The sequence below is a fragment of the Bufo bufo genome, chromosome 4, assembly GCF_905171765.1.
Source record: "Bufo bufo chromosome 4, aBufBuf1.1, whole genome shotgun sequence".
Taxonomy (NCBI): Eukaryota; Metazoa; Chordata; class Amphibia; order Anura; family Bufonidae; genus Bufo; species Bufo bufo.
Window position 1 is genome coordinate 269,614,883 of NC_053392.1, and position 1,153,433 is coordinate 270,768,315.

At 43.9% G+C, this 1,153,433-nt stretch overlaps 6 protein-coding genes, 2 long non-coding RNA genes and 1 pseudogene across 34 annotated transcripts; 2 read left to right on the forward strand and 7 right to left on the reverse strand.

Moving 5' to 3' along the window:
- Window positions 1-130,163: 130,163 nt before the first annotated feature.
- Window positions 130,164-211,442, reverse strand: LOC120999156 (collagen alpha-1(IX) chain-like). Its single transcript, XM_040430031.1, is given in 31 exon segments — window positions 130,164-130,648; window positions 157,621-157,698; window positions 158,718-158,808; window positions 165,691-165,867; window positions 168,813-168,959; window positions 169,053-169,085; window positions 169,925-169,969; window positions 170,180-170,234; window positions 170,349-170,386; window positions 170,562-170,633; window positions 180,362-180,415; window positions 180,708-180,761; window positions 184,807-184,860; window positions 186,344-186,388; window positions 187,022-187,075; window positions 187,581-187,634; window positions 189,155-189,208; window positions 200,210-200,263; window positions 200,659-200,712; window positions 201,667-201,720; window positions 202,410-202,463; window positions 204,009-204,062; window positions 204,145-204,183; window positions 204,185-204,245; window positions 204,857-204,932; window positions 206,035-206,047; window positions 207,338-207,427; window positions 207,429-207,557; window positions 207,559-207,697; window positions 209,586-209,709; window positions 211,370-211,442. Coding segments are annotated over 31 exon segments (2,289 nt in total). The 3' UTR covers window positions 130,164-130,478.
- A 1,603-nt stretch (window positions 211,443-213,045) lies between these two features.
- On the reverse strand, window positions 213,046-268,224 carry LOC120999157 (annotated as a pseudogene).
- Window positions 268,225-313,828: 45,604 nt separating this feature from the next.
- Window positions 313,829-886,590, reverse strand: DST (dystonin). Of its 19 annotated transcripts, XM_040428579.1 has the most exons (104): window positions 886,410-886,590; window positions 886,031-886,065; window positions 847,582-847,773; window positions 782,314-782,521; window positions 668,732-668,793; window positions 640,175-640,264; window positions 634,934-634,969; window positions 626,907-626,984; window positions 621,009-621,101; window positions 579,152-579,318; window positions 554,902-555,014; window positions 553,439-553,545; window positions 550,320-550,439; window positions 549,561-549,656; window positions 549,349-549,476; window positions 545,177-545,270; window positions 544,837-544,991; window positions 544,204-544,732; window positions 543,767-543,895; window positions 543,104-543,181; window positions 540,901-541,062; window positions 539,875-539,979; window positions 538,734-538,829; window positions 538,020-538,145; window positions 537,234-537,386; window positions 532,625-532,779; window positions 531,000-531,126; window positions 530,325-530,508; window positions 527,719-527,876; window positions 526,722-526,900; window positions 524,095-524,233; window positions 523,431-523,624; window positions 523,096-523,255; window positions 521,046-521,129; window positions 520,533-520,640; window positions 520,192-520,290; window positions 510,010-510,150; window positions 503,001-503,089; window positions 501,603-501,738; window positions 496,293-500,900; window positions 494,781-494,921; window positions 493,666-493,872; window positions 481,793-481,936; window positions 479,690-479,923; window positions 476,262-476,414; window positions 475,075-475,308; window positions 473,859-474,137; window positions 470,873-471,415; window positions 465,513-465,689; window positions 463,634-463,757; window positions 457,895-458,103; window positions 455,634-455,951; window positions 452,904-453,070; window positions 444,306-444,462; window positions 444,088-444,214; window positions 443,583-443,642; window positions 440,404-440,636; window positions 437,146-437,275; window positions 432,581-432,780; window positions 429,253-429,748; window positions 426,867-428,335; window positions 392,759-392,920; window positions 388,732-388,902; window positions 385,586-385,752; window positions 380,264-380,423; window positions 377,803-378,129; window positions 374,969-375,053; window positions 374,360-374,601; window positions 372,692-372,898; window positions 367,443-367,562; window positions 367,244-367,351; window positions 363,910-364,128; window positions 359,303-359,506; window positions 357,610-357,841; window positions 357,072-357,298; window positions 353,766-353,888; window positions 353,437-353,538; window positions 351,433-351,534; window positions 350,836-351,009; window positions 349,178-349,333; window positions 348,853-349,050; window positions 348,241-348,369; window positions 345,701-345,871; window positions 345,173-345,328; window positions 344,178-344,384; window positions 343,971-344,090; window positions 342,591-342,760; window positions 340,425-340,584; window positions 340,096-340,290; window positions 339,581-339,709; window positions 334,404-334,547; window positions 332,219-332,407; window positions 332,009-332,138; window positions 331,399-331,562; window positions 330,773-330,935; window positions 328,188-328,342; window positions 328,010-328,084; window positions 325,478-325,495; window positions 323,335-323,452; window positions 321,977-322,045; window positions 318,179-318,372; window positions 317,355-317,465; window positions 315,500-315,623; window positions 313,829-314,789 (listed from the first exon to the last, which is right to left on the reverse strand). In XM_040428579.1, the coding sequence occupies exons 1-104, from the start codon at window positions 886,588-886,590 to the stop codon at window positions 314,533-314,535; spliced, it is 22,530 nt and encodes a 7,509-aa protein (XP_040284513.1). In that variant the 3' UTR covers window positions 313,829-314,532. The 19 variants fall into 19 exon arrangements, with proteins under 19 accessions (XP_040284513.1, XP_040284527.1, XP_040284517.1 ...); XM_040428580.1 differs by lacking the exon at window positions 634,934-634,969 and having other exon boundaries at window positions 314,533-314,789; XM_040428581.1 differs by lacking the exon at window positions 321,977-322,045 and having other exon boundaries at window positions 314,533-314,789.
- LOC120998094 lies at window positions 775,344-796,021 on the forward strand. Its single transcript, XR_005778299.1, has 3 exons — window positions 775,344-775,457; window positions 782,968-782,976; window positions 796,010-796,021. It is a non-coding gene; the product is annotated as an uncharacterized LOC120998094 (long non-coding RNA).
- Window positions 886,591-934,972: 48,382 nt separating the features above from the next.
- Window positions 934,973-936,461, reverse strand: CEP43 (centrosomal protein 43). The gene has a single exon (XM_040428599.1). It carries the CDS (start codon window positions 936,354-936,356, stop codon window positions 935,265-935,267), a length of 1,092 nt encoding a protein of 363 aa, XP_040284533.1. The 5' UTR covers window positions 936,357-936,461; the 3' UTR covers window positions 934,973-935,264.
- A 210-nt stretch (window positions 936,462-936,671) lies between these two features.
- RAB23 (RAB23, member RAS oncogene family) lies at window positions 936,672-969,419 on the forward strand. Of its 6 annotated transcripts, none has more exons than XM_040428602.1 (10): window positions 936,781-936,797; window positions 936,988-937,110; window positions 946,189-946,336; window positions 946,449-946,697; window positions 953,887-954,081; window positions 957,608-957,693; window positions 960,745-960,901; window positions 962,393-962,475; window positions 962,577-962,669; window positions 966,771-969,419. In XM_040428602.1, the coding sequence occupies exons 4-10, from the start codon at window positions 946,675-946,677 to the stop codon at window positions 966,908-966,910; spliced, it is 777 nt and encodes a 258-aa protein (XP_040284536.1). In that variant the 5' UTR covers window positions 936,781-936,797; window positions 936,988-937,110; window positions 946,189-946,336; window positions 946,449-946,674; the 3' UTR covers window positions 966,911-969,419. The 6 variants fall into 6 exon arrangements, with proteins under 6 accessions (XP_040284539.1, XP_040284537.1, XP_040284540.1 ...); XM_040428601.1 differs by having other exon boundaries at window positions 946,452-946,697; XM_040428603.1 differs by lacking the exon at window positions 936,988-937,110 and having other exon boundaries at window positions 936,729-936,797; window positions 946,236-946,336; window positions 946,452-946,697.
- A 20,935-nt stretch (window positions 969,420-990,354) lies between these two features.
- BAG2 (BAG cochaperone 2) lies at window positions 990,355-1,025,815 on the reverse strand. Its single transcript, XM_040426812.1, has 3 exons — window positions 1,025,562-1,025,815; window positions 991,214-991,323; window positions 990,355-990,874 (listed from the first exon to the last, which is right to left on the reverse strand). The coding sequence occupies exons 1-3, from the start codon at window positions 1,025,684-1,025,686 to the stop codon at window positions 990,495-990,497; spliced, it is 615 nt and encodes a 204-aa protein (XP_040282746.1). The 5' UTR covers window positions 1,025,687-1,025,815; the 3' UTR covers window positions 990,355-990,494.
- Window positions 1,025,816-1,056,608: 30,793 nt separating this feature from the next.
- Window positions 1,056,609-1,056,836, reverse strand: LOC120996925. Its single transcript, XR_005777981.1, has 2 exons — window positions 1,056,776-1,056,836; window positions 1,056,609-1,056,699 (listed from the first exon to the last, which is right to left on the reverse strand). It is a non-coding gene; the product is annotated as an uncharacterized LOC120996925 (long non-coding RNA).
- An 864-nt stretch (window positions 1,056,837-1,057,700) lies between these two features.
- ZNF451 (zinc finger protein 451) lies at window positions 1,057,701-1,133,194 on the reverse strand. Of its 4 annotated transcripts, XM_040428610.1 has the most exons (17): window positions 1,132,797-1,132,997; window positions 1,124,910-1,125,026; window positions 1,122,532-1,122,609; window positions 1,111,566-1,111,685; window positions 1,108,913-1,109,024; window positions 1,103,661-1,103,811; window positions 1,101,655-1,101,784; window positions 1,100,493-1,100,646; window positions 1,099,176-1,099,323; window positions 1,088,814-1,090,438; window positions 1,086,836-1,086,934; window positions 1,080,038-1,080,181; window positions 1,078,608-1,078,738; window positions 1,077,348-1,077,534; window positions 1,064,242-1,064,287; window positions 1,062,224-1,062,265; window positions 1,057,859-1,057,926 (listed from the first exon to the last, which is right to left on the reverse strand). In XM_040428610.1, coding segments are annotated over exons 2-16 (3,210 nt in total). In that variant the 5' UTR covers window positions 1,124,994-1,125,026; window positions 1,132,797-1,132,997; the 3' UTR covers window positions 1,057,859-1,057,926; window positions 1,062,224-1,062,264. The 4 variants fall into 4 exon arrangements, with proteins under 4 accessions (XP_040284543.1, XP_040284542.1, XP_040284541.1 ...); XM_040428609.1 differs by lacking the exons at window positions 1,064,242-1,064,287; window positions 1,132,797-1,132,997 and adding an exon at window positions 1,133,028-1,133,194 and having other exon boundaries at window positions 1,057,701-1,057,926; XM_040428608.1 differs by lacking the exon at window positions 1,064,242-1,064,287 and having other exon boundaries at window positions 1,057,701-1,057,926; window positions 1,132,972-1,133,194.
- Between the last annotated feature and the right edge of the window lie 20,239 nt (window positions 1,133,195-1,153,433).

Sequence of the window (1,153,433 nt, forward strand, 5' to 3'; positions counted from 1 at the left end):
TAGATAAGGAGCCAACATCTGGTCATTGAAGTCCACCCCTCCCATGAGCAAATTATAGTCGTGGACACAGAGGGGCTTTTCAATGACACTGGTTGCTCATTCAATTTGGATTGTCGTGTCTGCGTGAATGGAGGAGAGCATGTAAACATCACGCTTGTCTCTCCATTTCACCGCAAGCAGTTCTTGGTTACACAAGGCAGCCCTCTCCCCCCTTGCAAGACTGGTGGTAACGAGCCGTTGGGGGAAGCCCCGGCGACTAGGTCGCGCGGTGCCACAGCAGCCAATCTGTTCTAGGAACAAATGCCTCAAGAGGGGCACACTTGTGTAGAAATTGTCCACATAAAGATGGTACCCCTTGCCAAATAAGGGTGACACCAAGTCCCAGACTGTTTTCCCACTGCTCCCCAGGTAGTCAGGGCAACCGACTGGCTCCAGGGTCTGATCTTTACCCTCATAGATCCAAAATTTGTGGGTATAGCCTGTGGCCCTTTAACAGAGCTTATACAATTTGACCCCATACCGGGCGCGCTTGCTTGGGATGTATTGTTTGAAGCCAAGGCGCCCGGTAAAATGTATAAGGGACTCGTCTACACAGATGTTTTGCTCAGGGGTATACAAATCTGCAAATTTGGTGTTTAAGTGGTCTATGAGGGGCCGAATTTTGTGGAGCCGGTCAAAAGCTGGGTGGCCTCTGGGACGAGAGGTGCTGTTGTCTCTAAAGTGCAGGAAACGCAGGATGGTCTCAAATCGTGTCCTGGACATGGCAGCAGAAAACATGGGCATGTGATGAATTGGGTTCGTGGACCAATATGACCGCAATTCATGCTTTTTTGGTTAAGCCCATGTTGAGGAGAAGGCCCAGAAAAATGTTAAATTCGGAAACTTGGACGGGTTTCCACCGGAAAGACTGGGCATAAAAGCTTCCCGGGTTAGCGGCTATAAATTCAGTGGCATATCAGTTTGTTTCTGCCACAACCAGGGGCGTAGCTAGAAATGCATGGGCCCCATAGCAAAAAAAAATTATGGGCCCCCCACATATCTTACGGGCCTCCCACCACCCCTTCCAGAGCTCCCACCCAAACACCCATCCTAGATCTCCCACCGCCATGAGCAGTTTCACACTTGCGGCAGGACGGATCCGACAGGCTGTTCACCATGTTGGATCCGTCCTGCGGCTATTTCGCCGTGCCCGCGAACCTCCGCTCCGTCCCCATTGACTATAATGGGGACGGGGGCGGAGCTCCGGCGCAGCACGGCGGTGCATGGAGAAAGGCCGCCGGACTAAAATTACTGCATGTCAGGCTTTTTAGTCCGGCGGCTTTCTCCGTGCACCGCCGTGCTGCGCCGGAGCTCCGCCCCCGTCCCCATTATAGTCAATGGGGACGGAGCGGCGGTCCGCGGGCACGGCGAAATAGCCGCAGGACGGATCCGACATGGTGAACAGCCTGTCGGATCCGTCCTGCCGCAAGTGTGAAAGTACCCTTAAGAATTTAGATTATCTCAGAAATAAATTCTCAATAATCTCACTTCCTTAAATTCCAATGAATCACATATTCACATCACTTACTTGTAGTCACACAGACAGCAGGTGCCAGCCAGGCACAGACTGGAGTGGCACGGACCGACGGCTTCACGGCCGGGACTGAGTCTGTCACTGGACTGGAAACTGGAGAGTGGAGACCAGGCAGTGAGGCAGGCACTGACTCCACTGAGACTGACGACTGGAGTGACTGTGAGGTCACGGGTGGGTTCCCCTCTCTGTCACTTTCTCTGAGTGTCTGAGGCTCTGAGCTGCGCCGCCGCCTGCTCTGCTCAGCCAGACTGGTTTCGGGCAAGTCAGATTAGCATATCAGCCGCCAGCCGCATAGCGCCTAATATGACTGGCGTCAGTGCGGCCGGCGGGACCCTCCACTCTCCACAACAGCCAACAGGTACCCCCGGCCCGGCCCCGCCCCCTCCACCGCCTGAGTCCGCCTCCCGGGTCCTCCCTCTAGTTACCAGGACTCTAGGAGGCGGAGCCGGAGGAAATCTTTCCTGCACGCACTGCGCTGGTGCCAGCCTGGCTCCGCCCTCTGCTACACCCCCGTTCCGGCCCCCTCCACCGCCTACCTCATGTTCTCCTTCCTTGTGTGTGCGGCAGACAGTGCGCCCCGGCCCGGGCCCGCCTGCTCCTACTGCAGCTTCTCCTTCCTGTTGGCTTCCTTCCCCCCAGCCAGGCCCGAGCCGCGGACCGCCCGATCCTCGCCCAGTGGGCGGGCGGTCGGGCCTGGCTGGCTGTGCCTGCCTGTGTGTGTCGTGTTTGTATTAATAAAAAAAAATAATAATAATTATGCGGTCCGGACGGGCCCCCAGTGGCGTAGGGTCCCATAGCCACTGCTATGGTTGCTATGGCGATCCCTACGCCACTGGCCACAACTAAGTCCAAGAGCTCCGCAGTCAAGAACAGCTCAAAAAAAAAACAGTGCCGAACCGATCTGAGCTGTCTCAACCCGAACTCCAGACTGGGAGGTGAAAGAGGGAACTATTGGTGCGGCTGAAGTTGGGAGCTGCCAATCAGGGTTTTGCCAGCACCTCAGGGACTCTAGGGCTCTACGGGCCTGTCTGTGCGGTGGCTACGACGGGGGAACTAATGCACGTGCCACCGTACCAGCTTCAACTGCCCTTCTGGTGCTCGCCACTTCACCATGTTGTACGGCAGTGCTGGTACTAGGTCCAGGATGGGCTGCGCTGCTGGTGTATGCCTCACACGTAATCCGACAGCGCCAGCCCCACTCTGCTGCCCTTGAAGCGGATCCTGCGCAACTGTGGTCTAGCAACACGGGGCCGGGTACAGGGACACAGGGACCTCAACCTCCTTGTCCGAACTTTGGGTCAGACTGCCACTGCTTTCTACAGGTTCATATTCTGACCCGCTAGATTTGTCAGATGAGGGTTCCCATTCCTCATCCGACTGGGTCTGAAGCCTGTAGGCCTCTTCAGAAGAATACCCCTTGTTTGCCATTTGGTCAACTAAATTTAGGGGGTATTCCCTGAGACTACCCAAGAAAAAAAGCAAGCCTGTCTTACAAATGGGAGGCTAGCGAAGTACCGGAGGCCGCTGAGATTGATAAAAAATATCAAAACTTATTTTTTTATCGCCGCAGTGCTTGTAAAGTGATTGTGCAGTGATCAAAAAATAATATTTTTTTTGTCACTGCGGGTAAACGCACGTGTGGGCGACCGATCAGGCCCGATCGGGCAAAACACTGTGTTTTGGGTGGAGGGCGAACTAAGGTGACACTAATACTATTGTAGATCTGACTGTGAGCAGTTCTGATCACTTACAGATACTATAACAGTACAAATGCTGATTAGCGATACGCTAATCAGCGAATCAGTGACTGCGGTGCGGTGGGCTGGGCGCTAAACGATCGCTAACTACCTAACCAAGGGGCCTAAACTATCCTAAAACTATCAGTCAATACCAGTGGGAAAAAAAAGTGACAGTTTACACTGATCACTTTTTTCCCTTTCACTAGGTGATTGACAGGGGCGATCAAGGGGTGATCAAGGGGTTAATTGGGTGATGGAGGGTGATCTGGGGGCTAAGTGTAGTGTTGGGTGTACTCACTGTGATGTCTGCTCCTCTGCTGGAACCAACCGACGAAAAGGACCAGCAGAGGAGCAGAGAAGCCATTTAACACATTATATTTTGATTCGATTTTTGAAAATCATCAGCCTGCCAGCGACGATCATTGCTGGCAGGCTGATGACGAAATTGTCCCTTTAACTTTTGCCGGCCCGCGATGCGCATGTGCGGGCCGGCTTTGCCCGAAATCTCGCGTCTCGCGAGAGACGCACCGGCACGTTCCAGGAGGAATAACAGGGCCGCCGCAAAGACGCGATCCTGCGTACGGCGGCCCTGTAGGTGGTTAATTTGAGGGTGTTTACATCCAAAATCAGCTGAATGGTGTAGGAATTACACAGTTTGCATATGTGCCTCCCCACTTGTTAAGGAACCAAAAGTAATGGACTGAAAATAATCATAAATCAAACGTTCACTTTTTAATACTTGGTTGCAAATCCTTTGCAGTCAATTACAGCCTGAAGTCTGGAACGCATAGACATCACCAGACACTGGGTTTCATCCTGGTGATGCTCTGCCAGGCCTCTACTGCAACTGTCTTCAGTTCCTGCTTGTTCTTGGGGCATTTCCCTTCAGTTTTGTCTTCAGCAAGTTAAATGCATGCTCAATATCGGATTCAGGTCAGGTGATTGACTTGGCCAATGCATAACAATTCCACTTCTTTCCCTAAAAAACTCTTTGGTTGTTTTTGCAGTATGCTTTGGGTCATTGTCCATCTGCACTGTGAAGCGCAGTCCAATGAATTCTGAGGCATTTTGCTTAAATATGAGCAGATAATATTGCCCGAAACACTTCAGAAATTCATCCTACTGCTTTTGTCAGCAGTCACATCATCAATAAATACAAGAGAAACCAGTTTCCATTGGCAGCCATACATGCCCACGTCATGACACTACCACCACCATGCTTCACTGATGAGGGTGGTATGCTTAGGATCATGAGCAGTTCCTTTCCTTCTCCATACTCTTCTCTTCCCATCACTCTGGTACAAGTTGATCTTGGTCTCATCTGTCCATAGGATATTGTTCCAGAACTGTGAAGACTTTTTTAGATGTCGTTTGGCAAATCCTCCAATCTGGCCCTTCCTGTTTTTGAGGCTCACCAATGGTTTACATATGTGGTGAACCCTCTGTATTCACTCTGGTGAAGTCTTCTCTTGATGTTGACTTTGACACACATACACCTACCTCCTGGAGAGTGTTCTTGATCTGGCCAACTGTTGTGAAGGGTGTTTTCTTCACCAGGGAAAGAATTCTTCGGTCATCCACCTCAGTTGTTTTCCGTGGTCTTCCGGGTCTTTTGGTGTTGCTGAGCTCACCAATGCGTTCCTTCTTTTTAAGAATGTTACAAACAGTTGTTTGCCCACGCCTAATGTTTTTGCTATCTCTGTGATGGGTTTGTTTTGTTTGTTCAGCCTAATGATGGCTTGCTTCACTGATAGTGACAGCTCTTTTGGATCTCATCTTGAGAGTTGACAGCAACAGTTTCCAAATGCAAATAGCACACTTGAAAATGAACTCTGGACCCTTTATCTGCTCATTGAAATTTGGATAATGAGGGAAATAACACACACCTGCCATGGAACAGCTGAGAAGCTAATGTCCCATACTTTTGGTCCCTTGACAAGTGGGAGGCACATATGACAAGTGGGAGGCACATATGCAAACTGTTGTAATTCCTACACCGGTCACCTGATTTGGATGTAAATGCCCTCAAATTAAAGCTGACAGTCTGCAGTTAAAGCAGATCTTGTTCGTTCATTTCAAATCCATTGTGGCGATGTATAGAGCCCAAAATTTTAGAATTGTGTCGATGTCCCAATATTTATGGACCTGACTGTATATAAAAAAGTATAAAAGTTTAAATCTGCGAAGCGCAGGTCCAATCTTGAAGCGCAGTCCTTTCCGTATAATTAAAAAATAAATACCTATATAACAATAAATAAAAAACATCATGGGTGTCACCGCGACCAAAAATGCCCCATACTATTAAAATAGAAAAAAAATATCCAATACGGAGAATGGCTTAACGGAAAAAAGGTGTCAAAAAAGGGTCAAAATCGCCAATTTGCCATTTTTCTCATTGCTTCTCTTACCCAAAAAATTTAATAAAATGTGATCAAAAAGTCATGCATACTTCAAAATGGTATCAATTAAAAGTACAGATTGTTCCACAAAATATGAGCCCCTAAACAGCTCAGTAGACATAAGTATAAAAAAGTTATGGGGGTCCAAATATGGTGATATAAAAAAAAAATCGCAATGTTTACATTATTTTTACACTATTTAGACATAAAGAACCTATACATATGGGGTATCGTTGTAATCGTACTGACCCAGAGAATGAATGGCATGCCGTAAACAAAACGCCGTGGGAACAAAACCCATAAAATGGTGGAGGGATTGCGTGTTTTTTTTCCAATTCTACCCTAATTTTTTTACCGCTTCCCACAACATTTTATGCCATAATTATTGGTGGAATTAGAAAGTACAACTTGTCCCTCATACAGCTATGTGACTAGAAAAACAAAAAAACCTCCGGTAGCCAAAGGGTTAATAGAACCGGTTCTGTAGACATCTATGTGGAATCAGCTGACAATGGTGTAAAAGGAGTGCACTTCTTGGCGTTAACATCGACATGTAAGGCTGAGTTGATACTTGAGTTATTGGTCAGTTTTGGCCCAGTGACTGCCCAAATAAGTGAAGGTGTGCAGTGATTCTAAGAGCAACGCCTGCAGGGCCGTCTTAATATTGATTGGACCTGGGCAAAAATTTACTTGGACCCCCTGGATCCCTCCTTTCCCACACCTTAGCAGGCAATCACGCCCTCCACCACAACACACACACACAAAAATCCCAACATCTGGTAGAGTACAGTGAATGACTGTAAATACTTCCAGTTCTGAAGACTCCATCGGCTCAGGATCAGTGCTCTGGCAGCTGGGCTCAGGCTGGAAGTGGGCACCGCTCTGCAGGAAGGAAACCAGGGCCTCGGCTCACCCTAGTGTTACAGTGCACCCAGCACCCACAGTATGCAGTATAGCACCCTATAGTATACAGCAACCCACAGTATGCAGTATAGCACCCTATAGTATACAGCACCACACAGTATGCAGTATAGCACACCACACTATACAGTACCCCACAGTATATAGTAGAGCAGTATAGCAGCCCACAGTATACAGCACCCCACAGTATTCAACACCCTCACAGTATACAGTAGTAGCAGTATAGCACCTCACCGTATACAGCACCCCAAACTATACACGATACAGCAACCCCACACTATACAGCCCCCCACGCTATACAGTACAGCAGTATAGCACTCCACAATATACAGCACCCACAGTATACAGTATACAGCCCCCCACAGTATACAGCCCCCACAGTATACAGTACAGCAGTATAGCACTCCACAATATACAGCAACCACAGTATACAGTATACAGCCCCCCACACTATACAGTACAGCAGTATAGCATTCCACAATATACAGCCCCCCAACACTATACAGCCCCCCACACTATACAGCCCCCCCACACTATACAGCCCCCCACAGTATACAGGCCCCCACAGTATACAGCCCCCCCACAGTATACAGGCCCACACAGTATACAGGCCCCCACACTATACAGCACCCCACTATACAGTAGTTTACAGTATTTTAGCATAACAGCCCCTGGTCAACCTTTTTCTGATGTAATTTTCACAAAAAGCTCCACAGTTAAGGCAAACTTCTACAGCAGCACTCCTGGTAGGACCTTGATGACCTCATAGCCATGTGACCAGAATATTGCTAGGTTACTGGTCACATGTGATGATGTCATCTAAGGTCCTAGAGAATCACAGCTCTCACAGTACGCTGCCTGGAGTGTCGGCAGGCATGGCATGGCAGCACCCCCTGTGTAGCTGACAGCCTGACACCCGGGGGAGTGGCTAGCAGGGCTCAAGAGGCAGCTGCCTTGGGCCCCCCAGGAGCAACTGGGCCCGGGGCAGCTGCCCCTTGTTTAACGACGGCCCCTGGACGCCTGTCATCTGCATGTCATAACGGATTCACAGTATTATTTCACTACCAGAGCAGACTCCCTATGCGTGTTACTGCAAGGCATCAGTGTTCTACAACCACGATAAAGGCTCTCAGCAGTCAGGAAGTAGCTGTTTTTTTATCCGATTCGCCGCAAATAAATTAGGATCTTAGCAAATTTTTTTCAAAAAAATCAGCGAACCGGCCGAATCATTTTCTGAAAAATTCGCTCATCTCTATCCCCAACTCAAAACAGGCAGCCACAGATGGTAATCCTATCCATCTGATAAAAGGTAAAACGGTGGACACACAATGAAAGTGGATCCCTTTTGTGATGTCAAAGATCGGTCACTCATTTTGTCATACTCTATAACTCCCATGGCCGTGAAGATCAATAAACAAGGCCATAGTGAAGGTTCGGAATGGAGACCATACAAGAGAAACAAAAGCCAGCAGTATTGTACAGTACCTGATCTTCAGTCAAAGTGTTAGGCTGGAATCCCTGTAAATAGTCCACTATGACTGATTTTAATCTGGGACCGTTGGTTGTCTCATCATAAGAAGCTGAGCAGAGAGGAGGCAGGTTGTGCCTGGATCCAGCCGGGCCTCAACTGAAACTGAAAAAAAGACTTGGCACCTTATCATGTAGACATCCCTGAACAGAAATGGAATTAGTAGGTACTAGGGATGAGTGAACCCGGACTGTTATGTTCCTGTACAGACCCAAACATTACAGTGTCCGGGTACCCGAACACGGACTTTGCTGTTCGGTGTTCAGATTTCAAATAAAGCTCGTTGAAAGGCTACAGCGCAGCCCATCAACAAGCTTTTAAGTTGTGGGCACTTTGAAGCCATCACAGTCATGCCTAGAATTGGCATGGCTGTGATTGGCCGGCTCAGCACATGACGCTGCATGCATAAATGCCGGATCACGTGTTGCACTGCCATTCTGCTCTAACTAGTGTAGGGACAGAAAGCTTCTGCAGTGACGGACTGTGTTAGACTTAATATGGCTGATAACTCTGTGGGTGACCTACAGGTATTTTTTGGGTTGCAATACACCTCCTTTGCATCCGTGACACTGTAATAGTATAGTTAGGCCTCTTGCACACGAATGTATTTTCTTTCCGTGTCCATTCTCTTTTTTTTTGCGGACCGTATGCGGAACCATTCACTTCAATGGGTCCGCAAAAAAATAGGAGCTACTCCATGTACATTCCGTTTCTGTATGTCCGTATTTCCGTTCTGCGTAAAAATAGAACATGTCCTATTATTGTCCTCATTAAGGGCAAGAATAGTACTGTTCTATTAGGGGCCAGCTGTTCCGTTCTGCAAAATACGGAATGCACACAGATGTAATACGTATTTTTTGTGGATCCATTATTTGTGCACCGCAAAATACATACGGTCATGTGCAAGAGGCTTTAATCAGTCTTTTAATTCTGTCTGTGATATAAAGCTATTTTTTTGGGTGCAAAACACCTCCTTTGCATCTGTCGCACAGAAAGAGAATTGTTAATTAGTCTGTTCATTCTGTCGGTGAATTAAAGCCAATTTTTGGGGTACAAAACATTTTCTTTGCATCCATCACGCTGTAATAGAATAGTTAATCAGTCTGTTAATTTTTTGGGTGCCCTCAAAGAATGAGGTGAGCATCAACTAAGGGACATGGCCACAGTCGTGGTGCTGCTGCTGCTGGTGGTGGTGGAGCTCCTGCTGCAGGGAGAGGACATTGTCAATCTGTGCCAACTACGCGCACAAATGAAACGCATTCCTCTGGTGCACGCAGGTGACAGGACATTCTGCGTCATTTTGTAGGCCTGAATACCGCTGTACGAATTGTAAGGCCAGAACAAGTAGAGGCTGTAGTAGATCAAATGGATGACCATGCCTCCAGTTCCTTTACATTGTCTTCTACCCAGTCCCCTGATGAAAGCGCAGAGTTGGCCATGGCGGCCCATAGGCATCTGTCTTCCCCCTCACCCCCTTGCACATCAGCCAAGCAGTCTGAGCCCCAATTCATGAAGCAGTCTCTTCTGCTTTTTGATGACTCTGCTGGCAGGGTCTCTGTGGGCCATGAACCTAAACCTGCCCCCGAAGTGGAAGAGATTCATTGCACTGATGCCCAACCACTTATGTTTGAGGATGAGGAATGTGGGAGGACCACCGCAGCACATCTCTGATGATGATGATGATGAAATATAGATGTCAACTGCAGACTGGCAAGGAGGGAGCAGTGAGGAGTGGGTGGAAGTAAAGTGGAGGATGATGAGGGTCCTATACCTTACATGGAATCCAGGTCACCCGATTGACATGTGCAGTTCGGCGGAAGAGGTGGTGGTTACGCAGCTCCAGTCGCACAGCACAAGAGGTAGCACGGTGCCAAAACCCACGCGGGCAGCCCCTATTCAGTACGCCTGCTACTGCCCACCATGCAGAGAACACCAAGCCAGCTCAAAAGAGTTCTCTGGCGTGGCAGTTCATCAGGCAATGTGCTGACTACAAGACACTGGTGGTTTGCATGCTGTGCAGTCAGAGCCTGGAGTGAGGCATAAATGTTCTAAACCTGAGCACCACCTGCATGACAAGGCATCTAACTGCACAGCCCAAGATGCAGTGGAGTAGACACCTGAAAAACCATGAACGATCTAGGCTCATCCTGCTTCCCTCTTCTGCTGCGGTCCTCTGCCTCTTCCTCCCCCTCTGGATTGAACAGGGCCACCTTGCACCTCGCAAAGAGAGCATGTAACAGCAACACCACCACCACAAGCAGTGTCACTGAGCATCTCCACACTGACCTATAGCAGTGTTCAGCTGTCCATCCCCCAAACCCTGGAGAGAGAGAGGAAGTACCCCCTACCCACCCCCAAGCCCTGGCCCTGAATGCCAGCTTTTCAAAATTCTTTGCCTTTGAAATGCTGCCATTTCGTCTGGTGAAGACGGACATTTTTAAAAGCTTAATGACGGTGGCTGTCCCACAGTACGTGGTTCCCAGCTGCCACTACTTTTCCAGGTGGGCCATTCCTGCCCTGCATGAACAAGTGGTGGGCAAAATCTGGTGTGCGTTGTGCAACGCCATCAGTGGCAAGTGCCACATAACCACTAGTGATGAGCGGCAGGTCCCATATTCGAATTTGCAATATTTCACGAATATTCCCTAGAATATTCATATCATATTTGCAGATATTCGTATTCGAGATTATTTTCGCGATTGCGATTAATCTAAAATGTAAAAATCCCGTAATGCGAAGTTGATCAAAAAAGAATATATAGCAGTAAATATAGTGGTATATATTCGTTTTAAGAATATTTGTCATATTCTAAAACAAGAATATATAGCAATATAGAGAATATTCGACAAAATACTGAGCAATTTAGCTAAGCTAATATAGTGCTATAATATATTTTTTTAATAGTGTAAATGTTTTCCAAATCTGAAGTTCAGAAGAGAAAAAAAAAGACTAGAGAAAAAAATATTATAGCACTATAATATAGCATTATTAGCTAATTTGTATTTAGTGAATATTCACTATACTGCTATATATTCTTGTTTTAGAATATGACGAATATTCTAAAAAACAAATATATAGGCAATATATTTGTTAATTAGAATATTCGCCTTTTTTTTTCCAACTTGTACAGTTGTTCGGCATACTCCTCCCCGACAAGCGTTCCCGTCACCATGGGAACGCCGGTTGGTCAGAATATACCATCGGATCTGAGTTTCCACGATCGCAGGGAAAACTCAGATCCTATAGTATATTCTAACCCACAGGCGTTCCCATGGTGACGGGGACGCTGGTCGGGGAGGAGTATGCGAACAACTCTACAGATTGGGAAAAAATAGACGAATATTCTAAATAACGAATATATTCGCAATATTGCTACATATTTGTTTTTTAGATTATTTGTCAAGTTTTTTTTCCATATGAAAACATGATTCCTTCCTGCTTAAGTTGATTGTGGGCCAATGACTCATTGGCCCACAAGCAAGAAACAGTGAAGAATCATGTTTTCAGATGTTAAAAAATTACGAATATTCGATATAGCGAATATATAGCACTATATACTAAATATTTGCGAATTCTCGAAGTTGCGATATTCGAGATAAAATTTGTGATTCGAATATTCGCGCTCAACACTAATAACCACTGATACATAGACCAGTAAGCTCGGGAAGGGACGTTATATCTCCCTAACTGCCCACTAGGTGAATGTAGTGGCTGGGCCTGAGGCGGAAAGTGGTTTGGCGCATGTCCTACCGTCACCGAGGATTGCTGAACATTTCTCTGTGCCTCCTGTTGCCTCCTCCTCCTAGTCCGCTTCTTCCTCTACCGCCTTCTCATCCTCTTCTACCACCTCCGCATCCGGTCAGCGTAACACCTGCACCCCCAACTTCAGCACAGCCAGGGAGAAACAGCAGCAGGCTGTTCTGAAACTCATTTGTTTTGGGAAAAACCCCACACCGCGCAGTAGCTGTGGGCGGGCATCGATGAACAGACCGATGAGTGGTTGGCGTCACTGAGCCTCAAGCCTGGCCTGGTGGTGTATGTTAACGGGCGAAATCTCGTAGCAACTCTGGGCATAGCCGGTTTGATGCACATCCCATACATGGCGCATGTGCTGAATTTGATAGTGCAGAGGTTCCTGAAGAATTACCCCAAAATGTCAGAGTCACTGCAGAAAGTGTCCAGTGCCAAATCACACAGTCAGTTTATCTACAATAAAGTTTGCTATTACTATGTCTGATGCTGGATGCCAGCAGTGCTGTTTACTCTCCATTTTTCTGTCCATCACACATCTGAAGACAGGAACAGAGGAGGAGGCTACCTGTTTCCAAGGCTGCTGAGAGACATACTGGAGCTGGAAGAGGTAAGAGATACATAATCTGGTACAGTACATTGGCTGATGTCCTCCTAGACAACTGTTTGGGCCTACAGGCATCATTAAATCCAGTACTGCCTGAACTTTGAACCTACTTATATTCTAACATGCTGTAGTTTAGTTCATAACATCCTGAACTGATATTTTCCATTAAAAGCTGTTTAAGTAATTTACAATGTAAAGTACTTGGTGACCTATTAGCAGATTGCTGCAGCATTCTAATCCTGTTCAAATTTCCAAAAGCAACACGCAGAACCTGGAAATCGCTTCTAAGAAACAAAACACATGGCAAATTACTTGGTGGTCTATTCACCATACATTGAACTCTAAGAAGAAAATATATCACAATTTCAGTACACCTTTGCATTATTGCATATATTATTTTCTTCTTATTTACGTAATTAAAATATAATAGATATGGTGGTAAGGTACACCATGCTGTTTTTAATAGTATTCATCTTATGGCTTTATTTGTATGCAGCGAAAAGTATTTAACCCCTTAAGGACCAGACCTGAAAGGCCTTAAAGAGCTTGCCCAGGCTACAGATACCGATGACCTGTCCTCTGGATAGATCACCAATATCACATTGGTGTGGGTCTGGCACCCAGCACTCCTCCTGATCAGCTGTTTTGGGCAGCCACGGCACCAGAAACTGTACATTGTACAGAGCGGAAGAAGAAGGCTTCATACACTGTGTACTTTCAGGCACACTCATACTGTTTAGCTCAAATTTACTGTGGTTCTGCTGCATTTTTTTGTTTCTAGCATAGTTATTGTGGATTGTGTTTTTTATTTTCTGTTTGGTTTTGATTTGTCTTGCTAGGTTATATTGCAGAGCAAGGTCAGTTCTGCTATGTCTTCATTACTGCCCAGTGTCATTCCCCACTCTCTAACTGAATCCCATTATATATCCTTGTAGCTGTTTCTGTGTACTTGTTGCCTCCCAATGTTCATTTATGCTTCATATATTCTTCTTGTGACTGGTTGATATGAAATTCAGTCCTACGGCATGTCCTTTGGGTACTTCTATAGATAAAGTCCAGTTCTGCAGTCTTGTGCACAATGAGCATTGTTTTATTAACTCCCACACTTTATGCAGATTACTGTAAAAGTGTCTGCTGATTTTTCAGCCAGGAAGTCTCTGGAGCAACCTTACCCATCTAGGCTTGACAGAGGTCTCTGACACCATATGCATCATCCCCTGTAAAGACATCAGTCAATCCTAGATTAGATGGGTTGCCGCCAAGCAGCAGTAGACTTTATACAATCCCGGATTTGTTTCCTGATGAAGAAACATCTAGCAGACACATCTACAGTAATGAGCATACAGTACACCAGTTATTACAACTTATTTTTCTAATGTATTTTTTATTGTTGCTGGCACACGTGTACATGTTCTGAAATATTTATTTTTGGGTCAAAACTGCTGACGTTCCTTTAAGTTGTTTTTTTTTTCTTCTCTTTGTAGTAAAATCAATATAAACAGCTTGGTAGACATATTTCTGTGAAACAGAAAATGCAATTCAGCTGCGGTTTATATTGTGCTCCATCATATCTACCAGAAACAGCAATTGTGTAAGACATGTGAGAACACTTTAACATGGAAAGAATTCCAAAGTTTTCCAACAACCACATTGTGCCCTTCATAAAGTGTAAGCCAAAAAAGTGTTGAAATTAATGCCATCTTTATTATAAGCATCTCTTTAAAACCATACTAAATAAGTTGTTCCAATGCTAAGACATTCCTTTGCCTACGATGCCCACATATCACAAGCTGTCCAGAGACTCATTGGTTTAGATAATTATGTTGCTAACCACAAAATCTGCTGACCAATCTGAGAACCAAAATCATAGAACAGTCAGTTCCATTGCTCTGTATTCTGATTTAAAGGTAATGACAAAAAATCTTTTGGATATATTTGGCTAACATAAATGACAAAATATTATTTACTTCTACCCAGGTTTACTAGTCTAATGCATCTCTTAATCCATGAAAGTCTATAAAGCACTGAGTTTACAAAATACTGAAAACTCTCAGGTTAAAGATCCTTCCCTTTCACCATAGTAAAAGGGATATATGAAGCTGTGTATTCAATTCATTTGGGTTAGGATTTGCAGGTGTAATACAGTGTGACAGATCCATCTGTATAGACCTATATTGCTGGTTCGTCTGTTTGCCTTAATTTCGCTGGATTTCCTGCCCGTATGCCCCTGTTCGTGTGTTTCCCCAAATACCAATTGGAACTACTGAACGGACGGCCACCCAGGAGAAGAGTGTGCTGCTAGTTAACCCAAATGGCCTCATTGTTCACAAAGGACTTAAACTAACTTGAACTCCTGGTCTAATGCGTGCCATTTTGAGATGTTAAATGTCTGTGTATTGAAAAGGGTTGTGACATTGTATGTTTAAATGGTGATGTCTGTTCTGTTGTCCCCACATGTGTATTGTGGTTACCCTCTGTCTTGAGAGATAATGGGATTACTCCTCGGGTCTCCAGGGCAGAGAGGAGGAGACCATGATGCATTGTGGGGGATGTATTGTCTCTGTAGTGCTGCATGTCTGTCCTGTGTCAGTCTCCATTCTGGTCCCCTAGGGGCGTGTCCACCAGATGGGGACCTGCATAAATACGGGCGGGTAGCCCTCAATAAAATTGATTCCTGTTTGACTTTCAAGACGGAGCTTGGTCTCGTTTGTGGAGGGATTTATTATTGGGACAGCGCTTTCGTATATTGCTAGCTGTGGAAGGAGTTCGACTGAATTGCTGATCGGGAGTTGCCACTTCTTATGCTCCATTCGGGAGTTTGACGATCGGCTGGATTAAAAACTGCATTTCTGGAGAAAGGGGCTTATTCACTAAACGGCGGCTTCATCTACCTGGCGGTGAGTGTCGTAACAATTGGTGGCAAGCAACGGGATGAATCCCACCGCCCAGAAGGCCAGCTAGAAATCCCAGGGTGGAAATGCAGTATGAGGAATTAAGGCGTGCTACCCTTAAAGATATATTGGAACGCAGAGGACGATCAGCGAGTAATCTCAAGAAGAGAGAGATTATTTCTATATTATTGGAGATGGATGCAGCACAGGGAACGGAGAGAGCTAATGTGCCTGGCATACTGGATTTAACACCCGAGGAGGTACAATTTAACCGGGCAGTCCAGATAAGGCTGGCACACTTTGGCCCCAACCCTGCAGCAGATATTGTGATCCAGGTGCAAGCAGCAGTAGCAGCACAACAGGCGCTCCAGGGAAGAGGAGCTGCAGCAGCAGAGGTACCCCATAATAATAATGGAAGGAGAAAGGTACCTTTTGCTGCATTTAGACATTTTGTGGAAACGGAGGGAGAGATTGACGGGTTCCTGGCCGATTTTGAAAGGCAGTGTGCCTTACACCAGTACCCGCAGAGGAATGGGTCACTATCCTCTCTGGGAAATTATCCGGCCGGGCCAGTGAGGCTTTTCGGGCCATCCCAGAGGAGGAACTTACAAGTTACCGGGCAGTAAAAGATGCCCTTTTGGCCAGATACGCTGTCACCCCTGAGGCGTACCGGCGGCGATTCCGGGACACTAACAAGCAGGCTGGCGATTCTTATGTGGAGTGGGCATGCAGGGTACACCGCACCGCAGCCCACTGGATGGCAGGGTGTCAAGCGGTAACTGGGGAAGAGGTGCTGCAAGTATTTTTGTTGGAGCACTGCTTTGAACGGTTACCTGCAGGAGTCAGAGAGTGGGTTAGGGACAGCAAACCCGCTACCTTACCTGAAGCTGCTCGTCTGGCCGATGAATACACAGATGCACGAAGGCTAGACCAGACAGCAGCCAAGGTTCCTACCCGAGTGGAGTATAAACCGGCAGCACCTCCAACCACTACTGTGTATCACCCCCCAGCGCAACGCACCCCCACAATACCACCAGCGAACAATTATGTTCAGCCAGCTCGGTTCAACGCCCGGGATTACTCTCAGCCTATCCGGTGCTATGGGTGCAAACAGTTGGGGCACAAGAGACCGGAGTGCCCATTGAATAATACCAACCAAGCGCAGTCGTGGAGAAAACCAGCCGGCGGACATCGGCAGCCACCCCAGTCTTCCGCTCACTGTCTTGAGCAGGAGGAATTTTGGGGTATACTACATGAGGCGGATCCAGTACAAGCAGCCCAGCAGGATAACCGGCAGCAACACAGGCAGACCGTTAGACTAAATGGCAAAGTGGTCACTGGTCTGAGAGACACCGGAGCCACTATGACCCTGCTCCAAAAGAACCTTGTTTCGGAACACCAACACACTGGAAATACTGTGGCAGTAAGGGTAGCTAGCAGGAGGCGCCGTGTTCCGTCTACCTGTTGCCCGGGTTCATTTGGATTGGGGAGTGGGCTCTGGACATGTGAATGTGGGGGTTATGAAAGACTTGCCTGCTGATGTCTTACTCGGGAATGACCTGGCCCCTTTGGTTTCTGCTTATGCTCCAATGGGACCTGCTGATGTCAACCCAGTGACTACCCGGGCCCAGACCCGTGCTGCTGGAACCAGCCCACCTGCTGCTGAGACCCAGGTAAGACCCGATTCCCCGACTGATACCCTAGGACAGACCTTTGCTAGCTGGGATTCCCCAAATGAGTTTTGGAGGGAAACTCAGGCAGATCCGACTCTCCAGAAGTATAGAGACAGAGTGTTGCCCATCCGCCGAATCGACAGCTGGTGGTGCCCGCAAAATACCGGCAGGAGATTCTGCGTATAGGGCATGATGTTCCATTAGCCGGACATCTAGGGTCCCGCCGCACAGCCTATAGGATCATGCAGAACTTCTTTTGGCCAAATTTTAATCAGGCTTTGCGGATGTATTGTAGTACGTGTGACACTTGTCAACGGGTAGGAAAGCGGGGGGACCACCCAAGAGCTAGGCTTATGTCTATGCCTATCATTGGGGAGCCCTTTGCCCGCATAGCCGTTGACATTGTGGGTCCACTGGCCAGGGCTAGTCCATCCGGTAAGAAGTAAATTCTCACCGTGGTGGACTATGCCACTCGCTATCCAGAGGCAGTAGCGCTGTCTAATATAGAGGCAGAGACAGTTGCTGATGCCCTGGTTAGAATTTTTACTAGGGTCGGGTTCCCTAAGGAGATTCTCTCTGACCAGGGAACCCAATTTACCGCTGTGCTCACCCAGCAACTGTGGAGGGTGTGCGGCATTAAACCGATACTTAGTTCCCCGTACCATCCACAGACTAACGGCCTCTGCGAGCGATTTAACGGCACCCTCAAACAGATGTTGAGGACTTTTTCTGACACTTGCAGAGACTGGGAGCGATTCCTGCCTCATCTGTTGTTTTCTTACAGAGAGGTGCCCCAGGAATCTACTGGGTTCTCCCCCTTTGAGTTGCTCTATGGGAGGAGGGTCCGCGGACCCCTAGATCTCATTAGAGGCCACTGGGAGGGGGAGACAGAGCAGGAAGGGACCCCCATAGTACCGTATGTCCTGGAACTCCGGGACCGCATGGAGAAACTGTCCCTGATGGTAAGAGAGAATCTCCAGGTGGCCCAGGGGAGACAGAAGAGATGGTACGATCGGGGTGCCCGGCAGCGAGTCTTCCAGGTTGGGCAGAAAGTGCTAGTGCTCAAACCTGTGAAGGCGAACAAGATGCAGGCATCTTGGCAGGGCCCGTATAAGGTGGTAGCTCAGGTGTGTGATACTACCTACCTCATAGCCAGCTGTTCAGATGAGAGGATCCAGCGATCCTTTCATGTGAACATGCTAAAGGAGTATCAGGAGAGACTGGAGGATGTCGCTGCAGTATGTGCCCCTGCTGCAGACGATACAGAGAGTTTACCCTTACCCGATTTGTTAGAGAGGGACTCCCAGACTGACCTTACTAGTCTTGTACAGCTAGGGGATAGATTAAGCCCCACAGAAAAGGGACAGGCAAGACAGCTTCTGTGGGAGAAGCAGGCGACGTTCTCCCAAGAGCCTGGCTACACTACCCTAACTGTACATAAGGTAGAGACCCCTGCGACAGCCCCCTTACCGTATCCCTGAAGCAGTCCGAGAAGGAATGCGGAAGGAGATACAGGAGATGACCCAGCTTGGGGTCATCGAACACTCCGATAGTCCTTGGGCTTCGCCTGTAGTCCTGGTGCCTAAGAAAGATGGGACCACGCGGTTCTGTGTAGACTACAGGCGGCTCAACGAGCGGACCACCACTGACGCCTACCCGATGCCCCGGGTAGACGAATTATTAGATCGTATTGCCAGGGGACGCTATCTGACCACCATAGACCTGTGTAAAGGCTATTGGCAGATTCCCCTGGCCGAGGATGCTATACCCAAGTTGGCCTTCGTCACCCCATTTGGCTTGTACCAATTTAAGGTCATGCCATTTGGGATGAAGAATGCCCCGGCTACCTTTCAGCGTATGGTGGATAGACTTCTTGATGGATTCCAGGAATTTGCGTGTGCATACCTGGATGACATTGCGATCTACAGTGGGTCCTGGGAGGAACACCTAGTACATGTAGGGGTAGTTTTGGACAGAATTTGGGCTGCTGGCCTGACATTGAAGCCAGAGAAGTGCCATCTAGGCATGGCTGAAGTGCAATACCTGGGTCACAGAGTGGGGTGTGGGAGCCAGAGACCGGAGCCGGCTAAGATAGAGGCAGTAGCTAACTGGCCCACACCTATCACTAAGACCCAGGTGTTAGCCTTCCTAGGGACAGCAGGGTATTACAGACGATTTGTCCCAGACTACAGCACTATTGCTAAGCCCCTGACTGACCTGACTAAGAAAAATCTCCCTAAGCAGGTCCTGTGGTCTCCGGCTTGTGAAGCTGTGTTTCAAGCACTCAAACAGGCTCTTGTAAATGCCCCTGTCCTGGCTGCCCCAGTCCCTAACAAACGTTTTCTCGTCCATACAGATGCTTCCATGTATGGACTGGGGGCTGTGCTGAGCCAGGTCGGGGAAGATGGAGGAGAGCACCCTGTCGCATATCTCAGTAGAAAGCTGTTACCCCGAGAAGTGAGTTATGCGGCAGTGGAGAAGGAATGCTTGGCCCTGGTCTGGGCATTGAAAAAGTTAAGCCCTTATTTGTATGGACAGGAATTTTCCCTTGTGACGGACCACAATCCCCTTGTCTGGCTTAACCGCAGGGGAGGGCTGGCAGCCTTAGTCCTGGGGGGCAAATCCAGTCAAGTGGCCCATTTTTTAGCCCCGCCCATTATTAAAAAGCCCCTCCTACATTTAATAGGCCACTCCCAACACACACTGTACAGCTGACATTCTATAGTTCAGGCCTGTCTACACATCATACGAAGAGGGGAGGACCTGTCCCGGCTGCACTGCCTGCTTATATAACAAGCTACAGCCAGGAAGCTCCTCCGCTCTCCTCCCTCCCCTGATCCTGCTTAAGGCTTGTGGTTCCCCCCACCATCTGCCACCCGCCCGTGGCCTGCTGCCCCCTTTCGTCATCCTCACCCAGCTCTGAATCATCCTTCTGCAAATGCCAGGGGGAGGAGCCGGAGCATCTCCTCTCCTACATAGCACCACATACCTCTTACATCCAATGTCACCTTTGTTGTAGACGTTCTTTTTCCTCATCTTCTCCATTCAGACCAGACCACCATGATGATTTTTCAGCCATCTCCCGTCTCTGCAGAGATTAACAAACAGACATTAGTTTCCTGCCACCCCCAATACTATACTGCAGAAACAGTACCCCTGGGAATACTACTACCACACAGATAGTGCCCCCAATACTGTGCCCGCTATGCCCCCAATACTATACTGCAGAAACAGTACCCCTGGGAATACTACTACCACACAGATAGTGCCCCCAATACTGTGCCCGCTATGCCCCCAATACTATACTGCAGAAACAGTCCCCCTGGGAATACTACTACCACACAGATAGTGCCCCCTTAAACAATTATTGGCACACAGTGCTCTAAAAAATAACTGCGCCCAGACACTAATAGTATAAAGATAATGTCCCCCAAAAATATTAGTGCTAAGCTGATACTGTGCTAGGGTGCCCCCAAAGTAACAGTGCCCCCCAAAATCCCACCAATAGAAATAATTCTCTGCCAGAGCACACATAGTAGTAATAATGCCCCTATAGTGCCCTAGTAATCATGTTCCTCATAGCCCCCCAGTAGTAGTAAAGCTCCCCATAATACCATAGTACTAATTTTCCCTATAATATGACAGTACATGAAATACCCCCGCTTAGTGCCCGCAGTTGAGCTAATGTCCCCATAATGTATGCCAGTATAAAATACCCCTATATAGTGCCCCAGTAAATGCACTCATACTGCTCCTCTCCCCCTTCCCCATAGTGTCCCCCATAATATGCCAGTAAAAAAATGCCCCTTAGTACCCCCAGCAGATGCCCCTATAGTGCTCCTCTCCCCCACAATGTGCCAGTAAAAAAATTCCCCTTCTTAGTGCCACCATATGCCCCAATAGTGCTCCACTCCCCCATAGTGCCCCCAAATAATGCCCCATAGTGCCGCTCTCCCCTATAGTGCCTGCCATAATGTGCCAGTAAAAAATGCCCCCTTAGTGCTACCAAATGCCATAGTGCCCCCCATAATGTTCCAATACAAAAGGCCCCTTTAGAGCCCCCACTTCCCCATAGTGCCCCCAAATAATGCCACTATAGTAACCCCAGATGCCCCATAGTGCTGCTCTCCCCTATAGTGCCCCCCAGAATGTGCCAATAATTTTAAAAAAAAGCCCCTTTAGAGCCCCCAGATACCCCCATAGTGCTCCTCTCCCCCATGGTGCCCCCCCATAATGTGCCAGTAAGAAATGCCCCCATAGTGCCAGCTCCCCCCCATAGTACAAGCCCCCCGTAGTGCCAAGCCCCCCATAGTGGCAGCCCCCCCATAGTGCCACTTCGCCCATAGTGCCAGCCCCCTTATAGTGCCAGCTCCCCCATAGTGCCAGCCCCCCCCGTAGTGCCAGCTCGCCCCGTAGTGCCAGCTCCCCCCATAGTGCCAGCTCCTACCCTATAGTGCCAGCCCCCTTATAGTGCCAGCCCCCTTATAGTGTCAGCCCCCCATAGTGTCAGCCCCCCCATAGTGCCAGCTCCCCCTATAGTTCCAGCCCCCCATAGTGCCAGCCCCCCCATAGAGCAAGCTCCCCCATAGTTCCAGCCCCCTCTATACTAGTGCCAGCTCCCCCTATAGTGCCCCCCCATAGTGCTAGCTCCCATAAAGTGCCAGATTCCCCCCCATAGTGCCAAATCCCCCCATAGTGCCAAATCCCCCCCATAGTGCCAGATGCCCCCCATAGTGCCAGATCCCCCCATAGTGCCAGCCCCCCCATAGTGCCAGCCCCCCCATAGTGCCAGCTCCTCCCCCATAGTGCCAGCCCCCCCATAGTGCCAGCTCCCCCTATAGTGCCAGCCCCCCATAGTGCCAGCCCCCCATAGTGCCAGCTCCCCCATAGTTCCAGCTCCCCCATAGTTCCAGCCCCCCCTATAGTGCCAGCTCCCCCTATAGTGCCCCCCCATAGTGCTAGCTCCCCCAAAGTGCCAGATCCCCCCCATAGTGTCAGATCCCCCCCCCATAGGGCCAGCCCCCCTTATAGTGCCAGATCCCCCCCCCATAGTGCCAGATCCCCCCCCATAGTGCCAGACCCCCTTATAGTGCCAGATCCCCCCCCCCCCATAGTGCCAGCCCCCCGCAAAGAAGAAAAAAAAAACAACACTAATACTTACCTCCATCAGCAGCGATGCAAGCCTCTTCTGGCCTGTGTCCCTGCTGTGTGCTGCCCGACTCAGGCGTCGCAATGATAATGACGTCATTGCTCTGCCTGAGCCGGCCTCTGATAGGCTGCAGGCATTAGTGCCTGCGGCCTATCAGAAGAACAGGGGAGGGACATGCCTCTCCCTCCCCTGCCCCACAGCACACAGCACGGCCGCAATGACATCCAGGGCCGCGCCGCCTGTGGTGATGATCGGCGGTGCGGCCCAGTGGCCGTTTATTTCGGGCGGCCTGGGGGGCAATTGCCTCCCTGCCCCCCGGCCCAGCCCGCCCCTGCTTAACCGGGTCTCAGGAGACAATGGTAGACTGCTGCGGTGGAGTTTAGCTTTACAACCGTATAACTTCACCATCAGCTACCGACCCGGTAAGCAGAATGCGAATGCAGATGGATTGTCCCGGCAAACCGACGTTCTTGCTACCTCCTAGTCCGGTCATCCCCAAGTTGACCCGCTAAAGGGTCAAGCCGGGTCTGCCGGAGTGTCTCACAAGGGGGGAGCCGTGTTACAGATCCATCTGTATAGACCTATATTGCTGGTTCGTCTGTTTGCCTTAATTTCGCTGGATTTCCTGCCCGTATGCCCCTGTTCGTGTGTTTCCCCAAATACCAATTGGAACTACTGAACGGACGGCCACCCAGGAGAAGAGTGTGCTGCTAGTTAACCCAAATGGCCTCATTGTTCACAAAGGACTTAAACTAACTTGAACTCCTGGTCTAATGCGTGCCATTTTGGGATGTTAAATGTCTGTGTATTGAAAAGGGTTGTGACATTGTATGTTTAAATGGTGATGTCTGTTCTGTTGTCCCCACATGTGTATTGTGGTTACCCTCTGTCTTGAGAGATAATGGGATTACTCCTCGGGTCTCCAGGGCAGAGAGGAGGAGACCATGATGCATTGTGGGGGATGTATTGTCTCTGTAGTGCTGCATGTCTGTCCTGTGTCAGTCTCCATTCTGGTCCCCTAGGGGAGTGTCCACCAGATGGGGACCTGCATAAATACGGGCGGGTAGCCCTTAATAAAATTGATTCCTGTTTGACTTTCAAGACGGAGCTTGGTCTCGTTTGTGGAGGGATTTATTATTGGGACAGCGCTTTCGTATATTGCTAGCTGTGGAAGGAGTTCGACTGAATTGCTGATCGGGAGTTGCCACTTCGTATGCTCCATTCGGGAGTTTGACGATCGGCTGGATTAAAAACTGCATTTCTGGAGAAAGGGGCTTATTCACTAAACGGCGGCTTCATCTACCTGGCGGTGAGTGTCGTAACATACAGGTTTTAAAATTCACCCGTATGATGTGTAGTACTTTTGTATTGATAGCCAATCCTCAGTATAGACCATCAATATCTGATCAGCCAGGGTCCGATACCCTGTACCCCCGTTGATCAGATGTTCAGCTTTAGCTCCTGCACAAGAAGTCAACACTAGAGTTGAGCGAACCCGAACTGTAAAGTTCCGGTTCATACCGAACTTTAGGTTTTTCGGCACCCGAACCCGAACATTTACGTAAAAGTTCGGGTTTGTGTTCGGCGCTTTCTTGGCGCTTTTTGAAAGGCTGCACAGTAGCCAATCAACAAGCATCATACTACTTGCCCCAAAAGGCCTTTACAGCCATGCCTACTATTGGCATGGCTGTGATTGGCCAACTGCAGCATGTGACCCAGCCTCTATTTAAGCTGGAGTCACGTAGCGCCGCCCGTCACTCTGCTCAGATTAGTGTAGGAAGAGGCGGCAGCTGCTGTGAGGGAGAGATCAGGGAGCAATCTTATCAAGAACTGGTTTATGTACTCAGCGATCTACAGAAAAAGTGTTTTGTGGGTGCAGTGCACAATTTTTTTAAGCCTGCCCTGAGTCAACTACTGCTGAAAACGAACTTTTTTTTCTTCAGTTAGTCAATATCAATACATGATCGGCAGCCATTTTAAGCAACGATAGTGCACCAGCATAGGCTATCTGCAAGTCCAGAAATACAGCTTTGGCATACTGGGGTGAAAAAAGCCTCTAATATACTGCACATCTGGGATTAGAAAAGCATAAGTGACTGTCACATTTAGGACAGAAATACGGCTTTTTGGTTACTGGAGTGAAAAAACCCTCTAATATACTGCACATCTAGGATAAGACAAGCATAAGTGACTGTCACATTTAGGACAGAAATACAGCTTTTTGGTTAGGGTGAAAAAACCCTCTAATATACTGCACATCTGGGATTAGACAAGCATAAGTGACTGTCACATTTAGGACAGAAATACAGTTTTTGGTTAGGGTGAAAAAACCCTCTAATATACTGCACATCTGGGATTACACGTGCATAAGTGACTGTCACATTTAGGACAGAAATACAGTTTTAGGTTAGGGTGGAAAAAACTCTCTAATATACTGCACATCTGGGATTAGACAAGCATAAGTGATTGTCACATTTAGGACAGAAATACGGCTTTTTGGTTACTGGGGTGAAAAAAGTCTCTGGTATACTGCACATCTAGGATTAGACGTGCATAAGTGACTGTCACATTTAGGCCAGGAATACGGCTTTTTGGTCACTGGGGTGAAAAAACCCTCTAATATACTGCACATCTGGGATTAGACAAGCATAAGTTACTGTCACATTTAGGCCAGAAATACAGCTTTTTGGTTACTGGGGTGAAAAAAGCCTCTGATATACTGCACATCTAGGATTAGACTTGCATAAGTGACTGTCACATTTAGGCCAGAAATACGGCTTTTTGGTTACTGGGGTGAAAAAAGCCTCTGATATACTGCACATCTGGGATTAGACAAGCATAAGTGACTGTCACATTTAGGCCAGAAATACGGCTTTTTGGTTACTGGGGTGAAAAAAGCCTCTGATATACTGCACATCTAGGATTAGACATACATAAGTGACTGTCACATTTAGGCCAGGAATACGGCTTTTTGGTCACTGGGGTGAAAAAACCCTCTAATATACTGCACATCTGGGATTAGACAAGCATAAGTTACTGTCACATTTAGGCCAGAAATACAGCTTTTTGGTTACTGGGGTGAAAAAAGCCTCTGATATACTGCACATCTAGGATTAGACATGCATAAGTGACTGTCACATTTAGGCCAGAAATACGGCTTTTTGGTTACTGGGGTGAAAAAAGCCTCTGATATACTGCACATCTAGGATTAGACATGCATAAGTGACTGTCACATTTAGGCCAGAAATACGGCTTTTTGGTTACTGGGGTGAAAAAAGCCTCTGATATACTGCACATCTGGGATAAAAGGTGCATAAGTGAGTGTCACATTTAGGCCACAAATACTGTGTCATATAGAGTTAAAAAAAAAAATAGAGAATTATTTTTAACATACTTAACCACTTTTTACTTTGCTTTGTGAACTCTAACTATGAGGCAAACATATAATAAGGGACGCGGTCATGGTCGTGGTGGTGGTGTTGGTGGAGCCTCTGGTGCAGGGAGAGGACGTGGCCGTTCTGCCACAGCTACACGTCCTACTGAACCTACTACCTCAGGTCCCAGTAGCCGCCAGAATCTACAGTGATATTTGGTCGGGCCTAATGGCGTTCTAAGGATGGTAAGGCCTGAGCAAGTACCGTCGCTAGTCAATTGGGTGGCCGACAGTGGATCCAGCACGTTCACATTATCTCCCACCCAGTCTTCTGCAGAAAGCGCACAGGTGGCGCCTGAAACCCATGCCCATCAGTCTGTCACATCACCCCCGTGCATATCGGGGAACCTGTCTGAGCCTCAAGTCATGCAGCAGTCTCTTATGCTGTTTGAAGACTCTGCTGGCAGGGTTTCCCAAGGGCATCCACCTAGCCCTTCCACAGGGGTGGAAGACATAGAATGCACTGACGCACAACCACTTATGTTTCCTGATGAGGACATGGGAATACCACCTCAGCACGTCTCTGATGATGACGAAACACAGGTGCCAACTGCTGCGTCTTTCTGCAGTGTGCAGACCGAAAAGGAGGTCAGGGAGGAAGACTGGGTGGAAGACGATGCAGGGGACGATGAGGTCCTAGACCCCACATGGAATGAAGGTCATGCCACTGACTTTCAGAGTTCGGAGGAAGAGGCAGTGGTGAGACCGAGCCAACAGCGTAGCAAAAGCTGGAGCAGGGTGCAAAAGCAGAGCAGCCATCGCCAAAACAGTTCGCCTGCTACTGGTCACCATCAACAGGGACCGAGCACACCAAAGGCAGCTTCAAAGAGTTCCCTGGCATGGCACTTCTTCACACAATGTGCTGACGACAAGTTTGCACGCTGTGCCATCAGAGCCTGAAGCGAAGGCATTAACGTTCTAAACCTTAGCACAACCTGCATGACCAGGCATCTACATGTGAGACACGGGCTGCAGTGGAGTAAGCACCTTGAAAATCAAGAAAGGGCTCAGGCCCCTCCTGCTCCCTCTTCTACTGCTGCCTCGCCCTCTTCCTCCGCCTCTGGAGGAACGTTGGCACCTGCTGCCCAGCAAACAGAGGATGTGCCACCAACAACACCACCTCCGTCACCAAGCATCTCCACCATGTCACACGGAAGCGTTCAGCTCTCCATCTCACAAACCTTTGAGAGAAAGCGTAAATTCCCAACTAGCCACCCTCGATTCCTGGCCCTGAATGCCAGCATTTCTAAACTGCTGGCCTTTGAAATGCTGTCATTCAGGCGGGTGGAGACAGACAACTTCAAACAGCTCATGTCGCTTGCTGTCCCACAGTACGTCGTTCCCAGCCGCCACTACTTCTCCAGGAGAGCCGTGCCCTCCCTGCACAACCAAGTATCGGATAAAATCAAGTGTGCACTGCACAACGCCATCTGTGGAAAGGTCCACCTAACCACAGATACGTGGACCAGTAAGCACGGCCAGGGACACTATATCTCCCTAAATGCACACTGGGTAAATGTAGTGGCGGCTGGGCCCCAGGCGGAGAGCTGTTTGACGCACGTCCTTCCGCCGCCAAGGATCACAGGGTATCATTCTTTGCCTCCTGTTGCCTCCTCTTCCTACTCGGCTTCCTCCTCCTCTTCTACCACCTCCTCATCCGGTCAGCGACAAACCTTAACCACCAACTTCAGCACAGCCAGGGGTAAACGTCAGCAGGCCATTCTTAAACTGATGTGTTTGGGGGACAGGCCCCACACCGCGCAGGAGTTGTGGCGGGGTATAGAACAACTGACCGACGAGTGTTTGCTGCCAGTGGGCCTCAAGCCCGACCTGGTGGTGTGCGATAATGGGCGAAATCTCGTTGCAGCTCTGGGACTAGCCGGTTTGACGCACATCCCTTGCCTGGCGCATGTGCTGAATTTGGTGGTGCAGAAATTCATTCACAACTACCCCGACATGTCAGAGCTGCTGCATAAAGTGCGGGCCGTCTGTGCGCGCTTCCGGCGTTCTCATCCTGCCGCCGCTCGGCTGTCTGCTCTACAGCGTAACTTCAGCCTTCCCGCTCACCGCCTCATATGCGACGTGCCCACCAGGTGGAACTCCACCTTGCACATGCTGGAGAGACTGTGCGAGCAGCAGCAGGCCATAGTGGAGTTTCAGCTGCAGCACGAACGGGTGAGTCGCACTGCGGAACAGCACCACTTCACCACCAATGACTGGGCCTCCATGCGAGACCTTTGTGCCCTGTTGCACTGTTTCCAGTACTCCACCAACATGGCCAGTGGCGATGACGCCGTTATCAGCGTTACAATACCACTTCTATGTCTCTTTGAGAAAACACTTAGGGCGATGATGGAAGAGGATGTGGCCCAGGATGAGGAGGAGGAAGAGGGGTGATCTCTAACACTTTCAGGCCAGTCTTTTAGAAGTGGCTCAGAAAGAGGATTTTTGCTACAGCAGAGGCCAGGTACAAATTTGGCCAGCCAGGGCCCACTACTGGAGGATGAGGAGGAGGAGGATGAGGATGGGGATGAAGCATGTTCACAGCGGGGTGGTATCCAACGCAGCTCAGGCCCATCACTGGTGCGTGGCTGGGGGAATACGGAGGACGCAGACGATATGCCTCCCACAGAGGACAGCTTGTCCTTACCTCTGGGCAGCCTGGCACACATGAGCGACTACATGCTGCAGTGCCTGCGCAACGACTGCAGAGTTGCCCACATTTTAACATGTGCTGACTACTGGGTGGAGCATTCCTGACTGACGCCGGGGGACAAGTGGAAGCACAAGGTGAAGGCACGGGAGGAGGAAGAGGTCGCCAACGCAGCTGTGTCAGCGCCAGCACCTCAGAAGGCAGGGTTAGCATGGCCGACATGTGGAAAAGCTTTGTCACCTCGCCGCAACAACCGGCCCAAACTGCTGATATGGAACGTGTTAGCATGAGGCAGCATTTGAACAACATGGTGGAACAGTACCTGTGCACATGCCTACACGTACTGACTGATGGTTCTGCCCCATTCAACTTCTGGGTCTCCAAATTGTCCACATGGCCAGAGTTTGCCCTGTATGCCTTGGAGGTGCTGGCCTGCCCTGCAGCCAGTGTACTCTCTGATCGTGTATTTAGCACAGCAAGAGGCGTCATTACAGACAGACGCAGCCGCCTGTCCACAGCCAACGTGGACAAGCTCACGTTCATTAAAATGAACCAGGCTTGGATCCCACAAGACTTGTCTGTACCTTGTGCAGAATAGACATTATACCACCATCAAACATACATTCTTGTACTCAAGTCAAGTGCAATGATTCTTTGTTTTCTCTTTTTTTATTTGTCCCAATATTTTGGTGGCTACCTACCCCAATAAAAAATAACATTGTTGGCTACCTCCTCCTCCTCCATTGCTGCCTCCACCTACAACACCACATTCACCGCCTCCTCAACCTCCGACTCCATATCCACCTCCTTCTCTGAGTTGCAGGTTAATAATTTGTAATTTTTTGTTATTTTATTTCATTTTAAGTTATTTCCCTATCCACATTTGTTTGCAGAGCAGTTGCCATGCTCTTAATCACATTTTACTGCCTTTTACATCCCTCTAGCCTTTTCAAGGACTATTTTACAGCCAATTTAATGCAAAAAAGTGCAAATTTTAGTGCCCTAAATTGAAAAAATTCTTATTTTCAATTGTTGGGGGACATTTTATCATTTTTGGAGTATACAAACCCCTGCTGTGCCTGGGTGACAGGGGCCTAAATCTCTCAAAATCCTCTGTTCTATTGCTGGGTGACATGAACCCCCTTTTGCCGTGAATGAACCCCTGCTGTGCCTGGGGGACATGGGCCTAAATCTCTCAAAATCCTCTGTTCTATTGCTGGGTGACATGAACCCCCTTTTGCCGTGAATGAACCCCTGCTCTGCATTGCTGACAGGGAACTAAATTTTGTGAAAACATCTGTTACTGATCGGAAGATGCGCGACTACAAGCGCACGCTGCTGATGGCATTCCCACCTGACAGCGGGGGCACAGTGGAAGCACAAGGCAAAGGCAGAGGAGGAGGAAGAGGTCGCCAACGCAGCTGGGGCACCACCAGCACCTGAGAAGGCAGGGTTAGCATGGCCAAAATGTGGAAAAGCTTTGTCAGCCTTGGAGGTGCTGACCTGCCCTGCAGCCAGTGTATAGTGTGAACGTGTGTTTAGCACGGCAGAGAGCATTATCACAGGCCGCAGCCAATGTGGACAAGCTTACGTTTATTAAAATGAACCAGGCATGGATCCCACAGGACTTGTCCGTACCTTGTGCAGAATAGACATTTATACCCAGGGCTTTTTTTCTCAGAGAAAAGGTGGTGGAACTCACCCCCCCTCCCCTGGCCATGCCCCTACCCACCCCTAGGACCGCCCCCCTAAAACCGCCCCTTTAGAGAACAGGGATGCAAGTAAAATTTGGGGGGGCTATAAAAGTCCAGCCCAGCAAAGAAACCCCCCAGATGGGGATGGCATTGTTAATGGGGGATCTGGGGATGGCACTGTTAATGGGGGATCTGGGGATGGCACTGTTATGGGGTGGAGGATCTGTGGATGGCACTGTTATGGGGGATCTGTGGATGGCATCCACAGATCCCCCATCCTATAACAGTGCCATCCACAGACCCCCCCATCCTATAACAGTGCCATCCACAGACCTTCCCCCACCCCATAACAGTGCCATCCACAGACCCCCCCCCTTAACAGTGCCATCCACAGACCCCCCCACCCCAAAACAGTGCCATCCACAGACCCCCCACCCCATAACTGTGCCATCCACAGACCCCCCCTTAACAGTGCCATCCACAGACCCCCCCACCCCATAACAGTGCCATCCACAGACCCCCCCTACCCCTTAACAGTGTCATCCACAGACCCCCCATTGCCGCTCCAGTACAGTTATAAAATGTGTAATTCAATTAATAATGATTCATGCTGCCCCCTCTGTAGTATAACATTCAATATATCCTACTCACAGGGCTACTGTTATATCGTAATGCAGGCCGGCCGGGCAGACGAGCAGCAGCGTGACTGACTGACGTCACGTGCCTGCGCCGCCTGCTTCATTCATAAAGTAGGCCAGGCAGGCACGTAATGTCAGTCAGTCACTCTGCCGCACGTCTGCCCAGCTGGCCTGCATTACGATATAACAGTAGCCCTAGCCCTGTGAGTAGGATATATTGAATGTTATACTACAGAGGGGGCAGCATGAATCATTATTAATTGAATTACACATTTTATAACTGTACTGGAGCGGCTGGGCCGGAGCACAGTGAACGCACCGGCCCCCAGCTCCTCCTCGCAGTCCCTCCCCGCTGATACATCGCAGCCTGCGATGCTGGAGCATGGCAGGCTGCGATGTCAAAAGGTGGTTGAACGCCGTTCCTGTGCGTTCCGCCAGAAAAAAGCACTGTTTATACCAGCCTCAACCATCCATTCTTGTACTCAAGTGCACTTATTCTTTGTTTTATTTTGTTATATGTCCCAATTTTTATTTAAAAATAAAAAATAACACAAATCAGTGTTGGCTACCTATTCCACCTACACCGCCACGTCAACCTACACCGCCACATCCACACATCCACCGCCTTCTCAACCTCCTACTCCTTGATCCAGATTGCTATTTTAAGTTTTTTTCTGTATTTTATGTTATTTTAAGTCATTTCCCTATCCACATTTAAGCACATTTTGATGCCTTTTGCAGCCCTCTAGCCCTTTCCAGGACTATTTTAGAGCCATTTTAGTGCCCAAAAGTTCGGGTCCCCATTGACTTCAATGGGGTTCAGGTTCGGGGTCAAGTTCAGGTCAAGTTCGGGTCCCGAACCCGAACTTTTTTTTTAAGTTCGGCCGAACCTGCCGAACCCGAACATCCAGGTGTCCGCTCAACTCTAGTCAACACCAGAACTACAGTTCCGTGCATTGATGGGCCTGGTTACTGTAGCACTGCTCACACTGAAGTGAAAGGGAGCTACTCTGCAGTAACCAGTACCATCCACTACACACAATAGAGAGGGCTGTGTCGTTCCAGCAAAAACTTCTAGCATTGGAGCTACTTCAGAACATCTGATTGGCAGGGGTGTGGGGTGATCAGATATTGATGGCTGTTGGCAGCAGATTAATTAGGTCTCCATCAGGCGTAGCACGATGAACAACAGGGTTTTATTCAGAAATAACAGCAAAATATATGGATATAACTTTAACAGCACCTCTGCTTCTAGCTTTCTTCTCTCTCAGTTCTTTGTACAAGTGCAGCAATTTTTTCTTTTAGCAGTACTTTATTAACAACATAACCCTGTGTCTTGAAATAGGCAATCACATAATGTAATTGTTGCAATACACAGAGTAATAAGCACTATTCCAACACTCCCACTCAACAACTACTTATCCTGTTAGTCCCATAGGCGGCTTAAGTTTTTCAAACTTGTACTTGGGTAGTGGTTTTGTCATAGCATCAGCTACTGTTTTTACAGTTTGACAGTAAGCAAATGCAATTATGCTTTGTTCCACCAAATTACTTAGGTGATGATATTTTACGTCAATGTGCTTGGTTCTTGGGGTAATTTTCCTACTGCTTGCAAGCTTAAAGAGGACCTTTCACCGATTCTTACCCTATGAACTAAGTATACAGACATGTGGAGCGGCGCCCGGGGATCTCACTGCACTTACTATTATCCCCGGGCGCCGCTCCGTTCTCCTGCTATGCCCTCCGGTATCTCCGTTCCCTAAGTTATGGTAGGCGGAGTCTGCCCTAGCGCTGGCCAATCGCATTGCAGAGCTCACAGCCAAAATAACCTCCCAGGCTGTGAGCTCTGCGCTGCGATTGGCCAGCGCTAGGGCAGACTCCGCCTACCATAACTTAGGGACTGGTATCTCCGCCTACTATAACTTAGTGAGCGGAGATACCGGAGGGCATAGCAGGAGAACGGAGCGGCGCCCGGGGATAATAGTAAGTGCAGTGAGATCCCCGGGCGCCGCTCTACATGTCTGTATACTTAGTTCATAGGGTAAGAATCGTTGAAAGGTCCTCTTTAATGCATGTTTGGTTGTCATCTCATCATAGACTATTGTTGGTTCACCAAGATTTTCCAAAATTTGATTCAACCAGATTACTTCTTGACTGTCGTAGGATGCAGATACATACACTGATGAGCAAAAGGGTAAGGCCCCTTGCAGACGAGCGTGTCCAGATTAGGTCCGGATGCGTCCCATGTGCATTGCGGCAAACCAGTTTTTATCGCGCGGGTGCAATGCGTTTTGCATGCGCGTGATAAAAAACTGAATGTGGTACCCAGACCCGAACTTCTTCACTGAAGTTCAGGTTTTGGTTTGGTGTTGTGTAGATGTAATTATTTTCCCTTATAACATGGTTATAAGGGAAAATAATAGCATTCTTTAATACAGAATGCTTAGTAGAAGGTCAATTGAGGGTTAAAAAAAATTATAAATTAACTCACCTCCTCCAATTGATCGCATAGCTGCCGGTCTCCTGTTCTTTCTTGAGGACCTGTCAAAGGAACTGGGGTGACATCACTGAGCTCATCACATGGTCCAATCACATGGTCCATCACCACGGTGATGGACTATGTAATTGGACCATGTGATGTGATGTCACCACAGGTCCTTTAGCTGGCAGCTCATGATTAATGAAGTAAGAAGAGATCGGCAACTACGCGATCAAGAGGAGGAGGTGAGTTAATTTTATTTATTTTTTTAACCCTCAATTGACCTTCTACTAAGCATTCTGTATTAAAGAATGCTATTATTTCCCCTTATAACCATGTTATAAGGGAAAATAATACAGTGAATAGACTTTCATCCTAGAAACCATGCGTGAAAATCGCACCGCATCCGCGCTTGCTTGCAGATGCTTGCGATTTTCACGCAGCCCCATTCACTTCTATGGGGCCTGTGTTGCGTGATAAACGCACAATATAGAGCATACTGCGATTTTCACGCAACGCACAAGTGATGCGTCAAAATCACTGCTCATGTGCACAGCCCCATAGAAATGAATTGCATTGCACCCGCGCGGAAAACTCGCCCGTGTGAAAGGGGCCTAACAATGTTTTGAACTTTTGACTTTCAGGCTTCATATCTCAACATCCACTAAAGCTTCAAATTTGAGACTACCATCATTTTATAGACAATCATCTTGGCTATCTCATACATAAATTGGACTTGAAACTATTTAGCGTATGGTTAGTTATGCAAATTCATAGTTAATACGGTTTAAAAAAGACATAAGTCCATCAAGTTCAACCAAGGGATAGGTTGGGGACGCGAATCCCAGAAGGAAATGAAACTAAGATTTCTACACGTTTTCATATGCATTAATGTTGTTTACTTTTAAGAATTCATCAAAACCCTTTTTAAAACTGTCCACTGTTCCTGCTGTGACCACGTCCTGAGGAAGCCTATTCCACAGATTCACAGTTCTTACAGTAAAGAAAGCTTTGACGCTTCTGGAGACTGAACTTTTTCTTCTACAGTCGGAGGCAGTGCCCCCTTGTCTTTTGAGGGCATTTTACATCGAACAGTTTTTCACCATATTTTTTGTATGGCCCATTTATATATTTGTATAGGTTATCATGTCCCCCCTTAGGTGTTTCTTCTCAAGACTAAATAAATTCAATTATTTTAATCTTTTTTTCATAACTAAGACCCTCCATACCCCTTATCAGTTTAGTCACTCTCCTCTGTACTTTTCCCAGCTGCAAAGCGTTCTTTTTATGGACTGGTGCCCAGAACTGAACTGCATATTCCAGATGAGGCCGCACCAACACTTTGTAAAGTAGTAATTACATCCCTGCCCCGCAAGTCCATGCCTCGTTTAATGCATGACAATATCCTGGTGGCCTTAGAAGCAGCTGATTGACATTGTATGCTGTTATTCAATCTATGATCTACAAGGACACCCAAATCCTTCTCTATAAGTGACTCCGCCAGTGTTACATCACCTAGGATATATGATGCATGGAGATTATTACTACCAAGATACATAACTTTACATTTATCCACATTGACCCTCTTTTGCCAAGTTGATGCCCAATCACTCAGAGTGTTCAAGTCAGCTTGTATTTTTATGGACATCTTCCATAGACTGTACAGTTCTACACAGCTTAGTGTCATCTGCAAAAATAGAAATGTGCTATTAATCCCGTCCTCTATATCATTAATAAATAAATTAAATAATAGAGGACCCAGCACTGAACCTTGTGGTACACCACTTATAGCCTGGGACCATTCTGAATAGGAATCATTGACCACAACTCTCTGGACACTGTCCTTCAGCCAGTTTTCAATCCAATTACAAACTATGCTTTCCAAGCCTATAGACCTTACTTTACATTATCAAAAGCCTTTGCAAAATCCAGAAACACTACATCCACAGCCGCCCCTCTGTCCAGGCTACTACTCACAAATCGGGTTAGTCTGACAACTTCTGTCCTTGGTAAACCCATGCTGGTTATCACTTTTATAATATTATTTACAGTCACATACTCCTGTATATAGTCCCTTAAGAGTCCTTAAAACATTTTTCCCACAACAGAAGTTAAACTAACTGGTCTATAATTACCTGTGGAGGACCTAGATTCTTTTTTGAATATGTGTACTACATTTGCCTTGCGCCAATCACTTAGAACTGTACCGGTATGTAGAGAATCTTTAAAAATTATAAACAGGGGTACAGCAATGACTGAACTGAGCTCTTTAAGCACCCTTGGGTGTAATCCATCTGGACCCGGAGCCTTGTTCACATTTACCTTATTTAACTTATCTTGGACCTTATCTACAGTTAGCCAATTGAGTATATTACTGGATGTACTAACAACCCAGAACCACAGATATCAGCTCCTTTCTCTTTTGTATATACAGAGCTAAAAAAAACATTTAGTAACTCTGCCTTTTCCTTATCTTCAGTGACTAACCTCCCTTTACCATTATTTAGGAGACCTACCTGCTCAGGCCTTGGTTTTTTAGCATATATGGGTTGTTTCTGTAAACTACAGAATCAGGGCCATAAATATTGGGTTTTGTTTGGCGGTAACCCTTGCTTTGTAACTGGAAAAAATGGATTCAAATGGAAAATCTGAACCTAAAGGGTTAACAAAGTTTGTATAATCAGTTTTGTATACCTTGAGAGGTGTAGTTTCTAAAATGGGGTCATTTTTGGGTGGTTTATATTATGTAAGCATCACAAAGGGACTTCAGACCTGAACTGGTCCTTTTAAAAAGTGGGTTTTCTGGAAAATATTAAGATTTGCTTCTAAGCCTTCTAATTTGCTAAATTTTAAACATTTTTGGTAAATTTGCATTTTTTTTTATAAATAAATAAAAATATTTTGACTCAATTTTACCACAGTCATGAAGTACAATATGTGACGAGAAAATAATCTCAGAATGGCCTGGATAAGTAAAAGCATTTTAAAGTAATCACCACATGTCAGATTTGCAAAAAATGGCCTGGTTGTTAAGGTGAAATATGGCAGGGTCCTTATGGGGTTAAGCACCCTTGGGTGTAATCCATCTGGACCCGGAGCATTGTTCACATTTACCTTATTTAACTTATCTTGGACCATATCTACAGTTTAGTACATCCAGTAATATACTCAATTGGCTAACAGCCCCAGCACCAGAGATACTGTATCAGCTCCATGGGCGTCCGCAGAAATTTTTCCGGGGGGGGCATAATTTTATTGACATCCATGCTCTGCTTGTTTCTGAGAATGTAATGAAGGGGAGGGGCATATTCATTGTCACAAAGTATAATAATGCATGAGCTGTGCAACGTGATGGAAAAGCTTAAAGGGGTTGTCCGAGTTATTTTTTTGTTCTTTCTATGTTCCTAACTAAGCAAATGTAACAGCTTTCCAATTAACTCACTTTATCTCCAGTGGCTGGTGTCTCAGATTTCACTGAGGGTCACATGACCTGTGATGTCAGCTTCTCTCCCTGTTCTGATAAAGGTAGTTTACAAACCTGTAAACGAGACGTCACTGTGCTGGCCACGCCCCCCCCCCCCCTTTCTTCACTCCCGTCTACTCTCTGCTAGGATTCTTAACCCCTTCAGCTGCACAGCTCTGCAGGCAGTGAGGAGACAATTCTGGGCACATGATCTGACATACTAGAGAGAGCATTGCACAAGAAGGTAGGGGGAAGATCCTGTGTGTATTAGCAGGTGGGACATGTAGTTCTAAACTTACAAGTTGCTGTTTTCTCCTAGCACTCAGGGCAGCTCTTGTATCCACTCCCTTAGCAGTGTCATTATACAGCTGGGACTTAGTTCTACACATACAACATGCTGCAGAGTCTCCCAGCAGTCAGACATGTCACTCAGGGCAGCTCTTGTATTCACTCCCTTAGCAGAGCAGGGGGAGGGGCAGAGATTGTTTTTATTGCATGTAAACAAAGGGCCAGAAAAGAACCAGGGAAATTAGGAAATACACTGCTCAAAAAAATAAAGGGAACACAAAAATAACACATCCTAGATCTGAATTAATTAAATATTCTTCTGAAATACTTTGTTCTTTACATAGTTGAATGTGCTGACAACAAAATCACACAAAAATTAAAAAATGAAAATCAAATTTTTCAACCCATGGAGGTCTGGATTTGGAGTCACACTCAAAATTAAAGTGGAAAAACACACTACAGGCTGATCCAACTTTGATGTAATGTCCTTAAAACAAGTCAAAATGAGGCTCAGTAGTGTGTGTGGCCTCCACGTGCCTGCATGACCTCTCTACAACGCCTGTGCATGCTCCTGATGAGGTGGCGGACGGTCTCCTGAGGGATCTCCTCCCAGACCTGGACTAAAGCATCTGCCAACTCCTGGACAGTCTGTGGTGCAACGTGACGTTGGTGGATAGAGCGAGACATGATGTGCCAGATGTGCTTAATTGGATTCAGGTCTGGGGAACAGGCAGGCCAGTCCATAGCATCAATGCCTTCGTCTTGCAGGAACTGCTGACACACTCCAGCCACATGAGGTCTAGCATTGTCTTGCATTAGGAGGAACCCAGGGCCAACCGCACCAGCATATGGTCTCACAAGGGGTCTGCGGATCTCATCTCGGTACCTAATGACAGTCAGGCTACCTCTGGCGAGCATATGGAGGGCTGTGCGGCCCTCCAAAGAAATGCCACCCCACACCATTACTGACCCAATGCCAAACCGGTCATGCTGGAGGATGTTGCAGGCAGCAGAACGTTCTCCACGGCGTCTCCAGACTCTGTCACGTCTGTCACATGTGCTCAGTGTGAACCTGCTTTCATCTGTGAAGAGCACAGGGCGCCAGTGGCGAATTTGCCAATCTTGGTTTTCTCTGGCAAATGCCAAACGTCCTGCACGGTGTTGGGCTGTAAGCACAACCCCCACCTGTGGACGTTGGGCCCTCATATCACCCTCATGGAGTCTGTTTCTGACCGTTTGAGCAGACACATGCACATTTGTGGCCTGCTGGAGGTCATTTTGCAGGGCTCTGGCAGTGCTCCTCCTGTTCCTCCTTGCACAAAGGCGGAGGTAGCGGTCCTGCTGCTGGGTTGTTGCCCTCCTACGGCCTCCTCCACATCTCCTGATGTACTGGCCTGTCTCCTGGTAGCGCCTCCATGCTCTGGACACTACGCTGACAGACACAGCAAACCTTCTTGCCACAGCTCGCATTGATGTGCCATCCTGGATAAGCTGCACTACCTGAGCCACTTGTGTGGGTGGTAGACTCCGTCTCATGCTACCACTAGAGTGAAAGCACCGCCAGCATTCAAAAGTGACCAAAACATCAGCCAGGAAGCATAGGAACTGAGACGTGGTCTGTGGTCACCACCTGCAGAACCACTCCTTTATTGGGGGTGTCTTGCTAATTGCCTATAATTTCCACCTGTTGTCTATCCCATTTGCACAACAGCATGTGAAATTGATTGTCACTCAGTGTTGCTTCCTAAGTGGACAGTTTGATTTCACAGAAGTGTGATTGACTTGGAGTTACATTGTGTTGTTTAAGTGTTCCCTTTATTTTTTTGAGCAGTGTATATATTATTATTTTTTGCATAAAACCTGCTTAACTCAGTTATATATCAGATTTGCAGTGCTATATTCTTTTTTTTCAACTCGGACAACCCCTTTAAATGGATATTATAAGTGCCAGGAATACAAAGTTGTATCCACATTGTCATATGTAACTTACAAGCAGATGGTCTGCAGAATACCAGGCCTACCACCAGTATTACCCCTTCATATACCACCTGCCTGCCTGGTCACCCTGACCAGGCGGGCAGGCGGTATATGATTGAAGGGGCAATACTGCCTGGTATATGGACAGCAGAGATGGCATCCTCTGGGCAGTACTGTCTATGGTCATCCTTCTCCAGCACCCTGACTGTCACCTGCTTGGCCTGGCTCTCATGGCACTTCACTGCCTGCTGCTTGGCTATCAGTGACTCACCCCACACCTAACACTCAGGGTGAGGGAGTGACTTAATAGTCACACTGTGACACTGACTGACTGTCACTCACTGATAGCCAAGCAGGTGGCAGTCAGGGTGCTTGTTAAGGATGAATTGACCATAGACAGTACTGCCCAGAGGATGCCATATCTGCTGTCCATATAATACCAGTATTGCCCCTTCATATACTGCCTGGTCACCCCACACCTAACACTCAGGGAGTACTCTCATCAATAAAAACAATAATAGGTTTAATCGTGGCTGGCCCACACATCTGGTTCATTAATCAGTTTGGAGATTTAATTTGTGGACGTTCATACAGAAGAAACTGTATATTGTGTGGCACAGTGTAGGCTATATGTGTATAACAAATATATTTTACATGAAAACTTACAATTACTTGACTTTGCCCTTGGGGATCTCGGACGCCACTTCACCACTTTGGCCGGGGGCTCGGTGGAGCTGATGTGTTTTATCCTAATGAGAAAGATTTCATAATAAGGATTTGGAGAAGGGGCAGAGGGACAGCAGAGCAGGGAGAGGCTGGTGCTGCTACTAGGGGGTCATACCATGGGGGAGTAATAAAGCCCACCATAATGCCCCCCCCCCCCAGTAGAACTAATTCTCCTTATATTAGACAGTGCAAAAAATACCCCCTTGTAATGCCCCAATTGAGCTAATGTTCCCATAGTGCCACCATAATGTACCAGTATAAAATACCCCTATATAGTGCCCCCAGTAAATGCCGCATAGTGCTCCTCTCCCCCCTTCCTCCTAGTGCCCCCATAATGTACCAGTATAAAATGCCCCTATATAGTGCCCCAGTAGATGCCCTCAGTGTCCCCCATAATTTGCAAGCATAAAATACCCCTTCTTAGTGCCCCCAGTAGATGACCCCATAGTATTCCTCTCCCCCTTCCCCATAGTACCCACCATTATGTGTCCCAGTATAAAATACTACTGTACAGAGCCCTCCATATAACATACCACTTCTTTGTAGCCTCGCCCTCAGTAGATGCCCCTATAGTGCCCACCAATAATGTGTTGGCAAGAAGTGCCCCCCAATAATGTGCCAGTAAGACGTGACCCCATAGTGCAACCTAATAATGTGCCAGTAAAAAGTGCCCCCAATGATGCCCCCCCGGGCCCCGGCCTTAATGTCACATTTCTCCCCCTCCATGTCACGTGACCCGTCATCACCCCCTTCTTTTTACATCACCCCCCTTCGTGTCTCCACCCCCCCCCCCCCCCCCCCCCCCTCCCTGAATGGCACATTTCTTCCCCTCGGGCCCCTCCATGGGCCAGTGTCAGCAGCTCATATGGCTCATATGCTTCGTAATAGTGATCACAGATATCCATGCAAGCAACGTGAATTACACTAGCCTAGAATGGTGGACCGAAAAAAGGTGAAGAAGCCTTGACTTCAATATCGTCATAAAAAGTGTTAGCTCAAGTTTCCAAAAAAGTACAAACAATGGACAGTAGGAGATTGGAAACGGGTGATTTGGAGTGATGAGACAAAAGACAATATGCACACAAAGAATTAAATGTTACCATGTTTTTATTAAACACACCATGTAAACATTCACAGTGCAGGTGGAAAAAGTTTGTGAACCCCTGGACTAATGACATCTCCAAAAGCTAATTGGAGTGAGGTGTCAGCCAACTAGAGTCCAATCAATGAGATGAGATTGGAGGTGTTGGTTACAGCTGCCCTGCCCTATAAAAAACACACACCAGTTCTTTGTTTGCTTTTCACAAGAAGCATTGCCTGAAGTAAATGATGCCTCACACAAAAGAGCTCTCAGAAGACCTACGATTAAGAATTGTTGACTTGCATAAATCTGGAAAGGGTTATAAAAGCATCTCCAAAAGCCTTGCTGTTCATCAGTTCACGGTAAGACAAATTGTCTATAAATGGAGAAAGTTCAGCACTGCTGCTACTCTCCCTAGGAGTGGCCGTCCTGTAAAGATGACTGCAAGAGCACAGCGCAGACTGCTCAATGAGGTGAAGAAGAATCCTAGAGTGTCAGCCAAAGACTTACAAAAGTCTCTGGCATATGCTAACATCCCTGTTAGCGAATCTACGATACGTAAAATACTAAACAAGAATGTATTTCATGGGAAGATACCCCTGCTGTCCAAAAAAAACATTGCTGCACGTTTACAGTTTGCACAAGAGCACCTGGATGTTCCACAGCAGTACTGGCAAAATATTCTGTGGACAGATGAAACCAAAGTTGAGTTGTTTGGAAGAAACACACAACACTATGTGTGGAGAAAAAGAGGCACAGCACACCAACATCAAAACCTCATCCCAACTGTGAAGTATGGTGGTGGGGGCATCATGGTTTGGGGCTGCTTTGCTTGCTATCATCAAAGGAAAAATGAATTCCCAAGTTTATCAAGACATTTTGCAGGAGAACTTAAGGCCATCTGTCCACCAGCTGAAGCTCAACAGAAGATGGATGTTGCAACAGGACAACGACCCAAAGCATAGAAGTAAATCAACAACAGAATGGCATAAACAGAAGAAAATATGCCTTCTGGAGTAGCCCAGTCAGAGTCCTGACCTCAACCCGATTGAGATGCTGTGGCATGACTTTAAGAAAGCGATTCATACCAGACATCCCAAGAGTATTGCTGAACTGAAACAGTTCTGTAAAGAGGAATGGTCAAGAATTACTCCAGACTGTTGTGCACGTCTGATCTGCAACTACAGGAAACGTTTGGTTGAAGTTATTGCTGCCAAAGGAGGTTCAACCAGTTATTAAATCTAAGGGTTCACATACTTTTTCCACCTGCACTGTGAATGTTTACATGGTGTGTTCAATAAAAACATGGTAACATTTAATTATTTGTGTGTTATTAGTTTAAGCAGACTGTGATTGTCTATTGTTGTGACTTGTGAAGATCAGATCACATTTTATGACCAATTTGTGCAGAAATCCATATCATTCCAAAGGGTTCACATACTTTTTCTTGCAACTGTATGAGGCATGTCACTGTCTCACATCCCCCCCCCCTCTCTGTTCAAACCTGAGGGGGTGAACACCTGTGTAGTGCCCTGGAGCAGGGAGTACTTTGACATTTGGATATTTTCCTATTTATCCTATGCAAAGTTAAAACTTCTTATTTTATTTTACCTAAAAGGGTTAATTTGCACTGTCTTATATTGTGTAACTGCATTTTATATATATATTGGGATATATATCCTGTTCATTATCACTGTATTTATATAAGTCTGTGGAAAGGGTTAATGAATGCTGAGAGACTGTTAGGGCTTTGATTGAGAAGCTGGTCATTTTCCACAGCTGCCATAGGGTTTAAAGAAGACCATGTTTTGGAGGGAAAAGCCCAGACTTGTTTATCACCATGTTTTGGAGGGAAAACACAGGCTTGTTTACCACCAAAAAGCAGTCAGGCTGACCATTTAAATGTCTGGTTTTAGCTCTGTTATTATGTCTGCAAACATGTTTTATCTGGAAAACCTGCTGTGTCATTGACATTGAGTATCATTGAAGCTCTAATGTAAGTCTATACCAGATATGAACTGAAACAATGTATCTGTTTGTGCTGAGTTTATCCACCTCACCCCTCCCACTAGAAGGTTCTAGTCTAGCAAAAACTGTATATAAGGAGAGCAGTCAGCTTTTACCACACCTATGGGACTTTATGAGTTCAATTATATGCGATTTGGCCTTGTAATGCACCAGCCACTTTCCAGCGTCTCATGGAGTATTGCTTAGTACCTTGTTCGCCTATTCCTCCCAAACTACTGATCCTCAGGGAATATAGTTGCAGTTCGGGTGTGGATAGGAATGGTTCTGGAAGAATGCAGCTTTCCAAGTAGTTCCTCCTCAGCCAGTAGATAGTTACCCAAACAGGAGCCCAGGCATCATGAAGGGTACAAAAGGAACCTTTAAAGGGGCTAAATGTCAAGCCTTTTATGCAGGTTTATGGGACATACCCATGGGGACCTTGTGGAAGACTGAGACAGTTTCTAACATAAACCGATCACATGCAGTTACAGGCAGAAAACACACATTTTGATACAATTAATCAACACAATGGGATAACATAATCACTCACAGGCAGAAGCTACACACTTTTCCCCTTTGTAGAATATGAGCCGGGGGAGGGGGGTCGGTGGTCGTAGATTCCTCTACGAAACTAATAAAAACTAACATTGGCCTCACACTTAGTTCACAAAAACTTTGAGACTATGCTATTGTATCTGAATGATATTATTATTATTAGTGTTGATCGTGAATATTCTAATTGTGAATTTCGTGATCCGAATATTCTAGATTATTTTTTTTTATCAGTACCTATGATTCCTCCCTGCTTCTTGCTTGTGGGCCAATGAGAAGGCTGCAATATCTTTGACTTTAGGAGTAGTGTTGATCGCAAATTTTTATCGCAAATTTTCCAATTGGCAACCTTCGCAATGAAGAAAATGATTGAAGATCACGAATTTGCGAATATATGATGAATATTCGCCAAAATATTTGAGAAATATCTCTAAATCGACTATTGCCCTGCCGCTTATCACTGATTATTATATACTCTAAATCCTACAAGACCATTTACAAAAACTGCCTGAAGTATTTGCTATACTCAAAAAACATGGACTCAAAGTAAAACATTTATAAGTGCCACCTTATTGCAATCTGAGGTGCACTATCTTGGGCAGTGTGGTCAGTGCTCAAGGAGTCCTCCCTCACCCCAATAAAATCACTGCAGTTAAAAATTGGCCCGCAGCTACCAATATCTATGAGGTGAAGAAATTCTAGGCTTTGCTGGATATTATAGGCGATTTATTCAAGATTTTACTAAGATTGCAGCCCTTTGCAGGACTTGTTAAAAGGCCAGCCTAATAAAAAAGGTTTAAATAAGATGACTATTGTATGGACTGATGCTCAGGAAAAAGCTTTTAATGATCTGAATTAGAAACTAAGGGCTCTTTCACACTTGCGTTATTGTCTTCCGGCATAGAGTTCCGTCGTCGGGGCTCTATGCCGGAAGAATCCTGATTCAGGATTAGCCTAATGCATTCTGAATGGAGAGAAATCCGTTCAGGATGCATCAGGATGTCTTCAGATTCCGGAACGTTTGTTGGCCGGAGAAAATACCGCAGCATGCTGCGCTTTTTGCTCAGGCCAAAAATCCGGAAACACTTGCCGCAAGGCCGGATCCGGAATTAATGCCCATTGGAGAAGGCATTGATCCGGATCCGGCCTTAAGCTAAACGTCGTTTCGGCGCATTGCCGGAGCGACATTTAGCTTTTTCAGAGTGGTTACCATGGCTGGCCGGGGACGCTAAAGTCCTGACAGCCATGGTAAAGTGTAGCGGGGAGCGGGGGAGCCAGCATACTTACCGTCCGTGCGGCTCCCCGGGCGCTCCAGGTGACGTCAGGGCGCCCCTAGCGCATGGATCAACGTGATCGCATGGATCACCTCATCCATGCGCATGGGGCGCTCTGACGTCATTCTGGAGCGCCCCGGGAGCCGCACGGACTGTAAGTATACCGCTCCCCCTGCTCCCCGCTCCTTCTATGGCAACCAGGACTTTAATAGCGTCCTGGGTGCCATAGTAACACTGAAAGCATTTGGAAGACGGTTCCGTCTTCAAATGCTTTCAGTACACTTGCGTTTTTCCGGATCCGGCGGGCACCTCCGGCAACGGAAGTGCATGCCGGATCCCAACAACGCAAGTGTGAAAGAGGCCTTACCGAAGCCCCCTATTCTTGCTTGCCCAGACTATACTAAACCTTCAGGCTGTATACCGATGCCATGTAAAATGGGCTTGGGAGCAGTGTTGGCTCAAGTGCCGGACCAACATAATGAGTCATTGCATACGCCAGTCGATCACTTAGGCCTACTGAGAGGAATGACTGTAATTACAGCTCTTTTAAACTAAAATTGCTTGCATTGGTTTGGGCGGTTACAGAAAAATTTTGGGAATATTTGACCGCTACTGAATTTGTGGCCTATACAGACGACAACCCAATGGTTCATCTTTCCACTGACCATATAGGTGCCATAGAATAGCACTGGGTCTCTAGATTAGCTAATTACAAACTTACCATCAAATACCATTTTGGCAAATGTAATATTAATGCAGATGCACTGTCGAGATTTCCTATAGGTGCACCAGCCAACCTGGCTGATGACTACTGGGAAGACGTTGAAATGCCAGCCTTTTTCATCTTGGGGCTCAAGCAGGATACTATCAGTGCCAGAGAGGCTAGTCAACAAAATCCCATCCATCCACAAGCAGCCAGAATGGGTTGGACCCAATTAGAACTCAAAAGCAGAGTGCTACAGGAACTATGGACTGTGCTACAATCTGGTAAGAGCCTTACACCACATCAGAGAGAAACAGCCAACCCTGAGGTACTCAAACTGTTGAGACAGAGGAAACACCTCTTTTAATACATGACCGTATTGAAACGATTGTGGTACCCAGACAGGATGCCCAACTGATCCTGCATGCATACCAGAATCAATCAGGATATTTTGGGTGCCAGAAAACAGAGTCACTAATTGGACAGGGATTTTTTTGGGTTGGAGTGCGAGATGACATAGGACACTCGCAACACCATTTTTATATCTGTGCCATCAATAGTTATGACCAGCCGAGACAAAAATCACCACTGTACCCAATTGAGAGTCATAGGCCATTTGAACTTGTTGCCTTGGACCATGTTAAATTAATACCCAGCCGAGATGGGCATGTGTACTCTCTAACAATCATTGACCATTCTAGCAAGTATGCTATGGTGATACCAATAAGAGACTTATCAGCGCAAACCACTGTGGATGTGTTTAACAACTTCACGCAACATCACGTACATGTACGTGGGGGAATGTGGTGCCTCACCGCATCCCCACGTGCATGTACTGTACATGATCGGCTTTCTCTGTCAGCGCAGGGAGCGAAGCGCTGAAGGTTCAGTGAAGCCGGCGTGCTGGGGTTGCTAGGCAACCAGAGAAGCCGGCAGGAACTGCATCGGAGCTCTGACCCGCCCGTAATCGCTGTGATTGGTCCAATACTGCAGAGGGACCAATCGCAGCGCATCGGGGCAGGTAAGGGGGGTTAGGGAGGGACTATGTGCTTCTCCTTCTCTGATCGTCCCAATTCCTGTCAGGGAAGCGATCAGAGAAGGAGAGAGTGTAAAAATCTGCCGTACATTAAAACCCCTTCCCGACCTATGACGAGTATACACGTCATAAAGCACTGCTACTTAGCGCTCCATGACGAGTATACGCGTCATGGCATTAAACTGTCACCATGTCTGCAGACATGGTGACAGCGCTGAGATCCCGGCTGTTACACACAGCCAGGCACCTTGAGTCAATGCCGAGGGGGGTCCTGTGCCCCCCCCCCCCATTATCGGCGATCGCTGAAAACCGCAGGTCAATTCAGACCTGCGGTTTACAGCGCTTTCTGCAGTTTCTGATGCCCGCGGTCCCTGACCGCGGGGATCAGAAACTTTAGTATGCCCAAAATAAAGATTTTTCACCCCCCCTGCACCCCTGAATGATTTTATGCTGGCGGGTGGTGCAGGGGGGGTGGTGCAGGGGGGGTGTTGCAGGCGGTGCGGGAGGCGGGCAGTGCGGCAGGCGGGATCGTGATCCCCCGCCCGCCTCCTCTTGAATAATCATTGGTGGCCAGTGGGTATACCAGAGTGTCAGCACATTGCTGACACTCTGGTATAAACGGCTGACATCTGTGCTGCTATGTCAGCCGTTTAACCCTTTCCATACCGCGGTCCGTACGGACCGCTGTATGGAAAAGGTTAACAGTCAGGGAGCACCCTCCCTCTCCCATCGGAACACCTAAAGGGTTAACAATGTTTGTAAAATCAGTTTTGAATACCTTGAGGGGTGTAGTTTCTTAGATGGGGTCACTTTTTTGGAGTTTCTACTCTAGAGGTGCATCAGGGGGGCTTCAAATGGGACATGGTGTCAAAAAAAACAGTCCTGCAAAATCTGCCTTCCAAAAACCATATGGCATTCCTTTTCTTCTGCGCCCTGCCGTGTGCCCATACAGCAGTTTACGACCACATATGGGGTGTTTCTGTAAACTACAGAATCAGGGCCATAAATAATGAGTTTTGTTTGGCTGTTAACCCTTGCTTTGCAAAAAAATTTAAATTCTGAAATTTCCTCTCCATTTGCAAATTACTCTTGTGGAACACCTAAATGGTTAAAAAAGTTTGTAAAATCAGTTTTGAATACCTTGAGGGGTGTAGTTTCCAAAATGGGGTCATTTTGGGGTGGTTTCAATTATGTAAGCCTCACAAAGTGACTTCAGACCTGAACTGGTCCTTAAAAAATGGGTTTTGGAAATTTTCTGAAAAATGCTTCTAAACTTCTAAGCCTTGTAATGTCCCCAAAAAAATAAAATGTCATTCCCAAAATGATCCAAACATGAAGTAGACATATGGGGAATGTAAAGTAATAACTATTTTTGGAGGTATTACTATGTATTATAGAAGTAGAGAAATTGAAACTTGGAAATTTTCAAATTTTTCCCAATTTTTGGTAAATTTGGTATTTTTTTATAAATAAAAATGATTTTTTTTTACTCCATTTTACCAGTGTCATGAAGTACAATATGTGACGAAAAAACAATCTCAGAACGGCCTGGATAAGTAAAAGCGTTTTAAAGTTATTCACACATAAACTGACACTGGTCAGATTTGCAAAAAATAGCCTGGCTTAGAAGCTTTTTTTAAAATTTTCAACAAAATTTCCAAAACCATTTTTTTAGCACCAATTCAGTTATAAAGTGATTTTAAGGGGCTTACGTAAGGGAAACCACCCCTAAATGACCCCATTTTAGAAACTACACCCGTCAAATTATTTAAAACTGATGTTACAAACTTTTTAACCCTTGAGATGTTTCATAAAAATTAAAGGAAAATAGAGGTGAAATTTCACAATTTCACTTTTTTGGTAGATTTTTTATGTTAATAAATTTTTTCCTGCAACACAGCAAGGGTTAACAGCAAAATAAACCTCAATATATATTACTCTGATTCAGAAGTTTACAGAAATACCCCATATGTGGAGGTAAACTGCTCTATGGCAGTGGTCAAGGGAGGTCAAGGAGCTCCATATGGATTATTTGAAGAGACCCTGACGTACCCCTACAGTGGAAACCTTCAAAAAGTGACCCCTTTTTGGAAACTACACCCCATAAACAATATATTAAGGGGGGTACTGAGCACTTTGATCCCCTAAGCGTTTTGCGGAATTTGGAAACACTTGGCTATAAAAATGAAAAGTTTTGTTTCTTCCAATAAAATGTTGCTTTAGCCCCAAATTTTTCATTTTCACAAGGGGTAACAGGAGAAAAAGCATCCCATAATTTGTTACCCATTTTCTCCTCAATACGGCAACACCCCAAATGTGGTGGTAAACTGCAGTGGGGGCACATGGCAGGACTCAGAACGGAAGAAGCACCATATTGTTTTTGCAGCGCAGATTTTGATGGATTGGTTTATAGGTGCCATTGGTTAAAAAATTTTAAGTGATTGTCTTATGTGGGGGGCTAATTTTTTGCAGATGAGATGACTGTTTGGTACCATTTTGGGTTACATAAGACATTTTGATAACTTAGCATTATACTTTTTGTGAGGCAAGGTAAAAAAAATTGCTGTTTTGGGATATTTTTAATTAAATTTTTTTTTACAACATTCACCTGAGGGGGCATATAATGTGATATTTTTATAGAGCAGGTTGTTAAGAACCCGGCGATACCTAATATGTCTATCATTTTTATTGTTAAGTTTTACACAGTGAAATCATTGTTTTTGTAAACAATCTTGTTTTTGTGTTGCCATTTTCTGAGAGCCCTATTTTTTTTATTTTTTAGGCGATTGTCTTATGTAGGGGCTCAATTTTTGCAGGATGGGATGACGGTTTGATTGGTACCATTTTGGGGTAAACCAGACTTTTTGATCACTTGGTATTACACTTTTTGTGAGGCAAGGTGACCAGAAAATGGCTTTTTTAGACACTGTTTTTATTTTATTTTTTGTGGAGTTCACCCGACGGAGTGCATCATGTGATATTTTTATAGAGCCGGTAAATATGGATGCGGTGATACCTTACATGTCGACTTTTCTTTTATTTTTTCCTATTTTAAAAAATATATATATTTTTTTACTTTAATTTGGGAAAAGGATGCTTTTTAGTTTTTAATTGAAACTTTTAATTGCTTTTCTAAAACTTTATTTTTTTAACTTCTTTTTTCACTTTTTTTTTCCCCCACTCTGGGACTTCAACTTTTGGGGGTCTGATCCCCTTTACAATGCATTACAATACTTCTTCCTCGGAAGGCAGCCACAATGCTTAAGGAAGGCATTGTGCTGCCTTATCTGCCATTGGGTCCCCATCACAGCAGCTCGGGGACCCGATGGACACCCTGCACCCGGCAGGATACTGCACGTGCCGCGGTAAGCTCTGACCACAGCAGTGCAAGGGTTAATGCGCTGACATCGGTGTTTTCACCGATGCCGGCGCATACAGCAGGGGTCCGGCTATCAGTGACTGCCGGACCCAATGCAACTGATCGGGTGGGCGCAATTCCTGCTCCCACCCGATCAGAGCGCCGTAGCGCGTATCCTACGGGTTAAATGTCTGGTTTTAGCTCTGTTGTTATGTCTGGCAACATGTTTTGTCTGGAAAACTTGCTGTGTCATTGCCATTAAGTATCATTGAAGCTCTAATGTAAGTCCATACCAGACAGGAACTGAAACAATGTATTTGTTTGTGCTGAGTTTCTCCACTCCACCCCTCCCACTAGAAGGTTCTAGTCTAGCAAAAACTGCATATAAGGAGAGCAGTCAGAGCCCCTAGTGCTGCAGTTATGGACCAGTGCTTGGAAGAGGAGACTCTGACAGATTAAGGAGTGACCAGAAGAAAACGCTGAGACGGGGATACGCTGCCACAGACCCTGGATCACCAGCCTTGGACCAGGGTACCAGCCTTCTGAAGAGAGAGAGGGACAGCTAGCTCAGGCCTTTCCTCATCATCAAACCCTTCTGCCAGGGAGGAGACTGGAGAAGTCAGCCCAGTGTCTCGCCTGTATTGTTTTGTACCTGAATTCCTCCAGTAAAGAAGCACCCTGGTTTACTGCAGACCCTGACTCTCTGGACTTATTTGCCATTGGGGTGCACCACGTCTTACCATCCTTCCAGAGAGCAGCAACACATGGTGACACCTCGAAGGTGTTTGGGGGACCCAGCGTAGCGTTGGGGACACCCCAAACCCGGCCACTGCACTTGCACCAAAACAAGTCCTTAAAGTTGGGGTTGGAAAAGATGGCTGAAATGCTTCTTCTTCCCGAGGATTCCACCAAACCCTGATTGATTTCCTTCCTTTCAGCAGATCGGTCAGGGGTGCAGTGAACTTGGGTATAAACCGCCTATAATACCCACTGATGGCAAGAAAAATTTTTACTTGCTTCGTAGTCAGAGGTCGGGGCCAATTTTGAATGGCCTCAACTTTATTTATTTGGGGTTTGATGATCCCTCCTCTAGCCCTATTGCACACTTTTGAGCATTCGCAGTTAAGCCCACATCCCTGAGGGAATCTACGACTGCCTGCACATGGGACAAATAAGACTGCCAGTTGCCACTATGAATAATATCGGCTAGGTAAGCGGATTCCTACTTCCGATGGGGTTTTAAGACTGTCCATTAGCCTTTGGAACGTGGCGGTGGCCCCATGTAACCCAAAAGGCAAAACGACATAGTGATAAAGTCCCTCCAGTGTGACAAAGGCAGTCTTTTCCTTTGGCGACTCTGTCAGAGGTACCTGCCAGTAACCCTTGGTTAAATCCAGCATCGTGATGTACTGGGCCTGGCCCAGTCTTTCAATCAGCTCATCAACCCGGGGCATTGGATAAAGGTCGAACTTCGATGCTTCATTCAATTTCCTGAAACCATTACAAAATTGTAACAATCTGTCCGGCTTTGGAATCAACACAATGGGACTGGCCCACTCGATAACTCCTAGGCTAAGCATTTTCTGTACCTCTCCTGTAATGGCTTGTCTCCGGGCCTCTGGCACACGGTACGTTTTTACTCATACCCTTACCTGCGGCTCGGTGACAATGTCATGCTGGACCACCCATGAATGGCCGGGCTTTTCTGAAAAGACATCAGTATTCTGCTGCACTAACTTCCTAACCACCCGCGTTTTTGTTTTTTTGACAGGAATTCTGCTATTTTTACTCTGACCTCTGCCGGGACTGACGTTGGAGGTACACTTGTCCCGACCAGCGCCTCCGTGGCCCACAGGGATTCTTGGTCCTTCCACGCCTTTAGCAACTTCACATGATATACTGTTCTGGTTTTCTCCACCCGAGCTGATATATTTTATAGTTAACTTCTCCGACTTTCTCCCGAACTTCATAGGGCCCTTGCAACTTGGCCAAAAATTTACTCTCAGCAGTGGGTACGCGCACGAGTACTCTATCTCCCGGGGAAAAGGTCCTTATTGTGGCTTTTCTATTATACCTACGGCTCTGAGCTCCCTGAGTCTCTACTAGATCTTCTTTCACAATGGGCATCACTGATGCAATCCAGTCCTGCATATCTGCAATGTGTTTTATTATACTCTTATGGGGAGTAGACTTTTGCTCCTATGTCTCTTTGGCAATGTCCAGCAGGCCTCTGGGATGTCTGCCATATAACAGTTCGAAGACCCGTTGAGAACTGGGGTACCTCTCGGATGGCAAACATCAAATATGGCAGCAACATATCCCAGTCCTTTCTGTCTTGAGATACTACCCTTTTTAACATATTTTTTATGGTTTTATTAAATGTTTCCACCATCCCATCTGTTTGGGGGTGGTACACTGAGGTGCTTAAAGAGGACCTTTCACCGATCCTGACATTGTGAACTAAGTATCATGACATATACAGCGGCGCCCAGGGATCTCACTGCACTTACTATTATCTCTGGGCGCCGCTCCGTTCTCCCGTTATGTCCTCCGGTATGTTCGGGGACTTAGTTATAGTAGGCGGAGTCTACCCTTGTTCTGCTGGGCGTCTCCTTCTCCTAGGCTGTAGCGCTGGCCAATCGCAGCGCATAGCTCACAGCCTGAGAGAAAAAAAACTCCCAAGCTGTGAGCTCTGCGCTGCGATTGGCCAGCGCTACAGCCTAGGAGAAGGAGACGCCCAGCAGAACAAGGGCAGACTCCACCTACCGGAGGACATAATGGGAGAACGGAGCGGCGCCCAGGGATAATAGTAAGTGCAGTGAGATCCCTGGGCGCCGCTGTATATGTCATGATACTTAGTTCACAATGGTGAAAGGTCCACTTTAACTGCTTGATTCAGAGCAGTTTGCACAACTCTTTTGTCACTTTGGACATAAAAGGAGTACCTTGATCTGTAAGGATCTCTTTAGGCAACCCAATGCGGCAAAACATAGCAAATAGCTCCCAGGCAATAAGTTTTGCCGCAGTATGTCGGAGAGGAATGACTTTCGGATACCTGGTCGCAAAGTCCACTACCATCAATATGTGTTGTTGGCCCCAGACCGACTTTACGACGGGCCCCACTAGATCCATAGCAATCTGCTCAAAAGGTACCTCTATAATGGGAAGAGGTATCAGTGGACGACGGAAATTTGCTATGAGAGCAGTGATCTAACACTCTGGACACGACTCGCAAAACCTCTACATAGACACCAGGCCAAAAGAACTGCTGAAGTATATGCTCTAATATCTTTTTGACCCCAAGATGAGCTCCCATTACATGTGTGTGAGCTAAATCAAATACCACCTGGAAGTAGGGCTGTGGTACCACTAACTGCTTCACTACATCCCGTCGGACCTTGTCCACGCGGTACAATATGTCCTGAGAAACCGTCATATGGGGAAACACCGCTTCTGCGCCCCGCTGATTACAGTCACACTGTCTCTGGCCCTTACCAGAGTGGGGTCCTGGAGTTGGGCGGTCCAGAATGTGTCCCAGGACACCTCCAGCTCCGGGATAGGTTTTCCCTAGAGGTATTGGCCAGTGAGGCTGCTGAGGCCACATCTATCAGGGTTACACTCTGGCCCCGGAATCGGGGTCTTTGGGTTCAGACCCTGGAGAGTCTTTCTCCACAAGAGTTTGCGCTCTGTCCTTCCATAAGGACCAGAATATGGGTAAGTCTCTTCCCAAAATAGCCCCGTACGGATAATTCTTTAACACTCCCACTATGTGCTGTACCTCCCTGCCCGGCATGGCCATGACAACCATTGCGGTCGGATACTCTCAGATATCCCCATGTATACAGATGACGGAGATCTTTGGTTCAGAGGGATTTTCCTGAGAAACCAGTGACCCGTGCACCAGGGTCACTAGACTACTGGAGTCTAATAGAGCATTAATATGGTACCTGTTAACAGACACCTGGAAGGTTCACCAGCCCTCACCAGGGTGTCTGCGGTACAGACAGGCCTGTCATAGAATGAGGTCCAGCGAGCAAACCCGCAGTCCATAGGTTCAGTGGTCATGGGGCAGTGAGCAACCCAGGCCCCTGGCACCGCCAGCATCAGATAATTGTGTCCTCACGAGCCCACAGGGCACGCTTAATGGGTCTTTGGGTTGCATTATCCCCTGCTTGAGATTGGGACTTTTTTCCAGTCTCTGTAAGCGGGGACAGGGGTCGGGTTGTCACCTGTTTGTGAGAAGTGTCCCGCACCAAATCCTGGGTACCGCTTGACCAGGCTGACCAACTAGTCGAGGTTGCCCGGGTCCCCCTGACCCACCCAACGCTCAGGGGCGTAGCTATAGGGGGTGCAGAGGTAGCAGTCGCTACCGGGCCCAGGAGCCTGAGGGGGCCCAAAGACCCTCGTGCTGCATAAGAAGACAACAGCATTATAGAAAGTGCATGCTTGTCAAGTTACTCCTCTGGCTGGAGGGAAGGTGTTAGGTCAAGAATTTGGCATGGGGGTGGGGTGCCGTTTCAATTTTTGCCTTGGACGGCACAAAGGTTTGTGCTTCCCGGCCCTGGCCACAAAGCAATGAGGGAAGGGGGACCAAGCTGCACTCTTGCACTAGGGCCATGAGCCTTTAGCTACTCCCCTGCCAACGATGGATGGCACTGGCAGAGTATCCACAAACCGATCCACCCACTCTATCATCTGCGCTGGGCCAATGTTCAGGCGTGGAGCCACATCTTCTCAACAGATCATAAGCCTGGCGACCTGGCGGGCCCAAAATTCTACAACGCCTGCGACCTGGCGGGCCAAAATTCTACAACGCCCACTGGTACACTCGCTGGGCCCGCACATATGTATTGACCCCCATGCGCGCCAGGACCTCACATATAAGCTTGCCATTGTTTTGGGGCGTCCTCCTCGGCTGAGGTCAAAGTAGGCTTTCTGTGCATTTCCCACCAGGAACAGAGCCCACCACTTCAGTCACTGGTCGGACGGCAGATTTTCCCGCTCTGCTGTTCTTCAAAAACTGTGAGGAAGGACTCCACATCGTTTTCGGAGTAATTTTCCCCAATGCTGGAGCTGGGTTCACCGCGGGTGGGTGTCTCTCTCAGGCCGCAATCTGTTGCAGCAACAGGCTGTTTGTCTGTTGCTGATGGGCATTGGAGAGGACCAGCTGCTTTACTAGTTCATTCATCTCAGCTGCTGACTTCGGTTGGAGCTTAGCTGGTTGAATACAGGACATGAGAACATGGTGTTTGCTTACAGGTCTGCCACATCCTCCACCATATGTAAAGCCGTCACCTCCTATGACCAGTGTTGAAGGAAGCAGGGACACAACAAAGTCACTTCAATCCGTTCATTGATAGTTCCAGCCAACTTACAGTGCCCGATACAGCCCGGATAGCAGCCAGGTCAGGTAGTCAGTCCATAACACAGGAACAGAGTGATACAGGCTCAGATCTCACTTAGAGCCGTCCTCAGGTTATTGTTGCTTTACACACGCCTTGCGCTCTGTGATCTGTAAGCCCTCTCACTCATACAGACACAGCCTGCTTCTTGATGCTGACAAGGGCCACCTGCAAAAAATTCCCAATAAAAGCCAGGCCCGGATTAGCTCATACCAGCTATACTAAGTACCAACAGTGTCAACTATCTATCCTAGTGGACACACAAGGTACTGGCTTTTATGCCACCCAAGGCAACTCCATGTTATGCAATCTCCTCTAATAGGTTTCCTGCACCATTCTAGCAGAACATACCTTACTTCAATATAGGAGGCCTGTCACTGCCCTCACAGGGGTTAATGGATTGTGAAAGGAACTGTCAAGTTTGGTGGAAGAAGCCTGATGTATGGGGTTGTTTCACAGCCAAAGACATTGGATACTTGACCAGGATCGAGGGTGGTCTCATTGCTGAGCTATATGTGTGATCACAGTCAAAGGGTTGGATACTTGATCAGGATCGATGGTTGGTCTCAGTGCTGAGCTATATGCGAGTATCCTACAAGACTAGTTACTTCGTACACTCGAGTGCTATGGGTATAAAATGGACGTCATAAGTATTCCAGCAGGACAACAACCCGAAGCATACGTCAAGATTGGTAAAGAAATGGTTAAATGATAATGAAGTGGAGGTGCTGGATTTGCCCTCACAGTCCCCAGACTCAACCCATCGAACACTTGTGGGTAGAGTTCACGAAAGAGCTATATTCATACCCCAAGTGAGTCGACCCAGTATGCATCAACATTGGGAACGTGTAGAAGAGACCTGGAACAGATTTCAGTCAAGATATGCTTGAATCTGATTGAGAGCATGTCGGAAGGGTTTGAGGCAGTGTTAAAGGGCGTCTGTCACCCCACTACTACATTATTATTGTGTACTTATAATCCCATATCCTGCGTTTTATCCATACATACTGTTATTAATCATTTTTGTTTAGCAGATTCTGTTAAAACGTACTTTTAAAATATGCAATTACCTTGCTACCTGCAAGTAGGGCGGCTACTTGCTGGTAGCAGCCGCCTTCCTCCTATCCTGAAGACGCCCCCTCCGCATGTTGATTGACAGGACCAGCGGACGGGATCTTTTCTCTGCTGGCCCCTGTTTGCATTCAAAATCTGGCGCCTGCGCCGTACCTGTCTTCAGTCGGCACAGCGCACTGAGAGGAGGACACTCGCTCGGCCGCTCCTTCCTCAATGCGCCTGCGCCGGGTGTAGATGTGTCGTCATCGGCGCAGGCGCATTGAGGATGGAGCGGCCAAAGGAGCGGCCGCTCTCAGTGCGCCTGCGCCGACTGAATTACCGTTACAGCACAGGCGCGAGATCTTGATAGCAGACAGGACCAGCCAGAGGACGATCCCGTCTGTGGCCCTGTCAATCAACATGCGGAGGGGGCGTCTTTAGGATGGGTGGAGGATGCGGCTGCTACAGCAAGTAGCCGCCCTACTTGCTGGTAGCAAGGTAATTTGCATATTTAAAAGTAAGTTTTTAACAGTATCTGCTGAACAAAAATGATTAATTACAGTATGTATGCATAAATCGCAGTATAGGATTATAAGTAACCAAAAAAAAAAAAAAAAACAGTTTAGTGGCGGGGTGCAGAAGCCCTTTAAAGCCAAAGGTGGATTTACATAAATAACTAACAAATTAATAAAAATAAAGATTTTGAAATTTAGGAGCAAAAAAGTATCAATACAGTTATTATGTCAAGAATCTGCAGAACTAATCATATGCTAAATAGTTGCAAGTTTAATTTATGTATGAGATAGCTAAGATGATTGTCTATAAAATGATGGTAGTCATCACATTGCAGCTGTAGTGGATGGTGAGGTATGGAGCCTGAAAGTCAAAAGTTCAATAACGTTGTTACCCTTTTGCTCTTTAGTGTATACCGCTTCTACAGAAGACAAAGCAACAGAATCCTGTTTTCTGTTAGACCTAGAAATCAAAACTTTCACAATAAGGCTACTTTCACCCTTGCGTTCGGAGCGGATCCGTCTTATGTTTCTTCAGACGGATCCGCTCTATAATGCAGACGTTTGCATCCGTTCAGAATGGATCCGTCTGCATTATAACTTAGAAAATTTCTAAGTCTGAAAGTAGTCTGAGCGGATCCGTTCAGACTTTACATTGAAAGTCAATGGTGGACGGATCCGCTTGGAAGATTGAGCCATTTGGTGTCATCTTCAAGCGGATCCGTCCCCATTTGACTTCCATTGTAAGTCTGGACGGATCGCTCGCCTCCGCACGGCCAGGCGGACACCCGAACGCTGCAAGCAGCGTTCAGGTGTCCGCTCACTGAGCGGAGCGGAGGCTGAGCGCTGGCAGGCGGATGCATTCTCAGTGGATCCGCCTCCACTGAGAATGCATTAGGGCCAGACGGATGCGTTCGGGGCGCTCGTGAGCCCCTTCAAACGGAGCTCACGAGCGGACACCCGATCGCTAGTGTGAAAGTAGCCTAACTTGAATATGTAACCGCTTGTGGATTTGTGATGTCTAAATGTCTAACGGTCATTTTGTGTACAGCAGCTACAACCATTAGAGTCCTGAATGTGGTCTGTTTAGCAACTGGAGAAAACGTGGCATCATAATCCTCACTATATTTTTGTAAATATCCTTTTGCGACTAATCTTGCTTTAAATCTGTGAGTTTTACCTTCAGAATCAGTTGGTCTTGAAAATCAATTTACATTGATTGCTTTCTTGCCTTATGGTAACTTGGTGAGCTTCAGGTTTGAAGTTAATAAAGGTTTATTTTGTCTTCAGCAGCTTTAGTCCATTTCTGTGTTTCATGGGTAGGTAATTGTTGCATCTCTTTAGAGTTGAGCGGACACCTGGATGTTTGGGTTCAACGGGTTCGGCGCGAACTTAACAAAAAAGTTTGAGTTTGGGACCCGAACTTGACCCAAACTTGACCCCAAACCGAACCCCATTGAAGTCAATGGGGTCCCAAACTTTGGAGCACTAAAATGGCTCTAAAAATGTCATGGAAGGGGCTAGAGGGCTGCAAATGGCAGCAAAATGTGGTTAAGAGCATGGCAAGTGCTCTGCAAACAAATGGTGGATAGGGAAATGACTTTAATAGAGTAGGAGATTGAGGAGGCGGTGGTTGTGGCGGTGTTGGTGGAAGCGGTGGTGGAGGAGGAGGAGGTAGCCCTACACTGCTTTTTGGTTATAAATTTATTTTTCTTTTTTTTATTAGGGTACACCCCAAAACATTGCGAAATATAACCTGTGATAACCCCCTCCAGTCGTGCTAAAACACACGTTCAGACGATAGACTGCTGCAGGGAAGGCCAGTACCTCCAAGTTATAAAGGGAAAGCTCAGGCCATGTGCCAATTTGGAGACCCAATAGTTGCAGTGGGCATACCCATCAGTCAGTTCGTGTAGGCATGTGCACACATACTGCTCACCATGTCGCACGTCCCCGTGATGTCCACAATCCAATTGGAATCTGCTCTATCAACTTTCAATGTCTTTTATGCGCCTACCATGTTGTTCACGGTTAGCGGCGAATCAGGGTTCCACGCTGGAGAGGGAGCGTGAGAAAGGGATAGCACATCCAAGGGAGATCAAATGGATGAAATTTAATTGTGATCGAGCGGAAATGTGGGAGAAGCTATAAAAAAGGAAGAATTGAAGGAAAGGAGGGGGCGCGTGGCAATTACCCACTTCCGATTCGGGGAGGTAGTGACGATAAATAACAATACAGGACTCTTAAGATGCCCTGTTATTGGAATGATTATTAAAAAATTATAGGGAATGTCACTTGAGTATTTTGTATTTGTTGACTCTAGAAAACTTCTGCCTGATCGCACGTCCCCGTGACGTCCACGATCCATTTGGATATCTTTCTCTATCAACTTTCAATTGTTCTTTTCTGCGCCTGCCATGTTGATCACGGTTATCGGCGAATCAGGGTTTCACGACGGAGAGGGAGTGTGAGAAAGATATACCACATCCAAAGGAGATCGAGCGGAAAAGTGGGACAAATTATTGAAGCCAAAGCTTACAAGTAAAGGAGGTGGCGCGCGTCAATTTAAAGAAGAATTTTTTAAATTTAATTCCCTGTCACCTATGCAGAGCAGGGGTTTGCATACGCAAAATTGGTAAAATGTCACCTGACAATGTAACAGACGATTTTTTTTTATTTATGTCCCTGTCACCTATTCAGAACAGGGGTTTAATCATGGCATAAATGGTCAAATGTCGCCCAAGAATGTAACAAATAGCAGTGGTATATCACAGCCCCAAAATTTGTGAATTTCACCCGAAAATGTAACAGACAAATTAGTGAAATGTTTTTACCTGTCTACTAGGTAGAGCAGGGGTATATCACACCCAAAAATTGGTGAATTTCACCCGAATATGTAACAGACAAATTAGTGATTTTTTTTTTTACCTGTCTACTAAGTAGAGAAGGGGTATATCACACCCAAAAATTGGTGAATTTCACCCGAATATGTAACAGACAAATTAGTGAAATGACATAAAATACGTACAAATTTAAAAAATTATCATGATTTATGAGGTGGAGGTCCATATGGAGCAGGAGTTTGAGGAGGCGGTGGACGTAGCGGTGTAGGTGGAAGCGGCGGTGGAGGAGGACGAGGTAGTCAACACTGGTTTTTGGTTTTAATTTAATTTTTATTTTTTTTTATATATTTTTTTTTATTAGGGTACACTCCAAAAGAGTGGGAATATCCAAAATACAACAATGAGCAATTGTGCTGTAGTATAATAATGGCTGGGTAAGGCGGTATACATGTCTATTCTGCACAAGGTACGGGCAAGTCCTGTGGGATCCATGCCCTGGTTCATTTTAATGAACGTGAGCTTGTCCACATTGGCTGTGGACAGGCGGCTGCGCTTGGCTGTGATAACGCCCCCTGCCCGTGCTAAACACACGTTCAGACACTACACTTGCTGCAGGGCAGGCCAGCACCTCCAAGGCGTAAAGGGCAAGCTTAGGCCATGTGCCCAATTTGGAGACCCAGAAGTTGAAGGGGGCAGACCCATCATTCAGTACATGTAGGCGTGTGCACACATACTGCTCCACCATGTTGCTGAAATGCTGCCTCCTGCTAAGATGTTCCATATCAGCTGGTGATGCTGGTTGTTGTGGCGTGCTGACAAAGCTTTTCCACATTTCGGCCATGCTAACCCTGCCTTCTGAGGTGCTGGTGGTGCCCCAGCTGTGTTGGCGACCTCTTCCTCCTCCTCTCCCTTTGCCTTGTGCTTCCACTATGCCCCCGCTGTCAGGTGGGACTGCCACCAGCAGCTCGTCTACCAGCGTGCGCTTGTACTCGACTTCTTACGATCACGCTCCAGTGACGGAATTAAGGACGGTACGTGTCCTTGTAACGGGAATCCAGCAGCGTGGCCACCCAGTAATCAGCACAAGTTAGAATGTGGGCAACTCGGGGGTCATTGCAGAGACACTGCAGCATGTAATCGCTCATGTGTGCCAGGCTGCCCAGAGGCAACGACAAGCTGTCCTCTGTGGGAGTTGTATTGTCTGTTTCCTCTGTATCCCCCCAGCACGCACCAGTGATGGCCATAAGCTGGTTTGGGTGCCACCCTGCTCGTGAACATGGTTCCTCCTCCTCCATATCCTCATCCTTCACCTCGTCATCCTCCAGAACTGTGCCCTGGCTGAACAATTGTGTACCTGGCATTTGTGGGTGCAGGAACCCACCCTCGGAGCCACTTGTGAATGACTATCCAGAAACCCTATGAAATGATCGCTCTTCCTCCTCCTCCTGTGCCACATCCTCTTCCATCATCGCCAGAAGCATTTTTTCAAGGAGGCATAGTAGTGAGATAGTAACGCTGAGAACGGCGTTATCGGCACTGGCCATGTTGGTGGAGTACTCGAAACAGCGCAACAAGGAACACAGGCCTCGCATGGAGGCCCAGATATTGGTTGTGAAGTGGTGCTGTTCCACAGAGCGACTCATCCGTGTGTGCTGCAGCTGAAACTCCACTATCGCCTGCTGCTGCTCGCACAGTCTGGCCAGCATGTATAAGGTGGAGTTCCACCTTGTGGGCACGTTGCATATGACGCGGTGAGCAGGAAGGCCGAAGTTACGCTGCAGCACTGACAGGCAGGCAGCAGCAGAGAGAGAACGCCGAAATCGCGCACAGACGGCCACACTTTCTGCAGCAGCTCTGACATATCGGGGTAATTTTTAAGGAACCTCTGCACCACCAAATTCAAACATGTGCCAGGCAAGGGATGTGCGCCCAAACCGGCTAGTCCCAGAGCTGCTACTAGATTTCGCCAATTATCGCACACCACCAGGCCAGGCTTGAGGCTCACTGGCACTAACCACTAATCGGTCTGTTGTTCAAGGCCCCGTCCACAGCTCCTGCGCGGTGTGGAGTTTGTCCCTCAAACAGATGAGGCTGTGCTGAAGTTGGTGGTGAAGGTGTTACGCTGACCGGATGAGGAGGTGGTAGAGGATGAGGCAGCGGAGTAGGAAGAGGAAGCAACAGGAGGCAAATAGAAGCGCCCTGCAATCCTCGGTGGTGGAAGGACATGCGCCAAACTGCTATCCGCCTCTGGCCCAGCCGCCACTGCATTTACCCAGTGTGCTGTTAGGGAGATATAATATCCCTAACCGTGCTTACTGGTCCACGTATCCGTAGTTAGGTGCACCTTGCCACAGATGGCGTTGTGCAGTGCACACCTGATTTTGTCCCCCACTTGATTGTGCAGGGAAGGGATGGCTCGCCTGGGAAAGTAGTAGCGGCTGAGCACGACGTACTGTGGGACAGCCACCGCCATAAGGCTTTTTAAAACTCTCCGTCCCCACCAGACAGAATGACAGCATTTCAAAGGCTAGTAATTTTGAAATGCTGGCATTCAGGGCCAGGGATCGCGGGTGGGTAGGGGGGGTACTTCCTCTTCCGCTCCAGTGTTTGGGAGATGGAGAGCTGAACGCTTACGTGGGACATTGTGGAGATGCTTGGTGACCCAGGTGGTTGTGTTGCCACTGTCACTCCAGAGGTGAATGAAGAGGCCGAGACTGCAGCAGAAGAGGAAGCAGGAGGAGCCAGAGACCTTTCTTTGTTTTTGAGGTGTCTACTCCACTGCAGCTCGTGCTTTGTACTTAAATGTACTTATACCTCGCTTCAGGCTCTGATTACACAGTGTGCAAACCACTCGTGTCTTGTCGTCAGCACATTGTCTGAAGAACTGCCACGCCAGGGAACTCCTTGGAGCTGGCTTTGGTGTGCTCGGTCCCTTGCTGCGTTAGGCAGTAGCAGGCGTACTGTCTAGGGACGGCCACTCCGCTTTTGCACCCTGCTCCCTCTTCTGCTGTGTTGGTGGCTCTGTGCGACCACCGCCTCTTCCTCCGAACTACACAGGTCACTCGCCATGACCCTTGTTCCAATGTGGTGTCGAGGACCTCATCGTCCTCCACATCATCTTCCACCCAGTCTTCACCCCTGCCCTCCTTGTCGGTCTGCCACACTTTCGAAAGCCACAGCAGTTGGCACCTGTGTTTCGTCATCATCCGAGACGTGCTGCGGTGGTCCTCCCATGTACTCATCTTGAAACATAAGTGGTTGGGCATCGGTGCACTCAATCTCTTCCCACTTCTGGGGCAGGGCTATGTGGATGGCCCTGGAAACCCTGCTAGCAGAGTCATCAAAAAGCAGAAGAGACTGCTGCATGACTTGGGGCTCAGACTGCTTGGCTGATTTTCAAGGGGGTGAGGTGAAAGACTCATGAACATCGGCCTGCAGGTGCTAACTCTGATCTTTCAGCAGGAGACTGGGTGGGAGACAATGTGAAGGAACTGGAGGCACTGTCAGCAACCCAATCTACTAACGTCTGTACTTGTTCTGGCCTTACCATTCGTAGGGCCGCATTAGGCCCGACCAAATAACGCTGAAGGTTCTGTCACCTACTGGCACAGATCGACCACATCCTCTCCCTGCAACAGGAGCTCCACCAGCAGCACCATGACCGGGGCACGTCCCTTATTCGACGCTTTCCTCATTCTCTGCAAATTTTGGATCTTGCCAAAATGGGTGTTTTTTTTATAACTGAATAGAACACCAGTATCTAACGCGTGTATTTCACACTGACAGATGCAGCCAAGGCCGCAAATTTAGTATTTGTTTTTTTTAAACCCAGAATATTATTGCAGTATTTCTAGCTTGTATGTCACACTAACAAATGCAGCATAGGCCCCAGATGTAGGGTATTGCCAAAAATGGGTGTTTTTTTTAAAACCCAGAATATTATTGCAATATTTCTAGCTTGTATGTCACACTAACCAATGCAGCAATGGCCCCAGATGTAGGATATTGACAAAAATGAGTGTTTTTTTAAACCCCAGAAAATTATTGAAGTATTTCAAGCTTGTATCTCAAACTGACAGATGCAGCCAATGCCGCAAATTTAGTATTTGGCCCAAAATAGGTGTTTTTTTTTAATAACAGAATAGAACACCAGTATCTAACGCGTGTATTTCACACTGACAGATGCAGCCAAAGCCGCAAATTTTGTATTTGGCCCAAAATGGGTGTTTTTTTTTTAAACCCAGAATATTATTGCAGTATTTCTAGCTTGTATGTCACACTAACAAATGCAGCATAGGCCCTAGATGTAGGGTATGCCCAAAATGGGTGTTTTTTTAAACCCAGAATATTATTGAGGTATTTCTAGCTTGTATGTCACACTAACAAATGCAGCATAGGCCCCAGATGTAGGATATTGCCAAAAATGGGTGTTTTTTTAAACCCAGAATATTATTGCAGTATTTCAAGCTTGTATCTCACACTGACAGATGCAGCCAAGGCCGCAAATTTAGTATTTTGCCCAAAATGGGTGTTTTTTTAAACCCAGAATATTATTGCAGAATTTCTAGCTTGTATGTCACACTAACAAATGCAGCAATGGCCCCAGATGTAGGATATTGACAAAAATGGGTGTTTTTTTAAACCCAGAAAATTATTGAAGTATTTCAAGCTTGTATCTCAAACTGACAGATGCAGCCAATGCCGCAAATTTAGTATTTGGCCCAAAATAGGTGTTTTTTTTTAATAACAGAATAGAACACCAGTATCTAACGCGTGTATTTCACACTGACAGATGCAGCCAAAGCCGCAAATTTTGTATTTGGCCCAAAATGGGTGTTTTTTTTAAACCCAGAATATTATTGCAGTATTTCTAGCTTGTATGTCACACTAACAAATGCAGCATAGGCCCTAGATGTAGGGTATGCCCAAAATGGGTGTTTTTTAAACCCAGAATATTATTGAGGTATTTCTAGCTTGTATGTCACACTAACAAATGCAGCATAGGCCCCAGATGTAGGATATTGCCAAAAATGGGTGTTTTTTTAAACCCAGAATATTATTGCAGTATTTCAAGCTTGTATCTCACCACTGACAGATGCAGCCAAGGCCGCAAATTTAGTATTTTGCCCAAAATGGGTGTTTTTTAAACCCAGAATATTATTGCAGAATTTCTAGCTTGTATGTCACACTAAAAAATGCAGCATAGGCCCCAGATGTAGGCTATTGCCCAAAATGGGTGTTTTTTTAAACCCAGAAAATTATTGAAGTATTTCAAGCTTGTCTTTCACACTTACAAATGCTGCAAAGGCCCCAGATGTAGGGTATTTCCAAAAATGCAAGCTTGTATAGTATTGCAAGCTTGTAATACCTACAAAAATAGTTATTACTTTACATTCCCCATATGTCTACTTCATGTTTGGATCAATTTGGGAATTACATTTTAGTTTTTGGGGATGTTACAAGGCTTAGAAGTTTAGAAGCAAATCTTGAAATTTTTCAGAAATGTTCAAAAACCCAATTTCTAGGGATCAGTTCTGGTCTGAAGTCACTTTGTGAGGCTTACATATAGAAACCACCCAAAAATGACCCCATTCTAGAAACTACACCCCTATATTATCTTTTTATAAACAAAAAAACATTTTAGTATCTCCATAGTCTAAGAGTCATTTTTTTTTTTTAGTTTTTAGCCGATTATCTTAGGTAGGGGCTCATTTTTTGCGGGATGAGAGGGACGGTTTTATTGGCACTATTTTGGGGGCATATGACTTTTTGATCGCTTGCTATTACAATTTTTGTAATGGAAGGTGACAAAAAAATACCTTTTTTTTGCACCGTTTTTTTTTTTTTTACCGTGTTTATCTGAGGGATGGGGGGGGTATTTTTATAGAGCAGATTCTTATGACGCGGCGATATGTCTACTTTTTTTTATCTTATTTATGTTTTACATTATATTATCTTTTTATAAACAAAACTAAAACATTTTAGTATCTCCATAGTCTAAGAGTCATTTTCTTTTTAGTTTTTAGCCAATTATCTTAGGTAGGGGCTCACACCACCGATCACCATCCCTGTTCGGGTTATCGGATCCTCAGAGACCCGAATAACCCGGAGACGCAGCAAACCGCAGGTCTGAATTGACCTGCGGTTTGCTGCGATAGCCTACACGGGGGGGTCACAGGACCCCCTGGCGCATTGGCCCCAGGTGCTTGCTCAATGATTTGAGCAGGGCACAGGGTCCCGATCACCGCCCGCAGCGCGGCGGTAAACGGAAATACACAGGGCGTACAGGACATCAGGGCGTACCTGTACGCCCCCTGTGTCCTAAAGAGGTTAAACCCAGAATATTATTGAAGTGAAAGATTCTATTTCACACTGACAAATGCTGCAAAGGCACCAGATGTAGGATATTGCCCAAAATGGGTGTTTTTTTTAAACCCAGATTATTATTGCAGAATTTCAAGCTTGTATTTGAATGTTACAAATGCACATATTCTGTGCTGGTGCACTTGGTGCACTGAGCTTGCATAAAATGGCATCGCCGCCCACCTAACTAACAGACGGATAAAAGTAATTTTTCTGTGTCATTGGGCTCAGGGCAGGGTAAGAAGATTGTGCACTCCACCCACAAACTAAATCTATGTAGATCGCTGAGTTAACAAGCACTTAGATAAAGATTCTTTCCTATTCTCTGCCTCACAGCAGCAGGCATCCTCTCCCCTACACTAATCAGAGCAGAGTGACGTGCAGTGCTACGTGACTCCAGCTTATATAGAGGCTGGGTCACATGCTGCACTAGCCAATCACAGCCATGCCATTAGTAGCATGGCTGTGATGGCTTATAAGGGCACAAGAGTAAATCGCCGAACACCGAACTCGAACCCAACTTTTACTGAAAAGTTCGGGTCCGGGGTCCAAAAATCCTAAAGTTCGGTACGAACCTGAACTTAAAAGTTTGGATTCGCTCACCCTACATCCTCTTCAACAAAACAATTTTTTTCTTCATGTAAAATGGAACCAGTTATCTGTACCCATAGATATGGCTTAGGACTGAGCAAAAATGGAATGCCTCTTAAAGGCTTTTGTTTTGCATTGCATCTTAAAATGTTGTTATATTCAGTATAATATAACCTTATAATGGAACCTATAATGGAAATACGAACTCACCCATTCTTCTTCCGATTTCACACAGAGTTTGATTCTTCCTTTCTGCAACATGATTTTGTCAGAATAATATGGTACAGTAGTCCTGGAATAAGATTTCATTTTATTGTCTGCACGTAGAATCTTTGGCTTTTTCCCAAACTTGTTACTTACCTCAGATAGATTCTTTGTTTCTCTAGAACTTCATTTTTGCTGTGAAGCAAATAAACAACTGTATACCTTGAATAATCATCAATAAAAGTGAGAAAGTATCTTTTCTTGAGCGTAATCATTGGACTACAAACATTTGTGTATATTAAGTCATGTGGCTGCTCTGATCTTATGGCACTATTTTTAGGAAATGTTTTTTCCTGGATATTTTCCCTTCAGGGCAGCTTGTATATGTCATCATCTGATTGCATTGGTCTATTTTAACACCTTCATCAAACTGGTCTCAAACTAGCTTTCTTATTGCTTCTAGGTCTCTATGTGCAAGATGTCTGTGCCATAGTGAACACAATCCTTGTGCTGTTCTTGTTTGGCAGTACACACACTTTCTTTGTATTTTAGTTCATACAGTTCATCTGTAATTTTTCCTTGTGAAAGTGTGCACCCTTGTTTTGAGATCATGCAGTGATCATTCTTAAATGTGACTTCATTGCCCCTGTCCCTTTTCATAGAAAAATTGCTTTCAAGACTAGGGACATACAGAAAATCCTTTACTGGAATTGTTCTGATTTGATTTGGGGAGACCTGACAATTAATGTAGCCATCTCCTACTCCTTCTGAATTCATATGCTGACCACCATTAGCTAGGCTAATTTCTTTGTCTTACTATGGTCAAGGTTAGAGAAGAAGTTTCTGTCATTTGTCATATGACGAGTTGCTTCAGAATCTATACACCTATACACCATGCATGTTTTGATGTACTTGAATTAATAATAAATGTTGCTTTAGTACAACACTGACAGCACTTTTAACTTTGGTGATCAACTTGCCTTTTTAGCTATTTCATTCCAGCTTTCCAAACTCTGCAGTCATCTTTTCAGATTACCTGCTTTCTTGCCTACAAAACACTGACTGTCTCCTTTAAATTAGTTTTGCTTATGACTAGATTCTATGGGCCAGATTTATCATTACTCTGACAGCTCACTCCACTTTCACATATGGCTTAAGTCAGTTTTAGCCAAGTCAGATTTATGATCGGCCCTTTAAGACTGTAATAAATGTGGTTTGACGGTAGCAGTTTATTCGTCAGTAAGCAGCTTTACAAAAGTTGCACGTCCTTACGAAAAAGTCGCATGTTCTATTAAAAAGTCTCATAAGATAAGCATGGTCCTCACTGGAGTGAAATTGTGCATTTTTTTTTTGCGACTTTTTAAATAGTCCCAATAGTAAATCTGTCTAGAGATTCATTTACATAAGAAAACACGCCCACTTTCAGAAAACTGGCGAGCATAGTGCAGAGCAGAAAAAAGTCTCAAATTTGTGCGCAGTTTTAGCGTTTGCACATTTTTTGGCGACTTTTTCACTGCATTATTCTGACTTGAGCTAATGATAAATCTGGCCCTATGTCTTTAACGCACACTCTGCTCTGTGACTGTTATTTTAATTTTCAGATTTTTCTCTTGAAATCATCTACAAGCTTTCCTTTAACATACTCCAGAGTGAGCTCATTATCTGGACGTGCATCTAGTTCAGTCACAAGTGTGTGATAACTTTCTGCAAGACCACTGAGTGACAGTGCAGCCACATGGAAATCTTTTATTTCTTCTCCAATATTTTGCAGCTCTCTGCAATTTCTATTTCTTATATAGCCCTGCATATTAAGGCCCTTTCTTAGCTTAGACTGGTACAGTTTTCTCATTAAATAGAGCTTGTTGTTGAGATTCATTCTTTCATGTACTTCTGTAGCTCCTCCCACATCTCTTTGCAGTTTCCCATTTGCATATGTGCACAATTTGATCATCATCTATACTGATGGAGATCGGGCTCTGTGCTTTCTGATCCTTCTCCAGCCAATCCTCTGGTAGTGGGTCCGGTTTACATACATTCTTCTGTGTATTTCCACAGACCTTCTCTTATTAGGCCTTATTAGACCTTCCACAGACCTTCTCTTATTAGGCCTTATTAGACCTTCGCTTATCAGGCGTAGCACGATGAACAACAGAGTTTTATTCAGAAATAACAACAAAACGTATGGATATAACTTTCAGTAAGATCAGAATCTCAGCATATCTGCTTCTGACTTTCTTGTCCCTAAGCGCTCTCTCTCTCTCTGTACATGTGCAGCACGCTCCGCCTCCTCCTGCCTTTTTCTTTTAGTAGTACTTTATTAGCAACTTAACACTGTGTCTAGAGACAGGCAATCACATAGTTATTGCAGTACACAGAATAATAAGAATTAGTCCAACAATGGCCTTTCCTGAGGATAGGTCATAAATATAAAAAGATTGAAAAATCCCTTTTATTGATGGTTTTTCGATTTATGAAATAGTGGACTGTGGAAAGAAACAAATTTATCTGAAATCCTGAACCAATTATTATGCTATCAATTTTACAGCTGCCCTAATGATCCAGCACTGAGCTCTAGACTGGCATCTATGTCTAAAATGAGAACTGGACACTAAACAAAATTATGGTATTGCAGGTAAGTTATGAGAATTGTGAAATGTCCCTGGTTGCTCTGCTCTCGTGTTCAGATTGCCTATCAAAGGACCACAAAATGCACCAGTGACAGGGTTGCCAACCAGTTTTTATTTTTTTTCTGGACAACTTATCCCAAAATCACAGACAGCCAACATTTTTTATGGACAAATTGGAAAACCATAATGAATGATAAAGATTAAACGTAATACATGTCTGTAGCTCAATACACTGAAAATAACTCATTATCAGCATTTACTGTGAGCTGTAAAAATGATAATTGCCACCAAAATAATATATTAAATACCACCAGCCCAAAAAAAATCACGGAAAACGTCTGTTTTTTTTTTTTTTTTTTTTCACGGACACAAGAAAAAAAGTTGCTTATTTTTATGGACTCATGAGGTTCAGCACTCCAACTTATGCATCACTTGATAGGGTATATAACTAGCTTTTGGGTAATTCATAAACTATCTTCTTTGATTACTTGACCACAATGAACACCATTAACCCCTTAGTGACCACCCATACGTGTTTTTACGGCGGTCACTAAGGGGCCTTGGGCTGGAGCGCCGCCTTTTTACGGCGGCACTTTAGCCCAAGTTAGCGCAAAAATTAATCTCTGTAGCTCCGTTCCCGCAGCTACCGGAGGTAGCTGAGGGCTCGGGGCAGTGATCAGAGACCGTGACAAGCGGTCTCTGATCACGTGATCGCCGTGATATACTTTATCACGGCGATCACCGAAAATGCCGGCAGCGGAGCTGCCCGCACTAACTTTCTTCCTCCTCTCATGTAAGAGAGGAGGGAGAAAGTCTCCGGTGCTAGGATCGGGTCCCCCAGCGCTGCAGGTCCTAAGCTGGGTCCCGATCCTCACCCCCACCCCCTCCTTACCCTCAAGGAAGATGGCGGCGGCGGCCCGGCGCATGCGCAGACTTAAAGCTGGCCGCCGCCGCTCTCTGTAAGGTCTCTCTCCTCAGGAGAGGAGAGAGAAGTTTGAATTATGCCCCGATCGGGTCCCCCAGCACCCCGATCGGGGCAATATGGCCCTCAGATATGTAATAATAAAGTTATTAGGGCGTCCCCCCCCCCCCCATCTAATAAAAATAAAAATGCCACAGACATGCGCACTGGTTACTGTGCTGAAGATCTGCCTTCATCACAGTAACCATCAGGGACCAATAATAATGGTCCCTGAACATGTGGTCTCCATGATAAACCTATCATGGAGATCAGATCCATTATATTTACAAAACATGGCCAGGACAGGGGCTGTGCTTCTCTCTCCCCTCAGCGCAGTTGTTCTGTGAGGAGAGAGAGATCAGACTTCTGTCCTGGCTCTGAGAATACTTACTGTGAAAAGAAAAGAAAAAAAATCAAATTATAAACTGTCCGTCAGTAACTGGCGGTCAGTGGGTGTCCGTGATTAGGCGTCCGTCATTAGACGTCTATTAGTTACGGTCAATTATTTTTATTAGGGACCCTGTGTCCGTCTGTTACTGGCGGTCAGTCAGTGTCAGTCAGTCGGTGGGTGTCAGTGAGTTGTTGGGTGTCACTCCGTCAGTAGGTGGGTGTCACTCTGTCAGTGGGTGTCAGTCAGTCGGTGGGTGTCAGTCAGTTTTAGGGACGGTCAGTTATTTCTGAGCTGTACGGAAAAAAAAAAAATGGCTCGGAGATTGTTAAGTGCGGAGCAGGCCTACGAATTTCTCTGCTCTGACCACTCTGAATCTGGCACCGCTTCAGAGGCGGAAATATTTTCAGATAGCGAGGACTCCGATTCCATCCCCAGACCCCATAGCCCTATGGTGGTAGAAGTCACCACCTCCTCTCATTCTCCACCCAGCGGTCCCGTCCCTTCTGCTACGTGGGTTCCTGCCACTTCATTTTCCCCCCAAGTACCCCAATTTTTATCCACTCCCCAAATTAATGTGGATGTCGGCAATTTTACCCCTTATGATTTTTTTCATTTATTTTTGGATGATAACGTCCTTGAGTTAATTGTGCAGCAAACTAATTTGTATGCCACACAGTTTGCTGTACAAAAGCCCACGTCTATTTATGTAAGACGGTGGACCCCCACAAGTGTCCCTGAAATAAAAAAACTTTTGGGGCTTACCCTGGACATGGGCATTGTAAAAAAAACCTCTGTCCGATCCTATTGGGCTGCGAGTACTGTCCACTCAACCCCTGTGTTTGCAGCAGTTATGTCCCGTAACCGCTATGAAATCCTAATGCGGTTCATGCATTTTTCAGACAATTCCCAAGTCCCCCCCAGAACTGACCCAGCCTTCGACCGCCTAAATAAATTGAGACCCCTTATTTCCCTCCTTACAGATTTATTCTTGAAATTATATACCCCTGAGAAAAATTTATCCGTTGATGAGTCCCTTTTTAGTTTTAAAGGCCGCCTTTCCTTCCGTCAATGTATTCCCTCCAAACGTGCCAGATATGGGATAAAATTATATAAGGTGTGCGAGAGCACAACCGGCTACACCTGTGGTCTGTCTATTTATGAGGGCAGAGACTCCCAACTTAACCCCCCAGGCTGCCCTGAAAATATTGGGACATCAGGAAAAATTGTGTGGGATTTATTGGCGCCATTCCTGCACAAAGGGTACCACGTGTACACCGATAATTTTTACACTAGTATACCCCTTTATAAATCCCTCCATGCTGCAAACACAGGGGCTTGTGGGACAGTCCGCAAAAATAGAGTGGGATACCCACAACCGCTGGTCTCCAAACGTTTGGAGAAAGGAACATCCTTCGCCCTCGCAAGTGACCAGCTGCTTGCTGTGAAGTGGAAGGACAGGAGGGATGTCTACATGCTGACCACCTTGCATGCAGACACCACAGTGGCAGTTAGGGAGAGGGGGGCTACGGCGGACAAGCACAAACCAGTCTGTGTGACAGACTATAATAAATTTATGGGAGGTGTAGACCTCTCGGACCAGGCGCTTCACCCCTACCTGGTGAAGCGAAAAAACAGGGCCTGGTATAAAAAGGTAGCAATCTACCTCATCCAGATTGCTACCTACAATAGTTTTATTTTATTTAAAAAGTCCCAGGGAAACCTCAACTTCCTCGAGTACCAGGAGAAGGTGATTGAGAGTCTCCTGTTTGAGTCCCCCGCCCCTAGGCAAACCTTCGAATCGGAGGACGTTCGAAGGCTTTCAGAACGCCATTTCCCTCACCCTGTCCCTGCCACTACCAGCAAAACGTATCCCCAGAAAAGATGCCGGGTGTGTAGCAAACATGGAAGGAGGAGGGACACCCGGATTTACTGCTCCAGTTGCCCATCACAACCAGGCCTCTGTAATTACCCCTGCTTTGAAACGTACCATACGGTTGCGAAATATTAATTTTATTTAAAATTAATACCAAAAAGAACGGGGGGGGGGTTCAGGAATTCAATTTATTCTCATTTTCTGTTTAGTTTGTGGGCTTTCCAGGGAGGAAGGGATCCCTTTGGGATGGGTCGTAGAGACAATTTTTTTTCCAGACATTGGAATTAATTTTACCTTTTCTGATTTGTTTCCTTACATTTTGGAGTGTACATCTTAATTTTCATGTGCTCTGTAGAAATTTTTTTTACACTTTTGTGTAAAAAATGAAAATTACATTTTTTCCGCCTGCTTTGCATTAATTTCTACAAAAAACTAGGGGGTCTAAATGCTCACTACACCCCTAGATGAATACCTTAGGGGGTCTAGTTTTCAAAATGGGGTCCATTATGGGGGTTTTCTATTGTTTTGGCAGCTCAACGCCATTACAAGTGTGCAATGGGGCCTGAAACCATTTTCAAGCAAATTTTGTGTTCTGAAAACAACTGGGTGTTCCTTTATGTTTGGGCCCTGCCGTTTGTCAAGACATAAGATTAGGGCCACAATGGGGGTATTTCTGAAGACAGGAGAAACGGGGTGATACATTTTGGAGTGTACATCTTCATTTTCAAGTGCTCTGTAGAAAAAAATCTGTCTTTCAATTGACACTTTTGTGTAAAAAATGAAAATTACATTTTTTCCGCCTGTTTTGCATTAATTTCTACAAAAAACTAGGGGGTCTAAATGCTCACTACACCCCTAGATGAATACCTTAGGGGGTCTAGTTTTCAAAATGGGGTCCATTATGGGGGTTTTCTATTGTTTTGGCAGCTTAAACGCCATTACAAGTGTGCAATGGGGCCTGAACCATTTTCAAGCAAATTTTGTGTTCTGAAAACAACTGGGTGTTCCTTTATGTTTGGGCCCTGCCGTTTGTCAAGACATAAGATTAGGGCCACAATGGGGGTATTTCTGAAGACAGGAGAAACGGGGTGATACATTTTGGAGTGTACATCTTCATTTTCATGTGCTCTGTAGAAAAAAATCTGTCTTTCAATTGACACTTTTGTGTAAAAAATGAAAATTACATTTATTTTCACCTTCTTAGCATTAATTTCTTTAAAAAACTAGTGGGTCAAAAAACTCATTACACCCATAGATAAATACGTTAAGGGGCCTAGTTTTTAAAATGGGTTCACTTTTGGGGGCGTTCTATTATTCTGACACTTATAAGCCTCTGCAAACTTGGCTTGTTGCAGGAAAAAATATGTACTTCAAAAATGTTAAAATTTATGTTAAAATGTAAAGTCTCCTAAATAAAAAAATAAAAAGTAAAAAATTTTTGTGAGTGCAGCCAAAATAAAGTATAGATGTGGAAATATATTTCTGATAAAAAATATTGAATAGTATTTATGTATGTATATGAAATATTGCAGTTGAAAATAGGAAAATGTGCCAATTTTTACAAATTTTCATAAATTTTCACTTTTTTAATAAAGATACGCATATTTTATCGGTATAATTTTTACCACCTAAGTAAAGTACAATATGTGACGAGAAAACAATGTCAGAATTACTTTGATGTGCAAAACATTACAAAGTTATTCTAAGCTAAAATGACACATGTCAGATTTCCAAAATTTGGCTTGGTCATTAAGGCCCAAACAGGCTTGGTCACTAAGGGGTAAAGATGCTTATTGCTTATGCATATTTCCTGTACATAATACAGAAATAAGATTTCTTATAGTCCTAAACAGAATAGGAAAAAATCAATTGCTTAGGACACAATAGAAAAGAATATAATGAACAGTAGACATAGCAAGCTATACAATAAGTGGATGCCATTCAAAGGCCTACTCATAGAGCTGACTGTAGTCCAAAAGGAAATCTTTGGCAACACTTGAACTGAAGTCCACAGATAATATGAAAAATAGAGACACATACTGAATGACTCATGGTTTCTTGGATTGCAAAATGGGTTTACGTGAGTTTTTAAGACATATGTAATGAAGAGAATTTACTGTGTATGCTGTATATAGAAGGGAATAAACACTGTTTTGGTTTACCATATAGATATACAGTTGCAAGAAAAAGTATGTGAACCCTTTGGAAGGATATGGATTTCTGCACAAATTGGTCATAAAATATGATCTGATCTTCATCTAAGTCACAGCAATAGACAATCACAGTCTGCTTAAACTAATAACACACAAAGAATTAAATGTTACCATGTTTTTATTGAACACACCATGTAAACATTCACAGTGCAGGTGGAAAAAGTATGTGAACCCTTGAATTTAATAACTGGTTGAACCTCCTTTGGCAGCAATAACTTCAACTAAACGTTTCCTGTAGTCGCAGATCAGACGTGTACAACAGTCAGGAGTAATTCTTGACCATTCCTCTTTGCAGAACTGTTTCAGTTCTGCAAAAATCTTGGGATGTCTGGTGTGAATCGCTTTCTTGAGGTCATGCCACAGCATCTCAATCAGGTTGAGGTCAGGACTCTGACTGGGCCACTCCAGAAGGCGTATTTTCTTCTGTTTAAGCCATTCTGTTGTTGATTTACTTCTATGCTTTGGGTCGTTGTCCTGTTGCAACACCCATCTTCTGTTGAGCTTCAGCTGGTGGACAGATGGCCTTAAGTTCTCCTGCAAAATGTCTTGATAAACTTGGGAATTCATTTTTCCTTCGATGATAGCAATCCGTCCAGGCCCTGACGCAGCAAAGCAGCCTCAAACCATGATGCTCACACCACTATACTTCACAGTTGGGATGAGGTTTTGATGTTGGTGTACTGTGCCTCTTTTTCTCCACACATAGGGCCAGATTTATCATTACTCTGACAGCTCACTCCACTTTTACATATGGCTAAAGTCAGTTTTAGCCAAGCCAGATTTATGATCGGCCCTTTAAGACTGTAATAAATGTGGTTTGACAGTAGCAGTTTATCCGTCAGTAAGCAGCTTTACAAAAGTCGCATGTATTTACGAAAAAGTCGCATGTTCTATTAAAAAGTCTCATAAGAAAGGCATGGTCCTCACTGGAGTGAAATTGCGCATTTTTTTGCGACTTTTTTGCGACTTTTTAAATAGTCGCAATAGTAAATCTGTCTAGAGATTTATTTACATAAGAAAACACGCCCACTTTCAGAAAACTGGTGAGCATAGTGCAGAGCAGAAAAAATTAGCAAATTTTTGCGCAGTTTTAGCGATTGCGCAAAAATTTGAGACTTTTTCACTGCATTATTCTGACTTAAGCTAATGATAAATCTGGCCCATAGTGTTGTGTGTTTCTTCCAAACAACTCAACTTTGGTTTCATCTGTCCACAGAATATTTTGCCAGTACCACTGTGGAACATCCAGGTGCTCTTGTGAAAACTGTAAATGTGCAGCAATGTTTTTTTGGACAGCAGTGGCTTCCTCTGTGGTACCCTCCCATGAAATCCATTCTTGTTTAGTGTTTTACATATCGTAGATTCGCTAACAGGGATGTTAGCATATGCCAGAGACTTTTGTAAGTCTTTGGCTGACACTCTAGGATTTTTCTTCACCTCATTTAGCAGTCTGCGCTGTGCTCTTGCAGTCATCTTTACAGGACGGCCACTCCTATGGAGAGTAGCAGCAGTGCTGAACTTTCTCCATTTATAGATAATTTGTCTTACAGTGGACTGATGAACAGCAAGGCTTTTGGAGATACTTTTATACCCCTTTCCAGCTTTATGCAAGTCAACAATTCTTAATCGTAGGTCTTCTGAGAGCTCTTTTGTGCAAGGCATCATTCACATCAGGCAATGCTTTGTGTGAAAAGCAAACCCAGAACTGGTGTGTGTTTTTTATAGGGCAGGGCAGCTGTAACCAACACCTCCAATCTCATCTCATTGATTGGACTCCAGTTGGCTGACACCTCACTCGAATTAGTTAACTGATCACAAGATTTTGTCAAACAGTTTTTTCAACCAGTGTTGGACTGGGCTGCCTGGGGCCCTAAGCAAAATACATTTTGGGGGTCTACTGTTGAGCTACATGCGAATATTACCCACTCACACAGCAGCAGTAGCAAGACACTACAAGATGATGGATTATGGGTGTCCCTGCAGTGACTTTCAGAGGTCCGGTACCTGGGGAATGAAGATACTGGCTGGCCTGCCTCTGTAAAGTCATCTCCACCACCCATTGTGTTTATAATAACAAACTGCGTATTTTTAAAAATAATATACAGTATGTAGTACAGTCAGTCTACTGAGCAATGTAACTTGTGTAGGGCATGGGGGCCTAGGGGACCGCCTCCCTCAGGGACTTAATAGGGGATTCCCCTGTTCCTCTGTGGGCCAAGAGATATTATGCATACGTGCATACATATGTGCATACAGTGCTCCATAATTAACCATTGATATTACAATGTGACAAAGATTAAGTGGAGCATGCGTATAAAATAAAAGGGGTCTTCCAGGTTCAGGAGGAAATCGAACAACCCCCAGGATCTGATTGCAATACAGACCTGAGGATTACTTACCTGATAGACTCTACACCAGCGCTCTCATTATCCTGGCAAAACTCTGTTTACCTGGCTGCAGTGGTGACATCACGTCGGATGGATTGTTACTATCAACTGCAGTATGTTTGTGTTTCAGAAACAGCTTGGTAATGTTGATGAAAAATGAAACTAACAGCTCAGGACATGCATTTACCTCCAAGTAGTAATGACATGCTGTACCTGCATATGACTGCTGTAACGTTCATGGGTCTCAGCGGTCACATGGCTTTCCTACAGGAATGGCAACTGAGGCCAGAGATTGGCTGCAGTGGTCACATGCCAATATGCCCTTTATCATTCCTGGGATGTACACAGAGACCTCCATGATAACAATAGTGCATCAGTGCTAGAACAGGAGGGGAATAAACAGGTGAGTGTTGTGGATTGTTTTTTGCATAACATTTGTTGCTGCTAGTTTTTTTGTTTTTTTTTCACTATATATAGCAATTTGCAGACGAGATGATGCTGGTGTGGCTGGGCAGAAACCACATTTACCCAGTGGGCCGTAAAAAATAAATGACTTTCCTATTCAGTGGTCTGGGAAATGATGCAGTAACCTGGAGTACTGGAATTTAACTGTACTAGTAAAGTGCTTGAAGTGACAACTTTCAAGGTTTAGGATAGAATTGTGATTGAGATGAATGACCAGGGAAGCATCAGAATGAGCACAGCAGATCAATGAGGTATGTTATTTTACACAATTCTGTGGCTTTTCTAGATAATTTTTATCGCCTGGACAGCCCGTTTAAAAATATACTTGAGAAGGGATGACAAACTGTCAAAGTATTTATCTATATCTGACTTTCCAGGACGAAGCAGATGTTAACTCTCTGTGGACAGTGCATCACTTTTATTATTTATCTTTGTGTGGACACTGGAAATATTGTCAGATTTTTAGTTAGAATGAGATCCAAGCCATAAATAAATTAAATATTCCAGGATCAGTTTTAATGAAAAATATCAATGCCGGGGCAAAAATTACATTGGTGTAGTCATGCAAAATATGAGTTCACCTGTTTTGCAGTCCACCATCGGACATGACCTGTGCTTTGACAGCTTCTGCCTGTTAATCCTTATGCAGAATATAGGGCTACATAGTCACAGAACTGTATTCAGGTCTAAATACCCCTGTGCTGGCGGTGGATGTGCAGGCCTCTACATAACTTTGGTGCTTGCTTCCGCCGACCCTGCAACATGGTTTAAATAAGCTAGCTGGGGTAGTTTTAGACCATTTTCCACACCATAGAGTGGCGTAGAAATGAGACAGGCCCGCCCTCTTCCTCGCCCATGCCATACTCCTTTTTCGGCCACCTTGGAAAAGTGGCATGAGCAGGGAAAAGGCGCAGATTTTGCCACAAAACCACTTTTGCGACAAAATCTGTGCCTTAAATACTCTAAATGGGGGTGTATTTTTCTTCATAAATGATCCCCAAAATGTTGCATTATTTGGAAGTGGCCTTACTAATAAATTACATTGCATCTCGCAAATTTCTGACATGGTTGTCATCAGACTCTAATAAAAAAAAGAGGGTTAAGCAGCACTCCAGGTCCCGATATACGTAGGGACAGTTGCCAATAGAAACCTAGATAGGTCGGTGCTCGCGGATGGGGATCCTGGCTGGGGGTCCCATAGGTATACAGATAAAGAAGAAAATCCACAGCACTCCTCAGTTCTGGTGAACAAGCTGGTTACTTTATTGGTAACAGCAGCATAGGGATAGCAACGTTTCAACCATCTCTGGTCTTAATCAAGCTATGATAAGCTAATGATAAGCTTGATTAAGACCAGAGATGGTTGAAACGTTGCTATCCCTATGCTGCTGTTACCAATAAAGTAACCAGCTTGTTCACCAGAACTGAGGAGTGCTGTGGATTTTCTTCTTTATCTGTCATCAGACTCTGTCACTAGTGGAGACTCAGGCTTTTCAGTCTAAGTTCAAAAAAATTAAATTCAGCCCAGATGCTAATTCATTTTTGTTTGGAAGATCTAATTTAGAGCCACAATACTAAGATTATTACAACTGTATGCTACTGCCACCTAGTGGACATATTGCAATAATAGCTTGTCTTATATCTGCTTCATTTTCCTAGTCTCATTCTGCCACCAAGTGGAACTTCTATGGAAACCTGCTTGGGCTTCTAATGAAACTAACACTTTGGTACATGACTTTATAAGCACCACACAGTAAAATTTTCATAATTAATATAATTGTAATAGAACAACAAAATAACCTGTATGGCCCAGTTATATATGACACTGTTATGTAAATGACTGTATATGTTACATTACATGTCGTACATGTTGAAATGCTGAGCAATGATTAATAATAATGCTAGTTTAAGCACTTAAAAGGGTTGTCCAGCTTTTGGCTACTTTTGTGTCTGTTCCCCACAGCATGTTGCATTAAGCATTATGCTCCTCGCTGTTCCATTACAGCTCCCTGGCTCTGTTCAGCAGTCTGTAAATTTTCGGACAATGAAGGTCACGTGTGTTGCTGAAGGCAATGACTGGCCTCAGTGGTGACCCTGTATGTTTGGAAGTTTATAGGCCGCAGCTGGAAAACCACTGAACAAAGCCAGGGAGCCAGAAGGAGCATCAGAGAGCAGGTAGGTCTGATTTTGTTCAGCAGGTTCAACACGCTGCAAGAGACAGCCAAGAAATGCCCAAAAGATAGAATCCCTTTAAGGAGTTCAAGAGGATGTGATAGTTTATATTTTTCTTCAGGTTTCTGAATATTGTTTTTATGCTGTTTACCGTGCAGGAAAAATTACATGATAACTTTATTCTGGCCTCTCGATAACGTTGGTGGATCCACAGCCGCTTCTAATTGTAAAACAGCCTCCATTGCGCCTGAAATATGCCTAATATAGGCGTATTTGAGTATAATATATGACCCCCATAGTTTATTGTTTTTATACTTTACGGTAAAAATACTTTTTTTAAGTCATTGGTTTGTATTTACTGCATTTGTAGATCCATAACACTTTCTGTTTGCTAAAAGAAAAAGGGCATTAGAAAGGGAAAAAAGATTATTTTTGGTGGCTTTTAATAAAAAAAAAAAAAAAAAACACTTTATAGTTTTCTCATCAATCTCAATTCTAGTAGAAAACTTGAATCTGGGATCCCTGGATCACCTATATAATACCCTTCAATACTTCTGTATTGCAGTAAAGTGATAATACCCTTCAATACTTCTGTATTGCAGTAAAGTGATAATACCCTTCTATTGCAGTAAAGTGATAATACCCTTCTATTGCAGTAAAGTGTGCCAGCTACGGTAAATCTAACAGTATGAGTAAACAGGGGCCATGAAAAAAGCAAACCTTCGGAGGCATCTATACATAGCTGACCTGGGAACAGGTGCAGTGTCCTACTACTGTACGTGGGCACTGCAAAAGCTTATTGTGTAACATGTTGTATTATGCTGTATTTCATCCTTATGTGAAATCCCTGTTACCAGGCTGTCAGGTGCACTACATACATTTCACCACTAGATGGGGATAGGACTAGTATATATATATACTAGGGATGAGCGAACCCGAACTGTATAGTTCGGGTTCGTACCGAATTTTGGGGTGTCCGGAACACGGACCCGAAGCCGAACATTTTCGTAAAAGTCCGGGTTCGGTTCGGTGTTCGGCGCTTTCTTGGCGCTTTTTGAAAGGCTGCAAAGCAGCCAATCAACAGGCGTCATACTACTTGCCCCAAGAGGCCATCACAGCCTTGCCTACTATTGGCATGGCTGTGATTGGCCAGTGCAGCATGTGACCCAGCCTCTATATAAGCTTGGGTCACGTAGCGCTGCACGTCACTCTGCTGATTGAAGCATAGGGAGAGGTTGCAGCTGCGACGTTAGGGCGAGATTAGGCAGATTAACTCCTCCAAAAGACTTCATTCTGTGATCGATCTGCAGTTGTGGATCATTAAAGTGCTATTATTGACTTGCTCACTTTTTTGAGGCTGCCCAGAGCGTTTTTAGATCACTTTTTTTCTGGGGTGATCGGCGGCCATTTTGTGACTTGTGGTGCGCCAGCACGAGCTATCACCAAGTGTATTTAACCATCGATAGTGTGGTTATTTTGTGCTATATCCTACATCAGCTGCAGGCTGAGCCTGTGTCACCGAAGTGCATTTAACCATCAACAGTCTGGTTATTTTTTGGCCATATACTACATCAGCTGCAGGCTGAGCCTGTTTCACCCAAGTGCATTTAACCATCAACAGTCTGATTATTTTTTGGCCATATACTACATCAGCTGCAGGCTGAGCCTGTGTCACCCAAGTGCATTTAACCATCAACAGTGTGGTTATTTTTTGGCCATATATTACATCAGGGGCAAGTTGAGCCTGTCACCCAGCGCCTAAAAAATAGACCTGACATTTCTATTCAACCAAATCTGCACAGTTTTAGCTGGTCAAGTTATGCCAAATTTGCCATTCTGAAAATAACTAGTTTGTGGTATTTCAGGCCTACTTGAAATCTATCCCAAAAAGAAAATCTTACATTGAAGTTATTGATAGTGTCATTCAGAAAAACCTAAGACACACGCTAGCGTGCTGATAGAAGTGTCATTCTGTGATTAAACCTATAACTGTCACACAGCGCAAAAAAAAAACAGGTCTCACATCTCTATTCAACCAAATCTGCACAGTTTTAGCTGGTCAAGTTATTTGTAGTGACCGTCAAAGCAGACTTTTTGTTCTGGGTTGAAAAAGCATTCCAAAATTTGCCATTCTGAAAATAACTAGTTTGTGGTATTTCAGGCCTACTTGAAATCTATCCAAAAAAGAAAATCTTACATTGAAGTTATTGATAGTGTCATTCAGAAAAACCTAAGACACACGCTAGCGTGCTGATAGAAGTGTCATTCTGTGATTAAACCTATAACTGTCACACAGCGCAAAAAAAAAACAGGTCTCACATCTCTATTCAACCAAATCTGCACAGTTTTAGCTGGTCAAGTTATTTGTAGTGACCGTCAAAGCAGACTTTTTGTTCTGGGTTGAAAAAGCATTCCCAAATTTGCCATTCTGAAAATAACTAGTTTGTGGTATTTCAGGCCTACTTGAAATCTATCCCAAAAAGAAAATCTTACATTGAAGTTATTGATAGTGTCATTCAGAAAAACCTAAGACACACGCTAGCGTGCTGATAGAAGTGTCATTCTGTGATTAAACCTATAACTGTCACACAGCGCAAAAAAAAAACAGGTCTCACATCTCTATTCAACCAAATCTGCACAGTTTTAGCTGGTCAAGTTATTTGTAGTGACCGTCAAAGCAGACTTTTTGTTCTGGGTTGAAAAAGCATTCCAAAATTTGCCATTCTGAAAATAACTAGTTTGTGGTATTTGAGGCCTACTTGAAATCTATCCCAAAAAGAAAATCTTACATTGAAGTTATTGATAGTGTCATTCAGAAAAACCTAAGACACACGCTAGCGTGCTGATAGAAGTGTCATTCTGTGATTAAACCTATAACTGTCACACAGCGCAAAAAAAAAACAGGTCTCACATCTCTATTCAACCAAATCTGCACAGTTTTAGCTGGTCAAGTTATTTGTAGTGACCGTCAAAGCAGACTTTTTGTTCTGGGTTGAAAAAGCATTCCCAAATTTGCCATTCTGAAAATAACTAGTTTGTGGTATTTCAGGCCTACTTGAAATCTATCCCAAAAAGAAAATCTTACATTGAAGTTATTGATAGTGTCATTCAGAAAAACCTAAGACACACGCTAGCGTGCTGATAGAAGTGTCATTCTGTGATTAAACCTATAACTGTCACACAGCGCGAAAAAAAAACAGGTCTCACATCTCTATTCAACCAAATCTGCACAGTTTTAGCTGGTCAAGTTATTTGTAGTGACCGTCAAAGCAGACTTTTTGTTCTGGGTTGAAAAAGCATTCCAAAATTTGCCATTCTGAAAATAACTAGTTTGTGGTATTTGAGGCCTACTTGAAATCTATCCCAAAAAGAAAATCTTACATTGAAGTTATTGATAGTGTCATTCAGAAAAACCTAAGACACACGCTAGCGTGCTGATAGAAGTGTCATTCTGTGATTAAACCTATAACTGTCACACAGCGCAAAAAAAAACAGGTCTCACATCTCTATTCAACCAAATCTGCACAGTTTTAGCTGGTCAAGTTATTTGTAGTGACCGTCAAAGCAGACTTTTTGTTCTGGGTTGAAAAAGCATTCCCAAATTTGCCATTCTCAAAATTGTGGTGAACGGGAACAATGAGGAAAACATCTAATAAGGGACGCGGACGCAGACGTGGACATGGTCGTGGTGGTTAGTGGACCCTCTGGTACTGGGAGAGGACGTGGCCGTTCTGCCACAGCCACACGTCCTAGTGAACCAACTACCTCAGGTCCCAGTAGCCAGCAGAATTTACAGCGATATTTGGTGGGGCCCAATGCCGTTCTAAGGATGGTAAGGCCTGAGCAGGTACAGGCATTAGTCAATTGGGTGGCCGACAGTGGATCCAGCACGTTCACATTATCTCCCACCCAGTCTTCTGCAGAAAGCGCACAGATGGCGCATGCAAACCAAGCCCATCGGTCTGTCACATCACCCCCATGCATATCAGGGAAACTGTCTGAGCCTCAAGTTATGCAGCAGTCTCTTATGCTGTTTGAAGACTCTGCTGCCAGGGTTTCCCAAGGGCATCCACCTAGCCCTTCTCCAGGGGTGGAAGAGATAGAATGCACTAACGCACAACCACTTATTTTTCCTGATGATGAGGACATGGGAATACCACCTCAGCACGTCTCCGATGATGACGAAACACAGGTGCCAACTGCTGCTTCTTTCTGCAGTGTGCAGACTGAACAGGAGGTCAGGGATCAAGACTGGGTGGAAGACGATGCAGGGGACGATGAGGTCCTAGACCCCACATGGAATGAAGGTCGTGCCACTGACTTTCACAGTTCGGAGGAAGAGGCAGTGGTGAGACCGAGCCAACAGCATAGCAAAAGAGGGAGCAGTGGGCAAAAGCAGAACACCCGCCGCCAAGAGACTCCGCCTGCTACTGACCGCCGCCATCTGGGACCGAGCACCCCAAAGGCAGCTTCAAGGAGTTCCCTGGCATGGCACTTCTTCAAACAATGTGCTGACGACAAGACCCGAGTGGTTTGCACGCTGTGCCATCAGAGCCTGAAGCGAGGCATTAACGTTCTGAACCTTAGCACAACCTGCATGACCAGGCACCTGCATGCAAAGCATGAACTGCAGTGGAGTAAACACCTTAAAAACAAGGAAGTCACTCAGGCTCCCCCTGCTACCTCTTCTGCTGCTGCCGCCTCGGCCTCTTCTGCTGCTGCTGCCGCCGCCTCGGCCTCTTCCTCTGCCTCTGGAGGAACGTTGGCACCTGCCGCCCAGCAAACATGGGATGTACCACCAACACCACCACCTGCGTCACCAAGCATCTCAACCATGTCACACGGCAGCGTTCAGCTCTCCATCTCACAAACATTTGAGAGAAAGCGTAAATTACCACCTAGCCACCCTCGATCCCTGGCCCTGAATGCCAGCATTTCTAAACTACTGGCTTATGAAATGCTGTCATTTAGGCTGGTGGACACACACAGCTTCAAACAGCTCATGTCACTTGCTGTCCCACAGTATGTTGTTCCCAGCCGCCACTACTTCTCCAAGAGAGCCGTGCCTTCCCTGCACAAACAAGTGTCCGATAAAATCAAGTGCGCACTGCGCAACGCCATCTGTGGCAAGGTCCACCTAACCACAGATACGTGGACCAGTAAGCACGGCCAGGGATGCTATATCTCCCTAACTGCACACTGGGTAAATGTAGTGGCGGCTGGGCCCCAGGCGGAGAGCTGTTTGGCGCACGTCCTTCCGCCGCCAAGGATCGCAGGGCAACATTCTTTGCCTCCTGTCTCCTCCTCCTCCTACTCAGCTTCCTCCTCCTCTTCTTCCACCTGCTCATCCAGTCAGCCACACACCTTCACCACCAACTTCAGCACAGCACGGGGTAAACGTCAGCAGGCCATTCTGAAACTCATATGTTTGGGGGACAGGCCCCACACCACACAGGAGTTGTGGCGGGGTATAGAACAACAGACCGACGAGTGGTTGCTGCCGGTGAGCCTCAAGCCCGGCCTGGTGGTGTGCGATAATGGGCAAAATCTCGTTGCAGCTCTGTGACTAGCCGGTTTGACGCACATCCCTTGCCTGGCGCATGTGCTGAATTTGGTGGTGCAGAAGTTCATTCGCAACTACCCCCGACATGTCAGAGCTGCTGCATAAAGTGCGGGCCGTCTGTTCGCGCTTCCGGCGTTCACACCCTGCCGCTGCTCGCCTGTCTGCGCTACAGCGTAACTTCGGCCTTCCCGCTCACCGCCTCATATGCGACGTGCCCACCAGGTGGAACTCCACCTTGCATATGCTGGACAGACTGTGCGAGCAGCAGCAGGCCATAGTGGAGTTTCAGCTGCAGCACGCACGGGTCAGTCGCACTGTGGATCAGACCCACTTCACCACCAATGACTGGGCCTCCATGCGAGACCTGTGTGCCCTGTTGCGCTGTTTCGAGTACTCCACCAACATGGCCAGTGGCGATGACGCCGTTATCAGCGTTACAATACCACTTCTATGTCTCCTTGAGAAAACACTTAGGGCAATGATGGAAGAGGAGGTGGCCCAGGAGGAAGAGGAGGAAGAGGGGTCATTTTTAGCACTTTCAGGCCAGTCTCTTCAAAGTGACTCAGAGGGAGGTTTTTTGCAACACCAGAGGCCAGGTACAAATGTGGCCAGACAGGGCCCACTACTGGAGGACGAGGATGAGGAGGAGGTGGAGGAGGATGAGGATGAAGCATGTTCACAGCGGGGTGGCACCCAAAGCAGCTCTGGCCCATCACTGGTGCGTGGCTGGGGGGAAACACAGGACGATGACGATACGCCTCCCACAGAGGACAGCTTGTCCTTACCTCTGGGCAGCCTGGCACACATGAGCGACTACATGCTGCAGTGCCTGCGCAACGACAGCAGAGTTGCCCACATTTTAACGTGTGCGGAATACTGGGTTGCCACCCTGCTGGATCCCCGGTACAAAGACAATGTGCCCACCTTACTTCCTACACTGGAGCGTGATAGGAAGATGCGCGAGTACAAGCGCACGTTGGTAGACGCGCTACTGAGAGCATTCCCAAATGTCACAGGGGAACCAGTGGAAGCCCAAGGCGAAGGCAGAGGAGGAGCAAGAGGTCGCCAACGCAGCTGTGTCACGGCCAGCTCCTCTGAGGGCAGGGTTAGCATGGCAGAGATGTGGAAAAGTTTTGTCACCACGCCACAGCTAACTGCACCACCACCTGATACGGAACGTGTTAGCAGGAGGCAACATTTCACTAACATGGTGGAACAGTACCTGTGCACACCCCTCCACGTACTGACTGATGGTTCGGCCCCATTCAACTTCTGGGTCTCCAAATTGTCCACGTGGCCAGAGATAGCCTTTTATGCCTTGGAGGTGCTGGCCTGCCCGGCGGCCAGCGTTTTGTCTGAACGTGTATTCAGCACGGCAGGGGGCGTCATTACAGACAAACGCAGCTACAGCTAATGTGGACAAGCTGACGTTCATAAAAATGAACCAGGCATGGATCCCACAGGACCTGTCCATCCCTTGTGCAGATTAGATATTAACTACCTCCCCTTAACAATATATTATTCTACTCCAGGGCACTTCCTCATTCAATACTATTTTTAATTTCATTTTACCATTATATTGCGGGGCAACCCAAAGTTGAATAAACCTCTCCTCTGTCTGGGTGCCGGGGCCTAAATGTGTGACAGTGGCCTGTTCCAGTGGTGGGTGACGTGAAGCCTGATTCTCTGCTATGACATGAATACAGATTCTGCGCTGACATAAGGCCAGATTCTCTGTTACGGGACCTCTCTCCTCTGCCTGGGTGCCTGGGCCTAAATGTGTGACAATGGCCTGTTCCAGTGGTGGGTGACGTGAAGCCTGATTCTCTGCTATGACATGAATACAGATTCTGCGCTGACATAAGGCCAGATTCTCTGTTACGGGACCTCTCTCCTCTGCCTGGGTGCCTGGGCCTAAATGTGTGACAGTGGCCTGTTCCAGTGGTGGGTGACGTGAAGCCTGATTCTCTGCTATGACATGAAGACAGATTCTGCGCTGACATAAGGCCAGATTCTCTGTTACTGGACCGCTCTCCTCTGTCTGGGTGCCGGGGCCTAAATGTGTGACAGTGGCCTGTTCCAGTGGTGGGTGACGTGAAGCCTGATTCTCTGCTATGACATGAATACAGATTCTGCACTGACATAAGGCCAGATTCTCTGTTACGGGACCTCTCTCCTCTGCCTGGGTGCCTGGGCCTAAATGTGTGACAGTGGCCTGTTCCAGTGGTGGGTGACGTGAAGCCTGATTCTCTGCTATGACATGAAGACAGATTCTGCGCTGACATAAGGCCAGATTCTCTGTTACGGGACCGCTCTCCTCTGTCTGGGTGCTGGGGCCTAAATGTGTGACAGTGGCCTGTTCCAGTGGTGGGTGACGTGAAGCCTGATTCTCTGCTATGACATGAAGACAGATTCTGTGCTGACATCAGGCCAGATTCTCTGTTACGGGACCTCTCTCCTCTGCCTGGGTGCCGGGGCCTAAATGTGTGACAGTGGCCTGTTCCAGTGGTGGGTGACGTGAAGCCTGATTCTCTGCTATGACATGAAGACAGATTCTGCGCTGACATAAGGCCAGATTCTCTGTTACGGGACCGCTCTCCTCTGTCTGGGTGCCGGGGCCTAAATGTGTGACAGTGGCCTGTTCCAGTGGTGGGTGACGTGAAGCCTGATTCTCTGCTATGACATGAATACAGATTCTGCGCTGACATAAGGCCAGATTCTCTGTTACGGGACCTCTCTCCTCTGCCTGGGTGCCTGGGCCTAAATGTGTGACAGTGGCCTGTTCCAGTGGTGGGTGACGTGAAGCCTGATTCTCTGCTATGACATGAAGACACATTCTGCGCTGACATAAGGCCAGATTCTCTGTTACGGGACCGCTCTCCTCTGTCTGGGTGCCGGGGCCTAAATGTGTGACAGTGGCCTGTTCCAGTGGTGGGTGACGTGAAGCCTGATTCTCTGCTATGACATGAAGACAGATTCTGTGCTGACATCAGGCCAGATTCTCTGTTACGGGACCTCTCTCCTCTGCCTGGGTGCCTGGGCCTAAATGTGTGACAGTGGCCTGTTCCAGTGCTGGGTGACGTGAAGCCTGATTCTCTGCTATGACATGAAGACAGATTCTGCGCTGACATAAGGCCAGATTCTCTGTTACGGGACCGCTCTCCTCTGTCTGGGTGCCGGGGCCTAAATGTGTGACAGTGGCCTGTTCCAGTGGTGGGTGACGTGAAGCCTGATTCTCTGCTATGACATGAATACAGATTCTGCGCTGACATAAGGCCAGATTCTCTGTTACGGGACCTCTCTCCTCTGCCTGGGTGCCTGGGCCTAAATGTGTGACAATGGCCTGTTCCAGTGGTGGGTGACGTGAAGCCTGATTCTCTGCTATGACATGAATACAGATTCTGCGCTGACATAAGGCCAGATTCTCTGTTACGGGACCTCTCTCCTCTGCCTGGGTGCCTGGGCCTAAATGTGTGACAGTGGCCTGTTCCAGTGGTGGGTGACGTGAAGCCTGATTCTCTGCTATGACATGAAGACAGATTCTGCGCTGACATAAGGCCAGATTCTCTGTTACGGGACCGCTCTCCTCTGTCTGGGTGCCGGGGCCTAAATGTGTGACAGTGGCCTGTTCCAGTGGTGGGTGACGTGAAGCCTGATTCTCTGCTATGACATGAAGACAGATTCTGTGCTGACATCAGGCCAGATTCTCTGTTACGGGACCTCCCTCCTCTGCCTGGGTGCCGGGGCCTAAATGTGTGACAGTGGCCTGTTCCAGTGGTGGGTGACGTGAAGCCTGATTCTCTGCTATGACATGAAGACAGATTCTGCGCTGACATAAGGCCAGATTCTCTGTTACGGGACCGCTCTCCTCTGTCTGGGTGCCGGGGCCTAAATGTGTGACAGTGGCCTGTTCCAGTGGTGGGTGACGTGAAGCCTGATTCTCTGCTATGACATGAAGACAGATTCTGCGCTGACATAAGGCCAGATTCTCTGTTACGGGACCTCTCTCCTCTGCCTGGGTGCCTGGGCCTAAATGTGTGACAGTGGCCTGTTCCAGTGGTGGGTGACGTGAAGCCTGATTCTCTGCTATGACATGAAGACAGATTCTGCGCTGACATAAGGCCAGATTCTCTGTTACGGGACCGCTCTCCTCTGTCTGGGTGCCGGGGCCTAAATGTGTGACAGTGGCCTGTTCCAGTGGTGGGTGACGTGAAGCCTGATTCTCTGCTATGACATGAAGACAGATTCTGTGCTGACATCAGGCCAGATTCTCTGTTACGGGACCTCTCTCCTCTGCCTGGGTGCCTGGGCCTAAATGTGTGACAGTGGCCTGTTCCAGTGCTGGGTGACGTGAAGCCTGATTCTCTGCTATGACATGAAGACAGATTCTGCGCTGACATAAGGCCAGATTCTCTGTTACGGGACCGCTCTCCTCTGCCTGGGTGCCGGGGCCTAAATGTGTGACAGTGGCCTGTTCCAGTGGTGGGTGACGTGAAGCCTGATTCTCTGCTATGACATGAATACAGATTCTGCGCTGACATAAGGCCAGATTCTCTGTTACGGGACCTCTCTCCTCTGCCTGGGTGCCTGGGCCTAAATGTGTGACAGTGGCCTGTTCCAGTGGTGGGTGACGTGAAGCCTGATTATCTGCTATGACATGAATACAGATTCTGCGCTGACATAAGGCCAGATTCTCTGTTACGGGACCTCTCTCCTCTGCCTGGGTGCCTGGGCCTAAATGTGTGACAGTGGCCTGTTCCAGTGGTGGGTGACGTGAAGCCTGATTCTCTGCTATGACATGAAGACAGATTCTGCGCTGACATAAGGCCAGATTCTCTGTTACGGGACCGCTCTCCTCTGTCTGGGTGCCAAGGCCTAAATGTGTGACAGTGGCCTGTTCCAGTGGTGGGTGACGTGAAGCCTGATTCTCTGCTATGACATGAAGACAGATTCTGCGCTGACATAAGGCCAGATTCTCTGTTACGGGACCTCTCTCCTCTGCCTGGGTGCCTGGGCCTAAATGTGTGACAGTGGCCTGTTCCAGTGGTGGGTGACGTGAAGCCTGATTCTCTGCTATGACATGAAGACAGATTCTGCGCTGACATAAGGCCAGATTCTCTGTTACGGGACCGCTCTCCTCTGTCTGGGTGCCGGGGCCTAAATGTGTGACAGTGGCCTGTTCCAGTGGTGGGTGACGTAAAGCCTGATTCTCTGCTATGACATGAAGACAGATTCTGTGCTGACATTAGGCCAGATTCTCTGTTACGGGACCTCTCTCCTCTGCCTGGGTGCCGGGGCCTAAATGTGTGACAGTGGCCTGTTCCAGTGGTGGGTGACGTGAAGCCTGATTCTCTGCTATGACATGAAGACAGATTCTGCGCTGACATAAGGCCAGATTCTCTGTTACGGGACCGCTCTCCTCTGTCTGGGTGCCGGGGCCTAAATGTGTGACAGTGGCCTGTTCCAGTGGTGGGTGACGTGAAGCCTGATTCTCTGCTATGACATGAATACAGATTCTGCGCTGACATAAGGCCAGATTCTCTGTTACGGGACCTCTCTCCTCTGCCTGGGTGCCTGGGCCTAAATGTGTGACAGTGGCCTGTTCCAGTGGTGGGTGACGTGAAGCCTGATTCTCTGCTATGACATGAAGACAGATTCTGCGCTGACATAAGGCCAGATTCTCTGTTACGGGACCGCTCTCCTCTGTCTGGTTGCCGGGGCCTAAATGTGTGACAGTGGCCTGTTCCAGTGGTGGGTGACGTGAAGCCTGATTCTCTGCTATGACATGAAGACAGATTCTGTGCTGACATCAGGCCAGATTCTCTGTTACGGGACCTCTCTCCTCTGCCTGGGTGCCTGGGCCTAAATGTGTGACAGTGGCCTGTTCCAGTGGTGGGTGACGTGAAGCCTGATTCTCTGCTATGACATGAAGACAGATTCTGCGCTGACATAAGGCCAGATTCTCTGTTACGGGACCGCTCTCCTCTGTCTGGGTGCCGGGGCCTAAATGTGTGACAGTGGCCTGTTCCAGTGGTGGGTGACGTGAAGCCTGATTCTCTGCTATGACATGAAGACAGATTCTGCGCTGACATAAGGCCAGATTCTCTGTTACGGGACCTCTCTCCTCTGCCTGGGTGCCTGGGCCTAAATGTGTGACAGTGGCCTGTTCCAGTGGTGGGTGACGTGAAGCCTGATTCTCTGCTATGACATGAAGACAGATTCTGCGCTGACATAAGGCCAGATTCTCTGTAACGGGACCGCTCTCCTTTGTCTGGGTGCCGGGGCCTAAATGTGTGACAGTGGCCTGTTCCAGTGGTGGGTGACGTGAAGCCTGATTCTCTGCTATGACATGAAGACAGATTCTGCGCTGACATAAGGCCAGATTCTCTGTTACGGGACCGCTCTCCTCTGTCTGGGTGCCAAGGCCTAAATGTGTGACAGTGGCCTGTTCCAGTGGTGGGTGACGTGAAGCCTGATTCTCTGCTATGACATGAATACAGATTCTGCGCTGACATAAGGCCAGATTCTCTGTTACGGGACCGCTCTCCTCTGCCTGGGTGCCTGGGCCTAAATGTGTGACAGTGGCCTGTTCCAGTGGTGGGTGACGTGAAGCCTGATTCTCTGCTATGACATGAAGACAGATTCTGCGCTGACATAAGGCCAGATTCTCTGTTACGGGACCGCTCTCCTCTGTCTGGGTGCCGGGGCCTAAATGTGTGACAGTGGCCTGTTCCAGTGGTGGGTGACGTGAAGCCTGATTCTCTGCTATGACATGAAGACAGATTCTGTGCTGACATTAGGCCAGATTCTCTGTTACGGGACCTCTCTCCTCTGCCTGGGTGCCGGGGCCTAAATGTGTGACAGTGGCCTGTTCCAGTGGTGGGTGACGTGAAGCCTGATTCTCTGCTATGACATGAAGACAGATTCTGCGCTGACATAAGGCCAGATTCTCTGTTACGGGACCGCTCTCCTCTGTCTGGGTGCCGGGGCCTAAATGTGTGACAGTGGCCTGTTCCAGTGGTGGGTGACGTGAAGCCTGATTCTCTGCTATGACATGAATACAGATTCTGCGCTGACATAAGGCCAGATTCTCTGTTACGGGACCTCTCTCCTCTGCCTGGGTGCCTGGGCCTAAATGTGTGACAGTGGCCTGTTCCAGTGGTGGGTGACGTGAAGCCTGATTCTCTGCTATGACATGAAGACAGATTCTGCGCTGACATAAGGCCAGATTCTCTGTTACGGGACCGCTCTCCTCTGTCTGGGTGCCGGGGCCTAAATGTGTGACAGTGGCCTGTTCCAGTGGTGGGTGACGTGAAGCCTGATTCTCTGCTATGACATGAAGACAGATTCTGTGCTGACATCAGGCCAGATTCTCTGTTACGGGACCTCTCTCCTCTGCCTGGGTGCCTGGGCCTAAATGTGTGACAGTGGCCTGTTCCAGTGGTGGGTGACGTGAAGCCTGATTCTCTGCTATGACATGAAGACAGATTCTGCGCTGACATAAGGCCAGATTCTCTGTTACGGGACCGCTCTCCTCTGTCTGGGTGCCGGGGCCTAAATGTGTGACAGTGGCCTGTTCCAGTGGTGGGTGACGTGAAGCCTGATTCTCTGCTATGACATGAAGACAGATTCTGCGCTGACATAAGGCCAGATTCTCTGTTACGGGACCTCTCTCCTCTGCCTGGGTGCCTGGGCCTAAATGTGTGACAGTGGCCTGTTCCAGTGGTGGTTGACGTGAAGCCTGATTCTCTGCTATGACATGAAGACAGATTCTGCGCTGACATAAGGCCAGATTCTCTGTAACGGGACCGCTCTCCTTTGTCTGGGTGCCGGGGCCTAAATGTGTGACAGTGGCCTGTTCCAGTGGTGGGTGACGTGAAGCCTGATTCTCTGCTATGACATGAATACAGATTCTGCGCTGACATAAGGCCAGATTCTCTGTTACGGGACCTCTCTCCTCTGCCTGGGTGCCTGGGCCTAAATGTGTGACAGTGGCCTGTTCCAGTGGTGGGTGACGTGAAGCCTGATTCTCTGCTATGACATGAAGACAGATTCTGCGCTGACATAAGGCCAGATTCTCTGTTACGGGACCGCTCTCCTCTGTCTGGGTGCCGGGGCCTAAATGTGTGACAGTGGCCTGTTCCAGTGGTGGGTGACGTGAAGCCTGATTCTCTGCTATGACATGAAGACAGATTCTGTGCTGACATAAGGCCAGATTCTCTGTTACGGGACCTCTCTCCTCTGCCTGGGTGCTGGGTCCTAAATGTGTGACAGTGGCCTGTTCCAGTGGTGGGTGACGTGAAGCCTGATTCTCTGCTATGACATGAAGACTGATTCTGCGCTGACATGAAGCCAGATTCTCTGCTATGGCATGAAGAGACTGATTCTCTGCTGACATGAAGCCAGATTCTTTGCTATGGCATGAAGAGACTGATTCTCTGCTGACGTGAAGCCAGATTCTCTGCTATGGGACCTCTGTCCAATTGATATTGGTTCATTTTTATTTTTTTTATTTTTATTTTAATTCATTTCCCTATCCACATTTGTTTGCAGGGGATTTACCTACATGTTGCTGCCTTTTGCAGCCCTCTAGCTCTTTCCTGGGCTGTTTTACAGCCTTTTTAGTGCCCAAAAGTTCGGGTCCCCATTGACTTCAATGGGGTTCGGGTTCGGGACGAAGTTCGGATCCCGAACCCGAACATTTCCGGGAAGTTCGGCCGAACTTCTCGAACCCGAACATCCAGGTGTTCGCTCAACTCTAATATATACCTCAGTTCAGGCCTAGTTAGTCAGTAGAGAGGAGGAGTAGAATATGAAGGAGTGAGAGTGCAACTGCTAGCTGTGTCTAGTGAAAGACAGTTCAAGTGAGAGAGTGGATAAAGACACAAAGGCCATTTTACCAGGCTTTGAGGACCTTTGGATTCAAGGTGAAGGATCTATTAGCTTCCGGCAGCCTCACCATGAATAAGCTGGAGAAAGAGAACCAGATTAAAGAGCTGAATATCAGTGAGTACACAATTACCTACCCTAGCCTGAGACATAACTACATATACAGCCTGTTACTGGCATTCATCACATCCAACTTGAATGTGTATCAGAGACTGTTTTATTACTGGAAGTAAACTGTTATCAAGAACCTGGTTATAGTAAAGTTCTCAGTTGGATTTAAACCTGCCTCATTCCTCTAACTCCATACTACTACCACTCTCAACATTTTGCACCATCAAGGTGCTGGCGTCACGCATTACTTTCAGGGGCCCAGCCGCACAAGCATTCAGAAACCCAATCACCATCAAGGGCACCTCAATCACCACCTGGCCGGTGTCCCCTGTAATAGAGTGTGCCCCGGAGAATCCAGTGCTGTTCTCCCCTTCACTGCACGCCCAGGGAGGCATCTGCTAAACTGTGAGTAACCGATAAACTCTCTTGTACACTCCGGCCCAAAGTGAACCTCACATGTTCTACCCCTGTGGACTGGCACGTTGCACAGGCAGCAACCAGAAGTGATGGTGTGCGCACAGTTCCTAAGCTAGGATTTCCAGACATCCGATTTTAGGCCAGACAATCCTGCTTCCAGGGTGCCTGTCCTCCATTCTGCACAAGGCCTGAACAGATGCCAGGAAGTCCTCTTTTTCTGTTACTCAGTCAGTCTGTGCCTGCAGTGTGCTCTCAGACAGTGTAATGCTGCTCTCTGAACGCACTCTTCAGCCACAGATTGAAGAACAAGGAACAGGGGCAGTGACTAATGACCAGGACCTGCTCTATATCTGCTGCACTGATCAGTGCAGGAGGAGCAGAGCTCAATGCTAGCGAGGAGAAGATACAGTATGGTATATGACCTGTGATGATGTTAAGTGACATGAGGAGCAGAGCTTTGTATGTAGGGGAAGAGTAAGGCCTCTTTCACACGAGAGTGACGGGCTCCGGATGCGTTCAGGGTGCATTCTTTGAAACTTGCACCATTTTGCAAGCAAGTTCAGTCAGTTTTGTCTGCGATTGCGTTCAGCTGTTCAGTTTTTTCCACGTGGGTGCAATGCGTTTTGATGCGTTTTTTCACGCGCGTGATAAAAAACGAAAGGTTTACAAACAACATCTCTTAGCAGCCATCAGTGAAAAACGCATTGCATCCGCACTTGCTTGCGGATGCAATGCGGTTTTCACTGAAGCCCCTTTCACTTCTATGAGGCCAGGGCTGCGTGAAAAACTCAGAATATAGAACATGCTGCGTTTTTCACGCAACGCAGAACTGATGCGTGAAAAAAACACTCATGTACACAGACTCATTGAAATGAATGGGTCAGGATTCAGTGCGGGTGCTATGTGTTCACGTCACGCATTGCACCCACATGGAAAACTCGCTAATGTGAAAGGGGCCTAAAAGTTGTGGGTTTAGTGTTTCATCTTCTTCCTCTACAGAGCCAAGGATATGCTGGGAGATGTAGTTCTCTTCTCTGATAGTCAACAATAATAGCTTGGATATGGTGGGAGTAGCAGATCTGATATCCTAAACAGGACTGGGAGCCAGGAAGCCTAACTGTCCAGCTTAAAACTGGACATTCACCTCAGTTGCAAGTTCTAGGGTGGTCAGATGTCTGGGGTCCTGTAACCATTACTGTATGGGGGTCCCATAGCCATTACTGTATTGGGGTCCTGTGGTCAGGAAGTATGGGGGTTCCGTAGCAAGGACTGTATGGGGGTCCTGTAACAAGCACTGTATACAATTCCTGGCCATTAGCAATCTCTTGGAGGCAGCAAGGAAAGAGTTAAATGTTGCAAGTAGGAGCCAAGTTTGAGTAATAAAATCATTTATCCTATAGATTTCCAGATTAATTTGGCTAATGCTGTTATATAGATTATGATTTCCATTCTGTGTATTGTAGTGTCAAGGCACGTCTGCATATGATATCCTCCTTTTGGGGGTGTGATGTCCTCTTATTTAGGGTTATGAAAGTGGCCATCTTATCCTAAGTGCACGCCATCACTGTGCCATAATAGTATGGCAGCCTGGAGTATGTGGTTCTCTTGATGCACTAATACGGCGCTGGGCTGCAATAGGTTAATTAATATATCTAATAAAAATACTTAACATGGATTCTTGGCGTCCAAAATAGACAGAAACAAATTTAACAGTCATGACAGATTTAGACTATTTTCACATGTGCATTTTTAATTCCAGTTTTGAGATCCGGCAGAGGATCTCAAAAACAAAATTAAACAGTTCATTTTTGTCCCCATTCTTTGTCAATGGGGACAAAACTGATCAAGGAGCATAAGTATGCATCCATTCCCTTTTGTTGCGGTTTTGTGTCCGGTTTGCAGTGTACGCCCAACACCTTCAACTGTGAACTGTTTCCAGCAGCTAGTAGCATCAGAAACTATACAGTGGATGGAGTCGAAAGCATAAGGCTTTTGATGTCCCTGACGTCCCTCAGCTCGCTTTCAACTGAGCATGGTCTCTACACAGTGGACAGAGCCTTTTATCAGACCCCCACAGATCTGATATTAATGACCTATCCTGAAGATAGTTTATTAGTGATGAGTGAAGCGAGCTTCGGATCCATAGATCCGAAGTTGTTTCATTCAAAACTTTGTTTAAATGCTGTACAAAAATACAGCATTTAAATGTGTGGTCTCTGCCAAGATAAAATTCGTTATCTCCGAAGTCTCACAAGACTTCAGTGAATAACTTCATACTTATAATTTTCAACTTGAAATTTTTTTTTAAACTGGGATCCGAAGTCGGCTTCAGTACCTACTATTACCTGGGTGCTGGTACCTATGATTGTGTTTGAATGGACAGGGCTTATTTTAAGCCTGCACATCTTGCATACGGCTGTGGTTTTGTTTGCCCTGCCTTTTGGAGAAAAGACGCCATATGAGAGTTAAAGAAAATCACAGAAATATGATAATAATGCACTTAGTAAGGTAGATGCAAGCATTATATATGGACAAAGTCCTCACTCTGATATGATAAAATCTGAGACACTTAGCCAATATATTTTGATCAAAATACATCTGTGCCCGCCTACCAAGCGCCAAGGTGGTCTAAGGTCAGGCGGGTACTACGTTAAACCTACCTAAGCCATTGGGCTTCTATGTTCAGGAGCGCAGACGCCACACATTTGGTGTACTGCTCCTAAGTCACCTCCATGTGCGTCAAGCAACCGATGGGAGGAGGAGCAAGCACACCTATATGGGACACAGATGTGTTTTGATCAAAATATATTGGCTAAGTGTCTCATATTTTATCATATCAGAGTGAGGACATTGTCCATATATAATGCTTGCATCTATTTTACTAAGTGCATTATTATCTTATTTCTGTGATTTTCTTCAATAATATGGCCAGGGACATCCGCACATTTATACATCATACCATGCAGGATGTTTTTATCTTTGTTTTTTCTATGATTTTTTTTGTCTATGTAGTATTTGCTTGAGGGAGTGGCACCTTCAAGTGTGAATGCACACCTATTTCATCTTGGGAGTACCATTCCTTTGCACTTTTGCCTTTCCTATCTAATAGACCGCCTTGATTAGGTGGTACATATAGGTGTGCTTGCTCCTCCTCCCATCGGTTGCTTGATGCACATGAAGGTGACTAGGAGCAGCACACCATATGTGCGGCGTCTGCGCTCCTGAACATAGAAGCCCGACGGCTTAGGTAGGTTTAACGTAGGACCCGCCTCACCTGAGATTAACTCGGCGCTTGGTAGGCGGGCACAGATGTGTTTTGATCAAAATATATTGGCTAAGTGTCTCAGATTTTATCATATCAGAGTGAGGACTTTGTCTATATATAATGCTTGCATCTACTTTACTAAGTGCATTATTATCTTATTTCTGTGATTTTCTTCAATAATATGGCCAGTGACATCCGCAAATTTATATATCATACCGTGCAGGATGATATATTACGAATATTCTAAAAAATGAATATATAGCACTATATTAAATATATTTGTTTTTTAGAATATTCGTCTTTTTTCCATCTGAAGTCATGATTCCTCCCTGCTTAACTTAAGCAGGTAGGAATCATGACTTCAGATGGAAAAAAGACAAATATTCTAAAAAACTAATATATTCGATATAGTGCTATATATTTGTTTTTTAGAATATTCATAATATTCTAAAACAAGAATATATAGCAATATAGCAAATATTCGAGATTTTTTTTTTAATCAGTACACATGATCCCTCCCTGCTTCTAGCTTGTGGGCCAATGAGAAGGCTGTAATATCTTTGACTTTAGGAGTAGTGTTGATTGCGAATTTTCATAATGCGAATTTTCATGATGAGAATATTCGTAATGCGAATTTTCGTAATATAATTTGCTATATTGCTATATATTCTTGTTTTAGAATATTACAAATATTGTAAAAAAATAATATATAGCAATATAGCGAATATTCGAAAAAAACAAACAAATATAGTGCAATTTAGCTAATATAGTGCTATAATCTTCTTTGTCTAATAGTTGTAATTTTTTTCTCATCTGAAGTCCAGATTGGAAAAAAATTACAACTATTAGACAAAGAAAATTATAGCACTATATTAGCTAAATTGTTCTACATTCATTTTATTTTTTTTGAGTATTCGCTATATTGCTATATATTCTTGTTTTAGAATATTACTTTTTTTTTTTTTTATCTGTACAGTTGTTCCACTTTGGCATACTCCTCCCCAACAAGCGTCCCCGTCACCATGGGAATGCCTGGGGGTTAGAATATACCATTAGATCTGAGTTTTCACAATCTCTTTGATTCTCATTACAAAAATTTCGAATTATGAAAATTCACATTCAACATTACTCCTAAAGTCAAAGATATTGCAGCCTTCTTATTGGCCCACAAGCTAGAAGCAGGAAGGGATCATGTGTACTGATTAAAAAAAAATCTCGAATATTCGAAATTCCGAATATATATCACTATATTCTAAATATTCGTGAATTCTCGAAGTGCCGATATTCGCAATAAAAATGTTAATATTTGTGATCAACACTATTGTTAACAGGGAGAATCTCTTGACTGTCAGCCATAGGGTGTGGTGAGGTTTTCTTGTCACTTCTTTGGAAAAAGGAAGACGCCCCACTAGGAAGGGGCTGTAAAGACAGAGAGGACTCCACTGAAAGCCTTTGCTGGGGCTGCAAGGAGGAGGAGCAGAAGGAATACTGTGACCCCTCCAAAGTCACTTCCACATCATCCCACTGCTCCATCCAAACCCCAATCTAATCCTCTTCATCCTCAACAATAATGTTGCGCCTTTCCAAAGACAACAGGGACAATTGCGGTCCACTACTACTTCTTCTGGCAGGATACCTGGTGCTGCTACTACCAAACTTCTGACTCTGGGTCATTCGTTGGAACCCTTTCCTCGGACATTTTTGTGCATCACAAATAATATTGTGTGCCACCCTGTGTATTGGTATAGTAATCCTGTTTATGCCGGTTTTATTAATTTCAACAACCACAAAAAATAAATTAAGATCAAGTGGAAACAGAAATAAAGGGAAATGGATTTAGACCTAAATTTGGTATCACTCACAGATAATGTTGTGGGTTACCTCGTGTATTGGTGTACTGATTACCTATATGCTGGTTTAATTAAATTAAACAGATGCCACCCTGTGTATTGGTATAGTAATCCTGTTTATGCCGGTTTTATTAACTTCAACAACCACAAAAAATAAATTAAGATCAAGTGGAAACAGAAATAAAGGGAAATGGATTTAGGCCTAAATTTGGTATCACTCACAGATAATGTTGTGGGTTACCTCGTGTATTGGTGTACTGATTACCTATATGCTGGTTTAATTAAATTAAACAATCTCCAAAAAATTTAATTCCGACGGATAGAGAAATAAATAAATGGAAATGGATGATTGAGGCCTGACACTTAATGTCACATTATCACTCATAGATAATTTGGTGCACTAAAAATAAATGGATGATTAAAGGGGTTGTCTTATCATGGATAGAATAATTTGGTGCACTAAAAATAAATGGATGATTAAAGGGGTTGTCTTATCATGGATAGAAATGAGTGAATAAAAAAATAATAATAATTGCCGATTCACCTAATTTTTCCTGGCTGCTGAGAACCTTTATAGTGGTGTAGAACACTGTGCCTTGTAGTAATATGTAAAGGAAGTCTGCTTTGGTAGTGAAATAATACTGTGAGTCCGTATGACATGCAGATGACAGGCGTCGCTCTTAGAATCACTGTACACTTCACTTATTAGGGCAGTCACTGGGCCAAAACTGACCAAATAACTCAAGTATGAACTCAGCCTTCCAGGTCGATGTTAGCACCAAGAAGAAGCGCACTCCTTTTACACTGTCGCCAGCTGATTCCACATAGATGTCTACAAAACCTGTTCTATTAAACGGGTATACAAGTAGAGCCCCCCGGACAGAGTGGAGAGGGTGTCAGCAGTAAGTTTGTGTTGATGTCACTGATTAATTTACCCTTCCTCTGATCCGTCAGAACAATAACCCACAAAAAACGGATCCTGTCTGTGGAGCATGCGCCTTTACTCGGTCAGCATTTTCTCAATAATCCATCAGTATTGCTAATGCCAAAAAAAAACAGGAGTGGATCTAAAACAGAGATGACACGTAAATGGAATATTTGCATGTCTTTTGTGTTTTGTACCCACCCCTGCTTTTGGCTACCAAATCATAGGCCAATTCTGATGGGACCATACAGGCCTTACAGCTGCTACACAGACAGGATCCGTTGTGCGTCTCATTTTTCCTTCCGACAGATCAGAAGAAAGGTCAAATAAATTATGTCTGCCAGGCCGAAAGGCAAAATAGTGGCCCAGTTATGAAGTGGGGTGGGTGGGAACAGCATGATAAGTCCACAAAGTGGACCTATGAAATAGTGGTGAGGTGGAAGCAGCATGAGGAGACCATAGAATGGCCCAATGACAGAATCTGGAGGTGGCGTCAGCATCAGGAGGCCACAGAGTAGCACGACGACGAGAGATTGTAGAGGTGGCAGCAGCATTAGGAGGCCACAGAGTGGCACGAAGACAAAGTGTGGAGGTGGCAGTAGCATGAGGAGGCCAGAGTAGCACGACAACAAGAGATTGTGGAGGTGGCAGCAGCATGAGGAGGCCACAGAGTGGCACCATGACAAAGTATGGAATTGGCAGCAGTATGAGGAGACCACTGAGTGGCACAATGACTGAATCTGGAGTTGGTAGCAGTATGAGGAGGTCACCGAGTGGTACAATGACAAAGTCTGGAGTTGGCTGCAGCATGAGGAGACCACAGAGTGGCCCAATGACAGAGTGTGGAGGTGGTGGCAGCATCAGGAGGAGGCCACCGAGTGGCACAATGACTGAGTCTGGAGGTGGCATCAGTATGATGAGACCACAGAGTGGCCCAATGACCAAGTCTGGAGTTGGCGACAGCAGCTGAATTAGGAAGATACCACAGAGTGGCAAGGTGACATAGTGTGGAGATGGCAGTAGCAGCAGCATCAGGATACCATAGAGTGGCAAGGTGACATAATGTGGAGATAGCAGCAGCATCAGGAGGATACCACAGAGTGGCATGGTGACATAGTGTGGAGATTGCAGTAGTAGCAGCAGCAGCATCAGGATACCACAGAGTGGTAAGGTGACAGTGTGGAGATTGCAGTAGCAGCAGCAGCATCAGGATACCATATATTGTGACGCTGCATATGTTGACACAGGGCTTCACCTTTTGCCCACATCCCACATATTCTACATATGGCCATGTTAGCCTCCTCCGGCTGCTTAACAAAAAACTACCACACCGCCGAGTAGGTGATTTTCCCCCAACAATCCACACTGTCTGACTGCTACAGTCGCTGCTTCCGTGAACCCCTGCACCACTACTTCCCGGGCAGGTAGGCTGCTGTGAAGCAGGTGGTCTACCCGGGCGCATTTGGCTCCCGACTTCCCACTGCTGCAACCCTGCTGACTCCCAGCCATGCTTTCAACACATATAACCGCCAACTTGAACTGAGAATATATTTTTCTTTTCATACTAAAATAGGCCACTAAACACTTTCTACACATATAACCGCTGACTATACAGGGATTATTGCCTGGAGCACAATAGAGGGTGTTATTATTACTCGGGGCACTCTAGGGGACACTATAGCTGCTGTGGACACTATAAGAACATTTGGGGTAATTTATCAAACTGGTGTAAAGCAGAACTGGCTTAGTTGCCCATAGCAGCCAATCAGGTTCCACCATTCATTTTTGACAGCTCTTTTGGAAATCCAGTTATATTTTACACCAGTTTGATAAATGACTCCAATTGTGTCTATTAGGGTCACTATTTTTTCAGCAGTACAGTACTTGGGGCATTGGGGAGCACAACGGGCACAGTATTGGGAGTGTCAGCAGGATGACTCTGTGGGGACACCAGGATGGGGAGGTTGATGGAAGAATTGAGAAATCTAACGTGTCTGTGTTACAAACTGTAGAGACGAGATGTGGCTGAAAGAATTTGCCATGGTGGTCTGGGTCAAATGGATGAGAAGAGGAAAGAGAAGGTCTACATGACAGGAGATGTCACTGGATGTAAGAGGTATGTGGTGCTGTATTCTCCCCCATGTCTTTTTTATTATAATTATATGTATTTTAAATTTGGCGACCAAATTTTTCAGTTTAGGACCCAATTTGGGGTAATTTGGGGTATTTTTTTTTGTCTGAAGATGTCATATGGCCTAGGAAGAGACTGTGGCGCTCATGAAGCACCGCAGCCTCTTCATACAAAAAAAACTAAACTAAAATGGAGGGAGGTGCCCAAGTTGGGTAGACAGCCCCGGGCATATCATGCACTTAATCCGCCCCTGGGTTAGACGATTATAAAGCGCCACAATCTGTACGAGACTCCATGTTTGAGGGCCTGGGTCCAAGAAAGATGAAGGGCTTTGATGTGCATGAAAATATTGCTGCTGTTATCAATAGGGAATGGAGTAAGCCAGATAGAAAATTTTTCATTCCCTCTTCCATTAAACGTAAATACCCATTTGATGAGGAAGTATCTGCTTGTTGGGATAGGGCCCCAAAACTGGATGCCCCAGTTGCCAAAATTTCCAAGAAAGCGGCTCTTCTTTTTGAAGACACAGGTTCCCTAAAGGACCCCATGGATAGAAGGGCGGAAATTTATTTAAAAAAGAGCTGGGAAGTTACAGCGGGAGCTTTTAGACCTGCCATTGCGGCCACTTCTGTGGCTAGATCCCTAAAAATTTGGGTGAAGGATTTAGAGAATCATATAAAGGAGGGAACCCCTAGAGAGCAACTGCTTTCTTCCTTTCCCACTATTTTTAATGCCATTGATTTCCTGGCAGATGCGTCAGCGGACTCGTTAAAATTTTCTGCCCTATCTAACTCAGCATGTAGAGCCATTTGGTTGAAGTATTGGAAGGGAGATTCTACCTCCAAGGTCAAACTATGCGCCATTCCATGTCAGGGTGAATTTTTGTTTGGGCCTGTCTTGGATGATTTGCTTGAGAAGGCCTCAGACAGAAAGAAAAGGTTCCCTTCCACTAGTCAGCAACCTCCTAAAAAAAACTTCCGTTCTCAGTCTAATAGGGGTAGTTATAGGAGAAAGGAGGTGTCTAGGCAAACTTCAGGTACTACCAGAAGGTCCAAATGATATATTTTTCCCGGAGCAGAGGCCTCAAAAAGGCAGCCACAATGACGCCAGGGTCCCGGTGGCAGGTCGGCTTTCTCACTTCGCAGAACATTGGCAAAAGATATCAAACAGCCCATGGATAATCTCCATCCTTGGATAATCTCCATCCTAAAAGCGGGCTACAAGATACATTTTCAGAGGTTGCCGCCAGAAAGATTCATTATAAGACTATCATTCAAGTCCTCGGAAAAAGGCGGCCATAGTTTCAGAGGTATCTTCCCTATTAGAAAAGAATGTTCTGTTGGAAGTGCCAGTACAAGAAAAAACAAAAGGGTTTATTCAACTCTCTTTTTTTGTAAAAAAAGCCAAACAGCTCCTACCGTACAATAATAAATTTGAAACTTCTGAAGATCTCGTATGGAAACGATGGAAACGATCAAGTCAGTGATTTTAAATCTGTTTCCAAACTGTTTTATGGTGTCCCTGGATCTACCATGTTCCTATACATACCAGTCATCAAAAGTACCTAGGGGTATCAATTTAGTTGGAGGACAGGATCCTACATGTGCATTTTCGGGCGCTCCCCTTTGGGTTGCCGCAGGCCCCCAGGGTTTTTTCAAAGATTATAGCAGAAATTATGGCCTATTTGAAAGAAAAGGATTTAGTAGTTATTCCATATCTGGACGACTTTCTCCTTCTCTCTCAGACATTCACATAGCTAGAGGAGCAGATTTCATGGTTCAGGGAAGTATTGGACAAGTTAGGGTGGGATCTAAACATAGAAAAGTCCAGTTTAATTCTGAGTCAGGTGTGCACCTTTTTATACTCCACGTCACAGATGTGCCTACTTCCCCTTCACAAAGCCTGTCTGATCAGATATAGAGTTCAGTACCTGTTTTCCCATCAGTCTGTTTCCCTAAGAGAAGCCATGTCAGTTTTGGGGCTCATGACAGCTGCCATTCCGGGGGTGGAGTGGGCCCAGTTCCACTCGAGACCACTCCAATTGCAGATTCTGGAAGTCTGGGACAGGAGTCCTTTGTCTTGGGACTCAGAGATTTGTTTATCACCCCAAACGCTCTCCTCGCTGGAGTGGTGGATGAATCTATCGAACCTGCAGGGGGAAGTTCGTGGCAGAGACAAGATGTCTTACTCCTGACCACAGATGCAAGTCCTTATGGTTGGGAGGCCCATATAGAATCTCTCCTTCTTCAGGGATCTTGGGATCAAGAGATTCAGTCCCAATCTCACAATTACAGGGAGCTAAACGCCATCTGGATGGCCTTGAAGGAGAGTCTCCAAATAATAAGAGCAGGAATGTAAAAATGTATTCAGACAACATGACTGCAGTGGCATACATCAACAGACAGGGAGGTACCAGATCCCCGAGTCTAAAGTCCCTCAGTCAAGGGCCGTCTTTAATATTGATTGATCACAGAAAAAACAGCCGGCACTCACTCAATATTGCGCGTTGCACGGGATAGGAAGAAATCTCCACGAATATTCAAAGAAGATCCCAGCAATCGTGTCTTCAAGTATACAATGTTTTATTGCATCACATCAAAAGATGTCCTCAATCCAGGACGCGTTTCGGCTAGCATGCCTTTATCAACAGGTACAGGTATACAAAATGACCAAGTATATATAATGGGATAACTCCTCCCTTGTGACATCATCACCAACTCTCATCACTTGCACAGGTGGTGGGAGGGGTAAGTAACAAACAGAAGTATCAATCAGTATGTCAGAAGCTGTAAAACACGGTTCATGTCTCAAACTGTGCTTCAAAAAATGTTTCAAAAAATATATACATATCCACCACAAATCATATTTCACATTTCCTGGTGTATGAGATCCCTCAATGGATAATTGATGTCTGAAAAATAAAAGTTATATATAAATAACGCAACATCAGATATGCATGATCTCATAATCTCTGTTAAGGCCCTTAGGGTGCAGAGTGTCCAACATATGGATCCAATATGCCTCTCTGCGTAATAGCAGCTTCTTCAAATCCCCTCCTCTCCTAGGTCTTCTAACCTGTTCCAATACCTGGAACCTCAATTGAGCTATCCCATGTTTGCACTGATCAAAATGAAATGGGATAGGTAACATAAAATTCTTAGTTCGAATAGTGGATTTGTGTTTCCCAATATGATCCTTAATCGTATGTGTGGTCTCTCCAATATATAATAAGCCACAGGGGCATTTTATCAAATAGATCACATTAGTGGATTCACATGTGAAAAAACCTTCAATTGAAAAGGGCCGCCCACTATGTGGATGATAAAATGTAGAACCTCTAATAATATGGGAACATTGAGAACAGTGCAAACATGGGAATGTGCCCTTACATTGAGTTGCTAACACCATTTGTTTTAACGCCTTTTTTGTACTCCCAATATCAGAGTGTATAAGTTTATCCCTATAACTAGGATTCTTCTTGTTACATATCAAGGGAGGATTTTTAAACTCTTCTATGGTGGGATAAGCCTTCTCCAACAAGTGCCAGTGTGTACGTATAATATTATCCAGTTTCTGGTTATAGGGATGAAACTTATGTACAAGTGCCACTCTGGATAATTTAATTTTGCTGATTTATCAGGATTAGTAAGTTCTCTTCTAGTCTTACTCAAAATTGAATGGGGATAACCCCTTTGTTAAAATCTATCAGTCATCTCATTAATCCTGATAAGTTGCATGTCAGGGTCAGACACAATTCGCTGCACTCGCTGATACTGGGATTTCGGGATAGCCCTCTTTAATGCTGGTGGGTGAGAACTTGAGAAATGAAGAAGGCTGTTCCTGTCCGTATCCTTTCTAAACAGGTCTGTGAATAATATACCGCATTGATCCTTTATCACAATCGTATCAAGGAAGCTCACTTTATGATTGTCATAGACTAATGTGAATTGTAACCCTTCATGTGCATGATTCAGGTGGTCGAGGAAGAACAACAGGGTCTCTTTTGCCCCCGCCCATATGCAAAAAATGTCATCAATAAATCTCTTCCAAACGAGGACGTTTTTCCTCGACCACCTGAATCATGCACATGAAGGGTTACAATTCACATTAGTCTAAGACAATCATAAAGTGAGTTTCCTTGATACGATGGTGATAAATGATCAATGCGGTATATTATCTACAGAGCTGTTTAGAAAGGATACGGACAGGAACAGCATTCTTTCAGTAGCTTCTGACATACTGATTGATACTTCTGTTTGTTACTTACCCCTCCCACCACCTGTGCAGGTGATGGGAGTTGGTGATGATGTCACAAGGGGAGGAGTTATCCCATTATATATACTTGGTCATTTTGTATACCTGTACCTGCTGATAAAGGCATGCTAGCCGAAACGCGTCCTGGATTGAGGACATCTTTTGATTTGATGCAATAAAACATCGTATACTTGAAGACACGATTGCTGGGATCTTCTTTTAATATTGACTGGACCCTGGGCAAAAATTTACTTGGGCACCCTGGATCCCGCCTTCCCACACCTTAGCAGGCAATCACGCCCTCCACCACAATACAAACACAAAAAATCCACACATCTGGTAGAGTTCAGTGAATGACTGTACAGTCGTGGCCAAAAGTTTTGAGAATTACATAAATATTGGAAATTGGAAAAGTTGCTGCTTAAGTTTTTATAATAGCAATTTGCATATACTCCAGAATGTTATGAAGAGTGATGAGATGAATTGCGTAGTCCTTCTTTGCCATGAAAATTAACTTAATCCCAAAAAACCCTTTCCACTGCATTTCATTGCTGTCATTAAAGGACCTGCTGAGATCATTTCAGTAATCGTCTTGTTAACTCAGGTGAGAATGTTGACGAGCACAAGGCTGGAGATCATTATGTCAGGCTGATTGGGTTAAAATGGCAGACTTGACATGTTAAAAGGAGGGGTGATGCTTGAAATCATTGTTCTTCCATTGTTAACCATGGTGACCTGCAAAGAAACGCGTGCAGCCATCATTGCGTTACATAAAAATGGCTTCACAGGCAAGGATATTGTGGCTACTCACCTCAATCAACAATTTATAGGATCATCAAGAACTTCAAGGAAAGAGGTTCAATTCTTGTTAAGAAAACTTCAGGGCGTCCTAGAAAGTCCAGCAAGCGCCAGGATCGTCTCCTAAAGAGGATTCAGCTGCGGGATCGGAGTGCCACCAGTGCAGAGCTTGCTCAGGAATGGCAGCAGGCAGGTGTGAGCGCATCTGCACGCACAGTGAGGCAAAGACTTTTGGAAGATGGCCTGGTGTCAAGAAAGCCAGCAAAGAAGCCACTTCTCTCCAAAAAAAAAAAACACCAGGGACAGATTGATCTTCTCCAGAAAGTATGGTGAATGAACTGCTGAGGACTGGGGCAAAGTCATATTCTCCGATGAAGCCTCTTTCCGATTGTTTGGGGCATCTGGAAAAAGGCTTGTCCGGAGAAGAAAAGGTGAGCGCTACCATCAGTCCTGTGTCATGCCAACAGTAAAGCATCCTGAGACCATTCATGTGTGGGGTTGCTTCTCATCCAAGGGAGTGGGCTCACTCACAATTTAGCCCAAAAACACAGCCATGAATAAAGAATGGTACCAAAACACCCCTCCAACAGCAACTTCTTTTAACAATCCAACAACAGTTTGGTGAAGAACAATGCATTTTCCAGCACGATGGAGCACCGTGCCATAAGGCAAAAGTGATAACTAAGTGGCTCGGGGACCAAAACGTTGACATTTTGGGTCCATGGCCTGGAAACTTCCCAGATCTTAATCCCGTTGAGAACTTGTGGTCAATCCTCAAGAGGCGGGTGGACAAACAAAAACCCACTAATTCTGACAAACTCCAAGAAGTGATTATGAAAGAATGGGTTGCTATCAGTCAGGAATTTGCCCAGAAGTTGATTAAGAGCAAGCCCTGTCGAATTGCAGAGGTCCTGAAAAAGAAGGGCCAACACTAGAGTTGAGCGAACACCTGGATGTTCGGGTTCGAGAAGTTCGGCCGAACTTCCCGGAAATGTTCGGGTTCGGGATCCGAACCCGATCCGAACTTCGTCCCGAACCCGAACCCCATTGAAGTCAATGGGGACCCGAACTTTTGGGCACTAAAAAGGCTGTAAAACAGCCCAGGAAAGAGCTAGAGGGCTGCAAAAGGCAGCAACATGTAGGTAAATCCCCTGCAAACAAATGTGGATAGGGAAATTAATTAAAATAAAAATAAAAAAAATAAAAATGAACCAATATCAATTGGACAGAGGTCCCATAGCAGAGAATCTGGCTTCACGTCAGCAGAGAATCAGTCTCTTCATGCCATAGCAAAGAATCTGGCTTCATGTCAGCAGAGAATCAGTCTCTTCATGCCATAGCAGAGAATCTAACTTCATGTCAGCGCAGAATCAGTCTTCATGTCATAGCAGAGAATCAGGCTTCACGTCACCCACCACTGGAACAGGCCACTGTCACACATTTAGGCCCCGGCACCCAGGCAGAGGAGAGAGGTCCCGTAACAGAGAATCTGGCCTGATGTCAGCACAGAATCTGTCTTCATGTCATAGCAGAGAATCAGGCTTCACGTCACCCACCACTGGAACAGGCCACTGTCACACATTTAGGACCCGGCACCCAGACAGAGGAGAGCGGTCCCGTAACAGAGAATCTGGCCTTATGTCAGCGCAGAATCTGTCTTCATGTCATAGCAGAGAATCAGGCTTCACGTCACCCTCCACTGGAACAGGCCACTGTCACACATTTAGGCCCAGACACCTAGGCAGAGGAGAGAGGTCCCGTAACAGAGAATCTGGCCTTATGTCAGCGCAGAATCTGTATTCATGTCATAGCAGAGAATCAGGCTTCTTGTCACCCACCACTGGAACAGGCCACTGTCACACATTTAAGCCCCCGGCACCCAGACAGAGGAGAGCGGTCCCGATACAGAGAATCTGGCCTTATGTCAGCGCAGAATCTGTCTTCATGTCATAGCAGAGAATCAGGCTTCACGTCACCCACCACTGGAACAGGCCACTGTCACACATTTAGGCCCAGGCACCCAGGCAGAGGAGAGAGGTCCCGTAACAGAGAATCTGGCCTTATGTCAGCGCAGAATCTGTCTTCATGTCATAGCAGAGAATCAGGCTTCACGTCACCCACCACTGGAACAGGCCACTGTCACACATTTAGGCCCCGGCACCCAGACAGAGGAGAGCGGTCCCGTAACAGAGAATCTGGCCTTATGTCAGCGCAGAATCTGTCTTCATGTCATAGCAGAGAATCAGGCTTCACGTCACCCACCACTGGAACAGGCCACTGTCACACATTTAGGCCCAGGCACCCAGGCAGAGGAGAGAGGTCCAGTAACAGAGAATCTGGCCTGATGTCAGCACATAATCTGTCTTCATGTCATAGCAGAGAATCAGGCTTCACGTCACCCACCACTGGAACAGGCCACTGTCACACATTTAGGCCCCGGCACCCAGACAGAGGAGAGCGGTCCCGTAACAGAGAATCTGGCCTTATGTCAGCGCAGAATCTGTCTTCATGTCATAGCAGAGAATCAGGCTTCACGTCACCCACCACTGGAACAGGCCACTGTCACACATTTAGGCCCCGGCACCCAGACAGAGGAGAGCGGTCCCATAACAGAGAATCTGGCCTTATGTCAGCGCAGAATCTGTCTTCATGTCATAGCAGAGAATCAGGCTTCACGTCACCCACTACTGGAACAGGCCACTGTCACACATTTAGGCCCCGGCACCCAGGCAGAGGAGAGAGGTCCCGTAACAGAGAATCTGGCCTGATGTCAGCACAGAATCTGTCTTCATGTCATAGCAGAGAATCAGGCTTCACGTCACCCACCACTGGAACAGGCCACTGTCACACATTTAGGCCCCGGCACCCAGACAGAGGAGAGCGGTCCCGTAACAGAGAATCTGGCCTTATGTCAGCGCAGAATCTGTCTTCATGTCATAGCAGAGATCAGGCTTCACGTCACCCACCACTGGAACAGGCCACTGTCACACATTTAGGCCCAGGCACCCAGGCAGAGGAGAGAAGGTCCCGTAACAGAGAATCTGGCCTTATGTCAGCGCAGAATCTGTATTCATGTCATAGCAGAGAATCAGGCTTCACGTCACCCACCACTGGAACAGGCCACTGTCACACATTTAGGCCTTGGCACCCAGACAGAGGAGAGCGGTCCCGTAACAGAGAATCTGGCCTTATGTCAGCGCAGAATCTGTCTTCATGTCATAGCAGAGAATCAGGCTTCACGTCACCCACCACTGGAACAGGCCACTGTCACACATTTAGGCCCAGACACCCAGGCAGAGGAGAGAGGTCCCGTAACAGAGAATCTGGCCTTATGTCAGCGCAGAATCTGTCTTCATGTCATAGCAGAGAATCAGGCTTCACGTCACCCACCACTGGAACAGGCCACTGTCACACATTTAGGCCCAGGCACCCAGGCAGAGGAGAGAGGTCCCGTAACAGAGAATCTGGCCTTATGTCAGCGCAGAATCAGTATTCATGTCATAGCAGAGAATCAGGCTTCACGTCACCCACCACTGGAACAGGCCACTGTCACACATTTAGGCCCAGGCACCCAGGCAGAGGAGAGAGGTCCCGTAACAGAGAATCTGGCCTTATGTCAGCGCAGAATCTGTATTCATGTCATAGCAGAGAATCAGGCTTCACGTCACCCACCACTGGAACAGGCCACTGTCACACATTTAGGCCCCGGCACCCAGACAGAGGAGAGCGGTCCCGTAACAGAGAATCTGGCCTTATGTCAGCGCAGAATCTGTCTTCATGTCATAGCAGAGAATCAGGCTTCACGTCACCCACCACTGGAACAGGCCACTGTCACACATTTAGGCCCAGGCACCCAGACAGAGGAGAGAGGTCCCGTAACAGAGAATCTAGCCTGATGTCAGCACAGAATCTGTCTTCATGTCATAGCAGAGAATCAGGCTTCACGTCACCAACCACTGGAACAGGCCACTGTCACACATTTAGGCCCCGGCACCCAGACAGAGGAGAGCGGTCCCGTAACAGAGAATCTGGCCTTATGTCAGCGCAGAATCTGTCTTCATGTCATAGCAGAGAATCAGGCTTCACGTCACCCACCACTGGAACAGGCCACTGTCACACATTTAGGCCCAGGCACCCAGGCAGAGGAGAGAGGTCCCTTAACAGAGAATCTGGCCTTATGTCAGCGCAGAATCTGTCTTCATGTCATAGCAGAGAATCAGGCTTCACGTCACCCACCACTGGAACAGGCCACTGTCACACATTTAGGCCCGGCACCCAGGCAGAGGAGAGAGGTCCCGTAACAGAGAATCTGGCCTGATGTCAGCACAGAATCTGTCTTCATGTCATAGCAGAGAATCAGGCTTCACGTCACCCACCACTGGAACAGGCCACTGTCACACATTTAGGCCCCGGCACCCAGACAGAGGAGAGCGGTCCCGTAACAGAGAATCTGGCCTTATGTCAGCGCAGAATCTGTCTTCATGTCATAGCAGAGAATCAGGCTTCACGTCACCCACCACTGGAACAGGCCACTGTCACACATTTAGGCCCAGGCACCCAGACAGAGGAGAGAGGTCCTGTAACAGAGAATCTGGCCTTATGTCAGCGCATAATCTGTATTCATGTCATAGCAGAGAATCAGGCTTCACGTCACCCACCACTGGAACAGGCCACTGTCACACATTTAGGCCCCGGCACCCAGACAGAGGAGAGCGGTCCCGTAACAGAGAATCTGGCCTTATGTCAGCGCAGAATCTGTCTTCATGTCATAGCAGAGAATCAGGCTTCACGTCACCCACCACAGGAACAGGCCACTGTCACACATTTAGGCCCAGGCACCCAGGCAGAGGAGAGAGGTCCCGTAACAGAGAATCTGGCCTTATGTCAGCGCAGAATCTGTATTCATGTCATAGCAGAGAATCAGGCTTCACGTCACCCACCACTGGAACAGGCCACTGTCACACATTTAGGCCCCGGCACCCAGACAGAGGAGAGGTTTATTCAACTTTGGGTTGCCCCGCAATATAATGGTAAAATGAAATTAAAAATAGTATTGAATGAGGAAGTGCCCTGGAGTAGAATAATATATTGTTAAGGGGAGGTAGTTAATATCTAATCTGCACAAGGGATGGACAGGTCCTGTGGGATCCATGCCTGGTTCATTTTTATGAACGTCAGCTTGTCCACATTGGCTGTAGACAGGCGGCTGCGTTTGTCTGTAATGACGCCCCCTGCCGTGCTGAATACACGTTCAGACAAAACGCTGGCCGCCGGGCAGGCCAGCACCTCCAAGGCATAAAAGGCTAGCTCTGGCCACGTGGACAATTTGGAGACCCAGAAGTTGAATGGGGCCGAACCATCAGTCAGTACGTGGAGGGGTGTGCACTGGTACTGTTCACCATGTTAGTGAAATGTTGCCTCCTGCTAACACGTTCCGTATCAGGTGGTGGTGCAGTTAGCTGTGGCGTGGTGACAAAAACTTTTCCACATCTCTGCCATGCTAACCCTGCCCTCAGAGGAGCTGGCCGTGACACAGCTGCGTTGGCGACCTCTTGCTCCTCCTCTGCCTTCGCCTTGGGCTTCCACTGGTTCCCCTGTGACATTTGGGAATGCTCTCAGTAGCGCGTCTACCAACGTGCGCATGTACTCGCGCATCTTTCTATCACGCTCCAGTGTAGGAAGTTGTACCGGGGATCCAGCAGGGTGGCAACCCAGTATTCCGCACACTTTAAAATGTGGGCAACTCTGCTGTCGTTGCGCAGGCACTGCAGCATGTAGTCGCTCATGTGTGCCAGGCTGCCCAGAGGTAAGGACAAGCTGTTCTCTGTGGGAGGCGTATCGCCATCGTCCTGTGTTTCCCCCCAGCCACGCACCAGTGATGGGCCCGAGCTGTGTTGGGTGCCACCCCGCTGTGAACATGCTTCATCCTCATCCTCCTCCACCTCCTCCTCATCCTCGTCCTCCTCGTCCTCCAGTAGTGGGCCCTGTCTGGCCACATTTGTACCTGGCCTCTGGTGTTGCAAAAAACCTCCCTCTGAGTCACTTTGAAGAGACTGGCCTGAAAGTGCTAAAAATGACCCCTCTTCCTCCTCTTCCTCCTGGGCCACCTCCTCTTCCATCATCGCCCTAAGTGTTTCTCAAGGAGACATAGAAGTGGTATTGTAACGCTGATAACGGCGTCATCGCCACTGGCCATGTTGGTGGAGTACTCGAAACAGCGCAACAGGGCACACAGGTCTCGCATGGAGGCCCAGTCATTGGTGGTGAAGTGGGTCTGATCCACAGTGCGACTGACCCGTGCGTGCTGCAGCTGAAACTCCACTATGGCCTGCTGCTGCTCGCACAGTCTGTCCAGCATATGCAAGGTGGAGTTCCACCTGGTGGGCACGTCGCATATGAGGCGGTGAGCGGGAAGGCCGAAGTTACGCTGTAGCGCAGACAGGCGAGCAGCGGCAGGGTGTGAACGCCGGAAGCGCGAACAGACGGCCCGCACTTTATGCAGCAGCTCTGACATGTCGGGGTAGTTGCGAATGAACTTCTGCACCACCAAATTCAGCACATGCGCCAGGCAAGGGATGTGCGTCAAACCGGCTAGTCCCAAGCCGGCGGAAGAACGTGCGCCAAACAGCTCTCCGCCTGGGGCCCAGCCGCCACTACATTTACCCAGTGTGCAGTTAGGGAGATATAGCGTCCCTGGCCGTGCTTACTGGTCCACGTATCTGTGGTTAGGTGGACCTTGCCACAGATGGCGTTGCGCAGTGCACACTTGATTTTATCGGACACTTGTTTGTGCAGGGAAGGCACGGCTCTCTTGGAGAAGTAGTGGCGGCTGGGAACAACATACTGTGGGACAGCAAGTGACATGAGCTGTTTGAAGCTGTGTGTGTCCACCAGCCTAAATGACAGCATTTCATAGGCCAGTAGTTTAGAAATGCTGGCATTCAGGGCCAGGGATCGAGGGTGGCTAGGTGGGAATTTACGCTTTCTCTCAAATGTTTGTGAGATGGAGAGCTGAACGCTGCCGTGTGACATGGTTGAGATGCTTGGTGACGCAGGTGGTGGTGTTGGTGGTACATCCCATGTTTGCTGGGCGGCAGGTGCCAACGTTCCTCCAGAGGCAGAGGAAGAGGCCGAGGCGGCGGCACCAGCAGCAGAAGAGGCCAAGGCGGCAGCAGCAGAAGAGGTAGCAGGGGGAGCCTGAGTGACTTCCTTGTTTTTAAGGTGTTTACTCCACTGCAGTTCATGCTTTGCATGCAGGTGCCTGGTCATGCAGGTTGTGCTAAGGTTCAGAACGTTAATGCCTCGCTTCAGGCTCTGATGGCACAGCGTGCAAACCACTCGGGTCTTGTCGTCAGCACATTGTTTGAAGAAGTGCCATGCCAGGGAACTCCTTGAAGCTGCCTTTGGGGTGCTCGGTCCCAGATGGCGGCGGTCAGTAGCAGGCGGAGTCTCTTGGCGGCGGGTGTTCTGATTTTGCCCACTGCTCCCTCTTTTACTACGCTGTTGGCTCGGTCTCACCACTGCCTCTTCCTCCGAACTGTGAAAGTCAGTGGCACGACCTTCATTCCATGTGGGGTCTAGGACCTCATCGTCCCCTGCATCGTCTTCCACCCATTCTTGATCCCTGACCTCCTGTTCAGTCTGCACACTGCAGAAAGACGCAGCAGTTGGCACCTGTGTTTCGTCATCATCAGAGACGTGCTGAGGTGGTATTCCCATGTCCTCATCATCAGGAAAAATAAGTGGTTGTGCGTTAGTGCATTCTATCTCTTCCACCCCTGGGGAAGGGCTAGGTGGATGCCCTTGGGAAACCCTGGCAGCAGAGTCTTCAAACAGCATAAGAGACTGCTGCATAACTTGAGGCTCAGACAGTTTCCCTGATATGCCATGGGGGTGATGTGACAGACCGATGGGCTTGGTTTGCATGCGCCATCTGTGCGCTTTTCTGCAGAAGACTGGGTGGGAGATAATGTGAACGTGCTGGATCCACTGTCGGCCACCCAATTGACTAATGCCTGTACCTGCTCAGGCCTTACCATCCTTAGAACGGCATTGGGCCCCACCAAATATCGCTGTAAATTCTGCTGGCTACTGGGACCTGAGGTAGTTGGTTCACTAGGACGTGTGGCTGTGGCAGAACGGCCACGTCCTCTCCCAGCACCAGAGGGTCCACTAACACCACCACGACCATGTCCACGTCCGCGTCCGCGTCCCTTATTAGATGTTTTCCTCATTGTTCCCGTTCACCACAATTTTGAGAATGGCAAATTTGGGAATGCTTTTTCAACCCAGAACAAAAAAGTCTGCTTTGACGGTCACTACAAATAACTTGACCAGCTAAAACTGTGCAGATTTGGTTGAATAGAGATGTGAGACCTGTTTTTTTTTTGCGCTGTGTGACAGTTATAGGTTTAATCACAGAATGACACTTCTATCAGCACGCTAGCGTGTGTCTTAGGTTTTTTCTGAATGACACTATCAATAACTTCAATGTAAGATTTTCTTTTTGGGATAGATTTCAAGTAGGCCTCAAATACCACAAACTAGTTATTTTCAGAATGGCAAATTTGGGAATGCTTTTTCAACCCAGAACAAAAAGTCTGCTTGACGGTCACTACAAATAACTTGACCAGCTAAAACTGTGCAGATTTGGTTGAATAGAGATGTGAGACCTGTTTTTTTTTGCGCTGTGTGACAGTTATAGGTTTAATCACAGAATGACACTTCTATCAGCACGCTAAGCGTGTGTCTTAGGTTTTTTCTGAATGACACTATCAATAACTTCAATGTAAGATTTTATTTTTGGGATAGATTTCAAGTAGGCCTGAAATACCACAAACTAGTTATTTTCAGAATGGCAAATTTGGGAATGCTTTTTCAACCCAGAACAAAAAGTCTGCTTTGACGGTCACTACAAATAACTTGACCAGCTAAAACTGTGCAGATTTGGTTGAATAGAGATGTGAGACCTGTTTTTTTTTGCGCTGTGTGACAGTTATAGGTTTAATCACAGAATGACACTTCTATCAGCACGCTAGCGTGTGTCTTAGGTTTTTCTGAATGACACTATCAATAACTTCAATGTAAGATTTTCTTTTTGGGATAGATTTCAAGTAGGCCTGAAATACCACAAACTAGTTATTTTCAGAATGGCAAATTTGGGAATGCTTTTTCAACCCAGAACAAAAAGTCTGCTTTGACGGTCACTACAAATAACTTGACGAGCTAAAACTGTGCAGATTTGGTTGAATAGAGATGTGAGACCTGTTTTTTTTTGCGCTGTGTGACAGTTATAGGTTTAATCACAGAATGACACTTCTATCAGCACGCTAGCGTGTGTCTTAGGTTTTTCTGAATGACACTATCAATAACTTTCAATGTAAGATTTTCTTTTTGGGATAGATTTCAAGTAGGCCTCAAATACCACAAACTAGTTATTTTCAGAATGGCAAATTTTGGAATGCTTTTTCAACCCAGAACAAAAAGTCTTGCATTGACGGTCACTACAAATAACTTGACCAGCTAAAACTGTGCAGATTTGGTTGAATAGAGATGTGAGACCTGTTTTTTTTTTGCGCTGTGTGACAGTTATAGGTTTAATCACAGAATGACACTTCTATCAGCACGCTAGCGTGTGTCTTAGGTTTTTCTGAAGCTGTTAAATATTTTTTTCTCCAATGTATTCACTGAGAAAAATAAATTGTCAGATGACATGCAGAATGCAAAAATAAATTCCCCATTAAAAGTGTCCTGTCTGACCCAGGAAGAAGTACATCAGCGACTTAAAAAGATTAAAATAGACAAATCGCCAGGACCGGATGGCATACACCCCTGTATCCTAAAGGAATTAAGTAATGTCATAGCCAGACCCTTATTTCTGATATTTGCAGACTCTATACTGACAGGGAATGTCCCACAGGATTGGCGCGTGGCATATGTGGTGCCAATTTTCAAAAAGGGGCCAAAAACAGAGCCTGGAAACTATAGGCCGGTAAGTTTAACATCTGTTGTGGGTAAACTGTTTGAAGGTTTTCTGAGAGATGCTATATTAGAGCATCTCAACGGAAATAAGCAAATAAAGCCATATCAGCATGGCTTCGTGAGGGATCGGTCATGTCAAACTATTTAATCAGTTTCTATGAGGAGGTAAGTTCTAGATTTGACAGCGGCGAATCAATGGATATCGCATATCTGGACTTCTCCAAAGCATTGACACTGTACCGCATAAAAGGTTAGTATATAAAATGAGAATGCTCGGACTGGGAGAAAACATCTGTATGTGGGTAAGTAACTGGCTGAGTGATAGAAAAACAGAGGGTGGTTATTAACGGTACACACTCAGATTGGGTCACTGTCACTAGCGGAGTACCTCAGGGCTCAGTATTGGGCCCTATTCTCTTCAATATATTTATTAATGATCTTGTAGAAGGCCTTGCATAGTAAAGTATCAATTTTCGCAGATGACACTAAACTGTGTAAAGTAATTTACACTGATGAGGACAGTATACTACTACATAGGGATCTGGATAGATTGGAGGCTTGGGCAGATAAGTGGCAGATGAGGTTTAACACTGATAAATGTAAGGTTATGCACATGGGAAGGAAAAATGCAAGTCACCCGTACATACTAAATGGTAAAACACTCGGTAACACTGACATGGAAAAGGATCTAGGAATTTTAATAAACAGCAAACTAAACAGCAAAAACCAGTGTCAGGCAGCTGCTGCCAAGGCCAACAAGATAATGGGTTGCATCAAAAGGGGCATAGATTCCCGTGATATGAACATAGTCCTACCACTTTACAAATCGCTAGTCAGACCACACATGGAGTACTGTGTACAGTTCTGGGCTCCTGTAACAAGGCAGACATAGCAGAGCTAGAGAGGGTTCAGAGGAGGGCAACTAAAGTAATAACTGGAATGGGGCAACTACAGTACCCTGAAAGATTATCAAAATTAGGGTTATTCACTTTAGAAAAAAGACGACTGAGGGGAGATCTAATTAATATGTATAAATATATCAGGGGTCAGTACAGAGATCTATCCCATCAGCTATTTATCCCCAGGACTGTGACTGTGACGAGGGGAACATCCTCTGCGTCTGGAGGAAAGAAGGTTTGTACACAAACATAGAAGAGGATTCTTTACGGTAAGAGCAGTGAGACTATGGAACTCTCTGCCTGAGGAGGTGGTGATGGTGAGTACAATAAAGGAATTCAAGAGGGGCCTGGACGTATTTCTGGAGCTTAATAATATTACAGGCTATAGCTACTAGAGAGGGGTCGTTGATCCAGGGAGTTATTCTGATTGCATGATTGGAGTCGGGAAGGAATTTTTATTTCCCCTAAAGTGGAGAAAATTGGCTTCTACCTCACAGGGTTTTTTGCCTTCCTCTGGATCAACTTGCAGGATAACAGGCCGAACTGGATGGACAAATGTCTTTTTTCGGCCTTATGTACTATGTTACTATGTTACACTATCAATAACTTCAATGTAAGATTTTCTTTTTGGGATAGATTTCAAGTAGGCCTGAAATACCACAAACTAGTTATTTTCAGAATGGCAAATTTTGGAATGCTTTTTCAATCCAGAACAAAAAGTCTGCTTTGACGGTCACTACAAATAACTTGACCAGCTAAAACTGTGCAGATTTGTTTGAATAGAGATGTGAGACCTGTTTTTTTTGCGCTGTGTGACAGTTATAGGTTTAATCACAGAATGACACTTCTATCAGCACGCTAGCGTGTGTCTTAGGTTTTTCTGAATGACACTATCAATAACTTCAATGTAAGATTTTCTTTTTGGGATAGATTTCAAGTAGGCCTGAAATACCACAAACTAGTTATTTTCAGAATGGCAAATTTGGGAATGCTTTTTCAACCCAGAACAAAAAGTCTGCTTTGACGGTCACTACAAATAACTTGACCAGCTAAAACTGTGCAGATTTGGTTGAATAGAGATGTGAGACCTGTTTTTTTTGCGCTGTGTGACAGTTATAGGTTTTAATCACAGAATGACACTTCTATCAGCACGCTAGCGTGTGTCTTAGGTTTTTCTGAATGATACTATCAATAACTTCAATGTAAGATTTTATTTTGGGATAGATTTCAAGTAGGCCTGAAATACCACAAACTAGTTATTTTCAGAATGGCAAATTTGGGAATGCTTTTTCAACCCAGAACAAAAAGTCTGCTTTGACGGTCACAACAAATAACTTGACCAGCTAAAACTGTGCAGATTTGGTTGAATAGAGATGTGAGACCTATTTTTTTTTGCGCTGTGTGACAGTTATAGGTTTAATCACAGAATGACACTTCTATCAGCACGCTAGCGTGTGTCTTAGGTTTTTCTGAATGACACTATCAATAACTTCAATGTAAGATTTTCTTTTTGGGATAGATTTCAAGTAGGCCTCAAATACCACAAACTAGTTATTTTCAGAATGGCAAATTTTGGAATGCTTTTTCAACCCAGAACAAAAAGTCTGCTTTGACAGTCACTACAAATAACTTGACCAGCTAAAACTGTGCAGATTTGGTTGAATAGAGATGTGAGACCTGTTTTTTTTTGCGCTGTGTGACAGTTATAGGTTTAATCACAGAATGACACTTCTATCAGCACGCTAGCGTGTGTCTTAGGTTTTTCTGAATGACACTATCAATAACTTCAATGTAAGATTTTCTTTTTGGGATAGATTTCAAGTAGGCCTCAAATACCACAAACTAATTATTTTCAGAATGGCAAATTTTGGAATGCTTTTTCAACCCAGAACAAAAAGTCTGCTTTTACGGTCACTACAAATAACTTGACCAGCTAAAACTGTGCAGATTTGGTTGAATAGAAATGTCAGGTCTATTTTTTAGGCGCTGGGTGACAGGCTCAACTTTCCCCTGATGTAATATATGGCCAAAGAATAACCACACTGTTGATGGTTAAATGCACTTGGGTGACACAGGCTCAGCCTGCAGCTGATGTAGTATATGGCCAAAAAATAATCAGACTGTTGATGGTTAAATGCACTTGGGTGAAACAGGCTCAGCCTGCAGCTGATGTAGTATATGGCCAAAAAATAACCAGACTGTTGATGGTTAAATGCACTTCGGTGACACAGGCTCAGCCTGCAGCTGATGTAGGATATAGCACAAAATAACCACACTATCGATGGTTAAATACACTTGGTGATAGCTCGTGCTGGCGCACCACAAGTCACAAAATGGCCGCCGATCACCCCAGAAAAAAAGTGATCTAAAAACGCTCTGGGCAGCCTCAAAAAAAGTGAGCAAGTCAATAATAGCACTTCAATGATCCACAGCTGCAGATCGATCACAGAATGAAGTCTTTTGGAGGAGTTAATCTGCCTAATCTCGCCCCTAACGTCGCAGCTGCATCCTCTCCCTATGCTTCAATCAGCAGAGTGACGTGCAGCGCTACGTGACCCAAGCTTATATAGAGGCTGGGTCACATGCTGCACTGGCCAATCACAGCCATGCCAATAGTAGGCAAGGCTGTGATGGCCTCTTGGGGCAAGTAGTATGACGCTTGTTGATTGGCTGCTTTGCAGCCTTTCAAAAAGCGCCAAGAAAGCGCCGAACACCGAACCCGAACCCGGACTTTTACGAAAATGTTCGGGTTCGAGTCCGTGTCACGGACACCCCAAAATTCGGTACGAACTATACAGTTCGGGTTCGCTCATCCCTAGCCAACACTGCAAATACTGACTCTTTGCATAAATGTCATGTAATTGTCGATAAAAGCCTTTGAAATGTATGAAGTGCGTGTAATTATATTTCACTACATCACAGAAACAACTGAAACAAAGATCTAAAAGCAGTTTAGCAGCAAACTTTGTGAAAACTAATATTTGTGTCATTCTCAAAACTTTTGGCCACGACTGTAAATTCTTCCAGTTCTGAAGACTCCAGCAGCTCAGGATCAGTGCTCTGGGCAGCTGGGCTCAGGCTGGAAGTGGGCACCGCTTTGCAGGAAGGAGACCAGGGCTCGGCTCACCCTAGTGTTACAGTGCACCCCAGCACCCCACAGTATGCAGTATAGCACCCTATAGTATACAGCAACCCACAGTATGCAGTATAGCACCCTATAGTATACAGCACCACACAGTATGCAGTATAGCAGCCCACACTATACAGTACCCCACAGTATATAGTAGAGCAGTAATAGCAGCCCACAGTATACACCACCCCACAGTATACAACACCTCACAGTATACAGTAGAGCAGTATAGCACCTCACCGTATACAGCACACCAAACTATACATGATACAGCACCCCACACTATACAGCCCCCCACACTATACAGTACAGCAGTATAGCACTCCACAATATACAGCACCCACAGTATACAGTATACACCCCCCCCCCCCCACAGTATACAGCCCCCACAGTATACAGTACAGCAGTATAGCACTCCAAAATATACAGCACCCTCAGTATACAGCCCCCCACACTATACAGTACAGCAGTATAGCACTCCACAATATACAGCCCCCCACAGTATACAGTATACAGCCCCCCACACTATACACCCCCCCACACTATACAGGCCCCCACAGTATACAGCATCCCACTATACAGTAGTTTACAGTATATTAGCATAACAGCCCCTGTCACCTTTTTCTGATGTAATCTTCACAAAAAAAGCTCCACAGTTAAGGCAAACTTCTACAGCAACACTCCTGGTAGAATGGACCTTGATGACCTCATAGCCATGTGACCAGTAATATTGCTAGGTTACTGGTCACATGGTGATGATGTCATCTAAGGTCCTAGAGAATCACAGCTCTCACAGTACGCTGCCTGGAGTGCCGGCAGGCAGGCATGGCAGCACCCCTGTGTAGCTGACAGCCTGACACCCGGGGCAGTGGCTAGCAGGGCTCAAGAGGCAGCTGCCTTGGGCCCCCCAGGAGCAACTGGGCCCGGGGCAGCTGCCCCTTTTGCCCATTGTTAAAGACGGCCCTGCCTCAGTCAAAAGATTTTTTGTCTGGGAGAGGATTCTCTTTTGTCAATTTCTGCAGTACATCTGAGAGGAAGGGACAATGTGACAGCAGAGGAGAGGGACTTCTTTATGCATTTCCCCCATTTAAGTTATTGCCAAGAGTCCTAAAGAAGGTAAGGGAGGAGAGTGCTTTAGTCATCATGATAGCTCCCTTCTGGCCCAGGAGGGTTTGGTTCTCCTGGCTCCGCAGAATGTCAGTTGCCTCCCCTTGGGTTCTTCCAGTCTTCCCGGGACTTCTAGATCAGGGTCCTAACCTTCACCCAGAGGTACAGAATCTTCATTTGACTGCATGGCTTTTGATAGGCAGATTTTAAGGAAGAAAGGTTTATCGGAGGAGGTAGTCAACACGTCTATTGGCAAGTCGCAAGAGAGTCACGTCCAAGATCTACTTACGTGTTTGGAGGACCATTTGTATATTCGCAAATAAACCAGTAAATGTACTTGAAGCACCCGATTTACCTCTAGTGTTAGATTTTCTACAAGAAGGCTGGAGGAGGAAGTTTAGTATAACAAAATAATAGCAAAGACAGGTGCACTCTGGGGTCTTACTAAACCCTCAAACTGGTTTTAAAATTGAGAGATTAGCCAACATATCCTACGGTTGTAGGACATGTCTGAGCCCGAGCACCGCTCGGTTTGTATATTATAGAGATGCCTGGAGGTGTATAAACTCCAATTTAAATGTGCCTGTTTTCCATCTACAGGCTACATTTAGGTGCACCTGTGAGGCCTGGGCCTTATCAGCCAGTCTTGAGTGGGACTCGCAGACTCCTCCCTCCTCCCATTGCTAGCATGGTCACATGCTGGAGGTAACTGGTGAGTTGTCTGTGATTTGGCCTCATGCTCCTGTAATTTGCCCACTGGCTCCTGGAATGCCCATATGGCACAGGTAGGTGAGTGTTAGGTTCCCGAGCTACTTGAGAAAACCTTGGCGCGGTGCTCGGGCTCAGACATGTCCTACACCGTAGGATATGTTGGCTAATCTCTCAATTTTAAAACCAATTTGAGGGTTTAGTAAGACCGCAGAGTGCACCTGTCTTTGTTATTATTTTGTTATATTGCTATATTGATTATCACATCCACATAATTGCTATCTTGTGTAGGATGTCTATTGTGGTACTTGTGGTTCACTGCGGGCATCCTCCACTGTATGCATTTTTGCTGGGGATCGTCATTAGCAACGGGCCACAAGTGCAGGAATTGCTCCCCTATATATATATATGCACAACTGCATGTGGGTTTGAGCACTTCCTGCTTGTTTAATACCAGGCCATTCTTTTCAGTTTGTATATAAGGAGAAAGCTTAGGCCTAGTACTTTAAAGGTACAGATTTCAGCCTTAAGTGCTCTTTTATGAGTTCAAGCTGGCTGAGCACCCTTGGATAAAAAGATTTTTAACGGCAGTTTTCAAAGTTAGCTCCAGTCCATAGAGTAAAAATTCCACCATGGGATCTAAATCTGGTACTTTCTGCCCTTACGTCAGATCCCTTTGAACCCATTCAGGAGATCTCCATAAAGGCTATAACACTAGAATTGGCCTTTTTACTGGCTACTACTAGTGTTGAGCGCGAATATTCGAATATCGGCACTTCGCTAATTCACGAATATTTTGAATATAGCGCTATAAATTCGTTATTTCGAATATTCGTTTTTTGTTTTATTTTATTGTTATATTTTTTTCTTTACCACTTCCCAAAAGTAGTTCTTACCTGTTCTGAGGATTCCTGGCTTCCTGGCTGCTCCAGTCAGTGCCCGTTTGCCGCTTCTGCCGACTTCCGTGCTCATGGAGCGTCCTCATCACCATGGGAACGCCTCCATACTAGAATGTACTGTCGGATGTGAGAATTAAGTTGAAATCGCAATGCGATTAATAGAACTTGAAGTAATCGCATTGCAATTTCAACTAGAGCTGGGTTTCTAATGGGTCAGCTTGCTAGAATTAACGAAGTTAACGAATATGGAATATAGCAGTGCTAAGTTGAAATCGCAATGCGATTATTTCAAGTTATATTAATCGCATTGCGATTACAACTTAGCACTGCTATATTCCATATTCGTTAACTTCGTTAATTCTAGCAAGCTGACCCATTAGAAACACAGCTCTAAGTTGAAATCGCAATGCGATTAATATAACTTGAAGTAATCGCATTGCGATTTCAACTTAGACCTGGTTTACTATGGTTGGCATGGAGAATTAGCAAAGATGACGAATATGACAAATGTATTCATCATATTCCTCAAAACGAAGATAACTAAATATTCTCCATCTTTGTTTTAGCTCCATATTCGTCAACTTCGCTAATTCTAGCAATCAAATAGGAAAGTTGACTATAGAGACAGCTGTGTTTAATTCGCTATGCGATTATATTACTTTGCTTTTTTTAAAAAAAATAAAATAATTATAATAATTATCAAGTATTATAATTATTCTATTTATAAAAAAAAAAAGCTAAGTAATATTATCGCATAGCGAATTAAAAACGTAGCTGTCTCTAGTCAACTTTCCTATTTGATTGCTAGAATTAGCGAAGTTGACGAATATGGAGCTAAAACGAAGATGGAGAATATTTCGTTATCTTCATTTTGAGGAATATGACGAATACATTCGTCATATTCATCATCTTCGCTAATTCTAGATATCAAACCAATAGGAAAGTTGCCTTAAGTTAAAATCACAATACACGATTATTTAAATCGCATATTAATCGCAATAACTAGAATAATGACGAATATTCGATTTTGACGAATATGAGACGAATATTCGCGAATTTCGTCGAAATCGAATATGGCACCTCCCGCTCATCACTAGCTATTACATCAGCTAGGAGAGTGAGTGAGATTTCGGCCTTTTCTATTGAAAACCCGTATTTAAATATTTTGGAGGATCGAGTGATATTTTCGCCAGATCCTTCATTTCTACCAAAGGTGTCTTCTTCCTATCATCGTTCTCAGGACATTATCTTGCCTTCATTCTGTGCCTCTCCAAAAAATAGGTAAGAGTCTGTGTGTTACAGTACCTAGAGATCACTCAACCTTGGAGATCTTCCTCTAAGCTTCTCATTTCCTTTCAGGGCAAGAGAAGGGGTTTGGCGCTTCCTCCCGGACTATAGCCAGATGGATAAGGCTATTCATTTAGCGTATTTCTCCAAGGAGAGTTCCACTGCTTACGGGATTTGGGGCCCACTCTACCAGAGCGGGTCTCCACGTTCTGGGCAGAAAGAGCCTCTGCCTCCATGGAGCAAATTTGTAGAGCTGCCACCTGGAGTTCTCCTCACACGTTTTTCAAACATTACAGGCTTCAGTTACCATCTAATAAGGGTCTAGTATTTGGACGAAAAGTCCTTCAGGCAGTTGTCCCTCCCTAATCTGATCTCGCTTATAGATCCAAGGGTGCTGTCATAGGCGAGGGGGGGAAATATGTGATTACACTTACCGGTAATCTTTATTTCCTTGAGCCTATGACAGCACCGCTTAATTCCCTTCCCTAATAAAATAAATAAATAAATAATAATAATATAAATATATAAAAAAGTGTAATCACATATTTCTTTTTGTACTGAAATAGGCCACTAAACGCTTTTAACACATATAACTGCCATAGTGAACTGAGAATATATTTTTCTTTTGTACTGAAATAGGCCACTAACGCATTTGCCACAAAAAGGGCACCAGTGAGGTGCATATATTTTTTCCTTTCTGTACTGAAATAGGCCACTAAACGCTTTCTCCACAAATAACTGCAGAAGTGAACTGAGAATATATTTTTCTATTTGTATGAAATAGGCTAGTAAACTATTTTAGCAGAAATAAATGCACCAGTGAAGTGCGTATATATTTTTCTGGATGAGCCTAAGGCCGCTATCGAAGCATCCTGGGCCTCCATAACACCTCAGCAGTGCCACAGGCTGATTGCCTCCATGCCACGCCGCATTGAAGCAGTCATTTCTGCAAAAGGATTCCTGACCAAGTATTGAGTGCATAACTGAACTTAATTATTTGAAGGTTGACTTTTTTGGTATTAAAAACACTTTTCTTTTATTGGTCGGATGAAATATGCTAATTTTTTGAGATAGGAATTTTGGGTTTTCATGAGCTGTATGCCAAAATCATCAATATTAAAACAAGAAAAGGCTTGAACTACTTCAGTTGTGTGTAATGAATCTAAAATATATGAAAGTCTAATGTTTATCAGTACATTACAGAAAATAATGAACTTTATCACAATATGCAAATTTTTTGAGAAGAACCTGTAGATAGGGGAGGAATTATTTCTTAGCATCTTAGTGCAGGGAGAGACGTCAGAAGGTGCTAGGGACAGTGCTAGAAAAGAGATTTACAAGTGCATGGAAAGATTATTTGGAGATCCAAATAGCCATTATACAGCTCTGTCATTCCAGCAATTTGTTCTTGGGCTATGTTGAAAAGCCTTTAGTGGCTTATATCTGTGGAAAAAGAAAAATATTTTCTCAGTTCACTTCTGCAGGTATATGTGTTGAATGCGTACAGAAAGAAAAAAATATACGCACTTCACTGGTGCATTATTTGTGGCAAATGCATTTAGTGGCCTATTTCAGTACTTTATCACAATATGCAATTTTTTTTAGAAGAACCTGTATTCCCTGCACTTATAAATTGGCTTTTCAGTTTCTTTGTTCGCAATGAGGTTTTTCCTATTGCTGTCCCTAGCGCCTTCTCTTGTCTGTCCCTGCACTCAGAAGCTGGAAAATGGCAGAATCTAAAAAGGCTGCTGTATTTATAGGGACATCACAGGGCTGGCTGGCTGCTGATTGACTGCATGCATGCATGTCAATCTGGGTGATCCCGCCTTCCCAGAGTTCCTTGTCCCATGTCCTCAGTCCTCACACGTGTAGCCGCCATTTTAGGAAAAATTGCGATTCGTTACCCTGAAGCGCGAGGAAATTTGCATTCGCTGCAAATCGAATTTTTCATGATATTCGGATTGAATTCCGCTGCGTCTTATTCGATTCGCTTATCTCTAATCATGGACATTGGGGGCATATCGCTTATAGATGACCCATTGTCTTATAGATGCGGGTCCCACCCTGCAAGTGAAGGAGGGCACACTGCGCAGGCGCCCTCCATTAATTTTTTATGGGGCCGGCGAAAATAGGCGAGGCTTGGTTGGGCTATTTCGTCAGCCACACAGAAATGAATGGGAGCAGGGGCCGCGCATGCGTGGTACACTCCCATTCACTTCTATGGTGAGTCGGCTTGGTGGTGGCTGGACCGGAGTCCTCCAGCCACCACCTTTGCGGGGCTCCATTCTTGGTGGGACCCGCACCTATAAGACAATAGGGGCATATCCTAGAGATATGCCGCCATTGTCTATGATGAGACAATCTCATGTATACTTTGCTTTTTCCATGCAGAATTTTACCTGTCGTGCGGATTTAGAAATCCACAGTATGTCAATTGTTTGTGTATTTTTTGTGTAGATTTCACGTAAGTACAGTAAGTAGTAAGAAACATATGCAGACTTTGGTATGGATTTGGTGCAGAAACTCAAAGAGATTAGCATGGAAATCTGTGCAGTAATTCTGTTGATAAATACACTTACTATTGTACTTCGTGAGTAATGACCCAGCAGCCTTCTTTCCAAATTCTCATCTGAATTCCAAATACCATACTTACCAACAATTTTGCCCAAGCCATCCTGGAAACTCATTTCTTGCTGAGGTTTAAACAAACCCTGCTTATTTTCAAACCACAGCAAGTGATTTTGCTGGGATTGTCTTTGAAAAATTTGGGAAAATTCTGGACATAGTTGCATTAACCCTTTCGGGACCAAAACCTTCAGAAGCCTAAATATCCACAGCAAAATTTTATCCTTTGGATTGGCATATTATGCTAAAGATGAATATATATATATATATATATATATTTATATATATATATATACACTCACCTAAAGAATTATTAGGAACACCTGTTCTATTTCTCATTAATGCAATTATCTAGTCAACCAATCACATGGCAGTTGCTTCAATGCATTTAGGGGTGTGGTCCTGGTCAAGACAATCTTCTGAACTCCAAACTGAATGTCAGAATGGGAAAGAAAGGTGATTTAGCAATTTGAGCGTGGCATGGTTGTTAGGTGGCAGACGGGACGGTCTGAGTATATCACAATCTGCTCAGTTACTGGGATTTTCACGACAACCATTTCTAGGGTTTACAAAAGAATGGTGTGAAAAGGGAAAAACATCCAGTATGCGGCAGTCATGTGGGCAAAAATGCCTTGTGGATGCTAGAGGTCAGAGGAGAATGGGCCGACTGATTCAAGCTGATAGAAGAGCAACGTTGACTGAAATAACCACTCGTTTCAACGAGGTATACAGCAATGCATTTGTGAATCCACAACACGCACAACCTTGAGGCGGATGGGCTACAACAGCAGAAGACCCCACTGGGTACCACTCTTCTCCACTACAAATAGGAAAAGAGGCTACAATTTGCACGAGCTCACCAAAATTGGACTGTTGAAGCTAAGAAAAATGTTGCCTGGTCTGATGAGTCTCGATTTCTGTTGAGACATTCAACTGGTAGAGTTCGAATTTGGCGTAAACAGAATGAGAACATGTATCCATCCTCTGATGGCTACTTCCAGCAGGATAATGCACCATGTCACAAAGCTCGATCATTTCAAATTGGTATTTTTGGAACATGACAATGAGTTCACTGTACTAAAATGGCACCACAGTCACCAGATCTCAACCAATAGAGCATCTTTGGGATGTGGTGGGAACGGGAGCTTCGTGCCCTGGATGTGCATCCCTAAATCTCCATCAACTGCAAGATGCTATCTATCCACTATGGGCCAACATTTCTAAAGAATGCTATCAGCACCTTGTTGACTATCCATGCCACGTAGAATTAAGGCAGTTTGAAGGCAAAAGGGGGTCCAACACCGTATTAGTATGGTGTTCCTAATAATTCTTTAGGTGAGTGTATATATATATATATACTATATATATTCTTTTATACTCCAGTTATTTTTTTCCTTACTTTTTTGCGGCACAGGTGGTGGGTCTTTACCAAGGTACCAAAACAATATTCTTATTTTTCTAGTTTTAGCTAGGGCAAAGATTATCAAATACAAAAAATGCAAAGTTATTTTCTTATTTCTGTTTATTATTTTATGTAATTACTTCAACCAAAACATTTTCTAGCAAATTATAATTTCCCACTTGTCTGTGAATAGTGAGATCATACACATATGTGTACTTTACATAACATACTAGTAACTGTAACTCCTGAAAATGAAGGAAGCTTCCTGCCGCATTTAACATTCTTTTCGGACTAGCCACAGTCAATATAGCTCGCTGTCAGTACTATTGATGAAAATAAACATTTTTTTCCTAAAATAAATAACTAAACTGAATGATAAATCAAGTAATGATCTTTGTGTTTTCACATCTCAATTCTTATCCTTTCAAAAAGTATGAATAAAGCATATTTACAAAAATGTGTAGAATCAAATTTTTTAATCGTTCTCACAAAAAATTAAGTAATCTATGCCTTTTTGTAGACACTTCTTGAGGTCCGATCTTGAGTTCTGAGCCACTTTGGATCACTTATGTTTAGGAGTCTTAACTCTTAAGTAAGATTTCTTGTTGGTCCAGTTTCCTCACAAACAGAAGCTAAACATGGTCCTGGTGGTCCCCTTACTCCTGTATAACCTATATGTCCAGGTTGCCCTCTATGCCCACGAGGACCCAATAAACCAGGTTCTCCATCAAATGCTTGACCAGTCTTTCCTTTTTCACCTAAAAGACATTTGAGCAAAACAAAAATCAAAGGTGCACTTGTTTTCATTAATGCTACTTTTTTAGAGCAGAGAGTAATGTTAATATACATATAAATAAGTTGTAAAATACGGTGGTAGTCACTTAAATTAAAACAAACAAAAAAACTGTCCACAAAGAAATATATTTTTACATAAAACACCTTTTTAACCACCTGTTATTCATACACGACTAGAGATGAGCGAATCGAAGCTCACGAAATGGAATTCGATCCGAATTTCATGAAAAATTTGATTCACAACGAATCCAAATTTCCTCACGCTTTGTGGTAACGAATCACATTTTTCCTAAAGAGGTGCAGTTATATGTTCTAAAGCCTTTTGTGGCGTGCCGAAGTGGCAAAAAAATATATATTTGCCGTTTCAAAGGTGCAGTTATATGTTCTAAACCCCTTTTTGTTGTGTATTAGAGGCAAAGAAAAATATGTTTGCTTTCAGCGGTGCAGTTATATGTTCTAAAGCCTCTTGTGGCATGTTTAGTGCAAAGAAAATATATTTGCCGTTCAGCAGTGCAGTTATATGTTCTAAAGCCTTTTGTGGCCTGCATTGGTGGCAAAAGAAAAATATATTTGCCGTTCAGCGGTGCAGTTATATGTTCTAAAGCCCTTTTTGTAATGTAATAGTGGAAAAAATATATATATTTGCCGTTTCCGTGGTGCAGTTATATGTTCTAAAACCTTTTGTGGCGTGCATTAGTGGCTGTTCTAAAGCCCTTTTTGTTGTGTAATAGTGGCAAAATAAAAATATATTTTCTGTTCACCGGTGCAGTTATATGTTATAAAGCTTTTTGTGGCGTGTATAAGTGGAAAAATAAAAATATATTTGCCATTTAGCCATGCAGTTATATGTTCTAAACCCCTTTTTGTCATGTAATAGTGGCATAAGAAAAATATACAGTATTTGCCATTCAGCCATGCAGTTATATGTTCTAAAGCCTATTGTGGCGTGTATTAGTGCCAAAAGAAAAATATATTTGCCGTTCAGCAGTGCAGTTATATGTTCTAAAGCCTTTTGTGGCCTGTATTGGTGGCAAAAGAAAAATATATTTGCCGTTCAGCGGTGCAGTTATATGTTCTAAAGCCCTTTTTGTTGTGTAATAGTGGCAAAAGAAAAATATATTTGCCTTCAGCGGTACAGTTATATGTTCTAAAGCCTTTTGTGGCATGTATAAGTGGAAAAAGAAAAATATATTTGCCGTTCAGCAGTGCAGTTATATGTTCTAAAGCCTTTTGTGCCGTGTATTAGTGGCAAAAGAAAAATATATTTGCCGTTCAGCGGTGCAGTTATATGTTCTAAAGCCCTTTTTTGTGTGTATTAGTGTGAAAAAAGGGCTTATTAGCCGTTGTGTGGTGAAGTAAGAAAATCACAGTCTTTTTTGGGGTGTTTTAATTTCCTTTTTATTTATTTATTTATTTATTTCAACAGTATGTCAGGCAGAGAAGTGTCAGGCCCTGCACAGGGGAGTGGAAGAGGCCAAAATGTTGTTGGTGCAGGCAGAGGTCACAGCAGAGTAAGGGGCTGTGGCACTAGGGGTCACTTCGAGAGGCCAGTGTCAGCAAGCAGTCCTGTCTTGACCAGCAACTCAGCGGTTCTTGAATGGTTGACTTGATCTTCGACTTCGTTGCAAGTGACATCAGACACTCCCAGCCAAGAGTTGGTGGGTTCGTCAGACACAACCCTTAGTTGGCATGGCCCGGGAGCAGGCCCTGTGCCCTCACCTGTCCTCAACCTGCCTTTGTCCTTTTCTGTTCCCTCAGCCAGAGAAGTATTGTATGCTGTGGGCTCAGCTCCACTATACTGTACAGTGAGGACGAGCTACTACAAGACAGTCAGCAGCTACTGGCATGTGGAGGAGACATTCGCCGCTTCCTCCACTAGGCGAGCAAGAAATTATGATGAGAGTAGCATGGGAGCTGGTGTTGCGAGCGATCCAACTCTTGACCCAGAGACGGTTGAGGAGGTCATTAGAGACGTGCAGACAGTATGATGATGATGTAGCTGATGGCACTTGGGAGCCAAGTGCCGAAGAGGCTTCATCATCATCGGGAGAAGAGGGTGGCAGCTTTCCTGTGAGGCAGCAGCGGAGCCAGCAAGTCGCTAAGCGAAGCTGGGAGTCAGCAGGGTGGCAGCAGTGGGAGGTCAGATGCCAAATGAGCCCGGATAGACCACCTGCTTCGCAGGACCCTAACTGCCCAGAAAGTAGTGGTGCACGGGTTCACGGAGGCAGCGGCGGTAGTAAAATCAACTACTCGGCGGTGTGGCAGGTTTTTCTTAAGCCGCCAGAGGAGGTGAACGTGGCCATATGTAGAATCTGTGGGCAGAAGGTGAAGCGTGGCTAGGGTGCCAATGTTGGCACTACGGCCCTGCGTCAAAATATGCAGCATCGTCATAAAGTGGCCTGGGATAACTGTGGCTCTGATGTGGTGGACCAGCCTGCTGCAGCAACCTCTGCATCACCCAGTGGCACGCACACGGTTTCAGGCAATCAAGGCTCCACCACCTCAGCCGAAGGGAACTGTCGTCATTTCCATCATCTGCTGGTTTCCGATGCTCCTGCTCCTCCTCCTCCTCCTACTCCTCGTCACTCATTCCATCAGTAATCGATCACTGAAGCGATTGCCAAGAGACAACAGTATGCATGCACTCATCCAACGGCGCAGAAGCTGAATGTGCTCTTATCAAAGTTGCTGGTGCTGCAGTCCCTATCTTTCCAAGTGGTGGACTCTGCACCTTTCAGAGAACTTATGGCTTGTGCCGAGTCGAGGTGGAGAGTCTCAAGCAGTCATTTCTTTGCCAAACAGGCAGTACCATCCCTGCACACACATGTAGAACAGAAGGTGGGTCAGTCTTTGAGCCTGTCGGTGTCTGCCAAAGTGCACGGCAGCGCCGACATGTGAGGCTGAACTAATGGTCTGGGACAATACATCTCCTTTACGGCACACTGGGTGAATGTGGTTCCTGCACAGCCACACCAGCAACTTGGCCAGGTGATGCCACTTCCGCCTACACGTTCTCACGCCGTTGGTCCTGCTACAATGTCCGCCTCTGCCTCCTCATCATCCACCGTGTCCTCAGCCTCCACTGCAGGGACAATTCACAGTGCCCGTCCAGTATACCACATGTGCAGGGCGCGGCAGTGTCATTCTGTTATGCACCTCGTTTGCCTGGACGAGCTGAGTCACACAGGGGAGGAACTGTTCCGTTGTCTTCATCAATAAATTGAATCCTGGCTTTCTCCACGACATTTCAAATTTGTTCAATCTGGTTGTCAAGCGGTTCCTGAAGTCTTCCACCCATCTTCAAGACATCCTAAAAATGGCCAGGAAACTTTGCATACCCTTCAGCCACTCATACACCGCAAAGCACACCCTCCTTGAGCTGCAGCGGAAGAATGTCCTCCCCCAACATAGGCTGATATGCGACGTTTCCACCTGTTGGAATTCCAACCTCCAAATGTTGGACAGACTTTATGAACAGAGAAAGACCATAAATGATTTCTTGATGATCCAACTTCGATGTCAGCCAGTGGCAGCTCATGCGTGACACCTGCATTTTCTCAGGCCCTTTGAGGAGGCAACGTTATTTGTCAGTCGCCAGGACTACAGGATGAACGATGTCATTCTACTGCTTCATGTCCTGGAACAGATGCTAGTAAATCTGGCTGGTCAGGGGACTGGAGACGTGGCGCCTAGATCTCATGGCCACATGAGCCCTGTGGGGTCTGAACTGGGTATGGAGGAGAAGGAGGTCATTGGAGCACAAGCAATGTGTAGCAAAATGAGTGGTTTTTATACACAGGTGACAGGAGAGGAGGAGCAGGAGCAACCATATGAACGACAGGACAATGAAGAAGAGGAGGCAGAGGACCCAGACACCGTGGCAGTATACAGTGGATATGGAGGCAGGGAGTCCCTCCGAGTCACTTGCACAAATGGCCTGATGCATGTTCACTTGCTTGCATAGTGACAGCCGAATTCTCACCATTCAGCAGAGGGATGACTTCTGGCTCTCTACCTTGTTGGACCCTCGCTACCGGTCCAAAATGGGGGTCCTTTTTTACACCCGCTGAGAGGAAGGACAAACTGAACTACTATAGAGACATCCTATGTAGTCAGTTGGTCGCTGCCTATCTGCGCCATCGTCCATCCTCTCGCAGGTCTGTGCTCACGTTCCACTGCCATGGCTGCTGGGGAGGGGAGGGGTGGGGGGGGAAGGAGCAGTTCCAGCTCCATCAGCAGCAGCCTGAGTCTAGAGTCGCTGATGAGCAGCTTTCTCAACCCACATAGTGAAGAAACTACTCAGCAGCAGCAGCTAGAACTGGAGTAGGACCTGAACCAGCAGGTGGTGGCATACTTGGACAGCACCCTGCCACTCCACATTGAAGATCCGCTGGACTACTGGTCAGCCAAACTGGATTTGTGACGGCAACTGGCAGAGTTTGCCTTGGAAAAGCTGTCCTGCCTGGTCAGTAGTGTGGCATCAGAGTGGGTGTATAATGCGGCGAGGGCCATAATTACCCCAAGAATAACTCGCCTGTCCACCCAAAATGTGGAGAGACTGACCTTTGTCAAGATTAATCAGGCGTAGATCAGCCAGGATTTCCACCAATGCCTGATGCATCAGACTAGATCATCCATGGTGCCACACCAACACTTTGACAAAAGAGATCGGTTTCCTCTAGCTACCTGCCTCAGCTACAATTCTGATGCTGCCACCTGCCTCATGCCACAAATCTGATGTCAATGTCACAAATACAGGGGAGGGGAAGGACACACTACTGGTTCCTTCCCAGGTGAATGAACCAGCGTCTCCCTGAGGCCTAGTAACAACAAGCACAGGGGAACAACCAAATACAAGAAGCAGTACAACTTTTCTTATAGAAAATGGATGAGCAGGAACAGAGGTAAGGCCCACACACCAACTCTTCCAAATCCAAGCAGAGAATATCAACCGCATGGTAAGAAGTGTGAGACCAGACTAAGTAGGGAATGCAGTAATGACCACGGGCTGCACTTAACAAGAGGTGTGGTCATTACCAAACCACAACACTGAGAATCAAGGGGCTGTCAGTTAACCTCACGTGCAGTCAGTCTCCCCGATCTAACCTCTGTCACAGAAGGCACCGTGACAGTACCATCCCCTTTTACAGGTGTCCTCCGGACACCCAGGACCGACCTTATCCGGATTAGCCCTGTGAAAGGCTTTCAGAAAGCGACTGGCATTAACGTCGGCCGCTGGAACCCACATATTCTCCTCTGGACCGTAACCTCTTTTCAGCACCATTACTTGATCTGGGCCTCTCACTAAGCCCGCTTGAAGAGGGACATGAGGAGATCATGTGCACCGATGCCCAAACTCTTGAGCATCCACAGTCACAAGAAGATGATGGTGGGGAACGGCAATTAGTGTTTCACGAGGTGGATGATAATGATGAGACACAGTTGCCAATAAGTCAACGGCAATTAGTATCTCAAGAGGTTGATGATGAGGATGAAACACATTTGTCAAAAGGTGAGGTTGTTGTTAGGTCAACAAGTCAGAAGGATGACCAGGCCTTAGCGCAAATACCCAGCCACCCACCCACAGGCCATAGCACTAAATGCGCACCTTTCCAAATTGCTGGCCCTGAAATGTTGCCATTTAGGCTTGTGGACACTGAGGCTTTCCACAGCCTGATGGCGACGGCGGTCCCTCGTTACTCAGTCCCCAGCCGCCACTATTTTTCCCTGTGTGCCGTCCCCGCCTATTGGGAAGGTCCACTTAACGACTGACACATGGACAAGTGCTTGTGGCCAGGGATGCTACATTTTCCTGACGACACACTGGGTGAATGTTGTGGAGGCCGGGACCGAGTCGTACCCTGGGATGGCACAGGTGCTATTGACATCAAGAATTGCGGGCCCTACTTCCATCAGGACTTCCGCCACCACCTACATTAGTGGCTGCAACCCCCCTTCTCCTCCTCCACCTCCTCCTCCACTTCCACCTCTGAATTCTCATCTTGCAGCACCAGTCAGCCATCAGTAAGTAGCTGGAAGCAGTGTAGCACTGCAGTGGGGAAGTGGCAACAGGCCGCGCTGAAACTAATATGTTTAAGTGACAAACAGCACACTGCCGCAGAGCTGTGGCAGGGGATAAGGGACCAGACTGAGCTGTGGCTCTCGACACTCAACTTACAACCAGGCATGGTTGTGTCTGATAATGGCCGCAACTTGGTGGCGGCTTTTGAGCTCGGCAAGCTCACACACATACCATGCCTAGCCCACATGTTCAACTTAGTGCTTCAGTGGTTTCTTAAAACCTACCCCAATTTGCCTGAGCTACTGGTAAAGGTGCGCCGCGTGTGTGCCCATTTCCGAAAGTCATCTACAGCTGCTGCGGTCTTGCAACACTGCAGCAGCACTTGCAATTGCCAGCTCACCGACAGTTGTGCGACGTGAACACGAGCTGAAACTCCACGTTTCACATGTTGGTCAGGATTTGTGAGCAGCAGAGGGCAGAAGTGGAATACCAGCTGCAACATGGTCGTCGCATTTCCAGTCAGCTTCCGCTCTTCACAAGCGAAGAGTGGGCATGGATGTCTGACCTCTGTGACTGGTTTTACGCAACTTTGAGGAATTAACACAGATGGTGATCGGTGATGCCCTATTATCAGCGTAACCATCCCACTTCTGTGTCTACTGAAACACTCACTGCTCACAATGAAGTTGGATGCTTTGCATGCAAGAGGTGGAAATGGGGGAAGACAGTACACAGGGTGATAGCCAGACCACCCTCAGTTCGTCTTCTCAGCGCAAATTGGATGAGGAGGAGGAGGATGAGCAGGAGACAGTTTGCCTCTGCTACAGAGGGTAGTACCCACAGCAGGTTTATTCCATCTGTTCAGTGTGGATGGGCCGAAGAGGAGGAAGAGGATGAGGTGATTGAGAGTCATCCTCCTGATGAGGACAGCGAAGTGTTGTCTGTTGGGACTGTTGGGCACACATGGCTGACTTATTGTTATGCTGCCTTTCCCGTGACCCTCGCGTTATACGCATTTTGTCCAACACCGATTACTGGTTGTTCACCCTTCTCGACCCCTGCTACAAAGAGAACTTCTCATCTCTCATTCCTGTGGTGGAGAGGTCTAGCAAAATGGTGCAATACCAGAAGGTCCTTGTGGAAAAATTGATCCAACAATTCCAGCTGACTACGCTGAAAGCAAAGTACGGTAGTTCCTTGGGCAACCAAGGAGGGAGACAAGGGAACACACAGCAGTTTCACAGAGCAAGGCAACACTCTCCAAGGCCTGGACAGTTTCATGACACCCCACCAGCAACCTCACCCTGATGCGCGGCCTAGCATCACAAGTTGAAAGAAGTTTTGGAAGATGGTGAAGAGTACGTAGCAGACTGTGTCAGCGGTCCTCAATGATCGCCTCTGTGCCTTACAACTAGTGATGGACGAACAGTCTGCCGGGACAGTTCGCGAACGGCGATCGCGCAAAACGCGATCTAATGTTCGCGAACCGCAAGTTCGCGACCGGGTCCCATTCATTTTAATGGTAGGCAACCTGAAAAAACCTGTCAGCTCATATTTGCAGCCAAGAAATAATTACTAGAAGTGCACAAATAGTCCCACAACAATGGACAGTGACATACCAGATGTATTATTCGTATTTGCGATCTCCATTTTATTTTTTCATGCGAAATATCGGCAATATAATTTTCGCGTACGCGCATGCACAAATGCACTATACCATTACCCAAATGCACTAAAAAGAAAGTATATTGTATATAACACCTCGCTTCAAATCAGTTTTTTTGGGGGGCGACTGGTATATCACCCCAGTAGAAATTATTTGTTTCAATAACGCTTGTCCCTCTATAACCTGCAGGTATCGCTGCAGAGACAACTGCCGCACAATACCAAATGCACTATAATATAGCTTTCTAACAGAGATAGGTATATTAGTAACATTGTACAAGGAAGGCAAGTCCATTAGAATATACAAAGATAAAACGTATCCTTTAATAATTTTACTATGAGGGTCCATTCACACGTCCGTAAGTGTTTTGCGATCCGCAAAACACGACACCTGCTATGTGCATTCCGCAATTTGGGGACCGCACATCGCCGGCACTATAATAGAAAATGCCTAATCTTGTCTGCAATTGCGGACAAGAATAAGGCATGCTCCATTTTTTTGCGGAAGTGCGGATCCGCAAATGCGGATGCGTACAGCACATTCCGCCCATTGAACATGAATGGGTCCTGCACGTTGTTCCGCAAAATTGCGGAATGGATGCGGACCCGATTTTGCGGACATGTGAATGAAAAAGATATCCCCCAAAATGAAAATAAATTAAATTATTAAAGTTAAAGTGGTTCTGCACTTTGTTTTAACTGATGATCTATCCTCTGGATAGATCATCAGCGATCTGATCGGCGGGGGACCGACACCCGGGACCCCCGCCGATCAGCTGTTGAGAATCAGCGGCGCTCCAGCAGCGGCGCGGCCTTCTCACTGTTTACTCACTGTCACGACTGGTATCAACTAGCGTGGGCGGGGCTAAGCTCCATTCAAGTGAACAGAGCTGAAGCGCCGCTGTCTTCTCAAACAGCTGATCGGCGGGGGTCCGGGGTGTCGGACCCCCGCCGATCAGATGCTGACGATCTATCCAGAGGATAGATCATCAGTTAAAACAAAGTGCAGAACCCCCTTAAGCAAAAAACATAGATGTGGTAGGCAATAACAAGTGCTCGGCGGCACCAAATCAGAAACCATATGTCCTACCACAATCCGGGGGTCCCAGCGCACATCCATGAATCCCGGAGGGAAAGCAAAAACCATCTATCCCTGGGCTAGATAATGATGTGGTATTGAAGGACAGGGTGGGCAAAGAACTGTCCCTGATATTGCCCTACAGGGGGGTGCTATTCTGGCCCTGATAGCCTAACCACAGACCACCCGTCCTGAAAAGAGCAACCCCGTCCGGAACCTTACCCTATATAAAAATGGCCCTAGTAAGCCCCTAGCCCCTAGGCCCCTGACTTCCAGGTGATCACTATATAGATCTATGTGTTTTGACTCATTATAAAAGTATAGTATATTGCACCCCTCTGTGTATCACACATAGAGATAGCACACCTATACCAGTCCTTAAAAGGACTTTTGTGGCTCTATAAGCTAGCGTTTAGTGTCCCTAACAGCCTTGTCCCTGCTCCACACAGCAACCTCTCCCTACACTGGCAAAACACTGAATAGTAAAATGGCGGCCAGATCAGGTTTATTTATAAGGTTAGGGGGTATGTCCCATGTGCTGAAATGTCTCAATTGGCTGTCCTGCACCACCTGATGGATATGTCATGGGTCAAAGTTCTTCATAATGTAAAAGAATATGGCAGGGCACGAATTTCTCCCATATGTTCGCAATGTTCGGCGCATCGCGAACACGCATAGTTCGCCGCGAAACGACCGCCGGGCGAACCGCAAGGCCATCTCTACTTACAACTATTAAGTGTCCAAGCTGGACACGTGGCATGAACTGGCACTCTACGCCTTGGAAGTGCTGGCCTGCCCTGCTGCCAGCGTTTTGTCAGAGCGGGTATTTACTGCTGCTGGGGGCATAATAACTGATAGGCGCATCCGACTGTCAACTGAAAATGCTGACAGGTTGACTTTTATAAAAAGGCCTGGATTGCCCCTGACTTCTCTACTCCACCAGAGGAAAGCGCCTGAACATAAAGGCATTTTAAATGTGGCTTTTATGGTGTATTGAATTCACTGTATTCCACCACAAAAAAGGGTATATAGTTCAAATTCCCTTTTTCTCGTCCTCCTCACCCACCATATCAGCATGCTTATTAGACTGCCCTCGCTTCTAATGTTTTAGAGGGTCAGCAAGCAGCAGGCCCTCAACCATAATTTTTTCGATGATCAGCTCAGCAGCAGGCCCTCAACCATAAATTTTTTCCATGGGCAGCTCAGCAGCAGACCCGCAACCATAATTTTTTCAATGGTCAGCTCAGCAGCAGGCCCTCTCCCACAGTTTTTTCCATGGTCTGATCAGCAGCAGGCCCTCGCCCCTAATGTTTTAGAGAGTCAGCTCACCAGCAGACCCTCAACCATAATTTTTTCGATGGTCAGCTCAGCAGCAGGCCCTCCCCCCTAATGTTTTGGATGGTCAGCTCAGCAGCAGACCCTCACCCCAAATGTTTTAGATGGTCAGATCAGCAGCAGGCCCTCGCCCCTAATGTTTTAGAGGGTCACCAGCAGGCCCTTACTCCTAATGTTTTTGAGGGTCACCAGCAGACCATCAATCATAATTTTTCAGGGGCGTGTATGATGCCCTCCTTTTATGTGTAATAAAGGGTGTATTGGAGTGCCGGTTCCTTGCAATTTTTGGCAGCCCTTTCACTTAGTGCATAGGCTTTATGAGTGTAGGAGTCCCACTACCTGAACAATTGAACAACAATGCGAATGAGGCCCTCCTTTATGTGATATACAGGTTGTATCGGAGTGCCTCTTTCTTGTAATATTTGTCAGCACTTGCACTTTAAGTAAATATACAGGAAAGAATGTTTCCTAACAATTTTTCCTCTAAAAGTGATTTTATCTTCGGATTTGTGCGTATTATTGTCAGTCTGTAAAATTGGCGTACTATTCGGACAACATCCTTCCCAGCAGCAACCTGGTAGTCCAAGATGCATCCAGATATCCTCCCCATGCTGTTCCCGAACCATTTCAGTGGTGTTTCCATCAATTTCTGACCTTTTCATGTAAACTAAACACCCTCCCCTCTTCAGAGCAGGGGGTGCCTGGTTTAATGCTTAGGTTTTTATATTGATTTCCATTGTGCTCGGGTGCTCAGTAGAACACCCGAGCATTCCGAGGTGTTCTACTCGAGCACCCGAGCACTTTGGTGCTCGATTAACACTATTGTCTATGCAATAATCACTCCAATCAAGAATCTGTCCCGCTTGCCAATCGATGGTAGGATTATGTTTACTTAACCATGGTAAACCTAGCATCACCGGAGCAGGCAGACCCTCCAGCACAAAACATGAGATGGATTCTTCATGAAAATCACCCACCATTAAACAGATGTCCTGCACAATTTGTGATAAACATTTTTGAGTGAGTGGACCAGAATCAATTGCAAAAACCAAAATATTTTTGTCTAACGCATTTGTTGTCAAACCATGCATACGAACAAACTGACCATCAACTAGGTTAACCCCTGCCCCACTGACAATAAACACCTCAATTCCCACAGTTTTGGAGTCTAGCGCCACCTCGGCCGACAGAAAAAATCTGGTACTACCAGTAAAAGAAAAAAAGTAAGTTTTCTGGCTCCCCACCCACACCACCAATAGTAAGTCGGGGATTAAACATATTTTTTTTGTTTACACCTTGACGCTGAACGTACGGACATATATTCACAGAATGTCCCTTCTTTCCACAACAAAAACCGACTCCCTTCATATGACCAAAGCTCTTGCCAGCAGTTCTAGGAGTAGCTCCTCCTAACTGCATAGGCTCGTCACAAGGCGTAACCACAGGTGTCTCTCCATCATAAGTGTCAAAGGAAGCCACCACATTCTTCGACAGTATGTCCTCAGGGTAAGGAACCCTAGATCTCTCTCTGAGGCGTCTATCAAGACGTACAGCAAGAGATATACTGTACCTGCTTCCAATGACTCAGGATTTTCATGTAAGGCCAACGGGTCCTTCAGCCTCTCAGATAACCCGTGATGGAATTGGCTACGGAAAGCAGGATCATTCTACTCCGTATTCCTGTATCCGTAGTCCATCTCCTAAATTCAGAGCAATAGGTCTCCGCGGAGCGCTCTCCCTGCTGTAAACCACGAAGTTTGGTCTCGGCTTGAGAGATCCGATCCGGGTCATCGTAAATAAGACCCAAGTCTCAAAAAAATTCTTCTACCGACCGGGGGGACTCTGATACAGTCGGCAGAGAAAAAGCCCACCTTTTAGCAATGAAATGATCATACCCACACCTTGACTCTCATCCCCAGAAGAGTACGGATGCAGCTTAAAGTACAATTTACATGACTCCCTGAACCGAATGAAATTGTCGCTACCCCTGGAAAATCTGTCAGAAGGAAGAAAAAATAAGACGCACAACGGATTCTGTCTGTGTATTAGCTGTAAGGCCTGTATGGTCCAATCAGAATTGACTTGTGATTTGGTAGCCAAAAGCAGGAGTGGGTACAAAACACAGAAGACATGCAAATATTCCATTCACGTGTCATCTCTGTTTTGGATTCACTCCTGTATTTTTTGGCATTAGCAATACTGATGGATTACTGACCAAATGCTGACTTAGTGAAGGCGGATGCTCCACAGACAGGATCCTTTTTTGGGGGTTATTGTTCTGACGGATCAGAGAAAGGGCAAATTAATCAATGATGTCAACACAAACTCACTACTGACACCCTCTCCACTCTGTCGGGGGGCTCTACTTGTATAAGCATTTAATAGAACAGGGTCTGTAGACATCTATGTGGAATTAGCTGACGACGGTGTAAAAGGAGTGCGCTTATTCTTGATTCTAACATCGACCTGTAAGGAGTTCATACTTGAGTTATTTAGTCAGTTTTGGCCCCGTGACTGCCCAAATAAGTGACGTGTGCAGTGATTCTAAATGCGATGGTTGTCATCTGCATGTCATACTGACTCACAGTATTATTTCACTACCACAGCAAACTCCCTATGCGTGCAAGGCACAGTGTTCTACACCACTATAAAGGCTCTCTGCAGCCAGGAAATAGCCGTTTTATAACGTGATTCGCCGATCAAACCAAATGTTTATAGAAAATCCGGCGAACCGGCCAAATCTAATTTTTGAAAAATTTGCTCATCTCTACAAATGACCCAAGTCATGGATGTGAAACCTGAACAAGATTCAAAATAGTTTTTGTTTATGTTTTAGCATCACAAAAAATCTCTATAAACTAGATAATAATTTATATGTACTCTCATATAATTCCACAATAAATGTAGTTTCTGTTAAATGATACAAGGCCTGACACGGCCACATTCATGAAATGACTGTTAAAATGTAAAGAAGCAAAATAATTAGCTGGTCATTATAGAGGTTTTCCATCCATTTTATATTGATGCCCTAGTCACAAGACTTCAATGGGGGTACAACTGCAGTAACCAGCTCTGTCCAATACACAATTAGAGATGGCCCGAACTATCCGACGGCGAACAGTTCCCGGCGAACATAGCTTGTTCGCGTTCGCCTCTGCCGGGCGAACACATGCGATGTTCGGTCCGCCCCCTATACATCATCATTGAGCAAACTTTGACCCTGTACCTCACAGTCAGCAGACACATTCCAGCCAATCAGCAGCATACCCTCCCTCCCAGACCCTCCCACCTCCTGCACAGCATCCATTTTAGATTCATTCTGAAGCTGCAGTCTTAGTGAGAGGAGGGAGACTGTAACTGCTGCTGATTTAATTGGGAAATCGATAGCTAGGCTAGTGAATTCAGTGTCCACTCCAGTCCTGAAAGACTCATCTGATCTCTGCTGTAAGGACAGCGTCCTGACAGCACCCCAAAAAGCCCTTTTTAGGGCTGCAACATTAGTCTGCTTTTTTTTTTTCCTTTATATACATATTGCAGTTGCCTGGCCTGCCTGTGTGTGAGGAGCTGCAGGCCCACAGACTGTAGTGTGCCCACTGCCAGTGCTCACCCCTGTCATTCCGTGTGGCACAGGACTTTGCTTAAAAAAAGGCACTTAATTTTTACACTTTAATCTAAGGTTAGTTGCCTGCCAGTGTGTGTCAGGCTGACTTCCACTGACTGTAGTGTGCCCACTGCCAGTGCCCACCACTCATACCGGCTGGCACAGGACTTTGCATAAAAAAGGCATTTAATTTTTACACTTTAGTGTAATTTCAGCTGCTTGCCTGCTGCTAGTGTGTGTCAGGCCGACTTCAACTGACTGTAGTGTGCCCACTGCCAGTGCCCACCCCTGTCATCCCGTGTGGCACAGGACTTTGCTTAAAAAAAAGGCACTTCATTTTTACACTTTAATCTAAGGTTAGTTGCCTGCCAGTGTGTGTCAGGCCGACTTCAACTGACTGTAGTGTGCCCACTGCCAGTGCCCACCCCTGTCATCCCGAGTGGCACAGGACTTTGCTTAAAAAATAGGCACTTAATTTTTACACTTTAATCTAAGGTTAGTTGCCTGCCAGTGTGTGTCAGGCTGACTTCCACTGACTGTAGTGTGCCCACTGCCAGTGCCCACCACTCATACCGGCTGGCACAGGACTTTGCTTAAAAAAGGCATTTAATTTTTACACTTTAATGTAATTTCAGCTGCTTGCCTGCTGCTAGTGTGTGTCAGGCCGACTTCAACTGACTGTAGTGTGCCCACTGCCAGTGCCCACCCCTGTCATACCGAGTGGCACAGGACTTTGCTTAAAAAATAGGCACTTAATTTTTACACTTTAATCTAAGGTTAGTTGCCTGCCAGTGTGTGTCAGGCTGACTTCCACTGACTGTAGTGTGCCCACTGCCAGTGCCCACCACTCATACCGGCTGGCACAGGACTTTGCTTAAAAAAGGCATTTAATTTTTACACTTTAATGTAATTTCAGCTGCTTGCCTGCTGCTAATGTGTGTCAGGCCGACTTCAACTGACTGTAGTGTGCCCACTGCCAGTGCCCACCCCTGTCATACCGAGTGGCACAGGACTTTGCTTAAAAAATAGGCACTTAATTTTTACACTTTAATCTAAGGTTAGTTGCCTGCCAGTGTGTGTCAGGCTGACTTCCACTGACTGTAGTGTGCCCACTGCCAGTGCCCACCACTCATACCGGCTGGCACAGGACTTTGCATAAAAAAGGCATTTAATTTTTACACTTTAGTGTAATTTCAGCTGCTTGCCTGCTGCTAGTGTGTGTCAGGCCGACTTCAACTGACTGTAGTGTGCCCACTGCCAGTGCCCACCCCTGTCATACCGAGTGGCACAGGACTTTGCTTAAAAAATAGGCACTTAATTTTTACACTTTAATCTAAGGTTAGTTGCCTGCCAGTGTGTGTCAGGCTGACTTCCACTGACTGTAGTGTGCCCACTGCCAGTGCCCACCACTCATACCGGCTGGCACAGGACTTTGCTTAAAAAAGGCATTTAATTTTTACACTTTAATGTAATTTCAGCTGCTTGCCTGCTGCTAGTGTGTGTCAGGCCGACTTCAACTGACTGTAGTGTGCCCACTGCCAGTGCCCACCCCTGTCATACCGAGTGGCACAGGACTTTGCTTAAAAAATAGGCACTTAATTTTTACACTTTAATCTAAGGTTAGTTGCCTGCCAGTGTGTGTCAGGCTGACTTCCACTGACTGTAGTGTGCCCACTGCCAGTGCCCACCACTCATACCGGCTGGCACAGGACTTTGCATAAAAAAGGCATTTAATTTTTACACTTTAGTGTAATTTCAGCTGCTTGCCTGCTGCTAGTGTGTGTCAGGCCGACTTCAACTGACTGTAGTGTGCCCACTGCCAGTGCCCACCCCTGTCATACCGAGTGGCACAGGACTTTGCTTAAAAAATAGGCACTTAATTTTTACACTTTAATCTAAGGTTAGTTGCCTGCCAGTGTGTGTCAGGCTGACTTCCACTGACTGTAGTGTGCCCACTGCCAGTGCCCACCACTCATACCGGCTGGCACAGGACTTTGCTTAAAAAAGGCATTTAATTTTTACACTTTAATGTAATTTCAGCTGCTTGCCTGCTGCTAGTGTGTGTCAGGCCGACTTCAACTGACTGTAGTGTGCCCACTGCCAGTGCCAACCACTGATACCGGGTGGCACAGTAGCTTGCCGATAAATAAGGCATTTAATTTTTAGACAGTAGTCTAAATTCAGTTGCTTGCCTGCTGCCAGTGTGTGTCAGGCCCGCTTCCACTGACTGTAGTGTGCCCACTGCCAGTGCCAACCACTGATACCGGGTGGCACAGTAGCTTGCCGATAAATAAGGCATTTAATTTTTAGACAGTAGTCTAAATTCAGTTGCTTGCCTGCTGCCAGTGTGTGTCAGGCCCTCTTCCACTGACTGTAGTGTGCCTACTGCCAGTGCCAACCACTCATACCGGGTGGCACAGTAGCTTGCCGATAAATAAGGCATTTAATTTTTACACTTTAGTGTAATTTCAGTTGCTTGCCTGCTGCCAGTGTGTGTCAGGCCCGCTTCCACTGACTGTAGTGTGCCCACTGCCAGTGCCAACCACTGATACCGGGTGGCACAGTAGCTTGCCGATAAATAAGGCATTTAATTTTTAGACAGTAGTCTAAATTCAGTTGCTTGCCTGCTGCCAGTCAGTGTGTCAGGCCCTCTTCCACTGACTGTAGTGTGCCCACTGCCAGTGCCAACCACTGATACCGGGTGGCACAGTAGCTTGCCGATAAATAAGGCATTTAATTTTTACACTTTAGTGTAATTTCAGTTGCTTGCCTGCTGCCAGTGTGTGTCAGGCCCGCTTCTACTGACTGTAGTGTGCCCACTGCCAGTGCCAACCACTGATACCGGGTGGCACAGTAGCTTGTCGATAAATAAGGCATTTAATTTTTACACTTTAGTGTAATTTCAGTTGCTTGCCTGCTGCCAGTGTGTGTCAGGCCCGCTTCCACTGACTGTAGTGTGCCCACTGCCAGTGCCAACCACTGATACCGGGTGGCACAGTAGCTTGTCGATAAATAAGGCATTTAATTTTTACACTTTAGTGTAATTTCAGTTGCTTGCCTGCTGCCAGTGTGTGTCAGGCCCGCTTCCACTGACTGTAGTGTGCCCACTGCCAGTGCCAACCACTGATACCGGGTGGCACAGTAGCTTGCCGATAAATAAGGCATTTAATTTTTAGACAGTAGTCTAAATTCAGTTGCTTGCCTGCTGCCAGTGTGTGTCAGGCCCTCTTCCACTGACTGTAGTGTGCCCACTGCCAGTGCCAACCATTCATACCGGGTGGCACAGTAGCTTGCCGATAAATAAGGCATTTAATTTTTACACTTTAGTGTAATTTCAGTTGCTTGCCTGCTGCCAGTGTGTGTCAGGCCCTCTTCCACTGACTGTAGTGTGCCCACTGCCAGTGCCAACCACTGATACCGGGTGGCACAGTAGCTTGCCGATAAATAAGGCATTTAATTTTTAGACAGTAGTCTAAATTCAGTTGCTTGCCTGCTGCCAGTGTGTGTCAGGCCCTCTTCCACTGACTGTAGTGTGCCCACTGCCAGTGCCAACCATTCATACCGGGTGGCACAGTAGCTTGCCGATAAATAAGGCATTTAATTTTTACACTTTAGTGTAATTTCAGTTGCTTGCCTGCTGCCAGTGTGTGTCAGGCCCTCTTCCACTGACTGTAGTGTGCCCACTGCCAGTGCCAACCACTGATACCGGGTGGCACAGTAGCTTGCCGATAAATAAGGCATTTAATTTTTAGACAGTAGTCTAAATTCAGTTGCTTGCCTGCTGCCAGTGTGTGTCAGGCCCACTTCCACAGACTGTAGTGTGCCCACTGCCAGTGCCAACCACTCATACCGGGTGGCACAGTACCTAGCACGCGTAGTACCACTTATCTAAAAAAAAAATGACAGGCAGAGGCAGGCCACCCCGCAGGGGCCGTCGTGGTCGTGGTGCTGTGATTTCCACTGTCCCTGGAATAATGCCCAGTTTTCAGAGGCCACGTACCCTGAACCCGAAAAATTCAGAGGACGTAGTTGACTGGCTTAGACAGGACACCCAATCTTCAACAGCTTCCGCTAAGAACCTTGACGCACCATCCTCCTCCAACTCAGCTTCGGTCACCTGCTCTCAAGTTACCACGCACCCGCCCGTCGCCACTACCACCACAGCCACCACAGCCGCTTCACTTGATCCGTCAGAGGAGTTATTTACACATCAGTTGGATGCAATTAGTGATGCGCAACCATTATTGCCAGATGATGTAGATTACGGGGATATGTCTCAGTCAGGCAGGATTACACACATGGACGTACAGTGTGATGATGATGATGTTGTACCCGCTGCTGCTTCCTTTGCTGAGGTGTCAGATACAAGTGAAGCGGTTGATGATGACGATGTGTCCACGGATGCCACGTGGGTGCCTGCTCGAAGAGAAGAAGAGGGGGAAAGTTCTGAAGGGGAGACAGAGAGAATGAGGAGACGAGTTGGAAGCAGGGGGAGGTCGTCGCAAGGAGTTAGTGGCACAGTCAGACAGCATGTATCGGCACCTGGGGTCAGCCAGACAGCACGCCAGTCAACGCATGCTGTTGCCACCACTAGAATGCCGTCATTGCAAAGCTCAGCAGTGTGGCATTTTTTTTGTGTGTCTGCCTCTGATAAAAGCAATGCCATTTGCAACCTGTGCCAAAAGAAACTGAGTCGTGGGAAGTCCAACACCCACCTTGGTACAACTGCTTTGCGAAGGCACATGATCTCACATCACAAACGCCTATGGGATCAACACATGAGTACAAGCAGCACACAAACTCAAAGCCACCATGCTCCTCCTGGTCCTGCATCTTCAGCCACGTCAACCACTGCTGTCCTCCCTGCCCCCTCTCAACCACCCGCCACTCCATCTCTCACCTTCAGCAGTTCCTGCTCATCTGCCCACAGTCAGGTGTCTGTCAAGGACATGTTTGAGCATAAGAAGCCAATGTCACAAAGTCACCCCCTTGCCCGGCGACTGACAGCTGGCTTGACGGAACTCTTAGCCCGCCAGCTTTTACCATACCAGCTGGTAGAGTCTGAGGCCTTCAAAAAATTTGTCGCTATTGGGACACCACAGTGGAAGGTACCCGGACGAAATTTTTTTTCAAAAAAGGCAATCCCAAACCTCTACCATGTCATTGAAAAGGAAGTCATGGCATCTCTGGCATACAGTGTTGGGGCAAGGGTCCATCTGACCACTGATACCTGGTCTGCAAAGCACGGTCAGGGCAGGTATATCACGTATACTGCGCATTGGGTCAACCTGCTGACGGCTGACAAGCATGGAATGCGTGGCTCTGCAGCGGAGTTGGTGACACCACCACGACTTGCAGGCAGACCTACTGCCACCTCCTCTACTCCTACTCCATCCTCTTTAATTTCCTCCTCGGCTGAGTCCTCTTCTGCTGCGGCGTCTGGCTGCACATCAACTGATTCCCCCCAGCTCCCCAGGGGCTATTCCACATCCCGGATACGACAGTGTAACGCTATCTTGGGGTTGACTTGCCTGAAAGCAGAGAGCCACACAGGACCAGCACTCCTGTCCGCCCTGAACGCACAGGTGGATCAGTGGCTGACCCCGCACCAACTGGAGATCGGCAAAGTGGTGTGTGACAATGGAAGCAATCTGTTGGCGGCATTAAATTTGGGCAAGTTGTCACATGTGCCGTGCATGGCACATGTGTTGAATCTCATCGTACAACGTTTTGTGTCTAAGTACCCAGGCTTACAGGACGTCCTCAAGCAGGCCAGGAAGGTGTGTGGCCATTTCAGGCGTTCCTACACGGCCATGGCGCACTTTTCCGATATTCAGCGGCGAAACAACATGCCAGTGAGGCGCTTGATATGCGACAGCCCGACACGTTGGAATTCAACACTCCTAATGTTCGACCGCCTGCTCCAACAAGAAAAAGCCGTCAACGAGTATTTGTATGACCGGGGTGCTAGGACAGCCTCTGCGGAGCTGGGAATCTTTTTGCCACGTTACTGGACACTCATGCGCAATGCCTGTAGGCTTATGCGTCCTTTTGAGGAGGTGACAAACCTAGTCAGTCGCACCGAAGGCACCATCAGCGACCTCATCCCATTTGTTTTCTTCCTGGAGCGTGCCCTGCGAAGAGTTCTGGATCAGGCTGTAGATGAGCGTGAAGAGGAAGAGGAAGAGTTGTGGTCACCATCACCACCAGAAACAGCCTTGTCATCATCGCTTGCCGGACCTGCAGCAACGCTGGAAGAGGAGTATGAGGAAGAGGAGTCAGAGGAGGAATGTGGCGGCTTTGAGGAGGAGGAAGACCAACCACAGCAGGCACCCCAGGGTGCTCGTTGTTGTCACCTATCTGGGACCCATGGTGTTGTACGTGGCTGGGGGGAAGAACAGACCGTCAATGACATCAGTGAGGACGAGGAACGGGAAATGAGAAGCTCTGCATCCAACCTTGTTCAAATGGGGTCTTTCATGCTGTCATGTCTGTTGAGGGACCCACGTATAAAAAGGATAAAGGAGAACGATCTGTACTGGGTGACCACGCTACTAGACCCCCGGTATAAGCAGAAAGTGGCAGAAATGTTACCAAATTACCGAAAGTCGGAAAGGATGCAGCAGTTCAAAACCAAACTAAAAAATATGCTTTACACAGCTTATAAGGGAGATGTCACAGCACAACGGGAATCTAACAGGGGAAGAGGTGAGTGTAATCCTCCTCCTACCACGGCGGCAAGGACTGGACGATTTACAGATGTGTTGTTGATGGAGGACATGCGGAGCTTTTTCAGTCCTACTCATCGCCACAGCCCTTCGGGATCCAGCCTTAGAGAACGACTCGACCGACAGGTAGCAGACTACCTCGCCTTAACAGCAGATATCGACACTCTGAGGAGCAATGAACCCCTTCACTACTGGGTGTGCAGGCTTGACCTGTGGCCTGAGCTATCCCAGTTTGCGATAGAACTTCTGGCCTGCCCTGCTTCAAGTGTCCTGTCAGAAAGGAGCTTCAGTGCAGCAGGAGGCATTGTCACTGACAAGAGAAGTCGCCTCGGTCAAAAAAGTGTTGATTACCTCACCTTCATAAAGATGAATGAGGCATGGATCCCGAAGGGACTGACAGTGGGGGATACGTTTGACTAACAAAAGGCCTGATTACATGCCTTGGCCTCAAAATGGTCCCCACGCTGCTGTATTTAATGTCTGCATACCGGATGACTTTCGTGAATTCTCCACCACCAACTAGGGTTCAAGCCGTAATGTTTTAGTCACTTTTCTGCCTGGAAAACATAAATTTTTCCGGCCGCTGCTACAATAGCGTCTGCAACAGTGCCATTATTTTTCAGGCATGTGTACATGCCTAATTTTTCTGTCCTATGGTGCAGCACTGTGGCTGCAAAAACAAACCAAAAAAAAAAGGCACATACAAGTGTCAATTCCCCTTCGTGATCGTTACCTTGTTGTGGTGAAGGGGCTTGCGTATCACAATGAAGCAATCATCATCACCTCTATAAAAGTGTGTTGGCAATGTTGCCACACCCCAGATGATAAGGCCGTTGCTTCATTATGGTCAGACCAAAAGCGATCGGGTGGCCACGCTACTAGACCCCCGGTATAAGCAGAAAGTGGCAGAAATGTTACCAAATTACCAAAAGTCGGAAAGGATGCAGCAGTTCAAAACCAAACTAAAAAATATGCTTTACACAGCTTATAAGGGGGATGTCAATGGGGGATTCGACAATGGTTAATCAATTCGACCGGATAGGGTCCGTAACAGGGATTAAACTGATAGCAATAGTACTAGTTAAGACACCACTCATATAGGGTGTCACAGCACATTGCTCTGTGCACGCGCAGTGCCCCAATTTGGGAGTAAGAGGACCGACCAAGCTGCTTTTTCCATCTCCCGGTTCCTGAAATCAATTCAGTTTAGTGTATGAGAGTTTGGTCTGTCACTGTGAAGGCAGTCGAAGGTACCCGGCCTAAATTTTTTTTCATAAAAGGCAATTCCTGATATGGGACGTAACAGGGATTAAACTGATGAGAATAATACTACAGAAAATACCACTCATATCGGTGGAGGGAGCCAGCGTTTTTTTAACCATCTCCCCGTTCAAAAAATCTATTTAATAAATGGCCCCCAGATTGGGGATGTTAGAGGGATTAAACTGATGAGAATAGTACTACAGAAAATACCACTCATATCGGGTGTGACAGTAAATTGCACGGCGCAGATGCAGTCACCGTGGTTTAAAACAGAGTGGAGGGAGCCAGCGTTTTTTTAACCATCTCCACGTTCGAAAAATCTATTCAATAAATGGCACCCAGATTGGGGACGTTAGAGGGATTAAACTGATGAGAATAGTACTACAGAAAATACCACTCATATCGGGTGTGACAGTAAATTGCACGGCGCAGACGCAGTCACCGTGGTTTAAAACAGAGTGGAGGGAGCCAGGTTTTTTTTAACCATCTCCCCGTTCGAAAAATCTATTCAATAAATGGCACCCAGATTGGGGACGTTAGAGGGATTAAACTGATGAGAATAGTACTACAGAAAATACCACTCATATCGGGTGTGACAGTAAATTGCACGGCGCAGACGCAGTCACCGTGGATTAAAACAGAGTGGAGGGAGCCAGCGTTTTTTTAACCATCTCCCCGTCCGAAAAATCTGTTTAATAAATGGCCCCCAGATTGGGGAGTCGGGGACGTTAGAGGGATTAAACTGATGAGAATAGTACTACAGAAAATACCACTCATATCGGGTGTGACAGTAAATTGCACGGCGCAGACGCAGTCACCGTGGATAAAAACAAAGGGGAGGGAGCCAGCGTTTTTTTAACCATCTCCCCGTTCGAAAAATCTATTCAATAAATGGCACCCAGATTGGGGACGTTAGAGGGATTAAACTGATGAGAATAGTACTACAGAAAATACCACTCATATCGGGTGTGACAGTAAATTGCACGGCGCAGACGCAGTCACCGTGGATTAAAACAGAGGGGAGGGAGCCAGCGTTTTTTTAACCATCTCCCCGTCCGAAAAATCTGTTTAATAAATGGCCCCCAGATTGGGGAGTCGGGGACGTTAGAGGGATTAAACTGATGAGAATAGTACTACAGAAAATACCACTCATATCGGGTGTGACAGTAAATTGCACGGCGCAGACGCAGTCACCGTGGATAAAAACAAAGGGGAGGGAGCCAGCGTTTTTTTAACCATCTCCCCGTTCGAAAAATCTATTCAATAAATGGCACCCAGATTGGGGACGTTAGAGGGATTAAACTGATGAGAATAGTACTACAGAAAATACCACTCATATCGGGTGTGACAGTAAATTGCACGGCGCAGACGCAGTCACCGTGGATTAAAACAGAGTGGAGGGAGCCAGCGTTTTTTTAACCATCTCCCCGTCCGAAAAATCTGTTTAATAAATGGCCCCCAGATTGGGGAGTCGGGGACGTTAGAGGGATTAAACTGATGAGAATAGTACTACAGAAAATACCATTCATATCGGGTGTGACAGTAAATTGCACGGCGCAGACGCAGTCACCGTGGATAAAAACAAAGGGGAGGGAGCCAGCGTTTTTTTAACCATCTCCCCGTTCGAAAAATCTATTCAATAAATGGCACCCAGATTGGGGACGTTAGAGGGATTAAACTGATGAGAATAGTACTACAGAAAATACCACTCATATCGGGTGTGACAGTAAATTGCACGGCGCAGACGCAGTCACCGTGGATTAAAACAGAGTGGAGGGAGCCAGCGTTTTTTTAACCATCTCCCCGTCCGAAAAATCTGTTTAATAAATGGCCCCCAGATTGGGGAGTCGGGGACGTTAGAGGGATTAAACTGATGAGAATAGTACTACAGAAAATACCACTCATATCGGGTGTGACAGTAAATTGCACGGCGCAGACGCAGTCACCGTGGATAAAAACAAAGGGGAGGGAGCCAGCTTTTTTTTAACCATCTCCCCGTTCGAAAAATCTATTCAATAAATGGCACCCAGATTGGGGACGTTAGAGGGATTAAACTGATGAGAATAGTACTACAGAAAATACCACTCATATCGGGTGTGACAGTAAATTGCACGGCGCAGACGCAGTCACCGTGGATTAAAACAGAGTGGAGGGAGCCAGCGTTTTTTTAACCATCTCCCCGTCCGAAAAATCTGTTTAATAAATGGCCCCCAGATTGGGGAGTCGGGGACGTTAGAGGGATTAAACTGATGAGAATAGTACTACAGAAAATACCACTCATATCGGGTGTGACAGTAAATTGCACGGCGCAGACGCAGTCACCGTGGATAAAAACAAAGGGGAGGGAGCCAGCGTTTTTTTAACCATCTCCCCGTTCGAAAAATCAATTCAATTGACCTTTCGGGGACCCTTGGTGTTGTACGTGGCTGGGTGGAGGAAGAAACCTTCAATGACATCACCGGGACGTGGCTAGCTTGGTATCCAACCTTGTGCAAATGGGGAGTTTGCGGTTGTGCAAATGAACTGTTTGCGGTGCATTAAAAGGGGAGTTTGGTCTGTCAATGTCTGTGATGCGGGCGTAACCCTTACACTACCTGATCGCGTACAACATCATACCTGATCGTATACACACATCTGGATGTTTTTTAAAGCACGTTTTTCCACTACAATTAGGAATGTTAGTTGATTTATGCCTTTATGGATAAGAAACCCGACTCTGCGTCCACTACGCTAATTTTCCATGGGAGTTTTGCCATAGATCCCCCTCCGGGCATGCACAGTCCAGGTGTTAGACCCCTTGAAACAACTTTCTCATCACTATTGTGGCCAGAAAGAGTCCCTGTGGGTTTAAAATTCGCCTGTCTATTGAAGTCTATGGCGGTTCGCCCGGTTCGCCAGTTCGCGAACATTTGCGGAAGTTCGCGTTCGCTGTTCGCGAACTGAAAATTTTATGTTCGCGACATCACTATACACAATGGCACCAGAGCTTTACTACTCACAAACAGCTGATCTATGGGGTTGTGTGGTGTATGACCCCGCCACTTTAAGATTGGTGACCGTCCTATCCTGAAGATAGACCATCAATATAAAAATGCTAGACAACCCTTTTAATGCCTTTCCAGAACTGGTGACTAAAGAGGTATTCATGTCTTACCATTTATAGCATATTCATAGGATATGCTATACTGTAAATGTCCAGTACCTGCAGGTTCCACCTCTGGTACTTGCAAGCCAGGAAATAGACACTGTGACTGGTAAGGTGGCTGCTCATCTGCAGCTGTGTCCACTGGTTTCAATGGACGTTTGAAATCATGATTACTCTTCTATTTTCAAAATTTCTATTGAAGTAAGTGGAAAGAGCCACATCTCCTCCATTCAAAGCAGCAGTGAGATGTCCTTAAGATGGTACTGATACCAAAGGTGGAATCCGCACCTATAAGACCTATAAGACGTTTATAGCATATCCTTTGGATAGGCCATAAATGTTGAGATGTGAATAACTCTTTGGGGAGTTAATGATTTACACTGCTCAAAAAAATAAAGGGAACACTTAAACAACACAATGTAACTCCAAGTCAATCACACTTCTGTGAAATCAAACTGTCCACTTAGGAAGCAACACTGAGTGACAATCAATTTCACACGCTGTTATGCAAATGAGATAGACAACAGGTGGAAATTATAGGCCATTAGCAAGACACCCCCAATAAAGGAGTGGTTCTGCAGGTGGTGATCACAGACCACTTCTCAGTTCCTATGCTTCCTGGCTGATGTTTTGGTCACTTTTGAATGCTGGCGGTGCTTTCACTCTAGTGGTAGCATGAGACGGAGTCTACAACCCACACAAGTGGCTCAGGTAGTGCAGCTTATCCAGGATGGCACATCAATGCGAGCTGTGGCAAGAAGGTTTGCTGTGTCTGTCAGCGTAGTGTCCAGAGCATGGAGGCGCTACCAGGAGACAGGCCAGTACATCAGGAGACGTGGAGGAGGCCGTAGGAGGGCAACAACCCAGCAGCAGGACCGCTACCTCCGCCTTTGTGTAAGGAGGAACAGGAGGAGCACTGCCAGAGCCCTGCAAAATGACCTCCAGCAGGCCACAAATGTGCATGTGTCTGCTCAAACGGTCAGAAACAGACTCCATGAGGGTGATATGAGGGCCCCACGTCCACAGGTGGGGGTTGTGCTTACAGCCCAACACCGTGCAGGACGTTTGGCATTTGCCAGAGAACACCAATATTGGCAAATTCGCCACTGGCGCCCTGTGCTCTTCACAGATGAAAGCAGGTTCACACTGAGCACATGTGACAGACATGACAGAGTCTGGAGATGCCTTGGAGAACGTTATGCTGCCTGCAACATCCTCCAGCATGACCGGTTTGGCATTGGGTCAGTAATGGTGTGGGGTGGCATTTCTTTGGAGGGCCGCACAGCCCTCCATGTGCTCGCCAGAGGTAGCCTGACTGCCATTAGGTACCGAGATGAGATCCTCAGACCCCTTGTGAGACCATATGCTGGTGCGGTTGGCCCTGGGTTCCTCCTAATGCAAGACAATGCTAGACCTCATGTGGCTGGAGTGTGTCAGCAGTTCCTGCAAGACGAAGGCATTGATGCTATGGACTGGCCCGCCCATTCCCCAGACCTGAATCCAATTGAGCACATCTGGGACATCATGTCTCGCTCTATCCACCAACATCACGTTGCACCACAGACTGTCCAGGAGTTGGCAGATGCTTTAGTCCAGGTCTGGGAGGAGATCCCTCAGGAGATCGTCCGCCACCTCATCAGGAGCATGCACAGGCGTTGTAGGGAGGTCATACAGGCATGTGGAGGCCACACACACTACTGAGCCTCATTTTGACTTGTTTTAAGGACATTACATCAAAGTTGGATCAGCCTGTAGTGTGTTTTTCCACTTTAATTTTCAGTGTGACTCCAAATCCAGAACTCCATGGGTTAAAAAATTTGATTTCCATTTTTTTATTTTTGTGTGATTTTGTTGTCAGCACATTCAACTATGTAAAGAACAAAGTATTTCAGAAGAATATTTAATTAATTCAGATCTAGGATGTGTTATTTTTGTGTTCCCTTTATTTTTTTTGAGCAGTGTATTTTGCATTTCAATCAACTGATTTATTCTGCAAGCCAAATGTATTTACATTGAAAAAAAAATATTTACATTTGACCTAAGATGCATGATACATATATATTTTGTAAAATGAAAGAGAAAGGCAGCTATTTTGTACCTCTTGGTCCTACATCTCCTTGAAATCCTACTAGACCGTATCCTTTTGGACCTATGTCTCCTTTTTCTCCAGAATCACCTGCATATTTCAGCAAGAAAAGAATTGTGTCATGTGTGCTATCTACAAAAAGTATAAATTATTTGCATGCCATTTTATAAATATTACCGTACCATAAGAATTCTCAAAGTGGTCTATACTCAACCTTGTAGGGACACTTCCATTAACATTTATTTCAGCACATAGTAACAACCTACTGTATATGTGAATATTCTATATGTTCCTTTTATATATAGAATGGGTGGATGGTTTTCTGTATATATATTTTTACGTCACTCCGTGTATTCTATTTCCTGGCCTTGTTAGCTTCCTTTTCGTTGGACTTTTCTCACAGCAAAGAGCCTCACTTAACTTTCTCAATCAGACCATCACTGCAGTAGGTAGAGCTCCCCTGTGGTGACTATGTGAGAGCATCACACATTAAAGTAATCCATGTGGGACTCTTCAGTGGGCTTCTTTATCTAGGCCTATCAAGAGAACAATGGCGCTGTCATACTGTATAAAAATTCTACACCTACTATTATCATGAGGATTGCCTTTCAGATAACATCTTTCCCTTGGAGCAACAATAAACTGACAATGGATTACCTGTCGGCAGTGTTACACTGCCAGATCATCGCTAATGAGAGTTACTACGAATGCTTATTAGCAATCATCTGGCAGACAATCTGCCAGTCTAATATAGCCTTTTATATATGTGTTGACTGCTACAGAAGGACAATAATTTTATTTTATATCAATGGTGTAGTACTGCTGAAAGTAAAAAGAAAGACAGACAAAAATTCCTCTAAAAATTGCTTTGTATGCTTTCTATGAACATTCAGTAAAACATGCTTTCTGATGAATATATACCTGCAAAATAGCATAATATACAATGCATTGTTATTAGTGCCATTTAATTTCCAGTAATACCATGTCCAATATTAGATATTCATTATTTTTACTTGTGGATAGTGGATGACATTAGATGAAGTAAATTATAAAAATTATTTATACACATAGGGTCATCCACAATACCGAGATTTCTCTAAAGATAATACCTTTCTGCCCCTGCTTTCCAGGATCGCCAGATTCTCCATAAAATCCTTCTGAACCATCTTCACCATCAATTCCATTCAATCCAGGTTTACCCTAAAAAAATATTTAATGAATACATTCTATCAATAATTTTGGAAACTAAACATAAAAAGTATAATAAGCTATTCAATGGTAGAGTAAGTCTACTGGATCATAGAGCAAGTGCAACAAACTTTAAACAGTTCTTGTCAGAAGATATAGAAACTAGTTAAAGGTTAACATCCTTACTTAGGATAGGTTCACATCCCCATTTGGTAAATCCAGTAGTCTGTACCGCCATAGGAGCAGACTACTGGAGCTACTGTAACTGGTTTCCCATTTCACTATAATTGGATCAGAAAAATACCACTGCATGCAGGCATGCTTGTAGGCTGGTTTTAAAAGGAAAATTCCATGGTCCATATTTGAGGCACTGATGCTATACAGCTGCTACATTCTACTACATTCAAACTGCTAGACGGAACCTGGATTCATTCTGATCTCTCTGTGATGTGAGAGGACCCAACCACTCTAATTTCAATGATATGAATCACTGTACAGTCACTATGAAAAATTATTATGTGGTTCAGGAATATTAACAATCAGAATTATAACAAATGCAGAATTCATCTAAAACAATGGTTTAGATTGAAATTAGCCAAAGTGGAAGCAAAGTCTGCTAATTGGAGCAGCGCCACAGGCGGGAATTTCGTGGGTAAGTGTCTGGCCTGTCACTGCTGCAGCAAGTGGGCACTTCTTTAACTGCAGGGACAGCCCCCCACATAGGTGAGGCAATCGTTATAGACCGCGTAACCCTGGAGGTAAGTGGGGGTTGGCAGCAGGGCCGTGGGAAATGAGCGCCTTCATTGAGAAAGCGCTCATCTCTCTATCCTCAGAACGGCGACGTGTTAGATGCTGTGACGTCTCCCTTCCCCGTTCCCTCTGATAGGCTTCAGGTCTAGTGCCTGTAGCCTATCAGAGGCCAGCGCAATAACATCATCATCATTGCGCCTCCTGACCGCTGGACACAGGCCGGAAGAGGTCTGTACCACATCACATGGAGGTATTAATGTTTTGGTTTTTTTCATTTGGCAACATGCTGCTGGGCCACTATGGGAAAGGGGGGGGGAGTAATGTGAGGGCGTCTACTGGGGGCACTATATAGGGGCATTTTATACTGGCGAACTATGGGGAACGGTGTTAGAGGAGCACTATGTGGGTATCTACTGCGGGCACTATATAGGGTATTTTATACTGGCGCACATTAGACAAGAGAATATCTACATCATAGGAGACATCACTGGATGTAAGAGGTATGTGGTACTGTATTCTCCTGTATGTTTTGTAGTGCTGTATGTAATTTTAGGAGGGAAGAGATAAGGTTGAGAATTTGATATGGAGATGGGGGGGCACCGTTTCAATTTTCCTCTCAGGCAGCAGATAGGCTAGGTGCACCCCTGCCTCCATAGGGGGAGAAGCCCTGCTGATGAGACCGATTTGCTCATCTCTAATTGAAACACAAAGCAGCATTCAAGTATGCAGACAAACCAGTAAAAAGGAAAGACAATGGGGACAATTTATTATAACTAGCATTTCATATGTCAGTATTTATTTTAACAATTCGCTGTCATAGAGTGCAGCAAGTTTATTGAGAGGTGCATCTCGGGAGGTCTGTGACCTGAAACAGAAATGTATGCCAGCTAGCAGCTGGCGCATATTTCAATTGTAATTTACACTAGTTTCGTAGATTTAAATTGTGTTAAATCAGTAGGGCCAAGATTCCCACCCACCCCCACTCCACCCACTTTTCAAAAAGTGCCATGTATGCCATAAATGGGCAAAAAGTCATGGAGGGGCTAATACAAAAGTTAGCATTTTTGGCACCACTATTCTGTCACAGTGAGTTTGATACTTTCTTCCCATTCACCCACATGTAACAACAGTTGTGCACCACTTATTTGTGCATTTCTAAAGAGAAATATGAAGTGATAGTTGCATTTTTTTTGCAAATGATGACTTGATGACTTTTCTTGTTGCTAGTCAAATTTGAAAAGTGACAAGAAAAGTGTGCATAGTTTCCAAGGAAACATATTTTTAGTCAAATTTATTGACAAAGGGATCTGAAAGCAGTGCACAATTTGGTGCAAATCTACATGCTTAAAAAAACGGACTAAAAATAGACACGAAAAGAGCCTAGAATGACACTTGTGAGCCAAGATCTTATTATTGCTCCATCCCAAAAAAACAGCCATTAAACTGATAAGATCTTATTTGGCATAGTCCAAAGAATAAAAGCTTATCAAAACATAATAAACAGTTTGGCATATTGCTCGATGTTTGACCACAAAGTATGTTATTGACTATTCAGGTCAATTCTTTTTTTTTTTTAAACAGACTATTAATAGAGTAAATAAAACCCAGATCAAGGATCCTGCAATCCTGATTTTAACATTTTAGTTCAACTTCTAGAATAATATTTGATTAAAGTACTAAATGCTAAACTATTAATGCTAAAATATTTAAATACTAAATCATAATACTAATAATAATACTAAAATATTAAAACTCAATTGTGAAGGATTTGAACATCAAATGCAAAAGAAATCTACAGTCAAAGATGACTTGTCTTTTCTTAGCTGACAGAGAATTTAAGGGGTTTTCCAAGATCACAATATTGATGTCCTATCCTTGGGAAGCCAATAAGCTGTTTTAAGGAGGTGTGGCAATCAGATGGGCACTGCAGCCTCTTCATTGTTTGCACTATCTATATATAAGAACTCCATATACTTAGGGCTGTATTACACCAACAGATTATCTGACCAGTAGTTGGTGTGTATGACAAAAGATCTGTGTGTGTAAACGGCCGTCTGACCAATGATCGGTCAGAAAATCTATCAGATAATCTGTAGGTGTAACACAGCCCTCACTAGCAGCTGTTCTGGTAATGCAGCTTTTTTTCAATTCACTTGAAAATCAGTGATCTGATAATAATGGCCTACCCTAAGGATAGGCCATCAATACGGTGATCTCAGAAAACCCCTTTTAATCCTTGGAGTTATGATTGTGTTCATACTTATTATTACATTTATGATGCTATGGAAACTTGCGTTACAAAGACTTTCTAAATTTGATTTATGTATGTTAAAAATATTCTGAGTTTATACATGATAATACTTTTTTAGCCCCAAAAAATTGTTGGTGTAGGCACAGCTGTTGGACTGATTTTCACTTAATAACTCTTAATAGCTGACAAATGGAAACCAGTGGCTAGCAACATTACTACCCCAGCCCAGCACCCAGGGCCGCTGATAGGCCAGTACAGCTGGCCCAGTTGTACCGGGCCCGGCTGGCAGGGGGGCCCGGGCTGCCGACTCCCGAGCCATTTTAATTTTTTTGCTGTCAGTGGGCTGGCTCCAGTAACAGCAGGCAGTGTGGGGGCGGCGCTCACTCACTGACGTCACACGCCTGCTCCTCCCACTAGGCGGCGCAGGCGCGTGACGTCAGTGAGTGAGCGCTGCCGCCCGCACTTGTTACTGGAGGCTGGAGGGTGGAGGGAGGAGGCAGGAGCTGAATGTAAGGTAGTATTTTAGTAAAGAGATGAGCGCTGTGCCTGTGCTAAAATTAAAGTTACTGTCTGCAGTCTGCACGGCTGCACCGATTTATAAATGTATACTACTGTGAGTGGCGGGGGGGGATCTATATGGATGACGTCATGACGGCACTGTTATAGGGAGGGCGGGGGATCCGTGGATGGCACTGTTATGGGGGGGGGGTCTGTCATGTGGATGACACTTATGGGGGGGGGCCGGGGGGTCTGTGGATGACACTTATGGGGGGGATCTGTGGATGGCACCATTATGGAGGGGGATCTGTGGATGACACTGTTATGGGGGGGATCTGTGGATGACACTGTTATGGGGGGATCTGTGGATGACTGTTATGGGGGGATCTGTGGATGGCACTGTTATGGAGGGTATCTGTGAATGGCACTGTTATGGAGGGGTATCTGTGGATGACACATAGCATAAGATGCTATATACGGTATGTGTCATCCACAGATCCCCCTCTATAACAGTGCCATCCACAGATCCCCCCATAACAGTGCCATCCACAGATCCCCCCATAACAGTGCCATCCACAGATCCCCTCCATAACAGTGCCATCCACAGATCCTCTCCATAACAGTGCCATCCACAGATCCCCTCCATAACAGTGCCATCCACAGATCCCCTCCATAACAGTGCCATCCACAGATCCCCTCCATAACAGTGCCATCCACAGATCCCCTCCATAACAATGCCATCCACAGATCCCCTCCATAACAGTGCCATCCACAGATCCCCTCCATAAAAGTGCCATTCACAGATCCCCTCCATAACAGTGCCATTCACAGATCCCCTCCATAACAGCGCCATTCACAGACGACCCCCCAGCACCATAAATATCACTTGTAGACAAATCTGCATGTTGTTTCAAGGCGGCGTCTGGGGAGGGGCCAAGGGCGGGGCCAGGGGTGTGGCTGAAGGAGGGATCAGGGGGTGGAGCTGAAGGGGGCCCCGTCATGTATGCTGTACGGGGCCCCATGATTTCTATCAGCGGCCCTGCCAGCACCACTTGACTAAAGACCAGATGCTCTGCTATGGTAGATATACTTAGAGAATGGACATCAAAGGCTGCCTTGACACGCAGTAGGTTTTATTGCAGAACATTTTCTATGACTTAAAATCAGGAAGCACATGGCAGGAAGCACATAAATTTCTGCAGGACCTATTCCGGTCAATGGAACTGATTTTCAGTCGCAGAAAATTTTCTGCAACAAATTCTGCCATGTGTGAAGGCACCCTAAGGCTAAATGCACACGATCAGGATTGCGTGCGGATTTGCGTGCGGAAAATCCGCACTGTAGGTCATGTACATTTTATTCTATGAGAATTTGAAATTCTCAGTGCACACGATGCAGATTTTTTCCGCGCAGATTTTGACCTGCGGTTTCGGATTTTTAAATCCGCAGCATGTCAATTTATTTTATTTTTCCTGACCGGATTTTCTTCATTCACTTAGTAAAATCCGCACCGAAACTGCACCAAATCCGCACGCAAATCTGCACCAATTGATGCGGATTGACCGCACAGATTTGCCTGCGAACACCTGCGGATTTCAGTGCGGATGCTCCGCGCATGAATCCTGAACGTGTGCCTGTACCCTAAGAAGTAGAATGTATTCTGAAAATGGAAACTATCTACATTGCTTTTTTACTTCATTGCTGCTATTTGCATAAAATTAGTGTTACATTTATAGTGTGTTCTATGTTTTTGGTGATACCAAAATTGGTGGTGGAGGGGGAGGGTTTATTTTAATGTGCTATAGGTTTTATTTAAAAAATATTTTTAATTATGTATTTTTTCTTTACTTATTTCACAATACTCTATATTTTATGTTGTTACTTTTCTTTTTTGGTTCGCATAAAGGGACATAGAACTTCAATTGCTTTTTTTTTTCATGCCAACATATATTTTGTGTGCACAGAAATAAACTCCTCAACACTGAAATTGCAACACCAAGAAGGACAAGCCATAGGGTTATGCAAATTGAGGAAATAGGTGCTGCAAATTTTCAAGCACCTAAACATCAAAAATCGGATTAAGGCCTCTTTCACACGGCCGTTTTTTTTTCCCGTTTACTGGCCGTTTTTTGCGGTCCGTATACGGTCCGTATACGGAACCATTGATTTCAATGGGTCCGCAAAAAAAACGGAATGTGTTCCGTATGCATTCCGTTTCCGTTTTTCCGTTTTTCCGTTCCGTTTTAACATAGAACATGTCCTATATTTGGCCGCAAATCACGTTCCGTGGCTCCATTAAAGTCTATGGGTCCGCAAAAAAACGGAATGCATACGGAAGTGCATCCGTATGTCTTCCGTATCCGTTCCGTTTTTTGCGGATCCATCTATTGAAAATGTTATGCCCAGCCCAATTTTTGCTATGAAATTACTGTATACTGTATTTGCCATACGGAAAAACGGAACGGAAAAACGGAACGGAAACGGAAACACAACGGAAACAAAAAACGGAACAACGGATCCGTGAAAAACGGATCGCAAAACACTGAAAAAGCCATACGGTCGTGTGCAATAGGCCTAAGTCATTTGAGATAATTGTGTGATTCCTCCTGTTCGTCAACATGCCATTTATCGCCACGTGTCGCAAACTGAGAGAGACAAAATCCTTGAACTGAGAGATCTTGCTTTTATCACTCTGGAAGATCGATACGCACCTAGGCCAAGATATGAGCATTGTTCAACACTGCGTGTCTCGGTGGTTGGCAGAACAATGATGATTTGGGGGCTCATACATGTTACTGAATAAATCAAGATGTTTTGAACATTTGTTCCCATTATTTCATGATTTTCATATCATTAACATTTCTATCAATCCTGTAATTTCCATAATTCTATGACTTTTCCTTCTTAGAGTTGAGAAGTGTAGAAAACCATTGATTTAAACAGAAGATATGCCTAATGAAGTATATTACACACTTATAAACAAGTTCATCTTGTGAACTTTTAACCACAATAAAGGGTACCTCTTGTTCAATAAAATGGTGATATTTCATTTATCATGAGAATTATCAAACCCTGCAAGATATAATACTATTTATATTTAAAGAGGTTCCCCAGGCACCTCAGAATAGGTCATTAATATCTGATTAGTGAGAGTCCCACCCCTGCGCCCCCACCCATTAGCTGTTTCTTTTCTGTCTCTGGCACTAGAATTAACACTTTGAATGGAACAGGAAGCACTGGGGCATCTAAATTGTAGTGGCCATGCTGGGTTACCGCTGCACAGCTCCCTTTCAAAATGAATGAACCTGGAAAACCCCTTTAATGGTGAAGTATCACCATAGATTTTAGTGAAGTATCTTATTAGTTTCATGAAAGTGTTATAAATGCTACTTAACTGGTTGTCCAGGTGGCCCAGGCAGTCCTATTGGACCTGGTGCACCCATTGGTACTTCACCAAACAATGGGCAAGCGCTAGCACACTGTCGTTGTACAGATTGTGCATATGATGACATTTGTTCAAGAACAAATTTCTGACAAACTTCTATTATACGGGATGCTGGAAAAGATGGTCCCTGTTAAAAGAAAAAGAAAATATTTAATTGCTTTTATAATACAGATGTGGATGATTTATAGAAACATAGAATGTGTCGGCAGATAAAAACCATTTGGCCCATCTAGTCTGCCCAATATACTGAATACTATGAATAGCCCTTGGCCCTATCTTATATGATGGATGGCCTTATGCCTATCCCATGCATGCTTAAACTTCTTCACTGTATTTGCAGCTTCCACTTCTACAGGAAGGCTATTCCAAGCATCCACTACTCTCTCAGTAAAGTAATACTTCCTGATATTACTTTTAAACCTTTGCCCCTCTAATTTAAAACTATGCCATCTTGTAGCAGTTTTTCTTCTTTTAAATATTTTCTCCTCTTTTACCTTGTTGATTCCCTTTATGTATTTAAAGGTTTTATCATATCCCCTCTGTCTCATCTTTCTTCCAAGCTATATATGTTAAGGTCCTTTAATCTTTCCTGGTAAGTTTCATCCTGTAATCCATGTACTAGTTTAGTAGCTCTTCTCTGAACTCTCTCCAAAGTATCAATATCCTTCTGGAGTTATCGTCTCCAGTACTGAGCACAATACTCCAAATGAGGTCTCACTAGTGCTCTGTAGAGCGGCATGAGCACCTCCCTCTTTCTACTGGTAATGCCTCTCCCTATACACCCAAGCATTCTGCTAGCATTTCCTGCTGCTCTATGACATTGTCTGCCTGCCTTTAAGTCTTCTGAAATAATGACCCCCTAAATCCCTTTCCTCAGATACTGAGGTTAGGACTGTATCACTTTTATATTCTGCTCTTGGGTTTTTACGCCCCAGGTGCTTTATCTTGCACTTATCAACATAAAATTTTAGTTGCCAGATTTTTGACCATTCTTCTAGTTTTCCTAAATCCTTTTCAATTTGGTGTATCCCTCCAGGAACATCAACCCTGCTACAAATCTTTGTATCATCCGCAAAAAGACACACCTTACCAGCGAGGCCTTCTGCAATTTCGCTGATAAAGATATTAATTTATATGGGTCCCAGAACAGATCCCAGAGGTACCCCACTGGTAACAAGACCATGGTCTGAATATACTCCATTGACTACAACCCTCTGTTGTCTGTCTCTCAGCCACTGCCTAATCCTTTCAACAATATGGGAGTCCAAGCACAAAGACTGCAATTTATTGATATGCCTTCTATGTGGGACAGTATCAAAAGCCTTACTAAAGTCTAGATAAGCGATGTCTACTGCACCTCCGCCATCTATTATTTTAGTCACCCAATCAAAAAAAAGCAATAATATTAGTTTGACATGATCTCCCTGAAGTAAACCCATGCTGCTGTTTTTCATCTTTCAATCCATGGGATTTTAGATGTTCCACAATCCTCTCCTTAAGTATGGTTTCCATTAATTTACCCACTATTGATGTCAGGCTTACTGGCTTATAGTTGCCAGATTCCTCCATACTACCTTTCTTGTGAATGGGCACAACATTTGCTAATTTCCAATCTTCTGGGATGACTCCTGTTACCAGTGATTGGTTAAATAAATCTGTTAATGGTTTTGCTAGTTCACCGCTAAGCTCTTTTAATAGCTTTGGGTGTATCCCATCAGGCCCCTGTGACTTATTTGTATTAATTTTAGACAGCTGACTTAGAACATCTTCCTCTGTAAAGTCACATGCATCAAAATATTCATTAGTCTTTCTTCCTAACTGAGGTCCTTTTCCTTTGTAAAAACTGAACAGAAGTATTCATTGAGGCAGTCAGCTAGTTCTTTATCTTCTTCCATATACCTTCCTTCTTTTGTTTTTAATTTGGTAATTCCTTGTTTTAGTATCCTTTTTTCATTTATGTATCTGAAGAATGTCTTATCGCCTTTTTTCACTGACTGAGCTAATTTCTCTTCTGCCTGTGCTTTAGAAGCTCTTATAACTTGTTTGGTCTCTCTCTGCCTAATCTTATAAATTTGCCTGTCATCCTCGTTTATTTTGTTTTTTTTAATAATTACTAAATGCTATCTTTTTGTTTTTAATGATTTTGGCCACTTCTGCTTAGTACCACAGTGGTCTCTTCCTTTTTTTGCTTTTACTGACAAGCCTAATGCAATTATCTGTTGCTTTCAATAGTGCCACTTTTAAGTAGTCCCATTACTCCTGGACTCCATTGAAACTGTTCCAATCTAATAGGGACTCGTATACCACTAATCTAATTTTAGAAAAGTCTGTTTTTCTAAAATCTGAAACTTTTGTTTTTGCGTGGTGTGACTCAGTCACTGTACTTATAGTAAACCACACTGACTGGTGATCACTAGACCCCAAGCTTTCCCCTACAGTAATATTAGATACCAAATTTCCATTTGTGAATACTAAATCTAAAATGGCCTCCTTCCGGGTTGGCTCCTCAACTACTTGCTGTAGAGATAATCCCAGTATGGAATTTAGAATATCTGTACTCCTGGCAGAACTAGCTATTTTGGTTTTTCAGTTTACATCAGGAAGATTAAAGTCTCCCATAATGATAACTTCCCCTTTCAATGTCATTTTAGCTATTTCCTCAACTAGTAGATCATCTAATTCTTTGACTTGGCTAGGTGGTCTATATATCACACCTACACGAGTTACCTTATGATTATCAAGCTGCAATGTAACCCAAACTGACTCTAAATTGGTCTTGCTAACTTGTATTAAATTAGATTTTATGCACAGGGTGCTAAAGGAAATACTTTGAAATACTGCCATTCTTGCATGAAAAACAAGCTATAAATAAATATTGGCTTTACCTCTATTAATCCAGAGAAAAACATAGCCACTGGTTATTGTGCACCAGTCTTGGTTTGTAAAAAAGCTATTGTGCTATAGCATACATAAGGATATCCTACAATTTTATTTATTTAAAAAAATATATATATATTAATGGCATGTCCTTTTATGTAAACATGTAGAATTTTAATAATAGTGTGTTCTTACCTTTGATCCCATAGGCCCAATATCACCTGGGATCCCAGGGTCACCAGGAAGGCCTTGCTCTCCTGGTTGACCACGAGCACCAAGTTCTCCTGGAGATCCTCGTCTACCAAGAAGTCCTTCTGGGCCTACTGGACCACTATCTCCAACCTAAATTATTACTAAATGTTAATTGATGTACCTAAAACAAATCAATTCATAATGTACAGTAATTACTTGATACATATAAACACACACACTTACCTTGCCTTTTGGCCCCTTTGTTCCTTTCTCTCCCTAAAATATATTTTAATTAATGAAAAAATATTATGTCAGTTATTATTTATTTTGAACATAGTATACCAGAAAAATGACCGGGTTTGTGCTGCTTTGACAAACCTGGTTCGTTCATTTACATAACTGAAAATCCTGTTCCGTACCTGACTTAAAACGTAGTGCCTACGGTGAGGCTCTTTTAAGATGACAGCGGTTAATGCAAGACTTCAGTAGTCTCATGCATGCGCTGTTAGCGTAAGTAGCAGCGCATGCATTTAATGCATTACATTACAAATCTGAATCCAGGTTCGTGGCACATGCCACGATCATTTATGAACCCGGGTTTGAAGTCATAATGTAATACATTAATGCATGCGTTGCTACTTACAGTAATGGTGCATGCGCAAGACTACCGTAGTCTCAGGTTACCAGGCACAATCTTGAAGGAGCCTCATTAGAGGCAATACATTTTAAACATGTACGGAGCTAGGGATTCAGAGTTATGTAGATGAACAAACCTGGTTCGTCAAAGCAGTACGAAGCTGGTTTGCTTATCAATAATCTGGACTCTTATCTGAAGTACTACTGATCTATTACTGTACATGATAGTCCAAAATCTGGGTAACAGATTTTCTAAGACTGGTGTTTGCTAAGCCATTCTTAATCATAAGTGTGCTAGAGTAAGATGTGCAAACCTCTTAATAAATTAGGTTCATCTTTGGGCTGTCCATACTGACATTGATACCAGTTATGAGTAGTTGTAGATTTGATCTATATAATCTTATCTTTCTTGTTCATTTGGATTATTTTTTCAGGTGGAAATTCTCATATTGAAATCAGATGCATAAGCCCGATTATACCTTCAGTCCTTCTACACCCTTAGCTCCTTGAATTCCAGTATTTCCCTGTTAAAAAAAAAAAAGAATATATTTATTTTAAATGCTTCAGTTTACTAATAAAAGTTTAAATTGTTGCGATTTAAATTACTTCCTCCAAAGTACACACCAAAGTACACTCAGGTTAGAAATATATGGCAGCGTTCAATAAGCGTAATTAGTAATAGAATTGTCTAAAATGATTATCATAAACTGCATTGTATCCATTGATATTATTACATGTCTCCTTGAGAGGCAGTTTCTTGTTTTCACAAATGTGTTATTTTCCAGATAACTAAGAAAATAGACAAAATTATGAACCTCACCCATCCATCCTCAGCCACCCTGTGCCATGGGGGAAAAGGAAAAGAAAAACATAGACAATTAGATACCCTAGATATACACTTACTTTTGGCCCAGGTACACCCAGGAAGTCCAACATGGACCCTGTGAATTGATAAAACTGATTAGTTTTGAAATGTATCTTTGCAAGTCTTTAAATCTATTATCTCATAATAAATCTTATAGGATTACTCATTATTTCAGTTAGCTGTCCTTCAAGAAGACAAAATAAAGAGGAAATAAAACCAGCTCCACCAGAAAAAAAATTTAAACTACTCACAGCTGCACCAGGTGGTCCGATAAATCCAGGTCTGCCAGGACGTCCAGCTTCCCCTTTTGGTCCTGGAGGTCCCTTTTTACAATTTTAGAAAAAACAGCATACAAAAAGTTTAGATAAGGGAATTATTAAAGGCTGCGTTCACATCAGCAATAGTATTCCGCGCTTTCAGAACCCCATTATCTGGGACAAAAATTCCTACATGCAAAACTTTAGTTTTTGTGCTTTCTGACAATCTGCGATGGAAATCTGATCCAAATGGAGCCTCTGACACAGATGTGACAAGCCCATACAACAAACCATTACAATACAGTATTCTTTTGAGCTAGTTAAAGCAACCCTCCAGTTCAAGATTGTTTTTTACAACAACTGAGAAATACACAGAACATTTACCTGAGAACATCCTTTTCATCTTTATAGTTGCTGTTCCACTAATTCCCTGTCTTCCTCTTGTGTCATCCAAGATGTCTGCAATGCGTCTCAAACTGTCTAATGCATACTGAGCATTTGGTAGCTCAAGACACTTGGATTGGCCAGACTAGTGAGCAGTACTGGCCAATCCAAGAGTAGGGTTTTAGATGTATGAAGTATCTTGGGCTACCAAATATGCACAGTGTACATCAGGTAGTCTTAGAATTAGGGATGAGCGAACCCGAACTGTATAGTTCGGGTTCGTACCGAATTTTGGGGTGTCGGGTAAAAGTCCCGGGTTCGGGTTCGGTGTTCGGCGCTTTCTTGGCGCTTATTGAAAGGCTGCAAAAGCAGCCAATCAACAAGCATCATACTACTTGCCCCAAGAGGCCATCACAGCCATGCATACTATTGGCATGCTGTGATTGGCCAGTGCAGCATGTGACCCAGCCTCTATATAGGCTTGGGTCACGTAGCGCTGCACGTCACTCAGCTGATACAAGTGTAGGAAGAGGTTGCAGCTGCGACGTTAGGGCGAGATTAGGCAGTGATTAACTCCTCTCAAAAGACTTCATTCAGTGATCGATCTACAGCTGTGGATCATTGAACTGCTGCTATTCAATTGCTCACTGTTTTTAGGCTGCCCAGAGCGTTTTTCAGTCACTTTTTTCTGGGGTGATCGGCGGCCATTTTGTGGCTTGTTGTGCGCGAGCACAAGCTGCCACCAAGTACATTTAACCATCAATAGTGTGGTATTTTTTTGCTATACTCCTACATCAGGGTCAAGCTGTCATCAAGTGCATTTAACCATCAATAGTGTGGTTATTTTTTCGCCATATACTACATCAGGGGCAAGCTGTGCCTGTCACACCAAGTGCATTTAACCATCAATAGTGTGGTTATTTTTTGGCTATATCCTATATCAGGGTCAAGCTGTCATCAAGTGCATTAACCCATCAATAGTGTGGTTATTTTTTGCTATATATCCTACATCAGGGTCAAGCTGTCATCAAGTGCATTTAACCATCATAGTGCTGGTTATTTTTTGGCCATATACTACATCAGGGGCAAGCTGAGCCTGTCACCCAAGTGCATTTAAACCATCAATAGTGTGGTTATTTTTTGGCTATATCCTACATCAGGGTCAAGCTGTACATCAAGTGCATTAACCATCAATAGTGTGGTTATTTTTTGGCCATATACTACATCAGGGGCAAGCTGAGCCTGTCACCCAAGTGCATTTAACCCTTCAATAGTGTGGTTATTTTTTGGCTATATCCTACATCAGGGTCAAGCTGTCATCAAGTGCCATTTAACCATCAATAGTGTGGTTATTTTTTGGCCATATACTACATCAGGGGAAGTTGAGCCTGTCACCCAAGTGCATTTAACCATCAATAGTGTGGTTATTTTTTGGCTATATCCTACATCAGGTTTAAGCTGTCATCAAGTGCATTTAACCATCAATAGTGTGGTTATTTTTTGGCCATATACTACATCAGGGTCAAGCTGAGCCTGTCACCAAGTTATTCTCATTAACTTCACACACAAGCTACAGTGCAGATCCAAGTCTAATTCTGTGATTAAAACGTTATACCTGTCACCCAGCGCCTAAAAAAATAGGTTCAAGCCTGTCATCAAGTGCATTTAACCATCAATAGTGTGGTTACTCTTTTTGGCCAATATACTACATCAGTGGTCAAGCTGAGCCTGTCACCAAGTTATTCTCATTAACTTCACACACAAGCTACAGTGCAGATCCAAGTCTAATTCTGTGATTAAACGTATACCTGTCACCCAGCGCCTAAAAAATAGGCCTCACATTTATATTCATCCAAATCTGTCCTTACTGCTTTAGCTGGTCAAGTTATTTAGTGTCCGTCAAAGCACAGTTTTTGTTCTGGGTTGAAATACAATTCCCAATTTTGCAATTCTCTAAATTAGTGGTTTCTGCTGTATCAGGACTACTTTAAATCTTTCCCTAAAAGGGTATATTAGATTCAAGGAGCTGATAGGGTAATTCTCAATAACTTCACACACACGCTACAGTGCAGATCCAAGTCTAATTCTGTGCTTAAACGATTATACCTGTCACCCCCCCCGGCGCCTAAAAAATAGGCCCTCACATTCATATTCATCCAAAATCTGTCATTACTGCTTTAGACTGGTCATGTTATTTAGGTCCCGTCAAAGCACAGTATTTGTTCTGGGTGAAATACAATTCCCAATTTTGCAATTCTCTAAATTAGTGGTTCTTCTGCTGTATCAGGCCTACTTTAAATCTAATCCCTAAAAGGGTTATATTAGATTCAAGGTGCTGATAGGGTAATTCTCAATAAATTCACACACACGCTACAGTGCAGATCCAAGTCTAATTCTGTGATTAAACAGTATACCTGTCCACCCAGCGCCTAAAAAATAGGCCTCACATTTATATTCATCCAAATCTGTCATCATTACTGCTTTAGCTGGTCAAGGTATTTAGTGTCCCGTCAAAGCACAGTTTTTGTTCTGGGGTTGAAATACAATTCCCAATTTAGCAATTCTCTAAATTAGTGGTTTCTGCTGTATCAGGACTACTTTAAATCTATCCCTAAAAGGTATATTAGATTCAAGGTGCTGATAGGGTAGTTCTCAATAACTTCACACCACTCGCTACTGTGCAGATCCAAGTCTAATTCTGTCCATAAAACGTATACCTGTCACCCAGCGCCTAAATAATAGGCCTCAAATTTATATTCAGCTAAATCTGTCATTACTGGTGTGCCTGTATTAGTGTAATATACGGGTACCTAAATAGATAGCCCAGATAGTGTTAGGTGTCTGTAAAAAAAGGCCTGAATATGAATTCAATAAATTGGCCCCGATTAATATTTTCCTTATTGTGGTGAACGGTAACAATGAGGAAAAACATCTAGAAAGGGACGCGCGACATGGTCGTGGTGGTGTTAGTGGACCCTCTGGTGCTGGGAGGGACGTGGCCGTTCTGCCCCCTCAGCCACACGTCCTAAGTGAACAACTACCTCATGTCCCAGTAGCCAGCAGATTTTACAGCGATATTTTGTGGGGCCCAATGCCGTTCTAAGGATGGTAAGGCCTGAGCAGGTACAGGCATTAGTCAATTGGAGTGGCCGACAGTGGATCCAGCACGTTCACATTATCTCCCACCCAGTCTTCTGCAGAAAGCGCACAGATGGCGCAATGAAAACCAAGCCCATCAGTCTGTCACACCTCACCCCCATGCATATCAGGGAAACTGTCTGAGCCTCAAGTTATGCAGCAGTCTCTTATGCTGTTTGAAGACTCTGCTGGCAGGGTTTCCCAAGGGCATCCACCTAGCCCTTCCCCAGGGGTGGAAGAGATAGAATGCACTAACGCACAACCACTTATGTTTCCTGATGATGAGGACATGGGAATACCACCTCAGCATGTCTCTGATGATGACGAAACACAGGTGCCAACTGCTGCGTCTTTCTGCAGTGTGCAGACTGAACAGGAGGTCAGGGGTCAAGACTGGGTGGAAGACGATGCAGTGGACGATGAGGTCCTAGACCCCACATGGAATGAAGGTCGTGCCACTGACTTTCACAGTTCGGAGGAAGAGGCAGTGGTGAGACCGAGCCAACAGCGTAGCAAAAGAGGGAGCAGTGGGCAAAAGCAGAACACCCGCCGCCAAGAGACTCCGCCTGCTACTGACTGCTGCCATCTGGGACCGAGCACCCCAAAGGCAGCTTCAAGGAGTTCCCTGGCATGGCACTTCTTCAAACAATGTGCTGACGACAAGACCCGAGTGGTTTGCACGCTGTGCCATCAGAGCCTGAAGCGAGGCATTAACGTTCTGAACCTTAGCACAACCTGCATGACCAGGCACCTGCATGCAAAGCATGAACTGCAGTGGAGTAAACACCTTAAAAACAAGGAAGTCACTCAGGCTCCCCCTGCTACCTCTTCTGCTGCTGCCGCCTCGGCCTCCTCTGCGGCTGCCGCCGCCTCGGCCTCTTCCTCCGCCTCTGGAGGAACGTTGGCACCTGCCGCCCAGCAAACATGGTATGTACCACCACCTGCGTCACCAAGCATCTCAACCATGTCACACTGCAGCGTTCAGCTCTCCATCTCACAAACATTTGAGAGAAAGCGTAAATTCCCACCTAGCCACCCTCGATCCCTGGCCCTGAATGCCAGCATTTCTAAACTACTGGCCTATGAAATGCTGTCATTTAGGCTGGTGGACACAGACAGCTTCAAACAGCTCATGTCGCTTGCTGTTCCACAGTATGTTGTTCCCAGCCGGCACTACTTCTCCAAGAGAGCCGTTCCTTCCCTGCACAACCAAGTATCCGATAAAATCAAGTGTGCACTGTGCAACGCCATCTGTGGCAAGGTCCACCTAACCACAGATACATGGACCAGTAAGTACGGCCAGGGACGCTATATCTCCCTAACTGCACACTGGGTAAATGTAGTGGCGGCTGGGCCCCAGGCGGAGAGCTGTTTGGCGCACGTCCTTCCGCCGCCAAGGATCGCAGGGCAACATTCTTTGCCTCCTGTCTCCTCCTCCTCCTACTCAGCTTCCTCCTCCTCTTCTTCCACCTGCTCATCCAGTCAGCCACACACCTTCACCACCAACTTCAGCACAGCCCGGGATAAACGTCAGCAGGCCGTTCTGAAACTCATATGTTTGAGGGACAGGCCCCACACCGCACAGGAGTTGTGGGGGGTATAGAACAACAGACCGACGAGAGGTTGCTGCCGGTGAGCCTCAAGCCTGGCCTGGTGGTGTGCGATAATGGGCGAAATCTTGTTGCAGCTCTGGGACTAGCGGGTTTGACGCACATCCCTTGCCTGGCGCATGTGTTGAATTTGGTGGTGCAGAAGTTCATTCGCAACTACCCCGACATGTCAGAGCTGCTGCATAAAGTGCGGGCCGTCTGTTCGCGCTTCCAGCGTTCACATCCTGCAGCTGTTTGCCTGTCTGCGCTACAGCGTAACTTCGGCCTTCCCGCTCACCGCCTCAAATGCGACGTGCCCACCAGGTGGAACTCCACCTTGCACATGCTGGACAGACTGTGCGAGCAGCAGCAGGCCATAGTGGAGTTTCAGCTGCAGCACGCACGGGTCAGTCGCACTGCGGAACAGCACCACTTCACCACCAATGACTGGGCCTCCATGCGAGACCTGTGTGCCCTGTTGCGCTGTTTTGAGTACTCCACCAACATGGCCAGTGGCGATGACGCCGTTATCAGCGTTACAATACCACTTCTATGTCTCCTTGAGAAAACACTTAGGGCGATGATGGAAGAGAAGGTGGCCCAGGAGGAGGAAGAGGGGTCATTTTTAGCACTTTCAGGCCAGACAGGGCCCACTACTGGAGGACGAGGAGGACGAGGATGAGGAGGAGGTGGAGGAGGTGGAGGAGGATGAGGATGACGCATGTTCACAGCGGGGTGGCACCCAACGCAGCTCGGGCCCATCACTGGTGCGTGGCTGGGGGGAAACGCAGGACGATGACGATACGCCTCCCACAGAGGACAGCTTGTCCTTACCTCTGGGCAGCCTGGCACACATGAGCGACTACATGCTGCAGTGCCTGCGCAACGACAGCAGAGTTGCCCACATTTTAACGTGTGCGGACTACTGGGTTGCCACCCTGCTGGATCCACGGTACAAAGACAATGTGCCCACCTTACTTCATGCACTGGAGCGTGATAGTAAGATGCGCGAGTACAAGCGCACGTTGGTAGACGCGCTACTGAGAGCATTCCCAAATGTCACAGGGGAACAAGTGGAAGCCCAAGGCGAAGGCAGAGGAGGAGCAAGAGGTCGCCAACGCAGCTGTGTCACGGCCAGCTCCTCTGAGGGCAGGGTTAGCATGGCAGAGATGTGGAAAAGTTTTGTCACCACGCCACAGCTAACTGCACCACCACCTGATACGGAACGTGTTAGCAGGAGGCAACATTTCAATAACATGGTGGAACAGTACCTGTGCACACTCCTCCACGTACTGACTGATGGTTCGGCCCCATTCAACTTCTGGGTCTCCAAATTGTCCACGTGGCCAGAGCTAGCCTTTTATGCCTTGGAGGTGCTGGCCTGCCCGGCGGCCAGCGTTTTGTCTGAACGTGTATTCAGCACGGCAGGGGGCGTCATTACAGACAAACGCAGCCGCCTGTCTACAGCCAATGTGGACAAGCTGACGTTCATAAAAATGAACCAGGCATGGATCCCACAGGACCTGTCCATCCCTTGTGCAGATTAGACATTAACTACCTCCCCTTAACAATATATTATTGTACTCCAGGGCATTTCCTCATTCAATCCTATTTTTATTTTCATTTTACCATTATATTGCGGGGCAACCCAAAGTTGAACGAACCTCTCCTCTGTCTGGGTGCCGGGGCCTAAAAATATCTGACAGTGGCCTGTTCCAGTGGTGGGTGACATGAAGCCTGATTCTCTGCTATGACATGAAGACTGATTCTCTGCCGAAATTAAGCCTGAATCTCTGTTATGGGACCTCTCTCCTCTGTCTGGGTGCCGGGGCCTAAAAATATCTGACAGTGGCCTGTTCCAGTGGAGGGTGACATGAAGCCTGATTCTCTGCTATGACATGAAGACTGATTCTCTGCTGACATGAAGCCAGATTCTCTGCTATGGGACCTCTCTCCTCTGCCTGGGTGCCTGGGCCTAAATATGTGACAATGGACTGTTCCAGTGGTGGGTGACGTGAAGCCTGATTCTCTGCTATGACATGAAGACTGATTCTCTGCTGACATGAAGCCTGAATCTCTGTTATGGGACCTCTCTCCTCTGTCTGAGTGCCTGGGCCTAAATATGTGACAATGGACTGTTCCAGTGGTGGGTGACGTGAAGCCTGATTCTCTGCTATGACATGAAGACTGATTCTCTGCTGACATGAAGCCTGAATCTCTGTTATGGGACCTCTCTCCTCTGTCTGGGTGCCGGGGCCTAAAAATATCTGACAGTGGCCTGTTCCAGTGGTGGGTGACATGAAGCCTGATTCTCTGCTATGACATGAAGACTGATTCTCTGCTGACATGAAGCCAGATTCTCTGCTATGGGACCTCTCTCCAATTGATATTGGTTAATTTTAATTTATTTTATTTTTATTTTAATTCATTTCCCTATCCACATTTGTTTACAGGGGATTTACCTACATGTTGCTGCCTTTTGCAGCCCTCTAGCTCTTTCCTGGGCTGTTTTACAGCCTTTTTAGTGCCGAAAAGTTCGGGTCCCCATTGAAGTCAATGGGGTTCGGGTTCGGGATGAAGTTCGGGTCGGGTTCGGATCCCGAACCCGAACATTTCCGGGAAGTTCGGCCGAACTTCTCGAACCCGAACATTCAGGTGTTCGCTCAACTCTACTTAGAAGCAGTGCAGCCATCTTGGATGACAGAAGAGGAGCCCAGGAATTAACAAATCTGCAACAAAAAAGATGAAAAGGAGGCCGCCAATATTTAGTTAGTTCCCCAGTTAATGTGATTTTTTTCTTTCTAGAAGCCAAGGGTCACTTTAACAATGCTGAAAAAAAACTTTTTTTACACTCTGTTTCTATTTTCTGATTGTATCTGTCTTTATTCAATTTTCATTATACTATTATGCTGCATTTTTTTTTGTTTGTTGATGCAGTTCCAACGATTTGCTTTAACCTCTTCACCTCTTCAAACTTCCAGAAATATAACAGCATTGCAAGATGAATGTTATTGTGTACCATGCCATATATTTAAAGAATGGTGATGGCAGCAACTTATAGTAGTATACGGCTGACAGCCTGCTGCAACAGTCTAAGATTGATGCTGGCAACAGTCCTGGACATTTAACCCCTCAGTAGCGACTATAGAAGTTGGTATGGCAACTGAAGGCCTCCAGGCTTGTCATGTACTAAGGACTACAAGGCCCTGGTAGGCAAAGTTTCACTGTAAAACTGGCAGGTTCAATACGCTGCAACAGATGACTACTGCCATGTATTGTACCAGCCATCAGACCACTGGATCTTCAAGTCCCCAAGTGGGACTGAAAAATAAAAAAGGAAACATTTCAATAAAATAAAAAGCGCATTCACAAATTTCTAATTGGTTAAAAATAAAAAAATTAAATAAACTACACATTATTATAATGTTCATGTCATCTCACCTTCCAAAAAATGTTATAATAAGCAATCAAAAAGTCATATGTATCCCAAAATGGTACCAATAAAAGTACCATCCCACAAAAAAACAAGCCCTCACACAGCTGTATTGACAGACAAATAAAAAGGTAAGGGTCTTAGATATAGTGATGCAAAATAAAATTATTTTTAGACCTCACGCACATAACCATATACATTCTGCAGTCCGTAAATTGTTGATCCACAAAACATGGATACTGGTGGTGTGTGTCTTGCTTTTTCCTGTTCTACACATCCCACCCGCAATATGGACAAGAATTAGACATTGTCTATACTTTTTGTGGACAGTGGAACAGAGATACTGATGCGAACAGTACACAATCTGCTGTTCTGCATTTTTTGCGGGCCCATTGAAATAAATCATCCACATACCATCTACAGATTCAATATGGATCAAAAAATACAGTCATGTGCATGGGGCTTTAAAGAAAAAATAATTTAATGACACAAAAGTAGTAAAAGATGAAAAAAACATAAATTTGCATTGCTTTCTACAGGAGAGAGTGTTGTGGGCAGGTATTATAACATTTGTGCTATCTGTACAGGGGGGGGGGGGGGGTGAGAATGGGGAGCTGAGCTGTTACCGTGATTTGATGTTACCTGCATCAAGCTTTACAGTAGAGGAGGTATAACATCAGATCACACCATGGAGAAACAATCCATACAAAACAAAAAATATATCCCATTGTGAGGCTCTGTGACGAACGTGAATACTGAAAGATATCAGACTTTTTTAAAGAGAGGTCAAAACTGCTGACAGTGCTATATATGGGTGATGAAGAGCAATGTAAGGAATTGGCAGGAGTCCAACACCCGGCACCCCTGCCGATCAGCTGTATGAAGAGAAGGCATATTGTACATATTCCATCTCCTGTCTCTCTTCCTGTTCACCGCTGCTGTCTATGGCAAAGCAGCAGCAAACAGGAAGAGAGGCGGCACGTGTGCACTGAGTGCGCCTTCTGAGTGCGCCTGAGGATAGGTCTTCAATATTAATAGCCTGAAGAGCCCCTTTAAGTCCAGAGTGTTTAACACATAAAATTTCTTTAAACAGTACAATAGGTCATTTTCTGAGTTTACTAAGATCTAGTCACAGTTCAGATACCTTATTTGATTTCCTCCTAAATATTTCTATGTGAAAATGAATTTACACATTTTTGTTGTAAAAGAATACAAGAGAAATTGTATACAATAAAAATCTTTTTACTCACGGGTGTTCCTTGTGGACCTTCAGGACCTTGTTGTCCCATAAATCCCTTTTCTCCCTTTGAGATAAATATTCAAAGTGCAATATTCAAAATTATCATAGAATATTAACTATAACCTAAGATTGAAATTGAATTTTATAGTGAAGTAAGCTGAAAACCACCAGGCTAGACAGGATCTAGACTACCATATTGGCATCTCAACTCATTTCTTCCTTCTATGTGTTGATCATAAAAATTTTGGCAATGTAAAGTTAAAGCTGTTTTACTGTCAACTGTATATGTAGTAGAATAGCTAAGAAAACAGCATGTCTAATGAAATAATCAAATTGTATCTACATATTATTTTTACCTTGAGTCCCAAAGTGCCACGATGTCCTTCCTTACCCTGAAGACCTTGAAACGCCTGTTAACATAGAATTAAACATGTCTGATATTTGATAGTTATGACCTTATAAGAGGTCACCTTGAAAATGCTGAAGGTTACAGCTATTGTACTTGTCAAGGATTGATTTCATAATTTAGAAAGAACATTTTAAAATCAGCGCTAGATGAAAATTTACAAACTTAGTGGACCTGCTTACACATTCCAAGAAATATTATAAAAAAATTAACAAATGGTGTGAAATGTTACAAATGTTGGCGCCAAACTGCTTTCTGCTAAAATGTGTGACTTTTATCGATTTCACACAACCCAAAAATTTGGAAATTTTTTCACTTTATGGGGTAATTACTGTATTTCAGCACTAATAACTGTATTACTTAGACTCTCTACAGGTAGTGCAAAATTATTAGGCAAGTTGTATTTTTGAGGATTAATTTTATTATTGAACAACAACCATGTTCTCAATGAACCCAAAAAACTCATTAATATCAAAGCTGAATATTTTTGGAAGTAGTTTTTAGTTTGTTTTTAGTTTTAGCTATTTTAGGGGGATATCTGTGTGTGCAGGTGACTATTACTGTGCATAATTATTAGGCAACTTAACAAAAAACAAATATATACCCATTTCAATTATTTATTTTTACCAGTGAAACCAATATAACATCTCAACATTCACAAATATACATTTCTGACATTCAAAAACAAAACAAAAACAAATCAGTGACCAATATAGCCACCTTTCTTTGCAAGGACACTCAAAAGCCTGCCATCCATGGATTCTGTCAGTGTTTTGATCTGTTCACCATCAACATTGCGTGCAGCATCAACCACAGCCTCCCAGACACTGTTCAGAGAGGTGTACTGTTTTCCCTCCTTGTAAATCTCACATTTGATGATGGACCACAGGTTCTCAATGGGGTTCAGATCAGGTGAACAAGGAGGCCATGTCATTAGATTTTCTTCTTTTATACCCTTTCTTGCCAGCCACGCTGTGGAGTACTTGGACGCGTGTGATGGAGCATTGTCCTGCATGAAAATCATGTTTTTCTTGAAGGATGCAGACTTCTTCCTGTACCACTGCTTGAAGAAGGTGTCTTCCAGAAACTGGCAGTAGGACTGGGAGTTGAGCTTGACTCCATCCTCAACCTGAAAAGGCCCCACAAGCTCATCTTTGATGATACCAGCCCAAACCAGTACTCCACCTCCACCTTGCTGGCGTCTGAGTCGGACTGGAGCTCTCTGCCCTTTACCAATCCAGCCACGGGCCCATCCATCTGGCCCATCAAGACTCACTCTCATTTCATCAGTCCATAAAACCTTAGAAAAATCAGTCTTGAGATATTTCTTGGCCCAGTCTTGACGTTTCAGCTTGTGTGTCTTGTTCAGTGGTGGTCGTCTTTCAGCCTTTCTTACCTTGGCCATGTCTCTGAGTATTGCACACCTTGTTCTTTTGGGCACTCCAGTGATGTTGCAGCTCTGAAATATGGCCAAACTGGTGGCAAGTGGCATCTTGGCAGTTGCACGCTTGACTTTTCTCAGTTCATGGGCAGTTATTTTGCGCCTTGGTTTTTCCACACGCTTCTTGCGACCCTGTTGACTATTTTGAATGAAACGCTTGATTGTTCGATGATTACGCTTCAGAAGCTTTGCAATTTTAAGAGTGCTGCATCCCTCTGCAAGATATCTTACTATTTTTGACTTTTCTGAGCCTGTCAAGTCCTTCTTTTGACCCATTTTGCCAAAGGAAAGGAAGTTGCCTAATAATTATGCACACCTGATATAGGGTGTTGATGTCATTAGACCACACCCCTTCTCATTACAGAGATGCACATCACCTAAAATGCTTAATTGGTAGTAGGCTTTCGAGCCTATACAGCTTGGAGTAAGACAACATGCATAAAGAGGATGATGTGGTCAAAATACTCATTTGCCTAAATATTCTGCACGCAGTGTATATTGATATTATTTTGGTACTACAGTATATGAACTTTTATATTGACTACAGTATATTAATTGGTATTGAGCACAGTTTGGTGTAATTATATGAACATTTGCTTGCGGTATTATTTGGACACCATAAAATAAGTATTATTTGTGTACTGTTTGGCAGTATTGTTAACGCAATGTATAGCTGTCATTAGTGTTGAGCAAATCGAAGTTCACGAAGTGGATTTCGATTTGAATTTTAGGAAAACCCAAATCTGAATTTCCTCACGCTTCATGGTAGCAAATAGTTTTTTTCCTAAAATGGTGGCTACACGTGCTACAAAGTGAAAGTAAAAACCCCAGCGCAAGATCACCATACTGCCATGCAGCCAGCCAATTTGCAGATAGCCATCCTTTGTGATATCACAGCCATATAAAAGCCTAATCCCACGCGGAAGATCGTAGGGAGAGTTTTTAGGCAATGTAGAGAGAACATAGGAAAAGGGAGACTGCAAGGACAGTGCAGGCTGAGTAGAATCGTCCTGTGCATCTTGTTCAACTGCTGCGCCATTCATACTTAATCTGTTTAGTTATACATAGACTTACTGTGCGTCAAACTCATTGTCAATAAGTGGTCTAATATAAAGGAGCGTTTATCTAGTTCAACTGCTGCGCGATTCAAACTTAGTTACATCACACATTCAGTGACTGAACATTGTGGCCATCAGACAGTTGCCTGGGCCCCCAAAAGGAACAGGCAGTGGCAAAAATTTTGCTGTAGCCAGAACGAGTAGCAGCAGAAGAAGGGTTGGAGATAGCAGCAGCTGCAGCAACAGGCCAGAGCTGCCACTGTCATCCAGCAGTCGTGTTTTGACCACCAATCTAGCGGTCACGTGTTTCGACAGCAATCAATCACCGAGCCGATTGCAAAGAGACAACAGCATGCGTGCACTCATCCAATGGTGCAGAAGCTGAATATGCACCTGGCCAAGTTGCTGGTACTATTGTCCCTCCCTTTCCATGTCATTGACTCTGCACCTTTTAGAGAGCCGATGGCTTGTGCCCAGTCAAGCTAAAGAGTCCCAAGCTGTCATTACTTCTCGAAAAAGGCTGTACCAGCCCTACACACGTATGTTGAGCAGAAGGTGGGCCAGTCTTTGAGCCTATAGGCGTCTGGTACAGGTAATGCCAGTGCTAATTTGTGTAGCTGTAACTATGGTGAAGGACAATATATGTCATTCACAGCCCACTGGATAAATATGGTTCTCAGTACTCCATTCAAACAAAGTTTTGAATGGAGCCTTAGCATGTCTTAGATTAATTAGAGAATAAATAACTAGAATGTCTAGACTGTCAGAATTTATGTTAAAATGGATTTCCAGTCTAATCTATTGTTAAAAAAATATTGTTAAAATATATATATTTAAATAGGGCTCTGGTATCTGTGATAGAGTAATGTGATTGAACCGATAATCTTTCTATATTTAGTTTTTCTCATATTATGCTTGATATATGAGCCATTGTATTTTTCATTTTTAGTTATCCTAGCATTTTAAGATATGTGAGTTTACTGTATGTGTACATGCCTTTATATATGGTGGTATTATTTTAGCGCTGTTTGGCAGAATGTTTGGGGACTTTATAGAGGTATTGATTTGGCTCTGTACTGTGGCAGTATTTTTCCACTTTATTAAGGTGTTAGCACTTATAACAGTATTACTTAGACTTATAATAGTGATTTGATTTTGGTACTATATGAACATTTTTAGTTACTATATTTGGTGGTATTAAAAGAGCACAATTTGGCAGAATTATTTGGACATTCGTATGTGGTATTATTTTGGCACTATAAAAGTATTATTATGTGAGTGCTGTTTAACATTGTTATTTGAGAACTGTATGGCTATCATACTGTATGTACAGTAGGTTCTGTGAGACCAATCGTGTGGGCTCTTAGTAACATTTGTCTTTGTATGGTTGCATTACTTTGTGACTACATGACTATATTATTTGAGGACAGTGCCACCACTGCTGTATATCAAAAACAATACGGCTTCACTGTGAAAGCTACTAAATGATACTGACTGATATATGTTTTAGGCAGATTTAGTATAACAATAAGCTTTTATTTTTGCCATACTTCAATTCCATCATCGCCATCCCGTCCAAACTGGCCTGGGTCACCAATTATCCCCTATAAGTCACAAAGAAATAGAACAAAATTATAAATTAGGTATATTGCAAAGTGTGTTGATATGCACCATCATAAAACAATCATATCATAGCCTTACTGGGTGCTATTCTCTCTTAAAGGGGTTCTCCAGGAGATTAATATGGATGGCCTATCTTCATGATAGGTAGTCAATATCTGATCACTGGAGAACTGACTTCTTGTATCCCCTGCTGACCAGTTGTTTGAAGAGAATGTGGTGCTCCTGTGAATCCCACAACCTCTTCCTAGGCCAGTGAAGTCACTTTATCGGCTACTTGGCTTAGGAGTTGCTCAGTACCTTTCAAGTGCAGTAAGCTGCAATACCAAGCACAGCCATTATACAATAAATTGTGTTGTTCTTGGTATGCTATGCAGAGCTTGCAGCGCTCACCAGAACACTGCCGCCTATTTAAACAGCTGATCGGTGGTGGTTTCAGGTATTGAAATCCCAGTAATCAGATAATGATGACCTGTGCTGAGGATAGGTCATTGTTATTTTACCCCTGGAAAACACCTTTAAAAGCAAAATGTGTAACATACCCTCCCAAACACAGTAGACACAGGTTCTAGTCCCTCAATCATCCTTTTTGCATACTACTGAAACTTACCAGCAAACAAAGACTGAAATGGGAAGAAGGGCATGTGTTGCATAAGGATAAAACTATTTAAGTGAGATGAATTTGCTTTGAATATAACCCAGACCCTTTCCATGTCTGCTGTGAAGTAATCCACCATTTCTAATGGATAGTGGGTAAGAAACCATAGATTCTGAGGTTTCAGAATATTATCTTTGCATTATTTGCTTTAAAAGTATGCAATCACTGTCACTGTTTCTTCTAAAATCCTTATACCTCAAAGCATACCTAAGTTTAAAAAAAAAAGTTTGCATAATGGTACTTCTTTATACACTGTGAAGGAACTGGTGTTTTAGGGCTTCCCTAAAGTCTTTTTCACCCATATTATTCCCTGCTTCAGCTGCACTGCTAGATGTATTTCCAGTGTATAGCAGGAAACTTGACACTTACCAAAGCAAAACCTACCAAACTTACAATTTGCTACTGTTCATTTAACAGGTTAAGCATTAACATTTGCTACATCTGTATATCAATATGTACATTATCATGATCATCAATACTGATATACACTGGATACCAAGAGAACATATTCCTGCAGATGGATATGGAATAAAATAACTCTTTTATTGGAAGTATCCTGCAGTACCCAATACTTATTTATTTTTATTTTTTTAAATAATATTGACTGTCCTCTGAAATGTCCACATCATGGAGATCCACCACTAGCACATTAACAAACTCTTTTGAAGCATTGCTCCAAAGTAGTAAATGATGGCACTGTGTTTTATACATCAGAGCAAGTGTTATTTTCTTACACTATGTACATCTTGTCACTCGGAGAAATATACTGTTTAGAACATTTAAAAGTAAAACATAATAAGCCAGATTACCTGTGGTCCCTGTGATCCTTTCTGGCCATTTGGCCCTGGAATGCCCTACAAATTACAAAAATACTGATCATTTAATTCATTACACAAAGAATAAGCAACTTAGTAAGATTTTAGGGTATAATTTCATATTAATTCCACTCTGCCTATCAGACTCAACATTTTTACTGTGACTTTCACAAAACGTCTCCATATATTGTCCACTACAGCAGTTTTTCCAGCCAGTGAACCCTCACAATATTACTAGAACTTAGTAGGATCATATCACTTATATTAGTATAAAAGACATATCAGTCATATAATTAATAGGACACACTTTAGGCATATGTCTGCACAGTAGACATCTTTTAATACTTTACAGCAAGGATGCCCAACCTGCAGCCCTCCAGCTGTTGCAAAACTACAACTTCCATCATGCCTGGACATTCTTCAGCCATCAGGGAATGCTGGGAGTTGTAGTTTTGCAATAGCTGGAGGGCTGCAGGTTGGGCATCCCTGCTTTACGGTATACATCTGTTTAATCTTTTGGCCTATAAAGTATACCTCAGATCAGAAATGTGGTAAATGGAGAACAGAAAATGGCATTCAACAGTATTGAAGCACAACAATATTCCAACCATCAATAAGTAATATAGCATCAATCATCTCTAAAACATGACTTAAATGCAATGTAGCACTTACTGGCTCGCCTTTCTTTCCTACAATTCCTGGTTCTCCAGGGTCACCAAAAATTCCCTGGAAAAAAAGTTACATTTTTGTGAAAAAATCTGTTTTTAGATCACCTTGTATATTGACAATATTGAAAAATAAGCCAAATTTGAATATTATGTTACCGTAGTTTAGGATTGTTAAGGTATCAGCAATAATGAAAAGTGAAACGTTCTGTATAAATATACTTTATCCCATCTTAGCTACACGCATATCAGTGACTGCACAAATAAAAGTCTCATTATAATGAACAACACAGTGGTACTTGAAGGACCTAATTGAAGATCTGAGCAGTGAAATTGTGGAAGTAAGCATGGCATAGGAGTTACACAATTCTCAAAAGTTTTTGTCGATTTTTTTATTCTTTCATAGTTTTTCTTTCTGAACTACAAAGATTTGCCGAAATTGTGTAACTAAATTATTCCATATTTATATCATGATAAAGATGTTGCAATATTGAAGAGATTAAATGGATTGCCCGTCCTATTATTATCTATAATGTATTAATAATATCAATAAAATTTCACCATACCGTTTGCCCTTGCCTGCCTGGACGACCCTCAGCTCCAGGAAAACCATCATCACCCTAGAAATGAAGACAGTATATTGCTGAAATGTGTATTGCCATTCATAGTTTATTTGCTACTTCCTTTGATTCCATATTAGATCAGTGTTTCCCAACCAGTGTGCCTCCAGCTGTTGCAAAACTACAACTCCCAGCATGCCCGGAGAGCCTTTGGCTGTGCGGGCATGCTGGGAGTTGTAGTTTTGCAACAGCTGGAGGCACACTGGTTGGGAAACACTGTATTAGATGAATAATAAAATAAAGAAAATTTAGAGCTATTTTTTAAGCTGTGGAAAAAATAATTGTCCTGCAATATGTATGTTTTCTGAAGTGCTATGGAAATAAACAGTATAATGCACACAAATAAGATACAATGCATTTAGAGGGTCTTCAGAACCTTCACTTTTACTCATTTTGTTATGTTGTGGCCTTGTGTTAAAATACAAATAAAAAAAATTATTAAAAAAGGAAAAACTAAAATTGTGCATGGACATAACTATTCGGACCCTTTGCTATGACACTTGAAATTTAGCTCAGGGGGCCTCCCATTTCTCTTGATCATCTTTAAGATGTTTTTACACCTTGATTGGAGTCCACCTGTGGTAAATTCAGTTGATGGGACATGATTTCGTAAGATGCTACCCTGACAATGCATATCACACCAATCTGAGCTTTATGACAGAGTAGCCAGAAAGAAGCCTCCCCATCAAAAGAAATATAAAAGTCAGCCTGGAGTTTGAAAAAAAAGCACCCAAAAGACTCTCTCTGACAGTGAGAAACAAGATTATCTGGTCTGATGAAACCAAGATTGAACTTTTTGGTCTCAATTCTTGGAGGAAACCAGACACTGCTCATCACCTATCACCAATACCATCCCTACAGTAAGCATTTTCAGTGACTGGGACAGGAAGACTTAATGAAAACCTTATCCACAGTGATCTGGACCTCAAACTTGGCCGAAGGTTCACCTTCCAACAAGACATCGACCCTAAGCACACGGCCAAGACAACACAGGAGTGGCTTAGGGACAACTCTGTAAATGTCCTTGAGTGTCAAGACAGAGCCTTGACTTGAACCCAATTAAACATCTCTGGAGAGACCTAAAAATGGCTGTTCACTGATGGTCCCTATACAACCTGACAGAGCATTTTCAATAAATAAGCAACAATTTCATACATTCTGTTTTCACTTTTATTATTATGGGGTATTGAGTGCAGATTAATGGGGAAAAACATGTATTTTTTTATTTTAGGACAAGGCCTCAACATAACATAATGTGAAAAAAAGTGAAAGGGTCTGAAGACTTTCTGATTGCACTGTGATGATGCTTCATATTTATCATAAACATAATAATGAAAATACAAAAGGCAGTCACATACTGTAATACTGTACTTGGGAACATGAACATATAATGTTTTTCTACTAATGTACTAATCTATAGTTCACCATACTATAAATGTGGACCAGGCAAGATGAAGAGACAATATCAAGTAAACAACTGGTCCACTCATTGACCTACTGGTTGCTTAAAACTAATGTACCTTCACTCCTCTGAATCCTGGAATGCCTTCATATCCCATTTCTCCTTCTTCTCCCTAAGAAATGTAAATAATATTCATTCAGAGTCAGTATGGGCAAAAACAGCACTCATATTCTAGGCCTAGTGCACACAGCTGTACAGATGTTCATGGGGCTTCATTGTACATTTGTTTACTTCAAATTCATATGGAGACATACTCCATGTTTTATCAGATGTTGGATGAATGAAAAATACTTAGATGGGGCAGCATATGTAGTCCCATTCAGCTTCATAGTACTTCTTATAAGTATATAAGATCGATCTAGTAGCACCAGTATTGTATTATATAGGAAAGTAATTTGGGGGTTCTGTTCAGGGCCTCCATTGCAGATTCCACCAAAAAGAAAGGACAAAAAAATTCTGTATGCAGGACTTTTTCACTACTAAAAAATGGACAACCAAATAGCAACTGAACAGCAAAATTATAGTCAATGTGTTCTGTTCAGCTTCCTTCATTTCAATCATGTGCTGGATCCAGCATCTCGTTGTTCTGCTCCTATAGCAGAATAGAACAACATAAAAGGCTAGCGCTGATGTATTGTTTGATTTGTTATATCCAAATAAACAAAGCTGCCATGTAAATATAAAGTGGAGACAAAGTTATAATAATACTATATGTAAACATCTGGGAATACTTCAGTGTCATCATATTCAGGGTCGGACTGGTGTTCCTTGGGCCCACCAAAGGAGTTTGTTCTTGGAGCCCAACCCCCATATCATCAATAAGTCTAATAGGTTTTTCTTCAAATAAATAGACCCCAGTGGAAAGTTATTGTCTACAAAGGCTGGATTAAAAAAAAATTCTCCTGGACCCTTGGGGCTCACAATGGTATCAGAGATTGGGCCCACCAGTGAATCCTCTGGTCCTCCGACGGGCCAGTCTGATGCTGATCATATTAGAGTTTTTATTTAAGTCTATTGAAATATAGCTGAGATGTAAGAATTCTCAAAATAAACTCGCCACAAATAGTTATTAGGTAAGGGTGGGTGTATATATATCAGTTGTGTCTGGTCAGTTGTTTTATGTCAGAGCTGGACACAACTGATGTGTGTGTACAAAGCCTTTGTGCACTTTAGTGCACTGGTTTGACATCCATAGCCTGAAAGCTCCAGACAGAAAAATGCTCTATGCTAAAGTTTTCTGTCTGCAGTTAAGAGACATCTGGAGGGGTGGCTTGGTCTGACTGCCAATGGAGGTGCACGCATAGAGCCTGAGCTCTGCTTCCACACCATGGCCTGTTATAGGTGGGACTTACAGCCTTATAATCTCTCCACTACCTGAGTGATTTCACTATGGAAGTATGTGGGAGCTTGGCTGTAAGTTGTATCTTAGCACCTCTCAGACTGTGTTCACACCACCAATAGGTAGTCCTAGTGGTAGGAACCATGCCACACTGAGATACCCTTGACAAAAGGGCTCACGATGTGTTCCTGACAAGAATACATTGGCTAAAGTCTCAGTTCTTAACATCTGCTTGAGGGATTAGTCAGTGTTGTCAGTTGCATATCATTGTGGTGCACCTTTCGCAGTGTGATTTATGTATTTTCATATTCGCATCCACACATTATCCCAGCTTATGTAGGATGCCTTTGTGGTGCATGTTGTCTGCTGCCGACATCCTCCATTGTATGCATTTTTGCTGGGGGATCTGCCGTTAGCAACGGATCACATGCGGAGAATTGCTCCCCCGGTTATAAACACACCACAGTGTTTGTGTTTTTGAGCATTTCCTCCATTTAGGCCACTTTGTTTCAGTTATTTTTCAGCTCTGCAAGTGACCTTGCAAATCTCTGGAGCTGTCCAGAAGAAGCACCATGACGAAGTTTCTTTCCTACCTGGGAGCGGAGCTTCAGGACCTGCTGCATCTTCTCCCTGTAGCCTTCTCACTGCAGACACCTGCCTCAGCCCTCCCACAATGTAGCAGACAGAGCAGGCCAAGTATATGCCCCTGGAATACCCCACTACTAAGGAGTGGGTTTAATGTGTTTCATCAATTGAAACAGGGACTTTTTTGGAGACATTGGAAGGTGACCATGAGACTACATGTATATTTGTCTCTAAATTACAATCTACAATGGACTGCACAAGCTGTTGCCCCTTGTGACATGCAACACCCTTTGGAAGACTTGGACAATAGAGGGTGGCGGAACAACATAAGATTAAGGGGCATCCCAGAGGCTCGGGGAAGGGGGAACCCTAAAGCGATTATCAACAAATATTTGATACTGTGCTAGACGAGGCCTCCTCTCACACAATCAAGTTGGATAGAGTTCATAGAGCCCTCAGATAAAAAAGGGTCATCTTCCCAAACCAGGGGACATTATTGCTGCATTCAACTTCACCTTAAAGAGACTATAATTTGCAAAAAGTAGAAGAAATCTCCACAGCCTTGAATTTCAGGGAGCACAGATTGAGTTAATTCCAGACCTGTCTTGGGTACTTTACAGAAAAAGCACCTTCTCCTCCTTCCCCTGGAAGTTGTCAGAAAGCACCATATTTCTTATTGCTCGGGATTCCCATTCGCATTAATTGCTCACAAAGATTGATGTACAAGCTACCCTTCGATCCTGTGCTGATCTTACCCCCTTCTGTGCCAACGTTAACATTGCTGCCTTCAGAAATGGTCGACTGGAAATTGGACTGCCTCCCCCTTCGCCCCTGTGGGTTTGGCACCCGGTTGGAGGATCTAAGCGCCATTGACTCCCTTCTCCACGTCTGTCCTTTGCTGGACCCCGAGCAATTCCCTCCCACCGATTGTCTAATACGACTTGTATTTCCTGTCATCATGGATTGTTTGTTGAAACTTCTACTGTTGTTTCACTGCAGGGCCCTTATTTGAGCTTTATGGCATGTTCTTTCTCTCTTTTCTTTATGGTTTGGTGGTGTTGAACCATTCTTAATGTCATATTCTAGTTTTACCTTCTTTGGCTAACTGTCCCCGTTATTCAGGTTAAAGTTAGTTTATTTTTTTTTTTGGTTTTTTTTATGTATTCTCTGTATGGTGCACATATTATAAGATCCTTTAACACCTGTCCAATTGCAAACACATTCGGCCTGCCCATAGTTGTATTGCATAACTTGTTTTTCATCTGGTCTTGTCTGTTTATTCTCCTCCCTCTTCCTATTCCAGACTTCTTTCATACGACATCTGCAGCCTGGAGGACGCAATTTACCGCAACAGTTTTTCTTTTGGGCTTTAGCCTTCTCTGGTGGTTGGTAAGATGGGATTATTTTCCTTTTTTTTTTTTTTATTTTGTATTTTTTGGGGTCCTGAATGGTTTGCTACATTACTTTAAATGTCAAGGGCCTTAGGCTCTAACACAAATTGGCATTTAGGGAATTTTACTTCAAAAGACCCACTATGACCAGACTTAGACCTTTTTCTTCGCTCATCACTACTTTTCTCATAACTATTCGGCATTCCATTACCCGTTATAAGGCAGGTGTAGCTATTTTACTATTGAAATCTTGCTTTACAGCAATTACGACCTCTCACCTTGGGTAGCGACACTTGGGCAGTGTGGGATTCATTTTGCATACTCTCTAATTTGCAACATGCGTTAGGACTATACTCGTTCCCCTTATCTACCTTCCCTCCTCTGTTTCTTGTCTTGTCTTTGTGGTACTGTTGCTTTGTCTTTGTGTTTTTTCTTATTTTTTGTTACAAAACCTGCACACGATTTTGCCTTACCCGATGGAGGGATCACCTCTTGTATTTAAGTTCCTACAAGCAAGATCAAAGCTTCCATACTTTACTGGGCTTCAGCCATTTGAATATATATCTTGTCTGGCCATGTTCTCCCCTTTTCTCGCTTATAGGTCACACTTGATTATTGTTATGCTTGATTACAATTGGACATCAAAATACTATATTTTTATGTACTCCTATATCGATTTTTCTTATAAACATAAAACATAATAAAAATCTACAGTTAAAAAAAAAGAGACATCTGCCATTTGCTGGATGCCCAAAAAAATCCAATGAAGGAAATCCATGGGATCAGTGATGGTATCTACAATAAACTACAATGGATAGCTTAATATATTGGAACCTACCCTAAGAATATTGCTGCAAACATGATGTTTGTAATTGGCCTTTTTCTGTCTTTTTTGTTCATATATGTTTTATTAATAGTTAATGGACAAGCTGTAGTGTACTCGTCAGCTAATGACCTCCTTCTCGTCTCACATCCATTCCCTGGGTCTGGACGAGGTGAGTGGAGGATTATGAGCACTCCTAGGTTCAGTCAGGGCAGGTACGAGGACAGGGAAATCCACCATCAGGGATTGTCCCTGGGCAGAGGCACAATCAGGGCTTATATTTTTCTCCCCTGCATTAATATTACTGCCCCCATGCCTCTCATTTCTGCCACTACTATCGCCTTAGGTATTGCCTTTATCTAAGCTATTCACACATTCCATTACTGGAAGTATCCAGTGGAAGTCACATGCTCAGTGGTAGTGATGGACGAACATCTCCCCGGACGGTGCGCGAACGCGATCAAATGTTTGCGAACCGCAAGTTCGCGGCGGGTCCCATTCATTTAAATGGCAGGCGAACCTGAAAAACCTTCAGCTCGTATTGCAGCCAAGAAATATTACTAGAAGTGCACAAATAGTCCCACAACATGGACAGTACCCAAATGCACTATAAAGAATTATATTGGTATATAACACCCCGCTTCAATCAGTTTTCTTGGGGGACGACTGATATATCACACCGGTTAGAAATTATTTGTTCCATAACGCTTGTCCCTCTATATACCTGCAGTATCGCAGCAGAACCGCACACAACTGCCGCACAATACAAATGCACTATAATATACTTTCTAACATAGAAAGTATTTATAACATTGTACAAGGAAGGCAATCCATTAGAATATACATAAAGATAAAAACGTAACCTTTAATAATGTTACTATGAGGGGTCCATTCACACGTCCGTAAGTGTTTTGCGAATCCGCAAAACACGGACAACGGCAATGTGCATTCCGCAATTTGCGGACCGCACATCACCAGCACTATAATAGAAATGCCTAACCTTGTCTGCAATTGCGGACAAGAATAGGACATGTTCTATTTTTTTCGCGGAAACAGAAGCACGGATGTGGAAGTGCGGATCCGCAAATGCGAATGCGGACAGCACATTCTGGCCCCATTGAAAATGAATGGGTCTGCGGACCCATTTTGCGGACGTGTGAATGGAAAAGATATCCCCTCAAATGAAAATAATAAAATTATTAAAGTTAAGCAAAAAGCAAGATGTGGTAGGCAATAACAAGTGCTCGGCGGCACTAAATCAGGTGCTCGGCGGCACCAAATCAGAAACTATATGTCCTACCACAATCCAGGGGGTTCCAGTGCACATCCATGAATCCCGGAGGGAAAGCAAAAACATCTATCCCTGGGCTAGATGATGATGTGGTATTGAAGGACAGGGTGGGCAAAGAACTGTCCCTGATATTGCCCCACAGGGGGGTGCTATTCTGGCCCTGTATAGACTAACCACAGACCACCTGCCCTGATAAGATCGACCCCGTCCGGAACCTTACCCTATATAAAAATGGCCCTAGTAAGCCCCTAGCCCCTAGGCCCCTGACTTCCAGGTGATCACTATATAGATCTTATGTGTTTTTGACTCATTATAAAAGTATATTATAAGTATATTATAAGTATATTTTTTATATTATTATTTTTTTTGATTCCAGAGGGAAGCAAACCCGGCTGGTGCAGTGAGCTGCATTTATATTTATATAAGGAGATATATAACGCGAGTTTGACCGCGACGCGTGGTTGATTAAGTGTGGTTGCGGGTTGCACAGGTGAGCAATTAGGGTGTGGCTGTTTAATTAGGGTGTGGCTGTCTAATTAGGAGACTATAAAAACTCAGCAGTTTGAGCAGCACAGCCTTTTTGATTCCAGAGGGAAGCAAACCAGGCTGGTGCAGTGAGCTGCATTTATATTTATATAAGGAGATATATAACGCGAGTTTGACCGCGACGCTGGTTGATTAAGTGTGGTTGCGTAAGTGTGTGACTTAAGATTAAGTGACTTTAGATTCAGGGACTTCAGTGGGGGGATTGCAATTAGCCTGTATCTTATTACTACATTGTATTGTATTTTTTGCTTTTGTGGGGTAATCCCCATTTAGTATGTGTTGCAAGATTGACAACGCAGTCCAGTGCACATCTTGCATGATGTATGCAGTCCTGGAACAGCCGTTCGAGGGGGTATATCTTTGTTTAAGATGTGAGCAAATTACCCGTTTGGAATCGCTAATCGAGTCTCTAAATGGGCAAGTTGCAACACTGAGAGGCATTGACAATTTGCAAAAAAGTTTGCTTCTCACCGAGCAAGCACTCTTTGGGGTAGATGAGGGGGAGGGTGACAGAGAGGAGGCTGAGGAAAGTGAGGTAGCTAGCTGGGTAACAGTTAGAAAGCGGGGGGTAGAGGGAAGAGTGCCAGGGAGGCTTGCCCTGATCTGACACACCCCAACAAGTTTGCACGTTTGGCAGATGAGGGGGAATCAGTCCAGGGACGGCACTGCCGCAGCCGGACACTTCCTCTGCCAGTCAGGGGAATGTCAGCTCCGGTAAGCAGGGGACCAGGAGAGCAGGGCAGGCCAGACAGGTGCTGGTAGTGGGAGACTCAATTATTAGGGAACAGATAGGGAAATCTGTCACAAAGACCGTGATCGCCGAACAGTGTGCTGTCTTCCTGGCGCTAGAGTTCGACATATCGCGGATCGGGTTGACAGATTACTGGGAGGGGCTGGAGAAGATCCAGCGGTCATGGTCCATATCGGAACCAATGACAAAGTTAGGGGTAGGTGGAGAGTCCTTAAAAAATGATTTCAGGGATTTAGGTCAAAAGCTTAGGGCAAGGACCTCAAAGGTAGTATTTCGGAAAATACTACCTGTACCACGGGCCACACAAGAAAGGCAGCGGGAGATTAGGGAAATTAACAAGTGGCTCAAGAACTGGTGTAGGATGGAGGGGTTTGGGTTCCTGGAGAACTGGGCCGACTTCTCTGTCGGCTACAGGCTCTATCGTAGGGACGGGCTGCACCTCAATGGGGAAGGGGCAGCTGTGTTGGGGAAGAAGATGGCTAGAAGGTTGGAGGAGTGTTTAAACTAGGGACTGGGGGGGAGGGTAATTACACTATAGAAGGGGAAGATAGTGCAGATAGAGACCGGGGGAAAGGTAGTGGGACTGGGGGAGGAATGGAAGGAGGGACTAGAACAGTTCAGAAGGAAAGGTGTAGGGTAAAAAATATACATAAACCTCTCAAATGTATGTATACTAATGCCAGAAGCCTGACTAATAAAACTGGTGAACTGGAATTAGTGATGTGTGAGGAGGACTATGACATAGTGGGAATAACTGAGACATGGCTGGATGATAGCTATGACTGGGCAGTTAATGTACAAGGTTACAGTCTGTTTAGAAAGGATCGTCAAAACCGGAGAGGTGGAGGGGTCTGCCTTTATGTAAAGTCTTGTCTAAAGCCCACACTCCGTGAAGATATAAGTGAGGGACATGAACATGTGGGGTCACTGTGGGTAGAGATACATGGAGCTAAAAACAACAATAAATTACTAATAGGAGTCTACTATAAACCACCTAATATACCAGAGTCCACAGAAAATCTACTACTAAACGAGATAGACAAGGCGGCAAATCATAATGAGGTGGTTATTATGGGGGACTTCAACTACCCAGATATAGACTGGGAAACTGAAACTTGTATATCTCATAAAGGAAACAGGTTCTTGGCAATAACCAAAGACAATTATCTCTCCCAACTGGTTCAGGACCCGACTAGAGGGACGGCCATACTGGACTTAATATTAACCAATAGAACAACAGACGTGCAGGTTGGGGGACACCTGGGAAATAGTGACCATAAAGTAATTACCTTCCAATTATCATTCAAAAGAGCGTTTCTACAGGGAGGAATAAAAATACCAAACTTCAAAAAAGCTAAATTTAGCCAACTAAGAGAGGCCATAGGCCTAACTAACTGGGACAAAGTCCTCAAAATAAAAATACAGCCACAAAATGGGATATCTTTAAAAACATCCTAAAATTCATTGTGAGAGGTACATACCGTATGGGAATAAAAGGTTAAGGAACAAAAAGAAACCAATGTGGATAAACAGAACTGTAAAGAAAGCAATAAATGACAAAAGAAAGCATATAAAACACTAAAACAGGAGGGTAGCACGGAAGCACTGAAAAACTATAAGGAAAAAAACAGAACATGTAAAAAACAAATAAAAGCGGCCAAACTAGAGACCGAGAGATTAATTGCCAAAGAGAGTAAAACTAACCCTAAAATGTTCTTCAATTATATAAATGTTAAAAAGTATAAATCTGAAGGTGTCGGCCCTTTAAAGAGTAATGAGGGGGGGAGTCGCAGAGAGCGACGAGGAGAAAGCAAAGCTGTTAAATATTTTTTTCTCCAATGTATTCACTGAGGAAAATAAACTGTCAGATGAAATGCTGAATGTTGAAATAAATTCCCCATTAAAAGTGTCCTGTCTGACCCAGGAAGAAGTACAACAGCGACTTAAAAAGATCAAAATAGACAAATCGCCAGGACCGGATGGCATACACCCCCGTATCCTATGGGAATTAAGTAATGTCATAGCCAGACCCTTATTTCTGATATTTGCGGACTCTTTACTGACAGGGAATGTCCCACAGGATTGGCGCATGGCAAATGTGGTGCAATATTCAAAAAGGGTCCAAAAACAGATCCTGGAAACTATAGGCCGGTAAGTTTAACATCTGTTGTGGGTAAACTGTTCGAAGGTTTTCTGAGAGATGCTATGTTAGAGCATCTTAACGGAAATAAGCAAATAACGCCATATCAGCATGGCTTCGTGAGGGATCGTTCATGTCAAACTAATTTAATCAGTTTCTATGAGGAGGTAAGTTCTAGACTTAACAGCGGCGAATCAATGGATGTCGTGTATCTGGACTTCTCCAAAGCATTTGACACTGTACCACATAAAAGGTTAGTATATAAAATGAGAATGCTCAGACTCAGAGAAAACGTCTGTAAGTGGGTAAGTAACTGGCTCAATGATAGAAAACAGAGGGTGGTTATTAACGGTACATACTCAGATTGGGTCACTGTCACTAGTGGGGTACCTCAGGGGTCAGTATTGGGCCCTATTCTCTTCAATATATTTATTAATGATCTTGTAGAAGGCTTGCATAGTAAAATATCAATTTTCGCAGATGACACTAAACTGTGTAAAGTAATTAACACTGAAGAGGACAGTATACTACTACAGAGGGATCTGGATAGATTAGAGGCTTGGGCAGAGAAGTGGCAGATGAGGTTTAACACTGACAATTGTAAAGTTATGCACATGGGAAGGAATAATGCAAGTCACCCATACATACTAAATGGTAAAATACTCGGTAACACTGACATGGAAAAGGATCTAGGAATTTTAATAAACAGCAAACTAAGCTGCAAAAAACAGTGTCAGGCAGCTGCTGCCAAGGTAAATAAGATAATGGGTTGCATCAAAAGGGGCATAGATGCCCGTGATGAGAACATATTCCTACTACTTTACAAATCACTGGTCAGACCACACATGGAGTACTGTGTACAGTTCTGGGCTCCTGTGAACAAGGCAGACATAGCAGAGCTGGAGAGGGTCCAGAGGAGGGCAACTAAAGTAATAACTGGAATGGGGCAACTACAGTACCCTGAAAGATTATCAAAATTAGGGTTATTCACGTTAGAAAAAAGACGACTGAGGGGAGATCTAATTACTATGTATAAATATATCAGGGGTCAGTACAGAGATCTATCCCATCAGCTATTTATCCCCAGGACTGTGACTGTGATGAGGGGACATCCTCTGCGTCTGGAGGAAAGAAGGTTTGTACACAAACATAGAAAAGGATTCTTTATGGTAAGAGCAGTAAGACTATGGAACTCTCTGCCTGAGGAGGTGGTGATGGTGAGTACAATAAAGGAATTCAAGAGGGACCTGGATGTATTTCTGGAGTGTAATAATATTAAAGGCTATAGCTACTAGAGAGGGGTCGTTGATCCAGGGAGTTATTCTGATTGCCTGATTGGAGTCGGGAAGGAATTTTTTATTCCCCTAAAGTGAGGAAAATTGGTTTCTACCTCACAGGTTTTTTTTTGCCTTCCTCTGGATCAACTTGCAGGATGACAGGCCGAACTGGATGGACAAATGTCTTTTTTCGGCCTTATGTACTATGTTACTATGTTACTATGTTACTATATCACACCCCTCTGTGTATCACACCTATCGATAGCACACCTATACTAGTCCTTAAAAAGACTTTTGTGGCCCTATTAGCTAGCGTTTGGTGTCCCTGCTCCACACAGCAACCTCTCCCTACACTGGCGAAAGACTGAATGTAAAATGGCGGCCAGATCAGGTTTATTTATAAGGTAGGCGGTATGTCCATGTGTTGAAATGTCTCAATTGGCTGTCCTGTACCACCTGATGGATGTGTCATGGGTCAAAGTTCTTCACAATGTAAAAAAATATGGCGGGCGCGAGTATCTCCTAATGTTCGCATGTTCGGCGAATCGCGAACATGCAAAGTTCGCCGCAAAACGACCACCGGGCGAACCGCAAGGCCATCTCTACTCAGTGGTAGTTAGGCCATATCTCTGCCTTTGTTTATTTGATTTCATCCGCCTTGGTATAAAGGGCGTTTTTTATCTTATCTCTATTAAAAGTTAAGTCTTATGGATCCTATAATAATTTTGTTTGATGTTTTACACATGTTTATTATATATGAAAGGTTAACTGAGCACTGGAAAACTACTGTTGCTAATAGTTTCACACAATATTTCCCACAACTGTATTTTTTTTCTTTGTTTCACAGTTCAGTTCACAGTTGGATCACTCCTGTTTTAATTTATGTATAAATCCAGCCTAGAAGTACATAATATATTAAACGTAAGCCATTATATAGAAAATATTTTTGCCTTCTTTAATGTGTTCTCACCTTTTCTCCTGTCAGACCAGGGGGACCTCTGATTCCAGGTGGGCCAGCAATACCCTGCAATTTAATTAATAAATATAATATCAGATCAATATATTGATATAAACTGTCTGCCGCTAAGGACAGTGAACAACAACAGTCACATGCTGCATTCGAACACAACACTGTGCACATCACTGACAGACTGATTAAGCACGTCATCTCTGCTGTTTGTAAAGGAACAGTACTAGAAGAACTAGATTAGGGCTGGATATATATATATATATATATATATATATATCAATTTATTTTATTTATTTTTCATTTTAATGAGAATCCCATTTTAAAATGTTTGGCTTCCATTGCTGGGTATGCAATTGCATGAATGTAATAACAGGACAAAAATGGGTAAAGTGTTTTGAGAAACAATTTAATTAATAGTACAAAATTAGTTATGATTTTACTTCACTCACTTTGAAACCAGCTGCTCCTTGCAGTCCCTTGAAACCAGGATCACCACGGTCACCCTTTAGAAAACAGTATTTCCAGTCAATTATTATTATAACTTTAATAAACCGCTTATTATGTCAAAAGTGGTTGCACATGAAGTGCTGTACATAAATCTGAACAAAAGTTTGAACAATACTAATCGTTATTTGTTATTTGTTTCGCAGACACATGTGTTGCTAATATATATATCTATACATTTTCAAATTAAAAAAATTTTTGTATTCATGTTTATATCATTAGATAGTGTAGGAAGGCGCAAGGGACCGTCGTTGATGGAAGGTATGTGTCACCGAGGTTCCTGGCCTCGGTGGAGTAAGAGACAGTTTTCATGTGTCAGCAGCAGTTGCTGTTTGACACCTTGCTATTTAGTATAGCTGTAATAGCTGATCCGGGACAGCTCTTACTGGGAGTAGTCAACGTGCTGGGTGGGTGAATACTCCCCACGTTCCAGGCCGGGTCTTGACTGGCCTATATAAAAAAAAACAGCCAGCAGTGTCAGCTGGTGGTAATTACGTCTTTCTCTCTGTCAGAGGGGATCTGGCAATCGCTGGATTGGGATCTGAGCCATGTGCTAGGCTGGAGGCCGGAGTTTGGGAGGCCTGCTCTGTCCTGAGCAATGCCGATCGGGTGTGAACTAACACCTAGGATAACAGGTGACTCTTTTGCTGTATGAACTGTCTAGGTGTGAACGAACACCAAAACTGCAAATGGACTGTCGTACTGTTTTGTTGCCATAAGTGTGAATAAAACACTGAAGTTTTTGAGTTACAAACTGGTCTTTGCCTCTATACTGCGTCCGCTTGTCCTGTCTAACAGAGTGAATCCCCACAATAGATAGATAGATAGATGGATAGATAGATAGATAGATAGATAGATAGATAGATAGATTGATAGATAGATAGATAATAGAATTTATTTAAATATTTATATATTATTATTTTTTATTTAAATGTAATTTTATGCATACATACCCTTTCACCAAGTATACCTCTCTGACCCTTTTCTCCCTTTATGCCTGGTTCTCCCTAAATAGCAAATCAAACATAAATGTGTTTTTTTTTAAATATGAAGGTAAAACAGTCAGACCACACATGGAGTACTGTGTACAGTTCTAGCCTCCTGTTAACAAGGCAGACATAGCAGAGCTGGAGAGGGTTCATAGGAGGGCGACTAAAGTAATGACTGGAATGGTTAGACTACAGTACCCTGAAAGATTATCAAAATTAGGATTATTCACTAAGGGGAGATCTAATAACTATGTAAAAATATATCAGGGGTCAGTACAGAGATCTCTCCCATCATCTATTTATATCCAGGCCTGTAAGGTTTGTACACAAACATAGAAGAGGATTCTTTACGGTAAGAGCAGTGAGACTATGGAACTCTCTGCCTGAGGAGGTGGTGATGGTGAGTACAATAAAGGAATTCAAGAGGGGCCTGGATGTATTTCTGGAGTGTAATAATATTACAGGCTATAGCTACTAGAGAGGGGTCGTTGATCCAAGGAGATATTCTGATTGCCTGATTGGAGTCGGGAAGGAATCCCCCCTAAAGTGAGGAAAATTGGCTTCTACCTCACAGTTTTATTTTTTTTGCCTTCCTCTGGATCAACTGGCAGGATAACAGGCCGAACTGGATGGACAAATGTCTTTTTTCAGCCTTATATACTATATTACTATGTTACTATGATATATATTGTAATTGAGCAATTTACTTTAATCCCTGGGTCACCAATTCTTCCATAAATTCCAGGATTTCCACGGACACCCTAGTGCATCAAACAAAAAAGAAAAGAAAACATATGACCTGTGAGTTACATATACATTTCACAGAGGAACCGACAGAGTAATGAATGGAAACGAGCGTTGTTTATTCTCAGTCATTGCCCATGTAAAGGGGTCCTTGGGACCTTGATATCTTCAGATACCTGACCTATTTTTGTTCAAAATTGGTGTGTGTAAATGTCTAGTTGATATCATCTGTCAGAAAACTTGTTTGATGTGTGTAAAAATTAGATTACATTACACTAGCAGATAATGTGGCAGATTATCGCTAACGAGTGTTCACCGCGCAATCGGAATCTTTCAACAGGTCTAAAAATCATCACTTGCCGGCAGCAGATATTACTGTCTAATCACAATCTGCTGCTGGCAAACAATGATTCAGTATGGGGACGAGTGATGGCATTACTGTGAAGGAGATCGCTGTATGTAAATGCAGTGGTCTCCTCCGCTGATGAGCAGGCGATTGCTGGGAAGAAATGATTCCTTCCCGACAATCGCCTGCTTTATCTGCACATGTAATATAAGCCTTAGTGTAGTAAGCATCTGAAAGATGTCTGAACGACAACTCCATTATAGGAAATTGAATGTTTTGGGTTTTATTTTAGGATGACTCAACTCAGACCAATTTCATTATTTGTAAAAGCTCTTTTACATGGCCAGAGGTTTGGGAGAATTATGGATGGGATGCAAACACTTATTCTTGATAATTACGCTGTGCAAAGGTGCCACTGGTCACCCATCTTATGAGCATACACTCTTTTTAGGATGATTGCATCTTGTATGTGGCACGTAAAATCATTGATTGGTGGCATCACATTACCCTGAATGAATGATCACAGTTACCATTATTCAGTCGATCATTGCTGCATGTAAATGAAGCAGGCAATGATTGGGAATAGACATTCATAGGAACATTTGTTCCCCACCATGTCCGCTCTCCTGGCCCATGCTAAAAGGCTTTCAGAGCTGTCTGATTGGTCGAAAATCTGTGTATGTTTGGATCCTTTTATACAAAAGGAGAATCCAAATATTTATCTGGGGCAAATGTTCCTATGACCTCTAATTCCCAATAACTGGCCAGTGTAAATTTGCCGCCAATCACCCAATAAATGGAAAAAACATTAATTTGTTGGTTCATCATTTCTTTCATGTGGCACCTAAAATCACAGTTTTATAGGCAGCAGATCACTCTGTGTAAGTAGGGAGGTGCTGCCGACAAACAATGAATTTGTATGAGGATGAACAATGGCCAGTGGTGATCATTCATCCCTATACTAACGATTGCTACATATAAATGCAGCTCTACTGTAGTTGAAGGACTGTTCCCAATCATTGCCCTTTTTCATCGACCCATATACTGTACATGGGCCCAAACCAAGCTGTACTCATATTAGCTCTATACGAAAATATCAGCTGTATATAAAAAATACTAATTATATTAAAGAAAACATGGATAATTCTTACTTTTCAAATAGTTCTGAGAGCAGTCAGACTGAGAATGTCTAGAAGACAAAGAATTTGATAATTACCAAATTTCCTACATGTCCAAACTCTCCTCGTTCTCCTTCATGCCCTTTCTGACCCTAAAAAAGGATAGAAAGCTTTTCAAATTCTGAATGATATTTTACTGTTTTCACAATTTTGTCGTTTAGGCTTGCCTTCTACCTTTGCTCCTGTAGGTCCCTGAAGGCCTACAACTCCATGTTGCACATTTGGAACACTGAGGAGAATTAGCTCCAAGGCTCAGCTCTGCAGCCCCCAGCACACTAGAAAACAGAAATATAGGGAATTTAATACCGTGGTAAAGTAAAATATTACTATCAGAATTTATCAGGATTTTAACCTTGCTTTATCCTTCTGAGAATGAAAAGGTGAAATATATTAAAGGGGTTGTGCAGGTCTATAATATTGATGCCGGTCCTCAGGATAGGTTATCAATATCAGATCAGCAGGGGTAGACTCGAGGGAGGCGCGCTACCTCTTCAAACAGCTGATCGGTGGAGTTGTCAGGAGTTGGAACCCCCTCCCCGATCTGATATTGATTACATATCCTGAAGATAGGTCATCAATATTGTAGCACTGCACAACCCCTTTAAAGGCAGTTAGTAAATACTATAAACTATAAATATATTTAGGGATACTGAAAACCATCTAGCAAAATAAATTTGTATATAATCTATCAAGCAAGCCTTATGAAGCTATTTTATCAAAAATCCATTTCCATGGATCAACTGGCAGGAAAACAGTCTTTTTTCAGCCTTATAAACTATGTTACTATGTTACTGCAACCAATTTATTGTATTATATGATGCTCAATATTACCACTACCAAACTGAGATCTGGCCTGTATCCAAGGTTAACACGGCTATATACTCACTGATCATACAGCTCACAACATTGCTCCCTCAATGCTTTCGCTGGATCACAGTGGATTTCAAGCTGCTGAATGTCAACTATAAACACAAACATTTTAAGCAAATTCATTATTTATATTTAACCACTTCATTACGGGTGATTTTCCCTTTATGCTTCATTTTTCACTCACTGCCTTCCAGGAGTACTAATTTATTTATTTTTTTACCATTCACATAGCTTGCTTTTTGCAGGACAAGTTTGTACTTTCTAATCCACCATTTATTATGGCATCCAATGAAGTGGGAAACTGGAAAAAATTCCAAATGGGGTTGTGATTGGAAATAAAATGCAATTCTACCACAGTTTTGTTTTTACAGTGTTTCTATATAGTAAAACTAACCTGCTACCTTCATTCCCTGGCTCAGTACGATTACAGCAATACCACAATTTGTATAGTTTTCTTGTGATTTGATACTGGAAAATAGTTTTTTCTTCTTATCACCATATTCTGACCCCCATAACTTTTTAATATTTACATCTATGGAATTGTGTTAGGGTCCATTATCTGCAGGACGATATTGGGGTTTGTGTGACTTTTTGATCACTTTTTTATGACATTTTTTTGCAAAGTGAAGCAAAGAAAAAATGGCACATCAGCCATTTAGATTTTTTTTTCTGTTACGCCGTTCCTCGTATGGAAATAAATACTTTTATATTTTAACTCTACAGGCATTTTCAGATTCGGCCATGCCTACTGATGTTCTTATTGTTTATCTATTTTTAATGTAATTTTGGGGGAAAGGGGATGATTAGAATTTTTTTTTTTTACATTTTTAAAAACATTTTCTTTTTTTAGGCCCCAAGCGCCTACAAACATGCAATCGTAAGAAAATTCTGTATAGTTCCATGCAGTGCTGCCACCCTGAAGGCCTGTATTGGAATATACTAGTAATAGAACTGGCAGCTTCATACAGGCTCAGGTCTATTACTACTAAGAAACACCTTCCCGATCTCATGAGAAAAAGGCATTCAGCCTGGGGATGTGTGCACTCTGAGCTCTCATCTGAGGGATTAAATGTCTGCGCTAGCTCCACTGTGGAGTGGGCGCCATCTTATAAGATCCTTTCACTGATGTAGATGGCAGTAAGGAAGTAGTTAAGATTTTGTTATTATTGGAATATTTTATATAACAAACATTACTCTTGGAGAAAATCTAAATGGATAAAATGTTTTTAATTAGGCAATGTATATAAGTGTGTTTTGTTGGGTACTAACTCCCAATTCTGTTCAGCTATCTTACTCCATATATTGCTTACCATATGCAGAAATCAGTATGTTCACACAATGGATTTTGAAAATGCGCCTATAAAAATTCAGTGTGGAATCCAAATTTTTTATAGTGCGCTCTTTGCAGTTTTGACGACGTTTTTCACACTTATGCCTTAACCAACGCATGTTTACTTCAGTACAAAACTGCAGTTTCAGATTGTGATTTATAGCTGGATGTGCATAAATATCCTTGTAGAAAATGCGGAAAATAACGCACAAAACTATACAGAGCATACATTTCCAGGCATTTCAATGGGAGATTTAATGCAGGTTCTGCCTCCAGTTAGGGCGTGGGAAAAAAAAAACACGTGCTGCTTCCAATTGAAATGAATGGGAGGTTGTTCTGAGGCCAAAATCAGCGCTAAAAACTTCATGTGAAATGGCAACCAAAGTTTTTAATCGGAATCTGTAATCAGAAAATTACATTTTTTACTCTATGTTAAACATATTTTTTTTATTTTCCATTTCTCTATTTTATATTTTATTCATTTGCTGTTATGAATTGTAATCTTGCATACAGCGAATGATATCAGTTGTCAGTAGTAACGAAGAGTGCATACAAGTGCTGCTGCTCATTATCCACATCCCGCCACTCATCCTCCTCTTTGTACTTTCACTTCGCTCCATTACTACACATTAGCTGATATTTAGCTGTATGTAAGATCATAAAGACAGCAGCTAACTGGCTTTGAAGTCATCGTCCAGTGTTTATTAGGACTATTAGGACGGGTTTTATGTGTGCCAATAGGACAGCGGCCAGATTTCCCCTGTTGCATTCCCCTTAGAGACAATGAGCGTTCCCTAACAGCTCATAAACAATCATTATAGCTAAATTTTAATCAGTTTGATAAAAACGTTAGCTTAAATGAGAATTTATGAGCTATCAGGGGTTCAGGTGAGAGGTCCACAGAGCGAGTTGTCTGATAGATTCACGGTGTGAATCAGAAAGCAAGGCAGTCTGTAGATGCAGTGAAAGTGAAAAACTGTCGGGTTAAAAACTGTTAAAATTATTTACTAAAGACCAAATGAAAAATTGGCCCAATCTTTAGCCCAAAATGATTAGAATTCATTGATTTAAAAATGCCTCCAAAGCTTTCAATAGCCTTTAGATCCACTTTGTGAAACAAGTCTGGTATTACTACCAAAGGGACGGAGGGTGATTCTCCTGGTATACTTGAAGTGAAATTTTCTTCTTATGAGGTTTCTGCTCTGCTATTGTAACTGAACTCACTTCAATACAATCGAAAATCATCTTGGCATCTCTCACTTGTTACACTGAAAGACAATTTATGCCATTTCCCATCCAAAAGTATTGTAGCATTACTAGATGTATGGAAATGAAGAGTCCTGGTTGGCGAGGAGTACAATAAGCTCACAGTAGGTGTGTCTTTATTTTAAATAAAGTCCAACTTTCTGTTTTTTATTACTATCGACGATTTGCCATAAATTCCAGACGCCCTGTTGAATATTTGATAATATTTTAAATGTGGCTAAGATGGAGTATTCTGCTGGCAACCCATTTAGGGGGAAAGCACTAAATATAGAAAGACACAAAACCAAGTTAGTAGGAAGCTTTGTTTCACTATTTTATCAATATTTTGGAAATGAATTGCTTATTTGGATTGGCTAGAAAACATTTATAGAAAAGTTATCCACAACTAAATGAAATAAAGGATTTTCCAAAGGACAAACAGACCATGGTAAGGGCTTGTTCACATCACCGTTATGTATTCTGTTATGGCTTTCCATTATAACCATGAATCCATAAGACGGAAATGAAAACGGAAACCTTTAGAGGCATTCCGTTTTGATCCGTCATAATAGAAGTATATGCAGAGCATAACGGATCCATCTGGTTTCCGTTATGCTGGACGGAAAACAAAGTTCTGTCGACACTGAGTCGCAGCCAGCTGTGGTCAAAAACCGCACTGCCAACTAGGCAGCAGCTGCCTGATATTTAAGGGGGTTGTCTCAACTCAGACATTGGTGACATCGCTAGGTTATGCCCCCAATGTCTGATAGGTCTGTCTTTAGGACGGTGCCTGCAAAGTGAAGGAGGGCACCCGCACATGTGCATCTGCTCTACATTCATTCCTATGGGAGTGTTGAAAATAGTCCTGTGGCATGCTCAGTCATTTTCAGCAGTCCCATTGTAATGAATGGGAAGCATACTGCAAAGTGTGCACTGCTCATGCACCGTCAACCTCCATTAATTCCTATGGTAGCGTCGAAAAGAGCAGAGTACTGGCTCAGCTATTTCTGCCATCCCCATAGAAGTGACTGGAGCTGTGGCCTTGCTTGCGGGGTGAGCTTCCCATTCATTTCAATGGGACTGCCAGACATTTTGGGCGCTCCCATAGGAATGAATGGAAGGTGGCTGCGCATGCGTGGTGCACCCTCCTTCACTTTGAAGGCTCTGTTCTAAAGACAGCGATACGCCCCCAATGTCTGAGGTGCAATAAGCACTTTCTCTAATGAAGACCGCACTGTATAGGCAGTCTGAATTCTTAATGGCCGCGCGGTATTGATGGTGCCTCAGAGCCATTAAAAATTAAGACCACCTATACAGTGAGGTCTTCATTAGTTAAATATGAGGCAGCTGCAGCCTAATTGGGCATGCGGTTATTGACCACAACCGAATCACGACCGTGCCATGTGGTCATACCATTATAATGTCAAATCAGTCACACCATGTCGCAGCACCACATGCCCAGGGAAATAAAATATTGACACAAAAACAAGTGGGAAATTTATCATTGTAGGTGTATCAGAGGTTACTTTTTAGACTGGAGCTGCTATACGAACCTGTGCTAAATTTATGAAAATTGTGCACAGCAATAATAAATTTGATCAAAGTTCTATGAGGTTGCACCAATTTCAGTAAAAGTACACCTGGGAATTCCTGGCTTGGCGTTGTGACTTTTTTGCAACTTTTTAAAAAGTTCACTAGGCAGGTAGTGTTTGGTGCTGCCCCTGGAGTACTAGGAATGGGTGGACTGCAGATATATCTGCCGCTCTCCACGATTTAGGGCTTGTTAGTATCATATACGTATGATCGATTTATAGCCTTTGGAGACTTCATGGTGACCAGATTACACAGTTTTGGGAGCTATTTTTTGTAAGTGTTAATCCCTTTGAGAAAGGTACGCACGACAGACTGAAGCATCATATTTATCTGGATAGCCTTTAATGAATAGAAACTGAGAAGGATTACAGCAGGCAGCCGAGCTAATGTGAAGCATATCATTTCATAAGCAGTGAGATCTTATTCAAGTGTCATTCAGGAAGTCTACAAAGTAATGCCTTTAGTGCCGCAAAAAACCACAGAAATGCTAAATGGCTTTCTAGTTCGCCAAACACAAAAAAAAATAAAAAAAACAGACCAATAGATTGAGAAGTTTTGCTGGAATATTTGTTAATACCTTTTTTTATTTTTCAGGTGTGCCACTGAACTTATGCGGATAGCTGGTAAGTCTGGTTTAGAACCATTGACTACTTTTACATCTGAAGTTGTCGAATAGCGAAGTTCACTAATAAGATCATATACTGTGAAAATAAGAGAAGCAAGAATACATTTTTATTGCATAGATTGCAAATTTCATATTATTGCAATGCTAAAGGTTGGCTATGTAGTTAAAGGTACTGCGAAAAGGCATCAACAAATTACTTATTTGAAAACTCAAACAAATACTTATTAAAGGGTTAGTGCACACATTGTGCTAACATTTTTGTTAGATCATACAGTGTACCTTAAATAACAGAAATTAAGTAACTCTATAAATAGTCCTAAATAAAAAATACATATTCTACCATTTTCTATAACTATCCCTGTTCTGGAGGTATACAATACTTGAATCCCAAGTCTACAGAACCAAGCTTCTTTTTGGTGCTCTACATTCAGTTCAATAAAAGTTCTGAGGGTAACATGTCACATGTGAAATGGAAAGGCAAATGCAGGTGCAAAACATTTGTCTCTATGAGGCAAAAATGTGCAGGTCTGAAGCCCACAGTATGTCCCTTCCGGGCAAAGTATTGAGGGCTACTATACAATAAGGGAGCACTAAAAGGGGTAGGAAATGTCAGCAAATAATGCTTATTAATGTCTATTCTTCATATAATGAAAATGTGTACAGTTTTCCAAACTACTTTCTTTGTTAAGTCCTTATAGCTGTCACTCAGTAGGGACATTTATTATTTACTCCCAGGGGATAGAAATCTGCCCTGATGGTGACTATGACACAGAGGTACTCCGCTTATTACATGGTGCTGCTCTGAGGAGGTGTACCCCTCTGTCATGACTGAACATAATTTATCCCTGGTCTCCAAGGGCAGCACATAAGTGCCCCTTTTAATTCCATGTGATTTATGCCTCCAGCTCCACCAACCAGAGTGCCCATTATAAACCCCCCAACTTTAGGCACCCGAATGTACTATGACTTGCTAGGGAAGTCACTTTGGTGGAACAGTGGGTTAATGCATTGGTACATAGTGAAGGCTACATAAAGCATGGCTAGTAGTGCCAATAAAGGGAGCAGCGGACACTTGTTGCAGAATCAATGCTGCAGTATTGCAGTTCTGGGGAGGTTGGTACAGATCTTCATGTAACCAATGTGAGGATCTCACACTCACATGAACCAGCACATAGTAGCCAACCCACACCAGCTTTGTGGCTGCTGAAGTCAATGGTGATGGTGGATCACCTGATGAGAGTGCTGTAGCATTGCTATCCAAGGAACAAGGAGGCCTTGATGTGCTGCTGTAGACCACTAAGTGCAGGGGGAAAAGTCACTAGGCAGGTAGTGTTAGGTGCTGCCCCTGGAGTACTAGGAATGGGTGGACTGCAGGTATATCTGCAGCTCTCCGTGATTTAGGGCTTGTTTCAGCCTCTACTTCAGACACTGAATTATCATCTTACCTAAAGAATGAAGCATCCCTTTTATTTACACCACCTTTGGTCTAACTATTTTTACTTGCCACATTATAACATTTTTTGGTTGCGTAATTGTATTTCACTTTATACTTTTTGTATTTCTGCTTTATTTCTTTTTTAGTAAATAATAAATTAAACAAATGACAAATAAGTAGATAATGAGCATTTCTCTTGTATCTGTTGTTTCCATTTCATTTGTCACATAGTTGCCATGTAATATAACAATTTATTGAGTAATTTATTAAATGGATATGCATGATGAGAGACATGACTTACCAGAACTAACAGATTCCTGGCATTTTACAAGGCCTAGTAAAGTAAGAAGACAAAAGAATCTTGGAAGTGTCATCTTCACTTTTTCCATTAACACATATCTAAAACCAAGAGCAGTACATTGAACATGTTAATAATAATAATAATAATAATAATTAGAATTAATAGATTTCAATTAGTAAACTATGAGGCTAATTATAGAACCAAAAGGATAAAACATGAATGTTTTTTTCCAGAAACTGATCCAGAATAGTTTACAAGATCAGCAAGACACTCTTAAAGGGTTTCTACCACCACATTTTGATCTAATAAGCTGTCAGACACTAGCAATCTGCTAGTGTCTGCTGTACCTAACCATGCTATTGTAATCTCTTTCTGTGCAGCGGTTACCCTAAAAAACGTAGTTTTATTGGTATGCTAATGAGCCTCTAGGTGCTATGGGGGCGTCTTTTCAGCACCTAGAGGCTCCGTCAACTCACCATTTCTGCCGCCCAGCGCGCTCCAGCCCGCCCCCCTCCTCTAGATTGACAGACTACTTCTCTGCATCTTCGCCGAATTCTCGCGCCTGCGCCGTGTGCTTCTGTATTTGGCGCAGGCGCAGTGACTGTCTCCCTGCGTCGGCATCTTCACTGCGCCTGCGCCGATTATGGCGCAGGGAGCAGTCCAACAGTCACTGCGCCTGCGCCGAATACAGAAGCACGCGGCGCAGGCGCGAGTGGGCTGTCAATCTAGAGGAGAGGGGCGGGCTGGAGCGCGCTGGGCGGCGGAAATGGTGAGTGGACGGAGCCTCTAGGTGCTGAAAAGACGCCCCCATAGCACCTAGAGGCTCATTAGCATACCAATAAAACTACGTTTTTTAGGGTAACCGCTGCACAGAAAGGGATTACAATAGCATGGTTAGGTACAGCAGACACTAGCAGATCGCTAGTGTCTGACAGCTAATTAGATCAAAATGTGGTGGTAGAAACCCTTTAAGTTCATTTATCTAAATGTAACACATGGTACTAGTCAACCTATAACACTTAAATGAAAACTCCACTCCATTATAATTAGTTGAATAATTATGACTGAATGTCATGAATACCCAACAAACTAACAGACAATAAACAGATGAAGCAAATACATAATAACTAGAAATGTGCAAACTTCTTGAAATTAATTTCTGGTCCGATTCTAATGAGTCAGTCAGATTTGATTTGGGTGCGAAATAAAGTCGACCCATATTAAAAGTGCTCCAATTAACCTGAAAATGTGTGTATGCCACTCTGAGGTCTGTTAGGACGCATATTTTTTTTCTCTTGACTTTTTCTCTATTTTATTTTTTATAATCCCCCCTCCCATTTTTAAGCACTTTAACAGAAGAACAGCATTAGTAATGTCAGAGCGATAGTGATATATATAGCTATGGGCATGGTTGACTGTATTAACAAAAACCCTGTTTAAAAACACACTACACTGTCAGATATGTTAAGCTTTAAAAAAAAAACATTCCTAAACTTTCCCTTATTGGGGGCAGATACCTATTGGTGTTTATACGCATACACCAAAAAAAGGTAAAAAAATATCATGCCTTAGGTATTCCCCGCACAGTCACTAGGAAAAATGAGAATCTGGGGAAAAGGGAGGGGGAAGGGATAATATTTAACTTTGCTGCTTTCTCTTCAGAGCTTCCACATGTTCTACATGTCCTCTACCAGCCGCCCAATATTTGCTATGTGCGGAGAGGAGACACTCACAATCCTGTCCTTTTCCATCTGCCAAGTGAGACTTCCCCCAAGGTTCATTGTCTATGGCCCACTCTTGTTTGTCTGAAGTGACAACATGACAGTAGTGGTCAGCTTATAATGAGCAGTGTGGCTGCTCGACTTCTCCAGCACTTTCACCACATGCATGGAGTCCCAGCATCCTTTGATCTTCTTTGTACCATCTCCAGTTTTTTTTACAAGGATTACTCCAGCAAAACCATGATCCAAACCCCAGAGATAGACGGAGATGCCACCATGAAAATACAGGTTTCTGTACTGGTCGAATGCGTTGTTGGCTTTTGTAACGGATCTCCTGGCACCCCGACTGGGTACCTCCGTTGATGGATGCTCCTAGTGCTTCCCGAGGGCTCCAAGCACTCCGCTTGACACCGTAACCACCACAGGAACAAGAAACAGGAACAGCTCTTACAAGAGCTAGGGGTTATAGCCAGTGGAGTATACAGCGTATAGCAATCGCCACACACATGAGACGAGGCTCTCTCTTGAAGGTAAAACAGGAACTCACTTTATTGAAGATAAACTCAGTATATATACAGTTCAAGAAGTCTAACAACATAATGCAATCAACCATGAACAACATGCAAACAGACATCTTCACCCCCTCCATAAAGAAAGAATAGGGAGAGAGGAGACACATGTGATGGGATTATCTCCTGAGTGTATCAAAGGTTAACTACTCATCTAGGAGTCGGCTTCTCCTAGAGTCAGATATCTTAATCCCATCACTAACACATTCAGTGGGAGTCTCAGTGCAGAGTTAACCCCTTTTTGTGTTGCTGAATCCACATTTTGCACCTTTAATGGGCAATAGGAAATATGTGGCATATAAATTCCACACACAAATCAGGGTTCATAGTTCCTTGTAACCCCAAAAGGTCTGAGGGGGTCTCCATAGTTCTGGGTCCATAGTCCGTAGGAAGAAGGCTGGCCCTCAGGCTTCTCCAGCAGCTCCAGTGACGGTTCAGTTCGTCACAGCTTTCATCTCCAGCTTGCGCAGACAGGAGGACGGCATGGCTCCCTCTTTCAAGAGTCAGTCATACTTATTGCTCCACATTGACCTGTAGGAGTGACCATCCACCTTATGCCGAGGGATCTTCAGGGGCTGGTCAACTGAGGACAGGAGATCTTCACAGAGACTGGGTACCAATCAATGAGGTCACTGAGGTCGGGCAGGGAGATGCCTCTTTAAATACAAGGCATGGTGCTGGTCACTCGTGGCTGCGATAAGTGATGGCCAGGCTCTCCAATGCTTTTACAGTTCACTATAGCTGTGCCCCATATGCCTAGCGGCGCCTCCTCTTCCTCAAGAGCTCTGGGCCCACAGGATATATACATTTTAATAGTTTTTTTCATTTAGAGAATTTTTTAATACCCTCTTATAATATAATACACAGAGACCCTGCTGCAACATATAACTTCTATGCATCTGAATCTCACAGCAGGGCACCTTAGTCAGGATAGCCAGGCAAGTAGAGTCATCCTGGACAGGAAATAAGCCAGGTGTACTGCCCCAGGTGTACTCAGTTACAACCTTCTAGTCCTGGTGCAAAGTTTTAGTGCAGCAGAACTGATTGAATACTTTGGCAGATGACAGCAGGCAGAGCTTAACCAGTTCCTGATCACCTGTTGGTTTTATGCGTCCGAGTGGTCATCCTTCATTTCTGCACGGACATTTTAAACATTGTTGCGCAAATCGCAGAAGCAATAGGAGCAGGGATCCCACTGTCAGTGACAGCAGGGCTCCCAATTAAGAGGGCAGGGATGGTTTCTCACTGTCCCCACCTTCTCCATTACTCTAAGCACATTGCTCTAAACAATGGCACTTGTTGCTCTGGTCCCAGAAGTCATCATCGCCGGGAGTCAGAAGTCTGCATGAGCTGTGGGTCTTAGAAAACCCAGGTCAGTTTTGCGACGAGGTTATACGATTTCTATTACAACAGAATTTTTTCTTTTTGATGGTCAGTATTTTCTTCAAAAGTCAGGCGTTTCGATTGGTGTAACATTTTTGCCAATATTTTGTCGCTTTGTGAGAAAGAATTTTTCCTTTTGACACATGTAATCCTTTCATATCCTACATTATCTGCTATGCTCATTATATCGATAACTTGCCCATCATTTGGAGGTGTTGTGAAGAGACTGTAACAGAGATGGAGGCTTATTTTAATTGTAATCCCTTTAATCTGTTATTTACATAGAAACATAGAATGTGTCAGCAGATAAGAACCATTTGGCCCATCTAGTCTGCCCAATATACTGAATACTATGAATAGCCCCTGGCCCTATCTTATATGAAGGATTGCCTTATGCCTATCCCATGCATGCTTAAACTCCTTCACTGTATTTGCAGCTACCACTTCTGCAAGAAGGCTATTCCATGCATCCACTACTCATCAATTAAAATTTTGTCATTATGCTTGTCAGGCTAATTTTTTGGATGTTAGTCTCATTGAGAATTGTATAACAAAGGTGGTTTAAAGTACTATTCATCATAAACCAATGTAAAGCAATACTATTTTGGTCATGCCGCCCCCAAGCATGTTATTAAAAATATTACTGTGGGGGAATTTATTTGTGCCAAACTAAACTGTTCCACACCAGAGCATTATAAAAGGGAAACAACTGCTATATTCTCCAAACTAAAGTTAAGACATGATTCAGACTGGAGTTTGCCGCAAGTGAAAAAAAATTGCAGATGGTAGGAGCTAGTGCAGTGACCAGGCTGCAGGGGCGCACATGAGTGTTGGTGGCCGGATGGGCGCAGTAGTCGCACTGATGGTTTCCTGAAGCTCCCTGGGCTAGCATACATTGAGGCTAGGGGTGCACTGGTTCTGGGGTTTTCCTGCCTGATGGCGATTGAGGTACCCTTGATGTTGCTGTTTAACGGTACGAGGCAGGGTCCAAACTGTCATGACAAAAGCACCTTGCTGTGGAAATGTATTGTGGTATAATGATGAGACCGGTCTTGGTATACCAGATCCACAGCACTTTCCTGTAGCCGGTCAGCAGGTGATCCACAAAAGAACTATTCATGTGAAATTCAGGCGTTACAGTTGATTTGAGTAGTTCCTAAAGGTGGTTTATGGAGGCCAGCTTCACTCTCTCTTTATCAGACTGGTCAATCTCTCCTTTTCCCGGCCTAAAGGGATGCACTTTCTCTATCATCAGATATATATAAGTATACAATATCCTCAGAGGGATACAGTCTATGAACAGGGGCCTCTCCTGTCCTATTTTATGGTGGGCAGCTTGTAGCTTACAGTGTTTCCAGCACATGCAGAGGAAGCTGTAGCCAGATTAGCGGCAATTATTTTCTTTGCCAAAGTCCGCAATCCTTTTCTGTAGGCTAAACCTTTAATAGATCTTTTCCCTTCTGAGGGCGGGCACATACATTGCTTGTGGGCTGTAGGGGAATGGAATCTCCCTACAGGAGCTGCACCTTCCTGCTCTGAGGTGTTCACTCCTCAGCCGTCAGCAATTAACTGCAGAATCTTCCTCCTAGAGATGAAGGGTGGAGCCACCGCCGACTTCCCTCATGGGACTTCCCACTCCCTATACAACCTTGTGGGATTTGTACTACATGTACAAATTATATAAAATACAATGATATTAACACTTTCAATGCTTTGCAATGTTTTTCTGGACACTGCACAGGGATTATCTCAATCATAACATCTGGTCATTTTTTTCAGTCTGTTTTAGTCTTGCAGCATTTGTTATACAGGGTGGGCCATTTATATGGATACAATTGGAATAAATGGGAATGGTTGGTGATATTAACTTCCTGTTTGTGGCACATTAGTATATGTGAGAGGGGAAACTTTTCAAGATGGGTGGTGACCATGGTGGCCATTTTTAAGTCGGCCATTTTGAATCCAACTTTTGTTTTTTCAATAGGAAGAGGGTCATGTGACACATCAAACTTATTGGGAATTTCACAAGAAAAACAATGGTGTGCTTGGTTTTAACGTAACTTTATTATTTCATGAGTTATTTACAAGTTTCTGACCACTTATAAAATGTGTTCAATGTGCTGCCCATTGTGTTGGATTGTCAATGCAACCCTCTTCTCCCACTCTTCACACACTGATAGCAACACCGCAGGAGAAATGCTAGCACAGGCTTCCAGTATCCGTAGTTTCAGGTGCTGCACATCTCGTATCTTCACAGCATAGACAATTGCCTTCAGATGACCCCAAAGATAAAAGTCTAAGGGGGTCAGATCGGGAGACCTTGGGGGCCATTCAACTGGCCCACAACGACCAATCCACTTTCCAGGAAACTGTTCATCTAGGAATGCTCGGACCTGACACCCATAATGTGGTGGTGCACCATCTTGCTGGAAAAACTCAAGGAACGTGCCAGCTTCAGTGCATAAAGAGGGAAACACATCATCATGTAGCAATTTCGCATATCCAGTGGCCTTGAGGTTTCCATTGATGAAGAATGGCCCCACTATCTTTGTACCCCATATACCACACCATACCATCAATTTTTTTGTTCCAACAGTCTTGGAGGGATCTATCCAATGTGGGTTAGTGTCAGACCAATAGCGGTGGTTTTGTTTGTTAACTTCACCATTCACGTAAAAGTTTGCCTCATCACTGAACAAAATCTACTGCGTAAACTGAGGGTCCTGTTCCAATTTTTGTTTTGCCCATTCTGCAAATTCAGTGCGCCGATCTGGGTCATCCTCGTTGAGATGCTGCAGTAGCTGGAGTTTGTAAGGGTGCCATTTGTGAGTAGCTAATATCCGCCGAAGGGATGTTCGACTAATGCCACTCTCCAGTGACATGCGGCGAGTGCTACGCTGTGGGCTCTTGCTGAATGAAGCTAGGACAGCCACTGATGTTTCTTCATTAGAGACAGATTTCATGCGTCCACATTTTGGCAAATCCAACACTGAACCAGTTTCACGAAACTTAGCAAGCAGTTTGCTAACTGTAGCATGGGAGATGGGTGGTCTCGTAGGGTGTCTTGCATTGAAATCTGCTGCAATGACGGTTACTGCATTCACCAGACATCAACACAATTTCTATCCGCTGCTCACGTGTTAACCTCGGCGACATGTCAATGACTGTAAGCAAAGAGAAACTTGTAAATAACTCATGAAAGAATAAAGTTACGTTAAAACCAAGCACACCATTGTTTTTTTGTGTGAAATTCCCAATAAGTTTGATGTGTCACATGACCCTCTTCCTATTGAAAAAACAAAAGTTGGATTCAAAATGGCCGACTTCAAAATGGCCGCCATGGTCACCACCCATCTTGAAAAGTTTCCCCCCTCACATATACTAATGTGCCACAAACAGGAAGTTAATATCACCAACCATTCCCATTTTATTAAGGTGTATCCATATAAATGGCCCACCCTGTAGTATCAGAGAATTCAACCCTGTCCTACATCAGGATCCAGGTTTTTCTAAAATTAAAATATGTAGCCTTTAAAAGCTCCATCACTGAGCTAAATTCTTTCACCCAGTTTATGTTGATCCATCCCAAAAACAAAGTACTTGGTGCAAGTTAAGAATGAGAAAATTGATTCTACTGGTTCTAAAGTCTTCAAAATGTCTAGAAAATTTTGGATTCTAACAAACTTTTTGTGATATGAGAGAGAGACTGACTAGTATGGTCATATTGTTTTCTGGGCAATATATATGTATAGTCTGGGGGTACTCTATCTCATTACAGAGAGTACCTAATATTCATACAATTGACAGAATTGATTTTCTCATCTCTAGTATGTATATTTCTAGATACAGTCCTGATCAAAAGTTTAAGACTACTTTAAAAATGGCAAAAAATCATATTTTACATTGTTGGATCTTAACAAGGTTCCAAGTAGAGCTTCAACATGCAACAAAAAGAAATGAGAGTGAGACAAAAGATTTTTTTGAGCATTCAATTAATTGAAAATAACGATTAAACTGAAACAGGCTATTTTTCAGCTGATCCAAATTTTAGGACTACATGCCTTTAAAAGACCAAATCTGTGCAAAGATGTGGATTCATTGTCATTTTCTGTCAGGTAGTCACACGATGTGATGGCAAAGGCAAAAAAACTCTCACTTTTTGAACGTGGTCGGGTTGTTGAACTGCATAAGCAGGGCCTATCACAGCGTACCATCGCTGCTGAGGTGGGACGCAGTAAGACAGTCATTTGGAATTTATTAAAGGATCCTGAGGGTTATGGAACAAAAAAGTGAAGTGGAAGACCCAAAAAAATTTCATCAGCACTGAGCCGGAGGATCCAATTGGCTGTCCGTCAAGACACTGGACGATCCTCGACCCAAATTAAGGCCCTTACTGGTGCTGACTGCAGCCCCATAACCATCAGACGGCATTTGAGACTGAAGGGCTTCAAAAACAAAAAATGTCTTCAAAGACCTCATCTCCTTGAACACCACAGAACTGCTCGTTTGGACTTTGCAAGAGAGCACCAAACATGGGACATTCAAAGGTGGAAGAAAGTTTTATTCTCTGATGAGAAAAAATTTAACCTCGATGGTCCTGATGGTTTCCAACGTTACTGGCATGACAAGCAGATCCCACCTGAGATGTTTTCTACGCGCCACAGTGGAGGGGGCGCCATAATGGTCTGGGGTGCTTTTTCCTTCAGTGGAACAATGGAGCTTCAGGAAGTGCAGGGGCGTCAAACGGCCGCTGGCTAGTATGTCCAGATGTTGCAGAGAGCATTCCTCATGACTGAGGGCCCTCGTCTATGTGGTAACGACTGGGTTTTTCAACAGGACAACGCTACAGTACACAATGCCCACAGGACAATGGACTTCTTCTAGGAGAATAACATCACTTTTTTGGCCCATCCTGCGTGTTCCCCTGATCTAAATCCAATTGAGAACCTTTGGGCATGGATGGCAACGGAAGTTTACAAAAATGGACAACAGTTCCAGACAGTAGATGGCCCACTCACCTCATGGAAACGCTTGCATCAAGCATGCCGAAACGAATTTTGGAAGTGATAAACAATAACGGCGGAGCTACTCATTACTGAGTTCATGTTTGGAAATTGTATTTCTGTTTTGGGGGAGTTTAGTTTTTTTTTGGAGGTGTGGTCCTAAACCTTTGATCAGCTGAAAAACAGCCTGTTTCAGTTTATTCGTTGTTTTCATTAAATTGAATGCTCAAAAAATGTTTTGACTCACTCCCATTTCTTCTTGTTGCATGTTGAAGCTCTACTTGGAACCTTGTTAAGATCCAGCCATGCTAAATATAATTTTTTTGCCATTGTTCAAGTGGTCTTAAACTTTTGATCAGGACTGTATCTCCTTTTGCTTCATAGATCAATTTTCTGCTATTTTTTCTACTAATTTTCTGATGGTAGATTCAAACTTATTCATAATAAGATTTTCCCCTAGTGGTAGATTCAAACTTTTTAATCATTGCTTTTTCATAATAAGATTTTTCCCTGGTTGTAGCCTGATGCTGTTCAACCACTGCTTTTTCGTAATAAGATTTTTCCTTATCCTCAAGCTTTTTAATCAGTACATTTACATAATAAGATTTGTCCCAGGTGGTAGGCTCAAACTTTTCAGTCAGTGTCATAATAAGATTTTTTTATCCATTGCTGCGCTTGTGTCCCCACATAATGCATCTCTGGAAAAGTGTCATGCAAGCGAGTTTCCTTTCCAAAAGGAAAGGAAAACCAAGTGTATCATACCAGGAATCAAGCTATTACTGGGTAACTACCCTTTAGCAGAGCTTGGTTGGAGTACTTTTGCTCCTTATGGACATCGGCAGGCTTGCATGAGGGGTATCATAAGCCAGTCAATGCTTCTCTGGATTTCTGGGGAAAAAAAATATAAAAATTATCACTTTCTGGTCTACAATACTCCATACACATACTATGCATACTAGGCGCTCCCTACAATGAGAAAGAGAACCTGCCAGTCAATATATATATATATATATATATATATATATATATATATATACACCAGAAACCTAGGCTCTCGCTCTCTCTCTCTCTCTCCTCTACTTGTCCTAGAGTCTTTCCATAAAAATCTAAGTCCTAAGAGACCAGAGAGTGTTATATACCATTGGAGCATATTTGATTTGGGTAGAATTGATTCATACTCAGACCCAAAACGAATTTCAAGAAATGTGTTCATCTAATACAAGAGCTCCTTTAGATGTGGGCATAAAACTTGTTTTTGCTGTTCATTTATGTCTCCCTCTCATTCCTTCAGTTCTATGGTAACAGGTAAATATTCAGTATAACAGCATTCAGCAATATGTCAACTGTAATACCACAGTTGTTGTTTACTTCATCACCTGTAGTGAATGCACCATTCAATATGTTGGGTGTCCTAAAGGTGATTTGAAAACCAGTATCAGAAGGCACTTCTTGGATTGTGGTTATTCATCTCCTCCACTGAACATTTCTGGAGTGTTGTTACACTGGTAGTTATTCATCCTTAAAGGTGTAAGGCATAGAACGAGTCAATTCACCTTTATGTGGTGGTGACCTTCATGAGTAGAGAAGCCTTTTGGATATTCATGTTTAACACTTGCACACCTAGAGGTATGACTAGGTGCCAAGACTAGAGATAAGCGAAGTATTAAAAAATTCAATTCGGCCTCTTCATCGAATTTTACAAAAAAATTCACTTTGTGACAAATTACTTTGCCACGAAGCACATTTCTTTGTAAGAAGTGGGTGCAATGACAGGGAGCGGTGATTGCACCCTTCCATATGCTGCATTCATAGCTGATCGCAGCATCTGACAGTAATAAGACAGTGTAAAATAAAAAAAATTATAAATGAAATCATACTTACCTCATACATTTGCTCGCGAAGAGCCGGCCGCCGTCATCTTGTTTCAAGATCTAGTTTGAAATTTTGCACGGCCCATGATGACGTCATCACGTCAGCCAGCATGGTGACATCATAAGTAATCAAGATGGTCGCAGCTACCATGAAGCACAAGCAAATTTGCTTTGCGAAGTGGTCTTCGATTTGCTCAACACTAGCCAAGACTTTATTTCACATTATTAATTTCCCTGTGACTCAGTGGCGTTGCTAGGGCTGGTGTCACCCGGTGCGGTAGAAAATTGTGTCACCCCCCCCAGCAATAATTTTTTAGTCATATAACCAAAAATATTTGGAAAGAATGAAAGAAATCAAAGTTAATGCTTTTAAAAAATAACGTTTATTTTAAATCCAACCCCTTTACTGAACAAATAACATTTTGCAACACTAAATTTAACAGGATAAAATTATAAATAATTAAATAACACAAAATTCAACATGAATAATAAATAAATGAATAATTCAATAACAGAAAATTGAACAGGAACAAATACAAGTGCACTTAAAGAACATCTCAATCAATTCAGAACTTTGCTTTCCTGGCCTTCAAAGCTGCAAAACTATTAATTGCTTCATCGAAATCAATGGTTTGCACTAATTCGCTAACCTGAATACTAATTTAACCTGAATACCAATATGGTCTGTCTTCCATGTACTTTATCATTTACATAGCTATAATATCCTGCCTACAGTCAATGTGCTGCCTGTGCTGTTTATAGTGCGCCCTGCACTGATGAATGGCAGAAAAAGTCTAAGGCATATTGGTACACCATAGACTTTTTCCCAGGGTGTGGGATGGGTGCCCATAGAGAGGGCTCTGAGTGCCTGACATCTCTCCAGGTCCAACCTGGAGTCCAGGTTAAAGTTTGGAAATGCCCCCCGCCCCCGAATATGAGCGGCACAATGACAGAGTGTGGATGTGGCATCAGCATGAGGAGACCACAGAGTGGCCCAATGACAGAGTCTAGAGTTGGCGTCAGCAGCGGCAGTGTCAGGAGAGAGCCAACGAGTGGCACATTGACCGAGTCTGGAGTTGGCAGCATCAGGAGAAGGCCACCGAGTGGCACAAGCACAGAGTCTGGAGTTCAGGGCAGCAGCATCAGGAGAAGGCCACCAAGAGGCAAAATGACAGAGTGAGGAGTTGGCGGCAGTATGAGAAGGCCAAAGAGTGGCACAATGATAGAGTCTGGAGGTGGCGACAGGAGCAGCATCAGGTGGATACCACAAAGTGGTCAAGGTGAAATAGTGTGGAGATGGCAGCAGCATTAGCATCAGAAGACCACAGAGTGGCAAGGTGACATAGTGTGGATATGGCAGAAGCATCAGGATACCACAGAGTGGCAAGGAGAGTGTGGATGTGGCAGCAGCATGAAGAGACCACAGAGCGGTACAATGACCGAGTCTGGAGGTGGCTGCATCTTAAGGGGCGGCGTCATAACGGCCGGTGCCCAGGCCGCACGCTCATCTTCATAACTTTCCACTCCCCCTTTCACCCAGAAGGCCCACCCAGTGTCTTCAGCTTGTCCTCCTCCTTCAGTGGCCAAATCCCTCGCCTGCGCTCGCTGAGGATCCGGATGCCCTCAGGCCCGTACAGTGACACTCCTGCAAGCGCCGCATCGGAGGGCTGTTCAGAGCTCCAAGAAGAGGCGTGCCGTGTTGGAGCTGCCAGCCTGCCTACCTCCTGACTTTGGCAATAGCAATATTTTTACAGCACAGTACGTGTCCCCTATATTTTTATATAATAAATAAAGAGTCCCACAGTACATAATGTGGGCAAAATATACTTAATTACATTCCCAATACATAAACTTATTTTTATGTGGAAAATGGTGCCAGGTGGTGTACCATAATAAAAAATGCCAGGGTACACCACCTGGCACCTAAGAGTATCACTATTAAAAATGTAAAATAGCCTTTTTTCACAAAAAAATGAATGTATTTATTGGGAATGTTATGTAAGTAGGTATATTTTGCCCACATTATGTACTGTGGGACTCTTTGCACCGGCCCTGTCATGTGGACGTGACCAGGGCCTGTGCAAGGATTTTTTTGGCAACACAAGCGAAGCTACATCTCGGCGACTGTCTGCAGCAGCTGGCTTCTCCTCTGTGTTGGCCTGATATCTTCGCTCTGCTTCAATCTGGTTTGAGGACTGTACTTTTCGCCCTATAAGACGCACATAGGTTTTAGAGGAGTATAATAAGAAACAATATTTTCCATTATACCTCAGGTCAGACCACCAATCAGACCCCCAATGTTAATCATACCTCAGATCAGCCCCCCATATCAGCCGTCAGCCCCCATCCATCATGCCCCCCATGTCAGCCGTCATGTCCCGTCATGCCCCCATGTCAGCCATCATGCCCTCATGTCAGCCGTCAGCACCCCATCCATCATGCCCATGTCAGCCCCCATCCATCATGCCCCCCATGTCAGCCGTCATTCCCCCATGTCAGCCATCATGCCCTCATGTCAGCCGTCAGCACCCCATCCATCATGCCCATGTCAGCCGTCAGCCCCCATCCATCATGCCCCCCATGTAAGCCGTCATGCCCCCATATCAGCCATCATGCCCTCATGTCAGCCGTCAGCACCCCATCCATCATGCCCATGTCAGCCGTCAGCCCCCATCCATCATGCCCCCCATGTAAGCCGTCATGCCCCCATATCAGCCATCATGCCCATGTCAGCCGTCAGCCCCCATCCATCATGCCCCCCATGTCAACTGTCATGCCCCCATTTCAGCCATCATGCCCTCATGTCAGCCGTCAGCACCCCATCCATCATGCCCATGTCAGCCGTCAGCCCCATCCATCATGCCCCCCATGTCAGCCGTCATGCCCCCATGTCAGCCATCATGCCCTCATGTCAGCCGTCAGCACCCCATTTATCATGCCCATGTCAGCCGTCAGCCTCCATCCATCATGCCCTCCATGTCAGCCGTCAGCCCCCCATGTCAGCCATCAGCCCCCCATGTCAGCCCCCATCCATCATGCCCCCCATGTCAGCCGTCAGCCCCCCATCCATTATGCTCCCAAATGGGGGACAATGTTGGAGTCTGCACCATCAGGGGGGGTGACATGATGAGGGACAATGTTGGAGTCTGTGCCAAAGGGGGGTGAGGGTGACAGGATGTCACCCCTCCCCCCTTCCCCATGGCACAGACTCCAACATTGTCCCTCCCTTCATCATTATCCCGGGTCCCCTCATCATGTCATCCCCTCCCCCCATGGGTGGCACAGACATTTCTTCTCTTCCCCTCCAGGCTCCATGGCACAGACATGTTTGTACATTTTGTCCCCCATCTTCCCCTCTCAGTTACAATTACAATACACTTACAGTACCTGATATATCACTTGGATCTGGCTGGAGTGGGGTCGGTCGGGTCCTGGCTCCAGTCTCAGCTGGCTCTGCCTTAAGGTGTCTTCTCCAGACTAGAGGCCAACAAGTCGTGCCTCAGTCGCTCAGTCCTCTGTGTTCTTCTGCTGCCAGCCTGGAGAGGCAGCTTTTACAGGCTACAGCAGACAGAACAGCTCCCCCGCTGCCCCACTGACAGTCAGTCACGCCTCCTTTGACCTGAGCGCCGCACGGCACACATGTAGGCTGGACAGCCGCCGCCCGCCAGACAAGATAGTAGCAGCCGCACTGTAAGTAAGTAGTAAGTAAGGCCCCCGGACTTACTACAGTGCAATTTCAATGTGTTACATAATTTAATGAATTACCTAGGTAGGTCTGGCTGGCGGCTGCTGCTACAATGGGGTGTCACCCGCCCCCGCATTTAGTCACAGTGTGACTAAATGTATTTTCTGCTCTGTGCTGTGCTATGTTATGTTGTTTTGCTGACATGTTGATTTTAATTCATTTTGCATCTGCATTGTTTTTATCCGATTGTAAGGTGGGGAACTGGGATATATAAGTGACTAAAAGCATTGATGCATTCGAAACACGTTGGATGTAATCTTTGCATTTGTCACTTGGATTGTACTTAGGATGTTTCATAAAGCCTGGAATATCTTCATACATTGGAAGCTGGACTTCTATTTTACTGGCCTGTGGAGCTACACAAGTCCATGCATCCGTGCAGTGGGGTGAGCTGACTGAAAGTGTTGTGCTTCCAATCTGCTCTATAATATGCTGCCTGTAGCTTACATTGCATTTTCATGGTGACAGAGTGTGGATCAGCTGCAGTGGTGATGCTACAGGGAAATTAAACACGTTTTTTTCTGTTTTTCTCCATTGGTTTTATACAAGTAATACGCTCAATCATTAACCTGGAGAATCAAGTGTCTCATCTCCAGTTGTCAGTCTTTGGTTTTACCATCTTTAGATTCTGCTTGGTTTATTTTAAATAAGTATGGACACATTTGCATCCTTTTTTAATTATTGACATGTATTTTCTTTAAAAAACAATATTTGTTATTAGGTTTAATTAAACATTTTGCTTCAGTTGACTTCTACAACTGGCATGTATATACCCTTAGCTGCCAGCTGCAGAATGCTGTTCTGTGATAAATCCATCAGACTGATTGTGTGATGGCTTAGGTTTCCGGTCCCTCTCTGGCTTCTCCTGAAAGATCATCTTAGCTAATGTATGACCAAATGAAAGTTGAACTATTATTTGGTCATAAATCAGCTTAGAAGATTTTTCAGGATAGGTCAGATAGGGGCTGGAGACCTGGGTAGATTTACCAGTGAATGGCTTTCTGCAGCTCGCTATGTAGTGTACTTACATATGTTACAGCAGTGGGTGCGGAACCACTGTGCCAACCAACAGATCTGACTTTGGGCTAAACCTAAGGGCATTATCCTGGCAGTCCTCTGATATACATCATTTAACCCCTGTACAGAAATACAAAGGTGTTCACAATAATTAAGCAAAATAGTTTACCCAGTGACATTGCATTATTTTGAAAATTATATCAATTCAGCCATGCCCCCATCTTCTATTGATGCAAAAGTGGCTAGAATATCAAAATGACACAGCAGAGGTATATCACCAAATGTGACTTGACAGCATGTTGTAATATGCAAGCTTTTTGACCCATCTCTTTTTCCAGAAACAGCGCCACTCTTGTCCATGGACTGTATCTTGTACTACAATTCAGCTCATACATTGAGGTAGGTGATGTACAGTGATATAAAGTGATATACACATTCAGACTTACATTTATGCATACATACAAATATATATATATATACCCCTTCCTTTCAGTGCTTATGACATGACACTGACAATAATCAACATAATAAGGTTGATTACTTTTATAAAGTGGCAATTCGATCAGGTCTTCAAACCCAGTGAGGAGACGAAAACTTGTAAGTACGTTCTTTATGGGCATTGTTTATATGAAGCTGAAGGACAGTTTTGAATATCTTTGCAGAAATGCATAACAGCTTAATTCACTCACAAAGACCAGAGTTACAGCATTTTGGAAGGACTAAGAATTCCCAAATGAGGATAATTTACAGTTCAGTAAAAGGTTCAGACTGTGTTTTGAAAATAATTACATTGTATCATAAAAATCCTTCAGGTCAAAGACTTTTAAGTCAACAAAATACATTAATAGCAATTAGCACTAAAGCCTTGGCACGATGTCCCTCCATTGTGTACAATCATTTGCCTTCAGGACTAAATCAAGTTAGTGTGCTAGAACTGCATGTACTAACCATCAAAGCTAATTTGTTTCAATTAATTTGCTTTAAGGTTAACAGACAGTCCTCAGAACACACACAAACAGTCATTGTAAAGATCCACTGCCCTTTTTCCACAGTGCAAATATTGGGTTTCACACTAGCAGTCTGCTGTGAAATTCAATCATACTACACGAATGGGAAAAACACTGTAATGGCCATTCAGCAAGGTGTTCCATTGGAATGCTTATAGCAACCATTTCTCATTTAATGCAATGTAATATTTAACAATAAGAGAACTATTGCCGAAGAGCAGAACAAGGGATTAAAGGGGTTGTCTCATCATGGACAATGGGGGCATATCGCTAGGATCTAAAATATTAGTAAGGAATGGTCAGCACTTAAACCTCACGAGACGCCCGCACGGGAAGGGAAGATCCTCAATGTAGCAAAGAAATCCCAGCGGGCGCTGATTCTTCAATTCATATATCCTTTATTTCATCTTGGTAACAATGTAACAATGGACGCGTTTCGGCCTGTCCAGCCTTCGTCAGCTCAGGAGCTGACGAAGGCTGAACGGGCCGAAATGCGTCCATTGTTACATTGTTACCAAGATTAAATAAAGAATACATGAATTGAAGAATCAGCGCCCGATGGTAGTTCTAAAATGTTAAACCCTGGACAAAGTATCATACAGCATAGTTAGTGAAGTTAAAAATTACACAAATCCATCAATTTCAATATATAATCCTACAGATCCAGAGGAAGGCAAAATCCTCCATGAAGTAGTTGCCAATTGGCTCATATTATGATGAAAAAATCCTGATTATAAATTTTATAATTAGAGTAATTCCCTAGACCTATGACTGATCGCCAGTACTCTAAGTACATTAATATTACAAATAGTTAAATAATAGGTAATTGAAGCATATGTTTATAAAGGCTCACAATAGACTAAAACAATTGAACTATATCATATTGCATCACTTACAGTTCATACTTTGCAGCTGAATACACAAGTCGGGCAGACCGTGAACCGTTACTTGAGGAACCTTCAGGAGAAGAGAAAGAGACTCCCCAGGGTAGTGGGGAAGGTATCACACAAAGTTTCTTGTTCAGTCTTCAGAAGTCACACTACTACTTCAAATATTGTGACTCAGAACCCTGCTCTTAACTGATAGGTGGAACAAGAGTACCTCACATTTGTTAGTTTACTGCTTACCCAGTGCCAATCTCAGAAAGTGCAGCATATATATAGTATGGTTGCATTTTGTGAATTTGTTATCCATTACAGTGCTCATAATTTTGCCCCATGAGTTGATATGTGGTTATTTAATATCATTATTGCATATTAAACTAATATAACTATGTTTTGTATTCCTGGTTGCAAACAAAAAGCAAAGTATTTTGGGTGGTTAGGGAAAACTGATGGCTGATCCTTTTTTTTCTATGGGAATTATCCAAGGCCCTTATTTCTGCAAAAATGTCCAAAATTGGCAACATCGGTAAACCTAACCAGTATTAGGCCAGCTTTTTCATTTATTTTTTGCTAATGGAGAGGAACTAGTCAATGCAGCCACAATTGACATCACTTGAGCACTTGGACACAAGGGGCACAATGAACACAGCTGAGAGGAAGATCAGAAGCAATGTCAGAAAATATTACTTTATTGAAAGTGTAGTAGATGCTTGGAATAAACCTACCTGATTAACATATACAGTATCTATCCTAAGAAAGAAAATAAGGAGAGAATAATGTAAGGGCAGACTAGATGGACCTGTTTAGTTTTCTGCCTTTGGTCTACTATGTTTCTTCTTATGCAATGCCTACTAGTACCAGACCCATTATTCCCATCTTAGTTGAAGATAAGCCTAAACATAGAACCAGATTTCTGTCCCTATAGGGCCCTCAGGAGATTGTAACAAAAATCAAACCACGGTCACCTGACCAAAAACTCCTTTTAGGGGCCCTATCTATATTTTAAAACTTTAACCTTTATTATTTACTTTTAAAGCAAAAATACTCAGAGAATCCAATACTACAAGGTCATTTAAAAATATCAGGTTGCAGATACGGGCTAAGGGCTCTTTCACACCTGCGTTCTTTTCTTCCGGCATAGAGTTCCGTCATCGGGGCTCTATGCCGGAAGAATCCTGATCAGTTTTATCCTAATGCATTCTGAATGGAGAGAAATCCGTTCAGGATGCATCAGGATGTCTTCAGTTCCGGACCGGAACGTTTTTTGGCCGGAGAAAATACCGCAGCATGCTGCACTTTTTGCTCCGGCCAAAAATCCTGAACACTTGCCGCAAGGCCGGATCCAGAATTAATGCCCATTGAAAGGCATTAATCCGGATCCGGCCTTAAGCTAAACGTCGTTTCGGCGCATTGCCGGATCCGACGTTTAGCTTTTTCTGAATGGTTACCATGGCTGCCAGGACGCTAAAGTCCTGGCAGCCATGGTAAAGTGTAGTGGGGAGCGGGGGAGCAGTATACTTACAGTCCGTGCGGCTCCCCGGGCGCTCCAGAGTGACGTCAGGGCGCCCCACGCGCATGGATGACGTGTCGCATGGATCACGTCATCCATGCGCATGGGGCACTCTGACGTCATTCTGGAGCGCCCCGGGAGCCGCACGGACTGTAAGTATACTGCTCCCCCGCTCCCCACTACTACTATGGCAGCCAGGACTTTAATAGCGTCCTGGGTGCCATAGTAACACTGAACGCATTTTGAAGACGGATCCGTCTTCAAATGCTTTCAGTTCACTTGCGTTTTTCCGGATCCGGCGTGTAATTCCGGCAAATGGAGTACACGCCGGATCCGGACAACGCAAGTGTGAAAGGGCCCTAAGTCAGTTAATTTATGGTTTTTTTAGCCCGCTGTCGTTCGCTCTACATTCTATTTAAGAGGTGGTTAACCTCATGGATACTCTGTGGCCATGTATCACCGCAGGTTAGCAGGTGTGTTTTCAATGGGGAATTGTTTGGTGTCCCTATAGGTCCTAAGTATAGGAGTTTCTATTGTAAATAGATGAGATGTTTTCCTATATCCCTATGCGACAGACATCCATCATTCATTCACACATCTCACACGCTGGGAGATCAGGCAGTTTGCACAGTATGTATTGAGCTGGACGATGATTGTGACCCTACTGGTTGTGGATCTTGCCCTATACGGCAACCTGTCTAAAAATAGATTGTCACTACCCCACCCGACATGTTTTGCTGCGATGCGGCTTCGTCAGGGGTGTTGGGGTAATAGCGTGGCATGCTCTGTTTCGCCTGCCTAAATAAACTATCTATGCCCTCCCAAATTATGGGGTCCACCAATCGAGTTGTGTTGCTGCGATTGACATGTGTATTAGCCCGTCCTGTGGGCTTCACCAGGATTGGCAGGTGGTCGGGGGGAGTGACATCAGCCGAGTGCTGCTCCTCTCCACCAATGAATTGAATCGCACACCCCCTTACATAGTATCGCATCACTGATGATGCTTTCTTGCCGCCTATCACGAGTTGTATTGCTGCGATTGACATGTGTATTAGTCCATCCTGTGGGCTTCACCAGGATTTACTGGTGGGATGGGGGGCGGGGGTCGGTGACATTAGCTGGGTGCTGCTCCTCTCCACCAATGAATTGAATTGCACACCCCGCTACTATGTAAGGGGGTGTGCGATTCAATTCATTGGTGGAGAGGAGCAGCACTCGGCTGATGTCACTCCCCCCGCCCACCTGCCAATCCTGGTGAAGCCCACAGGACGGGCTAATACACATGTCAATCGCAGCAACACAACTCGATTGGTGGAACCCATAATTTGGGAGGGCATAGATAGTTTATTTAGGCAGGCGAAGCAGAGCATGCCACGCTATTACCCCAACACCCCTGACGAAGCCGCATCGCAGCAAAACATGTCGGGTGGGGTAGTGACAATCTACAATTTTTAGACAGGTTGCAGTATAGGGCAAGATCCACAACCAGTAGGGTCGCAATCATTGTCCAGCTCAATACATATTGTGCAAATGTTCGGAGGCATCCTGCCTGATCTCCCAGCATGTGAGATGTGTGAATGAATGATGGATGTCTGTCGCATAGGGATATAGGAATACATCTCATCTAATTACAATAGAAACTCCTATACTTAGGACCTATAGGGACACCAAACAATTCCCCATTGAAAACACACCTGCTAACCACCTGCGGTGATACGTGATACATGGCCGCAGAGTATCCATGAGGTTAACCACCTCTTAAATAGAATGTAGAGCGAGCGACAGCGGCCCAAAAAAGACATAAATTAACTGACTTAGCCCGTATCTGCAACCTGATATTTTTCAATTACCTTGTAGTATTGGATTCTCTGAGTATTTTTGTTTTAAAAGTAAATAATAAAGGTTAAAGTTTTAACATATAGATAGGACCCTTAAAAGAAGTTTTTGGTCAGGTGACCGTGGTTTGATTTAAGCCTAAACATGTTTCAAATTTTAACAGTCAAGTGACGTAACCCATCTAAGAGTCTAAAAAAAAACTATGCCACAATTAAAGTAATTTCAGAACCATTATCAAATTGAAAAGTGGTGACTCTTCCCAGAGATGTCTGGCTTGTCAAAGCCACTTAAAATGAGTAGCCCCAACTCATCCAGGATGCAAAGAACTGGAGGCCTCAGTTAAGATCAGTGTCTATGACTACATGCAGTGAAATAAATATTTATCTCGCACATTTATGGTCCCTGTTATTTGGGATAATGCTTTAAAAAAAGATTAGAAAGTACTTAGGATTACACATGATATGAAGCAAAGGAAACATTCTTAAGTAAAAACATCATATCAACAGACTTGAGAGATCTGGATTCATAGCCATGCAGAAACAACGGAGAGGGTTTTTTCATAAGAGGAATTTTTTCGTTTTGCAGGAGCGTGCATTGCTGTAATCTGCATCCATTTCCTTATCCACATTTCAAAATCTGAGCATATAAAAAATGGTATAAAAATGGTATAAAAATGCTAAATGTTTTGCACATATAAGCCCAAAAGCCAGAATTCTGGGGCTTGATAAATTCTTCATATGAATTCTACACAATACCAAAAAATTCTTAGGAAGAACATCTTGTCGTCTGTCTATAGAATGAAGCATGAGAGGGTTATACAGTAAGACAATGATCCAAAAAACAAAAGCGAGTCTTCATACAGATGACTGTGGAGGCCAAAATGAATGCAGGCAACCCAACAAAAGTAGCATGTGCTATCCCTAAACATTTATGTGAAAACTGATCAAATTATATGCAGATTTATAAAAGGGCATTCTGGCCTCAGCAAACAGAGCTTATATAGAAACATAGAATGTGTCGGCAGATAAGAACCATTTGGCCCATCTAGTCTGCCCAATATACTAAATACTATGGATAGCCCCTGGCTTTATCTTATATGAAGGATGGCCTTATGCCTATCCCATGCATGCTTAAACTCCTCCACTGTATTTGCAGCTGCCACTTCTGCAGGAAGGCTATTCCATGCATCCACTACTCTCTCAGTAAAGTAATACTTCCTGATATTACTTTTAAACCTTTGCCCCTCTAATTTAAAACTATGTTCTCTTGTAGCAGTTTTTCTTCTTTTAAATATTCTTTCCTCTTTTACCTTGTTGATTCCCTTTATGTATTTAAAAGTTTCTATCATATCCCCTCTGTCTCGTCTTTCTTCCAAGCTATACATGTTAAGGTCCTTTAATCTTTCCTGGTAAGTTTTATCCTGCAATCCATGTACCAGTTTAGTAGCTCTTCTCTGAACTCTCTCCAAAGTATCAATATCCTTCTGGAGATATGGTCTCCAGTACTGAGCACAATACTCCAAATGAGGTCTCACTAGTGCTCTGTAGAGCGGCATGAGCACCTCCCTCTTTCTACTGGTAATTCCTCTTGCTATACACCCAAGCATTCTGCTAGCATTTCCTGCTGCTCTGTGACATTGTCTGCCTACCTTTAAGTCTTCTGAAATAATGATCCCTAAATCCCTTTCCTCAGATACTGAGGTTAGGACTGTATCACTGATTTTATATTCTGCTCTTGGGTTTTTACGTCCCAGGTGCATTATCTTGCACTTATCAACATTAAATTTTAGTTGCCTGATTTTTGACCATTCCTCTAGTTTTCCTAAGTCCTTTTCCATTTGGTGTATTCCTCCAGGAACATCAACCCTGTTACAAATCTTTGTGTCATCAGCAAAAAGACACACCTTACCATTAAGGCCTTCTGCAATTTCGCTGACAAAGATATTAAACAATATGGGTCCCAGAACAGATCCCTGAGGTACCCCACTGGTAACAAGACCTTGGTCTGAATATACTCCATTGACTACAACCCTCTGTTGCCTGTCCCTCAGCCACTGCCTAATCCATTCAACAATATGGGAGTCCAAGCCCAATGACTGCACTTTATTGATAAGCCTTCTATGTGGGACAGTATCAAAAGCCTTACTAAAGTCTAGAAAGCGATGTCTACTGCACCTCCTCCATCTATTATTTTAGTCACCCAATCAAAAAAATCAATAAGATTAGTTTGACATGATCTCCCTGAAGTAAACCCATGCTGTTTTTCATCTTTCAATCCATGGGATTTTAGATGTTCCACAATCCTCTCCTTAAGTATGGTTTCCATTAATTTCCCCACTATTGATGTCAGGCTTACTGGCCTATAGTTGCCCGATTCCTCCCTACTACCTTTCTTGTGAATGGGCACAACATTTGCTAATTTCCAATCTTCTGGGACGACTCCTGTTGCCAGTGATTGGTTAAATAAATCTGTTAATGGTTTTGCTAGTTCACCGCTGAGCTCTTTTAATAGTTTTGGGTTTATCCCATCAGGCCCCTGTGACTTATTTGTATTCATTTTAGACAGTTGACTTAGAACCTCTTCCTCTGTAAAGACACATGCGTCAAAAGATTCATTAGTCTTCTTTCCCAACTGAGGTCCTTCTCCTTCATTTTCCTTTGTAAAAACTGAACAGAAGTATTCATTGAGGCAGTCAGCTAGTTCTTTATCTTCTTCCATATACCTTCCTTCTTTAGTTTTTAATTTGGTAATTCCTTGTTTTAGTTTCCTTTTTTCATTTATGTATCTGAAGAATGCCTTATCGCCTTTTTTCCCTGACTGAGCTAATTTCTCTTCTGCCTGTGCTTTAGAAGCTCTTATAACTTGTTTGGCCTCTCTCTGCCTAATCTTATAAATTTGTCTGTCATCCTCGTTTTTTTTTTTTTTATAATTCCTAAATGCTATCTTTTTGTTTTTAATGATTTTGGCTACTTCTGCTGAGTACCACAGTGGTCTCTTCCTTTTTTTGCTTTTACTGACAAGCCTAATGCAATCTTCTGTTGCCTTCAATAGTGCCACTATTACTTGCCTATGCTCATTTGCAATCAGACAATAGAGATACTGTGTCTAGCAAATTCCTTACCTCTTGAAGCACAGTTTCTGAGTATTCACCAGAAACACCACTGAAGATCTGCTACAGTGGAAAAACTCTGAGTTAGGCCTCATGCACACGACCGTTGTGTGCACCCGTGGCCGTTGTGCCGTTTTCCTTTTTTTTTTTGCGGACCCATTGACTTTCAAATCGGAAAATGCACCGTTTTGCAGCCGCATCCGTGATCCGTGTTTCCTGGCCGTGAAAAAAATATGACCTGTCCTATTTTTTTCACGGCCAACGGTTCACGGACCCATTCAAGTCAATGGGTCCGTGAAAGAACACGGATGCACACAAGATTGGCATCCGTGTCCGTGATCCGTGGCCGTAGGTTAGTTTTTATACAGACGGATCCGAAGATCCGTCTGCATAAGGCTTTTTCAAAGCTGAGTTTTCACTTCGTGAAAACTCAGAACCGACAGTATATTCTAACACAGAAGCGTTCCCATGGTGATGGGGACGCTTCTAGTTAGAATACACTACAAACTGTGTACAAGACTGCCCCCTGCTGCCTGGCAGCACCCGATCTCTTACAGGGGGCCGTGATCAGCACAATTAACCCCTTCAGGTGCGGCACCTGAAAGGGTTAATTGTACTATCATATCCCCCTGTAAGAGATCAGGGCTGCCAGGCAGCAGGGGGCAGACCCTCCCCCCCCTCCCCAGTTTGAATATCATTGGTGGCCAGTGCGGCCCCCCCCCCCCTCCCTCTATTGTAATAATTCGTTGGTGGCACAGTGTGCGCCCCCTCCCTCCCTCTATTGTAATAATTCGTTGGTGGCACAGTGTGCGCCCCCCCCCCCCCCTTCCTCCCTCTATTGTAATAAATCGTTGGTGGCACAGTGTGCGCCCCCCATTGCCCCCCCCCCTCTATAGCATTAACAACGTTGGTGGCCAGTGTGCAGCCTCCCATCTCCCCCCCCCTCCCCCCCATCATCATTGGTGGCAGCGGAGTTCCGATCGGAGTCCCAGTTTAATCGCTGGGGCTCCGATCGGTAACCATGGCAACCAGGACGCTACTACAGTCCTCGTTGCCATGGTTACTTAGCAATAGTACAATAGTAGAAGATTAATACTTACCTGCTGCTGCGATGTTCGTGTCCGGCCGGGAGCTCCACCTACTGGTAAGTGACAGTGACAGGTCTGTGCGGCGCATTGCTAAATGAACCGTCACTTACCAGTAGGAGGAGCTCCCGGCCGGACACGAACATCACAGCTCCCAGGTAAGTATGAATCTTGTACTATTGCTAGTAACCCGCTGCCACCAATGATCGGGGGGGGGGGGGCGCAAGATGGGAGGCCGCACACTGGCCACCAATGTTGTTAATGCTATAGAGGGAGGGGGGCCAATGATTGCCACCAACGATTTATTACAATAGAGGGAGGAAGGGGGGGGGGGGCGCACACTGTGCCACCAACGAATTATTACAATAGAGGGAGGAAGGGGGGGGGAGGCGGGGGGGGGCACACTGTGCCACCAACGAATTATTACAATAGAGGGAGGAAGGGGGGGCGCACACTGTGCCACCAACGATTTATTACAATGGAGGAAGGGGGGGGGGCCGCACTGGCCACCAATGATATTCAAACTGGGGAGGGGGGGGGGGTCTGCCCCCTGCTGCCTGGCAGCCCTGATCTCTTACAGGGGGATATGATAGTACAATTAACCCCTTCAGGTGCGGCACCTGAGGGGTTAATTGTGCTGATCACGGCCCCCTGTAAGAGATCGGATGCTGCTAGGCAGCAGGGGGCAGTCATGTACACAGTTTGTAGTATATTCTAACTAGAAGCGTCCCCATCACCATGGGAACACCTCTGTGTTAGAATATACTGTCGGAAATGAGGTTTCACGATCTAACTCATATCCGACAGTATATTCTAACATAGAGGCGTTCCCATGGTGATGGGGACGCTTCAAGTTAATATATACCATCGGATTGGAGAAAACTCCGATCTGATGGTATAAAAGGGACTCCGGACTTTACATTGAAAGTCAATGGGGACGGATCCGTTTGAAATGGCACCATATTGTGTCAACGTCAAACGGATCCGTCCCCATTGACTTGCATTGTAATTCAGGACGGATCCGTTTGGCTCCGCACGGCCAGGCGGACACCAAAATGACTTTTTTTTCATGTCCGTGGATCCGCCAAAAATCAAGGAAGACCCACGGATGAAAAAACGGTCACGGATCACGGACCTACGGACCCTGTTTTTGCGGACCGTGAAAAAAAACGTTCGTGTGCATGAGGCCTAAGACTGTTAGTCTCCTGAATATCTCCAATGCACTTCTACAGCAGCACTTGAACTAGCAGCCTCTTGAAGCACAGTGTCTGAGTATTCACCAGAAACACCACTGAAGATCTGCTACAGTGGAAAAACTCTGAGTTAGACTGTTAGTCTCCTGAATATCTCCAATGCACTTCTACAGCAGCACTTGAACTAGCAGCCTTGGAAAAGCAGCAAGCTATGATATGTTGTATGACGGAACGAAATACAGTGTTCTAATAATCTTACTGTATCTTTTCTCTCATGATTTGAAGATAGATGTTTCTATTCATTGAGTTCCAGAGATGTTCCATGTCGCGTGCGTTCTGGGCATGTTCCAGAATGTTCCGAATGCCTAGGCATCGGGCTGGTACTTTAACCACTTCAGCCCCCAGTGCTTAAACACCCTGAAAGACCAGGCCACTTTTTACACTTCTGACCTACACTACTTTCACCGTTTATTGCTCGGTCATACAACTTACCACCCAAATGAATTTTACCTCCTTTTCTTCTCACTAATAGAGCTTTCATTTGGTGGTATTTCATTGCTGCTGACATTTTTACTTTTTTTGTTATTAATCGAAATTTAACGATTTTTTTGCAAAAAAATGACATTTTTCACTTTCAGTTGTAAAATTTTGCAAAAAAAAACGAGATCCATATAGAAATTTTGCTCTAAATTTATAGTTCTACATGTCTTTGATAAAAAAAAAATGTTTGGGTAAAAAAAAAATGGTTTGGGTAAAAGTTATAGCGTTTACAAACTATGGTACAAAAATGTGAATTTCCGCTTTTTGAAGCAGCTCTGACTTTCTGAGCACCTGTCATGTTTCCTGAGGTTCTACAATGCCCAGACAGTAGAAAAACCCCACAAATGACCCAATTTCGGAAAGTACACACCCTAAGGTATTCACTGATGGGCATAGTGAGTTCATAGAACTTTTTATTTTTTGTCACAAGTTAGTGGAAAATGATTATTTTTTTTATTTATTTTTTTTTCTTACAAAGTCTCATATTCCACTAACTTGTGACAAAAAATAAAAACTTCCATGAACTCACTATGCCCATCACGAAATACCTTGGGGTCTCTTCTTTCCAAAATGGGGTCACTTGTGGGGTAGTTATACTGCCCTGGCATTCTAGGGGCCCAAATGTGTGGTAAGGAGTTTGAAATCAAATTCTGTAAAAAATGACCTGTGAAATCCGAAAGGTGCTCTTTGGAATATGGGCCCCTTTGCCCACCTAGGCTGCAAAAAAGTGTCACACATCTGGTATTGCCGTACTCAGGAGAAGGTGGGGAATGTGTTTAGGGGTGTCATTTTACATATACCCATGCTGGGTGAGATAAATATCTTGGTCAAATGCCAACTTTGTATAAAAAAATGGGAAAAGTTGTCTTTTGCCAAGATATTTCTCTCACCCAGCATGGGTATATGTAAAATGACACCCCAAAACACATTCCCCAACTTCTCCTGAGTACGGCAATACCAGATGTGTGACACTTTTTTGCAGCCTAGGTGGGCAAAGGGGCCCATATTCCAAAGAGCACCTTTCGGATTTCACAGGTCATTTTTTACAGAATTTGATTTCAAACTCCTTACCACACATTTGGGCCCCTAGAATGCCAGGGCAGTATAACTACCCCACAAGTGACCCCATTTTGGAAAGAAGAGACCCCAAGGTATTCGCTGATGGGCATAGTGAGTTCATGGAAGTTTTTATTTTTTGTCACAAGTTAGTGGAATATGAGACTTTGTATGAAAAAAAAAAAAAAAAAAATCATCATTTTCCACTAACTTGTGACAAAAAATAAAAAATTCTAGGAACTCGCCATGCCCCTCACGGAATACCTTGGGGTGTCTTCTTTCCAAAATGGGGTCACTTGTGGGGTAGTTATACTGCCCTGGCATTTTCCAGGGGCCCTAATGTGTGGTAAGTAGGTAAATGACCTGTGAAATCCTAAAGGTGCTCTTTGGAATATGGGCCCCTTTGCCCACCTAGGCTGCAAAAAAGTGTCACACATCTGGTATCTCCGTACTCGGGAGAAGTTGGGGAATGTGTTTTGGGGTGTCATTTTACATATACCCATGCTGGGTGAGAGAAATATCTTGGCAAACGACAACTTTTTCCATTTTTTTATACAAAGTTGGCATTTGACAAAGATATTTCTCTCACCCAGCATGGGTATATGTAAAATGACACCCCAAAACACATTCCCCAACTTCTCCTGAGTACGGCGATACCAGATGTGTGACACTTTTTTGCAGCCTAGATGCGCAAAGGGGCCCAAATTCCTTTTAGGAGGGCATTTTTAGACATTTGGATACCAGACTTCTTCTCACGCTTTGGGGCCCCTAGAATGCCAGGGCAGTATAAATACCCCACATGTGACCCCATTTTGGAAATAAGACACCCCAAGGTATTCAATGAGGGGCATGGCGAGTTCATAGAAATTATTTTTTTTTGGCACAAGTTAGCGGAAATTGATATTTTTAATTTTTTTCTCACAAAGTCTCCCGTTCCGCTAACTTGGGACAAAAATTTCAATCTTTCATGGACTCAATATGCCCCTCACGGAATACCTGGGGTGTCTTCTTTCCGAAATGGGGTCACATGTGGGGTATTTATACTGCCCTGGCATTCTAGGGGCCCTAAAGCGTGAGAAGAAGTCTGGAATATAAATGTCTAAAAAATTTTACGCATTTGGATTCCGTGAGGGGTATGGTGAGTTCATGTGAGATTAAATTTTTTGACACAAGTTAGTGGAATATGAGACTTTGTAAGAAAAAAAAAAAAAAATTCCGCTAACTTGGGCCAAAAAAATGTCTGAATGGAGCCTTACAGAGGGTGATCAATGACAGGGGGGTGATCAATGACAGGGGTGGTGATCAATGACAGGGGGGTGATCAATGACAGGGGGGGTGATCAATGACAGGGGGGGTGATCAATGACAGGGGGGGTGATCAATGACAGGGGGGGTGATCAATGACAGGGGGGTGATCAGGGAGTCTATATGGGGTGATCACCACAGTCATTGATCATGCCCCTGTAAGGCTTCATTCAGACGTCCGGATGCGTTTTGCGGATCGGATCCATCTATCAGTGCATCCGTAAAAATCATGCGGACATCTGAATGGAGCTTTACAGGGGGGTGATCAGGGAGTCTATATGGGGTGATCACCACAGTCATTGATCATGCCCCTGTAAGGCTTCATTCAGACGTCCGGATGCGTTTTGCGGATCGGATCCATCTATCAGTGCATCCGTAAAAATCATGCGGACATCTGAATGGAGCTTTACAGGGGGGTGATCAGGGAGTCTATATGGGGTGATCACCACAGTCATTGATCATGCCCCTGTAAGGCTTCATTCAGACGTCCGGATGCGTTTTGCGGATCCGATCCATCTATCAGTGCATCCGTAAAAATCATGCGGACATCTGAATGGAGCTTTACAGGGGGGTAATCAATGACAGGGGGGTGATCACCACAGTCATTGATCATGCCCCTGTAAGGCTTCATTCAGACGTCCGGATGCGTTTTGCGGATCGGATCCATCTATCAGTGCATCCGTAAAAATCATGCGGACATCTGAATGGAGCTTTACAGGGGGGTGATCAGGGAGTCTATACGGGGTGATCACCACAGTCATTGATCATGCCCCTGTAAGGCTTCATTCAGACGTCCGGATGCGTTTTGCGGATCGGATCCATCTATCAGTGCATCCGTAAAAATCATGCGGACATCTGAATGGAGCTTTACAGGGGGGTGATCAGGGAGTCTATATGGGGTGATCACCACAGTCATTGATCATGCCCCTGTAAGGCTTCATTCAGACGTCCGGATGCGTTTTGCGGATCGGATCCATCTATCAGTGCATCCGTAAAAATCATGCGGACATCTGAATGGAGCTTTACAGGGGGGTGATCAGGGAGTCTATATGGGGTGATCACCACAGTCATTGATCATGCCCCTGTAAGGCTTCATTCAGACGTCCGGATGCGTTTTGCGGATCCGATCCATCTATCAGTGCATCCGTAAAAATCATGCGGACATCTGAATGGAGCTTTACAGGGGGGTAATCAATGACAGGGGGGTAATCAATGACAGGGGGGTGATCAGGGAGTCTATATGGGGTGATCACCACAGTCATTGATCACGCCCCTGTAAGGCTTCATTCAGACGTCCGGATGCGTTTTGCGGATCCGATCCATCTATCAGTGGATCCGTAAAAATCATGCGGACGTCTGAATGGAGCTTTACAGGGGGTTGATCAATGACAGGGGGGTAATCAATGACAGGGGGGTGATCAGGGAGTCTATATGGGGTGATCAGGGGTGATCAGGGGCGATCAGGGGCTAATAAGGGGTTAATAAGTGACGGGGGGGGGTGTAGTGTAGTGTAGTGGTGCTTGGTGCTACTTTACTGAGCTACCTGTGTCCTCTGGTGGTCGATCCAAACAAAGGGGACCACCAGAGGACCAGGTAGCAGGTATATTAGACGCTGTTATCAAAACAGCGCCTAATATACCTGTTAGGGGTTAAAAAAATTACATCTCCAGCCTGCCAGCGAACGATCGCCGCTGGCAGGCTGGAGATCAACTCTCTTACCTTCCGTTCCTGTGAGCGCGCGCGCCTGTGTGCGCGCGTTCACAGGAAATCTCGGCCATCGCGAGATGACGCATATATGCGTGACTCTGCGCAGGGCTGCCACCTCCGGAACGCGATCCTGCGTTAGGCGGTCCGGAGGTGGTTAACATGCCCACTGTGATTTTGGAGAACATTTACTGATGTGTTCCCACATGTGATCACTCTGACAAAACCCGGATTTAGCACTAGGGCACTGGGGAGAAAAAGTCTAGGTAAAGTCTAGGACAGGTATTGAGGATGTTTGCATTACCATGTACAGCCCTTACTGGTAAACTCCAGAAAATATCTTTATTACCCTGTAAGTGTAAATGGGGCTCCAGTCATATGATGGACCCAGGTGCATTAGGTTGTTTAGATTTACAGAGCATGTATCAGAGGACTCTTTAATAATAGGCCAAGCACATTTGTGTCCAGGGGTCGACTGGAAACTTAAAGTTGCCCTGGAAAAAAAAAAAAAAAAAGTGGCCCCTTGTTGTAAGCGGGTCCAAATTGACAGAAGGTGGGGCAACACAAGTAGGTGGGATCAGCAATACCATAGCGCAAAATACTTTCTCAGCAGAGCAATATACAACAGTGTAGCACAATATATCGCTCCAAAAGCTGTCCCTCAGTGGTGGCCATGAATAGCTGCCCTATTCTGCCCTCTTCATCCAGTAGTCTCTGATTAAGATATGGAGCAGTGGGCTTAGAAGGAGAGATGTGGGCTAAAATAGTTGAATTTAGGAGGGCATGTGTGGTTGCTGGCTGGGTACATGGGTTCCTGATTCTCACAGAGTTAATTACCGCTGAGAGCTCATTATGTACCCAGTCAGTGGCTGAGAGGAGAGCTTGGGCAGCCCCCTGGGCATCAGCCCACCAGGAAATTTCCCTGTGAGGTCTATGACCAGTCCGCCCCCTGTTTTATTTTTGTCAGCAAAGGAAGTTCCTATTGATATCAAGAAGAGATTGTGAAAATTGCAAGGAACTTACAAAGTATGGTAAAGTAAAGCATAACCTGTAATAATACAATGATGCATAGGCAATGGCGTAGATTCAGTAGAGACAGACAACCTGACTGCCATGGGGCTCGATCGGAGCTACACTCGTTCTCTTCCCGTTGTGAAAACACTGCATTTTCATGCAGCCGCCACTAGGGGCAGCTCAGTGCAAAGAGGTTGCAGACTTTGGTATCTGTATAAACCCCTATGCACTGAGCTCCCCCTAGTGGTAGCTGCAGGCAGACAGCTTTGTTACATGTGAAGGGAAGTAGGAGATTTATACCAGCAGTATACTAGCAGAAGGACCCGGCTTTGCACAGATTTTTTTCATCTATTTCATTTAATGTTTGTGTTTGATATCGACAGTATCCCCCATAACAGTGACCTCTACAGCACCCCGCCCCTTTAACATGGAACTCCACAGTCCCCCACCCCTTAACACTGACCCTCCCACAGTGCCCCACCACTTAAAAAAGGTACCTCCACAACAGCCCATCCCCTTAAATTTGACCTTCACAGCAGCCCACTCCATTAACAGTGAGTTTCACAGAACCCCACTCCCTTGACAGTGACCTCCTTAGGGGCCCGCCCCCTTAACAGTGACCTCCACAGTACCACGCTGCCTTAACAGTGACCTCCACAGTACCCCGCTGCCTTAACAGTGACCTCCACAGTACCCTGCTGCCTTAACAGTGACCTCCACAGCAGTTGCCCCTTTAATAGTGGCCCCTGCCCCTTAACAGTGACCTACACAGTGTCCGCTGCTTTAACAGTGACCTCCACAGTGCCCACCCCTTTAACGGTGACCTCCATAGCGCCCTGCCCCTTTAATGCTAGAGCTACACGACGACATGTGTTGCACAGCATTTTGTCTTAACTATTTTTTTAATGATAGTCTATGGAGTTGCACTGCGACATGTGACTTGCTGCAACTGTGACACGACAGTTGCAAAAAATCCATCCAAGATGGATTTTTCTGCAACTGTCGCATCACAGTCGCAGCATGTCACATGTCGCAGTGCAACTCCATAGACTATCATTAAAAAAATTGTCGCACTACATGTAGCAGTGTAGTTGTGCCCTATGTGTCATGGAACTTATTGTCGCGCGACACATGTCATCGTGTCTAGCCTAAAGCTGACTTTCACCAGTGTAGAAAAATGGCTGGGTTGTTATGGAAACCTGGAGTAAAACTGTGTGTATGTGGAGACTAAGGGACATGTGACCGTGTGCATGGTAGTTGGGGGCCTGTATTGGCTAGTGCAGGTCATTTTTTTTTAATATCTCAGGAACGATACATCCTAGAGAGCTGTAACCCCTACAAGATTTCTTTCCAGGTAGCAAGGGATACCAAGTTTTGTTGAAATCGATACTTGTGTACACACACACATATATACGTCCTTCTTTATATATGTAGATTTATACCAGTTGTCTGGTGTAAATACATAAAAAAATATGGTGCTCATTCTGAACACTACATTTTTGAAGCACCAATTCCACTTTTTCCAACATAGAAGTCAGATAAAATGGATGAAATCGAGAGCCACTCTTTCTTTCTTTTTTTACAATTTTGCATTTTTATTACAATTCTTACATTTTACACTTTTACAAAAAACACTTCTGCCTAAAAAATAATTTGTCTGAAATCCTGAGCATTACAGTTTGTGTCCCACATTACCTGGGAACGCTTGACTGGAAAATTGGTGGTTCAGTGGGGCCATACTAAGTTTTGCAATAGGGCCCTATAAGATCTATGTATGCACTGAAGGACAGTAGATAAATATTCCATTGGGGTTGTTTTTTTCTCGGAATTACCACATCAATAGAAAGTGAGCTTTTTATCAACTAATATTCAAAGAGAGAGAAAAAAAAAACTAAAGCAAAATGATCATTAAAAATATATATTTCTAAATAAAGTAGAAAGAAATTGTCTATTTTATCAGTGTCTGTGTGTTCATTTACTGCATGTTCTTTCCATAAGAACACTTATATAGTAACAAGTAAAGATGTAAAAGATATATGCATCTTAAGTATTTTTACATGTCCTGTTGAAATACCATACAGTTCATTGCAAGAAGCTGCTAGACTCAAAGCAAACATACTGTACAGTCTGTGAAAGGAGTGCATTCAGAGAAGGACATTTATAACATAAGGCATTGATGGCAAGGAGGTAAACATAATTTATTAGTCCAGGAAGTTAAATTCATTCAAATTATTAATACAAAGAAACAGATGGAAAATAAGAACTTTCCAAATCCCTTGTTAAATACTCAGTAGTAAAAGACTGACCAAGAGTTTCTAATGGCAAGACTACATAAAGAACAATTTACATTACAGGAATCATTTAACGCTATTATATCACTTTATGAGTGCTACATACATTGCATTGTATCATGGTGATAGCATATTGCTTGGATCACTATTGAAATATCAGTCTTATTATAATAAAATTCTGAATATGAAGCAAAAGAAGACCATTTGTAAGAATATTTAATATCCGAATAGCTATATCTGTCCACTTTTTGCCTTCCTACACTGACACCCTGGCTAGTATGGCAGATTATTGCAGATGCAGTGCCTTACATGTAAGTGTCAATCTTCACAGTATACCTTCTGTAAGACTGAACCCCAATGTCCTATTGGACTGCTGTCTGGACTTGGTATACTGTATGCTGTCAGCCAGTTCTGTGATTTTTGCCATAAGACTCAAGACTAAATCATACTCTTTTTTGAAATATTGTGATAATAGGGTCACATGTACAATAGCATTCTAATCAAGTATATTATTAGGGGCCATTAAAGAGCATCATCAAAGCACAGGCCGCTAATAAGAGTTGAAAGAATTGATTAATCCATAGTAATTCCATGTAATTAATCCATGTAATTCTGACTTTAGGGTGCCTTAGACTTGGGATGAAGGTAACACAGATGTGTACTTCCTAACCTTTCTTCTTGGCTGGACATGTCCGGATATGTGTGCCACAAGATACCCACCACGATTTCACAATATTGTGTCGCAAAATTCTATCCTATCTCTATGTGTGGCCACCCAGTGTTTTTTTTTCTTGTGAATTGTGTATTGCAGCCTATGAAGGGATTTGCTGGCATGCTATTGAAATGATTTATGAGACATGGAGTTCTTAAAGGCAATCTGTCAGCTTCCAAACACTCCCCAAATTACAATGCCAACAGTATAGTGTAAAGATTGCAGAGTCTGATTATGTAATTTGTATATATACATTTACTGGCATTCTTATTATGTGCTTCCACATAACCATTATTAGAGACATTGAGAGGAATGATGAGCACATGAACATAATAGAGAGGACTCAGAGAGAAGCCTTTTCAATAAATTTTACAGTCGGTTTGCAAGAGCTCAGCATTAGAATGCCAGTAAGTAGAAAGATACAAATCACATATTTGGACTATTGCAATGGTGGCCCATGCCGACCGCTGTCATGCTCCTTCAGGCAGGTACAGGTGCCATGTGACTCACCCTACTTCCTGTGTCCCAGTGGTCAAGACATCCTTGCCCTCCACTGCCTACCAACAGCAGGTCCGATAGCCGGTGTCCCACGTCTCTTCTGCAGGCCATGGTCTACACTTTTCTGCGTAGTTATTGTCACGGCCACGGTTTTGGCCGTGACTCCTTGGGAGCCGCATACTGTTGCCCGCGGTTTTGGGTTGTTGTGTCAACCGCAGCTTGAGGCATAATGTAGTTGGCCTCAGGTGCGGTTGCCGCGGACAACAGCTATGTGTGCGGTTCCCTTGGAGTTATGTGCACGTTTGTATGCACTTTCGTATGTCTGTGTGCACTCTGTTTTGTGTGTGGTGTGCACTGACATCTTCCCTTCACTGTGGTTGCCCGTGGCAACGTTTGGTTGTATTTGTACATGTGGTGGCAGTGTCCCGACCTTCGGGCTGACTCCCAGGACACGCTTGCCACCCATGTCGTTGCCTGCGGCAACAGCCACAGTGTGTTTGTAGTTTTGACACTTCCCCTTTATGTTATGTTTTCCCTTCTGTGGTATTGGAAGGGTTAACTCCCTGTCTGAGTCACGGGGGTGTGTCTGACTGTTGGGTGTGGCCTCTTGGCCCTATATAGCCTCAGTTGTAGGCAGTAGCCAGAGAGGGTGTTTCAGCCATGCTGGCTGTAGACATCCTCCTGGTTACTTACCAACTGCCAGTGGGGGCCAACCTTCTGGTCATAAGCTTATATATGTCCTTTGGTGTCTGAAGATGTGTTTGCTTTATGTTGTTTTATTGCACCTGTGGTCCTGGGTTCCCGTGTGTTGTATGTTTGTGTGCTGAGTCCTGCTGTTTGTGGGCAGTACACCCACATGGGTTCCAGGCTTGGTTGTCTGTGGCAGGTCAGTGTGATGTTTGTGGCAAGTACCTGCCACTGCCACAGGTTGCACTTGTTCTCCCTTCCTTGCAGCTTGGCCAGTTAGACTCCTGTTCCTCCGTATCCAGAAGGAACAGGATGTCTTACTCTGACTCCTAGCCTAGGGACCGGCGGAGGGCGAGTAGGGATCCGAGGTTCCTGCGCATGGGTCCTCCTACCTTCAAGGTCGGCCCATGCAGGTAGGAGTTAGGGTCAGGTTAGGGACGCTGTTAGGAGGTGACCTGCTCCCTAATCCTGTTCGTCCTGGTCAAGCAGTGACCAACATCCTCCGGCACACGGCTGAGGGTTTCCCCCATCCTCAGCCGTGACAGTTATTTTGTCCTGTCTCTAGGGCGCTTGCACGCTCTTCAGCTCTAAGAAGGCTTGCATACGTGCACCCTAGTCTTCTCCAGCCAATGGCTGTCTCCTTAGGATATTTAAGGCACCATGCGCTATGGCAGGGTGCCTAAGCTTTAGGTTCTCTAGCTTGCTAGTTCCTAGTTAAAGGGGTTGTCTCATGTCAGCAAATAGAATTTATTATGTAGAGGATGTTAATACAAGCCTAACAATACTAATTTATTGTTATTATCCATATTGCTTCCTTTGCTGGCTGTAATTCATTTGTCCATCACATTATACACTGGTCGTTTCCATGGTTGTGACCACCTGGCAATCTAGCAGCGGTGGCCGTGCTTGCACACTATCCAAAAAAGCAGTAGCCTATGTGCGCTCCCACAGTCCCAGCCACCAGAGAGGCCAGCGCTTTTTTCTATAGTGTGCAAGCATGGTCAGCACTTGTGGATTGCAGGGTGGTCATAACCATGGTAATGAGCAGTGTAGGAAGCAATATGGATAATAACAATACATGAGTAAATGTCTTGTATTTACTTTCTTTACATGATAAATGCCAGTTGCTGATGTGAGACAACCCCTTTAATATGTGCTCCTCTGTTTGTCTGTGTACCATCCTCTGCCTGTTTACCCACTCACACCCTCCGCTGCCTGACCTAACCATAGCCTGTGTACAATATTGACCCTTTGCTATCTGCTGTAGTTTCACAAATTTTCATGAACTATGCCTGAGCTGACCTTTGCCTGTTTCCTGACTTTGAGTATTGCCTGACCCCTCGGTGCTTTGGACTGGTGTCTGTGACCCCAGTGGGTCAGCTGCCATCGACAGAACTATTTCAAGAGGTAGCAGCCTGATGGCTCAACAGCAGCAAAGCCCAGATCCCTGTACAAGGTTTAAAGGGTGAATAACAGGTGACTGTCAGGAAAATGCCCTGCAAGTAACATGGACTCAGCAATCTTTACAATGCTCACAGTAGTGTAGGGTGTTTGAGAGCTGATAGATTTCCTTTAACCAAATCAGAGCTTTAAAGTTAACTACGGGGCATATGTGTATGGTGGAGGATTTATCCATCACAACCCTAGATCATGAGTCACAGAAGGCACTGATGTGAAGCTACAGGTGGTGCTGTTTCCAGCCCTAAGGCCAAATGTACAGTACAGACCAAAAGTTTGGACACATCTTCTTATTCAAAGAGTTTTCTTTATTTTCATGACTATGAAAATTGTAGATTCACACTGAAGGCATCAAAACTATTAATTAACACATGTGGAATTATATACATAAACAAGTGTGAAACAACTGAAAATATGTCATATTCTAGGTTCTTCAAAGTAGCCACCTTTTGCTTTGATTACTGCTTTGCACACTCTTGGCATTCTCTTGATGAGCTTCAAGAGGTAGTCCCCTGAAATGGTTTTCACTTCACAGGTGTGCCCTGTCAGGTTTAATAAGTGGGATTTCTTGCCTTATAAATGGGGTTGGGACCATCAGTTGCGTTGAGGAGAAGTCAGGTGGATACACAGCTGATAGTCCTACTGAATAGACTGTTAGAATTTGTATTATGGCAAGAAAAAAGCAGCTAAGTAAAGAAAAACGAGTGGCCATCATTACTTTAAGAAATGAAGGTCAGTCAGTCAGCCGAAAAATTGGGAAAACTTTGAAAGTAAGGGCTATTTGACCATGAAGGAGAGTGATGGGGTGCTGCGCCAGATGACCTGGCCTCCACAGTCACCGGACCTGAACCCAATCGAGATGGTTTGGGGTGAGCTGGACCACAGAGTGAAGGCAAAAGGGCCAACAAGTGCTAAGCATCTCTGGGAATTCCTTCAAGACTGTTGGAAGACCATTTCAGGGGACTACCTCTTGAAGCTCATCAAGAGAATGCCAAGAGTGTGCAAAGCAGTAATCAAAGCAAAAGGTGGCTACTTTGAAGAACCTAGAATATGACATATTTTCAGTTGTTTCACACTTGTTTGTTATGTATATAATTCCACATGTGTTAATTCATAGTTTTGATGCCTTCATAGTCATGAAAATAAAGAAAACTCTTTGAATGAGAAGGTGTGTCCAAACTTTTAGTCTGTACTGTATATAAATGAAATTTACTGTACCATGCAGAACTAAAGTTCCATATGGTTCTGTTTTTTTATGTTTTGTTTTTTTTGGAGCAATCATTTTTATTAGGAAAATATTTTCAAAATACAGAAAAAAAATCACCCTATATAATTTTACCTTTTACATAAGACAGCTTATAAATGTCACATATAAGGCATCTTGAAGAAATCACAGGGAGAGGGAGATAGACATTATGACATTACATAGAAAGGAATGAAGGGAAGGCACCAAATCAAAGAGCTTATTAACAAACAAGCGAATTAGGAGGAATGTTACAGAATTTACTGGATAACCAAATGTCCCACTTTTATAGGAAGGGGTTTTTCTTGTTGGCGAAGCCAACGAACCTTCATACCAGCAGTTTTCTTTAACTACCCTTATTATCCTTTAAATTGTTGACAACTCTTTATTTTTCCAACACAGGGTTAGTTTGTGCTTTGTTATGATAAGAAAATACATAATTACAGATCATTTGGAAAAAGATCAATCCTTATTTAGGGTAAAACAAGATCAGGTTTAGGTGGAATTAGGATTTTACATACTGTAGTTTCAAAAGGAACGAGAAGACTTGAGACCATAATGATAAAACAGGTGGACATTCCAACAACATATGCATATAAGAGCACTTGAGGCATGACACCTCCAGCATGAAGAGGGGGGGTCAGGTAATAGGTAATAATCTGTTAATATACTGTGGTGTGTAATACCATTTGTATAGTTTCTTCCTGGCGGTCTTGAGATGATTGGCACCAGTGGCATACCTCCAATAGAGGCAGACCACACAGCTGCTATGGGGCTTGTGGGGAAAGGGTCCTGCAGTAAACCAAAGGCCCCGCCCCCTAATAACACTCATTACTGTCCAGCTCCAGTATATTATCCCTATCATCAGTGGATAAAACAAAAGGACCTGTCAGGGTGTCATCACAGGTCCTGCACATCTGGTAAAGGAACTGCACAGAGCATGGTGTAGTTCCCAGGTTAGATAGGAACATCCTCCAGGACCTGGGATTACATCATTACAGGTCCTGTACATCTAGTAAAGGAACTACACAGAGCATAATGTAGTTCCCAGGTTAGATAGGAGCATCTGCCAGGACCTGTGATGACATCATCATCAACACAGGTCCTGTACATCTAGTAAAGGAACTGCACGGAGCATCATCACAGGTCCTTCAACCCCCATTACCATGGAGAAGAACTGCAGGATGAGTTCTTCACTGAGATTAGAATGGATTGGTAAGAGGAATTCCTCCTTCTTTCTCTTTATTTGCACCCAATTCCCTATTTTTACTCATATCTCACTTATATACACTCACCTAAAGAATTATTAGGAACACCTGTTCTATTTCTCATCAATGCGATTATCTAGTCAACCAATCACATGGCAGTTGCTTCAATGCATATAGGGTTGTGGTCCTGGTCAAGACAATCTCCTGAACTCCAAACTGAATGTCAGAATGGGAAAGAAAGGTGATTTAAACAATTTTGAGCGTGGCATGGTTGTTGGTGCCAGACGGGCCGGTGAGTATTTCACAATCTGCTCAGTTACTGGGATTTTCACACACAACCATTTCTAGGGTTTACAAAGAATGGTGTGAAAAGGGAAAAACATCCAGTATGCGGCAGTCCTGTGGGCGAAAATGCCTTGTTGATGCTAGAGGTCAGAGGAGAATGGGCCGACTGATTCAAGCTGATAGAAGAGCAACGTTGCCTGAAATAACCACTCGTTACAACCGAGGTATGCAGCAAAGCATTTGTGAAGCCACAACACGCACAACCTTGAGGCGGATGGGCTACAACAGCAGAAGAACCCACCGGGTACCACTCATCTCCACTACAAATAGGAAAAAGAGGCTACAATTTACACGAGCTCACCAAAATTGGACTGTTGAAGACTGGAAAAATGGTTTCTTGAACATGACAATGAGTTCACTGGACTAAAATGGCCCCCACAGTCACCAGATCTCAACCCAATAGAGCATCTTTGCGATGTGGTGGAACGGGAGCTTCGTGCCCTGGATGTGCATCCCTTAAATCTCAATCAACTGCAAGATGCTATCCTATCAATATGGGCCAACATTTCTAAAGAATGCTATCAGCACCTTGTTGAATCAATGCCACGTAGAATTAAGGCAGTTCTGAAGGCAAAAGGGGGTCCAATACCGTATTAGTATGGTGTTCCTAATAATTCTTTAGGTGAGTGTAGATAGTACTGCAGACAGTTGTAACCGCTATTACCTCATGTATCTCACACAATAACCATAATACACTGCTCAAAAAAATAAAGGGAACACAAAAATAACACATCCTAGATCTGAGTTAATTAAATATTCTTCTGAAATACTTTGTTCTTTACATAGTTGAATGTGCTGACAACAAAATCACACAAAAATAAAAAAATGGAAATCAAATTTTTCACCCATATAGGTCTGGATTTGGAGTCACACTCAAAATTAAAATGGAAAAACACACTACAGGCTGATCCAACTTTGATGTAATGTCCTTAAAACAAGTCAAAGCTCAGTAGTGTGTGTGGCCTCCACGTGCCTGTATGACCTCCCTACAACGCCTGTGCATGCTCCTGATGAGGTGGCGGACGGTCTCCTGAGGGATCTCCTCCCAGACCTGGACTAAAGCATCTGCCAACTCCTGGACAGTCTGTGGTGCAATGTGACGTTGGTGGATAGAGCGAGACATGATGTCCCAGATGTGCTCAATTGGATTCAGGTCTGGGGAACGGGCGGGCCAGTCCATAGCATCAATGCCTTCGTCTTGCAGGAACTGCTGACACACTCCAGCCACATGAGGTCTAGCATTGTCTTGCATTAGGAGGAACCCAGGGCCAACCGCACCAGCATATGGTCTCACAAGGGGTCTGAGGATCTCATCTCGGTACCTAATGGCAGTCAGGCTACCTCTGGCGAGCACATGGAGGGCTGTGCGGCGCTCCAAAGAAATGCCACCCCACACCATTACTGACCCAATGCCAAATCGGTCATGCTGGAGGATGTTGCAGGCAGCAGAACGTTCTCCACGGCGTCTCCAGACTCTGTCACGTCTGTCACATGTGCTCAGTGTGAACCTGCTTTCATCTGTGCAGAGCACAGTGGCGAATTTGCCAATCTTGGTGTTCTCTGGCAAATGCCAAACATCCTGCACGGTGTTGGGCTGTAAGCACAACCCCCACCTGTGGACGTGGGGCCCTCATATCACCCTCATGGAGTCTGTTTCTGACCGTTTGAGCAGACACATGCACATTTGTGGCCTGCTGGAGGTCATTTTGCAGGGCTCTGGCAGTGCTCCTCCTGTTCCTCCTTGCACAAAGGCGGAGTTGGCGGTCTTGCTGCTGGGTTGTTGCCCTCCTACGGCCTCCTCTACGTCTCCTGATGTACTGGCCTGTCTCCTGGTAGCGCCTCCATGCTCTGGACACTACGCTGACAGACACAGCAAACCTTCTTGCCACAGCTCGCATTGATGTGCCATCCTGGATAAGCTGCACTACCTGAGCCACTTGTGTGGGTTGTAGACTCAGTCTCATGCTACCACTAGAGTGAAAGCACCGCCAGCATTCAAAAGTGACCAAAACATCAGCCAGGAAGCATAGGAACTGAGAAGTGGTCTGTGGTCACCACCTGCAGAACCACTCCTTTATTGGGGGTGTCTTGCTAATTGCCTATAATTTCCACCTGTTGTCTATCCCATTTGCACAACAGCATGTGAAATTGATTGTCACTCAGTGTTGCTTCCTAAGTGGACAGTTTGATTTCACAGAAGTGTGATTGACTTGGAGTTACATTGTGTTGTTTAAGTGTTCCCTTTATTCTTTTGAGCAGTGTATATAAATGACCACATATATCTATACACACTGCACTATTATAAGGTGTACTTCTCAAATCAGTACACTGCTGTATATATGATATATCTTAACACACTGCATCTATTATACCTCGTACCTGACATGTCAGTACACTGCTCTATATACCATCCATCTATCTATCTGTCTATATACATTGTGGGAATCCGCTCTGGTAGGCAGGGTGAGCAGACTCAGAACAGAGGCACCAAAAACAGTTCTTAATCAACCTCCAGTGTTTTATTCACACAAGCAGGTTTAACAGTTCAGCAAACAACTTCACCTTAGTTGAAAGTCTTGGTGTTCAGTTCACACCATGCATAAAGAGTCGAAGTCCAGGCGTGTGGTCACACTTTGCAAACAGGTCCACACCAAAGTTTAAGTCCAGGATTTAGTCGACCTGTTTTCCCCAAACAGGTCGAAAGCATTCATCCAGGCACAAGCCTCATACATTAACACAGACAGCTATATCCCACACTCTAGCTGCCTTTAATGACAGTTGGGCGTTCGCAAAGCCCGGACCGGCAAGTGAAATCCGGCCCACCTTGCTGCAATCAGTCTCTGCAGCATATGCTGGGAGGAAAAAACCTCCCATCTACTAGCAGACCCTTCACTGTGTCACAATATATATATACATATATGTATTTACAGCAGTGTACTGACATGTGAGGTACGAGGTATAATAGATGCAGGTGTTAAGATATATAGCATATATACAGCAGTGTACTGATATGTTAGGTACAAGCTGTAATTTATACCTCACATATCAGTACACTGCTGTATATACTGGCCGGGGAAGGATAGTGGGAGGGGCTATTAATGAGACATGGGGGCCAAATTTTGATTCTTGCTATGGTTTGACTATTTTCTTTTTATTACCATCATACAGAAAAGGTATTTTGGATTTTGCTCTTTCTCTTTTATACTATTGGCTAAAAGTTTGTTCGCTTTATTCCCTTGCCAATAATAGTTTGATTTAAGTTTCCTTAAGTAGAATTCATACTTGTTTTGTAAGTGAATGTATAAATGATATCTAGCTTCCTTTAGTTTAGGAAGTATATGATGGCTGAGTGTTTTTTATAATCTTCTTCTAATGTCTTGATGTTAATAAGTTGTTAATTGTTGCTGCTCTAATTCCATAGTGTAGTGTCAGAAGTCATGTTGTTATCATTAATTTGGAAAAATTCATTAGAGAATCAGATGGGGCCTGTAGTGAATTAGATTGTTGTAGCAGTGAGTTATTAAAGGGTTTTCTCTGGAAACTGAATTACTGAAAATACTTGTATATCACTTTATTCTAAATATACTCTCAAAAAACTTTCATTAGTTATAATAGCTCATTTTATCCACGCAGCAATCATCAGAGGCAATAAAATGGCTGCCGTCCTATTAGTACACACAAAACCTGTCCTAATCACACAGCAAGACAAGTTACTTCACAACACTGAGCCTCCTCACTGCTCTATTTGTCAAGGATTAAGATCCTGAATATAGTTTAATATGATCTTCATCTGAATGTCTGCAAGAATGGAGTTTATTCGGAGACATGAAGTACAGAGAGGAGAACAGGACAGACTGTGGTAATGTGGGGTTGTGGTAATGGAGACTGCATACAAGAACTGCTGCTCATTAGCCACATTCTCATCCTCCTCTCTGTCCTTCATTTCCCCTCATGATCTCCATACCTACAGAGATTCATCTGAAGATCATATTAAACTGTATTTAAGATCATAATCCTTGACAAGTAGAGCAGAGAGGAGGATAAGGCAACTCTTAACTCAGAGTTGTGAAGTAACGACCTGATGTGTGATTAGCCAGGTTCTATGTGTACGAATAGGACGGAGGCCATTTTATTTCCCCTGATGATTTCTCCCTGGACAAAACAGATGTGAGAAAAGCACTACTTGTTTGAACCTTTCAGGAACAGATTGTTCATAGCTGCCTTCATTATGGCTTTGTTCAGATGATAAAAGTGGAGCTTTGCTAGCACATCTCGTGGTACACTAGCTGGAAGAGATCTTGGTTGGACCCTGGGTGCTCTGTCTATGAGAGTCTGGAATATTCTCAGAGATGTTCCTAAAGCGGACATTATTTCACCCAGAGCGATCTTCCAGGTCAGCTAATGATGAATAGTAGAGATTGCCTCTTTGATGTCTTGTTATATGGAGTCTTTTAAATCATTAAACATACTCTGTAAATAAGCTCGGGAGATTCCTGCATTCATAATGTTTGTATGGTTCCTCCCTTTGTCAGAAAAGTTGATCAGTGAACCACTACTTACCAACCCAGGAGAGCTGCTCCCAGTCACCAAGGTCTGCTGCAAGGAGCTGGGTAGGGCTTTCGGTGACATTGCCACTACACCTAGAGGCTCTGCTCTCTCTACAACTGCTGCTTCCCTTGCACTTTAATTGACAGGACCAAGTGCAATGATGTTTACACTGCCTGGTCCTGTCAATCAAAGTGAAGAGGGCGCAGAAGTTGCAGAGAGAGCAGAACCTCTGGGTGTAACGGCAACGCCTCTGTTGCTCCTAGAGGCTCATTTGCATATATTAAAACTTCCTTTTTCTCAGTAATATAGGCACATATGAACATGGGCCAACACAGATGCTTTCAGCTGCCAAGTACACATGCAACAGGTCAGCCAGTTTCATAGGCACAAATCTGCTGACAGATGCTCTTTAAAGAGGACCTTTCACCGATTATTACACTATGAACTAACTATACAGACATGTAGAGCGGCACCCGGGTATCTCACTGCACTTACTATTATCCCTGGGCGCCGCTCCGTTCTCCTGCTATGTCTCTACATGTCTGTATAGTTAGTTCATAGTGTAATAATCGGTGAAAGGTCCTCTTTAACTATAGCGTGTTAGTTAACAAAGGTTTTATTATTAACAGAGTGTAGTTAATCAAAGCATACACCATAGTGTACCAAGGAACAGAAGGAAGGAAAATACAGAAAAAGGAGGAAACTAGGCATAAACTAGCAACCCTTTCACCTTATAGGAATAACTAACATTGGTTAATAACATTATTAATAATTATTAGTACAACCCCCTCATTTTCCAACCTAGGATAATGACAGGAAAAAAATTGATTTATTTTAGATTATTATAAATGTGTTATTTTACACAAGGTCTTCTGCATTGTTCTGTAAAGTTACGTATTCCAGATTGAAAATAGAAACATTACAGCTTTTTATGCAAAATTATTTGTCACCTAATTCCAAAACAATTTTATGATCAGATCATTTTTTATGTTTTATACTTTGCATGCTAATATTCTACAAAGTAGCCAAAAAATGCCTCATAATTGGCTGTAGAAAAATATTAAATCTTTGTTGCAACTAATATACATTAGTCACTGTCAATTCTATGAAAAACATCTGTTTAGCAGCTAATCCTGAACACTGAACATATCGATGTTCAATCACAAAGATTGCCAACAATTTTATTAGCCACTGATTTCATGGCCAGACACTTTAAATTACAGATTCATAAAGAGAAAAGTATGTACCATATTTTAGAGGATTAATAAAAAACACATGAGACCAAACTTACAGATAGAATGTGAATGGGAATTATCCTGTAATCCACTAAAAGGCCATAAAAAATTAATGTATTTTTTATGTCACTATAAAATATATTATTTCATACAATAAAAATCTAACTGTACTTCATAGTTTATAATTTTGTATATTATGGACCAGTGTTAGTATATTCTATAAGCATTATAGCTTGACTCAGTAATGGAATGTTTGTAAAACTAAAGGGAATGTCACTCAGGACCTAACAATGACAGCACAAGGGTCCTATGTAAGAACCTCATTCCTTCAGCAGATCATTTGCTAATGACAGGTATTTGTCCTCATACACCACTCATGGCTCCCCAGCTTAAATGTTCTTGACTGCTGATACTGTCTTGGCTTGTGTAATTGACCTCATATGCCCCCTACCCTGACTTCCGCCTTACTAGCATTGTAACCAAATTTCCTCGCCTCAACCCATTCACCATCTAACCACGTATTTGCCTGCCACTTTGTACTGCATCTTGGTGTCATCTTCCCTGCTTAGGCTACTTTCACACCTGCGTTCGGGTGTCCGCTTGTGAGCTCCGTTTGAAGCGGCTCAGAAGTGGCCCTGAACGCATCCGTACTGCCCTAATGCATTCTGAGTGGACGCGGATCCGCTCAGAATGCATCAGTCTGGCAGCGTTCAGCCTCCGCTCCGTTCAGCAAGCAGACACCTGAACCCTGCTTGCAGCGTTCGGGTGTCCGCCTGGCCGTGCGGAGGCAAGTGGATCCGTCCAGACTTACAATGGAAGTCAATGGGGATGGATCCGTTTGAAGATGACACCATATGGCTCAATCTTCAAACGGATCCGTCCCCCATTGACTTTCAATGTAAAGTCTGGACGGATCCGTTCAGGCTACTTTCACACTTAGAATTTTTTTTAAACTATAATGGAGACGGATCCGTTCTGAATGGATCCAAACGTCTGCATTATAGGAGCGTATCCGTCTGAGCAGACATCAGACGGACTCGCTCTGAACGGTAGTGTGAAAGTAGCCTTACGTCAACTGTAGCTGATGGAGACTACTCTAGGGTTAGCAATCTAGATCCAGATCCCTGTCTAGGAGTGTATAACAGGGAATCCCTTGGACGCTGTGGCTGGTTTTATGCCAAATCCATACCAATCTAGAAAATCATGACAATCAGTTCCCTGGTAATAGTCACATCACAGTGGAATTTATAGGGTTACGAAAAGTATCAATATAGACATCACAGAGAAAAATGACTTTTCATCTAAAACATAACTTTTACTGTTGTTGGTTAAAATAATACCCCTTCTTAGTAGATATATTAGGCTACGTCAAATAATTAGACAAGGCCTGGTAATAGTCAGCAGTACAGTAAATAGACAAGTAGAGATGGTAAGCGTTGAGTTCAATATTAACTCTCTAGGGATCAGATATAGTCAGTAGCCTTTTAGTTGTAGAAGAGGCCACATGGTGATAATAGTTCCACCACACTCACAGAACAAAAATAACTAAAATGTAAAATGAATATTAAAATAACCCATTCCTACAAATTACTCCACAGAAGTTCTATGCAGTACCAATATGTTTCCATATAGTGTTCAGAACAAGTACTCAATTAGGACCCTTTCTGCTCCATTAGAGGAGAAGAACAATGAAAATAACGTGTCATTCTGCCGATGGCATGCTACTCAGCAGGCAGCCTCGGCGGCAGGGGCGTACATAGAAATCACTGGGCCCCATAGCAAGAATCTAAATTGGGCCCCCATTCGCCTTTTATAGCCCCTCCCACTACCAATTCCAGACCTCTCTCTTTGTTCCATGAACTATTCTTGCTGCTGCGTTTTATAATTTATGCATCAGGGCCGGATTGGGATTACAAAACAGGCCTGGCAGACAAGAGAGGTATAATAGATGCAGTGTGTACAGATGTATAGTGTATACAGCAGTGTACTGATATGTGAGGAACATGGTATAATATATGCAGTCTGTACAGATATATAGTATATACAGTAGTGTAATATGAGGTACGAGGTATAATAGATGCAGTGTGTACAGATATATTGTATATATAGCAGTGTACTGATATCTGAGGTACTAGGTATAATAGATGCAGTGTGTACAGGTATATAGTAAATATAGCAGTGTACTGATATGTGAGGAACATGGTATAATATATGCAGTCTGTACAGATATATAGTATATACAGTAGTGTAATATGAGGTACGAGGTATAATAGGTATAGGTATAATAGATGCAGTGTGTACAGATATATTGTATATATATATATATATATATACATATATATAGCAGTGCACTGATATCTGAGGTACTAGGTATAATAGATGCAGTGTGTACAGGTATATAGTAAATATAGCAGTGTACTGATATGTGAGGTATAAATTACAGCTCGTACCTCACATCAATCCAATACTGTATATACAATATACCTGTACACACTTCATCTATTATACCTCGTACCTAACATATCAGTACACTGCTGTATATACTATATATCTGTACACACTGCATATATTATACCTCGTACCTCACATATCAGTACACTGCAATATATATTATATATCTGTACATATTGCATCTATAATACTGTTTAATATATGCAGTGTGTGTGTGTGTGAGTATATATATATATATATATATATATAGATGTGAGGCATACAAGGTATAATACTGTAGATGCATTGTTTATAGAAATATGTGGTCAGTTATGCATTATGGTCACTGTGTGGGAGGTACATGAGGTAGTGGTCACTGTAACTGTCTGAAGTATTATACATGAGTGTGCAATCAGTAAAAACAGGGCATGAGGGGAGGGGGGGGGGGGTAAATGACAAGAAGTGGAGGACCTCCTCTTACCACTCCATTCCAGTGTGGTGCAGTTCCTTTGCTAGATCCTGCAGGACCTGTGATGCTGAAGATGATGTCATCACAGGTCCTGGCAGATGTACTGTTCTAACCTGGAAACTACACTTTACACCTTACAGGACCTGTGATGACATCATCAACGGTCCTTTAGCTTTAGAAAGATAGACAGGTGCAATTAGGGGGTGGGGCCTCTCCTCCACTGCGGGCCCCTCTTTCTCACTGGCCCCATAGCAGCTGCGTGGTCTGCCTATATGGTAGGTACGCCACTGATCGGCGGTATTCAGTTGTCAGAACCACGAGGGTGGGCTTTCTTCACTGATGCCATCAGTCATGTGAGGCTGGACGGTTTATATGCCCAGGAAGTACTGTCTATTTAAACAGGCAGCCTGCTAGCTACAGGTTGCCTATGATTGGTTTTATCCCCTGGATTGCCACACTAGCGTTTGTTCCTGTGAAATTGTTATTGAATTCCTGACCCCAGCTTGTACCTGATAGGAAATCTCAACGTCCCACTTGGTACCTCTGGTACCGAACTTCTAGTATCGGCTTGGTTTGAGTCTTGTTCTGACGTCAGGAGAGCGCTTCACTCAGTAGGGAATAACAGACACAACAATGATGTACTGAATTAACGCTCTAAAATTTATTCTTAGTACACACAGATTATATAGAGGGGTTTACGCCCCCATATTAGCAGATCAACGTAAGTTATTTATTCAACCTTTTATAAATAAACATGTTCTATTCTACAGGCAAATAGAGCAAAGAGCGTAACTTCCATATTTGGGGGAAACATCTGGGCGTAGTGCCAAAGAGATAAGATTCATTTTACAGAGAACAGAAACTGATACACAAACAAAGAAGCTTCTACATGTCGTATAACATGGATTCCCTTAAAATCCCCTCTTAGAACCTTTAGTGTATCACACTACATGGTTCTTTCCTTTCTTGTCCCTTTTCTCTCTAGATAATTTTTATACCCTTCTGGGTTTCGATCCTCCTGGGATAAGAGAGTTTGATATAATGACATATTAGAGATCCCCTTTTCAAGCATTCATCTCACACAAGGAATAACACATAATGCTACTACACCAATTACTATTGGTTAGTAAACTCAATAAAGTCATCGAGGCCATTGCAATCTTAATCAATGCGCTCGACCATTTCCCAAAACAGAGGGAGAGGATCTTCATGTTGGAGGTCAGGGCTGTCTGCCCCCGCTAGTTCCTCTGGGCCTCGTTGGAGGTCAGGGCTGTCTGCCCCCATCAGTACTTCTGGGCCTCGTTGGAGGTCAGGGCTGCCTGCCCTCATTAGTACCTCTGTGCCTCGTTGGAGGTCAGGGCTGTCTGTCCCCATTTCAGCCTCCTCTCTTGCTCTCACAAGCTTCACTCGGGTGGCGTGGATCCACATTGGAGATTGTTCAGTCAGCACGGCTGTTCTGGTTACTGCGACCACGGTAGAAGGTGGGCCATATATACGAAATCACCTTGAGCTCTTCCTTTCTTCAGTGTTTCGACCACCACCTCATCCCCCACCCTGTATGGGTGGGTGGGTTCCTGTGGAAGAGAGGGAGACTTACAAGCAACTTTTTCCTCAGTTTTATTAAGTACCTGTATCAATTTGGTGACATATTCCTCTCTTATTAAATCAAGGTCCCCTTCCTGTACTATCATTGGGCGTCTGGCCCAGGGGGTGGGGAAAGGTCTTCCCATGAGTATCTCAAATGGTGATAACCCTAACTTCTTATTAGGTGTCATCCTTATTTCTGCAAGTATTATGGGTAGAGTCTCTTTCCATTTTTCAAAGGTACCTGCAGTGGCCTTCCTAAATTTATCTTTAATTGTCCTGTTCATGCGTTCCACAATTCCTGAGCTCTGTGGGTGATATGGAATGTGAAATTTCCATTCTATCTGTAGTAATTTAGCAATTTCCTTGTTGAGTTTGGAGGTGAATGTTGGCCCTTGGTCAGATTCAATCATCAGAGGACATCCCCACCTAGGAATAATTTGTTGGGTAAGTATTCTTGCTGTTGTTTTAGCATCCTCTGATTTGGTGGGGAATACTTCAGGCCATCTGGAGAACATGTCAACAATGACCAAGGCATATTCCTGTCTACCATGAGTCTTGGGAATATACGTGAAGTCTACCTGTAGGTGGGTGAATGGAGTAGTGGGATAGTAAAGGTGTTGATGGGCTACCTTCAGGGGGTTGTTGGGGTTGTTCCTCAAACATGTAATGCACCTGTGTACATATTCTGTTACAAAATTTCTGATGTCAGTAATGTAAAAATTTTGACTCAATAATGACTGAGTTGCTTGTATGCTGTTATGTCCTACTCCATGGAAATGTGCTATAAACACCAGTCTTGCCGTTCCTGTTCAGTGGCATACCTTTGAAGATCAGTAAGCATTTACGACATCTCAGGGGTTGGAGGCATCTCCCAATGGTTACACGATCCTGTGGGGTTGCATTTGGCCACTCGTTTCGCCACCTTATCTGCCAGCGCATTGCCCTGTGAGACATGATCCTTGCCATTGGTGTGTGCCTTGCAGTGGACAATTGCTAATTGTGAGGGTAGTCTGATGGCTTCAAGTAGATCTGTGACCAACTGTGCAGTGTGATAGCAAGTGCTAGTGGTATGCATATCCTTGTAAAAATTTAACATGTACATATCAGTAAGCCAAGAAGCCCCATTGGTAGTAGAGGCAACCGGTGGGTGGCATCAGGCAGGTGTCAGCATCAGCATGGTGGCAGCAGCACGTGGACAGAAGTAACAGCCCATTTGCAGAATATTCTGGTGTGGCAGCACACTACAGTGTGATCATTAGTGGCAGAATGATCTGATTCATCTTTATAAAGGTTAGCCTCTCAATGTTTTGGGAGGAAAGGCAAATTCTCTTAGGGGGAACTATTCCCCCTGCCACACTGAACACCCACTCTGATGCCACACTCAGGGCCGCTTATAGAAATCATGGGGCCCCGTACAGCATACATGACGGGCCCCCCTTCAGCTCCACCCCCTGATCCCTCCTTCAGCCACACCCCTGGCCCCGCCCTTGGCCCCTCCCCAGACGCCGCCTTGAAACAACATGCAGATTTGTCTACAAGTGATATTTATGGCGCTGGGGGGTCGTCTGTGAATGGCGCTGTTATGGAGGGGATCTGTGAATGGCACTGTTATGGAGGGGATCTGTGAATGGCACTTTTATGGAGGGGATCTGTGGATGGCACTGTTATGGAGGGGATCTGTGGATGGCACTGTTATGGAGGGGATCTGTGGATGGCACTGTTATGGAGGGGATCTGTGGATGGCACTGTTATGGAGGGGATCTGTGGATGGCACTGTTATGGAGGGGATCTGTGGATGGCACTGTTATGGAGGGGATCTGTGGATGGCACTGTTATGGAGGGGATCTGTGGATGGCACTGTTATGGAGGGGATCTGTGGATTCAGATTGAGGAGGGGGGGGCAGTTTGTCACTTGCCTAAGGCCAGGGTAAGGGGGGCCTCCCACCCAGGCTGTGCACATTAATCCTGGCTGATCGATCGCTTCTGGCCTGCTGCTGTGCTGCCTGCAGTCACATCTGAGTGATGAGAGTACTGATTAGTTTTTTCCTAAAAGAGCGGGTATTGACTGGTCTGGTCTGGGGCTGCTGGGCTTAGTTATCACTGACTATGTCACCGCCACCGGCGCTTCCACCAGGCGGGTTAGGGCCCCCGGACCGGACTCACTCACTCAGGGACACTCACAGTTCACAGACACACACTTTAACTGGTCTGGACCGGACCACCAGGACCCTGGTCCAGTCGGATGGTCCAGCTAGCCACGCTCACCTCAGCACAGCAGACAGTCTGGCAGGCAGCCGCACTCGCAGGCTCAGGATAGGAGGAGCCGAGGAGGGGAGCTCTCAGCCAGGAGAGGAGGCGGAGTCAGTCAGTACCGGCGGCTGCACACAGCTTCTTCTTTCGTCTTCTGACCTCAACTGAAGCTACTCCCCCTCCCTCCTCCTACTTAGCCTGCCCTGCCCTGCACAGTGCGCGTCATGCAGGGCCTCGCCTCCGCTCCGCCTCCGCCCCATGTGAATCTGATTTCACCAGCTTGGGGCCGCGTTCTCCTGGCTGAGGGGGCCCCGTGGGCCCCCCTGACTTAGGGGCCCGGTCGCAATTGCGACCGCTGCGACCCCTATAGCTACGCCACTGCCGGGCCCCCCTGCCAGCCGGGCCCGGTACAACTGGGCCAGCTGTACTGGCCTATCAGCGGCCCTGGCCACACTACTGGCCGGGCAGAAAAGCATGCCCATGGCAAACTCGGACAGTTGCAGCCACACTTAAAGTTTGCATGCCCAGTAGTCCTGGGGATTTTGGATCATGGGTAAAAGGGTGCAGTCCAAGTATGCCACCACCTGCTGGTTGAGGTTCTGCTGCATGTCCCGCTTCTGTTGTTGGGTGGCTTCAGGAGACGACTGAAGAAAACTGCTCATCAGAGACTGCAGACTTAACTGACTGCTTATTGAGCTGACGCTGCTCCTGTCTCCCGTCTCCCCCCCCCCCCCCGACACACACACCCCAGTCATGGCACTGGAGCATGAGCGCAGAGGGTAGCCCAGGACACACCTTCATGAGGAGGGGCATGGTGCTCGTAGGCAGAGACCAACTGACTACACACCATGTCTCTATAGTAGTTTCTATAGTTTTTGCATCCCTCTCAAAAGGTCTAAAAAAATGCCCCCATTTTTGACCGGTAGCAAGAGTCTAACAATGTGGATAGCCAGTGTCATCCCTCGGCCAAATCCTAATAATGCGGCTGTCACTATGCAAACAAGAAATCGTGTATCTGGCCATTTGTGCAAGGGACTTGGAGGACCTCCCTGCCTCAATCTCCACTGCATTCTGCCATGGTCTTTCGGGGTCATCTGCAACATCTATGTCGTCGTCCTCTATCTCCTCCTGTACCTTGGGCAGATAAACCACCTAGTTGTATAAAATTCCTGGGTGTTCATGTCCTCCTTCTCCTCTGCCAGTTAATCCTCCTCAGGGCTCGTGGCCGTGAGATGTAGGCGCCACGTCTTCTGTCCCCTCGCCAATTAGATTTCTCAGCATTCCCTCCAGGATATGAAGGAGTGGAATGACATTGTTCATCCCGTAGTTCTGCTGACTGACAAATAAAGCGGTCTCCTCTAACGGCCTGAGCAAACGGCAGATGTCACGCATGAGTTGCCACTGGCTAATTTGGAAGTTACACTGGGGAGTAAACTTGTCCTTCTGCTGCATTAAGAATCATTGAACGCCTTCCTCTGCTCATACAGGCAGTCCAACATATGGAGAGTGGAGTTCCAACAGGTGGAAAAGTCACATATCAGGCGATGTTGGGGAAGAGCATTTTGCCTTTGCAGCTCAAGGAGGGTGTGTTTTGCACAGTAAGAGTGGCTGAAGTGCATGCACAGTTTACTGGACATTTTTAACAGCTCTTGCAGTTCAGTGGAATCCTTGAGGAACTGGGTGACAAAGATATTAAAGACATGCAACAAGCAGGGCACATTGGTCAGCCCTCCCTGATGCAGCACAGACAAAATGTTCTTCCTGTTATCAGTAACCATGGTTCCTATCTCCAGTTGGCTAGTGTTCGATTTCTTTATTAATGACACCAAGAAGTTCCTCCCCAGTGTGGCTCTGTTTGGCCAGGCTGACGAGGTGCAGAACCACGTGACAATGCCTAGCTTTGCATACATGATATGCTGGAAGACCACTGTAACTGTGCCTAGAGAGGAGAGTGAGGACAAGGTGGAGGATGAGGAGGCAAAGGAGTACATTGGCGCAGAATTCCCAGCATTACAATGCGAAGACGGCATTGCCATCACCTGGCAAAGTTGCTGGTGTACCTGGGCTGGAACCACATTTACCCAGTGGGCTGTGAACGACATATATTGTCCATGACCATAGTTACAACTTCACAAGTTAGCACTAGAATGAACTCTACCAGACACTGAGAGGCCCAAGGACTGGCCCACTTTCTGCTCAACAACATGTGTGCAGGGGTGATTTTTTTTTTTTAAGTAATGTCAGCTTAGGACTCTCCACCTTGGCTGGGCACAAGGCATTAGTTCTCTGAAATATGCAGAGTCAACAACATGGAAAGGGAGGGACTGTAGTACCAGCAACTTGGCAAGGAGCACATTCAGCTTCTGCACCGTTGGATGAGTGCACGCATACTGGAGTCTTTTTGCAATCACCTCAGTGATGGATTGCTGTCGAAACAAGTGATGAGAAGTAGGAGCAGGAGGAGCATCAGGAGCAACAGACGACAACTGAAGTCATTGGGAATAAACGACAGCTTCCTTCTGATAATGTTGCCGAGCCCTGACTGCTTAGGAGGGGGTGTGGTCCGGGGGGAGATGCAGCAATTGCTGCATCAGGCTGTAACACTAAATGATTGGCACGGTTTTCCCATGCCACTTTATGATGACGTTCCATGTGTTGACAAAGGGCCGTCGTGCCAACATTTGCTCTCTGGCCTCATCTCACTTTCTGCCAACACATCCTACTTACCGCCATCTTATCGTCCCCCAGTGACTTGGTGAAAAAGTCCCACACTGCCAAGTTTGACATTTTCCCTCCACCACTGCATGATGGCTGCCTGCCTCTGCTTTTATGAACCCGTGCGCAATGCTAATGTGTTCTTCACAGGTAGTCTCCCGAGTAGCAGACAGTGTACCCCTCCTGTTTTTGGCACTCTGTCTCCCCGCTGTCTCTTGGGCGTGCTGCCACCCCACTGTTTCACAGGCAAGCTGCCACTCTCTCCGCCTGATGATGATGATGCCCCCTCTTCAGCTGGCTCCCACATTCGATTGGCTACATCATCACCTACAAATTTTTATTCGTCACTTCACCCTTGCTTGTCTCTTGCGCACATCCTTGACCTCTTGAAACATTTGATCACACCCGACTGTCATCATCGGTAGTTGCATTCCTAAAGGAGTCCGCAGTGGACCTCTCCTCCAAGTTTGGGCTGGCCTGTAACTGCTGACTGTCTTCACAAAGCTCATTGTCACTGAAAAGCAGAGCAGGAGCAGCAAAAGCAAGAGGCAGGTTCAGGACAGGTGAGGGCATAGAAGCAGTTCCTGAACTTCCTGGGCTATGCCAACTAAGCGTGGTGTCAGAGGAACCCACCGATTCCTGGCTGTGTATATCTGTTGTCACTCGAGATGATGTTGAAGAGTTAGTCAACCATTCTAGTACAGCTGGATTGTTGGTCAAAACACAACCACTGGATGACAGTAGTAGCTGCCCTGTTGCTGCAGCTGCTACCACCTACCCTTCTTCTGCTGCTACTTCTGCTGCATACAGCAACATTTTTGCCACTTACTGTTCCTTTGGAGGGCCCAGGCAACTGTCTGTTGGCCATAGTGTACAATAACTGTATCACTAAAGTAACAGATTAACTCTGAATGTCGTTGCACTATAACGTGATGCACATAGCAATATTGCTTGGGGCTGCGTGCTGGTTGCGGTTTTGTGTGTGAACTGTGGCCTGAATTTGTGGCTCCCATGTCCATATCTCTGTGGTTCCTATTACTAGTGCCGTGAAGGCTGGCATGCACTTTGTGTACTGGCTGTGGGTGTTCTCATGCATGCTGGTTCTGCGATGCGTGCTGGATGCGTGCTGACTGTGGCCTTGTGTGTACTGGGTCTGAGTATGGATGCATTTCTGTTTGTGTCACGGGTTGTTTGTGCTCTGGCGTACGGGTGACTCTGTTTGCTGGTTGCCAGGGGCAATGTCCAGTACAGCAGCCTGTGTGCTCACTTCTCTGTTCATGCAGGCTCCCCTCCCTGTTTGGTTCTGGTGTGGTTAACTTCCCCTTGTCTGTTCCTTGGTGTGGCTTATCAAGTGCCCTCATTATGCAGCTATATCCATCTGTGAGCTGTGGGTCTTGGGGTCAGTCTATCTTCTGCCTTGCTGGGTGTTGCACCTTGCTGCTGACCCAGGATGTTTTGCCATTTGCCCTTTTGTGTGGTGTCACCTGGTAATGCATTGATGTTGGTGGTGTTGATGTTATTCCCTTGTCTGATCTTATGTACCTGTTCTGTGGTGATGTTGTTATATCCTTGTCTTTGCCTTGTCTAATCTTCTGTACCTGCTCTGTGTCTTGACCTACTCTGTCCATGTTTAGCCTAGCAGTGCGCTAACTGCATCTGATAGCCTGGCAGTGCTAAACTGCTTCCTATCCTGCCTGTTCCATGTCCAACATGGCAGTGCCTACCGCTTTTGTTACTGTCTTGCCTTCGTGAGAGGGTCCCTGGGTTCTCCGGAGGGAGGATCTCTAGTCTGTGTGCAGCTCTGCCTGTGACCGCTATGCTTCTGTTCCACATGGGGTCCAGGCATCTGCTTCTGTGCTGGTTCCCGTTTGTCTTGTTGTCTGATCGAGTTTTTTTGGGTTCCAGTCCTGTTGTTTGTGGTTTCCTGCAGGTTGCGGCCAAGTATACCGGAACCTTCATGGAGGTGTGACCAGTGAGCGCTCGGCCCAGTTCATCCCTATCACCAGGGGCTCTGTGAAGAATGGGGCTCACTGGCTCTCCACCCTCTGGGTTTTGCCTATGGTCTGCCGGTGCACTTGGTTAGGCATGTTATTTTATTACATGTGTAATAGAGTACTCTGTTGGTCCTTGGTCTGAATCTTGCCTGTGTCCTGTTTGCTCACAGGAGTTGGGAATCGAAGTTCTCCTAAACTTCTGACCGAATTCTGCTTTGAATGCTTCACTTCGTTCAACACTACTAATCACACAGCAGGATGACCTGTATTAGAATGCAGAGCAGAGAGCAGGAGCCTTATGTAAGGCCTGTTTTTTTGTTTCCCAGAGAACCTCTTTAATTACAGATCAAACACACATTTAAACACATCATCAAGCTGTTAGAACTAAGCAGTGGTCCAAAACGAGAACAAATTACATTCAGGCTCTGGTCAACTGCCCTTGACAGTCTGGATGAGCATCTAAATTCTAGCTGCTTTATATAAATCCAGACTCACATTTTGGCAGGAAAACTGGTGAATAATGTTTGTGTATATTCAGTATTTTTGTATGACATCAGAACCAACCACAAAGTATCTCCACTTTTTTAACCAATACTTAAAATACAAGTTAAGGCTTATCAACCAACTTCTCCAGGAAAGTGCATCGCTACTAGATACTAGATATTAGCTTCTAAATGTCCAGGCACCTAGAACTATGAAAACAAAGGATTCTCAGCCACTCTACAACATATTATTACTGTATTACATATCATTTAATTATACGTACACCAGATTTTTTTTTAAATCAAAATCAGGATATATTGTTACATATTACAAATACTTGCAAAAATCTAAACTCTTAACAAATATAGAATATTCTAATTGTAAGAAGGATTTATTCTGGAAAATACTAAACGTGTTACTTGGGTCATTATTCTTAGCAGTCAGTAATTACAGCAATGGCCAAAATAATCATTATGTTAAAGTACCAGAGGAATTATACACCTAGGAGTGGAACGATTTAAGAAAATAGGTTTATGTAGTTAAAATAATATGCCCTACTCTAAATGTTAGAAAGGTTATCGATATCAGCATTATGTATTGCTTATTAGTCTACTATGCCATGTCTGATTGGGAAATTCATGTCTGGAATTACACATACTGTGATGTAAAAAATGGTACAGTTATCTCCTGCCATTCACTGCAATGGGAATTCTGAATTCCACCGTGGTACTGTCATAGGATGCTACCATTGCAACAAGTCAGTTCATGAAATTTCTTTGCTCCTAGATATTTCACAATCAACTGTCAGTGGTATTATTGCAAAACAGAAGTGTTTAGTACCAAAACAACTCAACCATGAAGTAGCAGACCATGTAAAGTTACAGAGCGGGGTTGCGACCTGCAGAGGCGAATAGTCACCAGTGCTCTGCTGGCTCAATAACTGAAGAGTTCCAAACCTCTTCTAGCATTAACATCAGTATACAATTTGTCTGCTGGGAACTTCATATCATGAGATTCCATGGATGAGCAGCTGCATGCAAGCCTTACATCACCAAGCACAATGCCAAGTGTAAGATGAAGTGGTGACTCTGGAGCAGTGAAAGGTGTTCTGTGAAGTGATGAATCACCCTTTTCTGTCAGACTGATGGATGAGTCTTAGTTTGGTGATGGTGAATGCCAGGAGAACATTACCTACCTGTCTGCATTGTGCAAGCTGTAAAGATTGATGAAGGTGGGATAATGCTATGGGGTTGTTTTTTAGGAGGTAGCCTAGGCCCTTAGTTCTAGTGGAGCGATATTTGGACATTTAGAACACCATTGAGATATACTGGAATGAAGATTGCAAGCCAGGCCCTCTTGTCTAACATCAGTATCTGACCTCACAAATGCTCTTCTGAATTAATAGGCAATAATTTCCACAAACACAGTCCAAAATCTTGTAGAAAGTTTTCCCAGAAGAGTGGAAGCTGTTTTACCTGCAAAATGGATCAACTCCATATTAATGCTTATGGATTTTGAATAAGATATAAAAGCTCTGATACATGTAATGTGTAGGTGCCCACATACTTTTGTTTATATAGTGTATACATAACTGTCCCTATGTACAGTCTCCTTGGTATTATATTGACAGTGCTTAACTAGTCATAGGATAGAGGAGATAAGGGCTGACAGCAGTGGCGTAACTATAGGGGTCGCAGCGGTCGCAGTTGCGACCGGGCCCCTAAGCCAGGGGGGCCCAGAGGGCCCCCCTTGCAAGTCCTAATGATCGCGGTCTCCACAGCCCCGCACGCAAGTGATTTAAAAAATTGTATTCTTACTTTAATAATGGCCAGTCAGATCATGCCTGACCGGCAGCACAGCGCTGCTCTCTCACAGTAAATTACATCCTGCCCCACCCCCAGCCCCGCCTCCACCAATCCGGCACTGCTTTCTTGCTGTGATCTCACCGGATCACTCGGGCCCGCGGCGCTCGCCGGATGACGGGAGTGGAGCAGTCTCCTCAGAGAAGGTGTGTAAATGTGCACACACCGCAGGCTTCATAACTCACATTGGGGCACCTGGCAGCGTGGCACAGTGGTGATACACAGGGGACTGGCATGGCAGCAAATCCTTTATAGGGGCCCAGCCTAGAGGACAAAATAATGACATATATAGGGGCAAAGTGTAAAAAAATGAAATATATACAGAGCAGGTAAAAAATTAAATATATACACAGGGGACAACTGTAATATATACAGAGGTGGCAAAATGGATTTATATAAAGGCAGGGGCGTAACGATCGCAGGCGCAGAGGGTATATATATACATTTTGCCCCCTCTGTATATATTACATTTGTCTCCTGTGTATATATTAAATTTTTTGCCCGCTCTGTATATATTTCATGATTTTGCTCCCGAGGCCGGGCCTCTATGAAGGATTTGATGCCTTGCCAGTCCCCTGTGTATGACTGGTGGGGGGTCGGGCCCGGTGGGGGGGCCCAATTCAAAGTTTGCCCCGGGGCCCATAGAACTCTAGTTACGCCTCTGGCTGACAGCAATTAGTTCTCACAGTCAGTGTAATAGTCAGGTACACTATACATAGGGACAGTAACATATATGTATGTAGGCAGAGTCAGGGAGAGTAGAGGCAGACTGAGGGGACTGAATTTGCATGTAACAGTGAGCCACTGTATACAAGACCGATCTTTCCTTAGCAACACTCATTTAGAGGATTGCTAAAGAATAACTTCAGAACCAGTTTTGTTTTTTAACATAACGGAACAAAATCAATTAAGTATATTACAAAAATGCTTGTAATCACTTCCCCTACATATTAAAAAATGTTGAAGTAACAGTTACACTATTCAAACAGGGTAGCTACCTATAGGTGGCACTAAAGAGACAGTTTTTCTTCTTGAGAGAGCTATTTTGCATGTAAAAGTTTTTTATAAACTATGGTCCATCAAAGGTGGAATTTATGTACACACATCATTTAGGATTTTTTATGGATACAAATTACACACAGTAATGTATACATATATTGGATTATATGAATGCCTGTGTGAAGTAACAATATTCCATACTACAGCTGTGGTCTACAATAGGAGTATAAATGTTTGAGGTGCAAAAGTTGTCATACTTTAAGAAATATTTAAATAAAATGTTAAGTATACTTGTACTAGAAGTGACTTGTTTAGATTGGCATTAGCCATCGCTCATCCTTATACAGTGGGGGTAATTGCTGCATGTAAATGCAGAGGTCTTCTCCACTGACGAGCATGCATTTGTCGGAAGGAACGCTTCCTTCCAGACAATTTCCTGCTCCATTGGGCCGTGTAAACCCACCTTAAGAAACAATAGAAAATATTGCAGTTAAACCTGAAGGTACTACATTTGCCGAGCTATCTGTGGTCAGTCCAACCTAAACATGGGCTCACAATAGGAGGTGTCCATGCTTACTACACTGTACTATGTTCTAAACTTGCTTTTATACTCCACAAGAGGGCATCATTGCAATACAGATTTATTTCTCAAGAGTTGCTACAAGGTTAGGAGAAAATAGTGGCTCTAGACATAAAGAATGTAAAGTAAATTGGTCATGTTGTAAAAAAAAAAAGAATACATGCCATTTATAGCAGGCAGTTGAAACTGTAAGGAACAAGCTTAGGTCATCTTTTAACGAGAAACTTCAAAACAAGTCATTCCTATAATATTAATTATAGTATTTCACACATTATATCCAAATACAATATAATCATATGTTACTAATTTAGTGTTTTTTGATAGGAAAGTTTATAGAAAACATTATAATACAGTAACACATACTTTTTAAATTCCTCTTTGTTTTTTGTTTTTCCCCCAAAAGGCATTATGTATAGAAATAACTGAAATTACAAATATACCTGTAAGGAAATTTTTACTCTCTTCCCTAACGGTGTGTCCCTAACACATGATTTCAGTGGCCAGCTTGAATTAAGCCTTACCGGTACCGGGAGAATGAAGAAGATAGACCATATGAACACATGTCTATTTCCAATCCATTCTGGTTTATTCACAGCTGGGAAACAGTTTTAATAGAGGGGGTTGAGCTTCCTTTACATCCAATCATATGTTAGCATTAGTATTTGACCAATAGTATGGTCACACATAAGCTCTGCATTAACATCATAGCTGACTCCTAGTAACAGCATTTGACCAATCAGGTATATACACATAGGCTAGCAGACACTTGAGTCAGATGTCCTTTTATGGCTAGAAGGCTGTTCATACTTTCAACATGTATGGATTTCATGAAACAGTTTAAGGAAGTGTCTCACATTCCATAGGGGGGAGGGAGGTTTTGTAGTGCACTAACCAAATGTAATACACGTGGCTAAATGAGACAAAATGGAGTCACATATATCCCATCAAATCCCCTCTTAGAACCTTATATATATATATACTATATGGTTCTTTCTCCGCTCTTCCTTGGTTTGCTTATAAGCCTTTAGGTATTCCATATACCCTTCAGGAGTATAATCCTGAGGCTTTGTTGAGGTTGGGTTTACCTCTTCTACCTCTACCGGAGTATAGAGGAATGTTGAGTGTACCCCTCTTTCGGCCACCTTTTTTACATATGACAAGAAGGGAGGGCACACACTGCAGACAACAGCAGAGACCCACTATTGCAGCGACCACGGCGAGTACCACTCCTAAAACATATCTTATTTGACCAAAGTCAGGTATTCAGCCAAAAAGCCAGTCCCACCAACCTTGGTCAACATCCTGTTTTATATGTTTCCTCATCTCCTCTAATTGGCCTATTTTATCTTTTATTCCACGGGAGTGATCTAATAAATTGAAACAACACATCCCTGCGAACGCTGAGCATCCTACACCATGCTGGAGCAATAAATAGTCAATAGTTGCCCTATTCTGCAAGATAGCCTTTTCATACGATTGTATATCCAGCAGCATATCTTGCAGAACTGCACTAGTGACATTTATCTGTTTTATCATAAAACAGGCAAGTTTTGATATTGTCCTGTGGTTATATATGGCCAACCCTGGTACTCCTATCAAAGATACCCCTAAACTCATATATTCTGATCTAGAGAGGAGATTCACATTATAATCACAATTTTCTGGTAACTGTAGGAAAGTGTCACTCGTGTGTCGTGTCTGCATTGCTGGAAATAGTGGTATCATTGCTAATGTCAGCCTGGCTATTGTACAGGGTCCCTCTGTAATATTGGCCGGTATGTATGTGTAACTAGTATTCCCACAGGCCAATACCCATCCTGCTGGTAGAGGTACATGTTTGTCTAGGGATGGTACTGTTTTTGTAATATTACATTGCATATTCTTTCCTGATATTATCTTTTTACAACTACCTAAATCTCTATCACAAATATTTGGCTTAATCTTATTCTGCATTTTTGCTTGTATGCAGGGAGGCAATAGTGTCTCATCACAGGTGAAGTTATAACATATTTCTGCTGCTGTGACAAGACCTGTAATTACTTCTATCATATTACTCTGCAGATTCTCATATGTAGGACAGTCATAACAAGCATGATAAGGATTTACATATCCATATTTAACATCATGATCCTCCAAGTCTGTGTCGTTCCATTGGGAACGTAGGAGCCCCGTCCATACGTCTAGTGGGGTGGGGACTGCTACCAGACATGTCTCCAAAATGTTAGATGCCGATAAAGTGGTTTGGAGACAAAAGTCAGTTAAGTTCAGAGTTTTGGCCAGGTACAGCCATAAGTTCTCCTTTGTCTTGCATAGACTGTCTTCCCCTCTGCATTCTGTTTCCAGGTATATCTGTCTGTTCCACAGCCATGGGACAGTAAGTAGGAGACACAAAATTACAATTATTAAGGCACTACATCTCAGCCATCTCGAGGAATTTCCCGACTGCGTCATCTCGTTGGGGGTCAAGGCTGTCTGCCTCCGTTAGTACCCCTTCTGTATCTTCTTCGAGGTCAAGGCTGTCTGCCTCCGTTAGTACCTCTGGGCCTCGTTGGAGGTCAGGGCTGTCTGCCTCCGTTAGTACCTCTCTTTTCTTCACCAACTTAATCCTTGTGGCGTGGATCCACGTGGGCGATTGTTCAGTGAGGACCGCTGTTCTGGTGATCGCGACTACCTCGGTGGGTTGTCCGTAGGTGAAACTTCCTGGTTCCTTTCCCTTCTTTAAGATCTTGATCATCACCTGGTTGCCTATCCGGAATAGACGGGTTGATTCCTGTGAAAGAGAAGGAGACTTACAAACAACTTTTTCTTCAGTTTTACTGAGGACTTTGATCAGATTAGTACTTCTCTCTGATCAGGTCCAAGTCTCCTTCCTGCACCACCAGGGGGCGTCTTGCCCATGGTGTGGGGAAAGGCCTACCCATGAGTATCTCAATGCTGTTTATGTCCTACTCTGTGGAATGTCCTACTCTGTGGAAATGTGCTACTTAAGATGGAAGCACTGTGTTGGGGAATGCATAACTTCCCCTCTTCGCAGACTAATCCTATCTCAGGATTTTTCTGCAATACTGGATAACACCAGTCCTGCTGTTCCTGTTCAGTGACATACCACTGAAGATCAGTAAGTATTTGCAGCATCTCAGGGGTTGGAGATGCCAAACATGGCATCTCCCAATGGTTATACAAACCTGTGAGGTTGCTTTTGGCAACTCATTTCGCCATCTTAACTGCCAGCGCATTGCCCTGTGAGACATGATCCTTACCATCTGCTGCCGTAAATCCTCTCCTCTGCCAGATCATACCATGGTCCCACACTACCCCATGTGTGTACCTACTCTCAGTATGAATGGTGACAGGTCTATCAGCATGTAGAATACATGTCCTAGTGAGTGCAATAAGCTCAGCTGCCTGCTGTGTTGAGTGCGGATGTCCTTGAGTAGGCCTACAACATCATGAGTGGTGTGCAAAATGGTGTAATGTCACATTGTGAAAGAATTTGCCGACTCTACCATCATAGCACAGGCTGCAAGAGAACGCAGACATGCCGGCATCCCCTGGACAGAGGTGGGCATTACCTTTGAGAAAAACACACAAGGACGCAACTTGCCTCCGTTTTCTTGTGTCAGTACACCCGCCATGGTTTTACAATTTTGGCGTGCAAACATGTGGAAGGGCATATTATAGTCAGGGAGGCCCAGCCCTGGACTCGACATGAGCGAACATTTCAGACAATCAAATGCATTGTACATTTCAGAAGACCATTTAATCAAATCTGGATTTTCTTCCAGAGTGGCTTGCCTCAAAACATTGTCAATAGTAAAAGCAATCAAGAATCCATTGTCTACAGTAATTTATCATACCAAGGAAAGATAACATTTCTTTCTTGGTGTGCGGGGCGACCAAACCCGCAATAGACTGGACTCTTTCTGCGCTGATTCTCCGTTCACCTTTTGTGAGGACAAAGCCCAAGTATTCAACCTGCATTTTACACCATTGCATTTGCTTAAGTGTCACTTTGTGACCACATCCTGACAACCATTATAACAGTGATAAACCATCCTGAATGCTGGCCTCCGCTGACATGCTACACAGTAATAAATCATCGACATATTGCAGCAGCACAGAACCTTGGGGGGATGTACCATGACTCTAACATCACTCGGAGGACTATGCTGTACACTACAGGTGAATCAGCATATCCCTGGGACATCTCTGCACCAGGTCAGTTGGCGTCTGTCAAAGGAAAAAGCAAAAAGTAGTCTGGTTATCTTATCAACTGGGATAGAAAAGAAAGCATTTTTCAGATCTATCACACTGAACCAAACAGTGTCTGCTGGAATGGCAGATAATAATTAAGTGACATCAGGTACAACAGGGGCTATAGGCACAATGATGTTGTTGATGGCCCTTAAATCCTGTACAAAGCGGGCAGCACCATCTGCCTTTGTCACTGGATTCACGGGCGTGCTGTAGGGTGAAATCACCTCTTCCAGGATTCCCTTTTGTAGGAATTCTTCTATCATTGGCCTAAGCCCATCAAGTTTCTCTTTAACAGCAGGTATTGTTTCTGGAACACTGAGATGACACCTGGTTTCACAGTAGCTGTGTAATGTGTGCAATCTATGAATCCTGTGTCATATTCATTTGAGGACCATAATGCAGGGTTAATGTTATTCTGGGTGGTCCTGTATGTTTGCAAGAATCAGTGGCACTGGTGTAGAGACTGGAATGAGACCTGAGTGTACTCTTATGTCCTGATTCTTTGATACCTGCAAGTTAAGCCTAATGAACAAATCTCTCCCTAATAGGCTGACTGGGCAATCTAGTATAATGCTAAATACATGACATGATGTATTCCCTGTCCATGGTTTCTACTGGTAAGGAATCTGTTCTGTATGTCCTTGTCAGTACCCCATTTATTCCCATAGAGGGCTCACATTTCCTTCCTGACACTCTGAGTCACCTAAGTCCGCCCCTTTTGGTGGACGCTTTGGTCTTTCTTCTGTTCTGCCATTAGTATCTTAGCTGTCCATACGAGCAGAGCTCTGATGTTAAGCACAACACTGAACATGTAACATGTAACTGCAAACATTGAAACAAACAGATCTGACAATACAGACATGAACACACAAAGGGCCCATAAAAACTTTTCATTGAAATAAAAATGTACAGCTTGATCAATGCTGTTGGTACCAATAAAAAACCCAAAAAACTTCCAATAAAATAAAATTCTTAATGCGCATATTTAAAAACAAATACCGTATTCCATACGCATTCATATACATTTTCATGTACTCATCTTCACAAACCAGCTCATAACCACGCCCTTATACATAAAATATGAATTACACACACAGCTCTGCTACGTACATATAACTCAGAGCCACACCCATTCACATTCCACTGAATCATGTATCTTTCACCCAATCACACAATCTCTTTGTTACATCCCAAAACTTGCAGCACAGACAAACACAGCAATTGCTGATGGTCTGTCGCTGTAAAACAATATACATGTTAATCATACAGTCATTTTGTTAAAATTAACAAATCATCTTATATGCCATGTGTTTTTTTTTTTTTTTTTTTTTTTTTTTTTTACACACATCGTCACTTATTGTATATAACTAACACTTCCCCCATTTCCTCTGCCTTGCGTCTCCTATTTCAGGAGTGTTGAAACAGGGGAAGTAAAGCAATACATCAAGGACATTCAGCTGTACCACATGTTCCTCAAACTTTTACTCACATCTGAATAAGAACTTATTGGGTGCAACCTTAGATTGATACGAGTGGACACTTCTAATTAGCATCATCACTGCAGGCACATTTTAAACCATCGGAACATACAATTTGGAAAGATACAATCAATACTGGAGCCCTGTCTGGAATATCTTATAGATAACACAGGTTAGTATCTTCACATTGCTGCTTATGCATTACCAATTAGCAGCCCCCCTCCCCCCTCAACCCCCATATGAAATTCCTGAGCAGAGGAGGGGGGTGAGATGGGAGGGGGCTCTCTCTGAAAACACATCTCAAACAGGACAGGAAGAAGTTTTTTTTTTTTTTTTTTTTTTTGTAGTACTACAAGTGACATTTTGGAATGTGGTGGGGGGGAGGGATGCCTCATGGCAACCTTTGTTCTCTATAGGATTCAAAATCCTCCATCTTGAAATAAGAAATGCTGCTCATTTCATTTCTCTAACTTCAAGTTCTCTCAGTCACTTCCATATACACTTTTTCACCATAACTCAGCTTGCACCAGGCTATTATTATCCTTTAACAACTTCTCTCTTCAACTATCAATACACTTATGCATTAACTGTCCATCTTTTAGTGCTGTAATCTCTAATTCCAGGGACTATAAATCGTCACTATTTAAACACACACAGATCATTAGGGCAACAAAACTTAACCAGTTCATTTCTGAACGTTTAACACAAGCCCTTTCTAATTGCAAACACTGAGACACTTTTTCCCTTGCCATGAATTAACTTCCTGACTCTGCTGTGTCTTGTCACTCACTATAGCCCCCCTTCACAATCACAGGAGCTCTGATGTACACTGTCTGTAAGCTTCTAACAGATTTTTTGCAGCTTTTCAATCCTGCCAGCCTAGCATAACATTCTGTTTCACATTTTAACTGTCAATTCTCACATCTTGCCCAATTGTCTACTCATGTGTTAACTAGAAAATAATTTGTGGGACTAGATCGTGCAACAAAGTTTACATGTTGGCAGTGATAGAAACAGAATGATTTCAAAGCGGGATGCGACCGTAAACTTACCACCCGGCCAACATCTCACACAGACAGATAATCTTAATACTTCTAAAATACTTATACTATATATACATAAGAGTTAATTCAAGCTTGTATCCTTCTGTTCCCGGAACAGATATCCTTATATAGTGCACTATCTCTTAACGATACGGACTCAAATGAGCCGCTTACAATCAACATTTTATAACGATATGGACTCTGATATGAGCCGCTTACAATCAACATTTTATAACGATATGGACTCAATGATATGAGCCGCTTACAATCAACATTTGCGTGTCCCAGACATCGCAATCCACTGAAATCATAAATAGATGGTTCGACTTACTTGAATGGGATTTTTGGTCATTGCTCCCAGGTCCAAGGCGGACAAAAATTGATGTCTTTCACGGTAGACCTGAAGAGTTGACCCTCCCAATCCCGGACTGAGTCCCCAGATCTGTAAGGAAATTTTTACTCTCTTCCCTAACGGTGTGTCCCTAACACATGATTTCAGTGGCCAGCTTGAATTAAGCCTTACCGGTACCGGGAGAATGAAGAAGATAGACCATATGAACACATGTCTATTTCCAATCCATTCTGGTTTATTCACAGCTGGGAAACAGTTTTAATAGAGGGGGTTGAGCTTCCTTTACATCCAATCATATGTTAGCATTAGTATTTGACCAATAGTATGGTCACACATAAGCTCTGCATTAACATCATAGCTGACTCCTAGTAACAGCATTTGACCAATCAGGTATATACACATAGGCTAGCAGACACTTGAGTCAGATGTCCTTTTATGGCTAGAAGGCTGTTCATACTTTCAACATGTATGGATTTCATGAAACAGTTTAAGGAAGTGTCTCACATTCCATAGGGGGGAGGGAGGTTTTGTAGTGCACTAACCAAATGTAATACACGTGGCTAAATGAGACAAAATGGAGTCACATATATCCCATCAATACCAAATGATACACTTCAGAATTAACTTAAGTAGAGCCCTTCCCCCAATATGAATAAAACACTTCGGGGTGAGATATAAGATTTACTATTAGCTGCTGAATCTGCTGAATCATGCCTCTCTCTCTGCTTGTTTCTCTCTGCACTTCCTGCCTTGTCTTCCTCTCTCCATAGACCTCTATGGGATGACGTGCTTGTCTTGGTTTTAATGAGATGGATTATCACAAATTTCAGAGAGAAAGCTAGTTTCGAACGGGTGGGAGGAAGAACACAGCTGATAACTCTAAAAATAAGGCATTTTTCTCAGATAAGATATGTTACAAAGTTTCTTATACTGTATTAATTTGTCACAACAGTGACCATTTAGGTGTGTCTTGTGTAATATGCAAGTAATGTCACATGGGATGTTGAGGGTCAGTGATCATAACTAATGAGTAAAATGTTAACATACACTTAAAGGGGTTGTCTCACTTCAGCAAATGACATTAATCATGTAGAGAAAGTTAATACAAGGCACTTACTAATGTATTGTTATAATTTATATGGTTTCCTTTGCTGGCTAGATTCTTTTTTCTATCACATTATACACTGCTCGTTTCCATAGTTACGACCACCCTGCAATCCAGTAGCGGTGGACGTGCTTGCACATTATAGGAAAAAGCACCATCCTATGCATTTTCCCATGGTCCCGGCCACCAGAGAGATCAGTGCTTTGTCCTATAGTGTGCAAGCGTGGTCACAACTGCTGGATTACAAGTTAGTCCTAACCTTGAGAAGTGTATAATGTGAGAGAAAAATGAATCTAGCCAGCAAAGGGGGCAATATGGACAATCGCAATACATTAATAAGCGCCTTGTATAAACTTTCTCTACACAATAAATATTTAAAGAGGTGTAAAGAACTGATGTCAGTAGGCACAAATGAAGTGTGCCAAATAACGTAGAGCCCTTGTGTGTTGGACAGATCTAAATTCCTCTCAGTAAATGAGGGGAATAGAGAAATAGGAGAGAAAAGGGGCGCACAATAGGGTAGTATGTATATACAGATACAATGATAATATCATAGGAATTGTGAAGGCTCACCTTTTTTGGTTGTGCAAAATTTAGGCAGAACTCTATTGAAGGCTTTAGAGTGATGAGACTTATCTTCCGGAACTGCAGCCGCAGATTGTGAGTTCTTTTTGATGGGATGTCCAGTCCCACAAAAGGAAAAATGGCAATAAGAGAGAAATTCTGCTTCGGCGCAAGTCCACAAATGGAAACGGTCTCACAAGTATGATAGTTCTTCTTTAATGGAAACAACGCGTTTCGGGGAGTGAAACTTCCCCTTCATCAGGTTTCATAGTATTACAATAAACAGACAAATATTTATAGGTGCAGAATAACAAAAAACAACAAAAAAAAACGCCAAAAACGAGCACCTGGGGCCCTATAAATATTTGTCTGTTTATTGTAATACTATGAAACCTGATGAAGGGGAAGTTTCACTCCCCGAAACGTGTTGTTTCCAAATAACGTAGAGCGGTATTTTACATAAAACTGAGAGGTCTTTTTAGAGGCACTTCTGTCACCTCCCAGGAAAATGGTGATGCCCACCTAGATGAGCAGACATTATGCTGTCAGCAGTCAACAAAGGTCCCAGTAGACCATGGTCAGTAAATGTGCCAGAATAATAGCAATTTGCGGAACGGCACGGGCAGCCTTTAATATAACTTCCTATTCTTGTCCGCAAGGCGCGGACAAGAATAGGACATGTTATATTTTTTTTGAGGGGCCACGGAACGGAGCAACGGATGCGGACAGCACACGGAGTGCTGTCCGCATCTTTTACGGACCCATTGAAGTGAATGGGTCCTCATCCGAGCTGCCAAAACTGCGGCTTGGATGCGGACCAAAACAACAGCCGTGTGCATGAGGCCTAATGGCGATGAGTGTTCTGCTCTGAGAAGAGGGGTATGTTTAATGACTGGGAGTGCACTTTGTGGGGACCATATGCTGATCACTATGAGGTCACTCTGCTGGTCAGTGCTGAAGCACTGGTTATCACTAACCAGAGATCTACTCTGCTGTTCACTGACTGTGGGTGCATCCAGCTTGTCAAAGATTATGAGAATATTTTCCTGTTGGTGGAATCTTCTGATCTTTGTAGCATCAGCCTAGCTTTCACTGACTGTGTCTGATATTAGCTATCATTATGGGGGCAATAGATATCACTGAATATAGGTGCACTATACAGGTCCGATTGTGGGGGATGCTCTTGGTCAAGTTGCAGTAATAGGCTGTAATCACTTGTGCACGTTCCCAGGAAAACACATTGCAGTACCGCAAGTAATGTCTTCCTATACCATGCATTCGCAATATAGCAATAAAAAAAAAAAATCCATCCATGTTCTCATATGTCGAAAGGCACTGGTAGTGTGCCGTGCAGCAAAACTGCACATGATTTTACCGCAACTTAACACTGTTTAGTGATGTGGTTTTAGGCTGTACAGCTTAGCTCCAGTGCATTTGTAGGAATGGCTTATTTTAAGTTGTGGACTGGAGCATGTGTCCATAAAAATGTTGGGTTTTCCATGAATTTTGTTGTTCAGGAAAAATTGATTCGGCACACCCTCCTTGTTACTTAGTTCATTTGTTTCAGCCACAACTATTGCAAACCTGCAAAACAAAAGATCAAGCACACGGCCATGCAATCTTCATAGATAAACATTGATAGTACCATGGATTGTGCTGAAGAGCTTTGTAACATAGTAACATAGTAATATAGTATATAAGGCTGAAAAAGGACATTTGTCCATCCAGTTCGGCCTGTTATCCTGCCAGTTGATCCAGAGGAAGGCAAATAAAAAACCCTGTGAGGTAGAAGCCAATTTTCCCCACTTCCCAATTCCAATCAGGCAATCAGAGTAACTCCCTGGATCAACGACCCCTCTCTAGTAGCTATAGCCTGTAATATTATTACACTCCAGAAATACATCCAGGCCCCTCTTGAATTCCTTTATTGTACTCACCATCACCACCTCCTCAGGCAGAGAGTTCCATAGTCTCACTGCTCTTACCGTAAAGAATCCTCTTCTATGTTTGTGTACAAACCTTCTTTCCTCCAGACGCAGAGGATGTCCCCTCGTCACAGTCACAGTCCTGGGGATAAATAGATGATGGGAGAGATCTCTGTACTGACCCTTGATATATTTAGGCATAGTAATTACATCTCCCCTCAGTCGTCTTTTTTCTAAAGTGAATAACCCTAATGTTGATAATCTTTCAGGGTACTGTAGTCCCCCATTCCAGTTATTACTTTAGTTGCCCTCCTCTGGACCCTCTCCAGCTCTGCTATCTCTGCCTTGTTCCCAGGAGCCCAGAACTGTACACAGTACTCCATGTGTGGTCTGACTAGTGATTTGTAAAGTGGTAGGACTATGTTCTCATCACGGGCATCTATGCCCCTTTTGATGCAACCCATTATCTTATTGGCCTTGGCATAAGTTACCTGACAATGGTTTCTACAGCTTAGTTTGCGGCTCACTAAAATTCCTAGGTCCTTTTCCATGTCCATGTGACTTTAAATATGGCACTGTCATAGGCTGCCACTTTTGCCAGTTGTCAGCTGACATTTTTTATTGGCCTGGTCCACTGTAAGTCCTATTATGGTGAAGAGGAAGAGACAAGTCCAAATGTCCTCTGCAACTATGCATTGGGAGCTCCATGAGATGGGTTTTTGTGGTTGAGCAGTTGCACAAGAATCCTAAAGACAGCCATATGTATTCGATAGCTTTCAGTCAAATAATCGTTTAGCAGATTATCACCTGAGAGAACAAAAGGATGGACAAAAATATTTACTTAGCCAAAGCCTTTTCTCCCCCAACATCATCTGTTGGAGGAGAGTCGTGCACTTCCCATACACATTGGACTGTCGGCCAAACCCATTGTTCGCTGTGAGTTTGACCAACAATACACTAATATGCATTAGGGCCTTAGGATCACTATGCGAATTGGTAATCGTCAGCTGCAGTAGTGCAAAGCATGCTGTCCTGGACTTTTAAGCAGTGGAAACTTGTTTTCTGGAGTGATGAAACATGTTTTACCATTTGGCGGTGTGATTGATGAATCTAGGTTAGATGGATGCCCAGAGGATGTTGTTTACTGAAATACAAAGTGTCTCTGGTAAAAATTGATGAAAGGGGATGATGGTGTGGGTCTGTCTTTTCAAGGTTTGGGCTAAGCTTTCTATTTCCAGTGAACATATTTTAGACCATTGTATGCCTACAATTTATGGCAACAGTCTGGGGAAGGCCTCTTCCTGTTCCAGCATGACTGTGTCCCTGTGCTGAAAAAGAGAAGCCCAGAAAGACCTGGTTTGATGAGTTTATGAAGAGAAATATAAGTGGCCTGCACAAAGCCCTTTTTTGATTTGTTACAAATTAATTCATTGAAAATCACTATAAACCATGTATACCCAGGCTATTCTGCCTACTCGTATTCTTCTCACTTGGTGGCCCAATCTCAGTGTGAAGGCTTGGAAGGTAACCCTTTCCTAACTGCCAACTGTAAATTTACATCAGCAGCTGGGCATTTAAAAATTGCTCCTTCTGGTGCATGCAGAGGGAGCCATGGCCGCTGGGTTTCTACTGTTTTAAAGAGCATCCGGCACTAATGACTGCGACCAGTGGTAATGCCGGCCATGGACTTTTAACCCTTCAGATGCCATGGTCATCCGGGTGTGCTCCGGCTCCCCCTGTGGGGATCAAGGGATCCAGAGTGTGTATGCAGCAGCCCCTGTCCTCCTGTGTGATGGTACCAGAGATGGTACACAGCATTGAGGTGGGAAAACCTTCCTCAAAGCAATAAAACTGAGGGATCGACAACAAGGGATGACCATAATCCCAAGTGAATCCCTCCATAAGGTCCGAGATCCCTCCCTACTTTAAACCTAGTGGTATTTTTATTTTTACTTTCACTTTTGACATATGCAGCAGTCATTTTAGGAAAACCTGATTCATTACCATGAAGCACGAGGAAATTTAGCTTTGTAGCGAATCAAAGTTTTCCTAAACTTCGGACTGAATTCTGCTTCGAATGCTGCTGGCGTCAAAACATACTTTCGAGAACCTAGGGAGTCTGCACCAAAGAGGGTTTTGTTTTTTAATCCCAACTTTCGGTATCTCTGTTACATGCCACAGCAATTGTGTAGACCAGTTCAACTGCATATAGTCTTTCTTTTGTAACTTGAACAGTCATCGTTGTCAGCCATATTAGAAATTGCAAGGTTACTTTATCCATCACCCAGTCACATACAGGACCCTGCCCGCCCTTTGTGTTAGATCTCCTTCTCAGTCAATAACAGCTAAATAAACTGTGACTAGTTGTACAGAGGGGGATCTATTATTACCCTTGATACTGCTTATGTTCTACAATTTCTTCTTTCCCCACTGGGGTGCCCCAGCTTCTTGCCTATTTGTAACTGATGTTGGGCAGGTTACTACCCCTGTCAGTCATTGGTTGCTGAGAAGCAGAGATTCCTGGCTGCCAGTTTGCAGAAGTTGTTTTTCAATATAACTGTTGTACTGTAACTTTGTCACGGTGGATGTGTCCCTACACAGTCAAGTCTGGCACTGCCAATACTGATTGGGCAGTGTCAAAGTATGCTGGGACACTCCCAACTGCTAACACCTAATTGGCAATTTATTCATACATTTCTAATAGGAACAACATGGCACAAGGAACAGTTCTAAGCAAAGATGATCCACAATTGTGGGGAACACAATTATTTACTAATCATTCTGAACTTTTGAAGAATTGTTGGACAATATGAGATCTGATATGAGCCCTCTTGGTTTTTAGATCTCCAGGATAAGATGTGAATAAATAAGGTATCTGAGCCAAAGTTTGATGCTATTTCTGGATGTTTTAAATGCCTTCATTTAAACCTTGTCAGGGAAGAGGATGGATTTGAAGATTATGTGCATATATGGCAAAGCTGATTCACAGTGTACAATTTCAGTGCTGTAAAACACTAAATCTAGGTAATTGTTCTTGCCAAAGCATGAATCAGATTCATAATAGACTCCAGTCTGCTCTGTTTTCCATTGCTTAATAGTTTGGTATGAGCAATCGCTCAAAAAAATTATACTGATTGGAATAGCAGACACTGGCAGAGGACAGAGCTCTGGCCAAGCTCACTGCGACTGGACATGGTTCTAAATATAGAGCAATTACACTTCTTCAGCCTCCTCTTCCGGAAACACCGCTTTAATAAGATCATTCTTATGTAAAACGCAAATAAGGAAATGAGGTTTGTTTTATTAAATATTAAGTTACAAAACAATAAGGAAATCGCAATTACCCAAACAAATATTTTTTTTGTGTGTTTGTATTTTTTTTATGGCAGAAATACATGTACTTAATCCAAACACTGAATAATAAGGTGGAATAGGCACAAATGCGAGCAAAGAGATCACTAAAGGGGATTTTCAGGATCATTTGGAGGAAAATCTGCTCATCTTAAAGATGTGTCAGCTCTCCTGTCTTGCTAAATGCTTGCATTCTCCAATAAAATAACAATTCCAAAATATCTTACAACTCTGCATTTCCTCTGGGAAATGTATGAGAAAATTGACAACTGAGCATTATTATTCCCGTATTCAATACTCATTGTTTAGTACATTCTACCAGAGTCAGTCTGAGCATGTACCGTCGGACACAGCCTAGAGACGAGGGTAAGGCAACACTGCTCTAAATTTTATAATCATTTTCCAGAAGGATTAACAGAACAACAGCACAAAGCAATAAAGTTTCTCCAGCACAGTTTTTTCATGGGAAAATAATAGTATTCACTAAAACAGATAGCTGATCCCCTGTACTGTTGTGGTGCAGGCTCAGTAGTGGTGCCCACACCATCATTATACATTTGGCACTCTGCTCTCCATACTGAGACTGGAGTTGAAGAGGACCCGTCCTGACAGTTCTGTTGTAGTAAGTACTTGCATTCCCCATGAAATAACAATTCTGGAGCATCTTTTCATATAACGATATGTTGTGCCATCCTTATATAATTTTTTCTAGAAGTTTATGAATTTCCAGGAGTCTAACTGGGTGTTATTAAAAGGGGTAACTGGTATGTACAGATGCCTATCAAGTCCTAATTGGCATTCTGTCAGTTACAGTAAAAAGTTTAAAAGAAAAGTGCTTTGGGAAATAAAAACAAAAAAAAAATCATCTTTCTTTCTCTTTCAATACCTATTTTAAATGAAAAACCTAAAAAAAACATGCACATAATTTTTATTGCTGTGTCTGTAACCCATACATTAAATGGAATACATTATTTATCCTGTACACCAAACATAAAAAAAACTAAAAAGAAAATGGCCAAAACGGCTGCTTTCAATTATACTACCTCATGAAAAAATTGATTAAAAAGACCTATGTACCACAGCATGGGCTCCCACAGCTCAGTTGATAGAAAATTAATAATATTGATCTTTGAATGCGGCAACACGAAAACAAATTATCTTTTATTATGCAAAAGTAGAAAAACATAAAAATATATATAAATTTGGCACTGGTGCAATCATACTGACAAATATAATAAAGTTATCATGTTACTTATATTACATGATGGATGACAATATATCAAGACGTGACAATCGCAGCTTTTCTGAAGCATCTAAACACCAGAGAGTACTATGGAGGTAAAGTTGCCATCTTTAGAGTGGAATTGAAAGGGGTAGAACTCCGCCTAGAGGTAGCAACTAGAGATGAGCGAATTTTTCTCAAAAATTCGATTCAGCCGGTTCGCCGAATTTTATGAAAAGATTTAATTCGATCCAAATTTATTTGTGGTGCATCAAATAAAAAAACAGCTATTTCCTGGTTGCAAAGAGCCTGTATAGTGGTGTAGAACACTGTGCCTTGCAGTAACATGCATAGGGAGTCTGCTGTGGTAGTGAAACAATACTGTGAGTCAGTATGACACGCACATGACAGGCGTCGCTTTTAGAATCACTACACACTTCACTTATTTGGGCAGTTATGGGGCTAAAACTGACCAAATAACTCAAGTGTGAACTCAGCCTTACAGGTCAATGTTAGCGCCAGGTAAAAAGAACTGTGTAGAGGCCTAATATCCTACTATAGTGTGAAAGAGCGCACTCCTCTTACACTGTCGTCAGCTGATTCCACATAGATGTCTACAGAATCTGTTCTATTAAAAGCTTATACAAGTAGAGCCCCCCGACAGAGGGGAGAGGGTGTCAGCAGTAAGTTTGTGTTGACGTCACTAATTAATTTGCCCTTCCTCTGATCATTCAGAACAATAACCCCTAAAAAATGGATCCTGTCTGTTGAGCATCCACCTTCACTCGGTCAGCATTTGGTCAGTAATCCATCACTATTGCTAAAGCCCAAAAAAACAGAGTGGTAATTTGGCAGCAGCATGAGGAGACCACAGAGTGGTGAAGAGGCAGCAGCATGAGGAGACCACAGAGTGGAGATTTGGCAGCAGCATGAGGAGACAACAGAGTGGTGAAGTGGCATCAGCATGAGGAGACCACAGAGTGGCACAATTACAGAATGTGGAGGTGGAAGCAGCATGAGGAGACGACAGAGTGGCCCAGTGACATAGTGTTGAGGTAGGATCAGCATGAGGAGACCACAGAGTAGTGTTGTTGCAGCAGCATGAAGAGACCACAGAGTGGTGAAATGGCAGAAGCATGAGTAGACCACAGAGTGGCGATTTGGCAGCAGCATGAGGAGACCACAGAGTGGTAAAGTGGCAGCAGCATAAGGAGACCATAGAGTGGTGAAATGGCAGCAGCATTATGAGACCACAGAGTGGCACAATGACAGAGTGTTGAAGTGGCAGCAGCATGAGGAGACCACAGAATGGCCCAGTGACATAGTGTTGAGGTAGCATCAGCATGAGGAGACCACAGAGTAGTGATGTTGCAGCAGCATGAGAAGACAACAGAGTGGTGAAGTAACAGCAGCATGAGGAGACCACAGAGTGGAGATGTGGCAGCAGCATGAGGAGACCACAGAGTGATGAAGTGGCAGCAGCATGAGGAGACTACAAAGTGGTTATTTGGCACCAGCATGAAGAGACCACAGAGTGGTGATTTGGCAGTAGCATGAGGAGACCACATAGTGGCACAATGACATAGTGTTGAGGTGGCAGCAGCATGAGGAGACCACAAAGTGGCCCAGTGACATAGTGTTGAGGTAGCATCAGCATGAGGAGACCACAGAGTAGTGATGTTGCAGCAGCATGATTAGACCACAAAGTAGTGATGTGGCAGCAGCATGAGGAGACCACAGAGTTGTGATGTGGCAGCAGCATGAGGAAACCACAAAGTGGTGATGTGGCAGCAGCATGAGGATACTATAGAGTGATGATGTGTGGCACAATGATATAGTGTGGAGGTGGCAGCAGCAGGAGGAGACCACAGAGTGGCACAATGACATAGTATGCAGGTGGCAACAGCAGCATTAGACCACAGAGTAACCCGGTGACAGAGTGGGGAGGTGGGTGGCAATAACAGTACCCGTTGACGATGGTGGGTGTAAAAAGGAGCACTTGGCATCAGATGTGTGGCATCAGGCGGGTGGCAGCATCAGAATAGTAGCTGAAGCAGGTACCCAGAAGAAACCGGTCTCTCTTGTCAAGGTTTGGGTAACATGGATGATCTAATCTGATGCATCAGGCATTGGTGGGTGGAAATCCTGGCTGATCCATGCCTGATTGATGTTGACAAAGGTCAGTCTCCACATTTTTGGTGGACAGGCAAGTTCTCCTTGGGGTAACTATGGCCCCCGCCACACTAGTTTCTTCACTAGGTGGGTGAAGAAAGCTGCTCATCAGCGACTCTAGACTCAAGCTGCTGCTGATAGAGCTGGTACTGATCCTACCCACCCACCTCACCACAGCAGCCATGGCAGTGGAACGAGAGCGCAGAGGGCCCCCACGGTCAGACCTGCGAGAGGATAGATGATGGCACAGATAGGCAGCGGCCAACTGACTACATAGGATGTCTCTATAGTAGTTCAGTTTGTCCTCCCTCTCAGCAGGTGTAAAAAAGGCTCTCATTTTGGACCGGTAGCTAGGGTCCAACAACTTAGAGCCAGAAGTCATCCCTCTGCCGAATGGTGACAATTCGGCTGTCACTACGCAAGCAAGTGAGTATGTATCGGGCCATTTGTGCAAGTGACTCGGAGGGACTCCCTGCCTCCATATCCATTGCATACTGCCACAGTGTGTCTGGGTCCTCTGCCTCCTCTTCCTTATCAACCTGATTCATCATCTAGCTGCTCCTGCTCCTCCTCTCCTGTCACCTGTGTAGAAAAACCACCCATTTTGCTACACATTGTTTTGCTCCAATGTCTTCCTCCTCCTCCAGTTCAGCCCCCACAGGGCTCATGTGGTAGTGAAATCTAGGCGCCATGTCTCCAGTCCCCTGACCAGCTAGATTTACCACCATCTGTTCCAGGACATGAAGCAGTGGAATGACATTGTTCATCCCCTAGTCCTGGAGACTGACAAATTACGTGGCCTCTTCAAAGGGCCTGAGCTAACGGCAGGTGTCACGCATGAGCTGCCACAGGCTGACATCGAAATTACACAGGGGAGTACTCCTGTCCGCTTGGATCATCAAGAAATCGTTTATGGCCTTTCTCTGTTCGTATAGTTGGTTTCCTGGACATTTTTAGGATGTCTTGCAGATGGTTGGAAGACTTCAGGAACTGCTTGACAACCAGATTGAACATGTGTGCCATGCAGGGCGATGGCTCAGCCCTCCTTAACGCAGCGCACACACCATGTTCTTCCCATTGTCGGTCACATTGGTACCGATTTTGAGTTGTCGTGGAAAATTCTAGGATTCATTTTCTTGATGAAGGACACGGAGCAGTTCCTCCCCTGTGTGACTCCGTTCGCCAAGGCAAACGAGGTGTAGAACAGCATGACACCGTCGTATCCTGCACATGTGATATGCTGGAGGAGTACTGTGAATTGTCCCTGCAGTGGAGGATGAGGACACGGTGGTGGATGAGTAGGCAGAGGCAGACATTGTCACAGGACCAACGGCGTGAGAATGTGGAGGCGGAAGCGGCGTCACCTGGCCAACTTGCTGGTGTGGATGGCCAGGAACCACACTCACCCGATGGACCATAAAGGTCATGTATTGTCCCTGACCGTATTTACTGCTCCACACGTTGGCACTGCTGTGCACTTTGGTAGACACTGACAGGCTCAAGGAGTGGGCCACCTTATGTTCTACATATTTGTGCAGGGCTGGTACCGCCTTTTTCACAAAGAAATGATGGCTTGGGACTCTCCATCTTGGCTCGGCATAAGCCATAATTTCTCTGAAAGGTGCAGAGTCCACCACTTGGAAAGGGAGGGACTGCAGTACCAGCAACTTGGCAAGGAGCACATTCAGCTTCTGCACCATAGGATGACCACACGCGTATTGCTGTCTCTTGACAATCGCTTCGGTGATCAACTGCTGATGAAATGACTGACGAGGAGTAGGAGGATGAGGAGCAGGAGATCAGGACCAGTAGATGATGGGAAGGACAGACAGCTCCCTTCAGCTGAGGTGGTGGAGCCTTGACTGCCTAAAAATCGGGTGTGAAGAGCTGGGTGATGCAGCAGTTGCTGCAGCAGGCTGGACCACCATATCGGAGCCACAGTTCTCCCAGGCCACTTTATGGTGATGCTGCATATGTTGACGCAGGGACATGGTGCCAACATACCTGGCCACGCTTCACCTTCTGCCCACAGATTCTGCAAATGGGCATGTTCACCTCCTCCGGCAGCTTAACAAAAAACTGCCACACCGCCGAGTAGGTGATTTTACCACCAACACTCTGCACTGACTGACTGCTATGGCCGCTGCCTCCGTGAACCGCTGCACCACTAATTTCCAGGCAGGTAGGCTCCTGCGAAGTGGGTGGTCTACCCCGGGCACGTTTGGCTCCCCACCTCCCACTGCTACAACCCTGCTGACTCCCGGCCATGCTACCGACTAGCTGGCTCCGCCGCTGCCTCACGCGCAAGCTGCCACCCTTTTCTCCTGAGGATGAAGACCTTTCGTCACCCGGCTCCCTATTGCGATTAGCTACATCATCGAGTACTGTCTGCACGTCACTGACGAGTTCTGAAGCATTTGGCTGAATATGAGCAGATAATATTGCCCGAAACACTTCAGAATTCATCCTGCTGCTTTTGTCAGCAGTCACATCATCAATAAATACAAGAGAACCCATTCCATTTGCAGCCATACATGCCCACGCCGAGACACTACAACCACCATGCTTCACTGATGAGGTGGTATGCTTAGGATCAAGAGCAATTCCTTTCCTTCTCCATACTCTTCTCTTCCCATCACTCAAGTTGATCTTGGTACAAGTTGATCTTGGTCTCATCTGTCCATAGGATGTTGTTCCAGAACTGTGAAGGCTTTTTTAGATGTCGTTTGGCAAACTCGAATCTGGCCTTCCTGTTTATGAGGCTCAACAATGGTTTACATTGTGTGGTGAACCCTCTGTATTCACTCTGGTGAAGTCTTCTCTTGATTGTTGACTTTGACACACATACACCTACCTCCTGGAGAGTGTTCTTGATCTGGCCAACTGTTGTGAAGGGTGTTTTCTTCATCAGGTAAAGAATTCTTCGGTCATCTACCACAGTTGTTTTCCGTGGTCTTCCGGGTCTTTTGGTGTTGCTGAGCTTACCTGTGCGTTCCTTCTTTTTAAGAGTGTTCCAAACAGTTGTTGTGGCCACGCCTAATGTTTTTGCTATCTCTCTGATGGGTTTGTTTTGTTTTTTCAGCCTAATGATGGCTTGCTTCACTGATAGTGACAGCTTTTTGGATTTCATCTTGAGAGTTGATTCCAAATGCAAATAGCACACTTGAAATGAACTCTGGACCTTTTTTCTGCTCATTGTAAGTGGGATAATGAGGGAATAACACACACCTGGCCATGGAACAGCTGAGAAGCCAATTGTCCCGTTACTTTTGGTCCCTTAACAAGTGGGAGGCACATATGCAAACTGTTGTAATTCCTACACCGTTCACCTGATTTGGATGTAAATACCCTCAAATTAAAGCTGACAGTCTGCAGTTGAAGCACATCTAGTTTGTTTCATTTCAAATCCATTGTGGTGGTGTATAGAGCCAAAAATCTTAGAATTGTGTCGATGCCCAAATATTTATAGACCTAACTGTATGTTTCTCTCTCCAATCAACTTTTTAATCAAGGTACGCTGTTCTTCTGAACAATGTCTGGAACGACCCATTTTCCTCAGAATTTCAGAGAGAAATGTACTGTAACCAGCATGTACAACATTTGCTGCCTTCCTTCCTTAAATAAGGGCAATAATTGCCACCTGTTTTTCAAAGAATGAATGACCTCACTCATTGAACTCCACACTGCTATTATTTTGAACATGTCCCTTTTAATAAGTGATTGCATTACAGAGAATCAGCAGCATGCATGTCATGACTGTTGGGTCTTATGGGTTTCTATTACTCTACTACACCTGCTAGTAAATTATTTGCCATGTAGAAATATCATTTCTACCAAAAACAGTGATTGATCAGGTTAGTAATGTCTGACTGCTATTATTTTGAACACAACTGTAGCTCATCCTCGCTGTATAGTGGAGCTGAGCCCACAGCCTATAATACTTGTCTGGCCGAGGGAACAGAAAAGGACAGAGGCAGGTTGAGGACAGGTGAAGGCACAGAGCCTGCTCCCGAGCCATGCCAACTAAGGGTTGTGTCTGACTAACCCACCGACTCTTGGCTGGAGGTGTCTGATGTCACCTGGGACAAAGTGGATGACTGAGTCAACCATTCAAGCACTTCTCGGTTGCTGGTCTTGACACGACCACTAGATGACACTGGGAGCTCAGGCCACACAACGGCTAATAAGCCTTTTTTTTCCCACTGATACACCAGAAAAAAAGGCTTCAGAACATATAACTGCACTGCGTGAACGGCTTATAACACTTTGTTTTCCACTAATACACCCCAAAAAAGGTTGTAATTTTGTCATTTCACCACACAACGGCTAACAACCCTTTTTTTTCCAATAGTACACCCCAAAAAAGGCTGTCATTTTGTCACTTCAACGCACAACGGCTAATAATACTTTTTTCTACTAATGCACCCCCAAAAAGGCTGTAATTTGGTCACTTCACCGCAAAACGGCAAATAAGCCCTTTTTTCCCCACTAATACACCACAAAAAACGCTTTAGAACATATAACTGCACCTCTGAATGGCTAATAAGACTTTTTTTTCCACTAATACACCCTAAAAAAAGGCTGTAATTTTGTCACTTCACCGCACAAAGGCAAATAAGCCCTTTTTCCCACTAATACACCCCAAAAAATGCTTGAGAACATATAACTGCACCTCACAAGGGCTAATAAGACATATAAATATTTCCTAGTACTACACCCTGTTAATGGCTGTATCACACAGCACCCCAATAAAGAGAACAGTTTCTGGAATTACAGAGGTATCACCTATTGCAAACCTGAAAGCAGCAGTATAATGGCAATTCGGATCCCCAGTCAGTGCAGCAAGGTGTAATAGGATTGTTCCTATTACCCAGACTGTACACTCCCCTATTGGACCCTGTTCTCCTTTTATAGTGTGGAATAATTCCTCCCTATCCTTTCCCTACACTTCAAATGATCTTTCCCTGAACTTCTATTCAACCAAAAAAAAGTTTTAAAGTGTTTTCTAGCACTGTCCCTAGCGCCTGCTGACGTCTCTCCCTGCACTAAGTACACTGGAAAATGGCTGATTCCAAGATGGCTGAGGCTATTTATAGGGCTGTGACATCACAGGGCTGGCTGGCTGCTGATTGGCTGCATGCATGGCATTGTGGGTGATCCCTCATTTCCAGAGTTCTTTGCTCCAAGTCCTCACACGTGCAGCACCCATTTTAGGAAAAAATGCGATATGTTACCACAAAGCGTGAGGAAATTCAGATTCGGTGCAAATCAAATTTTTTCGATTCGCTCATCTCTAGTAGCAACGGCTGTTTACTGTGGCGTCCCTCATGTATCTGCTTCTTGGAAGCTCTTATCTGTAGGAGAGAATGTGGGACTGACAAAGTTACGTCCTCTCATCTCGCGAGACCCAGCGGCGGGAAGAGAAGATGGAATACATGAGATGCCAAGCATACAAGCCAGCCGTCCTGTTCCCGCTCCAACTGCAGAAACAAGGAACAAGCGCCCACACGAGGGATGCCACAGTAAACAGCCGGTAACATCTAACCGTGAGTACTGACAATCAAAAAGTGCATAACCAGTTTATATTGCCACACCATACGCAGAGGCTGTACTAAATAGAAGTATCACTATATGCACTTACCTTCATAAAACCTGGAAATACAAAGAGACTACTAACCTCTTACTAACCTCCAATAGGGTTCGGACTTATGAACATTTTAACTGACATTGACTACACCAAGTTGGCTTTTAGACACCAAGTTGGCTTTTAGGATTAACTTATGTGGAATAACAGGAAAAATGAGATTTTTGTAAAACTTACCAGCAAAATCTCTTTCTCGCTCTTCATTGGGGACACAGAAACCGTAGGTATATCTATGTCCTCTAGGAGGCGTTGACACTAGGCAGAAGTTGTTAGCTCCTCCCCTGGAAGCTATACCCCCTCCAGCCTGGAGAGAGAGCTTCAGTTTGTGTACAAGCAGTAGGAGAAGCAAGTAAACCAACGAAATAATGTGGAACACCAATGCCAAGAACCCAACTAGGTTCTAACCAGCAACTGCCACAACTGTGGCCAAACAACAATACTGGGTGGGTGCTGTGTCCCCCAATGAAGAGCGAGAAAAAGATTTTACTGGTAAGTTTTACAAAAATCTTGTTTTCTCGCCCATATTTATTGGGGGACACAGAAACCGTGGGACGTCCAAAAGCAGTCCACAGGGAGGGAAAAACCACAGACCCATGGAGCCAGCGCCCCTTCAGGCAACTAAGAAACTGCCGCCTGCAAGACCAAGCGGCCCAAGGCAGCGCCCGCCAATGCATAAGTATGCACCTGCCAAAATTTGGTGAATGTGTGAAAGGAGGACAGTAGCCGCCTTGCACAACTGCGCAGCCGAACCTTGAATCCTCCGAGCCCAAGAGCGCGCACCGTTCTGGTGGAGTGAGCCGTGACACCGAAGGGCGGAACCCTGCCCCGGGTGCAGTATGTTTCAGCAATTGCAGACGTGCAATTGCCACCCTGGAGGCCGCCAATCCCTTGCGAGGACCCTCCGAGATGCCAAAAAAGGGAGTCCGTACGCTAGAAGGAACTGGAGGCTGGCAAATAAATCTTCAGAGCCTTGACAACGTCCAAATGGTGTAACTCCCTTTCCCTAGGATGTGAAGGGGAGGGACACAGTGATGGAAGGACAATTTCTTCATTGAAATGGAAATCAGTGACCACCTTCGGGAGAAAGGAAGGAACGGGCCGGAGAACCGCTTATCCCTGTGACGAACCAGGAAGGTTCTCTGCAAGAGAGTGCCCTAACCCGGACACCCATCTGATGGATGTGATGGTCACAAGAAAAAACTTCATTCCACGACAGGTTCAAAGGGAGAAGTCCGGAGCGCTGAAAGGACTAAGTTCAGATCCCAAGGCGGTAAAGGAGGACGGTACGGAGGAACCGTATGTGCCATTCCCTGAAGGAAGGTTATTATGGGCCCCAGGTGAGTCAGAGGACGCTGGAATAGGATAAAAAGCGCCGAACCTGTCCCATCAAGGAACCAAGGGCTAAACCAAAAACCCAGGACCGCAGGATCCACCTCTGCTAAAGGGAAGCGCTCCACGGAAACGGTAATTGGTCCACCGATGTCCCCAGAACCGAAGAGGCTAGTGGGAAGACTGAGAAGCCGGCTGATAAACTACAGAGAAAAAAACGCCTGAATGAGGCATGTCCAACTGCAAGCCAAGGAATCAATACATTGGGATAGGTAGAAGTAGAGACAATATGAGAATCACCAGCGGTGAGGAGTTCCGTCAGCGACCGTGTATTGATGGTGTAGCAACGCTGCTCGATGAAAATTTTGACCAGACCAAGATGAGAGAAAAAACTCCTGCCTCAAGGAGGAAGAAGAATAGAAGGGGTGTTCCGTTCCAGGAATGAAACTATATCAATGGTGGTGACAGCACCCCCGTGACAGCATCCCCGCTCTGCCTGGTGTGGTGAGTCTTGTAGTCTAGCCACAGAATGTGCAGTTAAAAGGCATGACTACCATCGGACTGACATGGCAGTCATTAGTCAAGTCTTAAGAGAGGTAGTTGTAGATACGGGTAGTACACCCAGGACCAACGGGTAGGATTCACCTGTAGAAGGACGGATATGGAAAATGTCACAGCCCAACAGTCGGTCCGGAACAAGACTGGAAAGAAAAAAACACAGAACCAATACCCTGCATCAACGTAGGTGAAGGGAAGTAGTAACGTAGGAGCTACCAAGGTTTGCGGAGTGGCCGTGAACCCTGAGCCAGAGAAGGAAAATACGGAAGGAAAAAGGGTCAGGGCGAAGCCCATTCCCCATCTGAGACTAGCACTACACAGAAGTAGCCACCGGATGATAGTGGCGGTGCCATACTCCGCCTAAGGAGGAGGCCATGCAGCGTACGCCATCGAATTCGGCGTTAGAAGAATCCGTCATCTGACGAAGGAGCTGTGCAGGAGGAGCCAGAGTATGTAATGGCTGTTCCAGGACCCTCGTACCGTAGGAGCCGCAGCGTGCCCCGCCAGCACAAACTGAGGGGAAGGCTTGAGGAATCCGGTAGAAGCCATGGTGCCATACTGCCCCAGCGAAGGAGAGCTAACCTTAAACACTCCACCCGGGAAGGGCGTTGAACAGGATCAACCGCCAAAGCCAGCGTCAGGGTAGAACCCCTACCTGAGGGAATGCCCCACTGCAGCGACTGCGAACGCTAGTACCAGCGTAAAATCCACACCAGCGGAGGGGAACACGCTGCAAAAGCTAAACCAGAGTGCCAGCACAACCACTTCCCACATCAGGAATAGTGGATAGAGAATATAGAGTCAGAGTAACACTCGACTTGCTGGAACGTAATCACAATATTATGTGCCATGGTGTACGCACTACATATTGTTGACAACACATATTGGAACAGTGGAGGACCATGGAGATGGGGGACGCTAGGACACATGAGTGATGCTGAGGAGAGATGTTGTCATATTCATGCCCCAAACCAGCACCGAAGGAAAAGGACACAACGTGGAAACAGCCACAGTATCCACTGGCGGCACCAAAATACCATTAGAAGAAGAGTACAGGGCACCAGCGTGTATCGATACTCGCTACGCTCCACTTGTAGAAGAAGCTAAGGCATCTATAGCAGTGGTGTAGTTGAAGTGCAGCATACAAGATGTGTACTCATTCCCCACGGTAGTGGATCACTTGTGGCAATTATCCCACCAATGAAAGGGGGTAATGCCTACGGCAAGCACTGCACTCAGTGGTAGTGCAAGTACTCCACCATGAAGGGTGGCAATGCATTAATGCATCTAGCAGGAACTGAATCCAAGTAGAGAGAATACGCCTCTTACGGAAAGGGCAAGGCATATGGAGAGTCCCGTATCAATACCCCACCTACTTAAGGGAGTAAGACATACAGAAAACACTGAACCAGGGATAATGCCATAGCGCCACCTATAGAATAGGCTAATGCATACAGTAAGTACTGTCCCCAGTGGGAATGCAGTTCCGCCACCTACAAAAGGGGAAACGCCTACTGCCGGCACTAAAACAGTTCTAGTGCGGTTAGACCCCAATGGAGGGAGGTAATATCCAAGGGAAGTACTGCCTACTCCACCTAAGGAAGGGGGTTATGCATACGACAAGTACTGCTGTCTACCTCGAACGCCATCTTGGAGGATCGCATCGGAATTACGGCAGAGACCGAACCACTGATCCCCCCGTCGGACCGAACCTCTCCAGGGAGGGAGGGTGCATCTGAGCATGACCCTAGGGAGGAAGGGTGGCGGTGTGGAGGTGACCGAGGAGGAATATATCCTGCTCTGGCCCGCTGTGTGCAGTCTTACCTCTCAGAATCTTGCCCATGGCAGTCGCAGGCTCGCCGGTGTGCGTTATCAACCAAACAACCCGGGGGTGGAATGGGAACTTCTAGAGGTTCACTCACCGGATTGCGCAGGCAGTGCTTTATCAACCAAACGACCCCGGCAGGAGATTGGGAAGTCCGGAGATCCACCATTGGAGTGCGCAGGCGGTGCTTATCAACCAAACAACCCCGGAGGGTGATCGGGAAGGTCCAGAGGTCCACCATTGGATTGCGCAGGTGGAGAATATCAACCAAACGACCCCAGAGGGTGATTGGAAAGGTCCAGAGGTCCATCAGTGGATTTCGCAGGTAGTGTTTTATCAACCAAATGACCCCGGAGGGTGATTGGGAAGGTCCAGAGGTCCACCAGTGGATCACGCAGGTAGTGCTTATCAACCAAACGACCCCGGAGGGTGATTGGGAAGGTCCAGAGGCCCACCAGTGGATCGCGCAGGTAGTTCTTTATCAACCAAATGACCCCGGAGGGTGATTGGAAAGGTCCAGAGGTCCACAAGTGGATTGCACAGGTAGTGCCATTTCAACCCAACGACCCCGGAGGGTGATTGGGAAGGTCCGGAGGTCCACCATTGGATTGCGCAGGTGGTGCCTATCAACCAAATGGCCCGGAGGGTGATTGGGAAGGTCCGGAGGTCCACCATTGGATTACGCAGGTGGAGAATACCAATCAAGCGACCCCGGAGGGTGGATTGGGAACTGAGAGGTCCTCCTCTGTCCGTGCTAGGACACAGGCCCAGTCTGACACAGACAGGGCGGTCCTGCGGCGATGAGGCCTGAGGGGGTAGGACCTGAATGGACTTTTTTTTTTTATATAAAACTGGGATGCCCAGCCTCAGGTGACAAGAGGCAGGAAGGGGTTAAATTAACAGCATTAAAACCCATTGCCTTGCTGATAGACATAATCCTGCGCCAGCCTCAAGAGATGGCTGGCCAGGAACGGTTAACTGCCTTGAGAACCAGGGGCGGGGCTCTGCAGGCTACTGGGGGAGGGGGAAGTAAGGCGGGAAGAATTCGCGCCAGACCGAAGCCCCCCCCCACCTTCATACCCCGGGAAGCCGGGGCCTAAGTTATGGACACGGCCGACTGGAATGAACCCTTGCTCTACTGTCAGGCCAGCCGGGGCACAGAGGGGCGTGAAGTGACATTAGAATGCGCCCGCATTGCGCTCCCCGGCCGTGGAGAATGCCGCGCGAGCCAGAGGAAGAAAAGAAGGGGTAGGCCCAAAGTGAAGCCGGAGCCTAAATTTAACGACGCCCAAACCCAGTGCTGGCGTTACTCTTCTGGAGCTGCGCGCTTGGCGTCCGCTCCGTAGAAGGGCGGATTATGGTGCTGGGGAGCGGGAGCCTCCTCCGCTCCCCTCCTGTAGCGATGTAAAAAACTAGGCCGCCCGCTGTGCTTAACAGTGCCTGCAGGAGATAGGGCCATTAACCCCCTATGTGCCTGTGTAGTGTCGGCACAGAGCGAGAGGGGAGGAAATCCACCAGAGGTCCAGGGCTAGGATAAATGAAGCCCGGTATCTGGCCCAGGGGGAGGGAGGGGCAAGCAGAGAGCCAGATGCTTTGCCAAATAGGAAGGGAGGGAGAGGGTTAACATACTCCCCTAGTCCTGTGTACTCACCTATCTTCCTCCTCTTCTCTTCACCTTCCCTAAGTGGGCCCATAAGGTTACCTTTCCCAGCAGGGTCACCTCCTCAGCAGCTGGCACCGGAGTGGCAGGAGTCTGGTATGGCGAGAGAGTCTTCTCTTTGGCAGACCTAGGTGACCCCTTGGCTGGCGGGATGCAGGGGAGCGAGGCTGCCCTGGTCCACCTTGTCTTCTTGTGGGGGGAGGAGGCAGTGTGGCGAGCCAACGCTGGCGTGCTCCCCCCGGGAGAACAGGGAGGCTAGGCAACCACTGTTTCCCACCTGAAAGAAGAAAAATAAATAAAATAAAATAAAAAATCTTCAAGGAAGCCATCCTCAGAGCTTGCCTCCTATTGACACTACAAAAAACTGAAGCTCTCTCTCCAGGCTGGAGGGGGTATAGCTGCCAGGGGAGGAACTAACAACTTCTGCCTAGTGTCAACGCCTCCTAGAGGACATAGCTATACCCACGGTTTCTGTGTCCCCAATGAATATGGGCAAGAAATGCTAACAGTGAACTTATACTAAGGAAGATAGAAAGAGCTCTTGTATTATTGCTATTGGGAGGAATACAACTATCCGTAATATTGATATAAATTTGATCCATGATATCTGCCTATGCTAAAGTGCCTTAACTTCCGCTACTATTTGTTCATATAAATTTTTATACTGTTTATTCTATATTTTGTATATCAATTTTTAATGTATATACATATTCTAAGTTTTTTAATGTAATACATTTTGATTCTTCAATTATATAAATGTTAAAAAGTATAAATCTGAAGGTGTCGGCCCTTTAAAGAGTATTGAGGGGGGAGTCGCAGAGAGCGGCGAGGAGAAAGCAAAGCTGTTAAATATTTTTTTGTCCAATGTATTCACTGAGGGAAATAAAGTCCTGTCTGACCCAGGAAGAAGTACATCAGCGACTTAAAAAGATTAAAATAGACAAATCGCCAGGACCGGATGGCATACCCCCCCGTATCCTATGGGAATTAAGTAATGTCATAGCCAGACCCTTATTTCTGATATTTGCGGACTCTATACTGACAGGGAATGTCCCACAGGATTGGCGCATGGCAAATGTGGTGCCAATATTCAAAAAGGGTCCAAAAACAGAGCCTGGAAACTATAGGCCGGTAAGTTTAACATCTGTTGTGGGTAAACTGTTTGAAGGTTTTCTGAGAGATGCTATGTTAGAGCATCTCAACGGAAATAAGCAAATAACGCCATATCAGCATGGCTTCGTGAGGGATCGGTCATGCCAAACTAATTTAATTAGTTTCTATGAGGAGGTAAGTTCTAGACTTGACAGCGGCGAATCAATGGATATCTGGACTTCTCCAAAGCATTTGACACTGTACCACATAAAAGGTTAGTATATAAAATGAGAATGCTCGGACTGGGAGAAAACGTCTGTATGTGGGTAAGTAACTGGCTCAATGATAGAAAACAGAGGGTGGTTATTAACGGTACACACTCAGATTGGGTCACTGTTACTAGTGGGGTACCTCAGGGGTCAGTATTGGGCCCTATTCTCTTCAATATATTTATTAATGATCTTGTAGAAGGCTTGCATAGTAAAGTATAAATTTTCGCAGATGACACTAAACTATGTAAAGTAATTTACACTGAAGAGGACAGTATACTACTACAGAGGGATCTGGATAGACTGGAGGCTTGGGCAGATAAGTGGCAGATGAGGTTTAACACTCACAAATGTAAAGTTATGCACATGGGAAGGAATAATGCAAGTCACCCGTACATACTAAATGGTAAAACACTCGGTAACACTGACATGGAAAAGGATCTAGGAATTTTAGTGAACAGCAAACTAAGCTGCAAAAACCAGTGTCAGGCAGCTGCTGCCAAGGCCAATAAGATAATGGGTTGCATAAGAAGGGGCATAGATGCCCGTGATAAGAACATAGTCCTACCACTTTACAAATCGCTAGTCAGACCACACATGGAATACTGTGTACAGTTCTGGGCTCCTGTAAACAAGGCAGACATAGCAGAGCTGGAGAAGGTCCAGAGGAGGGCAACTAAAGTAATAACTGGAATGGGGCAACTACAGTACCCTGAAAGATTATCAAAATTAGGGTTATTCACTTTAGAAAAAAGACGACTGAGGGGAGATCTAATTACTATGTATAAATATATCAGGGGTCAGTACAGAGATCTATCCCATCATCTATTTATCCCCAGGACTGTAACTGTGACGAGGGGACATCCTCTGCGTTTGGAGGAAAGAAGGTTTGTACACAAACATAGAAAAGGATTCTTTACGGTAAGAGCAGTGAGACTATGGAACTCTCTGCCTGAGGAGGTGGTGATGGTAAGTACAATAAAGGAATTCAAGAGGGGCTTGGATGTATTTCTGGAGCATAATAATATTACAGGCTATAGCTACTAGAGAGGGGTCGTTGATCCAGGGAGTTATTCTGATTGCCTGATTGGAGTCGGGAAGGAATTTTTTATTCCCCTAAAGTGGGGAAAATTGGCTTCTACCTCACAGTTTTTTTTTTTTGCCTTCCTCTGGATCAACTTGCAGGATGACAGGCCGAACTGGATGGACAAATGTCTTTTTTCGGCCTTATGTACTATGTTACTATGATTGGTATTACCTTAATGGAGACTCCAAGTATATGAGTGCCTGTCCACTCCTGTTTTATAATTACTTAACCATTTTGAAGAGGGTGACTCAAAAAAGGACAAGAGCACCAGACCAGTGAGACGGAGAGTGAGCCATCTCACAATATTGTTGTAAACAAACCTTTCCAATCAGATATTGATGACTTATCCTAAGGGCTCATGCACACAAACGTATTTTCTTTCCGCTTCCGTTCCGGGGTTTTTGCAGACCGTATTGCGGAACGATTCACTTCAATGGGTCTGCAAAAACAACGGAAGGTACTCCGTGTGTATTCCATTTCCGTATTTCCATTGCGCAAAAGTAGTGCATGTCCTATTATTGTCGTAAATCACGGTCCGAGGCCCCATTCAAGTCAATGGGTCCGCAAAAAATACAGAACGCACACAGAACACATCCGTATGTCATCCGTATTTCATCCGTATTTAGCGGATCCATACTGTAGAAATGCTATGCCCAGCCCATATTGCTCATGTGTTTGGTGATTAATAAGTTACTGTTTCTGTTTCCGATCCGCAAAAAACGATCGCATACGGAAACCATACGAATATGATTTGTGGAATAACGGAACGGAAGAATACTTGAATCAGAGAAAAAAACAACTCAGATACGGAACAACAGATCCGTGAAAAAACGGACCGCAAAACAACAACGGTCGTGTGCATGAGCCCGAAGGGTGATGGCACACAGTTCTGACATGCATTCAGGATGCAGTTTTTAATTTAGCCAGTTAAGCAGCCTTGTTAAACCCTGGTGTTCTGCATAGTGGGAATTATTGAAGTAATTTCAGCTAGTTACAATAAAAACCTGCATCCTGAATGCATGTCAGAACTGCACTGTGTGCCAGCACCCTAAGGCCTCTTTCACACGAGCGTGTCCGGATAAGGTCCGGATGCGTCCCGGTGCATTGCGGCAAACCCGCGTGAGTAGGTACCCAATTGCAGTCAGTTTTGACTGCGATTGCATTCCGTTGTTCAGTTTTTATCGAGCGGGTGCAATGCATTTTGCACTCGCGTGATAAAAAAACTGACTGTGGTACCCAGACCCGAACTTCTTCACAGAAGTTCAGGTTTGGGTTCAAGGTTGTGTAGATTGTATTATTTTCCCTTATAACATGGTTATAAGGGAAAATAATAGCATTCTGAATACAGAATGCTAAATAAAATAGGGCTGGAGGGGTTAAAAAAATAATAATAATAATTTAACTCACCTTAATCCACTTGATCGCGCAGGCGGCATCTCTTCTGTCTTCATCTGTGAGGAAAAGGACCTTTGATGACGTCACTACGCTCATCACATGGATCATGCGTTCACCTCACGTATTGCGCGGAAATATCGCCCATGTGAAAGGGGCCTAAGGATAGGCCATAAGTATAAAAGTCCCAGAAAACCCATTTAGAGCATGCTCCGATTACCTTACCTTATGATCTTACCTTGTCATTAGCTATATCTGCTCTGTATTCTTTTTTGGTGAGTTTTTTTTATTTTTATTATTATTTTTATTATATATGTTCTTAATAGGGTTGTGTCACAAAACATATTCTACATTTTCAAACCAGCACCTGGATCTGAATACTTTTGTAATTGCATTTAATTAAAAAATTTGTATAGCCTCTGAGGTATTCTATAAAATGTATCTGGAGCTGGTCGAATCTTCAACTGCCACTAGCCATATGTTCTGTTAGAAGCTGCGGCAGTTACAGGGATAGATCTACAGCAGAAAGGACATGCCCCCTGAGATGCCAGGCTGGACGATAATCTAGCAGAGCAAATGAAGCAGTAAATGTGGAGATCTCTGGACTCATGAAGTAGAGTGCTGGTTCTAGCTTTGTTAGAAAGGTACTTTCATGTGCTATATGTTGACTGATTTAAATTTTTTACATCAATCATGGCAAATCCCTTTAATTATATATATATATATATATATATATATATACCGTATTTTTCGCTTTATAAGACACACCTGATTATAAGACGCACCTAGGTTTTTGAGGAGGAAAATAAGAAAAAAAATATTTTGAACCAAAAGGTGTGCTTTTGGTGGATTTTGAACTAATGGTCTGGGGATGACACTGTTATGGGGCTCTGTGGATGACGCACTGTTATGGGGGGGATCTATGGATGATGCACTGTTATGGGGGGGGATCTATGGATGATGCACTGTTATGGGGGGATCTATGGATGATGCACTGTTATGGGGGGGAATCTGTGGATGATGCACTGTTATGGGGGGGATCTATGGATGATGCACTGTTATGGGGGAGGTGTGCTGTGAAACATAGGACCATGAGGGGGGCCAGCATAAGATGCTATATGTGTGGGTGACACACATATAGCATCTTATGCTGGTCCCCCTCATGGCCCTATGTTTCACAGCATTACAGTACTTTATTGTTTGTATGTAAAATATTTCTTTAATCCTGAATCAATCGCTCTCCTTTTGATAAACTAGCTGACACTGATGTATCGCTGGCCGCTATGCTGCACAGTGTGGCCGGCGATACATCAGTCACAGTGCGGGGAGGGAGGACAAGATCGGCGATACATCAGTCACAGTGCGGGGCTAGAGGCAACTCACAGCGGGCCCGGTGCAGTCACTGTAGTACACCGGCCCCGCGCACAGAAGTCTCTTTGTATGTAAAATCTTTCATTAATGCTTTATACCATAAATCGCTCTCCTTTTGATAAACTTTACTAGCCTAATCGCCTGCATCAGTACTCACTATGAATGTAGCGTGCGGTCCCTCCGGCGCATGACTTCATCCTGCTCCTGCTTCATTAATGAAGTGGGAGGAGCGTGACGTCAGTCACACGCCGGCCGGACCGCACGCTACATTCATAGTGAGTACTGATGCAGGCGATTAGGCTAGTAAAGTTTATCAAAAGGAGAGCGATTTACGGTATAAAGCATTAATGAAAGATTTTACATACAAAGAGACTTCTGTGCACGGGGCCGGTGTACTACAGTGACTGCACCGGGCCCGCTGTGAGTTGCCTCTAGCCCCTCCTCCCTCCCCGCACTGTGACTGTATCGCCGGCCACACTGTGCAGCATAGCGGCCCGCGATACATCCGTGTCAGCCCTGTAAAAAAAGTCAACCATCGTTTTATAAGACGCACTGTCATTTTCCCCCCACTTTTGGGGGGGGAAAAGTGCGTCTTATAAAGCGAAAAATACGGTATATACATATATATATATACACTCACCTAAAGAATTATTAGGGACACCTGTTCTATTTCTCATTAATGCAATTATCTAGTCAACCAATCACATGGCAGTTGCTTCAATGCATTTAGGGGTGTGGTCCTGGTCAAGACAATCTCCTGAACTCTAAACTGAATGTCAGAATGGGAAAGAAAGGTGATTTAAGCTGTTTTGAGCGTGGCATGGTTGTTGGTGCCAGACGGGCCGGTCTGAGTATTTCACAATCTGCTCAGTTACTGGGATTTTCACGCACAACCATTTCTAGGGTTTACAAAGAATGGTGTGAAAAGGGAAAAACATCCAGTATGCGGCAGTCCTGTGGGCAAAAATGCCTTGTGGATGCTAGAGGTCAGAGGAGAATGGGCCGACTGATTCAAGCTGATAGAAGAGAAACATTGAATGAAATAACCACTCGTTACAACCGAGGTATGGAGCAAAGCATTTGTGAATCCACAACACGCACAACCTTGAGGCAGATGGGCTACAACAGCAGAAGACCCCACCGGGTACCACTCATCTCCACTACAAATAGGAAAAAGAGGCTACAATTTGCACGAGCTCACCAAAATTGGACTGTTGAAGACTGGAAAAATGTTGCCTGGTCTGATGAGTCTCGATTTCTGTTGAGACATTCAAATGGTAGAGTCCGAATTTGGCGTAAACAGAATGAGAACATGTATCCATCCTCTGATGGCTACTTCCAGCAGGATAATGCACCATGTCACAAAGCTCGAATCATTTCAAATTGGTTTCTTGAACATGACAATGAGTTCACTGTACTAAAATGGCCCCCACAGTCACCAGATCTCAACCCAATAGAGCATCTTTGTGCCCTGGATGTGCATCCCTCAAATCTCCATCAACTGCAAGATGCTATCCTATCAATATGGGTCAACATTTCTAAAGAATGCTATCAGCACCTTGTTGAATCAATGCCACGTAGAATTAAGGCAGTTCTGAAGGCAAAAGGGTGTCCAACACCGTATTAGTATGGTGTTCCTAATAATTCTTTAGGTGAGTGTATATATATATATATATATATATATATATATAAAATAAAAATTGTTAAAATTAGTCTAGTTTTGTGATATATTCTAGATCAGGGGTAGGCAACCTCCGGCACTCCAGCTGTTGTGTAACTACAACTCCCAGTATGCATACTTGCTCTGCTTTTCTAAGAGCTCTCATAGAAATGAATGGAACATGCTGGGAATTTTAGTTTCACAAATGCGGTCCGCAATACGGCAAAGAGCAGCACACATTCGTGTGAACGAGCCCTAACAGACAACGTTCTGTTGACTCCACAAGGTTACACTGGAATTGTGCAGTCTAGATGGAAATAAACATTGAACACAATGGATATTGTCATATTGAAAAACCCAAAAGTATCCTAAATTTAGTAAACAGCTACAGTATATAAAAATAGTCGAAAATACTGAACATAATGCTGCACTACTTCATATATATTGCTTGATCTCCTGGGACTTCAATTGTAGAGGGAAGGGAGGGGACAGGAGAGTGTTTCCAGCTGCTCATCAATACATATTGCTTTGCTTCCAGGACCAGATTTATGTGCATATTTATATGTCTAAAGGCCCTTTCAGATGAGTGAGTGTCTCGCTGCGGACTTGCAGCGAGGCACCCGTCCTGAACTTCCAGCACTGCCGGGGTTATATAGCATAATATTGATTTATGATGCTATGTAACCCATAGGGCTCTTTCACATGAGCAGATGCCGTGCGGGTAATCCGTTGCGTGAAAGAGTGCCAAACCCCACTCCAGACAGCAGAGACACGGAGCACTAACACGATTGATAATGCTCTGTGCTTCTCTGTGATCTTTTTACTACAAATTCACAGTGAGATAAAGTTGTCACCGTGATTTTGTAGTAAAAAGGTCACAGAGAGGCACGGAGCATTATCAATCATGTTAATGCTCCATGTCTCTGCTGTCCGGAACAGGGCTTGGCTCTCTTTAACGCAGCGGATTACCCGCATGGCATCCGCTCGTGTGAAAGAGCCCTTACAGTTCTGGAATGTATTAGATGACACTGACATAATGCTGTCAGCTGTATGATGACGAGCTATCACAATAGTGATTCCCTCATCCTCATACTGTGGAGGTGATCACTGCATGTAAATGCAGCACTTCACCTCCTCGTAACGAGCAGCTGACTGTCAGGAAGGTGAGCTTCTTTCCTGACAATCTCCTGCTTCTCACCATGTCTAAATGCACCTTTCAAGTAGCGCTGTTGTAATGGGCAGCTGGTCAGTTAGATGCTTAAAGTGGTTGTTGGGGCAGAGTCTATTCTGCAACAATAGAGACCTATGTTTATAGAAAATACTATAAAAATACACATGGATGTGATGGCCATGTTACATTTACATTGGACCCTGGGATGTAAATTCACTATCAGGTATTTGTGGGTGCAAGCCACCTATCCACTCATATAATGTCAGTGTAGGAATTTTGTTTAAAAGTCATAACAATTTCATTATAACCCTGCAGAGCTGCTGGAACTCAGGCACAGTCACACAAAACATTGTCATGATGTTGGCATCTCTGAGCAGTTGATTCACCGAGGTCACAACACAAGGTCATTGTATGCTGGATGACTGCCACCCGAAACAGTGTCACACCCTAGTATCCAGATATAACCCTCTAACTCACACTAGGCCTACAGAGATATTAAGTATTAACCTATCACAACCCGTTATTGTCTTGAAGTGAGAAGCTGTAACAGAATATTTGATAGCATATTCACATATAAAGGTCAGATAGAACGCCAAGGGTGCAGTGACATAATGACTGTGGTTGCAGAGGGTGCAACACTGACCAGGCCCGGAGTCCAAGGGCGTCCACTGGTGGTGCACACCACTTTCAACTTTATCTTTGTCCTCAGGATGCAGATACATTTTAAGGCTACGGAAGGGAGTGCGTGACAAGCAATAGTAGCGCAGGGACATTTGTTCCTGCACTAAGAATGCAACCACGGCCCACTCCTAATTTGTCCTCTCAGTGTCCACTCCCTCCAACTTGACATGGTGGGGAGACCCATCCTCAAACCATCTATTCAACCCACAAATGCCACTGAAGACACAGTATCCCTTTTTACCTCATCTCCCAAATGCAAGGACAGACCTCCTCATCAACTAGATCTAACACAGGAAGGCTGTCTGGCACTCTCCTGCTAGGACCACCATCTTGACCCACTTTCTGCCACCACTGAAACAACAGAGACCACAAAAGATGACGAGGCACCTCTTGCCCTGTCTGCTGCACCATTTATCTGCACTGTACAGTCTGCTGTATTGAGCTGCTATCAAGTTGCTGCAACATCTCTGGTGCGCAGAGGATCCTGAAGACTAATTCTCCATTTGTGCTATCAGTGAGCAGATGGCATCACCAAATCCCTCACCAACACATTAGCTATATGCCTCCATCTTCTGCAAATATAGGGACTAGGCTGCAAGCAGCCTTTAGCGACTAAAAGCTGATCTTGGGAATTATACAGGGCAGACAAGCATTCCATCATCCCTGCTCTTATCACTACAGAATTTTGGGTAGAAAGAACAAACTCCCCATATTTTTCCTCCATAAGAGAAGGTGCTACTAAAGGTTTCCCTCTCTCACCTTCTGGCATATCCACCACTGCCCCTGTGCAGCTCCCCACATTCAATCACCCTTCTATTTGCTCCTCCTGGTCCATCTCCTTACTGTAGATGGGCACATAGTAGGCATTATTACTGTGTGGGAGACAATAGGAGCATAGTTACAGGGTAGTGAAACGATTACAGTGCTGTACACTACCAGGAGCACTTCTGTGTGGTGGCCAAATGGGGCACTATTACTGTTTGGGGGCACTACTGCTGTTTGGGGCACAAGATATAATTGTGTGGGTCATCATAGAAGGTATTATCATTCTCTGGGATACTATGTTTGTTTAGAGGTTGGCAGCTGCTGAATAAGTGAGGAGCCAAATATATCCGTGTATTAAATCCTATACAGATAATGCCCAGAAGAAGCCATCATGGTGGGCTGAGAAATTTAATTCAAAAGACAACTACAGCACTTCCAAACACCTAAACATGCGTTTCACCTCTATATGCTTCATCAGGAGGTGAAACCTACAGAGGTTATACGCGCGTCGAGGTGTGGGACTGTATTAACCTCCATCATCATGTCACAGGGTATGTACACTGGATGTAGTGCCTGGGGTGGTTGCTTTACTGGACATTGACCCCTGATGTTTGTGGGACTATGCGCATTAGCTTACATTTCTTTTATATATTTGATGTGTCCATTTCCCCCCCAGCACTCTCCATAGTGACATGTGTACAGGATACTTAGGTGGATATTAGCTAGATATGTTAAAACTCCAGTTCATTTATTGGCCTTGGGCACTATATTCTATCCTCTTATTTTTGGGTATTTATTAATTTAATACAGCCCTATCTATTTCTCTGTATTGCCTTTGTCATCTAGCCTGCTTCTCTCTCCTTTTGTGTATGTTTTTATATTTGTGATAACCATGCATTTAATACATTTTGATTGATTTTTGAATTCTTTGGGAGTGCCGCAGTTGTCATTTGAAATAAACTTCTCATTTGATTATCTATGGCTTAGCTATTTTTTTTATACATTTTGAGGATATTGTAGGTTTTTCAGATGGAAAAGAAAACGGAATTACTCCAATCAGAGGAGATATAAAAGGATTTACTGTACTATCAACATTTATACAGTTTGCAATGCCTTTTTTTTTCTTGAAGGGCAAAACAATACACTAGCAACAGCACTGAGGAGGACACAACCAAGCAACAGGCTAGCAGTCATGGCTGTAGGAGAAAGCAGGTCCACAATTTGCCCTGGGGCCAACAGTACTCTAGCTATTCCACTGCAATGATGCTTCATTTCATAAATGCATAAAGAGGGCTAGCTAAAGAGGATGCAAAGGCCATGATACTTCAGCAACATCCATTCCTACATCATTGTTAGTCCTCATTCACATGACCATGGGGCCGCCATGTTCATGTTGTGAACCGCAAACCACGGGTCTGCAAAAAATGGGAACAGGCTGTGTGCACTATGCATCGTGGTGCAGACCCATTGACTTCAATAGGTCCACAATCCGCAAGATGCGTAAAAAAATCTTTTATGGTGCGGAGGCACGGACCGGGAAGCACATGGATGGGCTGGTGCCTGTGTTTTGTGGACCCGCGGTTTGCCCCACAGTCATGTGAATGAAGCCTTAAGATATTAGTATTATAATGTAATAAACTAAAATAATAACTGGAATGGGGCAACTACAGTACCCTGAAAGATTATCAAAATTAGGGTTATTCACTTTAGAAAAAAGACGACTGAGGGGAGATCTAATTACTATGTATAAATATATCAGGGTTCAGTACAGAGATCTCTCCCATCATCTATTTATCCCCAGGACTGTGACTGACTGTGATGAGGGGACATCCTCTACGTCTGGAGGAAAGAAGGTTTGTACACAAACATAGAAAAGGATTCTTTACAGTAAGAGCAGTGAGACTATGGAACTCTCTGCCTGAGGATGTGGTGATGGTGAGTACAATAACGGAATTCAAGAGGGCCCTGGATGTATTTCTGGAGTGTAATAATATTACAGGCTATAGCTACTAAAGAGGGGTTGTTGATCCAGGGAGTTAGTCTGATTGGAGTCGGGAAGGAATTTTTTATTCCCCTAAAGTGGGGAAAATTGGCTTCTACCTCACAGTTTTTTTTTTGCCTTCCTCTGGATCAACTTGCAGGATAACAGGCCGAACTGGATGGACAAATGTCTTTTTTCGGCCTTATGTACTATGTTGTATGTGCAGGTCCCTTTAACACATTTTTCAAGTTATTAAGTAAAAATTCTTCTGCACTGGCCACTGTGTTGTGTGTAACACAATGTAAGGATCTACATGTGGTTAGGACTGGTGAAATTTACTGGGAGATCAGTATACAGAAGAGTTAGCACTGTAAAAATATAGGGGGTCATTTAACTATACTGAAATACGCCTAAATTGGGCGTAATTCAGGTGCAAATGGTGGCGCAACAGTTAGTTGCACTGCTATCTGTGACTTCACCCTGCTCACGGCAGGTCTAAAATCATGTAGGTGGGGAAGGGCAAGCTCACCGAGAAACCCTGGCGTCTCTTCCTCCCTACCAATGCTCATTGTTAACATACTGGGTAAGAAAACTGCATGGGGGCACAGCGGGGCATGCAAGGGATATTAAAAAAACAAAAACAAGGAAGGCAGTATCAGCAGAGGGTACCCCACAAGTAAAGGTACTTAATTAAACAAAGTAAAACATTTACTAATACTGTCTAATAGTTACACCGTTTAAAGGGGTTGTCCGGGTTCAGCTATTTACCCAGGCAGCCCCCCTGACTTGAGCATCGGAGCAGTTCATGCTCCAATGCTCTCCTTTGCCCTGCGCTAGATCACACAGGGCAAAGGCTCTTTTGTTTACAATCACACACTGCTGGGCGGAAGCTTCCGCCCGGCAGTGTGTTCGGTGAAGTCACCGGCTGTGATGGGCGTGCTTTAGCGCTGTCCTAGCCGTTTTACTGGCTAGGGCAGCGCTAAAGCCCACCCTGACAGCCCCATGGAGAGCCCAGTACTTCACTGGATCTCAAAAAAATGCCTTTGCCCTGCGTGATTTAACGCAGGGCAAAGAAGAGCATCGGAGCATGAACTGCTTCGATGCTCAAGTCAGGGGGGCTGCCTGGGTGAAAAGGAAGGTATGTCTGGGTTCAACTCTGAACCCGGACAACCCCTTTAAAATTAGATTAGACAGTCTATAGATGTGCTAAAGTGGTTCATGCTGAGTACTTCCTGCTAGACCACAAACCTAGTCGAGTTAAGGCACCTAAAACACATAATAAGTTACAAAGCATGTACGTCAGTTTCAAGGAGCAAATTAAGTCAAAGTTCACTGTCTACCAAAGCAAGAATCACACAAATGGATTTGGACAGGTTTTATTTGATAGATTTCGGCAAGCAAAACTGATTTGATACAAAAGTTGATATAATGTTACCATTCACTGAAGAGAAGGATAACTGCACATATGCACCAAATGCTATTATTTGAACAGTAATATAGTTCTATTAAGACAGAATCTCACAGACATAAATAAAAATAAAAAAACCTAAAATATAATTTCTGCCCATGATAAAATACATTTCTGTGAGTTCTCTGAACTTAAAACTGCGTAAATAACTACAGTGTGCATAATCAGGTCCAAGTGAAAAGAGATTCGGTAGTGTACGTAAGCTTGGTATCTATGTCCATGTTTTTGCTCTATTATAAATAGTTATGAGGTATTCATAATTGGTATCTAATGAAGCAGTGTGTTTGGCATATTGAACGTCCCTCCAGGTTGCAGTTATAAATACATTCAATGATTGATTAAGTTTCTGTACTTCACACAACTATGATGTTAGTTTCATTTGATGTCCCTCAAGCATTTCCAAACTATAAGACAAACAGGTTTTTTTTCCTGATAAAAATATGTGTAAAAAAACAAGACAAACACACATTTAAGGCCTTCTGCAGGGTTAAAATCAAACATTTGCATTATTCCACAATAATTTCTACATAATATTTTACACCTTACAAACTTAAATAGGCAATACACAAAGAAAAATCTCTCCAAAGCTTGGCATCCTATCTTTTTGTCGATTTGGTTGCTAGCTTGCTGATAGGTGTCCGCCGTTGTGGGGTGGGAATTTTTGAAGGTCTACCTGTGGAAGATCTTGAACTTGCTCTTGGAGAGGGTCTGCTGCTTTCATGAACAGTCTCAGACATATCAGAACATACAGATTGGATGTCTGAAATATCAAAATCAGAGGCATCACTGCCTCGCCGGCTACTTGACCTGCTTCCGGCCTTGCTTCCTGGTCGGCTTGGAGTTTTCCGATAATCTGTACAACAAAGAACCATTAAATCAGTAGAATAATATATGCATGAAAGTTACATGAAAAAAATACTGACAATCAATTGAAATTTTTTTGACAATCAATATAATACTTGCTTTAGTTTCATCCCCCTCATCCTTAGACCCTGTTCACGCGTTTTTGCATTCTGCACCCGTCAGACCTTAATAAGGCAAATGGCCATTTGTCCTTTTAGTATATGTTTACTATGATATCTCTGATATAAACACCCTTTTTGGTCCTTTTTTTCTAAAAAGTGAAGTGTAAGAAATCTACAGTCAGGTGCGACCCTAATCTGCTGCAAGACTGGATCCTCCATTTGAATAAATAAATATAGGTTCTATTCTATCATTCTGTATAGACAAAAAGGAAACGGCTAAAAGCCCCTAACATGCAAAAGATCAAATTTCTGAAAAACAAATTTTTTTTGGGTGGTGAGGAGATGAAAGTTCCACTCAAACCTAAACTCTCGGGTTTGTATGACATTTTGTACAGACATTAAAATTAAATTAATGACACATATTGCTTGATATATAAGATTACATCTTGTATGTGGATTAATTGTATTATTTTTAACCACTACTTTTTAATTAACTAACAGTATTGAACATCCCCTGAAGTATACATATCTATGCCAGGGAAGAAGTATGTATTTTGTATAGCTAGCACAATGTTCTATATACGTTTTAATGCTTTACCTGCAAACTGTGTTCTGACTTTAGATGCTGCAGTAGTTAATAAACTGTTGTCCTCTGTAGTATGGAATCCTTTTCCGGACAGGTATCCTGGAAGTCTTAATTTGCTTCCCTGGATAGGAGTTCCCTGTATCAGATAAGCAGAATAGTTAATGTAAAGAAGTAAAGACATTAACTCATAGAAGCAGACTTCTCTTGTCTTCAGGAAGAATACATGTAAACCAAGAGAACCTGACCTTGAAACTGGACAGACATACAGTAACAACAGGCTGAACTGGATGAGTAGTGTAGAGTATAGATGAGCGAAGTTTTGAAAAGTTTGATACGGGCGCATCACCGCAGACACCAGCGTGATCATGTGGGGAGGTCATCATGCTCGCCACAGGTCCTTTGGCGGGTTTTCTTCAATCAAGACGGGAGCGGACGGCCTCTCCACGAGCAAGTGGATGAGGAGAATATCATTTTTTTATTTTTCAGCCACCATTTTAGGAAAAATTGATTTGTTACCACAAGGCAAAAGGAAATTCGGCTTTGCGATGAATCAAATTTTTTTATGAAATTCAGAACGAAGTCCACTTTGGATACTTTGATTTACTCAGCAGTAATCATAAGGAGTGTGTGTATCATCTTCTCATCACGGCTCAGTAGCTATGCTTTGTACATTGTATTTTTTGTGTCCAGTAGCCATTAACAATTTTCTAAACTTCCTTTTCCCAATACTACATTTTAAATATGAAGCATGGAGCAGATAGATTGATAATTTCATTGATCATTGTGCTGAATATAATTTATTACATTTTTGTAACTAATGGCTTATTTTTTAGTCCCTCAATTCATCTGAAGTGGCATCAGTAGATTAATGAGGTGATCTGAGTCCTCTTTATCAGAGTTGTTCTGCAATAAGCTGATGATTGCAATTTTCTAGGTATGAGTGACAGCTGTAGTGTCAAACCAGGAGACAACTACATCTGTCACTCACAGTAGAGGGGCTATAAAGCAGCACAATGCAGAGAGCACTGTCTACTGGGTACTTGCTAGAGCAATATCTGGCAGACTAAAAGTTCATAATCACACTACTTCTGATAACAGCTCCACAAAAGGTATGTTCGTCCTGCTTTCCCTACCCCCTACCAAGTGCTGTCAGCATTCCTGCATGCTCAAAACTGCTGACAGACTCCCTTGAAGTCCGCACTACTGCACAATCGGTCTTGGATATATGTGCAGCATTTATTCCCAACATTATATCTCACCTAGCATTGTATCTTACCTATATGCTATCATAAAGCCAGTGTCCTCCAGTCTGTTACGCTCAAAGTATTGCATAACTACAACTCCCAGCATGCTGGAAACTGTAGTTTACCAACAACTCTAGAGCCACGTGTTGGAGACCAATGGATCAAGCAAATGCAGGGAACTTATCCACATTATGTAAAGTGCATTTGAGGCAAACCACATTTTTAAGATAATCTCTACACTCATTTGTAATCTGAAGATTGTTAGGCTCTGTTTTATCATAAAAGAAATAATCAGGAACAAGTAAATGCAAACTGTAGACAGGTAAAGAAGAACATGCATTAGAATTAGAATATAAAATGACTGTACTGGAAACCAATTAATACAGGAGCTGCCATATTAAACAGATAGACAGTGAATCTCATAAATGATGAAGTAGATGTGGTAGGAAGTAAATCTCCATTATACAGTAGATTATGGGAAAGGATTAAATAGTGATACCTGAGCATCGGTTAAACAGGGTATTGACATGCAAAGTAGGCCTTTTAGTGGTAACAGTGGTCAGTGAACAGAGCAGTTGTGGCTGGGAAAGATTACACAACTGAGTGCCCTGCATGTACTATACCTCTTCAGATGACAGTCTCTGTTCAGGGGATTCAGGGCTCTTACAAGGAGTTGATGTTTTGCTGTTTGTCAACCAAGGTTTACCATAATTGCGTGTTATATGGAGGGGTGTCTGTGTGAAACAATGGCAAATCAACTTAAGTAATCTTAAAGATGGCATCGGAGAAGTAGAGAAGGTACTGTTATGTGATTTACACCTGAACCAAGGTTCTTGGCTATTTGTCTTCCATTTTTGGAGCACTTTGGAAAAAAATAATTGAGCTATGGTAAACACGATCATGTAAGTATCAGAAGCAGTGGACAATTATCTGCCTACCATCACTATGGAGAACTCTAGGTGAAAAATAAATATGGTGAGGGACATGGGCGACTCAAAGATCTACAGAAACTCTGATAGTATGAATGCTATACACAATGTGATTCTTTGAGTTCTCTCTCAGTCTGAACACTGCCAGGGTATATATTTACAGGCTCCTGCTGTATGCCTTACTATATCCCTTACAACTTTATTGTAGATCCATGAACAAAGCGGGTTAGCCGGTATAAACAAATAGTTGCAACTGGTGTTTTTACATCACCCTCACCAGTTTCTGAAAAGGGGGCATAGCGAGGGTGGGGTGTAGGTGCAGGCCCTATCAAGACCGGCATAGCACACACCATTCTTGATAAATCAGGGCCTATATTTGTGGACCAGGAAATTGACAAATGGCACGCATCATTACATGATCTGTGTGTCTAGATGGCCCTTATTGTAGGCAATGAATTGCAGGAAGTCAGAGGTTATATCTCAATGTGCAGGAGGCAATGGACAAAGGAAACGATTACCTTGGGGGTGCTAATGCCTGTGGCTTGTGATGGACTAGCTTGAACATTTGGACTTGAGCTGGATCTGTTGGGTGATGCGCCTCTTGAAGACGGTCTTGACCTTCGACCTTTAGGCCGGAATGGAGTCATACACTGACTTATGCCTTCAGGTAACATAAACTTTTCTCGCAATTCTAAGTTAGTTCTTCCCTTAGCTGCAAATAAAATAAAGTTAGTGTTGTACTTTGCCCAAAAAATTATTGCAACCCATAATATAATTAGTCATAAGAAGACATCTACGATGACTAAAGTAAGTTGAAATATAAACTTTCACTGTTGGCAAAATACAAGCACATATAAACATTAAGAGTGAAAACAATATGTCACCATTATATATTGCACTGCCTAAAAAATAAACTATGTGCATACTTCTACCCTGAAATAATTGAATAGTTTAATAAAAAAAAAATGAGGCACATACGCTTTAATAGGCACTGGGCTATGCAGTTGTTTACATCTAATTCATTCAAACAAGGGTGTTTCCCAAATATGTGCAGTGCCATACGCCCCAGATAAGGATATTGGCAAGGGTAAGCACTAGAAGGGCTCTGTTATATTGAGTCCAGCAGATACCAAATTAGAGAATCCTTTTAAAATACAATTTTGTTATTATGTACAACTGAGGATTTGATCAAATGAATGCATCATTTTAAATAAAATATTGTGAATGTAAGTGTCACGGGTTCTATTGTAATTAATACACAAAGCTCTTCAGGCTTAATATGGTTGGCTCTGTAATGGTACTGCTGTCTGTAACTCTGCAGGCCCAATGTAGGATTAACCAGAGAATGAAACTGATTGATATGTAACATAATATGGTAAAACAAACAATTTAAAGGGGTTGTTTGCAATTTGAAAAACTTCAGAAACAGCCCCACTCTTGTCCATGGCTTTTGTCTGGTTTTGCTGTCCAGTCCTGCTCACTTGTACGACCCACTGACTGGAGTGGCGCTGTTTTAGGAAGGTAAAACAGCACTGATAAGGCTACTATTACATCTGCGTTGTGCCGTCTGGTTTTGAGATCCGGCACAGGGTCTCAAAACCACAGCGCAACAATTCAGTTTTGTCCCCATTTATTGTCAATAGGGACAAAACTGAACAAACCGTAATGGAGTGTACTAGAATGCATTCCGTTCCGGTTTATTGCGTTCCCGTGCCGGACACAAAACTGCTGTTTTGTGTGCGGCATGGGAAACTAAAGAAGCTGGATCCTGCAGCAAAAACCATGTAAGTAAATGGTGGTTGTATTATTATAACAGAAGCGTTTTGCTGGGGTTTTAAAATTCCATGCCGGATCTCAAAACCGGACAACAAAAGCACAGATGTAAAAGTAGCCTAAGAAGCAATTGTTGATAAAAGTACAAGGTAGGGAAAGAAAATTATACTGTAACTGGATTGTTACTTAGACATTGGAGAGTAACTCAGATAAGACAAGATGTCTGCAAGTGTCCAAGACCAACAGTACCTTTGTATGAAGGATAGTGATGCTCGTTGCCCTATGGCACCAAAAGAACCCCACCTGAGCTAATGCTTTGTAATGCCTCCCTAACTTGAGACAGCATGTGTGCTGGGATCTGGCATAATGAGCGTACAGTATATGTTAGAAAGAAGAAAGGACAATGAAACCAAATCAATTCATGTTTACTTCTAAAATTTTAACAGTGTCATTAATATCTGACAAGGGGTGCCATGAATCCCATAGTCCAGAAGTTTTATAGATTACAGGGAAGAGGGCATTACAAAATATTTCAAGTTCTTGGTGAAGTTCTTTAAAGCCAAGCCATTAATAATAATTGCTGATGATTCTTTCAAGCGTATACAGTGGATATAAAAAGTCTACTTAAACTGTTAAAATGTCAGGTTTCTGTGATGTAAAAAAAATGAAACATAGAGATAAGAGATATGAGAGATAAATCATTTCAGAACTTTTTCCACCTTTAATGTGACCTATAAACTGTACCACTCAATTCAAATGCAAACTGAAATCTTTTAGGAAGAGGGAATAAAAAATATAAAAATATGGTTGCATAAGTGTGCACACCCTTAAACTAATACTTTGTTGAAGCACCTTTTGATTTTATTACAGCACTCAGTCTTTTTGGGTATGAGTATCAGCATGGCACATTTTGACTTGGCAAGATTTGCCCACTCTTCTTTGCGAAAACACTCCAAATCTGTCAGATTGCGAGGGCATCTCCTGTGCACAGCCCTCTTCAGATCACCCCACAGATTTTCAATCGGATTCAGGTCTGGGCTATGGCTGGGCCATTACAAAACTTTAATCTTCTTCTGGTGAAGCCATTCCTTTGTTCATTTGGATGTATGCTTTGGGTCGTTGTCATGCTGAAAGATGAAGTTCCTCTTTCTAGCAGAAGCCTGAAGGTTTTGTGCCAATATTGACTGGTATTTGGAACTGTTCATAATTCCCTCTAGCTTAACTCAAAGCTGAAGAAAAACAGCCCCAAAGCATGATGCTGCCACCACCATGCTTCACTGTGGGTATGGTGTTCTTTTGGTGATGTGCAGTGTTGTTTTTGCACCAAACATATCGTTTGGAATTATGGCCAAAAAGTTCAACCTTGGTTTCATCAGACCACAACACCTTTTCCCACATGCTTTTGGGAGACTTCAGATGTGTTTTTGCAAAATGTAGCCTGGCTTGGATGTTTTTCTTCATAAGAAAAGGCTTTCGTCTTGCCACTCTAGCCCATAGCCCAGACATGAAGAATACGGGAGATTGTTGTCACATGTACCACACAGCCAGTACTTGCCAGATATTCCTGCAGCTCCTTTAATGTTGCTGTAGGCCTTTTGGTAGCCTCCCAGACCAGTTTTCTTCTCGTTTCATCAATTTTGGAGGGACGTCCAGTTTTTGGTAATGTCACCGTTGTGCCATATTTTCTCCACTTGATGATGACTGTCTTCACTGTGTTCCATATCTAATGCCTTGGAAATTCTTTTGTCCTCTTCTCCTGACTGATACCTTTTAACAATGAGATCCCTCTGATGCTTTAGAAACTCTCTGTGGACCATGGCTTTTGCTGTGGGATGTGAATAATACAATTTCGGGAAAGACCAACTAGAGCAGCTGAACTTTATTTGGGGTTAATCAGAGGCACTTTAAATGATGGCAGGTGTATGCTGACTCCTATTTAACTTGATTTTGGATGTGATTGCTTAATTCTGAACACAGCTACTGCAACCACATTATTTTAGTTTTTTTTTTTCTTCTTCCCTCCACCTAAAAGATTTCAGTTTGTTTTTCAATTACAGTGGTACAGTTTATAGGTCACATTAAAGGTGGAAAAAGTTCTGAAATGATTTATCTTTGTCTCATTTTTTTTACAGCAAAGAAACCTGACATTTTAACAGGGGTGTGTAGACTTTTTATATCCACTGTAGGTGTATTTCCTTCTACGGTATTTGTGACAATGAATCCACAGTTACAACTAACACAATCATTTACAGGTCCCAACACAGACTAGAGTAAGCCAAAGTCCCAGCATGCAATATATGACACTTATGTCTACTCAATGTAAACACGTATGATGGCTCTGAATTACAGCTTCACCATGCATGTTAACCACAGCAATGTCCAAACCTTACACGCTGGTGCCAAGATTACTAAATGAAGATGAGGTAAAAAAAATAAAAAAAACAGCATGCACTACTCACAAAATAGGAGACATAAAGAAAACGAAGCAAGTGAAAAGAAAGAGTGAAGATGAAAAGAAACGAAAGAGGGAGATATTTGCCAACCTATAAGAGGCTGAGTAGTAATTGAAGAGTTTGATTCCGAACGTAACATTTTACTTCCATGATGATGAACTAGGGAGAAATGACAGAATACCAGTCAAGTAAAATAAAAGAGGATATTTAGTAAAAAAAAGGAGAAGTAGTAAAGCACTGCTAAGTGAAATAACAGAATTAAAAGAGTAAAACAGAAATTCCAGGTACACATAAAATATCAATGAGCGGATACATCTTTTATCAGTCCATAGGCACCACCAAACTGGTCTACTAGGTTCCTATGCTGATCTGTTTCTGAATATACTAATACAATATATAGCTTAAAAACATATTCAGTTTTGTAACCAAGACGATTCTTTACCAGATTTCAGATTTTTAATGCCCGAAACTAATAGACAAAATGGCACCTAATTAATGATAACCACATTCAAGTAATATGCATAGAATATTATCCTTTTATTTCTAAGAGCTGACTCAGCGCCAGGCATTATATACCATCATTGAGACAAAAGGTGCGCTATTACTGGACAGCTCCTGTTGGGAGAGAGGGCAGAAAACTGATGAAAACCTGTAATAGACATTTTCTCCAGATTCTTAGTAAACCCTTTAATCATAGTATTTACATCCCTATTCCCACAGAAAAATAATGTGAATAATTCCCCAAGGTGAAATGATATTTGGGGCACTATCTTTTCATGTATGTCTATGGCCTGAAGAGAGTGTGAGTAGCAAACAGTACGTACATGCTTATCAAATCTGGGACATAATGTCTTATGTACTACCAGTATTACAGATTTAATAAGGACCTGTCCAGTAAGCAATCACTGCAGACTATGGGGGGTTACCAAGCCCTGTACTCCAGAATTCTGAATTCTGGCTGCAAAAGGATGCAATATAAGGCTTTTTAGGACTTTTTCCCACCAAAATGTGTGACTTTTTGACTTTACACCACTCTCAGCATGGTAAGCTATGTTGAAGAGGTGTCGGCCAGATTTAAGAAATTAAAAAGTCAAACAAATGTCATACAAACGTCACAATTTCACTCCAGTCAGGAGGGGACAAAGAAGCTTTAGTAAAATCTCTAGACATACTGTATGTACAAAAGCACCAAATTTTGACCTTTGACAAATCTGGTACAAACATGTCACTCAAGATAAAGTCTCCCTATGAACTGTATAAGTACAGTGTATTGATCTGTACCACACAAATCTCAATGTACCTTCATACTAGTTCACTACGGGCCACACTGAAACTGAAAAAAGACTGTTCTACTCAACAGATTTTAAACTTGCTTCACCTATAGAGAGTACCAGACAAATGTGCAGCTTGAAGGAAGCATGAGAGAAGCTGGACACTACACTGCTTACCTCTACATGGATCATTTTTCACTAGGAATTCATCCAGTGCCATCCAACCACCACCTACTCGAACCATCACTGTGCTCCGCAAAATACGGACAAGGCGAAGTTGCTGGGAGTCTCCAAACTTTGGGAAGACGAAACAAGTGCAAATAAGTATATTATATATGCATACTGTATGTAAAATGCATGCAGGGGAACATAGATTTAAATCTTATTTGTCACCCACAGATGATTTTACTGAGCCAGTGCAAATCTGAGAACACCCATGCAACACTCGTTAAAGGCAATTGATTAAAGCAATGGGCAACAGGGATGAAGAAAGGGAGGTAAGCAATGGAGCAAGTCACAGACATTGTAAATCCAGTATTAATTACAATACTTACCATTGCCTGTTAGAATTATTACACTAGAGCCCTATTTACATGATGTCCCCATGTATAGTTTCGAATGCAATGGTACAAAGGCATCATTGCACAGTAATTCTGCTGCAGATTTGTTGTGGCTTTTGCACCGCGTTTTATCCAATGAAAACACAGCATAAACGGATATGCTACGATTTATAATATACGTTGCAGATTGTTTCCACAATGTGTGGATGAAATTTCTTCAAATCTCATCTATTTGTCCGGTACCATAAAATGCTGCAGATTTGCCGAACACAAATCCACAGTGGCAAATCTGCAGCATTTCCTTCCCATGTTCACATCCAGCAGATTAGCTGCTTGACATGTACTAAATAACAGTAAGGCTACATCTACACGACGACATTTGTCGCGCAACATTTTGTTGCACTAATGTCGCGCGATAATTTTTATAATGGCAGTCTATGGTGTCGCACTGCAACATGCTGCGACTGCGACGCAACAGTCGCAGAAAATCTATTCGAGATGGATTTTTCTGTGACTGTTGCGTCGCAGCATGTTGCATGTTGCAAAGCGACACCATAGACTGCCATTATAAAAATTGTCGCACGACATTGGTGCAACAAAATGTTGCACTACAAATGTTGCAGTGTAGTTGTGCCCTGTCGCGCGACAATATGTCGTCGTGTAGACGTAGCCTAAGATGGACATTACTGGAGTTTAACCAACCCCCACACGCATTCTAGTGAAAAAGCCAAGCAGATTTGAGGGCATGCTGTGGATGTTGCAATCTGAAACATGCCCTGTCACAGATATATCTTTTTGATTTTCCAAGGATTAGTGCTACTATTATGCAGATTTGCAGCAAAATATGGATAAAAATTGCTGCAAATTTTTATTTGTGTGGATTTCAGGCCATAACTGAGCATAGCCTTGAAGAAAAGATGGCTTAGAAACTACCACAAGGACAGAAATCTAATGAGCTACAATTTTGGCCCCTCAAGAAAGGAACTGGCTTTGGTCTCTAAGACACAGCACAAACATACAACAGAATAGAGGGGGAATTAATGTGCATGAGAATGAGGGTCTAAATATTTGGTGGGCACACGGTTGGGGTGTGGTTGTTGTGGTTACTGGATAACATGGTCACATGCATGAACAACAATGATAGTTGGGGTTTATTTACTAGTCACTGTCTCAAGGTACTATTACACTAGACAATTACTGTAAGCAACACCTCCTATGCTTGAGAGAAATGTACAGTAATATGGTGGACAAAGTATTACAGCTGGCATATAATGTATGTACAATGTGATGGCATGGATGTGGATTATGTTATACATGTCACCATGACATATTTGATACATGATCTGTATGAAGGGAACATGCTGGGCATTGGGCAAGTAAATACATAAGGTATCTTTGAATACCATGTTCGCTGATCATGCATCATAGCAGGCATGTCAAAGCAAGACGAACCGAAGCCTTGCTGTCTGGGCCACCAACAACTAGAATCAAATCAGTGTCTTACAACAGAAGAGAAAGCACTTATTTGTTCACATCCATTAGTGGAACTATCCCATGGTTATAAAACTATTCAGCAGTGAAGAACAGTGATACACATGTTTGATATCAGCTTGGTCACAGACTAGTAAAGACCCTTCACCAAAGCAACAATGAATTGGATAGAGCAGAACATAATGGAAGAGTAGGTTATGGTCAAGTGACAGTAATCGCAAGCTTAGGTGACCATGTACATACATTGGAAACATTTTACTGGTTTATACCTGATTTCCCAGGAAGAACTGATTGCAAAGAGAAAATGGAGAGAAATTAACATTAGTTAAGTTTATCTTACAAGAATAAGCATCTACTTCAGGAATGTATCTATTATTCACCTCTTTCAAGCAGTATGTTCATCCTTAGCATTTATGGCATACCCATACCCTGTGGATTTGCAATAGATGTCTGACAGGTAGAGATGGCCTTGCGGTTCGCCCGGCGGTTGTTTCGCGGCAAACTTAGCGTGTTCGCGATTCGCCGAACATGCAAACATATGGCGATATTCGCGCCCGCCATATTCTTTTACATTGTGAAGAACTTTGACTCATGACACATCCATCAAGTAGTACAGGATAGCCAATTGAGACATTTCGGCACATGGACATACCCCCTACCTTATAAATAAACCTGATCTGGCCGTCATTTTACATTCAGGTCTTTTGCCAGTGTAGGGAGAGGTTGCTGTGTGGAGCAGGGACAGGCTGTTAGGGACACTAAACGCTAGCTTATAGGGCCACAAAAGTCCTTTTAAGGACTGGTATAGGTGTGCTATTGATAGGTGTGATACACAGAGGGGTGCAATAAACTTATATACTTTTATAATAAGTCTAAAACATATAGAAAGATCTATATAGTGATCACCTGGAAGTCAGGGGCTTAGGGGCTTACTAGGGCCATTTTTATATAGGGTAAAGTTCCGGACGGGGTCGCTCTTATCAGGGCAGGTGCTCTGTGGTTAGGCTATCAGGGCCAGAATAGCACTCCCCTGTAGGGCAATATCAGGGACAGTTCTTTGCCCACCCTGTCCTTCAATACCACATCATCATCTAGCCCAGGGATAGATGGTTTTTGCTTTCCCACCGGGATTCATGGATGTGCACTGGAACCCCCTGGATTGTGGTAGGACATATGGTTTCTGATTTGGTGCCGGCGAGCACTTGTCATTGCCTACAACATCTATGCTTTTTGCTTAACTTTAATAATTTATTTTGAGGGATATCTTTTAGGGCTCATTTAGACGGCCGTATGCTGTCAGCAAAAATACGGATTTTTTTTATGAAAACAGTTCAGCATGTCCGTAAAAAAACGGATAGCATTCAGTATTTTTGCGGACCCATAGACTTCATTGGGGCCATGTCCTGATTTTCACGGAGAAGTATAGGACATGTTTCATTTGTTTTGCGGAACCGTGGAATAGAAAAGGGTCCCATAGAAGTGAATGGGTCAGCATATAATCTGCAAAAAAAAACGGATCCGCATTTTTGCGGATAGCATATGGCCGTCTGAATGAGCCCTTAAGGGTCCATTCACATGTCCGTAAGTGTTTTGCAGATCCTCAAAACACAGACACCGGCAATGTGATTTCCGCATTTTGCGGATCGCACATCGCCGGCAGTATAATAGAAAATGCCTAATCTTGTCCGCAATTGCGGACAAGAATAGGACATGTTCTATTATTTTGCGGAAACGGAAGCATGGATGCGGAAGTGCGGATCCGCAAATGTAGATGCAGACAGCACATTCTGGCCCCATTGAAAATGAATGGGTCTGCACCCGTTCCGCAAAATTGCGGAACGGATGCGGACCCATTTTAAGGACGTGTGAATGGACCCCAATTTGCGGATCCGCAAAACACTTACGGACGTGTGAATGGACTCTCATAGTAACATTATTAAAGGTTACGTTTTATCTTTATGTATATTCTAATGAATTGCCTTCCTTGTACAATGTTATATTATACTTTCTATGTTAGAAAGTATATTATAGTGCATTTGTATTGTGCGGCAGTTGTGTGCGGTTCTGCTGCGATACTGAAGGTATATAGAGGGACAAGCGTTATTGGAACAAATAATTTCTACTGGTGTGATATAGCAGTCGCCCCCCCAAAAAACTGATTGAAGCGGGGTGTTATATACCAATATACTTTCTTTATAGTGCATTTGCGTACTGTATAGTGCATTTGCGCTTGCGCGTACGCGAAAATTATATTGCCGATATTTCGCATTTAAAAAAATAATGAATGGAGATTGCAAATTCGAGTAATACATCTGGTATGTCACTGTCCATGTTGTGGCACTATTTGTGCACTTCTAGTAATTATTTCCTGGCTGCAAATATGAGCTGAAGGTTTTTCAGGTTTGCTTGCCATTAAAATGAATGGGACCCGCCGCGAACTTGCGGTTCGCGAACATTTGATCGCGATCGTGCGATCGCGAACCATCCCGGCAGATGTTCGTCTATCACTACTGACAGGCATGGGCCCCCCTTTTGGTTCTTACCCATCAGGGAACCGTCAATTCCGGCCTGCTGAATTCTCCATAGAGTAAAATGGAAAGGTGGCCAAAAACAGCCACTAAGAAAAGTTTCCAAAATGCCAATAAGGAAAGTCAGAAACAGTCTGACAGCCAGTTGCTACTGTAACACTTTTTATTGTAAAATACTAGAGACCCACATTTTATCTGCGAATACTGCAAACTCCAGCCATACAGTACATATGTCAATGGTAACATTACTTTCAATGTATTGCTTTTACTTACCCTATATTTGTTCTCCCCAATTTGCTCAACTTGGAAGCGTTTGGCACACTTGCATTTTGCAACTTGTCGTGTAACCTGAGAAAACATCAGACATTATTTGTGCAAATAAAAATAATATTTTTGGCAAATGAATGAACTGACAATAACTAATATATATACGGTATTATGGACTAAGTACCTCATCTTCAATTTTGTCTGCATCAGTTACAGGTTTGTAAGCATCTTTGTTGGGGTGAAGGGCTGCCACAAACTCATAATAGTCAATGTAACCATCACCATCCCGGTCAAAGATGTCAGCTACGGCGCTCATTTCCAGACGACTGGTAGGGAATTCTAGTAACAAACAGGTTTCAAATCATTAAAAAATATACTGCAAGCTGTTTAGGCCACTTATATCGAAGGTATCATTAAAGAGGTTTTCCAAGACTTTTGTACTGATGACTTATTCTCTGAACAGGACATCAGTATCTGATCGGTGGGAGTCCCATACCCGGGACTCCCGCCAATCCGCTTTTCCTAGGCAAGTGATGACGCGATCATCGGTCACATGGCCTGGGCGTAGCTCAGCCCCACTGAAGTGAGTGGGGCTGAGAGCGATACAAAGCATAGCCACTATACAATGTGCCGCTATAAGCGCTGTGCTTGATAAGCTGCGAGAAGGCAGTGGTGTTCACAGGAGAGCAGGTGCCTTCTCAAACAGCTGATCAGCGGGGGTCTGGGGTGTTGGATCCACATCAATCAGATACTGATGACCTATCCTGAGGATAGGTCATCAGGTGTAAAAACTTAGAAAACTCTTTAAAGTGTCTTAGAATATGGCAATGGCAAGGTCATATAAAGCATAGGTGGAAATACAGGATAAGTGACAAAACCCTCTAGTGGAGGTCTGACCAAGCAAGATAACAGGGTCCCTGTGTCCCCATATGAATATAGTGGCTGATATGTGTGCTGCTGCTCCATTCAACTCTATGGGACTGACGAAGGTAGCCGAGTACTTGGCTTCTCTTTGCCAGTCCCCCAAAGATGAATAGAATGGCAATGAGTATGTCTGACTGCCACTCTATTCATAGGGAGGGGAGAGGATTCCTACCAATCAGACATTTATCACCCATCTTGTTGATAGGTAATACTTTTAGCTATTGGGACAACCCCATACAAAGGGCACATGCATTTACTCTTAAAAAACATCATTATCCAAAGCAATGGCTGCTATTTCTTTACAGTACAAGACAGAACAACAACATTATCTTTGGCAGAGCTCAGTAATCCAATAACGGGGATAATGAAAATATTGCATTAGAGAGGACGATGACATCAAAGTTTGGCGGACTGGAGAACTCTAATATAGTTATCATGTCTATTCCTTTGTCACTAAATTGACTTTTATAAATTACAGCATTTTGTATTTTGCCAAATGAATGAGATAATCACCCAACTCACAAATTATTTCCGTAATTTGATGTAAGATGAAAAAAGTACTACTAAAGAAAAAGGGCCAGAATTATTAATGTGTGTCACCTAATATCTATCTAAAGAGCTCTGGAAATTGGCGCGATTTGGTGCAAATAGGGATTTTACACTTTTTTAGACTTGCTAGAAAAGGGGCAGGGCTTAGCTGCGAAGCGTGGAGTTATCTCGAAAGGGGCATGGTCTAAGACAGTGGTGGTGAACCTATGGCAAGGGTGCCAGAGGTGGCACTCAGAACCCTCTCTGTGGGCACCCACGCCCTGGATTAGACTTTTCCTGCCATTCATCAGCATAGGGCGCGCTATGAACAGCACAGGCAGCGCACTGAATGCAGGCAGGCTATTATAGCTAAATGATAAAGTACATTGAAGATATACTATATAGGACTGTAGTATTCAGGGTAAATTGCCGTGTTGGCACTTTGCAATAAATATGTGGATTTTGTGTTACAGTTTGGGCACTCTGTCTGTAAAATGTTTGCTATCACTGGTCTAAGATGTGTTGTTTTGCACCGATATTGGCCCATAATTCTAGTGTAAAATTCTGTCTCAAAGTATGCCAACCAATAGTTAGTACAGAGCTAAACAAAAGTCTATCCCTGCACCAAATTTATTAACACGTCTGAGCCACTGTGATAAACATGGAGCAGGTCTAGACAACCTAAGTCTTGTATCTCTACAGTCCCGCCTATGTAAAAGAAACTCACTGCATGAGTGGATTCTATAACTTTTTTATTTTTCCATTGATGTAGCTGTATGACGGCTTGTTTTTTGTGGGACAAGTTGTAGTTTTAATGGCACCAATTTGGGGTACACATAATCATTGATTAACTTTTGTTCTCCTGCGGAATAATTAACGTGACAATTGTAACGTTTGGGTCATTACAGATGCTTTGATACTAAATATGTAGAGGTGAATTTATTTTATTTTTTTCGTTTTATTCCACAGTAAATCAATTTTTTCATGGAAAAAGCTGTGTGTGTTTTTAACTTGGGGATTTTTTAAACACTTTATTTCATTTTTTTCTACCACAAGATCTTTTTTGGACTACTGACGGACAGTGTGCATCAAGTAGTCTGAGAAGCACTGCGGCCATCTAGGATGTCAGAAGAGGAGCCTGGGAATCAGTAGATTTGTGACTAAAAGGATGAAAAGGAGGGCACCATGGAAGTGTACTGTTTTTTCCCCAGTTATTGTAATATTTTTTTTTCTTAAACTGGAGGATCGCTTTAAATATTATGAATAAAAATAATTGCCTGCAGTAACATTATAATAAAATAACTTTGTGGTACTTACTTGAAGACAGAATTCCTTCTATGAATTCTTGACGTGTTATTTTTCCATCCTGATCTTTATCAATTCTTCGGAAGAAGTCCATGACACGGGATTTTTTGTGGTTCATCCATCGCATATATTTTTTTCTCCACACGTCAAAATCAAAGTTGGCAAATTCTCGTAGCTGAAATGAGAAGACCTATTCTTAATATACACATTCAGAGGCAGAAGAAAGCGGGTGATTATATACATTTTGTCAGTCTATTTCGGTAGAAAAAACTGTTTTCCTCTTAAGGAATTAATTATAATAGGGACTTTGTGATGGTAAAATATGTGAGGGGTTCGTTCTAAAGATACCACATGTTCTTTCAGTAAATTTATGGAAGTAAATAAATTAAGAAGGTCAACTCATTCTCTTTAATCTAATATAGGAATTTGTAAATGCAGTGCAAATGTTTGGTTTTATCTAGTGTAGAATTTAATTGTCAGTCAACACTTTTCATTATCTTTTTACATCTACGGTATATTATCTATACTGTAGTGTCATGTGTGTATACTTTTATCTATATAAATGTATAATACTGGGTGTCCATAGTCTTACAGAAGGAAAGGAAAGAATTGTTAAAATACATTGCAATATACGGTACCTCTTCCAGCCTATCCAAAGCGTCATTTAAGTTCCTTCTCCTCTCTAATGCCAAAAGCCACACTTGTTGCCATTTACTGACCAGCAAGTTCACTCTTGGGTTTTTAGTTTCTATTGATGACTGTGCACCAGATGGGTACAAGTTAGGAGTTGGTGAACGCTTCCCTGTTATAATACAGAAAATAGTTTTACTTTAAAAATAAATAAAAAAAACAGGCAAAACTACATCATTGCTAGAAAGCAAAGAGCTACTTCCAGGAAAATGAAGGTCAAGAGCTCTACACATGGAACAAGCACCAACTCTCTGTGGCAGTGCATGGAGTCCATATTATGGATTATGGATCAATCATCAGTCCTTGTACCAAGGAGAGCTGCCTAAAGTGTGAAATAATTTATCCAGTGCATATATGAGTACCAGTCATGACCCCAAATACTTATGAGGAATATTCCTATTCAAAGGAATGTCATCAATGTATTCAGATACGTAGATCTTTCCAGAACTGATGTCATTCAGGATACTGATTACAATCTCTTTCATACAGCTATAAGCAGCTGAGCTTTAACTACTTAGCAGACTATACCCACAAGTTTTGTGACCCTTTAACACTTACGGCCTGTTCTTCCTTTGCCTAAGACAGGGATTTGAGATTGACCTGTTGTAAGCTCGGGAGCTTTCCTCTTGTAAGTCTTTGTAACTTTATCTACATCTGGCTGCTTTCTAGTCATATCTTCCATAAAAGCCTGAAAATGACACAATTTAAATAAAATGTGCACAAAATCCACAATGGAGCACATAACTTAATCAGGAGAATTTATCATACCTGATGTTCTGCAATCAGAGCCTTAACCTCATCTATCTCCTCGGGTATGTCCTCCTTGTCTTTTTCATTCAGTGTGGTCTCTGCCCACTGTAACCACTGGAGTAAAGACTCCAGAAGTTCCTTTTTGGCTATTAGTTCTTCCAAAGCAAAAGCCAATCTCTGTTGATGCTGTTTTGCCCATGTTAAGACCTAAACAGAGTCAAAACACATGTAAATTCTCCAGTCACTGTCTTCTTTTATACTCTGCCAAATCTATCATAAATTAGCACTAAAAAGATTAATTTTATTTGGACACAGTATTTAAAGAGGACCTTTCACCAGTTCTCAGATTACAATATTAATACCTGGCACTGCAGGACATGTTTAGTAGATGTGATATCGCTATTTTTTTTTCAGATACGCTGCTCTATTGCAGCACTGTGCGCCCCGTTCTCTTTTGCCGCCCTGTATGCTAATCAATAACATCGCTACAGGAAGGAGGAGACTGTTGCGTTTCTCAGCGGGAGTCTCCTTCTGTGAGCTGCCCAATCACAGCGGACCGCATCACAGCCATTGAGAAAACAAAAGCTCACCTTCTCTCTGACTGTGATGCTGTCTGCTGAGATTGGACTGCTCACAGCCAGGGAGAAGGAAACGCCCCTGAGAAATGCGGCCATCCCCTCCTCCCTGTACCAATGCTAATGATTAGCATACAGGATGGCAAAACAGAATGGTGGGCACAGCGCCGCAATGGAGCAGCGTATCTAGAAAAAATATAGCAATATCACATCTCCTAAACATGCCTTACAGTGGCAGGTATTAATATTGTAATCTCAGAGCCGGTGAAAGGTCCTCTTTAAAGGGCTTCTGTCACCCCATTAAACCGTTTTTTTTTTTTTTTCTTTACTAATAATCCCTATAGTGCGATCTCATGATACATAAGCTAATTAATGATTTTCGTTCAGTAGAATTAGTTAAAAATCGATTTTTATAATATGTAAATTACCTTGCTACCAGCAAGTAGGGCGGCTACTTGCTGGTAGCAGCCGCATCCTCCGATGGTAATGACGCCCCCTCCGCTTGTTGATTGACAGGGCCAGGGAACGGAATCGTTCTGTGCTGGCCCTGCCTGTTTTGATTCAATATCTGGCGCCTGCGCCGCGGCCGTACCTCTCTTCAATCTGCGCAGGCGCACTGAGAGACGGCCACTCACTCGGCCGCTCCATCCTCAATGCGCCTGCGCCGATGACGTCACATCTACACCCGGCGCAGGCGCATTGAGGAGCGAGCGGCCGAGTGAGTGGCCGCCTCTCAGTGCGCCTGCGCAGATTGAAGAGAGGTACGGCCGCGGCGCAGGCGCCAGATATTGAATCAAGACAGGCAGGGCCAGCACAGAACGATTCCGTTCCCTGGCCCTGTCAATCAACAAGCAGAGGGGGCGTCATTACCATCGGAGGATGCGGCTGCTACCAGCAAGTAGCCGCCCTACTTGCTGGTAGCAAGGTAATTTACATATTATAAAAATCGATTTTTAACAAATTCTACTGAACGAAAATCCTTAATTAGCTTATGTATGATGAGATCGCAGTGTAGGGTTTATTAGTAAAGAAAAAAAAAAACGGTTTAATGGGGTGACAGAAGCCCTTTAAAGGTGTTATGACGTGACTGATGTAAAAAGTTAAAATCAGACATCATATAGTACTTGACAATACCTTTCTAACAAAGCTAGAACCAGCCCTGTATCTCTTATGGATCCATAGATCTCCCTATTTATGGTTCCAATTGTTCCACCAGATTTATTTCAGACTGGCAGCTCAAGGGGTGTGTCCTTCTCTAGGTATGTGTCCTTTCTGCTGCTTCTATTTCCCTGTAACTGCCACTGCTTCTAGCAGAACATATGGCTGGTGGCAGGTGAAGATTTACACTGAGCATGTGCAACCACGTCAATGAGGTGGACGGAGACATAAGGCAAAGAACAAACAACAGGTGGCACTATACAGATACATTTTATTGAATAGCTCACTGGCTATTACTATATTTTTAATTACATGCAATTACAAAAGTATCCAGATCCTGGTTTGAAAAATGTAGATTATTGGTTGTGACACATTCCCCTTAAATAGAGTCAACATACCTAAATATCCCCACTTCCTACTTTTAACTTTTAAAACAAGCCATCATCTAAAGTGAATAAATGTATTCGTACCTCTTCAAATCTGGCTCTGATGATAGTTATCCAGTGCTTTATTGTAGTAAAAGAATCTGGGTGACAAATCGAAAGTATAGCTTCTCCCATACTTGCTCCTTTATTCAGCTCTGATCTTTTCTCTTCTACTTTTCTCATAAATTCCTTAAAAAAGCAAAGTTATGATATAGATATTGAAAACACTGGATTCTACATATGGCCAGTAGTTTTACCATAAAGCAAATAAAAATAATAAAAGACAAATGTACGTTTTCAACAAAAGAAGCCCATTAAAAGCTGCCAGGAAGACACACAATCAAGGAAGATTTCTCGAGAGTTGTATTATTGATTAAAAAAAAAATATATATATAATGCATCATGCTTAGTAAATGTATTTATTCTTACTTTCTTTTTCCTATGTTCTGCAGGTAAAATGACAGCACTTACAATGAGGTGGTAGTTAGAAAGGATTTTATGGTGGGGTCAACACCACGTCTTTTTTGCAAATGGGGGAATGTATCTCGCTCAGCACTCCAGAGTTCTAGCTTCAAAAAATCACTAAATATTGATTTGCAGTGCTCCAGATGCGACCAAAATGCTGCTGCTGCCGTTCTGCAGTTGAATACTGCGGTGGAGCACTGGAGCCTATAGTTCCCTGGCCCAAACACCTTCATAAGCCTCAGACTTAGGCTACTTTCACACTTGCGGCAGAGGAATCCGGCAGGCAGTTCCGTCGCCGGAACTGCCTGCCGGATCCGTCAAAACGTAAGCCAACTGATGGCATTTGTAAGACTGATCAGGATCCTGATGCGTCTTACAAATACATTGACATGCCGGATCCGTCTTTCCGGTGTCATCCGGAAAAATGGATCTGGCATTTATTTTTTTCCCATTTTTTTTCGGTCTGCGATGGATGAAACCGACACTGCGATCCGGCATTCCGGCAAATGTTCCGGATTTTTGGCCAAAGATAAAACCGTAGCATGCTGCGGTATTATCTCCGTCCTGAAAAGTCAAAAAGACTGAACTGAAGACATCCTGAACGGATTGCTCTCCATTCAGAATGCATGGGGATAAAACAGATCAGTTCTCTATGCCGGAAAAGAAAAACGCTAGTGTTAAAGTACCCTTAGTAGGCCTGAAGCCATCACGGCTGGCACATGTGTGTGTGATTACATCATCGCGCCTGCCTGTGCTGGGACAGAGTCAAGGGATGTAACAATATCACCTGATCCAAGAGAGAGTCGCAAGAACCACCCCATATATGCACATCCGACAATCAATATAAAATACATATAAAGTTTATTGGACACACCAACAGATACATATTAAAAATTGTATACAATTAGAACAAAGTGCGGTATGCAATATAATATATGTAACCGACACATACAGGTCCACTGGGTTGCCACAGAATGGGCATATACACTATAAACCAGCATATAAAAATCCGATACAAAACATATAGCAAATATGAAATGAGGTGAGACCACTAGAAATGCAGACAGACCATGATGAGGTCTAAATTGGAGAGTCAAACCTACATAAACCTGCTGGTGCAGTGGACCTAGAAGAGTGAGAGAACGCCCAACGCGTATAGCCGGAACAATCCGGCTTCCTCAGTCAAGGGATGTGCTTGCCTTTGCCTGCCTGCGTCCCACCATCCCAGGCCGTAGACCAGAAGAGGCTGTGGCCTGCATCGTGAATGCCAGCACATTTGAGTATTAGTTGTTGGCCTTCTTTTTTTTTTTTCAATGCCGAATTGAGGGACATTACTGACAGGAAGGAAAACACTGTGGGGGGCATAATACTGAAGGGGAACTTTGGGGGACATTACTGACAGGAAGGAAAGCACTGGGTGGCACTGGGGACTTTTAATACTGAGGCACTATAGGTGGCATTACCGGGCATTTTTTAATATAAGGGCAATATATGGGGCATTACTGGAGGCATTTTAATCCTGGGGCACTATAGAAGGATTTTTTTTGTAGAGGGGCATTACTACTGGGGGCATTATAGGGGACATTATTAATACTGGAAGCACTGTAGGGGCATTTCTATTGCAGGGGCATATTAGTAGACATTATTTTTGGGGACACTATACAGGCATTATTACTGGAAGTACAATATAGGGTTTTATTATTATTACTGGGGGCATTTTAGTGGACGTTATTATTACCGGGGGCACTCTAGGGGGCTTTATAATTGCTGGAGGCACCACAGGGACACCATTTCTATGAGGGTCACTATTTTTTCAGCAGGATAGTATGTGGGGGCATCGTGGAGCACAGTGAGCCTAGGATTGGGAGGGACAGCAGGATGACATTGTTGGGACACCAGAATGGGGAGGTTGTGTTGAAAATGTGGGAAGGTTGATGGAAAAATTGAGAAATCTAACATGTCTGCAATAAATTCTTCAGAGACGAGCTACAGCTGAAAAAAATTTTCATGGTGGTCTGGGTCAAACAGAGGAGAAGAGGAAAGAGAATGTCTACAGAAAGGAGAGGTGTAAAAGGTATGTGGCGCTGTATTCTCCTATATGTTTCCTAGTGCTGGCAGGCAGTATGCTGTAAGTAGAGCTGGCTCACTACTGTGGCTTGTGTCTCACCTCCTCCTCCAAGTCTTTTTTTATTATAATTATATGTATTTTAAATTTGGTGACTAAAAATTTAATTTAGCTCCTAAATTTATCAGTTTAGGAGCCAATGTCTCCTAGGTATTTTTTTTAAGTCTGGGGCACTGATGTGTGACTTTTTAGGTATATGTACGTAAACATTTTTTGACTTTTTGAATTATTTTTACCACTCACATCAGTTTTGAAAAGTGGGAAGAAAAGTGGCTGTGGTTAGCTATGTTAGATTCATTACAGCTTTATCACTGGGACTTTAAAATAACCCTCATGATAAATTCCCTCCAGTGTTTTTAGGTGCATATTCTTGCAGCATTTTTCACTGTGTGTTTTGCAATGAAAAATGCTGCGTCCACATGTTACATACTGGGCAACAATAAAATATAAAATATCCTACAAACATAATTTTTTTAGTAGCATCTTTTTATGGTAAGTCCTAAAAAATTCTATGTGACAAAAAAAAGGCCACACACCAAAAACAGTGGTAAAAAAATAAATAAATCTAAAATTACCGGTACCTGTGTTTTTTTACAGGTGAAAAAAAAATGTCAGGCATAAAATAAAGTTTGGTAATTCCATTATGGAAAATAGGAAACTCCTGGAAGACAGGTGATAAAAACTAGTGCAAAGGGAAACTGGGTTACCAATCAGATTGATCCTTTAATTTTTCCAAAGGAACTCTGAAAAATAAAAGTTGGAATCTTACTGGTTGCAAGGGGCATCTAAGACAGTTTTTCTTTGCACCAGTTTTGATAAATCTCCCCCAGAGGCTTCACTCATTTTCACAAATGCAAATTAATCCCAGACGGAATAATTCGAATACATTATCTTATCAAAAGCAAAGTACTCTCCTTGACAACCACATAAATACTACAAATCATGTGGAAGTGGAACAAACGAAATTCCCAGCAAGAAACTGTGCCGACCTGTCCAAGAAATGTTAGCACTCAGCAGAGAACAACGTCAGCGAAGAAACTTCATTGGATAATGAGGAGATGGAGCCTGAAAATAGTGTTCTAAATAGTAACACTTCTATTTTCTTTCCACTCTCTAGTGCTCTTCCAGAATAAACATCACACATGTTGTCATTTTAAATGCCTTTCCCTAATAAAGACGTCTTGGAAGCTGGTGATCTTTTTATTGCTCACGCGTTTATGTTCTCACAAGCAGAACAAAAGTGGGATGTTAACCTTTCTTGCAAGTAATTGGCTTGACTCAGAAGTCACTAGGGCACAAATACTATGACTAGCATTACAATGGCCAGTCTTAGCATAAAGTCCATTGGCACAGAAGGCCTCATAACAAATTTGGCACATTTCCAGGCTGGCGGTGCACCAGAGGTTCAGATGTACACCAGCTATGGGGAGACAGATTTAAACTATCATTTATGTACAATTATACTAAATTACTCAAAATATCTAACAAAGCAGCTACTGAGGAAGGGGACTGGTGTCCCAAAACACTTTTAGACAGTTATACTGACACCCCAACAACTGTGGATGTACTGCACACTGCAAATATTCTGCACAGCATGGCAAATTCACGCCAATTCAGCTGACAAAAATCTATAGCCTATGGCAATGGATCTGTATCGAACTAAAAGGCTTATCAAGCTATATATCAGCTAAAAGCTAGCGATCATAACTAAGGCCCCATTCACATTACCGTGGGACCACCGAGCCCCTGTTGCAGACTGCACAGAAGCCCTTCCGTGTACTTCCGAGTCTGTGCCTCCACGGGGAAACAATAGATAGAACATGTCCTATCTTTCTCTGCATTTTGAGGATTGCAGACCCATTGTAGTCAATGGGTCCGCATCGCAATGCAGAGCTCACAAGGGCATTGCCCGTTTTTTGTGGACCAGTGGTTTGCCTTCAGCAACACGGACACAGCTGTTCCACAGTAGAGTGAATGGGGCCCAAGTCAAACACAAGAGGTGCTGCGCAGGCTGATCCATTGTAACAAGGCCTATACATAAGCACATGTTCTGTCTCTTATGCAGGGTTACGGAATGGACATACGGATGCGAACAGTACAAGGTGTGCTGTCCGCATTTTTTGTGAACCCATTGAAATGAATTGACCCACATCCTATCTGCAAAAAATGTGGATCGAATGCAGACCAAAAATACGGTCGTGTGAATGGGACCTTACATATACAAGTCGGTATTCAGACCGAAGAGTTAGCATGAGTAATCAAACGGTAGTCCGCAATACTAATATTGAATATATTATCGACAAGTGAAACTCATGGACATTCCATGAACTTTAGGGACCAGTTTATCTTAGCTTTTTTTTATGTATGTCACTTTCTTTATCACAATAATTGTAAATCAGTCATGCTGATTTTACGTGCATAGTAAACTTTATTAATTACACTACTGTCTACAGAGCCAACAATTATATAGTTTCTGGCATAAATGATAGCAAATTTATCGGGGTATAGAGGTCACATTCCCTCCCGCTAGGTCATATACCCATTTCTCTATGGTATGCACTATAATTTGAGACTTTTTAACACCACAATTGTGGGTAAAATGCTTGACAAATGACTGCCATTTTTTTCTTACCTTGTGCTGGTCTATGAGCGACTTCAGAGACTCTTCATCATCAGGGAGAACACCGTGGAATCTCAAAGCTTGCTCTGCTTCTGCCAGCCACTCCAGCAGAGTATGTACTGCCGAGTGGAATTCCTCTGCCTACAATAATACAACATCATTTGATAAGTTCTTAGATACGGGAAGCTGCTGATCAAACGAAATATGTACCCAGCATAATGTCTGCACTCTATACACCATTAAACCACTACATACAGTTCCAATAACATAATGTATCCCCAACCATGGCATTGCTGGTCAGTATCAAATTTATACACAAATCACATTTTGTATTACATTTAAAAAGCCACATTTGAAATATCCCAAAAGCATTTATGCCATTGTACTAACATAAAAACCCATCTGTCAATTTTAATAGCATAAGCAAGACTGGTATCATATCATCACTTAGTAAGAAATGACCTCATAAATGTAGTGCAGGAAAGTATTGCTGCCATGACTAATGCCTAATACCTCTCTGAACTTACCTGGCGCAGTGCTTCTTCTAGTCGGGTCTGTTTGGACACAGACAAAGTGCACACAGTTTCCCAGCGGGTGCTTAATTCCTGCATCTGGGCTTTTACCCAAGAAGGGTCATCACGACTTCCTTCAATTAACTCTCTAGACGAACGCTTCAGTGCCTGTATACTGTTGCTTCGCTTGCCCAACTCTTTCTGAAAAACCTAGGGGGAAAAGAACAGACTCAACCACTGGATTGTGATACAAGTGCCCCAAACAGCATGCTGAACTTTTTCAAAATGATTTACACTAAATATATATTAACTAGAAAATAAAAAACAGGTATATTTAGAATTACTTTGTGGTTGTCAATGAGGTTCATCACAATGTCAATGTCCCCATGCACGGGTTGGTCTTCAGCAAGCTGTGGCTCCACTCTGTACAGCCAGTCAATAAGGGCCTGCAAAGCATCTGTGAACTGGCCGGAAAACAGTAGTGCCTCTTCTAGCTTGTTTTGCCTACACAAAAAAAATATGAAAATATGCTAAAAATTATGAATATAAAGTGAGCAACTATAGTAGTACTACAGTATATGTATCAGCAGTAGCTACACTGATCACCTATCCCTAGCGCCAGACACTCCCATAATCAGCTGACTGCAGGGCCGGCGGTACCCTGGAAAGTGCTGCATCGACATTTTTGTTCACTAAGCACATTTTCTAGTAGCTATGCCTGGTATTATAGCTCAGTCCCATTTAGTCTAGTTTCACACTCGTGCTAAAATCTTCCAGCAGGCTGCTCCAGCAGAGGAACAGTTCATCATATCTGGCATAGCAGGATCCTACCTTTCCCCACCAGAGCCATTAACTATAATGGGACCCGGCCTGTTTCTGGCATTAGTAATAGGGATTTGGCCTGGACAAAAAATGCTGCTTTGTGGTATTAGTCCAGCCAAATTTCAGCACTAATGTTGGAAACAGGTTGGATCCCCGCGGATCCTATTATAGTCAATGGGACCTGGTGGTGCTCCGGCAGTTTGCGATGAATTCCGGTAGGCTGTTTCTTCTACCGGAACAACCTGCCAGAAGATTATAATGCTAGTAGAAGAAAAAAAACAAAAAACAATCCTTTATTTTGAGCAACCATTGTGCTCTATTTGCATCTGTTTTTGTAATTTCTGTCAGAGAGACACTATCTTAGCATGCAGGACTTTTTCTCCTGTCTAAAGTAACTGATCTTTGATGGAATTGACAAAATATTATGCGATCTGATCATAGATTATGCTCAAAACAAGGCGGTTCAGTTATTTTAGTGCAAATGGATGCTAACTAAGCATAACTGATGCTCAAAATAGCAGATCCGTATTTTCTTTTGTTTTGCTGTTCTTCTGACGGATCAGAAGAAGAATAGAAAACAAACTGGGGATGTGAATTTGGCCTTACTTGAATGTAAAGCACATAAAGGGAATTTAGCACTTGCCATAAAAATGTGATGTTGTGCTTGCCGGTGGTGGTTTTTGGAATTGGACTCCACCCATCTGATGTCAAAGGCCGATCCAAAGAATAGGCCATCAGCATAAAATTCACAGAAAACCCCTTTATTTATTAAATGCAAATTACAATATGGCTGACTGTTGTTGTTGAAAGTTATCCATAGACATGCTCTGATTATTAAAGCTTACATCTAAGTATAATCCATATACCTTGTATTATTTCTATGAAGCAAGAGAGTTAAGGCTGCTGGACATAGCAGCACTAGTAAAACAAGACAGGACAGGAAAAAACCCATCCTAAGATCCAGCCACCCTCTCCTCTAACATAGGATGTCGAGCAAGGAATACCCATGACACCATTGTCACGGATGGTGAGGGAAGGGAAGCAAACCAAACACAAGAAAATTAAACAAAACAGCAGGCTAGGCTCCACAGGTAGAGAAAAGGGAAAGGTCACCTCCTGACAATCCCTGAGCCTTTCCCTGACTGCTACCAACATGAACAAATCTCGATAGTAGAAGTGTTCATGCACTCGAACCTAAGCCCTGCTGCAACTGACACAAACCCTCAGCTAGGGAGCAGGCGAAAAGACAACCGGTTCCTTGCAAAAGATGAAGGAACCAGCGTCAACCTAAGGTCTAGCCAGTACAAACAGCAGAAGGGAAGGAAGGAGGACTTAACTGAAGACGAACTGGGAGCAGAAGATTCACCAAACACCAGTAGCGAACTCCAGGAGAAACTATAAACTGCAAGGGCTATAGTGAGAGGCAGGTATAAATAGCATCACTAACTAACTAATGAGCAGAACCTGTGAGGGGGTGGGATCCTGCCCAAAGCCACAACAAAGCAATCTGTCAGATAGATTCACGTGCAGCAAGTCTTACAGATCTTCTCAGATCACTCACAGGGCAACCACATTATATCCAAATATAGCTTGAGTTATTAAAAGCTGGAAAATAAGTAATTTTTCTTGAATTCAGGGTGCATCATCATTTTTAGGAGGATATATAAATGTGAATTGTCTGCAATCACCTTTCCACAGATTTTCCACAGACAGTGTCCCATTTGTCTCTTATCTCACTGAGCATGTCGTCAAGTTTGTGGATATCATCACTCAGCGCAGCTTTCTCTTTCAGTGAGCGGCCGCTTCTTGTGGTGGTATCATAGACTGAATGCTTGACTCCCAGGGTTTTCTGGAATTCCTGTGGATAACAATAAAAAAGCTATTCCCCCAATTCTACCAAAGGTACAAGAGTAGCAACAAAGACATTCCACAAACGGCTTTGCGGCATGAAGTGTGAGATAGAGCCTTGTGGCAGCAAAAGGACTGGAACAATGGAGATGTAAATCAAGATGGAGAATACGGTACAAAACTACAATGCATCATCTTAACGGTTGCAGATTCATACACCTGTGTACTGCTCCATGTCCACTACCTTTTTGTAACTATGAAATAAACTGCAATTCAAGATTGATGGTGAGTGCCGCGGTACTTTTTTCTATTTTTGGATACTGTGATATGGACTATACTACCAGCAGAGTACCACCGTGAAGCCGAGTCAGTGCGATGAAGTGATTTATGTTATCATACAGACACGTGTGGCAGTGGCGGCTGCAATATTTCTTATCTCTCACATCATCTTAACAATGTTGCAATGGAAACTTCTCCTCATAAGGTCTATCTTCCAAACCCGTGTGTAAGTCTTGAACAGAGAAATGTAGTACAGGTCACATTATTAGCTTGTACTCGGGTGTGCCAGAGAAATCTTAGACTTATTTTAGTGGTGTGAAATAATATACATGTTACTTAATACATTGGCGGGTCATCAGAGGTAGCTGAGAATTGTCAATATGTAGACTGCCATTTCTTCAAATAAAGCCCCCAAAAATGCGCACTTTCTGGAGTCATCCACCAGCCAACATGGTGACCGCAGGCTAAGAGGAAAACATCTGATCTGCAATTTATATCTAACACTTATGGTTTAGTCATTCCAACATTCTTACAAGCTGCCTAAACTGCTGTTATAGTAACCACTGTAAATGTATGATTTAATCGGATTTATTATTCATTATGAAGGGAATTAACGTAACAATGTGAAATGTCATGATGTCAAGCCGCTATCACAAATATACTTAACTAGACAACGCAGTAACAATAAGTGAACATGTGAACACCCATGTATAACCAAATATTGCAGCACACAATGAGACGTCTTCTGCTACTCACCGCAGTTACAAGTACAATTACTACATATGCTTTTCTGACAGGTTCTCTTTAATATACAGAAATATACATTTTATTCAGATTGTATTGAAATGCAAATTCAATTCCGTCACATCGGCAGCCACTATGAAACGTCATTTGCTCGCAGAAATATAACAAATACTGAAGTTTTGAAAGGAATCGCTGACCTTATGCTGTACCAGCTGAGTCTTAATTTTATCTGGGTCATTTGCAATCTCTAATTCTGAGTCTAAAGATGTTTCGGATTCTTCAAGCCATTCCATAAGTTTAGTAAAAGCCTCATGGAACTGTGGAAATAGATATAAAGATGTTACTGAGCACTGGGCAAGATACTAAAGACTCCACATATTCTCCAAAGTATTTCTACTTTTTACCTGTTTTGACCGCTTGCGAGCATCATCGAGGGCCCGTCCTCTTTCCAGTGAACGCTGTACCACATTTTCCCACCGGCTCTGTACACTGATCAGTAAATTTTTAATCAATACCACATCTTGTTTTTGGCTGAAATATTTTAATTGGTTGCCCGTTTTATCCAGCTCCATTATCTGATCTTTGTGTGAGTTCACTTCTGTAACAAACACCTAGAACATAACAGAACATAACGGTGTGGTCATTTCTATATAGTTACAGGAATATTTGGATGAAAAGTCAGGGGAAGTAACATACAGTACATCGATAATTAATAATATTCACTCTAAACAATAACTGTAAAGGAGTTACCTATGTGTTTAATACTGATGATCTATCCTCAGGATAGATCATCAGTATCTAACCGGTGGGGGTCTGACTCCTGGCACCCCCCTGCTGATCAGCTGTTTCAAGCTGTTTGCCCTCATCGGTCACAAAGTCTAGGCGCAGCTCAGTCCCACTCAAGTGAAGTGGCCTGAGCTGCAATACCGAGCACAGCGGCTATACAATGGACAGCACTGTGTTCGGTAAGCTGCGAGGAGGCAGCAGTGTTCACCAGCGCCAAAGCCACTTCAAACAGCTTATCGGCAGGGGTGCCGAGAGTCGGGCCCCACCGATCACATACTGATGAGCTATCCTGAGGTATTAAGCACTCGGACAACCCCTTTAATGTGAAAGGGCAGATTGGCCATAGACCTTACAGGGAAATTTACCAGGGGGCTGTCTGAACCCTCCCCACGGCCGGCCAGTGAAAGTTTTTGGGGTTATATTTTGTGCTGTCGGCAGTATTTTGTGGTGGACTGTGGTATTTGGCTCTGCTGGGGTGGTATAATGTGCCACAATATGGTATTGCTGGCCTTGCCTTCCATCAGTTTGGACCTGACTACAAAACGGGGCCACCTTTTGTATTTTTTCCAGTCCACCCCTGGAAATTTATAGAATAAAACAATATTAAACATACCTTATGTTCATCAATTTGAAATAATACTGTGTCCAAAACAAGACTTGGTGGGGAAGCCATAGTGAGAGTCTGCTCCGCTTGAGTTAGCCAGTTAATAAAGTCTTGGAGAGAATTGTGAAAACCTGTGGCCAAACTGAGAGCTTCTTCTAATTTTACCTAAAGAGATACACAAAATGAGAAACAGTTAGAGCTCTCGCTTCTCATTTCTCCAGAGGGAAACAACACAAGGGGTAATGCTATGTAATAACACAGACTGAAAGCACTGCTCTCACTAAACTATCCAAATAAAACCTTGTAATAGCTAATAAAATCAGATTAACACATTTCTTCATTTCTGGAAACCTCTCATGAAGAAAAGTGTTAGAGCCATGCTCTTCATAACATGCAGAGATGAAGAGAGAACATGCTCTGTCTCCTCTGCTCAGAGAATCTGCTCTCTCTTTATAATGTGTTAGAGACACCTAAGTGTGACTACAGCATATAACATATATGATAACTTTTTCCCCCTGACCCCACATCAACACTTACTTTCCTCTCACTGAGTTTTGTCTCAACTGATTCCCATTTCTCCTTTAGGTTATTAATATCTTGGTCCATGTTTGCCTCTGGCTCATCAAGGCATCTTTGCATCATCTGTTGGCTTTTAAGCATTATGCTTTCGTATACATGTTCTTTGGCTTCAAACGCAGCACACAGTTCCTAAAAACATATAACATGCATTCATTATTAAACCACCATATATTAAAAGCTACAACCACAGTACATTTAACCCTTTCCCTCTGTATACATTTTGGGCCCTAGATTCCAGGCAATGTTCTTCATTTTTTCATCCTCACATTCCAAAGGCTGTAACTTTTTATTTTTCCATCGATGTAAATGTATGAGGGCTTGTTTTTGGGGGAACAAGTTGTAGTTTTTAATGGCACCATTTTGGGGTACACATAACTTAGTGATTAACTTTTATTGACTCCTTCTGGGGAGCATGGGAAAAAACATAGAATTTTTACGTTATAAATTTTGCGGCGTTCATTTTTTGGCATAAATAACATGATACCTTTATTCTCTGGGTCAGAACAATTACAGCGATACCAAATCCAGATCGTCTTTAATTGCAGACTGCTGAGAATTCATTCATAAACTTCTAGTAATAATACAGGGATGGGCCAACATAGAGTCATAGGAATAGATGTCGTTACATAGGGAATGTAAATAGTTATTAAAAACAGACATGTCAGGAGAGGTGACAGTTCCTCTTTAACCCCATAAAGGGGTTTTCCGAGATTTTTTTACTGATGACCTATCCCTAGGATAGGTCATTAGTATGTGATCAGTGGGGGTCCGTTCAGTTTTTGAGAAGGCAGCAGCGCTCCTGTGAGTGACCTTCTCTATGGTTTTCCTAGGCCAGTGACAACACGTTAGTTGATCACGCGGCCTAGGCGCAGCTCAGCCCCATTCAGCGCCACTGCCTTCTCTAAACAGCTGATCAGTGGGGGCCCTGGTTTCGGGCCCCCACCAATCAGTAAAAGAAATCTTGTAAAACCTTTTTAATCACCACCGATACTCCTTTTTATAACAGTCATTAATAGGCTTTATTCTAGGCCATCTCCTTTTTACATAAAGCCGGATTCCAACGTCCTGCTCTAATAACCTGGATGGGCAGAAGTGCCGATCCGGGCCGTTTAACCCCTGAGATGCTGCGGTCAATAGCAACCATGGCATGTAAGTGGTTTATAGGGAGGGAACTCCCTCTGTCTCCTATTGGCACCCCACAAATGAGATTGTGAGGTGCCAATGTGTTTGCATGGCAGCTGGGGTCCTAATGAAGGCCCAGACCTGCCAGCAATATTTTCCTAGCAGGCTGTGCCTCTCTGGTGCAGCCTGCTGGTGACTATCAGTTTAGCACTGACAATATAATACATTTATACTGCATTAGCAGTATCAAGACTGCCTATTACAGTCCCCTTTAACCTTGACTATGGTTAAAAAAGTAAAAAAAAAAAAAATTCCAAGTAAAAAAAACACTTTCTATTGAAAAATGAAATCCCCACCATATATTTTCCGCAACGACCCAAAGTATGGTGAACACTGTAAAAAAAAGAACCTAAAAAACTATGCCAGAATTGCTTTGTTTTTCTTAGTCGACACAAAAAAAATAAAACTATCACACAGCTCTGTAGAAAGAAAAATAAAAAAAGTTATGGACCTTGGGAAAAAATTCAAAAAAACATATTCTTCATATTTGTGTAAAAGTAATAAAACTTTAAAAAAAAACTGGGTTTTACCATTTGATGGAGTGAGCCTGCACAGTCTGTTACTGATTAGATATTGTAAGACAGTGCAGGACCCCCTTCCCCCCTTCCCGAAACTCATAACACCCATAGGGAGCTTAATTGCAAACTTCTGGCAATTACTTCAGAAACTTCTAGCCGGAATAATAAAGGTATGGCACAACATGCGCACATAAGACTAGATGCTCCAGAATTCTTATTACAAGGGGGATGCAAGTTAATAAAACAGTCATGTCAGGGAGGTGACAGGTCCTCCTTCAAGAGATTGCCTTTTACATTTATGCCAGAAGACCTCTTATAGCAGAGGTACAGCGTCCATCCATTGTATCAAAGTCCAACCAGAGAGGTGAACTACTGTACATGCAACTTCCATTTTTAGAAGAGCGGGAACTGGAAGACCCTGCTCAATTAGCTCCACATGCCCTACAGAACTATACGACTAGGAGCTATCTAAATGCAGATCACCCCTAGCTCTAAAAAAAACAAGAGGTTAATTACAGCAGTAACACAATAAGCACCCCTGAAGAACACACAATAAGGCTATGTTCTCTTTCACAACATAACTGGTCCTAATAGTGAATGTGCTTCATAATTCATACGTTAAACACAGTAAATCACTGCTTGACACGTATAGCATCAGTTATGGTCCAGTTCTCCATGTATCATTCTGTCATTGTGTTATATATGACTTTATTTAAATAAGTAAGACATATAAACATATCAGGCAGGTCTTTAAATAACAAGCCGCCTACAAAACTCTGTTGGCTTGCAGATTCTTACCAGATGAGTGTCGAGCTGCTCTTTTGCTGTCTCTGGTAATCCTCCAAGAGGCTTGGAAGCCAGTAAATGACGTTCAGTCTCTGACAGCCATTGATGCATCTCTTCAATTTCATTGTGGAAACCTTGAGCCTAAATTTCACGGCACAGATAAGTGTTAAACAAATGTCAGCAATATAATGTTGAGCAGTGCTCGACTGCTTGCTGAACTGCTCCTTTATGTGGATGTGAGCAATCACATAATATATGGTTCTTTTGGTGTTTGGGGACATTGTTTGGCTAACACAACCAAAGAGACATTTCCTGATCTATAAATATAATGAACTTCAGAGAAAAAGACGTCTAAAGTTTATATTTCAATGTGAGGTCATTCATTACACAATATGTATTTATTAATGTACATGGCAATAACGGGTGGGACATCTATCATCTATAACGGGTACCCGGAAAACACTCTCAAATAGTCAAAGACCGAGCCACTGGAATGCTAAAGCAATGCGTGCACCCCACACGAAAATAACAGAAAATACTGCGGTACCAGGTTATACATAAGGTGAAAACTACTGAATATCTGCATATTACTTCCCAAAGGAATGAGGAAAGAAAATCCCTCACCTGGAATAATGCACTGTCCAGCTGTTTCCTCCTCTGCTCAGTTTTGTCCAGGACATTTTGCCAGCGTTGGCTCAGAGCTTCTAACCTGCTTTGCAGACTGCTGGCCTCCTCTCCAGCACTGGACTCAATCAGGTCATTCCCTGCCTTCTGTACTGTTTCTACACTGGATTTGTGTGCTAGGACATCATTTTGGAGTACCTTTATGGATTAAGACATAAGTGGATCTGTCAGCATATAACATATGAATATAATAGTTCTTATACCGTACTGATTGACTGTGGATATCACAATATGAGATCACATCATTTGCTATAACGGTACTCACATGGTGCTTCGCAAGTTCAATTTCAATGGTCTTCGGATCTCCACCAATGGCTTTCTGTTCATTAAGCAATCCCTCTGTATGAGTCATCCATGTCAATAACTCGTCCAGGGCATGTTGGAAAGGTCCTAATGCTAACAGGGCACCTTCCAGTTTATGCTGTCGGAAATATACAGTACATACACATTTACACAGTCATCCACATGTCATAAAGTATGGCATGGATTTTCTTTACTACTAAAATAGCATACAAAATCAACTAAATGCATTGAAATGCCGGATCCGTCTCTCCGGTGTCATCCGGAAAAAATGGATCCGGCATTTTTTTTTTCACATTTTTTGCGGTCTGGACATGCGCAGACCTAAAAAAAAAAAGATCGGTTCTTTTCTGGTATAGAGCCCCTAGGACGGAACTCAATGCCGGAAAAGAATAACGCTAGTGAGAAAGTACCGTAAACCAGACACAATGCCTTGTAGGGCTAGCTCACATGAATGTAATGATATGTTTCACTTAGAGATCCGTTCCTTCACTCTGGAAAAAAGGTACCTGCAGGCTGAGTTTACAAAACCAGGAGTGAATTCAAAAAGGAGGAGAAGTAGTTATCTTCCCTTTATACTGACTCTCCATTTATGACCCACAACTGATTTTGGCTTCAAAAACTGCATCAGAAAACCTGAACATGGAAACCCAGACTTAATCCATATGCAAATGATTAGTTAAATGCACCAAGGGTAGGCCCAGGCAAGCTGACTATGCAGAAATCTGGCCCTGAAAATCAAGGCGAGAGCGGGGCTGGAAGAGGAAGGAACAACGGTGCTCAAGGTGGTTTGGGCCTGTACTTGGTGCATGTAACTGCTTATTTGCATACAGCTTAAAATAACTTTTTCTCCAGAATAAAACAGATCACTAAATGAAAGGTATCATTACATTAATGTCAGCTAGCCCTACAAGGCACTGTGCCTAGTTTCACAGAGACTTTTCCTGGTGACATATTCTCTTTAAAGGCTACAGACACCCTTAGGGACAATTTTTTACTATTGCATTCTACTTATCTTGGGCTAGAAATCATCTTCCCAATGGGTCTTTATTAAATATTTTCAACAGCTTGTTTCCTATAGCCTTCACTGAAATCCATCAGAGAGCTGCTCTGACGGCTCAGTCTGTAGCTCTTATCTGTTCACTCCTGACAACTTATTTATGGTAAATTCTTAGCCGCCCTCTGTGTATTTGGCCATCTCTGGCAGTCCCACAGAGAATGAATGGAGTGGCATGATGCATGCTTGACCAGCCACTCTATTCATTTTGAGGTGCCCCGGTTCTCATGATTGGTGAGGTCCCAGTGGTCATACCTACACAGTTCTAATAGTTATTCCCTGTCCTATGGATAGGGGACAACTTTACATAACAAGACTACCCCTATAATTCAAACTTGATTCAAATCTCAGCAGTTGCTTCTAATTTTATAAAGAAGACTTTTTAGTAACACTTCTTACCCATATCTTGTCTGGAATGAACTCAAACCTGTACACTGAACATAAAACGGCTAGTATATGTCCACACACATTGCACATCATAGTACCTGCCTGTAATGTATGAGAATTTAAACCAACATACATCTGCACATCACATTATCAGTCAGGAAACACACAATCTCTTTTACCTGTCTGTTGATAATCTTATCCTCTAGAGCTTGCCATAAGTGCTTAAGTTCTTTGAAGGAGTCTTCAACAGCTAGCTTATCATTCTCATCTGTCGCCTTCTTCTGCAACAACTCTTTCTGGTGATTCAGTCTTTCCAGCTCTATTTGCTGCTGATACGCCTCGGTCTTAAATTGCTGCAGCAAAAATATTTAACTCATAAAACAGGACACAAATATCAACATGTTTCTAATCAACATTTTTATTAAGGGCTCATTCAGACGGCCGTTTGCTGTCTGCAAAAATGCAGATCCGTTTTTTTTGCGAATTAGATGCTGCCCCATTCACTTCTATGGAGCCCTTTTCTTCTATTGCACGGCTCAGCAAAAAAATGAAACATGTCCTATACTTGTCAGTGAAAATCAGGACATGGCCCTATTGAAGTCTATGGATCAGCAAAAAAACGGAATGCAATCCGTTTTTTTGCAGACATGCTGAACTAAAAACGGATCTGCATTTTTGCAGACAGCATACGGTCGTCTGAATGAGCCCTAAAAGAAACACACAAATACCATGTGAATATAATGACAGGACAAGACTCAAGGAATGGTTTTCTGTACCTTAAGCTCAGCCATCTGTTGCTTGACAGTCTCTAGGTCCGTTCCTATTGGTGGCATTGCTTCTATCCTTCCCATGGATATATCAACCCAGTCAAAGAGTGTCTAAGAAAAGCAAAAGAAAATTCAAAATGTCATTGATAAAACACATAAATTATAGTCTGCATGACTGCTACACATAACCCTTTATATTTCAGAACACAATAATTGCGCACGACAAAATTCTATGGAATGCAGGGATCAGCAACCTCCGGCGCTCCAGCAGTTCGGAAACTACAGCTCCTAGAATCCCCCTTTCACTTCTATGGGACTTATAAGAACAGCCGAGTAAGTGTGCATACTGGAGTTGTAGTTTCGAAGGTTACTGATCCCTGGAGTACATTAACAAATGCATTGCTCTACATCTCACCCTGATTTTACAAATCATCCTGAGCTGCATTTGCAATTCTGCAAGCTTGTTGAGCTAAAGCCCCAATGTTGCTCCTGTTTGTTCAATGTCTAAAGAGATTAAAATCATACAGTAATCTGACGCAAATAATGTAAACCTCACAGAATATACAACAGATTGCACTGCATTATATTGATGCTTTATGTCAGCTATAGAGGGGACCATGCAACTGCATTAACGGCTGACTGATTGTTCCACCAGCTCCCAAGCTCCCCACCCGGATGCACAATTCCGCCGAGGATGCTTGTGTTTTCAAAAGGTGGTGGTGGTGGGGTGTTAAACTGCTCCCAGTAACCTCTAAGGCTACTTTCACACTTGCGGCAGTGTTATCCTGCGAGCAGTTCCGTCGTCGGAACTGCCCGCCGGATCCGCCGATTTTGATGTGACTGAAAGCATTTGTGAGACGGATCCGGATGCGGATCCGTCTCACAAATGCATTGCAAGAACGGATCCGTCTCTCCGCTTGTCATGCGGACAGATGGATCCGTCTTGTATTTCTTTTCAGATTTTTACCGGTGTGCGCATGCGCAGGCCGGAAGGACGGATCCGGCACTAATACATTCCTATGGGGAAAAATGCCGGATCCGGCATTCAGGCAAGTCTTCAGTTTTTTTCGCCGGAGATAAAACCGTAGCATGAGGATGCTACGGTTTTATCTTTTGCCTGATCAGTCAAAACGACTGAACTGAAGACATCCTGATGTAAACTGAACGGATTGCTCTCCATTCAGAATGCATAGGGATATGCCTGATCAGTTATTTTCCGGTATAGAGCCCCTGTGACGGAACTCTATGCCGGAAAAGAAAAACGCTAGTGTGAAAGTACTCTTACATCACTGGTTTTTTGAGTCAGCACACCTCCAAACACATATGACAACTGCTCCTGCATAAATGAAGGGGTTCAGCTGACTATACTCTTATGTGTACTGGCCTGTTGGCATATCATAACTAAGTAAGAATCTGCCTGGGTATAACACAGATTGTAACTCAGAAACAGAGAAGACTTTTAATGTACATTGTATACATAAATTGTAATAAGAAACCTTTATTGTCTGTTCCCATATGTAACATTTAGATGAAACACTTGGATACTATTCTGTATATTCATTACTAATATTAATGTTTTCGTTAGGCCTCAGACATGGCTGTGTCCGTATTTTGGTCCGCAAAAAACAGATCTGTAAAATTAGGATTCCTTCCAGGTGAATTCCGTATTTTTTTCTCTCTCATCAAAGGAAAAGGCTTTTCTCATTTACAATACGGACAAGAATAGGACATGCTATATTATTTGTGGAATGGCCACACAAATCCTCAAATAATACAGATATGTGCATGGCCCCATAGAAATGAATGGGTCAGTGTGCCATCAGCAAAAAAAGCAGATGTCATACAGATGAAAAACATGGTCATATGCATGAAGCCCTAGGATGTATTATTACATTTCTCTTCTGATCTCCCTCTCTTTACACTCAATTTAAAAAAAACAAGCTTTAAACGGAACAATACTCATAATACTAATGGATACTATGCATGTACTCATATGCATGTAACACACTGTACCTGCAGCCCATCCTGATATTGTACAGCTGCCTGCATAGCGTCATCCAGTTTGTCCACTCGTTCTTTCCAAGTTTTATTCAACATTTCCCATGAAGAGTTTAGCTGGAAATAAATATAACAAAGCAAAATATATGTCAAAGATAAAAACATATATGTAATGTCATACTTAGAATAAGTTACTTTGGCATACTGAAGTCATACTGCTAGGGACACAACCTGTTGGCTCAAGGACTTCTTTCCTGCAGAGCAGGCTACAGTCTAACTTTAGCAATCCATATTGAGTCTCAAAATATTATTAAATATCCTTCAAGATATGAATCGGTGCTTACTTCATCTATGTTTTTATTCACAACGGGTTTATCAGGTTCACCACAGGCAGATATCAGCTCCGATCCAAGAGTTGTGACGATATCCAGCTCTTCTTGCAGCCCATCAATCTCTTCTTTAATTGCCTAAAAAGAAATCATTTTTGTCATAAGAACATATAGATAAACCATGGGTGGACTAGCCATAGTCCTCCTCACTGCTGCTGGCCAGGAACATGGGGGAACTATAGAGGTCATTATTAGAGGATGTCCAGGCAGCATGCTGAAGGTAGGGCTGGCTTGGTGTTGTGGCCCGCATCTCACCTCCTAAGCCACCTGCTTCATATACATATTAGACAATTGGAGGAGGACAGAGCGTGGCAGCTATTGATGGCCACCACAGAGGGACAGCTTCTGAGGAGGTATTCTGTGCTGAACTATGGTATTACTGACCCTGCCAACTTGTTTTAGCCCCATCTACTTGTGTTGTCCCACCTTCTGTCTATTTGCACCCACCCGCACCATTGGGGCCACATTAATGTTTTTTCCAGGGTCACTTTAAGTTCCTATTCCACCCCTGTTAGATAACACAACCACAATTTCATAAGTTTAAGGAGGGAGCATCATACCCTTATAGCTTGAGATCATTTACATACAATTTATTATTGTTTAAGATAGAATCACTTATTACCGTATTTTTCGCCCTATAAGACGCACCCCCCCCCCAAAAGTGGGGAAAAAAATAGCAGTGCGCCTTATGGGGCAAATGCTGCGGCCGTCGGGTGTATCGGCTGAGAGGGAGGAGGGGCTGGGGGCCGGCATCTGGTTCTGTAATGGCAGCGGGGCTCGGTGCAGTCACTGTATTCTTGTATTCTACTACACCGGGCCCCGCTCACAGTAGTATCATCATATCTAACTTGTAGGTATTGTTAAACTATTCAAATATCATCTGAAATCCAGCGCTTTACTTACTACTAACTTCGTAGCAGTCAGGAGGCCGGACGGGCACTTGCAGCGTGACTCACTACGGCACGCTCCTGCTCCGCCCACTTTATGAATGAAGCAGGTGTGTGACGTAGAAAGTCACGCTGCGAGCGCCCGCCCGGCCTCCTGACTGCTACGAAGTTAGTAGTAAGTAAAGCGCTGGATTTCAGATGATAATTGAATAGTTTAACAATACTATGATGATACTACTGTGAGCGGGGCCCGGTGTAATAGAATAAAGTGACTGCACCGGGCCCCGCTGCCATTATAGAACCAGATGCCAGCCCCCATTCACTACACAGGGACACTGTTATGGGGGATCTGTGGATGACACATCAGATAAGATGCTATATATGTGTCATCCAAAGATCCCCCCATAGCAGTGTCATGCCATCCACAAATGCCCCCATAACAGTGCCATCCACAGATGCCCCCATAATGATACCCCATAACAGTGCCTTCCACAGATGCCCCATAACAGTGCCATCCACAGATGCCCCCATGACAGTGCCATCCATAGATGCCCCATAATAGTGTCATCCACAGACCACCATTAGTTCAAAACCCACCAAAAGCACACCTTTTGGTTCAAAATATTCTTTATTTTATTTTCCTGCTCAAAAACCTAGGTGCGTCTTATGGGGCGAAAAATACGGTAATATATTGAGAAACTGCATAACAGATTTGAGCTAGGTGCTTGAAAATGTGATCATCTGCAATGTGTTGGAGACACCTGCTGCTCTCTCAATTTGCACAACCTTATGGCTTGTCTTTTTTGGTGTTGCAATTTGAATGTCGAAGAGTGTATATGTAATATCAGGATCATTCCCTCCATAACAAGAAGCAATGCAATAATAATTCAGGGTAAATTAGTTAATATTAGGGTAACTGATATGAAAGAGAGGGTGGCTATTATTGGTACAGCCTCGGATTGGGTCGGTTACCTGTGGGTTCCCACAGGGGTCAGTATTGTGCACTCTTCTTTTTATTTTGTTTATAAATGACTTTGTAGGGGGCTTACAGATTAGAATTTCAATATTTGAAGAGGATAACAACATCTACTAAGTAATTAACAAAGAAGAGGATAATATTACATTTTCTATTACAATATTACAAACTCTGGGCAAATGCGCCAGTGAAAAGGACCTGGTGAAGAGAAACTTAACTTTAGAGAGCAGCACCAGGTAGCTGCTGCCAAGGCAAATAAAATCATGTGATGTATACAAAGAGGCATAGATGCATATCTACGCCTGTAACCATGACAAGAGGATCTCCTCTCCTCTGCATGTGGAAGAAAGAAGGTTTCCCCTTCAATAGACAGAGATTCTTTATTGCAAGAGAAGTTACAGTATGGAACTCACTGCTACAAGATGTTGTGATGGTTGACTTATTGAAGTTCACGAGGGGCTGGGTGTCTTTTTAGAAAAATTTAATATTAAAAGTTATGGGTACTAGATTTCTAGAAATGGAACGATGATCTAGGTATGGTAATATGGAGTAAGTGGCCTGTGCTTCATAAAGGTTTTTACATTCCTCTCTATCAACATGGTAGGATTATAGGTTCTACTTTATGGATCCGAGTCTTTTTTTCAACTTTATCAAAAAATGTAACTACTGTATGTATCCAGTACTATGGGCCAGTGGCACAGACCATGCAATTGCTATAGGGCCCGGAAGGGCTGAATGACCCTGCCCCCTCACTTTCTAGTCTTATGGGTTACAATTCGGTTTACACAGCAGCAGAGGACGGAAGCATCATCCTATCTGAATTCTGGCACGGCGGGCGCCTGCTTCCTGAAGTGTGGCGCGGCAGGTGCGTGCTACCTAGTTGCCAGCGCCACTGCAGGGATGTGAAGCAGGTGCCAAGAGAAGTTTCTATATTGCCCTTCCAGTGTCTGTCTCTGTGACCACCACATTGACGAACTCAGTGAGTAGCAAAGGCTGGAGGTCTACTGCAGCAATCTTGATCACATTGTGTGTGAGTGACTGACTCTTCGTGTAATAATCACTCATTCACACTGTGCTGAAATGCCTTAGGTAAGGGAGCTGTGAACCATGGCCTCTGTCTGTTGTATATGTGTGTGTATATATATATATATATATATATATATATAAATACGCATACACTAGTACAATAATTGTACTTTATATTTGGGTGGGGGGCCCAGTTCTGAGATTCGCTATGGGGCCCCTCGATTTCTATGTACGCCCCTGCTCTGAGGGACATTTTGATTGGAAACCACACCTTTGTTATTTGCTCTGTGGTATGAACCATCACTGTACTACTCTTATTGTGACTGTGTATTATAGTCTTATTCTTTACGGAGGTTTCCTCAGTGACCTTACCTCTGCTGCCTCTTGCTGCTGTTTCACAACAGAGGGGTCAACTCCAGGTTCTTCAAGTTCACGGATAAATTCTTGGGTGTCTTTTATAGTGGCTAATAATGCAATGTGATCACACCAAAATTTATCTGCCAGCTCCATCACATCCAACAACTGGGCCTCCCTTTCTTCTGTCAAAGCCTGGATGTCCTCCCAGATAAAGACCATTTGGTCAAGCTTATCTTGAACAGCTGGAAAAGAAAACACAATTTATAAACTGCTAAGTCTGCAATCAGATTCGCTTTTCATAAAATCAGACGTGTTCATAGTTGATCATATGCATTCCTGTAGTTAAATACAAAAGTGCAATTAGGCCTTCATGAGTCATGAATTCAAACAACTAATGTCAGAACATAGCACCACTTTTATCTTGCCAAATTATATTTGATACGTATAGGGCCATGAAAAACAGAACTTTGTTCAAGATAAGAACGTTGAAGACTGTACTATTTCCCATTTTTGGAAACGATAAGGGGAGTTCCTGTCTTCTACAATGGATTACCTTTGGCCGAGATGTCTTTATCAGCACCTTCTGAGCGAGCAATCATTTCGTCTCCACGCATCTTCAGTGTTTCATAGACAGGCTGAAGCTTTTCAAGCTCAACTGAGACATTTTTATTTTCACTTATCTGTTCTCTGATCTTCTCACACTCTGCAGAGATTGACGGCGGTTGTCTCAGGCGCTCAGCTATTCGTTCTAGGCTTTCAAGTGTGGGGTCAATTTTGTCATGGAACTAGGAAATAAATTGCAGAAGAATGCTAATGCAATCTGATTACAATATTTTCATCCTCATTAATCCTTTACATTTTTCCTACAAACCAACTTTTCATCTATTTTTTTGTCCAGCATGGCAATCATTTACCGGTAGATAAGATACCAGTCACATATTGATGTTATATACACAAATTATTAATTGGGAGACACACTAGCATGAAACTGGAAAAAAACGTCCCCAATAACTGATCTTACTTTTTAAATACATCTGCAACTGCTATTCACATAGGGTAATGTAATACTGATATGGTAACCCTAAGCAAAATTAGGTCATAAATAAAATATTACTGCAGCATGTCTGACTGATAGAGGTCGTATTTATGCTCCTTAATTAGAACAATGACAACTATCAATGACAGAAATTAGATATGTAGTAAAAAAAAAAGTTGCAGAGATGTACTTTAAAGGGGTTTTCCAGGATTTTAATATTTTTGATCTATCCTCAGGATGTCATCAATACCAGATTGGCGGGGGTCCAACACCCGGCCCCCCTCTGATCAGCTGATTGAAGAGACGGCTGCGCTGCTTCCGTTCATTGTTTACCTGCTCGCCGTCGACATCGCAGTGGTGAGCAGGTGTGATCACAAGTAACCGTACTATTCGCTATTACGTGATACCTGGTACCATGGTCCAGCGTGACCAGGAAGTGACTTGGTGTTTGTTTGTTTTTTTGTTAAGGGACACACGTTAAAAGCCAATATACTTGAATAGGAAGGAGCCATCCCACAGAAGTGATGCGTTGCGATGTCGACGGCGAGCAGGTAAACAAGCGCAGCCTTAGTTTCAAACAGCTGATCAGCGGGGGTGCTGGACCCCTGCCAATATGATATTAATGACCTGAGGATAGGTCATCAACATTAAAAAACCCTTAAATATAACTTGAGAAATGTACTTTCACAGCTATCACGCATCAAAATATTGTGAATAACTTATATGTTTAACCATCACTCATTCAAGGGGTATTCCTATCTCAACATTTATGGCCTATCCACAGGATAGGCCATAAAAGTTCAATAGACGTCGGTACCTTCTCTGGGGCCTATTTTTATCTCAAGTATTGGGCCCTGTCTCACAGCCATCATGAATGGAGACGTGGTCACGCATCTGGGTCTGCACTCACTTTTATAGAACTGAAGATCGCCAAAGCCTAGAATTTGTCTAGTATGTTCAAGAATATGAAGAATACTACACAAAAAGAGCAGGTTGTTCACTTCCAGTGTTCTGTTCATGGACTACCTTACTGTTACACATGAGAAATGCTGTTCTCTTCAGTAAAAGCTGTATTATATTGCTATGCCTTCATAAATACACCTTTTGAAACATTTTTCCTCAAACATAATTACCCCATAGAAACAACTGTCATAGTACATTCTGATGACTATTTTTGCCCCATTGCTTTGTGTGCTGAATACTCTAGTACCTGTGAAGATTGGGAGACAGCTTCATCCAAAGCAACTGCATGTTTCTTTACAACCTCCTTGATATCACTATATAGAGTGTCTGCTGTGATATATTTCTCCTGGATGAAGAACCCTTCTTCGGGACTGAGTTCCAGCAGCTGTGGCCCAGTTTTGTTCATCTTATCTATGTGAGGCTTGTGTTCAGCAATCAGTTCCCGGAGTTGCTATAACAAAATACAAACTTGTTAATAATCCTCCCCAGCATGTCTGGTTTCTGCAGTCTTGATGCCAAAGAGATCTAAACAAAGAGCACTCTGAGATGACGACATCTAGTGATGCATGTAAGATATCTATCAATCTATCTATAGTACTTCATTTTCAGCAAGTGCCTTGGGAGAAAATCAAAACTTACGGTACATAGATATGAACTGAATACCCAATGGTTTATCAAATATTAATGTAACAGCACAGTACTGTCTCCTAAATACACAATTCACTATTTGTCAGCGCGAATGAGAAGGAGCTTTTTTCAGATTACTTTTACTTTGTTGCTATCAAGAGAAAACAGAGCCAAGACATAGGAATGCCCAGCGGTGTAAGAAGCAGAAGTTTACCGTTTACGGAGGTTTGGATAGAATACCATTACCCATAATATGCCCAAATTTTGCATTAGACCACTCTCACATTGTCAGTATGTTGCATAAGTCACAAGCCAAAATAGGGGAGCAGAACCTACAAGGGCAAAGGCCATTATGGAAAATGCCTGCCTCTTCTGTGTTTTGGACCCGCTCCTGGTTTTGGCTTACAAATACCGATACAAAATACTGACCATGTGAAAGTGACCTATCTCAGAATTGTGGACAAGACTTCTGGCAGATTACCTATTTAGGCAGAGCTGGTTAATATGCTGCCATCATTAGAACTAGATTAATTTGTACTTTATTAGATCCAGAATCTGATGAGAGCTCCATTATGTTTCTATCCCAGTACAGCACCATGATCTGACATGTCTGACTGGCTGCTACATCAATAACATGGTATTTGCTGGATAAAAGGGAACTGACAAGTCCGCATAACATAACAATTCGGCAGCACCTTTATTTCACTATTGTGCCATTCATCCTATGCATGAACAAAATGGCTGTTACACTTCCCCTCAAGGAGATCGTGTCCACAGTCCAATCAGTGGACAGTGTAAGACACAACCTACTGACATGGAAAACGGCAACACCCAGAGAGCCATTTCAGTTACCGATTTCTAGGAGAGTTTTATTTTTTATACAGTGTTTTAATAAGTGTTTAATTGTTATTTACTAAGACAGGAGGTCGGACATTTCATACTGAAATAGGAGCAGATGTACCAACTGTGCGCCGGACAGCTACTTAAAAGGTAGGTGCGCTAAATGGCAGTACAAAATATTCAGCGCAGAACACAGCTTCTCGCTGACACTTCAGAGAAGGATGAGGACAATGACGTCATATCTACAAAACCTTATCTGCACTCACACTGCGGATCTAAAGCGCAATTAAGAGGCTGTTGAAACAATAATCTGAGGCTCTACACTTCAGAGACGGAGATGCCTGTGATCTCATCAACGGCATGGAGAGCAAAACGAAGGTCAGAGAGCGTCCACAGCACACAACGCCAGTATAAACACAAAGTCTTAAAATTATTACTATTAGTAGATAAACATTTGCTCCTTCTTTTTCAAGGTTTCTCAACCAGTATACAGAGCAAAAATGAAGGGATTATGGATGTTGTCTGCTCCACACACTGTGGATAAAGTAATAGCCTTTCAGTTCTGGATGCAGTTTGAATAAAGTTATTTGGTAAATTGTACAATCAGCAATTCCCTACTGCAGTTCCTCACCGGCTTTACAAGGGCCGTCTGCTTGGGAAGACACTGGGGATTTTACATTGTGTGACCGCTGCAGCCATCACAGGACCAAGCCGCTTCCTGGTACCATGGTCCGGCGTGACCAGGCAGTGACTTGGTGTTTGTTTGTTAAGGGACACAGGTTAAAAGCCAATGCTCTTTGGGAAAAGGCAGTCAGATGAGATCTCCTCCAGTAGGAAGAAAATTGCCTTCTCATTATACAGTGATTCACGTAAGCCTGTACATTTTTTGATATATGCTTTCCTAGAGGGGCTGGAAATGCACAGTATACTGTAAAGTGCACAAATAAATCTGCAAAGGTAAAATAAATAATTATTACGGGAAAATAGGAATAAAAGGGCAGAATGGAAATTACAATAAAGATCACCAAGGCGGCATCAGGGCGATGTTTCACTAATTTAGTGCGGCCAAGTGCTCATTATCTCCCCTCAAACGTTCATATGAATGTGGCCAGCATTGATCGTACAGCATCAGCGACCTGCTAGGGCTGACAATAGCACTCATCTGTTCCTTAGTCTCTTCAGTGAGCATCTTACTATCTTAGCTCTGCACCAGATACACAGATGGAACACTGCTGCCATTTTACTGATGAGGATCTGGAACTACAGTAATGTCATCCTGTCAAGTAAGGTAGAGGGAAACAGCAGTCGGAAATAATTAGAACAAACAATGGAGTCTCGATCCTACGTAATCTGCTAACGTCAACTGGCTTGTTTAGTAGATGATGACTGACTACATTTCCCTGCAGATCAGCCAGCAGCTGTAGCTGGTACAATCTGATAACAGCCAAATCTAACCAAAGAAATATGAATAGGATTACTGACAATTATCATCATGTTATTAAAGGGGTTGTCTCACTTCAGTATTGTGACTGATCCCATAATGTCTATCTTCCATATCCTCCGTCTTCTCCTCGCTCTTTCTAAAACTTAACATGGATAAAACAGAATTTATAATCTTTCCCCCATCTTGCTCACCCACCCAACAAACCTATCTATCACAATCAATGGCTGCTCACTCTCAACAGTCAGCCAAGTTGGCTGCCTTGGAGTAACCTTGAATTCTGCCCTGTCCTTCAAACCACACATCCAAGTCCTTTTCACCACTTTCCGCCTCCAACTTAAAAATATCTCCCGCATCTGAGCATTCCTCAACCAGGAGTCTGCAAAAATGCTTGTACATGCCCTCATCATATCTGCAACATTCTCCTCTGTGACCTACCATCTAGCACCCTTGCACCCCTCCAATCTATCCTCCACTCTGCTGCCCGACTTATCCACCTCTCACCCTGTTACTCCTCTGCCAATCCCTTCACTGGCTCCCCATTGCCCAGCAAATTCAGTTCAAAATACTAACAAATACATACAAGGCCATCCACAACCTGTCCCCTCCCTACATCTCCTTTCCCGATACATCCTCACACGCAATCTCCGATCCTCACAAAACCCCCTTCTCTCCTCTCCTCTTATCACCTCTTCCCGAAATCGCCTCATTCTTCCCGTGCATCCCCCACACTCTGGAATTCTCTAACCCAACATATCAGACTCTCACCTACCGTGGAATCCTTCAAAAGAAACCTAAAAACCCACCTCTTCAGACAAGCTTACAACCAGTGACCCTGCTGCCTCTATACCGCCATGACCAGCTTCACCCTCACCTACTGTGTCCTTCCTCCACACCTTGTAGATTGTAAGCGCTTGTGGGCAGAGCCCTCTTTCCTCCTGTACTACTCTGTAACTTGTCTTGTTCATGCATATTTCAACTGTATGTATACCCCTTTTCACATGTACAGTGCCATGGAATGAATGGTGCTTTAATAATAAATAATAATTGTCCATATTGCTTCATTTGCTGGCTTGATTCATTTTTCCATCACATTACACACTTCTCATATCCAGGGGTTACGGCCACCACTGCAGAGCAGATATGAGATGGTCAGGACACGAGCTGCTGTGCACGCATGCCTATTTGCGGTCACATGGTCCCAGCCACCAGAGTTGCTGGCACTTTTTCCTATAGTCTGCAAGCACGTCCACTGCTGCTGGATTACAGGGTGGTCGTAACCCCTGTAAACTAGCATTTTATACTGTGATGGAAAAAAGAATCGATCCAGCAAAGGAGGCGATATGGACAATCACAATACATTAGTAAGTGCCTTGTATTAACTTTCTCTACGTGATAAATACCATTTGATGAAAAGAGACAACCCCTTTAAGGTAAAGCTGGATAGCCCAATCTTTCATGTCTAGTCATACAAAATGTCACACTAATAACATCAAATATTATAAATAAACTAAAGTGATTATTTATTTAAGACTGTGACCGTGACGAGGGGACATCCTCCACGTCTAGAGGTAAAAAGGATTCTCCATAAACATAGAAGAGGATTTTCACTGTAAGAGCAGTGAGACTATGGAACTTTGTGCCTGAGGATGGAGGTGGTGATGGTGAGTTCACTAAGAGTTCAAGAGGGGCCTGGATGTACTTCTAGAGTGTAATAATATTATAGGTTATAGTTACAAGAGATGGGTTGTTGATCCAGGGAGTTATTCTGATTGCCTGATTGGAGTCGGGAAGGAATTATTTTCCCCTAAAATGAGGAAAATTGGCTTCCACCTCATGAGTTGTTTTTTTTTTGCCTTCCTCTGGAACAACTTTGCAGGATAACAGGCTGAACTGGATGGACGGATGTGTTTTATAGCCTTATAAACAATATTACTAGGTCTTACCCGAATATCTTCCTGCTGCTCTCTCAATGTGTCATAGTTTAGAGCGGGAGGTGGCAGTTCTGATATTACTTTCTCTGTCTCTGTCAACCATGGCCAAAGTTCTTCATAAGTTTCCCAGAACTGGTTCACTAAGCACACGGCTCGTTCCAGTTGAAGGTTCCTTTCAGCATTTAAGTGACAGATGTTGTCGTAACTCTTCGCCAGTTTTGTCAGCTTGTTCTATACACATTAATACATAAATACAGATGTAATAACAGTTATAGCAGAATGATATAGAAGGAGATGATAAGGTGATGTTACTGTGTAATGTATTTGAGTTTAAAGCGACCCTTTGGTTCACAAATGAAAAATTTGCATGGACTGGGGAACAAACACTAACATGGTGACCTCCTTATGATTAAGAACACGTTTGTTCGAAACGCGTAGACGATCACTTGAAACACTGAGGTGATGCTGTCACTGTATGGATCTGTACTATATTGAATAAAGGAACCCACAATATTTTCAACTTCGATGCTGGATTCATCTTTTCATTCCTATGGTGACCTCCTTAGTCGGCAAATCCACTAATTCTCTGGCTACTCTTCTGAAAACCAAGATGGTTGCACAGTATGCATCAGGCAGTCTTTGGATTGGTGCGGCCATCTTGAATCGAAGATGAGGAGCCAAGAAATTGTCAGATCTGCAACTAAAAAAGATGAAAAGGAGGTCACCATGTAAGTGTTTTGTATGTTCTCCAGTTCATATGATTTTTTTTCTGGATCCGGAAGGTTGCAGTAATCTTTCCATAAACATTTGGGATTCGGCTCCTTTACATTAATGCTTTTCACTTGTAGTCATTGCATTCTCACTGCATAACCTCAAAATCATGAATTCCATATCAAAGCAAGGGATGTAGCTGGCATGAGCCTCCAAATGCATCTTATTAAAATCTCTTTAGGTTTTATGAGGCTTAAAATATAAAACATGGCCTGCCATAAACTAGTGTAACATCTGGACATATCATTTTCTGATAATCAGCATTGACAGAAAGTCAGGATTCCATTGGGCGTCACTACTAACAGAATAGTCTACATAGTTTATAATGATGGGGCTGGACAGAATTCTTTGTGTGACAGCTTTTTGGCCCAGCATGTGCAAGACATTTATCATACCATTCACTGGCAAAGTCCAGATATGCAACATCCAAGATATCAGGCCTCTTCCAGAATTCATACTATGCACCTCAGACAGAAAAGCTAATATTGAGGGAAAGCCAAAAGTAAAAAATCAATTTGCTCAAGGCGTGAGTCCTAGTTCTGCTGTTCCCAGGGTGAGTCTATACGTGTTATATTGCAATTACAAATAATAAACATATTATAAGCTCCTCACACGTTAGGGGTTGTCTAACAGGATAACATTTTTTATTACAAGAGGCACTTCTTACTGATCCCCCACCGTTGCTATTTCGATGTTTCCGAGTCCCCACTACTTGTCAGGGTCATATTGTTGTTTGACTGTGACGCGGTTGCCGTGCAGACTCGTTGCTGGTGGCAACGTGTAGTTTTTAGTTTGCACTTGAAATTCCCCTTTAAGGTGTGCCTCCCTGCTGTTTGGTGTGCTAGGGGTTAATCTTCTAGCTAGTGGGGATTATGGTGTGACCTGCTGTGTGTTCGGGCTTCTGAACTGATGCACGGGTTCCAGTTGTGGAGGCTTCGGCAGGTAAGTGAGTTGTCTTGTTCTTCTTACCTGCCGATCCTCTTGATGTTAATGGTCTCTCCTTTTCCCTTTGTTGCTAGGCCTGTGGAGACTCTGGTTTATCCGTGTCTTGGATGAACCTGGTTGTCTCAGGTCCCTGTCTCCTAACCTCAGGGAAATTCTGGGATTTCAGGGTTCTAAGGTTCCAGCGTATGGGCCCTCCTACCTTATGGGTTGGCTCATACAGTTAGGAGAACAGATGCTTTAGGAGGTGACCTGCTCCCTTATTCCGGCTTACTGGCCTAGCAGCTACCCTTTATCTCTTTACATTGTACGGTGGGGGGTTTCCCCCACTCCCTGCCGTGACACTACTTCCTTGAGATATTTGCTCAGTCACTGCTGCAGCCATTGATTGGATGAGCAGCAATCCCCTGCCATTTCCTGTGTATCAAGCCGAAATTAGGAAGAGGAGACCAGTGGAAAACCATTGAAATGGTGAAGGCCTGACACTTTTTTTTAAACCCATTCTGTAAAAAAAATTATCATGCCAGACAACCTCTTTCATTGATCCTTATTTGTATAGCTGGCCTTTGACATTAGATTAGTGGTGAACGAAAGGACAAGAGTCTGCCGTTTGATAGATTTCCTCTGCGGTTAAGCTCCCAGGGTACCTCATTCTGCCTGTAATGCTATAATCCTGGGGGATTTGAAATGTGTCATTTTACTAGTAGTGTAAAGGGGTTTTCCAAAACTTTATTACTGATGACCTATACTCTGGATAGGTCATCAGTATATGATTGGTGGGGGTTCGAGACCCAGGACCCCCGCTGATCAGTTGTTTGTGAAGGAACTGGCACTCGCAGTAGCGTCGAGGCCTTCTCCTGGCTCACCAAGCACAGTGCCGTCCATTTGGTAATGGCTGTGCATGGTATCACAGCTCAGCCCCATTCACAAACAATAAATGTGACATCACATGGCCTAGAGAAAGCTGAGAGAAGGCAACAGCACTACCGCGAGCGCCGGTGCCTTCTCAAACAGCTGCTTGACGGGGGTCCTGGGTGTCGAACCCCCACCAATCAGATACTGATGACCTATCCCGAGTATAGGTCATCAATAGTAAAGTCTCAGAAAACCCCTTTAAACTATTATTTATTATTAAAGCGCCATTTATTCCATGGGGCTGTGCATATGATAAGGGGTGCACATACTTAATACAGACAATTTTACTAAGCATGAACAAGACGAATTACAAACCGGTACAGAAGGAGAGAGGGCCCTGCCCGGCGGCTTACAATCTACATGGTATTGAGGAAGGACACAGCAGGTGAGGGTAAACTATTCGTAAAATGACACATTTCAACTCACTCCCAGGATTATAGCACTAGAGGCAGAATGAAGTACCCTTTGAAATGTGAGTGTCCCCTTTCAATAAAATCCAAGTATCTGCTGTATTTACAAAAAAGGTAACAAAAAAGAAAAGTGTGAAGGAAAAAACAGGTACAATGGAGATTAATGCCAACAGAAAGTAGCTTTCTGGACCTTCTCGTTTTCATGTCCAATGTAGACCCCTAATAGATGGGTCTGGTGAGCAGTGGAAGTGTATTTACAATGAGGAGACCTAACATGAAGATGAGAGTATCACTATTCCCTGACATACCAGCATAGGTTGTTTCTCGTCCTCACTGTAAGAACTTAATATTTCATGTCCTGATTTCACTAGTTCATCTATTGTGTCCTTGTGTCTCAGAATCTCCATGGTAAATCCCTGTAAAAATTGAAAAATGTATCAGTTCCTGTAAAATAATTTCACACTGGTCCACGGATCATCGCCCTAAACCCTAAGCACATTCCGTTACCTTTTGAACTTGTAGTTGAGCCACGGTCTGGTCTTGCTCAAGTCTAATATGACCGAGAGCCATCATCTTATTTTTAGTATCCTCACTCCATGTATGCTCTGCGCCCACGGCCTGCTCAAACTGAAAGCATATAAATGTGATTACATGACATAATGCTGCAATAAGACTTTCTGCATGGCTATAAAGTAATAACACATTTCATTACAAAAGCAGCGCTGTCATACTGCCAGATGCTTAAACTATGCAAATGTGAACACACCAGAAGAAACAAGGTCTATATTAAAACCTTCTATTTGTATTAACGCCATGTAAAAATATATGCAGTCTTTTATAAAACAGTTGCAAGTTGCAAATCAAAAAGCAAGAAACCAGAGAATAAAATCTGCTTAATAGATATAAAAAGTATGGGGGTCATTTATTAAACAGAAATATGCCTATATTAGGTGTATAAGGACCTTTGCGCCACAATCTGCAACTTTTCCCTGCTCACGCCAGGTCTAAAAAAGTGGGCGTGGTATGGTCGGGGAAGGGATGGCAGGCCCGTCTCATTTACCATTTTCTACGCATGTTTTAGGCTTAGAAAATGGTCTAAATATAAGACAGCAAGGAAGATGTCTTGCATTTAGAAGTGGCGGTGGATCCGTCAAAGTTATATAGACGCCGACGCCTCTGCATAACTTCGGCAGATCCACCGCTAGCACAGGGCCTTATTCAGTATTTGCATTTTAAATAGTATGCACTAAAAAGTGATTATTAAAATAAGAAGGGAGCATTCTCTCCAAAACAGCGCCACTCCTACCCATCTTTGAGGTCTATTATTGCAGCTCAGTCCTATTGAAAATACTATAATTGAAATACCAGACAATTTAAAGGTGTATTACGGTTACAGAAAGTTATGCCCTATCCACAGGATAGGGGATAAATATTAGATGGTGGGGGTCCTACCTCTGGAACTCTCAATAATCACAAGAATGAGGGCCCTAAACAGCGTGAAGCTCCACTGGTCAGAAATGCACGCCACCGCTCCATTAATTTCTTCAGGAGTTTGTGAGGTAGCTGAGCACTGTAATTGGCTATCTCCAGAATTCCCACAGAAATGAATGGAGGAGTGGCACGCATTTCCAACCAGCTGCTCCATCCATTTTAGTGGGGCTCCATGGAGTAGGTGGTTTGGCTACCTCTAGAACTCCCATAGAAATTAATGGAGTTGCAGTGCAAATTTCCACTCGTGATCAATGGGGGGCCCAGCAGTAGGACTCCCCCCCCCCCCCCCCCCATTGATTTAATAGTTCTATAACCAGAATACCCTTTTAATGTAGCGGTACTAACCGTGCACAATGTTCCTATATACAGTACAGACCAAAAGTTTGGACACACCTTCTCATTCAAAGAGTTTTCTTTATTTTCATGACTATGAAGGCATCAAAACTATGAATTAACACATGTGGAATTATATAAATAACAAACAAGTGTGAAACAACTGAAAATATGTCATATTCTAGGTTCTTCAAAGTAGCCACCTTTTGCTTTGATTACTGCTTTGCACACTTTTGGCATTCTCTTGATGAGCTTCAAGAGGTAGTCCCCTGAAATGGTCTTTCAACAGTCTTGAAGGAGTTCCCAGAGATGCTTAGCACTTGTTGGCCCTTTTGCCTTCACTCTGCGGTCCAGCTCACCCGAAACCATCTCGATTGGGTTCAGGTCTGGTGACTGTGGAGGCCAGGTCATCTGGCGCAGCACCCCATCACTCTCCTTCATGGTCAAATAGCCCTTACTTTCAAAGTTTTCCCAATTTTTCGGCTGACTGACTGACCTTCATTTCTTAAAGTAATGATGGCCACTCGTTTTTCTTTACTTAGCTGCTTTTTTCTTGCCATAATACAAATTCTAACAGTCTATTCAGTAGGACTATCAGCTGTGTATCCACCTGACTTCTCCTCAACGCAACTGATGGTCCCAACCCCATTTATAAGGCAAGAAATCCCACTTATTAAACCTGACAGGGCACACCTGTGAAGTGAAAACCATTTCAGGGGACTACCTCTTGAAGCTCATCAAGAGAATGCCAAGAGTGTGCAAAGCAGTAATCAAAGCAAAAGGTGGCTACTTTGAAGAACATAGAACATGACATATTTTCAGTTGTTTCACACTTGTTTGTTATGTATATAATTCCACATGTGTTAATTCATAGTTTTGATGCCTTCATAGTCATGAAAATAAAGAAAACTCTTTGAATGAGAAGGTGTGTCCAAACTTTTGGTCTGTACTGTATGTTGGAATCATATCATTGGGTTTCAGGCAGCTAAAATCTTGCATACTTATGTGAGAGTGTCAGGGGGTTAATGATAACAAGACCTCATCAACCTCTCTAGAAGGTGGGAAAGGTGATGAAACAAAGTTAGAGCAAGAACGTGATATTTTAAGAAGCTAGAAAACCATCAATAATCCAACAGGGGTTCCACCAGTGAACCATGCTGTTCATAATATGTCATCTGAAGAGTGAATGGAAAGAGTAATATTACAGTAAATGACTAATAGCGGTGACAGAGGATAATTGTTTGCTCCTTTGATGTGTGTGATCCTGAATATTACTAAGAATACAGTAAGAACTGTACATAAAGACTCCTGTCCACTCCGGAGGAATGAAAAAGATGCAAGTTCTCCTGTGATAATGCGCCTGTCAGCTCCAGTGTTCAAGGTCCTTGAGGTTAATTTATATCGTCTTGTCCTTCATTCGGTATGGAGCTTGAGATAGGAGAGTAATTTGCAACCCCCCTGTGCTACTCCTTTCCAATTCTTTACATGTTTTTTCTTTCTGACAAACATCAAAGCTCATTTGGACAGTTTGGATGGAGGCAATTCTTATTTTAGCCATGGTTAGTATTCTTTGAAACTATACCTAATTTAACATTGGGGTGAGCTGCCAACAAGCTCATTGTACACAATCTATGAATTATATATAATCAAGAGCAGCGATAAATGATGACACAATATAGGCAGGATTCTTCACCTCAACACATTAATGCACACTTAGGCCCCTTGTAGACGAGCGTTTGTCACGCTGCGAGTCTGCAGCGCAGCTCCTGTCCTGACCTCCCAGCATTGACCGAGTGACATAGCATTATATTGATTTATGACGCTATGTAACCCTTACAGTTCTGGAATGTATTGGATAACACTGGCAGCATTATGTCAGTGTTATCCAATACATTCCAGAACTGTAAGGGTTACATAGCATCATAAATCAACATAATGCTATGTGACCCTGTCAGTGCTGGGAGGTCAGGCCGGGAACTGCGCTGTGGACTCGCAGCATGACAAATGCTCGTCTGCAAGGGGCCTTAGAGGTTGCCTGATATTGAACTATGCTAAGCTTCTGCAAACAGCTGAACGATGGGGGTGCCGGGAGTCAGACCACCACTGATCTGATACTTATGATCCCACCTAAGGATAGGTCATTAATAGTCCCATCCCGTTAAACCCCTTTAAATGTATAGACACCAAACACATTCGGAGACACTAGAAGGGATTTCCCATCTCACAGCGGCTCTTTTACATGTAAGGACCTGCTTTCCCTGATTCAATTGTCTGCTTATATTTCATCATGGTCTCAGGTTACAAGTTTCATACAATGGTCATTCCAGAGCGCATTAATATTGTAACAAGAAATGTGATTGGTCATGTAATTGTCTTTTGTCAGCGACACTTATGCACTTTAACTATGGACTAAGTAGGCCTATATGACTTCTCCCGGCTCACACCAGGTCTGAAATTGTGGATGTGGCGTGGGTGGGGAAGGGGACCAGCCGGCACGCCCATCTCATTCATCATTTTCTAAGCTTGTTTCAGGCATAGACAATTATCTAAATGTAAGACAGCAAGGAAGCTGTTTTGCATTTAGAACTGGCTCTGGATGCGCCGAAGTTATGGAGAGGCTGGCGCCTCTTCATAATTTTGCCGATCCACTGCCAGCTATAGGGCTTTATTAAAGAGGACCTTTCATTGGTCCAAACACTGTGAACTAAGTATCATGACATATACAGCGGCGCCCAGGGATCTCACTGCACTTACTATTATCCCTGGGCGCCGCTCCGTTCTCCCGTTTTTCCTCCGGTATGTTCAGGGACTTGGTTATAGTAGGCGGAGACTTAGGGGACTTGGTTATAGTAGGTGGAGTCTGCCCTTGTTCTGCTGGGCGTCTCCTTCTTCTAGGCTGTAGCGCTGGCCAATCGCAGCGCAGAGCTTACAGCCTGGGAGTTTTTTTTCTCCCAGGCTGTGAGCTCTGCAATGCGATTGGCCAGCGCTACAGCCTAGGAGAAGGAGAAGCCCAGCAGAACAAGGGCAGTCTCCTCCAACTATAACCAAGTCCCCGGACATACCGGAGGACATAACGGGAGAACGGAGCGGCGCCCAGGGATAATAGTAAGTGCAGTGAGATCCCTGGGCGCCGCTGTATATGTCATGATACTTAGTTCACAATGTTTGGAGCGATGAAAGGTCCTCTTTAAGACCATTGTCTAAAACGCCATTCTTAATAAATGTGCCCCTAAATGTACGAAATCCTGACTGCTCTAATGAATTAGATGTTCTTGAAGCAGGCGGAAAAACAATATCATATAGTGCAAACTCAACAAAAACACTGCACAAAGAAATACGACCACTGACCAAAAGTCCTCTAGTCCCACAATCCTATACATCACAACTGTAATTTGATCTGTGACTCAGAATCTGAGCCATTTTTGAAGATTTTCAGATTTGCAATCTTTCAGCGCTCACTATGAAAAAACATCCAATGAGCCAATAAAGAATAAAATCTATATATATTAATATTTGCAATCTACCCATTTCACAATATGACTTGTGTACTATGATGGATTAATCAAGGCAGGTGCAGAATGCCCTTAATCTCTTTCCTGTCAACTGAATACTTAGTAAAAAACCTTAGGCAAGTCTGAGGCCTATGTGTCTAATAAATATGGGATTAGTAGAATGATATATAGTAGCAAACCAGAGCTGCTATCATGCTTATTTCTTTATCTGGGAAGGCATGCTATCTTTTAGGATGCTCGGGGAACAATGAAGCCAGATGGTGCTCACAATATACAGATTAGCTATGCCCTGCTCCTAAATATCTCACACATTAGACCGCTTTTCAAGTCCCGCTTTGTTGTCTGTGCATAGCGAATCAGCAGAAACATTATTTTATAGGCATTTGTTCTAGTCCCGAGGAATCAATAGTTTTTCTGTACCTGCTGAGATCGTAATCTGGCAGCATCTATCTCTTCCACCATTTGCGTTAGGGTGTCGCTGACTGATCTGTAGCGCTCATTGTCTTCTGTTACCATCTTGCCAAGGCCTCCTCTTGCTCTCCAAGGCACTAGCTCCAGCAAAGAGCTGCTAACTTCATTCAAGGAGTCTAGCAATGCTTTATAAGTTCTGGCTTCTAACAGTAGTTCCTGAAAAATAAGAAAGACCACAGATTGCATAATCTACTGGTGCTCCATGTTTCTCTCCGTTATAATGAGTGGGTTAGGTTGCTTTCACAGTGCATTTTGCAGTCTCAGTCGGAGGTAACTGTTGGGAGGAATTCCCAGTGTATACTTTTGACAGATGCCATTTTACATACATACATTGGCTTCTGTTGTCCATAGGCTTCAATGTTTAAAAGATGTATACTGTGAGTTATTATTTACTGGATGTCTTGTATGTAACCGTACAAGAGACTGCTCTATTGCAGACATCAGAAAAAAGTATATCAACACAACAGAGGTCACTATTTGACCTTTGTTATGTGAATGGGGGCTATAGATACTACAAATAAACAAAGTTTTGAAAAATTTGTTTCGCCAGCTTCGCTATAAATCAGATATACCTAGGTCACTCTGCCTTAGGGTACGGCCACACGAAGCAGCCATGCTGAGGGCGTGTTGCGGCCATGCTGCGGTAAAGAACCACACGGCCAAATAGCCTTCAGCTGCCTTTCATTTAATAATGAACACCGCACTGTATGGTTGGTCTTCATTGTTAATGGCACCTTTAAACAGGGGGTGTTGCTGGTTTGGGTTTTGGCTGGTTAGGTGGGGGCACAATTTGCATATTATTGCTGTTCTGGCCTGCAATCTCCTGCAGGTTATTTGACAGTAAACACTGAATATTAATCAGCTCTGGCATATCAATTTCTCCAACCCCATAGCTCTCCTGCCCAACAGGTGGGAGCCCTTCTTCTGCCATCTGCTTTTCCTCATCATCTAAAATTGATGAGAATATGTTATCAGGAACATCCAGCTCCTCACTCTGCATCTTGCTGACTTTTCTAGGAAGTAAAGCCAGCAAAAGATAAGAATGGTCATCACTGAGACCTGGCCTCCCTAAGGGGAGCAGACTGGATGGTATTGGTTGGCATGCTGGGCACTGGAATAATAAAGGCTTCCATCATACTGGTATTAAATTCTTCTATTAATCATTTCCAGCAACACTGTCCCTAGCGTATGAGCTCTTGCCACATCTCTCCCTATGCTCAACTCTCAGGACAATGGCAGAGACCGCGCGGGATGAGTGTTTTATAGGGCTGCAATGTCAAAGGGATTGGCTATCTGCACGGCATTATGGGTGATCTTGCATTACCAGGCTTGTCTCCTCTACATTTAGTTTCATTTTGTAACATGTACAGACATCATTTTAGGAAAACCTGATTCGTTACCACACAAAGTACAAGGAAATTTGGATTTGTTGCCAATAGAAGTTTTCCTAAACTTTGAACCAAATTCCACTTCAAGTGCTTCGCTTCGCTCAACACTAATAGATACGTCTGAGGTATGCACCAGAATCTTTCCTGGTGGATGTAGCAAACAGATGATGCAAAACACAGAGTGAGAACAGCCTCACAGTCACTGGAAGTAAAAGTAAGGAAGACTTACCTTCTTTCTTTGTTGTACAGCATTCATTTCCTCAGGTTTTTGGTCCTGTATTTCATAGTCCTTCAGCTCTACTTCCACCTTGTCCAGCCACCTTCCCAACTCGTCATGAGTTGAATGGAACTGTGTTGCAAGGTTTAAGGCCTGTTCTAACACTTTAGAAACATCAAAACTTAGCTTTGTGATTTCAGAATATCTAGATTTTATTCCATCCAACTTTTCTTGAATAATAACAACCTCATCACCTAAGTAAAAAAAAAACATGTTTACCATGTGTTAACACAAAGATTGTAAATTTTCTGGTCAACTTGTGACTAATAACAGATCTATAAGGATTACCAATCAGAGCAGGGTGGAGTATAGCTGAAAGACATTTTCCAACATTCAGCCTAAAGTGTCTAATAATGGTCCATGGCCCGAGCAGAGTAGTGTCATCCTCCAGAGACTCGTGAGTGCTAGGGTTCCAGTATCCAGGCCAAACTTTATAACCAGAACCTGATTCTGCTATGGACATGTTAACTCGTGTTGCACCATATAATTCAGTCACCCTGCATACTAAATATAACCTAGATATTATAAACCTTACGATTCTGGTACAACTACATCACTTACCAGTTGTATGTTTCAGTAGCTCTAATCCATTTTGAATGGCCTGATCAACATTTTGTTTTCTCAGCAGAATGTCTTCCTGAAGGAGCTATCAGAAAAAATAGAAAGTGTTGGCTAAATTTCTCAGAGTTTTGGTGTAAAAATCGTTATTTAAAGAACGGGTCCGCAAAAGATGTGGACAGCACACCATGTGCGTCCGCATCCGTGGTTCCGTTCCGCGGCTCCGCAGAAAGGATAAAGCATGTCCTATTCATGGAAAAGAATAGGCATTTTCTATTATGGTGCAATTTGCGGATCAGCACAACACTACAACCATCTGAATGAGGCCTAAGACATTGAAAAAATAATGACTGACATTTTTACAAGTGTAAGTGTAATTCAATCATAGTGTACCCAAATGAAGTACTGAATTTTTTGCCTTAGTTTTACATTTATTTTAATATACATGATTTAGCATTTGGAGGTTAATCCCTGGCCTATTACGTGCAGTGTTGTGACATTTATTACCATTATATCTGACCTAAGCATGCAAGGTTAATTCAGGAGGTTTCACTGCACATCGAGGAGTGGTAAAAATGCCTCTAACCCCTGTCTATGGAGCCAATGTTGTTATAGTCACTAGCTCTGCAGAAGTACATTTACACTTTGCTGGCCTGTATAGGTTTAAAATCTGAGACGTCATTCACCTGCTCTGACTCTTTTCTGTTCCTACAATTTATTTTTAAGTTGATCTGATATTGTTAGCCTGTCCTGAAGATAGGCCATCAATATTAAAATCCTCTACAACCCCTTTAATAAGTGGACTGCAGTCTACTATAAAAAGGAGCAACTCCTTTGACCTTAAATAATATAAGCAGACTGTACAATTGTTTAGACTACGATAACTACCTAATCAAGCCACGTCTCTAGGGGCTGAAGGAAAAGCACTAAGAAAGAATCTCAGGTATGTAGTTAGCTATATAAGGAACTTGATAAACAGTAAAGATTTGCACCAAACTGGGTTCTGAGCTGCAGTAAAAACAGCCCTGCTTGTAAACGACTATATATCAACGGAACGGTACATCCTGATTATCTCGGAGGATCTGTTCACACTAGCATCATGGCTCCTATTTATACTGAAATCATTACAGCTGTACCGGATCCATTTTCAAGCAAATACTGGCAAATTGTGAAGGACTCATAGGGCGTCAGCTATCAGGGCAGGCATTTTCAAAACCAGTCTTAAGATCTCTATGCACCTGCAGAGGATGCGCTTAAAGAGGACCGGTCACCACTCCTGACATGCCTGTTGATAGCTTCATGCATTTCCCATGTAATAACGATTCTGGATCATCTATTCTTATGTCTGTATATTGTGCCATTCCTTTATTATTTCTACTAGAAGTTATGAATGAATTGCTAGCAGTCTGCAGTAAGGGTACAAAGAGGAGGTAACAAGTTGGGGGTGTGTACCTGCACAGTCTGACTCTATCCAATCAGTGCTGCTATTGTCAGACTGTGCAGGTACACCCCCCCCCCAACTGGTTACCGCCCCTCTGTACCCTTACTGAAGGCTAATATCAATTAATTCATAACTTCTAGCAACATAGTAACATAGTACATAATAATAAAGGAATGGCACAACATACACCCATAAAAATAGATGCTCCAGAATTGTTAGTACGTGGGGAATGCATGGAGCTATTAAAACAGGCATGTCAGGAGCGGTGAAAGGTCCTCTTTAATTTATGACAGTGGGCCAGCTTTTCATAAAGTGGCGAGGTGTGAAAATGCTATTTGGGCAAACTTTTTTTTGGGCAACTTTTTTTGCAACTTTTTTTACCCCAGTTTTTACCCCACTGTGGGTCATTTATCAATTCCTGGTTATGGCTTTTGTAATTGCAAGATACTAGAAAAACCCAACGGAACACCCTGATGAAAAGAAACAAAGCCTCTTCTAAAGTTCACAGTAAAATGCAATAAGAATGTGTAGAAATGTGCATATTTTAAATTGTCCTTGGACTTCAGCTAACTTCAAGAATTTACAGTATAAGGCCTCCTGCACGCGAACGTGTGCGCCCCTGGCAAATTGCGGGCCACAATGCACGAACACCACCCGTGGGGCAGCCACAGCGGATCATGGACCCATTCACTTTAATGGGTCCGCGATCCGGCCGTTCCGCAAAAAGATAGGACATGTTCTATCTTTTTGCGGAACGGAAGTACGGGACGATACCCCACGGAAGCACTCCGTAGTGCTCCCGTAGGGTTCCGTTCCGCACCATTCCGCAGCTCCAGATTTGTGGACCCATTGAAGTGGATGGGTCCACATCCGTGGTGCGGAATGCACACGGAACGGTGCCCGTGTATTGTGGCTCCGCAAATGCGGTCCGCAATACGGCAACGGGAAGCACACGTTCGAGTGCAGGTGGCCTAAAGAGATAGAAATAGAAAAGTCAGATCTCATCAGGAAAGATATACCCCCTCCCTTTTAAGCGTCAGATGCTGCAAAACAATTATCGGATAATATTCTCATTAATCCTCGTAACCCGCAGCACCCAGAGCGTGAATTCCAACAATATATCCTTGAAAAAAAAGGAGCAGTAAAAGTAAAAAAGAAGTATAGAAATAACCAAGACAGGCGGAAATAATCCCTTATTAAGTTGTCTTCAGAAGACTAATGAGGTAAAAACTGTAAATTTAGGATACGTTCTGTGAAAATATGAATAGTCTGCGCCCTACTTTTTCCTTCTCCAAATGGATTGATGCAATAACAAATAGCGTCTATGGTCATAAAATAATAACACAAGCATGAAGGGAAACTGAACCAAAAGAATCAGAAAACAAACATAAAATACCAGCAGCTCAGTGTGTTGTCGCGTGAGTACATCTGCACTGTGATCTTGGACTGATAGTTTGCTCAGCTTGTCATGTACTTCAGTCAGCCAGTTCATTAGCTCAACTTCATCATCCCCAAATATCTGAGCATTGCAGTGTGCCTGGTGCAGAAGTTCCTCTCTCCTGCTACTTCTCTCCTGCACCTCCATGAATCGGGTTTGGCAAATATCTAATTTTTCCTGAACCATTTCCTTTTCTTCCCTGGAGCTTAAGGCTTTTAATGACTGACCAATGCTCAGAGATTGGTGTAAAATGGTGCTATGGGCTGAAATGTCTTCTTGTAACGCCTGGATGAGGAGATGAAAATGAAATAAAAAAATAATATATATATATATATATATATAAAAACAAAGGGAAAATGTAGCCAAATGAAATGATGCAAATGAGGAAAGGAAAATTCAATCAGCGGGGTTGTTAGTTTAATCAGGAGGTGAGAATGGAAAGAAAGAGCTTCATGTTTAACTTGTGAAATCAAACAGACAGTGCAGAGATTAAGATTCTTTAGCTGAAGAAAGTCTGCAAGAGGAACGAGCAAAGTCTGTTAGTTCTGAAGACAGGCGGAGTCATCCATTCTTGAAGCACCATTTATGCATGGAAATCAAACTTATATATTGTACATAGACACAAATATATGTGGTTCCATATTGGCTTTCATTACACCCATCTCACTTGGAAGGAGCTACATTTCAATGATCTGTAATGTGTGAGCTGTGATTCATGTCTGTGTTTCACTATTGGGACATGTGAGGCTGTCGGGTCAAGATGTGGGTCTGCATGTGGACCACCGTTAATTGCCGGGTGCATCTGTACAAGCAATTGGCAGTGATCGACATGCAGATCCCAATTCTATACTGCAACATGTACAAGCAGCTTAAAATAGTTCCCCTTGGAGCAGCAGATTAACTAAGGTCATTTAATCACCTACATAACAATATATTTAATTGGTTTAACCTTTTCACACAATTTTATCAGAGTGAAAAGGATTTTTCCACACTTAAGCCCTTTAACTCCTTTCCCTAAACTCATCTGTGGAGAAGGGAAGTGTTAGAAAAAGAGCTGATAGGTGGAGAAAGAGATTATTCTTAGATATAATATATTAGAAGGTTTCTTATAGTCTCTGGCCACAGCTTATCTCCCCAAGATCAAAAGGATTGAGCAGTTCAAATCCAAATACATGGTTCTTTTTTCGCCCCATCATCTGGCATTTGAGTCAATAGATGACTGGTTCCTCCTGACAGCAGGTTTGGCCTACATTTATCTAATATGTATGGCCAGCTTAGGGTACTTTCACACTAGATTTAGAAGAATCCGGCACGCAGTTCCGGCAGGATCCGGAAATCCGTAAGCAAACGGATATCATTTGTTTCCGGATCTGACTGACAAATGCATTGAAATACTGGATCCATCTCTCCGGTGTCATCTGGAAAAACGGATCCGGTATATATTTTTTTCACATTTTTAAAGGTCTGCGCATGGGCAGACCGGAAAAGCAGATCAGTCAATGCGACAATTTCATGAACACTTTGTACCGGATACGGCATTAATACATTTCAATGGAAATTAATGCAGAATCCGGCAAGTGTTCCGTAATTTTGGCCGGAGAAAATACCGCAGCATGCAGGATGGAACGAAAGACATTCTGATGCATGCTGAACGGGCTGCTTTCCATTCAGAATGTATTAGGATAAAACTGATGCGTTTTTTTCTGGTATTGAGCCCCTAGGATGGAACTCAATATCGGAAAACTTTAACGCTAGTGTGAAAGTACCCTTGACTTGTTTGGGAGCAGACTGGCTGTGACCCAATTTCCACTGTCACAGCCAATTTTTACAGTTTGCATGAGTCACATCTGCAGCTCAATGTATTCTTCACAAAGTCAAATACTTAAAGAGGACCTTTCATGGGTTTGTAGTAAGTGAGATAAATATCTGTACCTGCGGGGTACCCCCCGCTGTGCTGCCACCCTGCCTGTTTTTTTTAAAATAGCACTCCTGCGCCCCGTTATGGCCCCCCGCAAATTTGCGCTCAGTATGCTAATACTGAGCATCGGAGCAATGGAGAGGAGACGCAGTCTTTCTCTGTGGGCGTCTCCTTCTCCCCTGGCTGTAGCGCTGTCCAATCGCAGACTGCGTCTCCTCCCCATTGCTCCGGTGCTCAAAATTTGCGGGAGGTCATAACAGGGTGCAGGAGCGCTATTTTAAAAAAAACAGGCAGGGTGGCAGCACAGCGGAGGGTACCCCGCAGGTACAGATATTTATCTCACTTACTACAAACCCATGAAAGGTCCTCTTTAATTGAACCCACATATGAGAATGTACAATATATATGGCCCTGTACGGTGGTATGTGGTACTTCAAAAATGTATAACAAAAGGCAGCACACATTTGTCTTAGGCTTTGTGCAAAAATACTTTAGTCTTACCTTGTGTTGGGCAATCTGTTCAAGGAGTTTAGGTGTCTGTGTTCCTATGGGCTCAGAGTTGGCAAGTTTCTTCTCTGAGTTACTGAGCCAGTCAGACAAAGGTTCCAATGTGTCATGGAACTGCTTTGCTACAACTAGTATACCATCCAACTGTCGATTCCTGAAAGATATTATTATTATTATTAATTATTAAAGCGCCATTCATTCCATAGCGCTGTACATATGATAAGGGGTGCACATACATAATACAGACACTTGCACTAAGCATAAACAAGACGAGTTACAAACTGGTACAGAAGGAGAGAGTGGTGTGAGAGTGGGAGACGCTTAACGTCTGGTCTGTGAGGTATGATGTGATCCAGGAGAGGGCCAGGTCAGTGATGCCAAGAGATGAGAGATATACACCATGCTATTAGTATTAATACACTTTGTAAGACTTTAGTGAACTGCTCATTCAAATCTAGTCATTTTTCAATTGTTGGAGGAGATTTACTAATCAAAATGTGCCAGAAGTCTTTCAAAATTTGTGCCAAGAACTTGCGCACAAGCTTTGCTCCACATTTATTAAGTGTTTCAGACACTTTTTTGGCTCGCCTGACGTGCTGTGTCTTGCCAAAAAGAGGATGTAGCTTACCACAAATGGGATGTGGCTTAAGATACATTTTTCATAAAATTTAGGTGCAAAGTCAGCCAGCTAATAAGCGGCACAAACTTAAACTAGACAGTCTAAAGATGTACCAAATGTATCCTCCAGCAGAAGCCACGGTGATGAATGTGGTGCATCATTAGACAGTATTAGTAAACTGCCCCACTGTCAAAGTGTGACAAATATACATTATATAGATGACATTATAAAATAGAATGGGTCAGAAAACTGCTAAATGCTGCTAAACACTACAGCTGAAAAACAAAGCTACTCTGGTGTCCTAAAAATGTAGGGTAGGTTTAACCATTGTCACGGTGCGCTCAGTGCGGGGCTCCAGGAGGCGGGGATGGCCGGGGCACGCCCGACGTCGCCTGTTCCCGTGGTAACCGCACTAGGGCTGAGTGCCGAGCTGCTCACTCGGCGCTCGGCTGTATCTAAACTCAGGAGTCATGTGACGCTGGCCACGTCACATGACTCCACTAGCGCCCTATTTAAACAGGCAATCTGCTGGCCACAGATTGCCTGTTATTGAGGTCCTTCCTGCGATTATACTTACCTGGTATGTTGGTCTCCTGCTCGTGTTGTGACTACCAGTCTGTCTTATCCCTTGGTCTTGGCGTTTCCTCTTGGTTTTGACTTCGGCTTTCTCCTGACGATCCTCCGCTTGTTCCTCTGGTACCTTGCTGCTCTCTTGGTCTCTGACTCGGCTCATTTGACTGTTGTATGTCTTGTCTGTCTTCCCTGCACTTATTCTAGTTGAGGGTTTGTTGACCAGTTGTCCGTTGTCACTAGGACTTGCGAGGCAAGTAGGCAGGGATAGGGGTGCGGGTTGAGCTCAGTGGTCACTTCCCCACTCCCTGTGTGTGTGTGACAACCATATGTCACAAAAGGGCTTAAAAGCTCTGGCCTTTTAGAATAAAGACTAAATGACTATATTTTATATTTGTTCTGGCTTAATTTTCATTAAAAAAACTGTGTACATGCCTTGCACCACTTGTTACAAGTCAGTGGACAAGGAGCGTGGCTTAGGTAAAATTGGGTGTGCTTTAGATGGAAGGGGACTGACCTAAAATGTGACAATGTGTGAGAATACTAGATTAGTGTTAGTAAATCTGTCCCATTAATTACAAACTCATCTAAATCTAGTGGGGTGGCTATCACTGGACAATAAGGATCGGTGATCTCGGCACAGCAATCACCACAGAACTGGAGCCTCCACAGACATAAGGTATTAGGGAAAGATCTGCTCCTGTTCTGTCTTTAGAGCCGCACCTGGTTTTGGCTCAAAGTCACTGATGGAAATCACTGACCAAACACTGATGTGTGAATGAGGCATTATCTGGGTATTTTTTTTACCTTTGTATAGCAATATTATGTGAAAACGGAGTGACTAGTATTCACAGGTGTACTCCTATACATTTGGGGGTCGATCTCTTTAGACTTTATCAACACCTCTGTACTACTGCATGTACTGTATATTAGCATAGCACTAAGGCGTGCCTGCAGACTGAATATCAATATAAATCATTCCCAGTGAAAATAGTTTCATCCAGCAATACTTGGGCATTCATCAAGTCCTAATAATGATCTGAGATTCCCTTTTTCTGCGATTCTAGAAAATAACTAGAATTCCTTTACCAAACCACAGGATATGGACTTCAGCATAAACTGGTAACGGTGTGTGCCATGTCCAGCACAAATAACATGGCTGTGTTGTAATTACATTGAATGAATCTGGTGACCTCACTGGAGGAAAGAGAAAAAGCAGAGCTACGGGGTGCAATTACAAGCTTAAATAAACATCTCGGGGTGGGTTCAGTGTATTATTATAGCAGAGAAACCATGTATTGGCTTTGCCTCTCTGCCCCTCCACTATGAACTTGCCTGGCGTTATCATTCTATTGGCTGACAAGAGCACAATATGAAGATTTCTTTTGTGTAAAAGTCCAGCAAAAGTTCATAAACTCGTGGATATGAAAGTGGAATTATCATGAATTATTTTCAAATTAGTCAGGCTTTACTACATGTTCGCCCTCAAAGATTTCATACAAGAAATATGTGCAGTGTTTGCTTCTATGTCAGTCAATGCTGGGTCACAAAGTAACTTCAAGGAGAGAACAAAAACTTTCCATGTATCTTAGTTTTCCAAGGACAGATCTGAGCATTTCTGTACTTCAATGTTTCAGTGGAATACTATTAGGTCTGGGCTTGACATCAGCATCACATATCGGGGCAGTTTTATTTCTGTACATACGCCAGTTTTCAGCATATGGCTCACAGGTTTTAGCTACGTGTCCACTGGTGGTGGGAGAAGGGATGGGTTTAAAATTCCCCTTAGACTTGCATAGAGACAATGTTTGGCACATTATGGCTGTAATATGTAATATATGTGCTCTTGTTTGTTGCTGTAATTTATGACTATTTGTACATCAACCCTGTTGGCACTATATAAATAAAGATTTGTATTATATATTGATGGGTTGTTGCATAACTTTCCCCTTTTGAAAGTCTGGGAAAACTGGGATCTAGACCTCAGGGGATTTGCAATGGTGGTCATGGATTTAAAGAGGTTATCTCATGAATGAATGTCTAACCTATGCACAAAATAGGTGATAAATACTGAATTGTGGGTAGCCCAACCACTGGCACAATCAGTGATCCAGAGGTTGTGAGTCCTCATTAAAAGGAGTAGTAGTGTGCATGTCAGTCCACTGCTCTATTGACTTCTATGAGACTGATGTAGACCGTGATCTATCAGTTCCCATAGAAGTGAATAGAGAGGTGTACCGAGATGTGCTGAGACTCGGGGACCCCATGTTTGAGAAATCACAGAAGCTCCCAGCAGTTGGACCACTGCCAACTGTTATTTATCTCCTATCCTGTGCATATGTGATAAATAGATTTTTTGTGGGATAACCCTTTTAAGGGTCCATTCACACGTCCGTAGTGTATTGCGGATCCGCAATACACCCAGCCGGCACCCCCATAGAAATGCCTATTCTTGTCTGCAATTGTGGACAAGAATAGGACATGTTCTATTTTTTTCCGGAACCGCGGACCGGAAGATCGGCAGCGTGCTCTGGAAATGCAGACAGAACACTGAGAGACTGCATGGGTCCGCACCCGTTCCGCAAGATTGCAGAACGGATGCGGACCCATTTGCGGACGTGTGAATGGAGCCTAACAGTGGGATACACAAAGAGAACATAAGGGGGCTGTTCACCTGCTGGAGGTCTTTTAGCAGACTCCTCCTTGTGGCTGGACCTTCAGGTTCCCCGCTGACATCTGTTTTGACAGGCAGCAGCGGTGACCTGACCTGTGTGTCACCAATGATGTCTTCAGATGATGAATAGTCCGTTTAAGGACTTTTTTTACAGAATTTTTTAACTGAAAAATCTTTTGAAGAATCTAACACAAGTCACTGGATGACCTCTGCACAAGGGGAGCCATTCTAATAAAGGTGCTTTTCATTTCACAGCTTCCACTTGCAGAATGAAACCAATGAGTTGATTTGCTATGGATGAAACTCTTATTCGTGCTATCTATGGATGGCTACTGTTCCAGGATAACTGTTAAGATGATTAACAGGATATCTTTGTTCACCAAAGCTACCTTTCCATCCATCACATGTACAGTAAAACAATTAAGGCTGTATTAGGCAGCCCGATTCTGCCGGCGATTGTGGAGAAGGATGCCTTCCTTCCTGGCAATCGACTGCACGCTAGCGGAGGAGACTGGTACTATTACATGCAGCGATCACCTCCACAGCATGGGGACAAGTGGTCGTTATACCATAGTTTGTCTCCATGCTGTCCAGCTGTTTGCCGGCAGCAGATTGTGATTAGACCACACGATCTGCCGCCGGCAAACGGTATTCTTTAAACCTGTCAAAAGATTTAGGTTGCCCGATGAACGAGTGTTTGCTTGTTCATTGGGTAATCGGCGGGAGTATTACACTGCCAGATCATTGCTAATGAGCATTCATACAAATGCTCGTTAGTGATGACTGGCCTGACAATCGCCTGGTGTAATACAGACTTTACTCCGCCGTATTGATAACTACAGCTAAGGATAAGCATGGAGGAAGCAGACAACAGATGGGTTTAATCTGTTTGGAAAAAAAATAAAAATAACTTTCTCAATGCTTAGGTTTAACTTCACATTAAAATAACAGTACCAGGAGGAAGCATTACCAAAGAGAATAGCAAGATCACTAAAACTCCAAATAAGCCCTAGGTATATGACACCACCAATAGCACAAGCTATTAAGACTATTCATCTGAAGCCTGGGCTCTCCTGCCAACAAGCCAATAGTACCCCGTATAAATGCAAGAACAATGACTGCAAAGATATGCAAGTGTATGACAGTTCACTGTAAATGAGCTAACACTGTACATGAAGCTGCTTTGTATGAATACATCATTATGTGAAGCAAAGGTGCAAGCACAGTGCTGCATTTTAATTTTAAAGGCATGTTCGGGATTACAAAAAAGAGTCAGATTTTTTGGGAACCAGCACCACTTCTCCATAGGCTGTGTTCACTTATTGCAGCTCTCATTCACTTCAAAATATATGAGCTACAATAGCAGAAACAGACCAAGGACAAGACTGGCAAACCCTCTTCTAACCCAGACTTCCCCTTCTCCTGGGATAGTTACAAATACTGTTTGTCGTACCGTGTCTCAGCTTTCTTCAGCAGCTCGTCCCACCTACGTTCTAAGGCACTAAATTGTTTCAAGATTTTATCCTTATCCGTCTGGTCAGCGGTACCGGCAATCTTCTCCCCCTCGCGTTTTATCACATCAATGGTAGGTTTACGGTCATCTAGTAATCTCTGCAGTAGCTGGTAAAAATGAAATAAAATACAATGATAGTTAGAAATAAAAAGAATGAGATCATTTTTAGCCCCCAGTTTATTTTCTGAAGGAGGAAACAAGCTGAAATTTGGAAACTATTAGGTATATTTGAATGTTACAATTTTATCAATTGATCCGAGTGCCATAACATCTAAAAATGCGCAGTCCCTCATGCCTATGTAACCAGTAACATTCACCAAATATGCGCAGTTCCTCATGCCTATCAGTAACATTAACCAAAAATTATTTCACAAGCATTATGAATGCAGAGCTGAAGGACTGAGAAGACGGATGTAAAAGGAAAAGTATACAGCATCTATACAGCTGAGACTGGATGTGCTTCACTATCATATTGGAACATGATTGCAATGTCTACAACAAACTCAGGTTATGTGTTATGTTTTCCTAAGAAGAACTCTTTGCCTATCTTATAAAGTGATGCTTTTGCTGCCCTTCAGGGACATTGGGGTCCCAGAGGCTAGACCATGACTGATCATAAAGTGATGGTATATCCTAGCAATATGCCACTGCTTTATAGGATGGGAATACCCCTTTAAATGTAAAGCTATTGCATATGTTCTGGGATGAGCGGCACGTGTAACAGCTTTACACAGGGTACGCTGGAGGCATTAGGAGGAACAGATAACACAATTAGAAGCTGAGCATCCTTTCTCTATCACACCTATTTTATATGACTGTGTGACAATGTCTAGGGGAGTAGATTTAGATGCAGCAGAGTTAACAAAGTCATAACGCGTAGATGTAGTGTGTTAGCTACATCTGTACATCGTGGTACAATTAAAAGGATTATCCAAATGTTTTTTTACTGATGACCTTTCCTCTGGATAGATCATCAGTATCTGATCAGTAAGGGTCCAACCCCTGGCTGTTTGAGAAGGCACCGGCCCTCGAAGTAGTGTTGCAGCTTTCTCTAGGCCGTATAACGTCACATCATCGGTCACGTGGCCTAGGTGCAGCTTAGCTCCATTGAAGTAAATGGGGCTGGGCTGCGATACCAATCACATCCGCTATACAATGTATGTGTCATGCCCTGCTCAGGCTATGTGCGGAGGTCTGCCAGATTAGCAACACGTGTGTAGCCTTTTGTTTTTGTTTGGAGTTGAGCTATATCCGCCTCCCTTCAGGTGCACTGGGTGGGGTCGTTGGTTTGAGTTTAAATTACGCTCACTCCCAGTGTCCTGTGCGGGTTATAGCTTCTGTCTGGCTCTGTGAAAGGAAGGAAGGATGGATTTGCTGTTCCTGCTCAGAAAAGATAAGTTGGTTTTCGTTTTCTTGTGGTTGGCTATCTAGGCTGTTAGAGAGACGCCTGCCCTCTCCAGGTTCTGAGGGAGCAGGCTGCCTCTATCCCCCTTTCACCATCTTAGGGATTTTAGGGAATTTTCAGCCCAGGCACGAGGACACGTTATTCCCATCTTCAGGGTCTGAACGTGGGCATAGAAGTATAGGGAGAGCTGGTAGGGATTTGTCAGGAGGTGACCTTGATCCCCAGCTTCTCGCCTAGACACTTGTTCGTTTATTTTCTGTGTATCTGGTATCCTGTCCGCCGTGACAGTATGGTTCTGTACTTGGTAAGCAGAGAGACGGCCTCAGCTCTACTGTGAGAGCCAGTGCCTTCTCAAACAGCTGATCGGCAGAGACCCCAGGTAACGTACCCCCAGTTACCAGCTATCCAGAGGATAGGTCATCAGTAAAAAAACACTTGGAAAAAACATCAAATAACCTTCCTCAAGTCAGTGGATTTGTACAATGTTGAGACTTATTATGTCAAACTATGTTTTAATACTATACAACCTACTGTTTGTCAGGATTAAAGAAGATCTGTCACCACAAAATGCAGTGCAGCATGTTATAGAGAAGAAGGAGCTGAGCAGATTGATTTATAGTTTTGTGGGAAAAGATTTAGCAAAACTAGTAATTTATACATTTAAACCTCTGCTTGATAGCACAGATGGCTATACTAGGGGTGGTCTTAAGTTCAGAAAAAGCAGAAGTTTAAATTTATAAATTACAAGTTATAAGAATCTTTTCCCATAAAAGTATAGATCAATCTGCTCAGCTCATCCTGTCTTGTTATCATAATAACATTGTGTTGGCCAGATTCTAGACTTAAAGGGGTTGTCCCATGAAAAATGTAAAAGATTAAAATCAGACATCACATAGTACATGACAATCTCTGTCTAACAAAGCTAGAACCAGCCCTGTACCTCACATGGATCCAGAGATCTCCGCATTTATTGCTCTGCTAGATTTATATCAAGCTGACAGCTCAGGGAAGTGTCTTTTCTGCTGTAGCTAAGGGGGCGTGTCTCAGCTCTCCCTATCACAGCTTAGGAGGCAGTTGAAGGATGAAACTGAGCATGTGCGGCCATCTCAGTGAGCCGGACAAAGAAATAAGAAAAAGAACAAACAGCCGGTGGCGCTATACAGACACATTTTATTGAATAGCTGACTTTTAATTAGATGCAATTACAAAAGTATTTAGATTCCAAGAGCTCTGAAATAGACTTGCAACACTAGAGAGTTAAAGCCCCCATATGTATTTAAAAGCTATCGGCCAAACAATAATTCGGTGACAGCTATCTCTCCCAGCTTCCCCATACACATCCACATTTGGCTCAGCTAAACGAGTAAGTGTATACTCAGCTAAACGAGTAAGTGTAAAGCCCCTCCCAGACACTTCTGGTGGTGGCTTATCTCCCGGGAGAAAAATAGGATTCGGAAAAAATATTAATTTCATCCAATCCTTCTCTCCCGCAATATAATCTTTCAGGGAGAGTCGGGAGATCCCCCTAAACATTACAGTGCCAGCCGAACCCACCACTCTCAGTGGGTTTGGCCAAAAATAGACTGATGTGTATTCGTCCCGAATAGTTGTCTATGAAAAAAGAAAAATATAAAAAAGTGACAAATATATCACATGGAAAAATGAAAATAAGTAAACATACCTTTTGTTCCTGAATTTGAGCTTTCACCACTTTATATTCTGCAGATAGTGACTTTTGGTTGGCCACAAGCTCTTCCGTGTCTGTGAGCCAACTCAAAATGGACTCAAGAGCATCTTGAAACCTGCCGCAATGGAGAAGTGCTTCCTGCAGCTGAGCAGCACGCTGGGCAACCTAGAAATATAAACCACTTCTTTAATCACAATAATAGAGGAACAGACAATCAGAGACCTGAGGACCTGAATATTCTTCACTATCAATCATATAGGCATGATGGCTATATTTCATAAATTATAAGTATTGTGTTGTCTTGTTATGGGAAATTCCCATGGTGTCAAGACATATCAACATCTTGTATACAGCACTGTAACATCAGAGGTGTGGACAGTGGAGGGGTAAGGGGACAGACCTGGCCCACCAGCTACGGGGAAGATCCTCAGTCTCTCTCTTTGATCATACAGTGAGTCACCTAGCCTGCCCTCAATTCTAACAAGTGTTGCTTAAAGTTACATATGGAAGTATGGTGTTATATTCAGGCTCGTTTCTGAGGAGAGATAATTATTGTAGCCACTAGATGGCAGTATCGCACACCAATGCAGCCTCCTACTGGTGTAAATTGTACAGGAGGCCCCTCAGTATCTTCGAAACTTCCCAGCTGCTGGCAGTGAAGGAGGAAAGAACACGTCTGGCCATCCTCCTGCCCTCCCTGCTGTCAGAAAACTGGCTGCTGGAGAGAAGGACTCCTCTGCGGTGCTGGGCTGATTTCTCAGGTATGTGACAGTAGTGAGCTGAAGAAGACTGTAAGGGGGAAATAGGGGATTTGTTTATAGCAGACACAGATCTATAAATGTGTGCTGTTCTCTGCAGATTTCAGAGTGGCATTGGGGGGACTCTGCCCAAGGTCCCCCCAATGCCTCTGCTTTAGGTGCACCCTCATAAGTTCCCCCAGCTGCAGATGCCCCCCAATGCCCCCACTCTAAATACACCCCTAATATTGCATCTTTTCCAGTTGCTCCCCTAATACCCCTGCTCCAGGATCACCACTATTACCCAGCCTCAGGCGACCTTAATGCCTCTGCTTTAGGTGCAGACCCATTAGTGCCCCAGCTCCAGATTCCCCACTCTAAATGCACCGCTAATATTGTCTCTTCTCTAGTTACCCCTGCTCCAGGATCCCCACTATTATCCTGCCTCAGGTGACCCTAATGCCTCTGTTTCAGTCATGACCCTCAGTTTGTTCCCTTTGCTCACTTTGCTCCTCTAGCACCTTTGCTTGGGCTTTGTTAAAGGTTATGACCTACAAAGGGGGTTGGACTTTGAACAGTGCGTCACATTCTCCAGTATTGACACAAATGGTTTACATGGTGGTAGTGATGATATTCCGTATTTACAGGCATCACTGCTGTTATGTAAAGAGATACTGGTGGAGGATTTAAAGGGGTTGTCCAGGTTTTCAAGTTGTTCTCTCCACACCATAGGGTATAAGTATATGATTAGTGGGGTCCAATTCTGCGACCCCCACTGATCTCAGGAATGGGTCCTGTTCTCACTTTTTGATGGTGTGGCAGACCACACATATGCCCTGCTGCTCCATTTATTCTCTTTGGGACCACTGGAAATAGCCAGCGCTGTAATCTGCCATCTCCCGTGACCCCATAGAGAATGGATGGAGAGGCAGGGCATCAGTGGGGGCTCCAGCGTTCAGACCCACACGGATCACTTAGTTATCACTGATCCTGTGGATAGAGGATAACTAGAAAAGTGGACACAGGCCCTTTAACAGGCGAGCATTTCTATTTTAGTTTGACACATATTTTGGGCCAGATTTTAAATTTTCATTTTATTTTTTTACACCCAAAGAAAACCTTTAAAGATAGGGAATGTGAAAAGGTCCAACAGCTATGACACGACAGGTGATAAGTGTCTGATTGGTGGGGATCTGACTGCTGGGACCCCCATGATCAAGGGAACGTCTTAAGACTCTTGTGTACATAGATTGGCGGTAATGTAGTTGAATGTTTCAGGACCCCTTTTTTCATGATCAGTGGGTGTTCCAGCAGTCAGACCCCAGCAATCTGATATTTATCACCTATCCTGTAGATACGCAATAGGTCATTATGGTGGGACAACCATTTTAAATATACTGTAGATTATGTGCAATCTGAGGAGGTTAAGATTTGGTAAATTTCATGCCAGACATTTATGCTTAAAGGGGTTAAAGGGTTTGTCTCACTTCAGTAAATGGCATTTATCATGCAGTTAATACAAGGCGCTTACTAATGTATTGTGATACTCCATATTGCCTCCTTTCCATCACATTATACACAGCACGTATCCATTGTTATTACCACCATGTAATCCAGCAGTGGTGGCCGTGCTTAGACACTATAGGAAAAAGCTGGAAGTGCGCATAGGCTAACACCTTTACCTATAGTGTGTAAGCACGGCCACCACTGCTGGATTACACGTTGGTAATAACCACGGATATGTGCTGTGTATAATGTGATGGAAAGGAGGCAATATGGAGTATCACAATGCATTGTAGTAAGTGCCTTGTATTAACTTTCTCTACATGATAAATGCCAATTGCTGAAGTGAGACAACTCCTTCAAGTGTGCTACACTTAATAGGGTTAGGTATAAATGTCTTGGTGTTTGCATTGCGTGTTTCCTATGTGTGATTGGTGTGTGCTATATATGATCTATGTATCAGTGGTGTATGTGCACCATGTGACATATGCATCAGTGGCATGTGAGCCATGCATAAGTGTCTTGTGTGCCACATGTGTCCAATGAGCGATTGGTGTGCGCTGCATGTGTCTGGTTTCTGACTGACTTAAGTGCAGGATATCCATATATGTGTAAATTCTGCCACATGTATGTTTGTGCATTTTGCTGTGAATGTCTGCCATCATACTTCATCTTTAATATTTCTGTTATCACTGTAAGGGCTCATGAACATGACCGTTGGATGTTTTGCAGTCCACAAATTGAGGATCCGCAAAACATGGATACCGGGTGTGTGCATCCCACATTATGTGGAACAGAACAGCCGGCCTCTAATAGAACAGTCCTGTCCTTGTCTGTAATGTGGACAATAATAGGACTTGTTCTATCATTTTGCAGAACAGCCATGCGGACATACAGACACAGAATGCACACAGAGTCTTATTTTTTTGCAGCCCCATTGAAGTGAAGTGAACGGTAGAGACATGGAAAAAAATTAAGTTTGTGTGCAGGAGCCCTAAGGTGAGCCCCAGAATCAGTTACACTGGTGGGCCCTAAGTACCCCAGTCCGACACTGGTTATATAGCTGGAGCGTTGACTCTGCCCCCCTCTCTCTTGCTTTCATCTTGTCTGGCAAGAAACCAGCTCCAGGGTGCCATGACCTGGTAAGCCCAGGCATAGGAATAGTAGTCACTGCTGTAGGAGACATCTAGGCATGTATGTCAGCCATTACTTTACACCCATTACATGTAACTCACATCCTATTATTGTTCCTTGTTTTTATGAACCCCAAATCCAGACTGAGGAACTTCCATCACATCAATACACAATTAGAGGAACCCATATATTACTCTATAGACCGGACATCATCTTATTATCACAAGCAGTGACACATGTCACCATTCCTGCCCTGGTCTCCCAGTCCTATTTTTCCCCAGCGCCCTCTATTCTTCATGCCACTATACACCTCTTTTGAACATCCACACATTTGAGCCTGTCACCATTGCAATATATAGGCACCTAAAGTGCTGCTGGGAGGGTTGAAGCTGTTTTGGACAGGTCTGTATTGGGCTGCAGTCCTATGTAAGGAATGGAGAGGGGAGCAGCAGTCCTGTGTAAGGTATGGGGGGGCTGTAAACATGCATTACCTGGGTTAGAGAACCACTCAGGCCTCGGATGGTTTTCACCCCCTCCCCTTTACTATGCTGAACCCCTAGCTACGCTTCTCATGTCACATTGGAAGGAGAATAAGATCTGCTTAAAATGTGCCCAGGTGAGAGGGAAACTAAGCCAATAAATGATACCTTCTTGTTCAGCGTATTCCACCGAGCGTTGACTTCCTCTAGATCGTGCTCCAAGTTGGAGGTGCTAGTGTTTTTGGCTGCACTTTGCACAAGTCCTTGCCCTAACCAGTTCACCTCCTGTAGTTGAGCCTGAAGAGGTTCAATTTCTTCCTTCTGGAAAGTCTGCAGGATTGATACAAAAATAGATGTGGGGCGTTAATGGTTTGTGATGGTATTTGATTAATTGGTTTGTATTCAACAAACATACTGTGCATTTAGTACATGTCACTCTTTTCACAGGCGACAAATGAATCTTTGTACTTTGTATGGCTGAAGTATCCATCAAGTATCCATGAATGTTTAAATGTTAAAGAGAACCAGTCACCTCTCCTGACTTGCCCGTTTTAGTAACTTCTTAAATAACCCATGTAAAAACAATTGTGGAGCATCCATTCTTATAAATTCTTGTTGCGCCATTCCTCCATTATTCCTGCTAGAAATGTATGAATACAGGCACAAGCGGGCATTACTAATTGAGGGTGTGTCCCTGCACAGTCTGACACGAAGCACTGATTGGACGATGTCAGACTGCAGAGGCACATCCCCCAACTGCTAAGGCCTAGCTGTACTTTTATTCATAAACTTCTAGTAGCAGTAATAGAGGAATGGCACAAAGAAGAGTCACAAGTATAAATGATCCAGAATTGAAATTTCTGATGAAACAGACATATGATTTTGATAACATGCATGTTGCATATAATTCCATTAAGGGCTCCTACTCAATGGCACCGGGCCTGTATGGCCGCGGATAATGCCTGTACAGCATCTTTTTACCAAGAAATGCAGCCGCCATCCACCGCTATACAGGGTCTGTCAGAATCTGTGTGCATGTACATGGAGACATTCTACCCAGTGCTTCTAGAGGAGGATAACTTTATACATTTGGAGTCTGAAGGAGTATTTCTGTCATTCACATCCAACAGGAGAGATATTCTGAAGATATTGTGTCATACCATAAAATTACACCAATCAACAGTCCATACTGTTGGAATATATGGCCCAAATTTACTAGTGCGCCTGCCCCATGGAGCAATTTGGCACATCTAGAATAACTACACTTTTTTCTGACATATTTGACAAGGGGGTGGGACTTAGCATAAAGGAGGTGGGTGTTGCTGGAAAGGGGGCGGTCTTAAGAAGTGCCATCTAATGTAAAAATGTGTCCTAAAGTAAACCAAACAATAGTTGGTACATTGTCAGTGAAGAGTGTCCGTCCCTGTACCAGATTTATCACCCAGCCTGAGCCCCTACGACAAATCTGCTGCAGGTCTAGATAGTCCTATGTGATCAGTCAGTTGTCTTTCTCAGGAATAGCAACAAAAGATCTCTCAATGTAAGAGAATTGTTAAAAAATAATCTTCTAATAAGTTTTTATATAATCTTCCATTTTCAGGAAAATAACTTGATCAAATTCTAGCCAAAAAGGGACTTTAGAAACCAGGAATGGATGTGAGTTATTGTGGGTACACAGTTAAAATGTGTAGGAACATATGGAAAAGGATAAAAAAGAAAGAAACAAAAATAAATACATAAAAAGAAAGGGATTTATCTTGTAAATATTCTTTTGTTGCCACTGTGTCAAGTGCCATACTCTTTATAACCTCAACCTGCCATGATACAAGAAGAGTTCATATCTGCTCATTGTGAGGTCAGGTCTACTGCAGTATATCTGATTGAGACGTTCAAGATGCTTTATCTGAGGGCTCATAAGAGATGCCGGCTTACCAACCCCCTCTGGCAGGCTAAGTGTTCCATATCTACCAGCTGCTTTCAGGCTCAAGTATTCAATATGCCATTGTTATAGATGCTGGAGCAACCACTATCAATGGGGACAGGCTACCTCAGTCCATGTTTTTTCTTTAAAAACCACAAACCTCTCAAGGGAAGTGACATCACGGAAACTACTGAGAACATGCCACAGTTTTCCAACCAACTTAATTGCCGCATCAAGCTAAACAATGGAAACTTGTGCCTTTGTTTTACTTTGCTGCACTACATCCAGACAAAACTCATTCATGGTCTATGCTTTTAACCAAACCTAGTGTGTCTCTGCACGCTTGCATTTAGTAAGATGGACAGGTGATCATGTGGTCAGACTGGTAGAAATAGGAAATTCTGTTCTGCTGTGATTCACTAAATACTCTGTTAGTCCAGGTATGACCAAAAAAGATTGACCCATTATACCATTTGTGTTGGTCTTGAACTTGTTAACTGTCTGAGATTCAAGGCCCCTTCACATGGCAGAGAATCGGGCAGATAATCATTAGCAATTATCTGCCGATTACCCGATGAACGAGCGAAATGCTTGTTCATCACGTAATATGATCATTTATGAGAACACCAAAATCATCGTTTGCCAACAATGATTCTGTATAGGGATGAGCGATACTGTGGAGGAGATCACTGTATGTAAACGCAGAGGTCTTCTTTACTTGACCAGCAGGCACTTGTCGGAAAGGAGCACTTCAATTAATCAATGTAAAGAGGCCTTTAGGCAGGATATATAAATTTAGGTTTATGGATTATTTAGGCCAAAGCCAGGAGTGGATAAACAGAGGACATAATGTATATAAAGGAAGGACCTATCCTGAGCATAGGTCATCAATATGAGAAAACCAGACAACCTCTTTAAGAGAAAAAAAATGTTTTAAATGGACAGAATTGCCAGAGTTAAAAGGTTCAGAGAATGTGCATAGTATTAGAACTATGATATGATCCGTTCCTTCTACAAACTGTTCTGTTACTGCTGATGGAAAGTACTTCAATACACCTATTACCACTTTACATTAAGGCCTCATGCACACAGAGTGCTTCCGTGGGGTTTCTGTCCGTGCGTCCGCACCGTGAAAAAAAGTAGTGCATCCACCGGTGCGGACCATCGGAGGCGGATCACGGACCCCATTCAAGTGAATGGATCAGTGTCCACATGAAGCGGCCCTACGGTTGGTGCCCGGCCGTGTGCATGAGGCCTACGGGTGATGACACATGCAGTTTTTTATGCAGTTTCAGAAACCCAAACCGGGAAAGTATTTAAAGAATTGAGAAGAAGTATCTGTTGTTGGGTGTACAAGGTTAGAAAAAGACATGGCTGCCTTTATCCACAAACAGAGCCACACCGGTCCATGGGTTGCGTCTGGTATTGGAGCTCAAGTACATTGAAGCTCTCATTTTCAAGAGCACTATAAGAAATAAAAGCTGTGCAGTGATAGGCAACAAGGACAGTTTTACTTTTTAGACAGTTTCATATAAATCTGCCCCCTTTGTGCTCATCTAAAAGCTCAGACTTTCCATTGATTTCTGAACATAACACCGCTATAAGGGACACATAAATACAATCCACACACTATTCAGTAGGTGTTTGCTGCTACAAGAAGACAAATGCAAAATGCATCACAAGTGACCACAGAGAAGATGAGAACCATGTATAGGTAAATGTACCGTGGACAGAACAAGAAACTTTGCTACGGTAGCTGCAGGCAAACAAGCAGGGTTACTACTGATAACAGTAACACCGACCAATACCTAACTGTATTACCAAAGAACACGTTTTAGAATAATGTAGAATAGAAAAAGCCTCTCCGTGCTTTCCAAATAAATGCAACGTATTGCAAGATTGTCCAGCGTCACCACATCTGATGCTTATTTGACTGTGTAGAAAAATCTTGGAGCCAATGCTTGTTATATTATACATATACATCTGAATAGGATCTGTGCATTCGTAGCTCAGCATTCACAAAGTGAGATAAAGCTCAGGCCAGTTTTCCTCAAAACAAATTATACAAAACTAACACAAGACACTCCCGACAAGTAGCAATGATTATAAGCCGGTTGCTACTTACAACTTTTGGATTGGTCCCGGGAGCTTCATGCCTCTCAGCCTAGGTATATGTGAGTATAGGAGACTGATTTACAGAGATAAAGCAAATAACTATGGCATATGATGCTGAATCATATGTTATCCATAAAATAGTAGTCTTTTGGTATGATGACACTATCTAGCAAGGACTGCTCTGTTGAAAAAATGGGAGAGGGCCCAGCCCTGGTTGTTTCTATAGCTTTAGCCCTTGGGTGGTAAGAACCTATGTAGGACTTGCCTCTTGAGAAGAACTACCGTACGTTGCTAGCAAACCAAAGAGTGGGAATCGGCCAAAGAGACACGGAAAATATACAGTGGGGGGAGGAGGGGTATAACAAAAACAAGATCCTTATTTCCTCAATAAATAAATAAAAATCTTGGCACCATAATGAGTGATTTTATTTGAATTACTGAAGCTGTAGCTAAATGTTTCTGCAGTGACTGACAATGAATAGGTTGAGCTATTACGTTAAAGCAGAATGCCACATTGGCCCATATTTACTGATGTGTCTGCGCCAAAATTTGTCTAAAAAGTGGTGCAAATTAGTGCATCTAGGATTTCTACACCTATTTCCAACATGCTCAACAAAGGGGCACGGGCTTAGTGGTAAGGGATGGAGCAATATTGGAAAGAGGTGGGACTTAAAATGGTTCATTTTCTGCCACAATTCTGGTGTGAAATTCAGTCTCAAAGTAAGTCAACCAGAGAGCCTGAGCCCTTGTGATAAATCTGGTGCAGGTCTAGACAGCCTGTCTACACTTACCGCATCTTTATAATTAGAAAATCTGGACCATTTGTTTATACTGATACACCATGGTCTACAGTCGTGAATACCAACACATAAGGTAGTTACACAGCTGTATTTGAAAACCAAAGACATTATCATGGACTTCCACCAGATTTTGGATAGTGGTTGCAGAGATTCAGATCCAATCAGCCAAGAGCATTAGTGAGGCAGAGGACTGAGGATGGTGGACCATAAGATCCTGTTCAGAGTCTACCAAAGTCTCAAGTCAAGTCAAGAATATGAGGGGTAGCCATAGCTATCAATCGTGCTGCTGCTGCCATTTTCTTTTGAGAAATGATAGATGAAATCTCATTGGTTGCTATCAGCAATTGCTCCATCTTCCCTAGTTTTTATACATTCCCCCCAGGCTGTTTATATACTTTAGTATTGATGGTCCAAATCTGAGACCTGTTAACATTTTACAGCTTCACTTATTTTCTCCTACAAGTTTCCATTTCACCGTAACTGCCCTTACAGCAACCAGGATAATTCCAGCAGGCAGAAATGTGAGAAACTGACTTGTTTGAAATTGCCACGTAGTAAGAGATATTCATTATGACTAATTCTACTGCTAATGTCTGTTTGAAGAGGTTACATCATTTTCTGCCTTTCCTGTGGTCTAAATGACCAAATCCACTAACCACAAGGGTCACCACATAATACGTGTATGACCCTGGAGTGTACTCAAAGACACCTACGCTCAAAGAGGAGTAAAAATGTGCTACATATGAAACACATGGTATCTCAACTACACATACTAGTAGTATTCAATATAAATAATGGTGTGAGAGTCCTGTACCTGGTAGTACTGTACATTCCGGGGGCAGAACCAGACTCTTCAATGGTTATTTGCATTAGGAGGTTGGGAGTAGGAGTAAATAATGACATTGTTCCACAACAATATATCTATGCATCATATTATGTTGTATTATATAAGCCAGTGTTCCTCAACTCCAGTCCTCAGGGATCACTTGCCAGTCATGATTTGAGAATATCCCATAGAATACCTGTGGTAAGTCCTAATGCACTGACAATAATTATATCACCTGCTCAATACTAAGGAAATCCTGAAGGAAATCTGGGCAGGTGGGTCCTGAGAACTGGAGTTGAGGAACACTGATATAAGCAACCGGGAAATTAATACCAGAAAAGACTGTCCCTGTCAGAGAATAGATTAGTAGTTGTCATTCCAATAGAAGGCCATATACGGTGAAAACAATTACTATGCAATTAATAGGACATCACAAAGTATTACCGCAATGTACATGCAATACAAATATTCAGTTATCTCAACTTCACTTCTAACTAAGTATATAGCTATCTCTCTGTAGACAGTGGTAGAGGAAAATGTGGAGGCATTACATACTATAGAAATCTCTGGGGATATATCATACTTTGTATGCATGGGAGGAAGGGATTAATAAGATCTGATTGCAATGCATCCTGGGAGATTCAGTGAGCTATTGACCTCCCACAGAATTGGAAGAGAGTCCTCTAGATATGTGATAAAAAATGTGTTTTAAAGGTCTGGGATAATCCCTTTAACCACTCCTCTTCTCCAGATTACTATTCTCTGATTATTTCTAGGAAGTTTCAATTTTCATATCTGGACGCCCATATGGTTTCTGGTTTGCATTCATTTTTTTCATATCCAGACATTTCAATTAATGAGTGTTGAAGAAAACAGAGAAGAATATTGCATGCTGTGAGTTTCTAGAGTGTGAATTGAACCATTTATTGGGTCCATGTGGGTGTAGTCCGGAAAGTACACGGATGGAAATTACTGTCATCGTAATTACGCCATAGATGAGATGGTACAGATATCCGACATCCTGGACTGATTGGCCATAGGTGCACCACCAGACGCATGGTCGCATGACAATGTCTGTGCAGCAAAACAAGAGCTATTTCATGACCCATGCTGGTCATGGAAGCCTAGTCCAAGACAACTTGCCTACTGTATTGAAAATTTGGCTTTAATTGAATCACAGTACATGCCAACTTTTCTTCTCTGTCCAAAGATATTACAATAGCTCTCTGGCCAAATGCCACCCAACTCACACCTCTCAGTATAAACACACATACAGCTCCACACCTTACCTTTCAGATATGGTTAGAAATAATGTCTAGTTTCTTCACATCTTATCAAAAGACTCATTAGCTGATTATAGCTATGGGTTGAATATGCATATATAGAATGACGCAGCAAAAAAAATCAACTTAAAGGGGTTTTGCAGGATTCACATATTGATGATTAGGATAGGTCACAAATATCTGATCGGTGGGGGTTCAGCTCCGATCCAACTGTTTGAAACGTTTGTTGCCCTCTGGTAAGCACAGCCTAGTTACAGCTCAGTCCCAGTTAAATGAATGGGCCTCAGCTGCAATACCAAGAACAGCCACCGTACGGCGCTGTGCCTGGTTAGCTGTAAGGTTAGGCCACAGCGCTCACCAGAGAGCCACAGCCTCTTCAAACAGTTAACTAGTGGGGGTGCCGAGTGTCAGATCACCCACTGATTCTGAGGATAGGTCATCAATATAGGAGCCCCAGAAAACCACATTAAAAGGTTACTTGAAATTTAGTACAAATAAATCTTCAAGCAATAGAATTGAACGAGGCGGCACTGCCTAAACTTTAGAATTTAAAATACATAAGCAATCCTGTGGTACGTGCAACACATCCATGCGGTGTTCTGCCCATAATAAGTTCTCAGCAAATCTCAAATGTAGAATATATCAGTAAGGTGGCACTCACCATTAGACTGACTGTCAGTGGCCACAGGAAGCGCAATCGCGCGAAACGGCCGTCGCCTTTGACTGCATGGAAGTTTGTCCGCCCCTGCCACACATGTATATGTCTGTTTAGACGAATAAAGGACTTTTTTACGACTAATGGTGAGTGCCGCCTTACTGATATATTCTACATTTGAGATTAGTACAAATAAATACTCAAGGAGCAGATAGTTATACTAAGTCCAAAAGCATGAACCGCTCCAACTTTATAAAGCGGCATAGACCTCTTAATAATTTTGGCACATTTTGGCCAGAAATTAAAATCTATGCCAGCTAAGCCATGACCACTTTTCTTGCCAATGTTCAAAAGTGCGCTAATTTGCAACTTTTTTATGCCGCTTTTCTGCAGCCTCAGTATGTGGGAAACAAAGTTAAGAAAATAGGATAAACTCGATGCACACTTACATGCTATTTATGCCATTCAATTACAAATTAGCATAGGCTGGTGGGTCTGAACTCAGCTGTACTACAGATAGAAGAAAAAAGTTTCACTGTTCTAATGCATGAAATGGTTTACAATACATGTCCAGCAGAATAATGTGCCCCCAAAAATAATCTGCCGTTATAGAAAATAAGTCCATTCCATCTCATTTAGCAATGCCCATGCAGTTGCAGAGTATCTCAAGGCATATGAAAATATTTGTTTAACAACCACCCTTCATTGCCAAGAGACTACTCCCTATCTGCAGGACTCTGATTCTATTCTGCTACTGAGATACTACGTGTGCTTTCTGAACCACCCAATTTATCAAGAGATTGAAATGTAAGGAGAACCTGGAATGATCAACTATCAAGCAACCAAACTGGCCTCAAAAATATCCAGAAAACTAGTGATAGGATGGCCACGTAGTTTTACTATATCAACCCCTAAAATTATCCTGGTACCATGGGATGAAGCATACCAACCTAAAGCAATATTTAGGTAAGTAACAGGAAATCTATTGTGCATAGGAAGAATAACACTCTGTGCCTTCAGTTTTAGGGTACTTTCACACTTGCGTTATTCTTTTCCAGCATTGAGTTCCGTCCTACTCCTAGGGGCTCTGTACCGGAAAAGAACTGATCAGTCACATCCCCATGCATTCTGAATGGAGAGTAATCCGTTCAGTACGCATCAGGATGTCTTCAGTTCAGTCTTTTTGACTTTTCAGGACATGCTGAGATAATCCCGCAGCATGCTGCGGTTTTATCTCCGTCCAAAATTCCAGAACACTTGCCGGAATGCCGGATCCGGCATTTTTTCCCCATTGAAATGCACTAATGCCGGATCCAGCCCCGAGTGTTTCGGCAAAATGGATCCGGCATTGCAGTCTGCGCATGCTTAGACCGCAAAAAATGTGAAAAAAATAAATGCTGGATCCGTTTTTTCGGATGAGACGGATCCGGCAATTCAATGCAATTGTCATCCATATGACAGATGCCATCAGCTTGCATGCGTTTTGATGGATCCGGCAGGCAGTTCTGCCGCAAGTGTGAAAGTACCCTTAGTACAGGCATGGCCAACCTGTGGCTCTCCAGCTGTTGTAAAACTACAATTCCCACCATGCCCTGCTGTAGGCTGATAGCTGTTTGCAGTCTGGGCATGCTGGGAGTTGTAGTTTTGTAACATCTGGAGAGCCTCAGGTTGGCCATCCCTGCCTTAGTACATTTTCCATGTGTTCATGAATATTTTTTATGCATGTAAGGGCTCATGCACATGACCGTTGTTTTAGTCCGCATCTGATCAGCATTTTTTGAAGTTGGGATGCGGACCCATTCACTTCAATGGAGTCATCAAAAGATGCAGACAGCCCTCCGCTCAGATACTGTTGACCATGTTCTTTAGTGCAATAAAAGCTTGTAGGCAATACTAGTACTATAAATGGATGGAAACTACTGTGTAGGCCAGGGTTTCTCAACTAGGGTTCCCACTTCCCAGAATGGCTGGAATACCTTGTGTCCTAGTAACGGACTTCCCAGAACCCAACAATGTGACTTGTCACTTTCACAACAGCGAGGGAAAACCGATCTCAGCATGGTCAAAGCAGAAACCATATCGGAGCCAAATCACAGCACCGGGCAAGAACTATAGAATGCTTTTCCTGCCCCTATACCAAGCTTCTTTGGGGTTCTCCAAGAGCAGAAACATTTTTCAAATATTTGTCTGTGAACAATTTTAGCCTAAAAGGGTTTTGTGGCTGTTAGATCGGTGGAGGTCCTACTGCTGGGAACCACAGTGATCACAAGAATGGGTACCCCACACCCCTTGGATCATCTGTACATGAGCTTTAGAGACAGCCATGGTACTCGGTTGTACTTGGATGGACTCTGACAGAGATGAAGGGAGCGGCAGTGTGAATGCTCAACCTGCTTTTTTGTTCATTGTGGGCCCTCTGAGGGGTATGAGGTTGATCCCAATGGTAAGATCCCTAGCGATAGTTATCCCCTATCCTGTTCACAACCAGAATACCCCTTTCGAACATGCAGTTTCGTTTTTTTATGCAGTTTTATTTCAGCCAGCACACAGGAGTGAATCCAAATGAGCTTTTCCTTTATACGTCTCACACTTTTTGGCTTTGGCTCAAAATCTGTCAGAAAAGATACACATGCGATTCAAGCCAAAGAAATGACGTCTGAAGATTTTGTCCAGGAATAGCATCACTTTTTTTTTCACAGGTAGTCTCTGGCATTCACTTGAACGGGGACACAGTACACGGGCTAGACAGGAGCTTTTTATGGGGAAAAGCAGATCCATTTTTTAGCCTTATACAAAACTTTAAAGGGGATGTCAGCTGCAAACAGTTCATACTTGTTAGTTAGGGTACGTTCCGGAGGATTCCGGAAGGCAGTTCCGTCGCTGGAATTGCCTGCCGGATCCGTCAAAATGCATGCAAACTGATGGCATTTGTCAGACAGATCAGGATCCTGATCCGTATGACAAATGCATTGAAATGCCGGATCCCTCTCTGGTGTCATCTGGAAAAACGGATCCAGCATTTTAATTTTTTCACATTTTTTGCGGTCTGAGCATGTGCAGACCGCAGTGCTGGATACGTTTTGCCGGAACACTCTGGGCCCGATCCGTCATTAATGCATTTCAATGGGAAAAAAAGTGTTCCGGAGTTTTAGAAGGAGATAAAACCGCAGCATGCTGCGGTATTATCTCCATCCTGAAAATTCAAACAGATTGAACTGAAGACATCCTGATCGGATTGCTCTCCATTCAGAATACATTAGGATAAAACTGATCCGTTCTTTTCTGGTCTTGAGCCCCTAGGACGGAACGCAATGCCGGAAAAGAAAAAGCTAGTACTGATCACAAAGTTCCCCACTGCAAGGGTCCCAGAGATCAGTTGTATCTTGTAAGGAAATCTGCAGTAAGGTTTCTATTTCTCCCATGAACCACCATCAGGGAAATTAAGCATTACACAGTGCCCATTCAAATCAATGTGCTGTCTATGTAATGCAGGACAGGACAGGTCCTCAACAGCAAGAGAAGCACTCTCAGCTATAACCAAGGGATGAGAAACATTCTCTGTTAACTCGGAATTCCCAAATAAGGTACGTGAAAATGGGATTTCTAAACTGGACAACCCCTTTAAATAGAACTGTGTTTTACAAGACCTATTTACTGCAAGCAGTCAGTGCCAGGAAGGTGGGTCAACATCAATGTAAGTCCATGTGTTCCAAGCAGGCAGAGTTTACATGAAATTGTGGTTGTAAAGTGACATGGCTAAATACTTGTCCCACAACCCATACAAATGGTGTTTTTTTCCATAAGTAAATGTATATGTTCTTCACTTCGGGAACAATACAATCTGTCTACAGCAATCCCAACGTTGCATTTAACATGCAATGAAAGAATTTGTGCTAGACTGCAGATCAAAGGAAAAAACAGAAGACGCAAGCAAACTGTTTATATTTCCTTAAGAAAAGATTAAATATCACCATTGTGCTCCAAGGAGCAAGGAACATGCCCTGCTATGTGCATTGTTAAGGGGCACACTGTGTCGCGGACAATGACCACTGTTCTTGGCAGCTGGCAGCAATCAGGGCTGGTAGATTCTTGCCATTTAGCCACTGACCGTGTAACGAGTCCTCATTAGCATTTAACCAATTGCTATGTGCTAGAAGGCCCTGTGGAGACATCTGGCTGAGTCTGCAATAACTGAAGATGCACATGTGGATGGTTTGACATCTGAACAGCTTACTGGAAATAGCTGCTATGTGAAACATGAGGGTCCTAGTAACAGCAGGACATGCAGTACTAAGCACCTTATTTAAAGTATGATGGAGAACAACATCAGTACAGACGTGCTACCTTTTTGTAAGGATTTCTGTAAAAGTACACAAAAACATAAGTTACCTTTGAACACAAACATTTAGTCGAAGCTTGTCCTTTTCTTGATTCTTTGGTCCAAAACTTACTGTCCCTCATAGGAATAGTTGTAGGGTGCACCACAGTACATTTATAACATTCAGGAGAATTACTCAGCACACCCAAGGATTCGGCACGTGCCATCTTCATATGTTTATGACCAGGCCTTGGTAGATCCACATCAACATTACTACCACTTGAAATACTGGAATTAACTTGATTACAAACACCCAAACCATTTGGCACAAATCCTGACGGACTATTCCTTTCAATTTGGTCGTGGATGTAACTCTGATCATCTTCTGCAAACAAGTTGAAGCTATCCTCTAACTGAGTATACTCCTCGCAGGGCACAGAACATTCACTATCCATGTCAGAATTAAGGGCACTGTGGGATTCAGGGCTCTTGGAATCAGTAATACTACATGAAATCAGGCTAAAATCTAACTCGTTCTGGACTTTTGCATATAAGAGGAACGGAGAATGTTGGGCACAATTCGAAATGTCAGAAAACAACTTGTCCACCACATCTCTATTCTCTTTACAAGGCAGAGAAACTTTCTTCCCTTCATGACCCATAACAGTTGGGTCTGCTTTGTCATCTCCATCAGCCTGGGGACTACACAGACCAGAGTCCTCTTCTGATGTTAAAGAATGCGTTTCCTTTCTACATGTATTCATTGTGTCACTCGTAGGACTTTCAACATAAGAACCTTCATTTCTGCTGACATAGTCTGCTAAATTCACAGGTACAAAAATTCTCCATGACCTTCGGTGCTCCCTTTTGTCTGCTTTGCTTCTACTTCTGGGTCCTCCACCAGAGCGGTGGATCTCTCTATTAAGTTTGAGTGCATCAAAAATCATTTTCTCATCCAGTTTGCTTGGCTCCAACTCGCGGTTCCTGAATTCACTGTTACAGGCCAGGGCGCCATTGCTGCACAAGGTGCTGCTGTCCAGTGTTCTATTGCTATAAGGCAAGGTGCGATCTGTAAAATGCCTGGAGGTCAGGCTTCCTTTACTACCAGAGTCAATCTGTTCATTCAGCCGGACTGTGTCATAAATGGACCTCTGGGGGACATAACAATCTTCAACGTTTAAATCCTCCTCCTCTGCCTTCCCAACACACGTTGGATTTTGTCTCAAACAATCCGGCCGGCTTAATGGCTTACCCATATTTTAATAATCACAAGTGCAAGTAACAGAAACTACAAAAATTTGAAAAAAAAATATAGGCGATTCTTCATTTAAAAACATTTACAAAATAAAAAATACGTTGGAACATTTCTGAGGTCTGTTGAATGGCTCCATTTACTATCCATGGGAAAAATGATAAGGTGCTTCATGAACCTGATCAGTACAAGGCAGTCCATTAGAATCCCTTTATTGTCTGAACTTGCAGGTATCCACACGTGAAATCATTCAAAGCAGTGAGCCGAATAGCTGGAAAATCCCTGTCCTGGTAATTGATTAAACTGTAATCCATTTACATGGCTTGTATAAAGCAGCAAAGGGCAGTGCCGGTTTCTAAGGAAACCCCCAAAAGTCTCTATCCAGTGCCATATGAGAGACGAGCGGTGGAACAAAGTGAAACCTTTATCCCGAGTCATCAGTTACAAACAGCAGTCATAAATCCCCTTTGGCGATAGAAACGGACGCTCACATTGCATGCTTTGCTCCTTCTCACTGAACACTTCTATGTCCTGTGATCTCTACACGAAAGTCCTCATAAATAGACCTGTTTGGAAATTGACCAGCTCGTGCATCCAAGTGTACCCTGAGATATCCTTGAAAGACCAGTAAAGTAGCAACCGTCTAGTTCTCCTGAAGGCACACAGTGAGATGGTTTACCTCCATTCAGTTTTATCCCTGAAGCCACCCAGAAGGAGAAGACCATGACTTGCTGCTCTGTACAATCCAGTGTGTGTGATCAGCTGTGCGGCTCTTGTGAACTGACAGGCAAGCTCCTAGCAGTGAGCCGAAGAAACGCCCTTCTGATTCCTTAAGCAACATCTGCTACTATCCTATTCGTGCTTGAAGCTATTATGCTATTGGTAGGTGACTGACCTCTTGGCACTGCCCCATATGTTTCCTGCCCTACACAGGGACTATTTACTTTAGGTTAAGTAGGCTGAATGAACAATACCTTCAGGTGGAGGCCCAGCAGAGCTAACAGGATCACTGTACACCTACCTATACCACCTACCAGCACTGCATAAAGATCTGGAGATACAGGGGAAACATCTACTCACTAGTGAAAGACATCAAATAATGAGACAAGACGCAGGACATACTAAATTAAAACTACACAGGAATACATGTAAGGCTACTTTCACATTGGCGTTTTTTTCCCCCCCGCATAGAGTGCCGTCACTGATCAGTTTTATCCCCATGCATTCTGAATGGAGAGTAATCCGTTCAGGATGTCAGTTCAGTCGTTTTGACTGATCAGGCAAAAGATAAAACCGTAGCATGCTACGGTTTTATCTCCGGCGAAAAAAAATGAAGACTTGCCTGAATGCCGGATCCGATATTTTTCCCCATAGGAATGTATTAGTGCCGGATCCGGCATTCAAAATACCGGAATGCCGGATCCGTCCTTCCGGCCTGCGCATGCGCAGACCGGTAAAAATGTGAAAAAAAATACAAGACGGATCCGTCTGTCCGCATGACAAGCGGAGAGACGAATCCGTTCTTGCAATGCATTTATGAGACGGATCCGCATCCGGATCCGTCTCACAAATACTTTCAGTCACATCAAAATCGACGGATTCGGCGGGCAGTTCCGATGATGGAACTGCCCGCCGGATCACACTGCCGCAAGTGTGAAAGTAGCCTAAGGCGGATCCGTTCAGGGCTCTCAGAAGCGTCCAAAACAGATCAGTTTTGCCCTAATGCATTCTGAAAGGATAAGGATCCGCTCAGAATTCATCAGTTTGCCTCCGATCAGTCTCCATTCCGCTTTGGAGGTGGACACCTGCTTACAGCATTTTGGTGTCCGCTGACGATGCAGAGGCAAACGGATCCGTTTTGACACACAATGTAAGTCAATGGGGACGGATCCGTTTTCACTGACACAATCTGGCACAATCGAAAACGAATCCGTCCCCCATTGACTTTCAGTGGTGTTCAAGACGGATCCGTTTTGGCTACGTTAGATAATACAAACGGATCCGTTCAGAACGGATGCAGACGGTTGTATTATCTGAACGGATCCGTCTGTGCAGATCCATGACGGATCCGCACCAAACGCGAGTGTGAAAGTAGCCTAACTCTGAACTTCATCTATGTGCAGAACAAGCTCATTGACACCCAATACATTATGCATCTATTAAGACATCATCTGCCTGTCCAGACTTTTTATCCAGGCTTTGCTGGCACAATGATGAAACCGTTTCCATATAACCCTTGAGACAAATGAAGAAACAGAACTGATTTAGAATTGGGGCCAATTGGGTGAACAACTGGTTAGTCTGACCAGGGTGACTCATGAGAAATTCCATGAAACCAGTCAGTCTCTATCCATGAACATACTGGAAAGCACTGGTTAAAGGCCCTGCGTTTTGGGGATTGTCATATAACATAACTCTGTGCTGACTGGATCCATGATAGTGATGACTGGGGAGGTAAAGCAGTCCTTTAGACCCCTGCATCTTTAAACACAATGCCAGGTTAAAGTCTAAATGCACTTTAATTGACAAGGCCCAGTGAGAAAAGCCTAATATGTGACTACATTCAACGTGTCACAGACCCTGCCGATCTGCAGCATGGGGATGTCACTGGTTAACCCCTGTGTTACTGGAAGTGCCCTCCACACTATTTTTCTGCCATACTGTGTGTATTGTACAGGTCTCTAATAAAAATACTTTCAATGGGCGTCCCGGAACCATATACAGGTGAAACTCGAAAAATTCAAATATTGTGCAAAGTTCATTTATTTCAGTAATGCAACTTAAAAGGTGAAGCTAACATATGAGATAGACTCATAACATGCAAAGCGAGATATTTCAAGCCTTTATTTGTTATAATTTGGATGATTATGGCTTACAGCTTATGAAACCCCAAAGTCACAATCTCAGGTCCCCTTTGCTCAGGGGATATGGATTAATTAACTGACTAGAGTGTGACACTTTGAGCCTAGAATATTGAACCTTTTCACAATATTCTAATTTTAAGTTGCATTAATGCAATTTCTTTTCATTTGCATTACTGAAATAAATGGACTTTTGCGTGATATTCTTATTTTTCGAGTTTCACCTGTAATATTATAACTTGAGAGGCTGTTGTTGTTAAATTCTGTAGGAAACCATCAATTTCATCAACTACATGACAGGTAAACTGCTACCTACAAAGAAATTTGCTGTCAAAAAGAGAACTGTGTAACTCTGTGACATGAAATCTGGGTCAGAAACAATGACAATGTTTCCACTGATCTAACATACAAACATTTTTGGCTATCCGGTGCTCACTGCTGACAATATAACGCTAATTCTGAAATAAGGAAAACTATGATTGTAGCCAGTCTGGATCTGCCACCCAGATATCACATGCAATAGATACATGCTGAATCATTAACAGCTATGGGTCACTTGCTAGAAATGACAGAATTGACAGAAATGACAAATTGCTAGCAGTGCGGAATAATAACCAAATTGGGACCCGGCACAAGTAGATATGGAGACTCAGCTTTCACAGATGTTTTGTTAAAGCCTTGACTTGCTGGATACGGTCTAGACCTGATTTACAATACTTGTGGGTGTCCCATTCTCTCCATCTGTTCCTTCCAATGAAGCAGATGACACTCTTTCAAAGGCAAGTTACATGATAAAACTTGAACTTGTATGAATAGCTTAAAAAGCTATCCTGCCTTGTGGGAAGCTGCTTATCTTTCCAGCGTGGATCCTGTCATCGCAACATCCTCGACTCTTATACTTCTGTATCTACCAATTAGGATATGCTGATTAAGATGACTTTACGGGCTACTTGAGATGGTGATTAGGCTACAAGAAGCGTCCTACAGAGCCGCCCTCTGATTATGTGTAGGACATAGATTTACAATGTTTAACAGCTCCACACAATGTGCCAATTGTAAGGACTGGCCAGGGATTATATCATAAAAAAAACCATTAAAATTAAATATACTACCAACCCAGATCCAATATTCCTGCACCATGCAATGACTAGCTTGGATTTGAAGAATCCCTTCCTTGGTAATTAAAGGTGGTAGCCGATCTGAAGGAAGTCGAACAAGCACAATATCACCATCATTAAAAATGGTTCATGGGTGCAGCAAAAGGACTTGACAGATTTATAATAAATTAATTAAAAAGTATAAAAAATATTAACTCATAGACATGATTCATGTATTACCAAACAGCTGTATAAATCAATGCACCCCGGAAGTGATTCATATCTCTCCCGTTTTCATAGGCAATAAAGAGTACAATGACCGTGGTCCACAAATCCCATCAGATTGTAGGAAACAATTCTGCACCAAGAGCTACACTTGAAAGGGGTTAACTGGGATTAGAAAAACATGGCTGCTTTCTTCCACTAACAGTGTCACTTCAAGAGAGCTGAGACGCAACGAGTCACAGCCCATGGACATGTGTGGCACTACTTCATCCTGGTCTTAAGGTATAGGCTGAATTGAAACCTTGCTTAGGCTAGGTTCACACAGACAAGAATACAGCGGCAGATCAATGGGGTGATCTGCCTCTGTGAACAGTGTGTTTTGGTGGTGAAAATGCCATCAAAAACATGCAAAAAAACCTTCCCTTGACTTTAATGGAGAACACAGCTAAAATCTACTTAAAAGAAGTAACATGCCACTTCTTAAGCGGATTTCAAATTAGTGGCAGAAAAAAACAAAATGCCACCATGTGCACATAGTAACATAGTACATAAGGCCGAAAAAAGACATTTGTCCATCCAGTTCGGCCTGTTATCCTGCAAGTTGATCCAGAGGAAGGCAAAAAAACCTGTGAGGTAGAAACCAATTTTCCTCACTTTAGGGGAATAAAAAATTTCTTCCCGACTTCAATCAGGCAATCAGAATAACTCCCTGGATCAACGACCCCTCTCTAGTAGCTATAGCCTGTAATATTATTACACTCCAGAAATACATCCAGGGCCCTCTTGAATTCCTTTAGTGAACTCACCATCACCACCTCCTCAGGCAGAGAGTTCCATAGTCTCACTGCTCTTACCGTAAAGAATCCTCTTCTATGTTTGTGTACAAACCTTCTTTCCTCCAGACGCAGAGGATGTCCCCTCGTCACAGTCACAGTCCTGGGGATAAATAGCTGATGGGATAGATCTCTGTACTGACCCCTGATATATTTATACATATTAATTAGATCTCCCCTCAGTCGTCTTTTTTCTAAAGTGAAAAACCCTAATTTTGATAATCTTTCAGGGTACTGTAGTTGCCCCATTCCAGTTATTACTTTAGTTGCATGGTGGTGTTTTTCCCACTGAAGTCAATGGAAAGCTGTTGCTGGTAACAGATTCTGCAGCAGATTTTATCTGTGTGAACACAGCCTCCATTACCATCAGTATGATTAAAACTGGTTCGGTAAGGCCTCATGCACATGGCCGTGTTCCGCGGCCGAGAGCGGTCCGTGGTAACCCGGCCGGGATTCCTGCTGACAGCAGGAGCGCACGGCGTCATTGGTTGCTATGACGCCGTGCGCTTCATGCCGCCGCTGCTGTACAGTGATACACTGGTATGATCTAATGCCGCCTAAGGCCTCATGCACACGACAGTATTTTTTCACGGTCCGCAAAACGGGGTTCCGTTGTTCCGTGATCCGTTTTTGTTTCCGTGTGTCTTCCTTGATTTTTGGAGGATCACCAGACATGAAGGAAAGTGAAAAAAAATCTAAGTCAAGTTTGCCTTGCAAATGATAGGAAAAAAACGGACACAGACGCGCGGACGCAGATGACAATCTTGTGTGCCTCCCTGTTTTTTCACGGACCTATTGACTTGAATGGGTCTGCGAACCGTTGTCCGTGAAAAAAATAGGACAGGTCATATTTTTTGGACGGACTGGAAACACGGATCACGGACGCGGATGACAAACGGTGCATTATCCGAGTTTTCAACGGACCTATTGAAAGTCAATGGGTCCGCAGAAAATCACGGAAAACGGAACAACGGCCACGGAACACAACAACGGTCGTGTGCATGAGGCCTAATCCTCAGAAGTTCCTCTGTGGTTCTCTCATACAGCTTGTGAAAAATGGAGGACCTGTCACTGCTCCTGACATGTCAGTTTTATTACCTTGCATTCCCTATGTAATAACAATTCTGGAGCATCTATTCTTAAGACGCTAGGTTGTGCTTTCCTTTGTCACAGCTTGCAGTAAAGATACAGATAAGTGTTACCAGTTGGGAGGGGTCCCTGCAGAGTCTTGGTTCATTTACAGAACACAAGGAATGCAAAAACCAATGTGACACCTAAATAAGTGGGACAACAAGGAACAATATGGGAGCTAAGGTGAAAGTAAATCCATTTACCTAGTTATCTAGTTTATTGGTTTATCCAGTTATACTATTTGTGGTCTGAACAAAGAAGGGTGACACCCTATGGATAATGTAAATGACATTATATTATGTAATAGATTACATTAGCAGCTGTCAAGTTTGGAAATCCAGCACCTGAGAAAATACAATGTTAAGAGACAATAGATAATTAGGCAACTCAGGGACTTCTCTTCCAAGGTCCTAGTTCCAGAAGGTGGACTACTGTGCTACTTAATACAGATGGTAACCCTCATCTCCTGTGTATGTAGGTGACAGCAGCAGCAGAGGGGTGCATGCAAACCCCACTAAATGAGCCGCCTTGTGATAAAGGTCTATTTCATGCCCAGAATAAGGATTATTACTGGTCTTCAGTCAAAGCCAGGAAGCATCTTACACTGAAAATCATTACCTGGCTTAGGCCGAGTTCACATCACCATTTCATTTTCAAATGTTCTGACCCATCAGAAGAACAGATAAAAAAGGATCCTTTATTCTGAGCATCCATTGTGATTACTTTGCATGTTTTAGCCATTTCCGTTTGAGATCTGTTATTTTCGACAGGAGGTAAAGTCCTCCATGAACGACTTTTTCCCCGCAAAAATAATGGATCTCAGATGGAAATGGCTAAAACGGATTACTGATGCTCAAAAAGAGGATACATTTTTTTTTTTTTTCTTTCTGTTCTTCTGACAGATCCAAAGAATTGAAAACTAAATGGTGATGTGAACCTAGCCTTAAGGCTCGTTCACACGAACGTATTTTGCGTTCCGTATACAGGATGTTTTCTGCATTCCGCATATGGTCCGTATACGGAACCATTCATTTCACTGGGTCCGCAAAAGTCCTGTCCTGTTCTTGTCTGTTTTGCAGACAAGAATAGGCATTTCTATAATAGGCCTCCTGTTCCGGTCCGCAAATTGCGGAAGGCACACGGGCGGCATCATTTTTGTGCGGATCCGCAATTTGCTGACCGCAAAAAATGGCAAGGTCGTGTGAATGAGCCCTTATACTAGCTTTTTGAGTGCTCGTCCACGAATTGATTTGTGCTATGTACCCAAGAACTGAGAGATACAACGCAGGTTGTGCTTCACATTTATAAGCTGCACAGCCGCAAGCGGCATGGCAAAACCTCAGCAATTTGGTTCATGCTCACACGGGGCACAAACCGCTGCCAGCACCCTATAAAGATGCATTTATCTGCTTTACCAAATACACTGTATCCTGAATATGATATACTCGTAATGGTAGAGTAATATAAAAGTAAGAAAACTAATTATTTTGTCAGATATTTTCAACAACAAACAATTTGAAACATTTAATTCGTAAGAATCGTAACCATCTCCAGCAATGACAATATTACAAGAAACCTCTGATAATTACGTGCAATTACCGTCACAAGACAGGCAGTACTTACTAATATTTGTGGGAAAAATACATGCATTCATCTCCAGACATGTTACAACAAAGGACACTGAGAAAGTCAACTGTAGAAATCAGGATTTAATAACCTGAGCCCAGGTCAGAGTATGATCTACGGCACAACACCCACACGTCATTAATTGTGGAGGGTTACCGAATGCAAACTGTGCGCAAAGCCAAAATCAAGACCAAACGCTGGGAGAAGTCTCCAGTCAGTAGCCAATATTTCATTCCTTCCTCTAATGACAGACGTAAACAATAACTATCCTTCAATGGTGTCCAGTGGTTACGTCCATAAGTCTTCTTTGTGGATGGACACAATGGAGTGTCTTGACTTGAGTGGTATCACTTAATCATTCAGGCCAGCCCCAAGCACATGCCAGGGCCCAGTGGGTTTGGAGAGCTTATGGCGATCTAGGTAACATGCACTACCGTACACTTCAAGCTAAGGGAGGGACGTTCACCATGACTCATCCAAAGACTAGTATTCTGTACACTTTGGGCCTGTCCTGTCCTCTTGAAGCCCTACAAACCTCCTCAGCCATATACAACGTATGCACAAGTTTAGAGCAATCAAATTGGGCTACATCAGTCCTCTAAAACTATCCCTGTCACACACAGTATGATTCTTCTGGGCACCTAGGACACTCCTTTCGGCATACACATTAAAAGAGGTAGGCTGGAGGCCTGCAGGGATGTATACTTGTGATGCTGACTGAAATGTGCAAGCCTGTCCAACTAGACAGATGTAAAAGGTGCTATAATGGGAGGAAAATTTGCACCGGAGCCTGACAGTAAGTAGTAAACAATGTTAGAGGCTGCAGATCACTTTACTCTACTTCCCTTAAGGCATGATACCACCATGGACACTGTCTTGGAATGCAACATACCTTAGATGCCTTCAGCAGAATCTGCCTTCTCCAGCGCTGCTCCCAGACTGCTAAGCTGGTACAGGGAGATGGTTACATTCAAGCCGTGGATGATCGGCTGCTCACATGTAAATTCCACGAGGTATGCACCAGTGCAGGACCAGAGTTGAGTGACTGGCATATTTTTATGGGCAATTATCTGGCTGGCATGTATATGGGTACTGCAGACACAGTACTGTGATGTGGTTATGACCACTGTATTTTATGGACACCACAATATCATGATTACGTTTTGTGTAGCAGGTGGACAATCGTGTGGGCAATTCAGTGCTGATGTCTTACTGTGTTGGCACTACTATGTGGTCTACACAACAGCTGGGAGTTTCTGCATGGACAGTTTGTAGGTACAGTTTGCTGTGGACACTAGTGTATGGAAGAATTGATTCTTCATGACAGAACACCTAAACTACTAAACTACACTTTTTATATGACAGCTATATAGAAGGGTTAAGAACTATTGCAGGAGCTGTCAGGAAGTGCCGCGCCGGCAGTAAAAGCCATTGTACCACCATCTTAGTATCTTGTACAGTTACAGAGGAGAGAACAGAGGGCCCTCAGTTTTATATCGAACCATCAGCCAAAGTGTGTCACTGGTGCCGTACTGTAGCTGTGATCTGTGGGCTAATTCAGACCCAAGGAAATAAACACACTAAAAGTCGATAAATGCATATAAAGCTGAGATTCCGGATGTTTTTCCCTCTGTACTAAATTATGGGTCAGAGAACAGGGTTATGCAATCATGCAACTTCTTATGGCTTTCCTTAGGGCGCATGAACGCTCGTTAGCGATCATCTTGCTATGTACTACTGCGAACGAGCAAATGCTCGTTCATCGGGCAATTCTGCGATCTGATGCCGGCAAACCACTAGACATTATAGGGAGGAGTGAAGGCACATGCTGTGGAGAAGATGGCTGCATGTAATAGCAGTGGTCTTCCCCGCTAGCTAGCAAACGATTGCCGGGAGGGTACACTTCCCTTCCGACAATTGCTTGCTCAATCAGCTTGTCTACTACAGGCATTATACATGTTGTACATAACTACCACAACATGTATTAGGCAACAGAGTAGGTATTTAATCTTCATGCAACTGTAACATAAATTGTGCACAAAATAATAAGAACTGTCTGCTAATTATTTATAGACATGCATGATGCATCATTGAAAGGGGTTGCCTGGGATACATATATTGATGACCTATCCTCCAACACGCTGGCATCCATCCTCCTGTGCAGTTTCTGGCCGTACCCCACCATAACCACTGCATAGTGTAAGGAGCCTTCTGCTTCCAGCTCTCTACAATGCACAATTTCTGGCTGTGGCACTGCCTATAACAGCTGATCAGTGCTGGTGCTTTGTGTCGGACCTCCACTAGTATCATATTGATGACCCTTCCTGAAGATAGGTCATTGTCCCCTCTCCTTATATTTTAGTAAATAATTATTTTCCCCATAAAAAAACACTTCTGGAACATCTTTTCATGGACCTCTCCAGTGTATCGTTCCTCTGCAATTCTTCCTGGAAATAAGGTATTACAATTTCCCTTTCATTCACATCAGCATTCAGCCTTTCCGTTCTCCTGCTCCGTTTAGGAGCAGGAGAACAGAAAGGACGGATTCGGCACAAAACTGAGACGAACGGAACCCAAGGACCCCATAGACTATAATGGGGTCCATTATGTTTCTGCTCAGAGGAAGATTTTTGAACTGGAGACAAAAGTCCTGCACGCACAACTTTTGTCTCCGCTCCAAAATCATCTTCTGAGCAGAAACCTAACGGACCCCATTATAGTCTATGGGGTCCTTAGGTTCCGTTCAGCTCCTAAACGGAGCAGGAGAACAGAAAGGCTGTACGGTGATGTGAGTGAAGCCTTATCTTCAATTTATTTCCCATGTGAAATGCTTTCATCAGCCTGCTGAAAAAAATGTGGCTGTCACATGTCTTTGACAATTGGTCCTGTCAGCCCCCAATGACCCTTGAAATGACTGTCACTGATGGGTGGGAAATCTCATGTGGATGCTTGACAGATGTGATGGCAGCTGAGAAGCCGCACACTAGATTCCCATTACAGGATACTTTCTAATCCCTCACATTATCTACTGTAAATTATCCAGGTAATCCCATTCATATACTTTTTAGTTGATTACTGCATGTCTGGGCATGGAATGATAGTAAGAGGTGGAGTACAAGGTGAATGCACCTTTATATCTGGCAGCTGGCAGGCTCAGTCTTTGTTAGCCTGGTTTCACACTGCATCTTTTTATTTTTTTTTACAAAAAACCTGCATTTTATTTAAAAAAATAAAAATAAAAGCCTCAGCAAGGTATTACATGCTGGCAAAAAAAGAAATGACAAAACACCCTACAAACACAACTTTTATTGTAGGAGTAATTTAAAACAGTTTCCCTGTGATTTTGCTCCCTGGCACTTTTTAGCATGGCATTTTTTTCAGACATTTTCCCATAGACTTCTCTATAAAAAACAACAACATTGTGTGACTAAAAATACCACTCCAAAAAAAAAACTTTGAAAAATTTATGAATTTCTGGTGCTGTTTAAAAGTTATAAAAAGCTCAATAAAAAGTCATTGTGTAGCACCAAAATATCTGGTGAATTTTAGTTAATTTTAGGGGATAACTATTAGGCTACTTTCACACTGGCGTTTTGGTTTCCGTTTGTGAGATCCGTTCAGGGCTCTCACAAGCGGCCCAAAACAGATCAGTTTAGCCCCAATGTATTCTGAATGGATAAGGATCCTCTCGGAATGCATCAGTTTGCCTCAGTTTCGCCACCATTCCGCTCTGGAGGCGGACACCAAAACGCTTGCAGCGTTTTGGTGTCCGCCTGACGATGTGGAGACAAACAATGTAAGTCAATGGGGACGGATCCGTTTTCACTGACACAATCTGGCACAATAGAAAACGGATCCGTCCCCCATTGACTTTCAATGGTGTTCAAGACGGATCCGTCTTGGCTATGTTAAAGATAATACAAACGGTTCCATTCTGAACGGATGCAGACGGTTGTATTATCGGTGCGGATCTGTCTGTGCAGATCCATGACGGATCTGCACCAAACGCGAGTGTGAAAGTAGCCTAAGATCTGTAGGGGTACTACCGCTGGAACCTCCACCGATGACAAGAACGAGAGCCCCAAACCCTGTGGAGCCCCCTGAAATGAAGGGAGCAGGTAGTCGGAAATGCATGCAGCCAATCAGCTATCTCTGGAACTCCCAAAGAAATGAATGGAGCGGCCATGCGCATTTCCGACCACCCGCTCCCTTCTTTTCAGGGGGGATTCCACGGGGTTTGGGGCCCTCATTCTCATGACTGGTGGGGTACAAGTGGTTGGACCCACACCGATCTAATGGTTATCCTCTATTCTGTGGGTAGGGGATAACTTGATATAACTGGAATACCCCTTGAATCTGCAATAGTTGTAAACCTGGACAGTATAAACTGTGGTATTAATCTCACCTAGTGCTTTTAATGCTTTCTGCTTGTCTAGTCGGGCTGAATACAACCTGCTCAAACAGGTGATTATAAGGTATTTCACAGTAATGTCACTTCCCGAAATCCAAGAGACCATTTTATGTAATTTTCACAAGCCCCTGTGTATAATAAGCTCAATTGTTGGCACAGGTTGTTTAGTACAAAGAAACCTAGTCTTTCTATATCCCAATTATCACACACACCCAAGCAACAAGAAAGCTATCGGCCTTCATAGCTAATCTTTAGCTTTCCAGTTGCAGTGCCAGAAGCAAACCCAGGGCTAGAGGAGCAAATACCAGGGTCTTTCCCTTCCAATTTCCTCATGTTCTTCCCTGATAGCAGAAAAACATGAGCATGTGAAAAGATTTAGGTGTATAGTACCTACAACAATCTGCAAATTGTATATGTGGCACTGGAAATGATTTTGTGACTTTAACTAATATATAGTAGTAAGGGTCTGAGCTCTTTTCTCTCTGTCTACACTGAAAACTAGAAAAAATCAATTGACCAAGCATTCAACCAGCGGCAACTGTTATAGTCTCATAGGGAGGTGACTGGGTCACTTACCTCCATGGGAACAACTTACCCTGAATTCTTAATCCTGTCAACAGTGAAGGACAGTCCAGATTCCCCAACTTGAAGGCTTGGCCCAAAATTATCTTATGTAAATGGCCAAATCTGTCACCAGTTTTATGGTGTCCTAACTAAGGGCAACAGAGACCAGTGACAGGTCTTCTTAGCAAAATGCTGGGTTACTTTCTTGAATTGACTCTTTTGCCAAAATCTTGTATTGAAAAGCTCCAGGACATTGCCAATGAGTCCCCATATTCATGAGTTCATGGCTCTCCCAGCCCCCCTGTCAGTCAGAGGTAGGTGGGTGGGGAGAGCCAGGAGCTCATGAATATCGGGAGCTCTTAGAACCTAGCAGCATAAAACTGGTGACAGAGTCCCTTTAAGATCAGACACATATTATATAACAGTTAAAAGGTTTGTCCAGTTTCAGGATGAAACCAGACAAACCTCAAGATCAACCTGCAATAATGAACTGGTAAGTAGTTATCTGAAAGATCCCGTTCCACTGCTCCAGTTTTTCCAGCTAGGCTGAGCAGTGATACCTGGCTGCAGCAGTAATATATTGACAACACGTGACTGCTGCAGCCGGGTAAATAGAGCCCGGCCAGGGGAACTGGATCAGTGGTGAGGGATTTGCAAAGAAACACAGAGAGGCCGGGTTTGACGACCAGACCTATTTACTCCCAAAATTAATATGGCAAATGTACTGATCCCCTGGGGGACAGAGGGGTAAAACTTAACATTTAATGTAGGTAATACTAAAATAAGTGGACACTAGAGGATGAGCCTCTGTAACAAACAACATGAAAAACAGCCCTAAGGGCATAGACTGAACATACACAAACAGTATGGGAAAGATGGTATAATATAAACAAGAACGTTCTCACCCAGGTGTAGATGTAGACCAGGGGTTCTCTCAGAGGTTGTTGAGGATAGAGACGGACCTGTGATGGTGGATCGCCATACTGGAAGGTACCAGGCGTATGTGCCCCTTTGCGTTGTTGGGTGACGGGGTGGGTTAACCCTAGACAGCCCTAGTAAGGGGCAGGGGCTAGTACGCCCTACCTATCTACACGAGGAACTTGCCCCGCAAGGAGCGTCCCCCTCCGGATGCCTGACCCTGTAAGGGCGGAATCCCTAATAAACCCTATGAGGGTGCTCCCTACGTGTCACGTTTCAATTCGTGAAAGAAAATCATCAGGGGAGAAAGGGAAATAACAAGGCTATGGATGGGGCTTGTATAACCAAAGGGAGATGGTAGAGGAGGGGATGTCAGGGTCAGTAAATGTCAAAAATAGGACAAAGGTGTGTAGTCAGTCAGACATAGACACACAAAGTGACCGCAACAAAAGCCTCCTGTTTAGAATATAGGTGCACCAGTGGGTGACATCTATAAAGGACAGAAAATGACCACAGGATAGTCAACATCCAAGGGGGGGCTGTCAGCAGAGTGTGCTCACCTGTCAGCGTCTTTTGAAGGTGCAGGAAATCGCGCCAGTTGCCCTGTAACGCCCCACTTCCGGTCATGTGACTCAGGTAAAAGGAAGTCACATGTCCGGTGGAACGCAGGGAAGTGAGCGTGCGTTCCAGGGAGACGCGGTCCGTGGTGCGCGGCGCCGTTGAGTGACGTCGCATGTCATGTGATGAATCACATGATCAGAGGGCTGGCCACGGAGCACGTCAAGCCTAGGAAAGAAAGCCCACCGCCCAGGTGCCAGAGTGGGAGCGGTCAATGGTGTAGACAGGGGGTGGGATTAAGCACCAGGCAATAATGTTGTCGCAAGATGAATGCAGACCAACATAGTTGCAAATGGGGCCCTTAGTTAGAGGGATCCCATGGTAACAAATAATAACATTGATAGACCAAACTATTAGAGGCAGGCTCTCAGAGGACACCGGCCGCAGGAGAAATATATCTGGCATAGTAGGGGAATAGAGATAAAAAGTAAGAGAAGGAAAGAAAAAAGTTTAAATAAAACAACTGAAATTAAGCTGTTCGTTTAAGCCCAAAGGGGCCCTGATACAATGGGACGCCCCTTCAAGGGACGTGTCCCCTTGTGTAGCTTGGGCAAACAGTAGAACGTCGCCAAACGGGGATGGGTCGGCAGCATACATTTATACTCGTCGTCAGAAATGATTGACGCGGTCCTAGCTTCGTCTAAGATGATTTTAAGCTGTGACCTGAATTGGTTCAGCGGGTTCGATGATAGGACCTCGTATGTGGATGAATCCCTCAGCAAGGCCTCGCACATGTCAGTATATTGAGGGATTTGCCAGGTAAGTACTAAGCGTACATTCACTTCTCCGTTCACCGCCAGATCCCCATTGACTATAAAGGGATCTGGCCACTTTCAGGCAGCACTTTTTGTCTGGCAGACAGCCAGCATTTATGCTGGAACAGGATGCCAGATCTAATAACACTAGTGTGAAGCTCGCATTAGCAGGCTGATTCTAGAGGCTGATTCTAGAGGACTATTAACCAACTGTCTACACTACAGACTAGATGCTGGACGCCCTGGTTATTTCTCATGTATTATTCTTTCTAGAATGGCTAGTATATGGGAAATTGATTGATGTCCTCCGCTCTCCTACATTTACACAATGAAATACGTAACTAGGAGCCCAGTGGAGGGTTTGAAGAGTCTGAGGAAATGGAGTTATTTAAATCTGGCCTCAGCTAGCTTTGGTCAATGAGCCTGGATTTAACTTCATTTAGCATCAGCATAATTTCATATACTGAAAACCACAAAGCAATAGGCAGCTTTATGCAGCTTAAACAGACACTCAAAATCAATCTCACTGTTTGGACAACATAATAGCTTCATAGACAATCTTTATACAAACATTGTGGACAGAACAACAGAATAACTTCCCGTCTGAACATTTCATATGGGATGAAATCATTTACAAAACAACCATCCTCATCCTGTGCCTTACAATGGGAATATAGTCAGCAAAGTCTCCATATGTGAATGAGGAGGGGGTGACTATATACTGTCGTCCCTCAAGTTACAATATTAATTGTTTCCAGGATGACCATTGTAAGTTGAAACCACTGTAACCCTATGGAAAACCATTAAAGGGGTTCACAGCATTTCCTTGCTCCAATGCATCGCGCAGCACAAGGCTCTGTTTGTTGTGTCACCTCTAGGTGGAGTACCCGCCTCCAAAACAGCCGAGGGCAGCGCTATAGACCTCCTATTTGTACTGGTGACATCACCGGGCTGACTGCTAGACGGAAGTCTCCACCTAGCATAGTGATGTGAAGCACAACAGAACCTTGCACTCATACATAGTAAATGAGTAAAGAAGAGGCTATATCCAGGTTCAGCTCTGAACCCGGAGAACCCCTTTAATTTGTTCCAAAAGGCTAAAAATGTCATCCTAAGATAAGAAAAAGTGAAGTTTTAAGAAAAATAAGATGGATAAAGCAAGGCCCTATGTAAGAAAAAGACAGAAATAGATTCTAGAAGCTGTAAAGGGCTTTATGTGTGCAGGAGCTTCTTCGGGGTCTTGCATACTACATACATGTACCAGAAAAATAAAATGAAGCCACAGCTCACCCAGCGTCTGAAGCAGCAGCTCATCCTGGTACAGACAGGGGGCAGTTTAGAACATGTTGTAACGCACAGAAGCTACTAGACAACCAATAAAGGTGTTTTACCAGTGAAATGGCCAAGTCGATTGGTTGGATCGCAGTCTGAGGCATTGTACGTTGAGTCTAGTTTCAACTTATGATGGATCAGAAAAGACCATTGTATGTTGAAATATTGTATCCTGAGGCCATTATATCTTGAAGGATCCCTGTACTCGTGCTAATAAAAGGTGGGCATATATGTTGTTTACAGTTTACATTTTTTTCTGCAGTTTTTGAAGCCAAAGCCAAAATGCATCATGAACAGATACTAAAGACAGGAGCTCTCATTGGTTGGTAGGCAAACTGTACTAATAGAACATTCAGAATACACAATCGGAGGGACGTGTGCAAGAAGAGCAAAGAACTCAGGAGCCCAGATTTACTAATGTACTGCCTGCGCCAAAAATGTCTGAAAAGCTGGTGCAAATTGGCACATCTAGGGATTCTACACTTTTTTTTACATGCCAAAAAGGGGTGTGGCTTAATGAGAAATGGGCTAAGCTTCGTGGAAAGGGGCAGTGTCTAAGATGCACCATCTTGTGCCAAAATCTTGGTGCAAATGTGGGGTAAAAAAGTAAGGCCTCATGCACACGACCGTAGTTCTGGTCCACATCCGAGCCGCAGTTTTTGCGGCTCGGGTACGGACCCATTCACTTCAATGGGGACGCAAAAGATGCGGAAAGCACACCATGTGCTGTCCGCATCCGTTGCTCCATTCCGTGGCCCCGCAAAAAAAAAATATAACATGTCCTATTCTTGTCCATTTTGCGGACAAGAATAGGCATTTCTACAATGGGCCACCTGTTCCGTTCCACAAGTTGCGGAAGGCACACGGGTGGCTTCCATTTTTTGCGGATCTGCAGTTTACGGACCGCAAAAAAACGGAACGGTCGTGTGCATGAGGCCTAAGCCATATAATAGTTGATAAAGAGTCAGAGAAATGTGCCGGTCCCAGCACCAGACTTGGGCCTCATGCACAGGACCGTTCCATTTTTTGCGGTCCGCAAACCGCGGATCCGCAAAAAACGGAAGCTGCCCATGTACCTTCCGCAATTTGCGGAACGGAAGGCCCATTGTAGAAATGCCTATTTTTGTCCGCAAAACGGACAAGAATAGGAAATGTTCTACTTTTTTTGCGGGGCCACAGAACGGAGCAATGGATGCGGACAGCACACGGAGTGCTGTCCGCCTCTTTTGTGGCCCCATTGAAGTGAATGGGTTCGCACCCGATCCGCAAAAACTGAGGCTCGGATGTGGGCTCGAACAACGATCGTGTGCATGAAGCCTTAGCCACTGTGATAAATCTGGTGCAGGTCAGACAGCTTACACCACTTATAGGATTGCTAAATCTGGACCAGAGTCTTAAAATATAGCTTGCACTAAGAAAACCATCAAAATGCAGTAACTGAAGCTGCCATTAAACTGCAACATTTGTTACCCTAACTTCTCTGTATCTTTCCACACCTTCACTGTCGGAGACACTCACAGATGGCCGCCTTTAGATGCCTGGTAATGATAACATAGGATTCTGAACTCTGGGAGTGACCTTCCTTTCCTTGTTTTCCCACAATCTTCCTCAGTTTGGTTTCTCTTCCCTCCCTTGTTTCTTACTTCTTTCCTAAACTCTCACACTCTAATATACATTTTAAATATATATACATACATACACTCATTAGCAAAAAACAAAAGAAAAAACATAACGGACCCAGGTAGAAATCTCAGATTGCTGCAAAGCTCAGCATGCAGTTATATCTCAGGCAGATATGTAAATGCTTACAGTTGTGATCTGATGAGACTGTGGGTCCTACCACAAGAGGGCATAAAAGTGTTTCCCCATTGCCCTACAGAAAAGCTCTCAGATGGTACTTTTGGGTAGTGTAGAGAGATGGTTAACTGCTACAATGCAAAGATATTTTGCTCAGTTGAGGGGGCACATTGGTCATTTTGACTAATTCTCACCTAGTTGTTAGAAGGTTTTGGGAGCAGTGGTTACGTGAGGACACGCACATATGGCGACCAGGCTGTGGATGGCCCAGACGGGTCATTAGATCCATCGACAAGCATGGGCAGCTCCGACAATTTCATTGTCCGCCATCCAGACACAGCTGGTATCTTTATTACACACCCCTGTATGTGTCCAGGCCAGGCACTTGGCACCTAGCACATGTTCTGCAACTGACAGCCTGCCACCATCACCTTGGTTTACAGTGATATTTAATATTGTAAGCACTTACATATATCACCATTATATTCACACATATAAAGTTTTAGTTTATCCTAACAACTCCTTCTTCATGCAGTATTTTTTACTGTGGGATAAGGCCACAAATGCTCTTGAATAGTACCTGGCCTCCCTGATCTTGCAGTTGTACTCTAGTTCTTTGTCTTATCTTAACTTCTATGGTACAGCGTTACATTTTTATACTTGGGTCCTGAAAGTACTAGACTGTTTTTTTTAACTTTCTTTCTTCATGTCATTTAAAATGGCTTGGTCACCTCTCCTGACATGTCTGTTTTAGTAACTACCTGCTTTTCCCATGCAATAACAATTCTATGCAATGTAACTATGACTCTATGTTGTGCCATCCCTCTATTATTCCTAATAGAAGCTTATGAATAAACTGTCAGCAGCTTGTAATAAAGGTCCATCTTTACCATCGTTACCAGTCGAGGGTGTTCCCCTGTACAGTCACTGGCAGCACTGATCGGATAGTGTCAGACCTGCAGGGACACGCTCCCAATTAGAAACACCTACTTGGCAATCTATGCATGAATACTGTCAGGAAAGGTGACAGATCCTCTTTAAAAAAATGCAATAAATGCTATTGAAAAATAAACTGACATTCATGATCCCTTTTCTGTAATAACTAGATCCAGATCTTTCTTTACTCCCATATATTACTACATACTATTAATGAATAATTCTGCTGCTCTGAAGCTACCACTGGATGGCATATGGCTAAGTGAAAAAGATGCCAGGGCCTAATGCTATGGTTTCATAGTGGCTGGTGGCTGCGATCTTCCTCGGCTAGTGGAAAATCGTTATGATGAGTTTAGTCTGGTTACGTTGGCAGACAGATTGCTTCCCAGAAAGGAAAGCCTGGAGTTGGAGCAGCTCCCACTACTTATGTGATAGACACTACAGGAAGAATGGTAAGTAACTGACATGAACAGATGAATGGTGCCACAGTGATAAGGATCTTTTCAGTGGGAACCACGGGTGATCGGACTGGAGTTTGTACTTTGGAGATTTATATAATTGTACTCATTTGGCTTTTTTTCAGGCTTCCTTTTCTGGTAAAAGCTATTTTGTACACAGCGCTGGTTGTGTCCGCCAGTCAAGGACGGCATAAAGATATCATCAGATTTCATAATGTCACATGCATTTCTTGCCTTTCTGTTGTGACTAATTCATGTGACAACCACCTTGATGCCACAGCGTTACTAAGCAATGAGAGGGAGCACAGTATATGGTTGCAGTCTTGGGGGTACTTTTACTTGAATACAACTGGTCCAGAATGTGGGGGAAACTTGACCACACAGAACATATCTTAAGGTCAAAAAGTATGTTTTCTCTTTGACAATGAATAACCTTCACTCAGTTGATTTTTTCTCTCTACAAATAATACTCTCTTCATATCTTGCTGTGAGACTCTGCTATAAATATTTGCAATCCCCCAGCTTTGAAACGAATCCAGACGTCATGCTGATTCATCACTAAAATACCAGAAGCCTTATTTTTACTACACTTCTCCCGGTATGGCTGAACCACAAATGCACTGTGATCTCATACACGTTCATATACTTTGGATCTGATGCCTCATTTCAAGAAATAAAGCTGAATGCAGTAAAAATGACATTAAATACACTTCGGGGAAACAGGCACGACAGACAATATCCTTATTATTAAAGCAGTGAATCTGTAGAATTGTTGGACAACATCTATCTAACTTGGTATCACACCCAAGGACTTGCATCGTAGAACTGTAAAAGACAGAAACCATCTATGGCTCTTAGGCCTCTTTCACACGGCCGTTTTTTTTTCCCGTAAAACGCAAAAAAACGGAATGCATACGGAAGTGCATCCGTATGTCTTCCGTATCCGTTCCGTTTTTTGCGGATCCATCTATTGAAAATGTTATGCCCAGCCCAATTTTTTCTATGAAATTACTGTATACTGTATTTGCCATACGGAAAAACGGAACGGAAACGGAAACACAACGGAAACAAAAAACGGAACAATGGATCCGTTTAAAACGGACCGCAAAACACTGAAAAAGACATACTGTCGTGTGAAAGAGGCTTTATACTGTACAAACACACTATCTTGATGGAGTAGTTGAAGTAGCAAATTAGTAGTGACGATCATATATAACAAGTATGTGGTACATCAAGAGTAATGAACGCGTGCACATACGGGAAAATGCAATTAAAAGAAATACTCCTCTAGGAATGCAACATAAGCCACTCAGCTCATTAACATTTTTCAACATTCGTGTCAGGCTACAAAACGAACAAAACATATATATAAACTGACTATACACAAGACTGGATATTATATGATCTCCTAGATAATACATTATACATACACAGACAGTGCAATCAGCTTTTCTGGTGTAGTCACAAATGTCCACCACCATATAAACTACGCAATAAATGTTAACATATCAACATCTATTTCATGAGAAATCTCATGTTCTTACCGTAAAAACATTTAACTGATGATTAATGATATCTGTCTCCATTCCCACAGCACCTTGGGATTCTTCATGTTCTTCTACTGTTCCAAGCTGATCAACAAATTGTCTTAATGTGCTATAAAACTCTTCTATTCGGGTAATAGTGTCATCAATGTTTTCTTCTCTGGATTTTCCTCGGTCAAGGAGTTTATTACACTGTTTATTTAAGGCTTCCAGGTCCCTCTTGATACCAATAAGATCTGGAGAGGACTCAGTGGTCAACATCATCTTACATGTCTTGTTGGCATTGTCATTAGTTGTTATGAGAGCTCCAAGTTTCTGGAGGAATTTACTGATGTCCTGTTTCTGAGCCTGTAATATATGTCTATCTCTCCCAACTGGGGACATGCTGTCAAGTTCATCATCCAACTCTGCAAACTGGGCAAACATTTCTCGAATACTGTTCTGGAAATGTCCAATTCCTTGTAACTTAGTTTCTAAAAATGAGCATTTTTCGTCTACTTGCTCACTGATAGTCTTATGTTTCTGTTGAAGTGACTCTGCTTGAAGAAGAAGATCAGAAACACCTTGTGCATCTAAGGCCTCTACTACCAATTCTTGTGCCATTCTTTTGCAACGTTCTACTTGTGGTTTTAAGCCCTGAAGGGCTTTTTGTTGGGTCTGCATTATGGTCAGGTGCTTGTTGCTACATGCTTTAGCTCCAAGTGAATCATGTATTTCCAAATGGTCTTGTGCTGCAACCAGTTGATTCTCAGCCTCTTTCATGGACTCCTGAAAATCTTTAAGTCGTAATGCCATATTCTCCAAAGTGTCTCTTTTATTCTGCAGGTTGTCAATTAGAGATTCCATCTTGTTGTTTAGCATATTGCTCTCATCCGTGACTATTTCTTTATCCACCTGACAAGATGCTAATAAACTATCTGCAGCACTCTTTAGCATCTCCAACATCCCACGCTGCTTGTCAACACTTTTTTGTAGAACTTTCACTTCTGCAATTGATTTCTCTATCGCTTCATCATCTACTGAAGGTCTGAGTTCACATACTTTATTTTGATGCTCCTCAACCCAAGGCAGGATATTATCTACTAGGTCTCTATACTTTATAGCCTTCTGCTGACAATCTATTAAATGGCTTACCCTGTTAGATATCTGCCTATTAATGTCTTCCCATTCACATTTAAGCATGGAGAGCTGACTCTGAAGTTTGACCTTGCCTTCTCCTTCTGTTTTCTGTAAGAGTTTTTCACCTTCTTCCATGACCTTCTCAAAGGCATCTTGCTGGCTATTCACAGTATTCTGCATTTGTTTTGTTTCTGTAATTGCTGACTTCAGAATATCAGGTTTGGCTGAAATGGGTGCTGCCTCCTTTTGTTCTTTTTTCGTATTTTCTATCCAGGTCTGGAAATCCTCAGACAATTGGTGAAATTTTTGAGAGCTGACAAATGCAGATTGTAATTGTTCTACATGGGCAGCTATGGATATAAAATGATTCATTTACTTAACAAAATCACAGAAGATGGTAATACTAAAATAATATAAACAAATTCGAATAGATTTATTGAGCTATTGCCCCAGGCAGTCCTGCAGTGATGGTGTTACATACAGTACATACATCAATGGCCTCACTAGTCATGTGACACATGGCTGCAATGGTCACAATACTGATGATGATTTCTTTATTTTACACATTTGCCTGTACTTAGGCGGGAAATGTCTTAAAATCCTGCACAATCCTTTTAAATTAGCTTACAGATATACTTCCTTTTAGGACACCCTTTTTTAACGTGACGTGAGTCCAGATCCGACTTGCTGTACATAGGCACATTGGTTTTGTGGCTCTCCACTCTATGACATCTGTAAACCCTGATTTACTGTGTAGTGGGCAATCTGTGTCAGCGGCTCTCTACTCTGGCAATATTATCCATATGTCCCAATGGAAAGGAGTTGGAATCCTCCTTTGACATGAATGGTACAATTGGTGTACTGAAAAAGGAAACTGACACCAAACCTTTGACAATACTGACAACACAAAATCGAGTCAATTTAGTAGTTTTTTTTGTATTATGAAAATCATCCACTATTATATAGTGCTACAAAGATAATGCATAGGACTTTGGAGATGTTCTTGTAGATTTAGCTTTAAATAACGGTAGGCACAGAAATGTGAGATTATTTGACTTTATTACTAAAAACGGTAAGGTGCAGAACCTACTGTATGAATCAAATAGAGCTGTGCCAGAAAGTGGATTTTAACTTTGTCAGCTAACCTTGTGTTAATGGCTAGACGGTGAGATGTGCGTCAGGACTGTGCTCTAATTTTTCATTGTTCTTGATATACGTTTTTATAGTTACAATTATATCAGAATAACGTTGAGCAAAAAACACATACCTGTTTTCTCTTTCAAATCCATGAAGGGCTTTACAATGTTGTCCATCTGCCTATTCAACTCCACTTTCAAGTATTCCTCAGCTACCAAATGTGACAATTCATCACATAACACTCTGGCACTTTCAATGGTTGGCATCTCCTGCTTTATTTCCTCCTGGACCTGCTTTGCAGTCTCCAGCTTCAGTTTTACAGCACTTGGATCTGAGCTCAGTGTCATATTGCTGCTCAGTTTGTTATTTAAGGCACTTAGTTTCTCAGAAAGACCATTCAGATGGTTTTGGTAATCAGTACTTTTTACAATGGCTTGGTCAATTTGGTTACATCTGTCATGTAATTGTCCAGTTAGACCTTCCCATTTACACGCCACATCGGCTAACTGCTTCTTTACAGCTTCATCACAAGGAGGAAGGTCCCCTGGTCGGCTGAGGATCCTCTGTCCGGTACAGTTAAGTTGCTCATACTGTTGTTTTCGGGCATCAAACTCTTTTAAAAGAATCTAAAGTAAATAAATGAGAAACCCAAATCACACAATGTATGCAGCAGAACAAGAAACTCAAGAACATAAGAATGACTTGTAGAACTTTCAACTTTTCCTATTCATGTAGAGCTCCATCTGTATGGGCAACATTCAGGCTACAGTGTCAGCATTGCTTTCACGTGACAGGATACCTGTAGTGCAGATGTTTATCATGGAGGTCTACCTGGAAGTCCACATTCTGACAAAGATGCACTTTGCTTCTGTTTAACAGTAATATCACAATTTAGGCAAATTTCACATCTGAGTCAGAGGCAAATAGAATAGTTAAATACTTGTATCCATCATGATGCATACTGACATAAACCTTTCATAGAATGATCTAGTGAGTGAAAGAACATAGTGAATTAACTCACAAGAGCAGTAATATGAATACTTGTTGAGTGTTAGATACCCAATGTGCAAGATCACTAGCAGCATGAAATTGCAGTGGGTGACCTCATGTGAAACACATTTTTTTACCTTATGGTCTGGAAACATCTAGGGGGCAAGTAACGGCAAAGACCATTGCTGTACTGAAGGGGAAACAAATATCTAAGACATGACAGTCACTCAGTGGCAGGGTGAGCAAATCGGGGACTGATGGATACAAAGGAATAACTGAAACCTCAATGAAAATGTGTAACACACACGTGTACAAAAATAATATGATTCAGGCATGAATCATCCCACAGGAGACAAGCAATGAGTATTATGTATAGTGGAAATAATGTAATTAAGCCCACCATAACCCGCAACCATAATGTGAAATTATTTAAGTACAACCTCTGCAACTCATGTATCTGTTGCACTGTAATTAACCCTGTTAACAGGCTACACAGAAAATACCCATGCTTCAACTTAATTATCAGTATTTTGTGTAATTTTATAAAGATAACACAATAACCAATGTCGCAGAATTCCTAATGTGAGTGCACTTAGCGTTTGCCATAAACTGTACCAAAATGTGGCACAATCTGGCGCATCTAGGTTTAAAGGGGTTGTCCGAGTTCAGAGCTGAAGCCGGACATACCTCCATTTTCACCCAGGCAGCCCCCCTGACTTGAGCATCGGAGCAGTTCATGCTTCCAAGCTTTACTTAGCCTTGCGCTAAACCGTGCAGGGCAAAGGCATTTTCAGGAGTTCTGGTGACGTACTGGGCTCTCCGCAGGGCTGCCAGAAAGCCTGGTGACGTCACCGGCACTGATGGGCGGGCTTTAGCGCTGCCCTAGCCAGTAAAACGGCTAGGGCAGCGCTAAAGCACGGCCATCAGAGCTGGTGACGTCACCGAACACACTGCTGGGCGGAAGCTCCCACAGGGCAGTGTGTTATTGTAAACAAAAGAGCCCTTGCCCTGCGCGATCTAGCGCAGGGCAAGGGAGAGCATCGGAGCATAAGATGCTCCGATGCGCTGCCTGGGTGAAAATATGGGTATGTCCGGGTTCAGCTCTGAACCCGGACAACCCCTTTAAAGGAATTATCTGTACCTACTCAGCCAAGGGGTTAGCAGGAAAGGGAATGACATGGTGGGAATGTGGTGTCACGTAAGAAACGTCAAGTAAGACAACCGATAGTTTATACAAAAGTGTCTAGCCATGAACCAACATGAACAAGCTTGAACCATTGTGATAAAGCTGGTGCATGTCTACACAACCTAAGTCTATGCCATCTATAGGATTAGTAAATATGGGACTCTGTATGTAATGTAGTAAAAGAATTTAAAAAATGCATACATACTGTATATACATAACTATCTCCTAACAAGGAGTTGACAGAAAGGAACAGGAGAATAACGGCAAAAGTTTTCAATTTGTGATACTTTTACTGTAGGTAGACATAAATATTTTTTTCTCTATTTCTAAATATTTTTTCACTTGAATAGGACAAAGCAGTTGTAATTACATTGCACTGCTACAAAGGAGACAACATGTAAGTCATTTTAAAGAGAAAACAGCACTCGCTCAAGTACTTAGACATTTAAAACCACTGATCGGCAGGGATGCCAGGAGTTGGACCCCTGCTAATGTGATATTGATGACCTATCTTGAGGGCAGGTCATCAATATTAAGCCATTGCACAACCCCTTTAAGGCCATTCTACATGGCCATCCGATCAGGTAATCATCTAAAACAAAACATCTGTTCCCAATAATTACCTGATCGAGAGTGAAGATGAGAGTTGCATTTATATGTAGCAATCACCTCCTCTAGATGGGGACGAGCGATTGCTCTTGTGATCATTCACCCCCACTCAGATTCATTGTTTCTGGTCAGATCCCTGTTTACACAGGACGATATCTTGCTCAACAACGATGATGTTTGGTACCACATTGAAAATGTTTTTAGCCGGCGAAGGAGCATTTGCTCATTAGCAACACCTTTAACACAGGACAACTACCGCTGAAATCAGCATTTTTGTCACTATTTTATGCTGCACTCAGTGAAATCAGCAAAAGGTTGATGACAGGTTCCCTTTAATAATTGTTATAGAATATACAACATCATAGATAAGAATCCTATTTCCAGTTCAGATTAAATCAGAACAAGTGTAAGTCATGGAAAATGTCAAGTATCTTGGTTTTCTCATTAACTCCTCTGCTGATCCTAGCATTAAAAATGCCCTTGCTCATGACAGTCAGAGAGTCCACAACTCCCTCATCACCATCAAAGGGATGCCTGTACGCTACCCTGACTTTAAGGAGAAGCTGCGTGTCTCTCTGCAACACTAATTGACAAAAAGCATATGCAATGTTCTTGGCAGAGAATAAAAGTGTAAGAAAATGATCAGATAATGCACACAAAATCCTGGGTTTACCTGGACTTGCTGCTTTTGTGTTTTCAACATATTAGGGTCTATTGACAGAGGTCCAAGCACACTGGCCATAAGTTCTTTCTCTACGAGCCATTGTTTTAATTGAGCCTCCGCATTCTGGAAAAGGGTCAGGTCATTCGAAGACTCTTCCAATGTTCGCTGCCTTTCAGCAGTCATCTTGGTTATGTCTTTCCAAGACGTGTCTACAGCAACCACAAGTGAAAAAAAGACAGAAAAAAACAGACCTTATTATTTACAGAATATGTCTCCATTTAATTACTTGTAATAAATTGCAATCTAGTAGTTTTCAGAAAATCGTCTCTTAGACTCCTGAATGATGGTGGACAGGAGAGAAGAGACTCGGATAAAAGAACCATAAAGATCAGTTGTGAGCCCATCTATGTATTAATGAGATAGTAAAGGGAGTCTGTAATTAGGAAATTCTCTGATAAAACCGGCACATTGCTTTGTGCTTAGCTGAATGCAATGATACCTGTCACTTAGTACTTTTAATCTATATGCAGATGAGCACTTAAAGAGGACCTTTCATGCGATTTTATTAAGGGAGATATATACCTGTACTTGCGGGGTCCCCTCCGCTGATGCTGCCACCCTGCTTGATTTTTTAAAATATGCCTCCTATGCCGCGCAGGATTTCTCCCGCTCAGTATGCTAAGAAAAAACCTCCCTGTGATGCTCTGCGCTGCGATTGGACAGCGCTACAGCCAGGGGAGAATGAGACGCCCACGGAGAAAGACTCAGTCTCCTCCTCATTGCTCCGATGCTCAGTATTAGCATACTGAGCGGGAGAAATCCGGCGGGGCACAGCGGGGCATATTTTAAAAAAATCAAGCAGGGTGGCAGCATCATCAAGTACAGATATATATCTCCCTTAATAAAATTGCATGAAAGGTCCTCTTTAAGTGCACCAGGGCGGACTCAAGCCACTCTGTGTCCCCTTGCTCATCCTGCTTCCTCTGCCAGCCTCCCCCTCTCCTTGACTGACAAGACCAGGCAAGATGACTTTGCAGGAAACCTGCCCTGCCAATCAAGAAAGAGAGCAAGGGGCTGGCAGAGGAAACAGGAAGAGCATGGGCGCACAGAGTGGATTGGGTCCGCCCTGGTGCACTTAACTGCTTATTTGCATATAGATTGAACAGAGAGTCCAGTCGATTATGCACTCAGCGGCTCCACTCAGTTCTATAGTAGTTCCGGAGATATACAAGTGCCGGCTATCTGGAACTCATATAGAAATGAATGGAGTGGCTGAGCTCATGCCCAACCGGCAGCTCTGTTCATTTGGAGGGGCTGCAAGGGGTACAGATCACCGGTTCTTGTGGTCAATGGGGTTTCCAGCAGTAGGACCCCCATGATCTAATAGTTATTCCCTAGCTTGTGGTTAGGGAATAAGTTTATAGAACCAGAAAACCCCTTTAAGAGTCCATTGGACGTTTCTGCTTAGTGACTGTCAGCCGTCGCCTTACAAAAAGCCATAAAGGGTAGGCTGTCAATCGCTGAATAATACCAACCACAGGACTCCAAAGCACAGAAGGTAATAGAACTTTAATAAATAAATGGCAAGTTATATTTATCAGCTCCTTTTGGACTATAACCTGCCCCATGCAGAGGTCATTTTCAACATGGCAGGTTAAAAAGGTTTAAATTGGTTACATTAAATTTCAATCTACATTTGTAAGAGCAGTTCTGTACCCATGGTAACTTGTAATGGTTGAAAAGTAGTACTTCCTTATGCTAGAATCATATAATTATGCACCAGAGCATATTAATACGTATACTCAACAAACAGTAAAATCTTAAAAGGGCTGACTATGCACAACATACGAATAGTTTTCATCTGCTAGCATGATGTGGAACACAACACGGGAGGTTTAGGTCATAGTGCAGTTATAGTTTTGAATCACTTTTCACCTTGTAGTGATATTACTATGTAAACTGTGCACATTCTGGATATAATAGTCCCATTTTTAATTATCCTTTACCCCCATTTCAAAGTCTCAGGTACTGGAATTAATATCCAAACTGCCTGTTACATCCAACCCAGAGAAGAAGGCCTAACCATACAAATCTATTGTTCTGGGATCAACTTTTTGCATGTCATTGAACATATGTTAATATTCTGGCTTGTAAAATTAATCTGAGGTTATGGCATGTAGATTGCTTGTTCTGGATCACTAACTAGCTTCCCAGCCTAAGCCGCAGACAGGTTCAGGATAATCTGTGTTGATGTCTGTAGCTTGCACTTTGTTAGTGTGATTTAGTAAATGGTCTTCCTATGGTGACAAGAGTATTGCTACAGAGGAGTTCTGGGGTCTACTTACTTTTACTAATTTAAATCACTACGATGGGGTAAGCTGCTGCAGAGGCAACAGTAAAATGCAGCACAGAAGCAAAAGCACTGCCCTAATGGCAGATGTTTCTACTGTACCTGACCACAATATACAGAGGTCCAGGGGCGTTGCTAGGCTAAAACATTTGGGGCCTGGGCCCCTGATGTTTTGTCCAGGCCCTGAATGTACTGCCTGCCAGGCAGATACAACTGTATTGCTGTCCTTAGGACGGCAATACAATTGAATATAATGCACTGCAAGATCTGAAGGACCTGTGATGACATCACATCATGATCAATGCAGAAGGCAGGGGTTGAGAAGGACCTGCGATGATGTCACCATCATGTGACCAGTGCAGGAGAGGCCCGCAGTGAACAGGAGAAGTCCCGGGGAAGAAGCTGTGGTGATGTCTGCTACATGAGGAGAGGTAAGTGAAGGGAGTGGCAGAGCAATGCTGGGATTGTGGTTATTTAACTGGGACTGTATGTTAGGGCTGAAGGGAGGGATGTTATCATGGGACTAAATGTTCAGGAGTGATGTTATTTTCATGGGGCTGTATATTGATGGTGGCTGGGGGAGGGAGTGATTTACATGGGACTGTATGTTGGATAGGGCTGGGGAGGGAGGGGGTGATGTTATTTACATGGGACTGTATATTGATGGCGGCTGTGGGAGGGAGTGATGTTTACGTGGGACTGTATGTTGATGGTGGTTGTGGGAGGGAGTGATGTTATTTAACTGGGACTGTATGTTGATGGCGGCTGTGGGAGCGAGTGATGTTATTTACATGGGACTGTAAGTTGGGGGAGGCTGGGAAGGGGGCGATTTTATTTACATGAGGCTGTATGTTGGAGGAGGCTGGAGAGGGGGTGATGTTATTTACATGTGACTGTATATTGGAGGGGGCTGTAGACAGAGAGGGATGTTATTTACATGGGACTGTATATTGGAGGGGGCTGGAGAGATGGTGTGATGTTATTTACATGGGACTGTATGTTGATGGTGGCTGGAGAGGGGGTGGTGTTATTTACATGGGACTGTATGGTGGAGGGGCTGAGAAATTATAATCTGTGAGGACACTAAGAGGAGGAATATAACTACAGGGGGAACTGCAGGGGAGAGCATTATAACAGGAGGGGGCAATGTGGGGGCATTTCAAATCCAGGGGACATTAGGCGTTCTTATTACTACTGGGGGCTCTGTAGGAGTGACTTATAGATCTGCTTTATTTCTACAAAGAGTACTATGGGGGCCTTATTACTACTGAGGGGTCTGTGAGGGCATTATTAATACTAGAGGGCTCTTCTACTAATGGAGGCACTCTTGGGGAGCATTATCACTGTTGGGGCCACTGTAGGAGGCAGTATTACTAATGAGGACACTCTAGAAGGGAATTACTATTGTTGGGACTATAAAGAGCACTATTACTATGGGGGGAGGGTATCTGTACAGCACTCCTTTTTCTTCAGGATAGTATTTTGGGGTATTGGGGAGAACAGCGAGCAGCAGGAGAACACTGTGGGGACTCCAGGTTAGGGGATAATGATAGAAATGTGAGGAAGCTAAGATGTCTGTGTGTCACACTCTGCAGAGGTGAGGTGCAGCTGAAAGAAGTTGTCTGGACCGAGTGGAGAAGATGATGACAGAGAAGATCTACAACAGAGGAGACATCACCTGGATGTGACAGGTATGTGCTGCTGTATAGCGAGTACAGCAAAATGCAGCGTGCGCGGGGAGGGTCGACTTAGGCTACTTTCACACTAGAGGTAGCCTTCTCCGGTAGGCTGTTCTGGCGGGTGAGCAGCCTGCCGGATCCGTGCTACCGCTAGTGCACCGTGCCGCCGGAAGTCCGCTCCGGCCCCATTCACTATAATTGGGCGGGCTGCAGTTTTATTCCAGCCGCCTCTCGGCATGTTTGCCATGCTGCGGCCAGACCTCCGGCCCCCCCCATTATAGTGAATGGGGTCGGAGTGGACATCCGGCGGCACGAAGCACTAGCGGTAGCAAGTATCCGGCAGGCTGTTACCCCGTCAGAACAGTGTGAAAATAGCCTTAGAGAACTAGGCTATATTCATTGGGGCTCGGGCTCTGGATCCTTTGAGACCCTAGCAACGCCCCTGCAGAGGTCAGTGCATTTCTCAGAATGATCCTTGATACTTTACTGTAATGAATGTGGTGCAGAAAAAGATTGAAAGATCCTACATCAAATTTGCCAAATACCTATTTTGTCCAACATGTCCTTCCACTTCTGAGATTCAGATGCATCTCCATAATTTTCTATAACATTTTTCAGCTTGTCTTCCAGTGCATCCACTTTTCTTTCATTCTTTTTCACTTCTGCCGCAAAGATCTAGAAAACGTAAGTTTACACAGTAATTGGTAGATAAATATAAGGTTATCCTAATGCAGCACAGCATTAGAAATAAGGAAAATTAAAAGAACGGTAGTATAAAAGGCCAGTAGAAGATGGCATAGCTATAAGAGCCCCAGTGGTCACAGATGCAACCGGACCCCACAGGCCCCGTCACCACACTAAGGGTCCATTGACACCTCCGTATGTGTTTTGCGAACCCGCAAAACATGGACACTGGCAATGTGCGTTCCGCATTTTTTGGACTGGACATTGGCGGCACTCTCATAGAAAATGCCATTTCTTGTCCGCAAGATCTACAAATGCGGACAGCACATTCTGGCCCCATTGAAAATGAATGGGTCCGTATCTGTTCCGCAAAATTGCGGAACAGATGCAGACCCATTTTGCAGACGTATGAATGGACCCTAATGCTGAGCAGAGCACTACTCAATCACTCAGCCAGACCATAGAGAGAAGTGTACATTCATACAGCTGCACAAACCTATCACCTTCACTGATAAGGACAACACCGGAGCCTGGACAGGTGAGTAACCAGTGGACCCCAGGTATGCAGCATTAATCCTTACAATGGCCTAGACTATTAGTGAGCCTTATATTAACCTGTTCACTGCCCTGGAGCACCAGGGGTCCTTACATTAATCCCTTCACTGCCTTAGACCACTAGTTATACTGACATTAACCGCTTCACTGCCCTAGACCACCAGGCACACGGACATTAACCCCCTTCACTGCACTAGACAACTATGTGCATTGATATTAACCCCTCCATTGCCCTATACCAAAAGTTATACTGAAATGAACCCTTTCACTGCTGTAGACCACCAGGGATACTGACACACACACACATTTACTGCTATAGACCACCATGCACACATACCTTAACTATTTCCTTGCAGAAGACTACAAAGGATACAGATATTTACCCCTTCACTGCCCAAGACTACCTAGGATACTGGAATTACCTATTTTACTGTCCCAAACCTTTCCTTGTCCTAGATCACCAGGGACATAACCATTGCCTTTGACCTACAAACTGTTTAATACGATTTGCATGGATGCTGTGTAGATGGGCATATCTTGCTGTTCTATGATTAATTATTAGAGTGCTGCGCCTTAATTTTTTATTTTTAAAGCATTCTCTATTGATTGCTTGCCTTAGAGGGAACAGTGTCCAGGTCCCTATCTGCTCCACTCCCTAGTTATAAAGGCTAAAGCCCCTTTCACACGGGCGTTGCGGGAAAATGTGCGGGTGCGTTGCGGGAACACCCGCGATTTTTCAGCGCGAGTGCAAAACATTGTAATGCGTTTTGCACTCGCGTGAGAAAAATCACGCATGTTTGGTACCCAAACCCGAACTTCTTTACAGAAGTTCGGGCTTGGGTTAGGTGTTGTGTAGATGTTATTATTTTCCCTTATAACCTAATAGCATTCTGAATACAGAATGCTTAGTAGGTGATCAATTGAGGGTTAAAAAAAAAAAAAAAAATTTACTCACCTTCTCCTCTTGTTCGCGTAGTTCCCGGTCTCTTCTTTACTTCTTTAATTCTGAGCTGTGGGCTAAAGGACCTTTGGTGACGTCAGATCACATGCTCCAATCACATGGTCCATCACCACGGTTCATCTTTTAAGAAGTAAAGAAGAGACCGGGAACTACGCGAACAAGAGGAGAAGGTGAGTTAATTTTTTTATATTTTTTTTTAACCCTCAATTGATCACCTACTAAGCATTCTGTATTCAGAATGCTATTATTTTCCCTTATAACCATGTTATAAGGGAAAATAATACAGTGTATGGACTGTCACCTAGCAACCATGCGTGAAAATCGCACCGCATCCGCACTTGCTTGCGGATGCTTGCGATTTTAACGCAACCCCATTCACTTCTAAGGGGCCTGCGTTGCGTGAAAAACGCAGACTATAGAGCATGCTGCGATTTTCACGCAACGCACAAGTGATGCGTGAAAATCACCGCTCATGTGAACAGCCCCATAGAAATGAATGGGTCGGTATTCAGTGCGGGTGCAATGCATTCAACTCACGCATCGCATCCGCGTGGAATACTCGCCCGTGTGAAAGGGGCCTTAGAGGGAACACTGGCAGTGATGCAGCTGAAAGTTACGCACAAGTCATGACTGGTGTGAAGAGAAGTCATGTGTGGAGGTGGAGCTCATGCCGAACTTTTGTACCAGGGCCCATGAGCCTTCAGCTATGCACCTGCACTGCAGTCTAATAATTAGATATTATTTACTGCTTGGTTTAAAAAGCTTGGCAAATCCCCAACTATCACATAATGACAGAGTTTCTATATACAACACTTCCTTTACCGTGCATTTAGCCAGCACTGATGTTAATCATGTGGAACAATAGTTCTGACTAATTGACCAGGTGCCAACAGGAGATCTGTACAAAGACTGGCCTTTGCTGAGGCATTAAATCAACACTATTGTGCACATCAAACGCCTGCATGTTACAATGTTGTGGTTTTTCCCCATGCATAGTCACTTTGCCTTCAAGGATATGAATTTAAAAAGACACGTAGATTTGTTAATGCTACATGAAAGGATCCATAGACATTAGAGCAGGCATGCTCAACCTGCGGCCCTCCAGCTGTTGCAAAACTACAACTCCCAGCATGCCCGAACAGCCTACAGCTATCAGCCTGCAGCAGTGCATTGTGGGAGTTGTAGTTTTGAGCATCCCTGCATTAGAGGATTTACAAAAACTGTAGACAGACTTCTGTGAAATATGCTAAGACCTAAGACATATTTTCACCTGTAAAGCCATATTCCCACAGCAGTCCCATGCAAGGAAAGGGATATGATTTTGGCACTATAATTCCTATATGAATTTTTACCATCTATGGATACATTTTCTTTATTACTAGTTTAGACTAGTGGGATAATGTAGCTGTAGGTTTCCATACACATTCATTTTCATACCACGTTGAAGGAGTCTAACATTCCCACTATTTAGCCACTGTCCTCCATGTTTCTGATAACCGCACCCAGACCATGCGGTCACCACAGAATAGATGACATCACCCAACACGACAGGACAAAAAGGAATGAGAAGACTACGTCATAGACTTCTATGTAGAAGCAGTACCTTATGCTGTTGTACTTGGCTTCGTACCGATTCGCTGTCTGTCGGTGCTTCCCAGGCTATAGCGGTCGAGTGCATTTTCTCAAGCCACTGCATCAAGGAGCTAGTTTCATCATGCACTTGCTGAAGCTGAGACAGGCGACCTTCCGCATCACATACTTTATCTTTTAATATATTGCCCAGATGTTCGTAACCTTCATTAACATCCAGCATCCCCTTCTGCACAACTGCTAGCTCTAAAAAGAAATGATTAAACACTGGGATATGTCATACAATACCCTTTGAATGATTTCTTTTGCTATTTGGTTATTGAAAGAGGACCTGCCAGCAGTCCTTACATGTTTCCCACAACACTTTGTTGTGCTGTTTCTCTGTTACTTATGAATACATTGACAACTGGGCGTTACCACTCCGCGGTCAACAGGCGTTTCCCTTTGCAGTTTAATACTGTCAGCCCTGACTGTGAACGGACACAACACCCAGCTGTCTATTTATTCATATCAGCACAACAGTGAGTTCTGAGAAGAGATGCTCTAGAATTGTTATGTTACTGTAGTAAAGCATAAATTATATATCCCAAATAAATATACACTCAATGACAAAATACAATGCACCCAGATAGAAATGACAGATTGATGCAAAGCTCAGCATGTAGTTATGTCTCAGTCAGATATATACATTGTTAGAGGTGTGGTCTGATTAGACACTGGGTTTTGCCACAAGAGGGTGCAAAGTACTTCCCCTGCTGCCCAATAAAAAGGCTTTCAGAGGCTACTTTTGGGTAGTGTGCTTCTTGGCAAGGGATCATTGACATGCCTCTACATCCCACTCAAAGGCATTTTGCTCAGTTGACAGAATTCGAGAGGAGGTGCATTATTGGACTGAGAGAAGCAGGATGGTCATTTTGACGAATTGCTGTTCTGACCTAGCTGTTAGGAGGTGTTGGGAACGGTGGTTACATCAGGACATGCACACATCTTGAGCAGGCTCTGGAAAACCCAGACTGACCTCCAGTAGAGAGGATCATTTGATCCACAAACAAGAACAAGCGGCTCCCACAGTTTTATTGTCCACCATCCAGATACAGGGGGCATCTTCATTACACACCCCTCTATCAGGCCAGACCATTTCCAGGTGCTTAGTAGAAGGAAATTTGGTGTCACGTTACCCATTTTCTTTTCCTGCCATTCATAGCCAGCCACCGTTGTCTTTGTTTGCAGTGGAGTTGTGAACGAGAAACCTGGCTATGGACTGGAACCAATCATCTTTAGCAATGATTCCTGCTTCTGTTTGGGATCCCACAATGGTCAGGTCCAAGTATGGAGCCCTCATGGTGAATGCTTCAAACCTGCCTTTGCTGTAGAGTGACGCTGCCCTAATTGCTGGTGTGATGATCTGGGCAGCCATCGCATATGACAGTTACCCCTAGTGGTGATATGAAGGACACTAATAGCTCAGTGATATGAGCAGGACATCCTGTGACCACATGTTTTGCTTCACAGGGCAGCGCTTCCAAATGGCATTTTCAGCAGGATAATGCTTACCCACACAGCAAGGGTTTCACAGGAAAGTCTCCGTCAAATTGCAACATTTCCGTGGCATAAATGGTCGCCAGATTTATTGTCAATTGGACATTTATGAGACAGCTTTGGCATCTTACAAGTGTGCAGGATCTATAGGTCCAGCTGCAACATCTGTGGGAAAATGTGCCGCAGGATACCATACAGAACCTGTATGGCTCGACTCAACCCATATCTAATTTTGTATCCAGGCTAGCGGTCGCCCAACAGGATACTAGAGCTTCCTTTCAATTGTACAGTTTCCCCCAATAAATGTACTCTTTCGCTCTAATCACTTAGGCTACTTTCACATTAGCGTTTTTTGCGGATCCGTCATGGATCTGCAAAAACGCTTCTGTTACAATAATACAACCGCATGCATCCGTCGTGACCAGATCCGGTTGTATTATGTCTTCAATAGGAGCAGGGGGGGGCGTTGTTCCTGCTCCTAGAGGCTCCGTTCTCCCACCTTTGTCGGCTCCCTTCCAAGTCCTGATTGACAGGGACAGGCAGCGCTCGCATCCGTCTGGCAACCTTGTGCTCTGGTGAAATCTCGCGCCGGCACGGTGAGGAAGCTGGCAGCCTGCAAGCGTCTTTCCCTCACCGCGCCTGCACCGAATGCTGAACGGCGCGAGATTTCACCAGAACACAGGGCTGGCAGACAGATGCGAGCGCTGCCTGGAACCCTGTCAATCAGGACTTGGAGGGAGGCGACAAAGGTGGGAGAATGGAGCCTCTAGGAGCATATTATAAAAGTTAGATTTCTAGCGTAACGGGGGCATAGATAGAAGTAGGAATAGGCTAGTTAGGTTTAGCTGACATTAGCACATCGCTAATGTCAGCTAGCCTAATAGGGTTAAATCTGGTGACAGAAACCCTTTAAGTATTAGCTAACGTGGATCCTATATAGTCTGTAATTTGGCAGCATTGCCACCTAGTGGTAACTTCATGTAAAAACAAATTTGTCAAGATGATGAAATGAATTCTATTATACAGGTGAAACTCGAAAAATTAGAATATTGTGCAAAGTTCATTTATTTAAGCAATGCAACTTAAAAGGTTAAACTAAAATATGAGATAGACTCATTACATGCAAAGCGAGATATTTCAAGCCTTTATTTGTTATAATTTGGATGATTATGGCTTACAGCTTATGAAACCCCAAAGCCACAATTTTGAGGTACCTTTGCTCAGGGGGTATGGATTAATTAACTGACTAGAGTGTGACACTTTGAGCCTAAAATATTGAACCTTTACACAAAAATTCAAATTTTAAGCTGCATTAATGCAATTCCTTTTAATTTGCATTACTGAAATAAATGGACTTTTGCCCCATATTCTAATTTTTCGAGTTTCACCTGTATAGTAGAACATGCTAACACAGTTCTTTATAAATGATTAAATAATTAGTGGAGAAAGAAGAAGAGCTTTGTGCCACAGAGCTCAAGTGCTTTATTGGGTGCTCTTTTTTTTTTCTTTTAATGGAAAGCAAGCAGTGAGGGTTTCAAAATGTAGTACAGCCATATTGTGTGTGACTGCATATTCATATGTATTTCCCTCATTGTCTTACTAACAATACTAACAAAATGTATATTAAAGTCAGCTTGCATTAAGCTTTCTTACCTTTGTTGGTTAACCTCTCCTTCACATCTGATGACACAGAACCATTGACTATGCTCCTACCTATAATTCACAGAGCACATAATGTAAAAAGCGAAGACCAGACATCAGCAACATCAAAGCCAACATAAAATCATCATAGTCTTACATGCGAAAGTTTACACTAGAGTTTTTCTATGGAGCAGCAGTGTACCATACTAATATTTCACAAATTATTGCTCGACCAGAATAAAGCGGGCTTCTAAGCAAACCCCAGAAGGATCAGCACCGGGGGCCCATTCCCATATTCCCATTTATAAAACACCACTCTCAATCACAGTGATGATTGACAATGGTCTTCTTGAGATCTTGAAAGATCATTGGTCAGGGTATTGTTAAAAAGTGCCATGAGGAAAGTGTTCTATGATGGACTCTTGACTTGAAGCTAATCAGCAACTGGTCCTCTGAACGGTTCTTATACAGAGTGACTTATACATCATGGACTACATGATTCTGCATGACTGAATACCTGATTTCATTGATGCTCTATTCTTTGCAGGTGACGTCACAGCATTTATCAGGTTACATAATGCTGTCCCCTTGCTGTTCACTTTCTGAACATCTTTTCCTTTTAGTGTCCACTCTTCCTGTAAATTCTGAAAGTACCAAATACAGAAATGTAAAGATATATTGCATGCAAGGTGTATGTACCTAATGCCATTTACCAACTAATGTCAAAGTGCTAACCTTCATATCTGTTAACTGTTTAGAGAGATCGTCCACACACGGTGTGAGCCTTTGTGCAGGGATTCTGTCATTTACTAAGGTGAACCAGTGTTTTAAAGATTGGACTAAAGACTGAAAAGAATCCATCTGTGCTTGGCAGGATGACACATCTTCTTCCCTGAAAATACAATTACAAGACGCCATGAGTGAAACCAACAGATGGAAGCAGTGCTTTATCACCCTAATCTGACAGCACAAGAGGAGTCATCATAAATTCTGTAAAACGGTGTAAGGCAGAAAATGTCACACACTGAACTGCCGCACCAGACTATGAATTATATTTCTTATTACAAAATGTCAGCTATGCAAATGGCAAAACCATCGCGGCACACTACAAATGAGCACAATACCACTGCTGGCAGCATTGATTTCAATATGGTTCTCAAAAATTGACTGGCCTTATTTTCAACTCTAAGGGCTGTTTCACACGAGCGGATGCCGTGCGTGGCATCCGCTCCGTGAAAGAGTGCCAAGACCCGATGCAGACTGCAGAGGCACGGAGCATTAACATGACTGATAATGCTCCGTGCCTCTCTGTGACCTCTTTACTACGAAATCACAGTTGTCACTATGATTTCGTAGTAAAGAGATCACAGAGAGGCACGGTGCCTCTGCAGTCTGCATCGGGTCTTGGCTCTCCTTCACAGAGCGGATGCCACGCACGGCATCCGCTCGTGTGAAACAGCCCTAAGGCCTCTTTCACACGGGTGTTGCAGGAAAATGTGCGGGTGCGTTGCGGGAACATGCATGATTTTTCCGCGCGAGTGCAAAAATCGCGCATGTTTGGTACCCAAACCCGAACTTCTTCACAGAAGTTCGGACTTGGGATCGGTGTTCTGTAGATTGTATTATTTTCCCTTATAACATGGTTATAAGGGAAAATGATAGCATTCTGAATACAGAATGCATAGTACAATAGGGCTGGAGGGGTTAAAAAAATAATAATAATAATTAAACTCACCTTAATCCACTTGCTCGCGCAGCCCGGCATCTCTTCTGTCTTCTTTTTTGCTGTGTGCAGGAAAAGGACCTGTGGTGACGTCACTCCGGTCATTACATGGTCCATCACATGATCCATCACCATGGTAAAAGATCATGTGATGACCGGAGTGACGTCACCACAGGTCCTTTTCCTGAACACAGGAAGAGATGCCGGGCAGCGCGAGCAAGTGGATTAAGGTGAGTTAAATTATTTTATTTATTTTTTTAACCCCTCCAGCCCTATTGTACTATGCATTCTTTATTAAGAATGCTATTATTTTCCCTTATAACCATGTTATAAGGGAAAATAATAATGATCGGGTCCCCATTCCGATCGTCACCAAGCATCCGCACTTGCTTGCGGATGCTTGCGATTTTCACGCAACCCTATTCATTTCTATGGGGCCTGCGTTACGTGAAAAACTCACAAAGAGGAGCATGCTGCGATTTTCACGCAACGCACAAGTGATGCGTGAAAATCACCGCTCGTGTGCACAGCCCCATAGAAATGAATAGGTCAGGATTCAGTGCGGGTGCAATGCGTTCAACTCACGCATCGCATCCGCGCGGAATACTCGCCCGTGTGAAAGGGGCCTAAGAGTACTATAGTCATGTCTAGCAAATGGTTTTCTCCATTTTATATATCTATTTACACTATATCACTTTATTTCTGTTTTTTAAAAGTACCAGCAGGACATACCTGGGGACTAGCTTTAGGACGTTAGAAGGCTTGGAATTTTAGAAACAATTTTTAAAATTTAAGAAAATAAAACAAAAACATTTTTTAAAGCAAGTCAGTTATAAAGTGATGAGAGGCTTACATAATAGAAAACACCCATAAATGACCCCATTTTAGATACTACACCCCTTAAATTATTCAAAACTGATGTTACAAACTTTCTTAACCCTCGAGGTGTTCCACAAGAATTTAACGAAATGGAGGTGAAATTTTAAAGCCTACAATATTTTTTGCAGATTGTTTATGTTAATCATTTTTTTCTTGCAACACAGCAAGGGTTAACAGTAAAATAAACCTCAATATGTATTACTCGGATTCTGCAGTTAACAGAAACACCCCATATGTGGTGGTAAAGTGCTCTATAGGCACGTGGCAGTGGTAGGAAGGGAAGGAGCGCCATATGGTTTTTGGAAGGCAGATTTTGCTAGAATGGTTTTTGGGCACCATGTTGTATTTTAAGAGACCCTGATGTACCCCTACAGTGGAAACCCCAAAAAGCGACCCCATTTTGGAAACTACATCCTCAGGGAATTTAGTAAGGGGTGTACTGTGCGCCTTGACCCCAGAGGCTTTTACGGAATTTAGAAATACTTGGCTGCGAAATTTCATTTCTTCCAATAAAATGTTGCTTTAGCCCCAAATTTTTCATTTTCATAAGGAGTACCCGAAGAAAAAGCAACCCATAATTTGTTACCCATTTTCTCCTGAATACACCCCATATGTGGTCGTAAATTGCTATAAGGGAACACTGCAGGACTCAGAAGAGAAGGAGCTCCATATGGCTTTTGCAGCGAAGATTTTAATGGATTGTTTTACAGGCACCATGTTGGTATTGCACAGTCTCTGGGGTACCAGTATAGGTATTTTCTGACAACCATACATTTTTCTCTGTGTAATGACTTATTTTTTGTGGGATGAGTTGCCATTATCATTGGTTCTATTTTGGGGCACATATAATTTTTGGATCACTTTTTATTTTGCTTTTTGGGAAGCAGGAAAAGGAAAGGAAGCAATTCTGTAATTGCTTTTTGGGTACTGTTGTTGTGGCGTACATCGTATAGGGGAAAAACAACATGTTATCTTTATTCTTCTGGTAAGTACGATTACAGAGATATCAAGTTTATATATATTTTTTTAGTGTTTTACTACTTTTTCACAATGCATTTTTATAAAGAAAAAACATGTTTTTGCATCACCAATTTCTGAAGGCCATTATTATTATTTTTTTTGGGCCGATTGTCTTATGTGGGTGCTCATTGCAGGATGAGGTGATGTTTTAATTGGTACCGTTCAGGGTGACTTTTTGATCACTCAATATTATGCATTTGCAGAGTTTACCTGATGGGGTAGATCATGTGATATTTTTATAGAGCAATAATATGTCTATTTTATTGTTAAGTTTTACACAGTAAAATCATTTTTGTAAAGAAAAAAAATCTTGTTTTTGTTTCCATTTTCTAATTTTCTAGCCATTTTTTCCAGCGATTGAGGTGGGGCTAATTTTTTTGAGGGATAAGATGACGGTTTTGGCACGTTTTTATTTATTTATTTATACAGCCTCCACCTCACGGGGTGGATCATGTGATATTTCTATAGAGCTGGTTGATACGGACATGGCGATACCAAATATGCCTATTTTTCTTCTTTTCCTATTTTTTATGACTTAATTATGGGAAAAGGCCACATTTTTTTTATGTAAAACACTTTTTTTCCTTTTTCTTTTTGTCCCACTGTGGGACTTCAACTTTTGGGGGTCTGCTCTCCTCTGGAATGCATTACAATACGTGGTCAGTGCTGACCATGGTATAGAAGGGGTTAATCCCACCAGCATCAGCTTTTACAGCAATGCCAGCAGATACAGCAGGAGCCAGGCTGTCAGTCACAGTCGGGTCCCTGAACTGATCGGGCGTGCACAGCTCTGGTCCACACCTGATCAGTCCGTATTTCTTCAACTTAAAATCATGCTGGCATTACAAACAGCTAACAAATTACTCTTACTCATATCTAAGTGGGTAATGGCGCTAAGTTTTAAAACCCACCAACCAATCAGATATCAAATGATACTTGGTATGTATGTTACCAATGAGAGAATTGGAACTACAGTTCAATTAATGTTTCCAAGGCAATTTAACTCATTAGTCAATCTCGAATAATCAAGACTAAGGCCCCTTTCACACGGGCGAGATTTCCGCGCGGGTGCAATGCGTGAGGTGAACGCATTGCACCCGCACTGAATCCGGACCCATTCATTTCTATGGGGCTGTGCACATGAGCGGTGATTTTCACGCATCACTTGTGCGTTGCGTGAAAATCGCAGCATGCTCCTCTTTGTGCGTTTTTCACGTAACGCAGGCCCCATAGAAATGAATGGGGTTGCGTGAAAATTCCAAGCATCCGCAAGCAAGTGCGGATGCAGTGCGATTTTCACGCACAGTTGCTAGGTGACGATCGGGATGGGGATCCGATCATTATTATTTTCCCTTATAACATGGTTATAAGGGAAAATGATAGCATTCTGAATACAGAATGCATAGTACAATAGGGCTGGAGGGGTTAAAAAAATAAATAAAAATAATTTAACTCACCTTAATCCACTTATTCGCGCAGCCCGGCTTCTCTTCTGTCTTCTTTTGTGAAGAATAGGACCTTTGATGACGTCACTACGTTCATCACATGGTCCGTCACATGATCCATCATGTGACGGACCATGTGATGAGCATAGTGGCGTCATCAAAGGTCCTATTCCTCACAGAACAAGACAGAAGAGATGCCGGCTGCGCGAACAAGTGGATTAAGGTGAGTTAAATAATTTTTTATTTTTTTTTAACCCCTCCAGCCCTATTGCACTATGCATTCTGTATTCAGAATGCTATTATTTTCCCTTATAACCATGTTATAAGGGGAAATAATACAATCTACACTACAACTAACCCAAACCTGAACTTCTGTGAAGAAGTTCAGGTCTGGGTACCACAGTCAGTTTTTTATCACACGCGTGCAAAACACATTGCACCCGCGCGATAAAAACTGAACATCAGAACGCAATCGCAGTCAAAACTGACTGCAATTGCGTTCCTACTCGCGCGGGTTTGTCGCAATGCACGCTCGTCTGCAAGGGGCTTAAATGCTAACTTCTCAATCTACTGTAGCTTGTTTTTTCACATGATGCCCAAGTACTCATATTCATAAGGCTCCTATATTATTATTTATTTGAAAGTGTCATTAATTCCACAGTGCTGTACATCTAACGGGGGGATATACATACACCATATAAAACAACCCAAGTACAATGTGCATGAACTTCGTAACAGATTGGTACAAAGGAGAGAGGACCCTGCCAGCTTACAATCTACAAGGGACAGGGTAAAGATACAGTATGTGAGGGAAAAGCTGCTTATCTGGCCGTGTGGTGGCAGCATGCTTATTGTAGGTGGTAGTTTTTCCTGAACAGGAGGGTTTCCATGTAGCTTTTGAAGGTTTGGGTGCTGGGGAGAGTCTGATGTGCTGGGATAGCAAGTTCCAGCGTATGGGTGATGCACAAGAGAAATCTTGTAGGCAATTGTGTAAGGAACAGACAAGTGGAGAAAAAGGAAGTCTTGTGAGGATCAGAGATTACGTGTACGAGTATATTGGGAAAGCAGGTCAGAGGTGTAAGGAGGGGACATATTGTGTACGGTCTTAGATGTAGTTGTTAGTACACTGCGTGCAGAATTATTAGGCAAATGAGTATTTTGACCACATCATCCTCTTTATGCATGTTGTCTTACTTCAAGCTGTATAGGCTCGAAAGCCTACTACCAATTAAGCATATTAGGTGATGTGCATCTCTGTAATGAGAAGGGGTGTGGTCTAATGACATCAACACCCTATATTAGGTGTGCATAATTATTAGGCAACTTCCTTTCCTTTGGCAAAATGGGTCAAAAGAAGGACTTGACAGGCTCAGAAAAGTCAAAAATAGTGAGATATCTTGCAGAGGGATGCAGCACTCTTAAAATTGCAAAGCTTCTGAAGCGTGATCATCGAACAATCAAGCGTTTCATTCAAAATAGTCAACAGGGTCGCAAGAAGCGTGTGGAAAAACCAAGGCGCAAAATAACTGCCCATGAACTGAGAAAAGTGAAGCGTGCAGCTGCCAAGATGCCACTTGCCACCAGTTTGGCCATATTTCAGAGCTGCAACATCACTGGAGTGCCCAAAAGCACAAGGTGTGCAATACTCAGAGACATGGCCAAGGTAAGAAAGGCTGAAAGACGACCACCACTGAACAAGACACACAAGCTGAAACGTCAAGACTGGGCCAAGAAATATCTCAAGACTGATTTTTCTAAGGTTTTATGGACTGATGAAATGAGAGTGAGTCTCGATGGGCCAGATGGATGGGCCCGTGGCTGGATTGGTAAAGGGCAGAGAGCTCCAGTCCGACTCAGACGCCAGCAAGGTGGAGGTGGAGTACTGGTTTGGGCTGGTATCATTAAAGATGAGCTTGTGGGGCCTTTTCGGGTTGAGGATGGAGTCAAGCTCAACTCCCAGTCCTACTGCCAGTTTCTGGAAGACACCTTCTTCAAGCAGTGGTACAGGAAGAAGTCTGCATCCTTCAATAAAAACATGATTTTCATGCAGGACAATGCTCCATCACACGCGTCCAAGTACTCCACAGCGTGGCTGGCAAGAAAGGGTATAAAAGAAGAAAATCTTATGACATGGCCTCCTTGTTCACCTGATCTGAACCCCATTGAGAACCTGTGGTCCATCATCAAATGTGAGATTTACAAGGAGGGAAAACAGTACACCTCTCTGAACAGTGTCTGGGAGGCTGTGGTTGCTGCTGCACGCAATGTTGATGGTGAACAGATCAAAACACTGACAGAATCCATGGATGGCAGGCTTTTGAGTGTCCTTGCAAAGAAAGGTGGCTATATTGGTCACCGATTTGTTTTTGTTTTGTTTTCGAATGTCAGAAATGTATATTTGTGAATGTTGAGATGTTATATTGGTTTCACTGGTAAAAATAAATAATTGAAATGGGTATATATTTGTTTTTTGTTAAGTTGCCTAATAATTATGCACAGTAATAGTCACCTGCACACACAGATATCCCCCTAAAATAGCTAAAACTAAAAACAAACTAAAAACTACTTCCAAAAATATTCAGCTTTGATATTAATGAGTTTTTTGGGTTCATTGAGAACATGGTTGTTGTTCAATAATAAAATTAATCCTCAAAAATACAACTTGCCTAATAATTCTGCACTCCCTGTATCTTGAACTGAATGCGCTGGGCAATGAGGAGCCAGTGAAGAGACTGGCAAAGGGGAGCGGCAGAGAAGAAACAAGGGGAGAGGTGGATTAACTGGGCAGTGGAGAAAAGTTGAGGACAGACTGGAGGAGTGTTAGATGGGAGGCCACAAAGGAGGATGTTGCAGTAGTCCAGGAAGGAGATGATGGGGTCATGCACTAGCATTTTAGTTGACTCAGGGTGGAGGAAGGAGCAAATACGAGCAAGGTTCTTAAGTTGAAAGTGGCAAGTGGAGGTAAGGGTTTGGATGTGTGGTAAGGCAGAATCAAATGTTATCTCTTGGCAGTGGACATATGGGACTGGAGAAAGCATGGTGCTGTTAACTGTAAGGGCCCTTGCAGACGAGCGAGTATTCCACGTGGGTGCAATGCGTGATGCGAACGCACTGCGCCCGCACTAAATCCGGACCCATGCATTTCAATGGGGCTGTGTACATGAGCGTTGTTTTTCATGCATCACTTGTGCGTTGCGTGAAAATAGCAGCATGTTCTAAATTCTGCATTTTTCACTCAACGCTGGCCCCATAGAAGTGAATGGGGCTGTGTGCAAAACACTGTGTGCAAAACGCAGAACCTTGGGGAACACCAAGAGAGAGAGGTCATGAAAGATGGTGTATGAATGGGAAACACTGAAAGTTCTGTTGGTGAGGAACAAGAAGATCCAGGAGAGTGCCAGATCTCTGATGCTGAGGGAAGAGAAGGTTTTCAACAGAAGTGAGTGATCGACTATGCCAAAGACAGAGAAAAGGTCAAGAAGGAGAAGTACAGAGTAATGACATTTAGCTTTGGCTGGTAGATCACTGGCAACTTTGGTTAGAACGCTTTCGGTGGAGTGACTGGGTCGGAAGCCAGATAGTAGTGGATCAATAAGTGAATGGGAGGTGAGGTGGGAAGACAGTTCAAGATGGACATATTGTTCTAGGAGTTTTTATGCGAATGGGAGTAGTGACATGGCACAATAGTTAGATAAAGATGATGGGTCCAGGAAAGGCTTCCTGAGCATAGGTGTGATGGTAGTATGTTTAAAAGAGGAAGGGAAGACACCAGTGGCCAATGATAGGTTAAAGAGGTGGGTAGCATAGGTCATCAATATCAGATCGGCAGAGGTCCGACACCCAGCACCCCCGCCGATCAGCTGGTTGAAGAGAAGGTGCGTGCCGTACGAGCACTGCCTTCTTTTCATTGTTTACCCGTTCGCCATTGCAACAGCAGTAGTGAGCAGGTGTAATTACTAGAAGCCATCCCATTCAATTCTATGGGACGGCTCCTTCCTATTCAAGTGTATAGGAAGAGCTGTCCCATTGAAGTGAATGGGACGGATCTTGTAATGAAACCTGCTCACCGCTGCCGTTATGATGGCGAACATGCAAACAATGAAGAGAAGGCAGCGCTGGCACGGTGCGCATCTTCTCTTCAACCAGCTGGTCGGTGTGGGTGCCGGGTGTCAGACCGCCGCCAATCTGATATTGATGACCTATCCTATGAAAATGTGTATTTGTCAATGCATTTAACAGTAATACTTATGACATGCTTGCACTTACTTTGCTTTAACAGTCTCTTCAAGATCCTGAAACTGTTTTAAAATAGAGTTTACTTTTTCTAAAACCAGAGATTTGTCTCCAGGAAGCGCATACACACATAACTCATCAACAAGTTTGTGTAAATCTTCTACGCTCTTTTTCTGCTCCAATATCTCCTTGCTAGTTTCCTGTCATAGAATAATATAAAAAAGCAAGAAGTCAGAATTGTTGCTGAAAAGATTTATGAGATCGAGTTGTCAGATATACTGTTTAATTGACTTCACTATGCCAATGAGACAAAAAAAATTTTTTTTATTCAAACCAAAATGATACTTGCATAACAGTTCTCATTGCTCTCAATTTCCCTTAAAATGGTTTTCCCAAGAAGGCATAACTGCAGGGAGCCTACCATTGCCTACTATCAGTAAATACTCCTTTAAAGGGGAAACTAGAAAACACAGGTGATCCACCTGCAATAAAGAAGTGATTATTTCCTGTCCGGGATCTGAGTGATCTATCTATCTATCTATCTGCGATCTACTTATCCAGCTGCAGCAGTGACGTCACACTGACAACGGACCCCTGAAGCCACTGCATGAGGATCCCCAGTTTGGTCCCCTTTCCTCCTGAAACTGCACGACCCCTTTAAACACACTTTACTTTAAAAAAAAATATATATATATATATATTAATTAATAATTTTATATACATTGTGGAAAAATTTTCTGTGCCAAGTAGTACATCAGAAAACTAGCATCAAAAAGTTGTAAATATCTGCACAGGCCACATTTTGCACAAAGTGTAAGTTTTTTAATTTTTACATGGCTTTTGCCACTTTTGCTAGAAGCGGATGGGGCTTAACAGAGGGGATGTGGTCTTCTGCAGATTGACAATTTACTATCATTTACAGCACAAACTGATGGAAATTATAGCTCAAATTTACGCAGGCTAGGAGCTGGCATAGATTTTATTGTCTTGTGCACCAACAGCCCAGAAAGATGAAATCCTAAATGAATGGGTGCTGAAGACTGAAAGATAGAGTTTAAAGGGACTCTGTCACCACTTTCTAACCCCCCCTTTTAAAAGTATTGTTATCTCCATGGCGCCCCTGTGATTACAAAGGTGTTGTTAGAAGATAAATTCGCCGTCTCCTTTTGATAAAAATAGCTTTTATCTAACCTGTCAATCTTCTTGATAAGGTGCCCAGGGCGTTTCTGTTGGTCTCAAGCTGCCGCCCGCCGCCGCCGCCGCCGCCGCCGTTGGTGCCCAGCTCCTCCCCTGATGCTTTCAGCGCCGCCTGAATGTAATGAAATACGCCTCCGACTCTCGCTCAGTGCCCCCTCCTCCTTTTCAAAGATCCCGCGCGTGCGCACAGGCCTGTGCCTGATGCGCCCGTGCGGACATTTACAATCAGCCTCATTGAGCGAAGTGCGCATGCGCGCACTTCGCTCAACCTCCTCATCAGACGAGCACTGCAGCCAGCCACTCAGAGCCTGCCAAGCGCTGTATGGAGCAGCACGCAAAGACATACAGAGGACTATATTATATCCCCCTTTTCTACACTCCAGAATTTTGAGGTAAAAACAAGATTGATAACAATATAAATTGCTATTGTATTCTATTGAAATGAAACATATATAGATCGATATATATATATATATATATATATATACACACACAACCACGTTTGTATATTGCCCCCTGGGCAGTATCTGAGTATATATATTTATATACAGTCACCGCGCCCATGCTTGAAAGTTATACTGATATATATATAAATATATATATATATATATATTTATACACACCCACTTATGTATATTGCACCCCTGGATGGTATGTGTGTAATATATATATATATATATATTTATAGAGTAATTGTGGCCAAGAAGGAAATTTACATTGAGATATATATATATATACACACACACACACACTACACACCCAGTTATGTATTTTGCCCCCTGAGAGTTGAGTGTATGTGTATGTATATATATATATATATATATATCGATCTATATATGTTTCATTTCAATAGAATACAATAGCAATTTATATTGTTATCAATCTTGTTTTTACCTCAAAATTCTGGAGTGTAGAAAAGGGGGATATAATATAGTCCTCTGTATGTCTTTGCGTGCTGCTCCATACAGCGCTTGGCAGGCTCTGAGTGGCTGGCTGCAGTGCTCGTCTGATGAGGAGGTTGAGCGAAGTGCGCGCATGCGCACTTCGCTCAATGAGGCTGATTGTAAATGTCCGCACGGGCGCATCAGGCACAGGCCTGTGCGCACGCGCGGGATCTTTGAAAAGGAGGAGGGGGCACTGAGCGAGAGTCGGAGGCGTATTTCATTACATTCAGGCGGCGCTGAAAGCATCAGGGGAGGAGCTGGGCACCAACGGCGGCGGCGGGCGGCAGCTTGAGACCAACAGAAACGCCCTGGGCACCTTATCAAGAAGATTGACAGGTTAGATAAAAGCTATTTTTATCAAAAGGAGACGGCGAATTTATCTTCTAACAACACCTTTGTAATCACAGGGGCGCCATGGAGATAACAATACTTTTAAAAGGGGGGGTTAGAAAGTGGTGACAGAGTCCCTTTAAAGTGCTACCCTATTACCCTATTATTCACTAATGATCTTTTCTCTATAACCATATCAGCGAGTGTATCCCACATGTCAGAAGCCAGTCAATGAAAGACATCATGGGGCCTATAAAACACTCTCAGAGGTTGCATGCAATGAATTCAGTACCTGCATAAACTGAGATAGCTCAGTCACATCTTTTCCAGGCCCATCTACCTCGTTCAGTGCTTTTAGTTTTTTGTCTAAGAACGACTGTACTTTGCCAGAGAGATCCTCAAACTGTTCAACTTTAGTCTTCAAATCTTCCATCTTCTCAGTTCGTGCCCTTGTTTGTTCAGTGGCTTTAGAGAAGCGCTCAGACAGGTCATTCATCTTTCCTTGCAGAGATGAAGCAGAGGATGGATCTGCAGTCTCCATGAATTTCTTCACTTTTTCATTCATCGCACTGATGCTGCTCTGGCGACTTACAATATCTTGCTCAAGCATCTTGAAAAAGTAATCAGAAATGAAAGTTTGGACTACCAACAAAACATCAGAATACGCTATGAACAGATAACAATCAGGCTCACAATCAACAATGAGTGTCTCCTGCCCCTCCAAAGCCATTAGACCCTTTACTTGGTCCAGGACCTCAGCCCTAGACTGCCCAGTAGATTGAAACCAACATTGTAACAGGCAACATTTGGTTACTAGATAAATGGAAAGGAAAAGGACAGGTAAAGTGTTTTTCCGTTTTTCTCCTCTTCCGACCTCTCAGTAATGAAATAAGTCATGGGATGCAAAGAATATTTATACCTAATATCCTTGATTACTTGCTCTATCTGTTTCCACAATTTCGGGGAATGTGCATAGCTCCACAGCCCTTGAAACAAATCTGTGTGAGGAGTTTCGGACAACTGGTTAGCTTCTCTGGCCTTCTTTGAGCAGGGGGTATAGATGGCACTGTGTGTTCCATGTCTCATTAAGAGCCGATCTCATGACCGCCATCCACCCCTTCAAAATCTTATCTCCAGCATCCTGGTCACTCAAAAGTCTAACCCAAGGTTTGAAACACTGAGATGGCGATATATCCCCTAACACTTCTCTAACCTGATAATACAGAAAGGACACTAACCAAGGTCCCGACCCCCGCATTATTATTTTGTCCAGGTTGTTCTGAACCACCTTGTTGGAAACATCAGAAAGGCGATTGTTCACAAATTTCCGAACCTATTGAATATTCTGAAAATGACTCAAGTTATACTTGTCTATTACTTCCTGACAACTTAACCACCTGGGATCTAGATCATGTAGCATGTGTTGAGCTGGGAGAATCTTTTTGTCTCTCCACTCTTGGAAGAGTTTATTTGTCCGCTCCTGGTCAAACTTAGTATGATGCCATAGTGGAAGATGCTTAGAAGTGAGTTGGGACATGTGGAGTGACGTATCCTATTTTATGCCTGTATAGCGGGATACCTTGCTTTATGTTGGGTGTATATATAACTAGGCTCCAAACGTAATATAAAGAAATCTACCATCCTGAAAAACACAAGGCGAATGCTACAAAACAGAGTAGGTTGACTTCTACTGTAAGCAGTAAGTAAGGCTACTTTTACACTCGCGTTTGGTGCAGATCCGTCATGGATCCGCATAGACGGATCCGTTCAGATAATACAACCGTCTGCATCCGTTCAGAGTGGATCCGTTTGTATTATCTATAACATAGCCAAAACTGATCCGGCTTGAACACCTTTGAAAGTCAATGGAGGACGAATCAGTTTTCTATTGTGCCAGATTGTGTCCTAGAAAATGGATCCGTCCCTATTGACTTACATTGTGTGTAAGAATGGATCTGTTTGCCTCAGTTTCGTCAGACGGACACCAAAATGCTGCAAGCAGCGGTGTCCGCCTGCAAAGCAGAATGGAGGCAAACTGATGCATTCTGAGCGGATCCTTTTCCATTCAGAATGCACTAGGGCAAAACTGATCCGTTTTGGACCGCTTGTGAGAGCCCTGGACGGAAAAAAATCTATTGCAATATTCTTCCAGCATCTAAAATAACCTATACTTCCACTTAGGTAATTGCAGTTTCTTGCAGAAATGAGTATCAGGGAACACAAGTTAAATGCTATGAATATTTTAGTGACTATTCATGAGTAGTGTTGAGCGAACTTGTGTTTTAAGGTCTGCGTCCAAAGTTCGGGTTCTGGTTACCGAAGAATCCCGTTATGGATTCCAAACTCCGTTATGGTCCGTGGTAGCGGAATCCATAACGGGATTCTTCGGTAACCAGAACCCGAACTTTGGACGCAGACCTTAAAACACAAGTTCGCTCAACACTATTCATGACCCCTTTTTAATATTAGGCACAGAAGCACTAACAATAAGATAGGTTTCACTATACATAGTTGGTGCCTAGAAGACAATGTGCAGTCTGGATACAAACTTACATTATTTTTTGAGATCATTTCCTGAATTGAGGACGAATTTAATGGCACTTGTTGATGCTCTTTTAAGTCCCTTTCAACACTTTGCATCCAGTCAAACATTTCATCCAGTCCATCCTGAACACTTAGTGATCGAGTCAGAGTTATCTGCAGCTTTTCATTCCAGTCACTCACAGACTGAGATAAATCATCGCATCGTCCCACTATGTCATCTGCAACAAGTCATTTAGAATAGTGTTAGTGAGTCAAATAATCAAAAAGTATGTTGAAAAATGGCTAGACCATACTCCAGAACCAATATTTACAAAAAGCAGGTTTAATGTACCGTATACTAATCTTATATTTAAAGTGAAAATCCCAGCTGACTACAGAAACTAAGAATACATATGATATAAAAGCTGAGGGGTGGTCATCTAGCTAGGAGATCTAGATACAGTATAAAATAATGACCTGACAAAATAATACCCCAGTTATCCTCCATCAATGGGAAAATCCTAGCTCACTATCTAGGAAACAAATGGAACTAATGGTTAGAAATATAATTAAATACACATAATTAACACTTTCAATGACATAAAGGTGCTGCTGCCAAAGCAAATAAAATTGTAACGTGCATAAAGAGAGAAAAAAAGATTATTCAGCTCTATTACCTCCTCTTTACATCTATTTTAGAACATAATCTTAAAGGGGTTGTCTCACTTCAGCAAGTGGGATTTATCATTAAGTTAAAGAGGTTGTCCGGTCCCAAAATCCTAACTCTTTTTATGTGCTCCTAACACCCCTCACCATCCGTACATAAGCCCCCAATACCTGTTTTTCATGTCTGAGCTTTCCTTCCTCCCTGGAAGACATGAGATTATCCTGGCAGATCTGTTTACTTTCTCCCCTTCTTGTTTTGTTGAATACATAACTTTATTGATACACAAGCCTGGCTGCACTGTACAGAGATGAGTCACAGGCTGGCCACGCCCCCCACTCTACTCTGCCTGCAGCAGCTACTCCATCTATAACTCCTGTGTCCATGTTACTACACCCAGACATGAATCTACTTCTGACCCAGTGTCTAAATCCCATTACTGACCGTCTGCAGGCTCTTCCCTCATGTGTATCTAATCCTATCCTGTGTGATACAGCCTGCTGAGCTGTGTATCTAATCCCATCACTGACCATCCACAGGCTCTTCCCTCACCATCTCCAGAGTGTGATAAACACATCATATACAAACACATCTGTATCTAATCCTATCCTGTGTGATACAGCCTGCTGAGCTGTGTATCTAATCCCATCACTGACCATCCACAGGCTCTTCCCTCACCATCTCCAGAGTGTGATAAACACATCATATACAAACACATCTGTATCTAATCCTATCCTGTGTGATACAGCCGGCTGAGCTGTGTATCTAATCCCATCACTGACCGTCCACAGGCTCTTCCCTCACCATCTCCAGAGTGTGATAAACACATCATATACAAACACATCTGTATCTAATCCTATCCTGTGTGATACAGCCGGCTGAGCTGTGTATCTAATCCCATCACTGACCATCCACAGGCTCTTCCCTCACCATCTCCAGAGTGTGATAAACACACTATATACAAACACATCTGTATCTAATCCTATCCTGTGTGATACAGCCTGCTGAGCTGTGTATCTAATCCCTTCACTGACCGTCCACAGGATCTTCCCTCACCATCTCCAGAGTGTAATACACAGCATATCCAAACACATCTGTATCTAATCCTATCCTGTGTGATACAGCCGGCTGAGCTGTGTATCTAATCCCATCACTGACCATCCACAGGCTCTTCCCTCACCATCTCCAGAGTGTAATACACAGCATATCCAAACACATCTGTATCTAATCCTATCCTGTGTGATACAGCCTGCTGAGCTGTGTATCTAATCCCATCACTGACCATCCACAGGCTCTTCCCTTACCATCTCCAGAGTGTAATACACAGCATATCCAAACACATCTGTATCTAATCCTATCCTGTGTGATACAGCCTGCTGAGCTGTGTATCTAATCCCTTCACTGACCGTCCACAGGATCTTCCCTCACCATCTCCAGAGTGTAATACACAGCATATCCAAACACATCTGTATCTAATCCTATCCTGTGTGATACAGCCTGCTGAGCTGTGTATCTAATCCCATCACTGACCATCCACAGGCTCTTCCCTCACCATCTCCAGAGTGTAATACACAGCATATCCAAACACATCTGTATCTAATCCTATCCTGTGTGATACAGCCTGCTGAGCTGTGTATCTAATCCCATCACTGACCATCCACAGGCTCTTCCCTTACCATCTCCAGAGTGTAATACACAGCATATCCAAACACATCTGTATCTAATCCTATCCTGTGTGATACAGCCTGCTGAGCTGTGTATCTAATCCTATCACTGACCGTCTGCAGGCTCTTCCCTCACCATCTCCAGAGTGTAATACACAGCATATCCAATCACATCTGTATCTAATCCTATCCTGTGTTTGTGCCCGATACACAGCCTGTTGTGTGCGATACTGCGTGCTGAAGTGTGTATCTAATCCCATCTTCTATGATACAGCCTGCTGAGCTTCGTATCTAATCCCATTTTGTATGATCTTACCTGCTGAGCTGTGTATCTAAACCCTTATGCACACGACCGTATCCATTTTGTCAGTCTGCGAGACGCAGATCCGCTAAATAAGGATACTGTCCATGTCCGCATTTTATACATTTTTTTGCAGTCCCATTGATTTCTATGGATTTCAGGTCTGCATTATGAGGACCAGAATAAGACATGTTCTATCTTTTGAAGAACTGACATACGGAGGTGGAAAACACATTGACTTCATCAGTGTGCTTTCCACATCCATATATCAGTACAGCAAAAGATAGAACATGTTTTATTCTGGCCCTCATAATGCAGATCTAAAACACATAGAACTCAATGGCTCTGGAAAAAAATGCACATCTCACACAGGCAGTATCCTTATTTAGCAGATCTGCTACTTGGAGAGAGCAGAACGGATACGGTCCTGTGCATGAGGCCTAATTTTATCTTTTTTGGTCCTGGCTGCTGAAGGGTTTATCTTGGGCCATCATATGTGATACACGTGAGATAAGACCATGATCAGCCTGGGAAATACGGTCCGTGTGTCGCCGCATCTCCCAGGTCGACCTCACTCTCCTGACCGAACTGACGATATGACAGTAATGTATGATACAGCCAGTCTCTTATCTGGTCAGGGGAGCCGAGGTTGGTCTGGAAATTGTGGCTGACACATGGACTGAGGCATGGATTCCTGGGCCGATCATTTGCATGATCCTTATCACTAATACTGAGCCGCCATAACAGTGTCACCCACAGAGCCCCCATAACAGTGACATCTAGAGCACCCCCATAACAGGATATCCACAGTGCCCCCATAACAGTAAAATCCACAGTGTCCTCATACCAGTGACGTCCACAGTGCCCCCATAACAGTGACATCCACAGTGTCCCCTTAACAGTGACATCCACAGTGTCCCCATAATAGTGACATCCACAGTGCCCCCATAAGAGTGACATCCACAGTGTCCCCTTAACAGTGACATCCACAGTGTCCCCATAATAGTGACATCCACAGGCCCCCATAACAGTGACATCCATAGCATCCCCATAACAGTGACATCCACATTCCCCTATAACAGTGACATCTAGAGAGCCCCCATAACAGTGATATCCAAAGTACCCCCAATGCCATCCCCAGTGCCCCTAATGACATCCACAGTGCCTCCATGTGCCATCCACAGTGCCCCATGTGCCATTTACACTGTCCCATATTCCATCCACAGTACCCTAATGACATCCACAGTGCCCCCATGTGCCATCCACAGTGTCCCTTATGACATCCAGTGCCCCATGTACCATCCACAGTACCCCTAATGACATCCACAGTGCCCCCAAAGTGCCCATGTGCCATCCATAGTGCCCCTAATGACTTCCGCTGTGCCCCCAAAGAGCCCCCATGTGCTATCCACACACAGTGCCCCCAAAATGCCCATGTGCCATCCATAGTGCCCCTAATGACATCCACAGCTCCCCCAATGACCTCCACAGCATAGTGATCAGCCTCTGTGGCTGATTGCTATGCTGTCACTCATGTACAGCTCTTACATCGAGCTGTGCAGGAGTCAGTACATAGAAGCCTGTACACTCAGAAGATGGCCGGCGGTCCTGGCGCATGCGCAGTAGTGTGCAAGCGACAGGAAAGAGGAAGGCTGGCAGGAGGCTGAGACGTCAGTGATGACGTTCCGTCTCCTGCCTCGGGTAGGAAAAGAAAAAGATGGCGCTGGACCGGAAGACTTTAAAACGCTTCAGGAGCGGTCACGTGAGGAGGATCATAGGAAGGGCTGCGCTGTGGAGGGTAAGTATTGGTGTAATAACCTTCCCTCTACAGGTTATTAAGATGGCCAATTTTCAAGTAGGGGCCAGAGAACCCCTTTAACACAAGGCACTTACTAATGTGTTGTGGTTGTCCATATTGCCTCCTTTGCTGGCTTGATTTAGATATCCATCACATTATACACTTCTCGTTTCCATGGTTACAGCCACCCTGCAATCCAGCAGAGGTGGTCGTGCTTGCACACTACAGGAAAAAGCGCTGGCTTCTCTGGTGACCAGGATCACGGGAGTGCACATGACCTGGCGCTTTTTCCTATTGTTGTGCAAGCACGACCACCGATGCTGGATTGCAGGGTGGTCATAACCATGCAAACTAGAAGTGTATAATGCGATGAAAAAATGAATCCAGCCAGCAGAGGAGGCGATATGGATAATAACAATACATTAGTAAGTGCCTTGTATTAACTTTACATACATGATAAATGCTATTTGCTGAAGTGAGACATCCCTTTAAGGCCTCTTTCACACTGGCATGTGTGCCCCATTGCCATATGGCGGACCGCATTTGCGGATCCGCAATATACGGGTGCCGTTCCGTGGGCATTCCGCATCACGGATGCGGACCCATTCACTTGAATGGGTCCGCAAATTCGGAAATGCGGAATGGTGCGGAACGGAACCCTACGGAAGCACTACAGAGTGCTTCCGTGGGGTTTCGTCCCGTACTTCCATTCCGCAAAGAGATAGAACATGTCCTATCTTTTTGCGGAACGGCTGGATCGCGGACCCATTCAAGTGGCAACGGGGCGCACACGCTAGTGTGAAAGAGGCCTAAATATGTGGCACAGTTTAGGGCTACAATGATACAGGAAAGCCCCAAAAAAAAGGTTAAAAGACGACCAACTATATTAAGTAATGGAATGTGTGGTCTCTTATATAATCCAGAACCTAACTGAACAGCACCAAATAGACCCCACTAACCATAATGGGATCTGTTTGGTTTCCATTTGGGTCTGCACTTTTAACATGCTGTATGATGGAGGTCTGGAACACAGCATCCAATGCAGATGTGAACAAGCCCTTATATGTACACATCTATATGAAGTCACAAGACATATCCATTGTAAGGCCACTACTACAGTACACCGTAAATCAGAGGACATTTACATGGGTGAGAAATTCGCCAATACCGTACCACAAGACATACTGCAGTGATTGCAAAAACTGAAAGAAGGCCTAGAGATTTATCTCCTATCTACCGTATTTGGTATTGAGGTCCTGTCCTTCTACCTATGCAACCGACCATAAGTAACTTCATCACGATTAATCCCGATAATAAAGAAATACAAAACTAGATTAGGTACCAAGCGGCTTCTGGATTTCATCTTTGTTTAGCAATAGTCCCACTTTCGTATTGAGAATTCCTTCTGCAGCCTTCTTAAGTTTTTCCACGCCAACCTGGTGAACGGACACCTGTTCGCAGAGCAACTGGAAAAAAGGGAAGGAGTGCACATGAAGCAGCAGAAGATCAGAACTCATGTCTTAAGAGTTTTCAAAATAGGTAGTGAATGTGGCAACGAGATAGGGGATCTTATATCTGAGCAATCAGATTTTATAAAAGCATAAAAGCAACAACTATTGTGTGTGGTATACAGAGAACTAAGATTGGGCTTATCTCGTTTTTTCCTTAAAGGGGTTCTGCAGTTTTTTTAAACTATTGATCTATCCTCTGGATAGATCATTAGCATCTGATCAGCAGGGGTCCGACCCCCGGGACTCCTGCCGATCAGCTGTTTGAGAAGGCAGCGGCGCTCCATGAGTGCTGCGGCCTTCTCACTGTTTACCGCAGGCCCAGTGACGTCACGACTAGTATCACTGACCTGGGCGGGGCTAAGCTCTTTTCACTTAAATGGAGCTTAGCCCCGCCCAGGTCAGTGATACTAGTCGTGACATCACTGAGCCAGCGGTAAACAGTGAGAAGGCCGCGGCGCTCCTGGAGCACTGCTGCCTTCTCAAACAGCTGATCGGCGGGGGTCCCACCCCCGCCGATCAGATGCTGATGATCTATCCATAGGATAGATCATCAGTTTAAACAAACTGCAGAACCCCTTTAAAGATTGCAGTAAAAGTCAACTAATGACTTATTGCAGTATTTTCCCAAAATCAGCCTGGGAAACATCTTGAGGGGGTTGTCTGGGATAATTTTATCCATGGCATGTCAATCCAAATGAATAACCATTGAATGACTTGCTGCTACTTGTTAAAAAAACATGGCCCCTTAATCCTCGGCACAGTATGGAGCACAGCTAATAGCCAAGGATAACCTGCTAACCTGAGACCAAGCTCCAGTGGAGTACAGGATGATTTCTTTTAATGCAATTTAACCAGAAAGTTAATTTATTTGTAGTAACAGTCACGTAAGGTTAATGCTAAAAATAGATAAGTTGATCTCAGATAACCCCTTTAACCCCTTAATGACCAGCCTACATTGGACCTTAAAGGGGAAGTTTCATCTTAGACATTGGAGGGGTATCACTAGGTTATGCCAACAATGTCAGATAGGTGTGGATCCCACCTCTGGGACCCATACCAATCTCGAGAACGGGACCCCCAAAATGAGTGGAGAGCAGCCGCTTATGTGTAGCCACCCTCCACTAATTTTTGTGGGACTGCCAAAGATAGCTAAGCGCTGGTTCAGCTGTCTCCTTCAGTCTCATAGAAGTGAATAGAGTGGTGGCCGCGCTTGTGCAGTCTGCTCTCCATTCATTTCTATGAGACTTGCTCAGCTTTTTTCGGAGCTCCCACATAAATGAATGTGTGCACGCACGGTACGCTTTCCTTCTTTTTGGGGAACTTTTCTGGAGGCAGGTACGGGTCTCAGAGTGCGACTCACACCTATCTGACTTTGATTTCATATTCTAGGGACATGCCCTCAAAGTCAGAGATGACAAGACATGTGACATGAGGATTTGCAGCAGATTTCTCCCAATGCATTGCAAAGGGTGAGATCAGCAGTGGAGATCCATAGCATAAACTGACACGCTGCGGCTTTAAGATCTGGACCACATGTCAGTTTACATTGCCAATATTTTCACAGCGCGTTGATGAGGTTTCCCAAAATCTGATGCACTTTGCCGCTACTGTAATACACTGTGGATCTGCCAAACCTGAATCCACATTTGCAAATCTTCATAGTTATATAAGGTGGAAACAAAAAGCCATTATAATAAAATAAGAAAGTACCTTTGTGTCTTCTATCTGTCTCTGCAGGTTCCTGGTGTCGGCAGCAATGGGCTCAGACAATCGTTTCTGCACAGCAGATTCAGACTTCTGGAGACCGCTTAACAGTCCACAAGATGCTTCTTTATAGTGCTCATATTTGTCTACTAAATCCTTCAGGTTGTTTCCCAGCAAATTACACTAAAAAGAAAAGTATAGTCAATAATAAAAAGGGTGCTTCAGCCTTAAAGAGAACCTGTCACCATGAAAGGCAAGGCATTTAGAGCAGGAGACGCTGCGCAGTTTGATGTATAGTTTGATGGGAAAAGATTCAGTATAAATTTGATATGTATACATTTATATCTCTGCTCCTTCTGACCTCAGTAGCCAGGTGGGCGGTGTCATCAGTGACTGATAGCTATCTACAGTGGTGCTTGAAAGTCTCTGAACCCTTCAGAATTTTCTATATTTCTGCAAAAATGTAAACTACATCTACATCAGACATAACTTTTAATGTCTAAACAATCAGTAAAAAATAGAGTGCCTGATATGCAGGGCCGTCATTAACGAGGGGCAAAAGGGGCAGCAGAGGCCCAAGGCAGCTGCCTCTTGAGCCCCGCTGGCCACTGGTGACATGGGGGGCAGCAGCAGGGCACAGGGAGATGAGCACTTCCATTGTCATCTGTATCACCGTCAGGACAGCGATACAGATGGAAGCACTGCAGCGGGGCAGGGGAGGGAGAGGCGTCTCCCTTCCCCGTTCTTCTGATCGGCTGCAGGCATTAGGCCTACAGCATATCAGAGGCCGGTGCAGGCGGCGCGACCGGGCCACCTGAGCCGTACAGCGCGGGACACAGGCCGGAAGAGGCCTGCATCACATCGCTGCCAGTCTGATGGAGGTAAGTGTTTTTTTTTTTTTTTATATGGTACTACTACTGGAACATGATTGGGGGGCATCTATGGGGGCACCTGTTACTGGCACATGATTGGGGGGCATCTATGGGGGCACTTGTTACTGGCACATGATTGGGGGCATCTATAGGGCACTTGTTACTAGCACATGATTGGGGGGCATCTATGGGGCCACCTGTTACTGGCACATGATTGGGGGGCATCTATGGGGTCACTTGTTACTGGCACATGATTGGGGGCATCTATGAAGGCACTTGTTACTGGCACATGATTGGGGGCATTTATGGGTGTACTTGTTACTGGCACATGATTGGGGGGCATCTATGGGGGTACTTTTTACTGGCACATGATTGGGGGGCATCTATGGGGGTACTTGTTACTGCCACCTGATTGAAGGGCATCTATGGGGGCACATGATTGGGGGGCATCTATGGGGGCACTTGTTACTGGCACATGATTGGGGGGCATCTATGAGGCACTTGTTACTGGCACAGGATTGAGGGGCATCTATGTGGGTACTTGTTACTGGCATATGATTGGGGGGCATCTATGGAGGCACTTGTTACTGGCACATTATTGGGGGGCATCTGGGGGCACATCTAACTGGCACATTATTGGTGGCACTTTTTACTGGCACATTATTGGGTGGCACTATCGGGGCATCTATGGGGGCACTTCTTACTGGCACATTATTGGGGGCACTATGGGGGCATTTACTGAGGCCACAAAGAAGGGGTATTTTATATGGGGGAAGGGGGGAGAGCAACACTATAGGGGCTTCTATTGAGGCCACAAAGAAGGGGTATTTTATATGGAAGGCTCTGTATAGAGGTATTTTATACTGGGGCACATTATGGTGAGTACTATGGGGAAGGGGAGAGAGGAGTACTATGGGCTCATCTATGGGGGGCACTAAGAAGGGGTATTTTATACTTTCAAATTATGGAGGACACTGAGGGCATCTACTGGGGCACTATATATGGGGCATTTTATACTGGTACATTAAGGGGGCACTAGGAAGGGGGAGAAGCACTATGGGGCATTTACTGGGGGCACTATATAGGGGTATTTTATACTGGCACATTATGGGGGCACTATGGGGACATTAGCTCAACTGGGGGCATTAAAAGGGGGTATTTTTTGCACTGGCACATTATAAGGAGAATTATTACTACTGGGGGCATTATGATGGGCTTTATTACTACTGCGGGTGTATGGCGAACATGATTACTAGTATAGGTACTATGGGAGCATTATTACTTCTGGGGCACAGTGGGGACATGTTGGGGGCACTGTAGGAGCACTATTACTACCATGTGTGCTCTAGCAGATAATTATTCCTATTGGTGGGACTTTCAGGAGCACTATTACTGTGGGGGCACCTTGGCACAGTATCAGCTTACCACAATTATTTTTGGGGGACATTATGTTTACACTATTAGTGTCAGGGGCACTATTTGCCAGGCGCAGTTATTTTAGGGCATTGTGTGCCAATAATTATTGAAGGGCACTATCTGCATGGTACTAGTATTTTCAGGGAGTTTATCTGTTTCTGCAGTATAGTATTGGGGAGCACAGCGGCACAGTATTGGGGTTGGAAGGATGATTTATCCAGAAGATGGGAGGATGATGGAAAAGTAGTAAACTAAGATTTTGTTTGTCAAACTGCAGAGATGAGAAATGGCTGAAAAATGGTGGTCTGGTCTGAAGGTCTGAAAGGAGAAGGTGAGGAAAGAGAACATCTACATCAAACAGACGTCACTGGATGTAAGAGGTATGTGGCGCTGTATTACCCTGTATGTAGGGGTGGATGGAGGGGTTAGTAGTACAGTACTATCTGCACATTGTAAAAAAAGTAATCTTCAAAATACTATATATTTGTGTCAGAAGTTGTGCTTTTTTAATTTTTAGAATAATGATACAGCCATTTTATTTGATACTTTTGTGCTGATTCTTTTTTTTCTTCTCTGTATTAAGGGACACCATAGTCACCAGAACCACAACAGCTAAACGTAGTAGTTCTGGTGTCTATAGCATGTCTCTTCAAGCTTTTTAATGTAAACACTGCCTTTTTAGAAAAAAAGGCAGTATTTACATTACTGCCAAGGAACATCTCTAGTGGCCACTCATCATTATTAAAGTTTACTACTCTACGAGGTGTGTGGATTTTTTTTGTGTGTGTTTTGTGGTGGAGGGCGTGATTGCATGCTAGGGTGTGGGAAGGTGCGATCCAGGGGGCCCAAGTAAATTCTTGCCCAGCGTCCAATCAATATTAAAGATGGGCCTGCTGATATGTCAGGAGCCGTCAACATATATATAAGCCCTGACAATGAATCAAAAAGAACCAACCATAAACAGCAAAAAGCGGAAACCACAATAATAACAACAGCTGAATAGGGTATTACCCACCATAGCATTGCTAGATATACCGTTGCTTCATGCAGTGGAGCAAGTATATGGCGCTGTCTTTTTCTGGTGTTCTGGACGGAGTCGCCCTTATCAGGTTGGGTTGCTCTGTGATTAGGCTCTTTAGGGCATAATAGCCCCTTCACCACTATCATCTTAGGGTGTTATAGGATTTAGCGTTCTCCTCCTTTGCCACATTGAGAGACCCATTCATGCATCTCTCTGAAGTTCGGGAACCTATGCCTATTGCGGATTCTCTACAGTAAAACAGAAAAACACAGCACCATTGGCTTCCTCCAGTGCATGAAGCACTGGTACATCTAGCAATGCTGCAGTAGGTAAGACCCTATTCAGGTGTAATTACTGTGGTTTAAGTTTTTTCATTTTTGCGGTTTATGGTTGGTCCCTTTTGATTCATTGTCAGGACTTATATATATGTTGACGGCTCCTGAGAGTTTTTTTGCATTTACTTTTGCATATTAGCAAAATTATGTGAATCTTTGCTTTCAGTATCTGGTATGACTTCCTTGTGCAGCAATAACTGCAACTAAACGTTTCTGGTAATTGTCGATTAGTCCTGCACATCAGCTTGGAAGAATTTTACCCATTCCTCTGTATAAACAGCTTAAACTCTGTTATGTTAGTGGGATTCCTCCTATGAACTGCTCACTTCATGTCCTTCCACAATATTTCTGCTGGATTAAGGCAATTCCAAAACTTGAAACTATTCTTCTTTAACCATTCAATGTAAGAACAACTTGTGTGCTTAGGGTTGTTGTCTTGCTGCATGACCCATGTTCTCTTTAGATTTAGCTCAAAGACAGGTGCCCTGTGCATTGGTGCAGTCCAAATACTTTAGAGATGGTTTTGTACCTTTTCCAGCCTGAAGAGCATCAGCAACTCTTCATCTGAGGTCCTCAAAAATCTCCATTGTTCATGCCATGGTACACTTCCACAAACATACAAACATTTGTTGTGAAGATCAGACTATGATAGATCCTTGTTCTTTAAATAAAACAGGTTGTCTACTCACACTTGATTGCCATCTCATTGACTGAGAACACCTGACACCAATTTCATCTTCAAATTAACTGCTAATCCTAAAGGTTCACATACTTTTTTTTCCTTCAAAAAATCAATGACCAAGTCTAATCTTTTTGACTCATTTGTTTGATTTGGTTAACTATCTACTTTTGGGACTTGTAGGAAAATCTGATGTACCTTTAGTTTAAATTTATACAGAAATATAAAAAATTCTGAAGTGTTCAAAACTTTCAAGCACCACTGCATGTATAAATATATATAGAAAAGACTATCAATCACTAATAAGGCCACCCACATGACTACTGAGCTCAGAAAGCACAGAGGTATAAATGGACAAATTACTACATTTACAGAATTTTCTCACATAATGCTATCCACATTTTCATGGTGACAGTTTTTTTTAACTTCCTAACTCTTACTTTCATCGCTGTGACAAATACTTTATCAAGAAAACTGCCAGATACTGTATCTAAATCTTGATTAAGCTAATAGTTATATAACGATTCAAAAACTTTTGAGCACTGTACCTAAAGGCTTCCACGTGAACCTATCAGCTATAATACATTTTAAAGAGGGTCTGGCAACAGCAAATTCACTGCTGTTCAATGAAAAGGTGCTTCCTGCTGGAGAAAAAGTCCTTTTAATCCATATGCAAATTGCACAGTTAAGGGTGGATCCAAGTCTGTACTCCTCCTGCTTCTTTTGCCAGCCACTTACTCTTGTTGATTGACTATGTAGGAACCTGGCCCCGTCAATCAACAAGGAGAGGGAGGGGCTGGCAGAGAAAGCAGAAGGAGCAAAGGTGCACATAGAGGCTTGAGCCTGCACTCAGTGCACTTAATAGCTCATTTCCATATGGCTTAAAAGTACTTTTTCACCAGAAAAGCAGCAGTAGATCGCTAATTGAAAGATTAACAGTGAATTTCCCGGTGACAGATTCATTTTAACTAAATGACACTATTTCAATGGGATATATTTTGACACAAAGAATAGCAATAAACTGAAATATCAAAGACAAATACCTTGGCATGTAAGGACTTGAAGTCTTCTGAAGCTATGTCTAATTTGCTTTGCACCATCTTACAGGTTTCCATGGTGCTAATATTATTGTTGTCTTCCTCCACATCATCTTTACTGCAGGACTTTGCAGCATCTATCACCCTCTGCCCAGATATAGTGATATAACGCAAGTCTCCTTTGTGAGAAATCACATCCTCTGAGAAGCTTTTTTGTCTCTGAAGCTTGGTCACGAGACTCGCAAAGTCCTCAGCTCCACTTTCCAAGTTTTCTAGTTCATGTTTTGAGTCTTGAAGCCAGTTCTCAAACTCACTGTAGTCGGCTGTGAACTTTTCTAGCTCTTCTTGAACTGTCTGGATCGCCTTCATTTTCCTCTCAGAGTCACTCAAAGCTGATTCAAACTGGGCTTTCAATGCTTCTATGTTTTTCTGGAGTTTTTCTTTCTCTTCAGGTGTAAGATGGCGGCCTTGTTTCTCGAGTAGAGCTTGTGCTGATTGGGTGGTTATTATAACTGCCTGATGTTGAGCCACAATTTTCTCATGCTGAGCCTGTAGGTAATAACAGGGTGTATAAATCTTATTAATAGTTTAAATATACTCTGAAATTAACAACCAGGGCACACACTATCATCACAATAAGAGTTTTTAGAAAGGGTGGGTGTGTTAGAAGTGTATGTTAATCAGAAGTTTCGAGCACTCACTTTAGGGTGCCGTTTCAAATTAAAGTATAGTCAATTGCTGCACCCTGTTTTTCCAGATCATCAATATCTGATCACGGGGGTCTGACACCTGGGACCCCCACTGATCAGTGTTTGAGAAGGCACCGGTGCTCCTGTGAGCGCCACAGCCTTCTCTGTGTTTACCAAGTACAGCGCTGTACATTGTATAGCGGCTGTATAGCAGCTTGGTATTGCGCTCAGCCCCATTCACTTCTGCTCCTAGCCTATGTGACCAATGAAAATGTCATCACTGGCCTAGAAAAAGCTAAAAGAAGGTGCTCACAGGAGCACCGATGCATCCTCAAACAGCTGATAGACGAGGGTCCCGAGTATCGGACCCCCATCGCTCAGATACTGAGAATAGGTCATTAGCTATAAAGTCTCAGAAAGCCCCTTTAATGTTGTGGGCTGTTCTATTTTAATCATTAGCAATATGCTAAACTGGTACTTGGATTTAGTGTTATTGATGGGGAGGTTTGCAAAGGAGAAAAAGAAACATTCGTTAGCCATGTGGTCAATGTAAGAGGCTGATCCCTGAGTAGACTAAGGCCGCTTTCACACTCTTGGCTAATATGTAAAATGTATCTATAGGCTCTATTTACATGTGTCATTTGGCCTCTGTCAGTGTACATTGATATACCATTATTCTGCTATATGGAACAGGGAAGTCTGCTGCACTAATCCATACAGAGGCCTGCAGTAAAAGCAAGTATATGCCATCTGTCTGAGGGATGCATTGGAATTTTGGAGGTCTAGATCATGAAATCTTCCAAACATATAAAGTATTCTCAGGAAGTTTACACATATCTGTTCATTTACTTACCAATTTGTAATATACATTTTCATTGAAAGATCACAAAGCTCAGTTTTTGACAACTGTATAGGTTCTATGTTTGACAGTACTTGTCACTGCAAATCTTAGCCAAATGGTGTTCAACTGAGGGCAACTGTGTGAAGTGGATATGCATGAGCAGGGTGTGGCGAAACCAACCTCGCCACGGTGTTTTGGAGGGGGCTGTTTGCCAGCCTCCTGCCCCAGGATTATGGCCCATACTAACTTTGAAGGAGAAGACAGACCGGCCGCACAGCTTAAATCTGTGGAACTGTTTTGGGCAGGAAAGCCATGCTTGCGGCCGGCCAAATGTGACTTCCATGGAATTCGGGAACCCCTGCTCGGATCTGGGTGATTTTTGGATATGTTGTTCACCCAGATCAGAGCTATCCATGGATGTATACATTATGGGGATATGTGGGGTTTTAGGGTGTTTTCTGTGTTTTGGGGAAAAATGTGTGTTTTCTGTCTGTGAGTGATTAAGTTAGCCCATTACGTTTGGTAATTGTATTTTGTTGATTGCGTCTTAGACAATGCCAGTGTGTTAGTTAATTGCGTCTCAGACAATGCTCATTGTATTTTGTTGATTGCGTTACAGACAGAGGGAAGGGGATTTTGTGTACAATTACTGGGAAGGTATAATACTGTAAATGCATGTGATTGGCTGTTTTTACAAAACCCTGTGGGTGGTAACCTTGTTGGAAGATGTGTATAAATCAATGCTTGTGTGTTCAAATAAAGAGAGTTCCTGTTTTTATACCTTCATGAAGTTTTGGCTCATGTTTGGGGAATGGGATAACTACACTCTTGGGGATTGCTATATCACAATACTCCCCTGAGTATAAGCCCTTGTAAGAGCTTGTTCATGGTTCCTGCTCTCTGCATTTAGGAGTGGTTCACCCACTGGAGCCTGGAGCCTTGTCGTAGGTCCAGGGTGGGTAGGAGACGGCGAGACCTCCACCAAGCTTCGGCGGTTCGTGGGGTCTGCAGTGCTGACGGTGTCAAGTGGAGTGCTTGGAGTCCTCTGGAAGCACTAGGAGCATCTATCAACGGAGGTACCCGGTCGGGGTGCTAGGCGTTCCGTTACACAGGGGTTGGGCAGCTAATGCATGCGGGATTTACGAATGATTGCTTAGTATATATATTTGTCCCTGTTAGATATGTGGCAGGTTGAGCTTGAGTTTTCGTTGGAAGATAAAACAGCCATCTATTATGTGTGCCTTCTTCCTATGCCTATATTTTAAAAGGACAGCTACATCTATTCATTTAAAATAAAACTCAAGTTCAGCAGAGAAAAATCTGAATGATAATCTTATTACATATACAGTATATTAACATGTTTTGTTTAATTTGATGCCCTTTTAGGACAAATACATGACACTTTTTGCTGTCTTTTCTTTATCTACTGTAGGTTTCAAATATAACCATCATCTTATTGTACCTTCACTTTTTCATATTGGCTATTTAGATCCTCTTCTTTTGACTGCTGGACATTCATAAAGTTTGACTTTCCATCGCACACAATCAGGTTACCGTTAACCTCTTGCACACCATCCAGTATAGACTGTATTTCATTGTCTTTACGATGGGTTCCATTTTCCTTAATATGAGATTTTTTATCTTGGTTTCCATTCTCTGCTTCTTCATCCACATGTGAAAGCCAGTCTAGCAGGCTTTCTATTTTGCTTTTGCTTTCTTCCAGTTGTTCTACAGCAGCAGACTAAACAGAAAAGACATTTAAGGAATTAATAGCAAAAGGACCTACCCTCAGGACAGCTCGTCAATATCAGATCTGCGGGATTTTAACTCCTGGCAGCCACGCCAATCAGATGTTTTCACAAGCTGCCCTGCCGGAAGCAGGCACCAGAACATAACAGCTCCATACCCTGTCTAGAGGCCATGCCTAGTTACTGCAGTGCTGAATATAGCAGTGATGGCCACTAAACAGTGTATGGAGCTGTGTAGTTCTAGCGCTTGGTTCCTGTGTCGCAGCTTGTGAAAACATCTTGGCCAAAAGTATTGAGACACAAATTTGCTGCTTCTGTGTTTTTCACATCTTTATGTCAGATGTTCCTATGTTTACTAAAGTACAATTATATAAAGATTTTCATACGTTTTTTAACATTTTATTGAGATATATATATATATATATATATATATAGAAAACACAAATAGTGCAGCAGCACAGTCAGATGTGATGCACCGGGTGCAATATCCCCACAGAGGTCGGCTCTTCCTCCACGAAATATATCAAACGAATGATGAGGCAGCACTTCCAGTATAGCGTAAACGTTTACGCTATACTGGAAGTGCTGCCTCATCATTCGTTTGATATATATATATATATATACATAAGTTTAGGAAAAGACTCAATAACTGACTACTGCAATTCGCAGTGGCATGCTGGATATCAGCCTCCGGGCCTAATTCTGGTTGATGGCAACCCACTGTTGCCAAATCAGTACTTTGAATTTATCACAATTTCTGTGACAAAAAGATCTAACAGTGAAGGAGCAAACTTTGTGAACACCAACATTCATGTCAGTCTCAAAACTTTTGGCCTTGACGGTATAGTAACAGGAACAGCTATGGCAATGGGGTCACTGCAAAATTGAAAATCTTAGTACGTTTTAGATAATATAATAAATGTGAGGAACCTTCTCTGTTTCTTTCTTGATGGCTGTTGTGACCGCCTTTTCAAGTTCCTTTTTGGACTGCTCTGCCTTCTTACGGAGCAGCTCAAACTTAGCTTTTGCCTCTTTTAGTTTCTGCTCGATGATGACTTTTTCTTCTGGGGAAAGTTTATCTCCATGTTCTTGAAGGAATTTTTCTGTGTTTTTCACAATCTCTGCAAGTTCACTGGCACCAGCCTGCATATCTTTCTGTAACTCCTACAAATGTATGAAAAATAAATCAACTGGAGCATAAGACTGTTTCATTTTCCAGATTGTTAGTATCGCAATCTGACAATGTTAAAATTTACATCATCCTTCTAACAAAGGGAGTTTTCCAAATAATCCCCTGCAACCTACACTCCTTTTATACCATGATAAGAACAGTGATGCAGTGCATTAAAAATTTAACATTTCAAGAGCCTCATGACAAAAGTGTTGTTTTGTTTCTCACTGAAAAGAACAATTCCAACTAGATACTATGTATAAAATCCCCATAATAGCTAGGAATAAAAGTATAGAGCATTCTCGTCCTGAGTTATCAGCAGATGAAGTGACAGGGTGATGTGAGATCTACTGAGCCTTTGTCTCAATGGTCCATAGGGACAATGCATTGAGCCAAATCTCCAGCTGCATCCTAATAACTGCTTTTCAAGTCATGATGTAAATTGATTTGGAAAGAAGCTTCAATTCTTAGGTGGACAAAGGCACAAAGGATCTTCTCAAAAGGTATGATTTTACAACTTATGTGCATACTGCAGAAAACATCAGCATGGATTTTAGGGTAACATAGTACAGCATAAGAGCTGTAGATACAAAATGGTAGAAGGTCTTTTAGTTAAGACTATTTGAAGAGGACAGGGAATGTTGAAATCCTACATGCACTATCTTTCTTTCCCCCAACATCTACCGATAGTTGAGACAACCCCTTACACATAAGTCCTGATGACTTTGGTGGATCAAGCCGACATTCATCTAATGTGTAAGGGCACCTGTACTCTGCTCAATGTAAGAGCAACATACAAGGATATGGCCATGTACACATACTTAACACTTAGCAGCTCCAATTGGGGGAAAAATGTGTTCAAAAAAATAAATTTTCTCTTCAGAAAGAAAAAAAAGAATATAATGACTCCCATCAAATGCAAAACAATAAGTAGAATGTCTAATACCTCATATTCAGCCTGACAGTGCTGTAGATCAGCCGGGTTGTCACGAGCAGTCAGCATGTCTTGCTGGCCAATAAGCCTGTTCTCTGTCTGAGTGAGCAGGTCACATATTTCTTGCAACTTATCTTTGTGCTCTTGTAGTTGTTCTTCAGCATCCTGCAAAAATAATAAAAAACACTAATTAAGTCTTCATTCACAAATACAGCCCATAAATGTCACAAAGCAGTGTGCTGTAAACATGACCACAGTGGACTATGGATTGAGCAAGGTGGTTTAAGTGTAGGAGGAAACATTTCATTCATCTCAAAGAACTGCAAACAGCGCAAGTTGAGAGAGATTTCAAAGCCTGACCATGCACAAGTTAAAGTAGATGGTTCTACTGCGTTGAATATCCCAGTGTCTTTTTCATCCTGGAACCTGTGTTAATAATGATGCAGAAAAAGATAGATCAAACAGATGTTAGTACTGAAATATGGTTGTTAAAGCAAGTTGTACATTTTAACAGCATGCAAAGGTTTTTGTTTCATTGGCTTGGCTTAAAATGGATGTCTTTTTAAGGCTTATAATTTGTGTAGCAGTTACCTTTTGTGACTGATGATTTTATTGCCTTTAGGTTCCTGTAACGGTAATCAGTTCCTCAAGTTCTGGCATTCCGGGGAGCTAGAGGAAGGCTAATACTTATAGACAGCAGGAGGCTTGTGCATATACATAGCACTCAATCTTAACAAGCAGAGCTGCAGTGTAAATGATGGGGAAGGTACAGAGCAGCAGCCTCAGAGACAGTTGGTGGATTTTACAGGGTGGGCCATTTATATGGATACACCTTAATAAAATGGGAATGGTTGGTGATATTAATTTCCTGTTTGTGGCACATTAGTATATGTGAGGGGGGAAACTTTTCAAGATGGGTGGTGACCATGGCGGCCATTTTGAAGTCGGCCATTTTGAATCCAACTTTTGTTTTTTCAATAGGAAGAGGGTCATGTGACACATCAAACTTATTGGGAATTTCACAAGAAAAACAATGGTGTGCTTGGTTTTAACGTAACTTTATTCTTTCATGAGTTATTTACAAGTTTCTTACCACTTACAAAATGTGTTCAATGTGCTGCCCATTGTGTTGGATTGTCAATGCAATCCTCTTCTCCCACTCTTCACACACTGATAGCAACACCGCAGGAGAAATGCTAGCACAGGCTTCCAGTATCCGTAGTTTCAGGTGCTGCACATCTCGTATCTTCACAGCATAGACGATTGCCTTCAGATGATACGAGATGTGCAGCACCTGAAACTACGGATACTGGAAGCCTGTGCTAGCATTTCTCCTGCTGTGTTGCTATCAGTGTGTGAAGAGTGGGAGAGGAGGGTTGCATTGACAATCCAACACAATGGGCAGCACATTGAACACATTTTATAAGTGGCCAGAAACTTGTAAATAACTGATGAAAGAATAAAGTTACGTTAAAACCAAGCACACCATTGTTTTTCTTGTGAAATTCCCAATAAGTTTGATGTGTCACATGACCCTCTTCCTATTGAAAAAACAAAAGTTGGATTCAAAATGGCCGACTTCAAAATGGCCGCCATGGTCACCACCCATCTTGAAAAGTTTCCCCCCTCACATATACTAATGTGCCACAAACAGGAAGTTAATATCACCAACCATTCCCATTTTATTAAGGTGTATCCATATAAATGGCCCACCCTGTAGACTACTTATCACTTCTACAAGATAATTCTGCAGTCACTAAGCACAGTTGTGCATTACTTGAGTACAACTTAAAGCACCCATTGAAATAGTGTATAGAAAAGTAAAAGGAGATGGATGACTTTGCTTATTTCACAATATTGTGGCCATTTAATTGGTACATACTTGTCATTTCACATATATAAATGATGCTCTCTAGCAGTAAAGCAGATCAAATGTATAGGTTTTCATATATTCTTCAATTTGTTTTTGTTTTTAGGGATTGGTGACAATTCAGAAGTTTAGAATTCAACCATTAAAGCAGAACTCACTTCCGAAACATCAAGGTTACTAAGATAAATATGGATCACCCAGCACACACCAAAACTGCTAAAAGGAGAAATGCTATAGACAAAAACAGCATTCCAACTACAGTATATATCACAAAACAAGCATGCAATATGGGGGGCTGTACTCTTTAATATAGCGCTGATTAGCGAGTTAGATCAAAGCATAGCATTGTGGATGTGCGATCCAGTTCTGTTCTTTACCACCAATTATGTGAATCTTTCTTCTTTATTACTGGTATCAGCACTCCTCCCATTCGGCACAGGTGGTCTTAATCACATTGGTCTGCATATAGTGGTCATTGACCTGGAGCTTCTGATAGTAATGGACATGTTGTGTTAGACAACTGTTCATATGGTGCAGTACCACGTGGTGGCCTTTGTTTTTGTGGCGCTGCGCTGGTGGGTTGGTGGGACCCAGTGCCATGGGTGGCATAATCAGACAGCAGAGGTGCTGTTTGACCCCTGGGTCCCGCCACCTACTAGGGCAGCGCCGCCTCGTCACCGCATGGTCGCTGCGCCTTTTTCAGAGTAGGTCCCACTCAAAGAGGCGACCTTGGCGTGGTGAGTGGGCTTAAGCCTTTTGATCAAAATGTACACTAATGCCTCTTGTATAGCATGCAATATGGGGGGCTGTACTCTTTAATATAGCGCTAATTAGCGAGTTAGATCAAAGCATAGCATTGTGGATGTGCGATCCAGTTCTGTTCTTTACCCCCAGACAATTATGTGAATCTTTCTTCTTTATTACTGGTATCAGCACTCCTCCCATTCGGCACAGGTGGTCTTAATCACATTGGTCTGCATATAGTGGTCATTGACCTGGAGCTTCTGATAGTAATGGACATGTTGTGTTAGACAACTGTTCATATGGTGCAGTACCGCGTGGTGGCCTTTGTTTTTGTGGCGCTGCGCTGGTGGGTTGGTGGGACCCAGTGCCATGGGTGGCATAATCAGACAGCAGAGGTGCTGTTTGACCCCTGGGTCCCGCCACCTACTAGGGCAGCGCCGCCTCGTCACCGCATGGTTGCTGCGCCTTTTTCAGAGTAGGTCCCACTCAAAGAGGCGACCTTGGTGTGGTGAGTGGGCTTAAGCCTTTTGATCAAAATGTACACTAATGCCTCTTGTATAGCATGCAATATGGGGGGCTGTATTCTTTAATATAGCGCTGATTAGCGAGTTAGATCAAAGCATAGCATTGTGGATGTGCGATCCAGTTCTGTTCTTTACCCCCAGACAAAACAAGCATGAGGCCAACCATTTGTGAAGCTGTAAAAAACATAAAGTCAAATATGTTTCTGCTTTTCAAAACATATAGCAATAAATACAATGCTCAGAAAAAAGAAGTAAATTCCAAACAACTATGGGCAAGCACCACATGCACCGAGATGTCAAACCTTCTGCTTATTCAAATCTTGTGCTGCCAGCAGGAGACTCTTTAAAGACTCCATATGTGAAACAATCCTTTTCTGAGCATCTTGAAAACTCTTCTGTGTTGAATTCAGTGATCGTAACAGCTGCTTGCTTTGATTCGGTGAAAGATCCTGGGCATGTTCTGATATAAAGAACTGAACATCAAATGCTGTGGCCTCTAGGTCTACCCTTTTTTCTGAAACATCATTGCTGAGATTCTGTAGGTGAAACCATAGCAAAACATACAAAATGATTCTTAGAAAAACACATGAAAGACTAGATTACTATGGAACTGTGCATAAAAAACTGCAAACAATGTATCAAAATTTTGTGAAATTTCAGAAGAAAGACTAAGTAAGATGAATCAAGGTGTCAAATATGATCAAGAGAAATGGGAGGCCCCCAGATATAAATTAATAAAGGGTCTGAATACTTATGTCCATTTGAAATTTTAGACGTTTTTTATTTTTTATAAATTAGTAAAAATTTCTGATTTGAGTTATTGAGTGCAGATTGAAGGTGTAAACCTAAATTGTTTTTTATTTTATCATAAGGCCGCAACATAACAAAATGTGAAAAAAGTAAAGGGGCCTGAAGACTTATATGCAATATATATATATATATATATATATATATATAATATATTTTTTATTTTTATATATATATCACTGCTTGACAAAGGTTCCATTGTGTGGACCGAAACGTTGCGTTGGTGAAATAAAGTCACAATTCTTTTTACTTGAGGAAGTGCCGTGGATTACTTTTTTTGTATCCTGGGGATCGGATCGCTCCAATAAACCGCTGGCACCCAACTTCTACTTGACTCGCTGTGCTGCTCACAAGCCTGGAATTGTTTATATATACTGTATATATATATATATATATATATATATACAGTACAGACCAAAAGTTTGGACACACCTTCTCATTCAAAGAGTTTTCTTTATTTTCATGACTATGAAGGCATCAAAACTATGAATTAACACATGTGGAATTATATACATAACAAACAAGTGTGAAACAACTGAAAATATGTCATATTCTAGGTTCTTCAAAGTAGCCACCTTTTGCTTTGATTACTGCTTTGCACACTCTTGGCATTCTCTTGATGAGCTTCAAGAGGTAGTCCCCTGAAATGGTCTTCCAACAGTCTTGAAGGAGTTCCCAGAGATGCTTAGCACTTGTTGGCCCTTTTGCCTTCACTCTGCGGTCCAGCTCACCCCAAACCATCTCGATTGGGTTCAGGTCCGGTGACTGTGGAGGCCAGGTCATCTGGCGCAGCACCCCATCACTCTCCTTCATGGTCAAATAGCCCTTACTTACAAAGTTTTCCCAATTTTTCGGCTGACTGACTGACCTTCATTTCTTAAAGTAATGATGGACACTCGTTTTTCTTTACTTAGCTGCTTTTTTCTTGCCATAATACAAATTCTAACAGTCTATTCAGTAGGACTGTCAGCTGTGTATCCACCTGACTTCTCCTCAACGCAACTGATGGTCCCAACTCCATTTATAAGGCAAGAAATCCCACTTATTAAACCTGACAGGGCACACCTGTGAAGTGAAAACCATTTCAGGGGACTACCTCTTGAAGCTCATCAAGAGAATGCCAAGAGTGTGCAAAGCAGTAATCAAAGCAAAAGGTGGCTACTTTGAAGAACCTAGAATATGACATATTTTCAGTTGTTTCACACTTGTTTGTTATGTATATAATCCCACATGTGTTTATTCATAGTTTTCATGCCTTCAGTGTGAATCTACAATTTTCATAGTCATGAAAATAAAGAAAACTCTTTGATTGAAAAGGTGAGTCCAAACTTTTGGTCTGTACTGTATATATATATATATATATATATATATATATATATATATATCCATTTATTTGTATGGCCAGCATGCAATAATACATTTCCCCTGCAGGGAAAAAGTGTGACCAGCCAAAGATCAAAATGGGCTGTAGTGATGAGAAAACCCCTCAAGTCGAAATTACATTGTGCACAACTATAATTGCTTATAAAGGACTAATGTGAGAAAATATAGCCCTAGTAGTCCTACTCATATAAAAGAAGATAAATGAATAACATTACATTCAAAGACTGCATGGTTTGTTTTACAACATCCACATCATCACTGCTGACTGAAAAGTCCAATGTCTCATTACTGGAGGTTATCCAATCCGCCAAGACTTGTAGTCGGCTAAGTAAATCTCGATGGGTTTCTGCTAACTTTCCCTGGAATAAGAATGGGAAAATTACTTATTAAAAACATAAACTACTGTTTATAATAAAAAAAATAAACTGTTGCTTAAAAACAAATTAATGCACTTTATGGGTCAAGCAGCACAAACAGCATTAATGGGTAAGTGTCACCAAATGTCATGTAATCTGCATGGAGTATGCTGTAGCTGACTGATATATCCAGGAAAAGATCCGGTATAAGGGCTCATTCAGACTACCATAGTGTTTTGCGGTCCACAAATTGCAGACAAGAATAGGACTTGTCCCAATCTTTCTTGCGGGGCAAAATTTTGCAACAGATGGGGACCCATATACACGGTCGTCTGAATGAGCTCTCACCTGTATTTTTATTTATCTAAATTGATGCACAATCTGGGCGTTGAAGTTAAGAAGGCAGGCCTATCAGTGACTGCAGCTCTCTACACTACTCACAAAAAGTTAAGGATATTTGGCTTGTGTGTGAAATTTCAGCATGAACCTAAAATGCACTTTAACCTTTACAGGTGAAGTTACTGTGACCTTCTCTAACTTTTGAATGTACATGTCCAAATGCTCAATTTTTCAGTACTTTTTGCACAACTTGCTGTTCTCTAACAAGGAGCTTAACGGCAAAATTCACAACAGGTGTTTGATCCATGAATCATCCAATAACTTTCCTGGTTCAATTAAAATGTATATTTAAACAGTCATCCTCATGATGCTGTTCACATTTTGACATCATGATCAATAGTACCTCGCCATTGCAAGGCTTTAAGCAGGATGTTCTCAGATGGAAGTGGCCACTGAGCTTAGAGTGTCATCAGCAGGTTGCAACAGAGATACAGACAGACTGGAAGAGTCACAGAATGGCATAGACGTGGACATCCTTTGGACACATCCCACACTAATGACCGCTTCACTGTGAACAATGCCCTAGGAACCGGATGATGAATGCCACACAACTCCAGACACATTTAAGGGAGGTGAGAGGCACCCAAGTTTCATGTCAGACCATTCGAAAATGTTTACATCAGCGTGATCTGCATGCTAGACAACCTGCAAGGGTACCTGACCACACCACCAGGCACAAGTGTCTTCGTCTTGAGCATTTGCGCTGGACGAGGAACCAGTGGGCCTCAGTGCTGTTCACTGATGAAAGTCGATTCACACTGAGCAGAAATGATGGCTGCCAACGATGTTGGAGATGTCAAGGAGAGTGCTATGCATCAGCCACTGTTGTCACCAGACGAGCCTTTGGTGGTGGTGTTATAGTGTGGCAGGTGTGTCTAGTCAATACAGAGCTGCCCTACACTTTTTTAATGGTACAGTAACAATCCCATACTACTTACATAGAAACATAAAATGTGTCGGCAGATAAGGACCATTTGGCCCATCTAGTCTGCCCAATATACTGAATACTATGTATAGCCCTTGGCCCTATCTTATATGAAGGATGGCCTTATTCCTATCCCATGCATGCTTAAACTCCTTCACTGTATTTGCAGCTACCACTTCTGCAGTCATGTGTTGCTCTGATCACCGCCGCCCGGAGGGCGGTGATCGGAACACGGTGCCTGCTCAAATCATTGAGCAGGAACCACGGCTAAATGCGCAGGGGGGGGGGGCGATCGCCGCAAACCGCAGGTCAATTCAGACCTGCGGTTTGCGGCTTTTTATTGTGCGGGCGGCGGTAGTCGGCGGTGCCATCGGGTCCCCATGGGGCTGTGGGGGGGACCCGATGGCATGGAAGGCAGCGCGATGCCTAAGGAAGGCATCGCGCTGCCTTCCAGTGAAGAGCCTGTGAGATCCAGCCCCCTGGATCTCACAGGCCGGAAGCTGTATGAGTAATACACACAGTATTACTCATACAGCCAATGCATTCCAATACAGAAGTATTGGAATACATTGTAAAAGATTAGACCCCCAAAAGTTCAAGTCCCAAAGTGGGACAAAAAATAAAGTGAAAAAAAAAGTTAAAAAAAAAAAGTTTTTTCCCCAAAAAATTAAGTTTCAAGTAAAAATAAACTAAAACGTCATTTTCCCCAAATAAAGTAAAAAACTAATTGGTAAAAAATAGGGGGAAAAAAAGTATACATATTAGGTATCGCCGCATCCGTATCAACAGGCTCTATAAACATATCACATGACCTAACCCCTCAGATGAACACCGTAAAAAATAAAAAATAAAAGCTGTGCTAAATAAAAAAAAAATTGTCACCTTACATCACAAAAAGTACAACAGCAAGCGATCAAAAAGGAGTTTGCCCACCAAAATAGTACCAATCTAACCGTCACCTCATCCCGCAAAAAATGAGCCCCTACCTGAGACAATCGGCCAAAAAATAAAAAAAACTATGGCTCAGAATATGGAGACACTAAAACATCATTTTTTTTGTTTTAAAAAAGCTGTTATTGTGTAAAACTTACATAAATAAAAAAAAAGTATACATATTTGGTATCGCCGCGTTCGTATCGACTGGCTCTATGAAAATATCACATGACCTAACCCCTCAGATGAACACCGTAAAAAATTTAACATAAAAACTGTGCTAAATAAACCATTTTTTGTCACCTTACATCACAAAAAGTGTAATAGCAAGCGATCAAAAAGTCACACGCACCCCAAAATAGTGTCAATAAAACCGTCATCTCATTCCGCAAAAATTATTATGGCTCTCAGACTATGGAAACACTAAAACATGATTTTTTTTTGCTTCAAAAATGAATTCATTGTGTAAAACTTACATAAATAAAAAAAGTATACATATTAGGTATTGCCGCATCCGTGACAACCTGGTCTATAAAAATATCACATGATCAAACCTGTCAGATGAATGTTCTAAATAACAAAAAATAAAAACGGTGCCAAAACAGCTATTTCTTGTTATCTTGCCTCACAAAAAGTGTAATATAGAGCAACCAAAAATCATATGTACCCTAAACTAGTACCAACAATACTGCCACCATATCCCGTAGTTTCTAAAATGGGGCCATTTTTTTGGAGTTTCTACTCTAGGGTTGCATCAGGGGGGTTTCAAATGGGACATGGTGTCAAAAAAAACAGTCCAGCAAAATCTGCCTTCCAAAAACCGTATGGCATTCCTTTCCTTCTGCCCCCTGCCGTGTGCCCGTACAGTAGTTTACGACCACATATGGGGTGTTTCTGTAAACTACAGAATCAGGGCCATAAATATTGAGTTTGGGTTGGCTGTTAACCCTTGTTTTGTAACTGGGAAAAATTATTAAAATGGAAAATCTGCCAAAAAAGTGAAATTTTGAAATTGTATCTCTATTTTCCATTAATTATTGTGGAACACCTAAAGGGTTAATAAAGTTTCTAAAATCAGTTTTGAATACCTTGAGGGGTGTAGTTTATAGAATGGGGTCATTTTTGGGTGGTTTCTATTATGTAAGCCTCGCAAAGTGACTTCAGACCTGAACTGGTCCCTAAAAATTGGGTTTTTGAAAATTTCTGAAAAATTTCAAGATTTGCTCTAAACTTCTAAGCCTTGTAACATCCCCAAAAAATAAAATATCATTCCCAAAATGATCCAAACATGAAGTAGACATATGGGGAATGTAAAGTAATAACTATTTTTGGAGGTATTACTATGTATTATAGAAGTAGAGAAATTGAAACTTGGAAATTTGCAAATATTTCCCAATTTTTGGTAAATTTTGTATTTTTGCAAAAAAAAAATATTTTTTGACCCAATTTTAGCAGTGTCATGAAGTACAATATGTGACGAAAAAACTATCTCAGAACGGCCTGGGTAAGTAAAAGCGTTTTAAAGTTATCAGCACTTAAAGTGACACTGGTCAGATTTGCAAAAAATGGCCAAGTCCTTAAGGTGAAATAGGCCTGAGTCCTTAAGGGGTTAAACATTCTCTCCTCTTTTACCGTGTTGATTCCCTTTATGTATTTAAAAGTTTCTATCATATTCCCTCTGTCTCGTCTTTCCTCCAAGCTATACAAGACCATGGTCTGAATATACTCCATTGACTACAACCCTCTGTTGTCTGTCCCTCAGCCACTGCCTAATCCATTCAACAATATGGGAGTCCAAGCACAAAGACTGCAATTTATTGATAAGCCTTCTATGTGGGACAGTATCAAAAGCCTTACTTGGGGGGAGTCCGTGCAAGGTACCCACCGGGATAACCATCATTGGGGCGGGGGAGGGGCTGGTTTGGGATGGGGAATAAGATGATCTGCATTGACAGTGGGAGGTCTGAGCAAAAGCAATGTGAAATTTGGTGGGGAACTCGGTTATTCCCCGAAATGGAACAGACCTAAGATGAGTCCTGTCCCTGACTAATCTCAGGGACAGGACTCATCTCAGGTTAATTTGCATATGTATCAAATCGTTTTTTTTACACAATAAAAGCACACAGAGCTATGGGGACTGGGTATTGCGAATGTCTAGCGGCCATCTAGCAACCCATGTCCTCAGCTCTATGCACAAAATCCTGGTGACAGGTTCCCTTTAAGACCTTTCGTGGAAGGGTTCCCATCTTATGTGAGGGACACAATGAATATCCTGAAACGCCTGTATGGGATTCAGTGTGAGGTGGGCACCTGGCTGGCAAGCCTGGATGTTGAAGCTTTATAAAGCTCCATCCCTTACGACAAAGGGTGCCAAGCAGGGGCGTACACAGAAATCATTGGGCCCCATAGCAAGAATTTAAATTGGGCCCCCATGCCCGTTCCTAGTCCCTCCCACTATGCACCCTGGCTCCTCTCACTACCCTCCCTACCTTCTCCCCTGCCCCACCTCATGCAGCAGTATTTTGATCTACAAAATGGCAGTACTCACACTGGAACCCAACAAACCCATTATAGTGAATGGGATCTGGTAGGTTCTGGCGGTGTTCAGCATATATTGACAAGAATCTGGGGCATTACATGATATAATACCACCGAACTTTCCTGCTGTCCAGCATGGCACATGCATATGAGAAAAGTTTGATGAAGTGAGTGCCCCCCATCCTCTGTGTCATGCAGGACAGCTGGGAGACCCTGACATTACTTGCTATCCTGCATGGCACATGTGCAGAGACATGAGTCTCTGGGAAAGCTGAGTGAACCCCTCCCCCCTGCCTTTCCATGTTCTTATCTGCATCCATGCCTTGCAGGATAGCAGGAAATCTGAGTGACATTACATGATGTAATAGCACCCAGCTTTTCTGCTGTCCTGCATGGCACATGTGGAGAGACATGAGAATAGTCTGAGAAAGCTGATTAGCATAACTCCCACCTACCCTCATATCTTCTCATGCCTCTGCACTTGTGTCATGCAGAACATCAGGAAAGCTGAGTCACATTACATATGGTAGTGGCAACCAGCTTTCCTCCTGTTCTGAAATGGCTTATGTGCAGAGGAATAGCCTGGGAAAGCTGAGTGCCCCCCCCCCCCCCACACACACACACACATACACCTCTGCACTGTCCTCACCTACTAGTGGTCACTTACTTCATTACTGGTGGGGTTGTGTAACAGGCGGGAGGGGGAGCTAGCAGGTGGGAGGCGGGGCTAGGAGGCGGGGCTAGCAGACGGGAGACAGTTAGGAAGATAGACAGGAGCGGGGACTCTCCTCCACTGCGGGCCCCCATTCCTCAAGGGCCCCATAGCAGTTGCGTGGTCTGCCTATATGGTAGGTACGCCACTGGTGCCAAGCCACACGGTTCTTCTTTCAACAAAGGGGGGAACATTCCTTATGGAACTAATCATGTTCATTTTAACATGGAATGTGTTCATTTTTGCAGGCCAAATCTTCCACCAGCTCAGGGGTGTGGCAATGGGGAGCCCATGTGCCCCGACTTATGCCAACCTGTTCATGGGCTGGTGGGAAAATTAGGTCATTTTTTGGATGCCATGGAACGGTTTACATCATCGATAATACTATGGATAAGGTTTATCAATGACGTATTCATTCTCTGGAGAGGGCAGGAGGCCGAATTCCATCAATTTGTAGCCAAATTGAATGAGAATCAACTTGGATTAGACTTCACTTCCACAATAGAGGCCAAACAACTATCATTCCTGGATCTCTCAATTACACTAAACAACTCTGGGAGAATAGTGACAAATGTTTTTAGAAAATCCACGGCGACCAATAACCTCCTTAAATGGGACAGTGGCCACCCTATAGCCCTTAAAAAGGGCATACCCAAAGGGCAGTACCTGAGAGCCATGAGAAACTGCTCAGAATTGCCTGATTTCAAGGTGGTAGCCCGTGTCCTGCAAATTCGTTTTCAAAATCGTGGCTACCCGCAGAAAATGTTAAAAAGCGCATACCAACATGCATTGTGTAGCAATCGCGAGCAACTTCTGTGTCCGAAACCGAGAATGGAAGATAAAGTCTGTAGAATTATTGGCACCTATGATAGATCCCATCAAGAAATTAGGGAGATAATTTCATCATATTGGGGCATCCTAAAGTCTGATCTGGATATTAGACCAATACTTTCGGAATACCCCTTTATCACTTACTGGCGAAGCCACAACATACGGGACCATTTAGTCCACAGTCTGTACCAAGCCCCAAAACCAGCTGAATCGTGGCTTAGGCTACTTTCACACCTGCGTTCGGTGCGGATCCGTTTTGTATCTGCACAGACGGATCCGCACCGATAATGCAAACTCTTGTATCCGTTCAGAACGGATCCGTTTGCATTATTCTTAAAAAAAAAAAAAGTCTAAGTCAAAACGGATCCGTCCTGACTTACACTGAAAGTCAATGGGGGACCGATCCGCTTTCAGTTGCACCATATTGTGTCAATGAAAACGGATCTGTCCCCATTGACTTACATTGTAAGTCAGGACGGATCCGTTTGGTTCCGCATCGTCAGGCGGACACCAAAACGCTGCAAGCAGCATTTGGTGTCCGCCTCCAGAGCGGAATGGAGGCGGAACGGAGACCAAACTGATGCATTCTGAATGGATCCTTATCCATTCAGAATGCATTAAGTCTGAACTGATCCGTTTTGGGTCGTTTGTGAGAGCCCTGAAATGGATCTCACAAGCGGACCCAGAAAAGCCAGTGTGAAAGTAGCCTTAGAAATATTTCACCGTAATTATTGATAGATATTCACAATTACGTCACCAACAATTCAGAATCACAGTATTTATAGGGACGCTAAAAATAAAAATAACAAACCAACTTTATTCTGTTACTTAAAATAGGGGAAACTACACTTAGAATATATTGTTGTCCAATATTATACCATGGAGCTATCACAGTACTATTTGATTATCCAGCTGAATACATATGTGTGAACGCAACTACATTAACTCCTATATCTGCTGCTGGGAGCATCCTATGGTGAATACTAGAATCACACTGGATATTTGTGATATGGAAAAATGTAGCTCCAGTATAATATCGATAGTGAGGATCAATAATAGTGGGATAGGATATTCCTAGTAATATTCAGCACATTGTCAAATAGGCTACCTCTCCTCCAACACCCCTGCTACAATACTGAACTCACTCACTACTTGCATTAAAAACTAACTGACACTGTCTAATACAGTACATCTATGATTCGTCTGCTAACACTGGCTGTAGCTCAACACTGGCTCAACGCGTTTCCGGTAACACTACCTCCTCAGGAGCCTAATTACTACTAGTGTCAATATTACTTTGTATCATTGAGACAGACAAACAGACATAGCGAGCACATCACCACTCACATGTGGCAATGCTCCCGGCAATTGTGCGTCCGTAAACGGCCACCAAATTCCGAGTGCTTTAACAAAGTGGCTCCACCCACTAGCAGTCGGCATATTCAATCAGCTGACCACTGCTCGGCAGGCAGGAGCGCTCACTGAGACACTCCCCCGGGCAGACGTCAGCTGCATCTCATGGAAGCCGGTCTGTATGTACAGGGATCAAACCTATGTATCACAGGGATCTCATGCGGCAGACTTTATTATTTATCAGGCGATCCCAACACTGGGGGCAATATGAAACCAGGTCCCTAAAAAGGGAAAAATAGAATGACCTATGCTAATATGGCTCATAACATATCCTCGATCGGCCACATAATATTAAATAATGAGGGCCACATAAAAACACATGTCCCAACAGGGGACTAGGTTGTGCAGGCCCTGTAGACAAAGTCTAGTATGAGACAATGATTCTACTTCTAGAAGCGTCACTTGGCGCCCCGATATACAGATATCATTGCTCTCAATAATATAATTTACCAGTTGGAACTAGACTTTATGAAAGTACAACAAGAATTGTTGAATCAGCCACCCTAGATTCATAATTTATTTGGGGATACATTGGGTACTCAGATGGATCTAAGTCCATCCAAGGCCCAACCATGAAATGACAGAGGTGGCTACACATCCACTGAAATATTACAAGAAACAACTATATGAAATGTGGCCATTGAGACCATCCGGACGTACTGTTTTAAGACGAAAGGTCCATTGGGCCTCTTTCTGAAGCAGACGCTTATCCATATCACCCCCTCTGGGCGATGGTCTGACCACTTCAACACCTTGGAAGCTTAAGGTGGCTGTATCATTCAAATGACATTCAGTGATATGACACGCGATTGGGGTATCCGCCTCTTTACATATATCACCAAGTTGTTCACCTATGCGCCGCCTGAACTCTCTCAGAGTCTTGCCTACATATTGCACCCCACATGTGCAGGTAGCAAGATACACCAGTCCCATGGTCTTACAGTTGATGAATGTTCTGATCCCATAGGACCAGCCCGTGGATGTACTTATGAAAGTGCTACCCTTCTTAATGGAGCTGCAGGCAATACACTTGTCACATCTGAACGTGCCCTTTAGAGGATTCTGTAGCCAGTTGCTACTGGCTACAGCCAGTTGAAAGAAGCTATGCACCAGGCGATCTCTGATGTTACGGCCTCGTCATTATGTGATAGCTGGTCTCTCTCCAACCAGATGTCCAACACCTGGATCAGCACGTAGAATACCCCAAAATTCAGACAGCACCCCCCTTACAGCCTCATATGAGTCATCAAAGTTGCCTATGATGAGGATCTGTTCAGATGATTCATCCCTTACCCACGGGTGCAGTAAAGATGCTCTCTCCTGATTAAGGGCATGTTGATACGCCTGTTTCAGAACCCTGTCAGGGTACCCCTGAAATGTAAATCTCTGCCGCAAATCTGCGGCCGCCACCTGGAAATCCCGTAAGGTCGAGCAGTTACGTCTCAGTCTCAAATACTGGCCCTTGGGGATACCACGTCTCAGGGGTAATGGATGACAGCTCTTCCATCCCAAAAGACTTTTAGTGGCTGTCTTTTTTCGGAATAGTCTCGTGCCCAGGACACCATCCTCTCTCTTATAGATGGTTAGATCCAAAGATGTAATACTCGATGGATGAGTCTCACATGTGACAAATAAGCCCCAATTGTTAACATTGAGTTTGGCCAAAAATTATGCAAACGTGTTAGTATCCCCCTTCCAGAGAATGAACACGTCATCAATGTACCTGATCCACATTATAATTGATGACGCTTCTTTTCTAAATGCCTCTCCAGTAACAATCTCACGTTCCCACCTGCCTAGATATATATTAGCAAAGGTGGGGACGCATGGGCTCCCCATGGCCACGCCCCTTGTTTGCTGGTAAAACTTGTTGTTGAAGAGAAATGTATTGTGCTCCAAAATAAATGACATCAATTGGAGAACAAACGCATTGTGCATGTGGAGGTGGGTACCTCGCTCACACAAAACCTTCACCACTGCCTCGCATCCTTTGTCATGGGGAATAGAACTATATAATGCTTCTACGTCCAGGCTTGCTAGTAACATGTCATCTTCCATCTGGATGCCCTCAATGCATTCCCATGTGGTACATGCACGTTTTGTAAATTTATAAAGAAGGGCAAATATTTCACTAGCAGGTACTACATATGGGCTGAGATCGTTTGTGAACTACAAGACGGTAGGAGTGATCTCCTTACTTGTGTGTGCAGTAAGCAATATGTTGGCAAGACAAAACGCGAGTTCAGGAAAAGAATTGGGGAACACCTTTCAGACATCAGAAATGAGGCAGACACATCAATAGCCCGACATGTGAGTGAATGTCATGCTGGGAGGTGTGAAATAGTTAAATTTCAAAGGATTGAAAATGTGACACTATCCACACGAGGAGGGGATGTTGACTCCATTCTATTGTGTAGTGAGGCCCAGTGGATCTTTAGGATGCAAACCGTGAAGCCAATGGGCCTAAATGATGCCATCTCCTACTTGTGTTATTATATTGAGTGATCCGTGTCTTTTTGGCCTCATCCCTTATTAAGGTGCTATTTGAACTGCCTTTTAGTGTGCATGGATTATATTGTTTGGAGATATTTGTTATATTATAGGCATATCCCCAACATATAAAATGCCATGCAAATTCTTTTGCCATACTGTCTGAATAGTGGTTGATAAAATCGCTCCCCCCATCTTCCTCAGTGGTACTTAATTGTTCTAATGAGCTGTGACTGTCAGAATTTCAATTCGACCTTACTTGACATGTAATCCCTCCTGTAGTGATTCTAAGATGTACGACGTGCTAAGGCCGCCTTTAGATTTCCCATCAACTCATCACCGCTACATGAAACAAGTGGCGGACGCAGTGCAGCGGGTGGGACTGGAGATACCCCCCGCTGTGACTGGCTGTCCTCCGAGCCCGCGTGCGCTGGGGGGGGGTCGAGTTTCTGCTACTCCGCACACCACTCTGTGTGGAGTTTTAATGCTGTACACCTCACGTAATGCTCGCCTGCTCCTGATGAAATGCGCAATTACCAGCGCACAGAAAGGCATTGAGAGCCTGAGAATTTAATATAAGCAGTTGAATGAGTCGTAGGGCTGTTTTTACAGGAATGAGAGGCACTAATACTACTGGGTCTCGTGTGTCCCTTTAGTTCTAATAATGTGAACCTGGACATTCATTACAATAGCTCCTGTTATTAGGCTTCAATAGGCAGCTATACAAGCGCCTGCTTGATATGTGGCAACATATTTGTAATTCTGTAGCCTGACACGTATTTATACAGTGTTACTTATGTTGATAGGGTCTGAGAGGCACTCAGTCTCAAGATAGAGATTATACAATCAACTTGAGTGCCTCCCCTCCAGCACTGGGAGTTTATCCTAGCCTGATTTACTCTAGTTTAGAGTGGTAGGTTTTGATTCAGTTTTAGTAATTTGACACAATAAAAATGTATTATTTTGTTTTAACGTTATATTCAGGCAAATTTTCTATTTTCCTGAACTTTTTACTTTTTCCATAAATATCACCCAAAAGCCAAATATCCCTAACTTTTTGTGAGTAGTAAATATACACAGTCATAGAGGGAAGGCTGTCATAGAGGGAAGAGCAGGAATTTAAATGATTAAAATACAAGCTATACTGAATCTTTTTCCACAAAGATATAACAATCTGCTCATCTCCTGCTCTACAGCATGCTGCCTTCAGCTCAGGCATCAAGTTCAACATGACACGTTCCCTTTAAGAAGTATCATAACTCAGGAACAGAGCCTTAGATCAACAAAAAAAATGCATTTTTATCAGGTGAACCACAGCTATGTGTCTATTCAAAAAGTTGGATAACGAGGTCGCTGGTGCCAGAATCCCTTTAAGCAAGTGCAAAATGATAGACTGTTGGTGGCAGAAGGGACAATTGGTGTAAAAGTTCAGTAAAGAAACAAGCAGCAAATAAGCAGTGACTTAGAAATAACAACTCAAATACTCTTTACCATTTCAGCATCCACAGCAAATGCAATCTGTTTAGCACGATCTGAAGACACTTCACAAACTGTAGCAAAGGTTTTCTTTAAGTTCTCACTTAATTCCTTGAGATGCTCTCCTGGAAGGTCACCAGGAACAGAGGTTAAGAATTGCTCTGCGAACTGTACATCTTTTTTCAGTGTAACAGAAAACGCAGTCAACCTTGACTGAAACGACTAAAAGAAAGGACAAAAAATATTTACTTTAAATGTAATCTGTAACATGCAAGAAATATATTTTTATTTTATTTTTGAAATAAGAATGAGCATACTGCTCCCCTTTCTTAGTTTCCCTCTGCCACAGTTACATTTGCTTATTTTAAAGGTTACGGTTCTCTTGATTTTTCTATTTAAATCTACATGCAAACTGGACTTTTTTCCCACTGTGATTATCATTAACAAATAATCTCTGTCCATTAATCCCTGCTCTAATTATGTTTGGGAAGCTGCTTTGCAGTAGAGGACACAACTCATTGGTGATAGTGCAGAATTCATGCAAACCCTAGAGATTTGTAGTGATGTGCATGTGTTTTGATATGCTTTCCTGCTACCTTCCCAGAACACCTCAGTTTAGTGCTAGGAGGATAGGGAGCAGAGCATCCCTGCAGTAATCAGCACTAGCAATAAGTGTACTATGTTCCTATATACTCACTGTCAGCACAGATCGTTGCATGGGAGATCTGTGGCAGGTTGAGAATCATGCCTCTGCATCATACAGTTATCCAGCATCTTCTGCATTTAGTAGAATGCTGAAGATGGATACCTCTTAGCAACCCTCAGTTAGAGGGGTTGCTAAGCTGAGAGTTTACCACAGTTTCTTAATTTAAAAAAAATACCATATTTCCCAAATACAGTATATTAAAGAATCACATTCATTGTTCATCACACTTTAATACGTTATTAAACACTTTACCACACTAAGTTGAAATACATTTGAAACAGTTCAGGAATGTTGAATTCTTGTCTAGTGAAATCTTAAACGTGTAGTTAAACACTCACTGCTTTACTGCTCCACAGTAAACCCACACAATCACAGAAACAAAGTAGATGTATTTGTGCAGAAAGAAAACAGTACCAATACTGACCTCTAAGTGCTCAAGCTGAATTTTTAATGTTTCCAAGTTATCACCAAGGACTGGTAGATTATCCAAGTGAAGTTTCTGATTTTGAACAACAGTCAGATGACCATTTAATGTCTGACAACACTGATTCAAAGTCAAAGTTACCTAAAGTGAATAAGAAATGTATGTCATAGCATCTCATTTTTAAAATAACATTCTTAAGTAAATCTAGAAGCTCTGTTAATTCTTACTTGGAGATATACTGGCTGTATCTTAAAGTGGTTTGAATTAATGACATCTTAGAAAAATTTGATAAGTGTTATAGTAAAAACAAGAGTGACAGCCTTAACTGTATTCAAGTTGCGGTCTGAATGTCAATACAGTGTTAAAAATCTAAATTTGAGTTCACCACTTAAGCCATATCTTACAGTATGGATGCTAGGAATATACTTCCTATCTACCACAATGTTTACCTGGGCGTCTAATGCACATAGCCAACAATGATTCTTTTTCAGCTAACTCAGGTCTTCTGCTCAAATACACATAAAAAAAACAAAGGGTGATTTGGTAGAACCTTAACCACTCCAATCTCTATATCTTCCTGCAGTATTAAACAAATTTTTTCAAATGTTTGCATGTGGCTATTAATATGTTTGCTACTGTAGTAAGGGGACTGTTTTCACTGCACTCAGTCGTGGAAAATGAAGGGAATTTATTGCTTTATAAAGCTTATAAATTGGTCACATGCCCCTGGGTGAAGACGTCATTGCTTGACCAGGAAGTAGAGACTGGAGACGGGGCAGCATCAAAAGAGCAATGTGCTTGGGGAGGTGAATGGGAATCTTTTTTTTTTTTTCAACATGATGAGCAGTTTTACACTTTTTGTTTTGCCTGGAAAAAAACTTTTAAAAGATAGCTAGTTACTTATTCTGAAGTTTAACCTCCTTAAAGAGGACCTTTCACCATAATAAAACCTCTAAACTAACTATACAGACGCGTAGAGCGGCGCCCAGGGATCCCCCTGCACTTACTATTATCCCGGGCGCCGCTCCGTTCTCCCGTTATAGCCTCCGGTATCTTCATAGTTTGGCTCCACCCAGGGGAACCTGACGCCGTCTCTTTCTCCTATGCTGTAGCGCTGGTCAATCGCAGCGCTCAGCTCATAGCCTGAGAGTTTTGTTTTTTTCTCTCAGGCAATGAGCTGAGCGCTGCGATTGGCCAGCGCTACAGCAAAGGAGAATGAGACGCCGGCAGGTTCCCCTGGGTGGAGCCTAACTATGAAGATACCGGAGGCTATACCGGGTGAACGGAGCGGCGCCCGGGGATAACAGTAAGTGCAGGGGGATCCCTGGGCGCCGCTCTACGCATCTGTATAGTTAGTTTAGAGGTTTTATTATGGTGAAAGGTCCTCTTTAAGTTACATTTATAACCCTCAATGCCATATGTCATTAAATAAAAATCTAACCCTTTTTTGAATGTCATCATAGTAAACTGATTAAAAGTATGCTCTGCTAACTTGATTTAATATCAACCCACCTTATCAACCGCTTTGTCTCCTGCGTTTTGCTCCACTTTAAATGCAGTTGAGACTGAAATATTTTGTGAGGTAGGGTTTTCATCCAGTAATTTCACATCATTACATCGTTGCTCTGTAATGCAGAATTTTCTCACGGTTTCTGGATCGTCAGAGTGGTATTCTGGGGAATTTGATTTCTTTTGTTCAGGAATTTGCTTGTTCATCTGTTCAGGGATGGAAGAAGGTAAGCCCAGTTCACTGGGAAAGAGACCTTTATTCATGTTAATTATAAGTTCTTCAAATTTGTTTGATTTTTCAGAGTCTGGAGGAACATGAAAGATTTGATCAAGCTGGGAAGGGATTAATTTTGGATGTTTTGGCTCTAGCATTTTGTGTTCACTTAAAAAGGATGAGGTACTCAAAGTTTTATGATTTTGGAGCATTTCCACATTACATGACACTGTGTCATTGTCAATAAGTTTGCCTTGTTGATAGTTATCTCCATGAATCATTATTCTATTTTCTTCTGATTTAATCTTCACACTAACAAGGTCTAAGTCTGGTAGGAGTTTTAAATGCTCATTATTTTTTCCAAACTTTTGTGCGAAATAGTCTCCACCTTCTTTAACCAATATATCCTTGGATACATTATTGCTTCTGGCTTCTGTATTTACTGGATCCAATGTGTGAATATAATCTTTAGCAGAATTGTTTTTACTTTGATTGCGCTCATCACAAGACAATTGTGGTAAAATTTTCCTATAACCATCTAAGTTCTCCTCTGTTTTACATGAGCTCCTGGCATCTCTCAAAATACTTTGTTTGGAATAACCAAAGTGATCAGGTGTATCCATAATTTGTGCACAACCTTTGAGGTAAGTTGTTAAATTATCCATTTCTCCTTTGTTACTTGTTACCATACCAAGTGCATTAGAATTTTGTACCATTTCAGGCACAGCACTGGCAGTAGTCACTACTAAATCATCGCTAGTGCTTTTACTGGTAGATGATTCAAAAATGGCACACAGATTATCAATATGAATTGGACTTTTTGATGTAAGTTTGTCAATACTTTCTCTATGACTATTTCCCTCTTGTATTTTAATTATGCAAGTTTCAGTGTCATTAGTTTCCAGTGAAGAGAGACTTTTCTCTCTACAGCATGTACTGTTATCTGGTAAATCTGAAGTAACCTTCTGTGCTGTCTTGCTGGGTGACTCTATGTCTTCTGTACAGCAATGATTTTCAGTTTGGGTAACAGTGGTGTCAAAAACAGCTTTGCCTTTACTGGAGGCATACTTTTCAATCATTTTCTCTGAGTTGAGGTCTAAGTCGGTCTTGGACTCAGAATCATTCTTGAATTGTACAGTAGATCTTTCAGTTGTAAAGTGTTCCATAACCTGATTAGCACATTGATCATTGCTTTGACGAAAAGGCTCATTATCTTCAGCTTTTAGGTTTGTGTTACTGCATTCATAACTTGCATTCTCTTTCTCAGCTTGAAAGCTTTCAGGATTTAGATTTCGATTATCTTTTGGAGATTGACTATGATCAGTACACTGCTCAAAAGGAGCACTATCATCATCATCTGTACAATCAAGGCTATTATACAGTTTAGGACAAACAGGAACATCTTCAGCATCAAGTCCTTCTTCTGTGCTCTTATTTTTAAGGTTAATTAAATCTGGTGTTTCAGTATTATCCTTGTCAATAAAATTCTTATCCCCAGTTTCAAGAAGCTCTCCATCAAATAAACCTGATTCGCTCAGGGATGTCTTAAAATTGCCAAAATTGATATTCTCACTTTCTCCTTGACTGTGTAAAGGCTCATCAGATTGACTAAGAATGTCAGTGTTGGAAGTAGTTCCAGAATTGACATGATGTGGATACAAGACATTTTCAATGTGGAAACCTCTTTCATTGCCACTATGGCCAAAATCAAACAAAACAGCTTTGCTATCAATTTCATTGTCTTCAAAGTATTCATCTGAATATTCTTCAGTGGCTTGATAACCTGTTTCACTGTTGGTGTCATCAGTAACCAAACAGTCAATGTCTGTTTCACTAAAACTACTCTCACAGTATTCCACATCTGGCTCTTCCTCTATGGTCACTTTATCTTTAGTCTTCAAGTTAGCAGCCACATCCTTTTCAGCCGCTTCATATTTACTACTCTCATATTTTTCCTCTACTGAATTACTTGGGAAAGAAGATTTTTCCCTATGAACTGAAGCTTGGTCATCCAAACAGGAGTTACTTTCAGAATCTTCTTCTATTATGGTTTCCAAAAATTGCCGTCCTTGTAACATATCAGTGTTATCGACATCACTATCAGTGTAATAGTAAATATCTTCATCTGAGCTTGTATCACTTTGGGTAGGAGTTCTGTCTTCTATGATGCAATTTCCTATAGTTTTCCAAGTCTTCTTATTTTCATCAGTATAGCCAACTTCATCCTCACTTTCAAAATTTGCATCAGACATATCCGAGTCACTGCTGCTTTCAAAATATCCATAAAGCTCATTAGAAATATTTTGGCCCACATTAGGCTGTGTATCACAGTTGGTTTCAGATGGAGGAGCAGCACAATCACTCATGTTAGGGTGTTTATCACAAAGCTCTTTAGCTGGCATTTTTTGATCACTAAATGGATCTCCAAAAGATACAACAGGGTCTTCTGTATGACTTTCACTAAGACTGATGTTTGAAGTAGTTACAGTGTCTTTTGGACAATTATAAACTTCTCCAGTCTGATGGCAGTCTTCGCTAGAATTGTTAAGAGTATTATTTTCCTGATTTAAACTGTTGTACTTGTCATCTACAGCAATAATTGTGTTACTCGGTTTGCCGAGATGAACATCAGCTATGATGACATCTTTTAAAAGAAAAGATTCTATTTTTTCATGTGTTTCAGTTGTGTGCTTGTGCTGCAGTTTATGCTCGTTGGATAATTCATTGTCTTCTACATTTTTGAATGGTTGACAAATCACCTCCTCAGGGTCTTTGCTGTTGACTTTGTCCATAAAATCAAGACATTCTGTAATATTTTTTAGGCTCTCTGTTCCAAAGCTTGAGTTCAAATGTGATGCATTCCCAGACTGAGTTATATTCCTGTGTACATCATGGCTCAGGTCAGTTTCATTATCCTGCAAATTTTCTCCAACAATATCAGTAGCACCTCCTGCATTTCCACATGATATACGTACAATATGTTCAGACTCAAGTAACATACTGGCAGCTTCATCAAGATCACCATCGAACAGTAATAGTCTTTCTCCTGTATTTGCATCAATATAACTATTTACCATTAGATAAGAAATAAATAATTGCTTGGTATGCTCTGGATTATGTGTCAGTTCATCCTCTGATTTGTTTTCAGAACTTTCATTTACTTGAGCTGTGTGGGATTCATAAGAAGATATCCACTTTAGACCATGCTTGCAGGTTGGTTCCAGAACATCTATGTTTGGCATTTTGTCCTGTAATTCCAAGCTGCTGAGGATGGATGCAGTGTTTTTTTCTATTATACCAGACTGAGCAGCTATATCTAATTGGACAATCTTAGATGTTTCAGGAATATATAACGCAGCAATTTTGTGTCTGTTGCTTAGGATCTTTTGCGCTAACTCAGTAGAAATTAATCCTTGTTGTAAAGATGTTGATATGGGGAATATTTCACTAGTATCAGGCCATATTAGTCCAATAAAACCTCTTTGTGCCTCTAGGACCATTAATGCGCTACTATATGATATTAAATTACACTGAACAGCTTCATCTACTGTTACACATTTTCTTGTAGATGGGCAAAGGATTCCACCATTTTGAACTTGTTGGGTTAAAATTCCACAAACTGTTCCATGATCGATAATACTTTGTTCTTGAGCTTGTTCCAAAGTCAGTTGATTTCCACTGTCTAGGTCAATAATACCACCTGAGAAAAGCTGAGCACCAAGTAGCCTGTACATAATTTCTCGTTCCAGAATTCCTTCATGTGCTGCACGTAATACACTAATTTTCCTTCCAGATTTTAATGTGATTTTACCTTTATCTTCAGAGTTAACGGGAAGAAATCTCATTCCTGTTTTCTCATCTGTCACAGTCCTCTGGAACAGGTCTGCTAATGTCACCTTTTCTGCAGTAATGGGATCAATGAAATCTTTGGCCATTTTCTCTCTCTCAATAAGCTTTGTAAACATTGACGTAGAAATAATATTCCTTTGGAAAAGCTTGTTTACAGTGAGTTGCTCTCCTGTAGTGGCAAGTTGAAGACAGCCACAAGAAAGCAAAGTGTTGATCATTTTGACTGTTACAGTCTCTGAAATTAATCCTTCATTGTAAGCTGTGATTATAGGTAAATCACTTGGAGGGAGAGATAAAATCACACTTTTAGCATGAGATATTTCATGGAGTCGCACTTGAATTTGATCATCTATAAGATTATGACTCTTAGAATCTTCAATTTCAAAGCAGCTCTTTAACTGTGGGCAAACCAGTCCAGACACTATAAGTTGTACTTCAAGTAGAAGAATTCCTGTTTCATAATCAACAAGTCCTTCAACAATAGACTGGTAAATGGAAAGAATTCTCCCATTTGCCTCATTAATAGTCCCTGACACAACTCTGTCCACCTGAAATAGAAAAAAAAATATTAGCAAGTATGGCGACTTTTTGCCAGTTTAAATTTTTTTTAAAAAGTGTGCTCAACATGCTGAAGATACTTACCACACACAGAACAAGCTGACTGTATAAGCAGTTCAGGTAAAAATATTTTTTGTCAGTATCTTGACAGCAAAAGTGGCACAAGCTTTGAACTCAGCATGCATCTGTGAACTAGAATTTAGCTTTACGTCACATTGTGTGTGTTAGTCAGAAGAGTGATGACAGCATGTAGATTAAGTTACACCTGTAAACCAAATCACCATGCCATTTGATGCAAGTGAAGGGTTAGGAGAAATGTCACAAAGAAACCCATGCTTGTCATGTTTACAGCACACTGTATACACCACACCTGATGAGAGAAACTCTGTTAATAAAGAAGTAAGCATGATACCACTGATAGCAGTCCACCAGGTATAAAAATACTTGTGATGTTTTGCTAGTTTTTGTCACATGAGACCACAGAAAAGCATGACCAGAAGAACTGTGAATATTAAAGCCAGCACAACATTATCTTGACTAAACTAACAACATACCCAAAGCCTTATTCCATTGACTGATTTACAAAAATTATCTCCCATTATCATTGCTCCAGTTACATGCAAAATAAAAATAACACAAAGTTTGGAAATTGGTTGCAATAGAAACAGATCAAATTGTTCTGCTGATGTCACCTTCTTTTCCACCAGTTTAGCTACCAGCTCCTTGGCTTCTTGTTGCTGTCTTTCATACTCTCTTGATAACAGACTGTGGCTTTCTTGGAGTGCTTTGATCTGATTTTCTGTTTCTGCTCTTTCTTCTTCAGACATTCTGGAGAAAAATTAAACAAACCACCTATAAAATGATGTGACATGTTCTGTTTATGGTATTTTTCTAGAAGTCCACAGTTGCAAGAAAAATTATGTGAACCCTTTGGAATTATATAGATTTCTGCACAAATTGGTCATAAAATGTGATCTGATCTTCATCTAAGTCACAACAATACACAATCACAGTCTGCTTAAACTAATAACACACAAAGAATTAAATGTTAGCACGTTTTTATTGAACACACCATGTAAACATTCACAGTGCAGGTGGAAAAAGTATGTGAACCCCTAGACTAATGACATCTCCAAGAGCTAATTGGAGTGAGGTGTCAGCCAACTGGAGTCCAATCAATGAGATGAGATTGGAGGTGTTGGTTACAGCTGCCCTACCCTATAAAAAACACACACCAGTTCTGGGTTTGCTTTTCACAAGAAGCATTGTCTGATGTGAATGATGCCTCGCACAAAAGAGCTCTCAGAAGACCTACGATTAAGAATTGTTGACTTGCATAAAGCTGGAAAGGGTTATAAAAGTATCTCCAAAAGCCTTGCTGTTCATCAGTCCACTGTAAGACAAATTGTCTATAAATGGACAAAGTTCAGCACTGCTGCTACTCTCCCTAGGAGTGGCCGTCCTGTAAAGATGACTGCAAGAGCACAGCACAGACTGCTCAATGAGGTGAAGAGAAATCCTAGAGTGTCAGCCAAAGACTTACAAAAGTCTCTGGCATATGCTAACATCCATATCTACGATACGTAAAACACTAAACAAGAATGGATTTCATGGGAGGATACCACAGAGGACGCCACTGCTGTCCAAAAAAAAACATTGCTGCACATTTACAGTTTGCACAAGAGCACTTGGATGTTCCACAGCAGTACTGGCAAAATATTCTGTGGACAGATGAAACCAAAATTGAGTTGTTTGGAAGAAACACACAACACTGTATGGAGAAAAAGAGGCACAGCACACCAACATCAAAACCTCATGCCAACTGTGAAGTATGGTGGTGGGGGCATCATGGTTTGGGGCTGCTTTGCTGCGTCAGGGCCTGGACGGATTTGTGCAGAAATCCATGTCATTCCAATGGGTTCACATACTTTTTCTTGCAACTGTATATTATTGAGTCCTAGGGAGAAAACTCTGAATAAATAGATTTTGATAGATTTTGAAAAGGATTACAAACCCCGACCAGTGTCTTGTCAATTACAATAAATTGTACATGTATTAAAAATGTACATCAAAGGGAATTGGTACAATACCTGTCACCGTGCTTAGCTAAAAGCAATTGTAACGTCTGCACAGCATCCGAAATCTCTTCCTGCTTTGACAGAATCTCTTCACTGGAAATCTGAAATAAAATATACATGTGAGGATTATATACCGTAGGTAACATTTCTGTACCAGATATCAAATGCATATAGCAATGTAACATTTACAGTAATTCAGGAAAACATTTTCTTTGACTCTTCAACATTTTTGCTTTTCAATTCATTAACTCAGGTTCAACACACTCTTTTTGATGTAACATGAACTGTAGAAAATGTGACATAGTAATAGAAAGTTCAAGCAGATTATAACTGAGTATTAACACGTAGTGCTGTAATTATTGTAGTATTCTTGGCACTTCTTAGCCCTGTATAGGTTAATTGGCCTAACCTCACTATAGGCTATCACTAGCTGATCTGTGGGGAGTCTAAAACCTTCTAACTCTGACCAATAGCTGTTCAGGTGTAAATCCGTCACCAGAAGTCAGAGCTAGAACTACACAACTTTGTTAACCTTGCAAAAAAGAGCGCCCATCAATGCAGTGCTCCATCTGAGCATAGGACTTCACTTAGTAAAGCCTGGACATCCCCTTTAATATACCATGTTATATATCTGCCATATACTGCTTTCATACAGATTCATTCATTCTGGGCAGCATATCACTGTTCACACAACACGATCTACTCCCCAGACGATGATTTAAAGTGCTGCATCAATGAGCGTTCATAGTAATGTTAGTTCCCGATAATCAACCCGACAACTGAGAAGTGTAAATCCGCCATTAGTCAGTTTCTCTATTCCTTCCTATGAGACTGACACTGAGACTCTTCTAGGAATAGATAGAGAAAATGGTCCTTTCCACACAGCACATGATGAGGGATCCAGTAAGTCTCATCAGGGGTTACATGATGTTACTGCCAAAAGTAATGGAGGCTTAAAATACATTAATAAACTATTAAGTACAATTAGAAATGCCAGCACACTTATAAATAAAGGGGAATTTTTTTTCTCGGAGTGCCTATTTTTATATAAATGCCGCACACATAGCATGATAATTTTGGTGCAACTTTGGCATATATATATATATATATCACATAGTCAACAGCTTTAATAATTATGAGCACCATATGTCCCTATTTCTGTATAAAAATGGACAGCAATTATGGACTACTTTGTCTTACTGTAAAAAGTACAATAGTATATGCTTTTTGACAACAGGGTCCATTATTCAATACCTTGAAAAAACTGTATCCAAATATAAACCTGCCAAACCAATAACTTAAATGGGGTTATCCACGCCAAGGATACTGATATCCTATACATAGGATAGGTCAACAATATCAGATAGTTGTTTTGGGCTGCCACGGCGTCGGAGACTATACAGTGAACTGAGCTGTTTGATAAAGGCTATGTGTTAGCCAAAACGTAACAACCTTTTTTACACGTCTGTTCATGTAAGCAGTTCCCAATAAAGGGATTTTTTCACCGGACATGCTGCCTCCATTATCTCTTATTGGACTATACGTATAGGAGCCGTTATGGATCTAGGGCTCCAGGCAGGCTGTTGCATTCCGGATGACCGCAAGATCTGGTGAGTGCGACTCTACATCACTACTTCTATACTGAGCTGAAAGCAGACACCTACATAAACTCTGTAGTTGCCATGCCAGGATTGTGCAGCTCAGCTCCCATTCAAGTGAACAGGAGCTGAGCTTCAATATGACAGTGCTGGAATCTATACAGTGTACGAAGCCTTCTGCTGCAGCCCGAAACAGCGGATTCGTTGAAGTAATGGGTATCAGACCTCAACCAATCTCATATTGATGATCTATTTTGAGGATAGGTCATCAATATGTGTATCCTGGAGAATCCTTTTAAGGAAAAGCTTTTGGCATATACCTACTCTATAGAAATCAATTCAGATGGACAGAAATGAAAATATGATAAGATGTCCATCAACCGCATGGTGAATATTCATAGGATTACACGAAAGAAAAATAGTAGTAGGTATTATGCCTGTTTATTTTAATGTTTTGTAAGTAACCTCTGGGAATCTCATAATCGGTGTTGGACTGGGGTACCTAGGGCCATTAGTAAAATACATTCTGGGGTCCCACTGTACAGCTACATGTAAGTATTACCTGACCCCATTTGCAAGTCCCTAAACCTGTGGCTTACACATTATTATTAGTAGTGACCTGCTATTTAACCTGCGCTTCAGACTGTTCTGACCTGGAGACACTGTTTCTTGTTTACTGGTTCATGCCATGAAACAGGGCTCTTGCTTTGAACACATACACACAAAACAGTAGGTGGCAGCAAGGTGCTGCAAGATGACTGATTATGAGGGTCCCCTTAGCGACATCGAGTAGGTGGGCCCCTGGTTTAAGAAGATAGTGGCTGGTCTGCCTCAGTGTCTAGAAGTCAACTCAGCCACCTGATGCAATAATAAACTGGGTAGCTTTTTAAATAATCAATCCAGTTCTTATATGGAGGCATAGGCTCATTGAGATGCTGTATGTTGCCTATCTGTATGCAATACAATGTACTTGTACAGGGGGTGGGGGACTGGGACTTGCTCAGGGGCCCACCAGGGGATTCACATGTTCCCCTGTGGGCTAGTCTGAGCCTGCTCATAATACTAACCTAAACTCTGAGGCCTGGGTTTACTGACATTTACAATCTACTTCCTTAGTCAAGGTTTTCTGCAAATTCTTAGAATGCATGCAAAACTAGGTGCCTCTGATTTTTTTTTTTTTTTGGGTGCTATTGCACTTTTATATTGTTTTATTACCACCATTTTACATTAAATAACATTAAGGTATTTATATTAGTATTCTGAGATAGAATATATAACTAAAAATCTCTATGTTTCATTTTTCATTTTCCAAAGTTATGCTTAAAAATTTTGGCTGTTTGACTTGGTCACTCAAGCCAAAAAAGGGAGCTTGTGACCGTCCCTTAATTTCCCTTGTTTCAGGTTAAGTGTCCTTGTAAATATGTAGCCCCTTTACATATGCATTAGTCTTTTATTTGCAGAATACAGTATATCAGAAGATGACTGTTTTTGAAAGTTTTTAAGTTAAACATATTTTCATTTTCATGTTATCATTATCTATATTTAAAAATCATCCTGAAATGAAGCAGAATTTGTGGTGACTACTGAGTCTCACAATAAGCCGACACTTTCAACTTTGTGAATAGACGTTTTGTATAGTCATCATAATACTATCACAGGATCCGCCTCTGACAACGGAAGTCCCATCTCACGTCCTCCCCCTCACTGCACAGTAAGCACTGCACAGATCTTAGACTATGGCCCAAACACTTTCCTATAGAAGGTGATGAGTCATCTCCATTTTTGGAACCACGTTTTCTATGTTATTATTTGAAAAGCCACCATGTATTTTTCTAGGTTTTTTTTGTGTTAAAAAGGAAGTCTAATTTTAAACTTTAAAGGGAATCTGTCAGCACATACCTTTATATATATTCAGTTCAAAAGAACATCGTTGGGGAGCAGTAGTGTAGCATGCATTGTATTCCAAAGCACTGTACACACTACTAAAGAATGCAGGTTGTAGAAGACATGAATCTGTCGGCACATACCTTGATATAAATCCAGCTGCCAAGGGAGGGTGTGCTGAATCTAATCTAATTTGTCCAATGTACATCCATGGTGCCAATCCAGAGATATGAACTATTTTATATTATGCTAATTAGACCCTTGGTGCAACGCGGGTGTTGCTCTTGCACCTGGAGAACCAGTCAGTTGTGCATAACATACTTCCAGCACTTCTTCATAAAAACAGATCCTTTTATTCATTCATATTAAAAATACCATTCACAGCTGCAAGAATGATGATTAAAATGGACCCACATGTTTCAAAAAACCACAAACATATCCCTGCTCAAGGACTATGGCTTGATGCACATGCAGAAAAGGCTCCATCCACTTGGTAAACTTCATTATTGTACAAAGAGACGCACGCATTGCTGTGAGATTTCAGGGCCAGATGAGATTACCTTAACACTGCCTGCCTGGCACTCACAGTGATAGAGCGCGGTGAAAGGGGGCCGCATTCACTGACTGGAGATCCAGGTGTAACGAGATGTAATGGCAATGCCCTTGTTGCACCAAGGGGATAATTAGCACAATATAAAACCGCTCATATCTCTGGATTGGCACCACGGATCTACACCGGACAAATTGGGTTAGATTCAGCTGCTCAATGCACATCTCCAATGGCAGGTGGATTTATATCAAGGTATATGCTGACAGAGTCCCTTTAATGAAGTAGTCAGGTATAACCTGCATTCTTTAGTAGTGATTACAATACTAGGGAAAACCATGCATGCTACACTAGTGCTCCCCACTGATGTTCTTTTGAGTGGCATGGGGATATTAAGATAGGGGATATTAAGACCGGTGTCTAAAACCGGCCTTAATAAATGTGCCCCATAAATGTTTTTATGTTTTTAAATGGCTTTAATAGGGGATAACACAGTGTAAGCAGAACACTGTAACTAATCTTAAAGGGATTCTATTATGAGATTTTACCCCTATAACCTAAACATATGCTCATGTCCGGAGTAATAGGAATAATCCTAAGATGGCCTTATTAAACTTCACTGTGGCTCTATTTGCCCAAAAAACAGGTTTTTATAACCTGTCAATCACATACTTAAGGTGCCCAAGGGGAGGTCCGTTAATACAGGGTGCCCGGCCGCACCCCTCGCCGTCCGGTGCCCAGCGCCGCCTTTGCTGTCTTCTGCGCCGCCTTCTACAGCTCAGCGCCGCCACCGCAATCCTACCCGTCCCTCTGCCAGATCCCACGCCTGCACACTAGGCTCAGCCTGATGCGCCGGGGACTCCTGGCAGCGGCTTCTTGAGCGAAGTGCGCATGCGCATCAGGCCGGCGCATGCGCACTTCGCTCAACAAAGAAGGCGGCGCAGAAGGCAGCGCTGGGCACCGGGCGGCAAGGGGTGCGGCTGGGCACCCTGTATTAACGGACCTCTCCTTGGGCACCTTAAGTGAGTGATTGACAGGTTTTTTGGGCAAATAGAGCCACAGTGAAGTTTAATAAGGCCAGTTTAGGATTATTCCTATTACTCCGGACATAAGCATATGTTTAGGTTATAGGGGTAAAATCTCATGACAGAATCCCTTTAAGAATTAGAAATCGGATGTGCCTTGTTGTCATGGAAACACTTAATGACACGATGAAGGTGTCCCAAAATCAGAAAGAAAATAAAAATCCCACATCTTTCAAGTTCTTATATTTTATCTCCAACAAATGGTTGGTGTAGGATCAGAAAAAAGTGTCTATTCCTACACCAGATTTATCATCCAGCTTGAGACACTGATAAATCTGATGCAGGCTTCACAGCCTGTATAAGTTTACGCCATCTTGAGAATTAGTAAATCTGGGCCATTGTCTGCAACACTGCTGCGTTCACAATTATCATATCTATGCAGGTGGTCCACACATAAAGTAAATATATTTTGGGTGATGCAGCACTGAGAGTCAAAATGATTCTGAGGCTTCTTGACTTAAGTAGTGTTTTCTTGTCCATCTGGATATAGTATTACAACCCAATGATGTTTCCGAGCTGCAAACTGTGTACCGCTTTATGAGTAACAAGCAGGGAACAAGCAAGTTTTATGAAGTGATATGTTCATGTAACACATTGCTGAGAGAACGCTTTTCAGTACTAGTTAAATTACTACGAGTACAGATAGTTCATTCATTATGACATTTTCCGTGCTTCTGTGGTTCATTCCTTAGATAGTTGCTGCAGTTATACCATGACAAGAAAATGACTACCTATTGACAATTTTCTGAGGGTAATTGAAGTATAAAATTGTAACCACAGAACAGTGAGAAAAGCTATTCAGATAAAAGCAAAAAGAAAACCTTTCAAACATAATAATAGCAAATGTGTTGCACTGCATGGTGTCATTTATTAGCACTGGTAAAGAAATCACATCATAACAGGATTTTTAAAACATTTTATTGTAGTTTGTATTTTATTACACAATGGTTTGGTTTGCTGAGAGCTTATGTCAGAAGAGCAGCACTATTACCTAGTACCCATTGAAATCCACAGGTGGACTAAGGATTTCAGGATCGACCAAAGCAAGGAGCACTCTTTGCAGTGGCACCCAATTATAGCTTACAGAAGGAGGACCTTGTAGTGCATGTATAAGTCCTTTAGGACATTTTTACAATGAGGTTTTCTGTTTATAAAACTTTTTCAGTGTTTCTTTTTGTTTTACTTTTTTATTCTATATGGGTACTTGAGCAAATGTTCCTATGATTTAGACTGCAGATGTATTGGATTCAGCAGATGGTTTATAATAATTCACAGTTCATAGCCTCCAAATGCTTTAAATAACTGTTTAAAATGTAATGTCCTAGATCTGTTATAATTCTGCTTAATTATTGGATAACTCAGAGTTGCCAACAGTCCCTGGAAAGGAATGTGGCTGACCATAACGTGGGCAGGGTTTGTACAAATGCACTCCAGAATGTGGTCATGGGAGTGGGGCTGGGTGTTACTGGACAGGTTGGTGCCCGGGGTGGGGTTTAAATGTCCTAGGATATATTGGAAACTATGATAAAAACTGGAAATTGGAAAGTAAATATCACTTAAAAGACTCAAGACCCATAATAATGTATTCAATATGATACCGATAGAAGAGTGTTTTCTATAAGTCATGCTCAGTCAAAATTGCTACTCAGTGCAGACAGAATAAATTATTGTTTTAAAAATTTGAAAAACTGGTGAGGTGCTGCAAGGTAGACCAGAAAAAAACTTTTACTAAACAATAAAGTAATATTTGTTGTTTTTAATAAGTTGGTAATATACAAATGTTCCGTTGCTTACAACCAGTGAAACATAGTATATAGGATACAAGATACAATTTTATTGCTTCGCAAACAAAACATTAATATACTGTAGTTAATGAATTTTGATTACCAAATAGTGTTTTCCAATACCTGGTGCTTAGAAGTGGGTGTCATTCCTGCTCTCTCTCTGTCTCCTCCTTCTTTACTTAGAGTTTTAGTGACTTTAGACACCCAATTCAGTATGTCACCTGCCTTCTTTACATGCTCTCGTTTTTCCTCTTCCAATGATTTCTAGCAATAAATGCATGATGTAAAACACATATAAACATTACATATGAAGAAGCAAAATGTTCTGAAAATGTTCAAAAATAAAATGTACTTTAGTTACATTCGATTTTGTCCTGATACACAAGATATCTATAAAAATATGATATCAATACAAAGTAGAACTCACTAGAACTATGAGGTCTATTCACCCACAGTGTTTAGTAATATTCACAAATGGTCATTACACACTATTTTGGAAATGTGGCTACCAACATTTTGGTATTAGCTATATACAGAATTTGATGATAATGTTTAGATACTGTAAGGCAAAAACAAGATAAAAAATGCATGTTTTGGACAATAGTATATTATTCTCCCAGTGAAATATGCATAACTTAATCAACCTCAAAGTACAATTTGTTTGAAAGGAAGATAATAGTAAAAACCATTAAAGATCCACAATTAAACATCAACTTATACTTTCTGCCTTTGCATTAGCTTGACCATAACAGGTAAAAAAATAAAAATAAAAATGATATATATATATATATATAAGTATGCAAACATCTTCTTAAGAAAACACTTCATTAACTGTGTCTCCAAACATACTTACAATTTGCTTTACCTTAAAAACAGCAAAGACACTCAGATACACCTTCCAAGAAGATATTTTGGACTTAGCTAGCATTAAGGTTCCACTTTCTGTTACCATTATTGGAACAAAAACATAGAATACGGTCTTTGCTTCAGTGTTCACTGTCATAGCAAATTTAAATATTCATGTGCCAAGGTGAGTGTACCTCCAATACAAAATTGTGTGTTTTTAATTTTAGCTTTGTGTATATAGACGCAGACCTTCTATATATGCTAAGTAATGTGCAAGTAATAGATAGGGGGTAGTGTAATATACCCAGGGTGCAAAGGGGCATTGGATAAAGGGCTATGGTATAGAACTGAATCTTCCCCCTAGGTAAAGAAAAGCATTCAAATAAAACAATATAGATGTACTGTGTCATTAGGTGAAACTAAATTGGAGCATATTAAAAAACACAACAAGCTCAGTGTTGCTATTGCTGATAATCAGCAACATACATACCACAGTATGTAAAAAGAGGTAATGAAGGTAAAAACAAAAATATCAATGTTCACTATAAGCCTCCATCATTAATAACCGGCTTCCTCACTTCAGCTTGACGCCTGTTTGGACTTCCTCACAATGGAAATCCAATAGATTGCTTCATTGGTTTCTCCTTGTGGCATATTCTTTAGACAATGTGGTTGTCTTTATTGTGAAGAAAAGTAAAGGCTGGGTATTCCAACAATCAGAGGCAGAGGTGACTCCATTAAACGTAGTCCAGTATGACAGTCATAAACTGCTTTCTCTAAAGCCTCCTTGTAGGATAATTTCCTCCTGGTTTGGGGACAGGTAAGATTTTTGACATATGACTTCTCATCCTTTAGTTTTGTTGCTGTGGCAGAATCAACAATTCCTTGTTTGATTGCATCCGCCAATGAAAGCCGTGAATGAGACCTGGGATCTATTAATCCTCCAGTTAAGTATTGATACTCTAGGCATCTGTAACCAATTTCTTTGTTGAATATGTTTAAGTTCATAGCTTCACCAACAGATAAAATGGCCTTTGTTGTGGGATGGGTAACTCCATTGTATGAGACCTCACACTGCTGAATTTGCTTAGCACAAACATCATCAATTAGTCCTTTACATAAAGCATCTGACACATTATATTTTTTCCCATTTGAAGGATCAATGATCCCTCCGGTGCTAATCTGAGCCTCAAGACATCTAAACACTGTTAATCTGTCTACCATGTTTCTTCTCAATGCTTTAAAGACAGAAACCCTTTCGTTGTTTTCATAAATCCAGTATCCTGCTATAGGACTGTTAGGATCCTTACTGGGTCTTGTTTTAGTTACTAAAATGTCAGCTAGCTGAATGGCTGAAAGGATCCCTTCTTTAAATTTGATAATTAGTGATGAGTCAATTTTACCTTGAGAAACAGCATCCTCTAAAATAAACTGTCTTCCTGTCTTACGATCAGTTAAGTGTACTTGTGACTTGCCCTGGGAGTCAAAAACTGTGGAGCTCTCCCACTGGCACTCAGCCTGTGAAAGGTCAGTATATGTTTCCTTGTCTAGGAGACCTCTTTCAAATGCCTCAAAACGTGTCATTTCTGTACCAGATCGAACATCTACTATGCATATTTTGTGACCTCTTTCTGCTGAAAATGCTGTAATTTGTCTTTCACCAATTGGTAAAAGGAATGTTTTGCTATCTAAATCGAGGACACACAATTGTAGCAAATCTGAATAATACATACTCTGCTTACTGGTGGGAAAGTGAAAACCTTTCACATTGCTAGCTGGTTCATGTAAAAACTTTAATGTCGTATGATTTAACAAACCCTTCAGAACTGCCACTTCAGATGGGATTCTTATGCTTTTAACTGGGTCAATGACACCACCTGTGGCGATCTGAGCTTCAAGGATCCTTTTCCCTTTCTGTCTTTCAAGAAGTCTAGTCTCAATTGCCTGGAAAACAGACAACTGTTTGCCAGAATGAATGTATCCTAAGGCAGCTTTTTCAGCTTCAAGGAGTTTTTCTTTAAATTCGTGGTCAACAAGTCCACAGCTGATGGCCTCCTCAACAGAATATTTTTTGCCTGTAGAAGGATCAATGATAAAACCTGTCGCTACTTGTGCTTCTATATACTCCAAAGCTATACCTTTATCAATAATTCCTTTTTTGGCAGCTAACCAAAAAGGTACTCTTTCTCTGCTCGATTCAAGGTATAAACCTGCTATTGCAGTAGCTTTCGACAGGTATTTGTCGAATTTTTTCTGAATTTTTTGAACAGTTGTTTGACCTAACTCAAGCTGTTCTATTGTTTTGGCATCAATTACTTTAGCTTCTACCATTTGTTTAGCAGACACATTTTTTCTGAGACCTTGGAAGATAAACCTATCATCAGTAGAAGAACTGTCACTCAAAGAAGTCTCAGAGCCTGCATAGCTTTTATAACTGGAGGATATATAACCCATCTTCGGTACATCTGTTCTCCTAAATCTTTCCAAAACATTACGTTCTTCAAAAACCTGATCTTCATTGTTAAGCAGGAATTCTTTTTCCTGTTTTACAGTTGTAACTTCAACAGTCAAATCATACTGCTTGCTCTTCACTATCTGTAAACATATTTAAAATAAAGGATGGGTGGTTAGGAATAACACCTATATATAGCTATCAAATAAACAAAATATCTAACGCAGCATAAAAACACAGATAAGCATTTCTAATAATCAATTCTGAACATCAAAATCTAAAAAAGACCCACGGAAGCCACTTTCCAACAAAGACCCGCAAAGCCATGCATTTAAATACAACAAATAGTATATTTACATAAGCTGTAAACCTAACTAGGATATGCATCTGACTTAAACAACAGCTTAAAGTGAACCTGTAAGGTGATTTATGCTGCCCTATCTGAAAGCACCATATTGTAGAGGGAGAGAAGCTAAGCTCTATGTTGTATAGGTTTATGCAAGTTGGTGCAGAATTTGTTTGTCCGTGCACTTGTACTGTACTGGACCACAGGAGTTCCTTATATATGATTTTATTAAACCCAATAGCATGTTGGAGCAGATTACGGAGGTCAGGACAATGATTGAACCTCTAACTTGTGTTCGGAAGAACACTACCGTAAATCCGTAATCCATGCACCAAGTGTTTTGCAGATCATCTGGGACTGAAAAGACACTCTGAATTTGATACCATGTTAACCTTCTCACATTCACATTAAAATTAGAAAAACCCACCCAAAATGTCACTTTTATTGTAGATTTTTAATATGTGTCTGAAGTAAATCTTGTAGACATACAACCCAGGGGACACAACTGCATATTTTAACCTCTTAGTAACATCATTAATTTTAGCCTTAATGACCAGTAACCAATTCCCTCTTTGTGTTCCAGCAGTCATAAACTTTTAATTCTTCCTTCTATTTTGTTATTTATCTTGCAGGATGAGTTGTAAGTGTTATAGGAACCATTTTGGGGTGTATATATAGCGTATTAAATAAATTTTATTAAATTTTAGGGGGAAAGATAAAAAAAATATATTTTATTATGTGGGTTGGTAAAATGATGATAATGCTGTCATAATGCTGCTGGAATGTCAGTTTTCAAACAAGACCAGGCCCATGCCTCTAGCTGCTAGTAATCAGGAGATATCAGCAGCTAAAGCAGCCCCCCTTCCCCTTCTGTCAAAGCTGGACTCGGGCAAAATTGTTAGGTACAATAAAAGCAGAATAAATCCTGACAATAGTCCAAGAATGGACAGTAAGGGTCCTGTTTACTTTTCCCACACACTGTGATTGACAGCCTTCTGGGTACACACTAATAAAGGGAGAGCTGTCAATCATCCTGTATGGGTGGAGTTATCAGGACTCTCACTGTCACTCTTAGGAGTCCTGTCAGGTTTTACTCTGCTTTGCTCCGCACCATATCACAGAACTCAACTATTCTTCAAAATCACCTGACAGATTTACCTTATAGGGAATCTGTCACCAGCGACCTCCCTATCAAAATAAATAGACACATAGCTGTGTCTTTGCTTACTGGTGGGAAAACACTGTTTTCTTTTGTTGATCCATTACTCAATTTGCGAGTTACAGTTTTTGATAATATGCAAATTAGGCCTTTGGTGCAATGAGGGTGTCACTATTGCTTTGGTTGCACCCAAGCTCTACTCGTTTCTCTGCCCAGCCCCTCCCTGGCTTCTTTAACGGGGCCAATAAGTGGCAAAGCAGCAAAGGAGAGGCTGGCCACAGAAATGAGCGGAGCTTGGGTGCAACAAGAGCAATGGTGAAGCCCTCACTGCGTCAAATGCCTAATTTGCATATTAAGAAAAAGTATCAAGTAAAGAACTTAGCCACAGATGAACAAAAGAAAAAAAAGCTATTTAACCAGGTGAACCACAGCCATGTATCTATGCAAACAGTTGGATAGGGAGGTTGCTGGTGACAAATTCCCTTTAGGCAATATTATATAAAATCTACAGATTATTTACATTTAGTATACCATGATAACTGGCATATTAACTGCAATCTATGTAAGCAAATGGTTTAATTACCAAGTTAAACAAAATAAGCATATAAGCTAGCAAAACATGCCATTTAACTTTTATAGCAATTAGCAATGAGGATATGCATAAAATACCTCCACAGGTTGATCAAATTTTCCTAGCTCTTTTCCAATTTTCTCCTCTTCAATTCTTAAAGCTTGAATGGCATTTTGTATACTTTTATCTTTTATAGCGTCTAGCTCTGACAGCTGTTTGTAAGCATTGTTGTTATCAATAGATATTTGAAGCTCTGTGCTGGTCTGCGTAATGTACTCAGTAAATGGCTTCGCTTTCTCTCCGACATCAAGGGACTGCTTTATTCTGGACAGCTGTATTTGGAGTTCCTTCTGCACACTGTCATCATAACCATCCAAGTGCTTCTTTTGTTCAATGAGTGCAGAGTTAAACACAGGACTACTGACTTCTAGATGACTATCTAGCTTTCGTCTCAGCATTGGAGAAGCGTTGGTTCTTTGGCTAAGTCCATCAAAATCTTGTTGGGAACCAGGGGAGGACATAATATAGCTGTTTCCTTTTACTTCAAATTCATTTTTATGAAAAGGGCTTCTTATACTATTATTTTGCTGAATCTCACTCTGTAGATATCTTAACTGGTTTATATGGTCTTGTCTCTGCAGGTCAACTTTCTGTTTAAAACTTTCAACAGCACGTTTTTGAACCTCCAGTTCTTCCTCTAGCTTTCGACAATTCTGGATACTTTCCAGTCCAGATTTTTTCTCCAAGTTTAATTGCTCTTGACATCTCTGCAATCTTTCCTGTAGTTCTGAAAGTTCAACTTTCATCAATTTAATCTTTTCTTCTAACATTGCCTTCTCTTGTTTCAAACCAACAACTTCGAGCCTCATGTTTGAATAATTATTTTCAGTGCTAAAACTAGATTCCATTGACTTCTCCAGTTTTTTCCTGAAGTCTTCTGCTGAATTTTTGTATTTTGCAGATTCTTCTTGGTACAACATAAGCTTTTTCTGTGCTACTTGCTCATCTACAATCTTCTTGTGAAGATCATCTTGCGCTTTCTTGAATTTCGTAGTCATGTCCTGAAGTTGTGTCTGGTGCTGCTGTAGCTTCTGGTCCACTAAGCGCTTTTCCACAGTTAAATTGTTTAATTCAGCTTTTAGATTTCGTATCTCCTTTTCAGAATTCAGTATTGTTAAGCTTTGCTTGTCACATTTTTGCCTGATTTCACTTAGGTAATTTTTAGATTTTGATAATTCTTCTTCTAGCCTTTTAGCCATGTTTTGAGTTTCATACTCTCCCTTAGACTGTTTTTGCAGTTGCTCACTGGTAACCCTCATTTGTTCCTTGGTACTTTCTAGCTGTGATTTTACTGTATCTAAATTTTTATGCAAATTATTTCTTTCTATGATTGTTTTCTCACACTCAGTTTTAACCTTCCTCAACATCATTTCTGTTTCATTGTGAGATTTAGTAAGATCATCAAACTTAATCTTCAGAGTATTTGACCACTGATTGCTTTTTGTTATCTCATCTTGCAGCTTTATACATTTTTGTTGCTGCTCTTTCTGTGCCCTAACAGTTTGGTGGAGCTCATCTTGAGTTTTCTTGAGTTGATCCCGTAAATTTTCAACCTCTCCACTTTGAGATTGTGACCTCTGTTCAAATACAATCTTTTCTTGATGCAAATTACTTATTTGTGAATTTAGAATTTTATGACTGCTCTTTGCTTTTGCGTTTGAACTGGTAAGGTCCTCAATTCGCTTTCGGAATTCATCCACATCTTGTTTCTTTCTAGTTAAATCTTCTTCCAGGAAGGATATTTTTTGAAGGCTATTTCTTTCAGACATTTCTTTCTGCCTCAGTCCTTCCTGGCAAACTTTTAGCTTTTCTCTGACATCATCATAGTCTGCTTTTTGCATCTTAATCTTATGCTCAAGGGAGACTTTATCTTGTTGCAATATCTTTAATTCTTCCTCAAAACTCTTTCGAATCTTTTTAAGATCATTAGCCTCTTGCATCACTTCTTCAGCCTTATCCTGACTCTGATAAAGCTTTCGCTCCACCTCTCTAAGTTGCAAAACATAACTCTGTTCTAACTGGTTCTTTTGTTCTATTTCAAGTTTAAGTTGCTGCAACATATTATGTGCATCGTCCAACTGATTTTTTAGCTGGCGGTTCTTCTCATCTGCAGCTGCCTTTTGTATTTGTAGTGTACTTAGTTCTGCTTTATACTGTTTTAGCTCATTCTCAGTTTTTTTGTGAACCAGTGTAAGTTCATCAAGCTGCTGCCTAAGGGTTTCTGCTTTTTTAACATACTGTTCCATTTGAGGCCCTCTCATGTTTGATTCAATCACATAATGAGCCTCTTGTCCAGATCGCGCAGGGACCACCATTTCCTTAGCAGAAGAATAACTATATAATGAATCTGAATATTGTCTTTTTGTTTCATATTCCATTTTCTCCTCTACAATCTTTTTCTGAAATACAAGGTCACTTTCAAGGTGTTTTATCTGTCTCAAGAGTTCTTCTTCTATCTCAGCTTTCCGTTTCAGTTCAGCCATCAGACTGAGTTTTTTATTTTCCAGATCTTGAACATCAATTTCTTTTCTCTTCAAATGGTCCTCTAGCCGCCTTCTTGCTGTAGTGCTTTCCTCTATTTGGGTCTTAAATGCTCTAAGCTTGTCTTCTACAGCTTCGCGTTTAGATTCTGCTTGTCGTGTCAACTGGCGTATATGTTCTAGCTGCTGCTCAGCTGCTGTTTTCAGTTTGACTGTGGTTTCCAGCTCTAAACGGAACTGGTGCACCTCATATTCAGCCTTTTTTTTTTGCAATGTCAATTCTTCCACTGCCTTTTGGTGTTTTTTAATCTCCATCTCAGCAGCAGCTCTTACTTTGGGCAATTCTTGTTCTAGTAGATGTTTTTGTTTTTTCACTTCTTCTAGTGTTAGCTCAAGCTCCTGAATTCTTTTCAAGAGCACCTTGTTTTCCTCTGCACTGGCTTTTTGCTGTTCTGCTAATTCTGGGTAAGTGGACAAGGACGAATGCACTGAGTACATCACAGTCTATGATTAAATAAAAAGAAACAAATTACCTTTTCAATATATTTTGCTCTAAAATGCACAGTCCAAAGTTATTTTGTAAAAATGAAGCCATAAACGCAATTTAACATATTTGATCAAATTGATCTGAGTTTTAAGAGACAATAATATTATATAAACTGAAAAATCAAGATAAAGTTAGGCTACTTTCACATCTGCAACAGCTATTCCGATAGAGCACAGCCTGCCAGAATTCTCCGGACCAGGCACTGCCGGATGTGACTGTAATGACCGCTGTCCCCATTAAGTTTAATGGGGTCCGGAGGAGATCTGGCTGCATTCCAGCAAAAATGAGGAGAACCGGCCAGACAGAAACCGCTGCACAGAGCGGTTTGTGCCTGGCCAATTCCCGGCGTTCTCTGCTGGTACTGGCAGCTGGATCACAATGCTGCAGACATGATAGGGGTACAGCTCCTGGGTCTTGATAAGTCTCAAGCAGGGATTATATTAAGTGCAACAGAATGGGTGCTAGGAACTCACTGGTCAACACACAAGTACCTTGGCAAATGTACCAGTGTGCTAGCTGTATCTCACCACACCCAACTGCCAATTACCCGATGAACATGCAAAACACTCGTTCATCAGTTAATCCAATCATTTGTGCACACACAAAAATCATTTGCCGGCAGTAGATTGTGTTGTGTAAACACAATCTGAGGCCGGCAAACAACTGTATGGGGCAATGGCATTAGCCATAGCTCCTCCCCATACTCTGGAGGAGATCACTGTATGTAATAGCAGTGGTCTCCTCCACCAGCGAGCAGCTTCCTTCCTGACAATCTGCTGCTCTGTCGTCCCATGTAAAGGGACCATAACACTTTAGTTTAATATAAATCATTATTAAAGTAATAAAATACATATATTTAATGACTTACCTCTTCCAACCAATTGAAAGATTAAGATTCAACCACCTTGTCTCGTGAGTGAAGTATCAGAAGAATAATAAGAAGCAAGACACCCAAGTCCATAGAAGCAAAATACATACTGTACAGTAGACAAAATATCTGCAGAATGTTTAAGCTATTATTAAAAAGAAAAGCCCAGAATGTGCATACAACATAAACCATGCACACCCACACAGAAAACATAACAGAGAGTACAAGTAACTTTATTTGTTATACGTGGAAGCTAATGCAAAGGCAGGATGCTTATTACCCTAAATATTACAATGATATCATGAATAAAAGTAAATAGTCTTACACAGCTACTAAAATAAAAGAAAACACATAACCAATCTTACTTATTCATGTAGATGACCCTGAAAGTAAAAGTAAAGCAAAATATTGTATTCTGTATTCTAGCATTCTGCAGGTATCAATGATAATAATATAGTATTTTGGTTGCTGTTGTAGTTATTCATTAAGTCATGTGAAACTACTATAGGAAACAGCCGAATTGGCTATATATGTACCTCAAATATAAGCCAAATATCTGCATTCTGTCATGTCTGATACTGTTGTTAACGAGCTAATTCTTTGGAGCTTACAGCTTTATTTGCTAAAATATGTCTGTATTATTGTTATAATGCACAATTGTACTTTTGATTACTGTTATGAATTGGAAGACATCACTATTGCTTAAACTTGCATTGTAAACTCCTAAATAATTTCTATGTATAAAGCTAATAAATTTACTGTCATATGATATTTTCTTTTAAATACATAAACCTTACTCCTACTTAGCAGAAATAATGCATAGTAAACCACCACCAAAAAGAACACCAACATTTATATAATGCAAAAGAAACTGAAAATGAGAAATATTTCCCTCACCGACAGTGCCCAGAATGAAAGAAAAGTATTTAAAAAAAAACTTTAATCTCAATGTAAGAGTTCTAACTTGTATCTTTACCTCCTCTTCTTCCAATCTTTTCAAAGTTTCTCCAGAAAATTTTATAAACTGGGTAACTAAAGTCAGCAAGGCAGAGTAACGGGTCCTTAGATCCATATACTAGATAGGAAAAAGGTATATTTTATGCAATAATGTAGGATTTATATCACATACAATTCACATAGACATAACAAAGACACAGATAACATTGCTATATAATATCTATGTTACGCCAAGCAATATAGCAAACCTAACAGATTGTATGATTACAAGCAAACAGTTTACTAATGTACCTCTACATTTCCTAAGTATTACTGTAAATATATCACAGAAGATTAGCCTCTAAATATTATAAAAATTACCTCTTGTACAACGACATCAGATGAGCTCTGGAAGCGTCTACGTTTCATTGGAGATTTCTGATGCGAGTCCACGAGTGCTCTGTAAGTCATCAGCTGTAATTCATAGTCCTTTAAAACATAAAGATGCTAAGTTTTAACGCCAATTTGGCCTACATATTAGAATTTAAAAAAATTTGTAGATCCACTACACAGCCATATTGCTCCGTTTTGTATGAATCTGTAATGGCCACCCGTGGAGATGTATGGGACCATATTGTGCCACCAATTTCATACCAAGGTACAATATACTGAATACAGAGCTAGGGGAGAATATTTCTTTCATATGGCACCCGATGTAACGAGCTATGCTGGCACACAAAGTCCCTGTGGCTTCATAATATGAAGCTCTGTGGGACTTCCGTGTATGTTTTGTGTGAGAGTTTATTAATAGGCGGGGATCAGACTCTTTGGCATCACATTCAGGTATACGGAGTGAATATTATATTAGGACGGCAACTGATAAAAAGTACATACCTTAATAGCCAGAGAATACTGTTCAGAATACTTCTGGCATTCGTCAATTTTGCTTTGTTTCATCTCAATTTCAGAAATCAAATTCTATAATAACAAGAAACAGAAATGAGTAACAATACAATCTTCTGCAAAGTAATTAACAGAATTTGATGACCACAAAATTCCTTGAATTCATGACTCTTCATAGTTGTTACTAAAATTGCACAATTCCATTCCCACCACCCCTAGCAAACAGCCGATTTTGCTTGCCAGCCACACATCTTTAACCTGCAGTAGTGGTGGGGTACCCTTTCTATGATGTCCATATGCCCTAACAGAGCATATTGAGAAAAGCCGTTTTCATGAGACAACTCCTTTAACCAGTTCAAAACCAGGCCATGTACTCCCCTTGCTAACCAGGTGCATTTTCCTTTTCTTTTTTTTTGCTTTAATGTTTTCTTTAGTACAAAACACAACTAAAATAAATGTTTTAAACTATGCCGTAATAGTCATTATGATAGAGGGGATATACAGTTTATGATCACTGGGGCCAGCCTGTTCCCTTCCAGGCCCACGCCATGCCCACTTTTTTAGACCTGGCATAGGAAAAGTTGCAGATTGCGGCGCAACGGCTAGTGTAGGCTTATTTCTGGATAATAAATGACCTCTTTTCTGCCCACATAAGGTCACACAGGTCCTTTTGGGAGCATTTAATATAGCTTTTATGCACTGGCGTACCGCTCATATAGGCAGACTAGGCAGTTGCTATGGGGCCCGTGTGAAGGGCCTGGCCATGCCCCCTTTTCCGACCTAAACGCACGGCTTCCTTCCTCCTTGCCCCTGCAGTTACCCACCATCTGATTAATAAGCAGGGAGATGCTGTGTTCCCTGCTCTGCACTGTGACCTGACCTGTCCTTCATTACAGAAGCAGAGCTTTACTTCTCTGACCTTCCGACCAGTGACCTGCAGAAGTAGAACACTACAATGTTCATGGCTGACTGCTGTATGTGTCTGCTGGCTGAGACTAGGTGTAGGTGTGTAATATATGAATAGTAGGGACAAGGTGGGGTTAGTAGGAGTGCTGGTGTGTGTTTATTATACTGACTGTATATATATGCACTGCTTACTGACTACACAGCAACCTCCATATGCCTAAAGCCCCTCACAGACACATACTTGAAATTCAAGGAATTCAGTCCTTTATTGCCCTGGCTGAGCATAGCAACCAATCCATAGCAACCAATCAGATTCCACCTTTCATTTTTCACAGCTCCTTTGGAAAATGAAAGATGGAATCTGATTGGTTGCTATGGGCAACTAAGCCAGTTCTACTTTATACCATTTTTCTTTTTTTTTCTTTTAACCGCTTCCTGCTCTGCTATGTAGATGTGTAGCACAGTGATCACCTTTTGGTGTCTGCTATATAGCTGATACATTGCTGAAACTGACAGGACTGGAACTAGTTCTGCCATTTTAACCCTTAAGATGCTGTGTGTGAACATTACAAACACAATGCACATAAAACAATGCTGTTCGTATTAGGTTAATGCAATTATTGCAATTCTGAGTTTTGCTATGGGGCCCATCATTTCTATGTATGGCACTGCTTTTATGGCTAATTTTTCCTGTAATTGGGGTCTGACATACTAGCCCCAGTTACAGGGGGAATAGAGCGCTGTCAAACCTTGCTGCAGAGCTGATCTGGGCTTCCTAAAACCTAGCATAATGCACAAATACTAATCACATGATTGTTATAGGATCGGAGCAGGAAGTAGCACTGCCACTCCTGATCGATATATACTGTGCCAATATACAGCACAACTGCACAATCTCCATGCAGCTGCTAACTGGAGAATGTCATTACAGAGTTAAGTGTGGACCACCCAGATGTTTGTAGTCAACAGGTAGTCCGCAAGGCTTACTCATAGTAGTAGTATTTTGAGAAGAAATGTAGAATTCCTAAAAATCCTTGTAAATCTTGAATAAGTGCTGCCGACTAGGTAATCAGTACACAATGGTATTACATAACAACTAAAAACATACAGGAATTTTAATAGAAGTCCAGGTTACCTTCTGTTGGTCCAAAAGTTTGGAAAGGGCCTTACTATTGGAGATGCCATCCTGCAACTTACTTTGTCCATCCTCTATTTGCCTAATCCAGGAATCAAGTGCCAAGTAAGATTCTTTGTAATATTTTAGAGACTTGCTTATTCCTTCCAGGTCTCTTAACCTATTAAAGGAGCAAGATATAGTACAAAATGGTATCACTGTTTCACATATGCTCACATGGGCTGTAAGCTCTCAAGAACGTAGGCAAAACATTCAATATATGACTATGCATTGTGTTCTGTTTAAAATGTAGATGAAAATGTAAAAGCCTCTGACCAAATTAAATGTGTACAAACCTGTTTTCAATCTGAGAATGTACATTCTGCCACCGCTCAGCAATCTGGTCCGCCTTTTCTTTGTGCCAATCAAAGTCCAGATCCCGCTCCTTGTGCACTTTGAACATTTGATCACTGATGCTTTTGGCTTTCTGCAATTCATCTTCTAGTTCATGAAACACTTCTCTTTTTTCATCCACCTCCGTTCTCCATTGCTATGTTATAATTGACAAATTAACAGTGTAATCCTCAGAAAAATAAGGAGAGTCAAAAAAACGACATAACTAAGGCCATGATTTATCAAGACAACTGTGTGTTATGCTGGTCTTGATAGAGCCCGCGCTGTCGGAGGAGGCATGTAATTTACCATAAGGTGCAGGCCTCGTCACAAATTACATGTCTCCTCTGGCAGTACCTGTTCCAGACTGAAATCTACAGCATCTCAGAGCGGACATAGATTTCAGTCATCAGTTTCTGGCATAAATAATGACGAAAGTGCCAGGGCCGACTTAAACAGTCGCAATGGCATTTAAAAAGTTGCAAAACCGTGGTTTTGCACAAAGGACATAGGGAGAAAGATAAATTCCCCTTAAGTGTCAAAATGTATCATAGGTAGAAATCCGGGAGAGTGCAATATATTAAGCAGAAGTGAACAAACACTATGTCACACATAAAGATGCTTTACCTTCAAGGTGGCAATCAGTCTATCAATTGTGTTTCTATCAGCTGTAATGACATCTTCTTCACATAGTTTGGTCTCATATGCTTTCACTAGGCTCTCCGCTCCTTGAGTATTCTTGAGCACTAGATTTATAGTCTTTAATCTGTATGTGATAAAAGCAGAATAGTAAGGAACATTTGCAGTGCTACAAACAGCGAGAAATAAAGTATCAGTACAGCCATTGGCTACCAAGAAAGAAGAGTAGAGGATCCTGTTTTTTAGGCTATTAGTGGGCTTGACATGTCAGCACAGCTAGGAGAAGAAAAACGAATAAAGCATTAAGTGCACCTCTAAGAATAAAAATAAAAAATGCCTATATAAAGTGTAGAAGTGTGCACAATAGTAATTTTTAAACAGTTTGTAAATCAGATTTTTCTTAGGCTGTGTTCCCATGTTATACAGAATAATATCTTTAAAACAGAAACCACAATGCAGTGCTGGATACTTCCCCAATGGTGCCTGACAGACCCACTGATCTATTATGAGGTCTGTTAGGTTCCTAGTTTCCATCACTTTACCATCACTGTCTCTGGAACTGCCATAGAAATGAATGTTCACATGACCAATGTGCCGCTTCTTTCATTTCAGGGCACTCTGAAGGGGTATAGTGTATAGTGCACCCGTTCTCGTGATTGATGGGGGTCCCAGCAGTAGGACCCCCACCGATCTAATAGCTAACCCCTATTCAGTGGATATGGGCTAACGTTTAGCAACCGAAATACCCCCATTTAAAAAGCTTATAGATAAGCCATGTGAAAGTTTAATTTCTTCTAAATGATATTATCTCAGAGAGCTGGAGCAGAGTCTGTCTCTGGAGCAGAGTCTTTAGATCTTCTTTAGATCTTGTAGCATGACATAAATCCTTTGGGCAAATTCAGTCCTGTGTCAAAGAGTGTCATAAATTATATTTCCAAATTCTCTTAGCTCTTTGAGATTTAAAATTGCCTTCTAATATGGCTACTTTCATATGTTCTGGGCTACAAAAATGGTTGGCCACAGGAAATTGTGTCTTTTTCTATTTACGCGGTGATGAGACCTCATCCTTCATCCAACATAGAGATCCTGGACAGGACATTTAGAGCACAGAATCAGATACAGAACATTGGATGTAGATTATGGTGTGTGTTGGGAATCCATATCCTGTCAGTGGTCATTACATGGGAATGGGTCTTACATCTCCGTACATTACAGGGCTAAGTTCCTTTTTGTGTGATAGGCTACTTTTACACTGGTGTTTCGGTTTCCGTTTATGAGATCCATTTCAGGGCTCTCGCAAGCGGTCCAAAACGGATCAGTTTTGTCCTAATGCATTCTGAATGGAAAAGGATCCACTCAGAATGCATCAGTTTGCCTCCGTTCTGCCTCCATTCCGCTTTGGAGGCGGACACCAAAACGCAGCTTGCAGCGTTTTGGTGTCCGCCTGACGATACGGAGGCAAACGGATCCGTCCCCATTGACTGACTTTGTGTGTCAGGACGGATCCGTTTTCACTGACACAATATGGCACAATAGAAAATGTTCCCTTCCCCTATTGACTTTCAATGGTGTTCAAGACGGATCCGTTTTGGCTACAGATAATCCAAACGGATCCGTTCTGAATGGATGCATGCGGTTGCGATTATCTGAACGGAAGCGTTTGTGCCGATCCATGACGGATCCGCACCAAACGGGAGTGTGAAAGTAGTCTTACATGGCAATGAACTCCTAATAATCACATTTGGAGGTTGGAGATTGTGGTAAACATAGCAAGGGATGGTCTGTGAATATTATTTGTTCAGACACTTTGTTATACTATACCTGAAGAAGAGTTGTCTCGAAAGCGTGCTATGTAACATAATTGCTTCTATAATTGTAAGCCATATTAGAGTATCGAACCTGCAAGACTCTTTTTTTGTGTCTTGTAATGAGAGAGATTACCATTTTCTACACACATCATAAAGGTAAATATTTTCTTACAAGTTTCGATCATAAAATCTTAGTCATAGCATCAATAAGATCATATGATCGAAAAGCATAAGAAAAGATATTGAAGATGTATCCATGTTGATGTTTTGAAATCAAGTATAGAAGATTTTATACCACTCACTGGAGTGCTGGATATTTCTTTCTTCATGTTTGAATCTTTCCAGCTATTTTCCATGCACCCAGAGGACTACAATTAAGACTGCCTACATATGTGTACTTGAATGCTAAATTAATCTACAGAGCCTTTTGGACTGCTAGCAAAAAAAGAAAAATGCTAAATTGTATTTAAGGGTGGACATTTATATAAGCCAACAATATATGATCTATATAGTTGTCGAGATAGTTCTCGAGACTCTTCTATAAGGTTCTGTTTTTCCCCAAAAAAATCTTAGTTCAGTGAAACTTTTAATAGGTCAATAAAGACAGTGTGATTATCAATCTCACCACCATCAAAGTCGTATGTAAAGTATTAAGTGTAGATAATTACAGTAAAACACAAAAACAAACGTTAAATGCAAAAATATACAACTATAAAAACCTTATCCCAGAAGGAACTTTAGAATATTTTATGTTTTGTGATGATTATGAGGATAAAATGACAGTAGAACATAAGTAAATCCACATACTTTTCTAGGTAAATGGATGACATGGAGTAGACTTGACTCATAGCCTGGACAACAACATTGAGTTCAGTTCGTAGAGCCTCAATTGATGGAGAGGCAGCAGCTTGGCTGAAGAACTCCTCACATTTATCTGAAATTGCTGATAAATCTACTTTCAGGTGGTCCAAGTCCTTCTTTAATTTCTGTGTGGGCAAAAAAGTGCTTTACTTCATTCAAGAAACCAACAGTTTCCTACTACAACGTCAGAATAAATATTATTTTCCCCTGTGGGGATCCAAAACTCATGCATGTCTGACAGAGACCATAAAGACATTGCGTTGGCCTCCATTGAGCTAATGGAGCCCTATGGGTATGCTTAGCTTCGGGCTTTTCCAAGTGTAAACGCTACGTGCAAATCATAAACATAATGTGAATATAGCCTGATATAAGAAGAATTCTGTACATCACATTCTAAAAGGCACTGAGTGGGATTCCATGCTGTAAGTGATTCACAATTAAAGTGTGCTTCCCATTTCATGTGACATTTACAAGCAGGCAGATCTTAGTGCTGGCTATAAATCCTTTAATAAGCAGTTTTTGCAATTTTTTGCAAAGCTTCTGCTTTACCGCTATAGCATCTGAATACACGGTGAGAGCCTTGTGATTTATGCATCTTTTGACACTAATAGCCTGCCTGTTCTAATAGGAGCTCATGCTCGATATAGATTCCTAGGAAGGAGAACAGATGCTTTGAAAGGTCACCAGGGCCTGCCCTCTTTATCTAAACAAGGGGGCATAAAAGATTAATAAAGTATATGGAAGATTTACAGCTGTAAGTAAGATCCGCCAGCTTGCAAACTGTATGACATAGAAGGCGCACTATAGACGACTACAGAAAACAGTGGTGTTACTCTTGTCCATGAATCTATCATTTGTTGTGCCTTGGCTTCAAGGTGTCATTTGGTTGCAGTAAAACATGGCTTTACCACAGTTCACATGGGACATGGTCAGCATGGCCTACCTCTTGTTCAGAGATTCTCAGTGCACTTTCATGCAGATCATCCCTGTCTAGCAGTGTTCTGATTTGCCGAATAAGCCGTCCCTCACAGCTTTCCAGCCGAAGACGGAAGTTTCTGATCTCAGAGGTATACAGATTGTAAACAGATTCTTCTTGTTCCTCTGTTGAGAAATTGATTGAACATTGTTAGCTTTAATACTAATTATTTTCAGAATTTAAAGCTCATTGGTGATCCACTTTGTTCCATCGTGCTTGTGTCATCCTGCAAGAGTCTCTAGCATTAGGTGTCAATGGAAAGTCCAACGACATACCAATTCGGTAACAACATTATTAAACTTTGTACTCCATACCCAATTTCTCACCTGTCTCAGCATTCTAGAATTAACCCTAACTATTACTAAGAAGCACATTGGTAGTGAGGCACAGATTCTAAACTTTATTAATTAGGTGATAGATTTCTTTATGAAAATGAAATGCTATTGGATCTTCCATTGATCTTCACACTGGTCCTCACCCAGCTAGATTGTTTCTTCCTCTGTTACTTACTGTATGGTAAAAGTGAGATACACCACATTCACCTATTCAAAAAATTTCTGTATGTTTAGCAGTATGAGAAGAAATCAAATCTAATAGTAAATCAAACTAGTAAATAGTAAAACAAGCCTGACTGACAGTGGCTCGTGCAAAAATGTGTGACTTTTGAGTGTCAGAAAAGTGACATACAGCCATTGCTAAATTCCCCCCATATACTTCTAAATTCCATAATAATCTCTATTCATCTTATCATAATTGATCTATTGCAACAAAGCAATATTTTAAAATGCACACTAAGCAGAATGAAATGTGAAGTTTATCCTCAAGAAAGTCCTGCATTTTATAGCTAGTGTATAATACTTGTGTATGTATATAACGGCTGTGTCCCATGAAAAATATTTCATATTTTGTCATACCAGTGCCTGTATCTGAATTCTTTTGTAGTTGCTGGTAATTAAATATGTAATATATCCACTGAGTTATTCAATAAAATCTGTATAGGGCCACCTGCTGCTTGTTATTTCTCTGTCTACCTCATTAACTTCACTGAGGTGGACGCACATGCTCAGCTCTATCCTTCAACTGCGACAGTTACAGGGAGAGAGGTGCAGCAAAAAGACACGACCCCTGAGCTGTGACAGGGAGGGAGCTGCAGCAGAAAGGACACATCCCATGAGCTGTGACAAGGAGGGAGCTGCAGCAGAAAGGACACATCCCATGAGCTGTGACAGGGAGGGAGCTGCAGCAGAAAGGACACATCCCATGAGCTGTGACAGGGAGGGAGCTGCAGCAGAAAGGACACATCCCATGAGCTGTGACAAGGAGGGAGCTGCAGCAGAAAGGACACATCCCTTGAGCTGTGACAGGGAGGGAGCTGCAGCAGAAAGGACACATCCCATGAGCTGTGACAGGGAGGGAGCTGCAGCAGAAAGGACACATCCCATGAGCTGTGACAAGGAGGGAGCTGCAGCAGAAAGGACACATCCCATGAGCTGTGACAAGGAGGGAGCTGCAGCAGAAAGGACACATCCCATGAGCTGTGACAGGGAGGGAGCTGCAGCAGAAAGGACACATCCCATGAGCTGTGATAGGAAGGGAGCTGCAGCAGAAAGGACACATTACATGAGCTGTGACAAGGAGGGAGCTGCAGCAGAAAGGACACATCCCATGAGCTGTGACAGGGAGGGAGCTGCAACAGAAAGGACACATCCCATGAGCTGTGACAGGGAGGGAGCTGCAGCAGAAAGGACACATCCCATGAGCTGTGACAAGGAGGGAGCTGCAGCAGAAAGGACACATCCCCTGAGCTGTGACAGGGAGGGAGCTGCAGCAGAAAGGACACATACCATGAGCTGTGACAGGGAGGGAGCTGCAGCAGAAAGGACACATCCCCTGAGCTGTGACAGGGAGGGAGCTGCAGCAGAAAGGACACATCCCATGAGCTGTGACAGGGAGGGAGCTGCAGCAGAAAGGACACATCCCATGAGAACGGATAAGTCCCCTTAGAATGGACTCTCCCCTTGATGTGTCAACTTTAAAGGGAACCTGTCACCGGGATTTTGTGTATAAAGCTGAGGACATGGGTTGCTAGATGGCCGCTAGCACATCTGCAATATCCAGTCCCCATAGCTCTGTGTGCTTTTATTGTGTAAGAAAACGATTTGATACATATGCAAATTACCCTGAGATGAGTCATGTCCCTGTGGAGTCACGTACAGGACTCATCTCAGGTTAATTTGCATATGCATCAAATCGTTTTTTTACACAATAAAAGCACACAGAGCTATGGGGACTGGGTATTGCGGATGTGCTAGCGGCCATCTAGCAACCCATGTCCTCAGCTCTATACACAAAATCCCGGTGACAGGTTCCCTTTAAATAAATCTAGCTGAGCAAATGGAGCAATGAATGGGGGAGCTGTGGATCCATGTAAGGTATAGGACTGGTTCTAGCTTTGTAAGAAAGAGACTACCATGTACAATATGATGTCTGATGTTTTACATTAATCACAGGAATAACCCCTTTAAATGAATAAATACAAACTTAGTTTGGTTTTCAATGCCATTTATATTCACCTCTCTCTGCAGATTTTAGAAGCTCCTCATAGTATAGTTTGCAGACATTGACCTCTCTCTCTAGCTGTCCTATATCAGACACAGAAAACATCTTTGACTCCTGGCTGTCTTCCAAGAATTCATCAAACCGAGTTTTCAGATTGCCCAGAACCTGCTGATGTTCTCCAGGAAGCAAAGTTTTAATCTGCAACAAAGATGTATACACTTACATTATTCTTATACCTAATACATTTCTAATGATGGTGTTATGTTAATAGTTATGAAGAAACTGGTTTTAATGGTTTTCAATGGTTACATTATTTCTATATAACTAGCAATAGCTGCCGATGCGAATACAGCAACAATAGTGTTACAGTGAGTCTAGAGCAGTCTGAACAGCGTCCACAGACTAAGCCAACGCTTTTATCAGATTGGCAGAAGATGAAAGAGAGCCTGTCGCCCCGAAAATGCAGTGTAATATCCACAAAAGATCTTTGGGTAGTTCTCCAAGATGTTTGGAACAACCTCCCCGCTGAGTTCCTACGAAACTGTCCGCATGTCTACCTGGAAGAACTGATGCTTGTTTGAATGCAAAAGCTGATCACAACAAATATTGATTTGTTTCTCTTTTGTTCATTCACTTTCCATTTTGCTAATTGATCGAAAACTTTAAAAAAAACGAAAACTACAACATACTGAAGAAACCTTGGTAGCTCGGATGGCTTCAATTTCATTCATTAGGAAATGCCAAGACACTATGCTCTTCATGTTGACATGGGATTCGTGCCAAAGAGATAATACACTTTGATACATTTGCTCAATCCTGCAAAAAAATATTGAAAAATGATGTAAATTTGCTAAACTGATTCAGAAATAAAATGACATACGCAGATAACAACATTAAAATATATACTTTCACTACAGTATATTAGTAATTACACTGATATGTTACTCAGTTATGATATCCTACAGAACTGTATATCAGTCTGCTCAGCTCCTGCTGCTCTACAACAAGCTGCCTGCAGCTCAGACACCGTGGGCCAGATTTATCATTCCTCTGACAGCTCACTCCACTTTCACATATGGCTAAAGTCAGTTTTAGCCAAGTCAGATTTATGATTGGCCCTTTAAGACTGTAATAAATGTGGTTTGACGGTAGCAGTTTATCCGTCAGTAAGCAGCTTTACAAAAGTCGCACGTCTTTACGAAAAAGTCGAATGTTCTATTAAAAATTCTCATAAGATAAGCATGGTCCTCACTGGAGTGAAATTGCGCATTTTTTTGCGACTTTTTTGTGACTTTTTAAATAGTCCCAATAGTAAATCTGTCTAGAGATTCATTTACATAAGAAAACACGCCCACTTTCAGAAAACTGGTGAGCATAGTGTAGAGCAGAAAAAAGTCGCAAATTTGTGCGCAGTTTTAGCGTTTGCGCATTTTTTTGCGACTTTTTCACTCCATTATTCTGACTTGAGCTAATGATAAATCTGGCCCCATGTATCCATGTCATTTTCTTTTCTTAGAATTCTTGTGGCATTCCTTGGTTACGCCTCCTGTAAATGTAATTATAATTTGACAACTGGGTTTACCATTCCCCTTATCAAATAAGTGACTAAGGCTATGTTCACATCTTTGCTTAGGCATCATGGTAAAGAGGAAAAAACTACCAGAATGATCATATCTGGCACAGTCAGACACCACTGTACACTGCCGGACCCCATTGACCACAGCCACTGCATACAGGGGTGTTTGTCCAGCAGAAAGCTGGCATTTCTGCCTGATCCCCATTGGATCCCGTTATAGTCAATAGGGATGCGGTGGTGTCCAGCTATGCCAGATGCGGTAATTCCAGTAGTCTGTTCCTCTGCCAGGTGATATGACAGGTGCAGTTAGCTCCTGAGCTTTATTTAGTGGATGCTGATATTTTTTAGTGATGACTTATTCTCTCAATAGGTCATCCTGTCGATCAGCTGTTTGAGAAGGCAGCGGAGCTCGTAGTAGTGCCGCAGCCTTTTCCTAGGCCATGTGACGTCACGTTCTTTGGTCATAAGGCCTAGGAACATTGAAGTGAATGGGGCTGAGCAGTGATACCAAGCACAGCCACTATACAATGTACGGCACGATGCTTGGTGAGCAGAGAGAAGGCTGCGGCATGACTAACAGCGCTGCTGCTTTCTCAAACAGCTGATCGGCAGGGGTCCCCACCTATCAGATAGATTCTCGGAAAACCCCTTTAACTAAAGTTGAGCAGGAGTTAGAGAGTCTGCTAAATTATTCGAATATTCTTTTATCATTATCAATATCTTTTCAGTGGACAGCACCTGTTCGCGGAGTCAACAGCTTCTTTGTTTGGTGGTGGCACTGTAAAGCACACAGATGGGACCATGGCTTCATTGCCAGTCGGACTGATCACCTTCCACTTTGCACGGTGGGAATTGCTTGCTAGTACACATTCATCGTCTTTGTAAATAGTTATCTGCATGTAAAGATTGGAAAAATGTACATTATTGATTATAGAGCATTAACTGTATTTGAATCTGACAAGAACATTTTCTAGAAGAGTTCTAGAAGGGTGAGAGCACCACTACTACAATGACAATATGTGCACAAAATGCAGCACATCGGGATGCAAAAGGTGGCTGCATTTTTTCCATGGAGGGCCTTGCTTCTATAATGTGTATAATCCAACATTGTTTTAATTAATTTTAATAGTAGATTACATTCATAAGGTGTAAGAGCAATTATATTAAAGGGAACCTGTCACCATGAAAATGCAGTGCAATCTGCAGGCAGCAAGTTATAGAGCAGGAGGAGCTGAGCAGAATGATAGACCGTTTTACAGGAAAAAATTCAATAAAACTTTATACATTTAAACTGCAGATTTCTATGCATAGGAGTCAGGTGGTTGGTGACAATCAGTGACTGACGGCTAACTGTACATGACTACACATACAGCGGAGGCTGTCAATCACTAAGAGGACCGCCCACATGACTCCTAAAAAGAGCAGAGATTTAAACGCTTAAATTACAGGTTTTATTGAATCTGTTCCCATAAAATAAACATCAATCTGCTCAGCTATTCCTGCTCTATAATTGCACTTCATTTTGACGGGCACAGGTTTGCTTTAAATTAAATCTTAGATGTTAAAATTGTTGATTGTAAGATCAGCAAATCACTGTGTGCAAAATGCAATTGCTCAACGATCTTTCAAATAAAAAGGGTGCTGCCATGCAATCTCAGTTAGTGAGCAGCCACTAAGAGTCCATTCACACAACCGTAAGTGTTTTGCGGTCAGCAAATTCTGGATCCGGTTACCGGCAGTGTGCGTTCTGCATTTTACGGAATGCACATGGCCAGCCCTATGATAGAAATGCCTATTGCGGACAAGAATAGGACATACTCTATCATCTTTGCGGGGCAGCAGAACAATACTATGGATGCAGACAGCACACCGTGTGCTGTCTGCCTGTTTTGTGGCCCCACTGTAATGAATGGGTCCATACCCATTCTGAAAAATTACGGGAGGATATGGACACAGAAATACCGTCGTGTGAATGGACCCTAAGGAAAACTACGTTATAGCACAAACTGATTGCTAGGAATAATCTGCCTGACAAACTTAAAAAAAAGGCTGTCAGAAAGTACATCTATAGCAACTAATCAAAAAGAAATGAACAAAAGGTGAATATAAGGCTACTTTCACACTTGCGTTCAGAGCGGGTCCGTCTGGTATCTGCACAGACGGATCCGCTCCTATAATGCAAACGCTTAGATCCGTTCAGAACGGATCCGTTTGCATTACCATGAACAAAAAAAATTTTTTTTTTGTTCATGATAATGCAAACGGATCCGTTTTGACTTTACATTGAAAGTCAATGGGGGACGGATCCGTTTGAAAATTGAGCCATACTGTGTCAACTTCAAACGGATCCGTCCCCATTGACTTACATTGTAAGTCTGGAAGGATCCGTTTGCCTCCGCACGGCCAGGCGGAGACCCGAACGCTGCAAGCAGCGTTCAGGTGTCCGTCTGCTGAGCGGAGCGGAGGACAAACGCTGCCAGACTGATGCATTCTGAGCGGATCCGCCTCCACTCAGAATGCATTAGGACTGGACGGATACGTTTGGGGCCGCTTGTGAGAGCCTTCAAACGGAGCTCACAAGCGGACACCCAAACGCTAGTGTGAAAGTAGCCTTAGCTCAGCAGATCATGCCACACCATTCTCCATCTCAGCTTAAAGACTATGGACACCTTTGGAGTAATTTTTTTATGATTGCATTTAACTTATTTTGGCTAAAAATCATATTTTCAATTGGCCTTTATTAATAATATTTCTAAGGCCTCTTTCACACGGGCGTTGCGGGAAAAGGTGCGGGTGCGTTGCGGGAACATGCGCGATTTTTCAGCGCGAGTGCAAAACATAATGTAATGCGTTTTGCACTCACGTGAGAAAAATCGCGCATGTTTGGTACCCAAACCCGAACTGCTTGGGATCGGTGTTCTGTAGATTGTATTATTTTCCCTTATAACATGGTTATAAGGGAAAATAATAGCATTCTTAATACAGAATGCATAGTACAATAGGGCTGGAGGGGTTAAAAAAATAAATAAATAATTAAACTCACCTTAATCCACTTGCTCGCGCAGCCCGGCATCTCTTCTGTCTTCATCTTAGCTGTGTGCAGGAAAAGGACCTGTGGTGACGTCACTCCGGTCATCACATGGTCCGTCACATGATCCATCACCATGGTAAAAGATCATGTGACGGACCATGTGATGACCGGAGTGACGTCACCACAGGTCCTTTTCCTGCACACAGCAAAAAAGAAGACAGAAGAGAAGCCGGGCTGCGCGAGCAAGTGGATTAAGGTGAGTTTAATATTTTATTTTATTTTTTTAACCCCTCCAGCCCTATTTTACTATGCATTCTGTATTAAGAATGCTATTATTTTCCCTTATAACCATGTTATAAGGGAAAATAATAATGATCGGGTCCCCATCCCGATCGTCACCTAGCAACCGTGCGTGAAAATCGCACCGCATCCGCACTTGCTTGCGGATGCTTGCGATTTTCACGCAACCCCATTCATTTCTATGGGGCCTGCGTACGTGAAAAACGCACAAAGAGGAGCATGCTGCGATTTTCACGCAACGCACAAGTGATGCGTGAAAATCACCACTCGTGTGCACAGCCCCATAGAAATGAATGGGTCAGGATTCAGTGCGGGTGCAATGCGTTCAACTCACGCATCGCATCCGCGCGGAATACTCGCCCGTGTGAAAGGGGCCTAACTGTGTGACTGGTACTTTCACTTTGTGTCATCTAATTATCCTTATCTCTAAACTACTGAGAGGCTTATTTAAGCCACAGTCTTATCACTTAGGGCTCATGCACACGACAGTATTTTGCGTTCAGTATACTGGCCGTTTTTTTAGTTCAGTATGCGGTACATATACTGAACCATTCATTTCAATGGTTTAGCAAAAAAAACTGAAGTGTCTCCGTGTGCATTCCGTTTCAGTATTTCCGTACCGTGAAAAGATAAAACATGTCCTATTCTTGTCCGCAAATCACGGTGCTTGGCTCCATTCAAGTCAATGGGTCCGCAAAATAAACGGAACACATACGGTAATGCATCCGTATGTCTTCCGTATCCGTTCCGTTTTTGCTGAACCATCTATTGGAAATGTTATGCCTAGCACAATTTTTTCTATGCAATTACTGTATACTGTATATGGCATACGGAAAAACGGAACGGAAAAACGGAAAGGAAACAGAAACACAACGGAAACAAAAAACGGAACAACGGATCCGTAAAAAACGGACCGCAAAACACTGAAAAAGCCATACTGTCGTGTGCATGAGCCCTAAGGCTGAGTTCAGCCTTTCTGTTCTCCTACTCTGTTATAGGAGCAGGAGAACTGAAATGACGGATTCAGCACATAACTGAGCTGAACGGAGCCTAGTCTTGCGCGCACAACTTTTGTCTCCGCTCCAAAATCATCTTCTGAGCGGAAACCTAACGGACCCCATTATAGTCTATGCGGTCCTTGGGCTCAGTTCGGCTCAGTTATGTGCCAAATCCGTCCTTTCCGTTCTCCTGCTCCTATAACAATGCAGGAGAACATAAGGGCTAAACGCTGATGTGAACTCAGCCTTAGATAACGATTGAGCTGTAATGAGTGTTTATAATGTGAGAAAGCAGAGATAAGAAGTCCTTCTGTTCCTCAGATGACGGAAAGGACAAAAAATACACAGGCAGCTAGTAGAGTTTGTCAGCTCTGTACAGGAAAAAGGATTCCATTTCGTTAATAAACACCAATAAAAAAAATATTTTTAGGCTACTTTCACACTGGTTTTTGGCTTTCCGTTTGTGAGATCCGTCCAGGGCTCTCACAAGCGGTCCAAAACAAATCAGTTTTGCCCTAATGCATTCTGAATGGATAAGGAGCCGCTCAGAATGCATCAGTTTGCCTCAGTTTGTCTCCGTTCCGTCTCCATTCCACCAAATGCGCTCAAAATAAGTATAATGCAATAATAAAATAAAATAAATGCCCCCAAAGGTGTACATAGCCTTTAAGGGGCCTTTCTAATGAAGAGAAAGCCTTTCCGTTTGATGTGGAACTTTTTCTCGTCTTGCATAATGTGACTTCTGTGACTTAATTTTTTCAAGGTTTGTACATATCTGCCTGAATGAAAAATTATTATTAGCTGCCGTCCCATCCCCTCGCTAGCCATTAGCTGTGTAAATGCTTTAGGGGGAGACCAGCAACTAGCAGAAAATATAGCAATTCTTGTTTTGTGTGATTGAATGTCTTGTGAATGCAAACTCACTAAATCCACATGCCGCTTGTTAAAGAGAATATATCTGCCTGTCTAATAGGACACTAAGCGTGGGTTCACACTGTTCATTGGCTCATACACTGACCTCAATTTGTCTGTAGTCACATATAGCTCGAATCGGAATAGATGCTTTCAGTGGATTGTCAGGGTTCCTTGGCTTTAATTGAACTACTGTCTTTGCTTTTCCAACAAGGCTGGCAATTGTGCTTTTGTACTGCAAAAGCTGCTCCTTTTCTTCCTGCATGATTAAAGAAAAAAAATGGTATTCATACTGCTAGATCACATCTGCTGCTGGATGGTTCAGGAGGCTCCTTGGTTTTTATTAGCAAAAAGAATGTCAGAGCAAGATAAATACACTACTTCTAAATTCTCCGTCTAGCTTACATCCACATGGAAAATACGCTGGCAGGAAAGAAACATTTCTGCGGGTTGGCTGCGGAATTTAAAGCGAAACCTGCAGCAAAATCTGCATAGTTTAAGTGGGGATTTTGTTTTGGACTTCACCCTATGCATTGCAAAGGGTGAAATTCACAATATAAATTGACGACCCCCGGATACATATCACATGACAATTTCCTTGCAGATTTCTCAAAATCTCATCCACTTTGCTGCCACTATACTACTCTGATAATTATTCCCAAATTCCCAACAGGTCTTGATTTGATGAAATCCCATAGACGTTGTGAAATTAATCCGGGGTGTTTAGGCACTTCTCTAGACAATATGAATACATTTTATCATCTGTTCTTCTGGACACATCTCATGGTGTAACCAAGTCTTCCAGCATCTCTCCACTACATAGCATTCATAATTCCATATGTATCTAATGGATTAAAGACTATCAAAGAAAACAGTCGCTTGTGTTCATTACCATTGACTCTTGCACCAAGTCTTCCAGTTTATGCACACTGGTTGATCTATCACAGCTATACTTCCTCAGTATGGAATCTTTTAAGCTCTTCAGGTATTCTGTGGCATCTTTGGCTTCACTGAAATACTACAAGAATTTAAACAACATAAGTCAAATACATTTCAGAACTTGAAATCTGGAATAGTGTGTCAATGGTGATTTTGGAATAGTGATCACTTGTGGAGTCATATAATGAGGCACTCTGCAAATCTGTCTTTTCTCAAAGGGCTCGTGGACACCATCATGCTTGGGATTTGTAACACAGAGATCCCAAATAACGCAGAGATTTTTTTTATGCTCACCATATTATGAGCCATGCTAAAATGGATGTATAAGCATAGAGATGAAGATTTTCACAGTGTGCCAGGACCATAAGGACGAGCGGCTATAATCAATGGAGTGGTACACATTATTGAAGCACTGTATATAGAAGATTTACTTTGGACAACACCTTACCATATAGTTCATTATAACATATTTGACATTAATCAGAAAAAACTCAACAAAAAACGAATCATCATAATCATACAGTAATATGTGTACATCCATGACCTGCTTTTCATACTCTTATAACAAATAATGCATCTATGGCCACCAAATATGTGGTGAAAGCACGTCTACAAAATGAGCATTTCCCTTCCACACAAATATATGTAAAGGAAATGGATGAAATACCTCATAGTAGGCAGTGTTTTGTCGTATGTGTTGCTCTACACAACTGCACAGCTGCAGAATCCAGTTCCACTGTGTCTGCATAGCTGCTTTGTAGGCCTAGAGGTGGCAAGAGAGGGAAGCAATTATGTAGCATCATGCACCCAAAGAAAAGTTAGGTTTTTTAGGTTAAATAAAATAGAGTTCCTTGTATCATGTTCTAGAGAAGATTGTGTCCTGTTCTTGGAGTATATGAACATTAGAACTGTGGATTCGTTTACATTTCAAAAATAGAAACATACAGGTTAATTGGAAAGGACAACATTAGGGTCAATTGGAAAGGAAGATGGCCGTTCCAGCTTCTGCCACAAATCCACAGCAAAATCGACATCAAGATGTGCTATATGGCAAAGGGTGAAAGTCGAAGTGAAAACCCACTTTCCGCTCTGCGTATTCACTGCTATGTGTATATAATGGGTATGTAGAAACCCTATCCACATATATTGTACCGTCATTTTTTACACATTTTTAATGAAAAGTCTAAATTCACTCCTAATCTCCAGTAAGTATAAGATTTACTATAATATGTAGTAAAACCTGTCAATATAGGGTCCTGTTCACACGTCAGTGAAAACAGAAATGATACCAGATCTACTATGATCCATCTTGCTACAGATCTTTGGAAAATCTCACTTATATTGGATCCATTTTATTTCATTTGCGGGAACAGGGTAGCATATTATGCTATTCTGACTGTCAACAAGCAAAGGAGAGTGTGGGCCTTATAGGGAAATATCTGATTGTGAGACAACTACCGACCACCGATCATTAATGGGGCTGCTCCACAATCAATAGTGCAATCACAGACTTCAACAATATGACTTTTGTACGTGTCTATAACATGTCACAACATCATTTTGACTCAATGTCCCCAACAGCAATGGCCTCAATTGGTTGTCGTAGGAGCAGGACCCCTGTTGCCAGAACAACACAGAAAAACGAGGGTAAGTGTATTATAGTTTTGGTATATTTCCCATGTTAGAATTTAGTAAGACATACTGGATTTCCATGTTACTAAAATACATTGCACCTTTTCACTAATCATGTCTATTGGACAGGTAAAAACGAAAGAAAATGACAAAAGGAAAAGATTTGCTGCGCTCACCTCAATACTGGATCTTGCAGGATGATTCTGGAGCAACAACTGTTCTGCCGTATCTTGCACAGATTTAATAACTTCTTCCTTGTGATCAAGTTCCCTCATTAAATCCTTCATAAATAGAGATCAGAGATAAGTTAACAAATATGGTTCATTTCTAATACGTCGCCTGTGTCAGTGCATTAGCTGGAGGCCATAGATTCTAGTCCGGAGCTTTAGAACAATGAAGATGTGATTTGTACGTGGATTCAGAGATTAGGCATCCCATTTGTTTACACGAGGGATCAGGGTAACCTGGTAATAGTAAAACGGGGCTTATTTTAAACAATAGTTATAAAGTGGCCTACTCCTTTAGGGACCGTTCATACAGCAGATGTATATTCTGCAGTAGAAACCGTTGCAGTTTTTCACTTTGAGGTGCTGTGGATCGGCTCATGGGTTTAGCCTAACTGAATGGAGCTAAAATCATGAGCGGACACCTGCTGCAGCTTCCAGCAGCATCTCTCCAGACACCGAGCCAAGAAAGGGAGTTGTCCCTTCTTGGCATAGTCGCAGCTTTAAACGATGGCAGGCAGACACTAAGCGGCTGCCCCCAGAATTTTGGGACAAAATCCGAGCTTTGTGTGGGCCAGCTTTCAGCACCCCCATAAGTTGCTGTCCATGTGCTGAAGTCTCTTAATTGGTTACACTGGTCTAGCAGACTACATGCTGTCTATTTAGTGGTGGCAGAGCAGGATACTGCAGTTTTGCCCAGTTCAAGTGAATGCAATGAAGTTGCAATACCATGCACCACTGCTACTAAGTAGACAGAATGCAACCGGATGTCCCAACATAAACAATGAAGAGGTTGCATCCCCTGTAGAAGCACCACAGCCCCCTTCAAACAGATGATATACAGGAGTACCGAGAGTCAAACTGCAACCAATCTGATACTGATGGCCTATCCAGAGGAACGTTTATCAGTATTCTGAACCCAGTAAACCCCACTAACCAGTGCAGGAGTTTTGGTCCAGCTGAAGTCAGGACACTTACAGCATGATAGTCCTTCTTAGCTGGTATGTTTTGGTTTCTATCACTCCAGTCATAGGCTACTTCTTCCTCTTCTTTTTCATTCAGCCATATCAGCTCCCTTGTGGCTCTTGCGACAAAACTGTGAAGGGAGTCCAGGTTCTTTTGACGGTTTCTTGATGTTTGCTTATTAAAATGAATTATGAAAAAAAAAAAAATATATATATATATTAGGATCCATCAAAATGTGTGCAGATTAACCACCATGGCCTCATCATGTCTATGATTACATTGAGGTGATAGTGATTATGCTGTCACTCGAACAGTAGCAGTAGGAAACATGTCATTCCTGTACATCATTGGTGACAAACCCTAACTTATAGAGTATCCTGCAGCACCGAGACATACCTGCCTTAGTATATATTTGTATTCCCCATGAAATGCCAATTCTCGGATATTCCTCTTGGAAATGACAACTGCGTGCTATCATTCCCCTTGTAAATAGATTGTGTTTAGAACTGTTTGGGGTTATACTCCAATGACAAAAAGAATGGTAACATTCAGTCGTCAATTTATTAATATATTTTCAGAGAGAACAACAGCACAATGCAGAGTTATGGGAAAATATGCTGCAGAAGTGTAATTTCATAGGGGATATGAAAATGTACCAAACAGGTTAGGAGAGCAGACAGTTACAGATTGTAATGTGCAAAAGATGGATATCTATATTTCAAGGACTCAGTAAAACTGCTCATTATACTTTCCTAAAAGGTCACTGAGGCTTATCAAAGCAGATCGGTCAGCTAAATATGCTGTCCTATGTAAGGGCGCCACATTACAGCTACGGGTCCCTATTCCATGTGGCCAAAACAGCACAAAAATGTAACATTCAGCTACCGGGAGAGCTCCAAGAATACGCTGGTCACACAGAGTCTGGTAAATTCATGAAATCAGAACTTCCCCACCCCAGCTCCTCTCTGCAGTGACTAACAGGATAATGTGTGTACATGCATACACAGCAACCTGGTAATCACTACCACCAAAAGACAGAGGAGGTAGGGGTGAGTGCCCCCCAGGAAAACAGCAGTATCCGTAAATATGTATCTGGTGTATTCTTTCAGCACTCTTAGTCTCCAAATGGTATGTTTTGTATGTCATTTAGAAGTATGGACCTGTGGCTATAATATACTTCCCTCACATAGGACAGCATATTAAAGGGGTTCTCCGGGAAGAAGAAAATGAAAATACTTAAATATTACTTTAGTATAAAAACAGTATATTCCCAAATACCTTCCATTAGCTATAATGGTTTATTTTGTCTAGGGAGCAATCATTAGGAGAAATAAAATGGCCGCCGTCCTATTAGCACACACAAAACCTGTCCTAATCACACAACAGGACAAGTTACTTTACAACACTGAGCTATAGAGCTGCCTCATCCTCCTCTCTGCTCTGCTTGTCAAGGATTACGATACAGAATACAGTTGATAAGATCTTTAGCTGAATCTCTGTAAGAATAGAGTCCATGAGGAGACATGAAGTACAGAAAGGACGGACAGGACAGACTGTGGTAATGGAGACTGCATACAAGTTATCTAAACCCCCACTATCCTCTCTGTAAATCATGTCTCCTAATGAACTCCATTCCTACAGAGAGTCATCTGAAGATCATATTAAACTGTATTCAGGATCATAATCCCTGCCAAGTAAGAGAGGAAGATGGCGCAGCTCTTTAACTTGTCCTCCTATGTAATTAGGACAGGTTTTGTGTGTACTAATAGGACAGCGGCCATTTTATTTTTCCTAATGATTGCTTCCTGCACAAAATGAGCCATTATAACTAATGAAAGGTATTTGGTAATATATTTATAATAAAGTAATATTTAAGTATTTCATTTTCTTAATTCCCGGAGAACTCCTTTAAGCTGACAAACCACTTTAAACTCTAAAAACAAATTGTGAACAAAATTGGAAGAAATAAGCCCTGCATTATACTGACAATTTAAATAATTGATGCAATCATCAAGCAATACATTACTTGCTGACAGGTTCCAATTATCAGAAAGTACTGCCAGCATGAAGGAGACAGGGACCTTGCGATCTCCTCTCTGAGTCCTGCGCTCATCATAAACTGAACAACCAAACATACAGGGGCATCTAGTGCAGGTCACCAGTGCTCACCTTGTGAGCTGCGCTGACATAAAATGTTATGGTGCTATTGCCTTACCAGTAACTTTGAATAGGCGCCCTCAACTTTGTTGAGGATATCAGTATAAGAACTTTTCAAAGGACCTGACATGTGGAGCTGTAAAAAAAGAGAATAATAAGAGTAATGTATAATGCATATATGGAAAAAGAAACTGGGAGACGTATATGTTATAGTCATCATATACAAATATGATGCATGTCAAAAGACTGTCCTACTTTTACTTAGTTTGCACCCCAGACCAGTGAACACACCCAGTTCTATATAAGTAATGTATCAGATTATAATTTCACTGGGTGTTCATATCTAGTCGTAGAAACAAGACTAAATATGTTCTCAGAACAGCAAAGCGATGACAGGTCCCAGGTAACATAATAAGTCATATAAACTATGTGCTGATTTATAACCAGAGGCATAATAATAGTGCACAATGTGCTAATGTTGGAATGGAGAACTTCAAGCAAGCACAGGCATAATATAAGCTGCAGGGAGGGCAAAGGAATTAAGTTGTAAGATTAAATGATGTTCTTTCTGAAATGGAAATATCTGACATAGTAAGAGTAGAACTATTTCTTGGGGGGAAAGGATCACCGCTATTGTGTCAAAAATCCATTGGGCAAAGCTAATAACTACGTTGCTACTTGTGTTAAGTTGTAAAGTATTCCGACGCGACTATACCAATACCTCGTTCATTTTGGCCTCTTTAAGACTGGTATCAAATTCTTCAACAACCCCATGGAAGTTCCTGTGATTCTCTAAATGCATCTCAATGCTGGACAAGTCTGAACCCCACTCTCCGCGGTCCAGTTGTATCTGTGAGGAAACATTAATATGTTTGGGACCACAGATATGAAGGCAAATATTTAATAAAAGCATTACCATAGCCAACCGCCATGTTCCGCTATAACATATATAAAATATCATCTTGCTGCTACACTTGTATCCAACTCTGCCATAAACAGAGTAGCATATTAATAATCACAATGGTGAGGTGCAGTTGGACAGCATATTCTATACACTAAACTGACAATACCGCAAGGAGTTAGACTATACAGCAGTGTCATATTGCTTGGTATGTAGAGGGTATTCCATTTTCCATGGATAGAGTCCAAAGACTTTACCTGCATTTCTTCCGCCCAGTTTGAGAGGTCTTGAACGAATTTAACATTCACTTCTTCTTCGGGCAAATTTTGATCAGCAAGAGATGATTTCATCAAGGGTTTCTTGACTTGCATGAGCTTGAGTGACTGTAATGCATTTGAGTTCATCCCAGTTGCATAGTTCGGGATTAAACCTGGGTTAAAGCTTGGTGCAAGTGTTGGTGTCACGGGAGTCAAATGTGAATTAAAGCCATGAGACATATTGGTGGCAAGGCTGGATGGCAGACCAGGAACAACACTTGGTAGGAGACCAGGAGACATGCTGCCAGATATACTTGGAGTCAGGCTGGTGGGTGACATTGGTGTCATATTGTGGGACATTGAAGAGTTTCTTACAGGGTTCAAGCTTTGTGAAAATCCTGAGTTTAGGCTTTGTGATATTCCTGATAACATAAGTTGTGTCTGATCAGACGCAATCATCCGTCCCTTGCTGTATAACGAGGAGTATTCATTTCTTAATGACAGTAGTTCATCCCGCAAAGAAGCCACCCTGCAGAGAGGTAGCAGTAATTACTACAGAGTCATGATAATGAGCAGGGCATTGCTGTAATGAGTTAATGACGCTTTCTACAACGTACACACAAGCTGTATTACCTTTGCACTAACTGGTCTGCTTGATAATACTTTCCATCTACAAGCGCCTGGACGTCCACAAGCTGCTGTCGCAGTAGATTTTCACATTCAATCAGGTAACCAGCAATCTCAGCTTCATTTTGAAACTGGATTCCAGATTCCATCCGTTTAGTGTCCTGTAATAGGGAACAAAGGGCTCAGGGTCTGTCATTCTGTTTGTATAACAAGCCAAATTCATCATGTTGTTAGACTTGTACTTGCTGAAATGTCATGAGCATCTAATGCGAATGAAATTAAATAATCAAGCAAACTATCCTGAAAGGCAATCAAGTGGCAGTCAACTTGTGTAAGGAACACTCACAGCTTGAAGAGCGCTCCGAGCTAATATCAGCTTATCTTCACATCCAAGACTATCTCTCTGCACTCGGTTTGCAATCTGTTGCAGCATCTCTTGCCTAAAAGAAAGCGATAATAACAGATAAAACAGACATCAAGATCAGGAAAAACATATTTACACCAATATCTATCTATCTATCTATCATCTAACTATCGCTCTATCTTCTATCTATACACACTACACATAATAAGAATTATTGTATTCATTATAATTATATTAATCATAATTTAGAAATGTAGAATAACCATAATAACACATACCACGTGCTGCTCGACTGCTCACCACCAAAGCTTATGTATGAATGTATCATTGTAGGACCGCAGTTAACTGACAGTAAGTTCTCATTGGAGCCGACACTCGTGCGATTGCTCCCCGTGAGTACAGAGTCACTACTGTAGTAGCCATAACAGGTGCCGTTCATTTTTATACTACTGACCCGCAGTCACCCATCCAAACTGACAGTATGATAAAAGGTAAGCGTAAAAAAGCCTCCAGAATGTACAGCTCCCAGAAACGAAAATATATCCCTACTGGCTAAGAGTACCACTAGCGTCCTTTCTTAAATAGGCTCTAACATGTAGATTCAAACCCCAGCAAATAATATTCACATTGCTCTTCAAAGGATTTTGCCTGCAGCCACATTTACCAGTTGGAGTCTGCCTTTCCTCCCTAGCTTTAACACGGAGCAAGTTTGGGCTTATCAGCTTCATTGGGGCGTCTGTGGGAAGTGGATCTGCCAACTATTTCAGGTATTCTCAATCAGACAGTTCCAAGTCTCGGTGCAGATACACCAGCAATGTTTACATCCCAGCGCGCTCTGAGCAGGAAACAATTAACATGCACAAGCGCCCTGTCTGGCAAAGTCATTCTTGCAGCATGCCAGAGGGTTTCAAGCTATCAAGTTGTATTCAATGTGATAACCAAGGAGAAACTCGCATACATTGGGGATCTTGTAGTAGAAGAAGATGAACGGTTTTAACATTTAGTGCTCTTTGCACTGAATACTAAATGATGAGAACATGCAACTGACCCTACTCGAAACCCCCTTGAGCTGCAATATCAGGCAGGAACACTGTATGGGCAATGTGTGCTTTACACACATCTATCCTGCCTCTAAGGACAAACCATGAAAACTAATCACTCCTTAAGTGAGACGATAGTAAAGCAGGTAAGGCGACTGGATCCGTCATGGATCAGCAAAAAACGCTTCCGTCATGATAATACAATCGTCTGCATCCATTATGAACGGATCCGGTTGTATTCGATTTAAAATAGCCAAGACGGATCCGTCATGAACACCATTGAAAGTCAATGGGGGACGGATTCGTTTTCTATTGTGTCTTTTGCCGTCTTGGCAATTTTAAATATAATACAATCGGATCCGTTCATAACGGATGCAGACGGTTGTATTATCATGACGGAAGCATTTTTGCTGATCCATGACGGATCCAGCAAAAATGCTGGTGTGAAAGTCGCGGACAGAGAAATGCTGCTTGCACCGTTATTCTGTCCGCGATGGGAACGCAACCAAATAGGACGGAATGCATTCTGGTGCACTCAGTTTCGTTCAGTTCAGTTTTGTCCCCATTGACAATGAATGGGGACAAAACGGAAGTGTTTTCCCCGCTATTGAGATCCTATGACGGATCTCAATAGTGGAAAGGGAAAGCGCAAGTGTGAAAGTAGCCTTACTTGTATTCTCTTTTTGGGCTATGGCTGATAACAATAAAACACAAATTCTGCTGTGTTTTTTTTACTTATTTTGATTATGGCATTCACCGTGTGATATGAATAATGCTTACATTTTATAACACGCGTCATTGTGGTCGTGACGATAACAATTATGTAAACTTTTTTACATTTTTATTTTTCTGTACTTTTTGAAAGGGAAAAAAAAAAGTTTTGTTCACTTTGGATATTGTAAATTTTTACTATTTATTAACGTAATTTATTTATTTTTTGTTTTAGTGCCGCAAGGAAACTTGTGCATATGACCACTTACAATAAACTGCAATACTGCTGTATTGGAGTGTATTATGCCTTTCAGTTTCACACACATGGCCTTTATTTAGCCCCTGGCAGCTATGGCAATCCCATCGGCACCCTCTGTGACACAATCTTGGGGTGCCGATGGGGTGACAAAAGAAGAATCATCCCTCTGTCAAACAAACTTGGTACTGTGGTTGCTATATGTTACAGGTAATACCTGCTAAACATGTGGGCACAGCTCCTGTGCAGCATCAATTTACAGCACTTAGCGTTAACTACATAGCACCAATGCATAAATGTACAGCAGATGGCACCAATGGGTTAAAAGGTATCTCTATCACCATTCTAGTTTATATAATGAAATTATGAATATAATCTGTATAAACGGTTAAACATCTCTGTAAATGCATTGCTGCAGTGCAGGTGCTGCAGCCTCTTCATTTTTTACACTCCACTCCATCTACTTAGTAATGATTGTGCGGGGCATTTCAGCTTGGTCATATTCACGTAAGCGCTGTGGACCCTTTAAACAGCTGATCTTCAGGGATGCCAGTTGGATCCCCATTAATCTGATACCCTAAACCCAGAAAAACCTTCTAAATATGACAGCCCTGCTTTAGATTTGTCATATGACATTTGCTTTTGGTTCCACTGCAGTTTTATATACAGGGGTCAGTAAAACTCCAAGAAATGGATCCTAGAAGGTAATAATTCATGACACGTCATTGTGTACTAGGGGTGGGCGATAGAGGCGATATGCGATATAAATTTGTGCCACGATATGGATTTTGTGCATATCGCCTATATCGCCGGACCGCGATATGACCACGGAGCGGTAGTGAATGATCGCACTCTCGGCGCGCACCATGTTCTCCTGAGCCGGCACAGTGGAGAAGGAGGGAGTCCCTCCCTCCCCACTGTGCGCGGCTGCCGCTGGCCACTAATAAGAACAGAGTAGGAGGAGGAGGGGAGGGGCTGTGGCCACTGCGCCACCAATGAATGCCTGAATACCAACGTTCATGTGCCGTTCATGTGCCGGCCGCTATGACTGCACGCTGCGATCCACCGCAATTAACCCCTCAGTTGAGGGGTTAATCGCGCGGATCACATCGTCCTGTCAGAGGTCGGGTGCCGGGACGGGAATGTTCTTCAGTCTCTGCATTGGTGGCAGTGGGCAGTTCCGATCGGAGTCCCAGCAGTGTAATGCTGGGGCTCCGATTGGTTACCATGGCAGCCAGGACGCTACTAAAGACCTGGCTGCCATGGTATGTTAGTGAGCAGCATTATACTCACGTGCGCCGTGGCCACCGGTTACTCCTTCTTCTGTCTGTGCGGCGCATTGCTAATGCTTATAGCATTAGCAATGCGCCGCACAGACCTATGAGAAGAAGGAGCGCCCGGCGGCCACGGTGCACGTGAGTATAATGCTGCTCACTAACATACCATGGCAGCCAGGACTTCAGTAGCGTCCTGGCTACCATGGTAACCGATCGGAGCCCCAGCATTACACTGCTGGGACTCCGATCGGAACTGCCCACTGCCACCAATGATGGGGGGGGGAAGGGGACCCTGTGGCCACTGCCACCAATGATTAATACTGGGGAGGGAGGGAGGGGGGCGTGGGTTTGAGTTACCAGAGGGGGCTGATATGAGGGAGAGGCTGGGGGACACATGAGAGGCTGGGGGGCACATGAGAGGTTGGGGGGCACATGAGAAGCTGGAGGGGCTGATCAGGGCTGGGGGGCACATGAGAGGCTGGGGGGCTGATCAGAGGCTGGGGGGCACATGAGTGGCTGGGGGGCACATGAATGGCTGGCTGCCATGGTCAGCTCCCTGCTGTTGTGTGCACAAAGCACAGGGCAGCAGGGAGAGTGTAAAGTCCTATTCACTCTATTAGGGTGAATATGACAAGGGTTCTAGCCCTTAAGGAGGCTAATAGTTATTAAATAAAAAGTAAAGAAAAAAAAAAGTTCAACCCCCCCCCCAAATATAGAAAACAATATATCGCGATATACTGTATATCGCATATCGCACATGCTTAAAATTATATCGCAATATAGATTTTAGGCCATATCGCCCACCCCTATTTGTGTACTTCGTACTTCTATGAGAACATAATGGCAAACAATGAACCACCATATGTATACCTTTCAATTTCCGGTCTAATTGCTTTCTCCCGTTCAAACATAGCGATGATTAGCTTTCCCCATTCTTTTTCGATGTCATTTGGATGATATCCCTGACAAAGCTTGATGCGTCCAAATTCAATCCAAGCCTTGACAAAAAAAACAAGTCTTAATGTCAAGTGCTTCATAAATCCACAAAGATAATGCATTATCCACATCAAAGCCATACTTACTTCTAGCAGTGAGTACAGGTGCTTGATCTTTTCTTTTTCTGCTTCCTTTGGTGGGATGTCTTTCTCTTTAAACTGCAAGTATTGGTTATAAAGTGCCTGCAAAGGTAACAGAGCCCTCAGTTAAAAATAGTGTTATCAATGTGTATTTGACATATTTTGTGTGGGTATGAACAATAATACTGCCTAGAAAACTACGCATATGGTAGAGAATTAAAATTATGAGTGTAGAGATTGCTTAACACATCCCATACAGGGGTTGGCTATACCCCCTCGCCCCTCCTGGAGCTGGCTCCCGACTCCTTCGCTCCTGGGCCTTGACTGCTCTATGGGATGTAAACTATTTGACACTGCTGCAGCCAATCGCTGACCGCAACGGTGATCATCTCCGCATGCTTCATGAGATTATTTGTCAGGATGCAAGGACATCAGGTCACCGCTGTGGCCAGCAATTGGCTGCAGCGAGGTCAAGCGGGATGTTTACAGCAAGGGAGCCAAGAGAAGCAGCTGAGTCCGTAGAGGGAGGATGCCGGGAGCCAGCACCAGGAAGCAGGTAAGTATGCTTCCTTTTCCAGATCTGCCCAGAAGGGAGAAGTTTGCCAATAGCCCCACAAACTGTTTACAATCCCTTTATGTGAACAGAATGGGCATTAACAGGTTTTGCTGCTAATTTTCCTACATTACCATTTATGCAGTTTATTATGTGTTTACTTGCATTCAAATGAAAAAAACATGGCATACATAAGACAAGCGAACCCTTACCTTTAGTTCTGCAACAGTGTTTGGAAAATTTCTGTCAGACATTAACGCTACATGGTGCCTAATCCATTGGATGAGGTAATTCACCATATTCTGATATTCTATCCATTTTACTTCAACATCCTAAAACAAAAAGAATACAAATATACTTAATGTTACATCACATATAATAAAAGAAAGCACGAGCAGAGAATGCATGAGAAGTGGGAGGAACAGCTGACCGCCAAATGAGGGATTGCTCAACAGTTATCTGAAGATCTCCTTGCATGCTCCTTTCGGTTTACTGTATGTAAAAACGCCATTTGTTTTCATGGTGTTTTTACAGGAGTAATTGGCGGTTTTTCAATTTTGCACATGGGAATTTCCTGGTGTTTTACAGGTTCTATAAAGAAACCTATCAAGAAAAAACAACATGCAAATGCCTGTGGATATGCCAAGATATCCGAGATTGAAATAAATGTTAAAGGGGTTACCCAACCCCTGAAATGCTGCACTATACGCCCGGGCCCCTCACCCTCACACACAACATATACTTACCTTGCTCACTGGCACTGCCGCCTCCCGTGCTCGGATGAAAACATCCGTAGTCGGGAGGAGGGGCAGCCAATGTCAGGCGGTGACGAGCCTCTCTAGCGTCACCCGAGGTGCTAGGGAGACTCATCCCCCTCGCCGCCTGCCATTGACTCATCCCCCTCCCCGACGGTGGATGTTTTCAGCCACGCAGAGGGAGAAGCAGCGGCAGGAGTGACGTGGGTGCCGGGGAGCAAGGTAATTATATTGTGTGTGAGGGGCCCGGGCATATGGTGCAGCATTTTAGGGGTTGGATAACCCCTTTAAGTATGGCCACCTTAAGCGTACATGTAAAAGGGACTGAATTGCTACAGATTTGCCACTGCAGATTTGCATGGGATTGATTCGGGGTGCTGTACATTACCACAAATGTAAATCCGTTTCAAGAAAACTCAACCACACACTGCAAAAAAATAAATAAATCTGTAGCGCCAACTAGTGCGCGGTGCAGTACTTAAATCTGCAGCAGGTCAATATGTTCTGCATATTTCCACCATGAATTTCACCCTATGGAAGTTATCAAAATCCACAGCAAAATTAACAAAAAATATACACTGAACAAAAATATAAACGCAACACTTCCGGTTTTGCTCCCATTTTGCATGAGCTGAACTCAAAGATCTGAAACATTTTCTACATACACAAAAGACCCATTACTCTCAAATATTGTTCACAAATCTGTCTAAATCTGTGTTAGTGAGCACTTCTCCTTTGCCGAGATAATCCATCCCACCTCACAGGTGTGGCATATCAAGGTGCTGATCAGACAGCATGAATATTGCACAGGTGTGCCTTAGACTGCCCACAATAAAAGTCCACTCTGAAATGTGCACAGTTTTGCCTTACAGGAGGAGGGGGAGAAAACCAGTCAGCATCTTGTGTGGCCACCATTTGCGTCACGCAGTGCAACATATCTTGAGTTGATCAAGTTGTTGATTGTGGCCTGTGGAATGTTGGTCCACTCCTCTTCAATAGCTTTGTGAAGTTGCAGAATATTGGCAGGAACTGGAACACGCTGTCGTATACGCCGATCCAGAGCATCTCAAACATGCTCAATGGGTGACATGTCCGGTGAGTATGCCGGCCATGCAAGAACTGGGATGTTTTCAGCTTCCAAGAATTGTGTACAGATCCGTGCAATGTGGGGCCGTGCATTATCATGCTACAACACGAGGTGATGGTCGTGGATGAATGGCACAACAATGGGCCTCAGGATCCCGTCATGGTATCTCTGTGCATTCAATATGCCATCAATAAAATGCACCTGTGTTCGTTGTCCATAACATACGCCTGCCCATACCATAACCCCACCGCCACATGGGCCACTCGTTCCACAACGTTGACGTCTGCAAACCGCTCACCCACACGACGCCACACACGCTGTCTGCCATCTGCCCTGAACATTGAAAACCGGGATTCATCCGTGAACAAAATGTCTCTCCAACGTGCCAGGTGCCATCGAATGTGAGCATTTGCCCACTCAAGTCGGTTATGATGACGAACTGCAGTCAAATCCAGACCCTGAAGAGGAGGACGAGCATGCAGATGAGCTTCCCTGAGACGGTTTCTGACAGTTTGTGCAGAAATTCTTTGGTTATGCAAACCGATTGTAGCTGCAGCTTCCATGTGGCTGGTCTCAGACGATCATGGAGGTGAACATGATAGATGTGGAGGTCCTGGCCTGGTTACACATGGTCTGTGGTAGTGACGCCGGTTGGATGTACTGCCAAATTCTCTGAAACGCCTTTGGAGACAGCTTATGGTAGAGACATGAACATTCATTGCACGGGTAACAGCTCTGGTAGACATTCCTGCAGTCAGCATGCCAATTGCACGCTCTCTCAAACGTTGCGATATCTGTGGCATTGTGCTGTATAATCAAACTGCACATTTTAGAGTGGTCTTTTATTGCGGGCAGTCTAAGGCACACCTGGGCAATATTCATGCTGTCTAATCAGCACCTTGATATGCCACACCTGTGAGGTGTAATGGATTATTTCGGCAAAGGAGAAGTACTCACTAACACAGATTTAGACAGATTTGTGAACAATATTTGATAGTAATGGGTCTTTTGTGTATGTAGAAAATTTTTCAGATCTTTGAGTTCAGCTCATGCAAAATGGGAGCAAAACCGAAAGTGTTGCATTTATATTTTTGTTCAGTGTATTTAAATAACACATATATTGCCATTATTTATTGCAGACTTTACCCCTGCAAATGATTTCCTATGTGAATGTACCCTTTCCATAGGAAAAACAGAGATCTCCTAGGCTAAGTGGGCCATCCCGAGAATATTGACCTGAGGTACACTTTTTATGTAATGGGTATGATCTATATTAGTTAATGAATCAGATTTTTTTTACAGAAAACATTGTCCATAATATTCTTAAGAGCTTTCAAGTAGAAGTTAGAAACCTTATTATATTGTACATTATGTAGTATGTGTTATTTATAAGTTATAGGGCCTCCTGATTCTGACAAGGCACAAAGTAAAAAAAAAAGAAGCCTAAAACAAGTTAATATACAGTAGCTATGAAATCTGCATTACTTACATTTGCACTAATTCCTTCCCCTCCATCTGGTGTCTTGGGAAAAGCATCATACATTGAAGAAACATATGTAATCACCGACTTTTCATCTGGAGAAGAAACATCTACGTCTAGGGATAAAAGGGGATAAATATGTTGAAATTCATTTTTATCCTTAAAGAAAACCTTTAACGTTTTTTTTTTTAAATTCAAGATAAATACCTGTCGCTGTTGCTGCCACCCTGCCTGTTTTTTAAAAATATTGCTCCTATGCCCCATTGTGTCCCAACCCCCCCCACCCCCGGGGAAGTTTCGCGCTCAGTAAGCTAATACCGAGCATCGGTATAGGGAGGAGACTCCAGGTCTCTTTCTCCCTGGCTGTGCCGCAATCCAATCACAGCGGAGAGCGTCACAGCCAGGAAGAAACCAAGAGGTTATCCCAAAAACACAATTTCTCACCTATTCCATGGTCCAGACAATGCGGAGGGTCAGCCAGACACAAATCAATGCATGCTGCGGTTTGTATCTGGACGATTCCAATTGTCACCGGAACAGTCTGACGGCATATACACTGGAAATGTAAATCTAGCCTAACGTTCCATAAAGACAGGGTCTTAGGGACCATCATTTTCAGGATCCCTGAGGGCTCCATTAGTCAGAACCCCAGCAATCTGGCATTTGTCACCTATGTTGGTCCCATAGAAGTGAATAGAATGGTGCATTGACATGCGCACTAATGGACTCGGGGTCCAGTGGCATGCCTTCAATGCAGGCAGACCACACAACTGCTAAGGGGACTGGAGGGTGGGAGGTGGCGTTGAACTCCTTTTTATTTTCTGGATGTGCAAACATTGCATTTTCATGCAGCCACCACTAGGGGAGGTCAGTGCAAACTAATTATTACAGCTTCTAATTCAGTCAATTGTAACTGCATGAATTCCTATTGACTGAGCTCCCTATAGTGGTGGATAGTGGTGGCTGCAGACAGGCAGCTTTCTAATAGAGGGGAATCAGGAGATTTATTGTGTATTTATGCCAGTTTTCTAGTGTAAAAGACATTAAGGAATATTGTGTTCAGAACAAGTGCCCTTTTTATAAAGCACCTTTTCACTTTTTTCTGACATAAAAGGCAGGTGTGACTTTTTATTACAATTTTTTAATTACAATTTCTTCCACTTAATAACAAAAAGTATATATATATATTCATCATCAAAAATCTAGGACATTGTACTTAGCATTCTGAATTGCCTGGGAGGGTTTGACACGTGTACTGGGAAACTGGGTGGGGATGGGGGCTCATACTAAGTTTTGCTATGTGCCCTATGAGATCTATGTATTCCCCTGTCAGAGACCCTCCCTTCTGTGGATCACTAGACCTCCCAGTGGTCAGACCACAGAGAACTGACATTTATCACTTATCCTGTAGATAGGTGATATATGCTGATGGGGATAAACCCTTTAAAAAAAAAGCTAGAATGCTATTGTACCTTCTGGATCCAGCAGTCTGGTGACACCCAGTTTTTCAGCTACATAAAAAGCATTTTCTAAGTTTGTAATGTTGCTTTGAACAGCAACGGTATCCATGTCAATCAGGTCCGGCCTGCAAAACAATACACAACCAGGTAAGATACATTTGGTATAAAAAAAATCACAAAGGCAATAGTCTTTTCACTGTCTTATGATAGTGACATATCACATGTTTTGGAGATCTGGATGCCGGGCAAGATCACTCAGCTCTGATTAGCTTTGCTTGGCTGTCCTTGGAGAGAGAAGCAAGTGGTGTACAGGCTCAAAGAAAGTCAAGGAGCAGAAAGACCATGTGAGAATTTATCATAGACGTTTTACGCCGGTCTAGGATATCCCCTGTGCTACTAGAGGATGCATCTAATTTATGGCGAGGAGCATGCCTCGTCATAACTGAAGGTGCATCTTCTTGCATGTGCCTAGACTGAAATCTATGGCAGCTGCAAGCTTTCAATATTCTTTTACGTCACAAAACTGGCATAAAAGAAGATAAATGCCCCCCCACCCCTTGCCCTCCTCATGCTCCCTTTGAGGAAAAGTGGTGAGGGCAGGGTAGATACACTTATACCTAGATTTAGAAGCAACGGCGTTTAAAAAGTCACAAACACGAGGTTTTGACTTTTACACCAGAAAAATGGAGTGGATCGAATAATAATTTCCTCCTATGAGTCCTTGCTCCTTTCTCTGAGGAGAGATGATCAGGGCTGTTCCGTGCATTGGGGACAACAATTTCGGTCCCCAATGCACAGGCAACATCCGTGCAGCGGGCCGGACCCATTCAACTTGAATGTCATATTTTTTTGCGGTGTGGAAACACGGAAAGAAACACAACGGAAACACTCCATAGTGCTTCCGGTGTTCCGTTCCGTGACTCCATTCCGCATCTCCGGAATTGCGGACCCGTTCAAGTGAATGGGTCCGCCTCCGTGATGGGAGCTGCACTATCCGTTTGCGGGCTGCAATATGGCCACGGCCGCCCAACGACCTTGTCCATAAGGCCTAAGTCTGTCAGATTTGACAGAAAATATATATATATATTTTTTATATCACACAAAACATAATTTATGAATTGGTATCATTAAAAAAAAAATGTTCCTATATCTCGATACTGGTCGATATTTACTGAAATATCTACACCAAAAATCAATCTAAAAAGTGGTGCAAAATGGGGCAAATTAGTGGATCTACTGTTTGTGTTAAAGCACCCACGGTGGAAGGGTCCCTACAGCGCTCCACTTCAGGCTCCTGTCTTAACATAACAGGGGGATTACATTCAGCAGCTGAGGCAGGTCTATGCTGCAGCCAGTGAGTGACATTCATAGCTATATCCAGCAATGTCAAGCCAGGAGGTGGACAATGGCACTGTCGGAAACAGCAACAGCAGGGTACGGTGAGGCGCACATAAATTTTGTTATTTCTTTACAGATTACCGTATACAGCCTGTGGGGACAATTTTTGTGCAGGAATACCCCTTTAATGTTTCTTTTTCAATGTCTTTATTGTTTGCCTAACAAAATAGTGGCTCTTCAAAGTCAAATGCTATTTTATATTTTATGTATTTTATACATTTTCTATGTCATAAATAATGAAGATGGCAGCACTAATCTATAGTAAATATGAAAAAGGGTCTCAGCACATAACTTAAGACACCAAACAAGTACTAAACCCCACTAAATGAGGATCAGGAGACCTTAGGTAAGGGCAAAAAAATGCACAGATAGAAGTATAGAGGCAGCACAGTTATTGCAGGTGTTTCTGAACAGGTCACTTTTAAAGGTTTCAAAGTAGGTGAGAGTCTGATGAGTTGGGGTTACGAGTTCCAGAGTATGGGAGATGAACCCAAGAACTCTTGCAGTGGGTTGTCTGCAGAATGAAAAAGAGGAGGGCAAAAAAGGAGGCCTTAAAAGGATTGAACATTATATTTTGGGTGGTATCAGGAGGTTAGCAGAGATGTAAAAAGAGGCAGGTCGTGGATGTCGTTATAAGTCATTGATACATTTTTAACTGAATTCTCGGGGCAATGTGTAGTCAGTGAAGGGACTGGCTTGGATGTGTGGTTTGAAAGACAAGACAGAGTGACAGGTTATCCTGAGGTAGGACACTTGTAGAAGTGTCCACTCTGAAGAACCCAGTGAGACCATTAAAAGGGTTTTCCAGGATTTTTTAACCATGATCTATCCTCCGGATAGGTCACCAGTATCTGATTGATGGGGGTCTCTCGCAGCTTTCCTTAGGCCATGTGACATCACGGTCATCCATCACATGGCCTAGGCACAGGGGCTGAGCAGAGAGAAGGTTGCAGCGCCACTGTGAGCACTTTCTCAAACAGCTAATCAGCGGGTGTCCGGGTGTCGGATCCTCCCTCGATCCGATACTGATGACTTATGCAAAGGATAGGTTATCAGTTTAAAAAATTCAAGAAAACACCTATAATTACATGGTCACTGTATAATACAACATTTTCCAAGCTGAGTTGTGCCTGTGGCCATCAATTGACAGCACTTTCTCATCTTTTTTTTGACAGGACAGGTAAGGTGAATAAACTCACCAAAATACTGAAATCAATGTTTAAAAAAAATCACGGCATTATGTAACATTTTTCTTCAAATCTCTGGAAACAATACTGCACACATTCTTATTATAAATGCAGTGCTGTTGATTGTTCCTTAAGATTAGTCTGCCTGAAGCCTAAGATAATTATTACCACTCCCTCAATACCGCAATAAACAAAATGTACAGAAAATAGTTGCATAACAACATTTCTAGACTATCAGTAATAAGACTATTTTGTCCGATTTAAAGGGTTTTCCCAGGACCAACATACTGATGACCTATCCACAGGATAGGTCAGTAATATGAGCTTGGTAGGGGTCTTATACCCAGGACCTCCATGATCAGCCATTAGCAGCAACCGCAGGTTCTGGAAGCAACCAGTGTATGAATCTAATACGTCACAGCTGATTGATAAATAGGAGTGCTGGATGTCGAACCACCTCTCATATTGATGACCTACTCTATATCAATACGTCAGTCCCTGAAAACCCCTTTAAGGGCACAATAGTATGTGGACAGGTCTTTTAGCCCAAAAGTAACCAAAATATATGGTAAAAATTGACTAAAAAAGCAATCCGAGAACACAGTGAACTCATAGTTATGGGTCTGCCTTCACCCTCCCATCTCCGCAGTGGTTGAGGGGGCAGTGGGTAGATATGGAGATTTTTAAATAAAATGTATTCCATTTAATAAGTTGTAAATTTGGAATTTTCACTGGGGGCATACTACTTTTTGCAGTGTACACCCCTGCTCATGAAAGTACTGATATGAAGACATGCTCATATGATATGAAGACATACTGATATGAAGAAATGCAATTTACGGACCGCACATGGCCAGCGCTATATAGAGAATGCCTAAGCTTGTCCGCGGTTGCAGACAAGAATAGGACATGCTCTATCTTTTTTGCGGGGCCACAGAACGGAACAACGGATGCGGACAGCACACGATGTGCTGTCCGCATCTTTTGAGGCCCCATTGAAATGAATGGGTCCACGCCCGTTCCGTAAATTTGCGGAACGGATGCGGATCTATTTATACGGTCGTGTGAATGCACCCTAAATCGGCTGCATCTTGCTACAGATTGAAACAACAATATTCATGTTTGAACAGTATAATACAGAATCACTGCAATGTGAGTCTTCCCATGCCAAGCATTGTTATAAAACAGAAAGAATGTAAACTTTTAGCCTCTAACAAATTAGGTTAGATTTCCCAATTTTGGCATCATTATTTTGATCATTTAGTTGAAAATAATTTTTGGGAGATTTATTCCTAAACCAGATTCGGTATACTTCCTATGTAGTAACAATTATTTTATGTATTTACCAGAGCAAACAAAATTAAAGCTGGCATATAACACACCAGTAGAGTTGAGCGAACACCTGGATGTTCGGGTTTGAGAAGTTCGGCCGAACTTCCCGGAAATGTTCGGGTTCGGGATCCGAACCCGACCCGAACTTCGTCCCGAACCCCATTGAAGTCAATGGGGACCTGAACTTTTCGGCACTAAAAAGGCTGTAAAACAGCCCAGGAAAGGGCTAGAGGGCTGCAAAAGGCAGCAAAATGTAGTTAAATCCCCTGCAAACAAATGTGGATAGGGAAATGAATTAAAATAAAAATAAAATAAATTAAAATTAACCAATATCAATTGGAGAGAGGTCTCATGGCAGAGAATCAGGCTTCATGTCATAGCAGAGAATCAGGCTTCACGTCACCCACCACTGGAACAGTCCATTGTCACATATTTAGGCCCAGGCACCCAGGCAGAGGAGAGAGGTCCCATAGCAGAGAATCTGGCTTCATGTCAGCAGAGAATCAGTCTTCATGTCATAGCAGAGAATCAGGCTTCACGTCACCCACCACTGGAACAGTCCATTGTCACATATTTAGGCCCAGGCACCCAGACAGAGGAGAGAGGTCCCATAACAGAGATTCAGGCTTCATGTCAGCAGAGAATCAGTCTTCATGTCATAGCAGAGAATCAGGCTTCACGTCACCCACCACTGGAACAGTCCATTGTCACATATTTAGGCCCAGGCACCCAGGCAGAGGAGAGAGGTCCCATAGCAGAGAATCTGGCTTCATGTCAGCAGAGAATCAGTCTTCATGTCATAGCAGAGAATCAGGCTTCATGTCACCCACCACTGGAACAGGCCACTGTCAGATATTTTTAGGCCCCGGCACCCAGACAGAGGAGAGAGGTCCCATAACAGAGATTCAGGCTTCATGTCAGCAGAGAATCAGTCTTCATGTCATAGCAGAGAATCAGGCTTCATGTCACCCACCACTGGAACAGGCCACTGTCAGATATTTTTAGGCCCCGGCACCCAGACAGAGGAGAGAGGTCCCATAACAGAGATTCAGGCTTCATGTCAGCAGAGAATCAGTCTTCATGTCATAGCAGGGAATCAGGCTTTATGTCACCCACCACTGGAACAGGCCACTGTCAGATATTTTTAGGCCCCGGCACCCAGACAGAGGAGAGGTTCATTCAACTTTGGGTTGCCCCGCAATATAATGGTAAAATGAAAACAAAAATAGGATTGAATGAGGAAGTGCCCTGGAGTACAATAATATATTGTTAAGGGAAGGTAGTAAATGTCTAATCTGCACAAGGGATGGACAGGTCCTGTGGGATCCATGCCTGGTTCATTTTTATGAACGTCAGCTTGTCCACATTGGCTGTAGACAGGCGGCTGCGTTTGTCTGTAATGACGTCCCCTGCCGTGCTGAATACACGTTCAGACAAGACGCTGGCCGCCGGGCAGGCCAGCACCCCCAAGGCATAAAAGGCTAGCTCTGGCCACGTGGACAATTTGGAGACCCAGAAGTTGAATGGGGCCGAACCATCAGTCAGTACGTGGAGGGGTGTGCACAGGTACTGTTCCACCATGTTATTGAAATGTTGCCTCCTGCTAACATGTTCCGTATCAGGTGGTGGTGCAGTTAGCTGTGGCGTGGTGACAAAACTTTTCCACATCTCTGCCATGCTAACCCTGCCCTCAGAGGAGCTGGCCGTGACACAGCTGCGTTGGCGACCTCTTGCTCCTCCTCTGCCTTCGCCTTGGGCTTCCACTTGTTCCCCTGTGACATTTGGGAATGCTCTCAGTAGCGCGTCTACCAACGTGCGCTTGTACTCGCGCATCTTACTATCACGCTCCAGTGCATGAAGTAAGGTGGGCACATTGTCTTTGTACCGTGGATCCAGCAGGGTGGCAACCCAGTAGTCCGCACACATTAAGATGTGGGCAACTCTGCTGTCGTTGCGCAGGCACTGCAGCATGTAGTCGCTCATGTGTGCCAGGCTGCCCAGAGGTAAGGACAAGCTGTCCTCTGTGGGAGGCGTATCGTCATCGTCCTGCGTTTCCCCCCAGCCACGAACCAGTGATGGGCCTGAGCTGCGTTGGGTGCCACCCCGCTGTGAACATGCTTCATCCTCATCCTCCTCCTCCTCATCCTCGTCCTCCTCGTCCTCCAGTAGTGGGCCCTGTCTGGCCACATTTGTACCTGGCCTCTGCTGTTGCAAAAAACCTCCCTCTGAGTCACTTCGAAGAGACTGGCCTGAAAGTGCTAAAAATGACCCCTCTTCCTCCTCCTCCTCCTGGGCCACCTCCTCTTCCATCATCGCCCTAAGTATTTTCTCAAGGAGACATAGAAGTGGTATTGTAACGCTGATAACGGCATCATCGCCACTGGCCATGTTGGTGGAGTACTCGAAACAGCGCAACAGGGCACACAGGTCTCGCATGGAAACCCAGTCATTGGTGGTGAAGTGGTGCTGTTCCACAGTGCGACTGACCCGTGCGTGCTGCAGCTGAAACTCCACTATGGCCTGCTGCTGCTCTCACAGTCTGTCCAGCATGTGCAAGGTGGAGTTCCACCTGGTGGGCACGTCGCATATGAGGCGGTGAGCGGGAAGGCCGAAGTTACGCTGTAGCGCAGACAGGCGAGCAGCGGCAGGATGTGAACGCCGGAAGCGCGAACAGACGGCCCGCACTTTATGCAGCAGCTCTGACATGTCGGGGTAGTTGCGAATGAACTTCTGCACCACCAAATTCAGCACATGCGCCAGGCAAGGGATGTGCGTCAAACCGGCTAGTCCCAGAGCTGCAACGAGATTTCGCCCATTATCGCACACCACCAGGCCGGGCTTGAGGCTCACCGGCAGCAACCACTCGTCGGTCTGTTGTTCTATACCCCCCCACAACTCCTGTGCGGTGTGGGGCCTGTCCCCCAAATATATGAGTTTCAGAACGGCCTGCTGACGTTTATCCCGGGCTGTGCTGAAGTTGGTGGTGAAGGTGTGTGGCTGACTGGATGAGCAGGTGGAAGAAGAGGAGGAGGAAGCTGAGTAGGAGGAGGAGGAGACAGGAGGCAAAGAATGTTGCCCTGCGATCCTTGGCGGCGGAAGGACGTGCGCCAAACAGCTCTCCGCCTGGGGCCCAGCCGCCACTACATTTACCCAGTGTGCAGTTAGGGAGATATAGCGTCCCTGGCCGTGCTTACTGGTCCACGTATCTGTGGTTAGGTGGACCTTGCCACAGATGGCGTTGCGCAGTGCACACTTGATTTTATCGGATACTTGGTTGTGCAGGGAAGGCACGGCTCTCTTGGAGAAGTAGTGCCGGCTGGGAACAACATACTGTGGGACAGCAAGCAACATGAGCTGTTTGAAGCTGTCTGTGTCCACCAGCCTAAATGACAGCATTTCATAGGCCAGTAGTTTAGAAATGCTGGCATTCAGGGCCAGGGATCGAGGGTGGCTAGGTGAGAATTTACGCTTTCTCTCAAATGTTTGTGAGATGGAGAGCTGAACGCTGCCGTGTGACATGATTGAGATGCTTGGTGACGCAGGTGGTGGTGTTGGTGGTACATCCCATGTTTGCTGGGCGGCAGGTGCCAACGTTCCTCCAGAGGCGGAGGAAGAGGCCGAGGCGGCGGCAGCAGCAGAAGAGGCCGAGGCGGCAGCAGCAGAAGAGGTAGCAGGGGGAGCCTGAGTGACTTCCTTGTTTTTAAGGTGTTTACTCCACTGCAGTTCATGCTTTGCATGCAGGTGCCTGGTCATGCAGGTTGTGCTAAGGTTCAGAACGTTAATGCCTCGCTTCAGGCTCTGATGGCACAGCGTGCAAACCACTCGGGTCTTGTCGTCAGCACATTGTTTGAAGAAGTGCCATGCCAGGGAACTCCTTGAAGCTGCCTTTGGGGTGCTCGGTCCCAGATGGCGGCGGTCAGTAGCAGGCGGAGTCTCTTGGCGGCGGGTGTTCTGCTTTTGCCCACTGCTCCCTCTTTTGCTACGCTGTTGGCTCGGTCTCACCACTGCCTCTTCCTCCGAACTGTGAAAGTCAGTGGCACGACCTTCATTCCATGTGGGGTCTAGGACCTCATCGTCCCCTGCATCGTCTTCCACCCAGTCTTGACCCCTGACCTCCTGTTCAGTCTGCACACTGCAGAAAGACGCAGCAGTTGGCACCTGTGTTTCGTCATCATCAGAGACGTGCTGAGGTGGTATTCGCATGTCCTCATCATCAGGAAACATAAGTGGTTGTGCGTTAGTGCATTCTATCTCTTCCACCCCTGGGGAAGGGCTAGGTGGATGCCCTTGGGAAACCCTGCCAGCAGAGTCTTCAAACAGCATAAGAGACTGCTGCATAACTTGAGGCTCAGACAGTTTCCCTGATATGCATGGGGGTGATGTGACAGACTGATGGGCTTGGTTTTCATGCGCCATCTGTGCGCTTTCTGCAGAAGACTGGGTGGGAGATAATGTGAACGTGCTGGATCCACTGTCGGCCACCCAATTGACTAATGCCTGTACCTGCTCAGGCCTTACCATCCTTAGAACGGCATTGGGCCCCACCAAATATGGCTGTAAATTCTGGTGGCTACTGGGACCTGAGGTAGTTGGTTCACTAGGACGTAGGCCTGATACAGCAGAAAACACTAATTTAGAGAATTGCAAAATTGGGAATTGTATTTCAACCCAGAACAAAAACTGTGCTTTGACGGACACTAAATAACTTGACCAGCTAAAGCAGTAATGACAGATTTGGATGAATATAAATGTGAGGCCTATTTTTTAGGCGCTGGGTGACAGGTATACGTTTAATCACAGAATTAGACTTGGATCTGCACTGTAGCGTGTGTGTGAAGTTATTGAGAATAACTTGGTGACAGGCTCAGCTTGACCCTGATGTAGGATATAGCCAAAAAATAACCACACTATTGATGGTTAAATGCACTTGGTGACAGGCTCAACTTGCCCCTGATGTAGTATATGGCCAAAAAATAACCATACTATTGATGGTTAAATGCACTTGATGACAGCTTGACCCTGATGTAGGATATAGCAAAAAATAACCACACTATTGATGGTTAAATGCACTTGGTGACAGGCTCAGCTTGCCCCTGATGTAGCATATGGCCAAAAAATAACCACACTATTGATGGTTAAATGCACTTGATGACAGCTTGACCCTGATGTAGGATATAGCAAAAAATAACCACACTATTGATGGTTAAATGTACTTGGTGGCAGCTTGTGCTGGCGCACCACAAGCCACAAAATGGCCGCCGATCACCCCAGAAAAAAGTGACTGAAAAACGCTCTGGGCAGCCTAAAAACAGTGAGCAATTGAATAGCAGCACTTCAATGATCCACAGCTGTAGATCGATCACTGAATGAAGTCTTTTGGAGGAGTTAATCACTGCCTAATCTCGCCCTAATGTCGCAGCTGCAACCTCTCCCTACACTTGTATCAGCAGAGTGACGTGCAGCGCTACGTGACCCAAGCTTATATAGAGGCTGGGTTACATGCTGCACTGGCCAATCACAGCCATGCCAATAGTAGGCATGGCTGTGATGGCCTCTTGGGGCAAGTAGTATGATGCTTGTTGATTGGCTGCTTTGCAGCCTTTCAAAAAGCGGCAAGAAAGCGCCAAACACCGAACCCGAACTTTTACGAAAATGTTCGGGTTCGGGTCCGTGTCACGGACACCGCAAAATTCGGTACGAACCCGAACTATACAGTTCGGGTTCGCTCATCCCTACACACCAGCCTTGATAAATTCCCCCTATAGTGTGACTACGACAAGTAAGTAATAGATCTCCGTTTCTCTGTCATAAAGGTTTAAAGATGCTTGGAAAGATAAAACGCATCAAGGAGTTTTTCCATGTTACAGTGAGTAGCATACATTCATACAATCTGTTTTGTGCCAGTATTCGGCATGGATTTGATCCTATGCCACAGGGATTTGTAACATCATACAACACTCCAAGACCGCAGTCATTTCATCAGTTCAATCATTTCTTTCAGGACATGAGTTCTTTGCTAAGATTCCACACCCACAATTAGTTCATCTTTTTTCTGTAGCCCTTTGTATGACAGATCAAACAGAAATCTACAAACACCTGTCTGTGGGTGCTGAATGCATGGTGCACCAAAAATCCGCAATAAGGCTCCATTCACACGTCCGTGGTGTGTTGCAGATCCGCAACACACCAGCCCGGCACCCCTATAGAAATGCCTATTCTTGTCCGCAAGCTGCGGACCAGAATAGGACATGTTCTATCTTTTGCGGAGCTGCGGACCTGAAGATCGGGGCCGCGCTCCGCAAATGCGGATGCTGATAGCACACTGTGTGCTGTCCGCATCCATTCCGTCCCCATAGAAAATGAATGGGTCCGCACCCGTTCCGCAAAATTGCGGAACGGATGCGGACCCATTTGCGGACGTGTGAATGGAGCCTAAGTCAGTTATATTATCTTAGTGACAAAAGTGTGCAGATCGTAGTCCACTGTAAGGCCTCTTGCACACGAACGTGTGCTCCCTGTGGCCGTGCTGCAGCCCGCAAATTGCGGGCCACAATGCACGAACACCAACTATGGGGCAGCCACAGCGGATCGCGGACCCATTCACTTTAATGGGTCCGTGATCCGGCCATTCCGCAAAAAGATAGGACATGTCCTATCTTTTTTGCGGAACGGAAGTACGGAACGAAACCCCACGGAAGCACTGCTTCAGTAGGGTTCCGTTCCATGCTTCCGTTCTGCACCTCCGGATTTGCAGACCCATTGAAGTGAATGGGTCCGCATCCGTGATGCGGAATGCACACGGACTGGTGCCCGTGTACTGCGGATCCGCAAATGCGGTCCGCAATACAGCCACGGAGCGCACACGTTCGTGTGCAATAAGTATAAGGCCTCATGCACACGGCCGTTGTGCGGCCGTTCCGTGCATTGGGGACCACAATTGCGGTCTCCAATGCACGGGCAACATCTGTGCAGCACGCCGGACCTACTCAACTTGAATGGATCCATGGTCTGTCCGCACCACAAAAAAATATAACATGTCATATTTATTTGCGGTGCGGAACAACAGAAAGAAACACCACGGAAGCACTCCGTAGTGCTTCCGGTGTTCCGTTCCGTCACTCCGTTGCGTATCTCCGGAATTGCTACAGTTCATTCAAGTGAACGGGTCCGTGATGTGGGGTGCACACAGCCGGCAGTTGTGGATTGCCGACCCGCCGTTTGCGGGCCGCAATACGGCCACAGCCGCCCAACGGTCGAAGTACATGAGGCCTAAAGGTGATACGCTGATGGTTTTAAGCAAGCTCTGTAAAATTGGACATTCCTTGACCTGCCCAACATTTCAGTTATAGATGCAAACCCACAGCATTTCTGTAAAGAATTTTACAAAAACAAACCCCAGAATGCGATCAATGAAACGTATAGATCGCCTCACAAAAATTAGCCCTAACATAGCTCTGCACACATAACTACAAAAAAGTTATAGGGGTCATAAAATGATGACGAACAAAAAGCTTTAAAAAAAAATATATATATTTTTATATATTTATATATTTATATATTTTTATATATATATAACTTTTTTTTTTTTTTTTTTCAGGATCAAAACGCAAGAAAAACTATATATACACATGGTATCGCTGGATTTGTACTGACCTAGAGAATGAAGAGCACAAGTCAGTTTTACCGCATAGTGATCGCCGTGAAAAAAATAAATAAAAAATAAAAATTAAAACTGTAGCAGAATTTAATATTTTTTCCAATTCCACCCCATTTGGAATTTTTTCCCACTTTCCACTACTTGGTATGCAATATTAAATGGTGACATTAGAAAGCACAATTTGTCCTGCAAAAAAAACAAGCCCTCATACGGCTATATTAACGGAAAAATAAAAATGTATGGCTCTGGGAAGACGGAGCGAAAAATGAAAACGCAAAAAATGAAAATTGCCTCATCAGGAAAGGGTTAATGGAAGCCTGTTTTGATGGTTTTCTTTAACTCGACAGTATAACAATACCTTAATCCATATATACAACATACATTACAATACAGCACAAAATATAACAGATACTGTTTGATGAAAAAGGAAAGAAGAAGCGCACTTCTGTGATAAAGCCTATGGTAGTGTGTAAGACAATAGTTTGCTCCGGGAGAAAGGAATAAAACATGCGTAGATACTTCTTCTGTGACAGTTTGGGCATGCTTACAAATTAAAATGGCTATCTCACACACGAGGTGTAGAAAGTCAAGAAATATTATCCCACTGTGAACACAAATCTCAGTTTTACCCGCAGCAAGACATTTACACTGTCATTCATAGAGATGGATTCATACAATCCTTGTAGTCATTCACATTTGACTAAACCTTTGATAAATCTACACCTCTCTAGAAATAATTACAGCCCCCAAAAGAACATTTAACCTTAAAGGGGTTATCCGAGTTATGAAAAAAAATAATATAGCACTGAATATCTGATATATAACTGAGCTAAGCAAGTTCCATTCTTTGTAAACCCTAGAAATGGTTGTGCGTGAAAATCCCAGTAACTGAACAGACTGTGAAATACTCAGACCGGCCCGTCTGGCACCAACAACCATGCCACGCTCAAAATTGCTTAAATCACCTTTCTTATGTGGTTCATTCAGCAAGACTATAACCCTAAGCACATAAGTCCTTCTACCAAAGAATAATTAAAGAACAATAAAGGTAAAGTCCTGACCTTAATCCAATAGAAATGTTATGGAAGGACCTGTGGTGAGCAGCTCATGGGAGATAACCCACCAACATAACACGGAGGAATGAGTGAAAATTCCTCCAAGCTGATGTGCAGGACTAATAAACATACGTAAAAAGCAATACAAGCACTCACCATCTGGGACCAATGGTAAAGTATAAAGCAATATTTATTATATTAAAATATTAAAAAGTTGTAGATATATATCTATATTGACGTTAGAGAACTATAAATACTTCAAAATGCAGCTGATATTGGTAGCAGCAATTCACTAATAGACGGATATGCATAAAAAAAAATTAAAATTTTTAAAAAATTTATAAAAATGTATAAATTGATAAAAAAAACAGTGTCTCTTAATACGTGGATAATTGTGCAAAAGTGCAAAAAAAAAATTGCAAAGAAATGTTCATAAAATTCCGGTGCAGGATGTATGACTTTGGATAGTCATTGAGGGTTGGTATAGATGTTTAAAGATGTATCCATCTATTAAAGTGCATATGTTGGGAAAAATGAAGAAAGATTGAAGAAAAAGGGTTGCAATGTTCTAGATAATGAATATCAAATGTCCGTACTTGTTAGGATCTTTCTGGCTTTTTACGTATATCTATAACTGCGGCACCTGAGTGGTTAATAGCGGCGGATCGCAGCGCGCAGTCACAGAGGCTGGGTGCCGGGTATGGGATATGGTGGGCACCCGCAGCACAGCCTGCGTTTGTATTCAGGCATAAACTATATTCATTGGTGGTGCAGTGGCCACAGCCCCTCCCCTCCTCCTCGCTTCTATCAGCCCATTGGTGGCAGCGGCAGCAGCAGTGCAGGGGGGAGGGACTGCCTCCTTCTCCCCTGTGCTGTTGAGAAGAACATGGCACGCGCTGACAGCATCGCTTGCCATGTCAGTTTAATGTGAAAGCGGCAGAGCAGCTACAAAGTCTTGTCGCCATTTAGCAATTCTAAGTCGCATTGGCGACCATTTTGGTCGCCATCTGGAGCCCTGTATAGAGCTGAGGACATGGGTTGCTAGATGGCCGCTAGCACATCCGCAATATCCAGTCCCCATAGCTCTGGGTGCTTTTATTGTGTAAAACAAACGATTTGATACAAATGCAAATTACCCTGAGATGAGTCCTGTACCTGAGATGAGTCCAGCGTGAAGGAGCCCAGCACCACCCCGCATCCTCAGAATCTTCTCCTTGCTCCCCGACGTCACAAAGCTAGAGAGCCGTAATCTCGCAATGCGCGAGCTAGCACATGCGCAGTTTGTTCCCTGAGGCTGATGCCAGCACAGGGAAGGAACACTATGACGACACTGTGCATGCACTAGCTCGCACATCGCGAGATTACGGGAGTAAGGAGGAGATTCGGAGGATGCAGGGCGGTGCGGGGCTCCTTCACGCTGGACTCATCTCAGGGACAGGACTCATCTCAGGGTAATTTGCATTTGTATCAAATCGTTTGTTTTACACAATAAAAGCACCCAGAGCTATGGGGACTGGATATTGCGGATGTGCTAGCGGCCATCTAGCAACCCATGTCCTCAGGTCTATACACAAAATCCCGGTGACAGGTTCCCTTTAATTCATTAAGTGAGCCTTTATTGTATTGCTGAGAAACGATACCCAGAGTGCACTATTATCAATGAAGTTTCCAAAATTATAGATAATTATTCTGTGTTGTAAATAACTTACACCCAGATCCAAATCGAGCAAAAAAACTTTTGAAGAAGTTTGAACATGAAAAGCTTGACGTAGTTATGGATGCAAGTTAGGCTAACCATGAAATTGGAAACGTATCTGCTCTCCTTTCTGTGGATTGTCCCTTTGATGTAAGAGGACGTACAGGAAAGCGGATCTCTCCCAAACATAATGTGAAAGGGACTAATTCCTCCATTGTTGTGTACCTTTGGCACTCTCAGTGCTCCCTTTAGGTCCTCAGTCAGTGCATGCTTTGGCTCCAGTCAGAAGGAATGTGAATCATGCACAGGCCTGAGCGCTGGGAACATGTTCAAACAGTGCAGTGGGCTCGTGCTCAGCCAGACGCAGATACTTCATCCATTATTATACAGCCATGGCCACAAAATCATCTCAGCTTCTACCTTATTAACTGCAAATCACACAAAAGCATTGCCACAGGGCGCTGTACGTGAAGTACATAACTGAAGAAGATTTACCACCTCACAATGTGCCCTTTATGTTCCGACACGTTTATACTAAGCTATATTCTACAAGCCACTTAATAAGCTACCTAACACCGGAATTATTCCCTAGTAGCACTTTAGCCATGTATTTGCATTTACCAAGTCCAGCAATGGACTCTGGACGGTCTTTTACAGCATAGCCACCAATCAAGGTTCCTCTCTTATTTCCTCGTTATTGTATTGAGTACAGTACATAAGGGATGAAATGTCATTGGGAGGGAATGCAGAAGTTAGTCTCATCAGTGGTGCAATAGATACGTATGTGGCTAGTGTGCAATATTAGATGTCTGAAGGCACAGAGTCATTTACAGAACACACAGGGGCAGATTTATCATAGCCATACTCCGGGCTATGATAGCCAGGCGCCCTCCTGGTTTATGGCGAGGAGTACACCTCGCCATAAATTGGGCATAGCATCTGACAGTTTGGGAGTCTGAATTGAAATCTATGCCAGCCCCTGTTATTCTATGCCAGCTCCACCTCCTTTTCGGGAAAGTGGTGAGGCTGGCGCAGTAAGCACACTTGCGCAAAAAAAATTCTCATAAGTGCCATTGAAAAAGTCGTAAACGTGCCTGGGTATTGCAGCTCTGCTCCCCTTCACTTTTGCTGCAGTACCCAGGCATGTTTGCAGAAACTACACAGTGAATAGAGCCAGAAGCAGATTGGTGAGGATGCTGGGTGTCAGACAACCACCGATAGGAAATGTATGACCTATCATGAAGACAGGACATCAATATCCATGTGCCAGAAAACCATTTAATAATTGTAATGAATTGTCACGGTACAGTTTTTCTGTTAAACTTGTTAAGCCTGTGTGCAGGCATCATGTGAAAGAGCAGGAGGAGCTGAGCAAACTGATATATGATGTTGTGGGAAAAGATTCAGTATACCTTGTGTTGCATTCATATAAAACCCTACTAAAGCTAATTTTCCAACAAGAGTTTTCAATCTGGGAAACATGCTCCATGTGTGAGGGGTATTTCCCGGTCTGAACACTGCTCCTGTGAAGTGAACTCGCAACATATAATGATTTATAATTTGAATATAATAAACCGGCACTCTTCACCTGGTCAACACGCAGAGAGCAATGTAAGTAAAATGTACATTTATTTCATATAAAACCGTGGAAAAAATATTTTGAAAGGAAAAGGGTAAGAATCTTACATAAAAATCGTACATAAAAATGATGCATAAAATAGATACATAAAATGAATACATAACAATAATGTTATTAAAATGCACTGAATTCACCCTTTCAGTGGGGGGAGGGGCTCCCCGTTATTATGGTACCACGTCGGTGGAGATGAGCACTCAATCAGTGATCACTGGTTGGCAAGCATGTATAGTTTTTATAAATAGTTATATATGGGTTGCGGAGAATATAATCATTCGGCAGGCATCTCCACCATATATTGCTATTTATTGGTGAAGTTTTTCTCCAATAGGTGGGTCGATTGTATATATTTGGTTTCTGTATAGACAGCTGTACTGTGGTGGCTGTCTTTGTTTTGTTACAAAGTGCCACTTTGTGACCACTAAGGTGATGGATTTTCAGTAATTATCGAAGAACTTCAGATAGTTTTCAATATAGTTGGTTTGTTGGTTAGTAGGTTAATATGTTAATACATTCATCATTTGTAGTGCTTCCTTGCTATGAGTTAGTAGCCAGTCTCTGTTAACGATGATGTTGGCAGGGTTATTTATAAATAAATGTTAGTCTGTCAGTCGGGTGCTGTACCTTGTGTGGCGTCCCACATGGTAGGAAGGACTGCACCCTGACTGTATGTACCTTCTCCGATGGTTTCGTCAGTTGCGGCCGCTAGTGCGTCTTTCGGGACTCTGTGTTAAACATTCGAGTGTGTTCCTTCGGCATCCCACGTGGGTATGACGTCACGTGTATGGCGTCCCACGTGTCTCCGGTCGGTCCGCGTTTACTATGTAGCGATCTTCAATCCGAAAAAAGGGGAAGGTTGCTATTGGAAGCACTTCCAAAATATTCAATATATTAGTGTCCATCAAGTGGTATAACTGCGGGTTTGTTGTACTTTCACCATACGCGTTTCGGAGGTCCAGAATGCCTCCTTCATCAGTGGTTACCCGCTACCTGCCAATGAGTCAGCTTTTATATTCTGTCTATGGTTATTATTGAAAGACTGGACTGGATTCCATGGTGTGGATGTGGCAAGTCCCATAGTGTTAATTTTCCTTTTCTTTCTTGCTTTTCTTCTTTTTTCTTGATTAGATCATATGGGAAACAAGCTTTGTGGTTACAGGAGGTCGATATTGTAATATTTGGATAAAAATTACATGGTTATATCGCCCGTGCGGTAACGCTGCGTTTTTTATACTATTGGTGCGTTTTTTGGGTATAGTTTGCACATTGTATTCCTGAATGTGTTCCATGTCAAGGTTTCTTTTGAAGAGCCTTTCTATGGGAGGAAATTCTGTTAAGTGATAGCTGACAAAAAGAAAAAGAAAACTGTGTGGATTTGTGTCCATGGATAGTTCCTACACTGTTTTTTGTAAGAAAGTAGATGCGAAGAAGTGACATCATAAGGAATATTGCAAGAAGTCAATAATATAGTGTTTGAGTGAAGAATCCATAATTGTATTACCGGTGCGGTGACATTGCGTTTTTTTTTTTCACTTTTTGTGTATCATCTGCACACTATGGTACTGAGATATATTCCATATTAAGGTCTCTTTAGTGAACTTTTTTGTGAGGGAAGGTAGTGTTAGACGTGGACAGACAGTATGGGAGACGTCTGTTTGAGTTTTACATCTTCTTTTAGACGCTCATCATTCATGTGGATTTCCATATATTTGTAAACAGTATAAGGGATATCTGTGTGGGTCCATGTGTATAGAAAATGCCTAAGTCGTCTTTTAGGCAGTCTTGCAGTTTTTTATGCAGAATAGGAAAATGTAGGTGTGAAGAAATGACAGCGTGGCATCGAAATTGAAGGAAATTGATGTTGTTATATCTAGGTAAAAGTTACACAGTGCGGTAACATTGCGTTATATAATCTGCACATATTCCATGCGGTGACCTCTTTGGGGAACTAATTCGTGTGAGGGAAGGTGGTACTGAGCATGAGTAGACAATATGGGAGGAATCTGCATGAATTTTGTGCGTGTAATTCCTACATCGTCTTTCAAATGTTCATCGTATATGTGGTTTTTCATAAATGCAGTTATTCTTGTAAGAATTCCAAGCAGAACAAATTAGACATATAGCTGAAGGCGTGGAACTGATTTTGAAGCACAACTACTTCTCCTTTGAATCTGAGTATTTTTTGCAGATCAAGGGCACAGCCATGGGCACCAGGTTCGCCCCCAGCTATGCGAATCTCTTCATGTCACAATGGGAGGATGAGCACATACAACACTGGCTGGGGACGGACCTGGTGCTATGGAAGCGGTACATTGATGATGTTTTCTTTGTCTGGCAAAAAGGAGAATCCGAGCTACAAAGATTCCTAGAAGAGATAAATAGGAACCAGATGAATCTACACTTTTCAGCCCATATAGACAAAACTGAGATAGAATTTCTAGATTTAAGCATTAGCAAGGAATAGTTTTATCCTCTACTCCAGTTGCCACCTTCCTAGGTGGCTAGAAAACATTCCAGAAAGCCAATTCAGACGTTTAAAGCGTAACTGTACCAATGAACACAGATTCGAACAGGAGGCAGGAACATTAAAAGAACAATTTATTGAAAAAGAATACCCCCTAACAAAAATAGAGACATCCCTGGCAAAAGTAAGGAAGTTAGACAGAAACTCCTTCTTTAATGAGAACATTGAAAATAAGACTATAGCACAAAAAGATGAAACCCCAAATATCATACTACCATTAAATGCACAACACAAGAAAATTGAACAGATTATTAAAACACACTGGCATCACATCCAAAAAGACAAGTTGATAGGCCCCTCTATCTCTATGAAACCACACATTATATACACAAGGGCCCCAAATCTAGGCCTGAAAGTTGCTTCATCCATCAAAACATACAACAAAAAACAAAAAAATTGTCATTAAACACATGGCAAAAATTAAAAGGATTCTACAGGTGCAACCAATGTTGTAACTGTAAACTAACTTCCTTCAAGAAGAAAACAGAAAAAGTACACTCTACATCTACCTCACTAGAATACAAATTAAAGGAGTTCCTCACCTGCAGCAGTACAAATATAATTTACATCATACAATGCCCTTGCAAAAAACAATATATCGGCAGGACAAAAAGAAGTTTAAAAAAACAAATATCAGAACATATAAACAATATCAAGAAAGATACTCTCCAAACATTTCAAAGTACATCACAACCAAGACCCCTCAGGCCTATTTTTTGCAGCCCTAGAAAGAATAGAAACAGACTGGAGGGGAGGCAATCATATAGCCAAGATGTCACGCACTGAATCGAAGTTCATATTTGAGTTCAACACACTCATACCAGAAGGCTTAAATGCTGATTTTGAACTGTTCGGCTTTCTATAAAAATTCTGGAGTGGTTGCCTCCGTTCGACTGGGAATAGGCATCCGGCTGTTTTACCAGCACCCCTACCCCCACTCGATATTAGGCCACCACCCCTCTCTCACCTTACAAGAATAAATGCATTTATGAAAAACCACATACAGTGGTGGCCAGTTCGCATTGTTCGCCCGCGAACATATGCGGGCTTCCATCTATTTTCACAAGCTCTGGAAAATTGGACATTCCTTGACCTGCGCAACATGTCAGTAACAGATGCAAACCCGCAGCATTTCTGTAAAGAATTTTACAAACCAAACCCCAGAACAGTGATGGCCAGTTCGCATTGTTCGCCCGCGGGCTGCCATCTTTTTTCACAAGTCCAGTGAGGCACAGGTAAGCCCTTACCTGTGCCTGTGCCGCGAGCTGGCCTGAAAACAATGGCGGTCACTGGGAGCAGGCAGTTCCGAGAACAGCCCGATGAAGGCCCCCGGTGGCTGTTCCCAGAACTGCCTGCTCCCGCTGACCGCACTTGTTTTCAGACCGGCTCGCGCACAGGCACAGGTAAGGGCTTACCTGTGCCTTGCCGGACTTGTGAAAAAAGATGGCAGCCCGCGGGCGAACTGTCACGGCTGAGGATGGGGGAAATCCTCAGCCGTGCGCTGCCATGTGCTGTAGGCCTACTCGGCCAGGAGAACAGAATAGGGAGCAGGTCACCTCCTACAGCGTCCCTACCCTGACCCTAACTCCTAACTGCATGGGCCGACCTTAAAGGTAGGAGGACCCATGCGCAGGAACCTCGGATCCCTAACTCACCCTCCGTCCGGTCCCTGCGCTAGGAGTCAAGGTAAGACGACCTACTCCTCCTAGGCACGGAGGAGCAGGAGTCTCAATGGCCAAGCTGTTGGGAAAAGGGGAACTCATACAGCCTTACGGGAATGACGGGCAAACTATTAGTTCCACCAACCTGTCACAGCCTTGCTGACTGGATCCCTGCGCAAACAGGAATCCAGAACCGTAAGCTGCACCAAACACATAGAAAGATCCCAACAGTACATAACATACAACATCAACACACAGCAGACATAAACATAAGGACATTATCTTTATGACCACAGGGGTGGCTCTCACTGGCAGATAGTAACACAGGAGGCTGCTCCAGCAAGCATGGCTGAAACAACCCACAGAGCCATGCTAACAGTGAGGCTATATAGGCCAGGAAGCCACACCCCACAGTCGGACACACCCAGTGACACACACACACACTGGGAAGGAAGTTTACCCTTCCAACACCCGGGAAGGGAAAACACAACATTAAAGGGAAAGTGTCCAACAGTAGCAAGCCACTGTGGTTGTTGCCGCTGGCCACGACATGGGTGGCAACCGTGTCCTGGGGAATAGCCCGGAGGCCGGGACACTGCCACCACATGTACAAACAGCCAAACGTTGGCACGGGCAACCACAGTGCAGGAAAAGTGTCAGTGCACACAGCACACTACACAGAGTGCACACAGACAAACAACACAGTGAACACAATACACACACACCTAACATAGGGGTTGCTAGGTGCAACCGCATGCACAGCAGGAAAGCTGCCACAAGCAAACGTTGTCAGCGGCAACCACAGGTGAGGCAAATACCACTGCCCTCACCTGTGATTGACAACAAAACCAAACCACTGACAATCGCATGCGGTTGAAGAGTCACGGTCATAGCCATGGCCGTGACACGAACAATGCGAACTGGCCATCACTGACCACATATACGATGAACATTTGAAAGACGATGTAGGAATTACACGCACAAAATTCATGCAGATGCCTCCCATATTGTCTACTCATGCTCAGTACCACCTTCCCTGACAAGAATTATTACCCCAAAGAGATCACCGCATGGAATGGACACAGATCCACACAGTTTTCTTTTTCTTTTTGTCAGCTATCACTTAACAGAATTTCCTCCCATAGAAAGGCTCTTCAAAAGAAACCTTGACATGGAACACATTCAGGAATACAATGTGCAAACTATACACAAAAAACGCACCAATAGTATAAAAAATCATACATCAGACTCATTGGCAGGTAGCGGGTAACCACTGAAGAAGGAGGCAGTCTAGACCTCCGAAACACGTATGGTGAAAGTACAACAAACCCGCAGTTATACCACTTGATGGACACTAATATATTGAATATTTTGGAAGTGCTTCCAATAGCAACCGTCCCCTTTTTTTCGGATTGAAGATCGCTACATAGTGAACATACCCACGTGGGACGCCGAAGGAACACACTCGAATGTTTAACACAGAGTCCCGAAAGACGCACTAGCGGCCGCAACCGACAAAACCATCGGAGAAGGTACACACAGTCAGGGTGCAGTCCTTCCTACCATGTGGGACGCCACACAAGGTACAGCACCCGACTGACAGACTAACATTTATTTATAAATAACCCTGCCAACATCATCGTTAACAGAGACTGGCTACTAACTCATAGCAAGGAAGCACTACAAATGATGAATGTATTAACATATTAACCTACTAACCAACAAACCAACTGTATTGAAAACTATCTGAAGTTCTTCGATAATTACTGAAAATCCATCACCTTAGTGGTCACAAAGTGGCACTTTGTAACAAAACAAAGACAGCCACCACAGTACAGCTGTCTATACAGAAACCAAATATATACAATCGACCCACCTATTGGAGAAAAACCTTACCAATAAATAGCAATATATGGTGGAGATGCCTGCCGAATGACTATATTCTCCGCAACCCATATATTTATATACCTTTGACCATTTACAAAAACTATTTATAAAAACTATACATGCTTGCCAACCAGTGATCACTGATTGAGTGCTCATCTCCACCGACGTGGTACCATAATATCGGGGAGCCCCTCCTCCCACTGAAAGGGTGAATTCAGTGTATGCATTTTAATAACATTATTATTATGTATTCATTTTATGTATCTATCTAATGCATCATTTTTATGTACGATTTTTATGTAAGATTCTTACCCTTTTCCTTTCAAAATATTTTTTCCACGGTTTTATATGAAATAAATGTACATTTTACTTACATTTCTCTCTGCGTGTTTTCCAGGTGAAGAGTGCCGGTTTATTATATTCAAATTATATATCTAACCTCTTCTGATTGGGTGAATCAGATAAACCTAGAGCACTTACACATTGTATTGGTCAGGTGAGCCACCAGTAACCTACTATATAATGATTTATGACGCTGTGAATTCCAGTCTCACAGTCGATCTACTGAACTTTTACCAAATAATGCAGCGACTACAGTAGGTCAGTGGTGAGACTGTAATTTACATCATCCTAAATAATTTTAGTGTTACGAGTTCAATTCACAGAGGCAGTGTTCAGGCCGGGAAATACTGCTCCTGGAATTCTGAAACTAGCCAAACTTTTCCAGTTGGGCGGTCCTATCTAGAGGTGCATGATCATAGAAGGGGGCTGTCAATCATTTAGACACTCCACCCGCTGGACTGAAGGATTCGATTGGAGATTTTAGTTGATACGTTACATGCTATGGCTCAAATATAAGAGACCTGTGCACACAACCTGTACAACAGTGCACTGAGCCTGTATATACCTGTATATATATAGAGAGATAGAGAGTCTTCCCTAGAATGAATGCTTCCTTGATATACCATGAAGCATTTTTTTTCCTTTTAGATTTGCATGGAATATGACAGAATTCGTATGAATATGTATGGAATCATACGTATTTGGAAGTGCAGTAGAGGAAACAGTAGCAAACAATAACAATTTTTAACCATGCTGGATAAATTCTTGGACTGATGAAATTAATATCAACACATTATTGCTCAGACTTATGAACCTCAGACAGATTAACAGAATTACCTTTGTGACCATGTCCTACCATTACCCCAGCCAGTCCCCATAACAAAAAGATGCTCCACTTCTTGTGTTTCTAAGATGGCAGAATACCAAATCGTCGCAATCTAGGATGCTTTTAGTTTGGGCTTGTTGTGGTAATATAGGTACATAAAACTGGCCTCTGAGAAACTAATCATTGTTCTAGATTTTAATCCCATTCAGCACTTTTACACATCCTTAGGCCTCATGCACACGGCCGTTGTTTTGGTCCGCATCCGAGCCGCCGTTTTGGAGGCTCGGATGCGGACCCATTCACTTCAATGGGGCCGCAAAAAATGCGGACAGCACTTCGTGTGCTGTCCGCATCCGTTGCTCCACGGTCCGCAAAAAGAAATATAACCTGTCCTATTCTTGTCCACGCTTTGCGGACAACAATAGGCAGTTATATTAAAGGCTGTCCGTGCCGTTCCGCAAATTGTGGAACGCACACGGACACTATCCGCGTTTTGCGGACCGCAAAACACACAATGGTCGTGTGCATGTAGCCTTAAAGAGATTCTCCAGTTTTTGTTTTTTTTATCTATTCTATCCTCATCCCTGTAGAAGGAAGACTGTTTAATAAGTACTTACCTGTCCCATGCCCCACCAATGCCACTGTACCTGCTGCACTCACACAGGCCGCAGGCTCTTCTGCCCAGGTCCTGATCAGACACGTGCACTTCTTTTCCTGTTCACCTGCATAGTCGTAAATGCAGCTGAACAGGAAAAGAAGTACACACATCTGGTCGGGACCTGGGCAGAAGAGCCTGCGGCCTGTGTGAGTGCAGTGGAGATAGTGGCGAGGGATGAGTAAGTACTAAACAATCTTCATTCCACACGGCTGAAGATAGAATGGATTTTTTTAAAAGCCCGGAGAACCTCTTTAATATTTTTAATTGTGAATGTTAGTAATTTTTTTTTCTGTTTGGTGAACATCAAGTGTATATCTGATATAGAGAATAGTGCTGCAATATTGTAAATGATGTACGCACATATAGGAATCTAACAATGCATCCATTCTAAGTGCACACTTACCTGTATCTATGAATGATGGCGTTAAAGAGTCGTCCGTCTCGCCAGCATGTGGTAAAGTTTTCACATCGAATTCCACTGTAGCCTTCAGTTGCTTGATGCGTCCAAAGAAGAAGCTTCTCTTTGGCTGACATATCCTCTGACTCTCCAGTAACATGGATGTCAGAAATCTGAAACAGAATACATAACAACTATTAACTTGTCCAGTATAACATCGAAAGTCGGGGCAAACTTGGGGCACTGCAAGCATTGAATGCCAACATCAACTTCGTAACGACACCTTCTTCAACGGCTGTGTCAGTTCTTTCAAAGCTGGCAGAAGAATACCCCTGCTCCAAATATCCACTGATCCAGGGGCATACCCAGATCTCATAGGGCTCCATTGCAAAACTTAGTATGCCCCCTAAGTGAGATTTCTAAAAATGTTAAATTTTTTAATTAAATTGAAGAATTATTGCAATAAAAAAAAATAATCATACTCCGTCTTAACCACTTTACCTGACTTCTATGTTGGTAAAAGTGGAACAGGTACTTCTTACATATGGTGCTCACTCTGAACATAATATTTCTCAATGTATTTACCCCATACAACTAGCATATATACGAGAAATCTTGCCTATACAGTTATTAATGACTCCTTCCCCTCACATGATATACTACAAAATTAGATCTCTGAAGCCACCTCTAGGGGGAGCTCAGTGCATAGGAATTTATAGTTACCATCACACTCGATGGAAGATCACTATGCTCTGAGATTCCCCTACTGGCAGCTACAGGAAAAGCCATGAATCTATGTGAGCAACAAATGAGCAAGTCAGCACAGGGTTCCCCTTCCCCTTAGCCTGATAACAGCTGCGTGGTCTGCCTCTGTGGTAGCTACGCCACAGCACAGATCATCCTTAACATTAAACCTGCCTAATACTGTATACTATGTGGCTATGCAGACCCATACTCTGCATAAACTTTTTCAGCAATGTTTACTACGGTAATTCTTCTGTGGGATCAGAGCCTTCACTCCCCACAACATCCACGAGCCTTGGATTGTAACCAGTTGTCATTTCTTGGAACACTATGGTAGGTACTAATCACTACACACCGGGAACACTACCCAAGACCTGCCATGTTGCAGCTGCTCTTACCCAGTCGTCTAGCCATCACAATCTAAACCTTGTCAAAGTCACTCAGATTCTTATGCCTGTCTGTTTTTCCTGCCTCCAACACACCAACACTTGTGACCGAATATATCCCACCTGATGACAAGGTGGTCAACGTTATTCACCTGTTATTCAGTGTATATTCAGTAAATAGTGTTTATAAGACTAAACGAGTTACCTTTTAATTATTTACAGAACTCTTTGATTCAACCAACTAGAAAATTACAAATTTTCATATCAAGTGCAATAACATTTCTTAGAATCAAAGGCAGATATTACCATAATTCCGATACCTAGATTCATACATCTACAAAGCATCAAGGAGGATTATTTTTTACATTTACAACCTGCACGTTTTGTGCCAGGTCACCCCACCTTACTACCAGACCTTCACTGAAGTAATATGATGTAATGCTGCTCATCACTGATGTCTACTAGTCATCATGACCACAGCAAAAAAAAATAAAAAACCCATCACTGTTCATTTTTATCAAAACCAAAGGCAGATGAGATCATAGAACATTTCATAAGCATCACTGCAACCAGCAAAACAATGATGAATTATTAAGAGGACAATAAGTCCTTGTTCACAAAGGGCAATTCTGATGTCGATTCTCAGGTCATTACGGCATCCGTTTGTAACCTTTGTAAAGTTTTATTATTGGGTATAGTTATAAAACCACTAAAAAGCCTTTCAAAGCCAAACAACAGGCAAAAAAATGGCAGCAAAAAGAATATATGATGCATTCTACAACGCCTGTATTCTTTCCAGAACTGCTAACCCCTTGAGAGGGATCATAGGATTTCACAGAACCTTTATTTTCAAACCCATTTGTCATCTTATGGGCCTGTTTATTTGATGTAATTAAACTCACTTGTACCACTCTGTTAGGGTATGACAATGACAGGCTAAAGCGGTCAGTAATGGCACCATTTTCTATGTAAAGGGCTTGGACACTTTCTGGTTATTGCTCAAATATTAGTTGGTGAGATTATTATATAACACTTACTAATATAGTCTTTGTTGAAATTCTGCACCATTTTATATATTTTACAAGTCATGTTCCCTTGTATACAAAGTCTTTTGTGCTGTCCACACAGAGGTCCTGTCCATAAAATGGCTGCTGATGGAGGGTCACGTGACCAGGCAACTCACCTCCATATGATGTCTTCTCCATTCACACACATTGCACCTGTACTAAACTTCCAACAGTGCAAGTACAGATGGCAGGTGCAATGTATTTGAATGGAGGTGAAATCACATGGAAGTGATCTGCCTGGCATGACCCTCCATCAGCAGCCATTTTATGGACAGGACCTCTATGTGGCCAGCACAAAAGACTTGTAAACAAGAGAGTATACCTCGTGAATTATAGAAAATGGTGCAGAATTTCAACAAAGGCTACATTAGTAAGTGCCATATAGTCATCTTACAAATACATTGGTCAACAATGATCAGAAAGTGGCCAAAACCTTTAACCGTTTCCTTAATAATAAGGTAAGCTTAGAAATGATAACAATAACACATACAGTATTTTTACATATGTACATATTACTATATGGATATGTACACCCAATAAAAATAAAATCCATACAAAAAACCTATTAGAGGGTCCCAGAGATGGCTAAGCTTGTGTCTATTTTAACTGCTTTCCATGGTATTTGGATGCTCACATCAACCATACAAACTTCTAGACATCACTATAGGCTAAAGTAAAGACAGCTATGAATACTGTACTTCTACCATAGGAAAGAGAGATATTTGCAGATAACTGAGCAGATTTTGAGTATAACGTGTAGCAAGATTCCACCAAGCTTATTACCATAGTGGGAACTAATGTCCCATAAACATTGAATGGAATGGAAGTGTGCATACATGGTCATCACTATAGTCACACTCCTCCGAAACAGCTTTGTTCTGGTAATCGCTAGGGATTCCAGCAGTGGGGCCCCCAGAGATTATAATTTTGTCACCTATCAAGCTGATAACTGATGTTTTTTGTACAATTATCTATTTAAAGAACTTGGTAAATGGGTAAGTAAAGCATTCTAAATCTCATATTTTGACCATGATTTGCTGACTGCTTTGCTAGAATTAGGAAATATTGCCATCCCTTTTATATAAAGAGATCGTTCTTGCTAAATGTTACAACAGTAGGGATCTGACAACTAGACACTATACTCAGCCGTTTTCTTAACTCCCACAGAGTTTGTATGGACTGACGGTGTGCATGCTCGACTCCAGCTCCATAAAAAGCTTGTCTTCTTCTACTGACGCTGCTAGAGGACACAGGTGACCAGAGTTTCCACTTCTAGCAATCACTGGGATCTGACACTCTAGAATCTAACATTTATCACTTTTCCAATGGATATGTGAAACATTTTAACAGCTGCAATACCCATTTAATACAATTTCACGACACATTCAAGAAAATATATAAATCACCAATAAGGTACTAAACCATTTTACCATAAACTCCAGCAACCGAATGGTAAAATTGTCTAGCTTAAGGTATGTTCCATTGTGACAGATTTCTTTTGCAGAAATTTCTTTCACAGGAATCCATCATATAAATTCACGAGCACGTTGTAGTAACAGCCTCATTCAGATGTATGGGACAGATTTCTGCAACAGATTTACTATATGTAACTCTGAGGCTATTTTCACACTTTAGTGTTTGATCACTGATTTCCATCAGTGTCTGTGAGCTGTGGGGATTCGCTCTGGTAGTTAGGACTAGCGGATGCAGTATAGAGGCAAAGTACACAGTTCTTGAATCAAACAGCGGTGTTTATTCACACATTGGTGTATAACAAAATGCAGATAATCAATAACTAAACGGTCAGAAGACCGTAACGAAATCCCTTTAGGGGTTTCTAACTAGTGGTGTCTTAAAGTAAAATTATCTCTTTATTAATTGTTAATTAAAAGTGAAAAGTGAAAAAGGAGAAATTTTTTCAAAAATATCCGTAACAGTGAGGTCACCCACAGGTGCTCTATTTGTATAAATCATTCAGGTTAGTTAATGTGAATGAATGGCACACCACTAAAAATTGTAGGGGTATATTAGATACCTCCATGTGCAGTGGCCTGACTTGGGTGTATGTGGGAGTATAGGTTTTTTCTTATTTTATTTCACAGTGAGAAATGCCACATTGATTACCAGTCTATCTGCGGGTGGCCTGCAATTTGGTTACAGGTCACACACATGTATCGACTGGTTTAACCACCTCAGCCCCCAGTGCTTAAACACCCTGAAAGACCAGGCCACTTTTTACACTTCTGACCTACACTACTTTCACCGTTTATTGCTCGGTCATGCAACTTACCACCCAAATGAATTTTACCTCCTTTTCTTCTCACTAATAGAGCTTTCATTTGGTGGTATTTCATTGCTGCTGACATTTTTACTTTTTTTGTTATTAATCGAAATTTAACGATTTTTTTGCAAAAAAATGACATTTTTCACTTTCAGTTGTAAAATTTTGCAAAAAAAAACGACATCCATATAGAAATTTTGCTCTAAATTTATAGTTCTACATGTCTTTGATAAAAAAAAAATGTTTGGGTAAAAAAAAAATGGTTTGGGTAAAAGTTATAGCGTTTACAAACTATGGTACAAAAATGTGAATTTCCGCTTTTTGAAGCAGCTCTGACTTTCTGAGCACCTGTCATGTTTCCTGAGGTTCTACAATGCCCAGACAGTACAAACACCCCACAAATGACCCCATTTCTGAAAGTACACACCCTAAGGTATTCGCTGATGGGCATAGTGAGTTCATAGAACTTTTTATTTTTTGTCACAAGTTAGCGGAAAATGATGATTTTTTTCTTTTTTTTTTTTTTCTTACAAAGTCTCATATTCCACTAACTTGTGACAAAAAATAAAAAGTTCTATGAACTCACTATGCCCATCAGCGAATACCTTGGGGTCTCTTCTTTCCAAAATGGGGTCACTTGTGGGGTAGTTATACTGCCCTGGCATTCTAGGGGCCCAAATGTGTGGTAAGGAGTTTGAAATCAAATTCTGTAAAAAATGACCTGTGAAATCCGAAAGGTGCTCTTTGGAATATGGGCCCCTTTGCCCACCTAGGCTGCAAAAAAGTGTCACACATCTGGTATCTCCGTACTCAGGAGAAGGTGGGGAATGTGTTTTGGGGTGTCATTTTATATATACCCATGCTGGGTGAGAGAAATATCTTGGCAAAAGACAACTTTTCCCATTTTTTTATACAAAGTTGTCATTTGACCAAGATATTTATCTCACCCAGCATGGGTATATGTAAAAAGACACCCCAAAACACATTCCTCAACTTCTCCTGAGTACGGGGATACCAGATGTGTGACACTTTTTTGCAGCCTAGGTGGGCAAAGGGGCCCATATTCCAAAGAGCACCTTTCGGATTTCACTCCTCATTTTTTCCTGAATTTGATTTCAAACTCCTTACCACACATTTGGGCCCCTAGAATACCAGGGCAGTATAACTACCCCACAAGTGACCCCATTTTGGAAAGAAGACACCCCAAGGTATTCCGTGAGGGGCATGGCGAGTTCCTAGAATTTTTTATTTTTTGTCACAAGTTAGTGGAAAATGATGATTTTTTATTTTTATTTTATTTTTTCAAACAAAGTCTCATATTCCACAAACTTGTGACAAAAAATAAAAACTTCCATGAACTCACTATGCCCATCAGCGAATACCTTGGGGTCTCTTCTTTCCAAAATGGGGTCACTTGTGGGGTAGTTATACTGCCCTGGCATTCTAGGGGCCCAAATGTGTGGTAAGAAGGTAAATGACCTGTGAAATCCGAAAGGTGCTCTTTGGAATGTGGGCCCCTTTGCCCACCTAGGCTGCAAAAAAGTGTCACACATCTGGTATCTCTGTATTCAGGAGAAGTTGAGGAATGTGTTTTGGGGTGTCTTTTTACATATACCCATGCTGGGTGAGATAAATATCTTGGTCAAATGCCAACTTTGTATAAAAAAATGGAAAAAGTTGTCTTTTGCCAAGATATTTCTCTCACCCAGCATGGGTATATGTAAAATGACACCCCAAAACACATTCCCCAACTTCTCCCGATTACGGAGATACCAGATGTGTGACACTTTTTTGCAGCCGAGGTGGGCAAAGGGGCCCATATTCAAAAGAGCACCTTTCGGATTTCACGGGTCATTTTTTACAGAATTTGATTTCAAACTCCTTACCACACATTTGGGCCCCTAGAATGCCAGGGCAGTATAACTACCCCACAAGTGACCCCATTTTGGAAAGAAGAGACCCCAAGGTATTCGCTGATGGGCATAGTGAGTTCATGGAAGTTTTTATTTTTTGTCACAAGTTAGTGGAATATGAGACTTTGTATGAAAAAAAAAAAAAAAAAAAAAATAAGCATTTTCCACTAACTTGTGACAAAAAATAAAAAATTCTAGGAACTCGCCATGCCCCTCACGGAATAGCTTGGGGTGTCTTCTTTCCAAAATGGGGTCACTTGTGGGGTAGTTATACTGCCCTGGCATTTTCCAGGGGCCCTAATGTGTGGTAAGTAGGTAAATGACCTGTGAAATCCTAAAGGTGCTCTTTGGAATATGGGCCCCTTTGCCCACCTAGGCTGCAAAAAAGTGTCACACATGTGGTATCGCCGTATTCAGGAGAAGTTGGGGAATGTGTTTTGGGGTGTCATTTTACATATACCCATGCTGGGTGAGAGAAATATCTTGGCAAAAGACAACTTTTCCCATTTTTTTATACAAAGTTGGCATTTGACCAAGATATTTCTCTCACCCAGCATGGGTATATGTAAAATGACACCCCAAAACACATTCCCCAACCTCTCCTGAGTACGGCGATACCAGATGTGTGACACTTTTTTGCAGCCTAGATGCGCAAAGGTGCCCAAATTCCTTTTAGGAGGGCATTTTTAGACATTTGGATACCAGACTTCTTCTCACGCTTTGGGGCCCCTAGAATGCCAGGGCAGTATAAATACCCCACATGTGACCCCATTTTGGAAAGAAGACACCCCAAGGTATTCAATGAGGGGCATGGCGAGTTCATAGAAATTTTTTTTTTTTGGCACAAGTTAGCGGAAATTGATATTTTTAATTTTTTTCTCACAAAGTCTCCCGTTCCGCTAACTTGGGACAAAAATTTCAATCTTTCATGGACTCAATATGCCCCTCACGGAATACCTGGGGGTGTCTTCTTTCCGAAATGGGGTCACATGTGGGGTATTTATACTGCCCTGGCATTCTAGGGGCCCTAAAGCGTGAGAAGAAGTCTGGAATATAAATGTCTAAAAAATTTTACGCATTTGGATTCCGTGAGGGGTATGGTGAGTTCATGTGAGATTTTATTTTTTGACACAAGTTAGTGGAATATGAGACTTTGTAAGAAAAAAAAAAAAAAATTCCGCTAACTTGGGCCAAAAAAATATCTGAATGGAGCCTTACAGAGGGGTGATCAATGACAGGGGGGGTGATCAATGACAGGGGGGGTGATCAATGACAGGGGGGGTGATCAATGACAGGGGGGTGATCAATGACAGGGGGGTGATCAATGACAGGGGGGTGATCAGGGAGTCTATATGGGGTGATAACCACAGTCATTGATCACGCCCGTGTAAGGCTTCATTCAGACGTCCGGATGCGTTTTGCGGATCCGATCCATCTATCAGTGCATCCGTAAAAATCATGCGGACATCTGAATGGAGCTTTACAGGGGGGTAATCAATGACAGGGGGGTAATCAGGGAGTCTATATGGGGTGATCACCACAGTCATTGATCACGCCCCTGTAAGGCTTCATTCAGACGTCCGGATGCGTTTTGCGGATCCGATCCATCTATCAGTGCATCCGTAAAAATCATGCGGACATCTGAATGGAGCTTTACAGGGGGGTAATCAATGACAGGGGGGTAATCAATGACAGGGGGGTGATCAGGGAGTCTATATGGGGTGATCACCACAGTCATTGATCATGCCCCTGTAAGGCTTCATTCAGACGTCCGGATGCGTTTTGCGGATCCGATCCATCTATCAGTGCATCCGTAAAAATCATGCGGACATCTGAATGGAGCTTTACAGGGGGGTAATCAATGACAGGGGGGTGATCACCACAGTCATTGATCATGCCCCTGTAAGGCTTCATTCAGACGACCGGATGCGTTTTGCGGATCCGATCCATGTATCAGTGCATCCGTAAAAATCATGCGGACATCTGAATGGAGCTTTACAGGGGGGTAATCAATGACAGGGGGGTAATCAATGACAGGGGGGTGATCAGGGAGTCTATATGGGGTGATCACCACAGTCATTGATCACGCCCCTGTAAGGCTTCATTCAGACGTCCGGATGCGTTTTGCGGATCCGATCCATCTATCAGTGGATCCGTATAAATCATGCGGACGTCTGAATGGAGCTTTACAGGGGGTTGATCAATGACAGGGGGGTAATCAATGACAGGGGGGTGATCAGGGAGTTTATATGGGGTGATCAGGGGTGATTAGGGGTGATCAGGGGCTAATAAGGGGTTAATAAGTGACGGGGGGGTGTAGTGTAGTGTAGTGGTGCTTGGTGCTACTTTACTGAGCTACCTGTGTCCTCTGGTGGTCGATCCAAACAAAGGGGACCACCAGAGGACCAGGTAGCAGGTATATTAGACGCTGTTATCAAAACAGCGTCTAATATACCTGTTAGGGGTTAAAAAAAACACATCTCCAGCCTGCCAGCGAACGATCGCCGCTGGCAGGCTGGAGATCAACTCTCTTACCTTCCGTTCCTGTGAGCGCGCGCGCCTGTGTGCGCGCGTTCACAGGAAGTCTCGCGTCTCGCGAGATGACGCGTATATGCGTGACTGTGCGCAGCGCTGCCACCTCCGGAACGCGATCCTGCGTTAGGCGGTCCGGAGGTGGTTAAAGAGCCTGGCGTGTATTAGCGACTAGTGGGGGTTAATGTTACCCTCCATTTCTTGCAGATCTAATTAGCAGTCTATTTGTGCGTGACCTGCTTGATTCCCAGGTCACACACTCATATCAACCGCCCTTTAAATTCCACACTATATTGGACACGCTACAGCTCAGTTGGAGACTAATGCCTCGTTTCCACTGAGAGGATCGGTTCGGGTTGGCACAGTTTGGAAGATTTTTAATGGTCCGGTCTATTTAGGTGAGCGTTTCCACTGCAACTCGGGCCACCGGGTCCATACGTGATTTAGAAAAAAATGCGTAGCGTGACATCACACTAGTGCGACAACAAACACGCAAGTAACTCCGCCCTAACCAAACCGTTCCATTTTTTTATGGCCCTACATCTGAAGCAGGACCCTGAATGGTGCGGTATGGTTCGCTTGTATGGATCGCTTTCATAGTGGAAACACCCAAAATAGCGAACCGTACCGTACCGACCCGAACCGAGCCGCTCAGTGGAAACGAGGCATTAGTGGCTATTGTATACTAACACTGTGTATCCCTTTTCCCCTCCACACACTCCAATTCAGGCACACTGGTTCAAACATACATTGTTGGTTACCAATCACACATTAGTAACATGCTTGCCCTCAGATAGCGCTTGCGCTACAATTATATTCCTCGCTGTTAGCTGTCTAAAACGCTGTATCGCTACACTGTTTTACACCCCTCCCGACATGTTTCGCCACTATGTGGCTTCGTCAGGGGAAGTGGGGTATCACAAAAAGCAGGTGGCTTGGTGTTTGTTCACACACAAGGAAAGTCCATAAACAATAAAAGTCACCTTTTCTCCTGGGTGTTAATTCACACCCTGTTAGCAGTGCAGCTTCATCAAGTCCATAGGCGGCCTGTTCGCCTTTAGAGGGGCCTGAGTCCTCCAGCCTGGCTCAAACCTGAAATCCCAGCACAGCCCTCAGTTCATAGCACACATACTCCTGATCTCCACTGCCAGAGGGAGTTAAATCCACCACACCTGGAAGTGATGGCTGGTTTTTATGCCTGGCAAAACCCGGCCTGGAACATGGGGAGTAGTCACCCACCCAGCACTTTGACTACTCCCAGTAAGAGCCGTCCCAGATCAGCGATGCTAAATCTCATGGTGTCAATTAGCAATAGCTGCTGCTGACACATAAAATACCGGCTCTTACTTCACCAAGGCCAGGAACCTCGGTGACACATACCTTCCATCCACGATAATTCCAGGTACCTTCTCACAGAACCAAAACCAGGAGTGGAGCCCACAGAGATAAAATAAAATAAAAAGATCTGCGCCTGTTCTGTGTTTTCGACCCGCACTTGGTTTTGGTTCACAATTACTCTTGAGCGAAGCACGCTTCAGGTCATAGATCCGAAGTTGCTTCGTTGAAAGCTTTGTTTGACTGCTGTACAGAGACCCCTCTCTGGCATTTAAATGTATAGGCTCCGTTGAGGCGAAATTCATAAAGTCTGAAGTGTCGCGAGACTTCAGTGAAGAAATTCAGCATTCAATTTTACTACTTAAAAAACATTTTAAAACCTCAATCCGAGGTACCAGTCGGTACCAAAGCTGACTTTGGATTGCAGTTTTCAAATAGTTTTCAATTTGTCAAATCGAATGCCGAATTTCTTCACCAAATTCTCACGAGACCTAACGAATTTCACCTCGGCGAAGCCCAAACATTTGAATGCTGTACGGACACGGGTCACCGTACAGCATTCAAACAGAGGTTTCAACCCTACTCACAATCACTGATGGAAATCATTGATAAAACACTGCCCAAACACTGTGTGAATGCAGCCTAAGGCTGGGGACAGTGTCAGAAAAGTTGTGTGACCAAAAACATTTGTGCAAATTCTTCTTGCCCTCCTATTTTAGAGCTGTGATTTGGTGTTAAAACCATAGCCAAATCACAAATAAGTCACACGCAAGTCGCAGTTGCACAGAAGGAAATTTTGCATGCAAATTGCAACCAAAAGTCAAACAGTGTTAGATTTTTTGTAACTGCTGCATAGTTCATTGACAATCATTAGATGGAATGTCACATCTTCATGTCACACAACACATCTCACAGTGTAGTCCCAACCTAACAGTTACCTAAAATATCACCGAAACAAGGTCAGACAAAACCTTGAAGATCCTAAAGCTGTCCTTAAATTTTTTTTATATTATTCCCATGAACTTTACAGAGCTTTCTGACTTCAAACCTGCACTGGAACAAGTCATAATACGAGAGGCCTAGTTCAATCTTTTACGTAGAAAATAAAAATATTAACTAATTCCACCTCAGCACTAGGAAGTTGTTAGTATAACTATACGACTGTGGTAGGCTGTATTGAATTACTGCTCACAAAGCCGGCAGTGCCCTCAAGTGCACGTACAATGACTTTTTGGGAATGCACAAGGACATTGCTCAGTCACAATGCCAGTGTCCCTGCACGGACCTTCTGTGCTAAAAGGTCTTTACATTTCAGTAAACTGCTTCTTCTACTGATCATAGAACTGGTTCAATCCTTACGAGTGTGCCATAAATACCAGGACAAAGTTCAGCTGCTGGGAACTTTCCCCGTGTAACTGTGCAAAGGTCTAAGCCATTGAGATTTACTAGCTTGCAATCGCTTTATTATTATCGTTGGTAGTTTGCATTAACCATTTCTAGTGCTTCACCTTAGAAAACACTTGGAACAGACATGTACATAATACAAGATGAGGATTATTGGATGTCATGTGCTCTAGTTACCTGACACGCTGGTGAAGGAGTGCTGTGGACCTGCTCATCTTTTGGCACAAGAGGTAAAGATGTAGAATAAGAAGGCCTGGCTATCTCGCCACCTGTGAAGTACCTGGCATACACAGCACAACCACTGCTCTTGACTTTTCTCACCCCCTTCACATCACTACTGCACCGTTCTTCAGAAAAACCACTTGTAGGACTTTTCCACTGCGCCTTAACACGGTCAATGGCCGTCAGACTAGAAGTCTTTCTCATATCAGAGGCATCCACATAAGAAAGGAATGGTAATTTATTTGGAATGTTTGGGAAAGAACTTTTTCTGTCTTCAGCAAAGTTTTTCAGGGAAACAACTTCCTTGTGTGCACTCGGCTTAGTGTTTTGGTACGATTCACAGTGAAGTGGCACAATCCTGTCCTTGACCACACTTGAGTCACACTTGGGGAACATCTGTCCATCAGTGAGACTTTTGAAGTAAGAACTACCAGACACAAGAAAATCCTCAGGGTTAGATCCATCTTCTTTCTTCTCTGCGACAGCTTCTATGGCTTCAGCTCCATCACAATTCTCTGCCTCTTTCCTTCTGTCAGATTTTCTCCTTTTGAAAAACTTCCTGCCTGAAGAATTCTTAGCAGGAGTGAGAGGAGCCTTTGCTGGATCGATGTAGTATTCCTCCTTCTCGGCTCGCACACATCCACATACATTTCCCATTGGTAGGGGAGGCAAATCACATTTCAGTGTACCAGATGGTATTAACAAAGTTATCCCAAATCTTGTGCGCAGAGCTACAGAGTCAGACCAGCATCCTGATTCTTCTCAGAGATCACTCCCTAAGCTCTGCAGTAAGCAGCCATCTTGGTAGCTGAGAAATGCACACGTCATAAATGTCATGGCAATGTGCCCAGTCCGGGCCTGTGTCTGATTAGACGCTGACTTATTTCTGGCCACCAATCCTCTTAGACAAACATATGATTGCCTCTGTGCTAAAGTATGAGGTACGACAAATTAGCCTTCAGAGGCAGGGCACAGAGCAGCATGTGACTGCCATGTGGCAGATGGATTTTACTTTTACTTCACTTCTAACACCCTGTCACACAGCATGACTCATATTAACCTTTGGAACCATTTACCTGGAATTACTAGGAACAAACAAAACCGAAAATGAGGTAAACAGCGCAGTCCTGCTTATAGTTTATGGTGTATGGGGAGAGGGTAACCATGTCCAAATTATGGGGCTGTAATGGTAAGTAGTTAACAAGGCAGTCGATAGTCCTGCATAGTCTCCATATAATAATAGGCGTGAGAAAACATTAAAGGGTTTCTGTCACCCCACAAAACTCATTTTATTTTTTTTGGATAGTTAGATTCCTCATAGCGCGATATAGGAGAATATAATAGTCTTACTTACTTTCATGCGGCCGATTCTTTAGAAAACGAAGTTTTATAATATGTAAATCAGGGCTCTACCAGCAAGTAGGGCGTCTACTTGCTGGTAGCCGCAGCAGAAAACCGCCCCCTCGCCGTGTTGATTGACAGGGCCAGCCGTGATCTGCTCCTCCGGCCGGCCCTGTCAGTATTTCAAAAATCGCGCGCCTCTGTTCATTCGGCGCAGGCGCTCTGAGATGAGGAGGCTCGTCTCCTCAGAACTCCCTCAGTGCGCCTGCGCCGATGACATCACCGAAAGAGAAGACGTCATCGGCGCAGGCGCACTGAGGGAGTGCTGAGGAGACGAGCCTCCTCATCTCAGAGCGCCTGCGCCGAATGAACAGAGGCGCGCGATTTTTGAAATACTGACAGGGCCGGCCGGAGGAGGAGATCACGGCTGGCCCTGTCAATCAACACGGCGAGGGGGCGGTTTTCTGCTGCGGCTACCAGCAAGTAGACGCCCTACTTGCTGGTAGAGCCCTGATTTACATATTATAAAACTTCGTTTTCTAAAGAATCGGCCGCATGAAAGTAAGTAAGACTATTATATTCTCCTATATCGCGCTATAAGGAATATAACTATCCAAAAAAAAAAAAAAGAGTTTTGTGGGGTGACAGAAACCCTTTAACACAGGTCATGACGTTACACAAATCTGACTGAAAATACATGGATGCAGGCGAAAAGAGGGGTATCTAAAGCGATTCCAAATTCTTGTTCACACGATAAAGATGTGCGGCTGAGATTTCTTTCACTGTCCAACTGCAACTATGTATCTGCTGTAACAACTCCGCTCAGATGTATGAAACAGATTTGTAGTCACAGAAATCTCTGCAACGATCTGCTGCATGCAAACATATCATAGGAGGAAATGGGCAATTAAAGGGTTATTCCCATCTCAGCCTTTAAAGGGAATCCATCGTATTGAACTCAGTGTCTGAGATGAATGCAGCATGTTATAAATCAGGAGGAGATGAGCCGATGGATATATAACTTTGTGGGAAAATATTCAGCATAACCTTTATTTCATTCATTTAAAGGGGTTGTCCCATGAAAAATATTCTACAGTTTTCAAACCAGCTCCTGGATCTGAGCACTTTTGTATATAATTAAAATTTTTGTATAGCCTCTAAGTTATTCAATAAAATGTGTCTGTATAGCGCCACCTGCTGTTTGTTCTCTTTCTTATTTCTTTGTCCTGCTCCCTGAGATGGCCGCACATGCTCAGTTTCATCCTTCAGCTGCCTCCTGAGCTGTGATAGGGAGAGCTGAGACACGCCCCCTTAGCTGCTGCAGAAAAGACACTCCCCTTGAGCTGCCAGATTGATACAAATCTAGCAGAGCAATGAATGGGGAGATCTCTGGATTCATGTGAGGTACAGGGCTGGTTCTAGCTTTGTTAGAAAGAGATTGTCATGTACTATGTGATGCCTGATTTATATGTTTTTAATTAATCATGGGATAACCGCTTTAAATTCCTGCTCATACTGGTCTTTGAAGTCAAGGAGGCAGTCCTATCAGTGATTGACAGCTGTCTGTGTATACATGGTCAATCATTGATACGACCGTCTCTTTGACTTCAAATTACAAGTTATACTGAATCTTTTCCCACAAAACTATATATCAATCTTCTCAGCTCCTCCTGCTCTATAATATGCTGCCTGTAGATTGTACTGTATTTTCATGATGATAGGTTAGCTTTTATGGCTGAGAACAGAATAACCCTCATAAGTGGAGGCCAGAGGTGGCCGGAGTTACAGAAACAACTGAGCATGCTGGCAGCTACACAAACAGTGTAAAAAGGCGAGCTACGCTTTCTATAACTTAGGAGTTTCCAGTTATAGTCTCAGGTTACAATATTTTCAAGTTACAAGGATCATTACCAAATGAATTAATAATGTAACCACACACAGTCGCTACTATATGTACAGTGTGCTGAGTGTACGGAGTACTGTGAACAAGTGTGAATGAGTGCCACGATCCCATCAAAAAACTAATCGGAAAACTAATGGAAAATCCTGGAAAACCCTTTTACCTACCAAGAATGCATCTCATACGTCCTTGCTACTGATGGCTGGACTTAGTAGCTAGGGCCAGGGCTTGTATTAAAGCAGAAAATCTAGGCTTTAAGACAAAAGCCACTAGCCATGATACAATGCGAGTAACAGCACTAAGAAGCAGGTTCCAGTGAGAGCAGCACATACCGGCAGCTCTCACTCCTGACCCAATTTCTAAAGGCTGTAACTCTAGATGTAGAGCAGCTAGCACTGTGATCGAGTTTTGATTGTCAGTCTTAAAGACTTGGCTCACAAAACCTAAGATATTCCAAGTTAAAGCAGTTATCCCCTACTTCAGCCAGCATGGAGGAGGGGAGGGGGCACATGCTAACAGGCTACAGGCATCTGCCTGTGCAACTGCACATGATCCCATGGGGAGGGCAACATGGACTTCCCCCATCAATCAGACACATACCTGCTCTATGACTGTCCATACCTGATCTATAGAGTAAAATATACAGACCGCATCTATAGCAATACCCGCTAAGAAAAGCAGTAACAGCGATAACAATTATCACCAGAGGCATATCTAATATAGATCTGACAGATAGAATTTTTTTTTATCAGTATGAAAAGACATTGTTGCCATAAATAATCACTTTCAATTAGCACTATTCAGGCGCTTTTCAAAAAGGTGTAACACAGGGACGTTTTTTGAGCTCATATTATGGATACAACACCCGGACCTCCCTCAGTTCATCAGAACCAGAGTTATGGCACTCTCACTTATTTTCTGATAAACGGGAGGGATGCAGGAGGTTGAGGTATTGCATCCATAATACAGGAGCAATAGAGCCCCCATATTGTACCTGCCTGAAAGGGACCTTAGTTAATGCATTACATTAGGTTTAGAAATGTATCATTGTTAATTATGATTACAGTTTGTATGGGGGGGGGGGGGATTATATGCTATGCTATGCATGAAGGTGGTTGTGCATTAATTATTAGGTTGTATTTTTTTCACTGTATGCTGTATGCTCACACAAAATGTAGAATCTGGTAACATGGCAGCTGTTTGCCAAGCACAGTAAAAAAAATTAACACATTTCTGGGTGACAGCTAAATATAATAGTCTCTGTTGATAAACCTCTGCTTGGATGTGATTTTTAGGTGCAAATGTTAGTTTTGATGGATTTAAGAAAAAAAAATCCTGTTTGAAGGTGAAACTGGCTGGAGGAAAGATATACGGTAGGTTTTGAGGGTGCACTTACATTTCAAGAAGTGTAATCTCTGTATTTTATTGGTTGTTAGGTTTTATTTTTTTTAATTTTGAGATTTTTAGCCTTTCTAGTTCTGGTAATTTTTTGAAGTGGTATATACAAACTCTGCAAATGTTGAACTTTTTTTTAGGAGGTGTGGTGCACAGAAATGTTGTTTGGGTCACACTGTAACCCACTACGATCAATGCATTTGTTAATGAGCAACTACATTTTGCCGCAAAATTGCACAAAAGTGTCTGTGTCTAAAGTGCTGACTGCCATTTTGACAATGTGTCAGGTGTCTACTTTAAAAAAATATATAGATATGGGGGGGGAAGGAGTTTAATTTTTTTTTATAATTTAGAGTGTATTTGGACATTTTGCACCTCTGGTAGCCAGTATAATTTTCGCTGTTTTGACAAACACCTCTGTCAGTGAAAAAGTTAAAGGGGTTGTCCCAGAATGAAAACGTACCACTAGAACTGTTGTACTCCACCATCTTTAGCAGTCCTAAAGACTATGAATAGAGTGAAAGTGTTTGACTGCCACTCCATTCATAAGGGGGGCATGAAGCCCCTGACCTCATGCTCACCACCAATCAGACATTTATCACCTATCCTGTGGGCAGGAGATAAGTTCTCATTCTTTGACAACCCATTTAATAATACTGTATTTCCGTTAAAAAATATCTTGCAAAGAGAACGAAAATACCAGAGTGCTAGTCACATTACTGGCAGTTACTGGGAGAACTGGTGTGAAACTCTATAGGCAGAATCAATCATTATTTAGGAAACCACTTAATGGTGATACACGCACGCTGAAGGTGACGTCTAATTTTAGTGCCCAGTCCATACATTAGACTGTAGAGAACAGGTGGCTTCTATTTAAGGAAGTCGATCTTATTACTGACTTTGGGAACCAGTAATCAGATCTCAAGTGGAATATACATTACATTTAACTTGTCATTTTAAAAAGGCCTGGCAGAGCAAAAATAAATTCTACACATCATCCTCACACATGAAGAATTGTGTGGGAGATGCTCATTTTCTGAAAAAAATGTTACAGCACATATGGCTTCAATGATTTTGATTATGTTTTTATATGTTGGGCTGGGGGCTTCGGCTGGGGGGACTGATCTGAGGCTAATGGCAGCTGGGGGTCTGATGGGGGCTGATCTGAGTCTGATTAGGGCTGGGGGGTCTAATCTGAGGCTAATGGAGGCTGGGTGGGCCTGATGAGAGGCCGATCTGAGGCTAATAGAGGCTGGGGAATCTGATAGGAGGCTAATGGAGGCTGGGGGATCTGATGGGAGGCTTATGGAGGCTGGCGGTCTGATTTTGGGGTCTGATCTGAGGTCTGATGAATAAAAGGGGTCTAACTTGGTAGTCTGATGAGGATTAGGGGTCTGATGAGGGTCTGATCTGAGGTCTGGTGAAGAATAGGGGTCTGATTTGAGGGTCTACTCTGAGGTCTGATGGAAAATATTTTTTTTCTTATTTTTCTCCTCCAAATCCAAGGCGCGTCATATAGTCCGGTGCATCTTATAGTCCGAAAATGAGGTATTTATTGATGCTCTATTAGAACTGGTGTTCAATATCATATAGGTGAGGATCCAACTCACAGGACTCCTGTCAGTCAGCTGCAATACCCCGACATGGCCAATGCAGAGTGTAGGCAGCTGTGTAGTTCCGGTGCCTGGTCCTGGCTCCACAGTCAGACAGTGGGAACAGTGGGAGTCATACCCTTGTCAATCTAATATTGATAAGCCATCCTAAGAATAGGCCATCAGTGCATATTGTATATTTGTGCACAGTATAATTTGTATACATTATAATGTATAATTGGTAAAAGTATAATTTATGCACAGGATATGATATTGTTTGGATTTTACCAAATTCAGAACATGAGAATTTTCTGGTTGTCTTGGTTTCCCTAATGCACAGGGATAATGCACACAATGATGTCACAATAGTGGAATAATGTGCGCAGTGAAGTTACAGCGCACACATAATGTGCACAACGATGTCAGAGTCCAGCAATAAGGCCTTCAGTGATATCAAAATAGTATCACAATATGCAAGTACAGAAATGAATTAGTGATATCACAGCACAGAAATAAGGCACAATGTAATGCATGCTTCCATTGACCATAGATATCACTAACTGTCCACACTGTATGCCTGTGTGGAGAAGTGTCCCCTTAGATGGGCACCATACCAGCTCCTGGTATTTACAGTTTAACTCAGGATGGATCAGGACTCACAGCCTGTACTGAAGGAGTTGTCTCAATTTAGCAAATGGCATTTATCATGTATGTAAAGTTAAGAGAAGGCACTTACTAATGTATTGTGATTATCCATATTGCCTGATTTGCTGGCTTGATTCATTTTTCCATCACATTATACACTGCTCGTTTACAGGGGTTTTACGACCACCCTGCAATCCAGCATCTGTGGCCGTGCTTATACACTATAGAAAAAAGCGTTGGCCTCTCTGGTGGCCAGGACCATGGGAGCATGCATGTGCAGCAGCTCTCCTCCTGGTCACTTGTATCTGCGCTGCAGGGTGGTCTGTAACCATGGAAACGAGCAGTGTATAATGTGATGGAAAAATGAATCCAGCCAGCAAAGGAGGCAATATGGATAATCACAATACATTAGTAAGTGCCTTGTGTTAACTTTCTCTACACGATCAATGCCATTTGCTGAACTAAGACAACCCCTGTAAGTGTACTTGGGGGGCGAGGTCTGCCTCTATTGGAGGTATGTCACTTTATGGAAGGAAGGTGTCAGAACACACAATGTACCTCAGCTTGATTTGTATGGCGTGCCCATGCTGATTTTCCACTGCCAAAAGCCTTTATAATGGGCACATGAGTATCGTGGAGTAATGGAAGAAGGCGGCCTGGTCTGAGAAATCATTTTTTCTTATAGTTGGGTACATGAGTGACACTTACCTGCGGAGGAGATGGCATCAGGATGCAAGCCAATAGAAACAATGTGATGCTCTGGGCAATGTTCAGATGGGAAATATTGGGTCCTGGCATTTATGTGAATGTTACAGATATTGTTGCAGACCAAGTCCGCCTTTTCCCGGAAACGTTATTCCCTAATGGCAGTGGCCGCCTTCAGAAGGGTAATGCACCCTGCGTCACTGAAAAAACTGTCCTGGAATGGTTTGTAGAACATGACAATGAGTTCAAGGTGAGGACAACTGTGGGAAGCACGGGGGCCCACATCACAACGTACCGGACCTAAAGGGAACTTAGAACCATATCATTTCATTAGCTGTATCACAAATGCCAAACTCTGCAGCAGGTGAAGCTCTTATTGGTCTCCACAATCCTTGTTAGTATGTTGTTTTAACCCTCTCCTTTCCAGAGAGCCCAGCTTAGAGGGAACCCTGCCTGTGAGAAGATTCCCGCTCCCTCCTTACAGACAGCTATGTTTGATTGACAGGCCTCTCCCTATGCACAAATAGAGAGACCTGTCATCCTAGCGGAGACCCACCCAAAAGATTATTCTCCCATTCCCAGCTCATTTTCAAATTAGGTTTTCTCTGAAGTGTTGTACTCATGGATTTCACGCTGCCTGTGGTTTGGAAAGCATCCCAAATATTTAAATGATCTGCTGCTAACATCTTGGTGCCGGATACCACAATATATCTTCAGAGGTCTAATGAAGACCATGCCTTGATGGTCCAACATAATATTAAGCAAATGGTTTTAATGTTATGGCTAATCATATGTATACATCCCAATAAAAAAATGGGAAAAACAATACTTTAAATGTTTTACTTTTTAAATTCTTCCTCTGAAATACAATTGTCTGAGGTTACAGATCCAAAGTCAGATGCTGCTTTATTGAGAGATTTTGGTGAAAACACTGATTTCTCTTACTGAGACCACCTTATGTGGATCTAACGTCAATATCAACACGTGTATTCACATACAGCAACTGCTGATATTAAGGCCGGATGGGATGGAGCTAATGCAAGGCTGAGCTGCAGTACTCTGCAGAAGTGTCAGGTCCCTGGGATCAGACCCCTACTGATTATACACCCATGGCCTATCTTTAGCCTTTAATGTACATGGAGGTTTGGCTCTATCTATCCAATTCTAAACAAAGCACATTTACATTTTTTTTAAAAAAGCAATTGGATCTGAATAGTTTTGTAATTCCATGTAATTAAAATTTTTGTATACTAAGTGAGTTATTCAATAAAATAGATCTGTATAGCGCCACCTGCTGTTTGCTCTTTTCCTTATTTGTGTCCATTTCCCTGAGCTGGTCGAACGTGCTCCGTTTAAATTTTCAACTGCCACCATCCATGTGTTATGTTAGAAGATGTGGGACTTACATGGAGAGAGGTGTACCAGAAAGGACACACCCCATGCTGAAGAGGAATTGTAGCAGTGAATGAGGAGTTCTCTGGACCCATGTGCGGTACAGAGCTGGTTCTAGCTTTGTTAGCATAGTACTTTCATGTGCTATATTATGACTGATTTTCATTTTTTACATCAATCATGGAATAACCCCTTTAAGGCAGATTTACAAGTCCAAGGGACTTCAACATTCTATTAATTTCCTTTCATGATGTACTGTTATATCATACTAATACATGTTTTGCATTACTGTACGCCATAATTAATAAAACATTACCGATTCTGATCTACAAAGCAATAGGGATATGTGTATAAGACTGAAGGCAAATTTATGGCAGCCTCGCTTCTTGCACGCTCTTATATGAGCTCCTTAGCTCCGGGGGAATAAACTGTAGCACTTAGCTACTGGCTTGAAATATGCACATAATATACAGAGCCAACTGTATGTGTTTGTACATGTTAAGGCACAGTCTAATTAAAATTCTAAACTCAATACAAACACAATAAAAACACTAATCTAAAGAAGTCATTCAGGTGCAACCCAGAGAATCCATAGTGAGAGAGGAGTTTGCACTGACATCTCATCAAAACATGGTCAAATTAAGTGGGAACGATCCTCAGGCCTGAACCACAAAATGAACACTGAATTAAGAAAACATTGGGTGCACATCCTGGCAGCATGCGGACAGCACACAGACCCACACCACTCTCCAAAGGTCCATGCGGGGAGACTTAAGACATGCACTACTCTGGTCCGTGTCTCACAGAACACAGACCTGGAAGTCACTGGAGACAAATGTCTTCTGAGATCTTTAGATCTGTGTCCTACTTGAACATAAGGAGCTCACTGCATATTAAAAATCACCCATGTAAGGCTACTTTCACACCTGCGTTAGGTGCGGATCCGTCTGGTATCTGCACAGACGGATCCACACCTATAAATGCAAACGCTGGTATCCGTTCAGTACGGATCCGTCTGCATACACTTAGTAAAAAAAAAATCTAAGTCTAAGTGTAAGACAAACGGATCCGTCCTGACTAACACTGAAAGTCAATGAGTACATTGTAAGTACATTGTAAGTCAGGACAGATCCGTTTGGCTCTGCATCGTCAGGCGGACATCAAAACGCTGCAAGCAGCGTTTTGGTGTCCGCCTGCTGAGCGGAATGGAGGCGGAACAGAGCGAAACTGATGCATTCTGAACAGATCCGCATCCATTCAGAATGCATTGGGGCTAAACTGATCCTTTTGGGGCCGCTTGTGAGAGCCCTGAAACAGATCTCACAGGCGGACCCAGAAACGGCAGTGTGAAAGTAGCCTTAGAGCAGTGGAAAAACGGAGATGTGACTTGCACCATTGTCTTCTATGGCTATATCCCAGGGATCTCAAGTCTCCCGGAGGTTCAGGGAGTCTCCCGCTATTAGATAGCGGCTCCCTGACACCCGCATGTGAAACAATATATGTGAAACAATATGGTTTACTGATAGCAGAGCAGAGAGATAAGAGAAGTGACAGGACAGAGTTTAGATTACAGGTTGAATTAACCCTTTAGGGTCAAATTGGCTTCTCAAGGAGATATATATGTTAAAGGCATCCCTTCTTCTGTCTCATTCAGTAGCTCTAGAACTATTGAGAGAGATGTATTTTTTTTTTAATACATTTACACATTTAACCCTCCATTTTAATTATATTATTTACCCCAGTGTTAAATTCACCCCCCCTGGATGCTTGTTTTTTTCCTACAGTGGGGTAGATAATTACACACAGGGTTTTAAAGAATAAACTTCCTGACTCAGACCAAGAGCCGACTCAGCGAGTCAGCAAGTGAATCGAAGCATCCGCGAATGCGCATTGCGCAACCTAAGCTTCGGTTCACTTGCTTCTTGTCAGCTCAGCGAATGAACCAAAGATTTGATTCATGAATTGGTTCATTTGAATGATCCGAACTTCCCATCTCTAGTTTACTCGCAGTAAACCTTTCCGGCAACCTGTAGCAGTGTCCCCTTCTCGGCGCGTGCGCACAGTGCAAGAAGAAGCCGATGCCAGCAGTCCGCAACGGCACATCAGGCTGAGCCTGTGCACACGCGCGGTATCTCAAAGCGGGAGGAGGGGGAGGTAGAGGGAGAGGGGGCACTGAGGAGTAGAAGGCGGCGCTGGGCACGAATGGCGATGCGTGCGGCCGGGCACCATGCATCCACAGACCTCCCCTGCTTGGGCACCTTAATTCAATGATTGACAGGTTAGTAAAACCTGTTTTTCCGCAGAATAAAGCCACAAATAGCTTTTATAAGGCCACCTTAGAAATCAGAATGCTACCCTGGACATGAGCATATATGTTTAGCTCACAGGGCTTATAGGTAGTGACAGAATCCCTTTAATCATATACATAAACATGATAATTTGGGGCAGGGTAATGAGCCCAGTCCTCCACACCATAGAGCAAAGTGTGCAGATACTGCATATGTTTGGAAATTGTAATAAAAAGTTTGTGAAAGAAAAAAAAAGAAAACCTCCCTGAAATGAGAAGTGCACCTCCCTGAAATGAGTTTTTGCAGGTTGGGATGTCTGATATCCCAAAAAATACAGTCATCTGAATCAGGCCTAAAGGAAAAGTAAATGCAAGTAGATTGAGTTTTTCTTAAAGGGGATGTCTGTGTCCATTTTTTATTTTACCAAAGTGATGCGGAGGCCTGGTAAAATAATAAGCAAAGTACCTTCCCTTCCTGCACCGACCCAACATAGCTCCCCTACCATCATCTTGCCAGGCTGCAGCAAATGATGTTTATTTGCTGCAGAGTAGACTTTCCATATACCGCTGCAGCCAATCATTGGCCTCAACAGTGTACGGCGCAGTGTTAAGTTTCTTTATTATTTTATCAGCCCCACAACCACCAACCCCCACTTTGGTCAAATAAAAAACCTTTAACTGCAACATGTCCTATTAATTGTGAGAATTGCTGTAAAATCCACATGATCAGTCACCTTATTAAACCTGTCTGAATAAAGCTCATTAATAAAGGTCATTTCTTTAGCCATAGTCCCCTACTTAAAGAGGTTGTCTTTACGTCTTTAAATGGAAACCAATGTGGCCAGTGCAGGAGAAATATACTAATGCAGTTGTGCTTAGACACTGTTTCCTATAACTTTTTAGCGTCCGTTATTTTGTCCTTGGTAAGGACATGTATGTCTATGAAACTGTATCTCTGCTCCTGCTGATCTTCTTATGTGACTTTGCCCAGGTCTCCCAAGTATCAATTACCAGTCAGTAGCATCTGCCAAGGTCATAGCACGTGACTGACCAGCATTTTAACACCCCCTTTCGGGTAAGGCTACTTTCATACTAGCGTTAATATTTTCCGGTATTGAGATTTGTCATAGGGGCTCAATACCGGAAAAAAACGCTTCGGTTTTGTCCTCATTCATTGTCAATGGGGAGAAAACGTAACTGAACAGAACGGAATGCTCCAAAATGCATTCCATTCCGTTTGGTTGCTTTCTCATACCGGAGAGCACGCTGCGGTTTGCTTTCCGTCATAGGATGCGGAGCAAAACGGATCCATCATGACCCACAATACAAGTCAATGGGGCTGGTTTTCTCTGACACAATAGAAAACGGATCCGTCCCCCGTTGATTTTCAATGGAGTTCATGACGGATCCGTCTTGGGTATGTTAAAGATAACACAACCGGACCCGTTCATAACGAATGCAGATGGTTGTATTATCAGTGCCGGATCCTGTAAAAACACTAGTGTGAAAGTAGCCTAAGGTGTAATGGTCCAGTTGCTTCTGTGACAATTTAGGCTGTTGTACTCAGTACTTTTACTACTCAACCAGTTTATTCACATACTATTTTGAAGCCTAAATTTCTTATGATCTATCACTGGTCGTGATGACAGACTTGTGAATTTTCTAATCATTGGATGGTTTTAACAGTCAATTAGAATAGTGAAAGATCACTACCCTGTAGGTTTACCACAGATCTTCTCCAGACCTTTATATTTGTGCCCAATATGTTAGATTGATAATGTTTCAGGATTTTGAAGGGGATGCCATGCCTTAAATATTGATGACAGAGGTCATCAGTATCAGATCAATGGGGGGTCTGGCTCTCAGGACCCCCACTGATCACCTGACAGAGGAAGAAGTAGCACACTGGAACTAGCACAGCTTTGTACACTGTGCAGTGTCTGGGTAACGTTCTGCAAGCTCAGTCCTGTTCCAGTGCATAGGAGTACATTAGACAATCCACAGAGCTCTGCCACGGCTCCCTCTATCAGCTGACGGATGAGGGTGCTGGGAGACGAACCTCCATCGATCTTATGGAGCTTTTCTTAAAAATATCTCCTTACTTCCGTCACATAGAGGATGTCTGGCTTTGTACCAGAGAGGTGTACTGGCTCCATCCATTGCCATGTGCATAGGGCCTAAAGGCAAATGGAAAGGAGATAGACTGTAGCACCTAGTAAATGAGAAAAGAAAAAAAGTAAAAACCCTAAAATGCGCACATATGAGATTTCTGAGGCTTCTCACTGCTTCCTCCTGACTTTCCAAGATCTTGGACCTTTTATACACAGAGCCACAATTCTGTCCCCTCCTCATTGTGGGAGGGAGCTATAGGGGGCGGTTACAAGTACACAGTATTAATGTGCATAAGGTTTACCCGGTGGGATTTTTTTTTTGTTATGCTTATCAAAAGGTAACTAGAATGGTCACTGTAAAGGATGCAGCTTGGTTTGGAGACAACACAAGAATCTATTAAATATATAGTGATTCTCCTATGTCTAAAGAAATTGATCAAGAAGTAACAAGAAGAGGCCTTGGAGCATGCCCGGTGGGATCATCATATGTAAAAGTTTTCTTGGAAACAGGTGCAATGCTAGAGAAGAATGCAGGCAAGCTGTCAGTGAATTCTGGCAGACTCGGCACATTAAGACATGTAATAAAGTTCCTGAACTTGACCAAGATATTTAGAGAATTTAGAACTTGCGAATGTAAACTGAACAGCTTGATGTGTAAGCTGATTTTCTAGCAATTGACAATTCCGGGGGTTCTCCACAGTGCTATAAATAAAGCTGATTAGAACCTACTTGTACCCATGCCATGTAATAAGTGCGACTTCGGGCAAAGAAAAATGGATTTAGTTGCCCAGAGTAACCAATCAGATTACAGCTTATTGAAAAAAGAGCACTTAAGAAATACTGGAGGTTGCATGGTTCCTATGGAGAATCTCTTGACTTTTTCTGTGTACCATTTGTAATTGATCTGCCCTGGTGTGTGCAGGATCTGTTTTCAGTGCTTGTTTCAGTGACTTTAATTTAAAATAACCAAGACAACTGCTTTAAAGGCGGGACCCGCCTCCCCCCTGATCTGCTGTTGGAAGAGGCCGCGGCACTCACTTCTCACGTTCATCAGCCACATGGTCCAGGTCAGTGATGGTGAACCTTTTAGAGACCGAGTGCCCAAACTGCAACCCAAAACCCATTTATTTATCGCAAAGTGCCAACACAGCAATTTAACCTGAATACTGAAAAATACCGTCCAAGTTAAGCTGTGGGGGCGTGGCCCGAGTAAAATGAATACCCCCTTTGGTGCCCCCTAGTATTAAAAATGTTCCATTAGGGGCCCCCAGTATTTATAAGAACCCATTACTGGCCCCCAGTATTAAATAATGCCCCACTGGTGGCTCCCAGTATTAATAATGCCCCATTAGTGGCCCCCAGTATTAATGAGAACCTATTACTGGCCCCCAGTATTAAATAATGCCCCACTGGTGGCTCCCAGTATTAATAATGCCCCATTAGTGGCCCCCAGTATTAATGAGAACCTTTTACTGGCCCCCAGTATTAAATAATGCCCCATTCGTGGCTCCCAGTATTAATAATGCCCCAGTAGTGGCACCTAGTATTAATAAGGACCCCATTAGTGGCCCACAGTGTTACTAATGCCCCATTAGTGGCCTCCAGTATTATAATGCCCCATTAGTGGCCCCTAGTATTTATAAGAACCCATTACTGGCCCCCAGTATTAAATAATGCCCCATTGGTGGCTCCCAGTATTAATAATGCCCCATTAGTGGCCCCCAGTATTAATGAGAACCTATTACTGGCCCCCAGTATTAAATAATGCCCCATTCGTGGCTCCCAGTATTAATAATGCCCCATTAGTGGCCCCCAGTATTAAGGTCCCCCAATTAGTGGCTCCCAGTATGAATAAGGCCCCCATTTGTGGCCGCATGTATTAATGAGGCCTCCATTAAAATTAATGCCTCGATTAGTGCCTCCCTAGTATTATTTCTCATCCATTAGTGGCCCCATTAGAGGCCAAAGTATTATTAATGCCCCCTTCCGCACTCTTCTCGTGCAAAAAAGTAAAATAAAATACATCTCACCTCATCCATTTGATCGCGCTGCGGGGAACACTCGCTGCTCACTGGATGTGCAGGACAGGACCTGCACTCCAGAGTGATGACGTTTCGCAGGTCCTGCTGCTTCCAGTCAATGCTGTGAAACGTCATCACGCTGGAGCGCAGATCTTGCCCTGCACATCCAGTGAGCAGTGAACGTTCTCCGCAGAGCGATCAAATAAATGAGGTGAGTTTTATTTATTTAACACAAGCAGAAGAGGGGGCAAAGGCATAAACTAATGAGAATTCCACAATGGAAGAATCATTAGAACCAGTACACAAGTGGCAACCCTACGCACAGCCCACACAGAGGGCTCTGAGTGCCCCCTCTGGCATGCGTGCCATAGGTTCGCCACCACTGGTCTAGGTGCAGCTCAGTCCCTTTCAAGTAAATGGTTATGAGCTGCAATACCAGGTACAGCCACTATACAATGTACGGCACTGTGCTTGGAAAGCTGTAAGGAGGCCGCAGAGCTTACTGGAGTGTGGCCACCACAGATGATCAGCGGGAGTGCTCGTAGTGGGACCCCCACGATCTTACATTGATGACCTATAGGCCGTCAATATCAAAATCTCAGACAACCCTTTTCATGTCAAAGATATAATTAAGGTGAGTCTCCTAGGCCGTGTATGATGAGCCATGGATCGCCAGGTATTTGAATAAAGAATAGACGTGCTGTGTCTGGTCAATGCAGGACGGTCATCTGCCAGAAAGGTATGGTTTTAAATGTCTTGGAGGGCACCACACCTCCATAGTAATGGCTTATGTGGCATATACAACCCGAAACTCCCTTTATTAATTCCACTTTCTATTTTTACAGAACGTTAGATAACACGTAGGCAACTTATTAAAGGAATGGAATCGCATGATTAAATAGTTGTGTGTGTAATATTTTTATTAGGTGTAGATCCCAAGGCAAAATGGAAAAGACGAACACAATGAAACATTTGGAGCTCTGAATCCTTAAAAGGAAAAGACTTGGTAGAAAAGCAAGGTATATTCATAGTGTGATTGTCTATTGAAATATCAGACACCAGAGGCTCCAGTACTTTGTGTTCCCTTAGGATGGATACCATACATGACTCTGAATACATACACCAGTCATCACATTAAAACCACCTGCCTAATATTCTGCAGGTCTTCCTCCTGTAGCCAAAATAGGCTTTCTAGTCCATCAAGGCAGGGACTTTTTACTGGAGACGGTCAGCAGTTTTATTGATGCAAACCTGCTGTCAGACATAGGTAGGGGCAGTGATGTAAAAATTAACGCTGAATGCCATGGTCATAAGTGCACCAAGGGTGGGTCCGCAGGCTGCAGTGCTTCAGGCTTAGTGTCTGAACAGCTCCACAGCCCCTCCTCTCTCCTGTGAGTGACAGCTGTAGTGTCCAACCAGGAGACCTCGCAGCAGAGGGGAGGGGCTGTGGAGCTGTTGGTAGACTGAGTTTGAGGCACTGCAGACAGTGAGCCCCCCACCAGTGGACTCCACCGATTAAACGTAGGCATAGAGGTATGTATTACCTTCTGCTCCCTATGTCAGATGCAGGATTTGTATCTACAAAACTACTTACAGATGATGCGATTCATTAAACCAGGCCGCCTTTTAACCACTTGCTCAGTGGTCATGGTCCAGTTATAATGTTCACATACCCATTCCCGTCACTTTAGTGAGTGGACACAGGACAGTACGTGCACTCGGACCGCTCTCATGCACCGTGTGTTCAGGCACATTTCTATCCCTTTTTTTCCAGCAATTTGTGCTTCTGTAGGTCTTCTGTGGAATAGGACTAGAAAAGGCTAGCCTTTCCATCAACGAACCTAGGGAACTCATGACCTTGTCACTCCTTGGACCACTTTTGGCAAGTACTAGCTACTGCACACCAGGCAATACCTCATTAGGCCCGCTGTTTTGGAGAATCTCTGACCCAGTCATCTAACCATCCAAATTGGCCCTTGTGGAAGTCACTCAGATGCTTACATTTGCCCATTTTGCCACTTCCACCAGGTTCAAGTACTGCTTGTTACCCCTTGACAGATGCAACAAGAAAATGTTATTCCCTTCCCCTTTAACCTGTCAGTGATTTGAGGCTGTGTTCACACACTGCATTTTTTTGTGGTAAAAGAACACACGACAAAAAAAATACACCATAAACAAAATGTGTGCTGCCACAGTTCTGCAATGTAGTAATTGCCAACATGGTTTTCACAGGTGAGACATGCTACATAAATGTGTTTCAACTGTAAACATAGGGGGTCATTTACTATCCAGAAATACATCTATATTAGGGCTCGTTCACACAACCGTGCCAGCAAATTGCAGATCCGCAAAACACGGATGGCACCCGTGTGCCTTCCGCAATTTGATGAACCGAACAGGAGGCCTATTATAGAAATGCATATTCTTGTCCGCAAAACCGACAAGAATAGGACAGGACTCATAATTTTTGCTGTCCACATCTTTTGCGGACCTATTGAAATGAATGGTTCCATATACGGACCGTATGCGGAATGCAGAAAACGGCCCGTATACGGAACGCAAAATACATTTGTGTGAACGAGCCCTTATGCATATTTATGGCTCAGATTGCGGTGCAAAAAAGTGGGCGGGGGAGGGGACCTACAAAATGGTCTAAATGTAGAAAATATTCGAAATGTAAGCCAGCGAAGAAGCTGTCTTACATTTAGGCCTCTTGCACAGGAACGTTGTGTGCCTGTGGCCTGCATACAGCGGGTCTGCAATACACGGGCACCGACCCATGTGCACTCCGCATAACGGATGCGGTCCCATTTCCTTGAGGACACGGTAAAACTGAAGCCAATGGTTGACTGCAGCGAAGCAGGTAACCATGCCCATGCAGGACACTTATCGGTGGACACGCGGAAGCAGGACTAGAGGGGTGGGGAGCAGGTAAGTATAAATCTTAACAGTGCGCATGCGCAGGTCGGGAGGTGACCGGTGCTTACACGAGATCTCCAAGCCAGAGGAGGAGGACAAAGAAGGAGAGGAGGGCGGGCCAGAGGAGTGGAAGGGGAGCGGCTATGTGGGCATATCGGAGAGATATGGGCACCCCTGGGCACTTGCGGGACCTAATTTGCATATCTTTATAAAGTGTTTTTTTTCCAGCTTCTGGACATGGTACAGACACAATAAAGGTACTACTTTTATATTGGGCAACTGTGCTATAACGCCATATAAGTAGATGACAGACTCCCTTTAAGGTGACATTCACATGGCAGTGAAAAATGGCCATGAAAAACAAACACACTGTCAGCTTTCCATGGCCATTTTTCAACCATTGTTGCAGCCATTTTCTGTCCGTCTGTCCATTTTTAATGGCTGTTTTAACAGCTGTTAAATACGGCCCTAAAAAGGCTAAATTCAATTGGCTTTTTGTTTTTTAAATCCCAACCCCTGCAGTACCCACTGTATACACTGCGTGCAGAATTATTAGGCAAATGAGTATTTTGACCACATCATCCTCTTTATGCATGTTGTCTTACTCCAAGCTGTATAGGCTCGAAAGCCTACTACCAATTAAGCATATTAGGTGATGTGCATCTCTGTAATGAGAAGGGGTGTGGTCTAATGACATCAACACCCTATATTAGGTGTGCATAATTATTAGGCAACTTCCTTTCCTTTGGCAAAATGGGTCAAAAGAAGGACTTGACAGGCTCAGAAAAGTCAAAAATAGTGAGATATCTTGCAGAGGGATGCAGCACTCTTAAAATTGCAAAGCTTCTGAAGCGTGATCATCGAACAATCAAGCGTTTCATTCAAAATAGTCAACAGGGTCGCAAGAAGCGTGTGGAAAAACCAAGGCGCAAAATAACTGCCCATGAACTGAGAAAAGTCAAGCGTGCAGCTGCCAAGATGCCACTTGCCACCAGTTTGGCCATATTTCAGAGCTGCAACATCACTGGAGTGCCCAAAAGCACAAGGTGTGCAATACTCAGAGACATGGCCAAGGTAAGAAAGGCTGAAAGACGACCACCACTGAACAAGACACACAAGCTGAAACGTCAAGACTGGGCCAAGAAATATCTCAAGACTGATTTTTCTAAGGTTTTATGGACTGATGAAATGAGAGTGAGTCTTGATGGGCCAGATGGATGGGCCCGTGGCTGGATTGGTAAAGGGCAGAGAGCTCCAGTCCGACTCAGACGCCAGCAAGGTGGAGGTGGAATACTGGTTTGGGCTGGTATCATCAAAGATGAGCTTGTGGGGCCTTTTCGGGTTGAGGATGGAGTCAAGCTCAACTCCCAGTCCTACTGCCAGTTTCTGGAAGACACCTTCTTCAAGCAGTGGTACAGGAAGAAGTCTGCATCCTTCAAGAAAAACATGATTTTCATGCAGGACAATGCTCCATCACACGCGTCCAAGTACTCCACAGCGTGGCTGGCAAGAAAGGGTATAAAAGAAGAAAATCTAATGACATGGCCTCCTTGTTCACCTGATCTGAACCCCATTGAGAACCTGTGGTCCATCATCAAATGTGAGATTTACAAGGAGGGAAAACAGTACACCTCTCTGAACAGTGTCTGGGAGGCTGTGGTTGCTGCTGCACGCAATGTTGATGGTGAACAGATCAAAACACTGACAGAATCCATGGATGGCAGGCTTTTGAGTGTCCTTGCAAAGAAAGGTGGCTATATTGGTCACTGATTTGTTTTTGTTTTGTTTTTGAATGTCAGAAATGTATATTTGTGAATGTTGAGATGTTATATTGGTTTCACTGGTAAAAATAAATAATTGAAATGGGTATATATTTGTTTTTTGTTAAGTTGCCTAATAATTATGCACAGTAATAGTCACCTGCACACACAGATATCCCCCTAAAATAGCTAAAACTAAAAACAAACTAAAAACTACTTCCAAAAATATTCAGCTTTGATATTAATGAGTTTTTTGGGTTCATTGAGAACATGGTTGTTGTTCAATAATAAAATTAATCCTCAAAAATACAACTTGCCTAATAATTCTGCACTCCCTGTACATAATGTCCCACATAGTGCCCTCTGGACATCAAATACCCCCATAGTGTCTCCAGTATGATTAATACCCCAATTATTGGCCCCCAGTATTATGAATTCTCCATTTGTGGCCCCAGTATTATGAATTCCCAATTAGTGGCCCCCAGTATTATGAATTCCCCATTAGTGGCCCTCAGTATTATGAATTCCCCATTAGTGGCCCCCAGTATTATGAATTCCCCATTAGTGGCCCCCAGTATTATGAATTCCCCATTAGTGGCCCCAAGTATTATGAATTCCCCATTAGTGGCCCCCAGTATTATGAATTCTCCATTAGTGGCCCCAGGTATTATGAATTCCCCATTAGTGGCCCCCAGTATTATGAATTCTCCATTTGTGGCCCCAAGTATTATGAATTCCCCAATTAGTGGCCCCCAGTATTATGAATTCCCCATTAGTGGCCCCAGGTATTATGAATTCCCCATTAGTGGCCCCCAGTATTATGAATTCTCTATTTGTGGCCCCAAGTATTATGAATTCCCAATTAGTGGCCCCCAGTATTATGAATTCCCCATTAGTGGCCCCCAGTATTTTGAGTTCCCCATTAGTGGCCCCCAGTATTATGAATTCCCCATTAGTGGCCCCCAGTATTATGAGTTCCCCATTAGTGGCCCCAAGTATTATGAATTCCCCATTAGTGGCCCCAGGTATTATGAATTCCCCATTAGTGGCCCCCAGTATTATGAATTCTCTATTTGTGGCCCCAAGTATTATGAATTCCCAATTAGTGGCCCCCAGTATTATGAATTCCCCATTAGTGGCCCCAAGTATTATGAATTCCCCATTAGTGGCCCCCAGTATTATGAATTCCCCATTAGTGGCCCCAGTATTCCCCCCTTTGGCCGCCATCCACGTGCAGGGACACTCACTCTTCTCTGGATGCAACAGGAAAGGACCTGCGCTCCCAGCTTGGTGACTTTATCACGCTGGGAATGTCAGGTCCTGCTGCATCCAGGGTGCCTGCTCATGCAAATGGATGAGGTATTATTATTTATACATTTCCTTTTTAATGCCATTACACAGGTGCACTCTTGTCTGAACGGCTGTTAAAACCCATCCCATTGATTTAGATGGGGTCTGTCTGGCCGTTAACATGTCCTATTTTGGATGGCCGATATCCACTGGCCATTTCCTCGTTGACTTCTAAAAAGGGCTGTGTGACACCCGTATTTCACTGTCATGTGAGTGTAGCCTAAGAGGAACTGAAGATTTAAAATTTGCTTTTTTTAAATGGATACAAATCTAGGTGCAAATGCATGGTATACGTTTGGATCTATTCACTTATCACAGATAAAAGGATACTGCAGAGTATATACAGAATTTTATACAGTATGTAAGGACTGGATTTACCTGTATTAGTTTTGCGCATTTATTGTCTTTAAAATGTATTTTTTCTTATTTGGACATTTTGGGGGCTTCACAACCAATTACTAGTTTCCCATATTGTTAAGGTCTCAAGTTACAATGGTTTCAACCTACAATGGCCGTCCGGGAACCAATCCATATTTTGAACCAGCTTTGAAACGGTGATCCAGATGGGCTAAAAGCACACACCGTTTTAAACACTATGGACAGATGTACGCCTTTACAGATTGTCAACTGCCCTTTTCAATACAAGTGGAGTTACTGGGGCGCTATTGGCATCTATGTATTAAAACGTACAGGCTTGTTGGTATACGGTATATACCAAGATTTTCCTGCCGTTTCTGCCAATACAGCACAAAAACGATGTAAATTTAGACCAAATTCCAGATATTGCTTTACTGTATAGTAATAACAGAATAATATTTCAGTCTTACACATGTCACAATAGGCGTAATCCTAATCTCCCTATTTACTGAAGCCCAACATAGCACTGATGCAATGACTACTACTAGAGGACCTTCAGCAATGCTTGTAGTTGTGTGCCATTATGGAAATAAGTCACTGATGCCAAGGAGCATGCAGGATCTCGCAAGACCAAGCCCTGCTCCAGAGGGTGATCTCATCGTAAATCAATGCAGCCACTGACTCACATTCACACCATGCTGATTCAATGCTTTGTGCAGTTTCCAGCTTCTACTGAAAAGGTGTTGCATTCTCCATGATCTCTGCTGCATTACTTGTGTTAGTTGTGTCAGTAGGCTTGAATGAAAATGGTTGTCTGGAAATAACTAGTGATGTCCGCTATTAAAAGATCTGTACTTACCTGCTCCGCGCCGCTCCGGTCCTGCGTGCTAGCTCCTGAATCTCCACCATCCAGTCCCCTGCATGGGCATGGTCACCTGCTCTGCTGCAAGCTTCAGTGGTGATATGCTGCTTGTGGACACGGTAAAACTGAAGCCAATGGTCGACTGCAGCGAAGCGGGTAACCATGCCCATGCAGGACACTTATCGGTGGACACGCGGGAGCAGAGGGGTGGGGAGCAGGTAAGTATAAATCTTTCAATAGCAGATGCAGGCTGTCGCATCACTGAAAGGTTAGTTATTCCTAGACAACCCCTTTAAGGACATACTGTACATAAATTTCAACATCAGTATCAAATAAGCCAAACTGTCCGCATCAGTATGTCCGTTCCGTAGTCCCGCAAAAAAAAATAAAAAAATAGAACATGTCCTATTCTTGTCCGTTTTAGGCATTGTTACAATGGATCCGCAAACGGGCATACGGGTGTCATCCTTTTTTTTTTTTTTTGCGGATCCGCAATTTGTGGACCCGCAAAAAATATACTGTCTGTGTGCATGTAGCCTAACCCATTCAAAAAAACTGAAAGAAATCCATGTTTCTGTTCCTCTGACAGAAAAAATCAACGTAGTCAGAAATGAGCCCGGCCTAAACCATAGCTAAGTGCTTGTAATCTAAAAAGTGAGCTTGACAAATGATATGTGCGTGACTCAACTACAGGTGCCATATAGTAGAGTAGCCATTGGGCAGCCACAGAGAAAACGGTGGACAAAAGCTCTTGGCGCCCGTTAGTTTGGCATACCTTAAATGCGTGTTTCCCCTCCACGATAAAACGTTTATACCATATACATTACAAAATGTGTTTTACTTCTGCAAAGTACCAACAATGCTGAGAAGAGTTAGGGTCCATTCACACGTCCGTTTTTTCTTTCCTGATCTGTTCCGTTTTATGCGGAACAGAACTGGACCAGTTCTGTACCCATTCATTTTCAATGGGTCCTGGAAAAAATCGGACAGCACAATGTGTGCTGTCCGTTTCCGTTGTTCCGTTCCGCATGTCCGAAAAAATATAAAACTTGTCAAATTCTTTTCCACAAAAATCGGATCCTGGTACAATACAAAGTCAATGGATCCGCAAAAAACGGAAGACATTCGTATGTCATTACGTATGTCATCCGTTTCATGCGGATTCCGTTCCTGGAAATTAATTTTTTATTTTATAAACTTTTATTCTCTTTTTTTTTCAATTTTTTTTCAAAGAAATCCAAACAACTTTATTTGCTTATTGAAATTTATACATGTTTCCGTTTTTTGCGGATCCGCAAAAAACGGATGACATACGGATGACATACGGAAACATTTTCAGGAACAACGGATCCGCAAAAAACGGACCGAAAATCGGGATATAGAAAAATACTGACGTGTGAATGTAGCCTTATACTGCAAGGTAACACTTGTTTCCAGGACACCTTTGCTCACACTTTTTCCCTCAGACTTTCTTTCAGACTTTCTCCTGACAGGACAGACATACTAAATGCTCACTCAACTAGATCACGCTCCCTGATTGGCCACACATCGCTCCTCTGTAGGGGCCAGTGCTGTATCTCAGGGATTTCAATTCCTAGGAATCACCTTCTCTATTATGAGGGATCTGTTCTCACTCTTCGTAACAACTTGTCAAAAGGTCTCCATTTTTGCCCTCCTCCCATTCATTAAATGGTCATCCAAATTTAGGGGGAGATTTATCATGACCGGCATTTTCAATGCCAGTCTCGATATCTCCTGTACTGACAGGGGGTGTAGAGATGATAAATCTCTTTCAAAGATCTCACAGGGGTTGGTTTCATCAATCTATGTAATCCTCTGCGAGCTAAACAGAAGAAATCTCTCACATATCCTAGACTCCAGGGGCCTTTAGCCGGAGACCGCTTCAAAAACATCCATATGTCCTAATACTGTATATGGACAGGAGGTGTCTTCATTAGAGAACCCCTTTAAGTAGTTATAATAAAGCCACCAGACAAAATATGTTCATTTTGTCTTTCACAGAAACATAGAAGATTGACGGCAGAAGACACCTTGGTCCATGGAGTCTTATATAATTTCTTGTTTCTCTTAGGACAGACATGTGAATGTCTACTTCGTGTGTATTTATATCTGCAGCATTTGGCCAGGGGTGTACATAGAAATCATTGAGCCCCATAGCAAGAATATGAATGGGGCCCCACTAACTCTGTCCACTAACCACCACTGGCCCATCCTACCACCTGCCCTGGCCATACCCCCAGCAGTGGCAGCCATGTAGGCATCAGGAGCGGCGCGGGTGCCCGGTAGTGGGGTACGTATTAGGCTACTTTCACACTTGTGTTTCTATTTGGCTTCCGCTTGGCCCCGTTCATTGTCTGAGGGAACTGTCCACGATAAGCAGCACACAGGCACAGTTCATGGAGGAAGGGGTATGGTGGCGCTGGCACAATAGTATACCAGTGCCACCAAAGCCCCCCTTGCCCTATGAACTGTGTCTGCTCTTCTCTGTGCCAACGGGCCCCCTTATGAACTGTGCCTGCATGCTGCTTATAGTGAATACTGCCCTCATGAAATTGCTCAAGGTCTCTGCATGCACATTCCAATAGGTGTGCATGTTCGGGGTAATAGTCAGTCAGCTAAGGCTACTTTCACAGTTGCAGCAGGCACAATTTAGGCTACTTTCACAGTTGCGTTCGGAGCGGATCCGTCTGGTATCTGCACAGACGGATCCGCTCCTATAATGCAAACGATGGGATCCGTTCAGAACGGATCCGTCTGCATTAGCTTTCAGAAAAAATTCTAAGTCTGAAAGTTGTTCAGACGGATCCGTCCAGACTTTACATTGAAAGTCAATGGGGGACGGATCCGTTTGAAATTGCACCATATTGTGTCATCTTTAAACGGATCCGTCCCCATTGACTTACATTGTAAGTCTGGACGGATCCGCTCGCCTCCGCACGGCCAGGCGGAGACCCGAACGCTGCAAGCTGCGTTCGGGTGTCCGCCTGCTGAGCGGAACGGAGGCGGAACGCTGCCAGACTGATGCATTCTGAGCGGATCCGCATCCACTCAGAATGCATTGGGGCTGGACGGATCCGTTCGGGGCCGCTTGTGAGAGCCTTCAAACGGAACTCACAAGTGGAACCCCGAACGCTAGTGTGAAAGTAGCCTTAGTCAGTTTTCCTTTGCATCAGTTTTTAGTACCTTGTACCTTAACTTACTGGGGGGACTGCAACTCTCAGCAAACCCTGAACTGCAGCCCACAACAACAGTCACAGCTTGCAGACCATGGCTAGCTAAGTCAATAGCCCCCAACACAAGTAACATCAGGATACCGGGCAGCACACACCTCTCACCTGCGCAACACACTCCACACGCGCCGCGCTTGAGGTTTCCTACTTCATGGTCTACATGTGTTACAGAATGAGACCAAAACAAGCTCACCGATTGGACAAGTGGCCCAATGAGTCCCCTTCTCTTAGCCAACGAAAGTCTAGATTAGAAACCCGCGGGCGCAGTTTGGCTGCTGACTGCAAATATGGGGGCGGTCAGGCGTGTTGTGATTGGCGGAAAGTAACATGCGGGGGAAATAGAAAGTGACAACCAAACAAGCGTCGTGGTTGTCATAGCAACTGAACCAACCTGAGCACGACACGATAACAGATCCTATAGAGGCTTATATAGGGGAGGGAGGATGAAGGGGCCCGCAGACCTTAGGCCTCTATCACACGGACGAGATTTCCGCGCGGGTGCAATGCGTGAGGTGAACGCATTGCACCCGCACTGAATCCGGACCCATTCATTTCTATGGGGCTGTTCACATGAGCGGTGATTTTCATGCATCACTTGTGCGTTGCGTGAAAATCGCAGCATGCTCTATATTCAGCGTTTTTCACGCAATGCAGGCCCCATAGAAGTGAATGGGGCTGCGTGAAAATCTCAAGCATCCGCAAGCAAGTGCGGATGCGGTGCGATTTTCACACATGGTTGCTAGGAGACAATCGGGATGGGGACCCGATCATTATTATTTTCCCTTATAACATGGTGATGGATCTTGTGATGGACCATGTGATGAGCGCAGTGACCTGGGCATCAAAGAAGAAGACAGAAGTGGATGAGGTGAGTTTAATTATTTATTTATTTATTTTAACCCCTCCATCCCTAATTTACTTAGCATTCTGTATTAAGAATGCTATTATTTTAAAATAAAATCTACACCTACCTGTGAAGAAGTCCAGGATCGGGTTTGGGTACCAAAAATGCCGATTTTTCTCACGCGCGTGCAAAACGCATTAAAACGCTTTGCACTCGCGCGGAAAAATAGCGCATTTTCCCGCGACACACCCGCATCTTATCCGGCCTAACAACCTGAACAGAGGGAAAGCAGGGCCCGGGACAAAAGACAAGTGGGCTGTCTCAATGCTCCATATAAGGCCTCATGCACACCAACTTTTTTTTCCATTTATAGTAATAACGTTTATTGGCCGTTTTTTGCGTTCCGTATACGGAACCATTCATTTCAATGGTTCTGCAAAAAAAAATGGAATGTACTCCGTATGCATTCCGCTTCCGTATTTCTGTTTTTCTGTTTCGTTAAAAGATAGAACATGTCCTATTATTGCCCGCGTTCCGTGGCCCCATTCAAGTCAATGGGTCCGCAAAAAAAACGGAACACATACGGAAATGCATCCGTATCCGTTCCGTTTTTGCGGAACCATCTTTTGAAAATGTTATGCCCAGCCCAATTTTTTCTATGTAATTACTGTATACTGTATATGGCATATGGAAAAACTGAAAGGAAAAACGGAACAGAAATGGAAACACAACAGAAACAAAAAACAGAACGGTTCAGTGAAAAACGGACAGCAAAACACTTAAATAGCCATACGGTCGTGTGCAATAAGCCTAACTAGTAGTATGCAGCGATCATAGTACATAATACAGATGTAGGGGGCGGGGCCTTCTATGCGCTCCGGGCCCCCCCTGCCACGGGCCCCATAGCAGGTCAGTGGTCTGCCTATATGGGCGGTATGCCACTGCATTGGGCAGACTGTGGATGCCATTAGCTTCTGTTCAAATGTGGGTTGGATTCCTGGTAGATTCCACAATCAAGGGCAGTGAAATGATGGGCCCCTAAATAAATGGTGTGTAGGGGGCATTGCTGGTGTTCACCATGTGAAGGATGGGTCACTGCATTGTGACAACACAAAGGTGATTACAGCCTTATTATTTTCTTCTTTTACTTTACTGTATTGCAAATTAGAACTTTAATGTTAGACATAAAAATATAGTTGGTGCTGACACCTAGTGGTTATTTCACAAACTGCAGGAAATATCCAAAGCTGATATGTCATTCATAAAGTTAACACATCAATACAAATATTTCACACACAAAAAGCTTTGCCGTAATCCTTCACAGTATTCTAGTATTTGACCAAGACTTTGGCACCAACGTCATATTTGATCTTAGGCTTACACTTCTTTTTCTCGGGGTATACAAGAAGAAAATACAAGACTAAGAACATGCATTTGGTGCTAGCTGTATTACTCCAGGCTGGAAATTTAAATGTCACATATAAGACAGGAAACCTCTGACAAGTCTAAAAAAAGATTCACTTATCACTCATGTTCAGAACACAGTATCAAACCAAGAGTAAGCCCGACTTCTATCCAGCTGCCTTGTCCGGGTAACTGCTTACCACACAGGAAGTGGCCCGCTGCTTGTAGCTACGAGTAGTCCAAAAGTACATGACTAAGGCTAGGTCTACATGGCGGCATTTTTTCACACCAATGTCGTGCAACAATTTTTATAATGATAGTCTATGGTGTCGCACTGCGACATGCTGCGACTGCGACCGTTGCAAAAAATCCATTCGAGCTGGATTTTTCTGCAACTGTCGTGTCGCAGTCGCAGCGTGTCGCATTTTGACAACATAGACTATCATTAAAAAAATTGTCGGGCGAAATTGGTGCGACAAATGTTGCAGAATAGTTGTGCCCTATCTGTCGTGCGGCACATGTCGTCTTGTAGACCTAAGCCTAAGAAAAAGCCTGAGCAGCCAGGAACCAAATATATAAACTTCAGGAGAACCACTCACCACTAATGACGTGTCTGTTTTAGTAAATAATTATAATCATCATGATATAATGATTCTGGATCCTAATCCATAGCTCTCTTTTGTGCCACATTGACAACCTGGTGTTACCATTTTCCTTGCTAAAGGGCTGTTTCCCTACACAGTCTGTCCCTGTTAGCACTGATTGGACTATGTACAAACATGTAGGGACACACTCCCACCTGCTCACACCCAGTAGTCAATTTATTCATACATTTCTAGGAGGAATAACAAGGGGAATCAAACAAGGCATAGTTCCAGAATGTTAGTATCATGTTATTACTAAAGCACACCTATCTGGAGAGCTTTCAGGTCCTCTTCAAAGATGCAATCCGGTGAATATTTTGTCACCGCAGACAGTTTTGACCTATTAGATCAGTCTTTATTTTTCTCCATTCTCCCTGAAACATTGGGGGACATTTTCCAAGACTGGCATTCCCATACGTCAATCTTAATCCCCCTGATGTCCCTTAATAAATGGCTCACATTTCTGGATCTCTGTGCGCCAGAAACTCAAGTCTATGCCAGTCAGGGGCTCAGGAAGACGAGCTATAAATGACTCCAGATTCTGGTGCAAGTTATGGTAAAGCCGGTGGACAGCTATAGGCCTGCCCCTCCGCTAAGCCCCACCCCTTTCCAAGCCACTTCAGAGACGCTTAAAAAGTTGCAAATGATGGCACAAATATGGCGTGTGCGATAATTTGCGACCCTTTTAAGCCACAATATTGACATGAAAGCTTTACTAAATGCCCCCTCATTGTGCCTCTCCTTCATTCTGTTGGGTCCCTCAACTGGTAAGTGACCCTTTATATTTTACTGTTGGCCCTGTGGGGTTACCATCAGGCTATGTGACCCACTTTCTGAATTCCACCGTGCTCTGCATGAATGCCCCTCACCCACATGACTAATTCCAGTTGCAGAGGGACTCACTAGAGGGAGCGTGTCAGCCCAAACATGGCTGCTAATGGAGAAATCCAAGGTGGCAGCAGGAATAAAGGCTGGGAGAACCACTGTAAAAATACCAGTGAGGACTTTATAGGGCAAAAGGAAACCTCACCGGAGTGCTTCGTTAGGACAATGATGGGTAAAAAGGCCGGCAGAATGAAAGCAGACAAAATCTAAAATCCACAATTTATACTTTTCCGATGCTGTAATTCTGTAGCAAACAAGCAGCTTCATGGAGCAGAAACAACAATCCATAAAGGGGAACAATTATAATATCTTACCTGAAAGTGCAGAATAATGGTCCATATTAAGCCCAAAGTCAATTTGGGATTTCCATCTGTTATGTCATCATTTCTTATATTCACCAGCTTCACCTGCAATAAAGAGACGTAACACTTTTTATTAACAAAGAACAGACCTGGACATAATAGTTCTAAGCTCCAGTATTTAGGAGTGAATAATTGCCAGGAGCTCTAAAGTGAATCTCCATCTCATATATTGGCCCAATATTGTACGATAATTAATTTCTTAATATATTTTCTGACATCAGCAACAAATTCCCTACACAAAGAGGTACATGTTACTCCAGACTGCCTGCAGCCACCACTAGAGGGAACCTGAGAGCTTACTGTATACAGAGGCACACCATGACACTTCTATGAAGCCCATTATAATAAGCAGGCCCAGCTCTCGTCTTCTGCTTTTCAACATAGATCCATGGCGTTTTTCTACAGATGCAAATAGGCAGGATTTTTACCGCCGTCATATGCACTAAGTAGCCAACAAGTGTTTTACCATGTGCTGTGTGGAGGAAACGACCTATTTAGAGTTGTAGAGGGGACATTTATCAATGTATTTAGATATGAAGCGACTAAAGCTGTGCCATCAGAAAATTACCTATTGTTTAAATCCCATTTTTATATTAAACATATTCTTTTTAGAACTTTTTTTTATTTTTCCATGTCACTATGTATTATGTATATGTTTTAAAATGTATATAATCCTGCAATTTTCACACTGGCCACTAGGCCTAATAATAGGTCTTGATCTTATTATCACCACAGTGATAAGTACCACCACCATATAAATGAAACACAGAATCCACCACTTTCAATAGGTGATATCCCAGCTTATCATCTCCTCCCTGACCTCTGCACAGGTCACAGAGCATGCCTAGAAAACTCTCCCATAGAGGTCAATGGGGTCCCCTCCTGTCCACTGTGTCTATGACCCATGTAGCTGCTCTCAAAAGACAGGGAGTCCTAAAATATTTTAGGCCTAGCCATTCATATACATTTTGTTTTTTTAAATATAGATAGTGACAAGGAAAAATTAACAGAGATGCCAAACTTCTTTCACTGAGTAGAGTGGTAGTATCCCCCGGTGGGCCCTTTTGCAATTTGGGCCTTTATTCCCCCATCCCCTACACAAGGAGCACGTGGCAAAGACTGCACTACATACAGATACCAGCCTATGCTTGTATAAAAAAGGGCTCTATTTTTCACATCGGGTGGTGCAGAAGAATTCTAGGTACAGAGGCCGTCCAACCAATATGTTCTGTCCCCAGGGATCTGACCTCTGACAGTCACTACAGGGACCCCCATAATCCTGTAGCGTCTTGCTGCTGCCCAGTGGCGTAGCGTGCGGGGGGGGGGCCATGGGGGCTGTTGGCCCGGGCACCAAATTGCAGGGGGCGCCAGGCAGCAGGAATTTCAATGAGGGCCACGGGAGCCTATGACTCTCGTCCCCTCCGTTATGCCTCATAGCCTTCAGGCCACTAGGCCTGAAGCCTAAAAGGCAGCAGAGCAACGCAGGACTCGGTCACGATTACCTCACTGTGACCTCCTGCGTCGGATCTCGCTAGATGATGTGATGATGCGGCGCGGGAAGGCAGAGAGAGGCGTTCGTGACCACCTGCGCGGGACGCCACAAGCTGTGATGGAGAGAGGTAAATATTTTTTTTCATTTTTTTGTACCCTACCCTAATTGCAGAGGTACTTGGTTCACTGTGGGGGTGGGGGAGGAGCAGAATGAGGAGGAAAGTGGAGTGGCCATTATATTAATAATAAAGAGGGGGCCAATAAATTAATAATAAAGAGGGGGCCAATACATTAATAACAAAGAGGAGACAAATACATTAATAAAGAGGGGGCCATTACATTAATAACAAAGAGGGGGCCATTACATTAATAACAAAGAGGGGGCCAATACATTAATAATAAAGAGGGGGCCACTACATTAATAATAAAGAGGGGGTGTGAGGAATATGGATCATCCTTTATTGGCAGCCCTGATTGTCATTTGATTCACCTTTTGGCATGTACACAGTCAGTGTACATGCAAAATATGTTCTCACCCCCCAGCCATCTGCTGTCAGCTAGCAAGGGAGGAAGCCCCAGGGGTCCAGGCTTCAAGAAGGCCCCAGGTGGATAAAGTCACACCTCAACCAGCCAGTTTGGAGGCAAGCTAATCCTGCAGGAAAACTTCCAGCAGGAGGTTTCAGCCCTTGCCCAGGATCAATGATACCTCCCAGACATGTTGGCTCCTACATTTCATAAGGAATTATGAATCGTCTGTCCATCCCAGGCATAATTCGGTTATCTTTTTGCGATCCTGGGGCAAAGCCAAACATCCACGTGGTGATGGCTTAATGATAAGATGCCCGGGAGGGGAGATATACATAACTCCCCACAGAAACCACATAGCAGCACCAAATTTGGACTCTAGTTGTAGCCGGAACCCAGGCGGATCAATTGGGCCCGGAACCACCTTTCTGCGACATTCTGGTCTGGGGCTTTGAGCCCTAAGGGGTTTTATGGGTCATTTGCTGCCAGCACCAGAGAAGGAGGAGTGGACTCTTCCCTGAGACGGGGAGGGGAGTGGCCGGGTACAGGTCATAAGCCCATGCCAGCAAGCAGGCGTGTCTTTTCTTAAGGGGGTCACATCGTGCCAATGTGTTTGGAGAGACCAGGAACCAGCTGACATCACTGCCCCCACGTGACTGCAGCCAAGGACTATTCCACTCTCATAACCCAAAGGAACTTTCATCTACCCGGTAACTGACTTTTGCTCTGCTTAACCCTGTTGTACCTATAGCACCTGTATCTGTAACCTCAGACCGCTGTATATATTACCTGTGTGTATAGTGTTATATCTAGTGTGCCCTTCAGGGCTCCAGATGGCGACCAAAATGGTCGCCAATGCGACTTAGAATTTACAAATGGCGACAAAACTTTTTAGTCTTGTCGCCATTTGCAACTAGACCCGCCGCCGCAGCTCTGCAGTTGAATACAGCGGCGGGGCACAGGAGCTGATAGTTCTCTGCCCCGCCGCCGATGTTCTTCTCAGCAGCGCAGTGGAGAACGAGTTTCTGCCTCCACCTGTGCCGCCGCTGCCGCCATTAAGAAGAGACGGGAGGAGGAGGAGGGGAGGGGCTGTGGCCACTGCGTCACCAATGAAGATAACTGACCTGTTAATACACATACAGGAGGCGGGTGCCGGAATCAAATAGCCTGCACCCGACCTCTATGACAGGGAGCTGCGATCAGCAGCAGTTAACCCTTCAGGTGCAGTACCTGAGGGGATAACTGCAGCTGATTGCAGCTCCCTGTCATAGAGGTCGGGTGCCGGCTATTTGATTCCGGCACCCGCCTCCTGTATTTGTATAATCAGGTCAGTTATCTTCATTGGTGGCGCAGTGCGCCCCCCCCCCCCCCCAACAACCCAGTATATGAAACATTGGTGGCGCAGTGTGCCCCTCCAACACCCCAGTATAATAAACATTGGTGGCGCAGTGCACCCCCCACACCCCAGTATAATAACCAGCAGTGCCAATGAGGGTTAAAAAATGAAAAATAAATTAACTCACCTCCTCCAATTGATCGCGCAGCTGCCAGTCTCCTGTTCTTTCTTCAGGACCTGTGGTGACGTCACTGAGCTCATCACATGGTCCATTACCATGGTGATGGATCATGTGATGTACCCTGTGATGAACACAGTGATGTCACTACAGGTCCTTTGACAGGTCCTGAAGAAAGAACAGGAGACCGGCAGCTACACGATCAATTGGAGGAGGTGAGTTCATTTTTTATTTATTTTTTTAACCCTCAATTGACCTTCTACTATGCATTCTGTATTAAAGAATGCTATTATTTTCCCTTATAACCATGTTATAAGGGAAAATAATACAGTGAATAGACTTTCATCCTAGCAACCATGCGTGAAAATCGCACCGCATCCTCACTTGCTTGCGGATGCTTGCGATTTTCACGCAGCCCCATTAACTTATTTGGGGCCTGCGTTGCGTGAAAAACGCACAACATAAAGCATGCTGCGATTTTCAAGCAACGCACAAGTGATGCGTGAAAATCACCGCTCATGTGAACAGCCCCATAGAAATGAATGGGTCGGGATTCAGTGCGGGTGCAATGCGTTCAACTCACGATTCGCATCCGCGCGGAATACTCGCCCGTGTTAAAGGGGCCTAAGGCTACTTTCACACTTGCGGCAGTGTGATCCGGCAAGCAGTTCCGTCGTCGGAACTGCCTGCCGGATCCGCCGATCTGGATGTGATTGAAAGCATTTGCGAGACGTATCCGGATGCGGATCCATCTCACAAATGCATTGCAAGGACGGATCCGTCTCTCCGCTTGTCATGCGGACAGACGATCCGTCTTGTATCTTTCTACACATATTTACCGGTCTGCGCATGCGCAGACCGGAAGGACGGATCCGGCATTTTGAATGCCGGATACGGCACTAATACATTCCTATGGGGAAAAATGCCAGATCCGGCATTCAGGCAAGTCTTCAGTTTTTTTCGCCGAAGATAAAACCGTAGCATGCTACGGTTTTATCTTTTGCCTGATCACTCAAAATGACTGAACTGAAGACATCCTGATGCATCCTGAACGGATTGCTCTCCATTCAGAATGCATGGGGATATAACTGATCAGTTCTTTTCCGGTATAGAGCCCCTGTGACGGAACTCTATGCCGGAAAAGAAAAACGCTAGTGTGAAAGTACCCTAAAATATTAAGTTTAAATCCCCCCTTTCCCAATTTTACATATAAAATATATAAACAATAAATAAATAAACATATTACATAGCGCAGCGTCCGAAAAGTCCAAACTATTAAATTATTAAAAAATATCTCCTATGCGGTGAGAGCCGTAACAGACATAAATAAATAAAAACCATGCGATTTGCCATTTTTTTGCCACCTTGTCACCCCAAAAAATAGGATAGGACTGTTCTATTATGGGCCGAACGTTTCATAAAATGCGAAATGCACACGGCTTTTTTTGGTGTTTTTTTTTTATTTATTTTTTTGCGTGGTATCGAATATCGCAATACTTTTTTATGGTGACGAAAGCGAATCAAAATTTTGGTATTGAAACAACCCTATGCCAATCTGATCGGCGTAGCGTTGTCACGATACCAAAATTTTTATTCTGTTTCGATTTGGCGACTAAAATTTTTATTTGGCTCCTAAATTTTTCAGTTCAGGAGCCAATGGCTACTAGGTATTTTTTTTAGTCTGGAGCACTGCCCTTAAGGCGATTAAATATATAATTTAATATTGTGCTGTCTTGTATCTCGATCACGAAACCCCACTCCTGTGCTTTATGAAGTTCATTGACAGAGAAATGTCAAAGCTTACTAGGGACTTACTTGGAGCCTTGGGATTGAGTGTGTTGTGTTTTATCTAGGCCTCAAGCTCTATAATAGAACTTCATGGCTGAGATCAGAATGCCTACTGAATGCAGGAGTCAGGTCAGAATTATGGTAACTGCCGAGCTGTTTGCGTAACTTCCATAAATAAAATGGGAATACCACTTTAACTTGCATGACAATGATGAGTCTACTTTATTTTGTCCCAGTCTATACAGCAAAGCTGACATGTGAGCTACAGAAAACAGAAAGTGTCAGTCTGTTGTGACTGCTCTTGTGGCGAGTGTGAGTACTGGAATATTTAACGATGTCTATAGTAAGAATAATATTTTATATATTTAAATAAATGCATTGTAAAAACCTGATTTTAATAATATGGAGATTTCTGATGAGGCAATCCATTTAATATAATTTAACTGTATGACATAGAACACAATCATAACACTAAATCACAAATTTACTATAATTATAAAAATGAATAATTTAAAACAAAGAAAGGCATTACCTGGCGTTTTTTCAAATAATCAAGTGCAATTTGTACATTCTGTAGTCTGTGAAAGCGCATTCGGCCTTTTTCTCTGGGCTAAAAATAAAAAAGAGAATAAAAGATTGTACTATACATTGATATAAATGTAAAGAGCATCCGCCTTGTAAAAATTGGTGGCAATGTTCAAGAGAAAAAATGCTTAAAGGGGTTATCCAAGACTAAACTTTTTTAAACAGACCTCTTCGGTGTGGCTGGACCTGCGGTGGTGTTCGTACTTACCTGGTCCCCGCCGCTGGATTCTGGTTGCATCACTCTACGGCCGCCTCAGCAGGTCCCAGGTCTCTGTCACCCAAGTGGTAACACACTGGGCTGCAGCCTATGAATGGTTGCAGTGGTCACGTGACGCCTGTCAACAGGATGTTGATTCCCAGGGACCTGCAGAGGTGGCAGTGGAGCAACACAGCCGGAATCAAGCGGCGGAGGCCAGGTAAAGTATGAACCCCACCTCAGGTCCAGCCACTCTGAGATAACCCCTTCAAGGGGGTTTGAAATCCCCAAAAAATAGGTTCCTACAGCTCACTATATTTAAAAAATAAACTTTACAATATATTTACCTTTACAATTCAGCTTCAGGCCACTAGATTTTTACCACCCATTGTTGTCACTGTTGCACAATAACATGACGTTTGGTCCAACACTAGCTCACCAGTGCCTAGTGGTGAAGGGTAGCACTGGATTGCAAACTAATGAGCAACAGTAAGACTAAAAGTAGGCTAGACCCCATGTGACCAGTGGTACTGGAAAAACTCTGAGTACAGAATACAGTTTACTTTAATGGGGTTGTCCAGCATGATAAAAAACTGAGGAGGCAGGCTTAAGTAAAATAAAAGAACATATACATCATCGATCCCCCCCATCCGGTCCGCTCTCTATTTCCTGTCCATACTTAAACACACAGGAAATGCCTGGAGATGCCCTTTCAGCCAACTAGTGACCTGCCTCATTTAGTGATTGGTTGTGTGTCAAGACTGGGGCAGGAAATAGAGAGCAGAGGGGACCCGGCAGCAACAGAATGGCACCATCAGTGAGGTGGGCACTGGCTCTTTCAAGTTTTTAAGCCCGCTGCCATCAATTTTGCTAGAAAAAACCCTTTAATGGGGTTTTATAGTACTTAGCAATTGAAAGCCTCTCCTCAATAGAGGACATCTATATGAGAATTAGGGGGGTTCGACACTCTGCACCCCCACCGATCAGCCGAAAACACCAGGTTCCAACCACTGTGTAGTGGCCGTGCCGAAGTACTACAGCTCAACTCCCATCCAATGAATGGGAAACAGCTGCAGTTAACCAGAGCCAGAAACTACAAAGTGGGCAGAGCCTTACGTCCACTGTATTGTTTCCAGCACAGCAGCTGGGTGTCGAACCCCCACCATCTGATCACGATGATAACCTATCCTGAGGATAGCCCATCAATAAGTACCAGAAAACCACTAAATGAATGTGAGCCTGGAGGAACCTATTTTAGGGGTCATAAAACACTTTAGGACAACAGATAAAAGTCAAGACATTTTATACTCTATAACTCCACAGATATTTTATCAGAGAGAGAAAATTATTGGTGACCACCAGCTCTCCAGGTGACAACCCAACAAAACCCCCATATCTTAACTTCCTGACCCTCTAGGAATATGGTACTTTCTCCAGAAGGCGTGTTACTAGAGGCATTTATGCGACATACACAAGGCATTTTCAGCACATACATAATACCTGGGCGTACAGTAATACTGCAGCCATAAACTACTACATGAAACATAAACAGTATCTAGTAACATGAAGGTAAACCAGTGAGCCCTGATAACTGAAGAGCAACAACTTTTATAGAGTCCAGGTTCACACTACTAGTTTTCTTTCATGTTACTATAATGGAGACACCATGCATCGCTCCAAGCAATCTGGATACAGGAAGATGAGGTCAGAGCGTGATGTTTGTATCGGAAGACTATGGGTTGAGGGATGGAGTGTCAGGTCTACTCTATAAGGCTTCATTCACATGACAGTGGAAAACAGCTGCATGACCAGCCATTTCCGAACTACTGCGGTTGATGGGGGAGATTTATCAAAACTGGTGTAAAGGAAAACTGGCTTAGGCTGCGTTCACATCTCCATCAGAGATGTTCCAGCAACCTGATCCGGCATAATTGCCAGTTGTCAGGCCGTACGAAAAACGCTGCATGCAGTGGTATTTGTCCGTCTGAAATCTAGCATATATGCCAGAAAAAAGCTGGACACAGTCAGACCTCATTACAGTCAACGGGGATTCAGTGGAGAACTAGTGAGTCCAACAAAGCTGGATCCTGTGCACTCCGGCAGGCTGTTCTCTGCCAGAAATGTTCACCAGAGATGTGAAGGCAGCCTTAGTTGCCTAAAGCAGCCAATCAGATTCCATCTTTAATTTTCCAAAGACGTTCTGAAAAAAAAAAGGTGGAATCTGATTGTTTGCTGTAGGCAACTACACCAGTTTTCCTTTACAACAGTTTGGATCCTTCTACCCCATGGATTTATTCACATTGCCTTTCTTTTTAACGGCCCGTGAAAAATAACAACCGTCCAAACATGATGTCCTATTATTGGAAAGCCAGACAGACCACATACAATGGAAGGGAAGCATTTTTTTAACGGCTGTTCCTCAGAAAGACATCGGTGAAAAAATGGTCATGTGACTGCAACCTAAGAGCTCATGTACATAACATCTGTGTAACATTTTTTTGGCAGCTCCATTGTAACAATGCCTGTCTTTGTCTGCAAAACGGACAAGTATAGGACATGTTCTATTTTCTTTTGCAGAACGGACATGCTGACACGAGTCATTTCCGTTTTTTCAAGCCCAATTGAAGTGAATGGTTCCATATACGGACCTGTAAAAAAACGGAACGGAAAAAAAATCTGTTCATGTGCATGAGCCCTAAAGAGACTGTAGGATGATTGCTGTAATGCCTCAAAACTGCAGTGGGAAATTCTAACAGTATGATAAATGTACAGATGAACACATTTGATAGCAATGCGTAAAGCTGAGATCATTGCCAATTCTACATATCTTTAGTGACATCAATCTCTGTAATAAAAAGAAAGCAAAAAACGAAGAAATGTCTGCTCTTATCACGTATGATCATCTGAAAAACCAAGAAACCATATAAATAACAGAAATAAATTAAGATTTGTTCCATATCGTTAGGAAAAGTGTGGTGCAAATATTACTATAATTTTAATTATGGCTAAAATATCATGCAACACAAGTTTTATGTCAATTTTTTTTTTAAGTCAAAAAGATGGTAAAATTTTAGTTTATCATCTGTACCACAAGGTGGCAGAGTTCCACTAAAGAACACAGCCTATGGAGTCTGAATATTTGATGCATTCCACTTGTGCAATCTATGTAAGTGAAGGCCAAATATTCAATGAATTCCCCTTGCACGATCTATGAAAATGACTTTTTTGTTCACACCCAACACAAAAGCAGTGTAACACAACCTTTGATCTCATCCTCCCCAGGTTCCAACAAAGCTGAATAATGAGGTGGCTGGTTTTTCCACACACCTCCCTCATAATTTGCAGAAGAAGCAACAAGTGAAGAAATTCAACATGCCAATCGCTGGTACAAGCCATGTATATGCAGACAGAAGGGGGAGGAGAAGAAAAGGTTGGCGAAAGCACGGAGCTGGTATAATACACAGAAGCGGGTGTGTGGTGGGAGTCAAAGCTATTTGACTGTGAATAATCTGACTTGCTTGGTGGAACAACACTGATACGCCATCAAACATGTCTTCCATCACTTCTACATCTACAGTACTAGCAATATCCTGATTATCTCACAGTCACAGGATGCAAGTGCCCGCAGCCGAAGGATCATCTCTACCGCAGATCTGCTCAGGAAGTGTGTGCCTTCTGTGTCAGTACAATACTACCCCATCATGGCCAGTTCGTAATGTAACAAAACCCATCTATTATATTTCTAAGTGCTCTTGTCCTTCTGTTTCTTCTTGTTGATGTCTCTGATACACAGATATGACTACTATGGGGGAGATTTATCAAACTGGTGTAAAGTAGAACTGGCTTAGCTGCCCAACCAATCAGATTTCACCTTTAATTTTCCAAAGGAGCTGTGAAAAATGAAAGGTGGAATCTGATTGGTTGCTATGGGAACCAGTTTGATAAATTACCTCATATGTCTATATCCCAGAAAAACCGTATCACAATGATGCCTAGGTAAATTTTATGCAACAACAAGCTTTTCATACACATTAAACAGATCACTTGATCTAATGTGTATGAGGGTTCAAAACTGTCACCTGACTGAAGATGTTGGGGGGTGGGGAAGGATCAAACATGCTGGATCTCAACATGCCCAGTCCTTTATTCCTAACAGCAGTTTTATCCCCTGTCTCTCCATTGAAATAGACACGTGCCACGGACGGAGCCACACGTGCATGTTTAAGATGGAGTCCACAGAGGAAAAAGAGATGCTGTTGTCCGCCTTCTATTAAGGATAGGCCATCACTAGCTGCACCCCTGCCTACCAGCTGTTCGTCAATAGCTCTGGCGCTGAAGCAGACTATTCCGTCTACTTTTCTGCTCCCACGTTCTTCAATGGGAGCAGCACTGAGGTGCTAGTTCAGTCCACTACAAAGTAGACAGTATAGTCAGCTTCCATCACCAGAGCTACTGCCAAACAACTGATCGCCGGGGTGCGGGGTGTCGGACCCTCACTGATCAGCTAGCGATGGACTATCCTGAGGATGGGCCACCACTTCTTAACAAAACCTGGACAACCCCTTTATCCTTGCTGATCAATCATAGGAAACAGAATTGTCACATTCTAAATGTCATGGTTAGATTTGCCTTTAAGGGGCAAGAGCTTAATGGAAACCCAACATGTTGAAAATGCAGTCCAATATGCAGGTATTGTGTTCTACAGCAATATGGGCTGAATAGACTGCTACAAAGGAAGAGATTTATCAAACTGGTGTAAAGTAGAACGGGCTTAGTTGCCCATAGCAACCAATCAGATTCCACCTTTCATTATCCAAAGGAGCTGTGAAAAATGAAAGGTGGAATCTGATTGGTTGCTATGGGCAACTAAGCCAGTTCTACTTTATACCAGTTTGATAAATCTCCCCCATAGTTTTGTGAAAGAGGTTCAGTATAACTGGTAATTTTTTCATTTTGATTTCTGCTCATTCTGGGTTTATGAATCCAGCGGGTATTCCTCATACAGTCACAGACAGAAGGCTGTCTATCACTGGGTAGGATCGACCCCTGGGCTCCTAACCATAGAAAGATCAGAGGTTTATATGAATAAATTACAAGTTTTGCTGAATCTTTTCCCTGAAAAACTATTTATCAATGCTCGGCTCCTCCTGCTCAATAATACGCTGCCCGCAGATTGCTCAGCATTTTCAGCATGATGCCACTAAACTTATCCATACATTTTTAGTAAATACTGGTAACAGGAATAGAGATGGCTCTTCTTCACCATTCTCCTCTACTTTGTGCCGTTCCCTTGTTAGGGTGCTTCAGCACTGGGGTGGTTCTGGCACTTTTATTTGGTTTGAAAGAAATGTCATGAAAATGTTTTTGGGTAGCGTTTTTTAGTCACTTAAAAAACACCATGGCACAAAAAACATCAGGAAACTGTCGCAAAACACCACAACAAAAAACTGTGTTTGCAGTTTTATAATTTTCTATTGGCCAACATGTTACATCTGGCCACAGTAGTTTTTTTCCAGGAAAAAAACGCAGGCAAGAATAATGCCTTAGGGCTCGTTCACACGAACGTGTGCTGCCCGTTGCCGTATTGTGGACCGAATTTGCGGATCCGCAATACATGGGCACCGTTCCGTGTGCATTCCGCATCACGGATGCGGACCCATTCACTTCAATGGGTCCGCAAATCCGGAGATGCGGAACGGAAGCACGAACACTACGGAAGCACTGCGGAGTGCTTCATGGGGTTCCGTTCCGTGCCTGCTCTATCTTTTTGCGGAAAGGAGGGATCGCGGACCCATTTAAGTTAATGGGTCCACGATCCCCATGCGGCTGCCCCATGGACGGTGCAATTTGCGGTCCACAGCACGGGCACAGGCTTCACACGTTCGTGTGAACGAGCCCTTATTCCCACGTCAGTGTTTGGTCAGTGTTTTTCATAAGTAATTTTGAGCCAAAACCAGAATATATGCTCCTCTTCTGTGTTTAGAGCCGCACCTGGTTTTGGCTTAAAATCACTGATGGAAATCACTGACCAAACACTGACGTGTGAATGAGGCATAACATGACATAAAAAAATATCTTATTGTGAAACCACCTGGAAATGTATGAATACTATTCATTTAGGGTAGGTTCACATCACCATTTCGTTTTCCGTTCTTCTAATCCATCAGAAGAACAGAAAAACAAAACAAAAACAAAAAACGTATCCTTTAGGCCCCTTTCACACGAGTGAGTATTCCACGCGGATGCGATGCGTGAGTTGAACGCATTGCACCCGCACTGAATACCGACCCATTCATTTCTATGGGGCTGTTCACATGAGCGGTGATTTTCACGCATCACTTGTGCATTGCGTGAAAATCGCAGCATGCTCCTCTTTGTGCGTTTTTCACGCAACGCAGGCCCCATAGAAATGAATGGGGTTGCGTGAAAATCGCAAGCATCCGCAAGCAAGTGCGGATGCGGTCCGATTTTCACGCACGGTTGCTAGGAGACGATCGGGATGGGGACCCGATCATTATTATTTTCCCTTATAACATGGTTATAAGGGAAAATAATACCATTCTGAATACAGAATGCATAGTAAAACATCGCTGGAGGGGTTAAAAAAATAAAAATAACATTTTTTTAACTCACCTTAGTCCACTTGTTCGCGTAGCCATGTTATAAGGGAAAATAATACTATTTACAGAACACCGATCCCAAGCCCGAACTTCTGTGAAGAAGTTCGGGTTTGTGTACCAAACACACGCGATTTTTCTCACGCGAGTGCAAAACGCATTACAATGTTTTGCACTCATGCGGAAAAATCGTGGGTGTTCCCGTAACGCACCCGCACATTTTCCCGCAACGCCCGTGTGAAAGGGGCCTTCGGGTCCATTCACACGTCCGCAATTTGGGGACCCATTCACTTTCAATGGGGCTGGAACGGATGCAAATCCACATTTCCTGGATCCGCATCCGTTTTTTCGGGATCCGCATCCGTTTTTTCGGGATCCGCAATTTCGTTCCTGGAAAAAATAGAACATGTCCTATTCTTGTCCGCAATTGCGGACCAGAAAAGGCATTTTCTATTATAGTGTCTGTGGTGTGCGGATCCGCAAAACACTTACGAACGTGTGAATGGACCCTTATTTTGAGCATTCGTTATTGCTCATTTTGCATCCATTTTAAACATTTAGGAATCGTTATTTTAGACGGAATAAAAAGTAATTTTTGGACTTTTTTTTCTGTCTAAAATAACAGATCTCAGCCGAAAATGGCTAAAGCAGATGCAAAATGTGCATAACTAATGCTCCAAATAAAGGATCTTATTTTTTCTGTTCTTCTGACGGATCAGAAGAACGGAAAACAACATGGTGATGTGAACCTGTGATGTAGCTGTGTCCATGCATAATCTGATCATTTTCAGCACTACAGATTCAGATTGTGCAGGGACACACTTGGAGAAGGAGAATATTAACATCAAGCAGTCAATTAATTCATACATTACCAAGAGGAATAACAGAGGAATGGCACAACACAGTTTCCTATTCCTAGAGAAACAAGCATTTACTAGAAGAGACATGTTGACCTGAGAGGTCCGCTATAAAGAACGGACATCACTAGGCAAGGTTAGCTCTAAAAAGTGTTTTAGTAACAAGTGAACTTTTTGTGTGAAAAACAGTGACACTGCAAACCTAGACAGGAATTAGTATTGTTATGGGGGTCACACCTACCCCCTTATCCTCATCATCCACCTCCTCATGCTGATCAAACTCGCATGCTTCTGCGGGACTCACCAACCGTAATGTCTTCAAAAAATCTCGTTCCCTTGGCTAATGAACACAACAGACAGAAAAAGAAGGCACAGCAAAGACACAAGACAGACCACAAATGAAGAGAAGAGCATGAAAAGAATGAAGAGGAGGTATACAAGGAAGGGAAGTCATGATCACAACACAAATCAATACTGAAACCGGGGCACAGAAAGGGTTAAAGCCCATTGGAACTATACAGAACCAAATACTTTTCTGAAATATGTGATGTAAATCTGTCACCGATTGTACTCTGCCTCACAGCAGCGTAATCTGGGGACCCCCACTTATTTCTGTTCAGCCGTTTTCTCAAAATCAAAGTTGCCATTCACCAGTGGGACCCCCCACCTTCTCCTGGATGACTGACAGCTTTCTTCTTATACGGTGTATAGGGAGAAAGCTGTCAATCAGTGACTGGGCGTGGGAAAGCCGGTAATTCGGGAATACAAGGACTCCCAAGCAGCTCCAGTGGTGTAAAGTGGTGTAAAACTGGTGTAAAGTACACCTGGTTTAGTTGCCCATAGCAACCATATTTCACTTTTCATTTTCCAAAGGAGCTGTGGAAAATGAAAGGTGGAATCTGATTGGTTGCTATGAGCAACTAAGCCAGTTCTACTTTACACCAGTTTGATAAATCTCCCCCAAAGTATTTAGCAGCATTTTTTTGTAGCAATTTTGTCAACTTTATTTGTGAAACACTGCAGCCAGATCTATAGCAAATTATTGTAAGGTCTATATTCCCAGCATTTTGTTGGTGCTGTTTTCGAAGTGTGTTGCTTTTTTTTTTTTTTGCAGGTTTCCATATAGCACTTGAAAAACACCGGTAAAAAATACATGTTACAAATGTTACAAAATTAAAAACCTTGTATGACCCAAAATTTAAATGGTGTTTTTTTTTGTTTTGTTTTTTTACATGGGACAAATTGTATGTGTATGTGACGTGGCCCTTAAATAGGGTTGCAAGTTGCAACCTTTCCCAACAAAAAATACCGGCCAAGTTAAGCCACACACCAAAATATTAATGTCTCCATTAGTGCCCTGCAGAATGGATAATGCCCCCCATTAGTGCCCCCAGTAATAGTAATGCCTCCATTAGTGCCCCCAGAATTAATAATGCCCATTAGTACCTCCAGTAATAGTAATGCCTCCAGTAGTGCCCTCCAGAATTAATAATGCCCCCATTAGTGCCCCCCAGAATTAATAATGCCCCCTTAGTGCCCCCCAATAATAGTAATGCCCCCATTAGTGCCCCCCAGTAATAGTAATGCACCCATTAGTGCCCCCCAGTAATAGTAATGCACCCATTATTGCCCCCCAGTAATAGTAATGCCCCCATTAGTGCCCCCCAGAATTAATAATGCCCATTAGTGCCCCCCAGAATTAATAGTGCCCCCATTAGTCCCCCCACAGTAATAGTAATGCCCCCATTAGTGCCCCCCAGTAAGCGCTCATTCAGACGACCGTATGTTTTATTCCGCACCAGCATTTTTGCAGAATGGGTGCAGACCTAATCATTTCAGTGGGGCCGCAAAAGATGTCTGCATCCATTGTTCCGTGGCCCTGCAAAAAATATAGAGCATGTCCTATTCTTGTCCGCAGTTGTGGACAAGAATAGGCATTTTCTATGAGAGTGACGGCCATGTGCGATCCGCAAATTGCAGAACACACACAGGCCAGTATATGTGTTTTGCGGATCCGCAATTTGCAGACCACAAAACACATACGGCCGTCCTAATGAGCCCTTTTAGTAATGCTTCCATTAGTGCCCACCAGTAATATTAATGCCCCCATTAGTGCCCCCAGGTAATAGTAATGCCCCCATTAGTGCCCTCCAGTAATAGTTGGCGTGGGGGGTCAGGAGTTAAAGGCTGTACTAATGAGTGCTCCACAATGGAAGTGCTCATTAGTAACAGTCCATATAAAAAATACAGACGGTAAAAAATTACCAGCAACGGCAGGGAAACTACAATACTGGCTTGGCCAGTGAGATACTGGCCGGATAACAACCCTACCCTTAAACAGTGTAGAAATAACACAATTTTCTGCCCGGCCATTACCATTGTATGTGAATGTACCCCAATGACAACACATGTAGTTTTTTGAGCCAACCCTAGTAATAAACCCAAAAAGGGAAAAAGTATAACAGAAAGACCGGTACTTCTAATTCCCATTATATTCACTGCTGTGTTTGAATAAAAAAGAATTTTAGGCAACATCTCACGTTACGTAGGCTCAGGTGACACCGCCTTAGAGCCTTACATTTGACGTACATGCCAGGAGAATCTTCCAGGATATACGGCAAACATATCCATAGGGCCCCGCTCACCCAGCCGTGGCCAAAGAGTGTCTTTCAGACCTCCAACCGGGTGGCATGATTCAGCAGAATACAGCACTGTCCGATACAGAGGCCGACAGAAAAAAGTATTCTGCATGGAATCAATAGGTGACATATGCCACTCCATGTCTATGGTCTTCTGCCTGAGGTACACGTCAGGAAATCCTCGCTATGAGGCTCTGGGTCTTATGTGCAGTAGGGTTTACAGGCTGATGAAAGTGAATTGGAAATACTATGTGGCTACGTTCACACATTCCGGACGCACTGCGGCCAAGGAGAGCCTGGGATGCAGCCGAAAACTGGGGCAATATGGAGATTGGCGTGACTTTCAAATAACTGCAGGTAATAACACTTTCATTTTTAATAACCACATGGTGAACTGCAAAGTTAAAATGAAAGTGCTTTCACATGTCAATGATTCACGGAACATAGAAAGCACACGCCTCCATTCATTTTAGGCTACATGCACACGAACGTATGTGTTTTGCGGTCCGCAAATTACGGATTCGCAAAAAAAAATAGATGACATCCGTATGCCATCCGTTTTTTTTTTTTTTTTGCGGATCCATTGTAACAATGCCTAAAACGGACAAGAATAGGACATGTTCTATTTTTTTTGCGTGGCTACGGAACGGACATATGGATGCGGACAATTTGCGGACCCATTGAAATGAATGGGTCAGCATCCTATCCACAAAAAAAAACGGAACGGACACGGAAACAAACAACGTTAGTGTGCATGTAGCCTTAATTTGTTTATTCACACTGATTATTGTTCACTGATCATGGGTCAATAGAAAGACAATAGAGACGTGCGCTACTTTGTACCATGGTGTGGACCATACATACCCATGGAAGTCTATGGGGAGATTTATTATATCCCTGCACCCATTTTTTGCCATAAAAAAGGCATGAACTGAGTTTGTGACTTTATAAACGTCACTGCAACAATATTTTGTCACAAGTGGCATTTCTACGCCACCCTCGCCATTTTCTGAAAAGGGGCATGGCGAGGGCAGAGAGGGGTGGGACCATCTGGCCCATAACATTTATTTGAATTTATGCCAATTTTTTGGTCTAAATGAATCCAGAAATCTTTGGCAGCTATGAGCTGCCGTCGGTCTAGGCACACAGACTGACGGAGGATGTGCCAATTTTGGTAAATCTCCCCACACCCGTTTTCTGCCGTAATAAAGTTGCAAACCCAATGTCCGTGACTTTTTAAATTATATTGCGCCTACATTTAGGTGCAAGTGGCGTTTCTACACCGCTGTCGACACTTTCCAAGAAGGGAGTGTGGCAAGGGAGCGTGACCAGCAGGTCTGGCATATTTAATCTCTTTTTTACTTTCTGGCATTTAACAAAACTGAAATCTCTGGCAGCTCGAAGATACTCTAGATTTCAGTTTAGGACCATGGACTGCCAGAGGATGCGCCTAATTTATGATGAAGCATGCCCCTCGTCATTAAAGAGGCACATCCTCTAGCAGAGCAGGGGATATGATAGACCAGCGTGAACCTCTGGTCTATGATAAATTCCCCCCCTATAGGTTACATGCACACGACCGTTCCGTTTTTTGCGGTCCGCAAACCGCGGATCCGCAAAACACGGATGGCGTCCGTGTGCGTTCCGAAATTTACGGAACGGCACGGACAGCCTTTAATATAACTGCCTATTCTTGTCTGCAAAGCGCGGACAAGAATAGGACATGTTATATATTTTTAGCGGGGCCACGGAAAGGTGCTGTCCGCATCTTTTGCGGCCCCATTGAAGTGGATGGGTCCGCATCCGAGCCGCCAAAACTGCGGCTCAGATGCGGACCAAAACAACGGCCGTGTGCATGAGGCCATAGGTCCATGAAAACCACTGACAGAACACAGAAGGCATGTGTGTTCTGTCAGTGGTTTTCACTGAAGATAGGAGAGCATGTGGAATACAGATGACTTGCGGAGGGCAAAAATGGACACATGGAAGAAACACAAACCCTTCACAGACATCTTGTCGCAGACGTCATCACTGACACAGACGTGTGAAAGGGGCCTAATGAGGATACTCTGCAGCCCTAACTGTATTGAAAAGCATAGCTGACTTTGCAGTACAACTGTACTCTTCACGTATAGAGGGATACCACAATGTACGCCAGTCAATAGCAGGTATATAACTGTGTAAGCATACAGTTGTACAGTCTATATGTTCAGTGGGGTGGAGAGCTACAGGTACAGGGTGCAGAGGTGTCCTATGACACAAAAAACGACCCTATTTAAGGGGGCAGTTACTCATTCTGCATGACAGGGCCTTGGGCTTTATAGTTAAAGGGGTTGTCCAAGATATATAAAAACTCTGGAAACCCTTGTAAACTGCCTAAAATAACAAAAGACTCCATCGTCACAGCTGTTCTTTGTCGTTTTTGGTTGCAGTGGTGCTGTTCTCTGCACACTGGTCACTGCTGCAGACAATCACTGGCCTCAGCAGAGACGTCTGATGCACTGTGCAGGGAATGTCACCGCTGCAACCAAGAAGGTGACATCAGCAGTGGGAGGACCAGAGGGCAGCACTCAACAAAACTGAAGAAAACCGGTGAGTATACATCTCTTATTTTAGGCCATTTACAGGGGTCGCCAGGGTTGTTATATAACTAGGGCAACTCTTCTGGGCACCATAAAACGTTGTGTGAATGTAGCCTAGCTGAGATTCCTTTTATAAATGTACATACATGTGTGTGCGTCTTGAGGACAGCTCATGAAATGTTTAACAAAATATGAGACGCATTACAAAGGACAAAGACTTCCATGAGAGCATATTGTGGAGCACAACCATACTGCAGGCTTTCTCAACTAAAACTGAAAGCCTTGCACTTTTGCGCTGTAAAACAAGTAACAGAAAGGACTTACCAGGGTATCTCCAGAGAGTACTTCTACTAACGAGATCAGGTTATGTCCATCTCGCAGGTCTTCATACAGATCTCCTACATGCTTCCGTACCTGGGGTAGGAAAATTGAATATGTAACTACACAAAATGTCACTTTATTAGCTTTATTTAAACAGTAGACACTTTGGTTTCTACATCAGTAACAAAAATAACATCTGACAACATTATACAGAGGAAGGGTTTAACAGTTTCAGTCATTCACCCACAGACTCGAACCTAAGGAATAGAAGCACCCAATTCAAACTAAGCCACACATCCCTCCTTATGACCATTTTCTAGTTTTTCTGTGAACTGTAGACTCTTTATTGTACAGCAGTATACATGTGAATGGTGGTTTACAAACCCCTATTCACATGCTGAGAAAGCAATGGGGACCCCTTTGCATAGTTTCACATCCGCAGCATAATGGAGCTAGTTGTTGTAGATTATGAGGCAGTATAATTTCCCATTGTGAGTAGATATGGTCAATACAAAAAAATTACAATTTAGTCCATACTTACAAAAATGTCCATTATTGTTTTAAAAAAATAGATCTTTTGTTATAGCAATCCAGGATTTTTGTTGGACTTGAACATAAAATAGATTTATGACCAAAAGCAACAAAAATGACATTTTAATGAACTGTGAGTCTGTGGCAATTGTTATTATTACAACAGATTTGACATCAGCTCCTCAAACATTCTTTAAAGATTATCAAAATCTTACAGAGAGGAAAAAATTACTCTTATAAGGGTATTCTGGGATTTTTTAAATGATGACTTATCCTCTGGATGGGTCATCAGTATGTGATAGGTGGAGGTCTGACACCCGGTGTTCTGCCAGATTCCTATACCTTGGCAGAATGCTATACCCAAAAGTGACGTGGCTGCACTGGAATCAGCTGGAGGAGGGTGTGTGTGGATCTGCGCAAGCGCAGATCCACTGGATTCGTAAAAATAATTGCACCGCCGCGGGAGAAGCATCTACTTCATTTGAATGCACGAAACCGTACACTGCGCGTGTGCAATCAGGGACCACACTCAGCTCTGCTATGTGGTGTCCCCAATATCCTGCACTCAGCTCTGCTATGTGGTGAGGCTGAACTGCTCCAGATGATGTGTCCGCGCGTGCGCACTCAGGTGTAGGGAGATCTGATGGAACATTTTGCACTGAAAAATCTACCTACCCCTGAGTGCGCATGCGCAGTGTACGGTTTCACACATGCAAATGAAGTAGGTGCTTCTCCTGCAGTGGTGCAATTATTGTTACGAATCCAGTGGATCCACACACACCCTCCTCCAGTTGATTCCGATGCGGCCGAGTCACTTCTGTGTATAGCATTCTGCCAGGTATAGGAATCTGTCAGAACGCTGGGACCCCTGCCAATCAGCTGTCTGAGAAGGCACCGTCGCTCGCAGTAGCACTGTGCCCTTCTCCCAGCTTTGCCACGTTCATCAGTCACATCCCCACTGATGTGGCCTGAGCGGTGATACCAAGCACAGCCGCTATACAATGAACAATGCCATGATTGGTAATCAGAGAGAAGTCTGCAGCTACTATGAGCACTAGTGCCTTCTAAAACAGCTGACCGTGGGGTCCCGGGTGTTGTACCCCACGATCAGATAATGATGTCCAATCCAGAGGATAGGTTATCCGTTACAAAATCCTGGAAAACCCCTTTAAAGTGGATTTCTTACCATGAAAACAGTGGGATTATAAGATGAACTATTGGGTATTCTTTCTAATCAGTTATTACACAAAGAGCTAGTTAATAGCTCCTCCCACCCAGCTAGTTACATAGACACTCCCCTATCACTGCCCCTAACAACACCCAACTAGTTTATAGCTCCTCCCACCCAGCTAATTACATAGACACTCCCCTATCACTGCCCCTAACAACACCTAGCTAGTTTATAGCAACTCCCACCCAGGTAGCTACATAGACACTCCCCTATCACTGCCTCTGATGCTGCTTTGACACACCCATGGACATAACATCACAGGAAATAATAAAGAGCCATATGGACATGGTCATGTGACCACAGCACAGAACAGAAGATAGGACACTGGTTTAGGACTGTCCAGTTGTCACATGTGCCAGGAAAGCTCTGGACTTTGTCAAAAAATTTTTTTTTATTTTTTTACATTTTTAAAATAGTCTATGTATGATGTCACTGTTTGCCTACACAATTGCATTTGTTAGGGGTATACATCTGAGGTTTCCGTCGGGGATACTGCAAAATATAAGACACAAAGCATGCATTAAAACGGTTCTAGTAAATATAGACACTGTCATCTACAACTTTCTAAGGGTGCTTTCACTCTAGCGTTTTTCTTTTCCGGCACTGAGCTCCGTCCTAGGGGCTCAATACCGGAAAAGCACTGATCAGTTTTATCCCCATGCATTCTGAATGGAGAGCATCAGGATGTCTTCAGTTCAGTCTTTTTTACTTTTCAGGAAGGAGATAATACCACAGCATGCTGCGGTTTTATCTCCGGCCCAAAAAACGGAACACTTTCCTGAACGCCGGATCCGACATTTTTTTTCCATAGGAATGAATTAGAGCTGGATCCGGCATTCGAAATACCGCAATGCCGGATCCGTCCTTCCGGTCTGCGCAGACCTTTAAAAATGTGAAAAAATATATATACCGGATCCGTTTTGCCGGATGACACCGGAAAAATGGATCTGTTCTTGCAATGCATTTTTCTGACTGAACAGGAACTGATGCCTGCCGGAATCAAACAACGCAAGTGGCTACTTTCACACCAGTGTTTTTGCTGGATCTGGCAGGGTACAGCAAAAACACTTCTGTTACTGATAATACAACCGTCTTCATCCGTTATGAACGGGTCTAGAGGTATTATCTTTAAGGCTATTTTTACACTTGCGGCAGTGTAATCCGGCAAGCAGTTCCGTCGTTGGAAATGCCCGCCGGATCCGCCGATCTGGATGTGACTGAAAGCATTTGTGAGACGGATCCAGATGTCATGCGGACAGACGGATCCGTCTTGTATCTTTTTTCACATTTTTACTGGTCTGCGCATGCATGTATTTTGAATGCCGGATCCGGCACTAATACATTCCTATGGGGAAAAATGTTGGATCCGGCATTCAGGCAAGTCTTCAGTTTTTTTCGCCAGAGATAAAACCATAGCATGCTACGGTTTTATCTTTTGCCTGATCAGTCAAAACGACTGAACTGAAGACATCCTGATGCATCCTGAACGGATTACTCTCCTTTCAGAATGCATGGGGATATGCCTGATCAGTTCTTTTCCGGTATAGAGCCCCTGTGACGGAACTCTATGCCAGAAAAGAATAACGCTAGTGTGAAGGTACCCTAAAGGATAACTGTCTTTCAATAAAAAATCTATTTTAGCATATGTTACTGCTGCAGCAGCATTATGCATAAAGCAATCTTTAGTTTCTTCACATACCACTGTTTTCCTTGAGTTTTCCCCTTAGTTATTCCTAGCCAGAGACAGATGAGACACAGCAACGGTCTTTTAAGGGAGCAGTGGAAAGGGGCAGAGGATATTAATGAAAGCTGTTATTATAAGGGAATTACAGATCTTTTGGCAATCATTGAGAGACTAACTCAGGTATACATGCTAGCTCTAATAAACTAGCAAATAAATAAAAATATGAGTTATCCTGTAACATAGCCAAGACGGATCCGTCATGAACTCCACTGAAAGTCAATGGGGGATGGATCCGTCATGAACTCTATTGTGTCAGAGAAAACTGATCCGTCACCATTGACTTAGATTGTGTGCCAGGATGGATCCGTTTTGCTGAGGTTTGCTCTCCGATCTGGGAATGCAACCAAACGCATTTTGGAGCATTCCATTCTGTTCAGTTACGTTTTGTCCCCAATGACAATAAATGGGGACAAAGTGGAAGCGTTTTTTTTACGGTATTAAGACCCTATGACGGATCTCAATACCGGAAAATATAAACACTAGTGTGAAAGTAGCCTAAACCTGCTTTGGAACAAAAAAGTAATACTTCTCATTATAACGAATATAATCAATGCAATCAAAACTGCATCCGACACATTACTAGTATAGTAGACCGATGTGGCACACTCGGTGGTGAAGCATGAAGTCGGGATCCCACCCCGTATATATGATAGAAAAAACTCCAGTGAGATTTGCTTTGGTGCTGTTGTTGTTTATTGAAATGCGGCAAAGTAACACTTTGTGTGACATTTCGGCACAATAGCCTTTTTCAAACACAAGCCGCTCTGGAGGAAGGAGCCAAAAGGTGCTGCGCTGTGTGAAGGTACTGCATACAACTGTATGTGGTCGGTATAGGCGCCTATACCGACCACATACAGTTGTATGCAGTACCTTCACACAGCGCAGCACCTTTTGGCTCCTTCCTCCAGAGCGGCTTGTGTTTGAAAAAGGCTATTGTGCCGAAATGTCACACAAAGTGTTACTTTGCCGCATTTCAATAAACAACAACAGCACCAAAGCAAATCTCACTGGAGTTTTTTCTATCATCCGACACATTACTGACAACCAAAGGCATTTCTTCCCAAGAGCCTGGTGGAATCTGACACAGTGCAGCTATTTGGTCTATACTAACGGGATCATTTATCAAACAGAAATACCCCTAAGGCTAAGTTCACACAATCGCGGGCCGCAATACACGGCCACAGTTCCGTGTGAATTCCGCATCACGGATGCGGACCCATTCACTTCAATGGGTCCGCTAATCCGGAATCGCGGAACGGCCGCACGGGACGGGACCCCTCGGAAGCACTACGGAGTGCCTCCATGGAAATACGTCCCGTACTTCTGTTCCGCTAAAAGATAGAACAAGTCCTATCTTTTAGCGGAACGGGCGGATCGCGGACCCATTAAAGTGAATGGGTCCGCGATCCGATGCGGCTGACCTACGGCTGGCGATCGTGCATTACGGCCCGCTATTTGCGGGCCGCTGCACAGGCACGGGTCACACACGTTCGTGTGAACCCGGCCTAAGTTAGGTGTATTTCTGGCATGGGTGACTTCTCCCCGCTGATGCCTGGTCTAAAATCGGGTGTGTGGTGTGGGCAGGGAAGGGCCGGCAGGAAGCTGTCTTAGGCCTCTTTCACACGGGCGTCATGTTTTTGGCCCGGATAAGATGAGGGTGCGTTGTGTTAAAATGCGCGATTTTTCCTGCTCGAGTGCAAAACATTGTAATGCGTTTTGCACGCGCGTGAGAAAAATCGGCATGTTTGGTACCCAGACCCCAACCCGGACCTCTTCACAGAAGTTCGGGTTTGGGTTAGGTGTTGTGTAGATTGTATTATTTTCCCTTATAACATGGTTATAAGGGAAAATATTAGCATTCTTAATACATAATGCATAGTACAATAGGGCTGGAGGGGTTAAATTATTATTTTTTTAAATGTAATTCACCTTAATCCACTTGCTCGCGCAGCCCGGCTTCTCTGCTGTCTTCTTTGAGGAATAGGACCTTTGATTATGTCACTGCGCTCATCACATAACCCACCACCATGGTGATGGATCATGTGACAGACCATGTGATGACCGCAGTGACATCACCACAGGTCCTTTTCCTGTGCACAGCAAAGATGAAGACAGAAGAGAAGCCGGGCTGCGCGAGCAAGTGGATTAAGGTGAGTTTAATTATTTTAATTTTTTTTTAACCCTTCCAGCCCTATTGTACTATGCATTCTGTATTAAGAATGCTATTATTTTCCCATTTAACCATGTTATAAGGGAAAATAATAAAGATCGGGTCCCCATCCCAATTGTCTCCTAGAAACCATGCGTGAAAATCGCACCGCATCCGCACATGCTTGCGATTTTCACGCAGCCCCATTCACTTCTATGGGACCTGCGTTGCGTGGAAAACGCACAAAGAGGAGCATGCTGCGATTTTCCCGCAGCGCACAAGGGGTGCGTGAAAATCACCGCTCATGTGCACAGCCCCATAAAAATGAATGGGCCGGGTTCAGTGCGGGTGCAATGCGTTCACCTCACGCATTTCACCCGCGCGGAAATCTCGCCCGTATGAAAGGGGTCTTACAGTTAGAAGTGGCGGAGGATCCGGCGAAGTTATGTAGAGGTTGGCGCCTCTTCATAACTCCAGCGGATCCACCACAAGGAATTAGAGGGGTTTTAGACACCGGTCTTAATAAATGTGCCCCTAAGTGTTATGGAAATCCTGCTTTACTAGCCGGGACCCCACCGATCAGCTGTTTGAGAAGCAGCGGTGCTCGCAGTAGTGCTGCAGCCTTCTCACAGCTTAGCCTAGGCAATGTGTTGTTGCGTTCCTCGGTCACGTGCCCTACGTGCAGCTGAGCCCTATTGAAGTGAATGGGGCTGAGCTGCAATACCAAGCACAGCCACTATCAAATGTATGGAGCTGTGCATAGTGAGCAGAGAGAAGGACGTGGCGCTACTGTGAGCACTGCTACCTTCTCAAACAGCTGATCGAAGGGGGTCCCAGGTGTCAGAGCACACTGATCAGATACTAATGAGGTCATCAATAAAAAATACTTGAAAATTTCCTTTAACCACCTCAGCCCCCAGTGCTTAAACACCCTGAAAGACCAGGCCACTTTTTACACTTCTGACCTACACTACTTTCACTGTTTATTGCTCGGTCATGTAACTTACCACCCAAATGAATTTTACCTCCTTTTCTTCTCACTAATAGAGCTTTCATTTGGTGGTATTTCTTTGCTGCTGACATTTTTACTTTTTTTGTTATTAATCGAAATTTAACGATTTTTTGGCAAAAAAATGACATTTTTCACTTTCAGTTGTAAAATTTTGCAAAAAAAAACGAGATCCATATATAAATTTTGCTCTAAATTTATTGTTCTACATGTCTTTGATAAAAAAAAAATGTTTGGGTAAAAAAAAAATGGTTTGGGTAAAAGTTATAGCGTTTACAAACTATGGTACAAAAATGTGAATTTCCGCTTTTTGAAGCAGCTCTGACTTTCTGAGCACCTGTCATGTTTCCTGAGGTTCTACAATGGCCAGACAGTACAAACACCCCACAAATGACCCCATTTCGGAAAGTACACACCCTAAGGTATTCGCTGATGGGCATAGTGAGTTCATAGAACTTTTTATTTTTTGTCACAAGTTAGCGGAAAATGATGATTTTTTTTTTTTTTTCTTACAAAGTCTCATATTCCACTAACTTGTGACAAAAAATAAAAAGTTCTATGAACTCACTATGCCCATCAGCGAATACCTTGGGGTCTCTTCTTTCCAAAATGGGGTCACTTGTGGGGTAGTTATACTGCCCTGGCATTCTAGGGGCCCAAATGTGTGGTAAGGAGTTTGAAATCAAATTCTGTAAAAAATGACCTGTGAAATCCGAAAGGTGCTCTTTGGAATATGGGCCCCTTTGCCCACCTAGGCTGCAAAAAAGTGCCACACATCTGGTATCTCCGTACTCAGGAGAAGGTGGGGAATGTGTTTTGGGGTGTCATTTTATATATACCCATGCTGGGTGAGAGAAATATCTTGGCAAAAGACAACTTTTCCCATTTTTTTATACAAAGTTGGCATTTGACCAAGATATTTATCTCACCCAGCATGGGTATATGTAAAAAGACACCCCAAAACACATTCCTCAACTTCTCCTGAATACAGAGATACCAGATGTGTGACACTTTTTTGCAGCCTAGGTGGGCAAAGGGGCCCATATTCCATAGAGCACCTTTCGGATTTCACAGGTCATTTTTTACAGAATTTGATTTCAAACTCCTTACCACACATTTGGGCCCCTAGAATGCCAGGGCAGTATAACTACCCCACAAGTGACCCCATTTTGGAAAGAAGACACCCCAAGGTATTCCGTGAGGGGCATGGCGAGTTCCTAGAATTTTTTATTTTTTGTCACAAGTTAGTGGAAAATGATGATTTTTTTTTTTTTTTTTTTTCATACAAAGTCTCATATTCCACTAACTTGTGACAAAAAATAAAAACTTCCATGAACTCACTATGCCCATCAGCGAATACCTTGGGGTCTCTTCTTTCCAAAATGGGGTCACTTGTGGGGTAGTTATACTGCCCTGGCATTCTAGGGGCCCAAATGTGTGGTAAGGAGTTTGAAAACAAATTCAGTAAAAAATGACCTGTGAAATCCGAAAGGTGCTCTTTGGAATGTGGGCCCCTTTGCCCACCTAGGCTGCAAAAAAGTGTCACACATCTGGTATTTCCGTACTCAGGAGAAGTTGAGGAATGTGTTTTGGGGTGTCTTTTTACATATACCCATGCTGGGTGAGATAAATATCTTTGTCAAATTCCAACTTTGTATAAAAAAATGGGAAAAGTTGTCTTTTGCCAAGATATTTCTCTCACCCAGCATGGGTATATGTAAAATGACACCCCAAAACACATTCCCCACCTTCTCCTGAGTACGGAGATACCAGATGTGTGACACTTTTTTGCAGCCTAGGTGGGCAAAGGGGCCCATATTCCAAAGAGCACCTTTCAGATTTCACAGGTCATTTTTTACAGAATTTGATTTCAAACTCCTTACCACACATTTGGGCCCCTAGAATGCCAGGGCAGTATAACTACCCCACAAGTGACCCCATTTTGGAAAGAAGACACCCCAAGGTATTCCGTGAGGGGCATGGCGAGTTCCTAGAATTTTTTATTTTTTGTCACAAGTTAGTGGAAAATGATGATTTTTTTTTTTTTTTTTTTTTCATACAAAGTCTCATATTCCACTAACTTGTGACAAAAAATAAAAACTTCCATGAACTCACTATGCCCATCAGCGAATACCTTGGGGTCTCTTCTTTCCAAAATGGGGTCACTTGTGGGGTAGTTATACTGCCCTGGCATTCTAGGGGCCCAAATGTGTGGTAAGGAGTTTGAAATCAAATTCAGTAAAAAATGACCTGTGAAATCCGAAAGGTGCTCTTTGGAATGTGGGCCCCTTTGCCCACCTAGGCTGCAAAAAAGTGTCACACATCTGGTATCTCCGTACTCAGGAGAAGTTGAGGAATGTGTTTTGGGGTGTCTTTTTACATATACCCATGCTGGGTGAGATAAATATCTTGGTCAAATGCCAACTTTGTATAAAAAAATGGGCAAAGTTGTCTTTTGCCAAGATATTTCTCTCACCCAGCATGGGTATATGTAAAATGACACCCCAAAACACATTCCCCACCTTCTCCTGAGTACGGAGATACCAGATGTGTGACACTTTTTTGCAGCCTAGGTGGGCAAAGGGGCCCATATTCCAAAGAGCACCTTTCGGATTTCACAGGTCATTTTTTACTGAATTTGATTTCAAACTCCTTACCACACATTTGGGCCCCTAGAATGCCAGGGCAGTATAACAACCCAACAAGTGACCCCATTTTGGAAAGAAGAGACCCCAAGGTATTCGCTGATGGGCATAGTGAGTTCATGGAAGTTTTTATTTTTTGTCACAAGTTAGTGGAATATGAGAATTGTATGGAAAAAAATAAATAAAAAAAAATCATCATTTTCCACTAACTTGTGACAAAAAATAAAAAATTCCAGGAACTTGCCATGCCCCTCACGGAATACCTTGGGGTGTCTTCTTTCCAAAATGGGGTCACTTGTGGGGTAGTTATACTGCCCTGGCATTTTCCAGGGGCCCTAATGTGTGGTAAGTAGGTAAATGACCTGTGAAATCCGAAAGGTGCTCTTTGGAATGTGGGCCCCTTTGCCCACCTAGGCTGCAAAAAAGTGTCACACATCTGGTATCTCCGTACTCAGGAGAAGGTGGGGAATGTGTTTTGTGGTGTCATTTTACATATACCCATGCTGGGTGAGAGAAATATCTTGGCAAAAGACAACTTTTCCCATTTTTTTATACAAAGTTGGCATTTGACCAAGATATTTATCTCACCCAGCATGGGTATATGTAAAAAGACACCCCAAAACACATTCCTCAACTTCTCCTGAATACAGAGATACCAGATGTGTGACACTTTTTTGCAGCCTAGGTGGGCAAAGGGGCCCAAATTCCTTTTAGGAGGGCATTTTTAGACATTTGGATACCAGACTTCTTCTCACGCTTTGGGGCCCCTAAAATGCCAGGGCAGTATAAATACCCCACATGTGACCCCATTTTGGAAAGAAGACACCCCAAGGTATTCAATGAGGGGCATGGCGAGTTCATTGAAAAAAAAAAATTTGGGCACAAGTTAGCGGGAATTGATTTTTTTGATTTTGTTCTCACAAAGTCTCCCTTTCCGCTAACTTGGGACAAAAATTTCAATCTTTCATGGACTCAATATGCCCCTCAGCGAATACCTTGGGGTGTCTTCTTTCCAAAATGGTGTTATTTGTGGGGTGTTTGTACTGCCCTGGCATTTGAGGGTCTCCGCAATCATTACATGTATGCCCAGCATTAGGAGTTTCTGCTATTCTCCTTATATTGAGCATACGGGTAATGAGATTTTTTTTTTCCGTTCAGCCTCTGGGCTGAAAGAAAAAAATGAACGGCACAGATTTCTTCATTCGCATCGATCAATGTGGATGAAAAAATCTCTGCCAAAAAAAGAAAAAGGAGGGGAAAGGCGTCTGCCAGGACATAGGAGCTCCGCCCAACATCCATACCCACTTCAGCTCGTATGCCCTGGCAAACCAGATTTCTCCATTCACATCAATCGATGTGGATGAATAAATCATTGCCGGGATTTTTTTTTTTATATATATACAAAGTGTTTGCCAAAGTATATGAACACCGCCACCTCCTCAGCTCATATGCCTCGGCAAACATATCTTTTACTGCAGAGGAGAAATCTCGTCTTGCAGCGCCGCATACACCGACTTGCGTGTAATCTGACAGCAGCGCAATGCTTCTGTCCGAATGCACATCAGTGCTGCAGCTGGTCGATCGGTTGGTCCACCTGGAAGGTAAAAAAAACAAAAAAGAAAAAACCAGGCCGCAAAGCAATAACTTTATTAACTTTAGAACAGAACATATTAACTTTTTTTAACTTTTTAAACTTTTTTACTTACCGGTAATTTTTTTTTTGTTTAGTTTTTTTTACCTTTATAGAACAAACCTCTCCTTCCCCATGGGACAATGTGCAAAGCGCAAATCGCCCAAAGATGTGGCGAAGTACGTTATGCACTTTATCCCAGGTGAAAGGAGAGGTTTGCAGCAGCTGAGAGTAAAAGGGCCCTAATAGCCCTGTGTGCCTGTCCTGTGAGATGCAATCCCTATGCTAGGTGTACCTGTGTGTGGTACTTCCGGAAACACTCACCAAAGCATAGGGCAGGGTGGTCAGGACAGAAATAGCGGGTGTCACGCCTTATTCCACTCCTGCTACAGACACGACATCTTTTTCGGGGTGACGGTTGGGTTGAGGTACCAGGAACGACACTGGGGAAATGTCGCTCGTGTAGACGGCTAACTACACTGGTGGATGGGGCCACGGAACCTCCTGGGTAAAGGAGGTTCTCGATGATCTCTTCCTGGAATTTGAGGAAAGATCGTGTTCTCCCAGCCTTACTGTAGAGAACAAAACTATTGTACAGCGCCAATTGAATTAAATATACAGACACCTTCTTATACCAGCGTCTGGTTCTGCGGGAAACTAAATACGGAGACAACATCTGGTCATTGAAGTCCACCCCTCCCATGAGCGCATTATAGTCGTGGACACAGAGGGGCTTTTCAATGACACGGGTTGCTCGCTCAATTTGGATTGTCGTGTCTGCGTGAATGGAGGAGAGCATGTAAACGTCACGCTTGTCTCTCCATTTCACCGCGAGCAGTTCTTTGTTACACAAGGCAGCCCTCTCCCCCCTTGCAAGACGGGTGGTTACAAGCCGTTGGGGGAAGCCCACGCGACTAGTTCGCGCGGTGCCACAGGCGCAAATCCGTTCTAGAAACAAATGCCTAAAGAGGGCCACACTTGTGTAAAAATTGTCCACATAAAGTTGGTACCCCTTGCCGAATAAGGGTGACACCAAGTCCCAGACTGTCTTCCCACTGCTCCCCAGGTAGTCAGGGCAACCGACCGGCTCCAGGGTCTGATCTTTTCCCTCATAGATCCGAAATTTGTGGGTATAGCCTGTGGCCCTTTCACAGAGCTTATACAATTTGACCCCATACCGGGCACGCTTGCTTGGGATGTACTGTTTGAAGCCAAGGCGCCCGGTAAAATGTATTAGGGACTCGTCTACGCAGATGTTTTGCTCGGGGGTATACAAATCTGCAAATTTCTGGTTGAAATGGTCTATGAGGGGCCGAATTTTGTGGAGCCGGTCAAAAGCAGGGTGGCCTCTGGGACGGGAGGTGGTGTTGTCGCTAAAATGCAGGAAACGGAGGATGGCCTCAAATCGTGCCCTGGACATAGCAGCAGAGAACATGGGCATGTGATGAATCGGGTGCGTTGACCAATATGACCGCAATTCATGCTTTTTTGTCAGGCCCATGTTGAGGAGAAGGCCCAAAAAAAATTTAAGCTCGGAAACTTGGACTGGTTTCCACCGGAAAGGCTGGGCATAAAAGCTTCCCGGGTTGGCGGATAAAAATTGTGTGGCATACTGGTTGGTCTCTGCCACGACTGTCCAAGAGCTCCGCAGTCAAGAACAGCTCAAAAAATCCCAGGGCCGAACCGATTTGAGCCGTCTCAACCCGAACTCCAGACTGGGCGGTGAAAGGGGGAACTACAGGTGCGGCTGAAGTTGGTGACTGCCAATCAGGGTTTGCCAGCACCTCAGGGATTCTAGGGGCTCTACGGGCCTGTCTGTGCGGTGGCTGCGACGGGGTAACTAGTGCACGTGCCACCGTACCAGCTTCAACTGCCCTTCTGGTGCTCGCCACGTCACCATGTTGTACGGCAGTGCTGGTACTAGGTCCAGGGAGGGCTGCGCTGCTGGTGTATGCCTCACCACGTGATCCGGCAGCGACAGCCCCACTCTGCTGCTCTTGAAGCGGATCCTGCATAACCTGTGGTCTAGCGACACGGGGCCGGGTACGCCTGGTGCTGCCAGGGACCTCCACCTCCTCGTCCGAACTTTGGGTCAGAGAGCCACTGCTTTCCACAGGTTCATATTCTGACCCGCTAGATTCGTCAGATGAGGGTTCCCATTCCTCATCCGACTGGGTCAGAATCCTGTAGGCCTCTTCAGAAGAATACCCCCTGTTTGACATTTTGGACTACTAAATTTAGGGGTATTCCCTGAGACTACCCAAGAAAAAAAGCAAGCCTGTCTTACAAAGGGGAGGCTAGCGAAGTACCGGAGGCCGCTGCGGTTGATAAAAAATATCAAAACTGATTTTTTTATCGCCGCAGTGCGTGTAAAATGAATGTGCAGTGATCAAAAAATATATATTTTTTGTCACTGCGGTGGGGCGGGCGTGGGTGAACGCACGTGTGGGCGACCGATCAGGCCTGATCGGGCAAACACTGCGTTTTGGGTGGAGGGCGAACTAAAGTGACACTAATACTATTATAGATCTGACCGTGATCAGTTTTGATCACTTACAGATACTATAAAAGTACAAATGCTGATTAGCGATACGCTAAACAGCGAATAAAAGTGACTGCGGTGCGGTGGGGTGGGCGCTAACTGACGCTAACTACCTAACCAAGGGGCCTAAACTATCCTTAAAACCTAACAGCCAATACTAGTGAAAAAAAAAAAGTGACAGTTTACACTGATCACTTTTTTTTCTTTCACTGGTGATTGACAGGGGCAATCAAAGGGGTGATCAAAGGGTTAATTGGGGTGCAGGGGGGTGATCAGGGGCTACAGTGAAGTGTTTGGTGTACTTACAGTTCAGTCTGCTTCTCTGCTGGATCCAACCGACGAAAAGGACCAGCAGAGGAGCAGAGAAGCCATATAACAGATCATATTTACTAATATGATCTGTTATATGACTTTTGATTGGATTTTTTAAAAATCGCCAGCCTGCCAGCCAATGATCGTTGCTGGCAGGCTGGTGACGAACTTCTTCTTTGAATTTTGCCGGCCCGCGATGCGCAAGCGCGGGCCGGCTTGGAGCGAAATCTCGCGTCTCGCGAGATGACGCGTATATGCGTGATTGTGCGCAGCGCTGCCACCTCCGGAACGCGAATCTGCGTACAGCGGTCCGGAGGTGGTTAAGCTCAGTGCCATCCACTGCCTGTGACTGCTTATTAATAACAGTTTTCCACAGAATATCAGAAAAGAATATTTTTTGGGTACTTTTAGGCTTTTTCCAGCTTGAGGCACATACACGTACATGTATGAGGCACTAGTAGGTGATATTACTGAGAAAAGATCCACCAAATTTCACTGGCAAACAAAGGATTCTTTATTGCATTTTGGGCTTCAGGCTGGGTTCAGACCTGAGCGTATTTGATATGCGCGTTTAACGCGCGTTTGTGTCGCGCGTTTTTGTCCATAGTCAACACGCGTATTACGCGCGTTTGTGTGATTAACAGCAGTGTCCTATGGCTGCAAACGCACGACAAAACGCCCCAAAGAAGCTCAAGAACTTGTTTGAGCGTAGGGCGTTTTTCAGCGCGTTCAAACGCGCTGTAAAACGCTCAAGTGAGAACCAGGGCCATAGGGAAGCATTGGTTTTCATGTGTTGAGCGTTTTACAACGCGTTTGAACGCGCTGTAAAACGCTCAAGTGTGAACCCAGCCTCATAGTCTTTGCTGTAAGCAGGTCACAGGAATGGGATGCATATGCTATGGGGGTAATTTACTAACCAGAAATACACCAGCGCCTCTTCATAACTCCGGCGGATCCAGCGCCAGGTATAGGTATTATTAAGACTGGCGTCTAAAACGCAGACCTTAAGAAATGACCCCCTATATCTATTGTACTGATGCACTTGAATTTTCAGACCTAAGCCACCCAAAATCAACAGCCATTCAAGTGCATTGCAGAATTCCTGAAACAACCTGTAACTAGGTAGTGGAATTGTCTGTATATCACCAGTGTAAGGTCTCGACCTGACAGGTCTGTTCCCCATAAAATAATAACTGAAGTGATTTCAGCTCTCCCTACTGTTCGATTTCTCTGTTATTCTTAATAGAAATGGAGTACATAGACCGGCCAGCGTCAGTCTAAGTACACAACCCTGACTGGTGCGGTTCTGAGAAAATGCTCCAAAATTGTTTCTCTACTAGGAATACATTTATTTACTACAAATTATGTCAGGAGATCTCACTGTGCTCTTTAAAGCCCATCTGTCAGCACAGCCAATCCTAGTAAAGCGCACATACTGCTGAGCGTACCAGCGCCTCTGCTGCAGCAATCAAGAAATCTGCACTTTATTTTAATGAGGTGTTCTGAGCACTGAAAGCAGTGGCCTAGTCCTTCATAGCATTGACAGGAGCAGCCTAGCCCTTAACAGCACTGAGAGGAGCATCCTAGCCTTTCACAGCACTGACAGGAGCGGCCTAGCCCTTCACAACACTGACAGGAGCAGCCTAGCCCTTCACAGCACTGAGGGAAGTGTCCTAGCCCTTCACAGCACTGACAGGAGCAGCCTAGCCCTTCACAGCACTGACAGGAGAGGTCTAGACCTTCACAGCACTGACAGGAGAGGCCTAGCCCTTCACAGCACTGAGGAGAATGGCCTAGCCCTTCACAGCACTGACAGGAGTGGACTAGCCCTTCACAGCACTGACAGGAGCGGCCAAGCCCTTCACAGCACTGACAGGAGCGGCCTAGCCCTTAACATCACTGAGAGGAGCGTCCTAGCCCTTAACAGCACTGAGAGGAGCATCCTAGCCTTTCACAGCACTGAGGGAAGTGGCCTAGCCCTTCACAGCACTGACAGGAGCGGCCTAGCCCTTCACAACACTGACAGGAGCGGCCAAGCCCTTAACAGCACTGACAGGAGCAGCCTAGCCCTTAACAGCACTGACAGGAGCAGCCTAGCCCTTCACAGCACTGACAGGAGCAGCCTAGACCTTCACAGCACTGAGGAGAATGGCCTAGCCCTTCACAGCACTGAGGAGAATGGCCTTGCCCTTCACAGCACTGAGAATAGGCCTTCACAGCACTGAGGGGAGTGACCTAGCCCTTCACAGCACTGAGGGGAGTTGCCTTGTCCTTCACAGCACTGAGAATAGTGGACTAGCTCTTCACAGCACTGACAGGAGGGGCCTAGCCCTTCACAGCACTGAGGGTAATGGCCTAGCTCTTCACAGCACTGACAGGAGTGGAGTAGCCCTTCACAGCACTGAGAGGAGCAGCCTAGCCCTTCACTGCACTCAGGGGAGCAGCCTAGCCCTTCACAGCACGGAGGATAGTGGAGTAGCCCTTCACAGCACTGACAGGAGCGGCCTAGCCTTTCACAGCACTGAGGGGAGCAGCCTAGGCCTTCACAGCACTGAGGATAGTGGACTAGCCCTTCACAGCACTGACAGGAGTGGCCTAGCCCTTCACAGCACTGAGGGTAGTGGCCTGGCCCTTCACAGCTCTGATAGGAGCATCCTAGCCCTTCACAGCTCTGACAGGCACGGCCTAGCCCTCCACAGCAATGAGAGGAGCGGCCTAGCCATTTACAGCACTCAGAGGAGCGTCCTAGCCCTTCACAGTACTGAGAGGAGCGGCCTAGCCCTTCACAGCGCTGAGGGGAGTGACCTAGCCCTTCACAGAACGGACAGGAGTGACTTAGCCCTTTACAGACCTGACAGGAGCGGCCTAGCCCTTCACAGCACTGAGGGGAAGGGCCTAGCCCTTTACAGCACTGACAGGAGCAACCTAGCCCTTCACAGCATTGAGGGGAGTGGCCTAGCCCTTCACAGCACTAACAGGAGTGGCCTAGCCATTCACAGCACTGAGGGGAGTAGCATAGCCCTTCACAGCACTGAGGATAGTGGCCTAGCCCTTCACAGCACTGACAGGAGCGGCCCAACCCTTTACAGCACTGAGAGGAGTGGACTTGCCCTTCACAGCATTGAGGATAGTGGACTAGCCCTTCACAGCACTGAGGGGAGCGGCCCAACCCTTTACAGCACTGAGAGGAGTGGACTTGCCCTTCACAGCATTGAGGATAGTGGACTAGCCTTTCAGAGCACTGAGAGGAGCAGCCTAGCCCTTCACAGCAATGAGGGGAACAGCCTAGCCCTTCACAGCACTGAGAGGAGCGGCCTAGCCCTTCACAGAACTGACAGGAGTGGCTTAGCCCTTTACAGACCTGACAGGAGCGGCCTAGCCCTTCACAGGAAGCAGAGACAGTTGTCTGTGTATTATGATAAAGCAGAGAGTCGGCATCGGCTCCCTGCTTTATCATTCCTCCCTCCTGCCATCTATCCACACCTCTTGTCTGTGCAGGAAGGCAGCCAGCCTCAGCTCCGCCTCCTCCACAGACCAAAGCAGCCAATGTCCTGCTGCTGCTAGGAACAAGGTAAGCATGTGGTGTTTATTTTTTTACTTTCTGGGGGACTGGGGGCACATAACAGGGCATATTACAGGGTACACAACTGGGCATATTACTGGGGGCACAGCTGGGCATATTACTGGGGGCACATAACAGGGCATATTACTGGGGGCACAGCTGGGCATATTACTGGGGGCACATAGGGCATATTACTGGGGGCACATAACAGGGCATATTACTGGGCACACAACTGGGCATATTACTGGGGGCACATAACAGTGTATATTACGGGGGGCACAGCTGGGCATATTACTGGGGGCACATAGGGCATATTACTGGGGGCACATAACAGGGCATATCACTGGGGGCACATAACAGTGTATATTACTGGGGGCACATAACAGTGTATATTACTGGGGGCACATAACAGTGTATATTACTGGGGGCACAGCTGGGCATATTACTGGAGGCACATAACAGGGCATATTACTGGGGGTACATAACTGGACATATTACTGGGGGCACAGCTGGGCATGTTACTGGGGACATAGCTGGGCATATTACTGGGGGCACATAACAGGGCATATTACTGGGGGCACAGATGGACATATTACCGTGGGCACAGCTAGGCATATTACTGGAGGCACATAACAGGGCATATTACTGGGGGTACATAACTGGACATATTACTGGGGGCACAGCTGGGCATATTACTGGGGGCACATAACAGAGCATATTACTGGGGGCACAGATGGACATATTACCGTGGGCACAGCTAGGCATATTACTGGAGGCACATAACAGTGCATATTACTGGGGGTACATAACTGGACATATTACTGGGGGCACAGCTGGGCATATTACTGGGGACACAGCTGGGCATATTACTGGGGACACAGTTGGGCATATTACTGGGAGGCGTGGGAGCACATAACAGGGCATATTACTGAGGGCACAGCTGGGCATATTAATGGAGGCACATAACCGGGCATATTACTGTGGGAATAGCTGGGCATAATTCTGTGAGGGGGCACATAACTGGGCATATTACTGGGGGCACAGCTGGGCATAATTCTGTGAGGGGGCACAATGTGGGCACAAATACTGTTCGGTGGCATGAAGGGGGAATAATTTCTATGTGGGGGCATTAGGAGCACTGGTTGGGATTAGGTGCATAGTTATGTTTATGGCGGAGTTAGAGGCATGGCCTTATGCTAAAAAAAATTGCCGCAGCGTGCTTTGCGTGCCACACAATGTGTCCCTCTTTGTTCATTTAAAAAGTTGGGAGGTATGATGTAGACATCACCTAGAGCTGTAATCAGACTGTGTGGAAAGACTTGAAGGAATCTTTCCTTTCCTGAGTCACATTTGATGGCATCAGATCTGCATGTTGCTATGGTAACTACAAAACACAAGCAGACAAAAGCTACTTATTTCTTTGCAGTCTCTATAGCATTTAGGCAGTGGTCTCTGGGCTTTATTACCGGTAGTAACATTTATTTACAAGGTGTACAGCATAGACATCAGCGTCGAGGAGATTTCTAGAATAATGGCTACATTTAGGCTACTTTCACACTAGCGTTGTTAGAATCCGGCAGGCAGTTCCATTGCTGGAACTGCCTGCAGGATCCGTATGCAAACGGATATCTTTTAATTCATCGGAAATACCGGATCCGTCTTTCCGGTATCATTGGGAATAACGGATCCGGTATTTAATTTTTTCAAAACTAGAAATAACTGCGCATGCTTGGACCGGCAAACCGGTTCCGGCGATGTGGCAATTTCTGGAACACTTGGTACCGAATCCAGCATTAATACATTTCAATGGAAATTAATGCCGGATCCGGCAAGTGCGGTAGTGTTCCAGCAAGCTGTGGTATTTTGTCCGGTCAAATACCATACAAGGGACGGAATAGAAGACATCCTGATGTATACTGAAAGGATTGCTTTCCATTCAGAATGCATTGGGACAAAACGGAAGCGGTTTTTTCCGGTATTGAGGCCCTTTACCGCATTTCAATACCGAAAAATAATAACGCTAGTGTGAAAGTACCTTACACTAGAAAGGTCTCTAGGATATAATGCTGTACTGCTAGCAACACTAATGCTCTATTCACACACACATTCAATAACCAGCAGCCTCCAGTGTCTTTTCTACCCATTCTGGATACATTCTGCAGCCAAGGACAGTCCCTCACCAAACCCACCACCACTTCACTATAGCTATGCGGTATAAGCTATTATTGTGGGATTGAGATATACTGATATGTCAGAATTAATATACTCTTATCTCTCTGCTGTATTCCGGGTATCCTGCAGGGGAGTGATATGACGGTAGTGTGAATGAATGTATATTGGTGCCTGTATTTAGTAAAAGAGTATAAGATTTCTCCCATTTTTGGGAAATCACCAGTAACAGCTATACAAACAGGCCCAGCCTAAGGCTTCTTTCACACTTGAGGCGGAGCTCTCTGGATCCGGCACGGCCGGACGTTACAGGATCACCCACTGGCCCTATTGACTATAATGAGGTCCGGCGGAGAGCCAGCTGGTATCCCACAAATATGGAGTATCTGGATATATGTTGTATCTAAAAATGTCTAACCTGCATTAAAAAGCAATAGATATGTGTTAAAGGGGTTGTGCAGCCAGCTTATATTGGTGGGTCATAAATAACTGATCGGCGGGGGTCCAACACCCAGCACTGCAAGCACTGCTTCCTCTTACACTACGGGCTGACGAAGGGCAGTGTAATGAACAGGAAGCAGCGCTGAATGGCGGGGGTGCCATGTGATCAGATATTGATGATCATCAATAGAAACAGGCTGCACAAACCCCTTTAAATATAGCGCACCTTTATTTGTATGTATCCTTATTTTGAGCGCATACAGTTCATTAGAGGCATATGGTACGAACTGTATGGAAGGGGACAGAATATCCTATGCGTTCTAGGGTGGAAGACACACGCTATCTACCTATGTGCGCAGACACTTCACCATCCCGCCAGCATCGTATCTCTATTTGTAACTATTGTGTTTCATACTTTGGTCACCTCAAGAACCAGATATCTATACGGGAAAACACGTTGGTACTAATAAAGCTATGGAAGATCTACAGAGGGCCGCATAGGTGATAAGGAGGGCTTAGCCACTTCAGAGTTTGGCGTAATTATTATCAGTACCTGTGTGACCGACATTTATCTATTGTGGCAAAGTGGTTTTTGTCCTTGAAGTATTGGTTATCAATTGATATACAATATAGGGGCTGTGTTTTTTGGCTTTATTTATTTAATTATATTAAAAGTTAAGTCTACTTTCACACTGGCGTTTTGGCTTTCCGTTTGTGAGATCCGTTCAGGGCTCTCACAAGCGGCCCAAAACGGATCAGTTTTGCCCTAATGCATTCTGAATAGATAAGGATCCGCACAGAATGCATCAGTTTGGCTCCGTTCTGTCTCCATTCCGCTTTGGATGCGGACACCTAAACGCTGCTTGCAGTGTTTTGGTGTCCGTCTGACAAAACTGAGACAAACTGATCCGTTCTGACACACAATGTAAGTCAATGGGGATGGATCCGTTTTCTATGACACAATCTGGCACAATAGAAAACAGATCCGTCTCCCATTGACTTTCAATGGTGTTCAAGATGGATCCGTCTTAGCTATGTTAAAGATAATACAAACGGATCCGTTCTGAACGGATGCAGATGGTTGTATTATCGGAACGGATCCGTCTGTGACCGATCTGCACCAAACGCGAGTGTGAAAGTAGCCTAAGTCTTAAAGGGAACCTGTCAGCGGCAAATGCCATCCCAAACCACCAGCAGTCCCTTCAAGTAGCCGGCAGTGAGTTTCTATTGATGATTTTTCTTACTGCATTCTGATGAGGCAGAAGTATGAAAAACGTTCTTTTATCCTCCGTCCGCGCTATCTTCCAGTCAGGCTAACCACGCCCCCTTCCCTGCCCCTTCTCTGTGACTGACAGCGCTTATGCCCGACAGCCGGCTGTCAGTCACAGAGAAGGGAAGGGGGCGTGGTTACCTTGACTTGAAGCCTGACTGGAAAATAGCGCGGACGGAGGATAAAAGAACGTTTTTCATACTTCTGCCTCATCAGAATGCAGTAAGAAAATCATCATTAGAAACTCACTGCCGGCTACTTGAAGGGACTGCTGGCGGTTTGGGATGGCTTCTGCCGCTGACAGGTTCCCTTTAAAGGGTTTTTCTTCGTCCGGACAAATACAGCTGCACGTGGTTTAACATTTTGCTGCAGAAAAGCCAGCAGATTTCACCCTTACCATTGCAAAAGGTGAAATCTGCAAGAGAAATCCACTGATAAACTGACAATTTTATATGCAGCGTGTGGACGACAGAAATTCTCATCCACTTTGTCGGTACTGTGCAATGCTGCAAGTTCACATCTAATCAGTGATGTGTGACCAGGGCTCATGGAACCTTCTGTGCAGCTGCCCCTTTAATAGTGGCCTCCACAGTCCCCTCCTTCCTTAACAGTGACCTCCACAGTACCCGCCCCTTTAACACTGACCTCACAGCGGCCTGCCCCCTTAACAGTAACATCCACAGCACCCTCCCCTTTAACAGTGACCTCCACAGCGGCCGCTCTATTTATTAGTGACCTCCACAGTACCCAGTGATTTACACAATAACCCGTCCCCTTAACAGTGACCGCCACAGAGCGCCGTTCCCTTATAATGTGACCTCCACAACAACCCGCCCCCTTAACAGTGAACTGTACAGCACCCCACTCCTTAACACTGACCTCCACAGCGCCCTCCCCTTTAACAGTGACCTCCACAGCATCCTGTCCCCTTAACAGTGACCTCCACAGCGACCCACCCTGTTAACAGTGACCTTCACAGCGGCCGCCCCTTTATTAGAGATCACCACAGTACCCCGTCTCCTTAACAGTGATTTCCACAACACCCCGCCCCCTTAACAGTGGCCTCTACAGCAATCTGCACCTTAACACTGACCTCCATAGCGGACCGTCCCCTTTATTGTGACCTCCACAGCAGCCTGCCCCAGTTTGAGGCCGGACAGTCCGGTTTTCAGACTCCCTGTCCTCCGTCTGGCACAGGGCCTGGACGGACACAGGGATGTCCTTTTGAACAGCTCACTCTCAGACAGCAGCACTGTGCTGTCTGAGAGTGAGCTGCAGGGAGAAAGTCGCCCTCCCTCCCACCCCTGCAGCTGACAGAAGTTGATTTTTACCTTCAGTTTTTCAATCCCTGTATCCCCGTCGGCTGCGGAGTGGGAGGGTGTGTGGCCTAACCGGGGTAGGGGGCGTTGCATAGCTGGACTTGGGGGTGGGGTTTTTAAGTCCGTCTTTTAAGGGTGGCCTGAATGGCCACCCTACCTGCCCCTCCGCAGCACTGCGCTCCCTTAACAGTGTCATCCACAGACAGCACCCTGCCCCTTTAAAGGAAATCTGTCACCAGGATAATCGTTATTGAAGTAAAGCCATGGCCTAATAGCACTTAGTACCTTATTTCCAGATGTGCCTTTGTTTCAACAATAGATGTTTTCTATCTTCTTAAAATCCAGTTTATTTAGTATGCAGAAAGAAGCCCAGGCACGCCTCCTGCTAGTGCCCATGCCAGCCCTCATGCTGGGAGCAGGGAAAAGGGGGGCAGAGTTATAGCTTAAAGGGGTATTCCCATCTCAGACAATGGGGGCATATCGCTAGGATATGCCCCTATTGTCTGATAGGTGCGGGTCCCACCTCTGGGACCCGCACCTACAATGAGAACGGAGCGGGGAGAGCTGTGGCTGTAGGATTCCGGATTTCCCGGGGTCCGTCCACCATCAAGCGCTGCTCCCCGCTGCTCCTATAGAAGTGAATGGGAGCGCACTGTGCACGTGGCCCCTGCTCCCATTTATTTCTATGGGGCAGACGGAAATAGCCGAGCCCATTTTCGGCGGCCCCATAGAAATGAATGGAGGGCGGCTGTGCATGCGCAGTGCGCCCTCCGTTCATTTCCCCGCTCCATTCTCATTGTAGGTGCGGGTCCCTCCTCTATCAGACAATGGGGGAATATACTAGCGATATGCCCCCATTATCTGAGATGGCAAAACCCCTTTAAATGTGATGTAGGAGGGGTGGGTGGACATATTGTGGCAGGAGGCGTGCCTGGGCTCCTTCCTGTAAGAATGACGCCCCTCTGGTCACCTTACTGACTGGAACAAAGGCACATCTAGAAATAAGGTACTAAGTGCTATTAGGCCATGGCTTTACTTCAATAGCGATTATCCTGGTGACAGATTTCCTTTAAATCTGACCTACAGCAGTGAAGAAAAATAGCTGGGATGTTATGGAAACCTGGTATAAAACTGTGTGCATGTGGAGCCTAAGGGCCTGCGAGCTTCTATTGGCTGATAAGGGTCATGTGACCAAGCTTCTATTGGCTAATGCATTTTTTGGGAATATCTCAGGAACGGTACGTGCTAGAGTGCTGAGACCCGGTCTAAAAAAGCTGATGTACCTGTGTGGCAAATTTGGTGATTGTAAATGCAACGGTGCGGATTTCTTTAGCGGAAAAGATGAAGACTGTTCTACTCTTCTCAAAAATAGTGAAAACCATGATCGCCTGGCAATAAGTGCGAACAGAGCTATATGACTAATTCGAGTTTTATAACTAATCAACAAAGTAAAAGATGATATATTACATAGTGTTTGTATGTGTTCTCTAACCATGCATTATACAGACTTTGTATTCCCTGTATTAATTTATGCAGTATGAATATTACATTGCAGCACATAGAAGCTGTTATCTCAATGACCCACTTTTTTACTACCCAAAGAAATGAGTCAACCATGTGCTAATTATCTTTTCCTACTATCTCTCCCTCCCTTTTCCTCAAAAATTTATTCCAAAAGAAACCAGTATGGACTTGCAGCGATTTCGCTGGCTTGGCCAAAGCTGGAGTTGTACATTGTATGGCCTCATGCACACGACCGTTGTTCTGGTCCGCATCCGAGCCACAGTTTTGACGGCTCGGATACAGACCCATTCACTTCAATGGGGCCGCAAAAGATGCGGACAGCACTCCGTGTGCTATCCGCATCCGTTGCTCCGTTTCGAGGCCCCGCAAAAAAAATATAACATGTCCTATTCTTGTCTGTTTGGCAGACAAGAATAGGCATTTCTTCAATGGACCTCCCGTTCCGTTCCGCAAATTGCGGAAGGCACACGGGCGGCTTCCGTTTTTTGCGGATCCGCGGTTTGCATGAGGCCTAATAGCAGATGTGCTTGGGAAGCGTGGTGGCTCAGTGGTTGCACTGGTGGCTTGCAGCGCTGGAGTCCTAGGTTCATATCTGACCAGGGATGACATCTGCATGGAGTTTGTATGTTGACCCTCGTGTGTGAGGGTTGAACGCCTATATGGTGGCCATTGACTTCCCAGGAAGTCGCCCCAGCCACAAAACTATCCCTGCACAAGTTCCTGTGAGAAAAGTGTGTTACAAATGTTTGTCAATGTCATTCTTTTTTAATTATCCTTAAAGGTTTAAACGTTAAAGGGGTATTCCCATCATAATGATCACTGTTAAATCTGTTAATGATTTGACAGTGATCATTTTTCTAAATATATTTGATAAACCAATTCCCACCGTTTAGAAGAAAACTTATCCCCACTTACCTCATTGTTGTCATTCGGTCTCCCCTGGTTACGGCCACCGCTCTTCTCCGGAATCCCGGTGGCCGCGCTTGCGCAGAAGACTCCTTCTTTTCTCCCGGCCAAGCCGCTTGCTGTCCTGAACGTGCACGCCGCCGCGCATGCGAGAGTGACTTCTTCCTGGCCAGAATAGTACAGAGCCGCGAACGCGCACGCCGGCTCTGTACTATACTGGCCAGGAATAAGTCACCATAGCGCATGTGCGGCGGCGTGCGCATTCAGTCCAGCGTGCGGCCCGGCCGGGAGAAGACTTCAATCAAGATGAAGCCCACCCCCAGCCAGAATCCAGGAAGTGAACGGTGCGCTGGCAGCAGGTAAGTATGAAAATGCAAAGTGGGATAACCCCTTTAATACATAAGGATCTCTACAGCAAGACACCCACACCTTCTATTCATGTACACCAAGTAGGTTACATTCATATCAGGGGTGCCCCCTGCCACTGGCAAATTCTGCCCACATACCAGGTCATAAAAGCACATTTGTTCATGTCTCAGCAGTATAAATGACTGCCTCGCTACCATGCTATTAAATATTATGTTCTTTTTTCCAGTCTGTAACTCGTCTCTGCTTGATTTTGTCTCATTTAAAACATATACTTGCACGGAGCCAACTTGGCAACGCGCACCAACTCCCAGTCTGCATTTCCTATGGATGCATACAGAGGGCTGATGACAGCATCATCTGACTCACATTCTCCTCACACAACAGCGCCATAAGGCCTCCTTTACACACACAGTTTCTTCAGAGTTTTGACATTTTTGCTAAAGGGCCTTTTAATCCTCAGGATAGGTCATCTGTATCAGATAGGCGGGGGTCTGACACCTGGCACATCCGCCGATCAGCTGTATGAAGGGTAGGTGCGCGCAGTGTCTATTGCGAGCAGGAAGAGAGACAGCACGCGCACATTGCGCTTATCTACCCTTCGTACAGCTGATCAGCGCAGGTGGCGGGTGTCAGACCCCTGCCGATCTGAAATTGATGACCTATCCATTCATCTAAATGGGGCTTGCAGAAATCCATGTGCTTCCCACCAAAACAGCCCCATTCGGACGACTGGAACCGATTCCATTCAAAACCTGCCACGTGTGAAGGCACTCTAATACAGACCCTAAAATACACTCACGCAGCAATCTGAATGAGGTCCTACAGACACAGTGATGCCAAAGCAAAAATGCTAAATTTATACTACTATGTTTCATTTTGTAGTATTCATCTAAGGACGTCTAGACAATACAGCATTGAAAATCACACTCAGATCTGCCTATAAACCTGTGTGATCAAAATAATAGCAGATTGTCCATAGCTTCAAGAACATTTAAATGTTTAAACTGTACCTCAAAAAGCATTAATGTTCTGTACTTACAGTATACCGCATAAGTATGTAGGCACCTTATTCAAACAGTAAAACGTTTCAAGTCACATGGTGCATAAAAAAAAAATATGGCAGCAAAAACTATGATTTGACCACATCTGTGACTACATTGTTCACACCAGGCTTGCCAACTATGTCTAGTGTAAAGGACGTAAGCATCTGTATGCCAAGTCAAAAGTACACATTTGGTTTTCCAGGACAATACTAATGACCTGTCTCGCAAAACACAGCCCTCACACTAGACCATTGCTAGTAAAATATAGCTCTCAGAAAATGGTGACACAAAAGCATGATTTAAAAAAGAAAAATGCTTTAATTGTGTAAAGTAGCAAAACTTTAAAACAACTACATAAAATTGGCATCTCTGTAATCATACGGACCAGCAGAATAGAGATGACATGCCATTTTTCTTACACAATGTACGTTGCAAGACGAAAACCAAAAGGCAATGGCGGAATTGTTCCTTTTCTTTACCCTGCTTCCCAAAAAGCGAAATAAAAAGTGATCATAGTAACATAGTTTATAAGGCTGAAAAAAGACATTCGTCCATCCAGTTCGGCCTGTTATCCTGCAAGTTGATCCAGAGGAAGTAAAAAAAAACCTGTGAGGTAGAAGCCAATTTTCCCCACTATCAAAGTATGAGCTCTTCCTTCTGAACCTTGCACTGTACTAAAACGACAGTTTGAGTCCATATTAATGGCATTTCAGAACCCTTTAGAACCCTCCTAACAACTTAAAGGGTGATAGATGCCATATCTGTGAAAAAAAATGCAATTTTAATTTTCATGTTGTGCATTAATTTCTACAAAATACATGCTGTGTCAAAATGCTCACTCATGGGCAGAGTTTTCAAAATGGGGTCACTTCTCGGGGGGTTCCATTTATTATTTCACCCAAGTATCTACAGTTGTCAGCACAAGCAATACTGGGCCTCAAAATGTGCATAGTACTTATGACCACAGTTTATGACCACTGCAAGCATTCAATGGGTAAGGTCAAAGATGGCAGATATGTATCATTGAGGCTGCTACTCTCAGTGATATATGTCCCGGAGGTAGGTTGTGACCAGTGATGCTAGATCACTGAGTTTGTGGTAGCTGGAGTTTGGGTTTTAGGAGTGACTGAAGAGCTTGGGTGGGAAGGTCACTCCCATACTTCATCCCGGGTGTTCCTACCTCAACCAGGTGGAAAACTAATTAAAAGGCATGCTGCCAGAGAGCAGTGTGCGTGTGTGCTTGTCTGAGAGGAAGACCCATGGACAAGACCACTATGCAAAGTGGAATCTTTAGGTGAAAACCTACAAGGTGGTGAGAAGCTTATATTTTGGTTATCTTCATGAACTGTTATTTTGTTTGCTGAAGCAAGCCTGTATCGTTTTGCTGTGTATGCCCAAGAAACCCTGGGAAAAGAGACTCTCTGAAGGGTCCCGTCTCACACCACATAGGGTGTATTGTCATACTTGAGAAAAATTACGTAACTTTGGGGCGCTTTTTCTCCTATTATTATTTGTTAAGATGAGACAAATGAGGCTAAAACAACATATTATTGAAATACAATGTCATTTTTATTATTATCTCTTATTTCATGTGCCAATCTTAAAAATTTCTATGAAACACCGGTGGGGTCAAGCCAAATACTGTACCCCTAGGTGAATTCCTTGAAGGGATTTCATTTCTAAAATGTGGTTTTATACTGTACTGGTACCTTAGGGACCCTGGAAATGTGACATGACACCCAAGAACCATTCCAGCAAAATCTGCTCACCAAAAGCCAAATGGTGCTTCTTCCCTTCTAAGCCTTGCAGTGTGCCCTTACAGCATTTTACGACCACATATGGGTTGTTGCCATATTCAGGAGAAAATGTTTAACAAATTGTGGTGTGCTCTTTCTCCTGTTACCCCTTGAGAAAATGAGAAATTTTGGGCTAAAGCAACATTTTATTTGAAGAAATGACATTTTTCATTTTTACAACCAAAAGTCTATAAATTCTATGAAACGTCTGTTGGGTCAAAACTGTCGCTACACCCATAGGGGGATAGATCATCAATATCTAACAACCCCTTTGAATCAAAGGTAATAAAAGGGAAAATAAATGTATATGACTATTTCCACTACTTCCGTCATGTGTGACTTTGGTACTTGTACTATCATTTACTCACCTTCATAAGGTGCTGGTTAATCCATTTGGTGAATGTCTTCTTTTGTACTTTGTCTCTTTCATCTGAAAATACAAAGGAAAAATAATTTTTACACATTTGATGACAAGTCAGATATACATTCATCCTTTATAGAGCACATAAAGAAACAAATTGTATGTCCTGTGTTTGTATGTTAGTGGAGGACAGAATGCAGTAGTGATGCAGAAGATAAATCATAAATTGTTCTTGGTAGCTCTTCCTACTTCCCTATCCCATAATAATCAGGAGTGGGTCATAAAAGGAGAGAAAGTATACATGACAGATACGACTTCCTCTCCTTTTTAGAATTCACTCCTAGTTTTGGCTTCCAAAACTACATATACAAACCTGACAGTGTGGCCGTTCCCTAAGGCTGCAGCTATACCTACACTTTTGCAGCACTTTTAATTGAGTTTACAGGTTGAGAGACACGTGCAGTACACAAGACTGCATACTAGTCAATTTACTGCTCTAGGCCTCTTTCACATGGTCAGTATTTTGCATCAGTATTTGTAAGCCAAAACCAGGAGGGGAACCTACAGAGAAAAGGTATAATAGAAAAATGTGTGCCTCTTCTGTGTTTTGGAACCACTCCTGGTTTTGACTTACAAATCATGACCAAATACTGACCATGTGAAACAGGCCGTAGGCTACTTGCACATTGTGGACTAAGGCTAAGTTCACACGAACGTGTGTGATCCGTGGCCATATTGCGGCCCGCAAATCGCAGGCCGCAATACACGGCCACAGTTCCGTGTGAATTCCGCATCACGGATGCGGACCCATTCACTTCAATGGGTCCGCAAATCCGGAATCGCGGAACGGCCGCACGGGACGGGACCCCTCGGAAGCACAACGGAGTGCCTCCGTGGGGTTACGTCCCGTACTTCCGTTCCGCAAAAAGATAGAACAAGTCCTATCTTTTAGCGGAACGGCCGGATCGCGGACCCATTAAGCCTCATTCACACATCAGTGTTTTGGTCAGCGATTTCCATCAGTGATTTTGGGCCAAAACCAGGATTGGAGCCTCCACAGACATAAGGTATAAGGGAAAGATCTGCACCTGTTCTGTGTTTAGACCCGAACCTGGCTTTGGCTCAAAATCACTGATGGAAATCACTGACCAAAACACTGATGTGTGAATGAGGCATTAAAGTGAATGGGTCCGCGATCTGATGCGGCAGACCTACGGCCGGCGATCGTGCATTGCGGCCCGCTATTTGTGGGCCGCAGCACAGGCACGGGTCACACACGTTCGTGTGAACTCGGCCTAAGCGTGTTTTTTCTGCTCAGATTCTCATACCAGCAACGAGTGAGATTTCACAAATCTCATATACACTTTGCTTTTTCATTCCATGTGGAAACTGACCTGCCATGCGGATTTTGAAATCTGCGTCATGTCAATTCTTTAGTTCTTTTGTGCGGATTTCACCCTTTTCAATTCAAGGGTGAGATCTGCATCAGATAGGCATTAAATCTGCAAGAAAATGCAAATAACACAAGGTTTTTCGTGCGTATTTGGTGCACAGAAAGCTGCACAGAAATTTGTGCGGAATTTCTACAAGACAGCCCATACCTGCTCAATAGTCAGCCTGAAAGACCGCTGATATGTGTTTTTACGGCAGACATTAATGGGTATTATTCTAGGCCTCTGCCTTTTTATAGCGGCCTAGAATAAGAGCTACAGGGGTCTCCCGTGCAGTAAAGAGCAGGAGCCCGGCTCTCATATAATCCGATAGTGATCTGGTATGCATTTTATTTCACTGTTTTGTTTTAGTTTTTTTTTTTCTCAAAAAGTAACGGGAAACATTTTTTGTGAACACATTTTTAAAGATCTAAAATCTGCTATCCTTCATATAAAAAGGCTAAATATCAATGTATGCATGACTTTAGCTGCCACCAGGGGGCACTTACTTGATTTCCCATTGGAAAAAATAAAACAAAAACAAAAAAAGTATACAGTGATAATCCCAACAGCAGCCATATCATTATACCTGCGGCTATGCACAAGGTAACAAAGCTGAAAATCAAATGTATTATACTACAAATATATAAGGTTTACCATCTAATATTTATAGGCAATCTACTGTATACTGTAATGGTGTTTTCTACCTAACCATCCCCTATTCTCTCTAGACAGGCCAGACCATGAGCTGATCACCAGGGATCCAGTTGCTTGAAATCCTGTGATCACATCACTTATTACCTGGGGAAGCATCAAAGCGCTACAGTACAGCGAGTACCGCTGAAATCAATGGATGTCAATGTAACACATGATTGAGCGCTCTGAATCCAGAGCTGCTCCCTAAACGACTATCCGCGATAGAACATATGGACGGTGGTTGTCCTGAGAAGGTAATGCCTTACAAGAACCCCCCCTCCCCCCCCAAAAAAAAATAAAAAATATATATATATAATATATGCACCCCCCCCCCCCATTGCCAATTTGCTAAAAGTATATTGGAATCTAGGAAAGTGGGTGACTAGCAACATGACAAACATAAAACCACCACAGGGATTGTCACCCAACTTTGCAAAACTCATGAATGGCATATCTGACTACTTTTTCAGTTACGGTATGTGGGAGCTATAATTTGAACAATATTGGTTGTCAGACAAAGATAAAAATGAGAAATATCAGCATACATATTATAGATTTGGAGATTGTGCTGATGCTAGGAGGAAATTGCCAATCATGATACATTTCAGGTAATAAAACAGACGTAAAGCCGTCAGTAAGAGGTACACACAGTACACAGCAAAGAGAAGTAGTACAAAGGCACATACTGACCCATACAACACATGAGCGTTGCCAGCACTGCATGCAGATCCTGCTCCCTACTATGCAGATGCCACATCATTCTTCCTACCCTTCCTCATGGCAAATTAAAGTAGATTTAGCTTTTGCAGTGCAGGAAGGAAAACTCTGTGACGAGGACAACTCCGCCTGTCAGCAACACCCATAGCGAACCTCACACACCAGCACCAGCATGTCATTCAAGTAAAACCACGGCATAGTACCGATCTGTCTGCACTGCCAGCTAGCTGACGAATACATCATTACATAAAAAGCATCAGTTCTTAGAATGGCCACCACGCTGACCACAAAATGATTAACCCTATATTTCCCCCAAATAAGGACTGCATTTTGTACTTACCATAAAAAAAGGATTATGGACTAAATGCTGGGACCTGTATAAGGGAAATGGGAAATGACTGCAAAATGCTGTGTCGGTGGAGTGCATCCCTGCCCGGGTTCAGACTGAGGAGGTGGATGGGAGCTGAAAGGGTTACAAGTCAGTGACTGAGATGCCTAGGAGCCTGGTTTGGGCTGCTTTCACTTTCTTTCATTCTCATTTGCAGACCCTCAAGTCATGTTTTGACGCTCGCTATTTTATACCAAGCGCTGTTACATTTTCAACTCAAAGTTAAACATTTATTTCGAGAGTAGATAGGAAATCCTAAATGTTTGCCAACCTTGAGTTGCTGGCATTGAAACTAGCTTATAATAGAAGAATATTGCCAGGTTAGTAATAATTCCTTTCTGACCATAGACTAAATGAGCTGGGATCGTTTATTGATGATAGTAACGTAACTGATGTATCCGACAACCAGATGCATCGCCAGCACTGAGTGCAACCTGTTCTCCTCTCATTTTCATTATTTGTGGTCATCAGAAGCATTCGTTATGCCCCATCTACAGACCAATGGAAACTGGACCAAAGCAAAATCTCACGCGACTGACTCAAGCAACTACAGCAGTGATGGTAATTCTTGGCTATACAATCAACTGGCGCTCTTGGTCATATCTTCTAGTGCTAGTTTATACATCCTGCCTCCACCTTGTGTGTTCTAGTATCTGTATTGGGGCTCATGCACACGACTGTATGCCCTCCGAGACATACAGTCCGTGAGCTGGCCATATGTCCCAGAGCGGCATACATTGTGTACACGGGAGTACACAGCATCATAGGTTACTATGATGCTGTGCGCATCGGGCCGCCCGCCAAACTATTGTCCTGCACTCATATGATATTATGTGTGCAGGACAATAGCCCCGTCTCGGAGGGCATACGGTCATGTGCATGAGCCCTCAGGGTGCATTCACTCGACTGTGTATTTTGCAGTCTGCAAAAAATACGGATGACGTCTGTGTTGCATCTGCTGTTTTGTGGACATATTGTAACAATGCCTATTCTTGCCCGCAAAACGGTCAAAAACAGGGCATGTTCTTTCTTTTTTTGTGAGACTGCGGAACAGACATACGGATGTGGACAGCATGTGGTGAGTTGTCTGTTTTTTTTTTTTTGTTTTTTTTTTGCAGATCCATAGAAATAAATGAGTCTGTGTGCAATCTGTAAAAAGTGCGGATGCTGACCGAAAGTACAGTTGTGTAAATGGGACCTTAGACTTGGGTCAAGAATTCCTGACAGTATGAAGAGAACTCCTAAATGAACAAACAAAGCCTGTGAGAGATTTTTGGGGGCACCAACAAAGCCTGTGCATCATATGCACTATTTTCTTGTGCACTAAAACACTGTTTATATGGATGCTGTAAATTCTATCTGAACACTGTCTGGCACCTGGCCAATCAGCTGTTTCGGACTGCCATGTTGTGGGAAAGTAGACAGCTCCGTACACTGTGTAGTGGCCATGCGGGGTACTGCAGCTCAGGGGCAGATTCAATATGCCGACTCCAGTATATGCTAGCCTTCTGCACTATTGGTTTCTGGCATCATAGCAACCCAAAACACCTGAACGGTGGAAGGTGCCCGGTGTTCACAACTTTCTGATACTGATGACCTATCTTGAGGATAGGTCATAAACAGCTGTAACTCAGAGAACACCTTTAATAATCAATGTTTCTGGTAGGCCTCATGCAGACGACCGTTGTGTGCATCCGCGTCCGTTCTGTAATTTTTCACAGTTTAGCGGAGGTCCCATTCATTTCTATGGAGCTGTAAAAAAAAATGATAGTCTCCGCATCCGTGATTCCAGTCAGTCAAAAAAATATAACCTGTCCTATTGTTGTCAGTGGAAAACGGAGGACGGACCCATTCAAGTCAATGGGTCTGTCAAAAAAAACTGATGCACAACTGGTATGTCGTCCGTGTCCGTTTTTTTCTACAAGACCTTGGTGCAATAAAATTACACTTTTCATTAACCTTCCTTTTTTTTCCCCTGTCAGACAAAAAAAAAGGAAGACACAAGGAAACACAACTGAAGCAAAATCGGACACGGACCACTGAAGCCAAATCACTGACAGTGAAAAAACACTGTCGTGTGCATGAGGCCTTATCTAAAGATTTTTGCTTTCTATTTCACATTTTCTTCGTAGTTCCCTGTATTTCTAGAAAGAGAAGTATGATGTCTATGCTTGAGTTAAAACAAAAAAATCACTTTGCTGGTTAAAAACGAGCTCCACTGGTTTAACTGAAAACCCTTCCTGACTAACAACAAAAGACTGTCTGCGAAATGAATCATCACAGACCAATGGAGATTGATGAGACTGAAACAGCATTAGGCCTCCTGCACACGACCGTTTTTTTTCCCCGTTTACTGGCCGTTTTTTGCGTTCTGTATACGGTCCGTATACGGAACCATTCATTTCAATGGTTCCGCGAAAAAAACGGAATGTACTCCGTATGCATTCCGTTTCCGTTTTTCCGTTCCGTTTAAAGATAGAACATGTCCTAATATTGCCCGCAAATCACGTTCCGTGGCTCCATTCAAGTCAATGGGTCCGCAAAAAAGCGGAACACATACGGAAATGCATCGTTTCCGTTTTTTGCGGAACCATCTATTGAAAATGTTATGCCCAGCCCAATTTTATCTATGTAATTACTGTATATGCCATACGGAAAAACGGAACGGAAAAACGGAACAGAAACAGAAACACAACGGAAACAAAAAACGGAACAACGGATCCGTGAAAAACGAACCGCAAAACACTGAAAAAGCCATACGGTCGTGTGCAATAGGCCTAAGCCTGTGTCTCACAATGCTTAAAGGGATATTCAGGTTATATAAAGTTATCCCCTATCCGCAGGATCAGGAGCCGCTTACTCCATGGAACCACCCAACATGAACGGAGTGGCCGGATTTATGGGAGTTCTGGAGAGGGCTGAGTACAGTGCTCTGCTATCTCCGGAACCCCCACAGAAAGTGTGCATGGCTCCACTGGGTACAGGGTCCCAGCAGTAGGACCCCCACCAATCTGATCATTATCCCCTATCCTGTAGATAAGGGATAACTTTATATACCCAGAATACCCATGGCTATGGCGCACAGTTATATCACTATTCCCTACATCAGTAAAATGTTTTGTCTATTACCTCTACTGCTATACATCAAGGTCATCAGGAATCACTGAACTGTGTCCTAAAAAAATTTCTGTATCAGAATTTGTTTTATTATTATAAATATTCATTCTACGTTTTTTATTAGCAGCTGATTAGCAAACAGAACGGGACGAGTCACCTAATGCCACCAGCATTAGGGGCAGAGGCGTTAAAAGGCATTTAAAATTCAGGCGCTTGGTCACTGTTGCATCTGGACACAAACAGGGTATTGTGTGGCATATTGAAAGTCTCTGTGTGGTGTAAGCAAACACACTTGGTGCCAGAAACAAACACAAAAGCCCGAGTTTGGGAGGAATGTGAGCGCTGCAGAGTGGATTAGTGTTTGCACAGCGTCAATATCCATTTACTAGAACTATTTTCTTTCCAGTTTTCTGTTTCTACTGATAGGAGCAGGGAAGAACGGATGCAGAAAGCGTAAGGTTTAGGTGATGTGTCACATGGGAGGGTTTACTCCCACCTCTTCCAGTGTCATTACTAGCACAGTATGGGTCGGTTTAGCACGACCTGTTCTGGCTCTGACGCCTGCCATGCTTCCCACAATGAGCTATTGATGGCGTCACCTAGCTGGCAGCGTAAAGGCCTTCAGCACACTTTTCGTCCAGCTTACAATATGGAGTGGGATGGATTTGAAAATAAATCTAAGCAAGGATATGCAAGGGATTGTTAAAAACTCCACAAATGTTCACAAATAGTATAATTCTCCGCATGACTTGTTATCACTACTGATCACCCCAATCATGAAAAACATAGGCCCAGATTTACTAATCCTGTAGACGGCATAAACTTAGGCTAGTTTTACACTTGCTCATGTATATCCAACAGGCTGCTCTCTCTGCATTCCGGCATTGCCAGAAACTACAATGGGGGGCTGGCCGCAATCCGGAAAAAATATGCCGAGAATCAAGCAGACGAAAACCGCTGTGCGGCCGGATCTCTACCGGTCCTAATTCTATTTAATGGGGCCAGACGGCAACACTCGACCTTCCGGGCAATGCTGGAATGCAGAGAGATCTGGCAGGCTGTTCCAGCAGGGAACAGCCTGCCGGATATACAAGCGCTAGTGTGAAAGTAGCCTTGGGCCTCTCGCAGACGACGGATGTCTTTTGCTGTGTTTTGCGGTCCGTTTTTCATGGATCCGTTGTTCAGATTTTTGTTTCTGTTGTGTTTCCGTTCTGTTTTTCCGCAAAAAAAACTCTGTAGGGTTTCCATATGCAATCCGTTTTTGCGGATCACAAACGGAAACATAACATCTGTAATCATTACTGTAATGTTTGTAAATAGTAAACACATGGGCAAAGTGGGCATGGATCCGCAAAAAACGGATGACATACGGATGTGTTCCGTATGCATTCCGTATTTTTTGCAGACCCATTGACTTGAATGGAGCCATGGAACGTTAATTGCGGACAATAATAGGATAAGTTCTATCTTTTTAGTGGAATGGATTTACGGAAACGGAATGCATACGGAGTACATTCTGTTTTTTTTTGTGGAACCATTGAAATGAATGGTCCAGCATACAAACCGCAAACGGAACCCGCAAAAACGGAACGGAAACAAAAAACGTTTGCGTGCAAGAAGTTCACAGTGAGTTTTTTGCCTATGATTTTGGAGCTTTTCTGCCTCAAAATCAGCTCCAAATCTGCTCCAGAAAAGCCTCAAAATAGCCTGCCATTCATTTCATTGAGAAGCAGCACTTGCTGCTTTTTTACATATGTAAAAAAGAAGTGTGTAAAAATTAGAAGCATGTCCTATCTCGGGGCAGAAAAAACTGTGGCTCGGATGCGGAATAAAACAACGGTCTTGTGCATGTAGCCTTAGGTTATTTAGACCTGCACCAGTGGCTCATACTGGATAATCTGGTGCAAGGATAGACACTCTTCTTTGAGGCAGATTTTTACAACAGCTTGCCCTGAAATTTTGGTAGAAAATGGCGCACACTGAGCCTCTCCCCATGTTTCACTAAGCCATGCCCCTTGTTGAGTATGTTGGAACAAAGTGTACAAACCCTAAATGCACCTAATTGATCCACTTTTTTTTTTACAGATTTTTGGTACAAACACATTAGTAAATCTTGCCTAATTGGCGTGATGTATGTCGGTCACGTTTCCGGTGTCCCATGGATCACTCCTGTGCACTATACTATTAAAGAGAACTAAAGAGCTGACATCTGTTTGCTCCGCTTTTCTGTACCAGCGAGAGGAAACAACTGAGAGCGCTTCATTATGGTTGTCTCTTGTGGAGGCACCGGGCTGTTGAGGCTCTTTGTACTGTGCCTAGCACTGTAAGGCCTCTTTCACACTACAGTATGTCCATTTCAGTGTTTTGCGTTCCGTTTTTCACGGATCCGTTGTCCCGTTTTTGGGTTCCGTTGTGTCTCCGTTTCCGTTCAGTATGTCCGCAAAAACCTTTCAGTATGGTTTCCGTATGGTTCCCGTATACGGTCCGTTTTTCACGGATCAAAAACGGAAGCCACCTGTATTTGTGCTCAGCCAAAGTTTGGCAACAAGAAACACATGGCCACAGTGGGCTGGGCCTAGCATTTGTTAATGACGGATCCGCAAAAAACGGATGACATACGGATGACATACGGATGCCTTCCGTATGCATTCCGTTTTTTTGCGGACCCATTGACTTTAATGGAGCCACGGACCGTGATTTGCGGACAAACATAGGACATGTTCTATCTTTCCACGGCACGGAAATACTGAAATACTGAAACGGAATGCACACGGAGACACTTCAGTATTTTTTGCTGAACCATTGAAATGAATGGTTCAGTATCTGTTCCGTATACTGAACTCAAAAAACGTCCAGTATACTGAACGCAAAATACTGTAGTGTGAAAGAGGCCTAAGGCAAGGTCTGCACCGGACTGTTTGATGCACTTTTTCATGTTGGATCCTGAAGAGAAGTATAAGGGTAGGTTCACACACAGTTTTTGGTGGAGGCCTTGAGGCAGATTTTACTGCAGGCTTTTCAGCCAAAGCTAAAAGTAGATCAGGCAGGAAGAAGTATAAGTCCTTCTTTTATATCTCCGGTTCCTCTCAAATCCACTTCTGCCCTTGGCTGAAAAACCCACAGGAAAGTCTGTCTCAAAATATCATCCCAGAAACTCCAAGTGAAACCACCCTAAAGGTACGTGCAGTGTATGTGTATTTTCGGTGCTATTTTTTTAGGCACTTTTCGCTGTTTTTCCACACCAAATCCCTGCCAAAATCCACATGGATTTTGTCACGGATTTTGAAGCAGATTTGCCCCAGATCAAACCCTCTGCTGCGCAAAAATATGCACTAAAAATCCACACAAACAACTGACATGCTGCATTTAAAAATATGCAGCACAGGTAAATTTCCACACCATGTGCATGAGATTTTGAAAATCTACTTAGTTGGTACTGTATTATGCACTACGTGCATAACCCTAATCGGAATAAACCCAAAAAAATATTTGTTAAAGGGGTTCTCTGGGAAGTAAGAAAATAAATACTTAATTATTACTTTATTATAAATATATTCCCAAATACCTTTCATTAGTTATAATGGCTCCTTTTGTCTGGAGCAAACATCAGGGGAAATAAAATAGCCACCGTCCTATTAGTACACACAAAATCTGTCCTAATCACACAGCAGGACAAGGTATTTCACAACACTGAGCTAAACAGCTGCCCTCTTTGCTTGTCAGCGATTATGATCCGGAATACAGATGATCTTAGCTGAATCTCTGTAGGAATGCAGTTCATGAGGAGACATGAAGTACATAGAGTATGGACAGGACAGACTGTGGTAATGTGGGCTGTGGTAATGGAGACTGCGTACAAGACTCGCTGCTCATTACCCCCACCCTCCTCTCTATACTTCACGTCTCCTCATGAACTCCATTCCCACAGAGATTCAGCTAAGATCATCTGTTTTCAGGATCATAATCCCTGTAGGAGAGGAGGCAGCTCTTTAGCTCAATGTTCTGAAGTAAGTTGTCCTCCTGTGTGATTAGGGCAGGTTTTGTGTGTACTAATAGGATGGCGGCCATCTTATTTCTTCTGTTTGCTCCCTAGACAAAACGAACCATTATAACATTATATTTACAAATCACTAGTCAGACCACACATGGAGTACTGTGTACAGTTCTGGGCTCCTGTGAACAAGGCAGACATAGCAGAGCTGGAGATGGTTCAGAGGAGGGCAACTAAAGTAATAACTGGAATGAGGGAACTACCGGTTATTCACTTTAGAAAAAAGACGACTGAGGGGAGATCTAATAACTATGTATAAATATATCAGGGGTCAGTACAGAGATCTCTCTCATCATCTATTTATCCCCAGGACTGTCACTGTGATGAGGAGACATCCTCTGCGTCTGGAGGAAAGAAGGTTTGTACACAAATATAGAAGAGGATTCTTTACGGTAAGAGCAGTGAGACTATGGAACTCTCTGCCTGAGGAGGTGGTGATGGTGAGTTCACTAAAAGAGTACAATAGGGGCCTGGATGTATTTTTGGAGTGTAATAATATTACAGGTTATAGCGACTAGAGATGGGTCATTGATCCAGGGAGTTATTCTGATTGACTGATTGGAATTTTTTTCCCTTAAGTGGGGAAAACTGGCTTCTACCTCACAGTTTGTTTGTTTTTTGCCTTCCTCTGAATCAACTTGCAGGATAACAGGCCGAACTGGATGGACAAATGTCCTTTTTTCCTTTGCCCTATAGGGAGCCGGCTTGGTGGTGGCCGGAGCGGAGTCCTCTAGGCACCACCTTGCTGGCTCCGTTCTCGATATAGGTGCGGGTCCCAGCGGTGGGACCCGCACCTATAAGACAATGGAGGCATATCCTAGCGATATGACCCCATTGTCCATGATGAGACAACCACTTTACTGAAGATTCAAGCTTAAAGAACTGTTCTACTGAAAAGATGTCTCATCATTACCTCCACTGCTGCACATGACCCTTGCCTTGCATCTCACAATTCCCCCCCATCAAGGGTACCGCAAACCAACATCAGGCAGTAGAATCCCAAGACCAATGTGTGCCCCAAAAGGAAGAAAAGTACACCTTTCCCATCACTACACGGCCTAGGGGAGCAGAGTGAGAACAAACTACAACCAACATTCTTGCTACTATCACTCCTATCCTCTCCTGATCATAGTACAGAAGTACACAGCAAAAATTCACATGCTGCGGACTTAAATTCTGGACACTGTGGATTTCTCGAAATTGCCATCCACACTGGTACTGTACAATGCTGCAGATTTAGTCTTTCTGTTCTGCATCATAGGAGCAGAAAATGGGATTGAAGCTGTAACAGATCTGACACTTTTTGATGGAATCTGGGACAGAGGCTCAACACGGAGCTGCCAGATGTAAACAAGCGCTTCGTTTCCAGCAGGAACCTGGATTTTGCTGCCATACAACCACTAGGTGTCGCTGTCATGTTACTATACAGAATTTATAGGGCGATTTCACACAGAACACGTTATTAACGGAGATTGAAAATGGGCAGTATGTAAAACGGTAACGCTAGCTGTGACTGAATGATTTACTGCTATATGAGAACCAGAAACATAATGGGGGACACTTGCTAAGCATGTTGTGCCAGAATTATAGCGTGAAATGTGCCAAAAAGAATGGCATTTTAATTTGCACCAAATATATCAACTGTTTTCTCTACAGCTTTCACCGTAAACAATGCATCACGCCCGAAATGAGTTATAAATGTGAAAGTGGGCGGGGCTATCAAATCGGTGCATATTATGCCTCATTTATCAGAATGGCTCAAATTGCTGCAAAGAATGAAGCCAGCTTATGTAGTGGTGGTTTGTGTAAAAAGTCGCATTTATGGCATAAAGATGCGACTTTTTTTTGTCAAAAAGTCGCATTTATAGAAAGAAAAACCAACCTGTTGTGGGAACAAGTGATAGTTAAAGGGGTTATCTCATCATAATGATCACTGTTAAATCTGTTAATGATTTGACAGTGATCATTTTTGTAAATTTATTTGATTAACCCATTCCCACCGTTTAGGAGAAAATTCATCCCCACTTACCTCATTGTTGTCATTCGGCCTCCCCTGGTTACGGCCACCGCTCTTCTCCGGAATCCCGATGGCCGCGCTTGCGCAGAAGACTCCTTCTTTTCTCCCGGCTGGGCCGCTCGCTGTCCTGAACACGCACGCCGGCTCTGTACTATACTGGCCAGGAATAAGTCACCATGGCGCATGCTCGGCGGCGTGCGCGTTCGGTCCAGCACGCGGCCCGGACGGGAGAAGACTTCAATCAAGATGAAGCCCGCCCCCAGCCAGAATCCAGGAAGTGAACGGCGCGCTGGCAGCAGGTAAGTATGAAAATGCAAAGTGGGATAACCCCTTCAAGTATTAAACCAGGATGATATAAATGAGCTAAACAGCCGGGTTTTGTCAGTAAACTGTCATTCAACAAAAACGTCCTGAGTCTGAGACAGAAGTCGCAATTTACCACTGGAAATATCGCAAATATTCTTCAAAAGTTGCAAGTGTGGTCTGCACATGGGTGGCTGGAATGGCGCATTTCAGTTTAAGAAAGTCTCATTTTAGTGCTATTGGTGTTAAAATGTCGCAAATCAAGAGAAAAAGGCAGATAATTGAGTTGATATTTAAAAAAGTCACATTTTACAAGCAGTGTGCGCCTTGTGATATATGAGGTGAAACAAATCACTTTTGATTTGTAACAGTAGTATTTTTTTTTGGCGCAAATTACGCCACTATTGATAAATCACTTGTGCGTTGCGTGAAAATCGCAGCATGTTCTATATTCTGCGTTTTTCACGCAACGCAGGCCCCATAGAAGTGAATGGGGCTGCGTGAAAATCGCAAGCATCCGCAAGCAAGTGCGGATGCGGTGCGATTTTCATGCACGGTTGCTAGGAGACGATCGGGATGGGGACCCGATCATTATTATTTTCCCTTATAACATGGTTATAATACATGGTTAAAAAAAATAAAAATATATTTAACTCACCTTAATCCACTTGATCGCGCAGCCCGGCATCTCTTCTGTCTTCTTTGCTGTGTGCAGGAAAAGGACCTGTGGTGACTTCACTCCGGTCATCACATGATCCATCACCATGGTAATAGATCATGTGACGGACCATGTGATGACCGGAGTGACGTCACCACAGGTCCTTTTCCTGCACACAGCTAAGATGAAGACAGAAGAGATGCCGGGCTGCGCGATCAAGTGGATTAAGGTGAGTTAAATAATTTTTATTTATTTTTTTAACCCCACCAGCGCTATTTTACCTTGCATTCTGTATTCAAAATGCTATTATTTTCCCTTATAACCACGTTATAAGGGAAAATAATACAATCTACAGAACACCGATCCCAAGCCCGGACTTCTGTGAAGAAGTTCGGGTTTGGGTACCAAACATGCACGATTTTTCTCACGCGAGTGCAAAACGCATTACAATGTTTTGCACTCGCACGGAAAAATCGTGCATGTTCCCACAACGCACCCGCACCTTTTCCCGCAACACCCGTGTGAAACCAGCCTAAGACAACTGGGAGCTGACTTGCATTTAGACTGTTGCTGGATGCGCCGAAGTTATGGAGAGGCCGGCGCCTCTTCATAACTTCGGCGGATCCTCTGCCAGCGCCAGGGTTTTATTAGGCTTAATAAATGTGCCCCTTTGTTCACAAACCACTATTGGTTTACAAAAGAAAAAGGCTTTATACAGAACCTGTTCCCCTTTGGCACTATTCATAGATTTGTCCTTTACATTCTAAGTTAAGCACCATTCACATTAAGGGCTCATGCACACGACTGTTGTTGTTTTGCAGTCCGCAAACCGCAGATCTACAAAACACGGATACCGCCGTGTGCATTCCGCATTTTGCTGCCAGAACAGCCACCCCTAATACAACAGTCCTATCCTTGTCCATAATGCGGCCAATGATAGGACATGTTCTGTTTTTTTGAGGAACAGACATGCGGACATATGGACATGGAATGCACACAGAGTCATTTCCAGTTTTTTTTGTGGCCCCATTAAAATGAATGGTTCTGCATACGGGCAAAAAAAAAAATAGGTTTGTGTGCATGAGCCCTAATGAAAAGTGTGCTTACAATGTTGTATCCACTTTCCAGGAAGAGAAATCTCTGTGCAGGCCCAAAGGGGTATACACACAGGGGGATATTTATTATATTGGTATAAAGTAGAACTGGCTTAGTTGCCTATAGCAACCAATCAGATTCCACCTTTCATTTTGTACAGCTCCTTTGGGAAATGAAAAGTGGAATCTGATTAGCTGCTATGGGCAACTAGGCCAGTTCTACTTACATCAGTTGGATAAATCCCCCCCCACCCCCCTGTATACTGGTATTTAGTTCTGTATATAAATGCCTGCATTATATACACAATGGGGGTCATTTATCAAACTGGTGCAGTTTCCCATAGCAACCAATCAGATTCCTCCTTTCATTTTCCAATGGAGATGTCCAAAATGAAAGGTGGACTCTGGTTGCTATGGGCAACCAAGACTAAGCCAGTTCTACTTTACACCAGTGTGATAAATGACCCCAATATTTCTTAGCATCACACATCGCCCTATATGAGGCTTCTATAGTGTACTGATAGCTAGGGAGAAAGAAACTGAGGCCTTGAATTTAATTATTCATCAGAATAATCTATACAAGCCCTGAGCCGCCTGACTGCTGCAGGTCACCATGCTGATGGAGTAATGTGGCTTCTTCATCTATCACCCACCATGTGGCAACCTAAATACCCAATAAAAAGGAAGTGCACAAATCTAATTACTGCACGCTTGGCACTGAAATAATATTTTCCACTAATAGCTTCCTGATGTCTGCTTTGCTTTTCACCTAGACAATACATGAACCATTCTCATTCCATCCTGTTACTCTATAGTTTTCCATAGAGACTGTTAAGAAGATCTGTAATGATGAACATAAGCGGATGGAGGCAACTGTCTGGAAACAAAGAGCGTGACCTCATCACTCCTCCACCTCGTTCATAAAATTACATAAGAAGTGGCTCCACACAGATTGCCTTCCAGTGCTCAAAAGCATGCATCATTTACAGATAAAGAACTGACTGTTTGCCCAGAGCAGCCAATGGCAGCTGAGATTTTATTTCTTAAACTGCTCTGGAAAAATGAAAGCTGCACTGTGATTGGCTGCTTTGGGTGACAAGGTCACATTGTTCCATTAGTTATCATGCATAAGGCTACTTTCACACTTAGCGTTTTTTTTTTTTTTTTGCGGATCCATCATGGATCTGCAAAAACGCTTCCGTTAAAAAAATACAACCGAATGCATCCGTCATGAACGGATCCAGCTGTATTATATCTTATATAGCCAAGACAGATCCATCATGAACTCCATTGAAAGTCAATGGGGGATGGATCAGTTTTAAATTGTGTCAGAGAAAACGGATCCGTCCCCATTGACTTACATTGTGTGTCTGTCTCTCTCCGTATCCCAGGACGGACAGAAAAACGCTGCAAACAGCGTTTTGGTGTCTGCCTCCAGAGCGGAATGGAGGCAAACTGATGCATTCTGAGCGGATCGTTTTCAATTCAGAATGCATTAAGGCAAAACTGATCCATTTGGACCGCTTGTGAGAGCCCTGGACAGATCTCACAAGCGGAAAGCCAAAGCACCAGTGTGAAAGTAGCCTAAGACTTACAGTCAGGTCCATAAATATTGGGACATCGACACAATTCTACCATTTTTGGCTCTATATACCACCACAATGGATTTGAAATGAAACAAACAAGATGTGCTTTAACTGCAGACTGTCAGCTTTAATTTGAGGGTATTTACATCCAAATCAGTAAACGCTGTAGGAATTACAACAGTTTGCATATGTGCCTCCCACTTGTTGAGGGACCAAAAGTAATGGGACAGAATAATAATCATAAATCAAACGTTCACTTTTTAATACTTGGTTGAGAATCCTTTACAGTCAATTACAGCCTGAAGTCTGGAACGCATAGACATCACCAGATGCTGGGTTTCATCCCTGGTGATGCTCTGCCAGGCCTCTACTGCAACTGTTTTCAGTTTCTGCTTGTTCTTGGGGCATTTTCCCTTCAGTTTTGTCTTCAGCAAGTGAAATGCATGCTCAATCGGATTCAGGTCAGGTGATTGACTTGGCCATTGCATAACATTCCACTTCTTTCTCTTAAAAAACTCTTTGGTTGCTTTTGCAGTATGCTTTGGGTCATTGTCCATCTGCATTGTGAAGCGCCGTCCAATGAGTTCTGAAGCATTTGGCTGAATATGAGCAGATAATATTGCCCGAAACACTTCAGAATTCATCCTGCTGCTTTTGTCAGCAGTCACATCATCAATAAATACAAGAGAACCAGTTCCATTGGCAGCCATACAGGCCCACGCCATGACACTACCACCACCATGCTTCACTGATGAGGTGGTATGCTTGGGATCATGAGCAGTTCCTTTCCTTCTCCATACTCTTCTCTTCCCATCACTCTGGTACAAGTTGATCTTGGTCTCATCTGTCCATAGAATGTTGTTCCAGAACTGTGAAGGCTTTTTTAGATGTCGTTTGGCAAACTCCTATCTGGCCTTCCTGTTTTTGAGGCTCACCAATGGTTTACATCTTGTGGTGAACCCTCTGTATTCTCTGGTGAAGTCTTCTCTTGATTGTTGACTTTGACACACATACACCTACCTCCTGGAGAGTGTTCTTGATCTGGCCAACTGTTGTGAAGGGTGTTTTCTTTACCAGGGAAAGAATTATTCGGTCATCCACCACAGTTGTTTTCCGTTGTCTTACGGGTCTTCTGGTGTTGCTGAGCTCACCGGTGCGTGAATGTTCCAAACAGTTGTTTTGGCCACGCCTAATGTTTTTGCTATCTCTCTGATGGGTTTGTTTTGTTTTTTCAGCCTAATGATGGCTTGCTTCACTGATAGTGACAGCTCTTTGGATCTTGTCTTGAGAGTTGACAGCAACAGATTCCAAATGCAAATAGCACACTTGAAATGAACTCTGAACCTTTTATCTGCTCATTGTAATTGGGATAATGAGGGGATAACACACACCTGGCCAGGGAACAGCTGAGAAGCCAATTGTCCCATTACTTTTGGTCCCTTAACAAGTGGGAGGCACATATGCAAACTGTTGTAATTACTACACCGTTCACCTGATTTTGATGTAAATACCTTCAAATTAAAACTGACAGTCTGCAGTTAAAGCACATCTCGTTACGTATCGCCTGTCTAGCTCAGGGGCTGTGATACGTATTAAATGTTATGATATGCTGGTAATTTAAACATGCTTGTGAGTATAATAAAACCAATTTATTTTAAATGCATCGGAGGTACTTCACTATTGTGTGATTTTTGATACTCTATAGAGAATCCTCTAGAGGTTCGTGGAACAAACGAGAGTATCTTTGTCTTGTGTCTCGCCACGTGGATATGTGCATCGAAAGAAAAGTTCTTATTTGAATGAGCGGCGCGGTTCCAATACTACTTCTACCAGTGTGCCATGTGCCCGCTGCTGCCCCGCTCTTCTGTTGCAGGCAACAGCTTGCAAACTTGTCTCAGGTCTTCTGCCTTAAGGTGTGTACTCCCAACCCCCTAAAGGGCCAGTGCGAATCCTTAGGCTGAGTTCACACGAGCGGATGCCGTGCGTGGCATCCGCTCCGTGAAAGAGTGCCAAGACCCGATGCAGACTGCAGAGGCACGGAGCATTAACATGACTGATAATGCTCCGTGCCTCTCTGTGATCTCTTTACTACGAAATCACAGTGACAACTGTGATTTCGTAGTAAAGAGATCACAGAGAGGCACGGAGCATTATCAGTCATGTTAATGCTCCGTGCCTCTGCAGTCTGCATCGGGTCTTGGCACTCTTTGACGGAGCGGATGCCACGCACGGCATCCGCTCGTGTGAACTCAGCCTTAGTCTTCCCCATCCTATTGCAGGTCACTTATGGGTATTTAAAGCACCCTCCCCTAGGGGAATGTGCCTGAGCTTTAGGTTCCTAGCTTGCTAGTTTACCCAGTGAATATGTGCTATTCAGACTGTTTGCTCATGTACTGAACCTCTTCCTATTAACCCATTCTGTTACTACCTTACCTTCCCTGACATCAACATGTTTGACTACGAGTATTGCCTGCCAACTTCACCGGGACTATTTAAAGAGGTAGCTGCCTGGTGCGTCCCTTGCAAAGAAGACCAGGGCTATAGGGGTTAAAGGATTAAAATCAGGGGATCGTCATGACAATGCCTTAGGGGTAGCCCAAAGACAAACTGGTTAGTTGGCACAGTGGGTCGATACCCACTCCCCGTTACAAGTCTGTTTATATAGGTTATATGTAAGTTAGACACACCCTTTTTCATAAGCCACTTCCTTAAAAGACCACTCCCATTTTAGCCATGACCCAATCACCCTGTAAAGGGCTCTCCCAGGTTGACAATATATTTTTATACACAATAAAAAAATGCTACTGAGGTACTTTATTTTAGGAGTCAAGGTACCAGAGAAAAGGTCCACATAAGTTGTCAGAACATGCTGAGACCTGTAGACATATTGTATATTCTACAAGCTTTTTGGATATTAACGCTGGTCATCTCAGACATTACACAGCAACATTTATGACACAATTATACACATAATCTCGTGTACATATCTACTACATAGTCATAATGCTAAAGGAAGTCTGTCACCACCACATGGCCATATACAGTGCTTACATTGTCCTATAGCACACCTATACATGAATGTAATGGTACCTTTGTCTTTTTCTTTAGACTTGCAGAAGCTGGAAAAATGAACTTTAATTCATATGCAAATGAGCACTTACAAGTGCCTAGGGGCGGCGTTCACTGTGTTGGAGCCCAGGCTGCTCTGCCTTTTTTCATTGTTTCCCCGCCCCAGCCTCTGCCTCTGCCCGTCCTCCTATTCCCTTGTGTCATTCTTCGGTCCGGTCGAGATCCCGGTCCTGTGCGCTGCCTCGCCGGGGCCGAGCATGCGCACTGCGATGCCCATTGTGGGCACGGCATTGCTTTAACTGCTGCGCATGCGCCGGCAAACTCCACATTGCCGCTGGTTTTGCGCCGTTCGCCAAGCCATTCTAAGTAATGAAAGGTATTTGGGAATATATTCATAATAAAGTAATATTTAAGTATTTTCATTTTTTTTTATTCCTGGAGAACCCCTTTAATCTAAGGCGGCGGGTTCTGTGTTTCTTGGTAATAGTGTATATTTAGCCCTGATTGCTAAACTGCCTTGTATACTTTTCCTATAATGTTGTATATCTGCAATTCTGTAAAAGGCAACCTAAGAATAAGTTGCATTTCCTGACTGTAACCTCAAATTAAGTCCCTTCAGGCCCTTTCCTTGTGCCCAGTATTAACACGGTCAAGGATCATTATTCCTTTGTAGTACATAATCCTTACACAAATATCATAGTAATTCAATAGAGAACAGCAAGTCTGTTAGTGTGTATGCTTGGTGAAAGGTAAATGATATATGAAAGTAAGTAAACTGAACTTTATGGACCTGCCATCCCATGTATACAGTATATCTACTTATGTTAATATTGTAATATGGTATCTGGCTATAACTGTATGTCTCTGTATCCTCAGGCCCGTCGCTAACAGACAGGCAAAACAAGCAATTGCTTGGGGCCCTGAGCTGGTTGGGGCCCTGAGCTGGCCCGGGGCCAAGCAGAGCCGGTGCTTGTTTTGCTGAGTAACTCAGAAGATCCGATGGTATATTCTAACCCCCAGGCGTTCCCATGGTGACGTGGGCGCTTGCTTGGGGGGTTAGAATATACAGGGCCACGCCGCTCACAGCAGTATATTTATAAACTAATCAGTAACTACTTTAACTTTAATCATTGCTCATTGCTGAGCTCTTTACTTGGATTATTTGGATATCTTACTTTGTCTTAGCTCCGGTAATAGCAGGCAGTGCGGGGGGCGGCGCTCACTCACTGACGTCACGCGCCTGCTCCTCCCACTAGGCGGCGCAGGCGCGTGACGTCAGTGAGTGAGCGCCGCCGCCCGCATAAGATATCCAAATAATCCAAGTAAAGAGCTCAGCAATGAGCAATGATTAAAGTTAAAGTAGTTACTGATTAGTTTATAAATATACTGCTGTGAGCGTCGGGGAGGGGGATCTGTGGATGGCACTGTAGGGGGATCTGTGGATGGCACTGTTTAGGGGGGGATCTGTGGATAGCACTGTTTAGGGGGGATCTGTGGATGGCACTGTTTAGGGGGGGATCTGTGGATGGCACTGTTCAAATTTCATGCACATTAAATGCAACAGCAGTATTTGCACTGTAAACCTCTTTTTTTATTTATATAAAGTGTGGGTGAACTTTAACTGTATGGCTATACTGTGGTTCCTGTAGGCTTTGCGTGTGTAAGGTGGGGAGGGCGTGGAGGGGGGGGCCTCCATGTCTATTTTGCTTGGGGCCCCCAAATTCCTTCAAACGGCCCTGTGTATCCTGTAACTTATTGTACAGCACCGCAGAAAATGGACCGGATTTATCCAAACTGCTATGCCGTTCTTGAAAGAACCTGTGCTGCCAGAGGGGCATTTCATTTATAACACAGGCCTCATCATAAATACCATGCCTCGTCCGGCAGTCGTGCCCTGGAATGAAATCTACAGCAGCTCGGAGCTGCCAAATATTTCAGCCACAAAAAATAATTAATGAGCCGGGACCGATGGGCCCTCAACACACACCCTTTTCGGAAAATTGGCAAGTATGATGTAAAATGCCAGTTGCAACTAGAAATGTCACAATGGCAATGAAAAGTCAGAAATCCAACTTTTGAAGCCATAACCCAATGTGAAATTATGCATTTATTTTATTATAATTTTGCATTTCAGTTAGTGGGCGAGAAATATGCAGAATGACCACTACTAGTTTTAAAAGCTTTAACATGTATTAGTTCTATCAGTCTTGATTGCCTTAATACACGTAAAGGGGTTTTCTGGTATTTAACTCCTTAAGGACACAGCCTTATTTCACCTTAAGGACCAGGCCATTTTTTGCAAATCTGACCAGTGTCAATTTATGTGGTCATAACTTTAAAACGCTTTGACATATCCAGGCCATTCTGAGATTGTTTTTTTTCGTCACATATTGTACTTCATGACACTGGTAAAATGGACTAAAAAAAAATCATTTTTATTTATAAAAAAAATACCAAATTTGCCCAAAATTTTTTAAAATTAGCAAATTTCCAAGTTTCAATTTCTCTACTTCTATAATACATATTAATACCTACAAAAATAGTTATTACTTTACATTCCCCATATGTCTACTTCATGTTAGGATCATTTTGGGAATGACATTTTATTTTTGGGGGACGTTACAAGGCTTAGAAGTTTAGAAGTAAATCTTGAAATTTCTCAATTCTCAAATTTTCAAAAACCTACTTTTTAAGGACCAGTTCAGGTCTGAAGTCACTTTGTGAGGCTTACATAATAGAAACCACCCAAAAATGACCCCATTCTAGAAACTACACCCCTCAAGGTATTCAAAACTGATTTTACAAACGTTGCTAACCCTTTAGGTGTTCCACAAGAATTAATGGAATATAGAGATACAATTTCAAAATTTCACTTTTTTGGCAGATTTTCCATTTTAATATTTTTTTTCCAGTTACAAAGCAAGGGTTAACAGCCAAACAAAACTCAATATTTATGGCCCTGATTCTGTAGTTTACAGAAACACCCCATATGTGGTCGTAAACTGCTGTACGGGCACACAGCAGGGCGCAGAGGGAAAGGAATGCCATACGGTTTTTGGAAGGCAGATTTTGCTGGACTGTTTTTTTTTTTCACCATGTCCCATTTGAAGCCCCCCTGATGCACCCCTAGAGTAGAAACTCCAAAAAAGTGACCCCATTTTAGAAACTATGGGATAGGGTGGAAGTTTTGTTGGTACTAGTTTAGGGTACATATGATTTTTGGTTGCTCTATATTACACTTTTTGTGAGGCAAGGTAACAAGAAATAGCTGTTTTGGCACCGTTTTTATTTTTTTGCAATTTACAACATTCATCTGACAGGTTAGGCCTCTTTCACACTTGCGTTGTTGGGATCCGGCATGCACTTCCGTTGCCGGAGGTGCCCGCCGGATCCGGAAAAACGCAAGTGTACTGAAAGCATTTGAAGACGTAACCGTCTTCCAAATGCTTTCAGTGTTACTATGGCACCCAGGACGCTATTAAAGTCCTGGCTGCCATATTAGGAGCGGGGAGCGGGGGAGCGGTATACTTGCAGTCTGTGCGGCTCCCAGGGCGCTCCAGAATGACGTCAGAGCGCCCCATGCGCATGGATGACGTGATCCATGCGATCACGTGATCCATGCGCTTGGGGCGCCCTGACGTCACTCTGGAGCGCCCGGGGAGCCGCACGGACGGTAAGTATACTGCTCTCGCTCCCCACTGCACTTTACCATGGCTGCCAGGACTTTAGCGTCCCGGCAGCCATGGTAACCATTCAGAAAAAGCTAAATGTCGGCTCCGGCAATGCGCCGAAACGACGTTTAGCTTAAGGCCGGATCCGGATCAATGCCTTCCAATGGGCATTAATTCCGGATCCGGCCTTGCGGCAAGTGTTCCGGATTTTTGGCCGGAGCAAAAAGCGCAGCATGCTGCGGTATTTTCTCCGGCCAAAAAAACGTTCCGTTCCGGAACTGAAGACATCCTTATGCATCCTGAACGGATTTCTCTCCATTCAGAATGCATTAGGATAATCCTGATCAGGATTCTTCCGGCATAGAGCCCCAACGACGGAACTCTATGCCGGAAGACAATAACGCAGGTGTGAAAGAGCTCTTAGATCATGTGGTATTTTTATAGAGCTGGTTGTCACGGACACGGCGATACCTAATATGTATACAATTTTTTTATTTATGTAAGTTTTACACAATGATTTCATTTTTTAAACAAAAAAATCATGTTTTAGTGTCTCCATAGTCTTTTTCAGTTATAGTTTTTTCAGTTTTTGGGCGATTATCTTAGGTAGGGTCTCATTTTTGGTGGGATGAGATGACGGTCTGATTGGCACTATTTTGGGGTGCATATGACTTTTTGATTGCTTGCTATTACACTTTTTGTGATGTAAGGTGACAAAAAAATTGCTTTTTTTACACCGTTTTTATTTTTATTTTTTTACGGTGTTCATCTTTGGGGTTAGGTCATGTGATATTTTTATAGAGCCAGTTGATACTGACGCGGCGATTCCTAATATGTATACTTTTTTTTATTTATGTAAGTTTTACACAATTATTTCATTTTTGAAACAAAAAAAATCATGTTTTAGTGTCTCCATAGTCTGAGAGCCATAGTTTTGTTCAGTTTTTGGGCGATTATCTTAGGTAGGGTTTCATTTTTGGCGGGATGAGATGACGGTCTGATTGGCACTATTTTGGGGTGCATATGACTTTTTGATCGCTTGCTATTATACTTTTTGTGATGTAAGGTGACAAAAAAATTGTTTATTTAGCACAGTTTTAATTAAAAAAATTTTTACGGTGTTCATCTGAGGGGTTAGGTCATGTGAAATTTTTATAGAGCCGATCGATACGGACGCGGACATACCTAATATGTCAACTTTTTTTTTATTCCCTATTTTTTACCAATTGTTAAACTTTATTTGGGGAAAATAACGTTTTTGTTTATTTTTACTTAAAACTTTTAATTTTTTTGGGGGAAAACTTGATTTTTCAACTTTTTTTTACTTTATTTTTTGTCCCACTTTGGGACTTCAACTTTTGGGGGTCTAATCCCTTTTACAATGCATTCCAATACTCCTGTATTGGAATGCATTGGCTGTATGAGTAATACTATGTGTATTACTCATACAGCTTCCTGCCTGTGAGATCCAGGGGGCTGGATCTCACAGGCACGTCACAGGAAGACAGCGGCGATGCCTCAGGAAGGCATCGTGCTGCCTTCCATGCCATCGGGTCCCCCCCCTACAGCTGCATGGGGACCTGATGGCACCTGCGCCCGCCGCTGCCGCACCATTAAAAAGCTGCAAACCGCAGGTCTGAATTGATTTGCGGCGATCGCCGACACGGGGGGGGGGTCACAGGACGTACGGCGCGCGGCGGTGATCGGAAATACACAGGGAGTACAGGTACTCCCTGTGTCCTTAAGTACCAGGACGTACGGCGCGCGGCGGTGATCGGAAATACACAGGGAGTACAGGTACGCCCTGTGTCCGTAACAGGTTAAAGAGGACCTGTCATCTCTCCTGACATGCCTGTTTTAATAGCTACATGCATTCCCCATGTAATAAAAATTCAGGAGCATCTATTTTATGGCTCTATGCTGTGCCCAGGGCCGGCTCCAGGTTCATGTGGGCCCTTGGGCGATAAATCCCAGTGAGCCCCCTTGAGGCCTTTTTTTTACATTTACATGTCCCCCTGTTGCTCCCACACAGTATAATGACCCCCAGTGGCCCTCCATTCAGAATAATAACCCCCAGTCGCCCCCCCCATTCAGAATAATGACCCCCAGTAGCCCCTACACTGGGGGAATACTGTATGGAGGGGGCACTGGGGGTCATTATATTGTATGGTGGTCACTGGGGGTCATTATATTGAATGGGGGCTCTGGGGGTCATTATACTGAATGGAGGGTCATTGGGGATCATTATACTAAATGGGGGACACTGGGGGTCATTATACCATGTAAAGGGCCCTCACAGTATAATGACCCCACAGTGGCCCTCCATTCAGAGTAATGACCCCCAGTCGCTCCCACACTGGGGGTTATACTGTATGGAGGGGGCACTGAGGGTCATTATATTGAATGGGGGCTCTGGTGGTCATTATACTGTGTAAGGGGCCTCACAGTGTAATGACCCCCAGTGGCCCCATCACATACCTATCATTGCTGGAGCACAGGGGAGCCGGCGGTCCTGTCATTCACTAACCGCAGCTCCCTGCGCTCCTTCTCTTCTCAGGCCCGCTGCAGAAGTGAGACACACGGACGTCATGACCAGTGATGGCCAGTTCGCATTGTTCGCCGGCGAACACATACGAGCTGCCATCTTTTCTCACAAGTCCAGCTGGGTTCACATCCCATTTGAGCAATCCATTTAATGTATACCAAAAATGTATGCGTTAACAGATGCCTCAGACTGATGCTGTACAGTGGTGTCCGTTCACGATACAGTTACATTGTAAAAAAAACATATGTTAATGTATGCATTTTTTAATGGACTCTGTAGGATACAAAAACGTGGAGTGCTGCACATTTCTATACATTAAACCGATAGGAAAAACATGATGTGAACCCACTGAGAAGGAGGGGGGGGGGGGAACTAAAATTTGCTGTGGGGCCCAGTCAGTTCTAGCTACATCACTGCACATCTCCTTCTCTCCTCCAGGCCCAGCCCAGGGGTGCCATCATGACCAGTGATGGCCAGTTCGCATTGTTCGCCCGCGAACACATGCGAGCTGCCTTCTTTTCTCACAAGTCCGGCGAGGCACAGGTAAGTCCTTACCTGTGCCTGTGCGCAAGCCGGTCTGAAACAAATGCGGTCACCGGGAGCAGGCAGTTCCGAGAACAGCCGCTGGGGACCTTCATCGGGCTGTTCTCGGAACCCCCAGTGGGTTCACATCACGTTTTTCCTATCGGTTTGATGTATGGAAATGTGCAGCACTCCACGTTTTTGTATCCTGCAGAGTCCAAATAAAAACTGAACCAGATCGCATACAAAACTGAATGAACTTGCTTGCGAAATCACGCATTTTTTCACTGAACGCATCCACAACGCATCCGGACCTAATCCGCTCACGCTCGTCTCCAAGGGGCCTAGGGGTACAGAGGGGTGGTAACCAGTTGGGGGTGTGGACCTGCACAGTTTGACACTGACTGGATAGTCAGACTTTGCAGGGTGTGAGAAGGCACAAGGTGCCATAGTAGACGATAGATACATGTCACCGAGGTGCCTGGCCTCGGTGAAATGAATCGGTAACGTTTTGTCAGTAACCCTAGGTTACTGACACTTGTTAGTAGTTTAGCTGCTGGCTGCAGCTGATCCGGGCCGGGTTTTATTGGAGTAGTCAAAGAGCAGGGTGGGATGACTACTCCCACGTATCCAGACCAGGTTTTGGCTGGCCTATATAAGCTAGGAAGCCCAGGAGAGCTGGGGGTGTGGTTCCTAGTCTGAAAGTGTGATAGACTGGGAGTACAGCTGTGTGGAGAGTTTCAGCGGAGAAGCCTGCTATTGCCAAGTCTTTTTCCCCTCAAGCTGGTGGTGGAAACCAGGATCTACAGAGTACTGTGAGTCAGACCACTTCACATGGACTGTGTTTTTTTGTGTGTTTACATGCTGAGGTAAGCGAGTATTTGTTGAATCCGTTTTGGACAAAATAAAAGACTATTGTTTGAACTATATCTGAAGTCACCATTTGAGCTGATCGCCACAAGGGATACACTCCCAACTGATTGCCACCCCTCTGTACCCTTACTGCCATCAATTCTTTCATAACTTCTAGCAGAAATAATAAAGGAATAGCACAATATAGAGCCATAAGAATAGTTGCCCCAGAAAGACCATGTGACTGATGTATGTGATGTTATGGGCCATGGAAGGACCTGCTGTGCTCACTCAAGTGCTGCATCCACTTCTAACAGCTGACCAGCGGGGTCCCGGGAGCCTGAGACTCACCAATCTGCTGAACAAGGTCATTGATAAATTTCCAACACCGAGATATATAGGACACACATGTCACTGTATACCCCCGACGTATGCAACGAAAACCCATATAGCTTGCCAATAACCCCATAAAAAATAAACCATAATAGAAAAGTAGAATTTATTAGTCACACAAATAATAACACAAATATAAAATAGGGGCCAAAAACCCCAAGTTATATGCTACAGAAGAGAAGCCAATAATACCAGGCAGTTTAGACAAGGCCAATGGAAGAATAATAAAGATGACTATATTCAAATTAGTATATCTACAGTACACGTAGCTACATCAAGAAAAATAATAAATATATCCCACATTGTAACTCGGGGAGAGTCGACCATTATCATTTTTTCAAGTTTTTGCATAATTCATGAATTTTTGTGTCTTTATTTCTTATATTATTTATTGGTTGACAGTTAATATGAATTCAATAATTCTACACTTGTTTTATCAATCTCACGTATCACTTTTTTTTTTTTTAATGGATCAATCATGTTATATCTAATTTTATATTTAGTTTGTATTGTCTATATACAGTGGATATAAAAAGTCTACACACCCCTGTTAAAATGTCAGGTTTCTGTGCTGTAAAAAAAATGTGACAGATAAATCATTTCAGAACTTTTTCCAACTTTAATGTGACCTATAAACTGTACCGCTCAATTGAAAAAGAAACTGAAATCTTTTAGGTGGAGGGAAGAAAATAAAACAAACTAAAATAATATGGTTGCATAAGTGTGCACACCCTCTTATAACTGGGGATGTAGCTGTGTTCAGTATTAAGCAATCACATTCAAAATCATGTTAAATAGGAGTCGGCATACATCTACCATTATTTAAAGTGCCTCTGATTTACCCCAAATACATTTCAGCTGCTCTAGTTGGTCTTTCCTGAAATTTACTTAGTCGCATTCCACAGCAAAAGCCATGGTCCACAGAGAGTTTCAAAAGCATCAGAGGGATCTCATTGTTAAAAGGTATCAGTCAGGAGAAGAGTACAAAATAATTTCCAAGGCATTAGATATACCATTGAACACAGTGAAGACAGTCATTATCAAGTGGAGAAAATATGGCACAACAGTGACATTACCAAGAATTGGAGGTCCCTCCAAAATTGATGAAAGGACAAGAAGTAAACTGGTCTGGGAGGCTAAGAGGCCTACAGCAACATTAAAGGAGCTGCAGGAATATCTGCAAGTACTGGCTATGTGGTACATGTGACAACAATCTCCCGTATTCTTCATATGTCGGGGCTATGGGGTAGAGTGGCAAGACCAAAGCCTTTTCTTACGAAGAAAAACATCCAAGCCAGGCTACATTTTGCAAAAACACATCTGAAGTCTCCCAAAAGCATGTAGGAAAAGGTGTTGTGGTCTGATGAAACCAAGGTTGAACTTTTTGGCCATAATTCCAAAAGATATCTTTGGTGCAAAAACAACACTGCACATCGCCAAAGGAACACCATACCCACAGTGAAGCATGGTGGTGGTAGCATCATGCTTTGGGGCTGTTTTTCTTCAGATGGAACTGAGGCCTTAGTTAAGCTAGAGGGAATTAGGAACAGTTCCAAATACCAGTCAATATTGGCACAAAACCTTCAGGCTTCTGCTAGAAAGCTGAACATGAAGAGGAACTTGATCTTTCAGCATGACAACGACCCAAAGCATACATCCAAATGAACAAAGGAATGCCGTCACCAGAAGAAGATTAATGTTTTGGAATGGCCCAGCCAGAGCCCAGACCTGAATCCGATTGAAAATCTGTGGGGTGATCTGAAGAGGGCTGTGCACAGGAGATGCCCTCGCAAAATGACAGATTTGGAGTGTTTTTGCAATGAAGAGTGGGCAAATCTTGCCAAGTCAAAATGTGCCATGCTGATAGACTCATACCCAAAAAGAGTGCTGTAATCAAATCAAAAGGTGCTTCAACAAAGTATTAGTTTAAGGGTGTGCACACTTATGCAACCATAATATTTTATTTTTATATTTTTTCTTCCCTCTACCTAAAAGATTTCAGTTTGTTTTTCAATTGAGTTGTACAGTTTATAGGTCACATTAAAGGTGGAAAAAGTTCTGAAATGATTTTTCTCATTTTTTTTTACAGCACAGAAACCTGACATTTTAACAGGGGTGTGTAGACTTTTTATATCCACTGTATATACACTATCTTTGTCACCCGTAGTGTTTTGATATGTATTCCCCATCTAAAATTGAGTGCAACCTGTTTGTGCTGTGGAAGCACATTGCGCTGTGCTCAGTTTACTGTTCCCATGGCAAAGTCTGTTTACGTATCTTCACGTGACTCCTGTCACATGGATGGCACTGGACGCGGACTGAATATGTCATATACACGCGCGGCCATGTGACTCGATGGCTGTGTAATATGAGTTTGCCATGTGGAATGGTTTTGAGCGCCGCGGCGTTGTGCCCTCCCACATCATTACAGGTTTGCGCTCTTTTACTTCCAGGTATGGATTATTAGAGGCCTATATATTACCCCACTTTTTAGTTAGTATTGCCTCCTGACGAAGCTACTGTAGCCAAAGACGTGTCAAGGGTGTCTGCTGTATGGGACACTTTGGGACCACTGCCAATATGGGTATTTATATATTTTATTGATTAGTTATGTATGGTATATTCTGCTTTGTGACCCCCTGCCCACACAAAAATATTATGTTAGTCTTTTTGACATTGCAACATAATAGGGCTTATGGTTATTTAACCTCTTTTTGCCTAGTTATATTGATGGTTGGTCTATTTAATCATTTTTTTACATCTATGAATTATCATGTATGTACATGTATTATCTCCAACCTGGTCTTCTTTTTAGATGTAGCATGTCTATCGTCTCTCCCTGAGTTACAATGTGGGATATATTGATTATTTTTCTTGATGTAGCTACGTGTGGTACTGTAGATATACTAATTTGAATATAGTCATCTTTACTATTATTCCATTGGCCTTGTCTAAACTGCCCGGTATTGTCTTCTCTTCTGTAGCATATTGCTTGGGGTTTATGGCCCCTATTTTATATTTGTGTTATTATTTGTGTGATTAATGAATTCTACTTTTCTATTATGGTTTATTGTTTATTTTTTATGGGGTTATTGGCATTGCTATATGGGTTTTCTGTTCTGTTTAGCTAGACCCCTTTCTTTACCTCTATATCCTAGTTATTATAGAGGTTTGATTGGTATTTCTACCCTGACGTATATGTCTGATGGAAGGCTCAAACAAGATTTTTAACAGAGCCTTCCTTTGTTTACTATGGAAATTATGGTTGTCTTGTGGACAAACAGTCAGTCTCTATTGACAGACGGGCAGTCTCTACAGTTTTAGCACGGCTTTCCTCCAGAACTATTAGTTTGAATTTAATAAACTCGCAAGCAGCTCTAGGTCAGCCGTCCTGTGTCGTGGCAGCAGATGCACGATATGGGTATGCTCAGAGACTCCCTGGCCACAGGCTGACTCACCCATTCCAGGCACCAGCTGGGATATGGGTCGCAGTGTCACAGATCCTGAATAGAATGGGACAGGTGTCAAAGCAGGAAAATTCTCTTTATGAGCCAGGAAGGCATATAAAATACCAAAGAGGAAAGGGCCAATTCACTTTTCAGGAAGGAAATAAATATGAGGTTCACTGAGGCTTACATTCATTAAGAAACTGACAATACAGATAAAGACAATAGAAATATACCATATGTACACTGGCAGTGATACTATGGCTCAGTAAATATTATGTTTCATCAAACAATGTGTATCTGTCCTCAGTTCTGGGAAACATCATTTTACACACTTCTAAAACCATAAGACACTAAATATTGACAATTTTCTGAGCCTGACCAAAAAAGAGGTCTAGTTTATATAAACCACACACAATAGTGGGCATTTTGGGGTACCGTATATCTGGACGTAAATGTCTAGATTATGGCGATTTTTTTTTTTTATTTTTTTTTATTTTTTTTTATTTTGGTAAGTAAACAACTGTATATATGCACCACAGTTTGTCCACTATGGCTTCTTTATCCAGGATCTCTCCTGGAAAATGGTCCACAATACTAAATAGACAAGTACAGATGCAGAAGATAGTGCTTGAAATTTAGAAGAGCGCTTGTCTCTGGGAAGTAGATTTTGTCTACTTATTGTCAAGCACAACGATGTACAATCTTATGGTCCTTCTGAGATGTACATGAAGTCTTGTGATGGGCATGAATGTGACAGAAGGCTCAGCATCTTGGTGTTGTGTACATAATGAAATACAATCTAATATGTTACATATTTATTCCCAGAGAAGTCTTGTACAGTCACTCAGAATTGAGAAAGCTCGTTGGAAGAACGAGTGAAACGTTTTCAAGAAATCTACAGTAAGTCCAGTTGCCTTGATTTATTCTTTACAGATATACCATGACCTGGATAAATGAGAACCTTCACAGACAATCTAATATGGCAAATATTCCTACCTAAGGGTCCTTTTACATTGAGCCTCTGTCAGCATGATCAACCATATTAATCCAGGCATACTGCCTGTCCAACAAATGCAAACTTGAAAAGTTTTAAGTTTGCATTTGTTGGAGTGCCAAGCTTTTCCATGCCCTGGACCTCTGCATTGGAGTTGGCCGTGATTATCTTTTGCCTGTTAGGGTTGATCATGCTGATTAAAACAATACCTTTCTTCTGTCTGTATGTTACACAGCTGCAAAAATATCTTTATATGCATATGTAAATTTGCATGTCTGAGCCTACGAAGAAATCAGTAACTCACCAAGGGTTACCCAAAATAAATCTTAGAAGTTCCAACCGGGTCCTCAGTCTATAAAAAGGTGCAATGTCAGTCATCTGAGGAATGTGAAGTAATGTGAAGTCCTACTATTCACAAATGAACGTGAAGCACGAATATCTGAGAGAGACATTATATATAGGTTACTTTTAGCTGGCTGCAATGTCTGCTCAGTCTCTGCTCTAGTTTTTCGGTCATCTGATTACATACAGAGGCTTTCTGAACTGCATCTTCAAACCTACAGTAGCAATATACACTGCCTGTCCAAAAAAAAAGTTGCCACCTGGATTTAACTAATCAAATAGTTATGAGCCTCCTATTGGATAATTACTGCATGGGTGATTATCCTTCAGCTGGCAATAAGTTATTTAACCCCAACTGGTGCAATGAGTTGCTTCTCATTTCTTAAACAACCATGTCGAAAGACACATCTCGTGGTCATGGAAAAGATGTTAGTCTGTCTGAGAAGGTTCAAATCATTGGCATGCACCAAGCAGAGAAAAGGAGATTGCAGAAACGCTAGGGAGCATAAAGATTGGACTCTGGAGCAATGGAAGAAGGTCATGTGGTCTGATGAATCCAGATTTACCCTGTTCCAGAGTGATGGGCGTATCGGGGTAAGAGAGGCAGATGAAGTGATGCACCCATCATGCCTAGTGCCTACTGTACAAGCCTGTGGGGCTGTGGGGGCAGTGCTATGATCTGGGGTTGCTGTAGTTGGTCAGGTCAAGGTTCAGCAACAGTATGTGCTCCAAAAATGAGGTCAGCTGACTATCTGAACATACTGAATGACCAGGTTATTCCATCAATGGATTTTTTTCTTCCCTGATGGCACGGGCATATTCCAAGATGATAATGCCAGGATTCATCGGGCTCAAATTGTAAAAAGAGTGGTTCAGTGAGCATGAGACATCATTTTCACACATGGATTGGCCACCACAGTGTCCAGACCTTAACCCCATTGAGAATCTTTGGGATGTGCTGGAGTAGGCTTTGCGCAGCAGTCAGACTCTACCATCATCAATGCCAGATCTTGGTGAAAAATGAATGCAACACCGGATGGAAATAAATCTTGTGACATTGCAGAAGATTATCGAAACAATGCCACAGCAAATGTGTGCCGTAATCAAAGCTAAAGGCGGTCCAACAAAATATTTTTGGTGGTGACTTTTTTTTTGGACGGGCAGTGTATCTACTGCTAACCATGGACATATCCACATATGAAACAGAGTACACAACACCCAACAACTGGGCAAAATGAACTCTACTGATTTCCCAACCTACTTCTATGACCGGGAAACTAAGGGAATGTTTCACGGTGGCCCCGCACATACTGCATCTCAATGATCCCAATATTGTTTAGGCTACTTTCACACTAGCGTTCGGAGCGGGTCCGTCTGATGTTTCATCAGACGGATCCGCTCCTATAATGCAGACGTTTGCATCCGTTCAGAACGGATCCGTCTGCATTATTACTTAGAAAATTTTCTAAGTCTGAAAGTAGCCTGAGCGGATCTGTCCAGACTTTACATTGAAAGTCAATGGGGAACGGACCCGCTTGAAGATTGAGCCATATAGTGTCATCTTCAAGTGGATCCGTCCCCATTGACTTCCATTATAAGTCTGGACGGATCCGCTCGCCTCCGCACGGCGAGGCGGACACCCGAACGCTGCAAGCAGCGTTCAGGTGTCCGCTCACTGAGCGGAGGCTGAGCGCTGGCAGGCGGATGCATTCTCAGTGGATCCGCCTCCACTGAGAATGCATTAGGGCCGGACGGCTGCGTTCAGGGCCGCTCGTGAGCCCCTTCAAACGGCGCTCACGAGCGGACACCTGAACGCAGGTGTGAAAGTAGCCTTATACTGCTAATAATAATGATCGTTTATTGTCAACAGTAACATGAGTCCTGACCAAATTTAAATAAACAAAATAATATAAGTTTTACCAGAAAATCTACTTCATAAACCATATGTATGTTACTTCTAGATTTACCCTATGTGCTGAGAGAAGCACCATATCGTTGTGACAACAGTGCCAGCTAGTGGAAATGTTCAGAATGGCTTTCTTCAATCTGATACATAATCACTACATTACGGTGTCATGTAGGCTCCAACCTTAACTTATTGATCTCCCTCGGCAATAGACATATGCAAAACAATTTGTTCCTGAAGTAAAGAAAAAAAACATCAACTTCAGAAACAAAATTTTGAAAATCTAAGACTGTAGGTGTAAAGTAACCGCTATGATTATTATGGGGGCACTCTGACACTGTCATATGTTTTATGCAAAATAACATTGGACCCCAAGTTATTGGTCTTCAAAATCATATGTCATAAAAAAGGGTATTACCACTTATACTGACCCTTCCCAGCGCATACACCAAATGTACACTACAAACAGTGGTATGCGGGTTAGAAGACAGAGCTCTGATTACTGGTACTGTGAGGGCTTACCCACATGTCCATATTAAAAACTGCCCATGTTGCATCTGAGACACACATGGCCACATTTTTGTATGGCAGTGAAGTCTATATGTCCATGGAGGACACAGATCTGGTGACTGCTGAAGACAGTCTTCTCAATGTCCATGAGACATGACGCAAGATACCACATGCTCTGAGTTTCTCAGAACGGTGGTGTGAATATCAACACCTACTACTATAGTCCAATACAGAAATTGTTACGTTGGTGGCCTGTGTACACTGCTGTCCCTCTCTCCCGGGCGGGCACGGGTGCCACTCCACCAACCCTGTGTCTGTTGGTTCCAACGCTCTGGCAACAGGTCAGGACACCAGTGTCGTGTGTGTATAAGAACTTGTATTCTTTGAACCTCAGTTTGTAACAGTGCAAGGTTAATCTCCTGCTGTGTGAGCTACTGCATGGCTGTGTCCAATTGCCGATCAGCTGCTTTTTTTTATATATATATATAATATATATATATATATATATATATATATATATACCTGGCTGCTTCCATCAGTCCTTTCCTGAACAATAGGTTTCTACAGACCCTGCCAGGTCCTCTGGTCTGCTTGACCCTGTAAAAGAGCTATAACCATTTGACTGCCTGTGTATCATCTTCTGTATGTCTCCTAGACTCTGATCCTGTGCTGCTTGCCCTGACCTTTAGACTGTTTCTCAGATTTGAATGTTCTCTGACAGCCCTGACCTCCTTCTGTCTCCTGACTATGTGTATTGCCTAATCTTTGGTGCCATGCAGCGGTGTGTCTGACCCATGTCGGTCAGCTGCCAACTACCCCAAGGCTATTCAAAGAGGTAGAGACCTGGTGGCTCCACCACAACAAAGACCACATCCTTGTGTAGGGGTTAAAGGGCAAAAACATGGGGACCACCAGGATAACACCCTCAGGAATAGCCCCAAGTCAAACTGGTTAGTAGGCACAGTGGATTCACATTTGCACCAATGAAAGTGTATGGGGCTATTCACATGGCCATTTTTTTTTTTTATGTCCAGTTAATAGCGTCTGTCTAAAAATAAGACATGTCCTATTTTTGCCCATTTTCAAAGCCAGACTGATCCTGTTTTTAATGGGTACACTTGTCTAAAGTGAGTGCACCTGTCTAAAGGCCTTTAAAAATGGGTACACTTTAACAATATGGCCATTTAGAGGTTAAAAAAATAATAATTACCTGACCCCATCCAGTTGCTCATGATGAGGCAGTTTCTTCTCTCTTCATTTACCAGGACCTGCTGAAGGATCTGCGATATGCGTGATGACGTCACCACGTGGGAGCGCATGGTGATGTCATCACGCACATTGCAGGTCCTTCAGCAGGTCCTGTTCAATGAAGAGAGAAGAGACTGGTGCAGCGCGAGCAAGTGGGTGAGGTGAGGTGTTTTGTTTTGTCAAATCAACAAAAAAAATAGCTGGGGGCATTATTTACACCATGGGGAAAATTATTTAAGCTGGGGGCCTACATTACAGGCATTATTAAAGCTGGGGGCAGTATATAAAAATTAGCAACACCATGAGGGACATTATTTTAGCTGGGGGAACTATGGGGGACATTATGGGCACTATGCGGGACATGAAAAACAGATTTAAAACGGACATTAAGAACGGACAGAAAATGGATGCATACACTGATGCAAAATGGCCATGAAAAACTAACAGTGTGTCCGTTCTTAACGGCCTTTTTTTTTTCACTGTTGTGTGCGTGTAGCCTGTCTTATTTTTCTTTATATATCCCAAACATACTGCTATAGGTCTGTGTGCAGTCAGTTGCACATGTGGCCAAAAAAAATAAAAAGTTGTGTGAATAGGCCCTTATTGTGTGTCCATCACATAACCAGGACAGGCTTTTATTCACTGAAAGCAAAGAGCGAAAGTGAAAAATTGTATATTAATAGAAAATCATAAAACATTTAATTACACAAACAATAAAAGGATACCCCTTTAACCACAGACACACTTACATGGTATGGCGGTTACTGTATTTGTACAGTAAATCAAAGAAAAAGCAAATTATTATACTTAGGAAAATATTTCTATTGTGGCTTTCCCACTATTCTGAGATGAACTGCAGAGAGTTCATCTACAATTAGTACATGCAAGTGGCGAGCACAAGGATCTCTTTATTGGGCTTTCCGCTCTATGCCAGCAGACGGGTTACTGTTGTGGTGTCAGGTGTCACTGCTATGTAGAGATGTTTCTTCTGTCTGATGCAGAGCAGTCATGGCTGCCCGACCAACAACACCTAGCATGCCAGGGAAAACACACTGCGGTTGGCTAACCACTAACTAACTGAAATACTACTATGCCCTATTCACTGACAGATATGATTGTGAGTTAATCAGCTTTTATAATGACTTCCATCATGGAAACTGACCACACAATGCAGAATACCATCCTACCTAATTATACACAACAATGATAAAACACCATGGTAGCATAACATGAGATGGGTCATTTCCCATAGTCTACACCAGTTTTTTTAGCATGGAAAAGTCAAACATTATTTTGCAGTGCTGATTTGTGACAAAATTTTGAACTTTTTAGCTATTTCTGATACCCTCGTGACCTTACCAAATAGTCTTCATCCCGTCCACACCTCTCCTATTTCCCAACATGTGTGCCAGAAAACTGGCGCACATTACATCTGAAATCTACATAAGCTCCTGGCTGGAGCAGATTTCTATTCTGGCGCACAGATAGCAGATGATGCAATATATTTATTACGAAGTGTCTCCTAATACACTGGTTGGATATCCCACCAGCAGGGTTTTTACTAAGGCTACTTTCACACTCGCGTTTGGTGCAGATCCATCATGGATCTGCACAAATGCTTCCTTTCAGATAATACAACCGCATGCATCCATTCAGAACGGATCAGTTTGTATTATCTGTATTATAGCCATAACGGATCCGTCTTGAACACCATTGAAAGTCAATGGAGGACGGATCCGTTATCTATTGTGCCAGATTGTGTCAGTGAAAACGGATCTGTCCCCATTGACTTACATTGTAAGTCAGGGCGGATCCATTTGCCTCTGCATCGCCAGGCGGGCACCAAAACACTGCAAGCAGCGTTTTGGTGTCCGCCTCCCGAGCGGAATGGAGACAGAACGGAGGCAAACTGATGCATTCTGAGCGGATCCTTTTCCATTCAGAATGCATTAGGGCAAAACTGATCCGTTTTGGGCCGCTTGTCAGAGCCCTGAACGGATCTCACAAACGGAAAGCCAAAACGCCAGTGTGAAAGTAGCCTAAGACCGGCACGTGAAAGGCTAGTCTTCAGTAAATGACCCCCTTACAGATTTATTAATAGTGGCGCACTGGGCTCTAGTGAAATCTGCAAAACATTTATCAACATGGATCATTGGTGAAACATTTATCAGCAATATTTTCCTCAGAAAAAAAATTATGGAAAATGTGATAATTGTACACGTTTGGACCTATTGGGAAAAGTGGTACAGTGATTCAAAATACGCTGTAACGGTATAAAGAAGAGAAAAAAAACCTAACTACTGCAATATATTGGTAAACGAACAGACAACATGGTAATAAGGTTGTAATTACTTGAGACCAATTCATGGGGATTCACGTTTACCCAAAAAGATCATGTAGGATGATCTGCAAATTCACCATTCATACTCTTTCTACAGTCACTGCTGCATTCTGCTTTGATGCATCATTCCATCCAAAATAATGGATGAACATGAAAGAGCAATCCCCACGGAGTGATGAAGTAACCCTAATGGATGCTATGGTGACATCATTCTCCAAGATCCCAGATTACTGCGCTAGGCCTTACACTGACACAACATGTATTACTGTCTCGCTGCACGCTCATGCAGCAATGTGTTTAATTCAGAGTTAAAGAATAGTACCATTTTTCAAATTAATTGATATTGATATAGTACTACTGTGCTTCTACACAAGGACCATGGTCTTACAAAAAGGGTTCTGTAGTGGAACGGACCCTGCAGGAGAACTCAGAACTACTATGGTAGCTGCAAAATGCTACAGCAATGTATGTTATATCCCATTGAGCTCAGTATAAACCATATGTCTTAGGGTCTATTCACACGAGCAGGTAAACAGTAAAAAGAAAGCAGCGCTTGTACAAGCCAGGAGTCAGCCCTGCACCGATCGGATATTGATGACCTATCCTGATGACCTTCAAATGCATGCTTCATGAGCTTTTCAAGACGGATCCTTTAAACCGATTTATAGCCTTTGAGGGTCAATCCTCCATCCATAGGCTATAATGTCATAGTTTAAATATATATCATGAAAAGCTACACAGTATAGCTTTCCTGTGCCACCTGTATTTGTTTCAGGGAATATTTTCGCTGACCCCTTCTAAAACCAGATTGTGACACGAACGGTCACTGTGTGTGTGGAGCCTAAACATAACTGTACGAGAAGTGATCGCCGTGACCTTGATTGTCTCCTGCACTTGTGACATATTTATTAGACATAAAGTAGGGCTCGAAGTAGTGATTAATCCCCTGGAATATATGACTTGCGTCAGTATTTACAATGTAATAACTTTTCACCAGTTCTGGCAAGTGCAGTGATTCAATCCATGCAGAGAAACAAGTCAACAAGCCAAGTAAGTGGACTGGCATTTACTGGAAAGCTGCAATAAAGCTACTGTACACAGTGCTTAGCGATTGCACCTTTTATGGTTCGACAAGCACCTCAATGTTTACCCGAGGACAGGTGAGCTGATAAGCTGATCTTACTAGCAGGGTTCATTTACTTAAGAGCACATCAAACACAAAACCTCTAGTAGCAAAGATGACTGGAATGTACTGTATTAACAGGGAGCCTCACAAGGACCCGCTAAGGCTACTTTCACACTTGCGTTTGGGGTTCCGCTTGTGAGATCCGTTTGAAGGCTCTCACAAGCGGCCCCGAACGGAACCGTTCATCCCCAATGCATTCTGAATGAATAAGGATCCGCTCAGAATGCATCAGTTTGGCTTCATTCCGCCTCCATTCCGCTCAGCAGGCGGACACCAAAACGCTGCCGTGCGGAGCCAAACGGATCCGTCCTGACTTACAATGCAAGTCAATGGGGACGGATCCGTTTGACGTTGACACAATATGGTGCAATTGCAAATGGATTTGTCCCCCTCTGACTTTCAATGTAAAGTCAGGACGGATCCGTCTGACTAACAATTAGACTTAGACTTTTTTTTTACATAGAATGCAGACGGATCCGTTCTGAACGGATACCATCGTTTGCATTATAGGTGCGGATCCGTCTGTGCAGATAGCAGACGGATCCGCACCTAACGCAAGTGTGAAAGTAGCCTAAATTGTGCCTGCTGCAACTGTGACGACAGCCAAGCACGAAAAACACTAGTTCACGAAACCACCCACTTTATGAAAAGATACAGAAGACAAGGTTGTAAAAGAAAAAATAACTCCAGTTTAGCAGTCATCTGGCTTGTAAAAAAGAATAAAACATTATCCACTGCTAAATTTTAATAGAAATTCTTTAAGAGAACTTGCAGGCATAGACGATTTATATAAGGATAAGCTGTCCTTGGATCACAACGGCTTAAACTTTCTTTATGTTCACTTTTACCGCTGCTGATTGGCATTGAGTACTACTTCACATACAAAACAAGAATGGTCCAAGTCTGGCAGAGCAAGAGAGCTCCATACCTCACAGATGGAGGTCCCAATTCAGAGGCCTTCCTCTGTCATGTTCATATGGCCTGATGGACAAGAGTTTTCCTACAGACATACTGTATCATGTTGATTTTTATTTACAGCTACGAAACAAACCTGTGTTACTGTAGTTATGCCTTAAAAAGACACACCGTCCTGTTGGAAAGCCCTGTCCTATATATTCTGTTATACAAGGGAGTCTCATATTTCTACGTGTAAGGATTTTTCAAGCAGTGCTGTAGCAATGCTGGTCAAATGTAATGACTTAGTCCACGACTTGCAACTATATACTACAGCACTGCTGAAGGGAGGCTGGCTTCATGTAGACTGGAAGGCACAAACACTAACAACCTGACCGTGGCTTCAAAGAAGTTTCTGATCTGAAGGCTGGTTTAGTAAAAATGTTGACTGTGCCTGCGCCGCCTGCTTCATTCGGGCGGGGGGGGGGGGGGGGGGGGTCTGTGGATGGCACTGTTATGGGGTGGGGGGGGGGTCTGTGGATGGCACTGTTATGGGGTGGGGGGGGTCTGTGGATGGCACTGTTATGGGGTGGGGGGGGGTCTGTGGATGGCACTGTTATGGGGTGGGGGGGGTCTGTGGATGGCACTGTTATGGGGTGGTGGGGGGTCTGTGGATGGCACTGTTATGGGGTGGGGGGGGGTCTGTGGATGGCACTGTTATGGGGTGGGGGGGGTCTGTGGATGGCACTGTTATGGGGTGGGGGGGGGGTCTGTGGATGGCACTGTTATGGGGTGGGGGGGTCTGTGGATGGCACTGTTATGGGGTGGGGGGGTCTGTGGATGGCACTGTTATGGGGTGGGGGGGTCTGTGGATGCCATCCACAGATCCTCCACCCCATAAATGTGCCATCCCCCATTAACAGTGCCATCCCCATCTGGGGGGTTTCTTTGCTGGGCTGGACTTTTATAGCCCCCCCCCCCCCCTCCCCCCCCCAAATTTTACTTGCATCCCTGTTCTCTAAAGGGGTGGTTTTAGGGGGCGGTCTTAGGGGTGGGTAGGGGCGTGGCCAGGGGAGGGGGGTGAGTTCCACCACCTTTTCTCTGAGGAAAAAAAGCCCTGTATATATGGTAAGTTCCAGAAGTGTTTCAGCTTTAAAAGGAACCTGTCACTGGGATTTTGTGTATAGAGCTGAGGACATGGGTTGCTAGATCGCCGCTAGCACATCCCCAATACCCAGTCCCCATAGCTCTGTGGGCTTTTATTGTGTACAAAAACCGATTTGATACATATGCAAATTAACCTGAGATGAGTCCTGTCCCTGACTCCTCAGGGACAAGACTCATCTCAGGTTAATTTGCATATGTATAAAATATTTTTTACACAATAAAAGCCCACAGAGCTATGGGGAATCTATATTGCGGATGTGCTAGTGGCCATTTAGCAACCCATGTCCTCAGCTCTATACACAAAATCCCGGTGACAGGTTCCCTTTAATGTAGCTGGAGCATCTTATATGTCCACTGCTTCCACGCTTTGTCATCTTCTCTGTGGAATGCAGGGCATTTCAGAATACACTGCATGGGAGGACATATCAGTTCAAAACGTGTTCAAGCAAAGCATCTAAGGAAGTACACAGTATTCAAGTACCACCTGCCCGGAAGACAACTTCAAGATTTGAACTATAATGAACCTGGTTAAACAAAGGACACATTTTGACAAAAGATCCCAGAGAACCCCGTTAGACTAAAATGGTATGACCAAGTTTTTTTTTCACAAAGTTTATTTGACAGGTTGGTTTTTGTCACAAAAAATCCTAAATAAAAGCACACATCGACTCCCCTGCATGCAAAACCAGCCTGTATCTGTAGTACTGAAAAAACTGTGGGAAGAATATTTGGTTGATCTCCTAGAGATGTACATGGCCAAATAAGCAATATTGTCCACATGAACAAAATTCCCCATAAAATGTTGAACACATGAACAGGTCACTGAAATATGGAGTTGTTATACTTTACCGCAGGTCACCAGACGAGACACATATATATGCCAGGCATTAGATATCTTCTGCTCAACATCAAATAGCATGGCATGTCTGGTGACTCAGGCAAGCAGGTACATCTTCAAATAAATATTTTTATTATAAGCAGGAGAAGACAAGCTAAATATGAGCATGCCGTCTGTTTAACATTCCGCACCACCTCATGGGATTTTCCTGGACAAGAGGCACTTAGGTGGTTATCAATTATAAGTTTAAAAACAAATTGATACTCAGCTACCGGACTAAGTAAACTTTACATTACAATAGCTTATGAAATAAAACCATTGGGAGTCTTTATAGAAAAATCTAGTAACTTGTGAGCAGGGTAGTCTCCAACACATGAAACAAAAATAAAATGGTATTTCATAAGCAGGTTCTGTTCACCTTTCGCTGCTACAGTCTGTTGAGGTTTCCTACTTTTTTGAGATCCAGAATAGAACACCATGCATAGCTATTCTTGACGTAAAAAATATGGAAACCCCAAGGAAGCCCATTAAAGTTGGTGTTCATAGTTACTATGTGGCATCAGGAACAAAAGTGAATGTGTTTTCTCACCTGTGACCCTTATTTGTCTAGGATGGCCACCAATCTAGAGAATAGGGGTGACTGAAGCAACTAAAGAACCTCAAGACTGATGGAGGTTTCAGAGTGAATGGAGCAAGGCTCTGAAGTAGGAACATGCACATGACAGACATTCAGAATTAAAGTGAAGGAAGTAGTATAAAAATGAAGAGCTATACAAATACAGCATGCAATTGGTAAAAAAGTAAATCTAAATAATTAAATGGGTTTTCCAGACTTTTAATATTGATGACCTATCCTCAGGCTAGGTCATAAATATCAGATTGGTGGGGGTCCAACACCCTGTACCTCCGCCAATCAGCTGTGTGACAAGAGCGCACACGACGAGTGCATGCTATCTCCTGTCTCTTCCTGCTCACTGCTGCTACGTCTATGGCAAGCAGGAAGAGAGACAGTAGACGGCACACACACATGGCGCATGCCTTCTCTTCATACAGCTGATTGGCGGGGTTGGCGGGAGTCGGATCCCCGCCGATTTTGATATTGATGATCTATACTGAGGATAGGTCATCAATATTAAAAGCCGGGAAAACCCCTTTAACTGGAAATACTCTTAGGCTACGTTCACATCTCCGGTGAACGTTCCTGGCAGGCTGTTCCAGCAGAGAACACGACTCTGTTATTGCTGGATTTAAAAGATCGCCGCTAGATCCCTATTGACTGTAATGGGATCCGGTGGTGATTTGGCCGCTTTCTGGCATAAATGGACAAGTACCGCTGCATGGGTTTTTGTTTGTCCAACAGCTGGCTTTTATGCCAGATCAGGCTGTCAGATCATCTGTAACAAAGTGAACGCAGCCTTAAAGGGATTGGTCACCATACGAAAAAAAAAAAAAAAAAAAAAGGTATTTGTATCATGAGAAATACTTTGTACATATCATTTTTCTAATGTGTTCAACATAGCATGCTCCCATTGATGAGAGGCTGTGTGGGTGGAGCAGCTTCAAAGTGAAAGTAAAAATCCCAACATGCATTATCAGAGCAGTGATCACATGACATCCCTGACGAAACAAAACAAATCATATTTTTCTGTCACAATTTTCTGAAAGCTATACTTATCCGTTTTTTTTTCTGCCAATCATCGTGTGCACGGGTCATTTTTTGCGGGAAGAGTTGTTTCTATTGGTACTATTTTTGGGTACATATGATCTTTGGATCACTCAATATTACTCTTTATGGGTCAAGGTGACCAAAAGAAATTGGTTGTTTTGACACAGTTTTTATTTTGTTTTATGCCATTCACCTGAGGGGCTAGACCATGTGATATTTTTATAGAGCAGGTCGTTACAAATGCAGCGATACCTAATGTCTACTTTTTAAAGCATTTTTTATTTTTTTTATTTTATGTTTTAGTGTATCCTTTTTCTGAAGGACATTTTCTTATTTTTTGGGCGATTGTCTTATGTAGGGGCAAATTTTTTGCAGGATGAGATGATGGTTTTATTGGTACTATTTTGGGGTACATATGAGTTTTTGATCGCTTTATATTACACTTTTTGTTAGACAAGGTAATCAAAAATGGCTGTTCTGGCACAGTTTTTTTTTTTTTTTTTACAGTGTTCATCTGACAGGTTAGATCATGTGCTATTTTTATAGAGCAGGTGGTTACGGACGTGATGATATCAAATAGGTCTACTTTTTTCTTTCTTTCAGTTTTACACAATAAAGCATTTTCGTCTTGTGCAGGGGCTCGTTTTTTGAAGGAAGAGTTGACATTTTCATTGGTTACAATTTTGGGTACATACCGGTAATATTTTTTGATCATTCAATATTACACTTTATTGGGCAAATAGACCAGTAAAATTGTTTTGTTTTGGCACACTTTTTTTATTTTATTTTTATACGGCATTTACCTTTTGGCAGAAGAGCCTGTGATATTTTTAAAGAGCAAGTCGTTACGGACGCAGCTATACCTAATTTGTCTTTTTTTTTGGGCTTTACACAATTAAAAGCATTTAAAAAATGTATTTCTGAAGGCCATATTTTTATTTTTTGGGCGATTCTCATGTAAGGGCTCTTTTTTTTTTCGGGATGAGGTGACTGTTTGATTGTTTCTATTTTGGGGTACATATGACTTTTTTGATCACTTTTACCCCTTAAGGACTCGGCCCTATTTCACCTTAAGGACTTGGCCATTTTTTGCAAATCTGACCAGTGTCACTTTAAGTGCTGATAACTTTAAAAAGCTTTGACTTATCCAGGCCATTCTGAGATTGTTTTTTCATCACATATTGTACTTCATGACACTGGTAAAATGAAGTAAAAAAAATTCATTTTAATTTATAAAAACATACCAAATTTACCAAACATTTGTAAAAAATTGCAAATTTCCAAGTTTCAATTTCTCTACTTCTATAATACATAGTAATACCTCAAAAATAGTTATTACTTTACATTCCCCATATGTCTACTTCATGTTTGGATCATTTTGGGAATGATATTTTATTTTTTGGGGATGTTATAAGGCTTAGAAGTTTAGAAGCAAATCTTGAAATTTTTCTGAAATTTTCAAAAACCCCAATTTTTAGGGACCAGTTCAGGTCTGAAGTCACTTTGCGAGGCTTGCATAATAGAAACCACCCAAAAATTACCCCATTCTATAAACTACACCCCTCAAGGTATTCAAAACAGATTTTACAAACTTTGTTAACCCTTTAGGTGTTCCACAAGAGATATTGGCAAATGGAGATGAAATTTCAGAATTTCAATTTTTTGGCAAATTTTCCATTTTAATTCTTTTTTCCCAGTAACAAAGCAAGGGTTAACAGCCAAACAAAACTCAATATTTATGGCCCTGATTCTGTAGTTTACAGAAACACCCCATATGTGGTCGTAAACTGCTGTACGGGCACACGGCAGGGCGCAGAAGGAAAGGAATGCCATACGGTTTTTGGAAGGCAGATTTTGCTGGACTGTTTTTTTTGACACCATGTCCCATTTGAAGCCCCCCTGATGCACCCCTAGAGTAGAAACTCCAAAAAAGTGGCCCCATTTTAGAAACTACGGGATAGGGTGGCAGTATTGTTGGTACTAGTTTAGGGTACATATGATTTTTGGTTGCTCTATTGTCACGAGGGTGTCAAGAACCACGCCTGACTCCGTTATACCCGGGGTCAGGAAGTCGCAGCGGTTGGCTGCACGCTCTATGTAAGATAGGGCTGTTTCCTTATGGTAGCTTTCTGGGTTTGCTTTGCAAACCCTTTTGGCTCACTCAGGGATCCGTAGCTCCTTCTCCTCAGCTGTTCCTTGTCCAGCACTCCCAAACCTCCTTTTATTCCCCTCTCACACTTCTCTTGTTGCCAGATATAGAGCTTCCTGCCTGGACATCTATTCTGACCCTCTGGAGCTGTGTTGCTGCGTTCTCTGGTAGTTGGTCCAGAACGCTACCCTCCGGATCCCTGTTGGACCTTTGTGGTCTATTGTGGTCGCCCACCTGGGTGTATGTGTTTGTCTGTTTTGTCTGTCCTCTCCCTGGTGTTTCCCTGTTAAGTGTCAGTGGTGCGGACTAGCGATCCCACCGGCCCGTTCACTATCTAGGGCTCATTTTAGGGAAAGCCAGGGTTTAGGCACGTGATCGCCGCACGGGTGAGGAACCCGTCTAGGGACGTCAGGGCAGTCAGGTGCCAGCCGCAAGGTGAGTTAGGGGTCACCACCTTTCCCTCTCCCTTGGGCAGGGCTTTCCCTTTTCCCTCCCTGTGCGTGACGCCGGTCATTACATCTATATTACACTTTTTGTGAGGCAAGTGTCACGGCCACGGTTTTGGCCGTGACTCCTTGGGAGCCGCATACTGTTGCCCGCGGTTTTGGGTTGTAGTGTCAAACGCAGCTTGAGGCATAAGGTTGTTAGCCTCAAGTGCGGTTGCCGCGGACAACAGCTATGTGTGCGGTTCCCTCGGAGTTGTGTGCGCGTTTGTAAGCACTTTTGTATGTCTGTGTGCACTTTGTTTATGTTTGGTGTGCACTGACATTTTCCCTGTACTGTGGCTGTCCGTGGCAACGTTTGGTGGTATGATGTACATGTGGTGGCAGTGTCCCAGCCTTCGGGCTGACTCCCAGGACACGCTTGCCACCCATGTCGTTGCCTGCGGCAACAGCCACAGTGTGTTTGTTGTTTGGACACTTCCCCTTTAAGTTATGTTTTCTCTTCTGTGGTTTTGGAAGGGTTAACTCCCTTTCAGTGTGTGAGAGTCACGGGGTGTGTCTGATTGTTGGGTGTGGCCTCTTGGCCCTATATAGCCTCAGTTGTAGGCAGTAGCCAGAGAGGGTGTTTCAGCCATGCTGGCTGTAGACATCCTCCTGGTTACTTACCAACTGCCAGTGGGGGCCAACCTTCTGGTCATAAGCTAAATATATGTCCTTTGGTGTCTGGAGGATGTGTTTGGTTTTATGTTTCTTTATTTCACCTGTGGTCCTGGGTTCCCGTGTGTTATGTGTTTGTGTGCTGAGTCCTGCTGTCTGTGGGCAGTACATCCACATGGGTTCCAGGCTTGATTGTCTGTGGTAGGTCTCTGCTATGTTTGTGACAAGTACCTGCCATTGCCATAGGTTGCATTTGTTTCCCCTTGCTTGCAGCTTGGCCAGTTAGACTCCTGTTCCTCTGGATCCAGAAGGAACAGGATGTCTTACTCTGACTCCTAGCCTAGGGACCGGCGGAGGGCGAGTAGGGATCCGAGGTTCCTGCGCATGGGTCCTCCTACCTTCAAGGTCGGCCCATGCAGGTAGGAGTTAGGGTCAGGTTAGGGACGCTGTAGGAGATGACCTGCTCCCTAGTCCTGTTTGTCCTGGTCAAGCAGCGACCATCATCCTTCGTCACACGGCTGAGGATTTCCCCCATCCTCAGCCGTGACAGCAAGATAACAAGAAATAGCTGTTTTGGCACCGTTTTTATTTTTTGTTATTTAGAACATTCATCTGACAGGTTAGATCATGTGATCTTTTTATAGACCAGGTTGTCACGGATGCGGCGATACCTAATATGTATACTTTTTTTTTTATTTATGTAAGTTTTACACAATGATTTCATTTTTGAAGCAAAAAAAATCATGTTTTAGTGTCTCCATATTCTGAGAGCCATAGTTTTTTTCAGTTTATGGGCAATTATCTTAGGTAGGGTCTCATTTTTTGCAGGATGAGATGACTGTTTGGCACTATTTTGGGGTGCATATGACTTTTTGATCGCTTGCTATAACACTTTTTGTGATGTAAGGTGACAAAAAATTATTTAGCACAGTTTATTTTTTACGGTGTTCATTTGAGAGGTTAGGTCATGTGATATTTTTATAGAGCCGGTCGATACGAACGCGGCGATACCAAATATGTATACTTTTTTTTTACTTATGTAAGTTTTACACAATAACAGCTTTTTTCAACAAAAAAAAATGATGTTTTAGTGTCTCCATATTCTGAGCCATAGCTGGAGCCTGATCCGCTATACCAAGGCAAGCCGGGTGCCTGTGAAGGCGTCCGGTTGCCATGGTAACCATCGGGACACTGCCACAGCAGCGCAGCCCCTGATGGGGGAGGGAGCGCCCTCCCTCTGTTAACCCATCAAATATCGGGCCGCTGCCACAGCAGCAGACCGATGGAAGAGGGAGGGAGCTCCCTCCATCTCTTAACCCCTTCCATACAGCGCTCCCTATGGACCGCAGCATGGAAGGGGTTAAACGGCCGACATTGGTGCCAACACCAATGGCAGTTTCAAGCAGAGTGTGAGCTGTATATTATAGCTGACACTCTGAAAACCACTTGGCCATCCTGAAACTGATCGAGCCGGGAGTGGGGGCGGAAGGGGGATCAGCAGTGCTTCTGCCGGCCATCCTGATATTAGGGGGGCACAATGGGGGCTGGAGCCCACGGGGGGAGGGGGGGGATATTACATATACACACATTTTAGAAGGTTCTGATCCCTACAGTCACGGACTGTGGGGATTAGAACCTTTCAGCCGGCATTAGAATCATGTGATTGGCTAGTCTGTACAGACTAGTCGGAGTAATCGCCGGGGGGCAGACTGGGCATGTGCTGCTCTTAGGCAGATTAGGAAAAGCAGCGCATGTGCAGTTACAATAAAGGCATGGACAAGCTTTCTCCATGTCGCGTGCAGCCATGGACGAACTGGCTCGGGGCGTGGCTTACTATAAAAAGATTACTAGACAGATTTTTTTAAATTAAAGTATATTTGGAATCTCTTTTTTACTCTGCCTCCAACAATGTTGTGTAAAGTACTGATATAGTGGCCAACCCCTTTAAGGCAAGTTCACACAGCGGATTTTCCTTGGTAACTACAGTGAATATGCATATTCTGTATTCAACATGAAACCTATGTGTATTCTGTCTTAATGAGAATCTTTGCCATAGTTTAAAAGAAATGTATGTTTCCATATGCAGACTTTTAATCTGTGTCCCAGAGTAAAGAACTGACATTAGAATTAGATGGTTTTCTCACAGAAGCCTAGTGGAACACCACACGAGGATTAGCCCCACTGAATGTGACTAATCAGCGTGCAGATCTGCAGCCATAAATGCAAGGCTCAGCCTCGGATTTCTGCCGAAAATCTGGTTTCAAATTCAGTACCTGATTTTTCTGCATGAAAAATTAGCCTAATCTGTAGTAAATCCGTGTTTTTATCACAAACTACAGTTAATACAAGGCTTCACAATTTTGAATACTGTATATATTTCCTTTTTTATCTAATGCAAATGGAGGTGAATCTTGTCATTTAGTGACGTGTTCTGTCGGCATCACATGGACCTATGGAACATAAACTTCTCCGTAATGCAGGAAATGCATCAGAATCTGAAACATTGATCTGAGTTCCTGTAAATGCAAAGGAAAGCAGGCTGGGTGAGCAAACATCAAAGCCTCTTACTGTTCTTCTCTCGTCATGAATCATTTATAGCCTCTGCAATGTCACAATATTTAGGTGAGCCATAATTCGAGATCTTCATCTCTGCAAACTAGTCAAATAAAGAAAGCCCTGAGAGTTGGTGTCCTACTGAAAGGGTAACTTTACCTAATGCTAACAAAACATATGCCGGTATATTGCATAATGGCCAGTCCGTTTACATGACAGAAGTAAAACTGATATTTAGAATGCTGGTTGCCTACAGAACTGACATGAAGGCAACAAGGTGGTCATCTTTTTTTTGACTTCCTGACACTAGATTGCTGGATAGGAAATGCATTTGCGACCTTTGTTTCAGCTCTGTAGGTTCAGGCACTTCTCAAACGGCCCTTTATTGTGAAAGCCATTCTATGCAGGAATATTGATCATCCTGAAGGACCAGCTTTCAGGTTCAGAGTGGGATGCTCTTAGGCTGCAGCGTTTTGCTGTCCACCTGACGAAGCGGAGCCAAACGGCTCCGTCTTGGCACACAATGTAAGTAAATGGGGACGGATCCGTTTTCTCTGACACCATCTGGCACAATAGAAAACTGATCCGTCCCCCACTGGTGTCCAAGACGGATCCATCATGGCTATAGAAGACATAATACAACCGGATCCGTTCATGAAGGATGCATGTGGTTGTATTATTGTAATGGAAGCGTTTTTGCAGATCCATGACGGATCCGCAAAAAACGCTAGTGTGAAAGTAGCCTTAAATAGGCAACAATTTTGAGTCAGTAATTTGAACGTAAAATGGAAGGCTTAAGTAACTAACCATCAAATGAGTGTTCTATTTACCGTCCGCCATAATTCACACGCATATCACACCATTTGAAGACTTTTCGGCGACAGTCTATTCTGAATAGACTACAGAAACAACCTATTTATGTATGAACACATTTTCAAACATTTCTGCAGCAAATAGTTAGTGAGTAAATACCCTTCGTCATACTTTTTCCAGAAAATTTCCCAGATATTTTACAGTACTCATATTGTTATTTCCTATGAAGAGTGGAAACTGAAAGCAGAAGTTACGAGTTCCAGTTCTAAAATCCAGTTCTGAAGCATGATAACTCTCGATCAGTGAACCTAGATCATGAGGCCACAAATACCCATACATCTTTTATATCTGACACTACATTTTTTCTCCAGCAGGCTAATGAATTTGAATACTAACATGTTATCGCTAAAAATGAGTTCTTGAGCTTTGGTTCACAAGTCCTTAGGCTGGGTTCACACTTGAGCGTTTTACAGCGCGTTCAAACGCGCTGTAAAACGCTCAACACATGAAAACCAATGCTTCCCTATGGCCCTGGTTCTCACTTGAGCGTTTTACAGCGCGTTTGAACGCGCTGAAAAACGCCCTACGCTCAAACAAGTTCTTGAGCTTCTTTGGGGCGTTTTGACACGCGTTTGTGGCCATAGGACACTGCAGTCAATCACACAAACGCGCGTCAAACGCGCGTTTACAATTGCAAAAAACGCGCATAAAAACGCGCATATCAAATACGCTCAGGTCTGAACCCAGCCTTATAGGAACTCCTCAGAGATTTAGAGACCAACAGACCTCAAATGGAACACATTTTGTCCCTCAGCATCTGTAGGGTTTTCATTTTATGTGATTAAAGGGGTTATCCAATTTCTCAAAAACCCACCACATGTGCCAGGCGCCTCACTGGTAATATACTTACCCTACTCCCCGCACTGCTCCTGGTCCCCACACCGTTGCTTCTCCCTGTACACGGATGAAAACATCTGGTGTCGGGGGGAGCAGCCATCGTTCCCGTCCCCACCTGCCATTGACTGCTCCCCCAAACACCGGATGTTTTCATCCGGGTACAGAGCGAAGCAGCAGCGGCGGTGCGGGGACCAGGAGCGGCGCTGGGAGCAGGGTAAGTATATTACCTGTAAGGGGCCTGGACATGTGGGGGGTTGAGAAATTGGATAACCCCTTTAATAACCATCAGTAGAGTATTTAGAACTAGATATATGATTTTAGGATGGCTTAATTTTATGAAAGAAAAAAACAAAACACTGCCATGGTTTTGTATACAGTTTTATTTATTTTTTTGTTTGTTTTTTGTGAAAGCCAGAAATGAATACAGCAGGGAGGAGTAAAATTTCTTCCTATTGCCCATTTTTTTTTTTAACCCTTTTCTGGCTTTGTCTATAAAAACTACAAGGAGAAAAAAACTGCCATAAAACCTCTGTGTGAGGGTCTCCTCAAGACTTCTTTTAAAAAAATAAACTGGCGGTGGCAATATTTTCCCATTCATTGAATGTAAAAACATGGTAATCACGGATGGGCCAGGTCTATCACAGCAGAGAACCGCATTCTACAACGTCATAAAACCTATTACGGCATACAAAAATCATATAAGGTGGTCCCCACTAAACTCAAATTAAGGAAATAATCCCTTTAAACTTTAAACTATTTTATTTTAAAAACTTGACTTTAAATAGGCCCTGTACAAATTTGAAGCTACGTTAGGAAGAATGAGCCTGTAGCCAATATTAGTCTCTTCCTACCAACGGTATCTTTTTGTAAATGCTCGTAGAGTCCCTTTAATTGTCAAACCATGGCAATCCTGGGCCATGGTTTGGCTCCTCTTAGCACCAGTATGTGAACACATGCAAAAAGAAAAAAGTACTTCACAAGGCCAACTTAAGCACATAGGAACATTCAGATTTACATCATCCCCCACAAAACATGAAGTCGGTAAGCCTCTCTAATACCATTATCATCTATTTACGGGTCTAAAATGCTTAAGCAATTAGTAAATAAGGACACATTATGGATTTCTGTAACCTTCAATGTAAGGTTAACTGTAAGTTATCAATTTACAGGAACATCATCAAATGGATGTACTAATATATCCTACAGCTGTGTTTGTCTCTATTTTTTTTTACTTTCTACAAGATACAGGAGAGCAGTGTATAAGGTTCAGTTCTAAAGACATTTGTTCTCAATCCCTTTCTCTTACAGGGGTTGATTAACAAGGAATAACCCCTTGTCCATGAGTCCTATAAGGCACATGGAGGTCTAAGAAGGACTTCCCCTTATTGGGGACTGGTGAGCTGCTTTGTAAGGTTTGCCACAGTCTTGCAGACCTATCATTTGAATGCCTAACAAGAATTGCTAAATTTTAGTGGCAGTGGCTGCTGAAGGTCAAATGTATGGTTGCTGCACTGATAGCTGACCGCCAGAGGTTAGGAAGACAAACGCAGCATCCGCTAAAATAGTCCTGCTTCAGAATGAAATAAAAGTGGACTTCATGAAACATTCCCTTTTAACCAAAATAAAAAAACGTGAATAAGGATAACAGTTAAAGCAGTGTTTTTTGCTTTTGCTTATTTTTAGAAGAAAAACATAAGGGTGAACAGATTCTTTGAGTGCCAGCAAAAACTAATCCTAAAAATATGAAAATATGTTTTCAGACAATTAAATCATTCTGAATATCAACATGTATAACTGACTAACTATCCAGGATGTGTCAAGATTTTGAGGCCACCCACACATGTATATAAGGCTACAGTCATTTTATGTCTTCTGTATTAAAGGGGTTGTCCCACAAAAAATATTCTACAGTTTTCAAACCAGCACCTGGATCTGAATACTTCTGTAATTGCAATTAATAAAACCTTTTTTTTATGGCCACTGATTTATTCAATAAAATGTATCAGTATAGTGCCACTTAATTTCTTACTTCTTTGACCGGCTCGTTAAGAAGGCCGCACATGCTCAGTTTCATCTTTCCACTGCGTCCTGAGCTATGACAGGGAGAGCTGAGACACGCCCCTGAGCTGCCACCTTGATATAAATCTAGCAGAGCAATGAATGCGGAGATCTCTGGATCCATGTGAGGTACGGGGCTGGTTCTAGCTTTGCTGGAAAGAGATTGTCACATACTATATGATGTCTGATTTTCATTTTTTACATTTATTCATGGGATGACAACTTTAACTGTATTAAGAGGACTAATATAAACTCTTCACTGTGCTTCACTGCTTCTCAGTTTAGTAATGGATCATAAACTAGAGATCAAGCTCCTTCCATACCACAGTGGAAATGTCAGATGGATACAGCTGGGTACCAAGAAAAAGAATACAAACTTTTCTTGTCAAGACTCTGGGGGAAATGTAAATTTTGCACCAAAAAAACGAGTGTACATCGTTTGCACCTCAATCGGCTCACTATATAGGAATTAGGAGTGTGGCTTAAAGTGTGCCTCATTGTGGCAAAGTTAAGATACAAAAATGGTCTAAAGTAAGCCAACAAAGAAGTTGGAAAACGTGTTGAAAGAAGCACCAAATTTATCATACAGAATAAGCCACTGTGAAAAATTTGGTGCATTCAGTTAAGCTGTCTAAATTTAAGTCAATATTAATAAATCTGACCCTCTGTTCACATCTGCCTTGTGGTTTTTCATTTATAACAGAAGCCAAGAAGCTCTGACAGATTTGTTGTATGATGGATACTAATGGCCCTTGACAAATACTAAGACCTACAAAGAGGTCTACTGAAGTTCCACCATGGTGTCTGTGAAAAACAGCACTACAAGCAGTATTATTACCTTCCAGTCAAAGGCTGACACAGACACAATAAAGCATGCAAAAAGGACACTTATCTAGAACAAGGCAATAATTAAAAAAAAAGTGATGGTGCTACTATAGAATGCAGGCTTATGTCCTGGTAAACCATATGCTATAGTGTAAATGGCAATGGTAGTTGGTAGCACCAACAGAAGGGTATTTATAAAGATAAATGGTGTAGAGAGATATCTCCACAGCCTCTAAGCAGAGTACCAACAGTGATGTAGGCAGTAGCATGTCTATCATAGAGGCAAACCACATGACTGCTAAGGGCCGAGGCAGGAAGGAAGACCCTCCGCCAAACGTCTTCTGTTCCTGAAATAAATGCTAGGCATTTTCCAGCAGTTGCTCAGTGCATAGAGATTTTTACAGCTTTTATAAGTAACTGTATAAATACCTATGTGCTGAGCTCCCTCTAGTGGTGGCTGCAGTCAGTCAGTTTTATCATGTGGTATATGAAGGCAATCAGGAGAATTTACAGCTGTATAGAGATTTAGTAACATATTTATGCCAGATGTCTGTAATACATTAAACAACATGGTGTTCAGAAAACTATATTTATGAAGCTCCTGCGCCACTTTTTCGACATAGAAAGCAGGTAAAGTGAGTGAGATGCAACTTTTTTTTAATTAAACATTTCCTCCACTTCCTCATTGCACAAGCACTCGCTCACAATCAGGACACATGCATACCAGTGTGTCCACATTTCTGTCCATACAAAACGGATCCGCTAAATACGGATATTATATCCACTTATTTTTCTTGTTCCCACAAATAGTAAGGGCTATTCCTGTCTGCAATATGGACAATAATAGAACATGTTTTACAATTTAGATCTGTAAAAATATGGATGTGTGCATGGCCCCACAGAAAAAAATGGACCAGGGTCCCAACCGCAGACCATGCAAATAACATACAGATGAAAAATATGGTCGTGTGCAAGAAGCCTAATAATAATACCACATAAAAACTGGTCTGCGATGCCCTTTGTGACCACTGTTCACTGTGATGCTTATCCATGTTCTAGAGTCATGTAAAGATACATTTCAGAGAATTTTCAGACCATTCCAGCTATTTAATCAATAATCTAAATTCAGACGCTAATATTGATGCTTTTAGCATCACATTACAGTCTAAACTCAATTTACAAGGGAGGCAAACGTCCAATTAGGGGCATTTGTTGGAAATATAAACCTTGCACATAAATGGCACATACGGTTTATCAGCAGCTACAATATCTGTGTATGATATTTAAATACAGACATACGGTAACCAACATTATCATTGTGTACGAGTACAGCAGACACACTGTAGCACGACTACCAAACAGATCTCTGGCTTACCAGCCTCATGGTAATGCATATTTATAAGCTCTGGCCCGTCAATAATGCTTTTCCTCCAGGCATACAATGTGATTTTGTACTGTGTTGCCAGGAAACGGTTGTGGCATGTAAATGGCCATATCATGAGGCCTATGGGTTAACAGTAAAGAACCTAGGGGACGCTACCAAAAAACCTGACAATAACCGACTGAAGATTGCACAATTTATTTCATTTTACGAACAGTGAAACTAGCATAGACAATGTAGGAGATTAATATCCACTAAAATGAATTTATTCCCGGATGCCCACTACATTGTGAGACATGCTTCCTAGTTCCATTCAATGGCCAGCAAAGCAACGTTAAGCTTTTTATCAGTGTCCTGAACATAAATATCATACCTCTGTTCATAATTATCACAGAACCATTTACGGTATTATTCAAGTGACATTGTCTTAGGACAGATCAAAAAAGAACGTTTAAAAGCCCAAAAGACGAGCTACTCCCAGAAATGAAAGAATAAGGAGGATTAACTGACAATATCCATCCATAATGTGGAATAATTTAGCCTGGTGTCAAACAAGGTCAGTTCTTTGGAGCCTTTAAACTCATTGCTTAATAGCTCCTACGCTGACGAGCAGTAATGAATGGCTGGCCTTCATACACTCTAAAATGCTAATTCTGAAAACTAGTGCTCGGGAGCCCTTGGTTCAGAGTTCTGCCAATCTATTCTGCTGAAGGAGACAACAAGTGCAATGGTAACCTCTTTATTCCTTATAGAAACCTCCATTTGGATTGTGCATGGTCTCTGATTTCAGAATTCCCAGATCTAAATCTATGGAAAATAGCACTTTTTAATTTTTTTTGTAACTGGTATTATATAATTATTTATATTACATAGTAATGAATGAATGAATTAAAAAGATTATAGGGTAGGTTTATCAAACTGTCGTAAAGGAAAACTTGCCCATCACAACCAATCAGATTTCTCCTTTCATTTTCCAAAGATCTGATTGGCTGACTGCAATAGGTCTGAAAATGGCCAAGCAGCCTTACAGAGAAGACATGACACTCCATGTCAACCCACAGTCTTCCAATATAAACATCACGCTATGACCTTATCTTCCTGTATCCAGATTGTGTGGAGCGATGCATGATGACATGAAAAAAAACTTTAGATATGGCAAAGCCCTTAAAAATCCTTTTTTTTTTTTTGGGGGGGGATTTTATAAAAAAATAAAAAATAAAAACAATATAAGGGCTCATGCACATGAAAGTATTTCCTTTCCGTGTCCTGTTTTTTTGTGGCCCATATGCGGAACCATTCACTTTAATGGGGCTGCAAAAAAACAAAATGACTCTGTGTGCATTCCATTGCCGTATGTCATTTCTGCAAAAAAATAGAACATATCCTATTATTGTCCGCATTACGGACAAGGATAGTACTGTTCTATTAGGAGCCAGCTGTTCCGTAAAATACTGAATGCACACGGACGTCATCCGTATTTTTTTGCAGATCCTTTTTGTGCGGACTGCAAAATACGTACGGCCGTGTGCATGAGCCTAAACTTGGTACTGCAGAATAAAGTTATCATATTGTATATACTGCATGGTAAACCGCATAAAAAAGAAAAGCACCAACATAATTGCAAATTTTATTTATCTAACCTCCCAAAAAATGAAATAAAAAGAAATAAAAAAGTCATATGTACCCCTAAATTGTGCCAATAAAAACCACAGCCCATCCCTCTAAAAACAAACCCTCAAACAGCAAAGTTGACAAATACAAATGTTATGATAGTGATCCAAAATATAACGGATTTAAAAAATAAAAGTGATTTTATGATGCAAAAGTAGTAAACCACGAAAAAAGACATATAAATCTGGAACTGCCATAATTACATCCACTCTATGTACCCCAAAAATGTTACCAATAAAAACTAGAGCATGTCCCCAAAACAAATTCTTTGAAATTCCAAATACCGCTCCTTCCCTTCTGAGTGCGCCGTGTCCTCAAACAGCAGTTTAAGACCACATATGGCATATGAGGTATTTCTGTACTCGTGAGAAATTACGTATCAAATTATTTGGTGATTTATTTTCTATTTTTCTTTTTAACCCTTGCAAAAATAAAAAATTTGGGGCTAAAGCAATGTACAAATTTTAATTTTTTTTATTTTCACGGTCCAATGTTAATAAAGTCTATGAAAAACCTTTTGGGATTAAATCCATCACTACACCCCTAACTACAGCCCCTGGGTACAGTTTCATGAATGGGGTTATTTCTTGGAGTTTTTCATTGTGCTGGTATCTCAGGGGTGCACGTTTGACATGGTGCCCAAACCAATTTACGTAAAATCTGGATTTCAAAAGCTAAATGCTTCTCCTTCGCTTCTGAGCCTTGATGTGTGCACATACAGCGGGATACAACCACATATGGGGTATTGCCATACTTGGAAAAAATGGTGTAACAAATCTGCTTATTTTTTTCCCCCCCTCCTATTAACCCTTGTAAAATTGAAAAATATTACGCTAAGACTGCATATTATTATTATTAACATGTCATTTATTTATTTTTCATGCCCCAATTCTAATAAATTCTATAAAATACCTATGGGGGTCAAAATGCTCAATGAACCCCTATAATAATTCCTTAATTAATATTGTCACGAGAACATTCTCAGAATTGCTTGGATAAGTACAAGCATTCCAAAGCTATTAATAAATGAAGTGACACATTTCAAATTTGAAAAATGGGACTTAGTCCCTAAGGCCAAAGAAGGCTTGTTCCTTCAAGGGGTTGTTCTCACCTCAATAATCGCCATTTAATCAGTTCCTTGTAGTCCGAGGATCATTTCTGTAATGTAGAACAATTTTCCAATTTGCCTCTGCAACCTTTTATTCCTCCTAATACTGCTGCTAATTTCATGCTCATTTCCCAGGGCTTACGGACACTGCTGTTATGTTATGAGCCGTGGCCGAGCAGGTGCAAAGAATCCCTATCGGCTGGCTGCTCTGGTGGCTGGGTTTCACGGGAATGAACGTGCACATATTATTGTGCATGCGCAGTCACTCCTGGCCCAGCCACCTCATCTGAGCTTTACTACAAGCTTGTAGGATCTACAGGGAGCTACAGGGAGGGTGCATGCACAAGCAAGGGGCAGGGCTGCATCCTCTCTGCCCTGCTCGCTGTGCCTTTAGCTCCACCCCAAGCAAGCAGGGAACCGAGGCCTGGAGAGCCGCGAGGGAGCCTGTAAATAACGAGGTGAGACTACCCCTTTGAGGAGTGTGACGAATACCGTACCCCGACTGACGTTGGACGTCAACTACGTCGATCTCATGAGATACGGTATGGTCATGGGTTACCAAGGTGTGACGTTACGCCCTTCTGGAGGAGCGGGTAAGGTCAGTATTGGTACAGTGTTCACAGACTCCTCCTGTCCACACAGGCACAGAGAGGCAACAAGCTAAGAGAGCCTTTTCACTGCCCCAGTGAAACAGCGTGTTCTCAGCCCGGGAAGACTGCCACCAGTTTCTTGTTTGATATAAGCCCGGTCCGCTAACGGGATTATATAGGGTAAGAAACCAAACAGCAGTAGCGTATAACGAGGCCAAAACACGGACGTGGGGATTCGTGATCGAGATACAAGACAGCACACGATTAAATTATATATTTAATCGCCTTAAGGGCTCACTAGAAATAACACTATACACACAAACAATATATACAGTGGTCTGAGGTTACAAATACAGGTGGTATGGTACAAACCGGGTTAAACAGAGCAAAAGTCAGTTTACCAGATGGAGTCCTTTTGGGTTGTGATGAGTCCTTTTCTGTAGTCACATGGGAAGCAGTGATGTCAGCAGGTTGCAGGTTCCTCTAAACACATGGCACAATGTGACCCTCCTTCAGAGTAAAGACACGCCCGCTTGCTGGCACAAGCCTTTTAGCCTGTAGCCGGCCCCTCCCGGCCTCTGGGAGGTGATCCACCCCCCCTCCCTCTGCTGGGCTGGCAGCACATGAGCCACAAAACCGATTATGGCTCATGGCTCCAGACCAGAATGTCACAGGGAGGTGGTTCTGGGACCAATGGATCCGCCTGGGTTCCAGCTACCAGTAGAGTCCAAGCATGGTACCGTTATTTAGTTTCTGTGGGGAGATATGTATATCTCCCTTCCCTGGCATCCCACCACCAAACTATGACCAGGGGCCTGTTCATCGTTGCCACAGGGACAGAAATATGTATCCGGTTTGTGCCTGTGATGGCCAGGCGATTCATAATTCCTTATGTCTGATAAATTTTGATTGAACTGGGGAATGGCCTAGACCCCTGCAGAGAGGTTTTTCCTGTTCCATTAGCTGGGTTCCTGGCTGGCTGAATGGAGGTGAGAAATTGTAAAAAAAAAAAGTGGCCTGCAAGAAGTTATCTGCCAGTTGGCTGGGCTTTGAAGCAGGGCCCCCCCTGTGGTGCTCACTCCCTGTGCTACCTTTCAGCAGATGGTTGGTGTGGGAACATGGCTGACCGTAAATAATAATCCATATTCCTCACAAGGAGCTAAAAAACAAGTCAGTTGTGGACAACCCCTTTAGAAAGTTAAAGACCTTGGTCCAACATTTTGCTAAGGGTATCCGTCACTTGTTTATGCTGCCCTTGGATATGGCAGCAAAAAAATAGTAACAGATTCCTTTTAAAAAGGTTGTCCAAGAGTGAAGGAGATCAGGAGCAGGGAACAGATGATGCCTGTGGAAAGTAACTAACTGTATTGCAGACGCTATTGTTCCATAACAGCCAACCTCATTTACACATTTAGGCTTATCAATGTGATAACAATAGAATTGTTAACTCACAGTTTCCCAGACCCAGATCCATTTATATTTTGGATTAACATTAGTTTTCATGTATTAGTGATGTCGTATGTATTAGCGATGCCGTTTTTATTTATTTTTTCTACATGATGTATCTCAGAATCACTATGAGACAGACTCTTTCACTGCACCCTGTAAATTAAATCTGTTAAGCTAATTAATTATGCTAAGCTTTCGCATTTACAACAATGTTCCCTATGTTTCTGTGACCTGGTAGCATGGCTTTCTCTGAAATATTAGTCTACAAGACATCCAAAATTCTTTGTGATAACCTGGAAACAACATAGTTACCACAAGGTTGAAAATTCTAAAGAGCCTCTGCTCCATTTCTTTCATTCTGCCAGACAGGACAAGACTGAGTTCACATGAGAAAAGGGACAGTTTTGTCATGCTAATCATCTACATGGAAAGTTTGAAGCCTTGAAAGATGGATTCAGTCACTTCACATAAGGGGGGAAAATAAATAGGATGACCAACTGATGAACTTTCACTACACAATTTAAACTAAATTTAATAAAGAAATGCCCAAGTATTCAATAATGCTTGGAGATCACAAACAAAAACCTGTAGTCTCCTGGTAAACTTATTCAATTGCATAGTCAATGCTCTATATGGAAAGACATGGCTTGACACTACCAATCCGTTTCAGATATCCTTAGTCTTGAGCTGGTGAAGCCTTCCTTCCTGCTGTGCAATCTCAGGACTGAACCTTTGGCTCTTAACACTAGACTGCAATGATATCTCAACACACAGAGAAGAGGAGATCCTGCTCCCTTGTCTCTCTGTAGCACAGGCAGCACACCATCATAGGCAGCAGCACAGAGGATATTATACAGCAGTACTGAACATTATAGCTGTGAATCCAGCACTGGAGCAGCATCTCTGTGTGTCTGCATAAATTGCTACTTTCATGACTGATGACTTTCATCTGATGCTTAAATGGGTTGTCCAGGTTCAGGGCTGAATAATAAGCTTCCTTCACTCCTTTGCCATGCACAAGTGGAGCATCGGAACATTTCCTTGCTCCGATGCTCCCCTTGCCTTGCACTGCATCGTGCAGGGCAAGGTCTGTTTGTTCTGACCCAGTGATGTACCACTTCACATCAGTATGCTAAGTGGAGACTTCTGCCTAGCAGTGAGCAAATGGGCAGTGTATAAAGCTGTTCTGGGTGGTTTTAGAGGCAGGTATCACTAGTATCCGCCTCTAAAACCACCTAGAACGGTGCTATACACCACCCATTTTTGTTGGTGATGTCACCAGGCTCCCTGATAGGTGGAAGTCTATTGTATTTTTACCATCATCATTAGGATGTAACATTTAATTAACATAATTTGCAACTGAATACTTCTGTAAAACCAATACAGATATTGCTGTTATTACTATCATACAATCATTAATAATAATAATAATAATAATAATAATGCCATACTAAATATGTGTAACTTAGGCTTCAAGCACATGTGTCCTATCCGCATTTTTTGCTGACAGCACAGGGGCCCATTTCGTTGTATGTCTGCAAAAAACGACCGCACATGGATGGCATATTTTTGTACACTTCAATTTTAACCCCACAGATTTTTTAATTTGTTGAAAATTCTGAGAAAGCTCATATGAACATGTATATCTATGTTTAGCAACCTATATCTCCCCCCAAACAACTATGAATTGTCTCATGAAGACAACCCCTTTTGAAATAAACGCCTTCATGGATTGGACTTCTCTAACGCATAGTGTGTGTGGTCAGACATTTTCCCGCACAACGTGTGCTACAGGGGAAATGTAGAATTATATAGTGGCCATTCAAATGATTGCCTGTTCATATGATACACTAACCCTATATATAATGTTTATACGCCCTAATAGGGCATATATACATGGGCTGTCAACTGTTTTTAAGCCTCTCGCTAGCAGGGGTATTTGGACATTTTGTACCTCTGGTAGTCAGGACAATTTTCACAGTTTTGACATGTACAAATAAAACCTAAATCACTGAATAAAAAAAATCATACTAGCCCCACATATATTTTCTAAAAGCAGACACTCATCACATTGTCAAGCCACCTTCGTGTAACTTTGTCTTTAAAGAATAATTTTTCATAAAAATTACATAAAAGTTGATATTAGTGAGTGAATGTATCACTCAGTAGAAAGTCACATGCACCCCCCCTCTTAAAATAAACATTCAGCATGTGCAGAGTTCATAAATACAACTTAGTTACATGCACATATCTTTATAAAATCATCAGACCTGAAAAATCTGGTTTTAAATGGCCACTCATTTTCACATAACTTTGCATAGATCTATAGTACACGCGACCATAAAAAAAAAACCTTTGTAATATGTTATCAGTGAGAAATTTCTAGTTCTCATGTCATCAGTCCCCCCCACCCCCCACCCCCTTTGGTAATTGCTTTTTACTTTAAAACATTTCTAAAACTGGTCTAGGACAGAAAAGTTCCACAGAAGAATCATTTTACACATGTCCATACTAGTACCTAGTATTGTGAGCGGAGGGAGGAATGAGCAGGGGGCGCTGAATGAGTCGCACACAAGCAAAGAGGCTACTGTAGCTAAATAGGATGTTGTATCTCAAAATCCTTTTTTCACACCCATACAGATGGGTAATTTCTGTAATTTCCTCCGTGATCCTGGGACTGCTTCTCAGTGAGTGAGATGGTTAGGAAGGAGATTCTCCTTTACTTTCTGTGATCAGTAGATGGCAGCTAGTCTCTACCCACCAGTTTTAGGAGAACTGCAAACTAGACAGTCTGCAACCACAGAGCAGAACTGCTAAAAAATGCCAGATAGAAATCATATAGTTGCCAAAATACAGTTAAAGGGAACCAGTCATCAACATTATTATGACCTCACTGAACAGGTCCACTGACCGGTCGCTCCTACAAGATAAGTAAACCCTTCTTGCTCAAACCCCCAGATGTAATTGCGGCAAAGGATATACTGCCATACAATGGGAGGTTATGAAGCTTGATATGTATCATAACAGTTGTTGTTATTAATTACTGTATATTACATTGTGAAACTTACAGAGACCCGCCCCCACCTGAGGGTGAATCTACGACACTGGTGCTGACATCATTTTGTGTAGGCCCCTGACGAACTTACTCACATCAGAGAAACGCGTCGGGCTAATTGGTGTTGTCCTCAGCATTTTCCTTTCTCAGGAATTCACAAGTATCGGATGTTTCACGGACGTGACACCTGAATAGTTTGTTTCCGCAGGACATAGGTCTTCACTGGTCTGGTGCTGCATTTCACAGTCACGTCCCAGGGCTCTGGGAGCGTTACTGTGGGTGGTGTGTTTTTTTGTCACTAGGGATCCCCTCCCTCTCTTTCCCTCCCCTTCAGGACGAAGTTGGGCAGTCAGAGCACTGCTTAGGGAACGATATAGGGATAGTGTAGGAGGTTGCGGTGGACCTGGAGAAGGGCCCGTTGACTAGGGTGTGATTTAGGGGCAGAGACCCAGCACCCCCTTCCCCCCCCCTTCCCCTCTCCCTCCCTAGGAGTACAGATTATCCATTCAAGTGTGGGGTAGATATACACACATACCCCGCCGACTTTTTGCACTAATACATAAGGGTATATATTTTATATCATATAATATTAAAAGTTATATTTTAAGGTTACCATTATTTCAAAAATTTTCTTGTTACTCAATCACCAGGTACCTCATAATTTGATCGGTCTATCAAATAGCTAGGTAATAAGTCCTCACTGAGGGCAGCATAAAATAGTGACAGAAATGCTGATGTCAGCGGTGTGTCACTCATGAGCGAAAAGTAAGTGGTTGCTGAGAACCAGCATCATAATCATTGCAGCCCAGACCTTGAAAAGAGTCAAATCTACTTGAGAAGAGTCATGGTTATTCAGAATCTCCTGCACTCTCTCACCCATCTGCTGATTGGAAGTCTTCTAGAAAGAAAGGGAGAAAACTAGGTAGAAGCCTGTAATCATCAGCAGGTGGGCAGGGAGAGCAGGAATTCATGAATAACCATGACTCTTCTGAGGTGGCCATGACTCTTTTCCAGGCCCAGTCTGCAATGATTGTGATGTTGGTTCTCGGCAACCACTTACTTTAAACTTTTAAATGACAGACCGCTGAAATCAACTCGCCTGTCTCTTCTTTATGCTGCCCATACTAACGGCAGCATAAAGTTGATGACCGGTTCCCTTTAATCTTCATGTACACACACTTTACTACTGATTAGTGATTGTTGAATGGTTAGCTACGCTTTAAACTGGAAATTGAAAAAATAAAAGTAACAACCTATAAAATATTGTGATTACAAAAAGTAAGTCCAACCTTAAAGTACATCCAAAATCTATATATTTTCTGAAAGCTGGTGATTGCAGTTGCCTTGATGGACTGTTGACAATCATGACAAACAGGAATCATAAAAAAAAAAATCACCAAAACAAACATTAGGATCTAAACTGCATATCCAAACCAAAGTTTACACGTAAAACCAAATGTCTAAAATATTAAGGTGTGCAAATCTCACATATACCACAAACATGGACAATCTTAGACAAGTCAAATTTAAGACTAAAATGTGTACTCTAGCAGAATCCTTATGCAAATAAAATATAGTCTGTGAGGATTTCATATACAGTTGAAACCAGAAGTTTACATACACTATAAAAAAAGACACATATGCATGTTTTTCTCAATATCTGACTTAAAATCAGAATAATCCTTTCTTGTTTTTAGTCAATTAGGATTACCATAATTATTATTATTTGCCAAATGCCAGAATAATGAGAGAGAATGTTTTAAGGCATTTTATTACTTTCTGCAAAGCCAAAAGTTTACATACACTAAGATTACTATGCCTTTAAACAATTTCAAGATACCTGAAGGTGCCTTGTTCATCTGTACAAACAATTATATGCAAGTACAAACAAGATGGGAATGTCCAGCCATCATACCGCTCAGGAAGGAGACGGGTTCTGTGTCCCAGAGATGAACATGCTTTGGTCCGACGTGCATATCAACCCAAGAACAAAAGCAAAAAACCTTGTGAAGATGATGGCGGAAGCTGGTAAGATTGTGTCAATATCCACAGTGAAACTAGTACTGTCTCAACATGGGCTGAAAGGCTACTCTGCCAGGAAGAAGCCATTACTCCAAAAGAAACATAAAAAACATGTCCTGTGGTCTAACGAAACTAAAATTTAACTTTTTGTCCATAATGACCATCGTTACGTTTGGAGGAAAAAGGGAAAAGCTTGGAAGCCTAAGAACACCATCCCAACTGTGAAACACGGGGGTGGCAGCATCGTGTTGTGGGGTTGTTTTGCTGCAGGAGGGACTGGTGCACTTCACAAAATAGATGGCATCATGAGGAAAGAAGATTATGTGGAAATACTGAAGCAACATCTCAAGACATCAGCCAGGAAGTTAAAGCTTGGGCGGAAATGGGTCTTCCAAATGGACAATGACCCGAAGCATACTGCCAAACTGGTTACAAAGTGGCTTAAGGATAACAAAGTCAATGTTTTGGAGTGGCCATCATAAAGCCCTGATCTCAATCCTATTGAAAATTTATGGGCAAAGCAGAAAAGGCAGGTGCAAGCAAGGCGACCAACAAACATGGCTCAGTTACACCAGTTTTGGTTCAGGAGGAATAAGGAGTTTAATGGCAATGGTACCAAATACTAATGAAATGTATGTAAACTTTTGACTTTGCAGAAAGTAATAAAAATGCCTTAAAACATTTTCTCTCTCTCTCTTATTATTCTGGAATTTGGCAAATAATAATAATTATGGTAATCCTAATTGACCAAAAACAGGAAAGGTTTATTCTGATTTCATGTCAGATATTGAGAAAAACATGCATATGTGTCTTTTTATATAGTGTATGTAAACTTCTGGTTTCAGCTGTATACTACACGTCTACGTTAAATGAAGCATGTATTAAACAAATGTAAAAATTGCGGGAGTGCATCAACTTTTGCATGCACATATTTGGAATTATGCAGAATATAATTTTTTTATCCCCCTATACAAAGTGTAATCCTAATTAACAATTGTAAATTGGTGCATTAACCACTTCCCATCTGGGCCCTTTGCCCCCTTCCTGACCAGGCCAAATTTTGCAAAACTGACATATCTCACTTTATGTGGTAATAACTTTGGAACACCTTTATTTATCCAAGTCATTCAGAGATTGTTTTCTCGTGACACATTGTACTTCATGATAGTCATAAATTTGAGTCAAAATATTTCACCTTTATTTATGAAAAAATCCCAAATTTACCCAAAAATTTGAAAAATTCGCAATTTTCTAAATTTCAATTTCTCTGCTTTCAAAACAGAAAGTGATACCTCATAAAATAGTTATTATTTAACATTTCCCATATGTCTACTTTATGTTGGCATCATTTTGGAAATGTCATTTTATTTTTTTAGGACGTTAGAAGGCTTAGAAGTTTAGAAGCAATTCTTCAAATTTGTAAGAAAATTGCCAAAACCCACTTTATAAGGACCAGTTCAGGTCTGAAGTCACTTTGTGGGGCCTACATAGTGGATACCCCCATAAATGACCCCATTGTAGAAACTACACCCCTCAAGGTATTCAAAACCGATTTTACAAACTTTGTTAACCCTTTAGGCGTTCCACAAGAATTAAAGGAAAATGGAGATCAAATTTTTAAATTTCACTTTTTTGGCAGATTTTCCATTTTAATCAATTTTTTTCTTTAACACATCGATGGTTAACAGCCAAACAAAACTCAATATTTATTACCCAGATTCTGCGGTTTACAGAAACACCCCACATGTGGTCGTAAACTGCTGTATGGGCACACGGCAGGGCGCAGAAGGAAAGGAACTCCACATGGTTTTTAGATGCCATGTCCCATTTGAAGCCCCCTGATGCACCCTTACAGTAGAAACTCCCAAGAAGTGACCCCATTTTGGAAACTAGGGGATAAGGTGCCAGTTTTATTAGTACTATTTTTGGGTACATATGATTTTTTGATCATTCATTATAACACTTTATGGGGCAAGGTGACCAAAAAATTGGTTGTTTTAGCACAGTTTCTATTTATTTATTTTTACAGCGTTCACCTGAGGGGTTCAGTCAAGTGACATTTTTATAGAGCAGATTGTTACGGACGTGGCGATACCTAATATGTATACTTTTTCTCATTTATTAAAGTTTTACACAATAATAGCATTTTTGAAACCAAAAAATTATGTTTTAATGTGTCCATGTTCTGAGAGCTATAGTTTTTTTATTTTTTGAGAGATTTTCTTATGTAGGGGCTCATTTTTTGCGGGATGAGGTGACGGTTTTATTGGTACTATTTTGTGGGACATACGCGTTTTTGATCACTTGGTGTTGCACCTTTTGTGATGCAAGGTGACAAAAATTGCTTGTTTTGACACAGTTTTTTTTATTTATTTTTTACGGTGTTCACCCGAGGGGTTAGGTCATGTGATATTTTTATAGAGCTGGTTTTTACGGACGCGGCAATACTAAATATGTCTATTTTATTTTATTTTTTCTATTTTTTTTTTATTTTTTTATTCCTTACTTGGGATTTTTTTTTTTTTACATGTGAACCTTTTTTTTATTTTATTTTTTCAACACTTTATTTTATTTTTATTTTATTTTACACTTTTCGTCCCCCATAAGGTCATACAAGACCTCTGGGGGACATTTGCTTCACTTTTTTTTTTTTTTTTCACTATTGATTTCTCCTGTAACTGGGGCTGACATAGTAGCCCCAGTTACAGGACAAATGCACCCCTAGAGAGGCTGTACAGCAGCAATCCTGCGCTGTACAGCCTCACAGCAGGGCTGATCGAGGTCTCTGAGAGACCTCACACAGCCCCTGCACTCTCCGGTCCCGGCGGTCACATGACCGCCGGGCCGGAACAGGAAGCGCACAGCGCTTCCTTCTCTGCAGACACAGCGCTCGGTGAGCGCTGTGTCTGCAGCGATCGTGAAGGCAGGGACACCTGGGCACTGTCCCTGCCTTATCTCTGGGTTGCCCTGCTGTCACTGACAGCGGGCAACCCGATCAGCAGCTGCACGATTAGCGTGCAGCTGCTATTTCTGACAGGACGTTTTAAAACGTGCTGTCAGAAATAGACGTCCACCCATAGGACGTTTATATCCTATGGGCGGACGTGAGGCGGTTAACTAAAGCCGCTTTCAAATGGGTATAATATGGGTGTTTTATTGCTCCTGCATTACGGACACAACATCTAAACCTCCTGGAGTTAATCAGAAAGTGAATTAGAAATGCCATTCCTCTGATTCTGATGAACCATGTGAGGCCTGGGTGTTGCATTCATAATATGGACACAAAAAAATCCTGTATTACATCCATCTGAAAAGCGGCTGTATACTGTGAAAACTATGGTAATTGAAAAGACTGTTTATGGTGATAGTCAATGAGTCTTTTCTGAATTATGAAAATTTTCTCAATCGCTATTACTATAGCATGTAACGGGTATCATTAGCGAAGCAGTCTGCATATTTCACCCTACAGATCAGGTATGGACAAAATTTAATTAATGCTTGTGTGTTTGTGATGTGTTTGGTGTGACTTTTTTGGCTCGGTGATCCCAACGCTGGTAAATGTCTGGGTCATGGTGCCAATAAACAGTCTAAGCAGCCATAGAGGGGTGATTACATAAGCAGGCACTCATCATCTCACTCCTTTTATGGAAAAAGGCTCCCCCATACGTGACAGTCAGAAAGCAAGTACACTCTCCAATATATCAATGTGTGAAGGGGGTTGATAATATTCACAGAAGTCCATGTTACCCTCCCCTTGGGACATGTACAGTTAAACAGGGAGAGAAAATCTCTCTCCTCTGCGCAGCCTGTCGGCAGGTCCTGCACTGGCTCCTCCTCCAAAATGGCTGACATCTCGGCCAGCTGACTGGGGCGAGGGCTGCTTTCTAATGGCTTATCTTGAGCTGTGTAACAGCTAGAGATTAATGCCAGGTCTTGTTTTAAAGCTGACAATCTCAGACCAAGACCGAGATTAAGACTATAGCTGTGATAAATGATGAATTAGAGCACAAGAAAATCAGGTCTGGAATAAAAGCTGCAGCTTTCAATGAGATACCTTTTTAAAGGATCTAACTCGTGATTTATCATGGCTAGATCCTCAATCCTGGTCTTCTTTTAAAGTTTCTTTATCTGTCTGTTACCCAGCCTAAGATACAGCCATCAGTATCAAGCGGGTATGAGGTACATCCTTGGCTACTGAACTGCCACCCTCCAAGGACGTATAACATACATCCTTGCACGTCCTGCCAAGGCAACTTATCACTTATCCACAGTATAGGTCACAAGTGTTGGATTGTCCGGACTCGACAAGGGACCCTCAGCGATCAAACACTAATCAACTATCTTGTGGATAGGTGATAAGTTGTTATGGTGGGATAACTCCTTTAATGACTTGAGCACTACATTAAAGAGTGGCATGAATATGCATAAATGCAATATGACATACATGTCGTAATCAGGATGAAAAACCTGTCAGAGCAAAATACGCCTAGTACACTTATTGGTGGCATAATAACTTTCATTTTGGTGGAAAAAATAGAATATCACAAATTACAGTTGCAAGAAAAAGTATGTGAACCCTTTGGAATGATATGGATTTCTGCACAAATTGGTCAAAAAATGTGATCTGATCTTCATCTAAGTCACAACAATAGACAATCACAGTCGGCTTCAACTAATAACACACAAAGAATTAAATGTTACCATGTTTTTATTGAACACACCATGTAAACATTCACAGTGCAGGTGGAAAAAGTATGTGAACCCCTAGACTAATGACATCTCCAAGAGCTAATTGGAGTGAGGTGTCAGCCAACTGGAGTCCAATCAATGATATGAGATTGGAGGTGTTGGTTACAGCTGCCCTGCCCTATAAAAAACACACACCAGTTCTGGGTTTGCTTTTCACAAGGAGCATTGCTTGATGTGAATGATGCCTCGCACAAAAGAGATCTCAGAAGACCCACGATTAAGAATTGTTGACTTGCATAAAGCTGGAAAGGGTTATAAAAGTATCTCCAAAAGCCTTGCTGTTCATCAGTCCACGCTAAGACAAATTGTCTATAAATGGAGAAAGGTCAGCACTGCTGCTACTCTCCCTAGGAGTGGCCGTCCTGTAAAGATGACTGCAAGAGCACGGCGCAGACTGCTCAATGAGGTGAAGAAGAATCCTAGAGTGTCAGCTAAAGATTTACAAAAGTCTCTGGCATATGCTAACATCCCTGTTAGCGAATCTACGATACATAAAACACTAAACAAGAATGGATTTCATGGGAGGATACGACAGAGAAAGCCATTGCTGTCCAAAAAAAACATTGCTGCACGTTTACAGTTTGCACAAGAGCACCTGGATGTTCCACAGCAGTACTGGCAAAATATTCTGTGGACAGATGAAACCAAAGTTGAGTTGTTTGGAAGAAACACACAACATTATGTGTGGAGAAAAAGAGGCACAGCACACCAACATCAAAACCTCATCCTAACTGTGAAGTATGGTGGTGGGGGCATCATGGTTTGGGGCTGCTTTGCTGCATCAGGGCCTGGGCAGATTGCTATCATCGAAGGAAAAATGAATTCCCAAGTTTATCAAGACATTTTGCAGGAGAACTTAAGGCCATCTGTCCACCAGCTGAAGCTCAACAGAAGATGGGTGTTGCAACAAGACAACGACCCAAAGCATAGAAGTAAATCAACAGAATGGCTTAAACAGAAGAAAATACGCCTTCTGGAGTGGCCCAGTCAGAGTCCTGACCTCAACCCGATTGAGATGCTGTGGCATGACCTCAAGAAAGCGATTCACACCAGACATCCCAAGAATATTGCTGAACTGAAACAGTTCCGTAAAGAGGAATGGTCAAGAATTACTCCTGACCGTTGTACATGTCTGATCTGCGACTACAGGAAACGTTTGGTTGAAGTTATTGCTGCCAAAGGAGGTTCAACCAGTTATTAAATCCAAGGGTTCACATACTTTTTCCACCTGCACTGTGAATGTTTACATGGTGTGTTCAATAAAAACATGGTAACATTTAATTCTTTGTGTGTTATTAGTTTAAGCAGACTGTGATTGTCTATTGTTGTGACTTAGATGAAGATCAGATCACATTTTATGACCAATTTGTGCAGAAATCCATATCATTCCAAAGGGTTCACATACTTTTTCTTGCAACTGTATTTTGTGATATTCTATTTTTCTATGCAACTGTATATAAATATCGATATATTACAATCACTCGGCAGGGGTCATTGCACCAGTTTGTGCACCATTTTACAACCTATAAAGAAATAACCCCTTGGTTTTACCGGCAGCAATAGTCTATGCTTTATTTGGGAATCTCAATATCTTTTAAACAATTAATATACAAGTGTTCATAAGTAGTGATTTTAAAATGAAAATGGAGTTCAGAAACATACAATACATACTGTTACAAATAAATATTAAACAGCAAAAAACTATTTACTAATCTTTAGGAAGCTTAAAAGTGATGTATCGTAAAAAATGTGTAATGTCAAGTTTGCAAAATAACGTGAATGAATCAGATTTCTGACCTCGTAATAAGCAAGTATACTGTATTTATACAAAAGTGCACATTCCAGAGGTGTGAAGTCCTGGGAATGCAGTCTAGTCTGTTCTTACACAGAAAATGGCAGAGAAAATCATCTCTTTGTTAAACTTTCCATAAAGGACCCTTTTCACCAAGCCTCTGAAGCCTGAAATAACGGTGCAGTATTCACAATCGCCATTCATAAAGTAATGTGTTCAACAGAAACTGTATTAAGGGGGGAAAAGTTGTGCCGCATACAGAAGTGGTGTAAGATTCCCAATTAGGGCTCATGCACACAAATGTTCTTGCCACGGACCACAAATAGAGATCCGCAATGCACAGGCACCGGCCACAGGCTTGCCGTTTGCGGACCCATTCACTTGAATGGGCTCACGATCCGCAGGATTCAGTCCGCACCGCTCCATAGTGCTTCCGTGAGTTTCCGCTCCGTGACTCTGCTCCGCACCGTATCTTACGGATTGCAGACCCATTCAAGTGAATGGGAGGTGCCATGGCTGGTGCCCGTATATTCCGAACCCGCTGTTTGCACGTTCGTGTGCATAAGCCCTTAAACGTGTACCTAGAACATTCAGAATAATTGATTACTAAAGGAAAACTCAACCCAAGAAAAACAGCAGCTAAAAATAACTGACATTCACTACTGGGAATATTGACAAATTACTGTAGTCTCTATGTACTGTAACATCATGACTAAGGGTACTTTCACACTTGCGTTAGAGGATTCTGGCAGGCAGTTCCAGAAATCCGTATGCAAACGGATAGCATTCGTTTCTGGATCCGGATGCGGATCAGTCTGACAAATGCATTAAAATACCGGATCAGTCTCTCCGGTGTCATCCGGAAAAACAGATCTAGTATTTATATTTTTACCGCATTTTTAAAGGTTTGCGCATGCGCAGACCGGGAAACCGGATCAGTTTTGTTTTGTTTTTTGGAACACTTGTTACTGAATCCGGCATTAATATATTTCAATGGAAATTAATGTCTGATCCGGCATTCTGGCAAGTGTTCCGGAATTTTGGCCGGAGAGAATAAAATACCGTAAGAGGGACTGAACTGAAGACATTCTGATGCATGCTGAACGAAATGCTTTCCATTCAGAATGCATTAGGATAAAACAGAAGCGTTTTTTTTTCCGGTATTGAGTCCCTGTGACAGAACTCAATACCGGAAAACTTTAGCGCTAGTGTGAAAGTCCCCATAAGCTATAACCAGAAACATAACAGCTTTGATGGCTATAATAATATTGCCATTAATAAAAGCAATATGGCGCACATAAAATGTAAGCAATAGACCCACCAAGAAAACTATTCAAGTCGATTTTAAAAAGTCATTATTAAAGTTTATTTTTTTAGCAAAATACATATAAAGGTGAAAAAAAAAAAGACAAATTAACAGAGCATAAGCAACCTGGACAAACAAAGGTAATATACTGTCAGGGTAACAATGAATCAAATGGTCATATAAATCCACACTGAAAAGTCATAATATGGAGATAAAAACCCCATAATATCAATGAAAGGATCTGGAGGATCCCTTAGGCTGAGTTCACACGGGCGAGATTTCCGCGCGGGTGCAATGCGGTAGGTGAACGCATTGCACTCGCACTGAATCCGGCACCATTCATTTCAATGGGTCTGTGTACATGAGCGTTTTTTTTTCACGCATCACTTCTGCAATGCTTTAAAATCGCAGCATGTTCTATATTCTGCGTTTGTAACGCAGCCCTGGCCCCATAGAAGTGAATGGGGCTGCGTGAAAAATGCATTGCATCCGCAAGAAAGTGCGGGTGCGATGCGTTTTTCACTGATGGTTGCTAAGAGATGTTGTTTGTAAACCTTCAGTTTTTTTATCACGCGCGTGAAAAACGCATCAAAACGCATTGCACCCGCACGGAAAAAACTGAACAACTAAACGCAATCACAGACAAAACTGACTGAACTTGCTTGCAAAATGGTGCGAGTTTCACTGAACGCACCCTGAACGCATCCTGAGCCAATCCGTCACGCCCGTGTGAACCCAGCCTTAAGATCATAATGGTTAAGGCCTCATGCACACAAACGTATTTTCTTTCTGTGTCCGTTCCGTTTTTTGGGGGATAGGATGCGGACCCATTCTTTTCAATGGGGCCACAAAAAATGATGACAGCACACTGTGTGCTATCCGCATCCATATGACCGTTCTATAGCTCCGCAAAAAAAATAGAGCATGTCTTATTCTTGTCCGTTTTGCGAACAAGGATAGGCATTATTACAATGGTTCCACAAAAAAAACGGATGCCATACAGACGTCGTCAGTTTTTTTTTTTTTGCCGGATCCACGATTTGCAGACCACGAAACATACATTCGTGTGCATGTAGCCTAAGGCCAAGTTTCACTTCAGTTATTTGGTCAGTTATTTCCATCAGTTATTTTGAGACAAAACTTAGTGTGGGTCAAAAACACAGAACAGGTGCAGATCTTTCCATTACATTTTATCTCCGTATAGGCTTCACTGCAGGTTTTGGATCACAGTAACTGATGGAAATAACTGATCAAATAACTGAAGTGTGAACAATTTGCATTCCCCAATGCACGGGCCACATCCGTGTGGTTGTCTCATATGGATGCAGACCCATTCAACTTGAAAGGGTTTGTGATCCATCCGCACCGCCAAAAAATAAGACATGTTCTATTTTTTTGCAGTGCGGAGGCCCGGACAGAAACCCCAGGCTGTGAGCTCTGAGCTGCGATTGGACAGTGCTACAGCCTGGGAGAAGGAGACACCAAGGAGAAAAAGGGCAGGCTCCTCCCAGTATAACCAAGTCAGCGAAAATACTGGGGGACATAATAGGAGAACGGAGCGGCGCCCCGGAATAATAGTAAGTGCAGTGAGATCCCGGGGTGCCTCTCTACACAGCCTGATAGTTATCTTACAATGTTTGGACCGATGAAAGGTCCTCTTTAACCACTTAAGGACCACAGGTTTATACACCCCTAAAGACCAGGCCCTTATTTACAAATCGGCACTCCACAACTTTAGCGGTTTATTGCTCGGTCATGCAACTTACCACCCAAATTAATTTTACCTCCTTTTCTTCTCACTAATAGAGCTTTCATTTGGTGGTATTTCATTGCTGCTGACATTTTTACTTTTTTTGTTATTAATCGAAATTTAACGATTTTTTTGCAAAAAAATGACATTTTTCACTTTCAGTTGTAAAATTTTGCAAAAAAAACGAGATCCGTATATAAATTTTGCTCTAAATTTATTGTTCTACATGTCTTTGATAAAAAAAAAATGTTTGGGTAAAAAAAAAATGGTTTGGGTAAAAGTTATAGCGTTTACAAACTATGGTACAAAAATGTGAATTTCCGCTTTTTGAAGCAGCTCTGACTTTCTGAGCACCTGTCATGTTTCCTGAGGTTTTACAATGGCCAGACAGTACAAACACCCCACAAATGACCCCATTTTGGAAAGTAGACACCCTAAGGTATTCGCTGATGGGCATAGTGAGTTCATAGAACTTTTTATTTTTTGTCACAAGTTAGCGGAATATGATGATTTTTTTTTTTTGATTTTTTTTTTCTTACAAAGTCTCATATTCCACTAACTTCTGACAAAAAATAAAAGCTTCCATGAACTCACTATGCCCATCAGCAAATACCTTGGGATGTCTTCTTTCCAAAATGGGGTCACTTGTGGGGTAGTTATACTGCCCTGGCATTCTAGGGGCCCAAATGTGTGGTAAGGAGTTTGAAATCAAATTCTGTAAAAAATGGCTGGTGAAATCCGAAAGGTGCTCTTTGGAATGTGGGCCCCTTTGCCCACCTAGGCTGCAAAAAAGTGTTGCACATGTGGTATCTCCGTATTCAGGAGAAGTTGGGGAATGTGTTTTGGGGTGTCATTTTACATATACCCATGCTGGGTGAGAGAAATATCTTGGCAAAAGACAACTTTGTATAAAAAAATGGTAAAAGTTGTCTTTTGCCAAGATATTTCTCTCACCCAGCATGGGAATATGTAAAATGACACCCCAAAACACATTCCCCAACTTCTCCTGAATACGGAGATACCACATGTGTGACACTTTTTTGCAGCCTAGGTGGGCAAAGGGGCCCATATTCCAAAGAGCACCTTTCGGATTTCAATGGTCATTTTTTACAGAATTTGATTTCAAACTCCTTACCACACATTTGGGCCCCTAGAATGCCAGGGCAGTTTAACTACCCCACAAGTGACCCCATTTTGGAAAGAAGACACCCCAAGGTATTCGCTGATGGGCATAGTGAGTTCATGGAAGTTTTTATTTTTTGTCACAAGTTAGTGGAATATGAGACTTTGTAAGAAAAAAAAATAAATTAAAAAAAAATCATCATTTTCCACTAACTTGTGACAAAAAATAAAAACTTCCATGAACTCACTATGCCCATCAGCGAATACCTTGGGATGTCTTCTTTCCAAAATGGGGTCACTTGTGGGGTAGTTATACTGCCCTGGCATTTTCCAGGGGCCCTAATGTGTGGTAAGTAGGTAAATGACCTGTGAAATCCTAAAGGTGCTCTTTGGAATATGGGCCCCTTTGCCCACCTAGGCTGCAAAAAAGTGTCACACATGTGGTATCGCCGTATTCAGGAGAAGTTGGGGAATGTGTTTTGGTGTGTCATTTTACATATACCCATGCTGGGTGAGAGAAATATCTTGGCAAAAGACAACTTTTCCCATTTTTTTATACAAAGTTGGCATTTGACCAAGATATTTCTCTCACCCAGCATGGGTATATATAAAATGACACCCCAAAACACATTCCCCAACTTCTCCTGAGTACGGCGATACCAGATGTGTGACACTTTTTTTGCAGCCTAGATGCGCAAAGGTGCCCAAATGCCTTTTAGGAGGGCATTTTTAGACATTTGGATACCAGACTTCTTCTCACGCTTTGGGGCCCCTAGAATGCCAGGGCAGTATAAATACCCCACATGTGACCCCATTTTGTAAAGAAGACACCCCAAGGTATTCAATGAGGGGAATGGCGAGTTCATAGAATTTTTTTTTTTTTGGCACAAGTTAGCGGAAATTGATATTTTTTATTTTTTTCTCACAAAGTCTCCCTTTCCGCTAACTTGGGACAAAAATTTCAATCTTTCATGGACTCAATATGCCCCTCACGGAATACCTGGGGGTGTCTTCTTTCCGAAATGGGGTCACATGTGGGGTATTTATACTGCCCTGGCATTCTAGGGGCCCTAAAGCGTGAGAAGAAGTCTGGAATATAAATGTCTAAAAATTTTTACGCATTTGGATTCCGTGAGGGGTATGGTGAGTTCATGTGAGATTTAATTTTTTGACACAAGTTAGTGGAATATGAGACTTTGTAAGAAAAAAAAAAAAAATATTTCCGCTAACTTGGGCCAAAAAAATGTCTGAATGGAGCCTGACAGGGGGGGTGATCAATGACAGGGGGGGTGATCAATGACAGGGTGGGTGATCAATGACAGGGGGGGTGATCAATGACAGGGGGGTGATCAATGACAGGGGGGTGATCAGGGAGTCTATATGGGGTGATCACCCCCCTGTCATTGATCACCCCCCTATAAGGCTCCATTCAGATGTCCGTATGTGTTTTGCGGATCCGATCCATCTATCAGTGGATCCGTAAAAATCATGCGGACGTCTGAATGGAGCTTTACAGGGGTGTGATCAATAACAGGGGGGTAATCAATGACAGGGGGGTGATCAAGGAGTCTATATGGGGTGATCACCACAGTCATTGATCACGCACCTGTAAGGCTCCATTCAGACGTCCGTATGCGTTTTGCGGATCCGATCCATCTATCAGTGGATCCGTAAAAATCATGCGGACGTCTGAATGGAGCTTTACAGGGGTGTGATCAATGACAGGGGGGTAATCAATGACAGGGGGGTGATGAGGGAGTCTATATGGGGTGATCACCACAGTCATTGATCACGCCCCTGTAAGGCTCCATTCAGACGTCCGTGTGCGTTTTGCGGATCCGATCCATCTATCAGTGGATCCGTAAAAATCATGTGGACGTCTGAATGGAACTTTACAGGGGTGTGATCAATGACAGGGGGGTGATCAGGGAGTCTATATGGGGTGATCAGGGGTGATCAGGGGCTAATAAGGGGTTAATAAGTGACGGGGGGGGGGGTGTAGTGTAGTGTAGTGGTGCTTGGTGCTACTTTGCTGAGCTACCTGTGTCCTCTGGTGGTCGATACAAACAAAGGGGACCACCAGAGGACCAGGTAGCAGGTATATTAGACGCTGTTATCAAAACAGCGTCTGATATACCTTTCAGGGGTTAAAAAAAACACATCTCCAGCCTGCCAGCGAACGATCGCCGCTGGCAGGCTGGAGATCCACTCTCTTACCTTCCGTTCCTGTGAGCGCGCGCGCCTGTGTGCGCGCGTTCACAGGAAATCTCGGCTCACGCGAGATGATGCCTATTGGCGTTAGCGTAGCCTGGGGGAGCCGCCGCAATGACGCCTTTCGGCGTTACAGTTGCGGCAAGAGGTTAAGTTCAATGTTTTGTTAATCTGAATTTTATGTGATGGATCAGAACACAATAGTCCAAGTTGGTGAAGTGCAATGAGAAAAATATATAAATAAAACTATTGTTTAGAAATAGAAAACAGAAAATTGGCATGTGCGTATGTATTCACCCCCTTTGTTAGGAAGCCCATAAAAAGCTCTGGTGCAACCAATTACCTTCGGAAGTCACATAATTAGTGAACTGATGTCCACCTGTGTGCAATCTAAGTGTCACATGATCTGTAATTACATATACACACCTTTTTTTGAAAGGCCCCAGAGGCTGCAACACCTAAGCAAGAGGCATCCCTAACCAAACACTGCCATGAAGACCAAGGAACTCTCCAAACAAGTAAGGGACAATGTTGTTGAGAAGTACAAGTCAGGGTAAAGTTATAAAAAAAATCCAAATCTTTGATGATCCCCAGGAGCACTATCAAATCTATCATAACCAAATGGAAAGAACATGGCACAACAGCAAACCTGCCAAGAGATGGCCGCCCACCAAAACTCACAGACCGGGCAAGGAGGGCATTAATCAGAGAGGCAGCACAGAGACCAGGTAACCCTGGAGGAGCTGCAGAGTTCCACAGCAGAGACTGGAGTATCTGTACATAGGACGACAAGCCGTATGCTTCATAGAGCTGGGCTTTATGGCAAAGTGGCCAGAAGAAAGCCATTACTTTCAGCTAAAAACAAAAAGGCACGTTGTGAGTTTGCGAAAAGGCGTGTGGGAGACTCCCAAAATGTATGGAGGAAGGTGCTCTGGGTTGATGAGACTAAAATTGAACTTTTTGGCCATCAAAGAAAACACTATGTCTGGTGCAAACCCAACACATCACATCACCCAAAGAACACCATCCCCACAGTGAAACATGGTGGTGGCAGCATCATGCTGTGGGGATGTTTTTCAGCAGCCGGGACTGGCAAATTGGTCAGAGTTGAGGGAAAGATGGATGGTGCTAAATACAGGGATATTCTTGAGCAAAACCTGTACCACTCTGTGCGTGATTTGAGGCTAGGACAGAGGTTCACCTTCCAGGACAATGACCCTAAACACACTGCTAAAGCAACACTTGAGTGGTTTAAGGGGAAACCTGGAAATGTGTTGGAATGGCCTAGTCAAAGCCCAGATCTCAATCCAATATAAAATCTGTGGTCAGACTTAAAGATTGCTGTTCACAAGCACAAATCATCCAACGTGAAGGAGCTGGAGCAGTTTTGCAAGGAGGAATGGGCAAAAGTCCAAGTGGTAAGATGTGACAAGCTCATAGACTTATCCAAAGCGACTTGGAGCTGTGATTGCTGCAAAAGGTGGCTCTACAAAGTATTGACTTTAGGGCGGTGAATAGTTATGCACATTGACTTTATATGTTATTTTCTCCTATTTGTTGTTTGCTTCACAATAAAACAAAACAAACATCTTCAAAGTTGTGGGCATGTTCTATACATTAAATGATGCAAATCCGCAAACAATCCATAATTCTAGGTTGTGAGGCACCAAAATACGAAAAAACTCAAGGGGGTGAATACTTTTGCAAGGCACTATATATAAAAAAAATCAGTGGACTAATATGAGGTACTATAAGGTAAAATAGATGCAGCGTGTACAGAAATATAGTATATACAGCAGTGTACTGATATGTGATGTACAAGGTATATATGCAGTGTGTACAGGTATATAGTACTGAATATACAGCAGTGTACTGATATGTGAGGTATGAGGTTTAATATATGCAGTGTGTACAGGTATATAGTACTGTATATACAGCAGTGTACTGATATGTGAGGTATAATAGATGCAGTGTGTACAGGTATATAGTATTGTGTATACAGCAGTGTACTGATATGTGAGATATAATAGATGCAGTGTGTACAGGTATATATACAGCAGTGTACTGATATGTGAGGTATGAGGTATAATAGATGCAGTGGGGGAGATTTATTAAACTGGTGCAAAGCAGAACTGGCTTAGTTGCCTATAGCAACATATGAGATTTCACCTTTCATTTTGGACAGCTCCTTTGGAAAATGAAAGGAGGAATCTGATTGTATGCTATAGGCAACTAAGCCAGTTCTGCTTTACACCATTTTGATAAATCTGCCTCAGTGTGTTAAGATATATTGTATATACAGCAGTGTACTGATATGTGAGGTACGAGCTATAATATATACCTCATACCTCACATATCAGTACACTGCTGCATTATACCGGCCAGGAACGGGGGGTAGTGGGAGTGGCTGTGAATGAAGCACAGGGTCCAAATTAGATTCTTGCTACGGGGCCCCGTGATTTCTATCCTAAATGACTGCTCAGTCACTAGGTATATGAGACAGCAGCTGTAGACAGCCTAAGTGCTGGATCTTCCAAACCCCTAAGATTACTAGCGTGTACCCACGCAGACTTCTTCACCACTGAACAAACGGACATACATTCCACATGATGCTGTGTCATGTCATTCCAAGACTGTGGGCCCGGGACAGAATTCCTACAGCTGCCACCTCTAGTTTACGCAGCACAACAGCTGAAGCCTGAAGGCCGAGCTGCAGTGCATTCTATATGAAAGTGCTGGCGACATGGCCATTTAATGCTCAAGAAGGCAACTGTTTAAGGATAATGGGATTAGCTGGTGGTGAACTACTATTGGTTCCAGGCTTCCATATCGTATATTTGTTTGGAATTGCTTGCAGAAGACACAGAATGCTTCTGCAAGGGGACATGTGTTGGATGCTGTCAGAGATGGCTTCAGATGAGGTATTCCAGCCTGAGGGACCCCAACCTCACCTGAGCGTATGAGTACGCTGGCTATTCAGCCAAGCAGCTCCACCTTCGTGACTACGATAAGGTCATTTCCGTACAGTACGTGCAGAGTTAAAACGCCTTATGTTACATGATGAAGTTACTGATAGGAACACATTTTGAAAGTAAAAAAGTACAGCATAAGGGCTCATGCACGTGAACGTATTTTTTGTCCACATCCGATTAGCATTTTTTGGGTATCAGATGCAGACCCATTCATTTCAATGGGGCTGCGAAAGATGCAGACAACAAACCGTGTGCTGTCCGTATGTCTGTTCAGCGGCATCCACAAAAAAACAGAGCATGTCCTATTCTTGTCCGTATTACTGACAAAGATAGGACCGTTCTATAGAGGGCAGGATGTTCTATTCTGCAAAACGCGGAACACACGCGGCCGGTATCCGTGTTTTGTGGACTGCAAAAATGCACATGGCCGTGTGCATGAGCCCTAAGCCATTGGTGGTGGTTTAGGGCAGTGAAAGGTAATGACAGGTTCCCTTTAAGGCTACTTTCACATTAGCATTTTTTGCGGATCCGTCATGGATCTGCAAAAAACGCTTCCGTTACAATGATACAACCGCATGCATCTGTCATGAACGGATCCGGATGTATTATGTCTTCTATAGCCATGACTGATCCGTCTTGAACACCATTGAAAGTCAGAGAAAACTGATCCGTCCCCATTGACTTACATTGTGTGTCAGGACGAATCCCTCTTGCTCCACACCACATCGCGGACAGAAAAAACGCTGCAGGCAGCGTTTTGGTGTCCGCCTCAAGAGCGGAATGGGGACTGAACGGAGGCAAACTAATGCATTCTGAGCGGATCCGTTTCCATTCAGAATGCACTAGGGCCAAACTGATCCGTTTTGGAACACTTGTGAGATCCCATCACGGATCTCGTAAACGGAAAGCCAAAACGCCAGTGTGAAAGTAGCCTAATACATGATCAGCCAAGAACATTGCAATTACATGATAGGTGCCTAGAATTTCTTACTATGTTCACAATGGCGTCACTGAGAAATTCATGATTTTCTCCTTGGCCTCCTGTTCAGAAATGTATAAGACGGATAATCAGTGAACCATGAGATTAGCCACAGCATGTGCCAGAAATAGTAAAATTAGATGGTAAGCTTCATTGGGGCAGGAGCCAACCTAAATGTATGCACTGGCTCTTTATAGGTGATCATGGCAGGGAGAGTAGCATGTCTTCTGGAAACCTTCACTTCTAAACCATCCACATAAAAAAAAAAAAAAATCAACCCTAATTTTATCAGTACTCCTGATTCCAGCATTAAGGACAGGTAGCTTTATCCTCTTGGCAATCCTACGTGCTAAAAATATAAGTCTACAAGTGCCACTGGTGCTTCCTTGATTTTAATAGGATATGCTGTGTCTTTATAATCTGTGGGGATCCAAGTACTGCGACCCTCACGATCCCCAGGCTGAGAATTAAGGGGGCCATAGTGCTTCCCTACCATCCAGGGGACTGCAGCCAATCCCATTCACTTGACTGGAGCTGCTGGCATCCGTATGTCTTCCGTATCCGTTCCGTTTGTGCGGAACCATCTATTAAAAATGTTATGCCCAGCCCAATTTTTTAATGTACTGTTTACACATTATTGTATGCTTCAGTTTCCAAACGGCAAAACGGAACAGAAACGCAACGGAAACAAAAAACTGAACAACAGATCCGTTAAAAACTGACCGCAAAATACTGAAACAGCCATATGGTCGTGTGCAGGAGGCCTTAGAAATATTGGGAGACATTCATCAAGACCTGCATTTTCCACACTGGCCCTAAGTCCCTCTGTGCTGTGGAGGAAGCACAGGCCTCTGCATAAATTTGGCGCTTTCTCCGGCAGGCCGTGCGAAAGACTTGACTGTACGCCAGCCCCCTTGCTGACGTAGATTTAAGCAATTTTGCAAGGCAAAAACCAGCATGGAAAATGATAAATGAGCCGCACGCCATGCTCCACTTACAAAAACAGGCGTGAGCGGGGGAAAATTGCAGATTTTGCCACAAAAACGGTGTGTGGCAAAATCTGTAACTTTAGTACACCTACTTAATAAGTGTCCCCCATAGTGTGCATACAGCTCCTAGGCGGACCTATACCTCTCAATGGTAAGAGACTACTGAAACCCCAGTGTAGTCCTCCACTCCCTTTTTGTAATGTCCCCTACTTCTTTCTAACCTTCTGAATGTATAGGAGTAGGGAGAGATGGAAGAGCTGGTACTGGCCACACAGGGGTTGTGCGAGTCTGGATAGGTGCTGTGCACACAAAACGGCAGACCACAGGCTATTTGCAAAGTTACTTCTTTATTTTTGATACACTGAAGTAGTAAAAAATAAATGGCTGGAAAAGTTGTAAACCATAAAATCCTGCCCTTACATTAAAAGCATTCTGGAAAATTCACTCGTCGGCCGCCTTCCTGGTTCCTAGCAGTGATGTATGTGTGTGGGATGCCTCAATACTTGAAAAGGATGTTACCTCTGATCCACAGTTAGATAGTTAACCGATGAGATCATCTTCATACAATGTCAGCATCTCTAAAAGCACACCGCTGATGTCATACCATAGGGACCTCTGAAAACCTATACAACCTAATGTGTTTCCCAGGCAGGCAGTTTTTCCTGCCAGGTGCAATATTACCAGAAATTCCTGGAGGGAAGTAGACGACGGCACCTTGTAAGCTAGCGGTATTAGTACGTGTCAAGAGACCAACGAGTGGTCCGGTTACCAAGGCTTTCCATACAATTCATTACGTACTGACCCAGTGGGGGTAACGACATGACTTTTTTATTGGCAGGACTCTTTCCACTGAGGAGAGAGGCATGATGGGCTGCTAGTAGGTACAGGTCATATCCAAGGTGGGTGTAAAATGGCTGTGTGCCCCCTGCGTGTATACAGGAATGGAAACTAATCAGTGACATCTTCATTGCTTCTACCACATTAGAATGGACATCAAGATACATTCTGTAAGATATCCGCAGCCCTCCGCCATTCATCGAGCTGCCCTTTCTCCTGTTCAGAGAGCTGTCATTATTTGGCTGAGGCCAATGCCGGTTTTCATTCTCATGTCAAACTGTGAACAAAAGATTTCCTGTCAAGTAAAAAGACCATTTCTGTACTTTTTATTCAAAAGTTCATTACAGTTCCTTTTTATACAGAGAGGGCATCTGTTCAGTAAAAGAACCAACAGGCACTGATTATGCATTGTGACATCCAGGGCCAAGCCTTAAAGGGTTTATCCAACCCCTAAAATGCCTCCCCATAGGCCAGGCCCCTCACAGAGGTTATACTTACCTGCCTCCTCGGCACCATAGCTTCTGACGCCTGCGATACTCGGGAGAATCGATCCCGTCGCGGCCTGCTATTGGCTGCCCAGTCCTCCCGAGGCCGGATGTTTTCATCCGCACGACGAGGAGATGCAGCGGTGGCCATGTGGGCATCAGAAGTAACGTGGGTGCCGGTAAGCCAGGTAAGTATAACCTCTGTCAGGGGCCCGGGCGTATGGGGAGGCAAATTAGTAGTTAGATAACGTCTTTAAAAGGGATTCTGTCACCTCTTTTTACCCTATAGAGATGCGGACATGCACGGCTAGATCGCCGCTAGCATGTCCGCAATATACCTGTCCCATATCTCTGTGTGGTTTTATTGAGTGTAAAAAATGATTTTATATATATGTATATCAGCCTGGTAAGGAGCCCAAGGGGCAGCACAAAGTCAGATCACCATAATCTCACGGTGTGCAAGCTCGCACATGCGCAGTTCCTTCCCTGAGGCTGATGTCAGCACAGGGAAGGAACACTATGCCGGCACTGCGCATGCGCGAGCTCGCGCATCGCGAGATTATGGCGTTCTGACTTTGTGAGCAAGGAGGAGATTCCTGGTTACGGGTGGTGCTGGGCTCCTTCACAGGGGGCATGGCTGGGCTCCAGAACGGTTAGTACTGCCCCTTGGGCTCCTTACCAGGCTGATTTACATATATATAAAATCATTTTCCCCCCTAAATAAAACCACACAGAGCTATGGGACAGGTATATTGCGGACATGCTAGCAGCGATCTAGCCGTGCATGTCCGCATCTCTATAGGGTAAAAAGAGGTGACAGAATCCCTTTAAGGAGGCCATACACAATAGATAGAAGTTCAAACTGCCCCTACATGTTCTACGGAACCGGGGGATGGACGAAAGATCCGCCTGGGATCTTTTGTCCACAAAGATTCTTTCTTTGAATGAAAGACAATTCATCTGTCTGAAGACCATGTCAAACACGGACGACTTCTTTTTTGATGATGGCAGTCTGTCATAGGTAGTACATTTCATTCGATGAACGCTGGCTTTGGTTGAAAACATCCACTTTGGACTAAGGCTTCTTTCACACTTCTATAGCGGGTTTTTTCCGTCCGACTCCCAGCATATTTGCAGGGTAGCGTCCGGATCTCTGCTGGTCTCCATTATAGTCAATGGGATGGGCAAGCATTCTGGTAACATCTGGCAGCACCGGATCCAGAGAGCTTCGGCGGACTGTTCTCTGCCGGAACCACGAATGGAAATGAGAAACTAGCCTAAAAAGTATGTCCCCCTTTAAGATGGTTGGTGACCTGTGTAGTGCACCATGGATGCCTGTGGTGTAAGATAATAAGGTAGCCCTGATATTACACTGTTTAATCGGTAAACTAGGGAATGTAGGTTGCTGCATTTCCATACATTTTGGCACCATGAGATAAATTCTATGGCATTCTAGTAGTATGCCCCTCAGGAGCTACAGATGTGCCCTGTGGCTGAAGTGGCAGGTTTACAAGCTCCGACCAGAAAGCAGCGTTCCTTCCCGACAGGTGGCTGCTCAGTGAAGGAGATCGCACATTTGCAGGCAGCGATCTCCTTCACAGTATGAGGACGAGGGATTGCTCGTCCTCATACAGAATCATTGTTTCTGGGCAGCAGATCTGTTTAGACTGCACAATCTGCTGCCCTGAAACGTATTGCTCATTCATCGGGTGATCGGTGGCACATTTAGATGGGCAGATTGTCGCAGGAACGTTTGTTCCCAATAATGTATCGGGCAGTGTAAATGGCCCTGGTGACATACAATACATTGGCTATGGAATTCTGGCACACAGCAAAAATAATGGTATAGCCCATATATTACTGCAGTCCTACAAGGCGTATATATAAGACCCAAACTGTCCATGTATGCAGACAAATGAGCCCAGCAGATGAATCTTCAGATGAGAGAAACGTCCTCCTGAATGTTTAATCAGAACATTTCTCCTTAACATCAATTATTTACACCGACTAGAAAAATTCACTTAGCGCAAAAAAAAGGGAAATGGAACAATTCACCAATTAGGCCTCATGCACACGACCGAAAACCGAGGATCCACAAAATACGGATGAGTTCGGTGTTGCATCCCCATTTCCTGAGGACCCACTGACTGCATGTTGCGGACAAGTATAGGACGCGATCTATCCTTTGCAAAACAGACATAAGTGGGTTTTCCGCATCCGTATGTCCATTTCACAAAAAGATAGAACATGTCTGCCAACAACGGAAACAATGTGTCCACACAGTTCACACGGACCACATCTGTATTCTGCGGATCCGTGATTTGCGGACCACAAACGGATACAGTCATGTGCACGAGGCCTTATTGTGTGATGGTAGTAAAAAAAGTCAGGAAAAAAACGATGACTGAGGAGAGCGCTCACATCACCGGACAAAGTCTACGGTCACAGCCTGCCACCAAGGGACACTGCGCCATACTTTACCAGTACCTACCTTTATACAGTATGTGTGTGATACAATGTAGAAGATCTCTAGTTACCGCTCTGTGATACAATGTAGCAGATTTCTAGTTACCGCTCGGTGTGATACAATGTAGAAGATCTCTAGTTACCGCTCTGTGATACAATGTAGCAGATTTCTAGTTACCGCTCTGTGATACAATGTAGCAGATTTCTAGTTACCGCTCCGTGTGATACAATGTAGTAGATTTCTAGTTACCGCTCGGTGTGATACAATGTAGAAGATCTCTAGTTACCGCTCTGTGATACAATGTAGCAGATCTCTAGTTACCGCTCTGTGATACAATGTAGCAGATTTCTAGTTACCGCTCTGTGATACAATGTAGCAGATTTCTAGTTACCGCTCCGTGTGATACAATGTAGTAGATTTCTAGTTACCGCTCGGTGTGATACAATGTAGCAGATTTCTAGTTACCTTCTGTGTGATACAATGTAGCAGATTTCTAGTTACCGCTCGGTGTGATACAATGTAGTAGATTTCTAGTTACCGCTCCGTGTGATACAATGTAGTAGATTTCTAGTTACTGCTCCGTGTGATACAATGTAGTAGATTTCTAGTTACCGCTCGGTGTGATACAATGTAGCAGATTTCTAGTTACCGCTCGGTGTGATACAATGTAGTAGATTTCTAGTTACCGCTCGGTGTGATACAATGTAGCAGATTTCTAGTTACCTCTCCGTGTGAAACAATGTAGCAGATTTCTAGTTACCGCTCGGTGTGATACAATGTAGCAGATTTCTAGTTACCGCTCGGTGTGATACAATGTAGCAGATTTCTAGTTACCGCTCGGTGTGATACAATGTAGCAGATTTCTAGTTACCGCTCCGTGTGATACAATGTAGTAGATTTCTAGTTACCGCTCGGTGTGATACAATGTAGCAGATTTCTAGTTACCGCTCGGTGTGATACAATGTAGCAGATTTCTAGTTACCGCTCTGTGTGATACAATGTAGCAAATTTCTAGTTACCGCTCCGTGTGATACAATGTAGCAGATTTCTAGTTACCGCTCTGTGTGATACAATGTAGCAGATTTCTAGTTACCGCTCCGTGTGATACAATGTAGCAGATTTCTAGTTACCGCTCCGTGTGATACAATGTAGCAGATTTCTAGTTACCGCTCCGTGTGATACAATGTAGCAGATTTCTAGTTACCGCTCCGTGGGATACAATGTAGCAGATTTCTAGTTACCGCTCCGTGGGATACAATGTAGCAGATTTCTAGTTACCTTCATGTGTGATACAATGTAGTAGATTTCTAGTTACATTTGTCATTTAACTATAACATCAACAATACCAGATTAAGGGTACTTTCACACTTGCGTTAAAGTTTTCCGGTATTGAGTTCCGTCACAGGGCTCAATACCGGAAAAAAACACTTCCGGTTTCCCGAAATCAGTTTTTACCGATGACACTGGATAGACTGATCCGGTGTTTCAATGCATTTGTCAGACTGATCCGCATCCGGATCCGGAAATAAATGCTAACCGTTTGCATACGGATTTCCGTATCCGGCAGGCAGTTCTGGCAACGCAACGCAAGTGTGAACGTACCCTTACCAGAAATGAATGTTTCTTATTCTGCACCATGAAGAAGAGTCGAATTATGCAAAAAATGGTCCTAACAAAGGGCCGAGATAAAACCCAACCTACACACCAGTCTATTAGCCGGGGGTGATATCTAACTGATTCCGCACTTCACACCGGTACCGAAGCCCAACCAGACCGGCCGACTGCCCGCCGTAACCTCCACTGACAAACAATCACCTGACTTTTGCCATGTGTGAATGCACTGATAGGGTGTGGTACAGGGTATGAGGGCACCGCTCTGTGCCACCTGCCTGGTATCGTATATCATGGTCAAACATAAAGTTATATAAGGTTGAATGTAGCAATAAACTAAAAAAGTGACATCTCATTAAATAACACACTTAATTTGGCAATCGGAGCCCTTGTGAAGAATGGCAAGGGGGCAAGCTTCTCATGGGCAAGTAGACGAGAGCCTAGTGTAATCTCCCCGGTGTGACGGCATGATCCACAAGGCAACAATAGAAAGGGCAGGGTCTTTACTGAGCTGCAATCAGATTAACGGTATCTTGGCATAAAGGCAATTAGCGGCCGGTCACTGGCCCTGCTGCCTGCACACTGGCTGGCACCTTGCTGGAAATGCCATCTGCGATCAGCTGTGCTCAGTGACAGAGACATCACCTTCCACAGACAACAGCACTGCCAGTCCCAATACTACAGTTATATACGCCAGTCCTCTGGGCATCCTCCAGCAGGCTATGTAGGGCAGTGCCTATTCCTTCCATGCCTGGCACCCAGCAGTATGCCTTATCTGCAGTAAGTGAGACGAGCTGCCTGCGGCTATTTTAGGTGAGTGCCCTTCTCCCTGCACTGGACCGCCAGCCAGCCTGGTGCCCACTGTGCCCAGTACCTTTATATCTTTCCAGCACGTCCTCGTAGGCCTGCAGGTATTCCTGTTCTTCACTGCGGTGCTGCGAGGACGACGAGGCACTCGCCATATAATAAGCCATGGCTGAAGTTTGCGCACCGGCTCCCTGTGACCACTGTACACCCGGGCTCCGGCCACCACGGACAATCTGAGATGTGACGGGGCGGAGGGAGGGGGGAGCTGACACTGGAAACGCCCAGTCTGTGCCCAGCCTCCTCCTGTCCCAGACCAGTGCCCCAGCTGTCACAGGACTTCTCCGGGCTCTCAATGACAGTAGAGGCTGGGCGGTGTCCGAGGCATTACACAGCTCTTCTGAGAAACCCCCTCTTTCTGCGAGACTGATAGTACCGCCCACAGCTATAAAATGCTGCGAGATGAAACCAGTCCCCTCACTTGTGCTACTGGAAGCATCTCCTCAGCTTGTGTCATGCCGCTAGGGACACACGGCTACCTCACTGCGACTGCGTGTGTCAGCGCTATACATGGATGGACAGGGATTACAATAGTACACGTAGGGCAGAAAAGCGGGAATGTGGGTGACCATGGTCAATGTATACACTGCACACCCCAATAACCGTACCACAGCCGTTTATAAATGTGTGTGAGAAACAACACTACCAGTATACGTCAAGCCATTCTGGCTTCAGGAAAGCTGGGTCACAACCAGTATGGCCGCTATAAGAACACCCAGCCACAATGGCTGCTCTCAGCTTCCCCAGCTACAGAATGTTTAAATGAAGAAAAAAAATCTTTTAAATATTAAAAACCAGCGGCTGCAGAATATTGTACCTTCCCCAGCAGTAACTGAAGGGGAACATGGAACACAATAGGACGTGGCAGATACGTTTCCACACACATTGTCAGCCTCACCCCAGGAAATACTGGGAAGTGCAGCCATGGAAAATATCTCCTGCATGCACAGGGGAACTCCATGCCAAGCATCACAGGTGCACTACCAGGGGGCAGGGGCACTGCCACACATAACAACACAGGCACCTCATACATTATTAATAGCACATGGCTAAAATCCCTGCCCACAGCCTGGCTGATGGGGCATAGCACAAGTACAAATGATGAGATCTGTATACTGGCACTGCAGCATATTTTCCAGTTTTTCCCTCACCACATTATTTTTTCACTGGCGCTGCAGTGAGAGGTCTTATTTTCCTGTGTTTCGTTTTTTTTTTTTTTGCATCCTAGTACGTAAAATTTTACAGAATGTTAGGAATTTAATTTACAGGTCGTAACAAATGTTTAACTTTTTTGTAATAAAAACTAAAATGTTTACTATCTATTTGCATTAACAAATTGTTTTAGTAAATGTTATCCTTTTTTTTTGCCCCACAAGGGGAGTTTTCAACTTGTAAAGTTGTAAAATAATGCATTCAAATACCTATGTAAGGCTACTCTCACACTAGTGTTTTTGCTTCATCCGGCAGGGTTCAGGAAAAAGGCTTCTGTTACTGATAATACAACCGTCTGCATCCGTTATGAACGGATCCGGTTGTATTATCTTTAAAGAAAAAAAACTCCCACAAATGTGTGCCACTTTACCTTAGTGCAGCCATAGGCTGGGTTCACACGGGTGTTGCGGGAAAATGTGCGGGTGCGTTGCGGGAACACCCGCGATTTTTCAGCGCGAGTGCAAAACATTGTAATGCGTTTTGCACTCGCGTGAGAAAAATCGCGCATGTTTGGTACCCAAACCCGAACTTCTTCACAGAAGTTCGGGCTTGGGATCGGTGTTCTGTAGATTGTATTATTTTCCCTTATAACATGGTTATAAGGGAAAATAATAGCATTCTGAATACAGAATGCATAGTACACTAGCGCTGGAGGGGTTAAAAAAAATATATAATAATTTAACTCGCCTTAGTCCACTTGATCGCGTAGCCCGGCATCTCCTTCTGTCTCCTTTGCTGAACAGGACCTGTGGTGAGCATTAATTACAGGTAAAGGACCTTTGGTGACGTCACTCCGGTCATAATGCCTGTAATTAATGCTCACCACAGGTCCTGTTCAGTAAAGGAGACAGAAGGAGATGCCGGGCTTCGCGATCAAGTGGACTAAGGTGAGTTAAATTTATTTATTTATTTTTTTAACCCCTCCAGCGCTAGTTTACTATGCATTCTGTATTCAGAATGCTATTATTTTCCCTTATAACCATGTTATAAGGGAAAATAATAATGATCGGGTCTCCATCCCGATCGTCTCCTAGCAACCGTGTGTGAAAATTGCACCGCATCCGCACTTGCTTGCGGATGCTTGCGATTTTCACGCAACCCCATTCACTTCTATGGGGCCTGCGTTGGGTGAAAAACGCAGAATATAGAGCATGCTGCGATTTTCACGCAACGCATAAGTGATGCGTGAAAATCACCGCTCATCTGAACAGCCCCATTGAAATGAATGGGTCGGGATTCAGTGCGGGTGCAATACGTTCACCTACCGCATTGCACCCGCACGGAAATCTCTCCCGTGTGAACGCAGCCTTAGTGTTGCCATGTGCAGTCCGTCTTCTTTTTTCAAAACAAGAGACGGACCAGCTCTGGGAGGAGGAGCTCAGCCCTGGATGCGCGTTCACAGTGTTGTAGGACACTGGCTCCTCCTCCCAGCCTTCGTGCAGACTCTAGTAATGCAGGCAAGGGACCAATCAGAGTGGTCCCTTGCCGACGATCGTTGCGATTGTTTAGCCTATGCAGACTAACCAATCGGAGCGCGACACTGTAAAAATGCCGGTTTCAGGTTGTGATCTCCACTCTGGAGATCACAGCCTGAAATCAGGTAAGACCTCTCATGATTTTCATGCCCCCAGTGATTTTTAGTGCCCCCCAGTTCCCCAAGATGGGTAGTGGAGGAGGTTGTCTGCATTCTGATTGGTCCTGCTTGTGTGCTAGTGCATGTGAGGAGAACAAGGGCTTATGGGAAGTGAGGGAAATACAGGATGGCCTCAAGGAGGGGCAAACATCACCACAGGAAGTGCAGCAGAGGCCATTTTAGGAAGAAGCTGAAATAGAGGCACAGAGAAATATGGTTGCTAAGGGCTGAATACAGACATTATCACCTGATATCAGTTTTTGTAGACTGGAAAAAAAAAGTCCTATATGCAGTACAGTTTTTTCCCCATCTAAAAAAAACTGATCTCAGACGGAAATGGCTCAAACGGATGACAACTGAACTGAATAGGAACAGAAAGCTAAACGCTGATATGAATGCCTCCTAAAGTGCACTGGCAGCGTATCTCACGTGTGCTCTAGCAGGGATGTCTTGGCGAAACACTAGCACATGTTCACACAGGGTCTCCCATCCGGATGTGCAGGCAGAAGATCTTTCATGGATTACAATAACACCCTACAAAATATTTCTGGAGTGTAGCTGTATCCTTATGTTACAGAATGGTCACAGGTTTGTTGGGGATTTTCCCCAGTGAGTTAAAACCCAATTTTTGAGGATTGTCTGCAGTTCCTGCAAGTCCTAAATTTTAAAAAAAACACTCTTTGCCTGGTGATTCCGTGGTTCTCTTGCCTGGATCCCTGTCCGCATCTGTACACCTGGCTTTCCGTGACCAAGTATTGTCATATGAGACCGACGCAGCCAATCATAGGCTGCATGCGCAAGACATCATGACAGGAGGCCGGGTATACAGAGGCCATCATGGGACCAGAGGTGTATTGCTGCCATGAGAGGGCCAGGGAAGATGAGCAGAGTTCTTTTTTTTTATTTTATTTTTTAGTGCTCAAATGTTTTCTAGGCGTAAATCAGCAAAGAAATCTGCAGAATTTGACACACAAAAGACACATACCTGTCTATGTAAGGTCTCACAGCTGCACAGCTGACAATGCATATCAGAGCAAAAACTAGTGTTGAGTGAATCTCCGGACAGTATTAATCCAAAGTTTTGAATGAAGCGACTTCAGATGTAGCACCCGAATCTCGCTTCGCTCAACACTAGCAAAAACCAAGCCATTAGGAGGAAGGAACTACCTGAAGAGCACTGAGACAGGATTGTATGGAGGCATAGATCTGGAGAAGTTTGGAACAACCAGGACCCTTCCTAGAGCTGGCTGCCCCTTCAAACTAATTAATTGGAGGAAAAGGGCCTTGGTAAGAGAAGTGACCAAGAAACCAATGGTCATTCTGGCTGAGCTCCCAGATAGGAGAAACTTCCAGAAGGTCAACCATCACCACAGAAGTCCACCAATCTGGGTTTTATGGCAGAGTGGCCAGAAAGAAGCCTCTCTTCAGTAAAAGACACATGAAAGCCCACCTGGAGTTTGCAAAAAAGGATCTGACGGACTCTCAGACTTTAAGAAACAAGATTCTCTGGTCTGATAAAACCAAGATGGAACTTTCTTATCTCAATTCTAAGCATCAAGCCTGGAGGAAACCATCACCTGCACAATACCATCGCTAAAGTTAAGCATGGTGGTAGCAAGATTATGCTGTGGGAGTGTTTTTCAGTGGCTGGGACAGTGAGACTGGTCAGGGTTGAGGAAAAGCTGAATAGAGCAAAGTAAAGAGTTATGCTTAATGAAAAACGGATCCAGAGTGCTCGGGACCTCAGACGGAGCCAAAGGTTCACCTTCCAACAAGACAAGGACCCTAAGCACATAGTCAAAACAAAATAGGAGTAGCTTAGGGACATCTCTTTGAATGTCTTTGAGAAGCCCAACCAGAGCCACTTAAATCCAATCAAACATCTGAAGGAACCTGAAAATGACGGTTCCCATCCAACTTGACAGAGCTTGAGAGGATTGGCTGAGAAAAATGGTAGAAAACCCCCAAATCTAGTTGTGCAAACCTTGTGGCATTATACCCAAGAAGACTTCAGGCTGTAATCACTACCAAATGTGCTTCAACTAAGTACTGAGTAAGGCTAGGGCTACACGACGACATAGTCTATGGTGTCGCACTGCGACATGCAACATGCTGCGACACGACAGTCACAAAAAATCTATTCGAAATGGATTTTTCTGCAACTGTCGTGTCGCAGTCGCAGCATGTTGCACTGCGACACCATAGACTATCATTATAAAAAATGTTGCGCAACAAATGTTTCAGTGCAGTTGTGCCCTATGTGTTGCGCGACACATGTCGTCGTGTAGAGCTAGCCTAAAGGGTCTGAATAATTATGTCAATGCAAGATTTCAATAAATGAGCAAAGATTTCTAGCACAAGGCCACAGCATAACAAAATTTGAAAAAAGTGAAAGGGTCTTGAGACTTTGCAAATGCATTGTATATGTTTGTGGGAAAAGATTCAGTAAAACCTGTAATTTCCACATTTAAATCTGCGCTGTGAGGTGTTATCAGTGACTGACCGTTATCTCTGTATACACGACTGTATGGCTGTTGTGCCAGTTCTGCAGACCGTAAACAGCAGGTCCGCAGAACACGGGCACCGGCCGTGTAAACGCCGCATCGCAGCCCCATTGGCTTGAACGGGTCCGCGATCTGCAAGATACGGCAAAAGATCGGACATGTTCTATCTCTTGCCGTGTTTATCTTGCGGATCACGGACCCAATCAAGTCAATGGGTCTGCACCCGCTATGCAGAGTTTACAAGGCCGGTGCCCGTTTTTTTGCAGACCGCTATTTGCGCAACACGGGCACGGTGACCATACGATCGTGTGAATGGGCCTTTGCACAGAGAATGCTGTCAATCACTGATAACACCTCCCATGTGAACGGTGAAGTCAGAAAAAACAGATACACATGTATAAAATCGAAGTTTTAATGAATCTTTTCCCATAAAACTATATATCTGCTCAGCTCCTCCTGCTCTAAAACCTGGTGCCCTCAGACTGTACAGCATTTTATGGTGACAGGGTCTCTTTAGTAGTACCAATAAAAAGTACAGCTTACAAGCCCTCATACAGATCCATTGATGGGAAAGAGCTATAAGTGTCAGAATATGGCAACACAAAGCAGAATTTATATTTTATTTTTTAAAAATGTTTTTCTTTATTTTCTTTTTTAAGTAGTAAAACATAAACTATAAAAATCAAGTGCTTTCTGGACATTTTATTATAAATCTGAGAGCTGTTTCCCTCTGCTGCTCAAGCACTGATCTCGACCCATATTGCCTGGCTTGCAGTAATTGTCCTACTCAATTTTAGAAGTGTTTTATGGGTTTGAGGTCAGGATGAGCCCTAAACCATTATTCCTTCTCATCCATATTTTATAGCCGGATATTTGTATTATGGAATTTTGGAATTTATTGAATGGGCCAGTCCAGCATGGAAAAAATGGACAAAGATGGTGCATGCTGCCGTTTTCTCTGTACACACCAATGGTCAGTGAAGAGAACGGTTTGCATTGGCCCATTGGCTTTGAGGAATTATTCAGACAAAGAACTTGCCTGCTCGGTCTGAAGTATCCAATAACAAAGCTCCGTGCAGCAAGTAGCTTTCTTATTTGGAAGGAAGCTGCCTATTCGTCAGTGTGGGTGGGCTATCGGACCATGCGGCGAATCGCTCTGAAGCTATAGAGGGAGACTTGTGCAGCGGTGCCGCGATCTTCAATGCTGCTAGCGGATGGGCAGGGTAAGCAGCCTCCTGGTGGGCAGAGGACTTTAGTTAATGTTGGTCAGGGTAGGCTGTCTAGGTTTTCTAAGCCCCTGGAAGGGGTCAGGAGTGAATGTAGGGCAGGCAACTATAGCCAAGTGTTAAAGTACAGGGGAGTGAGATACAGTATACTGGACTGTACTTTATCACTTGGCTATAAATGCCTGGCATGCACTCACTCCAGACCCCTCCCAGGGGCTTATTAACCCTATCCTAGAGGGAAGGGAGTGCTAGTATTTACATGGGACTATATGATGGAGGGGCTAAAGGGAGGGCTGGTGTTATTTACATGGGACTGTACACTGGAGGGGACTGAATAGAAGGGAGAGATGTTATTTAGACCAGTAATGGTTCCCCTCCATAAATACCAACCTCTTAGGGCACGTTCACACCACCGCTACCTATTTCTGTTATTCTACTCCGTTAGATGAGCAAAGCAACCAAATGGAAGTACTGGATAGGGCACATAACTGAGCCGAACTCGGCTTAACTGACTCCATTGACTATAATGCAATTTGTTCAGTTCCCGATCGGGGTCTTATCTTTTTTACCAGACTAAGTCCTGCATACAAGGATTTTTTTTGTCCAGTCTTTTTGACAGAATCTGTGACAGAGGCCTTGAACAGAGCACATGTGAACGAGCCCTTAAAGGGGTTATTCAATTCTAAAAATGCTCCCCACAATGCGATGGGGAGATGCAGGGATCCGGAGTGACGCTGGTGCTGGGGAACAGGGTAAGGCTTCTTGCACGCGAACAGGTTTCTTTTCCGTTCCGTTTTTACGGATTCCGTTTGCGGAACCATTCATTTTAATGGTTCCACAAAAAAAAGGAATGCAAAAACTGTGACTGTGACGAGGGGACATCCTCTGCGTCTGGAGGAAAGAAGGTTTGTACACAAACATAGAAGAGGATTCTTTACGGTAAGAGCAGTGAGACTATGGAACTCTCTGCCTGAGGAGGTGGTGATGGTGAGTACAATAAAGGAATTCAAGAGGGGCCTGGATGTATTTCTGGAGGGTAATAATATTACAGGCTATAGCTACTAGAGAGGGGTCGTTGATCCAGGGAGTTATTCTGATTGCCTGATTGGAGTCGGGAAGGAATTTTTTATTCCCCTAAAGTGAGGAAAATTGGCTTCTACCTCACAGGGTTTTTTTTTTTGCCTTCCTCTGGATCAACTTGCAGGATGACAGGCCGAACTGGATGGACAAATGTCTTTTTTCGGCCTTATATACTATGTTACTATGTTACTCTGTATGCATTTTGTTTCCGTATATCTATTCCGCTGAAAGATAGAACTTGTCCTGTTATTGCCTGCAAATAACGATCTTTGGCTCCATTCAAGTCAATGGGTCCGCAAAAAATACAGAATGCATACAGAACACATCCGTATGTCATCCGTTTTTTGCGGATCCATACTCACTTTGCCCTGTTAAAACACATTACTGTACATTACAATAATGATAAAAAATGTCATGTTTCTGTTTGAGATCCGCAAACAACGGATCGCATACGGAAACCATACAGAGATTTTTTGCAGAAAGGAAAGAAAAAAAAGGAACAACGGATCCGTTAAAGGACTGCAAAATACTGTATCTTGCGGTCTGTTTTAGACGGATCCGTTCTTCTGTTTCAGTAGTGTTTCCACTTCCGTTCCGTTTTTCCATTTGGTTTCCGTTTGTGATCTGTTTATTGCGGATCGGAAACAAAAGCATACAATAAGGTTTAAACAGTAAGTACATAAAAAAATTTGGCTGGGCATAAAATTTTCAATAGATAGGTATACAAAAACGGAACGGATACGGAAGATATACGGATGCATTCCGTTTTTTTCGCGAAACCATTGACTTGAATAGAGCCACGGACGTGATTTGCGGGCAATAATAGGACATGTTCTATCTTTGAACGGAAATACAGAAACGGAAGGCATACGGTGTACCTTACGTTGTTTTTGCGGACCCATTGAAGTGGTTCTGTATACGGAACGCAAACGGAACACCAAAAAACGGAACAGATCCCAAGTATGATCTATAGGAGGGGCCTGGGCATTGTGGGGGGCAGTTTTAGAATTGGATAACCCCTTTAACATTATTAGGCCTATGTATTATTTATTTGAACAACTGCAACTTTCGTACTCTTCCTCGGCTAAAAATGTGGAGCAGTATTTTTACCCTTCCGGAAAAAATGTAGTGCGACTTCTGCTCGTGTAAAACAGACAGCACCCAGGCTAAAAATTGACATATTATAGTCAATGGGCCAGTCTATGTGTCATTTTTTTTTATACTGACCATCTGTCAGTTCAAAGAAAATCACAGCATACTCTAGCGTCATACATTTTCAAGCTGGACCAGCCCACTCAAGTCAATAGGTCAGTGAAAAAAAAACTGGCAGCACACATGCCATCTCTGTGCAGTCCATTTTCCGCTGATGGTTGCTAGGAGACACTAGGTGTACATTTTTTTTTTTTTTCAGGTATTTTCACTGATGAGAAAAAGCTGAAAATGACAAACTGAATGAAGTCAAAGACAATAATGATTCAACGTGAATGAGATATCATCAGTTCTCATGAAAGATTTCATCTGAATAAGCCCAAATGTGTCCGTGTTCACTCAGCGTGCTGCCTGTTCTACACCTGGACAGCACCCAGGCAGAATGGGGGAGATTTATCAAAACTGGTAGAAAGGAAAACATAGTAACCAATCAGATTCCACCTTTCATTTTTCACAGCTCCTTTAGAAAATGAAATGTGGAATCAGGCAGCTAAGCCAGTTTTTTTTTTTTTTTGTTTTTTACACCAGTTTGATAAATCTCCCCCAATATCTTGTGAGTGAGCCCTAAGGCTGCTTTCAGAATGGTGATGTCTGGGTTCTGCCCACGTTTAGTACAACCAGCACCCTAACACTGCTGACCCTATGTGGTTCATTTTCCGCACCAACCATAAATCTGTACAACGTGTTATATCTTTATCCAATTCTCCATAAGACGGACTCATTCATATGAACTACACAAGGACTCCATCCGAGTGTGGTCCAGTGGGGACACAGAAGAGTTTCCTATCGCCGGTCTGCAAGGGTTATATGCGGCAGTTCATCCATGAAGCTCATTGCTTCCACTCTGGAAACGGGTCATTTCATGACTAGTCCGTTCTGTTCGCAGGGCTTATGTAGTCTACTACTTTACAGCTGAAGTGCCACAGCATCACAGTAAAAGCACTCTGGCAGCTCTTCATGGCATCTGATGACAGCGGTATATTGCGCACTGGGCCCTTTAGCATCCATTCTACTGCTCATGTTTGTTCATGGAGATTGCAGGGCTGTATGCTTCATTCAGCTCAAATGATTCACACGATATTACTAGACATGGTCTCTGTACCGATAAAGCCGCTAGAAGCCAATGAACCTGTGCTTGCCCATGTATTCCTTTCTTATTTGTACTGCCTATCTTTACAGTTCTGGTAACAGATGGTCGCAGCTGTCACTCGCTCTCCTCCCCGCAGCACCTGCACAGTGGGCAGAATCTGAAGTCCAGGTCCCTATGCCATCAAAAATAACATACTCCACTGCCTCCCCCCAAGAAGACAAGTATCCTTAGGCCTCATGCACACGGCCGCTGTTTTGGTCCGCATCCGAGCCGCAGTTTTGGCGGCTCTGATGCGGACCCATTCACTTCAATGGGGCCGCAAAAGATGTGGACAGCACTCCGTGTGCTTTCCGCATCCGTTGCCCCACAAAAAAATATAACGTCGTATTCTTGTCCGCGCTTTGGGGACAAGAATAGGCAGTTATATTAAAGGCTGACCGTGCCGTTCCGCAAATTGCGGAACGCACACGGACGCCATCCGTGTTTTGCGGATCCGCGGTTTGCTGACCGCAAAAAACTAGAATGGTTGCGTGCCTGTAGCCTTACTCAAACTTTAACCCATCACAATGAACACTTTTCTTTGTGATCAGCAGTGATGGCCAGTTCGCAGTGTTCGCCGACGAACACATGCGATCTGCCATCTTCACCCCCCAAGTCCGGCGATGCAGAGGTAAGTCCTTACCTGTGCCTGCGCCGCGAGCTGCTCTGAAACACATGCGGTCACTGGAAGCAGGCAGTTCCGAGAACAGCCTTCTTCGGGCTGATCAGAAACATAAGCTGAAATGTTATTTTTAAGACTAACTTTTCTACATTCCAACCATTATGGTTTGGTTCCCATGTTTAGAATATATATATACACACACAGTATTTATTTCTTGCTTCTAACTATGACATTTGGTGACACTGAACTGAAGGGGAATGATCTGGGAGTGTTATCTGCTTCCATGTGTCATTTCCTCATCAGGCCTATGAGTCAGACACTTCTCCCATCATTCTGTCCTTATCGTACTCACATATGTACTTTGCTGGGCATATACAGTATAGCCTCATTATTAATACATCACTCTGACTCTGCATGCTTACGAGCCAATCTTACCATAATGCCCTGTTACTTTTGCTGTATGCACTTTTTCAATTCACTATGAAATGCTGCAGAATATGTTGGTGCTTTATGAAGGTTTTAATTGTTCTCCTTTACAGTAGAAATAATCAGTGGGTCACCATAGGATTCATGGCTCCCCCTAGCGGCAGTACAGCTGCATTCCCAGTCCTGTTCATATAAAACCAACTGTTCAGAGGTACAGGGCTAAGGCTACTTTCACACTTGCGGCACAGTGATCCGGCAAACGTATGCCAACTGATGGCATTAGTAAGACTGATCAGGATCCTGATCAGTCTTAAAAATGCCTGATCAGTCAGAAAAATGCATTGAAATGCCGGATCTGTCTTTCCGGTGTCATCTGGAAAAACGGATCCGGCTTTTATTTATTTTTCACCTTTTCTTCGGTCTGCGCAGACCGAAAGAACGGATCCGGCATTCCGGTATTTTGAATACCGGATCCGGCACTAATGCATTCCTAAGGAAATGGCCAGAGATAAAACCGTAGCGTGCTGCGGTATTATCTCCGTCCTGAACAGTCAAAAAGACTGAGCTGAAGACATCCTGATGCATCCTGAACGGATTGCTCTCCATTCAGAATGCATGGGGCTAAAACTGATCAGTTCTTTTCCAGTATAAAGCCCCTAGGACGGAACTCTGTGCCGGAAAAGAATAACGCTAGTGTGAAAGTACCCTAACAGTGCTTATATAAAAATCAAAGGAAATCATTTCAGATGGGCAATAGAAATTTGGCTCATTAGACAGATTTTATTTTTAATCAATGTAGCAAAGGTTTAATTCACACCATGGTCCTGCATACACCAGAAATATCTCCAAAAGTATATATACTGACATGCCCATAGACTTTTATGGGCAAACATTTGCCATCACAGTAGATATATACAACTGCGTAAGCATAAAGATCAACAAAAAATGATGGGGTATTTGAATTCACTAAAAGCTGCTCGTGAAACGCGCATCGGCGTGCGGGGGTGAACTGGTCGGTAACTATTGACACATGTATTATCTCCCACTTTATCTTTTTCTTACCTTTGGCTGTATGGGTACAATGTTATTTGGTCTTTCTGTACTGGTCACATACTGGCACCAGGAGACATTGGTTTACAACAGCACCTATTGGGGTGCCTTCACACGCAGCAGATTTTGTGGCAGAAAATTCTGCAACTGAAAATCAGTTCCATTCACATGAATGGGGCTTGCAGAAATTCCTGTGCTTTCAGCCCATTCAAGTGAATGAACTGATTTTCAGTGCCCTTAACTAGTTGTTTATTGGGGTATAGGCTTTTCTATATATGTGTTGATTGCTCAGTTTTATTTTTGTTTGTCTAGTCTGGCCAAACAATATGAATTTAGCCTTCGGCTAGCCGTACACCTCCGATAATCGTTGGCTGAACCAACCAGCTAACACCTGACTCTGATGTCAAGAATAAGAGCATTTCAACAGGCCTAACCTTTTGCTGTCAGGAGAGATCAGCTGCTACCTGAGGTGCCCGGCAGAGGCTAAGGCTACTTTCACACTTGCGGCAGAGAGATCCGGCAAGCAGTTCCGTCGCCGGAACTGCCTGCCGGATCAGGCAAAATGTATGCTAACTGATGGCATTAGTAAGACTGATCAGGATCCTGATCAGTCTTAAAAATGCCTGATCAGTCGAAAAAATGCATTGAAATGCTGGATCCGTCTTTCCGGTGTCATCCGGCAAAAACGGATCCGGCATTTATTTTTTCACCTTTTTTTCAGTCTGCGCATGCGCATACCGGAAGGACGGATCCGGCATTCCGGTATTCTGAATGCCGGATCCGGCACTAATACATTCCTATGGGAAAAAATGCCTGATCCGGCATTCAGGCAAGTCTTCAGTTTTTTTAGCCGGAGATAAAACCGTAGCATGCTACGGTTTTCTCTTTTGCCTGATCAGTCAAAACGACTGAACTGAAGACATCCTGATACATCCTGAACGGATTACTCTCCATTCAGAATGCATGGGGACATACCTGATCAGTTCTTTTCCGGTATAGAGCCCCTGTGACGGAACTCTATGCCGGAAAAGAAAAACGCAAGTGTGAAAGTAGCCTTACTCATCTCTCCCACTGAAAACACATGCACACTTGGTCCAGCCAAGCGTGTGTGTGTGCATGGGGGACTAGGGAGGCGTGGCGGTTGGATGAACGAGCTTTTGGTTGACAGCAATTGTAGTGTATGTTCATCTTTAGGGTAATTGGTGGTAATTTAGCTTATTTTAGCAGCTAGGCTCCACACACAATACTACAACCCTTCAAGAATCATGAGCAGTGATAGGCATGACTCAGAAGGAGGTTTGCGTCTTACTCATTAGCTGCTTCTCCTTGCTGATTTTCTTTGGCTTAGGGTCTCTGGAGTATTTCCTAGGCACAGTCAACTATCTACAGTGTAATAGCATCCCAGCTGCCGCCGCGGGGTTTGACCATTTCATTGCCAGAATTTCAATTATTTATCCAACAAAACTGGAATGAAGCAACCTCTAGTGTGAGATAGCATACATCATGTCCACCCTAGCTTGTAGCAGTTGCAGTTGACACTTTTATATACATATGGTGTCCAGATGAATGCAACACAAACAGATCCATACAACTGCTCCTGGTCATATGGATTGCATTAGCCACTGAGAGGGCAGGAGATGGTGTTTATATCCTTGGGGAATCATTAAAGCCTCCTGACCAATGGCCGATTATCTCAGAAATGAAAGGACATCCGTCAGCTTCTCCTCACATTGGTGGGGTTGTGCTAACCGAGAAATGATTAGATTTACAATAAATGACAAGCCATTTCTGTATCATGAATAAGTCATATAAGCCCTGATCATCTTAATGTGCCTGGGGCTGCATTCTGCTCCTCACAGCACAGGCAGCCTGACCATTATAACACGTGATCCAATCAATGCAGCCTGGCGCATTACTGCGTGCATACTTATTGACTGTGTGACATACCAGAGGATGCAGCCCCCTGAACCGTCATCTAGATGAGTGTACAATCCAATCATGTTCAGCAGGAGACGGCAGATGCCTTGGACATGGTGCATCTATAGTGTATCTGCCAAATATGAAGGTGGTGCCCCATATCTATTTATTCTCTGCATATCATGGCTAACTAACCATCCGCAGACCAGCATGCCTCACCCATCTTGAGATCCAGAGAATGTGATTTGCAGTCAGTTCTCACTCTCTCTTCTGGCTACTTAAATGGGCAAGCGATAGTTCATGCATGCATAATACACCTTCCGCTCCTAACACACACACACATGATCACTGCAGCCAAACATTGGTCCCAGCAGTCATATAAGGTAGTCAGGAACATTATCGCAAGATTGGCACTGTAGCAATGACATGCTTGAGTCCAGATGACCACTGAGGCCAGTAATTGGCTGCAACGGTCAAGTAAAGTAGTTGGATACATCATTGCTGTAGTGCCGGTATAAAATAGCCAGTAGCACTGGAACAGTGGGTACCGAGACGGTGATCATTGCTGCTTTTTTATTTTAGAATATTCCAGGCCTTCCCTTACAATTTTTGGGGTCTCAGAAAACACCTTTAAAATGTTATAATCATATTATTATGTTTTATTACAAAGCGGAGGCAAATAGTGTCATCCTTCAGCAATAAATCCCTAGGCACATCTATCCTCGTGTACAGATATAATCATTCACTCCCACGCTTTCACAATGCCACAAGAAGATGCACACTCCTCTGCAATATAACACCATGTCATACCACCAGCATGTATTTTAAGCAATAAGTAAGTCATTTAGAAACATACTAGGAAAACATTATGTGAATCTCAAGGTCCTACAAGATAATGAAAAATGTTTCTTTGTGATTTAGCAGATAAAGCGTTACAATTATAAGTGCAACAGAAAAGCAGAAGAGATAAGAGAGGTGGCTCGCCTTGAGAACACGCAGGTCGTGTATGCAGATACCAGATTTGGAACTTTGTTAATAGTTGGTGTATAGTACAGGCATTACCTTGTTGGATACAATGCTTAGAACAATGTGATCATTTTACCTAACAAAGCAGATAATATGATAGGAAAACGGCAGAATAATGGCAGGTCCACATGTACCACTTCAGGCTAGATTTAGGCTACAGTCACACAACACTGTAAAAGGCCTGTTACAAAAACGGCCATCACACAGGCTTTTTCATAGCCAATTAAAGTCAAGGGGCTATTCACATGGCTGTTTTTAACAGTCGGTGAATAGCGCCATCAAAAAATAGGACGTCCTATTTTCACAGCCAGACAGACTCCATTACATGCAGTACATCCATGTAATGGTCATTAAAAAATGGGTACATTGTGTAAAAAAAAAAAAATATCCCTCCTGATGCACACACCGCTGTGGTTGTGTGACATTACGACTTGTGTTTCAAGTTCGGCATACAAGGTTCGGGTTATCTAAGAATTTCGTTATGGATTCCGCTACCACAGACCACCATAAGTTATGGTCTGTGGTAGTGAAATCCATAATGGTATTCTTAGATAACCCACCCTAACCCGACTTTTGTACGCCGAACTTGAAACACAAGTTCGCTCATTCCTAATTACGACACTAGGAGAGTAAGGTCCTGGTGCCTCCAGTGAGAAGCAATTGTCCCTGCGTGTGCAAGTGGATGAGGTGAGTATGGCTTGTTTTTATTTTTTGACACAGGGTTCGGGGGTGGTGTGAGGGGCATTATTGGACATTAATGGTGGACATTATTATGGCCATAATGAGGGCATATATACAGGGGGCACTATGAGGACATATATTCAGGGGGCACTATGAGGACGTATGTATACAGTGGGCACTATGAGGACATATATACAGTGGGCACTATGAGGACATATATACAAGGGGCACTATGAGGACATATATACAGGGGGGCACTATGATGATATATATACAGGGGTCACTATGAGGACATATATACAGGGGGCATTATGAGGACATATATTCAGGGGGCACTATAAGGACATATATACAGGGGGCACTATGAGTGTGGTGTATGTATGTATATATATATATATATATATATATATATATAAAGAAATAAGCACACCGCAGCACATCCATCTGGTGAAAAAGTGGTGGGATCCTTTATTCACCCAGGTAGCGACGTTTCGGTCCGCTTACTGGGACCATTTTCAAGCAATTGCTTGAAAATGGTCCCAGTAAGCGGACCGAAACGTCGCTACCTGGGTGAATAAAGGATCCCACCACTTTTTCACCAGATGGATGTGCTGCGGTGTGCTTATTTCTTTGTCTATTGACGCCTTTGGATCTCGTGTCGACACCGCTGGCACCCAGCATTTTCTACTAGGTGTGCTGCCCTGAATTTTCATCACTATATATATATATATATATATATACACAGTGGGCACTATGAGGACATATATACAGGGGCACTATGAGGACATATATACAGGGGGCATTATAAGGACATATATTCAGGGGGCGCTATGAGGACATATATACAGGGGGCATTATAAGGATGCTGTGTTCAGTGGTGATCTGCGGCCAGTGCTTCCCATTCACCGCTGCAGTCCTGGGCTCTGTCTGTGTGGGTGCTATTGTTCTGGGATCCGCTCCACAGTTTGCTCTCAGCCCTGGCCACAGCATGCTTGCTGCTTGTTTCCTGAGCACTTCCCTAAGGGCCGGCACACGTCACTTCCTGGGCTTTATGGGTTAGGTCATGTGACCTCGCTGACCTATCCTAGCCCTCCTGTGCATATATAAGTGGCTCAGCCCCCTTCCCAGATGCCTCAGTGTCAAGGTCCTTGCATCCTGCTAAGTGTCCTGGTTTCCGCTAGTGTTCCTGACTCGTATCTGCATTCCTGGATTCTGCTACCAGTTAGATCTCTATGTGCTTGCCTTGACTCTCCTGTTGCCGATCCGGATTGCCTGACCTGTATCTGTGCCGCCTGCCATGACCTTTTGCCTGTCTGACTACGCCTCTGCCTCATGCTTTGGTCCTGCACCTCTGGTACCTTTCTCAGGTACCTCCTGGTTCGCCTGGACCAGCTGCCTCGTGTGCCTATCCTCCTCAACAGGTAGCAACCTGGTGTTCCCCTCAGAAAAGTCTATCCCAACCATCAGGGGTACTGTGAAGATCCAGGGGTTCACTTAGACAACGCCCTTAGAGGAGGTAGGACACATGACACAGTGGGTTCAGACCCGCTGGTTCATGACAATGTGTACAGGGGGCACTATGAGGACATATATACAGGGGGCACTATGATGACATATATACAGGGGGCACTGTGATGAACACCACACCTCGCTGCTGCCGGACGTCAAATACGTAGAGCCAGCGAGATACGGTATGTTCACTGGTTACCAAGGCATGACGTTACGCCCTCCTGAATGAGCGGGTAAGGTCAGCTTGGTACAGTGTTCACAGACTCCTTCTGACCACACGGGCACAGAGAGAGGCAACAAGCTGAGAGAGCCTTTTCACTGCCACAGTGAAACAGCACGTTCTCAGCCTGGTTATACTGCCACCAGTTTCTTGTTTGATATAAGCCCGGTCCGCTAACGGGATTATATAGGGTAAGAAACCAAACAGCAGTAGCGTATAACTAGGCCAAAACACGGACGTGGGGATTCGTGATCGAGATACAAGACAGCACACGATTAAATTATATATTTAATCGCCTTAAGGGCTCACTAGATTTAACACTATACACACAAAGAATATATACAGTGGTCTGAGGTTACAAATACAGATGGCACGGTACAAACAGGGTTAAGCAGAACAAAAGTCAGTTTACCAGGTATAGGAGTCCTTTGAGTTGTGATGAGTGCTTAGCTGTTGTCACATGTGACCTCTCTTCAGAGAAATACACGCCTGCTTGCTGGCACAAGCCTTTTAACCTGTAGCCGGCCCCTCTCCTCTCGGCCTCTGGGAGGGGTCCACCCCTCTCTGCTCGGCTGGCAGCACATGAGCCACAAAACCAATTAGGGCTCATGGCTCCAGACCAGAATGTCACAGGGAGGTGGTTCTGAGACCAATAGATCTGCCTGGGTTTCGCCTACCAGTAGAGTCCAAGCATGGTACTGTTATTTGGTTTCTGTGGGGAGATATGTATATCTCCCCTCCCTGGCATCCCACCACCAAACTATGGCCACAGGCCTGTTCATCGTGGCCACAGGGACACAAATATGCATCTTGTTTATGTCTGTGATGGACGGGCGATTCATAATTCCTTATGAATCGCCGGTTCCGTGATGTCTGATAATGTTCATTGAACTGGGAAATGGCCTAGACCCCCTGCAGAGGTTTTTCCTGTCCCATTAGCTGGGTTCCTGGCTGGCTGAATGGAGGTGAGAAATTGTAAACGACGGTGGCCTGCTAAAGGTTCTCTGCCATATGGCTGGGCATTGAAGCAGGGCCCCCCTGTGGAGTTCACTACCTCTGCTCTCTGACAGCTGATGGTTGGTGTGGTAACATGGCTGACAATGAACAATAATCCATATTCCTCACAGGCACTATTAGGATATATATACTGGTGGCACCATGAGGACATATATCCAGGGGGCACTATGAGGACATGTATACAGGGGACACTATGAAGACATATATTCAGGGGGCACTATGAGGACATGAATACAGGGGGCACTATGAGGATATATATACAGGGGGCACTATGAGGATATATATTCAGGGGGCACTATGAGGACATATATTCAGGGGCACTATGAGGACATATATACTGGGGCACTATGAGGACATATATACTGGGGCACTAAGAGGACATGTATACAGGAGGCACTAAGGGGGCCAATCTCCATTCAAATCAATGATAAACTGATTCTGCAGTAGAAAACATCACCGAAAAATCCACAACAAAATCTGTGCAGATTTTTTCATAGCTGTATCCACCGCATAATCAGTTTACCATAGGATAACATGGTAGAAGTCTTGATGATGCAGATTTTCTTGCAGAATTTTCCGCAACGTGTGAAGGCACCCTAAAAGTGACAATAAACCTTAGGTAGCTGTTTGCTAAAAGCAATTCCGCCTAAGCCCCGCAAACACATGCATGCTGGGCTTGTTTGTTCTGAATAGTGAGAGCAAAAGAACCAGACATGTTCAAATGTGACTAGGCTACTTTCACACTAGCGTTTGGAGCGGGTCCGTCTGATGTTTCATCAGACGGATCCGCTCCTATAATGCAGACGTTTGCATCCGTTCAGAACGGATCCGTCTGCATTATAACTTAGAAAAATTTCTAAATGTGAAAGTAGCCTGAACGGATCCGTCCAGACTTTACATTGAAAGTCAATGGGGAACGGATCCGCTTGAAGATTGAGCCATATGGTGTCATCTTCAAGCGGATCCGTCCCCATTGACTTCCATTATAAGTCTGGACGGATCCGCTCGCCTCCGCACGGCCAGGCGGACACCTGAACGCTGCAAGCAGCGTTCAGGTGTCCGCTCACTGAGCGGAGCGGAGGCTGAACGCTGGCAGACTGATGCATTCTCAGCGGATCCGCCTCCACTGAGAATGCATCAGGGCTGGACGGCTGCGTTCGGTGCCGCTTGTGAGCCCCTTCAAACGGAGCTCACGAGCGGACACCTGAACGCAGGTGTGAAAGTAGCCTAAGGGCTCTTTCACACCTGCGTTGTTCTTTTCCGGCATAGAGTTCCGTCGTCGGGGCTCTATGCCGGAAGAATCCTGATCAGCAGGGCCGCTGATAGAAATCATGGGGCCCCGTACAGCATACATGACGGGGCCCCCTTCAGCTCCACCCCCTGATCCCTCCTTCAGCCACACCCCTGGCCCCGCCCTTGGCCCCTCCCCAGACGCCGCCTTGAAACAACATGCAGATTTGTCTACAAGTGATATTTATGGCGCTGGGGGGTCGTCTGTGAATGGCGCTGTTATGGAGGGGATCTGTGAATGGCACTGTTATGGAGGGGATCTGTGAATGGCACTTTTATGGAGGGGATCTGTGGATGGCACTGTTATGGAGGGGTCTGTGGATGGCACTGTTATGATGATGCTGAGTGTGATGCTGAGTGTGCACATACATAGCCACCAATCATATCCCGCCCGTAAGGTGACTGATGTGCTGGGGGGCCCTGTAGGCTCATAGAGGACTCAGGAGTACAGTGAGTAGGAGGAAAGCACATTGTCCTCCTGAGTCCTCTATGAGCCCACAGGCCCCCCCCAAAAAAATCCCAATGCTTGCTGCTGCCTTCCCCCATCAATGTACACCAATATATGACTCACTGAAGTGAGTACTCGTGCCAAGCCTGCACGTAGGATGAAACACCAAAGAAAAAAGGCCAGCACAGAAATGAATATATGATTAATCTTTATTATGGTCTCAAACCAGGACCAGAAGTAAAAATACAGATAAAATACAATACATTGTAATGTATTGTATTTTATCTGTATTTTTACTTCTGGTCCTGGTTTGAGACCATAATAAAGATTAATCATATATTCATTTCTGTGCTGGCCTTTTTTCTTTGGTGTTTCTTCCCCCATCAAGAATACCCATCCTGATACACATATATGAACTTTTTATTGTCAGACCTCTTACTGTATGTGGCACACAAGTCTGTTTATTCCATCCCCCGGGTTCTATGTCCACTGACCGGAGCGGTCCTTCCTTCATTATGGGCCGGGGTGGGGGGCTGCACTCACTGGCACACTGATGATTTTTCTTGAGGGCGGCAGTCAGATGGCGGGCACTCCGTGCTTGAGCCTGCGCTGTTCCTGCTGTGCCAGCTATACACTGGCCAATCAGCAGCAGGATCTTTGCGCTGCTAAAAGCTGATTGGCCAGTGTGAAATGCAGATGAGCGCAGGCTCAGCCTGGAGGAGGGAGGGAGCCCGCAGCCCGGAGGTCAGACAGGGAGGGGTGGCGTGTCAAGGGGGGGCCCGGGGTAGGAGCCGGAGGTAGGAGCTGGGCTCGGGAGTCGGCAGCCCGGGCCCCCCTGCCAGCCGGGCCCGGTACAACTGGGCCAGCTGTACTGGCCTATCAGCGGCCCTGCTGATCAGGATTATCCTAATGCATTCTGAATGGAGAGAAATCCGTTCAGGATGCATCAGGATGTCTTCAGTTCCGGAACGGAACGTTTTTTGGCCGGAGAAAATACTGCAGCATGCTGCGCTTTTTGCTCCGGCCAAAAATCCGGAACACTTGCCGCAAGGCCGGATCCGGAATTAATGCCCATTGGAAGGCATTGATCCGGATCCGGCCTTAAGCTAAACGTCGTTTCGGCGCATTGCCGGAGCCGACATTTAGCTTTTTCTGAATGGTTACCATGGCTGCCGGGACGCTAAAGTCCTGACAGCCATGGTAAAGTGCAGCGGGGAGCGGGGGAGCGGGGGAGCAGTATACTTACCGTCCGTGCGGCTCCCCGGGCGCTCCAGAGTGACGTCAGGGCGCCCCAAGCGCATGGATCATGTGATCGCATGGATCACGTCATCCATGCGCATGGGGCGCTCTGACGTCATTCTGGAGCGCCCCGGGAGCCGCACGGACTGTAAGTATACCGCTCCCCCGATCTCCGCTCCTACTATGGCAACCAGGACTTTAATAGCGTCCTGGGTGCCATAGTAACACTGAAAGCATTTGGAAGATAGTTCCGTCTTCAAACTCTTTCAGTACACTTGCGTTTTTCCGGATCCGGCGGGCACCTCCGGCAACGAAAGTGCATGCCGGATCCCAACAACGCAAGTGTGAAAGAGGCCTTATTCGTCAGGTTGTGACAGATTCGGTGGGGGAGATTTATCAAAACTGGCGTAAAGAAAAACTGTCTTAGTAGCCCATAGCAACCAATCAGATTCCACCTTTCATTTTTCAAAGCTCCTTTGGAAAATGAAAGACTCAATCTGATTGGTTGCTATGGGCTACTAAGAGAGTTTTCCTTTACACCATTTTAAAAATATTCTTCCCCAGTGGGTTTGACTGACATTCGTCTAATGTGTTTAGTCATCTTCATAAAGGAAATCTGTACGATTCTCTTGTATAGATCTCACTCACTCTGGCACACGATATACGAGTGTATAAGCTGCGGATTGTACGCCACGGAATTGTGGGCAGAAAATCTGCAGTATTTTACAGTAGCAGAAAAGTGGATGAGATTTAACCATATGTTATCCACACTCTGTGCGGATCCACAGGACGTCAATTTATGCTGCAGATTTCGTCCATGGATTTCACCCCTTACAATGAATAGAAGCGTAATCTATCTGCATTTATTATGGGGATTATGATGCGTATTTGATGCTGATTTTCTGCAGCAGAATACGTCCCATGTCCCTAAAACTGCACTGTGCAAATAAGCGCTCTTGAGGTGTTAACCAGTGAATCTACAGCCCCAAGGATGTATATTCTAGAATATTTACACACGGCAGACTTGCTGCAGAAACTTCCGTCCAGTTTACCTGAATGAGGCCTGCAAAATCCATGGCCCAGGCCTGCTAATCCTGAAGATGGCGCAAGCTTTAGGACAGACTATCTAGACCTGCTCCAGATTTATCACAGGGGCCCAGGCTGGATGATAAATCCCTTTCTCTGACTCTGTACCAAATATTGGCTGGTGCACTTTCAGATGGATTTTCCAGAATCTTTCAGAATTGTGGCACAAAATGGTGCATCTTAGGCCGGCCCCCTTTACCAGAAAGCCCCACCCCCTTGCTGAGCATGTAGGGAAACAACGTAGAAACCCAATTTGCGCCACTTTTTAGACAGCTTTTTGGTGCACAAACATTAGTAAATCTAGGCCCATGTGTTTTCCACCAAAACAGACCCATTCCGATGAATGCAATTTATTTTTATAGACATTTCTGCAACACCTCTGTGGCATGGGAATAAAAATAACCGCTCGCAGCAGACAGCCTGCTTGTTGCCAGTTTCCAGGCAGCAACTGATTTTATTTTTTTTATCTGAACAAACATAAAAAAAATGCATTTTCCAAAACTGCAGAACTCTACATGCGCTGAGTATAAAACCCACTTTACTAAAAGGTAGAGCTTCACTTCAGACAATATATATATATATATATTTCATCATATGTCATCAGAATACCCTGCATGTGCTGGGCTGGGATTTACTAAACCTGACACTGATGCATACATAGTTGAGAAATAGAATTTCAAAAATGTCCAGTTCATATAAACAGCTTGGGAATGCACAACAACATAGCAATCTGCATATCCAGACTCTCTCTCTATATATATCTATAGTGTGCGAGTGCACGTGAGTGCGTAAGGGTGTATAGATGGATTTTATATATATATATGTTTACTATTAATTTAGAACATTGTGTTGTGTGTGTGTGTGTGTATATGTATATATATACAAACAGTGATGGAGATTTATCAAACTGGTGTAAAGTAGAACTGGCTTAGTTGCCCATAGCAACCAATCATTTTCCACCTTTCATTTTTCACAGCTCCTTTGCAAAAAGAATGGTGGAACCTGATTGGTTGTTAGGGCAACTAAGCCAGTTCTACTTTACACCAGTTTGATAGATCTCACGCCAGTATGTGTATATATATATATATATATATATATATATTACAATACAATATTCTAAATAAATAATCTCTTTCATTTCTTTATAGTAATATAGAAATATTAATATAAAATGCGCTTGGTCCATATGATGGCAATGATCATGTGAACAGTTACAAAAATATTAATAAAGAATATTAAGAATAATAATGCAAAAAATATATGGGCAGAACTAGAAAACACCTCTTTTTTGTTTTCTAACCCTGGACAGCATTTTGAGAAGGACTCCAGCTAAGGTGATAATCATGATCTGTATTCTGGTGGCATCTATGGCACATGTTAGGAGCCTGGACACATGCTAGGGTGGACCACACACTGATACAGGAGCTTCCTGTGCCCACAGAAAAGAATAGGACAGAAAGAGCTTAGTCACCACAACACTGCCATTAACCAGCTAGCTGCCGGGCATCCCTGCCCTGTACACACGCCTGATAGAACTATCAATACTGCAAGTCACAGGTGAGGATGGAGCAGTAAGCGTTAGGATGCATATGCCAAGTCATGCCCCTTACCAGCTATCCTGAGCACTGCCCTCTCTGCCGGGTCCAGCACCGCTGCCCCCGACGTCTTCCTTTTGCTCCTCTCATGCCGGGGCAGGTTCCAGGGCAGGGTATCTCCCGGGGCAGGGGAAGCAGATCCTGATTTCTGACTGTAATCCTCATCATCCGAGAAGTCAGCGGAGGAGGACATGGAGCAGCGATAGGACGCGGTGCCCGAGCTCTGAGGAGACAGATAACAGGTATCACACAACATGGCCAGGCTGTACCCACTGCGTGCCAGGCGATCGCCGCCACTCACCATGGTGTGACATTCAGGAGGTCGGTGACTGCTGAGAGGATGAACAGGAAATGATCCCAACAATCAAACGATCTCCTCTACAGCCAGCAACTGCAACCAAGCCTACCGTGTTTACAGCATAGCGTCTGGCGCCCTCTGGCGGACAGCTTCCACAGGCGCAGGCTACTCCTGAGGAACACGTCTCTGCCCAAGGAGGGTGGCTGCTTCCTTTGTTGTGATTTCTCGAGGCTTCATACCCCAGCTCACATCCCACTTAGAGATCCTCTCATATCCTGTCTGCAGGCTGCAGACAATGGAGGAGCTGCAGAGGCCAGGAGCTATATATACAGACGAGCTCCAGGAGCTGCCCCCTGTCCAGACAGCTCCAGTAAACACATGTTTCATCTCACTTTATAGCCTCTGTCCTGGCATTGCTCCTCATTAAAACCAGAGGAATGCTGCCAGTTCTGGGCAGCCTGGCACAGGGCAAAGAAGGATGTGAGCTTGCACAGGAGCTGTCACTTTTTATCTGATTATTCTGACACCTGTTTAAGTAGCTTCAGACTGTCATGACATAGAAGGAGCTGTGCAGAAACAAATACTAAGGGTACAAGCAGTCAATATTTATATAAAGGGCACCCTGGGCACTGTCCAACATGCAGGAGCACACACCAGAGCGGTGGAAATCATTCCTTACCATCCCAGATCTTTCCAGGCAATGGTTCTTTTCTAATGTTTTTCTTTTGCTATTACAAACTGTCATCTTGAGGACCACAAATACAGTCATCCATATAGACATGTGATGCATGCGGGTAGGAACGTCATCCTAGATATCCTTCCTAATGAACAGCCATTTTCCATGCACTTCTGCTTAAAGAAACTATGGACATGATGAGATAGGGAGTAATGTCACTGTGAGTCATACAGAACGCAGCACACGCCATCCTATCATTCTTCATTAAAACGCTGTAACATGACAAAAGACCCAAAATACAGTACAAACTGGAAATGTGAGCAAGCCTCATACACAGGGGCGGACTGGGAACTTAAAGTGGCCCTGTAAAAAATACTAAATGTGGCCCCGTTTTGTAGTCTGGTCCAAGTTGATGGAAGGCAGGGCCAACACAAATAGGCGTGGTCAGCAATACCATATTGTGGCACATTATACCACCCCAACAGAGCTAAATACCACAGTCCACCACAAATACTGCCAGAAGCACAAAATATAACCCCAAAAGGCTCAGGTAGCCCCCCTGGGCATCAGCGCATCGGGAACTTTCCCTGTAAGGTCTATGGCCAATCCGCCCCTGCTCATACATAATTTACTTGACGGGGTATTGGTTATTACCCGCTCGCCCCTCATGATCAGTCACCTACTAACCCTTGACTCACTTACCACAAGCCCCAACCTTCTAAACTGGCCCCGTCAGAACCCCAATAAGACACGGACACCAAGTTGGATTATATCGGCCACAGCAGCCGTTTATTGAAAACATATACATGAATAATTAACCTTTTATTTCCCACAAAACATCCCCATAAGATATAACCAACTTAATTCACCTGAGTAACACGGGGGAGGTCCTGGAAGCCCCAAACCTCGGAATTTTCCCAGTATCCTTTTTGAGCCGACTTGCCCCCAGCCGTTAAGCACCAGCTCAGAGGCACCACTGACGGCTCGCCCAAATTCCGCCACAACCGACCACCAGCCATAGGAGTCCAGCCCCAACCGTGGGGCCCTCCCATCCTCGTCACCTGAATCTCTCCAACTTCAAGGACCTCCCACCGCCACAGCCGCCGTGACAAAATAAATAACATTTTATTTTACTTATTCATTACACGATCACCCCACTCCGTCCCCTCCCCAACCCCCCCCATCTGACCCAGGCTCTGGAACCTGAACAACAAGGGTGGGTGGGTGGGAGCTCCGTTCTATCCACAAAATGGCCTCCTTCATCCCGGGCCCTCACCTATTTAACCCCTCGTTCCACCGCCCCCATAACTTAAACTGACCAATCCCTCCCCAGGGGCTCCCTCAAACCAGCCCCCCGTCATGGTCGCCTCCCCCCAAGGCTGCGCCCCCAGTCCGGCTCTGTCTTGACGGGGTATTGGTTATTACCCGCTCGCCCCTCATGATCAGTCACCTACTAACCCTTGACTCACTTACCACAAGCCCCAACCTTCTAAACTGGCCCCGTCAGAACCCCAATAAGACACGGACACCAAGTTGGATTATATCGGCCACAGCAGCCGTTTATTGAAAACATATACATGAATAATTAACCTTTTATTTCCCACAAAACATCCCCATAAGATATAACCAACTTAATTCACCTGAGTAACACGGGGGAGGTCCTGGAAGCCCCAAACCTCGGAATTTTCCCAGTATCCTTTTTGAGCCGACTTGCCCCCAGCCGTTAAGCACCAGCTCAGAGGCACCACTGACGGCTCGCCCAAATTCCGCCACAACCGACCACCAGCCATAGGAGTCCAGCCCCAACCGTGGGGCCCTCCCATCCTCGTCACCTGAATCTCTCCAACTTCAAGGACCTCCCACCGCCATGAACGCCCATGCTTGACACCTTAAGCATGTGCGTCCCTCCACATCCGCAAAGCTGTCTCAATGCCTTCCTGTATTGCCAGACACCACATGTCAATCCCCACTGCGTTCAAATGAACGCCGTCAGACCGCCAAAAAGCTCCAACCCCTTTTTCCAGCTCGGTATGCCGCACTACCACTGCCCCATTCCTTGCCATAAACCGCCCTATTGCCCGGTTAGCTTTTATCCTAGCCTTGTTTATCCCTTCCACTGAACGCGCCCCCCTCCACACCTTGCGGGGAACAATGTCCGACCAAACGGAAATAAGACCCGGGAACAGCGCCCACAACCGGAGTAGATCGAATTTAACGTCCTTCACCAACTCCCGCAACGGCCGCGCCCCCAAATCGTTGCCCCCCACGTGTAACACCAACACATCCGGCACCCTATCCAACCTCACAAACTTGTGGACCTCAGGTAGCACGCCCCCCCCACACCATACCCCTACGCCCCAACCATCTTACCACCGCCACCGACCGGTCAATCCCCAACTGTTGTCCATCCGGCCGAACCGCTGCCCGGATGGCTCCCCAGAAAACATAGGAGTGACCCATTATCCAGATCAGCGCTGGGTCCGAACCTGCAACGAAATATCAATAACAAAAGCATACCGTGCGGGATGAGACAGAATACAATGCAATATCACAACCGATCTAGACGAATATATGATCTAAAGCGAATCGATTCCCACCTTCCTATCCGCATGATCACATCCTGCCCCAATCCGCGTCTGGCCGCCTCCGTCGCAGCCCCAATTCTGAAAGAATGGCTAGAGTAACCCCCAAGCGCTAAGCCCAACTGCCCTAGACACCGCTTGAAGACCGCCGTGAACTGGAAACGGGAAAGGAAAGACCCGTCCGCATGCACTAAGAGAGGGGAATTCATCCCCACCACCGCGACCCCGTACTCCCTCAAGCAACATACCGGACACATTGCGCAACCCGGGACCGCAAACAAAACAACCTTCCGACCTCTCCCTTCCACATCAGTTTTTGACCGCCTAATACGAAACTCCACCCTGTCCTGAAAAAGGTCTACATCATCCCTAAACAAACCACCCTGTTTCTTAACCGACGGAGAAACCAACTCGCCCAAACGCAAGGCCCCAAAAAATGCCAGCGAAAAAGCCAACCGAAACAAACGTAACTCCCACGGCGAGGCACAAACGTCGACTAGTTGATCCCCCAGCCTCAACAGCAAAGCAAAAGACACCGGCCTACGGTCATCCTGCACTGACTGAGAACGCCGCCAACCCTTCAAAGCCCTCACCACCAGAAAAGACTTGGTGACGTCTGGCAGATTCCTAAGACGAAAACCGAAAGCCAATCCTGAAACACAACTATTAATCCTAGCGACAGACCACCCCTCCTCTCTACAATGCCCAATGAACAATAGCAAGGGAATCTCAAAGTCATCCGACACAACAGCCAACCTGGCCTTCCAATCCTCCCAGCATTGCCATGCCCTATCATATGTGTCCCACGTACCGGGTGCAAGTGAAGCCCGTATGAGACCCGCTACGGTGTCTCCAGAAGTTCCCACAGGCCACTCGGGCAGTCCAGCCCGCGCTCCTCTGCCCCCGGGGCCAGCTGGCGGAAACGCTCCCACTGTGAACGAGAGAGAGCATCAGCAATACAGTTATCAACCCCTGGTACATGTACTGCTACCACCCAAGCATTGAGTGACAAGCACTCCAGCACCAGCCTCTGTAACAGACGCACCACCAACGGTGAAGAAGCTGACAACCCGTTAATCGCTTGCACCACCCCCAAGTTGTCACAATGGAAACGAACCTTCTTGTTCCTAAACTCCTCCCCCCATAACATTACTGCCACCACAATGGGGAACAATTCCAGCAACGCTAAATTCTTGACCCAGCCTCTCTCCACCCAGGTATCAGGCCAACCCCCCGCACACCACTGCCCCCCACAATAGACCCCGAAACCGCCTCCCCCTGCCGCGTCAGAGAAAAGGTCAAAATCAAATGAGTCTACCGCCTCACCCATAAACAGACCTCTGCCATTATAACACTCCAGAAACGATGCCCAAACTTGCAAATCCGCCCTAAGCTCCTTCCCCAATCTAATAAAATGGTGCGGCGCCGCCACCCCCGCCGTTGCCGCCGCCAAACGCCTACTAAATACCCTACCCATGGGGATAATCCTACAGGCGAAATTCAGCTTCCCCAGGAGTGACTGTAGGCTCCGCAATTGGATTTTCTGCAGTCGCCTCGCCCTGTCGACCTCCATTTTCAAGTCCTCAACCTTGTCCAAGGGCAGCCTACATTCCATCCTCACTGAGTCAATCACTATGCCTAGGAAGCTCAATTCCGTGGTCGGCCCCACCGTTTTCCCTGCCGCCAAGGGAACCCCAAAAGAATCAAACAACGCCTCCATCGTGTGCAACAGCAAAGAGCACACCCTGGATCCCGGGGGGCCAATACATAAGAAATCATCCAGATAGTGAATAAGTGATTCACATCCGGAGGAATCCACTACCGCCCATTCTAGAAAAGAACTGAACTTCTCAAAATACGCGCAGGACAACGAACACCCCATTGGCAAACAACGATCAACAAAAAACTTACCCTCCCAAAAACATCCCAACAAATGCAGGCTCTCTGGGTGCACCGGCAACAACCTAAAAGCTGACTCAATATCTGTTTTCGCCATCAACGCACCCCTCCCAAACTTCCTAACCCACTTCACTGCCGCATCAAACGAGGTATAGACTACCGAGCACAGCGTCGGGTCAATACCATCGTTGACCGACGATCCCTTAGGAAAGGATAGATGTTGAATCAGGCGAAACGTATTCGCCTCCTTCTTTGGGACCACCCCCAGAGGCGACACACGCAAGTTCTGCAAAGGTGGTTCCAAAAACGGGCCAGCCATCCTTCCAAGTCTAACTTCCTTCTCTAACTTTTTTGTCACCACATCAGGGTGCTCCCTAGCCGACTGCAAATTCTTCTTAAGCAACACAGGCCCCGAAGGAACAAACGGAATTTTAAACCCCCCCAAAAAACCTTCCCGCAACAATTGCGCAGCCTCCCTATCCGGATATCTAGCGAGAAACCGGTCCATCTCTCCCAGCCGCACTGGCGTCTCCCCCTTTTCCAGAACTCTCACCCCCCTTCTGTCTTGCCCCTCTAAAACAGCGCGTGGCTCCGTGAGACCCACCACAGGTGGAGCATTCGTGCTTAAATTTGCACTTGGCTCCAAATTTACACCCCCCTTCATTGAATAAAAAACACAACCCCTTCGCAGATGCTGCCGCGAATCCGGATTGTCCCCCTGCCCCTGATTCACTCCGAAAGGGCTGACCCGACCGAACCGGCGCCGTCACTTTGAGCCACAAAGCGATATCCTTGTGGTCCCATTTGATGCTAGGGCGTACCGCCTTCCGCTGCCTAAACTGTTCGTCGTAACGCAGCCAGGCCATACCCCCATACACCCGGTAAGCTTCCCCAATAGCATCGAGGTAACAAAAAAGCGCGGAGCAGCACTCCGGCGCCTTCTCCCCTATCACACTGGCCAATATCGCGAACGCCTGCAACCAGTTTGGGAACGTCCGCGGTATCAGGCGGTGCCTACGCTTCTCCTCGTCCTCCCTCTTACCCTCATCCTTCCGCGCCCTATCCAAATTGAACCTGTCCAAAGGGAGTAAGGAAAATATATCCACATACTCCCCTTTCCAAATGCGCTCCCTAACCTCCTGCTTCAAATGTGCCCCCAACGGGCCTTCGAAACAAACATAAACTTCCCCCTTAGCCCTATCGTCTAACCGCATTCCATCCTCCTGATCAGACCCACCTACCTGCGTCTGAACGGACGCCGAAGTCCCACATGAAACCACCGTGGGTGCACTCGAAGCTGGCGGCCCCCCAGCGACCGCCCCCACACCCCACGCCGGCAATGGCCCTGACGCTACCGCCCCGCCGACGCCACCCCCCAAGCCCCCCACCGGTAACACGGGATTCCCTGCCGCCCCCAAATTTGCTAACAACCCCACCAAACCCCCCAAGAGCTGGCCCAGTCCCTTACTCAAATCCGACTGAGACCCCCCAGCCCCCCCAGACACTAACTGACATAAAGGTCCCCAAGGTGCCTCACCTGGCTGCCTGGGTGCTGTGACCCCATCAGCCGAAGGTCCTGACTCCCGCCGCTCGGTCCTCTGAGACGGTCCTGGCACAGCGAGCTCCCACGGATGTCCCCTGGCCGGGCTGGGGCCAGGGACGCGATCTTCCGGATCTTCTCTGGAAACGACTTGCCCAGCGACGACCTCCTCCTCGACTTGCCTGGCCGCCGAGGGCCTGCTGCCAAGGTCCGCAGCAGCCCCGCGCCCTCTGGAACACTGCTCTGGCTGAGGGGCCTCATCCACATCAGGATCCTGGAGAGAGCCCGCCGTTCCTGGTCCCGACCACAAGGTGGCGCTGCTGCGCTGCTGAAGAGGCCTACTGAGGCCTGCCTGAGGGCTCCGCCTCCTGGCTGGATTCCTTCCACGTCTGGACGCCCGGGAAGGAGCTGCACCCGGCGCCTGCAGGCGTGAAGGGTCCTGAAAAGCAGGGCTCCGTCTGCGGCGCTGAGCCCTAGGGGAGGCCATATCTGGGCTGAGGCGCGCCGGCGGCCGGGCCCGCCGCGGCCGGGATGCCCGTGGCTGAGGCGAAGCGGGAGCCTCAGCCGCCCCTCTGAGCAGCTGCTGGACCTGCTCCTGGAGCCAGCCGGGTCCCCGAGCAGCTGCTGCCGACCTGAGATCCGACAGGAGTGATTCCACGTCCATGATAAATGTAAGTGCGCACGGAGTGTAGGTGTATACAGCTCCGTTCTATCCACAAAATGGCCTCCTTCATCCCGGGCCCTCACCTATTTAACCCCTCGTTCCACCGCCCCCATAACTTAAACTGACCAATCCCTCCCCAGGGGCTCCCTCAAACCAGCCCCCCGTCATGGTCGCCTCCCCCCAAGGCTGCGCCCCCAGTCCGGCTCTGTCTGTATATGTTATGAGCAGATATTTTGGAGCTATTGTTATGCAAATGACCCCAAAGAATCAAAGACCAGGCTTTTACCAATCATATTCCAATCATCAAAACGAAATCGGGGATTGGCATAAGAAAACCCTCATAGGCAGTACAGAGACTAGGGTTGCTTCGATACCAAGTTTTGATTCGGTTTCGATACCATAAAAAAGTATTGCAATACTCGATACCATTCGATACCACGCAAAAAAAATATAAAACAACAAAAAAAGCTGCGTGCATTCCGCATTTTATGGAACGTCCGGCCCATAATAGAACAGTCCGATCCTATTGTTTGGGGGGACAAGGTGACAAAAAAAAATGGCGAATCGCGCAGTTTTTTTTTTTTCCTGTTACAGCGCTCACCGCATAGGACATTTTTTTAAAATATTTTAATAGTTTGGACTATTCAGACGTGGCGATATGTGATATGTTTATTTATTTATTGTTTATATATTTTATATTTAACCACCTCCGGACCGCCTAACGCAGGATCGCGTTCCGGAGGTGGCAGCCCTGCGCAGAGTCACGCATATATGCGTCATCTCGCGATGGGCGAGATTTCCTGTGAACGCGCGCACACAGGCGCGCGCGCTCACAGGAACGGAAGGTAAGAGAGTTGATCTCCAGCCTGCCAGCGGCGATCGTTCGCTGGCAGGCTGGAGATGTGTTTTTTTTAACCCCTAACAGGTATATTAGACGCTGTTTTGATAACAGCGTCTAATATACCTGCTACCTGGTCCTCTGGTGGTCCCCTTTGTTTGGATCGACCACCAGAGGACACAGGTAGCTCAGTAAAGTCCCACCAAGCACCACTACACTACACTACACCCCCCCCCCGTCACTTATTAACCCCTTATTAGCCCCTGATCACCCCTGATCACCCCATATAGACTCCCTGATCACCCCCCTGTCATTGATCACCCCCCTGTCATTGATTACCCCCCTGTAAAGCTCCATTCAGATGTCCGCATGATTTTTACGGATCCACTGATAGATGGATCAGATCCGCAAAACGCATCCGGACGTCTGAATGAAGCCTTACAGGGGCGTGATCAATGACTGTGGTTATCACCCCATATAGACTCCCTGATCACCCCCCCTGTCATTGATTACACCCCTGTCATTGATCAACCCCCTGTAAAGCTCCATTCAGACGTCCGCATGATTTTTACGGATGCACTGATAGATGGATCCGATCCTCAAAACGCATCCGGACGTCTGAATGAAGCCTTACAGGGGCATGATCAATGACTGTGGTGATCACCCCATATAGACTCCCTGATCACCCCCCTGTAAAGCTCCATTCAGATGTCCGCATGATTTTTACGGATGCACTGATAGATGGATCCGATCCGCAAAACGCATCCGGACGTCTGAATGAAGCCTTACAGGGGCATGATCAATGACTGTGGTGATCACCCCATATAGACTCCCTGATCACCCCCCTGTAAAGCTCCATTCAGATGTCCGCATGATTTTTACGGATGCACTGATAGATGGATCCGATCCTCAAAACGCATCCGGACGTCTGAATGAAGCCTTACAGGGGCATGATCAATGACTGTGGTGATCACCCCATATAGACTCCCTGATCACCCCCCTGTAAAGCTCCATTCAGATGTCCGCATGATTTTTACGGATGCACTGATAGATGGATCCGATCCTCAAAACGCATCCGGACGTCTGAATGAAGCCTTACAGGGGCATGATCAATGACTGTGGTGATCACCCCATATAGACTCCCTGATCACCCCCCTGTAAAGCTCCATTCAGATGTCCGCATGATTTTTACGGATGCACTGATAGATGGATCCGATCCGCAAAACGCATCCGGACGTCTGAATGAAGCCTTACAGGGGCATGATCAATGACTGTGGTGATCACCCCATATAGACTCCCTGATCACCCCCCTGTCATTGATCACCCCCCTGTAAAGCTCCATTCAGATGTCCGCATGATTTTTACGGATGCACTGATAGATGGATCCGATCCGCAAAACGCATCCGGACGTCTGAATGAAGCCTTACAGGGGCATGATCAATGACTGTGGTGATCACCCCATATAGACTCCCTGATCACCCCCCTGTCATTGATTACCCCCCTGTAAAGCTCCATTCAGATGTCCGCATGATTTTTACGGATGCACTGATAGATGGATCGGATCCGCAAAACGCATCCGGACGTCTGAATGAAGCCTTACAGGGGCGTGATCAATGACTGTGGTGATCACCCCATATAGACTCCCTGATCACCCCCCTGTCATTGATCAACCCCCCTGTCATTGATCAACCCCCCTGTCATTGATCACCCCCCCTGTCATTGATCACCCCCCTGTCATTGATCCCCCCCTCTGTAAGGCTCCATTCAGATATTTTTTTGGCCCAAGTTAGCAGAATTTTTTTTTTTTTTTCTTACAAAGTCTCATATTCCACTAACTTGTGTCAAAAAATAAAATCTCACATGAACTCACCATACCCCTCACGGAATCCAAATGCGTAAAATTTTTTAGACATTTATATTTCAGACTTCTTCTCACGCTTTAGGGCCCCTAGAATGCCAGGGCAGTATAAATACCCCACATGTGACCCCATTTCGGAAAGAAGACACCCCCAGGTATTCCGTGAGGGGCATATTGAGTCCATGAAAGATTGAATTTTTTGTCCCAAGTTAGCGGAACGGGAGACTTTGTGAGAAAAAAATTAAAAATATCAATTTCCGCTAACTTGTGCCAAAAAAAAAAAATTTCTATGAACTCGCCATGCCCCTCATTGAATACCTTGGGGTGTCTTCTTTCCAAAATGGGGTCACATGTGGGGTATTTATACTGCTCTGGCATTCTAGGGGCCCCAAAGCGTGAGAAGAAGTCTGGTATCCAAATGTCTAAAAATGCCCTCCTAAAAGGAATTTGGGCACCTTTGCGCATCTAGGCTGCAAAAAAGTGTCACACATCTGGTATCGCCGTACTCAGGAGAAGTTGGGGAATGTGTTTTGGGGTGTCATTTTACATATACCCATGCTGGGTGAGAGAAATATCTTGGTCAAATGCCAACTTTGTATAAAAAAATGGGAAAAGTTGTCTTTTGCCAAGATATTTCTCTCACCCAGCATGGGTATATGTAAAATGACACCCCAAAACACATTCCCCAACTTCTCCTGAATACGGCGATACCACATGTGTGACACTTTTTTGCAGCCTAGGTGGGCAAAGGGGCCCATATTCCAAAGAGCACCTTTAGGATTTCACAGGTCATTTACCTACTTACCACACATTAGGGCCCCTGGAAAATGCCAGGGCAGTATAACTACCCCACAAGTGACCCCATTTTGGAAAGAAGACACCCCAAGGTATTCCGTGAGGGGCATGGCGAGTTCCTAGAATTTTTTATTTTTTGTCACAAGTTAGTGGAAAATGCTTATTTTTTTTTTTATTTTTTTTTTCATACAAAGTCTCATATTCCACTAACTTGTGACAAAAAATAAAAAGTTCCATGAACTCACTATGCCCATCAGCGAATACCTTGGGGTCTCTTCTTTCCAAAATGGGGTCACTTGTGGGGTAGTTATACTGCCCTGGCATTCTAGGGGCCCAAATGTGTGGTAAGGAGTTTGAAATCAAATTCTGTAAAAAATGACCTGTGAAATCCGAAAGGTGCTCTTTTGAATATGGGCCCCTTTGCCCACCTAGGCTGCAAAAAAGTGTCACACATCTGGTATCTCCGTAATCGGGAGAAGTTGGGGAATGTGTTTTGGGGTGTCATTTTACATATACCCATGCTGGGTGAGAGAAATATCTTGGCAAAAGACAACTTTTCCCATTTTTTTTATACAAAGTTGGCATTTGACCAAGATATTTATCTCACCCAGCATGGGTATATGTAAAAAGACACCCCAAAACACATTCCTCAACTTCTCCTGAATACAGAGATACCAGATGTGTGACACTTTTTTGCAGCCTAGGTGGGCAAAGGGGCCCACATTCCAAAGAGCACCTTTCGGATTTCACAGGTCATTTACCTACTTACCACACATTTGGGCCCCTAGAATGCCAGGGCAGTATAACTACCCCACAAGTGACCCCATTTTGGAAAGAAGAGACCCCAAGGTATTCGCTGATGGGCATAGTGAGTTCATGGAAGTTTTTATTTTTTGTCACAAGTTTGTGGAATATGAGACTTTGTATGAAAAAAAAAATTAAAAAACAAATCATCATTTTCCACTAACTTGTGACAAAAAATAAAAAATTCTAGGAACTCGCCATGCCCCTCACGGAATACCTTGGGGTGTCTTCTTTCCAAAATGGGGTCACTTGTGGGGTAGTTATACTGCCCTGGTATTCTAGGGGCCCAAATGTGTGGTAAGGAGTTTGAAATCAAATTCAGGAAAAAATGAGGAGTGAAATCCGAAAGGTGCTCTTTGGAATATGGGCCCCTTTGCCCACCTAGGCTGCAAAAAAGTGTCACACATCTGGTATCCCCGTACTCAGGAGAAGTTGAGGAATGTGTTTTGGGGTGTCTTTTTACATATACCCATGCTGGGTGAGATAAATATCTTGGTCAAATGACAACTTTGTATAAAAAAATGGGAAAAGTTGTCTTTTGCCAAGATATTTCTCTCACCCAGCATGGGTATATATAAAATGACACCCCAAAACACATTCCCCACCTTCTCCTGAGTACGGAGATACCAGATGTGTGACACTTTTTTGCAGCCTAGGTGGGCAAAGGGGCCCATATTCCAAAGAGCACCTTTCGGATTTCACAGGTCATTTTTTACAGAATTTGATTTCAAACTCCTTACCACACATTTGGGCCCCTAGAATGCCAGGGCAGTATAACTACCCCACAAGTGACCCCATTTTGGAAAGAAGAGACCCCAAGGTATTCGCTGATGGGCATAGTGAGTTCATAAAACTTTTTATTTTTTGTCACAAGTTAGTGGAATATGAGACTTTGTAAGAAAAAAAAAAAAAATCATAATTTTCCGCTAACTTGTGACAAAAAATAAAAAGTTCTATGAACTCACTATGCCCATCAGCGAATACCTTAGGGTGTGTACTTTCAGAAATGGGGTCATTTGTGGGGTGTTTGTACTGTCTGGGCATTGTAGAACCTCAGGAAACATGACAGGTGCTCAGAAAGTCAGAGCTGCTTCAAAAAGCGGAAATTCACATTTTTGTACCATAGTTTGTAAACGCTATAACTTTTACCCAAACCATTTTTTTTTTACCCAAACATTTTTTTTTTATCAAAGACATGTAGAACTATAAATTTAGAGCAAAATTTCTATATGGATGTCGTTTTTTTTTGCAAAATTTTACTACTGAAAGTGAAAAATGTCATTTTTTTGCAAAAAAAATCGTTAAATTTCGATTAATAACAAAAAAAGTAAAAATGTCAGCAGCAATGAAATACCACCAAATGAAAGCTCTATTAGTGAGAAGAAAAGGAGGTAAAATTCATTTGGGTGGTAAGTTGCATGACCGAGCAATAAACGGTGAAAGTAGTGTAGGTCAGAAGTGTAAAAAGTGGCCTGGTCTTTCAGGGTGTTTAAGCACTGGGGGCTGAGGTGGTTAAAATTGGGAAAGGGGGTGATTTATACTTAATATTAAAAAAAAAAAATACTTTTTTTTTTTTTTTACTTTTTATTTAATAACAATTTTCCCCCTTAGGGGCCAGAACCTGGGATCTTTTATTCTCTTGTCCTATTCACCCTAATAGAGCTCTATCAGGGTGAATAGGACTTCACACTCTCCCTGCTGCCCTGTGCATAGTACACACAGCAGCAGGGAGATTACCATGGCAGCCAGGGCTTCAGTAGCATCCTGGCTGCTATGGTAACCGATCGGAGCCCCAGGATTACACTGCTGGGGCTCCGATCAGAATCTGCCACTGCCACCAATGAGGAGGGAGGGGACCCTGTGGCCACTGCCACCAATGATTTTGATATTGGGGGGGTTAAGTGGAGGGGGCGCAACGCGCCACCAATGATTTTAATACTGGGGGGGAGGGCGCACTGCACCACCAATGATAATATAATTAACATTTAATACAGGAGGCGGGTGCTGCACCTGAGGGGTTAACTGCCGCTAATTGCAGCTCCCCGCCAGCACCCGCCTCCGGGATTTGTATTAAACATTTACTTTCATTGGTGGCGCAGTGCGCCCGCCCCCCTGTCCTTATTGGTGGCAGCGGCAGCAGCGGAACATGGGGAGGGAGACTGCTTCCTTCTCTCTTGTGCTGCTGAGGAGAACACGGAGCACGCTGATAGTTCTCGGATACCAGACTGCGCAATAGCGAAACCTAGTATCGAAAAAAGGCAAATTCTGGTATCGAGGACGATACCAGGTAAAAGTATCGATTGAGTACAAAAATTCGATACCCGAAACAACCCTAACAGAGACTACAACTAATAAGAGCCAAAACCTAGTAGATGTCATTTAAACTATACAATGATGTGTAAAATGCATAAATATACTGTTTTAGCGCTCATACACACGAATGTATTTTCTTTCCGTGTCCGTTCCGCTTTTTTTGCAGACCGTATGCAGAACCATTCACTTCAATGGGTCCGCAAAATAAACGGAAGTTACTCCGCGTGCATTCCGTTTCCGTATGTCCGTATTTCCGTTCCGCAAAAAATAGAAGATGTCCTATTATTGTCCACATTACGGACAAGGATAGGACTGTTCTATGAAGGGCCAGCTGTTTTGTTCCGCAAAATACGGAATGCAAACGGATGTCATCCGTATTTTTTGCGGACCGCAAAATACATACGGTCGTGTGCATTAGGCAGCTTTCACACTGTCAGTTTTAGGTCAGTTTTTGGTCAGTGATTTTCAACCAAAAACACAGAGCAGGAGCAAATCTTTTCTTTATACCGTATCTCTGTATAGGCTCCACTTCTGGTTTTGGATCTGATAAAAACCACTGATCAAACACTGACTGTGTGAAAAAGGACTAAAAGGGGTTTTTCGGGATTTTTTTTACTGATGAACTTTCCTCAGGATAGGTCATCAGTATCTGATCGGTGGGTGGCTGACACACAGGACCCCAGCCGATCAGCTGTTGGAGAAGGCAGTGGTGCTTCTTTGAGAGCCGCCCTTCTCTCTGCTTTCCCTAGGCCAGTGATGTCACTTTCATTGGTCATGTGGCCTAGGAGCAGCTCAACCCCATTCCAGTCTACAATGTACGGCACTGTGCTTGGTAAGCTGCAGCTCACAGGAGTACCAATGACTTCTCAAAACAGCTGATTGGCATAGGTCCCAGGTGTCAGACCCCCACCAATCAGATACTGATGACCTATCCAGAGGCAATTTACTCCAAAATCTAGGTGCACTCGCATTCTTAAATTTAGGCCTGTCCGTTTTTTTCTCACTTTTGGCAGGTGTACAAAATGCATCAAAGCGGCTCACACTGTCTAATAGATTTGGTGAATCTTGATAGGCATGTTAAACACTTTTCTTTATGCTACCTCATGGTTAACATACTTTAGATCAATATTTTGCCCCCAAATTTTGCCTAATTTAAGCCTAATCTGTCTAGTGAGGCCCAAAAGTGCTTAAAACACATAATAAATGTGCTGCAAATTGAGCTAGAATTCTGGTGCATTTAGTTTAGTAAATCTCCCCCAATATTTGTATATTGATCTGCATCAGAAGAACGCACCTCTCAGAGCTGTAAAGATATATTAAAACATTAATCAGCACAAAATATTAGCAGACTAGGCTAAAGCTACCCAGAGACTAATGCGAGCATTGAAGTAGCATTACTAATCTGTAATCGCGATGCTATGTCATAACACAATTTTCTGGATTTTAGGCAAGAGGCACATTGCACTCACGGCAGCTTGTGGGTCACAACACAACCACATTAACCTTCATTATGTTGGGAAGTAGTACATTGCACAGCTGAATTCACCTTGTAGCTCAAGTCCTACAGAGTTGTATGAAGCAGGAGTGTGCAAGCTCAACACATACAATTCCTGTTCACCGTGGATGTGCTGGTGATGAGAAACAGGGGTATCATGACCCCCATACTAGTAGTCATTGGAGCTCCATGGTCCTGTGAGTAGGTAATAAACCCTCTAATCATATCAAATCTTTCAAAAACTGGATATCTCAACTAATGCCAATATTTTCAGTAATGAATTAAAAGAATAAATGTTACATTCTATATTGTTACTTTTAAAAATATAATGGCAGCACGGTAGAAACATACAGATTCTTCTTAGGGCCCTAGAGCCCTGTTGGTATGTACAGTGGTGCTTGAAAGTTTGTGAATCTATCAGAATTTTCTATATTTCTACATAAGGGCTCATGTACACAAACCAGCCAGTTGTTCCGTGCATTGGGGACCGCAAATGGGCATCAGTGCGGCTGCCGCAGACAGATGCAGGCCCATTCAACTTGAAAGGGTCCATGATCTGTCCGCACCACAAAACAGAACATGTTCTATATTTTTGCGGTGCAGAGGCACGGAGAGAAACTACAGAGTGCTTCCATGGGGTTCCATACTTCGGTTCTGCGCTGCTCCTCCGGGTTGCGGGCCCATTCAAGTAAATGGGTCCACTTCCGTGATACAGTGTGCACACGGCCAGTGCCCATATATTGCGGACCCGCAATACGGGCATGGCTGGGCAATGGCCGTGTCCATGATCCCTAAATTTGACCTAAAACTACATTAGATTTTCACACAAGTACTAAATGTAGATAAAGATAACGAAATCAAGCAAATGAGTAAATAATATTAGACTTCGTCATTTATTTATTGAATAAAATCATCCAATATCACATGTGTGAGTGGTGAAAGTATGTGAACCTTTAGGATTAGAAGATAATTTGAAGGTAAAATTTAAGTCAGGTGTTTTTAATCAATTGGATGACTATAATGTGTGAGTGGGCAACCATTTTATTTTTTATAAACATGGATCTATCAAAGTCTGTTCTTCACAGCACGTTTGTGGAGATGTATCATGGCACAAACAAAGGAAATTTCTGAGGACCTCATAAGAAGAGTTGTTGATGCTCATCAGGCTGGAAAGGGTTGCAAACCCATCTCTAAAGAGTTTGGACTCTACCAATCCACAATCAGACAGATTGTGTGCAAATGGAGGAAATTCATCACGAAAAAAAATATATAAAACATCCTGCACGATATGATAATGAATGTTGCGGATGTACATGGCTACATTTATACAATCACAGAAAATAATGCACTATAATAATAGATGCAAGCATAACATATGGACTAAGCCCTCACTCTATTGATAAAATGGGACACTTGGTCAATACATTTTGATCAAAACACATCTAAGCTCACCTACTAAGCGACAGTGTCTTAGATTTTATCAATAGAGTGAGGGCTTAGTCCATATGTTATGCTTGCATCTATTATTATAGTGCATTATTTTCTGTGATTGTATAACTGTTATTACTCTCCGAAGGAGTGGTCCTAAATGTGACGTTAAGCTAAATTTAGATTTTCACATAGGTCTTAAAAGTAGGTAAAAATAACCAAATCAAACAAAAACAGTCCGAATATTAGACTAGGTCATTTATTTATTTATTTTTATTGAGGAAATTGATCCAATATCACATCTGTAAGTTGCAAAAAATGTGAATCTTTGCTTTCAGTATCTGAAGTGACCCCTTTGTACAGCAATAACTACAACTAAACATTTCTGGTAATTGTTGATTAGTCCTACACATCGACCTGGAGGAATTGTAGCCCAATCCTCTGTACAAAACAGCTTTAGCTCTATTATTTTGGTGGGTTTCCTTTCATGAGCTGCTCTCTTCATGTCCTTCTACAACATTTCTATTGAATTAAGGTCAGGAATTTGATTTGGTCACTCCAAAACTTTAATGTTATTCTTTAACCATTCTTTGGTAGAAGGACTTATGTGTTTATCATTGTCTTGCTGCATGACCCGCATTCTCCTGAGATTCAGCTCACAGACAGATGTCCTGACATTTTCCTTTAGAATTTGGTGATATAATTCAAAATTCATTCTTCCATCAATTATGGCAAACCATTCTGGCCCACGTGCAGCAAAACAGCCTTAAACCATGATACTACTGTTACCGTGTTGCACAGATGAAAGGTTTTTATACTGGAATGCAGTGTTTTCCATACCAAAAATAACACTTCGCATTTAAACAAAAAATTCTATTTTGGTCTCATTTGTTCATAAAACATTTTTCCAGTAAACTTCTGGCTTGTCTGATCTTTAGCAAACTTCAGATGGACAGCATTGTTATTTTTGGACAGCATTGTTATTTTTGGACAGCATTGATTTTCTCCCTGCAATCTTGCCATGTACACCATTTTTGTTCTGCGCCCTCCTGAAGGTGGACTCATGAACATTAAAATTAGCTTATGCGAGAAAGACCTTTGTTGTTTAGATGTTACCTTCGGTTCCTTTGTGACTTTGCAGACTATTACATGCCTTGAACCCGGCATGATCTTTGTTGGTTGACCACTCCTTGGGAGAGTAATAACAGTCATGAATTTCCTCCATTTGCACACAATCTGTCTGAATGTGGATTGGTAGAGTCCAAACTCTTTAGAGATGGGTTTGCAGCCTTTTCCAGCCTGATGAGCATCAACAACTCTTATTATGAGGTCCTCAGAAATTCCTTTGTTCGTGCCATTATACATCTCAACAATGGAAACACAAAAGGGGTTGGTCAGCATATCCCAATGCGCAGGTGCATGCTGCTATGACTGGAAACCTAAAACAACACAACATATAATGCAACAGCTCTCTGCGAACCAAATAAAGTACAAAAACATATTATAATGCTTATGCTATGCAAATAAAGTAGAGCTGCTTGGCAAATACATTTTGTACAAAATTATTTGAACCCGTCTGCCGCACATCAAGGCGATCTCTGTAAGACGGGAACCTAACACTGAGTTCTACCTGTTAAGTGCCATGACAGCGACCATGAAATTCAGGGGGTGTGGGTTACACATGCATGCTGGGTCCCCTTTGATTTTTATCATTTTTGGCGCCAAAATGGCCTCCATTGAATACAGGGGATGCAAGTACCAACATGCATGCCGAGTCCACTACCCACTCCATACCTCTCCTGGGGTCAGGGAATTTCATGGTCGCTGTCATGGCACTTAACAGGTAGAACTCAGTGTTAGGTTCCCGTCTTACAGAGATCACCTTGACGTGCGGCAGACGGGCTCAAATAATTTTGAATAAAATGTATCTGCCAAGCATCTCTACTTTATTAGCATAGCATAAGCATTATAATATGTTTTTGTACTTTATTTGGTTCGCAGAGAGCTGTTGCATTATATGTTGTGTTGTTTTATGTTTCCAGTCATAGCAGCGTGCACCTGCACATTGGGATGTGCTGACCAACCCCTTTTGTGTTTCCATTGTATTTTGCACTGGAGGTGTGGCTGACTCCAGTCGGTCGTGCTGATTTTAATTAGCATGAGTATAAAGCTTAGCCTGCTCCTCCCCACTCACTGGAAGCCCCTGACACCAGGAGAGGTATGGAGTGGGTAGTGGACTCGGCATGCATGTTGGTACTTGCATCCCTTGGATTCAATGGAGGCCATTTTGGCGCCAAAAATTATAAAAATCAAAGGCGACCCAGCATGCATGTGGAACCTACACCCCCTGAATTTCATGGTCGCTGTCATGGCACTTAACAGGTAGAACTCAGTGTTAGGTTCCCGCCTTACAGAGATCGCCTTGACGTGCGGCAGACGGGCTCAAATAATTTTGTACAAAATGTATTTGCCAAGCATCTCTACTTTATTAGCATAGCATAAGCATTATAATATGTTTTTGGACTTTATTTGGTTCGCAGAGAGCTGTTGCATTATATGTTGTGTTATGATACATCTTCACAAACGTGCTGTGAAGATCTGACTTTGATAGATCCACGTTCTTTAAAAAAAAAAACAGGTCGCCCACTCACACCTCATTGTCAACCAATGGATTAAAAACACCTGGCTCTAATTTTAATCTTCTAATCCTAAAGGTTCATATACTTTTACCACTCATAGACATGTGATATTGGATGATTTTTCTCAATAAATAAATGACCAAGTCAAATATTATTTACTCATTTGCTCGATTTGGTTATCCTTATCTACCTTTAGGACTTGTGTGAAAATCTGATGCAGTTTTAGGTCAAATTTATGCAGAAATATGGAAAATACTGAATGGTTCATAAACTTTCAAGCACCACTGTATGTTAGTTGTACACTGACGAGCAAAAGGGTAAGAATGTTTTGAAATTTTGACTTTCGAGCTCCGAAATCTCACTATTCACTACAGCTTTGATTGTGAGACTACCATCATTTTATAGACAATCATCTTGGCTATTTCATACATAAATTGGACTTGCAATTATTTAGAATATGACTAGTTATGCAGATGTTTGTCATGTAACTGCATTGTTACTGTTTTGCTCCTAAAATTAAACATTTTATTTTTTATGTTTTTGTTAGTATTTTGGAAATCCACCTTTGGCTTTCTACACTGCCTGAATTATTCTGCATTGTTCTTAATCAGATTCAGGCATATCTCAACCGAAATCTGTTCCCAGGTCTCTTCTACACGTTCCTAATGTTGGTGCATACTGGGTGACTCACTTGAGTACGAATACAGCTTTTTTCTTCAACTCTACCCACAGCTGTTCAATTGGGTTAAGGTCTGGGGACTGTGGGGGCCAATGCAGCACCTCTACTTTATTGTCATTGAACCTTTTCTTCACCAATATTCACATATGCTTCAGGTCGTTGTCCTGCTTGAACACTATGTCGTCCTTTTTCATACCCATAGTACTCGAGTGTACAAAGTAACTTATCTTGTAGTATACTATGATCCTGGTCAAGTATCCAATGCTTTTGGTTGTGAAACAACCCCATATCATCAGGCTTCCTCCACCGAACTTGACAGTTCCAATTGCTTGATCTGTTAGACCCTTTTCCCTTGTTTCTTCCAGACCCATTTGCCCCATCAGAGCCCAGTCTATTGACTTTCGTCTCATTGCTCCAAATCACCTGTTTCCAATATTCTACTGTCCACTGTTCGTACTTTTTTGCAAACTCAAGCCAACGCTTCTTCACCTTTTTTTCAGGTCACCATTCCAGACTTGTGTAATGCACGTTGCACAGTGCTTGCATAGACATCTGTCATCTCAATAGTATGAAGCATACGAGCCACATCCACTGCCGTATTTGTTGCACCAGAACTGATAGACCTTGTGATGAGCCGACTTGTTGACTCCGATATTTTGCTTGGACACAGGGGCGTAGCTAGAAATGCATGGGCCCCATAGCAAAAAAAATTTATGGGCCCCCCCCCCCAATAACAGTGTCCCTGACAGTGACTGACCCCCAACAGGGGGTGGAGGCCGACAACTATTGTAAGACGGACCCCGTGTTCCTTATGTAAGTGAGCTTAAAGGGAACCTGTCACCAAAAAATCACTTATTAAGCTGTTAATAGTACCTTATAGTGCTGCATAGTAGTTTCCTAATGCACTTTTTCTTCATTTAGCCTCCTTGAGAAATCGATGTTTTATTCAGTCGCTGCCCCCTGCTTCAAGTCAGGTTTGAAGTCAAGGGGGCAGCGGCCTAGGCGTCTCCAATCCTGCTCTCCCCGCCTCCCGCCGCCTTTATTGACACGCCGGATCTCAGTGCCAGGACCGCGCTCCCAGCCCGCATGCGCAGTAAAGGGCTGCTGTATCCTGTAGCGCGATCCCGGCTCCGGCTCGTACACTCAGCCGGCTTCAGTTTCGCTACTGCGCATGCGCCCAGCATCTTCTGTAACTGCGCTAGTATGTAAGGCTGGCGGGCGCATGCGCAGTAGCGAAACTGAAGCCGGCTGAGTGTACGAGCCGGAGCCGGGATCGCGCTACAGGCTACAGCAGCCCTTTACTGCGCATGCGGGCTGGGAGCGCGGTCCCGGCACTGAGATCCGGCGTGTCAATAAAGGCGGCGGGGAGAGCAGGATTGGAGACGCCTAGGCCGCTGCCCCCTTGACTTCAAACCTGACTTGAAGCAGGGGGCAGCGACTGAATAAAACATTGATTTCTCAAGGAGGCTAGATGCGGCTAAATGAAGAAAAAGTGCATTAGGAAACTACTATGCAGCACTATAAGGTACTACATACTAGTACATACTTTGCACAAGTTTATTATTTACAACTTAAAGGGAACCTGTCACCAAAAAAAATCGCTTATTAAGCTGTTAATAGTATTTTTTGGTGACAGGTTCCCTTTAAGTTGTAAATAATAAACTTGTGCAAAGTATGTACTAGTATGTATACTACTACTATCTAATAATCCTTATCTATCACTTGACACTTCACTAACTTACTGGGGACAGTCAGGACTCTTCTCCACGCCAGACTTTTTCTTTTTACTGTGGCAGACTGCTGGCAGTGCACAAAAGATCAGAATCCATTCACTTCTGTATTGATGACACATCCTGAAGATCAATTAGGCACACTGGGCGCGGGGGGGGGCGGGCAGGCAGGCTCCCGCTCTTCACATTCAAAATAGGCAGCCGGCGGCAGCGTAACGTGACGTCACTTCACTCCGTCACGCCGCACGTGCATGGCTGGCAGTGCAGGAGGCGGAGCACAGGGGTGTGATTAGGCTGTGCCCAGGCACACCTCGTGCGCACGCCTATGGGTACGCCCCTGTTCCGGCCCCCTCCACCACCTACCTCATCTTCTGCCCCGGGCCCGCCTGCTCCAGTCCTGAGTCCTGACTTGACGCGGCTTCCCCCCAGCCAGGCCTGAGCCGCGGACCGCCCACGCCCCACCCACTACACTGGGCCTGTGTGTGTTAATAAAAATTTTTTTTTTAAAAAAATGAATGCGATCCGGACGGGCCCCCAGTGGCGTAGGGCCCCATAGCCACTGCTATGGTTGCTATGGCGATCCCTACGCCACTGCTTCAACATCTACCTCTTGACTTTGGAATGGATGGACAGACTTCATTTTTTATTCTTCCAACTGTCATGGAGCTCACATGATGCAGTTTGACAATTTTCTTGGCCGAGATAACGCTATTGATGAGCTGGGTGATGCTGTTTCTCTTTTCTTGCGAAATCTTCGATTCAAACCAGTGACCTTTTGCTTAGGAATCAACCTAATAACACACTGAGCTATTAGGGAATGTGAGAACAGGTTGTAATATGTAGTATACAAGAAGAAAAAGATTGTTCCACCACCAGGAGCAAAACAGTAACAATGCAGTTACATGACAAGAATCTGCATTACTAATCATATGCTAAATAGTTGCAAGTCCACTTAATGTATGAGATAGCCAAGATGATTGTCTATAAAATGATGGCAGTCTCATGTTCAAAGCTGTAGTGGATGGTGAGGTATGGAGCCTGAAATTCAAAAGTTCAAAACATTGTTACCCTTTTTCTCGTCAGTGTATGCACATGGATAGGTTTGCTTTATGAAAAGGATGATCAATGACCATCTTCTGTTAGTGGACAGACCTTTATGTGCTAAATATTTGGTCCACTCCCATGGGTTCATCCTGATAAAGTGCTTGGCACTGCTGGTAGAGGGCTCCAGACAATAAAACAACAGAGGATCATAGGACTTTCAGATGTCATGTCCAATTTAAGTCACAGAAGCAGTAACTTGAAGCACCAAAGACATAAAGAAATGGTTTGTGTCACATTGTGATACAATCTGCACCTTCAGGGTTATCTCAGTTGAAGATACATAATGTGGCATACGTCTATATCAGTTTTGCTTGTCATTGAGGGATTTCAGCATACATTATTTCCTTCAGCAGAAAATCGCCATGGCACCGTATGCACGTGTTTGTTTTTATACACATGACAAAGGATTGTTTCTCATACTGCTTGCAAAGAGTCATGGATGTCTCTAAGCAATCTCAAACAATGCTTAGGTTAGCAATGTATAAGCAGAAAAGCAGAAATCTTATAGGTGGTTTCCAGATAGATATATGTTTTAAAGCGGGTAGCAATGAGTTAAAAATAATCAATACTCCCACACTGATGAGAAAAGCTCCACATAGGGTTTGTACTGCTCTCTCCAGCCCCTACACACAGGGCCGTCTTTTCGAATGGGCACGCTGGGCAGTTGCCCGGGGGCCCCACTTGCCTGGGGGCCCGCCTGCCCAGTGAACCCACCAGCCAACTTCCCAACCGTCATTTAGCAGCGTTGCCGCCAGGGCCGTCTTTACCAAGGGGCAAAAGGGGCAGCTGCCCTGGGCCCAGTTGCTCCTGGGGGGGCCCAAGGCAGCTGCCTCTAGAGCCCTGCTAGCTACTGCCCCGGGTGTCAGGCTGTCGGCTACACAGGCATCATGATCGTACTGTGTTAATGATCTTAATTCTAGGACCTTAATGAGTTTTGATCTAGGACCTTAATGACATCATTACCATGTGACCAGTAACCTAGCAATTACTGGTCACATGGCTATGAAGTCATCACAGGTCCTATCAGGAGTGTTGCAGAAGTTAACTGTGGAGCTTTTCTGTGTAAAGATTACATCAGAAAAAGGTGACATGGGGTTGTTATTTTAATATACTGTAAACTACTGTATAGTGGGGTGCTGTGTACTGTGTGGGGGGCTGTATACTGTGTGGGGGCCTGTATACTGTGTGGTGGGCTGTATATTGTGTGGTGGGCTATATATTGTGTAATGGGCTGTATATTGTGTGGTGGGCTGTATACTGTGTGTGGGGGGGGGGGGGGGGTGGCCTGTATACTGTGTGGTGGGCTGTATAGTGTGGGGGGCCTGTATAGTGTGGGGGGCCTGTATAGTGTGGGGGGGGCTGTATAGTGGGGGGAGTGCTATACTGCTGTACTGTATAGTGTGGGGGGCTGTATACTGTGGGTGCGGTATAGTGTAGAGTGCTGTACTGTATAGTGTGGGGGGCTGTATCGTGTATAGTTTGGGGTGCTGTATACAGTGAGGTGCTGTATAGTGTGGGGTGCTAAACTGCATACTGTGTGGTGCTGTATACTATAGGGTGCTATACTGCATACTGTGTGGTGCTGTATACTATAGGGTGCTATACTGCATACTGTGTGGTGCTGTATACTATAGGGTGCTATACTGCATACTGTGTGGTGCTGTATACTATAGGGTGCTATACTGCATACTGTGTGGTGCTGTATACTATAGGGTGCTATACTGCATACTGTGTGGTGCTGTATACTATAGGGTGCTATACTGCATACTGTGTGGTGCTGTATACTATAGGGTGCTATACTGCATACTGTGTGGTGCTGTATACTATAGGGTGCTATACTGCATACTGTGTGGTGCTGTATACTATAGGGTGCTATACTGCATACTGTGTGGTGCTGTATACTATAGGGTGCTATACTGCATACTGTGTGGTGCTGTATACTATAGGGTGCTATACTGCATACTGTGTGGTGCTGTATACTATAGGGTGCTATACTGCATACTGTGTGGTGCTGTATACTATAGGGTGCTATACTGCATACTGTGTGGTGCTGTATACTATAGGGTGCTATACTGCATACTGTGTGGTGCTGTATACTATAGGGTGCTATACTGCATACTGTGTGGTGCTGTATACTATAGGGTGCTATACTGCATACTGTGTGGTGCTGTATACTATAGGGTGCTATACTGCATACTGTGTGGTGCTGTATACTATAGGGTGCTATACTGCATACTTGGGGGTTTACATCCACTTTAATCATACAACTAAAAAAACGAAATAAATATAGATATATATATAAATGTACACACACTCTGGTGCTGGTGGGTAATGCTGGTGTGGGTACTGCTGGTGCTGGTGGGTATTAATGTTGGAGTGGCGTGTGTACTGCCTGGGTACTCTACATTGTGACATCACAAAAAAAAAAAAATGTTTGGGTTTACATCCACTTTAAGTTATTAGTGCCCCTCAAGTTTTGACTGTAATATCTTATGTGTCCCCCTTATATAGCAATCTTAGAGTTGCCACTCGTTCGAGGAAGTGTAAAAAAGGTGAGGAAAAATAAAGTTTATTACGTGTTGGTGAAAATAACCTTTAGTGCAGAAATGAAACGTAATGTTTTGAGTGGAGCACAGAAGAGGAAAAAGGCTGCAGAGGAGAAAGAGAAAATGTGCAAACTTCCAAAACTAACATCTTGGCTCAATCCAGGTGCAACGTCAGCCAGTAGTTCTGCTCCTCCAGATGTAGCATCCACATCTACATGCACTCCAATTCCAGCAGAAATACCAATGGTATCATTACCTGATCCTACTGCTGGGGAAAATCCACAAGAGGAAATGCCCAATAAATATCGCCTTATTGATAATTTGCATTTTTATTCTAGTGCGTGATTGTGTAGACAGGGCCCCAGTGCACTGTATTGCCCGGGGGCCTATAATGCTCTTAAGATGGCACTGCCTACACAGTGCTGTCAGCAGTTTACCATGGTACAAACTGCTGACAGATTCCCTCTAAGTGTTTCAGATAAGGAAATTATACACAGACTGATGTGAATGGTGACAGTCTCTGTATAGAAGAATGTGTTGGAGCTAAATAAGCAACCTAAAGTGTATGGACATCATCAGTTATGACATATCAAACTCAGTGGGAACATTAAACATTTTTCCTTCCTGAATTCACGGAGAGAATGGATAGAATAAATCATGATAATTACAAGTTAATTTAGTCCAGCCGGCTGCTCTCCCATAAGAGTCAATGCTAATTTATGACAGACGTCAGGAATGATGCCACTGGACAGTATTCTGCAACTCATCTGATGCAAAATAGATTGTAAAATGGACAAAAATCCTAGAAAACTGTGAACTGACCCTTCAATGTGTAATAAAGAATCACTCAAAATCAGTAACATACCCTCTTGTATCATTGTAGTGCACTGCTGAAATGTGTAAGCAAAATATTGCAGTTTTAAAAGGGTTTTCCAATATAAATTATATGTTATCTAATGCCCACAGCCTGAAAAAGAAGATTCATACTTACCTGTTCCACGGTCCTCCATTGTGTCCATCTTCCGGTCCCCGCAGTGTTTACGTCAGGCTTGCCATGGTCACATGAACTGCTCCAGCCAATGACTGGCTTCAATGGTGATGTGGCCACAAGCAGCAAGTAACCACTGAAGCCAGTCATTGGCTGGATCAGTGCATGTGACTATGCTCATGGCCAGCCATACATAAACAGTGTGGGGACCGGAAGATGGACAGTGGAGGACCAGAGCAGTGTGGGGCAGGTAAATATGAATCTTCTTTTTCAAGAGGGAGGCTGCAGCCACTACATAAAATATAATTATTACTGGAAAATACCCCCAGCTCAGCTCGGGCAGTAAGGGCAAGGGGCGAGGTCAGTTTTAGAAGCTCATATCTGGATTGGTAGCAGCTAGAGATATGGGCCTGGTCTACTTTAAAAGCTGACAGACCAATCTTTCACACAAGACCAGAATCACAGCATTAGCACAACATCAGCAGGAGATATCATAGACAGAATTCGAGTCGAGAAAAAACAGTGGTAAAATCTGCATTTACTTTCACTTTCAGCTGCATTCACTGTCATCCCAATTTCTAACAGCAATATCTTCCCATGAAGTAGGACTTTTACTGTTTAAAAGTTTGGAATGCCAGCTTTTAAACACAACAAAGACCATATCTCTAGCTGATACCAATCTAGAGATATGAGCAGCTAAACCAGCCCTCCCCTGCTGCTCGAGCACTCGGGCTGATCTGTTAGGTGGTTAAAGGGGTTCTGCAGGAAAGAAAATGAAAATACTTAAATATTACTTTATTATAAGTATATTCTCAAATACCTTTCATTATTTATAATGGCTCATTTTGTCTGGGGAGCATCATCAGGGGAAACAAAATGGCAGATACCCTATTAGTTCACACAAAATCTGTCCTGATCACAAATGCAGACAAGTTACTGTACAATACTGAGGTAAAGAGCTGCCTCATCCTCCTCTCTACTTGTCGGGAATTATGATCCTGAATACAGATGATAAAAATTTAGTTCATAAGGAGACATGAAGTACAGAGAGGATGGACAGGCTGTGGTAATGGAGACTGTAAACAAGTGCTGCTGCTCATTAACCACATCCTCACCTCCTTATCATCTCCACTCCCACAGAGATTGACCTGTATTCAGGATCATAACCCCTGACAAGCAGAGCAGAGAGGAGGATGAGGCAGCACTATGACTCATTGTGGTGAAGTAACTTGTCCTCCTTAGGATAGGGTTTGTGTGTACTGATAGGATGGCGGCCATTTTATTTCTCCTAATGATTGCTCCCTAGACAAAACAAGCCATTCTAAGTAATGAAAGGTATTTGTGAATATATTTATTATAAAATAATATTTAAGTATTTGTAACATAGTAACATAGTATATAAGGCCGAAAAAAGACATTTGTCCATCCAGTTTGACCTGTTATCCTGCAAGTTGATCCAGAGGAAGGCAAAAAAAAAACTGTGAGGAAGACGACAATTTTCCCCACTTAAAGGGAGTCTGTCATCACAGTTTCACCTTTTTAACCCTTCCCATAGCTTTCTAGCAGCATTACAGTTGATAAAAACGTTACCTTTATAAGCAATCGTGGACTTATAAAACTGGCAAAAATCATCTTAGTAGGATATGCAAATGAGGGCTCGCAAGTGCCCAGGGGCGGTGTCAACCTCGTAGGTGCCCAGGCAGCTCTGCCTTATCGTCGCTTCCCCCCGCCCAGTCTTTCCCTCTGCACGCCCATTTTTTCCCTCTGTCCGCCCATCTTCTTACTTCTTCTCTCGCCGAGATCCCGCGCCTGCGCGCTGAGTCCATTGGCCGGCGCATGCGCACTGCGATGTCCATTCCTGGTACGGCATCACAGTAATTAATGCGCATGTAGTATTATTACACTCCAGAAATACATCCAGGACCCTCTTGAACTCTTTTAGTGAACTCACCATCACCACCTCCCCAGGCAGAGAGTTCCATAGTCCTTCTATGTTTGTGTACAAACCTTCTTTCCTCCAGACGCAGAGGATGTCCCCTTGTCACAGTTACAGTCCTGGGGATAAATAGATGATGGGAGAGATCTCTGTACGGACCCCTGATATATTTATACATAGTAATTAGATCTCCCCTCAGTTTTCTTTTTTCTAAAGTGAATAACCCTAATGTTGATAATCTTCCAGGGTAGTGTAGTGCCCCCATTCCAGTTATTACTTTAGTTGCCCTCTTCTGTACCCTCTCCAGCTCTGCTATGTCTGCCTTGTTCACAGGAGCCCATAACTGAACTCCATGTGTGGTCTGACTAGTGATTTGTAAAGTGGTAGGACTATGTTCTCATCACTGGCATCTATGCCCCTTTTAATGCAACCGATTATCTTTTTGGCCTTGGCAGCAGCTGCCTGACACTGGTTTTTTCAGCTTAGTTTGCTGTTCACTAAAATTCCTAGGTCCTTTTCCATGTCAGTGTTACCGAGTGTTTTACCATTTAGTATGTACGGGTGACTTGCATTATTCCTTCCCATGTGCATAATCTTACATTTGTCAGTGTTAAACCTCATCTGTCACTTATCTGCCCAAGCCTCCAATCTATCCAGATCCATCTGTAGCAGTATACTGTCCTCTTCCATGTCAATTACTTTACACAGTTTAGTGTAATCTGCAAAAATTTATATTTTACTGTGCAAGCCTTCTACAAAATCATATTTTTTTTTTTTTTTAAGAGAATAGGGCCCAATACCGACCCCTGAGGTACTCCACTACACTGACCCAATCTGAGTGTGTACCGTTAATAACCACCCTCTGTTTTCTATCACTGAGCCAGTTACTTACCAACATGCAGACATTTTCTCCCAGTCCAAGCATTCTCATTTATATACTAACCTTTTATGCGGTACAGTGTCAAATGCTTTGGAGAAGTCCAGATATACGACATCCATTGATTCGCTGCTGTCAAGTCTAGAACTTACCTTCTCATAGAAACTGATTAAATTAGTTTGACATGACCGATCCCTCATAAAGCCATGCTGATATGGCGTTATTTGCTTATTTTCCTTGAGGTACTCCAAGATAGCATCTCTTAGAAAACCTTCAAACAGTTTAACCACGACAGATGTTATACTTACCGGCCTATAGTTTCCAGGCTCTGTTTTTGGATCCTTTTTGAATATTGGCACTACATTTGCTATGCGCCAATCCTGTGGAACATTCCCCATCAGTATAGAGTCCTTAAATATCAGAAATAAGGGTCTGGCTATGACATTACTTAATTCTCTTAGGATACGGGGGTGTATGCCATCTGGTCCTGGCGATTTGTCTATTTTAATCTTTTTAAGACGCCGCTGTACTTCTTCCTGGGTCAGACAGGGCACTTTTAATGGGGAATTAACTTTTACAGTTTACCCCTAATAATTCCTGGAAAACCCCTTTAAGCTGGCCATACACAGTACAAGTATGTTGGCTGAACTTCTGATACTGGTGTATAGGGGACCTCACAGCATTTCTCCAAAGGTAGTTGTCAGGGACGATAAGGATCGGGTAGTTGGATTTCCACTGTCTGATACCTTAGTTCTGGAAGTGGCTTCCATCCCCGCTTCCTACTTAGAATACATGCAAGCTGTTGAGGGAAGTGTTGGATTTAAATATATATGTATGTATGCCCTTACATATATGCATATATATTGGCCCTTTTGCATGGGCCGGTCCAGGTGGTATGGGTGTATACATGGAGATGTACGTATGCCCCCTTGTCAGCATACATCTCTATGTATAATATATCCATATGCAGGTGGGCTTATTACTACCCATTTATGAAATTGTGCATATGTACATGCATGTAGATGTGCCCCAAACATCTATATGGATGTATATACCTAAATGCCCCCAGGTTGGGTGGATATATATGATCCCCAGGTTGTGTAGTGTGTATATGTGTACATATATATATATATATATATATATATTGATCAGCCTGGTTCTGTTATGACGTGGGAGTGTGTGATGTTACAGCTTGGGCAGGAAGTCCTTTGTTTCAGTTCAAGCATTCCGTCACACGCCCACGATGATGTCATCACCCTCTTGTTGAAGAAGGAGGAGGGGGCTGCTTTTGAGCTATATTAGCCCAAGCAGGACAGAGGTGCGGCCTCTTGGACCTGGACTACAATCAGAGACACATGGGAACAGCTCCCTGAAGGAAGAGAGGCCACATGCCCTTGGAGATGGCTGAGTAACCCTTTCCCTCCAGACCCCTAATACTCCTGCCCTGATTTACCCCTATTCCACCGACCATCCCCTAACTCCGGCTGCTGAACTCCTGCAGCATTAATCCCTGATGAGCCTGTATCCCTGAGGCAGCCCCAGTTACCCCTGTAGCTGCCCTGTAATCCTACCCCTTCACTGCTGCCTGCTTACTGCAGCAGCAGCTGAGTGGGTGTTAACCCTTTGCCTCCCATAGGGATAGCTTAGAGCCTCCCATAGGGATAGCTTAGAGCCAGGTTGGGTGGGCTGCTAAGGAATGTATGTAAGTGTATTGTATAGCTAGAGTGTGGGGTGGAATTGGGAATTGTGAATTGTCTAGTGTAGTTAGGTTTGTATTGTGGTGTCTGCATCTATATGTATATATATTTATAACCATTGATCTATAAATATATATAGATATAGCGTATAATTAGACTTGTATTATTGTCCCTGACCATTAACCCCTTCACTACAGGCTGCCCTGCCTCAGCCCTGCTCTGCCCTGCAAGTCCCTGCAGAGCATTAACCCCCACATTACCCTGTGTGTAGCCCCTTTACTGCTGCTGCCTTGTTAACCCTTTCTTGGGTTACCCCTGCATAGTTACTACCCCGTGTTCCATGGCCTGCATGTATTAACCCCTGCAGTGCCACAATTGTGTGATTAAACCCCTTGTACCCCGTAGGGACAGTGAGTAGCCAGGCGGGTGGGTTACTGATATTTGTGTGTATGTAAGTGTATTATTGTAATTGTAGTTAGATCCTGGGGAGGACTTGGGACTGTGTTAGTGTAGTTAGAACCGTATTAGTGTGTTGTTATAGTGTGTTTACTTATATTGCTGTGTGCTGCTATAAATATATATACACTGCGTGCAGAATTATTAGGCAAATGAGTATTTTGACCACATCATCCTCTTTATGCATGTTGTCTTACTCCAAGCTGTATAGGCTCGAAAGCCTACTACCAATTAAGCATATTAGGTGATGTGCATCTCTGTAATGAGAAGGGGTGTGGTCTAATGACATCAACACCCTATATTAGGTGTGCATAATTATTAGGCAACTTCCTTTCCTTTGGCAAAATGGGTCAAAAGAAGGACTTGACAGGCTCAGAAAAGTCAAAAATAGTGAGATATCTTGCAGAGGGATGCAGCACTCTTAAAATTGCAAAGCTTCTGAAGCGTGATCATCGAACAATCAAGCGTTTCATTCAAAATAGTCAACAGGGTCGCAAGAAGCGTGTGGAAAAACCAAGGCACAAAATAACTGCCCATGAACTGAGAAAAGTCAAGCGTGCAGCTGCCAAGATGCCACTTGCCACCAGTTTGGCCATATTTCAGAGCTGCAACATCACTGGAGTGCCCAAAAGCACAAGGTGTGCAATACTCAGAGACATGGCCAAGGTAAGAAAGGCTGAAAGACGACCACCACTGAACAAGACACACAAGCTGAAACGTCAAGACTGGGCCAAGAAATATCTCAAGACTGATTTTTCTAAGGTTTTATGGACTGATGAAATGAGAGTGAGTCTTGATGGGCCAGATGGATGGGCCCGTGGCTGGATTGGTAAAGGGCAGAGAGCTCCAGTTCGACTCAGAAGCCAGCAAGGTGGAGGTGGAGTACTGGTTTGGGCTGGTATCATCAAAGATGAGCTTGTGGGGCCTTTTCGGGTTGAGAATGGAGTCAAGCTCAACTCCCAGTCCTACTGCCAGTTTCTGGAAGACACCTTCTTCAAGCAGTGGTACAGGAAGAAGTCTGCATCCTTCAAGAAAAACATGATTTTCATGCAGGACAATGCTCCATCACACGCGTCCAAGTACTCCACAGCGTGGCTGGCAAGAAAGGGTATAAAAGAAGAAAATCTAATGACATGGCCTCCTTGTTCACCTGATCTGAACCCCATTGAGAACCTGTGGTCCATCATCAAATGTGAGATTTACAAGGAGGGAAAACAGTACACCTCTCTGAACAGTGTCTGGGAGGCTGTGGTTGCTGCTGCACGCAATGTTGATGGTGAACAGATCAAAACACTGACAGAATCCATGGATGGCAGGCTTTTGAGTGTCCTTGCAAAGAAAGGTGGCTATATTGGTCACTGATTTGTTTTTGTTTTGTTTTTGAATGTCAGAAATGTATATTTGTGAATGTTGAGATGTTATATTGGTTTCACTGGTAAAAATAAATAATTGAAATGGGTATATATTTGTTTTTTGTTAAGTTGCCTAATAATTATGCACAGTAATAGTCACCTGCACACACAGATATCCCCCTAAAATAGCTAAAACTAAAAACAAACTAAAAACTACTTCCAAAAATATTCAGCTTTGATATTAATGAGTTTTTTGGGTTCATTGAGAACATGGTTGTTGTTCAATAATAAAATTAATCCTCAAAAATACAACTTGCCTAATAATTCTGCACTCCCTGTATATGTCTATTCCATTGATATAGATATATATAATTATAAGCAAATATTAGACTGTTACGTATAGTGTGTTAATAAATACCTTTTATTTAAGCACAGTGTGTAGTCTTTTGTAGCAGTAAGGCGCCGCAGCAATAGCCGCAAGTAGTTCAGTGGAGTGTATAGGTAACAGAGGTAGTTAGCTAGTTAACATAGCTAAATAGGTTAGTTAGATGTATTATGATTTAGGCATAAATAGGCGGAGTCATCACTAGACGACACACGCCTATTTATGAATATTAATTATTGAGATTTGCATAAATATCAATAATTAATATCCCCTTTAACACAAGCCTGGATGAGCAGGAATGTATACAAGGGGATCAGGAGTGACAGTTGTTGGCCAAACAAGCATTCAGACAACAGCTATCTTATGTATATGGTCAACATTATGGGTAACATAAATATTCTAAGAATGGCGTACTAGTTTTATTTGATCACCTACTCAAAACTATCACGGTCGGCGTGGCTATCACATACGTGACACAGAGGGAGGGAACGAGGAAGGCCCTGCCCAAGTGAGAGGGAAGATGGTGACCCCTGACTCACCTGGCGGCTGGCACCTGGCTGCCCTGACGTCCCTAGACGGGTTCCTCACCCGTACGCCGATCACGTGCCTAAAGCCCTGGCTTTCCCTGAGCTGAGCCCTAGGTAGTGAACAGGGCGATGGGAACACTAGTCCGCACCACTAACTCTAAGGGAAAACACCAAGGGGAGGACAGACAACACAGACTCAACATATATTCCCAGGTGGGCGACAACAGGAGACAACAATAAGCCAAACAGGGATCCGGAGGGTAGCACACAGGAACAACAACCAGGATTAACCACTCCAGTGGGTCAGTATAGATGTCCAGGCAGGAAGCTCTATAACTGGCAACTAGAGAAGTGTGAGGGGAGAATATAAGGAGGTAGGGAGTGGCAGACACGAAACAGCTGAGGAGGAGAAGCTACGGATCCCTGAGAGAGACAAAAAGGATAGCAAGGCAAACACAGAAAACAATAACTAAGAAACACCATGATCTTTAGATATAGAGTGCGCAGCCACCCGCTGCGACTTCCTGACCCCGGGTATAACGGAGTCAGACGTGGCTCTTGATACCCTCGTGACAGTACCCCCCCTTTCACGAGGGGCCTCCGGACACTCAGGACCAGGTCTCTCCGGATGAGAGGCATGGAAAGTCTGAATTAACCTGTTGGCGTTTACCTCTGACGCTGGAACCCACATTCTTTCCTCGGGACCGTAACCCCTCCAATGCACAAGATACTGAAGAGAGCGGCGGACCCGACGAGAATCAACAATTCTGGCTATTTGAAACTCCAGATTACCATCCACAATAACAGGAGGAGGTGGCAGCGGCGATGGTTCTAGAGGTGGAACATACTTCTTGAGTAACGATTTATGGAAGACGTTATGGATCTTAAAAGTCTGAGGTAGCTCCAGGCGAAAAGCCACAGGGTTAATGACGGCTACTATTTTATAGGGACCAATGAACCTAGGACCCAGTTTCCAAGAAGGAACCTTCAACTTAATATTCCTAGTAGACAACCACACATAGTCATTCACTCCTAGGTCCGGACCTGGCGACCGTTTCTTATCGGCCATGCATTTATATTTACCACTCATCTTTTTCAAGTTAACTTGCACCTTCTGCCATACCGATGAAAGAGATGAAGAAAACCTTTCCTCTTCGGAAACCCCAGAAGACCCCCCCTCTTTGAAAGTACAAAATTGGGGATGAAAACCGTATGCACCAAGGAATGGTGACTTGCCAGTGGACTCCTGATAATGATTATTTATGGCAAACTCAGCTAACGGTAAGTATGATGACCACAACTCTTGGTTTTCAGACACAAAACACCTTAAATATGTTTCTAGGTTTTGGTTGGTACGCTCAGTCTGTCCATTCGACTGAGGATGGAAAGCTGAGGAAAAGGACAAGTGAACCCCCAAACGGGAACAAAAAGCTTTCCAAAACTTAGAAATAAACTGGGTTCCCCGATCCGAAACCACATCGGAAGGGACCCCGTGAAGCTTCACGATTTCACTGATAAACACCTGAGCGAGAGTTTTAGCATTAGGAAGTGCGGGTAGCGCAATAAAGTGTACCATTTTGCTAAACCTGTCTACTACTACCAAGATAACTGTTTTACCCGCCGACAACGGTAAGTCAGTGATGAAATCCATAGACAGATGTGTCCATGGCCTAATGGGAATGAAAAGTGGCAATAAAGACCCTGCTGGACGTGTATGAGAGACTTTCGCGCGTGCACAAGTAGAACAAGTAGACACGAAATCCATTACATCCTGACGCAACCTTGGCCACCAAAAACGACGAGATAAAAGCTCCAAGGTTGCTTTACTACCCGGGTGTCCAGCAAGTGCCGAATTATGATGTTCTTTTAATAATTCAAGACGCAGGTTTAACGGTACAAACAATTTCTCTTAGGGGCAAGAGGCCGGGGCGTCCCCCTGAGCCTCTAACACCTTTCCCTCTAGAACAGAGTGTACAGCAGAGACAACCACTCCTCTTTGTAAAATAGGTACCGGATCACAAACATTACCCCCTCCAGGGAAACTACGAGATAATGCGTCTGCCTTGGTATTTTTTGCCCCAGGACGATAGGTGATTACAAAGTTAAATCTGGTAAAGAATAGCGACCACCTAGCTTGTCTAGGGGTGAGACGTTTAGCCGATTCTAGGTACAGAAGGTTCTTGTGATCCGTAATCACCGTGACGGGGTGGATTGCTCCCTCTAAGAAGTGACGCCACTCTTCAAGCGCCAGTTTAATCGCCAACAGTTCCCCATTTCCAATATCATAATTCTTCTCTGCAGAAGATAATTTTTTGGAAAAGAAAGCGCAAGGACGCCATTTGCCAGGAGACGGACCCTGAGACAATACAGCTCCCACTCCCACCTCTGACGCATCTACCTCGACAATAAAAGGCTGGGAGACATCAGGTTGAATTAGAACAGGTGCCGAGGTAAACCTCTCCTTTAGAGAGGAAAATGCATCTTTAGCGGCGTCAGACCATTTGGAAAAATCCGTCCCCTTCCTAGTCATGTCGGTAAGGGGTTTAACGATCACTGAATAATTTTTAATGAACTTTCTATAGAAATTAGCGAAACCCAAAAACCGTTGTAGGGCTTTAAGGTTCTCAGGAAGATCCCAATCTAAAATTTCCTGGACCTTCCCAGGATCCATGCGGAAACCTGAAGCAGATAATAGATATCCCAGGAACTGTAATTCCTGAACAGCGAAGACCCATTTTTCAATTTTCGCATATAATTTATTCGTCCGTAGGACCTGCAGTACTTGCCTGACATGCACCTCATGTGTTTTCAGATCAGCCGAATAAATTAAGATATCATCTAGGTATATGACTACAAACCTGCCGATGAGATGACTAAAAATATCATTAACGAAATGTTGGAAGACAGCAGGGGCATTGGTCAGACCGAAAGGCATAACAAGATTTTCATAATGCCCCTCAGGGGTGTTAAAAGCTGTCTTCCACTCATCCCCTTCCCTGATACGAATCAGATTGTAGGCCCCCCTAAGATCAAGTTTGGAGAACCACTTAGCACCCGCAATCTGATTAAAAAGGTCAGGAATGAGAGGAAGAGGGTATGGGTCACGGATGGTTATCTGGTTTAACTCACGGAAATCTAAGCAAGGACGCAGGCCCCCATCTTTCTTTTTAACAAAGAAAAACCCTGCAGCCACGGGTGAAGAAGAGGGTCTGATGTGTCCCTTAGCCAGACTCTCGGAGATATAATCTTTCATGGCTTGTCTCTCGGGACCCGAAAGATTATACAACCTGGACTTGGGTAATTTTGCCCCGGGAATCAGGTTAACCGGGCAATCATAAGGACGATGAGGTGGTAGTTTCTGACAACCCTTTTCAGAAAAAACGTCCTCAAAGTCTGAAATAAATGTAGGTAGGGAAGCTATGGAGGCGATTAAGCAATTGTTATTTAAGCAATTCTCTCTGCAATGCTCACTCCACTCCAATATCTCCCTGGCCTGCCAATCCACCACTGGATTGTGCGCTACCAACCAGGGAAGACCCAATACCACCGGAGAGGGAAGGCCCTCCAGAACGTAACATGAAAGACACTCATTATGGTGGTCCCCTACCCGAAGATGTAAATTACGAACAATGTGGGTGAGGTTTCTCTGAGACAGAGGAGCAGAATCTATAGCGAATACGGGAATAGGTCTCTGCAGCGTACAGAGAGACAAACCCATAGTGCGGGCAAAATGGGCATCAATCAAGTTTACCCCTGCTCCACTGTCTAGAAAAACAGAAATAGACTCCGTCTTAACACCAAAAACAATGACCGCTGGTAACACAAATTGAGATGTTCGTATGGAGGAAACGTATACCCCCCGGCTGACATCCTCCGCACAGCCCGGGGTTAGTAGTTTTCCGACGGTCTTTTGTTTTTGAGAAAGGAGGGACAGACATTAATGAAATGACCCCTCCCCCCACAGAAAAAACAAGCCCCCCCCTACGGCGAATCTCGGGAGGACGGACCTGACGAGAAGTTCCGCCTAGCTGCATAGGCTCATCTAAGTCAGTACAGGCTGACTGTTGCTTGGGAGAGGTAACCAATTGCTCCGGAATTTTCAATCTCTCCCTAAGACGTCTATCTATTCTGATAGAGAGGGACATAACAGCATCAAGGGAAAGGGGGGTCTCATACAGCGCCAGTGCATCCTTAACCCTTTCAGATAACCCAGAGCAGAACTGACTCCTGAGAGCCGGGTCGTTCCACTGAGTATCCGTAGCCCACCTACGGAACTCTGAGCAATATTCCTCTGCTGACCGATCTCCCTGTAGGAGTCTCTGTAACTTCGACTCAGCCAGGGCGACTCGGTCAGGGTCATCATATATGAGACCCAAAGCCCCAAAAAATCCCTCCACTGACCGGAGAGCCTGAGAACCAGGGGGTAACGAGAACGCCCAGGATTGCGGATCCCCCTGAAGCAGGGAAATGACAATCCCAACCCGCTGTTCTTCATGACCTGAGGAGTAAGGGCGCAACTTAAAATATAATTTGCAGGCCTCACGGAACGTTGCAAATTTGTCCCTTCCCCCAGAAAATCTGTCGGGAAGAGCAACCTTGGGTTCAGTGACAACCTGGTTACCCATAGCAACCGCTGGGGGTGCGGTCTGCTGCATTTGCTGCTGTTGTTGGAGAACAGACGCCTTCAATCCTGCCACCTCCAAAGACAGGCTTTGAAGCTGTTCTGCCAAGGCATCAATAGGATCCATATTGGATTCTAAGTAGAGAGAGAAAAAAAAAAAAAAAAAAAAAAAAAAAAAAATTATTTATTTTTTATTTTTTTTTCCCTCAAAAAGTAAGGGCAGCCAGGTGCCAGCCGCCAGGTGAGTCAGGGGTCACCATCTTCCCTCTCACTTGGGCAGGGCCTTCCTCGTTCCCTCCCTCTGTGTCACGTATGTGATAGCCACGCCGACCGTGATATTATAACTGGCCACTAGAGAAGTGTGAGGGGAGAATATAAGGAGGTAGGGAGTGGCAGACACGAAACAGCTGAGGAGGAGAAGCTACGGATCCCTGAGAGAGACAAAAAGGATAGCAAGGCAAACACAGAAAACAATAACTAAGAAACACCATGATCTTTAGATATAGAGCGCGCAGCCACCCGCTGCGACTTCCTGACCCCGGGTATAACGGAGTCAGACGTGGCTCTTGATACCCTCGTGACAATAACTTACACTTGCACGCATCAGCTCCACAATTTCCATATTATTATACAGTATCACATAAAGACTGACCTACCCAGTAACTGGTACACTAGTCAGGGGTGCAGTGTGTTCACCAACACTTTGCTCGCCTGTTGAGCAGTTTAGCCTGCAGTACTGATCGTCAGGCCTCATCTGGTATTGTTGGAGAGTATTTAGTAATCATCAAAAAGTTCATGGTGAACATCCTTTTTTCAATGCAATTATGTCAGACAACTGATGTAACTGCAGTGATAACTGACCCCCATTCAATGATAACGCATACAGCATAGGAATGGCACTCTTTCTCTTCATGCTGGCATCTCTTCCTTCATGGTCTATCATTTCTGAGAACCTTCTATATTTTATAGGAACAATACACTGATGATGTAAAGAAGCAGGTGAACTGACAGTACCAGCTAGGAAGCAAAGATAAATACTTTCCTAGCAACTGACTAATGCCAGGCCTCCTCGCGTTCTCATCTATCAAAATGATTTCCTTTGATACCATTTCATCTGTAGCATTGCTGTTTTACAGCAGCCAACTCCTATAATAAGTTACATGCAATGCGTCTGTCAAACAAATAGAAATAAGTACGTAGCCAAGTCAAGTTTTTAGATGAACGTTTGTCTGATGTACACCATATCATCTTGCCCTACATATATAGTGTGTTATAGAGGGGTTTCCAGCAATAACAACTTTTTGATTATAGAGGGTCTGTTGGGATCCCCGCTGATTACAATAATCAATAGGCTCTCTTTAACATGTCTGCTTTTTCCCTGAAGAGTCCCAATCTTTCAATAACTGTTAAGTTATGAGTACTCTTTATTAGTATTTTCTAACATTTTTACCTACAAGTCTCTAACATTATCTACAAGTCTCCTGAGCACTGGACACCAGCCAAACTTTCCAAAACTTTCTTATGATGTGACTACGTAAGCTTAATTTTACACTGCTTATAAATACGGGCTTTTGTATAACAGTGTGCAGATGGATTTACACAGGAGCAGCTCACAATGTACAGGAAATAACTCACAGGAAAACAGGAACCTGGCCTATAAAATGTAATCAGTCCTTTGGTACAAGAGAACAAACAGGGACTGGACATGTATCAGTTTGGGCTATCGTACAATTAAACCAGAAGGCATAATGGCGATGAGGGAAGAGCTTACAGCAGTTGAAGCATTTCCCTGTTTATTTTTTGAGGAACATTCTGTGGAGACATATTTAGAGGACACAGACAAGCAAATAGCTGTTTATGTGGTGACAGCAACTAAAGTTTGTTCATCAGGGTTTCTTTCTTACTTCTTCTTCTTTTTCGGTGATACAATCTAGTAAATGTCATGGAGGTGAATCTAAGACTAAACATGGTGCTTTATCGTCAATCTCAACAAAACATGGAGGTGACAGGACACTACAACAGTTCTTTCAGTATTTCTCCAACTTTACCGCAATTTTTGCACTCCTCCTATGAAAACACAGCCAGTTTGCAACACTTCCCACTTAGACTTACCTCCCCTTGGATGTTGCTGACCACTCACAGCAACATGGGACATACGGTACATATCACATCTCAAACTCTCTTTATTGCTGTAATTCAGGGTGGAAAAACCATATGTTCAACATTCGGATAGACTTGCAGCACCTGCGTCTATCTGACAAGTCTTTCTGTGTTTCCTTTCTGTTTGTTGTTGTGGGCAGGATTCCACCTCTCCACAGGTTCTGCTCGTTAGCTGGTTAAGAGGCTCTATTTAAGTCCGCCTCTTACTGCTGACTTTGCGGATTATATTTTCCTTCTGGAGTTCTATTCTGGTTGTTTGTGGATCCTCTACTTCCGCTCGTCTCACACTAAGTCCTGTTTTTTCCTTTGTGCTTGTGTTGCTTCTAGGTCTCAGGGAGACGCTGGTCCCTTCACGGTGGAAGGTATCGGCTGTCTCATTCCCCGCTCCCTAAGTTAGGGTTTGTGACAGTGTCAGCAGGGCTTAGGTTCCAGCGTATGAGTTTGTTCACCATCAGGACTTGCTCATACTGTCGGCAGTCAGGGAGAGGCTCAGGGATTGTTAGGAGCTTACCATTCCCTCCTCCCTAGCTTTGGGGCCTAGTCTGTTTTCCTGTTGCTGTTTGTTTACTTGGTGTTCCTCTTATCCCCATCTACCGTGACAACAGGCATACAAGTGAGGAAAAGCTATTAGTGAAGTGGTCCATGGCTAGTACCCCTCTGTCATTAGATTGTCAGCTGAAAACCAAGGGGCTTATATACTGTTCTTGCACAGCAGCCCTGTGTTTTTGATGTCCGCCCCTCATGTCACTGATAGCGCTAAGTGGATACAACTAGGATTTACCTAACAACTGGTTATCATTATATAATATATACAGTTGCAAGAAAAAGTATGTGAACCCTTTGGAATGATATGGATTTATGCACAAATTGGTCATAAAATGTGATCTGATCTTCATCTAAGTCACAATAGACAATCACAGTCTGCTTAAACTAATATCACACACAGAATTAAATGTTACCATGTTTTTATTGAACACACCATGTAAACATTCACAGTGCAGGTGGAAAAAGTATGTGAACCCCTAGACTAATGACATCTCCAAGAGCTAATTCGAGTGAGGTGTCAGCCAACTGGAGTCCAATCAATGAGATGAGATTGGAGGTGTTGGTTACAGCTGCCCTATAAAAAACACACACCAGTTCTGGGTTTGCTTTTCACAAGAAGCATTGCCTGATGTGAATGTTGCCTCGCACAAAAGAGCTCTCAGAAGACCTACGATTAAGAATTGTTGACTTGCATAAAGCTGGAAAGGGTTATAAAAGTATCTCCAAAACCCTTGCTGTTCATCAGTCCACGGTAAGACAAATTGTCTATAAATGGAGAAAGTTCAGCACTGCTGCTACTCTCCCTAGGAGTGGCATTCCTGTAAAGATGACTGCAAGAGCACAGCGCAGACTGCTCAATGAGGTGAAGAAGAATCCTAGAGTGTCAGCTAAAGACTTACAAAAGTCTCTGGCATATGCTAACATCCCTGTTAGCGAATCTACGATACGTAAAACACTAAACAAGAATGGATTTCACCGATACCACAGAGGAAGCCACTGCTGTCCAAAAAAACATTGCTGCACGTTTACAGTTTGCACAAGGGCACCTGGATGTTCCACAGCAGTACTTGCAAAATATTCTGTGGACAGATGAAATCAAAGTTGAGTTGTTTGGAAGAAACACACAACACTATGTGTGGAGAAAATGAGGCACAGCACACCAACATCAAAACCTCATCCCAACTGTGAAGTATGGTGGTGGGGGCATCATGGATTGGGGTTGCTTTGCATCCGTCAGTGCCTGGACGGATTGCTATCATCGAAGGAAAAATGAATTCCCAAATTTATCAAGACATTTTGCAAGAGAACTTAAGGCCATCTGTCCACCAGCTGAAGCTCAACAGAAGATGGGTGTTGCAACAGGACAACGACCCAAAGCATAGAGGTAAATCAACAACAGAATGGCTTAAACAGAAGAAAATATGCCTTCTGGAGTGGCCCAGTCAGAGTCCTGACCTCAACCCGTTTGAGATGCTGTGGCATGACCTCAAGAAAGCGATTCACACCAGACATCCCAAGAATATTGCTGAACTGAAACAGGAATGGTCAGGAATTACTCCTGACCGTTGTGCAAATCTGATCTGCAACTACAGGAAATGTTTGGTTGAAGTTATTGCTGCCAAAGGAGGTTCAACCAGTTATTAAATCCAAGGGTTCACATACTTTTTCCACCTGCACTGTGAATGTTTACATGGTGTGCTCAATAAAAACATGAAAAATAGAATGATAATCAGCACTACAACTCCCCACATGGGAAAAAAGCCATTAAGAAGGGTAATGGTGCTCGCAGATAGGGATCCTGGCCATGGGTCCCAGCATGAAGTAGATAAAGTAAATAGATCCGAAGCACTCTTCCAGTGGTGAAAAAATCCAGTCTTTAATTAACCAGCAGCAAAGTAATGCGACATTTCGACCGTCTCCGGTATTTGTCAAGCAATGAAATCACAGTACATAGTGTACCTTTTAATTAGTGCAAAAAGAGGTGTGTCCCACACCTTCCCCCTAATGGGGGTGTGAACCCAGTGGAAACAATAATAATAAACTTCCTAGTAAAAATTTCCTTTTTCACTTTGTTTGTATATTGACATTATTATATTACCAGCATTTGTGGCCTATAGTTAATAACATTATACATTTAACGTGAATAAATCATTCACGTGTGGTGGTCTTCCCATGTGTAATCCAGGTGTAGTCCAGGGCTGCATTAAGGAACACACGCCACTATCCGGCGTACTCAAATCCGACTGCGCATGCGCCGAGCTCAGCGCGTGACTGGAGCGCACATGACCAATGAAAAAAGAAGTAAATAGTGACATCTGCTGTTGCTAAGATAAGGGAGCGACCCAAGGTAAACTGAAACGCTCCCCGATCACAGCCAGAAGCCACCATAGCTATGTACATATACGGCAAAAGAAACCTCCATCGTCCTGCTGGTTGACACCGCAAAGATGTAGGGTAATAAAAATAATATAGATAGCTGTTGTCAAGCTACGGGGGGGTAAAACACAAAGTTGGTTGCTGAGATATATCATAAAAGGGGATTTCAATCTGACTAGTATCGTCATTCCATGGGTCCCCTAAAATAGCCATGACCTCTAAATGGACAGGATCTGCAAACAGCCGACCCCCAGTCCATAAGAAAAGAGGGGTCTCGGCTCAATTTCTTCAAGCGCACCTACGGACAGCGTAAAGTTTTAAACTTGTCTGTACTTATTGCGCAGTGATTTATTCACGTTAAATGTATAATGTTATTGACTATAGACCACAAATGCTGGGAATATAATAATGTCAATATACGAACAAAGTGAAAAAGGAAATTTTTACTAGGAAGTTTATTATTATTGTTTCCACCGGGTTCACACCCCCATTAGGGGGAAGGTGTGGGACACACCCCTTTTTTCACTACTTAAAAGGTACACTATGTACTGTGAGTTCATTGCTTGACAAATACCGGAGACGGTCGAAACGTCGCATTACTTTGCTGCTGGTTAATTAAAGACCGGATTTTTTCACCACTGGAAGAGTGCTTCGGATCTTTTTACTTTATCTACTTTAATAAAAACATGGTAACATTTAATTCTTTGTGTGTTATTAGTTTAAGCAGACTGTGATTGTCTATTGTTGTGACTTAGATGAAGATCAGATCACAATTTATGACCAATTTGTGCAGAAATCCATATCATTCCAAAGGGTTCACATACTTTTTCTTGCAACTGTATATATAAGAACCTAACAACACTTTATGGGCCAATTTCAATGTGAATTCAGGCTGCAACAGACACTTGCCACAAAGCCCACCTTTAATAACAGGATGGCCCCTTGTGTTTAGCCTCCACTAAAATATGGACCTTTCTAAATATACCTTATTAAAAAAAATTGAAAACAGCCTACGTCGAGTAGTCTAGAGCATTTATCTACCTGCTAGATGTATACAGATTGCGCTCTAAGGGTACTTTAAGACTAGCGGCACGGACTTCCGGTAGGCTGTTCTGGCGGGTAAACAGCCTGTCGGATCCGTCCTGCCGCTAGTGAACGCGTTATTCCGGACTACCACTCCAGCCCCACTGTCTACAATGGGGGAGGGGCGGAGTTCCGGCGGCAGCACGGCAGCTCATGCCGAGAGGCCGCCGGAGTAAAAGTATGACATGTTGTACTTTTATATCGGCGGCCTCTCGGCATGCGCTGCGGTGCTACCGCCGGAACTCCACCCCGCCCCCATTATAGACAGTGGGGCTGGAGCGGTAGTCCGGGGTCACGCGTTCACTAGCAGCAGGATGGATCCGACAGGCTGTTTACCCGCCGGAACAGCCTACCGGAGGTCCGTGCCGCTAGTGTGAAACTAGTCTAAGTCACCAATGCTTTTTAGACCACAATACATGCCAATGAAATAAAAATAATAATCCAATAATAGTCCATAGCCTATCTAAGGCTACTTTCCCACCAGCGTTGTTTTAATCCGGCGTTCAATTCCGACACCGGAACTGCCCGCCGGATCCGGAAAAACGTGTGAAAACGGATTACATTTGAATCCTGATCAGGATTTTGATCACAATGAAAAAATGCATTGGAAAAAACGGATCCGCCATTTATGGACTTTAACTTTTTTTTCACATTTTTCGGGTTTAACATGCAAAAGCCGGATCCGTTTTGACTGAACACACAGCGCCGGATCCGGCGTTAATGCAAGTCAATGGGAAAAAGGCCTGATCCGGCGTTCAGTCAAAGTGTTCAGGATTTTTGGCCGGAGGTAAAAATACAGCATGCTACGTTTTTCTGAAAAGCCTGATCAGTCAAAAAGACTGAACTGAAGACATCCTGATGCATCCTGAATGCATGGGGATAAAACTGATCAGTTCTTTTCCGGATTTGAGCCCCTAGGACGGAACTCAGCGCCGGAAAAGAAAAACGCTAGTGTGAAAGTACCCTAACCTAAATATTTAACACCTGGATATGATTGAAAACCACTGTAGACTTAATCTGCCTTGTCTGCCCTCTTGTGGCTATTTTCCAAACATAATTTATAATGAAAAAAACTAATTTATTTATTTTATGCACTTATATAGCGCTACTATATTCCGCAGCGCTTTACAGACATTAGCATCCAACTGTCCCCAGCGGGGCTTACAAACTTAGTTCCCTATCAGTATGTCTTTGGAGTGTAGGAGGAAAGCCACGCAAACATGGGGAGAACATACAAACTCCAGGCAGATGTTATCCTTGGTCATATTCAAACCTAGTACCCCAGCGCTGCAAGGCACCAGTGCTAACCACTGATCCACTGCACCAGCATATTCAGTACATCTCTCCAGTACAGTGGGGTTCTGCTCTTTACTTGTGCCAGGATGAGCTGCTCCTTTGGACACCAGGTAAGGGCGGCTCCATGTTATTTTGCTTGTACTCTCTGTGTTCTCCACAGTTCCCTAAAAAAGCTTGTGTCCACATCATATAAAGTGATTCACCAGAATCCAGATGCTTTTTCTGACTTTACTTATTTTACTTTAACCCCTTCCCTACATGTACAGCAGATGTTGGGTCTTAACCCTTAGGATACCGGAGGTTTTTTAGTTTTCATTTTTCTTCCCTGTTTTATTTTTCCGTACATATCCATATGAGGGCTAGTTTTTTAGCAGGACAAGTTGTACTTTCTAATGCCACCATTTATTATGGCATACAATGTATTAGGAGGCGGGGAAAAAAATCCAAATGGGGTGGAATTGGAAAAAAAAAACACAATTCCTCCATAGTTTTACGGATTTTGTCCCTACGGTATGTGGCAAAACTGACCTGTTCCCTACATTCCCAGGATCAGTATGATTACAATGATACCACATATGTACAGGTTTTTATATGTTTAAATACTGAAAAAATAAATGAAAACTTTTATTTTACATCACCATATTCTGACCTCTATAACTTTTTTTTATAATTATGTCTACTGAGCTGTGTGGGGGCACATTTTTTGCAGGATAATCTGTAGTTTTTATTGATACCATGGAGTGTGTGTGTGTGTGTGTGTGTGTGTGTGTGTCTTTTTAATTACATTTTATTACATTTGAAATAAAAGGGTATGAAAGTGAAGAAAAATGGCGAATAGGCCATTTTGATACTTTTTTCCATTACGCTATTCACGGTATTGGAAAAATATTTTTATATTTTAATCGTACGGCCGTTTTCAGATGCGGTGATACCTATAATGTTTATATTTTTTATTATTTATATATTTATTTTTAAATTCGAAGGAAAGGGGGTGATTTTAATTTTTGTTTTATTTTTTAAAATCTTTTTGTAGCCCTTCTAGGAGGCTACAATGTCCACTATTTAGTTTTTTAGAGAATATTACTACACTCCCATAAGGAGTATAGTAATTCTCTAATTGCTGATCTCTTATGTTGGCCTGCCACTGCAGCTGTGGTACGCTGGGTCTCTTCAGAGAGACCCAGCCTATTAGAAATAATGACTGGCATCCGCGATCGCCACACAAGGATGCCGGTCTTAACCCCGAAGCGCACGCTTCTGGGTTTTTCACCCATTAGATGCCGTGATCACACTTGAACACAACATCTAAAGGCTGTAATGTCTGTGATCAGCAGTATTGCCAGTCGCGGACATTAGCCGCGGGCCTCTGCTATTTGAAACAGCAGAGCTATGGCGCCCGCTGCACGCGTAAGCGGGCTCCATGTTTAAAGACCCCACCAGCGCCCTACATGTACGGCCCTGGTAGCAAAGGGGTTAAAGATGGAGCTCATTCACAAGCTGAGCGGGCATTGTGGCTGCTGGGTGTCTGCTGTTTAACCCCTCAGGTGTGAGGAAGCAGGGGACTTGTGTGTCGGACCGACACTGATCAGAAATTGTGGTTTTTATTTTATTTTTCTGTTACGGCGCTCACCACATAGGAAATTTTTAGGATATTTTAATACTTTGGACTTTTCAGACGTGGCGATATGTAATATGTTTATTTATTGTTTATATATTTTATATGTAAAATTGGGAAAGGGGGTGATTTATACTTAATATTTTGGTGTTTTGGACTTTTTTCACCCTTTAGGGGCTAGAAACTGGGATCTTTTCATCCCTTGTCCTATTCACCAAAATAGAGTTCTATTAGGGTGAATAGGACTTTACACTCTCTCTGCTGTCTGTGCATAGTATACACAGCAGCAGGGAAATTACCATGGCAGCCAGGGCTTCAGTAGTATCCTGGCTGCAATGGTAACGGATCGGAGCCCCAGGATTACACTGCTGGGGCTCCGATCAGAAGCTGCCACTGCCACCAATGAGGACGAGGGTAGAGGGGACCCTGTGGCCACTGCCACCAATGATTTTAATACTGGGAAGGGGAATTTGAACTGCGCCACCAATGATAATTAACCTTTAATACAGATACAGTAGGCGGGTGCGGCAGAATCACATAGCCGGCACCCGACCTCTGACAGGGAGCTGCGATCAGCGGCAGTTAACCCCTCAGGTGCCGCACCCGCCTCCTGTATCTGTAAGAAGACCTTTTATGGGTTAATACTTTATTAACTAAGTAGCAGGGCATGTAGAGCGGCGCCCAGGGATCCCCCTGCACTTACTATTATATCTGAGCGCCGCTCCGTTCGCCCGCCGTGGCCCCCATTACCGTCTCCCACGCTGCATTCTAATTACTATCGGAACACCAGGGAGGAGACATCAGCTTCTATCCTTGGGCGTTCCTTCTCCCTGACTGTAGCGCTGTCCAATCGCAGCGCAGAGCGTCACAGCCAGGGAGAAGGTGAGGTTTTTTTTTCTCCCTGGCTGTGACGCTCTGCGCAGTGATTGGACAGCGCTACAGCCAGGGAGAAGGAACGCCTAGGGAGAGAAGCTGATGTCTCCTCCCTAGTGTTTTGATAGTAGTTATTAGCATAGAGCGCGGGGGAATGTAACGGGGGCCACAGCGGGGCAAACGGAGCGGCGCCCAGGAATAATAGTAAGTGCAGGGAGATCCCTGGGCACCGCTCTACATGTCCTGCTACTTAGTTAATAAAGTCCGGACCCATGAAAGGTCCTCTTTTTAATTATTATTGGTGGCACAGTGGCCACAGTCCCTCCCCTCCTCCACCCACTCGCTCCTCATTGGTGGCAGTGGCTGACCGGCATCACAGTTGGAAGGAAGGAAAGCTTTCCTTCCTTCCTGCTGTGTGATGTGCATGTCGGGCTTGCATGCGCCTGGCGTCTCCGCTCCTCCTTATTGTCGCGGCCCGGGAAACAATCTTCCAGGGCCCGGTCCAGGTTGGGGACCGCTGTAGTAGAGGGAAGAGTAGAGAGGAAGTGAAGTGAGTTAGTAGTGTGTATGGAGGAGAGAAACAGGCATCATCCACCATGTAGTCTGCTATTTCTACCCCTTGGTCATAGCCAGGCTAAGTGAGTACACCTAACATTTATCTACAGCAGCCAACCACAAGACAGTAAGTCTATGTCTAAATATGAAGCAAGCCTAGTGAGGGTTACAGCTGAATCTAGCTTATGGACCTCATCAGCACAAGTGCCTGAGAGCAACTTTCCAAGTGTCGGGACACGAATGGATAATTGATCTTCAGAATTGTGCTTATTCACTAGAAGCCTGAAGACAATTGATTTGGTAAATGTCCAACTGTTTGATAACAACTGACTCCTCATCATTTCCACTACTAAACTCCACATTTAAAGTGCTTGCGTCACGAACCAGGGGCCCAGCCACCAAAGCACCTTAAACACCAATTACCATCAAGGGCACCTCAACCGACATCTGGCTGGTATTCCCTGCAACAGAGAGTTCCCCGGAGGATTTTGTGCTGTCTTCCCATCCACTGCACGCCGCCCCAAGGGACAACTTAACCGTGAGTACTACTATCCTCGGCACCTTATCACTAGTACGCTTACGCACATCATTCCTAGGGTGTCCAGTCGTTGCATGTGTACAAACGGCTACAACTACATTGCGACATATGTCGCGCGACATTCATTCATTCATCTTGGATGGTTTTTTTTGCAGCTGTCCTGTTGCTGTATGTCGCAGTGCGACACCATAGATTATCATTGCAATAAATGGTGTGACATGAATGTCGCACGACACATATCACTGTCTAGCTCTAGCCTAAAAGGTAGCTCACTGCATGCTGGGCTGAAAAGCAACTAGATTTACACTGAAATCACAAGACGCAGAATAGCACTGCCACTAAAAGTAAGACAAGCAGATGAGCAAATAAGAATCAATAGCACACAAACAGCATGTCAGGACTCAGAATCTGCAGGAGAGATCATTTGGACTAATCCAATGGTCATACTGCTAATCATGGAACCTATAGTAACTTGTTGCAGACAAGCTTAAAGATGCATTCCCATCTTGGCTTTTCATGACCAAGATGGGAATAACCTGAGTAAGCTAAGGCCACGGGTAAGTGGTGTTTTGGAAACTTCCAAGCCGGCTGCCCTACTATGTGTCCATATATCCTAAAGCAGGGAATAGGAACTGCAGACAGCATAGCACATCAACTTGCACTGTTAACTCAGGAAAGACCGAGGTGGGAATAACCCTTTAAAAGTTGCCTCTGCTCCATGAAGAACTGAAATGCAAGTGTTCAATTGTTCTGACTTTTGCTATGATGTTAAAAGATGTTCAGTTTTAAAATAATTTTTTAAATGATCTATTGCATTTAATATAAAGCAACTCCAGTCGCAATTAAAAATCTACTGTTTTGTGTCTATGCCTCCTATGCAGACCTATATGTCGCTACGGTTACAGACTACAAACAAACCCTTTATAGCATGGTTCAGCAGTTATACTCTTTTGAGACATACTCATCTGTCCCCTTCTTCTTGGTAGGGTGGTCAAAAGCTCTATATTGTTACGAAATTGTTTTATAGCTATCATAAACTGACCACACATGCGGCATACAAGAATACAGTAGCATATGCTTTTGCCTCCAACCATGGTACCAGGGGCGTAGCTATAGGGGGTGCAGAGGTAGCAGTCGCTTCTGGACTTGATGGGGTCAAAGATCCTTGTACCTTATAATAAGACACCGGTATCATAGAAAGCGCTCGATGGGAGGGCTCTGTTATAGATTTTGCACTGGTGTCGCATACTACTGGGGCCCAGAGTCTTCAAGTTAGGCCTCTTTCACACGGGCGTTGGGGGAAAATGTGCGGGTGCGTTACGGGAACACCCACGATTTTTCCGCGCGAGTGCAAAACATTGTAATGCGTTTTGCACTCGCGTGAGAAAAATCGTGCATGTTTGGTACCCAAACCCGAACTTCTTCACAGAAGTGTCACAGCCAGACAGTTGAGAAGCTCTGACAGGAGCCTTTTAGATCCTCCTTCTTGAATTTCTTTGTTTTGGTTTAGTTTCTCATCTCGTTAGTCTATCTCAGCTGTCATGCTGTTGGACTGATTGCTGCCCTTTAAGTTCCTCCCCAGAATGCAGTAGTGTGCGGCTTATACAACTTCCTGGAGTGTGTGTGCATGCTGTTCCTTGTTCCCAGTCCACAGTCGTCTGCAAGATAAGTTCTGTTTATGTATTTATGATTTTCTCTTTTCTGGATCCAGGTGACCCTGACTCCCTCCGTGTCTGTGTAGGGAGCCGGTGGTCGTGTCCCCTCTCTATTGTAGGGTCTTCAGGTGTAAGATAGTCGAGGTACGTGGATATGCGCCCATCCACCTTTGGGGTGGTCGCATAGGCTGAGCAATAAGGGAGAGCGGCAGGTCTCTTGCAGGGGTCTCCCCTTTTGTTCCTTAGTTGTGGATCCAGTGAGTCATTGTTTATATTATTGTCTTGTTTCCTGTACACCATCCGTGACATTATAAGCCACCAAAACCGTCTCAAGCATGGATCCGGTTTCACTTTTGGCTGAGCGCTTCCAGGGTCTTTCATTGGAGGTAGCTGATCTCCGTAAGACTTTTTCTCAGTTTCAAGTGACCGGTTCAGCTTGCGTTCATGGAGTTTGTTCTGAGCCTAAGATCTCGCTCCCGGATACGTTCTCCGGGGGTAGTGAGTATTTTGTGCGTTTTAGAGAGGCTTGCAAACTCCATTTTCGCCTTCTTCCCCATTCCTCTGGTGATGAAAAACGGAGGGTGGGGATCATTATATCGCTGCTCAGGGGTAACACTCAATCCTGGGCCTTTTCGCTGCCGGAGGGGGCACGGCCCCTCCGTTCAGTGGATGAATTCTTTTTAGCCCTGGGTCAGATATATGATGATCCGGATCGTATTGCTCTGGCTGAGTCTAGACTACGTCTGTTATGCCAGGGTAAACAATCCGCAGAGATATACTGCTCAGAATTTCGGAGATGGGCAGCTGATACTGGTTGGAATGATGCTGCACTCTGAAGTCAATTTTGCCATGGTCTTTCAGAGAGATTGAAAGATGCATTTGCCTTTCATGAGAGACCTACCTCCTTGGATTCTTCTATGTCTCAGGCCGTTCGTATTGACAGGCGTCTTAGAGAGAGAGGAGAGATCTCTCCTTCCTGTCATACTCAGTCCCGGGACAGTGCAGCGGTCTCTTTCTGTGCGCAGGGGTCTCAGTCGCTGTCAGCCCCTTCTGAGCAGGAGCCCATGCAGCTGGGGTTGATTGCCTCTGACGATAGAAGATTCAGCCCGCATGGGAGGGTTTGTTTTTGTTGTGGAGGTATAAATCATTTGGCAAATGTTTGTCCCTCTAGGAGATTCAGGCAGTTTTCTGGGAGTAATAAAGAAACTAAAAGGAAAAAATCTTTTAAAAATGTTCCGTCTGTTACTATTGGCAGGGTTGAGGCGGAAATTGAAGGTTTTCCGTTTGCTTGTAGTTCCCGTTTTGTCCTGCCTGCTAGGGTGGCGCTAGAGAGCAAAAGCATTTTTTGTGAGATTTTTGTGGATAGTGGAGCAGCTGTCAATCTCATTGATAATCAATTTGCAATAACTCATGGTTTCCAGGTATGCACTTTGGGAAAGGATATTCCTGTTTTTGCTATTGATTCCGCTCCACTTTCTCAGAAATCATTAAAGGGCATAGTTCACAATATCCGTTTAATTGTCAGTGATGCTCATGTTGAGGATGTGTCATGTTTCGTCCTTAGCGGTTTGCCTACTCCTCTAGTGTTGGGGCTACCCTGGCTCACTAAACATAACCCCACCATTGATTGGCAAGCGAGGCAAATAAATGGTTGGAGTGACTTTTGCAGAGAGAATTGCCTCATGACATCTGTTTCTGAGGTTTCTACTAAGACTGTACCACCTTTCCTCTCTGAATTTTCGGATGTCTTCTCTGAGAGTGGAGTTCAGGATTTGCCCCCACACAGGGAGTACGATTGCCCTATTAATCTCATCCCAGGCGCCAAGCTGCCTAAATCTCGTTTATACAATCTTTCCCAACCTGAGAGGGTCGCTATGCATGCTTATATCTCTGAGAGTCTGAGAAAAGGACACATACGACCCTCGAAGTCACCTGTTGCCACTGGTTTTTTCTTTGTTAAGAAAAAAGATGGTTCTTTAAGACCTTGTCTCGATTTCAGGGAGCTGAACAGTATCACTATTCGTGACCCTTATCCGCTTCCTCTGATCCCGGACCTGTTTAACCAGGTTGTTGGGGCTAAAGTCTTTTCCAAATTAGACCTAAGAGGGGCATACAACCTGGTCAGGGTCAGAGAAGGAGACGAATGGAAGACGGCTTTCAATACCCCTGAGGGCCATTTTGAGAATTTGGTTATGCCTTTTGGTTTGATGAATGCCCCAGCCGTTTTTCAGCATTTCGTGAACAGCATTTTTTATCATTTAATGGGAAAATTTGTATTAGTGTATTTGGATGACATTTTGATTTTTTCTCCTGATTTCAAGACTCATAAGGAACATTTACGTCAGGTCTTGCTCATCCTGCGGGAGAATAAATTATACGCGAAACTGGAAAAATGTGTGTTTGCGGTTCCAGAAATTCAATTTCTGGGGTTTCTTCTCTCCGCTTCTGGTTTTCGCATGGACCCCGAGAAGGTCCGCGCTGTGCTTGAGTGGGAACTTCCTGAGAATCAGAATGCACTGATGCGTTTTTTGGGTTTTGCCAATTATTACAGGAAATTTATTTTGAATTATTCCTCTGTTGTTAAACCACTCACTGATATGACCAGAAAGGGGGTAGATTTTTCTTCCTGGTCGGTGGAGGCGCGTAAGGCCTTTTCTAATATCAAGGAGAGTTTTGCTTCCGCTCCCATCCTGGTACAACCTGATATTTCGTTACCCTTCATAGTTGAGGTTGATGCTTCTGAGGTAGGGGTGGGTGCGGTCTTGTCTCAGGGTTCCTCTCCTGCCAAATGGCAACCGTGTGCCTTTTTCTCAAAGAAACTCTCCTCCGCAGAGAGAAATTATGATGTGGGAGATAGGGAATTGTTGGCCATCAAGTTGGCTTTTGAAGAATGGCGCCATTGGCTAGAGGGAGCCAGACACCCTATTACTGTGTTTACTGACCATAAAAATCTGGCCTACTTGGAGTCAGCCAAGCGTCTGAACCCGAGACAGGCCAGATGGTCTTTGTTCTTTTCAAGGTTTAATTTTGTTGTCACGTTCCGCCCTGGGGTTAAGAATGTGAAGGCATATGCCCTGTCACGTTGTTTTCCGGGAGGTGGGAATTTTGAAGACCCGGGTCCCATTTTGGCTGAAGGTGTGGTGGTCTCTGCTCTTTTTCCTGAATTGGAGGCAGAGGTGCAGGCAGCCCAGTCAGAGGCTCCTGATCTTTGTCCTCCTGGGAGGTTGTTTGTGCCTCTCGCTTTGAGACACAAGATTTTTAAGGAACACCACGATACGGTCCTTGCTGGGCACCCAGGGGCAAGAGCCACACTGGATCTCATCGCTCGGAGATTCTGGTGGCCTGCGCTTCGTAAGTCGGTTGAGGGTTTTGTGGCAGCTTGCGAGACTTGCGCTCGTGCCAAAGTCCCTCATTCACGGCCATCAGGTCCTCTCCTTCCCTTACCCATTCCTTCCCGTCCTTGGACACATCTGTCCATGGACTTCATAACGGACTTGCCTCGTTCCTCGGGGAAGACTGTGATTCTGGTGGTGGTGGAACGTTTTAGCAAAATGGTGCATTTCATCCCTTTTCCTGGTTTGCCCAATGCTAAGACGCTGGCGCAGGCATTTATTGACCACATTGTCAAATTGCATGGTATTCCTTCAGACATAGTCTCTGATAGGGGCACGCAGTTTGTTTCCAGATTCGGGAAGGCTTTCTGTTCTCGCTTGGGGGTTCGGTTGTCATTCTCTTCTGCTTTCCACCCGCAGTCGAATGGCCAGACAGAGCGCGTCAATCAGAATCTGGAGACATATCTGCGCTGTTTTGTGGCGGAGAATCAGGAGGATTGGTGTTCTTTTTTGTCCCTTGCTGAGTTTGCTTTAAATAACCGTCGTCAGGAGTCCTCTGATAAGTCACCATTTTTTGGTGCATATGGGTTTCATCCGCAGTTTGGGACTTTCTCGGGAGAGGGGTCTTCTGGTTTACCTGATGAGGACAGATTCTCCTCGTCTTTGTTATCTATTTGGCAAAAGATTCAGGATAATCTAAAGAGCATGAGTGAGAGATATAAGCGTGTGGCAGATAAGAGACGTGTGCCTGGTCCGGACCTGAATGTTGGTGATCTGGTGTGGTTGTCTACCAAGAATATCAGATTGAAGGTTTCCTCCTGGAAGTTGGGTCCTAGGTTTATTGGGCCTTACAAGATCCTGTCTGTCATCAATCCTGTTGCCTACCGTCTTGATCTTCCTCAGACTTGGAAGATCCATAATGTTTTTCATAAGTCCTTATTGAAACCTTATGTTCAACCTATTGTGCCCTCGCCTTTGCCTCCTCCTCCGATTGTGTTTGATGGAAATCTTGAATTTCAGGTCTCTAGGATTGTGGATTCTCGTCTTGTCCGCGGTTCCCTCCAGTACCTCGTTCATTGGGAGGGTTATGGTCCTGAGGAGAGGATGTGGGTCCCAGTGACGGACATTAAGGCCTCTCGTCTCATCAGGGCTTTCCATAGGTCCCATCCTGAGAAGGTGGGCTCTGAGTGTCCGGAGTCCACTCGTAGAGGGAGGGGTACTGTCACAGCCAGACAGTTGAGAAGCTCTGACAGGAGCCTTTCAGATCCTCCTCCTTGAATTTCTTTGTTTTGGTTTAGTTTCTCATCTCGTTAGTCTATCTCAGCTGTCATGCTGTTGGACTGATTGCTGCCCTTTAAGTTCCTCCCCAGAATGCAGTAGTGTGCGGCTTATACAACTTCCTGGAGTGTGTGTGCATGCTGTTCCTTGTTCCCAGTCCACAGTCGTCTGCAAGATAAGTTCTGTTTATGTATTTATGATTTTCTCTTTTCTGGATCCAGGTGACCCTGACTCCCTCCGTGTCTGTGTAGGGAGCCGGTGGTCGTGTCCCCTCACTATTGTAGGGTCTTCAGGTGTAAGATAGTCGAGGTACGTGGATATGCGCCCATCCACCTTTGGGGTGGTCGCATAGGCTGAGCAATAAGGGAGAGCGGCAGGTCTCTTGCAGGGGTCTCCCCTTTTGTTCCTTAGTTGTGGATCCAGTGAGTCATTGTTTATATTATTGTCTTGTTTCCTGTACACCATCCGTGACAAGAAGTTCTGGCTTGGGATCGGTGTTCTGTAGATTTAATTATTTTCCCTTATAACATGGTTTTAAGGGAAAATAATAGCATTCTGAAGACAGAATGCATAGTAAAACATCGCTGGAGGGGTTAAAAAAATAAATAAAAAATTTAACTCACCTTAGTCCACTTGATCGCGTAGCGGCATCTCCTTCTGTCTTCATCTGATCTCTGTGCAGCAACAGGACCTGTGGTGACGTCATTCCGGTCATCACATGATCCATCACCATGGTAAAAGATCATGTGATGGATAATGTGATGACCGAAGTGACGTCACCACAGGTCCTATTGCTGCACAGAGATCAGATGAAGACAGAAGGAGATGCCGGGCTACGCGATCAAGTGGACTAAGGTGAGTTAAAGATTTTTATTTATTTTTTTAACTAGGGTTGTCCCGATACCGATACTAGTATCGGTATCGGGACCGATTCCGAGTTTTCTCGGCGGTACTCAGCCACCGATACCCCGCCCCGATACATAAATAGAATACTTTTTTTTTTTTTTTACATCAAGCGGGCTGGTGAGCGGTGCATAGAGGGGGCAGTGAACGGCAGCTGAGAAGGGGTGGAGAGAGCCGGCAACGATAATTATTGCTGGTATGTGACTGGGTATTACTTACTGCATGGGTGTCATGCGGCCCGCAATGAATATTTTTGCGGCCCGGCAAAGATGCAGCATCGGGAGAGAGGAGGGGCTGGAGTCCGTAACTAGGGGCGGGGCCCGGTGCAGTCACTGTACTCTTACACCGGGCCCCGCCGCTCACCAAAGTATTTATAAACGTGAATCCTTATCCTGTTATTAAGTTGAACTAACGCTGCCCTCTCCCATGTTCCCCTGTATCCCCCTGTATCCCCACAGCACTTACTTAAGCTTCCATAGCAGGCAGAGCGGACGGCACCAGTAACGTCACTCACTGACGTAGAGCGCCTGCTCCGCCCACTTTATGAATGAAGCAGGCGGAGCAGACGCGCGACGTCAGTGAGTGACGTTACTGGTGCCGTCCGCTCTGACTGTTATGGAAGCTTAAGTAAGTGCTGTGGGGATACAGGGGGATACAGGGGAACATGGGAGAGGGCAGCGTTAGTTCAACTTAATAACAGGATAAGGATTCACGTTTATAAATACTTCGGTGAGCGGCGGGGCCCGGTGTATTGGGGGACACTGTTATGAGGGGGATCTGTGGATGACATATAGCAGTGTCATCCACAGATCCTCCCCATAACAGTTCCATCCACAGATCCCCTATAACAGCACCATCCACAGATCCCCCACCAAATAACAATGCCATCCTCAGATCCCCCCACCCCATAGCAGTACCATCCACAGATCCCCATAACAGTGCCATCCACAAATCCCCATAACAGTGCCATCCACAGATCCCCCATAACAGTGCCATCCACAGATCCCCCATAACAGTGCCATCCACAGATCCCCCATAACAGTGCCATCCACAGATCCCCCATAACAGTGCCATCCACAGATCCCCCATAACAGTGCCATCCACAGATCCCCATAACAGTGCCATCCACAGATCCCCCATAACAGCGCCATCCACAGATCCCCCATAACAGCGCCATCCACAGATCCCCCATAACAGTGCCATCCACAGATCCCCCATAACAGTGCCATCCACAGATCCCCCATAACAGTGCCATCCACAGATCCCCCATAACAGTGCCATCCACAGATCCCCCATAACAGTGCCATCCACAGATCCCCCATAACAGTGCCATCCACAGATCCCCCATAACAGTGCCATCCACAGATCCCCCATAACAGTGCCATCCACAGATCCCCCATAACAGCGCCATCCACAGATCCCCCATAACAGCGCCATCCACAGATCCCCCATAACAGCGCCATCCACAGATCCCCCATAACAGTGCCATCCACAGATCCCCCATAACAGTGCCATCCACAGATCCCCCATAACAGTGCCATCCACAGGTCCCCTATAACAGTGCCATCCACAGATCCCCCACATGACAGTGCGTCATCCACAGATCCCCCAAAACGGTCACATGACATTTAAAAAAAGTATCGGTATTCGGTATCGGTGACTACTTGAAAAAAAGTATCGGTACTTGTACTCGGTCCTAAAAAAGTGGTATCGGGACAACCCTATTTTTAACCCCTCCATCGATGTTTTACTATGCATTCTGTATTCAGAATGCTATTATTTTCCCATATAACCATGTTATAAGGGAAAATAATAATGATCGGGTCTCCATCCCGATCGTCTCCTAGCAACCGTGCGTGAAAATCGCACCGCATCCGCACTTGCTTGCGGATGCTTGCGATTTTCACGCAACCCCATTCACTTCTATGGGGCCTGCGTTGCGTGAAAAACGCAGAATATAGAGCATGCTGCGATTTTCACCGCTCATGTGAACAGCCCCATAGAAATGAATGGGTCGGTATTCAGTGCGGGTGCAATGCGTTCAACTCACGCATCGCATCCGAGCGGAATACTCACCCGTGTGAAAGGGGCCTTACACACCTGTGGCTGGAGGGAAGGGGTTAGGTCAAGAATTTGGCATGAAGGGGGGTGCTGTTACAATTTTTGCTTCAGGCAGCATGAAACCTATGTGTTTTCCTGCCCCTTGCCACAAAGCACTGAGGGAAGGTGGGGTCCAAGCTGAACTCTTGCACCAGGGCCCATGAGCCTTTAGCTACGCCCCTGAATGGTACATCACAAGATCATGATTTCACACATGAGGCACCAATGCCTCCACCAGGACCCATGCCCTAGAAACCGATAGCTGCCATTTGTATGTGCCATGCAGGAGTTGTAAGGCTGAATGGTAGGTGTTACATTCACTCGGTGGATTGCAGGAGGTGAGTTGAACTGTATCTGGCGGTCTCTTGCTCTCACTTATGGAGACCTGGGGGTACTACAATTGTAAATACTTAGGTTTTGTATTTTATATTGTTATGTTGTTATGTATTTTGTACATCTGGCAGTTATTACCAGTAGGGAATCACTGGCAAAGGGTGACAAGAACATGGCTAACTACCCTGTTCATCGCCTCTTGGTAGAAGTGAGCTGGTCCTGCTTTGTGCCAGGAGGGGGAGTTCCAGAACAGTCACAGTGTGAAGAGGAAGCACACCTCAGAGCTCCTGCTCCAGATTCTCTAGATAAATCTACTTTATTCTAAGCCTTAAGTGAATCCTTGAGAAAACAGACAGCAGAGTAAACAACTATATCCAGCATTTGAAGACACGGCTGTGAGATGAGGGACTACGGCTAAGACACCCATTACCCACAACATTACTAGGCCAGTACCACCTAAGTGCTAAACTACAGCCATCCAACCTGCCTCTATAATCCTTATTGGTGTCTGAAGATTGCATTAAAAATCTGCTTCTATTGGATGGTGTGAATTTGATTGTGTGAATGTAGCCTAAACTGCAGCACACTACTCAGTATTAAAGGACAGCTGCAAGTCCTGGCATCATGTGTGCCAGTGTCTATGACATGTGACCAATGCAGTCAGCGATCGACTTGAGTGGTCACGTGCCAGTAAGGCATTGGTTTACCAAGGTAAACACAGGCCAGCAGGGGAACCACACAACCACTGATGCTGTAGCATCAAGGGATTTTAATAGTATGTATGGGTTTTATAATTTTTTGTATATCATCACATATCAGCTGCTCCTTATTTCTGATACTTATGTGGTGTGAATGCTGAACACGTGCCTAGACCTACAATCTAGTCCACAAACATTACTGGAAATAGATTCCTAGCTTTCTGTTATAATTAATATGACATTACGTATAGAACTGAACACACAGTAACACTATAGTAACCTTCAAAAAGCACTCTGGCTACAGCGTCCTCTAATCTATAGTGAATGTTAACAGTGAAAGGACTGTTTGCATTTTTTTTCCCCATAGAGATCCCTTTAGCTCATTGGAATGCTAAATGAGTAGTGGCAAATAGCAGAAATTTGCATAGTTCACAAATCAAACAGGCAAAAATGCAGCAAACAGAAAACCCAACAATCTGTAATGAACACACATTACCACTGCATTAAAAACTGAAATTACACAGCACGCCTAATTCTAACAATTCTCCACCAGCAGAATACCCTTATATCATGTTTTATTCTTTTATTCCAGGCACTGACTTGCTGCAAAACTGACATGTGCCCTTTATTCTCTGGGTCAGTACAATTAAAATAATACCACATATGTATAGGGTTTTTTGTGTTTTGATACTGAAAAAAAAAACTTTGAAAAATAGATTATTTTTTTTACATCGCCATTGTCTGACCCCCATAACTTTTTTATAGTTATATCTACCGAGCTGTGTCAGGACTCATTTAGTTGCAGAACAATCTGTAGTTTTTATTAGTACCATTTTGGAGTGTGTGTATCTTTTTGATCACATTTTATTAGATTTTTTAGGTAAGTGATGTTATGAAAAAATGGCGAATTGGCCATTTTGACATTTTTTTCATTACACCATTCGCCATATGAGAGAAATATTTTTATATATTAACAATATTAATGGGCATTTGCAGATGCGACGATGCCCATGTTTTTTATTTTTCTTATTGTTTATATATTTATTTTTTTATTCTAGGGAAAGGGGGGTGATTTAAATTTTTATATTTTTTATATATTTTTTTTAGTTTTAACTTTTTAGTAATTACTTATGCGCCATAAAATCTGAAATGTTATACTTTACCACTACTGAAGATTTCCTCTGGCACTCGGTAACCGGATTCAGGGATCGTATGTCCCACGTGGCGTCCCACGTGTCCCTGACGTCATACGTGGTGTAGATGGTAAAGGATTACTGGTTTCTTACGAGCGGGCTCGTTTGAATCATAGAAGTCTGCTTTTTTTAGCTGATCGAGCCTGACAGGAGTAGTAAAAACAATAATTTTCAAAAGGACAGATGTGGAGATGGTACTTTGGGGGCTTTCGTGTGTGTCACTGTTGGGGTCAACATTGAGTAATGATGTCTGTAAATGATCAGTTAATTGAGTTTGGCTTAGATTCACTATTATTGACGTGTCTTGGGCTGTCTGTGAGGATATCTTCTTGTTTGAGTGTCTTCCCCTGCGTATCCTTTTTTGTTGTCGTGCGGTCGTGTCCCCAAAGCACCATCTCCACATCTGTCCTTTTGAAAATTATCGTTTTTACTACTCCTGTCAGGCTTGATGAGCTAAAAAAAAAAGGCCGACTTCTACGATTCAAACGAGTCCGCTCGTAAGGAACCAGTAATCCTTTACCATCTACACCACGTGGGACGCCACATATGACGCCAGGGACACGGGGGACACCACGTGGGACATACGATCCCTGAATCCAGTTACCGAGCGCCGGAGGAAATCTTCAGGATTGGTAAAGTACTAAATTTCTGATTTTATGGCAATTTGGTTCAGCGACATGGTGCATAAAAAATTACTGGGGGCATAAGCAACAGTTTACGGAGTCAAATTAATGACTATCCTGACGGCTAATATTACCTTCTTTTTTCTGACTCCTCCCATACTGTAAATAACTGTTCGTTACTAACACACTGTTATCTAACTCAGTGTATGACTTACTAACATACGTACATTGGTGGACTATAGATCTGTTGGATTACTAAAAAGTCAGTACCAACGGCTGAACGGAACCTCTTCCCTTTTTACCTGAGTTTTAAAGAACTACTATTCCAGGCCGGATAGGTCCTCCGCCGCCTTTACCCTTTAAGTTTGGGTACCACTGCATCCATAACTGCGCATCTGAATTACATTTTATGCTTATACATTTAATATATTTTATTACCCCTTTTTAGCTTGTGTTCTATGTTTCATGTTTCATGTTTTATGGTTTATGTACATGTGATATAGCCAACATTTGGTTGTCTAAACCATCATCTATTCATTTTGTGCATGTCACATTTCTCTTTTAATAATGTGCCTCATATTTTGAACTTAGTGATAGGGGAGTGTCTATGTAACCATCTGTGTGGGAGGAGTTATAAACTAGATGGGCAGTGATAGGGGAGTGTCTATGTAACCATCTGTGTGGGAGGAGTTATAAACTAGATGGGCATTGTTAGGGGCAGTGATAGGAGAGTGTCTATGTAACTAGCTGGGTGGGAGGAGCTATAAACTAGATGGGCATTGTTAGGGGCAGCGCTAGAGCTGTGGCAGAGAAAGAAGAAGTGCATCATGGGTTTGGTACAACAGAAAGTGCTACATATAAGATGTAAACAAACCAGATTAATTGGTTTACATTGTGAAAATGGATCAGGAGATTCGAAATTGAAAAGCATGAGGAAGATGTACATGAGATAAGCAACTACATGAACATATAAGTTAAATACCAAATTATTACTGGAAAATCCCCTTTAAGATCCCAGACTATTGAAATTTTACTGTGCATCACAGTAGTAATATTAGTGACTGTCCACTTTGAAGATCATTTCAAGTTTCATAAGTCTGTGCTAATTAATGTTGGAATATTGGATAAAACAGAATGTATCTTCTTTCCCTCATCTCACTCAGCCCCCTCATTGGACCTTTCTATCACAGACAATGGTTGCCCACTGTCCCTGGTCAACTAAGTCCACTGCCTTGGAGTAACCTCTGGTTTTGCCCTGTCCTTCAAACTGCACATCCAAGCCCTTTCCACCACCTACCGCCTCCAACTCAAAAAATATCTCTCAAGTCTGTGCATTCTTCAGCCAGGAGTCTGCAAAAATGCTTGTACATGCCCTCATCATCTCCCGCTTAGACTACTGTAACATCCTCCTCTGTGGCCTTCCATCTAGCACTCTCTCACTCCTCCAATCTATCCTCAGCTCTACTGCCCGACTAATCCACCTCTCCCCTTATTACTCCTCTGCCTCTCCACTCTGCCAATCCCTTTACTGGCTCCCCATTGACCAGTGAATTCAGTTTAAAATACTAATAAATACATATAAGGCCGTTCACAACCTGTCCCCTCCTTACATCTCTGACCTGCTTTCTCGATATATCCCCACACGTAATCTCCGATCCTCAGAAGACCTCCTTCTCTATTCTCTTCTTATCACCTCTTTTCACAATGGCCTCCAAGATTTCTCCCGTGCATCCCCTATACTCTGGAACTCTCCACCCCAACATATCAGACTCTCACCTACAGTGGAAACCTTCAAAACCTGAAAACCCACCTCTTCAGACAAGCCTAGAACCAGTGACCCTGTTGCTGATAGACCGCCATGACCAGCTTTACCCTCACCTACTGTGTCCTTCTCCCATTCCTTGTAAGCCCTCGCGGACAGGACCCTCTCTCCTTCTGTACCAGTTTGTATCACGTCTTGTTCATGCTTAGTGCAATTGTTTTTTATTATGTATATATACCCCTTTTCATATGTACAGAGCCATGGAATAAATGGCGCTCTAATAATAAATAATAATAACTTTTTAGGGGTGGCAGCTCTCCAATTGCCCCATTTCTATTTAATATAGTGATAACGTTTTTATATGATCTGTCAACATGGTGTTATGCACTTTTTAAGAGAAGCATAGTATGGGGAAGGGGTTAATTGAAACAATGGAAAAACATTATGATAGTGATTGATGGCTATAAGTGTCCTGCATGAATGCAGTGGACTCATAACTATGAGTTCACTGTATCCTCTGATACTGTAGATCCCATTATCCACATGGCACTATATGTTTGTGCTGCTTGGGCTAATAGTAAAATGGTGCTGTTCCCCTACTATGCTGTCCTTGCATAAACAAAGTATGCTAACTGACACACTTTATATGATAAAAGTTCCTCCTCTCGTATTTACCATCAGGTGGAGATTACTGCACATGTATAAATGCTCCCATTGAATATATAACTGTAGATAAACATCATTTTATGACAGTAGGAAGGGAAGCAATGGCAGCAGCTGTGTAGTCAGAGCAGAGGCATGTTATATCACTGATGGAGTTGCCAAAGGTCTGGGAGAACCCAAGTGTCCCCATAAGTGTACTATTATTATTTGTGCTGATTTTCTAATTATTAAATATCACTGGGTCCTGTTGTTACACGCAGTGGATTTTCTATGCACTAAAGGGGTTTTTCACTTCAGCAAATAGCATTTATCATGTAGAGAAAGTTAATACAAACCACTTACTAATGTATTGTTATTGTCCATGTTGCTTCCTTTGCTGCCTGGATTCATTTTTCCATCACATTATACACTGCTCGTTTCCATGGTTATTACCACCCTGCAATCCAGCAGCAGTGGCTGTGCATGCACAGTATAGGACAAAACACCTGCATATGCGTGCTCCCGCAGTCTGTCGCTTTTTCCTATAGTGTGCAAGCGCAGCCATCACCATTACAGGGTGGTCGTAACCATGAAAACAAGCAGTGTATAATGTGATGTAAAAATGAATGCAGCCAGCGAAGGAAGCAATGTGGATGGTAACAATACATTAGTAAGTGCCTTGTATTAACTTTATCTACATAATAAATAAGTGACACAACCCCTTTAATAAACTGTAAGTCACTCCACCCAGCATCATTCTAACTACCCTGGAGTGCTGACCTTACTATTTTAGTATTTCATACCACATTTGAGGAATAAATTCCAGGAAAGCTGTATGCAGCATGACGGTGATGAATTGTTTACACTGTCTGCAACTGTACATACGGTAGCCTATAAGATCTGGGACCATGCTGAGTAAATAGGCCAGGGGGTTCCATGTGACACAACCTTGTGCTCAGGTATCAGATGTTGCCCTGTAGATACAGAATACATACCGGTTTTCGAGTGGGGGTTACTTGCACGGATTGATAAAATTCTGGCTGAACCCGGCTGCTTCTCTTGATCTTTCGCTTTCTTAGAGGTGAAGATGTATCATGGTCACTCTGGTGGACTTCATCCAAGGGCTTTGTCTCTTCGACACGGGTTCGGGCGTACCTCCGCAAGTGACGAGGGCTTGGCCTGAATCCCTAGCAGAAAATGAGAAGTTCTATTTATATGTCTAACAAAGCGATTGAGCATACAGTCTATTCATAGGTTACTAGAAACCCACAGTAAATGAGTAAATGCACACCCAGGTTAAAGGTATACAAACACCAGTGTCCTACAGTGGAGTTTCATAGCTTATCTTTTTAAATGAACTGTTGTGTCCCTTTAACCCCTTAAGGACCGGGCTCATTTTCACCTTAAGGACCAGGCCATTTTTTGCAAATCTGACCAGTGTCACTTTAAGTGCTCATAACTTTAAAACGCTTTGACTTATCCAGGCCATTCTGAGATTGTTTTTTCGTCACATATTGTACTTCATGACACTGGTAAAATGAAGTCAAAAAAATTATTTTTTTTGCACAAAAAAATACCTAATTTACCAAAAATTTGAAAACAATTAGCAAATTTCAAAGTTTCAGTTTCTCTACTTCTGTAATAAATAGTAATACCCCAAAAAATTGTGATGACTTTACATTCCCCATATGTCTACTTCATGCTTGAATTGTTTTGGGAATGATATTTTATTTTTTGGGGATGTTATAAGGCTTAGAAGTTTAGAAGCAAATCTTGAAATTTTTCAGAAATTTACAAAAACTCAATTTTTAGCGACCAGTTCAGGTCTGAAGTCACTTTGCGAGGCTTACATAATAGAAACCACCCAAAAATGACCCCATCTAAGAAACTACACCCCTCAAGGTATTCAAAACTGATTTTGCATACATTGTTAACCCTTTAGGTGTTGCACAAGAGTTATTGGCAAATGGGGAGGAAATTTGAGAATTTCATATTTTTGTCAAATTTTTCATTTTAACCCATTTTTTCCACTAACAAAGCAAGGGTTAACAGCCAAACAAGATTGTATCTTTATTGCCCTGACTCTGCCGTTTACAGAAACACCCAATATGTGGCCGTAAACTACTGTACGGCCACACAGCGGGGCGTAGAGGGAAAGGTGCGCCGTTTGGTTTTTGGAAGGCTGATTTTTATGGACTGCTTTTTTGACACCATGTCCCATTTGAAGCCCCCTGATGCACCCCTAGAGGAGAAACTCCCTAAAAGTGACCCCATCTAAGAAACTACACCCCTCAAGGTATTCAAAACTGATTTTACATACGTCGTTAACCCTTTAGGTGTTGCACAAGAGTTATTGGCAAATGGGGATGAAATTTGAGAATTTCATTTTTTTGCCTAATTTTCAATTTTAACCCATTTTTTCCACTAACAAAGCAAGGGTTAACAGCCAAACAAGATTGTATCTTTATTGCCCTGACTCTGCCGTTTACAGAAACACCCCATATGTGGTCGTAAACTACTGTACGGGCACACAGTAGGGCGTAGAGTGAAAGGTGCGCGGTTTGGTTTTTGGAAGCCAGATTTTGCTGGACTGGTTTTTTGACACCATGTCCCATTTGAAGCCCCCCTGATGCACCCCTAGATTAGAAATTCCATAAAAGTGACCCCATCTAAGAAACTACACCCCTCAAGCTATTCAAAACTGATTTTACAAACTTTGTTAACCCTTTAGGTATTGCACAAGATTTAATGGAAAATAGAGACACAATTTCAAAATTTCACATTTTTGGCAGATTTTCCATTTCAATATTTTTTTTCCAGTTACAAAGCAAGGGTTAACAGCCAAACAAAACTCAATATTTATGGCCCTTATTCTGTAGTTTACAGAAACACCCCATATGTGGTCGTAAACCGCTGCACGGGCACACGGCAGGGCGCAGAAGGAAAGGAATTCCATACGGTTTTTGGAAGGCAGGTTTTGCTGGACTGTTTTTTTTTACACCATGTCCCATTTGAAGCCCCCCTGATGCACCCCTAGAGTAAAAACTCCAAAAAAGTGACTCCATTTTAGAAACTACGGGATAGGGTGGCAGTTTTGTTGGTACTAGTTTAGGGTACATATGATTTTTGGTTGCTCTATATTACACTTTTTGTGCAGCAAGGTAACAAGAAATAGCTTTTTTGGCACTTTTTTTTTTTTGTTATTTACAACATTCATCTGACAGGTTAGATCATGTGGTATTTTTATAGAGCAGGTTGTCGCGGACGCGGCGATACCTAATATGTATACATTTTTTTTTATTTATGTAAGTTTTATACAATAACTTCATTTTTAAAACCAAAAAAATGTTTTAGTGTCTCCATATTCTAAGAGCCATAGTTTTTTCAGTTTTTGGGCGATTATCTTGAGTAGGGTCTCATTTTTTGCGGGATGAGATGACGGTTTGATTGGCACTATTTTGGGGTGCATATGACTTTTTGATCGCTTGCTATTACACTTTTTCTGACGTAAGATGGCAAAAAATGGCTTTTTTTACACTGTTTTTATTTTTATTTTTTTACGGTGGTCATCTGAGGGGTTAGGTCATGTGATATTTTTATAGAGCCGGTCGATACGGACGCGGCGATACCTAATATGTATACTTTTTTTTTATTTATGTAAGTTTTACAGAATGAGTTCATTTTTGAAAAAAAAAAAATCATGTTTTAGTGTCTCCATAGTCTAAGAGCCATAGTTTTTTCAGCTTTTGGGCGATTATCTTGAGTAGGGTCTCATTTTTTGCGGGATGAGATGACGGTTTGATTGGTACTATTTTGGCGTACATGCGACTTTTTTGATCACTTTTATTACCTTTTTTGGGAAGTAAAGTGGGCAAAATTTCAATTTTCTCATAGTTTTTATTTTTTCATTTTTATGGCGTTCACCGTGCGGGGAAAGTAACATGACCATTTTATAGATCAGGTCGTTACGGACGCGGCGATACCTAATATGTGTAGTTTATTTTATTTTTTTAATTTTTATTCAGTGATAAATGTTTTTTTTTTAATCTTAACTTTTTTCACTTTTTTTTACATTTTTGTGACCCAGACCCACTTGGTTCTTGAAGATCCAGTGGGTCTGATGTCTGTATAATACAGTACAGAACAATATATATTGTTCTGTACTGTATTTTACTTACACTGAACAGATCTGTGCTTTCAGCATAGATCTGTTCAGCACCATGGACAGCAGGACGCCTGAGCAGGCGTCCTGTTGCCATGGGAACCCTCCCCGTCTGCTCAGAACTTCGCAGACGGGGAAGGGTAAGCACGGGCTGAGGGGGGCTCTCTGGGGGCTCTCTCCATCGGGGGGCTGCAAAGGCACAGCAGCCCCCCGATGGAGAGGGAGGGAGCTCCCTGACCGATGACAGTTAACTTTTTCCATACAGCGGTCCGTACGGACCGCGGTATGGAAAGGGTTAAACGGCTGACATCTTCACAGATGTCAGCCGTTTATACCAGGGTGCCAGCAATGTGCTGGCACCCTGGTACAACCACTAGAAGCCAACGATCGTTCATGGGGAGGCGGGCGGGGGATCGCGATCCCGCCTGCCGCACCGCCCGCCTCCCGCAACGCCCCCACCGCCTGCGACACCCCCCCCCGCACCACCCTCCGTCATAAAATCGTGCAGGGGTGCAGGGGGGGGTGAAAAATATTTATTTTAGCCACTCTAAAGTTTCTGATCCCCGCGGTCAGGGACCGCGGCGATCAGAAACTGCAAAAAGCGCAGCAAACCGCAGGTCTGAATTGACCTGCGGTTTGCTGCGATCGCCGATACGGGGGGGTCAAATGACCCCCCCCTGCATTGTTACGGGATGCCGGCTGAATGATTTCAGCCGAAATCCCGTTCCAATTAACCCCTGGGGCGCCGGAATACAGATTTTAAGTCAGGACGTACCGGTACGTCCTGGGTCCTTAAGGACTCGGGAAATAGGGCGTACCGGTACGTCCTAGGTCCTTAAGGGGTTAACTACAAAGTCCTCACTTATTCTGTGATTTATCAGTACCTAACCTAAACTGCAGAAGCAATTTTTAATCTCAGAGACTGATCTCAAAAAAATGCTCTGAGATTACTAGCCTGATTAATGGTCACTTAATATCCCTAAAATATGGCCCAATGCATTTAAATTGTACATACAGAAATTCCCAAATATACTTTTAATTATCGGAATAACCCAGTGAGAGCAGTGGGAGCTCTCCAATTACACAGCAATATAGCGGTAGCTCCCTGCTGCCTTGTCAGTCCATTAGTAGAATGCTGACAGGCTACAGGAACGACTTGCTTGCTGATTCAACAAATTTGATCCGATTTCTGAGATAAAGGATCTTTCCCACAGGATAGGTGATAAAAGCATGATCACTAGGGGGTTAGGATTGCTGGGACTCCCACTCATCACAAGTAAGTGGTCCCCTAGTCCCCTCTGTAAATAGAACAGTGGGGTGCATGTGTGACACTATTCCATTTGCTTCTTTGAGACTGCTGAGTATATCACTCACCTATGTCTGTTGGTCCTATAGAGCAGTGGTCCCTAATCTTTTTTGCACCAAGGACCAGTTTCATGCAGGACAATTTCCCCAGGGACCGGGTGTGGTGGGGGGTTCTGGGGCGGGGCTTAGGGGATGGGCGGGGCTTAGGGGGTGCTGGTCGGCGCTGACTGATTCACGTGCATAACAAAACACAAGGTGCATATTAAAATATATAACACTATATAACGATTACATTTATTTTTTATCAACTCACCATAATGCATAATCAGTGTAAAAAAAAGGCCTTACTATTACATTGATATCTTCCTGCCTTTATTTCAGGCTGACATGGTAACTATACCTGAATTGGCTACACAAAACTGACTAGGGTCTGGTGGTCACTGGGCTCTGCTGCACTGGGCTCTGCTGCACAGGGCTCTGCTGCACTGCTGATATCTTCAAGGTGACTGTCATAAAGAGGGGTAGAGGGTAGTGACCACTGGCTCCACCCACACCCCTGTCCCTGCCTACCTGCACCACTCGTCCTAGGCAACGAGGTACAACTGGACGACGTTCCCTAGCCTGGGTAAGTGCGGAGGGACATACAAGACAAACAACAGATATATCAGCAAGCCGAGTCAGAACCAGGATGTCGCTAAAGTACAAAACGATAATCAAAGAGAAGTCAAGTCCAACCGCAGTTGCCATGGACGCGAAGGACGCTGACTTCTCCAAGGGAATACGCGCGGCCAGATCCTCCCCGTCCCTCGTTGCTGTGGAGACGAGGGCGTAGCGCACGTCCTTGCTCCGTATGAACCGCAGAGCGCTGACGGCGGTGAAGAGGGGGAAACTGCCGTCGGCGCCCCGTGACAGTGACCTGGTAGAGGAACTGCAGGTCATTATCCCGCTCACTCCCTCAGATACTAGCTGAAACTGGATACCAACAACTCCCCTCCCCACTCGGGCCATCATGTTTATTTCCATTGGTGGGGCAGTGAGACCTAACCAATTCCTCCCTCACAAGCCCTTTTCAGCATTTTCATTGGTGGGGCAATGAGACCTAACCAATCCCTGGCTCACTAGCCCTTTTCAAGCATTTTCATTGGTGGCAGTGGCTGGCCGGCATCACAGTTGGAAGGAAGGTCTGCTATCCTTCCTTCCCGCTGTACGGCCGCGCGCTGTGTGTGATGAGCTTGTCTCCGCTCCTCTGTATTACCGCTGCCCAGCATACAATCTTCCAGGGCCTGATCCTGGGCCGCAGCCAGGCAGGTTGGGGACAGCTGCTATAGAGAATGGAGCGGTGGTCACACATGTGCACTATCACACTATTTACATAGTGGACACTGAGAACCTCCTTTGTTGTGATTGGTGGGGCGGGGAAGTCCCTGCGTTCAGACCTCCCCAGGGACCATACACTTATCACCTATCCTGTAGATAGGTGATAAATGTTGTTAACAGGAAAGCCCATTTAAGTAGACAATATTACCCCACTATCATCAAAGAAATAATATAATTACGTAGTTAGAATGGCTGAAAAAAAGACACCAAGCAATGGGTAAGGATATGAATTTTAGGAAAGGCAAATGAGAACCAGAATTCTACCCATTTTCATAGTCATTAATTTAAAACTGCCAACACCAGTGCCTTCTGAAACAGTTCAGGAGTCCTCGGTATAGGACCCCCACCGATGAGATGCTATAAAAATCTCAGAAAAACTCTATAATTATAAGAATTCATCCAAGTCTTTTTTTAAACCATCCAATGTTCCTGCCATTACCACTTCCTGAGGTAGACTGTTCCACAGATTCACAGTTCCTATGGAACTCCTCTGAAGACACCTCTGAACTTTGTCTTCTCCAGACGGAGGCAGTGTCCCCTCCTCAATTGAAGGATTTTACATGGAACAGCTTTTTACCATATGGTCCCTGGCAAATCCATATGGACTGGTTTATGGCTGAGAGAGAAAACTAGTAGCTGTTGGACAATGAATAACTTATGTCTAAATCCAGTTTGACATGTACCTGCTTTATTTTTGGCTATACATTCAAATAAAAAGGAACATTTTTGTTTACAGAAAAATGACTGCTGACATGTTACATTTCAATATGTGTGCTATGTGCTTACGACCATGCAAACAGATTGCAATCAACAACATATGTCTGGCCCAGATTCCCCTTTCCCCCCACCCTTGGCAGATTGGATTTCAAAATGCTCAAACTTTGGTTCCTATGGGAGATTTAAGTACTACCAGAGGAGTCTGCCAGTGGTCTATCCCTAAGGAAGCAAACATACGTGTGTTATCCTTACAATCATAAATTGAAGTGCCACCATCAGCAGAATAGAGTAGACATCAGCACAAGGCAGCCCGTATTGTGTCAGCAGAGATCCTGATGACATCAGCGCTGTCCTGCTGTATTATTTATTTTTATGCTAGTTTATATAAGGAACGATACATACAGTGAAACACTATGTTAAGTAGCTTTCGGATGGAATTTCATTGGAAAGATTTTGAGAAAAAAAATCTTCTCCCTAAAATGAGCATTGTGATAATGAAAGGCTTGTGTGATCATGCCTTTGTGTCTATGGCCTCATGTCATTGGAGGAATATTCTCCCTTTCTATACGGCGTGAGGCCTATGTAATTACTCTCTAGAACACATCTCACATCCCCCTGTGTGCTTGACCCAAACCCATCCCATTATGTGTGCGCTTGACCTGATCCCATACCATCATGTGTGCACTTGACCTGATCCCTTCCCACCTCATCCACAAACTCACTACATAGTTTAACCCTGCCCTAACCCATATCTGCACTAACCCTCCTGTTTTAAACATGCTACCATCACACCCATCCTCAAAAAGCCTTCCCTTGATCCATTGTCTTTGTCTAGCAATCACCCCCAATCTGGTATTCCACCCCACCACTCAACTGAATCTGCTCTTACCAAAGTTACCAATGACCTGCTAACTGCTAAAGCCAAATGCCATTACTCTGTCCTCCTCCACCTTGACCTATCCTCTGCCTTTGACACAGTTGACCTCTTCCTTCTGCTACAAATTCTCGCATCTCTTGGCGTTACGGACTTGGCCCTCTCCTGGATCACATCATACCGGACATTTAGTGTCTCCCACTCACACACTTCCTCGCCTTGTCCCATCTCTGTTGGTGTCCCTCAAGGCTCTGCCCTAGGACCCCTGCTCTTCTCAATCTGCACCTTCGACCTGAGACAGCTCATAGAGTCCCATGGCTTTCAGTATCACTTTTATGCTGATGACAAGCAAGTTTACCTCTCTATTTCAGATATCACCGCCCTACTATCCAGAATCCCACAATGCCTATCCTCTATAGCCTCCTTTTTTCATCTCACTTTCTAAAACTTAACAAGGATAAAACTGAATTTATAATTTTTCCCCCCATCTTACTCATCAGACCTTTCTATCACAGTCAAGTGATCTGCTGCCTTGGGGTAACCTTCAATTCTGCTTTGTCCTTCAAACCGCACATCCAAGCACTTTCTACCTCTTTCCACCTCCAACTCAAAAATATCTCTCGGATCCACACATTCCTCAATACAGAGTGTTGCCCCACTGCCCAGGGAATCCAGTACAAAACACTTACTATTACTTACAAGGCCGTCCACAACCTGTCCCCTTCATACATCTGTGACCTGATCCCTAGATACCTTCCTACACGCAATCTCCAATCCTCACAAGACCTCCTTTCCTTTTTATCTCCTCTTCCCACAATTACCTCCAAGATTTCTCCCGTGCAGCCTCCATACTCTGGAACTCTCTGCTGCAATATATCAGTCACTCACCTACCGTGGAAACTTTAAAAAAAAACTAAAAACCCAACTCTTCAGACAAACCTACAACCATGCTGCCACTCTACCGCCATGACAAGCTTTACTCTCACTTACTGTATCCTTATAGATTGTAAACTCTTGCGGGCAGGGTCCTCTCTCCTTCGGTACATAAGGAGAGTGTGTGTGTATATATATATATATATATATATATAAAAAGAAATAGAGCAGCACTCCGGTATGATGAAAAAAGAAAACTGTTTATTCATCCAGTAGTGACGCGACGTTTCGGCTCCAACATGAAGCCTTTCTCAAGCCTTGAGAAAGGCTTCATGTTGGAGCCGAAACGTCGCGTCACTACTGGATGAATAAACAGTTTTCTTTTTTCACCATACCGGAGTGCTGCTCTATTTATTTATTTATTTTATTATCCTGGGTCGCTTTTCCTATTGGAGCTTGCACCCATTTTTCAAATCAAAAGGTTGGTGCTGCCATTCATTGCATTTATATATATATAGACAAATGCTCAGTGCAGATTTCCTAATAGTCATGTATTATACTGAATATATTTTAATTTAAAAAGTACAGAGAATTTCCCATGGCGATATGAAGCCTGGGCTGAAATACGTGCTAGTGACCTACACTCTTATGACACAGGAGGGTAAAGAATGAGGAAGTGAAGTACAGTAAATGCAGTAAATCTAGTATATACATTTACACTGACACTATACTTTATCATCATATAGCACACAGTTATCTACACAGATAACTGTGAAATGCATACTATATGGTATAAAATAGAGTTAATATTTACTGGGGACTAAAAAAGCTAATTAATAATCTCTGTGTAATTTCACATAACGTATGAGCTTTATTACATAACTAATACTTCATTAGTACATAATACAACATGAATCCCAGAAAACTACTATAAAATCATATACATGCTTGCAATGCAATTTAAATAATAAATTACCTTTTGGCATCATGACGTTTATTTTTTACAGAATGATGACTGCTATAACTGTAAAAGATCTCAGCTGGACATTAACAAATCAATTCTAAATTAATCTATTTCTCTAAATGGCAACTACCATTCTACAGTGGGAAGACAGAGAAGAAGACATCTGTCACCAAAAAGGGATAATTTTTAAAATGTTTTTCATGTTAAAAAAATCTGACAGTGCAGTGTGTTTTTAAACAGGCTGTTTGTTACCACCAGCCATGACACATTTACCCATAGCCATACATATCACTTTGACATTACTAATGCTGTCTTGGTGTAAAAGAGAGAAAAAGGGGATATTTTTCAGGGCAGTTGGGGCACAAACCAAATTTATTCAGACTAAAATTGATTTTGACAACCAATTCATGCAAATCGGACCAGAACCTTTAAAAATTTGGGTGAGCAACCTAAGAAACGCCAGTGGTGGTTTTATATAAAAATAGCACCTTTCTTGTTTACAGATACTTACATGTAGTGGAGAGACTCTACGGAATAAAGTGCTTAGGTAAAAAACCCAGGTTCATCTATTGGAATTGCAGAGTTACCATTTGTAACCAGGCTTCAACACCTGACTTGCCAAAGGAACTATATGTAGAAGGAGACGACAAATCCTGCTAATGTCCAATTTATTTAAGCGAATACACATCTCACTGTATAAGCACATTTTTCAATTTATATGTTTTTTGCTCAGTTCCAACAAAGAACACAAGAAAATGCGCAAACCATAAAGTCACATGATCAAATCTCAAAATGTATTAATGTCCAAAACATGATCACAAAACAGTTTAAAACTCATTAAAAACAGTGTTACGGGGATGTGTATGGTAAAAAATTTTTTTTATCAACTTCCTCCTTCCACACAATCTATCCCTGATAAGGTAATAAATCTCATGAGACCAAGCACCAAATTAATTGTAATAATGCACGGGTTCCAGTTGTGGAGGCTTCGGCAGGTAAGTGAGTAGTCTTGTTCTTACCTGCCGATCCTCTAGCTGTGTATGGGCTTCCCTTTTCCCTGCTGCTAGGCCATTTGAGACTCCTGTTTGTCCACATCTGGGAAGAACAGGTCGTCTCTCCCCTGCTCCTATGTGAGGGATTATGAGGGCGACTCAGGGCCATAGGTATCCTGGTATGAACCGTCCTACCATCCAGATCCGCTCATACGGTGAGGATTATGGATGCAATAGGAGGTGACCTGCTCCCTGATTCCGGCGTCCTGGCCTAGCTGCTTCCCCTTTATCCCTTTACATTGTACGGTGGGGGGGGGGGGGGTTTCCCCACTCCCCACCGTGACATGCGCATGCTCATGCGATATAATAATGTCCAAGATGACACTACAACAAAGGCTGATGCATATATGATTCCAGTCGATGTTATATGTTTTTTGTACATGCATCCTTAAAAGGCTTCTCCAGGAATGATATACAAATGGTGTCTAGCAACCAGTCTTAGAATGTGACTAGGACAAGTTACTTTTATTTTTAGATCTGCTTAGGTTGGTGCACCTGCCTTCATTTAGATTGCTGAGATTTTCTGTCAGGCTGCTCAACCTGATGGCATTTCTCATACACAATCACTTCATTACCATCTATTGTAGAGAAGGAAGTCTGTTCTACAACATATAGTACCTGCCACATATTTACCCGTCTGTTCTCACACGGCAAGTCTACCGCACTATGGCGTTGCTGTCAACGTAGCTCTGTCAGGGCTGGTTTCCCTATCAGGGTGCAAGGATGCTGAACCAACCTCCTCTAGTGTTGGGCTACCCTGGCTCACTAAACATAACCCCACCATTGATTGGCAAGCAAGGCAAATAAATGGTTGGAGTGAGTTTTGCAGAGAGAATTGCCTCACGGCGTCTCTTTCAGAGGTTTCTACCAAGACTGTGCCATCTTTTCTCTCAGAATTTTCGGATGTGTTTTCCGAGAGTGGTGTCCAGGAGTTGCCCCCTCACCGGAGTACGACTGCCCTATTAACCTCATCCCAGGCGCCAAGCTGCCAAAATCACGACTATACAATCTCTCCCAATCTGAAAGAGTCGCTATGCGTACTTATATCTCTAAAAGCCTGAGAAAGGGACACATCCGACCCTCGAAGTCACCTGTTGCCGCTGTTTTTTTTTTTAAAGAAAAAAAAGATGCTTCTTTAAGACCTTGTCTGGATTTCAGGGAGCTGAACCGTATCACGATTCGTGACCCATATCCGCTTCCTCTGATCCCGGACCTGTTTAACCAGATTGTTGGGGCTAAAGTTTTTTCTAAGTTGGATTTAAGAGGGGCATACAACCTAGTCAGGGTCAGGGAAGGGGACGAATGGAAGACGGCCTTCAATACCCCTGAGGGTCATTTCGAGAATTTGGTTATGCCCTTTGGTTTGATGAATGCTCTGGCCGTCTTCCAACATTTTGTGAACAGCATTTTTTATCATTTAATGAGGAAATTTGTACTGGTGTATCTAGATGACATTTAGATTTTTTCTCCTGATTTCAAGACTCATCGGGACCACCTATGTCAGGTCTTGCTGATTCTGCGTGAGAATAAATTGTACGCTAAACTGGAAAAATGTGTGTTTGCGGTTCCGGAGATTAAATTTCTTAGTTTTCTTCTCTCCGCTTCTGGTTTTTGGATGGACCCTGAGAAGGTCCACGCTGTGCTTGATTGGGAGCTTCTTGAGAATCAGAAGGCGCTGATGCGGTTTTTGGGTTTTGCCAATTATTACAGAAAGTTCATTTTGAATTATTCCTCTGCTGTTAAGCCACTCACTGATATGACTAAAAAGGGGGTGGATTTTTCCTCGTGGTCGGTAGATGCCTCTAAAGCCTTTTCTAGCATTAAAGAGAGTTTTGCTTCCGCTCCCATTTTGGTACAACCTGATGTCTCTCTACCTTTTATTGTTGAGGTGGATGTTTCTGCGGTCTTCTGAGGTGGGTGTGGGTGCGGTCTTATCTCAAGGTCCCTCATTCACGGCCATCGGGTTCTCTCCTCCCGTTACCCATTCCTTCCCTTCCTTGGACGCATCTGTCAATGGACTTCATTACAGACCTGCCTCGTTCCTCGGGGAAGACTGTGATTCTGGTGGTTGTGGACCGTTTTAGCAAAATGGCACATTTCATTCCCTTTCCTGGGTTACCCAATGCTAAGACGCTGGCGCAAGCGTTTGTTGATCACATTGTTAAATTGCATGGCATTCCTTCAGACATCGTTTCTGATAGGGGCACGCAATTTGTTTCCAGATTCTGGAAGGCCTTCTGTTCTCGCTTGGGGGTTCAGTTGTCGTTCTCTTCTGCTTTTCACCCGCAGTCGAATGGTCAGACCGAACGCGTCAATCAGAATCTGGAGACATATCTGCGCTGTTTTGTGGCGGAGAATCAGGAGGATTGGTATTCTTTTTTGTCCCTTCCTGAGTTTGCTTTAAATAACCGTCGCCAGGAGTCCTCTGATAAGTCACCATTTTCCATTTCATCCACCATGACGGCCCACATTGAGATTGACCCTTGACCTCTGTAGGGGCAGGAACACATAGAGAGTTTAAGAACCCCCCACCCCTCCACCTCCTCAGTGCTTTCCTGCCCCTACAGGGGCCAACATGTGGAGAGTTCCTCCTTCATGGAGGATAAAACAACCTTATTTTCTTTACAGGTTCTCCAGCTGGCCTCCCGCGGCAGGAGCTAAGGCTGGCCAGCTAGGAGCATCGAGGACCCTCGTCTCGGCTTATGCTGAGGCCTGCGGTCCTCCCCATACCTTCAGACTCCCTTCCCTCCTTGAGGAAGCAGTTGGAGGTGCCGGCTTCTCGGATCATCGCGCGCTGTGCTCGGCGTCCTTCTGGAGGAGGGCCGAGTTCTAGCGTCCGGCAGGGGGAGCAGGTACGGCGCATGGAGCGTCTCTATGGGCGGGCCGGGCGACGCACGTACCCCTTAGTAGGCTGGTGCGGCGCAGGCCTATGCCATCAAACAGGGCGCAGCTAGATGACGTCAGACGCCGGGAATTTTAAAAAGAGAAGACCGCGGTTCCTTTCGGCCCCTCGCCTGCTACACCGCGATGTCTGAGACACCTGCTCCCCGCCAGGAGGGTCCTGATCCTTCTGCCACCAGTACCGTGAGTCCCCTTCTGGGGGGTATATATTTCAGTTCTTTAATCTAAATTACTAATGCTGGGATATCTGGTTGCTTCCTTCTGCAGGGCAGCAAGGAGTTAAAAACAAAAACAAAACCCTTAAAATGCTGTGCTTGTTCCAAGCGTCTCCCTGAAAATTATAAAAAGAGGCTATGCAAACTTTGCACTACGGAAATTTGGAAGGAAGAGCAACCAGATATACTCTCGGAAATGAAGTCTTTTATTTCAGACGAGATTAAGTCCTCTTTAGCCACCTTGTCTAACCCCTCCAGCAACCCCATCCCTTCTAAGAAACGCAAACTGTCCGTTATTTCCTCTTCTGAGGGCGAAGAGGTTGAAGTGACCTCCGCCTCATCCAGACAATTTCCTAATGAGGAACCCTTGTCGGACGGGGAAATTCTAGAAGAAGATAAAAAATACTTTTTTTCGGCTGATGAGATGGAGGAGTTGCTACGTGCGGTCAGGTCCACTATGGGCATTGAAGATACTCCTAGGCCCCGTACGGTGCAGGATGAGATGTTTGGTTGTCTCAGATCTAAGTCCTCTATTGTTTTCCCCATTAATGAAAATATAAAAGAAATGATATTGGAGGAGTGGTCAGATCCAGAAAAAAGGCTTGGCAATCCCAAAGAATTCAGGAATAGGCTCTGCTTTGACCCGGCTGAAAGCAAGATATACAACCAGACGCCTAAGGTCGATCTACAGGTGGCCAAAGTAGTAAAAAAGACCGCCCTACCCTTTGAGGATTCCTCTCAGCTAGGCGATCCTATGGATAGAAAGGCAGATGGCCTCCTAAAAAAATCCTGGGAGTCAGCTATGTTTGGGGTAAAAACTAATATTGCTGCTACCTCCGTCGCCAGAGCGATGTATATATGGCTAGGAGAGTTGGACGAACATCTAAAAAATAAGACTCCAAGAGAAGAGATCAGGGACTCTCTCCCCCTTCTCCGCTCCGCCACAGCTTTTTTGGCCGATGCGTCTGCAGAGTCCATCCGGTTTTCCGCCAAGGATGCTGCTCTCTCTAATGCAGCCCGACGGGCTTTATGGATGAAGGCCTGGTCAGGAGACAAGGCATCCAAGGCCAAGCTTTGTTCTATCCCCTTTTCAGGGGAATTTGTCTTCGGCCCCACTCTGGATAAAATCCTAGAGGGAGCAGCAGACAAGAAGAAGGGTTTTCCAGAGGACAAAGAACCAAAAAAGAAGCCCTTTCGTCAGTACCAACCCCAGCAGAGATCCTACAGGGGGAAAGGGAAGTCTGGCCGATGGAGCTATCCCAAAGGAGGGAGAGGAAGAGGCTTCATCCTCAATCCCCAGAATAGGCAAAATAAACAGCAATGACGCCAGGGTCGGGGGGCGACTGATGGGTTTTCTATCCTCCTGGAGTCAGGTAACTTCAAATCCCTGGGTGCTAAATGTAATCTCTCACGGTTACAGGATAGAGTTCACATCAGTCCCCCCGAGAAGATTCTGCATCACACCTCAGAGCAGATCAGATCTTCCAAAAATCTGGCAGGGCGTCCAGGACCTCTTAGAGCTAGGGGTAATTCAAAAGGTTCCTATCTCGGAGGAAAGGAGAGGATTTTATTCCAGTCTTTTTTTAGTAAAAAAACCAGACCAATCCTTTCGCACGATAATAAACCTAAAACCCCTAAACAGGTCTATTCTATACAGGAGGTTCAGGATGGAGACCATCCCATCCACAATCCCTCTGATTCCAGAAGGGGCGTTCATGTCGTCAATCGATCTAAAGGACGCTTACTACCATGTCCCCATCCATCATCTTTCGCAAAAATATCTAAGATTCGCTCTAAGAGGACCAGACAGGTCTATCCATCACTTCCAATATGTCGCCCTCCCTTTCGGTATTTCCTCGGCCCCCAGGGTCTTCACAAAAGTCGTGGTAGAGATGGTGGCCTACCTTCGTCAGGAAGGAATCACAATCATTCCATATCTCGACGACTTTTTAATTCTGGGCAAGACAGAATCCGAGAACCGTTTGGCAACCCAAAGATTCTCGGAATTCTTAAAAAACCTTGGCTGGATTATAAATACAAAAAAATCCACCCTAACCCCGTCCATGAGAATAAAGTTCCTGGGTGTGGAACTAGATTCGTCCCTGTTGATGACCTTCCTCCCTCAGGACAAGGCTACTGCACTGACAGTGAAGATCAGAACATTCCTGAGGGCTCGCAATTGCTCCATCAGAAAGGCCATGAGTCTCCTGGGAAGCCTAACCGCCTGCATTCCCTCAGTGGCATGGTGCCAAAGCCACACAAGAGTAATCCAAAATTGGATCTTAACTATCTGGGACGGAAGACAAGTAAGTCTAGACAGGATTTTTCGGATCCCTCAGGCCGTAAAAACAGACTTGGATTGGTGGAAAGTAAAAAGACGACTGCTAGGAGGCCTTCAGTGGCGGAACCATCCCGCCGTGCAAGTAATCACGGGCGCAAGCCTCGGAGGCTGGGGAGCAAAGATAGGAGATCATCTTCTACAGGGTACCTGGCCTGCCGAGATAAAACACAGATCCTCCAACTACCGAGAGCTATACGCAGTCCTGGAGGCATTATTAAAGGGAGAGTGTCTTCTAAAAGGGCGACACCTAAGAATAATGTCAGACAATACCACAACGGTGGCTTATCTGCGTCACCAAGGAGGGACAAGGTCACGGCCTCTTGGAGAGATAGCAAAAAGAATTTTCTCCTGGGCAGAAGAGAACGCTTTATCTCTGTCCGCCATCCACCTAAGGGGCTGCGAAAACGCAGTAGCAGATTTTCTGAGCAGAGAGACAGTAGATCCAGGAGAAAGGTCTCTGAACAGGAATATCTTCCAGAAGATCTCAGAAAGATGGGGCTGTCCAGAGGTAGACTTATTCGCCTCCAGAAGAAATGCGCAGGTAAAATGTTTCTGCTCCCTAAACCCAGGAGACAGTCCATGGGCAATCGATGCCCTGTCAATACAATGGAAATGGAAACTAGCCTACGCCTTTCCCCCAATACCACTAATACCGCGGGTTGTCCAGAAGCTCCTGGAGGAACCAACTACTCTCATCCTGATAGCCCCTCTGTGGCCAAAGAGAAGTTGGTACTCCACTCTAAAACAGCTATCGCTGGAAGATCCGTGGGAGATTCCCTTCCAGAGGGATATTCTAGTCCAGGGCCCTCTTCTTCATCCAGACCCAGGTATATTCAGACTGTCAGCCTGGATCCTGAGAGCGAGACATTAAGAAGCAGAGGACTTTCGGAAAAGGTGATACTTACTCTGAGGGCGAGTAGAAAAAAGGTGACCTCCTCCATCTACCTTAAGATCTGGAAGAAATACTGTTCCTGGTTAGGAGTTGAGCACCCAGACACCACCTCTCCTCCCATCAACAGAATTTTGGACTTTCTACAGTGCGGCCTTGAGTTAGGCCTGAGACCTAGTACTCTGAAGGTCCAAATTTCTGCCCTCAGCTCCTTCTATGACTGCAGCCTGGCCAACCATAGATGGATCAGGAGGTTCTTCAGAGCAGTTTCTAGATTGAGACCCTCTCTGAGATCCAGAGCTCCGACTTGGGATCTTAACATCGTCCTGGAGGGCCTAACAAAACCTCCATTTGTACCATTATCTGAGATCTCTTTAAAACACCTTTCTCTAAAAACTGCCTTTCTGATCGCTATCACCTCAGCCAGACGCATTAGAGAGATCCAGGCCTTTTCTTGTAAAGAGCCCTACCTCCAGATTAGCAAAGATTATATCCGTCTAACTCTCGACCCAGGTTTTCTCCCTAAGGTAGTCTCACCTTATCATCTAGAGCAGGAGATCTTCCTACCCTCTATCCCTAGGTCCGAACATACAGGGTCTAGAGATAGGTTACATCTCCTGGATGTTAGGGACATAGTTATCCATTACCTGGATTCTACCAGAGATTTCAGGGTGGATAACAACCTTCTTATTCAGTTTTCAGGAAAAAATAAAGGAAAGAAGTTAGCCAGGTCTTCCATAGCCAGATGGATCAAATCCACTATTGAATGCTGCTACAAGATCCAGAACAAACCCAGTCCTGGTAATATTAAAGCCCATTCTACTAGGGCCACTGCCTCTTCTTGGGCCAAGAAAGGAGGGGTCTCGCTGGACCAGATCTGTAAAGCCGCAACCTGGTCTAGCACTAATACTTTTGTAAGACACTATCGTCTTAATCTTCCGGACGCGAATGAAGCTCTTTTCGGCCGGAAGGTTTTACAGGCGATATCCCCACCCATTTAGTTATCTGATATGTCTCAATGTGGGCCGTCATGGTGGATGAAATGGAAAAACCGCAATTAGACTTACCGGTAATTCCGTTTCCTTGAATCCACCATGACGGCCCATACTATTCCCCTTCCCAAAAAAAAAAAAAAAAAAAGTTTTTTGTTTATAAGTTGCATATACATGCAGATGATTATTTAGGAGTTTAAGGGTATGAATCAATATCCTTTTACTTTTGTTCCACCTTTCGGGTAATTGTAAAGCACTGAGGAGGTGGAGGGGTGGGGGGTTCTTAAACTCTCTATGTGTTCCTGCCCCTACAGAGGTCAAGGGTCAATCTCAATGTGGGCCGTCATGGTGGATTCAAGGAAACGGAATTACCGGTAAGTCTAATTGCGGTTTTTTTGGTGCATATGGGTTTCATCCGCAGTTTGGGACATTCTCTGGAGAGGGGTCTTCTGGTTTACCTGATGAGGAGAGATTTTCCTCGTCTTTGTCATTTATTTGGCAAAAGATTCAGGGTAATCTGAAGAGGATGAGTGAGAGATAAAAGCATGTGGCGGATAAGAGACGTGTGCCTGGTCCGGACCTGAATGTGGGTGATCTGGTGTGGTTGTCTACAAAGAATATCAAACTGAAGGTTCCCTCCTGGAAGTTGGGTCCTAAGTTTATTGGGCTTTACAAGATCTTGTCCGTCATCAATCCTGTTGCCTTCCGTCTTGATCTTCCTCAGACTTGGAAGATCCATAATGTTTTTCACAAGTCCCTATTAAAACCTTATGTCCAACCCACTGTACCCTCCTCTTTGCCTCCTCCTCCGATTTTTGTTGATGGTAATCTTGAATTTCAGGTCTCTAGGATTGTGGATTCTCGCATTATCCGCGGTTCTCTTTAGTACCTCGTTCATTGGGAGGGTTATGGTCCTGAGGAGAGGATGTGGGTCCCAGTGGCGGACATTGAGGCCACTCGTCTCATCAGGGCTTTCCATAGGTCTCATCCTGAGAAGGTGGGCTCTGAGTGTCCGGAGTCCACCCGTAGAGGGAGGGGTACTGTCACCGCCAGATTAATCGTCTTCCTTTATATTCCCTCCCATACTGCCTCACTTTGCGGTTTATACTACTTCCTGGATGAAGTGTTCACTGCTGGAGGCTGCTGCTGCTGTTTGCTCAGATAAGTCGTACTTTATTGTGTTTCCTTGCTGGCTTGATTCTAGGTGACCCTGACTCCGTCCGTATTAAGTGCAGGGAGCCGGTGGTCGTGTCCCCTCACTATTATAGGGTTTTCAGGTGTCACACAGTCTTAGGTACGTGGGCATGCAATCGTCTACCATTGAGACCCTTGCATGTGCTTAGCAGTCAGGGAGAGCTCTTAGGGTTTTATAGGGCTCGCATATATGCTCCTTAGTTTGGGATCAAGCCAGTCGGTCGTTTATTTATAAGTTCCAGCTATCTGCAAATTCATCCGTGACACAGGCTCAGCACCAGTGCTTCCTGAGGGTAGGCTATTTAAACAGGCAGATGATGGCCACAGTTGCCTGTGATTTGTATTCCTGCCTTACTAGCTAGTTTTGTGTTTGTTACTCTCGATCACTGACCTTTTGCCTTTTTCACTGTTTATTTTTTGCCTCAGTATACTGATTTCAGTAAGGCTTTCGATACTGTCCCACACAGAAGGCTTATCAATAAATTGCAGTCTTTGGGCTTGGACTCCCATATTGTTGAATGGATTAGGCAGTGGCTGAGGGACAGGCAACAGAGGGTTGTAGTCAATGGAGTATATTCAGACCAAGGTCTTGTTACCAGTGGGGTACCTCAGGGATCTGTTCTGGGACCCATATTGTTTAATATCTTTATCAGCGAAATTGCAGAAGGCCTCGATGGTAAGGTGTGTCTTTTTGCTGATGACACAAAGATTTGTAACAGGGTTGATGTTCCTGGAGGGATACAACAAATGGAAAAGGATTTAGGAAAACTAGAGGAATGGTCAAAAATCTGTCAACTAAAATTTAATGTGGATAAGTGCAAAATAATGCACCTGGCGCGTAAAAACCCAAGAGCAGAATATAAAATCAGTGATACAGTCCTAACCTCAGTATCTGAGGAAAGGGATTTAGGGGTCATTATTTCAGAAGACTTAAAGGTAGGCAGACAATGTCATAGAGCAGCAGGAAATGCTAGCAGAATGCTTGGGTGTATAGGGAGAGGAATTACCAGTAGAAAGAGGGAGGTGCTCATGCCGCTCTACAGAGCACTAGTGAGACCTCATTTGGAGTATTGTGCTCAGTACTGGAGACCATATCTCCATAAGGATATTGATACTTTGAAGAGAGTTCAGAGAAGAGCTACTAAACTGGTACATGGATTGCAGGATAAAACTTACCAGGAAAGATTAAAGGACCTTAACATGTATAGCTTGGAAGAAAGACGAGACAGAGGGGATATGATATAAACTTTTAAATACATAAAGGGAATCAACAAGGTAAAAGAGGAGAGAATATTTAAAAGAAGAAAAACTGCTACAAGAGGACATAGTTTTAAATTAGAGGGGCAAAGGTTTAAAAGTAATATCAGGAAGTATTACTTTACTGAGAGAGTAGTGGATGCATGGAATAGCCTTCCTGCAGAAGTGGTAGCTGCAAATACAGTGAAGGAGTTTAAGCATGCATGGGATAGGCATAAGGCCATCCTTCATATAAGATAGGGCCAGGGGCTATCCATAGTACTCAGTATATTGGGCAGACTAGATGGGCCAAATGGTTCTTATCTGCCGACACATTCTATGTTTCTATGTTTCTATTTTGTCTCTGCTGTGACCTACTAATAATTGACTTTGTGACCTGGCCTTTGCCTGCTGACTTTGTCTCTGACATCGTCTCCTGGTTTTACTCTGCTGTGTATTTTACTTAGCTTGTTGGTTATGTTTCGGTCCTGGTTTTGCCTGTCTGGCTTTGACCTCTTTCTGTCAAACTACACTACCCCATTAGGTTTAGGCCCCTGCACTTAGTCAAGTCAGGGATGTCACCAAATGGTGGGCCGCTATTTAGGACAGGTCATGCAAGTAGGTAGGAACAATGGTGCGGGTAGAGTACAGGCTCCACTTTCCTACCATGTTCCCTACCATACATTACACCAACCATGCAATCCTGCGTGCAATGTGCTGTCGTGGCTGGGCAACCTGGCAGGAATGGGGAGCAAGACGCATAGTTCCCCCTGTTCCTGTCAGACTGCTGATCCATGATAGCATATCGCACATATGATATAAAAATGTCTTCAACATAATAATTACAAGGTTTTATCTGCAACAAAAAGTCAACACACTACCAACACCTATAATGCAGCAAAAAAGCTTAGCCTGAAATCTAGTTTCAATGTGTTACCAATATTAAGCAGAGAAGTGCTGGGAAAATGCAAGCTTAAGTATTATTTAAAATGGTAGAGCCCATGTTAAAGTGAAGCACTATGTGCATCACAACGGCCTCTGTGAGAAGACATTTCACAGAATACAGGCTTTTGTAAATATTATCAACATTCTGTTGAAGCCTTCTGCAGGAAAACAGCAGTGAACACATGCTCCCCTTAGTGTGACCCTTTTTATATCACAGTTACATGAGTTCCTACTATATACTAGTAATAGTCTACTGTATATTAGCAAATTACTGTACGCCTCAATGAATAGATGTGGCAAACTGGGCAGTTAAATCAACTTGTTAGTGCTGCATAACTGAAGTCAGAATGTCCCTAAAAGAGCTGCAGGCAACCTGCTCCATATGCTAAAAAACTTCTGAAATTTTGTCTAAGTCCAAAGGAAATAGACCGATTATTGCATAAATGTATTATCCTATATAGCAACCTGAAATCGCATGTGTATATGTGATTTTATGCAATCGCAAAAATATCCTGATCACAAAAAATGTGGCAGACAATGCTGTTATATTTATTATAATTGTCAATCACAATGATTTTTTTTTACATTGATTTTGTATGTGATTTTCTGCATTAGCACAATTTACTTAAAGGGGGTTTTCATCAGTTCAATATTGGTGGCCTATCTTGAGGATGGGCAATCAATTTCTAATAGTGGAGATCTGCAGCTTACCAAGCACAGCGCTGTACATAATATAGTGGCTAAGCTTGGTATTGCTATTGATTTGCATGGGACTGAGCTGCAACTAGGCCATGTGACTGATGACTGTGCTGCCACTGGCCTAGTAAGGCTACTTTCACACTAGTGTTTTTGCTGGATCCGGCAGGGTTCAGCAAAAACACTTCCGTTACTGATAATACAACCGTCTGCATCCGTTATGAACGAATCCGGTTGTATTATCTTTAACATAGCCAAGACGGATCTGTCATAAACTCCTTTGAAAGTCAATGGAGGACGGATCCGTTTTCTATTGTGTCAGAGAAAACTGATCCGTCCCCATTGACTTGCATTGTGGGTCATGACGGATCATTCTTGCTCCGCATCCCAGGACAGAAGGCAAACCGCAGCATGCTGTGGTTTGCTCTCCGGTATGAGAACGGAACGGAATACATTTTGGAGCATTCTGTTCTGTTCCGTTGACAATGATTGGGGACAAAATGGAAAAGTTTTTTTCCGGTATTAAGACCCTATGATGGATCTCAATACCGGAAAATATTAACGCTAGTGTGAAAGTAGCCTAAGAGGCCGCAACCTCTTCAAACAGCTGATCGGCGGGGGTGCCGGGTGTCAGACCCCCACCGATCAGATATTGATGACCTATCCTGAGGACAGATCATCAATATTCTTCTCCTGGGAAACCCCTTTAATTTACTGACCTTGACGTGTGAGATTTATGAGTTCTTTACATGTCAGTTCTATAAACATACTTCACATATCTTGTAAATACTGTATAAGAGCCCAGGTGAAGGTTACTCCAGATTAAAACTTTGTCATAACAGACTGCATCTAAAACTTTCAAATAATTTCTGCACTTTACGTACCACAGCCTTTGGGGGGATGAACCCGTTGGGGGTTGGACTAATGCAAGGATTCTCTTTGGTTCTTGCTGTGGGCTATTTTCTACTCTATAAATGCCCTTATATCTTGATCCTAACATTGGGGGAGATTTACTAACCAAAATTCAATTGTAATTTGTGCAAAATAATCCTTTGCTAATACCTTGCACCACATTTATTAAGCGGGTTAGACTTTTTTAGGTTCACCTGACAAGCGGACATGGCTTTGCAGAAAGTGAACATGGTCTACTGACAAGGAATGTGAATTGCGAGGCGACTATGGCATTAAAAAGACTCAGATTAATTGTTCTACAATTTTTGTGATCTTCTAAAGTGGAGAGAAAAGGGGCAGGGATTAATGGTAGAAACAGAGCCTCCGACAGGTCGCGGGGCATCTTCCTCTTAATAAATGAGGCACATCTCACTAAAGCACATAGGTAATGCCAGGCTTTAACAATTTCCCCCAATGTGTGACAAAAACTCACATACATTACACTGTAGGATGAACCCAGTAATGTTTATGGGGGTCTTAAAGGTACTAAAAAACTGTCTAAAAATTAGACAGTATTAGTAAATCTGCAGTTAGACCAGAATACTAGGAAGCTCTGCATACATCCACTCAGCTAATCATTAATTCACAAGACTACAGTTTCAGACATTACAATATTTCCGACCGTGAAAGGATGATGTTGGTTAAAATCCGTCTCCACCTTGAAATGCCTTTTGCTTTCCTCAGCTCTTGGATACCTGATCTCAGCTGATGAAGGACATCACAAGGATGCAGGAGTTACAAGAAGGTGTGACTCATTGTAAATAATATATAAAACGTAATAGATAATCTAGCAAATTTTATCTTCAAGTTGTCTGCAAACAGGACTTCAAATAAAAAAAAGCCATAATTATATTTTCCAGCATGACTCAGCTCAATCATGCTGGTGCTGAATACTGAAGAAGAGTCATTGAAGCTGACCTGGCCGCAGAATATGACTTCACTGTCTGCATTTCTTCTGTGCTGCCTCATATCTGTCACATCATCGATTTCTATGAAACATAACTCAGGGGGGGATACCCAACTCAATGGGCATTGACAACGTTGCTCATTGAGCAGTAATGAAGATAGCAATGTTGGTCGTTACAGGCTGTGACTACTCTCCACGCAGCATGCACTCTTTACACAGTGGTGACACAAGCCTAGTGCACAAAGCAGTGCCGATGGCCATCAATATCAGATCAGTGGGGGTCAGACTTTTGTCACCTCTGCCAATCGGCTGTCTGAAGCAACCACAGCACTCGCATCTTCTTGTTTATATCGGTCCATCTACCTGTAAGCTGCACATTTCATAGTGGCAGATCAGGGTATAGCAACTTTGTCCTATTCAAGTGAATGGCTCAAAAGGGCCAAATGAAAAAGATGCTCATAGGGTAAGGGTCCATTCACACGTCCGCCATTTGGGTCTGGATCCGTTCCGCAATTATGTAGAACGGGTGTGAGCCCATTCATTTTTAATGGGGACGGAAAAGATGCACAGCACATAGTGTGCTGTCCGCATCCGCATTTCCGGTCCGCGGCTCCGCAAAAAAATAGAACATCTCCTATTCTTGTCTGCAGCTGCGGACAAGAATAGGCATTTCTATTGGGGTGCCGGACCAGTGTTTTGCAGATCCGCAACACACCACGGACGTGTTAATGGACCCTAAGAATGTATATCTCAAAGTGAAATGGTAATCCTCACCTTCTTGTGTTGTGCTACATTAGGCACAACTCTAATGGAAAGCTTATTAACAGTGGCAGTCAGTGCTCACTGCATAGAGTGCCGATCCTCAGGAGGAAAGGAATGTCTAGAAGACCAGTGGATCTTCAAATCCACCCGTAGAGTGACATCTCTTGGCGTCAAAGACGACTTAAAGGGGAAGTCCGGGTTCAGAGCTGAACCCGGACATAACCTCTTCTTAACTCATTTAGCATGTCTGAGTGGAGCATTTCTTGCTCTGATACACCACCTTGCCCTGTGCTGCATCGCGCATGGCAAGGTCGGTTTTCTTTACTTCCGCCTAGCAGTGATCCCGATGACATCGACGGCACAAATGGGCGGTCTATAGCACTGCCCTGCCCTAGTGGCATCTGCATGAAAATGCATTTCTTTCATGTTAAGAAAAGGTGTTCAGCGGCAGGCCCCTTCTCCCCCCAGGCCCCATAACTGTTGCATGATCTGCCTCCATTGAAAGTACGCCACTGATCTACAACATATGCAATAAATGTCAGATAGATTCAGTGTTCAAAGGAGCACTTGTTTCCCTGGCCTTATACTGCAGCATGTGACGCAGCTTAGGGTTCAGATGATATATCATGAATTTCAGATTTGGCTACGATTCATCCTTTTATTCATTATGCATTGCTTTGCTTGCGGCATTCATTCAGACGTTCTCAGTTACAACATTTCAATTATTCCTGCAACACACTAAAGCATTTAGTTTGCTGCTTTGCATCGTTCCTTCCCATAAAGACCACATTTGTTTTTTTTACTGTCTTCTGGATATGGAATTCAGGATTTAAGACATTTAATAAGACAGTAATAAGCCTTTCAGATTATATTTTCTGATTACATCACACAGAGCCCCTGTATCAACTACATCACACTTGACCCAGTGCACATGGCCGTTGTACCGACAACACCAAGCGCCCCTGTACTGACTATACTGTGCACAGCTCCTCTACCAGTTATACCGCACATATCTCCTGTACTGACTACACTGTGCACAGCTACTCTACCAGTTATACCGCACATATCTCCTGTACTGACTACACTGTGCACAGCTCCTCTACCAGTTATACCGCACATATCTCCTGTACTGACTACACTGTGCACAGCTCCTCTACCAGATATACCGCACATATCTCCTGTACTGACTACACTGTGCACAGCTACTCTACCAGTTATACCGCACATATCTCCTGTACAGATTATACTGAACAAAGCTCCTGTAGTGATTATACCGCACATATCTCCTGTACAGATTATACTGTACACATCTCCTGTAGTGATTATACCGCACATATTTCCTGTACCGATTATACTGTACACAGCTCCTGTAGTGATTATACCGCACATATCTCCTGTACAGATTATACTGAACAAAGCTCCTGTAGTGATTATACCGCACATATCTCCTGTACCGATTATACTGTATACAGCTCCTCTACCAGTTATACCGCACATATCTCCTGTACCGATTATACTGAACAAAGCTCCTGTAGTGATTATACTGCACATATCTCCTGTACAGATTATACCGCACATATCTCCTGTAGTGATTATACCGTACATATCTCCTGTACCGATTATACTGAATACAGCTCCTGTAGTGATTATACCGTACATATCTCCTGTACTAATTATACTGTACACATCTCCTTTAGCGATTATACTGCACATATCTCTGGTACCAATTATACCGTACAATCTCCTGTAGCGAATATATGCACATATCTCCTGTACCGATTATACCGTACACAGCTCCTGTAGCGAATATTCTGCACATATCTCCTGCACCGATTACACAGCACCTTTAGTAATTATACCATGCATATCTCTTGTGCGGATTATACTGTACAAGGCCCCAGTACCGATTATACCAAACACAGCTCCTGTACCAATTATACCAAACACAGCTCCTATACCGATCTCCTGTATTGATTATACTGTATTTAGATGCCATATTTATCATACAGTACACGTCTCTATTAATAAGTATTCAGTACATATCTCCTGTACTGATTGTACAGCATATGTCTCCTATATTTAATATCCTGTGCACTTTCCTGTACTCAGTATACTGTACACGTCTCCTGTACTCAGTATACTGTACACGTCTCCTGTACTCAGTATACTGTACACTCTCCTGTACTCAGTATACTGTACACTCTCCTGTACTCTGTATACTGTACATTTCTCCTGTACTCAGTATACTGTACACTCTCCTGTACTCAGTATACTGTACACTCTCCTGTACTCAGTATACTGTACACATCTCCTGTACTGATTATACTGTACACAGATGCCATATTTATCATACTGTACACATCTCCTGTACTCAGTATACTGTACACGTCTCCTGTACTCAGTATACTGTACACTCTCCTGTACTCAGTATACTGTACACTCTCCTGTACTCAGTATACTGTACACACTCCTGTACTCAGTATACTGTACACTCTCCTGTACTCAGTATACTGTACACGTCTCCTGTACTCAGTATACTGTACACTCTCCTGTACTCAGTATACTGTACACTCTCCTGTACTCAGTATACTGTACACATCGCCTGTACTGATTATACTGTACACAGATGCCATATTTATCATACTGTACACATCTCCTGTACTCAGTATACTGTACACTCTCCTGTACTCAGTATACTGTACATGTCTCCTGTACTCAGTATACTGTACACGTCTCCTGTACTCAGTATACTGTACATTTCTCCTGTACTCAGTATACTGTACACTCTGCTGTACTCAGTAAACTGTACACTCTCCTGTACTCAGTATACTGTACATGTCTCCTGTACTGGTTGTACTGTATTCGTCTCATGTACTGGTTATAGTGGGCACATCTCCTGTACTGATTATACTGTGCACAGATGCCATATTTATCATACTGTACACATCTCCTGTACTCAGTATACTGTACACTCTCCTGTACTGATTATACTGTACACATCTCCGGTACTGATTGTACAGCATATGTCTCCTGTACTCATTATACTGTACACTCTCCTGTACTGATTATACTGTACACAGATGCCATATTTATCATACTGTACACATCTCCTGTACTGATTATACTGTACACAGATGCCATATTTATCATACTGTACACATCTCCTGTACTCAGTATACTGTACACTCTCCTGTACTGATTATACTGTACACATCTCCTGTACTCAGTTTACTGCACACTCTCCTGTACTGATTATACTGTACATATCTCCGGTATTGATTGTACAGCATATGTCTCCAGTACTCAGTATACTGTACACTCTCCTGTACTGATTATACTGTACACAGATGCCATATTTATCATACTGTACACATCTCCTGTACTCAGTATACTGTACACTCTCCTGTACTGATTATACTGTACACATCTCCGGTACTGATTGTACAGCATATGTCTCCTGTACTCAGTATACTGTACACTCCCCTGTACTGATTATACTGTACACAGATGCCATATTTATCATACTGGACACATCTCCTGTACTCAGTATACTGTACACTCTCCTGTACTGATTATACGGTACACATCTCCGGTACTGATTGTACAGCATATGTATCCTGTACTCATTATACTGTACACTCTCCTGTACTGATTATACTGTACACATCTCCGGTACTGATTGTACAGCATATGTCTCCTGTACTCATTATACTGTACACTCTCCTGTACTGATTATACTGTACACAGATGCCATATTTATCATACTGTACACATCTCCTGTACTGATTATACTGTACACAGATGCCATATTTATCATACTGTACACATCTCCTGTACTCAGTATACTGTACACTCTCCTGTACTGATTATACTGTACACATCTCCGGTACTGATTGTACAGCATATGTCTCCTGTACTCAGTATACTGTACACTCTCCTGTACTGATTATACTGTACACAGATGCCATATTTATCATACTGTACACGTCTCCTGTACTCAGTTTACTGCACACTCTCCTGTACTGATTATACTGTACACATCTCCAGTATTGATTGTACAGCATATGTCTCCTGTACTCAGTATACTGTACACTCTCCTGTACTGATTATACTGTACACAGATGCCATATTTATCATACTGTACACATCTCCTGTACTCAGTATACTGTACACTCTCCTGTACTGATTATACTGTACACATCTCCGGTACTGATTGTACAGCATATGTCTCCTGTACTCAGTATACTGTACACTCTCCTGTACTGATTATACTGTACACAGATGCCATATTTATCATACTGTACACATCTCCTGTACTCAGTATACTGTACACATCTCCTGTACCTAGTTTACTGTACACTCTCCTGTACTGATTATACTGTACACATCTCCGGTACTGATTGTACAGCATATATCTCCTGTACTCAGTATACTGTACACTCTCCTGTACTCATTTTACTGTACACAGATGCCATATTTATCATACTGTACACATCTCCTGTACTGGTTGTACTGTATTCGTCTCCTGTACTGGTTATAGTGGGCACATCTCTTGTACTGATTATACTGTACTCAGATGCCATATTTATCATACTGTACACGTCTCCTGTACTCAGCATATGGTACACATCTCCATTAACAAGTATATGTTTCCTATACTTAGGATACAGTACACAGATGCTATATTTATCATACCGTACACGTCTCATGTATTCAGTACGCTGTACACGTCTCCATTAATAAGTATACAGTACAAAATCTCCTGTACTGATTGTACAGCATATGTCTCCTATACTTAATATACTGTACACTCTCCTGTACTCAGTATACTGTACACGTCTCCTGTACTCAGTATACTGTACACGTCTCTTGTACTCAGTATACTGTACACTCTCCTGTACTCAGTATACTGTACACTCTCCTGTACTCAGTATACTGTACACTCTCCTGTACTCAGTATACTGTACACATCTCCTGTACTGATTATACTGTACACAGATGCCATATTTATCATACTGTACACATCTCCTGTACTCAGTATACTGTACACGTCTCCTGTACTCAGTATACTGTACACTCTCCTGTACTCAGTATACTGTACACGTCTCCTGTACTCAGTATACTGTACACGTCTCCTGTACTCAGTATACTGTACACTCTCCTGTACTCAATATACTGTACACATCGCCTGTACTGATTATACTGTACACAGATGCCATATTTATCATACTGTACACATCTCCTGTACTCAGTATACTGTACACTCTCCTGTACTCAGTATACTGTACACGTCTCCTGTACTCAGTATACTGTACACTCTCCTGTACTCAGTATACTGTACACATCGCCTGTACTGATTATACTGTACACAGATGCCATATTTATCATACTGTACACATCTCCTGTACTCAGTATACTGTACACTCTCCTGTACTGATTATACTGTACACATCTCCGGTACTGATTGTACAGCATATGTCTCCTGTACTCATTATACTGTACACTCTCCTGTACTGATTATACTGTACACAAATGCCATATTTATCATACTGTACACATCTCCTGTACTGATTATACTGTACACAGATACTATATTTATCATACTGTACACATCTCCTGTACTCAGTATACTGTACACTCTCCTGTACTGATTATACTGTACACATCTCCTGTACTCAGTTTACTGCACACTCTCCTGTACTGATTATACTGTACACATCTCCGGTATTGATTGTACAGCATATGTCTCCTGTACTCAGTATACTGTACACTCTCCTGTACTGATTATACTGTACACAGATGCCATATTTATCATACTGTACACATCTCCTGTACTCAGTATACTGTACACTCTCCTGTACTGATTATACTGTACACATCTCCGGTACTGATTGTACAGCATATGTCTCCTGTACTCAGTATACTGTACACTCTCCTGTACTCAGTATACTGTACACTCTCCTGTACTCAGTATACTGTACACTCTCCTGTACTCAGTATACTGTACACTCTCCTGTACTCAGTATACTGTACATGTCTCCTGTACTCAGTATACTGTACACTCTCCTGTACTCAGTATACTGTACACATCGCCTGTACTGATTATACTGTACACAGATGCCATATTTATCATACTGTATACATCTCCTGTACTCAGTATACTGTACACTCTCCTGTACTCAGTATACTGTACATGTCTCCTGTACTCAGTATACTGTACACGTCTCCTGTACTGAGTATACTGTACACTCTCCTGTACTCAGTATACTGTACACTCTCCTGTACTCAGTATACTGTACACATCGCCTGTACTGATTATACTGTACACAGATGCCATATTTATCATACTGTACACATCTCCTGTACTCAGTATACTGTACACTCTCCTGTACTCAGTATACTGTACATGTCTCCTGTACTCAGTATACTGTACACGTCTCCTGTACTCAGTATACTGTACATTTCTCCTGTACTCAGTATACTGTACACTCTGCTGTACTCAGTAAACTGTACACTCTCCTGTACTCAGTATACTGTACATGTCTCCTGTACTGGTTGTACTGTATTCGTCTCATGTACTGGTTATAGTGGGCACATCTCCTGTACTGATTATACTGTACACAGATGCCATATTTATCATACTGTACACATCTCCTGTACTCAGTATACTGTACACTCTCCTGTACTGATTATACTGTACACATCTCCGGTACTGATTGTACAGCATATGTCTCCTGTACTCATTATACTGTACACTCTCCTGTACTGATTATACTGTACACATCTCCTGTACTCAGTTTACTGCACACTCTCCTGTACTGATTATACTGTACATATCTCCGGTATTGATTGTACAGCATATGTCTCCTGTACTCAGTATACTGTACACTCTCCTGTACTGATTATACTGTACACAGATGCCATATTTATCATACTGTACACATCTCCTGTACTTAGTATACTGTACACTCTCCTGTACTGATTATACTGTACACATCTCCGGTACTGATTGTACAGCATATGTCTCCTGTACTCAGTATACTGTACACTCCCCTGTACTGATTATACTGTACACAGATGCCATATTTATCATACTGTACACATCTCCTGTACTCAGTATACTGTACACTCTCCTGTACTGATTATACGGTACACATCTCCGGTACTGATTGTACAGCATATGTATCCTGTACTCATTATACTGTACACTCTCCTGTACTGATTATACTGTACACATCTCCGGTACTGATTGTACAGCATATGTCTCCTGTACTCATTATACTGTACACTCTCCTGTACTGATTATACTGTACACAGATGCCATATTTATCATACTGTACACATCTCCTGTACTGATTATACTGTACACAGATGCCATATTTATCATACTGTACACATCTCCTGTACTCAGTATACTGTACACTCTCCTGTACTGATTATACTGTACACATCTCCGGTACTGATTGTACAGCATATGTCTCCTGTACTCAGTATACTGTACACTCTCCTGTACTGATTATACTGTACACAGATGCCATATTTATCATACTGTACACATCTCCTGTACTCAGTTTACTGCACACTCTCCTGTACTGATTATACTGTACACATCTCCAGTATTGATTGTACAGCATATGTCTCCTGTACTCAGTATACTGTACACTCTCCTGTACTGATTATACTGTACACAGATGCCATATTTATCATACTGTACACATCTCCTGTACTCAGTATACTGTACACTCTCCTGTACTGATTATACTGTACACATCTCCGGTACTGATTGTACAGCATATGTCTCCTGTACTCAGTATACTGTACACTCTCCTGTACTGATTATACTGTACACAGATGCCATATTTATCATACTGTACACATCTCCTGTACTCAGTATACTGTACACATCTCCTGTACCTAGTTTACTGTACACTCTCCTGTACTGATTATACTGTACACATCTCCGGTACTGATTGTACAGCATATATCTCCTGTACTCAGTATACTGTACACTCTCCTGTACTCATTTTACTGTACACAGATGCCATATTTATCATACTGTACACATCTCCTGTACTGGTTGTACTGTATTCGTCTCCTGTACTGGTTATAGTGGGCACATCTCTTGTACTGATTATACTGTACTCAGATGCCATATTTATCATACTGTACACGTCTCCTGTACTCAGCATATGGTACACATCTCCATTAACAAGTATATGTTTCCTATACTTAGCATACAGTACACAGATGCTATATTTATCATACCGTACACGTCTCATGTATTCAGTACGCTGTACACGTCTCCATTAATAAGTATACAGTACAAAATCTCCTGTACTGATTGTACAGCATATGTCTCCTATACTTAATATACTGTACACTCTCCTGTACTCAGTATACTGTACACGTCTCCTGTACTCAGTATACTGTACACGTCTCTTGTACTCAGTATACTGTACACTCTCCTGTACTCAGTATACTGTACACTCTCCTGTACTCAGTATACTGTACACTCTCCTGTACTCAGTATACTGTACACATCTCCTGTACTGATTATACTGTACACAGATGCCATATTTATCATACTGTACACATCTCCTGTACTCAGTATACTGTACACGTCTCCTGTACTCAGTATACTGTACACTCTCCTGTACTCAGTATACTGTACACGTCTCCTGTACTCAGTATACTGAACACGTCTCCTGTACTCAGTATACTGTACACTCTCCCTTACTCAGTATACTGTACACATCGCCTGTACTGATTATACTGTACACAGATGCCATATTTATCATACTGTACACATCTCCTGTACTCAGTATACTGTACACTCTCCTGTACTCAGTATACTGTACATGTCTCCTGTACTCAGTATACTGTACACATCTCCTGTACTCAGTATACTGTACACTCTCCTGTACTGATTATACTGTACACATCTCCTGTACTCAGTTTACTGCACACTCTCCTGTACTGATTATACTGTACACATCTCCGGTATTGATTGTACAGCATATGTCTCCTGTACTCAGTATACTGTACACTCTCCTGTACTGATTATACTGTACACAGATGCCATATTTATCATACTGTACACATCTCCTGTACTCAGTATACTGTACACTCTCCTGTACTGATTATACTGTACACATCTTCGGTACTGATTGTACAGCATATGTCTCCTGTACTCAGTATACTGTACACTCTCCTGTACTCAGTATACTGTACACTCTCCTGTACTCAGTATACTGTACACTCTCCTGTACTCAGTATACTGTACACTCTCCTGTACTCAGTATACTGTACACTCTCCTGTACTCAGTATACTGTACACATCGCCTGTACTGATTATACTGTACACAGATGCCATATTTATCATACTGTACACATCTCCTGTACTCAGTATACTGTACACTCTCCTGTACTCAGTATACTGTACATGTCTCCTGTACTCAGTATACTGTACACGTCTCCTGTACTCAGTATACTGTACATTTCTCCTGTACTCAGTATACTGTACACTCTGCTGTACTCAGTAAACTGTACACTCTCCTGTACTCAGTATACTGTACATGTCTCCTGTACTGGTTGTACTGTATTCGTCTCATGTACTGGTTATAGTGGGCACATCTCCTGTACTGATTATACTGTACACAGATGCCATATTTATCATACTGTACACATCTCCTGTACTCAGTATACTGTACACTCTCCTGTACTGATTATACTGTACACATCTCCGGTACTGATTGTACAGCATATGTCTCCTGTACTCATTATACTGTACACTCTCCTGTACTGATTATACTGTACACAGATGCCATATTTATCATACTGTACACATCTCCTGTACTGATTATACTGTACACAGATGCCATATTTATCATACTGTACACATCTCCTGTACTCAGTATACTGTACACTCTCCTGTACTGATTATACTGTACACATCTCCTGTACTCAGTTTACTGCACACTCTCCTGTACTGATTATACTGTACATATCTCCGGTATTGATTGTACAGCATATGTCTCCTGTACTCAGTATACTGTACACTCTCCTGTACTGATTATACTGTACACAGATGCCATATTTATCATACTGTACACATCTCCTGTACTCAGTATACTGTACACATCTCCTGTACCTAGTTTACTGTACACTCTCCTGTACTGATTATACTGTACACATCTCCGGTACTGATTGTACAGCATATATCTCCTGTACTCAGTATACTGTACACTCTCCTGTACTGATTATACTGTACACAGATGCCATATTTATCATACTGTACACATCTCCTGTACTCAGTATACTGTACACTCTCCTGTACTGATTATACTGTACACATCTCCGGTACTGATTGTACATCATATATCTCCTGTACTCAGTATACTGTACACTCTCCTGTACTGATTATACTGTACACATCTCCGGTACTGATTGTACATCATATATCTCCTGTACTCAGTATACTGTACACATCTCCTGTACTGATTTTACTGTACACAGATGCCATATTTATCATACTGTACACATCTCCTGTACTGGCTGTACTGTATTCGTCTCCTGTACTGGTTATAATGGGCACATCTCTTGTACTGATTATACTGTACTCGATGCCATATTTATCATACTGTACACGTCTCCTGTACTCAGCATATGGTACACATCTCCATTAACAAGTATATGTCTCCTATACTTAGTATACAGTACACAGATGCTATATTTATCATACCGTACACGTCTCATGTATTCAGTACGCTGTACACGTCTCCATTAATAAGTATACAGTACATGTCTCCTATACTTATTACGCTGTACAAAGATGCCATATTTATCATACTGTACACATCTCCTGTAGTGATTAGCGTCTGTTCACACCTGTCAGAAGGCATCTGTTCCACTTTGCAAATGAAGTCCTTTTTTCTCTTGTGATCTACGCTGCACATGGCAACCCACATCTCCTATCTTTATATCTTTTTTTGCTACGAGTGCAGGGGCAATAAATCTACCTGAAGTTCAGGCTTGAAAAGCCGGGAGATTATGTAGAAAATAATGTCTTTCCTGAAAGTTGATTCGAATACACTCTACAGCCAGAGTGCGGATAATTCACCCCTCCACAGGATTAGGTCTATCAGACTTTTAGCCTCTAAATATAGACAAGAATGTTTTGTATTCATTATCGTTTTTTTGTTTCAATTCCAAATGCGTTCTTATGGGACTAAACCTTAGGGGTCTGTTCACATGTGGAATAAACACTGCAAAGTGGGTGAGATTTTAAGAAATCCAGCAGCATAAACTGACTTGCGCTGCGGGTTTTTAACCCACAAATAATGTTAAAGGGGTTGTTCCATTAAAGGGTTTCTGTCACTACAATTGTCATTATTAAACTGTCTGACATTTGCGATGTGCTAATGTCAGCTGCACCTAACTCTGCTATTCTTGTGCCTATTCATGCCCCCGCTACTGCAGAATTCTTACTTTTATAATATGCAAATGAGCCTCTAGAAGCAGGGGGGGGCGTTGATTGACAGTCTTGATTGACGGGGCCAAGCAGCGTTCGCATCCTCCTGTCGCCCCTGTGCGCTGGGGAAATCTCGCGCCGTTCAGTATTTGGCGCAGTCGCGGTGAGGAAAGGACACTCGCCGGCTGCCAGCTTTCTCACCGCGTCTGCGCAGAATACTGAACGGTGCGAGATTTCCCCAGCGCACAGTGCCGGCAGGAGGATGCGAACGATGCCTTGCCATGTCAATCAAGAGAAGAAGAGCGTGAAAAGAGGTGGGTAACCTGCCCCTCCTGCAACTAGAGGCTAATTAGCATATTATAAAAGTTTGTTTTTCTCAATAAAGGCTTTAGGCAGTGAGATGGCGGAGCGAGATTTCCCCAGCGCACAGTGCCGGCAGGAGGATGCAATCAAGACTTGGAGGGTGTGTAATGAGGTAGGAGAACGGAGCCTCTAGGTGCAGGAGCAACGCCCCCCCCCCCCCCCTCCCTGCTTCTAGAGGCTAATTCGCATGTTATAAAAGTAAGAATTCTGCAGTAACGGGCGCATGAATAATCACAAGAATAGCAGAGTTAGGGAGCATTCACACGGCCGTGTGAAGCCCGTGCCCATGCTGTGGACCGCAAATTGCGGTCTGCTAAGCATGGGCACCTGCCATGTGGCAGCCGTATAGGGATCACGGCCCCATTCACTTGAATGGGTCCGCGATCCCTCCGTTCCGCAAAAAGATAGAGCAAGCTCTATCTTTTTGCGGTGCGGAAGCACGGAACAGAACCTCAGAAAGCACTCCGTAGTGCTTCGGTAAGGTTCCGTTCCGTGCTTCCGTTTCGCATCTCCGGATTTGCGGACCCATTGAAATGAATGGGTCCGAAATCCGTGATGCGGAATGCACACGGAACGGTGCCCGTGTATTGCGAATCCGCAAATGCGGTCCGCAATACGGGCACGGGCTTCACACGGTCGTGTGAATGCTCCCTTAGGTGCAGCTGACATTAGCACATCGCAAATGTCAGCCAGTTTAATAGTGAAAATTCTAGTGACAGAAACCCTTTAAGACAACTTATCCTCTAGTCACACGATAAGGAATAATTGTCTGATCTGTGGGGATCCGATCACTGGGGCCTCCGCCCATCATGAGAACAAGGGCTCATGCTCACTGTTTGAATGGAGTGACAGATGTATTCATGACCGCCACTCCATTCAACTCTATGTTACTGCTGGAGATAACTGAGTGTAAGCGCTCGGCTATCTCTGGCAGCCCCATAGAGCTGCATGCGTGTCTCCGTTCAAATGAGGGAGCACGGGCCCTTGTACTTGTGATCGGCAGGGACCCCAGCAGTCAGACCCCCACCGATCAAACACTTATCCCTTATCCTGTGTATAGGGGATGTTGCCTTAATAACCTCTTTATTTATGCTACAGCAATGGAGCTGCAAAAGCCAGCCAATTACAGGCATCATTTGCGGTGGGTTTTTTCTTATCCCGATTCACTCTGGATTTTCTTCATTGGAAAATCTGCATCAGAGTCACCACATGTGGACATAGACTGAAGGGGTTCTCCAAGATTTTTTATTTGGCAGTGGGCTGTGTAAAATGAATACAATTGTATAGCAGAGCTTTCCAGTCCTCTGTCTTTGCTGCTGTCGAATGACATTGTATGACACAATGTGATGAAGAGGGTTTTCAGTGAAGTGGCAGGCAAGCGTGTGTGCTGCTGCTCCATGCAAGTCTATGGGTCTGACAGAAACAGTCATGCTCCATTCAAATTCCTTGTAGTGGTCGTGAGGCTAAGGGAAGCACTGGAGACCCCCGTTCTCGCCACAGGTGGGGGTTCCACTGGGTTCCTACATTTCAGGCAGGGGCTACATGGCAACTTTGGCCATGACAAGCATCACGTGACCAATGATCCCTGTGTGGCAGCGCAGCCTCACAAATCAATGGGGTCGCATCCTGACTCTCAAGCTACCATGACCCCAGTATCATAAAAAAAATCCCCAAAAAAGTTTGATGCAGCCAGAGTCCCCGTGTAGCCCCAGCCTTATCACCAGTGCTTGCTATAAATCTTTTTTTACTTGCAGTGGGTACGTTGCTGGTAGGGGTGCACCACCAATGAGGCCAGGTGAGGCGATTGCCTCAGGCAGCACCAGGTAACGGCCAGAGGGGGGCATTGGAAGGGCCATGGGCTGAAGGGAAGGGGTTAGGTTAATAAATTGGCATTGGGGAGGGTGTTTCAGTTTTCATCTCAGGCAGCAGAAAGGCTCGTTTCTATACAATGCCCTTGTTTGGGGGGACTCATAATCCCTGGGTTCTTGGGAACGCCCCATAGCTCTGACATAACTACAAAGCCATTATTTCTCTAGATGCTGCGATGAGGTTTTCTTGGCAGCTTTTATGCCCGCAGAGTAATACAAAAGTTACATTAACCAGTGATTTGTATGATGAAAAAAAGTCCTAAGAAAAAGTAGTGATGATACAACTAAGTGCAATGTGAATCTTCTAATCAGATAGTAAGAAGCAGTGACTGCAAGTGCAGGGGAAGTGGGCACAGAGTGTGGCATTGAGGGAAGAGGGCATGCAGTTACCTCTGAGCGGAAATGATGGGATCTCAGGAGGGCATCTGGAAAGAGAAAACAGAATCAGTGTCAGGCTTTCACTTTTGACAGGGATTATCAGGCAATCCTCTTATATAATTTATATGCTGTCAAGGGCATGGCAGAGCTGGCAGGCAGGTGGCATGGGGGGGCTCTGCCCTGCACACTGTCCCAACATCTTATCTAGTTTTGTATAGGATGGGTGGAGACAAGTCTGCCGCAGTCCTGCTGGAAATCCTCTAAAACTCAGGACTGCCACATGTACAGGGTGCCTCCTCCTCCTCACCACAGGGCACACATGCTGGGTGGCAGGTAACACATGACATGGCACACACAGAATAGGGTAAAGATGGTGTCTTACATGTCCTACCTCTGCTCCGGGGCCGGTAGCTGAACACCGTCTTCATGGGGTGCCTGCCCTTCTGGAGCTTGCGGTGCCAGCAGAAGAGGAAGGAGATGGTGGCGATGGTGCCCAGCATGAGGAGCAGTAACAGCAGGGCACATTGGATGCTGTAGGGTCTGAGCAGCACCAGGAAGGCAGCGGCGATCATGGTGGAGAGCGCTGTGCACACCGACCACCATCCAGTCTGGGTGACTCAGCTATTCCAGCTGCCTGTGCCCGCACTGATCGGGTCCTGGGCACAGCCTGGATGGCATCGGCGGAGACTGCCCCCAAATCAAACTTTATCTCCCAGAGTGCCCGACTGACTAACCCCAGCATCAGCAGCGGCTGCCGGGGGCAGGGAGACGGGATGCTGGGCTCCTCCTCCTCCTCCTCCCGGTGCTGCAGAGACTGGAGGAGTCATGGCTGCGGGAGGATGCCAGGCTGCACGTCTAGCTCTGCCATCACCTGCCTGTCTAATATCTAGCTATCTAATATCTATCTAATCTATGTCTGTCTATTTAATATCTATTTATTTCATATCTATCAATCCATTTAAAGGGATTCTGTCACCTCTTTTTACCCTATAGAGATGTGGACGTGCACGGCTAGATCGCCGTTATGTCCACAATATACCTGTCCCATAGCTCTGTGTGCTTTTATTGTGTTTAAAAAAATGATTTTATAGATATGTAAATGAACCTAGTAAGGAGCCTAAGGGGCTGCACTAACCTTCTTGGAGCCCAGTCACGCGATCCTGTGAAGGAGCCCAGCACCGCCTGCGTCCTCCGAATCTCCTCCTTGCTAAGTTAGATCGTCGTAATCTTGCGATGTGCGAGCTCGCACATGCGCAGTTCCTTCCCTGAGGCTGATGCCAGCACAGGGAAGGAACACTATGCCGGCACTGCACATGTGCGAACTCGCGCATCGCGAGATTACGGCGATCTAACTGTGAGCAAGAAGGAGATTCGTGGATATAGGCGGTGCTGGGCTCCTTCACAGGGGGGCATGGCTGGGCTCCAGAACGGTTAGTACAGCCCCCTGGGCTCCTTACCAGGCTGATTTACATATATATAAAATCATTTTTTACACTCAATAAAACCACACAGCCCTATGGGACAGGTATATTGCGGACATGCTAGCGGCGATCTAGCCGTGCATGTCCGCATCTCTATAGGGTAAAAAGAGATGACAGAATCCCTTTAATATCTATCTAATCTATGTCTATCTGTCTGTTTATCTATCATCTAAATATCTATCTATATTTCTGTCTCTGTAGCTAATATCTATCTAGGATCTATCTAATATCTATCAACTATTTATCTATCTAATGAAATATATATCTACTACAAAAGAAACAACAGCAGCACTTTCACTAAAAGATGAAGGTTATGGGTGCTATCCCTCCAGGACCGTTGGCTAATGGTCCAAAGATTCAACTAGAAAAAGGAGGCAGCTCTCCAATGAAGTTACAAGGGTGATGGACCTGCTTTATTACCCCAGAACACAACTTTGCAGCAATACAACAGAGCAGGAGATCGCAATGACATCAACTCGACCTCCTGCGCTGGATTTCACGGTATGACATCACAATGTTTGTGACATCATCACCCAGCTCAGGAAGGCATGGTGAAATCATTGTGACAGCCAGGACATGGGAAACAGACAGCGGCGGAGAGCAGAACACGGGTGAGTATTTTTTTTTTTTTAAAGAGGCTCTGTCACCAGGATTAACTCTATTAAACCAGACACACTGCCTGGTAGGGCTCATCATGCTGATTAAAACGATACCTTTCTCTTTTCTGTATAATAAACAGCTGCAGACAGGGGCGTAACTACCATAGTGGCAGACCATGCGACTGCTATAGGGCCCAGGGCAAGAGGGGGCCCAGTTGAAATCATCCCCTCTTCTACTGGGGGTGAAAACTTGGTCAGGACTCTACCCTCTAAAGCAGGGGTGGGGATTTTGCTGCCAAGTGCCATTTGGATATTTGTAACATGGTTCAGGGGCCATACAAAATTCCCAACTTAATATTTGATTGCTATATTTAGTCAAACATATAACTAACTAAGGGGTAAGTTAAAGGGTTTCTTCACCAGATTTAACCCTATTAAGCTAGCTGACATTAGCGTTGTGCTAATGTTAGCTAAACCTAAGTAGCCCATTCCTACTTTTATCTATGCCCCTGTTACGCCAGAAATCAAACTTTTATAATATGCTAATTAGCATCTAGGAGCAGGGGAGGGAGGGGGGGCGTTGTTCCTGCTCCTAGAGGCTCCGTTCTCCCACCTTTGCCACCTCCCTCCAAGTCCTGATTGACCTGGTTCACCCAGCTTTCTCTCTCCCTGCCACTGTCCCTGCCTCTTTCTTCGCACCTGTCCCTGCCTTTGTCCCTTTTTCAGCCTCAAATCAGCCTCCTATCAGACCCCCCAACCTACATCTGCCTCAGATCAGACCCTCCCCAGCCTTAGATCAGACCCCCAGCCTCAGATCACCCCCCTATCAGACCTCCCAACCTCAGGTCACACCTCCATCCGACCCCCCCAGCCTCAAATCACACCCCTCAGCCTCAGATCAGACCCCCCAGCCTCAGATCAGACCCCCAATAGGCCCCCTCAGCTTTAAATAAGACCCAATAGCCTCAGATCAGCCCCCCCAGCTTCAGATCAGACCCCCATCCGACACTCCCCACCCTCCATTAGCCTCAGATCAGCCCCAATCAGACCTCAGATCAGACATTTTAAAATAAATAAATAAAAAAACTTACCTCTCCAGCTCCGGACTTAATCTTCTGCCAGCCACGCTGTACTGTGTCCTGACAGCGCAAAGTGTCAGGTCATAGTGTGCTTCTACGTGCACTACATCCTGACGCTGTACGTGTCATTAGCATTTTCACAATATGTTCTGGCAGGGGGTCGGGGGCTGCATGAAATGATCCCACGGGCCACAAGTTCCCCAACCCTGCTCTTAAGGAATAACTTTTAGCAAATGATGCAGTGGAAAAAAAATTGGCTCACAGGTCATTGAAAGGAGTTTAGGCAGAAACCCTTCTGTCCCGTGTGGGAACCCTGGTTTGATCTTTACTATGGGGCCCTTACTTCTCCATGTACGCCACTGGCTGCAGAGATACCGTATCTGTGTTTTTATTCATATACAAATAAGCAATTCGAGCACCAAGAGGCGGGGTTGAATAGTCTGAGCACTGCTTTGTAACACCCCCTGTGCTCTGCAACCCCCTCCCCTTGATTGACAGGGCTACACAGTATGCTGAGGGCAGAGCCCTGTCTAAGAGCTGTGTGCTAACAATATCATATTACCTATGTACTATAGCTTCACCACTCTGAGATCTGCCCAGAAAGCTATATATTACTGCTTTATTCACAGGCACAGGATATGATTATACAGACACCAGTACTATGTGTCATTTTATAAATATAGAAAAGACATATTTCACAATATGATAATGCTATAGCTTGGTGTTATAGTGGTCTACCTTGTAAATAGAGATCCCTGGTTTAAATCCCAGAAGAGACATACGTTTTTCTATTATTTTTTTCTCTTTTATTAAAACCATATTAAAAGGCTATACTATAATAAATAATATATAATCATATAATAATATGCATTACTATATTGAGAATAGTGTTTTGTTTTGTTTTTGCTAAAACCTATTACTGCTTTATTCACAGACAAATATATGATTATAAAGAAACCAAAAAGCTTTCCAAATAAACATTATTCTCAATATGATAAGAATAGAGATGAGTGAATTTTTCAAAAATTCGATTCGCCGGTTCAATCCGAATATATTTGCGGCAAATTACGTTAAAAAACGGCTATTTTCTGGCTGCAGAGAACCTTTATAGTGGCGTAGAACACTATGCCTTGCAGTAACACGTATAGAGAGTCTGCTTTGATAGTGAAATAATACTGTGAGTCCGTATGACATGCAGATGACAGGCGTCGCTCTTAGAATCACTGCACACTTCACTTATTTGGGTAGTCACGGGGCCAAAACTGACCAAATAACTAAAGTATGAACTAAAGTGCCTTATAGGTCAATGTTAGCGTCAAGAAGAAGCGCACTCCTTTTACACCGTCACCAGCTGATTCCACATAGATGTCTACAGAACCTGTTCTATAAAACGTGTATACAAGTAGAGCCCCCCGGACAGAGTGGAAAGGGTGTCAGCAGTAAGTTGACGTCACTGATTAATTTGCCCTTCCTCTGATCCGTCAGAACAATAACCCACAAAAAAAACTGATCCTGTCTGCGGAGCCTACGCCTTCACTAGGTCAGCATTTGCTCAATAATCCATCAGTATTGCTAATGCCCAAAAAAATTGGAGTGGATGTAAAATAGAGATAACACGTGAATGGAATATTTGCATGTCTTCTGTATTTTGTACCCACTCCTGCTTTTGGCTACCAAATCATAAGCCAATTCTTATGGGACCATACAGGCCTTACAGCTGCTACACAGACAGGATCCATTGTGTGTCTCTTTTTTCTTCCTTCTGACAGATCAGAAGAAAGGTCAAATAAATCATGATGTCAGCCAGGCCGAAAGGCAAAATAGTGGCCCAGTCATGAAGTGGGGAAGGTGGGAACAGCATGAGAAGTCTACAGAGAGGCCCTATGACATATTAATGAGGTGGAAGCAGCATCAGGATACCACAGAGTGGCAAGGTGACATAGTGTGGATATGGCAGCAGCATCAGGAGACCAGAGAGTCGCAAGGTGACATAGTGTGGATATGACAGAAGCAGGAGAATACCACAGAGTGGCAAGGTGACATAGTGTGGAGATGGCAGCAGGAGGATACCACAGAGTGGCAAGGTGACATAGTGTGAATATGGCAGCAGCAGGAGGATACCGCAGAGTGCCAAGGTGACATAGTGTGGAGATGGCAGCAGCAGGAGGATACCACAGAGTGGCAAGGTGACATAGTGTGGAGATGGCAACAGCAGCAGGAGGATACCACAGAGTGGCAAGGTGACATAGAGTGGAGATGGCAGCAGGAGGATACCATAGAGTGGCAAGGTGACATAGTGTGGATATGGCAGCAGCATCAGGAGACCACAGAGTGGCAAGGTGACATAGTGTGGAGATAGCAGCAGCAGGAGGATACCACAGAGTGGCAAGGTGACATAGTGTGGAGATGGCAGCAGCAGGAGGAGACCACAGAGTGGCAAGGTGACATAGTGTGGATATGGCAGCAGCATCAGGAGACCACAGAGTGGCAAGGTGACATAGTGTGGAGATGGCAGCAGCAGCAGGAGGATACCACAGAGTGGCAAGGTGACATAGTGTGAAGATAGCAGCAGCATCAGGAGACCACAGAGTGGCAAGGTGACTTAGTGTGGAGATGGCAGCAACAGCTGCATCAGGAGACCACAAAGTGACCCAGTGACAGAGTGGGGCAGTGGGTGGCAGTGCCAGTACCCTCTTCTGAAGGTGGCTAAAAGAAGGAGCACTCGGCATCAGATGTGTGGCATCAAGGGGGTGGCAGCATCAGAGTAGTAGCTGAAGCAGGTAGTCAGGAGAAACCGGTCTCTTTTATCAAAGTGTTGGTGTGGCACCATGGATGATCTAGTCTGATGCATCAGGAATTGGTGGTTGGAAATCCTGGCTGATCCACACCTGATTCATCTTGACAAAGGTCAGTCTTTCCACATTTTGAGTGGACAGTTCTCCTTGGGGTAACTATGGCCCCCGCCGCACTAAACACCTGCTCTGATGCCACACTACTGGCCGGGCAGGAAAGCTTTTCCAGGGCAAACTCTGCTAGTTGCGGCCACAAATCCAGTTTAGCTGCCCAGTAGTTCAGCGGAACTTCCATGTGGGGAGGCAGGGTGCTGTCCAAGTATGCCACCACCTGCTGGTTCAGGTCCTGCTCCAGGTCTAGCTGCTGCTGTTGCTGCTGAGTAGTTTCTTCACTAGGTGAAGGACTCTAGACTCAAGTTGCTGCTGATGGAGCTGGAACTGCTCCTACCCCCCCCCAACCTGCCATAGCAGCCGTGGCAGAGGAAAGTGAGTGCAGAGGGCCCCCCAGTCAGACCTGCGAGAGGATGGACGATGGCGCAGATAGGCAGTGGCCAACTGACTACATAGGATGTCTCTGTAGTAGTTCAGTTTGTCCTCCTTCTCAGTGGGTGTAAAAAAGGCCCCCATTCTGGACCGGTAGCGAGGGTCCAACAAGGTGGAGAGCCAGAAGTCATCCCTTTGCCGAATGGTGACAATTCGACTGTCACTACGCAAGCAAGTGAGCATGCATCGGGCTATTTGCACAAGTGACTCGGAGGGACTGCCTGCCTCCATCTCTACTGCATACTGCTATGGTGTGTCTGGGTCCTCTGTCTCGTCTTCCTCATAGCCCTGGAGATCCTCTAGCTGCTCCTGCTCCTCCTCTCCTGTCACCTGAGTAGAAAAACCACCGATTTGGCTACACATTGCCTGTGCTCCAATGTCCTCCTTCTCCTCCTCTTGCAGTTCAGCCCCTACAGGGCTCATGTTGCCTTGAGATCTAGGCGCCACGTCTCCAGTCCCCTGACTAGCCATTGTTACCACCATCTGTTCAAGGACATAAAGCAGTGGAATGACGTCATTCAGCCCATAGTCGTGGCGACTAACAAATAACGTGGCGTCCTCAAAGGGCCTGAGCAAACGACAGGTGTCATGCATGATCTACCACTGGCTGATATCAAAGTTACACAGGGGAGTACTCCTATCCGCTTGCATCATCAAGAAATCGTTGATGGCCTTTCTCTGTTCGTATAGTCGGTCCAACATATGGAGGGTGGAATTCCAATGGGTGGAAACGTCGCATATGGAAACGTCGCCTATGTTAGGGGATGTCGTTCTGCCGCTGCAGCTCAAGGAGGGTGTGCTTTGCGGTGTACGAGTGGCTGAAGTGTATGCAAAGTTTCCTGTCCATTTTTAGGATGTCTTGCAGATGGGTGGAAGACTTCAGGAACTGCTTGACAACCAGATTGAACATGTGTGCCATGCAGGGCGCATAGCTCAGCCTTTCTTGACGCAGCGCTGACACTATGTTCTTCCCATTGTCGATCACCATGGTTCCGATTTTCAGTTGTCGCGGAGAGAGCCAGGATTCGATTCCTTGATGAATAACACAGAGTTCCTCCCCTGTGTGACTCTGTTCGCCAAGGCAAACCAGGTGCAGAACAGCGTCACACCGCCGTGTCCTGCACATGTGGTATTCTGGAGGTTCACTGTGAATTGTCCCTGCAGTGGAGGCTGAGGACATGGTGGAAGATTTGGAGGCAGAGGCGGACCAACGGCGTGACAACGTGGAGGCGGAAGCGGCGTCACCTGGCCAAGTTGCTGGTGTGGCTGGGCAGGAACCACATTCACCCAGTGGGCCGTAAAACCACCACATCGGAGCCATGGTTCTCCTAGGCCACTGCATGTTGACGCAGGGCCGTAGTGCCAACATTGGCACCCTGGCCACGCTTCACCTTCTGCCCACATATTATGCATGTGGCCACGTTAACCTCCTCTGGCAGCTTAATAAAAAACTGCCACACGGCCGAGTAGGTGATTTCCCCCCCCAACAGTCCGCACTTTTGACTGCTACCGCCGCTGCCTCTGTGAACCCCTACACCACTACTTCCCGGGCAGGTAGGCTGCTGTGAAGCAGACGGTCTAACCCGGGCACAGTTGGCTCCTGACCTGCAACTGCTGCCACCCTGCTGACTCCCAGCCATGCTGCCACCTTGCTGGCTGAGCCTCTGCCTCACAGGCGAGCTGCCACCCTCTTCTCCTGATGATGATGAAGCCCCTTCTACACCCAGATCCCAAGTGCGATCGGCTTCATCATCATCAAGTAGTGTCTGCACATCACTTATGTCCTCCTCAACGGCCTCTGGGTCAGGAGCCTGACCGCTCGCAACACAAGCTCCTGCGCCACTCTCCTCATCACTACTTTCCCGCCTAGCGGAGGAAGCGGCGGATGTCTCCTCCAGATCTTGGCTGGGCAGTAGCTGCTGACTGTGCTCTAGTAGCTCTTCCTCCCTGAAAAGTGGACCTGAGCCCACAGCATATAGTACTTCTCGCGGTGAGGGAACAGAAAAGGACAGAGGCAGGTTGAGGACAGGTGAGGGCACAAGGCCTGCTTCCGGGCCATGCCAACTAAGGGTTGTGTCTGACGAACCCACCGACTGTTGGCTGGGGGTGTCTGATGTCACTTGGGATGACGTGGATGTCTGAGTTAACCAATCAAGAACCGCTGGGTTGCTGGTCAAGTCATGACCGCTAGATGATCCCGGGAGCTCAGGCCTTACGCTGCTGTGACCTCTCCTTGGGCCAGAAACATTTATGCCTCTGCCACTCCTCTGTGCATGGCCTGGCACTTCTCTGCCTGACATACTTGTAGCTGAACTAAACAAATTAAACGGAAATTAAAACACCCCTAAAAGCGACGAATATACAGTATTTTTTTTTTTTTACTGTAATACAACCCTATACGCTTTCAACAGAAATAACTGAGATAGTGAACTGAGAATATATTTTTCTTGTTGATCTGAAATAGGCCACTACACGCTTTGACCAGAAAAAACTTAAAGAGGACCTTTCATGGGTTTGTAGTAAGGCCTCATGCGCATGACAGTTGTTTTTCACGGCCTCAGTTCCGGTTTTTTTGCGGATATGATGGGGACCCATTCATTTCAATGGGTCAGCAAAAAAATGCTGATAGTTCATCCGTTTGTGTTCCACGTCCGTTGTCCGTGTTTCCCTTCAGCAAAAAAAATAGTGCATGCCCTACTTTTTTCACATTTGCGGACAAGGATATGCATTTATTACAAGGGATCTGGGGAAAAAACGGATCCTCCAAAAAAAACGGATGCCGCATCTGTTTTTTTTAGCGGACGCACAATTTGCGGAAGCAAAAAACAACTGTCATGTGCATGAGGCCTAAGTGAGATAAATGTCTGTACCTGCTGGGTACAGCTGATGCTGCCACCCTGTCTGTTTTTTTTTAAATAGAACTCCTGCGCCCCGTTATGGCCCCCCGCAAATTTTACGCTCAGTATGCTAATACTGAGCATCGGAGCAATGGGGAGGAGACGCAGTCTTTCTCTGTGGGCGTCTCCTTCTCCCCTTGCTATAACACTGTCCAATCGCAGTACAGAGTGTCACAGTCAGGGAGAAAAAAAGGGGAGAAGGAGACGCCCACAGAGAAAGACCGTGTCTCCTCCTCATTGCTCCGATGCTCAGTATATACTGAGTGCAAAATTTGCGAGGGGCCATAACGGGGCGCAGGAGCGTTATTTAAAAAAAAATAGGCAGGGTGGCAGCACAGGCCCACAGGTACAGATATTTATCTCACTTACTACAAACCCATGAAAGGTCCAGAGTGAAGAGCTATATATTTTTCTTGTAGTACTGAAATACGCCCCTATACACTTTCACCAGAAATAACTTGTGCAGTGCGTATATATTTTTCATTTTTTACTGAAATACACCACTATAAGCTTTCAACAGAAATAACTGCAACAGTGCAGTGCGTGTATATATATTTTTTTTTACTGTAATACGCCCCTATACGCTTTCAACAGAAATAACTGCAGAAGTGAACTGAGAATATATTTTTCTTGGTGGACTGAAATAGGCCACTATACGCTTTCACCAGAATTAACTGCTGAAATGCACTATGAATATATTTTTCTTGTAGTACTGAAATACGCCCCTATACGCTTTCACCAGAAATAACTGCAACAGTGCCGTTGCTATATATTTTCCTTTTTTTACTGAAATACACCACTTTACGCTTTCAACAGAAATAACTGCAGAAGCGAACTAAAAATATATTTTTCGTGTTAGACTGAAATAGGCCACTATACACTTTCACCAGAAAAAACATAGAGTGAAGTGCATATATATTTTTCTTGTAGTACTGAAATACACCCCTATATGCTTTTACCAGAAATAACTGCAACAGTGCAGTGCGTATATATTTTTATTTTTTTACTGAAATACGCCCCTATACGCTTTCACCAGAAATAACTGCAGAAGTGAAATGTGTATATATTTTTCTTGTAGTACTGATATAAGATACTAAAGATACTAAGATATAAGCCACTAAAGGCTTTTCAACATAGTACTTGCAGCCGAAATAGCTGGAATGACAGAGCTGTCTAATGGCTATTTGGATACCCAAATAGTCTTTCCCTGCACTTATTAATCGCTTTCCTATCAATGTCCCTAGCGCCTTCTTACATCTCTCCCTGCACTAAGTTGCTGTGCAATGATTCCTCCCTATCCTTTCCCTGCACTTATAAATCGTTTTTTTCTGTCTTTTTTTTTCCACAATCAGGTTTTTCCACTTGCTCTCCCTAGCACCTTCACATGTTTGTCCCTGCACTCTGAATGCTGGAAAATGTCTGACTGTAAGATGGCCACCGTATTTATAGGGCTGTGACATCACAGGGCAGGCTGGCTGCTGATTGGGTGCATGCAAGCATGTCAATCTGGGTGATCCCCTCTTCCCAGAGTTCCTTGGCCCATGTCCTAAGTCCTCACATGTGTAGCCGCAATTTTAGGAAAAATGCAATTCGTTACCACGAAGCGCGAGGAAATTTGCATTCGCTGCGAATCAAATTGTTCCTGAAATTCTGATCTAATTCCACTTCATCAGCTTCGATTCACTCATCTCTAGATAAGAATATAGACTTTTCTCATGGGATACATGTGGAAGAAAAAAATATCTGAAGAAAAAAACTTTAAATTCTCTCCTAATATTCAAACCAGGGATCTCTACATACAAAACTAATAGCTTAACCTCTAAACTATAGGATCACCACATAGAGATGCGTGGTTTTTCTATGCTTATAAGCTGACACATATTTACTAGTGTGAAAAAAACTTTAAAAAAATTCCCAAAAGAAGTTGTACATTAAACGATGCCTATATCATTTAGCTATAAAACCTACAAAGATATATGAGTCTCCATGTAAAGAACTATATCAACACTATATACAGTACAGACCAAAAGTTTGGACACACCTTCTCATTCAAAGAGTTTTCTTTATTTTCATGACTATGAAGGCATCAAAACTATGAATTAACACATGTGGAATTATATACATAACAAACAAGTGTGAAACAACTGAAAATATGTCATATTCTAGGTTCTTCAAAGTAGCCACCTTTTGCTTTGATTACTGCTTTGCACACTCTTGGCATTCTCTTGATGAGCTTAAAGAGGTAGTCCCCTGAAATGGTCTTCCAACTGTCTTGAAGGAGTTCCCAGGGATGCTTAGCACTTGTTGGCCCTTTTGCCTTCACTCTGTGGTCCAGCTCACCCCAAACCATCTCGATTAGGTTCAGGTCCGGTGACTGTGGAGGCCAGGTCATCTGGCGCAGCACCCCATCACTCTCCTTCATGGTCAAATAGCCCTTACTTTCAAAGTTTTCCCAATTTTTCGGCTGACTGACTGACCTTCATTTCTTAAAGTAATGATGGCCACTCGTTTTTCTTTACTTAGCTGCTTTTTTCTAGCCATAATACAAATTCTAACAGTCTATTCAGTAGGACTATCAGCTGTGTATCCACCTGACTTCTCCTCAATGCAACTGATGGTCCCAACCCCATTTATAAGGCAAGAAATCCCACTTATTAAACCTGACAGGGCACACCTGTGAAGTGAAAACAATTTCAGGGGACTACCTCTTGAAGCTCATCAAGAGAATGCCAACAGTGTGCAAAGCAGTAATCAAAGCAAAAGGTGGCTACTTTGAAGAACCTAGAATATGACATATTTTCAGTTGTTTCAAACTTGTTTGTTATGTATATAATTCCACATGTGTTAATTCATTGTTAATTCAGTGTGAATCTACAATTTTCATAGTCATGAAAATAAAGAAAACTCTTTGAATGAGAAGGTGTGTCCAAACTTTTGGTCTGTACTGTATGTATCAAAAATATTTTTTTTATTAGTACATCAATTTATAATATCTGTTAACATGATTGACAATACAGTACACAACAATTAAAATAAAAATGAAAACAAAAGTGACTGATGGTGCATGACTGTTAACAGGATAATAAACTGCTAGTGCAAGTTTATCACGGTCATTAAATAAGCTACTCAGTGCAAATTATATAGATAGCTCAAAAAATGCTATGATATTTTAATATCTACAGACAAATTTAGTGCCTAATGGAAGCCCAGGCTACATACATAGATAATAAAAAAATAAATCACACCAGTGAGCAATTAATAAATACCAGGACTAGATACATGAATAACATATAATTAAATCATCACAGAGGCTGTATATAATGACAAAAAGGGATTCACCAAGCTGAATACACAGATAATGTGTCAATAAGTCACAACAGTAAATTAAATTCCTGACTAACATGTAAGTAAGTCATTACCATGAGCAATGTACTGACCCGAGAAAAGATTCCCACCACAGAGTTGCACCACCAGTCTGCACCCCGATGCGCGTTTCGCGTTCTGCTTCCTCAAGGGGTAATAGAACTGATGGTGATGCTGAATATATGTAGGGCGAAGACGGCCATCACATTGAAGTGTCTGACCAATCACAGATTTGACAAATATGCATAAAGAGCGCTAGTAGGTTTAAAAGTAATTTGAAAGCCATGCCTCACATGGGTGTGGAAAACTAATTGGCGCCGTTCACATATGGTGCATGGATCTCCCGCCATGCGAACAGGGAGCGCATGCCAACGCCGAGGTCCGGAGGAGGGGAGTCACGCGAGATTACGCGCGGCACCCATCCTCACGGAGCCCGGAGCAGCGTCGTAACCCCGACGCATTCACTAGGAGTCCATGAGCACCACAAACACCATATTTGGGGAGGGCAACAGGGCTGGAAATAATCTCAATATATCGATATATGCAGGGCCAAGAAAACAATGAAGTTGGCAATAATGTAAATATGTCGGCATGTATACTACCTTAAATAGAGGTAATACATATTTACCAGTGTCTGTATGATCATACATCGTGCCTATGAATAAAGCAGTAATATGTATATTAGCTTTCTGAGCAGATCTCAGGGTTGTGAAGCTATAGTACATGGTGTATATAATATTTACATGTTAGCACACAGCTCTTGGACAGGGCTCTGCCCTCAGCATACTGTCTAGCCCTGTCAATCAAGTGGAGGGGGGGGGGGTGTTACAGAGCAGTGCTCAGAATATTCAGCCCCATCTCCAGGTGCTCCAATTGCTCATTTGCATATGAATAAAAACACAGATATCTCTGTAGCTGTTTATCATATAGACAAAAGAAAGGTATAGTTTTAATCAGCATATCTGGTTTAATATTGTTGATCCTGGTGACAGAGCCTCTTTAGATGTATGAATGCTGGGTGTACGGGGGGGGGGGGGGGGGGGTGGAGAGTGTTATATTTACTACAGAGGGAGCCATTCTACAGGGGGGCATTCTATATACTACATAGGGGGCATTCTATATACTACAGAGGCGGCCATTCTATATACTACAGAGGGGGCATTCTATATACTACATATGGGGAAACATTCTACAGAGAGGGCCATGTATCTATCTAATTATCTATCTATCTATCTATCTATCTCATACTATATCACGTGTAACATTTTTTATCCGCATCACCCCTGCACACACAATGAGGAGCAGTCACAATTTGTGCCATGCCTCCCAGGGGTACCAACCACCCATCATTTCTCAGTATGTAGTAATAGGGGACTTGTTTCTAGTACCAAAATACAACCCCAGTTCTAAAAAAGTTGTGACTCTGTGTAAAATATAGATATATGCAAATACCGATAGAATGCAATGATTTACAAATCTCATAGACCCATATTTTATTCACAATAGATCAAAAAACACAATCACTCTAACTAAAAAACACATATCAGATGTTGAAAGTGAGATATTTGACCATTTCATGAAAACTAATTTAGGACTTGGCAGCAGGGCCAGATCTACCATTGTGTAGTATCCCCTCTTCTCTTAAAGGCTATGTACACCTTTGGGGACAATTGCATGATTTTCCGAACTTATGACGTAAAGTCATGATTTTATTAAAGACACGGAGGCGAGTATTGCTATCTCTTTCTTTACTGAATCAACTAATAGCAGCATAGAAAAACATATCCATCACAAGTAACCATGGTGACAAGACCCTCCCCTATGTGACCCAATATAATAGTCCTGGTCCCCTTAGACTCTTCCTCTTTCTTTGAAGATGACACCTCTTCGGGACTGTTGAACGGATAGGAACCAATCTCTAACCGAAAACGAACTGCAATGTAACCTCAATGGAAAAAGAACTTTCCAAACTGGAAAGCTGGAAAAAACACAACTGTCGATTTCAGGCTCCCCATGATGGTGATCTTTCATCCTGAGAACACAGAAGAGAAGAAAAAGAAACAAACAGGAATGCATTACTGTTAGGAGCATGGATAAGGCACAAGAAAGCGTACAAAAAACTGCATACAAAGGACAGGCAACCTGCTGACGAATAAATTGGCAGTATAAGTTTAAATAACATGCAAGATCATAGGTAAAACGTGTAGACAAAAAAGGGGGGGGGGAACAGGGAGGGGCAATACTCGCCTCCGTGTCTTTAATAAAGTCATGACTTTACGTCATAAGTTAGGAAAATCATGCAATTTTATTACATGACACGGAGGCTCCTATTGCGAGTTTAAAGCTGACTCACAACGGAGGAAAAGGCATGAGTAGGGGACGAAAATTGAACTCACGAAAAGTGGACACGGGACCAATCAGCCAAGCGCATAATGTCTTCCAACCGCGCTCCCGCAACCGCCATAGAGGTCGCCGAAGCCCCTCTAGTGGAGTGCGCAGTAAAAACAGAAGTATCAACTTCCACTAAGGTCATAGTCCACTTTACCCATCTGGCCAGAGTGACGCTGGTGACAGGGGCAAAGGGATTACGGTACGAAAGGAAGAGCTGAGGACACGCTGAAGAGCGATGCGGAGATGTGCGAGACTCATACTCCCGCAGACAGGTGACAGGGCAGAGAGGCGGAAAATCAGGGAAACTGGGGTACGACACAGAACGAAAGTTGGTTTTGGTACGACGCAAAATATTGAACACAACACCCTCTGGGGTAAAAGACCGCGCGTTGTAGTCCAAAGCTCGGACATCCGAGACTCTTTTGCAAGAGATCAAGCAGAAAAGTGAGACCAACTTGGCCGAAAGTTGTTGCAAGGAAAGGTCCGAGTTCGACGGCCAAGATGAAAATAGAGACAAGACCGAAGAAACGTCCCAGGTAGTGGAAAAACGGGGTCTAGGTGGACGAGAAAGACGGGAGCCTCGAAGGAGGCGATACACCAGAGGATGCTGACCCGCGGGGCATCCATCAAATCCTCAGTGAGAGGAGGAGATGGCTGACCTAAACAAATTGATTGTACGATATGCTTTCCCGTCCTCAAATAAGGAGGTGAGAAACTGAAGGATCTTGGTCACAGGCGCTGAAACGGGATCCACGTGCCTAGCCAATTACCAGCCAGCCCAAGATTTCCAGGCTGCCCGATAGGAGCGTCTGGTGCCGGGAGCCCATACTTCTTCCAAAAGGCGTCTAGTTGAGTCCGAAACTCCCGTGACGCCCCAGGACTCCCCGAAATCCTGCAGGCTAAGAGTTGCAGAGACTCTTCTAGGACGAGAGGGTGTTGCAGACCCGACGGGTCTAGTAAGAGGTCCGGGAAGCATGGGAGAAGAAGCGGATGCTGGACCAGGCATTCCAGCAACTGGGGAAACCACGATTCAGTGGTCCAAAAAAGGACTAATAAGACCAGTTCGGCCCCCTGCTGGCGAATCTGGGCTAAAACGCGAGGGATCATCGTGAATGGGGAAAACGCATACATGAGATGGCCGGACCAATCCTGAAGAAAAGCGTCGACAGCTTCTGCTTCTGGGTTCGGGCGCCTGCTGTAAAACCTGGGAAGCTGGGTGTTCAAACGGGACGCGAAGAGATCTATATAAAACGGTCCCCAAAGAATGTGAATTGAATGTGTCCCCCCATGGCATTGACATACCTTACCGCCGAGATATTGTCCACCCGCAGTCTGATGCAGGCTCTGGCCATCCCATTCGCAAAACTGCGAATCGCGAAATATCCCGCCAGGAGTTCCAAGGAGTTGATGTGTAGGACGAACTCCTCTGTGCACCAGCGTCCTCCTGTGGTCACCCCGTTGCAATAGGCATCCTAACCATTCCAGGCCGTCAAGTTGTGGATCCACCAAGTCAACTCGTCTCTGTTCTCTGTATCTAATGAGATCAAGTCTGCATAAGATGCACCCGAGTGAAGGTGGGCGATCTTGAGACGCTGCATGGCTCGGTAGTGTTACGGGGCCGGAAAAACTGCCTGGATCGAGGAGAGAAGACCTATGATGCGAGCCAGGTGACATAACGAAATCTGAGGAAGCGAAAGAGTGTGACGGAGTTCCCTGCGTATAGCACGGACCTTGGAAAGCGGAACACTGTCTCTGTGGTCGATCCAAGAGAAGATACAAGCGGCACTTCTGCTTTCAGCGGTGCGGTGCGCGCGTCCCGGGAGGAAGATCCACAGATAATGGTATAGTAAGGACCAGCACTCGCTTCAGTAATAATTTCAAATCATTTGAAATTATTACTGAAGCGAGTGCTGGTCCTTACTATACCCCTGTCTCTGTGGTCGAGTCGATCGTGAATCCTAAGAACTCCATGGATCGGGCCGGTACTAAGCAAGACTTCTCCAGATTGAGGAGGAAGCCCAGGCGAGACAAAAGGTCCATTGTCCAGCTCAAATGTGTCAGAAGGATCGATCGGTCCTGAGCCATGAGCAGGATATCGTCCAGATAAATAATCAGACGAATCCCTCGACTGCGGAGGCAGGAGATGACGGGGTGTAACAGCTTGGTGAAGCACCAAGGTGCCGAAAACAGACCGAAAGGGAGACATGTGAACCTCCACCTCTCTGACTTCCAGAGGAAACAAAGCAGATCCCTGGATGGTTCTGATATCGGCACGGTCAGATATGCATCTTTGACCATCCAATCGTCATGGAGGAGCATGTCCCTGAGGAGGTGAATGCCCTCCATTTTGAAGTGGCGATAACGAACGAAAGCGTTTAGCGCCCGTAGATTGATCACCGGCCGCATCTGGCCATCTTTTTTGGCCACTAGAAAGATATTGCTGAAGATCCCGCCGGACGGGGCAGGAGCTCGCTCTATTGCACCTTTTCGAAACAGTGCCAACAATTCTCTGTGTACAAGGCAACAAAGGACGGAAGGACGGAAGGTATGTAGAAGAGAATAAAGGGCTAGCCGACTGCCTTAATGAATACTTCTGTTCAGTTTTTACAAAAGAAAAAGGAGAAGGACCTCCACTAGAAAGGATGACTAATACATCATTTGATGCATGTATCTTTACAGAGGAAGATGTTCTAAGTTTGCTGTCTAAGGTGAAGACAAATAAGTCACAGGGGCCTGATGAGATACACCCAAAATTATTAAAAGAGCTTAGTGGTGAGCTGGCAAAACCGCTAACAGATTTATTTAACCAATCATTAGTAACAGGAGTCGTCCCGGAAGATTGGAAATTGGCAAATGTCGTGCCCATTCACAAGAAAGGTAGTAGGGAGGAATCGAGCAACTATAGACCAATGAGTCTGACATCAATAGTAGGCAAATTAATGGAAACCCTATTAAAGGATAGGATTGTGGAACATCTAAAATCCCATGGATTGCAAGATGAAAAACAACATGGGTTTACTTCAGGGAGATCATGTCAAACAAATCTTATAGATTTTTTTGACTGGGTGACTAAAATAATAGACGGTGGAGGTGCAGTAGACATCACATATCTAGATTTTAGTAAGGCTTTTGACACTGTCCCACATAGAAGACTTATCAATAAACTGCAGTCATTGAGCATGGACTCCCATATTGTTGAGTGGATTAGGCAGTGGCTGAGTGACAGACAGCAGAGGGTTGTAGTCAATGGAGAACATTCAAAACAAGGTCATGTTACCAGTGGGGTTCCACAGGGATCTGTACTGGGACCAATTTTGTTTAATATCTTCATAAGTGATATTGCAAAAGGCCTCGATGGTAAGGTTTGTCTTTTTGCTGATGACACAAAGATATGTAACAGGGTTGATGTTCCTGGAGGGAAACGCCAAATGGAAAAGGATTTAGGAAAACTAGAAGAATGGTCAGAACTCTGGCAACTGAAATTTAATGTGGATAAGTGCAAGATAATGCACCTGGGGCGTAAAAACCCAAGGGCAGAATATAGAATATTTGACACAGTCCTGACCTCAGTATCTGAGGAAAGGGATTTAGGAGTAATTATTTCAGAAGACTTAAAGGTGGGAAGACAATGTAATAGAGCAGCACGAAATGCCAGCAGAATGCTTGGATGTATAGGGAGAGGTATAAGCAGTAGAAAGAGTTAAGTGCTTATGCCGCTGTACAGAACACTGGTGAGACCTCACTTGGAGTATTGTGCGCAGTACTGGAGGCCATATCTCCAGAAGGATATAGATACTCTAGAGAGAGTTCAGAGAAGAGCTACTAAACTAGTACATGGATTGCAGGATAAAACTTACCAGGAAAGGTTAAAGGACCTTAACATGTATAGCTTGGAAGAAAGAAGAGACAGAGGGGATATGATAGAAACTTTTAAATACATAAAGGGAATCAACTCGGTAAAGGAGGAGAGCATATTTAAAAGAAGAAAAACTACCACAAGAGGACACAGTTTTAAATTAGAGGGGCAAAGGTTTAAAAGTAATATAAGGAAGTATTACTTTACTGAGAGAGTAGTGGATGCATGGAATAGCCTTCCTGCAGAAGTGGTAGCTGCAAATACAGTGAAGGGGTTTAAGCATGCATGGGATAGGCATAAGGCTATCCTTCATATAAGATAGGGCCAGGGACTATTCATAGGATTCAGATATATTGGGCAGACTAGATGGGGCAAATGGTTCTTATCTGCCGACACATTCTATGTTTCTATGTAAGGCGCTGCTTTGGGATGGGAAGGACCACGGGGTGGGGGTGCGGGATGCGGATCGGAGAACTCACGAGTTCTATGTGGAAACCGCGGACAGTAGAGAGGACCCACGGATCCGACGTGATGGTCGACCAGACATGGGGAAAAAATCGGAGTCTTCCCCCTACCCAAGCAGTTAAAGAAAGCAACGGAGGAGGTAGACTTACCAAATGGGCATCTGGAAGATGAGGATCCTCTGGCACCTTGGGATCGCCATGAAGTACCACGGGTGGGGAAGAAAGCCGGAGGCTGTCTGGATTCCTGGTTGAAAGCTCTGTAGGAGAAGGAGCCTCGACCCGCACCACGGGTCTGGTAAGCTGACCGGCCGGACAGACGGCCCCCGGAGCTGCCAGCCCTGGTTTAGACCCACCCCTGAAAGATTCGTCTCATGGATGATTGAGCCTTGTCTAGGGCGGTCAAGGCACCCACAAAACGACTAAGGTCTTTTATAAAAGAATCCCCGAAAAAGAGGCCCTGGGTGTCCTTACCCGCCTCTGTTAAAGCCAAATTGTATAGTTTGGGCTCAATCTTAAAAAGGATCGCCTTCCTTCTCTCAATAGAGAGGGAAGTGTTGACATTGCCCGTAATGCACACTGCCCACTGAACCCAACCACGGAGCTTCTCTGGGTCCACCAATGTATTTTGGGCCCTGGCGGATTCAAGACCCTTACGGGGGTTCCACCCCGACTTAGCCAGGAATTGGGACATCTTAGGGTCCACAATCGGGGTCTCACAGACCTTGCTTGGAATTATGGGTCTGGGGCACTCCGCCCTCAATTTATTGCGAGCCTCTTTGCTGAGAGGCTGGTGTATACGGGCCTCTAGGTACTTGGCAATATGATCAGACGGGAGCTATTCCGCGGACCTCGGATGGTGGAGAGCATCCGGGTCGAAGAGCTATCCAGAGGGATCTAACAGCGAACCCGAGTGGTCCAAAGGCACCTCCGCGGCGGTGGCAGTGGATATCGTTGGGCAGGAAGATGGCCCGGGTGGGTCCGCCTCCATCCTATCTAGTTCTTCCTCTGAACTATCTATAGTTTTGGTCAGATTCAGAATCCGTATCATGCTGCGCTCTGGCGCATTTCCACTGCCTCGCCTTTTCTGCCTGGCGGGCATAGGCTCTCTTGCGCGATCGAAGCGCGCCATCTTGGGTGGAAGACTTCACACCAGCGACCTTAATTCTGGAGGCTTGTAGTTCAGAGGTAATTTTGTGAGAACTCAGAGGCCTGGGAAGGCCTTGGGTCCTGGATGAGGAGGGATGGGCCATAAGGGCCTCAGAAATGGAATGGGAAATGGCAGTGGACATAGATCCCATAGCCGCTTGAATTGTGACAGCAACAGAGCGCTGGAGCGCCAATGACTGCGCATCATCCATAATGGAGCCTGAATCCTGGCCATGGGGAAGATCCTCCATGTCTTTAGGAATTGAGGGGTTAATGGGCAGATTATCCTTAGACATGACTGCTGACACTGGTTAACCAAAAAAACTAATTGAGGGTAGCAGGCCAGCCGGAACCTGGATCCCTCCTGCAGCAAAAGTAAACAGCAAGGGGCAGTAAAATTAGCTCAAGCGTGGGAACAGAAACAAGAGGGGTACCAGAGGCCTGAGGCAGAAATCAGGAGCGATGGTGATTGCCGGCAGGGATGAAGAGCAGGGCGCCAGAAGTATCGCGAGAGTACGGGCGCGATGTCCGCAATGCCGGCTGGAATGAAGAGCGTTGCGCCCGAAGTCTCGCGAGACTACGGGCCTGTTAGTAGGGGCGGGGCCAGAATCAGAGTGACCGGAGAGCGCACGGAAAAGGAGAAGAAGGGAGACGGAGGAGTGGCCAAGGGAGAGTAGTTAAGAGAAAATGGTGTGGTACCATAAGTGGGGTGCAAACCCACGTCCATTGGATCTTAAGTCCAAAGCCTTAACCACTCGGCCATCCTGGCAGCAGCAAAGAAAGCAGAAGAGTCTAAGGGGACCAGGACTAGTATACTGGGTCACATAGGGGAGGGTCTTGTCACCATGGTTACTTGTGATGGATATGTTTTTCTTTGCTGCTATTGGTTGATTCAGTAAAGAAAGAGATAGCAATAGGAGCCTCCGTGTCATGTAATAAAATTATTTTTTATTATTGCATTATACTTATTTTGAGCTAAAAATCTTTTTTTTTCAATTGGTCATTATTAAAAATATTAAATCCTTTTTTGTGTATATAGCTGAGATGCTCTAGTAGCTGCTTGTGGATTTTTTGTCTTTTCCGTCATCTGGGGAGCAGACGGACTTCTTATCTTTGCTCTCTCACATTATAAGCACTCATCAAAGCTCAATCCTTATCTTACCGATAAGAATGTGGCTTAAAGAGGACCTTTCACGGGTCCTGACATTATCATATAACTAGCGGGTTGTGTAGGGCATACTGATGGTATGTTACAGTACTTACTAATTTCTCTATGCGCCGCTCCGTTCACCCGCTGTGCCCCTGTATTGGTTTCCTGCCTGGTATGTAAATTTATACCATCGGCACAGGAAGGTGTTTCTCAGGGGTCTCTCCTTCTCCCTGGCTATGATCTTGCCAATCGCAGCGGAGAGCGTCACAGCCAGGGAAAAGGTTCGCTTTTTTTTTCTCCTTGGCTGAGACTCTCTCCGCTGTGATTGGCCATTCTGTTTTTATTTACATTTATTTACATTTTACACAGTGTCCCAACTTTTTTGGAATTGGGGATATAAAGCTAGAGGTGTCTGTGATTTTTCACAAAGCTGACAGAGCTTGTGGGGGTGATTGTGATTTTCAGATGGCAGTAAATGCTGAGGTGTTGATATTAGCATTCTGACCTATAGTATATTATTATTATTTTTATTTTTTTTTGCTCCCCAATTTGTTCATAAATGTTTTGGCTCTCTGTGATTTTAAATTAAAGGGTTTCCCATGACCTGAATAGATCATCAATATCTAAGTCCCAGAAAATCCCTGTAAGCTGTCCAGCTAGGTACATGCTGTGGCTTAGAGGCGAGATTGTACCAGGGCTCCAAATTGCAAGGGGCACCGGATGCATTGGGCCTCAGGCAGCTAACGTCAAGGCGCAAGAGCTGATGGCACTCTCATAGGCCACTAGGTCTGAGCCTATGAGGCAGTGGAATAGTGCAGGCGGTCACGCTAACATCATCGCAAGCTCCTGTATCGGGTCTCAGACAGCGTGATGACATCATCATGCAGCCTGGGACCTGGCGCAGGAGGTTGCAATGATATCATCGCAACCACCTGCACCAGGATGCAGGCAGCCACAGCCACAGGCCGGAAGAGGCCTGTGGCCTGCATCACTGGTGGCAGCGTGGAGCAGGAGTTAGGTGAGTATTTTAGGTTTTGTTTTTTTGTTGTCAGAACTACTGGGAGCACTGCAAGGATATATATACCGAGGGCACTGCAGGGAGGGCATTATATATATGAAGGGCGCTGCATGGGGGGCATTTCATATACTGAAGGCACCACAGGGGAGTATTATATATATACTGAGGGCACTGCAGGAACATTATATATACACTGGGGGCACTGCAGGGGGTATTATGTATACTGAGGGCACTGCAGGGTGGCATACATACTGAGGGCACAACAAAGGGCATGATATCCACTGAGGGCACTACGGAGGTATTATATCTACTAAGGCCATTATAACTACTGGCAGCATTATAAATACTGGGAGCACTCAAGGGGACATCATATCTACTGAGGGTACTAGAGGGGTGCATTACATCAACAGAGGGCACTACAAGGGTAATATCAACTGCGGGCACAATAGAGAGCCATTGTAACTACTGTCAGCATGATAAATATTGGGGTCACTACAGGGAGAAGTATATCTACAGAGGGCACGGGGGGCATTATATATACTGAGGGCATTATACCTACTGATGACACTACATAGGGCCATTATAACTACTGGCACCGTTATAAACATTGGCACTATTAGGAGAATTATATCTACAGTACTACAGGGGACATTATATCTACTGAGGGCACTACAGGAGGCATTAGGCATAAAAGGAGGCATTATTACTAAATAGATGTGTTCTGTGCAGCAAATTATGCAGAGACAGAGATTGTGCTGAGACAAGTTAGGAGAGGTCATGCAGGACTGAGGAAAAAAAAAGGAAAGAGAAGGACTCCAGTCAGTGGAGACATCACCTGTAGGACACTGGGGACCTAAGCAGGATTACTGAAGGTGTTTTCCAGGCTCCTGATATTGATGACACCTCGCAACCCCACTGATCAGCTATTCCCTGCAGCCCCTGGCACTGGAACTTTGTATGGAACAGGAAGCACAGGTCTGTTCAAAGTGTAGTGGCTGTGCTGGGGTACTGCGGCTCATCTCTCATTGAAGTGAATGGTAGCTAAGGTGCAGTAACCTGGCACAGCTACTACACTTTGAATGAAGCTGTACTTCCTGTCACCTAACTGATTGGATTTTTATTTATATTCTGAGGATAGGTAATCAATATCAGGAACCTGGAAAATCCCTTTATTGGCTGGGACCTATATGGGTATGATGTATGGTCATGTCAGAAAGGTATTATTTGACCTTTATACAGTGTTATTACTGGTAATGTTGGTCTTGGTATACTGTGGGTCGTAGTTATATAAAGTGGGGTGTATCCATAGGTTAGGGGTCAAATACTTGGCTTGCCCCGGGTGCTGGCATCCCACGCTACACCAATGTATTGCCGGCCACATGACTCCCATAAGTGCTTACCACATGCCAACCTAATACATTGCAGCCATATACCATCTAATGTACATTGTTGAAAACATACCCATCTATAAGTGTGGGTGACATGCTATCGTTTAAGGGTTAGGGTGATTTTATATCTGCATATTGAATTTCATTTTTTTGAACTGTCATAGGATGAGGATACTGAATTCAAGCTGGTACATCGAATGACATACACCAACACTGCCCAATAGACTTATAACGGGGTCCATCAGGGTATAACTAGCACTGCATGCTGAGCAATTTTTCCATGAAATGTGACTGAAACTGATCCAAGCTCTTCAGTAGGCCCCATTCCTGGGGCATCCTTTGACTCCAGAATTTAGGTGCAGTCCGTGCCAAAAAGCCAGTGGAAGCGGAGCAGAATCCACCTCCCTTGTTCTCAATTGGAGGCCACTTGTGCCATTTGTGAGACCTCTGACGGCCCTCCTGTCCATGTAGTAAATTTCCTTCCTCCAGTTTTCTTCTGCTGATCCCTCCATCAGCTTGAAGTATTTTCTCTGAGTGATGCTGCCACCTGCTGGCAATACACATTATGTCACCCTTTAAGAAAATACTGTATTGTTTATCTGATTGGTTTCTGTCTTATGGGATCTTAAAAATTTAAGTCACTGCTTTAATAGACGAAGGGAAATTCCCCATGTCACTGATGGGTAGAGTGAGTAGCACATTGTCTCCAGATATACATTCATTGACAAAAAAAAATAATGTTCCGGGTAGAAATGTCAGATTTAGGGCTGCAGCGATTAATCAACATTATCGATAATATTCGATAACGGGATTTGTTGTCGACGATTCACGTTATCGAATAATCGCCCGATTTGTTGCTATGTGGGCGGGAGCGGGTGGAAGCGTGTAAAACTTACTAGTACACTTCGTAGCAGGCAGGAGGCTAGGTAGGAGGCCGAGCGGCAGCAGCGTAACTCACTACGTCACGCGCCTGCTCCTCCCACTTTATGAATGAAGGCGCAGGCGCATGACGTAGTGAGTTACGCTGCTGCTGCCGCCCGTCCGTCTGCCCGGCCTCCTGCAATAGTTTAATACTAGTAAGTTAGGGTCTGGAGTGATTTTGCACTATAAGTAGTTTAACATCCCCTACTTGATAGATATGATTAGGTGAGAGGGGCCCGGTGTAATAGAATACAGTGACTGCACCGGGCTCCGCTGCTATTACAAAACCGAAAGGCCAGCCCCCACCCCTGTATTGGGGGTCATTCACAATCACTACACAGGGACACTGTTATGGGGGGGAATCTGTGGAAGACACATATGTGTCATCCAGAGATCCCCCCCCCCCATAACAGTGCCATCCACAGATGCCCCCATAACAGTGCCAGACATCCAAAGATCCCCCCATAACAGTGCCATCCACAGATGCCCCCATAACAGTGCCTGCCATCCACAGATGCCCCCATAACAGTGCCATGATTGCCATCCACAGATCCCCCCATAACAGTGCTATCCACAGATGCCCCCCATACCATTGCCATCTACAGATGCCCTCATAACAGTGCCTTCCATCCACAGATGCCCCCATAACAGTGCCATCCACAGATCCCCCCCCCCATAACTCAGCCAGGTAATCAGGATAATAGTAGTAGGAAGGAGTACGAGTCTTGGAGATTGAATGTGCAATAAATTATAAGCTGTAAATCCACACCGTCGGAACGTCTCTTCTCTGCAACAGGTAACATAGCGTGTAAGAAGAGAGCTAGCCTAAGCCCTGACCATGTGGACATGTTGTTTTTTTTACATTGTAATGCAAAATTTTTATAATTATGTAAGTCCTAAAATTGTTTTAATATGGCCTTTGAACATACTTTTTCAAGTAAAATCATATAAACCCCTTTTTTTTTGTCATTTTGGTGTTTTTTCCCAATTAATCGATGAAATTATTGACAACTAATCGATTATTCAAATAATCGTTAGCTGCAGCCCTAGTCAGATTGATGCAAAACTCAGCATGCAGTTACGTCTCAGTCAGATATATACATTATTAGAGGTGTGGTCTGATTAGACACTGGGTCTTGCCACAAGAGGGTGCAAAAGTACTTCCCCTGCTGCCCTATAGAAAAGGGTCTCAGAGGCTACTTTTGGGTAGAGTACCTTTTGGTGAGAGATCTTTAACTGTGAGGCATGCCTCTACGATGCATTCAAAGACATTTTGTCCAGTTGACAGATTTTGAGAGGGGTGCATCACTGGACTGAGAGGATGGCCATTTTTACAGATTTCATCGCCATCTAGGCCATTTGTACACTAGCAGTTAGGAGGTGTTGGGAGCAGTGGTTATTAACGATGAGCGGCAGGGGTCATATTCGAATTCCCGATATTTTGCGAATATTTTGTAGAATATTCGTCGAATACTCGCAAATTCGAATATTCGTTATATTCAACGATTTTTTTACTCGAAAAATCGGCAAGGTAAGGCTCGTGTAATATGCGAATTTTTCAACTTACAACTATTAGACAAAGAAGATTATAGTACTATATTAACTAAAATGCTCTATATTCGTTTGTTTTTTTTCGAATATTCGCAATATTACTATAACTTAGTTTTTTCGAATATTCGTAATATTCTAAAACAAGAATATATAGCAATATAGCGAATTTTCGAAAAAAACGAATATAGAGCAATTTAGCTAATATAGTGCTATAATCTTCTTTGTCTAATAGTTGTAATTTTTTTCTCATCTGAAGTTCAGATTGGAAAAAAATTACAACTATTAAAAAAAAAGATTATAGCACTATATTAGCTAAATTGCTCTATATTCGTTTTTTTTTTTCGAATATTCGCTATATTGCTATATATTCTTGTTCTAGAATATTTTGAATATTAGAAAAAACTAAGTTATAGCAATATAGCGACTATTCGGAAAAACAAATATAGAGCAATTTTGCTAATGTAGTGCTATAATCTTCTTTGTCTTATAGTTGTAAGTTGAAAAATTCACAATAAAAATTACGCATTACGAAAATTCGCAAACAACACTACTTCTAAAGTCAAATATACTGCAGCCTTCTCATTGGCCCACAAGCTAGAAGCAGGGAGGGATCATGTGTACTGATTAAAAAAAAAAGTGAATATTCGAAATTACGAATATATATCACTGTATTCGAAATATTAGCAAATTTTCGAAGTACCTATATTCGCGATAAAAATTCGAAATTCAAGATCAACACTAGTGGTTATGTGAGGGCATGCACACATGGCGAACAAGCTCCGGATGACCCAGACAGACCACCAGTATAGAGGATCATTTGATCCACCGACAAGCACAAGCAGCTCCCACAGTTTCATTGTCCACCATCCAGACACAGGTGGCACCTTTATTACATATTCCTGCCTCTGCCAAGACAATTTCCTAGCGCTTAGCAGAAGGAAATTTGGTGTTACATTGCCCATTACCTTTCCTGCCATTGACAGACAGCCACCATGGCCTTCATTTGCAGTGGTGTCATGAACGAGAAGCCTGGACTGCTACAGACTAGAACCATATAATCTTTCAAACACTCTATCATTACTCCATTAATAAAAAAAAACATCTCTCGACCCATCCTGCACAACTAACTACAGACCAGTCTCCAATCTTCCCTTCATCTCTAAACTCCTGGAGCATCTGGTCTACTCTTGCCTTACCCGCTATCTCTCTGATCACCCTCTCCTCGATCCATTGCAATCTTGTTTCCACCCCCTGCATTCGACAGAAACTGCCCTCACCAAAGTGACAAATGACCTGACAGCAAAATGCAACGGTAACTACTCTCTGCTCATTCTCCTTGACCTCTCTGCAGCTTTTGACACTGTAGACCACCATCTCCTACTCACCATGCTCCAATCCATCGGCCTAAAGGACACCGCCCTCTCCTGGTGTTCTTCCTATCTCTCTAGTCGCTCTTTTAGTGTATCATTCACTACTTCCTTACCTCTCCCCCTCGCTGTTGGAGTTCCTCAGGGTTCAGTCCTAGGCCCTCTCCTCTTCTCCCTGTACACAGCACCAATTGGACAGACCATCAGCAGATTTGGTTTCCAGTACCATCTCTATGCTGATGACACACAACTATACACTTCATCCCCTGACATCACACCTGCTGTATTACAGAACACTAGTGACTGTCTGTCTGCCGTCTCTAACATTATGTCCTCTCTCTATCTAAATCTTTTTAAAAACTGAACTTCTTGTGTTCTCTCCATCTACTAACCTACCTAAACCTGATGTCTGCCTCTTGGTGTGCAACACCGTCATCACTCCTAGGCAGCACTGATCTTTCTTTCACCCCCTATATTCAATCTCTCTCCCGCTCATGTCGCCTGCACCTCAAAAACATCTCTAGTATCCGCCCCTTTCTCACTATGGAAACAACAAAAACTCTCATTGTTGCCCTGATCCACTCCCGCCTTGATTACTGCAACTCACTATTAATTGGCCTCCCCCTCACTAGACTTTCCCCTCTCCAATCTATTCTTAATGCAGCAGCCAGGGTCACCTATCTGTCCAACCGCTACTCTGATGCCTCCGCCCTGTGTCAGTCATTGCACTGGCTACCCATACACTATAGAATCCAATTCAAACTTCTCGTCCTCACCCACAAAGCCCTCCACAGTGCTGCACCACCTTATATCTCTTCTCTCATCTCTGTCTACCACCCTACCCGTGCTCTCCGTTCAGCTTTGACTTATGACTAGGGATGAGCGAACCCGAACTGTATAGTTCGGGTTCGTACCGAATTTTGGGGTGTCCGTGACACGGACCCGAACCCGAACATTTTCGTAAAAGTCCGGGTTCGGTGTTCGGCGCTTTCTTGGCACTTTTTGAAAGGCTGCAAAGCAGCCAATCAACAAGCGTCATACTACTTGTCCCAAGAGGCCATCACAGCCTTGACTACTATTGGCATGGCTGTGATTGGCCAGTGCAGCATGTGACCCAGCCTCTATATAAGCTTGGGTCACCTAGCGCTGCACGTCACTCTGCTGATTCAAGCATAGGGAGAGGTTGCTGCTGCGACGTTAGGGCGAGATTAGGCAGATTAACTCCTCCAAAAGACTTAATTCAGTGATTGATCTCCAGCTGTGGATCATTGAAGTGCTGATATTGAATTGCTCACTTTTTTTAGGCTGCCCAGAGCGTTTTTATATCACTTTTTTATGGGGTGATCGGCGGCCATTTTGTGGCTTGTGGTGCGCCAGCACAAGCTACCACCAAGTGCATTTAACCATCAATAGTGTGGTTATTTTTTGCTATATCCTACATCAGGTGCAGGCTGAGCCTGTGTCACCCAAGTGCATTTAACCATCAACAGTGTGGTTATTTTTTGGCCATATACTACATCAGGTGCAGGCTGAGCCTGTGTCACCTAAGTGCATTTAACCATCAACAGTGTGGTTATTTTTTGGCCATATACTACATCAGGTGCAGGCTGAGCCTGTGTCACCCAAGTGCATTTAACCATCAATAGTGTGGTTATTTTTTGCTATATCCTACATCAGGTGCAGGCTGAGCCTGTGTCACCCAAGTGCATTTAACCATCAACAGTGTGGTTATTTTTTGGCCATATACTACATCAGGTGCAGGCTGAGCCTGTGTCACCCAAGTGCATTTAACCATCAACAGTGTGGTTATTTTTTGGCCATATACTACATCAGGTGCAGGCTGAGCCTGTGTCACCCAAGTGCATTTAACCATCAATAGTGTGGTTCTTTTTTGGCCATATACTACATCAGGGGCAAGTTGAGCCTGTCACCCAGCGCCTAAAAAATAGCCCTGACATTTATATTCCTCCAAATCAGTACTGTTTTAGCTGGTCAAGTTATTTGTAGTGACCGTAAAAGCACAGTTTTTGTTCTGGGTTGAAAAAGTATTCCCAAATTTGCCATTTTCAAAATTAGTAGTTTCTGCTATATCAGGCCTAATTTAAATCTATCCCAAAAAGGGTATATTAGATTCAAGGTGCTGATAGTGTCATTCTGAAAAACTTAACACACACGCTACAGTGCAGATACAAGTCTAATTCTGTGATTAAAGGTATACCTGTCACACAGCGCCTAAAAAATAGCCCTGACATTTATATTCCTCCAAATAAGTACTGTTTTAGCTGGTCAAATTATTTGTAGTGACCGTAAAAGCACAGTTTTTGTTCTGGGTTGAAAAACTATTCCCAAATTTGCCATTCTCAAAATTAGTAGTTTCTGCTATATCAGGCCTACTTTAAATCTATCCCGAATCCTAAATATGTGACAGTGGCCTGTTCCAGTGGTGGGTGACGTGAAGCCTGATTCTCTGCTATAACATTAAGACGGATTCTGTGCTGACATGAAGCCAGATTCTCTGTTACGGGACCTCTCTCCTCTGTCTGGGTGCCAGGGCCTAAATGTGTGACAGTGGCCTCTTCCAGTGGTGGGTGACGTGAAGCCTGATTCTCTGCTATGACATGAAGACTGATTCTGTGCTGACATGAAGCCAGATTCTCTGTTACGGGACCTCTCTCCTCTGTCTGGGTGCCAGGGCCTAAATATGTGACAGTGGCCTGTTCCAGTGGTGGGTGACGTGAAGCCTGATTCTCTGCTATGACATGAAGACTGATTCTCTGCTGACATGAAGCCAGATTCTCTGCTATGGCATGAAGAGACTGATTCTCTGCTGACATGAAGCCAGATTCTCTGCTATGGCATGAAGAGACTGATTCTCTGCTGATGTGAAGCCAGATTCTCTGCTATGGGACCTCTGTCCAATTGATATTGGTTAATTTTTATTTTTTATTTTTTTATTTTAATTCATTTCCCTATCCACATTTGTTTGCAGGGGATTTACCTACATGTTGCTGCCTTTTGCAGCCCTCTAGCTCTTTCCTGGGCTGTTTTACAGCCTTTTTAGTGCCGAAAAGTTCGGGTCCCCATTGACTTCAATGGGGTTCGGGTTCGGGACGAAGTTCGGGTCGGGTTCGGATCCCGAACCCGAACATTTCCGGAAAGTTCAGCCGAACTTCTCGAACCCGAACATCCAGGTGTTCGCTCAACTCTAGTTAAATGCACTTGGGTGACACAGGCTCAGCCTGCACCTGATGTAGTTAGTATATGGCCAAAAAATAACCACACTGTTGATGGTTAAATGCACTTGGGTGACACAGGCTCAGCCTGCACCTGATGTAGTATATGGCCAAAAAATAACCACACTGTTGATGGTTAAATGCACTTGGGTGACACAGGCTCAGCCTGCACCTGATGTAGGATATAGCAAAAAATAACCACACTATTGATGGTTAAATGCACTTGGGTGACACAGGCTCAGCCTGCACCTGATGTAGTATATGGCCAAAAAATAACCACACTGTTGATGGTTAAATGCACTTAGGTGACACAGGCTCAGCCTGCACCTGATGTAGTATATGGCCAAAAAATAACCACACTGTTGATGGTTAAATGCACTTGGGTGACACAGGCTCAGCCTGCACCTGATGTAGTATATGGCCAAAAAATAACCACACTGTTGATGGTTAAATGCACTTCGGTGACACAGGCTCAGCCTGCAGCTGATGTAGTATATGGCCAAAAAATAACCACACTATTGATGGTTAAATGCACTTCGGTGACACAGGCTCAGCCTGCAGCTGATGTAGTATATGGCCAAAAAATAACCAGACTGTTGATGGTTAAATGCACTTCGGTGACACAGGCTCAGCCTGCAGCTGATGTAGGATATAGCAAAAAATAACCACACTATTGATGGTTAAATGCACTTGGTGATAGCTTGTGCTGGCGCACCACAATCCACGAAATGGCCGCCGATCACCCCAGAAAAAAGTAATATAAAAACGCTCTGGGCAGCCTCAAAAAAGTGAGCAAGTCAATATCAGCACTTCAATGATCCACAGCTGCAGATCGATCACAGAATGAAGTCTTTTGAAGGAGTTAATCTGCCTAATCTCGCCCTAACGTCGCAGCAGCAACCTCTCCCTATGCTTGTATCAGCAGAGTGACGTGCAGCGCAACGTGACCCAAGCTTATATAGAGGCTGGGTCACATGCTGCACTGGCCAATCACAGCCATGCCAATAGTAGGCAAGGCTGTGATGGCCTCTTGGGACAAGTAGTATGACGCTTGTTGATTGGCTGCTTTGCAGCCTTTCAAAAAGCGCCAAGAAAGCGCCGAACACCGAACCCGGACTTTTACGAAAATGTTCGGGTTCGGGTCCGTGTCACGGACACCCCAAAATTCGGTACGAACCCGAACTATACAGTTCGGGTTCGCTCATCCCTACCCATTTATCATTCCCTGAAGCTGAGCCTCCACTGCACCCAGAAGCACTTTGTATATTGGCTGCTGACCGGCTTATGTGGCTTTATATCTGCTCCCCTATTCTCCCAAGATGGCTGGACTATTGTACATAACAAGCACTTCTACCTTTTGTGTCACCCCTATCCCCTCATAGATTGTAAGCTCTTGCGAGCTGGGCCCTCATTCCTCTTGTAATAATTGACTTGTCTGTTGCTATGTTATTTATGACTGTTTGTACATGAACCCCTGAATTGTAAGGCACTGCAGAATACGTTGGCGCTATATAAATAAAGATTATTATTATTATCTTTAATGACATATCCAGGTTTTGTTTGGGATCCAAGTCGGCCAGGATAGAGCATGGAGGCATCGTGATGTGCACTTCAATCCTGCCTTCTTTGGAGGGACACACTGACTCACCTGTTGGTGTAATGATTTAGGGAGCCATCACATATGACAGTTGGTCACCCCTAGTAGTGATATAAAGGACACTAACAGCTCACCATTATGTGCAGGACATCCTGCAGCCACGTGTTTCCTTAAATGGCAGGGCTTCCAACTGGCATTTTTCAGCAGGAGAATGCTCACCCACACAGCAAGGGTTTCCGAGGAATGTCTCCACCAGATTGCAACACTTACTTGGTCTTCCAGTTGAGCATTTATGGGGCCAGTTGGAATGCCATCTTTGTCAACCTATGAATGTGCAGGATCTACAGACCCATCTACAACATCTGTGGGAAAATGTTCCACAGGATACTGTATGGAACCTGTATGCCTCCATGCACAACTATATCTCATATATTATCCAGGCTAGAGGCGGCCCAATATAGTAATAAAGCCTCCTTTCAATTGTACAGTTTTTCCCAATAAACGTACCCTTTTACTCTAATATTATAATCCCTTATATATATCATTACATTCACACACATATGACGTTTAAAGGGGTTGTCCTGAATTAGAAAAACATGGATACTATCATTTGGGCAATGGGCAAAAGTATCTGCAGAAATATGGATGTGTATAGCCCCATATAAATTAATGGGTCAGTGTGCTAGCCGCAAAAAATGGGAATAGCACACGGATGAAAAATACAGTCCTGTGCATGAGACACAAAGCTGTCCTTTCATGCTATCCTTTCAGCCACAATTTTTCATATTGAAGTCATTGGGAAGGAAATACTACAAAGACATGATGGTTAGGCACATAACATGCCCTAAAAATGGTGCATTTATAAATATGTGTAGTCGACTCCAGGTAAGGTCTGCAGTTCTGTTTGTGCTGAAAAAATGTGCAGTGTGGCAAAGTTTAATTTTTAGGTATATAAAAGAAAAGAAGTAATAGAATGTAGGTGATGCTAGAATAACACTGCCAACTAATTCTACCCATAATTATGGTGGTTTTAATTAATAATTACGGTATTAATAACTACACAGTTAAGTCACATTATTATGACCACCAGCTAATATCCATAGCAACCACCATGTGCAGCACGGACAGCAGCTAGACAGGCTGGTAGTGACTCAATAAGGTCCTGGTAGGTTGTCACAGGTATCTGGAGCCATGCTGACTGCAATGGGGGAGGATCCATTGACTGAACCGACAATATCTGTGGTTTCACAGATGGTCAATTGGGTTCATGTCTGGGAAATTAGGGGGCCAGGGTAGTACTTGGAAGTCTTGCTCATGGCTCTTGCAGTGGCCAGTTTTTGGAAGGCCCCATTGCTACGCTTGGTCCCCGAATACCGTTGACACATGTTGCTGCTTTCTGAAAGGGATATGAAGACATGCTGCACCCCAATGACAAATAAGTCTAGAGGCTCAGGGTCTGCAGATAACCAGTGTGTTTTTTTACTGGAGGAGGTAAAGTGCAAAACAATACAGGTAAGGCACTGAGCTGGCTTCTCTAGTCTCCTCCTGGGCAGAAGAAGGTTTCATACTGAGGAAAAGCTTGAGCTGTCTCTCTCTCTCAGAAGATTGGTACCCTGGCCAAAGTCTAGTGGCTCAGAGTCTGTGGCTCAGTCTTCTGGCTGGCTCCCTGGTCAACGGGCTGGTAACCTGGGGTCTGTGGCATCCCCATCTCAGCATCTTTTTCTGGTCACCCATGCAATCTGATATGCCACTGACTATACTAGCTAGTCATACAAGCAGATATTAAAAGCTGAGACTTTTGCCAATATATTCCTGTCAGGAACACATCGGAGCCCATCATGCACCACGTCACGGTCTCTCAGCATGGCAAGGGGTCCTACCACTACGCTAACTATGGTGTGAACACGGTCTGAAGTTGATGAAATCCAGCTCACAGCCAAGCTTCCACACAACCGCATAGCAGGACAACTAATGCAATGTGAAAAAAGCAAGACTGTAAGCCACACCCATATCAGACAGTTTGATGGAGGTTACCAGGTGCAAAAGAATGTTAAATGCCAGGTGAAGGCACATTCAATACATATGGAACAAAATCACTGAAATATAGTGGCCAATATGGGGGAACCGCTCAGACCCCAAACACTGTAGCGTGTTTCTCATTGGGGGAGCAGTCCCACCGCATGTGGACCGCAGCAAACGACCATCCCCAGCAAAAAATGCATACAATGGAGGATGTCGGCATGGTCCACATGCACCACAAAGGCATCCTACACAAAACGGAGCATTGTGCGGATGAAAATATAATTATATAAATCACAGAAAAAAATGCACCTAACGGATATGCCACTGACTATACTAGCTGGTCATACAAGCAGATATTAAAAGCTGAGACTTTTGCCAATATATTCCTGTCAGGAACACATCAGAGCCCCTCATGCGGGGGGAACACATGCGGTGGGACTGCTCCCCCAATGAGAAACACGCTACAGTGTTTGGGGTTTGAGCAGTTCCCCCATATTTGCCACTGTATTTCAGTGATTTTGTTTTATATGTATTGAATGTGCCTTTACCTGGCATTTAAACACTCCTTTGCACCTGGTAACCTCCATCACACGGTCTGATATGGGTGTGGCTTACAGTCTTGCTTTGTTCACATTGCACTAGTTGTCCTGCTAGGCGGTTGTGTGGAAGCTTGGCTGTGAGCTGGATTTCATCACCTTCAGACCGTGTTCACACCATAGTTAGCGTAGTGGTAGGACCCCTTGCCATGCTGAGAGACCGTGACGTGGTGCATGATGGGCTCCGATGTGTTCCTGACAGGAATATATTGGCAAAAGTCTCAGCTTTTAATATCTGCTTGTATGACTAGCTAGTATAGTCAGTGGCATATCTGTTTGGTGCCTTTTTTTCCTGTGATTTATATATTTATATATTTTCATCCGCACAATGCTCCGTTTTGTGTAGGATGCCTTTGTGGTGCATGTGGACCGTGCCAGCATCCTCCATTGTACGCATTTTTTGCTGGGGATGGTCGTTTGCTGCGGTCCACATGCGGTGGGACTGCTCCCTCAATGAGAAACACGCTACAGTGTTTGGGGTCTGAGCAGTTCCCCCATATTGGCCACTATATTTCTGTGATTTCACCCATGCAATCTGGCAGAGTCTGTCCTACTACGCAATGGTCCCTATCTGCAGACTGGCAGAGTCTCTTTTTTTATGAAGCACTTGTCTCTATCTGCAGACAACTAAGGGATGCTCTCCTTATATACAGTTTCTAGCTGAAGTATTCAGTATCTTCTAGTAGGAGGGGTGGAGTGGAGAACCACAGCCTAAACACAAACAATGTTACAATTTTAGTCTGTCATAGACTTGTATAGAGTTTCAATGCAAGTGTATGTGAATTAATAAGCAGCTTTTTCATAAACAAGTCTTCAGACCAGTCAGAAGGTCTGTGTGACTGTTATTTACCTTCCAAACTTTTCATAGGCAGAACATCTCTCAGTTTTAACTGGCTGTGCATTAACCTTTTCCACAGTGCAGTGCAGCTATAGTGTAATAACAGTGCAGAGGAACAGAACATATTTCGATAAACATATAAATGCAGTTCAACAATATGAAGTATAAGTGCACACAACAGCATAAATCACAGTGCAAGTTTACCCTTCAATGGCCAATAAAGTATGGAGTTGATGGCTTTCCATAGTAAGGGCAAATCTCCAGGGCACTGCACTCTTCCAACCAATGTCAGACATTTCCATGAGACATGTTGCTGCAAGATCCAATTCGCCCCAGGAAAGACAATCAGCGTGTATAGATGTACATGATCTGCAAGGATGGATTCATACCCATATCAGTTGAATGTGCCTTCCATATGGATGAGTGGGCCCAGAGAATGCCACAAAAATAGTCCCCAGACCATAACACTGCCACCACCAGCCTGTGTTCTTCCAGCAATGGTTGCAGGGTTTTGTTCTCTGATGTTTCTCGTTTGAAACATCCATCTGTTTGATGAAGCAGAAAATGTGACCCCTCAGAAAAGGCAGCCCTTATCCGATCAACGCAGGTCTAGTTCCAATACTGCCATGAAAATTGAAGCCTTTTCTGCTGATGCATATTTATAAGCAGAAGTGCAGTGACCATCCAACTGCTTTGGAGCCCCATATGCATTAGGGTTCGCTGAACTGTTGTTTTAGAAACACGTCTTGCCTTTTTTACACATGACATCAAATGAGGTATTTGTATGTAGACAGCTTATTGCACACCTTATATAATAACCAAGCCAGCTCATGACACATAACAATTATCGAGGATGAGCCTTCATAGAAACAGTTGTTCCCGATAATTGACCTATGTAAATCTGCCAGAGATCACCCGAGGAAAAAGTATATGCTCGTTCATAGGGTGATTCTGTTGTTCAGCTGGCACCTAAAACCATAATTTCCTGGCAGCAGATTGTGCTGTAAAAACTGTTGCCCTATTTTGTGACTTGTTGCTGCACCATGGAACAGATAGAAACTGGAAGACTTGAGTATGTGGGGAGTCTAGGAACTCTCCTCTTTTTCCTGGAGTTTCCCCGACATCATGAGATAGTTGGCAAATATACAATTACCCCAGGTCTAAAAAAACTGGGCGTGGGTGGGACAACAGGCCAGTCTCATTTACCATTTTCTACGCCTGTTTCAGGTGTAGAAAAAAGGTCTAAATGTAAGACAGCTTGGAAGCTGTCTGACATTAAGAAGCAACGCTGGATACAGCGAATTTATGAAGAGGTCAGCGCTTCTTCATAACTTCGGCGATCGACCACCAGCAGTGGGGCTTTAATAACACCGGCATCTAAAATGCCATCTAATATATAAAGCTCAGTGTATGTGTCTATGTATGTCCCGCACCATCGCATTTACAATCACGAAATTTGGCACACAGGTACATCAGGTGTCCGGGAAGGTTTAGACCATTCCTGAAATATTTCCAAAAAATGCAAATATGGCACATCACATGACCTACATCAGCCAATAGAAGCTCACAGGTCCTTAGTCTCCACATACACACAGTTTTACACCAGGTTTCCATAACAACCCAGCCACTTTTCTTCACTGCTGCAGATCAGCTTTAAAGGGGCAGGGCGCTGTGGATGACACTGTTAAGGGAGCGGAGTGCTGTAGAGGTCACAGTTCAGGGGGCAGATAGGGTGGCCATTCAGGCCACCCTCAAAAGACAGACTTAAAACCCCGCCCCAGGTCCAGCTAAGCCACACTCATGATCTGGTTAGGCCACACCCCCTCCCACTCCGCAGCCAACAGGGATTGAAAAAATGAAGGTCAAAATCAACTTCTGTCAGCTGCAGGGGTGGGAGGGACAGCGAGATTCCTTCTCCCTGGCTGTTAGTTGTCCGCTCTGGTTGGATCACGCTCACATCCAGGGAGAAGGAGACGCCTACAGCAGAAGACTGTGTCTCCTCCCCATTGCTAGTTTACTGCTCATTATTATACAGTGCGCCAAATCATTGGGGGGGGGGGGGCCACAGCGGACGAACGGGGAGGGGGCTTTTGAAAAAAAAACACCCATGGCATCAGTGGGGGCCACCCTACAAGGTAATACCATAATTAGCCTATGTCAAAACTGATGAAAGGTCCTCTTTAAGGGGCTGGGTGCTGTAGAGGTCACTGTTAAGGGGGAGGGGTGTTTTGGAGGTCACATTTTAAGGGAACCGAGCTTTGTGGAGGTCACTGTTAAGAGGGCGGCTTATTGTGGAAATCACTTTTAACGAGATGGGGTACTGTGGAGGTCACAAATAAAGGGCCGGCTGCTGTTGAGGTCACTGTTAAAGGGGCAGGCGCTGTGGAGGTTACTGTTAAGGGGGCGAGTGGAAATCACTTTTAAGGAGATGGGGTACTGTGGAGGTCACTGGTCCGAATTAAGAAGATGAGGAAAGAGAATGTCTACATCAGAGGAGACATCACTGGTTGTAAGAGGAATGGGGCACTGTATTACCCTGTATGTTATGTAGCGCTTTATGCAATTTTTACTAAGTATGACTTCAACAGTGGGGCTGGAGGGGAGGGGTTAGGTTGAGAATTTGGCATGGGGGTGCCGTTTAAATTTTTGCCTCAGGCAGCAGAAAGGCTAGGTACTCCCTTGCAACAAAGCACTGAGGGAAAGGGGGACTCCTGCACCTGCACCAGGACCCATAAGCCTTTAGCTATACCCCTGCCATTGTTGTTCAGTGTCCTCCTGATGGTGGACTCATGAACATTAGCTAATGTGTGAAAGGTGTTTAGTTGTTTAGAGCTTACCTAGGGTATCTCTGTGACTTTGCAGACTATTATAGGCATGATCTTTGTTAGTCACACTCCTGCAGAGGGTAATAATAGACTTGAATTTCCTCCAGTCAGTAGATTGGAGGAGTCCAAGCTCTTTAGAGATGGTTTTGTAACCTTTTCCAGCCTGAGCATTAACAATGCTTCTTATGAAATCTCCTTAGTTTCTGCCACGATACCTTTCCACAAATGTGTTGTGAAAATTAGACAGATCACTGTTCTTGTAGCCCACTCACACCTGATTGTTATTCTATTGATTAAAAACACCTAATTTCACCTTCAAATGATCTGCTAGTCTTAAAGGTTCATATACTTTTGCTGCTCACAGATGTGATCCTAAGGTACCTTTACACGTTTCAACAATGACCCTTTAGAAGCGTCAATTATCGTTCAGAAAATCTTAATTTCGATCACATATTCCATCATCTCTAAAGCAGGCAGTTGCATTTAAACAAATGTAATTATAATCGTGTGCACAGTAAACAATTTCTGTTTACACATATGAATTTGTTAGCAGCCAACGATTATTTTTTTGTGCCCATACAAATGATCAAACCAATGAGAAATCTACCGATTGTCAGTTGACACTCGATTGTTCATTGCTTTTACACTGCTGGATAATCTTGCAGTTTCACTAGATTTAACAATAATTTACACCATCATCCCCTAATGTAAAGGTACCTTTAGATCATTTTCCTCAATAAATAAATGACCAATTCTACAATTTTTTACTCATTTGTTTGATTTGCTTATTTTTATCTACTTTTGGGATTTGTGTGAAAATCTGATGTAGTGTCAAATTTATGCAGAAATATAGAAAATTCTGAAGTGTTCTCAATCTTTCAAGCACCACTCTATCTAATCTGTCCCCAATAACCAATCTCCCCAGTGTATCTTGTGAACACTAAGGCAGCTGGAGAACCTCCATACACACCTGCTGTATCCTCTGACCACGCAGGTCACCTGCAAAAGAATGAGCAACCCCAATGGTGTCTGGTGTTCTTATACAGGGCCATCAATTGTGATGTCATGTAATGCTGTGATATCATGTGTTCATTTGCATATGCATCTACCAGTCTGCTCTTTTAAACTGTAAAAATTCCCTTTAATTGTCTTCCATTGGAACCAGTGGATGCAAAGTGAAAAGACCTCAAGACAAGCTGTTAGCTATTAGATGGACGTCTGTAAAAGTGTCTGTAGAGTGCACCCCATCACCACTGGACCTCAGATTTTGTTTTGGAAGTGCATCATTGCTGCATCCCTTTTGTTCTTTTTTTCCGACTGATGGTTGTCTGTCACGGAGGTTATCCTCAGACGGTGGGTTCCTGGTAGCTGCATCCTGAAGCCAGGGGCCACTATAACACACTTCAGTTGTTGCGTCACACACAACCACCTCAGGTGAGCACCTTTCAGCTTGGAAGTAGGAGGTGATATCACCCTGCTGCTGTGAGGATATTATTACCTTAGGCAGTGCCATGTCTATTTTTTTCCTTTACAGTTTGCGCATATCATTCCAGACAAGACTCAAATATCGGAATGTTCTGACTAAATAAGACACTTAGATATTTGTCATACCCAGATCTTCCAATTGATTTCAAACACATATGAACAAATAAACTAGAGAGGTTGATTAAGCCAACTCCCCTGATATTTCCATGGAACATGGTAAACTCTTCTTCACTTTAGAACAGCTTTTTGAATGATGAGACTTACCCCCAAATGGATTATGCTCTTTTGTGTGCGTATTTGAGTGATGACTTGATGACTAGGGGAAAAGATTGAGGTTTCAATGCCCTCCTAATGTTGATGATGTTTTTAGTAAAGATTGGGGCGATTATTTAAATAAATTGACAAAGATTAACCACTTAAGGACCACAGGTTTATACCCCCCTAAAGACCAGGCCCTTTTTTACAAATCGGCACTCCACAACTTTAGCGGTTTATTGCTCGGTCATGCAACTTACCACCCAAATGAATTTTACCTCCTTTTCTTCTCACTAATAGAGCTTTCATTTGGTGGTATTTCATTGCTGCTGACATTTTTACTTTTTTTGTTATTAATCAAAATTTAACGATTTTTTTGCAAAAAAATGACATTTTTCACTTTCAGTTGTAAAATTTTGCAAAAAAAACGAGATCCATATATAAATTTTGCTCTAAATTTATTGTTCTACATGTCTTTGATAAAAAAAAAAATGTTTGGGTAAAAAAAAAAATGGTTTGGGTAAAAGTTATAGCGTTTACAAACTATGGTACAAAAATGTGAATTTCCGCTTTTTGAAGCAGCTCTGACTTTCTGAGCACCTGTCATGTTTCCTGAGGTTCTACAATGGCCAGACAGTACAAACACCCCACAAATGACCCCATTTCGGAAAGTACACACCCTAAGGTATTCGCTGATGGGCATAGTGAGTTCATAGAACTTTTTATTTTTTGTCACAAGTTAGCGGAAAATGATGATTTTTATTTTTTATTTTTTTTTCTTACAAAGTCTCATATTCCACTAACTTGTGACAAAAAATAAAAAGTTCTATGAACTCACTATGCCCATCACGAAATACCTTGGGGTCTCTTCTTTCCAAAATGGGGTCACTTGTGGGGTAGCTATACTGCCCTGGCATTCTAGGGGCCCAAATGTGTGGTAAGGAGTTTGAAATCAAATTCTGTAAAAAATGACGAGTGAAATCCGAAAGGTGCTCTTTGGAATATGGGCCCCTTTGCCCACCTAGGCTGCAAAAAAGTGTCACACATCTGGTATCTCCGTATTCAGTAGAAGTTGGGGAATGTGTTTTGGGGTGTCTTTTTACATATACCCATGCTGGGTGAGATAAATATCTTGGTCAAATGCCAACTTTGTATAAAAAAATGGGAAAAGTTGTCTTTTGCCAAGATATTTCTCTCACCCAGCATGGGTATATGTAAAATGACACCCCAAAACACATTCCCCAACTTCTCCTGAGTACGGAGATACCAGATGTGTGACACTTTTTTGCAGCCTAGGTGGGCAAAGGGGCCCACATTCCAAAGAGCACCTTTCGGATTTCACTGGTCATTTTTTACAGAATTTGATTTCAAACTCCTTACCACACATTTGGGCCCCTAGAATGCCAGGGCAGTATAACTACCCCACAAGTGACCCCATTTTGGAAAGAAGAGACCCCAAGGTATTCGCTGATGGGCATAGTGAGTTCATGGAAGTTTCTATTTTTTGTCACAAGTTAGTGGAATATGAGACTTTGTATGAAAAAAGAAAAGAAAAAAAAAATCATCATTTTCCACTAACTTGTGACAAAAAATAAAAAATTCTAGGAACTCGCCATGCCCCTCACGGAATACCTTGGGGTGTCTTCTTTCCAAAATGGGGTCACTTGTGGGGTAGTTATACTGCCCTGGCATTTTCCAGGGGCCCTAATGTGTGGTAAGTAGGTAAATGACCTGTGAAATCCGAAAGGTGCTCTTTGGAATATGGGCCCCTTTGCCCACCTAGGCTGCAAAAAAGTGTCACACATCTGGTATCTCCGTACTCAGGAGAAGTTGGGGAATGTGTTTTGGGGTGTCATTTTACATATACCCATGCTGGGTGAGAGAAATATCTTGGCAAAAGACAACTTTTCCCATTTTTTTATACAAAGTTGGCATTTGACCAAGATATTTCTCTCACCCAGCATGGGTATATGTAAAATGACACCCCAAAACACATTCCCCAACTTCTCCTGAGTACGGCGATACCAGATGTGTGACACTTTTTTGCAGCCTAGATGCGCAAAGGTGCCCAAATTCCTTTTAGGAGGGCATTTTTAGACATTTGGATACCAGACTTCTTCTCACGCTTTGGGGCCCCTAGAATGCCAGGGCAGTATAAATACCCCACACGTGACCCCATTTTGGAAAGAAGACACCCCAAGGTATTCAATGAGGGGCATGGCGAGTTCATAGAAATTTTTTTTTTTTGGCACAAGTTAGCGGAAATTGATATTTTTTATTTTTTTCTCACAGTCTCCCTTTCCGCTAACTTGGGACAAAAATTTCAATCTTTCATGGACTCAATATGCCCCTCACGGAATACCTGGGGGTGTCTTCTTTCCGAAATGGGGTCACATGTGGGGTATTTATACTGCCCTGGCATTCTAGGGGCCCTAAAGCGTGAGAAGAAGTCTGGAATATAAATGTCTAAAAAATTTTACGCATTTGGATTCCGTGAGGGGTATGGTGAGTTCATGTGAGATTTTATTTTTTGACACAAGTTAGTGGAATATGAGACTTTGTAAGAAAAAAAAAAAATATATATTCTGCTAACTTGGGCCAAAAAAATGTCTGAATGGAGCCTTACAGGGGGGTGATCAATGACAGGGGGGTGATCAATGACAGGGGGGTGATCAGGGAGTCTATATGGGGTGATCACCCCCCTGTCATTGATCACCCCCCTATAAGCCTCTATTCAGATGTCCGTATGTGTTTTGCGGATCCGATCCATGTATCCGTGGATCCGTAAAAATCATACAGACATCTGAATGCAGCCTGACAGGGGGGTGATCAGGGAGTCTATATGGGGTGATCACCCCCCCTGGAAGGCTCCAGGGAGACGCCTGTATGAGTTTTGCGGATCCGATCCATCTATCAGTGGATCCGTAAAAATCATGCGGACGTCTGAATGGAGCTTTACAGGGGTGTGATCAATGACAGGGGGGTAATCAATGACAGGGGGGTGATCAATGACAGGGGGGTGATCAGGGAGTCTATATGGGGTGATCACCACAGTCATTGATCATGCCCCTGTAAGGCTCCATTCAGATGTCCGTATGTGTTTTGCGGATCTGATCCATGTATCCGTGGATCCGTAAAAATCATACGGACATCTGAATGCAGCCTGACAGGGGGGGGTGATCAATGACAGGGGGGTGATCAGGGAGTCTATATGGGGTGATCACCCCCCCTGGAAGGCTCCACGGAGACGCCTGTATGTGTTTTGCGGATCCGATCCATCTATCAGTGGATCCGTAAAAATCATGCGGACGTCTGAATGGAGCTTTACAGGGGTGTGATCAATGACAGGGGGGGTAATCAATGACAGGGGGGTGATCAGGGAGTCTATATGGGGTGGTCACCACAGTCATTGATCACGCCCCTGTAAGGCTCCATTCAGACGTCCGTGTGCGTTTTGCGGATCCGATCCATCTATCAGTGGATCCGTAAAAATCATGCGGACATCTGAATGGAGCTTTACAGGGGTGTGATCAATGACAGGGGGGTAATCAGGGAGTCTATATGGGGTGGTCACCACAGTCATTGATCACGCCCCTGTAAGGCTCCATTCAGACGTCCGTGTGCGTTTTGCGGATCCGATCCATCTATCAGTGGATCCGTAAAAATCATGCGGACATCTGAATGGAGCTTTACAGGGGGGGTAATCAATGACAGGGGGGTGATCAGGGAGTCTATATGGGGTGATCAGGGGCTAATAAGTGACGGGGGGGGGGGGGTGTAGTGTAGTGTAGTGGTGCTTGGTGCTACTTTACTGAGCTACCTGTGTCCTCTGGTGGTCGATCCACACAAAGGGGACCACCAGAGGACCAGGTAGCAGGTATATTAGACGCTGTTATCAAAACAGCGTCTAATATACCTGTTAGGGGTTAAAAAAATCACATCTCCAGCCTGCCAGCGAACGATCGCCGCTGGCAGGCTGGAGATCAACTCTCTTACCTTCCGTTCCTGTGAGCGCGCGCGCCTGTGTGCGCGCGTTCACAGGAAATCCCGGCTCACGCGAGATGACGCCTATTGGCGTTAGCGTAGCCTGGGGGAGCCGCCGCGATGACGCCTTTCGGCGTTGGGCGTGCGGCAAGTGGTTAAGTTTAGTGTTGAGCAAATGGACTTCGTTTTTAATGCTGTACCTAGACCCATCTACATACATCATTAAAATATATGGGTTCCGGTGGGGCAAAGTGAGTTATAACTTCAGCCATCAATTTTTAAACATGGATTCGACGAACACTAACATAATTCGTGTTTAGCGAAGCCAAATTTGGATCATAGATCCGAAGTCGCTTCGGTCAAAACTTTGTTTGAATGCTGTACGGAGATTAGTCTTCGTACAGCATTCAAATATATGGGCTCCGGTGAGGCAAATTCGTTATCACCAAAGTCTTGCGGGACTTCGGTGAATAACTTTTGGGATTTGATTTTTAAACTTTCAAACCATTTTAAAACATGGATCCGAAGGACACTAATTATGTTCTATGACAAAATTGAAAATACAAGCACTTGAAAAAACTGAGGCTTTAATGTCTATACTTTGCCTATACAGTCACCACCGTAATTTTATCAAGTTTAATAAGTTATATGGAGAATTATATTTAATCACTAATCAAATATAAACGAATGGGTTAAAGCCTATGGCATAGATATAATAGCAGAAACTACCTATAAAATGGATGACAGACTGCTTATAATCAATATACGTTTTATTAATCAATTAAAAGCAAGTAAGGCTACTTTCACATTAGAGTTTTTTTGCGGATCCGTCATGGATCTGCAAAACGCTTCATTACAATAATACAACCGCATGCATCCATCATGAACGGATCCGGTTGTATTATGTCTTCTATAGCCATGATTGATCCGTCTTGAACACCATTGAAAGTCAATGGGGGACGGATAAGTTTTCTATTAGCGGTGGTAGTATTGTCACCCACTGCAACCAATTCCCTCCTGCACCATGACAGTTTCCATCCAAGTAGTGTTAAGGAATCAGTACCATACGGGCAGTTCATAAGACTCATAAGAAGAATCAATAATACTCATGAGGGATACATCAGCCAGGCGAATGAATTAAAAGAAAGATTAATAAGGAGGGGATACCCAGTGAGGGATCTCAATAGAGCCCTAGAGAAGGCAGGAGCATATACACAGGGCATACTCCTACATAGGAGCAAAGATAAAAAACCTAGGAATGAAGGAAGATTTACTTTTACTTTCAAATTTAGTCCACTAGCCAACCTAATTAGACACCACAGGTCCTGAAGAAAGAACAGGACACCGGCAGATGCGCGATCAACTGGAGGAGGCGAGTTAATTTTTTTTTAACCCTCATTGGCACTGCGCCACCAATGTTTATTATACTGGGGTGTTGGGGGGGGCACTGCGCCACCAATGAAGATAACTGACCTGTTAATAAAAATACAAGAGGCGGGTACCGGAATCAAATAGCCGGCACCCGACCTCTATGACAGGGAGCTGCGATCTGCTGCAGTTAACCCCTCAGGTACCGCACCTGAAGGGTTAACTGCCGCTGATCGCAGCTCCCTGTCAGAGGTCGGGTATCACCGCCTCCTGTATTTGTATTAACAGGTCAGTTATCTTCATTGGTGGCGCAGTGGCCACAGCCCCTCCCCTCTTCCTCCAGTCTCTCTTCAGATTGGCAGCGGCGGCAGCAGTACAGGGGGGAGGGAGAGACTCCTTCTCCTCTGCGCTGCTGAGAAGAACATCGGCGGCGGGGCAGAGAACTATCCGCTCCGATGCCTGCCGCTGTATTCTGTGCTGCGGGTCTAGTCGCAAATGGCGACAAGACTAAAAAGTCTTGTCGCAATTTGTAAATTCTAAGTCGCATTGGCGACCATTTTGGTCGCCATCTGGAGCCCTGCTATATGATCCTTTCTCAATTCTTCATTGACTATTTGATCTAGGTTATAGAATGTACTAGTAATTTTTTTTTTATGGCTGAACCACTATGGCTTTAAAGGGAATCTGTCACCTAGTTTGAGCATATTAAGCGGTTACCATTGCAAAGTTCACTAAACTACCTTCATTCCAGCAAGGGTCTTCTTTCTTTTATTCATGTTGTCATTTAGATAAAAAACTATTTTTCAGATCTGCTAATGAACCTTCAAGGTGCCCAGAGGGGCGTTATTCCTCTCTTCTAGAGCCCAGTAACGCCCCCCTGCAGTGCCCAGCACGCCTCTTCATAAATAAATTTCCTCCCACAGCCGAGCCGAAGGGCGCCGCCCCCTCCGCTACGTCATATAATTTATTCAACAGCCGAACCTTGCTTCATCCTTTCTTGCCCATGAAATCTCGCGCAGCCGCAGTATCGCCAACTGCCTTCGCCTGTCCGATCCTACGACTCCTGAGGGCAACAGCCTCAATAGTGTCACTGGGCATCCGCCGAGCCCAGTGACGTAATCAGAGCGCTGTTGCTTCAGGAGCCGTAGGATCGGACAGGTGCAGGGCATGTGATTGGGAAAAAACTGTTTAAAGAGGAGCTTTCATGTTTTTTTTTTATTAATTAAGATATATACCTTTACTTGCAGAATACCCCCCGCTGATGCTGCCATCCCTGCCTGATTTTTTAAAATATCGCTCCTGCAGTTTTCCCGCTCAGTATGTTAATACTGAGCATCGGTACAGGGAGGAGACGCCAGGGTTTCTCAATGGGCGCCTCCTTCTCCCTGGCTGTGCCGCGATCCAATCACAGTGGATCGCTAAACTTTTTTTTTTCCCTGGCTGTGACGCTCTCCGATGTGATTGGATCGCGGCACAGCCAGGGAAAAGGAGGCGCACATTGAGAAACCCTGGTGTCTCCTCCCTGTACTTCACTAAAAAATGTGTTATAATACTGGAAGGAGATTCGTCTCCGTACAGTATTAGAATGTAAAAAACCTTGGAACCAAACTCAGTTCTAAGCTACCACTTGGACCCAAAGCCGAGTTCGGTTCCAAGTTTTGAAGTCGTTTTTCACTATCAAAATCAATTAACAGTTATCCAACTTAGGCCTCGTTCACATCACCGTTTCTCCTTTACGTTCTCCGACTCCATTGAGGAGCAGAACGGAAAGGACGGATTCTGAAGATAACTGCATGCAGGACTTTCGTCTCCGCTCAAAAATCATGCTCTGAGCGGACACCGAACGGACCCCATTATAGTCTATGGGGTCTTTAGGCTCCGTTACACTCAGTTATCTGCAGAATCCGTCCTTTCCGTTCTCCTGCTCAACGGAGCCGGAAAGGAGAAACGGTGATGTGAACGAGGCCCAAGTTTTGTGCGACTTCATAAATAACGGACTTTGGCTCATCGGAGCAGATATATTCTAATACCGTACAGAGACGAATCTACTGATGACCTATACTCAGGATTGGTCATCAGTATCTGATCGGTGGGGGTCCAACTCCTGACACTCCCCACCCAACAGCTGTACTTTGAAGGGACTGCAGAGCTTCGTGGGCGCCACAATAGTGACATCACATTCATCCGTAACAAAGCCTAGGTACAGCTCAACCTCATTGAAGTCAATGGAGTTGTGCTGCGATACCAAGCACAGAAGTGATCCAATGGACGGTGCTGTGATTGGTAAGCTGTGGAGGAGACCACAACGCTCATGGGAGCACTGCAGCATCTTCAAACAGCTAACCAGTCGGGGGTGCCAGGAGTTGGACCACCACCAATCAGAGTGATGACCTATTCTGAGAATAGGTCATCAGTATTAAACACTCAGACAACCCCTTTTACGTCTAAGGGGTATACACTGCTAGATCCGTAAACTCTGTTCAGGCCCTATTCTTGTCTTTCTATTGCTGCACACAGAAGGTATCTGTACTTTGCAGACGAGGGGTTTGAGGAGCAAAATATGGACAAGGTCGAGTGCATGAAGCAGGTGGTACGAAGTTAGACAAGGGTCCACCCCTGTACCAGATCTATCATCCAGCCCGAGCCACAGTGATAAGTCTGGGGCATCTTCCCGCAGACATGAAGACCCCCTGTGATCATCCATACTTTTATGCAGCTGCTGACACAACTAAACCAATGCTTCCATAAAGAACAAGTTGTAAAATATTTTATTTTTATACCTGAGTCTATATACCAAAAATATGTCTAATTCTTCTACATATGGTGGAACCCCACAGATGACCAATATCCATCATCACAGCAGATATGGAGGAGCACCACTTGAGAAGATGTCACAGTAACCAGAACATAGTCTAATGGGTATCTTTTGTAGATATCTTCTGACCATTTCGCCAACCAGGTGGCGGCATCTTTTCTCCTGGATATAACCACGCAGTGTAACAAGCCTCTTAATGCGAGAGCAGACATGTCCGACCTCTCACGAGATATCCTCCAGGTAGTCCGCCACATCACTGAGGTGGGAGATGGAGTTGTCCAGGGTGAGCTCCTCCAGCTTGTGGTCACTGGCAGTCAGGTCATCCACAGACAGCTCCTCCTCCAGGTCCTCTCCTATACTGAGCTCAGAGCGCTGACTGCTGCTGTGGAAGTCATCCATGTAGTCCTCCTCATTGGCAGCCTTCTCAAAGGTGGACCTCAGCTCCTTCAGTGAGCCATCTCCGTCCTGATCACTAACCTTACGTGACCCTGACCGGGAGCTCTGCGAGTGTGTGGCCCCTGGATGGGCCCCATTGCTCTCCTCCTTCCAGCCATATGTTTTCTCGGGCTTGGGTATAGGGTCATCAAAGAAAGAGTCTCCTTCTAGGTCGTCTTCATCCTGCCGGGGGTCGGTCTTGGAGGGGTCTCCAGGCGGGAGGTCACGGGTCACCACGCTCCTGCACTGCAGGAAGAGCCGCCGATACATGGCCAGGAAGCCCTGCTCGTCCACGCCGTCCCTGCCCGCCAGCTCGTCCGTCACGTACCTGTCCAGCATGCTCCGGCTGAAGTGCGGGCAGAGGTCCGACAAGAGCGCCCGCAGCGCCTCCTCGCCGACCTCCCGGGAATCCTCCCGGTAGCACTGCTTGAACTTGGCTTGCGCCTCAGCGATGTCCTCCGGGGGCAGCTCCTGCGGTACAGGCCGCGCCGCATCTCTCTGCTGGAATCGTCTGAGCAGCTCCAGGAGCAGCGGCGCCTTGGACACGGGGAGCCCCAGCTCTCGGCAGGTTGACGTCCGCTCGTCCGGAGCGCTGGGCAGGCAGGCTTCAGGCTGCAGCACGGCCAGGGTGAAGTCCAGGTGGAAGTGCTGCAGGAAGTCTGTGAGCAGGCCGGCTACCAGGCGGCCATCTCTAGTGGCCAGGAACTGCCGGAGACTCTCGTTGATGAGGGAAGGCTTGTTCTCCGCCCGCTCCTGCTCCTCCAGCGCCAGGAAGACGGACGCCCGCAGCTCGGCCTTTATCTTGTTCAGGACGCCGTTATTCTCCAGCGTGTGGATGAGCAGATCCCTCAGCTCCGTGTCCTCCTCCGCCGCAGACATCCCTGCCGAGCGGCTCCACTCACCTACTAAGGGAAGTAGCAGAGCTCCGATGATTGCCGAGCTTATCGAGCGTGGATCTGTCAACGTCTCCAAACGGCCAATCGCACCGCGCGCCGCTGGCAGGGGGAAGCTAGAAAATAGCGGCGGACGGCGGGGCGGGGCTTCTGACGTCAGAAAAGCGCCAGGTTTGAGCGCCAAGACGGCTTCGCTGAACGCTGCCTTCTGTCACTAGTAACCTAGCAACATAAAGCTCCGCCCTCCAAGGCATTATGTGTAGCTGCACGACGCAGAGAAAAAAATCGATTGTCTCTACGGCTCAGCTACTCTGGCCTTGTGGTCTGTGTGTCTCATTTCAGCCCTCCCCGCGTTCCCCGGGCGCTTGGCAACCGAGCGGCGCAGAGCGTGGAAGTGAGGCACCGGGAGCTGGCTGCCGGGAGCAGGGTAGGATCCGGGGATTGGTGGGGTTTTCTGCACTTGTTGGTGTGGCTCCGATCACTTAATCTTCTGACACATAGGATCACTGCTGTCTGTGATGCAGCCTCTGGCCTGTCCTATAGATGTCTGATTCTCCTGTGTGATGGCTGCTATGTTCTGATTACCCTGTTATGTCACCACCACTCTCTGTATACAGTGATCACATCATATACATTGCTACAGTTACACGACTCGTGCCTGTGCACAGTGCTGGAGCTGGTGACCACTCTGGAGCCCCCCCCCCCCCCCATAGGAACTGCCATAGAGAAGAGCCTGGACAGTAAATCACAGCGTCCCTGGGACTCGCCCTGCAAATGGCCACTTTTTACTTAGTCTATCGCAGTCTGTTCGCTAGGATGCTACTTTATGTAGCCTACTTCTGGGATAATGGCTGCCAGCAAGAAACCTCCCCCCCCCCCCCCCCCCAGCTAGACTGAGCGGTCTCCACAAGAGATGAGTATCGGTGGTCACCAGTACCGAAGAACCTAGCCTGCCTGGAGGAATCCTGCTTCTCAGTGGGCTCCTAGTGTGGTACCCTGGCATCTGTATAGGGCCGTGTAGCGTATGCTTGTGAAGCCCCGGGTCCACATGTATAATCGGGGGAAGCCGTCAGCGCTGGAGGAATACTGCTTCTCAGTGGGCTCCTAGTGTGGTACCCTGGCATCTGTATAGGGCCGTGTAGCGTATGCTTGTGAAGCCCCGGGTCCACATGTATAATCGGGGGAAGCCGTCAGGGCTGGAGGAATCCTGCTTCTCAGTTGGCTCCTCCATAGGGCAGTGTGGTACCCCGGCATCTGTATAGGGCCGTGTAACGTATGCTTGTGAAGCCCCGGGTCCACGTGTATAATCGGGGGAAGCCGTCGGGGCTGGAGGAATCCTGCTTCTCAGTGGGCTCCTCCATAGGGCAGTGTGGTACCCCGGCATCTGTATAGGGCCGTGTAACGTATGCTTGTGAAGCCCCGGGTCAACATGTATAATCGGGGGAAGCCGTCGGGGCTGGAGGAATCCTGCTTCTCAGTTGGCTCCTCCATAGGGCAGTGTGGTACCCCGGCATCTGTATAGGGCCGTGTAGCGTATGCTTGTGAAGCCCCGGGTCCACATGTATAATCGGGGGAAGCCGTCAGGGCTGGAGGAATCCTGCTACTCAGTGGGCTCCTAGTGTGGTACCCTGGCATCTGTATAGGGCCGTGTAGCGTATGCTTGTGAAGCCCCGGGTCCACATGTATAATCGGGGGAAGCCGTCAGGGCTGGAGGAAACCTGCTTCTCAGTTGGCTCCTCCATAAGGCAGTGTGGTACCCCGGCATCTGTATAGGGCCGTGTAACGTATGCTTGTGAAGCCCCGGGTCCACATGTATAATCGGGGGAAGCCGTCAGGGCTGGAGGAAACCTGCTTCTCAGTTGGCTCCTCCATAGGGCAGTGTGGTACCCCGGCATCTGTATAGGGCCGTGTAACGTATGCTTGTGAAGCCCCGGGTCCACGTGTATAATCGGGGGAAGCCGTCGGGGCTGGAGGAATCCTGCTTCTCAGTGGGCTCCTCCATAGGGCAGTGTGGTACCCCGGCATCTGTATAGGGCCGTGTAACGTATGCTTGTGAAGCCCCGGGTCAACATGTATAATCGGGGGAAGCCGTCGGGGCTGGAGGAATCCTGCTTCTCAGTTGGCTCCTCCATAGGGCAGTGTGGTACCCCGGCATCTGTATAGGGCCGTGTAGCGTATGCTTGTGAAGCCCCGGGTCCACATGTATAATCGGGGGAAGCCGTCAGGGCTGGAGGAATCCTGCTACTCAGTGGGCTCCTAGTGTGGTACCCTGGCATCTGTATAGGGCCGTGTAGCGTATGCTTGTGAAGCCCCGGGTCCACATGTATAATCGGGGGAAGCCGTCAGGGCTGGAGGAAACCTGCTTCTCAGTTGGCTCCTCCATAGGGCAGTGTGGTACCCCGGCATCTGTATAGGGCCGTGTAACGTATGCTTGTGAAGCCCCGGGTCCACATGTATAATCGGGGGAAGCCGTCAGGGCTGGAGGAAACCTGCTTCTCAGTTGGCTCCTCCATAGGGCAGTGTGGTACCCCGGCATCTGTATAGGGCCGTGTAACGTATGCTTGTGAAGCCCCGGGTCCACGTGTATAATCGGGGGAAGCCGTCGGGGCTGGAGGAATCCTGCTTCTCAGTGGGCTCCTCCATAGGGCAGTGTGGTACCCCGGCATCTGTATAGGGCCGTGTAACGTATGCTTGTGAAGCCCCGGGTCAACATGTATAATCGGGGGAAGCCGTCGGGGCTGGAGGAATCCTGCTTCTCAGTTGGCTCCTCCATAGGGCAGTGTGGTACCCCGGCATCTGTATAGGGCCGTGTAGCGTATGCTTGTGAAGCCCCGGGTCCACATGTATAATCGGGGGAAGCCGTCAGGGCTGGAGGAATCCTGCTACTCAGTGGGCTCCTAGTGTGGTACCCTGGCATCTGTATAGGGCCGTGTAGCGTATGCTTGTGAAGCCCCGGGTCCACATGTATAATCGGGGGAAGCCGTCAGGGCTGGAGGAAACCTGCTTCTCAGTTGGCTCCTCCATAGGGCAGTGTGGTACCCCGGCATCTGTATAGGGCCGTGTAACGTATGCTTGTGAAGCCCCGGGTCCACATGTATAATCGGGGGAAGCCGTCAGGGCTGGAGGAATCCTGCTTCTCAGTTGGCTCCTCCATAGGGCAGTGTGGTACCCCGGCATCTGTATAGGGCCGTGTAACGTATGCTTGTGAAGCCCCGGGTCCACGTGTATAATCGGGGGAAGCCGTCGGGGCTGGAGGAATCCTGCTTCTCAGTGGGCTCCTCCATAGGGCAGTGTGGTACCCCGGCATCTGTATAGGGCCGTGTAACGTATGCTTGTGAAGCCCCGGGTCAACATGTATAATCGGGGGAAGCCGTCGGGGCTGGAGGAATCCTGCTTCTCAGTTGGCTCCTCCATAGGGCAGTGTGGTACCCCGGCATCTGTATAGGGCCGTGTAGCGTATGCTTGTGAAGCCCCGGGTCCACATGTATAATCGGGGGAAGCCGTCAGGGCTGGAGGAATCCTGCTACTCAGTGGGCTCCTAGTGTGGTACCCTGGCATCTGTATAGGGCCGTGTAGCGTATGCTTGTGAAGCCCCGGGTCCACATGTATAATCGGGGGAAGCCGTCAGGGCTGGAGGAAACCTGCTTCTCAGTTGGCTCCTCCATAGGGCAGTGTGGTACCCCGGCATCTGTATAGGGCCGTGTAACGTATGCTTGTGAAGCCCCGGGTCCACATGTATAATCGGGGGAAGCCGTCAGGGCTGGAGGAAACCTGCTTCTCAGTTGGCTCCTCCATAGGGCAGTGTGGTACCCCGGCATCTGTATAGGGCCGTGTAACGTATGCTTGTGAAGCCCCGGGTCCACGTGTATAATCGGGGGAAGCCGTCGGGGCTGGAGGAATCCTGCTTCTCAGTGGGCTCCTCCATAGGGCAGTGTGGTACCCCGGCATCTGTATAGGGCCGTGTAACGTATGCTTGTGAAGCCCCGGGTCCACATGTATAATCGGGGGAAGCCGTCGGGGCTGGAGGAATCCTGCTTCTCAGTTGGCTCCTCCATAGGGCAGTGTGGTACCCCGGCATCTGTATAGGGCCGTGTAGCGTATGCTTGTGAAGCCCCGGGTCCACATGTATAATCGGGGGAAGCCGTCAGGGCTGGAGGAATCCTGCTACTCAGTGGGCTCCTCCATAGGGCAGTGTGGTACTCCGGCATTTGTATAGGGCCGTGTAGCGTATGCTTGTGAAGCCCCGGGTCCACATGTATAATCGGGGGAAGCCGTCAGGGCTGGAGGAATCCTGGTTCTCAGTGGGCTCCTCCATAGGGCAGTGTGGTACTCCGGCATTTGTATAGGGCCGTGTAGCGTATGCTTGTGAAGCCCCGGGTCCACATGTATAATCGGGGGAAGCCGTCAGGGCTGGAGGAATCCTGGTTCTCAGTGGGCTCCTCCATAGGGCAGTGTGGTACTCCGGCATTTGTATAGGGCCGTGTAGCGTATGCTTGTGAAGCCCCGGGTCCACATGTATAATCGGGGGGAAGCCGTCAGGGCTGGAGGAATCCTGCTTCTCAGTTGGCTCCTCCATAGGGCAGTGTGGTACCCCGGCATCTGTATAGGGCCGTGTAGCGTATGCTTGTGAAGCCCCGGGTCCACATGTATAATCGGGGGAAGCCGTCAGGGCTGGAGCAATCCTGCTACTCAGTGGGCTCCTCCATAGGGCAGTGTGGTACTCCGGCATTTGTATAGGGCAGTGTAGCGTATGCTTGTGAAGCCCCGGGTCCACATGTATAATCGGGGGAAGCCGTCAGGGCTGGAGGAAACCTGCTTCTCAGTGGGCTGCTAGTGTGATACCCCGGCATCTGTATAGGGCCATGTAGCGTATGCTTGTGAAGCCCCGGGTCCACATGTATAATCGGGGGAAGCCGTCAGGGCTGGAGGAATCCTGCTTCTCAGTGGGCTCCTAGTGTGGTACCCCGGCATCTGTATAGGGCAGTGTAGCGTATGCTTGTGAAGCCCCGGGTCCACGTGTATAATCGGGGGAAGCCGTCAGGGCTGGAGGAATCCTGCTACTCAGTTGGCTCCTCCATAGGGCAGTGTGGTACCCTGGCATCTGTATAGGGCCGTGTAGCGTATGCTTGTGAAGCCCCGGGTCCACATGTATAATCTGGGGAAGCCGTCAGGGCTGGAGGAAACCTGCTTCTCAGTGGGCTCCTCCATAGGGCAGTGTGGTACCCCGGCATTTGTATAGGGCAGTGTAGCGTATGCTTGTGAAGCCCCGGGTCCACATGTATAATCGGGGGGAAGCCGTCGGGGCTGGAGGAATCCTGCTTCTTAGTGGGCTCCTCCATAGGGCAGTGTGGTACCCCGGCATCTGTATAGGGCCGTGTAGCGTATGCTTGTGAAGCCCCGGGTCCACATGTATAATCTGGGGAAGCTGTCAGGGCTGGAGGAATCCTGCTACTCAGTGGGCTCCTCCATAGGGCAGTGTGGTACCCCGGCATCTGTATAGGGCAGTGTAGCGTATGCTTGTGAAGCCCCGGGTCCACATGTATAATCGGGGGGAAGCCGTCAGGGCTGGAGGAATCCTGCTACTCAGTGGGCTCCTCCATAGGGCAGTGTGGTACCCCGGCATCTGTATAGGGCAGTGTAGCGTATGCTTGTGAAGCCCCGGGTCCACATGTATAATCGGGGGAAGCCGTCAGGGCTGGAGGAAACCTGCTTCTTCTTCTCCAGTGTACAAGCCATAGGCCACCTCCAGAAAACCGGCCTAAGTGACTGGTTTCAGACGTCAGTATAAAATATACTTTGCATGTAATAATGCGTTTAAGTGGACTGCACGATTTCTGTTTGTAACTTCTCAAGTTCAAACCATCCAATTTTGTGCATATGGGTAAAAACATCAGATTCCACAAAGATCTTCCTCTCACAGAGAGCCCTGTGGAGTATCAAAGACCGCGCCATAGTGAAGTACTGTAGACACTAGTCACATGCACTTGTATTTGTTATACTCGCAAGCGCCGGAGAAAATGCTGGCACATCAAACAAATATGACGTCTCGTGTGTCTCTCCCTTGTTTAATTCTACAGAAGAGAAATTCGCTCCAATAGTGAAGCACTGCAAACACTTTGCCTAAAATTTTTATTTTTTATTATACTCACAAGCGTAGATAAATACAGTCAGGTCCATAAATATTGGGACATCAACACAATTCTAAAATTTTTGGTTCTATGCACCACCACAATGGATTTGAAATGAAACAAACAAGATGTGCTTTAACTGCAGACTGTCAGCTTTAATTTAAGGGTATTTACATCCAAATCAGGTGAATGGTGTAGGAATTACAACAGTTTGCATATGTGCCTCCCACTTGTTAAGGGACCAAAAGTAATGGGACAATTGGCTTCTCAGCTGTTCCCTGGCCAGGTGTGTGTTATTCCCTCATTATCCCAATTACAATGAGCAGATAAAAGGTCCAGAGTTCATTTCAAGTGTGCTATTTGCATTTGGAATCTGTTGCTGTCAACTCTCAAGATGAGATCCAAAGAGCTGTCACTATCAGTGAAGCAAGCCATCATTAGGCTGAAAAAACACAACAAACCCATCAGAGAGATAGCAAAAACATTAGGCGTGGCCAAAACAACTGTTTGGAACATTCTTAAAAAGAAGGAATGGACCGGTGAGCTCAGAAACACCAAAAGACCCGGAAGACCACGGAAAACAACTGTGGTGGATGACCGAAGAATTCTTTTCCTGGTGAAGAAAACACCCTTCACAACAGTTGGCCAGATCAAGAACACTCTCCAGGAGGTAGGTGTATGTGTGTCAAAGTCAACAATCAAGAGAAGACTTCACCAGAGTGAATACAGAGGGTTCACCAAAAGATGTAAACCATTGGTGAGCCTGAAATACAGGAAGGCCAGATTAGAGTTTGCCAAACGACATCTAAAAAAGCCTTCACAGTTCTGGAACAACATCCTATGGACAGATGAGACCAAGATCAACTTGTACCAGAGTGATGGGAAGAGAAGAATATGGAGAAGGAAAGGAACTTCTCATGATCCTAAGCATACTACCTCATCAGTGAAGCATGGTGGTGGTAGTGTCATGGTGTGGGCCTGTATGGCTGCCAATGGAACTGGTTCTCTTGTATTTATTGATGATGTGACTGCTGACAAAAGCAGCAGGATGAATTCTGAAATGTTTCGGGCAATATTATCTGCTCATATTCAGCCAAATGCTTCAGAACTCATTGGATGGCGCTTCACAGTGCAGATGGACAATGACCCAAAGCATACTGCAAAAGCAACCAAAGAGTTTTTTAAGGGAAAGAAGTGAAATGTTATGCAATGGCCAAGTCAATCACCTGACCTGAATCCGATTGAGCATGCATGTCACTTGCTGAAGACAAAACTGAAGGGAAAATGCCCCAAGAACAAGCAGGAACTGAAGACAGTTGCAGTAGAGGCCTGGCAAAGCATCACCAGGGATGATACCCAGCGTCTGGTGATGTCTATGTGTTCCAGACTTCAGGCTGTAATTGACTGCAAAGGATTTACAACCAAGTATTAAAAAGTGAAAGTTTGATTTATGATTATTATTATGTCCCATAACTTTTGGTTCCTTAACAAGTGGGAGGCACATATGCAAACTGTTGTAATTCCTGCACCGTTCACCTGATTTGGATGTAAATACCCTTAAATTAAATTAAAGCTGACAGTCTGCAGTTAAAACACATCTTGTTCATTTCATTTCAAATCCATTGTGGTGGTGTATAGAGCCAAAAATGTTAGAACTGTGTCGATATTTATGGACCTGACTGTATATGCACATAAAATGGGTAAAAAGAAAAGCCTTGTGCTCATGCCCGACCCGGCTTTTGCTCCAATGCTTCATCAGAGGCGTGTACCTCTATCATTAGGAAAGATCTTTAAATATCCTCTCATTCTCCCTCCCCACTCTTACTTTTATCCCATAAAAAGTTTTAAACTTTAATCTATAATATAGACTTCCATTATATATAAAACGAATCTCCTCATATTAAGGGTAGCTACCCTTCCATTCTTTTTATAAAAACTACACAAATATACATTTTCATTTACGGGAGATCCCGTTCATAAACTCCCTTCCACACATCGACCCAGGTGGTACATACTGACCAATCCTCAGAGAACCTACCGTGAGATGCAGCCGTTTCCATTCATTTATTACTCACAACAGGGTACAGCGTAAAGAAAAGTGGGTACCGGCAAATATGTCTCTTGTTATCTTGTTATGTCAGGCACGGTGTCACATCGATCACACTCCACATTCCATCCCTGTGGTTGGATCGTGTCCAACTCGTACATCCATTTCACCTTTGGTCGATCAATCTTTGCAATAGTATCTCCTCCTTCATCCCCCGCCAATTCCCCTACACTAATTCCACCCCAGCAAACATAAGTCCTCTCAGGGTTTTCTGGTGAGCGGTTTTAAACTGTAGAGAGACCCCATGTGTTTATAAACCTTTTTTAATGTTCCTTATATGTTCTTGTATTTGTGTTTTAAGCTTTCTCGTCGTGCGGCCCACATAATGGAGGCCACACAGGCACTCCAGCATGTAGACTACCCCTGAACTTCCACATGTAATTTCTCCTTTAATTGTTTAGTCCTTATTTCTTTTATTCGAATGGATCATAGACACCATTTTCAACCTCCCTTTCCTGTTCCTATTCCTGCATGGAAGGCAGAACCCACACCATACAAATTTATCTTGCTTTCGTTTTCCACTATCTATGGGGATCGCACTACGCACTAAATGATTCCTAAGGTTCGGGGCTTTTCTAAAAATAATATCCGGGATTTCCTTTCCCAGGACAGGATCATTTTTCAATACTGTCCAATTTTTTTGTGATGGCATTCTTTATAAGGCCGGCATGCCTGGTGTACTGCGCAAAAAATGTAAAGCGGAAATCTAATCTGGCTTTGTTCTCTATAGTCTGTCACGTCAGTACAATTACGATAGATCCTTTTTATCTGTCCCTTAGGGATATTGTGAAGCCATGGGCCATAATGGCAACTATCCATGTCAATATAGCCATTTACCGTACATCTGTATCCTTAAAAATAAGTTTTCGTCTTAAGGATACCTCCATTGACAAATATAGTCAGGTCCAGAAAATTCACCGCTACATTGCTAATGCTGCGCTGGTGAATTTTAAGTTCCAATCATTTACATTTAGCTCCGCAATAAAGTCTTCCAGACCCTGTCTGTCCCCTCCGCGTCATTATATCTCCTCCAGATGATTAGTTTACCAAACTGAGATATTTTGAACAAATATGGGCTAATCTTCTCCTTCTCCCAAAGGGACATAAACAAATTAGCGAAACTGGGAGCGAATGTGTTTGATGTGCCCGCATTTTCTCCGGCGCTTGCGAGTATAACAAATACAAGTGCATGTGACTAGTGTCTACAGTACTTCACTATGGCGTGGTCTTTGATACTCCACAGGGCCCTCTTTGTGGAATCTGATGTTTTACCCATATGCAAAAAATTGGATTGTTTGAACCTGAGAAGTTACCAACAGAAATCGCCCGGTCCACCTCAACACATTTGACGGATTGTGGACAGAGCCCACTTCACATTTAGGACCTGCGGCGTTCAAACATTGAGGCAACGTATTGAAAACCCTTTTTATTTGTATTTTGCATGTAATAATGCCTAGAGCCTTTGTTGTCATGGTAGGCCCATATCACTTCCTTCAACCACCAGGTGTTAAATGTTCCCACAACACAGTGGTGTCCAGGGTGTGCTGGACCTGAAGGTGTCACACATTTCCTGTTGACCTTAGGTGGAGGGATTTGCCCACGTGTCTGTCCTAATGTAGTTTCTGTTTAGCCTCTGACCTTACTATGGTAACCGTCCTGCAGCTGAGGCGTACTGTATAAATCCGCCACCTGGGGAGCATTGACCCACCGTGCATGTGGCAGCAGAGTCTGGTGAGTACAATCTCTTTGTCTGTAGACACTTGAAGATTCATGTTTTGTGTCTCGGTGCGGCAGATATCTGGCTATCCTTCCAGGCACTCGTTCAGCTTTCTCTTGTATGCAGCAGATTGGAAATCGTGAGGTCTTCTTGTGTTAACGCCCTGAACATATGTTTCCAACAAAAATATTTTGCTGGTGAATGTGAAACATCCCGGGAATCATCCATGACTGAGCCGCCCAGTGCTTTCCAAAAATCCATTTGTGTTCTACGTGGGTCAGATCCTTGTAATCGGAACCTGTGGGACTATGGAGACCACTTGTAATGGGACGTACAGGAAGGAAGCCCTATAATGTCCTGGTCTGTTTATTCAAGGTAGTTTTACCTCTATCTGCTCAGCCTTTTGCTTCTGGTCTTGTGAAAATTTCCATTCTATTGCTGTTCTGTGCCAGATTATCCATCTTTCTGGAGTATCCAATGCTTGATTCGTGGAATTTCACTATATTTTTTGTAATATTCATATAACTTTGGAATCGGCAATCTCCAGCATGCCAGCTGTGGAGAAACTGCAACTCTCAGCATGCACGCTTGCTTGGCTGCCCATAGAAGAGAATGGAGCATGCTGGGAGTTGCAGTACAGTTGGAGTGCCAGAGGTTGCTGCTAACCCCTCATACATTTCATCATCTTTGGATGAGTGGAGATTCCGCACAGATTTTTGGAGGCGGACTTTCAAAATCCGCCATGTGAACGGACCCCTAGAGTTTTTTGAGTGTTGAGGACTGGTGCGGCCACTTTACAGCCAGAGACGGTTGTGAGATGAAGGGGAGAACATGTAATATAAGTCTTCCAGTATGATACAGGATATGATCTAACTAGGGAAGAACTGTCTAGATTTTTTATATTTCTCTTATGCATTTTCTACATGTGGTGTATCTTTTGCTCATGCACACAAATTATAATTCTTTTTTTCTGTGTCCATTCCATATTTTTTTCCGGCCCGTATGTGGAACCGTTCACTTCAATAGGGGCGCAAAAAAACGGAAATGAGTCGGTGTGCATTCCGTATGTCCACATGGCCTTTCCGAAAAAAATAAATAAATAGAACACGTCCTATTGTCCGCATTACGGACAAGGATAGGACTGTTCTATTGGGGGCCAGCTGTTCTGTTCCGCGGAATGCACACGGCCGTTATCCGTGTTTGGCGGACCGCAAAACAGCCAACAGTCGTGCGTGCATGAGCCCTAAGGCAGAATGAAGATCTGAAGACTAAAGATTACCCTGTGTTATGCCTGGACACCTGATCTTAGGAAGTGAGCCATCCAGGAGCAGAATCCCCGCGTTCATATTTCATGTTTGGATAGAAGCGGTGTTGACAGGTCACTTTCTGCGCCTCCCTGACTCGCAGTATTACATCATTTTGCTGGTCACCTGGATGGAGTGTGATGGAAAAGGGCCGTTTGCCTACAATAACTACCTAAGTTATTCTGTTCACACAGCATTGGAGCGGTAAAATGGATTCACACCATTTTTATTAGGACCCTGAAAACTTATGCCACAACTGTAATCAACGTCTTTGGCGCAAATCACATTTTGTGTGCCCTTTTCTTTCCATATAACGTGATCTTTCGCTCTTCATGTACATGCAGCTTTCATGTTCCTGAATGAGGAAATAAGTCACAAAGCTTTTTATAATCTTAAAGGGGTTATCCTTAGGGCTCGTTCACACAAACGTTTTTTTGCGTTCCGTATACGGGCCATTTTTTGATTTCCGTGTACGGAACCATTAATTTCAATGGTTCAGCGAAAAAAAAGGGAATGTCCTATTATTGCCCGCAAATCACCTTCCGTGGCTCTATTCAAGTCATTGGGTCCGCAAAAAAACCGGAACACATACGGAATGTACTCCGTATGTCTTCCGTATCCGTTCCGTTTTTTGCAGAACCATCTATTGAAAATTTTATGCCCAGCCCAATTTTTTCTATGTACTTACTGTATACTGTATATGGCATATTGAAAAACGGAACGGAATCAGAAACACTACTGAAACAAAAAATGGATCCTTTAAAACGGCCCTCAAAACATTGAAAAAGCCATACGGTCGTGTGAACGAGCCCTTTAAAAAGATAATGATGACATCCTCAGGAAAGGACTGGGAGCTTAATGTGGCCCTGGAAAAAAAATCTTAAAAGTGGCCCCATGTTGTTGCTGGGTCCAAACTGACAAAAGGTCGTGCAACACAAGTAGGCAGTGCCAGCAGTACTGTAGTGCAGAACAAAATACCGCCCCAAATACCCCAGTACAGCACAAAATACTGCCGCCAGCCCCACACTATGAAGATGTATCATCATCCTGAGGACGGTATTACAATTGAATTCAGGAGGGCACCTTCAGCCGATGCTGTCCGCATCTGCATTTCCGGTCTGCGGCTCCCGAAAAAAAATAGAACATGTCCTATTCTACTATTATGCAATAGCGGTCAAGAATAGGCATTTCTATAGGGGTGCTGGCCCGGTGTATTGCGCTAAACACTGCGGACGCGGGAATAGACCCTAAGTCAGAAATATCTTTTCCCGGATAACCTCCTTAAAAAAGGTGAATCAAGGTTAAATGTAATAGTTCTTGGTCGGTAAAGGGATGATTCCAAGGTGTTACACTGCTGGGACCCCCAATGATGAGCTGTAATCTGTAGGGAACCCATCAGCAGGTGTTCGGTTTCCCTTCAGCACCAACGCAGGGGAAATGGAGCATTACTCCTTTCCCACGTGAAAGAACGGCCCCTATATTCACTCTACAGATGCGTTGGTTTAGCAAAACGAGAGACTCACTTTGCAGCCACCCTTGCTAAAACATAAGAGTATGGCAAAACAGCGACATTGCAAGTAATGATGGTGTGGCAGTGCAACATGCTGCATCCATGATTACGACCACCCTGCAGTCCATCAACGGTGGACGTGCACGCACACTAGGAAAAGGTGCTAGCCTCTCTGGTGGCCGGCACTGCGAGAGTGTGCATAGGCCAGCACTTTTTCCTATAGTATAACCCCTGGATATGAGCAGTGTGTAATGTGATGGAAAAAGGAATCGAGCCAGTGTAGGAGGCAATATGGCCAATCACAATACATTAGTAGGTTCCTTGTATTAATGTTGTCTACATGATAAATGACATTTACTGAAATGAGAGAACACCTTCAATCTAAGGCTTCGTTCACATCAGGGTTCAGCCCTTATATTCTCCTGCTCTGTTATAGGAGCAGGAGAGCGGAAAGGACGGATTTGGCACATAACTGAGCCGAACGGAGCCTACAGACCCCATAGACTATAATGGGGTCCGTTAGGTTTCCGCTCAAAGGAAGATTTTTGAAGTGGAGACAAAAGTCCTTCATGCACAACTTTTGTCTCCGCTCCAAAATCATCTTCTGAGCGGAAACCTAACGGACCCCATTATAGTCTAAGGGGTCCGTAGGCTCCGTTCGGCTCAGTTATGTGCCAAATCCGTCCTTTCGCTCTCCTGCTCCGTTATAGGAAAGGCTGAACGCTGATGTGAACTCAGCCTAACATTGCGCCTCATGAATATATCTGGCCTGTTGGTTGCAGTCAGTGTGAATGCTTTTGGCGGCTTCTCTTTCAGTGTCTGCATTCTTTATTGTGCCTCTGTTTAATACTACAGGAATGTATGGAGCGGGGACGGCATTTTTCCTATAAACCTTGCTATGTTTAGTCTATGCTGTGTGATGCAGAAGCCCTATGGATGACAGCACAATAAGACACGAGTCAGATAACACTGACCATTCATGTTCCTTGTGAATGGAATGAATATATTTTCTTCCATTTATGAATTTCTTTGGTCACATATACTTTTATGCACGGCGGACTGGCCATAGACCCTACAAAGAAATTTCCCTGTGGGCCGATGTCCAGGTTGTCGCTGTCCGCATCCCTATGTCCGTTCAGATGCATCTGCAAAAATATAGAACTTGTCCTATTCTTGTCCCCATTACGGACAAGGATAGGACCAGTCGATTATGGGCCGGACATTCCATTCTGCAAAATTCGGCACGGATCTCGCAGGATCTGGCCTTGCCGGATCCTCTACTTTGCCGCCGGATCCCCATTGACTGCAGTGAGGTCTGGCGGTTATATATACGGCCGTTTTCTGGCATAAATGCTGGACAAAGGATGTTGCATGTAACATTTTTTTTTTGTCCGCCCGACAGCCAGCATTTGCGCTAGATCAGGTAGCTAAACCGGGATATGAATGCGGCCTAATACAAAGATGCCTCGCTTCATTCATCAACTGCTGAGCGACTGTTAATAAAAAGCCTGCAAAATACTGACTGAATCTGCTATTCCAGTCTGAAAACCAGACGAGCTTGATAAATGTGCCCCAATAACGCCAAAGTTTAATAAAATCTATTAAAAATTTGCCCACAAGCGTCCTTATTTATTTAGGGCTCACCACTCCACCGCCCCAAATCTCTGTATGTTCTCTGGGTTGCTCTCCCGCTTGGCGTTCTAGTAAATGCCTGCTTCTTTCGCCCTCTTCAGCGCAGGTCTCCTGTGCCAGTTCCCTCCACTCTTCTGTTCACACTGGGCTGGGACACTGGGTAGATAGCAATAAAACAAGCGGGTTCCCCACCACTTATAGAAGAATAGCGACAAGTACAAATATTGGCACATGACTGCTTTCGCCTCCCGCGGCTTCATCAGGGGTGTACCGACTTACATAACTTCATCCCATCTAATTCATTAACCCTCATCGCCATACTCAACACTGAAAACGCATCATGTGAACACTTCCCCATGCTAATACTTCAAGTGCTGGAGTCGCAGCCAATTCCTGACACATTTAACACTGTGTTAACCGCTCATTAGCCCCTTAGTGACCCCACACACGCCTTTTTACAGCGGTCACTAAGGGGCCTTAGGCTAGGCTTGGATTTTAATTGAAAATTTAATATAGCCACTGAGCTATTTCTCTATCCACCTTATCTGCTATGACAGTTACAGGGAGAGAGCTTCAGCAGAAAGGACACACCCCTGAGTTGTGATAGTGAGGGATAGCTCAGACAGAAAGGACACACCCCTGAGTTGTGATAGTGAGGGATAGCTCAGACAGAAAGGACACGCCCCTGCGTTGTGATAGTGAGGGATAGCTCAGACAGAAAGGACATGCCCCTGCATTGTGATAGTGAGGGATAGCTCAGACAGAAAGGACACGCCCCTGCGTTGATAGTGAGAGAGAGCTCAGACAGAAAGGGCATGCCCCTGCATTGTGATAGTGAGGGATAGCTCAGACAGAAAGGACACACCCCTGAGTTGTGATAGTGAGGGATAGCTCAGACAGAAAGGACACACCCCTGAGTTGTGATAGTGAGGGATAGCTCAGACAGAAAGGACACGCCCCTGCGTTGTGATAGTGAGGGATAGCTCAGACAGAAAGGACATGCCCCTGCATTGTGATAGTGAGGGATAGCTCAGACAGAAAGGACACACCCCTGAGTTGTGATAGTGAGGGATAGCTCAGACAGAAAGGACACGCCCCTGCGTTGATAGTGAGAGAGAGCTCAGACAGAAAGGGCATGCCCCTGCATTGTGATAGTGAGGGATAGCTCAGACAGAAAGGACACGCCCCTGCGTTGATAGTGAGAGAGAGCTCAGACAGAAAGGGCATGCCCCTGCATTGTGATAGTGAGGGATAGCTCAGACAGAAAGGACACACCCCTGAGTTGTGATAGTGAGGGTTAGCTCAGACACAAAGGACACACCCCTGAGTTGTGATAGTGAGGGATAGCTCAGACAGAAAGGACACACCCCTGAGTTGTGATAGTGGGGGATAGCTCAGACAGAAAGGACACACCCCTGAGTTGTGATAGTGAGGGATAGCTCAGACAGAAAGGACACGCCCCTGCGTTGATAGTGAGAGATAGCTCAGACAGAAAGGACACGCCCCTGCGTTGTGATAGTGAGGGATAGCTCAGACAGAAAGGACACGCCCTTGAGCTGTCAGCTTGATATAAATCTAGCAGAGCAATGAATGCGGAGATCTCTGGATCCATGTGAGGTACAGGGCTGGTTCTAGCTTTGCTGGAAAGAGATTGTCATGTACTATATGCTGTTTAATTTTAATTTTTTTGGACATCACGTATGGGATAATCCCTTTAATATCATGAGCTGCATTGAAACGAAAACATGGCAACCAGACCTATTTCAACCCTTTTTTTTTTTTTTTAAAAGCTCTATAAGAAGTGAAAGTATGTACCTTTCTGGTTGCATTGTCCACATTAAAGGGGTTTTCCAATAAATCTATGGCTCATTGATAGGTGAACACGAAAATGGACAAAAAAGAGGATTAAATCAAAATATTTTGGGTGATACCCAAAATATATGATCTAGATTAGGGCGCCAGGGGGTACATATAGGAACTCCAGATGATGTAGGTGGAAGAAAGCATAGGGGGAAGGCCGCTCAAGTGGTCCAGGTGTAGGGGTGAGGCTACTAGTAGTACGGGAGCTATATGAACGTACAGTTCCCGTACACTCCAACAAAAAAAGGATATTGGGTTTGTCCACTGATAGGCGCCACTCCCTTTAGAGAAAGACGACAATAATGGTGATGCTGGTAGAGGTGGTATGTACAAGGTAGTATTGATTGGCACCGGAAGGGTGAAAAAGAAAGAGAGGTCACTCTCATTCAGCAAATGGACAAAAAGGAAGATAAATGCCTGATGTAGAGGGGAAACCCTAGATGGGGTGTGCAGATAGGAGAAGAGCTAAAAAATAAAAATAGCATATATAAAAATTAAATCATATTGGATGTTACTCACTTCACTGGGGAGGGTGTCTGTAGGATAAGCTCAAGACCCCTACAGACACCACCTCCCCAGATGAGTTCGCTCCAAGGATAGCCGGAATGATGGCAGCAGATTCCTCAGCTTCTGATCAAATTCCTTTATTAGGTATAACAACGGTACTCAGCGCGTTTCGGGGGAATATGTATACAACCCCCTTCTTCAGGAGTGAAAAGGTTTAAAACTTACAAGGTTGGCAGTATCGTGAAGGGGATATATAAAAATGGCCGACCTTTCTCATTTGGCTGTTTCGTTACCTCCCATTCTCCATAATGCAGACCAGGCATTCCATTGAGCCATTAAAGGGGTTTTATGAGATAACAGATTGATGTTGTATCCTTTAGGATAGGTCATCAGTGTGTAATGTATCTGACCCTTTCCCACGGTCTTGTGGCTAGAAGGACTTGAGTCCCTCTTTTTAGCAATTTGGTGGAAGGTTGGACTCACCGATCTACCATTTACCGTCTATCCAGTGGTTTTAAATCCTCCTTTTAATGAAGTACCTGATACAGCTCCGTCCCTGTGAACGGTGCTAGGCTGCAGTAGAAGACCGTGTCTCATGGATGAGCATCTTCTGTCAGCCACTGAAGTGAAGGGGCAGCAGCGCTCCACAAAGAGATTTTCTAGATATAAATGATGTTTACATAGCTTTCATTTTGTCTCTTTTGCTATGATAGCTTCTAGATTCTACATCTTCTTCTTTATATGCCTCCAGGATTCATTCAGAACACAGTGCTAAACTGCAAGCAAGCAAGATGTTGGAAGAGGACATGGAGGTGGCCATTAAGGTGGTGGTGGTTGGCAATGGTGCCGTTGGTAAATCAAGTATGATTCAGAGGTACTGCAAAGGAATATTTACCAAGGATTATAAGAAAACCATCGGCGTGGACTTCCTGGAAAGACAAATTCAGTATGTATTTTTTTTTTTTTAACGCCTTTGTTTCTTTTGTGGGATAAAATGCATCGGACCGCTATAATTCTGGGTCCTTACATACCCTTGTCCGCTTCGGGGTGCACACGGCCAGTATCTGTGTTTTGCGGATCCACAGTTTGTGGACAGCAAAACATATACGGTTGTGTGCATGGGGCCTAATTCTAAGACTGTCTTGGGCCACTTTCACATTAGCGGTAGGCTGCTCCAGCGGGTGGACAGCCTGCCGGATCCGTGCTGCCGCTAGTGCACACGTGCCGTCGGAGGTCCGCTCCGGCCCCATTCACTATAATGGGGGCGGGCCTGAGAAGCGGCCAGAATAAAACTACGACATGTAGTAGTTTTTATTCCGGCCACCTCTCGGCATGTTTGTATAGTGAATGGGGCCGGAGCGGACTTCTGGTGGCACGGTACACTAGCAGTAGCACGGTTCCAGCATGTTGCTCACCCGCCGGAGAAGGCTGCTGCAGTGTAAATCTGCTCCAGTGTTCTTTGTGCGAATACATTTGTTTAAGCTGCCATATCTTCAGGGCATGTCTACAATGTATCATACGTTCTTTATCCTGCTACACAACACCCATGAGTCACTGGCTTTACCGGGATGTTGGTGCTTCCCATTTTCTCTGTCTGATCAGTGTCTGAAATGCTTGAAATACTTATATTAAAGAGGACCTGTCGCCTCTCCTGACATGTCTGTTTTAGTAACTACTGTCATTCACCAGGATATAATAATTCCGGAGCATCTTGTCCTGTGTGTTATGACGTTCCTATATTCTTTCCACTAGAAGTTTATGAATAAATTGGCAACTGAGTAATGTCAGACTGTGTAGGGAAATAACCCCAACTGATAACAGTTGGCAGTTCATTTGGAAGAAAGTCGACTGTGACACAGGCACAACACGCCATGCTAAACTAGGTGGGAAAACCCCTCAGTGCTGGGATGAGTAGTCCCTACAGCAATAGCTGCTCCCCATACAGTTTTATTGCTTCTGGACTGCAGATAACTGAGTATACCTGTACAGGACAGTCTGCTGCACAGAAATAATGATTTTTTACACAAGCCAATTATTAGCAGTAAGCTTTTCTACAAATGTTCATCCCCAGTTGTTGACTAGATGGTCAGACCGTGTAAAAGGACCATTAGTCTAATCCTAGCGATGTGGCTAACCGACATGATATCATGATTAGGGTTGTTGCGGGTATCGAATTATCGATACCCAATCAATACTTTTGTACCGGTATCGCAGAACATGACGTGCGCGCTCCATGTTCTCCTCAGCAGCACAGGCGCTGCTGCCACCAAAAGGAAGAGAGGGGCAGAGGAAGGGAGGGGCTATGGCCACTGCGCCACCAATGATGATAACTAAACCATTAATACAAATACACCCGACCTCTATGACAGGGCGCTGCGATCCGCGGCAGTTAACCCCTCAGGTGCCGCACCCGAGGGGTTAACTGCCGCAGATCGCAGGGCCCTGTCATAGAGGTCGGGTGCCAGCTATGTGATTCTGCCTCCGGCACCCGCCTCCTGTATTTGTATTAAAAGGTTACTTATCTCCATTGGTGGTGCAGTGCGCCCACCCCTTCCCCCAGTACTAAAAACATTAGTGGCGCAGTGCGCCCTTCCCCAACCCCCCCAGTATTATAATCATTGGTGGGGGGCTGCCTCGGTGAAAATGGAGGTATGTCCGGTTTCAGAGCTGAACCCGGACAACCCCTTTAAGTTTAAATCACGCCCTTACCTAATTTTACATATAAAATATATAAACAATAAATAAATAAACATATTACAGATCGCCACGCCCAAAAAAGTGTGAACTATTAAAATATTTGTAAAAAATCTCCTATGTGGTGAACGTCGTAACAGAAAAAATAAAAACTGCGCGATTCAACATTTTTTTGTCACCTTGTCCCCCCCCAAAAAATCGGATCTGACTGTTCGATTATGGGCCGAATGTTCCATAAAATGCGGAATGCACGCGGCTTTTTTTTGTGTTTTATTTTTTTCATGTGGTATCGAGTATCGCAATAATTTTTTATGGTATAGAAATCAAATCAAAATTTTGGTATTGCAACAACCCTAATCGTGATATTAAAAAAAAAAATATGTTGCATGGCGCTGCCCCAGTTTAGAGTAGAGACCCACTCAATAGAGGCCTCTTTGATGTTGCAGTGGACATGGTTGACATCTGATGCTGGGCCAATTTCGAGTAGGGACCCATTTAATAGAGGCCACCATGATGTGAGTGGTGTATTGCAGCGGCGGTGGTTGCCATCTGGTACTGTGCCAATTTAGAGTAGGGACCCGCTCAGTAAAGGCCACCTTGGTGTGCTGAGTGGGCCTATGCATTTTGATTCAAAACATATACTAAGTACCTCATGTACAGTTTATATGTGGAACGAAGAAGCAGTAGATCAGTGCATGGCATGTGGATGTGCAATGCAAATCTTTTTCTCCACGGTCTGGTAACCCTCGTTATCTGTGATGGTGAAAGCTCATTTAATTGGATCCACCCAATGTTCTTATCATTGCAGTAAACCACCAGTGTACAGGTTCTAGTTATAGCAGAGCGGAGGAGCCAAACGCATAAAGCCTGTCATTTCAAGCTCTGCTGGCAGAGAAGCAAGCTTTTAAACACATTAAAAAAATCTGTTTTCTCCTTTTCATTTATACTTTAATGGCCTCTTTATGTAACACTTCCCCTTTAAGGTGGGGCTTAAAATAACACCTAGTCATTGATGAGATACAAGTTAGACTTGTGAAAGTAAATGTTTGACTGGTTGCTATGTGCTAATAGCTATTTTCTGCTATTTTCAGCTTAGTGCCCTATACTGCTGCCTCACTAAACCTGGCAGAACATGTCCTTCACATCTGTAAATGATCCACAGGGAGTCTAACTTGTCACAAATGGGGCATTTTTAGTTCAGTACTTGTAGCATATGATGGGGGAGACATGTGCAGGTAAATTAAGAACATTGAAGCCATAGTAACCCCTTCCTAACCACCAGGCGAGTGTGCGCAGTGCCATCAACTGAGCTGGACTGCGGCAATGCCCTGAAAGTAATGGCCGTTTGATTTCTTCCAGAGGATGCCCAGTCTAATGCTTGACCATTATTTGTTTGCAGATCTTAATGCTTCATGTTCTCCCTTCCCTGGCCATCAGCACACCCCAGGGCTTCAGCCACGTTTACCACCACTGTGTTGTGCCAGCATTACCACCACAGTGTTTTAAGAAGCCAATGATCTGCTCTGTCATTCTGTGGCCTGGCCCCGGAGAGCTCATCTGAAAATGACTTGTCAGTTTACACTCATTACACCCCCTCCTTCTGGAGGATGACTGCTTAATCAAACCTAATGACCCAAGCAATGTTCAGGTGAAGCCAAATAAATACAAAAACCTATGAGATTAGCGGGTGAAGTGAGCTTTGAACGCCCTTTGTGAATGACGCCTGGAAGTTCTATGACTAATTCTTTCATACACTGTGGTTGTGTCTTCTCTTTTAGGATAAATGATGAAGATGTTCGGCTCATGTTATGGGACACCGCTGGTCAAGAGGAGTTTGATGCAATAACTAAAGCCTATTACAGGGGTTGGTATGAACAAATGATTTTGATATTAACGGAAATTAGCCATGAACACTGTTGGGTTGGTTTCACAAACAGTTTTTTTTTTAGCCAAAGCCTGAAGTGGATCCGGTAGGGAGGAGAAGTAGAATCCATACTTCTCAATTTCTGATTCCTTTTGACCATTTGATCCTAAAATAAGAAATTGCTTGCGATTTTGCGTCCTTAAAGGGGAAGTCCCATTGCGACAACTTATCCTCTTTCTAGCTCTGTGTTGTCGCCTGGGAGTGAGAATGTACAGGTAGTAGAGATGTTAGCACGGACAGGCAGAATTGTCATTTAAGACCCCAGATTTGAGGGTGAGATGTGAAATCTAAAATCAGGCCCTAATGTAAGAGAAATGTTCTACAGTTTGAAAATGAAATGTGTGTCGGTAAGTCTTGTGGGACCAGCTTAGTGCAGCGACGTGTTTATAATGATGCAGACAAATCACAGGAGAGGTTAGCGGTATTTCAGTAGGGATCTGCTAATTATCACAAGCAATGAATCATCAACATAATGGAAAAGTTAGAGCATAAAAATAAAGGGCATTGGAGGCAACAACAGGTTATCCCAAAAAGTGCATCTTAGGAAAAGATCCTGGGCATTTCTTTTTTTTTTCTAGCTCTGACAGCGTTATTTCAAGGATTATCGGTTACATCGTGAGAGGCGCCTGTACTCTAAGTAGTATTACTATTAAAATGGTTGCCAAAGTATGTGTCTCTTCCCCTTCCTCTATTCAGAGAGCATGTAGCGACTGGGGGCATCTGGGCAGAGGCTCCTCATCACCATCAGCCCCCCACAATCACTGCCATGGCAGACACAGCTTAATATCTCCTGTCACTCTTATAGTGTTTGTTTTTAGAGTGTAGTGATATACCTTGTATACCACTGCATTATAAAAACAATGTTTCCCATCTATGGTAACGAAAAACACAAAAGAAAATGGAACCTTATATATAAAAAAAAAAAAAAAAAAAGCAGTCCCATGTATGGCAAAATGGTACCACTGCAACCACATGTCGTCCCGCAAAAAACAAGCCCATATGAGTGGAAAAATGAATACGACTGTTTTTGTATGAAACGTGCTATTATTGTGCAAAAGTAGTGAAAAACAAAGAAAACTACACATTTGGTACAGCCATTATCGTACTGACCCAATACAATATAAGTAATGTGCTAGTTATGCCAGGCGGTGAACGTTGTAAATTTAGTCCAAAAAACTACAGTGGAATAGCTTCTTTTTTTTTTTCCATTACCGCACGCCAAAAAAAGAATGAAATTTAATCAATAAGTTATATGTACTGCAAAATGGTGTCACTAAAAACTCCAATTCAACTGAAAAATAAAAGTTTTCGACAGAAAAAAATATAAAAGAAAATCAATTGTCCTTCAACTGAAAATCTTTTTTTTTTTTTTTTTTTTTACAAAATCTCCTGGCCCTAAATATCATCAGCAGTTCTTCTCAGAGATGTTGTCCTATGGGATTTCATAGCATGTTGTATGAGGCCAGGATAATCTTCCCTGGTCACAGGTATAATAATAAGAATAGACAATTATTTTGTAAGTAGGCATCAAGGGAATATGACGTTTTATGTGCTTTAGTATACAAAATATTTTCTGTATTTTTATACCTTTTTTTTTTATGTCTTTGTCATAAAGTCCCAGTGTTTTGTAGTTAAAGGGCTATAAAATGATACCCTACTACAGGGAGAGACAGGGAAGCATTACTATCTATCTCTAATTCATTTTTAACAAAAGGCAGTGAGGCAGTGCTTTCTGAGCCCACATCATTTAGGCTAGGGCTACACGGCAACAATAATCCAATCACAGCATGCTGCAAGTCCCAGTGCAACACCATTGACTATCATTATAAAAAAATCTGTGTAGCCCTAGCCTTACCGGAAGAGAGAGGATGTCATACTTCTGTGCCTACCATGTTTTTAAGAAAAGTCAGGGGGAAAGTGCTATCCGTTCCTATTTGATGTTGTAGAATATATATAATGAAGGCATTTTTGGTGAATTTCTAAATTAAGACACTGTATTTGACCGATATTGGTTATCCTTGAAATCCAGCTGCTGTAGGGAATCTTACAGGCAGTACTTCATGGGGAAAGAGTATCCAAATTAGCTCTCTTCCAACGGGAAAAAAACTGTCTCTCTAGCTGTGGTGGCTAACCTCCGGCACTCCAGCTGTGGTAAAACTACAACTCCCAAGATGCTCACTTGCTTCGCTGTTGTCAGAACTCCACAGAGCATGCTGGGAGCCGTAGTTTCACCACAGCTGGAGTGCCGGAGGTTAGCCATCACAGCGTGCCTCCTATAGGTACCTTGTAAGTAAGGAGAACCAGTAACCCCTCCCTCACAGAGCTCCTTTACTGACTTGGAGCAAGAACTCTGAGACCTTTGTCCACAGATGTGTCTCTGGTTTAGCTGATAAACCTGGTCATAAAAGACACTATTGAAACGACCTAATGTTACATAGTAGACAATACCAATAAGATGGGTACAGATGTATCCTGGTAATTAAAGAAGCCATGTTCTCCATGTTGTCTGCTTAGGAGAAGGCTAGTGACCACCTTCTGATGTTGTGTATCAGTAACCGGCCCCACAGTTCTAGACACAGCTCCGTCCCCTGTAAAAATACTGCCCCGACAGATGTTATAAGTCAGTTGAGTGGATGTAGTAACTCAAGACACTAATCTATGTGGCTGTGAGAATGACCTAGAGGAAAGAAGATGGGGAAGAGCCCCGAGAACTCGGCATCTGCAGAAGTATGGCTACGGGAGCTGATATGTGGCTGTTGGTCATTCTATGGACATGTGATGTCTACACATTATAGAGGGAGATTGATCACTAATGCAAAGGAAAACTGACTTAGTTGCCCATAACATCCAATCAGATTGATCCTATCATTTCCAAAGAAAGGTGGGATCTGAGTGGCTTCTTCGGGGAACTAAGCCAGTTTTCCTTTGCACCAGTTTTAATAAATCTCCCCCAATGATTCACAAATAATGGTGAAATACTTTCTTTGCAAGGTGCCCAAGCCTGTGTGCTGGTATTTTCTACAACGGATAGGGATTCATTTGAAGCGGTGCCCAGCTGGAGAGAGAAGGTGATGGCTGAAGTTGGAGATATTCCTACTGTTCTTGTTCAAAATAAAATTGACCTGCTGGATGACACAGTTATTAAGAAGTAAGTCACTACAACAGTGCCACTCGTGTCCATTAGCCCCATTCAAGTTGTGGTCACCTTCATCCAAACCCTAAGTTCTACATCATTGTTTGTGTTCAGAGAAGAAATGTGAATATAATGAGCCGCTAGTATTTAAGGCTGGCTGTCCTGCCTTGGAGCCGACAACCCCTGGGGTCCTAACTTGTGCCCCTTAACATAAAAGACTCACCCACCAGTCTGCGGTCCTGCGCTGCCCCGATCCCCCAAGAAAGCTGGCTGGCTGTTTTTAAATGGTTTCTCTGAGGCCTGAAAACATCCCTGAGTGTTTATGAATCCCATGATTTTATTTGCCTTGGCAGCAGCTTTCTGGCACTGGTTGCTAAAGTTAAAGGGAATCTGTCACCAGTGACCTCCCTATCTAATCACATAGCTGTGATACATCTCATTGAACACTGTTTTTATTTTATTGATCTGAGGCGTCGTACTTCTTCCGAATGTGCAAATTAGGTATTTGGTGCAATGATGGTGTCATTGCACACAAGCTCCACTCCTTTCTATGGTCAGCCTCTCCCTCACGGAGGGGCTGGCCACAGAAATTAGTGGAGACTGGGTGCAGCAAGAGCAATGATGACGCCTTTATTGCACCAAAGGCCTAATATTAAGGAAAAGTATCATAAATCGGGAATGCAGCCTCAGATCGGCAGAAGAGAAACAGCGTTGTAATCAGGAGAACCACAGTTTGATAGGGAGGTAGCTGGTGATAGATTCCCTTTAGGTTTACTGCCCACTAGTGTCCCTAAATCTTTTTTAGTGGCAGTTTTATCCAGTCTTTTACTATTTAGTACATATTTACCATTTAGTTGCCAGACTAAAGCCCTCATAGTCTGAGCCACAGAGACGCGGCCCTTAAAGTGACACAGCCTTATGCAGTGCCTGGCTATTTAACATTCATTTTTATTACACCCATATAAAAGTATTTTTTATTACACGTGTCCTTTGGTTGTTTCTAGTGTAACCTGTGCCAGCAGGCGGTACTGGAAATTGTACATGCATAATGCTTTCTCCCCAGTTTGTGGTTAAAGGGGTCCTCCCAGCTTTAAATATTGATGACCTACCCTCAGGTGGGAGTCCGACACCCCTGCCGATCAGCTGTATGAGGAGACGGCGTGCGCACATGCCGTCTCTCTTCTCTCTTCCTGCTCGCCATAGACCTAGCAGCAGACAGAGAGAAGGGAGCTTTCCCATCATCCAGCTGATCGGCAGTAGTGTCGGACCCCCGCTAATCTGATATTGATGACCTATTCTGAGGAGAGGTCCTCAAATTAAAAGCACAGATATCCCCTTGAATATTTTTGCTTTGCCTATTTTTAGATATTTTCTTAGTAATTTCACATAAGGTCTCATTATGAGAATATTATTCATAGGTTTACATAATGATAAATGTGCTGCATCCATTAAGCATGGACTTCATGGTGTGAATTCTGATCAATTCCATTTCTCTGTTGACTCTAGTGAAGAAGCCGAGGCCCTGGCAAAAAGGTTAAAACTGCGATTTTACAGAACGTCTGTCAAGGAAGATCTGAATGTTACTGAAGGTAAGTTGTCGTCCATTGTAAAATGTCCGTGGATTTCACACCATGTATTGTGTCCATTATAATTCCATTGATTCCTTATTAAACCAAATATTCTATTTCAGTTTTTAAATATTTGGCTGACAAGTATTTACAAAGGCTAAAACAGCAGAACGCTGAAGACACCGAAATTTTGCATACTAGCAGCAACAAAATTGGTGAGTACCTTCCTGAATCATGATTCTTAAAGGGAATGTGTCATCAGAAAAAGACCTATTGTTTAAATCCCTTTTTTTGTTGAACATATTTATAAATAATTTTTGTTGTTATTTTTTTTATATATATAAATTTTCCTTGTCATAATCTATATTTAATTTTTTTTTTTTATATAATCCTGCCATTTTCACTTTGGCCATTAGGCCTAAAATATATTAAGACTCCCTGTCTTTTGAAAGCAGCTACATGGGTCATAGACATAGTGGACAGGAGGGGACCCTATTGAATTCTATAGGGGATTTTTCTAGACATGCTCTGTGACCTGTGCAGAGGTCAGGGAGGAGCTGACAATTTGTGATATGGTGGATTCTGTGTGATCTGTATAGAGGTGTTACTTGTCATTGTAATTCTGCCTGTTGTGATAATAGCTACTAAAATGTTACCTGTACAGAACAGGAAATCGTGACCTATTATTAGTTATAGTGCCAAAATTGCAGAATTGTATACATTTTTGTAAAATATAGATGGTGACATGGAAAAAAAAAAAACTTGACAAAAATTCTTTGAAGATATGTTAACATAACAATGTGATTTATACAATGTCATGTTTTGGTGGCACATTCCCTTTAAACCTGTCAGGTCCATTGTGATACTGTTTCCAAGGGCAGCATATAGTGACAGACACAGCGGTCTGTTCCTTATGTGTTAAATTCAGCAGATTGTGATAACTTGTGTTAATCTTTTCAGTGAATGCGCAGTGATGCCAGGAAGAAGTTTGATGTATTGATGATATACATGCCCTCCTTGCCTGACAGTTGATGATTGACTGATTTCTCAGTACACACAGTAGTAGGGAGAATTAGGTCAATGGGCAACTGGATGGCGGGTGGGGCCTGAGTGTGGTGAATATGATTAGACCCTCACTGGCAGCAGACTCTTGAAATCAGCTTGTCTATCACTACCTTATGTCGCCCTCTGAGAGTATTTGTATGATTAAAATGCAGTGAGCCTAAAGATATAAATTATAGAATTACTGTAAATTAAGGTAGTGTAATTCAGATTTCTGACTATTGCCCAGTAAGTTAACAGTGTGTACTCTGCTGGGACGGTTTTACATTTGGTAGGACCCCTATGTTTAATATGTTCCATGCGAAGTCTTGCACTGTGTAACCAGATTCAAGGTGGTTTTTTTTCCCTATAAAACAGGAAACCTAATGCTCACTATCATTCCCTTCTGTTACTTTTGGCTGCCAGAAAAGTGTCCGTTTTTTAGCTACTCGAGTGTGCTCATTTAACAAAGAATCTGGCACACCCATTACAAGTCAATGGGATATCTTACCAGGAGGATAAAAACTGTTCTTTTATACCGTATTGTTTGCCCTATATTTCGCACTTAGGTTTTAGAGGAGGATGATAAAAAAAAATTATTTTTCATTAGACCTCGGCTCAGACCCCCAATCAGATCTTAGGTCAGAAAAATCAACTCTCCATTCCTGTTTTGGATGCCGCTGCTCCTGAGATCCAGTGCTCTTCCTGCTGCGCTGCCCTGTGACCCAATGTTGTACAGCATGAGGTCACAGAGCGTCTCGACGTCCTCAGGCAGTGCACAGGTCGCGGCAGAAGAACAGTAAGCAGCGACTAAAGAGCCAACACAAGGAGCGCGTCATTCACCACTCCACAGTCCTACGGTACTAATGAGCACTTCCATAATGGAAGCATTCATTAGTATTTGCCCCATAAGACGCACTAACATTTCCCCCCGCTTTGCGGAGGAAAAAAGAGCATCTTTTAGGGTGAAAAATACAGTATATATTTCATGGGTTCATGGAAAATGGAAGCCATGCCATTCATGTGCAAAAATTCTGGAAACCTAAACCTGAGGTCATTAGACCCTCTGCTACTGGGCAAGAGTTGGTAAGGGGTATAAAGAGGTTGACCCCAGTGTCTGCAGATTTCATTGCATGGAAAGAGCAGCATGTCATTAATAAATTCATTAGAAGTTCTCTAGAAGTAGAGCTCTTGGCCTAATAGAGGGCTCTGTGCTAGTATATGCCATACCATTGTGATTGCTGGGGATCAGACTCTGGGAGCCAACTGATCCTGAGGTCTCTTTTAGCTTTTTCCAACACAGCAGCAACCATTGCTTCCCACTGTACAAGAAACTGCAACACCACTTCATTCAAATAAATGGAACTGTGTTGCATTTTCCTGTACAGTAGGAGGACAGGAACACCTTTTGGAGGACCCAGGAGTTGAACTCCCACAGATCATATCCTAGCAATATGTCATCACGTCTAATTAGTGTTGAGTGAATCGAGCTTTGGATCACAGATCTGAAGTCAATTCGTTCTAACACTTTATTTTAATGCTGCACAGAGACCTCACACGACTTCGGGTGAAACCAATTTTGCCTCAAACAAAGTGTTAGAACGAATCGGCTTCGGATCTATGATCAGTACTTCTAATGGCTAGAAATCTCCTTACATTTCGAAAAGATAAGACAACGGAGGAAATTTCTCATCTCCCTGTACCTGATTTCTTGTGTAAAACAAAAGTCACAAACCTTGTGTTTGCTACTTTTTAGATGCCATTACAACAAAATATTGCTGCAAGCGGCGTTTTTATGCAACCTCGGCACTTTTCAGAAAAGAGGAGTGGGCATGGTCAGCAGCAGCAACAAATTTATATTCATTCTCTTCAAGATTACAATGTGCGCCGTCTCGTTTGCAGTGGCAGTACAGTGTAAGTCCGGTGCTGGTCACTTTGAAATATATGGGATCAACACTTGTAATTACACTGTGCCGCCGCTGCAAACAAGACAACGCGCAGGGTAGTCTTAAAGAGGAAGCGCTTGCACTCTTCATCAACAGTTGATTAGCGGGGGGTGCCGCCTGGAGTCAGACCTCCACCAGTCGGATATCGATGACCTATCTTGAGGATCAGTCATCAATATAAACCCCCTGCACAACGCCATTTACCTGTATTCTAACATCTGTTACTGCCCTGGTCTATCTTATCATGGTATATACATAGGAGGCCTGTGTGAGGATCTTTATCATAGCCGATTGTGAGGTGTATTTTATTATTTGACATTAAAAAAAAAAGTTCAAGGGGTATTCCAGCAGTGAACGTCTTCTATCCGCAGTCTTTGTCATGCATAGACAAGACAAATCATCCATAAGGGGTTCCTAGCTGAAATATACATGTAGGAGTGGTGTAAAGGTGGCCATACACATTCAGTAATTGTCGGCTGAACGATCGGTATCTCTACCGGCAAATACCTGTTTGGTTCAGCAAAACGTGTATGTGTATTTAATGGGGAGAGAGAAGAAAGCCGCTGCCAGACACTAATGCTGGAGGCTTACGTCCCAGGAGAACAAAAGCATCAGGCAGAAATCTTCACTTCGCCCAGTCCTTCTCTTCCCCTACACCAGGCACGCTCAACCTGCGGCCCTCCAGCTGTTGTAAAACTACAACTCCCACAATGCCCTGCTGTAGGCTGTTCGGGCATGCTGGGAGCTGTAGTTTTGCAACAGCTGGAGGGCAGCAGGTTGAGCATGCCTGCCCTACGCAATCTGTCGGGGGCAGTCGGGAGCTTCCCACACACATTGGACTCGGCGGGTTCGGCCAACGTTGCATTAATGTGTATGGGAGCCTTAAGGCACAACCCCTTTAAGTGATTTAATGTTTTCTTAACTTGTTCATAGGGATTGGGAGTCCCTTCGTGCTAACCCCAAACCATGGAAAATTATCATTTCTGTAGCATATTCTTCTATATCTAATAGTAATTTATATCTATAATATCTATAAAGTGAGGAAAATCGGTTTCTACCTCTTGTTTTTGTTTTTGTCCTCCTTGGTCAGCTTTGCAGGATAATAGGCCAAACTGGATGGAAGTATTTCATTGTTTTAACCTTACAAACTGTTAATATAGTGCCTGATATATTTGCAATATACAGGTAGGTTAAGTATAAAAAAAAAAAAAAAAGTATAAAAATGGTATAACTGACAGCATGTTCTGTAAAGCGGAAATGGTCATTTGCATACTTACAGCTATATTTCAGGATGGAAGTTGCAATGTTTTCATGTTTTTATCATTTCAGGGGTATTTAACACTGCAGGCGGTAGTCACTCTGGTCAGAAATCCAGTGCTATCAATGGGGGAGAAGTTATCAACCTAAGGCCCAATAAACAGAGGACCAAGAAAAGCAAAAGTCCTTTTAGCAGTTGCATGTTACTCTAAGACTGTATGGTACAGATCCGAAAAAGGAGAACTTCAAGTCTGGGACTACAGTGCAATTGACCAGAGGAATACAGCCAATTCCAGAGACAACTGTCACTTCTACCTGAATTTGATACCATCAAGAGGAGCGCAGTGTGGGTTAGGCCACCTAGTGTTGGCCAGGGAAATTGCATGTTATGGTGTACCAACTGAACAAATGCTGCCCACATACAGTTCTATGAAACCTCCACATTTGTAGTATTTATTGGAGATTATATATTTAACCTAACTAATTGTATGGATGCTTTTTTGCAGCATCTGTTGGATACCAAGTCACACACTACATGGTACTTGTGCAATATTCATCTAGCTCACCAATCATTGCCTGATGTCTGTTAGAAGGTGCATATACAGGACGTTTATATCCCCGTGAAATGACATGTATGAAAAAAAGGATCCTCTATTCAGTTTACATAGAAATACTAATGTGTTTTAAAGATGTTCAGTCATATCTATGTTTTGGGACCTCACAGGTTGACGTGCATTGTGCCAAACTGCTTTGTCGCTATTAAGTGCTTGAAAATGTATTTTTTTAAAGTTCATCTCAACGGCTCTAGCCATCCAGCACACTGTAGGACGCCCAGTTTCATATGGCCTTCTGCCACATACATAGGCCTCCTGCTGTCTATTGAGAGGCCTGTTAATAGGAAACATTTTTGAAAGCCTTTCCATTTTGGACCTTCTATCTAGATTTTACAAATGTGTTATTTTCTACACCTTAGGATACAGGGAGGATTGGAGTCTGGAGAATGAGGCCTTCATTCATTCCGGGATATGTCTTATTTTTCTTTTCACAATTGTCTTCACCTTATATTATACCTTAAAAAAATATTAAATCCTACCTTATCATGATTTAGATTAACAAACATTCCAGATAAATGGACAGATGTGCAGTGAAGAATATAAAAGGGAAGACAAGCTACCCAGACCGGTCTTTTTGTCACCAGTTTGTCTTCCTCACTGGACTAGCAAGTTTCAGACGATTGTGCTAAAACTTTTCCAATAAGGAGGCAGACTATTGGAATGCCTAATAGATTTCCTGCTTGATTAGGGGAGCTTTATAGCTGGATATTGCTGTTGGAGATTCCAGAAGCTTGGTTGGATTTTACTCTTTTCACTTGCCTTTTATTGCTTATTTCTATAAAAATCCTTCCATTGCAATCAATGCCTTTGTGTGACGACGTGTAGTGTTCGGTTTCTTATTTGTTTGTCTGGGGCTGCGTCTGATTAATTAGAATAATGTATAGGTAGTCAAACAAGCAGGACATATACTTTCAAAGCATTCATGTGCAGTAATCTTCAGTATTTCATTTTGATCTATCTGTTTCTGTGGTTTACCACGGATATCTCAACCAGATATAAAACTATAACTCCCAGCATTTAAATTGTAGCCTTCGATTGCCACGTCATGCTGCAGGCCTCAGCTGTTCAGCAATAGCGCCAGCAGCTGGTAGCCCCTTTAACGTTGTAGTGGACTGAGCTTGTCACTGCAGCGCAGCTCTCATTGGGATCAGTGGGATCAGCACTGTACAGACAAGCTCCATCCACTACAAAGTAGACTGAACTGTCTGCTTCCCATCTGGAGCTGCTGAACGGCCGATCGGCGAGGTGTTGGACACCCACTGATCAATGAGTGATGGCCGATCCTGATAGGCAGTCACTCAACTTTTTTAAAATTCCATTAATTAAAGGGGTTATCAAATCATTTATTATTTATCTACAAGATTGGTGAGAAATATGTGGCCTCTGGGGGTCCAACTGCTGGGACCCCTACTGATTAGGAGAACAAGAGTCCACAGATAACCTGTGTGAATAAAGCAATGGTGTATATCTATAACCATTCACTTCTGTGGGATTTGCAGCAATAGAGCAGTCAGATTCCAGACTTATCTCTGGCTGTGAGGCAACTGGCTGCGGCAGTAGCCCTCCTCCACTGTTCAGTCTGCATTAGGATTCTAGACACACTTAGCACCGCCCCTTGATAATTCCAGATAAAAATATAAGAAGTCAGAGTGAACCTAATCCTTGGTTCTCTACTAGATTTCGATAACACTATGGGGGAGATTTATCAAACTGGTGTAAAGTAGAACTGGCTTAGTTGTCCATAGCAACCAGTCCAATACCACCTTTTATTTTTCACAGCTCCTTTGGAAAATGAAAAGTGAAATTTGATTGGTTGCTATGGGCAGCTAAGCCAGTTCTACTTTACACCAGTTTGATAAATCTCCCCCCTATTTGTTTCAGGAACTGGAGAAAATCCTGCAGACTGACAAACACTATGGGCATATTTATCTCCTTTTAACTTTTCTAGGTGTAGTGTCCTTTTACTAATAACGCTCAGAAGTTCTCCATGTTAAAAAGTGGAAGGTTTATAAAAGAACCCAGAATAAATATTATGTATGTTGAACAACTGTGTGCAGTATATTTATACCAAAGTACACACATCCTAGCCTTTACAATACAGCCACTGCTCCATATCACCGAATAGAAGTTGGAGGTTGTGTATGATTACTTAGATATTTTATATTTTACCGTGGCATTTGTAAGTAGAATATAACTAACACTTGACAGTGGTTAACGCTTAGACAAACCTCAACTCAGGTGCACTTTAAAGACAACATTTCCAAACCATGTGGGTACAGAATGTGTGTACGTTGTAGGAGTTAGTAGGTGCAGTAAAGGATACAAGGTCACTGCTATACAAAGTACATTTACAGGATTTCTGTTTGGATTGTGGTAATCTACTGGGATGGTTTGGATTGGAATTCATATTTACTTATCTGTATTCTGGAATATTTCTTTATTATCTTGTGTAAATAAACCACTTTAACAGATTGGATTTGTGTGGAGATTCGCTTTTACTTCATGACATATATATGTGTAAGGCCTCATGCACACGACCGTATTTTTTCACGGTCCGCAAAACGGGGTTCCGTTGATCCGTGATCCGTGACCGTTTTTTCGTCCGTGGGTCTTCCTTGATTTTTGGAGGATCCACGGACATGGAAAAAAAAGTCATTTTGGTGTCCGCCTGGCCGTGCGGAGCCAAACGGATCCGTCCTGAATTACAATGCAAGTCAATGGGGACAGATCCGTTTGACGTTGACACAATATGGTGCAATTTCAAACGGATCCGTCCCCCATTGACTTTATATGTAAAGTCAGGAGTTAATATACCATAGGATCAGAGTTTTCTCCAATCCGATGGTATATTTTAACTTGAAGCGTCCCCATCACCATGGGAACGCCTCTGTTAGAATATACCATCGGATTTGAGTTACATCGTGAAACTCAGATCCGACAGTATATTCTAACACAGAGGCGTTCCCATAGTGATGGGGACGCTTCTAGTTAGAATATACGACGAACTGTGTACATGACTGCCCCCTGCTGCCTGGCAGCACCCGATCTTTTACAAGGGGCTGTGATCAGCACAATTAACCCTTCAGGTGCCGCACCTGAAGGGGTTAATTGTGCTGATCATAGCCTCCTGTAAGAGATCAGGGGCTGCCAGGCAGCAGGGGGCAGACCCCCCTCCCTCCCCAGCTTGAATATCATTGGTGGCCAGTGTGCGGCCTCCGTCGGCCCCCCTCCCCCTCTCTATTGTAATTTCATTGGTGGCCAGTGTGCGGCCTCCGTCGGCCCCCCTCCCCCCCTCTATTGTAATTTCATTGGTGGCCAGTGTGCGGCCTCCCCCCCCTTCCCCCTGCCCGATCATTGGTGGCAGCGGAGATTCCGATCGGAGTCCCAGTTTAATCGCTCTGGGGCTCCGATCGGTAACCAGGACGCTACTGCAGGCCTGGTTGCCATGGTTACTTAGCAATATTACAATATTAGAAGCATCATACTCACCTGCTGGCTGCTGCGCTGTCTGTGTCCGGCCGGGAGCTCCTCCTACTGGTAAGTGACAGGTCTGTGCGGCGCATTGCTTAATGATCACCTTATGGCCTATAGCAACCAATTTATGTCCTTTGTTTTATTTATCCCATGGAAGAACAGAATATATTTACTTTTACATTATAAAATTCTGGCTGCCTGAGGCACCTCTTGAACCCAATCTTAAAACCATCTTTGGCCATCCCCAATGCTCTTCCTAGTGGCAATGGTCTTTTCACTGTGACAGGAGGTTACATAGTTAATACGGTTGAAAAAAGACAAACGTCCATCAAGTTCAACCAAAGGATAGGTGGGGACACAAATCCCAGAAGGAAGTGAGACTCAGATTTCTACACGTTTTCATAAGCATTTATGTTTTTTACTTTTAAGAATTCGTCTAAACCCTTTTTGAAACTGTCCACTATTCCTGCTGTGACCACGTCCTAAAGAAGCCTATTCCACAGATTCACAGTTCTTACAGTAAAGAAGCTTTGACGCTTCTGGAGATTGAACTTTTTCTTCTTCAGTCGGAGGCAGTACCCCCTTGTCTTTTGAGCGCCTTTTTACATGGAACAGCTTTTCGCCGTTTTTTTTGTATGGCCCATTTATATACTTGTACAGGATAATCATGTCCCCCCTTAGACGTCTCTTCTCAAGACTAAATAAATTCAATTATTTTAATCTTTCTTCATAATGAAGACCCTCCATGCCCCTTATTTTAGTCGCTATCCTCTGTACTTTTTCCAGCTGCAGTGCATCCTTTCTATGTACTGGTGCCCAGAACTGGACTGCGTATTCCAGATGAGGCCGCACCAGCGCTTTGTAAAGTGGTAATGTTACATCCCTGCCCCGCGAGTCCATGCCTCGTTTAATGCATGACAATATCCTGGTGGCCGTAGAAGCAGCTGATTGACATTGTATACTATAATTTAATCTACCATCCACAAAGACACCCAAATCCTTCTCTATAAGTGACTCTCCCAGTGCTACATCACCTAGGACATATGAAGCACAGAGATTATTACTACCAAGATGCAAAAATTTGCATTTGTCCGCATTGAACCTCATTTGCCAAGTTGATGCCCAATTAGTGTTCAAGTCAGCTTGTAGTTTGTGGACATCTTCCATAGACTGTACAGTTCTACACAGCTTAGTGTCATCTGCAAAAATAGATATGGTGCTATTAATCCCCTCCTCAATATCATTAATAAATAAGTTAAATAATAAAGGGCCCAGCATTGAACCTTGGGGTACACCACTTATAGTTATCTTGGGGAGAAGAACAGAACTGGATCGCACATACACAATGCTATGCTTTGATCTAACTCGCTTCTCAGCGCTTTATTAAAGTGTACAGCTCCCCATACTGCATGCTGTACAAGAGGCATTAGTGTACATTTTGATCAAAAGGCATAAGCCCACTCACCACGCCAAGGTCGCCTCTTTGAGTGGGACCTACTCTGACAAAAAGGGGCAGCGACAATGCGGTGACAAAGCGGCACTGCCCTAGTAGGCGGTGGGACCCAGGAGTTAAACAGCACCTCTGCTGTATGACAATGCCACCCATGGCACTGGGTCCCACCAGCACAGCACCACAAAAACAAAGGCCACCACGCAGTACTGCACCATGTGAACAGTTGTCTAACACAACATGTCCATTGCTATCAGGAGCTACAGGTCAATGACCACTTATATACAGACTTATGTGATTAAAACCACCTGTGCCGAATGGGAGGAGTGCTGATACCAGTAATACCACTTATAACCTGGGACCATTCTGAATAGGAATCATTGACCACAACTCTCTGGACACGGTCCTTCAGCCAGTTTTCAATCCAATTACAAACTATACTTTCCAAGCCAATAGGCCTTACTTTACTTATTAAGCGTCTATGAGGGACAGTAGCAAAAGCCTTTGCAAAATCCAGAAACACTATATCTACAGTCGCCCCTCTGTCCAGGCTACTACTCACAAATCGGGTTAGTCTGACAACTTCTTTCCTTGGTAAACCCATGCTGGTTATCACTCATAATATTTTTTATAGTCACATACTCCTGTATATAGTCCCTTAAGATTCCTTCAAACATTTTTCCCACAACAGAAGTTAAACTAACTGGTCTATAATTACCTGTGGAGGACCTTGATCCTTTTTTGAATATGGGCACCACGTTTGCCTTGCGCCAATTACTTGGCACTGTACCAGTCCCTAGAGAATCCTTAAAAATTATAAACAGGGGCACAGCAATGACTGAAAAGAGCTCTTTAAGCACTCTTGGGTGTAATCCATCTGGACCAGGAGTTTTGTTCACATTTACCCTATTTAACTTCTCGTGGACCATATCTACAGTTAGCTAATTGAGTATATCACTGGATGTACTAACAACCCAGGCGCCACAGATATCAGCTCCTTTCTCTTCTTTTGTATATACAGAGCTAAAAAACCTATTTAGGAACTCTGCCTTTTGCTTATCTTCAGTGACTACCCCCCCCCCCCCCCCCCCTTTACCATTATTTAGGGACCTACTTGCTCAGACCTAGGTTTTTTAGCATTTATATATTTAAAAACGTTTGGGGATTTGTTTTGCTTTCTTTTGCTACCTGCTGTTCGTTTTGTATCTTTGCTAATTTTATCTCCTTTTTGCAGATTTTATTAAGCCCTTTGTAATCTTCAAATGCTACAGCTGACCCCTCAGATTTGTATTTTTTAATAAATGCCCTCTTTTTTTTCTTTTACTGCTCTTTTTACAGTAGCTGTAAGCCATGGGGGGTTTAATTTTTGTAGGCAGGTTTTTGTTTTTTTGTTTGTTTTTTTAAGCCTGCATAAATTCATTAAAGTGGGGGTGATTTGTCATTCTAAAACCAAAGACTCAAAGCATAGGTAAAGGACTCGGTGCCAAGCTGAAAATACACAACTGGTTATAACATCTATGGTCATGGAAACACGACTATGGGGAATCTTCTTTATCCAATCTCTTAAAAACAACGTTTTTAATCAGAGTCTAGCTAAGGGAACAGAGACTGGAGCAGCCAATGAAGTCAGCAGCTTGCAGAAGATGCTGGGCATCATAGATCCATAAATAAAGCATAGCTTTGAAGCAACTTCATACATGGCAATGTCCATGTATAATATTCAGGATTGATAAAGCAATGCTGGCCAGCCTTAAAGTCAAACTTGAAAAAGGAGTGCTACACGTGTTGTTTTGAAGCGACTGAATAATGAAGATTCTCCATATACTGAAACGGTCATGTTTCTGTGCCCATAGATTTTGTAACCACATGTGGATTTTTAGCTTGGCATTGAGTCCTCTACCTATGCTATGGTTCTCTCTTCCTCCTGTTGGACAACACCCAGTTAGTGAGGACTATTGTAGAACAGTGGCTGCACTGCCCAGTCTCCTCACCTCACAAGCTATACACTAATGTTGTGCCTAATCTGTACAACCAAAAAAAGGTGAGCAATATTCTGCCTAGTGAAGATAGTCCTTTGTACTGTTTTACCCTATGAGAGCATTTTCTGTGTCGTCCATAAAATGACTGGAAACAGAACTTTCCTGTATTATCCAGCAGATGAAAACATCACCACACCTATATTCCTCCCATGACAACTAAAGAAAACACATTGCTGAAAAACAGAGAACACAAAGGATCAGTTAACACTGACTAGGACATTCTTCCAAATTTCAGTTTTTAACATTGTTTAAAACTATAATGTTTACACATTGATCAGCCATAATAAAATCATAGTATCATCATTTTTCAGGACTCCTTGTTCTTTATGCTAAAGATAATTCTTAATTACACAAGCTGTAAAAAATAATTTCAAAGGGTGCCAAGGCTGCCATAGTAACTGAGCATAACCAAGCAATTTTGCCATAAAAGTTCCGAGCAGAACGGAAGAAAGGGAGTCCCCTCCCTCTGTCTAACCCCTCAGATGTCATGGTCACTACTGACAATAGCATCTGATTGGTTAAATTACCATAATTCCAGTGATTGCCAGCAGTTGTCAGTTGTATTATAAAGCCAGCACCCACCGCATGTGGAGCAAGTTCAACTCACAAGCCCACTCCATACATACCCCGCCTGTGTATGACGGATATATCTGCCATGCATCGTTAAGGAGTTAATGACAATTTATTCTCAAATGGCAATGACCTCCTTCAGCAGGATAATGGTCTTACCAGACGGCAAAAATGTTGGAATGGTTTGCAGAACATGACAAAAAATGAAAAGGCATTGACATGACCTCCAAATTCCACCTAATTTCATTCTAATCAAGTATCTGCATTACACATTTCCCATATACCTTCAGCTAACTTCTGGACTGTCATTTTTACCACAAAAAGGCACCAAATAAAGGGGAAAAAAACAACATAAAAGTGCAGAAAAAATGCCACTAAAAGAGCAGTTTTCTTACTCCACCTTCCTACTGGAGGGAGATTGTGACTTTTTTTTGTGAAAATTCTCAATGATAACTGTGAAGTGGATCTCATTAATATAGCTAACCCACTTTTTCACTCACATTTCAAAACTGGTGTGAGTGGTGTAAAAATAATAAAATGTTTGTGCAAGGGAGTGCAAAAAGTCACAAAGGCCTTATTTTGCGACTTTTTGAAGCCAGAGTTCTGGAGTGAAGGCATGATAAATCAGGGCCCATGACTTCAAACCCAAATCCGGAAAGTAAAAATCTCTCTCATCTATTCCCTGTTGCTGCGTTCCAGAGTTAAGGCCCCAATGCATGACTCCTGGACGGGGTCATGTGCAACTGTTCATTGGCCTCAGTTAGTGATGAGTCCCTAAGCGTGTCACCGCCGCCACTGGGCAGGGGGGGGGATTAAGTGCATGATAGATACAGTTGGCTTTGACGGTTCGCCTGGCGGTGGTTTCGCGGCGAACTTTGCTAGTTCGCGATTCGCCGAACATGCGAACATATGGTGATGTTCACATGCGCCATATTCTTTTGCATTGCACCGAACTTTGACTCATGACACATCCATCAGGTGGGACAGGACAGCCAATTGAGACGTTTCAGCACATGGACACACTCCCACCTTAGAACCCGATCTGGCAGCCATTTTAAATTCTTTGCTTTGCCAGTGTAGGGAGAGGTTGCTTTGTGGAGCAGGGGCAGACTGTTCGGGACACCAAACGCTAGCTAATATGGCCACAAAAGTCCTTTTAAGGACTGGTATAGGTGTGCTATCGATAGGTGTGATATACTGAGGGGTGTGATATACTTATAATATACTTTATAACATAGAAAGTATATTATAGTGCATTTGTATTGTGCAGCAGTTGTGTGCGGTTCTGCTGCGATACCGCAGGTATATAGAGGGACAAGCGTTATTGGAACAACTATTTGCAATAGGTGTGATATACCTGTTGCCCTCAAATAAACAGATTGAGGTGTGCGACATACCTGCTTCCACAAAATACTGATTAAGGGGTTTGATATACCTGCTTCCACAAAATACTTATTGAGGGGTGCGATATACCTGCTTCCACCAAATATTGATTCAGGGGTTATACATACCTGTCTCAACAAAATACTGATTGAGGGGGTGCGATATACCAGCTTCCACCAAATATTGATTCAGGTGTTCTATATACCTGTTTCCACAAAATACTGTTTGAGGACTGCGATATACCTGCTTCTACAAAATCCTGATTAAGGGGTTCTATATACCTGCTTCCACTAAATACTGATTAAAGGGTTTGATATACCTGTTTCCACAAAATACAGATTGAGGGGTGCGATATACCTGCTTCCACAAAATACTTATTTAGGGGTGTGATACATCGGCTTCCACAAAATATTGATTGAGGCATGCGATACACCAGCTTCCACCAAATATTGATTAAGGGGTTTGATTTACCAGCTTCCAGCAAATACTCATTATTGGGTTCTATATACCTGTTTCCACAACATACTGATAGAGGGTATTGATATACCGGCTTCCACCAAATATTGATTGAGGCCTGCGATACACCAGCCTCCACAAAATATTGATTAAGGGGTTTGATTTACCGGCTTTCAGCAAATACTCATTATTGGGTTCTATATATACCTGTTTTCACAAAATACTGCTAGAGGGGATTGATATACCGGCTTCCTTAAAATATTGATTGAGGCCTGCGATATCTGGTTCCACAAATACTGCTCTTCTATAGGGACTTTGTCACAGTGTAATTTTGAAAATGACAGGCAGAGGAAGAGGCAGGCCATTCTGCAGGGGTGGTAGGTGTCGGGCAGGTGCACCAGGCTGGAGCTTAAGTGGGAAGTTGGAGAAGGTGCGTGCAATTACGTCAAAGGACGCACCAGAGTTGGTTGAGTGGCTCACTCAGCCTTCCGCTTTTGCACCCTCCTCATCCTCTGTATCTGCACCCTCCTTACTCTCTGCTGTGGGCCACGACAACTACTGCCATATAAACTGGTGGACTTGGAGGCCTTTAGAAAATTTGTGGCCATTGGCACACAGCAATGGAAGGTCCTCCCTGGAGGAAATATTTCTCACAGAAAGGCATCCCAGAGCTAAGTGGCCACGTTCAGCGGCTATTGAATATATCTCTGACACACAGTGTCGGTGCCAAGATACATCTGACCACAGACACGTGATCTAGCAAACACGGGCAGGGAAGGTACATAACATTTACTGCCCACTCGGTGAACCTTCTGACGGCCGTCAAGCATGCAACCCGTGGCACCCGTGTGGATTTGGTGTTACCACCACAGATTGCATGCAGGCCTGGCTCATTTTCTCCTACTCCATCCTCCGTCTCCTCCTCGGCTGTCTCCTCCTTTTCCACTGCTACCGCCTCTACCGCTGCACCCCCCAATCTCCCCAGAACCTATTCAACGTGCCAGGTGAGACGTTGCCATGCTGTGCTGCGGCTGTTGTGCCTGGAAGCCAAGAGCCACACCGGTCCTGCACTCCTTTCAGCTCTGCGGTCACAGGCTGATCAGTGGCTAACTCTGCTCAATTTGACAGTTGGTAAAGTGGTGTGCGACAACGGTGCCAATCTGCTGAGCGCGCTGAAACAGGGCAAAATGACACCCATGCCGTGCATAGCACACGTCCTGAACTTAGTCGTGCAGCGACTCGTTGCCAAATACCCCGGGTCCAGGACGTCTTGCGGCAGGCCAGGAAAATCTCTGCCCATTTTAGATCTTACACGGCCACAGTTCGCTGACGTTCAGCAGCGACACCACCTGCCCGTCAGACGTCTGATTTGTGACAGCCCGACGCACTGGAACTCCACCTTGTATATGCTTGATAGGCTGCTCCAGCAGCAACGTGCCGTTAACGACTACCTGTACGAACTCTGCAGCAGGACAGGTTCTGGGGAGCTTGGTTCATTTTCACCGGGCCAGTGGCTGCTCATGCGCAACGCTGAAATAATTGAATTCCGGCCCACAACCGATCACGGGGGACGCCGGATCCCACGTGACCGACTATGCGAAAGTGACTCGCAGACTGCAAGACAAGCCTCCGGCTCAGAGAGCGGAGATAACCACAGCACGCCAATACATGACAGTAGGAGAAGACGCAGAGGATACGGTAAACTCGCACTAACTTTTTGAACTTTGTGAGACAAGTAGAAATATTTGTTGAACCTTACACCATACCTAACGTAGGTGCCTAACAGCTAATGCCAACATTTAAATAGATCCATTTAAACACATTGGATCACAGCAGACTTATTAACCCCATACCATCTTGGACATTCGACAACTAGATTCATCCTAATTCCCACTTTTAGAGCTTAGTGGCTTGATATAACCTCCACACAAAAGGAGGCCTATTGGGGTACAATAGAGGAACTGAACCGATATTTTCACCAATATCCCATGCTCCCAGGAGTTTGCAGGACTACATAATACTTTACATCCTGTAGTCCCATTTGAACTATTTTTTTACATTTTTTCTGAACAATTTTTTAGTTTTTTTAGTTTTATTTTTTCTTCCTTCATATTTGTTTTAATATCTGTGTGCACACATTAGCTATATCCAAACAGACCACATATGCAGCCCTTTGCAGGTGTCTGTTGGGATATACCGGATACCAATTAGACAGGCCCTATGTGGCAAATAGGTATTAGAAGTTTTTATACATGTTTTTATATACATGCTCTTTTTTATATATATATATATATATGTCTCTGCTTTTAAACTTTTTATTACGAATTTGACAATTAATAAATAATAACAGTTCCGGGTGATAGAGTGCCTGTTCCACTATAAGCAGATCCAATGTTACCAGCATCACAGAGGGCTGTCGGAATCAGTATTTGCAGGACTTGCTGCGAGAGATACTGCATTCTGCTGTTGCGGGCGCTGGCAGAGAAATTTCCACCAACAGCGAAACAGGTGCGAAAATCTTACGGTGCCTGCAAGAAGAGGGCGGTTTGAAGATGTGTTGGTCATTTCGGATATGAGATTATTCTTGCATCCAACCCATCGAGAGCCGCACTCCGGATCCAGCCTCAGGGAACGCCTAGACCGACAGGTGTCCGACTACATCGGGTTAACGGTCGATGTGGACGCTCTGAGAAGTGAGGAACCCCTGGACTACTGGGTGTGCAGGCTTGACCTGTGGCCAGAGCTGGCAGAATTTGCCATGGAACTCTTGGCTTGCCCCTCGCCGAGTGTCCTGTCCAAAAGGACGTTCAGCGCAGCGCGGGGGATCGTGACCGATAAGCGCACTCGCCTAGCTCACGACAGCGTAGACTACCTCACATTTCTAAAAATGAATAAGGCATGGATCTCAGAGAAATTCAACACCTGTGATGACCACTGAAAGAAATCTGCTTCTTAATGCATCCTGGTTCCTCCTTTTGTCTCCAATTACAGGTACCTGGAGAACTATTTCTCAATAAGACAAACACAGACAGTGTGTCCCTGAAACAGTTCTGATTTAATCTTGACCACACGGGCCTCTTATAGACATACATCCACACATATTGGAAACAGATGTGATTCACATATTCACTTGTTGCTGGGCAGAATCCATTCCCTATATGGACATAAGGCTAATGTAAACATATTCTCCCTCTAGTATGATGTCACCCAGCATCCTGTCCTTCATACAGATCTTATAGCTTATTCTATTTAACCCTTCAACCACGTGTAATTGAACTTCCTCATGCCAGCCCACACATATCCGCCACCACTCAGCGGCATAAAAGGCCTTTTCTGTCAGATGAATGCCTAACTTTTGGGGCCTGTACTCCACTGGCCTGCAGTAAAATTGTTATCCACTGACAGCCTAATATACCTCCAGCCACATAATCACTTGTTCTTTTCTGTCAGGTGAATGCCTAATGTTTGTGGCCTGTACTCCACTGGCCTACAGTAAAATAGTTATTCAGTAAACGCCTAATGTACCTTCAGCCACATAATCCCTTGTTCTTTTCTGTCCAGTGAATGCATAATCTTTGGGGCCTGTACTCCACTGGCCTACAGTAAAATTGTTATCCACTGACTGCCTAATATACCTCCAGGCACATAATGACTTGTTCTTTTCTGTCAGGTAAATGAATAATTTTTGGGGCCTGTACACCACTGGCCTGCAGTAAAATTGTCATCCACTGACCGCCTAATATACCTCCAGCCACATATTCACTTGTTCTTTTCTGTCCAGTGAATGCATAATTTTTGGGGCCTGTACTGACCTACAGTAAAATTGTTATCCACTGACCATCTAATATACCTCCAGCCTCATAATCACTTGTTCTTTTCTGTCAGGTGAATGCATAATTTTTGGGGCCTGTACTCCACTGGCCTACAGTAAAATTGTTATCCACTGACCGTCTAAAATACCTCCAGCCACATAATCACTTGTTCTTTTTTGTCAGGTGAATGCATAATTTTTGGGGCCTGTACTCTACTGGCCTACAGTAAAAATTTTATCCACTGACCGCCTAATATACTTTCAGCCACATAATCACTTGTTCTTTTCTGTCAGGTTAATGCATAATTTTTGGGGCCTGTACTGGCCTACAGTGAAATTGTTATGAACTGACCGTCTAATATACCTCCAGCCACATAATCACTTGTTCTTTTCTGTCAGGTGAATGCCTAATTTTTGGGGCCCGTACTCCCGTGGCCTACAATAAAAATTTTCTATTCTCCAGCATTGCACATTTTTGAGAGTTTCCCTTTAAGACGCATAAAAATGGCCCCTGATGAAAATACATAATTTTGGTTGGAATTTTTGCCATTGATCCCCCTCTGGTATGTCACTTTCCATGTTGTGGGACTATTTGTGCACTTCTAGTAAGTATTTGGTGGCTGCAAATATTACATGAAGGTTTTTCAGGTTCGCCTGCCATTAAAGTGAATAGGGCCCGCCGCGAACGCGCGGTTCGCGAATATCTGATTGCAAACACGCGTTCGCGAAGCGTCCCGGCCGTTGTTCGTCCATCACTAATTATAGACTCGGGGCTGTTTACAATGTAGTAGATGTTCCCTACAGCCCTATGTAATGCCCCAGATAAAACAGCAATAACTGTCTTGGTACAGATAATGTAGTAGATGTTCTCTGCAGTCCCATGTAACACCACAGATAGTGTAACACAGGACTACAGGGAACATCTCTGGGTACAGAAAAGTGGCATGTTACATGCAGTCTGGTGCCTCCTCCTTCTTGCCGCGCTGTTCCTCTGATTTCCTCCTCTTCCGACTAGTTTGCTGCGGCAGCAAGAAGGAGACTTCAGCAGCTGTGAACCAGCATTCAATAGAAGTGATGCGGCATCACGGCTTAGTCAGACAGCGCAGGGCATGGCACTGAATTTATGTGTATATGTGGGTGTTTGGGACAGTGTTGGGCCTCACAGAAATGAAGGGGTCATGTTCCACTTGGGGACATGATACCGCCTAAAAGTTACACACACAGGGAACTGGAGCCTCGGTGCTGGAATTGACCAGTGGAGAACAGGTGAGTTTAACTTTATGTTAAACAGCAGTATTCCTCAACTCCAGTCCTCAGGAACCACCTACTGGTCTTGTTTTCAGGTTTTCTTTATTGAGCAGGTGATATAATTAGTGTCAATGCATTAGGACTTACCACAGTTATTCATTCTGTGGGATATTCTCAAATCATGACTGGTAGGTGGGCCCTGAGGACCGGAGTTGGGGAACACTGTTAAACAGTTTCCAGGACCAAATTAAAATTGGGTTTAAAGTCAGAAACCCCCTTTAATGGATCTGCTGCCAACATCTTAGTGCCAGATACCACGTGGCACCATCAGAGGTCTTACAGAGTCGATATCTCAATGGGTCAGAGTTGTTTTGGCAGCACATGGGGGATCTGGCCATCTTTTTTGACTTGTACATGTCAGTGGCATTTCCACTGCTGCTCACTTTTAGCTTCCTCTTTCTTTTGCCAAGGAACTTCTTGCAGACAGAAGCAATCTATAGCCCCTGTAAGGTGATATATGAGAACATGCTGACTATACATTTATTTAGATACATCAATAAAAAAAGTACATTTTTTTACATTGATAAAATTATAAGGTGATAACATTACTGCAGATTTACTTATCCTGTATGAAATGTAGAAAGTTTAGACTTCGGCAGTGCAAAGATGTGCCAGATTTATCACTGTGGCCCAGGTTGTATGATGTATTTGAATGTCTAGACATTTTTGTTTAACTTGACAGCAACTACTGGTTGGCTTACTTTGTGCCATAGTTTTGGTGTGATTTTAGGTGCGTTCTTTTTAGCCCATTTGCTTCCTAAATAGGTCTACTTTTACGACAAGAGCAATCACATTTGTTCACTGAGTTACTGGGGTGAAATACAGTCACTAATGACACCTAGTGGAAAATGAGAAAACAGCAATATTGTTATATGGTTAGTCTGAAAATAAAAGGAGGCACAGCGCGAATCTGCTGTCCCAGTATAATAATTTTCAGCCATTATTCCCCATTATGGGAAGCTCACATCAGATGACTGCATGTTATTGTAGATGATCAAACGTGGGACATTTCCTGTTACTCCATTATTGAGTATTATTGGCAGACAGTGTTGGCTGGATCTCTAAAGAGAATAATTAATTGCGTCCCGGCACCGGCTCCTTCTCCTCCTGGCATGTGAAGCTTCGCTGGGCGCCCTCACTGAAAACCTCCGGCTTGACACTGCAGCAGCCAATACCTGGTCACAGCAGAGATTGAACCCCCGTGCGTCATGATATAAGGGGAAATGGTCACCACTGCGGACAGTGATTGGCTGTGGCGATGTCAAACTGGATGTATTCAGTGAGAGAGCCCAGAGAAGCATTGCATTCCAGGAGGAGAAGGAGCGGGGAGTGGCGCCAGGAAGCAGGAAAGTAAGCTTTCCTTTACAAGTCCAGCCAAGTAGGGGGAGGGGAGTTGCCAAATAAACCCCATTCTTGTAGAACCCCTTGATGGTGAGATGTGAAATTGCTCTATAGATGTGCAGGAAACACTGTACGCACAGTCACTGTAGATTGATTTGACAAGTTTGAAGAGACTCGACCTTCACTGAGATTTGCCTCAAACTGTTGTGTATATTTCTCCTTAGCAAGAGGCGACACCCAATCTGTCACATTGCTTACAACACATTCTGTGAAAGGAGCAAATGACTGGAAAGTGATCCCAGATTTCAATAAATATCCCCCCCCAAAAAAAAAAAAAAAAGATAAGTGTAGGCAACGCAGTTGCCGTATTTGTGGGAGGGGAGGCTCCCGCACATCCTATTTAAAGCACCGCTGCGCCCTCCCCCATGTCAGCTACCTCTGATTCTCGTCCACAGCAGCGGTGTGCCCCCAGGTCGTAGGATATAAGTCACGGACCGTGTAACAACTTCCGATCCTACCGTGAATGCCACCTTCTGCCATTGCCCAGGCGCGAACGAACCTCCACATGATGCTGCAGGATTTTTTTTTTTTTTTTTATGGTCACCACCGCACCACCTCGTATTGTCCTAAGAAAAACAAACGTGGTTGAACATAGCCCTGATGCAAAGCCGGACAAAATATGCTAACTACAGTGACCATTAGCGCCCCACTCTACTTCGTCCCAGCATATGACAATCGCAGACCGTAATGTGGGTCTCATGTAAACAAGTCTGATACTACCGTGAACACCAGCACTCGCCTGGCACTTTCTGCTGTTGCCCAGGCGTGAAAGAGCCTCCGTACGATGCTTCTGGAAAGCTGGACAAACAATACTAACAACCATCGTTCGACCATTAGCGCCCAAACTTTGCTACATCCCAGAGTTCTACATGTCGCTGACCGCAGCATGGGTCCCGTACAAACAACTCCGACCCTACCATGAATACCAGCGTGTTCCTGAGACATTCTGCCGTTGCCCAGCCGTGAGGAGTCTCCACGCCATGCTGCTGTATCCTAGGTCTGACCCAGAGGTAGTGACAGCAGCTGAAACAACCCTACAGTGGTACATTTAGATGAGTACTGACGTATGGTTGACACGCTTGTATGGGCACTGATACAGTATGTGGTTACCCTATTTGTGTATGGGCTGTTATGTAGTTGCAACAACTATATGGGCACTGATATGTAACCACTATATTTGTGTGCCCACTGATGTGTTAGCTCCGTTTGTTCGGTCAGAATCATGTGGTTACTATTCCAGTACATGGCCACTGATATGTGGCTGCTACATTTATGAGAACACTAAAATGTGGTTGTTAAATTCCTATGGGCACTGTTATGTGCTTTACGTGTATATGTCCACTATTATGTGATTACTACATTTACCCATACAGCTAAGCGTGAGATCAGAGCCGGTGTCCGCTGTTTGCATGTAGTTTAAGGCAGCTGCACAGAGAGCCGAATGTGCCGAGCCGCATGTAACAGAGCCAAACGCTGCCCAGACGTGGGCTAGGCTGCAAGAAGGAAGAGCACGTGCGTGCCGGACTTACCCTACCCGAACCGGACACACACGCCGATGAACGATGTGGGAACACTGCCAGCCGTACGTTGGAGCGCAGAGGACGCTGACCCCGCTCGCGACCCTGAAGTTTTTTTTGTTTTTTTTACCAGATCCTGACGGATGGCTATCTGTAGTTACTGCAACTGCAACACCAAAAATAGAGCCTAGGACAGCTTGATAACCATGAGCCTGGCATAACTGTAACACTTATGTATATATATATATATATATACCTGCGTAAAGACTTCGTAGGAAATTTAAATATAATCGGCTGAACCCCAGTGCACAGGCAGACCCTGTTATGAACAAATAACAACAATTATATCTTGACAATGCCATTTGAACATAAACATGTGGACCTTGAGAGAGCAGGGAGAAGATGTAGAACATATAAAAACACGGTACTCATACCCTGTTTCCCCGAAAATAAGACAGTGTTTTATATTAATTTTTGCTCCAAAAGATGCGCTAGGTCTTATTTTCAGGGGATGTCTTATTTTTCCATGAACAAAAATACGGTACACATTTATTGTTGAAAAAAAAAAAGGAAATCAGGGTGGGGAGGGGGAATCACTTAAAATGGCACAGGGTGATCAGAGAAGGAAATCAAAATGACACAGGGGTATCAGGGTGGGAAGGGGGATAACTTAAAATGACACAGGGGGATCAGAAGGGGGAATCAAAATGGTACAGGAGAATCAGAGGGGTGGGATTACTATAGCATTTTAGTACCCCCTTCTGATCCTCCTGTGTCATTTTGATTCCCCTCTCTGATCCCCCTGTGTCATTTTAAATGATCCACCTCCCCACCCTGTGTCATTTTAATTACCGTTTTTAGTCTCCCCCCCATCTTCACCAGACATCCCCCACCTTCCATCAGATATTCCCCCCCCCCTACTTGTCACCCCGTCCCCTGTGTGTCCGTGCCAGCCAAGTTGTGAGACTCCATCAGGGCAGAGCGAGCAGCGGGCGGAAGAAGGCGGCAGCTTGTCCTGGCGGCGGCTGCGGCCAATCAGTGAGCTCCTTACATTCTGGGGTGGCTTGCTTTATAATCGGGGAGGCATTATGTCCGGCCGATGCTTTATAATCGGGAGTCATTATGTTCGGCGGATGCTTTATAATCGGGGAGGCATTACGGTATGTTCGGCCGATGCTTTATAATCGGGGAGGCCTTATTTTCGGGGGATGCTTTATTATCGGGAGGCCTTATTTTCGGGGGGATGCCTTATATTACAGCGATAGGCAAAACTAGAGGTAGGTCTTATTTTTGGGGATGTCTTATTTTCGGGGAAACAGGGTATCAAACTGAAACGTCATGTTTGACCAATAATTACATATATCTAAAACCTTATAATGTCATGGCACCTAGATATCTTCCATCCTATATTGCACCAAATATGGTAGCTGCTAGCAGGCAAGCTAACCAGCTTTTTTTTTTTACAAGAGAAAGTTTTACCTACTAGAAAAAGGTAACTTATTTGTGCACGGTGTATGCGGGACTATAGTGACAAACCATGTGGCTATTTACTCGCCGTGTGAGGCCACTGACGTGCGGTTATGGTGTGGTAGTTCTAACCTATGGGCACAGATATGCGTACATAATATGTAGGGACATGCATGCAAGGTCAGTAAATGGCGATACTTAAGTAGTGAGGAACAGCTGAGACCGCCGTCGGAATGCCGCTGAACGGGAACAGAACATGCCGAGCTGAATGACGGAAAAACAAGCGCTGCCCAGATGTGGGCATGACGAGTTGAAGAGGAGCACGCGAGTGCCAGACTTACCCTTACCCGAACCAGAGACCCACGCCGAGCGACGATGTGGGAACCATGCCGGCCGAATGCTGGAGCGCAGAGGACGCTGACCCTACTCGTGACCCGGAAGTGAAGCAACACCTGCGCACACCGCTGCTGTGGACGAGAATCGGAGGTAGCTGACAGGGGGGAGGGCGCAGCGGTGCTTTAAATAGGATGTGCGGGAGCCTCCCCTCCCACAAATACGGCAACTGCGTTGCCTACACTTATCATTTTTTTTTTTTTTTTTTTTTGGGGGGGATATTTCCACTATGTCCTTACACTTGATCATACGAAACCACACGACCAGGCGAAACCGTAAAGTTGAAATACTTCCCTACGGGTAACAAGTGGTGTCCAGTGGCAGTCTTTAACGATCGGTCAGAATTCATCAAATGCGCTCCACCTAACTCCCCTCGTTTAGCATACAACTCCGGCCCCTAAGCATTCAAATATTCCTTAAGTACATACGTGTCTTATTGCCTCATTTAGATATCAATCCGTAATTATAACCGGCCACTCATCCAGAATAGGACCCGCCTCAGCCGCATCTAAGTACTATGTACCTGTTCACAATATTAACAACCGGGTCGTTGGAAATCGCCATGGTACACTCGTTACATACCCTACCCTAACGAGACATGTCTTTGGCTTTCAGAATTTGCTGCCATAATGTTATTGTAATACAGTTCCCTGTTTTCTCTACTACTGAGTCTTGTATTTTTGGCCCCTTTAGGCTACCCTTTACAGCAGTTCCGCCACTACTCTACTGCTATGTTTAGGTTACTGTCATTCTGATAGTCGATCCGAGCACAAGTGTAGGCAACGCAGTTGCCGTATTTGTGGGAGGGGAGGCTCCCGCACATCGTATATAAAGCACTGCTGTGCCCTCCCCCCTGTCAGCTACATTCGCATCACGTTCCCAGCAGCATTATGCCCTATCACTAGCAGTACCTTTGTGCTAAAACAACTAAAATGCCAAGGTTCCACTATGTCCTTACACTTGATCATACAAAAACCACACGACCAGACGAAACCGTAAAGGTGAAATACTTCCCTACGGGTAACAAGTGGTGTCCAGTGGCAGTCTTTAACGTATGGTCGCAATTGATCAAATGCGCTCCACCTAACTCCCCTCTTTTAGCATACAACTCCGGCCCCTAAGCATTCAAACATCCCTAAAGTACATACGTGTCTTATTGCCTAAATTAGATATTGATCCGTTAAGCGTAACCGGCCACTCATTCAGAATAGGAGCCACCTCAGCCGCATCAAAGAACAATGTACCTGTTCACATTATTAAGAAACCGGGTCGTTGGAAATCGCCATGTTACGCTCGTTACATACCCAACCCTAAACGAGAGAGGTCGTTGGCTTTTCAGAACTTGCTGTTATAATGTTATTGTAATACAGTTCCTTGTTTTCTCTACTACTGAGTCTTGTATTTTTGGCCCCTTTAGGCTACCCTTTACAGCAGTTCCGCCACTACTCTACTGCTATGTTTTAGGTTACTGTCATTCTGATAGTCGATCCGAGCACAACTGTAAATAAAAACTGTAAGACACTGAAAGGATTTCTTTCCATATTTAGTGCCGTCTTCTAGTACGTTTTACTTGTCAGTGCACCGGAATACATCATGTAGAATTATAGAATTTCCATAGACAGTCCCTAAATATATGATTGTAATGCATGGATTATACTTGCTTATAAAAACAAGGCTCAATGACCTGTGCAATACTTTGGAAACTTTTACAGAAGGCTTACAGAAAATGACACACACTTTGAGATACCAATCCTTTAATACAAAGAAGAGAAGGATATGACCTTCAGTAACGCCATAGTATAAGTTCAACATCAAATGGTAAACTGCCAAAGGTACACATAATGACATAACGTATTCTGTTAATCAAGCTGAATTCCACTGGTGAATCTACACATATACTGTGCCAGTGGGTTAGGGTGGTGCAGTGCCAAGTGGGCTTACCCTGTCCGCAGGGGCGCTGTGGGCCTACTGGACCTCCCGTGTGCAGGTGCTGTGTTGCAGCAGTGGTGTTCATCATGTGGTACTTTGCCAAATTAGTGTAAGGACCCACTCGAATAAGGCCACTTTGACATGGTGAGTTGACCTATACATTTTTATCAAAAAGTATATAAAGAACATCAGAAGCAATACGTCAGTGCTGTCTTTTTTCTACAATTTGGCACAGTTGTAGCTAACTTGCCTTTTCGATGGATTCTGTTAAGTGTCAATTTAAAGTTGGCTTCGTCTGTTTAATACATTTCAAGTTCACTTTTGCTACATCTGTATAGGAATTATAAAGCACCACAGAATATGTTGGCGCCAGATAAAGATAATTATTGTTATAAGTTAACGTATTTTGTCATATTTTCACACTATCTACTTTATTGCCTACATACGCTGTTATACGTGTTTTGACTCTGGGAACACACATTAGTTAAGGTTAGTGGATCTCACCAACAATCTAATATATATGGGGCTGCTCCTATATACTAGTGGAAGGGAAGGATAGGGCACATTGGATGGCATCAGGTCCAACCCTGTGTTCCCAAGAGACAGGACACTGCCAAGTGAGTCAAGCAGTGGCTTGTCCCCTCTTCATAATGAAACAAACATGCAATGTAGAGTTAGGGTTAATGACAGCTATCTTATGTATGTGGCCTGCATGAATCTGATTCTGTCAATCAAACCATTCCTCTATGACATCCTTATGCCAGAGTAGGGTACAAAGACAGAGGTGATCCTGAAATGGCAACTCCTTTAAATGAAGGGATTGAGGCTTCCTACAAACTGCACTTCCATGAACATTAATCAACCCAAATTACAACTATGTCCTGGGTGTAGGTTCTGGGTACATTAGAGAACACAGATAGGAATACATTTATAGACATTCAAGTTTTGCTATAACCCCCCACACTCTACAGTAGTCTTAAAGGGGTTGTCCGAGTTATATCTATACATGTTACTTTGTCTTATAACAGTATTAAAAAAACATTTGTAATTTACTTACATCATTTATTCTGCATTGTTTGTGAACTGCCGATGCGGGTCACGTCACCCCTGACGTCATCCACCAGGCTCCGGCGGTGACGTCTCGTGTACAGGCTTCTCCCTGCCTTAGGGAGTGGCAAAGCCTTGTGTCTCCACCCCTCTGGCTGCTGCGGCTCCTGTGAGGTATCGCGCATGCGCGATCCTTATCAGTGCCAGCACTGATTCAATGGTGTGCCCGTTCCCTCCCTGTTATCCACTTCAGTATTCTTCTCCTTATTCATTCAAAGCAGTGCCAGGGTCGGTAACTGTGTGCCCAGATTATTGTTGGGTGGCCTAAACCTATACTTATGCTGCCTCACACCACCATGCTGAAGCCATGCTCAGTGACCCCAAAAAAAATAAACCTCCCACAGATAAAATGGCAGAATTGTGTTTTTCTGTTTTCCACCCCACAAAAAACTTTTTTAAAGTGTTTCAGTACACTGGCCCAGATTTATTTATTAATAGCTTAGATACATATAGCTTAGATATAGATATAGCTTAGATAGATGTAGGTCTCATATAGCTTAGATACATATAGCTGTGTATCCGCAATGTGACAGGAAGATCTTCTAGCTAGGAGATTATCATGTGACTGTTTTTTTTTATGCAAAGTGCAGAGCAGGGGGAGGGGAAGGGCAGATTATTCACACCCACAAATATTCATGAGGGAGAGCTCAGGGATTGTTGTTACACGCCCTCACAGCTTTGCTGCAGCATGTAAACAAAGCAAGAACAACAGAACCATGCAAAGGTGTAAGTATGGGTTTTCTCTTAAGAAATCAAGCTTAACTAATGTATATGTACATGTCCTGATGAGTTTTATACGTGTTTTTTTTCCCCTGTAACTCGGATAACCCCTTTAATTAATCACATACATGTCTCCTCCTGTCTGGATGCTTTAGATTTAATTGTTCTTGAGAGGAACCGATTTCTCCAGCAGTGTGATGGACTTCTCTGAATTGTCAATGTTCCTAATAAGATTTTCTAGTCTCCTTTTAATTTTCTTTTGGTCCTCTAATGCACAGCCAATAATGACAGACTGGAACTTCTGATCAATGGGTCCAGGCGGGACATCAGAAGTACAAGCTGCATACAAGGAAATCAGCTGTTTCTTTCCATCTTCCAAGTTGTCCATGACTTTCTTCAGAATCTCATCAATAATCAAGGTGGCTTTCTGGAGAGCTGAGGTTTGTTGGGGGTTTCTGATGGTTTCCACTGAGACTTCTACCGTCACTGTGCGGCTCATCAGACGTTCTGCAGTTAATGTTAGTTCTTCTCTTTCACCTTGACATAAAATAAATGTGACAGTGAGTGCCCAAATCAAAAGCTGCGAATATCATATTGATATGAACTTGATACTAATTATTTGATTTCTCTTCCAGTCAGAACTAACTGGTAGTATGGATGATTATAGCTGATGGCTATGGCTTGGCAATAGCACAGCCTAAACCATATAATGGTAGTGCAGATTGAGGCTCGATTACACGAAGCCTAGACCCATGTGTGGACTTGTAAGTTGACAGTATCAAACTTTTTGAGCACTTGAGTCATTTGTGTCTTTATTCCATTAGTGCTGTCAGAAGATGCTCCCAAACCCCCAGGTGCTAGTAAAGTATGACTTACCATCACTTATGTTCCTCATGTCCTGGCTGTTCTTGACACTGTGAATTATCTCTATTATAGAATCTTTCTCCAGCTCCAGTGCAGATGCTGAGTCCCGCAGGGATTGCACTCTAGACAGAAATAAAATAATGATCGTTAAATGAAATCTTTTCCATTCTTCTTTCCTGTGATTAAGGCTAGGTCTACACGACGACACCGACACATAGGGCACAACTACACTGCAACACGTGTCGCACAACATTTTGTCGCGCAACAATTTTTATAATGATAGTCTATGGTGTCGCACTGCGACATGCTGCGAATGTGACGCGACAGTCGCAGTGTGACACCATAGACTATCATTATAAAAATTGTTGCGCGACATTTGTGCGACAAAATGTCAAATGTTGTTGTGTAGACCTAGCCTAAGCCTACATGCACACGACTGTATGTGTTTGGCGGTCCGCAAATTGCGGATCTGCAAAAAAAACGGATGACATCCGTATGCCTATCCTTGTCCGCAAAATGGACAAGAATAGGACATGTTATATTATTTTTGCGGGGCTACGGAACAGACATACGGATGCGGATAGCACACGGTGTGCTGTCCGCATTTATTTGCGGACCCATGGAAATGACTGGGTCCGCATCCTATCCGCAAAAAGAACAGAACGGACACGGAAACAAAATATGTTCGTCTGCATGAGGCCTTACATCCAGTGAAATGCTTTACAACCCCAGTTCCAAAAAAAGACCCTGTAAAATGTAAACAAGGATGCAATGATTTGTAAATCGCACAGACCCATATTCTATGCACGATAGATATCAGATGTTGAAAGTGAGACATTTTACCATTTCATGGAAAAAATTTACTTATTTACTTATTTAGAACTTGATAGCAGCAACGCATTTCACAAAAGTTGGGACGGGGACAACAAAAGGCTGGAAAAGTAAGTAGTACTAATAAAAAGTCACATGATTGGGTTTAAAAAGAGCATGTTAGTACTAAATATGTATGCTTCTGTACTGGAGATCACTGCATGGTCTCAGTAACACTTCCAAAAATTGTTGTCCGTGGACACAGTTCGTAATCCAATCCACAAACACAAGTTAAAGCTGTATCATGCAAAGAAGAAGCCATGTCAACATGATCCAGACATTTCAGAGGTCTGTCATTACTGGGCTGGCAGTCAGTACTTTTATAGCCAAACCCCACAGTGTGTGCCAGTGCTGTGAGGGAGATGAGTCCAGCGGGACTAGCTTCCCCCACCCTTTCCCATCTCTGGACGATGACTGGCAGGTTTCTTTCATGTGTGGAAAAGGAGGCAGGGGTAGGGCGGGTGCAGGGTGCATGACAATGTACGCTGTATTTACAGTAATCTATGATCTACAAGTACATCCAAATCCTTCTCTACAAAGATCTCTCTCAGTGTTGCTCCCCCTAGGACAGTGATGGTGAACCTTTTACAGACTGAGTGCCGAAACTGCAACCCAAAACCCACTTATTTATCGCAAAGTGCCAACACGGCAATTTAACCTGAATACCAATACAGTATATCTTCCATGTACTTTATCATTTATCTATAATATCCTGCCTACATTCAGTGTGCTGCCTGTGCTGTTCATAGTGCGCCCTGCGCTGATGAATGGCAGGAAAAGTCTAAGGCATACTGGTACACCATAGACTTTTTCCAGAGTGTGGGTGCCCACAAAGAGGGCTCCGAGTGCCACCTCTGGCACCAGTGCCATAGGTTCGCCACCACTGCCCTAGGACATATGATGCATGGAGATTATAACTATACATTTATCCACATTGACCCTCATTTCCAAGTGGTTTCACAAACACAGTGAGGAATATCTACTAATCCTATAGACAGTGTAAATGTAAGGATGCCTTCCTTCCCGGCAATCGCTTGCTCGTTAGTGAAGGAGACTGCTGCATTTACATGCAGTGATCTCCTCCACAGTATGAAGCGGAACGATTGTTAATGCCATCACTCAACCCAATACAGAATCATTATTTGCTGACAGCAGAGCGCTGTTTAAACAGCAATATCTACTGCTGGCAAACTATGATTTAGGTGACACGTATGTCTAATTTTACAACAGACTTTTATGACAGAATTGTGGTGCAATATGTCACATATTAGGCCACACCCTTTGGTGTGCATTTCATGAACACCATAAAATCATGGCCTTTCACTCCAAAGTCTATCCCACCCAAGTTTTGCACTGCTTCGTGATTTTATGGTTTTAATAAAATGTGCATTACTTTTTATCTTCTGTGAGTCTAATAAATCCTGTTCGCTTTTAAACTGAGTTTACAGTGCTTCACCATTTGATTTCTTATGCGTTTTTGAGATAAGATCTAGAAGGGGAACTGTTAGGAAGAAGCTGTCTCAGGAGCTGAAGTACTGCGAGGACTGTGTGAACTTTGCTGAAGCAGAAGTTACTGCGGGAAGGACATTGTGTAGTTCTTCTATTTAGAATATTCCTTTTAAAGAAAGAGGGCAGTGTGATCCGGTAAAAACTTCTTCTGTGTAATTATTGGTCACATCATACCGTCCCGGATCTGGAGGGACAGTCCCGGATTTCAGTGGCTATCCTGCTGTCCCGGTACGGGGGGAGGTTATGTCCCGCTCTCTGGCAGCTGTCCCTGCTTCCATAGGAAGCAGAGACAGCTGCCTGTAATGATAAAGCAAGAGGCACCTGTCCGCTACTTCATTCCTCCCCCTGTCTGCGCTCTACACTGCAGGTCTGGGCAGGGGGTGGGCCCGACCAGGAGCTCCGTGTCTATCCAGCTGCTGGGAACAAGGTGAGTATGTGGAGTTTATTATTTTTTACTGCCTGTGAAGGGGGGCACAGTCCTGGGCATATTACTGTGAGGGGGCACAGCTGGACATATTAGGCTACTTTCACACTGGTGTTTCTGGGTCCGCTTGTGAGATCCGTTTAAGGGCTCTCACAAGCGGCCCCAAACTGATCAGTTCAGCCCCAATGCATTCAGAATGGATAAGGATCTGCTCAGAATGCATCAGTTGGGCTGCGTTCGGTCACCGTTCTGCTTTGGATGGAGGGGATCTGCTGGCACTGGGGGAGTGAAAGTATAATTTCCTTCTCAATGCACCTTGATTCCTGGGTGGGCTGCTGGCTCTAGGGGTGGCTGTTGGTTCTAGGGGTGGGCTGCTGGTTCTGGGGGTGGCTGCTGGCACTTGGGGGATTATTATTATTTTTTTATTAGCTTTGTCGAAACTCCAGTGTGAAAGTAGCCTTAAAGAGAAAGTTCTGTGGTGGGCAAGCACCAATTTATCTTCTATAAAGTAAGTTTTAAAAAATGTTTGGGGGTGATTTCTCTATAAACGGTGCGCTAAACATGTTCTTATAACGTTATCTGCAATTTGCCTGGTATTATTTCACGTACAGATGTCTTCACCTCAACAAATTGATTGGAGACACCCACCCAGAAGGCGCCGTCGAATACAGAGGCCGGTAAGTATAAAATCAACGCTTGGAGTTTGTACTGTTTGATTTGTTGCATTAATCAGTATGTGCTTTTATTCTAGGCTTCTTCATCATCATCTGCCGGCTCTCCAGCTGTGGCCTGCTCACCTGCCGGGGCCGGCTCTCCAGTGGTGACCTTGCCATCATCCAGGGGAGGTGGACCAAACCGGGACAAGGGCCGTCAAGAAGTATATAAATACATTATGGTTAAACGATTTTTTGATTTGTTTTAGCAACCTGCACCTAGAGCCGCCAGCCAGGATCTCCAAGTCGCCTCCAGAGTTCATGGGAGTGTGCGTGGCGGTCGTAGACGAGTAAGTCTTGATTAATTAGTTGTAATTTGCATTTTGTTTTCTGATTTTTAGTTAATTTTGTATTTCTTTTTCTTTCAGGGTTCCAGAGGCTCCACCAGAGAAGATGAGGAGTTTGTTGTCCCTCACGTTGATGACGAGCTCCTCATCCAACTGGTGAAGGCGCGTCCATCTTTATGGGACAACTCTGACCGCCACTACGCTGATCATTATCGCACCCAGGGGCTCTGGAGGGACATTAGTTCAGATCTTTTTGAGACCTGGGGGGATCTAAATGTGGCGGCTCAGAAGAAATGTGGTAAGTACAGCAATATGTATTTTACTACATTCATATTGTTGTTCACCTTACATCATGCAAATTATTATTTTTATGTTTTTTTCAACAGTCAAACAGGTTACCACTATCCGGGACCGATTTAGGAGGGACTATAACAAGGAGGTTCAGGCCCCGAAGCAACCTCAGGGCCTACATACATGTATACTGTGGCCCTGGGGTTCCTGCAACGTACAATGGCACCAAGAAGGTAAGGACTGTAAAAAGCATTTATTTTAAGGGGCTGTCTGAGACAGCAGAGAGTTTTGCTCCCCTGTTTTGGCCAGCCCCCTACGGTCAGAGGGACAACTGTTCTCTCCATCTGAGTGTAAGGGGCTGTCTGAGACGCCGAAACGCGCGTCGGAGTAACGCCATCCCAGGCACTCAGGTCTTGATCTTTATTGGTGAGTCCGTGCTACTTTCATTTTTGTTCTGTCATATATAGTTTGGATACGCTCCAGAGGGTACATACTGCAGCTCCATGTTGCGTCCAATCATATATATTCTCTGTGAGCATCGCTTGTATTTAAGTAGCTGCATTGTTCAGTATACTTGTGACGTTTTTACTAGGACTCGCCCTTCATGTATTCAAGGATTATGTATGTATGTTTTTTCGATACGCATACACTTGTAATTATTGATCTGTACTGCCGGAATGGTGTTTCTGCTCCCTATCCCCCTTTTTTAACAGTAATTTATTAACTTTCTATTTTGTAAACAATAAAGTATACTTATTTTTCATAATTGGATGTCTATGAGCTTTAGTTTTCCGTAGTCTTTTTTCTTGTATAAAGAAGCTCGTCCGGTTACACGGAATATTGGGAAGTTTGTTTATATAGCCGCACTATTTTAGTGAATATTTAATCGGCATCTGACACCCATGGTCGTTTCTGTTTTTTAATTGATAGCCATAGCATAGAACATGGATGCTGTATTTAAAGGACAATTCTTTACTTTCCTTTGATTTTTCCTACAGAACTACCAGCAGCACTCGGGAGCCTAAACAACCTCCTGAGGCGGAACCGGAACGGATCACCACCGCCAGTCCTCCAGTCCCTCATGCATCGGCTCAGGCCAACCGGGTCCCCTACCGGATCCCTCCGCTCAATAGAGGCTCTTAGGTTTCCGGCGAAATTTGAGAGCCCTGGTGAACAGGCAGAGATCCGGTAAGCCAAGTCGAAATGATTATGTGGACCTTGTAGAGGTTGTTTTTCGACACTCTGGAAGGTTTTGCCGAACATCAGAAGGCATTTAGTGCTGACTTGATTCACCGCTGGGAGGGGGCGGAGTCGGCGATTCAACGCAGCCCTAACTACCATTATGGGCTAAGCATAATCAGTTTGATGGACTCAAAAACGCCCGAGCAGTTGCATGAGTTTAAGATCATGCTAGAGAACGGGTCATGGGAAATTATGCACCGCAGCATCATCATGAATTCATTAATACATTTTATTTTTACAGTTTGATTAATGATTTCCCGATGACGCTCTGACATAACTAATGTGATTACCACATGGGACACGCAAGGGACATACTGCTGTTAAGGCCCCTTGCACACGACTGTATGCCCTCCGAGACATACGGTCCGTGAGTGGCATTGATCGTGCGCACGGGAGTACACAGCATAATAGTTTACAATGATGCTGTGCAAGTCGGGTTGCGCGCAGGGCTATTGTCTAGCACTAAATAGATTATATGAGTGCGGGACAATAGCCCAGTGTGCGGCACAACATGGACAGCATCATGATGCTATGTACTCCCGTACGCACGATCAATGGCGCTTTGGGACCGCTAATGAACACTATACATCTTTTAGTGCATATAGTTGTGTACAAGAGTCCGAAAGGTGAGGTCCGTGATCAGAGCTGAAACTGGACCCAAAGAATATGAAAGCAACGGAGCATTTAAATGCTTCAAAGCTAATGACAACCCTGGGGATCTGAATACATAGGTGGGGGGACACTTTGAGACACTACTCAATACAAAATGGATCCGCTAAACGGATTTGTACGGATCCGTCTGAATGGCTTTCGTTCGTCTCTGTTTAGTCATTTTATTGACGGATCCGTTTTATACAGATCCGTGAAACGCCAGTGTGAAAGTAGCCTTACTGTGAGGGGTCACAGCTGGGCATATTACTGTGAGGGGGCACATATCTGGACATAACTACTGCGAGGGGGAACATATCTGGGCATATTACTATGAGGGGGTACATATGTGGGCATATCTACTGTGAGGGGGCACATATGTGGGCATCGCTACTGTGAGGGGGCACATATCTGGTCATAACTACTGTGAAGAAGGCACATACAGTATCTGGGCCTAATCTGTGAAGGGGGCACAATGTTGGCATAACTAAAGTGTGGTGTCATAAAGGGGGAATAATTACTATGTGGGGGCATTTAGGGGACTGGGTGGGATTAGGTGTTTAGTTATGTTTTGGGCAGTTAGAGGCGTGGCCTAGTGCAGAAAAAATGTCCATGTCGCATATAGTGTCCCTTTTCCTTCTTTTCTAAAGTTGGGAGGTATGGTCACATGATGGATCCAACATTTCTGAATAAAAAATGTGCCTAAGATGTGAACCTAGCCTAAAATATACTGTATGAGGGACATTTACTAAAATCTTCATACCATTATTATAACATAAAAAACTTGTAGCTATAGCGTAGCCGGCTTTACTATAACTTGCGCCAGAAGCTGCTCCTGGCTGGCATAACTTCAGTTTCCAGTATGCGGGCAGGGTAGAGTTGCACCTAATTTATTAAGACATCTGCCTCTTAATAAATTAGGTGCATCTCACTCCAGTGCAGGGAGATCAAGACTGGCGTATAGGCATGCCAGTCTTGATAAATGTCCCGCTATGTGTTTTACAAGCTTGAATGCTATGAGAGGTAGAGGACCTTGAAATGTGTGAGCCCCTTTCTCTGAGTGTATGATGTACTTTATGTGGTTACTCTAATGAAGACATAACCTCTCTTTTGAACTCAATCTTGTAGTATGCACCATTAGTATGTCATTATAGCCAGGGGCGGACTGGCCATAGACCCTACATGGAAACTTCCCGGTGGGCTCATTCCCAGAGGGCCGTCTGGTCCCAACTCACAGCCGCCATCCAGGTAATTAATGATCTGGCACTCTATGCGTTAATGCTGGGAGTGTCAATGAACATATGTACGTGGCCGTCAGCCGTGGGTACCCTGCTAACTCCTGAATCCAACTGTATTGCCATCCTGAGGCAACTGGAGGAGGATAGAATGTGGCCGCTGGCCACCACATGGGGACTAATTCTAGGGAGGTATTTTGTGCTGCACTGTGGCATTTGGTTCTGCTAGGGCAGTATTTTGTGCTACCATATGGTATGGCTGGCCCCATCTAATTGTGTTGCCCTGCCTTCGGTCAATTTGGACCCTCCTACAACATTTGCCCACTTTTTTATTTCACGGCCACTTTAAGTTTCCAGTCCGCCCCCAATTATAGCAGTGACTAAACAGTCAATGTAGGAACAGAAGAAATTATGTTTGGTCACAAAATGAACATTGCAGATAAGCAGGAAGCAGATGGCAGGAGCTCAAGGTCAGTCCAGGTGGTAAAGAAGCTCTGTGTGATATTTTTTTTTAACCTCTTCCATACATCCTTCTCAGATACATGGTTTCCAATGCATTTTATAATTACGTTATACAATCTGTTTTCTTGACCACCAAGGAAGTGTAACAGATAGTAGTACTGGCCTCAGTAGGAATGTTGGTTGAGGCCTCCTAAGTGTCACCAGTGAAAATTGTTCAGTCAGAGGTTGCACTGAATATTCAGCTCTCTAATAATACCCCTCTTAGCACTTTAAGGGGTATTTTTAGCCAAGAGGGAGCATGTATATGATTTCCACTCATTCAGTTTAACAGTACCTAAACTGAAACGTAATCAGTGCCACCATGTGTATATGAGTAGTAATTTACACTCTGTTGTTATTTAAAGGGGTTGTCTCACCTCGAACATTACTGGCATAATGCTAGGATATGCCACCCATGTCAGATATGTGCAGGTCCCACCTTTGGGATCACTACTATCTCTAGAACAAAGCTCCCAAACAGAATGAAAGTGCATCGCTCATGCTCTCAATTCATTTCTATGGGAGTGCCAAAAATAGCTGGGTGCTGGTTCGGCTATTTCCGCCAGTTCCATTGAAGTGAATGGAGGGTCGGCCGTGCTTGCGATTAATTTCTATAGGACTTCAGAAAATAGCCAAGAGCGATACTCTGCTACTTTCTGACATTGTTGGCATATGCTAGTAATAAAGCCGAGAAGTAAATGGTCGGCACACCACAATTGTATCCTCTGGTGCTCAATGGTCGGGTAGTTGTCCCGGGACAATATAGAAGTGACCACGGCACTTGGTGTGAATTTGAACAACGACATCCAACATCTCCATGCTTTCACCTTGGAGACCTAGGCCGTGATCAAGGTCCAGGTATGGAACAAAACGTTGGCCTGCATAATTTATTTATTTAATCAGATGTGGGGAAAAAAAAGCATTTAAAAACTTCAAATTCACACTGAGTGCCGTGATCACTTCTATATTATATCCTAGTAATAAGCCACCAATGTTCAAGCTGAGACAACCCAAAATACATCTTCAATAATTGTTAGCTGAACGATTGGTTGATAGCAATCTCTCCAGACACATACTGCCAGGCGGCTTATCTCCTAGAACAGCGAAAGGATTGAGGGTTGAAATTCAATGCACCGGATCCTTCTCTCTCAGCTGTCCAGGGAAAGGCGGGAGCTCCCAATACACATTAGATTGTTGTCCGACAATAATCTAAAGAGTAGAAAGACTTAGTAGTATAGGCACTGTGGTAAGACTAAGAACTGCCTGACCATGGCACTGGTTGAAGGAGATGTGCAGTAAGGAGATGCAAAACCTGTTCCCATGGGATGACAACAGATAAGATCCGGATTCCCAACACACAGCAGGACTATAAGATCCCTGGGACATTCACGTCTTCTACATCCAAAGTTGTGTACCTGATTCTGTGCACTTTTGTGTCATATATCTGGCGCAGATTCTGTTGCACACCATGTTGCGGCAGAATCTGTGACTTCTCTCCGCTCACGCCAGGTCTAAGAAAAGGGGGCATGACGGGGAAGTGGATGGGCCGGCAGGCCCGTCTCATTCATCATTTTCTATGCCTGGTTTAAGCGTACAAAATGGTCTAAATGTAAGACAGCAAAGAAGCTTTTTTACATTTAGAACTAGCGCTGGATGCGCCGAAGTTATGGAGAGGCCGGCGCCTCTCCATAACTTCAGCAATCCACCGCCAGGGCAGGGGCTTATTAAGACAGGCGTCTAAAACGTCGGTCTTAATACATATGCCCCTAAATGTCTTGTCGGGTGGTCTCTATGAAGGAGAAACAGGACAGAAAGTTAAAGCAAGGATGAGATCCCATTGCCACAAAATATAAGAGAAAAAGGCACATTTTTGTATCCCAGGACAGAATGAAAAACACATGAAAGTAGTCATATTAACCCTTAGAGGACCATTTTTGCATTTTCATTTTTCATTTCTTGCATTCCCAGAATCATAACTTTTTTAATTTTTCCGTTCGCATAGCCTTATGAGGGCATATTTTTTGCGGGACAAGTTGCACTTTCGGCACCATTTACGGTTGCATACAATGTAGTAGGAAGCAGGAAAAAAATTCCAAATGGGGTGGATTTGGAAATAAAACGCAATACTGCCACAATTTTATATATTTTTTTAATTTTACGGCATTCAATATGCTTTAAGATTAACCTCTTACCTTCATTCTTTAAGTCTGTACAATTACAACGATACCACACTTTTTTTCTTGCATTTTAGGCTACTTTCACACTGGCGTTTTGAATTCCATTTGTGAGATCTGTTTCAGGGCTCTCACAAACGGTTCAAAACGGATCAGTTCAGCCCCAATGCATTCTGAATGGATAAGGATCCGTTCAGAATGCATCAGTTTGGCTCCGTTCCGCTCTGAATGCGGACACCAAAACACTGCTTGCAGCGTTTTGGTGCCCGCCTGGCTATGCGGAGCTAAACGGATCCGTCCTGACTTACAATGTAAGTCAATGGGGACGGATCTGTTTTCACTGACACAATATGGTGCAATTGAAAACGGATCAGTCCCCTATTGACTTTCAATGTAAGTCAGGATGGATCCGTTTTGACTTAGACTTTTTTTTTTAAAGAATAAGGCAAACGGATCCGTTCTGAACAGATACAAGCGTTTTCATTATAGTTGCGGATCTGTCTGTGCAGATACAAGACGGATCCGCACCGAACGCAGGTGTGAAAGTAGCCTTAAAGGGATTCGGTCATCAGAATTTAGGCCTATAACTTAAACATTTGGCGAGGTCCCTACTAATACACAGAATCCTAAAGTGACCTTATCAAATGCACCTGTGGCTCTATAATCATATAAAACAGGTTTATATAACCTGTCACTCACGTCACAAATGTGTCCAAAGGGACGTCTCATGATGCAGGGTGCCCGGCTGCAGCCATCTCGTTTTGGTGCCCAGCGCCGCCTTCTGAATTGAAATCGCCGCCCTCCCTTTCATTAGAGCCGCCTACCTCAGTTCATCGCCGCCTCTCTAACGTCCGCTCTCCTCAGCCAGATTCCGCGCGTGCGCACTAGGTATAACCTGATGCGCCCGTGCGGACTCCTGGCAGCGGCCTCGTTAGGCGAAGTGCGCAAGCGCCGGCCGGCGCACTTCGCTCAAACCTGCCTTGACCGCCCTATTACAGCCATCCAACCTCCTACAGCTAGGTTATAACCTAGTGCACACGCGCGGGATCTGGCTGAGGAGAGTGGATGTTAGAGAGGCGGCAATTAACTGAGGTAGGCGGCTCTAATGAAAGGGAGGGCTGCGATTTCAATTCAGAAGGCGGCGCTGGGCACCAAAACGAGATGGCTGCAGCCGGGCACCCGCATCATGAGACGTCCCCTTGGACACATTTGTGACGTGAGTGACAGGTTATATAAACCTGTTTTATATGATTATAGAGCCACAGGCGCATTGGATAAGGTCACTTTAGGATTCAGTGTATTAGTAGGGACCCCGCCATATGTTTAGGTTATAGGCCTAAATTCTGATGACAGAATCCCTTTAATACTGAAAAGAAAAACCTTGGAATATTTTTTTTTTTCATCACCACATTCTGACCCCTATAACTTTTTTGTAGCTATGTGTACAGAGCTGTGGGGGTGGAGGGTTCATTTTTTGAGGGGCGATCTGTACTTTTCAGTGATATAATTTTGAAGTGTGTGTGACTTTTTGATCACTTTTTTAAACATTTTTATGGGGAGCTGAAGTGACAAAAAATTGTGCCATTTGCAGTATGGGATCAATATTGTTATATTTTAATAGTATGGGTGTTTTCACATACGATGTCTACGGCGATGTCTATGATATGTATTCTTTTTATTAGTTATGTACTTTTATTTTCATTTTGGGGAAAGGGGGTTGATTTGAACATATATATATATATATATATATACATAGTAACATAGTACATAAGGCCGAAAAAAGACATTTGTCCATCCAGTTCGGCCTGTCATCCTACAAGTTGATCCAGAGGAAGGCAAAAAAAAACCCTGTGAGGTAGAAGCCAATTTTCCTCACTTTAGGGGAATAAAAAATTCCTTCCCGACTCCAATCAGGCAATCAGAATAACTCCCTGGATCAACGACCCCTCTCTAGTAGCTATAGCCTGTAATATTATTACACTCCAGAAATACATCCAGGCCCCTCTTGAATTCCTTTATTGTACTCACCATCACCACCTCCTCAGGCAGAGAGTTCCATAGTCTCACTGCTCTTACCGTAAAGAACCCTTTTCTATGTTTGTGTACAAACCTTCTTTCCTCCAAACGCAGAGGATGTCCCCTCGTCACAGTCACAGTCCTGGGGATAAATAGATGATGGGATAGATCTCTGTACTGCCCCCTGATATATTTATACATAGTAATTAGATCTCCCCTCAGTCGTCTTTTTTCTAAAGTGAATAACCCTAATTTTGATAATCTTTCAGGGTACTGTAGTTGCCCCATTCCAGTTATTACTTTAGTTGCCCTCCTCTGGACCCTCTCCAGCTCTGCTATGTCTGCCTTGTTTACAGGAGCCCAGAACTGTACACAGTACTCCATGTGTGGTCTGACCAGTGATTTGTAAAGTAGTAGGAATATGTTCTCATCACGGGCATCTATGCCCCTTTTGATGCAACCCATTATCTTATTGGCCTTGGCAGCCGCTGCCTGACACTGTTTTTTGCAGCTTAGTTTGCTGTTTATTAAAATTCCTAGATCCTTTTCCATGTCAGTGTTACCGAGTGTTTTACCATTTAGTATGTATGGGTGACTTGCATTATTCCTTCCCATGTGCATAACTTTACATTTCTCAGTGTTAAACCTCATCTGCCACTTATCTGCCCAAGCCTCCAATCTATCCAGATCCCCCTGTAGTAGTATACTGTCCTCTTCAGTGTTAATTACTTTACACAGTTTAGTGTCATCTGCGAAAATTGATATTTTACTATGCAAGCCTTCTACAAGATCATTAATAAATATATTGAAGAGAATAGGGCCCAATACTGACCCCTGAGGTACTCCACTAGTGACAGTGACCCAATCTGAGTATGTACCGTTAATAACCACCCTCTGTTTTCTATCATTGAGCCAGTTACTTACCCACTTACAGACGTTTTCTCCGAGTCCGAGCATTCTCATTTTATATACTAACCTTTTATGAGGTACAGTGTCAAATGCTTTGGAGAAGTCCAGATACACGACATCCATTGATTCGCCGCTGTCAAGTCTAGTACTTACCTCCTCATAGAAACTGATTAAATTAGTTTGACATGACCGATCCCTCACGAAGCCATGCTGATATGGCGTTATTTGCTTATTTCCGTTAAGATGCTCTAACATAGCATCTCTCAGAAAACCTTCAAACAGTTTACCCACAATATATATATAAAATATTTAAAAAACAATTTTTTTTGCTTTTTTTAAGTGACCCTGGGTGACTATAACTGACAATCATTTGATTCCTCATTGAACACCTAATTTACAATATACCAGTGGTGCCCAACCATTTTTCGTCTGAGGGCCGCACTAGAATTTGTATAAATTTCACGGGCCGGAACCAGGTAGCTTTGCCAGAAAGAAATGCAAACGCTGTGAGGGGGCACGTGTGAGCATTACTACTGTGAAGAGGGCACATATCTGGCATAACTACTGTGAGGGGGCACATATCTGGGCATAACTACTGTGAGGGGGCACATATCAGGGTATAACTACTGTGAGGAGGGCACATATCAGGGCATAACTACTGTGAAGAGGGCACATATCAGGGCATAACTTCTGTGAGGGGGCACGAGTGAGAATTACTACTGTGAAGAGGGCACATATCTGGCATAACTACTGTGAGGGGGCACATATGTGGGCATAACTACTGTGAGGGGGCACATATCAGAGTATAAATACTGTGAGGAGGGCACATATCAGGGCATAACTACTGTGAAGAGGGCACATATCAGGCATAACTACTGTGAGGGGGCACGAGTGAGCATTACTACTGTGAAGAGGGCACATATCTGGCATAACTACTGTGAGGGGGCACATATCTGGGCATAACTACAGTGAGGGGGCACATATCAGGGTATAACTACTGTGAAGAGGGCACATATCAGGGCATAACTACTGTGAAGAGGGCACATATCTGGGCATAACTACTGTGAGGGGGCACATATCTGGGCATAACTACTGTGAGGGGGCACATATCTGGGCATAACTACTGTGAGGGGGCACATATCTGGGCATAACTACGGTGAAGAGGGCACATATCAGGGCATAACTACTGTGAAGAGGGCACATATCTGGGCATAACTACTGTGAGGGGCACATATCTGGGCATAACTACTGTGAGGGGCACATATCTGGGCATAACTACTGTGAGGGGGCATGTGTGAGCATTACGTCTGTGAAGAGGGCACATATCTTGGCATTATTACTGTGAGGGGGCACATATCTCTGCATAACTACTGTGAGGGGGCATGTGTGAGCATTACTACTGTGAAGAGGGCACATATCTTGGCATTATTACTGTGAGGGGGCATGTGATGTATACATGTGTGTAATGTATGTAGTGCAGTATGTGATTATCACACACTGCACTACATACATTACACACATGTATACATCACATACTGCGCTGTCACCTTCTTCTGCAGGTCTACCTTGATGTCTGGTCTTTAGGCTTCAGTCAGATCCTCCACCACCATGCTTGCGCCGTGTGCCCGACACCACCAGGAGCTGGCCCCTCCTCCTTTCATCTCCCGCTGGCTTCTCCTACAGCAGGGCTCTCTATCGCTCCAGTGCCCGCCCAATCTTACCAATCAGGGGCGTAGCTAGAAATGACGGCCCCATAGCAAAAAAATGTATGGGCCCACCCCACATACCTATTGGACCTCCCACCCCTTCCAGAGCCCTGCGCTGATAAAGTCCTGTTACTGCGCGGGCCGCATGACACGGCTTCGCGGGCCGCATTAGGCCCGCGGGCCATAGGTTGGGCATCACTGCAATATACCAATACAGTGCTGCCACCTGCTGGCCTGTATAGGTATATTTTAGTAATGGCTACCAAAGCACTTAGGCTACTTTCACACTAGCATTTTTTGTGGATCCATCATGGATTTGCGGATCCGTCATGGATCTTACAATAATACAGGCAGCATTTTGGTGTCCGCCTCCAGAGCCGAATGATGACTCACCGGAGGCAAAATGATGCATTCTGAGCAGATCCTTTTCCATTCAGAATGCATTAGGGCAAAACTGATCCGTTTTGGACAGCTTTTGAGAGCCCTAAACGGATCTCACAAACGGAAAGCCAAAACGCTAGTGTGAAAGTAGCCTTATGTAACAGGTTCCCACATCTCAGCTGGGGAACGCTGTTATGGGAGCGCGCAAGCTTCTGGACCGCTCAGATGCCGTGGTCACATTTGACCACTGCATCTGATGGGCTAAATGTATGCAATCAGTCTTATGGCTGATCGCATACGTCCGCCATGCGTCTCTGCTTGAAACAGCAGAAACCCGGTGGCTATGGTGCCTGCTGCACACATGAGTGGACGCCATCTTTAAAGTGTAAAGGAGTTAAAAGATAATTTCATATTGCAAAGAGCTAGAAGAATTTGGGAATACAAATTTATGACACTGCTTGACACGTTGAATATGGCCTCATGCACACGACCGTATGTATTTTGCGGTCCACAAAAAATACAGATGACGTCCGTGTGCATTCCGTATTTTGCGGAACGGGACAGCTGGCTCCTAATAGAACAGTACTATCCTTGTCTGTAATGCAGACAATAATAGGACATGTTCTATTTTCTTGTGGAACAGACATACAGACACGGAACGCACATGGAGTCATCTCCTTTTTTTTGTCGCCCTATTGAAGTTGAATAGTTCTGCATACGAGCCGCAAAAAAACGGAAAACAGACACAGACATGTGCATGAGCCCTTAATGAGAGCACTAAACTAGTTCTCCTTCAGGTTGTCCAGAATTAGAATAACAAGGCTGCTTCTTCCAAAAATAGCCCCACACTTGTCCACGAGTTGTACCTGGTACTGCAGTTCAGCTCCATTGATGTGAATGGAGCTGAGCGGTAATAACATACACAACCTGTGGACAGGTGCGGTGCTGTTTTTTAAGACAACAGCCATGTATTTCTATTACTGGAGAACCACTTTAACCGCCTCCGGACCGCCTAACGCAGGATCGCGTTCCGGAGGCGGCAGCCCTGCGCACAGTCACGCATATATGCGTCATCTCGCGAGATGCGAGATTTCCTGTGAACGCGTGCACACAGGCGCGTGCGTTCACAAGATCGGAAGGTAAGCGAGTGGATCTCCAGCCTGCCAGCGGCGATCGTTCGCTGGCAGGCTGGAGATGCGATTTTTTTTAACCCCTAACAGGTATATTAGACGCTGTTTTGATAACAGCGTCTAATATACCTGCTACCTGGTCCTCTGGTGGTCCCTTTTGTTTGGATCGACCACCAGAGGACACAGGTAGCTCAGTAATATGTAGCACCAAACACCACTACACTACACCCCCCCCCCCCTGTCACTTATTAACCCCTGATCACCCCATATAGACTCCCTGATCACCCCCCTGTCATTGATCACCCCCCTGTAAGGCTCCATTCAGACGTCCGTATGACTTTTACGGATCCACTGATACATGGATCGGATCCGCAAAACACATACGGACATCTGAATGGAGCCTTACAGGTGGGTGATCAATGACAGGGGGTGATCACCCCATATAGACTCCCTGATCACCCCCCTGTCATTGATCACCCCCCTGTAAGGCTCCATTCAGACGTCCGTATGTTTTTTACGGATCCACGGATACATGGATCAGATCCGCAAAACACATACAGACGTCTGAATGGAGCGTTACAGGTGGGTGATCACCCCATATAGACTCCCTGATCACCCCCCTGTCATTGATCACCCCCCTGTCATTGATCACCCCCCTGTAAGGCTACATTCAGATGTCTGTATGTTTTTTACGGATCCACGGATACATGGATCGGATCCGCAAAACACATACGGACATCTGAATGGAGCCTTATAGGGGGGTGATCAATTACAGGGGGGTGATCACCCCATATAGACTCCCTTATCACCCCCCTGTCATTGATCACCCCCCTGTCATTGATCACCCCCCTGTAAGGCTCCATTCAGACGTCCGTATGTTTTTTACGGATCCACGGATACATGGATCAGATCCGCAAAACACATACAGACGTCTGAATGGAGCGTTACAGGGGGGTGATCACCCCATATAGACTCCCTGATCACCCCCCTGTCATTGATCACCCCCCTGTCATTGATCACCCCCCTGTAAGGCTACATTCAGATGTCCGTATGTTTTTTACGGATCCACGGATACATGGATCGGATCCGCAAAACACATACGGACATCTGAATGGAGCCTTATAGGGGGGTGATCAATTACAGGGAGGTGATCACCCCATATAGACTCCCTTATCACCCCCCTGTCATTGATCACCCCCCTGTCATTGATCACCCCCCTGTAAGGCTGCATTCAGATGTCCGTATGTTTTTTTACGGATCCACGGATACATGGATCGGACCCGCAAAACACATACAGACATCTGAATGGAGCCTTATAGGGGGGTGATCACCCCATATAGACTCCCTGATCACCCCCCTGTCATTGATCACCCCCCTGTAAGGCTCCATTTAGATGTCCGTATGTTTTTTACGGATCCACGGATACATGGATCGGATCCGCAAAACACATACGGACATCTTAATGGAGCCTTATAGGGGGGTGATCAATGACAGAGGGGTGATAACCCCATATAGACTCCCTGATCACCCCCCTGTCATTGATCACCCCCCTGTAAGGCTCCATTCAGACATTTTTTTGGCCCAAGTTAGCGGAAATATATATTTTTTTTCTTACAAAGTCTCATATTCCACTAACTTGTGTCAAAAAATAAAATCTCACATGAACTCACCATACCCCTCACGGAATCCAAATGCGTAAAATTTTTTAGACATTTATATTCCAGACTTCTTCTCACGCTTTAGGGCCCCTAGAATGCCAGGGCAGTATAAAAACCCCACATGTGACCCCATTTCGGAAAGAAGACACCCCAAGGTATTCCGTGAGGGGCATATTGAGTCCATGAAAGATTGAAATTTTTGTCCCAAGTTAGCGGAAAGGGAGACTTTGTGAGAAAAAAAAATAAAAATCAATTTCCGCTAACTTGTGCCAAAAAAAAAAATTTCTATGAACTCGCCATGCCCCTCATTGAATACCTTGGGGTGTCTTCTTTCCAAAATGGGGTCACATGTGGGGTATTTATACTGCCCTGGCATTTTAGGGGCCCTAAAGCGTGAGAAGAAGTCTGGGATCCAAATGTCTAAAAATGCCCTCATAAAAGGAATGTGGGCCCCTTTGCGCATCTAGGCTGCAAAAAAGTGTCACACATCTGGTATCGCCGTACTCAGGAGAAGTTGGGCAATGTGTTTTGGGGTGTCATTTTACATATACCCATGCTGGGTGAGATAAATATCTTGGTCAAATGCCAACTTTGTATAAAAAATGGGAAAAGTTGTCTTTTGCCGAGATATTTCTCTCACCCAGCATGAGTATATGTAAAAAGACACCCCAAAACACATTGCCCAACTTCTCCTGAATACGGCGATACCACATTTGTGACACTTTTTTGCAGCCTAGGTGGGCAAAGGGGCCCACATTCCAAAGAGCACCTTTAGGATTTCACAGGTCATTTACCTACTTACCACACATTAGGGCCCCTAGAATGCCAGGGCAGTATAACTACCCCACAAGTGACCCCATTTTGGAAAGAAGACACCCCAAGGTATTCCGTGAGGGGCATAGCGAGTTCCTTCGAATTTTTTATTTTTTGTCACAAGTTAGCGGAAAATAATGATATTCTTTTTTGATTTTTTTTTTTTTTACAAAGTCTCATATTCCACTAACTTGTGACAAAAAATAAAAACTTCCATGAACTCACTATGCCCATCACGAAATACCTTGGGGTGTCTTCTTTCCAAAATGGGGTCACTTGTGGGGTAGTTATACTGCCCTGGCATTTTAGGGGCCGGAATGCGTGAGAAGTGGTTTGAAATCAAAATCTGTAAAAAATGGCCGGTGAAGTCACACATCTAGTATCACTGTACTCAGGAGAAGTTGGGCAATGTGTTTTCGGGTGTCTTTTTACATATACCCATGCTGGGTGAGAGAAATATCTTGGCAAAAGACAACTTTTCCCATTTTTTTATACAAAGTTGGCATTTGACCGAGATATTTATCTCACCCATCATGGGTATATGTAAAATGACACCCCAAAACACATTGCACAACTTCTCCTGAGTACGGCAATACCAGATGTGTGACACTTTTTTGCAGCCTAGGTGGGCAAAGGGGCCCACATTCCAAAGAGCACCTTTCGGATTTCACCGGCCATTTTTTACAGATTTTGATTTGAAACTACTTCTCACGCATTCGGGCCCCTAAAATGCCAGGGCAGTATAACTACCCCACAAGTGACCCCATTTTGGAAAGAAGACACCCCCAGGTATTTCGTGATGGGCATAGTGAGTTCATGGAAGTTTTTATTTTTTGTCACAAGTTAGTGGAATATGAGACTTTGTAAGAAAAAAAAAAAAAAATCATCATTTTCCGCTAACTTGTGACAAAAAATAAAAAATTCGAGGAACTCGCCATGCCCCTCACGGAATACCTTGGGGTGTCTTCTTTCCAAAATGGGGTCACTTGTGGGGTAGTTATACTGCCCTGGCATTTTCCAGGGGCCCTAATGTGTGGTAAGTAGGTAAATGACCTGTGAAATCCGAAAGGTGCTCTTTGGAATGTGGGCCCCTTTGCCCACCTATGCTGCAAAAAAGTGTCACACATGTGGTATTGCCGTACTCAGGAGAAGTTGGGCAATGTGTTTTGGGGTGTCATTTTACATATACCCATGCTGGGTGAGATACATATCTTGGTCAAATGCCAACTTTGTATAAAAAAATGGGAAAAGTTGTCTTTTGCCAAGATATTTCTCTCACCCAGCATGGGTATATGTAAAATGACACCCCTAAAAACATTGCCCAACTTCTCCTGAGTACGGCAATACCACATGTGTGGCACTTTTTTGCAGCCTAGGTGGGCAAAGGGGCCCACATTCCAAAGAGCACCTTTCGGATTTCACCGGCCATTTTTTACAGATTTTGATTTCAAACTACTTTGCACGCATTTGGGCCCCTAAAATGCCAGGGCAGTATAACTACCCCACAAGTGACCCCATTTTGGAAAGAAGACACCCCAAGGTATTTCGTGATGGGCATAGTGAGTTCATGGAAGTTTTTATTTTTTGTCACAAGTTAGTGGAATATGAGACTTTGTAAGAAAAAAATAAAAATAAAAAAAATCATCATTTTCCGCTAACTTGTGACAAAAAATAAAAAGTTCTATGAACTCACTATGCCCATCAGCGAATACCTTAGGGTGTCTACTTTCCGAAATGGGGTCATTTGTGGGGTGTTTGTACTGTCTGGGCATTGTAGAACCTCAGGAAACATGACAGGTGCTCAGAAAGTCAGAGCTGCTTCAAAAAGTTGAAATTCACATTTTTGTACCATAGTTTGTAAACGCTATAACTTTTACCCAAACCATTTTTTTTTTACCCAAACATTTTTTTTTATCAAAGACATGTAGAACAATAAATTTAGAGAACAATTTATATACGGATGTCGTTTTTTTTTCAAAATTTTACAACTGAAAGTGAAAAATGTAAGTTTTTTGCCAAAAAATCGTTAAATTTCGATTAATAACAAAAAAAGTAAAAATGTCAGCAGCAATGAAATACCACCAAATGAAAGCTCTATTAGTGAGAAGAAAAGGAGGTAAAATTCATTTGGGTGGTAAGTTGCATGACCGAGCAATAAACGGTGAAAGTAGTGTAGTGCAGAAGTGTAAAAAGTGGCCTGGTCATTAAGGGTGTTTAAGCTAGGAGGGCTGAGGTGGTTAAAAAGGACCTGCCACCATAAAATGCAAAGCAATCTGAATGCACCATGTTATAGAGCAGAAGAAGCTAGGCGGATTAATATATATTTTTCTGGGAAAAGATTCAGTAAATCATATACATTTATCAGTATATCTTTGCTTTTTCTAACAGCTATTGGTACAAGGAGGAGGCGTTAGGCCCCTTCCAGGCGAGCGTTTGTCACGCTGCGAGTCCGCAGTGCAGCTCCTGTCCTGACCTCCCAGCACTGCCGAGGTCACATAGCATTATATTAAAATTATGCTATATGTAACCCTTACAGCTCTGGATGTATTGAATAACAGTGACAGCATTATGTCAGTGTCTTCTAATATATTCCATATATTCCAGAACTGTAAGAGTTACACAGCATCATAAATCAATATAATGCTATGTGACCCCGTCAGTGCTGGATCGTCAGGCCGGGAGCTGCGCTGCGGACTCGCAGCGTGACAAATGCTCGTCTACAAGGGGCCTTGTCAGTGACCGACTGCTATCCCTGTAATGCACACTGTTATGCATGCAATGCTATTAATCACTGATAATACCTCCCTCCTGTACCAATAGCTGTTCACAAAAATATATATCATTTTGCTTAGCTCCTCCTGCTCTATAACATGGTGCTTTCAGATTGCACTGTATTTTGTGGTGACAGCTGCTTGGGCTGAGCTGCAGTATCAGACACAGTTACAGGTACAGATGCTGCCAGTAAAAAGGCCTTCAATGAGGACACCTAATCTCCTCACCACAGTCCAAGCTATAACAGAAAGAAAAAAATCATAGTAAGATTTGTCAGCAGCAGATGCCTACCTGTTGGTGGTTTCCAAATAACATGACTGCACTAAAAACAGCAAATAATAAAAATATGTCAAAAAATTCTATATTTTTGTTCAGAAACACTCTCTATAGCTAATGTAAGCCAGAGATGGAGCTGTACTTTCAGCTACTTCAGTGACTAACATGCTGCCTTCAGCCATTGTCCTCTATGTACAGTGAGGAACAGAAGTATTTGAACACCCTGCGATTTTGCATGTTCTCCCACTTAGAAATCATGGAGGGGTCTGAAATTCACATTGTAGGTGCATTCCCACTCTGAGAGACAGAATAAAAAAATCACATTGTATGATTTTTAAAGAATGTATTTGTCTTGCACGGCTGAACATAAGTATTTAAACACCTGAGAAAATCAGTGTTAGGCTTATTGCACACGACAGTATATTTTCACGGTCCGCAAAACGGGGTCCCGTTTTTCCGTGATCCGTGACCGTTTTTTCGTCCGTGGGTCTTCCTTGATTTTTGGAGGATCCTCGGACATGAAAAAAAAGTCGTTTTGGTGTCCGCCTGGCCGTGCGGAGCCAAACGGATCCGTCCTGAATTACAATGCAAGTCAATGGGGACGGATCCGTTTGACGTTGACACAATATGGTGCCATTTCAAACGTATCCGTCCCCCATTGACTTTCAATGTAAAGTCTGGAGTCCCTTTTATACCATCGGATCGGAGTTTTCTCCAATCCGATGGTATATTTTAACTTGAAGCGTCCCCATCACCATGGGAACGCCTCTATGTTAGAATATACTGTCGGATATGAGTTAGATCGTGAAACCTCATTTCCGACAGTATATTCTAACACAGAGGCGTTCCCATGGTGATGGGGACGCTTCTAGTTAGAATATACTACAAACTGTGTACATGTCTGCCCCCTGCTGCCTAGCAGTATCCGATCTCTTACAGGGGGCCGTGATCAGCACGATTAACCCCTCAGGTGCCGCACCTGAAGGGGTTAATTGTACTATCATATCCCCCTGTAAGAGATCAGGGCTGCCAGGCAGCAGGGGGCAGACCCCCCCCCCCTCCCCAGTTTGAATATCATTGGTGGCCAGTGCGGCCCCCCCCTTCCTCCCTCTATTGTAATAATTCGTTGGTGGCACAGTGTGCGCCCCCCCCCCCCTTCCTCCCTCTATTGTAATAAATCGTTGGTGGCACAGTGTGCGCCCCCCCCCCCCCCTTCCTCCCTCTATTGTAATAAATCGTTGGTGGCACAGTGTGCGCCCCCCCTCCCCCTTCCTCCCTCTATTGTAATAAATCGTTGGTGGCACAGTGTGCGCCCCCCATCGGCCCCCCCTCCCTCTATAGCATTAACAACATTGGTGGCCAGTGTGCAGCCTCCCATCCCCCCCCCCCTCCCGATCATTGGTGGCAGCGGGTTACTAGCAATAGTACAATAGTAAAAGATTCATACTTACCTGGGAGCTGCGATTTTCGTGTCCGGCCGGGAGCTCCTCCTACTGGTAAGTGACAGTTCATTTAGCAATGCGCCGCACAGACCCTGTCACTTACCAGTAGGTGGAGCTCCCGGCCGGACACGAACATCGCAGCAGCAGCCAGGAGCAGGTAAGTATGAATCTTCTACTATTGTACTATTGCTAAGTAACCATGGCAACCAGGACTGTAGTAGCGTCCTGGTTGCCATGGTTACCGATCGGAGCCCCAGCGATTAAACTGGGACTCCGATCGGAACTCCGCTGCCACCAATGATGGGGGGGGGGGGGGGGGGGGGGAGATGGGAGGCCGCACACTGGCTAACAATGTTGTTAATGCTATAGAGGGAGGGGGGGCCGATGGAGGGCGCACACTGTGCCACCAACGAATTATTACAATAGAGGGAGGGAGGGGGGGGGGCGCACACTGTGCCACCAACGAATTATTACAATAGAGGGAGGGAGGGGGGGGGGGCGCACACTGTGCCACCAACGAATAATTACAATAGAGGGAGGGGGGGGCCGCACTGGCCACCAACCTATTATTACAATAGGGGGGGGGGGGGTCGCACTGGCCACCAATGATATTCAAACTGGGGAGGGGGGGAGGGTCTGCCCCCTGCTGCCTGGCAGCCCTGATCTCTTACAGGGGGATATGATAGTACAATTAACCCATTCAGGTGCCGCACCTGAAGGGGTTAATTGTGCTGATCACGGCCCCCTGTAAGAGATCGGGTGCTGCCAGGCAGCAGGGGGCAGTCTTGTACACAGTTTGTAGTGTATTCTAACTAGAAGCGTCCCCATCACCATGGGAACGCTTCTGTGTTAGAATATACTGTCGGTTCTGAGTTTTCACGAAGTGAAAACTCAGCTATGAAAAAGCTTTTATGCAGACGGATCTTCGGATCCGTCTGTATAAAAAGTAACCTACGGCCACGGATCACGGACATGGATGCCAATCTTGTGTGCATCCGTGTTCTTTCACGGACCCATTGACTTGAATGGGTCCGTGAACCGTTGGCCGTGAAAAAAATAGGACAGGTCATATTTTTTTCACGGCCACGAAACACGGATCTCGGATGCGGCTGCAAAACGGTGCATTTTCCGTTTTTTCCACGGACCCATTGAAAGTCATGGGGTCCGCGAAAAAAAAAGGAAAACGGCACAACGGCCACGGGTGCACACAACGGTCGTGTGAAAGAGGCCTTAATATTTGGTACAGAAGCCTTTGTTTGCAATTACAGAGGTCAAACATTTCCTGTAGTTCTTGATCGAGGTTTGCACACACTGCAACAGGGCCCACTCCTCCACATAGATCTCCTCTACATCTGTCAGTTTTCGGGACTGTTGAATGTGATTTCCTGAATTAAAAAAAAAAAACTGTCTCTCAGAGTGGGAATGCACCTACAATGTGAATTTCAGACCCCTCCATGATTTCTAAGTGGGAGAACTTGCAAAATCGCAGGGTGTTCAAATACTTCTGTTCCTCACTGTACAAGCCTAGTTGTCTGACACAAATAACACTGCCAGCTCCAGGCAATGCTGCCCTGGAAAGTCTTATGTTCTGACCTGCAGAATACCTGTAGAGACAATAGCATGACATAGTATTTCCATATATCATGGGCGTTGTGGTGACCCATTCCACCCCTTTCTTCCTACTTCTCATCAGTTATGTCTATCCTGTTATGTACAGCTTAGGCTACTTTCACACTTGCGTTCGGAGCGGATCCGTCTGATGTTTCATCAGACGGATCCGCTCCGATAATGCAGACGTTCGCATCCGTTCAGAACGGATGCGTCTGCATTAAAACTTAGAAAATTTTCTAAGTCTGAAAGTAGCCTGAGCGGATCCGTTCAGACTTTACATTGAAAGTCAATGGGGAACGGATCCGCTTGAAGATTGAGCCATATGGTGTCATCTTCAAGCGGATCCGCCCCCATTGACTTACATTGTAAGTCTGGACGGATCCGCTCGCCTCCGCACGGCCAGGCGGACACCCGAACGCTGCAAGCAGCGTTCAGGTGTCCGCTCACTGAGCGGAGCGGAGGCTGAACGCTGGCAGGCGGATGACATTTTCCTATTGTCCTCAAACATCTGTCATCTCTGCTCCAAATAAACAGTAATGTCTGAAGGCACTAAAAACTCAAGTTTTTCCACACCAGGTGAACCACAGAGAAAAAAAACTATTACATATACTGTACATATAGGGTACAAGCAGAGAAAACCCTCTGGAGATTTGTGTGAATAGATGGGGTTGGGAAAGAGGAGCTGGGTGCTGTCAGGTGGCTAGGTTGTTGTTTTTTTAGGCGCTAGTCCAGCATACATGACTGTAATGGGGTCTACTGGTTTCTCTCATTCTGCTGGACAAAATTGTACTGCACACAGCGGTATTATCTACTTCTTTTTGCTGAAATCTGCAATGGAGGCTTCTAATGGAACTTCCACCGCATGATAGGATGATGTGGCAGATTATTAAGGGTGAGCATTTGTAAATGCTCATTCCCGATAATTGGCCTATATAAAAGGTCAGATAACATATATAATGACATCCACATCGTAGAAAGTCACACATAACAGCCGACATCATGCGGTAAATGATACTAACATTCTAAAGATGTGATCAATTTCTTTTCAGATTAAGAAGAACCAAGTCTACTGAATGAGGTATCTGCTGAGCTATGTGGACATGAACACTTTTCACAATTCAAATAATTTCTGCCGGACAGACAGACAGACTTCGGGTCCAGATGCAGAAAGTGACAGTCACTGTCTCCCATGCAGGCGTTCCACATTAACACGTGTGACTACCATAGCCACAGACTAAACCCTCTAATGCCGGGGTGCACAACCATTTCTGGTTGGGGGCCACATTGTCAGCCTGAACCAATTGCAGGGGCCGAAAATAAAACTTAAAGGGGTATTACCCACTGAAATACTATATTTATGGCATATTGAACATACAGTATATATCAAATGTCTAGTTACACTTCTAGTACTCCCATCTAATGGGGATATACATGCAAGATCCATGTGAGCAGCCACAAGACATAGACATTCATGTCTGTTACAAGATGGTTGGGGGCCGCACAGAATAGTATCGAGGGCCGCATGTGGCCCCCGGGCCGCGGGTTGTGCACCCCTGCTCTAATGCCTCCGTTCACACGCAGCAAATTCACTGCAGAATTCTGCAGCTGACAAGTCAGTTCCATGCATGTCAACACTGTTTCTGCAGCATTTACATGGATTTCTGCAAATCCATTCACATGAATGCGACAGTCACAAACATTTCTGCAGCAAATCTGCCACCTGTCAGTACAGTTTTTAATGGATTGTTAGTGGCCACATGGATTTATGGGTAAAACTGCAGGTTACCTGCATAATTGGGCCGTAAATTGCAGTTTTTTACTGGAACAGTATGTGACCATGAGGGTATTTTCACATGTTTAATGGGAATCTGTCAGCAGATTTGTACATATAAAACTGGCTGACCTGTTACATGTGCACTTGGCCAGCTGAAGGCATCTGTGTTGGTCCCATGTTCATGTGTGCCCGTATTGCTGTGAAGAATAATGTTTTATTATATGCAAATGAGCCTCTAAGAGCAATGGGGGTGTTGCCGTTACACCTAGAGACTCTGCCCTCTCTGCAATTGCTGTGCCCCCTGCACTGTGCAGGGGGAGCAGCAGGTATAAAGAAAGCAGATCCTCTTGGAGTAACGGCAACGCACCCGTTGCTCCTAGAGGCTCATTCACATTTTTTAAAACATCATTTTTTTCAGTAATACGGGCACATATGAACATGGGACCAACACAGAGGCCTTCAGCTGCCAAAATGTAACAGGACAGACAGTTTTATATGTACAAATCTGCTGACAGATGCCCTTTAAAAACCACAGCAGAAAAATCTGTAGCAGACCAGTAGCTGAGATAGGTCTTTTTGGTGTCAGATTTATCATTTGGTGGAGTATTTAGAGATGTTTTTACTAGCATATTAGAAGAGTTTTTATGTGAGTTTTTTTCAAGTGAGGTTCTCTTCCCCATTGACTTCTATGAAATCTACAATCAAATCGGCTTCTAAGTAACATGTCACTTCATTTTTACAAATCATCTACTGAAAAAAAAAACCTCTACCATTTCTACAAGGTGTGCACGTGGTCCAGTCTTTTACAGTAAAGTCAATGGGAGACTGTTGATAGAGTGTTGAATGGGCATTCAGCAGCAGGAAAATGCCCGTTTTCCGTTGCTGAATCAGCGGCACATGCCATGTGAAGATACTGTTAAAGGAGTTGTGCCACCTCAGACTTTGATAGCATATTGCCACCTTTGGGACCTGCTCCTATCTAGAGAACGGGGCCCGATAATTGAAGGACCGCACACCACATATCAGCAGCGTGCTCTCCATTCATTTCTATGTGTGGCTGCTCTCTGTTTACTTCAGGGTGTCCTGTTATGGAGACAGGAGTGGGTCCCAGAGGTGTGACACACCAATCTGACATTGTGGCACATCCTAGCAACATGCCACAAATGTCTGAGATGAGACAACCCTTTGACAATCAACTAAATGCTGCAGCAATATGTTGCTTAATATGTTTCTTGGGCGGTTCAGTGGCCACTCTGTGCGGCCTTACCCTTAGGCCCCTTTCGCATGAGCGTGACGGATTAGGTCCGGAAGCATTCAGTGAAACTCGCACCATTTTGCAAGCAAGTTCAATCAGTTTTGTCTGCTATTCCGTTCAGTTGTTCAGTCGCGCGAGTCCAATGCGTTTGTATGCGTTTTTCACGCGCGTGATAAAAAACTGAAAGTTTACAAACAACATCTCTTAGCAACCATCAGTGAAAAACGCGTCGCATCCGCACTTGCTTCCGGATGCAATGCATTTTTCACTAAAGCCCCATTCACTTCTATGTGGCCAGGGCTGTGTGAAAAACACAGAATATAGAACATGCTGCGTTTTTTAACGCAACGCAGAACTGATGCATGAAAATTCATTGAAATGAATGGGTCAGGATTCAGTGCGGGTGCTATGTGTTCACGTCATGCATTGCACCCGCGCGGAAAACTCGCTCGTGTGAAAGAGGCCTTATAGGATGGCGTCTGTGCTCTGAAATCTGACTGACATTTATGGTTCTCCTTACTGAACTGGACAACATCCATCCCGAGATTCTGTCCCAGCCTTCTATTAACAATACTTTTCTTTACTTCTTAGATGATCCATTGCTGTTCTAAGAGATTAAAGGTATTCAGTAAGAATAAAAATAAAAGGGTGGTAAAAAACAAAAATAACCCTCACGATCCCCTGCTGCGTTCCTGGTCCCAGCGTGTCAGACATTCACACGCCAAGGAAAGTCACCGTTACAACCAGTTTACATATAGGCCCCAGGTCACAATGTTTTGGGAATCAAGTTTTGTGATTATTTTGGGATCCTCAAAACACTGACAAAAATAGGACATGCCGAACATTTTGGGATCAACAGGTGCCAAAAACATCTCCTGAGGCCCCATATGGTGCAGTAACCCCTGGCACTGCTGTGCTGCAAACATACTATACATTCATTACATCATTATCAGCTCACATACCGTAGATTGCTGTTACATTTACAGAGATGTGTGAGGTCACAACATCATGGACTCATAACGTATGCTCCTGTCACACTGACAATCTCCTCGCCCATGGCAGAATAAGGCAACATTTGTTTTTGGCATGACTAAAAGTTATGTGGGCTGGCTGCTTCAAGAGGTTGTCTCATCTAAGACAATGGGGGCATATCGCTAGGATATGCCCCCATTGTCTGATAGGTGCGGGTCCCACACCTATCTCCTAAATGGAGCCCCAAAAGTGGTAGAGCGTGCACTGCGCATTCGCCCTCCATTCATTTCTATGGAGCCAGCAAAGATAACCAGGCGCTAGCGTTGGCCGGTCATGCGCAGTACGCTCCCATTCACTTCTATGGGGAGAGCGCTTGGTGGTGGCCGGACCGGAGTCCTCCAGCCACCACTTTGGCCCACTCCGTTCTCGATATTTCCTTGGTTGAACTTGGACTTATGTCTTGGACCTATCAGACTACGAGGGCATATCCTAGTGATATGCAACCATTGTCTCAGGTGAGACAACCCCATTATGGATAAATGCATTTATTTAACTATTGCTGTTTTACTAGATTTAAAGGGATTCGGTCACCTCGTATAACACAAATTCAGATTTTAAAACAGTCATGCTCCACAGTTTACCTTTAATCGGCTGTGCTGTTTTTTATTGTAATCCGTCCAGCAGTTTTGCCGAAAAACGACTTTTATAAAACCCTGAAGGTGCCCAGAGGGGCGTTATGTTCCCCTTTGTGTGCCCAGTAACGCCCCTCTTACAGTGCCCAAAACGCCTTCCTCCATAATCCCTAACCGCCCACAGCGTCTCATCCCTCTCCTTCCCCTCCCTGACGGCCGAGCGAAGTCTCGCGCGAGCATCGGACATCACTGGGCTCGGCGCATGCCCAGTGACGACGATGAAGCTCCTGCCCTCAGTCTCCAGCAAATCGCACTGGCGCAGCCCTCAGTGGGTACTGCGTCTGCGCGAGACTTCGCTCGGCCGTCAGGGAGGGGGAGGAGAGGGATGAGACGCTGTGGGCGGTTAGGGATTCTGGAGGAAGGCGTTTTGGGCACTGTAAGAGGGGCGTTACTGGGCACACAAAGGGGAACATAACGCCCCTCTGGGCACCTTCAGGGTTTTATAAAAGTCGTTTTTCTGCAAAACTGCTGGACGGATTACAATAAAAAACAGCACAGCCGATTCAAGGTAAGCTGTGGAGCATGACCGGTTTAAAATCTGAATTTGTGTTATACGAGGTGACAGAATCCCTTTAAAGTGTTTTGTTTTTCTCACTTATAAAAATATACGGTATTACAACGTGTACAAATCACCAATAAAGTTCTCCTCATGTTATTCAATCTTCTACTAAGCCATATGTTATCCAGCTTTCCCAAATTCCAGAATCCGCACAGTACTAGCCAGGAATCTAGAAAAGTTGGGTGACCCAGATAGTCGATGGTCTACTCTATATCTACAGGAGGTGCAGCACATCGGTTAATGTAGTAGCTGCAAATACAAGCTGATAGTATTCTATAGGTCCCCCCTGAACCGCCATGTGCCTGGTGCAATGCATTCCATATCACAGACGGTATTCCCCCTAGAAGCACCAACTGTAGTGAAGAATATCCAGAAATGTGGACTGCAACATGGATTCGTACTGTGTGCTTGGATCAGGTTCTGAAATCATAACGGGCCCCAAAGATCCAGGAGAAAAATAAACATTTGGCTGCCTTCGGAGCCAATCACTTGCCAGTAGGGTCTATCTATTTCTTCGATTTAAAACCTATTAAACTTTATTTATGATATTTATGACATAGGGGTTGGGCCTCTAGAATAATTTCCCCTGGTGGTCCCCAGGAACCTCAGTCCAAGGTGGCTCCTGATTTTGGCTTACAAATACTGACTGTGTGAAATTGGCCAAATAACAGGTTTTCAGGAGAGTTTTTTTGCAAACTCATGTGGCTTATGAAATTTAGCGGTCATCTAAAATGAAGATGTAACCCAGTTTCTTTTCTGAATATTGGCATTCCAATGTTCTGCCAGCAGAGCTAAAAAATTTTAATGAGATGGAATAAAACCAACCCAAACTATTAATGGTAATTGCAAAAAAAAAAAGGCTGAAGACCTAAAAAAGCATACAAAGCTCATATAACCGGGCACAGGACACAAACACAATACATAGTATTATGTGTAATAATGTAAAACCTGCACAACTACAAATAGAATAGCATTAAGAGAAGCAAATAAATCATATGAAAGCAAGACAAACAATGGGCGCACCTCATTGCCGGTGAAAGTGAACGGACAAGCCGCTTGTGTAACACAGGATCAAGCCATTTGCTTCTCGGTGTAATTAATACAGTGGTTGTACGCTGCGTCTCCAGATGGGTTTACTATTAGTGTGATAGCGGTTTAGTGAAGGCGGAGGCCATCTGTTCTGATACTGCACAGGAGCTTAGGAGCCATAAACCAGCCGCTCATGTTAACTGTGCTTAGGGTGTATACAATAGGCACATACATCAAAGCTGTGCTTCCATGTATATAACATACCAACCTTCTACACATAAGTCACAATGCCCTGCAGGATCGTGCCATGAATACCAGCACTGCCCGACAGGTTCCAATGACTCAGGGCTCATGCACACGAACGTATTTTCTATCCACTTCCGTTATTTTTGTGGACTGTATGCGGAACCATTCACTTCAATGGGTCCTCAAAAACAACGGAAGGTACTCCGTGTGCCTTCCGTTTCGCAAAAAAGTAGTGCATGTCCTATTATTGTCCACAAATCATGGCCCGAGGCCCCATTCAAGTCAATGGGTCCGCAAAAAATACGGAACGCACACAGAACACATCCGTAGGTCACCTGTATTTTGCGGATCCATACTGTAGAAATGCTATGCCCAGCCCATATTGCTCATGTGTTTGGTGATTAAGTTACTGTTTCCGATCCGCAAAATACGGATCGCATGCGGAAACCATACGGATATGTTTTGTGGAATAACGGAATGGAAGAGTACTTAAATCAGAGAGGAAAAAAACTCTGATACGGAACAAAGGATCCGTAAAAAAAACGGACTGCAAAACAACAACGGTCGTGTGCATGAGCCCTTATGAAGGGGTAGATCGGGGTTCTGTCATTTTGAGAGCAATGCTGGCGTGGCTTTCTGCACCTCGAATGTGATGGCGGTGCCCACCAGTGTCTTTTAGAAGTAGTGGGTGTGGGATGTGTATGTGTGACATGTATCAATGTCTAAATAAACAACTAGGGGATCACCCCTTTGCCAGAAAACCAGCATAAAAACTCTTTTTTGTGCCAAATGTTGGCACTAATGGAATTTTTACTCCTCCCTTGCCACTTTCAGAAAAGGGGGCATGGTGTGGGCAGAGCTCAGTTTTCTGGAGTAAATGGTGACTGAAATCTAAGCCAGGTATGAGCTGATGTATATTTAATTCTAGGCACACAGAGAGGATGCACTTAAAGGGGTTCTCCAAAACTCGTCCTTTCTTCTGTCCTGTGGAAGAGAAATAATTTGGTTAAAGGGAACCTGTCATCAGCTTTATGCTGACCTCACTGAGGGCAATATAAAATAGTGACAGAAATGCCAATCTCAGCGGTGTGTCACTCATGAGCTAAAAGGAAGGCCTCATGCACACGACCGTTGTTTTATTCCGTGTCCGTTGCACCGTTTTTCGTGATTTTCTGCGGACCCATTGATTTTCAATGGGTCCGTTGAAAACTAGGCTAATGCACCGTTTGCCATCCGCGTCCGTGATCCGTGGTTCCAGTCCGTCAAAAAAATATAACCTGTCCTATTATTTTCGTGGAAAACGGTTTGCGTACCCAATCAAGTGAATGGGACCGCTAACAAAGCGGAGGAACACAAGATTGTCATCCGCGTCTGCGCGTCCGTTTTTTTTCCTATCATTTGCATGGCAAACCTGTCTTAGACTTTTTTTTACATTCCTTTATGTCTGGTGGTCCTCCAAAAATAAAGGAAGACACACGGAAACAAAAACGGAAACGGATCACGGAACAACAAAACCCCATTTTGCGGAACGGAACACAACAACGGTCGTGTGCATGAGGCCTTAGTGGTTGCTGAGAACCAGCCTCATAATCATTGCAGCCCAGGCCTTGAATAGAGTCAAATCTACCTGAGAAGAGTCATGGTTATACATAATCTCCTGCACTCTCCCCCATCTGCTGATGATTGGCAGTTCTCTCCTAGATAGAAAGGGAGAAAACTAGGTAGAAGCCTGTTAATCATCAGCAGGTGGGCAGGGAGAGCAGGAATTCATGGATAACCAGGACTCTTCTCAGGTGGCCATGACTCTTTTCCAGGCCCGGTCTGCAATGATTGTGATGTTGGTTCTCGGCAACCCCTTACTTTAAACTTCTAAATGACAGACCGCTGAAATCAACTCACCTGTCTGTACTTTATACTGCCGTTAGTATGGGCAGCACAAAGTTGATGATAGGTTCCATTTAATACTTACCCATCCGTTGCACCGCTGATGCCGCCATCTCCACTGCACTCACACAGGCTCTTCCGCTTGGGTCCAGATCGGATGTGTTTTACTATTAGGCTACTTTCCCACTAGCGTTTTTTGCGGATCCGTCATGGATCTGCAAACGCTTCCGTTACAATAATACAACCGCATGCATCCGTCATGAACGGATCCGGATGTATTATGTCTTCTATAGCCATGACTGATCCGTCTTGAACAGCATTGAAAGTCATTGGGGAACGGATCTGTTTTCTATTGTGTCAGAGAAAACGGATCCGTCCCCATTGACTTACATTGTGTGCCAGTATGGATCCGTTTGGCTCTGCTTCGTCAGGCGGACAGCAAAACGCTGCCTCCAGAGCGGAATAGTCACTGAATGGAGGCAAACTGATGCATTCTGAGCGGATCCGTTTCCATTCAGAATGCATTAGGGAAAACTGATCTGTTTGGACCTCTTGTGAGAGCCCTGAACGGATCTCACAAACGGAAAGCCAAAACGCCAGTGTGAAAGTACCCTTAGGCATCTGAACAGGAAGGGTGGGAGGAATGAAATGGACGCCGGGCCAGGGGGCATAAAAAGACTGACATATAAAATGTCAGAATTGATAAATGGCCCCTGGTGTTTTGTAGGTGTAGTACTAGGTAAAGAAGATAATTACCAGACTATCGGGAATACCTGCACGTGTTTACAGCCATCGTTTAGAGGTACAGCATGGCCTATTTATGGCTTTGTTGCTGAATTTGTGGCAGTTTTCCTAATTAAATGCCATAAAGGTCCAATAGGTGAGGGTCCCATCTCTAGGACCCACTGTTATTCCAAGAACGGGTAGGTCGTCCACGTGCAACTGAGATAAAAGTGTGACATGCTCTCCATTCAAAGCGGCCCCCAGTTATTGAGATAGGAGAGGGTATACCCCTATAGGTTCAATAAGAAATTCACCCTGTTTATCAGAGCTGTAAGGAGACAGAATAGGTCTGATTTATAGCTTATGGATGTAAGCAAGCATATTCCCATTCACTGACTGCAAGCAGAGACCAGCAGTCATAAGGAACTAAGATACACTAGAAAGTAGCAGAACTTTCCATGATAGCAGAACACAGAGATCCATCTGCTGTTATTGATGTGATAACTGGTAGATTTACCATCCAGAAGACAATCCCTGCGTCACCCAGCTTTCCGAGAAACAGATGAGGACACCTCAAGGACTACAGGGACAGTACAGAGCAATGACACCTCCCGTTACCTTATCTCCAGGTCATCCAGAACCTCCACCAGGTGACTGGACCGGACTGCCATGGACATAGAGCGGCAGAACTTGCCCCCATTGTGCCCCTCGTTAGCCTTGGCTTGGATCTTGGCTTGTGCCATGTGACTGTCTCTCTGCAGCAGGGAATGGCTGGCAGCTCTGCAGCTCTTCTAGGATCTTTCTAGACACATCTCCGGGCAGACTGATGAAACATTCCCTAACAAGGACCTGGGCGGCTCCCTGTCCTGCCCCCAGCTGCCCGGCTCTGCTTCATGGTGGCAGGCAGCTGGATAGATGAAGCAGTAGTCCCACCATGACCTTGTGTGGTCGCGGGGGCACAGGGCTGGGAACTTCTAGCCTTGCTGACTGACTTTACAGCTGGAGAGCTTCAATAATGTCAGGAAATGAAACTTCCCTGAAGAAAATGTATGAGAGGCATAGCTGACAAAAGGAGCTTGTACCAGGGCGCTGCCTGCTAGAACAGGGATCAGCAACCTCCTGCACTACAACTCCCAGAATCCTCCCTTCACTTCTATGGGAGTTAAAATAAAACAGCCAAGCAAGTGTGCATGCTGAGAGTTATAGTTTCACAGCAGCCGCCATGCCAAAGGTTGCTGACTCCTGTTCTAGAAGCACAATTTAGGGTCCATTCACACGTCCGTGGTGTGTTGCGGATCCGCAACACACCCGGCCGGCACCCGCTATAGAAATGCCTATTCTTGTCCGCAGCTAGGACATGTTCTATCTTTTTGCGGAGCTGCGGACCGGAAGTTCGGGGCCGGACTCCGCATAGCGGAAGCGGAGAGCACATAGTGTGCTCTCCGCTTCACGTCCGGGCCCATAGAGAATTAATGGGTCCGCACCCGTTCCGCAAAATTGCGGAACGGGTGCGGACCCTTTTGCGGACGTGTGAATGGACACTAAAGCCTCGTTTCCACTGAGAGGATCGGTTCGGGTCGGCACAGTTTGGAAGATTTTTAATGGTCCGGTCTATTTAGGTGAGCGTTTCCACTGCAACTCGGGCCGCCGGGTCCATACGTGGTTTAGAAAAAAATGCATAGCTTAACGTCACACTAGTGCGACGAAAAACGCGATGCTACAAACAACAAAGATGCGCTTACGTTTGACGTTATTCAGGCCGCCAATCAGGAGAATGTATTGTGTGACGCAAGTAACTCTGCCCTAACCGAACCGTTCCATTTTTCTATGGCCCTACATCTGAAGCAGGACCCTGAATGGTGCGGTACGGTTCGCTTGAATGGATCGCTTTCATAGTGGAAACACCCAAAATAGCGAACCGTACCGTACCGACCCGAACCGATCCGCTCAGTGGAAACAAGGCATAAGTTATTAACTATGGTCAGTTTGGTGGCGGATACACGGTGGATTTTCCACAGCGGAATACCCGAAGCACATGCAGTGTCAGCAAAGTGAATGACATTTTTAACCCCTTCAGGACCCTGCCATTTTTCACCTTAAGGACCAGGCGATTTTTTGCAAATCTGACATGTCACTTTATGTGGTGATAACTTTAAAACGCTTTTACTTATCCAGGCCATTCTGAGATTGTTTATTCGTCACATATTGTACTTCATGACACTGGTAAATTTGAGTCAAAAAATGTCATTTTTATTTATAAAAAAATACCACATTTTTAAGAACATTTCCAAACCCCAATTTTTTCAGGACCAGTTCAGTTATGAAGTCACTTTCTGGAGCTTACATATTAGAAACCACCTATAAATCACCCCATTTTAGAAACTACACCCCTCAAGGTATTCAAAACTGATTTTACAAAGTTTGTTTACCCCATTAGGTGCCCCATGAGAATTAAACGAAAATGGGAATGAAATTTCAAAATGTCACTTTTTTTTAGCAGATTTTAAATTTTAATCTATTTATTCTGCAACACATCAAGGGTTAAGAGCCAAACAAAGCTCAAAATCTATTACCCTGAATCTGGAGTTTACAGAAACACCCCATGTGTGCTCAAAAACTGATGTATGGGCGCACAGCAGGCTTCAGAGTGGAAGGAGCACCATATGGCTTTTGGAGAACGTATTTAGCTGGAATGGTAATTGGGAGCTATGTCGCATATGAAGACACCCTGAGGTGGCCCTAGAGTGGAAACCCCCAGAAAGTGACCCCATTCCGGAAACTACACCCCTCAAGGAATATTTCAAGGTGTGTAGTGGGCACTTAGACCCATTGGGCGTTTCACAAAATTAGGAAACGATTGGCTGTGAAAATAAAAAATAAAAAAAAATTTCAGAAAAAGTAGCTTTACATCCACATTTTTCACTTTCACAAGGGGTAACAGGACAAAATTCACCCCACATTTTGTTCCCTATTTCCCCCCGAATACGCCAACACCCCATATGTGCTAAAAAAATATTTATGGGCACATGGCAGGGCTCTAGATACAAACAGCTAAATATGGATTTTGCTGACCTGAATTGGCAGATATGGATTTTAGGTGCCATGTCGCATTAAATAAATTCCTGAGGTTCCCAGAAATGAAAAACCCCCAAAAATGACCCCATTTCAGAAAGAGTACCCCTGTACGAACATTTTAAGTGGTGGAAATGGTACTTTTTTTTTTAGCAAACAGGTGTCTCACAGAAGGCAGAATTACTTAAGAGAAGCATTTCAAAGCACACATTTGTAAAAATTACTAGCAGACCCCAATTTTTTTACTTTCACAAGGGGTTAAAGGAGAAAATGCACCCCAGTATATGTTCCCCATTTTGCAAACACCCCATATGTGCTCGTAGCCTGCTGTATTGGCGCACATTATTGCAGGCTTTAATAAACAGACATGGATTTTAGCTGCCATGTCACATAAAAAAAAAAAACTGAGGTCTCCAGAAATGAAAAACCACAAGAAGGTCCCATATTTCGGAAAGAGCACCCCCGTACAAACATTTTAAGTGGTGGAAAGGGCACTTTTGACCTAACAGATATTTCATAGAAATGAATATGTAGTGGTTGGTGAAAAGTGGATATGTAAGCTATGCGGACTAAGGCCTCCTGCACACGACCGTTTTTCCGTGATCCATGACCGTTTTTTCGTCCGTGGGTCTTCCTTGATTTTTGGAGGATCCACGGACATGAAAAAAAAAGTCGTTTTGGTGTCCGCCTGGCCGTGCGGAGCCAAACGGATCCGTCCTGACTTATAATGCAAGTCAATGGGGACGGATCCGTTTGACGTTGACACAATATGGTGCAATTGCAAACGGATCCGTCCCCCATTGACTTTCAATGTAAAGTCAGGAGTTAATATACCATAAGATCGGAGTTTTCTCCAATCCGATGTTATATTTTAACTTGAAGCGTCCCCATCACCATAGGAACGCCTCTATTTTAGAATATACCATCGGATTTGAGTTATATCGTGAAACTCATATCCGACAGTATATTCTAACACAGAGGCGTTCCCATGGTGATGGGGACGCTTCAAGTTAGAATATACTATGAACTGGGTACATGACTGCCCCCTGCTGCCTGGCAGCACCCGATCTCTTACAGGGGGCTGTGATCCGCACAATTAACCCCTCAGGTGCCACACCTGAGGGGTTAATTGTGCGTATCTTAGCCTCCTGTAAGAGATCAGGGGCTGCCAGGCAGGAGGGGGCAGACCCGGCCAGTGCGGCCCCCCTCCCTCCCTCTATTGTATTATCATTGGTGGCGAGTGCGGCTCCCCCCGCCCCCTCCTCCCTCCCTCTATTGTATTATCATTGGTGGCCAGTGTGCGGCCTCCCCCGGGACCCCTCCCTCCCTCTATTGTATTATCATTGGTGGCCAGTGTGCCCCCCCGGCCCCCCCTCTATTGTATTAATATCATTGGTGGCCAGTGTGCGGCCTCCCCTCTCTCCCCCCCCCCCCCCCCGATCATTGGTGGCAGCGGAGAGTTCCGATCGCAGTCCCAGTTTAATCACTGGGGCTCCGATCGGTAACCATGGCAACCAGGACGCTACTGCAGGCCTGGTTGCCATGGTTACTTAGCAATATTACAATATTAGAAGCATCATACTTACCTGCTGCGCTGTCTGTGTCCGGCCGGGAGCTCCTCCTACTGGTAAGTGACAGGTCTGTGCGGCGCATTGCTTAATGATCTGTCACTTACCAGTAGGAGGAGCTCCCGGCCAGTCACAGACAGCGCAGCAGGTAAGTATGATGCTTCTGATATTGTAATATTGCTAAGTAACCATGGCAACCAGGCCTGCAGTAGCGTCCTGGTTGCCATGGTTACCGATCGGAGCCCCAGTGGTTAAACTGGGACTCCGATCGGAACTCTCCGCTGCCACCAATGATCAGGGGGGGGGGAGGGGAGGCCGCACACTGGCCACCAATGATATTAACACAATAGAGGGGGGCCGGGGGGGGCCGCACACTGGCCACCAATGATAATACAATAGAGGGAGGGAGGGGGAGCCGGGGGAGGCTGCACACTGGCCACCAATAATATTACAATAGAGGGAGGAAGGGGGGGCCGGGGGAGGCCGCACACTGGCCCCCAATGATATTACAATAGAGGGAGGGAGGGGGGGGCCGGGGGAGGCCGCACACTGGCCACCAATGATATTACAATAGAGGGAGGGAGGGGGGGGCTGCACACTGGCCACCAATGATAATACAATAAAGGGAGGGAGGGGGGCCGGGGGAGGCTGCACACTGGCCACCAATGATATTACAATAGAGGGAGGGAGGGGGGCCGGGGGGGGGGGGCCGCACTGGCCACCAATGAAATTAAAACTGGGGAGGGAGGGGGGGTCTGCCCCCTCCTGCCTGGCAGCACCTGATCTCTTACAGGGGGCTAAGATACGCACAATTAACCCCTCAGGTGTGGCACCTGAGGGGTTAATTGTGCGGATCCCAGCCCCCTTTAAGAGATCGGGTGCTGCCAGGCAGCAGGGGGCAGTCATGTACCCAGTTCGTAGTATATTCTAACTAGAAGCGTCCCCATCACTATGGGAACGCCTCTGTGTTAGAAGATACTGTCGGATTTGAGTTTTCACAAAGTGAAAACTCAGCTCTGAAAAAGCTTTTATGCAGATGGATCTTCGGATCCGTCTGCATGAAAGTAGCCTACGGCCACGGACCACGGACACGGATGCCAATCTTGTGTGCATCCGTGTTTTTTCACGGACCCATTGACTTGAATGGGTCCGTGAACCGTTGGCCGTGAAAAAAATAGGACAGGTCATATTTTTTTCACGGCCAGGAAACACGGATCATGGATGCGGCTGCCAAACGGTGCATTTTCCGATTTTTCCACGGACCCATTGAAAGTCAATGGGTCCGCGGAAAAAAAATGGAAAACGGCACAACGGCAACGGATGCACACAGCGGTCGTGTGCATGAGGCCTAAATCAGAGGAATAAGTTGGTAAAATTACAGGGTACATCAAGGATGAAATTAATACTCCATGGATGTGTGGTAGATTCTGAAACACTCCTGCATGCACAGGCCAGGTTTTTCAGGGCAGGTTTCGCAGTGGTAAATAGTGTCTTTCCTTATCCCCCTTTTGGAACACACCCTGCATCTTTTTGGGGTCCTTCCCTTCCTTGCTGTCTGGGGGACTTGACCTGGAAAATGTTGCCCTGGTACGACACGGGCACCATGACTTCCAGAAGTACTGGGACCCTCCCCGGCCTGGCTTTGAAAAATTAGGGCCTTGATAACCACCTCTTGGAACTGGAGGAAAGTTCCTGTGTGGCCTGCAGATTGAAATAGCACGTACGCATTGTACATTTAGTTTTTCGTGTGGCACTGTAGGCTTCAGAACTTGATCTGAAAGATCAACCCCTCCCATGTGCTTATTCTAGTCCAGGATGCAAACTGGTTTGGGGACAGTGGTAGTGGTACCTCGCACATGAGCAGGGGAGCTGGTATTTGTGTGAACAGTGGTCAGTAAAAGGACATCCCTCTTGTCCTTGTTAGAGTTGAGCGAACACCTGGATGTTCGGGTTCGACGAGTTCGGCCGAACTTTCGAAAAATGTTCGGGTTCGGGATCCGAACTCGACCCGAACTTCATCCCGAACCCGAACCCCATAGAAGTCATGGGGACCCGAACTTTTGGGCACTAAAAAGGCTGTAAAACACACCCGGAAAGGGCTAGAGGGCTGCAAAAGGCAGCAAAATGTAGTTAAATCCCCTGCAAACAAATGTAGATAGGGAAATGATGAGTTAACATAAAATAAATAAAATTAAACAATATTAATTGGAGTGAGGTCCCATAGCACAGAATCAGGCTTCAAGTCACCCACCAATGGAGAAGGTCACTTACTATTATTTTGACCACAGCACCCAGACAAAGGAGAGAGGTCCCACAGCAGAGAACCAGGCATCATATCACCCACCACAGGAGTAGGCCACCATTTAGTTACTTTGACCCCTACACCCAGACGGAGGAGAGAGGTTACACAGCAGAGAATCAGGCATTTAGATCACCCACCACAGGAGTAGGCCACCATTGAATCAGACCCCGGCAACCATGTCAGATGGCACAAGCATAAGCTTTATATCAATCAGCACAGGAGAAGGCGACTTTGACAGACTTTGACCCCTACACCCGGACGGAGGAGAGAGGTTTCAAAGCAGAGAATCAGGCATTTAGATCACCCACCACAGGAGTAGGCCCCAATTTAATGGGACCCCGGCAACCATGTCAGATGGCACAACCATCAGCTTCATATCAATCAGCACAGGAGAAGGCGACTTTGAAAGACTTTGACCCCTACACCCAGACGGAGGAGAGAGGTTTCACAGCAGAGAATCAGGCATTTAGATCACCCACCACAGGAGTAGGCCCCCATTGAATCAGACCCTGGCAACCATGTCAGATGGCACAACCATCAGCTTTATATCAATCAGCACAGGAGAAGGCGACTTTGAAAGACTTTGACCCCTACACCCAGATGGAGGAGAGAGGTTTCACAGCAGAGAATCAGGCATCATATCAACCACCACAGGAGAAGCCACCATTTAGTTACTTTGACCCCTGCACCCAGGAAGAGGAGAGAGGCACCACAGCACATATTCTGGCATCATATCAGCCACCACAGGAGAAGCCACCATTGAGTTACTTTGACCCCCGCACCCAGGAAGAGGAGAGAGGCACCACAGCACATATTCTGGCATCATATCAGCCACCACAGGAGAAGCCACCATTGAGTTACTTTGACCCCCGCACCCAGGAAGAGGAGAGAGGCACCACAGCACATATTCTGGCATCATATCAGCCACCACAGGAGAAGCCACCATTTAGTTACTTTGACCCCTTCACCCAAACAGAGGAGAGAGGTTCCACATCAGAGAATCAGGCATCATATCAACCACCACAGGAGTAGGCCACAATTTAGTTTATTTGACCCCTGCACCCAGGAAGAGGAGAGAGGCCCCACAGCACATATTCTGGCATCATATCAGCCACCACAGGAGTAGGCCACAATTTAATGGGACCCCGGCAACCATGTCAGATGGCACAACCATCAGCTTCATATCAATCAGCACAGGAGAAGGCGACTTTGAAAGACTTTGACCCCTACACCCAGACGGAGGAGAGAGGTTTCACAGCAGAGAATCAGGCATTTAGATCACCCACCACAGGAGTAGGCCCCCATTGAATCAGACCCTGGCAACCATGTCAGATGGCACAACCATCAGCTTTATATCAATCAGCACAGGAGAAGCCACCATTGAGTTACTTTGACCCCTGCACCCAGGAAGAGGAGAGAGGTCCCACAGCACATATTCTGGCATCATATCAGCCACCACAGGAGAAGCCACCATTGAGTTACTTTGACCCCCGCACCCAGGAAGAGGAGAGAGGCACCACAGCACATATTCTGGCATCATATCAGCCACCACAGGAGAAGCCACCATTTAGTTACTTTGACCCCTGCACCCAGGAAGAGGAGAGAGGCACCACAGCACATATTCTGGCATCATATCAGCCACCACAGGAGAAGCCACCATTTAGTTACTTTGACCCCTGCACCCAGGAAGAGGAGAGAGGCACCACAGCACATATTCTGGCATCATATCAGCCACCACAGGAGAAGCCACGATTGAGTTACTTTGACCCCTGCACCCAGGAAGAGGAGAGAGGCCCCACAGCACATATTCTGGCATCATACTAACCACCACAGGAGAAGCCACCATTGAGTTACTTTGACCCCTGCACCCAGGAAGAGGAGAGAGGCCCCACAGCACATATTCTGGCATCATATCAGCCACCACAGGAGAAGCCACCATTTAGTTTACTTTGACCCCTGCACCCAGGAAGAGGAGAGAGGCACCACAGCACATATTCTGGCATCATATCAGCCACCACAGAGAAGCCACCATTTAGTTACTTTGACCCCTGCACCCAGGAAGAGGAGAGAGCACCACAGCACATATTCTGGCATCATATCAGCCACCACAGGAGAAGCCACCATTTATTTACTTTGACCCCTGCACCCAGGAAGAGGAGAGAGGCACCACAGCACATATTCTGGCATCATATCAGCCACCACAGGAGAAGCCACGATTGAGTTACTTTGACCCCTGCACCCAGGAAGAGGAGAGAGGCCCCACAGCACATATTCTGGCATCATACTAACCACCACAGGAGAAGCCACCATTGAGTTACTTTGACCCCTGCACCCAGGAAGAGGAGAGAGGCCCCACAGCACATATTCTGGCATCATATCAGCCACCACAGGAGAAGCCACCATTTAGTTACTTTGACCCCTGCACCCAGGAAGAGGAGAGAGGCACCACAGCACATATTCTGGCATCATATCAGCCACCACAGGAGAAGCCACCATTTAGTTACTTTGACCCCTGCACCCAGGAAGAGGAGAGAGGCACCACAGCACATATTCTGGCATCATATCAGCCACCACAGGAGAAGCCACCATTTAGTTACTTTGACCCCTGCACCCAGGAAGAGGAGAGAGGCACCACAGCACATATTCTGGCATCATATCAGCCCACCACAGGAGAAGCCACGATTGAGTTACTTTGACCCCTGCACCCAGGAAGAGGAGAGAGGCCCCACAGCACATATTCTGGCATCATATCAGCCACCACAGGAGAAGCCACGATTGAGTTACTTTGACCCCTGCACACAGGAAGAGGAGAGAGGCCCCACAGCACATATTCTGGCATCATATCAGCCACCACAGGAGAAGCCACCATTTAGTTACTTTGACCCCTTCACCCAAACAGAGGAGAGAGGTTCCACATCAGAGAATCAGGCATCATATCAACCACCACAGGAGTAGGCCACAATTTAGTTTATTTGACCCCTGCACCCAGGAAGAGGAGAGAGGCCCCACAGCACATATTCTGGCATCATATCACACAGCCACAGGAGAAGGCCTCTTTCAGTGATTTAGGCCTTTGGACCCAGACAGAGGAGAGAGGTCAGAGATTAGCTTCATATCCCCCAGCACAGCAGAAGACCGCTTTATTTGACTTAGGCCTCAGCACCCAGACAGAAGACAGAGGTAGCATGGCAGAGGTTATGGCTTCATGTCACCCGTTAGTTTAACCGGCCACTTTCATCTGGTTAGGCCCCGGCGCCCAGACAGAGAAGAGTTTCATTCAACTGTGGGTTTCATAAAATTTGTATCAAATAAAGAAGTGGCCCGTAGCACAACAAGACATGTTTTAGGCAGTTAATAAGGACTACTCTGCACAAGGGAGGGACAGGTCCTGTGGGATCCATGCCTGGTTCATCTTTATGAAGGTCAGCTTGTCCACGTTGGCTGTGGACAGGCGGCTGCGCTTGTCAGTAATGACGCCCCCTGCCGTGCTGAATACGCGTTCAGATAAAACGCTGGCCGCCGGGCAGGAAAGCACCTCCAAGGCATAACATGCTAACTCTGGCCACGTGGACAATTTCGAAACCCAGTAGTTGAATGGGGCCGAACCATCCGTCAGGATGTGGAGGGGTGTGCAGACATACTGTTCAACCATGTTAGTGAAATGCTGCCTCCTGCTAACACGTTCCGTATCAGGTGTCGGTGCAGATAGCTGTGGCGTGGAGACAAAACTTTTCCACATTTCTGCCATGCTAACCCTGCCCTCAGATGAGCTGGCCGTGACACAGCTGCGTTGGCGACCTCTTGCCACTCCTCTGCCTTCACCTTCCACCTGTTCCCCTGTGACATGTGGGAATGCTCTCAAGAGCGCCTCTATCAGCGTGCGCTTGTACTCGCGCATCTTACGGTCGCGCTCCAGTTCAGGAATTAAAGTGGGCACATTGTCTTTATACCGGGGATCCAGCAGGGTGGCCACCCAGTAGTCTGCACACGTTAAAACGTGGGCAACTCTGCTGTCGTTGCGCAGGCATTGGAGCATATATTCGCTCATGTGGGCCAGGCTACCCATGGGTAAGGACAAGCTGTCCTCTGTGGGAGGCGTATCGTCATCGTCCACCGTATCCCCCCAGCCACGCACCAGTGATGGGCCTGGTCTGCCACCCCGCTGTGAACTTGCGTCATCCTCGTCCCCCTCCACCTCCTCCTCCTCATCCTCCTCGTCCTCCAGTACAGTGCCTTGGCTGGCGACTTGTGAACCTGTCCTCTGCTGCTTAAACAAACCTCCCTCTGAGCCACTTCGAACAGACTGGCCCGAAAGTGTTAGAAACGAGCCCTCATCCTCCTCCACCTGGGCCACCTCCTCTAACATCATTGCCCTAAGTGTTTTCTCAAGGAGACATAGAAGTGGTATTGTAACGCTGATAACAGTGTCATCGCCACTGGCCATGTTGGTGGAGTACTCGAAACAGCGCAGCAGGGCACACAGGTCTCGCATGGAGGCCCAATCATTGGTGGTGAAGTGGTGCTGTTCGGCAGTACGACTGACGCGAGCGTGCTGCAGCTGAAACTCCACTATGGCCTGCTGCTGCTCGCACAGTCTCTCCAGCATGTGCAAGGTGGAGTTCCACCGGGTGGGCACGTCGCATATGAGGCGGTGAGCGGGAAGGCCGAAGTTCCGCTGTAGCGCAGACAGGCGAGCAGCGGCAGGATGTGAACGGCGGAAGCGCGCACAGACGGCCGCACTTTATGCAGCAGCTCTGACATGTTGGGGTAGTGGTGAATGAACCTCTGCACCACCAAGTTCAGCACATGCGCCAGGCAAGGGATGTGCGTCAAACCGGCTAGTCCCAGAGCTGCCACGAGATTTCGCCCATTATCGCATACCACCAGGCCTGGCTTGAGGCCCACCGGCAGAAACCACTCGTCGGTCTGTTGTTCAATACCCCGCCACAACTCCTGTGCGGTGTGGGGCCTGTCCCCCAAACATATGAGTTTCAGAATGGCCTGCTGACGTTTACCCCGGGCTGTGCTGAAGTTGGTGGTGAAGGTGTGTGGCTGACCGGATGAGCTGGTGGAAGCAGTGGAGGAGGAAGCCGAGTAGGAGGAGGAGGCTACAGGAGGCAGAGAATGATGCCCTGCGATCCTAGGGGGCGGAAGGACGTGCGCCAAGGAACTGTCCGCCGGGGGCCCAGCCGCCACTACATTCATCCAGTGTGCAGTTAGTGAGATATAGCGTCCCTGGCCGTGCTTACTGGTCCACGTATCTGTGGTTAGGTGGACCTTGCCACAAATGGCGTTGCGCAGTGCACACTTGATTTTATCGGACACTTGCATGTGCAGGGAAGGCACGGCTGTCTTGGAGAAGTAGTGGCGGCTGGGAACCACATACTGCGGGACAGCCATGGCCATCAGCTTTTTGAAGCTGTCTGTGTCCACCAGCCGGAATGACAGCATTTCAAAGGCCAGCAGTTTAGAAATGCTGGCGTTCAGGCCAAGGGCTCGAGGGTGACTCGGGGGGAATTTGCGCTTCCTCTCTAAGGTTTGAGATATTGAGAGCTGAACGCTGCTGTGTGATATAGTGGAGACGCTAGTTGACGGTGGCGGTGGTGGTGGTGTCGGTGGCACATCCTCTGTTTGCTGCTCGGCAGGTGGCAACATTCCTCTCGAGGCGGAAGCCGAGGCAGCAGCGGTAGAGGGAGCAGGGGGAGCCTCAGCGAGTGCCTGGTTTTTAAGGTGTGTACCCCACTGCAGTTCATGCTTTGCATGTAGATGCCTGGTCATGCAGGTTGTGCTGAGGTTCAGAACGTTAATGCCTCGCCTCAGGCTCTGATGGCAGAGCGTGCAAGTCACTCGGGTCTTGTCGGTAGGACATTGTTTAAAGAAGTGCCATGCCAGGGAACTCTTTGAAGCTGCCTTTGTGGGGCTGGGTCCCTGTTGGCGATGTCCAGTAGCAGGCGAACTCTGGGGGCGGCGGCTCGTCTGCTTTGGCCCCCTGCTCCCTCTTTGGCTTCGCTGTTGTCTCGGTCTCACCACTACCTCTTCCTCTGAACTGTGAAAGTCATCGCCACGACCTTCAGTCCATGTGGGGTCTAAGACCTCATCGTCCTCTGCATCGTCTTCCACCCAGTCTCCCTCCCTGACCTCCTCCTGTTCAGTCTGCACACTGCAAAAAGACGCGGCAGTGGGCACCTGTGTTTCGTCATCATCAGAGAGTCGGTGACTCTGCTGTGGTGGTATTCCCATGTCCTCTTCATCTGGAGACATAAGTGGTTGTGCGTCAGTGCATGGTATGTCTTCCTCCACTGGGGAAGGGCTAGGTGGACGCCCCTGGGAAACCCTGGAAGCAGAGTCTTCAAACAGAAGAAGAGACTGCTGCATAACTTGTGGCTCAGACCGTTTCCCTGATATGCTTGGGGGGTGATGTGACAGACTGATGGGCTTGGTTTTCAGGTGCCACCTGTGCGCTTTCCGCAGAAGACTGGGTGGAAGACCATGTGGTGAACGTGCTGGAAGCACTGTCGGCCACCCAATCGATTAATGCCTGTACCTGCTCAGGCCTTACCATCCTAAGAGCGGCATTGTGCCCCACGAGATATTGCGGTACATTCTGCCGGCTAGTTGAGGGAGTTCGTTCCCTACTGTGTGCGCCTGGGGCCGAACGGCCACGTCCTCTACCAGCAACAGAGGCTCCACGGACACCACCACGACCGCGTCCTCGTCCCTTAATAGTATTTTTCTTCATTGTTGCGATTCAACTCGCACCACAATGAAATATATTATTTTTTATAAGCAAAATCCCCTCACTGGAATACTTTCAGTCTTTTGACTGTATGGATTACAGATGGAATGACTGTTATATGTGAGTACCGCTTCTTTGACAGATTCTAGTATGGGTACATATATGTTTTCCCAACCCCAGCACATTAGTTTGCTAATTCCAGATGTATGAAACGCAGGCCTAACTGTATCTAGTATATTGAACGCCAGATAAACTAACTTGGCCTTTTTTAAATAAAAAAAAATCCCTCACTGGAATACTTTCAGTCTTTTGACTGTATGGATTACAGATGGAATGACTGTTATATGTGAGTACCGCTTTCTTTGACAGATTCTAGTATGGGTACATATATGTTTTCCCAACCCCAGCACATTAGTTTGCTAATTCCAGATGTATGAAACGCAGGCCTAACTGTATCTAGTATATTGAACGCCAGATAAACTAACTTGGCCTTTTTTAATAAAATAAAAATTCCCTCACTGGAATACTTTCAGTCTTTTGACTGTATGGATTACAGATGGAATGACTGTTATATGTGAGTACCGCTTTCTTTGACAGATTCTAGTATGGGTACATATATGTTTTCCCAACCCCAGCACATTAGTTTGCTAATTCCAGATGTATGAAACGCAGGCCTAACTGTATCTAGTATATTGAACGCCAGATAAACTAACTTGGCCTTTTTTAAATAAAAAAAATCCCCTCACTGGAATACTTTCAGTCTTTTGACTGTATGGATTACAGATGAATGACTGTTATATGTGGAGTACCGCTTTCTTTGACAGATTCTAGTATGGGTACATATATGTTTTCCAACCCCAGCACATTAGTTTGCTAATTCCAGATGTATGAAACGCAGGGCCTAACTGTATCTAGTATATTGAACGCCAGATAAACTAACTTGGCCTTTTTAAATAAAAAAAATTCCCTCACTGGAATACTTTCAGTCTTTTGACTGTATGGATTACAGATGGAATGACTGTTATATGTGAGTACCCGCTTTCTTTGACAGATTCTAGTATGGGTACATATATGTTTTCCCAACCCCAGCACATTAGTTTGCTAATTCCAGATGTATGAAACGCAGGCCTAACTGTATCTAGTATATTGAACGCCAGATAAACTAACTTGGCCTTTTTTAAATAAAAAAATTCCCTCACTGGAATACTTTCAGTCTTTTGACTGTATGGATTACAGATGGAATGACTGTTATATGTGAGTACCGCTTTCTTTGACAGATTCTAGTATGGGTACATATATGTTTTCCCAACCCCAGCACATTAGTTTGCTAATTCCAGATGTATGAAACGCAGGCCTAACTGTATCTAGTATATTGAACGCCAGATAAACTAACTTGGCCTCTTTTAAATAAAAAAAATTCCCTCACTGGAAAAACTTTCAGTCTTTTTGACTGTATGGATTACAGATGGAATGACTGTTATATGGAGTACCGCTTTCTTTGACAGATTCTAGTATGGGTACATATATGTTTTCCCAACCCCAGCAAATTAGTTTGCTAATTCCAGATGTATGAAATGCAGGCCTAACTGTATCTAGTATATTGAACGCCAGATAAACTAACTTGGCCTTTTTTAAATAAAAAAAATTCCCTCACTGGAATACTTTCAGTCTTTTGACTGTATGGATTACAGATGGAATGACTGTTATATGTGAGTGCCGCTTTCTTTGACAGATTCTAGTATGGGTACATATATGTTTTCCCAACCCCAGCACATTAGTTTGCTAATTCCAGATGTATGAAACGCAGGCCTAACTGTATCTAGTATATTGAACGCCAGATAAACTAACTTGGCCTTTTTTAAATAAAAAAAAAATTCCCTCACTGGAATACTTTATGGCTTTTCACTGTATGGATTACAGGTGGACTGGTATTAGTAGGGGTGACACAAGCACACCCAAGTCCCTGATGTAGGATTTCTATGGCACAGACCACTATTACAAGTGATTAATGGACGTTGGGAGAGATTGTGCTGCAGCACTAGTCCCAAGATAGCCGCCGCCTATCAGCCCCAGTAACATGTGCCACAAAAATGGTCTGCACAAGCCTTTAAAAAAAATAGCCTTGGACTGTGCTGCTAAATCGCTATTGGTCTGAATCCCAGGTGTAGATGTCTGACTTGTTTGGAGCTTTGGAATGCACACTGTGGCAGCTTCTGCTGCAGCACTACAAGTCGCAAAATGGCGGCCGGCGGTCAGCCCGGGTACATGTGGATGGAAAAATCACTCTGGGCCACTCTAAAAATAGCCAATCCCTATTAAAAAAAGCAGCTCAGCTGCAGTTGTTCAGATTGAATCACAGGTGGAGGAGAGAATTTGCTTCCAGTTATTCAATTATCCCTGCCTATTCTCGCCCCTAGCATCAGTTGCGTCTAACCCTGTTCTATTCACATCGGAGTGAGCACGTCCCGACGTGCGCACAAGCTTATAAGAGGCTGAGTCACATGCTGCACTTGGCCAATCACAGCCTTGCCAATAGTAGGCATGGCTGCGATGGCATCTTATAGGGCAAGTAGTATGATGCATGGTTGATTGGCTGCTTTGCAGCCTTTCAAAATGCGCCAAAATACATGACCGAACGACGAACCCGAACCCGAACTTTTACGAAAAAGTTCGGGTTCGGGTCCGTGTCAAGAACACCCCAAAATTCGGTACGGACCCGAACTATGCTCAAACTGTTCGCTCAACACTATCCTTGTACTTAACCGCCAGCATGTTCTAATGGAGGTAGGAATGAGCCCTGCTTTTACCCATTCTCAGTGGTTGCCCTAAAAGGTATCTAGGGAGGCCTCTCTGATTTTTGTGCACTGTGTCACAAGCCACGTATGCTGGAAGTTAGGGACTGACTAGGGTATGCTGGTAATATTAGTTATCCACATAGAGGTGGTAAACCCTTATACAGCAGTGGGTGTGCAGCAAGTTCCCACACAATCTTTCCACCTAACTGCTAGGATGGGGGGGAATTCTGGGGGTTCTATCGGGAATCTTTCTTCTTCACAAACGCGAGAACTTGTGGGTGCACCGGAGCTACTCTTACAAAGTTTGTAAAATTTTCATGCCATACCTTGCCTGTTTGCTAGGCAGGTACTGGCGGGAATCTAACCCTCCTTTAAAACGTAACAGGGATCATCTACACATACATTTTTTATTAGGGGTGTTACACTCAGCAAACTTGTGTTTTTAAAGTGGTCAAGGACGGGCCTAACCTTGAAACAGTGGTTCAAATGTCGGGTCATATGGGGTGGGCACTGTTATTGTCGTTTGTAGTGAAGGAATTTGCTAATGGATTAAAAACGCCTTCTGGGTCATGGTCTGACTGTAAATTGGATTCTGTAGAAAATGTCCGAACTCCAATATTGTCTGACGTTTGGTTCTTTACTACGCCCATATGCGCACGAGTCCTCCAAAACATAATCATTCTCTGCTGCACTTACTTGGGGTCCAACCTAGGGGTATAGCGTATGGCGAGGTAGGGTTCTGAGCTATAAATCGTTTGGGCGTACAAATTGGTTTGGGGCCACCTTAAATTTCAAAATTTTCTGAGAATTCCGAATTACCCACAAAATTCCGAGAATTTGGGGCTGATAATCGTCAGGGGGTGGGGTTCCATATGGGGGTCCACTCTGGGGTGGCTGCCTCCGGCTGCTACCCTGGGGCGCCTTCTGAGGGTCCCTCATCAGCGGGATGATGATGAGGGGGTGAGGAGTAGAGGAAAGTGGTATCTCTTCTCCCTCAACTGACCGACTCCGGTATCAAGAGGCAGATAGGCGTATGCCTCTTCAAGCTATTAACCTCGGGACGGGACGGGAATTTTTATTTTATTGGGGGTGTTGTTGTTGTAAATGTGTTAAAACATTATTTAGTTGGGGTGTGTATGTAGTGTTTTCACACGCAAAGGGGCTTGTAATAAATTTGAAATAGAGAGAAAAGAGTAGAAAAAATAAAATTAAAATTTGCTGATGCACAAAACCTACACTAACACTACCAAACTAATATTGATTTTATATATATATATATATATATATATATATATATATATATATATATATATATATGTGTATAAGGAGATTTACTATATAGATAAAACTAACTACACAAAAAAATTTAAAAATAAATGTGCACAGTAAACTGAGACCGGTCAGAAAAATGGATGTTTCTGATCAGTGCTCAGCAGGACGCACTCACACAGATATTATGTACGTGCAAAAATATACACTAACACTACCTAACTAAAATTGATTTGTATATATATGTATATGGAGATATATATATATATATATATATAGATATAATTAACTACTTGAAAAAAAAAAAAAGCATAGTAAACTTAGCAGATCGATCAGAAAAATTGATGTTTCGGATCAGCGCTTAGCAGGTGCAGGACGCACGCACGCACACAGATATTATGTGCGTGCAAAAATCTACACTAACACTACCTAACTAAAATTTATTTCTAACACTAAAAGTACTTTTTACACAAAAAAAAAAAAAGAAACTAAGCACCAAAGCAGCCAGTAAAAAAAAGGTACTTATTGGTGCTCAGGGTTGCAGAAAGCACGCAAGCGGACGTTTGGTGCGTTCATGCAGACACTGCAGTATAAAATTTTACTGCAGATACAAAAAAAGAACACTAGCTAAAAAATTAACATATATATATACAGTACAGACCAAAAGTTTGGACACACCTTCTCATTCAAAGAGTTTTCTTTATTTTCATGACTATGAAGGCATCAAAGCTATGAATTAACACATGTGGAATTATATACATAACAAACAAGTGTGAAACAACTGAAAATATGTCATATTCTAGGTTCTTCCAAGTAGCCACCTTTTGCTTGATTACTGCTTTGCACACTCTTGGCATTCTCTTGATGAGCTTCAAGAGGTAGTCCCCTGAAATGGTCTTCCAACAGTCTTGAAGGAGTTCCCAGAGATGCTTAGCACTTGTTGGCCCTTTTGCCTTCACTCTGCGGTCCAGCTCACCCCAAACCAGCTCGATTGGGTTCAGGTCCGGCTGACTGTGGAGGCCAGGTCATCTGGCGCAGCACCCCATCACTCTCCTTCATGGTCAAATAGCCCTTACTTTCAAAGTTTTGCCAATTTTTCGGTCTGGACTGGACTGACCTTCATTTCTTAAGTAATGTGGCCACTCGTTTTTCTTTACTTAGCTGCTTTTTTCTTGCCATAATACAAATTCTAACAGTCTATTCAGTAGGACTATCAGCTGTGTATCCACCTGACTTCTCCTCAACGCAGCTGATGGTCCCAACCCCATTTATAAGGCAAGAAATCCCACTTATTAAACCTGACAGGGCACACCTGTGAAGTGAAAACCATTTCAGGGGACTACCTCTTGAAGCTCATCAAGAGAATGTCAAGAGTGTGCAAAGCAGTAATCAAAGCAAAAGGTGTCTACTTTGAAGAACCTAGAATATGACATATTTTCAGTTGTTTCCCACTTGTTTGTTATGTATATAATTCCACATGTGTTAATTCATAGTTTTGATGCCTGCAGTGTGAATCTACAATTTTCATAGTCATGAAAATAAAGAAAACTCTTTGAATGAGAAGGTGTGTCCAAACTTTTGGTCTGTACTGTATATGATTCTATTACTTGTTAAAAAAAAATATATATATCTGCACCAAAAAAAAGAGCCCAGGTGCTGAGCAGTGAAGCACGGATTGATCAGCATTTGGCGTTCAAAGCTCGCATACAGAAAAAGTGGTGCAGAGCAGGAAAACATTTTTTTTTTTAATAAAAGCGACAAAAATTAAGAGAATAGGGGGTGGATTGGGGATCTGGAACTTCTGCTGCAGAAAAAAAAAAATCACTGCAGCAAATGTGCCAGATGTTCTTCTATACAGGAGCAGTAAAGGCAGTGAAAGCTGTGGTAGAACCACAAATCCCAGTAGATCGAGCACAGAACCTCTCAGCATGCAGTCACCGGCTAGAATGGCTGCATGCAGTGAGGTACTGCCCTTTCCTGTGCAGCTATAGCGCTGCCATTGGCTGGAGTGTTGTTCCAGCCAATCGCAGCGCTGGCAGGGGACCCAAAACACTGGTGTCCCTTGCCTCACCTCGGAGGAGACCGGTGCTGACCAGTTCAGCACCGGCCACCTCCCCCTGACCTACCCTCGCCTTGCAGCTTACATGTGCTTCCGGCGCTGTTATGTGCCGTCATCACTGATCGGACAATTGCAGGGCACGGAGCTGCAGGGGGGCCGAAATAGTCAATGCTGCACTTACTTGGCATGGCTGCCTGTCGGTAAGAGCAGCCATCGCGCTTCGATCCCCCCCGCGATTTTCCCCCAAAGCCCGGCGCTGGTCCTTAAGTCACCTCCGTAGCGCCGTACATGTACGGCGCGGTCCTCTACGGGTTAAAGGGAACCTGTCATCAACTTTGTTGTCCTATTTAGCGCAGGGGTGCACAACCTTTTTGGTCTGGGAGCCACATTGTCACATCACACTATTTCAAGGGTCCCCAAAAAAAAAATGTAATCAGCACTGTTTGCATCAGCCTATTACACAAAGCTAATGCAAAGTGACTGGAGAGGAATGATCACTACCACAGTCCATTCCTCCCTCATTCACTTCTATCGATTATCGGTAGCACATTCCTGATCACACAGAGAGATGTGCGGACGATAATTGTACATCTTCATCTGATAAAATATGCAAATCAGCCGACAAACGAGTGATTCCTTGTTTATCGGCTGATCAACGGCACGATTATACCGCCAGATATCAGGAATGAGCGTTCCTATGGAGACTTGTTCCCAGTAAATGTCCTGAATATCGTGTAACACGGGCTTAGAGATTTCCTGGTAAAAAAATGATTTTTAACCAGGGCCGGACTGGCCGCGGCCCTGGTGACAAGTGGGGGCGGCAGGGCACAGCAGCAGAAGATGAGCGCTTCCATTGTGGAAGTGCTCATCTTCATAGTCATCTGTAATGCCTCAGGTTTGTGACGGACTGCATCACATTTTCATCCAATATCTCCTGGTACTGAAGAGAATTCATGGTACCTTGCACACGCTGAAGCTTCCCTGTACCTGTAGAAGCAAAACAGCCCCAAAGCATGATTGACCCCCCCACCATGCTTCACAGTAGGCAAGGTGTTCTTTTCTTCATAGGCCTTGTTCTTCCTCCTCCAAACATAGCGTTGATCCATGGGCCCAAACAGTTCCAATTTGGTTTCATCAGTCCACAGAACACTATCCCAAAACTTTTGTGGTTTGTCCACATGACTTTTGGCATACTGCAGTCGACTCTTCTTATTCTTTGGAGACAGCAAGGGGGTGCGCCTGGGAGTTCTGGCATGGAGGCCTTCATTACGCAGTGTGCGCCTTATTGTCTGAGCTGAAACTTCAGTACCCACATCTGACAAATCTTTTTTCAGTTCCTCAGCAGTCACACGGGGACTTTTCTCCACTTTGCGCTTCAGGTAGCGCACAGCAGTCGAAGTCAGCATCTTCTTTCTGCCACGACCAGGTTTCAACTGTGCCCTTTGCCTTGAATTTGCGAATGATGCTTCCTATGGTGTCTCTTGGTACGTTTAACATCTTTGCAATCTTCTTATAGCCATTGCCCTTCCTATGAAGAGAAATCACCTCTTCTCTTGTCTTCCTCGAACATTCTCTTGACTTCACCATGTTTGTAAACACACCAGTAAATGTCTAGAAGGAGCTGAGTATCACAGTCCTTTTAAATCTGTCTAATTGGTGCTTATTATGCTTGATTGCTGCTCCTTGACATCCACAGGTGTTTTCAATACCTGATAAGGGAGGACTACATGATAAGGGAGGACTACTGGGCTGCTGGCACATGATAAGGGGGGACTACTGGGCTGCTGGCACATGATAAGGGGGGACTACTGGGCTGGCACATGATAAGGTGGGACTACTGGGCTGGCACATGATAAGGGGGGACTACTGGGCTGCTGGCACATGATAAGAGGGGACTACTGGGCTGCTGGCACATGATAAGGGGGGACTACTGGGCTGCTGGCACATAAGGGGGGACTACTGGGCTGCTTGCACATGATAAGGGGGGACTACTGGGCTGCTTGCACATGATAAGGGGGGACTACTGGGCTGCTTGCACATGATAAGGGGGGACTACTGGGCTGGCACATGATAAGGGGGGACTACTGGGTTGCTGGCACATGATAAGGGGGGACTACTGGGTTGCTGGCACATGATAAGGGGGGACTACTGGGTTGCTGGCACATGATAAGGGGGGACTACTGGGTTGCTGGCACATGATAAGGGGGGACTACTGGGTTGCTGGCACATGATAAGGGGGGACTACTGGGTTGCTGGCACATGATAAGGGGGGACTACTGGGTTGCTGGCACATGATAAGGGGGGACTACTGGGCTGCACATGATAAGGGGGACTACTGGGCTGGCACATGATAAGGGGGGGGGGGGGACTACTGGCCTGCTGGCACATGATAAGGGGGGACTACTGGGCTGGCACATGATAAGGGGGGACTACTGGGCTAGCACATGATAAGGTGGGACTACTGGGCTGGCACATGATAAGGGGGGACTACTGGCACGTGATAAGGGGGGACTGACTACTGGTCTGCTGGCACGTGATAAGGGGGGACTGACTACTGGGCTGCTGGCACATGATAAGGGGGTACTGGCACATAAGGGGGACTACTGGCACATGATGGGGGGGCTACTGGCACAAAAGGGGGCTATTGGCACATAAGGGGGACTACTGGCACATAAGGGGGGGCTACTGGCACATGATAGGGGGGCACTCTGGCTACTGGCACATGATATGGGGGGGCTCTGGCTACTGGCACATGGTGGGGGGGGGCTCTTATTACTGGCACATGATTGGGGGCATCTATGGGGGCACATCTTACTGGCACATGATTGGGGGCATCTATTGGGGCACTTATTACTGGCAGATTATTGGGTGGCACTATGGGGGCATCTACTGAGGCTAAAAAGAAGGGGTATTTTAAAAGGGGGGGGGCTCTGTATCGGGGCATTTTATACTGGGACACATTATGGTGGGTACTATGGGGAAGGGGGGGGGAGGAGCACTATGGGGGGTCATCTACGGGGGCACCCAAGGGCCAAGCCAAGTAACTGTAAGTTTTTATGTGAAATATGTTTATGTTTGTAGTTGATCTTTATTATCGATTTTACATTGCAGATTTTTTATTTTTTTTGCAGCATATGGGTGAGATTTTATAAATATTTTTATTATTTGGTCGAAAGGCTCATTGCGGGGGATTGTAACAGGACTGCCGTAGAATATCTAAAATAGCTGGTCAAGTAAAATGTTGCATGCAACAATCATTAAATAGGTGGCCAACAAAAAAGGGTCGGGTCAAAGGGCATGGTAAAACACTGTCTGAGCATGCTGAGAGTTGTAGTTTTGCAACAGTTGGAGGCATCCTGGTTGGGAAAACACTGTGATAATATGAACAATGGGGGTTCTACAAAAGAGCTATCGTGGGGCAAAGTTCATATTCGTGTTTACACACGCGTTTTAAAATGAATGCTTTCTCCTATTATAAACAAGTAAATAATGACGCAATGCTGTGGGGCTGGTATACAACTTTTTCTAGGGCTGGTTTTTATCCCCAGTCCGGCCCTGTTTTTAACACGTTCCTGCAGCATGGGCCTGAAACAGAAGATTCATACTTTCCTGCTCCCTGCCGCTGTCTCCATCTTCTGGTTCCGGCGCTGCTTACATCCGGTTGGATATGGGCATAGTCACTTGTACCTCTCCAGCCAATGACTGGCTTCAGCGGTGATGTGGCCACAAGCAGCATTTCACTGCTGAAGCCAGTCATTTACTGGAGAGGTGCTCCAGGACCGGAAGATGGAGACTAGTGATGAGCAGCACAGGCAATATTCGAATTCGCTATATTTTGTGAATTTTTGGCCAAATATTCATCGAGAATTCGTGATCTCAAGTAATTGTTTACTTGATTGCGAAAATCGGCAATGTAATAAATTCGCGATTAGAATATTTAACACTGTTAGTGAATACGAATATATAGCACTATATTCTAAATATTCGCAAATTCTTGAAGTGGCGATATTCGCGATTCGAATATTCGCGCTCAACACTAATGGAGACAGTGAGAGCAGCACGGAGCAGAGAAGTAGGAATCTTCTGTGTCAGGGACTATGCTGCAGGAACTTAAGGCCTCATGCACACGACCGTTGTGTGTTTTGTGATCCGCAAAACACGGATGGCGTCCGTGTGCGTTCCGCAATTTGCGGAACAGCACGGACAGCCATTGCTATAACTGCCTATTCTAGTCCGCAAAACGGACAAGAATAGGGACAGGTTTTTTTTTTTTTTTGTGGGGCCACGGTACGGAGCAACGGATGCGAACAGCACACAGAGTGCTGTCCCCATCTTTTGCGGCCCCATTAAAGAGAATGGGTCCGCATCCGAGCCGCAAACACTCGGATGCGGACCAAAACAACGGTCGTGTGCATGAGGCCTAAAAATCATTTTAACTAGGAAACTCCTTTAAGTGGCGACGTTTCCTTCCTGCCTCTTATTCACAAATGAGCGCTTTACGTCACTGCAGAGGACAGCGCTCATTGGTACCTACCGCCTTCTGCCACCCAGATATACTGTAGGTGCCCCGCAACAAACCAGTAAGCGTTTTCCATGAGGGCTCATGCACACGGCTATTGTTTTAGTCCGCATCTGAGCCGCATTTTTTGTGGCTCGGATGCAGACCCATTCACTTCAATGGGGCTGCAAAAGATGTAGACAGCACTCCAAGTGCTGTCCGCATCCGTTACTCCCTTCTGCAAAATGCAGAACACACATGGCTGGTGTCCTGCGGACCAAAAGGAAAAAGGTACGGTCGTGTGTATGAGGCCTTACTAGCCGGGAAAGCACTTATTGGTTAACCCTTTAATGACCAGGCCTGAAAAGACCTTAATGACCAGTCACTTTTTTGTGATTTAGCGCTTTTTTATTTTTTGGACTACCGAATAACTTTTGCAGCTTTTTATTACATAACACAGGGCTTTTTAATATATATTTTTTTTGTTTTATTAGGGGGAAACTAGAATTTTTTTTCTAAAATCATTTTTATTCAAACTATAGCTCATTATTTAAATATGCAAATTGTTATAATTAGTTCCCTATATGTGTTGGATCGTTTTATTATACAATATGTATAGTTTCACATGAATGGGGTGATAATTGTAATGGTTTTGGTTGGTGTGGGCGTTTTTTTTTCTTATGTATTTTACAATTTTTTTATTTTAAAAAAAATATATTTCTGCTACAAAAAGACCTTTCAGGGACCTACCTTTTTTTGGTATTTTATTTATTTTGTATTTTTTTTTTATCTATTTTAGTTATTTTTTAAATATATTTTTGCCACGTAATAGGACAGTGAACAATTTTTCCTTTTTATAGTTTTCTTTTACTTGTAATTTATTTTGCATCTTTTTGCTAAAATTTTTCTTTTCTTTTTTTAATATATTTTTGCAGCACTGTATGGCCCCCAGGAGGTCTTTAAAAGACCTCTGGGGGACACTGACTTGCTTTTTTTTTTTTGCACAATTTTTTTCCTTTTATTAGGATTTTTTTTTATTGTTTTAAATTTTTTTTTTTTTACTTTTAATATATATATTTGCCACATAATTTGTCCCCAAAAGGTCCATAAAAGAGCTTTGGGGACACAGACTTTTTTTTTTTTGCACTATTTCCACTGTAACTGGAGCATCCAAAGGAGCCCAAATTACAGGGAAAATCAGCCTCCTGGCGAGGCTTTGTACAGGGCAGAGCTGGTGAGGCTCTGCAGTCCTCTGCCCCTGACACCCAGTGATCACATGATCACCGGGTCTAAACTGCACAGCGTGCCGCTCACCTGTGTGAGGAGAAGGCAGAAGCGCTGATACACTGCTTCTGCTACAGTGCGGGAGCAGGAGCTGTAATGCGGCGCTGCGGGCAGAAACACAGCTGATCGCACAATCAGCTGTGTTTCTGTCCAGGAGGATGGGGGCCGCAACCTTGGCTCTGGGGGCCGCAGGTTGTGCACCCCTGATTTAGCGGAATACACTGCAGGTTAGGACTGTGTACCATCATTTAGAACATGCCCCTGTTACTTTCATTAAAATTTCCTTTCTTCAGAAAGACAAGCTTTAAGGGTCCATTCACATGACCCGGATCCGTAAAACACATGCAAAACGCAAACGGCCAGCCCTACGATAAAAATTCCTTCTGTTGTCCACAATTGCGGACAAGCTCTATCTTTTTTGCATAGCTGCAGAACAGAACTACGGCCTTAGGGCTCATGCACACGACAGTATTTTGCGTTCAGTATACTGGCCATTTTTTTAGTTCAGTATGCGGTACATATACTGAACCATTCATTTCAATGGTTCAGCAATAAGAAAACTGAAGTGTCTCCGTGTGCATTCCGTTTCAGTATTTCTGTACCGTGAAAAGATAGAACATGTCCTATTCTTGTCCGCAAATCACGGTGCTTAGCTCCATTCAAGTCAACGGGTCCGCAAATGCATCCGTATCCGTTTTTGCTCTGAACCATCTATTGAAAATGTTATGCCCAGCCCAATTTTTTCTATGTAATTAATGTATATGGTATACTGAAAAACGGAAAGGAAACGGAAACAAAAAACGGAACAGATCTTTAAAAAAAACGGACTGCAAAACACAGAAAAAGCCATACTGTCGTGTGCATGAGCCCTTATTGAAATGAATGTGTCCGCACCCATTCTGCAAAGATGCGGGCCCAGAAAAACAGTTGTGTGAATGGACCTAAAGGCCTGGGGCTACTCTGCAACACTGTTGGATTTTTTGCAACTCGTGCTGCGATCCCATTAATTTCTATAGAAACACCGTTACTCTGCGATGCAGCACACGCACCAGTAAATGTTCCGTGCAAATGCCATAGCAGGAGGTGGGTGGCCCTATTTGTAAGCATACCACCTCCAGGCTAACTGAGACTTTAGAGCCGCTGGCACCAGGAGGCCCAATACTTTAATGTCTCTGAAGAACTTGCAGTGAATTCTATTTAATAGACAAAAAAATTAAAAATCACCTACGAGCTGCAGAAAATTTAAACAATAAAATCTGCACTTAACATGCGGTGAGGATTTTAAATCTGCAGCAGGTCCATTCATGCTGTGGATTGCGGACGCAGATTTTACTCTTTGTAAGGGCTCGTTCACACGAACGTGTGAAACCCGTGCTGTGGTCCACAATGCACGGGCACAGTCCGTGGGGCAGGTGCATGGGGATCGCAGACCCATTCACTTGAATGAGTCCGCGATCCTTCCGTTCCGCAAAAAGATAGAACTTGCTCTATCTTTTTACGGTGCGGAAGCACTGAACGGAACCCCAGAAATCACTCCGTAGTGCTTCTGTAGTGTTCCGCATCTTTAGATTTGCGGACCCATTGAAATGAATGGGTCCACATCCGTGATGCGGAATTGCCACGGAACGGTGCCCGTGTATTGCGGATCCACAAATGCGGTCCGCAATACGGTAACAGGCATCACACAGATTTTTGTGTGGCAAATCCAATGTTGGTCAATACAAGCAAAGAGGGTGAGACTAAGAAATCTCATCAAGACGCTTTATAAAAAAAAAAAAATCGGCAGTGTAAGGCAAGGCACACATTAGCAAGTTGAATGCGATAAACTCGCAGTGTGTGAGGTCCTTGCCCTGACCTCTCCTCCTCTGACAGGATTCCACATCATTATTCGGATTTATAATGATGTATAAGGCCTTCTGCACACAAATGTATTTTCGTTCCGTATATGGTCCGCAAAAAAACCCCGGAACCATTCATTTCAATAGAACTCCGTGTCCATTCAGTTTCTGTATGGCTGTTCTGCAAATAAATAGAAAATGTCCTATTATCGTCCGCATTACGGACAAAGATAGTACTCTTCTATTAGGGGCCAGCTGTTCCGTTCTGCAAAATACGGAATGCACACGGATTTCATCCGTATTTTTTGCGGACTGCACAAGAGGCCTAACCCAGAGTCCTCATGCACACGGCAGTTGTGCGGCTGTTCCGTGCATTGTGGTCCCCAATGCACGGGCAACATCCGTGCACGGCTGGAATTGATCGAGACCCATTTAACTTGAATAGGTCCGTGATCCGTCCACACTGTAAAAAACATGTTTAAGTGAATGGGTCTGCATTCACTTGAACGCGGCCGATGCCCACACATTGTGGACCCACTGTGACAACGGCCGTGTGCATGAGGCCTGAGTGTCCTGGATTCTACTGAATTACACTGGCAGCATTAGGTCATAGATTCCCAGACTCTCAGGGTTACACAACATTATAAATCAGTATAACGCTGTGTGATCCTGTCGGGGCAGGGGTCAGGACAGGACCTTTCACTGACCTAGGCCGCTCTTAGACTAGCGTATTTGCAATGCGTATATAGTCCAGATTTAATGTAACAGAATCGGCTGCTAATGTTAATGAATGGAGCTATTCACATAGGCATATAATTTCCGTCAGTATTTTAAATCCGCAGCATGTCTGAGTTTTGTGCGGATTTATTTACAAATAGAGTCTGTGCAGTGCATATATAATGAGGGGAGGAAGAAATACGCATGTAAATCCCGATGGTATATCAGGATACTGAGCAAGAATACTGACAATTTCAATACGCTCGTCTGAAAGCGGTCATACAGTGCAAGTTTAACACATTCAACTCGCTTGTGTGTGTCTGGCCTAAATTGACCTGCTGTCTGGATTCATGTCAATTCTTGCCACAGATCTCTACCCCAGAATGTAAAGTCCACAGCCATTTCACACGTTTTTTGTTTTTTTGTAAAGCCGCAGCAGACTTTTCAGCTGCATTTTATCTCCCCTATGGATGCAATTAGTGTTGAGCGAAGCGAGCTTCAGATGACACATCCAAAGTTGCTACATTCAAAACTTCTGATTAATACCGTACGGGGATCCATATCCGTACAGCATTAAAATGTATGGGCTCAGATGAGCAAAGGTTAGTTATTCACAAAGTAGCACGTGACTTAGTTGAATAACATCGGTAGTCGATTTTTTAAGTGAAAAACCACTTTAAAACTTGAACCCGAACTCTGTTTCAGTTCCAAATAGTACCTGAGGACCAAAGCAGAGTTCTGTTTCAATCTTTTAAGTGGTTTTCCACTTAAAGAAATCACCTACCAAAGTTATTCAACGAGGTCACGTGCGACTTCACAAATAACTTACTTCGGCTCATTGGAGCCCATACATTTTAATACTGTACGGAGACTAATCTCCATACAGTATTATCCCGAAGTTTTGAACGAAGCGACTTCGGAGGTAGCATCTAAAGCTCGCTTCGCTCAACACTAGATGAAATGTGTGATTACATTCGGATCAGTTGGGGGGTACCATCTCTCCTTGCGGAGAGAGACTTATAGGCCATACATGCTCCTCTGGAATTCTGGGCCTTAGAAGGGAGAGCTTGTTAAGACCATATTTGCACCCCTTCTATTCAGATGAGTGGAACCGATTTTCAGTTGCAGAGGTTTCCGAACAATATCGGGGGTGTGAAAATGTAACCTTTTGGTGCATTTTTCAAAAATGTTCTTTGCAGAAACTACTACTGACAAGTTTCGGGAACCAGTGTTTGTACAAAGGTCTTTTTCATTTACTGTATGGAATAGCATAGTTAACTATTCAATACAGAGGCATCCAACTGAAAAAATAAATAAAAAAAAGCATACTGCTGGTACACAGTTATTTATAAAGGGGCACATAGCCATGTAGGCCTACATGGCAGTATACAGTGCCTTGCTAAAGTATTTGCCTCCTTGGAGTTTTTCGTGTTTTGTTGTATTATCACCTGGAACTAAAGTAGATTTGCATTCAGATTTTATATAACAGAATATTCCAAATTGTTACAGTGGAATAAAAAAATAAAAAAATGAAAAAAATTGTGACTATATATAGACGCCCCCTCTGCTGTAAAAAATCCTAAATAAAACTGAATATATTTTTTTGGTACACAAGACTAAGCGTTTCAAGACAAACCCCATACAAAATACATGTGTCATATGGTTTACATAAGCTAAATAGGAGCTAATAGTACAAAAAAGAGGGGAGTTACCTTAAAATTGCCAGGGTTTGAGCACTTAGTTAAAATTATATATAGCAGGGATGCCCAACCTGCGGCCCTCCAGCTGTTGTAAAACGACAACTCCCAGCATGCCCGGACTGCCTACAGCCATCAGCCTACAGCAGTGCATTGTGGGAGTTGTAGTTTTACAATAACTGGAGGGCCGCAGGTTGAACATCCCTGATATATAGTATACACACAAAGCATATAAAATTCTGAATAAAAGATAAATTGTTAAAACGTGCTGGCTATAATACAAAAATGCAAAGACCTCTCTCATCCCATTACCAAGTGGTTTTCTATATTGATAAGCAACAGGAATGAGGAGTTTTCAGCACATTATGATCATACCCAAACATGTTTTAACTCTTTATTGATACTGAAGACTTTATATGTTTTGTGGCTATAACCTGGTAATTTCAAGGTTACTCCTCTGTTTTCTGTCTACTATTGGCATCTTTTTGGCATATATGTAAACAGTGATGGCCAGTTTGCATTGTTCGCCCGCGAACATATGCGGGCTGCCATCTTTTTTTACAAGTCTGGCGCGAGCCGGTCTAAAAACAAGTGCGCTCACCGGGAGAAGGCAGTTCCAAGAACAGCCACCGGGGGCTTCAATCGGCTGTTCTTGAACTGCCTTCTCCCGGTGAGCGCATTTGTTTCAGACCGGGCTCGCGCACAGGCACAGGTAAGGGCTTACCTGTGCCTCGCCGGACTTGTGAAAAAAGATGGCAGCCCGCATAGGGTTTGCGGGCGAACAATGCGAACTGGCCATCACTGTAAGTAAACCCCACAACTAGTGTTTTGTATGTCCATTTATCTGACAGAGGGATTGTGCTCCAAAACTAGTAGTCTTGTAGATCGAATAGAAGAAAGTTCATAGTTTAAAGAGGACCTGTCACCACTCTCCATTGTTATAACAATTCTGGAGCATCTATTCTTATGTCTGTATTTATGCCATTCCTTATTATTTATACTAGAAGTTATGAATGAATTGCTAGCAACTGCAGTAAGGGTACCTGAGGGGGTGGTAACCTATTGGGGGGAGGGGGGGGGGGGTGTACCTGCTCAGTCTGAAAAGGGGCACCCCCCCTCCCCCCCAACTGTTACCTCCCCCTGTACCCTTACAGAAGGCTAATAGCAAAGCATTCATAACTTCTAGTAGAAATAATAAAGGAATGGCACAACATACAGACATAAGAATAGATGCTCTAGAATTGTTAGTACGTGGGGAATACCTAAGCTGTTAAAACAAGGCAGGGTCAGGAGCGGTGAAAGGTAAAGGGGTTGTGCTACGTTTGTAGGTTATCCCCTATCCACAGGAAGATGGACAACCCCTTTAAGTCTACTTCCCCTGTTGAGAATTATTTCAATGAACTAAAATAGTAATTGAGAATTATTTCCACAACACAGTCTTGTAAGTCCGACTGAAATATTTCTTATGAAGGGCAAGTTAATCACCACAGGCCTTACCATAATGGGGGGTTAATGGCGAAGGATTTTTCTTTCAACATTTCAACCATTGTATTTATGTCTTTCTGTACACAATTGGTTTACAATACAGTTATGTCAATAACACAAACAAGGACACATTTTTATATGTGTATGTACATCATTTGCAAAATAAACTATAAAAAAAAGAAGTATAAGAACAGAACTGGGAAGTTACATGAATTTAGACAAATTAACAAAATGTACAAAAGAATATGAAAATAAGAGTAAGAGGCAGCGAGACTGCACATGCTTTATAAAGCGGAACCTCATGAAGGATCTTGGAGATCATTTAAACGTATGTTTTTTGTTTTTTAACAGAAGGAAACAAAAATAAAGACACAGATAAACATCCAGACTTCACTGGGAGTCGTAAGGGGAAATACCATTAAAGGGTTTCTGTCACCTGAAAAGGATGTAGATAACAGAGGATATGTCTCTAGGCAGCATTACACACATGGACGTATGGTGTGTGATGTCACCTGAAAAATGGGTATTAAACTGGATGACATTGGCGATGTGCTAATGTCAGCTGAACATAACTTTATTAGTGCCATCTCACTGCCTAAAGCCTTTAATAAGAAAAACAAACTTTTAGAATATGCTAATTTGCCTCTCGGAGCAGGTGGGGGGGGGGGGGGGGGCGTTGAACCTGTTCCTAGAGGCTCCGTTTGCCCACCTCTTTTCACGCCTTTCTTCTCTCGATTGACAGGGCCAGGCAGCGCTGCTCTCCTCCCGCCAGCCGTATCTACAGTGTAAATCTTGCGCAGTGAGGGAAGGATGCTCGGCGGCTGCTGACTTCCTCACTGCGCCGAATACTGAACGGCGTGAGATTTACACTGCAGACACGGCCAGCGGGAGGAGAGCAGCGCTGCCTGGCCCTGTCAATCAAGAGAAAAAGAGCGGGAAAAGAGGTGGGCAAACGGAGCCTCTAGGAACATGTTCAACGCCACCCCTGCTCCTAGAGGCCAATTAGCATATTCTAAAAGTTCGTTTTTCTCAATAAAGACTTTAGGCAGTGAGATGGCACTATTATACTTATGTTCAGCTTACATTAGCACATCGCTAATGTCAACCAGCTTAATACCCATTTTTCAGGTGACAGAAACCCTTTAAAGGGAACCTGTCACGTGGAACATGGTGTCTGAGCTGCAGGCAGCATGTTTTAGAGCAGGAGTAGCAGAGCAGATTGATGTATAGTTTTGTGAGAAAAGATTCAGTAAAACTTGTATTTCATTCATTTAATTTCCTGCTCATTCTGGTCTTTGAAGTCAAGGAGTCTGTCCGATCAGTGATTGACAGCCTTCCCTCTATGACCATGTATACACAGAGAGCTGTCAATCACTGATAGGACCCTCTCCTTGACTTCAAAGCCCAGAGTGAGCAAGAACTTAAATAAATGAAATATAAGTTTTACTGAATCTTTTCTCACAAAACTATATATCAGTCTGCTCAGTTCCTCCTGCTCTATAACATGCTGCCTGCAGATTACTTTGCATTTTCATGGTGACAGGATCCCTTTAACAAGTAAACCATTGATTTAAATCATAAAAAGAGGGCATGTTCAACAACGTCGCTTTCCCCTTTTACATTTCCACCAAGCTTCTTCTGATTGCTTCGTCAATGTTGGCTTCTGGAAAAAGAAATCCAAGTGTAAAATAACTATAGTGATACTGTGCTATAGACTGGCTTACATAACAGATCTACATAAGTGCCCTGTTGAAAGAACATCATCTGCTCTCTAAAAGCAAGTAAAGATTTCACAGTATATGCAGAATCTACTTAACATACCTGGCACCCTCCTTTGCAATGTCTGCCACAATTGTCCCATTTACAGTCCCTTTTCCATGCATGTATAGTGGCAGATTTGCAGACTCCCCTTTAGGCTACTTTCACACTTGCGTTCGGTGCGGATCCGTCTGGTATCTGCACAGACTAATCCGCACCTATAATGCAAACGCTTGCATCAGTTCAGAACGGATCCGTCTGCATAACAGCTTTTTCAGATCTCAGTTTTCACATCGTGAAAACTCAGATCCGACAGTATATTCTAACACAGAGGCGTTCCCATGGTGATGGGGACGCTTCAAGTTAGAATATACTAAGAACTGTGCACATAACTGCCCCCTGCTGCCTGGCAGCACCCGATCTCTTACAGGGGGCTGTGATCCGCACCTGAGGGGTTAATTGTGCGTATCATAGCCCCCTGTAAGAGATCAGTTGCCGCCAGGCAGGAGGGGGCCAGACCCCCCTCTCTCCCCAGTATTAAATTCATTGGTGGCCAGTGCTGCCCCCCCTCCCTCCCCAGTATTAAATTCATTGGTGGCCAGTGCGGCCCCCCCTCCCTCCCCAGTATTAAATTTATTGGTGGCCAGTGTGGCCTCCCCTCTCCCCCCTAATTAAAATCACCCCCCCCCCCTCATTATTGGTGGCAGCGGAGAGTTCCGATCGGTCGCTCCTCTTACTGGTAAGTGAAAGGTTTGTGCGGCGCATTTGCATTATAGCACAGACCTGTCACTTACCAGTAGAGGAGCGCCCGGTCCGGCACAGACAGCGCAGGTAATATAATGCTTCTAAAATCGCGAAGTAACCATGGCAGCCAGGACTTCAGTAGCGTCCTGGCTGCCATGGTAACCGATCGGAGCCCCAGCGATTAAAACTGGGACTCCGATCAGAACTCTCTGCCGCCACCAATGATGGGGAGGGGGGGCCGCACTGGCCACCAATGAAATTTGAAACTGGGGAGGGAGGGGGGTCTGGCCCATGCTGCCTGGCGCACCTGATCTCTTTACAGGGGCGATGATAAGCACAATTAAACCTCAGGTGAGGCACCTGAGGGGTTAATTGTGCGATCACAGCCCCCTGTAAGAGATCGGGTGCTGCCAGGCAGCAGGGGGCAGTTATGTACACTCTAACTTGAAGCGTCCCCATCACTATGGGAATGCCTCTGTGTTAGAATATACTGTCGGATCTGAGTTTTCATGATCTAACTCAAATCCGATGGTATATTCTAACAGAGGCGTTCCCATGGTGATGGGAAAAAAAGAGACAATGCAGCAGCACTCTGCAAATCAGACAAAGTACAACAATGCTTACAAAAATTATGGTGCTAATACTACGCTTATTTATAAAAGCGAGATGCTTGGACAATGCATTTTGTACAAAACCATCTAAGCCCGTCTGCCGAACGTCAAGGCGATCTCTGTTAGACGGGTCCTAACACTAAATACTACCTGTTATGCGTCATAATGACCGCCATAAAATTCAGGGAGTGTTGGACCCACATGCATGTTGGATCCACTCTGCCTTTTTCCATTTTTTGTGCCAAAATGGCCTCCATTACAAGGGATGCAGGTACCAACATGCATGCTGAGCCCACTCTTTATGGCAGTCATTATGGCGCATAACAGGTAGTATTTAGTGTTAGGACCCGTCTAACAGAGATCGCCTTGACGTTCGGCAGACGGGCTTAGATGGTTTGTACAAAAGCTTGTCCAAGCATCTCGCTTTTTAAAATAAGCGATAGTATTAGCACCATAATTTTTGTAAGCATTGTTGTACTTTGTCTGATTTGCAGAGTGCTGCTGCATTGTCTCTTTTTTTCCTCCAGGTCTTTGCCATGGCAGCGTGCACCTGCGCACTGGGAGGTGCTGACTAACCCCCTTTTTTTTGCAGATTTACAATGCTGGAGATGTGGCACTCCAGCGAGTCGTGCACTCCTGATTAGCCTGTCTGCCCCATAGGCTGATTTTAATTATTTTCAGTATAAAGCTGTAGCCTGCTCTCACTACATTCATTGGAAGCTGTCTAGCACCAGGAAGGGTATAGAGTGGGCTCAGCATGAATGTTGGTACCTGCATGCCTTGTAATGGAGGCCATTTTGGCACAAAAAATGGAAAGAGGCAGAGTGGATCCAACATGCATGTGGCTCCAACACTCCCTGAATTTTATGGCGGTCATTATGATGCATAACAGGTAGTATTTAGTGTTAGGACCCGTCTAACAGAGATCGCCTTGACGTTCGGCAGACGGGCTTAGATGGTTTTGTACAAAATGCATTGTCCAAGCATCTCGCTTTTATAAATAAGCGTAGTATTAGCACCATAATTTTTGTAAGCATTGTTGTACTTTGTCTGATTTGCAGAGTGCTGCTGCATTGTCTCATTTTTTTCCTCTAGGTCTTTGCCATGGCAGCGTGCACCTGCGCACTGGGAGGTGCTGACTAACCCACATTTTTTTTGCCCATGGTGATGGGGACACTTCAAGTTAAAATATACCATCGGATTGGAGAAAACTCTGATCCGATGGTATATTAATAGGGACTCCTGACTTTACATTGAAAGTCAATGGGGGACGGATCTGTTTGCAATTGCAATTGCCATATTGTGTCAACGTCAAACGGATCCGTCCCCACTGACTTGCATTGTAAGTCAGGACGGATCCGTTTGGCTCCGCACGGCCAGGCGGACACCAAAACGCTGCAAGCTGCGTTTTGGTGTCCGCCTCCAGAGTGGAATGGAGGCGGAACGGAGCCAAACTGATGCATTCAGAACGGATCCTTATCCATTCAGAATGCATTGGAGATGAACGGATCAGTTCGGGGCCGCTTGTGAGAGCCCTCAAACGGATCTCACAAGCGGAACCCCAAATGCAATTGTGAAAGTAGCCTTACACAGTGTGCTTTGGTAGTTTGAGACACTCCTCCTGCTCATGAAGCAAGGAGCCTGCAGGAGAAGACAGGATGGACACAGTGCTGATGTCATCAAGCGCTGTTCCATCCAAAAGTTTGTGTGTGGGAAAAGGGGGGGGGGGGGGGGGAGGTCGGTCTGACTGCTGGAGTTCACTGTGCAAAGAATAGTCTGAGATTCTGGCATCCTTTTTAGAAAAATCTTAACGGTGTATCGAACATACTCCAGTAGTCTGAAGGTGTAACTGAGGTCATAAAGCTTTGTGGGTATTTTTTTTAAATAATTATTGCATTCTACTTCATTTCAGCTACAAATATTTTTTTTTATTAAAAACTGTCAGTTATTTTTGTCTACATCTTTCAGTTTTCCTGAATCTGCAGACTGTTGCTTCTGCTTCACGGTGAAACTCCTCAGCTGCTCCGACAACTTTATCTGTAACCCTCATTTAAAGGGAGTCTGTCATCAACATTTCACCTTTGTAACCCTTCCCATAGGTTTCTAGCATCCTTACGGTTAATAAAAACGTTACCTTTAGCATCAATCCTGGACTTATAAAACCGGCAAAAAACATCTTTGTAGCATATGCAAATGAGGGCTTGCAAGTGCCCAGGGGCGGCGTTACCCTCGTAGGTGCCCTGCTAGCTCAGCCTTTTCTTCGCTTCCCCCGCCTCTTCCTTCCCTCCGCCCATCCTTTCCCTCTGACCGCCTATCTATTAACTTGTTGTTTCGCCGAGATCCCGCGCCTGCACACTCAGTCCGTCGGCCGGCGCATGCGCACTGCGATGCCCATTCCTTGTACGGCATCACAGTAATTAATGCGCATGCGCCGGCTAACGCCGTACAAGGAATGGGCATCGCAGTGCGCATGCGCCGGCCAATGGACTGAGTGTGCAGGCGCGGGATCTCGGCGAAACAAGTTAGTAGATAGGCGGTCAGAGGGAAAGGATGGGCGGGCGGAGGGAAGGAAGGGGCGGGGGGAAGCGGAGAAAAGGCTGAGCTAGCAGGGCACCTACGAGGGTAACGCCGCCCCTGGGCACTTGCGAGCCCTCATTTGCATATGCTACAAAGATGTTTGCCGGTTTTATAAGTCCAGGATTGATGCTAAAGGTAACGTTTTTATTAACTGTAAGGATGCTAGAAACCTATGGGAAGGGTTACAAAGGTGAAATGTTGATGACAGACTCCCTTTAAGCTAAATTCTTACCAAACTTATTAAAAGATGGGAAAATGCTGGTGACAAACCTTCCTCCTGCTCAACTGTGCTTTTCTCCGTGTCATCCGAGTCTATAAAAAGAAAATAGAAATATAAAATTGGTTATAAAATCATTTATAGATATTCTTCATTGCTTTGGAATACATCCATTCACTTTATATATTGGTTGGAGCCATATATTGCAGACTCTGGACTGCTGCTTACACAATGCTGGCTACCTGCATGGCTAGGTGTTGAATTGTACAAGGTGTCAATTACTTAAATGTACTAAAGGTAACAAGTCACGGGTGGATAAACAATTCTGTGAGCTATATGGACACAACTATAACAAAAGACCGAGAAAGCAGACCTTGGGGGAGATTTACTAAGCAAAATGATTGCTTCCGAATCCTTGTGCAAACTGCGTCAGAAACTGGTGATCATGCCATGTGACAGACGCATTTTAGCTAGAAAACTGATATGTCTAAGAGGAGCTGTAAAAAGTGCCAAATTTCTTAAAGGGGTTTTCTGAGACTTTACTACTGATGACCTATCCTAAGATGGGTCATCAGTATCTGATTGGTAGGGGTCCGACCCCCGGGATCCCCACCGATCAGCAGTTTCAGAAGGCACCAGTGCGCCTGTGAGTGGCATAGCCTTCTCACAGCTATTCCTAGGCCAGGTCATTGGTCACATGGCTTAGGAGCAGCTCAGCCCTATAAAAGTGAGCACGATACCAAGCACAACTGCTGTACAATATAGCTGAGAGAAGGCCGTGGCACTACAGTGAGCTCCGATGCCTTCTCACACAGCTGATTGGCAGGGGTCCGGGTCATTCATATTAAAGTCTTGAAAAACCCCATTTAATTCTGTGCAATATTATTCTAGTCGAGAGGTGGCATAAGGGTAAATGTCTAGCAAGATACAGCAAACCGATTACACAACGGAGACCACAGCTTCTGCCTGTCTCCTCCTATTTGCGGTCTAGATTTAGGACCGTATTAATAATTCTGTCTGCGTGTGCATATACTATATATATATATATATATATATATATATATATATATATATATATAGAAGACAAAAAAATCGGACTGCACTCCAAGCATCTCTTCAAGAAAGTTTAGTTTTTATTCACCCATAAGGTGGCAAAGCGACGTTTCGGCTCAAGCATGAGCCTTTCTCAAGGCTTGAGAAAGGCTCATGCTTGAGCCGAAACGTCGCTTTGCCACCTTATGGGTGAATAAAAACTAAACTTTCTTGAAGAGATGCTTGGAGTGCAGTCCGATTTTTTTGTCTTCTAAAGTGGGTAAGCACCCTTTACCATACTTGGACATTGCACCCGTCTATTTTTCCACACTATCCAGGGTGGTGCTGCCAGTGGTTTTTTTGCGCTATATATATATATATATATATATATATATATATATATATATATATATATATATATATTACACACACATATAATTTGTGCGAATATCCATATTTATGTGGTGTGCTGCAGTTTTGAAAAGTAAACATTAAAGGGGTTGTCGCATGAAAAATATTCTACATTTTTCGAACCAGCACCTGGATCTGAATACTTTTGCTAAATATATTGGTATAGCACCCCTTCTGCCTTCTGTTTGTTTTTTTTCTTATTTTTCTGTCCATCTTGCTGAGGTGGTCACACCTGCTCAGTTCCATCATTCAACTGCCACAAGCCAGATCTTCTCAGCTTGACAGTAAGGGTGCCTTCACAAGCTTTGATGCAGAATTTTCCACAACTTAAAATCGGCTCCATTTATTTCAATGCGGCGTCAACCAAATGGATTTCTTCAAGCCCTATTCCGCAGCATGTGAAGGCACACTAACAGGGTGTGAGCTGTAGCAGAAAGGACACACCTTCTGAGAAAGAACACACCCTTTAAACTGCTAGTTGGAAATGAACCCATGCGGGGTACAGGGCTGATTCTAGCTTTCGTAGAGATTTTTATGTACTATATGATGTCTGTCTTTTACTTTAATCATGGGATAACTCCTTTAACAACATAAAATGTTAAGTAAATGGATAATAAATTAAATTTACCATGGAAATTTCTCCTCTCTATGCATGAACTGTCTACTTGCATAGCCTGAAAGTTTAATATTACATAGAAAGTGAACAGTAATAATTGCACTTTTGACAAAAATAAATAAAATATATTATAAAAGTTCCATTAATAGTTTTATACTCTACATTAGGAAGGCAAAAACAAAGCAAAGACGAGATATGCTATTTTGAATGGTGGGGCGTCATATCGCTTCTTATAGTGGGACCACAAATTAATCAAGAGCAATTGTCTTAGATAAATTCTTGGAATCATCCCTTTTAGACATTGCTTAGTATAATGCAGTCAACCAATGGTATTAAAAGGCAACATATCATTAGGTATGGGACAAACTCTCTTGCTGCGCATGGGTAATTAATAATGTGTCCCCATGCCAAATGTTACAGTAGCAGGCCTTATAAGAAATTCCTGGAGTGATAACACACAAGCTTATCGAGCTGGCTTTAACAAAGTACAAAGCTTGTTACTCTGTTGGGTTAACGCATTAAAAGGGGTTGTCCTGCCATTTATATTGATGCCTCCTTATTACACTGCATGTCGTCTCGGAAGTGCAGTGTAATACAAGTACTTGCTCCATTCAAGTGAATAGAGGGAGTGCTTGAAATTACAGTACTCCACCACTCCACAGGAGACGAGGCACAGTCTCAGATGATCAGCTGGGGTGCTGGGTGTCGGATCCCCATCGATCAGATACTGATGACCTATCCTGACGACAGGTCATCAATATAACTAGCAGGACAATCCCCTTTAACCCATTTATGCTGGCAATTTCTAGATCTGTATTTTCTATCAGACAATTCTCTCTACGGGAAAGCAATGATTGCTTACAGAGGTCTCCTGGCACATGGTAAAAGTCTACTGCTACGTGACAGGTGTAGTTTAGGGCAGGGGAAGCATCCAGTTGCTCTGATACCACATACAACATTGTCAGTGTACCCTGATGCTGTTTGAAAATGAGATACTTTAACGCAGATTTTTATTATTTGGTTATGCTGACAGTAACAACAAAATATTGAAAGTTTGAAATTAGAAGGTTTTCCTACTAGCCACTGAAGCAGACAAAATTTGCTATCTGTATAGTTCACGTATCCCTTTTCCTGTGTAGACTGGGAGGGAATACGCAGTCATCTTAAATATAATCTGCCACAACAAATCTTGGACTATCATCTTATGAGTCTTCTTACAGTGTCGCTTTGTGGGGGTAATCCATAATATGAATATACACTGCTCAAAAAAATAAAGGGAACACTTAAACAACACAATGTAACTCCAAGCCAATCACACTTCTGTGAAATCAAACTGTCCACTTAGGAAGCAACACTGAGTGACAATCAATTTCACATGCTGTTGTGCAAATGGGATAGACAACAGGTGGAAATTATAGGCAATTAGCAAGACACACCCAATAAAGGAGTAGTGGTTCTGCAGGTGGTCTCCACAGACCACTTCTCAGTTCCTTTGCTTCCTGGCTGATGTTTTGGTCACTTTTGAATGCTGGAGGTGCTTCATCACTCCTAGTGGTAGCATGAGACGGAGACTACAAACACACAAGTGGCTCAGGTAGTGCAGCTTATCCAGGATGGCACATCAATGCGAGCTGTGGCAAAGGTTAGCTGTGTCTGTCAGCGTAGTGTCCAGAGCAAGGAGGCGCTACCATGGAGACTGCCCAGTACATCAGGAGACGTGGAGGAGCCGTAGGGGGACAACACCCAGCAGCAGGACCGCTACCCCTCCGCCTTTGTGCTAGGAGGAACAGGAGGAGCACTGCCAGGAGTCCTGCAAAATGACCTCCAGCAGGCCACAAATGTGCAGGTGTCCTGCTCAAACGGTCAGTAACAGACACCATGAGGGTGATTTGAGGAGCCCGACAGACCACAGGTGGGGGTTGTGCTTACAGCCCAACACCGTGCAGGACGTTTGGCATTTGCCAGAGAACACCAAGATTGGCAAATTCACCACTGGCGCCCTGTGCTCTTCACAGATGAAAGCAGGTTCACACTGAGCACATGTGACAGACGTGACAGAGTCTGGAGACGCCGTGGAGAACGTTCTGCTGCCTGCAACATCCTCCAGCATGACCGGTTTGGCATTGGGTCAGTAATGGTGTGGGGTGGCCCTCCATGTGCTCACCATTAGGTACCGAGATGAGATCCTCAGGCCCCTTGTGAGACCATATGCTGGTGCGGTTGGCCCTGGGTTCCTCCTAATGCAAGACAATGCTAGACCTCATGTGGCTGGAGTGTGTCAGCAGTTCCTGCAAGATGAAGGCATTGATGTTATGGACTGGCCCGCCCGTTCCCCAGACCTGAATCCAATTGAGCACATCTGGGACATCATGTCTCGCTCTATCCACCAACGTCACATTGCACCACAGACTGTCCAGGAGTTGGCAGATGCTTTAGTCCAGGTCTGGGAGGAGATCCCTCAGGAGACCGCCCGCCACCTCATCAGGAGCATGCACAGGCGTTGTAGGGAGGTCATACAGGCATGTGGAGGCCACACACACTACTGAGCCTCATTTGACTTTTAAGACATTACATCAAAGTTGGATCAGCCTGTAGTGTGTTTTTCCACTTTAATTTTGAGTGTGACTCCAAATCCAGACCTCCGTGGGTTGTAAAATTTGATTTCCATTTTTTAATTTTTGGGCGATTTTGTTGTCAGCACATTCAACTATGTAAAGAACAAAGTATTTCAGAAGAATATTTAATTAATTCAGATCTAGGATGTGTTATTTTTGTGTTCCCTTTATTTTTTTGAGCAGTGTATATATGACTCAGTGGAATGTGACAGATTGCCTTTAGCGAAACTTCATGCGACATTCCCATTAAATAAGGACAGAACACCTTACAATTTCTTCATCTTCTCATGAAATGCTAAAACGAGTCTGACTAGACTGATCCTTCATGAAGCCAAGCGGATAGAGGAGGGTCAAATTCCCTTCCTCAGGGTAACTGGGAAAGCATACTTTAATCTGAATTTTTTAAAACTGTTTGCATAACGGCTGTGCTTCTTTGCACAATCATAACTGTGAAGGAACAAGTCTTTTATAGGCTTCCCTAATGTCTTCCTCAGCCATATTATTTCCTGTTTCTGCTGCACAGCTAGATGCATTTCTCTCACAAGCAGGGGGTGTCTCCCTTCTATGGAATCTGCCAGTACTGCAGTGACCTCACCTGTATTTTCCATTTTATTTGTTTTCTTCTAGGGAGCTCAAAAAGTGGTTAAAGGATGGAAGATCAGATTTCTCTGTAAAGTCATCTGTGGAAATACTAAAATACTTCTGTAAATAACTGATGAAGACCCTACTGCTTCAAAACAAAACGCACCAACTCCACTTCCCTTCATGAACATCCTCTCCCATCCCTTGGTTGATCTCAATGGACATATGACTTTTTTCAACTGGACTATGTAACCCGCTTGGCTTCAAACTCTGAGGTAGTTTTGCTTGGGTGTCTCAGAACAAAAAGCATTCAGGTAATTTACTGGCAGAAACTTTACTAAGAATGACATAAATGAGCTTTGAAAGACACCTCTACTTTTCATAAGGTAACTAGGAATATTCAAAATGGCATCGCCAGCAGGGAACTGTATACTTCTATGCACCTTCTATGACTGACTGCTTACAAAATGAAAGAAAGTACTTTGTAGACTAATGTAAAGTCATCATTCCAAAATTCATGCGAGTTCTCTGGGGGCAAAGTATTGTGTACATGACTGGAGAACCAGTGTGTGTTCACAAAGATTGCAAGACAGTGAAAAGGGCACTTGAGTGGTGGGGTGCTACAATATATTGTCTTCAACCTCAAAGCACATGCAGCCTCAGCATGAATAGGATTGCCTTCGCATTTGGCAGGTTTTCTTGGTTGCAAAAAAATAAATAAAAAACAAACAAAAAACACCTTTTGGGAACCTGAGTGACATTTAAAACACTGGCTAAATGTTTTGTCCTGTTCTCTGTCAGGGTGCCTTCACACACAGCAGATTGTGGCAGAACATTTCTGTGACGGAAATTCCGTTTAATTTAACTGAAGGGGTTACTCACATTTTCCAAAAAGTTTTTTTTTTTCCATATTCCATGAAGCACATAGAAACATAGAAGACTTCTGGCAGAAAGTCCACAGGGTCTACCAAGTGATGTCATGGAGATGGTGTGTCATCAGATCAAACTACTGAAGCTGTTCTGACTCTGTATGAGCAGGGATAGAGCAGCTCAAGTTAACATCTCCTTTACCCCTGAACGGTAGATATCACCTAATTGTCTATTTATTTACTTATTTGTGTAACAGGCGCAGAAAATAACGGGACAGACGGCATGATAGTGGGGGGCAACAATAGGAGGAAAAAAAAAAAAAAAAAAGTCTATAATCAGGGGACAACAATAATTCAAGTATAGTGGCAATTGAACTTTTTTTGGGGACATGACAGCCCCTCTTTAACAAATAAAAAGACCAGCTTGTGTTGACCATTTATTATATAGCACGTTTAAAAGTGTGATAACAGAGTAAGGGTGGTCATACACTTTAGGTAACTGTCCAGCCAACAGTTATTTCTCCTAACCACGTGTACGCTTGGCCTAGTGTTCATGTGTTCTCAGTTAGGAGAGGGGAGTACTATATTAAGGATTTGATGAATTGTAAATTCAGACCATGTGGTCGACAAAATAGACTGTACGGCATATTAAAAATCCTATATAGGCTGTATCACAAGAAAAATCAAGGTCCGTATAGCTGAACACGCAACTGACATTGCGAAAAAAAGGAGCGCAGCTGCAGGTGTGGCAGAGCCCTTTGTAGAGATACATGATGGTTCAATGAGGCATTATGGGGGAACAAAACAGGTGCTAACCATAATAAAAAAAAAAATTTGTTGAGAATTGTGGATATTGTGCCTGGGCACTTGACCTCCCATAAGATTAAAATATAAAACAAACAGACTTACATATATATATATTTTGGAGGGATTAACCAAATTAAATTCAAAATAAAGCCTCCTGCACTTTTCCGTATGGCATTCCTTCAGGTTGAATTTGCAACCACCCGCTCATTAAATCTGCAGTAAGGTCTATCCACTCAACACTAATCTAACAATGAATTAAATATACAAAAATGGTGAATGTGAGAAACTTTATTAACCCCTTAAGGACCGGGCCATTTTTCACCTTAAGGACCAGGCCATTTTTTGCAAATCTGACATGTGTCACTTTATGTGGTGATCACTTTAAAACGCTTTTACTTATCCAGGCCATTCTGAAATTGTTTTCTCGTCACATATTTTACTTCATGACAGTGGTAAAATTGAGTTAAAAAAAGGTACATTTTCTTTCTATAAAAAATTTCCAAATTTACCAAGGTTCCAGCAGCTGGGGGTCGCCCTTTTCAGGGCGGGTGCTCCGAACACAGCCTGTCAGGGTTCTCCCAGCGTTCAGAATTAGCGTATACAGGGATAGAACATAGGCTGAGCATCCCCACCACGATAGGTAAATTTAAAGGGAACCTGTCATGTGGATATTTGATTATAATCTAACTAATTATATACAATCATTAACTACTAAAAAGTACCTTAGATGTATTCACTTACTGGTGTGACAGATTGTTACCTCATATACACACAAAGATACCACATGCCGTATGCTAATGAGCCGATTTGAGTCCAGCGTGATGTCATTAATTCCAGCGTATATTTAATTCAGAGCTATAGCCACTCCCCTGTCCACCTGCTGCTGATTTATATGGAAAATAACTGTCAATCAGCAGCAGGTAGGCGGGGAGAGTCAGGAGCTCAGGAATATTCATGACTCCTCATTATCAGCTGGAGCTTTTCAATACAAGATGTTGGCAGATTGGGTCAATTAAAGAAAGTGACCCAGCATTTTGCTAAGAGAATCAGTCACTTATTTATGTTGCCCTTAGTTAGGACACCATAAAACTGGTGACAGGTTCCCTTTAAAGCGTCCCCTCCAACAAAGAGCCGCACCATACACACGGATCTATAGCTGCAACAAATACCTGACATTCTTCCAGTAAAGCAGTGCACCACCAGCATTGTTTTATACCAAGTGTCTCATTATCTTAATGAAGTAAAATAAACGTTATGTTTTAGAAATACAACAAGGTACACTCAGTTCAATAGTAGACAATTTTAGACACCACTGAGTTTTCAAATAGTGGGTCACTACTACCCCTGACCTCTATTAAAATGTGCATAGAAATATTTTTTACCTCCAAAAATTGTTATTACTTTACATTCTCCATATGTCTACTTCATGTTTGGATCGTTTTGTGAATGCCATTTTATTTTTTGGGGACGTTACAAGGCTTAGAAGTTTAGAAGCAAATCTTGATATTTTTCAGAAAATTTCTAAAACACACTTTTTCACGACCAGTTCAGGTCTGAAGTCACTTTTTGAGGCTTACATAATAGAAACCACCCAGAAATGACCCCATTTTACAAACTACACCCCTCAATGTATTCAAAACTGATTTTACAAACTTTGTTAACCCTTTAGGTGTTCCACAAAAACTAAATGGAAAAATTGGATTTTTTGTACTCACCGTAAAATAGTTTTCTCGTAGTAGGCATTGGGGGACACAGCACCATGGGTATATGTCCAACTACCACTAGGAGGCGACACTAGACATAAATAAGTGTTGGCTCCTCCCCGTTGGGCTATACCCTCTTCACAGACACTAGGCAGATCAGTTTGTACCAAAAGCAGTAGGAGAGAGAAGAAAGGCAAGGAACCAACAACTCCCGTACCGGGAAAGATCAAGAGACCAGACCGGAGAAGCGGAAGTAAAAAAACATAGGGTGGGATCTGTGTCCCCCAATGCCTACTACGAGAAAAGGATTTTACGGAGAGTACAAAAAATCCAATTTTCTCGTGCATGGCATTGGGGGACACAGCACCATGGGACGTCCCAAAGCAGTCCCCGAGGATGGGAAAAGAACAGTCATGCCACCTGTTGGGCATACAGGTGCGGAAGAACCATGTGACCCAACAGGAGAAGAGCATGGAATAGGCAGGAAGCCACACAAGGGAGAAACCCCAAGGAAGCCACAGTGACGACTGCCAGCACCCCAGGACAAATGCCTGGGAGAACGACCCAAATGCAAGAAGAAGGCAAAGGGGAACACCGAGCTCAGCCGAAGGCTGGAGAGAAAGTAGGACAGCACCGCGTATCGGAGCTACCCAACATTCTAATAGTCTCAGGGAAAGCACAAACACCCTGAGGCCAACCCCTGACAGGCCAGGGGAGCAAGGGAACATGGAATCACTGAAGGCCAAACGAGTGAGGGAAGCCATAGCAAGGCCTCCCCTCACCGCAAAGCAGGTGAAGAAGTTAAGCGCTCTATTGAAAGGAAAAAAATCCCAAAAGGCGCTAAGCGAAACCGCCAACCCTTGGAAGGGGAGGGGGTTGTAAGTAAAAACCAGAAAAAGAGAAAAGATAAGACAAGACCTGCATCCCCAAACTAGGGGACGAGGAACATATGTGAGCAAGGCTCACATATGAAGGGAGCAGGACTCCCCCCACCGCGAAGCAGGTGATGAAGTGAAGCGTCCTATTGAAAGGTGAAAACCCCAAAGGCACTAAGGGAAACCACCAACCCTTGGAAAGGGAGGGGGTTGTAAGTAAAGGCCAGAAAAAAAGGATAAAGAGAAGCCCTGCATCTCAAAAACAGGAGACTAGGAACGAGCCTCTGAAAACAAAATATCGCTGAGAAGAGAAACTCCGGCCAAATGAAGTATCAGGGAGATGCAGGCCCAGGAAAACTCAGCAGGGACACACTGGACTGAGGGACAGGGGAGGAGAAGGAGAGCACTCCCAACAGACTAAGGAGGAAGGTTCTACACACAAAAGGAAGTCCCTCGCGAAGGAGACCATAAGGTGGAAATGCATACCGTAGCACTAAACCACTCAACACCAGGTACTTGACGTGGGAGGATGGGAAGATAGACACGAATCCCAAGAGGTCCACAAGGCTATTGGAACCCGCAAGGGGAACAATCAACCCAAGCCCCTCCCAAACAACAATTATCATACAGAATCCGTGTGGTCAAATGAGCGGGGACAAGGAATCCAAAAAGGGAGTACCCGCTATGGGCTGACAAGGAACCAGGAACTGAACCACCAGAGGACAACAAAAACCAGAATATCCAAGAAAAAATGAAAGGAACCATCATATGGGAAGGAATTGGCCATGGAAAACTAGCCATTCAAGAATAGTGGCTAGCAATCTGCATACATTGGGTTGTACCACTAAAACAACAGACACCCATATGCATAAGGAATGGCGAAGTCGCCATAAAAGAAACGGAAGTGACTACACGAAATGTAGAAACCAGCTGCGACCGACATACAGAAGACTCCCAGGGGGAGAGAGTACCAGACAGGCGCAGACAATAGCAAGGTCCCAGGGGACTGCCCCCTGTTATATAGTACAACTAAGCAGAGAATATAAGGGAACACCCGGACCCAGAAGGAACTACGGAACCCTGTCCGATGCCAGAGCAATCAGCAGAAAATTCACCTACCAGGCAGGTGTGTGGCGCTCAGTGGCTCTGTCCCTAACTCATTAGGGAGGACGTCCAGCGAGGATAATGTCGCTGACCCCAGAAGGATTCCGTGTGGCGGAGGACACCCAGTGATGGCCAAAAACTGCTGCAGCGGCCGGTGCACACCAAGCTATGTACCCAAACACGGAGAAGATCCAGTGGAGATCACTGTACTCCACCAGGAATGGTCCGCCCTGTAATAGAAAACAATGCGGGTACACCTTTATAACATGGGGAACGCGGAGTGCAGCAGACAGTAGTATTTGATCGGGATGGCAAGAGCAACCCTAGCACAAAAGCCAACAACCACCTGGCCATGGTGTAGGGAGCGTGGTTGTATGTGGACCACCCATCAGATCAGAACAGATCAGCCCAATACTGGGCAATAGACCGACAAGGTGGAGGAGGAGGTTGGGCTGGCCCACCCCTGCCAGATATGGTTACCATGTACATGCTGAACCAGGTTGGCCGTTGTGGACAGTGTCTTGAGAAGTACAAGGAGCACGACAGTAACGGAGGGACCAAGGTGGCAGCCTGGTGCCCACTAGAACCAAACAGAGGCAACAGCAATTTAAAGTGGCCTCTATATCTCGCCGGAAAGGGAGAAATAGTGCCGCACGGAACACAATAGAGCCCGCCAGGGATACTGGATACAGCATCTACCCGTGAAGGGAGCAAGGTGGCTGGAAACAGACAGTTGCAATTGCTACGGCAATTGAAGGCAGCCTGTATATCTCGCCCGGTAGGGGGAAATAGTGCCGCATGGAACACCATAGAGCCAGTCAGGAGTAATGGCTACAACATCTGGAGTAGGTGTAGGAACTCAACCTATGAAAGTAACAAGGCGGCTGGAAACAGACAGATGTAATCGCCACGGTATAGAAGCCGGCCTGTATTCTCTGGTACAGGCACTACAAAAGAACCTTTAGAGGCCGAGAAGGGTTTCCAACCCTACAAGTGGCGTCTGCCTGAATCATCAGCTTGCCCAGAACATAGCCCCTAGATAGGGGAACCAGGAAGGTCTGACGTGTACAGCCTACGAGGGCGTACGTACCAGAGACACCGCGTAGGTGTGCCAGTTGTTAAGCACGGAGACGGCTGCCTTACCTGTGCGGTAATTACCTGTGCAGGCAGGAGAGCGCCATCCGAAAGTCCACTAGAGGGGCACCAAACCTGGGTAGGGTAGGTTCCACCGTGCACGTTTGTCTTGACCTCACAGAGGGATTCTGCATGGTGGAAGACCGCCTGATGCTCTGTTCCGAGGGAATCGGTGCAGAGGTGTCCCCAGAGGCAACTGACAGAAGGCTTCGTCACCAGCCTCAGGCCTGTCCTGGGGCGAGCCGAGGAGGGGTGGAAGCTAGTTGAGACCACCCGAGGAGGGTCCGTGGGCTACTCCTTGCGTGACCCTGTACCTGAGCGTGACCCATCTGTAGGGAGGACCCTGGGGGGGGGGGGGGGGAGGCACTATCAGAGGCAAGGCATTTACCCACACAGCCATGAAAGTTATATTCGGTATCCGGGAAGGGAGGAGAGGGGGGGGGGAACGCGCCCAGGCCCGGGAAGGAGGGTGGGAGACCCTAATCTAACATACTCATCCTCAGACGTCTTCAGGCGCAGCAGTAACCACCCTCTCGGCGGACTCAACACGGGAACCGTGGGACTGCCGGAATTCCACTGCGGAAGCAGATTTGGGGACTGGGTGGCTGCCAGGTACCTGAGTACGCGCCCGCAGGGGCGCAACTAAAGTGGAACACGATGGAGCCACCCCTGCCGCAGGCCGGAACCTGCAGAGAAGAGAAAGAAAGAAAGAAAAAATAAAATAAAAAAGTAGCAGGATGACCTGCACAAAAAGCAGGTCAGGTCTGCCTCCTACGGACACTAGAACAAGACTGATCTGCCTAGTGTCTTTGGAGAGGGTATAGCCCAACGGGGAGGAGCCAACACTTTTTTTATGTCTAGTGTCGCCTCCTAGTGGTAGTTGGACATATACCCATGGTGCTGTGTCCCCCAATGCCATGCACAAGAAATAGAGATAACATTTTAAAATGTCACTTTTTTGGCTGATTTTTCATTTGAATCCATTTATTCCAGTTACAAAGCAAGGGTTAACAGCCAAACAAAACTCAATATGTATGGCCCTGATTCTGTAGTTTACAGAAACACCCCATGTGTGGTTGTAAACTGCTGTACGGGCACACGGCATGGTGCAGAATGAAAGGAACGCCATACGGTTTTTGGAAGGCAGATTTTGCTGGACTGTTTTTTTGACACCATGTCCCATTTGAAGCCCCCCTGATGCACCCCTATAGTAGAAACTCCAAAAAAGTGACCCCATTTTGGAAACTACAGGATAAGGTGGCAGTTTTGTTGGTACTATTTTAGGGTACATATGATTTTTGGTTGCTATATATTACACTTTTTGTGAGGCAAGGTAACAAGAAATAGCCGTTTTTGCACAGTTTTTTTTTTTGTTATTTACAACATTCATCTGACAGGTTAGATTATGTTAGGCTGCGTTCACACGGGCGAGTATTCCGCGCGGGTGCAATGCGGTAGGTGAACATATTGCACCCGCACTGAATCCTGACCCATTCATTTCTATGGGGCTGTGCACATGAGCGGTGATTTTCAAGCGTCACTTGTGCGTTGCGTGAAAATCGCAGCATGCTCTATATTCTGCGTTTTTCACGCAACGCAGGCCCCATAGAAGTGAATGGGGTTGCGTGAAAATCGCAAGCATCCGCAAGCAAGTGCGGATGCTGTGCGATTTTCACGCATGGTTGCTAGGTGACAGTCTATTCACTGTATTATTTTCCCTTATAACATGGTTATAAGGGAAAATAATAGCATTCTGAAAACAGAATGCATAGTAAGTGATCAGTTGAGGGTTAAAAAAAATAAAAAAAATTAACTCACCTTCTCCGTTTGTTCGCGTAAGTCCCGGTCTCTTCTTTACTTCTCAAAAGATGAACTATCGGCTAGGACCTGTGGTGACGTCAGATCACATGCTCCAATCACATGGTCCATCACCGCGGTGATGGACCATGTGATTGGAGCATGTGATCTGACGTCACCAAAGGTCCTTTAGCCCATAGTTCATCTTTTGAGAAGTAAAGAAGAGACCGGGACTTACGCGAACAAACGGAGAAGGTGAGTTAATTTTTTTTATCCCTCAACTGATCACTTACTATGCATTCTGTTTTCAGAATGCTATTATTTTCCCTTATAACCATGTTATAAGGGAAAATAATAACATCTACACAACACCGAACCCAAACCTGAACTTCTGTGAAGAAGTTCGGGTCTGGGTACCACAGTCGGTTTTTTATCACGCGCGTGCAAAACACATTGCACACGCACGATAAAAACTGAACATCGGAACGCAATCGCAGTCAAAACTGACTGCAATTGCATTCCTACTCGCGCGGGTTTGCCGCAACACACCGGGACGCATCCGGAACTAATCCGGACACGCTCGTGTGAACCCAGCCTTATACTTTTATAGAGCAGGTTGTCACGGCCGCGACAATACCAAATATGACTACTTTTTTGGGTTGTTTGTTTCAGTATTACATAATAAAGCATAAAAATTAAAAATAAAATAATTTTTAGTGTCTCCACATTCTGAAAGCAGTATTTATTTTTTGGGCGACTGTCTTGTGTAGGGGCTAATTTTTTTGGGGATGAGATGGCTTGATTGGCACTATTTTGGGGTGCATATGACTTTTTCATCGCTTGCTATTACACTTTTTGTGATGTAAGGTGACAAAAAATGGCTTTTTTATACAGTTTGAATTTTTTGCGGTATTCATCTGAGGGGTTAGGTCATGTGATATTTTTATAGAGCAGGTTCTTACGGACACGGCGATACCTAATATGTATACTTTTTTTTATTTACTTAAATGTTTCACAATACCAGCATTTTTTAAACAAATAAAAAATGATGTTTTAGTGTCTCCATATTCTGAGCCAGTTTTTTTTTTTTGAGAGAGATTGTCTTAGGTAGGGGCTCATTTTTTGCGAGATGAGGGGACGGTTAGATTGGTACTATTTTGGGGGTGCATACGCCTTTTTCATCACTTGGTGTTGCACTTTTTGTGATGTAAGGTGACAAAAATAGCTTTTTTTTTTACACGGTTTTTATTTTTTATGGTATTTATCGGACAGGGTGGATCATGTGATATATTTATAGAGTCGGTCATTACAGACGTGGCAATACCTAATATGTGTGGGTTTTGTTTGTTTTTTTATTATAAAATAAGGGGAAAGGGGTGTTTTTTTTCCTTTACTTCATTTTATTAAAAACACATTTTTTTTTACTTTACTTTATTTCTGATGTTCACTTTTGGGGGTCTGATCCCCTCTGATTTCAGCAGGCACCCAGTTCCGATCACCGCGCGGCGATCGGAAATACACAGGGAGTACCTGTACGCTTTATGTCCCCAAGAGGTTAAGGGAACTGGAAAAACTTATGACTTTTCTGCCTTGGGTAATTGATGGCTCCTGCACATGGTAGAGATTGCATACCTTGTGTTGTCTCCGCTATGCTGTTCAGCAAGGCACACATCATGTCTCCTCCTAAATGGTGGGGGTTAAGGATATGAGCAGGCCGCTGTGTTTTTTTGAACTGGTTATCCAACTCTAAGAAACCTTTATCACCCGAAAGAATGGTGAAAGGGATTTGCTTGGGTAGTTTCTCATCAAGACGACCTGCCTGAAATCACAAACATGGGCATTTAACTGAATTATACAAAACTGCCTGTCAATGTCTTGGGTACTGTATCTGACATGATGGCAAACAACCATCCTCCTGCTAAGCACATGGGACGTTGCAAGTATGCCTGTGTAATAGCTGTAATATACAACCACAGCCCCAGCAATCCAATGTGTCATCAGTTGATATTTTGTGGAATAACCCCTTTACGGTAAATGTATTTGTGGTCCGCAAAACACAGATACCGGCCGTGTACGTTCTACATTGCTCAATTGCACACAAGAATAGCTCCATCACTGAAATGAATGGGTCCACATCTGCTCCGCAATTTTGCAGATACAAATACGGTTGTCTGAATGAGCCCTAAAGTCTCTTTCACACAAAATCGTTTCCCGCATGGGTGCAACGCGTTAAGTGAATGAATAGCAACCGCACTGAATCCTGACTGATTCATGTCAATGGGTCTGTGCACATTAATTTTTTTCATGCATCGTTTCTGTAGAGAATAACAGCTTGTTCTATATTCTATAGAAAAGTGAATGGGGCTACTGTGAAAAGTGTCTAGGAGATGTTTGTTGGCCTTCAGTTGTTTTTCTTTCCACACGCGGGAAAAACGCATCAAAACTGATTGCACCTGCACAGAAAAAACTGAAACCCAACTGCAGACAAGATTGTGAAATGGTGCGAGTTTCACTGAATGCACCCTGAACCAATCCGTATCAGTCGTGTGAAAGAGACCTAAGTGTTATACACGGAACTAAAAAAAATAAATAAAAAAAAATAAAAAAAATAAACATTCCGGAGTGCTCCCTCTAGTGGTGGCTGAAGACAATTACATAATCGCCCATGTATGAGCACTGAACAAACATATGCATGCATAAATACACAAAAAGTAATCACAAGCGTGGACAGGGAAAAAGGACAAAAACAGATACAGAAGACACTGTACATACAGATAGAAAACAAAAGATTTCAGTAGGGAATATTTGGCAGTATACAAATTATCCAATAACATATAGCTGAGATCCCTTTCCCCATAATAATACATTGTTGAAAGCAATAAGTGAACTTACATGCATGCAAATAGCAAAGTCAGCAGCATCTTTCCTATTACTGCAGCGAGGATGAAGGAAAAAACAGCCGGTGTTTGAAAGATACTTATAAATCTTGCAGTTAATAGGGGGCTTCCAAATATTTTTTCCACCTAAAAAAAAGTTGAAACATAAAAGAACTTAAAGGGGTTGTCCTGTTTCCTGCACATTCGCTTTGGTCACAGATCAGAACCACGGCATGGATCCACTGCGTGCTCACACCCAGGTAATCCAGAAATAGAAAAAACAGGATTCAGCATGTAAATAAAAGCCAAAAATTGCTATGGTTAAAAGATTTGTTTGTTTTTGTTAGGCTAGTTTCACACTAGCGGCAAGGAACTCAGGCAGGCTGTTCTGGCGGGTGAACAGCCTGTCGGATCTGTGCTGCCGCTAGTGCATGTGTGCCCCTGGAATACCGCTCCAGCCCCATATACTATAATGGCATGACATGTCGTAGTTTTATTTTGACTGCCTCTCGGCCGGAACTCCGGCCCGCCCCCATAATAGTCAATGGGGCCGGAGCGGTAGTCTGGGGGCACGCGTGCACTAGCGGCAGCACGGATCCAACAGTCTGTTCACCCGCCGAAACAGCCTGCCGGAGTTTCTTGCCGCTAGTGTGAAAGTACCCTTATATTGATGACCTATCCTCATGATAAGTCAACAATGTAAGATCGGCCAGGGGAGACTGCCGTCACACCCGCTGATCAGCTGTTTGAAGAGAACACACTTCTGCAATGTTGACGGCATGCAGATGTGAATGAGACGGCTCTGTCCTATTCATCTGAAGAGTGAAGTGAATGGGAACACAGGAACTGTAATTACACTGCTTGCTGCTACAATGTTGACGGCGAGCAGTTAACAGACGAGAACCTAGCACACAACGTATACGAAGAGATGTGTTCTTTATTAATGGGTTTATTTTAATAAATGTTTGTATTTTATTTACACGCTGATCCTATTTCTTCTATATCTGAACACTTGGGATCTGCCTGCAGTAAAGAACTGAACATTATTTACAAGGCAGAGCCTGGATCTGGATTTCTTGCGACTGCCATGGCGATCCCATTCATTTCAATGGGATAACCGCCATGTAGCCCTTGCCTAAAACTGCCACTAATCATCCGATGAACAAGCAAACGCTCTCAACGGCTGAAAACATCATTGATGCAGACAACTAAATCATTATTTGTGTTTACACAGCATGTTCTGCTGACCAGAAACAATGATCTATTATGGGGACAAGTGATCGCAGTATAGATTGCTCGTCACCATACACAGTAGATGATTGCTGCAAGTAAATGCAGCTCTTACCTCCTCTGATGAGCAGTCAAATATCAGGAACAAACAGTTTGCCTGTTCAGTGAGCCCATGTTAGAGAATTTCTTCATATGGTACTATAGACAAAGATTTACCTTGAAATCCCCAGACAAACGTTCCCTGGTTCAACTGTCCCGGTAGATGAGTAAAAAACTGCGCCCAGTTGTCTAAGTCAACAAACACTATGTGGGTCATTGTTTGAAGAAATTCCAAATCAGGTAAATCACTTTCCTCAAAACCTAAAGACAGAACATTTATACTGCAATTGGTAGGTAAGATAACGGCAGCGAACTGAGAGTAAAGAAAAAAGAAAACTTAAATGTCCATGTCTCCTTCACCTGCAAACATCAAAGGGGTTCTGCAGTTTTTTTTAAACAGATGATCTATCCTCTGGATAGATCAGCATCTGATCAGCGGCGGTCCGACACCCGGGACCCCTGCCGATCAGCTGTTTGAGAAGGCAGCGGCGCTGGCAGTAGTGCCGCGGCCTTCTAGCCATTTACCGCAGGACCAGTGACGTCACGACTAGTATCAATGGCCTGGGCGGGGCTAAGCTCTGTTCACTTGAATAAAGCTTAGCCCTGCCCAGGCCATTGATACTAGCCGTGACGTCACTGGGCCCGCGGTAAAAAGCAAGAAGGCAGCGACGCTACTGCCAGCGCCGCTGCCTTCTCAAACAGCTGATCAGCGGGGGTCCCGGGTGTCGGACCCCCACCGATCAGTTTTAAAAAACTGCAGACCCCCTTTAAGGGACCGCATAGCAGCACCTCAATGGCAGATTTGTTGAAGAAATTCCTGCAACTGTTCAGTTTATCTAAATGGAGCTTGCTGCAATGTATGCGCATGCTGCAGATACAACCCAATTCATGACTATAAAACAGATTCTCAGTTTCTGCAATAACTCTGCCTCGTGTGAACATACACTAAAACCTACACATTTTATTGTACATTAACAGATATAACTTAAAGATGTAGTACAGCCATACAAGACTACAGACATACTGTAATTATGTTTCCCTAAAACAATCTTACTAATAATAAAGTAGTTCCAGTTTGGGCTCCAAGCCCCCTTTTTGGATCGTATAATCGGTCGGAGCAAGTGCTCTCTAGCTTCTGGTTACTGAGAAGCTGTTGTCAATGTGTCTCAAGTGGTTCTGTCTCAATCAAGCTGATAGTAGGAGCGATCAGTGACCTCTGTGTGCGTCCGGGGCGGGGCTTCTGGCAATGATAGGATCCATCTCAGGGGCGGGGCTTTTAGCAATAGGATCCACCTAAGGGGGTGTGGATTCTAGGATGTTGAATGCTATTGTCTGTGCACTGCACCTGTGTTCAACCTAACAAGTGATTAGCTGACCACAAATGATAGTCACAAAAAGGAACAGGGCTAGTGGAGAAGTCACATGATCAGGCAGACACAGAATCACGCTGTATGCCTGTACCATGGATCATTGTGGTCATGTGACTGGGGTCAGAAAGGGGAGTTGTAGTCCAGACTGGAACTACTTTATTATTAGTAAAGGTCCCTTTAGACGGGACAAGTTAGCAGGCGATTGTCGGCAAGTAAGCTTTGCCTTCCCAGAAAGCGTCTGCTCATCAGTGAAGGAGACCGCTACATGTAAATGTAGCGCGATTGCTAATGCCATCTCTCGTCCCCATACAGACTCGTCGTTCGCCAGCAGCAGAGCGTATTTAGACAGCACAATCTGCTGCCAGCAAAGATTTATTGCCTACACAAACGATTCAATTATCAAACATTCGAGCACCTTTACACTGCCAGAGCATCGCTAAAGAGCGTTCTTATGAACACTAGAGATTATAGAAACATAGAATGTGTCGGCAGATAAGAACCATTTGGCCCATCTAGTCTGCCCAATATATCTGAATCCTATGAATAGTCCCTGGCCCTATCTTATATGAAGGATAGCCTAACGCCTATCCCATGCATGCTTAAACCCCTTCACTGTATTTGCAGCTACCACTTCTGCAGGAAGGCTATTCCATGCATCCACTACTCTCTCAGTAAAGTAATACTTCCTTATATTACTTTTAAACCTTTGCCCCTCTAATTTAAAACTGTGTCCTCTTGAGGTAGTTTTTCTTCTTTTAAATATGCCTCCAGTACTGCGCACAATACTCCAAGTGAGGTCTCACCAGTGTTCTGTACAGCGGCATAAGCACTTCACTCTTTCTACTGCTTATACCTCTCTTTATACATCCAAGCATTCTGCTGGCATTTCGTGCTGCTTTATTACATTGTTTTCCCACCTTTAAGTCTTCTGAAATAATTACTCCTAAATCCCTTTCCTCAGATACTGAGGTCAGGACTGTTTCAAATATTCTATATTCTGCCCTTGGGTTTTTACGCCCCAGGTGCATTATCTTGCACTTATCCACATTAAATTTCAGTTGCCAGAGTTCTGACCATTCTTCTAGTTTTCCTAAATCCTTTTCCATTTGGCGTTTCCCTCCAGGAACATCAACCCTGTTACATATCTTTGTGTCATCAGCAAAAGACAAACCTTACCATCGAGGCCTTTTGCAATATCACTTATGAAGATATTAAACAAAATTGGTCCCAGTACAGATCCCTGTGGAACCCCACTGGTAACATGACCTTGTTTTGAATGTTCTCCATTGACTACAACCCTCTGTTGTCTGTCACTCAGCCACTGCCTAATCCACTCAACAATATGGGAGTCCATGCTCAATGACTGCAGTTTATTGATAAGTCTTCTATGTGGGACAGTGTCAAAAGCCTTACTAAAATCTAGATATGCGATGTCTACTGCACCTCCACCGTCTATTATTTTAGTCACCCAGTCAAAAAAAATCTATAAGATTTGTTTGACATGATCTCCCTGAAGTAAACCCATGTTGTTTTTCATCTTGCAATCCATGGGATTTTAGATGTTCCACAATCCTATCCTTTAATAGGGTTTCCATTAATTTGCCTACTATTGATGTCAGACTCACTGGTCTATAGTTGCTCGATTCCTCACTACTACCTTTCTTGGAAATGGGCACGACATTTGCCAATTTCCAATCTTCCGGGACGACTCCTGTTACTAATGATTGGTTAAATAAATCTGTTAGCGGTTTTGCCAACTCACCACTAAGCTCTTTTAATAATTTTGGGTGTATCTCATCAGGCCCCTGTGACTTATTTGTCTTCACCTTAGACCGCAAACTTAGAACATCTTCCTCTGTTAAGATACATGCATCAAATGATTTATTAGTCATCCTTTCTAGTGGAGGTCCTTTTTCTTTTGTAAAAACTGAACAGAAGTATTCATTAAGGCAGTCGGCTAGCCCTTTATTCTCTTCTACATACCTTCCGTCCTTTGTTTTTAATTTAGTTATTCCTTGTTTTAATTTCCTTTTTTCATTTATATATCTGAAGAATGTCTTATCCCCTTTTTTCATAGACTGAGCTAGTTTTTCTTCTGCCTGCGCTTTAGAAGTTCTTATAACTTGCTTGGCCTCTCTCTGCCTAATCTTGTAGATTTCCTTATCTTCATTGCTCTGTTTTTTTTTATAATTACAAAATGCTAGCTTTTTATTTTTAATGATTTGGGCCACTTCTGCTGAGTACCACAGTGGTCTCTTATTTTTTTTGCTTTTACTGACAAGTCTAATGCAATTTTCTGTTTCATTCAATAATGCACCTTTTAAGTAGTCCCATTTCTCCTGGACTCCATGTAATCCGTTCCAGTCTGATAAGGACTCATTTATGACTAATTTCATTTTTGAAAGGTCTGTTTTTCTAAAATCTAAAACTTTTGTTTTTGTGTGGTGGGACTCTTTCACAGTTCTTATATTAAACCACACTGACTGGTGATCACTAGATCCCAAGGTTTCGCCTACAATGACATCATATACCGAATCCCCATTTGTTAATACCAAATCCAAAATGGCCTCCCTCCGGGTTGGCTCCTCAACCACTTGTTGTAGAGATAACCCCAGTAGGGAATTTAGAATATCTGTACTCCTGGTAGAACTTGCTATTTTGGTTTTCCAGTTTATATCTGGAAGATTGAAATCTCCCATAATGATAACTTCTCCTTTCATTGTCATTTTAGCTATTTCTTCAACTAGTAGATCATCTAGTTCTTTAACTTGACCAGGTGGTCTATATATCACACCTACACGAGTTACTGCATGGTTAGCAAACTGCAACGTAACCCAAACTGACTCTATGTTGGCCTCACCAACTTGTATTAGGTTAGATTTAATGCCATCTTTCACATACAGGGCCACTCCTCCTCCTTTCTTGCCTTCTCTGTCTCTTCTGTATAAAGAGTACCCTGGTATGGTTATGCCCCAGTCATTTCTTTCATTAAACCATGTCTCCGTAACAGCCACTAAATCTACATTCTCAGATGCCATTATTGACCCAAGTTCATTGATTTTTTTACCTAAACTGCGAGCATTTGTAGACAGGACTCTGAGCTTATCATTTCTTAACCTCTGTGCTTCTGACCTGTTCTAGCGGGCAATTGGACTCTTATTTTCACTCTTTTGCCCCCCCTTCCTAGTTTAAATACTCTTCCGCAAATTCTTGGAGTTGTTCACTAAGTACATTTGTTCCTTTGAGAGAAAGATGCAAACCATCTTTTTTGTACAGTTCCTTTCTATTCCAAGTAGAGCTATCATGAGAAACAAAGCCAAATCCTTGCTCTTGACCATTTACCAAGCCATATGTTGAACTCCTTTATGCGCCTCTGCCTATCATTCTGAACATTATGCACAGGCAGAACTTCAGAAAATGAAATGGTGGATGCAAAATCCTGTACGTCATTACCAAGTGTGATAAAAGATTTTTTCACCTCTGACACTTCATTGCAAGCCAGGTCATTTGTCCCTAGATGGACAAGAACATCTGGCGGATTCTCGGCCCTTGAAGTGGTTCTGTCACCAGGATCAACCCTATTAAACCAGGCTAGTAGGGCTGATCATGCTGATTAAAACCATACCTTTCTTTTGTCTGTACGTTAAACGGCTGGAGAGAAATTAGCGTTTTTATTCATATGCAAATGAGCAATTCGAACACACAGAGGCGGGGCTGAAATTTCTGAGCACTGCTCTGTAACACCCCTTGTGCTTTGCACACGCCCCCCCACCCCTTGACTGACAGGGATAGACATCAGGCTGAGGGCAGAGCTGTGTCCTGGCTTATACATATCTCCTGTATATGGGTCCATTCACACGTCCGTAATTTGGGTCCGCATTCGTTCTGCAATTTGCGAACCCATTCACTTTCAATGGGGCTGGAACGGATGCAAAACCGCATTTTCGGGATCCGCAAGTTCGTTCCTGAAAAAAATAGAACATGTCCTGTTCTTGTCTGCAATTGCGGACCAGAAAAGGCATTTTCTATTATAGTGTCTGATGTGCGGTCCGCAAATTGTGGATCCGCAAAACACTTACGGACGTGTGAATGGACCCAATATGTATTATACACACTCTACTATAGCTTTACCACACTGAGATCTGCTCAGAAAACTAATCTACATATTGCTGCTTTATTCATAGGCACAATATGATTATATAGACACCGGTAATATGTATCAGCTTAGAAGCATGGAAAAACCATACATCTCTATGTGGTGATGCTATAGCTTAGCGGTATAGTGGTCTGCCTTGAATATAGACATCCCGGGTTCAAGTCCCAGGGGAGGTATATGTTTTTTGTTTTTTTTTCGTTTTTATTTAAAAACCATATAAAAAGGCTATAGTATAATAAATATGTATAATAATAATAATAATAAATAATAATAATCCTTACTATATTTCAGAAGTGTTTTTTCCCCCCTAAAACCTGTTACTGCTTTGTTCATAGACACAATACATAATTATGAAGAAACCAGTAATATTTATTAGCTTTCTAAAAAACATTATTCTCAATATAATAAAGGACAGACTTTTCTTATGGGATAAATATGGAAGAAAAAAATATCCAAAAGATAAAAAAAACTTCAAAGTCTCTACTAAGATTCAAACCTAGGATCTTCACATACAAAACCAGTTGCTTAACCTCTAAGCTATAGCATTTCTACATAAAAATACGTGTTTTTTTTTTTATATATTTATAACATAACACAATGATAAAGCAGCAATATATAGATTAGCTTTCTGAGCAGATCTCAGGGTGGTGAAGCTATAGTACATGGTGTATATGATATTTACATGCTAGCACACAGCTCTGCCCTCAGCCTGATGTCTAACCCCGTCAATCAAGGGGAGGGGGGTGTGTGCAGAGCACAGGGGGCGTTACAGAGCAGTGCTCTGAGTATTCAGCCCTGTCTCAGTGCTCGAGTTGCTCATTTCCATATGAATAAAAACACAGATTTCTCTGCAGCGGTTTAACATAAAGACAAAAGAAAGGTAGTTTTAAATCAGCATGATTAGCCCTACCAGGCAGTGTGTATGGTTTAATAGAATTGATCCTGGTGACAGAGCCTCTAAGTAAATTGCTTTAGGGAAACCTAATTAAGTCTAAGTAATTTTATATCGCTGCAGTACCCTTTTAAAACGTACCTGCACTTTGAAAATCTGATACGTCATATCAAAGGTTATAATCGGTGGGCGTCCGAGTGCTGAGACCCTATGATCGACAGAATGAGGAGAGAGAAGCGCTTCATTGGGGAATTGTCTCTATTCACTGCCGGAGACTGCCTTAATAGAAAGTCTCAGTCCATCTCGATTCAGTCTCCTTCAGCAAGCAGATACGTGCTAGGTGAGCGCTTCTCTCTGCTCGTTCTAGCAATCATGGGGGTCTCAGCACTCAGATCCCCACTGATCAAAAATGTAAATATGTTGCTAGGACACATCAAAAGTTTTTTGAAATTGCAGTGACACTTCAAAACACATTTAGTCTGGTAAAAATACAATACCTGGATCCATAGGTTGTAAGTCTACATCTTTATTTTCAGTTGAAGTTGAAAAAGGTTCAGACATCACAAGAGACATTCCTGAGGAAGTTTCGGCATGGGCTTAAAAGAAAACACATTGAGGTTACAGGAAAAGCCACCTTAAAGTAGACTTGTAACCTCTCCTGGCATGTCTGTTTTAGTAATACTTGCATTGTCCATGTAGAAACAACTCTGGGCCATCTATTCTGAAGACTGTATGTTGTGCTATTCCTCTATTATTCCTCCTAGAAGTTATGAATGATTTGCTGGCAATTGTCAGTGAAGGTCCAGTTAGGATTTACCAGTTGGGGTGTATCCCTGCACAATCTGACACTGGCACTGATTTAAAATAGGGTCAGACTGTGCAAGAACGCTCACTTAGACCTTTACTGCAAACTGCTGGTAATCCATTCGTAACTTCTAGCAGGAATAAAAACGGAATAGCACAACAGAGTCCTGGGATTAGCAGCTTCAGAATGGTTAATACAAGGAGAAAGCTAGTAGTTACTAAAACAGACATGTCAGGAGGGGTGACAAGTCCTCTTTAAAGACACACGTATGACAAATCAATATACCTTTTTTTTCTAAATGGTTATCAACATCCAAAAATTGTGAAGGCAGCAGCAATTCTGAGAGTTGACGTCCATTTTTGATTTCTAGCTCATTGAAAGGGGTATTCTGGTTGTTACAGTTATTACCTCTTATCTGCAGGATAGCAAATAGCTATTATATAGGTGGGGGTCCTACCACTGAGACCCCTATCGATCATGAGAACAGGGATTCCATACCCCTCAGAACAGTCCTGAATTTAGCGGCAGGGTGATCATGTGCATTGCCTTTATATTCATCTTTATGGGATTTCCAGAGAAAGAGATTATTCCCGAATCGATTTCTAACAGCGATTTATCCTCTGTTGCTTGGACTTTGGTTGTCATGCTGTAGGAATGCCTTGAATGTCAGCTTTCAAACAAGACCAGTTGCATGTTTCTAGCTGCTACCATTCAGGAGATAGCAGCATATAGAGCAGCCCCCCCCCCTCCAGTTAGCTACTTTTCCCACTGTCCAAGCTAGACTCGGGCAAAACAGTTAGGTGATTAAGCCAAATCCTTATATAACAATTTAGCTATAATGAGTGTTTGAGCTGCCAAAAAGTTCAGAGATGAGGGCAATACAGGTGAAACTCAAAGAATTAGAATATTGTGCAAAGTTCATATTTCAGTAATGCAACTTAAAAGGTGAAGCTAACATATGAGATAGACTCATAACATGCAAAGCAAGATATTTCAAGCCTTTATTTGTTATAATTTGGATGATTATGGCTTAAAGCTTATGAAACCCCAAAGTCACAATCTCAGGGGCTATGGATTGATTGGCTGACTAGAGTGACACTTTGAGCCTATAATATTGAATCATTTCACAATATTCTAATTTTAATTCCTTTTAAGTTGCATTACTGAAATAAATGGACTTTTGCACAATATTCAAATTTTTCTAGTTTCACCTGTACATCAAGTCGTCAGAGAAGCAACCTGACGTGTTCAGTGTGGAACTTGAAACAAAACACTCTTCAGACAGACTGAAACTTAACTCCGCAGAACAAAAAAAAAAAAAAAAAAAAAGCTACTGCTGTCACTTCTTGTCCCCATAAAGAATCGTTGTTTCAGGCCGGCAGATCAAACAGCACGATCTACTGCCCAGAAACGATGATTGAGGTGTTCACAATGAGTATCGGGCTGTGTAAACCACATTTTGTTCTCCTCTTCCCTGATGTACAGGATGCACACGCCTCTTATGACCACTCCTCCATATACAGTGATCCCTCAGGATACAATGGTTTCAACATACAATGGTCTTTCTGGAACCAATTATTATTGTAACTTGAGGGACCACTGTATCACATCATGCACAACACTCCATCAAGAAAAAAACAAACAAAAAAAAAAACAAAACGGTAAAATACCTGTATCTGTTAAGCCAATATCCATAGACTCTACTTCATTTTTCACTGTGGGTGAACCAGACCTATTTTTAGGTTTGCCAAGAGCTTCGTAATGTAACTTTTCTGTATGGGCTTTCTCCATCAACAATGGCTGCTTAGATACCCTAGAACCACCGGCTGTAAACTTGAACACCTCATTCTTGGATTCACAAGGTATACTAATAATGTAGGGTTTCTCATGGAAACAGTGCTTTGCGTGATAATGGAGTTGTGCATGTTCAGCTTCATGGAAGGACTTTGAACAAATGCTGCACTTTACAAGAAAATCTGATCTGCTCTGCTCTGTGCCTTTCTTACATAAATGCCTACATATGCCCTCAATTGTTTGGTCAGTTGCCGAGCATGAACTGCAGCTGTACCACAGTTTTCCTTTCTCAAACAGTTTTGCTAAGCATAGCTGGCTGTCCTCCTTCCTCTTCGCTTTGTCAGTATATTTTGCAAGACAGCCACATGTCAGGTGGTTCTCCGTTCCAGATGAGCTAGTAGATGTCACTTCAGGCGTTTTAGAAGGGGACTGGATCTGATTTGGAACAAACCCATAATCTAGGCCATGAAAGCTCTCATAGTGGGCAAGAAAATCCTTCTCTTCATCAAGGTAGAGATCTTCGCAAAGGCCACAGAAATACTTTGTCTTTATGTCTCCATCGTGTTGATATTGACAGTGTCGGAGTAAAGTTTCTAGCTTGTGAAATTTCTTTTTACAGGTGTCACAGATGTATTTGTGGAACTGATGTATGGTCAGAGACTTACAGTGTTGTTTAACGGTCTCTTCAGAGTCAAACATTTCTTCACATATATGACACTGCCACATGCCTTTAGAAGCTTGCTGTGGCACTGCTGAAAGATCTGCTTCCAATAGCATAGGAGTCTTTGCCTCGGTAGATGTGGAGGGTTGCTCAAAGACATCTTCTTCATAATAAAATGAATGGCCTCCATGAATGTCTGAAACATGTGCCATGACATTTTCAACTCTCACCAGCTCTATAAGACATATTTGGCACCAGAAGCGGAAATTACTCAGATGTGCCCCACCATGGAATCTGCTCATATGCAGGTGAATAATGCCCAAATCTTCAGCAAGCTTGCCACACACCAAGCATTTGTGAAAAATTCTGTTGGCTGTCATAATATGTTTTTCCGCGGCTTTCTCAGATGGGAATTGCTGAAGGCATTCACAGAACCATGCTTTTATTAGGATATCCTGATCTGTCTTCACACGCCAGTCGTTAATGGTTGCCATTTTGCTTTCTTTTTTGCACTTTTGCAAAATATTACTTGAAATATCAGTGTTGTGTAAAGTCCTTTTAAGCGTGCAAGGTTTAAGTCTATCGTTGGCTGCAGACAAGCAGATATCAGATGGGGTTTTAGTCCCTTCATTGATGTAACAGAAAACCAGGATAGATTCCTCTATAGAGGCAATTCTCCTTATCTTATGACTAGTTTTGGCAGTATGCTTCACAATGTGAGAGTCTGTACTTAAAGCCAGTTTACAGTATGGACAATAGGCCTCCAGTCGGAATACAGCAGCAACATCTACGATGCTTTTCTCAGAAAGGGAAACGGGACCAGCATTTCGACACCGTGTTCTACGTAAAAAAAAATTATAAAGAAAGATGCAAATGAGCAGAAATGTCATAAAATATTCAGGTACATATAAGTCCACTGTAATGAGGAGAAAACGGGCAGGTTTTCATTGTGGCTCCGCTGCACAGACTGCAGTGCGTCCTTTGCTGCTTTCAGCTTTTGCACTGTAAACGTTGAAAGCCGTGGATAAAACCAAAGGCATAAAATGAAGTGGATTGAAAACCCACAGAACAAGTCAGTTTGCCAGGTGGGTTCTCTCGGCAGCATGTGGATGAGAATTCTCAAATCTCATCCACTTAGTTGGTGTAAAATGCTTTTGATGCTGTGTTTTCAGCACATATCATAAGATTTATTTGTCTCTACCATTTACACGAAGAATGAATCCCAATGTTTACAACAATGGAAAGCTTTTTATCTTTCTAGCATGGATGTGTAAAATAACTGTGGAGCCACAGTTATGGGTCTTCAACACAGTGAAAGCCAGATATCCCTCAAAGGAAGGGAAACCGAGCAAAGGGAGCTTTGCACTTTGGATTGTTGTGTTGAGACTCTTAATTAAGGCTCCACAGTGTTTTCTGTAGCTGGTCTCCCTAGGATCAGCTATTGTTTTGTTTGAGTAGCATGGATGTGTGACCATTGACTTTAGAATCCTTTGCCCACACACTTCCTTAGCCGTTTTCAGGAGTCCTGCAGAAATAAAAGGAAGAGAGCTGAGCACGCATGCTGCGTCTCCAGGTGAGATGGGAGTCAGGGACACCTGATAACAGAATGGGTGCGGGTCCCAGAGGTGGGACTCACATTTATCAGATATATCCTGTGGAAATATACTAAGAAGAAACTAGATTTTTGTACTTACTGTAAAATCTGTTTCTCTTCCGTTCATTGGGGGACAGTCTTGACCACGGGTATAGCTGTTGCCACCAGGAGGCGGACACTAAGCAGAAAAGTGTGAACTCCTCTTTTCAGCTATACCCTTCCTACAGGGACTAAGCTAAATCAGTTAGTGAAAAAGCAGTAGGAGAAGCAAGAAAAAAAAAACCAGGAAGACCAAACTATGTACAAACCGAGAACTACTTTACACAGGCCAGAAGAGGCCCATAAAAGATAGAACAGGTGGGAGCTGTCCCCCCCCAATAAATCGGCCCTTCTGGAATGACGAACAGGGAATCTGTCCGTCGAAAAAGATGACGTCTGGGACAGATAGATGCGAACGGCTCGCATGGAGCGACTGCTCATGAGGATGAGACGGGGCAGGACAAAAGGAAGGTAGAATGAATTCTTCATCGAGATGGAATGCTGACACAACCTTCGGAAGGAAGGACTAAACAGGACGATGGACTACTTTGTCCTGATTAAGGATCAGGAAGGGCGACTCACAGGAAAGAGCAGTGAGTTCCGACACCCTACGGATGAAAGTGATTGCCACCAAAAAGGCCACCTTGTAGGACAGGAAGCGAAAAGACACCTGCTGCAAAGGCTCAAATGGTGAAGACTGGAGAGCGCTGAGCACTAGATTAAGATCCCAAGGATTTAACGAATGACGGAAAGGGGGCGCAGCGTGCGCAACCCCCTGCAGAAAGGTCCGAACTGCAGAAAGCAAAGCAAAGTTCCACTGAAAAAGAATGGAAAGAGCCGAAACTTGCCCTTTGAGGGAGCTGAGAGCCAGCCCCAAAGTCCATGCCCGACTGCAGGCAAGACAAGAGTCGAGGCAATGAGAAACGAATGTGAGTCAGCTGGAGACGCTCGCACAAACTAAAGTAGGACTTCCAGGTCTGGTGGTAGATTTGGGAAGACGACGACTTTCTGGCACGAATCATGGTCTGGACAACAGTATCCGAGAAACCCCGAGCCCATAGTACGGCGGGGCTTCAACAGCCATGCCATTAAATGTAGAGACCCTAAATTCTGGTGGACGATCGGTCCCTGCGACAAGAGGTCCTCCCGAATGGGAAGACGCCAGTGTTAGTCGGCGAGGAGGGTGACTAGAGATACGTGCCACACTCGGCGTGGCCAATCAGGGGCCACGAGAATGACGCACAGACCTTGGGACCTGATCTTCCAAAGGAGACGCAGAATGAGGGGAAGAGGAGGGAACACTTAAGGAAACATGAACTGACTCCACAGAATCAATAGGACGTCGTACGCAGGGGCCATAGGATCCTTGGACCCCGCAATGAAGTTCTCGACCTTGTGGTTAAAGCGGAAGGCCATGAGATCCACCTCCAGCCGACCCCATCGCTTGCAGATGGCTAGAAAAACTTGCGGGTGAAGAGCCTATTCGCCGGGATCGAGACTCTCCCGGCTGAGGAAGTCTGCGATCCAGTTGTCGACGCCGGGGATGTGAACTGCAGACAGTGCCGGAACATGGCTCTCTGCCCAGCTGAGAATCAGAGCTGTTTCCGCCACGACTGTCAGGCTTCAGGTGCCTCCCTGGTGATTGAGATACGCCACAATCGTGGAGTTGTCGGACTGAACTCAAACCGGACGTCCCCGGAGATGGTTGGTCCAATGAAGCAGAGAGAAGAATCACTCTCAGTTTTAGAATGTTGATTGGGAGGGACCACGCGCCTTAAACGGAGAGATTTCCCAGCCTGGTTGACGGGGACACCAGGAAGGGCGAGGTTTGAAGGAAGGCTTGCGCTTCTGATCCGCGGCAGACTTGGGGCTGAAAAAACTCTGAAAGAGGTCCACGCTTTTTTGACTTGTTGAAACGAACCCTGTTCTGTGGTAAATGAGTGCTCTTATCACATGTAGCGTCAGAAATGATCTCGTCCAGGCATTTGCCAAAAAGTCTGCTGTCGGTAAAGGGGAGGGCAGTCAGGGTCCGCTTTGAAGCATTATCTGCTGCCCAGCAGGAAAGCCATAGGGTACGGCAAATAGCCACCAAAAGGGCTGACGAGCAGGCCATTAGCATGGCCGCGTCCAGAGAGGCTTCACAAATATACGCACTGGCATGGGAGAGCTGCAGGGCAATATTGGAAAGTCGTCCTGTACCATCCTTGACAGGGAGGGCGCCCACTCCGGCTCTACCATAGGCTGGGCAGTAGGGGGCGACTGTGTCAGAGTCAGACAGGGGCAGTAGGGCCACTTGGTGGAGTAGAGCACGAAGAGCAGAGGGGATCTAACTGACCGGATGGAAAAAAAAATTAGCATCAAGAAGCACAAGCAAAATGGCGCACAAAAGTGACTACGTGCTTTGGGGCCTGGGCTCGGACATAATGAGTACCCTGTAGTGACAGGTAGGAGGATGAGGCGGGTAGGTTAAACCTTGTAGGAAGAGGAGACAGAGCTTACCTGGCCTGTGTCCCTCAATGCAGCTTGTCTGGAGGTACCTTGAGCCAGAGTCCCGCAGAGGTCCTCTTGAAACAGGAGGTGGGTGGAGGCAGAAAAGGAGTCAAGATTTGCGCCACGATACAGATGGACGGGGGAGCTGGGAGAACTTCATGCCCCTCCCCCAAAATGGAGTCTGTCCCCGGCGAAAACGCGAGGAAGCGCATGCCCGACCCTTCTTTCCCTGCTAAATAGGCCTCCGCCCCCCCTCCCCCACTTGCGGGATAGCAGAGCTGCCGCTAGAGCCCTAGCAGAACAGAGATGCCGGCCGAGAGAGAGAGAAGTACCTGCAGGGAGCCGATGCGGGAGTAAGCCGAGGCCTCAATTAAAAAGGAAGGGTTGCAAGGAAAAGAGGGGGAATTGCGCACCAGAGGCTCCCCCCCCCCCCTCCCCACACACAGGATGGAGAGAGAGAGATGCATGGAGAGGACAAGGCCTCCGTGGGGGAAATCACTCAAGGTAACCTGAGAAGGGGAGGGAGGAAAAATGAGGGGAGCACTTAGGGGGCCAAAAATACTCACGCGTCTGGCGTCTTCTGCACCCCCCTGGCTCCAGCCGGATCACCACCTTTGGTGTGCGGCCCCTTGGGCTGCTACATCGGAAACAGAGGGGACTTGTCCTGGGCGGCCGTGGTGATCCGAAGGCCGCCGGGATGCAGAGGCTTAAAAGGGATTCTGTCATCAGTTTTAACCCCTCTAACCTAAACATATGCTCATGTCCAGACTAATGAGAAGAATCCTAAGCTGGCCTTATTAAACCTTAGTGTGGCTCTATTTGCCCAAAAAAACAGGTTTTTATAACCTGTCAATCACTTACTTAAGGTGCCCAAGGGGAGGTCCGTTAATACAGGGTGCCCGGCCGCACCCCTCGCCATCCGGTGCCCAGCGCCGCCTTCCCTGTCTTCAGCGCCGCCTTTTACAGCTCAGCGCCGCCTCCGCAATGCTCCCCGTCCCTCTGCCTGATGCGCCCGTGCAGACTCCTGAAAGCGGCTTCATTGAGCGAATGCGCACTTCGCTCAACGAACGCTAGAGATCGAAGGACACCATCAGTAACAAAATCCTCCGTTTTATGGTTCAGGCTTATGTTAATAATCCCGCCATGTACAATATCATTTGTTAGGGTAAGGCTACAATGTTGCTGGGTTTTTTACAAGTCCCGCTGCAATCCCATTGATTTCTATGGGATTACCAAAACTCTGCGATCCTCGCCATAACCTAAGGCCGAATGCACACGGCTGTGGAACACGGCCGTGAGCAGTCCGTGGTATCCCGGCCTAGCAACCTGCTGAGAGCAGGAGCGCACGGCTTCATGCCGCCGCTGCATTACAGTAATACACTTGTATGATCTATACGAGTGTATTACTGTAGTGCAGCGGCGGCATGAAGTGCACTGCGTCATAGCAACCAATGACGCCGTGCGCTCCTGCTCTCAGCAGGATGCCAGGCCGGGATACCACGGACCGCTCACGGCCGTGTGCATTCGGCCTAAATCGGCCTGAGGAACGAGCCTCTGTGCTCTAGAAGTTTGATAACTTTTCCGGTTTCCCAATAAGTTTCACTCTTATCGCTTTCATAATGAGTCTTTAGCATCACAAAGATGCTATATTTGCTATATTCGGCTTCCCAATACTATGAAGCACGAAAACCACTTCACACATCACATCCAAAGCTATTTAAAGTACAATGTATGTGGATGGAGTTTTCCACACCAGTGTAGAATTCTAGGTATGTCAATTCTGTTGCATCTATTTCAGTGTATTTAACCCTTTGCAACACACAAAATTGGTGAAATCAAGAGCTGAAAACGAACTTAGTCTGACTTTACCCTTCGTGTTTAACCCTTAGGATACCGGAGTTTTTTTAGTTTTCATTTTTCTTCCTTATTTTCCTTGAGACATAATTTTTTAATTATGGCATAAAATGTAGTGGGAAGCAGTAAAAAAATTCCAAATGTGGTGGAATTGAAAAAACAAAAAACAATTCCTCCACCGTTTTACGGGTTTTGTTCCGTTTAGTTTGCGGCAAAACTGACCCATGCTCTTCATTCTCTGGGTCAGTATGATTACGATACCGCATATGTATAGGATTTTTATGTCTAAATAGTATAAAAATAAAATTTTAACTTTGATACTTTTTTTATATATTTTTTTTACATCACCATATTCTGACCCCCATAACTTTTTTTATACTTATGTCTACGGAGCTGTTTAGGGGCAAATTTTTTGCGGAACAATCTGTAGTTTTTATTGATACCATTTTGGAGTGTGCGTGACTTTTTGATCAAATTTTATTAATTTTTTTGGGTAAGAGAAGCAATGAAAAAAAATGGCAAATCAGACATTTTGACCTTTTTTTTTTCTGTTACATCATTCGCCGTATTGGATTTTTTAAAAATATTTTAAATAGTATGGGCGTTTTTGGTCACGATGATACCCATGATGTTTTGGGGACGTTAGAAGGCTTAGAAGCAAATCTTGAAATTTTGCGTAAAATTTCTAAAACCCACTTTCTCAGGACCAGTTCAGGTCTGAAGTCACTTTGTGAGGCTTACATACCACCCAAAAATGACCCCATTTTACAAACTACACCCCTCAAGGTATTCAAAACTGATTTAACAAACTTTGTTAACCCTTTAGGTGTTCCACAAGAATTAATGGAAAATAGAGATAAAATTTCAAAATTTCACTTTTTTGGCAGATTTTCCATTTGAATCAATTTTTTCTAGTTACAAAGCAGGGGTTAACAGCCAAACAAAACTCAATATTTATGGCCCTGATTCTGTAGTTTACAGAAACACCCCATATGTGGTCCTAAACTGCTGTACGGGCACACGTCAGGGCGCAGAAGGAAAGGAATGCCATACGGTTTTTGGAAGGCAGATTTTGCTGGATCCCTGATGCACCCCTAGAGTAGAAACTCCAAAAAAGTGACCCCATTTTGGAAACTACGGGATAAGGTGGCAGTTTTGCTGGTACTATTTTAGGGTACATATGATTTTTGGTTGCTCTATATTACACTTTTTGTGAGGCAAGGTAACAAAAAATAGCTGTTTTGGCACCGTTTTTATTTTTTGTTATTTACAACATTCATCTGACAGGTTAGATCATGTGGTATTTTTATAGAGCAGGTTGTTATGGACGCGACAATACCAAATATGACTTTTTGGTTGTTTCAGTTTTACATAAAGCATTTTTGAAAAAAAAAATGTTTTAGTGTCTTCCACATTCTGAAAGCCGTACTTTAATTTATTTTTTGGGCGACTATCTTTTGTAGAGGCAAATTTTTTTCGGGATGAGATGACGGTTTGATTGGTACTGTTATAGGGTGCATATGACATTTTGATCGCTTGCTATTACACTTTTTGTGATGTAAGGTGACAAAAAATAGCTTTTTTTTTTACACCATTTTTATTCTTTTTCGGTATTCACCTGAGGGGTTAGGTCATGATATTTTTATAGAGCAGGTTCTTACTGACGCGGCAATACATAAATAAAAAGTAGACATATTCGTTAAGTTTTACACAATGATTTCATTCAAAAAAATATATAAATATCTATGTTTTAGTGTCTCCATAGTCTGAGAGACAGTTTTTTCTGTTTTTGGGCGATTATCTTAGGTAGGGTATGATTTTTGTCAGATGAGATGACTGTTTGATTGGCGCTATTTTGGGGTGCGTATGACTTTTTGATCGCTTGCCATTACACTTTTTGTGATGTAAGGTGAATTTTGAGTTTACACAATAACAGCATATTTAAAACAAAAAATAAAAAATATGTTTTAGTGTTTCCATACTCTGAGCCATAGTTTTTTATATTTGTGGGGCGATTGTCTTAGGTAGGGGCTCCGTTTTTGCGGGATGAGAGGACGGTTAGATTGGTACTATTTTGGCGGGCATATGCCTTTTTGATCGCTTGGTGTTGTACTTTTAGTGAAGTAAGGTGACAAAAAAATGGTTTATTTAGCACAGTTTTAATTTTTTACGGTGTTCATCTGAGGGGTTAGGTCATGTGATATGTTTATAGAGCCGGTCGATACGGACGCGGCGATACCTAATATGTCTACTTTTTTTTTTTTTTTTTACTTTATTTGGGGAAAATTACTTTTTTTTTATTTGAAACTACATTTTTTTGGGGGGAAAAACTATTTTTCAACTTTTCTTTCCACTATTTTTTGTCCCACTTTGGGACTTCAACTTTTGGGGGTCTGATCCCCTTTACAAGGCATTCCAATACTTCTGTATTGGAATGCATTGGCTGTATGTGTAATACAGTGTGTTTACACATTCAGCTTCCTGCCCGTGAGATCCAGGGGGCTGGATCTCACAGGCTCCCCACCAAAAGGCAGCCCCGATGCCTAAGGAAGGCATTGGGCTACCTTCCATGCCATTGGGTCCCCGTCACAGCAGCACGGGGACCCGATTGCAGCTCCAATCCCCGCCCTACATCGCACATGCCGCGGTCAGGGCACCGGCATCTGTGATTTCACCGATGCCGGCGCATGCAGCAGGGGTCCGGCTATCAGTGACTGTCGGACCCCTGCTGCTGATCGAGCGGGCACAGCTCCTGCACCCGCCCGATCCCCATGAAGTACATGGGTCCTTAAGGGGTTAATTATATGGAAAGGGGGAGTGATTTAAACTTTTATATATAACTTTTTTTTTTGTGATGATTTTGTAGCTCATATAGGAGTCTATAAATAATGTTTATTGACGGTCACGGTAATCAGACGCAGTTCTCTGCGGTTTAAAACAGCAGAGATATGCCAGCCATGGCACCCGCTGCGCATGTGAGCAGGCACCATGTTTACACATCTGTCCAGCGCCGTAAATGTGCGGCACTGGTAGCGAACGGGTTAAAGGAGTTTTCCAGGATTTTAATACTGATAACCTATCAATAACACATTATTGATGTTAGATTGTTGGACTCTTGGCACCCCTGGTGATCAGTTGTTTGAAGGGGCCACTGTGCTGCGGTGAGTGCTGGAACCTCTTCATTTATAGCTTTCTGCATGCCATATATAAAGCAGTGGCTGCGCTGTGTCGTGTATAGCAGCTTTGTCCCATTCATTTGAACGGAGGCATCGATGCAATATCCAGCAAAGCCGCTGGAGTGTATTGAGCACTACAAACAATGTAGAGGCCACGGCGCTCACCGAAGCGGTTATTGCCTCCCCTCAATCATAAAAGATGTAGTTCAAAGCTTTAGAGCCTCATACATTGGCAGTGACAGGGAAGCAGTCAGTCCAAATTTTTTTTTACAGATGCTATTACTTCTGTATAAAATTGCTTTCTGCCATCAGCCTACAGACCACCAGGGAGATTGCAAAATGACACATGAAGCCACTCCTTTTACTACAAATTACAGACTTCTTAAGTTTCAGCAAGTATGAAAAATACCGCACATGTACGCACCTGAAATGAGCAGTAAGTTCTGTATAAGAACGCAGCTCAAGACGACAAGCTGTACAAACTATTTGGAATAGAATGTCTTTACAGAGGGCAATCAAAACATTTTTTGCATACGCTGGCATAGGTACAGGACATGGGGCGTCCCTCTGGTCTGTAACAGAAATACAGCAAACAATTCAATATAACATATTAGCTAATTGCGCTGAAGACATTTTTCAAGTCACTTTTAGTAGCTCATTTGTCCAGATTTACACATTTTTATGAATGTTACATTTTAATTAAAAGGGTTCTCTGGGAAACAAAAAAAATAAATAATGAAAATACTGAAAAACATGTTTTTCAGAAATATGAACACATTCCTAAATGCCTTTTATAATGGCTCATTTTGTCTAGGGGTAGGCATTAGAGGAGAGGAATCTGTCCTAATGACAGCAGAGTTAGAATGCAGAGCACGAGCTGTATGGAGGCTTATTCTCTGCCCTGTATAACACTATATCATCTACAGATCACAGTTATCATCTGTGCCTGCCTCGGAGCTCACCTCTAACCTGCAGCAACTGGAATGAAGGATCATACATATACTGGGAAGCGTTGGCTAATGACAAACCTCCTGTGTGTCTGGTCCTTCATTCCAGCAAGTACGGGTTAGGCTACTTTCACACTGGCGTTTTGAATTCCGTTTGCAAGATCCGTTTCAGGGATCTCACAAACGGTTCAAAACGGATCAGTTCAGCCACAATGCATTCTGAATGGATAAGGATCCGTTCAGAATGCATCAGTTTGTCTCCGTTCCGCCTACATTCCGCTCTGGATGCGGACACCAAAACGCTGCTTGCAGTGTTTTGGTGTCCGCCTGGCGATGCGGAGCCAAACGGATCCGTTTTCACCGACACAATATGGTGCAGTTGAAAACGGATCCGTCCCCCATTGACTTTCAATGCAAGTTAGGAAGGATCCGTTTTGACAGACTTTTTTTTTTAAAGAATAATACAAACGGATCCGTTCTGAACGGATACAAGCGTTTGCATTATAGGTGCGGATTCGTCTGTGCAGATAGCAGACGGATCCGCACCTAATGCAGGTGTGAAAGTAGCCTGAGATATGAGCCCTGACAGTCCCACATATTTGTCTGCATGTCACTTTTCCAGCCAAGATCATACCAAGAGTATGGGTCGTATAGGTTGGCTCTTACCTTTTTTTACAATCATTATCCTTCACACAGAATGACCTTCATATTGAAAAATTCGTCACCTCTCAGTACAGTACACTGACATAAAAATTATATTTGTCGGATTCCAACGTGAAATCTCTACACCATACCTTTCAAAACAATGGTTCGCCTAAAGTGATTTCTCGCAGACATGTGTTTGAGACACTCATCTCTTTGGTAAAACAATACAAAACAGCTTGGACAGGCAAAACACTGGATAAGCAGCGGAGGTATGTGTCTTTCATGACCATCCGTCAACTTTGCCTAGGAAAAAAATAAAAATAAATACTTCACAAAGTAAACCAATTCCCAAATCAATGTGACAGTAAGATGAATCGTTATATAAAAATAAAATTAAAGGGAATCTGTTTCTGTTACCCTCTGTGAGGGCAATATATGGTTGTTAAAGGCATTTCTGCATTGTCTGTTATGTGTGTTTCTGTGAACTGCGCCATTTATTAGCTGCAGTGCTGGCAACATGCTTAGATGAAAAAAACCTCAATAGTTATCAATAGGGATGCGAATATGGTAAATTGCGCTTTGGATTCCATTACCGTGTACCATAACGCAATTCAAGGACAGAATGTCTTTTGATGCATTCCGTCATAATTGAAGTCTATGGCCAGCATAACGGATCCGTCCGGTTTCAGTTATGCAGGACTCCTCTCCTGCATAACGGAAACCAGGCCGATTCGTTATACTGGCCATAGACATCTATTATGACAGAATGCATCTAAAGGCATTCAGTCCTTGAATTGCGTTATGGTCCACGGTAACAGAATCCATAACACAATTCAGCGTAAACCCGAACTTCAAAAACTGAAGTACGCTCAACCCTAGTTAACTACTGGGCTAGCCCCACGCTCTTCCCGCTGATTGACAGATTTCTCCCTATGCACAGCAATAACAAATGTATTGTAGTAATACAGAGCCTGATATCGGGAAAATACAAAAAAGGAAAAAAAGGGAAAAAAATTATGTTTGAATACTTGTATTTGTATGTATGAATAATTTAATAAAAGACTATATAGACTACATATGACAGTGACAGATTGCAACAACTTTTCCAATCCAATAGGGTAAGGTGTGGCTCTTCCACCTTCTTTCTTAAGAGGCGAGAATAAATGACCACCACTCTATTCAAAAGAGGAAACACAGGGCCCCCATTCTCATGACTGGTAGGAGCCCACTGGTCAGACTATCCCCTACTTTTTGCAGCCAAATTTCCTCAGATAGCCACATGACAAAATATTAGATAAAAAAATAACTAACCTTTGCTGAGAAATGATCATTATACTCGTTCATACTTCCAAATCTTTTAAGACACAGAACACAGGCGTAAGTGGAGTGGTCACACACACCATGAAGAGCAATAGTTGGGTCACATGGTGAGTGATCGAACCTTGGGAAAAAAGCAAATTCTAACTTTTAATAAATGATTTAAGTTTCATTTTTTTTCTTGTACAACTTCTCAATTCTTTTATTGCAACCACAAATATCAATTTTCATTTTGGCTGCCATGACCATGTCTAAAGACATGTATTCTACTGTAACTGCATATATTATTTCTGTGTGCGCAATAAAAAGTATGCTAACAAATATGCACAAAGGCAACCAATGTGTTGGCTGCAGGGAAAATAGGCAGGCGCAAGGATGTGGGCAACTTTAACAAAAGCCAAACTGTGCTGACTAGACTGTGGCGTCAATGCATTCCCAAATCAGTAGTTCTTGTGGGGTGTTCCAGAATGCAGTGGTCAGTAGCCACCAAAACCAGGAGACGGGTCATGGGTACCCAAGGCTCACTCATATGCATGGTGAGTCAAGACTAGCCCGTCTTAGCCAGTCCCACAGAACAGCTATTGTAGTAGACATTGATGAAAACCATTTAAGGCGCCAGAGAACACAATATATCAGAGCTTTCTGGGTATGGGGCTGTTCAGCTACAGACCTGCCAATGCTGATCTGAGTCCATCACCGTAGTTGCATGCAGTGGGCATGTGAGCATCAGAACTGGACCAAAGGCCAATAAGTAGAGACAGTGTGATGCTCAGGGCAATGTTCTGCTGACAAACCTCTGGTTTTGGCATCCATGTGGAAGTTACTTTGACACAGGGTGGATAAAAATCAATGATATAAAAAAAAAATAATAAAAAAAAAATAAGGATTTTTTTTATATAAAATGCTTGAGGAAAATATATATTACCATCCAAAAGGTTATTCCATCATGAAATAAAGATTAGTTTTTTAATTATGTAGAATAAGGCTGTATATGTTTTATTTTTTGGGTAAATAAATTCCATTAATCCATTCACAATGTCATGCTCTTCCAGAAGTTTTTGTAAGATTATTGGGCCGTTTCTCTGCCTACAAGATATCACAGATGCTTGGTTTACTTTTGCAGTTCTCAAAACTGAATTTGACTAAGCAGAGATCACATGCCTCTTCTTCACAGCAAAAATGTTATAACATGAACAGAGTTGAGAAAAATACCTTAATCCTAACTTCTACAAACCTATGAATGCAGAATCAACCTAATCAAACTAAAATGAAAAGTTGTTATTCTAAAAATCTTCATCTACTTGCATATTATAAGTTATACCAGCAAGAATTAGTCTTTATGTAGAAAACTATGATTTAAATCAAGCCTTACTGACTAGTGATTTAAATCAAATCCACCCTGCTTTGACACGTACAACCTTCATAAACATTGTTGCAGACCAAGGTATTTCTTAATGTCGGTGGCTTCTTTCAGCAGGATAAAGGGTTATAAAGGATAAAGGCCAGACTGCAACAATCGTTCAGGTATGGTATAAGGAACATGACAAAATGTTGACTTGGCCTCCAAATTCTTCAGATCTCAATCTGACCAAGCATTTGTGGAATAAGCTGGAAAAACCATGGAAGGCCCCACCTATAGACACCAAGTGTGAAACATAGTTTTAAATAGTCTACTTCTAAATCTGCAGAATAGATAAAAAGTGTGTTTACATGATCACAAAAGAGCATTTCTCTGAATGGGGTTGTGTCTGAACCAAACGCAAGGAGTTTTAGAAACCTTATTCAGATGTATGAAAGAGTTGCAGAAATTTCCGCAAACCTGGCACATGTGGACATACCCCAATAATGACAAACAGAATAACAATACCCACATTGGATACTTTACCTGAGCGCCAAGGTTTGCATTACAAATAGATTCCCCTTCCTGACTAAACAAAGCCATTTAGTAATAAAAAGACTACATTTTGGAGCAGAAGGGTAGGACAATACGCATAGCTTACCTTTTGAGGTGACCTAATAGCAGTTGTCCGTTGTCAAACTTCCTGTTGCAATTCATAACGGGACAAATGATCGACTGACTTCTCACAGAAATGCTTTCACGAGATCTAGAGAAGTTTCGGCGGCTGGCTGAAACACAGCCTGGTCTGAGGCCTTGAATAAAAATATAAGATGTTTTCTATTACAAAGATCCACCCTTGAAGGAGATGGCCAACTACTTTCACACAGGCTCAGAATGGCATAACAAAATAAAAATGGATACTCACCCCACTGTTCCAACACTTACTAGGCCCTCGCTAATTCCTGCTTCCTTGTTCCTCTTCACATGCAGGCAATGTCTGCTGACATTTTATAAGATTTTTTTTAAATCTTAAGTTGGCAATCATTTGATCGCTTCTATAACATATTGCAAAACCCATGTAATATCAGTGTATATTGAATGTCAGTGTTTATGCCTTATTCACAGTCAGTGATTTCCACCAGTGATTGAGCCAAAACCAGGTGTGGGTCTAAAACCCGGAGCAGATCTTGCCCTTATACCTTATGTCTGTGGAGGCTCCAGTCCTAGTTTTGGCTCACAATCACTGCTGGAAATCACTGACCAAATCACTGACGTGTGAATAAGACTTTAAGGGAGAGTTCACAACACGTTTTCATTTTTCTGATCCTCCAAAAGAACAGAAAAAATAAATAAATAAATAATAATCCTGTGCATCAGTTATACATATCTGGCATCAGTTTGAGCCACTTCCGTCCGAGATCCATTTTCGAGACTGCATGCAGGATTTTTTTTTTATCCCCGTCTAAAATAACAGATCCCTGACGGAAATGGCTCAAACGAATGCCAAATGTGCATAACTGATGCACAAGATCCATTTTTTTTTTTTTTTTTTTTTACAGGATCCTGTTTTTTTCTGTTCTTCTGCTGGATCAGAAGAACACAAAATGAAACGGTGATGTGAACTCTCCCTTGGACTGACACAGCCTATTAGATCATGCTCTGAAGCAGGCATGCTCAACCTGCAGCCCTCCAGCTGTTGCAAAACTACAACTCCCAGCATGCCCGTACAGCCTACAGCAGGGCATTGTGGGAGTTGTAGTTTTACAACAGCTGGAGGGCCGCAGGTTGAGCATGCCTGCTCTACAGGCTAAGAACACCTTCTGGAGCAATATTTTTTATTTAATTTTTATCACTGCATTTTCCTTATTTGGATTTTACTTATTTGGAGTTTGTTTTACAGCCTATCTTGCCTTTGGTTTTGCAGAGATTGACTGCTTTAGGTGTAGCCCTTCCTGTGCCGGCATACATACATAATTCCTCTGGGTAGCCATTTTGTATGCTTCTGGCCTATGTAAAAGAACAGTGAACTCTCATCTTCCTGAAGCCTGGGTCAAGTATGATATAGATGGACACTTTTATTACCACTACTCTGTGAGGCCGGCTATAAAAGGTCATAAAGGCTATACCAGGCCCAGCTCATCCTGTCCTATAAGATAAAGATCAGCTCGCTGTCAAGCCTGGCTGGAGCGTGACGTCATTAATTTCCAGGTCTGGTTTGAGGAGAGCTAATAGCCCTTAATTAGCTCTGGGCATAAAACCAGTCCACTTTCATATTTCATTTATGAATCAACTTATGCCCTTTCTGACACCAGATCCAGGCTCCACAGAGTATTGTGGTTAATTGGGTATCAAATATGACCAGAGGATGTGATTCTGTAGCTCACCTATGGGTGGTAGAAGAACTACAGGTCCCAGCATTACCGTGTGTGGTCTCATTCTGTATGTAAATAAATAAGGATCGCAAATATGTATTCTGTATAAAAAATATGCCGATGTATCAGGGAGATACGGGCTTAAGTATAATCCTCATTGTAGGAACTGAACTTTGATGGGGGTCATAAAACACTTGGAGGCCAATCCCTAGGCTTCACAGTCACTCTGCTGCCATTGGCTGACAGGAGTAAGTCTCCTGCCCATGGCAGAGTTCATAAAGATCCATGCAGAAGGACAGAGGAGAGAGACCCATGGAACATCACCAGACACTTAATTGGACATTGACAGCATATCCCTGTATCAGAAGAACTTTGAGGGTCTCCCCTGATACATACTGAACTGGGTTTGCAAGGATTCAAAAAGGACATATGAGCGACCATCTGAAAGCCTCCAGAGAAACTAAGTATTCTTTCATCTTTTTCCCTTTCATTTGAACTGTCGTGATTATTTATATTGTTATTATTATTCTGTAGATTTATAGTCATTTTCATTAGATTTGTATGCACTGCTTTTTACCTCTTATTAAAGATTATAAAATCTAAGTGGCCAAGTCTTCCATATTCTAAGCTGCTGAACAACGTACCTTGCCTTTGAAGAGACGTTACCAGGTAGTTAGTTAAATTGCATTTAGGAATTGTAGCTGGGGGTGATTGACTGCGGTTGGTCAGTAAGTGATATCCGGTTCATCCACTGATCTGTGTGATAGTGAATGACCCGGATAGTCGGCTCGTGGACAGGGAACCCACGTGGTGGCAGTTACCGAAGTGTAGTGGGGGGGTGTTAGCCGAATGGTAATACCCCGGTCACGTGAGGTCTCTGTGTGTGCGCAGACTCCGTCACAGACAACTACGTCACAGCTGTGGGATCCGGAGCGATCGGATCCATAGTTCGTGACACTTCCTGTGGGTGGGCATGAGCTCATAGGATCCACTGCAACTTGCTAGTTAACCCTTTTCTCCCATGCATAAAAATGGTCCCTTTCAAACAGCCCCAGAGAGACATATGGTTGGCAATGTCTCCACAATCTACTACACCAGCACTGGCAGGAAGGGAAGGAAGCAAGGAATTTGTAGAGCAAGTTAGTCCACCACTGAATGCAGGAGAAGATGGACCAGAAGAATAGAAAACAAGGGGGTCTATCAGAGAGCAAAATGTAATGGACATAAAAATAAAAATCGTTTTATTGCATGTTTAGGGCTATAATACTTGATTTAAAATGCATTATTTATTTCTTAATACCCTCTGTTGGATAAGCTATATAAAACACCCATGTACATGGTAGACTGAGTCCTTTGTTGGGCCATGGCTGTCACATCAAGTCAATAGGCACCCCATGCAACTGTTATGGGGATGGGGTAACCATTGGTATAAAGAGTGAGCCACTTTCATTTCTAAAAATACTCAGGTGCCATGATCAATAGCAAGATAAAAGTTAATGTTATATTATGGTTCATCACGTTTCTGGCAATACTCATTATGTAACACAATTTTAAAAGTGTTTTTTTTTTTCTTCTGTAAAATCCACTGAATATTCTTGAACTTTTTTTTAATTTGGGTCTCAATAGAGATTTCACACTTCGATCTTTAAATTACTTCTATAATTCATTATAATACTGCACTGTATAAAACCTGTGCGTGTAAGGCCCTGTTCACATCACATAAATGGCCTTCATTTAGAATATACGCCAGGAAAAGCTCCTAACATGCACTCTAAGTATGTCTATAACGTTCCATTAAGGCCTCATGCACACGACCGTTGTTGTGTTCCGTAAAATGGGGTTCCGTTGTTCCGTGATACGTTTTTGTTTCCGTGTGTCTTCCTTTATTTTTGGAGGACCACCAGACATAAAAGGAATGTAAAAAAAAGTCTAAGACTAAAAATGATAGGAATAAAACGAACGCGGATGACAATCTTGCAACGTTTTCAGCGGAAATAATAGGACAGGTTATATTTTTTTTGACGGACTGGAACCACGGACGGCAAACGGTGCACTATCTGCATTTTCAACGGCTCCATAGAAATGAATGGGTCCGCACCTGAAACGCTAAAATCGGCGGAACGGACGCGGAAGCAAACAACGGTCGTGTGCATGCGGCCTAACCCAGTGGAGGCCAAAGGAGGGATGTCAGGGATACGGTTATGGGTATAGTGTTCCGCACACCATTATTCAATACGATGGGACCCTATGGATGACGTATTCCAATGTATGGCTGTTATTGCCTCTGTTTGATAAATGCCAGTAATATGATGTGCCATTCCTTCATTATTACAACTAGTTATGAATGAATTACTAGCAGTCTGCAGTAAGGGTACAGAGGGGAGGTAACCAGTTTGGGGTGTGCCCCCCATTCCATTCATTCTGTCATTTTAACTTCTACTCATTACATTTTGTAAAGCAACAACATACAGTTCACTGTATTAAAAGGGGTTGTCCAGCCATCATCAGGATAGGTCATCAATATCTGATTGATGGGGGTCCGACACCCGGGATCCCCGCCGATTAGCTGTTCGTCTCGGAAGTGCAGTGTAATACAAGAACGCATTCCTTTCAAGTGAATAAAGCGAGTGCTTTTAATTACACTACGCTACCGCTTCACAGGAGACAATATGTTAGTGTGAAGACCTCGTCAGACAGCTGATTGGTGGGGGTATCTGGTGTTGGACCCCCACCAGTTAGATATTAATAACCCTTCCTGATAGGTCATCAATATTCAAATTTAGACAACCCCTTTAATAACAGCTTAAAATGTAAATTATCTTGCAGCAAGGAAATTCATGGATTTCTACAAACCTTATTCAGATGTACAGAACCGTTGTAAAAATGTAGGCAACAAATTTGCCCAATAGGATTTATGAAAAAGTAGCCCGCCTCCAGCGATAGTATGACAAGATGAACGAGTGAGTGGACTGTTTTTTTTTTGTTAATTACCCACAAGTCACAAAAGATGCTGAAAGTGGTCCTCATTCACATCTATGCATCTTTGGGCACGTCGGAGTAGGTTGGCTGATACTGCTTGCAGCTCTTCAACAGTGACGCTGCAGAAGAAAAAATGTCTGCTTTTTCCAACCAGATGAGACAATAGGTCACACCTCACAGAACTCACTGGCTTCATGAACTTGAGCAAGTGGTTATGGCCACCACGTTCCCCAGACTTGTCCACATGTGATTTTTATCTGTGGGGAATTTTAAAGAAGAAAATGTACGCTAACAATCCACATCCCCTAGATGAACTCAAGGAAAACATCACAAACACTATCACCAGCATCGCTGCAAGCAGTATCAGCCGACATAATCCGACGTGTCCAAAGATGCATAGACCGGAATGGAGAATGTGGGTAATAATAATAATAAAAAATAAAAACAAAAACACACACAAACAGTCTACTTGCTCGTTCATCTTGTCATACTATCACTGGAGGCGGGTTACTTTTTCATGGCCCCTGTGTTCGGTCAGAAGCAAAGCACTTTATTAGTTTACCTGGCATGTTCAGCCACTCTTTGACACACATTTTTGCAGCTTGTTTGCCAGGTACATCCTTGATAAACTCTAACTCTTGCAAACCATGAGCATGCTGAAAGTTTAATTTCTCCTACAAAAAAAAAAATTATAAGTAAAAAAATATAAAAACACGTATCCCTTATAAAGTGATATGACATCTAAAACTATATTGATTTTTTTTTTTTTATGCGACAGGAATTTGTAACCTAAAGAAAGTTGGATTTTTCTAATTAAAAAAAATAGTCCATAATTTTTACTATTAGTACCTATCAAGATGTAGTAGCAAAAGAGTAGAAAACATTGGCAGCCTCTTTACATACTGCCTGCCACTTCTGCAGCATCTCTTGTAGAGGCTCACCCCCACTGCTTTAACACTGGGTTCACACCTGAGCGTTCTGAAAGGAGCGCTCTGTATGCGCGATTGTACGGGCGTTTACAATCGCGCATACAGAGACAAGCGAACACACATTGTCGCGCGTTCCCGAAAGTCTATGTACGGGAACGCGCGACAAAACGCCCCAAAGAAGCTCAAGTACTTGTTTGAGCGTCGGGCGTTTTACAGCGCGATCGTACGCGCGGTAAAACGCCCAGGTGAGAACCATTCCCATAGGGAAGCATTGGTTTCTCCTTGTTGTGCGTTTTACAGCGCGTAGGAACGCGCTGTAAAACGCTCAGGTGTGAACTTAGTGTAAAGGGTTGTCTGGCTTCATAACAAATCTCAGACAAAGCCTATAGTTTAGCAAAATAAAATAAAAAATGACCATTTACTCCTTTTCTACTGCACCATTTTCTATGGCGCTGGTTTGGCACTCCCACTGCTGTTTATTTCCATACAACAGCAGTGACATGAATGAATACGGCCACATGAACCCTGCAGCCAATCACTGTTCTCCGCTGCAGACCGCTATGGACAGTGATTGGCTGTAGCAGTCATATGCCATATCTGGGCACATCACTGCTGGTGATGGAAAACAAACAGCAAAACAAGTAGCCATGGAGCCCTATAGTAAAACTTGGTATGGGCCCCAAATTTACCAATACACTTTCAATCAGCAAGTTCAGAAATAAATTCATGAATGGTTTATCTAAAGCCCATGGCATAATGCACACAGCGATGTCAATGTACAGAGATAATGCTCACAGGGATATCACAATATTGGCAAAATACACACAGTGGCGTCACAATACGGAGATATTCTTCTCAGTGATGATACAACGCATGTATGATACAAACAGTGATGTCACAGTACTGACAAAGTACACAACATTGCATAGCAGAGCAATAACATTAAAACTGGCACCATGTACCAGTCTTCTCCTTACACAAGGCAGGCTACTTTCACACTGGCGTTTCTGGGTCCGTTTGTGAGATCCGTTCAGGGCTCTCACAAGCGGCCCAAAACGGATCAGTTCAGCCCCAATGCATTCTGAATGGATACGGAACCGTTCAGAATGCATCAGTTTGGCTGCGTTTGGTCTCCGTTGCATTTTTCAGACGGTCACTAAAACGCAGATTTGCAGCGTTTTTGTGACCGTCTGACTATACGGATCCGTCTAGACTTACAATGCAAGTCAATGGGGACGAATCCGTTTTTTACTGACACAATATGGTGCAATTGAAAACGGATCCGTCCCCCATTGACTTTTAATGTAAGTCAAGACGGATCCGTTTTGACTTAAGACTTTTTTTTTTTTTTTTATGAATAATGCAAACGGATACGTTTTTTAACAGATACAAGCGTTTGCATTATTCGTGCAAATCCCTCTGTGCAAATACAAGACGGATCCGCACCAAACGCGAGTGTAAAAGTAGCCTAAAAAACAATGATGTCACATGCGGGCACAATGCCCACAGGACACACAACACAGGAATATAGCAGTGTCACAACACAGCATTGCTAACCACGGGGCGGCATTCAATGTTTTATGCCATCTAAAATACACTTAACTACTAACTGCACCAAATGTTTGAGTTGATTTGGGGCCCCCCTTAGCAGCTGATAAGACAGTATAGGGGGTTGTCCGAGATTAGTAAAGAGGTTCTCCGGGAAGAAGTTAAAATGGCCGACAGCAATCTGTCCTAGAATGTAAAGAAGAGTAGTTTCCACCACTTTCAGAGCTGACTAGGGGGGGGGGGTGAGAGAGCGGGGTCTCACTACACTGCTCTACAATAGATGGTACTGAGGTGATCCTGCCTATGATGTGCTATCATGGCTGAGCAGCCTGACAGGAAAACTCACCAATATGTAGTATATGCAAGTGCCACAGTGTGTAGCGAGACCCCGACCCTTCATCACCCTAGACAGCTCTGCAGGTGGAGGCAACCAGTCCCGCTCACATTCTAGAACAGGTTGCTGGCAGCCATTTAAAAACATTCTCGGAGAACCCCTATAAGGTTGAGTTCCCATGAGGAGGCAGCCACCCAGCCAATGGGCGCATGAACTTGCAGGTTAACAAAGTATTACCTTCAAATCTTTGTGACCATTGACCGACGCGTGTTGGTGGGGTTTATTCCCAGCCTAATAGATTTTACATTTACTAAATAAGCATACAATGTGAAACAAATGCAGGATCACCTAAATTACAGAAAATCTAATTTAGTTGCACATCAAGAAAACAGTTATCAATTCACCTGAAATGCTCTGTTTTTTTCAGCTTTCTGCTGTTTTGACTCTTCAACATGGCGTGCAAGACGCTCAAGCGTGGAAGCCACCCGGTCCTTCTGACAATCAACATGGTCCTTTAAGGTTCTCTAAGATTGGAAAGAAATACACATTTCAATAGCATTAATACAGTATAAACTGAAGAACATCAAATCAGGTCCCGATACTGACCTTTCAAACTAGGAAAAAAATGGAATTACAAAAAATAAAAACTCATTAGCTTACACAACTCTCAAACTATACTCATTCACGCATATATCCTCACAATAAAACATACCGAAAACTGACTTCTACAAATACTTCAGGATTAGGGCTCATGCACAGGACCGTAATCCCCCCCCCGACTCCGTTGCTTAAGGGTACAGTCACACGTTCAGATTCATGTGCGGAGAATCTGCACTGAAATCCGCAGGTGTTCACAGGCAAATCAGTGAGGTCAATCCGCATTAACTGATGAGGATTTAGGCCGAGTTCACACGGTGTGTGACCCGTGCCTGTGCTGCAGCCCGCAAATAGCGGGCCGCAATGCACGATCGCCGGCCGTAGGTCAGCCGCATCGGATCGCGGACCCATTCACTTTAATGGGTCCGCGATCCGCCCGTTCCGCTAAAAGATAGGACATATCCTATCTTTTTGCGGAACGGAAGTACGGGACGTAACCCCACGGAAGCACTCCGTAGTGCTTCCGAGGGGTCCCGCGCGGCCGTTCCGCGATTCCGGATTTGCGGACCCATGGAAGTGAATGGGTCCGCATCCGTGATGCGGAATGCACACGGAACTGTGGCCGTGTATTGCAGCCCGCGATTTGCGGGCCGCAATACGGCCACGGATCACACACGTTCGTGTGAACTAGGCCTTAGTGCGGATTTTACTAAGTGAATGGAGAAAATCCGGTCAGGAAAAATAAATTGACATGCTGTGGATTTTAAAATCCGCACCACAGGTCAAATTCCGGGCAGAAAAAAAATCTGCATCGTGTGCACTGAGAATTTCAAATTCTTATAGAATACAATGTACATGACCTACAGTGCGGATTTTTCACACGCAAATCTGCGCGCAATCCTGATCGTGTGCATTTAGCCTTATAGGTCTGTATACGTAACCATTTACTTCAATGGGTCCGGCAAAAAAAATAAAAATAAAACTTGTCTGTATGTCCACTCTGCATAAAAAAATAGAACATGTTATATTCTTGTCCGTTTTGCGGACAAGGACAGGCACTGTTACAAAGGATCCGCAAAACAGCCCTTAGACATACTTTTACCCAAATTCCACTAGATGATCCAGTTTCCCCAGAACAGCTTTCTTTTTTTACTTACTCAAAAACAAACTATCAAAAGGTAATAGTAGCTTTTATTCACATCTTAAAAATAGCAGAGACCATCCCAAGAACAAATATACTCTCAAGTGGGAATCTGAACTAGAAACTTCTTACACACCTCAAGAATGGCAAAATGCTTACAACTGGATCATATCTAAAGGAATGCACCAAAGGAAATTTCATGCATAATAATTCTGAGCTGGCATCTTACGCCAATGAAAATGAAACAATACAATTCCAATTACTCAGACAGTGTGCAGGAAAAATTAGGATGACAGAGGCTTATACTTGCATGTAATCTATAGTGGACAATAATTCTGGAATACTGTTTTCAAGACATTAAAAGGCATCTTTGGGCGCAATTTTTTTTATTGGTGCATTGTGCTCATTTTGAGCTAAAAATCTTTTTTTTTTATTAAAAAATATGGAGTCTTTTTTTCTGTACATAGCTGACATGCTGTAGTAGCAGCCTGTGGATTTTGTCTGTGTTCGGGCTCCTTATCTATGAGATTATAAACACTCATAGCTCAGTTCTTATATTACTGATAAGAATGTGGCTTAAATAAGTGTTTATGTCCTCTTAGTAGTTTAGAGATAAGGATTATTAGATGACTGTCACAAAGAGAAAGTGACACCGTTAGAAAAACACTTAACCCTCTGTGACAGAACGGCTCAATAGTTTTCATATAGGGTGATTGAAAATATGAGTTTTAGCCAAAAATGAGTAATATGCAATAAAACAAAAATTGCCTCAGAAGGTGTACATAGACTTTAAATAAACTGTTAAATACTAGCAATCCAGCTACACTGGATTTTGCTTTGCTTTCTCCCTAAACACCCTATTCCCCTTTATATAAATTTTTTTTTTTATTATTCTGGCCTCAAGAAGCGCCATTCTAAGGCCTCTTTCACACGGGCGTTGCGGGAAAAGGTGCGTTGCGGGAACATGCACGATTTTTCCGCGCGAGTGTAAAACATTGTAATGCATTTTGCACGTGCGTGAGAAAAATTGGCATGTTTGGTACCCGAACTTCTTCACAGAAGTTCGGGCTAGGGATCAGTGTTCTGTAGATTGTATTATTTTCCCTTATAACATGGTTATAAGGGAAAAGAATAGCATTCTGAATACAGAATGCATAGTAAAATAGGACTGGAGGAGTTAAAAATAATAATAATTTAACTCCTTAATCCACTTGATCGCGCAGCTCGGCTTCTCTTCCGTCTTGTTTGCTGTGTGCAGCAACAGGACCTGTGGTGACGTCACTCCGGTCATCACATGGTCTGTCACATGATCTTTTACCATGGTGATGGATCATGTGATGACCGGAGTGACGTCACCACAGGTCCTTTTCCTGCACACAGCAAAGAAGACAGAAGAGATGCCGGGCTGCGCGATCAAGTGGATTAAGGTGAGTTAAATTATTTTTAATTTTATTTTAACCCCTCCAGCGCTATTGTACTATGCATTCTGTATTCAGAATGCTATTATTTTCCCTTATAACCATGTTATAAGGGAAAATAATAATGATCGGGTCTCCATCCCGATCGTCTCCTAGCAACCGTGCTTGCGATTTTCACGCAGCCCCATTCGTTTCTATGGGGCCTGCGTTACGTGAAAAACGCACAGAGGAGCATGCTGCGATTTTCATGCAACGCACAAGTGATGCGTGAAAATCACCGCTCGTGTGCACAGCCCCATAGAAATAAATGGGTCAGGATTCAGTGCGGGTGCAATGCGTTCAACTCACGCATCGCATCCGCGCGGAATACTCGCCCGTGTGAAAGGGGCCTAAGGGCTCTTTCACACGAGCGGCTGCCGTGCGTGGAATCCGCTGCGTGATAGACACCCAAGCCCCGCTCCGGACAGCAGAGACATGGAGCATTAACATGATTGATAATGCTCCGTGCCTCTCTGTGACCTTTTTACTACAAAATCACGGTGACAACTTTATCTCACTGCGATTTTGTAGTAAAAAGATCACAGAGAAGCACAGAGCATTATCAATCACGTTAATGCTCCATGTCTATGCTGTCTGGAGTGGGGTTTGGCTGTCTTTCACGCAGCGGATTACCTGCACAGCATCCGCTCGTGTGAAAGAGCCCTACAAAAAAAAATGTAAATGTCCTGAAGTCCCGACAATTTCCAAAGTCTGGAAAGCTGTTTCACATGCTCACAAAATGGAGATCAAACTCACCTCTTACTATTTATCTCTGAAAAAACTCTTTTGGAAACCCAATCTTCTCAAGAATAACCCATAATTAACATAAGAACCCTATATGCCCTATTAATACCGTTATAGGGGTTTCCCAAGACTTATACACTGATGAACCATCCTCTGGATAGGTCATCAGTATCTGATCATTGAGGGTCTAACACTCAGGACCCCCTGCAGTTTAGCTGTTCAGAAGGCACAGTCATTCCTGTGAGCGCCGAGGTCTTCTCACAGCTTTTCCTAGTGCAGTGATGACATGTACATTGGTCACGTGGCCTAGGAGCAGTTCAGCTCCATAGAAGTGAATGGAGCTAAGCTCTTATACCAAGCACACCGACTATACAATGCACCACTCTGTGCTTGGCAAGCATGGAAAAGGCTACAAATTCAAAGTGAACATCTTTGAATTTACTATTGAATATATAATTATACTAATAATTAATGTTTTAATCTATGCAAATGAGCCTCTAGGAGCAATGCAGGCATTGCCATTACACCTAGAGGCTCAACAATCTCAGCAACTACAGCTCTTTCTCCATTTTGATTGACAGGACCAGGCAGTGTAAACATCATAACGCCTGGCCCTGTCAGAGTGCAGAGGGAGCGGCAGATGCAGAGAGCAAAGCCTCTAGGTGTAATGGCAACACCCTCATTGCTCCAAGAAGCTCATTTGCATATTTTAACACATCGTTTTACTCAGTAATGCAGGTACATATGAAGAAGGGACCAACACAGAGGCCTTCATTTGACAAGCCTACAGGGAACAGGTCATCCAGTTACGTAGGTACAAATCTGCTGACAGATGCCCTTTAACTACAATCAAACAATATTCTATGTATCTTCAAATTCCTTTCATAGATTGTTATAAAAATCTCCTTTGCTATATAGATTGGCATGTCCAGTAGGCCCTTTTCGTTTCTCAACCCTATTCTCTTTCTCCCTTAACCCATTAAATCCATTATTTATAGTCAGGAATAGTATATCTTAAAGGGGTTCTGCAGTTTGTTTAAACTGATGATCTATCCTCTGGATAGATCATCAGCATCTGACCGTCTGGAGCACCGCTGCCTTCTCAAACAGCTGATCGGTGGGGGGTCCCGGGCGTCAGACCCCCGCCGGTCTGATGCTGATGATCTATCCAGAGGAAAGATCATCAGTTTAAACAAACTGCAGAACCCCTTTAACAACCATGATCATTTACAAATATTCTCTCATTACATCTATTGCGGACACACTGGATTTTCCCTCAATCCCTTTTCACCTCTAGTTCTATATACCACCCCTTGACCTATAGCAGGGGTACTCAACTGGCAGACTGTGGACACCAGCTGTCCGGACCCCTGCCATCCCTTCCATAGAAAGCAGCCCTTTAGGCTGTTTCCCAATCTGCCAGTGCGCCGGAAAGAGCTGGGGCACAATCTCCTCCCCATGCAGGCGCTGGATGGAAGGGGAGGAGCAGGCTGAGGGAGACAGGTCCCTCCACATGCAGGTACCGGGACTTGTCTTTCTCAGCGCTTTCATCCGGCGCCTGCCGCTGGAGGAAGCGGTCTTTCTCAATGCACTCAGTCCCTCCTCTCCTGCAGCAGTGGCACGTAAGGGAGCTTCAAGCAGAGAGTGTTCACCGTGGCGTGAACAAATGGAGGACGTGTTTTTTTTTTTGCAAAAGCAGAGAAGGGGCATTATTCTTACTGGGGGCGTTCATCTTTACTGTTGGTATTCAGCTCAGACCTTTGTTTGACTGCAGACCCAGGTATGTGGACCTTTAATGAAACTAAATAGATACAATATCTGTGGATCACTCCAGCTGGACAATATGGAACAGGTGCTCTTGGTCTTAGTGGCCCACCCAGCCACAGGCAAATGATAGAAAAAATGGAAAGATAGACCAGGCACTCTATATATGTAGCCAAAAATCTAGATATTTATTGGATATACATTAGGGATGTCCCGATACCGATACCAGTATCGGGACCGATACCGGGCATTTGCACGAGTACATGTACTCGTGCAAATGTCCCCGATACCACTGCCGATACCTGTGCGCCGCTTCTATGTGTCTGTGTCAGTCCGCAGCCTGCCCCTGCACCTCACACAGCTAACAGCTTCAGAGGGCAGCAGCAGGCACTGTGTAATAGGAGCCGACAGTGGAAGCTAGCTCCGCCCCGCCCCTCCCCGCCCTCCAACCAATCAGAGACTCACAGCACAGGGAGCGTAGTGCAGAGACTCAGAATCGTCTGACAGTTTATTAGTTAAAAGAATCCAATGAGTCCCTGCCAGGCTTCCTGCTCTGCAGCTGCCTGTAAGTCCGTCCGGGGGGAAGGGGGGGGGCATTATTAGCAAAGCATGTAGTGGGGCTGGGTGTGTACAGGGTGCATGTAGCAGAGCAGGAAGTCTGGCAGGGACTCTGTGACACAGTCTCTGACTCATTAGATTCTTTTAACTAAAACTCTCAGACGATTCTCTGAGTCCCTGCAATAACTATACATTGTAATTACATCAGTCTGCTCCACTGCATTCACTGCAGCAGAGCTGTGTTTGCCAGGAGCGAGTCCCTGGTGATAGTGTCTGTCTTCTATGGCCCTGGTCCTTCCCTTCCTGCTTGCAAGCTGCACATTGATCTCTAAAAGCAGGCATTAGGGCAAGAAGAAATATACATTACTGTATGATGGCCACAAGACTATTATACTGAGGAGGGGGGGGGGGGGCTTCAAAAATTGTTGTCCTGACTCCTTACAGTAGCGTCTCCTTGTGGCCGCCCCATACAGTATAACGTCTCCTTGTGGCCGTCCCATACAGTATAACGTCTCCTTGTGGCCGTCCCATACAGTATAACGTCTCCTTGTGGCTGCCCCCATACAGTGTAACATCTCCTTGTGGCCGTCCCATACAGTATAACGTCTCCTTGTGGCCGCCCCATACAGTGTAACGTCTCCTTGTGGCCGCCCCCATACAGTATAACGTCTCCTTGTGGCTGCCCCCATACAGTATAACGTCTCCTTGTGGCTGCCCCCATACAGTATAACGTCTCCTTGTGGCCGCCCCATACAGTGTAACGTCTCCTTGTGGCCGTCCCATACAGTGTAACGTCTCCTTGTGGCTGCCCCCATACAGTGTAACGTCTCCTTGTGGCTGCCCCCATACAGTATAACGTCTCCTTGTGGCCGCCCCATACAGTGTAACGTCTCCTTGTGGCCGCCCCATACAGTGTAACGTCTCCTTGTGGCCGCCCCCATACAGTATAATGTCTCCTTGTGGCCGCCCCCATACAGTATAATGTCTCCTTGTGGCCGCCCCCATACAGTATAATGTCTCCTTGTGGCCGCCCCCATACAGTATAACGTCTCCTTGTAGCCACCCCCATACAGTATAACGTCTCCTTGTAGCCGCCCCCATACAGTATAACGTCTCCTTGTAGCCGCCCCATACAGTATAACCTCTCCTTGTGGTCGCCCCATACAGTATAACGTCTCCTTGTGGCTGCCCCCATACAGTATAACCTCTCCTTGTGGCTGCCCCCATACAGTATAACGTCTCCTTGTGGCCCCCATACAGTATACCGTCTTCTTGTGGCCCCCATACAGTATAACGTCTCCTTGTGGCTGCCCCATACAGTATAACGTCTCTTTGTGGCCGCCCCCATACAGTATAACGTCTCCTTGTAGCCGCCCCCATACAGTATAACGTCTCCTTGTAGCCGCCCCATACAGTGTAACGTCTCCTTGTGGCCGCCCCATACAGTGTAACCTCTCCTTGTGGCTGCCCCCATACAGTATAACGTCTCCTTGTGGCCCCCATACAGTATACCGTCTTCTTGTGGCCCCCATACAGTATAACGTCTCCTTGTGGCTGCCCCATACAGTATAACGTCTCTTTGTGGCCCCCATACAGTATAATGTCTCCTTGGAATGTTATAGTTCTGTTTTTGGGCCTTTTGGTTGGTCAGTGGTCAGAAAATACATGTGTGTGTATTTTATTGTTAAAATTAGTATCGGTGAGTACTTAAATAAAAGTATCGGTACTCGTACTCAGCCTTAAAAAAATGGTATCGGGACATCCCTAATATACATATAATCAATTATTTAAATATATCTATTGTGACATAGCAGCATAAAAAGTAGCACAAAGTAAATTGCAACAGTATCCAATGTGACATAAAAATGTAGCAGCAATGGGTAAATAATGCAACAATATATCAAATAGCAGCAGAAGTTAAAGAGGACCTTTCACCAGAATAAAACATCTAAACTAACTATACAGACATGGAGAGCGGCGCCCAGGGATCTCCCTGCACTTATTATCCCGGGCGCCGCTCCGTTCTCCGGTTATAGCCTCCACCCAGGGGAACCTGCTGGCGTCTCTTTCTCCTATGCTGTAGCGCTGGCCAATCGCAGCGCTCAGCTCATAGCCTGAGAGAAAAAAAAACCTCTCAGGCTATGAGCTGAGCGCTGCGATTTGCCAGCGCTACAGCATAGGAGAAAGAGACACCGGCAGGTTCCCCTGGGTGGAGCCTAACTATGAAGATACCGGAGGCTATACAGGGTGAACGGAGCGGCGCCCAGGTATAATAGTAAGTGCAGGGGGATCCCTGGGTGCCGCTCTCCATGTCTGTATAGTTAGTTTAGAGGTTTTATTCTGGTGAAAGGTCCTCTTTAGAAACATAGAATGTGTCAGCAGATAAGAATCATTTGGCCCATCCAGTCTGCCCAATATACTAAATACTATGGATAGCCCCTGGCCCTATCTTATATGAAGGATGGCCTTATGCCTATCCCATGCATGCTTAAACTCCTCCACTGTATTTGCAGCTACCACTTCTGCAGGAAGGCTATTCCATGCATCCACTACTCTCTCAGTAAAGTAATACTTCCTGATATTACTTTTAAACCTTTGCCCCTCTAATTTAAAACTATGCCCTCTTGTAGCAGTTTTTCTTCTTTTAAATATTCTCTCCTCTTTTACCTTGTTGATTCCCTTTATGTATTTAAAAGTTTCTATCATATCCCCTCTGTCTCGTCTTTCTTCCAAGCTATACATGTTAAGGTCCTTTAATCTTCCCTGGTAAGTTTTGTCCTGCAATCCATGTACCAGTTTAGTAGCTCTTCTCTGAACTCTCTCCAAAGTATCAATATCCTTCTGGAGATATGGTCTCCAGTACTGAGCACAATACTCCAAATGAGGTCTCACTAGTGCTCTGTAGAGCGGCATGAGCACCTCCCTCTTTCTACTGGTAATTCCTCTCCCTATACACCCAAGCATTCTGCTAGCATTTCCTGCTGCCAGCCATAAAAAAACGCAATCTAATTGTGCGTTTTTTTATCCAGTATTCCTCCTAAATACGGCAGGGAATGTGGGAGTGTGACTAATAGCAGCACTAATTAAAATCCAACCATGGGGAAACCGCAAAAGTCTTTGCATAGGGAGGGGCCACATCCCCAAAACGCTACACCTGTATGGGCTACACCTTGCACCGGCATGCTGGCAAAGAGTCTCCCCTGGATTTGAACTAAGTTTCTGAAACGAAAGCTCCAGCGATGTTTGGCTTCACTGAGCGCATAACCCGCTGACGATACTGGACACAGAGTCGGCTGACATCTGCTCTATTACAAATCACCGAGTCCGCATTCAGAAAGGTGAAGCGACCAGATTAAGGTAACATTGAATCAGCAATTACAAGTTGGTGGGACACCACCGCGGGTGCTTACCGCATTGTACCTGCTGGTCTCTCCTGTCATATTGAAAAGACTGGTGACTTATATGCATGCGCTAGTACAGTGAGCCAGGAGTGGAACTGTGAATATTAAAAGACATTTGGATCCGGAACATAGGAAGATCACTATATGCAAAGACTTTTGCGGTTTCCCCATGGTTGGATTTTAATTAGTGCTGCTATAAGTCACACTCCCACATTCCCTGCTGTATTTAGGAGGAATACTGGATATAAAAACGCACAATTAGATTGCGTTTTTTAATGGCTGGACTTTAACTACTGCTGCTATTTGATATATTGTTGCATTATTTACCCATTGCTGCTACATTTTTATGTCACATTGGATACTGTTGCAATTTACTTTGTGCTACTTTTTATGCTATGTCACAATAGATATTTTTAAATAATTGATTATATGTATATCCAATAAATATCTTGATTTTTGGCTACATATATAGAGTGCCTGGTCTATCCATTTTTCTTTAATAAAACTAGTTGAGTACCCCTGACCTATAGGAATACAACATTATAAATATTATAAAGAATGTACAAGTTCAACTGTATGATATTGTAACTCTGTTTATTGTATTATTCCAAAAATATAAATAAAAATTGACCTTAAAAAAATAAAAAACACAGTATAAGTTTATGTGGCATCTAACCACCAATGACAACTGCGTTTAGACGTCCCGGTAACAGCATATTGATGTAATAACCTGACGGAGCCCACTTTACAAGCAAGGCTGGGAGCCACAGCCAAGCAAGGGTGGCGATCTGGATAACCTGAACATTGAGACTGTTCTTCACAATAAGGGCTCATGCACACGAATGTATTTTATTTCTGTAAAATACATACGGTCGTGTACATGAAGCCTTAGGCTACTTTCACACTAGCGTTCTGCTGTCCGCTCGTGAGCTCCGTTTGAAGGGGCTCACGAGCGGAGCAGAACGCTTCCGTCCAGCCCTGATGCAGTCTGAATGGATGCGGATCCGCTCAGACTGCATCAGTCTGGCGGCGTTCAGCCTCCGCTCCGCTCGCCTCCGCACGGCCAGGCGGACAGCTGAACGCTGCTTGCAGCGTTCGGGTGTCCGCCTGGCCGTGCGGATCCGTCCAGACTTACAATGTAAGTCAATGGGAACGGATCCGCTTGAAGATGACACCATATGGCTACGGATCCGCTCAGGCTACTTTCGCACTTAGAAATTTTTCTAAGTTATTAATGCAGACGGATCCGTACTGAACGGAGCCTCCGTCTGCATTAATATGATCGGATCCGTTCAGAACGGATCCGATCAAGCGCAAGTGTGAAAGTAGCCTTACATGGACTGTTTGCAAAGAGGAAATTGGGCTGCAATGTACTACACCACTAGGATGCATATCACACACAGGGGGAGATTTATCAAAGCCTTGCGTTTACGGCAGCCTTTGAAATTTCCTGCACTGCCGGACAACGCGCCTAATATATGAAGAGCTGCAGGCCTCATTATATACTGGGGGCATTGTCTGGCAGTGCATGTGCCACAGTAAAATCTACAGCAGCTCAGAGCTACCACTGATTTCTTTCTTCATAGGTGCAAATGAAGATAAATGAAGAGCCCCCGCTAGCTCTGCCCACTCAGAAAGTGGCATTTTTACGCCAAAAAAGTGGCGAAGGGATATGATAAAATCTCCCTCATAGTGTTTTCATACTTACATTCACATTCAACGCCTGGGTCTCATCATCGCTACTAAGCAAGTCAACGCATTCCAGAACAGGTCTTAACTGGCATTCCTGTATAGGAAAAAACACACATCATTTATTCCAGACAGACTGGATAGACGTAAATGTCCTTTAATCTGGCAATAAGTGGGTCTGAGAGTCTAGGTTACTGCACACACACACACACACACACACACACAGACGTTAACCACTTAATGACCAAGCCAATTTTAGGCCAGGCACACATGAGCGAGTTGAATGTGATACTGACACGCTGTGAGTTTGAGTGGTCCCATTCAGACCTCTCCTCCTCTGACAGGATCGCACAGCATTATACGATTTATAATGCTGTGTGACCCTGAGAGTCCTGGAATCTACTGAATTAGGCCTCATGCACACGACCGTTGTGCGTTTTGAGGTCCGCAAATTGCGGATCCGCAAAACACGGATGGTGTCAGTGTGCGTTCCGCAATTTGCAGAACAGCGTGGACAGCCATTAATATAACTGCCTATTCTTGTCTGCAAAACGGATAAGAATAGGACAGGTTATATTTTTTTTTTGCGGACCACAGAACGGAGCAACAGATGTGGACAGCACACGGAGTGCTGTCCGCATCTTTTGCAGCCCCATTTAAGTGAATGGGTCCGCATCCAAGCCGCAAATACTTGGGCTCGGATGCGGACCAAAACAACGGTCGTGTGCAGGAGGCCTTACACTGGCAGCTTTAGGTCTGTGGAATTCAGTAGATTTCAGGACTCTCCGGGTTACACAGCGTTATAAATAAGTATACGGCTCATGCACACAAACGTTGTTTGGGTCCACATCCGAGCCGCACTTTTTACACCTTGGATGCGGACCCATTCACTTCAACGTGGCAGCAAAAGATGCAGACAGCACATTTCCTATTCTTGTTTTGCTGACAAAAATAGGCATTTCTATTATGGGTGGCCTGTTCCGTAAACTGCTGAACGCATCTGTGTTTTGCCGATCTGCAACTTGCAGACTGCAAAATACGGCGCGGTCATGTACACGAGTCATAATGCTGTGCGATCCTGTCAGAGGTGCGGCGGTTACGAGCCTCTCACTGACACATGCTGCGAGCTTATCGCATTCAACTCAGTCATGTGTGCCTGGCCTTAAGGGTGATGAAAAATGTGTTGCTCCCTGCCTTTAAAGAGCCAGGGCTTGTTTTTTGGACTTTCATTTTTACAGCATTCGTGGCATGTTAACACTATTCTGCAGGTCAGTAAGATTATCACCAAATCTATATAGCTAATTATGTTTTACTATTTAAAAAAATTACTTCATGTCGCCATATTCTGACACCCATGAAGTTTATTTTTCTATTGACTAAGCTGTCAACGGCATTCCCCATGTGGAATAAATAACATGATGTTAAAATATTATCTGACACCCAGCACAATACAATCGCTCTGGTGCTGGAATTACAGCTTTGTCCACTGTATAGCAGACAGAGCTGGGTATGACAGCGCTGAAGTGATTGGAAGTAATGCTGCAGTAACCAGTAGTGACCGAGAGGAGTGCAGGGTGTTTGGGATGGGACATTAATAGACTGGAATCCTCTTTAAAGGGGTTGTCTCATCACAGCCAATGGGGGCATATCGCTAGGACATGTCTCCACGGGTCCCGCACCTATATCGAGAATGGAACCCTGAAAGTGTTGGGAGGGCGTATTGTGCATGCGCAGCCACCCTCCATTGATTTTCTATGGGGCCGCAGAAAATAGCCGAGCCAGCTGGTTTTTTCCGTCAGGCCCACAGAAGGGAATGGGACTGGTGGCCGGTCATGCACGGTGTGCTCCCATTCATTTCTAGGGTCGGGGGACGCGCTTGGTGGTGGCCGGACTGGAATCCTTCAGCCATCAATTAACGAGGCACTGTTCCCTATATAGGTGTGGGTTCCGGCCCCTATAAGACATTGGGGGCATAAACTAGCGATATGCCCCCATTGTCTGACAACCCCTTTAAACCTGTGATCGATGTGCATGTAGCCTTAGCAGGTTAGCAAATGCCAAAGAATAGAACTAGAACGGAAGTTGTGCTCTGGACAAAAACTATTCTGATAAATGTTGCCAGTTGTATGGAAATGTCATAGTGCCACTAACGCTGGCTGGGCACAAAGTCTAGTTCTACACTGTCTGCCCATTGTGCGCTGGTATCACTATTGATTTGGTCCTGACATCGGTATCTACTAGTAGTGATAACCTTCTGACCCTACTAATGCAATGATACCCCTTGTGCATATGGAGGTACATATGGCTCCCGACTTCCTACCCTGAATTTGATAAATGACAGAAAACAAAAAGGAAATAAGTACATTTTTTTTTTTTCAATTCAATTCCAATACTTACACCGACAAACTCAATCTCCTCTTCACCATTGTGCTTTTCTTCTACTTCTATCTCTTTCTCATTACAGGTCACTGCCGAATCCATGAGCCAGGCCAAATATGACCGCTACTAATGTTACTGCAGAACAACAAACACTTTAGTACGACAGTAACAAGGGAAGAACGCATGAGCGTGGACTTCCAATAAGTTGCTGAATAATGGGTTCCCTTTGCTGCAAAACCCCAAAAAGATGGCTGTAGCACACAGGAGAGATGAGGTGGTTCAAAGACTTGTAAAGCAGACAAGATCAGAACAGATTTTCATACGAAAGTAAAGAATTAGGCCCCTTTCACACGGGCGAGTATTCCGCGCGGATGCGATGCACGAGTTGAACGCATTGCATCCGCACTGAATCCCAACCCATTCATTTCTATGGGGCTGTTAACATGAGCGGTGATTTTCACACATCACTTGTGCGTTGCGTGAAAATCGCAGCATGCTCTATTTTGTGCGTTTTTCACGTAACGCAGGCCCCACAGAAATGAATGGGGTTGCGTGAAAATCGCAAGCATCCGAAAGCAAGTGCGGATGCGGTGTGATGTTCACGCACGGTTGCTAGGAGACGATCGGGATGGAGACCCGATCATTATCATTTTCCCTTATAACATGGTTGTAAGGGAAAATAATAGCATTCTGAATACAGAATGCATAGTACAATAGCGGTGGAGGGGTTAAAAAATAATAAATTTAACTCACCTTAATCCACTTGATCGCGCAGCCCGGCTTTTCTTCTGTCTTCTTTGCTGTGTGCAGGAAAAGGACCTGTGGTGACGTCACTCCGGTCATCACATGATCCATCACCATGGTAAAAGAAGAGCATGTGACGGACCATGTGATGACCGGAGTGACGTCACCACAGGTCCTGTTGCTGCACACAGCAAAGAAAGAAGTCAGAAGAGATGCCGGCTTCGCGATCAAGTGGATTAAGGCGAGTTAAATTATATATATTTTTTTTTTAACCCCTCCAGCGCTAGTTTACTATGCATTCTGTATTCAGAATGCTATTATTTTCCCTTATAACCATGTTATAAGGGGAAATAATACAATCTACAGAACACTGATCCCAAGCCCGAACTTTTGTGAAGAAGTTCGGGTTTGGGTACCAAACATGTGCGATTTTTCTCACGCAAGTGCAAAACGCATTACAATGTTTTGCACTCGCACGGAAAAATCGCGCATGTTCCCGCAACACACCCGCACATTTTCCTGCAACGCCCGTCTGTTCAATCTTAAAGGGATAAAAAAATATATAAAATATTAGAACATTTGTTAAACTTTTATTAAATGGTTTCTGCCATCTTGTCCTAGCTAAGGGCAGCATAAACTGGTGACAGATACCCCGAGCAAAAAGCCTGGGACTTGCTGGAAGCTTTACTTAACATGTCCAGCAAGAGCCAAGCGCTGGAGTCTGTCTGCTCATTACAGAGCACAGGCGACTAGTGTTGAGCTAACTTGTGTTTCAAGTTCTGCGTTCAAAGTTCAGGTTATCCACCATAACGGGATTCTTCGATAACCCGAACCTGAACCCGAACTTTGGACGCAGAACTTAAAACACAAGTTCGCTCAACACTACAGGTGACAAATCAAAGGTTTAGTGCGGTGAGGGTGCAGAGACCCCCGCTGGTCACTATATCACTCACTGCTGAAGACAGGCTCAATGGAAAGTCTATGAGCCAGGCTCCCTTCTGTCTCCTGCCGTGAGGAGAGACAGCACTTCTTTTTCTCATTCTAGTAATCGGTGAGGGTCTCAGAAACCCCACCAATCAAAACTTCATAAGGTGTATTTAGGCTAAAGAAAAAATGAATAAACATTGTAATAGGTTTTTATTAAAAGTTTGCAGTGTTTGGCCTCTTCCATAATTCACAGTACATAGCAGCCGTGTTAAATCCACCAGACTGGCTGCCTGATAGCTCGTTCTCCAGGGCCTTCCTGACCTCTGCTGAACGATCTTCAAATCTGATGTGGTCATAAATCAGAAGTTTGTCTGGGGGAGGTCAGAGAGGAGCTGGAGAACTAGTAGTTGGCAAGTCTGACGGGTTTATCACAGAACAGCATTCTGCAGCTGCTATGTACTGTGATTTTTTTTTAATAAAAACATTAATGGGTTTAATAAAAAAAATCTTTAATATTTATAAAAATAGATCTAACTCTCAGGGTACGTCACAGCTGATCCGATTAATGATCTGGTTTCTTCATGACTTGGGACCTCAGGCTGAGCATACCATTTTCAGGACCCAATAAGATCCTTTATGCCCGACCCTCTTTAAAGGGCAATGGTTCTGGGATCTGAGAACCCCCCAATCTCTAAAGCCAAGGGGCAGCAGCACTCAGTTGAGCACTGTACCCTTCAGCTCTGATCAGATCTCCTTGCTAGCTTGAAGAAGCTGATCTACTGGATTGTTCAGTAGTAGAAAACTTCTTTCTCCCAAAACCAGCACCCCACCTATGCATGGGTCGTCTCTGGTACTGCAGTTCAGTCCCATTCACTTCAATGGAGCTGAGCTGCAATACCACACAACTGACAGGTGTGGCACCGTTTCTGGAAGACACCAGCCATGTTGTGCAGTGCAAAGATATTGATGACCTATCTTCTCGGCCTCCCCCTGATGATCGCAGTTTGAAGGGAAATCGGTGCATGCGAGCGTCGCTCCACAATTGCCTCTTGTTTGTAGAGGTGCCGCAGTGTAATTAGAACTGCTTGTTCCATTCAAGGACTGTATATTGTACTTACACCGCGCCACCAGTGCAAATTGCACGACGCGCAGGTAACTTTGAAGTGGAGGCAGCTCTCGCACAGCTAATTGGCAGGTGTGGCGGGAGAGGATATCCATGTTTGCACTGCACAATCCCTTTGGCTACTTTCACACTCACGTTTTGTGTGGATCCATCATGGACGGATCCGTTCAGATAATACAACCATCTGCATCCGTTCAGAATGGATCCGTTTGTATTATCTTTAACATAGCCAAGACGGATCCGTCATGAACACCACAAAGTCAATGGAGGACGGATCCATTTTCTATTGTGCCAGTGAAAACGGATCCGTCCACATTGACTTACATTGTGTGTTAGAACGGATCCGTTTGTCTCAGTTTCATCAGACGGAAACCCAAACGCTACAAGCAGCGTTTTGGTGTCCGCATCCAAAGCGGAATGGTGACTGACCGGAGGCAAACTTAGGCTACTTTCACACTGGCGTTTTGGCTTTCCGTTTGTGAGATCCGTTCAGGGCTGTCACAAGCGGCCCAAAACAGATCAGTTTTCCCTAATGCGGCCCGTGGTCCGGAGTAAAACGGCCCCCCAGAGGTTTGATTAAATCGTGGGTATTCCGGCCCCCGGACCCTCTCACCAGTCACCGCCAGCTCACCAGGAGCCCACAGCTTACAGGAAGAGGCTGCATCAGCAAAGGCCAAATCTCGCGGCGACGTCCGAGATCACGCGAGATTTGGGCTCAGGGAGAAGGAAAGCAGAGATCTCGGACGTCGCGAGATCTCGGCTTTTCTTCTCTGTAAGGCCAGAATATCGGCCAGTAAGTTCATCCACACGGCTGTATCTCAGCTCTGATTTTTTTTTGGAAGCCAGGGTCACAGAGTTGCGTCAGGACTCTGGTATCTAAAACATTCCAAAGGCCCTTTTTTCTTATAAGACAGCAGTAATACAGGAGCTTCAAGTTAATAGGGCACCATAAAAGATGCAGGTGGACAGGAGACAGATGGATTTGGACAGCAATGTGGATAGCTCTTTTACCAGAATAATTTTAGCAACTGCATTTGAACAGTGACAAATGCAGTACAATAGGGTGGTTTATGACCTAAACAGTCCTAATAGAATCTGGGTGGCTGATTCATTTACCCACCGTTTTAGTCACACTTTTCATACATCAGGTGCCCTTCTCTTTGTTTATAGGAGTTTTCCTGTACTTTTATATTGGTGGCCTATCCTTGTACCTCCAATGTTGGAAGCAAATGGGAGCAGTGCTACAGCAACTAGTTCCAACCACTACACAGGAGAAAGAGCTCTGAATTTCCAGCACCATCTGCAGCTACAAAAAGTACTGGAAAACCCTTTTAAAGTGTTGCTGAATTTATTAAAACATTTCTGGCTGCGTTCTAGCGCTGAGTTCCAGGTCCAAACATAATCAAAGTCATCACCAATTAACGTTGCCTTTCCTTCTCCCTGCGCCTCCACACTTACAGCCACAAGGCCAGAGCGAGCATAAGGGCTATTGAGCCTATTTGAGTCTATTGAGGAAAAAAAAAAACACACACTTGCAGGCTGGGCTGTGAACTAAAGCAGAAAAGGGGGCATAATCCGAATCAGTGGTAGAAAGCCGTCATACCCTTCATTAACCCCTCACTGTACGTCACTGGGCTAGAATCTGGATTATCTGATTGTGCTCCTAGTACTCTCTACAAATAAGTTCTCCCCATTTGGCCAATTTTTATAATGGCAACTACAAATAAGAAACCAAAAGTTGACAGTGAGGGACGCCGCTTCCAGGACAGGTGGAAAGTGGAATATTTTTTCACTGAAATACGGAATCACTGTGTTTGGCCTATTGCACACGAACGTATGGCTTTTTCAGTGTTTTGCGGTCCGTTTTTCACTGATCCGTTGTTCCGTTTTTTGTTTCCGTTGTGTGTCCGTTTTTCCGTATAGCATATACAGTATACAGTAATTACATAGATAAAATTGGGCTGGACATAACATTTTCAATAGATGGTTCAGCAAAAAACGGAACGGAAACGGAAGACTTACGGATGCATTTCCGTATGTGTTCGGTTTTTTTTGCGGACCCATTGACTTGAATGTAGCCACGGAACGTGATTTGCGGGCAATAATAGGACATGTTCTATGTTAGAACGGAATGGAAAAACGGAAATACAAGAACGGAATGCATACGGAGTACATTCCGTTTTTTTCGCGGAACCATTGAAATGAATAGTTCCGTATACGGAACGCAAAAAACGGCCGTGTGCAGGAGGCCTTTGTCTAATATGCCAAGAGACTGTGGCTGTGAATAAGGAATTTAATGTCAAGAGACACTACCAGTCGAGACACAGCACATACGACAAGCTAACAGGGTGCGACCGCAGTGACAAGGTGAAGCAACTTGAAAGTGTTTTAATGTCACAACAGCGATTTTTTACAAGAGCCTGTGAGTCAAATGAAAATGCCACAAGGGCTAGCTATGAGGTAGCAACGTTAATTGCTAAAAATTGCAAATCTTTTGCTGAGGGTGACTTTATTAAAGAATGCGTTATGAAAATGGTGCAGAATATCTGTCCCGAGAAGAAGTCAGAGTTTTCCAATATTTGCCTGGCTCGTAACACTGTAGAAGAAATTTCATCAGATATTAAAGAGACAGTTAACTTCAAAAGGAGTTGATTTTGACTTCTTTTCAATAGCCTGTGATGAAAGCACGGACCTCTCCGACACTGAGAGGGGTGGACGATGAAATGAATGTGACTGAAGAGCTACTTGACCTCCAGAGCCTTAAAGAGGACCTTTCACTAGTGTAGAAACTAAAAACTAACTATATCAGTGGGCAGAGCGGCGCCCAGGGGTCCCCCTGCACTTACTAGTATGTCTGGACGCCGCTCCGTTCGCCCGGTATAGGCTCCGGTGTCTGCGCTCCCTCTGTTGTACTGGAGTGATTTTTTGTATGAGGCGTGTCCCTTGCTGCAGCGCTGGCCAATCGCAGCGCACAGCTCACAGCCAGCCAACTGGATAAGAGCCGTTTTAAAGAGATTCGAACATTGGCAAAGAAAATGCTGAGCTTGTTTGGCTCAACATATTTGTGTGAGAAGACATTCTCTGTTATGAACCTTAACAAGAAATCGCATGCGGACAAGACTAAGTGACTCTCACTTGCGTGATATTTTGCGCATCAAAACCACAGCCTTTGAACCAGATCTAGCCTATCTGCTGCAGTCCAGATCTCAGTTTCACCCTTCACATTAGTGCAGGCAAGATTTTTTCAGTTGAAATTAATACATTGTAAAATCTCAGTTAAAGGGAACCTGTCATCAACTTTATGGTAATCTCACTGAGGGCAGCATAAATTAGTGACAGAAATGCTGATGTCAGCGGTGTGCCCCTCATGAGCGAAAAGTAAGTGGTTGATGAGAACCAGCATCATAATCATTGCAGCCAGGGCCTTGAAAAGAGTCACATCTACCTGAGAAGAATCCTGGTTATTCATAATCTCCTGCTCTCCCCGTCCATCTGCTGATGATTGGCAGTTCTCTCCTAGACAGAAAGGGAACTAGGTAGAAGACTGTCAGTCATCAGCAGGCGGGCGGGAGAGCAGGAATCTATCACTAACCAGGACTCTTCGCAGGTGGCCGTGACTCTTTTCCAGGCCCAGTCTGCAATGATTGTGATGTTGGTTCTCGGCAACCACTTACTTTTAACTTATAAATGACAGACCGCTGAAATCAACTCACCTGTCTCTACTTTATACTGCCTTTAGTATAGTATGGGCGGAATAAAGTTGATAACAGGTTCCCTTCAATGTCAGTTGGTCAATCAGTTATAAATATATTTGAACATATGAGTATACTTGGTGTTATGTTCCAGTTCACATTTTTGGAATTTAAAAGTTAACAGACAACCTTGTAATGTACTGTTTCCGACATATTTCTGCCTCCTGTTTTTTATATTGAGTGATTTAACACCTGTTTAGATTTGTCATCCAAGTCACAAAATGAAAGGGATGCCGTTTGCAATAAAATTTGCATAAAATAGTTAATTTGCATGTAATTTTAATGGTTCAAAGAATGTTGGGCAAAATGGTCGGCCCTCGCACATGTTCACTTTATCAAATCTGGCCCTCCTCGAAAAAAGTTTGGACACCCCTGCCCTAATGCATTCTGAATGCAAAAGGATCCGCTCAGAATGCATCAGTTTGGCTCCGTTCTGTCTCCATTCCGCTTTGGATGCGGACACCTAAACGCTGCTTGCAGCGTTTTGGTGTCCGTCTGACAAAACTGAGCCAAACGGATCTGTCCTGGCACACAATGTAAGTCAATGGGGACGGATCCGTTTTCTATGACATAATAGAAAATGGATCTGTCCTCCATTGACTTTCAATGGTGTTCAAGACGGATCTGTCTTGGCTATGTTAAAGATAATACAAACGGATCCATTCTGAACGGATGCAGACGTTTGTATTATCTGAACGGATCCGCACCAAACGCGAGTGTGAAAGTAGCCAGATGCATTCTGAGCAGATCCTTTTCCATTCAGAATGCATTAGAATGCAAACTGATCCGTTTTGGACCGCTTGCGAGAGCCCTGAACGGATCTCACAAACGGAAAGCCAAAACGCAAGTGTGAAAGTAGCCTATGAGCCCATCTTCAGCTAATGACAGCTATACAACCTAAGGGTACAGAACTCAGCCGATGGTCTCTGCCCCTTCCTGGGGGTCTCAGAAACCAAACCACCGCTAAGCAAAACTTCCGGCATGTCAAAAGTTTTAGAGTACGGATGAGCGAACTTGTGTTTTCAAGTCCGGCGTATCTAAGAATTCAGTTTTGGAGTCCGCTATAACTTATGGTTAGTGTTGAGCGAACTTGTGTTTTAAGTTCGGCGTCTAAAGTTCGGGTTATCGAAGAATCGCGTTAAGGATTCTAAATAACGTTATGGTCCGTGGTAGCGAAATCCATAACGGGATTCTTCGATAACCAGAATTTTAGACACCGAATTTAAAACACAAGTTCGCTCAACACTACTTATGGTCCGTGGTAGCAGAAGCTATAAGGGAATTCTTCGATAACCTGAACCTCGTACTCCTCAACACTATCTGTTATACACAGAGCTTACATATATCAATCAGCCTCACCTTCCTGCACAAGACTGAGCACTGGTGATTTCACAAGGGAGGAAGACACCAGACAACATGGAGGACCAGTGACACCAGAGGATCACACTATACAATGCACTGATGTCACCCAAGCCATGCAAGAACAGCTATTGGCCAGGAAACTTCCAGATGGCAGACAGATCTGACTACTCACAGTGAACCCGGACACCCTCGTATCTCCAGGTATACGGCCTCCCCCCCCAAACTCACTTCTATTTCCCCCTCCACCCGTTACCGCCCGGCAGCCGCTTCCTCTCGCGGGATGTGTACTGTCACAGTTTCCCGCGCAACTTGCACGTTAATTCCAGACAACGTCACTGAGACAGCGACAAACAGCGGTGCAGGAATGTCGGGAAATGTAGTCCCCTGGCATTGACAGACCCACGTGCCTACAGGGGGCAGGGTCTCCACGCTAAGCACGGCAGTACGTCACGGGAGACAGCAGGGTGGAGAGGGCGGCGCCTAGAATGTATGGGATTCTGAGCGAATGCAGCCCCACCCCTAACTGGTTCCAGGAGCAAATGTGCTCCACTAAAACAACAACCCTTAGGCCCCTTGCAGACTGACGTCATGGATTTGGTCTGCATGTGTTGTGGGAAACCCGCGCACGCAATTTCAGTCAATTTTGTCTGTGTTTTTTTCCGCGTGAGTGCAAAACGTTTTAATGCGTTTTGCACGCGCGTGATAAAAAAAAACTTAATGTGGTACCCAGACCCGAACCTGGACTTCTTCACTGAAGTTCGGGTTTGGGTTCGGTGTTCTGTAGATGTTATTATTTTACCTTATAACATGGTTATAAAGGAAAATAATAGCATTCTGAATACAGAATGCATAGTAAAATGTTGCTTGAGAGGGTTAAAAAAAATATATAATTACTCACCTCGTCCATTTGTTCGCGCAGCCGGCATCGTCTTCTTTCATCTTTCAGGACCTGCAAAAGGACCTTTGATGACGTAATTTGGTGACATCAGCACAGGTCATTCAGAAGGACCTGCGCGAACAAGTGGATGTGGTGAGTAATTTTTTTTTATTTTTTAACTTCAAGGGACATTTTACTTAGCATTCTGTATTAACCACCTCCGGACCGCTGTACGCACAGACGCGTCCTGGAGGTGGTTGATTCATTCCGAGTGGACGCATATACGCGTCATCTCGCGAGACGCGAGATTTCCTGTGAACGCGCGCACACAGGCGCGCGCGCTCCCAGGAACGGAAGGTAAGAGAGTTGATCTCCAGCCTGCCAGCGGCGATCGTTCGCTGGCAGGCTGGAGATGTGTTTTTTTTAACCCCTAACAGGTATATTAGACGCTGTTTTGATAACAGCGTCTAATATACCTGCTACCTGGTCCTCTGGTGGTCCCCTTTGTTTGGATCGACCACCAAAGGACACAGGTAGCTCAGTAAAGTAGCACCAAGCACCACTACACTACACCCCCCCCCGTCACTTATTAACCCCTTATTAGCCCCTGATCACCCCATATAGACTCCCTGATCACCCCATATAGACTCCCTGATCACCCCCCTGTCATTGATTACCCCCCTGTCATTGATCAACCCCCTGTAAAGCTCCATTCAGATGTCCGCATGATTTTTACGGATCCACTGATAGATGGATCGGATCCGCAAAACGCATCCGGACGTCTGAATGAAGCCTTACAGGGGCATGATCAATGACTGTGGTTATCACCCCATATAGACTCCCTGATCACCCCCCTGTCATTGATCACCCCCCTGTCATTGATTACCCCCCTGTAAAGCTCCATTCAGACGTCCGCATGATTTTTACGGATCCACTGATAGATGGATCGGATCCGCAAAACGCATCCGGACGTCTGAATGAAGCCTTACAGGGGCATGATCAATGACTGTGGTGATCACCCCATATAGACTCCCTGATCACCCCCCTGTAAAGCTCCATTCAGATGTCCGCATGATTTTTACGGATCCACTGATAGATGGATCGGATCCGCAAAACGCATCCGGACGTCTGAATGAAGCCTTACAGGGGCATGATCAATGACTGTGGTTATCACCCCATATAGACTCCCTGATCACCCCCCTGTCATTGATCACCCCCCTGTCATTGATTACCCCCCTGTAAAGCTCCATTCAGACGTCCGCATGATTTTTACGGATCCACTGATAGATGGATCGGATCCGCAAAACGCATCCGGACGTCTGAATGAAGCCTTACAGGGGCATGATCAATGACTGTGGTTATCACCCCATATAGACTCCCTGATCACCCCCCTGTCATTGATCACCCCCCTGTCATTGATCACCCCCCTGTCATTGATTACCCCCCTGTAAAGCTCCATTCAGACGTCCGCATGATTTTTACGGATCCATTGATAGATGGATCGGATCCGCAAAACGCATCCGGACGTCTGAATAAAGCCTTACAGGGGCATGATCAATGACTGTGGTTATCACCCCATATAGACTCCCTGATCACCCCCCTGTCATTGATTACCCCCCTGTAAAGCTCCATTCAGACGTCCGCATGATTTTTACGGATCCACTGATAGATGGATCGGATCCGCAAAACGCATCCGGACGTCTGAATGAAGCCTTACAGGGGCATGATCAATGACTGTGGTGATCACCTCATATAGACTCCCTGATCACCCCCCTGTCATTGATTACCCCCCTGTCATTGATCACCCCCCTGTAAAGCTCCATTCAGACGTCCGCATGATTTTTACGGATCCACTGATAGATGGATCGGATCCGCAAAACGCATACGGACGTCTGAATGAAGCCTTACACGGGCGTGATCAATGACTGTGGTTATCACCCCATATAGACTCCCTGATCACCCCCCTGTCATTGATCACCCCCCTGTCATTGATCACCCCCCTGTCATTGATCACCACCCCTGTCATTGATCACCCCCCCTGTCATTGATCACCCCCCCTGTCATTGATCACCCCCCTGTCATTGATCACCCCCCTGTCATTGATCACACCCCTGTCATTGATCAACCCCCTGTCATTGATCAACCCCCCTGTCATTGATCACCCCCCTGTCATTGATCACCCCCCTGTAAGGCTCCATTCAGACATTTTTTTGGCCCAAGTTAGCGGAATTATTATTTTTTTTTCTTACAAAGTCTCATATTCCACTAACTTGTGACAAAAAATTAAATCTCACATGAACTCACCATACCCCTCACGGAATCCAAATGCGTAAAATTTTTTAGACATTTATATTCCAGACTTCTTCTCACGCTTTAGGGCCCCTAGAATGCCAGGGCAGTATAAATACCCCACATGTGACCCCATTTCGGAAAGAAGACACCCCCAGGTATTCCGTGAGGGGCATATTGAGTCCATGAAAGATTGAAATTTTTGTCCCAAGTTAGCGGAACGGGAGACTTTGTGAGAAAAAAATAAAAAATATCAATTTCCGCTAACTTGTGCCAAAAAAAAAAAATTTCTATGAACTCGCCATGCCCCTCATTGAATACCTTGGGGTGTCTTCTTTCCAAAATGGGGTCACATGTGGGGTATTTATACTGCCCTGCCCTCCTAAAAGGAATTTGGGCCCCTTTGCGCATCTAGGCTGCAAAAAAGTGTCACACATCTGGTATCGCCGTACTCAGGAGAAGTTGGGGAATGTGTTTTGGGGTGTCATTTTACATATACCCATGCTGGGTGAGATAAATATCTTGGTCAAATGCCAACTTTGTATAAAAAAAATGGGAAAAGTTGTCTTTTGCCAAGATATTTCTCTCACCCAGCATGGGTATATGTAAAAAGACACCCCAAAACACATTCCCCAACTTCTCCCGAGTACGGAGATACCAGATGTGTGACACTTTTTTGCAGCCTAGGTGGGCAAAGGGGCCCATATTCCAAAGAGCACCTTTCGGATTTCACTGGTCATTTACCTACTTACCACACATTAGGGCCCCTGGAAAATGCCAGAGCAGTATAACTACCCCACAAGTGACCCCATTTTGGAAAGAAGACACCCCAAGGTATTCCGTGAGGGGCATGGCGAGTTCCTAGAATTTTTTATTTTTTGTCACAAGTTAGTGGAAAATGATGATTTTTTTTTTTTTTTTTTTTTTTCATACAAAGTCTCATATTCCACTAACTTGTGACAAAAAATAAAAACTTCCATGAACTCACTATGCCCATCAGCGAATACCTTGGGGTCTATTCTTTCCAAAATGGGGTCACTTGTGGGGTAGGTATAATGCCCTGGTATTTTAGGGGCCCAAATGTGTGGTAAGGAGTTTGAAATCAAATTCTGTAAAAAATGACGAGTGAAATCCGAAAGGTGCTCTTTGGAATATGGGCCCCTTTGCCCACCTAGGCTGCAAAAAAGTGTCACACATCTGGTATCTCCGTACTCAGGAGAAGGTGGGGAATGTGTTTTGGGGTGTCATTTTACATATACCCATGCTGGGTGAGATAAATATCTTGGTCAAATGCCAACTTTGTATAAAAAAATGGGAAAAGTTGTCTTTTGCCAAGATATTTCTCTCACCCAGCATGGGTATATGTAAAAAGACACCCCAAAACACATTCCCCAACTTCTCCTGAGTACGGAGATACCACATGTGTGGCACTTTTTTGCAGCCTAGGTGGGCAAAGGGGCCCATATTCCAAAGAGCACCTTTTGGATTTCACTGGTCATTTACCTACTTACCACACATTAGGGCCCCTGGAAAATGCCAGGGCAGTATAAATACCCCACAAGTGACCCCATTTTGGAAAGAAGACACCCCAAGGTATTCCGTGAGGGGCATGGCGAGTTCCTAGAATTTTTTATTTTTTGTCACAAGTTAGTGGAAAATGATGATTTTTTTTTTTTTTTTTTTTTTTTCATACAAAGTCTCATATTCCACTAACTTGTGACAAAAAATAAAAACTTCCATGAACTCACTATGCCCATCAGCGAATACCTTGGGGTCTCTTCTTTCCAAAATGGGGTCACTTGTGGGGTAGTTATACTGCCCTGGCATTCTAGGGGCCCAAATGTGTGGTAAGGAGTTTGAAATCAAATTCTGTAAAAAATGACGAGTGAAATCCGAAAGGTGCTCTTTGGAATATGGGCCCCTTTGCCCACCTAGGCTGCAAAAAAGTGTCACACATCTGGTATCGCCGTACTCAGGAGAAGTTGGGGAATGTGTTTTGGGGTGTCATTTTACATATACCCATGCTGGGTGAGATAAATATCTTGGTCAAATGCCAACTTTGTATAAAAAAATGGGAAAAGTTGTCTTTTGCCAAGATATTTCTCTCACCCAGCATGGGTATATGTAAAAAGACACCCCAAAACACATTCCCCAACTTCTCCCGAGTACGGAGATACCAGATGTGTGACACTTTTTTGCAGCCTAGGTGGGCAAAGGGGCCCATATTCCAAAGAGCACCTTTCGGATTTCACTGGTCATTTACCTACTTACCACACATTAGGGCCCCTGGAAAATGCCAGGGCAGTATAACTACCCCACAAGTGACCCCATTTTGGAAAGAAGACACCCCAAGGTATTCCGTGAGGGGCATGGCGAGTTCCTAGAATTTTTTATTTTTTGTCACAAGTTAGTGGAAAATGATGATTTTTTTTTTTTGATTTTTTTTTTTCATACAAAGTCTCATATTCCACTAACTTGTGACAAAAAATAAAAACTTCCATGAACTCACTATGCCCATCAGCGAATACCTTGGGGTCTATTCTTTCCAAAATGGGGTCACTTGTGGGGTAGGTATAATGCCCTGGTATTTTAGGGGCCCAAATGTGTGGTAAGGAGTTTGAAATCAAATTCTGTAAAAAATGACGAGTGAAATCCGAAAGGTGCTCTTTGGAATATGGGCCCCTTTGCCCACCTAGGCTGCAAAAAAGTGTCACACATCTGGTATCTCCGTACTCAGGAGAAGGTGGGGAATGTGTTTTGGGGTGTCATTTTACATATACCCATGCTGGGTGAGATAAATATCTTGGTCAAATGCCAACTTTGTATAAAAAAATGGGAAAAGTTGTCTTTTGCCAAGATATTTCTCTCACCCAGCATGGGTATATGTAAAAAGACACCCCAAAACACATTCCCCAACTTCTCCCGAGTACGGAGATACCAGATGTGTGACACTTTTTTGCAGCCTAGGTGGGCAAAGGGGCCCATATTCCAAAGAGCACCTTTCGGATTTCACTGGTCATTTACCTACTTACCACACATTAGGGCCCCTGGAAAATGCCAGGGCAGTATAACTACCCCACAAGTGACCCCATTTTGGAAAGAAGACACCCCAAGGTATTCCGTGAGGGGCATGGCGAGTTCCTAGAATTTTTTATTTTTTGTCACAAGTTAGTGGAAAATGATGATTTTTTTTTTTTGATTTTTTTTTTTCATACAAAGTCTCATATTCCACTAACTTGTGACAAAAAATAAAAACTTCCATGAACTCACTATGCCCATCAGCGAATACCTTGGGGTCTATTCTTTCCAAAATGGGGTCACTTGTGGGGTAGGTATAATGCCCTGGTATTTTAGGGGCCCAAATGTGTGGTAAGGAGTTTGAAATCAAATTCTGTAAAAAATGACGAGTGAAATCCGAAAGGTGCTCTTTGGAATATGGGCCCCTTTGCCCACCTAGGCTGCAAAAAAGTGTCACACATCTGGTATCTCCGTACTCAGGAGAAGGTGGGGAATGTGTTTTGGGGTGTCATTTTACATATACCCATGCTGGGTGAGATAAATATCTTGGTCAAATGCCAACTTTGTATAAAAAAATGGGAAAAGTTGTCTTTTGCCAAGATATTTCTCTCACCCAGCATGGGTATATGTAAAAAGACACCCCAAAACACATTCCCCAACTTCTCCTGAGTACGGAGATACCACATGTGTGGCACTTTTTTGCAGCCTAGGTGGGCAAAGGGGCCCATATTCCAAAGAGCACCTTTTGGATTTCACTGGTCATTTACCTACTTACCACACATTAGGGCCCCTGGAAAATGCCAGGGCAGTATAACTACCCCACAAGTGACCCCATTTTGGAAAGAAGACACCCCAAGGTATTCCGTGAGGGGCATGGCGAGTTCCTAGAATTTTTTATTTTTTGTCACAAGTTAGTGGAAAATGATGATTTTTTTTTTTTTTTCATACAAAGTCTCATATTCCACTAACTTGTGACAAAAAATAAAAACTTCCATGAACTCACTATGCCCATCAGCGAATACCTTGGGTCTCTTCTTTCCAAAATGGGGTCACTTGTGGGGTAGTTATACTGCCCTGGCATTCTAGGGGCCCAAATGTGTGGTAAGGAGTTTGAAATCAAATTCTGTAAAAAATGACGAGTGAAATCCGAAAGGTGCTCTTTGGAATATGGGCCCCTTTGCCCACCTAGGCTGCAAAAAAGTGTCACACATCTGGTATCTCCGTATTCAGGAGAAGTTGGGGAATGTGTTTTGGGGTGTCTTTTTACATATACCCATGCTGGGTGAGAGAAATATCTTGGCAAAAGACAACTTTTCCCATTTTTTTATACAAAGTTGGCATTTGACCAAGATATTTATCTCACCCAGCATGAGTATATGTAAAATGACACCCCAAAACACATTCCCCAACTTCTACTGAATACGGAGATACCAGATGTGTGACACTTTTTTGCAGCCTAGGTGGGCAAAGGGGCCCACATTCCAAAGAGCACCTTTCGGATTTCACTCGTCATTTTTTACAGAATTTGATTTCAAACTCCTTACCACACATTTGGGCCCCTAGAATGCCAGGGCAGTTTAACTACCCCACAAGTGACCCCATTTTGGAAAGAAGAGACCCCAAGGTATTTCGTGATGGGCATAGTGAGTTCATGGAAGTTTTTATTTTTTGTCACAAGTTAGTGGAATATGAGACTTTGTAAGAAAAAAAAAAAAAATAAAATCATCATTTTCCGCTAACTTGTGACAAAAAATAAAAAGTTCTATGAACTCACTATGCCCATCAGCGAATACCTTAGGGTGTGTACTTTCCGAAATGGGGTCATTTGTGGGGTGTTTGTACTGTCTGGGCATTGTAGAACCTCAGGAAACATGACAGGTGCTCAGAAAGTCAGAGCTGCTTCAAAAAGCGGAAATTCACATTTTTGTACCATAGTTTGTAAACGCTATAACTTTTACCCAAACCATTTTTTTTTTACCCAAACATTTTTTTTTTATCAAAGACATGTAGAACAATAAATTTAGAGCAAAATTTATATATGGATGTCATTTTTTTTGCAAAATTTTACAACTGAAAGTGAAAAATGTCATTTTTTTGCAAAAAAAATCGTTAAATTTCGATTAATAACAAAAAAAGTAAAAATGTCAGCAGCAATGAAATACCACCAAATGAAAGCTCTATTAGTGAGAAGAAAAGGAGGTAAAATTCATTTGGGTGGTAAGTTGCATGACCGAGCAATAAATGGTGAAAGTAGTGTAGGTCAGAAGTGTAAAAAGTGGCCTGGTCTTTCAGGGTGTTTAAGCACTGGGGGCTGAGGTGGTTAAAGGGAACCTGTCACCGGGATTTTGTGTATAGAGCTGAGGACATGCGCTGCTAGATGGCCGCTAGCACATCCGCAATACCCAGTCCCCATAGCTCTGTGTGCTTTTATTGTGTAAAAAAAAATATTTGATACATTTGCAAATTAACCTGAGATGAATCCTGTCCCTGAGATGAGTCAGACAGGACTCATCTCAGGTTAATTTGCATATGTATCAAATCGTTTTTCTTACACAATAAAAGCACACAGAGCTATGGGGACTGGGTATTGCGGATGTGCTAGCGGCCATCTAGCAACCCATGTCCTCAGCTCTATACACAAAATCCAGGTGACAGGTTCCCTTTAAAGAATGCTAGTATTTTCCTTTATAACCATGTTATAATGGAAAATAATAAAGTGAATGGACCTCGCCCCTATTTAATAACATCTTCTCCTTAGCAACAATCTGTGAAAATCGCATAGCATCCGCACTTGCTTGCGGATGCTATGCGATTTTCACACAGCCCCATTCACTTCTGTTGGGCCTACGTTGCTTGAAAAACGCAGAATAACATGCTGCGATTTTCACGCAACGCACAAGTGATGCATGAAAAACAATGCTCATGTGCACAGCCCCATAGAAATGAATGGGTCAGGATTCAGTGCAGGTGCAATGCGTTCACCTCACGCATCGCATCTGCGCGGAAAACTTGCCCGTGTGAAAGGGGCCTTACTATAAGGGCTTGTTCACACGACCGTGCCGTGTTTTGCGGTCTGCAAATTGCGGATCCGCAAAACACAGATACCTCCCGTGTGCCTTCTGCAATTTGCGGAACGGAACAGGAGGCCCATTATTGAAATGCCTATTCTTGTCTGCAAAACGGACAAGAATAGGACATGCCTCATAATTTTTGCGGGGCCACGGAACGGAGTAACGGAAGCAGACAGCACACGGAGTGCTGTCCGCATCTTTTGCGGCCCCATTGAAGTGAATGGGTCTGCATCTGAGCGGCAAAAAATGTGGTTCTGGTGCGGACCAAAACCACGGTCGTGTTAACAAGCCCTAAGGCTACATGCAGGCGACAGTGAAAAGAAAGTACGTTCAAAAATGGGTAAGCTGTCCATTTTTAACAGACATTTTTATTCACTGATGGTTTTCTGAGAAACGGACACATTCAATTGCATGGGGGCAGTCGGTCAGTGAAAAACGGACAAGATAGAACATGTCTGTTCACTGGCCACAGACGGATCCAGACCCACTCAACTTGACTGGGTCTGTGATCTGTCCAGACCATAAAAAAATAGAACAAGTTAAATTTTTTTGCGGTGCAGAGGCATGAAGAGAAGCCGCATGAAAGTGGATTGCGGACCCGTTCAGAAGGTGCTTGAAACATAATTTTTTTTTAAATTAAAAACACTTTTTATTTTTACTTTTAATACCTCTTTTTTATCTTTACTTTATTCGGGCGCACACTGATCAGCATGATGTAATAGTACGTCAAATTGCAGAGCGGTGCAATCTTCCGGAGCTGCGGCCGGAAGTTCGCGCTGCTCTCCGGAAATGCAGATGCAAAGGGAGTGAATACAAGTGCTGCCCTGAGTGACATGTCTGACTGCTGGGATACTCAGCAGCATGTTGTATGTGTAGGACTACAAGTCCCAGCTGTGCAATGACAGTGCTGATACACACAGGATCTTCACCCTACCTGTTCTTGTGCAATGCTCTGCAGAACTCCTCTGTTAGCTCCTGTGCCCAGCATTTGTCTCCTCACTGCCTGCAGCTACTCAGTAAAGCCTTTTCACCCTGTCTGTGCTCCTAAAGGGGTTAATCTTTCCTGAAGTATCTAGTGGGAGGGAGACACAGGGCAGAGAGCAGCAGCAGCAGACGGCAGTGCAGAAAGGCATTGCCAGCACTGTGACGTCTCGTGTACAGACACATATTTGCTCTCTCAGGCTTGTGCACGAAACATCATCTGAGCAGGGAGAAAAGCTGACATCACAGGTCATGTGACCCTCAGTGAAATCTGAGAAAGGAGCAACTACAGATGCAGTAAGTGCATGGTAAAGCTGTTACATTGGATTAGTTAGAAAACAAAAAAATAACTTGAACAACCCCTTTAAGTTTCCGTTCATTTTTTTTTCAGGACTCAATAACGTAGAACACCACACTTTTCTATCCTGCAAAATATGGGTTTAAAAAATTCTGGACAATCCCTTTAAGCCTCAAGCCCTGCAATCATCCTCACAGACGCAGAGTAAGGCCTCATGCACACGACCGTTGTGTGCATCCGCGGCCGTTGTTCCGTTTTTTTTCGCGGACCCATTGACTTTCAATGGGTCCGTTGAAAAATCGGAAAATGCACCGTTTTGCAGCCGCATCCGTGATCCGTGTTTCCTGTATCTATCAAAAAAATAAGGCCTGTCCTATTTTTTTGACAGACAACGGTTCACGGACCCATTCAAGTCAATGGGTCCGTGAAAAAACACGGATGCACACAAGATTGCCATCCGTCATCCTTGTCCGTAGGCTACTTTCACACAGACGGATCTGCTGATCCGTCTGCATAAAAGCTTTTTAGATCTGATTTTTCACTTCTTGAAAACTCAGATCCGACAGTATATTCTAACACAGAGGCGTTCCCATGGTGATGGGGACGCTTCAGGTTAGAATATACTAAAAGAACTGTGTACATGACTGCCCCCTGCTGCCTGGCAGGTGCTGCCAGGTAGCAGGGGGCAGATCCCCCCCCCCCTGTATTTAACACATTGGTGGCCAGTGCGGCCCCCCTCCCTCCCTTGTATTTAACACATTGGTGGCCAGTGCGGCCGCCCCCCCCTCCCTCCCTCCCTTGTATTTAACACAATGGTGGCCATGGTTACCATGGCAGCCAGGACGCTACTGCAGTCCTGGCTGCCATGGTTACTTAGCAATTTTAGAAGCATTATACTTACCTGCGATGTCTGTGACCGGCCAGACGCTCCTCCTACTGGTAAGTGAAAGGTCTGTGCGGCGCATTGCTTATAGCACAGACCTTTCACTTACCAGTAGGAGGAGCGCCCGGCCACAGACATCGCAGGTAAGTATAATGCGCCCGGCCGCACTGGCCACCCATGTGTTAAATACAAGGGAGGGAGGGGGGGCCGGCCGCACTGGCCACCAATGAGTTAAATACAGGGGGGGGAGGGAGGGGTCTGCCCCCTGCTGCCTGGCAGCACCTGCCAGGCAGCAGGGGGCAGTCATGTACACAGTTCTTTTAGTATATTCTAACCTGAAGCGTCCCCATCACCATGGGAACGCCTCTGTGTTAGATTATACTGTCGGATCTGAGTTTCACGATCTAACTCAAATCCGATGGTATATTCTAACTTAGAGGCGTTCCCATGGTGATGGGGACGCTTCAAGTTAAAATATACCATCAGATTGGAGAAAACTCCGATCCGATGGTATAATAGGGACTCCTGACTTTACATTGAAAGTCAATGGGGAACGGATCCGTTTGCAATTGCACCATATTGTGTCAACGTCAAACGGATCCGTCCGTATTGACTTGCATTGTAAGTCAGGACGGATCCGTTTGGCTCCGCACGGCCAGGCAGACACCTAAATGACTTTTTTTTCATGTCCGTGGATCCTCCAAAAATAAAGGAAGACCCACGGACGAAAAAATGGTCACGGATCACGGAACAACGGAAATCCGTTTTGCAGACCGCAAAAAAACCCGTCCGTGTGCATGAGGCCTAAGGCAGAGAATGGGTCCGTAATCCGCCCGTTCCGTAAAAAGATAGAGCAAGTTCTATCTTATTGCAGAAGGGGAGTACGGAACCCCACAGAAGCACTCCGTAGCAGGGCCAGGCCGACACAGAGGCTGGGGAGGCTCCAGCCTCAGGGCGCAGGCCAGCTCCCCAGCCTCTGGGTGGCACACAGGCCACTGACCACGTCGCTGCTGCTGCCGGGCTGCCGGCCGCGCTGGAGGACGGAGGGAGTAGTGAGCTCTTGGCACTGACTTACGTGCTCCCTCCCCGCTCCGCCTCTTGGCTCGGCCGCTCCGCTGCTCTGGTCTCTGCTCAGTGCTTGCCTGACTGGCTGCGTACAGCGAGCACTTTGACCTGACGCGCTGTACGCAGTCAGGTCACATGTGTGCCCTCTGGAGACCAGGAGCAGTGCAGGCAGCAGCACAGCACTGTGTCACGACCCAGCGGCCAGGCCCCAGCAGGGATAGAGCGTGAGTGTCTGCCCTGAAGTGAAGTAAGATAGTTCTTAAATAAAGATAATATTCTTTTCCGTCTGATCTGAGGTCTGATGGGGTTCTGGATGGGATAAAATTACAAGGGGGTGGGTTGGGGTGAATGTCTGATTAATAACAAACATACATATCTAAATGGCGGGAGGGGGGGGGGGGGCGCACTTGGGCAGCTTTGCCTCTGTTGGTGGTGGACCTTGTCCCAGCCCTGCTTGCAGTGCTGGGGTCCTAGATTTGAATCTGATCAAGGACAACATCTGCATGGAGTTTGTATGTTCTCCCTGTGTTTACATACTGATAGGGAACTTAGTTTGTGACCCCCACTGGGGACAGCTTGATGCTAATGTCTGTAAAGTGCTGTGGAATATGTCAGCGCTATATAAGTGCATAAAATAAATAAATGCTCCATGAAAAGTATTCTACCCTATGAGCATTGCTTCTAGGAGATTCTATAATATACACTATATGGCCAAAAGTAGGACCTCGCTCCTGAATATTGAGCTCAGATGTTTCAGCTGCATTCATCGTAAGTATTTATAAAATGAAGCACATAGCCATGGGATCTCCATATTACGAAGTGTCTGTGGATCTGGTGTGCCACTAAAACAAATTTGTTTGGGCCTATTTCTAAGGCATAATCTTAGTGTCCCCCCTAGTATTCACCCTTTAAACCCTACACAGGGATCTGGACTTCGCTGCAGGGGAACCACCTAGCCGCTAGCTCTTGGAGTAATCTCTGTTTGGTTGAGTGTTGACTGTTGACCAGAGGACCAATGCATCAGGCATAACTGTAGTGAGGGACAGGCCAAGGTCAGGACAAGCAGGTCAGTACAGAGATTTAGGCAGAAGTCAGAGCAGGCTAGGGTCAAAAAGTCCAAAGAGTCAGGGCCTGCAGTAAACCAGTATGCTTCTTTATTGGAGGAACTCAAGCGCAAAACAATACAGGTGAGGCACTGAGCTGGCTTCTCCAGTCTCCTCTCTGGCAGCAGAAGGTTCTGTGCTGAGGAAATGCCTGAGCTAGCTGTCCCTATCGTGCTCAGAGGGATGGTTCCATGGCCAAACGCTGGATGCCCAGGGTCTGTGGCTCAGTCGTCCGGCTGCCTCCATGGATCCCAGGATCTGTGGCAGAGTATTCCTGTCTCAGCGCCTTCTTTTAGTCACTCATGCAGTCTGGCAGAGTCTCTTCTGCTAAACACTGTTCCCATATACAGACCACTAAGGGCTTCTCTCCTTCTATAAGTTTCTAGCTGAATCAGAACCTTCTAGAGGGAGGGGTGAAGTGGAGAAGCACAGCATAAGGACTCGTGCACATGAACATAAGGGCTCTATGCCCGCGCTCTGGACCATAAATAGCAGTCCACAATGCATGGGCACTGGCCGTGTGCACTCTGTCCTGCGGACGCGGACCCATTGACTTGAATGGGTCCGCGATCTGCAAGCTACTGAAAAAGATAGGACATGTCCTATTTTTTGTGTTGCGGAGACATGGACCTGAAAGACCATGGAAGTGCTTCAGAGTGTTTCCATGGGCCTCTGCTCTGCAAAAGGTAGGTCATGTCCTATCTTTTGCCGTATCTTGCAGATCGCGGACCCATTCAAGTCAATTCAAGGCAACAGATTGCACACGGCCAGTGCCCATATATTGCGGACCCACCGTTTGCGGTCCACAATACATGCACAGAGCCCATGCGTTCGTGTGCATGAGCCCTAAACAGAAACATTGTTGCAGTTTCTGTCTGTGATGGATTAGTATAGAGCCTTAATGCAAGTCTATGGGAATGATTAAGCAGACATAAACAAGCCTTCAGACATAAACAACAGCGCTAAACCTGTCAGAAGGTTAGTGTGTCATTTTTTTCCTTGTCATAAAGTCTCTCGCTATTAGCTGACTGTGCAGTAAGCCTTTCCACAGTGCAGTGCAAATATAATGTAATCACAGTGCAAATGAACAGGACATACAGTATTACAATAAACATATAAATGCAGTTCAACAATGTGAAACAGTATAAGAGTAAACAACGTCATAAATCACAGTGCAAGTTAACCCTTCAAAGTGTAATAAAGAAGTGAGTTGATAGCTTTTCAGGGTATAGGGAATTAAATATGGCTGGCTGGGATTGCTGGTACTTGTTGTGCAAGCACTGGGAAGTGATAACGATGCCTGACTGTGGTCAATAACTGATCTTACAGAGGGCCTGTGTCATGTGTCAGTTCCTGATCACGCCCCTGGCTCTTTACTGAGCGCTATTGCCATTTCCACCTCAATAAAGCATCACTATTTTATTAGATATTCATGTGTGTGGTTCCAGATGGTAATAACATATAAGAAACTGGCAGGTGTTCTTAAGCCCCGCCCATAGAAGCACCTGGTCACCATAGAAACCCTGTTCTATGATGTCATAAACACTACTGTGATGTCATCACTGCTATATAAAGGGGTGTCACCCAGAATGCTCCGAGGGTTGTATAGGAGAGAAGGAGAGTGGAGTTTGGAGAGTTTGCTGTTGTTTTTTTGCTGACGTCATATGGACAGATTTCTTGTAAGTAGATTTTATTTCCTGGTATTAGGAGTATTATCTTATTACTGCTAAGATTTCCAGAGATTTTTACAGTCCTGTATTGTAATGTAGAGCGAGGAGAAAATTAAGGATGATTGTAGATTGTCCACAGAACTGTGTGTCCAGGGACAGGAATACAATTTGTAGATGTTGTATTTGCCCCCAGACCCCTCTCCCTGCACCCAGAGCATAGTGACCCGCAGTCCTGAATTTGCAGAGACAATCTCTGCATATTCAGGCTGTGCTGGGCTAAAATGGGCGGGGCGGTCCTGCTCTGTTCTGGGGCCTTTTTCTCCCAAATTTACCATCTGCACAGTGTAAGAGGAGTCAAAAAGGGTAAAAAGATAAGAAAACATAAAGTATGTTTGTTTGATTTCCACAGTTCAGTTTTCCTCCACCGTCTGTGATGGAGTATAAGTAACTCCATTTTGTCTTATTCAGCCACGTGTATTACGATTGCATCAGGCCAGTGCACTATTCTAAGATTTCCTTTTGTGCCTTTCTCCCTCTGTAGTATTGAGACCAGATTAGAAAATGCATACATACATTTGTTTAACCAGCCTTACTTCACAAGGTCATTCTCATGTTTATACCTGAATGATTAACTGTCGCTACTATGAAACATCTATTTCTGTAAATGCAGAGCTCATGTGTATTCAGGCCATACGATAAGGCTAATGCTAACATATGATTGGATGTAATGGGAGGTCAATCCTCCCCTATATTAAGTGTTGGCACGCAGTGAATAAACCAGAATGGATCAGAGAAAGACACGTGTTTTTGGTCTCCATCTAATTCATTCTCTCGGTACCGAATAGGGCTTAATTCAAGCTGATCACCGAAATCTTGTGGGACACATAAATAGGCAAAGGGCCTATTTAGCCTTACAGCTTTGGGGGCTCAGTTTCCGGGATTGGGAGGGTCAACTCTTCAGGTCTACCGTGAAAGACATCAATTTTTGTCCGCCTTGGACCTGGGAGCAATGACCAAAATCCCATTCAAGTAAGTCGAACCATCTATTTATGATTTCGGTGAATTGCGATGTCTGGGACACGCGCAAAAGCTCAGGGAACTTGTTGATTGTAAGCGGCTCATATCATTGAGTCCATATCGTTATAAAATGTTGATTGTAAGAGGCTCATTTGAGTCCGTATCGTTAGATAGTGCACTAAGGATATCTGTTCCGGGAACAGAAGGATACAAGCTTGAATTAACTCTTATGTATATATAGTATAAGTATTTTAGAAGTAATAAGATTATCTGTTTGTGTGAGATACTGATCGGTTGGTAAGTGTACGGTCGCATCCCACTGTTATTATCAAATTGATGTATTTTGGGTTAACTACTGTTAATGTGTAAAATTGTTTGTGTTGTGGAGGACTGCAAGACGCCCCAGTTTTTCGGCTAAGAGTGATCTGTTGACCCGGAAAATTTGAACGCAAGTGGCGGTCCGAAACAACAATAGTCGATAGGGGTCCAAAGAGTATAGAGAGACATTAAGATACGAATCAGCTGATCAGTTGACAGGTCTTGTCGGCGCTATTTCAGTGCAGTACAGCCAGTCCTGACAGCGATTGTCTCACTTACTCTTTGAACTATAAATACTAACATGGGAGGACAAGGGTCTAAAACTAAATTCCCTAAACCAGAACCAGGAGAAACTTGCAAAGTCTATGTAGCCCGTGTTAGTCCAACAAACTATTACCTGATCAACCCGTGGGTAGATAATCTAGCAGGCTGGACTGAGGTAATGGATGCTGCAGATCCATTCCGCAGGGACGGTGACAATAGTATTTATCATATGGATATGGTCAAAGGACTATGTCTAGGTGATAAAACAGCCTGGCCGCATTTCGATGCGGATCCTTCCTGGGACATGGATTACATGTCCAGGAGTGCAGAACAATGGCTGGAAATAGCCCCCCACTGGTATGATGCAGGTAATAGCAAGAAGAATAAGAATCTAAAAAGTCCCAAAAATGATAGGTCTCTACATGAAATAGAACAGGAGGTAGGTACAAAGAAGAGAAGTCAGAAACCCCCTCCACCCTATAATAAATCCACCCCCACGGCACCTCTGTATCCAGTTCTGACTCAGATTGAGGAAGATGCTGTAACAGTGGTTATACCATTAAAACTAGAAGAAAAATACCGACCCCCCATGCCAACATTTGGAAACATAATGGAGCGCTGTCTAAATATTGGCACACCGCATACTAGTTATACTACACGCAGTACAAGTAGAATAAAATGTGAAACAGAATGTTATGCCCGGCTGGCAACAGGGATGAAAATCAGTTACATCAGAACTCCCGTGATTGTGAAGGGGGGTTAAGGTGAGTGACAAGACACAGCAGAGTCAGGAAGTTAATTCATGGCAAGGGAAAAAGTGTTTGCAATTAGAAAGGGCTTGTGTTAAACGTTCAGAAATGAACTGGTTAAGTTTTGTTGCCCTAATGATCTGTGTGTGTTTAAATAGTGACGATTTATAGTCCTAGAATTAGAGATTAGAGCACTAAAAGATGGATAGTTAATGCATAAGTGTATTGATAGTTGAAGAGAGAAGTTGTTGAAGGATAATAATAGCCCGATGCAAGCTGAGTTATGGTGAAAAAGTGTATATGGAAGTGACTGAGAGAACTTGAAGTTAGAGAAATGAAATGAGCAGCATTTCTTATTTCAAGATGGAGGATTTTGAATCCTATAGAGAACAAAGAATTTGCCATGAGGCATCCCTTCCCCCCCCCCCCCCCCCCCCCCACCCCCAGTAAACTCCAAAATGTCACTTGTAGTCCTAAAAAAAAAAAAAAAAAAAAAAAGTCTTCCTATTCTGTCTGAGATGTGTTTTCAGAGAGAGCCCCCTCCCATCTCACCCCCCTCCTCTGATCAGGAATTTCATATGGGGGTTGAGGGGGGAGGGGGGGCGGCTAATTGTTGAATGCATCAGCAGAATGTAAAGATACTAACCTGTGTTATCTATAAGATATTCCAGACAGGGCTCCAGTATTGGATTAGATCTTTCCCAATTGTATGTTCCGATGGTTTAAAATGTGCCTGCAGTGATGATGCTAATTGGAAGTGTCCACTCGTATCAATCTAAGGTTGCACCCAATAAGTCCTTATTCAGATGTGAGTAAAAGTTTGAGGAACATGTGGTACAGCTGAACGTCTTGATGTATTGCTTTACTTCCCCTGTTTGAACACTCCTGAAATGGGAGACGCAAGACAAGAGGAAGTAGAAGGCATGGTTGTGTACGGTGGGGGGCGATGTGTGTGACACTGAACAGAAAAACTACATGGCATATAAGATGATTTGTTAATTTTAACAAAATGACTGTATGATTAACATGTATATTGTTTTACAGCGACAGACCATCAGCAATTGCTGTGTTTGTCTGTGCTGCAAGTTTTGGGATGTAACAAAGAGATTGTGTGATTGGGTGAAAGATACATGATTCAGTGGAATGTGAATGGGTGTGGCTCTGAGTTGTATGTACGTAGCAGAGCTGTGTGTGCAATTCATATTTTATGTATAAGGGCGTGGTTATGAGCTGGTTTGTGAAGATGAGTACATGAAAATGTATATGAATGCGTATGGAATACGGTATTTGTTTTTAAATATGCGCATTAAGAATTTTATTTTATTGGAAGTTTTGGGGTTTTTTATTGGTACCAACAGCATTGATCAAGCTGTACATTTTTATTTCAATGAAAAGTTTTTATGGGCCCTTTGTGTGTTCATGTCTGTATTGTCAGATCTGTTTGTTTCAATGTTTGCAGTTACATGTTCAGTGTTGTGCTTAACATCAGAGCTCTGCTCGTATGGACAGCTAAGATACTAATGGCAGAACAGGAGACAGACCAAAGCGTCCGACTGAAAGGGGTGGACTTAGGTGACTCAGAGTGTCAGAAAAAAAAATGTGAGCCCTCTATGGGAATAAATGGGGTACTGACAAGGACATACAGAACAGATTCCTTACCAGTAGAAACCATGGACAGGGAATACATCATGTCATGTATTTAGCATTATACTAGATTGCCCAGTCAGCCTATTAGGGAGAGATTTGTTCATTAGGCTTAACTTGCAGGTATCAGCAAAGAATCAGGACATAAGAGTACACTCAGGTCTCATTCCAGTCTCTACACCAGTGCCACTGATTCTTGCAAACATACAGGACCACCCAGAATAACATTGACCCTGCATTATGGTCCTCAAATGAATATGACACAGGATTAATAGATTGCACACATTACACAGCTACTGTGAAACCAGGTGTCATCTCAGTGTTCCAGAAACAATACCTGCTGTAAAAAAGAGAAAGTTGATGGGCTTAGGCCAATGATAGAAGAATTCCTACAAAAGGCAATCCTGGAAGAGGTGATTTCACCCTACAGCACGCCCGTGAATCCAGTGACAAAGGCAGATGGTGCTACCCGCTTTGTACAGGATTTAAGGGCCATCAACAACATCATTGTGCCTATAGCCCCTGTTGTACCTGATGTCACTTAATTATTATCTGCCATTCCAGCAGATGCTGTTTGGTTCAGTGTGATAGATCTGAAAAATGCTTTCTTTTCTATCCCAGTTGATAAGATAACCAGACTACTTTTTGCTTTTTCCTTTGACGGACGCCAACTGACCTGGTGCATAAATGCCCCAGGGATATGCTGATTCACCTGTAGTGTACAGCATAGTCCTCCAAGCGATGTTAGAGTCATGTTACATCCCCCCCAAGGTTCTGTGCTGCTGCAATATGTCGATGATTTATTACTGTGTAGCATGTCAGCAGAGGCCAGCATTCAGGATGGTTTATCACTGTTATAATGGTTGTCAGGATGTGGTCACAAAGTGACACTTAAGCAAATGCAATGGTGTAAAATGCAGGTTGAATATTTGGGCTTTGTCCTCACAAAAGGTGAACGGAGAATCAGCACAGAAAGAGTCCAGTCTATTGCGGGTTTGGTCGCCCCGCACACCAAGAAAGAAATGTTATCTTTCCTTGGTATGATAAACGGTAGATAATGGATTACTGATTGCTCCCACTATTGACAAAGTTTTGAGGCAAGCCACTCTGGATGGAAATCCAGATTTGATTAAATGGTCTTCTGAAATGTACAATGCATTTGATTATCTGAAATGTTCGCTCATGTCAAGTCCAGGGCTGGGCCTCCCTGACTATAATATGCCCTTCCACATGTTTGCACGCCAAAATTGTAAAACCATGGCGGGTGTACTGACACAAGAAAACGGAGGCAAGTTGCGTCCTTGTGTATTTTTCTCAAAGGTAATGCCCACCTCTGTCCAGGGGATGCCGGCATGTCTGTGTTCTCTTGCAGCCTGTGCTATGATGG

Bases quoted from the DNA above. Each gene is read 5' to 3' on its own strand.
- DST (XM_040428579.1), bottom strand. From the start codon at position 886,590: ATGATCGCCGCTGCCTTCCTGGTGCTGCTCAGACCCTACAGCATCCAA. The intron at 550,440-553,438 runs GTAAGTAATGCA...TTTTTGTTTTAG, and splicing joins GGGAAGGAATTAGTGCAAAT to GATGTTGAAGTAAAATGGAT. The intron at 315,624-317,354 runs GTATAGTACATG...TATCTGATACAG, and splicing joins AGAGACTGTCATCTGAAGAG to GGAACTCCTATCCAGGGAAG.
- CEP43 (XM_040428599.1), bottom strand. From the start codon at position 936,356: ATGTCTGCGGCGGAGGAGGACACGGAGCTGAGGGATCTGCTCATCCAC.
- RAB23 (XM_040428603.1), top strand. From the start codon at position 946,675: ATGTCCTGGTCTGTTTATTCAAG. The intron at 954,082-957,607 runs GTATGTATTTTT...CTTCTCTTTTAG, and splicing joins TTCCTGGAAAGACAAATTCA to GATAAATGATGAAGATGTTC. The intron at 957,694-960,744 runs GTTGGTATGAAC...TTTCTTTGCAAG, and splicing joins AACTAAAGCCTATTACAGGG to GTGCCCAAGCCTGTGTGCTG.
- BAG2 (XM_040426812.1), bottom strand. From the start codon at position 1,025,686: ATGGCACAAGCCAAGATCCAAGCCAAGGCTAACGAGGGGCACAATGGG. The intron at 991,324-1,025,561 runs GTAACGGGAGGT...ATTTCTGTCTAG, and splicing joins CTGGATGACCTGGAGATAAG to AGTGCAATCCCTGCGGGACT. The intron at 990,875-991,213 runs GTAAGTCATACT...TTTTATGTCAAG, and splicing joins CATGAGGAACATAAGTGATG to GTGAAAGAGAAGAACTAACA.
- ZNF451 (XM_040428609.1), bottom strand. From the start codon at position 1,124,993: ATGGATTCGGCAGTGACCTGTAATGAGAAAGAGATAGAAGTAGAAGAA. The intron at 1,109,025-1,111,565 runs GTGAATTGATAA...TTTTTTTTGTAG, and splicing joins AAAAAAACAGAGCATTTCAG to GAGAAATTAAACTTTCAGCA. The intron at 1,078,739-1,080,037 runs GTAAATCTTTGT...ACTTTTTTTTAG, and splicing joins GTTTGTCTGGGGATTTCAAG to GTGGAAAAAATATTTGGAAG.